The sequence below is a fragment of the Pseudopodoces humilis genome, chromosome 1 (assembly GCF_049639895.1).
Source record: "Pseudopodoces humilis isolate 2021_Gansu_Grassland_sample_001 chromosome 1, ASM4963989v1, whole genome shotgun sequence".
Lineage (NCBI taxonomy): Eukaryota > Metazoa > Chordata > Aves > Passeriformes > Paridae > Pseudopodoces > Pseudopodoces humilis.
The window spans coordinates 105,871,344-107,024,776 of record NC_142200.1 but is presented as its reverse complement, the minus strand read 5'-3'; the positions used below and the strand labels follow the sequence as shown (position 1 = coordinate 107,024,776).

General features: G+C 39.7%; 23 protein-coding genes, 2 long non-coding RNA genes and 1 other non-coding gene across 59 annotated transcripts; 15 read left to right on the top strand and 11 right to left on the bottom strand.

Annotated features, from left to right (window-relative positions):
- Window positions 1-72,071: 72,071 nt before the first annotated feature.
- Window positions 72,072-83,684, bottom strand: KIAA1143 (KIAA1143 ortholog). The gene is made up of 3 exons (XM_005519035.3): window positions 83,550-83,684; window positions 81,880-82,039; window positions 72,072-74,533 (listed from the first exon to the last, which is right to left on the bottom strand). The coding sequence occupies exons 1-3, from the start codon at window positions 83,655-83,657 to the stop codon at window positions 74,322-74,324; spliced, it is 480 nt and encodes a 159-aa protein (XP_005519092.1). The 5' UTR covers window positions 83,658-83,684; the 3' UTR covers window positions 72,072-74,321.
- Window positions 83,685-83,811: 127 nt separating this feature from the next.
- KIF15 (kinesin family member 15) lies at window positions 83,812-118,550 on the top strand. Of its 3 annotated transcripts, XM_005519161.3 has the most exons (35): window positions 83,812-83,868; window positions 85,390-85,432; window positions 86,608-86,791; window positions 87,896-87,972; window positions 89,078-89,115; window positions 89,232-89,329; window positions 89,710-89,889; window positions 90,909-91,118; window positions 91,218-91,343; window positions 92,682-92,804; window positions 93,515-93,638; window positions 95,305-95,396; window positions 96,203-96,412; window positions 97,436-97,613; window positions 98,027-98,168; window positions 100,310-100,451; window positions 100,790-100,978; window positions 101,858-101,965; window positions 102,737-102,842; window positions 103,369-103,534; window positions 104,392-104,542; window positions 105,529-105,614; window positions 105,996-106,071; window positions 106,334-106,420; window positions 107,374-107,478; window positions 108,324-108,446; window positions 109,941-110,087; window positions 111,033-111,137; window positions 111,291-111,455; window positions 111,903-112,009; window positions 113,886-113,958; window positions 114,561-114,598; window positions 116,257-116,422; window positions 116,783-116,914; window positions 117,221-118,550. In XM_005519161.3, the coding sequence occupies exons 1-35, from the start codon at window positions 83,850-83,852 to the stop codon at window positions 117,302-117,304; spliced, it is 4,200 nt and encodes a 1,399-aa protein (XP_005519218.2). In that variant the 5' UTR covers window positions 83,812-83,849; the 3' UTR covers window positions 117,305-118,550. The 3 variants fall into 3 exon arrangements, with proteins under 3 accessions (XP_005519218.2, XP_087919994.1, XP_087919997.1); XM_088063868.1 differs by lacking the exon at window positions 117,221-118,550 and having other exon boundaries at window positions 116,257-116,477; window positions 116,783-116,915; XM_088063871.1 differs by lacking the exons at window positions 83,812-83,868; window positions 85,390-85,432; window positions 86,608-86,791; ... (2 more) ...; window positions 89,232-89,329; window positions 89,710-89,889 and adding an exon at window positions 90,390-90,470 and having other exon boundaries at window positions 117,221-118,549.
- A 211-nt stretch (window positions 118,551-118,761) lies between these two features.
- Window positions 118,762-125,867, top strand: TMEM42 (transmembrane protein 42). Its single transcript, XM_014248438.2, has 3 exons — window positions 118,762-118,869; window positions 123,474-123,620; window positions 124,432-125,867. The coding sequence occupies exons 1-3, from the start codon at window positions 118,762-118,764 to the stop codon at window positions 124,570-124,572; spliced, it is 396 nt and encodes a 131-aa protein (XP_014103913.1). The 3' UTR covers window positions 124,573-125,867.
- An 11,355-nt stretch (window positions 125,868-137,222) lies between these two features.
- TGM4 (transglutaminase 4) lies at window positions 137,223-151,374 on the top strand. The gene is made up of 14 exons (XM_014248452.2): window positions 137,223-137,375; window positions 141,205-141,384; window positions 141,511-141,614; window positions 141,935-142,064; window positions 142,678-142,796; window positions 144,152-144,259; window positions 144,799-144,973; window positions 145,469-145,607; window positions 145,855-145,958; window positions 147,192-147,443; window positions 148,098-148,445; window positions 149,786-149,955; window positions 150,416-150,552; window positions 151,033-151,374. Exons 1-14 carry the CDS (start codon window positions 137,360-137,362, stop codon window positions 151,172-151,174), a joined length of 2,124 nt encoding a protein of 707 aa, XP_014103927.1. The 5' UTR covers window positions 137,223-137,359; the 3' UTR covers window positions 151,175-151,374.
- Window positions 151,375-152,157: 783 nt separating this feature from the next.
- Window positions 152,158-190,247, bottom strand: ZDHHC3 (zDHHC palmitoyltransferase 3). 6 transcript variants are annotated; one of them, XM_014248560.2, is made up of 7 exons: window positions 189,840-190,247; window positions 174,275-174,604; window positions 171,588-171,712; window positions 168,289-168,385; window positions 166,284-166,365; window positions 164,366-164,496; window positions 152,158-156,109 (listed from the first exon to the last, which is right to left on the bottom strand). In XM_014248560.2, exons 2-7 carry the CDS (start codon window positions 174,578-174,580, stop codon window positions 155,867-155,869), a joined length of 984 nt encoding a protein of 327 aa, XP_014104035.1. In that variant the 5' UTR covers window positions 174,581-174,604; window positions 189,840-190,247; the 3' UTR covers window positions 152,158-155,866. The 6 variants fall into 6 exon arrangements, with proteins under 6 accessions (XP_014104035.1, XP_014104038.1, XP_014104036.1 ...); XM_014248563.2 differs by lacking the exon at window positions 189,840-190,247 and adding an exon at window positions 185,943-186,030; XM_014248561.2 differs by lacking the exon at window positions 189,840-190,247 and adding an exon at window positions 185,947-186,010.
- Window positions 190,248-190,277: 30 nt separating this feature from the next.
- Window positions 190,278-210,729, top strand: EXOSC7 (exosome component 7). Its single transcript, XM_005519039.3, has 8 exons — window positions 190,278-190,435; window positions 192,209-192,310; window positions 192,994-193,088; window positions 197,795-197,957; window positions 202,340-202,410; window positions 207,016-207,139; window positions 208,105-208,260; window positions 210,590-210,729. Exons 1-8 carry the CDS (start codon window positions 190,379-190,381, stop codon window positions 210,692-210,694), a joined length of 873 nt encoding a protein of 290 aa, XP_005519096.1. The 5' UTR covers window positions 190,278-190,378; the 3' UTR covers window positions 210,695-210,729.
- Window positions 210,730-219,229: 8,500 nt separating this feature from the next.
- Window positions 219,230-227,539, top strand: CLEC3B (C-type lectin domain family 3 member B). The gene is made up of 3 exons (XM_005519040.3): window positions 219,230-219,556; window positions 224,187-224,285; window positions 225,614-227,539. The coding sequence occupies exons 1-3, from the start codon at window positions 219,451-219,453 to the stop codon at window positions 226,012-226,014; spliced, it is 606 nt and encodes a 201-aa protein (XP_005519097.1). The 5' UTR covers window positions 219,230-219,450; the 3' UTR covers window positions 226,015-227,539.
- A 10,954-nt stretch (window positions 227,540-238,493) lies between these two features.
- Window positions 238,494-263,794, bottom strand: CDCP1 (CUB domain containing protein 1). The gene is made up of 9 exons (XM_088066128.1): window positions 263,682-263,794; window positions 251,072-251,275; window positions 249,425-249,781; window positions 247,743-248,111; window positions 245,325-245,552; window positions 244,356-244,736; window positions 243,668-244,033; window positions 242,360-242,441; window positions 238,494-241,178 (listed from the first exon to the last, which is right to left on the bottom strand). Exons 1-9 carry the CDS (start codon window positions 263,755-263,757, stop codon window positions 240,722-240,724), a joined length of 2,520 nt encoding a protein of 839 aa, XP_087922254.1. The 5' UTR covers window positions 263,758-263,794; the 3' UTR covers window positions 238,494-240,721.
- Window positions 263,795-284,355: 20,561 nt separating this feature from the next.
- Window positions 284,356-287,762, bottom strand: LOC148185188 (uncharacterized). 2 transcript variants are annotated; one of them, XR_015773351.1, is made up of 3 exons: window positions 287,677-287,762; window positions 287,129-287,239; window positions 284,356-284,501 (listed from the first exon to the last, which is right to left on the bottom strand). It is a non-coding gene; the product is annotated as an uncharacterized LOC148185188 (long non-coding RNA). The 2 variants fall into 2 exon arrangements; XR_015773329.1 differs by lacking the exon at window positions 284,356-284,501 and adding an exon at window positions 286,090-286,414.
- A 9,455-nt stretch (window positions 287,763-297,217) lies between these two features.
- Window positions 297,218-303,177, bottom strand: TMEM158 (transmembrane protein 158). The gene has a single exon (XM_014248800.2). It carries the CDS (start codon window positions 303,044-303,046, stop codon window positions 302,066-302,068), a length of 981 nt encoding a protein of 326 aa, XP_014104275.1. The 5' UTR covers window positions 303,047-303,177; the 3' UTR covers window positions 297,218-302,065.
- Window positions 303,178-355,855: 52,678 nt separating this feature from the next.
- Window positions 355,856-439,562, top strand: LARS2 (leucyl-tRNA synthetase 2, mitochondrial). The gene is made up of 21 exons (XM_005519042.3): window positions 355,856-355,938; window positions 358,785-359,035; window positions 360,917-361,045; window positions 370,316-370,407; window positions 372,177-372,237; window positions 379,824-379,913; window positions 383,986-384,129; window positions 396,112-396,219; window positions 397,753-397,912; window positions 401,018-401,122; window positions 403,787-403,902; window positions 405,206-405,489; window positions 408,575-408,673; window positions 411,479-411,616; window positions 419,690-419,793; window positions 420,977-421,159; window positions 423,726-423,895; window positions 424,914-424,991; window positions 427,024-427,135; window positions 433,654-433,781; window positions 439,190-439,562. The coding sequence occupies exons 2-21, from the start codon at window positions 358,802-358,804 to the stop codon at window positions 439,367-439,369; spliced, it is 2,715 nt and encodes a 904-aa protein (XP_005519099.1). The 5' UTR covers window positions 355,856-355,938; window positions 358,785-358,801; the 3' UTR covers window positions 439,370-439,562.
- Window positions 439,563-450,817: 11,255 nt separating this feature from the next.
- On the top strand, window positions 450,818-484,215 carry LIMD1 (LIM domain containing 1). Of its 2 annotated transcripts, none has more exons than XM_005519164.3 (8): window positions 450,818-452,140; window positions 461,619-461,720; window positions 472,699-472,766; window positions 474,493-474,555; window positions 475,897-476,027; window positions 477,136-477,187; window positions 477,867-477,935; window positions 478,907-484,215. In XM_005519164.3, exons 1-8 carry the CDS (start codon window positions 450,985-450,987, stop codon window positions 479,042-479,044), a joined length of 1,779 nt encoding a protein of 592 aa, XP_005519221.2. In that variant the 5' UTR covers window positions 450,818-450,984; the 3' UTR covers window positions 479,045-484,215. The 2 variants fall into 2 exon arrangements, with proteins under 2 accessions (XP_005519221.2, XP_087914770.1); XM_088058644.1 differs by lacking the exon at window positions 478,907-484,215 and adding an exon at window positions 478,253-478,897.
- Window positions 484,216-485,033: 818 nt separating this feature from the next.
- TRNAR-ACG (transfer RNA arginine (anticodon ACG)) lies at window positions 485,034-485,106 on the bottom strand. The gene has a single exon. It is a non-coding gene; the product is annotated as a tRNA-Arg (tRNA).
- A 171-nt stretch (window positions 485,107-485,277) lies between these two features.
- Window positions 485,278-514,821, top strand: SACM1L (SAC1 like phosphatidylinositide phosphatase). The gene is made up of 20 exons (XM_005519043.3): window positions 485,278-485,429; window positions 494,241-494,338; window positions 495,804-495,878; window positions 497,703-497,830; window positions 498,816-498,965; window positions 500,206-500,265; window positions 501,857-501,890; window positions 504,568-504,669; window positions 505,419-505,504; window positions 505,707-505,793; window positions 506,234-506,302; window positions 506,391-506,470; window positions 507,410-507,508; window positions 510,053-510,191; window positions 510,415-510,484; window positions 510,575-510,647; window positions 511,088-511,181; window positions 511,266-511,358; window positions 512,024-512,081; window positions 512,700-514,821. Exons 1-20 carry the CDS (start codon window positions 485,371-485,373, stop codon window positions 512,834-512,836), a joined length of 1,791 nt encoding a protein of 596 aa, XP_005519100.1. The 5' UTR covers window positions 485,278-485,370; the 3' UTR covers window positions 512,837-514,821.
- A 759-nt stretch (window positions 514,822-515,580) lies between these two features.
- SNRPD1 (small nuclear ribonucleoprotein D1 polypeptide) lies at window positions 515,581-521,720 on the top strand. Its single transcript, XM_005519044.2, has 4 exons — window positions 515,581-515,715; window positions 516,242-516,318; window positions 518,713-518,904; window positions 521,097-521,720. Exons 1-4 carry the CDS (start codon window positions 515,702-515,704, stop codon window positions 521,171-521,173), a joined length of 360 nt encoding a protein of 119 aa, XP_005519101.1. The 5' UTR covers window positions 515,581-515,701; the 3' UTR covers window positions 521,174-521,720.
- A 73-nt stretch (window positions 521,721-521,793) lies between these two features.
- SLC6A20 (solute carrier family 6 member 20) lies at window positions 521,794-534,840 on the bottom strand. The gene is made up of 11 exons (XM_005519045.3): window positions 534,681-534,840; window positions 530,602-530,742; window positions 529,825-529,916; window positions 528,903-529,130; window positions 527,851-527,961; window positions 527,225-527,466; window positions 526,200-526,362; window positions 525,687-525,891; window positions 524,757-524,916; window positions 523,587-523,752; window positions 521,794-522,685 (listed from the first exon to the last, which is right to left on the bottom strand). The coding sequence occupies exons 1-11, from the start codon at window positions 534,799-534,801 to the stop codon at window positions 522,536-522,538; spliced, it is 1,779 nt and encodes a 592-aa protein (XP_005519102.2). The 5' UTR covers window positions 534,802-534,840; the 3' UTR covers window positions 521,794-522,535.
- Window positions 534,841-541,133: 6,293 nt separating this feature from the next.
- Window positions 541,134-557,508, bottom strand: LZTFL1 (leucine zipper transcription factor like 1). 3 transcript variants are annotated; one of them, XM_088056286.1, is made up of 10 exons: window positions 557,376-557,508; window positions 549,652-549,776; window positions 549,016-549,210; window positions 548,450-548,510; window positions 547,465-547,533; window positions 546,037-546,102; window positions 545,810-545,887; window positions 543,262-543,435; window positions 542,674-542,777; window positions 541,134-542,099 (listed from the first exon to the last, which is right to left on the bottom strand). In XM_088056286.1, the coding sequence occupies exons 2-10, from the start codon at window positions 549,726-549,728 to the stop codon at window positions 542,081-542,083; spliced, it is 843 nt and encodes a 280-aa protein (XP_087912412.1). In that variant the 5' UTR covers window positions 549,729-549,776; window positions 557,376-557,508; the 3' UTR covers window positions 541,134-542,080. The 3 variants fall into 3 exon arrangements, with proteins under 3 accessions (XP_087912412.1, XP_005519103.1, XP_087912404.1); XM_005519046.3 differs by lacking the exon at window positions 557,376-557,508 and adding an exon at window positions 551,720-551,782; XM_088056278.1 differs by lacking the exon at window positions 557,376-557,508 and adding an exon at window positions 551,720-551,782 and having other exon boundaries at window positions 543,262-543,420.
- A 103-nt stretch (window positions 557,509-557,611) lies between these two features.
- Window positions 557,612-598,691, top strand: AVL9 (AVL9 cell migration associated). 2 transcript variants are annotated; one of them, XR_015773200.1, is made up of 16 exons: window positions 557,612-557,771; window positions 572,760-572,880; window positions 574,923-575,008; window positions 577,214-577,285; window positions 578,110-578,199; window positions 578,568-578,634; window positions 579,264-579,304; window positions 580,422-580,460; window positions 583,838-583,907; window positions 584,507-585,054; window positions 587,891-588,025; window positions 588,822-589,041; window positions 590,437-590,554; window positions 591,269-591,322; window positions 593,180-593,284; window positions 594,127-598,691. XR_015773200.1 is itself a non-coding variant. In XM_005519047.3 (16 exons), the coding sequence occupies exons 1-16, from the start codon at window positions 557,706-557,708 to the stop codon at window positions 594,219-594,221; spliced, it is 1,911 nt and encodes a 636-aa protein (XP_005519104.1). In that variant the 5' UTR covers window positions 557,612-557,705; the 3' UTR covers window positions 594,222-598,691. The 2 variants fall into 2 exon arrangements, 1 of the variants encoding a protein (XP_005519104.1); XM_005519047.3 differs by having other exon boundaries at window positions 593,196-593,284.
- A 3,440-nt stretch (window positions 598,692-602,131) lies between these two features.
- On the bottom strand, window positions 602,132-615,696 carry KBTBD2 (kelch repeat and BTB domain containing 2). 3 transcript variants are annotated; one of them, XM_005519048.3, is made up of 4 exons: window positions 615,527-615,696; window positions 608,234-608,762; window positions 605,296-605,461; window positions 602,132-604,861 (listed from the first exon to the last, which is right to left on the bottom strand). In XM_005519048.3, exons 2-4 carry the CDS (start codon window positions 608,401-608,403, stop codon window positions 603,326-603,328), a joined length of 1,872 nt encoding a protein of 623 aa, XP_005519105.1. In that variant the 5' UTR covers window positions 608,404-608,762; window positions 615,527-615,696; the 3' UTR covers window positions 602,132-603,325. The 3 variants fall into 3 exon arrangements, with proteins under 3 accessions (XP_005519105.1, XP_014104117.1, XP_087917062.1); XM_014248642.2 differs by lacking the exon at window positions 615,527-615,696 and adding an exon at window positions 615,122-615,246; XM_088060936.1 differs by lacking the exon at window positions 615,527-615,696 and adding an exon at window positions 611,469-612,394.
- Window positions 615,697-617,688: 1,992 nt separating this feature from the next.
- LOC106628003 (uncharacterized) lies at window positions 617,689-626,211 on the top strand. 3 transcript variants are annotated; one of them, XM_088061481.1, is made up of 6 exons: window positions 617,689-617,750; window positions 618,920-619,080; window positions 619,805-621,703; window positions 622,688-622,813; window positions 624,589-624,714; window positions 625,928-626,211. In XM_088061481.1, the coding sequence occupies exons 2-6, from the start codon at window positions 618,933-618,935 to the stop codon at window positions 625,963-625,965; spliced, it is 2,337 nt and encodes a 778-aa protein (XP_087917607.1). In that variant the 5' UTR covers window positions 617,689-617,750; window positions 618,920-618,932; the 3' UTR covers window positions 625,966-626,211. The 3 variants fall into 3 exon arrangements, with proteins under 3 accessions (XP_087917607.1, XP_087917612.1, XP_014103861.2); XM_088061486.1 differs by having other exon boundaries at window positions 617,723-617,766; XM_014248386.2 differs by lacking the exon at window positions 617,689-617,750 and adding an exon at window positions 617,789-618,069.
- Window positions 626,212-630,966: 4,755 nt separating this feature from the next.
- RP9 (RP9 pre-mRNA splicing factor) lies at window positions 630,967-637,915 on the bottom strand. Its single transcript, XM_005519049.3, has 6 exons — window positions 637,698-637,915; window positions 636,044-636,074; window positions 635,155-635,284; window positions 634,722-634,813; window positions 633,225-633,286; window positions 630,967-632,095 (listed from the first exon to the last, which is right to left on the bottom strand). The coding sequence occupies exons 1-6, from the start codon at window positions 637,898-637,900 to the stop codon at window positions 631,876-631,878; spliced, it is 738 nt and encodes a 245-aa protein (XP_005519106.2). The 5' UTR covers window positions 637,901-637,915; the 3' UTR covers window positions 630,967-631,875.
- Window positions 637,916-638,181: 266 nt separating this feature from the next.
- FKBP9 (FKBP prolyl isomerase 9) lies at window positions 638,182-673,990 on the top strand. 3 transcript variants are annotated; one of them, XM_088063526.1, is made up of 11 exons: window positions 638,182-638,339; window positions 640,452-640,622; window positions 660,194-660,339; window positions 660,936-661,125; window positions 661,776-661,921; window positions 663,491-663,680; window positions 665,773-665,918; window positions 667,076-667,262; window positions 669,106-669,251; window positions 670,897-671,060; window positions 672,357-673,990. In XM_088063526.1, exons 2-11 carry the CDS (start codon window positions 640,609-640,611, stop codon window positions 672,537-672,539), a joined length of 1,512 nt encoding a protein of 503 aa, XP_087919652.1. In that variant the 5' UTR covers window positions 638,182-638,339; window positions 640,452-640,608; the 3' UTR covers window positions 672,540-673,990. The 3 variants fall into 3 exon arrangements, with proteins under 3 accessions (XP_087919652.1, XP_014104251.1, XP_005519107.2); XM_014248776.2 differs by lacking the exons at window positions 638,182-638,339; window positions 640,452-640,622 and adding an exon at window positions 640,934-641,042; XM_005519050.3 differs by lacking the exons at window positions 638,182-638,339; window positions 640,452-640,622 and adding an exon at window positions 656,130-656,429.
- Window positions 673,991-675,781: 1,791 nt separating this feature from the next.
- LOC148185186 (uncharacterized) lies at window positions 675,782-700,910 on the top strand. Its single transcript, XR_015772420.1, has 3 exons — window positions 675,782-675,878; window positions 698,966-699,055; window positions 700,163-700,910. It is a non-coding gene; the product is annotated as an uncharacterized LOC148185186 (long non-coding RNA).
- On the bottom strand, window positions 679,194-707,183 carry NT5C3A (5'-nucleotidase, cytosolic IIIA). Of its 6 annotated transcripts, none has more exons than XM_088054514.1 (10): window positions 706,909-707,183; window positions 691,748-691,920; window positions 684,813-684,911; window positions 684,303-684,372; window positions 683,552-683,598; window positions 683,319-683,404; window positions 682,978-683,067; window positions 681,575-681,737; window positions 681,049-681,249; window positions 679,194-680,327 (listed from the first exon to the last, which is right to left on the bottom strand). In XM_088054514.1, exons 1-10 carry the CDS (start codon window positions 707,048-707,050, stop codon window positions 680,226-680,228), a joined length of 1,173 nt encoding a protein of 390 aa, XP_087910640.1. In that variant the 5' UTR covers window positions 707,051-707,183; the 3' UTR covers window positions 679,194-680,225. The 6 variants fall into 6 exon arrangements, with proteins under 6 accessions (XP_087910640.1, XP_014104063.1, XP_014104062.1 ...); XM_014248588.2 differs by having other exon boundaries at window positions 691,748-691,854; window positions 706,913-707,051; XM_014248587.2 differs by lacking the exon at window positions 706,909-707,183 and adding an exon at window positions 692,251-692,354 and having other exon boundaries at window positions 691,748-691,854.
- Window positions 707,184-707,519: 336 nt separating this feature from the next.
- BBS9 (Bardet-Biedl syndrome 9) lies at window positions 707,520-989,068 on the top strand. 8 transcript variants are annotated; one of them, XM_088055907.1, is made up of 24 exons: window positions 707,520-707,688; window positions 708,806-708,926; window positions 712,213-712,363; window positions 714,116-714,180; window positions 716,621-716,734; window positions 736,531-736,705; window positions 740,407-740,491; window positions 742,211-742,394; window positions 743,393-743,522; window positions 757,721-757,902; window positions 761,082-761,158; window positions 763,324-763,377; window positions 765,233-765,335; window positions 766,279-766,383; window positions 768,402-768,416; window positions 771,796-771,936; window positions 774,025-774,120; window positions 778,335-778,507; window positions 780,301-780,453; window positions 831,559-831,741; window positions 848,576-848,798; window positions 876,045-876,155; window positions 876,453-876,490; window positions 985,010-989,068. In XM_088055907.1, exons 2-23 carry the CDS (start codon window positions 708,815-708,817, stop codon window positions 876,461-876,463), a joined length of 2,643 nt encoding a protein of 880 aa, XP_087912033.1. In that variant the 5' UTR covers window positions 707,520-707,688; window positions 708,806-708,814; the 3' UTR covers window positions 876,464-876,490; window positions 985,010-989,068. The 8 variants fall into 8 exon arrangements, with proteins under 8 accessions (XP_087912033.1, XP_087912032.1, XP_014104230.2 ...); XM_088055906.1 differs by lacking the exon at window positions 876,453-876,490 and adding an exon at window positions 908,369-908,400 and having other exon boundaries at window positions 985,010-985,046; XM_014248755.2 differs by lacking the exon at window positions 876,453-876,490.
- A 13,548-nt stretch (window positions 989,069-1,002,616) lies between these two features.
- BMPER (BMP binding endothelial regulator) lies at window positions 1,002,617-1,151,023 on the top strand. 4 transcript variants are annotated; one of them, XM_014248427.2, is made up of 15 exons: window positions 1,002,617-1,002,714; window positions 1,004,248-1,004,333; window positions 1,027,336-1,027,435; window positions 1,039,003-1,039,085; window positions 1,040,698-1,040,788; window positions 1,041,935-1,042,017; window positions 1,076,894-1,076,993; window positions 1,080,276-1,080,385; window positions 1,081,000-1,081,140; window positions 1,083,397-1,083,501; window positions 1,088,839-1,088,884; window positions 1,097,089-1,097,418; window positions 1,104,415-1,104,751; window positions 1,142,953-1,143,083; window positions 1,149,102-1,151,023. In XM_014248427.2, the coding sequence occupies exons 2-15, from the start codon at window positions 1,004,319-1,004,321 to the stop codon at window positions 1,149,281-1,149,283; spliced, it is 1,854 nt and encodes a 617-aa protein (XP_014103902.2). In that variant the 5' UTR covers window positions 1,002,617-1,002,714; window positions 1,004,248-1,004,318; the 3' UTR covers window positions 1,149,284-1,151,023. The 4 variants fall into 4 exon arrangements, with proteins under 4 accessions (XP_014103902.2, XP_014103903.2, XP_005519110.2 ...); XM_005519053.3 differs by lacking the exon at window positions 1,002,617-1,002,714 and adding an exon at window positions 1,003,303-1,003,432; XM_014248428.2 differs by lacking the exon at window positions 1,027,336-1,027,435 and having other exon boundaries at window positions 1,002,676-1,002,714.
- Window positions 1,151,024-1,153,433: the final 2,410 nt, after the last annotated feature.

The window sequence follows — 1,153,433 nt, the reverse complement described above, 5'->3', positions numbered from 1 at the left end:
CCCCATCTTTCTTATAGGAAACACCCCTTCAGGTACTGGAGGGCTGCTACAAGGTCTCCCCGGGTCCTTCTCTCGTCCAGACTTAACAATCCCAACTCTGTCAGCCTGTCCTCACAGGAGACGTGCTCCAGCCCTCTGATCATTCCCATGGCTCTCCTCTGGATTTGTTCCAACAGGTCCAAGTCTTTCCTCTCCTGAGGAGTCCAACACTCCTGACACCCTGGTTACGCTATGCTGAGCAGGTAAAGGCTAGAAGAGAACAAGAACTTTAATATGACATGGCCTTCTCCTAGGTATGGCTCTGATGTAAATCTGAATCAAGGAAAGCTTGTGGAGCCTGGTAGTCTGAATCCAGAAACACAAAGCAAAGCAGTCAGCTTCGACTGGACACAGGGCAAGCAGAGAAGACTGGCAATGACAGATTACCTGTTGCTGGTGTACATTGACTCCTACTTAAAACATATGATTTTTAAGTAGGAGATCCCAGGAATACATGAGAATCACACAACCACAGCCCCAGGTTCCCAGCACCACTTCTGCCCCTGGCCACTGCAGTGTGAGGAACCTCCTCACTGCCTGCCCTATGCCCACGGGTGCTTCCAGATGTACGTGGTGGGGCTGGGAATGACGAGGGCCGTGGGAAGGGACCAGCATCTTCTGGGAGGAACAGATGGTCTCAGCCTTCCCATGGCAGCTGCAGTTGCACCTGCTTAGAAATTGCTGCAAAGTGCCAATTTTCATTATGCGAAGCACTGGAAACTTGTCTGTTGGAAACCACATTTCATCATTACCTACACAAACTTGATCTTGAATGGCAACCGGGTAATTAAATGAAACTCTATTAGCCTGGGTCTATTTTTGAACCATGCTTTAACCATCTTCTCGTTTTGACACCTGAGCAATTTTTCTGCAGACCGTCTCCCTGCTGCAAACATATGGGAAGCTAAGCCCAGCAGACTAACACAGGAAAAAGTTACGAGATTTAAAGAGGATTTGTGCCTGTCCCTCTCTCTCTGCAGAAATCCTGCCTGGGGACCAGAGCCCAGCTTTGTTTGAGGGTAAGGTCAGATGACTGCACTGTCAGAAATTGCCACGCTTTCCGCTGAGATACGGTATCAGTGCACACTGGTCACCTTGGAATAAAAAATTACTTGAAAGAGGTTATTCTCTCAGGAACAAAACTCACCTTGCTGCCTGCTCTCTCTGCTCACTTCCAGGCAGTGATCTGCAACCAACTGCAGGAACAGGAGGGGCCAGTGAAGGAAGGGAATTGAATGCTTAAACACTCGGCTGCATATTATGAAATGTTTTACATGTAAAATAGGCTAAAGAATATCACGAGGAGGAGAGAATATGGAACAGCAGGTTCATGATTACAGGTATTGGTCTAACATGCATTTCTGATAAAGTCAAAACACACAGGAAAACAGCATCTTAAGGAAAAAGAAAAGCTCAGATCAGATTTTTGGGTATTCTAAGGAGTTCTAAGCCTTGTAAAGAATTATGATTAGCCTGAATGACAGCATTCAAAGCACCAGGAGAGCTCAGTGAAGCAAATCACACTGAACTAAAATTAGCAGCATCTACAGTTCAGCCGTCTACTTGGCATACACACACAATGCTTCCCTGGCCCCGACCCATCACATCACTCAGGCTTCCCAGTGCCATCAGCTCCTTGCTTTCAAAAACACTGCTGAGTGAATCGCTGCTGTTCACATGCAGCCTGCACCTGTCTGGAGGCAGCAAGCCCAATTGCTAGACACAGGTCAGGTTTTTTTTTCCCTAATGTTTCCTCCAAGGTTTATTTGCTGATTGTTTTCCAGGCAGCTGGAATTCAAGATGTAAAAGTGGGGACTGTCTGTCAGTGACAGGATGGGGAAAAAATGGATATAATAGGATGAGATCATTTGTCTAGAAATAAACTGGAATCCCACATGGCTCAAAGTGGACATGAACCATGTCCTGAGACAAGCAAGGAGGGGTTTACTGTGGTTCACAGGCTATGGCGCAGTAAGACAAGAGCTAAGGTCTGCTTCTAGGGGGACTTGACAGACAGAATGAGTGTGGAAATAAAGGTTTGTTGCTCTGCCCTAGATCCTGTGTGTTGCATGCATCTGTGTACAGCCTACACCTGGACTCACCCTAAACATCTTTTCAGCTCCAGGCTCACTATTTCCATTTGATGCCTGCAGTCCCACATGCACAGAGGTCAAGTTCTGAGGCATGCTGAAGCACTCACTGTTCTTTCCCAGGCCCACATTCTTGCTCCTAGGATCTGGAGGAACTGGTGTGATGGTGCTACAGACTCATTTGCCTGCAGTAATCCCAAAGCCAGTTTTTGGAAGTTGGAAACTTTGAGCCCAATCCTTGGTTTAACTAAGAGGCAGCAGTGTAGATAGAAAGTATTCAGGTGAAAGGATCCAGGGCTTGTCACCTCACAGAGTGCTTAGTTGTGAGGATTAATTCCTCCTAGGGATCATGAAAAGGATTACACAGAGCAATGTCGCTTCCTGTGCAGCATTCATTTCCACCTATACAAAATCCCTCAGAAATGGATGGACTCTATGATCTTGGAGGTCTTTCCTACCGAAATGATTCTGCAAGTCTATGATTCTACAAAATACTGGGAAATGCTGAATATGTTCGGCGCTTGTTTTCTGAAGAAATAGGAGGGTGGGGAATATCTCCCATGGCTATTGTCACAAAATCTTCATATGCACAACTAAAGACCAAGAGAGTTTCAAGTGTGCTAAAAGCCCCATGTCCCATGATTACACTGATGTAAATAATGAACATGTAGAAGAGTCCCTATTTACCTTTTCCAAGGACTTTTCACTTATTTCCATGAGCATTTCACATCAGATAAAACACTGGACTGGAGAGGACACTGGACTTCCCTAATACAGTAATTTCCATGCTACTATTTTTTCTGACAGCCTTGATCTTCTGATGTCTCACGGTGGAGTTTCTTCTCACCCATATCCTCTTTCTGCACAGATATGCACTACCTGCATCCTTGTGATAAGGCATTTTCACAGGCTTTCCTGGGTACAGCCTTTAAAAGAAGAGCTACAATCAAAAGGATGCATTTGGGTGCTAATGGAGCCTGCTGTGGACGACCCGGTGGAAAAGGACACAATTTACAGACAAGGAGTAGTGGAAGCTGTGAGACGAGAGAGAGGAAAGGAAGAGGTCCAGATGCTTGGAACAACAGTCACCCATGTGCTTTGTTTACTTCCTCTCTCTGTGTCCCCAGGCTCTGTTTCAGGTTCTGAAAGCACTTTTTTCTAATACCGTCTACCACTGAAGAAAAAGGAATTTGCTTCCCAAGCTCCTCCAGAACAGCTTCCCATCCCTCCTTCATCAGGCTCACCACCCTATTTTATGCATCTTCCTTGTGGTGGTTCACAGATCATCACCAGTGCTGACCTTTCCTGCTCACCTTACCCCAGCTGGAGACAGGCAGTGGCACCCGAGGCTCTTTTTAGTCAGCAGGTACCCTGATTAGTACCCTGATTCTCCGTCATGCCAATCCAGCACTGACTTCCAAAAAACTTCCTGCCCTGATAGCTATCTTACCTTGCCATTCCACGAAACAGGAAACACGGACACATATCACTGGGACCAGCAAATTAGAAATCTTCTACGGCATGCAAGTAGCAGGTAGGATCCCCAAATGCTGGTAAGCCAGCCAAAGCAAAGCGGGGGAAGGCAGCACTTGCTCGGAGCACATAAACACTGGTTCAGAAACAGGCATAAAAAGCAGTTTGAGGCACGATCATTCAGGCTGTTACTCCTGTGTTTTGCCTGCCTAACATTTTGCATGATAAACAAATGCTGAAGGTTTCCTGAAATGCTTGGAGATGACTATTATTTGCAGCAGATCTCAAGTGCAGCAGGTAAGAGCCCTCAGGCTAAAGCCATGCCTTTTCCTAGACTTGTGAATTGCTATCCCAATTTTGTCTGTAGATAAAGCATAAAAAATTAATAACTTTTGCTCCCCCTCATTCCTTTCCTTACTTCTCTTCCTTCTGCTCACTTGAGTTTGCCACAGAAACCTTCTAGCACTGAACCAGAACACCCCACAGGAAAGCAGTGCCCACTTTTAGAGATGCTGGGATCCCATGCTGCTTGAACACTGGTGCCACGTGCAGCACTGCAGATGCTGGGGACTGAGGGAAGAGGAAAGCAAAGGGGAGGAAAACAAAAGCAAAGGACAGAAGCTGAGAAACAAGGACTTTGTCATGGCAGCTATTCTTGGGCCTGGCTTGAGGGATGTTGTTTGCCATTGGGAAATTGCACACAAAAAAACTTTCCCTGCAGGAATGTCAAGGTTATGAACACTTGGGACTTGAGAAACTTTTCCACAACATCTTTTCTTCCACATGCACATATGCAATAAAATGCTGTATTTTTCCACAGGAGCCCTGCCTGATCTTTAGCCCAAGCTGGAGGCAAATGGGGGCTGAACCTAGATGTGAGCAGCCACTTACAGCATTTCCTAACTTCTGATCAATGGACTCCATCACTGCAGGAGCCCTCTTTTCCAGTTTGTATGTTGATGGGATCATATCATCCCATCAAGGATGGGATGATCAAAGTAGGTTTTCAGCCACCACCAGCGCGCAGAGCTGGGAAGCAGGGAAGCCATGAAGGTTGTGCAAGCCAGACAGCAAACTACAGAGCAGAGATGAGACATCTCCCAGGCAGAACCACACTACACCCATCATCTGAGTCATGGACCTAGGGTACCTAAGCAACAATATCAATGTTTTTGCTCTGGTGAGGCTTTTGGGAGGCTTGGGAAGAGGCAGCAGAGTTATACTGGACACAAGTATGCAGCAACAATCACTGCTGCCATTTTTTTAAACCTTTCCAAATGGTTTGGGTGAGTTTATCTCTCCACAAACCAGTAGATAAATTCTCTCACTCAATGCACTGATTTAGCAGGCAATGAAGGAATGAGCTTCCACCCCTGCTCTGCGAGCTTAGAGAGGGGGTAACATTGCCCAGAAACGTGTTACCTGACAAGACTAGGCACTCATCATGCATAAGCCTCTGGCAGATTGCAGCCTCCCAGATTTATATGAAGATACAGGTATTTTTTCCTGCTTTTAGGGAAAGACTGCCAATAGATTTTTTGCAAATGTCCTCTCTGGTAGCAACAGGCCACCCAAGTCCCATGGCAGTGTTGGTTTCCTGCCTGGATGAGCACAAATTTAATCATCAGGAGAAAGTTTTACAAAAGGCCCCTTGGTGGCTTTTGCTGCTTAGGGGCAGGGGGCAGATAAGCCTGACTACAAGTTTTGCATAGACCATTTTCAGATTTTCCTCTCTGGGCCACACAGACTTTTGCCTGAGGCATTGCTACTTAAAAAAAAAAAAAAAAAAGCCAAACCTTAATCTGCTCGACAGATTTGTTGGCAAGATATGGATCTTACAGTTAATTCTGTCTGAGTACTTGTTAGACGCACTTATGTACATGCATGTTTTTATTTACAAAAGACTGGCACGCCCATGTCTGCCTCACTTCATAGCCTTTGTTCCAGAGACCTGGCAGGGCTTCCTAAAAACAGGATCCCATGTTAAAACCTATTATTCCATTTGCAAATAATGAGGTTTAATTTTGTTTTCGATAGATATTCAGAGGAGTAGATCTTGACTGTTTTGAGTCTTCACAGCTCGTGAACGAAGGAGAGGTGTCAACACAGATAAGACAAGCTTGCTTTTAAGTCAGAGCAAGTACAGAAGATGTACTGCATTCTTCCAGCCTGGTAACCCCAGACTGCACCGGACTGCTCTGTTTACTCTGGAAAGGAGTGACTCCCCTCTGTGCATGAGTTAGACAGAGGCTCATAGAACTGACAAAGTTATTTGTCACAAATCATCTTAGAGATTTCAGCCTTCAACATTGACAGTTTGTTTGCAAGCAAGGCTCCTTTTCACACAGACCTTTTCTCTATTCATAGCTAACCTGTCCTGGCAAGTCCTCCAGGAAAACAAACTTCAGCCTCCCAATTGCTTGCACGCTGTGTCCACTTGCTATTATTAGTTCTGTGGAGAGTGGTGGTCTGCAAGCTCCTGCATGAAAAGGAAGATTTCATTCCCTCTGGTCTAAGCAGAAGGAGGCCCAACCTTGATCAGCAATGCCCTGGTAGGAAGCAAACCATGGACAAATGTACTTATCCACCACCCCCTCCCCTGTAAGACTATCAGGTCTGCTGTAAACTCCAAGACACCGAGGAGATACTGGTTGTGTTGTGATAAGTGCTTATGGCATTTTTGGCAGGTGAATCATTTATTTGCTGGAAAATTAAAAAAAAACAAAAACTGCTGTTTCAGGGTAGCCAGACCTACTTGTAAATTCAGGTAACTACACTCTTCATGGAGTATTTGAACATTTAGCAAGCCAAGCAGACTGAGAGCAAACTGTTCCAGTTGCTGCTGAGATTAAAAGGTTACCACTCCCAAGCACAATTCACTGCCCCAGCACTTCCCCACCCTAAGTTATCACATTGACCTTTTTTATCCATTTTAAACAGATTGTTTGCTTACTTCCAAACTCAAACCTGTAAACTCTCCAGCTTAATATTTAAAAAAAAAAAAAAAAAGGAGAACATACTGTTATTAAAAAGACTTTCTGAAATTTGTTGGGTCTTTAATCCACACAATTCAAGGCTACACAGGTATTCTAAAGTTACACAGCAATAACAACTGATGACAAGGATGTGGGGTAAAAAGGGAAAAGGGGAGGAAGGGAGGAGGAGAGGAGGAGAGAGGAGAGGAGAAAAACTTTGGACCAACAGCTGAAATTAGCCATCAAGGTCAACAGCTGAAATGGATTTAAGAAGAGAGCAGGCAAGTTCATGGAAGAGAAATACCTTGGGTGTTAATAATACCTAGGAAGCACATTTGATTGAGGAAATCCCTGAAGATAGGTGAAGGCCAGGAGCACTCCCAGGAAATACATTCTTGACATGCTCAAAGGCTTCCTCAAGACCCACATCTGGCCACTGCTGGAAGCAGGACGCAGCACTAGGCAGATGCTTGGTCTGGCACTAGGGAGATACTAGACACCTGGCTAAACAGATGTGGTGGGCAGCCTACACACCTGAGGAGCTGGATGCTTAATTCAAATCTCTGTGTCAGTTCCAGCTGAGAAAGTCTGATTAAGAGACAATTCATTTGGGTAATGATGTAGGGCTAGACTGTGGGATGAAGAGGGGGAAGGTGGTAATGGACCTTGAGCACTACCTGTTACGGATACACTCATTGCATAGTCAAGCAGTGCTTTTTTAAGGGTCTTTAAAGACCATAGAACAAAGGTTTGCTGTGAGAACAAGTGATGCCAGTGTGTGAGGAATATAAGCTGATAACTGTTTTATAAGCCTGTTTTCTCCATCTCCTCCCAAGGATACAAGTGTCCCTGTGATCAAGTAGCATTTGCTAATACATGCTTCCAAAGAAGCACTTTTCTAGTCCTTAGAACCTCTCGTAACAGTTTTACAAAAGTAACATCGCCTCCACTTTTTAAGGTCAAAAAGACTGTTTTTTTCTTTTAACAAAGGCTGTTGGAGCAAGTGGGATAACTGACAGCATATAGATTTGATCTGCATCATTAATACTGACTTCTAAAGAAGCCAGTTCACACAGGGCAGGTGACAGGATCAAATATATTGTTTAGGCGGGCACAAGAAGAATAACCATCCATCTTCCCTGCATCCTGAAGCTCTCCAGAGTGTGTAAATGACAACACTTTCATGTCACTAGATCAGCCAGTTGGAACAGTCCTGGGACCACTTCTTTCAGCAGTTAGTATGGCTTGTACACAACCTCCCTGTAGGGGAATCACAAGGTCTTTTCCTAGACGTGCTAAGAGAACTAAAGCATTACCTCTCAGAAATCCTGTGGTGACTTGGGTAGATTTACATACACTATTGGCCCCTGCTGGGTAAATCTTTGCTACTGAAATGTATGTTGTTGGCCACACATAATAAACAAAATACGTTTTCCTATGGCATGGTGGAACAGAGTTTTAAGAATATCAGGAGCACGTTGAGCCCTTGATGTCCTGTTTAATTTTTTTCTGGCACCAGCAAATCTTTAAACTTAATTATCACAGATGTGAGGGCAGATGGGGAGAGATGAAAGGTTTGGTAGGAGCTGCAGGTTCATCTCAGTATGTGTCCAAGTCATGGAGCTTTAGTTTTCAAAAAACATTTGGGATTTGCACAGACAAACTTGGAGTTATCTGCATCTTGCACTGAACTACTGAAAGCCAGGTCGAGACATAAGCTGAGCAAAGCCCATGCCTCAACCACTGGTCCTGGGAGCAGTTTGCCAAGTCAGCCTCATGTCCAGCCTTTCCAAGGTATCTGAGTTCACTGGCCATTGCAAAACTGCTGTCCTAAGCCATTAGTAATGTCTAAATGTCTTAACTGAATGGGTCTCTTTGTTCCTTTCATCCCTGCTGGTGGCAAGAGCCCTTCAGGCAGATGCTGTGGGCAAGCTCTTTCTGCAACAGCATTAATGGTGAGCCTTGCCCGTAGGGATCCCAACTCATTTGCTGCATGTCAGCTCCTGGGCCTCATTCACTAAGAATTCACTAATCTATAGGGTAGCTTTTTCCAGTCAGAAACTCTAACAGCAAGAGATAAATTAAAGCCGGAATTGGAGATGGACCAAGAACATTTGGGTAATCCATCCAGCCTAAGCAAGATGCCCCAAGACAGGAAATCTCAGCAAGAGCCTAGAAAGTGATTATAAAAGAAAATAAGCCCAGGTACCACAGTTGTGATGGTGGGATGGCCCAGCAGAAATGAGGAAACATCAGAGGCTGTGAAGCCCGCTACTTCTTCAGGCTGCTATAAGAGCAAGTCAAAGTATAAAGCATCTTCAGCTGTGAATAGAACTTCTTTCAGAAAGAGAAAAATGGCACCCTTTGGGACTTATGGTTTTTATTTCTTGTGTCTCTATCCTACACGATCTTCTGCTGTGGCCTGTCCCTGAGTACCTGGGAGAGGAAAGCTAATGAGCTCCATGCATGAAAGTGCAAGCTCAGACTGAGCTGCAGCCTGTTGGTTCTATCTCCCCATCACCACTGAGTATGGTAATATCACTCCTGTCCTCAGAGGGAAACATATAGGAAAAAATGGGCCAGAGCTACATCCTGCTACTGGAGAGCCCACAGAGCCTTGCAGTGGTGTTTCTCACAGGCTAAAACCACATTATATGTGCCTGACCAGGGTGGCAGGGACATTTGCCCTGGGATTTTACAGGCTATTTCTTGCCTCAGCCCTGCTTTGCCTCTTGTGCAATAATGAGGTTCTTGAGGTCAGAACTTTTGTCTTTATCATGTAGCTCCACTGACATGACTGCCCTGACTCTCAGTTCAGGTTCTTTCCACATTAAGGGGGACATATTGCTGAGGACAAGGGCTGGCCAATACATTTGCATCTCCCCCAAAGGCATTGCTGGCTAACAGCATGCAGCACACTTCCCATCACAAATCCCACAAAAGCAGCGTTTCTCTTGCTTGCACACAGACACATCACAGCCTAATGCAGTGGCTACACAGGGCAAGTAAATTTCTAGCAAAAAATGCCTTCAACGGTCCTTACTACAGCACTGCCTTGAGGCTCGGTGAGGCTTGGGCATATAGGAAGGTGGATAAGCATAGAAAGCATGAGAAATCTGAGCAGAGACAAAGGGGACTTGTATCAGAAGTAAGTGGGAGAGAATTAAGACTGCCAAGCTTTTAAGAGGAATTGGAATTTAATGAAGTGATTGAACAAAGAAATTGAAAGCCTCCTTTGCCTCCTGTAAGGGTCGAATGGATCTGAGCAATACTCGGCTTGGCTGCATTACAGGGTTGTTATTTAATTTTAAAGAACTTGGAAGCTTTCAATGTACTTCATAATTCTATTGACATTTATGATTTGAGATACTTAATCTTGAAAACACAAACACAACACTGATGTGTCTCTCACCCAAGAGAATTGGGAATCAGTGTCTGCAGCTTTTAAATGCAGCTGATCTAGGACCTGCTTGCCATGAGCCAGCCTTTACCTTGCTCTGATGATTCCAAGCAAGGACCCCGTACTTTGCAGAGCTAAATTATTCAATCCTGAATAATTTTTTGACTTTAAAACTACATTGCTTCATATTTACCTTGAAAGGCTGGGACTCAGGTCTTGCTCCTGGAGAAAGCCCCTGCCCCTTCCCCACTGTGTTTGGGGTGGAACCCTTCCTCTTATAATCCTGGCTGGAATAAGTGGAGACATGGCCAGCAAAACCATGAGAAATATTAAGTCTCATATGAGGACCAATACCCAATTCATATATTTCAAAGTTCAAGTCTGTTCACATGTGAGGGCAGATGTTGCCAGTAATTGTGTATTAAAATGGAAGACCATATGTGTCAAGCCTGAAATTAATTAGGATCTGATTCTGCTCTCATTAACAGGCATGAAATTCCCATTGACTAAGCAGGACGTTGTACCCTTACAACGGACTTTGGTCCTTAATTTTCACACCACAAAATTGGCACAGGCATTTCAAAGGCATTACAGTAGTAGAAAGCTTGACCCTTTGTCTTTGCTACAAAATGTATTTTCAGAGTATGACCAATTTGTAAAGCCTAACATTACACTCCTCAGTTAGTGAAAGAAGAGCCCTTTGAAGATCAAAAATTCTATCATTATTTCCATATTTTTGCCAAACCAAAGCTCCCATGCTGAAGCCATCTGTGTCAAATGCAAAGCACTACCTCCAATACTTTCCTTCTGAGCAGACCATTCCCATGTGCCCCTGTTCTGTTTCCATGTCTGGTTTCAAGATCACTTTGTGAAGGTGCAGTCACAAAAGTGGCACTGCTTCAGGAACAATGGGAGGTGAAGCTGGACAGGATGAAGCTCTGATTTGGATTTCACAATCATCACATTGGGGAGCAGTAACCCAAGAGCCATCTCAGGTGTCAGCAGAGATGGAGGATGTGCTGGAGGCGGGATCATTCCTGCTCTGCAATGGGCAGGCTTGAGGAAAGGAGGGGAACCAGGGAGCAACCACCAAAGAGGAGAGAAAAAAGGGGCAGCAAGGAGAAACTTCTCCACTGCCTCGCGCTCAGCACTGCGCCTGGCTGGTGGCGTGTTACGGTGTCAGTGGAGCATGGGAAAGCAGATGAATTGCAGATTTGGAGCAAGTGGAAACCTCAAGAGCCTCATGCTTTGCAAAGGGAGACAAAACTCCCTTTTGTGGGCTGCTTTGCTGAAAATCCTCCCCTCTGAGCTCCCACAGCCACCCTGCATGCCTGTAGAGTCAAAGGGCCGCAGACAGAGGGGGGCTGGAAATAATCTAGAGAACAGCAAAATCCACAGGAATTTTTCCATTGATTCTAGTGCATTTTTGATCAGACCCTGGGTGAAGCAGAACTTACGTGTTTGATACCAAACTCTTCTGTCTCCAGAGAGAAAGAAGAGGGTTGGGTAGAAAAATGGGAAGTATAGGAGATATAAAAAGAGTCTCTCTTTTTTACCCCTTTTCTGTAAAGCTTCTGCTGTTTCGCAAACTAGCGGGTGCAGAGGAAAAGGGAGGCGAAAAGGGCCAAATCACTATGTGGAGGAAGAATCTGCAGTGCTGAGACGAGGAAAGTCTGCCCTTTGTGAGATAGTATTTCTGATCTGCAGGCGTACAAAGCCTTCATAATTGCTGGAGTCATTACTTGCAGTAGATGGCAGAGAGACATGACAGGTACTGCAGGACACATAATAAGCTGGAATGAGCAGTGATGTTAATCCAATACCATCAAAGATCGAGCTCATCACAGGAACCCATTTAGAGTCCACAACAGCAGCCCTGATATTGCTAAGGAATATGTTTCATCTAAGTACAGACCTCACTTCAGTCCACGGCTGTACATTTGCTATTTCCTCCTCTGCTCCCAGATGCTGTAGCTACAATTTATCCACCCCAGTTTATCCCATACACGGACCTGTCATGCTGTTCGTTAGAGCCTGGATTCCTGCATTTTGTTTCACTACCTAAGCTATCTCCCATAATGAGGAGGCTGTTAACAACCTTACATAGTGTATGAAAAAATTGACTTATCTTCCAGCCCAGTTTCTTAGGCTGCAGGTGCTGAGCTGCTCTGGTGCACTTAGGGGCTGTAAGCTGAGTTTCAGCTCTCAAATATTTTCTATTTATCATGATTCCCAGATGGAGCATCAGTGAACACTCTAGAATACCTTCTCACTTCCACAGCATGCCAGGTAAGGAAAATATGTCTAGACTGAAGGTAAGGCTGAAGCTAGGGATAATTTTTCCTCTAGCAGCCCCTTGACAGCTTTCAGCACAGGAATGACAGCTAGGGATTTATGGCTAGGTTGCTGAGTCCAAGCAGCCAGACACCTTACTCAGGTTGCTTTTGTAGGGTTGGGAGACACAGGAAACAGCTGCCAAAACAGCATGGGAGGATGTGCTTAGTCTGAGTTTTGTGAAACATATTTCTGAAGGTTTATTAAATTCAAATTTGACTGTACAATTTATGGCCACTAAGCCTGATACAAGAGTTCCTGCAGACACTGGCAAGAACTGGAGCTGAGCTGCATTTGACTTCAGTGGTTATTGTGCCCAATTCTGTGTTGAGCATTTAACCTGTTCTTTATTTTTAGCTCTTGAGTTTTGCACTGTGATCTCTCTGAACTTTGCTCCTTTGATAGTAACCAGAGTGCTCCATGCAAACAAAACAAGAGAATAAAGCAACTACAACTTCTAAGTACTGCTGTAGGGAAAGCTGTGAGACACAGCAAAAGGCACATGTGAATTTTTACTAAAAAACTTAATTAGCTGGTTGCTTATTTAGAAACCATAACAGCATGACCTAATAGCCTCAGCATTTAGTGATTCAGTAGCAAAAGCAAAAGATTCTGTACAAAGATTTGTATATTTTGGATATACAAATATACCACAGCATTATAAAGCCAAAACAGCACTTGTTTTACTACATTTCTGGAATATAATGCATTTTCATTCTAAAAGAGCAGAGTGATAAATTCCAGGGACTGCAATTAGCTTTCCATCTTAGTTTTGTGGCTCTTACGTTTATTGGCTCTTGTCAAGGAAAACTTGTTCAACTGGGGTTCAGCTCTGCCTTGTAAACTTGATTAATTTCTACAGGAGACTCTTCATATAGCCTGTGTAACCAAGGACAGATAGGGAGACATAACTGGAACTGAAGACACAGAGAAAACAGCCATAAGGGACTGCTGTTTGTACTGGGGAAGCACCAGCCACACCTTGATCTTCAGACACCAGTTCCCTCCTTCCCTCCTTCTGCTGCAGCTCCATCTCCTTACCTATGATTAATGCATTCACACCTCTGAAAACCTGTGGCACGTTGAGTGTCAAGTGAATTTTCAGGAGATTTATGACAATGCTTTGTGTTAAAAATAAAGTCTTGGTCTCTATGATGCTTAACCTTCTGCCAGTCCTCTGTTCAACATTCCTGTACAGTTAAAAAGGAAACCCTCGTGTTCCCAGAATGTATTTGAAGGCATTAGCTTGTAACTAAGATAAGCTGGTAATGATTTATAAAGGTTTACATAACTCTGTACAAGGCTATAGATTGCTGGCAGGGTCCACCCATCTGATCAGTCATTTCCACAGCTGCCTGAGAGTTTGTGCCCAGCTACCAGCAGCAATGCTGTCCTGGCAACACTGGACGGTAACGTGCCATGGCCTATGGTCAGAGCACTGTGGCAGCCCAAGAGCACTCTGAGTCCCTTGTGGATTATTAGCTCCACTTGCACCTAGTCTAAACTACCTCCCAAAGTTTTCTGCAGCAGCAATAGAGGGAGAACATGACACCATATGTTATGTTGGAGCCACACAACCACACAAGAGGGGTCTTGATCACTTACTTATTGCTCCAGATCATTTTTTTTACTTAAAATATAACATTTTCTCGCAGGGCAAACTTAGGTTTTTTTTTTCAATAGGTTTAATCTGTATCATTTTTATATCAACATACAAAGGTTTCTCTCAGATGTTCCCTAGAATGCATTTCATCCTTGAATTGCTGAAATAAACACTCCATCTTTAATTACTCTGGATTCATTGAGCTCAGAGGAGCTGAGCTTTTATTCAGTGGTAGCAACGTCATTGGAATTGCAATTTGAAGTTGTCTTCAGTCTTTTAGATCATCAGAACAATGGAATTCTGCACAATTTCATATAAAGGTCCACAATGGGCCCTAATTTCCAGGAAATTATTTGCTTTTTATAAATATTTTCTTAGTTCAGTATTCAGGACTTGTGGAATAGCTTTCCAGGAGCAATGTGTGGATTTAAATCTGTAAGGAGATTTAACATCTTTCTTCTAAACAGCAATGTTTGCTGCCTGACCTCTACCATGCCTGTAAATCCCGTGTGTCTCTCCGGAGCTCACCTGTTAGCCTGTGAAAGGTGGGAACAATCAGTAGCCACAAATGAAAGCTCAAAGGCCTCAGTCACTCCTACAGCTCATTATCACTCTCAGAGGGGAGGAAGCTATAAACAGATTGCATTTCAGAGTCCAGTACAACCAGTGCTCTCCAAAGCATTCATTGAGGAAGACCTTCTCTACCATCCTCATGAAGGGCTGCCCACAAGCTCTGGAACTGGTGAGAGCCAGTCTTTAGAATTTTGGGTGCACCTGGAGAACCAAGTGAACACTTACCCTGCAGTGATCAAAATCAACCCGTGGTTTCTGAGTCACAGATAAACGCTAACATTTAACCATTAAAGCTATCTTAGTCCCCGTTCCTGCTGACCCTAACACCTGATGAAATGCTTGGGGAAAGAGGATCAGAACTCAGTTAAACAATCCACACTATAACCAAGCACTCACACTTTCTACTCACCCTTACTACTCCAGATCACTCAAGCTGCCAAGGTTTTCACAAATCCTCAGCCATGCCATCTCAGCCAGCATCTCTAAATGAAAGCTCTGCATGACATCCTGGTACTGATAGATCCAGAATACTGCCTGGCAAGCAGAGAAGCTGGCTTAAAACCTGAAGGCCAGTCAGTTGGTCAATAGCCATTTACACTTTTTTTAACCCTTTGCTACCTTGAACATGATGTCCAGCTTCTGTCAGCTTGGAGGGTCCTGCTCCCCTGCCTGAATGGTGAGTGAGGGGCTTTCCCCTTCTTTCCCCCAAGCATGGCAAGCTCTGACCCTGGGGAGCTCAGGCCTTCCTCCCTGCCCATCTCCACTACACCACAAGTGCAGCACAATTTTAGTTTTTTCTGTACTAGCCTCTTTTATAGAAACCATGGAGCTGAATGGAGTAGGAGCACAAGCCACAAATGTCAGCCCCAGGAGGTGCTGGTAGGAAAGCTCATTGCATGGGAAATGGGTTAAAACACTATATCAAAAAAGAAAGAGCAGCAGGAGAGAGGCAGTAAGAGAGAGAGGAAGGAGTGAGGGGGTACAGGTTAAAATTGGCAGTGAATTGCATTTGGAAGTTGCAATACAGGTCCTCCTATTTTGCAGGTGTCCTTAAAACCTCTACTTCTACCTGCATACACATTAAACACAGCCAAGTCATAGCAAATCATACCAGAAAGTGCAGTTTTGGGAAGACAAGAACCATTGGGAAATTCAATCCAAATTTAATTGTTTCAAGTCCCACAAAGGGAGCTTTTTTCCCCCCCAGTGTTGAAACCTTAATTTTCAACTTAAGAAGTATTTCATTCCTTTCAACACTTCTTTCTGAAACAGCATTTTTCATTTGAAAAGCATCCCAAGTTACAAGCAAAAAGGCTAAGCACCCCAAAATAAATATTTTCCAAATAAAGTGCTACAGGTCAACCCAAAATTTTTTTTTTTTGGTTTTGTATTTTCCCAGAGAGCCTAATAAAACCTTTTGGATTTGATTCAAGACCCAAATTCTTTTAGGCCAGCTGGTGCCCAGACAAGCCCTTTATTTTCCAAGCTCTATTTGCACAGGATGTTTTCACCACCAGATTTGTGCTTAGTGCTATCAGCTCCTCTGGGTTTATCGCATGTAAAGTATTTTATCCTGGAAGAACACAAGAAATTCCATCAATCTTCTGGCTCCCCAGCACGAACTGGCTTCACAAGAGCAGTGTGCCACAAGTACTATAGCATATAGGGTGAGCCAAGAGGATATTTTGGACATAATACAGAGCAGCGGAAATAACCGTCATTTTTACATGCTGGGAGGCAAAAGTGTTGAAGTCTATGGCTGTTTTGTGTCACCTGAAGCAGTGAAGGGTCCCCTAGAAGCCTGCCAGACCTTGTAGTGGGGACAATCTGTCTCTGACTGTGCCACCACCTCAAGACAACCTTTTCCATTCACACTTCCCCGTGTAACACGTGCCAGACTTTTCTGCCTCAGTGATGCTTTACCAAGTTCTCAGATATCAAATCCATGGGAGGAGGAAGAGGGGAGTTAATTGAATTTCTTTAAAAATTAAGGAAGTTAAGCTTATCTCTTTGCCTGCATATGGAGAGCTGTGTGTCCTGGATGAGTGAGCTGACGTGAGATGGTTTCTAGGCAACTTCTGCAAGTCATGTTGGAACAGGAATACGAATTAAAAACAAAACCCAAACAAGTCAAAACAAGTAGCAGCTACTCCATGCAAAACCAGTTTTGATTGGCTTGCAGGGTTCATGTAAGGCCTTTTGTAGGATTAATATTGCTGTACTTCTAAGGGCAGAGAACCTGGCACCCCTGCACCAGCATCTATTGTGAGACACACAATAAGTGTGTTTCTGCAGGCAACAGACATAGCTTGTGTGTGATAAGAGGCCTGTCATGCCACATCATTGTGATGGTATTACTTGATTGCTGAAATACCACAACACAAGTGTTCCAGGAACCTCAACCTGAGTACCTCCAGAAGCTGTAAAAAAGTGTCTACTCCAGTTCTTTCCTCTTTCCCAAAGGATTTTGCTTTATATTTGTCAACTCCCCATACTTCTTTTTTTTCTTTTTTTCCAAGGGATTGGTAAAGTTTAGGCAAAAAGTAGTGGTTTTGGGAGCTGCCTTTATTTGTTTCTTTTCTATGTAGTACAGAAATGAGAAGGATGTCTCCTCTTCTTGGACTATTCTGCAGTATTAGGAATTGATCACTCTACCTTTTAGCTCAGCCCATATTTCAGAATTAAGGTAAGCTGATCCCCTTCCACTCAACAGTAATTCTTTCCACGTCTTCCCCAATTCATTCAACTACAAAAGTCTCAGACAAAACGTAAGCTCACTCATGTAAATCCAGAGTTGCACTGTTTTTCCAGTGTCAGGGTAAAATTTAGTCCTCAATGCCACAGAAGAAAATTAATGGTTTCACAGCCCACACTTTCTGAGCCAGCATAACAAGAAGTTTAGGATGCAGGGTTTGCAGCCTCTTCCCTTAAGTTATGGAGGGTAAGGAATGCCTTACAGAGATTTTAATTATCAGGATCTCATTCTGCTCCTGCATTTTCCAAGCAACTGCCAAAGTCTGAACTCGACTGAGACTGAAGAATTTGTATTGTCAATAAAGTTCAGAGCAGGTGTTTTGAAAGATAGAGTCTCCACCATTATTTCACAGCATGTGTTCAGGTTTCGAGGAGGGGGATACCAAAATCAAGTAAAGTGCATAATAACCAGGTCATCAAAGCAGTTTCATTTAAAAATCAACCTTTTCTATCCTCAAAATTTTGTTTGTCTGTCTGCACTGTTTGTCTGACTCTCCACCAAGTAAGTAGGTTATAAGATATGACACTCAACAGATTTTGTTGCCCATGTGAAGTCAGAGCAAATCAAAGTTATAGTTAGAAAACAAAACATCTAAGCCTAATTCACACTTTTCTCCCAGCCCTGAAGGAATGATCAACCAGCAAAACTGTTGGGATTTCTTTCAAAGCTAGGTTAATGAAGGTGGTACCCAACACTGCTCACATATTAAATAAGCTCAATGCTGTTCTGCATTACTTTTTGAGTTTTTAGTGTTTTCCAAAGGCAGTAGCTTAGCCAAAATGAAAATTTAGCATCAGAGTTGATGGGTCTATGGCTGCTCCAGCCTGCACCCTTCCCCTGCTATCTATCCCTACTGCTGGATGAAAGACTGAACCACAAGATAACCCAGCACAATGAGTCACACAGTTATAGATGTTCCCTTTGCTCACTGTGGATGCTCAGCCCTGCCAGCACAAGGGGAAATCAGACATGTGATAACATTGGAAGATGTTCTTGAGAAAGTTCCAGTGGGAGATTCATGTTTTGCAAAACTAAACCCCAAACCATGGATGACTCAAATCCAGATCTGATCATATCTGTATCCCAACAGTCTGCCAGGGAAAGAGAACTCCAAAAAGAAGTCTTAGTTTACCTCTCAAAAAGGTCCAAGTTTACCTCTCCAATGTAAGGCAATACATAGACAAGTGTACCAGCAATGACTAGATTTGTTTCTAGTTCTTAGGAATTTAAAAGTGCAGTCATGAAAGGCCTTTTCCATGCCCTCCAAGAAGGTACCCAGAGCTTTGTCAGTTCTGTTCCATGAAGGAGGAGTCTGACCCCAAGACATGGTGGTGCTGCATGGGTCTCACCATTTCAAGGATTTCACAGAAGAGGATGGCTGAGGTTCACTTACTAAGTCTATTGGCCACCCGTAAAATTGTCAGGATTCTCTGTTATGGCATAAATAAATGCAATTGTATTGCAGATTAGAAACCACCATGTAAAACTTCAGAGCAAATGTCTACTATTTGTTCCTGCCTTCTTCAGGAATAACGGAGATCCACTTTTAAAGTAATTTATCTTCTTGATCTTTGCAGTTTGTCTCTTTTAGAGATCTGAGGACATTGCAAGACACAGGCACATCTGTTTTCTGAATCCAAATTTACAGACAGCTTGCTCTGTCTCATTGTGTGTATGAGTCTGTGTGCAGTAAAAACACTATTGTGTTGTGCATACACATATACACACAGAATATACTGTTGGTGGTTTAAGCTAAAGCCTTGAATCAAAACCAACAGAGGTATCAAGATCTCAGTTCTGCAGGCTTACATTGCATGGGATTTCAGCATAATTTTACAACATTTTCCCTGGTGGGTTGCTCTCATAGCATTTTTCTAAAGGAAAATTGTGAGCAAAGTAGAGTAGACAAGAGCTTGATTAGCTTCTGGAACATGGTGCCAAATTTTCAGCAGAGTCACAGTTAAAATAGCAGGAGAGGAAAGATGAATCATAGAATCATTTTATTTGGAAAAGACCTCTAAGATTGAGTCCAGCCATTAACCTAACACTGTCAGGCCCATCATGTCCCTATCGATGCATCTTTTAAATACCTGCAGGGATGATGACTCATCCACTTCCCTGGGCAGCCTGTTCCAATGCTTTACAACCCTTTCAATCAAGAATTTTTTTCAAATATCCAATTTAAACATCCCCTAGTGCAACTTGATGCTATTTCTTCTTGTCCTATTGCTTGGTACTTGGGAGAAGAGGCCAACTCCCTCCTGACTACACCTTCTTTTCAGGAAGTTGTAGAGAGTGACAAGGCTTCCCCTGAACCTCCTTTTCTCCAGGCTAAACTATCCCAGCTCCCTCAGACACTCCTCATGAGTCTTGTGTTCCAGACCCTTCCCCAGCTTCATTATTTCATTCATAACTCTGCCAGCAGGGTGATCTGGTTGTCAGAATAAACTAGTAGCTGTGGTGTGAAGACCCTTTCTAAGCCCAGGGTGCTCAGTGTGCCCTGCTATATCCCAGCAAACAGCCAAGCTTGTGTCTGCATTAAACAGCTCAGTCCCCATGTGATGCCTTCAACAATTAACTTTTACATGTTAATTATCTGTTTTTACTGTCATCAGTCTGCTTCATTACAGCCTTTTGCTCTGACTTTCATCGCTCAAGTCTTAGTAAGCCACATACTTCTCTTTTTGCGGATGAGAAGGTAAGCAGCATGTCTTGATCACTTAGAGCATGCATTAGGTAAGGAGTCCCAGGGGGGATTTCTGCTTTGCTACTGCCGTCTCCACTGAGAAATAAAGATGAGCAGAAGTTCAGGCAAAACAATTTTATGATGTTTTGAGCACTAAGCCTCAAAAGGTCTGCAAAACGCTTCCAGGCAAGATACAGATGGGTGACCATACCGTCACCTCAGAGAGAGTCTGAACTGTTCAGTGTCATTTTCTGAGGTACATTGGACTGCAAGAAGGAAATTCCTGTAAGAATGTGATTAATTAGGTACCTTCTTGCCCTGCCATATCAAACCAACATAATAATCCCCAAAAAAATTTTAAGGCTGAAGGATGGGGCAGCTACGCAGTAGAAAAATGTATTGCTTTAAAAATGTTTCATTTTCATTATACATGGATTTTTCTAGAGGAATCCTGCTGAAATTCACTAAAATCTACTACTCCAGTTTTGCACCACTGGGATAAAAATCTGGCCCCCTCCATAGGGAGGGCTCATTAAGGTGTCCATGATCTAGCAATATAAGGGGTCTTCATGTTAATAATTCTTTAGTATCAGCTTTTTGAAGCATTCCAGAGACCTGAAAGAAGACCAGAGCTACCTGGAGTTGTGCAGGAAGCTAAATTCACGGTCCCATCTTATCTCAAAGTCTATTGCTGCTGCCTAGTGAAGTGTCTATTTCTCATTTAGAGTGAAGGCATCGGCAGGTAAATTGTTCTCTGTTCAGTCTAATGGACCAATTTCAGCTTTCATTTCTGAAGGCATAAATCTTAGGCTCCCTTTTCTGACAACACTGGGCATTTCAGTGTAAGAAATTTCACCCAACAAGATCAAGACCCCGAATGGTTTCCTGACTTGGTTTCTTCTTTTGCAGTCCTAGAGTTTGATCTTAGTGTGAAAGCAGTGTCTCAAGAGGCACAGCAAACTTGCAGCAGATGTCAGCAGCTTACCCACGTGAGACATTTCAAAATAGAAGGTGCGACACACAAGCATCATCTGTCTCCAACCTGGCTCTGCCTTTGGAATTGTGCAGTCAGCTGAAGAGTCAGAATGGGCCCAAAGTAGCTTGGTTTGGTGCAGGACACAATCGAGGAAGGAAAGTGAAGACTGAAAAACAACTACCATTTGGGCTTCCGTTTTTATCATCTGCAAAAGAACGTTGTTTTCCTAACAGCTGTTTTCTTGCAAAAGGCTTTTGCTGCAAAGGTATTCTTAACAAGCTTTTAATGAAGCAGTTTCAGTAGTACAACAGATGACACCAGGAAGAGGTAAAATACATTAATGTCACTGTTTCTGTCCCCTTCTTCTGTCTCTCTGCTCTGTTGACCGACATTACCAGCGTGCAGACAGAGCACCACCATCCTGCACTCAGCAGCACAAAGGCTGAGCTTGCTGAGACACACGGGCACTGTTGTTTTCCCCTGCAAGAGGGTTATTTGTGTAGGTATATGCGAAAAGGAAGGGTTTGTTCGCTGCTGCTGATTCGGCAAGACAAACGTAACACGAAAGAGAGACCACAAACAAAGCAGACAGGTAGTGTGGGCTGCAGAACCCTGCTGATACCTGTGCAAAATGTTGCTGTTCACCCAGGTTGGATGGCTGCACTTCAGAACTCCAATTCCGTGCTTTAAAATGGGGGGTTCGCTTTGCTGCTCTCTGCATTTCTCTGTTTTCTGACCTTGATGCTGGAAAGAGGGCAGAGCAATTAGCCACTTTTCCACACCAGTACTTGTCAAAATAAGCAAGCCAAATAAGCAGCCAGTGAACAGCTGTTCTTTAAAAAAACACCTGGGATGGGGCTGGGGGGAGGTGTTTAGCAGGGTGTTCAAGAGTTTTGCATCTGATAGATCAATTAAGGCTGAATTCAAAGACAGGTATTTAAAGACTAAAATAATTCAGAGATTAAGGCTGAATTGTTAGCACCTATCATAAGACATTTGAATGAAGATCATATATGAGCAATCAAGAAGTATTCGTCATAGGAAATTAACAGGAGAGCTCCCTCCTCTCCACTGACTGCCAAGGAGGTTCCAGGAGTGCTCTTCTAATGGAACACTGAGCAGAATGTTTGAGGCTGCAAGCTGGCAACAGAGGCCATGATTTAGTAAACTTGTCTGTTGTATTCAGGCTAGAGATTAGACAAGAACTCAATTATAGGCCTCACTGCACCAGTGATGGTGCAGAAGGAATGTAGTTGCTATGCAGATGTGGAGTCTCTCTCTGATGCCCTGGAATGTGCATGGGGAGTTATGTGCAGAAGAAGGAGCCAGCCACCTTGAGGAATGGAAATAAGAAAGCGATAACCAGAAAGAACTGAAGAAAACACAGGCAATAGAAGACAGAGGTCAGCATTTGGTAGCCCTCAACTACGTGGTGAGTCTCAGTCCAGCTCCCTGTGCCTGACCTTCATGGTCAGTGATGCTGAAATGAGAGAGCCATTCCCCTTTGGAGTGCCTCTTTCTTGGGACATGTTTCAGCCCTATGGATCTGTCTGTACACACTGCTGGGGAGGAGGAGACTGTGAGTTCAGAAAGGCACCCTGTGAACTGCAGAGAATGGTCCTGTCAACACCTGTCCTTCCAAACCCTCATTCCCACAGTGCTTTTTTCAAGTATATTTAAAGCTCCCTTTCACATAAGTAGCAATTTCCCTTCTCTCACTCTAACAGGCTAGGTTAAAAGGGGCAGGAGGTCCTTTTCCATACTGATTTGTTTTCCTGACCTTTCAGATACACGCAGAGAAGATCAGCAAAAAGGCACTGGAAAATGAGAATAAGAAAAGCACCGTGTTTGTGGTCATTCAAAGTAAGACAAACATGAGGTTTAGCATTTGGTAGAAAATAAACTGTCTTCTGAGGAAAAGATTTTGCCTGTACAGAGAAGGGACTGCGAGGAGTACCACTTCGCACTGCAATGCCGATGGAGCAAGCTATGAGAATGGAGAATAAGTCTTCAGAGAGCAGTCAGCTTTTCAGAAAGTTTTTTCCCCCTCTTTATTTTATTTTTTTAAATGAATTTAATTTAAATGGATAAACCCTCTTTTTGAAGAGAGGGAAATGAGATAAATTATTTTTACATCTTAACAATTATTTTTACAATATTTACACCCTGCTATTAAGCTGGTCCTCACCACAGTGCACTGTGTGTGTGGCACCCTCATGTGTGGATTTGGTTAGACATAAAGCAGACACCCTGACTTCTAAAACTCCCCTGACATTTTCTCACAGTGGCTTGACCAAATTCTAAGCTGGGCAGTAACATTTTTTTTCTTGCTTAATTCCTCCCATGTGTCCAATAAGATTTGATTCTCATCCTCCCTGCCATATCTCGCAGCACTTCTTTGCCTTGCTCTATTCCATGTTAAAAGCAGACACAGCACAGCACAGAACAGAGAAGTTGCTACAAAGCCTTTACCAACCTCACAGGGACATGGTGAGGATTAATTAATCGCTTATTCAGAGATTTCATATCCTAATGTTATAAATAGCACAATCATAAAAAAAAGCAATTCTTACATTACCAGAATCAGTTACTGAAATCCCCAGTAAAGACAATACAAGCTTCCTACTAAAAAAATATCCAAGACTGTATTCCAATCTCACCCCTACTGGGAGACACAAAAAACCCAGGCTAAGTTTTACGGTCAGTAAGTTATATCTCATTAAAGAGCTGTAAAACATTCCCTTTCATAATTATACTGAAACAAATTAGGATAATTTTAATTCTGAAGAGAAGAATTTAAGGAATTCATCCATTTATATGGCATCGATAATCCACTTTTAATTCATATATTTTGTTAATTCAGATTAAGTTTTTCTCAGCCACTCTGCATAAGCAAATCTTTGCTCAAAAGCCACCACCTCCTTTTACAGATACTCACCAGCAGTTTTTCTAATTTCAGTAACCTTGTGGATTTATGACACTGGGAATGGGTGATGGTTTCTCCAAATCCTCAGACCCCTGGGATTCAGGTCTGAGCACCAGAGAAATGAAGGAACTGAAGAGGAGGTTCCCATATCCCTTTGCTCAAGATGTTACATAGGGTTGCTCCAAATTATACTCCAGAGGCAGGAACTCTTGGTGGCTGTCAAGCACAGAACAGACAGGCTGCAGCTCCCCCAGTGCCGTTCCCTCTCCCACTTCACTCATGCACAGTGCTCAATCAGCAGAGCTCAATCTCATGCTGCAAAATTTACTTCTTCGTGCACAGCGTACATCCTAAAGGAATCCTCCACGGAGCACTTGTGTTCATATTGGGGGGATGAAGTGTAGGATTGAGACTTCTGTCCAATTTTCGTACCAAGAATACCTGCCAGATCTTCAGGACCTCCCTGCAGGCGTAACTTCATTGTTTCAGAGATAGAAATGCTCTGTCAAGTTTCATACCCTCTGAAAGTTGTCAGCAACCCACTCCACTATTGCACTGCTACCAGGGAGGTCTGCTGAAAGACTCCAGCATGCGTGCAGAGAGCCCACAAGTGGGAAACATAAGGAGTACCCTGACATGCAAAGAGCCAACAGTCAATTCTAAACAACGAAAACAACCCTTTCCTTGTGCCCCCAGGCACTGAAATTCTCTCCCAGAGTGACATTCTTTTAAAAGAAGAGCAACCAGATATGAACCTTTTCAGTGCTGAAGCTGACGCCTGGGCTCAGGATGCGATGCGGGGGGACAAATTCACCTGTGAAGAGAACGCCTCTGTTCCCCGTGGGCTCACATCAGGGCAATGTGCTGTGGGTGGCTGCAGCTCCTCTGGCTGAATGTGGAGGTGGTGCCCTAAAGAAGGAAAGCAGCATTGCTTTGTGTGCAATTAAATCTGGCTTGCCACCAGGGATGTGTTTAAGATAGAGGGGGTCCTGAGGCTACATGCCACTGATGTATTTTGAAGTTAGGGCAGATGTATTCATTGCTAAGTAAACCTTTACAAATATGTTAGCATACCCTGCATTAGCCATGGGAGGTGTTCAGGAGGCTACAAAAGAGCGTTCATTAGAGATGTGGCGAGGAACTGAAGCACCTGTGCATTCTGCTGAGAGAGGAACAAACACACTGCTCAGAGCAGGTTTGTAGATATATACTCCTCTATAAAGTGTTCTTACTATGGTGTCAAGTCCTTTTCAGCTTCTTTGCTCTAGCTTTCCTTGCATTTTCTCCTTCCTTTACCCACTCACATCCCTTATTCCTAATTGCTCCCCTGTCTTTATCTCTATCTTTATCTTTTTCCTTCCCACCTCCAGCTGTGAGGTCATTCTTCTGCCTAGGTCTCAGCAGTCCTAGGAATACAACAACAGCTATTCTGACATTCACTTCCTCTATAGTTCCCTCTGGCAGGACCCAAACACTTTCAGACACACAGGCCTCAGTACATGTCAGCTCAATGCATTACCTGTACTCAGTTTTACTGACTGGTCACCTAAGGGCTCTATTTCACTTCTCCCTAGATAAATAAAAAGGTCCTGTAGGGTGATGCATCCCAGTCTCATTGCCCTCTGGAATGGTCTTACCTGGCTGTAGGTATTGTAGCTCTGGTAATATTACTGAACCAGGCACCTCAATTAGATTTCCCTTTATTTAAGGATACCCAGAATAAATCTGGGCTTCACACCCTGCCACCCTGAGGTACCCTTTGTACTAGTCTTGGGGTTGATGTATTTTTTGATAACTCAGGCTAAGGATAAATATGAAATCTGGATTCAGTGAAGCTGTACACATGCAGTCTGCACTGCTTTCAGTCTCTCCTAGCTATGGAGAAGATCATAGTCACAGTCAGCTGCATAAAAAAATTTCTATGAATTCATAACCTGGGAATTTTTGAGGATGGGGAACAATTACTGTACAATGCTGTCCACGTATTATGCAAACTCTTGAAGCCACCCAACTGACAAGACAACAAAAGAAAAAAACATTTTGCAATACAGTTCATTTTATTTGAAAAACCAAAGAGTCACATGTGCTCTCCTTTTAGCCTTAAGGACAGCAGTAAAACTAATGCCTTTTTCAGAGCCACTGCTATTGAAAGAGAGGTGAGGAAGGGCTTTGTTTTTTAACTGTCAGAAAGATATATTCACTTTTAATACATGTCTATGCTACACTACCATTATACAGGGGAGTTTCATTTCAGTGAGACTATGGTGATGTAAAATTTGTCTTTTGGATTGTATGGCCTGTCACCTCTACTGCTAATCTAGATATTACCAGAAAAAGGGATAAGCACAATAGAAATCTGTTTCTGTAAACTTGATCCACATTCATGACACCACTCTACAAAATCACTGCTGGGTGTGGAGCACTTTGGCTTATTATCCTTGGCATAAGAAATACCCAAACAACTAAATTAATTTAGATTCTCTGATATAGAAACAAACATATATATGGCTGCTTTCAGAACAAACTCGTGTACTAGGCTAGATGTCAGGATGGTGACATATCTTGCTTTTTCTTCTCCTGGTTTAACAAATGGCTAACGACAGTTTCTCACTGTTCATGTCTGCAGTTCTGCACAACTTGAGGTTGAAGCCCCAAAGTGGCTGAAACTGCTGGTGCAGCCTGTTCCAAGTGTATAGACTCATGAGGACAAATCTTGTGAGAGCAGAGACCTAGATGAAGTGAACTAACTGCTGCCTCCCTCAACATGCAAACCTGTGTGCTGTACCTATCACCCTCCTCATGCATTTTCCTAGAGTGACCTGCTGTTATTAATAGCCCACTACCATCAGGGTCCAGCATGGAATATCAGAGAAAAGGAATTTGCTCCTTTTTGGAAAAGGCAGACAGCTAGGGTATTCCCTGCCCAGCTTCTCTGAGCTTCTCGTGGTGCTGTACTTCATCTTTGCAAGGGCAAATTTTTTAGCCCCCTTCATTGATTTAAAAGGGTGTACAGCAGATTAATTAATAGATATTTAATTAATATTATAATATTAATCTTATTATATATAGTATTATTATATTAATATTAATTAATAAAACATGGATTCACTGTGGTGGGATGGTTGCAGTAGATACTGACTTTCATGCCTTCTGCAATTGTATATTCTCCTGGGCATCTGCAGTTGGAGACTGCTCTCCTAAGGCAAAAAAAAGGCATTCCCTGAAGAAATGAGCTTCAGCTTCTTGCCAGGACAGCAGGATCTGCTTGATTAGACAGAGGTGTTTTGCCCACAACTTGCAGGACATTAAATCTACTTTGCTGAAAACCTAAGTCCTTTATTTAGGTCCAACCCTTGTTTGACCAAGTCAAAAGCTCCACTGTCTTCAAGTAGCATATGATAAGGGCTCTTAATCTTTTAACATATTCAGGAGCACTAAGTTCATTGAATTTCAGTCTTTTACAAAAATCTCTGGACATTGAACCACAGTTTGCTGCATTCTGAGCTACCTGTAGTAATTTGTTTCAGGTCTTCAAAGATGTTTACCAAATTTAGAATTGCTCAGAAGCCTTTTCACCTTCCTTCTTAAAGGGTGGAAGTTTTGTGCTTTTTGGGTTGTTTATGAGTAGCAATTGTAGCATTGATTGTTCCCTTCTATCATGCAGAGTGAACACAGACACCTTAATAATTCTTCAAGGCTTATTACCAGAAACCAGTTATTAATTTTGTTCTGCAAAATATATATGTGTTGCTTGCTGTTTGTTGGCCTCTGGTCAAAGAAAATAATAAATGAGCACAATACATTCAAGAGATGAGAGAAGAGAGATATTTTTGATGTGAAAGTATTAAACTGCTAGCACTTCCAAAACCTTGTTCCACTTGCCCCAGCCCCTCCAAACCACATTCCCCTCCAGCCTTCCAGGATATCATCAGTCCTGGAGGCTGGGAGAAGCCAAATGACAGCTGCTGAACACCAGCTTCTTCAAACAGTCCCAGGACAATCTGCTCCTTTCCAGACCACTTTCAGGGGGAAAAATGCCCTTCAATTTTTAAACGTACATTTGGTATTTGCCAAAAGACCACATACAGTCCAAAGCTTTAAAATGATACTGTGGGATTCAAAAGGGTATTTCCTGGCCATGATGATTTATGGTGCTGCATCAGAGATCAGAGCCCTCTTTGAAGAAACAAGGTGAAACCAAGTGGCTTTGTCAGGAAGTGAAACGCTCTGCTGAGTTATCCCAGCCTGTGTGGGTGAGTGCTGCTGGCTGCCAGGGCAGGGTCTCTTGTCCATTGGGTGTTCAAAGGTGTTCAGTGGACACTAAAGCCAGAAGAGGTGAAAGGACACTTCCTGTGCTGTGTTCTCTCAGAAACAAAGCAGGTACATGTATCCTAACCAAACACCCAAGAGGCTGATAGATACAAGAAAATGGTTTCAACAGGACTTCTGGAAAAAAATATGTACCCCCCAGCAAAGTCTTAAACACCGAAGAGAAACACTGCAGTGTAGTCAGCAGAAATCCACTCCAGAAATCCAAAATACAGCCCAGGATGAGAGCCTGGCAAAAATACCCTCACTTACCTGGGCAGAGAAAAAGCATAGGGAGAGCCTCCAAAGTTGCAGCCCAAGGGGGGAGGCTGGGCTGAGGAAAGAGCCTAATCTTGGGTCTTTGCACCTCAGCAAAGAACAACCCAGACGTGTTTTCAGAAGACATCAGACTTTAGAAACATCCACTAGCTTCTGCAAAACAGAAACTCTAGCCTTGAGCAGTTCCCTGCATGATGCCAAACACCTGGTGTTTGTGTAGACGCTGCCCTGATGTTACCAACCAGGCAAGAAGTGGCATCTTCTTAAAGCCTACCCCCCTTCTTAAGCAAAAAAGCACTTGAAAATCTGAATTCTGGCTAAAAAAAAATCCACTGACCAATCTCTGTATTTTAATAGCTTGGTATAACAGAATATTTATGCATTTTGAGAAACTGGGGGTTTTTTCCAAGCAAATGTTCCCTCCCTACTACCGTATGCTTTAATGCTGATTCTGTATAGCACCTGTGGGCCATCTGGAAGGTAACCAACTACACAGACACAAGCAGCCTACCCCAAAGTTATGGCAATAAGAGATAATGGTCCTGGCCACAGAGGCAGAATACTATTCTCAACACAGTCCTTTTAAAATCTTCTCTCAGCTATAAATCTTCTCCCGTCTTTGTCATGCCATGCCCAGCCTTTTTGTCCTCATGTTTGCACAGGTATAAACCCAGGAACAAATTCATTGCAGTTGGTAATGGGAATTTTCCTCCTTTCTCAAACAGTGGAGTGGCATTTTACCGACTCGATGGCAGGGTCACTTTGTTAGCTGGCAAAAATTAGAAGGTTCTCTCAAAACAATGTGAGATTGTGCGTTGGTCCACACATCTTCCAGCACTAAATGCCACTGCAGAGGGAAACGGCAGCACACAGCCAGATGGTCCCCAAACCAGCATACTAATGTGGTGCCAGGGGAAAACAGCTGGAGCGTGCCCAGCCCTCTCACTCATTCCCTCCCTGATTCCTACAGCTTGTACCCAACCATAAAAACACCAGGCATTGCCTACGCATGAGGCAGCAAAGCCTTAAGAGAGGTGAAGTGCACAGTGAAGAAAAATTATGTGATGACTAAAAGAGGCACTGTGGACTCCAGGGATGTGGGTGCTGTGTGACAGCAGACAGTTCAGCCCCCAGTTTTGCACAACCTCCCACACCACAGAGGTGGTAGGAGGCTCGGGAATCCTACAACGTTTTTTTTTTTGTCATTAAATCGTGCTGCACAGTGAGCTTTTGCTAGAACAGGTCTGGCTGAGTTACCATGCACAATGATCTGCTCAGAAGCCACCTCAGCATGAAAAATTACTGGAAAAAATACATCTAGAATTTATCTTAATGTGAATATTTTTTCTCTCCATCCTCTTCTATCCCCTCCACCTATTTCTACCCCTTCTCTCTCCTTTCATGCTAACACAGACTGTAAAAGGCTTGTCTGGGTCTTTGACTTCTGGTTCCTGTGCTGTATGTCTTATGTTGACATCCTCAGGTGAGAGCAGCAAGAAGGGTAGAAGCAGATGACTTTTTCAAGTTTTGGGGGGCTTTAAACAGATGTTAAACCCTTTATGGATGGTATTATATGCTTTTTCTTCCTGTCCAAAGAACATTTTAAAAGCAAGAAGTAGCCAAAGGAGAGAAAATATTTCTGTTCAAATGAAGCAAAGTTTTAAATAAAGGATTGTTTCCTGAGGAAAGGAGATTTGCAGACCAATTCCCCAAACAACTTCTGGATTGGCTGGTCAGGCTCAGCCAGGTTTGCCAAATGGGCAGACGCCTCAGATTCTTGTGAGCTTTGAGGCAGCCAAAATATTAGAAAAGGCTCATGTTAGGTCATCCACTGTGCTGAAAATTATGAAAGCTGACATTATTTCTCTAGTCTCCCCATCCAAACAGAGATGTTTGGGGAAGAAAGAGCAAAGAAGCAGCCATGAGCAGTGTGGTTCCCAGGAGGAATAAGGGATGCAGTCAGGAATTTGAGGATGCTGCAGTGAGGCTTTAGCAGGCTTTGGGGAAATTTGCTACAGCTCCAATAGCCAGCTGGAGTGCACAAGGTCTGATCCTGTCTGTCAGGAGGCCAGAAAGCACTGTACTTGTGCTTCTTTTTCAGACAGTAATAGCTGGACCAGTAAGTGCTGGTAGGACTCTCAGAGGGAGGTTGCTACAAAGGCCAGGGATGGCCCCCAGTCTCATAAAACCTGTCCCAAGGAACAAATAGGACTCTCTCACTATTCACTTTGCAATGCAAAAGTCTGTTGCTAAGCTGCTCATCCCATTTCTATTCATAAAAAAGGGGAAGAACAACACAGTTCAGGGCTGAAGACCAGAAGGGGGAGACCCTATGTTAGTTTTGTGTATTCTGACTATAATGGAAGACTAGGGTCTCTGCTGCAGAAATTTGGGATGGGCAAAATCTTCTTTGGGTGGGTAAGTCCCTCTAACCTCTTTTCATTTGAACCTGTCATCCAAAAAGAAATTATACACCACCAGCAGGTGTTTTCAGCAGAGAGGGGATCCCAAACTCTCTCAAAGCACTGCATCTTAGTCACAGAGAAGTGCTTTCCTGTGTTCACCACCAGCTAGCTTCTCATTAGGACCAAAATGAGTCAGTTCTGAACACAACTCCTGCGTGCCTGGCCTTAACAAGACTTCAATAATGCCTTTGCACTAAGACACACTCTGACCTTGAAGCCAGGGCTCTTTCAGACCTGGACCCAACACAAAGCAAAGGAGTGAACTGTGGGACCTCTCCAACGTTCCTTGCCTCTCTGCTGCACTGGAGATGATGTGCAACCCACTGACTTTGGTGCCAGATCCCACCCTCTGAGAGCTCAACAGACACCGCCCCGGAGAGACACCTCCACTGGAAAACACACAAGGAATGGTATAAGCATGCCACAGATGCTCCTTTTTTCTTTCCCCCCATGCCTTTCCAGCCTCTGCATATGACACATACAGCTAATCGTGATTGCATCCTTTGCTAGCCAATCAGTGACTTGCATTCTTTTGGTAATTATCCCATCACCTGCACAACACAGATAATTCCGTGGGCCTGCTGCTGCCGTTCAGCGGCTACGTCCCCAGGTTATAAAGTGAAGTGCTGAGTGGAAAATTTTAATGACTAGGGTCTGGTAAAACCTTAAATTGATGGCAATATATGGTGAAGTCACTTAAATAGTGTGAAATGCCCTTCTGGCTGGAAAGGACTGGATGAAACTGTGGTTGATAAGTCGTTAAATTACATCCCATGGCTGGCTGCTTGTCTTGGGAAGGTACCGAATGATAAGTGCGCAAATTATCATTACTGCACAGAGCGAAACTATTTCCAGCAGAGATGATTTGATAAAAGAGAAGTTATTTATCATGATTAAAACTGGTACATTTGTACTCCTCCACATTGAACAGATCCTGAACTGGCAATCATCTTCCTAAAAGGTACCTGAGCCTGATTTAAAGGGTTTTATGACTATTTTAATGGATGGGGTTTTCTCTCATGGAGAGAGAAGACTTTAATGTCTAAATTGCGGTGTTTCTCAGAATTATTTCCCTTTTCATGGCAAGCAGCTTGATTCCATCCTTTTTTTTCACACCCTTTTGTCATGTTTGGCTTTTCCTAAAAAGACTCCAAAGAAACAGTCTTTCACAAGGAGTAAACAGGCTGCTACACAGTAGTAGCTTTGCCTTCTGCACCTTCATTTTGGGCTCTATAGAGACAGAAAAGACTTAAATTAATTTTCAGTGGTTGGCTGTTCAGTGATGGAGGGGATTAGGCGGTAAAGTCAGTTTTGGTGCAAGAGATAGTCAGCTAGGCCCAGCTATCACAGCTGGCAGATAACCATTAGCTACCAGCCAGAAGTGGTCCTTTGAACATCTCGGGAGGTGACTCAAATGGACTTGATATGAGCTCCTATGAACTGTCATATGAAATACAAGCTTCTCACACAGCTCTACAGGGTACCACAGCTATGCTGGGCAAGGTGAAGCAGGCAGCATTCAGTGAGCTCAATGGATAAATGAAAGGTGCTATTCTCCAGTACCACTGTTGGCAGGATCTTTTAGATCAGGTCAGTTAGGTGGGACTACCTGTGGAGTACCAGGACTGCCAACAGCAGGTGATGAGATCCATCCCTAGCACGATTATAGAGCAATCCTTTTATGGGGAAGTGCCCAATCATACTGCCAAACCATTTTCTTTCCCATCCCTGAGGCCACAAGGGACTTGGCCCTATTTTCTTCCTTGCAGGATAATGTTAAGCTGATAGTGCACCAAGATAGCTAAACATGGCTCAGCCAGGAGACAAGAATAAATGCTATGCCTTCAGTGGGACTGCCAAACATGCACAGAATATGTCAAATCTAGTTTGCTGGACTAAAACCTCTTTCCAGTATTTCTTGAAGTCCTCTGAGGAGCACATCATTATTGATCTCTTGGCATTAACTTAGATGTTTGCAGTCTCCTATTAGTTCAGCAGTGGCTGGTTTAGGCCTGATTATCAAACCACCACCTAATCTAACTTCCCATCTAATATGGGCCAAGGAAAAATACACTTGATACATTTGCCCTTCTGCAGTTCAGCCAAGCTTATCTGCATCTGACTACAGCTCCCCTTCCAACACAGTCTCAGCCTTGCCCTGAAGTCTTCCACAGAGATGGTTCAGTACCAGCGTAAGCATCTCAAAAAAAGTACTATTTTAAAAGGGGAAAGTAACTCCATCCATAACTATATCATTATAATGCTGCCATACTTACAGCACCAGTGCTAGCACATCACCAAAGGGAAAAAAATGTCACCTTGCTCTGACATGATCCCTTCTGGCAAGCTGCATATCGAAGGAGTTTGAAAAGTTTTTCTCCTCTTTTATTGCAGGAGGTGAAATGCGATTACAGATTATTCCTTTCAGCATTTTTTTCTTTCTCTCTCTGTTTGTTCATTTATTTATATTTCAATCCAATTCTATACCCGTGAAAGTTAGACATTCTTTAAGATTTTCTGAAATCTCAGGACAGGTTAAGCCCCAACAACAGTTTATTCATGGGCAGTATGTTCAACCAGACAAGCTTAAAGGAGTTGAAATTAAAGACCAATTAGAGAAACAAAACCTTTTTCTTTAAATCTGCATGCTTGCTAGACAAACAGGCACAGGGCAGCAGTAGGATTTCATAACTAGCATCTCACAGGGCTCCTCTCTCTGCCCTGACAGGAGACATGGAATACTTGTCTTCAGCTGCACCTCAGTATCAAACTCAGCTCTATCATGCCTCAGCAGAGTTGTGTCTTCTCTATCCAGGAACAAATTCGGCCAAGACTCTTCAGTGAGAGTAGCACATAGATAGCCCTGAGCAAAATTCAGTCCTGTCAAAATGTCTGTTTTCCATCTCCATTAAAAAATCATGTCCCAGTGTATAATCACGCAACTGGCAGAATGTGGATCTGCTTTAGCATGCAATTCATCAGAGACCTGCTCCTTCTGTCCTGACATCTTTTATTTACAGTGAAGACCAGATCTCTCAGCTCACCACTGGCATACCTGGGGCTTGTGCAGGAGCAGGACACCATCACCAAGAGCCTTCAGTGTTATATGGAGCAAAGAATAAAGTGGTTCCTGGGCCTTGCTGCCCTTACTGACATCACCAGGAAAGGGAGTAGATCCTAAGAGCAGAAATTGCTGAAGGTACATTTTTAGTGATTTCTCTGCTTTGGGGAAGCCCACATGGTTTAAGGCAAATTACCTTCCATGAGAAAAGTTAAATGAGAGAGAAAATACTTTGGAGCTGTCACAGACTAAATTAAGTTCTTGTGTGGAACAAAGATTGCAGGTAGTGGTGAATAAAAACAAGTGGGTGGGCTCACCTGTTCAGTGTGTCTCAAAAGAGAGCACATTCAATATTGTCTAAAACAGGTTTGAACAGCACTGCTTATCTTATCTATGTCCTTGGGAAGGAAAAGCCAGGGCCACCCACACAGCTCTGGACAGAAGTCAATAGCTCAATAACCCAGCTGCCCTTTGATACTTCACCTGGGCACCTCCTCATCCACCACCATCACCATGTTGAATGGGAAGAATAAAAACAAATGGCAAAACACAGAAGCTGCTTCAAAAGGGTCATTTTCCTCCTCCAACTGGCTTAAATGAACCAATGCCTTATCAGAGTATGGCTTCCTTACAAATACAAGACTCAGAAATATTAAAACAACTCCAGTTTTTTTTTAATTCTATGAGTGACTGGAAAATATACCTAGATCTGGTTGAGAGAAGGACTCCCCTGCTTGTTCAGCTTGACGTGTATCTAGAGGACTGGCCCTGGATGAAAGCACATGCTTAAAATAACACATCTGTATAACTGGCTTGCTACCTTGGCATTTTAAAGTTGAAAGGGTCCTTTTATGAACTCATAAAGGAGATATGACTCTGTTTCAAACAGTAACACTAAGTGTAATTGCCATCAGATATTTTTGTCTGGTGAATATACATGCAGCAAATAACCTAAAACTCCAAACTATACACCATGAGTAGCAGTTTCAGTGTTCACACACAAATAAAAAAATCCTGTGCTTCATTTATGTTTCTGGTCCAATGTACCTCCCTTGTAATAACTCAGGGCAGAGATGGCAAACTAGTACCTGCCCCAGTCTGCTAAGATTGCCTTTTCAAGACCCCAGAGCAACAGGGCAATTCTTGGCTGCCCTCTGCATTAGTATTTCTGCCCTCTATGCGGGATGAAAGTGACTTTTCATTGTCTTAACTCATGGAGATGGAGAGCAAGGGCCTTGATCTCTGCCCAGGTGTCTGCTGTGCTACCTGCAATAGAGGGAATGTTACAGAGCCAGAGGCACTGGGTATGCAACAGTACAACTTAAAATAGATTAAGAAAGGCCATATTGCATCAAAACAATGGTTTGTTTAGCTCAGCATTCTCTCTCTGAGAGTGGTCAAGCAGATGTTTAGAAAGAACAGAAGCATGTTTTGTGTACAAAGATCTTTCCCTTGTATGCTCTCACAGCTTCTGCTTGTAAACAGTTTAGGCACTCTCTGGGTCTCTGGTTGTATTTTAGACACCAGTAGATTCCCTCATCCCCATTTCTATGCTGAATTTTGCTAAAACCATACACACCCAGGGCTTCCACAGCAATCGCTGACTGCAGCTCCATGAGCCATTTCTGCTGTCACCGAGTACTGGAATGTGAAACTGAGGACTGTGTTTCACCATTTCAGGGAATCCAAAAAGACCAAGTTTACAGGCTGAAGTAGCTGATCAAGAATGAGCCAAACAGAAGGTACTTGCTACTTATCCTGTCAATTTATGACCTCTCCATTCTGCCACTGAACCTTTGCTGAGCACTCACAGTCTCATGCTCACATCCACGTTCCTCCAGGCCTTTCTCTTCCCCTACAGCATCTTATGTCAGCCTTCAAGGTCCTGAGCATAGAGAGAAGTGTAGTTGCAGTCTGACGGTCTAAGAAGCTTCTGGTATCTGGAAAATGTTAAGTACTGAGCTAATGAAGTGTGCACATCTGTCTGAAACTCACCCACATTCTGCTAGGAAATGTACTTGAGATGGTTAAAAACCAGCATGTAAATATCAGTTACTTTGTTGTACACGAAAAGCATGTGGTTACTTAAGATATTGATGAACTGGACTGTAAGCAGATTATCCCAATGCTATGAGTAGAAACTAATTTCCCACTAGAAAAAGCCTTCTGAAATACAAAACAAAATGACAATCCATTTACTAGTCACACATAACTTGAAATATTTGGCTTATTTTGCTCCCTGCTACTGAATCTCAGCCTTCAAATGATACAGAACTAAGAGGAATGTCCAGCATTTAAACAACACATAACTTTCAGATGATCTGCATCTCAAAATCTGGAAATCTGGGATTTGGTGGAAAGGTAAACACTTTCATGCAGTTCCACAGTGTATGAAAATTCCCTCCAGAGTCTAAAAATACAAACAGAGAGTTTTTCCTTGGAGGTGACTGCTTCAGGGCAGGAGGATTTCTCCAGTAGACTGATGGCATAATCCAGGACCTTCTTGCTATAGCTTGAGGGCCTCTTATTTTATTCACGTGTGAAATTCCCTTTGATTTTTGTGTGACAAAGAGAACATGCAGCATGAAACTCTTACTGGAGGGACCTCATTACTTTCAGTTGAAATACAATGGCCAAAATAAAAAATAAAATCAAACTGGAAGGAAGCTGTGGAAAACCCCTGGTGCAATTGTAAACATGCAAAAGTCTCTGTTAGAAGAGATCTCTCACAAATGCTTTGTGGAGAATTTCGAGGGGTTGCCTCTTTGGGCAACTCACAGCTCACCCTTGGCTAGCTATAGGAGGATCACCCAGGCCATGGGTTCAGCACGTCTGTTCGTGAGGTCACACACACTGGCCACTCGAACCAGGTTCTACTCTTCCTGAAACCCCCCTGCTGCTGGGCAATGAAAATTTCAGATTTCAGGGCTAAAGAGAGCACACAGCCCTGGCCTCTCCAGTTACAATCTCTGCATGTGATGGGATAAAGTTTCTGGTGTTAGGACTGGTTCGTGTTTTAGCAAGTGACCCTTTAATTTTAAAGAATAGCGCTGGAGCCAGACTCAAAGTACTGTGCTCTATGATGGTACGGCCACTTTTGAGTGAGAGCCAGATGTCCCTGAGCTGTCACAGGCCAAAAGCCAGATGCTACTAGAAAGGCACTGAAATCACACAGGGAGGGCTGAGCAAAGGAAAGTCTGACCTGGGGAATTTAATGGGTCTGCTCCAAATTGAACTGAGGACACGGGGAATATTTCCACCCATGTCTTTGGGTTAAGATTTGGGAGACATTTCAAGAAAATGCATCAGCACATAATAATCCAATTGAAGCTGATGACATTTAATCACATCCTTAATTCTGACCTCACGCTTACATACTTGTATACAAGGCCAACAGCAGCATTTTCACTAACTTTCACTTTTCAAACTTTCCAGATGATCAGGTCCTTACATCACCAGGATTGCCCTATGGAGCTGAACAATACACAGGTTGCCTGTCCAGACATAAATCTATCACATAAAAAAAAAAAAAAAAAAAAAGGGGGAAAAACAGAATGGGGAGGGAGGGAAAAATTAAATTTTTGAAAGTAGTTTTCACATCCCTTTCATACCTTCAAATAATTTCACAGCTGATTTTGGGTTCTGGTTTTGGTTTTGCCATATTTGCCAAAGCAGATCTGTGATAGTTAAAGCCATTTAGAGGGCCCCTCTGAGGCAAAACTCAAATGCTGGGCTGCCATCCCAGAGGATCGGGCTCACCAGCAGAGCAGGTGGTGTGTGGGTCACCCACGGCTGTGTGACAAACTGTGATAATTGGATTGTTTGAGGAGCGGGGGAGGGATGTGACCGCTGTGTACAAACCTCAGAAGGGAATTAAAAGCAAGTCTGCATCCCAGTTAATAGTGCTCTATAAAAATGCAAAGTGGCTAATGATAAGCAAAGGAAGTTCCATTAAGCCATGTGCCTGGCGCAAAGGGGCATCATTGACCCCGCAAAGGATATTTGCTGGGAACAGTCAGGCAGCAGAAACAGGTGCAGAAATAAAAGCAAACTAATGGCTTGTTTTAAACTTCCCAATCTGCAATGTTAATGAATGTGCAGGCCAGGGACAGCCAAAGAGTCTAAAGTGGCCAAAGTGTGATTTTTCATACCCATTAAAGTCACAGGCATGCTCAAAACCAGGAAAACTGGGAAATGGCTAGCCATTCATTAGCCCTGCACAGCAGTATGCTGTACCTAAAGCTTGCTGAGATTATTCAGGGTGGAGTGAGATGGAGGGCAGGGAAGGAACACAGGGAAAAAAGTTCCCCTCAACCCCAAGAGCCATCAAGCTGCGATGTGGTCAGTGGGGAAAGGAACTCTCGTTGGGCCAATAATGAGTTGTCCTCATTATAAGCTTAGATGCCAGAGCGAACAACACCCTCTTAATAATGCACACATCACTATGACAACCACAGAGTTTGATACCTGAGGACAACTTTATTGTGCCTGTGAAATTTCCTTATTTTAAAAAGAGTATTTATAGGTATTAGACATCCAGTCGCCATATACAGCCTCCTCCTCGTCTCTTTCCCTTCCTTGTTTCCAGGGCAGGATCGGCCAAAGTGTTTATGTGCAGCTCCTAAGGTTAGCAAACTGCTGTCAAGTATCAGCACCGGAGTCTGCTGACATAATTATCCTGCTAGCCCATACATAATTAGTAAAGCTAAGCCCAAACTATATTAATACCAGGATTAATTACGGTGGAAGCATAAACAAGGATATTAATGCTATGAAAGTAGCAGTACGGCTATTCGACAGCCCATATGCTTGTCTGTAGGACCACTAGGGATTGTGTTGAATCGGGAGCTGTGCGGTGCCCTGACTGTAATGAGAAATGAGAAAACTGCTGAAAAATTGATGCCGCCTGCAGATTGCACAATCCGCTGAACAGCAGGGGGTCGGCTTCTTACATCTCCCACTCTCGGTACAATATGCTAATTTCTGCATGCATACGAGTGTAAAAGGAAAGAAGAAAAGATTTCACAAAAGGAAAAAAATGCAAATGACAACCACAAAGATCACTGCAGAGAAATCCATGAGCTTTATATGGATTAACTGTGTTGGAGCTAGTGCTCGTCTGAGTTTAACTCTTTCTGTCCTAGACCCATTGGCGGGTCCTTTTTGTGGTGCAGAGGAATACTTGCAGCTCCTTTGTGGGAAGAGGGTTGGGGGGGGAGGGCAGCTGAGAGCTGAAAGGATGGAAAGGATCTTTTTTGCTCTTTTCCATGCTCTTTTCCACTCCTCTTGCTTTAACATTGACAACGGTCTGGAAGCTGAGAAAAATGGACTGGGAGGGGAGTTGAGACAAGGAGACTAACGAAATGTTGGTAGTGTTTGAGAGAAGACCACTACAGCACAGTCAGGTCCAGCTTTGAGTGTGGGGAACGATTGGTAACAGACCCTCCCTAGTCCTTCAAGAGCTCCTAACTCCCAGTGCCCCTCAGAGTGTGACTTTGCAGCATGGCCAGGAAGGTCTTCCTAAAAACCAGCTACAAAATCCTTACCAAGAAAACTGTTTCCCCATGATTATTTCCTACTTTGGGTTACCCACCTCTTCCTCCCAGGCAAAAGAAGCAGATGTGCTGTCTGCATGATGAGCCCATCTCTCCACTGGAGACAGCCGATGTGCTGGTGGTCCTGTGGTTCCTCACACGCCCAGAACACTCCTGCAGACAAGTGGACTTCAATGGTGCCCAGACAATCCTGCTGCCATTTGAATTTGCCTTGCTCCTAGAGAGGGCCCCTCAGCCTGTCCCCTTTGCTGCCCACAGGACCCAAAGGGAATTCCCCTACCACAGTTCCAGGGAGCAAACTGGCCCCTCTGTCTTGCAGGTAGTGCTGACATTGTGGGATAAAACCCATGGGATAAAACCCTCCAACCCTCAGATAGTTAATGGAGTGGTGGGTGTCCATACAATCCTACTCTTCCTTTGGGTGCTGCCGGTGGAGGCCACCCACCCAATAGTTTAAACCCCTCACTCACACAGCAGAACAGGAAGGCAAAGAGCATCTTCTTCCCAGACTGCAGGGGGGAAAAATATCTATGTTTCTGCAATAAGAAAAATCAAAGCCTTAATTCTTTTCCAATAATTAAAGAGATTAGTTGCTCTCTCTCTTTAGTAGCAGCAGGAGCAGCAGCACGTGCTGTTACGCTCAGTCCAATGTGTGCATAAATGTGGCTTCTGTAAGTGATTGCTGTGCCCAAACATGAGCAGAAACCTCACCAAATATTTGTCATTAAAAAAGTTGCCACTGTGCCTGTGTAATACAGTAAGAGCTTGGCAAAAATAAATTGTTTGTTTATTTGTTTTAAATAATTCTGGCAAGAATTTAGCACTCCTGGAAAAAACATTACTACTCTGGCAGCCCAGAGCACAAAGACCGAAATGCCTGTCCCACATCCAGCAGGAAGAGAGATGTGCATCTTAGGATGCTTTGACCTGGACAGATATTTGTAGTGAAAAGGAGAAGTGACACAGGAGAAAAACATGAAGTAGTCAATCCTCACTCTCCATCTGAATGTGACAGAGACTGTGAGAAAGAAGAAAGACAAATATTTTGGGGGCTTTTTTGTGCCGTAAAAAATTTACCACCAGAAAATGGGACAACAAGCAGTGAACACCCTGCAGATTTCAGTAGCTATCTGAATCTTCAACCCCCAAGTGAAAAATATTTCTATCCCACTGGAAAGTCTCCTATCACCTTCTGAGTGCACTTCCATCCACTAACTTTCTGTCTCAGTATGTCAGCTTGCCTCTTCCTCCAAGCCTCTTTTACTCCCAGCACTGCTTACATTAACTGCTGATTTGTTTTCCCTGTTGAGACTTATCAACTTGATTTTAACCTTTGAATCTGTGATTGCTTGTACATGCTCTTCTTCCTGTACTGAGTATTCCTGTCACCAAATGATATTGAGTCTCTTTATTGGTCTGATGCTGGAATCTGTAAAAGCAGAAGAGCTCTCACCTGGGAGACCTTCACAGCAAATCCTCATTCCCATAGGGTTGGATAATGCCTTGTAGATCCTGCTGCTGACCTACAGAGTTAGATCACCAAACTTAGCAAGCCAGAACAGCTTTCCCACAGGTCACACAGTAATTGTCCCCAGTCTAAGACCTTCTGATTCTGTAGCAATAGGAGTAATAGCAATAACTGATGAAGAGCAGTTGGAAAGCAATGAGAAATGCATTTCTTGTCTTTTCTCAAATACTTTGCTTGAAGCTGAGCAAGGGCATTGGTACAAAGAACAGCCATTCCCCTAGTATTTGTGCAAGAAGAGTCTCTTTAGGTAGATGTTCAAATAGCAAACAAATAAGTAAATAAAGTATGAGTTGTTGTTGAGTAGTCATCAGTTGGAATAGCAATAAATATTTAAAAACAACATTTCTACTGTATTTGATCAACTCTGCCATTACAATAACCATTCTGAAATCACACAGAAAGTCTAGGATGGCACTAAAATTTCTTTTTCCATTTCTCTGCTTGCAGCAGCCTGATAGACTAAGAATATGAATATGCCAGGCTTTAACCTTGTTGGAGTTAAAAGGTGTTTGGGGAAAGAAGGAAGCAGTGTGTTTACAGCAGAAAGACTGACCCCCTAAATGACAGAGTAACACAAAAAGACACTACCCAAGTCAAATGGGGCAAGTGAGAAGCCACCAGCCAGGTGTGCTTGTAACACTCACCTGGCATTATGGCATCTGCAGCAGGGGCACAGGGGTTCTGCTGGGGGCAATGGCACACAGAAGATCTCATCGCCCACACAGCACAGCAGTGCCTGTGCCAAAGCCAGTACAATCAGTGGAACTACGTCAGATTAAAACAGCTCATTAAAGTGGCCTCTCAGATTTATAATGAAGGTTTCTCCTTTATGTGAGCTAAACTGGCACCCCTGGACTATACACCCCTTTGATTTGAAACAGAAACAATGCCTAATTCTCCTATCTGCACTGGTGTGGCTGATTGTGGCAGCAAGTTTCAGTTTGTCATTTTTTACCTCTCTTTTGCTTTTCTCCATCCCTGCATTATCTATGGGTAAAATTGTTTGCACTGTAAAACCAACCTGCTATTTTTATTATTTAAACTTGGATCAGGTCATTAACATAGTCAAAAGCTCAGCACCACAAGCTATCAAGTTGAAGGAGAAGCACAGATGCAGGGACAGAAGGCCTGAAACTAAACATCACTTAAGCAGGGACTGAGAAAAAAGTAGGAGGAGCCACACATCGCCAGATTGCTCTAGAAGCACCAAATACTGCTTCCACTGGGGAAACTGGTATTTTAAAATCTGCAGCAGGGCAATGCAGGACTTATTTCTGTGAGGGCATGTCCGTTTGAATTTGTGCTGAGCTCAGGAGGACCAAGTGAGTTTGCATAATTAACAAACTGACTGTGCAACCCAAATGCAAATGCAGATCCCAGTGAAGTCAACAGGAAATTGTTGTGTGTGAAGAAAACAAGGATCGTACATGAGCTTCATATGTGGCAGTGATGGATTCTGCCATACAAACATTTATAGGATGGTGATATTTCTTTCTTTTCTTTTTTTAAAAGCTTCTGAGGAATTTATGATGGCAATCAAGTACAGAAAGTCCGTGACCATTCCTATGACAACACCTTGCTGCTGGTGCAAAAAACACTCATAAATAAGACTTTGCAGAGCACTTGTGCTGCCACAAGCCTCACTGAAGGCTTTGAAGGAGAAAAAGAGTGAGAAAATGGCAAGATCCCCTTCTGGAGGCTGTGGCAACAACTTGAGCCATGTGGAGACACGAGCCCTACCTCAGATGTGCTAATGTTCTGGCTCCCATCCAAGGAAGCCATGGTACCACCAAGCCTCTCCTGCCCTCCCTCTTGCCCAGAAAGTTGTGTAGTGCTGCTGCACACACTGTCAGACAGATGCCCCTTGCTGCTCCAGCCCAGGGAAGCCCTGCATGGCATGGGGATGCGTGGATGTGCACAATATGCTTCTGCCTGTCACTTGGCTGTGGTGGTGCTTTGAGTAGTGCAGGGATTTTTTCTGGATAAAAGGAGCTCTGCAAACATAAGTCCTGGTTGCCACCCAGGATTGAGTGCAAGCCCTCTGAGCAGGACTGATCATGGTGGGCAGCTCTCTGTCTGATGTGACCCAACGTAATTAAAAGTGGCCCAGCAGGCTGGTGCCTCCCTCCCCTATCTTTCCTCTCTCTCCTCTCGCTCTGTATGCTGGCATTTATCCAAAACAACAGTGACTGATGGCTCCAAGAGGGCTGTCGCTGTTTTTCCTGCCATGATAGGGCCATTGATCCGGCAGCATCTGCCAACTCATCAGAGCTTACTCTAATTCCCTGCCTCCAGGTTTGGGGGTTGTTTCTTCCATTCCCCTCCCCCAGGCAATAATTGCTGGGAAGTAGAACTCCCTTTTGGCCAGCCCAGTGAGATCCAATTACCACCACATCAGCGCTCAGCCTTGGGAGTGCTTGTAACCACACACTGACCTTAATCGAGGATGTGCAGCAGAGGGGCAGTCATTTAGTTCAACCCCTGAGTGCCCCTCCACTTTGGGTCCAACACCAGGAACCTGCCTCCATGCTAATTCATGATATGACCCTAAATTTCTCATTCCTCCCCACAAACAAGGCATGGGGGAGAACCACATCAACCACCAAGATGGAGTTATACTCTGGGATTGCAATCAAACTTTTGCACCAAAATCTATTATCAAGAGACTGGGTGTGGCCGTTTTTTCAGCACATAAATGAACTCCAGGGCAAGAAGCACCTGCTGTATCTTCAGAGGTGAGAAGTGGGTCTGCCCTGAGTCAGCTCAGGGTGTGCAAGAGAGTGTGAGCAGCTGCCCATAAATTTCCCCGGTAGCAAGGCAATCATCACCATTGGAGGCAAAAGAGCAACCACCACCATGGACATGCTGTCTTTCACGTGGTCAGTTTATTACAAATGAAGCCTTAGACCTGCAGGGTACATAAGCAGTATGAAAAACACAGTATGAACTGGCCTGGCACCAAGGGACTCAGGACAGCTCCACGGGAAGCACTGCAGCTTCTGTGGACCAAGAGCATTCAGGGCAGGCAGAACACACAGACAACACCATGCTAGTCTGTTTTTGAGTGTCCAAGAGTACCTTTTTTCCTCTCTTCACTCTTAATGCGTGTTATGAATACTGCCAACAAATAATGGGTATTTCACTACGGTTTTGAATTCATCACTGGGCTAGACTAACCAGAATCCTCCTAACATTTTCAGTTTTCCTTTTTTTCTTTTCCTATTATTTTTATTGCTTTTGGCTCCTATTTTCAGATGGAGGCACGTACACACCAAGTGACATCACTTTCATGTCATTTAATCACACGGGTGACTGCTCCACCAGACACCTCACTGGCTACGTGTGCATCCTGGGATGTACCCTGCAGACCTGCTAGCAGCCTGGTGCTCTCCCACACTGCAGCATGCCAGGCTGCCCAGACTAGGCTCACACACTGCCATGCACCCACCACTGGTAATCACACCCGTGAGCTGCTCTGCCCTAGGGAGAGGGAATGACTTTTACCTCCTCACTAAACATCTAAGAAACTATTTTGGTCAAGGTCTTTCTTTTCCAGTCTCCATTCATCCATATGACCAGCCTGTCAACTTCAGCTGAAAATATCTGACCTTCTCGATGACAGGCATTTACATATCATCACCTGGATACTCAATTATCTTGAGAGCACATTAAACATGCTGAGATTTGGGAGGAATATTGCAGCAGCAGTTTTCTGACTACAGGAAGCTCTGTTTTTCCAGTGGGGAGGAGAATCAGGGTGTTTGGTGATATGTCCTCTGCTGCTTTTGGTTCTTTTCTCCTGCACCATGATGCAACATGGAGAGGAGGCAAGGAGGTGAGGACACATCTGGCTGCCACACCTCAGCCCCACTGGGGGGTTTCACCAAGCACCATGAGCAGCAGCAGCAGATGCACTCAAGCGCTGCATGTGGCCCATCAGCTGCACTTTTGTCACCCTGCATGGCAGCTTGTGTGGAAAGGAGCAGTCAGCTGTGCCATTTTCTTTGGGCTGAGAACACTCCATGAAATCTGAACCTCACGTTTCCTCCAGATGCTCCACTGCTGCTGAAGCAGGCATGGAGGATGCGGCCCCAGGAGGGTGGCACAGCCCCACAGGCGTCCTGCGGGCTCCAGGCTGGCAGACCTGAACTGCAGCTCACCCTCTGGGGCCAGGGAGTTGGCTGAGAACAGATAAGCTGGAAAGGCAGACTGACTTGCCTTTTAGGGCCACATGGAGGTCTTGGACAGCAGTCAGGAGGGCTCCTCCTCACCACTCCATGATGAACTTCTGATGAAAGTTTGAATTTTGAAGCAAATATATAGAGATATACTTAGAGGGGATGCAGGAGAGAAGTGGATTTTCTTCCCCTCTCCTCATAGAGTTTTTTGGCTCTTAGACTAAGCTGACCCGCATGCAGAGAGCCCCCAAAAGAGATGGAGGGTCCTGCCCTTAGCCCAGCATCTGTAGTGCCTCCCTTCTGCTAGCAGACGTGGCAGTGAGGTCACACAGAGCAAGGACCTAATCCACCTGGACACTACTCCTACCAAAAAGTAGTGATGGCTTTTCAACTGAGTCAGTCCTGACAGCCAAACACCTCCCTGATCCCAAATGAATGTTGCTGTAGAGGCATAGAGTCAGGGAGAGGCAAGAAAAAATCTTCCACGTGCACAACTTGGAAGAAGAGGAAGCAAAGAGCTTTTAAAGGGATCTAGCCATACCTATCCAAATATTTCCTTTTTTAGTTACCACCCTTTGACAATCTAACAACTCAAGTGGTAAATGTTTCTTAGGATTACTTGTGTGATCCCCTTATCTAGGCATCAAAAGTGTCCTAAGATGGTATCAGTTTCACCTGAGGGGAAACAAACCTTCAATTTATTTTCTATAGCTAAGGCAGAGGCTGCATTTTTTTATAAAATTCCCAGATTATTTGGAGACATCCCCAGTCTGGTTAGATTACAAGACAAACACTTTGTTCAGAGCTAGAAGGTCTCTGCTGACTCCCAAAAAATAATACAGTAATAATGAATAGCAAATGTAGGTCAGATGCTCAGCTAAGAAAAACAATCATTGCCTGTCAGCCCTTTGCAGAGCTCAGGTGGTTTACACCAGAAAGGACCACGGTTTCTCACTCTGAGGATATCTGTAGAGGAGTTCTTATTTGCTAGGGTGGCATAAAGCTGTTATTGACATGAATTTGGGATGCCTACTCCACTCATGATTAATGAGGCCACAAGTGAGTTATATTAGTCACCCTGGCATGACTGACACTTGGATTTTTACTGTGCTATACATATGCCTCTTGTTCATGCCAAGAAATTTACAGGCACAAACCCTAAATCTGAGACTTTATTAAAGTTTTCTTTTTTAATGTCTTGATCTATACTGCTAATTTGTCTTAGCAGAGACCTGGAAGGGAAAATAAATATAAATGGTTAATTTTAAAATGTCTAAGCAACTCCCTAAAACAGCAGTTCTGACAGTCATTTTGACTTTAAAATCTTATTTTTTCCTACCTGCTGCAATTGGAAACCCTTGCTGTGTTCCTCTGGAAATCCTCAGCCACTGAGTAGCAGAAAGCCTTCCTTTCAAGCACTCGTAATGATATATATTGATAACTGTTTTTTTACAAATGTCACTTTTCAGGGGATTTAATATTGTACATACAGTAAAACTAGCAAACAAATCAGTTGATTGATTGGGTGGTTGATTTTTGAGTGGAAGCAGGATTTGTATTTGAAAAAGAAATTTTTGCTCTTGGCGAATGTGCAGAAGCTTAAAGGAAATTGTCTGAGGTATGAAATTTCAGCTTTATGTTCACATTTACAAGTAGATAAATTTGTTCTAATTAGAGTTGAGATTTTTAGGTATGTAATCCCAGGGGAATTCACAACCAAAAAGTTGTTCTCAAAGAAAAGTCTTCTCAATCAACCAGGGCCAAGCACTGAGGTGATCAAAGGTGAAAAGTGGATTAAGCATATGGGTATATGATGGTATAAATATGTGCATGTGTGCATATCAAATACCAATATAAATCTGAGAATCAATTCAATTTAACATTTAAAAGCTTGGCTCCACAGGAAAATTACACTGCTATAAAGCTAAGTGTGAATCTGAACACTGACAAGCACTCAGGCACTGTCCTCTGTGGATATGTTTGCTCGGGGGTTGGCTGTGTACTGCCTTGTGAGTAGCTGCTAAGATTTTTCTGCCACAGTCATTTCTTAACTCTCTACCTCAACTGTAAAAGACACTTTAAGTGATCTAAACCGCAGGCACAAAACATCTATTTATTTACACTGGGTGCTCCATTTCCACCATGACATGGAGTTAGTTAGGGCTGAATTGAAAAAAGTGACCACAGGTATCTCTGGAGATAGCTCAATAAATGTGTATTGCACTCACAGCCACAAACTCGTTTTCACTCAGGTGAATGTGCCCAGGAGAGTGGGTCTGAGAATACTCTTGACATTTTCATTCTGTTGGTTAAAGGGAGAGGCTGAAAAAGTAGGCTGAAAAGCCTGAGGAGATGGAAGTCATGTAAAAGCTGCTTCCAACTGCGTGTAAAATGTTTAGCGACTCCAGTGTCATAACAATTCAACACTGAGCTGGCAGTGTGTGCCTGAGTGCCAGTTTCACAAGAGGCAAAGGACAGCTTTCCTTGAATTTCCAAGCCTACTCCAGTGATCAGGTATTATTAAAGAGGTGCGCAGGGCTGGTTTGTTTTCAGAAGTAGTAGGGCTGTTTTACTCAGTTCCAAGTTAGTGACATCTGCTTGGACTCAGATCCTCATGAGGCTCTTACTCCTGTATACTATTTACAGTGTGCTTCTTTTCCAGGGGCAAATGTCTAAAGATTTTTTAGTTGTTTTTTTTATAGAGGAACAGCTCTAGCATGTAGAATAATGTCAGTGAAATGAAGGATGGAAATAGAGGCGAGAAGGGTTAGAAGAAGAGCAGATAGGAAAATATCAAGCATAGCTAATAATAAAGCAGTGTCCAGATGATTTATTTTCTTTCTTTCACTGATGCCTTTTGGCAACAGTTAAATATCAAAAAAGGAGATAGACCAAAACTTCTGATACAAACAGTTCCTCCCTGCTCCTGTACTAAAGGAAAAGGGAAGTTCAGATCCAAATTTTGCAGCTTTCTCCTTTTTGATATTAAATAAAAAATCCTAGCATTTGCCTCAGCAAATCCATCTGCTGCTGCGCTGTTTCCATGGAGGTTGAGCTCATCAGCTTTTGCACTATTTTGATGCCCATGCACGTTTTTCAGCAACTTGAAGGCACACCTGAGAAACTGTAATGACCCTCTCTTCAGAAAAATCTTTTGCAGCTTGGTACCTGCACCCTGCAAGGCCCACTGCAATGCTGAGTCTCAAATCAGTCACTATAGCTAGAGAAGAGCCATGTCAAGGTGAAAGCTAACAATTTAACCTTTGTTAATATGCAAGCACATAATGAATTTAGGAAAGAACTTCTAAATCTGTATACTTCCCACCTACTCTTATTATCAGGAGAGGACAAAAGCCTCAAGATGCTAAAAAGCTGAGGTGGGCTGTCCCTCCTCCCCAGGTTTGTTCATTGTATCCTTTAGGGAATGGTCAGCCTGCTGTCATGGCCACTGGCACCCCTGTCCTGCTCCGCTCAGCCCCCTCCGGAGCTCACTTCCCCCTCAATTTTGTCAGCATAACTGCACATGAAAGGGCCCCCTAACCCAACTGCTGAAGTGATGAGAGTTACAAAAATAAACATAGTACTGGAAGCGTTGAGGCTGACCCAGATTACTGTGACAGAACTGGGTTAGGGAGCACCTCCAACCTGCAGTTATGGTGGCAGATAACAAAGCAGAGATGATGTTTAGCAGGAAAGGAAAAGGACAGCTGGAACACAGGAGTGCCCTGAAACCAGGTTCATCTGAGGCCAGAAAAGCACATTAACCCCTGCTTTAAGCAGTGCCTGCTGTCAAGACAGCATCTCGTTTTTTAGCTCTGTGAACCTTTTCCTATGGTACAAGCACTCAAGGAGACTTCAGTGATAATGGCAGTGAAGCTAAAACAAGCAACAAAGAGAAAGAGGGACAGTGAGAAGCTGGTTAGAAGTGAAGGTTGTCCTTGTTTTATTATCTACTCAAAAGATTCTTCTGAATTATTTACAAGAAAGAGAAAAGCCGTCTTCTTCTGCCAAAACTTTAGAAGGAGATGAGTTGTTTTTTTCAAACCAACAGAACCTCCAGGCTAGAGATGAACTCTGCCATCTCAGCAAACACCTGTGCACTGAAGTCCATCCATCACTCCACATTAGCATTTTCCCCTCTCCTTGCACTTGTTATAGAAGCCACTTGAGTCAGTGAATGTTAGACCATTTCACATCTCTACCCTAACTCTGGTCATGTGTTAGAATAGATTATTATGAAGATAGGAACAATTATTACAAAGAAAAAAAGTTTCAGTTTCTTGGAAACCCTCTTCTGTGCCAGATTGTAAATCAAATGGTATCCGAAGTAAACGTTTTTTTACAGAAATGGACAAAAGGACAAAGCCGCTGCACATTCTAATTTGGGATAAGGCTGGACGGAAGAGCAGGAAAACTGGCGCTGGAAAATAACCAACCACCCACCAAGGGGAAACTACATGTCTTTGTGGAGAGAATGTGTCAGATCCATCCCAGAGGTCCAGCATGGGAGAGAAAGAATAAATACAGAACACAAGGCAGAAAGACTAGCTCTACTTTTCAAGAGTAACTGGAGCTTTCCTGGAAGGGAAAGCCTAACTCTTATGAGAGAAGTGTCCTGTTCAGCCCCATTCAAGGGAAGTTGCCACAGCAGGAAATGTAGTCAGGAAAAAAATCTTCATCAGCACTGGAACACAATCAAGACATGATATTAAGGGGAAGCTCTTTGCATTTGGTAAACAGGTTGTATTAGTGTAACAAAACCCTGCAATTAGGCTAAATGTTCTGAACATCACCCACTGATGACTTCTCTGCTGTTTCTCATGAGTAATGAGTACATATGGTCATAGAAAGCACATTTAATAGCAACTTCAGACTAGTTTGAGAGTGTTGGTTTTGTAGTCACCTCTGGAAAGACTGGGCTCTGAGTCATATCATAACAGAGTCACTGCACTGTAACTGGTTAAAAGCACCTCTCATTCTTGGCAACACTCCCTTAGGTCTCAACTTTATGATTTAGGTCATGAGAGCAAGGTGATCAGAGATATTAATAGACATGATGTCTAGCTGGAAAATGGAAAGCTGACTGCACACATGAACGTCTCCCTTGAGTGAGTTTTGTCTCTGAGCTTGGTGAAAGGACTGAAATGCAAGGGAGAGAACTTCATTCTCACTCCCAGTAATATTTTATTGATTTACTTTGCATAATGCGGTTTGATAATTCATCCCCCAAACAGATGAAACTCCAGCTCCATATAAATAGGTATTAATCTCATGGAAATTACTGACAAGTCTTAATTAAGCAATAAGATGGAACAGCCCATATAGTCTGATTAATGGCACACCCAGGACATGCACCAGGGCACAGGGAGGCACAGGGCAAAATAAAGGGCTTCCAGTCCACTCATGGCATGAAATCGATCAGCAGAACAGTAAACCCAAACACATCCTCAGGGTATTGTCATAGTCGAGGGTTTGACTGTTGTTCCAGCCTCGACCACACAACTTCCAGGAGATAAAAAGAAAACATTGCAGAAGATGAGTCTCTCCGATTCTTCCAAAGCAGGAGACTATGTGATTGCATTGCTGTTTGTATCTTTCTTACCCATCCAAATAAAATATGCCAGTAATAGCAGCAGAAGCATGGGAGAAGGTCTATAATGCAAGAAACTCACCAAGCAGAGAGATCTGCAAATCCCTGGAATAGGCCATGCTCCTCAGTGCAAGCCAAAAACAATTCTGCACATTTTAGGGGGCATCGTTCTGATTTTGTTTATGGCGCTGTAAATTAGGAGGGACTCTATGGAGGTCAACAGAACTAAAAGACTGTGAAATTGATGTGAGGGAAAGAAACTGGGAAAAAAAAGCTCCATATGTTTCTCTCCCTGCACACTGGCATCAGAGTCTGCTTCCTGGTTTATCAAAGCATGCTATAGCCCTTTCTATTTTCCACTAGAGAAGAAGTCTATTAGCATACAGCTGCACCTCTTGGGAGAGCAAAACCAGAAAGAACCAGAGTTCTGGTGGAGTGGGGGTTTTCTGTTGTTTTGTGGGGTTTTCTTCACAACAGGCAATACAAAATACACAGAAGAGGGAGACGTGACAAAGCTGGTTCTCAGCTACAGTAATTCAGTTCATTTAGTCAGTGGAATTACACCGACTTACTGTAGATGATCATTTCACCTCAGTCTGCCCCCACTCCTCTTTCTCTCTCCAACCAGAGAGGTTGAAAGCAAGCACTGAAGAGAAAAGCACATACAAGGCCAAAGAAACTCAAGTGGCAGACAACTTTGTGGAATGAGAATGCATCAATATTTAACAGTGCAAAGACTACATGCCAGAAAGGGAAAAGGGAGACAAAGGACATTCCAATAAAATTGGGAAAAGTTTCCAGTAAAAAAGGCATTGCAGCTGAATGGTTCTGAAGGTGAAAAAATAGGTTTATTAGGAGTAAATGAGGGAGTCTCATTCTATCCTACATAGATTATGGGTTCATAATAATGTGAGCCCGTTGGTCACAGGCTCCAATTCCCTCCTTGCCCAGGATCTTCCTAGTCTCCTGCATCCTGGGGCTCTGCATGCCTCCATTCCCACTCTTGTTCCTCTGCCCTTCCCACACCACTGGGGCTGCTTGGCATCTCCTTTTGGTTTTTTGCCTTTCCTCCTATGTCCCTTCACCACTGATTTTGTGGGTTTTGATTTACTAAGGCAGGAGGGAAAAAAGAACCTTTGGTCACTGATTATTGTCACTAAGGATTTCAGCCCCAAGGATAACTGTCCTTGCGGATTAAAGTACTGGCTGTGTCCATCAAACCACTTTCTAGCTTAATAGTGCTCTTCCTGTGTGCTCTGTCCACCCTTCTAATCCAACTGAAGAAGTCCAGAGCAGGCAGGAAGCTTTGGCATTGAAAATCAAATCTTTTACTGGACTGCTAGGAATAAAGCATTTGTTGAGATCAATTTCTGTGAATCAACTATGGTTGGTACAACCAGGTCAGTTGTTCCATCGTATCCTGCCTCAGAGACCAGTAAGCTCTGGCTGAGGTGAGGTGAGCAGGCAGAAGTCAGCAACCCCTTCAGACACCTCCACCAAATCCAACAGACATCAGAAGTCAGTGGGTCTTGGACGTGTCAGGGTGCCCTGCTAATTTTTCTCCTAACTTCAGTACTCTGGGGGCTTTCACCCAAATACCAGAATAATTAGACTTTTTTTTTTCTTTCACTATTTGTCCTGCACTTCAGCTACCCTCCCTGCACACATGCACAGAAACACCACACCCCCACTCTCCATCTGAGCTACTGGCAGCCCAGCTATGTCCAGGCTAGCAAAGCCCTCTATGGTGAAAGTAAGTAAAACCAGCCAAAAGTGCTTTGGGTAGCGCACCTTTTAGTCTGGTTCACTGATATAAATGAACTCTGTCAGGAAAAAAAGTGTTTGTTTTTATGTTTCATGTTGGTTTAACTGCAGCTACCATAAAAATATAGCTGAAAATGTCACAGCAGAATCACACACTGACAATGAAATACCAGACAATGTCTCCAGCATAAATCTTGCATAAAGTACCAAGGTTTAATTTCCAGGGCAAAGGGAAGCAGACAGACCTGGAAGGCAAGAACTTAAAGGAAAATAAAGAAGAAAGGCACCTTAAAGAGAAAACAATCCTATTATTAAATAGATATTGATTCGTGTACATTAGCAGATAGTGCTTCATCCCATTAGCAGTCACTCTCAAAACAGTATGAATTTTTCTGTTTAAGGCCTCTAGATAAAGCTGCCAATTGTTGAATGGAAAAAGCTCCAATGAAAATATTTCATTTTGGCAGAGACAAGGCCACCTACGAGGCTTTCATTTCCCTTTTTTCTCCTCCTTCTCCCTCTTCCAACCCCCTTGCAGCCATTAATTTACTAGCAGCAGCTGTGATTGTCTGAGATATGTAGAGAAGCATAAGACCATCCTGTGCCTCATGCCAATGCTGTTAGTTCAGGAATATTACGGGATTATTTTTTAAGATGTTCCTCCTCCTGTATGCAAGGCTGGAATTGAAAAAAAAAAAGGAACTTAAGAGGATTTTCATGCAGCGTGTTTGTTATTCATTTTGTTGTTGCCACAGCATGTGGGATTTGTGTGCATTTAAGATATCAACTTAACTGTGTTCCCTTCATTTCATTACTTGTGTTTGCCAGCTGATGGGATGCCAAGGTGAAGTAACTGAATCAAAGAAGATTTAAAGTAAATACCATTTAGAATTTGGGGCAAACAGTGTAATACTAGTGAGGTGGCTAGGGAAGGAGGAAAGGAGAGGAGGAAAAGGATGATACATGGAATACAAGGGTATCGTGCTATTTTAATAGAGGGTGCCTCTACAAAAGACTAATGCTGGGAGAAACCAGCTGTCCTGACAAAAATCATCACAAATGTTGCCAGAGACTTCTGTTGTCATCAGTCTCTCCTTTCAAAGGACTGCTGGATTCAGATTTTATTTGGTTACATCTTTTACAGTGTTCTGAAAGACATTCCAATCATTAATTTTCCTTAGGAGGATTACTAAAATAAACTACTGCATTGTGCTGTAGATATTTTTTTTATTATTTTTTTTTTCTCCATTTGCTTTGTCTCTACCGGATAGGCCTTATCAGTGCATGACCTTGAGACTCTGCCTTTCATCCTCCCAGGTTTTTTTCTTTACAGGTACAAGGAGTGTAAAGACTAAAAACTAGATGCTTGGTGTATAAGCACTGGCTGCTTACTCTTTGCCCTTCCATCCATGTTTTGGAGAGCCCTAGTAAGACCATTTGTTATTCACAAGGGGCAGGCATGTGACATTACCTTCACTGTTTTCTAGCCAGGTAGGTAAAATCTACTATCACACACCTATTTAAAAATTCATTATTTGAAGAGAGTGCCTCGTAGTAAAAGTTTTAGAGAAAGGAATGAGATATCCTGTTCCAGAAAATATTGAAATAATTTGGATCTTGAAGAGCTGGCTTCCATCAGGAATTGTCACTAAATGTGTTTTGGGCACTTCAAGGCTGCAGCCAATTAATTTCACTCTTTTGAATAATAAAACAATATTTTGTCTGGGAAACACAGTATTGTGGAGAATTCAGAAAGTTATCTCTTTATAGCCCTCTCCTTCCTCCAACCAGATTTTGGAAATGAGAATATTTATTAACAGTGGCAAATTGGAAAAGATATGGCCCAGTGAAGGGGAAAAGCCATTGCTACTCCTTGCAAAGATCTTTTCTGGACAGTTTCAAAACTCATGGACTTGTCAAGACAGCCTTAATTTGAAAGGAATGGAACTGTAGCTTATGGAATCAGACAGATGTCCTGTAAAGCATGAAGAGCTGAGCTATCATGCAAAGGCCTGATTTCTAAATGGCTCACTTGGTGGCCTCCAAACCTTGCTGCCTCGCTGCTCCTAATACTGGATTTAGCCTTAAAGGGGCACCATTTCACAGCTGGGGCAGCAGCACAAAGGCTGAGAGCAGGGAGGAGATGGATGCAGATCTCCCAAGTACTAAGTTGGTGTCTCAACCATGAGTAAAACCCCACCTGTCGTTGTAGAGATGGACACACAACATACACACACACTTGCGCATAGACAACAGTGGCTTCTTTTTAGTACAAGGTGTTCTTAAGTTTTATACTCTTATACTCTTTATACTCTTATAACAAAGCGTGATTTTAAGTTATTAGTTACATTAAAACAGTTTATTATATTCATTGGACAAAGCAATAGCTTATTGTATTTTATTGGTAGAAAGCAATTAACATCAACAATTAATTGGCAAGAGTTTCCAACAGATTATTAAGGCACGTATCTTTTAACTGCAAACATCTTTTATCGGTTTCCATGCTAACAGCCTTGCTTTCTTCTTTGCTATGGATAAACTCGTATTTTATTAATTTCTTCTTCTGCTAACTCAATTTTTTGGCCTGCAGACCAGCTGCTAATCCTGTCCACACCCACCTCCGAGACCCCTCTGGGTGGCACGTGCCACCTGACAGTCCCAACTGTCACCATGCCAGTGTGCCACCGGCTGTGCCCAGCCTGCAGCTGTGCCAGTGTACCTGTCCCTCTCCCAGCAAGGGACACCACAGAAAACGCGGGCAGCAGGGGCTTTGGCACATGGTAGGAGTCAAACCACATAACCAGGATCCCCAGAGTGTTTGTATCTTGGTTGCTAGCAAATGTTTGAGTCCCGGCAGTGACACAGGCACAGCTGCTGTCGCCCACACCACTCAGAGTAACGTAGGCCATGACACAACCACACCGTGCTCTTCTCTGAGGCTTCTGGCCACCGCTCTTGAATCACTGCCCAGGGGCACTGGACAACATGTTGGGAGACCTGACTGCACCTTCAGACAGGTCATTCCACTTCTGTACTTTTATTTTCCAAGCTTTTACAGCTCTAATAATTATTCATACATTATCACTGAATCTTTTTGTTCTCCTGTTTACAGTACAGCTTACAAGGATGCTGTGTATCGTTCTCAAGTAGTTTCACTTTTTTAACCTCCACTGTTTACAAAAACCTACTTAAAAGGCTGAAAATAAAATTTCTTTATTGATTTCTCTTCTTTTTCCATTTGGTGAACATTGATTTTTTTTCCTTGTGTTTTTAATGGAGCTTGAAATTAACATGAATCTGTTTGTTCAGATCCCTGTTTGAATTAGTGCAGTTTTAGTAATAAAGTTAGGTAGCTGTTACCTTGGAAACAGAGCTCTCTTTTTGCAAACACTTTAACTAACATTAGGCCCTACACAAACAGAAGCAGTAAAACCCAATTCCTCAGTAAGAGATTGCTGGATGTTGATATCGGTATTTACCTTCAGCCCAGAACATGCCACCTGCCTGATGGTGATTGTTTAAAGAAAGCATTAACTCAGGGGCTTTGGCTGTTTCACAATCTTCAAGTTTCAGCAAGTGCTTCTTTTCCCTTCCCATCGGCTAGTGCCATGTTGTCAGTCAGCATTAAGGATTCCCTGCTTCTCACTATCCCTTAATTGCCAAGCTAATCTGAACTACTTGGCTTAGCTGTGTGATCCTGTAAAGGTGCAGGCATACTGTGTGTACCTCTGATTCCACAGCAGTATAATATCCAAGGCACTGGGCACGATTGTCACGGCAAGACGGCCACAGGGAGCCTATGACTAGTTGCAGGGATATACTATACTACTACAAATATGAAGGTTTGAACAGTAGCCCACATACTCAGAAATGTATTAGGCCTTATCTCCTGCAGAAGTGCAGGAGGGAGCCTCGAGACAAAGATACTGAAATGTATGTGACTGTTCATACTGCAGTGGCACAAACACAGAGGCAGAATATGTGCCACAGACAAAACCCAAAAGCAGTTGTCCATACACGACAACTTCACCGGACAAAACAAGAGATAGAGCAGACTGAGCCAGCTGTGTTAAGCTTTATCACCTGAAAATTGCTATTTATACCAATTAGATAACATTCCGTTTTCTCAATTTCTCTGGTTTCCAGCAACATCCAATTGGTGCACCAGGATAGGACTACTCTTCTTCCTTCTCTCTCCCAAAAGAAAAATTATTTAACAAAGACTAAAAATCCTCTGGAAGAGCAAAACTGTTTCAACACTTCCTTCAGAGATATGATTCATGTACATGTGACTTTCTTTGACCACGAGGCTAAAGGTGTCTCAGCAATGCTTGCTCAGATTCCAATTAAAAATAAATAAAAATAAAATGCTGAAGGAGAGATGACATGCTGTTCTGCTGAGGTTTGTTGTTTTATGATTGTTTCTGGCTTCCAGTATCACCTTCAAAAAATCCAAAACTTGCAGCTTTGCAGAAACACCAACTGGCAGGTTACTTATTTAGCTCTGTGTATCTCTTATGGACAGGCAGCAGAACAATGAAGAGGAAAAGATAATGCTTAGTGTAACCTCAGCATAAACATATGCAGCATAATAGATGAGTAGCCACACATTTGAAGAGCAGTTCATGAAGCAAAGTAAAAATGATGTGTGTGCAGGATATAATTACAGCAGTAATGTAATAACATTCCATGTTAAATTATTAGGGGTCTATTTTGCCCTTGACATGCCTACATAACTCTCATTAATGGTAATTGAGGTTATGCACGTGAATCAGCAACTGAGCAAATCACTAAATTAATTACATGTAAAGTACCTGTTTCATTTTTTTAAATCTGCTGGTATGTTTGGTTGGTGCAAACGCTTATTGTCCAGAAATGAACTAGCATAATGCAGAGGAGAAGGGATGCGGGAAAGACTACCCAGATTTTAAAACCTCATTAAATAAAATTAAGTTTTGAAAAATAGACAAGGGATAGTGGGAATATTAATTCCTAGACAGGCCATCCTGTACATTCTTCAGAAACCCTGGGACTGAATAAGCTAGGAGGAGAGTCTCTTGCTTTTCTGTAGCACCTCCTACAGAGAACTGGAGCTTTGGTTATCTGGAGCTCCAGTAAACAAAGGTGTTAAACACTGGCTCTGCAGGCAAAGGCGGAAGCTTTTGTGAGTGCAGCCATAAGAGCAATGACAGGCTTGGATAAGGCACACAGCTCCTTTTTTTTTTTTTTCTTGGCATTCACAACCCCCACTTTCTGTCCAGGAATGCTTTGATCAAACAGATGTGATGACAAGGATCTGTGTGATGACAAAGTCTTTGCATATGGTGGGAGAAGTTTGGGCTTGAAATTCAAAGCGGGTGTTTCACTAAAGGGTCTCATTCTGCCAACATTTATCCCAGAGTTTGAAGGATGGAGATTGTTATACAAGAAACTGAATCAACCTTCTCTCATTCCTTCTTTGTTTCATTTTTGGTTTAAGCACCAAGAGCTCTTGATATTTCAGTACTCCTGAGCTGCTAAAACTGGGTACAAAGAACAGAAAGGGCTTCCTGGAGAAAGTGGAAGGGAGGGGAGTAGTAAATACCCTCCATCATTTACATCTGTAGTATTGCCCCCTCCTGATGCTGGCAGAGCTGGGTTGTCAGCCTTTTCTGCAAAAAAGAAACCCCCTGGAATCTCCTTCTCAGCTGAACAGGATCTAGAAGGGATTCCCCCACCCATTTAGCAACCTGAGAAGGCCCAGATGACCATAAAACTCTGCCACCTGTTTGTGGTCCCCCACTGGGAGGGGGGACAACTGCCCCACACTCAGACTTCCTGAAATAGAGCAATATACCTATGACACAACCAACAGAGCCCCCCTTCCTCTAGATTAGAAAGGATGCCTGAGCTCTTAAACCTCTATTTCACACAAAGTAAACAGCCTCTCTGGTTTCATCTGGAACTCTCTGAAAGAGCAACTTCTGGAGTGGCTTTAGTTACTGGGAGCTCTGCTGCCCCCACAGATAGCTTGAGGCCCAGCTCCCTGTGTGTACAGGGTGGTCCTGGAGCATGTTGAACGTGCTTAGCCATGTAAAGAGGCCTGCCTTCAAAGAGTTACACTTTACAGGATCATTGCCTGCCAGACAGGCAAATGGGAACTTAAGTTTCACCTCAAGACAGTGTGGACACAGCTGCTGAAGTAAAGCGAAGCTAACCCTGGTCAGCTGCACAGCAGATGGGGTTGCCAATTTAATTATCAGGAGCATTACTTTCTGTAATTCTTAATAGATATTTATGCCCATTTATTTGCAGTAATATGCACTTAGGAGTAACTTGTTATCACTGAGAATATAAAGAGGGCAAATCAGAGGAATATGCTAGATGAGCAGCTGCCCAAGGAGAAACAGTCACCTTGGCAAAGAAAGCAGAGTGGCAAAATTCCAGCTTTAAGTGAGATCTCACTCTGTGGCCATGGCATCATCCCTGGCCTGCAGTGGTTCAGTGGAAAAGCATAGCTGTTCCCACAGGTCCGATTATTTCTGAGCTGTGAGGAGCAGTGATGGCTCTACTGTCTTAGTTTCTGGCTTACTACTGTCTCCCTCACTCACAGATAAAGACAGACAGCCTAAACAGAAATTATGCTTCCCAGTGGCAGGGAAATAAAGGTGGAACAGAATAAAGGTGTCTAGAGACAAGATCACGTTTCTTCCTCCTCTCTCCCTGCTCTTTGGTATGTGTCTCAACGTTGTCTGGGTGAAACCCCATCAGCAGGACTGTAGTAGCCAACTGTGGGGGTGGGGAAGCTGAGCCCAATGCCTCAAAATGCTCAAGAGACATGGTGCTTAAAGAAAGTGCTCTGCTGAAGCAATTGGAGGTTGTCATGGAGAAAGCACCGGTCTTTGCCACAGAAAGCTAAAAAGCTAGCACCTAAAAAACTAATGAGAGTACAGAGAACAGATACCGAGATACCAAAAAAAGATTTTTGATGCTTAACTCCAGACATCCATGTTTAATAATACAGATGTATTTATTTGCTTGAGAAACAAAATGGCTTGTTCATACCTTGCTTTCATTCAGTTAAGTCTACAGATATTCCAAAAAAGCATTCAAAATTATGGGATTGATATTCTAAGAAGGAAAGGTGGACCCTGTGGACATAGGACTGGCTTACCACCTACATTCCTAAGTGTTCTGCTTAAAATCTCAGCAGCTGCTCACTTCTATTTAAAAATACAATTACAAAACAAAGAGAAAACAGCATGTGAAAATGGTGATTGACAGGTTTCATCATCTTTAGCTAAGGACAGCTATCTGACTGTTCTCAATTCAGAAAGGACTGGACTGGCACTCAAGAGAAACTGTGAGTAGTCAGGCAGACACCAAATGGCAGATTCATTTAAATAAGCTGCTCCATATCATGTGCAAGTTTCCTCATCTGATGTGTGCATGGATCCTATTCCCATAAAAGGTCAGATTCAGAGATATCAGAAAAATCTTATCACCTCCAAAAAGATTTTATGTCCCCCACATGAATTTATGTCTCCAGCATGTACTGCCTTTTTAAGACAGTGCCTATGCATACAGGCTCAGTAAGTATACATGGTCTAATGATTAAATATCCAGGTATCAAACATCCAGTAGTTTGAAATTTTACTCTGCAATTCCACAAATATTGATTCATTGACCTGAGCTCTTCTGCACTTTATAGCATATTAGAAAGCATACCTTGCCAGGGCCACTGCTTTTGCATTACCAATTGTACTTCAGCCTAAATATTAAACTACAGTTTGTTCTGCTTAATAAAATTCTGGGCACATCTGTGCTGGGAGATAAGTGATAAATAACGTGTACATATAACAGGTCAAGGCACTGCAAACAGAGCCAGCCAAATCAAAGAGAACTTGCAAGATTCAGATATTGATGATACTCAAGTTTCAACAGTAGCACACAGAAACTTGCTATAGCTCCCTCATACCCATGAGGCTGCCAAGGAGGCTCTCACTGAAGCCAATGGAGACTTTTCACTTAACTTAGTTTCCAGCTGTGTGTCTAATCCAGCCCATAACCAGTACCCTACATCAGAAAGGAGTCTCTTTTCCACTGTGGCTTTTCTTCATTGACTTTTAAGGCTGTCTCACTAAGCTCCTTTTTTTGGTCTTTTTACTGGGTGCTGCACACAGTTCCCCCATACTCTTTGTGGCTAATCTCCCACCCATCCCTAACCAAAACGAGGGGCCTGACTTTGCCTGACCCATCAGTTAGGTCACTAATCCTGGGTCATGGCTGTCAGCAGCCAGAGCAGTGTGCAAGCCCTGGTTTGCCTCATCCCTGTCCCCATCATCACCGTGGGGATAGCCTGCCTTGAGGCCCTGACACCCTGGGCTCCAGCTCCTAATGGCACCAACCCATGGAGGCAGAGTGCACAGCAAGAGCCAACAAAGGTAGAACAGTGGGAACTGGGAGTGCAGCAGGTGCCCCCAGTGCAGCCCTCAACAAGCAGCCACTACTGGCGACCCGTGACAAGACCTGAGGGAATGGCCTGAAGTTGTCAGGAGAGGTTTAGACTGGATATTAGAGAAAGGTGCTTCACTCAGAGAGTGGTTGCGAGCTGCAATAGACTCATCAGGGAAGTGGTAACAGCCCCAAACCAGGCAGAGTTCAAGAAACCTTTGGACAATGCTCTTGGGCACATGGTGTGATTCTCGGAGTGTCCTGAGCCAGGGCCAGGAGTTGGGCTTGATGATCCTTCCGACTCAGAATCTTCTGCGCTGCTGAGATTTTGTGAACCCAAGAACACAGCTTCTTCACCAGAGAAAAGCATCGCTCTAAAATTTCAAAGCTGCCCTTTGCAGCACTTTGCTCCTCACTCATCCCAAATCAAACTCAAGCAGCAAGTGATATTCTAGATATGTAGGAGAGAGAAGAGGGAAGGAGAAAAAGGGAAAACAGGGGGAAATAGAGAAACCCACCAGAACAACCCTGCCAACCCCAGCCCCGTGCCGTGTGCTGGCAGGGCAGGGCAGGGCAGGGCAGGGCAGGGCAGGCCCGAGGGGCCAGGGCAGGCCCTGCCGGGCGCGGTTCCGCGGGCGGGCAGCGTCGCCGGGCGCTCCCGGACCCGCCCCAGCCCCGCGGGACCGGCCCGGCCCCGCTGCCGAGCCTGAGGCGCGGCCGCCACCTGCTGCCGGCCGAAGGCAGCGCCGGGAAGGAGCGGCCTGGCCCGGCCCGGCCCTGCGGCAAGCCGGGCTCGCCCGGGACGGATGCACGGCCTTCTGCCTCGCATGGAGGTATGGCCTCGGCGAGCCCTCGGGAAGCGTTTGCAAAATCCGTCTCTGACGCTCTGTTCGCCCCCGACTCATTTCAGGCTTAAATGAAGGCAGAATCTGGCTACAAGCCAGCGCAAATCTCCTGGGTGTCCCTGGGCAAAGGAAAACCTGAAACAGCTGAAACAGCCAGACGGCACCACGAGCAGCTGGAACTGATCTGTGGGACAGGCCAGGAACAGGGCAAACTCCACCACTTTTTGCTATTCTTTCCCCTTTCTTTTGCTCTTTACATGCTAATAATACTCGTTCGCAGAACGGATCCCAGGCTGAAGCAAATAACACCACATCACTGTAATGTCCCATCACATGCTTTCTCTTAAACGCTGTAGTTGCAGACTACTGTCTGCCATTCCCAGGAAGACATCAAGGCTCTTCAAGAAGGGATTTCTTTCTTCTGTGTTGGAGGTAATAAATTGATGACAGACAAGTAATTATCACCATTGCAGTCAAAGAGTAGAAAGAGGCTGTTTATGAGTGAGTGACTGATGAGCTGGAACATGGGAAGAGCCAAAGACCAGGAGAGAAGTTTCTCTCTCTCCCGATTCTCCTTTGGTAAATGCTATTGTCACTCACCGCTTTGTTCACAGGATAGAGTCCTGTGGGGGTTAGAAAAATGAAATAAGTCTGGAGAGGATGCTTACTTGCTTAGAAAATATTTATTCCTCTGTACTGGTATTGATTACCTTTAGGTATGAATATCAATGGCATTCTTATCCTCCAAATGTTCATTCTAGTCAATAACAAAATTAATTTGTATACCAACAAATCCACAAAGCTATCCGGGGGGCAAATGAGCTCAGCAAATAATAGAGGGGAGAGTTTTGGCAAAAGGGAGAGGGTAGAAAGAAGACTGCTCATAAGAATTATTGATAAAAGAATTATATGTTTAGAGAATCCAATTCTCTATCTCGAAGCACTTTATGCATTCAGTCCTCAGCGATCACTGCAACCATTTCAATAATTGCTGTTTGCTGAAGAAAATTGATTTTAAAATCTCCCTGATTCATTTACAAATTACTATTATATTTTTGTACTAAAGTAGCACCCCAGAGTCTGTGGCTCAAATTAGGGCTCAGTTAGGGTAGGTGCCATGCAAACTTGTGATGCAAGACTAACAGAATGGCTTTCTAAACCTCAAAAAAGATTCATGGGTATGTATTTGTGCATGTGGTACTGAATGACTGCACTAAACACCTGAGACAAAAGCATTTCTTTATTAGAACCTACACAGGCTCTGAAGCACAGAAAGGTGCCTTTAAAAAGCTTGCATCCACACCTAAAAGTCTCTGATTCACTCAAACCCCAAATTCAGCTGGTATTGCAGCCATCATGGACCCTCTGAACTCCCTAGAGATGCAGAGGAGCTGGGGAAATTGATAGTGTGCAATTCACAGGCATGATTGGTCTCTGTCTTTGCCAACCCAGAGCTGAGGGCAAAGAAGGCAACACAGGAGGTTTGCAGACGTACAAGGGGATGTAAACACCTTAGACCATTGAGTTTGAGAAGCCATCTCACATTGCAAATGCTGACTCACACTGGTTCTGCTCAGGAGGTGCAGTGAACAGGTCTCTTCACTCCTTGCAAGGTAGATTTGCTGGATGATGTGTTAGCCTCTGTGCTGGGGCTGTAGGAGGTAAGAACTAAAGATCAAACAGACCAAGAGGTTGAAAATACATTGGGGCACTCGCAACTCAAGTACATTGCCACCAAAAATGTGCCAATATGGAAAAATAAGACATGAAGAAGCACTCTTGCACAGGAAACATTTGATAGGAGTAAGAAATTATCACAGTTGCTGTGTCTAAATAATAATAAGATTTACCTTCCTTTAAATTTCAGTATTATCTAGTGGGAAAAATGAATTAAACTGCATTTCGGGGTCAAGGGATCCCTTACCACAGACAGTATCCAAAGGGAAGAGAAAATGAGTGTGTTGAGCAATGCAAAGCACAAAGTAGAAGCAAATGACATGAGGGAAATCTGCCCTCAGACAAAAGCCACTGCCCAGCCAGTGCACCTCAGGTTGAAACTCTGGGGGCACATGGGTTCTGGAAGAGTGACCTGGAGGTTCACTTTATCCCCCTCCCCCCATATACAACCACAGCAGAAGCTGGGGAATACACACACAGAATGCACAACACAGACAAGGAACGTAGCCATGTGACCTGGATGCACCAGAGTATCTGTTGTTTTTGTCCATCTACCTCTAAAACACGTGAAGAACAAGTCTTGAGCAAAAGAGATGAACAAACACAGCAAAAGTTACTCTGGACTCTGATCCAAAGCCCAGGGCAATCAAGAGAGGTCCTCTAGGGCAAACCACATGGACTACTCACAGCTCCAGTGCACATGAACATCTTTAACAAGGAAATGGCAAAGATACATAGAGTAATGGGTGTCTTAAAGCATCCTAATAAGCATTTCACCATTATGAAAAACAACTGATAGCATCTTTCTCTCTGAAGGATGCAGTAAAACAATTTAATGGCCAAATATCCAGTTATAGCACTACCAGATTTCATGGTATAAGCTGAATTTTTTTCACGTCTCAGCTTCTGGAAGCATTATGAGTGTGCAAAAAGCCCAGCTTTATTCTGCTTTTGGTTTTACTTTTACTTCAGTTTTTATTCTCCGTGTAGCTGTAGAGAAAAACTCTACATGTCATGAATGCTGAAAGGCCAAATTCAAACTCAAATATATAGTATATGCATACATATATATATATATATACATATACATAGATACATGTGTATATATACTACTTCATGGTTTGACAATGAAATGTTTAGAATCCAAGGGCTTGGCAATACTGTGATCATCAATGGCCAGGCATGGCCTTTGGGAATAAAAACACATATGGTTATTTAGCTGAACATGAAGGTACTACCAGTCACAAAAGTGACAGCAACAAATTCTTGGCTGCTAGAAACTGGCATGGTTCCACAGAGTTTCATAGATCAGCAGCTGGGTCATGAACTAAATCCAGAAATCAGGGAAAACAGAAAATCCTGGGAATGCAGACTTTTCAGCTTGCTTCACACCCCTCCATCTTTTGTTAAGCATTTTTTTTATTTTTGGCATTTGCACAGAAAACATGTCAGTATGTCTTTTACAGCACTCCAAGGAAGAAAATTCAAGCTGCTCTGCCTGATATTAAAAGATGTGGCATTTGGTAATATTTGGATGCAATCCAACTGCTAAACTGCTGAACTGCAGTTTGTAATGCAAGCACATCTTGAAGGGAAATCAGCAAAAGAGATGAAAATGAAATTTATCAACAGGAATAAAAGAACATGTGAGCAGAAAGCAGCAGGAGGGATATCCAGTGTCTGAGGATGGAAAGAAGGATACCGAGCACATTAGCAGTTGCATTAGTTTATTTAAACACAGCCACATAATGAAGCTGAGCATCAGCCTCATGAGAAATTGGAGCAGAGGAATGAGCTTTGGAGGGAGGGAGGGAGGGAGGGAGTCAGTCAGTCAGTCAGTCAGTCAGTCAGTGAAAACATAGCAAGTGGCCAAATGTGTCATGGCATGTGGAATGAGAGTGACACACCTGGAACATGTTAGAAGCCAAATAGCTACTTACTCAAGAGACAAAAACGGAGTTGCAATATATGAGATTAATACACTTAACAACAAATTCTTATGACATTAAAAAGATCATAGTCTGGTAAAAAAAAACTCATAATAGTGTAACACACAAGCATTTAGCTGTTGAACAAGTCCATCTGTTACATATATTCAAGTGTTAGTAATTAAAGGTGGGATATCAACTATGAGCTGATACTTTTTCCCAGATACTGTCAATTTAAATCCGACTCTTGCCATCGCTATAGCATGTTTTTACTTTTGAAAGGAATGGTGAGGTCCTAGGAATATGACATCAGCCTTTCTAATAAGAGAACCACTGAAAGTAGAGCTGGAAGGGACCTTGCAAGGTCATCTTGTCCAGCCCTCTGCCCTAAGGCAGGATCAATTATACCCAAATCATTCCTGACAGAAGTTTGTCTAACCTGTTCTTAAAAATGTCTGGCAATGAAGATCCCACAACCTCCCCAGGCAATCTGTTTCAATATTTCACTACTGTTACAGATGGAAAGCCTATCCTAATGTCTTCCTTAGATCTCCTTGGCTACAATTTAAATCCATTAGTTCTTTTTGTATTCCCAGTGGATATATAGAACAATTTACAACTTCCCTCTTTGCAGCAAGCTTTATATATCTGAACACTGGTATCACATTCCTATTCCTTTCCCTGCATCTCCCTTCTGTACTACCCACTTCTTTCAATCTTACAGTTCACATTTTCTAGACTCCTGATCAATACCACTACTTTCTGTTGGAATTTCCAGTTGGACTGTATCTTTGTTTTTTGAAGTATAGCGCACAGAAGTAAACACATCACTCCAGCTAAGGTCTGAAGCAGAGGATAATTTGGTAAGATTATTTCCCATTTCTTCTCCATGACACATTAATTTATAGAGCTAAAATTGCATTAGCTTTCCTCACACCATGGACTGTGTTCAGCGTTTAATTCACAGCAGTCACAAATCCCCTCCTGGAGAACAATGACCACTGAGTAAGAAGCTCTCATCATTTATGTAAATTGTTGCCTACAGAAATTCAGTGGCAAGACTCTGGAGTGTCCCACACTTCTTTTAATTTAAACCCACTCGCCTCAGACTACCTTGTTTGGGTTTAGCAAGGAGCTCAGTATCTAACACTGTCATTTCACTGAAAGCAATGCAGTAATATCAGTAAATAATTTATCTCAAGTTGCCCATCCAGTGTAGAGGAATTCAGCAGTGGTTCCTCCTATTAGTACTGTGTTTAGTATATTCAGTGTGAAATAATCTGAAGTACAATGATGTCAGTTTAGAGGAGTTGGAGCAGCTTAAAATACACAAAATTATACATGAAAATTATAGCTCAGAGGGGTCCCAATTAGATGAAGGGTCTCTAACCTACCTGTGTCTTGATGACCACAAAGCCCAGGGAGAGGAAAGCTCTTTCAATCATCAGTAACACCCAAAATTAGGATGAAATGGAAATTGCATCCTATCAGCAGCTCTTTAGTTACTTGCCCAGAAGGGAAGTTCAATCTCTATTCATATCTTTATTGTATGGAATTATATTTGTCCTATTATATAATCTCAAAATGTGCTATAAGGAACCGGCTATAGTTTCTCTTTCTGCTCTGCAGGCAGATCATTCTCTTTAGCAGCTGGAGTAATTTGCAGATACAGTATGAAGCACACAGAACAAGGTTCCTCAGTTACTGGGGCATAAACAACAACCCAAAAAATACACTGTCATAAGAAAAGTCTTAACTCTACAAGTGCCAGACTATTTTCTTACTCGAAGTAGAATTACAGGCTATCCATCCACTGTTTAAAAGCATGTGAAGCATTTAAATAAAATTTCAAATTTGCTCTAAATTTGACCCTCATCTAATTTTGATTTTTACCAAGTATTTTAAGCAATTTGGAATGATTAAAAATTTACACTGGAATATTAAGTGGCTCAAAGAACAAGTCTTCTAACTCCCATCAAACTCGGATACATAATTCCCACAGGTGCCTTTGAAAATCCCTATTTTTAATGTTGTTGTCCATTGGATAAACAGCTCAAACATCACTGGCTTTTTGCACAAAGCATCTGCCTGAAATAATTTATGAAAATCATAAAATTGATTTAAGTTCTTCTCAGTGCTCCATAAATTTTATGTAGCCCTTAAATTATAAAGCTGCTGCTGCTGCTGCTGCTGCTGCTGCTGCTGCTGCTGCTGCTGCTGCTGCTGCAGCACTCATCAGAACAATGCTTAATCTCTTCTCTCAAGATAGCTGGCATGTCAGAGGAGAAAAGAAGGGACTCGGGCAGCTGAATTGTTTGTTTCAATTTAACAGGGCAGAATAAAACAGCCTAGATGCCAGGGCTCTACTCCCAGTGAGACTGCGTGCATCAAGGTTTTATTGTAAAAATAAGTTGTTCTAACCTTCCCCTCCCTTTCCTTGGTTTTAAAATAGAAAATAGCTTTCATTGATTTCACAGGGACTCTTCTTGCACACATCATCAGGTTTGTGATATCTGAGATGTTCCCTGTCTAGTTTATAACCAATGTGTTCTAGTTCTGATGTACAACAATAAAATTCTGCATCTGTCCAATTACAGATTGGTGTAAAAATGCTGTGCAAACCTCACTTCATCCTTATCAGATAGTCTCTCTCTCAGCTACTAAGCTGTGTCAGAACAGGTAGGGATTTTTCTTTTACTAGGGTTTTTTCTTCTACTAAAATCAGAGATTTTAGGACTATTCATTTTCTTAATCTCTTACCTTCTTCAGCAAAGATTGAAAGCATTTTTGGAACTGTATGAAAAACAAGGTCAAAATAAAGTCCTAGCATAGAGTAACTATGATTGAATGGACTCCTTTACTCTTAAATTTGACCTGGTAAAAAAGTGCAGACTTCTTTATTAAGATTTTGGCTTGTGCTAGCTGACTCAGATTAACAGTATGCTGCTTTTTCTGGCTAAGTCTCATCTGGAGTTGCCCAGTCTTCAGAGGCAGAGTGGTCTGGACTTTATTAGACTTTCTATTTTCAGTGTTTCATCCTGGGGATCCAGAGTCAGCAGCTGCTATAGTCTTTTCCTTATCATTGACTTTCCAGCTCTCTCCACTCTCCTGGTAACATTCCCTCATTTGTCATTCAGACAGTCGTCATCTTTAAGGGATGCATTTCAACCTTTCTATACTCACGCTTTTCTCCCACGTAACCCTGTGAGTTTCATCCTTCCTCATAGGCTGTTTTTGCTCAGAGGTATACAAACCATCTGTGCCTCTAATACAATGTTCTTAAATAGCCTCCAGGCAGATCTCTATGGTTTTTAAGTACTTCTCTTTGCCCTTCAGCCTGCTGTTAACCATTTTCCTCATAGTTTTATAATCTGCCCTTTTAAAGTTCGTTGTTACTGTGCTGTCCCTAAGGGAACAACTCTTTCATGATATCAAAACTAAAAGTGTGCAGTGATCACCGTTATCCTACAGAGGCTTGACAACACCTTCCTCTAATAACTTCTGCCTCTTACAAGGTAGCTCCCTCTTGCCCACGGCCTTAACTAATCAGGCATGGCACTGAGGACTGCCACCAGAGTCAAGGAAAAGGAACCCTTTGCCATATGGATTAGAATGGCACCAAAGCCACTTCTGATAAGAGGGAAAGAACTGCTTTACCAGCTGTTACTTTACCTTCAACAAAAAATTTGTTAACAGTGAGGTAAATAACAGTAAAATTCAATTTTGTGTGATTTTCCTGACTGGTCCCATTCGTTTCTCCCAGGAGGAAGTTACTTCCCAGGGGCTGGCTCTGAGATTTATAGGTTCTTAATACCTTGAGGAAGTCTACAGGAGGTTGCAGTCACATATAACCCTATGGTGTGTCTCCCTTGGTTTTAATGGCTATCTTTGCGACTGCTGCCTGTGAAATGTTCTGAAGGAAGTGGGGTAGAAGGGAAGGTCTACAACATGAAAAATGTCTTTGCAGATTAGCACCTTGCTCTAGGAATGGTAATAAAGGCATGACACTGAAGAGGCAGCTGATACACCAACCTTTCCGCTTGCTGAATGCACAAAGGATTGATTTATGGCATCTTGCCACAGGAGAGGCCTATAGGTTATTAACCAACTTCAACGGACAAACACTTGCTGAGGCTGCACATCATACCTCTTGTGCTGCTCAAAAGGTAATGACTCATCTGCAGGCAAGCCTGATGTCCTTGAGAACGCAGTTGGCTCTGCACAGCCAACTGAAGCATTACTTAGTTAATACACTACAGCATAAGGGAAACAATCAGCTGAAACGATGACATTGCTGCTTCCTGCTTAATTTTAAATCTGCAGCTTTCTAACAGGATTATATACTGAAGCACTGTAAAAAAGGACATAAATTCCTGTGATGAAACTTTAAAAATGTGTAATTAAAACTGCTAAATACAGGCTTTTTCTTACAGGCTCAGTGTCTGCAAAACACAGCCTTTGATCCTCCAAATGATATTTCTAGGAAAAGTGCTGGACAAAAAAACTATCAGAATAGAATTCTGACTCATCCTTTCCTCTTTAGGCCAATGAAATGAACTTTTGCAGTACAACAAATTTGCTTGTATTTCAGAAATACAACCAAAGGTATGAACTCCTGGGCCACCTGCCCACATGTGCATTTTCTTGCTCATTCTATCAAGAATGTAGCATTTTTGATGGTTCACCTTGATTCCTGTCATTTAGAGAAAGATCCTGGTTCTTCAAAAGAAATTAAGGTGACAGAGCATCTCACCTTTCCTACTCACATCCAAGCACCTTTGCAGTGTAAAAAGCCTTCATTAGATGCATCTGTTGCTGCAATGCTACTACAGTTCACCAGATTTGTTATACCTTACTGCTCAGCTAACACCATCGATAAATGTTTTAGTCTCAATCAATTGGGAAATTTCAAGTATTTTATTAATAGAAGCTGTACAAAATTCCCATGTGAGGTAACAGGACACATCTGACCAAGATTCCTGTATTGGGTAACGAGCCTTAGCTACTCTCACCTTGCTCCTCCAGCACTGCTCTCACATTTAACTGGACAAACTCCATGAGAAAAGAAATGCATATACATTACTACAGGAGGGGAAAAGGACTGGGACTGGGAGCAAGCAAGAGAGAAGGAAAACTCAGGAAATTTGTCCTTTCCTGTCCTAGCCTCATGTTCCATGTACTTACCTTTGGCTTCCCCTTTATAAGAAAGTTCTGGTTATTATTTTCCCATGGCCCATTAGGACAGGTGATTGCTTAAGCATTTCACATTTCTTTCCAAATGAACAAATAATTGTTCTCTTTAATCATGGGTTCCATGGGGAGTTGATAGTGTGTGTGTTCTTCCTGGTGTGTCATGGTAAAAACACTGAATTTTTACATGACTACCTGATTAAAATGCTTTTGTGCATCACTCACACCCCTTAATAAATCTATTCAATTAGTTATTGTTAGGTGAACTGGGAGTGAAATACAATGAATACAAAGGTCTCCTCCCGGTCAGAGCACTACAAATCAGTCGGAATAAAGGGAAGAAACTGGGTTTCCGCATCCACCTTTCTTTCCCCTGCTGTGTTGCCTAAACAGCATACCTTTCAATTTATTATTTCCAAGTAAACTCAGTCAATTTATTTGCATTCCAGACATCCGTCATGAGGTTGTAGAGCTAGAAGCATGACTAAGGAAAAGTACTGCACTCCATACTTTAAGGTAACCCTCACTTTACTGGAATTCAGTCTCCCAAGTGCTTCACTAAAAATGGTGACTTTTGCTTGAATGCAAAACTATCCAGAATCAAACAAGATCTCAAACTTATTTTGAACAGGCCAGATCAGCTGCGTATTTGTGAGAGTTTCTCTAATTTTTAGGTAAAACCAAATACCCTCTGGTCTTTGTCAAGCACTTATCTCAACAGCCATGCCTCCTAAACTGCCTCACAGCTCAAGTCATGAGCTTCCAGGTTGTGCAAGAAAAATGTAAGCAAATGTATTTCTGTGCTGACAAACAGAACCTGAAAAATTTAAGTAAGCAGCCAGTGGTTAATTCATTCTTTTAGATGAGTCTCAGCAAGTCAGAGTATCTACTTCATTGTTGACATATGCCCTAATATTCCTTTTGTATGCTGGAATGCTACAAGATTACTCATGGGTGTGTATGTGTGTATATATATATTTTAATGGATTCCAATAAGTTTTAAGTATACAAAATAAAAGGGAATACTAATCCCTGAGAAGCTTTGGTTCTGTACTTCTTTAAATTTCTTCATCTTCTATATGAAATGCAGACAAATTACATATTTACAAATGTAGCACATCCTCATGGGAATAATCAGCTTGTCACACAGCACTTCTGTCACAATTCTAATATGAGACCAGTGCAACAAGACTTTAATATCCATTTACAGGTCTGGTTTCAATTTTTGCAAAGGACAGCAGATCTATTAATTTTCAAAATCAGGGTAACGTACTCACACAAACAGTGTGAAACTGTGTGCAGACTTGCATCTGATGTTATGCTGCAGGAAGCTGGTGTGTAGGGAGACAGGCAGCAGGTACAGGAGGCTCTAATATCAGGTGGCAAAAAAAAAACCTCATTTCATGTACTGAAGTTTTTATTAAAATATCTTTGGACCACTTAAAAGAAAACATAATTTATTGTTTACTACCAGATGAACAAACTAAAACCAGCTGTTTCACACAGCAACTTGAAATTTGCTCCGAGATGAAGCTTTACAGGCCAAATAATTTCAAATGTCCTGTCATGCAGCAGAACTAGTTTCATATGGTTACAGAAAACACCATACACCCAATCTAATTTCAAAGTCATAAGTCACATTCCCACCACCTTGTTCTCCCAAATCCCATCAGCTCTCAGTGTTGTTTCTGTCCTGTTACAGGAAAGGTATTGAAATGATCACTTTCTTTCTACGCTCATCTTCCCAAGATTATTACTCTCCCTTCAAGACCCAGGGGTCAGAACCAGAGGGTCTTGCCCCAGGTTCGTGGAGGCAGGGGACGCCAGGATCCCTTTAAAAGTAGGACAACACTGACACAGGCCTCTCTTTCGTTCCCACTAGCTACTGAGAAGCTGAGGCAGTGCAAGGCAGAAGCTCCCATTTGTTCTGGTCTCTGGGCCAGGGAGGACTTTCTCTTCAGACCTTTTTTCCTTCCTTCCTTTTTCATTGCTTTCACCCAGGATGACCAGCCATGGCACCACAACTGGGAAAAGAAACAGCCCCTGCTCCATACGGTCACTCCAGCCCCCACAGCAGCCCTCAGCTAAAGAAGGGCGCAGAGTCCAGGCTGCCCCAGGCATCTGCCTGTCATTTTCTGCTGAGGAGGAGGCCAAGTCCCTCCATGAGTTCCAGCCACTGACCAGTTCCAGCTGCCACTGTTGATGGAGCAGCTGCCACTGCCAGGAGAGAGACCCTGCTGGGTGATGTGGAGCAAATGGATCAGCAGAATTTGACTGTTTTGGAGTCCAGGTTTCTTCATGTTTTGTCCTTGTTCATCATTGGTTGCTGTTTGGTGGAAGACAGACTTTTATAATCAGATTGTTTCAGATGCTGTGATGTTATTTTTCCCTTTGTTCTCTCTCCACCACATGGTCAGGAGAAGGGGTTTCTCCACCAGCTTGTCTTTGTCCCCTGGACCACGTGCTCTATGGAGGCCAACATTTTTGGAGAGGGGTTTCTCTGCCATCTTGTTGTCTTTGTTCCCAAGCAGTCCGTGGGATTCAGCACCTTTTTATCTGATGATTACTGTTATCCTTCAGTTGCTGTTTCATTTTTTATTAAACTGTTATTTTTTCACTTAAATATTCTTGCTTTCATCTCTGCTTATTGGTGAAAGGGAAGCAGTTAAAACTAAAAGGGGCAGTAACTCATTTTGGAGTGTCTGCCCTGGAAACTGTCTTAAACCAAGACACACACAGCTATAGTGTTGCTTGGCTTAAATTCCCTATTTACAAGTTCCCCCCTACTAAATTAATGCTTTTCCACAGCTTAAAGGTAAGATACAGTTTTTTAAACAAGCTGAGATCTCAACTTATTATGAGAACATAAGTAGTCAACTGGAATAAATATACTAAAAAAAACCAACCCCAAAACACCACCAAATCACCGAGTCCATCAGTGTGAAAACCAAAGTGCACAATCTCCAATGGCTTCTTTAGCATTAGTTGATACCATCAACTAGAATAAAAATCGCTGTACCTTGCTATCACAACCAATTCAAATGAATTTGAATTTCTTAGACTGCATTCACCAAAGACAGGATCAAGACTACATGACTTTAGCAACTGCAGCCTCATTTACTGCAAGGCCCTGCAAAGAGCTAATCTTGCAAATCACAAATGCAAAGGTCATGCAAACTTTTGTTAAGGTGTGAGACAGAAAACTTCAGTCTCTATTTCATAGCAATGAAGTGTCTCTTGAATGTCAATAATATGTTAATATGTAACATAAACCAGGTGATTGGGGATACCAGGATCATAAAGTCACCTCAGGACAACAGGTAAAAACTACACAACTGTTAACTAAGGCTATTCAATATAGAAGAAATACATTTTAGTAATGGAGGGCATTTTAAAATTGGTTGAAAATTCATAAGCTGAACATATACAGGTATATTTTGCTACACATTTGTGACCTCAAATAGCTTTTACCTACATGGTTAAACTCTCTTTTAAAATAAAGACATGACAGACAGTTCCAACTTACTGGAAAGAAAAGACTTAGCTCTTGCTAACTTTATACAATATTTCACTAGCTGGACTATAATAAAGTAAGATAAGACTCAAGACATCATGCTTCAATTTCTATGAAAGCCCTCAATGTTGTTCAGGTCTCCAGGCAGGCAAGTGAAGCATAAAAAAATACAACCCCTAATCATCATTTTCCTCATCATCAAATGAGAGAAGACTGCTGTTTTTTACTTGTTTGGCTGTACTCTGAGAAGTAGTTGCTTCCCTCTTAGTTTTCTTTGCTTCTTTCATCTTCTTACTTGAACTTACATTGAAGTCCAAACACTTCTCTGATGAACGTTTGGCTGGTTTCCTGAACATAATTTTTCCATCAGCAGGTTCTGGTTCATCATCTGTAACAAAGAGAGTAAAGTCAGAACTCATATGCACATGTTCACAAACACATACAGACCTTGAACCAAAATCAGTGGGACCTCTGGGAGAATACAACAATCATGAAGATTTTGGCCATAAACTGTATCAATGAATGTCCTTCCTGTACATGCACCTGCTCCACGGCAGCCAGCCCTTGAACACAATCCTCCTGCTGTTCCTATTGGAAATGGGGTTTTATTAACTAGAGCTCTAACTCAGAAGAGACTGTGAGGAGTAGAGCTGCACATTCCGTTCACATCCACTTACCAAAACAGAGAGGACAACTTCATAGGATCCTCTCACACTGCTTCAGTATTTGTAAAATTTGTGACAACAAATGCCCTTATTTCGGAATTATGGCATCTCTTTAAATAACAAAATGGCACATATACAAGAAAAACTTTTTTTTCCCTAATATATTCTGTCCTGCTGAGACAGCTGAAAAGATCATGTGGTAATAAACCTCCCCTTTATTATCATAATGGATGAAAGTTTCAGGGTTTCTTTGTATCCACAAAATCATCCAACTATTCCAACTGACTAATTTTGCACTAATACAAGCAGAGGAGCAGACAACAATCCTGAAAACAAGAGAAATCCCTTCCATGATTATCAGGCAGAGTGGGAAAGCTACTGCATAAGTCACAGAATCAGGGCAGTATTTCTGAAAGATAAAGTATAATTGTAAAGTCATGAATCAGACACAAAGGTTCATGCTGCAGTTTGCAATTTTTATAATGTCTATGTGACAGAATGTTAAGAAGCCATAGGTTCTATGCAAGATATTCTTCCTAAATTACTTTTGTGAAATTCATTACTCAACAGAAATGTGTTTGACAAGATTATGTGCTATTTAATTATAACCAATAAATAACTTTTCTCTTTAGCTAAAATTCTTTCCTTAGTACATCAGCACTACAGCAGAAGACTTAACATTTCAGTGTTATCTACACAGCACTGGCTAAAACTCTCTTCAGTGCAATCTCAAAACAATACAACTAAAAAACCTGGTATCTTTAGGGTTGTGTGGTACAAATGAAGACATCAACTTCAGTGGGAAATTTCACATAGAATGCCTTAAGTTTCAGAGACCCTCTTAAAGAAGAAACCTAGTTTGAAAAATGAGGCACCAATTCTGTCAATGGCTTCTATGGAATGCATACTTCCAAAAGGTGCATATGGTGATGAGCTGGAGCACAAGTCTTATTGAGAAGCAGCTGAGAGACCCAGGGTTGTCTAGACTGGAGAAAAGGAGCTCAGGGGAGACCTCATCTCTCTGCAACTGCCTGAAAGGAGGTTGTAGTGTGGTAGGCATCAGTCTCTTCTCCCAGGTAATAGGACAAGAAATGGCAACATGGGGAAATTTAGATTGCATACCAGGAAAAATTTCTTCACTGTGAGAGTAGTGAGGCATTGGAGCAAGTTGTCCAGGGAAGTAGCGAAAACACCATCCCTTGCAGCATTCAAAGAACACGTGGCACTTCAGAACATAGTTTAATGGCAACAGAGCAGTGCAAGGTTAGTAAGTGGGGCTTCATATGGATCTAAAGGTCTTTTCCAAACCAAACAATTCCTTGATTTTATGATTCTACCCTAGTTTATGACAAAATACTACTATGCAAAAAATAACTAACTAGGTTTGGGGAGAAATACTTCAGACTTAGCACATTAGAAAAGCACTGTAGTTACAAGGAGTTGGCAGCAGTAATAAACTGTAGATATGAAAAGCACAGTTCTCAATGGATCCATTGTGAACTTTGCACAGAAAGCTTAGGTATTTAGATACTGTACATGCAATATAGAAGTTTGGGAACTGCCTACAGTAAATTTTGGGACAGAAATAGAACTCTTGAAAGCATATCACACCTAATGAATCAGAATACGCTATGCATCATTTTTCTCAGAACCTGGGCCTCCATTTTTGGGCTCAGAAGTTTAATAGCAAATATTTTTCCTTACTAATTGTTGCATTAACTACAATGTTTATTTGGAAACACAGATATTCTAATTTAAACAAGATCTGAGGCACAGTATAAGCCAAATTCTGAAAAAAAAAACCCAACAACTGACAAACCAAATGAAAAACAACTTACAAGAACTTCCCTTATGTGCAGACACAGCTGTCTATGTACTGGAGCCAGTCGGAGTGCCAACTGTATCCAGTACCCATATCGCTGCTGAAATGACACAACCAGCTACTGGATAAGCATGAGGAGCAAAAAAATCAAAACCCATTGAACACTCTATAACAAACAGATTACTGCATTTTCTTAGAGTGGTAAGTTTAAAAACCTAACCCCTCAAAAATGTAGTTCAAAGCATATCCATAAAAGAAAACAGAAAAACAGCTATGTATTTGTAATCCATGGAAAAACAGAGAACAGAAATTTTAATTTTACTCACAACTGTCCTGCTACCCACACAAAATAATTTAATTTTGCCAACCAGATGGAAAGACTGAAAAGTATCTTTGCAATATGAATTTAAACATGCAGTAAGCTAAGGGCACAAACAGCAAAGCTCAAAAACTCCACCAAAATGGTAACTAGCTCAGCTCTGACCTCCAGGGCTACAATACTATTCACAGGTCATTCTGCTTCAAAGGAAATTATTTTAGCTCTTGGCCTGGTTAAACACTGTCAAAATTTCATTATATGCTCAAGGACATTCCTTTCAGCTGGAAGCCCAGACCAGCTTCAGAGAGCAGTGTGTGTTGGCACTGTTTGACAAAGAATGAAGCAGATGAGGAAACACAGTAGGCCTAGCCTTACCTTACCTACATGTGGAGAGAGTGAGGACAGAATACATTTTTTGAAAGAATTTGATATAGCAGTTCAAGAATTTTGTGTTGATTTGTTAAGATTGTCTTTTCCAGCTGATAAAAAGATTTCACTTTATTCTTTGTAATTTTACCAGGTTCATATGTGTCAGCTCTCTTTTTTGTTTGTATCAAAGACCTACAAAAAACTGACTTGTATTAAGCAATGAAAAAAAATAAAAAAATAAAAAGACTAAAGAAACAATCTCAGTGTTGGAAGTTTTTAAAACAGAGTCCTAATAAAGGCTCTGTTAGTATTACAAATTATGGAAAGCGGGATTTCTTTTCTGGTAAGCACACTGAAACACACAAAGTAAAATACATAAAATACATAAAAGCACAACAAATAATAAATTCCACTTCTGACAAATGAGTCGAAAAACTACACTAGTGGTTCGAATTCCCACTGTTCTTAGTCATTGCTGCTATTTAACTGGATCACACTTTTACACTAGTTGACCAACAGTCAGATGTTGAGCTGAAAACTCACATCACAAGTGACATCAATTTAAGAAACCACAAAGTCAGAAATTTCTTCTTTTCTTTTAATTTCAATTTATACATTACAATAAGAGCAGAAATGAGGGTCTGAAAAAGAAATGCTGCTCTTCAGTTTAGAGGGTTTTTTATTTAATAGTCATTTGTGTAGTCAGCAGCACCACTTCTCAGCAGTTTCTGTCCACATGGGTCAATGAGGCAACAACAGGAAATACAAATGCCACTAAACTGTCAGGAACAATGGAGCCCATATATATCTATTTAAAGATAGAAGGTTAGGAAAAAAATTACAATAACCTGGCAAATTTCTTAATGGTTTCTAAGGTTAGAAGTTCATGTCAGCCACTTCAGATGCTCCTTCCAGTGCCTTCTAGCCATCCATTCTCTATGCATGCCTTTGGAAGCATTTAATCCAGGAACTCGGCACACTGGTGGTTTGAAGGTAAGAAGGCCACTCTTGCTCTGCAGTCAGTCTCAGCTGTTTATAAGAACACTTTTCCTTCCTTAAATACAGCAAAGTTAGCTTTGATTTAGGTTCCTGCTATTTCACATATGATGAAGAGCAGCATTACCTCTGTGAGATGTATCTGACAGAACAGCTGCTTAAATCAGAACAGCCTGTGCTTATTCAGAAAGGGCTCCAATAGCCAAGACAGCAAGGACTCCTTGTCTCTTCCCTCTACTGTCCTTCCCCAGAACCCAGCATGTAGAATGAAACAAGAAAAATATTATAAGGCTTTGAACAAGAAAGGACACCTTTTGCCAAATTCGGTCATTTGCATGTCAGATTGTCCCAGAGGCCATATGAAGTAGATAAGCAGTAGAAAACAAAATCTATTTCACAGACTGTAACAAATGCTGGGATATCTTGCAGTAATTCACATATTTTCTTTTGTGCAAATTTAATTTTTCATAAGACCATTTTTCTTTGTCTCTGAACCAACACTGACAATTTTTTAAATGATGCATAAAACATGAAGCAAAATCAGTGTTGATAAACAAACTACTTTTTAAAAAGCCTCTGAGTCTCTGCTCCATGGAGAAAAGTATTTCAATATAGAAGGGCATCTTCTTATATAAGAAAGGTTTGGTCCTAAATTAAAAAAGATCCCTGTAGCTCTACTTGCAAAAGCCAACAGAAAAGCTAGGATTTGTTCTGCCTTAGGAAGCAACTAAATGCAGCTAGGACATTAATCAGCTGGTTTTACCAGATGAATGCAAAAATGTGCATCTATATAAGAAAATGCAAGTCATGGGAACATCTGGTGTCTAAAATTAAAAATAAACAAAACCAAAACAAACAAAAACTGTAGCCATGTCAAAATGGTTATAGAAGAAAACAAAGGAAAAAGTATGTAAATGAGATATGGAAAATTCTAGTATTATCACAATCCTAAATCTTAAGACAAGGTCCTTCAAATGAAGACAATCACTACAAGTATAAAAGAGAAGAGGGCAGAACCTCAAAACTGAGCACTTGCCATGTTTTAAAAAACTGTTTGTACCCACAACAGACAGTTAGTAGCACACTTCTTAGGTTCCATCAAAGTGTCTCAGCATTGATGCATGCTGGAAAGTAAGATTATCAGATGGGAAATTTACTTTCCTATTACCTTCATGCAATTTCACTAATGATCTGATTTGGGACTCTGTAGTAAGGTCTAGTAGCCATTAAATAATCTGACTTTCAACTCTGGGATTAAAATCAAAGCAACATGAAATGCAACCAAGTCATGAAGCACCAAACTTTTTTTATACTTCTTATTCTCAGAACTGACAGCCAAAATAATAAAAGAAATTCACATGTTACTCAAAACTCTCTTTATTAAACTGGGGTAAACAGCTATCTAAATACCTGCCTCAGACTAGAAATCAAAATTTAAATCTAGGTCAGACTGACAGTGCAAAAATGGCCCAAAACGCATAAAAGCCTCCAGCAAGTTGTAGCACAGTCATACACACCTCCCTTCATTGAAAATTTCACACTGGCTTCTCTCCACAGCAGAGGAACACAGTAGCACTTACCCTGTTTACTCCCATAAGCCATAAAAAGGAAAAGGACACGAAGACCTTGTATTAACTGCAAAGGCAGATGAATGAACAGTAATACAATAATGCAGAACAGAGGGCAGCAGTCCCCAACACTCCTGCTACCTATTTCTGTGGATTTTTTCCTCCAAATTCAAGTTATTACTGAAGGGCTGAAGGGGTAATAAGCAGAGGTGACTAAGTCCTACAGGGACTCAATACTGCCATCCTCACTACATACAATTATGTCTTAGGAATGTCTTTTTCCACCAAATAAGTTCAGTCACTCTATTCAAATACACTTCCATTTCACACTGTGTATTCAGCTTGGTAGCTCTTTTGGACTTTTTTCACAGCATGGACTCCACCTCAATAGATTCTCATGGACAACTACTTCTTTTTGCCCAGCCTTACAAAACCATTTTTCCCCCTACTGTGATCACTCAAAGTTCAAGTTGCTTATATGAAAAGGAAGTCAATGCTCAGAAAGAACCATGACATTTCTTTCCAATAAGTTGAAACTTCTCCCAATACCAGGAGGGTGAAAAGAAATTTTGTGAGGACTTTAGAAACTGCGACACCAAGCATCTGTATGCATTACACTTCAATAACAAGACACCAGAAGTAAGCCCAAAGCTGAGCATATATTCTCAGAGGAGTTCAAGTCATATACCTGCTCAGACCTAACAAATACATACCTACCTGCAGAAAATAGGATGTAGTTTATTTAGTTTCAAGCTAACTTATGTTATTAAAAATTAAGATTTCTCAACAATCTGCTTTTCAAAAAATACAAGATTCTCAACATATTTTCTCCCACTTCTGTTACTGACTCCTCCATTTAGACCATTGGGATTTTAATACGTATGTCTACAAAGAGACAGCATAAACCTGAATTTTCAAATCCAAATGGCAGACAAAGAGAGAAGCTAAGCATGTCATATTGGCAGCCATGTGCTAGGTCTCACAGTGTGCTCCAAATTCAATTGGCAGCTTTTGTAAATAGCTGTAATGGCTAACCACAGAAGACATCCCATTTCTGTGATTTACCTTTCTATTTTATACTTGTGAGGTTCCAGTTCCTATATTCTTAATTGTCAAGACATTTCCACTAGAGACAACATTAGCTACATTCAATCTGTCAAGTCTTCTGTCAGCAAAAGATAAAGCTATATTTCATCACACCCTGTGTAATGATTGAGTTTCTGGACGCTCAAAGCATTTATGTCAATCATACCTGAATGATGAATACTGAGAAAAATTCTTAACATAACTGTATCCATCAGCTGTAGTTTCTCATTGTTATTGTCAAACTGTAGCAGTCCCTCCCACACCGCTTCTATCTTTCCATTCTGTGGAATGGAAATCTGTAACTGTTTGTGATATAGAAACATTGTTTTTCTGGACCTTGCTGGTCTTTTTTGGCACTATTGTATCATCTGTTTATCTTGCTTAATATATTTGCAAGTCATAGCACCTACTGGGGTTGATTTTAAGCAAGAGATCACATGGACCACCCAGCTAAGTTCCCAATGTTCCCAAGCCACACATCTGCAATTCTTTCCACCAAAGCACAGACCTGATGCTCTCTTTCATGAACTCATACAATTACCTTTTAAACATCCACTCCACTGTCAAATTTGGCTGAACTAGTCAGTGAGTTCAAAAATTATCACAAATGATGTCAAAAGACGATGCACTGGAATAGTACAGTAAAAAAAATTAATTTAAGGGAGTATTTAGAGGGAGGATGGTGCACAATCAAGAAGCACAGAACTACATCAGTATAAAAAGCTAGATAGCCTGAATATGTACTTAACGATTTGAGATTAGGAACCACAAGTGCAAATTATTTAGGTGAAAAATTCAGAACTAATCAAAGGTAGTATAAAACAGTAGAAAGCTGAGCAAGTATCAGACCCTCTTTTGTGGGTTATCTCTTTGACTACACAAAGCAAGAAATTAGTATTTGAAATTCACCTGATTCTTTTGACTTTAAGGCCTCTTTGATTTGCTGTTTTATTTTCATTGCTTCCTCTGCAGTCAAGTCCCCTTTTTTCAGTGTCACAACTTGAGGCTGCTCGTCTTCCTTGTCACTGCCATTGTCACTGTCATCATCTGCAAGTGGAAGCTGTTCTCTCTGGAGAAAAGAGAAATAAAAGCCATTCTGATCATCACTCCAGTTGTGGGCCAGTTCCCTTTGGTTTCACTTTTGCAGAAAGGTTAGTGAGGAGACTTGGCACAGCTGCCAGTTCCAGGCCCTCCCAATGTGTTGTCTCTCCAACAAATCAGTCTCCAATTCTATCACTGAGACATCTCAAATTCTATCACTGAGATATGGTTTCCCATTGAAAACACCAGCATGGGAGTATGGGCTCCATCAATTAGAGACCAGAACAGCAGGAACTTGGAAAGCAAGGAATTAATTCCTTTTCTTCACCATCTTGACTATGCAGCCACTGTCTGCTATACAACACTAAAAGAAGCTTTTTTGCATGGGTCCAAATTTGAACCTTCTATGCTGCAGTCAAAACAGCACGAAGGGAAATGTTGGTCCATGGTGGCTGCATTATTAAACCTGGCTAAACAAATCACTGTAAGCAGCACTGACACAAGGAAGATCATACTCCTGTTTCTACTCCCTCAAACGTGTACTGGGACAGGAGAATCAACTGGGGTAATTTTTTATTTTTTTAAAATAAAGATTCTGGAAAGGAAACCTTAGTGCAGCAACCTGAAGTCTGGCAATATTAGAGGACCTGAAAACTTTGTTTTGTAAGGGAAAGTATATGCAGTATTACTGTCATCTACTGAATATATATATATAATGATAAGCTAATTTTTTAAGGTACCCTGTAAAACCGTACTTAGAGGGAAACACACACAAAATCACATTAGAAGCAGGAAAAACCTGTGCCTTAGGAAAGGCTGCTTTTTAACAAGCTGGCTCAGACCCTGCTTTTGCAGCCATCACAACACGGTTCATGACCAGGGACCTACAGCAAGATGTTTTGGGTTGGATGGCACCTTAAAGATCCAACCCCCTTGCCGTGGACAAGGGCACCTCCCACTAGGGCAGACTGCTCAGAGTCCCATCCAAGCTGGCCTTGAACAGTTCCAAGGATGGGGCACCCACAATGTCCCAAGGCAACCTGTCTCACCACCCTCGCAGTCAAGAATTTTTTTCTACATATCTAACCTAAATTTCCCCCTCTTTCAGTTCGAACCCATATTAACTCCTTTCCAATAAAAAAAAATTAGGGTACTTTTAGAACAGTTTTTGCACGCCGCCCCCGTCCTCCACCGCCCTGGGCTTTTTAAAGTCCAGCCGAAGTTCGGACATCACGGCTGCTCCCCCCGTGCCCCCACAGCCCCCTCGGGCACCGCGAGGCTGAGGCGGCAGCTCCGCAAGGCCGCCACAGCAGCCTTGCAAAAAAAAAACACAGGAGGAAAACCAAGTCACACAGACGATTTCAGTCAGTTTTAAGCGAGTAAACTACGGCTCCCCCTTTCATTACAAAACCCTGGAATGCTGTTTCCCCGCCGCTCGCCACGCGAGAAGGCAGGGGGCGGGGATGGGCGGGCATAAAGGCTCGGGAAGTGCCAGGAAGCGGGCGCTGCCCCTTCCCACCCGCGGGCCAGGGGTTTACCTTGGTGTCCACCGTGGGACCCTCCCGGTACCCGACCCGCCGCTTGAAGCGGCTGAGGAAGGCGGGCTCAGCCGGCCGCACGTAGGAGACCTGGTTCCTCTTGCTCATGGCCGCCGCGCGCGCTTCCGGGCGGGAGGCGAGCAGCCCCGCCCCGCCCGGGGGCGCTGCAGGCGCGCAGGGAAATGGCGGCGCCCGCGCTGGCCCGGGCAGGGGGCGGGGCCGCGCCGCTGAGCGCCAAATTCAAAGGCGCCGCCATTTTGGAGCGGCGGGCGGGCGGGAGCTGTCGGGGCTGGAGTGACCATGGGTCCCGGCGTGAGAGGTGAGCGGGGGCGGCCGGGAGAGGGTTTGGGGATGTGCTCTTGGTTCGGGGAGCGAGGGGGGACCAGGATGGCCTCGGGGACTGAGGAGCGGCTCTGGCCTGGCGGGGCATTACCCGCATGGGAGAGCCAGAGGGGCCCGGTGCGGCCGTGCGGGGGCTCGGTGCCTCCCAGGCGGGCTCGGGGTTCCGCGGGGTTCCGCCCTGCGGTGCCCCGGACAGAGCGCTGCCCCGGCGCTGTCGCGGTACCTGGGGGTCGGCCCTTTCCCAAAATCACGGATTAAGCTGAGTCCGAAGGGATCCACAAGGATCGTTGAGTCCAAGTCCTGGCCCTGCACAGGACCGTCCCCGAGAGTCACACCGTGTGCCCGAGAACGTTGTCCAAACACTTCTTGAGCTCTGTCAGGCTCGGTGTTGTGACCGCTTCCCTGGGGAGCTTGTTCCAATGTCCAGCCACCCTCGGAGTGAAGAACCTTTTTCTAACATCCAGCCCAAATCTCCCCTGACACAACTTCAGGCTGTTCCCTGAGCTCTGCAAGTACCTGTCGGTCTGATTTCGGTTTTTAAATGCGCTCCTTTCCTTGATAACTTGTGCAATTGAAGAATAATTTACTTAATTAGAAGCAAAACTACTTCTCAGATGTCGAGTAAGTCAAAACAGCTCGTAAAAAGCTCATGCAGCAGCAGCAGGATATTTAAGTAGTATGAATGTCAAAGAGAAGGTTAGCATCTTTGCACATCATTGTTCATTCTGCTGTTAAAGGCGATCCTCCTACCAAAAAAATCCTGTGGTTTTAAAGATTTTATAGATACTTTATTATTGGAATATTTTGTCTTTCATTGTTATTTTGCCTATTTTCTAAATGCAATTTTGTTACGTAGTTAATATTTTGATTCTATTATGTACTTTCATGTGAGATTTCACTCTTAAGTAAAAAATAAGTCACTTTATGTACTGTGGGGTAATATGTGCTATCTACTTGAAATATGAAGCTGTGCAAAATGAGGCTAAATCACAGAATCAGTGAGGTTGGAAAAGACCTCTGAGATCATGGAATCCAACCTATAGCTGACCAACACCTTGTCAACCAGGCCATGGCACTGAGTGCCACTCTAAGCACCTCCAACCACGGTGACTCCAGCATCTCCCTGGGCAGCCCATTCCAAAGTCTATTCATCCTTTCAGTGAAGACATTCCTGCTGATGTCCAACCTGAACCTCCTCTGGCACAGCTTGAGGCTATGTCCTAAACCAGGACACCAGGCTAAACAAATGACACATTGACAAATGTGTGCATCTTCACATTAAAGGACTGGAGCTTTCTCTACTTCTGTAACAAATCTTTCTGCCAAAGGAAGATAATTACCAAATATTTTCATGTGGTTCTGTTCATGCACAAAGCAGAAATTTATAAGTCTCTCCATTTATTTCCCTCTGTACTGCTTACAGTATTTTCTGTTTAGGTGGGGAGTTTTGAGCAGTAATTTTATTTTAATTTTTGTGTCTCCCTCTTTTCTTTTATAGGAGATTTGCGTGACTCTTCAATATCTTTGTTGAACTCACCTAGGTAAAATAATATTGGCTAGTTCCCATATATTATTAATCACATTGCACAGAAAGTGCAAACAAAACCTAGCATAACTTTGTGAGATAATTTAAAGTTTTTTCTTCCAATCTTTACCTGCTTAGGGTCGCTGCCTTTCTCTCCTAACATCCTTACATGCTTAAAATAAAATGTGCTCATAAAAAAACTGTTGTGTTGATATGTTGGGTTCCTCTTGGAATGCTGCCATGCAATAAATTTTCATTTGTCTGCTAATTCTGCAGCTGGACTCTAGAGTTTATATGTAGAAATATCACACTAGAAACTTCAGTTCTGTGAGGAAGCCCTAAACTAACACCAAAAAGCCCTCCAAGTGTAAACTGCCACTACTCAGAATAATGTTGTACAATGAAAGAACAGTTGGCAAATTAATTTGGTGTGTCTTAAATCCATTATAAAATTTTCCCTTTCTCAGCTGCTGCTTATGTTCTTAGGCCTTTCCTCTGCCACTACCCAGCTGCACATTTCATTCATGAATACCCTTCCTCACTTTTAAAACTGTTCTCTTTCTCTCACTTGTATACCAAAACTAAAAATAGCAGTTATAACATCCTCCTGCTAAAACTTTTGGAAAAGAATGATGTAAAGTAAATCCAAGTTTGCTACCACTTCATGTAAGAATTTAATTCTTTAATATTTTATGGGTGTATTGGTATTTATGGCAGAACTCTTCAGAGCTTTTATGTGGGTCATGCACAGTTACTTATTAAAGCTGACAAATGTGATGAAATTGGTTAGGGATATTTTAGATGCTATGCTTCATTTGATTCATTGATCAAAAATTGATTCTTTTTCCCAGTCTTGTGAGCACCAAAGAAAAATGCTAACAACTTTTTTGCTGGACTGTAGCATTATCTGATCCACTGGTCCATTAAAACTTCCAAGAGAAAGAAGGGCATATCATGTTCGCTGTGTAATGTGTTCTTTTAGACCTAAAATTAGGCACCGCATCAATAAAACGCATGTTCTTTGTTTTTAAAATCTGCCACATTTTTACCTTTAATAATTTCATCTACAAATAGTATGGTTTTCAGACAGACTTTTGTAAGACTTCTCATGCTTAATCTGATTGTTGTGATTTAATTTTATCAGACAGCTGATTTATTTGGAAGTAGTCTAATACACAAACATTTATTTAGTGTTGAAGGTGATGCCATCAAAGTTTTTGTAAGGGTGCGTCCCCCTTCAGACAGAGCTGCATTGACCGATGGAGATCATGGCCTGTGTTTATCTGTTCTTTCATCAAATACCATCCGCCTGCATTCAAAGCCTGAGCCGAAGATCTTCACTTTTGATTATGTTGCAAATATGGAAACAACACAGGTAATCGTTTCCAGAATCTCATAACTACTGCTATTTTCACCCAAGTTTTGGCAAGTACATTAGAAAGGCTAAGCCTTTCTAAAGATGCAGTGCATTAGGTTTAATTTTTGGAGTGGTCAGATTGGCAATATGTCGTTACAGTACAGAATGCTGCACTAAATTCTGCTGTCTAATGGTTTTGATGTGATTTTTTTTTTTTTAGCTGTTAATTTGAGTTTGAATTAAAATTGATAGGTTTGTTTGTAAACATGGTAACAACACAGAAAATAAATCTGCCTATTGAGACAAATGTATAAAAATAACTGGCAGTTAGTAGCTGATATTAAGATGTGATTTCACAAAATCACAGAGTATGCTGAGTTAAAAGGGACTCACAAGGATCATCCTGGCCCTGCACGTTTGTATTTAAGGAACTTCCGAGTTTATATTCAATTTACTATATTTCCTTCTTATGCTTTTGCCTTTTAAATGGATGCATTGCTCACGTGGGGCAAGCAATACTGGAAAGAAAATCCTTCAATTTAATTTCTATAATGTAGTGTTTGACATTGTGAACATAATTTAAATTCTGCTAAGACTCCCAATTCCATTTAATTTCTGTTTAAAAAAAAACAAGCAAAACAAAACCTCACCTGCTGTAGGCTATTATTTGTAGCTAGGCTCTTCTTGCAGATATAAGAAAAATGGGAAGATAGATGAGACTAAGTTGTACAGCTCTGTTGAATGTGCTATTGTGCAGTGGCAAATGTTGAAACCTAGATTTTAAAGTGTCACAGGTACCTGGCCTACTGATGGTATAAACTGCATAACATAATCAAAACCACTGGATCAAAATTATTATTATGTATTTGGAAGCTGTTACTATGATGCTGAATTTTATTATTTCTCTTCAAGTTTATCAAGGAATACCATTTTTTCAGAGAGTGATTTATATCACAAGGACTTAAGATATATGGATTTTCTGAGAATTCCAGAGACCATGGTACATGTCTAACCTTAAGGAATGCATCTATTATATACCATAAAGTTATGGCATAGGAAACACTGATATAAAAGATACTTCAACAGGTGGTGCCAACTACCTTCTCTTTCCCTTGTCCCCAGGAGTCTGTGTTCTCAAGTGTGGCTAAAAACATTGTTGAATCTTGTATGAATGGCTACAATGGAACCATCTTTGCATAGTAAGTGATTTTGTAGTAATTTGTCATTTCATAGCAATGGTGACATTTAAGGAGAGAGTGCTAATAAGCAGCTGGGGTTCTTTCTAAGAGCCAGAGCCTGCCTAATGTTACAGTAAACTTTAAAAGTGCTTCCTTACTGCAGCGCAGCATAAGGAATGTTCTTGCATTATTAGATGGTACTCCTTGCCCCTCTTTTGGAGGAATCTGTATGTAGCTGTTATGCTTTTAACACTCAAGGCTAATGCAGATGTAAACTCATTTCAATCTTATTATGGACTTAAAATGTAGGAGTTTCATTGTACTATTAAAGCTGGTGGTTTTCAGTATGTCCATGGTAAAATGGAGTGAAAATTGTTTTAACTTGATATTTGGTCAGCTCAGCTCTTGAGTGACTCTTGGCTGCCTGTGGGGAAACTCATGAATGATAATTTTTACTTTTAGAATATTTTTAAGGTAGAAATATATCCATGACTAGTGGTGTGAATATTATTATATTAACAGAATATTTTTTCATTTTGAAAACTGAGGAAGCACTTTGGTCAGAAAATGCTGACTTAAAGGGCTCATCTAATCAAAACCTTACTGGGTTTTTTTTAGTGTAGCACAGCTTTTGCAAAACTATAAGGTCCACTTTGTCACAATATACAAATGTGGAAAAATGAAATGAAATTGCCCTGAAGTTTCTCTATCATGATTAATAACTATATTAGGAAAAAACCTCTAAAATAAAAAAAATACTTTTAAGTCAAATATATCCTTATGTGCACTACTGAGTGGCATAAAATTCAAAAAGTTTGACCCAAAAATTAGTTTTATGTATATATTTCAAAGTCTTCATTTTATTGCTAACTTTCCAACAGAAACAAGGAAAAAGATGGTGGGTGGTAGGGGAGACAAAACAGGATTTATCTAAAGAGATTCCTTGGTAAATTTGCTGATCTATTTTTATACCTTTTTAGCTGACTGATTTCTCAGCCTGCTTCTATCTCCTTATATTTAGTTTAGAAAATTATTTGTTTGCTTGTTTTAAGCTTTGACTTCTAAAAAGATGCAGATTAATGAAAAATTCAGAATAAAGTTTAACCTTAATTTTTCTTTTTGTTAGTGGCCAGACTGGGTCAGGAAAAACCTTTACTATGATGGGTAAGTGCATGAGAGATTAATCATCTTTCAATGGTTTCTTAATTTTTTTGTCTTGAGCATGTCAACTGCTACTCTTGAGCAATTAATTATTTTTTTAATTAAAAAAATCTCTCTAGGACCATCTGATTCTGATAATTTCACTCACAGTCTGAGAGGTGTGATTCCACGGAGCTTTGAATATCTATTTTTTCTAATCGAGCGAGAAAAGGAAAAGGTATGTTTATTTTATAATTACTATTGCAGTAAAGTAATTGTCTCACAGTAAAGATAAGGTTGGTAAACTGGGTGTGCAGCCATTAAGTTACCAAGATTATTGCCATCTTGCCTCAAATGTATTAATGAGAAATGCTTGCATCTAGTACTCTACCAATTAGAGTACAGTTTCTTCAGACACAAGTGTGCTTATATTTTGAGTCTAAAAATGCATCTAGGTTTCTGGATGTTGGTTGTCACCTTGGTATCAGAAATGTATAGTATGCACAATATATATGCAACCTAATAGCTTTAGATATGTGTGAAAAGAGACTTGCTGCCATAAAATGACAGACTTAATAAAACCAATCTGTTTATAGTGTAAATTACTGTGTTTTTCAGGCTGGCAGTGGAAAGAGTTTTCTCTGCAAATGCTCATTTATTGAAATCTACAATGAACAGATATTTGACTTGCTAGATTCTGCTTCAGCTGGACTCTTTCTGAGAGAGCACATCAAGAAAGGAGTCTTTGTTGATGGTGCTGTTGAACAGGTGTTGTCATCTGCTGCTGAAGCATACCAGGTATTTTTTGGCACTTTTCAATGCTGGACTATTCATCCTAAATCTTATTTGGTATATATTCCTCTTAGATTAAAGCATGTTCTTTTGCTCTTATTTTTTTTCTCTGTGATACCTTGTCCCCCTGTATCCATACTCCAAAACACAAAAAGCTGGTTTTAGGTAATGCTTCCTTACTATCCCATACCTGTAAGAAATTAAAAAAGTTCTGGAGTTTAGAATATCTGAATGGCAATTACAGTAATCTTTCCCTAATGCTTGCCCTACTCATCTCTGAAATAGCCACAGGAAACTACATTTCCTGCTAAGTGGGCTCCATGTGTTCCAGAATCGTCAGGTTTATATCTCCATGAGTGATACACATAGTACTTTGTAGGAGAATGGACTGCAAGCAACCTCACCCCTTATGAGTTGCAGCTGTACTAATTACCAAAAGCAGCCTTGTCCTTAACAGGACACAGCTATCAAATAAGGATGGGTGTTACAAAAGAGTGGGGTAGCTGGTCAAAGGGGGGCTGTGAAAAGAGGAAGTCTGCTGTGAGGAGTTAGGGTCTGCCAGCCATGCTGTAAGGAGGAAGGGTCAGGTACAGTTGTGCTGGGGACAGACAGGGTTAATCTTCTTTCTTAAGCTGCTTGAGCAAGAGTTTGTCTCATCTCATTTCCATCTCTAACACAAGAGCTACAGCAGCAGTACTTGTGTGACTTTAATTTTTATTTTTATTTTTTTAATTATTATTTTGTGTACTGCTAACATACACCAGTATGGGGTATGTTATGCTTTCAAACAGTAGTGGCACTTTTGGAGAAAATACATTAATATTATGACAAGTTCTGCTACTAAGCTTGCCTGTAGCTATATCTTCTTTGGTTTTAAAATACTTCTATGGGAAAACAGTAAAAAAAGTCCTTGTCCTTGAGATTTTTAAAAGCTGTTGCATAGAATTGTGCCTACAGCTGCTTATGTCACCTGTATGTAAAATAGTCTGATACAGTTGAAATTGTGATGTCTTTTTCATGCTTAGGTATTAACTACAGGCTGGAGAAACCGTCGTGTAGCATCAACCTCCATGAACAGAGAATCCTCCAGATCACATGCAGTTTTCACAATCACAGTGGAATCCATGGAGAAAAACAACGAGGTTGTTAACATTCGGTCTTCCCTGCTCAACCTGGTAGACTTGGCAGGATCTGAGAGACAGAAAGACACCCATACAGAAGGACTGAGGTTAAAGGTTGGTTCTGTAGTATCTGTGGCATCTTTCTCCTTTCAGATGCAGTGTCCTGTTCCATCCACCAACTGCATTCACTCTCGTTCCCTCCTCTTTTTTCAGGAAGCAGGTAACATCAATCGATCACTAAGCTGCCTGGGCCAAGTAATCACAGCACTTGTTGATGTGGGCAATGGTAAACAGAGACACATTTGTTACCGGGATTCCAAGCTCACTTTTCTGCTACGGGTAATATATATCCTTCTGGATTTTATCTGCTACCTGGGATGGAGAAAAAATTTCATTGGGCTTTTTTTTACTATAAAAAGCTGAACTCCAGAGCATTAAAGTTGTTTTCAATATTGGGCAAGCGGAAAAAAGATCGAAAGTTACCTTTTTAACCTAAACAGATTTCTAATCAATCTCGTGCTGTTAACTGGAGACAAATCTATTTATTGTCATAAGCTCCTACTACATGCGTATTTGCAAGTTTTAATGAAAAAAAAATCGTATTTTCATCCTTATAATTTGGGAAATAATGTGTATCAAAGTCTAATATTTAGAGATGTGTTGAAACATTTGATGTGATTTCCAGAATTAACTTATGTGTGCTTAGGGTTGGTTTGGTGTTAAAGATCAGTTAAATTTAATCTCCTACCTGAGACGTTATAGGCTCTTTTCAAAATGAACACAAAACAAAAAAGCAGTCAAAGATTTGTTGGGGTGTCAGCACTTGCCAAAATTCTGTGAAGAGTATGTGAATGTCTGTAGTATATTTTTGTATTATAATACAGTATTTGTATGTACACATACAATATTTGTATTACAACAGTATTGTGATCACATCAAAATTTCTCAATGTTACATCCCAGTTCTATGTAGATTGATGAAACACTGAGGAATTATGTTCTTCCAATGCAACCCACAATACATAAAAATTGGAACAGAAGTATAACTTTGAGAGCTGTTACTTTAAGTGTTTTTATTTGAGGTGTCTATGCTGCAAAGAAGTCCACAAATAGGACCTTCGCTACTAGAGAGAGAGAACGCCACTGAGGCTCGTGGACTATTCTATAGTACCATGCTTTGAGTCTTTAGCTCAGATTTGAAAGATACTTGTTTAACAGCACAGAAGAAGTGTACCTGAAGACATGAATGTAAAGGGGAGATGATCCTTTTCTATCCTTGGTCAATAATCTGTTGGTTTGTCATTTTGTTTGATGGCTGCAAACAGAAGGAAGACAGTTTGGAGCAATCAACAGGTGATGCTGAAAGTAGTGTGGTCACTCATTACCAAAATTATTTTTGCAGTTGTTTAGCATTTTTTTCTCTTCCTGCTGTTCAGGCGAAGAAAGTATCTCAATATAGTCAGTGTTTTAAAGCCCCAAAAAAAGTAGTTATTTACAGTCGCATCCTTTATGCCCACATTTGAAATAAAATTTGAGAAATTTACCTTCTATGTGGATATTTGTTGAATGAAATGCTTTCCTCGATTTGTTCAGAATGATACATGGTATCTTTTAGGGAATGGCTTTCTGTTGTCACCAAAAACTTGCAAATAAAACTAACTTCCATGTTTTTAACTAGGATTCTCTTGGTGGTAATGCAAAAACGTGTATAATTGCAAATGTTCACCCAGGATCCAAGTGTTTTGGTGAAACACTGTCCACTCTTAATTTTGCTCAGAGAGCAAAGTTGATTAAAAACAAGGTAAGAGTTACTTAATGTCTTTATTGTAGAGACAGACACTTGTCATTAACTCACATATCTGTAAGCAAGGCAGCTTCATTGAGGTACTCCTGTGCTTTCAAAAATATAACTTAATTTTCCTTATTTGAAATCACTAAATTTGCTTTTCATTTAAGACTGACTGTTTTTGAAAAAGGCTGATTTGCTCTTGGTTAGGATAAAGGACAGCAGCTGGAGACTTAAGTAATGGCTGCTAATAGCACGTATTCATTGCTTGATCTGAAAGAATGAGCACGTCATTAGAAAAATGACAAGTAAAAAAAAAAGTAAATGTCTACTAAAAATGTAAATTGTCAAAAAAAAACCTGATTCAATGTTGTTTCTGTTAACTTGTTCTATTTTAATCTTAGTGCCCAAAATGTAATTTTGTATGAGTGGGTTTTTTAAAAGCATGTTGGCATTTAGCTGAAACAGTCTCTGATGTACTGCCTTGTTGCTGCAAAAGGTCCAGGCAAAATTCTGCAGAAAACATTACATTTTTTTACCTCTAATTCAATCTGAAGTGCAACTTGATTTCTCAGTGAATGGAACTTTGCTTTTCCCATGGATTCTTCCTTTCCTAAGATGGAAGAAGTTCTCTGTAATTTTACTAGCTTGCATTCTTTGAGTTTTCTCTTATCATGTAAGGTTTTTATTTATACCTTTTCCTAATTTTCTCCTATGTATAAAAGGCTGTAGTAAATGAAGATACACAAGGAAATGTGAGCCAGCTGCAAGCTGAGGTCAAGAAGTTGAAAGAGCAGCTTGCTCAGCTTACTTCAGTGCCATCTGTGTGCAGTATTTCTCTATCCCAAGGTAAGAGTTGGAGGTGAGGGAGAATTTCCTACTTCTGTAGCCCAGAAGGCTGGGGGCCTTCATGGAGTTTCTGAACAATTAATATTTTTGTAGGGCCTGACCTACAAGGGTCACATTTTCCTTATGGATTTTATTTCCTGTACTTGTATCTGCTATCTTGCAGAAATTGTTACTGTGGTTTTATTTTCTTCCTCTTAACTTTTGGTACTGTACTATGGTTTTATTATATAGATTTTCTTTAATTTCCTAAGAGATATGCTGCCTAATCCTTTAAGTAACCAGAAGTTTGCATGTGATTCCTTGTACATTTAAGTCAGAGGGAAGGCACAATGTTGCATTCTTTTTAAACTTGGGACTGGATTTTTTTCCTCTCCTCTTCCCTTTTTTGCCACTTCCAGAAGAATCTAAGAGAGATGCTTACTTTCAACAGATGTTTGATTTCAATGTAAGATGGAAACAGAATTTTTAGGTAATCTTCCATAAGCTTCTCACTAGGCCATTTTATCTGCAATACAAATCTCAGCAGAGCTTCCTAGTATGTATGTTTCTCACTGAAATGCACTACTTGATAATGTTTGATTGCCAGGTTGTAAACTTTGTAAGTCTTACTGTTTTTGTGAGTCAACTCTTTCCTGACCTTACTAAGAAATAGAAGATACAGCAGGAGAAGTTAAAACAGAAGTTAGAAAGCCATGTGTGATATAAAGCATCTGGGGTTGAGTTTTCCTACGGAAAAAGGACTTCTCTGTTAGCATACATGTTTAACCAGTAAAAACAAGTCAGAGATGAGGTAGGACACTGAATCATGGTTCATAAATGTATGAATATTGACAGAGGGCTCAGTGTTTAGACCCATGATAGATTTCTGAGGGAAAACAAGTGATGATGCTTAAATGCTGAGGAGTTTTGAGAAGAACTAGGATATCAGGTATCAGCTGTGTTTGTTCTGTGCAGTTAAATTAAGTTTGTAATACTCAATCATAGAAACATAAAATCTGTTTTCGAGGTACCTCAGAAACATGATGGCATCTTAAAATATATTAAATCACAGTAATGTAGCTATCATACACCTAGATACCATGGTGATAAGTAGACTTGTCTGTATTAGAATATTCAGAAATGCTATTTTGAATTAATTTCTAAGTGGATTGTTAAACCCTTTTAATCCCTTGTGTGGACACTTTCCTTCCAGATTAAGCCACTAATTGTCCACATAATTCAAGCTTATTTTCCTAAATTTCTTTCTCATAAACCAGTCAGTCCACTTTTAATATGTACAAACTGTACTAATAATGCTAATAATGGCTTAGTGTTATCAAATTAATTTCAGAGGGATTTTGTATTTTATAGATATGCTTAGCTGAACAGACTGATTCTTCTGCTTTAATAAAAGTTCATTGCAAAGCTCTATAATGCTTGAACAACTTTGTTAATTATACAATTATGTAAATTTGGTCTATTCTTTATCAGCACTTGCAGGTGACTAGGAATTACTGTCTAAACAGTGTACTCTGCATATGGCACATGATCTTTGTGGAAGAATTACACTGTTTAAAGAATTTATTTGAATTTACTTCACACAGTTGTCATGTTTTATATGTAGAAAAAACCTGGGTAAGTGGTATTTTAATAAATATGGCATTTGTTTCTTTGACTTCCCCTACAGATGCTCTTGAAAAAGGGAAGAACAACATAAATTATATGAACAACTTTCTTGAAGCAATGTTGTTCTGGGAGAAATCTGAAGGTGAAAAGAAGGTAAGAAAGCACTGATATTTCTGAGTACATCCAGTGAACTTTCTGGTGAGAGACCAGTGAGCATATTGATGCTTGATTCTCTTAATGATTTTCCTTGGTTTTGAATAAAAATACTCTGTCCAAAGGTAACAAGGGAACTTTGTCAAATGACATTTAAGATAATATCTATAGTGCTTAAGGACAATGGTTTAGTGGTAGTCTTGGCATTGGTGGAATAGTGGTTGGATTTGATGATCCTAAAAGTCTTTTCCAACCGAAATAGGTGTGATTTATTCTGTCTTTCAAATTCTGACAAGCCATAGGATAGCTTTGATAGTGTATTTAATTTTAAGGGGTGGGGGGGTTTATTGGGGTTTTCTTATTAAAAAAAATTGAACCGAACAAGCTTCTGTTTTACTTAATTTTGAGTGTTTTAATCAACAGCATGTTTTTTGACACAAATGTCCCAGTCATTCTCATTTTATTGTTCTTTGGTCATGGTGTAGTAATGAACCAGGCAAAATCGATTTTTATTTTTTCTAAAGAAAATTAACTGAAACAGGCACTTTAGTGACGTGCATCTGAGGGTAACAGAATACTTACTCTACTACATCATATTGGAGTTTCTAAGTACAATTTTTGCAACATGTTGTCTAATTTGGGTTCTTGGTATGAGCTGTTGCTGTCTACAAACCTGCTGCAAATGATAGTCTGTGTATTCACAAAATTACTGTTAACTGAGATTTTGCATGATTTATCTGCCTGTGCATATGTATGTAAGATATGCACCTTAAGAATTTACTAATCTGTAATATGTACTTTCTAAGAATTTATTAGAAAAAGTCGCACAGCTAGAAGAACTGTGTGCCAAGAAGGAAAAATTTGTTCAGTCAAATAAAATGATAGTTAAATTCCGGGAGGACCATATTGTTCGTTTGGAGAGATTACATAAAGAAGCTGGTGGAGTTTTATTGCCAAAAGAGCAAGATGATCTCCTCAGTGACCTGAGGGAGGAAGTACAGATACTCAGAGAACAGGTAAAGCCTTTGTTCTTTTCCTTTACAATTTTTTGTGAGATAGCTCACGTGTTGTAGTCCTGTGGTGGGTGACTATAGACTTTTTAGGAAAGTCAGGCAGAAAAGCAGAGGATATGTGGTGGGTTCCCTTATAGAAGCATCTCAAATGCATGGGTTTCCCTGTGGACGAGACAATGGCAGGGTTTAGAGCTTGAGTTTGCGTAAGAGGAGAGTTTAGTAAGGGTGATGTCATGGTGGGAGCTTGCCACAGACCACCTGATGTGGGTTATGCAGAGGACCAAGTTTCTTTTCAGCAGCTCAAGGAAGTCTCCAAATCACAAATCCTCATGCATATGGCAGACTTCAAGTTTAATGACATCAGTTGAAAAGGGAAAGAACAGCAGTAATGCAGTGGAATTTTTGAAGGATAATACATGTGTCAGATGGACATGTATGGGTGATGTGGTCCTGGAGCTGTCTGAAGAACAGCTTTGGGTTATTCAGGTGTCTGGTAGGTGTGGTATCATTTTTGAGGCAGTTTTGAAGAACAAAGAAACCCGAGAGAGAAGGCAAATTCTTGAAAAACAATTGCCTTCAAGCACAAGTAGGGAAAAGGAGTAAATCTCTTGGCAGAGTAGCATAAATCTAGTTCATAACTGAAATTCAAAGGAAAGGGAGGAGGAGAAGAAATGAAGTTTAGCACAGTCCTACAGAAACATTAGTATGGCTTGTAAGGATAGTGTTAAGAAAGCCAAAGCTCAAAGTTAGAATGGAAAAAAGTATCAAGAGCTGCAGGAAAAGTATCCTACTGCTTTACTACCAGTAAAAGAGTAAACATGTGAGATATAATCTTGCTGTCTTGAGAGTAGATGCCAAGGCAGTAAGAAAATTAACCAAAGAAAAATTGAGTAGTTATAACCACTGTGGGGGATACCTCTTTTCTGTTACAGTTTAATCCATATTAAAGGTGGTAGAGTAACAGCTAGATAGCTACAGCATTGTCTGGAAAATAAAAACTGTTGAATAAAATATTGATTACCACAGATGGAACAACACCCACGAATTGCAAAGTATGCCATGGAGAACCATAATCTCAGAGAGGAGAATAAAAAACTTCGTTCTTTACAGTCAGTTAAAAAAGCCCAAGAAATTGATGCTCAGACCATTGCAGAGCTAGAAAAGGCTTTTTTGGAAGCTTCAGCCACAGAGAAAAGTACTGGAGGTAAAAACATGCAGATGTTTTCCAGCTAAATATGCTTATAATGTTTCTGCTGTCTGCAGCATAGTGTTGAAAATGTCTGTCTTGATCTATTTTTGCCTTCCTCAAAGTGGTACCTGAAGACTGATAAAACAATTTTACTTAATTGTATTCATGTTGGCCTTCAAGCAATAGGGAATTTTGATTTGCATCTTGTGAAACTCATCTGTAATCTCATTTTTGTGGTCCTTAGTTATCACGAAGACTGCAATAATATTAATTATTACTGGTTTTCATGTGGACTGTTGCCAATACCTATTTTTGTCAATTTCAATTGCTGCTGTGCTGTTCAAAAGCCCACAACCGTTTTCATGTTAGTGAAACTTTAGGTATTTGAGCTGCTGTGTGATTTCAGAGGGTCTATGTTTGTTCTGTAGGTCACCGCTTATATTCCACCACCATGTCAGGGGAAGGCAACTCGCTGGCATCTGTCGAAAGGCTGAAAGCTCGTCTGCTGCAGACCCAAGCTGAACTGGCAACTTCAAAGCAAGAATACGAAGAATTTAAAGAGCTAACCAAGTGAGACAAAACAGTATTCAAATATCTGTAATTAAATGGTTTTAAGTTGTTATTCATATCAATTTTTTTAAAGACTCAGATCCTGATTATGTTGACTAGGCCTTTGTTCTTTGTATGTAAGAATAATGGCATGCACACACAGGGTATGTTCTTGTTGAACTTGGTTATTCCCAGACTAGGGAACAACCATCATTAAATCTGAAGGTACATCTGCAGTGCTGCAGGTTTCTTTGTCTTTTCCAAAGCTGCTCTTGAAAGTAAGATGCAGGAAAATTCTTCACACCATGCAGGAGATGGACATACCCTTTAATTCTGGTTAGTCACCTTCTTAACTTAAAGTTAAAGTTTGCACTCTGCAAGTTTGAGTCATCATAAATGTAGAATCCAAGCACCCCAGAAAATTCTGGCTAACCACTTGGTTCATTTTTTATCTCAGCTTCAAATATTTTTAACAAGGCAATAAAACTTATCTTGCTGTGGGAACAAAGGTTAAATTCAAATCAGAGCAAAGATATGGTGTCGGTAGTGCATTTATGTCCATTTGCTTTGGCATCTAAACATGAGGTAAGGGTTGACTTTGCCCTTATTAATGTAGTGAAGAATTTACTGTCATTGTTCTCCTGGAGGGCAGCACAAGATAATGGGAATGCCTCACTAATACCTTCAGTGTTCATATGCATGTGAATAATACATGACTTCACTTGATTAACCCCATTTCTGAAAAATTCAGATCTTGTAACTGCAGATAAAAGAAAAATAGCATTTCCAGCAAATGTAATGCAAACCTGGAAGGCAGAAGGAACCTGGTTTTTTTATTATTTATTTTAATTGTACCTAACAATATTGCTTTCTGTGATTTCGGTGAAATTAGAGTGTAATTCTAAAAGCATCAAGGCACAATTTTGCCTCCCCACTTCTATTTTTAAAAAGTAGCTTTTAATATTCTTTTTGCTTATTGAGGCAATTGTACAAATCTGTATTTTTATTTTTATCTTTGTGTAGCAAATCCTATGAACTTCATAAATAATAGCATTTTGATCTACTGAGGTTATCAATTCAGCAATCCATCAATTGTTCTATATCATTAATTGCAGTAGTCTATATTTTTTTATATGGATTACTTTATTTTTCTGCCCGTTAAATATACTTCTATTTTATGTATTCCATGTTTTGTGAATGTGTTGCTATCTTGGTAGTATGTATGCATTTTACTATCAATTACCAGCACTTTCTTAGGGGAGTGCAAACAGAAACGTGTTTTTCAGCCTCCAAAGTCATCAAATTTCACTACACTTAATCTTTCCAGTTTCAGGGTAACTGAAGCTTTACGTACAGGTGTAACTATATGCTGTAATAAAAGTAGAGTAAAACAGCAATTTCACAACAACACCATATGCTAATTTTTCTGCTGTTTTTAATCGCAGTCAGAACTAAAGTTCTACTCTGTTCCCTAAGTTTTGCTGCAGGTGCCAAGACCATGAGGGAAAATGATTGCATTAAACTGCCAAGAGATGAAATAGTATGTTTCCATTTGTCTATGGACTTTGACCCTACCATTATGACAGTAATGGCAACTATCACAGTAAAAGCTTGTAGCTCTGCAAAATACCTAGTGAAAATTATTCCTAAATTTCTGCTCAACTGTTGGATTTCAGTTAAAGTACTCTTAGAGGGCAAAATAATCTTAACAGAGCAGCACTTTCCAAAAAAAAAAAAAAAAGCCTTTAGAGGATTTTCTTTAATCCTGGCAAGCTCCAGTTCAGACTTCTCATATAACTGGATAACATTTTTAAAGCTTAAAACCATATTGGAATGGGCGATATCACTTTCTCTTAAAAGGAGCTGCAGAGCTCTCAGCTTATTTCTTACCATGTAATGGATTTTTTTTCTGACATGTTTAGTTATCCATCTGCTTGCTTCATTATGCAGGCACAAATAAGCTGCTTAGCTTTTTAATTTTTATATGTTATTTTTACTCTTTAATACAGCAGCGATGGCTTTCTTCTCAAAATAATGCATTTTGGTGTTTGGGTAAAAGTTCAGCTGCAGTTTGCTCACTGGCAATACTGCAGCATATCCTTACTGGTAGGAAGGCATACTCATAGAGTAGTTTTGACAGTAGCAAAATACTTCCTAAACAGGAAAAAACAGATGGAACTGGAATCAGAGCTTCAATCCCTTCAGAAGGCTAACCAGCATCTTGAAAATATTCTGGAGGCAACCAAAGCACACAAACGCCGCGAAGTCTCTCAGCTACATAAGCTACATAGAGAAAGTCTTAAGGTATGGGAATAAGTTTTTTTAAGGCCACTCATATTTATTTCCACGTTGTACAAGAGCACAGACTGTAATTTGTGTGATCTCTTAGCCTAACTAGTTTTCTGGAATGTTCTCTATATGTGATGAACCAAATAGGCTACTTTTTGTTCTGGAGTATTAACCGAGTGACTGCTACTGTCATCAGATGACAAATTGGAAGAAGTAACAGTACTTGAGAACTAGCCACTTTAAGCATTTTATTTCATTATTATGCTTATAGAACTTAAAAAATACAATACCAGACAAAGTTTGAATTTCATTTTGCAGTTAAAATAAAGACTGCTTTGTAATCTTTGTTACAGAACATAACCACTCCAACTAAAGCTTACCAGCTAAGGTCTCGCCTTGTGCCACGAATAAGCCCAGATTATAATTTTGAAGATTTTCAGCGTTCTGAAGAGATGATGGATGACATTCTAAAAGAGCCAGTTCCACCTGAGATGAGTGAACAAGCATGTGAAGCCATTGCTGAAGAGCTCAAAGTGGCACAGGTGAATGTTCTGAATAAAAAGTGAAGTGTATGTTCAACTAGGTAATAAAGCAGGCTTTGCCATGAAGTACTTCACTGGCACCAAGTGCACTTTAATTTGCACTGGAAACCGAAGCCCCTGATTAATACAACACTAAACAGTTCCCTATACACAGTACTTGAAAGAGGACTTCAAAATACTGAAAGTGATTTGAGGATTGAATATCATAAGTAGTTTATTTCAGGATGGTCATACTTTTTTCTATTTAAACCTGGTAACTTGTCTATAAGGAGTCCTCTTTATAAGTTGACAGCTACATTTGGAGCAGTACACATGCTTAATATATAATACTGCATTATTTGAAGAAACCTGCTAAATAGTGCTTGTCCACCATTATACATTGTCTTGTATCTTTTCTAGTGGGTGGGGAAGGTCTTTTGTCACATAGAAGAACACTACAGATTTATCTGAACTACTCTCTAGAAGCTGGAACTAACTTCAGTACATGTAAAACCTTGGCACAACAGCCAAAACTCCTGTTTGATGCTTATCATAGTGCAGAGATCCTGTAGGGAGTTTAATGTATATTTTGAATAATTTCTTTTTAAAGCCTTATTTTTCCAAGATAAACATGTGTCTGAAAACTGAAGTGTTTACTGGATTCAGTCCTTGTATCCACTGATGTATTTTCCTGGTGTTTTTGGCAGTTAAGTTAGAAATAGGAAAAATCAGCTACTTAAGACACCAGTTTATTTTTGAGTGTTCTGTTTTCTCTTGGTTCAGATCATAAAAATAGAAACTTGTTGACTTTTTATGTTTAATATGCACAGACTGCCATATGGCATGTGAAAAAAAAGTGCAAGATAGCTGCTCTAATTTTGAGTGTCTCTTGTGTCACAGGAGCAACTGAGCACAATGCAGACAAAGCTGGATGAAGAGGAAAGCAAGAATATAAAACTCCAGCAGCATATTAATAAACTGGAGCATCACTCTGCACAAATACAGGAGGTGAGAGAACAATGTGATATAGGGCTCATGTAACTATCATACAGCCATACTGCTGTGTTGTCTGGTGAGGTCTTGCAGTGTTACTTGCATTTTGACAAATTTACATAGCATCATAACTCTGGGCTGTGCAGGAAGACAAGGACTTAAAACCATGGAATAGTTTGGTTTGGTTTAAACGTCATCTAATTGAACCCTCCTGGAGTTGGAGTGAGCAGAGGAGGTTCGTAACACTGCAGTTTTGAGTTTGGTTTTGTTGTTTAAAATCTTGTGAATCCAGGCCTACTTGAGCTTAAATATAAGCAAATCAACACTATTGTGGTTCGGTTTGGCCAACTTCTTGATTTCTGGAAAACAGCTACAGTAACAAGCAGATTTTAAACTTCAGAATGCAGAAAATACTCGTCTCAGTTGGAGCAACCTATCAAAGATTTGCAAGTCTTGCTTAATTGTTAGGGTTGATTTATCATAGAAAAGGAAATAAGGCCTGTATGCTTTCCAGATAATTTTCACTTCTGATATCTTTATCAGCTCCTAAGCTGTGGTTCCTTTTAAAAGAACTTTTTAGGTAAGGTAATGTCTTGAGTAATATAAATTATTCTTTCCTTGGACTTTGAGGGATTTCAGATTCACCAATTACTGAATTTAAAGAAAAATGTGTTTATAATCAGTAGATGAAGTGCTTTAATACATCATTACATTACTGTTACAGTGTGTGACTTAGCTGCTCCTACACTTTCTTCTATTTAAAAAAAATTTACTTTTCTTTTCAAGCTTCTTTCATCTGAAAGGAATGACTGGAGTAAAGAACGCCAGGAGCTCCTTGAACAGATAAAATCACTTGAAAAACAGCTTCAAGAAAGTCAAAACAAGGCTGATAGTAAGTCTTTGTAATACTAAAATTTCATAAAAAGTTTTGAGGTGTCTTACTTTTTTAAATCAACAGTAACATGGGCTGAGTAACTGTTTGGTTGTTAGACATACTACTTTGATTTTCTTTTTTTTTTTTAAAAAAGAAAGCAATATTTAATTCTTGCAGATCATCTTTGCCTAGTCTTGCACAGTGTACAATATTCAAAATAGTTCTGTCTTTACTCTAAATCTGAAAGAGGTACAAGATACAGTATTTAAAAAGACAAATAAAAATAAAGGAAAGAACCTTTGTCTGTGGAAATTACAGTGATATTGTCTGGAATGTTTTTGATTCACCTTTACTTTTTAAAGCCAGTGTTTTGTTGACCTTTTCCATTCACAAAGCCTTTTTCGTGTGTGACTTTTGAGATTAATTCCACTGCAGGCATGCAGAGGTTTGTGAGACTTTCCCAACAGGTTCTCTAGCATTTTGTGTCCTATAGGTAGCACACTATTTTCCAACTAACGTAAATTATTTTGGGATTTTTTGACAGTATTAAAAAGTGAAGTCCATGACTTGCGCATTGTCCTGCAGTCTGCAGACAAGGAGCTGTCTACTGTAAAATTGGAATACAGTGCCTTTAGGGAAAAGCAAGAGAAAGAAATAAATCAGCTTTCTGGTAGACATATGGATGTACAGTTCCAGCTGGACAGTGTCAGGTATGTTGGCAGTTTGGTACAATGCCTTGTCATCCCTTCTGGATGTATCTAGTGATTCCCTCATCCTCTCCTGTATGTGAACTTACACTTTACATTTACATTTCTTTAAAATTGTTTTGTGTTTGTCCTTTGCTTGTTTGTTAGGGAGGAGGGTGTTTGTTTGGGTTGTTTGATTTGGGTTTTTTCACGCCTATTTCAGGCAATATGGTGGAATTATTAGAAAGAAAACAAAAGTGCCTGCCTTAATTTTGTTTTCCTATATAATTTTCTCATTAAATAGGATGTATCTATGAACTTGCTGCTCTCCAAAAATTAAGTGGACGTATTGTCAGTCTGGTCACATGAAGCAGGTGACATAATGATGCTGCTCTAAAAATACAAGCAGAAAGAACTCATAAAAATAACTGAAGTTTGAGTAGCAAAGACAGAAAAGTTCATTGCCTTGTCTGCAATAATTATCAGGAGATAACAATCTGCTATCATTATCAGGAGATGATAATCAGTATGGTTTTCAGTTACTAATGTGATTTAGTTATGTTGGGTTTTGTTGCTGTTTTGTCATGCTTCCATTTTATGTTTTGGGTTTGATTTTTCTTTCTGGAAAACTTAACTACATTTTGCATTACAGCAGGTTATGTCTTAGCTGAATTTTTTTGAGTGAGACATTGTAAGACTGGGAATGTGGAACTGAAATTAAATGCTGTGGTTATATTGGTGCATTCTGTGTTAGCAGAAATACTGTTTGGAGAGTATTCTTTCTCGCTGTATATTATTTGACTATTTTAAAATACAGTTGGAGTATTTTTAGAAGGACATAAACCCTTACTAGATTATTTGGTCTGGATTTTTTTATGAAGGCTAGAACATGAAAAGATTCTTGAAGAAAAGGCAAGCCTGCAGGATGACTATGACAATTTGCAGGAGGTAGCCAAGTTTGAGACGGACCAGCTGAAGCAACAACTTGAGGACAGGAAGCAAGAAACAGAAGCAATGAAAACTGAGCTTTGTGTAAGACAATCAAGGATTTTAAAGGACTTGATTATACCAAACCCAGATTGCTTAATTCCTATTATTTTATCACTGATAACATTCCACAGCAGTAATAGTCTTCTTGGTAATTTCATTTGGAAGGTGTACCCAAATTATTTTTCCAAACTTACTGCAAGATTTTCACAACCACAGGCTATCGGAAATATCCAATAGCATCATGAATAGTAAGTTTTTAGGCTAAAGAAATTGCTCTGGAAATGTTGAGGGAGATGGGTTAATTAGTAAAGGAATAAGAAGCTTCTTTGGAAAAGAATCCTGACATTGAAGTGCTTTTATCTCAGGGCTAGCCAAGACTAGCCTAATTATTCTATCTTTACAAAGCAGTTTCTTAAAAATTTTCATAGTGGATGTGATCTTGTTAAAATGATCTATGGCTTGTGGTGGATCACTGTCCTGCAATTTAGTTGATGTTGTCCTTGAAAGCCTGTCAGACTGCAGTGACTGCAAAACAGCAGCAAGGTTGCTCAAGGGCTTTTGCAAATAATTTTACTTGCGTTTCTGCAGAGTTTGCAGTGCCTGCTCGGCAAGTTTGGTCTAAATTTTCCTTATTAGCGTTTAACAGGATACTGATGGATTGAATATTGGTTTAAATTCCGTATATTCAGTATTTTGAACGAATACAGAATTTTAAAATGCCCCCAAATTAATCTACAATTGAAAGTTCTGATTTTTGCCTTCACAGCCTTGGATATTGGGGACCATCACAGCTTTATAAAATTAGTATTGATGGCAGGTACAAAGATCTGATTACTAAATGTAAATAAGAGTTTACTTTAGAATGTCTTCAGAACAAACTAAAGATCTTCCAGTTTTAAGGTTTTGTGTAATGGTTGGTTTTGTTCAGTCATCTTAAGAATTTGTTTAGATTTTTATTTTGTTTTAGATTGCTCTAGAAACCTTAAAATTGTAACTTCTTATAGCAAACATATATTTTGATATTCTAGAACCTTTTGCAGCTTCTGAAAACAGAAAAAGAACATAATGAAAAGCTAACATTACAATTGCAAGAAGACAAAGAAAACAATTCAAAGTAAGTTTTAATTAGCAGTGGGGTTTATTTTCATCTGATCTCATTGGTGCTATATGTTGTATACAGGTGGGGATCCCATTTGTAGAGGTGTTTTTCTCCAGATGGGTTCTTTATTTTATCCAAATCAGAGCAGCAATTCATTTTAATTTAAAGTAATTTCATTGTATAGTTCTTCTTGTCAAAGGTAAAATTCTGCCACTGATAACAGTGTAAAGCTAGTAACTAAAGTATTAGTCTTTTGCATAGCATTGAGAATGTGATAACTGAAGAACTCTCAAAAAAATTAAGTGCAAATAGAATAAGCTCATATCACTTTGTTCTTGTTAAAGTTCTCTTACATTTCTAGTGAGAAATATAATCAAAACATTTTTTTTTCACCAGGGAGCTCTTGAAAGTACTTGAAAAAGCACAGGTGGAGAAACCAATTTCAGAAATGGTGACACGGTGTGAGCAGCAGGTACAACAGCAGATTTGAATACTGGAGTTGTGTGTTCATGGCTTTTCTTGGGCATTAATAAAAATTTTATTGGCATACTGTTAGGTTGATTATCAGCAAAATAAATGTAGAGTGCTGAGGCTATATATTTTAAGCTACTGGTAAGTTTTTTAGGTAAGGTTAACAAGTTACTTCCTTTGTTGTTTTTTTTTCATGACTTGATACTTTATAGAACACAGCAAAGGTAGTGAAGACACTCCTTCACAAATATTATTTCCTCTAGGAAGCAAAACTGAGGATGTTGGAACAGGACCTGGCTGCTGCTGAAGAGACTATTGCTTCTTTGAAGAAGACAAATGATACAGATAAGGTTTGGGTTTATTACTGTTACTGATACACAGTGTTGTGAGTAACTATGTGTTGTAGTAGAGGTGAAAGACCAGAGCCTTCCTGTACTGCTTAGTCATTTTGTGCTTTTAGGCAATCCTGGCTATATAGCCAGGTAAAATAAATCCTACCTTTTCCTAGCATGGAGTTTGCAGGGAGGTAGGAAACTGGTATGCATTCAAAGACAAGTTGACTGAAGGTGAAACAAAAAAAAATTAAGCTAAAACTGTCTATTGGACAAAACATTCAATGCCTAAACAATGCATAATTCCCCAGGTGATTAATAGAGCCTTCCAGTCAGGGCTCTGTTGTAATGGGCAGATGGGAAAGGTAAGAAAGGTGTTGTAGGAATATGACTGTGTGTCACATTATCTGTATTAGTAAAATCAAAGCACTTCTTTATGTAAAGACTGTCGCAGTATGAAAGCTTAAATCGCCTGAGTTCCCCAAGTGCAATATGTGCTGTCTGTAAAACAGGCATAAGAAATCACATGGTGCATTTACTACTGGCATGATGCTGTTGCTTTTTCCATCATAAACCCAAAAATCTGACATGCATAAGGTCAGAATCACCTGGTATTGTCAGTGCAGTGGTGTTTCTTGAATGTGTCTTTTTCCATTACAACAAACATACCCTTAAATTGTAGTAGTTCTGCTCACCTATTAGTAACCTGCTACAGCCTGAGACTAAATCAGCAAGCCAGTCTTCTCTTCTAATGAACACTGCAATTTATTCAGTTCTTTAAGTGCTTAGAACAAAAGCTAGTGATTTAGCAACAAATTTTCTGTTTATTCTTTACATGTGCAATTTGAGGACTCATTTTCACCTGGTTGATTGAAGTTTTGGATTGACAAATTATAAACCAAAGAAAGTCCAGTAAAACATTATATATATTTTATATGTATTTTATCATGATTAATTTTTTTATGTTGCAGGAAGTTGTAACTGACTTGATGAGACAGATCCAGGAGCTGAGGTCTTCAATTAATCATAAAACTGAGTCCATAGATGGGCTGACAAGAGAGCTCGAGGATATAAATGTATGTTCTGTCATTTTGAAGGACATGGTAGTGCTCTTTAGAAATGGGAGGCAATGACATGTCTTATCACAGGTCTCAAAGAGTGTAACTTGCTGTAGTGTTTTAGAAGGAAACTTCTTGGTTTTGACATGTTGAAATCTTCTGAACATTTTATGCCTAAGGCTGTCTCAAAAACTGAACCCTTTCCACGTGGTGGGTAAAAAGCTATGTCTCTAAAGGGACCTATTCACATCCTGTAAACTCCACTCAGCTGACAGTCACATTTAGATTTTCTCAGAAACTGGCAATTTAAGACCTTAACAATTGAAGCTGAATTGTAAATTCATTTTTGATGGAGTGAATTTTTATGTTGCTGGTATTACTATGTTCTTAATCTGAAAACTAAGTATAAAGAACTAAAACTGTATTTGAATAATTATAAATAAATAAAATGCCTCTGCTTTATTAAAACAGGACTAGTTTGCAAACTGATAGAGCAACCAACAGAATACATAATATATTATGTGTGAACTCAAATCAATTCAAAAGGGTCTGTAGAAAAATGTTGATGAGACATTTCTGAATATGGCTATCTCTTTAATAATAGTTTCAATAGGTAATACATATTGTGGTGGCTAATTCATGTTAATAATCTTTTTGTATCATTCTGACAACTAGTCTCTACAAACAGTTTGTATAATTTAGCAAGTAAAATATATCATTCTGGTTTTAGTCATTGACACTGTTTTCTAGATCTAGTTGTCATAAGATTGGTGACGTACATTTGTTTGTCTTCTGTTCGCCAATTTTAACATGATAACATGTTTTTCTAAAATATTTAAAATTTTATTGAATGCTTTTTGTAGTACAAGTATAATATTGTTCTGGCTGCAAAAGAAGAAAGCAGGGGAATCATAGAAGATCAGGAAAAGAAGATTGAAGAACTGAAGGAAGCCTTGGAAGGAAGAGAAATAGCTGATAACATTGAGGTAAAAACATTAATGTTGGTGTATTATGATTATTTGTTCAATGAAACCAACTGGATGTGGTTTTGCTTAAAATGCTCATGTAGAACTTAACCTCATTTTAGTTCAAACTACAGCTAGTTAAGCTGTTCTTAAAAGAATTTTTCATGAGATACCTGACAAATTCTGTTAAATTATCACGTTATTTGACATAAATATTTTATAAGCTACTTCAAAAAAGCCTATGCTAAGAGCCTGGTTTAATTTTGTTAAGGCCACTAAGGAATCATCAGCTGAATTTAATGGCAGCTTCAGATGATGCAGCTGAGAAATTAAAATAGATAGAAGAATATATTATGTTCTACAGTGTCTCTTCCCCCACTGCACTATATTCAGTAATAGCTTTTCTTTAGTCATAATTTTAACTAAAAGCTCCACCTGCTGGAAACAGATCTAGGGCACACATTTGATTCATATATGTGGTTTTGCTTTTTAATATTGTATATTTCTTTAACCCTGTCTTTTCTGTTACTGATGTCACCATTATTTTTTTGAACATGTCCATCAGTCAAAAACAGTAGCACCTCCTTACATGTAATTTCTACAAGATCATCTGTGATTAGATTAGCTAGTCCAGTCATATAGCACTAATAAAGTCTTCCAGGGAGCTGTGTGTTTCTGAAAGGACATTAAACATAATGGAAATCTGATTTAAAATAAACAGACTATGTTCATTAATAATCATATCTTAAAGTGACATTCTGAAACCCAAAGCTGAGTTGTCTAGCAAATGGATCACTTTGGGGTTTTTGGCTTTTTTTAACTTAAGTGCCAGATCCTGTTTCAATGTTATCCTTGGATAAGTTAGATAATGTAATAGATATTATATATAGATATAAAGATGATATTTGGCTCCTGATAAAATTACAGTGTTTCTCCTTTATACTTCAGTTACTAACTTCTTCATGCTTTCTTAACTGGGCAAGGAAGAACTAATCTGAGGCGGCATTGAAAATACTAAAGAAAGTTTCTCCTTATTTGTTAACACATCTTGTTTAGGTATGATGCCCTATCAGATAGCGTGGGAGTATAAATCCTAGAATAAATCCAGAGGTATCTCTGGAATATCAATGCACTAAAATGCTGTAATCACTTCATTGTGGATTTAAAATCTATACATGCTTTTCTGACTTCTTATTTAGAGAACTGTGTATCTTTTTAAGTATATATTATATTTTTAAAATAGTGATTAATTCCAATGATCTGCTAGAATCTTAATTGTCACTGGGCTGGGGAAAAGTTCTCATTTTCATTCTGCAACCAAGAGCAAGAATATGAAAACATGCTAAAATAAACTTATAGATGAATGCTTGCTACAATTAATGATGAAAAGGTAGAAGGAAAAGGGAGATGCTTGTAGCTGTTAGCAATCTTGGCACCAGTGACAAAACATCTTGAAACAGCTGACTTGGAGGAATAACATTTCTTTTTTTACTCATCCAACGACTTGAAAAATAGAGGGACCTTCTGTGTGAAGAATTGCGTCATACAGCTGATCAGCTGATAAGTCTGACAGAGGCCTCTAAGAAACATGATGCATTGCTCCAGTGTGCACAGGAAGACATAGCAAAGAAAGAAGCTGTAATCCAGGAACTCAGGGAACAGGTAAAACAAAGAAACTGAGAGCAAGCTGTTGTCAATTGCAGTTTCTGAAGAAGGTTTCGCTTGTCATTTTAGAGCATCTGGTATATAGTACTCTTGTTGAAGAGAAATGTTCGTTCTTGTAAAAGGAAAGTAGTAGTTCAAAAACTTCTGAACAAAGATCAGGTAACTTTAAATATTTTGGAAATGTTGTCTAGAGATCACAAAAATGTTTACTCTGGTGTCAGTGTAAAATTATCAGTACCTATAAGAGCAGAGCAACCTCAGGTTATCAGCAGTGTCACCCAGGGGATTACTTTTTCCTCTGCTTAACACTTATCCACAAACGATACTATTATGCAACAGAGAGAGAACTGTGAGCTCTATAAATTTTACAGTAGTTTGGAGATGCTGCAGACTAAATAGCTATGTTAAACCTTTGTTCAAATTTCAGCTCTAGTTGTCACAACTATCACAGTGCTAAGTAATATATTTGTATTGGCAAATACTCTTAATAAGTTATTTTTTGAAAGAGAAGTTCTTTTATCAAGTTAGCATATTCTCTTGTGCCAACTTATCAAACCTGTGCCACTAAAATCTTTGTATCAAATCATGTTTTGACCAGTAACGTTTGCCAACCAAGCTTATAATGGGTTTTTTTCTGTGTTAGCATCCCCTTTGAAAGGTAGATTGTGTTAGCAAGGTGAGGAAATCAAATACTAACAAGAACAAAATTCAGATGAACTACGAAGTAGTTAGCTGTATAGATGCTTTCAAAAATGCTTATTGCATACAGCTATTGAATGTTTAACAGTGATTGACTAAATATAGAAAAGTTATCAAATGGAGTCTTTTGTTAAATACCTTCTTGTGTACTTAAGCTTGCTGAAAATAGAGATCTGAGTGCTGTTTTGTTTCTCATTTTGTGTGTATTATGAGCTAGTGTAATTCTTACTGTATTTCTAATAGTTAGACAAAATGACAGAGGAACTGGAGAACAGGAAGAACGAATATGAACTGAAAATGAAGCAAATAGATTGCTTTGTGGACTCATCTTCAGTAACATTTCCTCAGGTATGTCAGAGAAACATTTTCATTTTGTAGTTATTGATGATTTGTCTGCCAGAAATTTATTAATTTATGTCTCCAATTAATATTAAAACATAACTAAAACCAGTCCTTTACTAATAGTTTGTGTGGTTCGATTTTTTTTTTCACTTTGACCAGTGTCCAAAAACTCCTCCTAATTTTGATGTGAATTTGGCCAAGCTTTTGGAAACTCATGAGCAAGAGATAGCTGATCGAAGGGCCTCTGCAATAAATCTGGAGCACCTTGTGCATGAACTGAATGAAGAACGAAGGGCAAAAAATTACGAAATTCTAAGGCTGAAGGTACTATGAGTTAATCTCTGCTGGCAATTTGTAAGGTCAAAATGAGACAGACTGCAGATTTCAGTTTTTTTTAATGAACTCTGCTTAGCAGTATGTCCATTAAAGCAAGAAGGCAGATTTTGATTTTTTTCCTCTTTACCTAGGCTGGGAACAGGTGGTGGCAACTTGCTTGAGATGTCTATAAATCTCATTTTCCTAATGATTGTGCTGGTTTGTGTTCATGAATGTCAAATGGTAACATCTTTGCTGCTGAAACAATTCTCAGTAAAGTTTCTAATGCAACTATAGATGGAAGGGTGATGCAGATATTTGCCAAAGACCCTTGCTTGTTTTCTGATAAATAATTTTTTTGCCTTCTATTTTACTCAAAAACATGTTCAACTAGAAATGAAAACAGGATTTGTAATTTGGTCTTCAAATAAAATATTTTGAATTTCACTTGCTTAGGAACAATTAAATGAGTTGGAGAACTTGCGTCAGGAAATGCAGATACTGGTGGAGAACAATAGGAGTTTACAGAGCCTTGTAGAAGCTCACAGACCAAGCAAGAACAGGTAAAGTAAAATAAAACACGAAAAATCTCTTAATTTGAAATAATTAAGATAAAGTTTACAGGTTTTATTTGAAATACAGTCTTATGTTGTTTGCCTATTTAGAGATTGACTCAAACTTTTCTATGAAAATTATTTACTGGCTTGTAAACTTTATGGGCCTTAAATTACAGTTCTTAAATGCAACAAAGTTTTATGAAGGTAATGGAAACAGAATGTGAAATCATTATATGCATAGTAATTCCTGGGTATTCTATGTCACTTGTGTAGTTTTGGATCTAGTAGATAAGGAGTGTCCAAATGAATGCAACACAAGTTTCAATATAGACACAAATGAAATTTTAAAACCTCGAATATACAGTTAGCCTTTGGTCCCTTCAAACCACAACTCCTATCAACTAAAAGGAGCAGGGCATTCTTGGCACATATCCAAATTATATGCCAAAGTCCCAAGTCAGGAATCCAGCAAGTGAAGAACATAAACGTAATGCTTTTTTGTGGAAAAAAATTGGTCTGGAAAACCTGCATAAACTGTGAAAAACAAAACCACAGAATCCATTGTTCTGTGGAAGTGTAACCATTGTTGTTTGCCTGTGATTTCCATTTCAATTCACAACACAATTCACAACAAATGTCTGTTGCAAACTAAGCAGAAAGCTTTAGAAAACAGCATCATTGTTCAGTAACCTACCTGATCTGTTCACAAGATTTTAAGTTACTGAAAATAGTGGTTTTATTGTAATTTGATGCAATCATAAAACTCTTAACCAATTAAGTTTTTCCCATATGGCACTCTACAAGGATGAAGTTGGCTTGTGAGTTATTTTAAATTGTATGTGTTTTCTTATTTCCATCCAATGTCATGTTGATTAAAAACTACTAAAATAAAAATTAGTGAAGACTTTTGAATACAAGAAGCTTTTACCACCTTAACTTGGCAAGACCACTGAGCAGTGATCTTGTAGGAAGTCTTTCTGCAGTTTCCATACACGTGAACACTGTCAACTAATAAAATATGTACCTCCATCTTAAAGCTGCTCTGGTGATTTAACCCCAGCCAGCAACCAAGCCCCATGCAGCCACTCATTCCCCCACCACTGGGATCCAGGGAGAAAATCAGGAAAGCAAAACCCAGAAAACTTGTGGGTTGAGATAAAGGCAGTTTAATAGGGAAAGCAAAAGTCATGCACACAGAAGCAAAGCAAAACAAGGGATGGATTCACCACTTCCCATGGGCAGGCAGGTGTTCAGCCATCTCCAGGAAAGCAGGACCCCATGACACACAACGATGACTTGGGAAGACAAATGCCATCACTCCAAACATCCCCTTTTCCTCCTTTTTCCTCCCACTTTATTATACACTGAGCATGATGCCATGGTCTGGAATGTCCCTTTGATCAGTTTGGGTCACCTGTTCTGGCTGTGTCTCCTCCCAGCCTCCTGTGCACCCCCAACTTCCCAGGCAGTGTGGAAAGCAGAAAAGGCCTTGGCTCTGTGTAAGCCCTGCTCAGCAACAGCAAAAATGTCTCTACATTATCCACCCTGTGTTCAGCACAGATCCAACACACAGCCTCGTAATGGCTGCTGTGAAGATGATTAATTCTACCCCAGCCAAAACCAGCACAGCTGTCTAACAAATGGTTGCATATTTATTACATTTGTAACTGTTTCCATTAAAACGTTAATTTCTCTGTACTCTGATGAAAGAAAATGTGTTTAGAAGTTTAAGCCCTTCCAGAGTTGTTTCATAATGTTCAGTATTTTGATATGAATACATGCAAAAACTACACACATTTACTGGTTTAATCTGGATAACATGTTTTTACAACTGGTTTCCTCTGTTTGTGAGAAACTTTTTTTCTCATTCTTGAACTTCTAGTGATCAGAAACATCCTGATGTTCAGTACCTTAAAGAGAAAGAGGAAGAGATTGCTGAAGAGCGACTTGCCAAGGTATGTTATCCTTCTCATGTCAGTTGCTGTTGACCTGCTGTGAAGTATTAATATGATTTTTTTTTGTTTGATTTGGTTTTGTTTTCATAGCAGCAAAACAAACACCAATTTCTAGTGAATTATAACAGGCACAGCCTGACACTTAGCTCTTAGGATTTCTATCTTGGCCTAACACCAGTGAACTGGGTGTCAGATTGCACAATTAGCAAAAACAGATTCAGATTGCTAAATCTGACTCATCCCCAGAGTAGGAAAGTGAAGATTGTGTCACTTGCTAATGTCAGGGCTGTGTCAAAGGGAAGGTAATGTTACAGCAGAGGTTTCCATGGATGTCCTAGACAGAAGAGACCCTGTTAGAGCTCTGCTGTGTGTGAGTGGGCAGAGAGACCTGCTGTGGGTCAGCTGTGCTGGCATGAAATGGGAAATAAGTGCCTACAGTAAAGAGATGAATTCAAAGTGAGTATTAGAGATGTGAACTACTAGGTAGAACAATGATCTGGAATGAGCTATGTAGCATCAATTAAGTGACAGATATTTTTAAATATATATATATGTTTATATTAAACATTAAGACTGCATCTAATGTTTTTGAACTTTCACAGAATAAAGCAGTGGAAGAAATGCTGAAAATCAAAGCAGAGTAAGTCTTACTTATTGTTCCTTGAACTGAGAACTAGTGTTAAACTAATTAATGACAGAAAAAAATATATATTTAAGAAATAGAAGTCCAAGATCTGAAATGACAAAGGACATAATTTATAAGTGTTTACATTTCTGCAAGATACCTTGAGTTCTTACCCTTTCTCATCAGTAGATGGTAGTATCACCTATTACTACATAGCGTTATACCAGGACAATACTTCAATGGGTAGAACCAAAGAAACTCAAACTGGAAGGGATGTTTTTAATTGTTTATAATTATTTATATGCAGTGAATTGTAATCACATTCCTTTTCAAATTAAATTGAAATACTGTTCATTTCTTTATTAATATTGTAAAAATTTTATAATTTTAAACATAATGTAGTTATTTGGTTTTTATGCTATTTGTTTAAATTTCTGTGGTTCAGCTTGAAAAATGAAAAGTTTTTATTTTTTAGAGGATTTCTAAATTGTGTTTGCACTATTGGGCAAGTAGTCCTCAAAATTCAAGTGTTTTGTAACTTGGATGGCTAATAGTGCATAGAGAAAATACTGAATCAGTAGATAAAAATTAGCTTGAAAATTGTCCTGCTGTTCTTTTTCTAATTTGTATTACTTCAGGATTTATTGTGGCTGCATCTCCTAAAATGTGAGTTGTTCACATTTGATGGAATGCTTTCTATGTAAGTAACTTCTTTTAAGGAAGAAGATTGTGTGCATAAGAACTGTCATTTCAAAAGTAATTTGCATTAAATTTTCCAGAAACCGTTGTCTGGAAATTAGGGATTATTTTACTATTTGATGCACTGGTTTTACATTCCTGTCTGGTCTCTGAAATGCACTTTATAGCAGTGCTACAATGCGTCATACAAGCAAATAACGGACAAAGAGGGAAAATATTCTTATCAAGAAAATATCTTGACAAATGCAGCAAATGAATTCTGTTCACAGAGCAGGTCTTAAACACCATGCTTCAGTAAAACAAAAGTGATGACAAAAATTTAACGTATGCAGTATTTGAATTGATCTGCAAAATTACTCAAGATTATAGAAACAGTAGACAGGCTGCTAAGTTTGATGGCATAGTTTAATATCCTGTGACCTCATCTGCTGAAAAGGTCTTAATTCTATCCAAAGTTGTACTCTTTCTGTTACCAGGCCAACCAAACAGGCTCAGACTATTTGAACTGCTCAGACATGTTTCTGAGCAACAAGGCTGATGGGGTGAAAAGCCACAAATAAGCATTTTAGAGGAAACCTAAAGTGCAGCTGAGTTTAGCTGGAAAATTTACATTCCTTAGGTGAATTAATTCAAAGTGTTCTTGTAGGTGAAGCTTCTCTTTTCTCTGTTCTCAAGGTGAAGGTTGAACGGAGTTGTATATCCTGGATCGCAACAGAACAGTTCCCAAAGAGAAAAGCAGCTCCAAAACACTGCCTAGTTGATAGTTGATATTCAGTTGATAGTAGATAGAAATACAAAACTGTGAAGCAGAATGAAATTTTTCTTGTCTTTAGCACTAAATTCTAAGGGGGATACAATATCTCAAAATAATGCTTTTAAAGGAGCCTCCCTTCATGTCCAAGACTGACTTAGTAATTTAGCTGTATGACATTTATGTTGGTTTTTAACCTTTTATGATTATTTTATATTGGCAGATTGGAGGAGACCAAAAATATCCTCAGAATCCAAAAGAATACCTGTCATGAAATTACTCTGGAGATGGAACGAACAAGGACTTTGGAGCTCAAAGCATTTAATGAGAAAGAAGAAATTAGATCAAAACTGGAGGAAGCATATGAAGAAAGAGAGAGGATAGAAAAGGTTACATATACGTAAATTTTTTGTCATCTTCACAGCAGAATCTAATTTAGCAGAGGTACAGCTGTTTTGTTTTGCAGTTTAGTTGTATTTGTGATGTTCTCTGCACTAGTGAAAGTCTGGATACAGCAATTACTTAGTAGTACAAATTAAATGGTGCTCCTTTTTTGCCCTTTAGAGAGATCTAACACAGTGTCTAAGGAGACATAAGACAAGTATGTATTTCCTGAATGAACCAGCTCTTGCATCATATGTTACAACAAACTTAAATGTTAGTATGTTAATAGCTCTAAGTCGCTATTACTTCTGAAAAGAGAAGGAGAGGCTACTGCTAAGAGGTACACAATTGATTTATTATTACAGGAAGTAGAATTGCTGAGAAAGCAAGTTGACTCGCTTGCTGAGGAGAATGGGAAATTACTTGGTCATCAAAACCTAAACCAGAAGATTCAGTATCTTGTGAAACTGAAGAAAGATAATGCTAAACTTACAGAGGTAAGCTGCAGAGTATATCACAGATGAAGTAATGGCCTGACATAGGAAAGAGGTAAGCTTTGAGAATGACAACTAAAATTCCTGATCTTCTGCTGGAGAGAAACAGAGATACCTTTGCTTTTATGCAGCTGAATGTCATGGCTGGTGTGTCTTCTCACAGGCCCCAGAAAAGGATCTCCATTTTATTTCCTCAAGTATATAGTGTATAAAATACTTGAACAACTCTAGATATTGCTTGTGTAAAAAATAATAAAAAAAGTGAGGATTGCTGCCTTAATATTCCCATGTTTTTTCTCTGTTTTACAGGAGACTGAAAAACTACGAGTTGAAAACGCTTTTTTGAAAGAATCAAAAAAATGTGACATTTGTAGACATTATGATCAGCTGTAATGACCCAACTAAAATTGCAGAGACATGTTTTTAAAGTGTACAGAATAAGCAAAAGTCACTTGTCAAATTTGACTTTTACTGTGGTTCTGGAATAATCAAATTTAGTTTGTACCTTTTTTGCTGGTAATAACTCTTAAGTGAAGATTGTTATTCCAGCTCTGTGGGCAGCTTCCAATGACATTTTAACACCATTTTGTAATTTTTCAATTTAAAAATCTGATTTTGTATAGGTGCTGGTTAGATACTTCCTTGAAACTTCTGTACCTTGCCAAGGAAAAGCTTTCTCACTGGGAACAGACCTGGATTTTTGTCTCCTTTTGTGCTTTTATTCAGGTTCCTACCTCTTCTGAAATGCCTCATTTTCCATCAGAGCCAAAATTCAAAAAGCACAATTTCTTTGTTTTTATTTCTTTAGTTAAACATAGGATGATTTTCCTGGGTTGCTTAAAAATAATTTTCATATTGAACTTTGTTCAATAAAGCGTAAATGTGAATTTAGTAATGGGATTGTAAATAGCACTATAAATACATTTTTGTTTTCTGTTCTTTATTTGAAAATAAAATGCTTTTCAATCCTTTTTGCTGTTAGTATAGACTTAGAGCTCTGTATTATCACTGTAGGAAATTTCTAAGTATTTTGCAACCATTTTCTTATCAAAGAAGTGAAAAATGTTAGGAAATAAAACATGAAAACATGCAGAACATTTTAGGGGAGTACAGCATAAGCTCATTTAATCTCACTTAAAGATTTCTTGCAAATAACTCAAATGTTTAGTAGTGGAACGCAAAAATGTTGATTTCTATAGCAATATCAAACTAGGCTTTGATCAGCCACTAATCCTATCGTTCTGTTTTCTGGCTAATTCCTGCAATACTAGTTTTGACCACACACGCTGGGGCAAAAGGGAATAAAGAGGAAAGATGTGTCTGGTAAAGGGCAGGACTATAACTAATGACTCTACATTTGTTGGCTGAGGGGAAAAAGAATTTGCACCACCTTATCTATGAATTCCTAAGTTGCGGATTTGTTCCCACTTGACATGTGAAGTATAGAAATAAAAAGTTTGCCTTAACGGGAAAAGGTATTGGGGTATGAGTCGAGGTCAGAACTAGGACGGATGAGGTGCACACAGTCCAAGAGGGATTTAGCAAGGGTGCTTTCATTTGTGACTGCCATGTTTTAGGTTTACATGTGGTCCTTGCCTATCTATTTCTGGACTATTTTCATGTCAGCAGAGGCTTCTGCCCTTTTTCTGTGTTGTACGCGGCCACAGCAGGAGCGCCGTTATTCTCCTGCTCCGTGCTTTCCTGTTTGTTTCAATAAAGCCTTTGTAGATAAGCGAACACGGCCCCCGTGCCCTCCCCTCGCTTCCCGCCCGCTCCCCGGGAAGTGCCCGCCCGCGCGCGGGGCGGCGCTGCCGCTGCGCGGGGCCCTCAGCGCCGGGCCGCGCCGGGCCATGCGGGCGGGGGCCGGGGCGGCGGTGGCCGCGGGGGTGCTGGGGGCGGCGGCGGGCGCCGCGGCGAAGCTGGCGCTAGGCCCGGGCGGGGAGGCGGCCGGCGGCCCGGTAAGGAAGGAGGCGGGCGGTGCCGGGCGCCCCGAGTCCCCATGCGGCCGCCCCAGGGCCTGCGCTGCTGATGGCGGCGGTAGAGGGGAAGGAGCGCGCTGTTTTTCCTGCGGCGCGCCCAGGGGCTGCCCTGGATTTGCAGGGAAAGGGGGGCGGTCTCGGGCAGCGGAGCCGTGACTCAGCCCTGGGGGAGCCCAGCCTTGCAGGGCTGACTAATGCGCGGTGCCGACGCAAACGGCGGGGAGAGCGCAGCGGGGCTGCCGGGTGTGAGGAGAACCAGCGAGGTGTGGGAATGCCCCGAACCAAGCCCAGCTCTGGGAGCCCGTTTGCAGTCTTTCTACGTCAGTGGTACTTTAAAGCAGGATGTTAGTGTGACTGAGCATCAAATGCTTGTTCTCAGGCCGCCGTTTTGCTGATAGCAGCGCCCTTCTCCCTTTTCTTTTATCTCTGCTCGGCCCTGACCAGAGCAGAGGGGAGGAGCCCTTGATTGCCACTGTGCTTCTCTTCGGGTGCTCGTTGGTGATGATCTTCATCTCGGTCGTGTTTCCCAAACCTCCGTGTGCATGAGGTTACGTGGGACTGCTGGCCCTTCACCTCAGAATAGTGTCCTTGCCTCCAGGACTGACCTCTGGCACAGCCACGGCAGAGGTGGAGATGGGCACGAGGTTGTGTGTGAGTGGGCAGAGGAGGAAAGCGGCTTACATGTATCCTAAAAGCACTGTGCGGAGATTCATTTAGGCATAGGTTGTTACTCACATGGCAAATGTACGTTTGGATTTGAAATCCAAAACAGAACCCACAAGGGAAACTAAGAACTGAAACAAACCCAGCCCTGCACCAGGGGAAAAAAAAAAACAAACCAAAAAACTAACCTGTGTAATTATTAGGGTTAAAAAGGCAAAAAGTCAATACCTGCCAATCCTGTTGATCCTTTCTGATATCTCAGGGTGGTAGAAAGGAGAATTAAAAATTAAAAAAAAAATCCTGATACTCTTCCCCAAAAATACCTAAACTGTGCTCTGTACTGACAGAATGGCAGAGCATGGAATTACTGAAAATGCTGATACCATCTTTTCTGAGTATTTTTCTGTATTGAAATTTATTAAAATATTGCCCATTTGTTTAGGGGAACTTTTTTTTTTAAGTGCCATGACAAAATTTCACGTCATTGGATGTAGACTGTTGCCAGAAGGTCAAGGTTGATGATCCTTCCCCTCTACTTACCCCTAATGAGGCCACTCATGGAGTTTTGGGTCCAGTTCTGAGCTCTCCAATGCAGAAAAGAGATGGAGCTACTGGAGAGTCCAGCAAAGGGTCATAAAGATGATGAAGAGAACAGAGCATCTCTATCATGAGGAGAGTCTGAAAGAGCTCAGACTGTTAATCCTGGAGAAGAGAAGGTTCAGGGGGATCTTTTCAATGTGTAGAAATTCCTGCAGGGAAGGTGCACAAAGGATGAAGCCAGGGTCATTCCAGAGGCAAAGGGCTCATGCTAAAATGAGCAGTTCCCTCTGAACATCCAGAAACATGTTTTCACTGTGAGGGTGACCAGGCACAGTCCCAGGTTGCCCAAGGATGTGGTAGTCTCCCTCCTTGGAGATAATCAAATAGTGTCTGGACACAGACCTGAGAAATCTGCTAGAGTAATGAGGTTGGACCAGATGAGCTCCAGAGGTCCTTTTCAGCCTCATCCATGCTGTGATTCTGTGACTGTTTCTTTTTCCTGGGCAGATTGGTTTCTTTGAGTTTTCAGATCCATTCCAGGTGACAGTTACTAAGTAAATTAATCAGCTTAGCTGTAAAACTAGCCAAGTTTTGTGTAAATGCCATAATCTTTCTAGTATCTTAAATTGCATGGGATTGTAGCTGCATATATGTTTCAGAGAGCTCCCCTTGAATCCCACACACATGTGGCAAAGGCATATCTGCAGAGCAGCTATGAGGGGACAGAAATTCAGTGGGTTTTGTGTTGGAGGAAGAGCTACAGAAATCCCAAAATACGTCTAATGGCAGCCATCACTTGTGCAGCGTGGAACACAGCAGCAAAAAGTGTATTGACACTTCTAAGAGCTGATGATGCAGGGTAGCAGGATACTCCACTGCACCACAGGGATGGATTTCCTGGCCAGAAGTTTGTGTTGTGGTGGCCCAGCCTGAGAGTGACCTGACCAGGAAGGGTCACTGCACTTGAACAAAAGCTCTTTGCTTTCTCCGCTCCCCTGCCAGTCTTCATCTAAAATTACTTCTGCCACTTCAGGAGTGATTCTGGATTATCTGAAATGTACACTGAAATTAATCTTTGCTTAGAAAAGCAATCAGAACAGTAATCCTTGACTCATTGGGGTGGCTCAGCTGAGCCCTTAGCAGGGGAGGAATTTATCTCCCTCCTTCCTTGTGGGGAGCACATGAGGATGTTCCTGTCTCTCTGTCTGTGTGGCATTGCGATGACCACTCTGCTGCCCTGGGCACAGAGGAACTTGACCTTTCTCTGATAAACCTTCCTTCGGGGCATGTGCCACCTGCTGCTGATTCCCCTGGCTCTGCATTAGGAGATCAGAAGCAGCCATGGGTTCCAGGTCACTTTCAGAGGTGGCATAGCTGTGATGATGGGAGGAGCCAGCTTTCCTTCACCACTGGTAGTCTCAGACTAGCTCAAGTCTGGCAAGGTCTCTGGAGGTCTCCAGTTCAACCTCTGCTTACACGTGACCTTCTCCAGTTAAGTTTTAAATACTTAGAAGGTTGGAAAGCCCATGACTTCTGTTCCAGTGCTTGTTCACATTTGCTTTTCCTCATAACAGTTTTGTTCCAAATTTTACTTGTTGCTCTTGTATCCAAATGGACCTTGGAGAAGAGCCTGGGCTTCATCCCTCTCCACCCTCCGGATAATGGTTGAAGGCAGTAACAAGGTTTCTTAAGGCCTTTTTTTTTACCTCAGCAGCATGGTCTCTTTCTGATACAGAAATACACTGAAGTTAGGTGAAACACGGAGAATTTTCCCCTCTCATCCCTACTCCCAAGTCTGCTTACTCACTGGAGGGGTGTGAATGTACATGACTCTCGGAGGAGAGTAAAATTGCTAGGTCATACAGGCAAAGGGTGAAACTGGGAGGCAAACCCCATCCTGTGGTGAGCCCTAACACAAGTTTTCTTCCTCAAAAGGAGTGGTTGTGGCTGGACGTGGTTGTCCCTCTTACCCATCCACACAGGGTTTACCAGGGTGTCAGTGGGAAAACAAAGTGATTCACAGATCAGAATCATTCTGAATCTTTACTGTTGCCCTGATCAGTTGCAGAAGTTTGAGACCTTTACCACAAGTGGGGCAAAATGAGGCCACACACCTGCACCATCCCTCAATGGAGTGAGATTAGCCTCAGAGAGCTTGTGCCAGCCATTGAGCAGGGATTTGCTTTACATTGTTTTCCTTTTAACTTTGTGCTTGCCATAACACTTGCTTCAGAAAACTGTGGGCTTGCCTGTGTATGCAATTAGTCATTTCTTCTGAGTGGGACAGGACACAGTTGGTGGATCCCATTGATTTGGGCAGCTGGCAGGAGGACACTGCAGCCATTCCCACAGGGCAGGTGTCACTTTTGAGCTGTACTTGTTGGTGGCCTCAAACCTGCATTTCTGTCTGCCTCAAGATGAATCCCACCATGGACTGACAGGCTATGAAGCTGTGATTGCTATGGGTTTAGACAAAGCTTTGCTTTCACTTGTCAGTGTTTGTAAGAGTTGTGATCTGCCTGCCTGTGATCTCCCTTGGTGTCTTCACATCAACTACGTGGTACCCAGGGGCTGGGAAGATGACCTCAGCTGCTTAAATTAAGAAAGTGTGGGAGGCACTGTAAATAGTCCAGGCTTTTTAGGTGCAACTGTGCCGTTTTTTCAGACTGAGGCAGTTACACATCTGGTCAGGCTGTCTAAGGAGGGAGATCTTTCCTGAGGCCCTTGAATTCAGGATTGGTTTTATTGCTACTAAATGCTAGAGCAGAGACCCCTCAGTAAATCTCACTACTCTCCAGGGAGTGTGCAAAACCAGGCATGAAGCCACTCAGCTCTTCCTTTCCTCCCAGAGATCCTGCTCTACCCTCACTGCAGTAGTAGGGCAGGCGAGGTCCTTGGAGCTCATAAGGATGAGTGCTTTGGGGCCACCCCAGTCTTGGCTCACATTCACAGCAGTTGGGTTCTGGAGTATGTACAGTGCCAGAATGTACATCTCTGGTGTTTGTCAGACTGAATTTGACCCTTTTCCATTCATCACGTGGTAAGTGAAGGGTATTTATTTGCGTTGTGTGTGGCACCACGTTGTGAGCTGGAGAGCTTTCTGCTGCTGGCATGGTAGCTGCTGCACATTATTCCAGCACTTCACAGCTTGTAGTGTGAGGCTGGGCATGCAGCAGGACATGGCAGGCTCACAGTGTGTCCAGAGCTCTTTCCTCGTTTCCATTTCCTTCTGTGATTTAATATATTCATCTTTGTGTAATACAAGCTGTAATTTAGTTTTAAAAGCCCACACCATTAGGTTTGGCTCCAAAGTGCCCATGAATTATTGATGTTGAGTGTGTGGAGGGTGAAAATACAGAGTTTGTCGTTTTGTTCTGCAGCTGCCAGTGTTGCTTCGCCTCAGCTGTGTTGGCCTGGTGTTTGTGTGCAATGCAGTGATGTGGACAGTCTTCACAAGAGCGTTACGACTCTCCTCCTCCTCAGCTGCTGCCTCTGTGACAACAACAGCCTCCAACTTCATCTCTTCAGTGAGTAGATCCTTTCCTCAGCCACTGAATCCTGAGGAGCAAGGCAAGGTGGGAATGCCCACACTGGTTGTAGCTCACCTCCCAGTGCAACCAGCATCGCTGGCCACAAAGGGAGAGTTACAGGCAGATGTGAAATGATTGTGTCAGGCCTCAGCTGCTCTGATTGTTGTTCATGGCACAGGTGGTGGAACTTTCCTGGGTGGCGCAGGAGGAAGGGTGCTGCTGCCCAGCCTGATGCCTTGCAGCAGCAACACAGGCTACTGAACTTTTCTAATTGCCAGTGGGAGTTGGAGCTGGGAGCTTTGCTTCATTTTGCTTTTCCGTTGCTGTGCCTCACTTGTGACAAGCCAGAGTCACCCTAGCTGGGTGTGAAGATGCATCACCTCTAGTGACAGCAAGAGTATTTGACCCACAGGTTTTTTCCAATTGCTTTTCACTCTCGGCAGCAGTCCACCTTGTTTCTGTGCTCCAGCTGGCAGACCGCTCCTGGTGGTGTCAAATAATCGACAATAATAATAAATGCCCAGTCAGTGGGAGATTTGGCTCCTGAGAAGTGCTGGGAAGGCAGCAAAGCACATGCACATCTGCCATATCCTGCTTTGGGACCACAATATGGCTGTGCTTCCAGGCTGGTGGAAGTCATTTCCAGCATCACCTTCAGCAGCCATTCCTGTTGGTTATCCCAGAAGGAGTTTCCTCAACCAGGTTTTTTCCAGGGCTGTCTCTCCCAGAAGTCCTCACAGCTCTGGCAGCACAAGAGGCCTTGGGGCAGCTCAGGCCAGCAAAACTTTGTGTCTCTCTTTTCCTTCAGGCTATCCTGGGAAAAGTGCTCTTCGGGGAGACGTGGACGCTTCTGTGGTGGGTCGGCCTCGCCATGACAGTCTGCGGGCTCATACTGCTGCACACGGCTGCACCCCAGCTGGTACAGGTCCCAGCAGAGAAGAAGGACTGATAGCTGCTGGAGGGGTCACAGTGCCATGCCACTCCTCTCCAGCCTATCTCATGACAGCATCCCCAGTCCCCACCGGCCTCCGAACATGTCAGCTACCGAGCTGCTAACCCCTGCTCACTGCTCATCTGCTGACTTGCAAAATCACATCTTTCCCGGTGGTGGTGTGGTGGCAGTGACAGCCTCAGAGGGAGCTGGTCAGCTCTGAGTCAGTATTGTGACCCCAGGGCCAGAGGCTTATCAGCCACTCCTCCTCTTCACACCCTGTGGCTGTAGAGCTTTCCCAGTTTGGGGAATGCTGAAAGTAAACATGGTGGCTGTGGAAGGTGCTTGTGCATCAGTATTTTTCCATGAAAGGACCTATCCCAAAGTAGAAAAGCAGTCAGAATTAGATGCTGAAGACAGCTGTTATTTCTGCTCTGCTGTTCCTGACTTGCTGTCTCTTCAAATGGACCTGTGCCCACTGCTACCTGTAAGGCTGTGGAGACTTTCATTAGTTCCTTCAGCTTCCTCTATCAGTCACTTAGACCTTTTAATTTGCCATTTGTATCTGACATCTGGAATTTTCACTTCCATTCCTGACATGTTACTCACTGTAAGGTTGCTTCTCTTTCCTTTAAACCCTTACCCAGAATTGGGTTTTGATCACCATTCCTGCCTTGTGTAGGTCAAAGTAATTTTGGGACAATTCAACAGGCAACCTGCTTTCACTTTGAGTCTCTGTGTTCAACATATCCCCTGTCCTCACTCAAGTTTACAATTGCTTTAATGTTTGGTAAAAGGGAGTTTCTCAAGCCATGTTTTTTCTACACCTCCAGATGATGCTTATTCCAGTTCTCTATGTTTCACCTAACTTACTCCCATTCATGTGATGTGATCAACCAAATCACTGGCATCCAGGTATCTGCTAAATTTTGCATCAGTGACTATTCAGTGTTCAGGTGTCAGTTTGGTGAATGTGTCAGAAATCATCATTTTAAAAGTATCGGCTTCATTCCCCTGCCCACTTTTTTTTTTTTCCCCTTGGAAATTTTTCATTTGGAATCCTAATTAAGAAATACAATGATGCCTGTAAATGTATGCATCATGCTGGTGATATCACTTATTTGCTCTGGGCTTGCCAGGTTGTCTCTGTCATCTTGTAACGACAGAAGGTGAGTCACTGTTCTGGCATGTGCAGAAAACCTAAGGACACATTTCTGTGAGCGTCTGTAACAGAACCTGTCAGGTCTATCATGACTGGCAGATCTGCGCCGGGTCAAGTGTAAAATAGATTTGTGGATGGAAATGCCACTAAAGTTGGTTTGTGCCTTTTTCTTATTTGAATCAGAAGAGGCCAGGAGCCATTTTCTCCATTCCCTGCCGTTCTACCTCACCACATCTGGCAGCCATGTCCCAAGAGGGGTAGTCTTTGCCTCTCCCCTCAAGTACTCTCAAGTCTTCCCATCAAAGAGGGGAGCTGGACATGTGGTGGGGGAGAGGGCAGAGTGCTCTGTGTGCCTTCCCTACCTGCCACCGTGGGTCTTTGCACCCGGGGAGCTCTCTGGATGGCAGCAGTGGGAGGGTGGGATGCATCCAATTGCCTGGGAAGCTGGGACCTGACACAGGGACCCAGCATCCCTCATAGGTCTGCAGACATAACAGCCAGGAACCATGTATTTCTAAGTACATCAGGTCTCCTTAGATCTTCATACATGATGCAAGATTATTGAAACCTGATTTATTTTCCCTTGTTATTAATCCTCAGACAGCTGTAAGCCATGTCTGCTTTCATGGAAACAGCAGTAGCAGGACCAGGCTCTCTGGTTAATTTGGCTGTTGCACCATTTCCTAATAAACCATTTGGAAAGCTTTTTAACCTGGACTATCTCAAAACTGGTATTTTTTTATTACGGTCATTGTTGGAGTTCAAGGTTTAGGAGGTGTTTGTTCAGGAGTGGAAGGTGTCCAGAAGGTGTGAGCAGCACTTTACTTGGTGATGCTCACTTTAAGGTGGATAAACCAAGATAAACCAGGGCTGTAAATTCTCTCATAAATACTTGAAGGTGGGAACGGAAGTAAGTTTTCCTCCAGTTCCCATGGGAAGAAAACATTACTAAGTAGGGTTTATTTAATGGCAGAATCCCACCCCTCTTGTGTACACAGTTTGGCCATGTCTGCCAGTAGGGACAGGGCTACAAGAAAAACTGCAATCACTGTGTGGCAAAGCAGTGCACTTCTGGTAAACCATTCATGTGGGATCATCCAAAATGTGGCTGAAGGTAATAAAAAAAGGGGGATTTCCAAAATAAAACTCTGTCCAAAGCTCAGTGGCTGAATTTTTTTATTTACAGATATTTTAGACCACACACACAAAAAAAATCAATGTGAGACTAGTTTGAAGAGGGGTTCAGATGTGGTGGACCTTTTAAGGTGGCTGAAGACTACGGCCAACTCCAGGACCTTGGTTTACTGGGGTGGAAGGTGGGTTATTTTTATGTGGGAACTACAGCAGTGTACTTGCGTGGAGTTTTTGCTCAGTTGAGGCGAGGTATTGCTAGAGACAAGTCTTGAGCACATGTTCCACTCAAATTCAGGCAAAATACTCTTCTGGGTGCACATCTCACAGGAACACAATGCTGTATCTACAGCACTGATGGATAGGGGCAGAGCCATGGATGTTGTCTGACTGGGCTTATGCAAAGCATTGGATACTGTCCTGCACGATGTCTTTGTCTCTAAATTGGAGACCTGGATTTGATCCCAGGCACCCCTGCAACTTGGGCACAGACATGATTTACAGCAGCCTTGTGGAGAAGGACTTATGGGTGGTGGCTGACCAGAAACTCAACATGAGCCAGCAGTGTGGACTGGCAGCCCAGAAAGCCAAACAAATCCTGGGCTGCATCTAAAGGAACATGGCCAGCAGGTGCAGGGAGGTGATTCTGTGTCTGTGCTCTGCTCTCATGAGACCCCTGGTGCCCCTGACACAGAAAGAACATGTAACTGTTGGAGCAAGTCTAGGAGGCCATGAAATTGATAAGAGGACTGGAGCACCTGCCCTATGAAGGCAGACTGGGGAAGTTGGGGGTGTTCAGCCTGGAGAAGAGAAGGTTGCATGGAGACCTCCTAGCAACCTTCCAGTATCTGAAGGGGGCCTACAGGGAAGCCAGAGAGGGACTCTTCATCAGGAATTGCAGTGATAGGATGAGGAATAATGGGTACAAACTGTAAGAAGGTAAATTTAGGACAGGTGGAAAGAAATCTTCACTGGAGCACGTTTCCCAGAGGAGCTGTGGGTGCTCCATCCCAGGCACTATTCAAGGCCAGGCTGGATGGAGCTCTGGGCAGCCTGGTCTAGTGGAAGGTATCCCTGCTCCTGGCAAGGTGTTTGGAAATAGATGATCTTTAAGGTCCCTTTCAATACAAACCATTCCGTGATTCTCTCACCTCCCAAGTGCAATGTGTAATTACTAAGTGCTAATTACTCAGTGTAATGAGTCTTTCCTGCACCTGCCTCTCATTCTCAAACACAACACTTGGTTTTTCAGTATCTTGTTCGTCATCAGGCACAGCCATACCATGTCATACTTTTAAAGAGTAGAAGAAGTAGGTGCATGGTTAACAGGAAGGCTCACAGTAACACTCAGGAAGATTCAAATAAGAGTACTTGAATTAATGGTGGGAAGCATTAGAAAAATCTGTTGTATAAACAAGGTCCAGGAGTATTGTATTCTAAGGTAAACAATGTGTCGTATATCTTTACAAGGAACAAAGCCAAATGAAATAATAGTTTCAGTTGAACCTTAAATCTCAATTTGACTGATTAGATAAGGAAATACACATAAAAACTTTTAAATGTCCCTGTTGTCATTGACAAGGAGTCACTGAAAGTTTGTACAGCATCTCAGTCACAACATATATTGAAATCACTTGAAGGATAGTATGCTTGCCCAGGTGATAATTATGTGAAGTAGATGCAATAAATAAGTTTGGTAGATTGTTCTGCTGAGTTTGGTGTATTCAGAGTTTTCAAGGAATTTGACTCAGTGCCCTCTGTTGATCCTTCAGAAACCTTAAACGATCACATTGCAAGAGTGTCCCACACAACCACATAATTACACGATCTTGCAATCAGTGGGGTGTTTTCAAAGAAGAAGGTTCTGTGACACAACATGCCAGAAGAGTGGCTCTGACCTTGTCTGGCACAGAAAAAAAACATGAAATTAGGAATAAATGGGTACTAAACCTGACATGTTTGGGTGGTCTTCTGCAGAAGAATAGCAGCAAACCTTCATTTTGGGGATCTGAGAGGTGCAGAGGGAAGTCGCACAATACGGGCACTTATCCACAGCAAGTGGTGTGACACCTGCAGCTCATTTGGTCTTGGAGAAAAATCTGGGGTGAGCTCAGGTCAGTGGTAAAAGCCTTCCCAGGATAACCAGGGCTCTGACCCTAAAAATCAAGTGTGTGGAGTGTTGTACCGCATGACTTTTAATGGAAATTATTGAGGAAGACAACATTCGTAAAAATGTTGTCCTTTCTGTGGATGGAACAAAGGACTTTAGACTGTAAAACAACACCTTCTAGTTTTAGGCAGATGGTTGTTGGGCTGAGTGTTGCAGTGCCCTTTCCAAGGCAAGTCTCTTTCTAGATACTTTAACACCAAAAAAACAAAGATCAGCAACTTGCTTGTAAAATCTGTAATGGGGTCCTGGCATGGGCAGGGAGGAGGGGGAAGCCCTGTGAGTTGGGCAGGGACAGCCAGTCCCAGTGGTGCTCTCAGAGTCCTGACATTGTCAGTGTTTCTACCTGGAGTGTTTTTTCTAAGGCTGGACCCCCAGATTCAAGAGGTCTGTAGGAAACTGGTCTGGTTCAAAGATTCCAAGATGGCAGGGGCCTAGGAGGAGAGGCTGAGGCATGTGGGCTGATTGGTGAAAAGGAAAGCTCAGGCTGATGCAATTAGCTTTGGAAAGGAGTTAGAGAGGCAACATAGAAACGACCAGTACTAACTAAACAAGGCAACAGGCACAGGTTCTGTCTTAGGACTTTCAAGCTGGCCATCAAGGGAAAAAACGTCACTAGGAGGTTAGCTGCCTACACAGGCAGCAGAGGAAGTTTTCAAGACTCAGCTAGACAAAACCTTAAGTGACTCAATCTAGTGTTGGTGGCCATCCCGTCTGGGCAGATGGATGGATTTCCTGTGACCTAGGGGCCAATTTCATGATCACCGCCATCTAAAACTGGAAACTGGTTTGACCTTCTGCCTCCATGTTTAGTAGTTCCCTTTAAATCCTGCTGTGCCACAGAAAGGAGGTTCCTCCTTGAGGCACCATGCAAACCTAGGCTGCCAGAGGCTTGTATTCTAACCAAAGAAACCATAACGGACACTTGCATTCATAGCCTGAAAACAAATTTGTCAAAGGAGAAAGACTCCACAGTAGTGAAGTGCTTTGTGAACTTGAGCCTTTGCTGGTTGAGGAGATAGCCAGGTGGGTACAGTGTTACCGATGGCTCCCAGACAAGCTGCAGCACCCCAGCATGGGCTGCCCAGAGGGATGACCAGGAAGCCTGGACCTTGTGTTACTCTGTCCCGTGGCTGTGTGCAGCACCACAGTGACCCATGGCCAGTAGCAGCACTTGGCATACACAGGAGATTGCTTGCCCTGGGAGCAGCCAACCAGCCAGCCATGCTATTCACTCTCCAACTAAGTTTTTTGGTTTCTGGCCAAAAATTTCAATAACATTATTAGTTGTTTCAATTTTCCCTTGAGGTTTAAGGAAGGGTGTCTGTGAGTGGCTGTATTAATTGCCAAGATTTCCTAAGCAGCTCCCTTCATGCCCCTGAAGTCCTGAGGGATTGCTGGTGCTAGGTTAAAGCCTGGGGAACTCCTGGGTGGGGCCTCCCACTCCCGTTTTGCTGGGGGGAGATGATGCACACCCTGCTTAGCCCTGCACAGGTTTTGCACGACACAGAGGCCCCACTGCACCCGAGGGGATGAATCCATGACAATGGAAGTAAGCAAGAGGGAAGGGCTGCAAAGAGTGGTAGTAGGTGGGGCACTGTAGACGGTGCTACCACTTTTTGTACATTTTGAACCTGTTGCTCAGTCTCACTTGGCTCAGAGGTCACTATGAACCTGTGAAGAGTCGGGGCTGGGGCTCGGCCGTGTGAGCAGCTCGGGTCCTCCCCTGGCACAAGCAGAGCATCTCTTGGTTTTGCTGTGAGAGGTGAGAGTTGGACAGCTCTTCTTGGCACTGTGACCAGAAGTGTGCAATGTCTGAACAGCAGCCAGGGCTTCTGTTTTGGGACCCTAATTGCTTTCAGTAAATTAAGTCAACACTTAGGGAGAAATGAGTAGTGCCCCAGGGAAGGATGAGGCCTTACAAACACATTTTCCGCTGCCAGCTGTCTGTTTCCTCATCCAGATAGGAGGTAATTTAAGTGACTTGTTGCCTTCAGGACTCCAGAGTTAGGCAATCACAAGCATGATTCTGCCAGGAATGAGTGTTGCATGAAAATGCTTCCTAGAAAACCCTGGTGGTCATGGAGTGGAGCATCATGAGCTGCTGTGAAGGGACAATAGCCTGGGTGCTGTGACAAGGAGCAGGTGGGAGTACACCGGCTTGGTTGCTTTTCAGGGCAAATAGCCAGAGATCCCTGGGTTCAGTCAGTCCCACCATACCTGGAGACTGCCACTTGATGGATGCATTCAGGGGTGGGACACCCCTTTTGCACCTGCTGTGGTTCTGCTCTGCTCTGGTGCAGCACGTGAGCCAGACCCCCAGCACTGGGTGGGACCATCTCCTCCCTGCAAACCTTAGTCTAGGAAGTTTCTCCCTTCCTACCACATGGCAATTTCAGTTGCAGTGCTGGCTGGCGGGAATGTGGCGTGGCTCAATGTGACCTGCAGTCTGTGGACCGTGTACATCTCGATGTATATAGACACACACCCACACAGACAGGTGGGAGAAGCTGTTACACCTCCCCTGAAGAAAGAAATGTTACTCGAAGACACTGGCATCCAAGTTTCTGTTTTCTCACTTAGACATTTGCAACCAAACACATATCCTGTAGGTGGGTTTCCTTGTTCGCTGGAGCTGTTTTTAATACATGGATAAACTATTTTATCCCTGATTCAATATTTGTGCTGTTGATTTCCTTGCCCTTACCATTTATTTTTTGCAGCCCTCTTTTGCTTTATTTTTCCTCTTACCTTTTCATACTGTTTGCTTTAGGTGTAGGCTGTGGGTATGTGTTCACACTGCAATCAGTCAGTGTGGTCATACATGCAAGCAAATTCATGGGTCAGTGGCAGTAGGGTGGATACAGCCCTGGAATAACTACACCCACCTTGTTGGACCCTTTCCAAACACACACTTTAGGTTATGGGATGGCATGGTGAGGGGAGTCCTTCTTCCCATTTCAGGTGTGTGGATGGGATGAAGGTGTGAGGAGGGAGTTAGCAGGCTAGGGCCATTCAGACAGCAAAAGAGAAAGTGATGCTTTGTAATAGGGGCCAAGAAGGCCCTGAATTGCCTGGAGAAAGTAAGCTGGAATAATGGAGATAGTAAGCTGGAATAATGGAGATAGTAAGCTGGAATAATGGAGAAAGTAAGCTGTTAATTGTCTCCTCTGCCACGAGGATGGGGACCACAAGGGAAGCCAGCAAGCGTCAAAGCCAGAGGAGCTTCCTCTTCTTGCAGTGTGTCATTTGTCTGAGGAACTCCTGCCTACAGGAAGCAGCAGAGGCTAGCTGGTTCATCAAGTTCAAAAAGTGGGCAAATATTTTTAGAAAAGGTGACATGATGGAGATCTCTCTTTGTAATATATTGCACAAAATTCTGAAGTATTTTGCCAAGAAGCAGAAGTACCTCATGCTGAGTTATTCTAGACTAATACATAATATCTCGACACTAGAGCATGCATATTTCAGGCATTTTCCAGTGCAACAGTTGTACTGGAACTGAGGGTCAAGTCATAGTACTGAAATTCCAGGTTCAACCTTCACATGTTGTTGCTTCATATATCTAGACTGATATTGCAAGTTTGCCTTTTGCACCTTAGCCAAGAAAGGGATCTTAAAAAATATTTTAGCATCATAGCATTTTGGCTTGCTTTAAAGCAGCTTTCCCTTTTGTCAATGGCCTAAACCCTCAGTTTTTGGGCCCACAGAACTTCTCTTTCAGAGCAAGGAGAGTGTTTTGCCTGAGTAGCCATAAGTCTATATTTGATGTATGTGGAGGTATAGTCTCTGCCTTCTTCAGGAGCAGAGCCCTTGGGTGGTGCTGGTTTGGGCAGAGGGGTTTACAGTTTTCCTTCCTTCTGCAGGTAAATGCCTAAAACTAGTTGTGGAGGCAGGTGATCCTACCAAGGTTTTCCCCTGGAGGAAGATGCCCTGAAAGAGTTGTGATAAGGCTTAATCTCAAACTCTGCCTGGGAGAGATTCCTCCAGGATAAAGCCATCCTCTCCTGTCATGGTGAGCTATCCCACCATGCTTTGGTGACTATGCTGGTCCTTTGTAATCCATTGGTTTTCCCCCCTGGTACTACCCTTGCCTTCCCCCATAAAAACCCCAGCTTCTGCCCAGTTCAGGAGGGAGCACTCACTGGGACCCTTCACAGACCTGCTGGACAATAAAGGCTACCTCTGTGGAATCGCCACACAACTCTCCCGTCGCTCTGAGTTGGCCTGGGAAAAACCTAGGAAGCTAAGCCAAAAACACTGAGTTGGAAATCATTGAGCTGATCACTTGTAGCCACAGTCTGCACCTTTTCTTGGTTACCCAGTGGCCAGGGACTGCCAAAGACTTCCCTAAGGCTGTCTCTTGCTGGACCCCTCTCTCTGGGAAGGTCGTGGCATCCCAGGTCAAACCAACAGACCCTGGCCTGGCCGCCACAGCCAGCCACCTTTATCCCTAACTTAGGTCAAAAAATCCTCTTTCAGTGCTCGGTTGGAATGAAGGAGTTGGGCTTCCATGACCCTTGTGGGTCCCTTACAACTCAGAATATTCTATGATTTCACAATTCTGTGAAACAGTGGAATTTCCATAATAATTATACAGGCATCAATCACTTCTCTGGTATTTGCCTGTGAGAAACTCACTGCCAGGTATCTGGGGCCAGATGACTTGGAATCAGTTAAGATCTGGGCTTGGCCATCTTGCATCAATCTGTGACGTCCAAATGCCTACCACAAGTTGGCTCATGTTGGATTAGAAGTGAATCTGCCTGCATCCATTGATACACGGGATGCCCTGTGGGCATAGACCACTGTCATGGTCCACAGTCAAAGTATGTGAGGGAGAAGTGATCAAATCAATGCTCCTTTCAGAGTAACAGCAGCACTGGAACATCAGGATCATTGTGTGGATGTGATGTGTCTCAATACTAGGACATTCCTAAACACTGAGGTACAACTTAATGAAATTGTGAGAGCAGGACCAACGTAGCACCTCAAACCCAGCTCAAAAGAGATGGACCAGATAGATCCTCTGCTGTTCTCCATCTGTGCTTTTTTTGTCTTTGACACCACCAAGATTTCTTACTACTTATCATTCCTTAGGCCGTGATTCAGGCAGGACTCAACACCTACTAGGAGGTGAACATGGGAGCAGTCCTGCTGTGGTCAGTGGAGAACATCTTCTCCCTGTGGTGCCCCTCAGGACCCAGACAAGGGCTGTGTCCGTGTGTACCATGCCGGATGCACTGCTCACCCTCTGACACCTCAGAGCAACCCCGTGGGAAGGCTGAGAGGATGAGTTCACCTTTCCAGATCACCGAAAAAGAAACCTGTGCTGCTTTTGATCTGTTATTTATTTTGAGTGTTACTCTGACTAGACATAGAAGAAAACAAAAAAACCCGACAAAACAAAAGCAACTTGGAGCCTCAGGTGTTTATACAAAATGTAGCTCAGTAAATTGCTGTTATAAAAGGCGGCTTCTCATGGGGTTGCAAATGAATGAAAATGTAAAGCTAAGGATTTGTCTTTCCTACTTGGCATCGATACCTGTGGTCATGCTCTGGAAGTTTGACTTGTTTTGTCATTTTTGATACACAAAATAAACAAAAACCTGAGACAAAGGGCAAGCTTGTAAATAGAGGAGCAGCCACTGGGGAATTTTATTATATTTGTTTGCATTTTATTACCTTCTTGTGCCAGCTAATAAGGTGACCTTGCTACAGACAGATGCAGATAAGGTTAACTGCCTCTGTTGTCCTATTTTGCAAACTGGGAAGTAAGTTGCTGAAATTATTGGGAATAAGGAAATTGCCTGCAGAAAAAAGAAAAAATCCCCTGCTGCTGTTAATTAAAAGAGTATAGTTTCATGAAATAGATTGAAGTGATTAACTGTTATAACTGTTTGGGGTAAAAAAATGAAATTAAAATGGGCTGGTATTTTTTATTGCTTCAACAAGAAGGAAAAGGCCATGGGGCTGAACCATAGCCAGCCACTCTACCTGGCAAAGACAGGAAGTTTGCCTGTAAAAAGACAGAGATCACCTGCTGACAACATGAAAAAATTTGAAACCACGTCTTTAAAAAACATTCCTGTAGTTCAAGCTGAAATTCCTCTTCTCGGACCTCGCCAACAACTCTTGGAGAGTAATAGAATTCAATGGCCTTTCCTGGCAGGGCAAGCTCATACGAGCCAGGTGTGTTGGGAGTCAACATGTGCCAAGTTTAGCTTTGTTGAATTGAGATACTACCAGTGTGTAGAGAAAGATAATAGGAATGAGCTAGATCAGCAGCTGCACCAAGCAAAGGAGAACTGAAACCCTGCCCCAATGGCCAAACCCCCACCCCCACAAAAGGCCAGCCACATTCCAAGATGGAGTAGGTTCATGGCAGGGAAGAACCCACACCCATATAATTTTTACAATCTTTCCTCAGACTCTGAGGCTTAAAGTGAGGGTCAGGACATGAGCACTGTTGAAATCAAGGTTTTGCAAAACTCCACAGGACTGGAAGCATGACTGTCCCTGGTGAATACATGCTCTGCTTCCCTTGCTCACCCGCCAGCACACATCTAGAACATTTTTTTTCAGAAGCAAAGTGTGACCAACATAAATCTCTTCCTGTTTGCAAAAATCTGTAATTTTGCTGTAGGACTATCATGTCAACACACTTTAAGGTGCCTCCAACCAAGCATAGAATGATGTACAAAACAGGTTGAGACTGGATTAAGAAGGTACTGTCAGTGACTTCAGCTGATGTGGATTACTTTTGCTGCAGTTAAGTGAAAATCAGTAAGATACATCATAAATGTTCAGATTACATGGGTTACTGCTTGTGTTGTTGTGCTGACATTCCGTGTATACTTTATTTCATCCCATATTGGTTCTAAACAAAAACGTCTTTCACCCTCTAGGAGGAAGGAAACACGGAATAAAAGCAACACAGAAAGGTTAATCAGGGCTGCAGTGTTTTTGTCAGTAGTTGAATATGCAGTTGCCAGCACATTGTCTGGTGCTGACTGGTGAGTGATGCTTGCTGAGAACATTGGTGGTTCAGGTATTCTTGCAGATGTCCTGCGACATTATGGATGTGTGCTGCACCCTCAGTACCCTGTGGTGCCCTCAAGTGAAGACACCCAACATACACCTGCCAGCAGGCAGTGACATGCTCGAGGGTGGCATCTGCTAACTCAGCTCCTCGTTTGCACCAGGGGAAACAGTCATCCTAAAGGAAATACCTACTTACCTAAACCAAGGGAGAAAAGTCGGTGCCTTTGAAGGCTTCCACAGGGAGGTCCTTTTTAGGAAGGACTTGCATTTAGACATGGCAGCCTTGCAAGCAGAATTCTACCTTGCTGAAATGTGGGGTGCTGCCGTTGAGGGAGGCATCAGGAGGCTGAGGCTGCTCCCACAGCTGAGCCACCTCTACATTTCTGGGTGCCTGGGGACATTTGTTTCTCTTTCTGGACACTGTGCCCATATCACTGGCAGTCTATATACCACCAGCTCTCCTCTCTGTGGTGTAGACTCATCTCTCCATCTTTGGTTGCCCTGAGGACCAGGGTGGCAGTGGGGCCTGTGGGGTTGAACCATGTCCTGGCAGAGACCTCTGGCATAGCTGTCAAAGAGCAGCCGGCAAACAGCAAATAGCTCCTGTTCCACCACATTTCCTTCTCCTCCTGGACATAACCTGATTCTCCTCTTTCCCACTCAGTGCTCTCACTGGGCTGTCTACCTTGATGTTCACCTCATCCTGTGGGGACGGGGCCAGTGGTTCAGTGGGTGCTTCAGCTTTTCAACCCATGTGTGTAAATGGGATTTTAGCTCATAGCTCCAAGTATTTCTGTCCCAAATGTGATGACAAAAACCTCATTAACTTAAAAGAATGTTAGACTGGTCCTAATGGGGAAATCTGTTCTCCTAGGGATTAAATGTTTTTGGGTTTCCTTGTAAAGTTATCCCTGGAGTTGCAGTCCTGGTGACCTGGATATTAGGGCATAGGTAAATTCTTGTTACTCACCTAGCCTGTGATTTTAGTGTTTGTCAGTGAAGGGTCTGTCCACTTGTCATCTGATTGTGCAAATTCACCTTCCATGTGAGTCGGGATTTAAGTTTCGCTGTTTTTCAGGGTCTGACTATGTGCAGAGGGAGTTGTAGGCATTTTTTTTTTTTTTCCACGGGAACTTCCTTTCTCGAAACACCACCCCTTGGCAGTGGACCTGCTGACACCTCAGATAAAAAGGGCAGCCTGTCTTCCTTCTGCACACTCAGAAGCAAGTGGCAGAGACTACTCAGGAGCTTGGAAGCTGCTGGCATCACACGCATCGCGAGTAGAAACTCTAACAAGAACCATGTTTGGCAACATTGGTGAGTTTTTAATGCTCTATATGATATGTTTTAATGCTTGATATGATATGTTAGGTGTGAAGTTTGGCAAGTCTCCTGCAGGGAGTATGGCAGCTCCAGAGGTTCTCACCCTTCTGATTGCCGTGGGTGACACCTTGAGAGAAGAAGTTGTGGTGACAGCACTGCTCACAGGGGATCAGTTTGCTCTGGCTGTGCAAATTCTGTTTTTGACAGATTGGTAAACTAACTGCAAGACTCATCTCATTTTTCATCACTGTTCTTCAGCCTGTAGACATCTGGTTCTGTCAGTGATAATGGAAAAGAAATGCAGCTCTTTTAAAGTTGTACCACATCAATGTTAAAAGAATTGCTTTTTTTCAGGCTACTTTATCATGTAGAGTATTGCTCATTAGTGATGGCTGATAGCATCTGATGGAAGTTTCAAAATAACGAAAAGGAGGATTTATTTGGGCTTGAGCTCTGTCCCATGGCTGTCCTGCCTACCCTGTAGTCAGGACATCCTGCACCTGCCTTGAAAGGTGCCTGGGTCACTCCTGCAGAGCTGCTGAACCAGAACCAGCCCGGCTGGTCCAGCCCCAGAATGCCCAAAACCCCTGGGGTCTTGGATGTAGCTGAGCAGATGCACATGTGGGCTGGGTGGTGCCTTCTGCAGAGTTGGGAGCAGGTCTCCAGAGCTTTCAGGAGGGGAGGGGTGTTCTGACACCACTCTGAGTCCCTCAGTTTCAAACCTCTGTACTCTGAGTGTGGATGAGCTGAAATTTTTCCAGGAAGTCTTGGACATCAGCATCTTTGGGATGCGATCTCACATATCTGAGATGTGCATGAGTGTTTGCCTGGGGGCTGAGCAAAAATCAGGAGTAAATGCAGGTATACAAATTATGCTCTCTCTTGAAAAACTACAGTTCTCATCCCAATTCCCTTCTGTCCTTCTGAGCAGCCTTTGTTCCCACTGAAGCCAGACATACTATAAATACCCTGCTCCATACTGATAGGTTTTTAAACCCCATCACCTCCTCATAATAAGGGGGAAAAAAGGCCTCACATACTTACCAGTGCCAAGGTCTTATATGCCCATCTTTGATCACTGTTCTCTTGAAGCTCTGAACAGCTCTCCAGGCAGGCAGGCAGCAATGCAATGGAGCTTGTGGGTTAGCATCGGAAGGAGCTCTATAAAGAATAAATCATTCCATAGAATCACAGAATGACTAGGTTGGAAGAGACCCTCAAGATCATCAAGTCCAACCCAGCCCTAATACCTCAACTAGACCACGGCACTGAGTGCCACATCCAATCTTTGTAAACACATCCAGGGATGGTGACTCCACCACCTCCCCAGGCAGATCATTCCAGTACTTTATTATTCTTTCTGTGAAAAACTTTTTCCTAACATCCAACCTATATTTCCCTTGGCATAGCTTGAGACTGAACTAGGAGACAAAATATTGCCTTGAATTTTTTTTTTCTATTAAAAAGGAAAAAAAAAAATCTGACAGCATTTGAGGTTTGGGTTTGCTTCTGGCCTGGTCCAGGAGTGAGCACAGACAGGACTGCCTCTCACAGCCTGAGCCTCTGTCCTGTGAGCAGGCATGTTCTAGGTATAATCAGCTCTTCTATAAATCACTAATTCCCGTGCTGGCAAACCAAGCTGCCTGCAGGCAGCTGGCCACAGGGTGTGTGGGGGCCCAGCTCCGTGCCCAGGGCGGGAAGCAGGGCTGGAAGACAAAAGCAGCAGGTGAGTGCTGCCCAGGCAAGGTGAGCTGTGGCCAAACCCCCTCAGATGTGGTGATGGGTGCGCCACTGGCTCGCTCTGAGGCATTCCTTGGCACAGGGCACCGTGCCAGTCAGATCACAGGGTATTATCACAGGTGTGTTTGCACAGGAATAAATGCAGTGCAATTGACGGGCACTGCTGAGTGGAGACTGGTCTTTGGCAGAGTGCTCAGCACGGTCAGACTATATTACAGGGCAGCTGTTGTCAGTGTATCCTCCCTGTGCATCCTCAACAGAGGCTGGCAGCACTGGTGATGTCCAGAAATGGGACGGATATGCAGTCCCTAAGTTAAGAAATGCTGGAAGAATGGATTTCCTAGGGCCCTTTCCCACAGCTATCCTATGTGTTCAACTCACACATCCCTTTGCAGCCCTCTCCCAGGGGATCTTCTCAGCCCAGCACCAGGGTTTTCCATAAAGAACAAGGTTGAGCAGCTTTAGTGTTTGGAGATTTCTTAATGCTGAGGAAGATAACACTTCCTCTTTGTTCTCAAGAGGGTTAAGCAGCTAGTTCCAGCTGAAATTTTTTGACAAAAATGCACGCACACCCCATTGCGCAAAACATCAGCCCAAGGTTGGCAACTGGCATGCAGCAAGCAAGAAAAAGCACTCGAAGATTAAGGTGGTTAATGAAAAATGCTGGTCAGTTTTAAGTCTATTTTTTGTGCCACTTATATATTTTATGTAATTAAGATAAATATGGTTTATATATTTACTAAGAAGAAATAGAGTAGTAGTCTAGTGGGGATCCACGGCTGGTCGGTTCTGTTTACTCAAGGCTGCAGTCACTGCACAGCACAGGCTGCAGTAGGAAGCGTGCCACTGATTTCAGCCCGCCCTGGGACTAGTCCTGCATGTGGCATCTCTCACGCCACACCAGCAACCAGCAGATTCCAGCCTCTTCAGCATTAGGGATGGCTCTTGTTGTTACTCCAATTTACATGGTTGCCAGGTACCATGCAAATCTGTCAAGACATTTGGTGAATTAATCTCTTCAACCATTATGCTTTTGACTTGGTGATATCAAAGTTACCGTAACCCGTTTTTGCCTCTCCCATGTCTTCATCTGAATCACTCATGAGAAGAGTGCTTATGAGGTATTGTTACTCCCTACCAGTTCACACAGAATGCTCTAGCTTTTCCTGTCCCAACTGGGAAGCCAGCCAAAACCTCATGCAGTGACCCCCCAAATCTCCATCATCACTCAAAGCTGAGGGCTTTCTTTTTGCTCAAGTGTATCACTGGGTTGTGCCTCTCAGAGCTCCACTCCTATGCCACAGCCCTGAGCCACAAGCTACTGGGAACAGAGATGCTGAGGCTTTTCCTGGCCCTGCTCCCATCCAGAGTTGTGGGACAGGAGGCAGTCATTTTAAATACTCTGTCTTAAAAATCAGCTGCTGTGTTGGGAATGAACGGGAGCAAGGCACCTGTGAGGGGTTTTTGCTAGGGAGTAAATCTGTGCAGAAGCCAAATGGGAAAAGCAGCAGTTATCATGAAGGGAGGCAGTGCTCTGTGATGAGTGTTTTACAGCAGTCCATCCAGAGCAGGGACAAGCTCCTGCCTTGCCCTCTGACTATCCAGCCCTCAGCTGCTGCAGCATGATTCTGCCTCCTTCTCCCTCCATGTCTGCCCAGGGAGTCTGAGGTTCACCTCTGGGTATTTTTTTTTTTTAATTTAACTTTATTTTATTTTATTTTATTTTATTTTATTTTACTTTATATTTTATTTTATTTTATATTTTATTTTATTTTATTTTATATTTTATTTTATATTTTATTTTATTTTATATTTTATTTTATTTTATTTTATTTTATTTTATTTTATTTTATTTTATTTTATTTTATTTTATTTTATATTTTATTTTATTTTATATTTTATTTTATTTTATATTTTATTTTATTTTATTTTATTTTATGTTGCCTTATGCTAGATCACTTGTTACTCTAGATATTTTGATGACTTACAGGGCTACATTAAGAAGAAGAAAACTGTCTCTACTGAGAAAGTAACCATCAATCTTTTCTTTTTCCTTTCTCCTTTTCTCCTAATGTCTTTCCAGAGTCCAATCTGAAGGTCACTGGGATTGACTTTCTGAAGAGCCAGAACACGCGGCAGCACCACACGGATGGCTACAACATCAAGAACCTGGTGGTGCGGCGCGGCCAGCCCTTCCAGGTGCAGGTCAGCCTCAGCAGGGAGCTGAGGGCTGCCGACAAGCTGTCCCTGCGCTTCACCATCGGTAAGCAGGAGTCCCTCTGTGGCCACCAGGCAAAGCCAGGGAGCATCCAGCTGCCTCTTCCTGGCACTGCACAGGCACTGCAGACCTGTGCAACCCTCTCACATATTGCCCTGGGTTTGCTTCTAGGTGAAAATCCTATGAAAAACAGGGGGAGCCTGCTGTCGCTGAAACCGGAGCGGGAGGATTTCACTGGGTGGAAGATCTCAGTTGTCAAGAAGAATGGCAAAGAGGTAGAGCCTGTGGGCAAGGGGTCCAATGCCCGGTACTGAGCCCATCAGAAGCTACAGAGCAAAGCATCCTCATTCCCCTGTCCTGCTTTCCCTTAGTCCTATGATTTCAGATGGGCAGCAGCCTTGTCCTGCTTGATTCATTGCTCCCCCCATGCACAGGCAGGCTTTGCCCTATCCCACTGCCTTCCCCTCTTTCCCTGCAGGGACCTCCATGGCCCCCAGCTCTGCCACTGGTGCCAATCCTGTGGCACCATGTTTGTGCCATGCCTGTGGTCATGGTGGGATGTCCTTCATGCTGTCTCTCCTTGTTGCCTCCTCAGTGTCTGCTGTCTGTCACCAGCTCACCCAATGCCCCTGTGGGAAAATACAGCCTGCATGTGAAGACTGGCACTAACATTTACAAGCCTGAAAATGGTGTCATCTACCTTTTGTTCAATCCTTGGTGTGAAGGTGAGTGGTCCTGCTCAGTGGAGTGATAATTACTCCTTCCAGGGATTGTCCCAGATGGAGCTTTGCCTCGCATTTTCCCTCCTCTCTTTCTTACATACATTTCTTTTTTCCCATAAGACACTGTAAGCAGCATCCTCATGGAGCCAGTGGGAAGCTGGGCAATAGCAATGAGCCAGCTCCTCATTGGATATCCTGCAGTGCTGGGATGTAGAGGGACATCTCTCAGTCACATCTGTTTGCACCTCTGTACCATTCCTCACTGTTTCCCTGAGCCAGCCAAAGATTAACTGAGAGAACTGGGTTGGCTTGAGATCCAGAAAAAAGTTCCCCAGTTCTCTCTGCTGTCTACCTAGTACTCTACAGTGTTCAGAAATAAGATTTTTGGAACAAGAAAAGAGTGGTCACATAGCAATGGACCTAGAGGGGAAAATTAAAGATTAGTCTTATTGGAAATTCTTTCATGATAGGAGCAAAGAAATGGGAATGCTGCATGGTCATCTGTTGGTGTGAATGTTGCAGATCCTTGGTTACCCCAGTTTAGCTTCCCACAGAAAATTCCAAATAGGGTGTGCAAACTGCCTGACATCTGAGGGTTTGGGATTTTTTTCTCCAGATGATGTTGTCTACATGGCCAATGAGGCACAGAAGAATGAATACGTGCTCAACGACACCGGCTGCATCTATGTTGGGTCTGCATACAACATCTATGACAGGCCCTGGAATTTTGGGCAGGTGAAACAGAGCTGTCTTGTCAGCCCCATTACCCTTCTTCATCCCTTTGGCATGAAGCCCATGAGTAGCTCAAAGTGCTGGAATGACCCTGCCAGCTTCACTGGGAGGGCTCACTTGCTTAGAGTTATCTATGTGCCTACATATGTTCCCCACCCACAGCTGGAGAACAGGGTTTAGTGGCACATGGATGGTTAGATCATGTGACCTCCTGCTAAAGGATGTGGAAACTGGGAACAGGGTGTTACTGATTGAAAGAATTTCCATAAGGGAAATTCCTGCACTCATGCAACTGTAGGTCTTGTTAATCCGCTAATGAGACAGGGGGAGGGCTGATGGGGAAAAAAATATGGCTTAACTGTTGCATCATCATCAGGAATGAAAAGGGTAAAATTACTGGCAGAGGTTATCACCTTTCAAGTGGTGCCTTCACTGACAGCCGTGTGCAGGACACAGTCAGCCACCCTCTCAGGAAGGGTGTTCCTGCACGCTGCCTCTGAGATAACTCCAGGGGAGAATGTCAAACTGGCTTGGGCTAGAGATAAAAGGTGGATGCAAGAGCAGATTTATTTGCACCCTGTAGAAAGCAAACAGGAACCCAATCAGAGTATCCTGCACCTTATCCAGACAGAAATCTCTACCAGAAAATGTTCCAATCCAGGTTTTTTTTTTTTGTTTTGTTTGAGAAGTCTACAATTTTTGCAGGATATCTGCAGATATGTATCTGCAGGACAGACATAACCCAAATAAGTTTTACACAAAAAGGGCCAAAGGGCATCATCTGTAGGGCTGTTCCTATCCTAATATTTATTCTGCTCTTAAACAATGAGAATTGATATTGATATTCTGACAAGCTTCATTGGATCAGATGTTTGACATCTTTCTGAACTGGCCCTCAGGGAGCTTTATCAGCAATTGCTAATTAGAAATCTTTGCTATAATAATTAGCATTTACGTATGTTTCTTTTTTCCAGGGTTCATTTTATACCTATGTCAATAGACTAATTATTAGTAGAGATCTTAAATGTCCATTACTCTTGTGAGTAATTTGCGGAGTTGTAGGGACACAACGTTGGTGACTTTTGTGCACAGGAGTAAAGATTGCTGGGTCAGGTTCCAATTCTGTTTGCAAGACACATGAGACAGGCTTTTGTCTTCCAAGGCTGGGATTAATTTTAGCCCTTCTTTGGAGAGAACAGCTTTGGGAAGCCCTACAGCCTTGGAAATTCAATATCATAAAGGAAGTTTAGAAGTTAGACCTAGTCATACATTTTCCTCCAAATACATGCTTTACAGTGACAAGCAAATTCTGTTTTAGAGCAGCATATAAAAATATCTCTGTTTTCTCCCCAAAACAGTTTGAGGAATTTGTCTTGGATGCCTGCATGTATCTGCTGGACAAAAGCAAGCTCAGTCTGAGAGAGAGAAGGGATCCTGCAAATGTGTCCAGAGCCATGTCTGCTTTGGTAAGCCTCTCTCTCAGTGAAGTGCTTTGCCTCTCCATATCTTCCCTCCTCCTTGCTTGCTCTTCTTTCCCTGGGACCATGAACACCATTTCAGGAGGCATCTGAAATAGATTCCTTTGGGAAACTGCAAGCAAAGAGGCAGAGGCATTTTTGGGTGGTGGGAAGAGGCAAACAAAAATATAGCATGTTCCCATCTTCAAAGCTTGCAGCTGCTCCAGTGGTTGTCCTTCCTCATTAGTTGTGTTGGTGGGGGCAACACAAGGGTTGTGTTTTGGGCAGGTAACTGCTCTCTGTGGTGGGATCCTTTTGGAGCCCTGTGGTTTAACATACAAGATGCAGAGTCAATTTTTACTGCCCTGAGCAGAGGTGCCACCTCCCTCTAGATATGCAGGTGGAGGCTTTCTAACCAGGGGAGCCTCCAGCCAGCACCAGCAGCCTTGATGGGTCCCACATGGCAGTGGGAAGCCACAGGGTAGGCCAAGACCCTGGGGTTTATTCAGCTTCATCCCTTTATTTTTCTCCTTTGCGTGTGGCCACAGGTTAATGCCAACGATGACAGCGGAGTCCTGATGGGGAACTGGTCAGGGAATTACACCAATGGAACATCCCCTATGGATTGGATTGGGAGTGTCACAATTTTGCAGAAGTACTACAAAACAAAAAAGCCGGTCTGTTATGGCCAGTGCTGGGTCTTCGCAGGAGTCCTCAATACAGGTGAACAGTGACCCGCCCCCCTTCTCCCACACCCCGATTACTGTGCTAGTAAAGCCAAATTACTGTGCCTCTGAGCATCAGAGGTGGCAGGGTCTGTCTGTAAGGAGAGGCTGAGGGAGCCAGGACTGCCCAGCCAGGAAAAGAGAAGGCTCTGGGGGATCTGATCTTTGTGTGTAAATACCTGACAGAAAGGAATGGGACACAGACAGGCTCTTCTCAGTGATGCTCAATAACAAGACCAGAGGTGATAGGCACAGCCTGAAATATGGGAGCCTGAAACCTGGGAAAACAGCTTTTTTCACTGTGAGGGTGGCCAAGCACTGACACAGGGTGTCCAGAGAGGTTATGGAGTCCTTGGAGATTTTCAAAAGCCATCTGGACACAGTCCTGAGCACCTGCTCTGGAGGACCCTGGGTGGGCAGAGGGGTCAGATGAGAGGATGCCCACCAGCCTGAGGGATTTTGTGACCCTGTGTTTTGTCTGTCTGTGCTGCAGTCATGCGTTGCCTGGGAGTGCCATGCCGCTGTGTGAGTACCTTTGACTCGGCCCATGACACAGAGGGGAACCTGACAGTTGACATTTACCTGAATGAAAAAGGAGAAAAGCTGAACTCGCTGTCCTTCGACTCTGTCTGGTACTAACGCTTCCTACACCCTGTGCTGCCTTGCAGTGCCCATTTCCCACCCCCAGCAATTCCTTTGAGAATTTCACTACTGCTTGGGGTTTGCTGCCCAGGGGAGAGAGAGAGAAAGCCAGGGGTTTCCCAGGGTTACCTGCAAATACCCATTAAATCTGCCCTTACTAAAGGATTAAGGGAGGAGATCGTGACTCTTCGGACTGTAACAACTCACTCCTTTTCTTTCCAAACCAAATGCACGCAGGAACTTCCACGTGTGGAATGATGTCTGGATGCAGAGAAAAGATATTCCAGATGGGTTTGATGGCTGGCAGGCAATTGATTCAACCCCTCAGGAGCAAAGTCAAGGTAGGATTTGCCTAGAAAGGCCCTTCTGCAACTCGTGAGGGAGGCAGGGACATTTTGTGTGAAAAACATGCTTCCCAGACAGCAAACCAGGTGCTCTCCATGCACAACTTCATGCACTGGGGCAGTGACACTCTAAAGCAGTAGGTCTCATTCCTGCCACCTCAGCCCAGGATGGAAGGAATAGAATTTCTTGGCAGGCAGAAAAACAATGTTGTAGGAGCATGAATGTTGTTTCAGAGCACATCTAAGTAATTGAGGTCATGAGCCTGTTCATTGGTAGATGAGAGGAGTGATCACCAAAATTGGTGACTACACTCTCTGCACAAGTTCAGGGAATTTGAAACTGGAAAAAACCCAAAAGGTTAATCCTCAGGGAAGCACAGAAAGTGGAATATTGCCTAGAGATCAAACACAGGTGTCAGGATGCAGTTGACTTCGTAACCTGATACTGAAATTGAAGAAGGAAGAAACTTTCTAGCACAATTTTGAAGCATTAGAAAGCAGGTATTCATTATTGCAGCATGCTGGACACCCAGAGGCTATCTCCTCTAATTGGGTGTATCATGAAACTTTACAACAAGGTATTTATTCCATTATGATCATGCATATTCATTAGAGTGTACTTCCTGGCTAAAACATAAACATCACTTCTCCTAGAACTAATTTGCATGCATCTGCCTCTTACTGGAAGGCCTTTTATGGTCCTGGAGGGTTGTCTGAAGGGGTCCCTGGTGGTCGTACTCATGGTACCGATGACCTTGCCTTGAACTTCTCTTAGGGCACGTGCTGTGGCTTCTTGTCACATAAGTTTGCCTCAAATTGCCTCATTATCTGTTTATCCACTGATTCCAGTTACGTTTAGCATCCTGTGTGGCTGCTTTTGCATTCTTTTATCTACTTCTTTAAAACACATTGCCCTTGTATGGAGAAAGCATCGTTATGTTCCGTTCCTCTTATCAAACCAAGCTGTGGCTTTCTAACCTTAAAATAATCTAAGTGAGGGGAAATATGCAAAAGCTCCTACCAGGCCTTGGTCATCTATTAAAAAAGTCCCAAGCAGCTGTGGGAGAAATGAGAGGTTTTGGAGTTCATTACTGAGTTGGAGGACTGTTTACTGCTAAGTATCAACTGCCATGGCCACAGATTCCTGCTTGAGTGTGTCTGAGTGTGGAGCAAAAACTGGAGTCACTGCTCATGTTTGGAAAATCAGCTGGCGTTGAATGCCCTTTCTAGGTCGTTTCCAGTGTGGCCCATGCCCGGTGAAGGCTGTCCGGGAAGGAGATGTGTATTTGCCCTACGACAGCAAGTTTGTGTACGCAGAAGTGAACGCTGACAGAGTCTACTGGGTTGTCAAGAAGGTGAATGGCAAAGACAAGTACTTCAAGGTTGGCACCGAGACCCGAGACGTCGGCAAGAAGATCAGCACAAAAGCCGTGGGGCAGAACAGACGGGAAGACATCACCTGGGAGTACAAGTACCCCGAAGGTAACAGCCCCCATCCTCTAACCTAGTGCCAAAGAGGAGACCCCGACCATGCAGGTCACCCCACAGCATGTGTTGCTTCCAGGAGAAGACTGCAGGAGTAGCTGCAGTGGCAAACATAAGGCCTGGAGACCCCCGGGAGGCAGCACTGCTCCCGGCCATCCTCAAGCCCACATGACACCTATAGGCTGCTCTCCAGGGACACGAGCAAGCTTCCAGACAATGAAAAAAACGGGCTGAGTGATGGACCTAGTCATCACAGTGACATTTGCTTTGTTTCTTCATTCTTCTCCATTTTGTCTTTCCATTCCCCAAATCATATTTTGGGGGGGGGGGGGTGTGTGTGTGTGTGGAAATCCCATATTTCCTTCCCACAGTTCTCAAGGTCCAGCTATGTTGTCCTAGACTGTTAAACCCTTCTCACTGAGGAGGGAAAAAATATCAGGCTGAAATATTTAAGAGTATCCATCCTCTAAAGTCTTCCAGTCCAGAATCCTGCAGTGGTAGGTGGTAGCCTAAACCAAGACTTTGTCCTGAGCAGAGGCTGGAGGTGCTCTGACATCCTCGCTGCTTATCAGCAAAAGGATAAATAGAGGGAAGATAGCTCTGGGTGAGGAGACTGAGATACAGCTGTCACTCATATTTTTCTTCATCCAGGCTCCAAAGAGGAAAGGATATCTATGCAAAGAGCTATCAGCTTCCTACGCCCTTCGGGATTGATACCTCGTTCAGGCTATGCTTCGACTGTGCAGACACTAAGTGGGAGCAGCCAGCCTTTGGTCCCAAAGGAGCCAGCCACCAAGACTGGGCTCCACATTGAGATAACCAATACAGAAGCTTTGCATCCTGGCAATCCCCTTGAAATGGCCATCACAGTGAAGATCTCTGCTCCTGGGAACTGGACCGTTGACGTTACTGGCTCCTGCCAGCTGCAGTACTATACTGGGAAAGTTCAGGCCAATCTTGGAACTATCAAGGAGACCATCAACCTAGAAGGCACATCTGGTAAGCACAGAAAGCTCTCTTGTTCTGTAGACTAATTTACTGTGGCGGTCTGGGGTTTGTAGTGGCTCCACTACAGACCAGGGTATGGCTCTGTACTTTGTGAAGAGCAGAAATTGCCTGCCTAGAACCTACCTCCCTCTTAACTGCATTTGGAAATCTCAGTTAGACTGGGATCCCTCTGTAGCAGGGACCAAAACACAAAGGCCCCGTTGCAGCCTCAAGGAGGTGGTTAGAAATACAGCAGTGTGGGCTGGCAGAAGTTTTCATGGCAGGAGTGAGATGTGCTGAAACATCTCCCTCTAGTCCTCACTGTCTAAGCATCAAAGATGTCACCTCAGGCTTTGTGTGCATCCATGTGGATCTGATCCCTCACAGAATTTAGATGCCTAGAAATTTCAGCCTTTTTTTTGCACTTGTGTTTGCCACTCTGATTTGGCTGGTGGTGATGCTGGTGAGTGTTATTTTCTAAATTCTTTGCCCAGGCAAATTCCCACATCATGACTGCCTGCCTGCCTGATCCCTGGAGCTGTTCACTGCTGTGCTTTGCACATCTTTGAGTAACCTGAGTTGCATTTTTGATCCCAAGCAATGTAACTGAAACTTGCTAAACAAAAGACTAACGAGCGATAAAAAATTAGCAACCCTTGCTGATTCCTAGCACAAATCACTCACAAAAAGAAAGAATAAAAAAAAAGTAAAAAATAAGAAAAAATCTTTGCTGTTGATGAGTGCTGAGCGTTTTCACTCATATACCGTTGCTGTCAAAATGCAGCACGACGCAAAGGTAGTCCCATATATACATGCATACATATATACACTTAGGGAAAAGGACAGGTGTTTTTGGTTTTATTGCCAGAAGCCAGGAAGCTTTGCAGCTGAAGCAATGTCAAGCACCAGCACTGCTGACTTAGTGACTTTTCTGAGCTGCTAGAAGGTTGTCCAGGCAATAAAAGATAAAATCTGAACTGAAAGGAAAGGCAGCAATTTTATAGCAGGTAGAGGAACCCTTGGGGGTGCAGGCTTAGATGTACCCAACCTTCTGCTCCTCTGCCTCCTCCTGAGTGCCCAGGCAGCCAGGGATGAGGGCTGCTGAGGTGCTGGATGTGAGCCCAAGCCAGTGCTTGTCTGAGCAGAGAGATGGTGGGACTCAGCCACCTTTCCCATGGGCTGCATGGGCCAGGTACCACCCACCCAGCCAGGGCTTCCCCCCACAGGAAAGCAGGAAGGTCTCAGCAAAAATGGCTCATGCCACACCTTGGGACACCAGCCACCAGAGCTGACTTTGCCACCCAATTCCTGGGTGTGTGACAAAGCATCAAGTTGTGTTTTCATTCCTGCAGAGATGCAGGTCCCCCTGAAAATAGCACCTGATGCATACATGAAGACGCTGTCCTCTGTGGAAGATGAAGTGCTCATCCTTGTCACTGCCATTGCTGAGGTCAGGGAAACAAATGACAAACTCACCAAGGAGACCTCCATGAGATTCGAGTATCCCCCCATCACTGTCCAGGTGAGGCAGCTGCCAGCTGGGCTCCTGGGGGACAAGGGTTAAAGCTCTGCTCACTGCAGCACCATGGTGGTGGTAGCATTCCCAGGGGGATCTCCCAAATGGCTGCCTCCTGGGATGCTCAGTTCTTGGCATCTTATTTGGCTAGTCAACATTCATTTGAAGGTTGAAAGCAGCCATGAAATTTAACTTTTATTATTGCCCCATCTAAAAGGGGAAGCAGGGGCTGCTGGAGGGAAAGGGATGGGAGAGGACAGTTTGTACAGGGCCTGCCTCCAAGCCCACAGCTCTCCCTGCTGAAGGAAAAACATGTTGAGAAAACAGCTTCAGGAGGGTAGAAAGGTTATGAAGGGGGTGTCCCCCACCATGCTGGTGGTGAGCAAACCATCAGCAGCTCTGGTATCTTTATTACCCCTCTAATCCCCAATATTTGGGTTTGTTTCTGTCTTTCCTCCTCTGCCAGATGCCAGAAACAGCCCAATTGTACAATGACTTCACCTGTGCATTCATCTTCAAGAACAAGCTGAATGTGACCCTGGAAAACTGCAAGCTGCTGGTGGAGGGCTTGGGCTTGTTTAAGATGACAACATTTGAGCAGGGGTAAGGAGATGAGATAATTAAATGCCCATGGCAGGGCTCTGTTCTGTTTATATTTTTTTAATATCCTTAAAGAAGTAGTATGGGGATCTGGAGAAACAGGGACCTTTGCCAGCTGTGTTTGAAACTGCATTTTGGCCAGACAGACCCACACAGCAGTTGACAAGCTCAGGGCAGAGGAGCATGACAGGGGCTCCCCCCGTGCTCCTACTGTTCTTCCCAATAAGTGTGAACACAGCTGCTTCCTTCAGAACTGACTGGTGTTTCAGCAGTATGGGGAACTCTGGGGAAGGTCCCCAGGATCTCTGGGACCACCAGGCAGTACCATCATGCCAGGCCCCATTTGCTGCAAATTGGTCATGGGGGAAGGGGAACAACCACCCTGAACACATGCAGTGACTATTTCTTTAAGAGAAATTATTCCAAAGTGGCAAATAACCCTAATTCATGCTGGGACTGTTTTGGTTTTTCCTTTGTCTTTAGGGATATAATGCCTGGCAGAATCATGAAGTCTGAAATAATATGCACTCCAACAAGACTAGGAGAGAGGAAAATCGTAGCCAAGCTGATCTCAAACCAGATCAAAGGGATCTCTACAGAGAAGGCCATCACCATCACCGAGTAGGATCGGTGCCTTGTCAGCGTGCAAATGTTGGCCTTGCTAAATGTATCACACCCCTGGGCACTCCTTCCCTTCTTGCTTGCTGCACAGTACTTTTAAAGTAAAGAGAAAAATGCCATAAAGCTAAGGGAATTAAACTGGCTTAAGGGCACAGTTGCATTGATTGCAGTTAATTGTGATTCAATAAAGGTTGTGAAAATCGACTGTGTGATTTGGTTTGATGATCTTGTCACATTGGGATGGCTCTGAATCCACAAGGGGGTGTTCTCATCTCAGACCAGGGATGGGAGCTCATGTTGGTATCAGCTTCAGCCAGAGATGGGTGTGAGCCTGGGAGGGGCAGCAGTGCTGTGGTCCTACATGGAAGGTCACACAGGGACCTCACTGCACCAAGGGCTGCTGTGCAGCTCAAGGAACATTGCAAGCAAATCCCTCCCGAGCAATTCCCTCTTCCTTCCAGCTCACCATCTGGGGGATGTACCAGCATGTGCTTTCTCCTTAGAGTTCAGAAAGAGCAAACCCAGCAAAGTCTACCCCAACACCATTTTTAATACATCTTCCTATCCCACTTCTTTTGGGGGTTTTCAGGCATTTTTGGAAGAGGTGCCATCTCCAGCAGCATTCATTACTAGTGCTTCCCTAGAAATGAAGTGTTTCTCCTTCCACCCTGAACACTGCTGGACTACAGAAATAACCTCAGTGGCAGTGTACATCAGGAACTCTTCCAGCCACGGTCACACTGGAGAAGACAACAGCTGTGCACAGCTGGAGCCCACCACTGTAGTAGTGCAGAAAAAAATTCCCTTATTAGGCTTAAGGGCTTCCTCACACCACTGCACTGCACACCCCAGCAACTCCTGAGGCCACATTTAACAAGGGATTTCTCTGTCCCACAGTGTGGCCAGCAGTAGAGTGGCACTGGGTTTGCCAGTGTTTCCACAAGTAAAGAGGAAATCAGGTCACACAGTAGTATAGGGGGTAATTTATCTGTTTATTTAAAAAGAAAATGCTTAAGCATTAAGGCAGTAGAGCAGAAAAAATAAATGGTGACTACATCTGGTTATGTGCCAGCCCATAAAAAGGAAAGAGGGAAGGAAAAAAAAAAAAGGAAGGATATAAAAAGGTTTTAACCACTCTCTTGTGTTTCAAAGATTTGAGGAACTCCCAGACGAGCATGCATGTGGCTGCCAGGCCACAGAAAGGGGTCAAGACTGCCCTGACCCCTGCTGTCCCTCTGCCCACAGTGTTGTGTTGCTCCACAGCAGCACAGGGTCCCCAAAAGGCCACCTCCTGCCACCCCTGTGGCACAGCACGGAGTGGGAGCTCCTCTCTGCAGGCAGAGCGGGTGCAGGGTCCATGTGCATCGTGTCCACAGAGTAGGGAGGAGCAGGTGGCGCTTGGCAGATGAAGTCTTAGTTCTTTAGAAAGTACAACAGTGACCCAAAGCACAAAAGGAGTTTCAAACAGCAAAAAACATATTTTTTCAAGAGATGTAAATTCCCTATTTGCATAGAAAACCTGCTGTGGAAGACACCAGGTGAGAAGTCCGAGAACACTTTCCACAAATGCCACAACTCTGTTCATCACATGTGTCAGAGCAGTGATGGGATCCTCAGCAGACCATGTCCCACTGAGCAGTGCAGAGGGAGCATCCTCCCCAGCCCCATAAATTTAGGGCACTACAAGCAGGCTCTCCAGGATGTCTTTCCTGGGAGGTGGTGAGCCAGCTAGGACCATAGCAGCATGGTCTGAACATGAAGGCATGCTCTAACAAAGGGCAAGAAGTGTGTAGGGGGAAGGGAAGGTAAACAGTGAGGTTAGGTTCAATTCCATGAAAATCGTGTTTGATCTCAAGCTACCAGTCAATCATTAAAGAATGAGGTTTATACAAAAGCTGTGGATAAAAGAGATTTTTCCAACTTTTGAAGACTTGTGATTTCTGACATTTGTCACTCTACATTGAGACACAACGGAGATACACCAAGGGGTACTGGTACTTTGGAAGGGGACAAGGGAGACTGACAGCCAAGAAACACCAGAACTGATTTGCTGGGCACAGGAAGTCACCCTGCTAAAGTCTTGGGGGCACCACAGATGGAGTTGGCTGTCCATGCTCTGTGTAAGGCACAGGGACACGTCCCTGTCTCATTCAGACTGTAATTGAGGAGGGGAGATGACTGCTCTGGCTCTTACCCTCCTCCTCACACTACTTTTCTGTTTCCCCTGTTAAAAAAACAAACCTGGAAATGCCAGCACCAGAGGAACAACAGGAGAGGTGGGAAACAGAGGCAAATGACAACTGTTCTTGTCATGAAGTGAACCAGGTTTGAGAGTGGAGGAAAAATTAGGCTGCCTCCATCCATGCCTACCCAAAGCCATGTCCCAGAGTAGGGTCCCTGTCCTGAGAAGCATCCCTGGAATGCAGAGCACAGGGATCTCTCCCAAGCTGACATCCCTACATGCCTGCCTCAAGGTGATTTTCAGCCACAGACCAGTTCCTTCCTCTAGCACCATTCCTATTGCAGACACAGCACTGGAGGCAGAGGTGTTAGCTGGATGCAGAGGCGGAGCAGCAAGCCAAAATTAGAAACCATGAGCTAAAAAGGGCACTCTTAGTCTTCCTCTTTCAACATCACCATTGCTCCCTACAGAAAATCCCTTACAGACCTGTGTATGTCCCTGACATCCCGTTCCTGTGGGATGCTGAGAGATGAACACAGGCTAGTGCAGAAGGAGAAGGGCTTCTTCCCTCAACACCCTGCTGCACAGGGCACAGGCATTCCAGACCTCCTGTCTAAAAGACATGAGAGGATATCTCATTTCCCCTCAAATGTGGGGTTTCCCTTTATCCCAAAGGCTATAAATACACAATTCCTAATCACATTTTCTAGATCTACTTTTTGCTGACAAAGAGAAGACATCCAGGGGGAACAGGGGATGGGACAACTATTCAGAGTTTTGTTTTGGTGAAGCTGTGCTTCTAACAGTCAAAGCACTCTATTTGTTCCCAGTACCTTTGCCAGAAAAAGGGACTGCTATGGCAGAGGACAAGTCCAGGAGAGAATCTCATCCCTCCACAGTAGCCCTGAATGCCACACAATTAATGCACACAAAGATGCTTTCTGAGGGGTTAAAAATAAGCAGGAAAAAAAAAAAAAAATCTTGCACAAATTCCATTTGATATTGCTCCTATAAATAATAAAAACTTCATATAGGTCTTTCACAATACCATGCTCTCATCCCAAAAACTCCTTTCTCTTCCTTTTGAGAGGAAGCAGTTACCTTTGGTTCAGGTTACAGGGGAGGGGGAGATAAAAGAAAGCACGTTCTGTGGGGGGAAAACCATTAGCATATTTCTAGTCTCCTGCAAATTTAATGACAATTAATCTAAGGGATATGACAGAAGAAGAAAAAAAAAACCACAAATGAAGAACAGCCTAAACTAAAAGTAGCCTGACATCTGGAGGATGCCAAGCATTTGCAGTGCATCTGAATGCAGCAGCTGGCAACACCTCTGCAGGACTTTGCTGCCTCCAGCAGTGATGCCCTCTCTGAGTGACGGGTGTTCCTTCCACAGTGTCCTAGGATGATTCCAAATTTCTCCCAAATTTGCCCTAAGCTAGGACATACAGGTTCACCAGCACTCTGCAGGGGCTGGCTGCAAAATTAGTGTAAGGAAACCCAGCGTAATGGCACGTACTAGTAGGACAATGTTATACCCCAGTAAGATTAGGAGGCACTATTCATTCTCTACCAACTCTAGCTACCAGGAAAAGAAGAGAAACATCTAAATTAGACAAGTCAAATGGAGAGAGGTAGTACCTCCATCACAGGGTGTTCACATAGCCCTGGTACCTGGCCTAGACCACTTCCCTGCTCCCTGGGCTGCAGAGCTCAGCCAGGCAGCTCCCACTCCACACATCTTACACATGAATGAACCACAGCCCTGGGGAAAAGCCTCCCCCCCACCAGCACCAGCAGCTCAACATCCCAGCCAACATTTGCTCATTCTTGGCTGCACTGGCCATGGGTGAATGCTCCTGCCAGCCTGGCACCATCACAAGCCCATCACCACCTCCAAGAAGCACCACCAGCTCTAGGCAGTCTCAAAAGCACAGAGGGTAAAAATTAACCCCTGGAGATATTTCAGAGCCTAAAGGAATCACACCCAGGGTGAGCTCATCCATCGCCCTGTATCCCACCTCTGCTAAGACTAGTGCACCAGCAACATTCATAACTCAGAAGAGCACCCACGGGATGGGATGGGATAAAGAGGATGCATTTCTCCAGAAAACCTTCAGAGCTGGCTAATCTTGCCATCACACATTTAGTCCTCCAAAGGGCTGTAAGAACAAAAGATTAACCAGACTCCCTAGGATGGCACATTTCTGGGAACTGGAGCCAATCTATCTGACAATTATAAACTGTCCTTAAAGGCCATGGAAGAAAAGATCGATAAAGCAGTTGACACAGGTCTGAAAAGGAGCTTATAAACCCCATCACTTCTGAAGCTCTCTCTGGAGATTTGCATTGCTTCTGCTAGTGCAGTAGCATCTGTTCCAAACCAATACTCCTGAATTTTTTAATGCACCAGAAAGTATGTTAAAAAACAACCCTTAAATCTCCAGCACAAGTAATTATTTAAAAAAACCCAAACCACCTGAAAGCTTCTCCTGGAGGAGAAGGACACTTTGCTTATTCACGCAGCACTTGGATGGCAACATCCCGAGCCAGAAACTGCTCAATTTCTTCTTGGGTCATTATTTCAGACTCAGGAGCTGCTGGCACCGCTTCAGCTGGCGCTGGGCTCTCGCAGTTCAGGTTTGAGAAAGGGTTGAACCAACCCAGGGAGAAGGCACCTCCAAATGCCAGCTTCATTCCTGCCCAGCCGCTGATCTTCTCCCAGGTTGGCTTCTGGTTTTTAAGTCGTTCAATACCCTGCAAGGAGAGAAGAGTTTATGGTCGTCTCATGCTTATAGCAGGTATTTTGGGCACCAAGCACTGTAGCACTGTAGCACATGCAGAACTGCCTACCTATAGCCAGGCTGATGCTATTCCAGTTTGAGTTAAAGATTCCTCTGTATTACTGAGAGCTTCATCTCCAAATTTAACAGCAAAACCCTCACACAAGATCAAATTCATGGACAGTCTGAATCCTGCTGATGTATTTTGGCATCGGTTGCTATTGATTTTTAGGGTACAGAGACGGCTTCTGAAAAGCCAGCCTGTTGGGAAACATGGACCTCTTCTCACACAGCTTTTTTGAATCCTTCCAAGGAGTGAGAAAATAAACCTACAACTTAAGAGTTTCACCTTGTTTGGGCATTTTTTGCAATTGTTCAGACACAGCCAAAATACTGCACCTTTTTCCAGCGATCAGGAATTTACCACTGCCATACCTAGGCTAGTCACTGGAAGTTCACTCTGTGCCAGTTAAGTGCAAATATTTAAGAACACAACTTCCATTTACCAAACTGTCGAAGATTAATCACAATGCAAGCCAGCTAATCTGCTGGGAGGTGAGAAAATCTGCACAGGTTAAAGTGGAGGCTTCAAAATGGGACCGGAACCCTGGTCAGTCGATATTCTGATTCATTCTCCCTCCAAGAACGTCACTTTCAGTAAAGCAAACATTTTGTTTGTACCTAAAGAACAGATCCATCAAATTTGGACAGCAATATTTTTTTCCTGGTAGTCTTCTCCATGTAGAAATAGGGAAGTAAAATTTATTTTCTTAATGATTTTTTTAAGGCTACCATTGTGTGACATAGGGCACAATTTTTTATACCTATCTTCTGTATCATGTAAGAGAGGAGTCATCTGCAGCTGTGTATGATGATCCCCTTGTGATGATATACAAGTGATCACACAGAGTCTCTTCTTAGAGAAGCAAGAATACTGGATCCAAGTTTTGAGAAACCCAGGGAAAGGAAAAAAAGGTGCAGATTGGGTTAAAACTGTAAGAAAGAACCATTTTAGAAGAGCTAGATGAACAGTACACTTGTCACGTTCTAATTCTACGGATTTTTCTTGACAACACACAAAACATCCAAAGCTTTGCAACGAGGGGAAAGGAACACACGCAGCAGCTCGGCAGCAACACAGCTGCACTCACTGTCAGCCTCACAAATAACACAACAGCAGCAGCTCAGTTTGCAATAACATTGAGTCAGCACGAGCAGACCCAGGAGAAAACACACCATAAACCAAAGCACTGCGTGCAAAGCTTTTGTGAACTTCATTCCTTCATTCATGCCCCGTTTCTCGTGCTGATTTAAGAGAAACCCAGCAGTAAACGTGCAGACAGGAACGGCACAATACCAAATCGGAATTCCTCAGGATTCTAACTTGGGAAAAATTCAAGCCCTGAAGGACTTTGAAATGCTAAGCACACTGCCAGCTTGCAAATGTACCATTTCAAGTGCTCCAGGGAAAATCCCCTGCAGCCTCTGGTCCCTTGGGATGCTAAACTCGGGTGTGCCTCCGCCAGGGCCCAACCCTACCTCCCAGCTGGGCAAGCTGGAGAGGAGCAGAGCTTGTGCACAGCAGACCCTTGGCAAAGTGTTCTAGCACTACCATGAGCTTTTCCTCCAGGATGCTGCATTTCCAGCACCCAGTGGCTGGGCAAAGCAGAGGCTTTGGCAGCTTAAAGCAGGAGAGCACCTTTGGTTGTGTGCTGTTCCTTAGTGAACTGCAGAGGTTTCCCGTGTGTTAGTGACTGGCTGGAGCACGGCTGGAGCACTTACTGTGTGAGCATCTGGAGAGAAGGAAAACAAGTAGCACAGAGCAGGAGGAGAGACAGACATCAGGCATTTAAACCCTTCCCTGAGAGCACAAGCTTTAACCCTGCCCTCAGCCATTTGTGTAATCCGTTTCAATCCCTGCTGACATATAGACTGGGAATACAAACTTGGAACACTTCTGGGCAGCAAACCATCATTCCTTCCCCCCATAAAACACTGCTCACCTGCTCCTACCAGCAGCTGCTAACCGAGGCAATAAGCAAGGTCAGGTTGTGCTAATGCCAATTAGAGAGCTGTTCATCAGAAGGGGCATACTTTCTCTCTCCCAACCTGACCTCACTAATCCCTTCACAGCATGTATTCAAAATAAACAGAAGTTTTATAATTGCATCTTGGTCTAATTTTGGCTGCTGGTCACATGGTCAGTAGGGCATGAGGTTATGCCTTAAAAAGAATCTAAGGGAGATGGAAGGAATGCACAGCTGTTAAAGACATTTCATTACTGTTTAATGAAACTTTTTAAAAATAAATATACTTACATAAATCTCTCACCATTATTTTAGAAAGTGAGAATTTTGTGTATTGAATTAAACCATGGCTTGTTTCTCTTTCCTATCATGCAGCTATTCCACTTAATTAAAATAAAAAAGTGCTTAGAAATCATCATCTTTCCCTATTTCAAATTACATAATTTTGAACCCATACTGAAAAGACATACACTGAGAAATATAAAATACTGGACATTCCTCTTTAAGTACGAGGCACGACATTGCAAACATGGGGACAGTTAGACAAGGTTGACCTGTGACCACTGTGATGCTGTAGGATAATATTCTATTTCTTCAACTACTGCCCTCGGTATCTGCTCCTGCCCAGTGCCAGAGGAGGTGCACGGTCTGACCCAGAAGCAATCTGCAGGACAGCTCTTGAATGTTAGAAGAAATGCATTAATTTCTTTCAATGTACTTTTAAGATGGGAAAGAGCAAGTCAAAAAGCCAAGCATTGAGATGGTTAAGGAGAAGGCACAGAATGCATTGCCATTGGAAATCATGATTAAGGCAGAATTTCTCTTACAGCAGTTCCTTGCATACATTTCTGCATGGAGCACCACTTAGTTTTCTAAAACAGAAATGCTCTGATTGAATTTGTCCTTTAATTTCTCTTGGCCACACTAAAACAGAACCAGCACCTGAAATCAGGTAGTCCTGACCAAGAAAGTACTTTCCATCAGCAAACCAGTAAGTCTACCTTTCTCATATTAATACTGACTTACTTTTAGTACCATTCAAATTGCATCAAACAAAGTTGTACAGCACAAGGAAATCTGAAGGCCCTGGTTATCATTATACACACAACAGGTACCAGTGGAATTTCTGTGATGGTGCCTCATTTAAAAAACAAAACACACAGTTTGACTGAAAATATCAGTACTATATAATGCTGTTTAACAATTAGCATTTGGTTTGAAACAAGAAAAACTCAGTAGTTACACATTTTTCCACAATGGTCAAAAGACCAGAACAATGCAATTAATCTTCCTCCAGAACACATAGCTAATAAGGGTAATTAAAATAAACCCAAACTGGAATGTAGAATTTGTAATCAAAACAATTTTTGAAGCAGTGAACTATAGAGAGATGCATTCATTAGTTAATTGCCTAGGTGACTAAAGCCTCTCCCCTCAATATATCTGATTTTGCATCAAGGCAGCTTTAGGGCCAAATTCTCTGCCAGTTCAAATTATCACTTGCACATGTCTCACTGGCTGGACTGACCATGGCCTAAGATCCAACTTAATTATTAAGCTGGGAGTGTTCTCTGAGAAACACCATCACATACTCAAACCAGAGTTACAGCCTCTCCCAGCTGGAGAAACAAACCACTGATTAACAGATCAGTATACTACCAATTAACTCACTTTTCAACTTGGAAGTTGAACACACACATTAATTAACTTTTATATGCTTCTGCCTGCTTGCATTCGAAAGTGAAAGTTCAGAAAAACCATTACAGATTTTTCCCAAGATTTGGAGCGAAGAAAGAAAGAACAGCAAACAAGTTTTTGGAAAAGTTTTATTGCATTTGTTTTCCATATGGAAGCATTGACAGATTGAAAAGATGCAGCATTCACATTACTTCCAAAATGAGACATCCATTCAATTTTTCCTTCCCTGATTTCCCTCCCTTTTCCCGTGGCTTTGAAGCAGTCTAAACAGGTCAGTTTCCAAAAAATTATTTTAAACCAAGGAAAGAAAGGATTCCTTGGAAGTCACAGACACAGCTGATCTGTGTATTTCCTTTGTTTGCAATTCATTTGATGAGCCCATGGGAGTTGTGAATCAAAAATATAATAAAATTCCTGCCTGAACACAAAATGTTGTAATTAACATTAACAGCTGGAATTATGAATGGTTTAGCTCTACCCGTTTTTGGAATGCCTTCTGTCCCTCCCACTTTTCATCACCACACAGTTCATAACAGCATGCATGCTCCTTACCATAAATATTTCCTGGTTTCAAACCCTTACACATATATGTGCGTGTGCTTACACACATACACATGTATGCATAAACAGGAGAAAAGATTTACAAAGCTCTAAACCAGGGCAACGCTAACAATATAGAATCAATCACCCTGGAACACTTACACATCCCATCAATATTAGTCTTTATAGTAATCTGGGCATTCATGTCAGTTTTTTACGTTAACACCGTTTAGCAGGCATTGCTCTAACAAGTCATTTACCAAGACAAACACACACGGAAAAACATGATTCTGCTATTCTAAACACTTGAAAATTAGCTTGCTTGCTTTTCCTGGAAGTGTAAGGCATGTAATAATCCAAAGAGTCTTCTAAATCTGCCACAGTTATCCTAAAGGGGCAACAATTTCCTGCACACAAGGGAGGGAACAGATAAAATAATGCCTGAAAGATGGAATCAGTTCTGTGGCTGGAAGGAAAAAGGAGGGTGGAGTGGGAATTGGTGTTGGCAACGTTTAAGCACTTTAACTGTTTGTGATCACCAGGTCAACTGGCTCACTTGCTGTGTTGCCTTCTGGTCTTGCACCTTTTGGTACGTGAAGTAGCTGCTTCCCCGTTCAAGTTCACTTATGAAAGAGCAATGTGCTCCTTCAGGAAGTCCAAAGGTGTCTGTGTAGGGCTGTTGGCACTCACATGTCATCCACAGAGCTCATCACAGTCAGGAGACAGCATGAGAATTTACTCAGAAGAGGTGGGTCATAACAGAGAAGAGAGGATCCCCTTCACATTAGTTATGCCATACAGAAAGCAGAGAGAAACAAATGCCAGTAAAGTTAATGTGATAAAAAAGAAAGGGAAAAAAATAAAAGGAAAAAAAAAAAAAAAAAGCAGCAGCAGTTTCAGCCAGAGATATAGAATTATCTAAAATGGTGGAATACAGGGCTTTTTTTTCCTCTGCAATTATCAGCCATTTAACAGACATAAAAAAGTTCATTTTGCTTTTTGTTTCAAACATTCATGGAAAATTTGTAACAGTAGTGCTGTAATATGTTTCTATTTTAGTGGAAATGCTGGTCAGGAATTCCTCAGACCACATATTGGTATGGGTCTGCTTTTCCTTGGTCTGGTGTTGCGAATGGGCTAAGCCATGCTATAGAGAACGGATGGCCAAATACTGCTTTCATGTTCATCCATTTTGTTTTTTTAGCCCATCTTCTCTCTTCCTTTTTCAACTGTTCTATTCCCTGAAAACAGAAATATCACATTTTCAGTCAAATACTCAGGTTTTGTAGTTCTGGATTCGGGGAAAGGTCTACTCTCAGTTACCCCTTATCCAAAGGACAGAGTAAGAAAATACAAATGCATCTGTACTGCCTTTCCTTTTCCTCTCACTGTTCTATATTAAAAAATACTAAAGCTAGAAAGTGTTCCTTGGAAATAAAGTCGCTTTCATTTCCTTCAGACCTCCATACTTCAGAACCATTTTAAGACCTGCCATCCGATTGCCTCTGATGTCAATAAAAAAAACCCACCACTTAAAACCAACCAAAAAGTATGTGCTTTAATGGCTGAATGCATTATGTGCTAACCAGATGGAAAAGTTTTAGAAGAAACCATTACAAGCTTGCAGATAAAACAAAAAGAAACACCACCCAAAAACCCCACAAACCCAAAGATAATCTCTGTAATGCTCCCAGATTCACCAAGCAAGTTCAGGAAGTGCTCATGCCTCAGTGTAGCTGAGTCTACCTGGTGCCTCTTCATGTGTCATTAGAATCACTGCTAAAACATGCATGGGCTGACAGCAGGGAGAGAGGGTTAAATAAGATAACTGATTTGAAGAAATCATTGGCATTGTTTAGTAAAGGTTAGAGGCAGAACAAAAATGAGCCATCAAGCAATCAGCTGAAACATTCTCTAGTTAAACATTAAAAGGAAAATAAAAATCTGTATTGTGTCTGAAGCCCAGGAACTGAATTTGGAAATTCTTTCATGAAAAATCTGGCTTTTCTTTCAGGAAAGCCATTTATGCTTGGCTGCCAGAGAAGCACAATGAGTAAGAGCAGTCACTGGAGACCATCACCCTCCCACGGGTGGCAGCAGCAGCAGCTGGCAAATCACTCAGCTCCTTGACTCTGCATCTTTTGCAAGGTAAGGTTTCTCCTGACCTACATGTGTCTCCCACGCTCCACAGTAATGCCCTGCTATACCTATCTGTGCCTCAAATTACTGATGCTGGGAGCTCTGATGAGAACAGCATGGGTCAGCTGCAGGAGTTGGGCTGATCCCTGGTAAAGTCTCCTCCAGAGACAACAGCAAGACACCAGGGTTCTGGGTCCCTTCAGGCAGCCAGGAATCATCTTGGCAGGACAGCATACACAAGATGAGGAATGAAGTCTCCCAGTGACTGGAATAGAAAGGTGAAAAAAGGGCAACACACAGCCCTGTCTCTAAAATGCAAATCAGAACATTGCAAGAGAGCACACCAAGAAGCACTTCACCTGGAAATATTCCTCTGCTCAAAACAGATTGCTTGCATGCAGCTAGCTCAATGCTAGCAAACCAACAATGAGACATTCCGTGGAGCAGAATCCTTACTGGTACGTATTAAAAAAAACACCCAAAAATAAAAACCCACAACCCAAGAGGGGAAGACCACAATTAATTCCTTTATTTTAGAATGTGTCATTCTAAATATTCTACATATTTTAGAATGTAGCATCTACGAGTCCCCAGAATTAGGCTGGAAAGGAAAATCTAGGTACTTATTTGGGTGCCCAGCTGTAGGAAGCAGTTTCTAAGAATTCCTGTCAGGTTCCAAAGATAGAGAAATTCAAATGATGATTTCACAGGCAGCATTGCTTATTTACACACTTACTGATGAACACAAGCTCAGCAGGATCTGTACCACACTGCACTTCTTCCTGGGGCTCTCCCCATCAGAAAGCACAGTGAAGTCTTCCTCTAAACACAGACAGGTGGAACATCAGCCTCTTGCAGAAGCCAAGCATTAAAGCAAGCACTGCAAAAAAAGGCTCAGAGCAATGGGCCTGTACAGCATATAATGCCAGTCACAGCTCTCTGACAGCAGCCAAAACACCTACTTTAGCTTCAGCTGGCCACAGGCAAACAAGGGGAAAGAAACCCAAAAGAGGCAGGGGAGGAAAGAAGAGCTGTCACTCTTTTAAGACTACCCCTTCTCTCCAGCCACTCTGAGCGTGCTTGGTGAAGAGTGGAAGTATTCACAAGTGTGGGAACACCCCCAGGAGTCACCAGCTCCATCTTTACAGAAGTGGGCATTTATATGGATTTAGAACTGTAATATTACTATATAATCTCTACTATACCATCTTCAAATTAGGGATGGCTTGGTGGATTTGCACCAGACTGTATCCAGCAGGCTTCCATGAGCCTACTCTGCTCCCTCTTCTGTTTCCCTCTGGCAGGACTTTTTGAACCATTGAACAGGTAGCTAAAGCTGGAAAATCCCGGCTAAAGTAAGTGTGTGTGTGTGTGTGTGTGTGTGTGTGTGTGTGTGTGTGTGCGCACGTGTGTGTGTGTGTATTCCTCCCCCAATTACTCATCTTGGCTTTCCAGCACATAAACCTGTGAATAGTGACAACCAGGACACAGTTGTCACAACAGCTGAATTGCAGACAATCACAATGTAAAAGCACTTCATTAAAGAAAAAAGGTTCTCCCATCCACAGGGACAAATACTGTCTCCAGAGTAACCCCAGCTACCTATGCCTACCTTATGGGAGGTGCTGTCAACACAGCACCCCAGCCAATACACAGGGTACCCTACTTCCCACAGGAACCCTCAGAAAGCACCATCCAGCACTGTGCTAGCTCAGCTTTATTACACTGGCACTCCCTGTGCCGTGAGGTGAAACCCTGTAGCCCATCACTGCTCTTACAAAAGGTGAGAGAGAGATGGGGTAAAGGAGAGAGTGTGAGACACCCACCGTTTCATCAGTGCAGATGGAGTGTACTTGGGTCCCAAACATAACTGAGGTGAAGATGAGAAATAGGAGAGCCTCAAAACACAAGAGGATAAGTAGAATCACTGTAGTTGGTGGAGAGAAGGAACTACATTCTGTGAAGACAAAACAGTGGAGTTGGAAGGGTAGACATCAAGTAATGCACCAGCTGCAAAACACCTGCTAAGCCACAAGTTTCCCATACCCAAACTATCAAATAAATTATATGAACAACATTCCCAGAAAGACACATGGGGAAGCTCTGACATTCAACCATAAATGATCACGCCCTCAAATTTCAAAGAAAGTGAAAAAACCCACCAAAACCCCTCCAACACTTCAAGATTGCAACTTTCTTTTCCACTTTGGTGTTTCCCCAGCACACCAACTAGGATGCAATTCTCCCCCATTTAACCTGGAGGTTGTCTCTTAAATCTTAGACTTAACAGATTTTCCACAGTGATAAATCCATTCGAAATCTCAAGCTGGCAGTCAGGACACAAGCATATGTAGCACCAACATAAAAGCAGGATGTGCATCCTTTTGTAACTGTTCTAAACTGTAACTTAAAGAAGGTCAGATTAAACCAAGTTCCTATTTTTCCTCATACTCTATAGTGCAAACTCAAGCAAGAGCTGGAAAAAAGTATCAAAACCCAAGAAGCTAATTAGGAAGGAGGAGCAGAAGAAAGTAATGTTATAGGGTCCATGTCACAGTTGAGTGCTGCAAAGTTACAGCTAAGTGCTGTAAATGCCAGAATGTCTCCAGATTTTTCCAAAATCTAAGACTCTCACCAAAAGCCTCTATTTTTCTAATGAGATCTCGGGCTTAAACAAATACATCATAATCAGGGACTACCACAGTCTGCACAAACACAAGGCAGCTGGAACAACATATCCATCTCTCCTAACAGCTTTGTTCTGCCACCTGAACCTGGCACAGGTAGGAAAGTGCTTTCCCCACAGGAACAGGCTTTGAGAAAGAAGAGAAGGGAAACTACCTTCTGATGTATCCTTCCCTTATGGCCCTGACCACTGCTGTCAAATGCAGATGTTCCCAATGACAGCTGGCAGCTGTTTTACAAAGTTTTGAAGTGCAGAACAACCTTGTCAAGTTCAATTCATATGTGTATCCTCTGCAGTACTATGAACTAAAACCAGTCATTACACTTAATAACACTACTGAAATTCCAAGGGAAAAAAACCCTTCTCCTTTTCCAAAAAACTCACATCCAGTACATACATGGGCACACATATTCTTTGACACCTTGCTGTTCAACTCAGCATTACATTCAGGATTTCCTATATCCATTTGTGGTTTTAAGAACATAGATAGACTGACTTTGTGAAAATGTACTCACTGACTACTTCAGAGTGAACGCTGAGGTTTTTGGTTTCGCTTTTTTGAGCTGCTTGGGCTCCATTTTTGGTTTCCTGGGTTTATTTTTTTCTGAGGACAGGACTTGTTTGTTCTCGTGAGGGTGGATTTTTGGATCTGAGCTATCATGTTTTCCTGGCAGTCTTGCAAGAATGATTCACAGTACCCTTTTAAAAAAAGCATACACATTCTTCTTATCTTTTGTTGGCACTCAGGAAATTAGTGCCATGTTCATACCAACAGTAGGTTATTGCATACATACTCCTTAGGTGTTCCTTACATATCAGCTTTTTCCTATGACTATCAGGTGTAAGTTAAAACAGGACTTTTTAGTACAGAGATTCCAGCAGGTCAAAAAGAATTATGAGGTTCCAGGACTAATCATTAAGAAGACCAAAAAAAAAAAAAAAATAGAGCTAGCATAGCAGAACCTTTATAGTATTCTTCTGAAACAAGCAAACTGCATTTTAAATTCTTATTCAAAGCATAGTATGTTATTTTAATAAGGTATTTTGTTTATACTCACTTGTCCAGTCTTCTTCAAAGCAGTACAAGAAGTGAAATCCCACCATGATTAGAGCATGCAGGGAAATCAGTGCTATATACATCTGAAAAATAAAGGATGTAATACAGGTTCAAAGACCAATATGCTAAATCTTCCCAACACTTTATTTAAAAGCATAGTGCTAAGATTTCAAAATAAAACCAAACCACAAAACAACTCCAAAAACCATCAAGCTCTGCCATCTCCCCTGAAAAAGCACCGTGAAGCTGGCAAATGCCACAACTACACAGATTCATTCTCTCCTTACAAACAGCTCTGAGTGCACACAAGGCAGACTGCTGAATTCAACGCCAGCTGGATCCAAAACCCAGCCTCCTGTGTCCCAGAGTGGCTTTCCACACAACTTTCTGTCCTTACCTCAGTACCTGAGTACTGCAGGACTTTCAGAGAACAGTAACACTGATCAAGTGTTACTTGCACAGGATACAAGCATTCTGTTGTCAAAGCTTACATCCTTGCTCTTGACAGCACTACAGCTTCCCAGAGGAACAACAGTTAATTTCTTTTAACCAGAAAATGTACTTTATCTGTTTTCCAGTATGAGGTTTAGAAAAATGACGTATTTTTTTTAAGAAGTACTTTCTCCTGAGGCAGACACTGGCATGGAATGCCATTCTCTCAGGCTTTAATATTTCGTACTTAATCATTTTTGGTTTAAACAAAGTCTTAGCTTTGTAATAAAACTGTACGTAATAAAAAGTTACAACAAAAGTTAGGTGCAACATAGATTTCAGTTTACTAAGACAGGGCTAAAAAAATTACTCTTCTGAACCTACAAACTCTGACAAAGATAGGCAAATAGTAGAAGTGAGAGAGACTTTCTAACAAGAAACACCTCTGGAAGCAGTAAAAGGCAATAGGGGAGCATTCTGGCTTTCCTTGCAAGTTGAGCATGCTGCTGTTCTTTCACTTCCCCATGTATCAAAAAGAATATCCAAGAACAAAACCAGCAACCCTTATTTTGTTTCTCTCAACCAAATTAAATACAGTCTGCTTGAAAGTGGATTTCAAATTTTAACAGAAACTGAATTGAGAGGACTAGAACACCTAGCTCACTTCTCAAGATAAAAAAAAAAAACAACCTGCCTGCCCATAGGAAAGAAACGGAATTAATTCTGTTCTGTAATCCAAACTCTTACAAACCACACCATAGAACACTAAGCCTGTCATTTAACTGCAAATCTCCTCCTTTCTGCTTGGTAATATGAGAACACTCTTCTCAAACCTACAGATGTCTCAAAAGATTTATTAATAAAACAGAGCATCACTGAAACTCACACTGTAATGTTCACACTACTCCCACGGGATATTCGCAGTTCACTTTGATGAAATACATTTCAAACCTTCCAGAAATATCCACTGTTCAAGTTTGTACTCCCATTTTCTTACTCATGATGCTACAGATATAGTACAAAAAAGTCAAGCACCTCCTTGGGTTTTCAAATACAAAAATAAACCACTTGCAATTAAAAGGTGGATAATTCTTATCCAAGGGGATGCAGACTTCACACTCCTTCTTTGAGACGTGGCAACAGCTCTTATTACATGATCCCCACACAGATACTCGTACAACTACAATGTTTAGGAACCCTAAGTATGGCCTGGGACCCTACCAGCCACTGTTTGATGTAAAAGGTGGCCCCTCCCTCAAAGAGCTCAGCACCACAATACACTACTCGCATAACAAAGCAGGTACTGAACAGCCATCAACACAAACCTCAAAAACCCCTGACAAATGCTTCCTGATGCCTTTTCCCATTGCTGTGGATGGATGGGTGGGCATGGGGGGGGGGGGGAGGGTGTTCCCTAATTAGAGAAACAGAAGCCTGCAGCAGGTCCCCATAAAGTTCTTCCAAAACACGAAGGAAGAGAACACCAGCCCTGGGAGCTGCTTCACAGACTGCATTTCACTGTATTTCAGCACTTCCCACTGGACAACCCTAAGCATCACCTGCAAAATACTTACTGTAAACAGTACAAAGTACTTCTGGTTATTCTCTCCTACACAGTTATTGACCCACGGGCAGTGATGGTCCATTTTTCGAATGCACCTCTTGCAAACACTGAAAGAACATAGGTCTTTTATTAACAGCACTTTTCATTCCAGGAACACAAGATTTTACAGGGGTTTGGGGACAAAGAAATTCAGGAAAAGAATCAGAGGTGAAATCTGAACATAAAATAATTTACTTGCCATTGTATTTATATTTGTGGTTTGCTTACTTGACTAAGCCTGTTCAAAATGAACCATACAATACCAAACCACCATTGCAAAAATTAATGCTATGCATCAGTGGTTCTTTCCAAAATATGGCTTGAACAATACATTCGGGCAGATGGAAAAAATCTGTGATTTTGTTTTGTTTTAATCTAATTGGCCTGTAAAAATGTCCACAGATTAAAAGCAAACAGAAATCACAAAGAAATAAAAGGCAGTAATGAATAAAGATACTTTTCAGAGTTGCTAACAACAGACTAAGGCTTATTTGCCAACATTTGCTGGTAGCAGAAACTTGCAGAAAAAAGAAAATCAAATAAGGCATTAGAAAAGATTCCTGACATCAAGGTAAGCCACAGACGAGCAGAAAATAGCTGTGGCAGTCAGTCAGGAAGATGGTACCACAATATACAGTCCAGGTGAAATTAGATGTTAAAGCACGTCACAAAACCAGGCTAATAAAATCGAAATTCAAATTCTTGCCAGCGTGCAAATTGTGGCTGGAAGTCAAATAATTAAAACATTATTACTTTGTCTGAACATCACTCTCTTGCTTAGTCAGTAACTGCTTCAACTCACATAATAAAGAAAGTCTTTTTCTCCGCTGCTTTCTCAGATGATAGGAGACGAAAGGCAGTCAGTCTCCTGATACCACATTGTACAAACAAGCACAGAAATCAAATATGAAAAAACACAAAACGCCGAAGGAAACAAACAACAGACCCAGAAAGGAAACAGCCATTCCAGAACAATTCTGGCAGCAGTGAAACGAAGGACTAAGCACTCTGCTAATTTTATTTTTCTTCTTCTAACAAAAAGTATTTTGACCTTAATATAAATAATAAACTTCAACACCCAAACACTTAAGGGAAACTCAAACAAAAACATAAACATGTTCTTATCAGCATGTATGAATAAATAACAGAAAACCTCTCTGTCAGAACAGCTTTTCACTCACTTTAATTGGTGGGAGGGGAAAATCCCCAAGGATATGTACTATGCCTGAAAAACAAGTGAGTTACTATAGGCCTGATCCTAAATGAAAATCCAGGCAGGCCGGCCCCAGCCTCCCAGTATGGGGCCAGATTAGGAGCTCCTTCTCCTCAGGCAAACCTGGATTCCCTACTACCTGTCAGCCTCACGTGCAGTGGGAAACAAGAAAAGCCTCGTTTTGCCAAAACAAGCAGCTTTAAATTATTTGAAGCTACATGAGGTCTAAAATCAACAGACACAGTAAAAGCAATTTATCTGCCAGGTAATACACTTTGTAAGACAAGTATCTCTTGCTGTGATTAAAAACAAAAGGAAGGGGTAAGGGGAGGAAGGTGGTGAAGCAGGAGGATGCCTCCCTGTGTGCAGGTGTGCACACACTTCCCTTGGGCTCTGGGAGAGGTGAGGACCCAAGCAACCTTCCAACTGCTCCTGCTTCCCCAGAGGGACAACCTGAAGCAGCCAAGCCACAGATGTGAAACAGACAGGAGAGGAGGCTGGGAGAGGAGTTTTATTCCATTTAGACGTTCCAAAAACGGCTGGATGATAGGCAGAACAGGAAGTTTAGCTGGTGGAAAAGAAAACACAGAAACCACAACTAAACACTACAGGGAACAGGGATTGCCCATACTCTTTGACACTTTCCTCCACTCAACCATCCAGCTTCCAAATGCTGGCAGGACTAGTTTACTGGGCACAGGGGACTCACTAAATAGCATATTCATCAAAAACATCCTGGTCCCTCTGGCATACAGCTAGCAGTATCCCCTGCTGATGAATACACCCAGACTTGATGTGTTAAAGTCTAATAAATGTCCCTAGGCCACAATAAAAATATTTAACTGAAAATTCTCAACAGCATCAGTGCTCAGTGGATCCCCTTCCCAAATCCTAATGTCTGACAACTCATCTTAAAGGATGGAAAAAAGGACCATGCTGACAAGGTTTTCAGCCAGTGTTTTTCATTTACCTACACTGTGAGTCATCATCAAGACAGCATTTTAGATGTGAAGTTTCATTCATAATTGAAAAGCTGTCAGAGGGGATTTTACAGTAGCATTAATAAATGATAGGCATGATCACATTGCTCCTGCTGAATAACCAACTCCTGATTTTCATTAAAATTAAAAAAAAAAAACCAAAAAACAACACAAAATAAGAACATTTGCAAACTGAAGCTCTGAAAATATGAAAGAAACAACCAGCAGGACAAGTTTGCTCAGCTCATTACCATGTATTTCCCTCCCCACAAGACCACTGCATGCATCAGCACTAGCACAGGTACGAGCTCTCTCTGTATGTATTGGTTTTTGAGTAGGTAAGAAGTGACACCAGTGCAAACTTATTAACTACTTACTGGAAGCAGGTTTGCTTGCTTTAAAAGCAGAAGAGAATTTTAGGAAGTAGTTATTTTTTTGCTCACTGCCTTTAGTACTAAAAAGCTCACTACCAGTTACTCTCTTCCGGGAAGTTTATCCTACCAGAAAAAGAAAGGACATGACAGATCAGTAGGCATACTGATCTATCACACAGCACAGAACAGTCACAGTACTCAATGAAAATGTGGAAGTCTGAACTCTTAAAAAATATATACAGTTACCTGCACTTCAGTTTTAACTTAAATATCACTTCTAAATAGAATACACAGTCAGACAAATGGGTTTGTGAATAAAAACAAAAATGGAAAAGACACTGACCCTTTGGGAGATGTTTTATAGATTTCTATGTATTTTGGAATAGAACATCTCTTTTCAAGTAATTTTGACATGAAAATTTATGGAATGTCAGTTACAAGTCTGGAACCAAGGCAGCACTCAAAAATTTTAAGTGTTTCTCACTTTGCGCGAAGTAGCCCCAGCCTCCTATATATGAAAATTTGTCAGAAAAGATATGAGATTTCTTTAGAGAAGCTTAAATCTGTCTGGCACTATTGGCAACAGAATTTGTATGCCAATCCCTCAACTGACCCACTCCAGTCTCAGACTGCAGAAACAGGGCACACTGGTGAATTATTCTTGAGGTCTTGATGAAACAGCCATCCTCAGAAGAGCCTTTACCTGCAGTGATGTGCTCTGTCGGGTTTGATGCTACAACACTTTGGGCACTTGTAAACCACCTGTCCTGGCTTTAGCTGTAAACTCTCGATGAACTCTTTTGTGGCATTACCTTTGGGTACAGCACCCTGCAGGAAAAGAAAATCAACAAATCGGGAGATTAACCTGTGGACATTATGGCTGCTAAGAACAACAGGATGATTTAAAACTATGGGAGGGGAAGGAAGAAAAAGAAAAAGAATAAAAGCTTTCCTAAGATCAACAGTTTCAAGAAGAGCAACAAGATTCAGAAAAGAAATTTAAATGTGGTCTTAAAACATGGAGCCACATACTTACACATAATTTTGGTGAGGCTCTTGTTTTTTTAAAACATCAATAAACCTCCACTTAAGCAATTAAGTCTTACGTAGTCCTACAGTAACCTTAAAATATTTAAGAATCCTCATCCCTCTTTTCACATCAACAAATTTATCATGTCAGTGTTTCTTGTCACAAACTGAAAACTGCAGATGTTTTATGCCAGTAGAAGCAGCTTCTTCTGAAGTATCACTGTGTACACTAAGAGTTGCTGGTAAACAACTCATGTATTTATAGTTATGCTTCCATTGTGTATTTGTTATTTAAATTAGGATTTAACATTCAAACAGTGAACACTAAGAACTGTCACACCTGAATAAGACCAGGTAAAACATTCTCAGATGTGCAATTTCCACTTTAAAGTATATCCTTAAATAGATAACATATTGCAGCTACAGAAGCCCAAGTTCACATATGTAAAGCTTTTTTTGCTGAAATAAAAACAGAGATGCAATATTTCAATAGATTTCTGATGGAACAGTCTCCTTTTAGAGAGACATACATCTATGCAACCTCCCAACAGCAATAAACAGGAATGATACATGAGTGAGAGAACTGCACATTAAATCAGGAGTATAAGGCTCTTTTAAGCAGTCTTTGGGGCATTTTTTTCCCACAAAAACTCCCAACAGGCCTGACTAATTTAAAAATTACCAAAACAAATTTCCACAAAATGCTACAACTCATGTTCTCTTTCTTCAGTATTCAGCAAAGCTCAAAACTTTAGGAATGTTTTTAGCAAGGGCCCCTTGGAAGCAGTTCCTGAAATGCAGGACACACACTATCAGTTGTGAAGAACTGAGTTGTTAATTTATTTATAGTAAGAATTCTGCTTGTTTGCCTCAGTGGTGCTTTCTGTTTCATTCTGATTCTACATATGCCCCTGGTTGCCTGTGTCCTGGAAGCTTCCTTAATCCCAGACTCACTGTCTGCCAGATGTTAGTCCATCCCTTCTCTCTATCTTCCCTCCTGCATTTTATTTAGCTGAATTCCTCATTAAAAAAATGAAACAAAATCCCACTGTCTCTCCATCCACGTATATAAATCCCACCACACATTAGGAATTAACATATCTTTTCCCAATTACTCTCAACAGAGATTGTATCTGCTTTCTCCAACACTGCTTACCTAGCTCGTTTCCAAACACAGCTTTTGTTTCACAAGAGCTGCTGCTAACTGCAAAATAATTCCAGAGACCTGAAGGTCCCTAAGCATAAAAATCACACAACATACAATAATTAACATCCACCCTTAGGATACAAACTATCTAACACACTGCTGCAACCCTCTATTCCTGAGTCCAGCAATCAGAAGTTTCAGAGGCTAAACTACTGCTTACACTTCTGCCCAGCAGCAGTAGCATGCAATTCATTAGTCTTTACCATAAATTGTGAGAATACCCCAAATCAAGCCATTTCTGCAGTGCTATGGCTTCTGGGAGAGCTGGAATCTAAGAAACAAAGATTATACTGAAGTCTGAACAGGACCTAACAAGGTTTCAAGAGGGAAATAACATTTGGAAGGGACAGAATATCAGAGGCACACCACCACTCCAAACAGCAACAAGAACATTTGTGAGGAAGGAGACAGGAGAAGTCTAAGCTTGTCTTTCCTTCCACTGACTAGTGAAGATGGGGTTTTGAACTGAGTCTGCTGTCCAGAGGTTATTAAGCAAAATAAACCATCACAGGCCATTCAGAATTGGCATCATGGTGCTAAACTTTGTCACAAACTGAAAAATGAGAAAGCAGCAAATTTGATCTCTCAAAGCAATGTCCTAGGGATACATACAAGAGGATCTCACGACTCTGATGCTTTCCAACTTGCCTAAGAACTGCCATCTCTTAGCATGCTCAGTCCGTATTTATTTCAGCATTGTCCAATACACTCAACAAAATCAGTAGAAGGAGAGATGGAAACACAGCTTTTCAAAACAACACATGTTCTGCTCTGTTCTGCTGAAGCAATACTTGCCAAGGCAGACAATCAAAACCAGCTTTTCCAGCTTTCCTGTTTGTCAAGACACAACAAGCCACAAACACGAGATCTGCCATTGGGGAGAAAATAGCATCAGAGAGGAACACTCTCCTTCCCAGTGCAGAAAGAGGAGCTGCTCACACACCAGGAATCTAACGCTAGGTCCTTGACTTTGCATCCGACTTGAGTGGGATGAAAAATTAGCATACCACATCAGCAGCCTCACTCAGCAGGCTGACACACAAAAGTTATTTAAATCTGCCACTCACTCAGCAACTGAGTTACCCAACATCTAGCAGACAAGAAAAACACCGCCTGTTTCTTTCCGAGACACACAGAGAGAGGTGTATACTTACTGGATCTGTCAGCATAGCACGAAAATGTGAAGCCAAAGCGAGGAAAGCCAAGGTGTTGAACAGTGTGCCATTGACGACACTATAAACATAATCTCTCGATGGAACTAGCATGACAAGAAGGACTACAAAGTCGGCATAGAACACCAGCATCCAGGTAACGACAGCACATGCAATACCACAGCCATCTCGAATAAACCACATTGTTCCCAGGGAAGCGCGGCTAGGAGGTGGAACACACTTTTCTGGCTGGAGGTATTCAGGTGTCCTTTCAATATCTCTGAAGCGGTGGACTGGAGTAATCATCATAGGCTATTATGTCCATACTTGCATCTGAAAGAGAGTCAGAAACAGTGCTCACTGCTCTGCCAGACATCCAGACCTCTGGTCGCATAATGGCACGGTCATCACATGGGAGAATTGCAGAAAGTGAAATGAAAAAGCAAAAAAGGTAAATAAATCAAACACAAAATAATGGATTGGGAAACCACACTCTTGTGCTTATCGGAACACTCCTTACTCAGAAGACTCTAAGTGCTTTCAAGAAGTGCTTAATTACACACTAGGTCTACCTGTGTGCCACCTACACCTCCCTAAGTGGAAAGGCAATAAGCATTTTAATGAAGAAAAAGTCATCAGGTAGGAGCCAACAGGAGCTGCCACAACAGGAACTGAAGCAAGAACTCAGCACTGTCATGTGAGGGGAGAAGAGAAGGTCCTGGCACTGCTGGCAGGGTCTCTTCTTGCTGCTTCAGATTCAGGAAAGGGAAGGGTCTTTTCTACACATACTGGGAAACTTAGCAAGTGAAAGAGATTTCCTTTCTCCTTACCCATTGCCACCCAGCTTTGGGGTAAAAGTTCAAAACCAAACAGCTGTACAGTTAGATTTGCAGGAACTGATTAAGAAGCAACCCAGAATAGATCCTGACAGGAACTTCTAGTCTTGACTGGAGGACGTAATCTCCCAACAACAGCTGTCTCCCACTCTCCCCTCCTCCTCTGGCCTTACATCCCTTGGAAGTCTTCTGCTTTGGCATGCCTCTCCCGTCACCTTTGTTCTATCCCTCAATGGCATTTGTTTTACCTCCCATTCATGATGTCCAGCCGACTCTACTGCAGCAAGAGCACCAACACTGACCCTGTCCTCTCCCCTCCAGCTCTGCAGACACCTTGTCTATCCAGAGAGTAAGATCCATCTTGGAACCAGAAACAGTAATGCTCCAGGTATGCGCTATGCTTGTGTAGTTTCCATGTAACTCCCACCAAATACAGGCATTTGAGAAAACAGAGAAGGTGCTCCTAAGTCTTTGGCAAGGGATCAATCCATCTGCACTCAATCCATCCACCACTTAAGGCTGGAGCACACCTGGAATGCTGCGCTTTGAAAGCAGCTCTTTACACACCCAGCAACTTCTTCCAAAGACACTTCTACTCAGAGTATTTGCTCAGTGCTCTAAACACTTCATAACACTACACCCTCTAAAGACCCACCTTCTACAAAAATGGCTACAGTAATTCTACTACCAAATACACTGAATTGCATATGCCTGAATGGAAGGTATCAGCCTCCTGCTGTTTCAAAATTAAGGCTTATTCTCAAGGCTTTGCAAAAAAGAGTGTTCATTATGCCGTTTAAATTCTGAGAAAATGTTCACCATTAATTATGTTGTCAGCCAAAAAAGTTCACACTAGAGCTATTTTTGTCTTTAATTGTTTAAAAATGGATACAATTTACAGAAAACATAGTGAGAGAATTGTAGAATTCCCTAGGACTTCAAACTTTTCTCCAGATTTTATGACTAAGTTCTGCCAAGTACAAGAAATAAGCTGTACTCCATCTAACACCAATCTAAACGGAGATGTTGCTGCCCCTATCTCAACAGGGAAGGAGATGACAGTTTACTTTTCAGTTGTTCTATTAAGAAGACCAAACTGAAAAGAGGGCAATTACTCTTTCACAGCCAAAGAATAAGGCTATTAATGAGCAGGATGATTAATTACATCCAAGCACAGAAGTGATGAGTTTTGTGTGCCTGAATGCAAGTGTTACGAAGAGAGGTACTGGAACTGCTGTGGCCACAGTGTGCAGCAAAAGCCATGAGCACAAACTTCCTAGGTGCACAGAAGCAGATGAACTAGACCATTTAGAATATTTGTTTTCTAACACAACTCATATAAATAAACTAGGAGAATTAGGTATTTTCTCATCTTTCCATTTTGAATATTTAATATGCTGCCAAGAGAGTTTAAGATTATTTATGAATCTGAAGAAAGTCACATGGATTAATGTTAAAGCATATCAGTCTTGTATTTATACACACATCACACAGAACAGAAATCAAGATGAAAATGTCCTTGTGAGGATGCCATTTACTTTGGCAAGAAAAAAACCCACAACAAAAAACCCACTCCTCATTCACAAAACTCACTTAACACATTGTAATTACTCCGTATTTTAAACACAACTATAATTTAGCCTCATGATTCCTGATATTTAGGAAGACAAGCTATGTCATTTTCATAAACAGTGATTACCCAAACAATCTGGCAGTCTAAGTTCAGATAAATCTATACCTACTGGTACTTGCATACCTTGTTTCCATTTTTCACAATTTCTGTAAGGACAATTATACATTCATTCACTCACACAGACTTATCTAATATTTCTAAGATTTAATTCTTCCACTCCCTCAAGGAAACAGGTTAACGTTCACTGCTTGTTTAATAGTCTTATTAAAATTGCTATGCTTGTTTATCAGCTCAAAATAAAACTGACATAACTGAAGACTCACACCTGACATCAATGTTTAGTTGACAAGAACATCACATTACATTAAAAAGTAAGAAAGAAAACTGCAATTTAGGTGTTCAATTTTCAATCGAAAGTTTAGATTGACACATCAGCTACAGTAACAAAGCTGGGACAGTCCTGAAAACAGACTCTCAGGACTTTTTGCCTAGACTCTGAGCCATTTTTTTTCCCCCCTAAGGTTTTGTAATCCAAAGCAAAGGAATCTAACAGTCACAGGAAAAGCAAACTCCTGTTTAACAAAAGAATCAGTTTGACAAGTCACCTTAAGGTCAGTATTAGCAAAGACTGACTGAAAGCTGAACAAATACACAGTGATTAAGCTGTGGGTTTAGTTCTGAGCAGCACACTTCAGCAGTGAAATAAAAATTAATCTCTCTTGCAAGTGCAGAAAGAGGTTTCACTCCAATAAAAGTTTTACAGCTCTCTCTCAGAAATATTATTGAGCTAAATTGGGGAAAAAAATAAGAAAAACCTATTGCTGTGTAACTGTCTAAGGAGAAACTGGAAGGAGCCCTGAGGCCTCCTCAGTCTCAAAGTCTGGAGACTCATTTCTGCAGTGAGTCAAGAGCACAGCACGCAGGCCCCTGATTATGGCTGAATGAAAAGTTTGTTATTTGATGTACTTTGCCATTAAATGCTTGCTTTAGAGGCCTCATTAGGCAACAAAATGAATCAGGACACAAAAACCATACATTGAGAAATACATATGTGTTTCAGTGTTCATTATCTTAAGAGTCAAGCTATAGGAGCTTGGAGCCTCAGCTTCCCTCCCACATGACCCGGTTAGTGGGGTTTTTTAAATTCCTTGTTCTTACATACACAAACATCTGTTTTGGTTTATGTTGCCCAGTTTGGTATTATCAGATAAATAATACAACCAAAAAAAAAAAAAAGGTTGTAGCAGGGTGGGAGCAGTAACTTGCCCTAACTGGTTTGCCCTTCAATCATGCTGCATATGAACTTAATTTATAATACAGATGGAATATGTCAGCTCCTCCTACTCTGGAGCAAATAATATGTAAACAGTGTAGGCAAAGGGCTTAAGGATTTAATCTTGATGTCAGGCTACAAGGGTGGCCACTAGGTAAGTGTGAGATACAATGACAACACACACATCAAGTCAGCTTAATGACATGACAGAGCAAAGACCTTTTCTTTTTATCTGGAAGGCATTTGGCAATACAGGAACAATCAAAATGCATGTAATACATAAGTTAGAAATGCAAACAAAACAAAAATGAAAATCCACTTCCTGCTACAATGAACACTTAAAATATGCTATTGCACCCTATATAAACTGTCTTTTCACCTGTCATAAGCCATGTAAAAAAAATCTGGTTTTTAATGGCTTGTGACAGCCAAAGAATGTGCTAAGAATGTACAAACGAACGATGTGGGCCTTCACCCAGTAAGTACCTGAAAGCTCCCTGAGGTTCTGATAGAAAACTTAGAGCAAGCTTAAATCACCATCATCGTGAACATGCTGATTTTCATGTAATCATTCATGTCAGTTAAGTCAAGCACATGGATCTGACTTGCAAAGCTACAGCATTACAATGTACATTGCAACCATTTCCCCTATTACAAGTCCATTAACACTGAACTTTGGGAAGAGGTTACATTTTCACTCTGTCATATGAACTAAGTGAATTTTGAGTTCTGCAAATTACATGAAAACAATACTGGGGAAAAAAAAGAATAAAAAGAAGACAGATCAGGGCAGATCATGGATTTTTTTTTTAGGTTTTCAGTTTGTTTTTCTATTTCCTTCAAAGAAATACTTCCCAACAGCTTTTATGACACACAGAATACCTGAGAGCTGACAAACAACACTGAAGTTAAATTTTTATCATCAAAAGGAAGCAAACATACGTAACTAGTCATACTATATTCACAACAGCTAAAGTAGGCACTCTAGATCCACAGGACAGATGTCCTTTTATACAAAACCAATCAGCTCCAGACAGAGAGAAACTGCAGAAGAATTCATTTTTAAGCTTATTTCATTTTTCTGTACATAAAACTGCATAGATTAAAGCACCACATATTTAATCTTCCTTTACAAGAGATGTAAGAGAAGGTGAGTTTCCTAACTAAAAGGGTTTTTACCTATGCCTCTCCTGCCACAGTTCCATGCAGCCAAAATCTAACAAGCTTGTGAAAACTTGTCAAAGCAGAGATAATAAGAAAGTATCAGTATTTAAATGCATTTTCCTAATGGCTCCTGCAAAGCCTAAAAAGCTTTATCTGATCTGAAGGAGCACAACAAAACAGGCCAGCTATGCTGAGAATTTTTGGCAGTCTCCTGCAGATTCATCCAGATATCCACTGGCATGGCAGCTTCCAGCCCCTGGACGGTCAATGGGACATTTCTAACAGGTCTGTGAAAGGCAGCTAAAAAAAGCAAACCTATTATTAGCAGGCTCAAATTTGCTACAGAGATCTGTACTTCCACTGGAATACTTTTGGGACTCTGCACGTGGTTAAAAAAAACCAACCAAACAACAAACAAAACAAACTCCACCCCAATTTGGGCTAAAAACCCAAATGGGTAAAAACATGATCTTGGATTTTAATGGCAAAGGCAACAGGGAAGAAGAAGCAGGCACGGAAGTTAAGTCTGCGTTTACAGGACACCCGATGACTCAGATCAAATTATCACAGGGCAAAGTCAGCACTGCCAGCCCTCCTCCAGCCACCCCAGGAGCAGGAAAAGGATCGTGCCTACCACAGATACTTCTTCGTTTTTCTCCTGGAAATTCAGGCTACGTTAAGGAGTATAGTTACAGCCTAAATACTACGTTACCAGCTATGCATCTGCTTTTAGCAAAAGGTAAGAAACATCTCAGGATTGTCCTGAATCCTTTGGCTCCTGAAGTCAGGCAATTTCAACACTTTCAGTTCCCCTACTGAAGAAAAATGGCATAAAGAAACCTTAAAAAAATTACAAGGCTTAAAATAAATGTGCATTTCCTGAGGGTAAATGCACAGGCTTGGATTACCTCCCTTGAAAAGGGGAATAGAGAGCACGTAAAACCAGATGGTAACCAATTTATAACATTTTTCTATACATTAAAGGAGTAAGTGGCTGCATTATAATGCTTTATAGTAATTGTTTACAAAACTGTTTATAACATCAACTACTTTGATGCTATTTTCTATTTTTAATTTATTTCTTATTTCAAAGAGGTCTCACATGAACAAGACCTTAGAAAAAATGGCTCACGCTAAAATCATACTTTATTGTTTTTGTCAGAAGCATCTTTTTGGAGGGGAAGATTTAATTGAAGTCATGCCTTCCTGAAGAACACGTTTGAATAGGAGCGCAAATACACAGAGGGAACTTCTCCCTAAGGAAAGAAAGGGAAGGGGGAAATTACCTCAAAGATGTCTGGTCATATCTAGAAACTCCACCCTGAGGGCTCGGATCAGGCTGAGAGGGACAACCTCAGAAGAGATGCAGCCACATAAGGTACAAACAAACACCTCAGTCCTCCTCTAATTTACATCAGTGTAGACAAGAAGCAGCTTCAACAGTGCCTGAGGAATTCCGTCAGTAGAACTGAAAGGAAAATAAGGCATGTTTTCTGCATTACAAATACAGGGGTTTCCCTATCCTGATGCTTGTGGTATGCAGTCTCTCAGGGCACATGATAACAGCCTCCTGGTTGATGTCTGTATCATTTCTGTTTAACTAATGGACATGTATTGTATCAATAAATTATAATGCAATAAAGACTGACCTAGGAGTCTGAGTTATCTGGTGACTGCACCCCCACCCAAAGGCCTGTCAGCTGCTAGCCTGAGCAAAGGAGAGCACAGACAATGTAGTTACTGTCCAAGGTACAAAAACACTGGACCACTATGGATGAGTGACAAAATTGGGGCAACATGTAGAAACAGGGTACAAATCACAAGGGCACCAAGACTGAGGTCAGACTTGGATCTGACTTGTTCTGGTCACAAAGCTAGTGATCTTAATTTAATAAGTCTTTCATCAGAGATAGAAGGTACTTTATAAAACTGCCATTAAGTAATGAACCATTACTAAATAACTGGTAAGTTTTTAACTATCAGAGCAGCAAGGGGAACAGAGAAATTCTGTCACTTCAATCTCACAGTTTCCCAATAGATCAAATACACACAAGCTACTTAACCTATGTCAAAAGAGAAATACTAATCCTGAGCATACCATCTTTGTTGCATTGACACCTATCTAAAGTTAAGCATTCTAAGGAAAGAGCAATCGTGCAGGAGAGACTGCACCAGGAAACAGAAAACAACAGATGGGGATGTCATGCTTTCCCACAGCATTGCAGTTACCCTGAATGCACAGCCTTACGAGAGACAAAACAAGAGAAGCTGTCCTGGTCTTCTGGACAGCTTTGCAATTTACATGCTGACTCAGAATTTAAAACAGCAAGCCATTGGATTAGGGGAATGTAAATTCTCAATTTGTCCTTTATCAACTTCTTTTTTTTTTTTTTAAAGAAAGAAAAAAAATTAAAGGGGAAAGTTTATCTATAAAACTGGAATTATTTTTAGTTTCAATTTAGAAAACCACATAACTTTCATGGCATAAGGAATATGTTTTGCAGAGCAGGAAAGAGCTGCAGCTTCTACATTTTAATCATAATAAGAAGCTGGCAGAACCCTTCTAGTCTAAAAAAAATATTCTAAATAGTATCTTTCAAGGCAGGAAGAGCACTTTAACTACCAGACATACGTTTTCACTCAAGATGGTCTATCGCAGGATTTGGCTCTCACCTGATTTTGCTACAGCCCCCTCTTCACAAGCACGAACAAGTCACTCATTCTCTGATTTTATTCCCCCGCCTGTAGTCTATTATTCTGCCTTACCACATAGGGGCAGGTAAAGATGTAGGTATGAAGGCTGCAAGGCATTTAGATTTTAAATCTACATACTACACCTAAGCGGATCCCTAAGCTGACTACAGAAAGTACGCAGGGTGTACATTAAAATAACACATAAACAACACAGGAACCAAAAAATTATCACCTCTGTCCTGCAAAGTTAAAATCACAACTAGAAGAAATGTATGCTGATACTTCAGAGAACTGGAAAAGACTGCAGGTTCAAAGTCGTGTAGGTTAAAGCTTTTGAAACATAGCAAAGAACATCTGAGTTGGCAAACTAAGCATTTCTTGTTTTGCTCACTTTAACACTGGCAAGCAGAAGAGATCCTTGCTGCCATAAAAAATACAGCTTTTGTGTATAAACCTTAATTTTCCTATCTTTTGAAATACAGAGTTCAAGACAAGACCAGCTACAATATCTATTATCTTCCTTATCTATTCTGTGCTATATTGGACATCAGTAATTCAAGTGGCCACTGCAAAGAACAAAGATGCATATCACATTACTACCTCTATCACCTGCTACAGCCCTCTCTGTATCTATGGTATGGTACTACTGCCTTCCCAGTAAGCCTGTGTATGTCTTCTTTTACCTTTTTTCTTTCCAATAGCATAGTACTTTACCTTTACTCATTCACACCGTTTCAGCTTCAGCCCACTTGTTTCAACCTTTGCATGCTGCATCACATTTAAGATTGGTCATCCCTGTCAGTTCTGCACTATTGCAAAACTCACAGATGAACATGACAAACACACCATCCACCACCAGCCCAGGAGCAGAAACATCAACAAGGGCCTTGCATTTCCTCTCATTCAACATTCCTCTGTTGCTGAAAGATCTTAACAGTGGGTCTTCTGTGTCCTTTTTTTACTTGCTGTTTTACTTGCTCCTGGAATAGCGTTTCCCAACGCTCTTCTAGCTGAACTCTGCTGCTGTACCCTTCCCTCTCATTTCCTTACCTTTCCATGCCTTTCTTTTTTCCCCCTCCTCTTGCACTCCTACCTCTTCTCCTGTAACAGCACCAGTTCTGTATGGTCACCCTGTCACCTGCAAAGAGATATGGGGCTACAAGCCTAGACAAACCTCTTGCTGCAGTCTCCAAAAGCGCTGCAAGCAGCCCTCAAGCTGGGGACACAGCCAGGAGCAGGTAACAGGAGTTAACACACCAGTGCTCCCGTGCAGTGAGCCAGCACCTGGCTGCACCTTGCCTCTAACACCTTGCACCTCACTAGCAGGGAACTGCTGCCATATGGGGAGATCTTTGGCACCCACACCCTACAGACAAACTGGCTCGCTCTTTTGGACTCCCTCTCAAAAGGACAACGTGTGAAGTGTTACTGGCAGACTTGCTGCACTGCAGCTCCAGGCAAGGGCTATCTTCTTTCCTTATTGCCTGCACAACCCAGGAAACACACAGCTTCAATTAGGAAAGCTTTAACTTCTCGTTTTCTTGTACACAACCTGAAGCTTCAGATCAGTTACATGCACAGGTTAAATATGATGTTCCAGGTACAACCGGTCACATTTAGTTTGCTTCAACCAGATAAGCACAGGATGCAGGGAATAAAAACTGACAACAAGCTATTCTGTCGTGTCACATTTTACATTATCTGATGTCTTCTGCCAGGAATGCAGAAAAACTGTATTCCTGAATATTGACCTAAGAAAAAGGTCATGCCTACACTGCAGAGAGACCAGAGAAAAGCATAAGCTTACCCAACTAACATCTGCAGAGACTGGCTGAGCTACAGCCAGTCCATTTTCAGACTGACACAACTGTGGGTGCCCATCTAGTCTCCTCTACAGGACAGATGTCCAGTTACAGCTGCGTGGGAAATGTCTGCACAGGAAAACTGGCTCCATGAGCAAGTCTTCCTGAAATAATGCAACACTGCAAGTTTAAACTGCATGGACTATGCAACACTGCTAGCTCCTGCTCTGCTGGGAGTGCACAGCAATCCACCCATTGAGAAAAGTAAATTCATATTAGGTAAAAAAAAGAGATATTCACCAAAGCTGAGCTAACATTGCCCAGGATACACACATACTGCTGAAGACTGTCAGCTGTTCCCCTTTGCTGACACAAAGGAAACTGCCCAGAAAAAACACAGAACAACTTGGGCACAGCAGACCTGCATCTGCTGTGCAATTAAGCATTCATCTTCCTGCAACCTGCTCCCATTATTTGGATTAAATTATATTTGTGTACTTTTGTCTACAACCAAACAAGCAATTTCAAACTGAAACAGACACCCTTGTCTTTAACTACACCACTTAAAATGAAAATTAAAAGAAAGCAGAAACATACATGAGAATGCCCAATAGATGTTACTGCTGTAGGTCCTAAATGTCACAACAAATACTTTGGGGTTTAGGCCGATCTGATATTTGCCCTTTTATAAACCTATAAACACAAAGAGTTTCTGAGTCACGCCTTCTAAATCTCAATGAACATTCAGTCAGACACAACTTACTACCAGCAGCAGGTCCCACTGGTGTCACAAACACTATTGCATCAGTGAGGCAGCACCAAGAGCTACGCTGACAGAGTCATAGCCTTTGAAGAAGCGGATCTTTATTGCACAAGGGGCTGCATTTTTAAAAGACTTAAGAATGGCGTGGCTCCCCTTATGATGACTCTTATCACTGAAATGCCTGTAATGCTACACAAAAGACTTATTTGTTGCTTTCATTAAGCAAAGAAAAACACGGTCCTTACTAATGCCTTGTTATGTACACCACAAAACACCCAATGCAGTCACCCACTGTAACTCACCAGTCCCTCCCTTCTCTGTGATTCCACTGTATCAGAACAACCATCTAAATTTGGGCTCATTTCCTACAGATCTGACATTGCACACACACCTTTCCTGCGCTAGGAGTCTGGCACGCTGTCGCGCTCTCTCGTGCTGAAAAACACAGTTTATCTTTTCTGAATCAGGATCAAAGGAAAGAGATCTAAACGAACTTTGCTGTCCATCCCACATCCCTCAGTGGTACACACCGAGTGGAGAGCCCATCAGGGACCAGACTGCTGCCCCCTTCTCCCCAAGGCCCGTTTTCTTAATCGTTTTCTTGAGGACTATTTTTTAAAGAGCCATCGTGAACTATTGCTTCTTAAAAATTCACCTTACAGTACTACTCCAGCAGCACCGAGAAGCTGCCGTTCTAAAGCAGACCGGATCGCTTGCTACCGTCACGTAAAACTCACCATCCATTTCAACTAAACCCGCCACAGTACAGCGCCCTGGCTTCGCCAGGAATTGCTCCCGATGCCGATGGTGCCATGGGACAGCCGCAGCCACACGCCCGGTGACCAGGGCCACCTCGGAAGCCACAGGGGCAGCTCCACTCGCTGTCCAGCTGCTCGCTGGCGGGCACGTCCCATCGCTGCAACGCATTAGCGAATTACAGGACCACTGCAATCCTCTGACAGATCACAGGATCCCGACGAAATCGCTGGAGGCTCCGACTTTAAATTTCCTGCCGAGGGGACTCAACGCTGCTCCGAAAGGCCGCGGAGCAGACCTAAACCACGTATTTAGCCGGTATCATTTAACGTGTTCAGCCTCCCAGTATTTAAAGCCCAGCGCTGGAAGGCGGCGAGGGGAGAGCGGGAGCCCTCCTCCCGTTTCCCGACCGATGCCCACAGGTCCCGGGCACGCCGCTGCGGGACACGACCCGCCGCCCGGCCCCGGCCCGCCGCGGGATGCGGAGCACAGCGCGGCCCTCGGGTGGCCGCGCCATCCCCGGGCTCCCGCCCGGCCGAGGGGCCGCGCGGGCCGGGCACACCAGGGACAGCGGCGGGACCGGGAGGCAGCTGGTGGAGAGGCGCAGGCGGCGGCGGGATGGCATCCCCCGGCGGCCCGCTCCCGGTTCCCAGATCTCTGCTGCCAGTTCCCGCTCCCGCCCCGCTCCGGCAGCGCACACACCTGCCCGCCCCCCGGCACCCCCCGCCCCGCGCTGTCAGTCGCACCCACCTACCCCAGTGGCCGCCGCCGCCGCCGCGGGTCCGGCGCGCCCCGCCGCCCCCGCGCCGGCAGCGGCACGGCACGGCACCGCACCCCCCCTTCCGCCGCCCGCCCGCCCCTTGCGCGGAGGTGGGGCGGCCGCCGGGAGGAACCAGGAAGTGAACGGCGGCGGCGGGAGGCAGCGCGTCCCCGGCCCTGCCCTTCCCCGCTCCGCCAAGGGCTCCCCGGCCCATGGACGGGCACCGGCTCCGGGCCCCGAGCGGCTCCGGACCGCCTGTGCCGACCGCGCGTTAACGGCCCGGGCGTGCGGCTGCCTGGCGGGGAAGTGCGGGTTCTGTGAGGAAAAACCCCACACTATTTTTGTTCTGACATGGAAACGGATGGCTCTGCCTCTGCGGGCACCTCTGAGCCCCAGGCAGGTTCAGGGTGGTTTTGGTTTGCGGGTATCCAAAATCTGCTGTCACCCAAGGAGGAGCCGGGCAGCACAGAGCAGTGAGGATCTTTGGGGGACTGCAGTACCATTCTCAGGAGAAGAGCTAAGGGAGTTGTGCCTGTTCAGTCTCGAGAAGAGCCTACTGAGAGGGGACATCATTAGTGTGTATAAATGTCTAAAAGGAGGGGGGTGTGGATGTGCCAAAGAGATGAGCCAGGCTCCTCTCAGTGGTGCTAAGCACTAGGATGCAAGGCAGTGAGCAGAAACTGATGCACGGCAAGTTTCACCTGAACATGAGGAAGAACTTTACTGTGTGGGTGACCATGGACTGGAAGAGGTTGTCCAGGGAGGTTGTAGAATCTGCCTCACTGGATATACTCAAGAACTGAGTGGACACAAACCTGCACCATGTGCTCTAGGACAGCCCTGCTTGAGCAGGGAGGTTGGACCAGATCATCCACTGTGGTCCATCCCAACCTGACCTGTCTGTGATTCTGTGAAGTGCTCCACTGCAGGTGTCACGACATGCAGGTGTCATGTTCAGAGCCAGAGCAAAGGCTGACTTTGCTTGACACTTTCCACATCAAGCCACTGCTTCCAGCCTTTGCACCTTTGCCCAGGTATTAATCATGCTGTGCAAATCTTCACATTTCAGGGGATTGCCTCAGGCTGGCTTTATTTAGGCTTGTGATGATTTGGCACAGCCTGTTTTTTTGGTAATGGGAAAGGGCCAGAAGAGGCTTCTGTGAGAAGCTGCTAGAAGCTTCCACCATGTCTGACAGAGCCAATTTTCATCGAATGGCTCCAAAAATGAACATGCCGCTGGCCCAATTAGAGAGGTTGGTAACACCTCAGTGATGACATATTTAAGAAGAAAATCGAACCAGCACACAGGCAGTTTTTTCCAGGGGTGGCGAGGCACCACCGCCAGGGCCATCCCAGTACAGCATGCGGCGATGCGCTGCAGCCACCACCGTCTCGGTGCGGCCCACGGCGAGCCTTGTGGGCCTGGCCACCCCTAGCCACCTGTGACGCCAGCAGAAGGGCAGGGGTGGCATCTTCTCCTTCCTTGTGCCCTGCATGAGGAGAGGCGTTAAATAGCACCAGTGCCACAGCAGCTGCCACTGCCCGCTCAGTGGCTGTGGTGCTACCTGGCTGGTGGTGAAAACATGGTGAGCAACTTTCAGTGCTGTAGGATCCCGCAAGAATCTTTGAATTGGTGGAAATTGTTTGCAATGGTACGTACAAGCAGCAGTTTTTCTTCTAGTCAGAGGAGGAAGTGAGGACATCTGAGGGAGAACAACATGGCAGCACTAAGGTCAGTGGAAAAAGAAGGAGAGGAGGTGCTCCAAGTGCCAGAGCTGAGACTTCGTCTGCAGGCCATGGTGAGGACTATGGTAAAGCAGGCTGTCTCCCTGCCGCCCATGAGGTCCCCAGGGGATGCAGAGATCCACTCACAGCCCATGAAAGAATTACACTGGAGTGGGTGGATGCTGGAGAAAACTGAGCCAGTGGGATACCCTAATGGAGGGAGAGCCCCTGCTTCCAAAGATAAGAGAAGGAGGACCTGTGCTTCCAAACTAGAGCAGCCTATCCTTAGAGGACTGCACCCTGTGGACGAGTGACCCACGCCACAACAGCTTCAAAAAGACTGTTTGCCCATGGGAAGGACCCAGGGCATAGCAGAGGAAAGACTACTGTCCCTGAACAAACAGAAAAAAAAAATCTCAAGTGACAATTTGACCAAAACCCCCATGCCCTGTCTCCTTCTGCCATCAGTGGGAAAGAGGGAGGGGCTAGGGGGGGAATGGTGTTTTAAAGGCTTATTTTACTTCTCATTATCCTCCTCTGACTCTGTTAATAGTAAATTTACTCTATACCTTTAAATTTGAACCTGTTTTGCCCTTAGAGTGTTTTTTCCCAGTCCTCATCTCAACTCATGAGCCCTTTGTTAATTTTTCTTGTCTCCTCTGCCCAGCTGAGAGCAAGAGAAGATCAGCGAACAGCTTTCATGGGTGCAGTGTCAATGAATGACGTGGCCCATGACATGGGCCAACACACATCATTCATTTACCACCAGATATTGCTTTGCCTTTGTTAAAAAACAAAACAACATAAAACCCCCAACAAACCCAAGAAACAAGTGGTGTCCTTTTTTGTGTGATAAGCTTCACTACTGCTTTGTGCTGGAATTTGAATGTCCTCAGGAAGTGCTCTTTAGGACAAGAGGTTGCCTTCTGCCCTCCCTGAGGAAAAACAAGCCAAACCCACCTTTGAAAAACTGCTGTTTACATGTGAACAGGATTTGCTAGCTGAGCCTCTGGACGATGCATGAATTTGACTAACATTACGTAGACTCCAAGCTGGGATGGCAGAAGTGGGAAAAAACCTAACAAATCACTCTTTCCTGACAATAGTAAGCTGCTGTGGGCTAAGCCATGAGAGTCAGGAACTATGATGAGAGCCAGAATGTCATCTCCCTGCGCTCTCAGTGGAAATCATAGGGTGCATCTGCATTAACACTGTTTTGGATGAAGAATTCACTCACATTTTCATGGAGTTTCTGATTTTTATCTTGTTTGGTTCACACTGTGCAATGTGAGGACACAAGTATCACACTGGAAGTCAAATGAAGGGTCAGTCTGTGCCGGACAGCAGCACTGGCAGATGCTATTTTAGAGAGAACATACAAACCAGGGCCCTTTCATGCATGGGCACTGCCTTTGTCTGGCACTCCCCTGGGCCAGCAAGGAGACCTGGCCCTGCTCACCTCGCTGGGGTGAGTGGGGAGGACAAGCTACCCAAGCTCCCAGCTCTGCCAGGCTCCACTGCTGGCTCTTCCCACAAAGAAGCAGTAAGCAATCCCCCAGATACAACAACCCTAGTGTGCTCCTTTTAGATGCAGGTAAGACGTGGGAAGAATCCCAGAAATGCATTGGCTCTGCTCCGACTGCTAATTGATAAGCAGCCTGCCAATGGGACCAGACCAAGATAAAACTTCCAAAACCATCCATCACTCTTGAAGTTTGATCCCACTAAATCATGCCACCTGATCAAGTAGGCACAGCCAGGAATGCTTGGTACATTTGATTGAACAAGGAGTCATAGAAAGTCGGATAAACTCCAACAATGTGCTGTGTAATGCTTGGGAGCCACGGATCATTTTTAGCCAAGCAAGCATCAGCGTGAAGTCAAGATAGCATCTTTTCAAATACTCTGAAAATTATACACAGGAGCTGTGCAAAAAAAGGCGTGCAAACTTATATTAATGACTGTTACGAAACTTGCAATTAAGGCTGTCAAAAAAAAAAACCTCCAACCCTTAATTATTGTTTCAATATATAGTGCGAGTTTTTAATCACATTTCCCACGCCACTTTCCCAGCGATATCTGGCACAGGACCAGCAGAATCTCTTAAGGAAAGCATTTGATTTCTTCCCTGCTCCCGCACCAGCCTTCCCCGCGCAACGCACCTCGCTTGCACCGTTCTGAGGTTAAAAACTCCGCAAGGACAACGAGGAAACGCAGAGGACTGTGACTACGCCATCCATTTCTGAGCACCGGGATATTTCCACGGCCTCCTACGGGAGCTTTTAGCAGGAAGCGGGAGCTTTGGTTTTACCGCGACGCTCAGCTTCTCGGACGGGACGTTTTCCGGGAATCGGGGTGCCTAGTGGGCACCGCGTCCGGAGCGCTGCGCCTGCTCCACGGGAAAGGCTTCTGTGGCTTTGCGGCTGCACGCCCCGCTTTGCCATCAGGCAAGGAGAGCCCCGCTGTGAGACGGCGGTGCCGGCTGGGCGGGCCCAACAGCAGCTGCGGGTGCCCGGCAGCTTCCCCGCGGCGGGCGGAAGGCAGGAAAGCAGGAAGGCGGGCAGGAAGGCAGGAAAGCAGGAAGGCGGGCAGGAAGGCAGGAAAGCAGGAAGGCGGGCAGGAAGGCAGGAAAGCAGGAAGGCGGGCAGGAAGGCAGGGAGGAAGCGGGGCACTGCGCAGCTGCGGCCGGGAGGCGGCGGGAATGGCGTCTGTGGTGCTGAGCGAGGCGGAGAAGCTGTACATCGTGCACGGCGTGCAGGTACCGGCGGCGGGGAGCGAGTGGCGCTGGGGAGGGAGGCTGAAGGGAGGGAGCTCTCCACCGCTGTGTGTGGTGGTGAACCTCTGGAGTAGTAATCATCGGAGCACACCGAGCATCGGAACGGGAAGCAGGCTGGGAGCCTGTGGACGTGGATTTGTTTTCACAGAATCCCACAATATGCTGAGTTGGAAGGAGCCCACAAGGATCGTCAAAGTCCGACTCCTAACCCTGCACAGGGCACCCCAAGAATCACACCATGTGCTCGAGAGTGTCAGGAAAATTAAACCACAAACACCAGAGGTTTATGTCCAAAAAGGAGACAGAGGAGTCCTTTTACTTTATTCCAATAAAGGGAGAGGCCATGGGGCATTCTCCTGAGGTCTCTTAAATTTTTGGAGGGCGCAGCCTCCTTTTTATCCTAATTCCCGGCCGCTTGTCCCTTCTCTCTTTCCCATAGGCTGAGGTACTTGGAAGGTACAGATTTCCCGGAACACCTGATACTTGGGATACCCCCCCCCCCCCACCCCAATGCATGATCCCTTCTTAATTCTTAACTCTTGTGGAATTCGTGGTGTTTCCTCAATGTCTCTTCCATCCTTCAGTGGAATCCCTCCCATTGTTTCTGTTATCTCTCAGTGATAGTTTCATCTTACCAGCTTGTTTGTAAAGACAAACCTGTCATTCCTCTCAAGAGCATTGTCCAAATGCTTCTTGAACTTTGCCAGGCTTGCTGTTGTGACCACTTTCTTGGGGAGCCCGTTCCAGTGCCCGACCATCCCCTGGGTCAAAACCTTTTCCCAATGTCCAACCTAAACCTCCCCTGACACAACTTCAGGCCATTTCCTTGGGTCCTGTCGTTGTCCTGTCCTGTCACCACAGGGAAGAGATCAGTGCCTGCCCCCTCCTCTTCCTCTCGTGAGGAAGCTGCAGACTGCAGTGAGGCCCTCAATCTCTTCCAGGCTGAACAGACCAGGTGATCTCAGCATCTCCTCAAAAGACTTCTCCTCAGGGCCCTTCACCGTCTTCATTGCTCTCCTTGGGATGCTCTCTAAGAGTTTAATGTCCTTCTGTCCCCATTTACTCCTCTTTCCTTGCTCTTCCGTGGCTCTTCGTCAAGTTATTGCCATTGGACAGAGTTTTAGTCTGTAACTTAGTGAAGGAACATGAGTGGACAAAGGAGGAAGAGTGAAGGGTGTGTGAGGAGAAGCCCCAAAGATAGAAGAACTGTATTCTCACTGAAATTTACTGAAAAACAACCTGTTTTTATGGGAACAAGCCATGTAGTATCAGAGGATGTGTATTATGCATTTGTGGAATACAGACAGATCAAAGCATTTGGAAGGCTGGTATGTAATTTTTGTCTGCCAGGGTCTTAATTACTGATGTAAAACTTGCCTATCCCAGGAAAGATCTGGGTTGTACTAGGTAAAGTACCATTTAAAGTCACGACCTTTACAGTTTTGAAATCTGAAGCTTTCTTTTGGGAATTAGAGGGATTTGGTGCAATTCATACCTGCCTGCAGATTGCTTGTTGCAAGCTGTAAATAAAAGATACAAGTAAAAAAGTATAGTTGGTTCTTTTGTATTCCATGGTGAAGCTACAAGCTGGTGCTTCTATATCCTCTTTACTGCTGAGTTTGGTATAGGAGGAGAAAACTTTAAAGTCACAGAGTTTTTGGTTTGTGGTGAGTTTTTTTTGTTTATTCATTTTGTTTTGTTTTTACTTTTCATTACTGATTCCCTTAAGTGCAATATATTGATTGTCATACTTAGGAAGACCTTCGTGTAGATGGTCGAGGCTGTGAAGACTACAGATGTGCAGAAGTAGAAACAGATGTTGTATCAAACACAAGTGGATCTGCAAGAGTAAAGCTGGTAGGTAAATTTCTTAGACATTGGGTACCTTGCTGATGAAATTGCTTGTTCATGTGACTAGTTAATCTGAGGCTATTTGTAGGTAGGTGTGTGTGTGTGTGTGTGTAATAGCATGTATTTGTATAGCAGCAAGTGAAACCATGTGATATGGAAATAATGTCAGGATATATAATTAGTTCAGGCTGGCTTGAGCTGGATTTACTGTAAAGTGCCTGGACAGCCTTCAGTCTGAGCAAATCTAATATTTAGTGTTCGAAACTGAAGTTGCTGTTGTGCCCAGTTCCTGGGAGGGGAGGGGGCAAAAATTCCTACTCCTTTCAAATGAAGCAAAACTACTTCTGATGTGGTGACTGTGAAGAAGACAAATGTACTGTGCACCATTATGAAGGTTCTACAGAAAGCTGTTTATAGAACCAAAATGACAGAAGTAGTCTTGGATAGTAAGTATCTTTTTAACCTAGAAAAAGGTAATAAGTATGGTAATTATTTGAAGAATCTTCTTGCACTTAATATTGTCCTTCTAAAGCCTTTTGTTTCTAAAAAAAAATGTTATTTTAAGTTCACTCTGATAGAATGATCCAGTAACTGAAAGGTAGAAATGTCAGCTTAACGTAGACATTTAAATTAAACAAATAGTTCTGTAATTATAATTCCAGTTGTGTGATGTGTTTTTGTTTTAATAGGGAGAAACTGATATCTTGGTAGGCATAAAAGCTGAAATGGGGACACCGAAGTTGGAGAAACCAGATGAAGGTTACCTGGAATTTTTTGTTGACTGGTTAGTATACTAGAAAAGAATGAAATCGATCTAATATTAGGAATAAATGACTATTCAGGTCTTGCCATTCTTCAGAAATTTATGCCTTCATTCCACTAACCTCCTCTAGGTTTGAGTAATAGGAATAAGTTATTTTACTGTTTCGACAACAGTGAATGTTGAGAAATTTTTTGCTGGTCCTGCAAAGCCATGAGAAGCAAATCTGCAGGACTTAAAGAATGAAAACAGGTTAAATAAAACAATCCCAAATTGCATAGCATCACTGCAGCTGGAAAAGAGTAATGGTTCATGTACACATGCTTGGAACTGGACTTAATGACTAAAAAATGTCAGCTGTTGATTTTGCCATGATAAAAATAGAGAAAAACCTCTTTCAAAAAAAGTAACTTGGAAGAAAAGAATTGACCAATGCAGACTGTACTTTAACTGTACTTAAAGGTTTACTTTGTCTGTGAAAGCAGTGGAAAAACTTTGAAGTGTGTTTAGTACAAAACTTTTTTTTTGTTTAAAAAAAGAAAAACCCCCAGTGTAAACTCCAGATGCAAAAACTAATTATAAATTTTAGTTATATATTTATCAGTAAATACATCTTGCATTAACTAAAATGGTGTTTGTTTTTAATCAGATTTCTTGCATTTTGCTACAGATGGACTGTTGTTTATCCTTACAGTCTTTATAGTGTTTCAGTTATGGAAGAAGCTAGAAGAAAACTGGGAACACTTGTTTTCAGGTTGCTCTAAGATAGCACAGTGACATCTCAGTCTAGACTGTCTGCAGCCTGAGACTACAGTATCCGTGTCTGGCAGACTAACCCAAAACTGTTCTTTGTGATTTAAAGTGCTTTGGGGAACCTCTCATAAAAGCCTTGGCATTGTCAAGTTGGCTGCTTTGCATGTGACATCTCTTTTCATTCTTATTAAAAACAAAAAAATGTTGCTATTCTGACATTAAATCAGTATACCATTAAAAATATCTAAAGGTGTGAGAGGTACTAAGTGTATATCTAATAATCTTTCTGGCCTAATTATCTGTATCTCCCTTAACATTGCTATGTCACATTGTGCAGCCTTATCTAAGACTGTCTCTGTGCATCAGTATGTTCTAGTTAACTGTGGAAACTTAAGCTTTGAAGGAAAGCACTTACCTGTGAATTGATAGTTTGTTTACAATTGCTGTTCAAAAAATATCAGCTGGGAAGATGGTCTTGAATGTGGTCCTGCTGTTAGAACTCATGCATGAAGTGTATTAAATAGTATGTGTTTATTGTTTTGTTTTTTTTTTTTTCTGGTTGTCTCTATATGAAGACAGTCCACTGACAGCAGAAACATTTCCTTCCTAAAAAAAGTGGTCTGTGAACATGTGGCAATTCTGTGATGCTTCCTGTGTATGTAAATAGATATTAGAAAAACTTCAACTCATTAGATTGTTAGGTTGTATTTTCTGTAATCTCTGCTTTATGGGATGGGAGGGAGATGTCCATCAATATTGTGTGAGTTGAATCTAGTCAGTTCAGGAAATAGGTAATCTTTAATTTCTGTGACAAGAGGATCCAAGGGCCTGAGATTTGGAAGAGTGCAGTTAATTGTCACTTGCTTGTGGCACAGGGAAAGGTGTCCTTTAGCTTCCAGAAAGACACAGAAGACAAAAAGTGAAGAGGCAGCTTGTTGTCTGTCAAGGGGAATGAGCTGCTGTCAGTACCCTGATGCTTTTCCAGACTGCCACTGGGTGGTAGTAACTGAGCATAATTCAATGGCCTGAATCTACTGGTGAAGTTCCTGAGTGTTCTATTTGGCTTTCATATTGTTGAAGCTAATAATAAAACCTCAGACTGCAGTGATTACTGTCTTAAAATGCTTACTTTCCAAAACTTTCATGGTTTCTTTTACTGATTAAAATAATCATTTGCTGGATCATGTGTATAATTCTCTGCTCCAAACTTCTCTTTATTCTGCTCTGAGTCCTTTACCTGAAAGTGTGCTGAGGGGCACACTTAGTACCATTTTGAGACAGACTTTAATGCAAATCTCTGGAAGGGTTGATTTTTGGGGCACTGATTTGTGATCCTAGAAATTAATTATCATAAAACAAGTCTATGTCCTGTGTGGTATTCCTATGGCCTGTCATCACTGGAGAAGGAATTCATCCTGGCCCTTGATGTTGAAAGACTGCTGTGTCTGCTTTTCTCACATTTGAGTTTTGTGGCTGATCTGATTTATTGCTTTCAAACTGTAAGAAGTAGAAACAACAAGAAAAGCAGACATCTGAATTCCTTGAATGCATCAGATTTTGTTTGTGGAATTAGGGAAGCAAGGAATATATTTGTCCAGATCTGACCATCTGTAGATTACAGTATATTAGTGGCCTGAGCAATAGGTGGGAAATGTTTAACTGTTGCAACAGATTTTGACTGGCAACAGAGGAGTTTTGAAATTCAACACTGATCATTAGAAGCATCGTTATGCTTCAGGAGGAATCTTAGATTGTTAGGCAATGTGACACTGAAATAGTTTTGATAGCCTTGAAAGTTACCTGCTGCTTGGGCGTAGAAATTCTGTACCACTACTAAGTTCTTTCTGTGCTCCATAAGCCAAGTTTTTTTGTCATTTTCTAGCCTGTTAAGACAACCCCTTTCCAAATTTTGCCCAGTATAAAGTTCCTGCAATAGTCTGTAGGCATTAGGTGGCAGTATTTACCAAATAGTTACAATAATATTCTGCTAACCCTGCTTCTTTATTTCACTTTGACTGCAAGGAAATGAAGTGTTAAAATAATAATGGAATTAAGATGCAGTGAAATGCACAGTGATATTCCAATTGAGTCTTAGGTTCTTTCTACTTACTGTCAAAGAGAGCATCCACTTGTAATCAAAAAATACAACATTGGATATAACTTTGTGCTTAGAAATAATGATGAGGCATAGATTGAAGTTTGTATAATTCTTGCAACTTGCCATTGGGATTATAATGCTTGCATAACTATGGCTTAAACAGTGATCTTGTTAGCTTGCATAAAAGCTGTTTCCATGGATAAAAGCTTGTTTAATACAATCTGAAGACCTGCCTCAGCACTGAGTTATACTTAGAAAAGTTCCTATCTCATAGAATTGGTGTCTAATAACCTTGAATAATATTGTGTGTCATACTTGCAATGCTTATTCACGTGGCAAATACAGTTTGGAAGACTAGATCAGTGCTTAATTGCCAGTAATGTTTCTTTGTATTTTTAAGCATGTGTAGTACTGTCTGTTTCTAGTAGCAGCAAATAACTTCTGTAAAATCCAGTAGTTCTTCCTGACATTCTGAGTTTTCATCAACTCTGCAAACAACAAGTTGGGAGAATTACTGTGAGGTAAGGATAATAGTAGATAATTATGTGTAAGCTTATAGATTCTGCAGTACTGTTGGCACAGCTCACTTGATGGTTTAAGTCACACCTTGATAATGGGAATCTTTAGCTCTTTGGTTTTGTTTTTTTTTAAAGGTGAAGGGACTATATTCCAAGACTTAGTTTTCTGCTGTATATTCATATTCCTGGTGTGCTGAGGTTTTGTATCATCATATAGACACAGAACATACATGAGAAATTTGCCCTGTGAGGTGCCCCACCAGGAGAGTACAGGGCGTGGCCACTACAGATTTTGAACGGACCAAAACTACTTTGGTGTAACTACTTCCTTTGATATGTTCTCTAATGAGAAAGTAGTTTGGTGGAGGCCTGACTGGTTTATTTTAAAACATGATTTGCAATTCTGTTTCAGGTCCACTGCTTGAGGATGTTCTTGCCCTCTCTATAAACCAGAGTCTGGGTTTGGAATCTTAGCTCATTATTTTGCTGTATATGCATCTCTAGACATTTCTACTCTATTTTGTTGTTCTTTGGAGGCAAGGCATTTTTTTCTTTGGTTTTGGGTGGTTTTTGTTTGGTTACTTTGGTTTTGCTTTTGTTTGTTTGGGTTGGGTTTTTTTGCCTTTTTTTGTAGGCCTGTTTTCTTTTATTATTAGAAGTTTCTTAGCTGTGTACAAGGCCCCAGCACCCAAGACTTTCTTGCGTGACTGCTCATAAATAGTTTGTTACACTGAAATCAGGGAAGTGAAAACCACAGACTTTGTGAGATCCCTTCAGGAGAAGATGTTGTTCAGTTGCAGTTCTCCATAAGCTGCAGAGAGTAATGACATGCTTTCTTTAAGGGGCTTGATAGCAGACAATACACTCAGTAAAGAAATTACCAATTAAGGTCAGGCAGTCATGTTACTTATAAAAAATTAGTGTTCTGCTTGTCATATCATCATATCTTTCTCTTCATAGCCACTCTTTTAATAATTCAACATTCAACTCTTACTAGGCTGTCTTGGTAGCTGTTGTGAACTTAGTACACATATCCCACTTCTTTTGTTTTTTTTAAAGAGTTGAGGTGATAGAAGGTGACAGTACTTAAGAAATAGTATCTGAGAGAATTCACCAAATACTACTTTAATTACAATTGGGGAACTGAAGATAGTAGTGGGATTTAGTTAGCATTTGTAACAAAATGTCAGTATATTATCTGCTTCAATACCTCTTATGCAAAATGGAAATCATTCCTTTTCAGATAGGATGCTTATTGTACAGATAAATCCTTAGAGACTTCTAATGCTTTATATTTAAGAAATATTATTTGGGTATTTTCTGCTTCAAAAGTGAAAGTATTCTTTTCTTTCTTTGTCTAGTTCTTCAAATTCTCCTGAGTTGGAAGGCCGGGGAGGAGAAGAACTTGGCACAGATATAGCAAATACACTGTACAGAGTATTCAGCTGTGAGAACAGTATAGACTTGAAATCCCTTTGTATTAATCCCAAGGAGCACTGCTGGGTTCTCTATGTGGACGTATTGGTAAGTACAGAAATTAAAACTAAGATTCAGCAAAATGTTTCTAAGGCAGAGACTGACTTAGCATAACCTTCTGTATTTTCTTATTAAAAATAAAGCTTCTCATAATGTGATATAATGTATCACAGGATGGATGGCAGTTTTCTTGTGAATAGTAGTTAATCACTAATTTCAGCTTGCTCTTTTTTTACCCTTCTTGATGCTTCTTTTCCACTGCAGAACTAATAAAACATTGAATACTCTGAATCTGTCTCAGGTAAAAATCAGTGATCTTATATTGACAAGGAAATTGCCACTAAAGAAGGGTAAACTTCTATTCCAAGCTAGATGTAACAGCAAATATATTGTTCAAGTAAATGTAAGTTATCATGGGTGTATGTTAGCCCTAACAGAAGTGTCCATCTGTCTGGTTCTTTGTACTCTTATCACTCCTAATTCACTAAAGTAAAATAGAAACTTTTTTAGCAAAAGCTAGGTTTAGCCTAGGTGCTTTTTGATGAAAGTTGTATACGTGTATTTAATGTAGAAGATAAACTGAACATTTGTTCCCATGACAGTAATGGAAACTGAATTTTATGCGTACAAATCTGATGCATGCAGCAGCTCAATTTCCAAAATATGCCACATTTAAAGCATTGTGTCATGGGAATTTCAGTAGGAGTCTGCAAGTCAGACTCTCCTGAATGTTATTTCCAATTCTTATTGGTCCAGAGTTGAATTTCTGTTTGTTAAATTTGGAAATGAAAATATGGTAAGGGATCCTACAGCAATCCATTAGGGTCTGTGAAATAATGTGCAAAATGTTAAGCTGTATGGCCAGAAAATTAAATACAGGGTTTTGTTGAGCAAAACAGGACCATTTAGACTGACACCTAAATAAACGTGAAAAGAGTCCAGCTACAAAATGATGGAATATGTACCTCTGCTGAGTGCTTTAACAGCCTGAGCCACTGGCTTATTGCAGCTTGGTGTGGTTTAATGGAGAATGAAGTGTTAGTTCTGAGAAATCACACTGGGGCCTTTAGTTACTAGGTAATTACAAGCAGAGATACAGAATATTAAATGCTGTGCTTATTTAAGCAACATGCTGCTTAACATTGCATAGGCACTGCACAAACAACAACTTGCATAAAGCTGTCTGCTTCTGTGTGTATATATATGTGTGTAAATTATATATATATACACTGTTCTGTATAGCTTTTGTTTAAGATATAGCTGGTTGTTATCTGATTCTTCCTGGACAGATTTGTTGGTTGTCCACAGTCACAGAGAAAAACAGTCTCTGTGTTTCATGCTGCTAGTTGTATCAGAATTATGAACATCAGGCCTATGTTATGTGAGAAATTTTACATTTAGCTCTTTTTACAGTGCCAATAAAGAATCCGTTGCAGGTTCATAATTACAACTCTAAACTTGATGAGTCTTTTTAATGTTATGTTCTGCAGGGATTTTGTGTGTGAGCCATTGAAGAGCTGTTGGTACAGCTAGAACAAGATACTGTAAACATTTCTCTCTTATTCTGTTCCACCCCACCTTTTTTTTTTCTACTTCAGGCCTCTGTATTTTCACATTTTTGACATATTTGTAATATTTCCTTTTCTAAACTGTAGACATGTATATTACATGTGATAGTGTATACCTAATGTAGGTATTTGACACCTACAGATTTTCCTGAAGCTGCTGTTGCTGAATCGTTCCTATAGAATTCTACTTTTTATCGGGTGTGGTGTAAGGATGACACTTGGGCTAATGTGAGGAGCAACTCACATTATTAGTCATTTGAGGGAGACAGATTCTGAGTATAAAGACAACACTCACAGAGAGTCCTTTGGGTGATGCTTTCCTTCAGAATTCCTGGAAATTATTTACACTGGTGTTTGTGTTGCATAGTTAAATTGGAAGGAAAATAAGCCTGAAATCTGTGGTAAGGCTGAAAATACCGGTACCTTGCAATCAGGTGTGAAGGTACTTGTCTGGAAGTCTCTCATTCCAAAAGACAAAGATCCAGAAAGAGTGTTACGAGCTTGGAATACTCCATTGCTACACAATTTAGCCACATGCACTTCGATTGCAGCATGTATATTCAGCTCCTGTGTGTAAACAAAATCTAACACATGCAGCCTCAAAAGAAAAAATAGCGTGTCTTGCAGTCATGCAGCTTTATCAATTAAAAATATCTCTCAGATATTTTCAAGTGGTCAGTGTACTTGGGACGTGCTATAATTCTGTACAGTCAGACTGGAAAAAAATAACTTCGACCATGCACCCCACAAAGATGCAGACATACGGACAAATTGAGATACATGTGTTAAAGGCTGAGAATATATACCTTGACCTTTCAGAGTATATGCACTCTTTCTTAATAATGGAAGGTGTTCCAATAGTAGCTTATCAACATGCAGTACCACAAAGGCCTGTTCTCACCCGCTCTGTGTTTCCCTCAATTTCTTTCCTTTTCTAAGCAAGCTATTGATGTCAGAAGTAAGGTTTTAGGCATTTTTGAGTGGGTATTGATATACATGTATAGCCTTCTCCCCATAATTTGCCCCAGCAGCCTGCTGGGCTAAGCAAGGAGAATCAAATTGTGCAATCTCTTATCATTCCCTACCCAGTCACAGCCGACTGTGTGTCAGGAGGACAGGGTGCATTAGGTTCTCTTGAAATTTTTGCAATTCGCTATTGAGCACCTTCCAGGACTTCCTCATGTTTTCTGTATTCCCTCCTGCCCCCAGTCTGATTAAAGAGCAGTTAGGAATCTCTTTTTTGGAGGAAAAGCTTCTCTGAATAAGGTGAGGTCTACAATGTGTTATCTTTCCTATAACTTTTTCACTTGCATATCAGTAAATTAAAAGCAGACAAGACCTCTCTGCTTCCCATAACTCACAGTTGTGCAGGCTTTCTTAGTCCTAAAAATAACTAAATAAATGGGGTGGGGGGGTGGTGTCAGTACAAGGTGCTTCAGCTGAGAAAAGTGTTGATTTCTTTGTGGAGGAATTGTTGCACCATGCTCTGTGCAGGCAGTGTTCCTTGCCTCTAGGAGCCACTGTAGTACAGATAAGGCTTTAGAACAGCAGCCTGAACACAAGCCTAGCAACAGTGCAGGCACATCCCATTATTGTGTTTTAATAACAAAGATATTGTGGGGCTTATTGTGTTACCAAGTAAAATCCAATAATGACTGAAAAGGGCAAGTTAATCTCTCTGTATCCAGCAGCTGTTTGCAAAGAAGTAATATGATCACCTTTGTATTTAGCTTTTTATCCCAACTTTTTGTCATTCTTTTTACACTATTCAGTCTGTCTTCATAAAAAGTAACTGTCTTTACAGAATATCTCATTTATGATATTCTCCCTGTGCAAGAGTTTATCTTATTTTTAAATAAATTTTGAAGAACAATCAATGCAATCAGGATTGCAAAAGGTGTTTTGCTCTCGTCATACAGCATACGTTGATGTAACAGAGAAGCATCCATATGTTCTTGCTGAAGTAGTTCCAAAGGTCTAGTATATGTGTGTGTTCTCAGGAAATAGTAGTGGCAGCTGAGAGCTGAGCTTGTCAGAGAAGTGACAGTAGCTATGGACAGACACATCCCTGACTTGCCTGGCAGCCTGCAGAAGGTATTAGTGGTTTTGGGACCCCTCCCTTGTTACCTTGTATGCAGTGCTGCTTTTCCCTTTGACTGTTGTTCTCCTGATCTTCATGGGAAGAAGCTGAGCTAGGCTCCCTCCACACACTTCACTTGTTGATAACACTCATTTGAAATAGACTTTGACATCAGGCTCTCCTCAGATCACTTTCAGCCACGAGACAAACCTGACGATGACTCTTTCCCATAAAGAGAATAAATCATGATGTGCCTTCATATCTACACCTTATATAACTAGCTTTCCACACCATGTTCTCGGTGGCAGTGTGTGTTTCTTCTGTGAAAGCAGTTCTCCCAGTTGGTTTTGTCCATCTGATGTTTAAAAAAAGGCTCCTCTTTGAAATGAAATATAGAAAATTGATTGGCTTAATTTAACACTGAAGAATTAATGTGATGGGTTTATAAAGGGTATTCTGGTCATAGACTAGTTCAGAACCTTAGCACAAGATAATAAGAACAGTGGTGGTTTCATTTCAGCTTCTATTATTAAATTTTATCATTAATTTTATTATGAAGTGCATTAACTCTTCTATTTTGCATGTATAATACAGTTAGCTGAAATCTTAATTTCCTATCTGTTTCTTTTCATAGACAGGCTTTAAAGACAACTTTGTTTTTTAAAAACCTGTTCTGGTAATTAATTTTCTTCCTTTTCAAGTAGATTTAAATAAAATAAAGGCTTCATTTAAAGGACCTTAGCCTGATTTTCTTTTAAAGAGATTCTTCTTTTCCTCCCCAGTTATTAGAATGTGGTGGGAACATCTTTGATGCAATCTCTATCGCAGTGAAAGCAGCTCTCTTTAACACAAGGTAAAGCACAGATCTTATTTCACGTGGGTGGAAGTGGCATGGGAAGTGGAAGAGAAGTACTCTCTGTGAGCAAAGCATTTTTAATGCTTAATTATTTAAATAAGAAGTACCCAAGACAATTTGCACGCAGATATAAGGCAGTCATTTGCATGCAAGTAACATGAACTAATGTTATTTTAAATCAGTTTCTAATGATCAGGTGTCATATTACCTCTTATGCACAATCATGCTCACAATATAACTTCTGTTGTAGCCAGATCCAGAAAAAATAGTCTTGACCCTGTGGGTTTGTAGCAGGTAGTTGGAGGCCTTGGTGTCGATGCCTTGTGGGTTTGAAATAAGATTTACTGGTATGTGATCTTCCTGAATAAGAAGCCCTCTGTCAGTGTGACTACTGATTTGTAACTAGCCCTGATTTTCCACTCTTGATTTTGTTCTCATTAACTGTCAGCCTAGATTTCTTTTTAAAATTAAGAGGAAAACTGTGATAGTGAGAGATTGTGGGGGGTGGGAAACAATGTGTCTATAAAAGAACTTTGCCCCATGCATCTTAATTCAAAGAATGGAAAAGTAAAATCTAGTAGAATGAATGATGCAAGTCTTCTGTGCATGTTTTTAATGAGATTTACTACTATTTTTTCTATTGCTTTTATCTTTGCTTATCTGTAGGTGAAAGGGAGTACAGAGTTTTGTAGCACCCTTGAGAAAAACAACCTAGTGAATAGCTTTGCTAAATAATTTACATGGCAAAAATAGCTGGTAGAGGTGCAAAACCTAGTCTTCTACAAACAAATGTTTTAAAAGTGGATCTCAAATTGTTCTTCAGCATTAAATTAGAGAACTGCTAAAGTCATTAGTGTAGTTCTGGCTTACTTAACAGGGAATCAAAGGCACAGTACTAGATCTGGAAAAGTATGCACAGAAAGAAGAGGAAAATATATTTTTGAAGACAGGCAGTATATCAGGTTATAAACACTTTCAAAGGGATAAGGGGAGACTTATCCATCTGAGACTAGAAATTGTATGTGTTGCTGAGAAATTTCTCATGTTAATCAAGTTCTCAGCAGTAACTTTTAACAGTAGATTGTTTTTATAACATTAAGAAATACTTTTAGAATTGTAATGGCTCACAAAGGAGTTGGCAATACAGTAAAAAGAAGAAATGCCTGTAATTCTGTGTGTGAGTTGCCAGGATGCAAAAGTCATATAGTTCAAACAGTTGCTACCATGTGAGTTGCTTTGCAGATCCACAGCTCATACTTTATTTATAAGATAACTAGGGCTTTTTTCTTACTTTGACCAGAAGAGAGAGATGATCATATAAAAAGTAATGAATTAAATAAGTGAATGAAAGAAAATCTGTTGCTATGGGAACATGGACAACACGTTGGAGGGTGTAATTGTTTTAATGTTTCTTACTTAATTTTATTTCTCTGACAGCTGTGTCCTTTATATAATCTTTAAACTGTGGGCAAACATCGCGGGTCATGTATCATTTTGAAATGTGGTACAGCATGACACAGCCTGTTGATTTTATACCTTTGAAAACCCTAATTGATTTGAGCAGGGAATGCTAGTACAGCTCATCTCATACAAGCTCAGAAGGTCAAGAGGTGAAATTCAAAGTGACAACCTGCTGTCCTCGTTCACTATTACTCTCCCCTTCCCTTTGTAGCTACTGGGTTTTCTTTGGATTGACACAAGGTTGTTTAAGAGTAGCTGCCTGTTCTCCATAAAATATTATTCTCCAAACAGGACAAGATGTCAGTTTGAAGATTGCTTCAGATTAAGTGTTCTGAACTGTGTTTGACATCTGTCCCTCTTTGACTCTTACTTGCTTTTCCTACTTTGTTTACAACCAGGTTTTTGTTCTAAATGTTTTCAGATCTTTGCCAGCCTTGACTAGAGCATTGGAACAAAGAGCAGGGAGCTCAAGTTGCTGTTGTTTCTTTGAAGCTAAAAAACTTTAGATATTCAGATAGGCATTTGAAAACTTCAGCTTCAATTTAAAATCTTGCTCTGAGTATTTTTGTAATATCTGCAGACACATTTTGCTTTAGCGCTAAGTAAATCCAACATCACAACTTAAGGAATTTTGCGCAAGACTTACGGGATTAAAATCCTTTGAATGCCTGACTTGACTTGTTCTCTCCCCTTCAGGCATGGAGCAGTGACAATAGAACTGGTTTAGGGGGAACATTTACTCCTCTCAGTTTTGTTTTGTTCATTGAGTTCTAAAAACTACAATGAAGATCATGTGTACAAGATAGCAGATACCAGATTTCCTTCAGCATGTCTCCCAGATGTTTAAGGATCAATTTATTAATGATGGAAGTAGATACTGCAAAATTTGCAGTTAGCAACTGTGTCAGGACATTAAACTTGGTCCTGTGGAATGTGCCTACTTGAAACCAAGGCTGAAGAAAATGGGTAAGTTACAAAAATTACAAAGTTTATAACACAACAGCCTTGCAAATACCGAGGTTTTTGCTGCACAGCATGGTATAGGCAGAACTGATGCCTGCTTGGAAGGGTGGGACTAGTTTTGCATTTGTGAAATCTGGATCTGCACACACAGAAAAGAGCACTGTTTGTTACATGACTGAGCCTTGCTGTACAGATCTCTGCCCTGATTAGTTGCAGGAATCAAAATAGAAAAATCAAAATAGTTGCAAAGTAAACAGGTACAGCTATTTCTTAAAATAAATCTTCACAAACAGGGAGAGGAGATCTACAGTGCTCTGGAAAAGCTTTGTACTGCATTCACTTTGCACAGTTTTTGTGTCCATATACCCCCTTTTTATGCAACTGTGATGCTTGTGTCTGATCTTTTTGCCTTTTCAGTATTTCTAATTTACACCTCTCTCATCTGTTCTTGGCCAAAAAAGCTCCTTGCAGGCATTTTTCAGATATTAATTCTGGCAACTTTTTCTTGCAGACCAAACACTACTCTGGTTTCAAAGCAATTTTAGGTTGGAGTTAAAAATTGCTTAATCTCATAGATTTTCCTAAAATCTTGCTTTGTTTTTTAAACACTCCTCTGGCACGTATACCTCTTGCTTGACTAGGCTGTTGTCCAGTGTTGTCCATTGTCCTGTGTAGCTTGAGGGTTAGTCACCTTGTGACTTTATTACATCAACTTCTAATGGAATATTTTAAACTTGAAAATAGGCTTTGATGCATTTCTAATGAGTTGGAAAACACTTGGAGTTTCATTTCCGGAAAAAGCGCACATCACAATTGTTCTGCTTAAAGTCTTAGTTTTGGGTTGGCTCAGGCCAGTGTGCTTGTAGGGAATTTGTTGTCACTGGAGCAGGGTTAGCTATTTTGAAGTACTTGCCACTACGACTTTTAGCCACAAATAACTAAAATACTCTTCCAGGGATAAAGCAAAATCACTTTGTGTTGGTGGGGGGAAATGTTCATTAAATCAGTCCCCATTTCCTCCTTTTTTAAAAGAAGAGATTTGTTACAGAGGGCATAAAAGAATGTAACCTCCAGACTTTAGTTATAAAACACAATGCTACTCTAAAAGCACTAACATAAAACCAGATTGTGGTTACTGAAGTTCGCTGTCTTGGGACATCTTGAAATATTTTATTTTCAGGTGCAAATGTGTGAAAGAGAGAGTAGTGTGTTTTACTGCGTGTTACTCTCTGTGTGTTTTACTGGCCAGTAATGCCAAGTCTCAGTCAGTACTCCATCCTAGCAGGCACTAAAATGGATAAATGAACATGTATAAGATGTTGACATTCTTGGCAGCCTGAGATACTATCTTCTGCTAAATTGTTTTAAATTACTTTATTCATTATGCTAAGGAAACTGCCTTAAATCATCCCATAAAACTTCCATTAGCGGCTATCACAACTACAGTGTATGTACGACTGATAAGGAGCCTGTCTAGCTCATTTGTGAGAGAGCTCATCATTCACAACTGAGAAGAAAACATTTCTTGGATTTCTGCCTGGGTTTTCACCACTGCTTCATCCTGATATGTTATATATTTCTTGTATATCTGCCCTTAGAACAGTAGAGTATCTTGCCAATTTTCTCATCTTACTAGAGAAAGAGTTTTACTAATGTCACCATTTCACCCCAAATCTCTTTAGTTGGTGCTATTCTTACCTGAACAGCTTTATTACTTCTGTTTGCTACTGATGCCACACCTTTGCCAAGCAATGCAACTGATGTAATCCTGACAACTTTACTGTTGTCAAGGTTGGGAGCCATAGAACAAAAGGATTCAGTCTTGGTAATCTGTCTCCTGTACATCTGTGACATTCCTGTACATATAAAGAATTGTTCAGAACTGATTTGTGCAAGATCCAAACATATTTCTCCCCGTGTAGTAGTGTAAAAAATAGCTCACATTTTAACTGTTTGGATGATGTAAATATGGTGATCTTATCCTAAATATCTTCCCACTTACAGTGTTTTCTTTGTAGTCTCAGGGAGTGAGTTGTTAGTACTTCGATCACATTCTGTACTGTTCTTCTAAACATTTTGCCTCATTTGGAAGAACAGGGACTTCCTGGAATTGTGTCTGTATAACAGCTGTATTTGTTATCTGTTCTGGCATTGACTCTGCACCTTTTGTTTCCACAGAATACCCAAAGTGCGTGTTCTGGAGGATGAAGAAGGCACCAAAGAGATTGAGCTGTCTGATGACCCTTATGATTGTATTCGAGTCAACGTAGATGAGGTGCCCTGTATTGTCACACTAAGCAAAGTAAGCATGACAAATTTCTGACTTTCTGCCTAACAACTCCAGTTTCTGATAATTTCACCTGCCATTTATTTTTTTCCCTAGAGGTAATATTGGAGTTACAGAAATGGTCAGTGTCCACTACGTATATATTTGTTTGTCTTTGGCCTCCTAATTAAGAACTTTTACTGAATAATGGGTTCTTTTGCACCTCTGACTTACAGGTTTCTACTTGATGCATTCTTAAAATGCCTCTTCTTGCAAGCAGAGGAGTTGTTTATTACTTTTCATCTGCTCCTTGCTGAAGATCCAGAGCAGCTGATATGTCAATATGTTAAAATGAGAGGTCACTGTGTTCAGGACTGGAGATTGTGTGATCTGCCTGGAGTTATATGCTGAGTATTTGTTGCTGAGGACAGTATTTGTTGCATCCATTTTCATGGGTGCAATACCATCCCTTTCCATTCAAACAAGTTTTTGTCTTCCATATATAGCACACAGCTAACACAGTTGATTTTATGGATGCTGCATTTTCCATTGCAAGTGTTAGTGATTGGCTTAGGTACCTAAAAGTTTGCTTGGCATTTCTTCTAAGCAAATTACATAAATTGTAGAGGGGCCATTGCTGAAAAGAGGACTCACCTGAGTCTTGCCATGTGTAATTTTCAGGTAGAGGGGAGCAAAGTCTGTACTTAGAGTTGCAGGGAAAGGTGAATATGGAGTTTCATACAGATGAAAGTATGGTAGAAAGGAAAACAGAATGAAACGGTGACAAGCTTATCTCACCTCTGTTGTTTATGTACCCATAGTCTGAGCTCAGAGGCTGTTTAAATCCTGTGCTATCAAGTCAGTCTCTGTTTCCAGAGGCCGCTTGATTTTAGGATGGGAGGCTGTAGATAAGTAACAAAGCCACCACTCACAGTTTGATTTCTCAATGGGGGAGCTTTGAGAACTGCAAACTAATGCATTGTTTTGTCACTAACTTGCAGATTGGATATAGGCACGTGGTGGATGCTACCCTACAGGAAGAAGCCTGTTCTTTGGCAAGCTTGCTTATTTCAGTGACCAGTAAAGGTGCCATCACTTCTATGAAGAAGGTGGGGAAAGGTAGCCTGGATCCTGAGAGTATTTTTGAAATGATGGAGGTAAGGAATGTTGAGCAGTTGACTGTCTTGGATGATACTGGATGAACTGGAGCTTGGGCGTACAGAAGGCTTCAGTAAGGACTTTTAGAGCAGAGACCTTGCTGCTTTGATTTGGTGCACAAGGGACTTTGTGAAGGTCACAGGCAGTTTCTTTGAAACAGATTCTAATGTGAGTGGACACTGTCTAAAACTTCTAGATACCTGAAATGTGTGGTACTTAACTTTAGTTTCAGGCAAGTACTTCATAGCTGTAAGACAGTAAAGCTTCAGCTGAGAAACTTTGAGGGTATTTTTAAAGAACATGATCAGTCTTTTATTGTTTCTTTCAAAGACTGAAAGAGCAAAGCTTTTAACATGGTAAAGTCCCTATAAGAGTAGAGATGGTGTTTGGAATTGGTGGTGCATTGTGTTCTAGCACAACTCATTTGTTTTATGATAGGCTTGCTGTTCTCATTTTACTGTTGTTTTTCTTCGCTTCCTTATTGAGTTTACAATCTGTCCCTACTTCATAAAAATACTAATGTCCGGATATTGTCCACATTCATATAATATCTATTTTAAACCCTTCTTCAGGCTCTTAAATCTGTTCTCCAGTGTAAATTCTCATGCTTGAGTTTGGCCTTGAGCATGAGACAGAAGTGGGTTTTGAACTTGAAAGTAAGAATGAAAATGAGATACTTCAAGCTGGCTCTGTTTCCTGGAGACACAGGGCTAATTTCTGCATGGCTCTAGTGAGGAATGCTTGTCGGAGTTGGAAGCCAAGTTTGACAACAGTTGGTCTCAAGCAAGAATTACTGAGTATGTGGCACTTGACTGTGTCATGATGTCCATCCAGAGTACTAATCCCAGTGGTTCCAGTGGGCTTTTTATTTGCTTTCAAATATGCCTTTTATACCCCTTACCCGGGTAGAGAGGTGTTATCTCTAATTCCTCTGCAGGAGCGAGAGATAAAGCTGATCACAAAAAAACCCAAATGTTTTCTGTAAGGTCAGACATAATCTGTTTGGTTCCGCCTTAACATCCTGATTAGGATATCAAGAAAAACAAAAAGGCCTGGGAATGCCCAGTGGAGGAGCTAGGTAACCTATGTCTGACACCTCTGTTCCCAAATGATTTGGTTCTGCACAGTTCCCACTCACTTTGACCTGGGATCAGTGATGCTGTCCTACATTTGAGGAGAAGAAGGTGTATCAGCCCTCTGGACTGCTGCAGTGATCTTTGTCCCAGTGCAGAGCTGTAACAGTTCTTGTTCTTGTGGTCCCTATTTATGTAGCATGACTCATGGTGTCTATGATTTACAGCTACCCTCCTGCAACAAAGCTCTTCCCAAATTTCCTTCGGTACCACTGGCCGTATTCTGGTGCCTGGCTCTTCAGTTTAAAATGTAGCTTATTTTCAGGCTTGTGCGTGGTTTCAGGAGGTGAAACAGAGTTTTGTGTCAGCTGTGTGGCAGGCCTAGGCATTGCTGCATAGATCAGGAGCCAATAAACTCATTTTAATATAATCTGCCTTTGGCTCTCTAGGGATGGGTGGAATTGGGGATTTACAGAGACCCTGGGAAAGCTCCAATGGGCACCACTGCCTGAAGATCTTTATTTCACCACTGCCCAATGTTTCTCTGCCCTATACCTTGCACAGTATACTTGGGCATGTGGGATGAGTGGAGGTCAGCAATGGAGCTAATCCTGTTTGGTTTTCACTGCTGGAGTTTATTTCTGAAAAGAAAACATTCTGTTAACTCCTTTAAGGTCCTTGGACAGGACAGAATTACACATTTTATGAAGGATCTGCCCACAGAGTGATTTGGTGGTGCAGCCAGTGTGCATTTTGGGCTTCTCTGGCCACAGGACAAGGTGTTCAGCTGGTCTAAATTCACTCTACTGATTCTGAGCACATTCAGAAGAGTCTACTTAACTTTCTCTTAGTAGGCTTCTTTGGTGGTTAGGTGTCTCTTGTCCTCTGGCAGCTAGAACATTGCTTCATGCTCTTTGTGCTGGCTAAATTGAATATGTGCTTGTGCCTGATGTGAATTTAATTTGTATTCCTGAGTGATCCAGTGATGTGCAGATCTGGTACTAATGATTGTGGAATGCTTCTCTGATGAATGAGAGCACTGCCTTTGTGTGTACATTTTTCCAAAACTTAATCAATTTAAAATGAAACTTTCACCACCATTATTTTTCTAAATTAAAAGCATATTTTATGATACCAGCTGGTGTATATGAATCATCAAAGAGAAAATATTTGTCAAAAGGAAGTGTTCCATAAGAATTGTCTTCCTGTAAATAAGCATATGTCTCAGGTTTGTTTTGCTTTCTTTGCTTTGCAGACAGGACAAAGAGTAGGCAAGTCACTTCACATAGCCCTTCAGAAGATTTTGGATGAAGAAGAGAATTTGGGGACTTCGCGACCAAAAGTTGGATTTCTAGGATGACTTTTTATTAAATATTCAAAACTGTTTTTAATTGATTTTGCAATCTTGTCAGTTTGTATATAAAGAAAAGAGTTGGGTTTTTTTTTTATTGTTCTGGTAGAGCCATCCTCTTGGCTAAGAGGCTTTCAAAATGTTACTAAACATAAAGCAAGCTTGTTCAATACAGTTAAATGCAAATAAGCAAATTTGAGGTGCTCTCAATACGGGTAATTGCTGGCACCTAGGAAGTGCAGAAGCAGCAGTTGATGCTGTTACCTGGGAAGGGCTTGAGTCTGTTTTCCAGAGTGACTGGTGTACTTTCCATGTAATTCTGTTTGCATGTGTTTCACTTCTGTAAGCCAGCTGCCATGTTCTAGAATGCATATGGGGCTGTCTTCAGTGCAGCACAAATGAGAGCAGCATGAGGTGGAAATCTTCCTTCAAATCAACTTACTATTCCTTGAATAAAGTATGGTTAGATTTTACTATAAATGCAACATGGTCCCAAGTTCCCAATTCATATTTTAAACCAAGATTTGTCTACAGCTGCCTCACAAGGGGAAGCAGGGGGGCAGGCACTGAACTATTCTCTTCGTTGACCAGCGACAGGACTCGAGGGAGCAGCCTGAAGCTGAGTCAGGGACAGTTTAGGTTGGATATCAGGAAAAGGTTCCTCACCCAGAGGGTGGTTGGGCACTGGAACAGACTTTCCCAGGAGGCGGTCACAGCACCAAGCCTGACAAGAGTTCAAGAAGTGTTTGGACAATGCTCTCACACACATGGTGTGACTCTTGGTGTCCTGTACGGGGCCAAGGGTTGGGCTTTGATGATCCCAGTGAGTTCCTTCCAACTCAGGATATGCTACGATCTCCTTGCTCCCTAGTGCTCTACCTATCCCTTTTGCCAACTGGTTCAGTAGTAACCCAGCCAAAGCATCTCACTGTGGCTAAGGAGAAGGGACATGGCCAAGGTAATTGGGAAACTAAGTTGATCTTTAAGAGTTTGATAATTCAGCTGGAAAAGCATAGTGGCTATCAATAATGATCCTTCACAAGGAAAAGCAGAGGATTACAGATAAGGCATGGATACAAGTTGCATCACCAGGTGTTGAAACCAGTGGATTCCCTCCCTACATCAATTGGATGGCCCAGCAAAGAGTAAGAGGTGTTTATTTGGCATGATAGGAAAAGACAACAGATGGAAAAAGTCAAAGGAAGAAGCTGATTTTTAAGAAGCTGATATTTCATCTGCAAATGGTAAGGATTGTTTTGAACAAACTTTATGGCAGAAGTTACTATAATAATCCAGGAGTTACTTAGCTCTTAATCAAGCAACACTTTCTGAATTTTCTGTTTCAATTTTATAATACCAGATAAAGAATTTTCTCTTGACTATAATGTGTTTGGTGGGGAAAAGGGAAGGAAGTCTTTTGCTGAAGGAGAGCAGTAGATACAAGACAGAACATATTACCGCTCACATGATCACATTAAAGTATATGGAGTATTTAAAGTCCCCAAATCTCTACAGTCCTTCTGCTAGAGGTTATACATATAAATACATTAAAGATGACTGCAACAGAACTGTGTGTTTCAGGTATGTGTAGCCACTGCTATAGCAAGCAGTGTAACAAGCAGGCAGGTCGTTAAAAAAAAAAGTTGTCCCCTAAAATTTGCCCAAGGTTTGTATTTTGAAGGGTTAGGATTTTTTCAGTACCTTAAGGAATGGTTTAGGTAGGTTGTAATGGTGCTACACAGTAGTAGAGCCAAGAAGTGACAATGAGTGTACATATTGTCTTTTATCACTTCAGCAGAATTATTCTGTGTGAGGCAAATACTAACCTGACATCAGCTTTACAGTAGCTGTGATCCACTCTTTGCCATGCAAAGCTGCTTGTAAAAACATAGAAATAAAGAAAACTGAAGGGAGAAAAAGACCTTTAAAGTACCTTAGACTTATCACAGGGAGTTTTTTTTATCACATTTTATTCAATGTTTCAGAAAATGGTTAATGTAAATGATACTGCAAGTCTTGAACCTCAGCCATTCTCTGAATGTTTTATTGCAGATCTGTGGTCGGAGACAAAAAAGCTGCCCCGAGTTACACTCGGGGTGAATTTTGTAACATGAATAGTGTAATTCTACACAGCCTTCCAGCTGAAGGATGTCCAAGCATTTTGCAAGTTACATCACTTAAGATGCTTTTTTTCCCCTCTCCAGATCCTTTTAATTTTAAATATATTTTTATGAGAGCTGGAGGTGGTGTTGGGAAAAGAGACATCGCTGTGTTTCAAGTGTGCAAACTGACGCCTCTGTAGAGGGGAGTACACGTGCACTCCCTCCCCATTTCTTAATAAGGATAGCAAATATTCTGCCCTCTGAGATCCAGGCTGTGTGCTCAAGGGAGAGACTTGGTTCCGAGCACTTCCTCAGAGCAACGCTGTAAATTAACACGGTGCCAGTGTCTGCAGTGCCTCCCCTACACGTGTGTGTCCTCCTCCTGGTCTTCTGCAGCAGGGTCTGCAGGCACAGAATGAATCGGGGGTCTTAAGGGGTCCTGTTCCTCCTGTCACTGCTTCCCATCTGCTGGCATGGAAAAGCAGTGGCGTGGGGTGTGACCCCAGTTCAGATGGGGTCTGCTTCAACCCCTGATATATAAATAATGAGCCCAGCCAAAAGTATTACAGAGCTGCTAGTTGGTCTCAGCTGCCCCTGGAGGTTTGCTGCTACCAGCTCATGTCCCAGATGGATAAACAAAGCTCTGACAGGGGTAAAAGGTCCTACAGCTCTCTCCCAGTTGATACAGTATCTGCCAAGAAATCTGTGAGACTGTGTTTCTTAGGCATGCTAAGGGCTAATTTCTATTTTCTTAGCTCCCTTTAACCCCTCCCTTCTATTTCAAACAAAAATAGCAGAATTTTAATGGAGACTTCAACTGAGAATGCCCCTGTTCCCATCTGGGCTGGTGGAAAGTTCCATGTGTTGCTGTGCAGAGACTGCCACGTTTTCATTGACTCGAGTCCAGTACAACTAAGAGGAAACATCTGTGGAGTGGGATAGCTCTCTTGTTTGTCCCAGAAATTAATTGCTTCTGCTGGGAGTGTCGAGAGGCTGAAAGCTGTGTACTAGAGATGAGGAGTCTAGCAACTCCTGCTAGGCTTCTATTGCCTAAAAAGCACACACCTGCAATTTACCTGTTTCACAGGGGCAGCATTCCCCTTGAAGCAGGAGAAGGCTAGGCTGTAGGTCAGTGGACCTGGCAGATTTACCAAGCCCAGGAATCCCATCAGCCCACGTTTTGCAATTACAGTTCAACACTGTAATTGTGTAGTCTGGGGAGAAGAGAGGAGCTCATTCTGCCCTGTGGAGGCAGTGGGGAGGAGCATGGCTGTGCCACCTGCAGTCAAGCTTTAAGCAAAGCCTTCAGCACAGCCTGCTGTAGAGACAAATTGGCGTGAGCCGGAGCTTGCTCTAGGCTCCTGTGAGACTGGAGTAGCAAAATCTCTTTTCAATGGCTTTGGCACCTTGATTTGACATAGACAATAGGGTGTTTCTACATTTGCTTTGTAAACATCAATTACCTGAGCTTTACCCACTTCTGCTAGGACTGCCTCCAGCTTTCCTTTTGAACTGCAGCAGATGCCACTGCCCTCCTCAGCAGCGGGAGGTTCTCCAGCCCTGCTCTGGCACTGGTTTACTCTGCCTGTGGTAAGTGGCCACTGGCACCCAGAGAGTGGAAGAAGCACAGCTGTGACTGGTAAGACCTGAGCACTCCAGTCCTTACCCCTTTTTGAGAGCTTTGTTCTCTCCGTTCCTTTAACACGCTGGAGAAAAATGCAGGAGCAGGTCTGCAACTGGTACTGAATTTCTTCAGTCATTAGACTCTATGTGATTTCTCAGTTCTTCCCATCCTCTTGTGTCTTAGTGCACTCCTGCCCAATTGCACTCCCTGCCCCCCATGCAAGGCAGCTTTTCCTTCTAAGGCAAACTGTGGCTGCTCCTGTTAGCTGTGCCTCACAGAGGCTTCTTTCCCTTTGTCGAAGTCCCAGACTTGCAGTGATAGTGCTCAGCCACAGCAGGGCACTTGGGTATGGGTCTCCCCACAGAGAAACTGCAGTGCCTTGGGTTTTCCTTGGATCTGCATTTCTAGCTATCCAGGAACAAAGATGTTTTTGCTGTTGCTGCAAAACATCATTAGGATCTCAAACATGCTGCTAATGACTCCCTGGTGATGGTTTAAACCTCCACTATCATTGACTGGAACACTTTTTAATAAAGCTGCAGCTATCTCTCGAGCTCTGTGAACATCTCTGTCGCTATCCTGATCTCAAGATTTGGGTAAGATGAGCAGCACAGGCATGGCTGAGTTTTCATGTCACACCATTTGTCAATGAGATTTGTTTTCCTTTATACAGACAGAGATGATCATAGTTGCTGCAGCCCCTTAGCTTATACATTCAGAAGGCTAAGAAGACATCTCAGGCCCTTTCTGGTTTCTTCCACCCAGCTGGCTGTGGCAGGGACCACAGCCAAGCCAGTGCTAAGGCACTGGAACTACTAGGAACCACCAGCCTGCAGACCCTCCCTTCCAGAGGAGCTCTCTCACTGCCCCTTCTCTCTGTGTTTTGGCAAATGGGAAGCTTGGCTATTTCCACTGCTGGAAACCTCTGGGTTAAAAAGTCATGATTTAAGTCCTACCTGTCTTTCTTCCCTCCAGCAAAAGACCAACTTTAACATAATGAGGCTTTTCAAGGTCATGGATTGCTTTCTTTCTGCTGTCTGATCATGCAAACTTTTCTCTAAATTCAAAAAAATTAAGGAATTCGGGAAGCTGAAGTTGAAATTCTCTTATAATCCATCATTCAGCATCCACAGCAGTATGAAAGCAAACCAGTGCTCAAAGGTGAGAACGACATGAAATAGGAGCCTAGGCTGACAGAACTGCTGTCTACTTGCCAGTCCAGAAATACCGACCATCAAGTTCAGTGGTGACCTCATTTGAACCGATGCTGTGACAGGCAGTGGACCTGGACAGTTAGGAATTCCTCCAGAGTTTCAGTGTTAAATTTAGACACTTCACTACAGTTTTCCTTTGGCTATTTGGACTTTGGGATCTGGGTGGCAAACATAAAGCAGTGAAGACAGATTACCTCTAGCCTACAGGAGCTGCAGTCTCCAAAAAAAGGGAATGTGAGTCCTTTGGTGCGGCTTCTTTGCAAACAGAAGGATTTTAAACAGCTGATACTACTTGAACTCAAGTGCTCCACATTTGCATCTGGTTTGAAGCCCACGGATCTACTGTAGAATGGATCCTTCTGTCCTGTAGCCCTTGGTGTACGTGGGCTAGGGATGTGAGCCATGCTTGACGTGGGATATGATGGGAAGGTTCCCTCCTTGGGCTCAGAGCCAGTTTCCTAAAGTTGGTGCTGGGGATAACGCTTTAGCAAAATCCTTGGTTTTCCCCATCATTGTCCTTATGAAAACCACCCTTTCCTGAACTGTTATTGCATTTCTTCTCAATTGGTCTCCAAAACAATGATCCATAGATTTGGCTCTCTCCGTTTTAACCTGTTCTGATGTTTATGCTGGTGGAAATCAGGAACTATGCCAGCATGAGTGCAGGCAGCAGCTAATGAATATCAGAGATTTTCTTGTGTTAGCCCCACTTCCTCACAGACTGTTTGTTACTGTCCACTGCTGTTTGTCTCCTGTTCTTCTTAGAGGTTACTGTGGTGCCACTGACACACGGATCCTGCCCCTGAAGAATGGATGTCACTGAATCACAGAATATTCCAAGTTAAAGGGACCCACAAGGATCACCAAGTCCAGCTCTTAAGTGAATGGTCTGTACAGGGATTGAGCTCACAATGCTGGCATTTTTAGCACCCAGCTCTAATGGCCTGAGCTGGTCTCAAGAGAGCAGAGATGTGAATCCCAGTGTGCTGCCCCAGCCGTGGATCAGGCCCCCGAGCTGCAGGGCCCCGCACGTAAAGATGCTTTGGGTCTCCCCTTTGCTCTCCTGCTGTCAGTGCTGGCAGGAGCCTTCCCAGAGGAGGAGGAGGAGCTTCAGGCAAAGAGCTGGCATCATTCAGCATTGGAGTGGCCTGCCTTTGAACTGGTGATTTTGCCCTGAAAGGCCAGGTCTGGTAATTGCTGATCTTGATAATAACTGTGTGAATACTGTTATCCAGTCCACCCTTGCACTTTCCAGCCATTGTGCGGCGGCACTGCCTCATTTCTTGGCTTGGCCATGCCTGCTCTTTTCCTAGGAGCCAAAGCAAAATAGCCTCTGATCTTGCTGCCCATTTCCTTGCCTAGCTGGGCACGAAATCACAGGTCTGTGTTGCTGCCAGGAGCATCCAGCTTCCTTTCATGGGCTTATTCCAGCTACTGTTTTGCTCACCGAAAGCCTTCCAAATTCAGCATCCCAGCCTACTTACTGGGTTTCCCAAAGCCACGTAAACTTTTCTGTCTGCTTCCCTGTGGCCCTGGAATGGTTTCCATAAGCATAGGTTCTTCTGCCCTCTTTTTTTCATCTCAAACCAGTTGCCTTGCAATTAACAGGAGCTGCTCTCTCTAACCAGGAGGCTGGGCTTGAAACCAGGGAGTGAAGTGCCTTTACTGGAAAGTAAAATCCATAATTTTAACAAACAGATGTTAAAAATCATGGACAAAACCTTGGTTTCTTGGCATAATTTTAGTATTTTGCTAATGACTTCCAGTTCTATTAGTTCATCTAATAAAAAGGATTACCTCTACTCACTTCCCACACCTCTTTACATAAGAAGTGTGACTCAACAGGATCTCAAAAGCAAAGGACCATTGAGAGCCCTGTTATTTAACTGGAACCTCTGGCTTCAGCAGGAGCTTGGGCAGGGGATGGCTGTTCCCTGAAGCATCCTCATGCTGGATCCAATGCAGCAACACTTCAGCTTGCTCCCATCAGCTGGATGGGCAGGGGTTTATGAGCTTTTGTAATGTCAAGGATTTTTATTTTCAGTCTACATTGGACAGAATCCACCTGTAACACCAACTGTGGATAGGTGTTACAGGTGGAGACAAGTGTTTTCAGTCTACTTGTTTTCATTTTTCTCATTTTTCAAGAAAAATGATGGTGACATCCAGCACAGGACCTGCTAACTGGTGCAGGGAGGGGTCCCCTTGGTGCAGACCTGCTCTTCAGGGACTAATGCAAAGCCACCCTGCCCTTCTTGTTTCATCTGGGCAACATTGGTTGGTCCCAGATTGGAAATCTGAGGTTAGGGATTGCTGTCAAACTCCACACCACAGCAATCTGTTTCATGGGCAGCAGTAAAGGGAGAACTTTGTTTTTTCCTCCAGCTTGGCAGTATATGAATCAAAGCAAAGGCAGGCGAGCATATCTGGAGCCAAGGAAAACTGGGAGGTACTGAGTTACCCACCAAAAGTACTTTTGAGTGTCAAGGAAAGGAAACACGTATATATATGTAGGTGTCTGCCATCTCTTGGGCTCCATCCATCCCATTTTGAGATAGTCCAGGCAGGAGAACAGTAAATCCCCAAGATATGTATTTTCCAGTTTAAATTTGAGTGAAGGATGGTGCATGAATCAAACTGTTCCTCCTATGCTTCGAAAGCTTGGGCTGCATGAGAGCTCTCCGTTCAGGTAGGACATCAGGGCAGGATTTTCCTTATTTAGCAGAAGCGTGAAGCAGAATAACACCGTGGTTGCCAAACTAACTCAAAGGCAGCTCTTTTTCCAGTCACATCCCTGTTTATCTTGGACCTACAATTCCAGAGGTTCACAATGTGCTGGGTGGCATCTTGCCTTAAATTATCAGAAAAGTTTTAAGGTTAATGGCTGATGTCTGGAGCACTTTGATCTCCAAAATGCCCATCCCTTCCCTCCTCCCTCTACATGAATTTCCTCCACTTGTTCAAACTGCTGCTGTTCCTCCTGCGGGAAGGACTTACCTGCTTGTGCTGCAGCTGCTGAACAGCCACACCACCCAAAAAAACAGGCAGTGGTCTTGGTTTAGGCTGCAGAGCTGCTCAGCACAGCCCAGCTGGTTCAAGAAGTCAGGCTGGGAACCTGCAAAGGGGAGGAATGGGGTTTTGTGGAACATATGCCCCTGATCCCAAGTCCCTCTGGAGATCCCATGGAGAAGCAATGATGGTAGGACGAGCCTACCAAAGCCACAGTGAAAGTGCTTTTTAGAGGGCTAAGAGCCACCCTACACTGAGCAAGGAGCTGGGGTGCTCAGTCCCCCACCGCTCCCTCTGTTGGTGCCGGCACATCCCTTACGGGCATCCCTGCTGAGGGCCGGGGGACAGGTGGCCCCTCTCTGTCCCCTCAGCCACCCAAGCGCTGGTTCACACCTCACACCGCTGCTGCCATCGCTGACACACGAGATCAAACTCGTGGCATTGTGCTAAAAGCCGCAGGAAGTCGTTCCAGCCATACTCCCAACTTTTCCTTATGTTTAGCTTAGCAGACTGTCGGCACACTCATTCCCTTTTTTGTTTTGGTTTGGTTTTTTGTTTGTGTTTTTTTTGTTTTATTTTGTTTTTCTTTTTTAACGAAAACAAGCGGCGTGCTAAGAACTGGAACAACCCCCCAGGGAGGTGTTCAGCCTTGGCCGGAGCCGCCTGAGCCCCCGGGGGCCGGGAGGCTGCCGCTGGCCCGGGCTCAGCCGGAGGCTTTCTGGGACAGCTTTCTGGGACAGCCATTCCCGGCTCCAGCCGCTGGCCAGGCGGCGGTGTGAGGGCAGAGCCACTGCGGCTCCGCTCGGACCGGACGGCATGGCGCTCCGGGCAGCCTGCCTCCTCCTCTGCCTCCTCTCCCTCGCACAGGTCTCCGGCCAGCAGAACGGCAAAGCCCGGCAAAAACCGGCGGCGTCCAGGAAAGGTAAGGGGCGGCGGCAGCTTCCCTGCGAGGGGGACTTACAGGGCTTGGGGGGGTTGTGGTGAACCCACTCGTTTGGGTATTTAATGGTGCTTAGAGAAACTTCATAAAAAGCATCTAAAAACCTAATAAAGCGTCTTCCTTCCCCCCCTCCTCCGTGGGAGTGATTGTGCAGCTCCTCTGTACAATAGTGAGGGGATTAAAATGGTTTTGGTGGGTCCCTACCCTGAATAAAATTATTGGAACAGCTTGGTCTGAATTTCAGAGGAAATGCATTTTCTGTGTTCCATCTAAGGCTCATCCCAAGCTTTTCCTCTAATAATTAAATTCTCCCTTTCTCTAACCCCCTCACCCCTTCTCATTCATTTTGCAGAAGCAAGTAAGTGCCAGATGACAGACAATTTTGGAGATAAGAGCAGGCAGAAAATATCGAAGCCATTCAGCATCAACAGGGCTCTTCATTTCAAACCACTGGCCTCGGGTGTATTTCACACGGGACACGAGCTCTGACTACTCAGGCTTGTCAGACAGCAGTGCACACACAAAGTTGCCTGGGTTTTCTATTCCCTAGTGTGTTTATTTCTCCTTTTCTTCTCCTGTTTTCCTCCTGTCCCATCCTTTGTCCCTCTGACTCAATGCACATTGAGTATGGGAGAAGGCAGGAAGGTGAGGAAGCAGCATGTGAGCCTGCCTGATGTGTCCAACAGGGCTTGGACCGCTTCTGGCAGGCGCTTTCCTGCTTGGAACGAAGTGGGGAGCAAGGAGGAAGCATCCCTGGAATTCACTTGGCCAGGCTGCTGTCTGCGCTGACTCAGTGGCTATTTCTGTCAGATTCCATCCTTGAGAAATTTTTGCCTTTTCTCCCATTAGATCTTTCTATGAATTCACAAACTTAGCCGCTTATTCCACATCTTATTCTGCAGGACATGGAATAACAAAAAATTATATATGAGCCCTTGGGCTCATATAGGGCACATACATGCATTGCACTCGCTGGAGGTACCAGGAGAGAGACATTTCTTAGAGAAATTTCTCTCCAGGTATCATTGCAACTGCTGTTTGTAATTGAGTAGTGACAAGGAGGTGGGAGAAAAATCACCTTTTTGACAAAAAAATTTGGCTCTGATTTAAAAACTTTAAAAACTTTTGAGGAGGGTGTCCTGAAAATCAAGGCATCTGGACCAGTCAGAATTTATTTTCAAAGGTGAGGTCATATTTTCTGTGGAGAAAAGGGAAAACCCAGCAACTTGGCATTTTTTGATCAGTCCCATCCAGCCCCATAGGGGATCAGCTGCCCTGCCTTTACTGGAAACTTCCAGTATTTCTTGGTTAATATTTTTCAGATTTTTACCAATGCCAGGGGGTAAGAAAGGAGGAGGAAGAGCGCTAAAACTCCCCTGTGAAGCTCCTCTTGCCCTCCAGCCCCTCTCCACATCCAAGCCTGCCTGCCCAGCCACCACAGGGGCCAGGGCTCAGCCACTTCTGCCCTGAACAATGGCAGGATGTCCCCCCCATCTCATCCTCACCAAACTCCTCATCCAGTACCTCCATCCTGGTTCCACCCCTGCACTTTGCCTCAGAGGGTCAGGCAGGGCAAAGCCACTGGAGGGTTGGGGTGTTTGGCTGAATTTACTTTTTTTTAATCTATTCAACCAAACCACAAATGTTAGAAAAGAAAGTACTGATTTAAGCCAAGCTTTTTATCTTTGGGGTTTTTTTTAGCTTTTCTTTTTTTCTTTTTTGTTTTGTAATTGTTGCTTATGTTTGGATCTGCTTCAGAATGAAAAATGATGCTATTTCAACATGAAATAGCCAAGCCACAGTATTTAGAAAATGCTGAGACAGCACATCCACTTGGCCTGCTGTTTTGTTTTTCCCTCTCAAATTAACTCCCCAGTTATTGTTCCAAATTCAGCAGCTCAGCAAACTCTCCCTGAGCCCCAGTGTCTTGGGGTACAGATGGGATTTGCCCTTGTCTGGTAGCTCTGGAGGTGTCATCCAAAGGCATTCCCAGGGGAGACAGGCACTGGCATCCCCGCCTGGGCAGTGTTGACACCCCAGGGGCTTGGGGGTACAGGCACCAGCCCTTGGGGGGCTCCCCTTGGCCACAGCTGTGGTGGGGTGCTGGGGTCATGGAAGGGACCACCTTTGCATAGCTCTCACAAGTATTTAAGGTAATAATCTAAGGTAACTAGAGACAGAAGTCAGAGTCTGGATGCTTAATTCAGTGGATAGGGAATAATCTGGGCTTTTTGCCTAATGCCACCTACTGCCCAAAATTTCAGTGTATTCTTGTCTGGATGCTCTTCCCTGAAAATGACCGTGAACATTTACACTGCTATAAATCCAGCGTGGGTGTGTTCAGTCTCCTCCTTTGATCCAGGGACAGACTGCAGTATGGGACCTGACTCCACTTGGTACCTTTGAGGAAATGCCTGGTGTCAGAAGAAATTCTGGTGGCCAGAGAGCTTTGATGACAGACATTGTGAACCAGAGCAATGCTCATTCCCTTGGGGGACAGGAAGCTGTTTGGATCTCCAGGCAAAGCTGAAAAACCCATTTATATATCCGAATTTCATACAGGAATAGTTAAAACATTAACATTTACTACAGAGGGATTTTTTTATTATTCAGCATATAATTAGAAAAGGTGAGAGTTCCCATTTGCAGCTTTAAGTACATTCCTGGCCATTTCAAACCAACAGACTATTGTGACCCACAATTCTGAGACTCCTTTTGATCATGCCTCTGCCCATGCTTAATCCTGCTGCTCACGGTCCTGCACAAGGACCCACTCCAGCTCCCACGGGATCATCAGCATCCCATATGCCAGCTTCCATCACAGAAAACCTAGACTGTAAATAGACTTGATCTCAGGCTCCAGGAGGTGAGCCTTGAGGACATGACAGTGCTGAGACAAAAGCCCATGGCAATAAAATAGACAACACAACATCTGTTGATGTAGACATGGTCCTCACTTTATAGCTGAAGGGTGAGTCAACCAGTCCTGGTTCTCCGTGAGACATGCCAGTGAATGCACTGCTGTAGGAACATTTTGTGGCCCAGGATTTGGAAATGAGGTGCTGAAAAGGGACAGGGCTCTTAGGTGGCTATCAAGGAGACATGTCACCTCTCATGGCAGGGACCCTCAAGGTGGGAACACACCTGCAAACCCAGCTGTAACACTGTAAGGAGCTGCCCCAGAAAGACTCATTGGTAGTGTCCTGCCATGGCCTTTGGATGTTACTTAAACCTTAGAACATTTGTTCTGCTGCAAGACAGCCTTGCATGGAAAAAAACCCCGTGATTAATTAGCCATTTCCCACAAAGTGTTTTCATCAAAGGCAGCAAAATAATATCTAGTGCCTCAGTGTTAATCCATTAAAGTTAATTGAGCAATGAGTAAAGCAGCTTAATGACCTCCTCCTGACGTGTCTGGCTTTTCATATTCATGGCACCATGTAATCTTGGGTTGGTGGTTTTGGTCCACATCCAGGCTGCTTCCCTACTTGCCTGCCTTGGTGCCTAAGCTCCTTGGCCCTCAAGGAAGTCCCTCCTACTGCATTCATGGGCAAATTGTCCCCTTTCCTTTCACCACAGGAGAACTGCTAGATGCTTTTAGCAAGAGAACTACTAGACGCATACAATCCCTCAGTGTGCAATCTCTCACCACCTACAAGGTGTAAATGGTCCCTTTGCTCCTGTCTGGGAGAAATCCTACTACTGATTAATAACTGGTTGGAGCTGTAGCAGAAGCAACACACCTGGCAAGAGGTAGGCTTTAAGAGCCAGCTCCCCAGCCAAAGAGGTGTCTTCTTACAGCAGGAGAGCAGCTCTGGATGGTGTTTGGGTACCCACACTGGGGGTGATGAAGGCAGAGATGAGGCAGAGGCCGCTGTGATGGTCCAAAGGATGGTGTGGTTGGTGGGCAGAGGTTGGTGGTGCAGAGGCAGATCCAGTGGAGGTAGAATCTGCAGCCTTTCCAGCCCCTTCCTGCTGAGGATCAGCCTGGTGAGCAAAATGCTTTCCTATCAACCCACCAGTGACAGCAGACAAGAGGTGGGTGCAGCCAAGAGTGAATAGGGAGAACATCATGTCTTAGGGTGTTTAAGGGAAGCCAGGAGGGTGTGCTGTGAATAGAAAGAGCGTGTTTTTGAGGAATTGGAAGAAATAAATCCTGTTCATCATTAGCTTCAAGTTGCCCACAAAATATGTGTGTCAGGACTTCTGTTCAGGCAGCAGCATCAGATGGTGTCCTCTTGCATTTTGGGAGCTCTGCCCAGGGGTGCCAGGGACAAGCCTGCACCTTGCAATGCTCATGCATGTGACCTCCTCCCCAGCGCTGCTGTGGCTAGCCAAAGGGTGACCCCTGAAGCTGGAAGACACATGAGGTGCACAGCCCCAAAACCTGAACCAGGAAAACATGGTTGTTATTGGTAGTGGAACCAGGCTGGCAAGCAAACACGCACTCTGATGGATGTGCAAGGGGACGCAGGTTCTGACTTCGTGGATTCCTTTTTTGTGTCCTTCTCTGAAGGCAAAGAAACATGGTGTGTTGATGATAGGAACAGATTTGGTTGCCTCCCCTGGGATACAACCAATATTTGTGCTCTTTCTTTGATTTCTCCAACAGATGTTGTGAGCCTCAAAATGATTGAAGACCTGAAGGCCATGATTGACAATATCTCTCAGGAGGTTGCTCTACTGAAGGAAAAGCAAGCACTCCAGACAGGTAAAGGGCTTGCTGAAGAACACATGACTTTTACTTTGAGAGAGGAGCTGCTTGTAAAGTGGCTGCAATTGCTCCACATGTCTCAATGAGAGATGCCCAAGCACCCCACAGCAGCAAGCCCACCACTGGGAGAGAGGTTGGGGGATCAAAGCAGAGTGTGGGTCTCTGGGCTGGTGAACTTCCTTGGGCAGTTAATGACAGGAGTTGTGCAGGGTGGAGCCCCCCACTTTATGTGCTTCCCATTTGGATATTCCCATGTTGCTAAGCCAGATGTTCATTTTCCTTTATGAGGTGGAGGGATGGGACTTGGATTAGTCTGTGCTTTAACCAAATGCAGCTTAATCTTTTGTCTGAATCCCAGTGAAATGGTGACCTGGTCTCTTACTCATGCCATGGTATTGCCTAGGGAACTGCACTGAGGTCAGTCCTGCTTCATGCACAGAGGTCAGTCCCAAAATGTCCATCTTCCAGACATGTTCCATAGTTATTCTGTGCAAACTCCATTGACATCAGTAGGAGTAGGATTTGCAAAACATGAAGCAGAAATGAGATGAAAATGCAAATTAAGGAGAATTTTCTCCTTAAAAGAAAAGGAACACAAGAAAAATGAAGGCTTTAGTTCCAAGATCACATTCATTGAGAAGTAATTGGTTTGGATATTAATGTGTGGCTCTGATTAGATATTGTTTGGCTACACTACTCTGCACTCTTAAGGTTTAGAGCTTAAAGAAAAACAAAATAAATTGATATCCTTAACACTAAAATCAGAGGCAAGTAGAAATTTCCTCTGAAGACCTTAAGCTATGCAAGCGCAACGCTTCTGATCAAAGATTATTAAAAAAGACTTTTTTTCATCTCGCATAATTAAGATGATTTAATTGGCATGCAGGCTTTTTCCCAAAACACTCCAACACTCGGCAGTGCCTGTGACAAACCGTATTTCCAACAAATTCACCAGAGAAAGAGTAGCATTGGCTGGGGAAGAGCAAGGCCAGGGGAAGGGGCAGGAGCCTTCCATGTTGGAAGGACCATGTTGTGCCTCTGCTCCAGCAGCAGCAGAGCCCAGAAGGGTGGCAGGGGCACCCTGAAAATCCATTTCACCCAGTGATTTGCAGAGGGGGAGAGCACGTCCCCATGACTATGTCCCACTCTGCACAGGAGAGGGTGGGGCCCTTGGAATGCCATGCTGCCAAGGGACACTGTGCAGCCTAAGAAATTAAGTTTGTAGTTTGGCTGCTGGGTTTGCTGTCGCTGCCTCTTCTTGGGCACCATTTTTAAACCAAATTCTCTTTCTGTCTTTTTATTCTCTTCATGTGGTAACCTCTCAGTTTGCCTGAAAGGCACCAAAATTCACCTGAAATGCTTCCTGGCATTTTCGGAGACCAAGACGTACCACGAGGCCAGCGAAAACTGCATCTCTCAGGGCGGCACGCTCAGCACGCCCCAGAACGGGGAGGAGAACGATGCCCTCTACGATTACATGCGCAAGAGCATCGGCTCGGAGGCCGAGATCTGGCTGGGCCTCAACGACATGGCCGCAGAGGGCAAGTGGGTCGACATGACGGGCAGCCCCATCCGCTACAAGAACTGGGAGACTGAAATCACCACCCAGCCCGACGGTGGCAAGCTGGAAAACTGTGCAGCTTTGTCAGGGACCGCCATTGGCAAGTGGTTCGACAAGAGGTGCCGAGAGCAGCTGCCCTACGTCTGCCAGTTCATGATCGTGTAGCGGCGGGGCCTCCCCGCTGCCCAGCCAGCCCGGATCTCCCCCCTGGGCAGCAGGATGATGAAGCTGTAGTTGTGTGTCCGCCTCCAAGTGCATCCGCACACCCACACGCACGTGTTCAGTAGAGTCACCCTTTGCAAAGAGAGTCGCCGCGGCTCGCTGTTGGGTTATAGAGCCCTAGAGCATTTCCTTTGGCCACATCCAGCCCTGTTCGCAGCTGCACTGCTCTTCTTAAGGCACGATTTATAGATATATATATATTTTTTTACACAGGGAATTTATTAGGACAGCTCAGTTGTTCCAGCAGAGAACCAGTGCAGCAGTCCAGCCTGGCATACAGCTGCCTCGGCTGCCCAGGGCTGTCACTCTGGAATTCCTTTCCCATTTTGCTGAGCTTTCTTGGGACACCAGCATAGGCAGTTTCTGCTTTCTTCTCTTATTTTGTTTCCCAATAAGCCCTGGCAGCAGTGAGAGTTCCGTGTTCCTCACAGTGTCCTGATTCAGTCTTGTAAGGATCAAGGTCCTGTCTCAATGAGCAGAGGGAGCTACTCCTGCTTTGCATTGAGAGATGCAATTTGGCTTATTTGGCAGGGTACCAGCTGCCCAAGGGGCTGTCCAACTAGTCAAATTACGTGTATGAATGAATTAGCAAGTTACAGGCATGTTTGGTCCTTTTCTCACCAGCCAAAAGCCAGTTTCACTGACTTCAGTGGGAAAGCATGACCCACTGCCAGATCCTTTGAAAAAAAATCCCATCAGAAGTTCTATTTGTGCTACAGTATCAGGAGGAAAGCAGAGAAGACTTGGAGTATAGTTAGTCAACAACATTACTAGAAATAGAAGATGTGTTTATTACATAAAAAACATAAATGTAATACTCTTAGGGAGTATGTTGCTATATAAAAATAACTATATATTGAAAACAAGCCCCAGGACAACTCACTCTAGCAGCTTTAGGAATGACCTGACCTGTTTATATGATGGGAATCCAGATGAACTAGTCCAGTATTTGCTGGTTCTTGGCAAATATAAATCGCCTGACCACTCTTTGTGCCAATATAGTCATGCCCAGCTGAAGGTCTGACCTCAGTGATTTTTTTACTGAGAAAAGGTTTAAAGTAATAAATAAATAAATAAATAAATAAATAAATAAAATTAAATAACAGCAATGGTGGGAAGGAAGTGCAGGTCACCCTGGCAGCTTAACAGAGCTTTGCTGGCTGTTGGCTAAAAGGTATCAGTGGTTCTTTGCAGTGCTTGGTAATAACCCCTCTGGTTTGGGTCACACACCCTGCACTTCCAGGTTGGAGGTGTCAAGACAGGATCCTGCCTGTGGGACAGGTGTTCCAATTTGCTGCTTTGTTTAAAAGCAGCATGGTGGTAGGTCTTCCAAGACATCAAGTCTGAGCCAAGCTGGAAACACACACAAACACAAATGCAGAGTGCACGCTTCTGAAGTTGTCATTGTTGCCAAACTCTCCGCTGTTCAAATGACTATAAAATAAAAATATCTCTATAGCTTGCTGAAGGAATGGAGTTGTGTCTATGTGATTGGAGTGCTTTCTTCTCCTTGTCTTTCTCTTCAGAGCTGCTCCAGGGATATATCTGAAGGCTGAAGATAACAAAGGCAGAGGGGGAAAGCAGAAAGTGAGAGCCTCCCACCCTGTAATACGCTTTATAGGATTCTCGCCCTCCTGCCCTGTTGTCATCCCAGTCACATGCCATACACAGGATACAGGCAGGGAATCCTTTTATAGGAAAATAAGATTTCCTTCCTCCCCTCCCTTGCTGCTGGGAAGTTTAATTCTGAAATAGAAGCTAACCCAGAAGGAAAGTCCCTCCCTCAGCCCTGCTTGGCGGCAGTAGTGGTGCTGGGGAGGTGGCACCTCAGATCCCAGCATGGAGCCAGTCCTTCCCAGGCTGGCTCTCACCTCCTCCATGACGAGCAGGGCTGCAGCAGCCAAGAGTTCCTCTCCCCCACCCACTGAGGTGGTGGTGACTTCTCCCTCCTCCTCCTCTCCAGTATCCCATACAGGAGAGAGGACCATCCATGTAGAAGACAGTGCCTCACACCAGTCTGTGAGGTTTCAGCTGCTGCAGGACAGCATGTGGAATTAGGGCTCTTTTGCACAGCTCTTCAATGAGCTTTACTTTGGACCCTGCTCCTGAAGTTTTCCAGGACTCTTTGCTGTAGGTCATGGTTCCACCCGACAAGCCAGCTTGTCTCAATATAAATCCTCTAGTTCCTTTGGCAGATGTTCCCTCCATGTTTTGGGATACACATGAAGGCAAAGCAGCAGTTCTGGAAGCGTTTCTGGCTATAATCCTGACTGGTCATAAACCACAAGGTCTTAAAACACGAATGTGTGGTCAAAGAAATAAACAGAGGGCTTTTATGGGAGTGCAGAAACGAAAAAGGAACAGTGTGAAAACCATGGATCCTGGCAATGCTGAGCTTCAGGGAAGTTGTGGGTGCTGGCGCTGGACCATCTTTGTATGGAGTGTGAATCTGAAAAACAGCCATGGAGATGGATGCCAAAGGATATTCCCAGAGAGGACATGAAGGAGTCAGTCTATCAAATCTAAAAAAATAACGAGTCGCTCTCAGCAGATTTCTTGCTCATATCTCTCTTGCTCTCTATTTTCATGAAGCTAAACTCCTGCCAGCACCATTCCTCATAGATGTTTTGCTCTTCTGAACCTGGGAGGAGCACAGGGAAGAGTGGCTTTGCCCCTGCTGTACTTGTCGGATCCAGGATGACAAAACAGACCTTTTAGTTTCTGTGCCATATTTATTAAGTTCACTATTCTTACAATCTTCTTCTTACTCTACATTATGAGCTACAAATTTCTTTGAAAAGCCAAAGATAAGGAACTTCTAGAAGATCATCTTTGCTCACCACAGCAATGTTGTTTTCTGTGTCCAACCCTGTGTTTTGTGGTCACAGGGAATGCCAGGATGGAGGGATTGACTGGGGGACAGCCACTGGCTGCCTGCATAGGGAAACTGTCCTGAGCTCATGCGGTCCATCTGCTGGGAGCCAGAGCAAGCATCACTTTTTTGGTCTTCCATTAAATCCTTTGGCACTCAAGCCAGAATGGAACATCTGCTATCCACAAAGTGTGGTCTCAACCAAAGGCATGCAGTCTAATGGAAAGAAACCTCAGCTCTTCCCTGAGGAAAAAGAAATGGGGAAGTGATCATGTCTGAGCCAATGTATTGTGATGCCTGCAATCCCTAATGAACCTCATGTTATAAAAAATAGAGGATGTTGTGTAAGTCTTTGTGCCACTGGTGGCACTGCTCAGCTGCTTGTGGCACTGTGACACAGCAGAGGAAAGATGAAGCATGAAGTGTACATATATTTATATAAACAAAAGAATAAAAGCCACTGGGTGAGCCTACAGAAGGAGTTCCCTCAGCACTACAAGGTCCACAGCTGACTTCAACAGAGCTGTGCTAACCCACCCCACTGATGGCCCCCACCCCAATTCACCCTGGTCCAGAAGTTCAGGACCTGGTCCAGGTCTTTGCATGTAGGTCCAGGAAAGGACCAAATGGTTCAGAGTGAAATGGTTAACCATAAAACAGGTAATACCTTTCCAAGGTCTCTCTCAGCACAAGGGCCAGAACAGCATCCACACACCTCAGCATCCAGGGGCTTTTGGCTTTAGCCAGTGAAAGGACTGGGTAGGCAAAGGTGGGTAAGAATTTGGGAGTTATGAGCCAAAAGCTTGGTTTGGGCCTTGAACACTTCTGTGGGAGCTGGTTGTTGGTAGTGCTAACAAGAAATCCAACCCCACACCTCTGCTCCTTGTGCATGTCCACCCAGCCTGGGTGTTACTCACCCCAGAGGTTCTCTCCACATCAGGTCACACTCTCCCTGTCATCCTTTGCAAGGAACAGTCCCTCAACACTTCTGCTTCTGCCTGACATGGAGGGAACACACTTCCCACTTCTGTGGCTGTGGAATGAGATCTTTGGTGGAATGAACCTCAAAAGGGAAGGACCTCCTCTGCCCCTGAACCACTGAGTCTTGTGATTCCTATCGGCTTTATTGTTTGCTCCTGCTCCTGTGTAAGCACTGAATCCCACTGTCAGTCTCCCCTTTTACAAATAAAATACAAAACTAAATTAAAGTTACATTTCTCCATCTCAGAACCTATCATAGACAGGGAAGAAATACAAATCTGTGAGACTCAGCAAACGAGGCTAAGCCAAAACACCCCTGGGAGCATACATATAAACCTGCTGGGGAGGGGGCGGGTCACTAAACTAATGGGAAGCATGAAGTCCTTGGAGATAGATGATAGGATATCTGACTATGGTGCACAAAACAAAAATGAAAAAAATATTATTTATGGGTTTTACATGTTGAAGCACCTAGAGGGAGTCCAAAGGTAACAGTTGGGGGCTGTTCCAAATACAGCTGAAAACAAACCACAACCATTTTAGCCTCACACCCAGCAGCCTCTCCACTCTGTTCTGTGCTATGCAGACAGGCCAGTGTCTGCATCACCTCCCTGTGACTCCCCTGTCCTGCTGTGCTGGAGTCTGGTGCCATCCAAGCTGGCAGCAGCCACAATCACCCCAGGGGCTGCAGCATCCCTCCAGAAAGGAAAGAGAAAGCCAAGATGCTGTGCTGCCAAGAGGTGAGGCCAACTGCTGATCACAGGACGTGGCTGCTCTCGCCTCAGCTCTTTTATGAAGCTGGCCCTGGGCCTGAGGCAGAGAACCCAATGCCTGAGCCGCTTGCCAGGCTGGCAATGGAGAACATGTCTCAAAAAGCTGTGTTTAGAAAACCGTCTTTGGGAAGCACTGCAGCTTGTCAAAGAAAATGCAGGAGGGGAAATAAAACCTACAGCCCCTACTGCTTTGCAGAAATGCCCCATGGACAGCTTGGTTTCCCAGCACAGTGTCAGTAACTTCTCTTTCTATCATGCCCATTAACAAGGATCCCAGAAGTGAGGTCTCTGACATTTAATAGTTTACCCTGTTTCTATGTTTCTCAGGACCAGTGAGGCCACATCTGGAGTGCCAGGTCTAGTTTTGGGCTCCCCAGTACAGAAGGGACATGGACCTAGTGAAGGGAGTGCAGGGAAGTAGAAGGGATTTGGGGAACTGTTGTGTGAGGAGAGAGCAAGAGCTGAGACTGCCCAGCCTGGAGAACAGAAGGCTCAGGGGATCTCATCTTAAATGCCTGATGGGGGGGAGGGTAGTGAAGACAGCCATGGGCACAGACTGAAGTACAAGAAATTCTGCTTGAAGAGAAGAGAATCCTTCTTCTCTGTGAGGATAGTCAGACCCTGGCAGGGTCAGGTTACTGAGAGAGGCTGTGGACCTTCTACCCTTTGAGATACTCAAAGCCTCACTGGACTTGTGGCCAATGGGACCTTGCTCTGAGCAGGAGGTGTGATCTGGTGATCTCCAGAGGTCCCTGTCAACTTCTCTGCAAACACAGACCCCGAGCAAGGGATCCTACCAACATAACTTATTCCTCTTCAACAGCCACAGGAGAAAAACAGGCATTTCAGGAGGAGACAGCTGACCTCAGACACCTGATGGACAAGCTGTCATGTAAAAGCGTTCCTACAGAAAAAGGTTAGCAAGAAAGCCAATAAAATAATCCCTTGTGGGATGTGATTTCTACACCATAGTGCTGCCAGAGCTCTAGATACTAACTAGGTCTTGCTGCTCTGCCAAGTGTGATCAGCAGACAAGAGCTGAAACTTCATTTAGTTATTATTCAACCAGAGGGAAATGGAACAAACTCCACCAAATCACCAAAAAGCAAATGGATTTTTTTTTTTTAATGTTAAATGTTCAATCCAAACACACAGTTCAGGAGTGCCTAGATGAAGATGTGAATCAGATCAACCACAGTGAAAGATTTGCTTTACTGTTAGAGCAGGACAGTCCAAGGGCAGCTTGAATTGCACCTGGATTCATGTGCAATGTGGACATTGCTCTGTCACTGGGAAGGTGTTGGAAACCAAAAATCTGCAGCCTTAGAAAAAGCCTGTATTGATGTAGTGGTGAAGGTACACAGACATTGGGTAGAGAAATTATAAACTTATGTCTCTATAGTTATAAGTAAGAATATGTCTGAAGTAGGTAAGAAATTATATTAGGTAAAATAGTTTGAAGTTTGAACTGTAATAGTGTGACTTATAGAGTAGGTTACAGATCCAGAAACTGTAACAGTGAGATGCATGAGTACTGTACATGACCTGTCAGCTTAGTGGCTAAGAGACAGACACAGTGCAGCAAAATTAAGCAAAGGTGATAGGTGAATAAATGAAAATAAACTTCGTGTCAACTGCCTGTTGGGCTAGAATGTTATCTATTGCTGTGCAGAGAAGAAACAGGTGACTTCCTTGAGCTCTGGTTGACTTGTTGCTCCTGTAAATCTCACACATTGAGACTGATATCTTATTGGGCTGCTTAGGCAATAAATCATCTCAAAGCATGGCGGTCCCATCCCTTGTATTTCATCTCGACAGGAAGGCTTTGAGTGTCCAGCCATGACATGGGGGATCCAAACCCCAGCAGATGGGCAATGGCACAGGTCCCACCTGCCCAAGCACCAACACAGACGTGCTGCAACACAGATTTATCAAGGTAGGCTCTCACACTCTGTTCTATAATAGATCAGAGCAGAAAGCCAAACCCCCAGGTGACTTTAAACCAGCCAAATTTTAGGAAACACTCCAGGAATTGCACTGATTATGAACAGGGTTAAACATTTGGTTCCATTGAAGAGTGAGGACTTGAAAGGAGCTGTGTGGGTGGGGTGCTGTGTACTTACAGCAAGTGACTGACAAGTTTTATACCCAGCCTGGAAACTGCTTTCAAAAAAGAAGAAAAACAATTAGTGGGGTTTGTTCCTAAATTAAAATGTGTGCACCAAAAAAGAATGCAAACACTGCAAGTAGTTGTAGTGTATTGCTAGAGAAAGGTAAACATATGAAAGCATAGTATTGGGGAAAAACACACAGATAAAATATGGAGACCTTGAAAACAGCCAGAAATCATCATTGACTTTGCTTCTTTAAACATTTGTAGGAATTGTTTGCCAGCCTATATAAGTAGCCTATTTTTAAGCCTGCTGAAACTACAGGCGTGGGTAGTGTTCACAGCCAGATATAAAACCACCTCATGACTTTGATCTGGTGATAAATGTCCATTAAAAAGGGAGAGCAGACAGCCCCGAAGGCCACACTGCAGTGAGCAAAGCAAATATTCAGCCTTTGATTCATGTGCTAATGAGGGAGCTGGGATGACCCTGGACGTCCCCAGAAAATCTTGGTCTGGAGTCTCAGGAGCTGGCTGCATCAGGTGAGGCAGAGCTCAGTAGTGAGATACTGCCTTGTGGTCACCATCCTCTCACCTTCCCTGCAGGGCCAAGGACACCACACCTTTCCTGCTCTCCTTGCCTTTCCCAGTGCTCTGAACTCATACCCCTTGGGAATTAAAGCTGATAGTTCCAGACACAGGGACTTGAAATTGCATTAAATTAGTGCATTAAAAAAGCAAGACATTATGGCTGTAAAGCTCTGGACCTTAAAATCAGGAAAATAAGATATACCAGAATGAGGTGGAATCACTCCAAAAGGATACACAAAGGAAAAATCTCTAACCTCAGAATAAGCACTAAGTTTCAGCTTAATGATCAAAATTAAAATTGATATCTGAGCCTTCAAGAGTGAAGGGATGCGTTGTTCTCATCATCTTTTTCTCCTTCGAGGTGGCAGGAAGGGGAATGTCTCTCCTTTGTTTTGCTCCCCAGTGACAGAAAACCACCAAGTTATGACTCTTGCATCACCTAAAGGACAGTATGACTTGGTGGAGATGTTTTTACTACAGTCAGTGTTAGTGAAGCAAGTACAGATTTTGTAAAGCATCTTGGAAAAAGGTCACTGGTAGAGATATGATTCATCACACTGTTCATGGACCTGGGTTATTATTCTGCACCCTTCTACCTAATTTGGTGTATAATTGGGTGTTACTTATACAAGAGGTCATTCATGTCAAGAGAAGCACTACTTTCTAGACTAATTTGAGTTTTTCCTACATATATTAATGCTTTCCCAAGTACCTCTCCAGCTACTTGAGATGTCAACTACTTCAAGTACTGCCACTTCATTCAGCGCTGAAGCAGCTTGGTGGCTGCTCTGTGGTGAAACCTGAGGACCTTGCTGTAGCAGCTTCACACAGCAGCTTTACTGTATTCCAGGCAGGTTCAGGTGAGGAGAGAGTAAGAAATATGTTGTAGACAGAGGTTTATAAGTATTTCACACCAACACTGAGAGAACATTCACCAAAAAAATCAGTTTCTGGAGACCTCCGTCTTGAATTTTGTTGATTTGGAGCATAGGGAGAAAGGCAGACAAGACATGAAAATACAACAGTAGGAAAAGAAAGGAGGGTGATGACAAAAATCCATCTTTCAGTGGTGTTTGGAGCAGATTTGTCAATGCATGCTTCAACCTCTGGAGCCTGATCTGTCTTAGGTCTAGAAGTGCTGCTTTCCCAGCCATAACCTGGGCACAGATTCCCACCAAGCTGTGTTGGGAAGCACTCATACAGAAATTAATCAGCTCCTTTCAGCTGAAGCTGTATCGTGTCCTTTAACCCAGATGGGTGACCATAAAAACCTAAGGAGAACATGAGAGAGTTTGACCTGCAGAACTGACCAGCCAAATGTATAAAATGTCAGAATATATAGGTAAATAGTCAGTTGCCCATGACTAGCAAGCAAAAATATTGTCTTCTGAGATATTAGACACATGCTTGAACCCATATGCCTTGCTGGGCTGGTTTAAGATACTTAGAAATTTGTTCTTCAATAAACTAGAGAAGAGAAATTAGAGAGGAAGATCTAATCACTTGCTTTTTTTTTTTTTTTATTGCTCTGAAAGATTAACCTATAAAATGTTCACCAAACAATTATACTAGAATATTTTATTAGGCCTTTGGTTACTTTGTAGGGTTTGTCTCTTGTTAAATAAACTCTCATTAACTTAAGGAAACTATGGGAAAACCTATTAACTGTTTATAAGCTTTTGAACGGGTAAAGCATTCAGCTGTGAAAGGAATTAACAAGTATCTAAACAGGTTTAATTTGGCAGAAAGTAGAACAGTTTTAATTTACTATGCAAATGTGAAATCTAAAAAGATTCAAGCTGTTGAGCTAGCATCTTAATAAAATGATAATTTTTATACAAAAACATTTATTACTGCATTCTTCTTTAAAGCCCTAGTTTCTGAGGATATCAGGAGCAGGGACATTTTTAGCCTAACTCTGGTAGTTTCTGCCTCAGGAGAAGCTGCCAGTGCATGTCCAGGTCTTCAAAGTTGAAAGCTTCAGACTCTCATGGCCCACAGTGCATCTGTAGAATTTAGTATGAGCAAAACTCTACTTAGCAGCTTAAACTGTAGAGCAGTAGGGGTTTTCCCCCCGTTGTAGTTAACCCTGTATTACAAAACACCTCTACGTATTTGTTCCCGAGTTACTTTTTCCAGAAGCCAGCAATTAAATAGAAGTAGCATTCTGAGAGGAAAAACACACCACTAGTTTGCTTCTCCTTTATTTTATAAAACCCAGACACCACCTTTTAAATAAAAAGCATTGTGATGATGAATTTGAAGCAGATGCCGAAACAATTCGGCTTAAGAGCCTGCAGTTCATACTCCCGAGATCAAGTGGTGAATCGCATTTAAGACAGGTTCTTCTGTGCAGAAAACTAGATTTACACATGCAATTAGCAGCTGCTTTGCCACCATTAATCTCATGTATGAAGGGAGGTGTCCCTATGGGCTCCATCTGCCATTCTTAGCCTTTAAGGTAAAGACCAATATGGGATATTTTCCCCTTCATGGCAAGTTGCAAAGGTTATATCACCTTCAGACAAAACCATCCCCAGGGTTCCTGAGGAAGAGAAACACCCAAGTCTGTCCCCATTTAATTTAGGGAGGTGAAAGGGAAGTGCCCCCTCACCTCTCTCCATATTTACCCAAACCAACCCACCGAAGGATGCGGCCTCCAAAAGAAATGGCAAAAAATAACTAAAATAAAAATAAAATTTTAAATTAACAAAATAAATTTAATAAATTAAATATTAAAGGAAAATAGGTATTAAATACATGCAATTTGAAATAAAAAAAAAATCAGTGTTTTATTTAAAAATTAATAAATAAATAAAAAGGGAAGCACATACTTCACATGAAACATTTAGTTGGTTCTAAATAACACTTTCTCAGATCAAATAATCTTCAGCTGGAAAAAAGTAAAATAGTTCTGTTGCAAAGATGACAGGATACTGCCAAAACATTTTCTCTCATTTTCTTCTGAGAAAGCATTTTTCAGAAAGTGAGGTCATTTTTTTTAGCCTCGTATCTAAAAAAAGTGCTGTGTGCTGAGCGAGTGCTGCTCTGTTGGAGTATCTTTGACAGGATGCAGCATGGCAGTCTTTCTACAGCTGTGAGTGACTGCAGCAGTTGTACCAGGATAAATGCACACATCTATATACAAAATGCACTCACAAATGGAGCAAAGAACAAAGCAGTTCCTCGGGCCTTTGAAGATTCATCTTGCCTGGAAGCGTAAAGCCCAGTTTGTGTGAGGCAGTGTAGCAATTCTTTAAGACAAGAAATGGATACAGCCCAAACCACAAAAAACACCTTTTATGTGTTAAGTGTTGCTAATTGAAACAATTTGCCTTGCCTCATTTATGTCGAAGAAACTTCCTGCATGTTGTTTCAAAGTCCTTGTAAAATGGCTGTTCCTTCCTCCAGGCTGGATCAGTTCTCCACGCCACAATTCCTCAGTTTTAAAGATCATCACTAAGTTGGATGGAGAAAGCTGTTTAGACTCAAGAAATATATCCTCCTTTTTTTTTGGTTTTGTTTTGTTGTTTTCTGGTTTTTGCTTGTTTTGTTTTGGGGTTTTGGGTTTTATTTTTGGGTTTTTTTTTTTTTTGGGGGGGGGCTGTTTTTTATTTAGGCTTGGTTTTTTTGTTTTGTTTTGCTTCCAACTTCAAAGTTTTTGGGAAGGCAGATTTGCTCCCACCTTTGTGTGTACCACAGTCTGCAGTTAGATGCTGGTGAAGAGGTGCACGTGGATGAGTGATATTTGGTGTTTTGCTCTCCTTCCTCCCCCCAAAACATTCACAGACTTAAAAGTTTTCCTTGACACACTTACAGGTATCCCAGCACGGTTTCTTCAGAGTAACATGATTTCCCCACACTCCCTGCTCCCCCAGGGTCAAGGAGTTGAAGTCTCACTGTTAGTCTGGTGTTGACAATAAAAACTACTTCCTCATTTCCTACCGGTGCTCTACAAATTTTCCTGTAATGCAACAAAACAGTAACTCAGCTTTTGATATATCTGGAAATTTGACTATACAGAAACATGCTTAAAAACAAACTGAGTATTTTGATAGCTCAAGATTGCCCAAACCTTACAAACTCAGGACCAAGAAGCAAGAGGTGTCTTTTCAGCTTTGCTGGTTTGGGCAACAAAACCCTGAGCTTCTCTTTGGTCTTCAAAAGCAAATTACATTTGGGCCAGGAGTTCTGCAACTGCTGCCCTCCTATGGACACTCACCTTTCAATTAACAGCTAATTAGACTTAGAAGTTTTCATTTTTAGATAAAGACCACTGCCAGGGAATTACTCCAGCGTGGCACAATTGCAGTAAAAATACAAATGATAAGCACTTGCATCTACATTTGTATTAAGTGGCAGTTTTGGAGAAGGCCTAGGGACTGGATGATCCTTGCTACATTTCCCAAGCCTTACAAGAGGAGATCTCATTAATTAAGCCTAGGATCCATCCCCAGCAATTACTGGGATCCTCAGTAGTAAGTATTTCAAACATCACTTTCTATATGCATTAAAACTTGCCCCAAAATAAGTAAATTGATAAATTATATAAAAAACCCCAAAAGAGCAATCAGTATGTACTGATTCCATGAGCTTATATTTAGAGCAAAATGGGCTTCAGACATTGCCATAAGGGTCACTGCTGGGCTGAAGGACTGTTCACAAAATATGCTATTATCCCTGAAAAGAAATGAATTTTGAATTCAATTGTATGTGTCAGCTGGGCATGAATAAATTACAAATATCTTGACCCTACTGAGAAGCTGCTGAACTCTTTATTTTCATATGAAATCTACAAATATTTTACAACCCTTCTCCTCAGTGATCTGAACACATGCCTTTAAAAAGAGTCATTAACAGCACATCACTGGCTACACAAGAATAAGGGCATGCAAAGAGAGCAGTTTATTATCACAGGAAACAATATTTCCTAGAAACCCCTTTCTATTGTCCAGGGCAATGGCATAGCTTACCAACAGGCAGACAAAATACTCAAATCAAAATACTTATGCCTGAGTTCACACACACACACAGACAAAAAGGAGATACATTAATTACACCAGTTGGCAGTAGCATTATTATTTATTTATATATATTAAAAAAAAAAAAGTCACAACTTTCTCTTAATGTAAAGCAAACTGAAATCTGTGCCTGAACACTTTGTTTAAACACGCCAAATAAGCACAGTGAAAGTCAACCTCAGACTGGGGACATCTGTAAACTAAGGTTTATATTGCCACTTGAAAAGCTGAGTTAGAAGACATAAAAGTATCAGTCAACAAGAATCATATTGTCAATGAACAAGAGGTTGTGAACAAAACCCCAATCTTCATTATGTCTCCTCCATGTTGGTTACAAGGAACATGAACTAAAAATTTCATCTAAGGAACTGCAGAAGTTGAGCTAGAGGGATGAGAAAACCATGAATTTCTTTTACAGACTATTCAATAAAACAGAAGTGAGGAACATTGACCAGACAAGTGCACAACTGGACTACTCTGATAAAAAATGATTTTGGCAATTCAGTTACCTGAGAAAAACGGATATTGCAGAAATCTTTTTATCTTCTCAAATTACATCAAAATGACCCAGTACACTTTGAAATATGTGATCCCAGTGAGTAGCCAGAGATCTAGGAATACGCATTTCTGTATTAAAATTGTTAAAAATGAGCAGGAAGATACCTGAAACAATTAAAGGCACTTTTACCTGGCACGTGTTTTGATATATGCTACAGAAAACTGTGTCAGGTGTGACTTTATACTGAATTGTGTAGTGGTCCAAGCAGTATTAACACACTGTTACATACACACACTTGACCAAATAGTCAATGAGCAACGCCAGCATAGTTAACACAGGAAGAAATCCACATTTTTACTTAATGTAAACAGTAAAGTTTCTAATAAAGGCATTTTAATTTTAAATATATGTTTAGCATCATTGCATGCAATACTTGTCTAAAAGTTTCATGTCACATCTCAGTATCACTAGGCCAGAAACAGTCATGGTAAGGTATTTGGAGAGAAATTCTCCAGTCGTTGAGTCTAGTGCTGCACACAAAATTACAAACACCCTCAGTAAACTGCACAGATGCAACAGATGTTTGTATATAAAAGGCAACCTCATTCCCACAAGGAATCTGACCCTCGTGTTGTCACAGGCACAGAAACTGAGGAGGGCATGCTAACTACAGCACTTAAAATGAGACCTGATTTCAAGAGATACCTTTCAGGGGCAGGAAGACAACTGATTTTTAAATTCTGCCAGAAGTCAAGAACTGTCCCTAACATCATAACATGGTTGCTAAATTCAGACTGATACACCAGGAAAAAATATTAAAACATATAGGCTTTTCTCATGGATTCAATATTTGCATTTCAGAGACACCAGATGCTGTAAAAAGTTTTCTTTACCCTGTATTTTAAACCTTAGTAACAGGTGAAGTTAAAAGCACTGGTAAACAGCTAAATGACTACATCATTATTTCTTTACTGAATTCTTACTCTCATTTGAACCAAAAGTGCAAGGTATTAGTAAAATGTGAATGTCACAGGCACCTGAACAGAACCAAATAAAATAAAAATAAAATAGTCTTTGGTGTAAGCTCACATGGTGCAATCCAAGCATAAAAATATCAGTAAAAAATCAGAGAAAACCCATAACTTATCTTCTGAAGGAGATGAGCCCAAGCTCAAGTGATCATACTGATATACAGGCACAGAACTCTTCCAGGAAGCGTACATGGTCTTTCACTACACTCACATAGCCACTGGCATGCTAAATCTGATGGACTCTCAAGCTGCAAGTGATGCAAAGGACGGTGGCCCCACCTTTGGTCAGATATTAGCAGATCAGCTGGACGTGTGCAACCTGAAGCTGCCTTGAGATAGTGATGCAGTCTGCTTCTTCTAGGAGTCATCAACCAACACTCAGACAAATAATGGCTTGTGAGAGGAAGAAATACTGGACAGAACACTCTCCCTACCAGCAGTGGCCAGTTTTAAGCTGGTGGCTAGGAATTAACTTTCCTGATGCCCTTATAGTACAAAGCAGAAGCCCACCTTTGGCACCTGTTTCACAACCAGTCCTGGAGAGTCCCGACTGGTATTGAGTTTGCTAGGTGTTCACTTTAAAACTGAAAGCTATCAACAGCTGAAGTTAAAAAAAAAAAAAAAGGACAAAAAAACAACTGAAAACACACACATGAAACAAAACAACATAAAAACATATTTAAAAATAACATTTGTCTTCAGTATGTTTTTCTCCTAGGCCACTGTCCTTATACCTGTGTTTCCACAGGAAACTGCTATACCTGGCATAAAATTACTCCACTAAACCACCCATTTCCTTATTTTCCAGCAAGGGCACACTTGTATCTCCTTTACCCTTTTTATTTGCATCTCCACTGTCCTCTGACTGCCCTGATTTCTGATGAGCAAATGTGTAAGTGTCTTGGTCTGTGTCCGTCAGGGGCGGACGTTCCTCCTCGATGTTAGAAGAGTGTTTACTGTCTTTTCTGAAGGAGAATGGAGGTGGAGAAGGTGGCAAGCTAGGTGGCAAGAAGGGTCCATCGAAAGGCCGGTACACATCGACTTCTGGAGCAACTGAGCCATTGGACTCCTTCAGCAAGTGTCCATAGACCACAGCATCATCAATAACTGCATAGACATGAGACTCATTGTTTTGCCTCCCTTTTCTGAAAAAGCCTTTTTTTCCAGGCATCTGGGTATTCACATTAGCATTGTACACTCCCACCATGGGATTCTGGGTTTTCTTCTTCCTGTTACAGAGATGAAATTGTTAACAGGTCAAGAACAATACATCTGGTGTGCTGGAACTCAATAACAACAGCTTCTGTTCACTCATCCCAACCAGAGTGTCAGGAAGCCTACGTAGATTAAAGGCTTTACTTGCAATTTTGGGAGAAATTACTCTTGAGAATGGACATTCTTTTTTAACAGAGCAGAAAACAACTTCACACTCTTGGGTTACCCAGTGCTGCTCTGCCGACCCTGAAGTTTGCAAGATTAACTCCAATGGTCTCCCAGGCACTGGGGAGCACTGGGCTGTGCACTGTACCGAGTCCCACAATATCCACTGGCATTCATAAGACCCAGAGACCATTAGGTCCTCACAAAAACAAGGCTGTGTTACTAAAGACAAGATAATGGGTCAAAATGAAAATCAAATGAATTTTTCTTAAATATGCTTTCCTGAGTGACTGTCCCTAAAATGGGAAGAACAAAGGCTGAAGACTTTTAAGTCTGTATTTGTAAAGTCTTTCCTGTGCGGCAGGAAAATGTGCTCCTAAGTGCACGAGTCACCATATTGCATAAATTCATTCCAGCTCTACAGCTTCAGGACCCAACCACCTTGACAGCACTGAGCATACATGTATCAGAAAGCCCAGGCTATCAATGACTTCAGACTCTGCTCGTATGAGTAATGCCATGCATGTAAGCTTTGCACAACCCACTTCCCTCCCCAAGGGCTCATCTCACAGAAAATTGCTCCCACTTGATGTGCAAACTGCAGAAGCTGCTGGAGGCTGTGCAGATGAAAGAAAGCTCTCTTAGTCTGCGTGAGTTCACTTTGTTTGAACAAAGACTCGAGCAGAGTCATGCATACAACAGCCACATTCATTGGGATTGCATGTTGCAGGAACTGCTGAGGAGGTCCAACCAACACCTGACTAACAGTACACCCAAAAGCCTGCACTTAAGGCCAAGGTAAGCAGTGGTCTGCAGGTTGAAGTAATGTAACTCCAGGAATGCTGCTCTGCTCTTGAAGTTACTCAGTTTAGAGTAAAGAAGCATTCCCAGGATCACACTACTTCCACCATGCCTTCCTCATGCCTTAGACCATGGTTCAAAGGGTATCAACACATGAAACAGAAGGCCAAGCAGCTCTCCCAAAATGCCTTCTTGAACTGCAAAGTTACAAGCTGAATTATGAACTTACTTTTTCTTAACACAGTACACAGTCAGTCCAATGGCTGTGAGAACTCCAGCCCCGGCCACCACAGCAAGTATGATTCCAAGGTCTGCAAACAGACAAGGAACAAAGACACTGAGCAAAAGAAGGAACACTCAGCTTTCTCCTAAAATCTGTCTGGGTTTGAACCCCTTCAAAAGCTTCTAAGCAGAACAGCTGCTGGCAGAGCAGCAGTTCCTAAGCCATGCTTGCCACAGGCCATTTCCAAGAGACTGGAGGCCAAGAAATAACAAACTCCTGCTACTGGCAGTGGAACGCAACCAAAAAACCCAACCAATCCACCCACCTCCAAGAGTTTTTGATACAGCTCATGCGCTGCTAAACTTACCCACAGCATCTCACACATCTCTGACTGAACAGGCAAGGAAGAGATAAAAGCGTAGAAAGAAACAGAGAAGGACTCAAAAGAAGAAACAGCAGCATTTCCACAGCTTCCCCTCAAAACCATACTTTCCTCTGAAATACACAGGTTGTGTTGACCTGGGGTTTTCTAGGAGTCATAAAATTGATTAGGAAAGTCCACGCATGAGCAAAGAAAATTGCTGCATGCTTTAAAAGAAGTATAGATTTTTTTAAAAAAAGAAAGAGAATATTAAAAAATTAGAAATTGCAAATGTGAAGCAAATTTACATAAGCAAAGCCTACCCTAAAAATGCCCCCTCATCTGTTTTTTAAAAACTGTTTATGTTTCAGGGAATGAAAGAGAACAAGAATGCAGAATTTGCTGCTAGCAGTCAGGGCCCAATCTCCATTAAATGGTCAGACCTGTCCTAGGGACGATTTCTTGCTCATGTGAACACTGAGACTAATTCAACTGCTAACATGAAGTGACGACTACTTTGATGAATAAGTTTGAATAATCAAGTCCCAAGTTGTTCACCAGGTCTGTGACCCTGGAAGGGAAAAACATCACTTGATCTTATTATATATTCTGTCTGCTACCTCCAATTAAAAAACCTAAATTATTTTTTTTTTAAAATGAAATCTAGTCTTACTACCCCTGATCCTTGCAATTTCTTGCGTCAATGAAAGAAAACCCCGAACCACACTTCCCACACCCCAAAAAACCACACCACATTAAAACCCCTCCTTCCTCCCCAGCTCCTAGAAATACCCAGCTGAAACTCTCAGAAGTTTTTGAGGGACAGACTTTGCCAAAGGCAGGAATCTCACAAACTACCTACATCCAAGGAGGACCATCATCCATTACTGTTACCCCAAGGGAAAGCAAGGAAACAAGCAGAAAACAAACCACCACAACCTTACAGGACTCACCTATCTGCTTGTCAGCCAAAGTCACCCAGAACTGCAAGACCAGCTGTGTCTTATCCACAGGTTTACAGTTGGAGACGTTCACCCAGAAGTTGTGGTGCATAATTCGGGGCTGGGGCAGGAGCTCGTCCTCGCGGCGCACGATCTCCTCTGCTCCCAGAGCCTCTTCCTTTATGTTGACAAAGGCACGGCCCGTCTCACAGGCAATGCCCATGCGGTCCTTGGAGAAGCCCAGGCGGGCAGTTTGCTTGTTGGGCACAATGATGAACCAGGATATGGAAACATAAGGAGGTAAACCATGAAGCCAGTTGGGAGTCTCCAAGTAAACTTTAGATTTTGGATTTGGACTCACGGTGAATGTGCACTCATCTGTAGCAAAGGGAAAGAAGAAAAAAAAATTTAAGTTTTGAAAATTACTGTCCTTTCCCACATCAGCATTATCACAATGAACACAGACATACCTGCAGGATTTACCACAATCAACTATCCACTACCTGGAATACAAAGCTCCTTCTCTCTTCCCAAAATAAGCCACGTCACTGGTTCAGATAAAGGCTGATTCTAGAGTCTAGTCCTAGAGCCATTTCTAAAGGATTGAACTCTTCATTTCTGTTTATCCATATGGGCTTTAATAAGCCTATTGAGAGATCTATCACTGTCCAACAAAGCAGTATAAAATCTACTACCTTACCTTTAATATGCGGCACAAAAGACATTTTCAGATCCTGAGGGACAGATTCATTGATGGATCCTTTACCAAATGTTTTTAAAGATATGGTAATATTATTCCTCATCTGAATCTTTTCAATAGATCCACCAGGACAGAATACACCAACATTCAGCTCCGTCTCTGGAGTGGCACTAACGATGCTGTAACTGTAGCTTGTGTTGCACCTCTGCCCTTGGACGTGCTGCTGAAGTTTCAAGGACGGAGATGTAATTTCTACATTGATCAGATCAGTAGCCAAGAGCTTCCAAATGAACATATGCAGTCGGATTGGCAATCGGGTAATAACCTTGGGCACTGAAAGGGAATAGATCTTCCTCTGACACCAACGAATATCCATACAGCCTGCAAAAGCAAAAACAAAGTCCCAGGAGTTGGGTATTTCTTGCAGAGGAAATACCTGGGCACACACAGACTACTATCTGCATTTGCATTACAGACCCAGATAAGCATCTGCCTAAGAAAATATCCTTTCTTAGTAACCTTTATCCAAATGTGTATTGTTTATATTTCAAGAGCTTTCCTTAACAGGTGCAGGACACCAAAGAAACAAATAGAAACATACTCAAAGGCCCTCACTCAAGATAGACCTGCTGACAGGGACACTGCTGCAGACTAGTCAAGGTATGGATACTTTAAATAATCTAAATAATCCCACAATTTGCAATGACTTAGGTGACTTCTATCTCTTCCCTTCTAGGAATAGCTACGTGGTTTCTATTCTTAAAGGCAGAATGATGTACTGAATAGATCACCTCCAGATCCACTGCACCCATCTCCCAGCTGGCCAACACCTGGTTTCCAACCTCAACCCATTTAAAGCCAAAACAAGGGAGCAGGTTTGGCTGACCCCTAGGGAAAAACATGCAAAAGCATTCCCTAAGAAATAGGGAATATAATAGGAAAAGTAGCATTAAGCTACTTTTGTTGTACCTATGCCTTTTTCAGCCGTGATCCTCAGCCGGGACAAGTCCTTGCACAGAAAGGAGATCCTATAGACAGCACCAGAGGTTAAAGTCACGACACGGTCACAGGTGCGAGGATCCTTGCAGATCAGGCATATGGGTTCAGACATGAGGGGGCTCTGGCTGGGCCATCCTTCCAAGTGTATTTTCACAGTCATGTTCTTCTCCTTGCTCAGGTCGACCAAGTGGGTGACATCTGCAATGTAAAACACCCCAGAGCATTTATAGGCAAGAAGCACAATGTGAAGCAGAACTTCCTTCACCTCTTCTCACCCCATTATATGAGCACTTGGAACATCTGGAAGGAGAAAATGGGAAGAGAAAAAAAATGCAAGCATAGTTTATAAAGACTGACTGTCATGTGCAAAGATATATTTTGGATCTATGCATCATCCTGGTGCTGTTAATAAGGTGCCTCTCTGACGCCAAAGAAAGCCAGCTGGCCTGGTGGAAGTGTCCCTACCCATGGCAGGACATCCATTTGGAACTGGATGATCTTTAAGGTTCTTTCCAAACCATTCAATGACTCTACCAAGGACAGGAGGGGAAAATAGTGTACCTGTATACACACATACACACACATACTCTATTACTACTCTTCATTTTCTGGTTTTAGCTTTCGCTATGGATCTCAAAGTCATACAAAAAAGGTGAATAAAATAGCTTTCTCCTGTGTGGGAAATCAGGCAGACAAAAAGGCAAGTGGTCAAATGGAGTTATCCAAGTCATTGGCATAACCAAGCACGTAACCTAGGACTCCCAGAACAAGGTCATCATTTTTCAGAATGTTTATTCCTGCAGCAGCTAAACAAAGGAAAAGTTAAATTATTGTGACTGGAAAGAGCTATATTTTCTACTTACTTAATGACAAGCACCACAGACAGCTGTGGAATACCCAAATGTTTGGGAAGCTTTGAGAATATGCAGATACCAATGCATTTTTAATAAGAGCAGAGTTGCAGATGGCAACCTGAGGGCTGGATTTGAATCTTTGATAGAACTTATATAACTACAAAATCAATCATGAAATCCTATAAAATCCCTAGAGAAACCACTGTTGTCTCTTAAATCCAAGTGGTTTATTACTTGCATTTCATTCATGGAATGACAACCTGTTTTTAATTTTTTATGTGATTATTGTCTACTGGCCATAAATATATTAAAATTGTTTTTGCTTTCCAAAGAAGAAGGGAGATAAAGCTGATTAACTGAATACAATGTTTTCATTCTGTCTAGCTTCCAAGATGCAACACACAATAAATGTAAGCAAACGTGATTTTATTAACAACAATTCTGTGAGGATTTTCTGTTCAAAAATGGAGCCAGGTTAGACAGACAAAGAACAAAGAATTGTAACTGTGAGATGCGACAGATCCTTTCTGGACATGTGACTTCAGGGCACAAACCATTCAAACCTTATTCTCTCTGAAATTACTTAGAAAGCCTTTAAGTAGCTCCTGACACAGTGGCAGTCAAATGTGGACTTTCCTCTGCCTGCAGTGAGTGCACCTTGATTGTTAACTTCCACCTTGAACAGAGGTCACAGCTGCAAAGTCAGAGGCTAAATCACTAACTCCATGGCTCATTACCTAGACAGGCCCTTTACTTCTGTTTTTAGAGAAATGCTCTGGTATTACAAGTCATTGTGCTAAACAATCTGAATTTGGGGCTAGAAAACAACAAAAAAATTATTTCCTCAATATAGAGAAAGAGATGTAAAGACCATCAAAATATGTGGGGGATATTATTAGTGGAATATCTTACTGACAACATTTGTGTTTAATGTGACTTCTTCACACTTGTTGATGTTCAACCTCCTTTAGGAAGCAAAATAAAAATCCAAAGGGAAAAAAGGAAGGGAAGATGCATATTGATGCCATTAGCAACACAGAGACAATTTTACATCTCTCATTTTACCAGTTAATGCCACAGATCTTGCTACCTACTGTGACAGTGGGTTTCACCTTGTTAAGCACAACTGCTCATGTAGGGAACAAAAAACTGGGTTCGCGATTTAAGAATAATCTTTAAAACGTAGAGTTCATGTCCGAAAGCAAAACTGTTAAAGGCATTTTTCAATTATATGATTCAGGTGCTGTAAAGGGAAAGGAGTCTCCATTTATAAAGTACAGTGTAAAAAATACAGCAGCACTAAATACTCCATTGCAAATTGCAAATTTCAGCATTGCTGCTCGCCTTGCTGTACTGGTGGCCAGTGGTACCCCGGGCAGTAAAACATGCCTCAGCATTGCTTGGCAACCTTCTTAAACTCTTAGAGGGACCAAAGTTCAAGGAAAATAACAAAAAAAGTGTATTTCTCTTCCTTGCAGTGCTCAGTCCAGACATGTATATGCAAAAGCAACAAAAGGGGCAGGCAGGTACTTACTCTCATCAACCTGTGGGTGCTGAATAACGACTTGGAAGAGCAGGCGAAGAACGCCCGGGTTTTGGGCATCCTGATCACAGCCCTGCAGGGACATGTTGAAACTGCCAGCAACATTGGCAGGCTGGCTGTCGCTCAGCTTGAACACCTCCGGGTTGCTGGGGGAGCCGGGGATGTAGTACTCCACCCTCTCCTCCTTCCTTTCACAGTTGGACAGGCTGTAGTTGTGGAAGAACACGCTTGCTCTCAGGTTGGGAGGAATCACAAACTGCCACGTCATGAGCTCGTCTTCTGGAAAGCCCAGCGGGTAGTTAGGGGACATCAGGGTGATTGAAGACTCCCCCTTCAAAATGGATTCAATGATGCATAACCCTGAAACAGGGAAGGAACCACAATGTATAAAACAAGTTCCAGTTACTGAATACACTTCTAGTGCCCCAGAAGCAGAGGCTTTATTTTGACAGTGAGATCACCCACTCCAACTACAGGTTAGGCTATTACAAAATTCTCAGACTAAAACATATACTTGAGTTGATTCTTAAGTCTTCAATTACAGAAAAGATAAGGAATGTATTAATACTGCATTTTCAGTTTAGCAGTTTCAAGCACATGGACAGACAACCCTTTATTATTGGCAAAGGCAAGATCCTAATTCCTGCTTCTACATTTGGCTTTGCAAGAGCAAACACGCAACCTGATAACTGCTTCTGCTTCACTGGGTTTTGGGAAAGAAAAAATGCAAGCTTTTATAGCAGCATGTAGCTCTCTTCACAAAAGCCTCCTAAACTTAACAAAAGCACACCAGCAAAGAGCCTCAAATAGGTATAATAAAGCACAAATGTGAGCTCTGTAGGCTGTGTAAGACACTTTATCCTTGGATGACTCTTGGCAGTGTGAAGCTGGTACACAGAGATTATGGTCCCACTCTAGGACTCCAGTGATGATGTGCAGCTGTGAGGAGTGCCAGGAATTACAAACCACTCATGCTCTAGACGCTCGAACCTGGACCAGGTTTCTTTTATAACTGATAGCAACAACACTAGAATTCAAGTACAGAGCAAGATTTGTCATGAGATCACAAAGTAACCCACTGATTGCTGTATAATATTCCAGGAATTTCAGGAAGAAATTGTTATCACACAACAGTTTGTGTTACTGTGCAGGTTGAAACAGATAAATGTATTTATGCAGCCTCCTGAGCGTTCCAGGCATTGTTTCACCTTTTCCCACACTCCGCTCCTGAAGAAAGGCATTGGTTTGAGGCTCCAGAAGTTAAAGAAACTTTTTTTAAAAATAAACAAGCCAAGCTACACACTGCAACCAGCAAAATACTCTCTGGCTCATTCTAATTATGCTACCTAGTCTCACCTAGCGGAATGCATAAAAACAAGAAAACAAGTATGTTTAAGCTATAGGAAGTTTAAAGAGATTTGGAATTATTAATGTACACCAGAACCAGCAACAGAACAGTTTCCGTAACTAACAGTCGACCAAACTAGGATACTTTGACTCCAGAAGACCACCATCTAACCAAACGAAAAATCACACAAAATTAGTTTCCAGAAAAGATGAAGTGGAAGGGAGTTAGGGATAGCAGCACCAAAACTGGAAGGTTAGCCGTGAAGAAAGGTTGAAACAGATTCTGCTGCAATCTGCAGGAGCCAGTTGCACTACTCTGTACTCACGTTTTATGGAAGCCCTGTTGGCTATGTTGAAGCCTGAGGTGATGACAGGCGAGTGCCACGGGAGGTGCAGGGACATGACAACTCCTCCCAGCAGCTTGATACGAGACACGGAGCCATTCCTGCAGAAGGTGCCAATGTTGACCGTGGCCTTATCAATACTGCTGTTGATGTTGTAGCTAATGGAGTCTGGGCACATCTCTCCTGGTTCAATCTGCCTTAGCCATGGGGTAGAAAATTTTAGTTCAAGTCCAGATTTTGTACTTGCCTGCACGTCCCAGATGTAAGTCCTGTTAAGGCGAGGTAACCCCAGTGGGTAAAGATGAACATCTCCGTAGGGGCATGGGTGTGACACACAGTCTAAATGCAGAGAGAGAAGAGCTGTGATACACTCTGGAAAGCATTCCTTTAAATGGGGAGTTTGATACCTCCCCTTCCTTGCTATTACCACCTTTTTTAGGTTGCATTGCACTAAAAGACACTCCTGTAACCTGGTCACAGGTTGTCTCCAAACTGGACTCCCAGCCCATAGAATAGACAGGATAAACCTGCTTTAGTCAGGCTGACTAACAGAAGGGATTCATTGTCCCTAGTATTCCACCTTGTTTGCTGAAGAATTTAGAAGGTATTTAGTGAATAGGGAAGTGTCTGAATGGACAAAAGGGAGAAATGCAGTGTCAAGAGAGCTGGAAATCACAGATCTAGAGAATCCATTTTATCCCATGTCACCCAGAGAGTTCCTGGCAGATCATTCATCTTTAAATTTTTTACTGCTTGACACGAACTGTATTTTTGTTCCGTTGGTGCCCAGATGAACAACAACTGCCACTGCAGGATTCTGGGGGGAACTCAGAACACTTTTATTTGAAAAATCCAAACAACTGATTGACACTCAAAATAAGTATACTTTAATCCATGTCTAGGCTTCAACTTAAAAGAAGAAATATCACAAGTGTGCCTTGCAAATATATGAGATACAGTAAGTGTTACTCTCTGCATGAATAATATGAATAAAATTCCAAAAGATGAAGAGAATTATCCTTGAACATCACCCCAAAAATAATGAAGATGTACTAAAGACTGAATACCCAATGAAGTTTGGGATCTAGTTGAGAAGTAGCACGTGTTCATGCCATTAAAGAGTACACACAACAGGGATAACATTCAAAGCCGAAGAAGCTTTAGTTACACTTCTGAATTTACAGTTTCTTGACTTGAATAACATTCATTAAAGATAAAGAAACATGTGCAGGTCTTCAGTGTTTCTGCTGTCCTTATAGACATAACCAAGCTGTTCATCAAATATATAATATATTATTATAAGTGTTCAGAGGCTTTTGACAGGAACAAAAAGATTCTTTGATGGATTTATGAACTGTGGGTAAAGGAAAGGCAGCAAGGAATTGATGCAGCAAACTGCCTTCTAGCTGTTTCCAACACAGCCAATTTAACATTAATTCTGCCAGCTGCAACACAGACTTCAGCCTGCATAGCAGCAGCAGTCATTCAAGGTTATTTATCAGTGCTCAAAGATTTCTTCTTACCTAAGATTATGGCAGATACCTTAATACAGCAGCAGAAAAAAACAAAACACATGGTTTTACTGGAGGAAAACTACCACTGCAGAAAAATTAAAAATTTGTATCTTACCAATATTTTTCTTAATTTCCATGATGAAATACTTCTCTGGAGTACTACAGGTAAAGGTAAAAGTCACATTATCCCCAGGTTTTATCTTGAGTTCAGACATGATGACATATTTCACGCGGATTCGACAGCTTGGTGAAAGACTGTGTCCCAGTTTAATCGTAACTGTGGTATTGTCCTCTTTATGAAGAGACATTGTAAATGAAGCTAAGAAAAAAAAAAATACATAAAACAGAGGTGTTTTGTTATTAGCACATATGAATAACACCAGGCTCTCCACACAGCCCCACAGTGTCCAAAGGTATATTAGCATCCACATTCTCAGGAGCCTCTGGTGTTGTACCAATAAAAAATGCCTCCCCCCTTCCAGCACAAACAACATAAAAATATGCTTGCTACATGTGCCCAGGAGAGGTATACAAGGAATTTGTGCAGAATCAGTTCTGCTCCAGTTTACCCTCACCAGTGTCATTTATTTCACATTTAAAAAGTAGTTCAGCTATTCCTGTCAAATTTTTGTTCCCCTGATTTTTGTTTTCAATTTGTTATCACACAGCCTGCTTCATTTCTGCAGGCACCCATCAAGTCACGACTCAATTCAGGAAGTTTATTCAGCAGCCAAACAAAAAAACTAGCTTCAACTTTAACCACAGACAATGGTAACAGATGACTTTCTGGGTATAACTCTACAATTACTGCAGGCCAGACGAGGTATTCCAGCAATACCAGAAGCACGTACCAACAGATATTTTTAGGTGCAGTCACGGCCCTCTCCCACCCTCTCCACCCTTCACAACTCATTCCCTGAAGGTGCTCTGTTTGCACAGGATGCCTGTGCAGTTCCCCCCACCAGCACAGAAGGCATCTGTGGCCTGAAACATACTGCATGTGCTTGGATACCTCCTCTCCATCTCTGACACAACCATCACTGATTCACAGCTTTTGGGAAACACTTCACAGATTTCAACCTATCTTCAAGTACTGCCAGATGCAGGAGCAGCTCTCACAGGAAATACTGGAGGCACTGAATAAACTGCCTGTTGAATAATCTTTTATTTTATGAGTAGCAGTTTATCAAAAAAATGACTCAAACCTGATTGTCTTCTAAAAATATACACACGATATAAGGCACCAGAGAGTACTGACTAGACATTCAAGATGACTATTATTAAACTTCAGTTGCATGCTTAGCAAATAATGAGGCCAGCCCTAGCTGAAATAAGTTGAGTTTGCAGTGAAGTCAACCATACCCCAGCCCCAGGTGAAAATTTGAGGACAGGACAGACAGTAAGTTTTCTGCTACTTGTTTTCATTATTCTCCATTTCTTATTTAAGTGTATGGAAGATAGAATCACAGGGTGGGTCTATAGCACTTGTGCTTTTAGTGTATAAGAGAAAATAATCATGCATATAAAAAATAGTAAGATAATAAGAGATCTAGAAATAAAGGTACCCCAAGTTCTGTTCAAAAACATCTCTGCCTGGAGTGGGACATCACACAGGGCTGCATGACAAAGCTGTGCCCATATGCCAGGTTGGGAATCCTCATGTTCGTTAACCTCAATGAAAAAAGATTTACAAGCTGGCAAACCCAGCAGAGCAGCACCCTGAGGGAGTCCCTGAAGCCATTCCAATTACCAGGCAGCAGCCAGGAAGGTGTAGGAGAACATCTGGCTCACACACACCTGCATAATGCCCCAGGCTCTGTCCAACTGCTCAGCATCCCTCGAGCTCCAGTTTGGTCCACACCAGCTGCTGCTGGTGCAGGGGTGATAAGGATGCTGGTCAGAGGCCAGACATGCAGGGGTTCACCTGGTGGGGTTGTGGGAACCAGGGCTGAACACACCTTGGGAACCCTTGATTGGCAGCACCCTCTAATGGCATATGAGGACACCAGAGACCCTCAACAAACATACCCACCCAGCTCAAAACTTCAGTCATCACAGCTGCTGAAAGCAGCTTATTGCATTAGTGACTCCATTTCACACAAAATCCATCTGTTCTATTGAAAAGACGTTTAAAAACCTCCTAATTTTTAAAGGAATCCCATGGTTTTGCAGGGCCTGACTTTCACTGCAATGCTTTGCAAGAGCCCTGGGAACTGAGCAGTCAGTGTGGTCGGTCCCTGCCACTGGAAACATTGCGGCTCCAGGTTTGCCAATGCCAGGCATCAAAAATCCCACTGCTAAGGGGAGTAGGGCAGAATAGAGTACTCAAAGACACACCCCATCATTGTGTTTATCTGAGTTTTGCGGCTCTTGAGCCTTTCTGCAGCCTTTCTAGCTTTTCTACACAATCTTGGAGTCAAAAGACTTAACAAGTACTTGAAACTGCCTTACTTATTTGCTTCCAGGATCAAAGGTTTTAAATGAAAATCTCAACCATCACAAGGCTTGCCAAACTGCAGCACATATTTTTAACATATTTTTAACACAAGTTTACCAACCCTCGAATACCATCAGTGAGTACCTGGTCACTGAGTAACTTTTCTACAGCTTTTAAGCGACAGGACAGCTCTCTGACCTGAGAATTCTCCTACCTCTTCCAATGGCTCGCACACCTTACATCTGTGTTTCTGCCTTAGAAATGCTTTTGCAGAGGTTTTCAATATGGATTTTCCTGAGGAAGTAAAAAAGATGATGGTGTAGCCTGGGAACTGCCTGTACAACGACCTTCCAAGCACCCTCCAAGGGGACAATCGCAGGGGCAATGTCCATGGGGTGGGGAAAAGAAGAGAACAAAGCCAAGCAAGCAGTCAGTGCTGCTCTTCCTCATTCTCCAGGAGGAAGCAGTCTCCAGAAGAGAAAATGAAACAACTATTTCCAACCTAGCCCCGAGTTCTATTTCCCATACCTCTGGATTGTTTTTGGGTTCTCTTGTTTTTATTTACAACACTTAGTGCACAAAATACCTTTGACCATGTTGGTCATAATTTTTCTGATGTATAAGTCATCCAGATATGAAGTGTTAATAGCATAAATCAAATAATTAATAACTACAGACAAAAGACATTTCTTTCTTGCATATGGTAATTGTAGTACTTATAAGTTTATAAGTATTACTGAAAAGTCTGTTTCTAACTCTCTGGTCAAACAGTTCCTGTCCCCATCCCTGGGACAGCACAGCCATATGGCCAACCTGGCAGGACAGACACCAGGACCACCAACAGCCAGCTCTCCTACACCACATGCTGGCACAAGGCTCTAATTTTCAGTCATAAGGATTAAGTTTAAGCATAGCCTTAAGCACATGACTAGTTTTAAATCAAACAAATACACACGCTGAGTAAAAACCGAAAACCAGAAATTTTCCACATTTTGAAATGTGCAAAGCATTCCTACAAGGGTCAAAACAAAGTATCTCCTGCCCCAGTCCTTGAAAGACCCAAATTCTACTGCCTGGGCTTTTTTTCCCCTCTTTCCCCCTCCTCTTGATGACTTCATGACCATATAATCATTCATTTGTCAGCTAAATATTGTTTTTCAGCATAGACTTATTCCATTCCTCAGCTTTCCTAAACAGGACCTGCCCAAAATCACAGAAATGTTTTCAATGATCAATGTATCATCACAGCAGTAAGCAAGAAGGATGCAGACACCAAATTAGGCCAGAAAAGTTGCCTGCTAGAAGCCCACACGAGAACATGCACTTTCAGTGCATAAACAGCTTGCACAGATGAAAACCCACAGATAATAATTTTGGCCAAGAAATCAGAGCGTGGTGCTGTAATGCCAACAGCAGCCAGCTGCTAGGGATGTTCTAAGCTGCATTAGACTATCAAATCTAATGGGAAAAGCAGAATAAAAGAATCAGGTGGGAAGTATATGCAGTGATCCCAAAGTCACTAAAAATAAATGAACAAATGGCTAAAAATCCCCAAACTACAGCCACACATGAGCAGTACAATAGACTACTTAAAGACCACCTTTATTGGAGAGTTTTCATAAACACAAGTGAGTCTCCTCGTGACTCACACTAATCTGTCTTTGTCTGTGACTCCCATTGCATGCCTCTTTATTAGGATTACCAGTAACTGGACACGTTTCTTGAAAAGAAGCAATTTCCATGCCTTATTGCTGCTGCATAGGGATGACACACAGGATATCCAAATCAACATGAGGAAGCATTGCCAGGCTGGATCTCATCTCTGTCTATACAACAATGAAATCTTTCAGGTAGAAAATGTTAGAGGTAAAGCCTCCAGTGCTGAGCTGGTTCATAGCTGATGCAGACAGCTGATCTCACCCTATTCTTTTTTCCTGTGAGCAATTACAGTTTTGCAGCCTCCCTTGGATATCTCATCAACTGCCCTAATCTCAACCTACACCCTCCCTTCCACAACTGGATTTTTCTACTGCTCTCCATTTCAGAACATGCCTTCATGAGAGCTGTCCCATCACAGCAGCCCTCTAGCACTAGAGTAATGTCCCTCTCTGCACAAACACAGCTTTTTCTTAACAGTATGATATTTCCAAACTTCTATGTTAGTGCTCAGAACTCTCCCACTGGGGTTAGAAGTCAACTGCATAGTATAAAACAAGTTCAATCATTCCAGAATGTTGAGCCTGAATTTATTTTCTGTATTTGCATCTGACAATCTCATAGTAATTTTAACATGTGTATATATATATATATAAATGTCAATAGGACATTTTTCTTGTATAAGAGGGAGAGCAGTGTAGAAGGCAGCTGGCGAATAGTCAGGGCAGTAGCACTCACACGGAGCATGTGTACATAAACACAAGCAAAGGACTTGGCAGAACAGCAATTTTTATGGCTATGTAAAGTGCCTTGCTACACAAAGCAGGAGCTAGAACAGAGTCCAACTAGTTTTGGCTTGACAGCTGCATTTTATTGCAGTAATTTACCCATAAGGATCTATGGATTGTTCCACACGACTTGACTGGATGGATTAAAGCAATCAAAAAAGCCCCAGACACACCAAGAAAACAAAACATCCAAGGAAATCCCAGATGTTCATTTATCCCAGCACTATGTACAAAAGCTGTTGGTTTGCTCATTCCGGTCAAATCACGGGCTTGTTCCATGACAGCCTTTTTTACCGAAACCCAGTTGGATGGGGCTGACTCAGGCACCATTCATGAGCTGGAGGAGCTGGGCTGCTGCGCAAGACGAGCAGCAGCAACTTGCTTTATTATGAAATATCCCTACCTAAACCCCTGTTCTGCCCCAGGGGGATCTGAACCCACACAACCAACACGCCTCTCCAGAGAGCAGGCTCATTCCCTGCAGTGTACAGTGCCACCAGCTTGGGACAAGGATAGCACAGGGATGCTGCTTGCCTCTACAGCTTGGGAGGCTTTCCTGAAGGCTCACTGCCTCTTCTGACCCCTTGCAGGGATGCTGACCTGCAGGAACACTCAGAGCCCACTGAGGTTATTCCTCTATGCATAATCTCCTGCAAAATTTGTCACAAGAGGGTGGGATGCCTGGGGTATAACACAGCAACTCAGTGTGGTAGTGCATCACCTCCAACACAATTCCCTCCATAGTTCACTCAAATTGGCCAAAACACATCAAGGAATATTTGAAAGGGTAAACATCTCCCTGCTTTGCCAACTCAGTTGTTTTGCACCTGTCTTACTAACATCTTTGACAACCTGAGTCCAGGTCTCCAGTTCAACTGCAGCACCCAATTGCCCAAGTATCATCCACCCCTCCAGTCTCACCTGTAATGTAATCAGGGTGACTGCATTCACAGTCTTCAAGCCCTTAGCTAAGTTAGTCAGGGACCCATACACTGTTTGGACTCCTCTCACCTCCTGAACAGTGCTGTGAGCAGCCAAAGAGAGATCACAAGTACTATCACAACGTAGAGCCAACCCTTCCTAATTTAATTGTAAACTACCCTCTACATTACATTATTATCTCCCCTATTTGGACCTGTCTTCCACCACCACACTTGTCTGAGATGCGAGGTCCACATTTTGTGAAAGGATTACTTTCAGGGAATCACCCAGAAAATTACAGTGATAAAATCGGCAAAGCTTGTAAACTCTTAAGAGACAGATGCTGACAACTGCTATTATGCCATGGTTACCACACCTCAGGAGGGGGCACCTGGGGGAGAATACCCATTCCTCAGCCATCACAGAACAGCACCCTGATCTTCACTGATTGTTTGAACTGATAGCCAGGATGGGGATGCAAAGCAGGTGAGATATCATGAATTTTCCTCCTCATCAGGGAGGAAGGGTAGACACTTCTGGAATAGTGATGTTACAAGCCATTTCAGCACAGCTCACCAGAGATCTGTCATCACCCCAGACCAATAAGGTTGCTCACTCAAAAGATGTTAATTTGTAATGCCTAGCATGAATAAAGTACCTCCAGATTGAAAATAACTGATAAAAACCCCCAACAACTATACATTTCTGTACTTATATTGCTTTCTCTAGAACCCTTTTGGAAGACAACTAAAACACTCACATAACTCATGCAGATTTTTTAAAAGCAGCTTTTTTCACTGCAAGTGGGAAAGAGACACTGTTGACTCTCAGCTGCCTTTTCCTAATTATTATTTTACAGATATGAAGTGCTGTTCCTTCTGTAGAGGTGAGATGTCAGCAAACACTGTCTATGAGCTGACCACCAGCATACAATCTATAAAATGTTTAACACGTGGGTTTGCACAGCTTGAGGAGAAAATGTCACACTGGCTCGAGGAACGTTGACACCACACAGGTCCCTGCAGGAGCCTCCCTTGATCAAAGGGATGTTTGCTTGCATAGTTTTTATCCCTACCTTGATATAAGCCAGCAAGAGGACAACATCTCAGAGCATGTCTGAGCAGCTCTTCAGTCTTGGCTCTGGTTCACAAAGGTGTAAAAGCACATTTCGCAATCAGGGATCCCTCCCATGCCAAACATCCTGCCATCAGCTCTTAGTTTCTCACTTCTGAGGAGCTTCAGATAATCTCTTTCCACTCCTCAAAGCTTGCTCTCTCTGTCTCACAGCCAGGTACTCAAAAAATCCAGGGCCAAGTCCAAAATGCCAGCATTATCCTACCTTCCAAAATAAGAGTTTGATCTGACATCACTTAACCACACTCTATCCCCCAAGAAATCCAAAGGCACAGCTCAAAGCAGGCTGCCCCATGGCACCCTAGTGGATGTTTGTTAAAAGGTGTCCAATAGAACAGGCAGAGACCTCCTGTACAGGAGACAGATTTAAAAAAAAAAATAAAAAAAAATCACTTTTTCCACAGCAATGGCAGCTCAGGCACTCATAAGCAGACCAGATCTTACTAACATACTTGAAATGCATTTCTACTGGACACTATGGCACAATTCTTCAGCTGAAGGTCTTCCTGAAAGTCTTCCAGGATGTTCCATTAATACTATCCACATCAGGCAGGCTCAGCTGCAGGTAGCAAACCCTCACCTCAGCAGCCAATACAGAAACTCAAGATGTTGCTCTGACACAAAAGCCAGCAGCCAATAATTTATAAGTGCAGCCCAGCCCACGTCCTTTCCTTCACATCCTGGTGGCACAAGCAGATGTGACGCAAGAAGCAACTGTATGGTAACATCGGCAAGAGATTCGAGAAGTTTACAAATCAAGGGATGGTGACCCAGCTCTATTGGCTGAATCCTACTAAGAAAAGCACCAAAAATCAGCAACTGCTCTTCAGGAACTGGTTAATGGATTGGTTCCAACAAGCCAACCCCTGCTGCAGTGGGTGTGTTGCCCTTTCCAGAGCCGAGGTTTGATGGAGACACCTGAGCAGCACCAGTGAGTTGGATGCTGTCCCAGAAACTGCTGAAAGTGCTTTGTTAAAGTGGTATTTTTAGTCTTTCCCCAGTTGGGCAACGGTTTATAAATTACAGAAATTATTAAAGGTGCAGATTTTAAAAAATATTTTAACAGAAGCTTACAAGAGCAGTCCAAAAAAGAGTTCATGTAGATCAAAACTGGCATCCAAAGCTATTTTCCCCATATCCTCTAGCTAATACATGCCTTGCTGCAGCTGAGTCTTTCTAGGAGCTTTTGCAAGGACACCAAGACCAGAAAATATCCAAAGGGAGAGCTTTAGGGAGCACCCAGAAGAGAGTAGGAGTACTTTACTGCTGTAAGAGAACTACTGGTCAGCGCAGCTCAGAAGCACATTCCACTCATGGCAGTGGTGAGCAGCACCCAGCTTCCCCCACAGCCCCAGGAATAATCAGCACCACCGCTGATCCCACCCCAGCCACAACAAGGAGGGGTACAACTCCACACACATTCATTGCTCTCCTGCCCAGGACCTGAAGAAGGTTGTGGTTTGCCATCAGAAATTACAAAAAGCAAATGAGACTGGGGCCAAATGAGAATACAGAGAAACTGGTGAAGAAAGGAGCTATTCAGCCACCACCTACACTAATCTGCAAACACGCCATGCCCCTGTCACCCATAGCTTTAGTCAACACAGGTAAAACCAAAAGTATCTTGACTTTGCTCTCAGCACAGGATGGTTCCTCACGCTGTTTCCAATTTGAAACATTTCTGGAATGCACTAAGTGCAAAGTTATTCAGCCTCTGCCTAAGACTGAGGATTTGGCAGCTATGGATCACAAAGCTTTGCATTTAACATATGCCGGTATAAATATCAATTAGGCTGGGTGATAAGGGCTACATTAATAAACTGAACCCAAGCAACATTTATTTGTGAAAACACTGCTGCTGCTATTACATATTTCAAGAAGTCATATTATTTTTCAGTACTTTTTCTCCTACTTTTTTTTTTCTATTCCAACCTTATTTGTAGATAAGATAATTCATATAAGCAATTAACAAGCCTGAGCACAACTGACCCAAATGATACCTGATATCATGCTGGGGAAAGGTTCTTCCCTTATTTCATTGAGCAAGCCCTGATTTCTCTCTAGAAACTCTCATTGCAGTATAGAAGGACAACACACAGAATTGTAATAAAAATGAGAGGAGGTCTACCTCTTAGTTAACAAATTACTTCATGTCACAGGCCCATGGTGGTACTCTGGATATGAGATTCATCAGCCTTCAATCCTCTCACCTTGTTTTTCCCTTGACTAGTCCTTTGCGTTGAATCAGTGCCAAGAAATAATAATTTTCAGCATGCTTTCCCCTAATTATTTTTTGGCTGACGAGCCACCACATCAAATGACAACCCCAGGCATGAAAAAGATGCCAGCCACCTAAGGAGCCTGGCCCAGGAGCTGGCTCACCACATCCCTTTTCTTCTCTCCTGGGCCACTTTGTAGCCAAGTGGCTGCTATGTGTTGCTGCTTCCAGTTTTGTGTATGAGTAAGCCCAGGACCAAGAGTACAGCTCTTGGAGAAACTTCATTCACACAGCTCCAGAGACAACAACCTTACTGAGGATCTCTAGCAGGGAGGCACTCAAATTGGTGGTTATTTGTGCTGCTATGGACAATAAATTCAGCTCAGTCTATCAGTCCTCAAATCTTTTCACATACTCACATCCCATCAGACTTACAGACTAATGAAAAACACGCACAGGCAAGGCTCACCTCTTAAAAATAAACATCTCAAAGTCCTGGAATTGTGAAAAGAAAAAAAAAAGAAATAAAAAAATAATAAAAAAAAAAGTAAAAGGGTATTATCTGGTGGAGAATTTAAAGTAGTAGTACCAGAACTGAGACACAGTTGAGACACAAATAAAAAATTTACTATAAACACATTAGTTGCTAGAGAGTAAAAAGTTAGCACTCTAGACTGATAATGGCATGAGGCAAACAAAAAAACCCAAAAAACTTGCAACACATGTACATTGGTTGTAGTCTTAAATGGAAAGGTCTCAATTGAATGAACAAATTCATTCAGAATGGATGATTCAGAATGGAAATAATCCAGTTTCCACTGACTTTCAGAGGAGAACTAACAGGGGTATTATTTATATTGTGTCAGAGCAGAAGAATGACCCTGCTAACAGCTTGGGGGTTTTTATTTTATTAAATGAAGCAGCTTTACATGTTAGGACTGACGTGTGAGTCAAATCAGTCAGTTGCCAAGAAAAAGATAACTGGAGGGTAAAACAAGAATCAACATGGCACTATCTCTAAATTCACATATAATAACAATGACATTTTAAAGACAAAGCCCAGAATACATATGCAGATTTTATCACAATCATAAGGATACTCTAAATCTGAAACATTTATGTTTCATAGACAGCATAGATGTCTGATTAACTTTATTATTAGTGCCTCAAAGAAACTCATTTTTAGTTGGAAAACATATTTTCAAAGGTCAGATAGGCAATATTCACACTCCCATGTTCATGGAGAGCCAGCAGAACAAATTGTTCTTTCTGTAGTTTTCCAGCTATAAGTTAGAACCAATCTTTCACGTGATAAGTAACTTTAGGCATAAAGCTGTATCTCAAGAAAATGCTCAAGTTCCTCTGAGGACAACGTGACCAGGCACGCTTGACCTACACCTTCCTAGAGGAACACTGCTGGGAAATGGTGGAGCAGGGGGGTGAGAGGACAAAGAACTTCAGAAAGGATGACAAGAGACAGCTTTAGAGACAGGCACACCAAAATTTGTAGCTGTCCCAGCAGAGCATCGCCACTCCCCACAAAGAGCCACGTGTGCCTCATACATACCCCATGTGCACACCCAGCCTAAACCCGGCCTTGCTGAAAGGGAGAAAGCTGCAACCAAGGAAAGGGAGGCAACCAAAACACAGCAACAGCAGAGCCAGTACCAACGTCAGCACCAGTGCAACAGGAACTCCTTGAAAATTACAAACTACATAGGTGTGCAGAGGAAAATCTTAACCTGAGCTGTCTTGGGCTTTCGGGACAAACCTTTGCTCAGGGAAACGTTCCAGAAGATTTAGTTGTGCAATAACAGCAGCTCCCACTGGAAAGAAGGGCACATGAGATCTCACGTGCCAACACACCTGGGAAGGCACCATTCTCCTTAGCCTCATGTCCCGCTCACCATCACAACCTTCAGTCTGCCAACCCATGCTGCCAGGGTAGCCGAGACCCAGTCACCTCTTTTTTTGTGGGACTGGGGGGTCTCAAAGAGGAGGAAGGCACTGTGTTAGAGAGTTTGAGAGGATGACAGAGGATGACTCCTGGCACACAGGAGTGGTGGTGCTTGTGCAGGAGACAGACCAGCGGGCAGAAGCCTGCAGCTGGAAAGCAAGGGACTGAAGGAGGTAGGAAGAGGGGCCACCATCAGTGGCAACAAACCACTGGGTCTGTCAGTGGTGTTTCGTGCGATTTCACTGTTACTAACTTTGCTCTGAAGAGCAACTTCAGGATTTGATAAAGGGCAAGGCCAGAGGTTGGGGAGCTCTTTCTCCCACATTCCTCTAGATTAAGGTAACATCCCTGGACAGTCTACCTCCTCTGCTTCTAGTACTGATCCCTCTAGAGTTTTAAATATTTGTTTCCTTTGAAAACAAAACACAATTATTAAACAGCATTGTATCCTTTCTTTTAACTTTGAAGAGGCTTAGAGAGGCAAATTGCTGTTATTCACTTAACTCAGAGGCAATACATTAAATGCAAATGTTTTATTTAAAAGACTACACAGCTTGAAATTTGAACCTCAGGGCTGCCCAATTTTAAAGGAAACGTTTTGTGTGTATTGTTTATGATAACAATGTCCTGAACTCCACTTCAGCAAAACCAGTGCGGTTAAAGGTAATAGAAATATTAAAAAGGCATCAATTTCATCAGACTCTTTAGGTAATTTACAGTCACTTCAAATAATTCACCAGTTATTTTGTACATAAGGACTTCAAGAGCCTTTAAAAGGACTACTGATAGCAGTTAAAGAGACTGTTTAGACTTGAGGATGGGCATTTTTTTGCAATCAACCAGCTTTGGAAATTGAGGAAAACACCACACACTGTCCCTGTGTTCATAACTGGAATTCTTTTAGGGTTGCATATAGGGTTAGATACATGGGATTTCAACAAGCATCCAGGAATTTCAAGAGATTCAGAGCTGGTAGTGAGCATTAGACCATCTGACTCAGCTGGCCATATAAGCCATTCCATTTCCCTGTATCTACGGTTCACCCATTGCTCTATATAAATAATATTCTCTGCTGAAAAACTCGGGCAACAGCACGGTCCCACACAGAATACAATCCAAGGAGCTCTTTACAGAGAATTCAGCTGCTCCTCTGGCGTCCGGGAAAAAGAACTTTGGGAAGTTACTGGCATAATCAATACTCCAGCATGTGAGGATGTAAAGATCAAACCATTTTTCCTGTTAGTATTTTCAAAGAGAAAGAAAAGGATGCGTTCTGACTAGAAGCGCCGAAACGTCCCACCGCACAACCATTACAATTCTATCCCACCACCCCCGCCCCTTTTAAATAAGTAATAGTTATTAAATCAGCAGCAGCACACGGGGATAAAGCAGAGTCACTGGCGGTGCCGCCAGCTCAAGCGAGTGCGGGCTCAGCCGCGCCCCGGGCGGCTCCCGCCGGCGCGGGCAGCCCTGAGGGGCGGCGGGCAGGGCATGGGCAGCTGGGGCCCGCCTGGGGCTGATGGGGGATCGAGCCGGGGGTAGGGGCAGCCGAACCGAGGGTGGGGGGAGCCGCCCCGTCCCTATCCCTGTCCCTGTCCTTGTCCCTGTCCCTACCTTCCTTCGGGAGCAGCTGCGCCGAGGCAGCCAGGAGCGCGGCCAGGAGCGCGGCCAGCGCCCGGCCCCCCGCCATCTCCCCGCATGGGCCCGGCGCCGAGGCGGGCGCGGGTCCCCTCCGCCGCCGCCGCCGCTTCCTGCTCCACCTCGCACCTGGAGGGCCGGGCCGGGCCGGGCAGGTGAAACCCCTCCTCTTCCTCCCGCCCGCCGGGGCCGGCTCGTCCCCGCCCGGGCGCTGCCTCCGGCCCGGCCTCGGCTTGGCGGGGTGGAGCCGGCTTGGCGGGGTGCCGGAGGTGCGGGTCCTTGTCGGAGAGGTGTTATTCCTTCCCTAAACGCTTTTTCCTGCCCATTTCCGACATCATTTACACTTTCCCAAAGGGGTATGAGTTGGTCACCAAGCTCCCCTCTCCCCCTCAGAGGTGTTACTGGGTAAAGGGCCCCTTGCCTGCCAAAGCATCTCTGAGCTTCAGCGCTTAAAGGGAGCTTAAAGTTGGGGACAGACTTTTTTACCCAGACAAGGGGTAATGATTTTAAACTGCTAGGACAGATTCAGACTAGATATTAGGAAGAAATTTTTTGTGATGACAGTGGTGATACACTGATAGAGGTTGCCCAGGGAAGTGGTGGATACCCCGTCCCTGGGAACATTCACAGACAGGTTGGACAAGGCTCGGAGCACGCTGATCTATTTGAAAATGTCACTGCTCTTTGCAAGGGGTTTGGTCTTGATGGCCTTTAAAGGTCCCTTCGAATCCAAACCATTCTGTGTTTGGAAGCACCAGGTTTCAGACAGAAGTAGGTTCCTCCCAGCAAACAGCGGTTTGTATCCTGCTTGTTAAACATTTGGGGACTTTGCAAGGGAAAACTCTGAGCAGAAATCATCGTGACATAGTCCAGAGTAGGTGTTTGCCCAATGACTAAATACCTTACTAACGTCAGACAGCTCATCTCCTAGTAATCCCATGCAGTTGCTTTGGAGCATTTGTTTCTTTGGCAATATCATTACAAAAGCCCAGTACATTTATACTAGCCCACAGCAGCACCTGGCTATTATACAAATCTATGGCAATGTACACCAGAATATTCACGTTCAAAGAAAGAGAAAAAGCCTAATGAGATCAAAAATTCACAGCCTGTTACAGATTTGACACTGAGGTTTGGAGATGACTCTTTGCTCTTGCTGCCTTCAGCTGGCAGTGAGGATACTCAGCTCTCTTGGGAGATCTTTACACCTCTTTTTTGAATAAATCTATTTTTCAGTGATCTTCTACATAGTGTGGCTTTTTACTCATCTTAACAAAGAATATGCAATTAAAAGAACATATATCCAGAAAAAAAAAAGCCTTTAGAGAAGGGGCTAATAACAGTGCTCATAAGAAAGTAAGTGGTTATATGACTGCAGAGAAATGAATGGATAGTTTTACATTCACATGAAGAGGAATAGAGAGATTCTGAGGGGCTCAAATCAGATGTGATACCACTTCATTAATTTAAGGAAATATGGGAGGTCTAGAGTTTTTATTTTCTTCTGCTGGAGAAAGAGGAAAGGTTACGTTATTTGTGTCTAATCAGGTTTCACATCTTCATAGTGTTCAGTATTTTCCCACTAAAAGTAATTCTTATCTCAGCTTTATATTACTTTACAGTTCCTCTTTTTTCCCCCAATATCTAAACACAGAAAAATCTTAGACTTCCTAAGAAGTTAGACTTCCTAAAATGGATGTGGGTTTATGTCCATTACAAACCTTAACACTACTCTGTCATTTGTAATTCTGATGTAGGAGCACAGAACCAGAAACCACCCACTGTCTGGCTGCTCTTATGTTGTCCTTTGTCTTCCCAGTGGTTTGCCAGAATTTCCAAACAAGAACATCACCATCTAATCCCTTTGTAAGCTCTATGAACATTTGCTGGCCAGGCTAACATCACCTCTGTGAGACAGCTAAGTTCAGTTCCCTTTAGATTTGGAGCTGATGTGCTGAGGGACAAGTCTGTATGACTTTCCTGATGGGATAAGAGAATAAGTGCTCCTCCCCTGTAGGGTCCAGAGAGCTACAGGATGGACTGGCCATATATAAGAGTCACTTCCTAATAGATTTGGACATCTACTGTTGCATAAACAGTGTAGATAGCTGGACTGAGATGTTTAAAATTCTTGGCATGGGAAAGCATGCAGAAACAACTGCTTCAAGTAAAAAAATATTGACTGTCTATAAATATAATTTTATGGAGGATAAATGACCAACACAAAGCGAAGGCATTTTCCATCAACTTCATTAAGACTTGCACAGTTAATCAGCTTCCTTACAGTGGCAGCAGTTCTGGTGGCTGTTGTTGGTCAGCAACAGTGAAGGAGTCAAGCTCCATCATACATTTTGTCTGGACGTGCCAGGATGCTATAGCAGAGTCTCAGGGGTTGGCAGAGTTGGTTACAGAGTTGTTCGATGTGTGCGGCAGCTTGACCCAGGCTGAATGCTAAATGCCCAAAGCCACTCCATCAGCTGGGCAGGGGAGAGATACTAGAGCAAAAGACAAAACAGGATTATAAGAAATAGACCCAAATCATAAAAACACCTTCCCCCATCCCTCCCTCCTTCCCAGGCTCAACTTCACTCCCCATTTTCTCCACCTTCTTTCTCCCTGAGTAGTGCAGGGGGATGGGGAGTGGGGGTTGTAGTTCAGCTCATCACATGTTGTCTCTGCTGCTCCTTCTCATCGTGCTCTTCCCCTGCTCCAGCATGAGGTCCCTGCCATGCAAGACAGTTTTCCACAAACTTCTCCAGCATGAGTCCCTGCCATCAGGTGCAGTTCTTCATGAAGTGCTTCCATCATGGGTCCCTTCCAGCCCCTCAGGAGCAGACTGTTCTACTGTGGGTCCCTGCAGGGTTACAAGTCCTTCCAGCAAACCTTCTCCAGCATGGGCTCCTCTCACCATGGGTCCACAGATCTCACCAGGAGCCTGCCCCAGCATGGGCTTCCCACGGGAGTCTCCTTCAGGCACATCCTCCTGCTCTAGTATGAGTGCTTCCACGGGCTGCAGGTGGATCTCTGCTCCACCATGGACCTCCATGGGCTGCAGGGACATAGCTGCCTCACCAGGGGCTGCACCAGGGGAATCTCTGCTCTGGTGCCTGGAGCACCTGCTGCCCCTCCTTCTGCACTGACCTTGGTGACTGCAGGGTTGGTTTTGTTGCATATTCTCACTGCTCTCTCTGATGCTGTTCTGCAGGTTGTTTTTCTTTTCTTATATATGTTCTCCCAGAGGTGCTGCCACAGTGACTGAAGGACTCAGCCTTGGCCAGTGTGGGTCTGTGTTGGAAGTTGTAGCAGCTTCTCAGAGAAGCCATCCCTGTTACCAAATCCAACACTTCTAGCCCAAAACACCCTGACCCTCAGAGTACAGTTCAAATGGAGGTGCATCATCCTAGGTGATGCTATCCCAGTATCTAGGAGGTAAGAAGGCATCCTCTGAAGGTGAATGCAGTTAAATAGGCACTCTTCTAAAATCAGTCTTTTCCCCTCTGCAAAAACTGAGGACCACAGGTGAAGTCACTCTAGTGACAAGAGTCGATCTGCTAAGCATAAAAGTAACTTAATCTGCTTTGTTGTGACCCTAATTGCTTCACCTTTGTTATGAAGATGAAGAAAGAAGAAAAATTTGAAGAGTAAGGGACTCTTCCTTTCACAAACCTTTTAAGCAAACTTTCCTTTGAAATAGTTATCAGCTTTCAATTCAGTCTACTTTTTTGAGAAGGTGAACACTCTTGTGATCCTGTCAATTCATCCATGTATCTATTTTGGCTTTTGCAGCTGATGAACAATTCCCAAAGTCTGTCTTTTTATTGAAGACAAATAATTTCTTTTTAATTCCATCTTGATGATTTTTTTTTTCCCCTAAAACATTTCTTGTCTTCCTCTCTTTTTGGTTATGCCTCAATATTGGCAGTGATGGGAATGATCTTGATTTTTAGTCCTAATGTAGGTTAAATGTGAAAGTGTTTGTTAGCAAACCTACCCTCTCAGGCTGGAGCCGAGCAAGAGCAGCACATATCTTTTTACATTCTTCCTCCCTGCTCTAGAGTCATTTCCCAGAAAAGAAGAAGAATCAGCTAGGTCAGATTTGGGGGCTAGACTTACCGGATCAGCTCGACGTGGTGTGCAAGTCTATGGATTGAAGAAGCTCCCATGGGTTGAAAAATAATTGCATCTGCAGTAAGTGTGCGCCCACACACAATGAAAGCTCCATCAAGAAGGTCTAATTTGGCTTTCACCTCTCATTAGCTTAATGCAAAGTGCCCTGGTCCAGCTGGAAACAGTGTAGAAAATCATACGGTTTAATCCTTGTTAACATTATTTGTTGTTTTTATGGTATTCTTTTTCTGCAGGTCTTGAAGGGTACTGTAGCAGCCATTTCATGTGGGCCATATGCATTTCACTGGTGAGCTGTGCTGACTGGCTGACCACAGTAATGTCAACACACACTTCTGAGGAAAGGCTGGGATTAATCATCATGGGCATGTGAATTTAACAAGGGAATCCAGGGAAGAGGAAAAAAATGGGATGAAATAAGAAAAAACATTAGTCAAAAACATTCCTATCCTTCGTTTATGGGAAATACACCTTTCCTTTGAGTACGGGAATCATATCCTTTGCCTGGAAATTCCCTATAAATTACACATAGCAAGTTGCAAGAAAACACTGAAAAGCTATAAAGCGAAGCACATGAATTCTGAACCATACTGGTTTTGAGGAGCAAACCTCCCACTTCAGGCTTTCTTTTATCCCCCCATCCAATGTGTGTAACAGCTAAATAAACACCTCAAAGACTGAGACAGTGTCATCCCTACCAATTGTTGGCAGTAAGAGATTCTGCTCCCTACTTTTTTTCACCTGGAAAGAAATCGTTAAAGTAACAATCATAAAGGCACACGGGCATAGACCTTTATGGTCAGCCCAGCGAAAATTCTGCTGAGAAAATATTCATTCATCTTATACTGAGAGAGAGAAACAGGTGTTCTTCATCCTAATGAGAGAATGTTCACTTGAGTAATTTTTAAGATGGTGCTTTCTCCTGTGCTCTGACTCTCAACACCAGAACAAGCTTGGTCAATCCTGAATTGAGGGGATGTGAATTCAGTGCAGATGTCCATGAGGCAGGTGGTAGAGGAGCCAATGCAGGCTCAAAGAGAGTAATCAAGATGCAGTTCATCGTGCTTGAAACACAGCTGCTGTATGAGATAGTATTTGCTTTCACTGGGTAAAACAAAGCAGCTTTCAGCCAGCTGTGTAACACTTACCCAGCTGCCCAAAGAGCACCAGGTGAGTACCCCATGCTGATGAGAATAAGGGCACTCACGCACGGGGTGTTCCAGCTGAATTCCCAAGTATTTAATCGCCTCTGTTAAGATCAGATCAAGCAGATGATTTATGGCCTTATACTGTAGTCATGGCTAAAGACCTTACTTAACATGGAGAGTCTGAGCCCTGTCACTGTGCCAGCTCTGAGAGTGAGCCTTGCTCCACAGAGTTTGGAAATGCATGAGCCAAAACTAAGAGAAGCCCATACTGGAGAACAGAATGTGTTAGAGGGAGCAGAACCCAAGCTGCTGGTGCCTGTACACTTCAGACAGGGGTGAGTGCAGCTACACATCACTGGGGCTGAAGTACTGGGGAAATTGCTGTGTGCTGGCTCCTTGCTTCTACTGCAGTTGAGAACAGCAATGATGCACAGCATCTGCTTTCCTGGGCTGGAAGATCAGCTCAGTATGGCAGGGAAATGGTGAAAAGTACAGCATCTCCTGCAAGAGCACAGGAAAAAAATGCATTCTTCAACCCTAGCAAATTTTTGGTGTATTTTTATCACTATCTGGATGTCATTGGAATCTAATGAATGTGCTACCTCCTGAGGTAGGCACGGAAATATGTAATAGCCTATTTATTTTTTGAGTTAGTTTTACTTACCATGCTTAATGAAAGTGATTGATTCCCCTTGTACTGTAGCTGCATCACCCTAGCAGACTAATTAAGACAGAGCTAATATAAAGGAAATATTATCTTTCCTAATATTAAGGAAAGATGTGAGAGCTTTTTGTTTTCTCATCTCTGTTCAAGAGAACCAAAGACACTGTGTCCTCTGCTTCAATCCTAGCAGGAACATCCAGCTGTAGTAACAGAGCACATCTGTCACAGCACTTGTGGGATGCAGCTCCTCTCTGCTGTGCATGCCAGCTGTGTGGAGAAGAAAGAGTTGAAGTCTCATGACTGTCTCAAATATGGAAGGAAGGAGATGGGATTTTTATTGCCTGCCAGGCATACAGCTCCACATGGTCTTTTACGTATTTGTGAAAATGTGAGCCATATGAGTACATTTCATTCCCTTGATAACTTCTTAAAGCAATTCTCCTGCCAAAGCAATTCTCCTACCGAAGTGGTTCCAATTCAGTGGTTTCTAAGTCTGCCCCTGCACCCCTGACCAGGTCTGGTGAGTCACTCCTTGGGGGAAGCAAGTGACTCAGAAGGAGCAAGGGAGAGCTACAAACATAAAGGCCAAGGTGCATTAGAGTCAGGACCCTTCTGATAAATGTAGGTATGTACTTCGATAATTATGTTATCAGCATATGCAGTGTTGTACTGACACTGAATCTAGTCCACTCAACCCTCTGGACACAGGATTAAGTCCATCTCTGCAGGATAAAACGGAATTTTCCACAGTAAAACAGAATTATTTGCATTGCTATCCATATAGGATCAAAAGAAGAAGTTTCCTGAGTTGAAGTGTGTTTGGAAGCTACTCCATTACAGTGTTTATCAAGGACACACATGATGCTAAATAAACAATACAACTCTGCATGATCTGTCATAATATATAAACTATTGATCATAAATTTAAAAAAATGTTTCCAGATATAATAATGATCCATGGAATATTTTGGATTCAACAAATCAAGTCTATAGACTGAAATTATGCAGCACATAATTTTGGTCAAAAGCTTAATTATTTCCAAGTTATTCATGGTGGCTAGATGAATTGTAGGAAACATAGTGCTTACAGCACTTGAATGCTGATTCTGATTAGTTTTTGAATACAAGTGATATTCAGCGACGCTTGAATGCAGGGCTTTGAGCCAAGGCTTGTTACCTGAAAATACACGCACAAAGCACCTCAATAGCTTATAGAAATTTTTCTCTTGCCAAAACATTTAAAGTGTTCTTGTTGATATCACTGAATTGACTTGGCAGGTCTGCACAGGGAGCACAGAAACATTTGTTACTGCTTATTCAATGATTTTAAGCCACAAAACAAACAGCGCCGGAGCTGACTGGTTACTCTCCCGTCGATTAGTTACCGTGAGGTTTTTTCCTCGTCATAGCCCTGATGTGAAAATGATGAGACAATGAGACTTCTGCAAAGATTGCAACTTGTACGCACAAGGTCTTATCCTGACATCTTTTGCCCATCGCCTGAGACGTCACAAGCGGGGCTGGATGGAGCGGCAGAGCGGGGAGGGATGCGAAAAGCTGTGCCCTGAGCGAGGGGGAGGTGGGGCAGAGGCTGCGAGCCAGCTCTGGCCCTGGCCAAACTTCTCATGCAATAAGGCTCACTCATTCACGTAAAGAAGACGAGCGGGATTTATCCCCGAGCACGCTTCAATAAACAGATTGCTTGTAATTTTCCTGTGAAACTGGCTGTGAAGAATGTGGTGCTGTTACAGTAGAATGGGAGAGGAATTGCTGCCCCTCCCCGCTAGGTTTTCATTTTTCCGTGGTATAAAGTTACTGTTTTCTTCTTGATCACAGTTGAAAGGGAATTTACTCAGGAAGGGAAACAAGCAGAACTTCATGAGGGGCTGCCTTCCCCACTTCTGTTTTTGTGCTATGCCAAGTGCAGGGGAAAGGAAAAAAAACATACCAGCAACCCAGCGTGCCTGTTTGGCTGGTTTGTATCCATCTGCTCCCAAAAGGTGGTCACGGGGGGTTCAGCAAAAAAAGATGTATTGCCTTACCACATGAGACACTGTGGCCTGAAAGGAGTAACTTGCTTGCATGTGGAGTGCCCATCGCACATCACACAGACAGACAAAGGAGACAGCAGAGAGAGTCTTGAGGCTCAGGCATTTCTGAGCTGCTGGGAAGAAACCCAATTTTTTGTCAGGGAGAATTTGTATTCCATCATCTTTATCTGTCACTAAGTGAAACCCTAACAAACCAGCTTAACAGCAGGAACATTTCTCATCACGTAACCTCTGGTTATTTGTTGCATACTGCATATATCTCTGTCATTTTGTACAGACATCTCTGGTACAGATGTTCAAGCTCTCATAATAAAAGCTAAAAATAGTATGTGTGGTAAACAACTTGTGGAATAGAATACCACTACCAAATGGCACATATGCCTGTATATGTATTTAGCAGCCCAAGTCATGTGAGGGACTCCAAGGGGAAGCCAGCACTTCCACATGGCACATATGAAAGGGGTGCTTAATATATGGGAACTATTAGTGATGTGCCTGAGTTATCAGCTATATTGATAAAAAACATGGTAGAGCTGAAAAGAGCTTGAGACATTGAATTTTCCTCCTTGGGCTGTGCCCAGGGTTTAGCATTCCCATGCCTTCATAGAGGTCTGTGGCTTTGTTATGAAAGTGAACCAGGTGCCTACTGCGTGATACTCTGCCTTTAAAGGGGTTGTGTTGCCTACTGAAATGATCCAATTCACAAAGACCTTGACTGTGCCTGGAACTGACAATCTTTCCATGATGGATTTGTAAAGCTCCCAAGCAGGGGGCTTGCGTCCCAAGATTTTCTGTTTCTGGTTCTATTCTTGCAAAATATTTTCCAGATCAGGTGGACATAGAAAAAAAAAAAGGAGTAGGTCAGGGATTAAAGACAATTGTGGATTTAAATGAGATTTAGTGGTGCTATTATAGGTTCAATTGCTGCATGTTGTCCAGGAAACTGAAGCTAAACTTCTTATTCCACATGTAAAACTGCTAAGACTTTCCTGGAAATATTTAATGAGAAAGAAGTGAGCATATGCTGAAGCTATTTTAAGTTATACAGAACTTTAAAAAAAAAAAAAAGAAAAAAAAAGTGAGATTCTGCCCAACAGGCTAACGTGAAGTGTTAAAGTTTTCTTTTAACCAAAGTCTGCAGTTAGATGCAGTTGTCACCAAAGCCAGAAGAAACTTTCTGTAGAACCTGGTAATGTACAAGCCTGGGGTGAAGTCTAGCTCTATTTTTGTGTCTACAGCTTATCTACTGCTCTTTTGGGTACTAACTTCAAAATGCACGCTGTTGAACTTCTGCCACAGACGTGATATATTCACAGATCCCAAAGCTCATCTATTAAAGACCAAAACTCAAGTGAAAGGCATGTACTAGAAAAGCAGTATTTCTCAGAAGGCAATTGCCACACATTGCCTATAATCATTATTAAATACCACAGAATGCATTTGCCTGGCACATATGCTGGTTTTTCCAAGAGCAAATAATGTTTCCATCAAAAAGATCTTCTCCCTAGGATTTCAGAGCTGGACTTCAAAAAACATCTATTTTACACTGAAAAAACTTATCATTCTTAGGAGAAGCACAGACTCAGTGAAAAATTACTTTACAAATGTCCAATTTATTGGACAAGGAGAACGTGTTGGCAACAGGAGGCAATGTAAGATCCTTCTTGCCTTAAAAGGCTCAACATCTTTTTCTTTCCTGATCCTGCCTGTGCATTCAAGCTCAGCAGGCAGCATCAAGCCCTCTCAAATGAGCCCCTACAGACTCATTTAAGTCTGCTATCTCTTCCTCCTAGCAAAGCTGTGTATAAAACAGGAGAAGAGAGGGAGTATATTCTGTAGGACACTGCATCTGTATCATGAATTAATTGTGAAAGTCACTTGGCTCTCACTCCACATTTAGCAAAACACAAATTCACGTCTTCCATCTCAGAGGAACGCTTTGAGAGAAGTAGGTGCAGAACGTCTCCATTTCATTCCATAACAGGACATAGCATAAACCTTTTGCATATGCTTTAAATGCTATTATTTCCCTTGCTTGATTTTGCTTGCCTCTTCCTTTGTGCTGTCAAGCGTCCCTGCTGTTCTACACAGGTAGAGTCAGCTGGACGCAAATGTCACTGCTGCAGAGATCTGCACGAATCTATCCCCTGCTGGAGCATCAACCCTCTGTCAGCTTCTTACGTCAGGGGGATTCACATTCCTGGAAGAGAGCAGGGACAGATGCTGGCACAATATTTATACCTATCCCCTGCTTAGCTGCTTAAACTTTCTTGACATCAAATTCTGCACATTTGATTCTGTTATACATTCAAAACAGAGGCCTTTGGTGTAGGTTTGTAGGGAGAAACAGGGAATTGACTCACCTTTGCTGTCCCTGCCTTCCCATCATTATGCAGCAACTGTAGAAAAACTTCCTGGATTTAGAGCTGGGGTGCAAACTCAGCTGAAAATCCTAAGGAGTCTTACTAAAGCTTAGCCACTCTGAAGCACTTGGTACGCGGATGCCTCCTGAAATATTCTCGAATATCTTCGTGCTGTCAGATGGATTTTTTGGAGCTACACAAGATGGCGCAGCTTACAGCATCCTTCATGCCGCCAGCGGCACCTCCCGATCCCGCCGCGATTCCCTACGCGCTGTCCCCAGGATACAGGCGGGGCCAGCAGGCTTCTTGGAAGCGAACAGAGACTGTGGGGGAAATTCGAACTGATTGCTTTGCTGAATGCCACATTCACTGTGTGGAGGCTGAATGGCCCTCGGGTTATTTCAGCCGAGCAATAACTTGGATAAAGTGATGGTTAGGTCATTTCAGAGGGAAACTGTGAAATGGAAAGCCAGTTTCTCATTCCTCAATAGACAACAGCAACACAGAGAAAAAACTTATTAGTGCCCAGCAGTTCACTGGGACATATATTCCTTTGCAGACACCTTATTCAGGTAGTATGAACTGATGCTGGATCTGCCAAGGTCCGACACAATTCTTTGCATAGAGGAATTACGTTTCTTTAATAAAAGACCCCAGTGAATATATAAAAATATAACTGCAGAGGAAGAAAATCATCATCATCATCATCATCATCATCATTCAAGAAAATAGCTCTGTACCGTGGGAGGTACATATCATAAGTGGCATTTAATGGAATATATAATTTTAACCCATTGTAGATTTGGAATGGCAGTTTTTGGTTAGGATTGTCTAATGCTTCTCTCTCTAAAATAGTTTTTGATTGTTTGTAAGCCTATCATACTCCTGCTGCTGAATTTTTTCATGATATTTAATTCATCCTGAATTCCTTGAGTGCATTCTAGCCAAATTGATTTAACTGATTCAATAAACTCATAATTTTACTGCCGGTAAAAAAATATGGAAATAATTTATTTTTTAAAAAAACTCTGTTGTTCATATGCTTTGGAGCCCAAACTAGAAATAAAATGGGGGTGGTTTGTCTGGCTAGGGTTTTCCAGAATTTCTGGCAGTCTGAAAGCTCTTCGCCTTCTGTTGCTGATGCCATGTAGTTTCCAGGTGTCCCAGTTTGCTGAGCCAGGAAGCTCAAGGCAACAGGCTCTCAAGGAGAGTGTGTGGAAAGGGAACAAGAAGGCAATATGCCCTAGAGGTGATGTGAGACAGAGAACAAGGTAGGAGACAGGGCAGTGCTGTTCTAAGTCAAGGTAAGTCAAGGTAATGCTTTCTCAGGTTAAAGCAGCAGAAGCAAGATTTTTGATAAAAGTTTGTCTTATCTGGAAATTTCATCAAACCAGATCTCAAAGCAAAGATACCAGAGACAACTCCAGGAGGAGATCCACAGCTCTGTCTTTAGAATAGTACCTGGCATGAAAGTCATGAAGCTTTGCCTGTCCTGGTGGGAAAATACCTGGAGGATGATGTGCTGGCACTTCCATGATAACCATCCCTGCTGCCCTCTGCATTCAACACCTGCTTCAGGAAAGAGGTTTCAGGAGCTCGGGGATCACCACTGTGTATTGGCACCTATCAAAAGCTGCAGGTTACATTCTGAGAAGTAGAAGAATTTTAATTTATTTTTGTCTCACACTCGTGGATCCCCGAAGCACACAATGTTTCTGCTATCACATTTCTGAGAATCAAACCAGCTCACCAGGCTGCTGTAATCCTCACTTGCAGCCACAAGTACGTGCACCTTCTCCAGAGAGTGTATGAGCCATTTGTCATCTAACCTTTACATGGGTCAGGGCTCGCTTTCTTTTGTGTAATTCTTCTTCCAACCAGCATTTTAATCAGTCAAGTTTTCAAAAGGCATGTCTGTTAAAAAGAGTCACCAGTGCTGTGCACAAGGGTGGACAGAAGAAAAAACAATGAGCAACAAGATGTCCCCAACGCACTTAAAAACGCCACCAGATTTTTCAGTTCGTTCTCCAATTTTGTTTACCATTGTTAAGGAGAATAAGCAAAATTTCTTTGTCATCATTCTTCCCTCCTTGAGACATAAAGTTATTATCAATACTTACCACAGTTGAATAAATAATTAAAAATGAATAATTTATACAATTAATGCAGTCTTTGCTCCCATTTATTTAATAACTGCCAGAGGATCACAAATTTCTTTTGCATTTATTCCTTAGTTAAGTTTATTTGCTACAGCTTCATGATCCTACTGCTCTGTAGATTGAATGTTAATTTTGAGTAATTATTCACATTCATTAATATGCACACTGTTTTCTTGTGGTTGGTCAAATAAATCAAATTATGTCATTTTTATTTGCTGGTTGAATACATCTGCAGTCACTTCCAGTACAAACATTCATAAACATGAATGCAATGCTTGTTTGTTTGAACAGTTGGGCATATGAACTTTGAAAACGCTCTTCTAAGTTTACTTGAACTTGGAAACCATGATTTACCCCATATTTGCAAGCAAATGAGCACAAAAGGTGTGGCAGCACATCTACAGCAAATGTATTTCAAATTCAAATGGGTATTAACTTGTGACTTGATTATTTGCACATCTTTTTCCAGTCCTTCAAGCACAATTGGTGCCTTCAGGCCTCTGCATTAGACTGCTATATAAAAAACATTATTCTCTCCAGGTTCTGACATCTTCCTTTCTCTAATGAATTCCCAGCAGATAAACAGCATTCTTTTATATTTCTGATAGGCATTTAAGAGCTTCTTTATCCAGTTCACAGCAGTAATGAGAAATAAAAATTACTCTCCTGGTACTGCTTCGCAATGATCTGCTTCAGTGCGAGCTTTTCTTTTGACTTCAGCGGCAGATGGATCCTGGCTCTTTCCAGTAGATGGTTACTTTTCTCAGAAAAATCATAATTTCTTTAGCAGCAGCATGCAGCCTTTATCAGAGGGAGAATCCCACCTGCCTTCCCAGGGTCTCTGCTGTCTGCAAGAGACAGTTGCTTTTTCATGTTCTATCAGTCCTCAATAAAACCCCTTCTCACCGTGGCCCAAAGCTCCTGGGAATGAATGTCACTGCAGTAACTTGAAACCTAAGGATCAGGATTCCCTAAAAGCTGAAGCATAATTATTGCCATCAGCCCTTGTTTTTTGTGAGAATTTGAAGTGTGATTTTAAATCAGTGAGGTGTTTGATATTACTGAAAAAAATATTATAACCCCAAATATAATACAACATTCAGATAATAATGCAACAAATATGATATCACATAATATAACCCCAAAATTACACCACCAGGAAACTATTTTGTTGTGAAATCTACAAGTACTGTGGTTGGGGAAAGTCTTCCCTCTGCACACTGAAAACCTCTTTTCTAGAGGATTATCTCTGCAAAATTATTCCAGCTGAAATAGACCTGCCTTAGTGAACCTTGGGTATTACTGAAATGGTGGGAGGCTTTGCTACTGTCAGAGAGTCAGGCCAGATACAAAATTGTTTTAATTTCTTTGACTTGCATTAGCAGGCTTGGGGACAGGCTTGAATAGGTTCTACCAGAGGAGCAGTGCACCAGGAGGTGCAGGAAGACACGTAAGGAGGGATGCTTACAGCTCCAGCTGATGAGACTCCATGGTTAGTGCAATCCACTGTCCAAATCCATCCCAGCTCAGGGCCATGCAGTCACTTTGTGTTCAAGCCAGGATTTGAAGTAAGGGCACACAGGGTGCTGAGCTCTCGCACGGGCTCCAGTTTCTCCTTCCCCACTGGCACAGAGCTCTCTCCTGGCTTCCTTCCTATCTTTCATTCTCTGCAGATTTTTGCTTTTCCACAGATATTACTCACCTGCCCTGCCTTTGTTTTCTCTTCAATTGCTAACACGCTCAAATATCCGTTTGATAAAGCACTTCCCCTCTGATTCCACCTCCCTCATGCACTGCCTTTCCGAGGGTATCCAGTTTAACTGAGGTCTCTCCTGGGATTAATCATTGCAGATCAGCAGGACAGCCTTGCAAGGCATCATCTCTTTTGCAAGTCTGAGTGCCCTGCTGCTATTTGTCCATATTTTATTTTTTTTTTTCATTTTCGCTCACAATTATTTTTGCATTTCTACTTGTGAGTGCCAAAGCTCTGCTGAGAGAGGCTTAATGCTGCTGTAAGTAGATAAACTAAAGGAGGTTTCTGTGATAATAATTTAACAGTCCACTCATAGCCAAGACACACCAGAAGTGACCTCCACAGTAATCCAGGGGGGTTGAGCCCATGGGAGAGTCTCCAGCCAGCTGGAGACAAAGGCAAAGGCTAGAGCTTGCTTCTGCCAAGCCCTGTCCCCTCCTAGGTTGAGTGGCTCTGCTTTACCGTGCGTATGACAACAGCCACAGCAACAAGTTTGTGAAGAATCTGGGGTGTGTTGACATGAATTATTTTATAAATATTAAGATTAGTCAGATGAATAAAACACATTATAAACATTATAAAATTTATAATTTGTAGGGGAATAATTTGTAGAGCTCAGAAAAAAGTCACACAAAATACCAGAGATGTTTCTTGTCCACATATCAAATGAGTAAACAACCTTGAGAAGAAAGCAAGCAACTTTTTAAAAACAATTTTATAAAAATATGGCTGTAAATATCCAACTTTGTACGAATGGATACCATTGATTTATACATATACATCAGGCCCTCACTCTTTGGAAATGAAAGCATATATTTGGTTTATATATAAAACTCTCCTGTTTAGTAACAAAGCAGTCAAGGAGGCTATCAGACACAGAGACACTCTTTCCCTCGGAGTCTTTAAATAAGACGGATTTGCGGTAGCAGGGAAACCTCCATTCAAAGCACTTAGTCTACATTTTCTCATCATCTGGGGAGGGAAGCACTGCATCCACATGGGGAGCTGCATCCATCTGAGCACTGGCAAGATGGGTAGTTCATACTCAGAAGCAGGCAGCTATGGTCTTTATTTTGTTTTTGAAGAAGGTACTGGGGATGTGGGCACAATTGCAGGGTTAGCAGGTCTCTTGATAATGATCCTGAAGGAAGCTTTTAGCAGAATAGGTTTCCCATTATTGTAACTCACCTACTCCAGGGTTATAATTGTTCCAGATAGATCTAATGCTTTCCATTATGCATCACTCAGATTGCTTTGATAAACAAAGCATTTGCTCATGTTGATTGTAAAATGAGAAGGAAACTCACACCCTAATCCAATTTAAAATACAGCCAGGAGGTGGATGTTGATTATAGTGTGAATATAGACACTGTCACATCAGTGTAAACCCAGTTGCTGGATTAGAAAACAGCAGTTTAGTACCTGAAAAACTGGGCAGAAGGAGTGGTACCAGCTCCTAGTATGCCTGGGAGTCTCAGGGCTGTGGATTTTTCTTGATCTCCCTTCCTTATGCAATAGAAATGTGCTCCTCAGTGTGTTAAGGCATTCTGCTTATTTCAGCCACTGAGAGGTGGGATGGGAAAAGTACATTTTGGGTTAAAATATAAGCACAGATGAGGAGTCACAGTTTGTGAAAGAAGGCTGTGATTTAACAGTTAGTCTGGCTTTGAAAAAATTCTGAGAACTGACGGATGGAAGGAAATAAAAGCAGGAACAGTGAAAAAGAAATAGGGAATTGAAGGGGAAGGGGAAGAAAGGAGACAAGCAAAAGACAAGGGAAGAGTATTATTGGGGAGCAGCATGAACACTGATGGAAAATGATAACCCTAACTCCCCAGAGAACCAGGATTCCTATTCACAGATCAAAACTCTTGGAAATGCCTCTCTGTTCAGCTGCTTTCATTAAGACAAAGCAGCCAGTAGTTTTGGTTTGTTTCAGGTCTCGATGCAGTTTCCTCATCATGAAGCCACCTACACCAGTGGCCTTTTTTGTTACCAGCACAGATGTCAGGAGCTTCAAGATCAGAAAGTCTTCATCTTGCTACAGGCTCTTGCCTGGCCCCCATCCCTGTAGTGCCTGAGCGGAGCAATAATCCCATCTGACAGATGGGAAGAAAAGCAAAGCGATGCTCAAGTTCAGCCAGGCAGTCTGAATGAGAGCAGGGTTTGGATCTGCTCAAGCTCAAGTCCAGCCTTCCTTTCAGCCATCCCTTCTTGGTGAGGTCTACATGCACTGGAGCCTCTGTGCTCTCTCCTGAAGAAAATGGAGCTGGTCCTTTTTGCAGAGTGGCAAGGCACCAGGAAAAAAGTTCTTGTTTGCTGCCTGATGGAATTTTACTTGGGGGACATTTGGTTTGATATAGCTGGATTACCGCAAACATTATGAGCTTCAAATTAAGGGAACTGCCTTTGTTTTCCTTAAAAAGCAGATTTTCAAAACAGTGTACATAAGATCCCATGAGACTTACTGGCTTGACTGCAGGCCAGATTCGACTCTCAGATGTTATAAATGGAGACTAACTCAACTGCTGTTCATAATGTTGCTGCAAACACCCTCTCATTCAGCAGAGAACAATGTCCACTCCTCAGTTTTCAATCAGGATAAATCCAAAAGGAGCACACTTCCAAAAATATAATTTCCCCTGAAATCTCATGGCCAGCTACTCTAGATGTTACCCAGACATGTCTGAGAAGCATGTTTCTATAAGAGGCTTAGACTAAAAAAACAGTGATGAGATGACATGGGGTTTTTTTTCAGCTTGTCCAGGTAGTGCTCTGAGCCAGGCTGAAATAATACATCCAATGTTGGACCTGCACAATCTACAGCCCCCTGTAGGATGGAGCTTCTCTGCTGGACTCAGCTCCATGCTGATTTCAGCTCTCCATCTTCCATCTTGGAGCTGTTTCAGAGCATACCCTGAGCTCAGTCACATCAGGACACAAATACCCAGAGAGATACATTCTTGGACAACAGCACAAGAAATAAAACATAAGGTAGGAAACTTCTCCTGCAGTCTGGAGGGAAAGATGTGAACAGGTGTCTCTGCCTTCTCCCTTTGTAACCAACATCAAAGCGTGGCTCCACCAGAGGACACTGACCAAACAAATGCAGACCACCAGAAATGCTGTGGTCCAATTGTGATACTTCAGCACCTGGGGGGAAACTTGCTGGTTTTATTTATCTTTGTCCAGTTTTACCCTATTTACCCCATTCCAAGAGATCATTTACAACCCTTGTGGCTGTAGATCTGCCTGCCTTTCTCTCTCTCAGCAGCAGCTGGCAAGGCTTGACTGTATTCACCCCTCATGTGGCATTCCATGTGTGGTTGTGGATGCTGATGCACAGGAGAAGGAAGAAAAGAGAGGAGGACCAGGAGTACAACAGTAACTATCAGTTTTTTTTCCTTGTCTCTAGTTCTGGTGTTAGGTATCATGGCTGGTTTGAGGATTTACACCAAAAAAAAGCAATGAATCTGGCAGAAGAAGGGGTGGAAAGGGGATGATGCTGCAAAGTCCATCAGAATGGAGTATGAGCTATATATACATGCAAATACAAGCACACAAATATATGTATATATAGCAGAAGACAGTTCTGAAAGCAGTAAGACAAATGTAGGAAATGCTTCATTATTACCATGCAAAGACTTTTTTCAGCACAATTCTTCGCATATTCCCCCCCAAAAAACTGTGCCTGGAATGAGGATAATGGAAATACTGATTGTTATCTTAAACTGTCTTTGTCAGCTTCATTTCCCAAAGTGTCCTATATTTAAAAGACAAAGGACTTGAACCCCAACATGTGCTTAATAGGAGGAAGTAGCCAGTCTGTTAGCTGGCTTTGGACATTTTTTCCTTTTCTAGGAACTGAAGATGCAGAAAAAAGTTCTTTGTTAAAATAATTTGGTTCAACTTGAGCGCTTTTTCCTTTTTTCTGTGCTTTTTACCTTTGGTTGGTCTGTCACTTAACATACTTCATTGCATAAAATGAAGCCTGGCCAGGTAACAGTTGCTTATTTACCAAAAAGATAGAGTTCTGGTTGCCACCTGAAATTTCAAGCTTCCACATAATTCTCTGCAAGCCATTTGTGTGGTGTAGCCAGCCTGACCTCCAAGCTGTACGTGCAAAGCTGAAAGCCACCACATCTGACCCGCGGGGCTCAGAGAGCCAGGGAGCCCCAGCAGTGGCTCACAGGTGAAGGAGAACTGCTGTGTGCTTGTATGAACCCTTGCAGGACAGAGCAGGGTTTGGCATGCCTATAGATCCAGGTGCAACCTCCTGATGCTCAGCTCAGAACTATGAGCCAGCCTCCCTGCTCTAAGGCTTTTTTAGGGGAGCCAGCCTGGCTCACTTATGGGCTGCTCAGAAACCATCACAGCTGTGCAACAGCATTCCCTGGTGTCTAAATCCCAGCAGTTATTAAAGCTTTCCTACTTGGTGGTTGTTGCTAGGCAAGAGGCATCCTGCAACTGCTCCATCACTGAGGTCAATTAAATGTTGTCCTCAAGCAAGTTCCTTTGAACTGAAGTCTGTGTGAAAACAAAGAGACAAGATTCTGGTTCTCTTCATTAAAGAATGATTTGAGCTGTTGATAGAGACAAGCCTTAGTCACAGCTTTTAATTTCCTCAAAGTAGAAAGGAAGTTTGGATAAAATTTTTTAAGGACTAGGGACACTGAGTTTTTAAAAGGAAAGGAAAGGATGTAATGTACATAATTTGAAACAACACTGCTCACCCCCTCCTCCTTTGCATCACTTTTTCATCTGAAATGAGGGCCAGCATCAGATGACACCATAGTTCATGCCCATGTAAATGGTAAGGTCCCAAGTTGTACCAACAGAGCAAGGCATATTTTTGCTCAGATTTTGGATTTGCTGCAAGAGGAGGAAAAAGATAGGAGGATTGCTAATGTTTAAAAGAGAGGGCGAAGCAGAGAAAGTGAAAAAAGGGAAGGAAAATATCGTGTGTAGGCTCAAAGGTAAAGGCTGTTTTTCTCACTGATAATAAATGTGCCAAGAAGGCTGAATTCATTTTAAAAGGTCATTGGAAAAAAAGTCAGATGGAAAACGTTTTGATAATTGAAATCCAAAGTTTTGTGCATGTTATTTCATCCTGGGTTTCTGTCAGCTCAGCCAACCATTCTTTGGGCAAGCAGCATTGCATCTTGTAAAGGAGCCTGTCTCAGAGCCAGGATCCCCAGATCCCTGCTGGAAGAAGCTCTGCTCAGCTCCATCAGGTAGACACAGCCAGGACCAAAACCTGGGAAACTGCTTGCTCTGGGATTGGGAAAATACTCACAGCTAAGCTAAAAAAGCTGGAAGTGGTGTTGTGGTTGAGTCTTCCCTTACTTCAAAGTCTCTGGATTTCCTTTCATTCCAGCAGGCAGAATGTTATTTTAAAAAATTAAGTTGCAATGCTAAATTATTGTTAGGAATTTTTGCCCGAAAAATTACAAATCAGAATACTAATGTAAGGAACTTTTCATGCCTCATTCAGTCCAGTGGGTACCTAAATTGATTTTTGTAACAAATAATTTTTTTTGTCAGTGAGAGACAGTTCAGGAGCCTCTATGCTTATTGAAGTTTCATGTTCAATGTTTTGAATAATTCAGGCAGAAAAAAAATATTTTGAAAATGTCAGATCATTTTATTTTGAGATTTTGGTGTTTTGTTTTGCTGCAGCATTGTAAAGCTAAAGGAGACAGAGGAAAACACTTGGTAATGTCAAATCCTTCACTACATTTGGTGTGGGAAAATCCACATCTTTCTACCCTATGAGTTGGAACCCACCTGCCCTTCACCCACCTGTCACCACCAGGTTAGGGAGTTGCTGGCTTAGTGTAATGACAGATATTTTCTTGTATATTTGAGAGAATTTTAAAGACACAGCATTCAACTCAGTGGTCAGGAAGTCAAATTTTGTCCTCCCACCTCTATGGTGCCCCAAAATTCTAGGCTTCTCTGGGAAGGGGGAAGAATTATCATGATGTGGTCAGTCTTCAGTATCCAGAAAAAAAAGTGTGATACTGTACCTGAAGGTGAATAATTTCAGTACTTTTTAAAGAAACAGGAATGTCACCTTTCCTCTTGCTCCCTTGCAGCTGGGTTCCACCTCCTGCTGCTCAGGCTGCAGCAGAAGGCCTCTCTGAAAGTTTATAAATTTTTTCATTTAACCTGAAACAGTTTCTCAGCCCTTTCTTTTGGTGTGGAAAACAACTCTTGATTTTAGGGTCAGTCCAAAACTGATAGTTCTTTATTGAATTATAATCCTGTAGTAACACAGTGCATTATTTCATGCCCCCTCAAATAGCTTTCCACCAGGCAGAAACGAAACACGTATCCTTCCTTTGATTTCTGTTCAGGCATCCTGCTGGTGATAGCAGCCAATTAGCTATTTGCCATGGGACGGCAGCATCCTGAACACATATCTCAGCTGGTGAACCATTTGTCTTCTGAAATCCCCACTCTGCACCTTCTGGATATAGTTCATGCCCCGGTCTAACACACTGGAGTAACATGAGCTGCCAGCATCATATCTGCAAATATCAAATCAGCAAATATAAAAATACGAAATATTTGAATCTGTGGGCTTGGTTCTGACAAAAAAATGTACAGACTTTTTTTCCCTTCTTGTCCTCCCACTTTGAAAGACCCTCCCCAGCTTGCTATGGCTGTCATGTAGAGGAGAACGCATTCACAAATCCTTCTTATTGACTGCTTTTCTCAGCAGTAGTTTTCAAGGGTCTTTCCCCAGTGCTGTACGAGTCCCTGCAGGTGATGTGCCACAGGAGACCTTCAGGCTGCTGGAAAGGCCTTTCGTAGAAGCCAGCGTGATTTTAGAACCAGAGCCAAGACATGGTTTGTTTCCATTGCTGGGGCTGCAATCCTGCCCTAGCAGAAGGAGTGACAAATGCTGCCCGTGAGAGAAGAGTGTAGTACACAAAAAATCATTGGGTAAGAAAACAAATGTTAATTATGTAAGCTAAAAAAACCTCTCACCCAGTGCACAGAGAAAATGACAGACAACAGCTGAATTTTCTTACTAGTGCATCTCACTCTATTGCTAGAGCTTTTTGTAAGAGTTAAGCTGCTCACATATGTCAAAATTTGCCAGGGTTTTAATTTTTAAAGTAGTGCCAGAGGGGCAGGTGGCAAAGGAGCCTGAGAGTGGTTTATCCAGCTTTAACACAAAGTGGAACCATCATGTTCTGGCAAGGAGGCTAAACGGGGGAGTCAAGTCATCACAGCACGTAGTTTCTTGCTCAGCCTCCTCATGCTTCGCCTTTACTCCCCTCTGGACAAGCCATTTAACTGCAGTCATCTTTGGTTGCTTTATTTTTGTGTTAGAGACAGAAATATCTGTGCCCTGTTTCCATGCCTACTCATATTTACAGAGTTTATTCTGAAATCCCAAGCTGAAAAATCAAAGGAAAGGCTTGATAATAATGTGACAGCAAAGCAACGACACCTCTAGCATCCGTTGTTTTGCCCCGAGTCTTTTCTTCCAGAACAGTTATTCAGAAAGGGAGGTCAATAGAACTCTAAACACATGCAAACTGAATACTTCATGTTTCTTGTTGTCTTTAATGATGTTCAGTGACATGAAAATGTTACCATGGAAACTAGTTTAACAAAGGTATTACATGTGCTGTTTCCAAGGTTCAAGCAAGGCTCCTGCCTCTACCAGTGAAATTTTAGAGGAAGGAATGACTTGTCAGTGTCTTCATGGATCAAACAACAGGTCTCTGAAAACCCCCAGTCCAGTAATTAGATGTTTGTGGGACTTCATACAAATAGGACATCCACTGTTCCCAGCTCCTTCCCTTTTAAGTGATCAGTATAAATTTAAGATACTATTAGTTGAAGACCCTTCAGGAAATGCTAGAATGGAGTATGGCATGAAAATGGACTTGCCAAATCAATTCATTTCTTCTAGTGCTTTGCTGTAGGCTGTTTTAGGGCAGAAGAAATATGATCTGGACTTTCAAAATGGAGTTAATCAAACAAAATTTAGGTGCTGAGAAAACAGAATGTTCTGCATGTTTACGTGTCTGATGATGAACCTCCTCTCATTTCCAAAAGACATATCTCCATGGAACGTGCTTCTGAAGTCCATCCAGAGCTCATAGGAGGTGATATATTCTTCAGAGGATATAATCCCTATTATACTCTAGTCCTATTCCATTCTTCATATAATTATATTAAGTTGCATGCAGAGAGAGAGAGAGAAGGGAAATGCCTGTGGCAGTCAAGGCTGAGGAATTTTTTGGTTGTCCCAAAACCAGCAGTGGCTGAGAGGTAGGTGCAGTAGCAAGATCATCACCAGGGTAAGCACAGCTCTGTGGGAAGCGTACAGAGCATGTTACACCCCAGGATGGACTGGCTTGGGAAGGCCAGCCTGCACAGGACATCCCTGATGACACAAATTTGAAAGTCTAGAAAAAAAGACCTGCAAGGAGAAATGGAAGGATGTAGGTTTTTTAGCCAAAGAGAGCACTGAAGAGTGGCAGAGAAAGGGAGTGTTTGGTTGGGGAAAGGATGTGGTGAGAAGGACAAGGAATAATGGATTTCAACTACACCTGTGATGTTAAGATTTGGTTTTAAGGGTGGGATTCATCTAAGCAAGTACAGATATCTACCATGTAAATACTCCGTCTAGGTTTCATCCATAACCGTGGAAAGAAAGAGTCACTCACAGAGAACTGATCATCTCATCCTAAAATAGACATCTAAAATAGTGCCTTCACAGCACCTCGTGGTTTTCATCCACAGCAAAGCAACCTGTTTCTTGCATCCAGCACTTCCAAACTGGCTCCTGCTCTCACAGCCATAAACACTAAAGTTTGCAAATGTACTACATATGTGGGATGGGATGCCAGGGCCTGCTAACCCCCCTTATCCTCCTTTGCTAAGGCAAAGAGCAAACCCTGGAGCAGGCTGAACTGCTGCATCAAATTAATACTGTGACCAGAATCATATTTAGCAGTTGTAGTTGTTGTACATCCCTGTGAGTGCCAATGACCATGTTAAAAAGACCATATGTTTATGAAGAATATAAATGTCCCTGTTTTGTCTTGTCATGTGCTGGGAATTGGCCCTGAGTCATTCTTCCTATGAATCCTTTCAGAAGGACCAAGGGGAAGAAAGGAAGAGAGAACGTTACCTTGGTGAAGGGCAGGTTTTCTCTTGCACTCTAAGGTGAAGGCACAGCACAGATGTCTGTGCAGCATTGTGGGTTTTGAGATGTGGAGAATTAGTGTCTGATGACCAGGCTCTATACCATCAAAGAAGAATTACAGCTTAAGTTGTCAGAAGATAATAAATTAAATAACTCTCAAAACAATACCTTCCTTTCAACATATTGAGTTCTGTTCCAGGTATGCACCTATGCTATGGATAAGCCACCCCGCCTCTCTCTGGTAAGCTTCCATATATTTTATCAGAAACAATAAATAAATAAATACCACCCAAAGGAGCAAAGAAGCAGCCATAAGCAGTACACAGAAATCAGGTCAGCACAGTGGTACTTGTAAAACACAGTAAACACATGTTACACCACCAGCACAGGCGTTAAATCAATACATGGGAAGATGTGGTGTTATCAGGAGGCGAGAAGCTATAGATTTCTTCTGGTTTAATTGTATTTCTGCACCTCTGTAAGCTATTAGATGTGAGTAAATATGCCAGTGCAGAGGCTTAATGATAACTTACTCTAGCATTTCTGTAACACTTTTCTTCTCCAGAATGCCACCTGTCTGAGACACATAGGTAAATATTAACCCTGCTCTGCAGCTGATTTATTTATAAGCTATCAGCAGGCAGGTTATGCTGGCAGGCTGTAGAGACTAATTTATAGCTCAGCCGCGGGGAGTCACTTGGTTTGCCTGCACCTGGGAGTAATTTCATACCGCCACCAATCTTCTCCAGCCTGTAGATGGAGATCTCCTGGTCAGCCAGCTGCTGCAGAGGGAGGAGAACGGAGAGCTGGCTGCAGGAGCCCCACCAGCCTCCTATCCTCTAGATTTCATGCCAGGATGGCAGGCCAGTTTGTCCCCTGACATTTTACCAAGTGCTAGGGACAGCCAGGAGTACTTTGTTTTACATTTGGAAGAGCTTGCTCTTACTTGCTAAAGAACAAAAAGGTCCTGACCTCAACTTCTCTAGTGCAAATCAGGAGAAACGATGTTGAAACCACTGGGGCTGCAGCATTAGAAGCAGAGTGGTTACAAGGAAATAATTCCTTGTTATTTATCGATCACACAGAGGATTCAATTCTTCCTGTGTTACAAAGAGTCAACCAGAGAAGAAAAAAACATTTCATTCAAGAAAAAAACATTTGATGGCGATTGTTCTAGAGGCTAAGGGACAATGATTTCTCACAATTTTTTTAATAACAAATGATTTCTCACAATTTTTTACCTCTTTCCTACTAGGCTAATAGCACTGTAATACACAACATCTATCCTTTCCTAATTCACTATAAACAGTTAAAAAGCAGGTCTTTAAAGACAAAAAGGTGATACTTTCTGGACAAAGTTATTGTGATAGCTGTTCTTGCTTTCTGGGAAACAGGATAATCATGGATAGGCACACAGGGGCTGTGGGGTGGATGGCACCCAGCCATGTGGGTGCTGCCATGGGCAGCTGGACTGTGTGGAGAGGGGAGCAGCCAGCAGAGCATGACAGGACATAGCTCTCCTCCCAGGGCAAAAAGGCACAGGGATTTGGTATGCAGGCTAAAGCACACACATACTGAGGTAATAAAACTGATTTGGGTAACTGTTGAGCCTGCATACACTGAGGTGTTCATGGTGCTTTATGCCACTGTGCATTAATGGGACAACTGGTGAATGTGGTAAATGCACATTTTGATTCCTTTTCTGCTATTTAACTTGCCAATGAGTCACTTTTGCACACTGCACAGGCCAGTCTTTGATGGCATCATTAGACTGTGATTACATCATAAATCACACCGGTGTTAAAGCAAATACCCATCTCTGTAGAGCAAACAAAGATATGCCTTGTGAATATCTGTATTTTTGTGAGTCTCTGTCTTCCTCTAGAAAGCAAAATATATACAGTCCCATTTTTCTCTGATGTAATTTAGAGAAAACACTCATTTTAGTTGCAGTGGCTACCTAAATTTTTCGTTAGCTACTTTTAACTTTGTGAATTGTTTACATTCAAAATTAATCATGGGTCATGTTGAGGCAGAGAACAGCTGTCTGCTCTAAAGGAACAAATACTCCCATTTTCCAAGTCTCCTGTCTGAAAAACTCATATCCCAAGAGTCAGGTCAGGAGCATGGGATGGCCAGAGGAGGTAGTGAAGGATGCAGTCAGGGATCAAGCAAGAACAGGTGAAGTGGCTGAGAACAGAGAATCAGGTTAGAGCTAAGGTGTTCAGAAGCAGAAGGAGGCAGAAGCAGCATGCAGAGCCAAAAAGCAGGAGACTAAAACAATGACCAGCAGCAAGAATCTGGGGCATAACAGCAGCCAAGAGCTGGGCTAAGCAAAGTCAGGGCATCCCAGCAGCCCCCCAAGGACAGTCCAGGGGCTGGTGACCAACTGCAGCTCGACTGTCTGGGACCCACAGATTGGGCTCAGAATACCCCTGACATTTTGGAGCAAGAGGAGAAGTGAGGTAGTCCGAGACCTCCTTCAGAGCAGTGCAGCAATGGCACTGCACCTCTTCAGCTGCACTGTGGTAAGCTGGAAGCGTGCAGCTGAAAACTCAGTGGGGCTCCTGTGAGGAGACATCAAGGTGCCATGGGCTGGGTTTGCTGCTGGAACACAGCTCTGGTATTGGCTTGTGTGTGCAGAACATCAGAATGGGCTTGCTGAAGTTTAGCAAAGCATGTTTAACAAACTCATGCTAGGATTGGAAAGCCTGTAGTAGAGTCATACACTGCCTGCATCTTCTCATAGGTCAACTGTACGTAAATCATGTTACCATTCTGGGTAGCTCCTCACAGAGACACAGCTTTCATTAATACTGCCTCCAATTATTATTCAAACACATGCTTTTGCTATCCATCTGATACATTTCTTTTTTTTCCATTTCTCAATATACAGAAGGTAATCTGATTACAACTTTGACCTTTAAGACAAGGCATATCTTGTTTTTTAAATGCCATTCTCAGTATAATGTACACATAAATGTAACCTTATTAGACATTATTAGTGGTTATTAATGACATGAGGCATAAATATCTGGGCACAGAGACTATAACCAGATGTACTCCTGAATTAAAATACCAGTCATGTTACTGCTAATCACTCAGACCTTTGGGCACAAGAAATGTTCACCTAACAAAGTTAGAGACAGGAATGGATTCTTCTGTGAGAACAACGGTGGTTGTTGATTTATTTTGCCATCATCTTCAAAAAGGTGCCCAGAGAAAAAAATACAACTCAAGATATGCTATGAAATACATCACAAGAATATATTTTTACTCAAAAACATTGTACATGGAATATTCTGATATGTGGGTCAGGGAAGACAGGAAACTATCAAAGTCATGGTGGGGTCTAGCAACCAAACCAGAATGGGGAAAAATAACTTAGGGAAGGAAGTGTGAAACCCTGAAAATGGAAGAAAACTGGAGAACTGAAACAGGCAACGTAAACACAAATGTCTTTCAGCCATGACATTTGGATTCCATTTGCACAGCACCTTAAGGTGCAAACAACTGCAGAAAATCCTGCTCAATTGAAACAATTTTTAAAAATTCTGGCTCCCACAAGCACCTAACAAAGCAAAAACATGACAGGCATGACTAAGCATGGCAGGACTAAGACAGTGAGCATCCCCCTGTACTCAGCACTGGTGAGGCCACACCTTGAATCCTGCGTTTAATTTTGCGCCCCTCCCTACAGGAAAGAGATTGAGTGGGTCCAGAGAAGAGAAACAAAGCTGGGGAAGGGTCTGGAGCACAAGTCTTATGTGAGGCAGCTGCAGGAAATGGGGTTGTTTAGCCTGGAGAAAAGGAGGCTCAGGGGAAGCCTTGTCACCCTCTAGAACTCTCTGAAAGGGGGTTGTAGACAGGTAGGAGTCTGCATTTTCTCCCAAGTAGCAAGCAACAGGACAAGAGGAAATGTCCTCAGCCAGGTAAGGTTTAGATTGAATGTTAATTAAAATTTCTTCCCAGAAAGGGTTGTTAAGCATTGGAACAGGCTGCCCAGGGAAGTGCTTGAGTCACTGTTCCTGGAGGTATTTAAAAGACGTGTAGATGTGGCGCTTACGGATACGGTTTAGCGATAAACACAGGGACATGCAAGGTTAATGGCTGGACTTGAGGATCTAAGGGTCTTTTCCAACCTCAACAATTCTATGATTCTATGGAAATTAGAGCTAGTCAGAGCAGCTACAGGTGCCTCTTTAGACCAGCCTGAACACAGGATAATTTGTGCTGCTTTGTCTGAAGCAGCACTCACACCGACAGCCAAGTTAGCACAACATGGCAGCTCTCACAGGCCACCACCTCCTCAGACTGTTCCAGCTATCTGCACTACAGATATGGACACATATCCCACAGCTCACAGACACATCACAGGGTTTTGCCTCAGAGGTGGCACAGGGATGACCCTGAAGCAGCAGTGGTGACTGCTGCCCTCAGCCAGCCCTCTCTCAGAAGTTTCACCCTCCTGCTCCCCCAGGAGAAGACTCAGACGTGTCAGTTCAGTGTGGTTAACTGCAACACATGGGTGAGTCAATAGGAAGCATGGGCTGCTGTGTGCTTCTTTCCACCAGTAATGTTCTCATGGGATCTATTTTTTCAGTGCATATATATGTATTCTATAATGTCTCTGAATTAACTCAAACCCCTACATTTCAGCTGTCTGAAATAACATAAAAACCTATGGTAATATGGAAAATTAAACTCCTCAAATGCAAAACAGAGGAGCTGATATATCCTCCTTGCCTTATGCTTTATCCAGACTGACTGCTCAATGCTTTGAACTGACAAATAAAGATCAATTTCTTAAAATCATTGCAGAAAACATTGATTTCATTTTTCTCTGAAGTCACACTCCACTCTTTACAACAGGCAGCATAAGGAAACATCCAGAACACTCTGTTCCTGTGCTAACTCCAAGCCTAGTATTGCCTGAAGAAAGTTTTTGCTGAATTGCTCACATATTCCACTGCTTCCTGAATAACCACAACTATAAACATGCTGAGTAATACTAGATAGTACAGCAGCTGTAGGAAACAAAGGCAAGAAAATGAAGATGGTCAAAGCAAAAGAACATTTTGTACCTTTTAAACTCTAATATTCAAGACAGTCCTATGGGTGCATTGTCATGAGTAAGTGGTTTTACTGTAACTGTAGAATTGGAAGATATTAGGAAGCAACTAAGCACAATAATTATTTGCCAAGCAATAGCAGACAACACATGCTTGGGAACTTGCTGTGAATGCTTTCTATTGCTACAGTCAACCTGTAGCCCTCAATGCTGAGGATTCTGGTATTTTAAATATATTACAGAAATTTATTAACTCTTTGGTGTTTTCCAGCTTATGAGCTCTCTGAATATCATTGTTAGAAGGATTTAACTGTGATTTTAAGCAGTATTTTGGTCAGAAATGTCATTAGCACTATTCATCCTCATAGGTTTCACATCATCTTTTTATATTTTGCAAAAGAAAAATAGCAATAGAGACTGCTTGATTGACAAAAAGATATTAAAGATAGTGCAGTTATCAGATGAATCACAGGCAATTTGATGAAATTAATTGGGAAATGTTCAAAAGATGATCCTATTCTTGTCACTTGTTCATGTAAAAGACTTTCTGATCATGCAGTTAAGGGGGACTGTTCTCATGGCAATCAGCAGGAGTTACATACACGGAAAAAGGCTCCTGTTTTGTTTTTGAATAATTGGATCATTCAGCATATGTGCTTCAGAGGGTTTGTTTCTCTTACACAGGTGAAGTCTCTGATTTCTGCTTCACTGTGCTCTGTACACGTAGGAAAACAGATTAGCCAATGTTGTTTTCTTTCTGCACTTCATGTGTGGGAGGAGAGTAAATCTCTCTGACCCATTCCACCCCCAGCGCTTCAGTTAGCATTGGGCATCACCATTATCAGTCTCACTGGCTCAATTCAGGGAACTCAGAATTGTCACGGGCATGAAAGATTCCAGCTGCAGGAAGAAAAAAAGCATTGTCTCCTTCTGTCTTAACCCAGCATGGGCTGATGCCTTTAAGTGTTACAATGAGCATCTGATGGGGAGAGGAGATGAGTCTCTGAAATGGAAATAAGTAAGGGACATTTTGGAGGATGGGTTTTGTCCTTGGCAATCCACTCTAACATTCGGATAGCTAGAGCAAAGCCTAGGAAATTACATTTTATATGCAGGGCAAAGAAGTATTCCCAGGTAGTATCTACAAATTCTAAAAAAAAAAAAAAAATAACCACTCAATTCTGAAAAGAAAAAAAAGTCAAACTCTGAAAAAAAAATAATAAAGCAAGCCAAAAATGCCTGCAAAACTCTGAGTACAGGATAAAGACTTCCATACATGGCTCATATAATGCACAGACACTCCTGGATAACTCAGACAAAGATCTTTTCTGCTCAAAATGACTTTTAGGCTAAGCCTTATTTCATTTCCAAAATGGCAGCTACATTTTTCTTAGCTGACCCACATGGATCTATGAGGAAGGTCCACAGCCACAGCACTGTGAAGCACTCCACAGGCATGGAATGCAACCAGCTGAGCAACTGGAATGCAACCAGCACCTGCTGGAGGTGGTCCTCTCCGTGGAGAGCTACCAGTACTGCTATTTTAGTTTTTGTGAGAAACTGCTGCTTGCATCGGCTTGCTGTAAATTTATTCACAGTAATATCCACCATAAGTGTGCTTCCAGGAAAGAAGGAAAGGTCATGTGTGGCTGGGGAGGAGTACAGAGGGATAAGACATCAGTCTTCATGTTCTCAGCCCTAAGCAACCCTACAAAAAGATAGCAGGAATTGGGGTGCCATGGGAAATGCTCATCTTAGAGACTGGATGAGATGTTGCATATAAACATCATGCCCCGAAAGTGGGTTTCTCTGTGTTAAGTAAACGATGTGACCCTGCATCATTAAATGCTTTACATGCCCTGGAGGAAATGAAAAAAATTTCAAGAATTTATACTAAGTATTGCCTGAAGAAAGTACTTTCCAGTTTCCATTTAGAAGCAAGTACATTTCTGGCATAATTAGGCACAGCTGATATTCTCCAGAGAAAATGTGATGAAACACAAAGTGCAAGAAAAGGAATGAAATAGACCCATGATTAATTCTCCACCAGCTACCTCCACTCCAAATTTTTCATATATTCACCTCCTAAAAAATCTTTCTTACACTTTGGGGGATTATTTCATATTCTTTTGGATTAATTAGAATCTCTTCCAGTAACATTCATCACTTAGTAATGATTTGTTTTAATATGTCTGCTCACCGCAACACCTATCAATGGGAAAAACATTTCCAGAGTACAGCTATTGCCTGGCTAAATTGTGGTCAAAATTGTGCAGAATACCTTCATTTAACAACACAAGGCTCTATACATGCTCTTCAGTGCAAAAATGAACACAGAAGGAATAAAATCATGTTCATTATTTGCATTTTTATTGTGCTTCACAAGCTTAAAATGTTGTATGGGATTTACTTCATTAATCCTTTCACTGCCAGTATGAAAAGTATAAATATTATTTTGTCTGCAGCTAAAGGGACCCAGACAAGTTTTCCTAAGGCCTGAACCTCACAAGCCCCTGTCTGAGCTGTACACATTTATCATCTAATAAAAGGAGGGCTGTGGTGAGTTAGCCTGGCCATTCAGCCATTTACTAGTAAAGCCAGAAGGCTACTAGACCAGCACTTGAAAAATCTGCCAGATCTGTTGCTCATACAACTTTCCCATGGCACATAATCCAGGGCAACAGAGATCACCCTGCAGAATCCAAGATTTAATTGAAAAGTAACGGGTTTTGGCCCTATGGCTGCATACCTGACCTGAGTGTAACTTTCAGTGCAGGTCCACTCCCAAGTGAGATCATTTCTGTTCTGGCTGTAAGACACCCGCCTTTGGTTAGAGCAGAAGGCAGGATGAGACACATCCTAACATTTCAATTGAGGATATGTGGGAAAACTGACATGTGAGGGCTCCCATGATGCATCAGATAAGGGTTTGGGCAAGTACACGAGTAGAGGGTGACTCAGAGACAGGACTTTGAGAAATTAAGGAGGAAGGAACTCTTCAAATGGGTCTAGTTTTCACTTACCAGAAGACAAAATAACTTAGATCCTTTGCTCAGTGTCTGGGGCAGACGTGTGGAAGAAGTCCTGTGATGACAGGACTGGTGGTAGAGACAACTTTGCACTTGGGTTTTACCCTCAAGACAAAGTTTCCTGTTCATCTTTGTCCTAGAAGTGTCACAGGCCAAAGGCATGAGAGGTTCAGTCTGAATGGGTGGGAAGCAGAGTGGAAAAGCAGAAGAAACTGACAGCACAGTTTCCTGAAGTACATTTTTAGGGCTTGATAACAAAATACATACTTGTGGGAAAGAGAGGTGAGAAGTCTGAAGGCAGAAAATGTCAAGATAAATACATGCTATGGAAAAGGAGAAGGGAAGAAAGACATACCAAGTGAGAAAGAACTAATCTTAAGAATGATTAATTTTCAATGGCAGAAGACAAATGGAGTAAAACTTTGGAAACAATGAAGATAGGCACAAAAAAAGTGAAAATTCTGTAGGTAGTCATTAAAGTGTTTGAGTGAGAAAGTATTGGCAATATAAATCAGAATGCCATCCACAGCATTCCAGCACGTAGTCTGGTCTGCAGCAGTGACCTGACCCAGCCTGGGACATGCAGTCACACCAGCATTGCTTCACTTCAGGTGGAAAGCTTTAATACAGTTATGAGGAACATTGGACAATGAGAAGTGTATTTTTGGTATGGATCAATCCAAGATATGAGGGAAGAACCGTACCTGTTCCATAAAAATGGTATTTTAACATGTTTTCCTTACAACCTCAGAGAACATATGAAGCAAAATTAGAGTAAAATCAAAACAAGAGAATCACAGAACATCCTGAGGCAGAAGGCACCCTGGAAGACCACCCAGTCCAGCTCCTGGCCCTGCACAGGCCAACCCCAAAAAACACACCTTGTCTCTGAGAGCATTGCCCAAACCCTTCTTGAACTCTGGCAGGCTTGGTGCCATGACCACTTCCCTGGGGTAGAATAGAAAACATGCATGAAAGTGCCCTGCCATTTTGTTATTTTGCTGCCAACAACACAGAGAGTGAACTCTCTTTTTATTACTGGTATGGTGGTGTCATTTCTCAATTTTTCTCATGCCTCACATTTCTTTCAGGCTTTTATTCTCTTTCACCACTAGCTGTGCCATTTGGGGCCAAAAGAGCTATCAGTTGTTCAAGCAAAGAACTGAAAAGTTTGAATATGGAAAGACTGAATATGAAGTATGTAATCAAGTTCCTAATTCACCTGGTGTCAGTTTTCTTTTTTCTCTATGACCTTAAATGCTGTCTTTTTCCCAACTGATACTTTGCAACTTCTTTGCAGGATGTGCTGGCACGTTTACTCCCTTTTATGCTTTTTCTAAGTTTTTTTTTATTTCTCCACAATCTTCTTCTGTATCTCCATTTAAACCACTTCATGTTGCTTAGCAACACCCAGAATGACACCAACAAGGTACAATCCCACTGTTTCTAACAAGTCTCACCTTACAAGAAACACAAATATAATTTTACTTCACACTCCTAGTGAATTCACTTCCTCAGAACAGCACTGATTTATGTCTCATTAGTCTTATGTTTTCTATAACAGCTAAAAACAAGTCAAACATGCAGAAACAAACAGTGTTCCATAGGATATTTGCATCTTCCAGTTTGGCTCTGTTTTGTTCTGACATTGTTAACCTGTCGAGATAATACAAAAGTGAAAATAAGAGACAATGTCTCAGATCCTGGTTTTCCCAACGTGCAGATCCAGGGACTCTGATTGACATATAAATGCTCAAAATGCTACACTCAGTTATGAACCCAAACTATATAAAAAGTTGGAGATGTGATTGTGAGACTGAAGCCTGTCCACAGATCTAATTAAACAGTATCCAGGTATTTCCCATAAACATTTTTAATATCCCAAATTTTATACCAGACTGCTTTCTTCCTCAGCACAGTAGAACAGAAACACAACAAATGGGCTAAGCTACTTTTTTTTATTATTATTATGATTTACAATTATTTTGGACAACTTATTTAACCAGAACTATTATGAAGATGGGACAAGAAATACAGTAACTTATTCATCAAAAGCTGTTATCAGTTCCAAATCACAGAAGAGAATTTTTTTTCCACAAAAAAATCACATACAAAATCACAATGTGAAACACTCAAATGCCCACTGATCTTCAGTGAAATGTTTAGCTTCTGAAGGGGAAAACGGAAACTGATTTGTTTAAAAATATGCTTTGAAAAATCAGTTACTGATTAAAAAGATTTTTTATGTTTTAAAATTGGAATACACTTTGGATTTGATATTTACATGTTTTTCCAGAATCATTACAAATGCTTCTTTTGCAAAGTCAAGGTCTCTCCCTGAAATAGACAGGAAAAAAAAAAATGTATTCTGTAAAATTCCTTGGAAAATAACCGATATTTTCATACTAGCTTCAGAAAGAAACTAACTTCCAAACTGGCAAGGCCCTATATTGGACTGAGAAATCCTGGCTTTGGATTTATAAACTATGTGTATAAAAACCAAAGAGAAACAAGAACATCATGCCTACCCTTACATCTAAATATATATATATATCTTCAAAATAAATCCTTTGATCTCCAGTCCTACAAAACTTCAATTAACTATTTGATTTCAATAGGGTTTTGTTCAGCCCCTAGGATCATGTAATGTCAGCCCTAGAGATACTTTTATTCAGCAAGCAGATGCCATGATGAATAATACTTATTCAGCCAACTACAGCTTTTAATTAGTTTTTTTAACTAGGGTCTGGTTTTTGTTTTTTTTAATTAGGGTCTGGTTCAGTAGCCCTTCCTCATATTGAGTAACATTCACTGCACAAATAATCCTGCTGTTGCATTAATCATCGAAAGCACTGGTGAACTAAGCCCTGGATAAGGAACAACTCTTACAGTTAACCTAGTATGGCAGTTTTGCCCCAAATATCCAAATACCTCCTGACATACAGAAGTGCTTGATTACTGACAACCTATTGAGCAACAGTGTGCTTACATAATATATAAATATTATTACACTGCACTACATTTTTGTATTTTTATTATTGGAATCAATGTGGCACTAAGTAACAGCAAAACTCTGTCCATGCTAAAACTACATATTCCTCTGCATACTTCCCCTTCTAACACATCTGTGAAACACAACTAAGAAAACAGGGCAGAGATTAAATTCTGAGGTCTGAATATACAGAAAAAATTGTACCAGTCTAACACTAGCACACAAGCCTAGTACCTTGTAATGCTGAATGTCGAGATTGTTCTTGGTTCCTGGAATGAAAACAAAAATCTGTAATAGAGTTGAGTTACATTTTAAAAAGTAAATCAAGAAACTCCCTCTGTTCCTAGATATCTCTTGCTTTCCAACAAACACTCATAAGTAAATAAAGTCATGATAACTTACCAGGAAACATGATCCAACAAACAATGATGGAAAATCAGTACTACTTCCTCAGTATTATTTGTTTCTCAGCATCCCTTTTCTCACTTCTGCTTTAACTTCCTGTTCTACACAGTGAATCCTCATATGTAGATAGATATATACAAATATATGCCCTCCCTGAGTACATAAAGGATTATACATGGTGACTAATCTGCTCTCGTGCTGACCCTGCTACCAGCTGGTCTTAAAAATAAATCCAAATGAATAAAAATGGCTTAGAATCAATTCCAGCTAAGAGACAATAAAGCTCCACTCCCAGTGAAGAAGAAAAGAAATAGACATTTCAATGTCTAAATTTGTAATCTTAAACTAGCTGGCGTGTATCATTTCACATTGCCCTGGGCTTGCTTCTTCCAGGTTGCACTCACATGAAATTCCCATGAATGAAGGCAAAAGTTACCCAAAATTATAGTTTACTTAGAGTCATTGTAGCAGCCACAGTTACAGGAACAGAGTTATTGATGTTAGGTGTAACAGCGACTGAAGAAAGCTCGCGGTTTGCATAGTGCATTTCCACTGTCTATTCTTTACAGAAGCCCTGCTGCCACCTCACTGAAACTGGAGGGTTCAGGGAGTAGGGTCCAGCCTAAAGCCTGTACAGCAGGCAATCCCTGTGCCCCCTGCTGTGCCTTAAACTCCTCTTTAAGGCACAGAAACATGGACTGGTCTGCCTCCGCGAAGGGAACATGCTTATGCACGCGGTTACTGTGATCTAAGGAAACACCTTCCCCAACCTACAAGGGCTCTTTGCACATTGTGTCTGAGTCCCACACTCCCTGAAAACATTGCAGGGTTTTTTCTTCTATTCTGGACAAGATTTGCCTTTGGAGTTTGTTTAATGCCACCCCTGGGTTCTACACATTTGTGTCTTAGCAGATTTTTAATAATAGCTCCAGTTACAAGTGTATTTATAGAATAACTACGAGAAAATCTGTCTCTTGTATCATGCTTTTTAAGTGAAGCAGCAATGTGTGGCAGTGTCTATTCACAAAGTTTGTATTCAAGCTGATATTGATAGAAGTTAGAAAAACAAGCCGTTTTGTACCAGTTTTGGTGTACCACCTGCTACATGTATGCAAGAACTGCAAAATAATAAATCTTTAACAAATGAAGCGGCCTGTTTCAGACAGTAACACCATTCCCTTGTTTATGGTGATGTAATTCAGAAAAAAGAAACAATATCACATCACTGGTGAAACAAGGATAAGCAAAAAAGAGATTCCACCCTTGAGTTTAAGCACAGGCTGCCTGTACCACAGAGAGGACTGTACATCATGAATTACTAAAGCCAGAAAAACTTCCAGTAGAAATTGTTAACTCTCTGCCTAAGAGAGTTTTCATCCTTCAAAAGATTAAATTATTCCTGAAGATGGCAACTTTTCTGAGGTCTATTCCATATGTATAACATTTCTCTTTTGAGAGGGTGTTAGCAGGATCTTCATGTTTTCCTGCTAACCCTGCCTTTCAGCATGAAGAAGTGTCTCTGTCACACAGGACATGATAGGCAGAGAATTGCTCTCTAGCATGTCAAATGTCTGACAGGAGCTTGCTCAAGGTGGAAATGACAGTTTTACACATCAAGGAAAGAAAATAGGGGCTCTCTAAACTAGGCATACAGGGGCAGGTGCCCTTTGGATCAACAGGTCAAGAGAACACTTCCCACATTGACCGGATCATCTACTTTCTGAAAACAATGCAACTGCAATGTTTACTCAAGTGACAACCCCAACAACAGGATTAAAAGGAGGAACAGTGGGTGTAGAGGCAGCCTAGTAACATGGAGCATTTTAAAATCTTGATTTATTTCTGCTGTTTGTCAATCTTTTTATCTCTGTCTTTTTGTCCAGACAGCAAACACATAGAGCATGCATTTATTTTATTTTGTTGTCAGTTTAAAAATATGGAAATCCTAAGAATTTAATCCTTCCAGACTTTTCATCCAGTCATTTCCACCATACACTGAGAATACACCAAATTAGCCCCAAGCAAATTCATGCGTTACTAGCAAATTAAATACATCTATGTTGACCAAAAAAACACGAGAATTCCTATTGCAAATATTTGTCACTTAGCTCGTATTTTGGTTTTAGAAACTTCAGCTGGACTAATCATGTCTAAGGCAAATGAAACAACGTTTTGTAAGGCTAAGCAGTTGGAAGTATACAACAAATTATATTTCAGGCTACACAACTATCCACTCAAACAAGAGAGAAGAAATCTTTCTTCTTTGCATGCTTGCACAGCAGCTGCTGGAATCTAGTTCTGGACTGGCAGCTCCTGCCTTCTCACCCCACAGACTGGCTGTGAGCAACCCTGCAGACTGGTAGATGAAAAAGAGGTACAGTATTACTGTGTCTCCAACAAATACACTGCATCTAAGCTGGTTTTGAGGAATGAACTTTGAGGAAGTCAAGAGACTTGCCCCACGCTGCTTAGCACAACTCAGAGTGGGCCTCATCTTCCCAGGACGGAAGCCACCCAAGCTCAAACTGAGGAGAAAGCCTTAGTCTGTGGAGCTGTGCAGATGAAATTGCTTTGGAGGATCTCTGGCACAGCTGTGCTCCCCACCCCTCTCCACTCAACCCTGATGTAGGCATACAGACCCTCATCTGCTGCACAGATAGGGCAAACACCAGCCAGAAAGGGTTTGGGATTCTCCTTTTGCCACCAACAGCCCGGTAACACCATTTCATGGGGAAAGGAGCTTCGTGGCAGGTTCGCAGACAGGAAGGCCAGCCAAACCCTCTGTTCCACCCTGGAGGAAACAGACCAACAAAAGGCTACAGTGGCTCCAGAAAGAAAACCTCTGTATTAAAAGCCAAATAACGCGGAGCTACAATAATAAATACACACTATCTCAACCAGGAAATACAGTGTGAAAGGTTCATTAAAGTTCAGCTTCAGCAATAACAATATATATACCGCATCGGTTCTCCATTCTGTCAAAGAGAGACATCCCTTTCTGTCCATAAAGGAAAAACCCGTTCAAACCACATCCTGTACAAAAATGCTACTCTGACAACAAATGCAGCCGAATAGGAGGGTCTTTGATTTCCTCCATTGAATTTTTAGGGGGGCTTTTTCTTGCCTTTTTTTTTTTTAATCGGGTGGGGGGGGTGTTTGGTGGTTTTTTGTTTTTGTTTTTGGTTTTTTTTTGGTTTTGTTTTTTTTACTAAAAGGTTCGATCAAAACGGGTATTAAAGATATAAAACGCGCACATATGATTTGGTCCCCTCGGGGCCGCTGCCCTCGGGGCCGGGCCGGGCGCTGAGGCGGCCCCACGTCCCGCCGCGCACCTGTGGCACGCTGCAAACAAGAAAACCACGAGAGAGTCCGTCCCGCGTCCCTCCAGAGCACAAGACGAAGAGAAGGGGGGTCACCGGGAGAGGCTACTTGGCGGCGGTGGCGGTGGCGGCGGCGGTGCCGCGGCGCTGCTCCATGCCGTTGGGCAGGAATCCGGCGATGATGGGCACGGGCCAGATGAGGGCGGCCACGCTCCACACGATGATGACCAGAGTCATGAAACACGCCACCAAGGTGGACTCGATGGGCTTGCGGTTCATCCGCCAGCCCGGCTCGCCCTTCAGCTCCTCCAGGCTGAAATCCAGGCAGCAGAAATTCAGCGGCTCCCCTTGCAGCCAGTACTGGCCGGGCTCGGCCGCCGGCGGGTAGGAAAGCGAGGAGGAGGAGGAGGAGGAGGAGGCGGCGGCAGCGGCGGCGGCAGCGGCGGGGGGCTGAGGCTGGGGCTGAGGCTGGGCCGCGGCGCCCCGCAGCCGCCCGACCCGCCTGCTCCGCACCCAGCTGCAGCCCACGCAGAGGCGCAAGTCCTGCTGGGCGCCGCCGGCCGCCAGCCCCAGGTGCTCGATGAGCAGCGGCGGCCCCACGCGGTGGAAGGCGGCGGAGAAGAAGGCCCGCCCGTGGCTGTTGGTGGAGAAGAGCAGGAGGTCGCACTGGATGCCCAGCGGGCGGCTCCAGCGCACCAGCAGCGAGCTCAGCATCTGCCGCTGCACGCTGATGTTGCAGTGCGGGTCCTCGGCGGGCTGCGGCTGCCCCTGCGGCTGGGGACGCTGCTGCTGCTCCTGCTGCTGCTGCCCCTGCTGCTCCTGCCCGGAGGTGGTGGGAGCGGAAGGGAAAGGCTCTTGGCTAGGGGCAGCCGGCGTGCCCGGGCTGTCGGTGCTGCCTTCCTCCTTGCTCGCTGCCCCGTCGAGGTCCATCTCGAGGCTGGCCAAGGAGCGGGAGGAGGAGTTGGCAGGGGGCAAGAAGAGCTCCTGCTCCTGTTCCTCCTGCCCGCTGGCAGCCGCCGAGGGGCTCCAGCCCTGGCAGGGCGGCAGGCAGGCGGCCAGCAGTGCCGGGAAGAGCAGCGGCAGCATGGCATTAACTTAGAGCCGGAGAGGAGGGAGAGGAGGAGGAGGAACGGGAGGCTGCATGGCGCTGCCGGCTGCCATCTGGGAAAGGAGGCACAGTGCTCTCGCCGAGCGAGCGAGAGAAAAGGAAGGAGGGTGGAGGCAGGCGAGGGGGTGGGAGCGGGGCTGGGGCTGCCGCGGCGACGAGCCGAGAGAGCCGGGAGCCTCGGTGACGGCAGCGGCTCCCCCCTTCCCCGCCTCCTCCGCCCCCGGCCCGGCCCGGCCCGGCAGCGCCCCGGCGGGAGGAGCCGTCAGCCCGCCTGGCCCCGCTGCCGCGCCCGGCGGAGCTGGCCCGGGGCAGCCGCGCTCCCTGCCCCGGCAGCGGTCCCCCCAGCCGGGGACCCTCTCCCCACAGGGACCCCTTCCCCCGCGCCCGTGTCCGAGGGGAGAGCCGGAGCCTCCCAGCTCCGCCGCCGCCGTCTCACCCGCGGGGCTGCCGTGGTGGGCGAGGGGGAGGAAAAGCAGTGGGCAGCGCCGCCTCCGGCCGGGGCGGGGGGCGCGGATCCCGGAATAGCATCCGGGAACGCTTTCACTGCCACTTTATGGGAAGGGAACGGGACGGGACGGGACGGGACGGGACGGGACGCGGAGAAAGGGAGTTTCAACTCGGTGTCTGCTCCCTCCAAGTCCGGACTCGGCCCCAGGATCTGCTCCCGCAGCCGGGCGTTCATAGCTGGCCTTGGACCGCAGGCATCCCACCGATCCGACGGGCGCTGTCGGTCCTTGCAGCAAAGATTTAAACGAGGAAGCTGCTTACAAGCAGAACGAAGCTCCTAAGCTTGGTAACCGTGAGATTTGGCAGCGTTTTTGAAAAGCTGCTTTACAAGCATGATATTTATAATCAGACCAGATAGTCAGGCTCGTTTTGTGACCCTGTGCTAGTTACAGTATTACTCTTGACACGGTTCGAAGCTTGCTGTGTTGCAGTTTGACACTCGGAGCCTCGGGGAGGGCCAGAGCCAATGACACAAATGATGAACGTTTCTTGGTCTTTACTTGGAGCACAGGATGGGATAGAGTTACATTATCCTGGCAGGCATCCAGAACTGAGACTGTCTTCTTTGTCTTTGCAGCCTTTTTTTGACAAATAGCAATGCAGAAGGGTACACTAGTCTTTCCCAAAGGATAGACTAGAAATCCATAAGGCTCTCCTTTGAGATTGGTGTTGGTCCCGTGTCAGACATGTTCCCACGTCAAAGTGACACATTATCACTTGGAAAATGAGTTCCTGTAATATCAGCCTCAAGTCCTTCAGGTGAATGATGGTAGTGAATGAGCCTAGAGAGTGAATTTTAAATTTGATATTATTCAACATGAATGAAGGTAGTGAGTCGGTTTTCTTTTAAAACCTGTGCCTAAATATATCATGACAAAATCCAAAATTGTTTGACTTCCACTCAAAAGATATCTGAGCAGCAAAATGTGTCTGTGTTCGGTCCCAAATTTGTCCAAAGGGTACTGGCTACCTATAGTTTGGCTTACTACAGAGAAAGATGCCTGATGGAATGTTCAAAGCAAGCTACTTCAAGTTCTGAACTCATGCTCAAATATTGCAGTACAGTTAATACCTTTCTCAGTGTCTCTTATTTTAGGGTTCTCTGACGTCTTTTATTGCCTGTTGAATGTGTCTCTACATGCTTCTCTTGATATCGTTTGTCATATCCTCACACATATTTGTGAGGTTATAGTGTGTCTGTAGATCCCAGACCAGATTAAGAGAGGGCTAGTGTGTAGCAAGTAATGCCAAAACTGTGTGGCCACTGTGTGCACAAATTACATTGCATTGGGATTTTTGGCACAAAGGACTGGAAATGAAACTAAGCCTCATAAATAAGATTTAACTCCTGAACACTGTTGCAGTATGTGGGTGGCAAATGTTCTCAGGCAGAGCTTCAGTTCTTTTGGTTTCCACTCCCAGCATCCAATTGAATGCAGTCAGGGGTATCTGTGAAGAAACTGGAGGGGAGAAGACTTGAGCTAAGTTTCTTTTTCTGCAAGGAAGGATAACCTGCCACAGGAAATTTAAATGCCTTCAGCATCATTTAGACCTCCATAGCAAAGAGCTAAAAGACAGCAATTTATTTCAGGTTGGAGATGCATGGGTGCCTCATACCTATTCCTCTTCATCAAGGAATAATTGACCAAGTGGGTGGAAGAAGCAGAAAGTGTGTTAGATCATTGATTGAAAGGCACTGTCCAGCAGGGCCCTTTACAGATACTTTATTTCTAGGTCTACCATATATAATTAATCTCTGCATGGATTCAGTCAGTCAAAGAGGTTACAGCACACTTGAAAACTTTGTAAGCAGAAATATTATATAGCTCTATTCTGTTGTTTTCAGCCACAGATCTCAAAGAGCAGAGTAGTTTTATGGCTGGGGAGACAGAAACATAAAGATATTTGGGGACAGCCAAAGGTGACCTAGATGTCACAGGCAGATCAGAGTGTAGGTTTTGCAGGTTTGATTCTATAGCTATAACTAGAACTATAATATGTACTATAGGTCACAGTAGAATTTGACAGTATGGTAGAGGAGGTGTGAAGTGGGCTATAATGATAAAATTTTAGAAGGGAATAATGAAGTAACAAGACAGTAGGAGTTTCATGAGACAGACTGCAGAGCTGTTGGAAGAGTGAAGATTAATAGTAAAGGGTGATCAGACTCTTTGGAATTGTTTTAGTGACATTTTAACTAAGCATTTTTAATAAAGTATTGCTTGTGAAATACTTCAAGTAAGATGAAATCAAGAATAAGTATTTCTGCCCAAGTGCCATTAAAATTGCTTCTCATGAGGGTGCTGTTTCAGAGCCTCAAATCTCATTCCAGCTTGTGAAAATTGATCCTAAGCAGATACTGATTCCAGAAAGAAATCCATAGTTGCACTCAAGTCAAAAGCTTGTGATGCTCAGGCAGTGTTTCTCAATTGAGCCAACTTGTGTTGTTCTGCACTGAGGAAAGGGAGTAACTGTGTAACTTTTCTTGACAGAGAATATGTTTTAGAGGTTGTCATTTCTGAAAGGAGTTGCATGTGGGAGAGAAGACAGGAAAGTAGTGGAGTACAGGGTTGGATATGCAGCTGTAACATCACAGAGATATTTTCCTGTGGAAGGACTCCTGCTGTCAATTACAGGGAAAAAGATGTTGGGAACAAGTAAGTATAGTGATGCATTACCAATCCCTGTAAAAGTGCCAAATAAATAAGGAGACTTTCACAGTCAACAGCTGGAGAGGGAGGCTGGGCCAGGAGAAAGCAGTTGGTACTTGAGTCTTCTAGAAAAAAAGTAGTTTCAATTCTGTGAAAGAAGTAGGATCACATCATCCTGGAAATCCTTCTGAGAGATATACTTGTTCTTAGCTGAGAAAAAATGTTTCTGTGATACAATTTAGAAGGCTTGGTTGGCTAATGGTTTCACAGCTGATATGGGGGGAGAGTCTCAGAGTAATGCAAGGAAGTGAACTGATCATGTAATGTCTGTGGAATGAAGAGTCATCGATAATCAGTGGTTTGCTGGTTGAGGAAGGAGCTAAGGGTTTTTATGTACTGCCCATCGAGGTGTTTCTTTGATTGTAAGTACAGTAATCAGGACTTTCACTCTCCTCCTTTTTGCTTGGTATTCTTGTGGATTTGCCAGAAATTATTTGCAATGAAATACTTAAAAGGCCACTGAAGCTTCTGAAATAGATAACAGAAGCTGTTCAGGCTAAGCATCTTGTTACTGCTACATCATGTCAGAACGATTTATCTGCAGAGAACAGAGATCATGTGCTGCACACAACAAACCAGGGTTTTGTACCACTCTTCACCTGAATATCAGAAGCCCAGACAAAGGGAACAGCCAATTGGCAAACAGGCTGACAACAAGGGCATAATCTCTCCAGGGAAGTCAACACATCTCTCTCGGTAAAGACACTAAGCTCATCATTTCACAGGCATTTCTATCAGCAGCAGATTCTGCCTCTGCACCACCCTCTCAGTTATATGAACAGATGTCCCTGAAGCCATAAAATGACCCACGTGCAAGAGTTGGGGCAGATGACAATTTTAAAATAACTTTGATAATTGTGCCCTATTTAATTAAAAAACTGTAAACATTTTCAGCCCAACCTTAACCACAATCTTTAACCCCTTATCCAGATCACCACACACTGCTGCAAAAAGCTGTACCTGTGTAGCTGAGGGAGGGAGGCAAGGGAAGGGGTTTGAGCAGCGATGGCCAGGGCTATCTACTGGATGTCAAATGGGCTCTGGTGGGGCTCCTATGTCTGCAAATCACACAGATGATGGAAGTGTGGACCAAGGGAAAGCAACCACCAGTCAGGGCTCCTAGAAGGAGTACTGAAGAGGAGTTACCCAATTAGTAATTAGTCAATTACTACAAAGTGGAATCCATCTGCAAATACAAGTGCTAGAAATCAGAAAAACATTTTTCAGAGCATTTTTTTGGTGGTATCACTAAGATAGAGGGCCTGCTGGATGAGTGCTCTGGGAGCTCTGAGGACTACTTAGGAACTCATCTTTGTATTCCACTAGACTGTGTGTTGTACGAGCACAGACTAAAAACACTGTTTCCATTCTAAAGATCAGTGTGAAATATATGCAGAGAATGCTAACGGGAATGCATTAATAGACTTTCAGAACTTTTTTTTGTAACATGTTTTATAGCATAAATAGCATGTTTATAGGCTGAGGCTTTTAGACAAACATCAAAGGAAAAAAAACAGGAAAAAAAGATGCTGTGGGAATGGGTATGAGTATTCCAAGGAACAAACTTTGCACCTCCACAGTTGAAGGTGATCTTTACGTAATTGCAAGATATATCCCTTCCCATATAGGCTGGATAGGTCTAGTTGGCTTACAAAAAGTGTTAAATGCAGTTCTTTCATGTATTCCATTTATACAATGAAGTTTTTAAGATCAGATTTAACATGAAGCAGTGTTCCAGAAGACTGGGTTAATGTTCTTGCCTAGGTTCCCATTTGAAGCTTGATCAAAACCCTCACTCATGTGAAACTTCCTCCCAACTGAATCTCTAAAGCTTAGGCAAGATTGAACCCTGGACTAAATTTATTTTGTCTTGTAACTACCACGCTTGCTTATTTTATATTTTATTGGCCAGGAGCCTGACTATATTTATAACCTATTTGCCTCATATTTATCTCACCAGCCAACCTATCCAGTGTTGGAGCTTGGCTGAAACTGGCAAATTTAGGATCTGATATATTGAAAAAAAAAAAAAAATCCAAATCAAATAGTGCAGGTAGAGAGAGTGGCAATCTGGGTAATTTTAAAGAAATCTCAGATGGGGCTAAAGGAAAATGTAAGAACTTTGTTCCCACCAGAGTATACACATTGCAGGACTCAGGCTTAGTTACTACCAGTTGCCATCGTACGGTGGGTTTGACCAGGTGTCAGACTTCATGTGTTCTTGAAGCACAGATGTTCTGAATGTCTAAATGATCCCTGGGATTCTGAGCAAGCCCTGAGGTGTCAGGCCATTCTCAAGGGAAAAGAGATCCAGTAAAGCAGTAGTTGTTTAATGCCAATGCTGTGGAGGTAGCAGGAATGGAAAAACATTTGGTGTGATTACATATTAAATTGTTCTGCAAAATATTTGTACATAAAGTAGCATTGCTTAATGACTATTTTACGAGTTTGCCTTTGGAAAATCTAAACATTTACTACAATAATACATTGAAAAATAGCTCCCTGGGAAGCATTTAATTCTACAAATACTTTGTTTCCCAGCCTGTTCTGAACATGGCTCTAGGGCTTGCCTTTACTGTTATTTATCCCTGTAGAGAAAAAGAGACAGGTGAAAAAGTCTGGTATCTGTCTGCACTAAGCACATGTGGGTTTGGCTCTTACATCCAGTGTCACCTTAGCCTCTCAGTGGCTTTGAAGTGCAGCTATGAAGTACAGAACCTTGCTTCCCTCAGAAGTTGCAAGGCACTTGGACTGTGAAGCAATCCTGTTCCAGAGAAGAGAAAGACAAGCTAGTTCACAGGTCATTTGAAACGTGTTTTGTCCTACAAAGATGCACAAATGCATTACATTGTCTATGGCAGTCTATATCCTAAGGAGCTTTTTCCAGAAATAAGTGAATAATGAGAGAATCTGAGTTAAGGGGATCTCAATGTGCAGCTGTGTGCAGCTCTGTACCCAACCTGCAGCCCTAACCATCCTCTTTCTGTTACTAGCTGGTTCTTCAGCACTCTATGATACAGGACAGAGACATTGTAAGGGAGTCTGCAGCATGGACTTAACTGGTTTCACTGCAGGTTTTTGTCTCCAGCCATAAAGGAAAGTGTAGAATAAAGAAGGAAAAGTGGAGGCTGCAATCAACAAAGCGAGGGTGGGTGGAAAGATAACAAATACCAGGAATGCTATGAGGCTTGATTAAATTGAGAAAGGCTTTGAAAGTGAGAACAAGGAGTTTGTATTTGGCGCAGCAAAAGAGGAGAAATGACAAGAGAACTGTGGTAAAAGAGTGCCGTGCCCAAATGAATGAACAGTTCCAGATGGTGTTGCCAGAGAGGAGATTACAAAAGGGGAGAGGTACAGGCCTTGGCTAGGACTTTCAGCAGAGCAAGCTGAGATGAATTGTGATACTCTGGAGATGCTGCATGAAACAAATCAGTGACATTTGAAGTACAGCAGCATCAACATCGTCAGTAAAATCGGCAGTAAAAACTAAACTCCTCTCTGCCTCCAGACCATGCATCAACACCTTAGACTGGGACTCTCAGATCTGCTGTAAGCTGTTGGCATGCAGAACTCTGAATTCTGAAGCAGCACACAGGTACCACTTGGTGGTCAGCAGAATAGTTATATGTGTGTCCCTGTCATGTGCCTTGCCTGCTGTCTCTTCTCCAGTGAGACACTTTTGCTGTACATCAAACGGGGAAAGAGATTCATCTGCCTCAGTGAGTCAGCAGAACAGCATTAACTCTTTGTGGAAGTGTCAATGCCAGCGAGTGGGGCTGAGTCATCCAAGCAGATACACCTAGCCTGATGCCCACCCATTCCTTCAGCTGGGAAGCAGTCCTGAGCTGCCAAAGAGAAGGTGCTAATATTTCACACTCCACTCATCAGTCCAGCATCATTATTATTTGCAAAACAGCAGACAGTTTCTAATGTTATATTTAAAAACCTGTCAGCTGTTTCTGAGTTAGATAAGAACCAGATTTTATTTGAAAAAAAAAAAGTTCTTAATTTCCAGGGAATTTTCTTGCTCATACTACTTATTTTCCCAGCAATCAGTATGAGCCATAATTAATCACTCAAACCTCAAGTCTTATACTTTTGCTGAGCTGAAGTAGCTTCATGGAAGTCAAGGGAATCAGAGCTTTAATTCCTAGCTTTTAAAGAACTCTTGTCCTAGTCCAACAAAGTCAGCATATGAACAAGGTGGCTGATTGCTTTCAGCAGGACCCTGCACTCACAAATGCTGTTCTGTATGGTATTACAGACTCGCCCTTAGTGCAGGGGCATGCAAGTAAGAACAAATGCCTGTAAGCCTGATGCGTTGAACAAACAGCAGAGGAACACCAGCTCTTCAGAGAAAAAGATTTTCTATTTTCATGCAAATGTTCCCAATGTTCTGAAGCAGAAGGAGATGCTTGGAAAATGCATGCAGTACAAACTGCTTGTACTCTAAGAGTCTCATATTCACTCAGCATTACCTGCTCTTTCCACAAACTAATAATCACAAAACAAGTAGGAATTATAGCCTCTGATGTTATGTGCCTGGTTCTTTGCTGAACTGATCAGGTTTAGAAGGTGTGCCTGGATATTTATGATATCTTGGCTTGATTCTGTAAATTAAAGACGGATACATCTCAGACCCCAGATTTTTATCTGAAATTAGTTTGTGGGATTTCTTCCTTAAACCACCATGTCAAATGATACCGTTTCTAATATATACAAGTCCATCATCCACATCATTGCAATTGCCCTTGGCTCTTTTTACTGTGTTGCCGTAAAGCACTAGAGCTGACAATTGGCTTTTTATCTTCTCATGAAGACTGGTAGGTGGTAATCTGTCATAACTGTATTCAGGCTCCTCTTCTAGAGTTCTAGCTATGAATGAAGGCTTTGTTTCTCTTCTCACCTATACCCATACACTATATCCTAATCTTCTTGCAGTCAACAAACTGTGCTGGTGGAATAGCTATGGCCCCCTGTTATTTCTGTTATACAAATCCCAAACTCTCATCTATGAGAAGGTGGCATATGCATATTTGTGCTTTTGGTTACGTCCATTGTAGTTGGATAAAATCATAGACATAAAAATAGGATTTAAAAATAATCCCCTGTATTCCTATTGCAAGACAGGAAAATTTAATTAGTCTCTATGGGATTTCCATGTGCCATTATGGTCAGGGATGCTGACACCACTGGACCACTAGAAAAAAGTGGATTATCTGAGAGAGAGCTTATAATACTTTAATTAGCCTAATGCCTTATGAGAATATTATTTCCATTGTATTGTCTGCATATTTAAATATTGAATTAGCTTTCATTCCTGACATAAAATGTTCATTGGCTACATTTGCTTCTTTATGCCAGATCAATAGCATCTGCAAGCAGCAGGCTAGATCAAAATCTGTTTTCCCAGCTTTACTGCATATCTACAAGTGCAATGCCAGAAGAGAAAGTATTTATTCCACAGGGAAGCAGTTTGCTCAGAAATTTGATTCAGGCTTACCTGACTCTCCTGGTTTAGAAGTTTCTCCATTTCCTTTCTGTTAACTTGTGTTCATGTTTTTGCCTTTGATTTTGATGGGTATCTCTTGACACTGATGTCTGCCAATACACATATTCCTGCCTACAGTAAAACAGATGGCTTCTCTGTGCTACAAAGTGATAGATGTTAATCCACTGATCATGACTTCTGAAGTGTATCTGAATGGATGTCAGAGCCTTTCTGTGCAGAGCAGTATATAATATGTACAAGGTAACAATATAACTTTTATTTAAACCCCATTGTAATTCTTGGACTTTCTGCTTTCAACTTTGCTGTGTTATCATCCCTGTAGAGTTTTTGTTTTCTAATACACTGATTTCAAATGCTTCCTTAGAAGACTGGACCCTGACTCACATGCTTAGAGGCTGCAGGAGATTTTCCCAGGCAGCACAGGTTTTCTGCCTGCAGTATCTGAACCAATACTCCCAGTCCTTTTCTTCTATGATTTATACCTACCAGTCCTCAGATGGCCTAACAGGGACTCCAATTTAGACATCTCTCACTGGGTAAAGTGACCTGTTTTAGTTTATTTTCACTTTCTGCCAGCAGCTCTGCTTAAATGGGCCTCCTGGGTGGCTGGTCCTAGGAGAGCAGGAGCACAGTCTCAGTTTAGGGGCATTTTTATCTCACTTCTATTCTCCCTGCTTCTAGCCAGGTTTGATATGTCGGTGATGATAAGAAGGAAGCTGCAGGAATGTTAAGTAAAGGGAGTTGCTTGTTAAACTGGGGATTGCATAAGGGAAAACACAGAGCTCAGTGCCATATTTTAACAAAAAACAAACAAACAAACAACTGTGCCTTACAGAGAAAATCATGTTATAGGAACAAAATTAGGAAGAAGTATGGAGCATTAGTCTTAATTTGGCAGAATTTTTGGGTTTTATGTAGTTGGAGGAGGTGGGTATCAGACTTTCCAGCTGTTCTCCCTGTTGTCAAGTACACTGGTAGCTGGTTTTCTCTAGAGATATTACAAATGCTGGTGCTATTTTTGTCCCATAATTTTATACCTTTGAACACACACATAAGGAAGAAAGATGAGTTTAATGAACAGGACTCACTGAAGCTCTACTGATAAGTGAAAATTAATACAGTTAATTTTGCAGCATTTCTTCCTCATTCAAAATGGTGTCTTTAAACATCAGATATTGACATGACATAGTATACGGATTTCCCCAGTGGAAAAAGAAAAGTATATAATTTAAGCAAAATTGTCCATATAACTTGAATCTGAGGCTTAACTGACACAGGTGGTCTTGTGACAGTCCTTGGAAGAAAATTTGACACAAGAACTGGGGGATTTTTTTGTGTCACTCTTGAAAAGAGGAGCTTGAGATATGCTTGAAAAGGCATCTTCAAAGACAAAGTCCAAGAACAGTTTCAAAGCAGTAGAGCTTCTTTTGTGAAAATTCTTGTTTACTATAATTAGAACTGGTTTAGTCTGGGGGCTCTTCCACAGGCCATTCTGACCTTCAATAAATTACTATAAAATCATTCTGAGGAAGAACTGAAAAATTAAATTCCTCAGGAAATTAAAATTCAAAAGAAATTTGTTTCCAAGGTATTATGTATTTTAAGGAACTGGCTTACTACTGTCATGTCAATAACAAAAACTGCTTTGTGCCAGCTGTACTATCTTGATTAATTTTGCATAGACTTTTCATCAAATTAATGTCTCAAATATCCCACATTGGCAATATCATGTTTATATATTATCTAATTATTTAATACAAAATACAGAAGATAATACATACAAAAGCCACTGATCAAGCACTAACACCAAAAGCATTTTATTAAACTAAGCATTTCTACAAGATCACAACAAAACTAAAAAGGTGAGAGGGTTGGTTATATCACTGAAAGCTGAACTAGAAGGTTGCAAACTGTCACTAAATGGTTTGATTTCAACAAAGACACATTTTGTACCAACTTTACAGGTCATGCCTTTGGCTCATTTACACACCTAACACTGCCCTGATTATTAGCTTTGTTAGAAAAATCCTTCGTAGAGATTTTACATCTGGTCACTCGCTCATTGATGGTCAGATTCTCCTAGTCCTCATAACATGCTGTGTCCAATGTGCCAGGGCTACAAAAAGGTGTGAAGAGGAATGCTAAACAATTTATTCAAAAGCCCAGATTACAAGGTTTACATCAACATCATCCTGTTGTTTTTGATAGATTTCTGATTAAGACAGGAGAGTAGAGAAGCATGAGGCCATAAATTCATTTGCAATATGGCCAGGTACCTGCTGAAATAATGGTGTTCTCTGTGATTTCAGAAGTCATTTTTTGGGTCATGTTTTTCAGCTACTAGAAACTGCTTTTGAAGTCAAATCCCTTCAAAAAGTATTTGTTTCACAAAAAGTATTTACTCATGAGTCCCACAGGGACTGTGAGCACTAAATTAAGATCTCCAGGAGCTCACCACTGAAGGTGATCACTGTTTATATAAATGGTATATCTGTAGTATGACTGCACCTGGATCCATTCAGCTTCCTGCAAAAGACTTACAAGAGGCACTAGAAATGTCGCTAGAGGACACGAAATAGAAGCATGGGTTCAGTCACAACAGCCAAGGTTTCAATCCCAAGGCAGAAAAAAACTTTATTTTGGGGTTTTCAGCCCCTTTTATAAGGTGTACCGGTACAGGTTAACCTGATTAGTACAAGAAACAACACCTCTCGTCCCATTGGTGGAACAAGAGGAAAACACTCAGAACATTTGTAAAACATTCTTTTGAGAACCAAAACCTATTTACAGAAAACAGTCCTTGAGAGAAAAATGTTTCTCAAAAGACTTTCCCTTGGGAAACAGATCAGGCTGAAAACTCTCTCAAGCTCAGAAAATCACGTCCACACTGGAAAAATATATGGATGATAATTTTGGCAGTGCTCTTATATGTAGTTTGCCCATGAAACTATTCCAAAAGTTGAACGCCTATACCTGAGGCAGGAGGATCCCATAAATACATGTACACTCCTATCTATATTGTTTACAGGCAATATTATGTTCATATGAAAGCTTATTTTCATTTTCCCATGAGTTTTCTATAAAAGCCAGGCTGAATGGGAGGCAGTTCCTAGCTCTCTGCATTCTTTCCACAGCATGATATGGTGAAAGACTCTATCAAAAAAGGCCCTGGAGGGAATCCTAATCCTTTGAGCAGGCTGTCTGGTAACTGGGCAGAACAGGGTGTTTCATTCTGCCACTTCTTGCTTCATCTTCAACCTGAGATGGCAAACATCTGGGAATATGTCCTGCATTTTGCTTTATACAAGCAAGAACAGCTAAGCACAGAACAGGTAAATTAGAAGGGACCACTGGACCACTTAGTCCAACCCTCTGCTCTAATCTGAGTCATCTGGAGCAGATTGTTCAGGGCCATGTCTGGTCAGGTCTTGAATGTCTCTGAAGATGAAGATTCCAACAGCCTCTCTAGGCAACCTGTGCCAGTCTTTGACCATCTATACTTAGATGGAGTTCCCTTTATTTCAACATGTGTATATTGCCTCTTGTCCTTTAACTGGGTAGCGCTGAACTGCAACTCAGTGGATGTCACTACAGCACCTAGCACAAGGACAACTAGTTTTGGGGATGCCTGTGAGTGGCCCTGTAGCCCAAAACATGTCCACAGAGAAATAGCAGCAACAATCATGCGGGATTTCTCTCCCCAACAACTCCCAGAGGGTTCCAGTGCTTTTTGATTAAATTTAATAAATAATTCATTTGACACCACAGACATTGCTCAAGATGAGCTCAGAGCTGATGGAGTGGGAACTAGGAGCATCACCACACAGGAGCAGTGTGAATCTCCTTGGGTGCTGGAGCTCTTTCTCTGCAGCCAGAGGGTAGGCAGGGAGAGAAAGACAAAGTGAGCCTAAGGCACTGGAGTAATAATACATCCCCATGTGGGGCAGGAAACCTTCTGTGGGACACTTGCACCCCACTTTGGGAGCTGGAGGCTCTGCAGAGTGTGGAGGGGCAGGCTCAGTATTCTCTTCCCATCCTTTGCCTGAAGTTTGCCATAAAGGTGAAACGGAGCCTCATTTGTCAGGAAAGAATTAAATGATCCCTAAGGTTACCAAAGCACTCAGAGACCCCTTGGGAAGAAAAGTGCTACGTAAATAGAAGCTGATTCCTACAGGTTATTAATAGATGTATCTGCAAAAGTAATGTGAAAACTACAAAGGAAAGATCATTCTGAATTAAATTACCATAATTTTTTTCATTGCTGTCTCTTTTCAGGAGACCTGGATTATACAGCTAACAATGACAGGTTTGAATAAGAGACAGGGTTTGTGTGGGCCAGAGGTGGGAACAGAGAAAGAGACTAATTATATCTTTTTTTAACCTTTGTATGCAGCTGGGCAGGATAAAAATGAATCATGCAACCAGCAGCTGAGCTGTTATCCCAGTGGAGGCTGCAAAATGTACCCAGGTCATTTAGAAACATGATCTAACCTGTCCCATTTCTTCTGGAGCTAACCACTTCAGAAATCATTACATAAAATCAGTATTTTCTGCATGCTTCACCTAAAGCTCATGTAATTATCCTATGGACAAACCAAAACATTTATCTCACCTGCTCTTACCTCAACAATGCAGAGGGTGAAGAGCAAGCACTGATGTGGTCTGGGAGAGCTAGAAGTAGCACTCTTCAGCATACCTTTGGAACCTGGGTTTAACAGGCTAAAGATGATGGCACTGCTTTTACAGTCACTCAGATGTATAATTTGAAGTCTTCTGTGTGGCATTTATTCCAGTTTTAATGCATGTTTTGATGCAAAGCTTTGTTCAAAAGTGAGAAATGGATGGGAAGAGAAATCTTTAATGCCTGTATTACTCAGCAAAGTAGCAGGTGTCTGACCAATCTTTCTTTGCAGGCAGAAATTATGGAGAAATGGAGGAATATGTTCCCATGAAATAAGAACTCTTTTCTCTGTGGTCCTTGACTTTCCTGCCCAAAATTCAGTTCAAACTACAATTTAATCTAACTGGTCTACTTCTGACATGCTGTAAGTTTACTACTTTTAAATGGGTCTGGAATGAGTTGGAGTATATCCCAAGCAAAGAATTTGACCCTTCAATCTTGATTTTCTGCAAACTCTATTCACACCATTTTGCAGTATCAAAACACGGGATCTGTGTCCTACAACAAATTAAACCTATGTGAAACAAAGGGCTTGTTATGAACAGAGCTTTTACGTGTTGCCCTGCAACACTTCAGCCTTATCAGACTGAACTCTGGAGGCTGAATGAAGTGTCTTTGAGAGTCTGAACCCAAATTTTGCTAAGTTTTGTATCAGTTTTCCTGGTTCTCAATTTGGTCCAGTATAGTATTTATTAAGAGTGATCCAGGACACTAAAAGGCTTTAAAGCCTGCAGTTTGAGCCAATTTATCCAACTCAAGAATTTTGGCTACTTTTTTTTATTTCCACTTTTTTTTTTCTTTTTCCCCTCAAGGAAATTGCATCAATTTTGGCTGTGTTTTGAAAAGAGAGTAAAGAATGTGATGCATTTGTTTATTATTAACTTACAGAAAAGGGCAATATATCACTGGAACAGCTGCATCTGATGGTGTATAAAAGACTCTGATTGCTTAAATCTTCCTGTGGATTACCTGATGATGAGTTCATGCCATTTCTTTGCCTTACGTAGTGTAAAAAAAAAAAATGAAGTGGAAATACTGTACTCAGTAAGTTACAAGAGAAATTCTGTTCCTGGACACTCACATTTTACTGAACTCAGATTTCCCCCCATTCTTCCCATATATAATCTGTGGCCTTTTTGATATTTGCAGTCAAGGCCCTGTGACTTTGCAATTATTTAAACTCTTAAATGCTAGGTAACCTGTTGCCACCTGAGTGACCAAATTCATCCTCACCAAACTGCAAAGAATGACCCAATTAAGCAGCAGCCTGCACCAGTATCTGTAAAGGCCAAGTCAGTTTTTGTACATCATCCCAGTACAGCAGATTTGTTGATAATTTGGATATAGTGCATAACACCAATGCTTGTGTTAGGAGTTTCCCAGTCCTAATATCACCATTTCTTCTCCAGTGGTATGTGTCATCCACTTGTCATCCACTTGCTGTCTTGGCCTTCAGAAGACAGTCTTTTCTAGAGCCCTCATCAGTACACACAAGCATCAATCACAGTGGGGAACAGTCTCCAGCACACGTCTCCTGGATTTGGGCTCTCAGTCACACGGTTTGTGTCCTCCTTGCATATTTAGTACAGTGAGATGAATATGAATGGAACTCCTAAGCTTGTGAAGATCCGGCAGGTTAAATACCCATAGTTTATTTGTCAGGCCAAGCAAGTGAATATAATCCAGTACTGCACTCTTTTATGACCCTTCATGAGAAGTGAGCTCAGCATTTTAGTTGCTGTTTTCTAAACCCTCTATTAGGCTGTTCTTGCTTCAAAATCAATCTTTGCAATGTTCTGCTGGATGTGGAACCAGTAAGCAAGCCTGAAGGGATGTGAGGGCTTGGTAATGCAACTACTTCCTCATGACATGAAGGGACTTGCAGGTATGTGTTGCACATCTGTGGCTTTGAATATGTTAATTCCCAGGCAAAGGAAGAACCCATGCAATATGCACTTATCACAAACATAATCATGCCTGCCCAAAAGGAGAAAACTTTTTATAAGCTCCATATATGTAAGAGACAGTCCGAAGATTCCCTCATCTGTCTCACAACCGTCTCAAGGACAGAGACTGAAACCGTGAATATCACAAGGGACTTGGTTTGGGGGTTTGGGCCTAGCTGAGATGGATGTTTGCTAAGTGATTGTTTGCAGGTGGTTGCACGGTACACTGCTCTCGTTCCTGCTGGTGAGCAGAGGCTTGGTAACCTGCACAATGGGTTTTCCACGACTCATGGCTCTCATTCCTGCTGGTGAGCAGAGGCTTGTGCGTGGTACCCTGTGCAATGCGTTTTCCACAACACCTTGCCCTCGTTCCTGCTGATGAGCAAAGACTTGCACGACATGGATAGCTCTGTACCCTACACCTGCTCCCCACGCAATGGAATTCATCACAATGATCATCAATCTCATCTGGTTTTGGCCTTGCGCCCCTCACTTTGCAAAAGACTATAAAATTATACCCCAAACTTACCTTCGAGATCTCCCCAACGGACAGAAGACTGCGTCGTTGGACAGCTGAGTGGACTTCGACGTTGGTAGCTATAATCCCCTTACTCTCTTTTCCTTATGCTTTGCTTTCTCCTCTTTTCTCTCTATCGCATATTAGTGCTGATGAGCACTCAATAAAGTGTGTTTTGTTGTTTAAGTCCTTGGTTTGCTGATAATCTTTTGTACTCTAAGACCTACTAAAAGAACCACATCACGAATCCCACCTTGCGGATCGTGACATAAATTGGCGTCACGGACAGGATTCTGAGAGACAGAAGGGGTTGCAGGTTGTTGTGCAGTCTGTATCAGGGGAAGGACGTTTCGCTTCAGCCGCACCTAGCCTGCCACGCTGGTGAGCAGTGTCTAGAAAGCAAGGGAGGCGACTCGAATTTCTCGCAAACTGCACACGTCCAGGTGAAAAGCACCCCTACACTCATTTGAGGGCTCTGTCTTCAGAATTTTACAAGGGATCTTTGAGTACAAAAGGTGGGACTTACTGGTTTTTTATATGCTGACTGCTTGGTGTAGCAGAGAGACAACCTGAATTTTAACATAAAGGGGTGCCTCCCAAGCAGATTTGGTCTCTCCACCCACGGCAGGGGGGAACGCAGCATTGGCTGCGTCTGATGTAGTGTGACTGAGTTTTACCTCCCTGTAGTGGTTCTGTGTACTGTTATGTGTTTTTTTGATGAATTTTGACTGCTTGGTGTAGTGAAGAGACAACTTGAATTTTAACATAAAGGGGTACCTCCCAAGCAGATTTGGTCTCTTCATCCATACAGGGACGCGAAGGGTGACGTGTCAAAGGCTGCGTCTGTGCGTAACTTAAGTCTTACCTCCCTGTAGTGGTACTGGACCCTTCACACACAAAGATGAGTGAACACTCTGAAAACTCTAGTATAAAAGATAAAGCTGCATTCATTGCTTTGTTAGCAAAACACAATGCTAAGCCCTCCCCAGCTGGGGAAGGATGGGCTCAAAATAATTGGTTCAACCTGGAAAATGTAACTGATAGAATTTGCTCCCTGCAACATGAGGCAAAATTCAAATTTGGCCGTAATAAAACCATAATTTGTTCTGTATTGGGAGCTTGCCTTACGTCAGCTGTAGAGGCTCGCATGAGACGAAGGCAGGAAGAGAATGTAATTATACAATCCCTACAAAATTTAGTTGAAAGTTTGCAAAATGAAATTCATTTCTTACGAACTGCTCTGAGTGAGGAGTGTGCCAAAAATTCACAGTATGCTGGCTCCTTTAAGGAGTCGTTGGAAAAAGAAATTCCTCAGATAAATCACATATATTCTCAAACAGAATTACATTTGGTAAAAAATTGTGGTGAAAACTGTTGCTCCCAAATAAGACCTTTGATTAAAACAGAATATAATTATATCAATGATGAAGATCTTGATCCACATATAACCACTAAAGAAATCCCGTACACTGATACTGAATTGGCTAAGTTGAAAAAGGAGTACGGGCGTCTCCCTCACGAGTCAGAGACAGAATACGTATTCCGAGTGTCTCTCACAGGGGGAGATCAAATTCGATTATCTGAACAAGAAGCAAGTGGTTATTGGGGACATAGTGTTTTCTTAACAACAGGAGATAACCGCAACCCATGGTCCCTAACACAGCGAGCTGCATATTGGGCAGGGGGACTTAATCCCCTGGAAAGGGGAGATCCTGTAGCTCTGACCGGCTCCCCAGATCAAATTCTAGAAAACATTCACAAGGCAGCTTGTCTGTACTCTAAGACCGACTAAAAGAACCACATCACGAATCCCACCTTGCGGATCGTGACAATATAGAATCCATTCGGGAATCAGTATCACATCTTGAATGCCATGGGAAGTTATCAGCAATCCTGCCCCAGAAGAGACGACTTGTGAGGGTTTGCATTAGCCATGAAGAAGCAGATGATAGCGGCAAAGCAGCTTTAGGACCCAAATCACTGAAAACGTTTTGACGAACTAAGGAATTGGAATTGCATTTGGCATTCAAGAAAGAAAGAAAGCAAGCAGCTGTTGCCTCACATATGTTTATTTAATTTCTTCAGGGTCTTTTGGGTAAAAGTTTACTGTTGGCTCTATCAAAGCAGCACTCATGGTGCTGCCCATTTGTCATATTCAGACAGATGCTCGTATGTCCCAGAAATACCATCTCTATTCTAAGTGAAGAAAATGATCCCCAAATAGACAAAAATTAACAAAATGCCTGTATTTCACATGACTTCAGCAGGAAGTTACGCTGGAATGAAACCACTGGGTGCTCCTTCCAGCACAGGTGCCACCTCCAAAACCAGCTCGTTTATCCCCAAACCTGGTGTTTTCTTTGCCAGCCTGTCTTGAAGGAGCAGTTTAGAATGCACACAGACTTGAGGCCTTGACTCCAGCTGCAAATGGCACTGTGGAGGAGGGGAAAGACATGTAGGTGGGCTTGATGTACATGTGGGGAAGAGGAGGAATGTTTTGCAGCCTTGCCAACAGGCACCTGGTGATGGAGGGGCTGCTTGTGGACCAGCACCGCTTCTGCCAGCACCTGGAACATTCGCCATGGCTGAGACAGTGAGTGCTCATTGGTTTTTTAGCAGCATTTTTTTTTTTTTTTTTTTCTGAATGGGAAGCACAATCCTGAATTTCTTCTTAAACTAAAAAATTAAATATAACTCCATGTCACCATTCCAAATCAAGACAGAGAAAGCAATACATAGTCTACATGTGCACAGCTACCCTTTCAGGAGACTGACATTTTCTTTTCAGGGCACCAGCAGAGGCTTTGCACTTCAGCCATCTTCACAGGCAGCAACTTATCTCAAGGAAGAATCCAGAAAATATCTGGATCTTTCTTCCTTTTGTCAATCCTCTCCCCTAGGCATGGAGATAATGAACTAGTCACTTCAAAATAGTGCTCACCGTGAGCTAATATATTTCATTGTATTATTGAGCTTGAGGGTTAGTACAGACTTCAGATTTCTCCCAGAAATGACAGAATATTTTGAGCTGACTGATTTGAGACCTCAGTGGCTTTAGTTTTCTGCCTGCTTGAAGCTTCATTCCTGCTGGAGAAAGAAGTACAGTGAGTCACTGGGAAGGGCTGCAGTAATGGATTGCAGTAGGGACACACACAGAGAGAGACATGAGGTCTCCCATGAGGGGTGTGCTGGTCCTTGAGATGACAGGAGTCACAGCAGTGCAGCTGGGACATGTGTTTTAGCAAAGCTCCTTGGGCCATGAAGCCCCACCAATAAGCACCCTGTGCACATGGGGCAGTGCTGCTGCGTTTTTTTCAGCCCACAGCGTCAGAGTAGCTGCTGTGCCCAGCTCCAATGAAGCCAACCTGGACATGCAGTACAGGGGATCACAAAGGTAGGTAAGGCTGTGCAGCTGTGGAGATACCTGAGCCTACAGCAGAGAAGGGGGAGCACGTTGCATGAGCGCTGATACTTCCAGAGCAAAGAAAATGAGACAGAAATAATCTCTTGTAAAGTGAAGATTGTGGCCTCATCACAGATCTGTTTGCTTGAAAATTATTCTTACAGATGAGCTAAATAGAAGTATGTTTTGTTAGGAAACTTATCTAAAGTTTAGCTTCACTCATCTCACTTTTAGCTCCAGATTTACAGACAGCAGGGAACCTTTCTACTAATTGGAGTCTAGCATCATTTGGGGCTAGCAGAATTTATACAAAACCTGCCAAGGGAAGAAAAGCTTTTAAGGAAGGCCTGTGCCATTTTTACCGATCAGATTTTTTAGTGTGTTACTCGAAAGTATGTGAAAGGCAAGGGGTGGGAGTAAACAGCAGGTATCATTTCTGATCAATTCACTTCCATTATTTAGACTTGGGCACTTGTAGAGCTGAAACTTCACGTACAGCTCATAAGGGGATAGAATCAAAGACATAAAAATGCCTGTAGGAATCTCAAGAACAAAGTGGCTTTGTAAAGTGTATTTTTGGTATTGGAATATGGGAAGAGTTTGTGAAACCTAAGACAGTCTTTACTAAACTAACATTGATATCCAACCTTCTAATGAATTTGGGCTCTCATTTCCATTCACTGATACTTTTATTTAGACCCTTTCCTAAACTTTACTCCCTTTCTTCAGAGGACGAAACAAATTCCTATCTACTACTGGACATGCCTGCTTATATCCCATTAGAATCAGGCACAGAGAGATCATCTAATCTTTATTTTTAAAAAAAATCTTTATTTAGATTTATGTAATCTAATGCCTATATTTGTGTGTTTTTTGATGGACTTACCTAGATTTTCCTACACAGAGATTCTCCTGTGGTATATTTATATCAGATTATCCTGTTGTATATTTATATCACCCTTTAGAGTTTCCATTAACACCAAAACATTCAACCTTGAGCAGTTACAGTAACTGCATAGGACCTGGAAAGGAAAGCTTTCTATTTATAGTTTACTAAATCAGAAACCTACATGGTAACACTTGTTGTAATTCAACAGTGGACTTTTAAAAATGTAAACAGAGGAATCAAATCTAAAATAGCATTGATTTTAGTTGAAGGGAAAATACATAAAGGTGATGAAGTCAATGAAAACCTGCCCGTTCACACTAGGTTGACCTTATTTTTGGAAAAAAAAAAAATCAAAAATTGTATGACATTCTTTTTCTGAGTGGAGTGTCATACTAATTATTGTCCTTTTTTATTCACTAGTGTTGTTGTTAATGCAAGTTCTCTGTCTGTCTTCACAGTTCAGCAGCTTGTTTAGCAGATTACTACAAATGCTCCAGGTTTGACTCAGAGATGTTTTCCAAACAGGGTCATTACTGTTGGGTATCAAGATGCTGTCATCTGTGCAGTGGGCTCCCAGTCTTACTCTTGTGCCCATATCTGTCCATGGTTCTGGGCAGTTGTTCTTTCTTGGTTCCAGCAGTGCTGCCTGAGAACAGCACTGGTTCTGCTCATGGCTTTCTGGAGACTCAGAGCTGCCCAGCACCTGGACAAGTACCCACACAGTACTTGTTTGCCTGCCCCCTGCTCTGCTTTGTCAGCTCTCTTCAATCTGCCTGTGGTTGTTGGCGTATATTCATCCTTAAAAGCAAGATGATTCCCACCAAAATTTTTTACTGAAGTAGCTGAGGGAGCACTCACAAGGTCCCTTCCTTTGCCAGAGCTGAAGCAGTGGCAAACAATACAAATGGAGTGACAGGAGCTGGAATGGTACAGCTGTTTGCAAAGTGAATTTCTGTGTGTGTATATATATATGCATATATAGGCATGTGCATTTTATGATCTGATCATTTCTCCTTCAGAAGACAAATGGTTCACAGTCTGCAGGGAACAGACTCACCTCTGTTATCTAGTAAAGGGGCTGTTTATGCCACAGTCAGTGAAAAACAACGTCCCTTTCTTTAAAGAAGAGCTCTTTGAAGCCAGTCCACCATGACTTTTTCTTGGGTTAAGGGGTTTATTCTCTTTCTTTAGCCCAAGACAAAGACTTCCCTGAATGAGTCACCCGACACCCCAATGTCGTTCTTACTGGATGTCTGAAGAATGAAGGAGGATTCAGTTTTTATTTTTAACATATCCATTTCCTTCGGCTGCTCTGTGAGTTGAGAAACCTTCATTTGTGATTCCAATGCTGTAGGGTAACAAGTTTCCTAAAATTCTCCAAAGGCAAGAGATTTGCAGTCATACTTTATTATATGTTTATAACTATACTCGGGAAAACTTTGCATGACCCAGAAATGTTTGCCAATATTTAAGGGGATTTGCTGAACATCGAATGGATCTCTCTTACCATTTAATGATGATTTTTTGCACTCTGGATACTGCTTTTTATCTTGGTTCTTGAAATAAGACATCTTTTCTCAAGTTCACCTCTTCTGTAGTATGCATAAACACTTATTTACTGTTGGAATTACTGATTACTGAATGATTAAATTTCTGAGTTGGATGGATTCAGTAATAACTCATTGTAACATCAGATTAAGTCCTGCTTTTCATACTTTGTTCTCAAAGAGTATTTGGTATAATTGTTTTGGCAGTACACTTAAACCTAAGTCAGTGTTACTTAACATATAGCATATCCTTGATACATGCTGGTCCATTAAACAAAGGAATGTGTTCATAACCTCTTCCATAGACAAATTATAGAAGTATTTGAGTGTCTGCATTTGAAACATTCTTTTGCTGTAGCCCACGTAGGACACTGAGTTCCTCTGACCACACTCCCATGTGGGATCTGGGTAGCTGTGCTGCCATGGTAAATCCTGTGCTTGCTTTAAGGAATAAGCTTGATTTTGAACTTCAACAAATGAAAGGTGAAATTTTTTTCCTGTGCTTACAGTCCTTATCTTTGGCCTGCAAAAGGAGAAACAACCAAGAAATGCTGAAAGCGGGAAAATCTGCTGCATTCCAAAGGTATTACTGCTAAGAACCCAAATATGTGAAACACAGACAATTGAATAGCCAAGGACATCTTTTTGTAACTCACATAACTCCTAATTATTTCAAATGTCTTTATTTTTCTATTATGAGGAGCTTGACTTGTGTAAAATATTGTGAGATGAAAATATTGTTTCTACTGAATAACTACAGGATGTATAGAATTACCTAAAAAATATTATTATTTTGATGAAAATGTGTACTAGCCATAACTATATATTGAGACATGTAAGTTCTTATCATACATATAAAGAAGCTTAAATTTTTCTGGCAGATGGGATATGTAATTCTATTTCCATTCCTTTTCCAACAGACATTTTCTCATTCAGTGCAGGCGCATTGCATTGGTGTCCTTGTCAGACTTTCACTTTCTGAAAGGTGTTTAGGCAATTCTGATGTCAATGGGAATTTGTTACCTAAAATATCACAGAGGATCTGGGCATAAACTCCTCAGGAAAAAAAACAAAAAAAAACCAGGATTAAGCACATTTCAATTCCACTACATTTGGTGGCATTTCCCCATGTACAACTAGCATAATTTGGACTGATAGCTATTTGCATAGTTGCTTAAAAAAAAAACTTGGGGGGGAAGAAAAAAGAAAGCAGGGGTGAGGAAAAGCAGAGAACATGAGCAAAGAGTCCTGTAATTCCAGAGGAAAGTGAAGTCAATTCTCTGAGGACTGGAGAAAGCTAAAGAAGGAACAGGAAGAATCCCTAGATGTGGTAAAGAAAAGTTCTTACAAGACTAAAAACAAAATTTCAAATGTTAGCAATTACTTTCAAGGTGTTATCAGCCATCGCTGGTGTGTTGTCATGGAGAGAAAAAGGCGTTGCAGCATCAAAGGCAACAAGGAATCTAATGAAGAAAGAAATTAAAGGAGTAATTTGCATCTATTTGGTGGAACAATCTTCAGAGGCACTTTTGTTAATTAGAAGGTTTGAGCTGCACACATTAGAGTACTGAGAGGCTGGTGGAAGTCTCCAGACGTGTTTCAAGGCAGCAATTTGTGTGGTCACAGAACACCTCTATAGCATCACAATTTATCAGTGAATCGAGTTATTTTTCCTTCATTGCTTGAAATTTGACACTCAGAAGGAAAAATGACCAGCTGCTTGCAGAAGCCTGTTTCTCTGAGCAAACATAATACTTAAAAGCTTGTATTTTCTTCCAGGACTTTTGATACTCCTTCTATCCACTGGGGTGTGACTGTAAGTATCCCTAGTCTTAATTGTGACTGTTTGTTCATCTTGTATTGTGGGTTGTAGTAATTTCTTATTATAGTTTCATGAGTATTTAGAGGTCTAGATAACTGTTCTGAAAAAAGTAAATAAATAAAATATACATAAAGGGAGAAAGAGACTAATTCCCTGCTCCACTAAAATTAATGAAGACAGAACAACAATCAAATTTAGCATACTTTCTGGTAGAGTTCAAGGCTTCAGATGTTAGTCAGGTGGACTTTTTTTATCATTAGCATCTAAAATTTCAAATGACAGGAGATGAGTTCTTAAATCCATGTATATTTTATGAACCAAGAAAAAGTCTTGATTTGAATAAAACCAAATTTGTTATTCTATAGACTTTTTTACCAGTAGACATATAACTTTTCATCCTTTATATAGGACCTCCCTCAGTCTGAATGCCTTTTCCTTCCTTTCTACCTCATATTTCCTTCATCTGGGACATTCTCTGGTCCCCACATTCTCCATTCTCTGGCTGTGTCTCCTACTTCAGAATCTAGCATGTCCCTGCCCCTTTCCTGTGCACCCAGCTCTGTTCCTTTGGTGGATAATTGCCTGCAACCACTTCACCAAAAAACAACGCTTCCCGTCCGGTCTCACAGCCTTGCTGGAGTCAAATTGATTCAGAGCCTAAAATTATCCCCGTGGTCAACTCCACTGACATAAATACAGGGCATTAAAAATCGTGTTTTCCTTTCAAACACGATTTTTAAAAATTTCAGTCTTATGTATGTTTTCAAAACATTTTCATTGAAAAGTATGAAAGCAAAAACTCATTCGTTCCTTTTGAGTAATACCTATTCTTTGCGCCCAGCAGCTGTTGCAAATATTAAAATCTTTTTTAAAATCAAAACAAGCTCACTGCTTTCACAGCTCACTTGCTTTTCCCCTCATTACCGATCTTTTGCTGTAACCATGGATCTATCTGTAATGACGTCTTTTGTGTGTACTAAACTTTGTATTGCTGAAAAAGCACTGACCAAACTTGCCTGGAAGTCTCAGATGAAGATTGCTTAAAGGATGTGGCTGAAACAAAAAGGTGTTTCTACCATTCCATAAATAAATCCTCCTAAGTGTAAATTGTGACCATTCCTCTCTCCATCTGAACAATTCAGATTTTTCAGAGAGCTGCTTTTATGTAAGATTAGAGAGCTGTCTCCTTGACATGATGCTCTGCTTCTCTTCACCATTAGTTGGGCGTTAGTTGTTCTGGCTGTAAATAGACAGGCACAGATGGTACCACGACTCTCCGAGCCTCCACACATCTTGCACTGCAAGGATTTTTGTTATTCTTGCTATGTCTCGAGCAGCTCCTACTCTTTCCTAACAGTTTGTTGAGAAGAAAAATGGAAGGCTAAAGAACAATCAGTCCCTTTCCTCTCTAGGATTGCTGAAGTCTTTGGACAGGACAGCAGCATTCATTTTTACTTTTTGTTTTTGCTAGGGGAACCCAGCCATGGGCTCATCAATGAAGCAAAAATTCTGCCATCTTCCTTAGGTGAAGTCAGTCATTCCCAAGACAGCTGAAATGCCTGAGACAGACTAGATGTCCCAAAAGCATTAAATTGTGAGACTCAAGTGGTACATCCTCCCTCAGTTCCCTACAGCTCTGATCACCACAGCTGAAGCACAATGGCAGATAAAAGAGAAGCTGATATCTCGAAAGACTGCCTCAGTGCACAGGAACAGCGTTTGCAGGAAAACAAGCTGGAACAATTAGCAATGCTGAATCGGGAGAGAGCATGGATAAGAAAGATGTGACAGATTCATACTCCCTGCTTCTCATGTCTGTCATGGAGAAGGTAAAATGGGTGCTGCTCATTAGCCTTTCACATAACAGAAGAACAAGATGTTAACTTAAAGGCAACAAATTTGAAATCTAATCAAATTTGAAATGATAAGAGGAAATCAGAACAGTTAACCTGATAGAATAACTTTGGAAACCAAGAACTTAGTGAAGCTATAATAAGGACTGGATGTTTCTATGTACTAATAAAGTATCAATTTAATATTTTCTCTGTCCCATCTCATGTAAGGTTATAATCTTCTGTGTCTCTAGAGAAGTCAGTTTACTAACAAAAAGAAAAGAAGTAGTCTTCCTTTCTATGATCAGGCAAATCTGTTTGTTTACTACTTGGTTTTTCATCATCTTCTACAGTCTTGGGGAATGGAAGAATCAGTGACATGGTAATGGGTGGACTGTTCACCTGCTCCTTGACAACAATTCCTGCATTTTCACCTATGAAGTTACTAACAAGAAGAAAACGGATAAAGGTTAGTCAATGCGTTCATGAATGGTTCGTCTCACATCTGGGCCTCATATTTTTGTTTAAATCTGTGTAACATTTTTGGGGGGACTAAGATTTTTCAGACACGCTAATGCCATTGGAGTAGACAGAGGAGTAACTGTAGAGCTGTAGATGGAGAGCAAATTTCTCTTTTTCCACTCTTCTTCCTCCAAAGATATTGAAATAGCAGCAATGTAGCTGTGAGCTTGGTGTTGTAAAATGCAGACCCACTAGGTTTCATGGCCAGGGGATGGTTTGCTCCCTCTTCATCCACCTCTTTGATATGACTGAAAACTCATCTACTCATCTACTCAGCCACTCTATAATGATACAGCTTATCTTTATACTGTGGCAAGACAAAAAAAGCCCTCCTTTCACAGGTAGGCACGCCCATGTACACCAGCCATGGTCTCTGGCTGGTCCTCAGAGATCTGTGGGCAAGCAGGAGGGGTGTCAGAGCCTGGACCACCACACACAGGGCTCCTCTTACCTGCTGCTCTGCCTTGCTCAGGGGAATTCATCTACGTCTGTACTTATCACCCCATCAAAGCCCTATCTTAATCAAGACGACAATATCCTCCTGCAGGGACAGGCTTGCAGGAGAGGAGAGTGTGATGAAAATACTAAGAGAAGAAACATCACAGCTCACCTCTTTTTAGTGAAAGCGTTTTCTGAGAACAGTCCATCAAAAGGGCTAGACACCTAAGTGATAGATGAGTTTCCTAGAATTTCAGTGCTTCGACAAGAAAAGATATTGAATAGACACTGTGACTGTCATGTAGAAATAAATCTATGACAATCTGCAGAGGAAGCAGTTGAAGGCATGAAAAGCCTGATGAGATTATAAATAATATCATCTATTGCATTGCACCATGCTCACACAATTTGTGTTTCCTCAGCTACTCAGTATAGACTGCTATCAGTTCACCCCTTATCTGCTGCAGACTTCTGCAATCTCTTGGCTCCCCCAGAAATGAGACAATTTGGATACTGACATGTAGAAACAGGAGGTGTCTCATAGCGGATGCCAATGTAAGTGGCAAATCTGGGTGAAATCCTGACTGCGTGAATGGCTCAGGATATGCCAGCATGTGTTGCAAAAGGCAAGCAGAGTTTCAGTTCTTTGAAAATGTGAAGACAAATAAATATACAATTCACTTGATGGAATCATCAAGTGGTGATGACTTTGAAGTCTGTGGAGCAGTTTTCCTGGTAGTTGGCTTGTTCAGGCTTTTCTTTATCCTGGAGAGTGTGCAGGCATTCCCAGAGAAGCTTGCAGATGTCCTGCTGCAGAATGCAGGATATGGTTGATTCATCCGTGCTTGGTGCCTTCCAGTTAAAACCATCTGCCTTCCTAGAACATGTGCCCTCACTGGACATGTGATTAGGATCATTACAGAACTGCAAAGGGAAATTCATGGGCATTGGGACCAGGTGTCACCTAAAAGCAATGCTCTCAGACCTGTGAGACACTCATGTGCTCTCTTGCTTGGCTGTCTCACCAGCACACCCCAGCTTGCCGTTCAGAGTTGGACAAAAAGCCTGGCATCTACCATGCAGCACTGCAATGGGCTGAGCCCCTAAGGAGGTTTTCTTTGGAGGCTGCTGAGAGTATTTAATAATATTCCCGATTTTTTTTCTGATTCCTGCCAACCAAACACCATGTCCTGACGATGAATAGAGCAGTTAGAGCCAGGTCTGCGTCTGCCACTGAAACTCTAATGCTTTGGCACTGAAGCGAGCTGCTTGCGGGAGTTGCTAGGTAACTGTAGCCTGCTCACAGCTTATGTGAGCCAGCGAGATACTCCTGATGATGTCATGATTCAGATTTGTATTTAATCTCTGAAAAGTTTTCTCTCTGTTTCTACAAGAACAGGTGTTTGTACAGAACTTCTCTGGCCCAGCATGCTTATGCAGCTTAATTTCACTCTTGCAAACACCATAATAAAGCAAAATTGACCATGGCTTCTCAAAGTGTGATTTTAGGGGAGAACTTATAACTGTTCAGACCTCTTTCATCTTCTAGACACCAATTCAGTGGAAATACAGACATCTTCACTGCCTACTCCGCAGCCTGCATGTGAACAAAATGATGGCTTACTTTCTGTTATTAGTAAAATATAACAGGAGTTTTGTGATTATTCTTTTCAAGAACAAAAAAATCCAAATATTACGTGCCAGATACAGACTAAAGCTGGGAGTTATGATCCTTCCAATACTAACTACATGCCTAACTTTAATATTTATTACTAAGGAGCATCTAGTTATGGCAATATGTGATATTACAAGTGTGTATAGCATCTCAGTAACAATGGGAAAAGCTTCTCCATCGTGATGCTTTGAGCATGTTGTGGTGAGCATAGGATTGATGAACAGAAGACCCCAGAACTGTGGGAGATCTAATAAGCCAGGACTTGAGAGACTTCAGCCCTAAACCTGGGCTGAACAAAGACTGCAAAGTGTGTATGCTTCCTCACTCCTAAACCAAGAGAGGATGTGCTCCTACAGCATAGTGGGTCTGAAGGCTTTTTAGTGGCTTTCTGACCGTATGGGAAGTCAGGGTGTGAAGGTTGTGTATGTGTGTGTTTGACACCCACTGTGGCTCTACAGATGTATTTCTCATTTTTCCTGGTTTCTACCTCCAGTCTATCAGTGAGAAACCTCTGCTTCTCCCTGAAAAACATCCTTTGCTTAGATACAACCCAATCCTCTTGGGTTGGAGGGTGTTCTGTAATCTCTGAACAGGCTGGTTTTCCAGGAGCAGTAGCTGGTGCAGGCAAGGAGACATCAAACCCTTTGTTTCCTGTCCTCTGCTTGTAACACGCATCCTCTATGAGCCACTGCCCTAATCCCTGACACTCCTAACTCTATTGGTTTTTCTTTCCCTATTTGCCTGTCTGATTTGATCTTTTTCTTTATTTCTGTCTCTTGCTGCCATTCTCCTCGTGTGCTGCTCTTCCCCATGTGTGAACATCCCTAATCAGTGCAGGGCTCAGGTCCTAGGCGTGTGCTGTGCCAGGCTGCTGCGACAATTAGCTAACATTTGGAGAGTGCTATGTCTCCAGCATGCTATTTTAAGATGTGCAGTTTTGATCACATATATGGGTCTACCTGGCAGAAAAGGAACTGAGACAGAGCATACAGCTGATATTCCCTCGGCTCTGGATGACTGCCAGTGTAAAATGTACTGTTTAGCACAGAGAAGACCATTTTCTGTATGGTCTAGCAGGCACTCATTAGGACCGGCGGAGCCCATTGGGAAGGATGATATATCTCACTGTCACCAAGTGATAGGTATCTTCACCTATCCAGGGTGATCAGACAAGAACCCCTCCTCGCAGATGAACCACAGGAACCTATTCTTTGTGTCATTTCCACAGAAATCACTGGGATTATTTGCATAAATGTGCATTTTTCTCCCCTGCTTCATGGTATGATACCTCTCCCAAAACATAATACATTTACTGGCAAAAGAGCAGAGCAGACCTGCCAGTCCTCTAGTAACTGTCCTGTTCTTCTGCCTGCAATTTTTTAACTAGTTGAAAGGATTAAATAAATGGGAACGATTAAAATTGCTGATCCCATTGGGAGAGTTTTCTTTTCATGCATATTTCATATACTGAGGCATTCTGCTAGATCTAATTTACAACCAAGAGTCTATGAAGAATTAAGTGACTGAGATTCCTCATTCTTCACGTTTTCATTTTGTTTTCTGCTTGATTCCCTGTGTATTTTGATGTTCAAACCAGAGATTAACACACACTTCACAAAGCTTCTTGATATTTTATAGAAAGTACCCAAGGTTTTTGTATAGCTGCCCATAAGTGGAAGAGTAGAGGGCTCCAGAGCTTAACAAAATGATCAAATATATAACTTGAGCCATGTCAGTTTGCATATCATTAAAACTTGGAACTAAAGATTTGATGATTTTCCAAAGTGAAGTAAATGAAGACGAGTGTAAGAAGTGAACCAAAATGAGGATTAAAGTATATCCTTCTCTTAATTGCCCAACATAATCTTCTCATTAATAAATGGGTTAAGTGCCAGGTGAAAGGAAGTCAATTACCTAGAAAACTAGTAATCATTTCACTAGTTATCTAGAAAAACAGCACCTTCCAGTAACACAGTATAATATTTATGAGTTACGACTAGCAGTGATACTTCCTCAAGGCAGATGATCAGACTATACATAAATCAGACAGGAGTACTTTAGGAAGGTGTCATTAAAGTCCACCTTTAAAATCTCACAACTTTCCGATGCTATTATTTTGGGGAATGAAGTTTTTCAGTGCTTAATTCCTTCCCAAAGATGTTTCCTTTTAGATGTTCATAATCATTCTAGCTTCATATCTACATTTGAAGAACACATTATATAAGCATACTGTTTTGTATGATGAACAGGGGTATCTGCTGATGAAAAAGTATGGTGATACAGGATAAAGAGCAGATTTAAGAGGGTACTTGTAATTCAACAAATGTTGCAGACCAACAACAAATGCTTCACTGTACAAGCTGATGATGGCAATCTGAGACATCCATGGGGGAAACATTTTTTATTGAAAACCATTTTTTAATGCTATTTTGTTTTGAATAATCTGATTTTTCTAAACAAGAGATATGTTAAAAAATATTCATAAAAATACCACAGAAATTATAAGCAGTGTTTGAGTACCCTTTCTTGGGATTAAGGTTTTGAAATATTTCTCCCACAGTTTTTATTCTGTTCTCATTTCATTGTTCAGAGACAGCTTGCAGAAACCGTTATAATTTATTATGCTCTAAAAAACCAGCTTACCCAGATGAAGACATATTAAGATCAGCTGGTCTTTAATAGTTCAATTTGTGCTTCCATTGTAACAGTTAGTTTCGGTTTTCAGGAAAAACCATGGTTGCCCTAGCCCATCAGGAATGAGTTTCAGCATTTCTGTGGCAGCTGTCCCCCAGTACTGAGGACTCAAATCAGATCCCCTTGTGCATGGAGCAGTTCAGCCCTGCTCTGTTCAGTTATGACAAGAACACTGGAAGATGATAAAAGGTGCTTCTCCCTAGCCTGCATGGATACTTTACATTTCCAGAAAAATTATTCTGTATGATTAAAACAAAACTAGGTGCCCTCTATCTCAGCTCCAAAGGTTATTCTGGCTGTTTATTCAACAGCAAAGCTCTTCCAAACAAAGCTTTTCCAAAGGGGTAGCTATCCTCCAGCATAAATTCCTCCAGGCAGCTGAAAAGCAGTGACAACTTGGAGATCCCCCTGAAGATGCCAGCAGACACTGCACAGGGTTGAGGCTTGGACTCTCAAGCACCCTCCACAAAGACAGGGTGGACATGCCATGCTGCTGCCCTGCTCCTCCAGGAAGGTGCCACTGCTGAAGTTGGCTAAAGCCTCTGTGGAAAATTATCATCAGCTGCATTTTATTTTTATACCCTGAACTCCTATCTTTACACTGATAAGGGAACAGCAGCCTCTAATCTCTCTTCTAAATCCTGAGCCTGGTATGGCAACCTCTTGGGCATCATGGATGCTATCCTTAACTCACCAATGAGACACAAATGCCAGCAATTATCCTTATGGCAGCTATGTGTGGCATTAGTTGTCTTTTTTTGGTCATAAGGTCTTTTTTTGCTGCCTATCTAATTTTCTCAGTAGCAGTTGGGTCACAGGAGTCAGAGAAAAACTCTTCAGTCACTTCTCTTGCTAAAGGCTGAGATTCACTGACCAGCAGCATGTAGAGAGTTGTTTGGGGCTGCTTTGACATTAAAGGTTTAATTTCCAGAGATTGCCACACAATGATGCAAACTGCTGGGGAAATTTAAGCACAGATGATTAATACACAGTGAACTAGCTGAGCTGCTATTCCTCCAGAAAAGCTGCCTTGTAATAAGTCATTTAGATAAGAGCAGCAAGACACTCTGGTCTTGGAAGTGCCATGGTTTGGGTTCACCATGGCCATAGGAAATGTGAAGGGGAGCTTTCTTGGCAGGACAGGCAAAATGCAGCTTTCCCACTGTGGATGAGACTCGGCAAAGACTGCAGAGCTGAGGCTGTGTAAAGCTGTTCTGCTCTATAGATCTGGTCCTGCAAAGAAAATAGTCTCCATACACATCACCCTCTTGGTATAATCTCCCTTTCAGAAAGTAAAGAGGGGACCTGCATCTCAAATGATTGTAAAAAAAAAGTGTAAAAACAGATCTATCATGTGGAAATTCTACCTCTATCTATTGGGGAAAACTGAACTAAACACAGGCGAAAGAAAAATTATTTCCATCTTCCCTGAGATTGGTAGGTAAGTATTAAAAGGCATTTTCTCTTCTCTTAGCTAATTTTTGCTAAAAGAGAGGAATTCCAAAATCTTGCCCACCACATAGATCTGTGTGGGTCAATAGTGGCAATAGTGAGTAAAGCCAAATTCCTTTGACTAATTCAAAAATCCATGGAAAAGAGATGGGGAAATGTACAGAGCAAATGAGGTACAAGAAGTTGGGAAGAGGTAATTTTCTCTTTTTGTGACAAAGAGGAGTTTTATAAAGGGCTCTGCAGTTGGTGCTTGTAGCCAGATAAGATTTAATACGTATTTTTTCTGATGGTGATGAATTGCATTGGTCAGAAGAGTTCCTTTTCTATACACGCAATACAAAAGTCTTGGAAAGAATATTTTGGCTAAAATGACTGCTGTAGTACTAAAGCTGCAAGGTGACAGCAGGTCTTCAGAGCTAGTGGTTTGTTGACTTAATATTCCTCTTCCAGGAAAGCCTGTGTGCTGAACCAGACATATCCAGGTGTACTTTGTGTTCCTTGCTATGGACTGTGTTTTCTCAGACATGGAGGGGCCATTCTCATGAGTCCCCTTTCCCACCCTTCACCCCACAGAAAATACAGTATGCTAAAATGTGAGATACGTAAGTGATAGCAAACACCAAGAAGAGAGATTCATGCTTAAAAATGAATTCTTCTCCTAACTTAGATTCACCAGCCTTCTAGTCTGAGTCTACAGCCAGTCTACTGCTGGTGTTCAGCAGTTCACTTGAAGATGGTTCTTCTATAAAAACAAATATGTGCATGGATATATGCAGGGAGATATCTACAAACATTTGCAATTCACTGTAGTGGCAGAGGATATAATTCAAATGGCATGAGGAATGTTTGAACTGTTTTGCAGAGAAAAGTGCCATAATTTCAGCCTCATGCAATTCCTACATATTTCACATGCAGTTAGTTGTTGTTTAGTAACTCACAATAAGAACCCTTTTAAGAAGTTGTAAAGAAGTTATTTATCTCCTTTATCAGACTAGGTAACAGAAATTAAAGTAGCTTCCATCCCATGAATAAGCAGGGCACCAGTCCATTCTTGGTAGCATAACCCTGAGATGCCTAGTTTTCCTCAGGGCCGTGCTCCAGTGATTCATCCACAGTGCTCAGTCCATCCTACCTCCCTTCTCTCCCAGAGTCATTAGCCATTCTGCTCTATTGTAGGCACAAAGGAACTTTCCATCCACCTACACTAAAGCTAAAAAAAGCCAACAGAGCCTTTCGGCCGTGTATTTTCTGTACTCAATATACTGATTTGTATAAACATGTATTAGTTTTACCTCCTCTGCCAGCAGATTGCATTGCTTAAAGTTTTTTATATTTATCGTGCTCATGCTGGGAGTGTCTCTGCTCACCTGTGGTATCCCAAACATATCTTGCTTTCCAGGGTGGGAAAGGATACAGAGGAGAGCAACTAAGGAATAAATGTCACAGGCCCCTTCCACTAATTGAACGTTGGATTAAAGGGAGAATGCCCAACCTGCTGAAATGGAGACAGGAAAAGAAGTTTTCCTTCCATCACCCTGTGCTGAGTTCTGTAAGGAAAAAGATCTCAGTGCCTGCTGACAGAGTTCTGTCTCATCTTGACCTTCCCTTTATTACTGTATGCAGATTATTTTTCTTTAGACTTAAACAGTGAGTGAAGGTGGGAAGGCTAAACGAAGAAGAAAAAAAGAAGACAAGCAAAAAAAAATTGAGTTTTATTATTCTTGCTCCTGGGCTTTGTCTATTATTCTTGAATCACCTTGGGATTAAGTCTCTTTAGAGATATGAAGAATATATTCTTCAGACATAATTTAATAATTTTCCCTTTTCTATTAGATTAGTAAATTCCCCCCACATACCTTCCTCTGAAAAGCAGATCACTCTGAAATACATCACCTGGGTTAATACTTTATTTTCAGCTGCACTGCTCATGCTTGGGTACTCTTGGTTCCCACTCTTCACAAGTTTGTGGTTTTCCAGGAATATTAAAACATAAATGTGAAAGCCTTTTACATCGGCATTGTAGTCCTGATAGCTTAGGACATCAAAAACCTCCATTTTATTTACCTGCTTCTCTCTTTTTTCCTCAAGTTGTTTACACCATTCTTTTTCTACAATACACTTGTATAGCAAAGATTAATCTGAAAGACTTCTTCATCAAGCATAGCCTTTCACCATAAGCACATCCAGTTAGAGCCGTGGTGCCCCTCTGATTGTTTGATTGCCCATCTCTGAAAGCTTGTAGCCACTTCACTCAGCTTTAGCTTTAGCAAGGATAAAGTTGACAGAAGGCCCTTCAAGACCCTGTTCTTCTTCTCCTGGCTTGCAAGGTAGTTCTGAGCTATTATTTCTCTAAGAAGTAAAAGCTTTTATTTTGTCTCATTATTATAGTCATTCAAGAAGGAAAATAAACCAGAGGGTGTCTATCTGTGCCAGCAAAGAAACATCCCTCTGATTAGTAAGAAACTCATTCATTAATTTCCATTTTGAAACATTGTTTTCATTACCCAATTTTGCTTCTGCCAGCTACAACTAAGTTGAGAAAGACTGAACTGTTTATATGCAACTTAAGATGGATGCCCAAGACATTGCTTTCTTAAATAATTGTTTTGTATTGCTGACTGATTTTCTACTGAAGCAGCAGAGTTATTCGAAACTATGATATTCACACTTTGTCTTCTGTTCAGTTCCAGGAAATTTGTCTCATGAGGATTAGACATGCTGCCATCTGCAATACAGACATTTCTATCAGCGGATATGGCCAGGAAAACCTGCTGTTTGTGAGTAATTTATTTTAAAAATAAGTACTGTCTCTTAAAAGTGTAATGGGAGAGTGACATGTAGCTCTAAAACTAATCTTCTAGTTAGAAGCAGAAAATAATGCACATCAGTGACTATCTGTAAGGCAAGTAGCATGGGCATGAAGAGGGATGCTCTTCCACTCCCAGCCTAAATGCAACTTTTGAACTTCAGTTCCACAGCAGTGCTCAGACCATTGGCTGGGACCACCGGCTGCCGATTCTCAAATGTCTCCTTGAGGGTCTTCAACCAAGGTTCCAGCTCCATTCACCTGCGCTGGAGTGTGAACCTCCCCTTTGTTCACATGGTAGAGAGAACCTGCAATTGCAAGGGGCCAGGGAAGGGCACAGACAATCTACTAAAATGGGAAGGGCAAGCCAGCATGGGTCAGATTAAAGGTCAGGATCAGACAGTTCCCTTATCCCACAGGAACAACCTGGACAGGCACTGAAGCTTTCACATGTGCCCCTGAATGAGGCACAGATCTTCTATGACAAACTGCTAACCAAGGGAGTAAACCAGAGATTATAATTAGTAAAGTAATACATGACTCTTCTGGTTTCTCTCTTAGCACTAGGTTTTTTTGTGCCACCAAGAGACATATAAACTGACATCAACTCCTTAATATACTTGCTCTAATGACAGGGCTTTAGTCACTCCTAGCTGCACCCTTGCTTTAGCTTCAGACGAGTTACCTTTGTAAATACTGCTTGGGTAGTAATGCATTAGGCACAAACAGTAACTGCCAATTATCATCCTTTCCCACAAACCCACAAAGGGAGGAGAATTTTGTCCCCTCTGTCAGAGACAGGCCACAAAAAGATCACTGTTTCAGTGCTGGCGCAACTGAGAGGGCAAGAATTCTGTGGCCAGGAGGCTGGGGGCAGAACTAGAGAAGAAATCTCTTATAAAGGCAAGAAAAGGTTCAACTACTTATAGTTTGTGAAAATGGTAAGCAAACAGTCCAACACTTAATGCCCTAATTCTACTGATTGAGTCATAAGTCTTAGTGTGACAAATGAATGAAAGCCTTTTTTTGCAGAAATGCCCAGTATCTGGCTGGTCCAAAGGAAACAACCAGAGAGGTGTTTTAAGGTTCTTGTTTCATTTTAAGGCAGGGCCAACCTTTTCTCTAAAAATAATGGCTTTTTAATGGGGCACCACTTAACATCTGGAAATTAGTACTTCTAGATCAGAGAATTAATAAATACTGGCACTGAAAACAAAGAAAACATCTTCCCATGCCCATACATCTCCCTGTCCTATTGGCAAAAGCTTAAGGACAGTCCATTGTCCACCCTCAGTCAGCGGTCAGAGTGATATTTCTGGAGGCTTGTGCTACACAAAATCCATGGAAGAAAAACAATCCTCTTGTCTTAGCTAATGGGAGAACACAATGTAAAGCACTGCCCTGCTTTTTGAGAGCAGGACACATACCAGCTGACTCAATTTTCATCTTCCAGATTGTCATTCTTATACATATACACCTACTAGAGTTATTTTTCAGGCCAGGACTCAGAGCAAGCTCAGGGGAGTCTGCTGAGCACAGGCCACAGTGGAGCCATTAAAGGGGCACTGTCCCGCAGTGATATGACATCAACAGGAACTTACCAGGAGAATGTAATCTGGAGGGCACATACATGACACAGTACAGGATAAGAGTTGGGAGAAATTTGTGGGAAATTAGCAGAAGAGAACAATGATTTCTTTTTAAAAATAATTTCTTTACAAATAAATGATCTAATCAAAGAAAGTGCTGAGAAATACTGGCCTCTTGAACCCAGCAATTACTCTGGGAGAAGACATAAACACTCTGCATTGGCTGAACCTGTTCTTCATCCCCCCAAAAAACAGAGTTCCGGGGCAGCTCTTTCATTAATATTTCACTGTACAGCTTGCTATGCAACATGCAGCTTGAGGCCAGTTGTGTGGCCATTCCTGTCCCTAATGGCCTGATTCACTACAGCCCATGTAAATCAGTAAGAAATATTCTCACAGGGAAAATGAAGTCTTGGAGAAGGCTCTGAATACAGCAGATAAATCAGCAGTGATGTTGGCATTGCATAAAGGGCAGGGTAAATAATAATAGCAACAAAGAACTCCCAGCATCCTTAAAATGTGGCAGGGGTTAGGCTTTGCCACCAAGACAGTTGTTCAGGAGAGATTTAAATACTTTGAAGGAAAGCTCAGTAGAGCAATCATGCAGGGAGCTACTAAAAGGCTCTGTTTCAGCTGTAGCTCTGAGTGTTGGGCTCTGGCTGAGGATGCTGCCACAGAGCATGGCCTCTTCAGCATTTCACTCATCTCCAAGCATACACATCCAATAGTCCACCACCTTGTTGCACGTGGTTCAATCCATACTGGTTGGCTGTGAACCCTACCCCTTCTCCTATGAAAATTCAAGCCTGGTGCTGGAAGCTCCCACCATCCAAACTCACCCTCCACACTCGTGTTGCAGCATGTTTCCAGAACTTCCTTTGCAGACCCAGCCATGTTCCTACTGGCTGCTGCATTCCCAGCAATTTCCCCCTGTATCCCTTCAGGGAAGCCAGAGGGGAATATATTACCACAGCCATCTTCACTGTGCACTGGCTCTTTGGAGTCTGGACAGACTGCAATATTCTCAAATGTCCTTGAATTATTTTTTAATTTCTTCAACAATTAATTCTTGGTCTGTTTCCTGATTCACTGAGTGCTGTACATCTCTTAAGTCATTCAAGCTAATGATCATCTCCTCTGGATTTTATAGCTAGTAGTGGTGAAAGATGAAAGCCCAACATTGCCTATTATACTGGGGCTACAGTCAGATATTAAAAGCAAAAAAACCCCTTCAAGATGACATCTGTTGTAGCCAAAGTTCATATATTCCTTCATGAAAATTCAACTACATAAAAAAATGACTTTGCAATAGATGATGATTCACACTTAAATATACAGCTGAAAGCCACTCAAAATTCTCTTTTCTCTGCTTCCTGCTGTTTTGTGAGTCCAGTGAAAGAAGAACTATGATCAGTGATAATAAATCTCCATTTTCTCACCTTGCCCTTCAGCATTTTATCAGAGATAACAGAAAAATCTGGTGCTCTTTTGACATCACACAAATAGCATTCTGTGGTGCTCTTCTCTCTCCAGCCTGCTTTATCTTCCAGTGCTCAGCTAATCTTCACACAAAACTAAAGTTTAGCTGCAAAAAATAAGGATATGGAGGATATGCATGAACACAGAAAGTAGCAACACTGCTGCTGAATGGCCCTTTTTGGAGAAATTGGCCCTTTTACAGTGGTTAGTGAGCAGCTGCTTTTCAGCTGAGATTTATCAGCTAAAGACAAGGTGATACAAAATTTAGCAAAAGCCATAGAGAGATGTGAAAACTGGAGGGCTTCTTTCTGGCCATACATTGGAAGTGCATGACCCTAGGCATTCACATCCCAGAAAAGGATGTGGTTATGCATGAGAAGCAGACCCGCTCCCTGCGGGGAACCTGCGGTTCCCACTGGGAACAATCTCCCTGCAGTGAAGGGATGATGCTAGTGAGTGCCAACCAGTAGACGAAAGCAAAGCAGAAGGCCTGAGGCAAGTGCCCAGATTGATGTCTAGCACAGTCTCCTGTATCACTGAACTGCAGAAGTAGGTTAGAAATTTGAGAGAGAGATTGTAGCATTTCTGTCCAAAGGACTAAGTGCATCCTTGGGCAGTCGTTGACTTGCAGCTGCTGTTTACCCATTTCTCTTGGTCACTTCAGTCCCATGGTTACTTTGGCTAACATCCAAAGTCAATCTCTGTCTCCTGCTCCACCCATGTCTCTGGCTGAGGTGGAAGCTGAAAAGATATTTGGATCACAGGAGAGGGTTAGGTGCTACTGAAGTCATCACTTATCTTCCCTTTTGAATGCCTGCTGCAGCAGAGTGAGGTGAAACCATCCTTACATGGACTCACGTCTTCATAAGGTGTTTCTTGGAATTTGCTGTAATTCAGAATGAAGTAACTGCAGTTTTGTGGGGGAAGATTAGCCTCCTTAGACACCAACAAACCTCCATAGCAGCTATGACTATTGGATTGGGTATGAGTTGGTGGTGTATGACAGCAGGTTGTAGGAATGAGATGGGGAGTATCACATTCATGTAGCTATCCTACAGAAACCATGGAAGAGAAAAATTGGGGCTGGGACCCCACAGAAAGGAGAGCCAGTGGAGAGAAGAAGAAAAACATAAAAGACGTTGCCCAGAATAATCTAGGACTAAGCTCTGTTTTATGCAACACAAATATCTTGCTTACATTGACAGTTGAAATGGGAGGTTTTGTCTGCTGGAAGCAAAGAGGCAATACCAAATACATAGGGTTTTTTTTCTAATTTTATGTCATTCAGCTTTCATGTGCCCATGAGTTAAACAGCAAGGCATGATCCCCAGGGAGGATGTATGATGGGGGTCCTGCAAGGCTCCTGCCCAGGAATATGGTGATGAGGAAAGTCATGCCAAATATACCACACCAAGCATGGGAAGCAGGATGCCAGCCAGGAACCATGAAAACTACTTTGAAGTTAAGTCCAGGGGGTTTTTATGCCTTTCTTTCATGTTGCAGAATCTTCTGGCTTCTGAGGTTTTTATGATTGCTCTGATAATTGAATGATTCCCAGTGGAAATAAAAATGTTATTTACAAAAATTCTTTTAAAAAAAAGTGACAATTAACTGCCAGATTTTTTTCTACATCATACACTGCAATCACAACTATCAGAGCACTGATTAAAACCAAAGGTCACCCCTGCAGATGCATGGGGAAAATCACTCGAGGTCTCTCGCAAATTGCAGTTTCGCAAGCTGGCAACCCACCAAAGCACCCCAGCTCAGGTCTGGCCAATAAAAGCACAGAAGCAGCTTTTTCATGTATTTCTCTACTAAAGTTTGGTGTTAATGGAACAGAACATTCCAATAACCTTTTAAAAGGTTGGACTAACTCAATTCTTTGGGTTGGAGAGAGCCAAGCTGCATTAATCTGGTTATTGGGTAGTAAGTAATAAGCAAACGGAATGACATAGAAGGGAGAGATGTGGTGGTTTAAGGTGTTTTCATGAAGCAGTTGGTATAAAAAGACAGAGGAGCTGAAAAGTGGGAGGCTTAGCTTGCTGAGAGGGGACAGACACCCACAAAGTTGTCTCTCCCTTGCATGACCAATCCCTGAGCCAGGCTGCACCTGCGCATCTCCAGTACTATCATCCTGGGATGAGAGGGATATGTGGGGATGAATAATTCATCTGCAAATCAGCTCTCCAACTGCACTGCATTTTTTTTTACTGGGTTGCTATTTTTAATTTAGATACTCCCACGTGTGTGTTTGGTGGATTAGAGGCATGTGAGAAATAGAAGGAGGTGGCTGACGCAGGCAGGTAGCAGAGCCTGGGGATGGCAGGGGTTGAACCAACACTGGCCTATAGCAGGTTCAATGCCATCTTCCTGCTGAGGGCAGCCAGGGCCTTAGCACCTCTGAGTCCTACCTACTTTGGTGGGAGCTGAAAAAGCTCAGCACTGCTTGCTTGGATTTATACCCCTGTGTTGGCAATCACATAGAAACAATGCAGGTGCCTGTTCACTTATAGCCAGAGCTGGATGTCAGGATATCTGGGTTCAGTTCTGAGGTCTGCTACTTATCTTCTTTCCACAAACCTTGTAAATCCTTTCTCTTGTAGTTCCACATTTGCTAGTGGAGAATTGTTACCACTGTTTTTTTTGGTCTGCCTCACTTTCCTCTGCGGTAGAAACCATCGCTGCTTGTTTACAGCTACAGAAGAGAACTCAGGTGGGAGCCCCTCCTGCTGTAAGGCATCATCTTCCTATTGTATTTTTTAATCGCAAACATCAAAAGGAGAAAGTCATCAAAATTATTTAAGAGGAAGTAGAAAGGTTTTACCTGCAGCAGCTCAATAAGGAGATGAGGAACTGTACGATACAATGGGGTAGGAAAAGCTACCTATTTGGGAAAAAAACTATTATTACACACTAATCTTCCTGAGAACCCAGATTTCTGGAAGAGATTGGCTGGCATTTTGATTAGTTCACTAGTTCCTACAGTTAATAAAAACAAAGATCAATCCATAAAGAAAATCCTGTCATGTCTGAGAATCTTTCCTTTTCCCCTTTTTGTGCATACAGTGTCCAGCCAATTATTAATAAAAACTGCTTTTACAAAGTGTAGAGTGCTTTGGCAAATCCCTGGCTGGTAAAGGCATTCATGTCTTCTTGTGGACTCAAGGAAACTGATGTTTAGTGTAGTTCACTCCTTGTTAAGTTATAGAGAGTACATGGGGAACTTCTTAAAAATGAGATAAGAGGGAAGCATTTGAAAACCAAAAATTAATTAACTATTGTGACATCATTCTATAGATTACTGTCAGGGTTGTGGAAAGGGCCTATGCTTTTCAAGGCATTATGCACTGTGCTACCCCTTCTCAGTATCTAAATAGAGGTCTAATTTACAAAAAGCCCTTTACTTACTTGATTCTTAATCTTTGAGATCAAGAAAAAACCCTGGACTATTGCATAAATACTCAATTCTTTGTCAGCAAAATCAGATGCTGTGCCCAGATTTTGGGGTGGAAACAGCGAAACAAAATGTAGCGATGTAGAAGTGATGAAGAATCCAACATCCTCCACAACAAAAATTTCATGACTAATGGTTCACAAAGCCTGGTGGTCAGTTTTAACCATGTGGTATCCAGGAGACTGGGACAAAAAGCATTCTCAGTTAAACTCTGTTCAGAAAGTAGGTAATTAGCCAAACAGCTAAATGTCCAATAAGCTCCATTTATCAGGCACCTTTGGCCTCCTGACTTCTGGGAAAACAAGCACCAACAAGTACACACCACATGGTGGCTTCTCACACCAACATTTTACAAAGAGTATCTACAATTTTAAAACACTAAACAGCATGCCAGACAAAGGCTTCTATTTCTTTCCTAAAACATGAATTTAATCTTACATTTGTCTGCAACCTCCAAACAGCGAGTCTATGAGCATTGAAACAGAATCTGGCTCAAGATTTGGAACCCTTGGAGGCATTAAGGCAGGAATGAATTGCTTTATATCATTAGAAAGCCAAGACTGCTGGCTTTCCCAGGGAATATAAAGCATTCTGTTTGCAGCTGGTACTTCACAAGACACTGAGCCATAGCACTGCCCCAGTGCATTTTGAATATGCACTACAAACCATTTTAGAGTTTCTAAATTTTTATCAAAAATTTAATTATTTTCTTTTCTCTGATGGCACATCTAAAGGCAGATTTCATAGGCATCCTTTTACCTACCTAATTCTCCATTATGCCTTCCAGATATTTGGAAAATTGTTGGCATGTAAATTTTGCTTTCCAGTTGTTCTTCAGTTTTTTCAGAGCTCAGATCAATAAAGAGAGCTATCATCCAACTTCCAACCTGTGAATTAGCTTTACTACAGTCACTTGGTAGACCTCTACCAGGACAGCATGCTGTCAGGCACACCTTGTCCTGCAGTACAGAAACTTCTGCTGAATGATTGTCCACAGTGTCCTGTGGGAAGTGCTCTGTGTTGAATTAACAACTCAGCCTCAAGCAGGCAAGTACAGGTTTCAGTATAAACCCTTGGTTCAGGATAGAAGTGAGAAGTACTTCAATGGAAACCTGAAAGGAGTAAGAGGTATTCCTCAGTTCTTCTGTCACTCTTTATATAAACAATGGGCTGTTTTTAATACAGATACAGCAAAACACTAATAAAGAACAGGCACTAAATATCCTGGACAGGCCTTAAGAAATCTTATCATTATGTTCATATAAAAGCAGTGCTGATGTGGGCTGGTGATCCTAGTTGTCAAGCCATCTTTTAGTCTTAACTCCTCTAGTGGTATTTTGAATGTTAAAGAACAGAAAACAATATTTAAATTAACATAAGGTTAACAGTGTAAGTATTTGGTTTGCAAAACATTTGTAAAAACTGAGAACATTACATGCTCTGCTTAGACTTGGGAATGTTAACAAGAAAAAACTACATCCAAAACACCTTTAGAAGTAAAAATCAAAAGCAGGAATCAATCTGACTGTATGAGTAGTAGACAAAGTACCTGAATATGATCTTTTGGTATTTTGTTCGCTTCATGAAAGTCTTCTTCACAAGTTCAAGCTGAACAAAAAAAAAAAAAAATAAAAAAAAAGACATTAAAAAAAAAGTGGAATGAAACTACTGAAGCAGCCCTGTACTTGTCATGTATACCACAATGACAGGAAACACAAACAGGTGACCACAGTATCTCTCTGTGTCTGCATAGCTAGAAGTGAAAATTTCCTTGCATTTCAGAATAAAACTTGGTATGGTTGAGTTTATTTATGGCAATGGAATCTTTAATGAGCCATACTCTCCAAAGACACACCCTCAACCATTAAAAGAAAAGCAGCACTCATTTAAAAAGTCATATTGTTGAAATAGTACTACTTAATATTTAAAATATATTTTCTAATTTTAGCTATACCATACAAATCTCAAACATCTTCTATTAAAAAGAAATACACTCTCCACTTTCTTATTCGGATTTTGTGACATCTTTTCCTGTAATTTCAACTACAAAGGGAAAATGAGTGACAGGTTTCATAACATCAAATCCTGAAAAGGAGGTGTTAATTGGTATTTTAGAATTACAGTCCAGAGCATTCAAAAGTCCTATTTGTTATCTAATCATTTAGAAGCAAGAGGATTTCTAGGTAGTACCAATTGATTTGAATAGCATATATGATAGCATCATAGCTATCAATCAAGACTATTCTATATAATATCTGTGTAGTTTACATGGCATTAAATATATCTGTTGATACTCACATAATAAATTAATAAAAGTTATAAAAAATAATAAAAAAAATAAAGTTAAATCATAGTAGATGATCATTAGGAAAGATCGCCAGACATCAAACAGCATCCACAATGCATTACCGATCCTGTTTTGCTTCCTTTCCAAAGGAAATTAAATTAAAAATTCCTTTAATTGGACTCCAAGATGCAAATAGTGCTAATGAAGAATATAAGGTATCTCCAATTGCATGAGACAGCAGGGGACCGTAATAACATCATAACTCTCCCAGGTGTAATACATGTAATGTCCTAAAGCAGCAACACTTTCTGCTGCACTGTGAGCAAGCAGTCCCTGTGTGCATCATCCCTGATGAAGTGGTTTGCTCGGTCCAGTATCTAGTTACTCTTGTGCTGCTTCTGCTTGGGCTTCTCCAGTTCAACAGCCTTCACCATTCCCAGATCAGCAGCCAGGCTGGGACAAAACATCGGACTCAATCTTTCATTAAATTTCTCATGCTCACTTCTCATGCATTGTTGGCTTTTCGGCCGGTCCATGCATCATAAGAAGCACCAGATTGATACATGAACATAAAATATTAATTTTAAAGTGCCAAGATGTCCTGCAGCTTTCACATCTTCACAACAGTCCATGATGGCCAGAGGGTACAAGTGACTGAGGTTGAAAAAAGCTGCTCTTGGGAGGTCAGTTCCCTCCTTGGTCTCTTTATGTACTCAACGGAAAGAGCAGGGTCTGACTTAGGTACACTGTGTTGCCACTGGATGAACTTCTTCCCTTTGTGTAAAGCCTTCCTCAGCTAAAACAGACCCTGGTGAAAACTGTCCCCATCCCCATGCCCAGAGTGGGCTCCACAGAGCCCAAAGGGGGATTCCCACATGTGGCTCCTCACTGGCCTGGGACAGTGACACACAAAATTTGGCTACCTTAGGTATAAAAAGGGCACAGTGTCCTAGCACAAGAAAACAACATATACCCTGAAGCACTACCTACTTTATCACCCTGAATGCAAGGAGATACCGTGGCTCGATTGTAAAAAAATGGTAATAAGGAACAGCATTGAATCCATAACCATCATTCCCAGGCTTAGCTCATTCTTGAGTAAACAAGTTATTTTCTTTCATCAATAAAGTATGAATCAAGGTATATCCTGTGCTGAAATTGCATGTCCTTTGCTTGAATTTTCTTTTTGGAACAGGAAGGCATGGAACATCCCCTCCTGCCTGTCTCTAGCAAGTCATTTCAATGGGAATAAGAAACGCTGAGCGAGCTTATCCGGTACATCTGGTATGCCTGCAAGCCATGCTGGCAGTTTTGCTGAAAAATGTGCAGAAGAACCTTCCCCCTGTTGGAATGTAAATCTTCATTTTTATAAAAGCATAAGAAGTTTTGAAGGGGTTGCAGAAAGTGATTTACAGAAATGCCAACTTTGCATTACATATCTATGAGACATTCAGAATTCCCACTGTATTGCAGGATAGATAGCATGGCTGTATCTGCCTTACTTTGTGATTCCAGGCTAAATCCTAGCAAGCAAGGCTCCTGTTTAAATATTATTTCCCAAAGTAATTTACGATTTTTCCAGGGAAATAAGGATTTGGGTGATCAGTTATAGTATTTCCAGAGGCCACCCTCATTGCCAAACCTAGACCAGGCCCTGGCTTTCTACAGAGATTGTGATGTTAATGGGCTGAATTTTGTCCTAAAACTTGCTGGAGTTATTGGAGGCAGGAAGCAGTTTCCACTCCTCTAGAAGGTTGTTAGAGCACCTCTGTGATCCAGTAATGAGAACCTGCTCTTACTATCCAGTCTAAATGCAATATGGTTACTTGTGGGTTTTTTATTCTTTTCCTTAAATAGGAAAAATAATATCTTCTCTGTTGCTGGTACTAGGCTAACTAATATATTCTTAGAAAGAATTCAGTATGTTACCATAGCCTTTGCTTTTTAGGCTAAGCAGCATTTCATGCCATCTCTCTTATGACATGCTTTATGGCACCTGTGCACTTGTTGCAGATTAATTAATCTTTTTCAGAGAAATGTGGCAGCAGTTGTGTTGCAGATGTGCATTCACCCATGCCTTCTATAATGAAGTTTTCACTTTCTGCTAGAAATACCTTGTCTAATGTATGCTATGGCCACAAACACCTTCTTCATGGGTGCATCCCATAGTTGATTCACAGTCACTCTGTGATCATCTCTAACACTCAGTTCTCTCCACCTGAGTCATCTCTTGTGTCCCTTAGAGAAATTCCTCATTAAGCCTGAAGTGTACACCCTGAAATTCTGTTCCAATCAAACATCTCTTCCACTTATCTTTCAGAATCAGAAAGGTTTTAATAAATGATAAGTCTTACATGTTATCTATGCCCCTTCATCTTTCAAGAGCCTGCTAACTTCATATGCTAATGTACTTAATGAAAATATTACCAGCACTGGTCCTAAAATTTACCCTTAAGGAACTCATTGTAGCTTGTTTCTTGACTCTCTTTTTATTCTCTTCCTCTGCCCTTTCCCATTGGTCAGTTCTTCCCCACCTTTCATGTCATATGTTAACCCCCGTCTTCTTTTGCTCCATTAGTATTTTCCCATATAGGAGTGTATCAACTACTTTGCTAAGGTACAAATGAGATTTACCACATTTTTTATTTTGGAAAATCCATTATCTCATTTAAGGGAAGCTATCAGGTTATTCTGGCACCATGTCCCCTCTATGTAAACCCAGGCCACTTTCATCTTGTTTTATGCTTAACTAGAAATACTAATTTAGTCATTCCTTCTCCTTTAGTAATTTTACCATGTGTAGAAATACAGAAAAAAATCAAGGGAGATCAAATCCACTTCCATCTGGGGCATGTTGATAAGCATATAGATAGAAAACACGAGTTTACATATGTGTATGTGCATATGAGTGTTATGCATTACATACACACATGGACAACCCATACACATACATGTAAATATTTGTACACTACAACTTCCAAGCTTCACTGAGCTTTTAAGGAAATATTACCATTTTCACTTGTCCATACAATAAGGATTAATTAATACTCAAAATTTTTAAGATATTTTAAATATGCAGATATTTTCCTCCTTTTCCACTTCTCCTTCTGGCGCCAGCTGACAGCCACCAAGACAAGCCCAGTGTGCAGGATGGTTTTACCCAGCACTCAAACTATTTCCTGCTGATATCATTACAAAGTTCAAGTGCAATCTAGTTGTTGGATAATTGCAATGATGAAGTTTGTCCATTAGTGCAAAAAGCTGTTTTAATAGTCACAGTGAACAGAAAATGTCCATTTGCCATCTGTTTTAAATATGGGGGCCTGGTTCTTAATGAAAGGTCAACACATGAAAAGTGTTTAATTAAAAAGTGCCTGTCTTGTTATTCCTTCTTGTCTGATATGGTAGCACACAATTTTGTAATACAAAAATTCATTGTGAGAGGAGGTGGAGGAAGAGAGGTGCAGTGCCTCTCCATAAGGTGGGTGTCCAGATGGATGATCCTCTCCTGCACATATGTGTAGAGGATATGTACCACAGCAATGTGGCAGCCTTTGCTAAGGGCTTCGAGCAGCTGGAATCACCTGCCTCTCAGCATACAACTGACTTACTATCTGAAATTACTCACTTAAAGAAGGACAGAAGAATTAAAAGCCAGATCTCCAAAACTTGCATTCCTAGCTGTAATAAGGAGACATGATATTCCCAGATGTCCCTGCGTTGTAGATAGTTTAATGACAATATGGTGTCACTGTGACCAGAGCCCAGCAGCTCATGAGGACTGAGCTCTTACTCCCTGTAAATGACTGTAAATTCAAAGTTTTAAACAGTCTTACAAAAAAATTCTTTTCAGATTAAAAGCAAGAAATGTGTAGCTTTGAATGCTGCAAAGGGGTAGTTTGGCTTGCCACTGCACATAACCAATTCAAAACCAACAGCAAAATTGTGTTAGTGCATTAGGAGATGGCCAAAACGAAAATACAGTACCAATTACTTTGTTTGAAAACCGAGCTGGCGATGAAAGGCAAAAAAGTAAAGGTGCATTGATTCTGATAACTTCTCCCCACCCACATGCACACACCTACACACACGCTTTTAGTCTGAATCAGTAAGAAGCTGCTGACTGCCACTGGTCTAACGCCTCCGCGTGGAACATGGAGGATGTGCATTTTGGGTTAAATGCACCCTTCTGTAAATAACACAATACAAGCGTATTGTGCATAAAACCCCCTCAGAGTAAGGCTCACCTAGGTCTTAAAAATTACTCAGCTCCATGTTACAGCTCCAGGTTCAGGGTACCAACATCAGCCCACTAAAACAATGCCGGTAAATATGATTCCACCAAGTCTGGATTTTGAATGTTTTCAAAATTCTTCTGTAACATTCAGCATTTTAATGAGTGGCACGGGGACAGGCACAGCTATTTCACAACCAGACAGGGCCATCCTGGTCACCAGGCATTGGATGGGGCAGGCACGTTTTTGACTTCTTATGTAGCTCATCTCTTCTTCCAATGATGGATTGCATGAGTTCTTCATTTTGACAAACCAAGAAATGACAAATCTTGTATTGGTTTGGATGACAAGAACCTCCCCTGTCACCAAGGCCAGTTCCCAGCTAAAGTGGGCATCAAACAGTAATACCTGTATACAAGTAATATCTGTTATGAGTTACCAAAACTCACAATTTAAAGGCTAAGCTCCACCCCAGTAATGTAACCAGTCTTGCCCAAACCCATTCCTTTCTATCCCAAAAGTATATCTCTGCTTCTTCTACCTCTTTCAAGTGTTTATTCTTCCACTACCACTGTACTTGAGTGCTTTTAAAATAAAATCCATTTCAAAAGTGAAGCTTCTACTGATCTTTTTGGTCTCACTCAGAATTCTTTCCTTTGAGATCTAGGCTCAGATAGTAGATAGGGTTTGAAAGGATTTTTCTTAATTTTACTCTATTAATTTCTTGCTTTTTGCATTCTCAAGTGATAGTCTCCACACCCCTGATCTAATCACCTGCATTTTTAATTTGACCTTGTGTTTTAAAGCAAAACCATTAAATATATGTATATGTAAACAACAGCAAAATGAAACTCAGTAGCAAAGCCACATTCAAGGAGTTGGATGGAAAAAAAATAACCAGATTCTTTAATTACATTAAATGGGGCTGGGATTTGAAATAGGTCATAAAAATTATTTTGCATTCCAAATGCTTGGTTTTAATCCTCTTTTTGTAGGAGGCTGAAAAAATACTAGTCATGTTGTTGATGTAGGAGCTAAAAAACAATTCCAGGAAGCACAAACATCAATTCTGGTAACTGTCAGCCAAAGCAAAATGATACTTGTACGGAAATCTGGGAACCATGTCTATTTAAATGACAGACAACTGGGGCACTTCTGCACATTTCCCATACAGGAACTAATGAATTATCTAATTACCCAAGCAGCTCCAGGCTTTATGTGGACTAACAGAAATGCTAACACATTAGTGCAAAATCTAAAAAAAAGAAATCGGGGGACTATTAGCCTGATGGAAAATAGTTTATGATTATTAAAAGAAAATACAACTATTTCTATATCATTAATTTCCCATAATGAAATGAGACTGAGAAAACAGACCAGGCTAGAAAGCAAAACTGCAGGTGGGGAAGGTGGAGATCATGGGAGAGTGGGTTAGGTACCCTGTTTTGAAAAGTCTGAGCCGTTTTAGGGCTTGTGTCTCTGCTTCCTCTCTGCACTCTGCGTGGGTTCCAGTACAATAAGGAGAGACAGGTGAGTGGATGGTGTCTCAAACCCTTGCCTGGGCTATCAGGGTACCGTTGGGTTTCATTTTCATTTATAGGGTGTGCTGTGTAGCTCACAGCTCTGATTCATGATTGCTACAGGATCCTGCTCAGGAACCTGAGAGGTTCCCACTGCCAAAGGGAAGGGACCTGATGTGGAGCAGCTGACCATCCCCTTGCTTGCAAGTGAAAACCTCCTTGTGTGTGTAGTGCTTTTCACCTCAACTGAGGAAAACACCATAGAGCTCAGAGCAAGAAAAAGTAGCAAAATAATGAGAGGGTTATCTTATGTTGTCTTGAAAACATTTTGGAAGTCCAATCATGGCCTCAAACTCAGAATTACAATTTTTAAAATACATTTCAATCTCTGGACTGTTGAAGCATCTAACATTAAACATATTGACCTATATTTCTCATGCTCTGCCATCAAGATTATAGCTGATTGAGCAGTTAGACCTTTGTTTTATCTTTTTAATCCATTCATTTCACTAAAACATTGCTTTCTCATCCTGACAATCTACTTTTGTATTTGATTTGCTCAAAGCTGAGGATAATCTGTTTAGATTAATATTAAATCACAATCTTAAATGCTTCCTAGAAAGTTAGATGTATGCTATACACAAAAGTAGACCTGCCACACCTGAGGAATACTCACTGAGGTTTGGGCCCATGTAGAGCCTCTAGCTCTTCTCTGTTTACCATATTAACCAACAACCCAAACTGGGTTTGGTTGAACTCAAATCCATCCTGGAATTCTGATGAAATGGCAAGTGTTGTACCAAGTCTTGGCTATAGGTGCCATTTTGCAGATGCTATTTTAAAAAAATAAAATGGAGAAAAATAAAACCCCAAATCATACAATAGTCTTATTTTCTTCTGGAAGGACTTTACTGGTATGACTTCTATTAGCTGCTAACAAAAACAGGTCAAGCAGGTTTGACACGGGTTTGAATTCTGTGTTACTTAGAACATGTAAAAGGTGACTTCTGTCAAGATACTACTGGAAACCTACTCTGAGAACATACTGAAATTTTAATTTGTGACATTTTGTGTTGATTTTATTGGAGCTTATTGTGCAATCTGGATTCTAATAGTGAGGAAGGCAGCCAGTATCAAAGGAAGCTAGACAAGACATAAGTTTTCTGTAAACAGAAACTGTAATAAGGTGAGAAAAGCCAAGATCAACCAGAAACATTCTGAGAAGGAAAGAAGAGCAAACGTATTCTGCATAGTATGATAATTCATGAAGGCCAAAACCAATCGAGACATACACTGTTATTTGGTATTTGGGCTTTTTTATTGCCTTATTTATGGTAGGAGTTACTTACCTATTAAGCACTGACTGTTTGGCAGCATCATTTCAAAAACACTGCCAAGACCTCATGTCAGCAGTGCCTAGAAATGGCAATGAATAATTGTCCTGGGTTGTCAAGAGGACAGCCAAAAGCACACCAAAGCTCCAAGATCTTATACTGGCTTTTTTCTGTGGAATTACTCAGTCTGCTAACCTCTCTGAGATAATTTTCATCCATTCACTCACACGTGACTCAGGAGAGTGCAGAGGTTAAGGCCAGTATGATGGGAAATCATCCTGTAAGCTGAAAATATGTCCTAGCTGGTCCTGAGCTCTCATTTATCCTGGGGAAGGGACTCAGCCAGGAGCTGCACTGCCTGTTCCCACACACAACAAAATGCTTCATCCTTCCTCAGTCCAGGAACTTACACAGAAGCTCAGGGAGAAATTTGGGGTGGAAGACCTGTTAAAGCCAAATTGCCATCACTTGCTGACAGGGGGATCAACTGGAAAGCAAAATAAAATTATGCATAGAGTCATGGGGAATCTATACTAGTTTATCAGCAGGATAACCATCAGAGCTGCTCTCAGTTCATTTTTGTGGTGAAAAGGTTATAATTTAAGTATACTTGACAGGTATACACAATCAAGTGGAAAGCTTTTATTCAGTAAATACTTTTTTTTTTTTGTTACATAAGAAGGTTGACTTTACTGTAGGCATTGCACTGCATAAACAGAACATGCCTGTTTAAACTGTGTTGGAGACACAACAGTGAAAAAAAAGGTCTAAAAATGGAAAGAATCAACAGTTGCCAGCAGCAAAGGGGCACAAACACAGGGGAAAAAAAAATAAATCTTGTTCTCTGGAGGCTGCTACAAGTTACTTGCAGTAACTTGTTGACAGTGTTGACAACAGGGTGAGATGTTGCTTTCCAGGCAGAAGTAGAATTAATTATGCTGTGCTAGATTGCCATTATTGACTTGTGACATGTTGTCTAGGATGACCCCACTGGAGCAGGGAGGTTAGACCAGATAACAGCCAGGGGCCCACTGCACTAGAGCTGAGCTCGTTCAAACACATGGAATTTCAGGACAAGAAAGAACTTGCAGTGCCTTTCCTGCTCCCAGGTACCCATCCTGTGTTTCTGTGACTTCTGCCTTTGACTAGTCAAAAAGACATCACGAAAAAATCCCCAAACTATTGCCTTTATTTCAGAATCTGCCAAAAAAACACAAACAAACAAACAAAAACAGAAGGTAAGTAAAATTACTGAAATTACTGAAATCTAGCCCTAACCTAATACAGTCACTTTACAGCATATACATCTGTATATGCTGTGGAGGGGAGCAAAACTAATCACACAGAAAAGTTCAGGTTGGAGGGGACCACAGTTGGTCTGGTACAACCTCCTTACTCAAGCAGGATCATCCACAGGACCGCGTCCAGACGTTTCCCAAATGTCTCAAATGAGGGAGACTCCACAGCCTCTCTGCGCAAACTGTCCCAGTGCATGGTAACTGCACAGCAAAGTTCTTCCTCGTGTCCAGCTGGAGCTCCCTGTGCATCAGTTTCTGCCTACATCAGTCGTCTCATGTCCTACTGCTTGGCACCACCGGGAAGAGCCTGGAAACATCCTATTGGCACCCGCGCTTTTGATATGTATAAACATTAATGAGGGCCCCTCTCTCCGTCTCTTCTCGAGGCTGAACAGGCTCTGAGCATCTTATACAGAGCTCAACCCCAGTTAACTGATTTTTTTAAATTTATTATTATTATTATTATTATTATTATTATTATTATTATTATTATTATTATTATTATTATTATTATTATTATTACTACTACTACTACTATTTACGATCGTCCTACCTCTCCACGTTACATTCGGGACGGGGGAAGCTTTTCCCGCCCCTCCCTGTGCGGAATTCCCGCCCCGCCGGGCGGTGCCAACGGCGCAGGCGGCGCCTGGCTCCCATACGCCAAGATGGCGGCGCCCGTGGCCCGGAGGGGGAGCTGAGGGAGGGCGCGCGCAGGTAACGGTCCCCCCGCGCGGCCCTGCCTCACGCCCCTCACCCGCCGGGGCCGCCGCTGCTCCCGCTGCCTTGCGGCTTCCCATCGCCCGCTCCTTCCCATCGCCCGCTCCTTTGGGCTCCTTGCCCGCGCCCAGCCGGCTCTACCGGCGGCCCTGTGCCCCCGGAGTTCCCCCCTCCTGCAGCCTCCCTCCCACTGCTCCCCCTCTCGCTCTGTCCCGCCCATGGAGCCGCTGCTCCCCGTACGTGCTTCTCGAGCGGCGGGACACCCCCCTCCCCCCCCGGGGCCGACTGAAATGTACTGGGCCTCGTCAAGCACTTTTCAGGACCTTAAATCAGGCTCCCGCGTGCTTGCTGCATCTTTCCAAAAGTTTTCTGTGTCAAGGGAGGTGTAGACTGGGTATTAGGCAAAGGTTCTTCCCCCAGAAGGTGGTCGGGCAGTGGAACAGCCTCCCCAGGGAAGTGGTCACGGCACCAAGCCTGAGTTCAGGAAGTGCTTGGACAATGTTCCTGGGCACATGGTGTGACTCTTGGAGTGTCCTGTGCAGGGCCAGGCCTTGTCCCTTGTGGCTCAGGACATTCTGTGATTTATTTCTCTATCAGACCAGCCCCCCTTTCTCCTTTCTTGGCACACCTGCCTGACTAAGACAGTTTTAGGCTCATAACCTGTTCCTTGAAGGACCCACACTGGGAGAGCGCTTAACTGGAGCAGGGAGGGGCCCTCTGCTTGTCGTACTCCCATGCACACAAGACTGGAAAGGAAGAACATCTTAGTGCTGTGTCTTTTGGATTTGATTATCCTCTGTGCCATGGCCCAACACATGTCTGGCTGGCCATTGCATCTTGTGTGTGGTGGTACCTGGGAGCAGGAAGGACACTGCAGTTCTCTTTCTCGTCCTGAAATTCCATGGGCTTGAATGATCTTAGCACTAGTGCTTTGTGCCCCTGGCTGTGGCTGTTTTCTCACTCCCACCCACTGCTCTGACCCCTGCATGGGTGACCTGTAGGGCCTGAGGTCACCCAAATGTGTCCTCTCAGGCATTACATTGGCTGGTGGGCTTCCTTTGAGCTGTGCACAGGCGTGGGGTCTGTGTTCTTTCTGTCTCAGAACCACAGAATCAATTAAGTTGGAAAAGACCTCCGAGGTCGAGTCCAGTTTATGGCTGAACACCACCCTGCAACCAGATTGTGGCACTAAGTGTCATGTCCTGTCTTTCCTTAAACACCTCCAGGGATGGAGACTCCACCACCTCCCTGGGCAGCCCATTCCAATGTCTAATCACTCCTTCTGGGAAGAAATTCTTCCTAATGTCCAACCTTACCATGTGCTTGAGACTGTCCTCTCCTCTAGTAGTCTCCCTTCAGTGAAGCACAGTATGCACATGTAGCTCCTGGGCTTTGAAATACTTGCTTTGTAAATCAGCAGTGCTGAAATTGGTTTGCATAAGGAAGCACTCCTTTCTGTTGTAAAATAAATCAATAGAAATAAGACATAAGTAATAAGGAAATAATTTGTAAAAATAAGCAAAAAACTTTTGAAGTATTGAAATGCTAATTTTGAGATGAGTGTGGTGTTATGGAGGGGGGGAAGTTGGAGTCTCCTGAATGACTCATGTGCACCTGTACTGGGAGTCCTGAATACAGTCCTGGGTTTGTTTTTATTATAAATAAGAGAGATTATGGAGGGTAGCAAGAAGAAATTCAAAGCAGTGGTGTGACATAAGTGAAAAAATGTTTATAAGACCCTGCTTGATAAGTATGAGAGAAAAGGAGCAACTCTATACATAGGTAATGAGACACGCAGTGAGGGTTTGTGTATGCATATACGGTGAATGTTAAAGGAAGCATAACTCCCACTAGCTTGCTGGGGATCTAATTTAGGTGCTGTAGCAATTATTTCTACTGATAATGTTTCTACCTTATGGGAAATGCATAAGTAAAATCTTTTCTTAGACCGAGTTTCTCTACACTGAGATTTTATGGATGTAACTCTGCAAGTAAAATTCTGAACTGACTGAAGTAGCTAGTTTGGTACAATTGTATTGAACAAATTTTTTTTAAAAAAAAAAAAAAACACCAAAACCATCCATGGAGGATAGGAAATACTGATGTAAAAATGCTAATATTAAAAAAAAAAAAAAAAAGGCAGTCAAGATGAGAAGGAAATTTCAGAGTAGAGGTTCTTTTAATGCCACATTTCCTACTGTAGGAAGTAAAATCAGCAATTATGTTGTTGAGACTGGTCCCAAATATGGGAACTGTTTGATTTTTTTCCCATCTTAGTAGCTTTAGAAGACTCTCTCTAAAGCATTTGAGGAGTTAACTAGATTTTTAGTTGAAAAAGAAAGCGTTAGCAAAATAGTTGGTTTGGAATATCTGGTTGAAATCTACTAATTATAGTCATCCTCCCCCATCTCTTTTCAGTGATGACAAATTCAGTATTTTTACAGTATAATTTCATCCAACTTCCTCTTCTTTCTGTTTCATTCTGAATTTTTACTAACACCCTGTTAGGCCCATCTTCTGTTCAGGCAATGGAGCTTCTGGAACCTTCAATTGGCTGATTATGTCTTTATGGGAGACTGAATGTAATAATTTTATTAGACATCTAACACAATAGTTTTGGTCTGTGCGAAGGCCACGTTTAGTTCTCTTGACTAAAAAATACATACTTCTGTAATTCAGACTAATTCAGACACAGAAATAAAATGCAAGTTCCGTGGAAAGCAGTTGACTAGTCCAAGTCAAGGTAAAATAGTCTCATAGCTACCAATTTTCAGTATATTCATAATAATCATTGAGTTCTTGTTACATACTGCGGCATGAAATACATATTTTTGTCTTTTCAGATACCATAACCTTAAGAATGCAGTTGGTTTATCAAAGAGCTGGCCCTTGTTCCTCATGTTTGAAGAGACAATTAAATGGCTTCCTGGGATTAATTAAATGGCAGAGAAAACTGGTTCCTGCTTGTGTGAGAACTATTTACAGTGAGACGGGGAAATGGGAAAAAAAATACGGGTTGGAGACAAGAAAACGAGTTGAAAATTGGTGGTTCCCAAGAATAAAGGATCAGTTCTGCAGAATTTCAGAAATTGATGTAAGCATTATGAGAAATTTGGAGGTGGCATGTTTATATTTTTGTTTTCTTAGAATGAAATGAATTGAAGCTTACTTAGTACAGATGGCTTATAATGGTTAGAGGTGCATTACATTTCAGGGGAAAATACTTTCATATAGATTGTTAAAAGCTATTAATGAAATAAGTAAACAAAAACACTAAAAAATCCTGAGGAAAAATACAGTGGTAGGCAAAATATAAATTTGTAAATTTAGGAAGTATTTAAGTAATCAATTCTTTCTTTGCATATTACACAATATTTGGCAGTTCATTATTTAAAGTATTAAAAGAAACATCTATTTGTAACTTTTGTAAACAATTTTCTCAAGGTTGCATTCCCAGTGTTATGACAAATCTATTACACTACACCTGTGACTCACTAAAATCTGTGTTAAGGGAAAACAATTTTTTAATATTTTCTGGTTTGAAGTCTCAGGAATAGTAAGTGACTTGAAGAAAAAAAAAAGTTTTCCCATGCAATAAAAGATCTTGAAAACAACGGTATCTCAGTCTCTGACTCTTTTTGCCTTCACAGTTGTTCTGTCACAATAGATAAAAAGCACTTTTGTGGCCCATTGTGGTTTTTTGTTCATCTCCCTTAAAAGCTGCCTTTTCTCTGACAAAAAAAATATCAGAATGTTGAAGAGAGAAAAGAGCTTGCTTTTTCTGGGGAAGAAAACTGACATGAAATGGTGTGCATGCATACCTGTAGCAGGGAAAGCATTCATTTAGACTTGTATCTTTTATACAAATACATACACAGGAATCATATATAGCATACATATGCTAAGTTCTAAATTGTATTTTTAATGATATTTTCAATCCTTACAGTTGAAGTAGGTTTAGTAACATCTCATATTAAGAGGCAAATAGTGTGTAGTGCTGCAATGAAGTACTCAGATTATTTCTCATTTTGCTGTGATTGAATGAAAGTGATAAAGAAATATTATTTGACAAATATACATTCCTTATGTACTGGTTTGTATATTAATAATATTAATAATAATTATATTTATATATTCAGAATACTGTTTTATTCAGAACAGTAAGAGCTGAAAGCTGCCTGTAATTTTTTTATTATTAACATTAGAAAAATAATGGAAGAATTTAGCAAGTATCAGTGAGACTTGATACTATCAATGTATCAGTGATGAATTCAGTGGTAAACAAGATGTATTAGGAATAATTGATGTGAGAGAGGATTTGTGATTTCTTTGTAACTTTTGTCATTTTAATTAAACCTAAGTAAATGAAATTTTCATTATGCAAAATATAGCATCTAGGATGTGTTTGGATCTGAAACTGAACAGTTTCTCTTTAGCAGATGTTCATGCAATTGCAAATGATGTAGTCACTCTGGGAGTTACTGCAGTTCAGCTGACAAAAAGCAACTGGCCAGAAGTGAGCTCTGTGTTTGTTGTAGATACAAAGTAAAACATTAATTATTTAAACTGTTACGAGAGTAATTTAATCTGCTATGTTTTCATGTTTTTGTTGGGGCAGACTAAGAACACATAGATAATCAGTTGCAGATGCTACAGTGGCAATGGTGCTTTGTTAAGCTTCAGTTCTGTCAGTATAGTTTTTTTTCAGTAAAAGTGAATCAATTTTCTTAACATTCGAGTGCCATAGAAGTGTCAGTACAAATTGGTGAGATGGCAGCAAAGTCTGGTAAAACATCTCTATTTACAGCCCCAAAGAATTTGATCCAATGAACTTTGTCAGTGCTCACTTCTATCAGTTCCAGCAGAACCGTGTTTCTCTTTCTGGTATCATGTAGTAGTTTATAATGTGCACGTGTATTTATTCAAGCGAAATGCTAACTCATGTAGTTACTAGTTTCTAAAAATTTCTTTCTAGAAATCAAGACCAAAATTTTATGTGCTTTCTATGTTCCCATATCCTTCTGGGAAGCTTCACATGGGCCACGTTCGTGTCTACACCATCAGTGATGCAGTAGCTCGGTTCCAGAAAATGAGAGGGATGCAGGTAAGTAGAGATCAGTGGTAGGACTGGGTGGGGTTTTTTTGTATTTTAGTATCATAATTGATCAGGAAATCAGTATTTTCCAAAATCCATGAAAGTGGAATATGTGCTACAGATCTGTAGATAATGACCCATGAAGCTTTGAGTATTGATATTTGAGACTTTTATTAAAGCCGGTGGTGTTCAGAATTCACTGTTGGTAAGAGATGGTTAAAAGCTACCTCAGATGATAACAGCTGATGCTGGGTGAGGTGCCTGAATCTACTGATGTGTCACACAGTGTTGCTGAGACCTGTGAGGCCACACAGTTTTTGTGAGACTGACAACCCTCCTGTCTTTTGGGTGGGACCAGGGGAGAGGAAAAGATGTACCTGGCAAGAGAAAATAGACACCACCAAAATCAACTGCCTTCACCTTTTCTGCTCCTGAGAACCGGTTCATGTCATTTGTCACACACAGGGGGACAGCCTCTGTGCCAGCTGGGAGTGAAACCTCTGGTTTTTTGTGACTGCTGCAAGTCAGATGAACAGGATCATTGCCACACGTGTGTGTAGCTGAAAGTTTCTGTTCTGTAGCATCTGGCCCCTTGGCTTGCCCCTTTCGGCCTTGCTTATATATTTGAAATATCTTCTGAAGGTGCAGGCCTACAAGGTAGGCTAAGCCTAACTTTCTTGCTGCATCTGCAAGGAGAAATCCTGTTTTCCCTTCTACATTTCTCTGTTTCTCAGTCTCACCTATGCCTGCCATAATTTCTCCCTAGCTCCCCTCTGTCTCTCCATTAGGTTGAAGGGGTAGCTGAGAGCCTTGTCCCTGCAATCTGCAGTGGGATCCTGGCTGGCATTCTGCAGTAAAGGCTGGCAAGGTAAAATTTGAAGAATGTAAGGAAGGTGTGGGGGAACTGTGGCCTGAGTGACAGCCATATTACAGAGAAAAGACATTTGGTAGAGGGAAAATGTGAAGAATCTGGGAAAACAGTAGGAAGGAGGAATATGGAAAGAGAAGGGAACAAAAGAGAAAAATAGCATAGGCAAGGATCTAGGATGACAGGAAGGAGTCTCTAACGTACAAGAGAGAAGGAGCAGCTCAAGAATATAGGTATCAACCTCAAAAGAGTACAAAGAAGATGAAATTGAGAAAAAATTGTTAGTTGCCTGTTGTGGTACTAAGTGCTATTTCCTTGCTACAAGTGCTGTAGAAGTGTAGCATTTCCTGGATTTATCACCGTCCATGAGACTCTGATAGGTATCGTCACTGCATTATTCAGTGTGCTGCCTTTCCAAATACTATGTATTTTATGCCAGTGATGAACATGCCATGCACTGAATACTTGCTGCTGCTTTACACATACGCATTCCTAGGCTTTAAAAATTACAGGAAAAAGAAATAACTGCCTTAGACTTTAAAGGAGACAAAACCCCCAATGTCTGTTATAACACTTACTTTTCCTGACTCCTCTGAATGACTAGAATTTGGATCTCACTAAAAAAATTGAGCTAATGAGGCATTTGAAGGAATGCTTGCTTGATTCTTGCTTGATGTTAAGACCACTAATGATACAGCCATCTCTTACCAATGGCAGAGAAGGTAACAAGTAAATTGCTGTTCAGAAAGCTGAAAACTTTCTTCTTATTCTTGCGAAAATAAAGTGAAAATAATTATCTACATCAGTAGCATGCCCTAGTTGTAAACTTTTGCATACAAGGTAAGTAAGCACCTTTAATAGAAACATTTGGAGGAAAGTAAAGATAATACAATTCGAGTGACAAGAGCCACCACGCAAACAAGTTTTTACTTCCACATTTGCCTATTTTTTTCCCAGAAAAATTTTTCCAGACTTTTCAAGTATTGACATCTTGCATTTCAGCTTATTTTTATATTTCATGTAAAAATTACTTTGAAGAAGTGCCTGTAGAACATGCTGGATTTCTAAAAATACTTTCATCTTCTCTTATGTTAACCAGTTTGAACATCTATTTTTGACTAAAGGTGGGCAGCCAGAGAATTTAACTTTCATTTACGATTAAGAGACATTAAAAGTCTCTCAGATGATTTTCTGAGTATGTCAGATTAAGAGACATTCTGTTATTGATGTGCATTAACTTGCTGGAACTTACATTTACCTTAAAAAACTTTTCCTATATTACCCATGCTAATTTCTCCATCACTTAGAATTAGAGTCTGTATAATTGATTTTTTTCTTTGCAATTAACTTATCAACTTCTAAAAGTTCTCTCTGTCCTTTTTCATGGTTGTACAATCTGTCAGAGGTTATTATGATGTTTAAGATATTGTGACAACTGTAGGCTAACACATGGTTATGTCATAAAACTTGATACATTTCTTAGAAAAATAAATTTGACCCTGTATTCAAGGAATTACTGGAATTCTTCAATATATAAAGAGAAATGCTTTAGAAACAAAGCTGTTAGTATGCATAATTGTGAAGTTACTCCATTGGTTTTCTATTTCTTTCTCAAAATTTGGCTCTAATATTGCATGTTTAAAAGCCTAGGGACTGCTAATTTTTATCCAATCGAAATCTGAGTAGAAGCGGAGCCATTGCAAAGTTAGGGTAAGATTTTTGAGTGGCGATGTTGTTTAAACTTTATATCCATCATTTTCAAATTAAAAAAAAAGTGTAAGACAATGAGGAACAATGGGCTGTTACCATGAAAATTACAGACAGAACCCTTCAGATTTACAGTTCCCAGGGAAAGCTTCAGAGTACTATGTATATTTGTTATTTAATAAACAATGAGGGGAAATATCTATGGTGTGTATGTAGTTGACAAGAATATATGATTAAGAGAGCAATTTATGTTGAATAAGATGGAGGTATTTTTCATAAAGAATGCCTTAATGAGAAAACAATGAATTAGTTACATATTGATTTAATCTGAACAGGCAAGCATTGGCCCATATTTTGTAATATTTTAGTGAGGATAGACTAGAATACATTTACAAAGGGATTAGAAGTCCTTTAGACCTATTTTGGAATGCAGTTGTGTAATTTCTTCATATTGGAGGTATTTTGAAATTTTAACTGGGAAAGTCTTTAATGATTTGGATTCTGCTGTGGTTTTGGTTTTTCTAAAATGTAACTTAGTATTCAGTTTTTTTCAGCTCCATAAGGTCTTATTTTGTTTCAATTAAAATATTGTAGAGAGGTAATGCACACTTAACTCTACATATATTTCCCAGAAACCTGTGCTGCATCAGCACTTTTAAATGTGAAAATAAATATCTATTGCTCTTTTCCCCACCTTGTTTCTGAAAGAGATATTGCTTCAATAAAAAAGCATTGTGAAGTGTTGTCTTGTTCCAGCACTCAGTCCTCAAGGACCTGTAGGCAGTGCATGGGAAACAAGCTGTCATGCGCTTGGATTGGGTTGCTGGATAAATGATTTGTAGAGTACATCTGTTTTAAGATAACTTGGTTACATTTTGATTACTGAAGATGAAGTTTGAAGTCTCTGCATGGGAAATGTAGGCCATATAGATTACTTAGCATGACTGCACTGAGCTGGTCTTTCCAGAATGTCTTAACGTGCCATGTTTCTTGAAGTGCAATTAAAACAGTTTTTGTATATGGAGACCTCTACATCTTATTACAAACATGTATTATAAAATGCTTGAAAAAGTAATTTGTATATTTTGAATGACAAATTCATACCTATTAATAAATCAGTCCAGAATTATGATGTGTAGTTTCTAGTTGTGTCTACTCTGTGAATTTACATGCATGTTATGAATTCAAATGTAGGAGTTTTGTAAGAAGTGATGAGATTTCCTATTCATTATTTGAGAGTGCAGTATAGAAATGATAGAGATATTCATGGTGGTTTTCACTGTGGCAGATTTCCAGTGTGCTATTGCTCTGGGAAAAAGCATTTACCATTACTTTATCATGGTATCATTAACACGTCTTTGATAAATTCCAAAGTGGATAATTTGTGCCTCTCAGAGGACTGAGAATAATTCCCTTAGTGATCACTAAACAGAGAGAGATTCAGTTCAATAGTTCTTGTGGTATCTTCCTAATGATACTGGTACCAAAGCAAGGCAGTCGCATGTGAGAGTTGTACAGAACCAAGAATAGTCCTTTCTGTAATCAGGGTGAAATTTCTACATGCTAGCTTCACACTATACTAATTATTTCTTAATTTATATATAAACTGGGATGGATGGGATTAGAATATAATCAGTGATATTTCTACAATACCCGTAAATGAATTTAAGAGCATTTTCTTTTTATCCATATCCTCTTTTAAATTTGATGTATTTTCATTAATTGTTTTCCCTTTCAGCAGTGAATCTTAATACTCTCGAAATTGCAAAAGTGAATGGTATTGAAGCCAGACAGGCAAGTTTAATTAAAACTTTATAATTAATCATCAGTAGAACAAATTATTTCAATACAGATCTGTTTTCTGATCATCACTGGCTGCTGTTCTCCACTTTTGTTGTGTGTGAGGCTGTTGTGTCCTTTTGTCAGGTTATTTCATGTGGTATAAATCAAGTAGCAAATATTGCAAGTATTGTGTGTGAATTGAATCTTACTTAATTTCACTTTTCCCATAGCCTGTACTGAAGGTGTTAATGAGCTCACTCTGTTTCGTTTTGAAAGAAAAAGAGAAAATGAGATATAATTTTAAATGTAATTATGTTAGACAAGAATGTGTGATATTAAGGAAGAAAAAGATGACTTTGTTCTCAAAATGTGTGTGGTACTCTGTGGATGTTGAATAATTTCTTGTGTTTTATGTTTTATGAGAATAAAAATAAACGGGCATTTTATGTTTGGATAGAAATCTGTATGGGTTGATTATTTTGAAAGTGCACTCTCTAATATGCAGCACTATGTTGCAGAGAAGCATTGAAATAGTCCTTTTTCAAAAATTCCTTATTTTAATCTATTTCCAGGCATGCCTTATCTGCTTGGGGGAATTGTTTGTTGTTAATTTTTACCTGTTGCATAAGGGTGTCTGTTACCTCTAATGGTTAAAAGAGAATCTAGGCTTCACTCAGGTGGAGGTCTTGTATTTAAAGTGTGCTGTAATACGTCAGTTTACATCAGATTTTCAGCAAGTTCAGCCCAATGTAGGCAACCAATGGAAGGAGCTTTCCCCTCTTCAACTGCAAGTCCTCGCTGTCTCATGTGTCTGTGATTGCACAATTATGAGATCCACAATGGAACTAGGGGTGTTTTCTGGCAGCTGGAACTTGTAATCATGGATTTCCCATTTTGTCAGTTTTTTTTGGTTAGCTCATGTTGAGTGTGTCATGGAGCTGTAAGTAGGGATAGGAATATAGACTTTGCTGTATCAGTTCAAACCACTAATTTGTCAGTAAGCCTCTTAATTTTAATTTCTGGTCATATTTTATTACAGATTCTCTGAATTAAATATATTTATTTGCAGGCCTTTCTGACACTGAATCTGCTGTCTTTCTTAAAATTTAGAATGCATTGATCTGAGTGCAAGAACAGTATGTCAGCTCCCTGGTCATAGTTCTGAGACATACTGAGCACATCAGGAGAGCAAACATGTTCTTTCTGTCCTTACAAAGACCGAGGAGAATTCACTGAATCACCAGTCCTGGTTATGTTGATGGAGGCTTAGAACTTTGTTATGAGATCATTGTCAGCTCTGTGTTATATAGTACACTGATCTCACCTACTGATGTTAGATGAGAATGCTCTGAGAGCAAGAGCTGAGAACTCAGCATTCTGAGATCAGTTTCTGTGTCTTCCTCCCCTTGGTCCCACAGTAACACAAAGAGCTCTAGCCATCGCTAACAACAGATGTTTGACCATGCTGTGAAATGATTCTTCAAAATGCTTCAAGCCAGATTCTTTGGCATCTAAAATGCTTCAAGATGCAACTCTTTTAATTTTTAATAATTTGTTCCCAAAAAGACCACTCATTGTAGTTACTGAGCACTTTGTTCCCCACGCACTGTTTAATCACTTCCTTGTAACATTTTATGTTCCCGTGCAAACCCTGTTAATTGATGGAAAATGCCAATCTTCCATAGTTCAAACAGTAACAGTTTCAGGCACAGTGATCCTGCCTGATCATGTGAACTTCTGAGGATCTGGAGTTGTGCCACGTGTTCACGAATAACCTGGGAGTTTTCAGCACAAGGAGTTCACCTGCTTACTTCATTGTGAGGATAAACACACAGCTGCCTTTGGTGATAGCACTGCCTTCTGCCACTGTAAAATGGCTGAAACTACGCCTGCCGCCTTTTACCTGGTGTAAGCACCCTTAGGCTTATGCAGCTTCCTGTTTAACAAGATACTTGTTAAACTTGTCATTCCTTGTTTTTCTTTCTCCTTGAGGCTTAGAGAAATTATTGTCTACCTAGAGAAGTGGTGCTTGGAAGAATGGTCACTGCAGTGAGCAGGATGGATCTCTCAGTTGCATGATGTTTAGAGGTTGCTGTTGAAAGCAATCAAGTTAGCGTCTAAGAAAGCATATGACTTGTTTTTCTTCTGTGCTGCTGGAGAGAGCAGCCATGATTTCAGTTAGTGACCCATCAGAGAGCTACAAGGAATACCCTTCGTCTTCAAAACAAGGAAGACCCTTTGGTCTTCAAAACCACTTTCTATTTTTTTCTTCCTATTTTTAATTTGTTTTGCACCATCAAACTGTTCCTTTTTCCTTTGTGCCAACTTTTGACATGTTAGTTGCATATTTTCTTTTCCATTTCTCTTCAGATTTTTATGTTGAATGAGTTAAAATGTAATGTCAAATGCTGCATGGAGGCTGTGGCACTTTTGCTGCAGATTGCATCCAGAAGGAGCTGACCTGTTGTTTAGACACATTTCACAAATCTTTCAAATCTACTCATGGTAGAGAAATAAAAGAGACAATAAACTTGAAGTCATTTTCTAAACCACTGTGCATATTACATTCATCTCTATAGCAACTACATAAATAGATCTATCCTGGAGGCTAATTTGAGGATATTTTTAATGTCTCTTTAAATTCAGTTTTCTGATTGAAACTTGAATTAGCATACTTCTTCAGACCTTTAACTTGAGGAATGCTATTGGTTGTTTAATTGAACTTTTGAATGTGAAAAGTGAATATGATTTTTGTGATAAATGGTAGAATTCGGAAGATCTGGGTGCACAGGTTGCTCCTTCCAGTGTTGATGGTATAGTGATAAAATGTCTGCACATGAACTGTCTGGAGCATCCATCAGCCCTTTTGGGGAGTCTGTAGCTGGTAGTGAAGTTGTTTTTCCCACGTACTTTTGCTTGGGAGCATGAGAAATGAGATTGTGCCTTGCATTTGGCTGCCTGTCTATATCCAGGAGATCATCAGAAGCCAAATTTAAAAAAAATAACCAAGAGTGATTTTTTTCTAATATCATTTACAGTGCATCAGCTTTTAGTAAGAGATGGTATTTGTAGGAATATAAAGGCAGAGCATTAATCTAGGGCATTTAAATAGAGAAATTATATATAATACATGGAAAAAAATCTGGTTTTTTTTCTTCACATCTGTCCAGAGATAGGTTGTCAGCAATACTAGCGGTCAAAAAGAACTGATCTGCATAAATTAATATTTTAATGTGTCCATAAAAAAAATCTGTGGAAATTTATGCTTATGTGAAGCATAACTGTCTTTTCTTTTATACCAGTAGTTTTGAATGATGGATAGATGGTCAGGGAGGGGAAGGGCTGGGCAGAGGTGTGCTTCAGTGGGGTGTTGAGTAGTGGTTTAGGCTCCAACTGGAGTTTTTCCATGTAAACTCCCCCCTCTGTATGTGAGGAAATAGGCAGTTAAGACTCATAATTTCTGATACTATGGTGTGAGGAACAATAGTCTGATAGTTAGGGAAAGTTTGTAAGATGGAATAGGATTGCAATTTCTGTTAGATGTAGACATCAAAAATGTGCTGTGCATGGGCCCTTACTGGGGTGGCTTGGGTCACAAGTTAATACCTTTGCTTTTGTTGCTGCATCAGTAATGATAGACAGCAGGTTTTGTTTTAGATCTGAAAATGCTGAAGAGTCACATCTATTAAATCCTGTTGTTTTTACACTGTGTTGGTGCCTAGGGCATCTTGATAAACACTATAAAATATTTTTTATTAATTTTATCTGTTTATCTAATATTTATCTATAAAATATTTTCTATGAAATATTACATTAAGTCAGAAGATTGGAAAGTGGTGGAAAAGAAGAATAAAAATAATTCAAAGCAGTGACAAAAGTAGCTCTTGTGCTTCCAAAGTGAGCAGATTTTTCACATGGAGATATGAGATTAGTGTGGCTGGGATTGCTTTTTTATGGCTTGTTTGCTTACATGCCACTAAGAAACGTGTTCTTTATATAAATACATATTTTAAGGGGTAAAAAAATTTATTTCTTGCAACTTGTAAAATGTTAGTCATGTTTTGCTGTTGTTAAACTTGTGTAATTTTTATCATTATTGCTGTATTTATAGCACATTTTTATGTTAAGAAGTAGAATTAGCTTTATCAAGTATCATAATATATATGTGTTTAATGACAGCATCTGAAGTACTGGGCTTTCTTTCCTTGGTTATTAAACAGGTTTTTTGAATACTTACCATATTGCTAGATTGTTTTTCTAAATAATAGGCATGTTAACAGGAAAAATACATCTCTATTTCAACAGAAATTATCTATTATATTTCGTAGTAAGCTTTTTTCCCCATCTTTATTTATTTGTGGTCATGAAATAACAACTTGTCAGTCTGTAGTCTATATTTGCAAAAGGTATTTCAGTAAAAATTGACTAAAACTGGTTTTCCTCATCTTCTTAATTTTATCTGGTGAATTTAAAGTTATGGTAGGGTATTCTTCTTTTATTTTGTTTTTCAACACAAAGTAAAAAATTAGTAGGCTACACATCAGTTGCAGTTACAAAACTGTTGGTTCAATTATTTTTACTTATCATCTTCTACTTTAGAATGAATTATTGGTTCTGGCCAGGGGTAGCATCAGCTGCTGAGTTTTACCACCACACAAACTTCCAAAGAGTTGGTTTTTCTCATTGTCAACCTTGAAATACTGAGATATTGAAATAGTCATGAGAGTTTATTGCATAATACTGCACTTCATAGTCATCTTTTGAAGCAAAGCTGGCCGTAGGTGGCAGGTTTGGAAGAAGTTCAGTTCAGACAAAGCAAGTGCTAGAATGCCAAGCACTGTTCATTATTTGGAGGCCTCTGTGTGTTGCTGATGCCATTCCAGGTAGTTGCATAACATTCTGGTTTTTCTTTTTGCTGACAGGTGATAAATCCAATGGGATGGGATGCATTTGGTTTACCAGCAGAAAATGCTGCAGTTGAACATGGCCTTCACCCTGCAAGCTGGACACAAAGGTGAAGTGAACTGAAATATGGATTTTCACTGTGAATACCTGTATTGTGGCCCCCATAAATCAACAAAACAGAGCAAAAGTAGCACAGAAGAAAGATGGTACAGGAAAGAAAGGGGCTATCTGAGACCAAGGTTATTTGGCAGCATTTTATGGGACTGTGCAGATGACTCTGTTTTGAAAGATGAAATACGTTGGGATGATTTTCAAGGTTTTAATCTCAATGACTTTTAAATTCTAAAATGCTAGAATATCAAAAGAGAAGCATTCCCCAAACCAGCAGTAAAAATAAATCAGAATTTCATTATGGTGAGGCAAACCTTAGTATAGAATACACAGTGGAAAATTATGATTTACGGGGTTAGATTTACTAGCAGTTTTTTGTACCACGTGAGAGAAGGAAGTAGATTGTTGGGTTTTTTTGAGACTGGATCTTGGAAAGTGCTAAGCAGCCATTATTACTGCTGACTTCTGTGAACATTTTTGGCTTTAGATGACAGAATTGGGTGTTATGTTCTCCTAGTACTCTTTAAAATGAGTAAAAAGTTATATAAGTAAACAGTTTCTAAAAATTATTTGGAAACCAGTCTTCCTATGTGAAGTTGTTTGTTGTACTCTGGATGCAGTAATCTATCTGTGGTATCTTATAGACCTGGATACATTTGCGTCTTTGATAATGTTGTTTCATTCGGTTTGTTCATGCTTCTGGTCCCTTCTTAAAATTCTTGATACTTTTCCAACTAAAATATTATAATACTAAATACTTGAAGTACTCAATTATTCAGCACTGCATGTTTTTTCTGGACCATAATTAAATGCTTGGTTTCATGACTGTCAACTTAGCCACTCTAGGAGGATAGATACTACTTTATCTGACAGAATGTATTTTAGTAGGAAGGTAAAAGTCCCTAAGAAATTTTAATCCATTCTACAGTATGTGAATGAGTTCCCACCAGGTCACTAATTAATATTGTGTATTTGTGAGTATTTTGGGAAAGGGTATTTAATACTTTTTCAAACTAAAGCTTCACTGTATATCCTGATGTATCCTACTTTACATTTGTAATACAATCTAACCCAACAGTGTCATAGTTGATTAATGTTTCTAGTTCCTTGTCACCTCTAAGGATACATGCTCCCACCACCTCGTTTGCACTGGCTCAGCTGGTCTTTGTGGGCCACAGTTTTGGTTTGATCAGCCTGTTGATCAGAGGAAAGAAGGAAAACTGGTGGGGGATTTTTGGAGATTTTTTTGTAGGGCATCTTTTCAGCTGAATGGGTAAGATAATTCAGATTATTCTACAGCTGCACGATCACCAAAGCCACAGCAAAATACAGCCGGAGAGCATTGCCAGAATAGAGCAGAATTAAGCTGAGAGTGGAAGTGTCCCCTACTGCACTGAGATTTAAGAGGGCTCTTTGACTCAACTGCAGTAAAGATAATTAAAAATTGTAGGAAGTGGTGCTTGAGTAATTCTTCCTTCAAACTGCATTGCCATTTTTACTTTTAAGTTGCATTCAAATTGAGAGAAAAAAATGTATTGCTTCATATACATAGCCATGGAAATTGGACCAGAATACATTAGGGACTTTTAAAATTATTATTTGAGTATTCTGACAATTCTGAGTTTTACTGCTAGTGACATCATAGTGTTTAGAGGTTAACTAGTGCTTTTGATTTCTCAGATCTCTATAAGCACCAGATTTTTGATATGATCACTTTAGAAATAGCTTAAGCTAATAATTTTTTAATTTATTTTCATTATTTTGCAGTAATATTCAACACATGAGGAGACAGTTTGATGCACTAGGTCTGTCTTTTACATGGGAAAGGGTAAGATTTTCTTTTTAAAATGGATACTGCTTTATTTTATTGTATGATGGAGCATTGAGACCCATGGAATTTCAACGTTTTATTTACGACAATACAGGCGTCTTTGGCAGTGACCAGTTTGTTAAACTGTAAAATGGAGCTTTTTATCAGATATCCCTATTTTTGACATGCTGATATTATCTGATAATATTGATGTGTAGGAGAATCTTTAAAATCATTTTGGCTTTGCATTTGCTTTTTCATCTCTTTGAAGTATGAATTTTCTATATTAGAAATAAGGCAATAAACAGATATTTATGAAACAGCAATGCCTTTGTGCTAAGGTATGTGTTTTTTGAGGAGTGCTGTTTTCAGTGCATAAGTCAAGGTTTTAAAGATAATAAATTGAAGTGGTGGCTTGGTTATGTTATTCCAAATTTCAAAGTATAAGCCTTCATTTTCGTAGATGTTCATATCAGGATCATTTTAGAAACCAAAAAATTTTATTTAAAACACTAATACTTGAGAATCAGGTGTTGACCTTAAAAAACTTATCAAACACGATCAGACATAAGCTAATGTCATTTTCCAGATAAAAAAAAAAAATTAGCGTTTGAAGTGATTGTGACGTTATTGCATTTACCAGTGAATCAGAGTCAGCCACTACCTTTATATTCTCAGCAATAGCTGCTGCTTATCACCTTAATGTGATTTTGAATAGAGTGATGGAGATGCTAATCTTGGATTTTTATAGTGGTATTGTAGATTTGAAAAGAAAAGCATTGGTTTTCTGACAGTCTGAGACATGCTATCTATTTTCTTTAATCATCTAGGTGAAGTTGTTTATTTGTATGTCTTGCATCTAAAAAACCATTTTGTCATGTCTCAGACATGGAAGTATTTTTCAGTATAAGCCTTTTAAATAAGATTTAAGTTTTCTTGGTAGCCAAAAAAGTTGCTCTGAAAAGAAAAGATTTGTTGTGCAAGCTCCACCGCACATGTTCTTGACATCTAAAGTTTAAAGCTGTTGGTGTCTCAGAGGTTGCCTGTATGTGTAGCACAGCAATACTTAGATAATGTACAATACTGCAGAAAACAGTGGAATCCTGTGTATAGGCTGTGTTATGGAAAACACATGTGCACACACACATCACACACATGACGAGTTCAGTGATGCAGGTTGCGTTTCAAGAAAACTGAGAAAATTATTCTCTTGTGTATAAATTTCTGTTTGGCCCTGTCCTGTCCTGAAGAACAGATGGAAGACTGGCAGCATTGAAAATCATGGCAAGAAGTACACAGGGAAAAATAATTTGTCATCTCTTTGCCTATTCTCTGAGAGTTACCTTCTCTTTACTAGTAAACAGTGTTTTGGTTAATGAACTTTCAGAAGTCTCTGAATACTTGTGGAAAGGGCTTTGGTTCTCTATTACTAACTCTGTTTGAACTGCTTTAGAATGCTCCAGGGACACATACTTGGTGTTTTTGGAAAGTAAGATTTTAAAACAGCTGAAAAATGTTCCTTGAAACACAACACATTTTAGAGTTTTCACTCCTTAGCTTTTGAGCTAAGTTTTATTTTACCTGGAAAGCCTGCCATACTAGTTGAAGTAAGAGCAACCTGAATAGTAGCCATAGCAACAGATATGTTTATTAACTGCAAAAATTCATGATGCCCAAAATATTATGTGACCTCCAAATGCACAGATATTTGAGCTGGCCAAGAAAGAGTAACCTGTGGAAATGGAAGGGCTAAGCTGTAGCAGGGTGTTTTACAGGCTGATAAAGCCTGTTTCTCTGCAGTGCTCATTAGGCTGGGCAGAGCATCTTACTGCCTCAGCTGTACTGCTCCTGGGCTACCTCAAGTGTCTTTGCACAGAAAAACACTGTGCTGTGCAAGTACTTACCTTAAAAGTGAGCTGTCTGAGGTAAGGAGTATTTTTTAATAGTATTCTATACTTGTATGGCTTTAAATCAGTAGCTTACAATAAATACTGTGACACTGCAAAAAACTCACTAGTATTAGTGACTCCTATGAACAACCCAAGAAAAACAGATTTTATATGCGCTGGTCTAATTAACCAAGACTGTTTCACAAAACAGGGGCCTGTTTTAAATTTAATTTCATTGGTTTTGCTTAAATCTGCCCCTTTATTATGCTACTGCATAGTACTTATCAAATAATGCTGGAGGGAACCTGTTCCCCTAACTTAGATCCTTATTTTGGTGTGTGGTGAATTGCCTTTTTAAAGTGTGAACCTTTTATGTTAACTGTCTCTGTCCTCAGTGGCCAGCTTAGAGTATATGCTTAGATATAGGAAGGAAACTTACATAAACTTTACCTTTTACATGTGGTAAGGGAAAAAAGAAGTGGAAAAAAGAAAAAAAAATCCAATTTTATTACCTAGTGCATGTAGCTGTCCTACAGAATCTGCCTGCTTATAAAGTCAGATGGTGGTCAAAAAATTTGTCTCCAGGAATATGAAGATTAGTTAAATCTCATTGCTTGATAAAATTATTATGAACAAATTCCAGTGCACCTGCAATACTAGAAATGTCCTTTTATTTTTCTGTGGGGTTTTTTCATTGTTCTCTGTGTCTTAAAAATCAAAATGTGGAGTTATTTCTGTGTTGTAGCTGTCAGTGAACTTATTTATCTGGTAAGATATCATAAATAAAACATTATTAAAAGCTAATTAGATTACTTCAGGTTAAGACACTTTAAAATTGCTCTTCTAAAAAGAAAATCTAAGCAAATGAAAAATGAAATTAAATGCATAACTTTGCCTTAGAGTAGTTTTAAATACTAATGATGATATGATATTTTTACCTGAAACATGGAGGTATTTTACATGCCTCAAGTTAGAAGTATTACATTGTAAATCACTTCGGAAATGGTGTGATTTTGGGGAGAGATTTTTTAAAAATCCGTGAGAGAACATTTCTATTCTGAACATTTATGTTTCTCAGTTGGAAGGTTGAAAAGCTGAAGTTTGAACATGGAGGAAATGTCTCTAAGAGACATTAAAAACACATGGAAAATTAAAAAATCCCCAGCATTATGGTTTGATTTTAAGATAACTATAATCTGAGTATTTCTGATGATCAGATTTTTTGAAAATAGTACCACAGACAGCATAGCAAACTGCCTTTTACTTCTTTTAAACATGATTTTCAGGGGAATTAGGGAGTATAATTTTCAGTGATTTGTATCAGCAGCAACAAAAGATGAAGAGCATATAACACTTTTCCTTTATTTTGTTCAAGAGTGTCATCAGACTGAGTGCATGTTCCCAGTAAGCCACCAGTTCACCACTGTTACTATCAATCTGTAACTTTCTCCTAGAAAGTAGCTCGTTCTGTGAAGTTTTTTTTCAATTTCTGCATTCCAAATGACATATTTTTTGCGTGATAGTAATGTTCCCTGTCTGCTCTGTACATTAAAAATATTAAATCTTTGGTAGATTTTCTTTGTGCAGATAATTTTCTATTTAGTTTTGAAATTGTCATTTGTGTGCACTGCCTGAGCATGCATAAAACCAACAGTAGATATATTACCTATGAAATTTTCTTCTTATCCATGTACCATTGATAATCAGTGGCCCTACTTATAATTAAATATAAAAAAAAAGGAGACTGTTGATACAAGGCTACTTTCTTTTTTTCAGAAAAGATATTCATGCTCCAAAATGTAACCACTAGATGACATTTCTATTTGTAGCTAATAAAGCATAAAACTAAGGGCCTTTGAAATACAAATATTCAAATTAATTTAGAAATGTAGGTTGGTGTAGCTCTAAAACTCTGAATATCAAATAATTATACTTCTAGATGAGGTGGTGCTTGCCCTTGAAAACCAAAATAGGCAGGTAATTGATTAAATACTGTTTTATCTTCCCAAATAGATTTTGAAAAAATCCATCCAGACTTTTTCTTCTTATCTCCCTTTAAAGAAGTGCAACATGCTTGTCTTCAGGACAGCATAAGACTGCTAAAAATAATTTTATTATTAATAAACTAGAAAATTGCTTATCTCCGATCTTGAATGTGCTATTCATAAAGCCTGGTGGATCTTAGAAAAAAATAAATCTTTTCATGCAGCCTATAAATATTACTTTTATTTTTTTTTAATAGCCACAGAAGTAGGTTGAAGTTGTAGCCTTCTTCTTAAAAATACAAGAGAAAACAAGATCAGAGACTCATAATAGAAAATGGTAAGAAAAGAGCAGGTTTAGAACATATCATGAATTTTAAAATAAGACATTTGAAAATTAGTTTTTCTTTTATTAAATACCAAAATTTTTAATCCAGATTTGTACTTTTTAATGCAGGATTCTTTACTATTGGCTATCCTTATTTGTGGTAGTTGAAAGGACTGTTTAAATCAGATTTTATAATAGTGAATGGCTTTTTGACCTTTACATAGACCAAATTCTTCCCATGTTGCAGTGATATCAAATCCAGATTGTAATACTACCATTTAGTATGTAACTGAGAATATATTTGTAAAAATAAACAAGTTACAAACCTCTCTGGTATAGAATTTGTTAGGAACAAATTTCTGTGCTGCAATAAATGGATTAAGCAATATAGGTTTTGGTAAGGATAAATGTCTTTCCTATGCCTTGCCAGTATTTGCTCTTTTAAAAGCAAACCACCTGTATAGGTGGTTTATTTTAATTGTTGCAATGAATTATTTTCATGAATATCATTTCTGTAAAAATAAGCAACAGTAACCAATGACAAAGATGCATTTTGGTGAGAGTATCTGTTTAAATCTGGGAAAAGTAAAAGGCAAAAATGGATGGGGGGAAAGAGGGAGATGCTTTCCCTCCCATTTCATATTACCTTCTGAAATGCTTGAGATGTGATGGGTGATCACTAAATCTCTCACAGAACACTGAAAAGCACATGCAGTGGACAGCTCAGCAGCATCTTATATATTTTTAGAAGAGTTATGATTTTTAGTAGGTATTTTATTTTTGTGGAAAATATGGTAATATCCTGTTATATATTCACTGCACTGCTTTATGATATGGGATTCTATATGTATGCTGTTATGCCACTGTTCAGATCGCAAATGAGAAACAGAAATGTACAGCTTTTGGTAGGATGGAATGGCTCCAGTGTGTTATTTTTCAAACCCTTTTATAAACTCTTTTGTGTATTTCTGAGTTAAGATAGTTCTGTTAATGTTCTGTGGATCTTTGTCGTGCTTATGGAGTATAAATAGAGATGTTAACATTCACCTTAATTTAAGCATGATGGCGGCCTAATGGAAACTTTTTACCAGACATCATTTATTTAATGAAGATCAGTAACTGGAATACACAGAAAATTATTTATAACAGTAAATCTTACTGTGCTAAATGATAGGAAAAAACCCACCAAAACACATTTCAAGATTGGCAAGAGTTTACTGGCTTGTCTTCAGCAGCTCATTTCACTTGGTAGTGATGTAATTTCTCTTTCTTCATTAAATTGAAATGTTACTTAAACCTTCATGGTTATGAAGTTAAATTTTGAGCTTGAGTGATCTTTTTGCATCTCAATGACCATGCAGCAGATTTTTTTTTTCCAGTGATACAGTCTACTGCATTTCTTTCAAAGAAAGATCTATTTACTCCTGAAAGAGTGTGTACATGGGATTCTCAGGAGTTAGCTTGTATCGTGTAGCACAAGCTTGTGTTGCTGGTACATGCTTGTTTAGATTGGGAATTGTAATCCTTTTGTTTCAGTTGACACACATCTGCCCTTCAGGTCCAGAAGGACAAATCTCCATTCACTTTTCTATTTTTTTTTGACAGCTTACTTTTGTTGTCCTACCTATTTGCCTATTGCTCACACAATCTTATATTGTACTGAAAGGGATTGCTTCTCTTCTTTTGTGTGTCTGGTACTCCACTGATGAAACTCTGTTGCCTGTAGTGGCATCACACTGGCACAAGAACTGTTGTTACTGCATGAAGAAGCAGGGGAGGGAAAAACTGTTAAATGTGCTTAGTTGCAGAGATGGAAATCAGAGTTTTATCAAGTGGTGTTTTTTTCAGTGCAGAGAAAAGGGTTTTAATCAAGCAACTGTTTTTCATTACTAGGTCTTCACATGCTGAGCTGAAAACTTGCCATTAAGTGTCTCTTTCTGATCTTGAAGGTCTCTTATACACACTTATAGGCACATTTATTCAAAGGTCATTTTAATTGTTAAAAGCAATGTTTCAGCACTGGAATATAAAGTTCAAAGCAACTAGAATATAAAGTTGTAGAAAAACAATAAAAAATTTCTGCTAGAGCATTTCAAATGTCATTTGAGTAGCAGATGATACCGCAGGAGTTGTGTGTAGTGGGAAGCTAGGATGATGGGAAAGCCCACGTGAAAGACATTTCACATTTGGAGCTATTTCTGATGCTTGATAACTACTCCAAATGGAATAAATTTTATCAGTGGCTTACTTTTTATCAGTAACTTTAAAATCAAGAGATGTTCATATTAATTTGAAGCTTGGTGTAGAAGCCGTCTTCCACTTCAAGCAGGTATGTGGGTTTTCATTGTACCTGTGAAACCTGTGTTTGTGTTGAGAAGACAGGGAGTCTCTAATGATGGAATCTGTTAGTTGTCATTGCCTATTAAGATGCTTATTTTAAGTTAGGCTTTCTTAAGAACAAGCATTTAAAACATGGAGCTTCATAAGCAGTTGGTAAGCAGCTTGTTTTTTAATTATCAGAGTTCACTAAAAACTTAGCAAATGTTTTTGAGTTTTAAAAAAGTTATCCATTATATTGTTGTTTGCTTTTCTCTTAACTCCCATTCTTCCTTCTTATGTTATCTTTTATTTTTATCTGTCTTTATTTCCTTCATTACCATTCTCCTCACTTGTGACTTTTATGACTCATTTTTTACATATTTTAACCTAGAGCATCCTCCTAACTTGAGCTCCCTTGCCTTTTGGAACAGTTGCTTATTTGACCTTTGAATGTGAGATCTCCTTCTCGAGTCTTTCATCTTGAATTTAAGAATCTTACCCTGTATTCCATTCTGTCTGCCCCACACGGTCTGTCTGCCAACAGCCTGGGTTCCTCAGAGCTGTTCCGCTGTCCTCCTGCGCCCAGTTTCAGCTGTTAGCTCCTCACTCTGCCTGCTTCACATCAGCCAGCTCCCCGCTGCCTCTGAACACCGACAGCCTCTCTCCTGCTTCTCATTGCTGAGCAACAGTGGAAAAGGCAGCCTGGCTAGGAGGCTTCTTTGAGAGAAGTCTACCTTTTTTTCTAGTTTTGCTGTTTCCTTGATCAGGCAGCTGTGATCACTTCCATTCATCTGCTCTTATATCTTATCAGCTTTAATCTTACAGAGTTTTATATCCCATGTTAATAGGGAAACTTTTCCTTCTGCATTAAACCCACACAAAGCCCGTGTTCTCTGGTTTTGTGTGCAGGTGAATATCACTCATTGTAAGCATTATACAAATAAATGGGTTTGTACATGAATATATACATAAATGTTTACTCTGTGGAATATATTACAAACTCCTGGGTTAATTGTTTAAGTTAAAATGGTGTAGGAAAATACTAAGAATAATTTCAGAATTTTTTATTTTATTTCATTTCTACAGGAGGTAACCACTTGCTTACCAGAGTACTACAAATGGACACAATATCTCTTTCTTAAGCTTTTTGAAGCTGGAATAGTGTATCAAAAAGAGGTGGGTACAAATTTGACTTTGAATATTTTGCTGCTATACTAATTTAGATCACTCATGTCAGTGGCACATTTCTGGATTGTCCATTCACACAAAAAATGATTGTGTTCTGTTAGGTTTAAATCACTCTAAAATAGAGTTAATTTTATATATAACAGAATTTTCTATGTAACAATTTTTAACTAACTAACTAACATGGATGGCCATTGTAGCAAGTCAAGTCAGAAGTGTTTATTGTCAGGGATTTGCATTAAAGTGGAGAATCAAAATATAACTTTTAGTTTTTTATTTATCCTGGCTTTAATATCAAATCTTCTAGATTTTATCATCCCTCATGGAAATATATGACATGGTGGTCATTAGGCATCTCTTCAGCAGTGAGATTATTTACCTATATAACATTACTGTAATACTGTCTCAGAACTTAGGGTTTTATATAGGGTAATTGGAGATTAGGTGCATAACTATCCTGAACTATTCCTGAACCCAATTTGTGATCTCCAAAATATTAAAGTATTAGGTGTCATAAGACTATCACAGCTGTTCATCACTTGCCACTGCATGAAGAAATTATAATATTTGGTAAATAACATGTATCGGGCTATCTGAAAAATGAAGGTTTCAGTTACTTCTTAAACACATGATGAAACAAAGATGTTGAATGAGCAGTCCAGAGAACTCTCTGTATAGTCAGGCAACACAGTTCCAAAATGCACATACAGCTGCACTTTAAGGAAGCAGCAATTTAGTGAATCTTTCTAACTGAAAGTAGAAACTAGAAATTTCTTAAATATGCTTTGATATTTCATTTGTATTCTATAGAAAGCAGGAAACCCCATAGATATCGTTCAGGACATACTCCAATTATTCTCTGAACCTGGAAAAAGAGATTGAAGGTGAAAGGTAGCATTTAGGATGGCAGGGTATTACCGAGCTATTTCTCTTATTTGCATTTGTATTCAGAGATCTTAAATGACAACCAGCAAAACCCCTCAATGTTTGATATATACTAGCATGGTGGATTGGAGTTTGGGGGTTTCTTTCCTTCCGTAATTATTTTTTTCTTGTAATAAAAGAATTTAACCCCCTAGCTTTGTTATAACAAGCCTATTTTTATCAGTGAATTTGTTTGACAAGTGAACACAGGTGAATCTGAAAAGTACAAGCTTTCCACTTCCTTCAAAGCAGGGACAATATACAAAATAAATTTTTTATCATTCAGACTCCAAGTACTGTGGGATCCTGGAGGTGTTTGGATACCAGTAATTGAATCTACTTCTAACTTCCATCTGCTTTCAAGTCAAGGATCAGTTTGAGGACTTAAATCAGCATCTGTCAACCTTTAGGGAATGTAATCTCTGGTGGATATGAACCAGTTGCTTTTTGGCAGGAAACAGATGGCAGAGAGAGCCCATAACCCTGGATCTCTTTGAACAATCATATATAGTTAAAGCATATATTTGTCCCACGTTGTCAGTTTATCTGCAATATGTATTAAGCACAGCTTGAAGTCTCCTGTATTACAGTTTCATTTTGGCTTCAAGAGATAATTCATAGCCTTACTGTGATAATAAGAATAAGGCAAGTAGAGTGCTAGCCTAGTTAATGTTCTGTTCCAGGAGTGTGCGTGTCTGACCAGAAATTACCCTGGCAGGGAGACACAGGCTCAGTATGTCCAGGAGCTGCAATTATGGAGGATTAACAATGTCTGTCTGAGTGCTGCAGTATCCATAGAGGGCACCTTTATTCACCGTAGCAAAATCCTCTCTCCTTTTGCCGCAGCACTCATCTAGTCAATATACTGTAGAGGTTATTGACCTGGCCAGATGTGAGTGTCTCACTGAGGTTAATACCTGCCCTGACTCTGTTACTTTGATCAGATACCTGTAATCCATAGTGGACCCAGAGACAGCAAGCCTGGAGACAGATACTTACACTTTTGAGACCTGAAGTTAGACAAGATGAAACCTGTCTTAAAAGCATGTGGTCTGCATTGGCGTAGTGAGGAGAGCGAGATAATTGGTGTGCTCTGAACACTCCTGCACTGTGCTTTCTTTGTGTAGATGACTTTTAGCAGCTTCCTGGGGTCACAGTTTCAGAGGCTGTCATTGTCAAGAAGTTGCCTTTGTGAGGTACAAGCAGGAACTAAAGATTTCATTTATTAGCCAGGTTCTAGATATTGTCAAAAATCTGTGTGAGTTGGAAGGAATATAACTTAAAAAATTCAAAGACAAGACCTTTCAGCTAACGATTTCTTAAATACACATTTGCTTTATGTTTTGCAGGATTTATTTAGATATAGCCTCATGAGTTGTAACAGGAAGATTTATTAGGCTAAATATTATGTAATCATTTCAGTTACCTTCCAAAATTTTCACCATAAATTTGATATGATATTATCAAAATAGAAACAGTATTTTTTCTTGAGTCACAGCCAGTTTAATACAAGCTTATGCTAACACTTCATGCAACTTGCATTTTATCACTTCTCAGTATTATCTGATTTATCTCTCTTTAGGTACTAACTTTGTGTGGCGTTTTTTCAGAACTTTATTAATTAAAAGATCATTACTTGAGAGCCACATTCATAATGTGTTATTTATTACTGAATAAGCTAAATTTTTCTGGAATTCTGGAAAATAGGTTTGTAATACTGGAATATATTGATTTCTTTTAATTTCCCAATGAATTTTCATAAGTCTTTTATAAAATTTGGTGTGATATTATTGGTTGGTAACAGATGAAAGGTAGGCAGAAAGTAAAAAGTTTAAATTCAAGTCTGAATTCACAGAAGCTTAATTTGAAGGCAAGTTTCAATTTATCAATGAAGAATTTTCATTCATTTAATGATAATTTTTTTATAAATCAGTGTATCCAGACTTTGTGCTCACACAGTTGTGAGCAGTATTTCTAAGCAAGAGGATGTCTGCATCTTTCTTTTAGCTCTCCTCATTATAAGATTTGTAAAGTGGTTGTGGTATTTAGTATTTGTAAGAATATGTAGCATACTTAAAATGAAGCAATATTAGCTGTTTGGAAACTGGTTGGAAGGTGATCAGGGATAGATAAAATATAAAATACAAGGTAAGTACAATTACTAGTTTTTGACTGAGATACAAGTCCTCCCCATATACAAAGAAGTCATTTGAAATTTAAAAAAAAGTTTAAAGTATTAGATCTCTATGGAACTGTAGCTATTGTCTTTCAGTCAGACTGATTTAGCTTAACTACTAAATAACATTCAATATAATGGATTACTCTATTGTTTTGATATTTATTTTTTTTCTGTTCCTTTCTTCTAGTCAGTTAACAGCATTTAATGCCACTTTTGGATAGGATTCTTTTGTGATCTTAGATCCTTTTTGATAAGTGACGAGTTAAATAGTTCAGTACTGGGGGAGGGTGAGTTTGATGTTTGCTCCTTTTCCAGTATGTTATGTCTGGTATTTCAGTTGACTTAAATGCTCAAGATACAAGGTTTGTGAAGTTGAACACCAACATGAATTTTATTTTACAGATTTTCACTTAATGCATTTGTATTGATAAGGAAAGAGGATTCCAGAAGTAATTCACACAATTGACAGGAGTTACAAACAGATAATATCAACTCTTTCACTTAAAATAGAGTTGACCACCGTAATACTTCTTTGTGATTATGACTTCTTGAGTTGGACATCCTTGTTTACTCATCCCCCTCAGTCTGACTCAACACTTTTGGATTAGTAGTGAAGAGCTTTTAAGCATCAGACTGTTATTTGCAGTATAGTTGATTGGAACGCTTACTTATGTATTACAGCCAAGCAGTTAGGTGTCAAGCCTATCCTGCTAGCATGATCAGTCTAGACAAAACTTGCCAATTGCATTTTTGGGTCTTTTGAGTTCTGAGAAGATGAATGTTCAAAACTTTTCCAGCTGAGTCCATGTTGCTGATTCAAATGGCTGTTTTAAAAATATAGAGAACTCAGGTAAAATTTCAAGGTATGCTTCTGGATAATTAATTTGGCATCTGTAAAATAAATCTCTGTTTTTTAACTAGCCACTGAAAGTATTTTTTCTTCCTGCAACTTTTTTCTAGGCCTTGGTTAACTGGGATCCAGTGGATCAGACTGTTCTGGCTAATGAACAGGTAGATGACAATGGTTGCTCGTGGCGCTCAGGAGCAAAAGTGGAGCAGAAATACCTCAAACAGTGGTTTATCAAGACAACTACTTATGCAAAGGTATGAGAATACAGTTTTTGAAAATTATGGTAGCACTTCAAAGCGGAGACTTTTTGTCCAGGAATATTAAGCTGGATGTAGTCCTTTATAGATACATGTTTGAATAACATATAATTGCATTATAAGATGTGCAATCTATCCCTGTGTATGTGTGTATATTAAAATCATTGCCCCTGAAGTCCTTCTGTTCATCTCTTGAAGAATTGTAGGTAACTGGTATGGAATTAAGTTTTGAAGAAATCAAATTCTTCATTTGCATATAAACATCCTGTATTCACCATCAGGTGCTTTTCTGCATATTTTGAGTGTAAAGCTTTGCAAAACTTGTTTGCTGATTCAACCTATTGGACTTGTGGGCATTTTATAAGCAATGGGGTACAACTTGTCACCTAGTTCAGTTCCACTTGTGTCTGCACCATAGCTCTTCATGTTTAACTGCTTTTTATTGAAGATTCATCTGGACCTTCACTTCATACTCTACACTATTTCATTATCTGTTATTTAGAAATGTTTTCAAGTTATTTAAACATCCTTTTTTCTTATGACCTCAAATTTTGATTGTGCTGGGACAATGTAGTTTCCACACTTAGGAATTCAGAGCAAAAGTTTTGGCTTTATGCTCTCTGAGATGAAAATGTCAGCTTCCTGCCATGTCTAGGTGAAGTTTTTATTCCTTCTGAATGTTCTGTATATTGAGACTTCAAGTACAGATTGAGAAAGTTGCTCCAAAGAAAATATTAAAAATTTATCTTTGATCCTTTTCCCAAGTCTCAGATTCAAGAAACTAAATTTCCACTATCATGCACTAATTCCACTATGAGGAACAACTGAGCTGGGGCTGTTCAGCCTGGAGAAAAGGAGACTCAGAGGTGACCTTATCACTCTCTAAAACTTCCTGAAAGGTGGCTGTAGTCAGGGAGTTGGTCTCTTTTTCCAGGCAGCAATTGACAGAACCAGAGGACACAGTCTTAAGCTGTGCCGAGGGAAATATAGGTTCAATATTAGGAAAAATTTTTTTACAAAAAGGGTAAACACATACTGGAATTGTCTGCCCAGGGAGGTGGTGGAGTCACCTACCCTGGATATGTATGTTTACAAAGACTGGATGTACCACAGTATAGTTGAGATGTTAGGGCTGGGTTGATCTCGATGATCTTGAAGGTCTCTTCCAACCTTCTGATTCTGTGATCCAGGGAGAAGTCTGTGTCTCTCTCTAGGTCTATTCATAACAAAAAGAAAAACTTTAGATATTCTGCCTGATGCTTTGATTCTTCATACACAGGGAGGTACTTGAGATATGTGTTTTTTCATTCCGCTGCCTGTTCTGGCAGTAAGGAGGGAACATTTGCAGTAGCTGAAGGAAAAGTGGAGCGTGTCTGCACCGTCACAAAATAAACACAATGTTCTGAGCTTTTTCTTTTCCCAGTTCCTTTGTCACCAGATTTCATTATGACCTTTGTGATACTTTAGGGTCTGCCCCGACTCACTGTTTCCCTCATTTTGAAGCTGGAGCTCCATTAGAATTTCTATCTTTACTGATATATCTTTTTTTCTATTGTCTCTATACAGGTTGTAGGAAGCAATGGCTGGTATTTCTGGTCTGTGTCCATGCTGGTACCCAATTACTTATATCCCTTTAAAAGAGGTGAATCAGCCATAGATTTTTACTCACCGTGACCAAAAGACATGACTAAGGAGCTTTTCAGTAGCCTTGAAAACACCCTTGGTTTATGGGATTATTACCTCTTGCTCCTTATCCACCCTCCACTAGGAGGGATATGTCTTTTGTATTTAGTCTCTTACCTGAGAAATGGTATTACAGGAAAAGCACAATCTATTGGGCAGGTCATGTCTCCATCATGTCATTCCCCAGTAAGCAGGCTTATCTTATGATAAGAAGGAACTTTTGCCTCCCTCATCTTCCCCCAAAGATGTCACCTCAGGACACTGCCATATTCCCTACCTACATCCCCACCAAATGTGCAAGTGATCTTTTGTTCTTGAACATCTTAGTGACATGAACAAAAGCTGCTTCTGCTTTTCATTTCAGGAAGAACATTTGTATCAACTCCTACAAAGCCTTAAAGCATTACTGCAAAGGACAATTGAGTATTCTACAGATTTCTGTGAAGGTTCCCCACAATTTTGTTCTGTTTGTGATTGATATTCTGTAGGGTCTGTGCTAGCTGATACAACCAGATCGATGAATGATGCCATACTGCTTCCAGCTCAAGTGCTTTGGCAAGCATTACCTTCATGTTCTCCCACTTCATGTACAGTGACAGATGCTACCAAGAATCAGCAGGTGGTTTGGATTTTCCTTTTTATTCACCCTCCACTCACTCCTATTTTTGTTGCTGTGGTTCTTTTTAAACAGTCTAACTTCGCTTCTTTTGGCAAGGCTGTTAAACATTTGGTGGTAGAGGGGGAAAAATAATTTCCCCCCCTACACACACCTTGAAATAAGAATAGCAGGTTACCAGGCTCTGCTCTATGAAGTCCAATATCTGATGGTAAATGGATTTCATGCCTGGAAGATAAAGACAAATAAAGTCCCTACTTTTGTAATTTTTTTTTTTCTTTCAAGTTGCAAGAGACTGGGTAAGATAGCATGATGTGGTTTGCTTTCTGAAGAAGACTGTTTTGTCCATACAACTCTGAATAACCCATAAACTGCAAGCCACAATTGAAGATAGTTCACTGGAGGGAGACTGGATCTGGGAGTTAATAGTGGCCAAGTATTTCAGTCTCTTAGAAACTGTGCACACACTTACATAATCAGGAAGCTTCACATTAGCATTTTGACAGGAGCCAAATTACAGATCTGAAATGCTACAACTTTGGCTTCTCTTTCTGAATAATGTGACTAATTATCCCCAAAATGTCCTTGCACACATTTCTTCATTCCTTATGGTAGTCATGCCAGTACTTCTCCAGGAGTGGTGAGAGCCTTGAATCCTTCCTCCTGTTTCTTTTGTCTGCTTTTTCTTTGGATTCAGGCTGTTCACAGTTCATCTGAATCCATATTGACCTGCATTGTTGAATACCCTGGTTACAGCAATCACTCTTCCTAGCCTATTCCTCAAGCCTCCTTCCCCTCCTCTTTTCAAAAGCTTTTGCCAGGAGAGTGAGCTTTATTGAGATGGAGACCTTAATTTACCTTTATCATTTACTCTTGGAGTGGGGGGGGTCCAGATTTCATGGAGCTAGTCCTAATAGGTGTGGAGGATAGAGAAATCTCTTTAACTTTACGAAGCTAAGGATCTTTAATTGCTAATACAATTTCAGGATGATAATATTGGTGGTGATGATACCTTCACTTTGGTAGGGGAGATTATTTCATGTCTCCTGATTTTGAACACACTTATTTAAATAAAGAGATTTTCCTGACTTACATGACAGACCAGAACTACTACCAGTGTAGCTTTGTTTTTCTGAAATTCTTTAAAGTTCAGAGACTTCAGATATCTGTGCCTCGAATGATAAACTAGTACAGCAGTTCAGTTCTTTATGGATCTCAATTCCCTTTTTTGTCTGTTGTTTGGTAATTCATATGTCAGACTTCTGTAAAAGGGAAATCCGAGGGGACATCATAAAAGTCTGTAATGAGCCTGGGGATTTCAAATCCATGGTCAGCTTGTTTTGCATTAGACACTAACAGAAATAGAAACTGCCTTTCTGATCCTGAGTCCTGTATTCCCCATTTCTGAGTCAATTGCCTGTTTAACATCTATTGTCCAATTCTGTTTTTTTAAAAATGTGTCCACAAGGTTAAGACAAGACAGTGTCAGGTTAGCATGGTCAAAATCATTGGGATATGGAGATCTTAGTTTAGGTCTTTGAGCTGTACTGCCAGAATTTCAGAACACATATGGCCCTTTATTTCCTCACAGCTTGGACAAGCTCACAGGCACAGAGCAGGTTTAATCCTTCCTTGTGTGAGATGTTTTTCCTAGGTTTGGAAAAAGGTAGAGATAAGTGGATCAGCCTTTCAGTGAGCTGTATGACTGGATTTCTGCTATCCACTGAAGTTCCACTCCTTCTTATTTTGAAATTAAAAAATTGGAAGACATTAAGAGACTATCTGAGAGTAACTTAATCTTTGCATCTTTTGGGGAAGACTTGTATTTTTTTACAACTTTGACTACTTTCAGACTTAGAGGGTTAGAATTCTATGAGTTTCTCACTCATCTTTGTACAATCAGGCCCTTATCTGATTTTGGTGTATTGTGGGGAAAGCTATTTGATTCTGGTGATCTTTTTCTTGTGCCTTCAATGGTGACTAATATTTCTTCTGAAAAGTTTACAGAAATTCAAGATCAAATGTCAGAAGTACCACCTTCCTTGCCCTTTTTCTGAAAAATGGCTCTGCAAATGTTTCCTATTCCTTCCCCAAAGTTATACCTGAGTTTTCTATAAATTGACATAGTGGGAGAGTATTTTGAAAAAACAAGCTTTATTTCTGTTAACTCGCTCCATTCCTGTGTGGCTTAGAGGAAAATAGAAGTTTTTCCATAACCTTGTTTCATAGGAAGAGTTCCATTTAAAATACTTTTAATTCATCTTCATGCATTAATTCTTCATGCAAATTACCAGTTAGCAATAATGACTCCGTATGTATGGGTACAGCCTATTTTCTACTTGTAACATCCACAAATAATTTTGTTGTAACTTTTCAGCCTTTTTATAGGTTATACTGATGATCTATTCTAGTCATCCGTGTTCCTCCCTTTTGCCCATTTATCATTTTATGTTTTCCCTTGTATCTCACAACCTTAATGAAAATAAAAACCAGTCAGAGTAATCTTCATCTGCAGTGCCTCCATTACTGGTCAAATAGCAGCCAGGAGTTACATGATTAGTAGTGGTCTGTGAAGCTGGCTGTTACAGGAGTCTGTTTCATTCCTACACACGCTGTTTTTTCAGATTTCTGTTGTGTCCAGAGGAATCATCTCCTGTGGATTTGCTTTGATTTTTTTTTTTTTTGGTTGTTGTTGTTGTTGTTACTGCACTAGCTCATACTCCTTTCCTGCAACAAAAATTGCAAACAAAGCAGTGTTGGCTCACATGGCAATTTACCGCTGGTAATGAGTTTTGTTTCAAAGGGCAGAAATATTTACCGTGCTTTTAATGCTTTTAATGCCTAGTAGAAAGCACTTTGCTTATGTAAAGTAATAAAGTAATCATGACCCATTTTTTAAACTGTAAAGTACATGTGAAATGGTCTAGCAGCTTTTATGGATTTTTAGAGAACATTTTAATTGTCATTTTTCTTCTGACACATTTCTTTGATAAAAGTATAATGCCTTAACTGATGGCATTATTATTCAAATTGTTGTCTGTGCATTTAAGATGTTTAAGCTAAAACATTTAGTTGCTATGGTTACCCTGCTGAGTTGGTAGGCAGATTCATTGGAAAAATCTATCTGTAAATGTTAGTATTTTCTCTGTGTACCTGTAAATTGTTTTTATGGAAGTTTTTATGGTTGGACAACTGAGTCCTCAAAACAGAATTGGCAAGATTAATCTGTTTTTAGATTCTATTCTTCCTAAATTAATTTTATACAATTCTTTTTCATATTTTACTGTACAAAATATCATTCAAATAGCTGGAAAATAATCTTTTATTGAATAAAACAAAATAGAAACAACTTTAAAACTTCAGGTTTTGCCTTAAATCATCTCCCTGTTTTGCGCAGCAATAGGGCAGTCTGTTTAATTCAAATACTGGGGAACATAACCAACAAAATTCTGCTGTTACAATTTACAGTTGCCATACAGATAAGTAGCATCGTTTCTTAGTTAAGCTTTTTTTGTAAAGACATTTAGAAATAAAAACCTCATTTTCTGTGGTTTGCAGGAACACAAATGTTGGGCATGGTGCTGACTCTGTGAAGGGAAAACAATTTAACTGCAGTTCTTCTCTAGCTTTTCTCTAGCATTGCACTGCATCTGACAGCCCTTTTGTGTCATCTGAATAGATTTGGAATTATTTAATATAATGTGAAGTATAATGATAAAGTAAAATAATAAATTGTGTTTTGTTTGTTTTTTTTATTTTGTGTTTTATTTCTGAGACCTTAAGCAGAATGGTAATGAAATGTAATGAAACTGAAGTACTGCATTTCAGGATGTTAAGAATCTTGGCAGCACTTTGGATTTCATAGCAGGAGGTAATGCCTCATCACTGAGGAGAACTGAAATGCTGGCTCTTTTTTATTCTTTGTGTGTGATTTTTTTTGATTCCCACACTTGGAGTCTAGCTCATAGTTGTCTTCTCCCAACAGAACAGGCCAGATAAACCTCACTTTGAAACTCTTCCTCTTGAGCCAGGCTGAGAGATGTCTCCTGGACAGGGACCAAGAGCAGTGCTCCCTCAGCTTGCTTAGCACTTCATTAATAAGAAATGACACCTGTTTTGTCAGTTTGGCAAGGCAGAAAATTGTTTGTGGATATCCAGACCAGTCTGGTTTTTTCACCTTGGTTTAAACACAGCATGGTATAAAGTTAATCAAAACAGTGAATACTCAGAACTATTAAAAAAAAATATAACAAATGTTTTGAAGAGCTTTTGTATTTATGTAATCAATTACTCATCACAAAGATATAATTCATTTTTTCAGAAAGGGAGTATCTTCTCTTCGGAAATATAAGCAAGGAACAGCTCTAAAGAGCAAATCTGGAAAATAATTCTGGATTTACTTTTTGCTTTTAAGGGATCATTTATTTGCCTCAGTTCTGTGTAATTCACACCAGAGGTGTTAGTTGATTATAAATTGTGGGTAAGGAAATGGGAAAACTGCTGACAGTTCAGACATTTATGAGGAAGAATTTTAAGTATACACGGTATATGTGTTACTGCTCCTCTTAAATGTATGTTTTCAGTATGCTTCACACATGGGAAATAAAAGGCAAGAGTGACCTGCAGTAGTACAGACAGAAACTACTGGAGGAGAAAAATAGTAAAACAAGAAGGTATTAAATGCCTGCTGTACCGTATAATCACAGTTGGAACAGTGCAATAGAATGCAAACTAAAACAGTGGGCAGCCTAACTTTAATTTCTTGTACTTTAATGTATGTTAATATATTTAGTTGTATTAAATGATTTCATGTAATCTTTAGTTTACGCTTGCTTGCTCTTTTGGGAGTTCAATCAAATAAATTGAAGAATTTCACTAAAATCCAAACAGAGCTTGGATATTTATTTGACTCTTCCTCAGAAGAAAAGCTGTTAAATTTTATTGTAATTTAGTAGATTGCAAATTTATTTTGCTAATTAATTGAATTATTCTGAAATGCAACCTTTTGCTGAATTTTTTATTCTGATATTGTTGTTACCTTGCAGATCTGTCAAACTTCATTGAAGTGCCTTCATTAAAAAAGTGCATGCATTTGACTATATAGTTTATATTTAGATTTTTGACTTTATTTCATTTACTATCATAGAGGAGTTAAATTACTAAGTGTGAAATCAGTAGCAGGTATTGATCTAGTAAAAACTTTAGTTCTTGAAGTCAGAGACTGAATTTTTTAGGGCCTCAGCAGAATCCTTCTTTGAACTATAAGCAGGGGGACTTCTGGAGTTGAGATGCTCTTGGGAAATTCTTACTTTCTTGGATTTTCTGGATCTTTTTCGCCTGAAAATTGCTTAGCTGAAGTTCTGTTTCTGTCATAATCCTCAGCAGACTAAACAGCTAGAAATGTGAGACAAGTTTTTCACATACAGTGCGTTACTTGTAGTTTCAGGCTTGGTCATCATCGTCTTTGATGAATTTTCAGCAAACTTATCTTGATTTAGTTACTCTCTGATCATCTGAGGTAGTTGACTTTCATCTTCTATCTCTGCCAGAATTTTCTGAATGTTCTGATGAAGTAAAGAAGTCCATGAAAAATTGATTTATTCTCAGTCTCCAACTTCTTCAGGTGTAAGAGCCTTTAAATCATTCTCATCCCTGAACACAACTTTGATTTCTTTAGCTTTGCGTGTGTCTGTCTATCTTTAGATTTGAAAGACTGCCAAAATGTATTTATGCTATTCCTTGACTTGTGTTAATTAAAATGGGAGTAATTTCTCCTGTAATTAGATGTTTGCATTTGAAGTTTTCTTGTCTCTTCCCGAGTAATGAAAAATGAAAGCAGAAAGACTGCTACATAATTTCTTTTTCTTTTTTTGGGTTTCCAAATTTCTTACTGTCAAGTTATCGTCAGAAATTTGAAAAATGAGTTTATTTGATAATCTTATCACTCTCTGCTTACTGGATTGAAATGCTGCTGTTGTTCTTTGTCCCCTGCTGACTCCAACATGGTTTAAATTTTGTTTATTTGCCTGTGTGCTGGGAGTCTTGCTGATTGTCTTCTCTGTGTTAACAGATCTAGTTAACAAATTTGTGACAGAAATAACTAGAAGTTAATGCACATTTTTAAGGATACTATTTTTTTTTATGGAAATTATCAATAATTATAGAATCATAGAATGTTAAGGTATTGGAATGAACCTTAAAGATCATCTAGTCCCAATCCCCCTTGCCATGGGCAGGGACACCTCCCACTAGACCAGGTTGCTCAAGGCCCCCATCCACCCTGCTCTTGAATACTACCAGGGTTGGAAAATTGCAAAATAAAAATTGGAGCAGAATTCATGGGACTACTCTAATGATTCAGAAAATGTTCTACTGAACGTGGCAGTGATTTTTAAAAAGAACACGGAAGCAAAATATAGTGGAGTTAATATTTAACTTCCCAAATACAAACTTAAAATATTCAGGAATTTGTATGCTAGTATCGGTCAAGAGTTTTGTATGCTCAAATAGTCTACATGTAAATTTTTTATATTGATAATAGTTTTAACATGTACTTGTGGGCATGTATTTTGTAGTGCAGTGCAATTGGATTTGAAAATGAAAGGCTTTTTTAAAGGGTTTTCCTTAAGCTATCTTGTAAAAGGTCCTAGTTTGCACAGATGAATTTTGAATGTACAAATGAATTCACATATGTAAGAATTAATGTTTGTCTACTTTCCTGCTAGTGAGTATCCTAGGTTAATTTACCATTCCAAAACACACACTAACATGATAGCAGTGTGCATACTACATATTATTTGCCTTTGTAACCCCACGTAAATTGTGATTTGCATGTTCATTTTTTGCTTCACCTGCTCTTCATAGCCTTGACAAGAAACCTAAGGAGTGTGTTGAGTACAAAGAACTGAGAATCATAAGTCCATTTTGAAAATTTTTAAAGTTTTTTTGTTTGCTTGGGGTTTTTGTTTCGTATCAGACTAAATTGCTTATGTATAAATTAATTTATAAAGGGTTTGTGTTTGAAAAGCCTGCTAGGCTGCATCATGCAGATGAAGCTTAGTTATCTTCATTCAGATGAAGTAAAGTTGGCTCTTCCTGCATTTAGTTGCATGAAGTAATTGCATTATCAAAAGAAGAACTGGGTTAAGTCAAACTGTAGCCTGCAGCTTCTAATAAGGCAAATGAATTATAGTAAAATCATTATTCCACTGGTATTAACAATCTTGGTGTATGAAGACTGCAGTGAAATAACATCTAGAAAGCTTTGCTGGTAAGCAGTTACAGACTGTACAGTTTCAGTAGAACACATGCACAGTTAGCTGCTTCTGCCAGCAAAATGTGATGTAGATTAGAATGGATAACTAATGTGAACAACTAGTTCTGTGTGTACTGACACAATTTCATTTTTTCTAAAATGCGTAAAGTTCTTACAAAGGGTATATCTAGGTATTTTTTGTGTGTATCTCTATGTATCTCCAATTATTCATTATTCTTTCACAGTTATATAAGTACATGGATTGATCATGGTAGATAAAGCTTAGTTGTCTCTGGAACAGAGCAATTAATGAGAATATTCAGAACTTTGAATTCTCTGTGGTATAGTATGCTTGCAATCGTGAGCTAAAAGAGATTGAAGATATAGTGTGATAAAAGACTCTGCAAAAGCCTAACATTATTTTATTTATAATAATCTATAAATTGTTTTTATTCTTAAAGATGTAGAAAGCAATAAAAATCCCAAGTGGTGGTATAATGTTATACTTTACAGAGGACCATTTATAAAATGCCTTTTGTTGTATTTCAAATGAGAGATATATTACAGAGCAGTAACTAAAAAAGTAATTCTTATATTAACTGTTATGCATCTCACTTTGAAATTACTTAAGAATGTCATTAAAACAGAACTCGAAATGCATTCTTGGAGACTAATTAAGTGTGCATTCACTAATTATCCACCTACCTACTCTTTAGTTTGAGCAGCACATGGTAGTGACTGTCCATCTTTGCAGGTTGTTAGTAATTACTGAGATAATAAAGAGCTTGCACATTTGATGTTGGGAGTCACAGCTGAAGGAAAAATTATTCAACATGTTGCCTTATTCTTCGATTTTGACTGTAATTGTTCAGCATATTCACCATCTGTCCAACTGACTCATGCCTCTGGCTGTACTTCTGCCAGAGTAAAGATTTTGGACAGTCACAGTATTCATAACAAAAATGTGCAGTGTTACAAAGTGAAAAATTAGATGAACTTTAAGTTGTCTGTCTTCTCCTTTACATTGTTATAGATGCCATTGATTAAAATCATGTTGTTCAAATTTTTTAGACAAATGCTAGTTGACTTGGAATAGACATTTATGCTTCCATTCCACACATCAGAATGCACATAAATATATGTGCTTTATATATTTATATGTGTGTATATATATATATATATTGTGTGTATATATATATATATATATACACTCTTGTTGAGTGCAAATATGCATGGAAATTACAAGCTGGCTGTTGGACACTATGGCTAGTAAAGGATGCAACACTTAATTTCTTCACTGCTGCATAGTATAGATCCACTTAGGCTGGAAAAAACCTTTGTGATCCTCAAGTCCAACCATTTAGCCAGCACTGCCAAGTCCATCAGTAAAGCCTGTCCCTAAGCACCATTTCTACGGGCCTTCTAAATACCTCCAGAGATGATGACCCGAACACTTCCCTGGACAGCCTGTTCTGATGTTTGACAACCCTTTCCATGGTGAAATTTTTTCTAGTATCCTCCCCTGGTGCAACTTGAGACCATTTCCCCTGGTCCCGTTATTTGTTACCTGAGAGAAGAGACTGACCTGCACTTCACTACAGCCTTCTTTTGGGCAGCTGTGGAGAGTGATAAGGTCCCCCCTGAGCCTCCTTTTCTCCAGCCTAAACATCCCCAGGTTCATCAGCCACTCCACTTAAGACTTGCTGTAGACCCTTGATTCCTCTAGACCCAGCTTCACTGCTGGTTGCTTATAAGAGTTATATTATTATAATACCATGTATGTTTCTTTATTTAAATATGAACCTTTGTTACTAGGCTTAGTGTTGTTTTTGCAGGATGATACAACCTAAAGAACCCAATCCATTTTACAGCCTGTTGTGTTACTGTGGTAAAGTATCAATACCAAATATAAAAAAATAGATATCTAGAAACTATCATGCTATTTTAAGTCAGAGCTTGAAAATTTTAGGACGTGTCACCTTAAAGGACACCTTTAGTCTGACTGCCATCTCTAGGCTATTGTCTAAAACAACTAATCCAAATGTAGGCTTCATATCTGCAAGTATTGTTCAGCTCGGTGATCCTACACTTCCCAGAAGTTAAAACCACTGGGAATATTTTCTGTCTTTGTTTTCATCTAGGTTTTTTGTTCCTGTATCTTAAGGTCTAGTCCATTCAAAAGAAAGGCCACGTTTAATAACAAGGTATCTGTTAGCAGTGACATACCTCTGGCTTGTTCCATGTTAGTTCTATTCTCAGAGAGATTAATTTGAGGTAGCAGCAGTATAAAGCTACCTCCTCAAGTGTTTTTACCAAAACCTTAACATTTTGTTGTTAGTTATAATTAAACCCATACATATAACCATTGTAACCATTGTATGCTTACAAAAGCTGAATGTTCTAATTCTTTCTTTTGTTGCTTAAGGCCATGTTTGATGCTTTATCTGATCTCCCTGAGTGGTATGGTATTAAAGAAATGCAAGCAAATTGGATAGGTGACTGCGTTGGGTGCTCTCTTGACTTCTTGCTAAAGGTAAATCAGATATTTCAATTGCTGCTGTCTTGGTTGGGCTAGCTGCAACTCCTGAAATGTGTGATGGGACTGGATTTTCAGATCTGAAAAGCTTGAAGCCTCCTAGAAAGGATTATTATTATATTCATGCACAGACCTGCACAGATTCCTGAAGAATACCATTTGAGGGTTGAAGAGATACTCCCTGCTATCCTTCTTAGGAAAGGGTTTGTGTATTCAAGTGGATGTAAATTGGCTGTGTATATTTATGCCAAAATATATGCCAGATAATAAGCTTCCCTAAAAGCCGGAACATTTGTGCCAAGTGCACTATCAAGTAGCACTGCACGTTAGCTAGGATCTAGTTGGGCTTTTGCTTTTCTCTGCATGTCACCTTCTCTGTCAGAACCAGGCTGACCTCAGGCAAGCTGCTTAGCTTACATTTGTCCATTATTTCACTTACCATATACCATAATTAAAATAATGGAAACCACACTATTAGGTAGTGATGGTGCTACAGAGAAGTCTAGATAGAAAGAAAGGCGAGGAAGGAAAAGGAAACCTGAAAAAATATATCATTATCTACAGAAAGACTTCAGATTTTCCCTTTTTTTGTCAAGAGACGAACAAGGCTCCATGGATATGGTAGTGACAGAAGAGATTTTCAGAGAACCTGATTGAATTTCAGCCCTTGTACTTCAAAACTTTATTGTGATTATTTACTCTGGTCTAACATTCTAAAAGTGACTTCTTATTTTGAAGTACTGAATTCTTTAGAACTTCAAATTGAGACAAATTAAACCTTTTAAATACCTCTGATTTGCACCTTGCTAAAAGATACTGTATTTGTATTTCTATAAATTACTTTGTATTAAAGTTGTTTTTATCAATTGTTTCTAACAATTTATGTCAATACTTGCTACAGAAAAATCTCTCTCCAAGACCCCCATATACTTTTCAGTTAGCTGGTCTAAGATATAAACCTTGGTTGATAATTCCAGGTGGTAATTCTTAAAAAGTTGCTTAGGTTTACTATTTACATTTTATGTCCAATTGTTTGTTGTGCCACCTTTTATTATTTTATTTCTGTACATAAGTTGCAGCATTCACTTCATCAGAGAAATATGGTGTAAAGTCATATTGTAGCTGAGAAAATCCTAAATTCTCTTTAGATTTCAGAGGTAGCATCTCCTTCCAGTTTCTTGGAAACAAGGCATGCATATTAAAAGTGAATAGAAGGATTCTGGGTGGCTTAGCCAGGGATTGAGTCTATCTCAGTAGCACAGTGCAATATTACTTACGGGATTAGAATTATATTTCATAGATATATTTGGAAAAACTAAGGCAAGACTGTAAAGCAACTTTCTCAAGGCCTAAAAGTAAGTTTTGTCAAAGTTTGATTCTGGAAAATTTCTATAGTGCAAATGCATCTGGCTTTGGTATTTGGATCTGCGTATGTCTGTAGGGTGATATAGACTCATTAGCTGTATGGAAAGGAAGGGAAATCTATAATCACTGCACTTCCAGTGGGAATTTTTTTCTGCTCTTTTTCAGGTAAATGGCAAAGTAACAGAAGAGAAGGTAGCAGCTTACACATATACACCTGAAGCCATTTATGGAGCTTCCCATTTATGTATCTTACCAACTCACAGACTGCTGCATGGGAATAGCAGTTTCAAGGAAGTCTTTCAGAGGGAGTTCATCCCAGGGAAAGGTGGTATTTTTCTCATACTGCATTTTGTTGTAGAAGAGCAACAATTATAGAGAATGATCTTTGGAGAGTGTGTATCAAGCTGAGCAGGAGCTGTTCCTGTTGAGAGCTAGCAGGCCTTTGATTCTTGCTATATGTCACACAGTGTCACATCAGCCTGTCCTGGCTTCAGATGTGGCAAGAGCAGCTATGCTAGAATTCTTCTTTTTATAATAGTTGTAACACTTCATAGTATATAAAAGCAATGGAAGAGATTCTTGTTTCCTTGTCTATCAGAAATGAATAGTCCAAATTTGACTGTCTCAGCCCATTGGAAAGTCTCATGGCTTTGTGGTAATTTGTCATTAGTACAAAGACAGCAGAACTAATTCATGCACCAGCAATGATTTCTTCCTGTCATAAGGAATCTAAAGACGTCAATAGATCACTAATACATAGCAAAGTGAATCACTGATAGATAGTAAAATAATACTCTACTATGCAGATCCTTAGTTAATACAGGACTCTAGTGGAGTAAATTCAGAGTATCCCTATGGCAGTCATGACTTACACAGTCAACTGATAATGCTTTAATTGTTCTTAACTGCTTTCCTGAAGTCTTCTACCTCCAATTCTGCCTGTATTTGGCATCTGTGGTCTAGTATTTTTTTGTTGTTTGGAAAACATGGAAATGACAAGAGTAAATAGAATATTTTTTGTTTCTACTTCAGGCTGGTGTTCAGTATTTTCTTTTTTCCTTACTGGTAAAGATGAGGCTTCATTGTCTATATAGCATCTGATTTCAACAGCATCTTGTGGGAAATTGTGTTGGTTGTACAGAACCTGCTTTTATAGGTACTTCATTTCTACCTTTAAAAATTTGCTTGCTAGTTGAAAAAAAAAACCAAGTCTGACTGTGCTGAGTACATAAAGCCCTTGTCTAAGAGGTGAGCAAAGCCTGGAGAATCTTGGAGAACAAAATTGCAGTTCTTGCAGTTGAACCAAATCAAAGCAGTAACTGCACAATCACAATGTTCCTGCATATGTCTGTACCTTGTTGGATCCATGCTTAAAGCCAAATCACAGAAGTGCAAAATTTGCTTTTAATAAGGACAATGGTATATTTTTATATTTGTTTTTAAGTGGAAATTCTTGCAAAGCTTTTTTGTGTGTTAACAACAAGCTCAAAGGCTTTGGTTGAGTTAAATTAAGGAACTCTCAGCTGAAAAATGACAACCAAAAGTCCTCAAAAAAGAGGCACAATTCCACATAACTCTGCTATTGTATACTTGTGCTACTTGTGAATATACTTACAGACATTCTTCAGTTGAAATTAGCTGAGATTGGCATTTTACATATGAAAGGCCAACAATGGCATTTAAATGAAAAGAAATTTTGGATGGCCTTATACAAACCCTATTTTCACATTAACCAAGACTTTTTTAAAAAAAATCCTCAGTAACATTGAAATTTTAATTTAATTAAGTGTAATTGTTTTCTTTTCAATGGGCATAGTCTTGTAATTCTCTTTCTTCACTGTGTTCTCATTTAAATAATTAGGAGGTTATGTTTTTTGTGTTCTCTAGGAGAGAAAAAAAAGGTATTGTATAGCAGAGTAACTGAAAGTTCTAAAACCTTTAGTCTTGAATTGCATGTCTTTATTTTAGGTTACTATTATTTAAATAGATGGAACAACCAGTTGTCAAACATTGAATTTTTTCTTTTTACCTACAAAAATATATGTTAATTTAGAATCTGGTAAATCTAATAGTTTTGACAGCAGGAGGTGCCTGAGATAAAGATTTGACCGTTACATTGTTCATTATCTCATTATAATACTCAGCATACATCGTCTTACATTTGTACCTGTACCATTCTCTCTATTCAGTTATAATAATGATGTGAGCAAGTGAGTACAGGAAAGAGCACCTTCATAAACTGCAGTTATTATTTTGGGTTCCAGCATAAAATGAAAATTATTGCTGGGTGGAAGAGAGAAGTTATTTTTAAAACCAGTGTCCTGCCCACTCAGCTTCCTGCTCATGACGCTTTTTGGTTAGTTGCTTTTAAAAAATTAAATTGTCCCTTTTGTATTTTTTTTAAACAGAGGAAAGCTGTGTGCAATGGTTTGAATGTGGAAGTTTTCTGTATAATATAAATACCTCAGATACCTAAAATTTGAAAAAGTAGTAATCAGAAATAAATAAATGTATCATTTGTGTTAAGAAGCATGATGAGATATAACAGCCCTGTTCCCAAAATTGCTGTTACTTTACTTCAAGCAGATTTTATGCATTACAATACAAGCCTTCATAGCCTCAGCTTAGCTTTGAAGAAAGGTGAAAGGAAGCTCTTAGCAGCCCACATTTTAATGATTGAAATTATCATCAACTTCAAGGCTCTGAAAAAATTAGAAATAGGCCCAAATTGAGATCTGGGGTTCAAATCCTCAAAATTAGTAGTGTTCAGATTTCGTTTTTTTCCTTGCTGAGCCACCCAATCTGCATACTGTAAATCAATTTCAGTTCATTAGTTTTTACTCGTAATTCTCTCCTCTCCTATCTCCCCTTGCTTGTGGACATTGGGTTCCTCATCTGTAATATGAATATGAATGCCCTGTTTGGAAAAAAGTAGATTACTTAGGTGGCTTTTTAACACAGGTTAAAAAAAAAAAGATTTCACATGCTTTGTAGATCTTCTGTTAGAAATTAAATCATAAGGATATATGCTCCCCTGCAGTTTTATCTGATTTTTGGTGGGATTTTGTAGCATTGTATGATAGTACATAAACCGGGGCTTACTAAAACAGATCCATACAACTTTGCAGCAGCCTGTATTTTGATCAAAGACTCAATTTTTATGTTATAATCAAAATCCTACTCTGTTTTTATACAGGTGCTTTTTATAAGTATGTTTTCTAATCATGAAAATTTACCAATCTGACTTACTGTGCATTTTCATGCATCTCAGCTTTTTTGAAATGTGAATAGGTTTGTAATTTTCTTTCTTTTTTAAAGAAAACTGTTATTTAAAATTCATGTAAGTTTAAGATTAGCTGTATTGTAATGGTAAGTGATGTTCTTAGCATATCTTCTATTTTATTTACCATATCATTACATTTGTTTTCAGACTCACTTACTTCAGTGACAGCTGTGAATTTGCTTACCAGTCAGGAGATTCCTGTAGTCATCTCAGCAAAAACCAATTTTGATAATTTTCTTGATACTAAAATAGGTATGTGATGTTAGATATGTAAGTGGAATAGTATGGTTTTCAGTTGCTGTGTTGGAGCACAAGATATTTGTTGTGGTAAATATTTGAACACAGAGGCTCGCTCTCCCGGATTTTGGATTTCTGTTCTTCATTAGGTAAGAAGGAAGGGAAAAGGAGATATGTGGAATCTATGTGGGTGAAGAAATTTGCAGGATGATAATTTTAAATGGAAATACAAAATTAGTGCATTTAATGAGCTGAGTTTGAGGATCTGCGTATCTTAAGAAAATTGGTTACCTACAACATATGTGTTTGGCTGTCTCTCACCATCCTTAATCAAAACAGAACAGTACCATTTTTTGACAAACAGCCCTAATTTTTGGCTTTTTTTTGTGTGTCTTAAGTTTGCATGAATTATGTACATCCTTATAGAGAAATGTGTCAGATGGTAAATGTACAAAACTTCCAACTTAGACTTTTATCTAGTAATACTTGTTTTGAGGCCGGTAAAGTAGTTCAGGATAGGTAATAATTTTTTTCAGGTAGTCTTGCAGAGTTATCTTAGATCCTTTATCTCTCAAGGTAGCGTTCCCATAATTTAAGGCACCTGATTTAGAGTTGAGGATCCATAGGTGAAGGGGGAGGGTGTTGCTGGAGGATGCTGAATCACCTGCAGTGAGCTTCTGTTCTCAAAGTTGTCCTATGAAGCTGCCTGTCTTACTCCTTTTCTGGATATGGAGCCTGGTCCCCCAAACTGGGCAGCTAAGTACATACTCTTAGATAATATGGTTGTCCTAATAAGTCAAAGTAGAAACTTTGCTAAATTTTAAAAACCATGTCCATTTTAATCTGCACCCACCAAGCTCTTTGTTTACTGTTGTGCTTTGCCATGTTCTCAGCTGCATTGAGAAGGCAATATTCTGTTCTAGTCCTAATGGAAAATATTGTCTTCTTCCCTTTTTCCAGTGCATTCCTTATCCCTTAACGCCTGTTGTTACCTCCCTGTTGCTGATACTTCTTTCCTGTCCTGGGGCTGCTGCTTTCACTGCTGTCAATATTGGCTATTTTCGCACAATTGGGCTGAATAAAACCTGCTGACTGTGCAAAAATGTCTTGGATGACCTTCATGGGCCTGATGGAAATTATCCATTTGGGCTGTATACCTTGCTTACAGCATACCTGCATCTTACGTTTTAGACTTTAATCTGGTTTTGAGAAACAAAGGTTATCCTCATACAGGAGAAGCCAAATTATTGAAATACCTAATCTTATTTTTCCTTAAAATCTTCCAGTTTGCTGGCACATACTTTGGCCTTATGTCTATTGGAAACAGCCCAGCTCTTCATGGGAAGCTGTGGGTGCCAGCTGTTGAGTTTTGCCAGTGTACATTAATAGCATCATCTTTTCAAAAGGAAGCAGACTAAAAACTGGGACGTGCTTTTTTCCATTCTTAGAGCATATTGTGAAGTCACCTGTTGCAGACTGCAGGGCTTTCTGACAAATTAAGATACAAATATTGTTCTTGAAATGGCAAGAGTGTACATCTGCTGGAAAGATAAAATAGCAATTTCGTGTTTTTCTAGTTAAGAAGTTACTTGTCACAGGGGAGTTTTGTTTGATTTTCTTCAGTCATCTGCTTCCAAACTTCCACATATTGGCAGAGTTAAAGTAGAGCAGGCATTTCACTGCCTGAACTAAGGTGATTGTTAAGCTGGTTTAGTTAATTCCAGTGTGCTCAGCAACTATTTTGAGAACTTCTGTATGTAGTTTTCACCAACTTAATGTTGGCATTGTCTTGTTGGAATAAGTTTCTTTGCCGTTTAACAATGACAGTAATTGTGCAAGATGGTTCAAATTATTAATTAAATTATCATTGAAAAGGAAAAATAGGCAGGAAGATGTATCTCTGTGTAAATAATAAATGTTAGCATCTTAATATTATTTCAGAATACATGTGATAATAAAGCAAGCTAAGAAATTTTTTAATTCACTGTGAAAGGTAACCCTCCAGGTAACCCTCAGAATTAAAATGTGTGACTGTCCCAAATAATAAAACACAGAGGAAAAGAGAGCATTGGGAGCCTTAAATAGTGAGACTTGTGTAACTCATCTGAATATCAGTAGGAAGTATTCTTACTAGTTATAGTCTGAATTTCAAGCTGATGTTATTTGAATTGTTTCCCTGAGTTTATAAACAAATCATGTCTTTCATAGTAAGTTAAAGGGATAGTAATGTTTGAGACTGTTGCATTATGGTACATTTTAATAAATTATGAAATTAGAGCTAAATTAATATTGAAACAGGAAGACTTTGCTCTTTGTTTAGTCTTTGATTATATTAGCAAATAGAATTAAAATTTGTATTGTTTAAATATATTATATTTAGATAATATGGTTATATTGAAAATTCTATAATTCTATCCAAATTTTATAGCTTTATTTTTAGTTTTTTTAGAATCATCAGATTTTCAAACTTTTCTGAAAGGACAGGACACTGATGAATATTTGAATTACAGAGGAACTGAGAAACATATTTCTAATTATTGCTGTTTCAGTTTCACTACTTAAAGAATACAAAAAACATTTTTACTGTTCTTAAATCATTTTCTTTAAGTCCTTTGGGAAAACGTAATTCATTATAAAGTGACTGCCATAGCAGTGAAATGTTTTTTTCATCCATTCTAGGAATTCCTAGTACTAGTGCAGAAGATGCTGCAGTAGCTAAGAATCTGGGTATTTCTTTCACTGAAGTCATTGAGACATTTCCAAATGGTTTGGAGAAGATCATTAATTCTGCAGAGGTAGGTATACAAGTATGGATTTCTTTTCAGCTTACGGTAACAAAGCAAATTAAGTCTGTTTTCTCAAGAGTGCCAAATACTTTGTATTACAAATACTTTGTATTATTAAAGATTTTTTTTTTTTTTTTTAAATCAAGCCAAGCTTATGCTACCAAATTTCTGGGAATAATTTAATGATTAAATACATTGGCTCTACTGCAGCAGTAAAATAAGTTTTTTCCTTTTGTACATGAGAAGAAAGTTGAACTTTCCTCTGTATTAGTCTCAGTTCTATAAAGGAAACAGAATAATTTAACCTATGTTAAAAGTTGATTCTTATTTCATAATCTCAATAGATTCTTAACCTAAACGTGAACATACTAGTTCTTCTTCCACAAATTCATTGAAATGCAGCTTCAGCCTTTGTGGTATCGTGAATGCCTCAAAAGACATAGGAATTTTATCTTTAGATACAGGTCTTGAAAATGTGTGTTTTAGTAGCCGACACATTATGTCTAAGTGGTAGGGTGTTGCTAGAGGACATGAAATACCAGGCGCAGGTCCAAGCATGAACACCACCAAGGTCAATTTTTCAGCTTTTTATTTCAAAGTTTTCTAACCTTATATAGTTTTTCCAGCCAGGTTACCCTGATTGGTGGAAGGAACAACACCCCCTTTTGTCCCCATTGGTGAGACCACAGAAAACACATCAAGGATGTCTGTTCTAATTGTTATGAGAAAAATTACCTCTTTACAATAACAATTCTGGAGAGAAAAACTGTTCCTAGGAACTGTTCCTTGGAAACAGATGAGCCTCTGACAGGCCTAAATTTTCTCTCCAGTTCAGAAATCCTGTCCACAGTAGGGTAGGGTCTAAGTGGTTAAAAAGTATGTGAAAGCAAGAATAGAAAAACCTGAAATGAGCATAGGAGAAGGAAAGCTGTTTTAACATTTGCATTTCCTCAGTCTCTACCTTATGTTCATCATAGAATTCTGAAAGTTTTGGCATACAGCAACCGATAAAGATATCAGCAATAAATTCAAATATCTGCCAATAATGGTTGAGGGGGTCTACAAGACTCTTTTTCAGTCTTCTTCTATTCAGACCATAAAGAACATAATCCTTTAAGCAAGAAGGTTCAAATGGGCAGCTGGTATGTGAATAGCCTCTTGGATAGCAGGATGTTAACCAGTGGTAAGACTGAAATTATTATTTTGGCTCTCAGAAAACTGGTTTTGTTTGTTCTTGCACTCTCACTGATAGCAACTAAAAATTTTTCTTTTTCTATGTCTCTTTTTTTGTTTCGTTTTGTTTTTCAATCAGATCACTGGCATGACTCGGCAGGAGGCTTTAGAAGCTATTACTCAGCAGGCCAAAAAGAAAAAAATAGGTGGAGACCTAACGAGTGACAAATTGAGAGACTGGTTAATATCTCGGCAGCGGTACTGGGGAACGCCCATTCCAATCATTCACTGCCCAGCATGTGGCACTGTTCCTGTGCCTTACGAAGACTTACCTGTGGTGTTGCCCAGTGTGACCACGTTCACAGGAAAGGGAGCCTCACCTTTGGAAAGTGCCCCAGAATGGGTGAACTGTTCCTGTCCGAGGTAAGTTAGTCCTGTACTTGCTGCAGCCTGGGAGAGATTACTTTGCACCTGCTTGTTTCTTGTGCGCTTTCCCAAAGTGTTGCTCTGAGACAGGACGCAACTCCAGAATGATGTTTAGTTTGACCCAGCACAGGGATTTTTTTCTTATACACTCTGTAAAACTCCTTTTTTTTTTGCAACACTCAATGCCCAAACTGCTATTTTTTCATAAGCAAGATGAAACAAAACTGACTGGTTTTAAGTTACAGGAGAGAAACAAAGGGAAAACAGAATCATTTTCTCTGTTTCCCATTTCTTAACAGTATTTTTCACTTCATTTACTACAGTTATTTTAATTATCTTTCATCAGTGTTTATATAAAGCTTATAATGATTACTGAATTAGTCCTCTTGTTAAGGAAACTAATACTGTGTTCATTTTCTTGCAATAGTCAATAATAAAGTGTTCACTCGGCTATATAAATCTTTATAATGATGCTGTACCTTACAGATAGCATGTAATTCAGATTTGAAAGTAAATGCATGTTGTCATCACTGTAATCCTTATTGTTTGTAGTCCATCTGTTCAAGAAATAAAAAGTCTGAATTATGTAGTGAGAGAAGTGTTGTAAAAATCAGTTGTGTAATCTTGAGGACTGCTTAGATACTCTGTACACTGAAGGTTGCCTACAGGTTCTGTGGGAGGAACTGAACATGAAGTATTCCAGAGAAGTTTTTCATCAGCAATGCAATACATTGCTGCTCTTAGCACACTGACCAAATGTTATCAGGCTTCTAGGTAGGGAAATCAGACATATAAATGGCAATAGGGCTCTCGCTGATAATTCAGCTGATTCATAGCATCTAAATTTATTTTAGTATCAGCAGTTCCATGGTTCTCTGAAAACATGTATTTTGAACTTTGTTGATAACACGTAATGTTTTTGCAAAACAGACCTTTACTCCTATGTTTATGAATAAAAAATTTCTTCTCAGATGTGCCTGTTGAAATTGCACATGGTAGTGTATTTTAAAATGTGACCTTTGCAGTGAAGCCTTACTGAATATGATCCACAGGTTTAGTAAAAACCCCAGAAATGCCTTGGTCTACAATTCCTAATTTCAATTGAGAAATTTTCCTGTGACTGAAAGTCACTGTGTGAAAGGCACTCTTGGCTTCCCCCACAACCTTAGTTAAAAATTATTTTGTTGTTTACCAGGCAATAACATATACTTGTGATGTATAGCAAATCCTTACGATTCTGATTAGTTATTGTGGCTGCACTGCATAGAAGTTAATCAAAGGCATTTGTTTAGCCAGAAATAAAGTCACACAGGATTACTATCTTAGCCTAAGATGTGGTAGCTTACTGAAATTAACTTTTTTTTTTTTCAATTCTCATCTTTATTTGTCTTCCTAATTCTCACCTATTTGACAGCTATCATCAGTATTGCTCATCCATGTCTGCTACAGTTTCAAATCATTTGAGCTATTACTTTTGTGTGCAGTCATCCTTGTTTTTCCTTGCTCGGAGAACTTACATTATCCATTCCTTTAGTTCTATTTTTTATTAGTTTTGTTTAATATCTAGAATTAATAAAGAAAGTCAGATGGAAGGATACAAAAGCCTAAGAATCTGAATGACAATAATGTTAACAATCATAAATGGGAGGAGATGCCCAAGTTATTCTTTGTTACACAAGTCCAGGTAATTGTGTTAGTCATCTGAAGATTGTCTAATGAGATTACAGTATTGTGTCTGTAATCACAATATTGATATAAATTATACAAACTCTGAAAGATGCCCATGCTGTCTCTGTGTTAGTGAGCCATGTCCATTTAGCACAGAGGCATGAAACAGATATAATTACGGTTCAGTGACTGTAAAGTATTCTTACTTTTGACAGAAAAGCCATTCTTTTACGTTGGCCAAGTCTTTGCTTATGTGTGCAATTTAATAAAATTATTATTCTACACTAAAAATCAGTTAGAAGTAAAATTCCTTTATTACATTATTCTCATTGGAAAAAAAACTTGCATGTAGAAGAGGACCAGGTATAGTGAAGGAAGAATGAAGGAAAATGTTAAGCAGTGATGCTCTTGTAAACTTGCCTTGGCAAGCCAAGCTGAAGTATCAGGCAGGCAAGCTGAAATACATGTTGCAGCTTACTCATGAAGACTGATCGGAGACTAAATATGGAGTTAGTAAGTACGAAATAGCCAGTCCCCATTTATTATGTATACATATACATACATTTAAACTTATATAAAATTATAAACTGTGTAGATTTCTTACATATTATCAGTGGCGTTTATGTACAAGAGTGTCACAGATTGCACAATTTCATTGACATTAGAATAATCCCATTGTTTTAACAGTAAGAGGTTTAAGAGGGATCATTTACAACAAATGGAAGTTTATTAAATGTGATTATTGACTCCTGCAAACAATGAATATTCAAGGACAAATTAACAGAAAGTAACATGAGATTCTAAAATCTATTTTGAAACTGTTCCTTAGGGCTGCCAATACAATTACAAGCAAAAATCAATTTGCTGTGATCACAAATTAAAATTGTGCTACAAGGTCTAGAAGAGATTTGATCTCAGTGAAAGCTGAAATTAAACTAAGTTAATTTTTTCTAGAGATAATAAATGGAATCTGAAAAGGCCATTTTGTACAGACAAGCAGTGAGAGGCAACCACCTGACCTTTCTGCTAAACATGCTGGTACCTAGCGAGTGTGATCTATATTCAGTACCCATTAACTGTATGGCAATGTACGCTTGTCTGTGCTTTGTATCTTTCAAAATGGCAATTCCAAAAAATTCCAAGATTGAGAGGGCTGTCCAGTGCGGTGCCATCTTCTGCTGTTGCTGGATGTGATGGCTGTTCAGGCTTCTTTTTGGTTTGCTTTTACTGTGTTTTGGGAGGGAGAGGGAAAAAGTCAGTCCTGTTACTGTTGTTGAATTTTCTCTGAACGTGTCACTCCTTCAGACTGTTCAGTTTTCAGTCTAAATGTCTATGTGGCCATTCTGTCCATGTTTGTTTGGGGGTTTTTTTCAAGCTTGTCACGTACCTAAAAGGTTTCTCCTCTCTTGCTCAGGTGCAAGGCAGCAGCACGGCGAGAAGTCGATACCATGGATACATTTGTTGATTCTGCTTGGTACTACCTGAGGTACACGGACCCTCACAACACGGACAGGTGAGAGCTGTAGGCGCAGGGCCACTGGGGGCAAGCCTGCTACACAGAAGAGAAGGGAACCAAGAGGCCACACACTCAGGTGCTTCCAGCTTCTAGCAGCTTCACTGCAGTCTACTGGCAGTGTAAATCCCTGCACTGTCCTCGTTATGTGCCTGCCCTCTGGGCCTGAACACAGCACAGTGTAGGTGGTGTGGTTTAACCCCAGTTGGCAGTTCAATACCACACAGCTGCTTGCTCGCTCCCCACACACACCCCATGGGCTGAGGACAATCGGGAGGAGGGGGAAAAAAAAAAAAAGTGAAAATCATGGCTTGGATAACAACAGTTTAATAACTGAAACAAAGTAAAATACTGTGGTGATAATGATAATAAAAAGGAAGGGGAGGGAGAGAGAGAAAACACAGGAAAAATAAGCTCTGCACTATATAATTGCTCCCCACCTGCTGACCACTGCCCAGCCCATCCCTTAGCAGCGATTGGCATCTCCCAGCCAACTCTCCCAGTTTATATACCGGGCATGAGAGTCTATGGTATGGAATATCCCTTTGGCCAGTCTGGGTCAGCCTTCCTGGCTGAACTTCCTCCCAGCTTCTTTGTGCATGTGCTCTCTGGCAGAGCATGAGAGACCAAGAAGTCCTTGGTTTATGCTCAGCAGCAACCAGAATATCTGTGTGTTACCAACATTATTCTCATACTGAATTCAAAGCACAGCACTGTACCAGTTATTCAGCAGAAAAAGAACTCTATCACAGCCAGAACCAGGACAATATATGGAGCTAGTCCAAAGATGTGGTCTTTGATTGCTCCTGTGTCAGAAGATCTAGAAGAACAAGGTGTATAAACACAACTATGTAAGCACAGGAACTACAAGGCAATGAGCAGAAATTTGCATGAACAGGAATTATGGGACAGGGCACAGAGAAAATCTTCAGCTGAGGAGCTGAAGTCCTTAGTGGGGGGTACCATCAGGAATGACAGCCTGCCATGACTCTGAGACTGGTAAATTGCATGGAATGTACCCTTCCTGGCAATGCATTGAGTAGTTCAGTGTGTGGACAGGCAGTGCCGTTCCACAGAGGAATAGTCCAGTGTAATATCCAGCTGCCAAGTCTGACATCTTCTCTTCTTTTGAATTCTGGTGACTCTTGCCGTTTCCGTGCGCGCAGACCTCAATTGAAGAGGCATCACAGCTATCTCCTGCTGTATCAGCACTTCCACTACATGCATAATTAATGAAAGGAGATTTTTCATATGCTGTGGTCTAGTGTCTGCAGCATGGAAAGTGTGGGAAGACAGATGTAGTTATTTAACTGTTTTTCTGCTTCATAGTCTGCCTGTAGTAGCGCTGCTTGATAGCACTGTTTTTTTCCAAAGAGGAATTAGTGCAACATCCCTACTATGTAGTCTGAGGAAGACAGGAAGGATTGAATTTTAAAACATTGATACCACCTGATGGGCTGCTTGGGCATGTATTTGTTTATTGTTCAGAGCAGTATCTGGGAACATACTACATGTACTCAGTGACTTAATATTGCTGGGCCGATTTTTTTTTTGTATTGGCAGCACTAGTTTGGTTAAACTAGAGAAAAATCTTCTGTGAACACTCTTTTCATGCCAATTATAATTATTTTCTAGTGATAGCATGAATATATTATTACTATCACTGAGTTAGGCAGATTGCTTCCTCTCCGTGACAGTTTGAAGTATTTTTTGTGTGTGGGCGAGAGGGACTTTTCCAGAAGCTGAAGAAGAAATAGTCAGATGTAACATCCAACTGTCAAAGTAACAGCTTAATGTAGTCTAATCTGTTTTACACTGAAATGAGAACATTTATATGGACTTCTGCACTAAATTGCTGCCTGCATTTGATTTATTTAGTTCGTTCTTTTAACTAAGCTACACATATGTGTACCCTTAATTTCCATAAACCATATTTCACTGGTCTACAGTTCAGGAGAATTACTCTGTTGATTCTGGAGCCTTATGAGCAAGTTAGGTTTGATTTGTTCCCCCAAATACATGAATCCCAGATCCATGATTTGCTTCTGGGCTCATCTGTGAGGAAGAAAGTGTCACTGTGACAATAATTATGGATGGAATAATCAGACAGACTGACAAAACAAGTAGGTTTGTTAGAGCCAAGGCCTTAAGCCTACATTAGAGAAGAACTTCTGTACAAATGATACTTTGTGGGCCCACTACAGGAGACATGGAAATATGTAATGAAGCCATAAGCAATACTGAGAAACCATTCAGATGACCTCCAACAACATGGTAAATATGCTGTAAATAACAAATTTACTGTCATTTCATCGAGCATCCTTCAACTGGAGTGTTGTGACCCATCTCACTCTACAAAGGGTTCCACAGCCTTAAACTGCATTATTGCCCCCTAATGGCAACAATGCAGACTGTCGATTAAAACAATCAACTGTTTTTAAATGGTCATGTCTTTTCTGTATAAGGCATGGTAAATACCAAAAAAATTTAAAGCTGGTCACAAACATTTGCAAAAAAAAATTTGAAGAGCAGTCGTGTTATCATTGCTTTCTCAGGTAATTGCTTGCCTGAAATATAGAAAAATAATCTTTTTGTGGATCTACATGTAAGTGGAAATTAGATTTTTGTCTACAATTAGCATTTCACTTCTTAAAAAAAAAAGGATCTGATAGCAAAATGAATGTTTTTTTGCACATGTATTGCTCTCAGTGAACAGTGTCGTCCAGTCAAGGATGGTGAGCTACTTTAGTAGTGCTGGTCTTTCTTTTCAACATCGGGTTTTTTTCTATTATTGTGTTTTTTCAGGCCATTTAATAGTGACTTAGCAGACTACTGGATGCCTGTGGATTTGTATATCGGAGGAAAGGAGCATGCAGTTATGCACTTATTCTATGCAAGATTCTTCAGCCATTTTTGCCATGATCTAAAGATGACAAAACATAAGTAAGCCTTATACATTTCTACTAAAATCGTTCTTATTTCATTTGACTTCCAAGAGTATTAGTGGAAATTGTTGTGACAGTGGAGCATTACATTGAATAAGCCTGAAATTTTCTGCTTTGTCAGTACTTGGTTTCTCACGGTGAGTTGTACTTCCTGTATGTGTTCATACAAACGTTTTTATTTCATGAGTATTAACTGGCTCAGAGCAGGTGATAAAAAACTTCTGTAGATTTCCAGCCTGCAAAAGCATGCAAAAACTAGTAACTTCAGGCATTCTGTGTAGTGCTATTATTTCAAATTAGGTAACTTCCTACTGGCAATAGCATTAATTTCAGTGGAACCATGCATATGTAAAAAAAAAAAAGCACTCTTTTAAGTCACTGTATTATTGGAGATGAGAAATACCAAACACTTCTTGATAGGCAAAAGCATTATATTTATCTTATGTCAAGTTATTTTTTATTTAATGAATTTTATATAATTACTTCTAATTACTCTTGTTGATGCTGCTGCTATAGCCTGATTCAACTGTTCTCTGTTTTGGTTAGAGGTAAAGTTTGATGGAAAACGGTGAGTCATCTGTTGTTCTGTCCTTTATCCTCTCAGATAGGTTCTGAGCTTAACATCCCCATTTCCACTGAACTTCAGCTCTTTTATACTCTAGAATGCCACCCTCAGCTTGGAGAGTACTAGTGGCACAACAGTGAAGATCTGGCCTGTGCTGTCCTGTTCTCCCATCAGCAGAGATGACTGAATAGATTGAGTCAAAATAAATGGCCCCATGAGAAGAACTGCTCAGTAATTTCTCAGCCGCAGCTCATATAAATTCATTCTTTACAAGTATCCCCTCTAAAATCTTGATGTAAAAGAGGAGCCTAACTGTATATGTCACTGAACTCATTTGAATGCTGTAGTATTGCTACAAAACTAGAATTCAAGTAGCTGTGAGCCAGAAAAAGATGGACAAGTTACTGCGGCTAGCAGAATGTTTTCCCCAAGTTTTTTTATTTTGATTAAAATAGACAGTGTGTTTTCATAACTCATTTTTGGCTGTGCAGTAGTTTGTAGTGAAAGCTGAGTTTGAAATACTGGATGTAGATGATTTGTGTATCTGTGTTTCACTCGGTTTCTGCAGCTTGTGTAGCTGCAGCAGGAAGGCTGTTCCTTCTCTCTCAGAGTGGGCCTTTCAAAGCAGACCCTCTCAGAGCTGCTATGCCTTCAAACAGAGAATTCTAAAGCTTTCTCTTGCAAGCAATTTTAGGTTTATTAATTCTACAAAAGATTCTACAATCCTAATCCATCAGCCATCTAGTGGAGCTGTAACACACAGCAGCAAAATGTTCTTTTGCTAGTCAAATTCTTCAGCCTTCCAAAATTACATTAACCATATTAGTGGCTGAAGTATTGTCAATATAAAGTGAGATCACAGGGCAGGGGAGATTTTCTTGCAAAGTAAGTGGTTCACTTTGGTATGCAAGAAAAAAAAGGCATGGAAAAAGGCCAGCTAGACTGAAAAGGGACCTCCTGTGTCACCTTAAGAAGACCAAAATAAGTGCAAGGGAAGTGGAAATAAGGATGGGTTACCCCTGGAGAAATGTAGAAGCATTTACTGGATAGGCAATATGGATTATGGAAAGGTCATAGCTCATCAGATACTGAAACTGGTGAAGAATGTGAAGGTAGTAAGAACTTCTGGACAAACATTTAAAAGAACACCAAGGAAGACACTGGCCTGATGCAAAATCCAACCAAGAGCCTAAGTGGAAAGGAAAGTCTTTACCTTGGCTTTTGCTGTCAAGGTCTCTGCTTAGTAGGAAAGTTTGAAGGCAAGAGATACTGCCCATTGTGGAGTAGGATTGAGTTAGGGTTCACTTAAGTAAACCAGACACATGCAAGTTCCAGGCATGAAAGACAAGGTGACAAGGTGGCCACAATGGATTTACCAAGAGGAAATTACACCCAACTTAATCTGCTTTCCTTCTGTGGTGAAGTGATTCCATCTGTGGATGAGGAGAGAGCTGTGCATCTTTTACCATGACTTGAACAGAACAGCTGGGGCTGTGCCATCTATGTGGGGAGGATTGCAGCAGAGAAGGGCTTAGGGATCCTGATGATCACCAAGTTAGAGGTGGGTCAGCAGCTGGCATGACAGTATACTCTGCTCGGAAAACCATGTCCAGCTTTAGTTATCTCTGCTCATCATTCAGGAACAACTGGAATACTGTGTCTACTTTTGAGGCCCTCACCCCAGTGTGCAGTACACTGTCAAACTGAAGAGGATCTAGTGGAGGAGCACTACGATAGTCAGGGGTTGGAGCACATGATACACAAGAAGAGGCTAAGGGAGTTGAGTGTGTTCCCCGTGGAGAAGAGAAGGCTAAGGAGGAAATCTAATTGCTATCTACTGCTACCTAAAGGAGATTTATAGAGAAGATAGAACTAGACTCTTCTTAGAGATGTACGGAGAAAGGAAAGGAGTAACAGTCACAGATTGCAGCAAGGTTCAGCTGGACAGAAGGAGTATAGTTTTGGCAGGGAAGGTGATGAGACTGGAAGCGTTTGACTTGAGTCATTGTGGCATCTCTGTCATTGCATATTTTCAAAACGCAGCTGGACAGGGCCCTGAACAATCTGATGTGAGAAAAAGAATTTGACCAAATGACTTCCAAAAGTCCCTTCCAACCTGCATTATTCTAAGGACTGTGTGATTCTGTAGCTGCATTACTTTGGAATGTGTTTTGTTCATACTCTGGTGTGTCAGAGCAGTAGCACAAAAGCTGTGTAGTGTAGCCTGGTCTAAATATGGTAAATTGCAGAAGAAAACTCTACCTTCAATGAAAAAAAAATCTTTAAGAAGCACTGACTATGTCTAGTGACAGTGGCAGAAGAAAATCGAAATTGCTTTCTGTAGAAGCAGTTTGCAAGACTGTGGAGAATTCCTTTGGCACCATATACAATCTCAAGAACTGTTGCACATGTGAAGATCTGTTACAGCATTGCCCTGAGGGCCGGGTGTATGAACTGCTTAGACATGTGCTCAGTCTGCAAGATGACTGTAACAAATTCATCATCATGCACAAAATTATTCAGTTGCTTTAGCTCTTTGCAAGGTAAAGCATTAGGTGCTTTGAAGCCATGAAGTCAAATTAGGATTTTGGTTTAATATAGAAGTCATAACTCCTTTATAAATATTACCATCTATTTTGAATGTTTTAATGTTAATCAGAAGCCCCTTTTGCTCAGTCTTGTTTGAACTGCTCAAGGGTTGGTCTGAAAGATCTGGAAAGTGTAATTAGAAACAACACACTTATTGTTAGGAAGCTCAAAGTCATGATGTCAAAGCCCACAGCTCTGAGGGAAAACAGTAAAATGTTAAAAAACACTGCCCTCTTGTGCATTTTCTATCTTTCTCTAGTAGCTTAGGTCTTTTTCACTAATTAAAAAAATAAAATTGTTATATCTCAGTTAACAAGAGCTGCCACCATTTAAAGTGTCATCTAGCATCCTTAATTTTTATGATTCCCCTACTTATCTGTATTAGTTTTTCATTTTGATATATTTTCTTTATGGAAATTTTCGTTGTTTAGCTCCTCTCCTCTGACTTTCAAATCCATTGAAATATTTCTGGATAGTCTTTAATTATGTACTAATGGTTATTAATACAGTAACGTGGCTGAAAACAGAAATCAGAAGTCCTGTAGTTTGAATTTTCAAAGCAATCTTTCCAAATATCGCGTAATGATTGCTACAGAAATATTATAGGCAACATGTATGAAATAGGCATTTACAGACACACATGCCCTCATTGAAAATGCAGTGTTTGTAGGCACTTAAAATTGTAAAGGTGTCAATATAGCTTAAATATCCCCTAAATATGAGGCATGGTCTTTTATTTTTTAATGCATTGGACTGGAGACAGTGGGAAAGAAATGCTGCTCAATTTCTCAGTAATGACAAGGCAGAATAAGTGGTACCCTCTGGGTATTCATACATGTGATATCAGGTTAAGCCCAAATTGATGTCAATTTGTTCTAGCAGTCTGGTCTGTAAAATGCATTGGTTCTATAAATAATTCACAAGGCAGCAAGCCCTCCCAGCTGTGACCACTGCTGGGAGATGGGCCAGGTAGGCAGCTGGGGCCAGAAAACTCCTCCTCTGTTCCAGCTTAATCCACCATGGCAGGCGTGTGCTGACACTCTCGGTTACACCTGCTCAGCTGTGCAAGTACACGTTACATAGAATTTGGTTCTGCCCTACACTTCAGTAATCAGTTCTGTCTGATGAATAATTGGAAATGGAATCTAGCACATTCTCCCTGAAGGATTATAAAGTAATAAAAAAGTTTATTGTTGCCGTTAAGTCGGCAGATTTGACTCTGATAGATGGAAAATCTGCTGAGTAAGAAGGCACTATTTTTCACATAGCTGAGTTACAGAATAAAAGAAGATATGTGTGTGTGACAGAAATAGCTTGTTCTGTGAAGGAATGATGCTGCAGCTCCTCTGCATTCATTTAGGACCTTATCACTAGTGCTGATTTTAAGCAAAAAGCACTCAGTTGTTAACTGTGTGTAATCTTGAACATTCAATATTGTTTTGTCTTTTTTTTAATTGCCTAAAATTATCAGCTTCCACATCCTTGAGTCACCTCCACAAGGTTGCACAGCTGCATCTAACAGCAGGTTTTACAGCCCCCTGGACTCGGCTGATAGCAACTGATCTAGTCTTGCCTTCACCTGGGTTCTCTCAGCCTTTCTGAAGGTGCAGGGTGCAAATACATGCAGTGAACTCCCTTGCTAGGGCTGTCCCTTCTTCTGAATTCACTATTTTATCACTATGGCAGGCTCCACAGAGTTCTTCCAGCCAGATCATTAGTACTGGGATTGAAAGTCCTGCTGCTCACACTGCACAGAGCAAAGCAAAGAGCACGAGAACGGGGCACTGAGCAGAAATTGCTGATCTGTCTGTCATGCTTGCCCTACCATCCATTGCATGGTCCTATACAGAGAGATTGGTCTCTTACAGAGATGAACCTGTCTATGATCATTAGAGAAAGGAAAAGATGGATTACAGACTTCATGGTACAGCTGATCCTTCTCAGAGGTGTCAGGCACACTTTGCAGCTGGGACATACAACATGATAAAAAGCTGTAATATGGGCAAGGTCTCAGTGTGGATACTCCAGCATGAGCACAAAGGAACCTCACAGGCAGGTGAAGGCCCATCCCATTCCATTATACCTACAATCTGAAACATGACAAAGCATTCAAAGGAACTCCAGACACCTCTTCTGTGCCAGAAATGTCTGAAATTTTCAGTGTGTCTAAAAATGGCTTAATTTCATTATTCTTGGTGTTTTGGATCAGGAGTTATTTATGATGCCATGACCAGGTGCTGCAGTATTTAGGTCAGAATTGCATCATCCCTGCTGTGCCACAGCCCCTTGGCAGTTCCCTCACGCAGCCAAGAAGTGCATCCCTGCCCTTGAAGGGGAACATTCAAGCTGTGCAGTTTTATTAACATGAATTCAAGTGTAACTCTGCATGTGAACATGAGATGGAGCCATCACAACACTGCCAAAATCACTGTGCATTCAATGCAGGGCTCAGTTTGGTTTCGAGCCCTGTGTTTAGCAGATGGGCTCTGGCTTTCTCATATTGGGCATGTCTCCATACTCCTGCAGTCTCCCACTAGGAACACGTGGTTGGGGGTTTTTTTCCCCATACTTGGTAATGTATTTTGTATTGCATTTTTGTAGCCTCTGTCAGCATAAACAAAAATAAGAAATGCTTGTTCCTGCATTCAGTTTTTAGTAACTTGGCATATGATCTGAACTAACTCTTTGTCATTAAAAATAAGTGTTCCTTGAGAAATCACTTCCAGTGGAGAGCCCTATCTGATTTGGATGATCTGGCTACCTCATTAGCTTTACTTTAGATAGCAGGAAGTGTAGCTATTTTAATAACTGTTTGAGATCTTAAACAGACTGAAGTATGAATGATAGGGAGGTAATTTTTTTTTTTCTGTGGTGTAATGTCTTTAGTTTGTGGAGACAGAAGAAATGTCTTGTAAACCATTAAATCCTGAAGCATTTTCCCACCATTGTTGTTGATAGGGTTACAAAGTTTTTGTTCCAGATTTTTACCTTCTAATTCGCTTGGATAATTTATAATATTTTTTTTATATTTTAGATTATTTTTGCATCCTATTTTTAAAATAGTTTTTCTTGGTTTCACTGTCTAAATTTGACTTAAATTCTCATTCTCTTAAGTTCCTTTACTTCTAAACTACAAGATTCTTCAGTCAACCTCTGAAGTATTGTCTACAAAATATTTATAGAGATTCTTGAGTTGTTGCTCTTACTTAACATTGTTGATAAAACCAGGTGGCGTGGCAGAGACTCATACTTCTTTGTGACTGAGTGATACATCAATATGTGCCAGTACTTGTACAATATTTATAAGTACACAAAATATGCAAGGAAGGAAACTCATGTTCAAACTTGAACATGGTGAAGATAAAAAATGAAGCCTGTAACTTTCTCTCCCAGTTCATAGCTTTGTTTTCAAATGCCTTCTTACTTCAGAGTCATCAAAAGTGTTTAAGGACTAGTTCTTGGAAGATACCTGATTTAATATGGTAGAAACATGCCTAATTGTTATATGATTTAATAATATTTTAATTGGTTTATTGAATTACTTTGTTTTAAATAACGAGATAAATTGTCATGTAATTTATATTTCTTAATATTGTAAAATACTGTATTAACTCCTTAACAGTGAGTCATGTTTTGGATTATTACTTTTTTGTGCACATGAAATAAAATGTGGAACTCTGGTTTTACTACTTCTTTTTTAGATGGGTATACTCTGGCTTTTTTTAAAAAAAAAAAAATTAATAGGAATAATGCATTCTTTTTACATAAGTTGTTTTGTACACATTTGAGGTTTCATTAGGTAAAAGTGTAGAAAATTCAGATTGTTTATGTTGTGCACACGTCAGCATTAGGAGGTGCAAGTCAGTATTAAGCAGTGGTGATGATCATGGCCTCCAACATGATGGTCACTGATGTCCCTGTGTTGGAGGGCCCCCGAATAACATTTCCAGACTGTAAATGCTTTCTGGGACTGGCTCCATACCTCCTTCCCTGGACCCTGCTGTTCTGAAAGCTGTGTTAGAACTGCCTTACTTTCCTGTTCTCTGAGTGGCAATCAAAAGGCTTTAGAGATTAATTTTGTTGCCTTTTTTTTTCAGTGAAAACAGTGACAGATGTGTGACTCAATGCATTAGAAATGCAAGATCATTAAAGGAGGGGGCCACAATAGTGTGTCAACCAGAGCAGTGTTTACTTAGAGTTTATTTCTTTCTGAGTGCACTACTGCCTTTCAAGGCTCTCTTTAGCCCTGTCATATACTCATTTCATGGGAGTTTACTCTCCCTGGTGTAAATTTTGCTAGAAAAGTAAGGTGCTAAAAAATTGATGCACTTAGATACAAACTTTTCAGCATTGCCTTTTTTCTAGCATACTTTTTCATACAGCTAGGCATTCCTGGCTGGTTCTGCAAAGGGACAAGGCATGTGGATACTTATGTTAGAGAAACTGTCTTATCTGTTTATAGAAAGAAATGTGCAACAGCATTTTGCTTTGTTCAAAATCCTGTGCTCCTCAGAGAAGCTAGAACTAAATATTTGTAAGACAATGAGGCCAGGTACTTGAATGCTTTTACGGAAGAGATTTAGCTTGAAGTTAGGGAAATTGTACTGTTGGCTAAGAAACTTCTGTGAACTATCCATATGCTAATTTGAAAAGTGATGTTAGAATAACTTAGTACTAAATCAGGGTACAAGAATGTGAGCAGAATGCAGATAAATACTTTAGACTTGCCAGCCAACCACCATGAATCAAAGCACAAAGTACTCTTTCTAAGGTGACAGTTACTTATGTATAGGGAACTTGAAATTCCTGTTTCATTAAAAAATTGTGCCTGATTGGCTCAACACCTGAGGCTTATCATAAAGTATGCTTTTGACAGCTCTTTTCAACAGAGAAGTTTCTTTTTCTTTCCATGCTTAGGGAGCCTTTCCATAAGCTCTTGGTTCAAGGTCTTATCAAGAATCAAACATTCAGACTAACAACAACAGGCCAGTGTTTGAAGAGAGAGGAGGTTGATCTCACTGGTAAGAGAAACTGCATGGGAAAATCAGCATAGGTGCATCCCTGAAGCCAGGGACTGGTTCAGTGCTGGGAAAATTTGAAAGAGAAAATGTATCCTCCTTATATGTAAACTGGAGAGAAACTTCTGTGAGTTTTATATTCACACATATTTCAGAGTGCACAGAGATCCTATTAACACAGCAGCTTTTAATTGCATCCAAACACAGAAACAGTGCTGTGGTATTATTTTGGCTCCAGTGTAGTCCAAAAGATCAAAAGTTAGTTTTGTTAAGACAGTGCTCAGCAGCCTGCTGAATGGAGCCAGTTAGTCCCAGTAAACAGACAACCTGCAAAAACATTATGGCAAAACTAACACAGGTGTAGGTGTATTCAGTAGGTATTATGAATGTAAAACCTGCAGGAAACAGTGCTCATTCTCAAGTTCTTTGCAGAGCCTTCACTGCATAAGCTGGACCAGTCATTGCTATGGCACCTGCAGCAACAAAAACGGTTTGGTCGTATTTGCCTCTCTTAAGCATTCCTCTCAGATGTTTTCACTGGGTACAAACCCTGTGAGACAGTTAAAAGTCAACCAACCAACCAACCAACCCACCCTTTTAAGTTTTGCTACCCTTTGCTACCCTATATTCTTCTAGAAAAGATTGGGGTTTTTTTAGCAGAGAGTTTTTCTCAGTTGTACCTTTTTCAGTGTAAATGCCCCACTCTGTCTCTAAATTTGTGGAAGGGAAAGCACACTCTTTTCAGGATAACTTACTGCAATTGGAACCTATAAATCTGGTATTTGCAAAAGCTAAGTACAGGTCAGAATTGTATCTAATCAATACACTTATATAGGAAGTTTTAAATGTCATGGTTATAAAAAAGCTTAAATGTCAGGAGCTGTCAAGGCAGCACTTAGGATGCATGCCAGGTACAGCTTCCAAATGCACCTGGAATGTAGGAGACTTCTTGTCATGATGGGATGAAAGCTTTAGGATATTACTGGAGTTAAAAACATTAACACAGAAAAAATTTGGGAGGGAAAAGAGTGTTTGGAATGGGTGGTATTCCTCTTGAAGCTATTTTGGAAAAAAAAAACAAAACACTAGCAATAGTTGTTTCTTCTCATGCTTAGGCAACCAAATTAATTGCTGTTACAAGTGAGCAAAATTTGTTTTAGTAGTTTTTATATGTCTTAATATTTAGGAAGTGAACCAGTTCACCTAAAAACTGGTGAGAAGCTCCAGGTTGCTTGGGAAAAAATGAGCAAATCTAAGCACAATGGAATAGACCCTGAGGAAGTAGTGAAAGAGTATGGCATTGACACCCTGCGTCTTTACATTCTGTTTGCTGCTCCTCCAGAACAAGACATTTTGTGGGATGCTAAAAGTAAGTCAAGTTGTTTCTGTAGTTTGTTTTGTTGTGGGTTTGTTTCTTTTTTCTTAAATATTATATTTTAAACATAAAACTAATACAGTTCTTGATGCCAAAGTTTTGGAAAAAATGAATCAAAAAAGTATCATAAACAGGTTTTATTGCTTGTTTCTTTTGGAGGGGAGAGGCTCACAAAGCTGTCACTAAGAGGCAAACTTGCTAGATTATTGCAAGCAGCTTACCTCTTATAAGCTAAAAGCACATATGAAAACTACTTCTTAAGTTGTGTTTTCTTCTGGAAACTTGGACCTTATTATCTTTTCTTTAATTAGAAATGATTGATTAACTGAAAATCATTTTTCTTTAAATAATAATTTTTTTTCTAATCATATCAGATCACAGATACAACTTTATTTTGTTATTTCCATTTATTAACACACATGCAATGGCTTTTGTAAGCTGGACTATGAAATAGTTCTCAGAAGAATCTCATTAGAAGATAATCAGAGTTCCTAATAATTACTATTTCTAGATATGACATTTTTATGTGCTTACTTCTTGAATGTTAAGAATTACTCTCCTTTGCACTTATTTACCCCTATCATGCAATTCCTCATATTGATATGTCTTAATTTCTTTTATCTACTGTGGTTCATACATTTTAATGTAGTCTTATACATTCATTTAGATTTCACCTTTCTGTCGCATAAAACTTCAATAAAACACTCCATTATTGGTTTCAAAAAGTGTAGTTCTTCATTGTTTCACATGTTAAGTTCTTGCCACTTAGTTCAGCCTGTACTAAACTTTATTTCATTTATGTCTGTCACGCTTTATATTAATTTGTGTTCCTTTAGATATTATTGCACTATTGTATGTACTGGAGGAGTGGGCTTTATGAGTTCTCAGCTGGCTTTCTGTCACCACCTAATCACAACAGTAGGGAACTAGGCATTTGAAAAGGTCTCTTAAAAAAATGACTCACTTATAATCAAGTCTTAACAGCTGCATCCCAAATTTGGTGATGCACAATCATTTTGCTGTATTTTCTGATCTTGAAAATGGAATAATTAAATTACTGTGAGGATAGTGTGTACCAAATCTTAGTTGCAAAGTATACAAGAGTATAATATAAATGTATTAAACATTTTGTAAGAAAGCTAAGCACATGCAGTTATAATGCTAGCAAAAATGCATTTGGTCATTCAAGCCAACCTGCTTACCACCTCAGAAATATTGAGATTTTGGCATCATCTCATGTTATAAGTACTGGAAAATGTGAACAAAAGGAGATTTTAGCAGCCTAAAGATATTTCCAGGGGAGAAGAAAGTAGAAATTTAGGTGAAAAGCATCTCTTAAATCTTTTTACACTTTGGTCTGAATTTTTTAATTATAACAAAATTATGAATGTTTAAATTAAAGAAATTAAGCAGATTGTGTTGGGTTTCACCTTGGGCTGGATGTCAGGTGCCCACCAAGCTGCTCTGTCACTCCTTGCTTTTCAACTGGACTGGGAGAAAAGAACAACAAAAGGCTTGTGGGTTGAGGTAAGGGTGAGAAGATCACTCAGCATTTCCCATCAAGGACAAAACAGACTTGACTGAGAAATTAATTTAATGTATTACCAATTAAAATTGGAGTAATGAGAAGTAAAACCAGATTTACACCTTCCCATCATCCCTCCCTTTTTCCTGGGCTCAACTGGCTCTGTCAGACACAGGAGAAGTTCCTAGAAGCTTCCCAGAGAAGCCATTCTTCCTCCCTACTGAAACTTTTTCACACAAAGCCATTACAGGAATTTATTTCATTCAGAGAATGTTAAATAGTCATTCTCAGTTGTCATGATCCTTCTCTCCACTGTATGTGATAGCCTTTGGATGATTGCCCTTGAGAATAGATTCTTTGTCCTTGCAGTGGTGGACATCAAGCCAGGGCCTCACGTCATTCTCTCCTGTGATGTGAGCAGCCATGGAGTAGGACTGATGCTTCAGGGTCAAGGTCAACGGCTTCACAGTGTCCCCATACCAAACTAAGCTGTGTGGAAAGAGGGTACCAAGGGTCAGAGCCTGTACTCATTAGCACAGTAGCATCTCTAGCAACAAAAGTACACATACTTGCTAAAATCAAATTTGAAAAGAAACTTCTCAATTTGAAAAAATGTGTATGCTTACTTGTACATATGTTTGTACTCTGCCATGAGTTCAAAAAATGAGAGCGCGTAGAACTCCTTTGTGGAGTCATTAAAACACAAAATGAGCATTCTACCACTGACATAACATTGGGTTATTTTACAGATTTTAGTAAATATTCTATGCTGTAGTCTTGCTATATACATCTGTTTTAAAGTCATTGCAGAAAAATACTTCTGTCTTACTGATTTTTTTCAATTAAAGTAAGTCTGCATTACTTGTAAAGACATTTTTAATTGCATACCTTTTTTAATTGCACATTTTTAATTGATACCTTTCATTTAAAATAAAGAGGGTTTTTTTAAAAAATGTTTAACTCCAGCGTTCTCTTCCTGCTTTTCTTTTGAATTCTTTACTGACATTTGTTTCTGAAATCTTCCATGAATCTCAGCTGATGCCATGCCCGGTGTTCAGAGATGGCAGACACGGCTCTGGGCACTTGTAACCAAACTTATTGAAGCAAGGACTTCAGGAACCATGCCCAATCCTGAGCTTCTGAATAAGAAAGAGAAGGCTGAAGCCAGAAGGATCTGGGAGCAGAAGAATCTGGTGATTTCTGAGGTTAAAAGAAACACATAGTTTCTAAATGACTAAATAAGTTGCTTCTTTTGCGAAAGCCATATGTTTGATTTACAGAGCCAAAAGCTTTTTCCCCAGATGAGTAGATGATTTTTTTAAGTGAATTATTCTCTATGTAAATAATTGTATCTACCTACACATTTTATGGGACAGGACTTACTTAAAGCATGTATGCCTCATTTAAGGAATGAAATGTTATGACATTAAAGTTTATTAATATGGGATTCAAGTAATTCCATTTCAAGTAACAAAACTGTAGGTGAGTTCTGTAGTTTGCCCTAACAGAAGCTTTGGTCTGTTTGCTTCATACCTCATTACCCCATCTGCTGTTTCATATAGAATGTAAAAAAGCCACGGGTGAAAATATATTAGCATAGCCTTGAAAAAAATACTGAAGTGGTTGTTCATCTCTTGTTACATGTTGTCTCCTGCTGTGATTAGTATCAATTCAATTATCCTCAGAAGGAGAAGACTCAGAAGGAAACATAAATACCTGCAAAATTAACTTCAAGGATTTTCCTGTGGATAAAAACTTTTGCCATTTTAAACCCTGCTGTGAGGGATATTCCAGATCATTTAACAGATTTTTAATTCTAATCTTGTAATCTATGAACAAGTTTTCACCAGTATAAATGGATTTACAAGAGAGAAGGCCCTTTGTAGGGGTGTCCTGGGGTGACAAGGGGCAAAGGGAAGATATTTTATGAAAGGGAATAAAGGGTGACTAATGCACATTTTTCATACCATTGATTGAAGCTTTTTAAATCCTGAAATAGAAGGGAAGCTAATCAGTTGAGTTTTTATATGATTGTTATTTCACACACACACACGTGATTGCACATGCGATGTATTGGCATACCAAAGTGATTTTCATATAAGAAGAGGCATGTATTTCACAAATTGAAATTGATTATCAGTAATTGTTTTTCATTTAAAAACCCAGTATTCCAAATTTGAGAATTTTAAGTTATTAGTGACAGACCTTTTCTTCTAATTCAAGGTAACCGAGTACTTCACAAAGGATCATTTGTTCAATGCAGCTATTTCCCGATTGATGAGCCTCACAAATGTACTCCATGTAAGTAGGTGATATTAATAAAGGTATTTTGCTCTCAGACACTGCTTCTGTCAGTCTTTCTACAAAGCAGGAGCTGCCTGAACTACAGGTCCAGCATTCTGTAGTCATTAACTTCATAAACATATTACTAAGCCAAGAACGTTGTTGAGTTACTCAGTTCAGAAGCCACATGTTCTAGTACCCCTGTAACCCTGAAATATAAACAGTTTTGCAGGAGGAGCTTGATGGTATGAGATCCACCAGATTCTGTTTTTGTCTGCATCCTGTAATTTAAAGAGGATACATTTTGTTTAGTTCTATTCTTTGTTGTCTTGATTTTAGCAAAGTTGCATAGGTAGCTAGGTATAATACCACATTATAGAATTACCAAACATTCTGATTTTAAAAGGGTTATTCCTTGCAAGGAAAATCACACATAGTCCTCAAAGATAGCTTACACTGCTGAACTTAAGATTTTTTTTATTTAGATTATATTGTTTATCAGCCAGTAGTGATAGATGAAATATAGAAAACTATTATCATTATTTTCTTTACTACTCTTAGATCTGGTTGAGCAATCCTGCAGGCATGTAATGGTAACCTGATATAGGCCAGAAATTAAATATAATTTTGAAATATATTTTTGGAAGTTTTAGCTTCTTTATTGAAATATCATTTTATACCTTATGGATTCCAAGGTGCTTATTGGCAAAATCAAGGAACTTAACAATAAGTTAAGTAGGTTGTGCACAGGTGCTGTACTGAGACAACTTAAGTCTGGCATGCTTTATGGTGTTGGGAAGGTAACACACATTTCTTTATTTCCAGCTGAATCACTCATAGGCAATTGGGGCTAATGGATGGTGGAATTAATGTTAAAAAAAAATAAAACTCAGTGTCCTACAGACAGCCAGATACTTGAACACCGATATATTTCTTAAGCAAAGAAGACAGTGCAAAAGATACCTTTGAAGAATAAGTTTCTGCATAGTATGCTAGCTCTTCCTCTTTTGCTCCCAGTTAAAAGGAGGAAGTGTAGAGTTGGGCATAGATTAAATATTGAAAGTGTGTAGTAGTTACTAAAACTTACTCAAATATAATTTGCACTATAAGTGATAAGATGCCCTCTGACAAAGCTTGTGGTCAAGCAAATCACTGTTTTTGGACAATTTTCTAATTTATGAGAATGGGTGTTCATCACATCAAATAATGCTCATAAGCTGACATGTATTGACATTTTTTTGTGCTGTTTCATTAGAGAGATAGGTTACAAAATAAATGCAGCAGCTAAATTTGCCATGGTGTGTAATCTCTTACACAGGCAAAGAAAGAAGAAGTTCATCTGATTACTTTTAGTGCCGTATCTTTTCTTTTAAGTTTTCTGTAAGATAAGTTAAATGGGAAAATGAAGTTCAAATTTTGTCAGTCAAGTTACCTTTTGCCAGAAGTTCAACATTTTCTATACTAAAGAAGCCAGACACTTCACTAAAATAATGAGAACATAAAACTGTAAAAGACTTTGCTATGCTTTTCATTCCCAAAGCTTCCTTCAGCTCTAAAACCTCACTTTCACTAATTTCAGCTTTACTGAAGCCACTCTATGATCCTGTACAGCTGAACCTTGTCCCAACAAAATCTATGTTGCATTCAGCACAGTTTGACTGTCATATACAAGTGCTTCACATCTTCTCAGATAGTTCTGGTTTTGCCTAAGATTGCACTTCTAGAAAAGGCAGCACTCAAAATGAATTTTGAGGGCCACTCTTGTCCACATGAGTGTGTGTTCAGAGTTCTGTGCTAGAGAAGACCGCCCAGGGTCTTCATCAGCCACTTTAGGATTAGCTTCTAAGTGTTAGAGAGCACTCTGTGATCAAGAGTTGTGATTTTAATTCTCCATTTTCATAAGTTTCCAATTTATTGTGAAATTACACTCTCCTTAGCATAAACATTGATTTTAGGTTTTATTACTTAATTTTCTTCTTAATTAAACTACTTTTCCCCCCCACTTCAGAACGTTAATAGTTTGTTTCTTTTTCCTTGCTTTTTCGCTCAGCAAGCTCCTCGGTCTCTTGTTCTCCACAGCACAGAATTTGAAGATGCTTTGGCTTCACTCTGCATTATGGTTGCACCTATGGCTCCCCACATTGCATCAGAGATGTGGAAAGGTATTTATAAACTTCATATAGGTGTTCCAGGAAAAAGGACAAGAAATTTGCAAAAATGTCTGTAACTCAGTACATGTGACATGAATTCTTTATCTAGCTTGTCTCTTTCTGTCATAATTGTTAAACAAATATGAATTTTGTTTCATTGCCACGTCTCTCTTTTCTGCCTTTGGTTTCTTTTTCCTTGCATACAGAGGTGAATTTCTTGAAACTAGGCAGAGAAATAGAGAAGAAAAATGCAAGACAGGACTTCATGCCAGCTGCTAACTGCTCCTGAATATGAATGGCATTATTAAAAGCTGAACACCAGGACAGAAACACTCCCTTTTTAAATAACTGTGTCAAGAGCCTTTGGACTACAAATATCTTCTTTCAGGAATTCAGGCAAAGCAAACCGTATCAGAGGGCTGCATACTAAAAACACTAAAGTAGTGTTCAATAAAAATCCTACTCTTTTATCTTTTTAGCTCCAGAGACTGAGGGACACTATGCCATTATTAATTATTATAAAATTATAAATTATAATTATAATTAACATTATAAAATTAACCTGCCATGGAGAATGGGAATGATAGGGTATCTTTTCTAAGACCTGTCACAATTGTACAGGTCTGAATACCAGATGGGCTGAGTTCTGTGGTGCTGATACAGTTAAAGCCTGTGAAATAAGGTATGTGCATGCCAGGGTTTAGCAACTGATTCTAAGTTTTGTTGGGAAAAGTCCCAAGATGCACGTGCAAAGATAGGAATATATTCTGCATTGTGGCTGGCCACAAACTGCTGTGTGGTTTTGGACCTAATGTTAGCTTTTGGATGCTGTTTTAATGGCCTTATTTTCAATGGTCCCAAAAAACATTGTGCATTCAAGTGTTTACAGAGCAGTGCTACTAAACTGATTATATTTGAGTGTTATTCATGGCCCTGAAATGTTAATTGCTAAGGAAAGACCACTCTTGTTCAAAGCAGTAACAAGGAAGACCCTATGGAAACAACAAGATATGATAGGGAGAGTGGGTTGGGTTTTTTGCATGTGTTTTCATTTCCAGTGATTTTAAAATGTCTTAATTGAAGTTTAACTGTCTAGAATAAAGAGTGACATCTGACATGATCCATCTGGTCTTATACTATGATGTGCCATTTAATTAAAATAATACTAAATAAAAGTAGTTAGCATGACTGTTTTCCACATTTGCTGAGATGGAGGCAGAAGAGATCCAGGATAATTACTTATATATACAGTGCCTTCTGAACTTGGAATTCTAATACATGTTAGGAAATACAGAATTATCAGCTACGGTTGATAAAATGACAAAGAGCACTAGGGTATCATAATTACAACTTGTCAAACATGAAGCTTAATCCTGTAGCATTTTGAATGTTAGATGAAGAAGTCTTTTCTTGCTACTAAAATCACTGGACAATGAAAATTATAAACATTTTCTAGATCTCCCTCTTATGTAAGAATGAAAAGGAAGCATATAAAAATTGGAAGTATATTGTCCTCAGCCTCTGTCTGCATTTAAAGATAAAATTTTACTTGTGTGGTCCAAAGACATGTGCACTGCAATTCAGTGCAGCAATCATAAGAAAACATTGTGTATTGATTATTGCATGAAGAATTTTATTACTAAATTTGAAAATGACAGTATGTTTTAGAATGATAATCATTGCATTATACTGAAGTTATTAAACAATTTTATCAGGAGAATGTGCGTACATTTAGCTGCTGCATTGTGGTAAGATTATTGTATTATTTTGAAATAGCCGTCTATCCTGGGATTGAGATTTCATATTAAAGATTCCCCAAGTTTTGAGTTGTACTCTGGTTCCACCTGATGTAACCAATTTCTCAAACTTTGTTGTGTATAAGTGATGATACTTTACTATTTTAAATAATTTCAGTATGAAAATTAAGGCTCCTAATACTCTGTTTAGTTTCCTCTGTGCTTTAGTTCTCCATACTCAGAAATCTCTCCTTTTGTACCTTGGCTTTGCATCTAAATGTCAGGATAACACTGCTTCCTCTTTCGTAAATTGGTCAGGAAAAGGAGTTTGTATATTGTTAGTTCTATAAATTGCACCTATAGCAGTGGACCCCACTCTTTGATGGAAGCTGCTTGAATGTTGTAAGTGCCTCACCTTTCAGCAGCTGATCAATAGCAACCCGTGATACTTTGTGTGTGAAGAAGGTCTTCTCCTGCCATAGGGGCTGAACAGTTTTTGGTATTTTGGTGTGTCAGCCTGATGGTGTTAACTGTGCAGCGAATGCACTGGTTTATCGCTCAATAACATAAAAAGCAACCGTAGCCCCTCAGTGCGGGAAGAGTTCATCCGGCTGATATCTTGGCAGTTTATGAACACTAACAGGATGAGGAAATCAGTTTCCTTCCTGAAACCTTGTATCTAAGGAATATACAGACACCATTTGAGACTTTTTTTTTAGTTTGTTTGTAGTAGTACAGTGTTTTGCTGTTCAGACAAGGATATGAAACTGCTTATTGTGAGTTGCTAATTTTTTATTAGAGGTGGCACATGAAAGATAGGTACACATTTGATAAGCACATCTTAGGAAATACTGAAATGAAACATAATTTTTGGAATTTTTAATGGTATCATTGCCTTAGCAATATTTTGACTGTCACTACAATAGCTCTGTTGCAAGAATTTGTTGGAATTCAGCCCTTGCTCAAGAAGGCCTCTGGAAAGAATGGAGTTGAGTAAAAGCTAATTGATGATGCAGGATTTAATTGAAATTCTGAATGTAGAAACCCCCCTTCACAAATCCAATAAGAAACATGATTTGGAGTTTAAGTTGTTTTTTTTTTTTTTTTCTCCAAGAGTAATAACATAAAATGAATGAGAGCAAGTTTTTCAAATGGAGGAAGATATTGTTTTAAGAAGGTTAAAAGGATTTGAGTGGAGTTTGCTGGATTGCAAGCAAATCCTAGAGTTAGCTTACAGTGACCCAGGGTTTTCACATCTTACTTCTGTACTACTATACCAGTGCTATAAAATAACTTTTCTCAGAGCTGTCTGGAGACAACTGTTATCATTTCTTTGAGATTGCAGACTGTTTCACATATGACTGATAGACATAGTCTTCCTGAGCTGTAGAAAGGTATTTTGGATATGTAACTTGCCTGAATCTGTCAAATAGGGAGATTAATTAAATGGCAAAAAGCATATCAACAGTGCCAGAAAGAGGCTGCAAAGGAGAGTAGATACTCATCCAAAATGTCTCTCCACTTGCCCTGACATACTCCTGATCTGAGCTTTTTAAAAAGTTTTCCTGCTTTGTCTACTAGTGTGGTGGATTTTTGCTTAACACACATTTCTATTGTTTCATTTTCACTAAATTCAAAAATTAGAAGTATTTGGATATCCACCCTCACAGTCATCTTAGACTTCCCCCTCTGATCATCTTATATTTTTTGTTTGAAAATCCCTAGTCCTAAACTCTGATACTGCCATTGTGTCATTAATAAAATGCTTTTATTAGCTTCCTTTTATCACTCATTAAGACTTACATCTTCATTTCCTTCTCTCCTTTAACCTCTTGTTCCAGGGCTTGTCACAAGCCAGCTTTTTCTCAATTTACTTCATAATCACAACTTTTCCTCTGGCCTACATAATTTTGTTTCTAAGTAGTTGCACAATTACTGGAATTTTACAGATAATTTTTCCAGTGCTTTTTTTCTGTAAGACTAGTGTTACCTTGCTGTCCTAACACCTTTCTGATACACAGTTGCTCCCACATCTTCCTTCTTAAATCTAAGTCATTTAAAATGAGAATCTGCTTTGCCCTGTCAAATAGCACCTTAGGGGGAAGTATTATGCTTATGAAATACTCCTGTAAGGCTAGTAAAACATTGCCCTGAGCTGAAAAGTTGTTAGACTGGTCCTATTCTCTCTTTCTCTCAACTTACTAATTTATAGTACTCATTTAACTTGGTGTTTTAAGATGGATTCAGTGCTGTGAGTTACTGGCTAGGGAAACCTTGCTCTGATATTAGCTTGCTAGTCAGTAGAAGTCCATTGAAGGAGATCCAGTACCAAGATCAGGGCTTCAGACTGAGCACAAGTATTGTCTTTGATCTGTCCTGTACAGATGGCTATATATAAGTAAAAAGCATACAGTAAGTAAAAATATACTCAGCTTTCTGTCCTGCATCTGCAAGATAGTCTATAGCCATAAAAGCATAATACATCAAAAAATATGATGCAAAATGCACACCACTTCATAAAATGCACTTCACTAGGTGCTTTCTAACACAGAAGACAATAAAATAGGTTTTTCGTGTTTTCACAATCAAAGTTTCAGAAATGGTCCATTTTTAATGTATCAAACAGTGCTTTTTTTCTAATGTCTCAGAATCGAGTGGGAAGGCTAGAGAAAGGTTCTCTCTAGGTTCTCACAAGTGGACCATCACCTTTCTGGACCAGGGTGATGAAGTTTCTGGTTTAGAGTGTTGAATTTTGAAAATACAAACCAAATCATTATATTTTCTGTGTTTTACAGCTTACAAAATGTGAATTAAGGCAGGAAGCCAAACAGGCAACATAACTAAAACCTTCGTTTTGGTTTCCTGTCAAACTGTTTTCTCAAACTAGTTCTGTTGACTTTTCTACTCTTTTTCTATGGATGAGCTCATAGTTCATTTTGCAGCAAGAACATGAAGCAAAAATTGACACCAGGCTTACTCACACTTTGCTTCAGAATACATTTTAATTATTTTTTATTAGTAGGTTTATTAGGACTGACAGCCTCCACAGGAATGAAAAGTGACCTTGGTTTTGCTTTTGTAGATAGAAACTCTTATATCAGAAAGTGGGTTTTAAATAATTTGAAGAATTCTCTTTAACAGTAAAATAAGGAGTGGCCAGTGTGCATGCTTCTGCCACAAGGCATGTGATCAGTTGGAAAGAAATGAGGTCATCTGGATGTTCAAAAGCCAAAAAGGAAAGAATCTAACAGCTTTTTTCTTTACAGTCAATGTGATAATGAATCATCAATACCAAGATTTTTTTTCTGCTTGAGTTCCTATCTTTTGCTCTCAATTTCTGAGCTACTGGTGCAAAAGAAAAAAAAAAATACACAAAATAAGAGCCAGTGAACTGTTTTAATAAATTATTTACCTAATAAATAGTTGTTTTCATTAGGAAATGTGCATGTTCTTGCTTGCCATTAGAAACAGCTTCAATCGGTCCTCCCCACTGTCCCTCTCTGAGTCATTCAGCAAATAGCACAGCTGTGTGTCATTTTACCAAAGTATTTTGTCTGAAAAAGCACTGACAAAAATGTGGTGGATTTTTCTGGAGGAAGTTGCCTGCTCTTTATGTCCCTATTTGCTGTTACTCACTGTATTAGTCTAAACAATCCCACGAGCTGAACTGATGTATGCACTGTGCATGGGCTGGGTGTGTGCCTATGGCTGCTGTCATGTTGTTTGAACAGCTTCAGTGCCTCAGTCTCACCAGTGAGTCTTGTGTTGATGGGTTTCCTTTATGCTTTTGCTGGAGTTTCCCTAAACCAGATGAGATTTCACATGAATTTGAAGTTCTGAACAGAGCATGTGCTTATAAAAAGTTTTAGTCTGTGTTCTTATTCATATGCAGAGAATGCTTTGAATTTAAAAATCCCCTGGCTCTGTGAGAATCGCAAGAGCAATCATCATCAATGCTGATGATATTTGACAGCACCTTGTTAAATGAAATCTTTGTATTTTGTCATACAGCTGCAGTAAACAGCAACATAAATCCCACTCAGGAGATTCTATTCAGTTACAGAATGCAGCTTCAGGATGACTTGCGTCCTATTCTCCTATTACTTAAACAAATCAGGAATTAATTATTTTGGTAAGACCATAGCCAGTTTAATAAAAGGAGATCACATTTAGCCATTTTAGAAATTTTTAAAAATCAAAGGATAAAATGTTTCAGAATGTAAAAATCATAAGGAGAGCAAGCTATGCAAGGCATTCCTTTGTATGACCTTTAATTTGTGAGAAAATACATTTCACAAAATAGAGAGAATCTTGCAAGTAGCTTGACTTGCAAATTTAGAAACTACCCAGCATATTACAAGTTGTAAAATAAGTCATAATGGTGTATCATTCTCAATTGTTAGTAAAATTCTAATCAAACTGGTGGCATTACTGAAAATAAATGCAGTATTATGGTTGACTTTTAGAAGCAGAGGTCAGCTTGTGTTGCAGCATTACAATTTAAAATAATAAGCAGTGGTCTTCTGTGCTCTTGGCAAAGTTATAGAGTGTTAATTTAAATCTGAAGTGTGCCCACGTTGTTAATATCCTTACTCGTGGTATAAAACAAATGCTTCAAAGATGTGCATCTTTCTGTTTATAATGTGCTGTATGCTAATCTAAACAATGTTATTTCCTCCTATGGCACTTGCTTTTAAAGTCAGCTTTATCCTGATCTAATTTGTCAAACAAATTCCAGAGACCAAATGTTCTGGTTACCATACAGATGAATGTTTTACTGTTTTCATTTTCCAGGTTTGGCACATATTCAGAATAAACTTTGTACTCATCATCACTGGGATGTTGATGTTCTGCATCAGTCCTGGCCCAAGGTAGACCCAGATTACCTTCAGCCATCAGATGTTGTGGAGATGTCTGTACTGGTAAGAGCATTTTGATTTGTTCTCAGTAGTGGCCAAGCAATGTGTTATGAGCCCAGAGGGTGATGGAATTTCTTCTCTTGTGGAAGTCAGTTCCCTTAGTAGATGGTTCACTGAAAGTTCAAAACAGAAGCTGCTATTACAGTTGTGCTGAGTAATTAAAATGGTTTCCTAAACAAAAAGATACAGTGAGTTTGGAAGAGAGATGCCCTAAATATAAACCTTTCAGAGTGACTGCATACCAGTCACTCAACCTGTGGATATTTGACCAATGAACAGCCATGGGCAAGGATGATACAGTCAAAACTAGGATCAAAATACAGGCTCAAATTTTTTGCCTGACAGTACATTTATTAACTCAGCCCTGTACAAAAATTTATAATTAGGTGATATTTCTTGTGGTACCAGTAGTGCTATGGCTCCCTAGCAGAACCAATCATAAGCTGGGTTAAGTTGTGATTTTTACCAAATGATGTTTCCCATCTGCCTTGGGCTGAATTTCTGACACATGTCAGGAGACTACATTTGCAGGAATGGGGTTGAGAAAACCAACTGCCTTTGGAAATGTTATAACTTCCAATTTCTCATTGAACTGTAATCCCTTTGAGGCTGGCAAAGAGCTGACTGCTCAGTGGAAGAGTGGACATGTAACTACCTTTACTTAACCTCCAGTTTTCCAATGTGTGCACAGTGTAGTTTATTGTCTTCTTTTCTATGGCTCTAGTTAACTAGCATGTGTTCAGAATGCTCCCAGGCATCATAAAACTTGGTCATTAGACAGGGCACAGAGGGAATGGATGCCTGGAGCTAAAGGTGTGGGATCCCTGAGCAGTGTCTCAGCTGACTCTCACTGACTGACTGCTGTTCCACCTGCCTTCAAGTTCTTCATGCTCAAGCATTGTGATAGTCAGTAATTAACATAGTTGAATACTACTAGATCTGCAGGACTCCTTCCCTTTTTACTGTTCCCCAAAGGATAATCTTGAGTGCAAACATTCTAAACTTTAATGTTCTAAACTAAATTAAACACTTCAACACTTTCTGTGTTTCTGGATATTGAATGAAATGGAGCCTACAGAAGAAATGTCATTTGGTCATGTAAAACTGTATGTTCTGTGTGTGTAAAAGAAACAGAAGACATGCATTTTAGTTGTATTTTTTTCTGTTTGCCTGTTTAGGGGAGTGAGCAAAGCAGTTGGGTTGTTTTTGTTGAGCTGAGTTTTTTGAGGAGGGAAGAGATTGGTTCAACTTAGGGGAAGCCATGTTGCTGTAGATTTCCATAATCAAAGTATCTTCGCAAATAATTTCATATCTTGCCAGATCTCTCCATCAGTTTATTTGAACCGAATGAGAAATACTGTTAAAACACTAGTTTTTCCACCATTAAACATACACACTTAGTAAAGACCAAGGACTGTCTTTTTGAAGGAAATTTTCAACTGTCATCTTTCTAAACCAAGGACAAGGACTCAGTTGCCAGCTGGGGTTAATAGAAGACTTATCCTAATAGTCTCTGTGGGTGAATAGCTTTTTTCCTCTTTCTTTCCCTCTCTTTTTTTCTTTAAGTGATAAGCATTTAGTTCTGACAGTAAAAATCTTCTCTGAGGTATGATCACTTCTGTCAAGCTCAAAATAAGCCTTCGCATCCAAGCACAGCTAGCAAACATCTTAAATTCCAGTGTTCTGTTTATAAGGAAGTCATGAATGAGAAATTGTGTAATTATAGAAACGCCTTTGCCGTTGTGGTTAAAGCAAACATGTTATTAAATATATCTTTGAAATAGCAACTTCAGCAACACAGGGAAAGCTCTGGACACAATTTTTTTAAGACTACACAACCAAACATGAAAATGCCTAAACATGTCACTGATGTTTTTCTGCTGATATGAATATTTCCTTCTCATAAAAAGGAACAAGAAAAAAAAATAATTTTGCTTTCTGTAGCCATTATGAAAATGACTTTTTTTTCTTTTCCTGGTTGACTTTGTCAAAGCCATAGCCTTGTGTAACAGTCTTGTTGTAATGAGAGAAAACAACCCTGTTGTTTTATGTCTCAGTCATATATTCATGGAATTATATGATGTAGGTAAACACCTGCCTTCTGAGAAAGCAAGTGACTGGAATACCAGAGAGACAAGTTGCTTTTTTGAACTGGGAATAATTCTTAGCAATAGTGCCTACAGAGCATGCATGGCTTTCTACTGTAAGAGTAAGGCAAAAGAGAAATATGGGGGCGCAGGGAATGTGAATGTGCGCAGAATGTGGGAAGTCTTGTGGGCACTGAAGGTTTTTATATGGCTGCAAAAATAAATTGTCCTCTTTAAACCAAGAAACACTCTCCATACAGAGGAATTGGTTAGTTGCAAAGAGTCAGTGTCTTTTCACAAGGCTGTACAGTCAAACCAAGTCTTTGGGCCACAACCCTATTCTTCTCAAGCCATCAAACTGCCTCAGGCTGCCAGGGATTTGTCTGCTGAGACATTCTGGGTTTATTTCTCTTCACACAAAATACTTCATTATTTCCTGTCTGTGCTGGAGTTATGTCTTTCCATATTTAACCCAAAGCAACAAAAGCAACCAACTCACTGTATCCTCGGATAAATTGCCTACAAGAAAGACATTTAAATTCACAGGGTATGCACAGTATCTGTTACTCTAAATATTATTGCAAAGTTGAGTATTTTTAATAATACTGTATGTAACTAATGCTCTGAAAAATCTGACCTGAATGTAGTGTGCATTTCATCCTATAAACACATTTCTGACTAGCATTCCTCACATTTTCTAGGTGGTGCGGAACTGTTAGCAGATGTGGTCTTATAACTGATGTTTTTATAAATTAAAAAAGAAAGTTGGTGTCATTTTCCTTGCTTTGGCATATGAGGGAGGCCTAACAGTGCACAGATATTTATTTTCTTTCTAACTTTTCAGAAGGATTATGCATCAATGGTAAAAAAATATTTGGGTTGAATTAAAAATTCCTCTCTGCAGCCTCAAGGTGCTTATTTTTCAGTCTTTTGTGATTTCATTTCAAATTTTATAACTTCTGTAGTTAACACTAGCTCCCTGCAGATCTGGCATAGTATAGAATGTTGAATATTAAAAAAAAAAAAATAAAAGGGAAAAGAAGAGAAGAAAAAACAGCTTCTTTCCTTGGGGGAAGAAAAGACCCAAGACTCATGTGTTTCTTCTCATGCAGTTTGCCATGATCTTTCAGAGAAACAAGGCTGCCAGCACCCAATTTTCTTGTGCTGGCACTTTTACCTGGAAATGTCAAGGGTTATTCTGGTCTAGTGAGATAGAGACAGAGATGGAGGAAAAGCAGAAGGCATTTCTCCTGCTGAGAACTTAAGCCCTGGACTAAAAGGATATGTGAATAGGATGCTTGTTAGACACAGCATATGATGAAATCTGCAGCTGCCTGCTTTAAGAATAGTGTTAAAATGCTTCATGATACCTGCCATATAATGAAAGCCATGCTCAAACACATGGTGCAGCCATAAGCAGTCTGCTGTTTGATAAGAGCTTTGGTCCCAGAGTGTAGTCTGGGAAGATCAGGAGACATGCTGTGGGAAGGTGGAGATGTGCTGTGGGAAGGTACACAGTGCCAGGTCACCCAGGCTTCTCGACCTTTCTAGGAAAATACAACCACTAGCAGTCATTTATTTACCAAGCTGATTTAGACCACTTGGCTCTTCTGTTGAGAAAAGCACCAAATAAGCTAGTTGTGGAAAATTTCCCCCTGCCAACATCCATCCACTGGGACATATTAATTTGCATGATGGAGGACAGTGAATGACATTTTAACTAGGCAGGCATAGCTTTGAACTGTAGGCTGCGTGTCCTAGCAGCAAGCTGAGAAGCTTGCTTTATATTCCCACTAAAACTATATCTGTTTGGATTTTACTGTTTTCCTTTTCCTGTGGAATGCATTTCTTCTCTGAAGTGTCCTGTCAAAAAGAACTGCTTGTATTTATTTTTCAGAAAAGCTTTAAAAATTAGCTCCTATGTGTTTTTCAAGGATTTTATTTTACACCAGGTGCAAAAGGCAAAGTTTAACACAGCCAGCCTTTTATGATGCCACATTATGAATGCATGTAGGAGTAGTTAAAAGCCTACTGGCATTATCACTTCAAATTATTCTCAAGACTAGTCAAAAAACAGAAGTCGCTCATCTTTGCTGCATTTGAGACTTCATCTTGTTCCTTAAAAATCTGTCCTAACTTCCTCTCTCAGAGAATTGCACAAATTATTTTATTTTCAATAAAATAAAATACAAACGATACAAACTAGGTATACAATACACTACACAATACAATACACTAGGTAAGTGAACTGGGTCTTTCTCATTTGTCATATGTTGCATACAGATATCCTGGATAAAATCCAGATGAAAACAAAGTCGTGTCCATTTTTATGTCCAAACTGCATGAAGCAATGTGCTTCTTTTAGAAGATTGAAATCTCCTTGAAATGATGCCTAGGGGTCAGAGATCTGCAGTACCTACACAGATTATTATGCAAGTAATGTGATTAATGGCATTAAAAAAATACAAATTATTTCATTTTCTAAAATGTGTGATTGACATTCTTCTTATTAAGCCACAGAAAATAGTCCATATAAATCTGAAAGCTTTTGCAATAATTAATTTTATTCCAGCTCCAGAAAGGTACTCAGGCTCTGTAGTCTGTTTCCATTATCTATTCTCACTGGATGACAGAAAGAATTTATAAAACCATTTTATAAATTAAGGCGATTCCCACCAAAGGACTTACTCTGCTTTACTTACATGATTCTGCCCCACTGAAGCAAAGCCAGCGTGGAAACTGCTCTGAAAACCAGCCACAAACAGGAAAATGTTACAGCTACAGTGAGTAGTTGACATCTTTGTGGTCAGTGTTGGATTAATGAGCCATGGGTTGAGTGCAACATATAACAATGAGTGGAACATACATAAATTAAAGCCTATTTTTCTAAAAATAATAAATCTTCCATTTGAATCTCTGTAAGACATTGCTTAGCTGTAAAGAATCCAAATTGCTGTCCAGACTATGTACAAACCAAGATTCCCACCAGACATTTTATGCAGCTTATGTGACTGTCACGTTTTTAAAATTAAAAGATCACTGCATTGCACAGTCACGTGCTGCTTGCTGTCTTCAAAACTGAGACTTCCTGTGGCCACTTCTCCAAATTTTTTTGAGTACCATGAGTCAGAGTTTTATCTTACGGTGGAGAGGAGATAGAAAGAATTTTATCCTCTACTTAGAAAGTGTGAGTTTGGAGAAAAGAGACTATTCCACTTTCTCCTTTTCCTTTTGTAAAAAGATGGATTGGATACAGGAAATGAAATTGTAGGAAACAGTCTAGTTAAACTTGTGTTTTTTCTTGTTTTCTTGTCTCTTTTTCAGATCAATAACAAAGCTTGCGGCAAAGTTTTTGTGCCTCAGCAAGCAGCCCGCAATTTTGAAGAAGTCCACGAGCTCATTCTTCAAAGTGAACTTGGAGTCAAGCATCTCCAGGGACGAGCCATTAAAAAGGTCTTTCTTTCTCCAAGAACTGCCCTTATCAACTTCTTAGTGCAAGAATAGTAAAGGCTCTGCTGGGCTGTAAAAGGGAACTGGAATCTTTTGAGGTGGAAACCAATGAAAAAACAGCAGTTGTGGTTATTTCACTTCATGTAAAGGTGGGAAAGAAATCTTACTGAAATCAGGTTGTTCCTAAATCTTCCTTTCAATGTGGAGAAATGTGCAGAATTAAAGTTTCTTACGGAGTCACGCTCAAGATGCTGCCTGTCCATATTCTTTGGGAGGAAGAGAAGGAAGTGCAGAAGAACTAAACAATTGTAACAGAATGTAACTGAAGAAAGCACATGGGCCTTGGTGTTAGCCTCGGGAATATATCCTGTTGGAAAGTTGGCTTGGCTAATTGCAGATGCATAAATATGATTCCAGGGCTAAACTACTGTCCTGTGTATGTGCTACCCCAAATGTTAGGTGTGCTTTGCTCCCTGTATCATGTTTGGGTACCCTACCATTAACTAGCATTTAAAGCTTTAAGGAAACACTACAAAACACTACAGAGTGTTAATTTAAATAATAATTTCTTTGTGCTGACCAATGGCCTTGGGCACAGCAGGTAGCCAGAATGGGGTGGTTTGATACATTTCACATACATTTCAGAGCCAAGCCAAGAAAAAGGTCAGATAATTTAGCCAAGCCCTGCCTTAGCCAGGGTTCTCCTTCCTAGCTGATGTATTTGTTGGCACATGCATGAGATGTGCAACTTTAGCAAAGTACTGATGGTTGTTTTTGCATGGAGCAGGATGGAAGTTACTTCCTACAAATGAGCCATCTCAGAGACTTTCAGGGCATGCAAGAGAGGGATCCGTCAGCTGCTAGAAATGCAGAAGTGGGGAAGGCAGACAAGGTGCTTTTTGGCTCTATTGGATCTTGTAGTGCCTAGATTGTAAAACTTGAATTGAAATTGTTTCTTTTTTATTTTTTTATTTTTTTTTCTGAGGGGTTCATTAAGTGAAAATAGCCACCATATTTCTAAAAATCAATCAGACATTCATAAATCGTAAAGCCATTCTCATGCCAGATTCCAAACAGGTTATTTGTACTCTGCATTACTGGTATATCCACATGGAAATATTTATTGTGTTCAGCAAATGCTTGAAAAAGAGTTTCCAAGGAAACAATTGCAGGGTTCATTGTGAAAGAACGTTTTTTCTTTAACAGTCATTCAACTAACTGGTCCAATAAGCCAGCCATTTGTGAGCCACTCTGACAGTTAAGAAATCAGCAATAACAACCAGCAAGGTAAATACAGAGGTCTGCAGTAACCTTCCAGCCCAGCAGGCATCCACTCTGTATTGAATTGAAAGGAAACCAAGAAAAATATCCTACGCAACAGTAAATAAGTCTCATAGATCCTCAGCAACTAGGCCCAAGACAGATCACATTGCCATGTGGGCACTAGTTAAACAATGCCAATACTCATTTGGGGTTTATGCATTTTTGGTACCAAATATCCAGATGCATAACAGAGATGCCAGGCTTAGCAAACATGTTTGGCTGTACACATCCCTACCTTTGCAACAAAACTCCTCTGATTTCTGCTTCCTCCTGGACCACACTTGTGCAGGTTTTCTCTTCAGCAGTCCTTTGATACCAGAATGGCTAAGAAATGGAATATTTATAATGAAGATACAGTCTTTGCAGTTTTAAGACTCTAGAAATCTGAGCCACAAAGGAATGCATTCAGACATTCAAACATAGGCCTTTAGTTGGAGTTAAAATAATTTGAATTCCAGTGTCTGCCTGACATGTATGTTGTTATAAATTCATAAAACTCCTGTTCAGAAGCCCCTAAAAGGACGGTAAAAGAGATCCTTTAAAGTAAAATCTGTGGTCCTGCTTTTTTTTTTTTTTTTTTTTTTTTTTAGTTTATGTAGAAGGTTTAACACACCCTGTGGAACCATTTTAACAGAGATTTTCTTTGGGGGAAAAGTGACATGTTTGATGTAAATAAAAACTTTTTAAATTTTTAAGGATGAAGAAAGATGTTGTAAGCCAGGAACCCTGTGGTGCCTTTAAACAAAAGCTGCAGTCACTGCAGGGCCAAGCAGCAGCCCACAGTGTTTATTGCTGTTAGCACTTGAGGGTATTTGCTCTTGCCTGAGGAAGTGAATTGTAGATGTCACTTGGTGATTCAGGCAAAAATCAAAATAGGGAATGGATTTCTACAGGCTAAAAAGGGAAAGGTAGTGAACAGCAGACTCACAAAAAGTGTAAGGTCAAAAGTCCTGCCAGTGTGTTTACAGTAAGTTGTAATTCAGTGTGGTCTAGAGGATACAAAAAAGGTCGTGAAAGACTGAGTGAGTGAGTGAGAGAGATGATGCAGACAGTGTGACAGATCTTAATCCCCTGCTAAGTGTATGTTTGAAGGATGGCAGGGGTGCCAGCTGCAGAGCTTTGCTGTTGTGCTGGCAGCCACTGGCATTTCTTACAAGACTGACCTGCTCTAAAGCACAAGTTACCGTTTGTCTTACAGTAATTGTGACTCACGGGTTCGGTCTGTGCCTAGATGGAACTGATAATGATATACAGGCTGCAGCCAGTTACTAAGCCTTTCTTTGTAAAATAGCTCATCACAGAAGTCTCATTTATGTGGCAGTTGTTATTTGTGTCACAGTAGAGAGGCATCTTTATGCTGAAGGTGGTGTATATAGATTGTGCCCCCTTGGAAAGCTCAGTGGGTAAGTAGTGCTGGAGTTTTAAATCTGGGCAGGGGACATTTGAGAAGTGAAAAGGAAGGGTGCTGGCAGGTGATCAGTCAAATTGCACTGCATTCACGCACCTTAAAAAGGACATGGAGCCACTGTCCTTATTCCATGAAGTGAAGATCCAAAGATGATGTGGGAGGTTTGCTAAACGCGGTGGGATAGACCCAGGACAAGCTGCTCCAAGAAACGGATCCATCACACAGAAGGGGCATCTTCAGCATCCTGTGCCTCTGAGAGATAGGAGATTGGCTGTTGCATTGATCCAGTCTATATTGAATTTCTATTTTAAGTAATGTCAAATTTAAAGAATATTGCCACACTTTCTTCCCCAAAATTGTTCATGTGACTAAACTTCAAAAAAATCCAGCACTCAAACATTGATTCCACAAAACTAAAAACTGGAAAAGTCCTGAAAGGTCACCAAGTACTTTTCCAATGTCATTGATCTCGTGAGAAAGGATCTCAGATGCTGGGGTGATGAGTGCATCACCCCACACTGAAATGTGGTGGAAGACACCACTGTGTAGAAAAATATGTTATTTGGCGTGGGTGACAACTGAGGTGACGTAGACACACCCATGGTGCTTTGCAGCAAGGCAAGAGGGCTTCTTACATCACGTTAAAGGACACTGTTACAGGTTAGGTCACTAGCTAAGACAGATATCTAGTCAGTATGTTCCACCTGTGCCTTGAAAAAGCCCTGTACAGGAGTATTGCTGGACAAGCATGTATATTTCCATGACCTTTATCAGAACCCAAACATGGAGATTTGGTGCAAAATAAAGACTGTGTGCTCTCTTACCAGACTAAAGTAATGCCCCAGAACTGACATCAGGTTAATAATGGCATTTTCAGATCTGACTTTGTAAAGCCTGCTTGTTTCTTCTGGAGGGAGAATTTCCACAGATAAGGCAGGTCATACAGTCTCCCCTCTTTGTCTCTCCTTCTGTGTAAAGCCTCACAGAAAGCTATTCCTATTCTCTAAACCTTTCACAATCAACATGCACTAGAAAGAATGTTAACTAGTGCATTGCTGGTTGCTCCTTCCTAGGGAGGTTTGCAGTATGGGAGATATTTATAAAAGCTTGCTATAAATGAAGAAGTAATTGGGGCTGATTGGTTGGTTGGTGGGTTGTTTTTTTTTGTAGTTTTGCAATACTTACTCCAGTTTACAGAGATGGGATTTGTTTTATTCATGTATATTTACCCACTTGGAAGAGTACATATCTGGCTTCGCTGGATGCTTTTTCTGCTTCCGTGTTTCACCAGTCCTTTCCTTCAATGATCTGAGGTGATTTTGTATCAAAGGACTGATACAAAACACTGCACAAGTGTTCAATGTTAAACCAGGTCTATCACCAAGGAACCTGAGTGGTGAATATACATACTATCAGTCCATTTTTTACCTTAAAAAATGTTGCTGAACTACACCATTGTTAGTTTTGGGGTTTTTTTCATGGAAATGGGGTTTATGTCTCTAAGAAGAAGGATGAAGCTGATCACAGTAGATCAGAGGGAGTTTTAAGCCTCTCCCAGCCCTAGCAGGAGAAGAACTGAACTGAAGCATTATCTCTGTGCAGGAGGGGAGAGGATCAGAGCTCTCATCTGCAGCCCAGATGATAAAAGAGATCTTGCTTGACATGTGGAGGAAAGGTGGGAATTTTTTTCCCTTTCCTGAATAATGTGACTTTCCGGTATCACAAGGCAGTCTTCAGTGCACTAACCCTGTCTGTCCCAGGAGGCCTCAAGTCACACACAGCCTTTGTGTAACTCGTGGCACTTCTCTCACTCAGGTAAGCTTTGGGTTGGAAAACTTCAGGTCTGGTTTTAAGCCCTGGGGAGTTGCCATCCAGCACCATCTTCCATACAAAGTTATCCAGGACATTTCCTTGCATGCTTATCTGCCTGGGCCACACCAATTTGCTCTCTCTCCTGAGTTGCTGAGTTTCTCACTAAGCAAAGGAATGTGTAAATAGGACAGGCTTAAGTACAATGAATTGAATATTGACACTCTGCTTTCACTAGTGGTGCTTAGCCTGGGCATAAAAAATTCTTTTATTTGAGGAGCCTGTTCTCCTTCAATGTAACTCTAAACAGAACACGTGCATTTACGTGAGCAGAAATGTGTGTTTTGTGCATGCTCTCTGGGCTGGCTGCAAGGGGGTGGCCCACACTCACATATAAGGCTCTGAACTTCCTCATCTGCCAGTAGTTTTTTACACGTGCCAAAATGAAGCGTAAAAGGTCCAGGGCTGTCCCTATACCCACGTCCCTCTGCCAAAGGAAATGCAAGCTGCTGAGCAAAGGGAGTTGCTTTTCAATAACTCTGCTTGTGCCAACAATATGTGAAGCAAAATAGTACAAGTCATAACAGCTGTAGGTGATCCAATCCAGTGATCAGGAATAATAAACACAGGACACATAACTGGGGTACAAAAGAGAGTGATTTAATAAAAGAACATGACACATCACTGGCAATGGCAGCCTGGGTTTGTTTCTGATGAAGATTAAGAGAATTGGCATAACAGGAAATTGTTTTCTGCTACAAAGGGAAATCAATTGTCTTTAAGCACATAGCAGTGTAATCAGCAAATCTTACTAATTGCTGTGAAACAGAAATACAAGTGTACATTGCTGGGCTGGTTAAGCCAAGGAAGTATTGTGAAAAAGATGTGTAGAAGCTTTCAGAAGTGAATATTTTTCTTAAGTACGTCTCCATCCCTGGAGAGCCACATGGCTGGATGAAATAGCAAGGGTGCAACAAAAACATATAATTCCCAATTTTCCCATGTGAAAGAGCATTTAAAAACATCTGTTACTCAGAGAGCTTCTCCTAGGACATGCACGGAAGAACTGAGTGGATGCACTGACTGCATCTGGCAAATCCACTCGAAGTCCACCAAACCACGTGAGGCCAGTGACTGATGGCAGGATGTCGTCTGACCTGTGGAGTGCTTCCAGCACAGCATTACTGGAGGCCACGTATGTTGGTTAAAAAGGTCACGGTGCTGTTTGTGTTAATGCACTGATAAAGAGGCAGGGAAACAGAGCTGGAAAATTCTCCAGGCAAGCTCTTGTTCTGATAAAAGGCTCTTTTCAGTAGAAAATGGAGAAAACAAACTATTCCACATTCTTTTGAGCAAGGGTAGGAAAGCCAACAGAGCTGTCTGCATCAGTCTAGTGCAAATCCACAGTCACTGAAAGGAAGTGTTCTGACCCATGGAGTGACAGCTAAGGAAGACCAGTGATTCCAACACTGCTGATGGCACCTGGAGAAACTGAGGAGAGGAAGGTAAAGGCTCTTGTCTGCCCCAGAGCAGCAGCCGGGCACCTGGCACCCAGCTCTGGCCTTCCTCATGGAGACCGAGCTGCTGCATCTCAGGGGTCTGCGGCTTCTCTTTCTGCTGCTTCCTGGGTTCCTGTTCGGGATCTTGGTGATTCCCCATGGCTCCTCTAACCTTCCCAAGGTGTGGCCTGCCAGGTAACCCTCCCTGCCTCAGCTTATCCACCTGTACGCAGGGTCCACAGCATCCCCACTGAATTGATGCTGCAAGTGCAGCTATTTAAGAAGGAACATGATCCTGAAACCCCTTCTGTGAAGCATCTGTACCTCTCCTGAAAAGCAGTGTGGAAAGGTGTCCCCATACTGCCCTGGCCTCTCTCTGCGGTTAGTGTTAATTAAATTAGTGTTAATTAGTACTCAGCATAATTCCCTGCAGAGATAATGCCCTGTGGTAGACACTTGTACCACAGCAGGAGCAAAACATCCAAGTTTGGATCCATTTCTGCCCCGATCCCAAGGGCATGGGATGTACCAAGCTAGGCTGCGTGGTGGGCACCTGGGCTGCCCCCAGTCCCCAGGCTGCCCCTGCAGCTTGGGGATTCAATGTGCTGGGAGCCGGCAGGGCTGCCAGAGCCGGCTGCAGGCAGGGCTGGCCTCCTGAAGGAATGCAGGGGCCCCTGGGGCAGCCCTGAGGAGGAACAACATGTCCCTGCCCTGCCCTGCTGCCTTCCTGAAAACCTTCTGGAAGGCGGAGGCTGAGGTTTGGCCTCCCCACCTCTGCAGCGTCGCATCCCGCAGCTGGCCCCCGGCTTGAGCCCAGCCTTCCCTTCCCACACACAGCAGCCCCCGGGCTCACCTCTGCAGTCACCTTGCTTCATCCCTGCCTCCTCCACCCTCTTATTTGCCCTACAGTGCTGTGCATCATCTTCCTAGTATAAAGCATCTGGCAGGTGCAGATAAATGGCACATTCAACGAAAACCTCTATTAGAAAGCTGCAAGGAAAGTCCACCAAGGAAAGCTGCCCCCCTGCTATTCAGTCAAAAATTCGGAGATGCTGTTGCACTGCCTTGCAAGAAGCTGAGAAACACATTTGTTCCTGCAAGAACCAAGCCAGGCTCTATGCTGGAAATACCTCTGCCTTATAAATTGCTCACTCTGTTTATACTCTAGCACTGAAGCCTTTATTACTTTCTTGCTAAAACACACCAGAGCACATGTCTCGGGCACTGCAGAGTGGTGTGTGTAGTCCTGCGGGAAATGACCTGCCTGGGACAGCTATGGCCCGGGAAAGACACAGGTACTGGGGACCAGCCCTGGGCATGTCCACAGCCAACTTGCTGTGCTCACACTCGTTTGCGTGCAAATAGGCAGTGTTGCAGTTGCTTTTGGAGAGAGATCTGGCTACAAACTGGCACCCAGACTCCTCCTAATCATGTTTTTCCATAAACTATACAGCCGTGGGCTGTTGTCATGCTTTAAAATATAAGGGCGTTTTCTCCCAGATAGAGAAATGATCCGGGGCGGGGGGGGTGGGGGAGAGGCGGGGAGAGAAACTTGTGAACTTGTGGTGGAGAATTTCTTCACATTTTCTCCATCTCTCTGCAATATGAGCCCAGACACCAACGTGGCAGCAAGAAATAAAGAGAGATGATCCCCTTCCTGCTCTCACTCGCCACTTCCCTGTTTAGCCGGGCAGGCGGAGCTTTGCCCGGCCCGCCGGCCCCGGAGCGCCGCGCTGCCCCAGCACAAGGCTGCGGTGAGGTGCCAAAAGCTGGCGGCACCACTCGGGGCTGCTTCTCTCCACATCACTGCCTCCCTCCACCCCACGGGCAGCTGAGATGGCCACGTGGAGCGGGGCTGAGTTACAAGCTGTCAGCGTTATTTTGCATGAATAAATGCAGTGTGTAAGTCTTGCCCACAGGAACAAAAACAGATTAAATGAGCAATGTTTCATTTCTTTTTCTCTTTGAGGGGTAGTAGGGTTTAGAATAAGTTAATTCAAACTGGCACATAGATTTTTGGTCCTGTGCTACAACAGCAATCGTGGACCCCTTAGTTTCTTAATAGCCATGGGCTGTAAAAGTCACAGGAACGATAAACATGTAGGACCATATCTAATCACAGCAGAAGGGTCTGCAAGTCAGTGTAGTATTACATCTCCAGTCTAGCAGAAAGTTCAAGTTAATCATCTGCTCACTTGGGAATACCCCTAGCCCAAATCTTGCAGAAAGAATAAATCTGAGCAGGAAACTTCAAAGCTATCTTGCTGCCTAACATCCACTGAAAGCGTTGCGAATTCAACTCCAAAATGCCTTTGAATCGCTTGGCTGTGATCCCCCCTCGAAGGCGCTTGCCATCAAAGTGTCTGCTCATGCATGCAGAGCCTGGAAGGAGGCCAAGCCCAGTGCGAGGGGTTCCCTATCCAAAGCAGCCTTTTCCACGTCGTCCGCGTAAGCATTGTTCTGCAGACAGCTGATTTGATCCTTTGGCATAGGAAGGAAATGTACTTTACATAGCTGGTGAAGGTCAGCAGCATCCAGAGCAGCCATTTGGCAAGAAGACTGCTTCCCCCCACTCCTTCCCTCCACAGAGTGGTGAGCTCCTGCAGATCAGACTTTAAAAGGACTTACAGATGTTAGATAAAAAATAACTGCAGAAAATATATGCATGACCCTAAAAGAGAAAGGAAAAAAAAAAAAAACGTGATCTGATGGAAGTTAGATTCTTCCTCGGTTTGTGTGTTGAAAGCTGAAAATAGAGACATCTATTCCCTAAATCCTTCTGCTCCACCAAATGGTTTTTTAGACACAAGTCTGAGTCTCTGATGTGCTGGATAGGAGCATGGCTTTCCCTGATTAACTTTACATCCTTTGGGGAGAGGGAGGCAAGAAGGTGCACAACATGTAATTTCCTTTCCAACTGCTCTTTGTCCACGTTGCATATTCCTCCGGCGAGAAAAGCAGTGCTGGGGCTCACGCTCCCATCCTTATCTACCTGATGCTCTGTTTCCTTTCTGTCATTCTCCATACAAATATGAACTCAAGATGTGGTTCAGTACCAACTTTGTTGTTACCTACTGTTTTAACACTGAAGCTCGCCCATTTTAGATAAAAGTGGTCATAACTGAAAGTTAAGCATCTCAGCTAAACCCATCTCCAAAAGCATCCTAAAGCCAGCAGTGAGGAGGAGATATCTCATGCCTCAGTCACTTGCTGTGGTTCTCCTTGTCAGCCCAGGATGCTGCCAAAAAACAGACTTCCAGGAGCCCTTTCTGAGGATGCTCTTTAGACACTGAAACTGTTTTGGCTTTCATTGCCCCACCTGAGATTTACCTCAAACTTGACAATTTTGGTTAAGACCCACAAAAGGGGTAGTTACTCTCACTCTTGGCAACCAGTGGCCTCAGCATGAAGCAGCTGATGGGGACCACAGTGGCATCTCCCAGCCACAATAAATGGGAGGCAAACCCTTTCCACTCCAGCCAAAAGAGCCCTGGCACAGACAGGGATTTGTCATTGGACATCCAGATGGAGGCTAAACCCTCCTCCTGAACTGGTGGAGCTTGTGCAAAACGGGGTTTTAGCCCCCAGGCACCCAGCTTCTCCCAAAGTAAAACAGGGCTTGTGGGGATCAGCCTGAGGGAGCTGTGATACCCCTCCTTCCCTCATCCCCACAGCAGAGGAGAGCTTGGAAAGGTTTCATAGATGGGATTGCTTGATAGTTGAGATGTTTCCCTGATACTGTGAAAAGTTCCAACATTATCAATCTCTTTAAAAAGTGGCAGGACATGGTTAGTAGCAATATGTGCTGGGGTCCCCCTTCTCCAGGTCCTGAGGACTGGGGAAGCTCCACTGCTGTGCTTTGCCCTGTGCTAGGATTCCTATCTGCCAGTCTTCCCCAGAAACCACAAACCCCCTTACCTAAAGCTGTGCTATGGCTGGGCCAACTGTTCTGTTCAAAGTCCATCAGTTTATCAGCTCAAGCTCCAGCATAAGGCTGTTGCTGCAGGGATGAGACTCCAGCCTCTCATTCCGGCTCGGAGTCTCTTTGGAGACACCACCAGAGTTCTGAGGTTGCCTTGAAAGAAGACAAGGCACCTTTCCCAGGGGCTCACGGTGCCATCATTTTTAAGCACATTGGGCCAGTTCTCACAGGAAGAGGCAGGATATTTTAGGTCTGGCCTCAGTTGCTCAGGAGTGTTTTTGTAAGGTAATGGGTCAAAGAGGGGAGGAGATTTTTTTTTGTTTCTGACATGTTTTGGTCACAGCCCAATTCACCATAATTAAAGGCAATGAATTTCCACATTCCTTAACATTTGGCCCTCCCTCCTGGAGCCTGGGGGGGAATTACAATAAGGGGTTATGGGAATGCAGGACAAGTGCCTGAGCCCGTAGGATCAACTGCACTAGTAAGTTTACTTACAGGTACCACAGCTTCCTACCAAGCAGCCTCTCCCAGGAGCCCAACAGAGTTTCTGGTGCAGGCCCCCAAACTCTGGGCACCCCCAGCTGTGTTTTGCCATGGAAATTTTGCAACTGGCCCCAGCTGACAGATGAGGGAGGTGGGGATGTAAAGTGTAGAATCACATGGGTAAGCCTTTAATCATGGGCATAAAGTCTCCCAGCCATATTGGGGCACCCCAAATGCAGTTTTACACACAGATCCTTGCAAGCATCTGGGAACAGCATGATTTGCCCAATCCCTATATATCACATATATGCCACCAAACTCCAAAGCAACAATAATTTTATGATGTCATGATCCATCTGCTTCTTTCCTGATATAAATGTCTCTGGAGTTGGTCTTGCTGCAGTTACTTGTATGATGCTGGATAATAGGGTGGGGGGTTCCCAGAGGTGTCAGGAAGGCTGGGATGCTGATATTACCTTGGATATCCTTTATTCTTCAGACTAGGGGTCATCCTCCTGCAATGATCCAGCGTCCTCTATTCATGCTTACTTAAACATGACTATCCAGCATAGAATGTCTATGTACACCAAGAAAATTCATACAATTTCCTACTATGCAGACTAATTGCTCCAATAGGTATGGTATGAGATTTTCCTCGCAGTTTTTCATGGGGGAGTAGGGCTGGTTTGTTGGGTTTTTTTTTCCCGACGAGCGTCTGTGACTTTTCACAAGGCTTCTTCAGGAAGGTTTCCGGGCTGCAGGCTGAAAAACAGGTGTATTATGCAGCGGGGAGACGAGGCAAAAACGCCTTCCATGCATCACCCCGGTGACATTTTAACCACCGTGCGCACCCCCTTCCTTCCCTGCCCTGCTGCCTGACCCGAGCCCTGCCCGAGCCTCACCGGATCCCGCGGGACGTCTCCTCGGACAGACCCCGCGCGCGCCCGCCACCGAGCGGGAACGAGCGGCGCGCGCTGCTGGGTGGGCGTGGTTTGGGGCGCGATCTGTGGTGCCACGCCCCCTTCCCGCGCCCACAGCCACGCCCCCAGCGGGGACGGGCGCGGCGGGCGCGCGGCGGGACGGAGCGGCTGCCGCTGCCGGCGCTGCCTTGATCCCGGCGGGAAAGAGGAGACAAGGAAGAAGAAGAGGAAGAGGAGGAGGAGGAAGAAGAAGAAGAAAAAGAAAAAAAAAAGGCGGGGGTTTTCCCGTTACGCTGGGCAGGATGGACAAGTACGACGATCTAGGTCTGGAAGCAAGCAAGTTCATCGAGGACCTCAACATGTACGAGGCCTCCAAGGACGGGCTCTTTCGGGTGGACAAAGCTGCCGGCAACAACCCCGAGTTCGAGGAGACCAGGCGGGTGTTCGCCACCAAGATGGCCAAGATCCACCTCCAGCAGCAGCAACAGCAGCAGCAGGAGGAGATGCTGATGGCCGCGATGAACGGAGGGGCTGCCGCCTTCCACCCCCCCCGTAGCAGCCCGCCGGCGGCGCGGGGTTCGAAGCCGCCCCCCGCCGCCGAGGGGCCGCGAGCGAGGCCCTGCGAGGGAGGGGAGCGGGGCTTCGGAGAGAGCGGCGCACGTGCCGAGGCCCCGGGGAGTCAGGCCGGGCGCCGGGGCTGGGAAGCGGAGCCCGACAGGATCCCCCGAGTGGGGGGCTCACAGTCTGGCGCGGGGCGCGGGGAGCAACAGGCTGGGAGCCCCGGCGACCCGCAGCCCTGCCGCGGCGGGCCGGAGAACGGCGGCGAGGGCAGGCGAGGCGTCGGGGGCCGTGACCCGATGCCAGCCGGACAGAGGTCCTCCTCCTTCTCGAACGCCGGGACCCCCCCAGCACCCTCGGTGGGGCCAGAGGAGCCTCCGCCACAGCAGAGGGCCTCATCCTTCTCGGCACCCTCAGCGCAGCCCACTCGAGGGTTTTCAGGCTCCGCTGAGCCCTACGGTCCCAAAGCCGGAGGAGATGGCAACCAGCCGTGGTACCAGGGTGTCTCGCTGTCCTTCCCGCCAGGCTCCGCACCCGCTGCTCCCAGCGTGGAATACCAGCACGCCTATCCCAGTCCAGCCGGTCACTTCGTGGCCCACGGTCAGAACCACAGGCCCGGCGGCAGCAGCAGCGGGAACCCTGAGCCCGGCTCCTCGCGCCTGGCCTCGCGAGGGATGGTGGCTCCCAACGCGCCGCAGATGCTTTTCCCGGAGGGTGTGAGCGGGCCACGGTCAGACTCTGGGCACCTGGATGGCTCCAGCACAGCAAAGGTGAAGCTGCCCTGCCAGACCCTCCTTCCGCAGCCAGAGCAAGGGCCATCGGCGGCCGAGCTGAAGCTGGAGGCACTGACCCAGCGCCTGGAGCAGGAGATGGATGCTCGGCCAAAGGCCGATTACTTTGGTAAGGAAGGAGGCAGTCCGCCTGTCGGCACGAGGAGGGCTCATTGCAAAGTGTCACGGCAAGGTTCAGACCTGCAGGGTTGTATTTGCCTGTACATCTGATTGGTTGTGTTCCATCAGTTGCCCAGAGCAGAGTTTTTTTCTTAATTTAACTTTTATTTATCACAGGGATTAAAAGCTCTTCCTCCTGCACATATTTTTCTTTAATCCTACCTCTTTAATTTTAAAGCAAGGGTAGTTTAGCAGCTTTTTTTTTTTGGGGGGGGGGGGGCAGGCAGTGCTAGGAAGAAGCTGGAACAGCATATTTTGAAGTGCCCTTCATTGCCAGCAGGGAGGCACTTAACTTTTCTTGAGAATACTCCTGTTTCTCCGTGTCTTACAAGGATGCTTCCCGACCACGTGTGGGCGGGAAGGCAGCCATCTAGCCTGCGGAGGAGTCATGCCTGCATAGGCTGCTGTCATAGAGAAGGGTACGGAGCTCAGGGAAGAGAGTAGTAGCTTGGGGATGGGGAGGGCGGTGGTTTCCCAAAGTTGCCAGGATTTCCCTCTGCCCCCAGGTGCTGGTTCCCATCAGCAGTGAAAGGATTGGTGCATCGTGAAGATGGCAGAACAGGCAGTAGGCATGTTCTTCCCTAAATCTTGGGTCTGTGAGGAGTCCAGATGACTGCCAGAGGTTTTCACTGGCACTTGGCAGTGAAAAGGAACCACTTCCATGCAAGGATCTCCCGATGAGAATATTTAATGTCCTTCTGGATTAAACTGACTTGCAACCCCAGAAGGGCGGGAGGTCGGAGGCAAATTGCGTGTTTCCTTTGCCTGCTGTGCCACTTCACAATTTAACAGCTCAGCTTTTGGGAGATTGAAAGCCAGAGTTCATGGGAAGGCTGGAAACTTCACGATTAACTTAAGAAATGACAGGAGCAGGCCAGGTGTATGGATTTTCCTCATGATTTTAGACCTGCAGTCGTAGAACAGAGACAGATTAAACTGTGCAGCCTGGTGCTGAGGAAAGGTTTGCATCTCAGCCTGCACAGGTGCTGTTGCACAGAGTCTTGTCTGGTGGGGTCGGTGGGTGGCTCAGTGGTGGTCTGAGCCACACAAGAGCCTCACACCAAGTTTTGGGGATGTAGCTGGAGGGACCACGAGTGCTCAGCTGCAGATTGTATAACAAATTGTGTTTCTTGGCAGCAGGCGGGGGAAACTTGCCCACAGAGGCTGTGCCGGGGTTGTTTATCTTGGTATCCAAAACTGGATTAAGCCCTGTGGCAGGGCAGGGGCATTTTTTATCCCGTCGCAGGAAAGTGATGTGTTGAGCTGCTCTACTCACAGCGTTTTGGCCTGGAAGCGAGTTTTGGCACTTTCCGTCCCGTGCAGGAAGCGTGCAGTTTGAATGAGTGCAACGGGGCTGGGACAGTAGGCTCGTGGGAGGTGGTGCTGGAAAATGGGAATGTTTGTCTGGAAGTGACATTCAGCTCCATTTCACACAGAGGTGTCAGGGGGGTCTCCAACAGACCCTGCTGTGTCTTCTCCTCCCGGTGTATGTAAACCAGCTGGATTGTACCTCATCCAAAGTGTGCCTGGGGATGGGCTCAGGAGGCAGAGAAACCCAGCTGATTGTTAGATTGCTTTTACATTTTTGTCACAAAATAAGGATGCGAGGCAGGATGAGACTTTTGTGGGAGATTTATAGTTTAACAGGAGTATTTTTGGCAGCATGGAGAGCCCAGCTGGTCAGGTGTCTGAGTGAGCCCCAGGGAGGGAGGAGACACGGAAGCTGCCTGATCCCCAGTGAGGTGTTTTGACATCCTCCTCCAGGGGATTTTGCACCAGGATGTGATGTCTCAAAAATTTGGGAAGGAGGAGAGTGAGAGGAAAAAAAAGAAATTATGCAGTCTTGGCAGAGGGAAAAGTAAATTTTTGTGGAACCTCAGCTCAGCAGGCAAAGGTTCAGCAGATCTGCTCTGCTGAGGACCAAGGAACAGGAAGGAGCAAATATCGAGGTATTTTAATTCTGGGGTTCCTCCTTCCCCTTTCTTTCTCGCTTTTATTTTCATTTTCTGCACAGTTACCTTACTACCTTTGAAGGAACAAAGGGCTCAACTGGCCTTCTCAATTATTTTTTGCTATGCTCTACTCTCAAGCTACCAAACATTAGGATGTAAAATAAACACTTTTATGCAATAGTGATAAAAGGGATCAATAGTTTGTTTTGCAGCAGACTTTTTCCCCAGTGAAGGGAAGTCTTTGTAGCAGCTTTGAAGTTCATCAGAGCCAGGAAATGAAACCAGGACTAAAGTACAGAGGACTAAAGTATTTTATAAAAAATACTTTCAGTTCTCCTAATTTTGTGTGCTGCTTTCATAACAATTTTTGAAGATGGGTCTGTCTGTCAGGTTAACATACTGTCCTTCAGTCTGTCTCAGTCTGGATCAGATTCTGATCATAGTAAAGGAGCTGCTTTCTCCTTCACTATGTGAGAATGTGTGCTTGTCAGTAAAAGCCTAGGAAAGGATAAGCCAAGAACTAGGCAAAACACAGGTAGGGTGCTGTGCTTAGGAGCAGCAATCTGGTTGTCTGTCAGCACCAGCTTGCTGTGCAAAATTCTTTTGTCTGCTCAGAGTAGGTATAATAAGTGAAAGGAAAGAAACATACAAAACCAAGAATTCTCTGGGGTTTTTTCCTTTTGTTTTTTGGAAGTGGTGACCTATGTGTGAGCTGCATGGGCTGCACATGTCTGGAGGAATTTCAGTTCTCCAAGAGGGCTTTTGAAGTGCTGATTTGATTTATGTGGGCTGTCAAGGAGGACATAGGGAGTCTCAGGTGTCATCCAGGTATTTTGCTTGGGGAAGGAAAAGCTGAAGTTGTTCCCTAGAGAGGCTGGTTCTCATGCAGCAGAGAAGGACCCCCATGTCCCTGGGAGGTGTCCCTGGGAGGAAGCCAGTTTAGGATGTATTTAGGTATTGGTATATTATTTCCAGGGAACACTCAGCAGTGAGGTGCCCAGATCCCACTGATTTCCCCAGTGTTCCTTTGGGTGCATCAGCCTTCATCTCCTCTTGGTGACAGAAGATTAAATAGGAGTGATCGGATGTAAATCCTTTGCTAGCACCACCCAAATGTTTAGGGTTAGGTGAAGTGACACCATCCCAAAGACTGAAGGTGCCTAATGAGTTTTCAGGTGAGACAGATAAACAACGAAACCGAGCATCTGCCTGCACTGCCTAGGAGTGACTTGGTGGAGGAGGGGCCTGGCTGAGGTGTGCTGGGGTCTACAAGGAGGTTTGACTGCTTGTTTCAGCATGCAGTGCCTTGGTCTGCAGGCACAGATGGGTGTTTTTAGAGATGTAACATGTAGCATCACGTTTTTACCAGTGCTTTTTTCATACACCTAGATGGAAATCTCCACCTGATGAGTATTATCTACACCCTTACCAAGAGCTTTTTATAAACCATTTTAATGAATAGTTTTTGTGTAATAATTATTTATTAGCTGTTGTATTCTGGCTTCCTTGTTGTTTACAGCAGAGCTGATAAGCTGTGGGTGTTTTAGGAGGGCCCTGGGCATCTTGTTTTGCAGTGAAAAAGCTGGGATGCTTCCCAGCAGTCAGACAGAGAATACCTCATAGCAAAGTCTGCAGATTTTTTTTCCCCTTGGCAGAAGCAGAGCAGTAACTGAATCACTGAGCCCTGTGGAGACCTGGAAGCCCAGCACCTTTGAATGGGTGTGAGCAGCTCAAGGCCAGCAGTGCTCTTTGGTGCATGGTGAAGTTAATGTTTCACCACTGCTGAAACCACAATTCACTTCACTTTGGGGCTGTACACACCTGGGGACTTTACTGAACCCTGCTGATAGTGGAGCACTAGGACACTTCATGTGCAGCAAAGGTAGTCTCAGGGCTGACAAGTGGAGAATTTCTGATTAAAATGAAAATTCTTCTGAGTCTGTTTTGTCTGTGTGTGTGATGATGACAATGCCATTTCCACTGGGAATGAGCAGAGGCATGCTTTACTACCTTCTCCTGGGAGAGTACCAAAGCTGAAAGTAGACGCCTACCTGCAGCAGAGAGGAGGGGAAGGCAGGGAGAGACAGGTTCTGGTGGAACAAGGAAAGCTGGAAGGATCACAACATTTGATACTACTTGATGCTACACTGCTTGAGTAGTGGGTGTGTACAGATTGTAAAGCTTATCTCACTGCAAGAAACCAAGCAAGTGAGTGGTCTGGAATATGGCTCTTCAAAATTACAGCAGTATGTTCTTCTCCTCCCTTCCTCTTGGGAACTCAGCTGGGTTTGTGAGCTAAGGAAAAATCTACCAAAAGGAAAGAAAAAGCAAGGAGTGGAGGCAGAGGAGCAATCAGTCTTTCAGCCAGGATACAGTAGGAGTGGGACTGAAAGAAATAAGGAGCCTCATTCATGTGGCATGGGAGTTATCATAATCTCTGACGTCACTATAAGGTACTTAAAATATCACTGACGTGACTTTGATAGCATTTTCGTCCTTCATTGGCAGTGTGTACACAAAGGTCTGCAGCAAGGTCAGGGGTCAAGAACATGGCATGAAAAAGTGAACAGAAAACTTGTGTTTACCAACTCTGTGGTTCTTTGGGCAGGGAGTACCTGACCATCTTTGTACAGACAACTCAGTCACTCAGTGATGAATGGAACCAATCTGCCAGGTTTTCCAGGCACTCAATCTCACCTGGGCCTCCAGATCTTGAAATCACCTCTCCAGCAAGAATTACTGCTCAGTAGTGGATAAGCAGCATAGCAAGGCATGCAATGTGTGTAATTTAGAGTTTGATGTAGGAATTACTTGGCTAAGGTGACCCATGGGAAGGAGGGTGGGTTCAAGTTCCAAAGAAATTCAGAAGTAAGACCACGAGAATTGAGCATCACATCATGTATGACACGGTGAAAGCTTTTCTCAGAAGACAGTCTTTAAAACACGTGTGCAAGTGGAGGGCTTGGTTCTCCTGGGATAAAATAGGTGGATTGGAGACACGGCAGCTGTACCTGCACAGAGTCCTCCCTGTCAGAGTGAGTGTCAAGCAGAATTCTGATGGGGAAGACCCTTGTGAAGGTACAACTTCTGCCAAGAGTCATCAGGATCTGCTTTTGGATTAGCTGTGTGCACATGTGGACAGATGGGAATGATGATACCAGAGATGCAAAGACTGGTGGGGTTTTTCTAGGTTCAGCTGGGGGTTCTTCAGCATAAATCCAGCCTCCTGTAGGGAGGGGACAAAAAAGCAGTCGCATCTGCTAGAGAAGAGTCAATCTGATTGTAGAAATGTGGCTTGCACAGAGTATGTGGAAGGAGTAGGACAGACTTGCTGTTGCTGGATTAGTCAGATAAGCAGACCCACACCACCGGAATCATCCTGCCCCTCCATTCCTCTTATCTGAGACCAAAGTGGCATGGCAAAGAAATCTCACCATTGAAGCACTGTCACATTTCAAAATGAAATGATAATATCACGTTCAAAATGAAGTGATAATATTAGTAAATATTAGTAAACCAAACCAGGAGCACAGGTTAGAAAGCTTGGCTGTGCTGTGTGTTGCTGAGAAGGGAGGTGCTGCTGAAAAAAAGAGGGATGCTGTTGGAAGAACTGTGGTCTTATTCTGTAGATTGATGCTGTCTGAAATGTGGAAATAAATCCTAGTCCCAGAAAATGCTGCTGTTCAGCATGGCTTGTGTTGAATTTTTAGTGAGTGGGATACAGTAAATAACTAAACTACTTCTGGTGAGTGTGAAATAGCAACACTTGGAGGAAAAGATGTCTCCAGGGGCTTTGAGTCTGGTGGTAAATGGAAGTGCACTTGTTGAATTTTGAGGGTGGGACTAACATTTCAGACTGAGTACCGAGTTTGCTTTCATTTCTCACAGCCCTTGAGGTCTGCATCCAGCCTGTTGGATCACGTGAACTGAGGCTGTTACTGGTGACAGGCCTTTTGGTCTGCAGTGCTGAGATGGAGTGTGGCAAGTGCTGGAAAGTGGCTTACAGGGCATGTTTTCGGTCCCAGCTCCGTTCCAAAGGTCCCTTTGTTCAGACTCTCAGCTGCAGTGCGGGCGGTTGCTTGCTGCATGATGCAAAAAAGAACAGAGATTTCTTTGTTGTCCAGGGACGGCTGCCCTGCCGGCAGAAATGGAACCAAAATCAGCAATTTCCATCCCTTTCCCTTCCTAAATCTGGCTACTATTCTGCCTGTGTGCTTGGGCATGAATTTAGTGGTGCTGTACATGTGTGCTGGTTTGGGTTTGTCATCCTGGTGGTAAAAGAGAAACCCATCATTTCTTCTTAATAACGTTGTCTTAAGTTAAGAACTGTAATTTCAGAGGGGATGTCTGCTGGCATTGGCGCTTGCACAAACACTTGTTAGCAGCTGCAAAGTTACCAAGCACAGGAATCAGGGATCTTGCTGAACCGTAGCTACTCAGGATCCCTCTGTTTCACACTGGGGACAGAAGTTTTTGCTAAAAGCCACTCCATGCCAAGAAAATTACCCAGAACTGCTGACTAGTGTCAGTGGCATGTGGGGCTGGAGTGATGCTGCTGGCATTTTAACACCAGCAGAAAGCACAGTCAGCACTGTTTGAGGAAATAGCCATCAGAGCTGGCATGGAGCAGGGTGCAGAGCGCGTTTTGCAGTGGGATGGGGTTGGAGGAGGCCCCGGTTGTGCTGGCTTCCATCAGCTGGCCTTGCACACATGCTGCCGACCTCAGCGGCTGGCTGCTGTCAGCAACAGGTTGTTCCTTGCTTTTCCCTTGCTTAGCCTAAGCCAAAAGATCAGGGTCATTGTGACAGCAGGGACTGAATGGAAAAAAAAGGAAAGTGGAAAGGAAAATTTAGTAAAAATCAATTTTTTTTCCCCCCTGCTTTCAGGCCAGGTGTGCTGAGTGTCAGAGATGAAGGCTCAAGTATGTTGGTTATAATACTTCAGAATATTTTATCTGGAAATAGCAAAGACTTATTTAGAGAGTAATTTCACTTGCTACCGAGATTTAGTAGGCTTTCAAGTAAGATTTAGCAGATACATGTAAGAACATAAACTGGATTTGGATGGCTATAATTTTTCAATTGTCAGCCCTGGCACAGCATAGGTATGAATATTTATAGCATGTCTGGTTATTACATATTTGAGTAATTTAGCACATTGGAGTTATTATGGAAAACATTGTCAATTTATTTTAAAAGCCCATTTCATTCCATGACTTTATTTTCCATGTTTTAGGGGTCTAAATATTGAAAGAAGCGGGTGAAAGGGTTAATCAGGGGGTGAAGTGGAGCATGGACTGAAAGGAAAAGGTGGAAGGGTGGTTGGGGAGGTTGAGGGGTGGGAGGTGGAGGAAAGTTTTGGTAGAGATGCAAGAGCCTTGACAGCTCCTGCAGGATCTGTTCTGTCCGGAGCCCAGAGGGGCAATGCCTGTGCTCTGAGGCGTAATGGGATAGACAGGAGATGGCAGAGACAATTTCTGCCCTCCACGGGGTTTGCCTTAGCCTACTTAATAGTGGGTTATGCCTGCCAGCATCTTTACTGGGCGCTGTGCCTACATTCAGCTGCTGTGCCTTCTGCCTCCCGCTTCTTCTTGCTGCTCATCCACAGTCAGTGTCATCCGGCTGCTTTGTGGGAAGGAGGGAACTGGAGCATGCTGGTGAAATTTTCTGGAGCAGCCATTCATTGGCACGGAGAAGGGGAAAATGCAGCTCTTGCAGTGCAATAAGTACGTTGGCTCTGTGGAAAGCCTGGTGGGTGTCGTGGAAAATTGGCAGGTTTTCTGCTCCCAAAAGTTTCTGCTCGGCATTGCTGTACTCAAGAGGGAATTGTGAGTCGTTAGCTCTTGTGTCAGATCATTGCACAGAAATTCAGGCTGCCGCTGAATGTGTGCATTCCTGGGAGAGCACATCCATTTGAAAAGCTAATTTTTCTTATCTTTGCCTTGACCTTTTTTTTAATTTTTAATTCTTTTTCTAATGCCTGTACGATTTATCTTTCTTAAAATGTTTTTTCAATAAATGAGATAAACCTGCTCAATTCAAAAAGAGCCAGAAAGATTTGTTCGCTTGGTGCCAGCCTGAGTGCTGGGGTGGGCCCACAGCCAAGTGAGCATTTCAGTTGGTGTAGGATTTGGACAAAACAAAGTAACTAATTATTCTTCTCTCCAGGTTTGTGTCAGTGTGGACTCTGGCTCTGAGTGCAGCAGGACTTGGCGCAGCACTAGGACAGCTTTCAATGTGCTGGTTGAATGCATGCAGGCAGCTGCAGCACAGAGAGCCAGGTCTGCTCTGCAAAAACCTGGGAAATTCAAGTGTTTGCTTTTCAGCAGCCATGTGTGTGCTACTGCAAAGGACTCCCGAGTGGTTTTATCCCTGTAGTGTGAAAACTGACCGCCATGGCTATTAGCTGCAGGAAGAAATTGTTACTTGCCCTGGCAGTGCAAGCCTGGTGCTGCCAGAGTTGAGTTACTTTTTTCAGTGCTGTTGTAAGCACAATGGACTTCTTCCTAACTTTCTCCAGGCTTTTTCAATTACTCCGGAGCTTGCAGTGCCCCAAAAGAAGTGAAATTTTGTTTACCACCCTTAGCATAACTAAGGATCTCCAGCAAGATGATGCTGTTCCTCCTCCTGGGCCGGTAGGAGTGAGGTGTGACTCACGGTCCCTTGACCAGGGATATTAAGAGCCAGGATTAATAGGGCTGGGTAGTGTGGTGCAGGGAGAGACCTGGAGGTGAAGTCACATAAGAGTCACTACACACCAGAGACAGAAACACATAATCTGTTTTTCCTTCACACTGCCCCTTATTCATTTATTTGCTTAAACAGAGATTCAGATTTCTCAGTTAGGGGTAGTTTAAGGGTGATGCTGCTTTAAAAGCAGCCTGTCACAATCACAGGGTAATGCCTGAAGTAAGTAAACTGGCTTGATGTGCTATTTCCTTGTTAAGAGAGGTAGATGTCAGGTAGTTTAGCTCTGTTTTGTTGGGAAATCATTAGGGCCTTCAGCGGGCACAACAGGGGTCTGAAATGGATGATTTAAAGGAGCTAAGTGAAGAGCTATGTTTTCCTCATATCAATTGCAACCAACAAGTTTATCTTATACAGTGAGTGGCAGAAACTATTGGTCTGTGAAGAGCTCTGAGCACCACTTACTGACACTCACTGCTTTTGTGAGGGTCCTTCAGCAGCTTTGGATGTATGTAAAGGAAGGAGATGTCACTGTACCTGGACAGGACTGTTCTTGTGCAGTTTGTTTTTCGGAAAAGTCTTTATTTGTGGAGGTTTGATGACTGCCATGAACATTGTTAACAATGTCCCTCAGGGCAGGTGACGCTGATGTCGCCTACATCTGGTGGTTTCAGTGAACCGCGTAGTCCTGAGCTGTTCAGCCACCATGACAAGCTACATGTGTTGTCACCCCACCAGTGTCCCCAGCCACCTCACTGGGTCCCACTTGTGACCTCTCTTCTCTCCCCAGGTACCTGCGTCAAGTGCAACAAGGGCGTGTATGGAGCAAACCAGGCTTGCCAGGCCATGGGCAACCTCTACCATGACAGCTGCTTCACCTGTGGAGCCTGCAGTGAGTATCCCTGGCCTGGTCTGATGCTGGTGCCAGGCCCTGCAGCAAACTCTTTGGGCTTAACATTTTTCTGGTGTAAAGGGGCAAGAAAATAAAGTGGTTATTAAACTATCTCTCAGCTGGAGTCTGCTGCAGCTGTATGACTTGGTGGTAGTGGTGCTTGCTGTTTGTTTTTGAATGGATTGTTGCAAGGCATGTAGAAAAGATATTTTGGATTGTGCCAGCCTTCTGCCTTCTGGTATGGGGGATGGTTGTTTTCATTCCTCTGCCTCTCAATTACAGCCACATTTGCTTACAAGAGTATTTTTTCAAAGTGGCAGTGAATATGCCTTAGCTGGCATGTTTTTTGTCTCAGCAGGCTTTACTTTTCAGATGGAGCTGCTGCAAGGGAAAATCCAGTGACAGTGTTTTTGCTGTGTGCATTATCTTTTACTTGATAAAATAATTTCGTACCTCTAAAATACCTCCAGTCAAAGCATGTAAGTGCATGAATGATCCAGGTTACACATCTTGCTTGTTCTTTCTCCAGAGAAATGCAGCCATGCCCTGAGATAAGGGGCATGTCTCTGCCAGCTTGGTTTGTGGTTTTTGCAGGGAGGGAACTGGTTACTGTTCAGAGGTATCAGGCTGGGAGCAGTGATGATGAGCCCTGTGAAATCTACCCAAGATGCAGAGTAAATAGTTCAGCTGGCCCTGCTGACTTCCCTCAATTGGACCTCCCTGTGGGTCACTTGTCAGATTCACATCTGGAGCTTGCTGGGGCATACAGCAACGTATGGATCCTCCTAAGCAGCTTTTTGGGGTCTGTGATGGAGCTGGAGTGAAGAACTGGCCACTTGATTTTAAACTGTGGCTGTGTTTGTAAGACAGTGGTTTTTCTGTTTTGTTATGTTTAACTCCAGCACTAGTAGCATATTTTTAGAAGTGTAGCTGTATATGTGGTGGCAGAAAAAATAATAATCTTCTGCTGCTTTTGTATATATGAGTTTGGTTTTCCCAGATGAGACTGAGGGTTTTTCCTCCCGAGTTGTATTTAGAGTTATAAACTCATCAAGACTGCATGTGTTTTATTTGGAGCTGTAAAGTTGGAATAAATATAGAAAGATGTGTATGCTTTTTAATAATAGCTGAGCCTTGAACTATGCCCATTTCCCAGCTGTTCTACACCAGCTGCCCTGCCTCACCTATGTTTTTAGTAGAACATTTCACCCTCATCTGACCGAAAATAGGAAAACTGAAAAGAGAAAGTGGTTTTTGCAAATAGTGGCAGTTTCCTAGAGGCTCAGAAGTCAGCTGCTCACTCTTCTGTCCTTTCTTTTAAATTAATTTGAAATTAATCTTCTCCCATGGAGAGGATTCCTGGCTGCAGCTAGGGCTTTGCTTCAGTTACCTCTCGCCCTCTAGGGCCAGGCAGTCTCTGAACTGCCCTTGCACCCAAAGCTCCTGTTAAAAATAATCCAGCAGCAGGTTTGAGCTGTCTTAAATTTCTAAAATTACTACCGTCCAACTGGTGCTTTAGAAAGAAACACTTTTGATCCTCCTTTTGAAATGAATTTTACAATTTTTATTTGGAGACCAGCGCTACAAAAGTAGTTGTGGTTGCAGAGGTATCCTTGGTTACGTCTGTTTGTTTGTCTGTGTTTGGTTAAAAATTAGCTTAATCCCATTTCTAATGAGGTAGGTTGTTGAGAGTTGAAAGAATAGCTATTTGCTGCTTATTCTGAAAGTCAACCCTCTCCAAATATTTCCAGTGCAAGATGAAAAGGTGTGGATGTCAGGTGAGACTTAGAAAGATGGAAGGAAGCCAAGTTTAGCAAGGTGAAGCCCATTTTCTCTCTTACCTGTTACAGAACAGGCTCTCTCTCAGGCTGTTACAGAAATGTGCTGAGTAGATGTGCTGGGGCAAAGGGTTTAAAACTGAAAGTAAAACTAAAAAACAAGGCTAGTGAAAATGATGGGGAAATGGGGAAAAAGAAAGGGGTGTGGGAGAAATAATGATATTTCGTTCAGTAGGAAAGACTATTTCAAAACGATAAAAGGGGGAATGCAAGTCATAGGCATATACACAAGAGCCTAATTCAGCTTGTTATATTTAGGAGAGTAGTCATGAAAGCCAAAGTTCTTCCCATTGTGGCAGTGGCCATACTAAAATGGAAACTGGAGGCAGTGGCAGCTGGCAGGATGGCATGGATGGATGGAGGGGAAGGTGTGTGGTGGCATGGGATTCCCAGCAGTCCAAAAAGAGTGGTGCCAGAGGGAGGGCCCCACAGTAGTGGTGTTTTCCCTCATGTGCACAGACCTCTACAAACAGCAAGGTTTGCAAGAAACCCTTCAGAGCAGTGGGTGGTTTCCTGACTACCCCTGCGGTCTGCAGGGCCTTCGTGCCCCAGACGCTTGCTCCGGGGCTTTGTGGCCTGACCTGGGCTGGGCTGACTTTCTGATTCATCAAACCTCTGCACTGTGGCTGCCTGCCTGATGCTGCCTGGGGAGGCACAAGATGTCCTGCCTTGTACTCAGGGAGGAAACATACTCGAGGGGAATCCCCCCCTTTCACAGCCCAAAGTAACTTCCCAGCCCCACAGACCATCAGTTGCTGTGGGGATAAAGGGCACACACTCTGTTGTTCACTCAGAGAGGACACATGCCCCTCTGCAGGCTTTCTGTCACCTTTGTCACCTTAGTAAATGCAATGAGACCATTTTTGTTTGCCAGAAAAATAAATATTTATATGGTGTTGTCTTTCTAACTGCAAAGCACATCTTGAACAGCCTATGTGGAAACTCTGGTTTCTAGTTGAAAACTAAGTAGTGCTTTTAAGGTCAAGTGGAGTTCATCTTGGACACCATCCAGTACAAACTTGACTTTGAGAAGTCAAGTTTGCTCCTGATTTCAATCCTAAAATTTCTTCTCTGGTGGAACACTGAATATCCCCTACTCCAATAAATAAAATATACAAAATTACCTATTAAGGTAAAGCATATTGTCCTCTAGATATTTATAACCACTGTCCTGCTGTTTTCATTTTAGCAAGGATTTCTAATTTTGCTCCTAGCTGGATTTGCGTCCGAATGTGCATTGGTTTCCGCGACACAGAAAATCAAGAGGGTCTAATAAGCAAAGGGTTATGTGGGGGGGATGATACCTCATAGTGCCAAATTTCTTTCACCCTCTGCTTCCCAATACACATATGTTCAGAGATAAATGATAGAGCAGTTTGTTGAACAGGGCTGTGCATACACTACAGGGTTCAGTTGGCAGGAAAAAAATGTACTGTCTTATCTGAGCCAATGGCATGTAGTGCAGAAAATTTGGCTTAGAGGTCAAAACAACAGATTTAGAATTACTACTTTGGCACAAATATCTCATTTATCTTCTTGTTTGTTACAGGGCAGAGGCACAAACAAGGCAGCCTTTTGCAGAGAGGGAGAGGAAAAAACTTCAGGCTCTTTCTGCAGGATTAGTAATAAATGATATTTGCTTTACAGGAGGGCCACAAAAGTAAGTTAAAAAAAAAAAAAGGCCTCCTAACACCTTGAGCGTTTCCTGCAATCTCAAGGTGTCTGTTTCCGCTTTGGGGTTTGGGGTTTTTTTTGCAGCTTGTTGGACAAACTTGTAGCTACCAAATAGTTTGTTACATATTAACCATTTAAACTAAATCACTACTTCATACTTTCTAAGAGCACGAAAGACAGGTGTGTCTCCAGATGTTGATATTTACCATTTAGGTAGTGAGGAGACCTTATAAATTGTATACTTTTAACTAGACTGTATCACTCTAACCTGCTGTGTTGATTTTAGTGTTTTCTCTTGGATTCAGCCAGGCTTATATCCAAATTCCACCAGTTGCCTGGAAAACAGACATTTTTGCCCTGCTGGCAGTATAGTTAAGAGCGTAAGTCTTACTCTTGAGCTACTTGGTCCTCAAGAGGAAATCTGAAAGCTAAAAAAGTGCAAGGGAAATGTTGGAAATGGCTGGGAAGGAAATCAGTAGGAGAGGAAGGAAGTCAGAAAGAACTGATTGCCAGGTGATTTGAAGGAGTATTTAATTTTGAACTGCAACACGAGGGCCAAAGTGAGGACCAGATTTTGACTCCTTACTGCAAAGAGTTGGAAACGTTGCATGTTTGCTAGATTACAGAATTCAGTCTTTGACATGTCAACATCACTGCATTACTTTATTTTTCTTTTCTCTTTTTGCAAGCTCAGATTAATGCTGATGTCAATGTAAGGGTTAACAGACTGCTGTTTCAGAGACAGACTTTGAAATCACACAAGCTGGCTGCCTCTTGCCACCCTCTGGGTATATATATTTTATATTTAATATTTCGCAACATAGTTGTGTTTAGAGGTATTAAGGGTCATTTACTAAACTAGGTAGATAAGCTATCAAAGCAGCGTTTTCTGCGAGCATAACCCTCTGCTTGGGCTAATTAAGTCTTGCTGCAGTGATTGTAAAGCATGGCTACTTAAAGCAATCCAACTCTTGGTGTCTTTGGGCTAATTATGTTGGATAAACATGTCCTGTATTGGCATGTAACTCCTAGAAAAAGAAGGCCATAGTTTTTATTGGCACTGTTAAATAGCTTTACAAGCAGAAAATCACCTTTTGCTGCCCATGTGACTTCATCCCAGACAGCAGGATAGCTAGCCTTGCCAAGTGAATACCCCATGGCCACATGTATGTATATAGTTATCTTCAGATGCAGCAACTACCGTCTCTTCTAGTGGAGGCAGAACTTAGTGCCTATAATTGGATAAAAACCCACCACACCAATCAACTCACTTGAGAAATGTGCAGATCTTCAGAGTGGAGAGCGCAAAGCATTGCCAATAATCCATCCCCAACACCCCTTCAGTAAAATTATCATGCCAGAGTCTGCATAGTAAACAATAGACTTTTTTAGCAAAAATCATGTCAGAAAAGATTCAGTTGTGCTTGGATTTACAGTTTAGGGGACAGGCAATTCATCAGTACATTTTTCTGCTTCAGTCTAAATTGCTGTTATGTTATTGCTGACTTTTTGTCTTCAGTCTCAGCTCACTGGTGAAAAATCCTGTTATTTGTCACAAGAAGTGCTTGCTGTAGATGAGAAAAGCCAGGACAGCTTTTACAGTAAGGTGGCAGTACATCTCCTGGCCAGATTTCAGGGCAGGAGTGATATGAAGCCTGAGCTGAAGGGGCTTTGGCATGGATCAGGTGTCCTCAGTAGATATCCTTGATGGAAAGGTGCAGATGTTCAGCTCCACAAGAGGGTGGATGTGGTCAGGGATTTATCAGTGTAATAGTGGTTTCAGTAAACTGCATGTGTTTTAGTGCTGGCTGAAAGTCTGAAATCATCAGGACAATGTGAGAAGAAAAAAAAAGGTTGAACTTTTCAGTGGAATAAATTTCCAGTCCTTATAGTCTTTCTATTTTATAATATCATCTTCAGAGTACCATTTTCTGTTAAGAATAGGCATAGGATTCATTTAATTAATTAATACAGATTAATTAATTAATCTGTGAAGATTTTAGTGGGTTTCTTACAGTGTTTTAATGATGTCTGTGAGTAATTTTCTGAGTAGTGTCTCAGTAAGCACTGAGGCCCTTTCCATAACCAGAGAAATTTAAAACTTACTCATCTTGTTTCAACGTACAGTTACATTCACTGAGGTCACAGAGATTGCCTCCCCCTCCTTCCTCCTCTGAGTCACTGGGTGACAGGGTGGGAAGCCAGCTCTTGACAGCCACCAGGTTTTGGTGCATTTTGAGGAACAGGGCAGCAGTCTCCAGAGGGATGCAGAGTGGTTGAGCACTGGGATGAAAACCAGTTACTGAGCAGGGACTATCTGGATCAAAAGCACTGCTTTCTCCCAGGGTGACTGTAGTTTACCTCTGAATTTTGACACTCCTAGGGGTTTTCCCTAAAAAGAACTCTTGAATATCTTCTTGCAGTGGTTTGCCTGATGGCAAAGGAGAGGTGTTGCTCAGTTGTGTGCTGTGGTTTTGCAATGTTTCTGTCTGGGGATCCATTTCTACCCTCACCTGTGGTTGTGTTGCCCGTGGAGGCAGCTGACCTTTCTTGCTGACCTTTCTTACATGCACCAGAGCATGTTTTTGGCTTTCAGGCGTCAGATCATTTTCTGAGAGTTTTGAGGGTTTTTTGCTTGGGTTTGTTTGGTTTTTTTCCCTACTGTCTCAAATGTATGGTGTGAGCATAGAGGGTATGTTTTGCCATCTTTCCATACAGCTGATGTAGTTGAGAGAGACTGAACGTCTTACGTGGTAATGGAGTTACTGTGTTGTAGCAGTTTCTTCTCAGAAATATCCTTTCCTCCTGCCCATGGTTTTAGCAAGTCTGTCCTGATTTACCTGATTTGGAGGATCTACAGGCATTGAAGTGACCCTTTCATGCAGGCCCAGTTCAAGAGCAGATTGGAAATATTGATGCTTCTGTGTCAGCCTCAGTGCTGCATCCAGCTTTAACGGTGGCCAAGAGAAATGGGACAGATGGCAGAAATTAAGAGCTGTCTGATGCCTGACCTAGTCTGCTGCACAGGGTAGGACACCATGCTGCCTGTCAGCAGAGTGTCCACAGAGGACTCCCAAAACACACATGTTGGCCGAATTTAACGTGCCACCAGTAATCACATATCCAAATTTATTTTACAGCTGTGGTACTTGAAAAAGCACTGATGTTTTGTAATGGAAAAGGCCCAGGGCTGTCAGTGTGGAAGGGACCCAGGAGAAGCTGCCAGTCAGCAGTGATTTTTGCCCATCTGCTGTGCAGATACCACAGGGAGTTCCATGATGCTTAGATAAGTAAGTGAAGCCCACACACTGCCTCTCCAGCAATGTAGCAGTCCTGGTTGTGCATAACCCACAGAACCCTGGGATCCAGACACGGCTCTGTTCCATTGTATGCATTGACGAGCTATCTCTTATCTTTGAACATGGGTTTGTGACCCCATTGTTTTTAATAAATAGTCGAAAAGCAACTTCAAAAGAGAAAGTTAAGTCCAAATCCCCAGCAAGCAAATGATGCATCTCCCAGGATCCTCCTTGCCAGGGACTTTGCAAGTCCCTGGTTAAACTCTCTCTTCATGGTCTTCAAAAGGAGAGAGCCATAATTTGAGAAAACAGTGGACAAAAGCACTGGCATCCTAGGAGTGCAGCCTGATGGTATGCCTATTATCAGCTGCTAAGCAAAGTGTATTTATTTTAGCACAAAGGCACTAGTGACTGAGCTTGAAATATTTTGAAATTGGTGCTGAAGTGACCTCGAGGTCATCGTGAAGGTCCTACAGCTAAACAGATTAGACAGTGTGAGGGATGAACAGTACATAAAAACTCGGGGCTCAAACTTCCTGTCAGAGACATGAACAAGATACTTTGCAAAAACAAGTGAAGATAGTAAGGTTGAAATGCCAAAGAATTTTGTCTGAATCTTTTCAGGTGTGAGATTAGCTAAATTCAAGGTGAAGTGGAAAGTGAAATATAGTCAGGAGCCAGCAGCATAAGACGTGTAGTAGAAAATTGATCCTGAAAGCAGCAAGCCATGCATTGATTATTCCTGTGTTTGTCAAAGGATATTTCATCATGATACATATTAAAAGCAGGTAGTTATCAATATGTGATTCCTTATATGCCATTTAACTTCTCAATCCTTCCTTTTGGTGAAAATAAAACAGCATCTCCATGCTCAAGTGAAACCTCTGCCAGCCTCTGCAGGCACAGTCAGAAGCATCGCTTTTGAGAGGGACTGGTAGAGCACTATCCCATAGCAGGGAGCTCAGTGCAGGTGCAGAAGTCACTGCCGCCCTGCTCTGCACTGTGGGGCAGTCCCAGTGCTGTTTCTTTTATTGGTGTGCCTGCAGCAAGAACATGCATTTCCCAGCTCCACCAGGACAGTCCCCAGTGCAGCCTGGGAAGTGAGCTTTTCCTGCATCTTGCCTTCCCGATTGTATGATGAGAAAGTGCTTCCTCATCTCAAAGAGACACTGGGAGAAGTCCGTCCCAGAAGTGTGCAGGGAGAAAGAAGTTGAGAGCAGCAGGGAAGAAACAGGCTGTGTTTGCATGAACCACTCCCACAGTGGCTGTAGAAGCACCTGGTTACTCATTGTTTTTGCTCATTTCCTTTTACATTTCTGCCAGGAGCTTAAAGAGAGTAATGGAGAACTAAAAATAGTTAAAATGCTTACCTCTTCCCTAAAAAAAGTAATTCAATCATCCCTCAAAGTGCTTTTGGTGTCAGCAGTTCTTCTTCAGGGACTCACGCAATGCCAATGGCCAAATTATAAATCCTTTATAAAGGGTTTATCCCTCTGCTGGATGAGCTTACAGCAGAAGCCCAGACATAGCATGCTGGCTGTGGCACCTTCACTGAAGGTCTGTTGCCATCAATCTTAACCTGCTAATGTCACCATGTTAAAAATACACTGGGTGCAGAATGGCTGGTAAATGCTTTTTTTGTCACCATGGAAGAATGGCATCATGGCAGTGATCCAAACCTCATCCCTTCTGTCGCAATGTCTGCTGCTCATGCATCAGGCCTTCATCCAAAGAAGCATTTCTTATTTCATGGCCCCGTGTATATGTTTTTCCTCAGCACTGACAGCTTATCATTAAGGAGACACATTGCACGTAGGTGGAAAGTCACTTGGGCACCTGCCTGTTGCACTGAACTGGAGCCCTCACTACCATGTAATTTAAAACCAAAGTTAAATGTTTTTGTTTGTTTTTCATTTTTGGGAGTGCCAAATCCCAGTGTTGCATTTCAATCAGTGGGAGATTTTCAGGAGTGCTTCTTGCTGTGTTAGGCTTGTTAACTTGCTTAGGACCACCCTTGACAAAGGTGATGCAAATCTCAGGTATTCCTTTGCTTCTCCTGTCCCTTCTTAGAAACTGTGACTCTAGAGCTGCTGGTGAGCATGCCAGGCTTACCTGTGGACAGGTGGGGTTATCATGCAAATATACATCCTGGGTTATAAACCACAAAGATTACATGTCCCAGATTAGATACTTTCTATTTTTAACTCTGGGTCCTGTTTCAGTTTCAGCAGCCTTGGCAATCAGGGTGGATGAGAAAAATCAAAGTGGGATGCTTTCAGAATTGTCAGGTTTTCTTCCATGTCCTATCCAATATCTGCATTGGTGCAAGGATGGGCTGGTGCCCTGGGTCATCTCTGACCTTTAGGTTATGTGGTTGTCCCTAGCAGGGATCAGAAGAGAATGGGGGACAGTGACTGTGACCTGGCCATGTGCTTTTGGGTCCTGCATTGGTCCAGTAAACACAGAGCTGAGCAATGCCCACAGTTTAACCACAAAGTTCCCGCACATGCAACCTGGGGCTTGTTCCTTGAGAAAACACACTGCCCTGTCCTCCACCTGCCCCACTGCCTGAGACCTGGACACTAAGGGCACTAAGGGCTGCTGATGAAATGCTGGTCTGGCTCAATGCACTTGGCAAAACTTTGGTGCTTCCCTGGAGCATCTCCATTTTGCAAGGTGTTCCACCGGGACAGTTCGTAGTGCAGCCTGGGGAAGTGAGCTTTTCCTGCATCTTGCCTTCCCAATTGTAGGATGAGAAAGTACTTCCTCACCTCAAAGAGACAGAGCAGCCCATCCCAAAAGTAGGCAGGGAGAAGCAGAGAGCAGCAGAGGAAGAAATGGGCAGCAGGAGTTGTTTCCCAGCTTGAGGGTGCCCTCTGGTGTGTGCGGGAGACTGTAACACTTGTTTCTTGAAGTGGGTTTACTTTGCTTCCTCCTTTCCCTAAAGCCTTGCAGCTAGTGTGGTTCTTTGCTGAAGGCTGCTGGGTAGGTGCATACCATAAGGTGACCCCCAGACCTGTCCCTTCTGTTGTTCACATTCATACACCCAGCAGCTGACAATCACTTTTTTAATGATACTGGCCACATTCAGCTTGTCAAGCAGGAGGCTTCTGGGCCCCAGTGTCTCAAACCAAATTTCCTTCCAGCAGTGCCTGGTAGTTGTCCAAAACCAGCCTGCAGCAAGTCCTGCTCCAGCTGTTCCCAGGTGGTGCTGCTCCCCTGCCCTGGGCACTGTCTCCTTGGGGGTCCAAAACAGAACCATTCCAGTGTCAGGCTGGCATTTCAAACCCTGGGCTCGATAGGGAAACCAGGCTGCAAAGAGGTAGGAACAGCTTTTTACAAATAAACAAAACCTAGCCCCTTATTCTTGGGGAAAGGCAGGGCATTTAGGAGTGGTGGCAGTGTGAGCAAACATTGCCATGATTACATGGAACTGAAAACAGACAGTGAATGAGAGGCATAAACACAAAAGCTGCAGTAAATACAAATCTTCTCCATATGTAGAGTCCTTTCTTGGAAAAACTTTGTCATCTTGTCTTGATTACGACATTTGGATTTTATAACAATTTTTTTTTTTAAAGAGTTTCAAAGCTTTTTGTTGGCAGCTGTAGTAACAAATGTGCTGGTAGGTAGCAGAGAAGCCTGTTGAGTGCTCTGGTGTTGCACTCTGCTGGGGCAGAGCGAGTGCTCAGATATTGCAGTGTCTTGTCTGGCAGCTGCTGCTCATAGCAGAACAGCGAGGTTGTGACATTTTGATAAATTAAGTCGTGTGGGTCACTCTCTGTATGCCCTTTCTTCTTTCCTCCTTGTTCCTTTACTGGGGTGTTTTCCAGGATGAGTCAGTGTATCCTCCCTCACTCTTCCCAGAGTTACAACACCCCGTAATTTGCCAGGAGGTGGCCCAGGCTTGGTACTACTTCCTATCCAAAGGTGAGACTTTTGTCCAGATCCGCCAACTGGCATTTATCAGCAACCACCAGTGAAAGAGGGTTTGGCGGGCTAGAGTCCAGGAAGACCCATGCTGGGGTTAGGTGCTCTTTTCCAGCTGTGTGACATCTGTCCTTGGATGTCTTCATTGTTGTTTCCTTCTCAGCAGCCAGGTTTTGATCACATTTTCTCCTTGCTCTCTGGGGATCTTTTTCTTATCTCTGTGATTTTTTTCCTTAGGTCGAAAGCTGAGAGGAAAAGCCTTTTATTTTGTCAATGGGAAGGTGTTCTGTGAAGAAGACTTCCTGGTAAGCACCCAGTTGGCTCTTGTAATGAGACATCTCAGTGTTGCCAGTAGACTCACAGCCTTTCTGCCTGCCAGCTTTGCCTGTGTTTCACACTTCCGGTCCAGCATCCCACCCGGCCCTTCTGCTCCAACATTTTCCCAGGGCCAGCCCCAGCCATGGTGGCTGCCCACATGTGGTGCTGAGAAGGCTGACCTAGAACAGAGGCTAGACAGAATTAAGAATAAAGTGGATATTTATTAAAAGGCTTTAAAGGATACACCTTGGGCAATACAAGAACCTGGCCAGGGCTACACCCAAGATGGACCCAAAAATGGTCACAAAAAATGGACAACTGGTCACGAGGTCTCACATTTTTAGAAGTTTTGGTCCATCTGCATATCGGGGTTAATTGTCCAATTGCAGCTTCAGGTTATGAAATGCCATCTTTCTTATTTTCTCTCTTCAGTCCACCGTTGTTTATGCTTTTGGGCCTGAAACTTCTAACTATTGTCCTTTGTATCAAGCTAGAAAAGGAATTGTTTTGTCTACCTGCTCTGTGAAGGGAGCTCACCAAGACTTAATATGAAGCTCAAAACTACACACCTAGGCAGTACAGAATCTGAAAAACATGAAAGCTAAAACTTAAGGCATCAAATTGAGTGAGAGCCCCTGGTTTCGTGGCACAGACCCCTAGCTGAAGCCATAAACTGTTGTGATAGCTCCTTCAAAGCATTGTCTCTGTGGCCATACTAAGGAGGCAGGAGTGGGATGAATGGCTACAGAAGAATGAATGGGTGAATTTCCTTTCTCACCTTGCACCTTAATGGATATCTTTTTGTTGCCCTCAGTGGATTTTGTGTGAGTGTACCTAAGCCTGAAGCAACCCTACAGTCCTCTCCTTGGCTGGTGCAGATAAAAATCCATACAACCTTCTTCCCCTCAGTCCTGGTAGATTAAGCCTTCCTTAAGACTTGAAAAAGTTGTAATTGCTTACTTATTGGTGAATCCTAGTGATTTTTGTCTGAGAGGGGTAAGTTAATCTTCTTTGTTCTCCTCAGTATATTCCACATAGGATGAAAGTAAAAGGATTAAATGCACCTAAAATATTTCATTTTCCAAGTTTGCATTCCTTCATTCATGATGTGCTGTGCCCATGGTGCATGTCATGGATGTGACAGACAGTTCCTTATCAATAGATCTCAGCAAAAAATAGCAAAAAAGTTGTTCTGGGCCAGACTTTATTGCTATCCTAACAGGAAACTGACCTCAGAGAAGCTTCAACAGAATTATAACCATATAACCAAAGAAAAAATTTGCTTTCCAGGCCTATATATATAGATATTGTGACATAAATATGTGCTAAACACAAGTAGGTTCTTGTCTTGTAGATTCATGTGGTCAAATAAGATGTAAATAAGTCTTATTAGAAACTGCTTTATTTGCATGGGCATTTATGGTATTTATTTTTATACTTTAAATTAAAGTTTAATTTTGGACTTCATTTGGAAGTTACAGGAACTTGTACTCTTTCTGAAACTGGGCAGTCAGAAGTATACATAAACTATCAGAATATCATCTGTTCACACTTTTATATAACAAAGAAAGCAATGGAAAGTTTAGCTTTTCTGTGTAAGGAGCACAGAAAAAGGACCAAAAACAAATATGCAAATAACACTCCACACTACACTGTTGTTTATGCTTGAGTGGCCTTGTGAAATTTTAAGTGAATTCTTTTTTGTCCTTGCAGTATTCTGGTTTCCAGCAGTCAGCTGACAGGTGTTTCATTTGTGGTCATTTGATAATGGACATGGTAAGTGATAATTGCTTTCAGGAGAAAAAACTCCCACAGCTTTTTAGAAGAATGCATCAAAAGCAAAGTACATGCATATCCAGTGCTGTCTGTTACCATTTGGTAGTTTGCTTAGTGTAAGACTGGTATCAGAAGGAAAATGCACTGAGCCTTTTGTTGATTTTTTTCAAGGAAGTGAAGCTGTCCCCCACCATACATGGTGCAGAGACACTACTCTGCCCGTTTTCAGCGGATGTTGATAAGCAGAGCCTCCAGATCTTTCATCCCTTTTTGGACTTCTCTGGACAGTGTATTTGTAACTCTGTTTATGCTTCCTGCTCAGCAGTGCTGTGGCTCTGCAGTGCTCCCTAGCTGTGAGGCATCAGTGCATCTCTCAACCTCTCTTTCCTGCAGTCAAGTTGTGGTTTCCCATGTGTCTTCTGGATTAAGTCATTTCCTTGTCATTTTTTGTGGGTACTGATACTCTGGGGAGCAGGTTTGACCCGGAGTGTGTGATCCAGACCTCAGTTCAGATCTGTGAGCAGGATTAGCCTACAGCAGGTACCATCCATTCCAGATGTGCATGGGGTAGGGGACTCTCAGGGGATCAGCATTCAGTTGTAGGACATTCAGAGGGAGACCAGTATGGCTGGTGGTGTAAGACTACAGCTGAGGAAAAGAAATTAGGAATTTCTGGTTCACAGCATGCCTCCTAACATTTTCTAATGCATATCATTAATTATCTTTGTTTGCCTGCTTACACTGGAAAGCATTACAATTGGAAGCTGTTTCTTACTCAGAAGTCTCATCTTTCTACTGACGGACCATGGTATTCCAGGTAGCGAATTGCAGCTGTTGAGTTCAACAGTTTCCATAGTCTGTGCTAATTAGAAAGCCAGGTGAGCGAGTACAAAGCCCTTCAATATCTCAGGGATTATGAAAACCTAGCAATAATACTAGTTTCAACTTCTCATGGAGATTATAAAACTGTATTTCCTTTGTTTGGCCGGTACATCTTGCCTTGAGGTCTTTCTATGTATTCTCGACTTGTTGACTTCAGAAATTATTTTCTTTCCTTTAAATTCTGTCACTTCTATCCTTTGTCATGCTAAATACCTTGACTGAGTCTCTAAATTGTTTTCTTACCCATGCTAATAATTAATATCTCTAGAGCCAGGTACTATATATTGATTCCAGCTGCCCTTTCCATCCTTGTTAACTGATTTCTCAGATGAGACAGGGAAAAAAGACACAGCCCTGCTGATGAATATACAGCATTATCTGGTGTAAAGCTGTTTGTTTACTGTTTTCACCTTTATTGGCTCTTCATGTGCATTTTCCCTTTCTCTTGCTCTGTTGCAGATCCTGCAGGCTCTAGGGAAATCATATCATCCGGGCTGCTTCCGATGCGTCATCTGCAATGAGTGTCTGGACGGTGTGCCATTCACTGTAGACTCTGAAAACAAAATCTACTGTGTCAGAGATTACCACAAGTAAGGACAAAATAAATAGCACAGATGTTCCAAGCAGCAAGCCTCTAATTTAGCTTTTTAGTAAAATAGGGACAGGGTTAAAAGTTTGAGGATGGGGCTAGACCCCAGAAATTCCTCCTGTCTCCTCTTACCCAGCCGTTGACTCCTGTGTAACTCTGATGAAGTCAAATTACCTCTGGGCTTCAGCTGCCCCTTCTGCAAAGTAGAGAGGGTGAGAAATAGTGCTCCTGAAGTGTTCAATGATGTACAAAATTAGTCTGCTGTAACGTAAGCCTGTGAATGCCTCTGGAAATCAATTTGATTTTCTTTTTGAGTAGTTGAAGGGCTGATTTTGACTTTTAGAGAATCGCCACTGAACCTGGGAAGCAAAACTTTTACCAATTTAACAACTAATAAATTTAACAACTGATAAATCCACTTTAAAAAACACTTCTTATTTAGACAGTAAAATAAAATGGCTGTGCTTTTGGCTGGTAGTTATGGTATTAGAACTGCACAATTTTGTGTGTCCTTCTGGCTTGCTTTGGTCCTTGCTCCATTTTCTGAACAGGGAGAGTATAAAGTTTTGCTCAGACAGCCCTTGGAACTCTTCTGAGTTGTGCCAAGACTTGTTACAATCCTGTTGCCAAGATTACTGCCCTTGTATGCCATCATTATTCTGAAATAACTCATATTTCCTTGCAATTTAATTTAATTAGTTATTGTGTTACAAGGCCTTAAGAAGCTGTGCAGTCATGTGGTATTTTCTCAGAAGTTCTCTGCCCAGAGGCTGCTATTCCTTTTAATGTATTTTTCTGGGGACAGTCCTGCTCAGTTCCTCCTCATTTTCTTTTCCAAATCCGCCAGTAGCGACCAAGAATTTTATAGGGAATTTTCCATTTTTTTCTGGCACTAAGTGTAAAATATAAGGTCTCTTTTTGCCTGATTGAGCAATGTGTGCCAAGCATTACTTAAAATAAATGCTAAAATGAATCTATGATCTTGGGATGCAAAGCTTTCCTGGGGGTAAGTGAATTACACCTGCAGCTTTCCTTGTTATCACTGAGAACTACACGCCTCTTTTTATGTTGATCCATAATTTACCTTCCATTTCTTGTTGCTCTTCCAGAGTTTTAGCTCCGAAGTGTGCAGCATGTGGACTTCCCATTCTGCCCTCTGAGGTGAGAGCCTTTTATTCCATATCCCCTTGGGGGATGAGTGTCAGGCCTTGCTTGCTTTCACACCTGACCGTGTGTCATGTGCTTGTGGATGGGGAGAGTTGGTCACTTCCTCTGGAGTGCAACCCTTTGGTCTAAGCTTATGCACTGTTCTTGAGATGTCACCCTTCTTTGTTCATTGTTGAAGTTCATTCTTCTTGGCCAAGGCTGCTTTTATCATCTCCTGCACTATGATGCTGCTGCTAGTTCGATGTTCATGAGAATTTTCTTTTATGTCAGTAGATGTTGGTGGTACTCATGAATGTCCTTTGTGTGACCACTCTGGGACTAACTAATTTTAATACTTGGAGGAGATGAGTCTTGAACAAAACTAATCTACTGAAAAATGTGACCTATTGAAATTACCTAGTCATTAATTTGTGATTACTGATAGATGTTACTGTTAAACAGAGAACATTTTTACATTTCTGGTGTCACACTTTAGAGGATATTTGCAGTCAGTCAATGATGAAGCTTTACTGTAAAAATAACTGCAAATGGCAGGATTTATTTGTGGTCTCCAACCAGCTGCCCAAATGCATTTCCTCAACATTCATTTTGTTGCAGGAAGCAATCTAGAGAGTGCATGTGTCTGATCCTGCTGTAATCCTTTGTAATTTCTGCTTTGCTCAAATGCTCACAGGGGTCTGATGAGACCATTCGGGTTGTGTCCATGGACAAGGATTACCATGTGGAATGTTATCACTGTGAGGTAGGTCAGCAGCTTTCTCAGGGAGTAAGTGCTTAATAGTCATAACTGCTATTATTTTTAAGACGGAAATAAATCTCCTGCCTTACAGTGGCAGTAGCTGAGCAATTCAAACCTTGCAGTGTGAGACCCTTTCTGTCAGTGACTGAGAAATTTCCAGATTGAGGACAGAAGTTTTTGCAGCAATGTGTTTCACTTCTAATTTCATTTGCTATCCGTAAAGTTATGGGCAACAAGTTATTTATTGCTTTTCAAACTTGTCAGTTAACTCATCTGTGAAGAAGCATGGTGACTTAGTAAGGTCTGTTGCTGCCTTTCAGAAACTTCGAGCTCCAGATCACATCGGTGTATCTGATTTCCAAGTCAGATTGTTGAAAAATGCTAAGGGAGTGACTGATCCTGTGGGGTGTAAGTTACCCTCACTTTCATGGGAAATGAATGTGTCTTTGGGGCTGGAGAAAGGATGTGGCTGCACAAGGAAAAATTCCAGGAGATGCCAGCTCTTAAAAACCATTTAGTCTCCGTGCAGGGCATCTCCAAAAGCTGCCATACTTCCACATTGAGAATTAAAATAAATAGTTTTGTTTTCTCTCTGTGCTTATAATGCTGTGAAAAGAGGCCCTGACTCCACAAGCTGATTTCACATCAGTACAACTGTAATGTGAAGAGGTGAATCTTACCTGACAGTGTAAGGAGACACAAGTGTGTTTAAAATACAGAGGGTTGCACCTTACCACAAGATAAAATTTATTCAATAAAACGGCTTCAAACAAATTTGTACAAGGCTGCCCATCAAAACTCCTGTTTTGAGAAAATGTTTTTCTTCTTGTGGTACATGCTGGACCTATTAGGAACGAGCTGTTGTCTGGATGTCTTCTGTCCTTGTCACAAAATCACTTTCCTGGAAGCCAGACCCCAGCTGACACTGAAAGATGAACACAAACTCTAATAATTTGCACGGCCTCTCCTTGCAGGACTGTGGGATGGAACTGAACGACGAAGACGGACATCGCTGCTACCCACTGGATGAACATTTGCTTTGTCACTCCTGTCACCTGAAACACATAGAGAACGGCACAACCCCAGCAGCTGCCTACCAGCACCATTACTAGTCAGCATGGCCAGTGTTGGGAAGACAGGACGGAAGACTTGTTACATGATCTCCCTCTCCCCACCTTCAGCTGATTTACTGTGCATGTTTTTCGCCAGTCAGCAATGTTCCTGTCAAAGGATATTAGAGATTTTTGCTGGATTCACCAAGGTTGTGTGCTTGTGGGTTTCAGCTGCATCAAACCACATTTATTTGACCAAGAATGTGGCATGTTACCTAAACAGATCGGTTTACTTTTATGTGCCTTTTTCTGCCAACTGGAGATTCCTCTGGGCTCATTTTGGAATCTTCTTCAGTGAAAGCACAATTTGCTCTCGTGCCTATGAACTCAGATCGCGCCATGCACAATTAAAAAGCCAGGGGCTGGCTTGCCTGCCTGCCTGTCTGCCAGGGACATCCCATCAGTCTACTGTTTCCTGAAAGCACATTTCATCAGGTTCCCTGAAGGACATCAAACTATTAGTACCAGCTTTTTAGACACTCTCTCTTTTTATTAATTCTTTAGAAAAAGAAAGGAAAGGGGTCTGTGCAAAGTGGCACACTCAGACCTTTCAGTTAATTCCCTGAACTCCAGTATCAAGTCAAGTAAAAGCACCAATTCTCCAAGCCCAAACCAGGCAATGCTGTCTGGCAACTGGAGGTCAACATCCCATTTCAAACAGAACAAAAAACTGGAACAAGCTAGGCTAAGCTACTGCAATGACTTGGGGCCCAGGCTTGTGTGTCAGCATGACACGTATGGGCCAGTCTGCTGTGTCAGAGTCTGAACAGTGGATCATATTTGGAAAGGAAAGGTTGAGATGCTGAAATGAGGGAAATCAACCCTCATTCTTGCTTGCAGGGCTCACTTTGGAAAAAAGCTCTCTGTACACAGACAGTTGCCTGAGTTTTCCAGTTTGTCCTCTCAGCTCAGCCCTCAGCCTGGCTATTCCTTTTCATGGTGTTTACCCAGCACAAAGCCATTTCATAGTGGTGCTTATTTAGAGCTCGAGAAGCGAACTTAAGATTGTTATGAAGGCTTTGTTACGCAGGGATTTAGAGCCCAGCTCCACAACCTGAACTCAGATGAGTATGTTGGCATAAACAGATTTGCTCCTATGAATAATAATAGCTTATCTGAGCAAGGGGTTAGAGAGTTTGGCCCTTACTTTCCATTCTGCTGAGAAAGCAGGAAGGCAAATTGTTTCTTTTCTTGACACTCCTACCCTTTATAGTCAAAACTGTTCCCCTCACACGTGTTACATGTGTGATAGGTTTGCCTGCAGTGCATGTTCTGTACCTGCCAAAGCTGTGCAGCCCCTCATGTACTGGTACTTTTGTTTAACAAAAAGTTCTTAATTTAAAGCCTCAGATACTGTTGGGGATCTTAACTACTCTTTCTTTGCGTGGAAAACCAGTTAAATCCTCAAGTATCTATGCTGAAGATGTAAATTTGGTTCTGACTGGCAAAGGATGGGATGACATTCTTGAAGATCTTTTCAGTGTGGAAACGACAGTAAATTAGCTGAGCTGTGGCATTGGGACTCCCGAAACGTGCCCATGCTGAAAACCCATTACAGTTCAACAAAACCTCTTTTCCAATAGCATGGATGTAGCTTGAACTTCACTTGATGTAGTCAGACAGCAACGTGTACCCATCTGGAGCAGCACAGGTGTCAGGTAGCAGCAAGTTGCCTGTCTCTGCCTGTGCTAGTAAATCATCTTGCCACGGCTGAAATCTGAAACTGCCCCAGCCTCAGGAGCTTGGCATGGAGTTTCATGGTGTCAGCTGACCATCCAGCCCTCTGCCCCATGCAGCTGCAAGTGCCCCTGCCTGTTTCCACTGCTCATCAGGATGGGGATGGCAGCTCGAGGCTGGAGGCTGGTCCTGCCTGGAAGCCATCCAGAGCTTTGGTGTAGCTTGGACCTGTGACACCATTTTTCCTGGGCACATGCATCCCTTCAGTGAGTGACTAAAAGCTCAAGGGAGTGCACTTTATCACTGTGAAATATATCTTCTGAGAGTTTTACCTTTGATTTTAGAGGAGGTAAAATTGACCCCAAATATGTGAGCCCTCCTAGAGCCTTACATTTAGTCTCCAAATGCTGGTTAGGAAAGGGATGGGAGCTGACACAAAACGTAAGCAGCGCTGCATCCAAGCAGGATGGATTGAGGGCAGCAACAGCCAGGGCAGATCCCAGAGTGCTCTCACACCAGTGTATCCCATCAGCCTGTGTCCTGCAGCACAGCTAGGCTGGAGCAGGGAGGGGGTGTTCAAGGTGTGACTGTGATCTTAGGACTGTCTGAAAGGACTGAGCTGGAAAATAACACCAGCTCACAATCCCTAGTAAATAATTCAGATAGTCCTGGGCCAGGTGGATGTGTGCCCTAGGCTGCTTTTGGCAGCAAGGGCAAAGAGATATCAAAGTGTTTTTTGAAGTGAGCTGGAAACACCAGCCTTGGTCATCTGTTGCTGTGTCTGAAAGACCAGCTGCTATGTAGTTCATGCTTTTGCTACCTCTCAATTTTTTAGATCAAGCCCTTGTGCACATTTTTTGGCCTTCATTTTATAAAGATCTGAAAACCAGTGGGACTGGTATTTCCTTTTTAAACTGCAGTTTAAACTTCTGTCTCACCCTTGCAGTTTTTCCCCACAATCTCAAAATAAGCAGGAGAGAAGGGGACTGGGAAAAGGACAATTTTACTTCATGGAAAGCCTTAAGCAGGCAGTTTGTGGCAAGAAGCTCTCTCTGCATCACCAGAGAGTTTGGCCTCTGCTCCCACACAGTGTCTTATTCCTGTCAGCCATCCCGTATCCCTTGGCGCTTGGGAAATGAAGGCTGCCCTACTTCCAGTTTTGAGGTCCCCTATAAATTATTAAGTGCTAACACTCTCCTTTCCTCTATTTACAAAGAGCTGGAAGTGACAGTGTGAGGCTCTTGAAAAAGGAGCCTGTGAGCTTGTGGTTTTGAAGCTAAAGCATCTACTGCACTGCCCTGCACCCCTGTGTGTACTTGCACTGCTTCTATCTCTGGGAGTTCAGATTCATTTAAGCTCAGTATCATTTCTCCCAGTCTGTGAGGGTTAGAGTAAGTCCCTGTTGATTCTCCCCAGCTAGTCCCCAGCTCTGCAGCTGCCTGACAGTGGATCTGGCACAGGGGAAGGCAGGGGCATCCTGCACAGGGGAAGCTTCTCCTCCTGACCCTCCACCGGGCATCTGTGGAGGTGCAAGCCCTCATTGCCTGCCTTCAGGCAGCTCCCCCAAAGGGAAAAATAGCTCTGGAGCTGGAGGTGTAAGGCTTTGTGTCCTCTTTTGAAGAATTTCAAAAAAACATATTAAATTCCACCTATCTCCTGGCTGATATTGCTGTTCATATGAACCTTGTTGCCTTTTAATTTATTGAGAAGCTATGAAAACATACTATGAAAAGTTAGTCTTGGTTCCTCCCCCAGCAAGTTCTTCTGATTGGTTTTAAAGTAGGGGACCTTTGGAAGTCCCATTGTGCTGTTAATGAGTAACTCTCATGCAAATAGTTATTCAAGTGAATTCCCTGAAGCCTGCTTTCAGGAATCAAAGCTTAAATGATTTTTTCATTCAGATCATGCTGTTAAATTTCTATTGCTTAGAATACAGAAACTCATTTAAATAGGGATTTTTGCATAAAAGCCAGGGGAAAGCCCCAGCTACAGAAGCAACAGACATTTTTGTGTAATTTAAAGTGTAAGAAGCACCTGTGATCAAAGCAATTTGGGAAACTGCCCTGATGTTAAAACACAGGGAACAGCAGTTTCTAACACTCTGGTAAAGGAGCATTTGAAAAGATCTGTGGCTCTTCAGTTTCTGAATTTCATTTGGGGGCTTCTAAAACATTTTCCCAGTCTTTCAAGGTTTAAATGCTTGGGTTTTTTTGATTTTTTTTTTTTTTTTGGTAGATCTTTTTACTACAAAGTGAATAGCTGCTTAGTCTGGAAATGATAGAGTTTCATCAGCAATCAGGTGTGATGTGGCAGCCTTGAAAGGGGGAAACTGGGCTTCCAAGAGCTGCCATGTGTCTGGCTGGCCATTCCAAAGAAAGGATTATCTTTTTTTTGGAAAAAGATCCCATATGAGCCTTGACCACTTGCTATGTGCTCACTTTTGGGGTGATATGTGCAGTTGTGTCTATGCACATGGATGTGTGGCAGGTGCTGCCTGTGACACACCTGCCTTTCACACCTCTCTGCCCATGGCAAGTTCTCGTAGGCACCTTTTAAGCAACTTTCTGTGCATGAATGTAATGACAAGTTGACCCAGGCTTCCTCACTGGGAAATACCCCTGGAGTCAGTACCTGCAGGCAGGGAAGGGCTATGACCAGATACACATCCCTTTCCCCCATCCTGTGAGTGCCTTTGCCACTGGGATAAGCTGGGAACGGGTTTGCATCTCTCATCGTGACACAGGATTTGTGTGCATTCGTTTTTCTTTTCCATTCCTGTGTCTTGCTGCTCGCTGGCTGCAGTGGCCCTGGATGTACTTACTGAAGCTGACTGGGCAAACATCTTCCTGTCACGAGCCCAGAGAGAGCTTGGAACTACTCACCCACCCTTTTCCTATGGAGAAGCAAAGCTTTCCTGAGCAATAAAAATCCTTACCCTGCTTTCTTCCAGGGCAGCCCAGAAGCTGGTGTGGCAGAATGCATCTGCAACCCACTCGGACACCGCAGGAAATGGGAAGATACTGTCCCCACGTGCAAATACATGGCAAAGGGTCCTGTAAAGGCAGGAATGCCCTGTGGCCCTGGTGGAGGGATGACTGGGCTGCAGCAGTTCCCAGCCCTGCTGGCACCAACCCTCCTCCCCACGCAGCAGGTCTGCGGAGCATGGCCAGACAGGGACCCAGGCACACACACACACACACACACACACACACACACACACACGCACGGGCTCTGGCTTTCTGGATCTGGAAAGCAAATCCAGAGCCTGGCTAACAATACTGAATGGTACTAGTTATTTTATGTTTCCTTCAAAGCTCAGCTCCAGGAGTGAGTGTTTTAGGATTTGTGCTGGTGTAACTAACCTTAGCCTCCTGTGAACACAGCCCTCTTTTCTTCTGTGCTGTTAAGTATTTATAAAGAATGAAGACTGGTAGCAAAACGAAGCCACTGGTCTGTTGTGATTTCAGCGATTAAAGACAGTATCTTAAGCAACACTCGGAGTCAAGTCTTTCCTAAACTTACAACGATTGTCATTGCCCAGAGTCCATAGTGGGGGGGGTGTTATGCTGTGAAATTATGGTTTCCCAACCTCCTCCTTACTCCTGTCCCCCCACCTCAGTGGGGTTCACTGGGAATTTCCGGTCCTTTGCAGGGAGCTGGTATTTGCTGCAGCTCCATGGGAGGCTGTCCTACTCTGGAATCCTGGGGAGGAGGCTCATCCAGGCGGAGGAGCTGGGGAGGGATGTACTGCGTGTGGGAGCAGGCTCTGACCCCAGTATGGGAGTCTCCTTTGCAGCAGTGGTGGGAATGGGTTCCTTAGAGGGTTTTGGGTAGTGCTCCCATGTCAGGCAGCTGCACTGTGCTCCTGCTGTCCAGATGCCTCACACCCGAAGACTGGATGTTCGCCAAGCAGCAACACAGCAGCTTGGAGCTATCAGCTAAAATGAAGCAAATAAACAGGAATAACTAATTATAGTTCCCCCTCCTTGGGGCAAGAAGCTGCCCAAACCTGGGGCATGACACCCAAAGAGCTGTCTCCGGTGGGAAACTGGCCAGGAGGTGCCTCAGTTTTGCTTCTTGCCAAACCCCAAGGCCTGCAGGGTCAGAATGGGTGGCCCGGTGAACAGCAGCTATCCCCGAGTTGGGGGGCTGCCAGGGGCAAGGAAGCCAACCCTAGGAGGTTTGGAGACCCCCACATTGGGAGCAAGAAAGTGGCAGCGGTGGGCAAGTATAAAGGGGTGGGGACTGTAGGCAGCACCCTCAGCTCGAAGTACAAGAAGAAAAATATGAGTAGGGGTGAAAAAGGAGCAGCCGAGCCAGCCAGGAGTCGAACCTAGAATCTTCTGATCCGTAGTCAGACGCGTTATCCATTGCGCCACTGGCCCTGCTCGAAAAGCGGTTGCTGCCGCCGTGCACTTCAGCACACGCACTGCTCTCGCGCTGTCTCGGCCAATGGCGGCGCCGGCGAGCGCGCCCGGCCCCGCCCCCTCTGCCATAGGCGGCGCCCCGCCCTGGGCTCTCCAGCGCGCCCGCGGAGGTTTGTCCCGAGCGGGGCTCCGTCGCTCCAGCCCAGGGACGCGTCAGTCGGGCAGGGAGGGAGCGGCCGGGTCGGAGCGGAGCCGGCGGCCGGGGACAGTCCGAGGGGACGGATGGCGACGGCGGCACCGGCGGGAACCACGGCAGCGGCGGCCTACGCCTGCCTGAAGCTGTGAGTGACCCGTTGGGACGGGGGTGACGCGGCTCTGGCACCTGCCGAAGAGGAGGGAAAGGGAAGGGAGGAGCCGCCGGTGGAACGACGGTCGCTCGTCCCTTGCCGTCCCCTGCTGTCCCCTGCCCTCCCCTGGCCCGTCCTCTGCCCTTTCTGCCTGTCTTAGCTCCCTCGCTCCCCCGGGTGACCGCGAAGGGCTTGGCCTGAGGTGGCGGCTGCGTGCGGGAGGAGGGGAAGGAGGAGGGAGGACTTTGGCCGCCGACACGGGTCCCCTGTCGCCGTCCATCCGACAGCGCTGCGGGCGGGCGGCTCCCGTGTCTGTTTCGCTGCCCTCCGCGTGTCCAGGAGGTCAATGCCTGCGGGGCTTCCCTCGGCGTGAGGAACCAGGGCTGCCTGCTGGTTGTGGAGGCTTCCTCTGTGGAGCCATTCCAAACCCACCTGGACGCGTTCCCGTGTCACCTGCTCTGGGTGACCCTCCCTTGGCAGGGGTGTTAGACCAGGTGATCTCCGGAGATCCTTTCCAACCCTAACAATTCTGTGATTCTGCCTTCGTGCTGCTAGGCGGCCGCTGTAGGGGCTGGGGCACTGGTGTAAGGCTGTGAGCGTGCAGCGCCGCTTGCCAGCAGAACGTTCCCTAGGCGTGCTTGTCCATCGGCCTCTCGTGACACAAATGGGCTTTTTTTTTTTTTTGTGGTGTGTGATGGTTTTGATGCCAGTTGATGACTGAGCTTTGAGGGCTTTGAACTTTCGGGTCTCTCCTGTGCAGTGCCGGCTGTGACTTTTCCAGATAAATTATTCTAACTACTAACAGTGTAATTTTATTATTAAAACTTTTTCTTTTATTTTTAGGGGAAACTGTAACCCTTTGAACATGTGTGTATGCCACATGTTTGTTTGCTGCCTTTAATACAGCAGCAGAAGTTGCATAACCGAAAGCAGTGCAAAATGAAACTGCAAGAGGCATCTCCATTATAAATCCTCACACCAACCAGTTCAGACTCCCAAGGATATTGCTCTGAGCATGAGACTCTTCATGGCTGTCTGAAGGCAAAAGTGAAGTGTCTTTGTGTGTCCTAAAGGCATTCCCAGGCTTTTGACCTCTAAAGAGCAGCTGGAAACTCCATAATTGAGTTACTGATGCCATTTTCAGGCAGCAGCATCAGAAAGTGACTCTTAAGCCTGATTTAACTGTACTTTATGCTCTGTTAAATTTCATTTGACAGTCATCTTTTGGATTCAGAGCAAATAGATCTTTTGGAGGTCTGTATAAACAGTTTGCCATAGTGCTGTTATGTGTTTCAAAGTCACCGGGCTTCTTATTTTTGTTAGGTTATTATGTGAGGGTACACCAACCCTGGAGGTAATTGAGTATTGCTGAAGAGTACGATCATCAATGTTGGCTGAAGGACTTTACTTGGCAGAAAGTTGTGGGGTTGTTTTGTTTTGTTTTTTGTGGTTTTTTTGTGGTTTTTTTCCTTCTTGTCAACTTAGCAGTATTTGTCTTTCTTGAAGCTAATCTTGTGATCTTTTTGGCTGCAGAGGAGCAAAGGTGAGCTGTGTGAGAAGCAGTTGTGTGACTTACAGTGCAGAGTAGTTCTTACTGAGAAATTTTTCAAGTAAAAGCACTTTTCTGGATACAGGATAGTAAAGAATTCTCTCATTCAAAGTTTAATCTTGGCTAAAAGTACGCTTTGATCTTTTTAGAACAAGGCTGTCTCAGATGTAGTTTAACATGAGTTTTTTCATAAACATAAAAACAGAATTGTTTTATGTTCTGAAAAATGAGCTTATTTTCTTTTTGTGTCACACCAAGTTGTGATAATGGCTGCAGCCTTTCCACCAAGCAATTGAAGGTACAGGGCCATAACTTGGATGATGACTCAAACCTACCAGATTGTCAAGGTCAAAGGAGAACTTTCTCATGAAAAATCCAGGCTAGACTTCAATTTGGGGGTTTAGTGGTGGCAGTGTTTGGGTGTGGGTTTTTAACTGGTTACTCACTCTCAAGATGATAAGGTCAGATTCTGCAACTGTACCTCTTCTGGGTAGTCCGCTGGCCCTATACAGAGCTTCCCTGATTGCGATGCTCTGCAGGGTCTGTGTACATCCAGACACAGGTTCTAGCTCTCAGCACAAACCTCTTGTATTCTCCACCTTATCAAAAGTAATGGTTCACGCCCTTTGTGCTTTGACCAGGGTCATCAGTCAAGTTCAGGTGGTAACAGTAGAAGTGCTGATGTCTGCCATTTGTGCTGCTTATGGAACTTACTGAGTGACACCAACAATTATTGGGAAAGCTATGAATCTGACAACTGTTATCCATAGTTATCACCTCTGTCACTGCTATATTTAATTAACTTCTTCTGATAGCCTCAGGAGTTGCCAGTCCAGTTAACATATAAAAACTGATTGTTGAAGGTGTCTGCAGAATAGAGAAAATTCTGACTCTTGTTTTGTCTCAGTTAAAATAACTTTAATGACTTTTAAAATTTGTGCTTGGTTGAAGACTTATATTGCTGATAGCCTTCTCAGTGTCCTGTGGGTCTGTGACACTAGCTGTGTTTCAGACTTAACTCCTCCTGCCCATAGTTATGTTGCCTCACATGCTTTGTGAAAGTATTTATCAGTCTTTGGTAGCTACTGCACTTGAACACAGTGCCCTTCCACTCGTGTTTGTGTTTGCAGGGAGGTTTAAAAGGGCATTTTAGTTTGAATAACACTTCCAGAAAGAACAACTACAAATCCCTTTCTTCCTGCTCCATCTAAGTGGCTGTCGTGGTAAAGCTCTGTGATGTTGCCTGAGCAGGACATTAGCTTTTGCAGTAAATTATTTTCATCTAGAGTGAAACTTCACAGGAAATAGACATTATTAGTAGCTAGGCCTTTAATACATGCCTTTTCTGTTTTGTTTTTAAATGGAATTTCCATTAGTATTCTAAATCCTGGGATTTTTCTCCCTGCAACAACTACTGCAGTATGGGATATGTATGGGTTCCAATTCTTTGAGCTGTTTCTGCTCAAGGAGTAATATTTATGGGAGACATATAATTAGCACACCTGCTCACCTAGAAAATCTGGAATCTCTGGAGTGCTGAAACCACTGGTGTGTTAGCTCTGTTACTTAACATACTGTTGGGACTCTGCATAAACTAACATCTTTCCTGTATCTCACTGCAGAGCAGCTTGCTGTGCTCAACATCCCAAGTGCACCCCTGTGCAGTATAGGGTGTGCTTTTGGCTTGCTTTATTACAGTATTCAGAGGCTGACATCAAAGAGTTCCCTGCATTAGAGCAATGTTAAGTATTTATGGTGAAATAATCAATTACTGAAGTAAGGGTTTGGCTGTTGAAGCCTTAGAAGGCTAAGTAATATTGAGTGAAGTACTATCTTTAGTGGCCATTAGAGCATGCTGGGTCCTCTTTCATGCTGTATCTGAACACAGGAATATTCCTATGTGTAAGATCAATCTAATTAAAATGTGGGATGCAACTGTGCATCATCTGTATGATACACAATGCTTCTTTATAACATAACTAAGGAAGTGAAACTTCACAACAAATACACAAAAGAAATACTATCTCACTTTACTGTAAATGAGTCTGACTTTGCACTTGGTGTAAGCAAGCAGAGGTTTGCTCTTTTTTTTGGCGTTTTTTAATGTTTCTGTTATGCTGGGAATCAATACTTTTTCCCTGCAACTTTGAATTGTAGGAATGAAATCTACTGAGTTGCTTTATCTCTTGGCTTTAATCAATACAGTTTCAGTTGTAGAAGATTATCAAAATGAAATCCAAGTCACGTTTAGTAATATTTGAAATGGGAATTTGGTGATTGCAGTTCTTCAGTACTTCTTCTCTTGAGTAATGTGAGTTATACTAAAAATGTAAAATATTTGCTCTTATCGCTTTCTTTGTTCTTTAGCAATATTGAGAAATAGTGCATTATAATGATGGTCTGTTTTAGTTAAAAAAAAAAAGAAATAGAAGAATTCCAATTTTGTGAAGATTTCACATAGTATTAAGTTGTAAGGGAAGCAAGATGATGATGAAGCAAGGTGGTGAGAGCTCTTGATATCCTGTGTGGTTCTAGACAGCAGTGACAATGTAGCTGAGGAGAAGGCAGGCTCCACTTTCAAATGTGAAGTTTATACAAAACCAGAATGTGGCTGGGTGAATGAAAACCAGTTCTAAACGTAGCTACAGACACTATGGGCTTCTATAAGACACTGCTTTCCTGATTGTTATTTTTGTTATAATGGCACTTGGACTTTCATCTGTCCTTATATCATAAAAAGAATGGAATGAATCTGCAATTTCTAGTTGTGAATGATCCTTTCTTCACCATTTAATATCTCCCTGTCAGATGAGTGAAATTAGCATGTGTGCTATCTGTCTAAGCTTATGATAGACATACAAGTTTGCTGGTGAGTACAGTTTGGAGATGAACCTATTCTTGCATGCAATGTTCATCAGCTTCCTTTCTGAAAGACAAGTGAGAGGCAATCATCTTGAGTATAGCAATTTAATGCTAGAAAAGGTCATCTAAGTGTGAATGAGACTACTAGCCTAGTTCTGGTAATTAGTAAAGTTGTAAATCAGCACTTGGGCTGGAACTGCTTTGAGTCTTGGCCTCTTCCTCAACTATATTTATTTGAGGAAATATTGAACTTCTTGCACAAATGAAGCAAGGACTAAGTGAATCATCTTTCTGTTGAAAATTCTGTAGAGCACTAATTATCCCACTTCTTCTGAAGCACAAATTTAGCATCTTGCAGGGCCTTAGGCTTTCCAGTTTGTATTGCACAGCTGCATTTAAGGCAGTTTCTAAAGGTGATCCTGGCAGTGTTGTATTTGTTCAAGTTCTGTCAACTTTGCAGGTTGTTAACTTCATTTCCTTTTACCCCTGTTTCCCCCCTCTCTCAAGAATCAAAAACATTTCTGTTTCAGACTGCTGCAAGCTGCGGAAGCCTTTTTGGTCCATTGAGCTGAAAACAGGGATGACTTGCCTTACATTTTCTGACAGTTTTGTCACCAAATTTGGACCTGGAGAGGACCATGGGAAGGAGGACTTTGAATAAATGTGAAGCATAAATTTCTAGCTTTGCTTAAACTATAGACACTGTGTAAGAGGAAACAATGATAAAATTGTTAAAAGGGCAATGGTAGTGGCAGGAGATAATGTGGTCTAGGATTTGAGAGAGAAATGCTGTGATCTGATCTAGCAAAGCAGGGCATATGACACACTTTGAGAGACCAAACATCATTTGCAGCAGCAGCTCTAATTCTCTCTGTTTTCTTTCCAGTTTGGGGGATATTGAGATAAAAGACTTCTTGTTCTTCGGGGAGAAACTGTTTTTCTTGCATGTGGTAAAGAAAACATTTGTTTATATGACAATTCTTTGAGATTTGTAAGCTTTTTCTGTGTTGGTTAAAAACAGGCTTTAACTAATATGCATGTGAATCTCTGTTCTGAGAGTGTAGTAGTGTCATGGCCGTGTTGTACTTTATAATGTAAGGAGCAGCTTTTAAAAATACTGATCATGGATGGAAATGCTTTCTGTGTGTCAGTATAGATGTCTTGTCCGTGTTGTGCTCATCATACAGACATAGTTCTCAACACTTTATGACCTGATAAGTTAATGTATTTTTTCAACTTACTTTGACATACTCAGATGAGTAAGAGTCCATAAACACCTGTGTTGATGGCACAACAGGTCCAATATTAAACTTTGTAGAGTCTCTTCCCAGTTGTTGTTTTAACTGGAATCTTGTGTGTCAGCCGTCATCCCAGAGAAAGATGAATGTTGAGCTAAACCAATTGAAAATAAGCTGCAGCTTTCTCTTGTGGAAAAAGTCTCTCCTGCTGCCTCCTGCCAGTTAGCAGTAGGTTTCTGACTGCATCTTAAATAGTATATCCGCTTTTATTTTTAGATTCTTTAACAAAGTGAGAGTTTGTAGATGTCTTTAAGCTTGTCTTGCCCCTCTTCTATCTGTGTACGCTTGTTTGCTTTTTGCCATAGAAACAGCTCCTGTTATTGCTGTGAAACTCCCCTAAAGAGCTGGGGATGCACTTCATCAAAAACAAAAGCAATGGAAGCAAAATAGGTGTTTTAAGGCTTTAGTGTTCAGTGAACTGCATGTCTGTATTTCTTACTCTGGTGTTTTTATTTTCAAAGATTAAGTGTTTAATACATGTACGTGAAAGATTTAAGGATGCTGATTTACAAAGGAAACACTGTAGATATGTTTCCCATTTTAGGACCCATAGACTATAATGAAGTTAAATTATCTGATGAACAGTTAACTATTAGTTGCTTTACAGGTGGTTGTATTATGTTGTTTGGTGGATTTTTTCAGTTCAGTATTTGCTCTTCTCTGGCTGTCCTCTAATTTCACAGTTAGGTTGTGGAATCACCATCCTTTGAGAGTCAAAACACACCCTGAGAAACAGGCTTTAACTTAGAAGTTGAATAAACTTTGAAGTTGGTCCTGCTTTAAGTGGGTAGAAAGTGGGGGCTTCATGACCTCTTTTTAAGGACTCTGGTGAGTTGATCCTGGGTGCACACTGGAGTGGCTCTGTCATTCCCTCCTCACCTGGATAGGGGATAGAAAATAAAAGGAACAACTGGTCATTCAAGATAAAGGCAGGGAGTGATTACTCAGGAATTACAGTCATTGGCAGAACAGAGTCAACTTGGGGAAGTTAGTTTAATTTAGTAACAATCAAATCGGGATAGGATAATGAGAAATAAGTCAAATCTTAACACTTTCCCCTCACACCTCCCTTCTTCCCCATCTCAACTCCACTCCTAATTTTATCTACTGCCTCTGTCTCACCCAGCAGCACAGGGAGACTGGGAATGGGGTTTGTGGTCAGTTCATCATTCTTGGTCTCTGTTGCTGCTTCCTCAATGGAAGGACTCCTTTCCCTGCTGCAGCATAGGATCCCTCTCCAAGAGACAATTCTCCACAAGCCTGTCCACAGTGAGTCCTTCCCACAGATTGCAGTTCTTTGTGATCTGTTCTTAGCATGGGTCTCTTCACAGAGTGCAGTCCTTCAGGAACAGGCAGTTCCAGCATGGTTTTCCCCCAGGGTCATAAGTCCTGCCAGGAGCTTGTTCCAGTGCAGGCTTCCCATGGGGTTACAGAATCACAGAGTATTCTGTGTTAGAAGGGACCCACAAGGTTCATCAAGTTCAGCTGTTAAGTGAATGGCCTGTATGAGGATCAAACCTACACCCTTGGTGTTATGAGCACCCTGTTCTAACCAGCATCACCCTGCTGTGTTGTGGCCCTTCAAGGGCTGCAGGTGGATATCTGCTCTGCCATGGACCTCCACAGGCTGCAGAGGGACAGCTTTGCCTCACTGCTCTTTATGCAGGGGAATCTCTGCTCCTGGAGCACCTGCTGCCCCTCATTCTGCGGTGGCCTTGGTGTCTGCAGGGGAGTTTCTGTAACACATTCTCACTCCTCTCCTCTGCTGCAGTTGGTGTTGTGCTGAGTGTTTTCCCCTTCTTAAATGTGTTATCCCAGAGGTGCTGCCACCATCACTGATGGGTTGGCGTTGGCCAGCACTGGGTCTGTCTTGGAGCTGGCTGGGATTGGCTCTGTCAGACACAGGAATCTTCCAGCAGCTTCTCACAGGAGCCAGTTCTGTAGCCCCCCCACTCCCTGCTACCAAAACCTGGCCATCAGACTTCTCTGATCTAAATTAGGATTCTAATTCAGCTTTCTGAAGGATAAAAAAAAAAAAAAAAAAAAGATGCCTGGAAATGCAAGATCTATTTAGGGAGAAGGAGCCTAAAAATACCTACCCTGTTACCAGAACAAAAATTTTAAAACTCTGACCCCATGTCTTGTCAAGCCTTACACTGGGAAAAATCACTATAAGAGTCAAGAACAATAGTTAAGAGTGTTTGGGATGTTTTGTTTGTTTGCTGTACATTTCCTGTGTACAGCTGCAAGTTACTTCTGCATAACCTTACTATCAATGCACAGTATAACATGTCTGGCTTCTTGCAAATATCACAATAGGTGTATTTTTAAGGAACACTTCTAAAAACTGTTTATGACCAGCATTGAGTTTTGTGCTGGTTTTGAGGGGAAGGAAGGGAAAGATGGCAATGAAGTCTGAACAGGAAGTCAGTGTGTGACTTGTCTCTCAAGTGGGGGGATACATGTTAATGCTGTGTGTGTTACGTAGATGTGGCTAACGCATCTGGGAAATGGTGGTGTTGAGATGCCTGCTTCAATAAATTAGTGTGCCACTTGAACTTTTCCATTTCTGCAGTGTTTTTTCCAGTAGATTCTTGCAATATTTACAACACTAATGTGTTGTAAACATGTTGTAAACACATGTGTGTTTATCATTTCGTACATTACATTTATGTTTAATAGACTTGCATTAGGGATGTGGTCTGATCTGTTAGGAAGTTTTCGGTTTAAAAACTTCTGATTTTGTGTTGGGTTTTGGCTTATCAGATATAGCTCAAGCTTACAGGAATTAGAGTAAACCACTATGTACACAAATTCACTTTCATGTCTTTACCTTATGGTAATAAAAAAGGATTAAGATTGTTAAGCAAGCCATGAATTTTGCAATAACTGATGAGCTGGACTTGCCTTTTTAATTATTTTTTTTTGCATGCTGTCAACATCAGTGGCTGTTGGAAACAATCCTGTGAGAATTTTGTTATTTTGCAGCTGAAATAAGGTGTAAAATTGATTGTTCTGTCTTCAGGTGGTGAAGAATAAACAAACCCAAAGTAAGTTTTTGAAACTAATTCTGTTTTCCTCTCTATTCCCTTAAAGGCATATAACACCAGAGAAGTTCTATGTGGAGGCCTGTGATGATGGAGCAGATGATGTGCTTGGTATTGACAGAGTCTCCACAGAAGTCACTCTTACAGGTGACTCTCCTCACCAGTATTTCTCAATACAGTCTTCTCTGTCCTTTTTTTCTGTTTTGCTCTAGGAGTCCAAGAAGATCTTCAGAACCATCCTGAAATGATAATGACATAATTGTTTGGGGTTTTTTTAGTTACAGTTTAAAACAATGCTTTGTCTGTTCTGCAGAGCTTTGTTTCAAATGCCTTTTGGCTGTGAGTTTGATGCTGTGGCTTACCAGGCTGACAGTGCTTGCCTGTTTTTTGGTAAGACTGTCCATCACAATAGGGAAAGCTGACTCATCTAGGCTAGTTGGGGTTGGTGCTAGAAGTTGAAGATCAAACAGGGAAAGGATTGAACACTGGGGTTCTGCAGCTTTTCCAAATTGCCCCAGTGCTGTCTTTTATATAAAACTGAAACCTGACTTTTCATAAAGCCTCCAGAAACAGCTACAGTAAAAAAAAAACTTACTGTAAATTTTCATTGGGTGTTGTAAATCCAGATTCAAATGTTGGTGGGAATAGTCTTAAGTGTGTTGATGTCTTGAAAATTTTCATTACATTTTTTAAAGAATATGAAACAACTTTGATTAAATAACAGTAAGATGAGTGGGAGTGGGCAGTGGGAGACTTCCTTTTTGATACTTTAGGAGTTTGGTTCCACTGTATTAGTGATCTCCAAACAGACAGATATACTACAGTAAGAGTAATATTAAAGCAGTCATTTTCTCTCTTTTATTAGGCTTCTTGTATACTTCATGTATGAGCAGTGTGCCCATCCTACTAATACTTTTGGTATTGTAGTATATTATTTTAATTTCTCCTTCAAAACTCTAAAGACAGTTATCCCAAGTCTTTTGTTAGTCTATATCTCTCTCACTACTGGTGTTTTATCAGATGAACCTGCAAGGTGTTTAAAGCAGAGGAAGATTCAAAGATTACCTTTCTCAGTTTTCTGAGTTCTGGGAAAATGCCTCATTCTGGGGGATGTTTTGGGAGTTTTTAGATTTAATATATCTTTTTTTGTTTTAGAAGTGTGGGTAAATGAAATTTACACATGCTAAGACTTTTAATTGCTATTTGGGTACTTTATGGATCTCTTGGTATGTTGTGTGGAATACTGTGTATTCCCTTGCCACATCTATGCTGTTGTTGGTAGTTTTGCAGAAATAGCCTAGGTCTTCTGAAACAGAAATAGACCAAAGCTCAGAAGAAGCAAACAGACCTGAAAGGCACAAGCACTTATGGTTTGGTTGTCCTTTATGTCTTGTTGGCTTCAAAGCAAAGCTTCTGGAAGTTGGATGGACAATACATTATTGAGGAGTCTACTTGCTATACTATCATGTAAATAAGCTTGAATTTATTCAGTTGAATGACTACTTTGATTGAACATGAAAAATTGGTTAGAAAGTGGGTTAGAATCCCAGATCCTCCTCCCAAACCTCCATCAGGCTTTGAAATTCTGATGTTCTTTTCTTCTGCTTTTCAGTTAAAAAAGATGTTCCCCCTTCAGCTGTTACAAGGCCTATATTTGGTATTTTGGGAACTATCCGATTGGTGGCAGGTAAGGAGAACTGTGTTCTTTAAACATACCTAGACAAAATAGATTGCTAAAGAAGCTTTAGAGGCAAAAATAGTATTTGCAACTATCTGAGGTTGCACTTTCATCTATATGATAGGCTTTCCTTGTGGCTTCAAGTGGATAGAGGCATCTAAATCTACTTTATCATGAATATTTGTTTAACCCTTAAACCAGGAGGTACTCTAAGGATAGGGTTAAGGGGCAGTTTGAGTTATAAGGAATGCATTTCAAATGAGTGAAAAGAACCTCGTCTACTTAGTCCTTGTAACTATTTTAATCTTAGCTGCAGGATTTGATGCAACAGTCAAGTGTTGCATTGTGAAGCTTGATCAATAATCATGGTACACAAATAGCTGAGAGTGCCTGAATGATAGACAAGTAGATGCAGCTGTTCAAGTAATGATTGTCTTGCAACTGGCCTACAAATACGAAGAAAATCCAGCATGAAAAGGACAAGAGCAGACTGGAACAATTCTAAGTTTAGGGAGTTTTAGGATAATGTAAGAATAAGTTGTCTAGTTTTTCTAAGTGTCTCCATGGTCAGGACTAAGCAGCCACTATCATGAATACATCTGATACATAAAGTGTACGTTCTGGGAAGGTAAGCACTGCTGCTCCAACAGTCCTCTTTGTAGAATTTGGTAGAGTTTGAGACTAAAGTACTGTGAAAAACGATGTAATAAGCAGCATACATACTGAAAAAATAGAAAGGATTAAAGATCACTCACTGCAGTATTCCCAACAGAGGCAAAGGGTGATTGCATTGGATGCAGTGCTTTCTACAGGATCTTAAAACTGCTGAACTTTCTATGCCCATATTCTAAAGAATGGTGGGTCTTGCAGGGTGAGAGCAGTGTAATGGATACATGTGTCTTAGGGACTCAAGTACTGACTGTTTTAAAACTGAACTGCTCCTAAGGGGAATTTTCACCACTTACAGGCATGGTAATGACTAGTATTAATCTACCTGAATACTACCTGAATATTAAACATGTTAAGTCTCTTAAAAGCTTGGGTTTTTTTCATTCTGTCCTCTGGAGCTTTGCACTGATTGTTAGTATACAGCTGTCAAAGTAAAGATGTTATTGGTTAAATTGTTTAGCTAAGTGTTATTAAGCAGTTCACTGCTGTTAACTATAAAACTGGCTCTGTATCTTGAAATGCAGCATCTTTAACAAATATAAACATTCTTTGCCTATTGCAGTATTAAGAGTAAACAAGATGACACTGAAATATGCTATGCTTAAAAATGTGTTCACCAGCAAGTGTTAATTAATTGCTCTGAGTGAACTGTCCATGATGATGGGGTGGGTTTTTTATTTCATTACTTGCATAACCAGGGAAACAGCAAACTTTCTTTCTTAAATTGCTAAAAGAACCCCAAATCTCTTTGTTCTGTTTAGAATCTGTTAGGGGGAATAGTTTTTCATGATAAGCTGGATAGTCTTTTTGGCTTTTGAAACGTGCTTCCTTTCATGTATTTTGGACTTGCTCTGTGCTTTCCAAGCCACATTCAAGAGCATTGGCCTCTTTCTGAGTTTGCAAACCTGAAGACTTTCAGTCTGTCTCTCATCAGAAGAGTAGGTGACACTTTATGTTGTCTACTTTTCTTTAAATTCCTTAAACTTAATGAGCAGCTCAAGATCTCTGAGCATAGAGAAGTGGGTAGCTTAGCAAGTGCATTTTGCTTTTGTTCCAGCCCCGTTTTTGCTACACTTAAGAACATGAAGTCCTGTTGGTTTCAGTTTTCTGATATGAGTATAGGCTGCTTTTCTTAATACATGCTTTGTTCTTTCTGATTTACAGGCACGTATCTTATTGTAATAACAAAAAAGAAAAAAGTAGGTGAGATTTTCAGTCATGCAATCTGGAAAGCAACAGACTTTGACATCCTCTCCTACAAAAAGACCATGCTGCACTTAACTGATATTCAGGTAAGTACATTGATTAGGGGTGCGTGGAGGAATGTTATTGTATGTTAATGCTCATTCCCACAGGACCCAGTTTGATGAAGCTATGAATTTTTTTAAGAAGCTCTTTGAATAATACCTTTTTACTGATTTGTTCACATTACTAGAATGGCTTTGCTATTGATGTGTAGATGTATATGAAATCATGGCATTCAAGATGATAAGCTCACATGGTGCAACTTAGAGTATCATCTGCAGTTTATGGATGTGCATTTTTGCTTCTGTTAAGATGGTACACACTTCCTAATGCTTCTGTTAAGCCTCTCTCACATGTTCATGCTTCTGACAGCCCCTACGATAAACTGCATTGCTGTCATCTTATCTTTCTTTATGGAATTTTCAATTACGTAGTTACCTAACAGGGAAGGATTGCCCTTTATTTTTTTGAGGGAGGGAAAGGTGGAAGATTTTTTTTAAAACAGATGTGTAGTGGATTGATAAAGAGCAGGTCAGGGTGTCTAACCAATGGAGCTGAAAGGGAATCTGATGCTTTTTCAGGAAAGGCATGAGGTTAATCAGAACTTGAACCAGAACACACAGATTACAACTATTCTTTTGTCTTGCCAAATTGTTGGTGGTTTTTTGTCTTTATTTTTGTTTTTTGTTGGTTTGTTGTTTTTTTTTTTTGACAGAATGGTTCTCAGGGAAACTTAACAGCTTCCTTTTTGCTTGGAAGTTGTTACAATTTACCTCACAGGAATACTGTTCTCTGCTCTCACTGTTGTTGCAGAATTTGGTTGCAGTGTGCTACCTGCAAGTTATCAGTGAACTGATAGCAGAATTGCACTCTCATGCTTTCCTTCTTGTATGGTAATCTCTGGATGATGTCATGTATTGCTAGAGCTCTAGCAAAATTCATCTCATCACTTCAAAAAGTAGTGTTAGCTTACAAGAGTAAAATATTTTGATATTATATGACAGCTCTTCTGTTCTTTCCTCATCTCAACAGTTGCAGGACAATAAAGTATTTTTATCAATGCTTAATCATGTCTTGAGCGTGGACGGGTTTTACTTCTCAACAACCTACGACCTAACACACACCCTGCAACGGCTGGCCAACACAAGCCCAGAGTTCCAGGAGATGAGCCTTCTAGAGAGGGTAAGGATTTGAGTTTACCTTATGTCTGTCTTGCAAATTGTCAGTTTGATGCAGATGATGTTTAAATGATGCTGGTGTTTTATCCAAGCTGTTAGGGGTTGTGTCTGAACACACTGGTCCACACAAGTCTCATAGCTTGTGAGCAGCACAATGTTCTAGGGATCTGTTCTGAACTAATGTCACCCTTTCAGATCAGCAGTCGGAAGTACTTCCTAAAGTATACTTTAAATGGATTTTCAAGAATCCAAAATAAATTAAGTTTTGCCTCTAATTTGAGCACTTCTAATTACAAGAAGATGGGACTAAACAGAAAAATTGAGAGAAAGCAAGTTATTCCTTTGACCTGGAATATGGAGAAGGAATCCAAGGAATAAATTGTACTTGTGTTCGTATTCTTTCCCAGGACAACTTGGAATAGAACTGCAGGTTTTATGGCTGTCAGTCTTGGGATGTTGTATTCTGTCGAAAGTATTCCAATTCTTTGTGTGAAGTATGAATTTAGTATGCTGCTTTTGTTTTAAAGACAACAGCCAAATGTAATTTGAACTTGAAATTCTCTTGTGCCTACATGGATGGGTTTGGTTTTTCATATTGGAAAAACTGTGTATATTTGGGGATTGTTTTGCGTCATCAAATGCTGCTCTGGCAGTGCTCTTGCCAGGGAGAGCAAGGACACAAAAGGATTGGTTTACCTTAAAATTGTCAGTTCAGAAGGCTTTTTGAAAGGTAAGGTACACTAAAAAAGCATCAGTTTCCAGTAAATTCAAATCTCAGATGGTTACAATTATTGCAGTGTAATGTCATATGCCCATGGCTGCAGTATAATGGCTTATCAAAAGGATAGTGGCAATTTTGAACATCTCAAGTTTGTGCAAGAGAAGTTTTGTCTGTGTTTGGAGTGTGGGTGTTTTTGTTTGATATTTGTTGTTGTTTTTTAACAGTACTAGTAGAAGGAAACAACCCTAGCATAGGGGCACCAGTGCATTATGCTCTGCAGCTCAGTTGTTAATGGTTTAAGTGTCAGGCAATGCCCTTAAGAGTAGTTAAAAGAATAGCTCTTTCCAATCTTTAGTTAGATTTCTAGTTGAGGATACGAAGGCTACTGATGAAAGAAGGGAACTTCATCCGCATTTGTACCTGTTTATGTAAACTTAGACATGGATACTATGACACTGCCTTTATGTTGAATTAAACAGAACTGACTGTCTCTAAAAGCATGTTGGCTTTTTTCTTGCTGCAGGCAGATCCACGGTTTGTATGGAATGGACACCTTCTGAGAGAATTTATTGCTCAACCAGAGGTAAACACTTAATAGTGATTAGGTTAATAGAGGACAAATACTCTTTCGCTAGAAGTATGCAACAGCTTTTTGTGACTCTTTCTCTTTCAGACAGCCAGAATCTAGTATAGCATGGCTAATCATCATCTAGTTTAGCACAATGAGTCTTCTGCTTTCAAACTTCCAACTTTGTCAATGTCCTCAGTAGTACTTCTAGAGAGCTAATGTTTTGGAAATGTCTGTGTTTGAAGATACTGTGCTGTGAAGATAGCTGCTCATATAAATCAAAGGGGAAGTTACACTGAACAACATAAGCTTCTCAAGCATTTTGAAGTTTAGCTACTTATATATCCTTGGGTATAGGCAAGGTCCAGTTCATCACTTTTTTCCTAAGACTGTCTCACATAATACTCTGTGAGTGCAGTTTAAATTCCATTTTCCAAGTGAGTAGATCATAAAGCTGGTAATTAAGACTGACAGTTTAGAGTCTTCCAGTTTATTTCAAATGAAGACTAACGCAGTGTAACCTTTGAATTCACTTAGTCCAGCAAATGCAAGTGCATGACCATGAGCCACAGCTGTGGCACCTAATGGCCCGTCTGTCTAAGCTCCTTCCTACTGGAGACATCCTCTGTCTGTTCAACTTCTTGGATTGCCTGCACTACAGCAGCCTCCTCTCTCCATCAGTACTTTGCATTTGTCAAAGCAAGTGACGCATGGCTTCTATTTCTGCCTCGGTAACCTGTGGAGATGTGCTATTACATTAGACAGCACTGTTCCAAAAGGCTGGATTGTGCAGTGCTTCTGGAATGTGAAGATAGGAATTACAGAAGGGCTGTTGTGCATATTCCAGGGGCATTTGACTGGGTGTAAAGTTTGCATAGTGTTATGCAAATAAAACCTGGGAAATGAGAGAGAAGCTGTGGTGGGAACAGCAAAGGAAAGCCAAGTGTGGCTGGCTAGTGAAAACAGACCTAAAGGACAAAACACAGAAGCTGAAAAGGGAGATAGCTGATATTTTTAGGCTACACTTCCCCTTACATTGATTACAGGTGGCTTGATGCAGGAACAGTTTTTTGTAATGAAGTGTGGGATTTCTGATTTCTAATATTGAACTTTAAAGTTTTCTTGAAAGATGAAGTTATTCAGGAGTGGCAGGATAGGAAAAACCCTTGAACAACCATTTTGAGTATTAATCACATAGAAATACATCTTACTGAAGGCTTCTGTAACTACTATCTCTGCGTATGTCCTGCTGTGGAGGTAAAGCAAACACACCATGTCAAAAGATTTTCAGCAAATACTGCTTTATATCTGGCATGTTTGTAGGAGAGTAAATGCTATGTATAGGGAGGATAAAGCAGCTTGCTTTTTGTCCAGGCTGCCTAATTAGGATTAGATTTTCACTTTTTTCCTCCTGCTGATAGGGATTACATAGGTTGCTGTTTTCCCTGAACTTCTTTTCTCAGAAAGGAATGTTTCACCCTAAACAAAAAGGAAATTATATAAAGTGTATAAAACTACCTCAAAATACTCAATATGCAAAGCATAGTCACTCACCTTTCTTGGCTACTAGTGTTTAGTGTTTTTAACATGTATTTATGTGTTTCAGATCCATAGGTTTGCTACACCAGTGATGCATGGATGTATCCTTTTGTAAAACTGAGTGCTGGGTATGGGTAGTCCAGTAGCAAAATGGCTGCTGATGAGGCTGCTCTATTATTATTATTATTATTATTATTATTGTATTATATAATAACAATATGTATATTGTATTCTAATGATACATTATATATATATACACAATTAATGGTTGTCAGAAATAAGTTACATGGGTTATTTGCTCATCTGTGGGTGTTACATATTGTTTGAGTTAACACTTGTGTGTTAACTCCCTCGAATATCCTGCTTTGAAGGCTTAATGTATTTTATTTTACAGTTATGGTTTGCATAACTGTCTTTCACTGGGAAGGTTAAAATTAATATGGCAAATGCTCTTCCATCAGCTTTAGTGCTTTTTTATCTTTCTATAAGGATGCATTTACTTTAGATACGAAATAAGAGAGAGCAGTTCTGACTTGCAGGAGTGCTTATGGATGTTGATGAATAAAAGGATAAGTTCTGCTGAAGGCTTCTGGAATGCTTTTCCTGGGAAGCTACTCTTCCTGCACCAACAGCCTTTTTAGGAAAGCAGTCATGAGTCTATTTTTGAGAAGGGATGAATGCTGCAAGGAAGCTGAATGCTTTCTGGAGTCAATGTGTGATCAACAATAAGTCCCAGGTAGTTGCTCCTGAACTGACAACATGAAAAGGACTGGCAAGAGTGGATGGAGCAACTCATGCCATGTTCTGCTTTGTTCATCCATTGCAAAAGCCTCTCAGGTGTGTGCAGGGAATGGTTTCCAGATGGAATCGGTTGATCTGGTAGGACTGTCAGCTGCTGGCAGATCTCCAGTCCTTTCCTGTGACTTCATTTAATGGAAAATGTTGTGGGAGTAGGCAGAGAGACAAAGGAAATATAGCAAAAGGGAGCCATTGAAACACCCTAATCCTTATCCTGCTGGTTCTGGGTAAATTGCAATTAACAACTATCAGACTGCAATTAACACCTTCCTCAATCCTGTTTTTTCACTGTATAAATAATTTGCATAAGTAATGTTTGGTTAAATTAGAATTACAGCAAAACCATAGAGAACTCAGGAATTTGAAGAAATGGGATTTCTAGCAGTAAAAATGCTAGGAAGACCCTTCAGCAGAACTGCTACGGTGCTACTAGTAGATACTTCAATAATATTAAAGGTTCTTCCCCCCCCCCATATAAACCTAAGTATATTTTTTTCAGCTAAGTGTGCTGGGCTTCTAGTCTTGCAGTGATGAGAAATTATAGACTTGGACAGTTGAGATTTTGATCATCTGAAGCCCTAAACTACGTTTGATATTTTCCTTGCTGCGTCAATCCAAAGCCCTTCTAAAGAACAGTAAATTCTGCCTTGTCCTTATCTGTGTATGTAGAAGTTGCTAATAGCAAGTTGTCATTTTAAGTGATGACAGATTGCTAACAGAAAATAGGCTGACAATTGCTAAGTAGCTCAGGCTAGAGGTAACCTTTCTTACAGAATATTGTTGGGCTGTACAAATGTTGAGTTAATGGGTGGAGGACCTGGCAGTAATTTTCCAGGAAAACAGAGGAATGGTTATTTTTCAGCTTTAGTTTTTGAATTGTGAGAACATTCTGGATGGGGCCAATTTATATTATATTCTTGGGGGTTGTTTACAAACAGTATTAGCATAAATCCAACTGAAATCAAGATGACTCATGTATGAAATCAGTATGTTCTTGAACATAGCTGAGGTGCTCATGTGTGACACAGCTGCTTTATGTCACATTTGAATCATAGATACAGAACCTAAATTTTACTTGAGATGAAGTATCTAGATTCCTCAAAGAAGAGAAGACTGTAGTACACTAATTTAAGAATTGACCGTTTGGATCTTCTGCTCACTTTAAAAGTGATAAGTTTCAGTTTTTAGGGGCAAAGCATACAAGCTGGTGAATCCACCTGTAGAAATTTTTCATGAGTCCTGGTCTCTATTAGACCTGATAGTTTACTGCAGTCCAAATAAGTGCCACTGTAAATAGCACAAAACAAGACTAAAGCTGAAACCAGTTGTCATTGCCCCTGTTTGTTGATTAATCCCAGGTGCATTTGGCACTTTGGTTTCCTGTCCAGGCCACATACCCATTCTTGTGTAAGAAGCTCACGCTGGAGTCATAGTGTGTGTTAATTTTCTTTTTCTTGACATGGATTTGAAAGCCAGTCTATTTTACTGCTAGATCTGGCATTTGTAGTTGTGGTGCGTGTTGCACTTATAGTTGCAAAATGTATACCCCAAGATATTTGCTCTTCTAAAAGCCTAGAAAAATTTTTGAAGAGGTATTTTTTGAAGTAGTTGTTCCTTTTTAAAAGCAATAGGGGCAAGAAACTGTTATGGTAGTCTGATAAAATTGTGGTTGAGATGGATTCTTAATTTTTAATTAGGACCATAAGACCCAGAATAAGCTTCTTTAGAATCACATTTTCTCAAAATTACAGCAATTTTTGTATTTGTTCATCAGTAACATCACCATAGAGTGTTTTGCAATGTGCATGTTGAGCCTAATATTGTTACTGTCTCTCAAGTTTAATGTTCAGCTGTTGTTGGGGTGACAAATGTTAACAGATTAGTCAAATAAATCTGTAGGTTCCTTGATGTTTCCTACCTGCTGATGTGTAAAAATATCCTAATGAAACCTTGGGGTTTTTCCTTAGTATTGTTCATCAGTTATCACTATGCACTCTTGTTCTATTAATGGCAAGTGTTTTGACTGGCTGCTTGTTTCCAGAAGAAGCTGTTTCAGGGCTGGTGTACGCTACTATGTAAGAGGTAAAAGAAAAAAACCAATTTATTTCAAAAATCTGTATTCCATCTGCACATGTGAGTTACCTTTAAGAGTAATTGCTATGTAATGGCTTGCAAAAAAAACATTGTTTAGTTTGTTTTGAGGTTCTTCCTCCAAAGAAAATATTAGGCATTGAAGGATTTTTTTGGTATTTATTAAAACTGACTCTTCTTCGTGTCTTTAAGACATTACTACAAAAGTTTTGTAGTGATTTTTAACACATGACTGTTTTCATTGGTGCTAAATTAAACTGTGTAATAGCCCTTTTGGTCTAGCAGTAAATCCAGCTAAGAGCATCACTGGTGCTGGCAGGGAAATCCTGAGTGGTGTTCTCTAATTGTTTCAAGTTAAAAAGCAAAAAAGCTAAAATTACTTTCTCTTTTCTTAGTCCCAACATACATGCTTTTGAAGAAATTAGTTCATTTCTGCAGTACCATTGTTACAGAATTGTGAATATTTTGGTGCCAGAGCACTGGTATTTTATCTCATATTAAGTTATAATTTCTAGTGCTAGAAATATTAAAATGTGTTAACTTGAAGAAGCACAGTTCTGCTTAAATTTGGTGCAGATCATGTTAAACTTTTACCAAGGGTGCATTTATTTTTACATTGTCAGGCAGCTCTGTGCTTCCTGTGAGGACATTAAAGGGAGGAGAAGTAAGCTTTTTGCTGATGTACTGTCACTGTTGTGCAGGCAGGCTGAGCTGGCTAACATGGTCTTTTTCCTACACAGGTATTGATTCAGAAGGACACGCTGCTAACTTCGTTGAGACAGAACAAATTGTGCATTACAAGGGGAGCAAAGCATCGTTTGTTCAGGTAAAGTCACTGTAGGAAACATAGATACATAGGTAGCTAGCTCTGTCTATGATTTTAAATATAGATTGTATATGATATATGCAAATAAAACTAAACCAACAGCCTGAATTAGTTTAACAAAATAAACCTGTCTGCTTTATTTTTAAATGTCAAGTGGGTTTTGTAAATCCTGCTGTTTAAAACCATTACCATTCTTTTGCAGACCCGTGGATCTATCCCTTTTTTCTGGTCTCAAAGGCCAAACCTCAAGTATAAACCAAAGCCACAGATCAGCAAGTCAGTAAACCATGTATGTGAGTGTTTGTGTCTTGGGGTTTTAACATGTTACTGGGCTCATATTTGTGTGATAGGGTAGCAAACTGTAATCAGAAGAATAAAAATCAGCAATAGTGGATTGAACTTCATGTTTTTTAAAAGTAATAGCAAGAAACCTTGTACTTCTCATAATGAATTCAAAGGCTGAAAAAAATGCAGACATCAGTGGGGGTAGTTTCTCTTTGGATTCAGTTTGCAGCAGTTTTAGTAGCTGTACAATACTCCTTATCTGTAGCATGTTTAATGAAAAGAACTGAATGGACTGGGAGGAGGAAAGTGGGAATGTATTGGCACAGTAGAGAACAGCAAATACTTAGTTTGATCAAAATCATCAAAAATATAATGAAGGTTTCTTGTAAAGCACAGATCTTAATAGTAGTGTACATCTGTGAACACATTTCCTTTCTCTTCTAGATGGATGGCTTCCAAAGACATTTTGACTCACAAATAATTAGCTATGGAAAGCAAATGATTGTCAACTTGGTATGCTTTCACTTGTTCTTCCTGAAAAAGTTGTTGTTCTTTTAAGCAGGCTTTTGAGTAATTCTGTCTCTGTTTTCCATTTTCCCAGGTTAACCAAAAAGGCTCAGAGAAGCCTCTGGAGCAAACCTTTTCAAAAATGGTGAACAGCATGGCAAACGGAATGGTCAGGTAAATGTGACATGAAGCAATACATTTTGTATTAAGAGTTAAGCTTTGCTTCTGAGACCCACATCTGGTGGAAACCAAGATGTGAAATTATGTGAAGGTGCATTTTGACGATGTTCTGTACATGTTCAAAAGAGGTGTTTGGCAGCCCTATTTTACTATTGCTATCAAAATCCACTTTATTGGCTGTTTTTGATGGTGTTTACCTGTCTCAGAGTCAAACTCGAGACTTCAGTAACTTGTTTCAGTGTGTATAGACCATCTTTCTTCATGCATAATCCTGAAATCTTGTCAAATAACTTTTGGGTTATGAATGCTTGCAGGAATGTGATGCCCTGTAATTCGCAGCAAACATATACAGACATACATTAATTAAACAAGCACCACTCATTTAGAGCACTTTGTGCCAGAAATTGGCTGTAAAAATTTTGTTCCAAGTCAGTAGCTGCTTAATTTTCTTATGACAGTTATCTGCTTAAACAGAACTTGTCTCAGGTTTCTAGTTAGCAAGGGAATTATGCCAGCAAAAAATGTTGGATTTCAACACCTGTGTCTAGTTCAAAGTGAACAGAGAACACAAGAATCCTGGTGGGGAAAAAAAAAAGACATGAGATAAGATTTATATCCCGTCTGTACTTTCTGGAGGAAAAATATTAGCCAGACCATAGAATGGAACATACATAGAACTTGGAACTCGATGTCTGCTTCCCCAAACTAGTGGCATTTTGTAAAGAGCTTTAAATGGTGTCACCATTCACACTAAGGGTGCAGCATCAGAAGATTACAGAGCACTGACAAAATCTACAGTTGTGCTGAAAGTCATCTCTAAAGAAAAAAATCTGTCACTATCTGTTTTATAGATCAGCTTTTTCCTGCAGGGTTTTCTGTAACCTTCACTGCAGTACATCTGTAATCTCAAAAAATTATTCTCTCTCTGAACAGATACGTGGCGTTTGACTTCCATAAAGAGTGCAGTCGGATGAGGTGGGATAGGCTTCAGATTTTGCTGGATCAACTGGCAGACCAGCAAGATGAGTTCAGGTAAGGCTATGCAGTTCTTTCACCTCTGTGCTGTTAAAATGAGACCACTTCCTCTAGTTTCTATTGTCTTGCATTAAGGCACAGTAAAACAGACCTGTAATCTTCCATGAAGAAGATGCATATGTGTGCATTAGTGTATCCATTTCTCTGGTGTGTTGCTGACACCATGTGCAAGGTTAGAGACCTGGTGGGATGGGTAAGTTGTAGAGCCCTCAATAAAGTGGGCCTGAGAATTGCAGCAACCCTGAGTTATGACAAGAGCTGCCTTTGTAAGGTTGGGTGAAAGGTTAGACAAAGAAGTTAATGTGCATACAACTGGAGCTATTTAAAAGAAAGTCTCCTTAGGTGATATTTTTTTTCATCCACAATAATTTCAGGTGGTGTTGACAGCAAACTGTTCTGCCATGCAGTATAAAACACTGTGTGTGTGTTCCTTCCACAGGCATTTATAAAAGTGTTTTCTCTAACACACATTTTTCTGGCTCCAAACCTTGCACTAGCATTGGTCGTTAGTCCTTGCTAATATAAGTAACCTGCAGGGAAACAAATTTTCATTTTCTTTAGTCATATAAAAATACACAAAATGTCCAAATCAATTTAAATCTTTAGTCCCACAAGTGTGTGGTTCTGGTCATAGCTACTTGTAGACCTGTAGATTGCTAGAGAAACAGTTTTGTTTGTTCTGCTTTTCTGATTGCTTCCTTCCTGTTCCTGAAGTCTTGTGACTAAAGCACAAAGCAGATCAGCTAAAATATTACAGAAGTAGCAGTGGTATAGTCTATCCTGGCAAAATAAAATGAGGTAACGTGTGGACTAGAACAGGAGTCTTGCTAATAAATCTCTTGCCTGGAGTGATGGCTGTGGGAATGATATAAACGAAACAGATTATAGTTAATGTTCTCTGTCCACCACAAAAAAAAAAAAATTTTAAAAACTCATAAAGACCTAGTGAATAAATTGACTTTGAGCACCCCAAATAAGAACAAATAAGATTGTAGGTTTTTCCTATGCAACAAGGATCCTTTATTCTTAGAATTAATACTGAATCCCATAACTTGTTTACTGTCAGCTGCCACTAGAGGCATAGAAAATAACCAAATTTCCTTGAAATTAAGAAAAAAAAAGCCATCCCTGAAACAAGATACAAAATTGAGGACTCTTTTTCAAGATTAGGCTGGCTCTAACTTAACATGTTTTATTTCATCTGTAGTAATATTGCTTAAATAGGAAAAGTCTGAGTTCATAGAAACTTCATAGATCTTCATAGAAAATAGTTTTGAAGCCCCTAGGGAGGTAATCAATTCTTATTTTATGCAGGCTAAATCCAGTTGTGGAAGATCTGCCAGAAAGGAGAGTTGGGTTTGTGGAAGTGCTTTTTGTTAGTTGTTAAATTTTTTTAGAGCCGCTATACGAGATGCAGCATTTAAGAACAGACATTTCTAGTTAAGATAATAACAAACTATCTTATCCTAATATCAGTTGTAGGCAAACCTTGGAGGGGAAAAGAAAGATTTCACAGGTATTATTGTCAGCCTTAGTCTTCAACAATGTAAAACATGGTTTAACAAAACTAGTTCAAGAATGATGAAAATGGCTCTTAAAAAGAAAACACAAGTTTAATCAAAGTCATGTGCTTCTAAGTCTCCTGATTGTAGTACTGGACCACTCTAGACTTGATAAAAATGCTCTGCAATTACAGTGGATTATTTGCTAGTCCAGAGTTCATAATTACATATTGGAGTAACTTAATATATAGATTATAATCTGTAAACCTGTAGAGAAATGGAAGTTTCATGCTGTGGCAGGACAAGCATAGTTCTGTCCCATTCACACATCCAGCTGATAAGTAGATTGGAATATTTGTTCTACCATCTCAGTATTGGAATTCATGTGTACAATTCAGTATTTAAAATGAACTGTTTGTTATCAACTACTGGAAACACCTGGTTTGGTGGATTTAAAAGATTGAGGTAATATTTATAGCATATGCAAGGGGGAATATCTGCTTCCCCCACACGTTCACATAATGGAGAGAATGGCATGTGATGGTAGCAGAATTTTCCATATTTTGCAAGCATGCTTAAAAAATCTGAGTATCTTCCAGGAAGAAGTGTGCCTGGCAACTTAGATGACTTTTTATGCATTGGTGACCACTTATAAACAAATCTGGTTACTTCTGCTGTTAGGGACTGCTGATGATTTTCAGGTCTGTGGAGCTGGGACACTAAAATAAGTGGGAAAACAAAAATACAAGTCCCTGATTTTGCACCAGAAGCTGCTCTTCCCAGCGGCATATAACTCATTATTGCTGATTGACTTTCTGAATAGTAAGGGTGACTCCTGCCCTGAGATTGCTGCATGTTCATCCATTGATGCTGTTTTTCAGCATGGCAAGAATTCAGTGAGGCATCAAAGTTTGAAGACATGGCTGAGCACTCATGAAATGCTCAGGACAATTCTGTTTTGGTTGCTAGGATATTTTCTTATAAGAACACGTGGTTTATATGGACTGTTATCTCTAAATAGATGTATTGTATGTGTTAGTTACTTTCTAGTTGACTCGGAGGGTAAAACTGTGACTCAGCAGGAAGGAACGTTCCGCAGTAACTGCATGGACTGCCTGGATCGGACTAACGTGATCCAGAGCTTGTTAGCACGCAGGTCTCTCCAGGCCCAGCTTCAGGTAAATGTTTTACTCTTCTTTGACAAGCTGGAAGAGGAGAGAGGCTTTCTATTTGGAAACGTAATTTGAATGCTCCAGTAAGAGCTTGCATAGTGGAGTTACTGTACTTCTTACTTGAGCTGCACTAACTAGACTCAAGTTTGGTAAATACATCTTTTTCTGAAAGCAAATCCTAATTTTTCTATCAAACTCCTAGCAAGCTTCAATGTGCTTTTTATTCCAGAGACTAGGTGTTCTGCATGTGGGACAGAGAATTGAAGAGCAGGCAGACTTTGAGAAAATCTACAAAAATGGTAGGCTGTTTATAGAGTTCAAACAATGACTTTTCCTCTGAAGAGAGTATATAACTTCCTTAATATTTCTTATTGTTTTCCTATTCGCAGCATGGGCTGATAATGCTAATGCTTGTGCCAAACAATATGCTGGAACTGGTGCCTTAAAGACCGATTACACAAGGCAAGTCAGCCTTTCTTTTAAGGGCCTTCTGGATTTTTGAGCATGTTTGGGATTTTCAAGTCCTTCTGTCTGAGAAGGTTATTAACCTGGGCCTTAAGCTATAAATCAGTTTTTTGCAATAGTGGTAAAAAGTCAGACTAAAATCTCCAGATTCTTTGCTGCGTTTATATGAAAGTAAAGGCTATCTGAATATAAAAACCAAGGCAGTGTGCCATGAATATACACATTTATATTTTCTGATGGAAAGAAGTGTAATTTTATTTTCCAATTTTGTTGCAAGTCTGTGTGGTAATAATGCAGAGGCAGCACTAGATAAATGTATTCCTGTGCAGGTGCTCATTTAATGTAGTACACGTCTGGATAATGACAATGTTAATTTGAAACTAAAGTCTTGAATTTATACATGTATTTTAAATATTTTTCACAATTTCTTTTTGCAGAACTGGGAAAAGAACTCAATGGGGCTTAATAATGGATGGCTGGAACTCATTAATACGTTACTACAAAAACAACTTTTCTGATGGATTTAGACAAGTAAGTAAAGCTTTCAACCATGGGGAAGTGTATTTGATAAATATTGCTGTGCATTCTACCTCTTGTCCTGCCTTTCTCTTCCAGGATGCAATTGATCTTTTCCTTGGAAATTATTCAGTGGATGAAGTAGAACCTGCTAGTCCTTTACATGTCAAGAAAGATTGGAAGTTCTTAGCTGTGAGTATGGAGACTTTGTGATAAGAGAAACACAACCATTCAGTCACTGACTTCGTTATGCCTGAGTAGGACTTGTCTGTTAGTCATGAAGCATCCCTGTAATCTGATAATGTTTCTATGATACCTGATTCTAGGATTAAACCCAGACTGTTCCCTTGAGAGAAAATGGAGTGTCCTTCGGTATTGGAAAAACTGCTGCTTCCTTTTTTAAACATATGCTTCATCAGGTGGAAGGGGAAAAATTCTATTGGTCACTATCAATGACACTTTCCTTCTGCAGAAGAATCTTTTCTCTCACTTCATGCAGAAGCACAGACTGTAACACAAAACCCCCACCTTTTTTATTTTTTTCACCCTTCCCTTTCTATTTTGAAATGGGATTTGGGAACATAATGGGGTTTAACTGGTGTTTTGGGTTTTTTTTTAAACAAAGCATAAACATCAACCTGTCTTTTAATGCACAGGAGGTGTATTTCAATTCTGAACATTATTATTGAGCACCGTCTTCCAAATTTTGGGACTATCCAAACTTCTATTTGTACCTGAATGCAGGTGAATTGAGAAGCAAAGGAAGTAAATAGCTTTACAGTACAACCCATCTTAAAGGAAATTAGGGAACATATGTACTGCTGTATCAAGTGATCATTCTGTTTCTCTTTCCCCAGTTGCCTATTATTATGGTGGTTGCTTTCTCCATGTGCATTATTTGTTTGCTAATGGCTGGTAAGTTACTATTAGGTTTAATTTTATAAAACTGGCTTGTTCCTCTGTGAACTTTGTTTAAATGGTTACCAGTTACTGTTCAGTATAGAATTGCTTCTCTGTCATTCAAAAAGGTGCTTGAACATGGCTCTGGAGATTGAGGGCTATAGAAAATAATGTTAAAACTCATGTAGAAGTCAGTTAAGGGGTAGTTAATTATCCCCAAATTTAGATGCACCTTGGTAGACCTGTAGCTTTATTGTAGGCTGGATGAAGCCCCAGAGGAATACCTGTGTAATTTTGGGCAGAAAGACAGTTCAAAACTGGCAGAAATAGGCATAAGCCTGGTTCTGATGGATTTCCCTTTAATCTAAATCTGTGTTGGTAGTGGTAAAGGTTTTTGCCTTCTGTTTTTGCCTTGAATTTTCAAGCATTACTGCCAGTAGAGTTCTTGACTGACTTCCATAAATCTCTGTTCAGTGTGTTCCAAGAACTATGTGGGAAATACAAATTTTCCAAGGTAGAGAAACAGAAAAAGATCTGTGAAAAGAGCTTGAAATATTTGCATTTGTCCTAAAGCAGAACTGTCTGTTAATGGGAGATAATGAGCTAAAAGGTTTATCTGACTCTTCTTCTCAGGTGATACATGGACTGAGACACTGGCCTATGTGCTTTTCTGGGGAAGTGCCAGCTTTGGAACTTTTGCCATCATCCTTTACAACGGCAAGGACTTTGTAGATGCACCCAAGCTGGTCCAGAAGGAGAAGATGGACTGAATTTGTGTGTGTGGAAAGCGGCTTGGTACTGAGGATTCTTCAAGCCACACTTGGAGTCTCTACTGACCTGCTTTCCACACCAAAAAACGCTCTTATGAACATTCTTCCTTGACAGTGGGGGGTCAGGGGTAAGGAAATGGTGTCCTGTGGTGGTGGTAGCTTTCAAATGAGACCTGACTTGATAGTCTTAGTTGCAATGGTCTTTGGAATATTGCATTAGTGGACAGGGCTCCACTCTTACTGGGTTAATGCAAAGACAAAAGCCAGCTTTTAGGTGTCTGGAATGTTTTGGAGCTTAAGAGGATTGCTTAAGCTTATGCTCCACCTGGGTTGTTTCAGCTGGTTTTTTGATCTTGACAGGAGAGAGTTCTGATGCTGTTCGTGTCTGGAAATACCCAAATGTTAAAGCATTAATAATGGAACATCTGATAGTGGTCTCTGAACAAATATGGCTTCATACCAATAAAAAGTCTGGGTCCAGACTTACAGCTGGATTACATTTGTTGTGATAAAGTCCGTGTTAAGGAGTCCTTCGTGCATATTTGTGTGTGGATTCTTTTCACTAAATATGAAAGATTTTTGAATCCTAATGCTACTCTAAAACGAGGTTTTTTGTCCTGTCTTGTTTATCTAGAACTGATGCAATATTCTGCTAATCATTGTTTGGGTGGAAGGGCAGTGTAATTGGATGTTCCTGAAGTTGCAAATGTCTTGCACTGTTTCAATACTACAGTCTCCATATGAAAATCCAGTAGTTAGCGAGTTAAAATGTAGAATTTTCTTTCTGAAGATGTTAACAAAATCAAAGAATGTAAAAGTCCTTTGCAGTGTTTATTCAACCTTCCTTATGCTAAAGTTCCAAAGTACTTCATTACTTTAAGAATGGGTCACAACATAAAAGGTGAACTTTATTGTTTTGCTAGTCAGCTGCTTCTATCCTTGGTTATGTTGAAATAATTTATGAAAGAAGGAATAACACCCTGAGGAGAAAGCAGTAAGTGTAAACTCCATATTTCTACTTGGGAGCAGCAGCTTGCTTTTGATGCATGATAATGTAACACACTCTTTTAAGAAAAAAAAAAAAAAGGAGAAAAAAAAAAAGCTGCAGACTAATTCGTGCTGGTTAATGTGTGTCTTTAAATTTAGTGCTTCCAAGCTGTATAAAAATAAGGACCAATTTTAAACTGTTTTGTCACTTATTTTATATGGTTTGTTCAAAACCAGACATGGAACTGGCTTAAGGCGCTGTGCATTGTTTAATATTTCCTGTAAGTACAGCTGTATATTCAGATTGCGAGTATAAAATTTAAGTGGGGGGAAGGGACAAACATGTAGAATACTACTAGGACTAGCACAGGTGTCACTATTGAAGCTAGAACACAAAACACTGATACTCCAGTGTTCCCTTGTGTAACGACTGAAAATATGTACAGATTCTTTTTTTTCTTTTTTTTCTTTTTTTTTTTTTTTTTTCCTTTTGCAACTGTTCATTTTAACCTTGAATGTTTCTGGAGGCCTCTCTGGGTTTTGTGTAAACATAACCTGTTCATGAGCACTAGTACTTGCAAAGTATCCGTTTGCTTCTAGATGCTGTAATGGAAAAATACCAGTTGGTGGCTAACTGGAAAATCCTCTTAACTTAAAATTTTCGAAGGTGAACTCTGTCATGGGCACAAAGTACAAGAACATCATAGACTCAATATTTGAAAGCAGTGGTTCTGGTGGCTCACTGGCAGGTGGAGTTTGAAACTTGGCTCAGTTGTCTTGCAGTCTAGAACTAAGTTGTTGCATCTTTGGTGAAGAACTTGTTGCAGCAAAGACCAAACTTGAATTGCTAATACAAAAGGTTTGTAAGACGTAGAATAATGTAGGTTTTAGAAGTTGGAAGGCACCTGTGTTTCAGTGCTTTGCAAAGAGTCTGTATTTCTAAAATCACAAATGGTGTACTACTCCTAAATGACAATAAAATGTTCAACTTTTCTAGATGTACTGTCTGCAGTGCATTTTGTGCTTTGGAGCAGACTGTTCCCAAATGGTTCCTTAGGAGCTGTTTCAAGCCTGAAGGATTCTTCAGTTTTGGGTGTGCTCATTGCAGGTGAGGAGCATCACTCAAACGGTGATGAATGATCTCATGCAGTGCCTGTCTGCACTGTGTGATGATGTTCTGCTCCTCTCAGCCATGGCTGGATCTCCGCCTGGAGCTGCTGGGGCTGGAGTGCTCCAGTGCTGCATCCCCAGTGTCACCTCTGCTCTTTGGGGCCAATGGCTCTTTGCCTCTTTCCTCACAAGGGTGCTTCAGCGTCTTATTGGCCATATCAATAGTGGTGTCTTCTTCCTTTCCCTTTTGCCTTCACTAGGTGAAGAGACTAACACACAGAAAATTGTTGCTGTTACAGTTCTGGATCCTGAAGCTGTAACTTTTTTCACAATAAATTAGTGCTTTACAGGTTCTAGGCCTTGAATTTTTCCTTTCCTTAAAGCTCAAAGCAGGTTTAAAAGGAGGTAGTCTATTTTTATTTCTTTTCTAAAACTTATTTTAAATTAAGGAACACAAACTCGTGCTTGTAAAACCTTACAAAAAGCCAGGCTTTCACACACCAAGCCCCTTTATTCTACCCACAACTCCTTCCCACCATCCTTCTTTTCCTCCATCCCCCGTCCCCACCTTTTCCCCGCCCTCTCCCCCCACGGGCTCGCGGCGGGTCCGCCGGGCCGCTCGGGGGCGCTGTCGCGGCCACGTCCTGGCGCGCGCGGCCTGGCGCGGCCTAACCGAGAGGCGCCTCCGCCCCACCGCGTTCGGGGCTCCGCTCGCCCGGGGCTCCCCGCCCGCCGCTGCTCCGCGCTCGGGGCCGCCCGCCCGCCGTCATGAAGCTCGTCAGGTGAGCGGGTGGCCGCGGATGGGGGCGGATGGAGGCGGATTGCCCGCGCCCGGCCGCGGCGGCAGCGCCGGCCGAGCCCGCTCGCTCAGGGCCGCCCCGCGCTCTACCCCCACTGCGGGCGGGAGCGGGAGCGGGCCGGGATGGGTTGTGCCCGGCCGCTCCCGCCCCGGGACTGCGCGGGTCTCTCGGCGAAGCCCCCTTCCCCTTTTTGGGGGGAAACCCCCCGGCCTGGGTTAGCGTTGCTTTCCTGAGATTGTAACGATTTTTGAAATGGATCCTTCTTTGTACAATAATGGCCGTTTCGCCTGGAAGTAGATGCTGGATCCGGCAGTGTGTCACTCAAGCGTCCCAGCTCCCGGTGGCTGGGCAGGACGTGGAGTGTGTCACTGAACATCCCCAGCAGAATCTGTGAGCGCCGTGTTTGGGGGCTCAGGATGCGGAGCTGCTTGGTGCTGCCTGTCGAACGCGTACGGCTTTATGTGGAAGTGAACATTGGGGTTTTTTAAAACAAGTTCTTAATTCCCAGGTTTCTAATGAAGCTGAGCCATGAGACTGTGACCATTGAGCTGAAGAATGGGACGCAGGTGCATGGAACGATCACAGGTACGGCAGGACGGGAAGATGCAACAAAATATTCCCCGTTGCCTTTCGGCGGACAACTGGCAGCCGCGGCTTGATTGAGTTTTTTGTCCTGTGCTCCCTCTTGCGGGGACCCGCACAGGAAAATTTTGGAGATGGGCTTTGTAATTTATAGCTTTGTGTGCAGGCGCGAGGTGTGTTTGTGTTGCACAAGAGTCTGGATATTGTCGGGGGTTGATGGGAACAGTGGGGAGTTGTGACCAGCCAGCTCTCCATAGGCAGCCACGAAAGTACTTGGGAATTTCAGTGGGTCACGAATTGTCTTTGCTGTGTAGTAGTGGATGAGTGCATCCGTGGTCAGAGGTTTCTTTGGTTTAAAGGTTCTGCTGGGAGCTGTAAATGCGCCGTAGCACTGGGAGCCTCTGAGCCCAACTGCAGCTTTGCCTGCAGACAGGCTCGGGGGGAAAGAAGCGAACTCTTCCAAACTTTGCTTAGTGGTCTCTTAGAATTTTAGTAGCACGGTCACAGAGTCACAGAATGGTTTGGGTTGGAAGGGACATTAAAGATCAGTCAGTTCTAACCCTTTGCCATGCACAAGGACACCTTCCACTGGACCAGGTTGCTCAAAGCCCCATCCAGTCTGGCCTAGAACACTGCCAGGGATGGGGCATCCACAGCTTCTCTGGACATCGGATGTGGTCTTAAATTGGTTAAATTTTGCATGTAGGCAGTTCTAATCGAAAAAATAAAGTTAATTATTTCTGTTGAGCGTGGTTTTCGTTAAGGCGAATCTAGATGGAAATGCATATTTGCATATGTTTGATTTCATGAGAGGCGGGTTTGAAAACGCAGAGCTGCGTGTGGGATACAGGGCAAAGAGGAATCCTGGCCAAGAGCATCTGCTCCCGCCCTGTTGCCAGAGGTCTGGCCTGTCGGTTCTGGGAGTGCCTGATTGCCAGGTGCTTCTTTCAGAGCTGAAAGCCAAGCTGAAAGTTGCAGGGAATTCTGTAGGTTCATTATGTGGTTGTCACCTATTAAAACATGTGCAAGCTATTTTATTTGCTTTAATAACTTCAGTGAGGGACATTGTTCTGAGTGTGTTCCTGTGAGCTGTACTTAGCATTGTGTTTAATGAGGCAAATCCTCACAGCTGAGCTGAGGAAGCTGCTGCATTTCCCTTCCCAAATTCAGCCCCAGGCAGCTTTCAGAAGCTCTTCTGCCCAGGCATTCTTGGAGAAAAAAAAAAAAGATACCACTTTTGTTAAGGTTGAATTTTATTCCAGAGGATTCCTGAGGTGCTTTTTTGACCAGTAGCAATCTGTGGGTATTTGGCAGAGTTCAAAACTGGCATTATTTTGCAGCCAGGTCCATCAGCTTTGATTAAAGCTGACTGAGCCACCTCGGTGCCCGATTGCAGCACGCTCTGCTGAACCCAGCCAGGTGGGAAGCAAGCACACTGCTGGGCTCCTGACCTTACTGCTCTTTCAGGCTTAATTGTCGAGCAAGGCCTCTCATTTTCTGCTAAGAATCTGTAAAAACATTGCACAATCTCCTCTTCCTCCCCGTGCTAGGGCAGGAGCAGGGATGAAGGGGCAGGTTTTGTGTAATGCCCCTCATACCAACCAAGGGACTGGGTCGGGTGGAGCTGTGTAAAATCCAGAGGGAGTGGGAGAGGACAGAAGAATAAAGACACTGTCATTTTGATCTTCATAACTGGGGATCACATCCCACCTAAAGCTCTAGATATGCAAAATAAAAACTTCTGGGTTTTTTTTTTAATTGATTGTCACAGTTGTTACACAGTACATGTGTACAACTGAGATGTTTTTTCCAGTTTGGGATTATGCATAAAACAATGTAGTGTGCACAGTACTGATTCCATACAATTATTACGTACTCACTGTTCTCAGAGTTTGTAACCACAGTGTTCCTTGCAGTGGGGTATTTTATATGTTTATATAGAAAATTCATTCTGGTGTTCAGTGAATTTTATCAGAGAGTAAATGTTGCTTTTGTGGTTGAATTTTCCTAAGGCTTACAGAAAAAGGAAATGATCCAGGTTATTTTTCCTCCTGCAAGGTTTGTTTTACTTCTTTTAAAGGACTACAGATTGGTATTAGCCTTTTGTAAGAAGCAGTAGTTTAGTTGTTGTTCAGAGGAGTTGTTTTAACCATTTACAAAGCAGCTATTGTCAGGACCTGGATAAAGATCTCTAACCATGAGGAGCTAAAGGCCTCTCATGGTAACTGGCATAATTCAAGAGAGAAAAGAGATGTGGTTGTATTCTGTGACAGGCTGAAGTAATTCATGAGTGGTAGAAGCAGGTCTTGATGAACAGGATAAATCTCATTTCATGTGCATACTTAAAAACGGGTAACAAGAGACCTCATCCCTGAAATCAGGCTTGTGTTGTTTCAGGAGTGGATGTCAGTATGAACACACATCTCAAAGCAGTGAAAATGACACTGAAGAACAGAGAGCCCGTGCAGCTGGAGACACTGAGTATTCGAGGGAACAACATCCGCTACTTCATTCTGCCAGACAGTTTGCCTCTGGATACTTTGCTAGTGGACGTTGAACCAAAAGTCAAGTCCAAAAAAAGAGAAGCAGGTAAGTTTGTGCTTTTCCAGTCTGTGTTTGTTCTGCCTTTGTGTGCATTTTAGTACTGTGAGTCTGAAGATGTCTAATTTGAGTGTCTGAATATCTGCATTTGGCATTAAATTCCTTCATCGAGGGTTTGACACAGCACTGGCTCAGTCTGCCTTGCCCACCTCCTTGGCATCTGCAGAGCTTCATTCACGTGAAGTTGTGTTACGGCTTTTTGTGCATCTATTTTTAAAAATGTAAATGTTTATCAGCTTGAGTAAGTCTTAACCTATCTGAGTCTTACAGTTGGCACCCAAAGAAATTTACACTTCCTCTTCTCCAGGTGTCTGTTTCCCTAGTTTGTTTGAGGAGCTTCACACAGATAATAAGTACAGGACAGCATCTCAAATGGTGCTGAATGGTTCACTGAAATTTGGTGGGGGGTGAAAATGGTATCTCTGAATTTTGAGAGACTTAGGAACCTGAGGGAATAGAGGCTGTATTCCAGTGAGCGCATCTCCAGCTTTGGCTCCCAGTAGTGTTCCAGTCTCTGCTCTTTTACTCTTCCTGGAACTTTCTTTTCAAAGTGCTGCTGAATAAAACTCCTTTTCCTTAGAAGCCTAACAGCATAGACAGTAACTCAAGTTTAATCCACACTACTAAAGATGAGTCTCCAGTAAACCCCAGGAAATCAGCAGCAGTATATATTTTGCCCACCAGTTAGTCTGTGTGTTTTTAAAACAGTGAGCTGTAAGTGAAAGCTAACTGTGCTTTAAAATCATGTTGTACCATTTCTCCTGTAATTAGTGTTGAAGTATGTGAGTGTGCAGGGTGTTCTGCATTGGTGAAGAACCTTGGCTGTGCAGCACCAAGCGCGAGCGCTGCGGCTGCTGCCTTGATAGGGAATGAGGACAAAGCTCCCAAATGGGCTTTGCTCCTCTCAAGTTCATTAAAAACAATCTGACCACACAGAGAAGTGAGTGTGGTTGGATTGCTTTTTTTCCTGAACCTCATGATGTGTGAGCAAGAACAGCCCTGCTTGGTGTCAGCTTTGGGGAAAGTACCCATGATAGCTCCAGTTACCTTGGTTTGATGCTCCCTGCATCCACAGTGTGCGGAAGCCCGCTCAGACCTAAGCTGTGCTGTGCTTTGCCTTAATCCATAAATTCCCTTGGTTTCAGAAATGTAAAACCCTTGCCCTGTCCTTGGCAAGTGGTCAGGAAAGGGCAGAATGCTGGCTGGGGTGTGTGTGCCTTGGATCCAAGCGTGCTGGCACTTGGTGAGCACTGCTGCTAGTGCTGTCATCTTCCAGCTGAGGTTCATGCTTCCATGGATTTTACAGGGTTGGTGTATCACCAGCAATATATGACACCTTGCTTATGTCAAATTTGTCCTGTGTCTCTGCTCCTTATGTCTTTTGCATTTCTAACCTCTGTCCCAGAGTAATTGTCACAGCCTGCTCCTTGAATGTGGGTGCTGGTGGGTATGTCCTAGAGAGCCACCCACTTCTGCAGAATTTTCAGTATATGAGCCCTGCATTCACAAACATCTTTGAAATGAACCAATAATCTAAAGTTTGTAGAGTGTCCTTGCAACCTGGTGAGTCACATTTCTTTGAGAAAGATGTGAAGGCACATTTATCATCTTATGGATCATTATTCAGCAGTTGCTTGTGGCCTGCACTGTCCTATGATTCTGTCTTCTGTTTACAATTAAATACCAGTAATTAAAACTGGCAGCACACAGTCAAGACCTTTGCTTTGGAACCACATCTTCAATTGGCAGAGGCATCACTGAGACCAGTAGGAGCTGTTGGATGCTGGGATCCTTTCAAAATGCTGACCTTCTATATGATGGGTTTGGGAATTTCGCAGCATGTCAAAATATGTCATTTCTCTCTGAAAAACTAGACTGTGTATATGTATATATGGGGTTCCTGAAAGATTACCCAATCATTTGGGAGCAGCCAACAGTTTTATGCCCTTGTTTTCTGCAGTGAAACCAAGGACAGTAGTCTTGGAAGTTGTATACTGGAAGAACTAACACAAAAGACATAAATATTGCCTGAAACCTAAGGAGCATTGACAGACTTAATGCCTAACTTAATGTCTTATCACAGGAAAGGAGTGTGATTAGACTCAATACAGAATGTTTTAACCAAAATGAAAGTGTTCCTGGGTCTCACTTGATTTACGCTTTTCCTTTTATCTGCCAAGTTGCTGGAAGAGGCCGTGGCAGAGGCCGTGGCAGAGGCCGAGGTCGTGGAAGAGGAAGAGGAGGCCCAAGACGATAACTTCTCATCATGCAACTCTTACCAAATTCTGGGCAATGCAGGCTATTTTTTGTACAGGTCTTGTTTATGGTATCCATTTTTAATAAACTGAAATGTGAAAAGGTGTCTTTCCTTTGTTAGCAAAGCCTGGGGAGGGAGGCAGTGTGCTGTTTCTGGGGCTGTTGGACTACATGGATCTTCGTTGTCATTGTCGAGATTTTGGCCACCCCTGGAGGCTGTACAATTCCTCTTGCTTTTTGCCCCAGAACAAGAGACTTGTGTTGTGCTTTAACAATGTTTGAAATTAATCCCTCTTCTCTAAGGCACTTGCCATCTTCTAATGGTTACATAGTTAAGATACTGTGTTAAGAACCCCTGTCCCGTGAGTGTGTCTCTAATACTGTTCTTTTCTAAAGTTCATAGATAAAATTTTAATGTTTTCTATTACATGAAGCTTGCAATTTAAACATGTTGCTTTCTTTATAAAACATTTACACAGGGAAATTAACCAGGTCCATAGAACTGCTGGATTGTTACATCTGATGATTAAAGAATACCTGGATATAAACTTTGTCAAAGCTAATTATATGGCATACTTTTGTTTGGGTGGGGCTCGTAAAGCAGCTTTATCACAGATATCTTCTTAGTGTACTTCAAGTACGTCCCTAGAAAATACAAAGTACAGCACAGTGCACAGATGTATACTGGAATTGGAAGCTTTCTTCTGGAGGTGGGAGAACTTGTGCAGCTCACACGCATGTGCATATATATAGATATATTCATATATAAATATATATATATATTCACTGCTTTGCTGGACACAAATACAAAAGAAGCTGTGTTGGCCGCCATTTATCTCCCAGTGCCATCCTGCTGATTTATTCCCATGTAGGAAAGCAATTGTCACATTCTCATTGCCAGACTTCAGCAGTTTCACCTGTTGATGAAATGCAGATGTCACTTCAAACAATGAGTATGCTGAAGTGTCTTGAAGGGTTTGGGGGTATTTGCTGGTAGTTGGTGCAGGAACATGCTTGGTTGTTCATGCTTCCACAGAGGCAGTGCTACAGCAGTGGAAAAGAATCGCCTAATCTTGTGTAATGGGCTGATGTGCTGGTTAATTTGTGCTAGCTGGCATTTTGTGAGCTGCTCTTCTCCTTCTCACCTCTTTCACAGAGGCCACTTTAAAGCTTCATCTTGTTACAGAAGAGCTTTTTTCCCCAAATCATTGTGGAACCTCCCAAGAGCACTTTTTGGTCAATATAGCACCCACCATTCTCAACTCTATAAATAGCTGCTACAAATAATGGTTGCTGCTGTCTTCCAGAAGTGCCCAGTCACTGGTGACAGGGGTAAGGTCTTCCCAAGTCCAGCTGTCAGCTTTCATGCAACAGTTGAAACTCGTTCCCTCTTCAGTCTCTTCCTTATAAAAGTCACTAGTGCTCCCAGGGGTATGCACATGGTGGATGCTGCCACCAGCAGCCCGATCACCGCCAGAGCATAGCCTGGGTAATCCTTGGTCACCAGCTGCCCCTGCAAGGGAGAAAAGCAGTGTTGGATCTGTGGGATCTGTCCCAGAGTCGGGCCAGGAGCAAAGTGGTGTGCATGGAACTAAGCAGCACCTCTGAGAAGCATTTTCAGTCTGTGGCAGCCCACAGCTGTCCTCTGTTCTCTGTCAAATCATACACACTGAAAACTGACAAGAGCAGAGCTGCTGACAACAGGATACAGGGAAACTTCAGCAAGCTTTGGTAAAGAGCAGGTTTTGGCTTGATTTGTGTTTCTTAATGAGGTGACTGGGCCCTGACCTCTGTCAGGTCTCTGTTCCCCTCCTGCAGCCTGTGGGCTCATGCTGACACCCAGTCAACAGGCCAGGCCCACCATGAGTCCCAGATTGGCCATGACATGAAAACAATTATGTGCTTTGTTCCTGCATGATGGAAACATTTCCACAAAAGGTTATGAAACCAGTGACTACTTATCCAGTAATAATTGCTCTGTGATAAATGCACAGTCCAGTATTAAGCAAGTGCTCTGGCCATGAAGAAAAATGTATATGGAAATTATGAAAACTATTTTTTCCAGCAGCAGCTCAGTTCCGGTAAAGTACCACTAATTTTGTTCAAAGTAAATGCAGTTTGAAAGTAGGGGGTTTGGGTCTTCAACATGAATGAAATTTAATTCTATGAAGGATTGATTAAGAATCATAGAGGGAAATTAGTTGATTTTATGGAATCATTGCATCATCACTAAGTCAAGTGTTTTGTGGTTTTCTTTCCACAAAGGAAAAATCAAGGGATGCCCCTGACTCCAGCTGCTCTCTTTCAGAAGGGTATTGTGTGGAACAGTGTGGTTAGGAAGAAAGTTTGTATCCTTGCAGGAACTAAGGAGAGTTGAAAACAGAAAAAAAGCCCAAACCCAAAACTCTTATTACCTGTGTGGCATCCCATGCTTGGTATTGCAGCGTTCCTGTGAGGATATAGTCGGTGAGGTAAAAAATAAATAGGCTTATAATGAGCAGTGGACTAACAAAAGCCCACATAATTTTCCAATACCAGTTTGGCTTGCGTCCAATCATGGTGTAAAGATCTTTCTCAAATCTGTTCAAAAGAAAACCAAACATTTTTGTGAAGAAAACCAAATGCATCTTTTTGAGACTGGCTGTTCAATCAATACTTCTGAGTTACTTCAAAAACCACCTACAGAATCGAGTATGTCAGATGAGAGAGTACAGTTGACCACAAATGAGCAGGGAATTGCTATCTGAAAAGCTGGCTCACCAGAATCATGGTGAGGGGGGAATCAAAAAAGCGAGGTTTCCAAAAGAATCCCAGGTTACAGAGAGTAGCTAGAAATAGGTGCAGCAAGAAAGTTCTGCCTGAAGCGTAAGCTCGGGCTGTTACTGGTGTCAGCTGACAGAAGCAATGATGCTGAAGCAATGTGGAGAAAACAACTGGATTTGCATAGCTGGGTGTTCTCAGACCTGAGTGTCTTTGAGGAAGTACTGACACTGGGAATGGTACCTAAAATCTCACAGGAGACCTGGATCTGACTTGAAGGCTTTGAACTCATTAGGGAGGAAATACCCATGTATGTGCCTGGACACCTTCTGTGCTGGCAGACTTAACAAAGCAAATGCCAAAACCTTTCCTTTCATCTGTTTTCAAACACTTTTGCTGTTCAAAACTCCTCCTGATTCCAGAGCTTCCTTTTACCCACAAGGATTGACTTGGGAGACAAACAATGTGTGAGGCAACCACCTTTGAAACCAGACTTACTAGCACTCAGCTCATGCTGGATTCCTCTCATGGCAGGAGCAGAGTTTTGGCAGAAGTAGCTCCTGACACCAAAGACAAGAGCAGAGAGCTGTATGTACAGCTCTTTAGTACTCCCCTGCCAGCAGAGACGTTGTCAGCCCAGCCTGGCCCCTCACAGCTCTGAGCCAAGGCCCTGTAAGGGGTCTGCAGGGCAGGGGAGACCCCCACCCCCTTGCTGATCCTATAGCACAGGAGAAACATTTATCCCAAGGCAGTATTTTTATTCTTGGCCCGTGGTTGCTCCCCTAGCTGTCCCACTGGGAAGGAAGCAGGGCTCCAGCTTTTACCTCCTTATCCCATAGATGTAACACACAGCGATGGTTTCCACCAGCACAATGAGCAGCAGGGAGAGGGTGGCTGCGTAGTCGTTGAAGATGTCAAACCAGTAATTTCCAGCCTCCATGGTGAAGATCAGGCCAATTATACAATTCATGAAACACACAACACCTGCGTGGATAGAACAGGGATTCTGCCATTACACCTGGAAGTTTGTTTAGGGAAAACATCATGCTACTTGTGACTAAGAAGCTGCTGGGATTTCTCCTGAGCAGCTTTCTCTGAGGAGGATTTCTTTTCCCCTGTGGAAAAGACTTTCTCCTTTGCACGTGTGACTCTTGTTTAACTGCTGCTCCTTAGACCTGCAAAGTCACAGGACATCACCCCCAGACATGGCCAAGAAAACCAAATCTTAGCTACAGCCTTTTCACACATGCATGCAGCATCTGCTGTTGTCACTGGGCATCCAGCCAAAATGGGTTTTAAGGCAGGACAACTGATTTCCATGACCAGAAAGAAGCACGTATTTCTTTTGAACACTAAGGTGGTTCACAGTTTTCATAGCTGGGATACTGGCGATGTGACTGAACAGCTAATTGCTACTCAGCTACACAAGTGCAACTATTACCATTTGTGTCCTTTTGAGCTTCGCCAGTCAGCACACACGAGTCTGAAGGAGCTGGGATGTGTCGGGAAGCCTGGAAATACACAGCCACGGCTGGCCTGGTGCTTTGGGAGCTCCCAAGGGAAAGGATGGGCAGGATTTCACAAGGGCAGGCAAACCCTTCCAGCAGCATATTTGCTATTCCCTGTTCCACCTGAGGTCAGAGAGTGGAGTGCCACTCCACTCAACAGCAGTGGGACACCACAGCTTCTGCACTCTCACCCCCAGACCCACGTGCTCAGTGTGTGGCCTGTGCTGCAGCCTGGCAGGTGCTTACCTGAGATCACCTCCTTGGGAAAGCGGGAGGCAATGACCTTGCTGTCGGTCAGTGGTGTGAGGATGGCAGCCGTGTTCCCCAGCATGCTGCCAATGCCCAGCATCAGCAGCATGAAGAAGTAGAGCACAGAGTACAGCTGGGGCACCTCCATGTTTTTGATCGCTTCTGAATAGACTATAAATGCCAGTCCCGTGCCCTGGACAGCCTGACAGAGACAAGGGGAGGAAACTGAGCTACAGGCAGCTGCTCAGCTCGATAAAGGACATATGACAAAGGAGAGTGACCCTGTGTCATGACAAGGTACACCTGAGGTGTGGCTTTGCACAGCAAAGGCAGGTGAGGTCTTCAGTTTATCCCACATGCATGGACACTGGATGCTAATGACTCAGGTGAGCCCCTGCCCCACCCTGAGGGGTAGAAATGATCCCCAGCCCTGGGCAGGCAGCTCCTGGGCTCACGTGGGGTGTCTGGGCTCATTGGGAGCAAAGGAGACACCACAAAGTGGCAACTCACCGTGTCTAGCTCAGCTTCCAAGCTGCAGTTTTTAATCTGTGGTGCTAATTGTGCATACTCCTGTGGGTAGGTGGTCATGAGGTAATCTTTCATCTCATTGAGGTTGTCTGCTGTTAAAGAACCTTCCTCCAGGTCAAAAGCATTCAGCAGCAGCAGGATCACCCTAGGAAGGATTAGAGGAATTTAATGGCTTTCAGGCCCAGGACACCTCAATCCCTTTTCTCCATCAGCTCTGTGGGGATGCTTTGCTGGCTCCAGGGCTTCAGTCTCCCTGAGTGAGGGCAGCACTTCCAGCACAGAGCTGGGACACGGGCAACCTTGTGCTCATTTGTGCCTTGGAGGGAGCAGCTCCTGCACCCACACTGCTGCTCCCAGGCAGGTATTTTGGGTGCTGGCCAGTGCTGGCTGGTGTCTCTTCCCCTTTGCCCTGTGGTCTCACGTCCACACCCCACCAACTTTAAAGTCTTTTGGCAGCAAGCAAGGACTAGCAGCTTGGTTTCCTCTCTGATCAGCAGATAGATTGAAAGCTCTAAAAATATGAGCAAATGTGTAACTGCCGTGGGCCCTGCGCCAGGGACTGCACGCAAGCTTGCAGCTACAGGACACAATCCTGCAGGCTGCTGGGCACTTGCAGAGCAGCACAGCCAAGGAGGCTGAGCTCCTGGAACTTAAGGACTTAGCCTTAAAAAGGGGGATCTGAACATCACTGCATTAATTAATCAGCTCCCCCACACTCCCTGGAGCAAGAACACAGGGAAAAGTGCCTCCGTGACTTGCCCAGGCAAGCTCATCCTCTTGACCAGGCCTGTGCCTGGAAGCAGCACCCGGGTGTCAAAAGGCAAAGCGCTCTGACCTTTCATCTCAGGCTTCATTGCTTTGAATAGCTCCTTTAGCTTTATTAGAGCAGTATCAGCTCTGGTCTTGGGGTAGTGCTGGCAGTGCTGCGTGCTGTTATTTATTTACCTCCCCCCTCATCTGCCCAGAACCACTTACAGCAGAAAAACAGCGAAACAGTGGGCTCTTACTTGTTGATACAGCTCTCATAGTTAAAGGTTGCCTTGAAGCCGTAGATGGAGAAAGTGACAATGCTGGCAAATATGGAGGTGGTGCTGTTGATGAGGGACACGATGATGGCGTGTCTCTGGCAGTTGTTGCTGGGCTCGTTGTAGCTGGCAAAGGCGATGAGGCTGCCGAAACCAAGGCCCAGCGAGAAGAAGATCTGCGTGGCAGCGCTGATCCAGGTCTTGGGGTTTGACAGCTGCTCCAGCTGCAAAAGCCAGATGAGAGAGCAAGACCATGAAGTTCCACAAAATGCCCAGCACTGCCCCTTCCAGCCTGCAGGAATGGGGACAAGGGCAGGGATGGGGCCCTTTGTGCATTCATTACAGGTCAGGGGTGGTTTTGGGCAGGGTTATGCCCAATAATAGGTTATGCTAATGGGAAGTTCTTTTTCTGCAGGAAAAAGCAAGCAGCTTATGGGCACCATGGCAGCCTCCAGTCACTGCCAGCTGAGGTTTCCATCCAGCTGCCAGACCTATGCTACTGCTGCAAAAATTTTAGGATAAAAAAAGGAGGACCAAGACCTTTTAAAAACTTAGGTGCTCATTAACTGATAACGTTTCCTGAAAAATTTAATACAGTTTTTCTGTACCTTTGGTGTGAACATGTAGACAAGCCCATTCACAGCTCCATGAAGTGTTAATCCTCTGATGAGATATATGATGAGAACACAGTATGGCAAAGAGGCTGTCACATAGACAACCTGGGGAAAGAGGGTAAAGACTTTGGTCTAAAGAATACATTAGGCAAAGCTAATCTGCTATGTCAGTCTCACTTTACACAAATAATTTCCATTATTTTGTTTGTTATCCTGTACTTAAAGAAATATTATCAGACAAATCTAACTTTATATTTACATTTTAGGGAAACAAATTTTTAATAATACTGAAGACCTGTGCTACTGTTCCAAGCATCTTCTCTTTGACTGGAAATCAAACAAAAATCTAAAATATTTGCAGCATTCACAAACTCAGTTCATTTGGTGGAGTAACACCAATTCACAACTATCTACCAAAAACTCATTAGGCCAAGATCATTCATCATTTGCTGTACAAGGAAGGCAAGCAGAGCTAATAAAAGGTCAAAATCAAACTTGAATTTTATCAAATTGAATCAAAATTTAATTGAATCAGTTGCAGCAAGTTTAAGAGGTTATTACTAGTTTACAGTCTCTTGGCTTTCTGTATTTGGCTAAAACGATTTGGGGATTACAGCCCTCAGTTTGCTGCTTAGTGCAGGCTCAGCCAGGACACTGGGGTTTTTCTCCCCGCTTCCTCATAACTTCTGCTGTAAATAAAAGGCAAGCAAAAAATGCCCAGTAGATGTCTTGTTTTTCTTACAAAGACCAAGGAATAGACGTCTCCTGACACGGCTCTGCTGGGGCAGACAGCTTTCCTCATGGCCAGCAGCCTGACAACTTTTGCAGAGACCTGGCTGTGTTTAAAGGACTTCTCCGGATTATTTTTTCAGTATCACTCAGTGTTTTGATGGATCCTGCTCCAGCTGCAACTTGACAGGGCAGTAGGGGCAGCAGAGCTCGGTGCTCCGGCGAAGATGCCGTGAGCCCAAGGAACAGCAGCCATTCCTTCCTCCCTGCCTGTCCGCGCTGTGTCCGGGCTGGGCAGGGCTGTGCCCCGCTCTCACCTTGCCGGTGGAGGCGGTGCCGCGGAGGATGCAGAGGTAAACCACGAGCCAGGCCAGCGTCAGGCACAGCGCCTGCTCCCACTGCACGCTCCCGCTGGCCTCCAGCGACGGAGAGATGTTCAGGGTCTGCCGGTACCAGAAGTACTGCGTGGACGATGTCTTCTCGCACTCCTCCACGTAGCCCGTGCGGTTGCTGTTGAGGGGGCAGGTGGCCCAAGGCAGGGGGTCCTGGCAGGAAGGGGCATGCGGTGAGTGCGGACCGGCAGGGCAGGGAGAGCCGGGCTGACAGCGGGCAGCAGGGAGGATGGTGGCAAGGGCGACTTTCTGCCCGGGCTTGCCCCTCTCTGCACGCTGCTGCCCAGGGCTGGGGAGGACCCTCTGCCCTGGGAATGATCTCTTTTGACACTGTTCCTTGGGAATGACCCTCTCCCCGAGGACTGATACTTTCTCATCCTTTCCCCTGGGGATGATAATTTCTGAACCCCCTACCCAAGGACAGATCAGCTCTGTCCCAATTCCTTGGGGGTGACCGGACTGAGCCTCTTTAACCCTCTCCCCTGGGGATGACACTCTCCAAGCCTCTACCATGGGGCCAGGCCTCTGCCCTGCCATCAGACAGGTCCATCCCAGGATGCAGGACACCCTGGCACCAAGGCACATGTGACCAAAGCGTCACAAGCCTGGCCTTGACCTGAATCCCATGGTGAGGAAAAGATAATGGCCAATGACTCTGGGAAGACCATGGAGGAGGACATCACTGCCTCACTTTTCCCTCCAGCAAAGCCCTGGGTTTCTGAAGCATTTGACTCTCCTCCACCTCCCCATTCCCAGCTGACAATGGTGCCATGAAACATGCAGCACCAATGCAATGACCCTCTGCAGCCACAGTGGGGCCAAACTGGGCCATTGGGAGCCCACACACCTGGAAGGAGTGGAAGAGGTACCAGAAGGCCCAGGCATTTATCACGTTGTAGTACATGGAGAGGAAGAAGGAGACGACAACACTGGCAACTCCTGTGGATATGGAGGGAGACACTTGGTCAGCTGAAAACCCCAAAATTCCCAGGGCTCCGTAACATCTGTGGGGTGTGAGAGCAGCACCACCATGGCTGACAGAGGAGAGGTTTTTTTCCTGCACAGCCATGCACACAGGGCATGTCCCTGTCACTGTAGTTATTGCCTCCTCCTCCTGCCAGGACTGTCCTGAACTGGATTTGATACTCTGGGCCCTGGGGAATGAATATTCAATGTATCATTAAATATAAAATGTGTGCTTATGCAAATTAATGATAGCTTGGGTTTTCAGAGTAATTTAATAACAAAAATGTAGCTAAGAGTGGACATTGGTAAATGGTAGACTGGAACAGTAGGAAATTAAGGCACCATTTTAGCACTCATGTTGAGCTTATTGGGAAGGTGCTTTCACGGTCAAAGCCCAGTGTAGGCAGCCTCAAGGGCTGGGTTTAGCACTGGCCTTCACACCATGACTTTGGCAGTCTTCCTCTGAGTCCAGATCCAACATTGCAAGCTGGGGTCTGGCCCCAGTGGCCAACAAGGGACCGGGTAAATGCATCAGCCTGGTGAGACTCAGTAAAACCTGAGCTCCCACCTGGCTCTTCTCTCAAAGACATAGCTCTCCAATCTAAAATCACCCATGTTCCCTGCATGTGGAAAATAAAGATGGAAACTGAGAACATACCAACACCACAGAGGTAGGGGCTTATTATTTTCCAGGCACCGATGCTGCCCTGCCGCATTCGCTGCCCCACAGCCAGCTCCAAGTACAGCAGTGGCATCCCCTCAGCAATCAGCATGATAAGGTATGGGATCAAAAAGCCACCTGTGAGAACAAACCCAACAGTCAGCCTTCAGCAGATCAGCAGCAAGATGAACACCACATTGCCCTGTTTGTGTTCAAATCACACTGTCAGTGTCCCAGAGACTGGCTGGGTCTGGGTTCTGGTCCTGTCCAGGTACCTTGAATGCTGAGGGCACAGCCCAATCCTGAAGGACATCTCACAGAGGTTTCAGGCAGCGTCCCAGAGGCTGGTGGGCATTGACTGCCCAGGCGCAGGGAATTTTCCGCAGGGACTTGGCAGGGCTGGGATTTCTGCTGTTAAACTGTGTTGGTTGGCACTGCCCAGATACATCCAGGAGGTTTGAGCAATGCTGGGGGCTGGGGCTGTTAAAGGGTAACCAACCACCCGCCAAACCTTGTAAACGATAATGAGATGAAGAAGACAAGGGAAAGATTTACTTCACTGTGGGGTGTTCTGCCGCACAGCCAAAGTGCTCAAAGAGAAGGTAACAGCAACGTCTGTGTCAAACAGACTTCTGTTTCAATATATAACAGAGTTACATATTGAAGTCTGGCCTTGCTTAAAAATAAAAAGTAAACAACCAAAAAACCAAACTAAAAAGCTCCCAAATCCCCATGTTGAGCCCACAAGCCCCAACAAATGAATGAAGGCTTTTCCCCCAGAGCCCCACTTGTGGGAGCAGAGCCTGGGACAGAGGCGTAGAGACTCTTCCTGCATGGGGCTGCTCATCTCTGCTTCCCTCCACATGGAGAGCCACAGAGATGCTCCTGTGGAAGATGAACAGCAGGAATGCGGAGGTTGACAGTGAGGAGAGGAAAAGGACCTTCCCACCCAGAAACCAGGATATGCTTTGGCTTAAATTTCTGTTGGAAAAAAATAAAATCCTTGTATTCGACCTGGGGCTCACTTCAGAAAGAGCGGCTGACTGAGTTAAAAGCTGGATTTTTGTGAAGGCTTCCCTGATTCCCTTTTTACAGCAAGCCAAAATATTTACGTAAATATATCTTATTTAGGATTTAATCTGTGGCATTAACATTCCTTGCAATGGGCTCTGTGCAGCGCCGTGGAGGAATGAACTCTGTGCAGCAACTGAAGCAAAGATCTGGAAATAAACACAGAGCAATAATCCGGTTTATTCTGGGAATTAATTTCCCACCTCCCAGCTCTCTTGTTATTAACAACCCCTTTGTTACTCTGTTAGATAACTTCCTATGCTGCAAGGGAGCTGTTGGAGGTTTAAGAGCTCCTGCAGCCGCTCTGTGCCGGTGGGGTGCGAGCTGCCCCTGCAGCCACTGAGGGAGTTCTGCCATGTACCACAGCAGAATCAGCATCAGGCCCTTGCAAAGGTTTTCCACCCTCCCAGCAGCGCTGCCACATGTTTGGCCATGTCTGTGCCACCTGGCAAGGAGAAAAAATGCCTGAAGGCATTTCTTCACCCCAGTGTCCCCCCGCAGCTGGGAGTGCCAGGGCTAAGCCTCTGCCCTTTGCTCTGCATCCTGTTTGCACACAGCTCTTGCTCTTAGTGCTACTCTTCCCAAAGAGTGTAACCAAAATGTCTCACACAAGTGACTTTGGGCAGCCGATAAACCAGCTCCCTCTCAGCTGTGAATCAGCAGAGCTTTACTCAACTCCCTGCCCATTGACACCGGTTGCTCCCTACGGTGTCGCTGTCTGCAGAAACCAGCCCCCAGGCCAGAGACCTGCAGCTGGCAAAACGTGCCCTGGAGGAGCGTGCTCTGGCTCTGCTCAAGGCACTGGGCTGGCTCCTGCCCGGTGCTCAGGGGTTCCTCGCCCAGGGCTGAGCGCTGCTGAGCGCCAGCTCCGCTGCAGACCCAGCCCAGCCCCGTTCGAGCCTGGCCCAGCCCGCTCAGGGACAGAGGAACTGCACCAGAGGTTTGAATCCCCCCTGCCCTCAGGTCACTCTCTTCTTCAGGAAAGCAGAAGGAGGAGGAGGCGGCAAACTACTGATGAACAGAATGACATGTTACAAAGTCTGCAAATACTCAGGTTACAAATACTCACTATCATTTGCGATAAGGGCCCTATTGCCCTGCTGTGCCGACAGGGACTGGCTCTGTGCTTTTCTACAAGGAAGATGCCAAACAAGCTGGTGTCCCCCCTAATCCAAATGCCTGGCATATCCAGCTTTTAAGTTCCTGAAATGATGTTCTGTATGCGTGGCTTTTGTGAACCCCTGGAAAGCCACAGAATCATCTTTAAGAAGACAGTGAATAAAACAATTACGAAAAGCAAAACCTCCTGTCAGGAGTTTTAATTTCACAGTAGAAAGAGCTGCCTTTCCTCACATAAGTGGTGAGAAGAAAAATAATGGAAAGACATCCTTATAAAACATGTTTTTCAGAAAATACTTGGGTGTATCACAGAATCATAGAATAGTTTGAGCTGGAAGGCACCTTTTAAAGATCATCTAGTCCAAAGCCCCTGCAATGAGCAGAGAATATTATTTAATCTTTTATTCAGGTTAACCAAATATTCCAGTTTTGGTTACATTTCAGAGAATTTTCACCATCTACTACAATACAGATGGCTGGTTAAAAGAATGACACAAAGCCCCCAAAATGTCCAAGTTTCACTGTCCTTCAGGATATCTGCCATGGTGGCTGCTAGTGAGTTGATCACACGCAGTTTGACTGTGTACAGAAATGCATTTTAGTCTGTGCTAGAGTTTGGTGTCAGACATGAAGTCTTTATCCTTAAAGCATGTGTAGAGGAATACACACAAAATTAATCTGAACTGTCCAAGCATCAGCCACTGCAGCATCTATCTTCTACTGACACTTCACCCACCATATTATCTGGATTTTTCTGACCTGGTCCCACAGGATAGCTCTGATGCAGTCTCAGTGCTAAGATGGCTTTTCAAACAGCAGCTCCTACCACCACAAGTGCATTCAGAAGTAAGCTACAAGCTAACAAAACAAGCATAAAAGCAAAAAAAGCTGTTTAACATCTCAGTGTTTCTTCCTGAAAGGAAGAAAAGGCAGGAGACCAGAAGCAGATGAGGCAGATGTTCACCATGTCCCTTAATGCAAGATTGAGACAGGTCCCAAATTATTACAACAGATGAAGTATGAGAAGCAATAAAACACTTGGTTTTCTTACAGAGAGCCTGTAAAACACAGTGGTAGCTGAACACTAGAGGAGATCATTAATACTGGTCTTTAATTAATCCAATTAACTGCCTTTTGATTTCTAAGGAAGAACGGCTGTGGCTTGTATATGCCACAAACATCATCTTCCTTCAGTTTGAACCAGGAGGAGGATAAACTTTCAAAGAGGATTTCAAAAGTGGGGGTCTTTTTGGTTGGTTTATTTATTTTTGAAGGACAAATCAATTTATTCCTCATTTTCAAAAGTTCCTGGGAGGCTTTAGCTGTGGAACTCTTGATTAAGGCATTTCAGCCAACTTCAAGGCAGATGTGCAGCCAAGTTATCATCTCCTGAAGTAAGGCTTTGTATAAAAGACTAGATATTAATGAAAGGTACTTGAAATAATACAGATGATCATTAAGTTAAATGAGTGTAATCATCTCCTCTTCTCGGTATTTTCCAAGTCCCCACAGATGAATGTACAAGAACATGAACCAGTTTCTGACACCTTCAGAGTGATTCAGTGGGGCAAAAATACAATAAATTAATACTATGTGTATCTATATCTCCCACTCTACCTCCATTTTTTTAGAAAACATGAACCTTCCCACTGTTTCACTGCACTTACAGGTATATTGGGGCAGCTGTCAGGTAAAAACCTAATGCTAAAGAATACATAAAATAAAGCCACAATAAAACAGATTGTACACCAACAGAAAGCCAGACCTCCTACTCTGTCCTGAACCTTGCTGGGTGGACAGAGCATTAACATGGACAATATACTTTTGGACTTAAAGCTTGCCCCCCTCCTCCTCGAGGGAAGCAAGAAAATGTAAACCACACTTACCTCCTCCGTACATCTGACATAAGTATGGAAACCTCCACACATTTCCTAGCCCCACGGCATAGGAAATGCAGGCAAAAACAAACTGTAGGGGATTGTCCCATAAGGGTCGGGATTTCTCCATTGCCTTCTTGCAGGCAGAGGTTTCAGCAGAGCCTCCTGCCTTCACTCCCTCAGGTATTCTGCCAACCGTGCCTCACACTCCACGTCAGTCCAGCTTGGAGGGGAGGGAAAGGCGGAGGAGCTACGCTTGCCAATTCCCTATCAAGCCTTTTAATTACTAATCTTATTAACAGGCACATACTGAAATAGGAATGCTGGTAAATAGATTATAGACACACACACAGAACTATAAAATTGGTACTTTGGGTGAATAGCTGCTTGGGTTTTGACTGGCATTTCTGGGAAGGATGTGAGCTGACGGATTTTTATTGACTTACATGCCAACTTGAAGCTGTGAGGAAATAACACTGGGGCTGCAGTTTGGTTTTCGAAATGGGACACTCCTTCCCCACAGGGCTCCCTTCCTACCGAGTGGCATTCATGTGCATGAGGGCACCAGCTTGAATTTGATTACACAGAAGATGGGTTCCCACACCATTAGGACTGGGTTTAGAGACTGTCAGTGCTTTTAGGGTAAGAAAAACAGAATCCTCAGACATCCATCACTGTGCCCTGGTGCTCACCTCAACCAACCCAGCACGCTCCCCAGTTCCAAAAGCAGCTTTGAAACTGTCCTATCAGCCACACAGGTCCCCAACCTGGTGCACACTTGACACACTCAAGTTTGACCCTCCCAGAATACTGCCTTCCGTCTACATACTCTGCATGTGTGTGCCAGTGTGAAACAGCCAGTCTCTTTTCACTTACCTTCATGCTCAAACCCTACTGCTGCAGGTGAACTTTTCTGAGGGGTTGCCATTTTAAAATACTTTCAAGCAGCAGGAACCAAATACAAAGGCCAGAGGAAAAAGGTGTCTGTGACCATTGTGGAGGCAGAAGGATCTAGGGGGCCTTTGGGTTGTCTGAAGGTACACTGAGGTGCCAGGTCCCCTGCCAAGATACACTTTGAGCTCAACCACTTTGGATAGGTCTCCCAGTGAAGGAGGCTGCCAGCAGCATCTGCAGCAATAAAAAGTAGCTGAGCAACTCCAGGGACTCAGCTTCTTTCCTCTATTTAAACAGTTTTATTCCAGGGCACCTTTCAGGACCATTTTACAAGCAAGGCTCGCTCAGTTGCTGTCAATCTTATTCCTCCAGTGCCAGGAATTTGCTCCCTGCCCGTGCTGTGTGTGCTGCTCCAGCATCCCATTGGGCACTGACCGAGCTAAGGCCTCCAGCTGTGGGTGTGGGTGAGAACCCCAACCCTGGGGCCTTTGGACAGGAGCCCAAGCTGCAGAGTGTGTTGTGCAGTGCTGCTGAGCCCAGCAGCAGCACTCTGGTGGACCTGCTGACCAGCCACCTGTATTACCAAAGCCACAAAGTGGGACACCACTTTTCTGTCTGCTAAAAAAGGTGATGGCAAGAGGTTTACATATTTCACATATGTGCATCCATTCTTCAGGGTGTGTTTTAGTGGTGCTAGAGATGCAAGTTGTCGTTGGAAAACATCAGGGGGTGCTAAAGTTGCCTGTAGTACAGTTTTGAGGGAGTCAGTGTCTTTTTTTGCAGTTATCTGTGCAGTTCTTGTTTTGCCTGCAGAACTGCAACATGCCAGCTAGCCCTGACAGTATGTCTCACGGGTATAACCTGCTGGAAGGAATAATCCAAGGTAATTTTAAATCCATAAGATGTTAAACTGAAAGACACATACAGAGAATATGAGTTGTCCCACATCATGAAAACTTTTGCAAATTATTAAAAAGTCAAACACCTGTCCTTGGCAGTGAGATTTTTTATAAATTATGTGTATTAATAGCTTACAGTATTAAACAGTTTGCTTTTAAGGACAGCCTTGAAAAAATAGCACATCAATACCACTTGGGATGCTTCTGTGTGAATAGATTACTCCTACTGATGAGCATCATCAAGTTAAAGATTTCCTTGGATCTGTACCTCCTTCCCATTACATTTCAAACTAGTTTACTAATGGACTGGAGGAGATCATGCAGGCAGAGAGGTGTGATGTCCTCGTCTCGGGTCAGGCCAGATCAGGAAGTTCAGGTGGAATGAGATGAATCCCTGCCTCTCTCACAAATGTCAATCTCATCAGTAGCTCAGATCATAGACTACTGTGAGTTTTTTTAAAGGTGTTCATGCACATAGGCACCCAGCAAAGTGCCTTTCATCTAGTGGCTTCTTGGGACACACACTTTAAATATATTTAAATATGTATTTAAACAGACAACACTTAGGAATTCTTGCTGTGGGACTTTTCTATACACACCTCAGATTATCAATATGCTATTTCTGATGCTGTTCATGATTTTTATCTCCTTTGAACTGCTTTCATTTGGGTTAGGGAAGGGTTTGGGATTTATCTTTAAGGACAAAGACAAGCCTCTAATAGACATATGCAAGAAATTTTAATCATCTCACTGTTCATATTAAAGAAGGATCAGAAAGAATTTTTTCTTCCAGTACCCAACAAATTTGAGATGTGGGGTTTGGCAGAGTGGTTGAGAAGGGCAGGGATTCATCTGAACAGCAGACCAGACTGATGAGACCAGACTGATGAGACTGCCCAGGAGAACTGCCCTATGCAATCCTAATCAGAAGCTGATAAACAAAGCAAAGAATCCAATTTCTCACTGAAGCAAAACCTCAAGTACTTAGGTGAAGGTATAAACTGAAAACACTGGTCTTGTGTCTCTTGATGCCAGTACAGTAAAAAGCCGAACGCCTCTCCCAGCTACCTAAAATGCAGACAAAAAGGGAATCTGGAGTCCTAGCAACAAGTTAGGGACCATGATTTCAGGGTGTGAGAGAAGCTTAATAGTTTGATTGGCAAAAGTCATGGAAACAAGGGAAGAAATTCTACCAGGTAGCCTGGACTTTCATTATGCTACCTCCAACAGGTATCACTATACAGCTTAGACCTAAAAATAAACCCCCTGGGCTTTCCTTGATGAGCCAGACACTCGGGAGAGGAACAATGTGTCAGGAGCTCTGGTGTTTAGTATCTCCAATTCCTCGAGGCACTCACTTCCAAATGCAAACACTGCTAGTGTGTCAGGTGACTATCAAAGCAAAGCCATAGAGCATCTACAGCCTCTGCATGTATTTACTGATGCTGTCAAGGGAAGCAAATATGCTGACAAGGGAGTAGTAGCTTCCACATATGGGTTTTCTGTTGGGATTCACTGTTCACAGTCGCTACCCTAAGATGCCTGTTTCCTAACCTTAAGAGAAAGAAAGAATCCATCTGGATTTCCAGATTTTTGACAACTCATAGACCATGACAAGTGTTGGGAAATTGCTCTATGTGTAATTGGAGATTACGGTTACTCCTCTAAGCTGTTACTAGGATTACAATTATTCCTTCCATTTTAACACTACTACTTGCTGCTCAGTTCCAACTGTTGATGATACCCTTAAGTTCTGTACTCTGAAGTAATTTCCAGCCTCTTAATCACCCTTAAAACTGTTTCACTTTATCTCAGCCTCCCAAGAAAAGCATGCCTGAAAACAGTCTATTTATTTTCCTTGCTTTTCTTTAGCATCACAGATCTATTGATCTTCTGACTGTGATTTTTTTAGGGTACTCAACCCATAAAATTGCAATCAATGAAGTTTGGATTTGCAGAATTTCACCTAATTCACCTGGACTTCAAAACTGACCTGTGTCAAATGAGTGTCAGAAACAGGCATGTCACTGAAAGACAGCTGGATTACTCAGTTAGTTCTGCTTGTCACCTTCCACTTCCCACTTTCTCTGTCAAAGCTGGCCTGCAGTCAGGGGAGGTCTCCAGGTAGCTCTCTTATTCACCAGCAGCTGTCAGTCGTGACCTGCCCTGCCACAGTCCTGCACCAACCACTCTGCATCACCATGACTTACCACAGACACTCCAAGGCACTACATCAACAAGTTCCTAAAAATAATAAAAAAATAATTAACAAACAAAAGTTTCTGTTGAAACAGAATGACATGTACCTACCCACCTTTATTTGGAGAAGAGCTGACTCCAAAGAAGTTGCCTAATGAGTCAGGATATGTCCAACAGGAGACCCTTCTAAGGAGAGCATATCTAGATGTCTTCAGGGAGAGTCTGTAGGCAGCCAGAGGAGGGCTGGAATCCTGGGACAACACTTTTCCTGGGACGTTGTCAAAATTAACAATCATAGGATAACTCCCTATGCACATTCTCTGCTCAAAGTCAGTTAAAAAATAACTATGGTAACAATAATAATAACAACTCTTACCTGCTCATATACAAACTTACCTTCAAATTACTTCAAAATGTTTTAGAAGGCACATCCTTCTAGACCAGGTCAAACCATCTAAGCTTGATCCATTCAGCTGATACCCCAACATAATTCACATTTGCTTCCTGAGGCAGTAAAGATTTCACTGTGGTTTCACAGCATTTCATATCACACAGAAGTCAAGACCTGTCCTTGATAATGCCAGAAAAGGGAGATCAGACTAAGGAATCTTACAAACATTTTGGCTGGACTGAAATCTAAGTTCCAGGCAGATGACTGTGTTTCCCAAAAGCAAGGTATGTGGGAAATGTCCAAATTTCAGCTGTTTTAAATACTAGTCTATCAAACAAGAAGGTGCATTTGCAGGTTAAGTGTCAATGTATGTATTAGTATTCACTTTAGGACATTTTAAAAATGGCTATTAGCCACAAGAGAAAAACAGGTTAATGAGTACTTCATGAACAGTTAAAGATCATTGATTAATATATGGTCTCATTAAGATGGCAACATGCAGGACTGCTGGCTCATTTATTAACAATCCTGAAGTCACTGTTGGAACACAGGGCTGTTGGCTGTCAGAGTCAGTACTAGCAAAGCTGAGATGCCTAGATCTCATTCCTATATTCTTCAGTCTGCAAGAAAAACTAAACCAAAACCAAAAACCAAACCCAAACCATCCTGAAAGAGATATGATTTCTGCAGACTAGCCAGTTACACAGAAATTTTCTTTTTAAACATTCCCTTCAGGCATAACTAGGGAATTAACAACTGAAGTAGAAGTAATGGATGATGTCTATTTGAGCAGTACAAGGAACAAAGGTTGCTAAAAACAGTATTAGAATTTACACCTTGGGGAAAGAAATGAACTTTTAGAAACATCAGGCACTGTCAGGAGAGGTTCAGATGTCATCCCCATCTTCAAAATATTGTACCTATCTCAAGAGAAAAAAAAATCACCACTGTATAATGCTCCAGGTCCTCTTTGACAAGTACATCACCTATCAAAAATTATGCATTTTTCATCAAGAGCTCCACACAAGACTTTTAATTAGCCATTCTGCAGCACAAAAAGTAAGCATCACAGTGATCTCACACTCGCTAAACTGCCAATCTGCAAGGCAGGAAATCAAAAAGTCTGAGTTGCAATTTTGCAACGCACAGCTCTTTACAAGATTTGCCTTACTAATTTGAGGAGATAACAAGGTGTGTAACAATGCTTGCCTACAGCCAACTTACTTCACTGAGACATAGCCAGATACTGAAGCTGACAGTGCACTTTCTTGCTGAGATTTCTAAGCAGATAATGAAGGCTGATCACAGACCCAATATTCTAAAGTCAAAGATTGATGAGAAAAGAAGACCAGCAGGAGTCATGAGACACTCTGGCTTTCTTCACCCTTTACCTGCCATTCTAGAAATAGTAATTGATCTCATTAAAGTGAGTGTTATTATGAAGATAAAACCCACAACATTCACCCAGACAAGTACTCATGCAAACACAGTCCTGAAAGCTCTTTGGTACATGCCTATTAAGAACTTAACATTTTAGTGACTGTACAAGAGGAAAAATAATACCTTTCATTATCTTAACTGTTACTGTATGAGGAGGATGCCACTCTATAACACTATACTGTTGTGCTACAGCAATAACACCCTGCCACAGGCATGGGGCTTTATCTCAAACCAACCTCACTTAACCAGTGGGAGGCAAAAGACAGGAGAACTTACAGAAAACATGAGAAATTAAACTTAGAGAAAAAAGAACTTAAGACTGCAAGTATATGGCAGATTAGAGTTAATAAATTTTAACAGCTTTGCTTATTAAAGAAATAATGAGGAAAAAAGATCCATTTCAGTTCAAGCAGCTCCTGAGAAAAACATTGTTAAATGCCAGTTTCTGTAACACAAACACCCTGTCTCTCCTCTGCCCTGTCACTGGTACTCTCTTTTACAGCTGTTTGATGTGAAGTGGCTTTGAGCATGAATTTACATGTTCTCAGTTCTAGCAAGATTCTTTACTGATCTGCCACCCATTCCTACAGATGTTTTTAAATAGCTATACAAAACATTCCCATTAAAAAACTCAGCTCCTTAAAGATTAAATGTTTGAAAACATAGTATTTTATTTGAAGTAAAATACAAGATACATATGAACAAGGACAAATGAACAAGTAGAATGCACTATTAGGCGACTGACAAACAAATGCAAGGCAAAGAATTACAAGGAGAAGACTTGAGAGAAATAAGCTGTTTTCTGGTGAGGCTACATTAAGAAAGGAGATGAAAACCTCTGAAATAACTTATTTCCCATTAAGTTGCTCCACTAACTTTCCAATGCATATTTAGATTACCACTGCAATATTAAGAATACTGGCAAAATCAGAATCTCTGTCTTCTGATGTTCAATTTTGCTTTAAATCAATTCAAGTGAAAAAGCAAAACTTCATTTGAAACGGTCTAGCACTTTGGCTATAAAGCATATTTATCTCATAATCTAATGAACACCCTCTAGAAAGGTGCAACTGATCACACTTTGCTGAGCTATGACATGTCCAGTGTGAAGTAACATTACAGAATCAGTGTTTGTTTTTATTCCTCTGACTCTTTCACTGATGCAGTTTTTACATATAATGCTACTTCATAACTACATTAACTACACAAAAATAACAACTGAAGTTTCCACCTTGAAGACATCGAAAACTCTAATGCATATATTTTTTGTCTTTTTTCTCCCCTTTTTTAATAAAAATAAACTCCCATTTTTGTAGGGAACGTTCTCAGTTCTTCAACAAGGTCCTATTTGCTATTTCTCAAGGAATGTCAATTAAAAACACCACTGCAGAAACTAATACCTGTAAACTGTAAGTTTACAAGGAAATAAGGTAAGAGTTTCAGTGTGAAATTAATATTAATAAAGAGTTATTTTAAACATTAGAAGCAAAGAATACACCATTCAAAACAAAAATTATTGAAAAATAATACCAGTCTACATTTTCTTTCCATGACAACTTCTGATAGATCAGATGCTTTTTGGTATTTCAGTCCTCTGACTCATATCTGAAGATTAAAAAAGAATAAATAGAAAAATAATTAAAACAGATTAGAAAATACCCCAAAGACATTTTGTCTCTAATGAAAATATGAAACCAAAGCAATAAATTACACCCAACACTGACACATTTCTGCAAAGTTTACTGTATGACTTAAGCCACAGACAAATGCATTTAGTTTTTAGACTATTTTCACCTTTTAAAATTGGCCAGTTTACCAAATAGTAGAATGAAGGAATGACCTACCAACAAATCCAAACAACTGCCAAAGCACCTGGAACATCTCCCATCTGTATCTCTGTGTGTAGCTCCTGAGGCCTTCTCTACCACAGCCATGAATAAATATCCTGTATCTTCTCCATAATAAATTCCCTCATTACTTGCTACATGGCAGCTGCTGTTGTACACACCAGCCCTAACCACACTATCCATTCAAAGGACTGAATGTCAAAAATCAGGGCACAGCCTATTAGAAGTTGTCTCCAAGGGAAAATGTATAGACTGTTTCACAGACAAAATGGGAGCAGAATATGGATCCAGAACAAGGATCTTGTTGACACAGACAGGGCAGCACCACCTACTTGGAAAGTCTTCTACGCAGATCCCTTATCTGTTCATTCTTCTTGGTGAGAATGTCTTTCATGTTGCGATAGGCAGCTGTTTGCTGAAATTTCTTCTCCAGTTCCTACATAATAACATCAACATATTATTTACATACTATGAAGACTAGACAAAAATATTAAAAAAAAAAAAAAGCCTACTTCTCCTCTTCAAGTTTGACAATAGTAGTTTTCTGTAATATACTCAAATTTAGATAAAGTCAACTGGTAGATTCAAATGAGATTACTGGGGCAGCCATAGAAACACCAATTTCATTTTCTAACAAAATCAGACTACAAGTCTTGAGGAAGACTGGGAATACACTTTTCATTTAAAAAATTCTATCCAGACAAATAGTCAATTATTTAATATTCATCTAGTTATAACCATGCAGTTAGTTGTGTGTTTGGTATTTTATGTATAATGTGCTTTTCCACTGAAATAACAAAAATACAACAGCAAAAGTGTGGCCTGGTAAACTCTGCATCTTGTAGCTTGTGCTTGTTAAATTACTAATCAGTTAAAATGGGAGTAAGGAATTAATCTTCATATTAAAATAAAATACTAACCTTTTCAGCTGTGGATAGCTGATCTTGAACCTTCAATAAGTCATGTTTTGTTGTCATCAAGTCTTCTTCTAAGAACTTTTGGTTTGCAGTTCTGTCATTCAAAGTCTTCTCAAACTGGGATTTCAAAGCTGCCACTTTATTTTCCAGTTCAGTGATATCCTGGTTCGCATTATTCTTCAACAGAAGAAATATTTAAAATATGTCAAATTCAAGAGAATAAATAATTAAAATTTTAAGTGCAAAATCCCACATAAACTAGGTACGTCTTCATTTTTAGTAATGATGTACAAGCTGCTCCTGTAAAGCCTAAATCAGAAGTGCTTCAACTAAAAAAAAAAAAAAAAAAGAGCAGGGACTGATTTATAACTTCATAAAATTGCTAATAAATGCTTTCTAAAGATGGCTGGAATGTCTTCTCAGCTAAAATGAGATTTTAAGTTCTTGTTCTAATTCTTAAGTACTTAATTTCTTTAGGAATTAATTAGAGCCAGAGGATGTATCATAATATCATGTTATTTACCACACGGAAAGAGTAAATTACCATTTAAGATCTGAATGTCTATGCTACAATGTGTTTTTGAAACATTTCCAAAGCTGTTAGTGTAGGATATGTAGGAAAGGCTGAAAGTGTTAAGGCTCACACTCTCAGCCAATGCAACCAACATTGCACCATTCTGAGATGTCTTACACAAAGAGGCTCCAAGTTGCAAAGCAACTTTTCTGTTTCCTTACGAGAAGAAACAACTCAAATTTTCAGAACATCAGTTCTGGGTCACACAACATTATAATCATGTAACTGTTCTATGGATTTTCACTTAAATAAAATAAAAAAACAAACACAAAATATTCTTAGGTTTTGAAGCTCAATTTCAAACTCAAAAGTGTAGTAACTCAGGATGAGGCTGAACCAGAAGCACAAAACAACAAAAAAACCCCCAAAAAACCAACAAAATCTAAAATCTAAGAAAGCCCTGTTCCTTTCTCTGTCTGGAACTTAAGACTTGAGAATAGGAAACTACTTGATAGTAGTACCCATACAGAAGAAAAGCTTATTTTTAATTCTGAGACAGAGGCCAAGCCTGTGGTGTTGAAAAGCATTACATACATTTTGTATGTTTTACTTGCTACTTTCTAACCATTACATAATTAGGCAAAAATTCTAAATCCTCAAATTAAACTGATCCAACAAAGCAGTTACTTCCAGTTACTGCTGGGAATTACTCCCAGTTACAGTTACTGTGACTCACACTTTCTATGTGGAGCCATCTATTAACTATCAATTAAAAAAAAAAATCAATCTGATGAGTTGGTCCTTAAGAACCAATTGTGGTTTGGCAGTCATTTATTTGTTCAAAGAGTTTGAAATCTACTGCTTTACGAGCAACTGGGAGAAAGTGACAGATTACAGAGAGCAAATCAGGACATGAAAGCTGAAGATAGTCAGCAGCCCTGACACTGAGGCCAATTCATGTTTATCCAGAAAAGCAGGATGAGATTTGGTTCCAATCTTTTAACACTACAAACAGTATTAGCCACGATTTAATACACTACTTTACTATTTTAAACCTGCAATAATTTGAAGTTTAACAAAACAGAGAAAGAAAATATTTGCCATGACTGATTAATCAAGTTCCCTATTAAAAATATTATTGAATACAATTTTGAAAGCTACTAAGTAAACTTTTTACATATTAAGAAAACCAAGTACATACCATAAACCAGGTAGAAAGCAAAATAAAAAGAAATCAGGATTAAAATATAAAAATTAAAAGAGAAGTATTTTATAATCTTGAACCTTACCTCCTAATCTGTAAATACTGCAGGAATTTTAAAGTCAATTACACAAAATAATGGGATTAAAGTGTTCTAATTTTGTTGAAAGCCTGAACTGAAATGTTTTAAAATTAAGACACAATGAAAAATAAAGGTAGAAACTTAGAAAAATACTACAGTGACCTGAACAGATTAATTTGTGTCAACATGACTTGAGGCTTCTTACATTTTTTTTGCCAGCAGCAACTCACCATGTTGGAGTCCTCATTTACAAAACAGATTAAGGATCTCAAGTAACTTCTTACCTCAAGTAATAGTAATAAACGGTGAAACATTTTTAACAGTATGCTGATATAGGGAGAACTACAGAAAAATCAAACCAGCAGCAAGTCTGGCTTGCTCATGTCAACATGAAGTGACAAATGTGTTAAAGAATTAGTGTTTTATTTTTGCTCTGAAAACCAGGTTAAGTATCACTCTTACATTAATAAACACGAAGAAACAAACAGGCAGATTTGTCTGTTAATACAAATATCAGCCCTGAGAATATGAATTCTGGAATACTACTTCCTGATAGTTCCTGAATACATCATAACATCAACTAATATTACAGATGACCTGCTGACTGACATACCAGAGAGAACAGAAAATGTCAGCAGGAACAACACTAACTCAAATTCTGGCATTTGCCAGAAAAGAAACACACCATACAAACCAATATTTTAGATGTACTGGCAAGCGTTGCATTAAATGGCAGCAGAAGGATATAATTTACCTTCTGATCTCCTTGGATCATCTGTAAATCCCTCAGTGACTTCTCCAGCTTGGACTTTTCATCTAGGGCAGCTGTAGCCTGGAAAACATTGAAAATTTGAAACCTCAGAAACACATTTCAACTAAAAACATAAGAATAACAACCCTTATTTATTCTTATTTGTTCTTATTTAAATGTTTTTAAAATATGTAACCAACATTATGAATCCAAGATTACAGGGAATTTACCTGTGTTTCTATGGTCCTGAGTCTGGTCTTCAATTTTTCATTTTCTTCTTGGAGAAGAGCAACTGTCTGTTAAAGAACAAGAAAATACTTATGAACACTCTTGTGCCATTCTGGATTTTGCAAACATTTCAGGGAAGAAAATACACTTCATAACTTAGGAAAGCAAAAGAGATCCTAAATGCTTATAAAAATGGCCTTCATAAGAAATCAAGAATTCATTCATTTATTGCGGTTTTTAGCCTCAGTGAGAAAGCAATTTAAGTCTCCAATTCTACTGTAATATATAGGGCTGTTCACTTAAACACATTGAGATTATGGAGATCAGTATCTTGTTAGTATCAAAATTCATGATTAAAAAACGCATGTTCAGGGATGAAAATCTCATTGTTGCTCATAATTCACATTTTCAATCAACAGGCAAGTAAAAACTTATCTGCAAAGATAACTTTTTTCAAAAGAGACAAATACCAGGTTACTGCATATTCTTTCCTGTGTCACATGAAATACCCACGTTTTATCAGTCAGAGTAAATTCACCACATGAACTTTGAATGATTTGGGAAAAAAAAAAAGACAACAGATGTACATATTCAAGAAAAACTGTTATGATTTTGAAATTATTTTTGAAAAATAACTACATTAACCTATAAGCAAAATACAAGTCTGAATTATTGAATGCTTTAATTACTGTAGTGAGTAATAACAGCTTGAGACAGACGTACTCAACACATCATTTTGGGAATGCAGGACAGACGACAGAAAATAAAACTCCTTGCTAACTATCTTGATTATCAAAAACTTATAAGGGTATTGCAAGAAGTGTGACATTTTAGAAAAGTTCAGTTGAATGAAATGAGTACAATACCTAATAAAAACTACCGATAATATTGAGTACTGGAAAGTGTAATTCTGAAAATGTTTAGCAAGTGAGAAATCAGATGTTTTCAAAATCCAAATTCTTTAAGTGCCTGTTTCTTCAGGAGGAATTTAACTAACTTACAAAACAAAAAAGAATGGATGTAATGAGATTGACTTCAAGTGATACAGAAAATGTTCAACAACCTAGTAATTTCAGCCATCTACATATTTAAATTTATTTCTTTGTTGAAGCACCAGATAGGTCCATGGAACTAATATAATAATTTATGCTATTAAATGGAAAAATAAATTTCTACAAAGATCAAAATGTCTTGGCAAAAGAAGGGTTAATATTGTAATACGTGTTAGAGACCATAACTGCACAATAAATTTCTGATGCTTTACAATATTTAATAATTTACTAGTGTTTTACTTCATATTCTGAGGTATATTACCATGAAGTCAGTACAGTGACAGACACATTATACAAACATTACTGTACAGCTATTCAGTTCATTTGCATAAACAGAATGATCATTGACCACAACTGCATGAACAGTCAAGTTCTTACCTTGTTTAGCAGCTCTGACCCACCTTCATTTAATGGAGCAAGTTTTGGTTTAACAGGATCTGCAGTGGACTAAAGAAACAAAAAAAGGTGAAAAATTAAATTATACAGATTTCCAGGAAGCAGAAAAGTACTCCTTTAGCCTGTAAAGTAACTACTCAATTCAGCTTTCTTTTGCAAAGCAAATGAACAACCTTTTATTTCAAATTCATTTTTTACTGCTTCCTTGTCTCCTAAGTTATGATCTTCACTTTGAGCTTAAGTTAAACATAGATCCTGCATAAAGACATAAAAGGATTGCAATTGTGATTCTACAAAATACTGACAATCATGCAGAAACCAAAAGACAAAGGAGTAAGGAGAACGTAATAATTGAGTGATTGCAAGAGTATAAAGTATCTACAAAGCTTCAAATTATTTCACACTTAAGGTATTAAAAATAATATATATATATATATATATAAATACAATAATATATATATACACATTATATATATATATATATACATACATAATATATAGATACACCTTTATGCTACAAATCTAATAGAAATAAGATGCAATCATATTCATGCTAGACAAGCTAGAGTGATATCTGTACTGTGCAATCTTGGCAGCTCTTGAGTTCATGCTGGGACAAGTGAACGTCCCAGTCTCACACCAGGTGCCAGGGAAAGGGAACCCAGAAGCAGATGCTTCAACACATCCCTGGTCTGGCTGATCTTGGGATGAGGTGTGTGAGGCACACCCCAAAAGTGCAGAACAGGCACTCTGGAAACAGCCAAGGTAATTCAGAGGGAACCCTGGTGCTGAAATACAAAATGGTACTTTTTGGACGGTTTCAAAGACTGTTTTGAAAAAAAAAAGGATGAGGTTTGGGTTTTGGTTTTGGTTTCCACTTAAGCACAAAGAGTCAATACTAAGCATTTTAAACATCTGTCATGACTCCACCACATTTGATTACAATTTGATTAAAATAAAATTCTACCTTTTTGTTTGAAGATGTATATTCTGACTTTTCAAACTCAGCAACCTGGTCCAATAATTCTCTTGAAAAAAAAATAAAAATAGAAAGGCATTTATTTACCAAAGAAAAATGTAAGGAGACATTTTTTTACTAAGAGCTATGCTATAAAACACATTTTACCAGGCTAGTGCTATGCTTTTTCTTACATGTAAAATTCTTGTTAGAAGTACAGGGTGAAATCCTACACAAATACCACAAATATGTCATGCAATGGCATGATACATGCATTACAATAGATTTAGCATCCTTAATTAAAATATAATCTAACCTGACAACAAATTTTTTTAAATTGAGTCCAGTCACCTGCTCTTAAATGATTAAATCAAGTAAGAGTATTACTAATAAAACACCTTGCTCACAAGTTTGAAATTATTTTGTATCTTGCTATTTTATAGATGGAAACATCAAAGCTAATCTATCACTGACCCAACAGTAAAAGAATAGGTTTCTATGGTTACATAAAGAATGCAAATAGTCAACACTTTGAAGTTTTCTTGTTGTTGAAAGTATAGTCCAATAGCTGTTACCGATTCTCCAAGTCAGAGACGTCTGTCTGTAACTTCAGGTACCATTTCTCAGCCTGTGAAAAGAGCTGCCGCAGAAGTAAAACGTTGGTATAAGTTGTGTTTATGAGCTCTGACTCCACTTCACTGTGTACAACACTCTGCAGTCCATCCAGCATGTCTATCACCTCGTCAACTGTAAAGGTCTCTTCAACAAGTCTAAACAGAGAGGTCAAGATGAGTCAGGTATGGTAAAGGTAACAATTCTGCCTTGTTATGAGATTTCACTACACAGGTACCACTCATATAATGCAATATTTTCAAAAAACTGTCTGTCATTATTAGATGACCACAGCATTACTAATTGGATATTGTATTTGAATTTTCTCTTTAAATCATTAAAATCACAAATACTAATTCAGCTTCAGCCTTATATTGAATTTAGATACCAGAAGCAAGATATGAAGCAATGTCATGTTGTCAATGTTAATTCCTAAGAATTTGACCAACTTGGGGTTAAAAGCATTTGACTTGTAACTTCTGGAAAATACAAGAACATACAAATCTAAAGGAGAAAAGTCAGCCCATAAAGTATTCAAACCTGCTACTGCTGCTAGCATATTTTGCTTTATTCTTGCTCAGAGCCATCGCACACAGTACCTGCTGTCCTTGAGGTCCTGAAAACAAGAATCCACTGTTTTGAGACACATGCCACGCTTGAAACGAGCGAAGCGCATGTAGCTGACCACTTCGTTCTGGTGGTGCTCATTAACGCCCAGCTCTGCCTGTGGAGGAGGACACAAGCACAAAGACAAACATACGGAAAAATGAGCTTAACTACTGTGAATACCTGCCTTCTGACTAGTTTCTGATTGCTTTCACAGGGTTAGCATGCTAACTAGCATGGTGAAAAACAAGATATTTTCGTATGTCTGATCCCTATACGCCTCTCATAAGTGGGTGAGAAAGCACCAGTACTTGGAAGCAAGGGCTCAAGTAACCTCAAAAAAATAATAAAAAATCAGAGAGACAGAGGCAATCAGAGGATCAGAACCAGCAGGACTGTACAGGAGAGTAAGCTCTTGGATAAGCACATCTAGGTATTGCATTGCACATGCGTAAGGTAGCTGAATGATCTATCTTCCATAGATGTACTAACAAAAAAACCCAGAGGAAAGTACGTTATGTTTGTTACTTTTTATGTAAACTCTTGAGACTTCTCACAGAATTATAGATTCACAGAGCGTTTGTGTTGGAAGGGACCTTAAAGCTTATCTAGTTTTAACTCCCTGCCATGGGCAGGGACACCTCCCGTTAGACCAGGTTACTCAGCGGTCCATCCAACCCAGCTATGAACACTGTCAGGGATGGGGCATCCATAATTTCCCTGGGCAACCTGCTGCAGTGCCTCATCACCCTCACAATAAAGATTTTTTTCTGTATATCTAATCTAAACCTACTCTCTTTCAACTAGTGCCCGTTACTTCTTGTCCTATCGCTGCAGTTCCTGATGAAGAGCGCCTCCCTGGCTTCCTTGCAGGCCTCCTCCAGATACTGGAAGGTTGCTAGGCAGTCTCTCCACAACCTTCTGTTCTTTAGGCTAAACACCCCCAACTTGTTAGTTTTCATAGGGGAAGTGCTCCAGTGCTCTTGTCTGGTTCATGTCCTTCCTCTGGACTTGCTCCAACACTTCCATGTCCTTCCCATGCTGGAAGCACCAGAACTGTATGCAGCAGCCCAGACAGGGTCTCATGAGAGCAGAGGGGGGAATCACTTCCCTTAACCTGCTGGCCATGCTGTTTTTGATGAAGGAGATCACAAGTGATAATCTGAATTTGTCTCCCAACATATACATAGACAAATACTGCCAGTGCAAATTAACAAGAAAGTAATTTCAGACCTGGCTGAGTAGCCCTTTTATGCATGCCTCTATGTCAAAGAATTACTGGCATGAGCAATCACATCAGAACTACACTATTCATGCATGAGTGACAAGCAGGCGCAACAGGGCATGAGTGGAAGTTTATCACCACAGTCCCTGGAGAGCTCATGCAAAGGCAGGTTCATTTAATTTACTCCGATGTACTTTGTTAGCATGGCTGGTGTTGGAGAGAGACAGCCATGTAGTAACTCAGACAAAACAGTTCACCTTGTCCTTAGGGAAGCTCCAGTGACAATGCAATCCTGGAATACCTGGATGAACAATCAATACTCCGGGAACTAAACGCAGCTGAGGAACCAGCACCAGCACTAAATAAAACCAGCTCTTATAATGCGGCTGCAAGCCCGATGTCGCCCACAAAGCCCCACATATTGCAGATGAGGGATCTTATGGAAAGCTAAACTAATGACCTCGTTGGTGTTGCTGGAGGGTTGGTGTTTTTTTTAATTGTAAAGCTTCTATTCATTACAGACAGAAAGGAAATTATACTAATAAATAAACACATAAGCACAGGCCACTCCTGATCTCCGAGTCACCCAAGGTGATACGCAGATAGGCCACCGGATCCCTCAAAAACCTCAAGCCCTTGGAGCCTCCGCAGGACGGCAGGGATGCCCAGGAGGGCAGGTGGCGGCCGCAGCTGCCCCGAGCGGCTCCCTCATGACGACAGACCGCACCCGAGCCCCGCCTGCGGGCCGGCCGCCCGACGCGGAGCGCCTCCGTGCCGGGACGGCGGGACGGAGCGGGGACGCCGGGCGGCGGCGGCGGCCCCCTCCCGCTACTCACCATGGCGGCCGCTCCGCCAGCGCTCGGACGGCTGCGGGCCCAGCGTTGCCATGGAGACCGAAGCCTCGCGAGCGCCCGCGGCGCCTTCCGATTGGCGGCGGCGCACCCACGTGACCAGCGGCCCGCAAAACCAGATAAAGGAGATTTTTCCTTTTTTTTTTAAATTTAACTTTGTATTTCCTACGGGCTCAGGTGCAATTTGGAAAACTGCTGTGTAGCAATAAGCTGCTGAAGCGGCAGGTGCAGTTAGGCGAGATGGGAAATGTCTCAAGTTTATTTACACCACCTAAGATTTTTTTTCCCAAGGCTTTTTCACTAAACACGGATTTTTGCAAAGCATTAGCACGTTATCAGGACAACTCAGAACCACAGAATGGTTTGGGTTGATAGGGACCTTAAAGATCATCTAGTTCCACCCCCCTGGCATGGGCAGGGACACCTTTCACTAGATCAGGTTACTCAAAGCTCCATCCAACCCAGCTTTGAACACTCGCAGGACTGGGGCATCCACGCACGACTTCTCTGGGCAACCTGTTCCAGAGCCTCACAGTGAAGAATGTTTTCCTAATAATTAATCTAAACCTACTCTCATTCAGTTTGAACTTGTTCTCCCTTGTCCTGTCACTATAAACACTTGTAGGCTCCCTTCAGGTACTGGAAGGCCATAATTAGGACACCCCAAAGCCTTCTCTATGCTGAGTAATCCAAATTCTCTCAGCCTTTCCTCATAGGAGGTGCTCCATCCCTCTAATCATCTTGGTGGCCCTCCTCTGAACTCACTCCAACAGGTCCATGTTCTTCTTTTGCTGGAGACTGCAGAGCTGGACGCAGTACTCCATGTGGGGTAACTATCACCAGTCTTTCACCTGGATCACCCAAAAAATTTATAAAATGCAGAAAAATAACCTGGCACACCTCAGCTGAGTGTATGGGAAAAGATCTAACCCCTTTGCAGGTGGCCCAGCTGTATTGAACCCTGATTGCACCTAAGGAGAGGATGAAAGTAATGTTGACAGAGTTTGGGGTTTTCCAGTGTAAGTAAAAGTAAGTCAACACTGAAACTATGGATTTTATGCATTAATTGTCCTCAAGACAATTGTCCTCTCCTGCAGGAGATCAGATCTGTCACAGCAGAAATGCAATATTAGTGAGCCACAGACAGAGGGAATGTAGATTATTGAATCTGTCCCATTATGAATGGAATGAAGGAATGTAATGGCCTTTTCCCATGATGCTGGTGGACACTTCAAATGCCAGTATCACCTTCCATACCCAGACAAGCCGTGAAAGCAGAGCACTGGAATGACACAGCTAAATGACTAACAGACCAGGAAGCAGAAAGCTGGCAAAAGGCTGTTTGGAACATACACAGGCTGCTGCACTTGGGCAGCTGCTCTATCCAGGCACTTTCTGGAGCAGAGTGGCCCCAAGGGAAAAGTGCCCTTCTTCCACAGCTTGAGAGGGAAAAATAGGATCCTTTGCAATTAGCATTCCTCAACATTGTGTTTATCTTATTGACCACAGCCTGCAGTGCATTTTCATTAACTAATGGCCTTAAAAGCAGCAGTGACCAATTTAGGATTAATGGGTAATTTTGAGTAGGCAGCTGTATTGGTGACAAGTCTAACCTAATTTCTATTTACTTCAGACACAGTCAGGAACAAGTGACAAAACTCCATCAAAATTGTCTGGAACAACTCTTGAGACAGGTAAAGCCTGACTCCTTCCAAATCTCTTTCAGTAAACACAAGTCACAGCTGGAGTCTACATTCAACACAGAAGACTCAGGACATGTTTATAGGAGGCCCTGGAGCATGCCCTCAGGGAAGGGCATCCAGGTCTGTCCTCAGAACTGAAAGTAACATCCGTGTAGCAATCAAGGGAGTGCAGAAAGATGGACCATATACACAAAGGTTGTTCCTGGGCATAAGCAGCTCTACAGTAGTTGAAACTGGCCTAAAAGACCCGACAGGAGCTGTGCTATGCCTTATGAGCTTGCACCTCTCTGTCCTCTGCTTCAGCACATGGTATATGCTGGCAGCATCACTTCTTCAGGTTCCTCAGCAAACTCTGCAGAAAAAGATGTTACCTACACACATTGCCACTAGCGATGTTGACTGGCAACTTTTATGGGGATTTTTGTATAGCCCGTCTAAGGTACTCATGGCATCAGTAACAGTGTTGGCATTTGTTTGGGCCAAAACATGTTCAACCATGGATTGCTCTCATTCCTCTTCAACAGTTCCTAGTTACGGAGCTTGGAATGACTGCATGAATGGAATGACTGAATGTTCAAGAAGGCTTGAGCTGTGGTAACAGCCTCAGCTCCTGCTGATCTGGGTTCATCTGCCTGCTCTGTACTGCAAAGATCCCTGCACCTGGAAGTGCTTACCTTGGCTGCTTCTGCACACTTGTTAGCAAAGGGACCCCAGTGAAATGAAGCACAGAAGAACAGAAGTACACGCTTTTAAGTACCAGCCACAAAGACACCAACCCATGAATGACCAAGATGTAACAAGAGAACAGCTCAAAACACTGATCAGATGAACCTCCCTTTCACAGATACCTTTGCCCCTATGCTTCTGCCAATGCAGGGACCAAAGGCAAATTAGATGCTGGGAAAAGATGAAACCATTAACAGCTACCAAAAAGCTTTCACATAGGATCAGACTAAAAAGCATCTTGTTTCCTTTTCTGGCTGTCGCATTAACAGGCAGAGTAAGAAAAGGAACAGAATGGGATACATGTGTATTCTGTACAGTTTTTTCCTTCACTTCCATTTACCCTCCCCACTGAGTGGATCGACAACTTTCTGAGCTGCCAGCCAAACCCAAACTGCAGTCAGTGGCTGATCACCATTCTGGAATCTGTCTGCTTTCAATTTCTCTAGCCCACCTTCAAAGATATTTGTTGTCTGTCTTGACAACCACTGTGGGAATGTACCATATGCTCATTATTTCTTTTTTGTTTCAGCCTGCAATCCGTTCCTGTCAGTGTTGTCTGGCTTTAGCTGTCTCCTGTACTTGGTGCTATGTCAGTCTTGAAAAGAAGAAAAGGAGATAACAGACCATCCATATCCCACCTGCAGTGTACATTAGGCTGTGATAGGGATTTTTGTGCTTACTGTTGCCAATCTCCAGAGCTTCCACAAAGGACACCAGAGAAGAAATGGGATTCTGAGGAAAACAGCACAGAATTGCAAACAAAATGATCACCTTTCATGGCTAGTATTTGGAGGGGGAGCATTTGGATCAGGGCCCCAAAGAGCCTGATGTGTCTACTTCACAAATAATTAACAGCTGCACCTGGGGTCTCAAGCTTCTCTCTGCACCCCTCATAACCCACTGGAACACATCTCTGCTTTACTACTCATAACCAATATTTTCTAAGGAAACAATTCTGACCAGTTATCTTCTTCAAACATCTCTCATCCAACTTGAAGAAGCAGGAGTTAGAGGTCTGTGAATCCTTCTAGCCAAAGTGAGTGGGGACCCTGGGGCACTGAAAATGTCAACAGTGGTCAGTACAAGAGAGTATTTGTGTGAAGAGAGCAGTCAGGATTTGAGAGCAATGTTTCTGCCATCCAAATCTAAGCCTCTTTAAAGTTACAGAAGATACATTGCATTTGTGTCTGCAAATGTCCCTAACAATCCAAGCTCCCCTTTTTTGCTTCCATGTATCCTATCAACCTCATGAGAACGACACCATCATTCCCATAGGATCAAATATAGTATTTTGCATGGGGAAGCCTGTTTGGAACACTTCCTCCTACATCATGATGCCCTAATGCAACTAAATGTACAATTCAAATTACATTTGGTCTTGTTGACTGTAAAAAAAAAAAAAAGAGATTATTTTCATTTTCTACAAATTAATGCATTCATTTTGGATAAGAGCTTCAAAGAAAACACACTGCAAAAACAAAGTGAGCTTGCCATCCAGAAGAAATTAGATACAACCCTCAGATCCATGCCAGGGTTTTATCTACGCTTTTCTTCAACAGAAATCAAAGGACATTTATTTTTTATTCACATGCTTGTCTCCACAAATTCAGAGCTTTGCTCTTCAGGAAGCTGGGCTATACCTAACAAATAGAGGTGAGCTATCAGTTGCCATGGGCACTGCTTAGCTCTGGTGTTACTTGCAGACATAAACTATTATACTGCCCAGGGAAAGGTTATCCATCTCTGGAAGTCTCACTGCACGTAAGCTGAGAACTCTGCCTTATTGCTATGACTTGAAGAATGACTAACAAATTACTATTACTATGGTAATGATATCATAGCTGGTGGTTCTTAAGCAAAGTCTCTGAGTAACAGAAGAACTGTAGGGCTGAGTTTTCATTGCTATTTGTTACCTATGCACAGAGAAAGAATTTTCCTAAGGGAATTTTCTAAGATTTTTCTGAGAGCTGTTTCATAGCAGCTCTCACTTGTCTTTCTTTCCCATAAATGCACGCAGTGTGACTGTGATAACAACATCAATTATGCCAACTAGTTCATCTTCCTAGACTTAGACTGATGCTTTCAGTTCAACATTTTTATTGCTTTAGCAGGAAAGAGAATTTCAAGCACAAAAAAAAAAATTCTTCTATTCAGAGAAGCCATAAGCCACCATTATCCAGTAGTATCACTGAGATGCCTCTATAATGCATAATCCATAACAGTAAGAGTGATGCCAGATTGCACTTTGCTGAATGAAATGAGAATGAACTGTAAACACTCACATGCATCTTTTGGGGGATATCTCATTACTGCAGGAGATAATGGCCAATATTGAATGCATTTTTCTTTTTTTCTAAATTATAGTAAACTGACAATTACAGGCTAATACTAATAAGAAACCATTCCTTTGCCAGAAGGATTGCTCCTTGTAGTTTATCCTGTACTCCCTGCAGTATACATTTTCTATAACAGCACTTCTGTTGAAGCTGAAAAACAATATGTGATTACATGCTGTATTGTTATCATTTGAGCCCCTGGGTGCTGTGTTAGTGATGAGATTTTCTTTAAGCACAATTCTTTTATAGTTCTTTCAAGAAGATTATCTTCCTCCAATTTCCACAGAGAATCTTAATTATTAAGATTACAGCCTCCACCAAAACAGAATTTAATCACAACAAAGGTGTTAAAGAGAGAGCATGGTGTGAGAGCAGTAAGATACAGTTCTTTAATTTTTCTTTTCCTCTCACACTAAATTTGCCCATGGTCTTGGACAAGTCTTTGAACTGCCTTCTTTCTAAGGTACACTAAGACATGTTTATAGAATCATAGAATCATCACTGAAGTTGTAAAAGACCTTTAGGATCATCCAGTCCATGTGTCCATCCGGCACTGCCACTGTAACACGTAGCCCACATCATCCAGAGCCAGAGGCCTCCTAAACACCCTGGGGTGGTGACTCCACCACCTCCCTGGGCAGCCTATTCCAATGCCTGACCGCACTAACACTGTTTTGTTTTTTTTTTTCTAATATGTAATCTGGATCTCCCCTGTCTCATTTTAAGGCCGTTTCCTCTTGCCCTCTCACTGCAGGCTCGGTAGAGGAGACCGGCCCCACCTGGCCACGGCCTCCTTTCACGTACTCGTAGAGAGCCATGATTACTCCTGAGCCTCCTCTTGTTGGAGGTTTAGCCCCTTGAGGGAAGAAGCCTTACCTTGATTTTTTCCTCAGTTTTAACCTTCAGCAACCAACACGACTAAACTGTACTGACACAACCCCTAGACTCCTTTCAGGGCTGCTACTAATCTGTACGACCTGGATTTGCCGATCGAGCAGCTCCTTCCCACCCCAAGTAATCCCGAGTTCCGCGCCCCGCGCCGGGCGGGGCGGGCGGAGGGCGGCGCTGAGGGCCGTGCCCGCCCTCCCGGGCCGGGCGGTGCGGAAGCGCAGGCGGCCGGGGCTGCGTCCCCGCCGGACCCCGGGGGGCGGAGCGAGAGCCCGGGCACGGCGGCATCCTCCGGCGCGGCCATCGCCGGGCTGTTCCATGGAGAAGCGGGGCCCGGTGCTGCACATCGTGGTGGTGGGCTTCCACCACAAGAAGGGCTGCCAGGTGAGAGGGCGCGGGTGTCCCTCGCCTCCCGCCTCTCCGCTCCGCTCTTGCGCTTCCTCCCGGCCCTGCCCCGCTCCCCTCCCCCCCGCCGAGCGGCGCCTGCCCGGCTGCGGGAGCCGCCGCGGGAGGGGCGCGTCCGGCGGGGCCGGGGGGCTGCGCTCCACTCAGGGGGCGGTAAAGGAGGGGCTGCGAGCCGGCGAGGCCCCGCTTTGCCGCGGCCTCCCCCGGCCGGGGGTGCCTGGCTGGGCCGTGACTCGGCTCGCCTCGGGCAGTTCGTGGTCAGGGAGCTGACTCCATTCCCGCCCGGCCTTGGCGCTCCCGCCGGGAGCGAGGCGGAGCGAGGGCCGGCGGGGTGAGCTCCTGGGAATGAGAGGCGACCGTGGTGTACACCGTGGCCCCGTATCTGTTTCGAGTCGTGCGTGTTTAATGCGTTCAGACGGAGGATTCTGAGGAAAAACCCCCAAATGGTGTTTTAATCTACCTTCCTCTATCCCTGCCGGCCCATCATTGAGTGCTCACAGGTGCATCTTGTACCAAACAGCCCCAGGGTAACAAGCCCACCCTGGATTTAAGTTTTCTTTGCCTGACTCTTTCTGGTTTTCATAAATGCTTGACTACTTCGTGTGGCCAAAGTAGAATTTTATGTCATGTATTTCATAGCTGGTTTATGTTCTGTTTTTTTTAATTCTTTTTTAACCCTTGAAGCAGGAGATGCAGTTGCCCAGCTGGGCTGCCTACACAGTTGCTTTGCAATGATAAGAGAAGATAGACATAATATTGGATTTCCAGTGAGTCTTTTTCCATAGCCACTTCTTGGCCTTTATAAAAATTGCCAAGACACTAATGAATGTGATGGTTATTGTTATACAAGGGTTGATGTGACATAAACACGTTCCATACAAGGTAGCTGAGAATTAAATTATTGCTTCAGAAAAAAATCCAAGCATAATTTGTCAGAAGCTAAGGTGCAATAACTCAATTTCTGAAAGGTGTGCATGGTTTTCAAATGCATCCTTTCTCCTCGGGGTGTCTGGGCACTGTTTGTATATAGATGTTCACAGGATCTGATCCTGTGAAGTAATTAGATCATCTTGGTTGTGAGGGTTGTGATATTTATCAGGCACTTTCTTGTCAAACACTGTTACAAGGTGAACCTTAGTTGGGTATCTGTAGGATGGAGAGCATATTTTTGCCCTCTCCTTGGTGGCCTCTTGGAAAAGGCCTAGGCTTTTTTTTTCTTCTGTTCTTCTGGAGTGTGTATTAATTTTCTTGCACATTAACCAGTGGTGATGTAAGAAAAAAAAAGAACAAAATACCCAAACAACCCCCCAAACTATAAATTAGTAGCAGTGAATTTTATTTTGTTTCCAGTAAAATAAGAAGTATTTTTGAGGTGGTGTCAAAAATTAGGTTGGAATACCTCTGAACTGAGGTTTTCTTCATCTCAAGAAATTACCTGGAGAAGCTGAAAAGGAAGGCAGTTTGGGAAGGGGACAGGGTAGCTGAGTCACAGGGAGAAGAACTGCAGGAATAGAATGACAATCAGTAGAACCACAACCAGCCACACTTCCTAGGGGAAAACTAAACAGAAATCTGATTTTAAATTTATCCTACCTCTGACGTAGCAGATTTTTTTACTGAACTATGGAGAAGATTTCCTAAAAGAACTGGAGGTGAGGAGCAGCACAGCTGTAACCTAATGAGTTTGACATCAGTAGTATGCAAGACTCTAGAGAATTTTTGAAGGAAAGAATTAATTACCAACATGAAACTAAGTAGACTGAGTCCTATGTGCATTTGCTAAAGATAGATCATGCCTGACTGACCCGCATCTTTTGTAAGAATAAGTGATTGAATTCCTTCCACTGTGAAAGAAATGGAGTAGCTCTAATCTGCTGGGAACTTGATAATGGATCACACTTATTTTTAAGGTAGAGATACATGAGAATTAGTGCAAGAGCTGGTACTTGGGTAAAGAGTAGGAGAGGAAGCAGAAACAGATTTGAGTCAGAAGAGGAACTATTGGTTTGAAAGGTACTTGCAAGAAGTATTTCTCAAGATTGAAAGTGGTGCTGGTATTGTTTACACCATAAAATTGTGCTATGATAAGCAAACTTGAGGAATTAGTATTTCAGAGGAAAACTGGAAAGTCGTGCAAGAGCTGGACAGTAAGGAATGCTGGATTGATAAAAACGGGGTGCCTTATGAAGTTGTGCAATAGGAATGAATAATAACAGTATAAGCTTGGGAATTGACACGAGGAAATGTCTGGAAGAGAAATGAGACCACATGTGATCAAGGCTAAGTCACCGAAGCAGTGTGATTTGAGGGCAAGAATGACAATGTATGTAATCCTATTGTGTGATAATATGTTTACTGATGCATATAAGTTCTGATCCACTTTTCAGAGAAAGGCATTTTAATTCTTTCTACGAAAACTGGATGAGATAGTCCCTGGGCAGTCCATATTAAAGAAGAATGTAGAAGAGCTTCCCTAGCTAGGCAAACAAAGTAGATTTGGAGGCTGTATTCACCTCAGTAGGTACAGGAACATTCTTTCCTTTTCATCTCCTGCCTCTTCACAGCTGGTAAGCAGACACAGTTGTGGTAAGCTGAAATGGGGAACTGAGGTGACCAAAAAGCAAGCCTTGTTATGGTGGTTTGCTTTTGAGGTAGTTGTTTCATGGGTTCTGTTTGCCAGGTGGACAGCTGCAGAGGACAAGCACAAGAAGACTAGTGAAGGTGAATCACTGCTCTTGACCTGCTGGCCACATTCCTTTTGATGCAGCCTAGGATGTGGTTTGCTTTCTGGGCTACAGTGTGCAAAGTGCACATTGATGGATAATGTTGAGTTTTTTGACAACTGTCACCCCCAAATTCTTCTCTACAGGACTGCTCTCAATGACCTTTAAAGTATTGATCGTGCCCTTTGAAGTATTCATTGAAACACTGCATTGCATGTGGTTGCATTCCAAGAAACTGTTGGAAAGTTAAAAATGAGCAGGAAAAGCCAGCCATTTAATCTAAATGGGTATTGGTACTAGAACCAGTGAATATGAATTCTCTGAGTATGCGCTGCATACCTGAAACTGTGAAGTGCAGAAAAGCAAAGGTCTACAACACTGCTCAAATGGACATCACTCAGAGTGAATTTGGAAAGCTTAAGATTGAAAGATCATAGAGCTGGGCTGCCTGGCCTAACGGGAATCAACCTGGTTTGCCTGACAAGGCTCTTTTCAGTTTCTATTCCGACCTCTTTTCTCTGTAGTGTTACTAGGAAATGCATGTGGAGTTAGGAGTTTCTATGGATTTCTTGATGCTAGGTTTTTTCATTAGCTGCCATTGCTTCTGAAGCTTCACCACTTGAAATGTACAGCTCTTCCTGTTGGTTAACTTACAGATAAGGAATGTGTAACATGCAAAGGCTTTGTTGTGCAGTTTGGAAATGTATAGGAATATCTTTTTCTTTCACAGACTTGAAAAACAGTCCATATGCATTTGTTTTTGAAAGAGAAGGAGTGTCAGAGAATCTCTTTCTGTGTGCCTTTGGATTGGGAATATGAACGCCACAGTTGTTCCTCAGGCTCCTTTCAAAGGCTGACTGTTTAACTGGGGGTCTTTTTGCTGGAATATGAGAGACAAAGTGAAGTTTTGCCATATGTATGTTGTTAAGTCTGGGGATCCAGTTACCCAGTCAGTTGTTAAAAGCTTGGGAGTTGGCACTCACTCTTGGGAAGGCTTTGTGTTATCTGAAAACCAAAGCACTAAAAATTGTGAACACATTGGGAGGAGTTTTCTCTAGCAAGTATGGAGTAAACATTTGGAGAACCTGCAGGCTTTTATTTGTCTTCATGAGCAGATTGCCATCCTGTTTCTTTGGGCCCCTTAGTTATTGAGTTGAACTGTGAATTCAAGGAGATATGCAAAAAGTGCTGGTTGCTGAGTCTTTTTGCTAAGGATTAGAGGTAGTTATGGCAGTGTCCAGAGAATGGGAGGAGAAACTTGGCTGCAAACTATGAGGTCCACCTAGTATTTGACATACTTTCAACAGGCCCATTAAGGAAGGGAATGGCAATTGGCAGGAAGCAGGAATGGTGACTGGCTTCTTGGATTTATACATGCTGGCTGACTTATGGGCACCCTCCTCAGTGAGTCATTAAATAGTAAATGTCCCGCAGCAGGCAGAACTCATGGGCAGTATGCATTCAATTATGATTTTCATGCATCTGAAATGAAATGACAAACATTAAAAATTCCTTTTCTGATCCCTCTTTGCTATGGATGAGTGGTCTCAGGAAAAAGTGACAGCAAATACAGTGCTTCATCGTATATAGTTGCTCTAACTCTTGCCCATTAATGTAAAACACACAGTTTTGGTGCAGTAGGAGTTCAACACCCTTCTCAGGCTCTGTAGGACTCAAGGCACAAAAGCATTGGGGCACAAAGTGACAATATGGGAAATTGCCACAGAAATAGTCTGATGTGTTTTGGAGTATCTGTAGCTGCTCAACTCATTATCTACTGCAGCAGTTCTGTTGATCTGCTTCAGTGTAGGGTTATAAGACTTCAGGATTATTTGTGCCTTTCTTCTGGAGCAGCTGAAAACAAATTCTTTAGTAGTTTTGAGGAACTGTAGTAGTGAATGACTAGTGATTTCAGAGCAAAAAAGGGGAAAGCTTTATTTCAGAATCATGAAACACTTCCTCTCATTACAAGCGAGTGATAAAGCACCTAATTTGCCTTACAACACTTTAATTTTTGAAAGCATTAACTAGTGTGGAAGATCCTTACCTACCTTATAATAGAAGTCTTCAGCAAAAATGGAACCTGAACAGACCTTAAATAGAAGATGCGAGTTATGTTGAAAACACATGGAAAGACCTTTGATATGCACTGATGGTAGAAGACTGAAAGTCCTGAGGTCCTCCAGTTGTAATCACGTGTGTTGTGACCATCACTTGAGCTCTGTTTCCAAGCTTTATTTACATTGAGAAGCAGAGAGATAATAGTCTCTGAGGGTGTAGGAAGGCTTAAAATATCACAAGTACTCCAGAAATAATTCAGTTTGAAGGCAGAGTTAAAATGAGAACTGATGTAAAGGAGAGGACAGAAACATTTCAGCAAAGCTGGAAAAACTTGTGGGTAGGAGAGCTGGGCACAAGTCCCTGTAAACTCCCTGACTGGTTGCTGAGGAAGTACTTGGTCCTTTTGCAGCTGCAGTGCCTGACCTGCCACAACAACCCCTACCTTCTCCTGATGCTCCTGGCTAATCACATCTGGGTGAACTCAGGCCCTGTGTCACCACCAGTGAGGCCACACAGAATCTCACTTCATTTGGGGCAAGGCCCAGCTTTTCTGCACTCGATGTCCTGAGCAGTTGTGCGCATCACTGCTGACCTTGTGCACCAGGTGACCGTTGTCTCACATATCCTCTTAAGAGCTTAAAATTATTCCACTTTACTCTTGGCTCTCTTTAACATATGCATTTCTTACTATGTTGTGGAAAAAAATTAAATTGTGAGTGGTAGGGAAGGTGAGGAAGTGCCATGTGTGCCCTGGAATGATCGCGCTGCCCATCAATTTTGTTTGCCTGGGATCTTTGATCTGTGAAATAACGGCAGTGTATCTTGACCCACTTTTCTGTACTTCTGTGGAAGATGACATTTCCAACTCCCACAGACATGGGAATGGATTACTGTAAATACCAAAAGGCATATTTCCATGGAATCCTAAAATTTGCTGTAAGGATCTTCAAGGTACTTGAACTTTATAAGGTAAAGGTGATGCCTGCTTTCTCCAAAGTAGTGTCCGAGTGCTTGTCTGTGTGAGATTCTTTTTGTGTGGACTGTAACTGAAGACTAATCCCCCTCTCTTGCCTGACCAGAGGCTTTCTTCCTGGAATGCAAAGGAAACCTAAGGTCAGGAATGAAACAGCTGAATCTCAGTTTAAAAGAAGAGCCTGAATATAATCCTTGAGAGGGAAGAATGCCCTTTAATTTTTCCTGAATTATGTATGTGATCTTCATCATTTGAGAACTTTGAATACTTGAGCTCTGGAAGATGGTGCTTGTTGTGATCTGCAGAAATTAGTACCTGACATGGCCTGAGCAATCCGTGCATGTGGCCTTTTTCACTGGTGCCTAGGAAGTAGGTGTCTTTAAGCAGAAATGTTAGCATCTTAGGCTTGACTTTGCCAGAATTAGGAGATGTCTAAGGAATGAGCAAGGTCAGTCTGCAGTTTTTATCAACTCTTGCAAACTGCCTGCATTTTCAGATCTGCTGCACTCTTGACTGTAGCACATTTTTTCAAGAGGGAAGTGTTGAAGTTGCTCCCTTCCATAGATTCCATGGGTGGGAAGTTTCAGGGGAACACTTTCCAGCCTTAGTCCCTGTTTTGTTTGCTGCCTTTCTTCTAAGGCTGATTATTGGAGAATTATTTTTTTCCCTTCTTGATCTTTGTCACTCCAGTAGTTGCTGTGATTCTCTTAGATGTGCTTGATGCTCTTGAACATGGAAGTAAAGTGTGTGCTTTGGTGTCTTTAAATTCCTCATGTCTTTGTTTTGGGGGAGCACAGTAGGCAGGTATTATGCAATAGGTAATCTTGTCTAGTGATTAAATAAGATCTTGTTAATGGAACAACAGGGACAAAAATAAGTTGAAAAGGAACTAGGCTGAAATCAAGCTGAAGTGCTTTGTTCCTATTTCTATTGATGATAACCTGTAAACATTAGCACAGTTTCTTTGGTTTTGTTCCCTGCTTTAATTATATTAAAGCACTTTAAAGGATCATTATGAGCATGAAATCGTCTAATAAAGTTAATCATAGCATACATCAAGTATCAAAGATTAGTCTTTTGTCTAAAATATGTGGATTTTATGCTCAACAGTTTGTAACTTTCAAAGAGGCTTTTAGCTTTTATTTGTAAGGCTACTCGGAGTGGCATGGGGTGCTAATAATTTTAAATACACAATTAATTACTGAGTACACATGTGCTTCTGTAAACAATACAGATTTTGATCTCTTGTGTAGAGTTAATTATGAGTTCAATTTTTTACATATCTGTTTAATCCACTTACATAGTACTTGGTGTTCAGTGTTCAAGAAAACTTCAGGGTGTGGTTGATTTGTTTATTTTATTTATGTTTGTTTATTGTTTCTTTGTTTAGTTTTGGTAAAGAACCCTGTACTTGGATAATCTTGCAGTTGCTTCTGTGAAGTGCTGCCTGGGAAGTGAAGTATCTATACTAAAGGAAGGATTCCATACTGGTTATTTTTTCCATAGTTGTCCTGATATGCAAGTTCAGAGAAGGTTCCTAAATACCCATTTGCAGTTATGTAATGCTTCCCATAGTCATCATACTTAACTTTCATCTTATGATTTGTCTGTTCTTTTTATATGTCATAACATCTGAGTAGTTATTTAAATATCCTGTGCCAGGAATCTCAGCCTTTCTCTTGAATAGATGAATGAATGCTAAGTCAATAAAACATGTATTTCTGTACTTCTGCTGCATCTTTCATTTACCTGTTTCAGAATGTTTTCAAATAGTGACTTGGGCTCTTGGCACTTGAGGTGGCAATGTAATTTACCTACATGTAGAATAGAGGGAGGTTCACAGCTGTAAAATCACTGAACAGAGGCCACTCCAGAAGGAGTAAATTGGAACTTGCAAGGCTCAACTTTGTGTTCCCTGTCCTAATATCACCTGATCTGTGCCTGATTTTGGTAATCCATCTCACATCATGTATGAGGTGCTGAGTTAATACACCTAGGCAGCATGCTGTTTCTAGAAGCAAAGGAAGTTGTGTGTGCAAGGTGTGAAGCAAACTCCTTGCTGCCCCAACATGCTGGGGGGCAGGACATAGGGCTGGCTGCCTGCTTCCTTGGGCTCACCAAGAGCAGATTGTGTTCTGTGCTTCATTATGTCACTGTGTTTGTGCGCCTTCTCAGCCTCATACATGGTAGCAAACCAGATTTGCTGGCTCTCAGGAGTAATTCTGATGTTGAAACTTGTGAGGAAGGAGCAGATTTACTAAGAAGAATTCTGGGCTCATCAGATGTCCTGTGGCAAAGAGCCTGAATGCTGAAACCAAATGATGGCTCGCTTGGACTGCATTGGCTCAGCAGCAGATGCTGGGTGAATGACACACAATGGCTATTTCTAAACCGATGAGTAAAAGCACTTAGAAGTGTGCCTGCCGTCCTGGTCCTCCCGTTTCCCAGGGGAAGGTGGATTTAGTGTATCATTTGTCAACTTGTTGCCAGGTCCTTGCTGTTGGTAACCAGGCCGTGGAGCAGAGCTGAGAAAAGGCTGCATGTCTCAGTCTCATGTGTGAGGTCTGGGTGCTGTCCCTGGAGAGGGGAAATGCCACAGTCGTTGTGGCTGAGTGTGCTCATTAAGAGCCCATGTGAGGGCGAATTGGCTGCTGCTGACCCCGGTCTCCACTGGCTGCTGTGTTGGACAGACATCTCTGTTAGGGGTAGAGATTGGGCCCTAATAAATAAACCCCTGCTTATTTTATCATGGGAGCTGCTCTCTCTTGCTAGAGTCCATCTATGAATTCTTGCTTTCTGTAATGGTACAAGTCTTGTCTTGATGGCTTGGAATTCCCTAGCAAGTCCCCTTGGCTGGAGTGGTTGCAATAGTATTAAGTTCCTTTTCTGGGAGGAGTGTGGGGTTTTTTTTTTTGTTGTTTCTCTCTTCTTTCTTTGAAGAGACTAATAAGAGCCAAACTTCCAAAGCACAGTATTTCTGCAGGGCTTGAATTACTATTAAAATAAACTGTTAAATAATTGGAAAGAGTGTCTAGAATGCATGCTAGCATGACGTTGGAAGTAAAGATTTTGGTGTTTCAGGTTATTTCATCTTTTATGGGCCTCAGTAAGAGTCAGAACTTTGCTAACCTAGTCAGAGTTTCTGAGGCAAACTTGAATGGTGATATTGTGCCTACAAATGGCGCCTTAGAACTTGTGTAAGTGGCCACTGTGGCTTTTGCAATATGGAAATGTGAGGAAGTACCAGTTTCAGGAGCTGAAAAGATGGAAACAACTGTGCCCTGCCTCCTTGTAATACAGGGATTTCTTTTGCTGGTGCTATTTTTGCATACAGTGTATTTTAAAATATATTTCTATAAGTATGTATTATATGTATTCTTCATATATATTTTTATATTAATATATACATGCATTTTACATAGTTGTTACAAATATTCATATAAATGTATAACATATATTTAAAACTCTGCTGTTAGAGGTCATTATATTATTGCATAGGCACTATTGTTTTGTGCATGGGCTCTTCAGCATGCAGATCCTGGTCTGCTGTGCAAGAAAGGGGGACGTTTATAATTTAAATTCAATTGTTATTTAAATAATAAATTGTTCTTAAACTGCTGAAAGACAATGCTCTTAGATTTTCATTTGGCTGTATGCTGCAGTTGTTATGGTGATTCTGATAAGATCATTGGTGTGCTGGTCTTCTCTGGGTCTGGCTATGCAAGGACTAATATATTGGGGAAACTGATGTTAGAAATCCCTACTTCAAGTGAAGAACAGATACTGACTTATTTATAAAGTGGTATCAAATTTTAGGTGTAATTTTAATCTGTTGGGTTTTTTTTGATTACTGCTGCTTGGAGTTATACTCTATTTAGCATACTTCTGCCTTTCTTTTTTAGAGGAAGGGTTGGTATCCTTGAAATTAAATGTGTTGTAATGATTTATGAAAAGATTTTCTAAATAGAAATGTAGTTAGTAGGTTTTGCTGATCTCATTTTCTTCATTTCAAGCAATTATCCTGTGGTCAAAACAATGGGAGAAATCAAAGCAATTGTTTAGAGTATGAAATGGGTTTGCTTCCTGTAAATTAGATTCTGTAACTTACTAAAAGCATCCTGGGTCTTTAACATAATTCTGTCATTCTAAAGATTTCAGATTTTTTTTTGAGATTAAATAATCTCTCCATTGTACCAATGCAAAACTTTATTTGGGTCAGGATGTTTTTTCACAACTTACCTGAAGAGAGATCTTCCAAAATACCTGTTATACTGAAGAGGATATTGTGGCTGTAATTCAAATGTGATAGTAGATGAAGTGGGCAGGATGGGAAGGTTATACTGACTTGCCAGCACAATTTAATTTATCTCTCTTTTGTGCTCACTGAGGATTTTACTTTGATTAACAATTAAGCACTTTTCACAGATAAGGAGAACCTGAGTGTAAAATTAGTGCCAACTGCCTGTCAGATGTTTGAGTGCAATAGTTTCGCTGGACATGCACATATATTTGGAAATTCTTCTTTTATCAGTGTCCTTTTTTAACCTCTTTTCTGATTGTGTGCTTGCAATTTAGTAGAAGACACTATTAATGTGTTTTTCTTAAAGAACTATAATTTAATTCCTAGATGTGGGAACTGAAATGCATTTTTCCTTGCCTGTTTTCATGTTTTCTTACGGTGACTTAATGAATGTATAGTAAATTTATTCTGGCTAGGAAGTGCCTTGAAAGACAAGGAACAAAACCAGATTGCCTGGATATCTTTTTTTTCCTACTAGAATTGTGTGTTGGTGCTTTGCATCCAAACTGTTAGATTAAATACAAACTGCATATTAAAGTTAATGCTGCAGAATTCCAGAAAAATAAAAAATGTTAGTTTCAGAAATTCAGTTGTACTTCCATTTAAGGAGTTCTTAAAAAATAGATTTTAACTTAATAATTCCCAAGAGTTGAAGTGTTTTGTGTAGTGAAGAGCACAGTTATTTATTTCTCCCCTAAACCTCAAGACAATCAATATTCTGTATTGTTTTTAGTTCTGAAATCCATCAGGACCTATCTGCTTACAGAACATGACAGTTTGAACAGGCAAAAAAACATTGCCATCAAAACCCCTTGACAGGCATGAGCGATATTTCCAGCTGGGATGAAGATCCCTGACACTTGGAAGAGTAAGAAATGGAGATACTAGTTCATGTTTTATGTAGTTTATTTTGAAGCCTCTCAGGAGTTCAGCTTTGAATTTGAATTTCATTTTGTTGAGGACTCTTCTTTAATTCAACTGAGGAGACAAAAAACTGTAAAATTTCATCTGGCAGTCAGTTCTAAAAACTTGTGTCTATAGCTTTATTCCTGTTGACTGCTGGGCCTTATGAAAAGATCTTATTTCTCATATTTGCAGGCATTTTTGTAGTGATACATATATTAATGACATACAGGGATGTTTAAGTATATGTTTATGCATACACATGCATATATGGATGGATTTACATAACAAGCTGTTATATTTAAATAAAAAATGAGCTCCTCTTTCTTCATTCTGTGAAGAGGGTGAAAAAGAGGTGAGACAGGTCTCTTCAGTAGTCCCATCTCTTCCCCTTTTAATGGTTTGTCTTGGGTTTAAGGTGGAAAATTATAAGAGAATAACTTTTTAAGTTGCCTTCCCTAGGAGTACTGCTCTGTAGTTTGCACATGCAGGCTGGGAAAGCTTTTTACTGAGTTGTTTGGAAACTCTGATAGAACTGAAATTCTGTTTATCCCATATTTACCACCTTTATACATGTGCACTGCCCATTTCATAATTTTCAAAAACTGTGAGGTTTTAGACATTTTTTTTCAAGGCTTCTCAATATTCTTATAATACTTTGTTTTTGAAATAATGGTTTCCTTCCCTGCAAAGGATTCCTAACTGCAATTGATGCAAGTCTGCCAACTGAGCTGGAGAAGTCAAGCAGAGCACCTAGAGGATGGGGAACAGTAAGTCAGTCATCTGCAAGTTAGGCTTAGAGCCGACTCTCTTCAGAGATTGTCAGAAGAAGCAGATGAATCCCCCTCTGCAGGTGTCTGCTGTTTCCTCCTCAGAGGGAGGATTCCTTCCTCTGCTCCAGCATGGGGACCCTCCCCCAGCAGACTGCTCCATGAACTTCTCCAATGTGAGTTCTTCCCACAGGCTGCAGTTCTTCATGAACTGTTCCGGTCTGGGTCCCTTCCACAGAGTGCAGTCCTTCAGGAACAGATTCCAGCGTGTGTCTCCCGTGGGGTCACAAGTCCTGCCAGGAGCCTGTTCCAGCACAGACTTCCCATGGGGCCACAGCCTCCCTCAGGCTTCCATCTGCTCTGGCATGAGGGTGTCTACAAGCACATCTCTGCTCCACCACGGACCTCCATGTCCCCTCCTGCAGGGGGACGGCCTTGCCTTACTGTGGTCTTCATGACAGGCTGCAGGGGAATCTCTGCTCCAGTGCCTGGGGCATCTCCAACCCTTCCTTTTTTGCTGGCCTTGGTGTCTGCAGGGCTGTTTCTCTCAAATACTCTCACTCCTCTCTTCTCTGGCTGCAATTTCCTTCTCTGCAGTAACTTTCCTTCTCAAATACAGGATCCCAAAGGTGCTACCACCCCCCCTGATGGGCACTGACCAGCCCTGGGTCTCTCCTTGGCTCTGTCAGACATGGAGGAAGCTTCTGGCAGCCTCTTGGAGAAGCCGTCCTGTAACCTCCTGTAACTATGAGGAATCTATAATGTCTCTTGAATAAAATATGCCACTAAGAAAAAAAGAAGAGCATCTGACTTCTAAATGAGAGACAAACACTGGAATTAGCGTCCATACAAGGAGCAGAAAAACTGTCTACCATTGAGTACACACATACATCCTGAGAATTCCCTGCTATCTTTTTCAAGTCACAGATGAGAAAATTAAAATGGGAGAAACTTCATATAAATGTCTGCAGTATCATACCCTTTGCTAATGTTCAGATTCAAACTGGCTGGCTGAAAATACTGTTTACAGAATTATTACTAGAATCTTGGAGGAGTAACTTTAGCAATAAATATAGCACAGTTACTAAGCTTGAAACATCATAGATAGTCAAGGAGCATCTACACTTAAGTCCTGACTTGGGTATTTTACTTCACTCCATGGCCGACAGAGAGGGATTCAGATTCACCCTCTGGAGGAGCTTCTTTCTAACATACAGAAAAAACCCTGAGTTCCTTAGATTCTAGCAAATACCTTCAATGCATCATTCCTGACAGGGAAATACTGTTAAGGATTTAAGACATTGCTTCCAAGCACCTTCAGAATTACCAATGTATTTTGCACTCTAGCCAAATAACGAATTAAGAGACAAATTCAAAGGAAAGAGGGGCAAGATGAATCAAGCTACACGAAAAACATGTATTCACTACAGAACACTCCTTTTTAAAGTCCAGAATAAAGCAGAGAAATCTGGCTCCTGTGTTCTTTTCATAGTGTGAAATTTGCTGGAGAACTACTTTGTTCAAGCTCACAACACCTCAGCTGCTATCAGATAATCCCAGCAACAGGGATTTCTGCAGGCTCTGTCAGTTCCAAATTCAATAAACTGTACAGGCATTAACGACACTGATGACAATCTTGTTTTCTATTAGTCATCTTCTTTCAAATACCAGTTTTAATACAAATTTCTGTATGCATATGAACAGAGACAAATTGATGAATTGTCCACAAACCATTCCTGTCCCCCTGTGCTGTGGGGGAGGAGGTAGAGAATCAGGAATAAATTTAAGTTCAGGAAGGAATTAACCCACCTCAAGGTGGGGAGAAGGTGTTTTCAAGATTTAGGTTTACTTCTTATTATCTTACTCTGTTTTATTGGTATAAAGTTAATTTCCCCAAGCCAAGTCTGTTTTGCCCATGACAGTGACTGGTGAGTGATCCCTCCCTGCCCTTATCTCAACCCATGAGCCTTTCATTATATTTTCCCTCCATTACCCAGGTGAGGAGGGAAGTGATAGAGCAGCCTTGGTTGGCTCCTGGTGTCCAGCCAGGGTCAACCCACTGTAACAAGGAATAAGAAAACTTGGAATTGATACAGCAAGTAGCAAGGATGATTTCTCATGGTGCTTTCTTGTCGTTTGTGCCTTTTTCTCAAGTTGGCAACAGTTGTAGACAGTGACATCATGTGTTAAGGTGAAGAATTTCACTTTTCCTTGGTACTTTCATCCTTCACAGTTTTTTTCAGCTGATGTTGTTGTTATTATTTTTTTTTATTTTGTTTCATTATCCATTGAATGGTAAGATTATTTATAAGCTTGCTTTGTCATGCTTTTTATTTTCCATGTGTGCATTCATTTTACAGCTTACTAGTTAATGCTCACTAACTAAATATCCTTGGAAAGAAGTTGCAGTATCAATAAACAGTTTCTTTTACTGAGAAATTTGTGTATAGATTTTGTTCGCTGAATTAAAAAATGCCATCTGGAAAAGAGTTGGTTGAAGTGGCTGGAAACCCAGAGGAGTCTCCACGTGAAAAGAAGATTGCATTGTAAAGATGCTGATTGTGGGGATGTGTGGTAGATATGTAGTGCAACAGATTGAGAGGTTGTCCCTATTTCTATGAGAAAGAGGTAAATAGCAATTAAATGAAAGGCAAAATGGAAAAGTAGGATTTCTTAGTGAAAGGTAAAGGAGATGCTTTTGGTCATTGTGTAGAACATGTTGCAGTCAGGGAAATAAAAATACATAAACCAGCGTTTTGCTGTTAGTATAGTTTCTGAGATGATTTAAAGTCTTGCAGGGTAAAAGAGAGGCCTGCAAGTTTTAGCATTACCTAGTCATGAGCACTTGAATGGCTTGGAAGTCAAATCTGCTTTCAGGATATGTGTGCCCCAGCAATGACCCCTGCTGATGTTGCAGATGTGGCAATGTGCTGCTGGCTCTGTGCACACAGGGAAGAAGATATTCAGCTCTTGGGTGCTGTTTTCTGCTTGAAGATATTTTTCATTCCTCTTGAGGAAAAGGAATTAGGCTCTAGAAGCCAAATTTGCCCAGGGCCTGTCAGTTAAACTGCATAAGTCAGTCTATGGGTGCCTTGAAGGAAGAGACAAGGAATGCTAGTTGGAAGAAAACCACTTTTTTCCCATAATATTGCTAGGCTGAATCATAGAGGCCTGCTTGTATGGTAGCTGTAACGTATTCTCTCTTTTTCACCCCTTTGTTTTCATTTGTTTCTTTAGGTTGAATTTTCCTATCCTCCCCTAAAACCCGGAGAAGGACATGACAGCCACAGTTTACCAGAGGAATGGAAGTACCTGCCATTTCTTGCCTTACCGGATGGCGCTCACAACTATCAGGAAGGTGAGAAATAAAAGAGAAAAGTTGTGTATACTTCTACTGCAACCTGAAGAAAAGACCTGATATCTGAACAGCTGACCAGTGATTCTTTTTACTATTGGACTTCTGCACTTTTAGTTTAAATTGCAAAATACATTGGCAATGATATGTTCCTTTAGGTGAAAGTAAAGGTGTGCCTCCTACATCCAGAATTCAGATGTCAGTAAAAACTTCAGGGTTACATATCAATTTTGCACAGTTCTAGCACAAAGCAAGGCTGCTGGCTTTCTCAGTAGTTCTTTGAAGGGTGAATAAATTCTCCTCCACTAATTTAGAGATTCTTAAAATGACCTACAAGTTACGGAAAGCCATGTCAGTATAATGGCATGAATTTTAAAAGGGTATTTGTTGGCAGAATAAAAATAGAAATATCAATTTGCCATATAGTCACCACCAAGTTTGTGGCACTTTTTATTTTTTTAGTATTGCATTTATTCCTTTATTGGCAGTTCTGTTCATCCATGACATTTATATTTGTGTCCAGTTATTTCATCTTTTTTTTTCTGCAGAGCAGAAAACAAGGAAGTCACTTTAAAAAGCAAAATCACAGGAACCCTTTAATACTACTTTTAATTTGTTTTGTTTTTTAACTTGATATACTTAGGTTCCTTATTGTCCAGCTTTTGGAGAGCTCATTTGGAAGCAAAGGAAGTTTATCAAAATAATCTTTTTCCTAGCAGCAATAAGAGTGTCTCTGACTGCTCTGGGTCATGATTTTTGCTGAATTTCTGCATTGTTAAATACATTAAAAGAAGTCGGCTACATTCAAAGCTAGGAAATTCACATGCAGCTTCATTTACCTGCTCTCTCTTATCTCAGCACCATTCCAGTTAATACTCAACTTTGAGCCTTTTTATTGCTGTACTAGAAGAATATAAGTGTTTATTTTTTGGTAAGAAAAAAAAGGAGTTGGCAGCAAAGGGTAAATATATATCCTTGTGTTTTGTAGGCAAGAATACACTTGAACTTGAACCATGCAAATAGATTTTCTGATAATAATTGTTTTTCATTTACTGTAACTATTAGGTATCTGTTTTTTGAGTTTTAAACTAATTCCCATGGAGAGTTGCATTTGTGCAAAGAGGATGACTTGGTACAGGAAATTGTTTTACAGGCCTTCTAAAACTCTAGGTGATTTCTACAATATAAACTTGATCAAGGTAGTAAGCTTTGTTATAAAAAGTCCCCCTCTCTGTTGGTCATAGTGCATAATATGGGATTATCTTTTCTGTGCATTTTCTTACTATGAAGCAAACAAAAAATTAACAGTTGGCTTCAGAAAAGATTTCACTCATGTTTTGAAAGGAGAGGGCAAGTGGTTTTCTTTGCTTAGGATTTAGCAACTTTTTTCCAGTAGCAGCAGGTGTGTGTGTATATGTATATATCAAACCATAAAAGTCTTTCTCTTGTTATATTTTATAGCTGCTTTTCTTTTTCATTTTGCACTTGCACAAACACAGTAATTATTTTCTGTAAGACTAGGTTTCACAAATTCCTTTTGGTAGTATAGTGCTGCTGGTGGTGCAGATATCTACCTTGGCAGTGGTAGTAGCTACTCTATCCCTTCAACTGTGTGTATCCTCCTTGTTGTTTGAGGTTTCTTTCCTATCTTGATTGTGTTTGCCTTCTTAATGGCATCACACTCCAAATTCTACTCAATAGTGCCTTTGTCCTGAATTGGGAAAGCACCGTACCTGTAGGTTTCAGTGGTGCTTCTCTGCTGTCAGTAGCTGCTTCTGAAAAGCAATGTTGGCTTGGTCTGGCTAAACATGAAGCTGTCCTGCACACCTGGAGATTCTTCCACAAATTATCTTGAAATGTGAAAACTAATTTGGGTCCAGACATAACCTTGTTAGTGACTTGTTCCTTTTTCTTTCTTTTTTTTCTTTATTTTAGAAAATAAGTGTATGCCAGTACTTTCTGCATTAAACCTCTAAAGGATGCTGAAAATAAATATACCGAGCTCTTGTGAGTGTATTACAAAATAGTCTTGTCTTTTTTTCTAGATACCGTGTTTTTCCATCTGCCTCCAAGATGTGGGGATCGAACCACAGTGTATGGCGTCTCCTGCTATCGGCAGATTGAGGCAAAGGTAACTTTCCAAGTTGTGAATTAATTATATTAATGAATAATAGGCTTGATGCATTAACAAACCTAAAATTCAGTGGCTTGCATTACACCAACAGGTAAAAACTGCATGATTGTCTTACATTAAAAGTCTTTGATAATGCTCACAGTATGTAGCTCCAGAACTTGAAAAGTATGCTTTCCCATACATCAGCAGGTGTATTGTGATCTTTTAAAATGTTCAAGGCAGTTGAAAAATACATTTTGTTTCTTGAGAGCCCATCTGGCCATCAGCACCAAGGAGCAAAACTCAATTGACCGTCTGTCAGGTGGCAAAGGTAAATTTCCAAGCAGTAGGCCTTTTGGGTGGAAAAAGTTGAAATTTCTCCCCATAGAGAATTTGAATACTTCCTGGGATCTGACCATGCAATTGTAGGGATCTTTCTCTTCACTTACTTCCTTTGCCAAATGTACTCTTGCAGAGTAGACTTGAATCCTGCCATTTATGGTGGCTGCTTAGTGATACCAGCCTTTAGCAGTAAAACTGAAAAATTGAGGAGAGCCATGGTATGCACGTGATCACACTGAGGAAATTTAAGTACTAGATCTATTCAAATCATCCCATGTTTTCAAAAATAGTAATGGTAGTATGATCTATGCACTTAGAATTGAGAAGTTATTACAAATTTATTTTAAAATTACTTTTTTTTCAGTGAATTGCCAAGAATCTGGAATGTCATGTGGGTTTGTTTTAATTTACAACCTCTGAATATATGACTCGTTTATGTACTCTGTTTCTATGTTAATTACATCTTGATTATATTTCAAGTTCCTGTTCTTGCTGTAGGAGAAATTTTGCACATGCAGTTTTTAATTCAATTTTAGTTCAAATATTTTGAACTAAATTCCAACTACATTTGTTTTCATTCACTCATTATTTTTGCACCAGCCATCACTGTATTCTGTGATTTAGAGTCTTGCTGTATTTAACTATGCAATAACTCTAGTTTATTGTGCACTTGATTCCACTTTATGCTTTTTAGTAACCACTTAAGAAGATAAATAGATGTTTAAAATTAACTCTTTGGAACAACTAGAATAAAACCCAACGTGTTTCATATGACAGCTCTAGCACTCTCTCCATCTGTCCTTTTTGATGTGTGGGCTGCAGTCCATACATTTTCTGTTTTGTACAGTTAAGTGAATCATTTTTGTGTATTCTGCCCTCACCATTTCTAGGTTTGCTGTTAGGTGCTGGGACCATTTGTTCTGGCTGAGAGTGTAACTTATTTTGTGGATAAGTTTTTATTTTATGGATGACTCAAGAAAGATGCATGAGTATGAAACAAACAATTTCTAGGCAGAGACATTTTAATCTGGTCCATTTTCACAGATGATGTTAGAGAAGAGCAAGTGATGTGTTGTCGTTTCTCTCCTGTACATTCCCCTGAGTTAAAATGTCATTTCCTTTTCCAGGCTGTTGCCTTTTTCTCATGCTAGTGTCTTTTAAATAATGTTTTGCCAATCATCACAGTTGTATTTGGGTCTTTGTTGGACACAGTGAGATGAGAATACAGCTCTGACATGTCAGTGTTATGATGTTTTTTACTAGGTAGAATCATAGAATTGTTATACAATGGTTTGGGTTGGAAGGAACCTTAAAGATCATCTAGTTCCAACTCCCTGCCATGGGCTGGGATGATACCCACTAGACAAGGTTTCTCAAAGCCCCATCCAGCTTAGCCTTGAAAGCTGCCAGGGATGGGGCTTCCACAGACTCGTAGCTTTCCTAGCCAACACTGAAGTGGTTGAGTTCCCCCGTTAGGATGAGAGCTTGCAAACGTGAAGCTTCATGTAGTTGAAGCAAGGCCTTGTCAACAGGCTCCCTGTGATCAGACAGCCTGTAGTAGACCCCAGCCTGGTGTCCTTTGTAGGTGCTGTCCTTGATTTCTACCCACGAACTCTTGACCTGTTTGTGGCTGTTTCTCAGAGGCAGCTCTTCACAATCTAGCCATTCCTTAACATAGGGGATGACACCTGTGCCCCTCTTTCCCAGTCTATCCCTTGTGAAAACATAAGAGCATACTGTTGCATGGTTTGGATATTCCACCATTGAAGATAGCCATTTTTAGGATTTTGCTTAAATAGGGGGCTAGTGGGAACTAAACTTGGGAGAGAATTCTTTTTGAAATTGTTTGGGTAAAAACACTCTAATATTTCTATTTCTCAGGCATTAAAAGTACGGCAAGCAGACATCACCCGAGAAACTGTACAGAAGAGTGTCTGTGTTCTTAGTCAGCTGGTAAGAATTTTTGTTTAACTCCCAAAACACCTTCAGGTAACCTTGACAGTTGTTCTTCCATATTCTTATTCGGAACATTTGGCTTCAAACATCTGTCTTAGCCATTGCAGAGTAACAAAATACTGGAGTAAAATTGAATTGGAAGGCTGTGGCATTCGAGTGAGCTGCCTTGATTTGTGGTATCTGCTTGTAACTTGAAAAGCGTCTACCTATCGTCATGCATGGATACCTGTTTGCACTTCCGATTCTTCTTAAATGCTACTAACTCAATTTCATGTGGTAGAATCGAGGAGTTTGGCTAGTATAATCGTGGAATGGGTAGGGTTGGAAAGGGCCTCAGAGATCATCTAGCACAGTAGCTGGAGAGAGTGGCTACTACCTTCAACTGTGAGGGAGGTTTTCTGATAGCCACACATACAGCATATTCTTATTTTTAAGATAAGAAGAGGTATCTTTTATTTCTACCTATTCATCCAAAGCTGCTGGTCACCAGGCAGGGAATACAAATTCTTTTTGTGCTTAAAGCTGAAGAAAGAATTGTTATCAGAGCTATTACTATTATGTACAAATTATAAATTTATAATTATTATAAAGCAAGCAACTACTTTTCCAGAAAGGTGTTTAATGAGGAAAAAAAATTCTGATCATTTAAAATGAGCACAGGAGAAAGGTGCTGGGAGTTAGCCAGTGAGGACTGCTCATCCATGAACTCTGTGTATAATAAAGTGTCAGTATTGCAAGATAAGCATGGAAGAAGATTAAAGTTCAAAATAAGTGACTAAATAGTTTCATTCACTTGCTTTTGTGTTTGTTTTTTTTCCAAGCCTTTGTATGGGTTACTTCAGGCAAAGCTGCAACTCATCACACATGCATATTTTGAAGAAAAAGACTTCTCACAAATTTCAATTCTAAAGGTAACTTTCCAGTAAAATCCACACACAGCAGCTTTCAGTGTACGGCCACAAACTTTACTATCTTAATTTAGTGCTCAAATATTCCTTTTGCATAAGTCATTCAGTTGTTCAGCTCCTGTAACACTTTAACATGAACTAAATATACTACTCTAATCTGAGAGAGAGCCAACTTTCTAATTTGTTATGAGATACCAGTGTGGTTGATAGTCTGTATCTCTGTTGATTCTGTTAGTAAAATTTTGCTTTCCTTCTGGAATAAGCCATTGAAATCCTTGAATAAGTGAATTTAATTTATTCTGGATTTTGTGTGACTGTGTGCCATTAACACCTTCTGGGTTTCTTTTTTGCCTTTGTTCTAACTTTTGTAGGAACTTTATGATCATATGAATAGTTCCTTGGGCAATACCTCTTTAGAAGGGTCACAAGTTTACCTTGGTAAGTGACTTGTTTTGTACAAGGCAGTAGAGATGATGTTACACAAAACAACACATGCCTCTCCTGAGTTAATTTGTTTATGTGCATTAACAGATTAAGCACCAGAGGTCTGCATTTCTTTATTAATGGATTTAAATAAATGGAAAATGTAGTGTTCCTTTCATAATAGGAGTTAGTTTCAGGTTGAAAGCTGTATTACTCCTTGACCTAAAAGTCTGGCTAGCAGCTGTTCATCTGCTTTTGGTAAACAATACCTTCTTAATTTTTAGATTGAGCACGCCACACCATCAAATTGTTTAAGCTTGCATCTATCTGTTATTTAGTATATCTCACCACTCAGTTCTGACCCTGTGTTTTCTGAATGCACAGTGTAGTATTTACCTCAGTGTTTCCTTAATGCTGCGTGGCAGCCAACAGCACAACTATTCATGTTATTATTGTCTCTATTGTCGATGAATTCTTGCTCCTGCTGGGAGGGGTGGGAAATTGTATGAATTCTGCTGTTAAAATAACCAGGTTTACACAGAATCCATAATGGATTCCCTCACACTGAAAAATGGTACAAGAAGTAAATTAGTATCCCTGTCAGCTGTTGAACTGTAATAATTGCTTTCTTTTTGTTGCCTCAGGTCTGTCTCCTCGGGATCTTGTTCTCCATTTTAGACACAAGGTAGGTGTTCTCTACTAGAAATAAAAAGGACTGCACTATTTTGGGGAGTAAAATGCTTTGTGAGGAACAGAATATTTAGATGTACCTGAGCTTGGGAGTAAGAAGACTGTTTCCTAAGGACTGCTGGTTACAGCCTCCTGAATTTTCCCTCCCATTCTACCTGCTTAACTTCAGTGAAAGCACATTCCAAACTAAGGAGTTTTTTTAGTCTTGAGGGATTCCTGGAGATTTCTAGGTTTGAGTGACATTTTTTAGTCCTGTCCCAAAGTGCAAATGCTATCTCATTTGTGACCTTGTTTCTATTCCCTGTTTCTCGTTCAATGAATGTGATAAAAAACTACTGCTAAAGTCTGTACAGACACAACTTGGAGCCTTTTCCCTGTGTTTTGTACATTCAGTGGCTCCTGCCATCATAGCACCTGAGGAGACTTGGACCTCTTCTTCTTTTTCCTAATTTCTGTTCAAATTGAATGTATATCCTATAACTAAAGTACAAATAGCATTTAGAATCTCTTACTAAATGAGATGCATTAAGGAAACAACTCTGAGAATCTGAATTTCATGGTGCACCTGCTTAGTAGATTTTTGGGGTACAACTCATTTTTGTTTGACTTCAGATGTCTGCCAATCATTACCCAGAAGCATCTGTGTTTTTCCTTGAGTGTACAGAGTCTGGACAGCCACTTCTGATCTAGGTGCCTCATCTGTAGATAACCTAAAATTGGGTGAGGTGGATACTGTTCCTGGTATTTTGCTGGATTTTTTTTTTCAGTGATTCTGTGTAGGAAATCTTATATTTATGCAGTTTATTGTTTTTCAAAAATTTGGACTTGCACAACATGTTCTTTCTGCTATGTATGATTCAAATTACACAGTTCTTGTTTATTGAAGTTTTGGTTGTTTTTTGGTTTTTTTTCATCTCATGCTATTTCTGAATGGATGCTCAGGTGGAGAAAGGGTGTTGGAAAATTGGTTTTCACTGGTCAAATGCCTTTGGTCATTTGATTGTTCTGCAGTGATTAAAACAAAACCTTGAATAAGAGATTATGCTTGCACATTATTTTTGAAAAATGGCAGTGGTTCACTCACTATATTTTTTCTTTCTACTTTTTTTCAGGTCTTGATCCTTTTTAAATTGATTCTTCTAGAGAAAAAGGTAATACTTTGTAAGCAGAGGCAGTTTAAATAGAAATGCAGCTGTTAAACATTTTTCATCTATAAAATAGAAGCATCTGAAGTCACATCAACAACTGTGCATCAATATATAAATTGGATTATTAGGCTAAAAGAAACTACTGTGTGTTGACCTGTAAATTTGCGTCTACTTGTATTCTGTCCACACTTTGCTTCTTTAGTTGCTGTCACAGCCAGAGTAGGTAAAATAGGCAGATAGGTACCTGTGTGGAGGAACTGATAGGAGATATGGGTACCTAAAAGGGCAGCTTTACAGCTTTACAGAGATTCAGTAAAACTTCTGGTTCAGGCTTTAAATAGACCAAAGGAAAGAAGTGCTAGAAGTGTCCTTCAGACATGAATTCCACCTGTAGGAGACAATGAAAAGAGCTGTATCTGTTAGGTCAGCCTGAACTCAGATTATAAATAGGTAATAACTGCTGAATTCTAGAGCCCAGTGCTTGCTTTGGGCTTTCTTACTGCCTCAGAAGCCATGCTATTTTAGTAATTTAAGTGTAATATGCAAAATATGAAAGTAGATGTGAAATCGAGACATTTGTTTTCTTCTGTGTTCATATTAATGCCCTAGAGCAAGAACTTTGAGTGAAATGACTGTGTATCAGCTGCCAGACATAATTATGCAGGGATTTTGTTTTTGTTTAAAAATGTTATTTAAAGCTTTGTTTCAGTTTCCCAAATGCTACTTTTTCTTCAGCAGACCTGCTAAAACCCAGCTAACCCAGCTACTTCAGAGTACTTGGAAGGCATTAGAATTTCCTGTTAGCTGCAGCTGGAAAGTCTGTAGGATTTAATCTATAAGTTATCAAAACAGTTGTGGAGGTGTTTTTTGAGTCTGTATCTGAGACCTAGATATCTTTCGTAAGGCAGTAAATATGCTATTCAGTTTTAAAATAGATGTATCAGCTTCTCTGAAGCTTTTGCAGTTGTCACTTAATTCTGTAAGTCAGATATACCTTGACTGTTCTCAGTATTTGTTGATGAGAATATATGCTGAAGATGCCTATATTCAAGGCTATGCAAAAGGTACACTTGAGAAAATACAATTATGGCACAGTAGGGGTCACCAGATCAGTTCAGCATTTGGACATATACAAAGAAAATACTTCACTGAGCTACAATTCTTTTCTGAAACTGCTCAAACCACAAGACACAAATGCACAGGAAGAGAGGAGAGGAAGTATTTCCCTAGTGTGTTCACATTATTCAAACATATGAAATTGTTTTCAAAGTATCTGAATGCTTATGGAACAAACCTGCAGGTTCCTTTGTGTCTGTTTTCCCCTAAGCTCTGACAGGAAGACAACACTTGCAATTTCAAAAGAAAGTTTTGGTTTTCAGGCACTGCCTGTTTTCTGGCAAATGTTATGGTTTCAGAATAACTGTGGGAATCTGTATGTTCAAAGACTTTAAATATAATATGCAAGAAGCCACTCGTAATGCCAATTTTCCTTGATCTGAAAAATGCCACAGACTAATTTCCTTTAATCCGTAGCAATTTGATTGATGTTTTTCCACAGGCTAAAAGAATTTCTTTCACCTCTCAGCTGTTATTAGGCTGAAAGACTACTTCCAGATGGTGATCCTTTCCATTTCTGCTGCCAGGACCACCCAGTTTGCTGATGTAAACGCTGTGGGACATGTAGTGGGGTTGGGAAGGGTAAGGAGCTGTGCATCCTTTTAGACAGAAAGATGGCAGAGGGACCTGAAAAAACAAATAGAGAAAAGTATTTACCTTAAGTAAGTGGTATGCCCAAACAAAAACCTAGACTGGAATAGATTTCTTTAAAAAAGGTACTTCTTTATAGGCTTAATTATTTCTGTAGGCCAAAAAATAAGCTTGGCTAAGAATGCGTGGTGGCTGAGAATCTGTGGGAGTATCATAGGCTTTCTGTTGCAGTTCAGTGCTATTATATCATGCATTTTTCATACATACATTATAAAGCAGCATCTTTAAAGTTACATATTTTTACTCCTATTGAGAACCAAGACTTTCCACAGATGAGCTGATTGTTCTTCTCATCATGCATTTTCAGTGGTTGTTGCAATTTGAATTCGCCTATCTTGTACAGTTTTTCTTTGTAGTATGTTTAGGTTAATATATAGTCTGTTTTCAGCTGAGGTACCATTAAATATCATTTGGCCTGCATTAAGGCTGTGTAGGTCTTTCTCTTTACTCCATCAATTCACTAGCTTGTAGACTGGCAAATACTAGTAGGACATGAGCTATTATTCACCATTCTCTTCTAAAGTGTCTGTCTTAGAGCAGAAGTCTCTTACTAAGACTAAATCCACAAACTTGAACTTTTAATTACATCATATGCCTGTAAAACTGGACTGCAAAGTCATAAAGTTAGATCATTCTGTATTCCTTTGCATTCTTGATTCCTCTTAATGCTCATGTATGTTTTTTTACAGGTATTGTGCTAATTAAGGATATAAAAATGGCATTTTTAAACAAGTTTACTTTTGTGGGGAATTTTTGGGGTTGGATTGTTTTGTGGGTTTTGGATTTTTTTCCTTTCCCCCCCTTTTTCCCCAAGGACCTATTTTGAAGAAATTCCAGTAGTAATATTCAGTCTGGCTTCTGTTTCTTCTTTCATTGCTAGCCTTTGACACCCCCTTTTGAATTCCTGACTAATTTACTAATTCCAGTGTCTCTGATTTAATTAAGGAGATTCTGTTTTCCCATGTTATGCCTTAAGTGCATTACCAAAGTTAGTATCACTCATGTCTTCTGTTTCCAAAAAATCTTTTTTGTTGCATATGAATATTACTGTAAAAAATGCATGCAGCATTTATCCTGTTTTTCATTTATCTACATATCCTTAACGAATCTCTTTAAAAGAAATGTTTTTGCATAGGTTTGTATCAGTGGTTCTGGAATGGATATTATTTGGCCTCTTTGATTTATAACAGAGGATTTAATGTGCTACAAATGACCAAGAATTTATGCAGCATGCTAGGAACAACTTTTTTTCTGTCAGTTCTTCAGTAATTGGATCAATTTGGAAAAAAAAATCTTAAAAAACAGTAGAAAACTCTGAATAACTGAGAAGTGTGTTACAAACACATGTATATATACATAAATATATAACATGTATTACAAATATTTTATAAGGATTCTGTAGACATATTTAAATACTTACTTTGAACTGTTGTAGGAAGTTTTGTTTATAAGCAGACTTTCTAATATAACATAAAAAGCAGTGGCTTGAATAGTTTGCATGTGTCATTTGTCATGCATAAGTGTAATGTTCTTTTTCTCATTCTCCCCTCTCTAATCCCCCTTTCCTGTCTTGCATTCTCTCTTTCTCCCATTGCCCTTCCTCCTGCCACCAGGTGCTGTTTTATATTTCTCCTGTAAATAGATTGGTGGGAGCTCTGATGACAGTCTTGTCACTCTTTCCTGGTAAGAAGAGAAGTTTGAACTTCTTTTTATATGCTTTCTGGTGATAACTGAGATAGGTTGTGCTGTCACTTGGAAATCAACTCATGTGATAAGAAAGTTAAGTTGATATGCTTCCTGAAAAATGGGTGACTTGTGTGCATGTCCATGTACTATGCACACACCCCCTAACACTTACTGCTTGCACTTTATGGGTTATTTCTTGTGCTTAACTGGAGCCACTGGATTTTCTGTATTTCCTGTTGGTAACATGGATGGGCCCCCTGAGTAACACATTCCTGTTGAGTTCCTTAAAACCCCAAAATACCAGCTTTTCCTTCCACATGTGCTCTTAAAAAAACAAAAAAACCCCAAACATAACCCCTAACCGTGCTAATCATTAGCTTCTTACCAGTCTTCTTAAAGCAAAATGTTAGGGCAGATTCTTTAGGAGAGAGAGTGTAGGGTTTGGGTTTGGATTTTTTAGCACACTGCTGCCTCCCCAGAGTAGTGTTTTAAAATACATTATTCCCTCTATGTACACAAGAGCACTTTTTTTTTTTTTTTGCCACAAAAGTCGCTTACATTTCGATTGAGATATTTGTGTGTGCTGTTCTTTCCAGGTATGATTGAACATGGTCTTAGTGACTGCTCACAGTACAGACCAAGAAAGAGCATATCAGAGGATGCTGGCTTGCAGGAAAATACACCACGGTTAGATGACTATGTTTCTGTGTCTGCTGCTGATGCTTCAGATGGAAACTTGGGAATGGGAAAGGGAGACAGGAAGATGGCAGGAAATAATTCACTGGAAGGTCAAAAAGCAAATGTGCCTTTCTCCCAACCTGAGAAGACTTGCAATGGAGCTCAGTCCTCCAATGGTACCGTGCAGCGCTTGAAAGTTCCTTCCCGTGCTTCTCCAGCATCCTCAGAAAGTGACTGGGAGACCCTAGATCCCAGCATTTTGGAGGAGTCTAATTTGAAAGAAGGAGAACGTGAGAATCCAGCATCGGAACAGGTGGAAAATCTTCGGAGCAAAAGCATGAGCTCTGAAGGCCTTCCCATCACTGTGCAGCCCCAGGCAAACACAGGGCACACGGTGCTTGTTCAAGGACTGGTGTCTGGGTTGGAAGAGGACCAGTATGGGATGCCACTGGCTATTTTTACAAAGGTGAGTATGTTCTTTGTGGTACTTGGTAACTCATAAAGACTTTTTTTTTTCCCAGAAGTGGGTAATAATTTTGGTTACTCAACTCCAGGTGGACGGTAATGTACTACAAAACGTGTTAGCATGGCCTCCTAGGCAGGGGGAAAGGCCTGAGAGGGTTGTGCACATGCCTATTTGCATTCTGCTTTCATACCTATACTTTAATACAGTTTGCAATTTTTTTACAGTTTTGCATGGTGGTAACCTGCAACCCCACTGTGGTTAATAAATTGTATGTAGCAGAAACTACAGTTTTCTTTTACTCTGAGGAATTGGTGATCTAACCTACACAGGGCCAGATCAGAGTATTTCAGAAGCCTTTAGATACCTTAATCTAAACAAAGACTCTGAAAGCTCTAGCTTTGCTGACACCTAAGTCTATGTTTTCCTCTTTTAATTTATAGCTATATATGTATTTTTAAATGCATATGTGTATATATGCACAAAATGTGTATATAAATGCATATATACATATATGCAGGCATAAAAAAATATGTCAGATGAAATTTCACTCTCCTCTCCATGATAACTCTTTCTGTTTGTGTCTCTTTCTCTGTGCATGGTGCTGAGCTGCTGAATTTTAAGCTTGCACTGATACCTAACTGAACTCCAGCTATTCCAGAATCTCTAAGGACTCTGATAGGCATAGTCAAATAACAAGCAATAGGTTTGGTAAGCAGGGCTGCATAGTAGGGCTCATTTCACATAAAAACCAGGTAAAATGTATCCCTTTTAAAGCTACTGCTATCAATAAAAGAAGTTATATAATACATTTCATTGTTTTGTTTTTAGTGTAATAAACGTCTTTATGAACGCTTTCACATAGTAGAAGATAGAAGATTCAGATTTATTTCCTCAAGCTGCTGATGTTCAAAGTGTTTTTTCTTCCTTTGCAGGGGTTTATTTGCATTTCCTTGCAGAATATTGTATTTTATGATTGTTTTTAAGCTTCTCACTGTAGTTTTCATTGGAAACAGTACATTGTGTGGGCCCAAGTGAGCAGCTCAAATGTCATTGCCCTGTATTGCTTCATGTCACCATTAGAAATGCTGTTTCAACAAAGATCTGCGTTTGATGTTTGTCCTTATGATCTGCTTAATGTGCACTATAGCCTGTAAGTTGTATTTAGTCTAGTTCTTTGAAAATATTAGATGAAAAGCAAGAATAAAATAATTGATAAGGGGACCTCCAAGTGCAAACTTTTGTTTGCTGCTAAGCTCATCAAATGGAAAAGAATTTTAAGGAAGCTGACAGTTTCTGCATGTTTACCTTCTGTTTCACAAAGGCACTTTTCACTTGAGTTCAGCCAGTGTAATTAAAGCAGAAAAAGCTTTGCATGTCTGAGTTAGCAGAAAAATCTGATTCATAGTTACAGTTTTAACCACTTACTGGGAAAGTTTACTTCTGATTCAGAGCTGTTAACTCAGGGTTGTTTTATGCCATGCCATGGAAAGACTAATAAATCTGACAAATTTGAATGGGAGGAGGTTTTACCAGGTGTCATAATACATTATCCAGGTACACCTGGATACACCTGGAGCATAAAGGAAAATAGCTTGTGGTACTTGTTTATTTAGTACCAGTTCTGTAAGATCTAATAGTCGTTTCATTTGCACTCTTTTAAAAAAGAATTAAATAATTCTTTTATTTATTCAAATAGAAGTTGTTGTACTTAGAAATGTGCATTTGTAAACTGGCATTTGATACTTCAAATAGTGAAAGATTTCCCAGACTTTGCTACTTTAATATACAGTAATTAAACCTTCCTTTTCCTGCTTCTTAAGCCGTATTTTTTGAAAACTGTACATTTTAGGTTTGTGATTTATTTCAAAGCACTGTCGTTCCTTTGACACAGGCTGTTTGTTTTCTGCTGATAAGTGCTTGTCATCTCCAAGGCCATCCCTGTGTCTAATATAACAAAAAGGGAGTAGTTATGCTCCTTTCTTCCATATGTTTCCAATTACCATGTACTGGGTGATAAAGTGTGTGTGCTCTTTGTTTCTGTCCAATGTGCCATTAGCCCTAGTGAATAAATTGCTTTGGGTTTTACGCTGTTGAACAGCTGGGATTACATGTTAGGGATATGTTGATCCTATGTTTAAAAAGAAATTTACCTACATCTGCCTCTCAGTAATCCCTCAATGTCTAACTCAGAGCCTTTTTTCAGAATGTTTTGGGTTTTTTTTTTAATTGGAGTGTAGGATACTAGATTAACTTACAACCCTGAAGCTAAAACCCATGGCTAAAAAGCACACTACGTTGCTTTCTGTTCTGCTCCTTCTTAAAGCAGGGTTGCATATACTTATCAAAAATTGATTGCTATCTCTGGTGTCTGGAAATCTCCACCCACAAAATGTGGATAGCTGTCTGTAGCTTTCCTGCATTATGTGCCTCACAACTACCAGAAGACATCATGTGGGCAGCTGGAGAGATGAATCCTTATGTCCATGGACTTCTTGTCTCTGGGCTGACACGAGGCCTCATTCTTGCTGCTTATTATTGCTGTCATACTGCTTATTCTGTTGCCTTACAAACACATTTAATTCTTGTCCTTGGCTTTGGATTTCAGTTTCAATCCTGAGACTGAAAGGCAACACAATCTCTTGAAAAATTTAATTCATGTGGAATCTGGTGGCTTCGCTTTGCAAATGTCATGTAGCAAAACAACAGATGACTGTGGCTGAAACTATAATAACCAAGGTTCATTCTGGGTGAAATATGCTGGCTTGTACTAGGAAAACCTTTGAATACAGGGACTTCTTTTTTTTAATTATTTCTCTGAATGTCTCTGTTGTTCCAGGGGTACCTTTGTTTGCCGTACATGGCGCTGCAGCAGCATCATCTCCTGTCGGATGTGACAGTCCGTGGCTTTGTTGCGGGAGCTACCAATATCCTGTTCCGTCAGCAGAAACACCTGAGTGATGCAATTGTGGAAGTACGGACCTTGGCATTTGAGCTGGGGGGAAAGTTGGGGGGAGCTGAGGTTCTATTTTAAATGTAGCTTTCCAGTTTCACTTGCATGCCTGAATTTTGAATCCCTTTCATATAAATAAAAATAAATTTTCAGCTGCAGAAGATTGTTAAATTTCTATGACTTGAGAGGACAGGATTAGATAAGCTGTGCAAAATTATTGTCCATGTTTTTATATGTATCTAATATTTGAATTCACAAGGGTGCTTGTTAATTTTTTTTGTGTTGGTATGTAATTTAATTTTTCATGTAATGGGCTTTTTCTGGGCTTTGTAGTGAGGTCTTCAAAAATAAGTGCTTGCAGATGAGAATCAGATGCAGGTACTGATTTGACTTCCCTCTGATTTAATCAGGAGAGTGAAAACACGGTATCTAAAACACCCACTGTGTCACTTCTAGCAAACAGACACAACTATATAATCAGCATGTGGTAACCTAAGATGGTTCCCTATAGGTAATCAACTTAATTAATTAAGAGGTGGTAATCAAAGAGCACCATACTTCCACTGCCAGACTTTCTGCCAAATCCTGTCAAATAAACAGCTTTTACTGTGTGCCAGGGAAATGATCGAATTCTGAATAAATCAGAGCAGTATCTGACTTTCTGAGAACGGTTAGTTCATTGTTTCTTTGGCCATTTGTTTCTTCTTGGTATTTTGGGGAATGAGGATTTAGATTTAGGTAGCAATATGTTGTAGTGTAAGTTTGTGTAAGCAGTTTTATTTAGATAAATGTTTACCCTTGGAATTATTTCAAACAGATAGAAGATGCTCAGGTGCAAATCCATGATCCAGAACTGCGGAAGATCCTGAACCCAACAACTGCTGACCTAAGATTTTCAGATTACTTGGTGAAGCATGTAACTGAGAACAGAGATGATGTGTTCCTTGATGGCACTGGATGGGAAGGAGGAGATGAGTGGATCAGGGCTCAGTTCAGTGCTTATCTTCACGCACTGCTTGCTGCTGTGCTGCAACCAGGTAGAACAGATACCTTATCTAGGGATGGAGATAAGGGTGGACATGTCAAGCATTTGTTCTGTTGCTGTTGATGTGTGGTCTGTCAGTGCATCTCCCTCTACCTAAAGCTTCATTTTAGGCTGCTTTTTCAGTTGTCTTTGGCTATCCTTGTTATTTCTTGACAAGCTTCTTGTTAATCCTTAGTTCACAGTCTTACAGACACTTACTTATTAGAATGTCTTCTTCTCCTTGATTTAATTGAGTTTTCTTCATAAGTAGTTTCCTTGTCACTGTATGTGATGAGACTTACAAATCTGAGTGTCTTCTAGACTGTGTTGCAACCTGAAGTTAATTTTGGGAATCTACTTGGATTCAAGAAGACATAAAGTTAAGCATCTGTCATCAGGAAGTTTTGCTAGACTGTTCCAGCTCTTTTCCCTTCTTGCCATGGTTCTTAGTAGGGATTCACATATGTGAAAAGTTTAATCTACAGGCTTTTTAGCTTTTCTTTCCTGGAGCTCAACATTTTTTGCTTTACCTCAGAAGGAATTCTCTATGTTCCAACCTTTTGTGTGAGTACTAATAAAATAATCAGTGTTTTTAGTTTGTGGAAAATGTTTAGTTTGTCCTGCACTCACCCTGTTAACTTCATAATGATTTTTCTTTATTCACACCAATTAAATTCAGACTTTGTTTTGTGGTATAAGTGAGAAAACATGGGATTGAGAACCTGATTTTGAAGTCTGGAAGATGCCAAGTTCTTGGTGTGACAAAATTAATATTTTACGAGGATTACCAGATTGATATGAAATATCAGGGTTTTCTGGGAACTCATACTACTTAACTGGCTGGCTGTTAAATTATTTCCTATACTTTTCAGTGTTTTAAAGGGGTTGTTGTTATGATAAAGTTTATTCCACAGTATTTCCTATTGCAGTTTTGGAATGGATTTGGGAGTTATTAAACTTGAATGAGTAATAGCAGTACAGCAAAGCCCAATGTATCTTACTAAGACCAGTGCAAATTCTGTTTTTGTTCTTGGTTGCTATGTGACCATTCTGTTCCCTTTTCTGTCATTGCCCAGAGAAAAAGTTAAGATACGTATATTTGGAATATTTTTTTTTTTTTCACAGTTGAGCTCTTAGAGCTTTACAAATGAACTAAAAATAAGAAAAGTAATTTTTTGGGCTATTTTCCCCCCCTCTTGTCTTGGTACTATATGCATTTGACATTTTAAAATAAAAATAAACCATTTTTGAAGTACCCAGGTTTTAGTACTGGAGTTTTAATTGTTACTGACTTGATAAGAGCCTGGAAAAATAAAAGTTTTCTTACAAGACAAAAAGTAATTAGTCTTGTAGTTATTAGATCTCTAATGAATTTCTTCAAATTCTCGTCTTTATTTTAATTTATCAGACAATGAAAAGATTTTGTCAGACTTTGGAACAGCATTTGTAACAGCCTGGAAAAATACCCACAACTACAGAGTATGGAATAGCAACAAACATCCAGCTCTTGCAGAGGTAAATTCGAGGTAAGGAAACTTAGTAGTATTTACTCTAATTCTGGGCAGTAGTTTCATGAAGAAAGAGTCAAGAGAAGTGAAATTTGAACAAGTTGATTGTCATCTGTCCCAGCTACAGAAAGTTTGTCATTCCTCAAGAATTGTCCTCAGATGGTTCTGCTTTTTATTAATTGCTTCCAGGTGTGCAGGGAATAGCTGTGTCTATGGTTGTCACTGGTGGGATGGAGGGGAGCTGGCTGTTTTGTGTGTATTTTCACTGAAAAGTTTGACAGTGCCAGGCTTGGTACCACTGTTGGCTGTGCATGTGTTCTGTTTAGTGCGGATTATTGCTCTGCTGCAGGGAGTTTTGTTTGCTTTCACTTTGTCAGTTGCTGTAGTCTGAAAAAGGTTTCTCCTTAGACCTACAAAGCTCTTTTTGTCTACTTAAGGGTTTTCTATTTGTGATTTCTAGTTGCTGGAAGGAGGTGCTTTTGGACTTAGTGTGAAAAGGTTGTTAATATCTCATCTGTAAATAGAAGGCACCTTTCAGGTAGTTCATAAGAAATCTCTCATTGAATAGTCACTGCATCCCAGACTTCTGTGAAGTAGTATATCTGCAAAATACTTTTTAAACATTTTTTTTTTGTAAGTCAGAGGGGAATACAGCTAACAATTGTGTGTTACAGATTCATAATGAAAAAGAAATTAATGTGTTGGGGTTTTTTGTTTTTCCTCCTCTTCTAGCCATCCATTCCAGGGACAATACTCTGTGTCAGATGTTAAGTTAAGGTTGTCACAGTAAGTACATAGTACTTTGATTTGTATTTTTTAGAAGTGTGGTCAAATATCTAAAACTGTGTAACTGTTGCTATCATGAACTAAACAAGGTAAGGATTCAAACTGGCCATCTTCGTGAAACTATACTCAAAGTTCTCTTGCAAAACAGCACCAGATCTAAAGATGAGATATTTGGCTGAAATAAATAATTTTTTTAAAAGAAAAAAAGGCAAATGCACTATTTTGTGTTGTACTTTACATAATACAGCCTTGAGTTTTTGCATTGCAATTATAAGGCTTTTGTACTTTTAATTTGTCAGCTAAAGCTGTTAAAACTTCTATCAGAGATTTGACTTAAGGTCTCATTATTAGGAGAAAATAGCTTTTTTTTTCCTTTCTAATTAGCTGGTTTTTAATACAACATTGTTCTGAAACTTGAAGTTCACTGTATGCCTAGTTAGATGTGGTTCAGTTCCTTGAATTTACAAGTTTCAAATGAGTTTAGCATAGTTTTATTGTACCAGACTCAGCTGAACCTTAAGTTGATCTCAACTGCTGCCTTTAAAGCTCAAGTCTAAAACTCAGTGGTACTTATTTTTTCTGTAGCTGTTCAGCCCTAACTGAAGCCAGAGTTCAGCCTGGGGTTTATTCACCAGGAAAAATGGATTCTTTTCTCACTTAGCTGTGCTGACTATAAAACAACAGTCTCTCTGTCTTTTATTAATGGATGATCTTTCCACAAAATCTTAATTTGAAAGCTCTGGACGTGTCTATAATGTTGGCCTGTTTTTGTCCCCTTGTTTGAAAGGGGAGTTACTAACTCTTCTGGGTAGTGTGACATCAGTGTAAAAGGACCAGTAGTTCTTAGTATGCTTACTGATAATAAGTATTTTTTCAGCAGTGCCTTTATTCTGCAGGTGGGACTTTGATACCAGATCCTCATCAAAATTACTTGCCTTTGCAAACTGAGCCTAGACTTGGTTTTGGTGTATTCTGTTTTTCTGCTTTTTCCATCTACACAGAAGATTTTGAAAGTGGGAAGAGAATGTGGCATGATGTGTTGTTAAGTTTCTCATTAATGGGTTTGCAAAGACTGAAATGTGGATTTGAAAGTTACAATTTAAAACTAAATGAGATAATTTTCAAGTCATTGCACTTGTACAGTAGAACTGATTGCTTTTGTGCTTTTCTTTCCAAATGATGATCATGTATCTTCTTGCATTTCTTTAACAGAAGCATGAGTGTAAACTCTCCTTGATCAAAAATTTAATCTTAGACAAAGATACAAAATCAGTTCTATCTAGAAAAAAAGGACCGATCCGTTACACTTGCTGTTCTGCTTAAAGATTATGTATTAAGGCTCAGAATTCCCAAAACTATTGAAAATCTGACTTTGTAATTTTGATCATAAATGCATTTTGGTAAACGTTTAGGAAAGATTGATTGAGCATTGGAAGGGGCTGCCTAGGGAGGTGGTGGATTCACTGTCCCTGGAGGTGTTTAAGGAAGGACTGGACATTGGCACTCAGTGGTGTTCAGTCCTGGGTTCAGTCAGCATGGTGTTCAGTCCTGGGTTGGACTCCATGATCTCAAAGGTCTTTTGCAGCCCCATGGAGTCTGCGAAAGGTTTAAAGTGTGCTGTGTAAGAATGAGCCATTAGGTGTTTTGATTTCCTGTTTTGCTGGCAGCATCTTTTCATCCTCTGAGAAACTTGCCTAACTGATCTCTGTGGATAGGATGAATGCAGGAGTTGGGCTCAACCATATATGTGAACAATATATATGTGTATATGTATGCTATGTAAATCTGTGTGTAATAATACATACTTCCACTAGTTTATTTTCACCTGGGAGTGCTAAGTCAACTAACAGCCTTCAGTATCTCTCTTGTTCAGCTCAGTGCAAAACAGTGAACGTGGAAAGAAGATTGGAAATGTGATGGTTTCTACCAGCCGGAATGTGGTACAAACAGGAAAAGCTGTAGGTAAGAAATTTGTTTAAAATCAGTTTACACCTATGCTGGATCTTTTTTGAAGCATCCTATTTCTCGGTTACATTTGGTTTCAGTCAAAGTGTACTTTATAACATGCACAAGTCAGAGCAACATTTTGAAGGGTAAAGCTGCTGATTGAGGCCCAATATATTGTGTAATAGCAGAAAGAGAAGCAGTTAAATAAAGAAATTAGTGTACATTCCTTTTCCGGTGTGGCCTGGAGGTGAATATGGGAAGAGAGATGTTCATGTAAGAGATTCCATGTAATCTGGTAAATACTTCAACCACCGTCTGCATTGAGTTATTCTCAACTTTGATATCACTTTGACTAAAACTATCCAAAGCTGATTGAGATCAGAAAAAGTCCTTGTGTCACTTTTTGCAGATTTTGCAGCAGTCTGTAACTTTCTGGAAAAGCACTTGTTGCACTTGAACAGTGGCATCATCACATTATAATCTTGCAGCATGAGTTAATAGGAGTTCATCCATTAAGGGGTCTGATGGTTGGTTGGCAATAGCTGTGCCAAAAATTGTTTAACTTTCTCTTTTATTCAGTTGGAATCTGTCTTTTCTTTTTGCTGTGGTGCACTCTGGTCAGGAGTGCCTTTCAGCCCAAAGTCTACCAAGCCTTCCCAGGCAAAGGACACCATAGGCCATTTCTGCTGAGCTGCTGTGTTCAAGTTCATTGCATGTTTTCTGGCACAGACTCTGGAATTGGATTTTAAATCCCAAATCAGACAACTGATTATGTAATTTATTTTTTTAAAAAATATTTCTTTGTAGCAATTCAATAAAGATAACACTTCACTATTGATCTTTATTTTGAATTGCAGGTCAGTCTGTTGGAGGAGCCTTCACAAGTGCAAAATCAGCAATGTCATCATGGTTTTCCACTTTCACACACTCAACTCAAAGCCTTGGGGACTAAATGCTGGTTTGGCAGGATGCTGCTGACTATTTCAGGTGCAATCTTTCTTTGAGCTGTAAAAAGACCACTCCAAAATGTAAAAGTGGAGATTACCTACCCAGGACCAAAATAAGGTATATGTTGCTTGCAAGCAGATGTGGAATGTTATTATTCACTTTCCCTAGAAAGAATGGTGAGTGTCACCATACAATGGGATGGCATTTGCAGTGTATTGGTTATATTTAAAATGACTACTTCTCTTTAAAACTGAGCCTTTATCAAGACATTAGCAAATGGGGCTTGTTGCAAGCGAAATGTGTTTGACTTTAGATTTGTAAATTTTCTTGGATGTTGGAGATATTTATGTAAAGTAGTTCTATTTTTCAATCCAGATAGCCAAATGTTTGTGAATTCTTGTTAGAAATAAACAGAATCTAAATAATAACTCCTCTTTTAGGTTGAATTTGAGAGAATCTCTGCAACCCTTAAAGGGTGGAACTTTCATGTTTATACCTGCAAATGAAAATCAACAAGGTGCAGAGTAAGACTGTGGCTGACAAGGGGGTTTTTTCCTCTGTCCCCTGTATCCATGTAGAGTTGTTTGGATGAATCTATGTCTAGCTCTCTTTGTGTCTCCAAATCTGTGTGACAGTTGCAGAATCAGTAGTTTTTTTTCATGTAAGCAGTAGGCCTTCATACCTTTGTGTATGTTTTGGCTGTGTTTTTCCCCTGGGACGTGAATGAGATTCCAGTTGGAGAGATCTCTTCAGGGAAAGAATTACAAAGCATTTCTCCCAAACTGGGACTGGATCATAGACAGTTTTGTAAGTTAGGATATAATTACATTAATGTAGTTGCATACATATGAAGTACTAAACCCACCCAAAACTAGCACAATAGCAAACTCTGCATGTTTTGGGTTTTTTTCCCCACCAGTAAAGTTGTGAGGACTCTTCGAAATGAAAATCAGCTATGTGGATTTTCTGTGTCGACTCAGGGAATGTGCTGTTTGGATAATTGCTTTCTTCATAAGGAAAGTAACACTAGAATTGAGAGTACCTAGAACAGCTCAGTTTGTATCCTTGTGTGAAAAAATAAATAGTTTATTTGAAAAGATGTGGCATAATGCTGTATTTCCTATGTAACATGCATGTGGTGTTTTCTGTATGCAAGCGTATTGCACTTCCTACATTTCTTGATTCCCAGGAAGATTATTTCCTGTTTTCTTGCAATGTGTGTGCCTCTAGATGCCTTCTGACATCCCCACATGTTGCTCTTAACATTTTCTACATTACATTACCAAGTGCTCCAACTTTTCTGTACCGAAAGGCTCTTTTAGTTTATTGCCTCAACAGTATCTGTCAGCATTTTGCCATGTTCTTTTCTGGGGCCAATATTTGTAGTCATGGTTATATTTCCTATTCCTCAAATAAAATGCAGCAGCTGCACAAGAGATAAACAAGAAGACTCAACTGTTTTTAGGAAATTATGTTTTAATTCCTTATGTGCATTTGTAAAGTTAATAGAAAAGCCAACTTGTATCACATTGTCACTGTCCAGCAACTTGGTTGTCAGTTTTTTTGCTTCAGTGATTTGAAAACATGGGATCTGGTTTAAAGCCTTCTTTAATTTTTTTCCCAGGACAGATAGATAGAATGACTGTGGAAAACCTAAAGGCAAACAGCCAGTTTGAGTAGTTTGATTTGAGAAGGGCAAAAAAGGCCCCTAAAGCTCTACTAATTTATTGCTTCTGGCACACAAGTAAGATGTATCTATCAAACTGCAGCTATTGCTCCTGGTCCCCATGTGTCTTTTTATCTCTGGTAAAATTTCTGATGCTCTTTTCTGTTTTATTCCACAACTCTGTAATAGACATTTGTATCTTTTTAAAGACTAGGTATTACTTTATATGCAGTGAATTGAGACTAGAGCTGTTTATTCATGGTGTGTCTAGAGCTTTCTGAATCAGCACGCAGATAAGAAAATAACCCAGAATAATCACTTTTGTGAAATGACTAACATATTATCTGCACTCTGGGACTTAAGTGGTCATGGTGTTGTGATGAAGACTGAAGACAGGTGCATAAAGGATTTAAGTACCTATAAAACTAACTCAAACAACTTAGGGCATGCCTAGGTAGATTTAGGCTTAGGAGCTCACATTGATGAGTTCTAGAAGCCAGGCAAGTGGTTGTTATTTATGGGTACAAGCTGTAGAAGCAGGATCTTCAAGGATCCCTTTTCAATATCCTTGTCTTTGTCACCTCCTCACCTGAGTTTTCTCTGTTGGATTCTCAAATGCTCCAAATTTATATGGCAAATTTATTAGCTCTCTGCATTCCCCTTACTCCCACAGATTCCATTGCTGGCCTAGGGGTATTAGAAAGCTGACCTTTGTTTGTTTTCTGTTTGATTAATCTGAGGAAAGACAGAAGGAGGTGCCCTCTTTGGTTGCTTGTTGCTTTATACAGTGATTCTGTTGTGGTACTTCCCAATTTTTCTCTTATGGGCAGGAAGACCAGACAGGTCTTTCTCTGCAGACTTTTTCTCACTGTCCCAGCTGTCTCTGTTGTGGAACCAAACAAACAACCTGATTAAGAATATTTTCCTTTCATTACAAATGACCGAATAAAAAACTTAGGTTACTTTTCAGTCTTTTTAAGAACTGGCACCCTGCTAGCAAGTTGGACTTGGATTTAAACTCAGATTTAAACAGTGATTAAGACTCAAGGAGTGGGTGGAGATGAAGTGATCTTCATAATTAGTTGTCTTCATTAACATCTGTGTTTATTCTCCAGCATTTGCTTAAGCTTACTTTTGGGCTGTAAGAAGGCATGCAGCCAATTGAAGTTCATCTGAGCTCATGTAGTTCTCTTCTTAACATAATGCTTATAACCTCTTTAGTTAAATCCAATGCAAATGCAAGTTATTTTCCTCTTCTCTCCTTTAATATTTCCAGTGCAGGCATTATTAATCATTCAGAAAGATTTAGGCAGTTGACTTCTATTTCAAAAGCCCTGACATCTATTTCTGCACTGTAAGAAACAATGGGTCCTAAGTGAATTGGTGATAGTGCTTCTAATCAGTCAGCTGTGAAGGTATTGTTACAGCTCTGTCATGATTTGATGTTGCAAAGGTATTTTTGGCTGTCAGCATGCAGCACACATTGACTTACAGGTAACACAATAGCACACCTCTCAACTTTCATCACAGGCATCAACCTCAGCTTTTTGTATGTGGCAGCATTGGAGGAACTGCCTGTTGAGCATAGATATGAGATGTAAGTCCCCAAAACCCCACAAGACTTAAGTATTGCTGACCTTTTATTTCATTTGACTGAAGTGTTCAGCATCTTTCTTCAGTCATTTTCATGTCATAACCTTAATTCCTGTACACATCTCACACCAGTTTCCTCAAGTGTCACAATTTAATTAGAATTTTTAGGTCAGTGTTCTGGTACATTGCACTTATTTGACTTTGTACTTCTGTTTTAAGCACCTTTGTAATTAAATATAATATTTTGCCTAAACAAGCTTCTGATTTCCATACAAATTATTACTAAGCAGAGAAACTAATGTGGTGGCATTTAATTGTGAAAGTGAAGGTGTGAATGCAGTTTTTTAAGTTAGAAACTATTGCTTGATAATTGAACATACAAGTAATGTATTCGATTTTTCCTGTGCTGCTTGAAAAATAAAATACATCCAGCCTGTTTTAAAGTTCCATCTGCTCAGAAAGCTGTATTATTCTAATAAATTAATTCCACCAGAAGACACTTGCAGGCATCTGGTTTTGACATTGGTAGCTGCTTGTAATTCACTGGCAGTCCTTTTGAAATTTGTCTTCCATTTAAACTGATTATGGATGCTGCTTTTTGCAAATTTAGGACAAAAGGATGCTCTAGAGTGACTTTTTATTCCCTGTGGGGTGCTGCTTGTTGTGAATTGATTGAAGTCCTCAGGAGGTCACAGACCTCTCTTACTTCAGTAAGAATTTCAAGTACAACTAAAATTTTGGTGTAGATTTAGCTTCAAAGTAACTTGTAGTTTCTGTGGATTGTGACATCTGGTCAAAATCAAGATGCTGTGTAAATTAATTGCTGCACATCCAGTTCTCTGCCATAGTGAGCTGTTTAAAAACTTCAGTACTTCTACTGCAGATGTCACTGTACCTGTCTGAGAACGATTTGGTGCATGGGTTTTCCAGAAGGAGGAAACTGACTGCCTTGGCTAATGTTTAGATGTGAATTAGACAAAAATTATGTCTAGAGAATGGTTGCAATTCCCTAAAATTTGTTAAGGTTTTTCCGACCGTGTGCAAGTAGTTGTGCAAAGACACTGAAAGATAAATCTACATCATGTTTTTTATGCACTGCATTTTCACATTCTTGCAGGTATTTAGTTTTCATTAAAAAGGGCAACATGGAAAGTATTCATTAAAGGGAGAAACACTACATTATTGTATTATGATTAAAGATGTATGACAAATTGCTTCCTGGTGTTTTGAGTCTTTAATGCTATATTAGAGAAGGGACTGACTTAAAAAAGCAGGCACAGAGCTTTACTTCTGTGATGTTTCTGGTCTTGACCCCATTCTTTAACAAACATCAGAAACGGTCTTTGGATTCATAAAAAATTAGGGAAATGGATCACTTCTGTCAGTTAAATAGTGACCCTTACTCAGATTACCTTTTTCCCTGTAAATTGACATCATTTGTGCATAACATATGTACACAGGTGGCTTAATCTCAGGAGGGATGGAACTTGGAACTCTAGCTCTCTTGAGTTAAAATTGTTGAATCATACATTGCTCCTCTTGTAATAATTCAAAATCAACTCAAGTAAGGTCAGGTTTTATTTGTTTGGTTTTTTTTTCCACCCCTGAATTTATTGACTAATATTGATGAAAGCACAATTACTGTTTGCCTTAATAGTAGCAGAGAACACCTACAAAATCTTTTTTTTTGTCTGAATCCAGATCACCAATAGTGTGGCATTACTTTCTGGATTGGGTTAGCATAAGCAAGCAAGAATGTTTAGACTGAAGGAAGAACAGTTATTTGAAGTGAAGGCAGATGTACAGCTGTCATCTTATCTTAAAAATAATAGGGGAAATAATTTCACTTGCATACTGTATGAAATAGATGGAAAATACTGGAGAAGGAAACTCAGCTGATCTCTCATATCTGAAGAAACGCACACAGAAACACAGTGGAGAATTTTAAAGTCCAGGCATACCAGAAAGTGGGAAAAAATAACACTGAGCTTAAAATACTGCCTAATATGACCTGTAATTTCTTTGCCATTTTGAAACATCTGTGTGTGTATGGATTTTGCCATGTGCCAAAGAAGCATATGTCAGCTCTTAAATTTTGGAAATTGTTTCATGTTTTTTTTCACTTCAGACTCCTCCTCTGGGTTTATAGGCTCTGTAAGAACTCTGCCTTGCTGAACTGTACTTACAAGAAATGTTGTAGGAGGGAGGTATTTTAAATACTTCTGAAAGTGGAACTAAACAGAACTTTGTGTGGCTGATGTTAAGCATGAAGTGGAAAGAAACTGGTTTTAACAGTGAGCCTGGCTCACAGTCTGCCTATATTATAGCTCCTTTCACGTAGGAATCCAGAGCAAAAAACAGAAAACAACTTGAATGTAGCTAGAAATGGGAAACAAAGGAGGAAAAGTACTATCCTGCCTAATAAGTTCAGTGGTCTGCAGGTTTGTCCACACGTGTCCCTTAGCTGTACTGCAATGTGGCAGGTGCTTGTGCATCTTATCAGAGGCTTTGAGAAGTGAAATGAGAAATACTGTGAAAAAACTGTAGTGCTTTAAATCTTGAAATAATCTTCAAAATATTATCAAATTATTTCCCCCCAAAATTTAAGTATGTGTCTGATCCCGTTCTCTGCAAAGCTTGGCACATTTCACTGTCCCAGATCTGACTCATCCTTTACACAAAAACTTGTAATTATGTATGTATTTAAACAACTGTAAAAAATGATTGAATGCATTAAAAATTAGCAGAGGCCAGATCACTTTTTTATTACTTTAGGTAAGGGAAACTGAAACTGTGTAGGACTGACTTATATTAGGCATACCAGAAAAGAGGTAAACATCTTTGCAAATGTAGCAGAGCTTGAGGACATGAATTGATTCATTGAAACTTGTATGTAAGTGTACTTAAACACCACAGACAGGTTGAATAGACTAAGATTAGGCTGAAGCTTTGTAGTAAGACAGTAGTTAGATCTCTGTGGAGGCTTTAATCATATTTGTTCTATTTATGAGAACTGCATTTTTTTCAGCTGTTGTCTTTGTTCCTGTAAGTCTTTCTCTAATTCTACCAATAGTGACCACTTCCAGGCAGATGACAATGCTTTGGCTGTACAGTTTCCTTCTTGGATTATGCAAGGCAAGACTTTAGACTGGAGAAGAGCATTTGCCAGCTGTTTTTCTTTGGGGATGAATACTGGCTCAGCAACTAGTTGTGTAAATGAACTACTAGTATGTCTTTAGCAGTCACTAGAGAACTGTTCACCACTTGACTAGTCTTGTCTTTAAATGCCATATTATTAATAGCAAATAAATTTTACATAAGGTACTATATAATCTTGGGCCACATAAAAAACAGATCAGAAAAAAAAATATGAAAGGTACAGACAAGCAGGAAGTCATGCAGGCTGTCTGTATTTCAAAAGATATTCCTAAATGGCTAAAGTCAAGTTCTTCCAAGTTCTGTGAGGCAGCTGTGACTTAGAGCCACTGCAATTTAGTATTTCCTATTTAGTATTCCTTATTTCCTATTCAAATACACCCTTTTTTTTTCCCCTCCAGTAAGAAACTACACATAAGATTTTAAACTCAAGATGAAAGTTCTCAGTAACAGAATGAGCCCACTCTGCTCCTTCACTAGCTATAGATCACCTGCAATTAAAACAGTAAAATCTTGTCCTAAAGCCTAATGCAGCCTGATAACAGTAGGGTGAGGTGAGAATGAGCCACAGAACTAAGCAGCCCATCCAGGCTGGAGTCACTTGGATACAGCTCATGTTTTTGCCTGAGGTATGTGATTCTCCAAATTGCATTATAAAGGAGTATCTCTGTCTTTCTTTTTATGTATGCTCCCTTGCACAGGCTTGCAACATGAAAGCAATATAAACAGACCTATCAGCAGGAGCTCCTGAGTCACCTAACACCTCTTATCTAAAAAGTGTAGGTGTTAAAAAAAAGTTTATGTAATGGTAAATGCAAACAAGTTATGTCACCTTCATAAAAAAAATATAAATTGGTAGCTTGCCATTGTTATTCATGAGTCCCATAAATTCTCACATGATGCAAAATGCCAAAGCATCAAGAAGAGTTTTGTATAAGGCAGCTTTCTTATCTAAAGCCCCCTTTCTAGTCAAAACCTTTAATAGTTGTACAGGACAAAACTTGGTAAAGCCCCTTGAGACCTAGCCCAGACAATATATAGGTGTTTCTTTATTGAAGGCTGCAGTTGTATTTACTGCAATAAGAAACAATTAAGGAAAAGCCACTGTCAATCTGGACAATGAAGTAAATAAATTTGCTCTTGATTACTGAAGACTGAAGATAGGTCTGCCATCTTCTGAATTTACAGAAAATGTTCCTCCTTAATGCCTGCTGTTCTTTGCTTTCAGCAGTGCAGAATTTGTACCATGACTGGAGAAGTGCCAATTTCCAAAAATGATAGCAGGGGATTCCAGTCCTATGTAATCCTCAGTTTGACTTCCAATACCTAATTTCCAGCATTTGCTGAGTAGTAGTTAGCAGAGTCAACTTAACATACTCATCTCCAGGCTTTTTGCAGCTTAACTATTTCTAGCTGCCTTCAATAAGCTACTCGCTACAAGTGTGCATGTGGTGGGAGGGTGGTACTCTATTTATTTCAGCCAAAAAGCACACTCAGTCTTTGGATTCAGTCTTTTTTAATAAATTAATGTCATTCAAAATACAGTGCCAGAACATGATGCAGCTGAACATGCTAGTAAGGTTTGTCATGAAGCACCTGTGTTCATGTTAGGTTGGCGGCACCCCGCTACTGCTAGTGGTTCCTGGGATTAATGCCAGAGCAGCACTAGGCATCTGCTCTCCTGCACACACAGCACAGGATATTCCTGAAGTTTGCTTCCCCCCCCACAAAGTAAAAAACCTGACAGCTAAGGGATATCTATACACAATCACACTACAGTAATGCTTGTTATTAAATTAACAGAAAATAAAGACCTGGTTAATCCACACTAAAACTTTGTTTTACAATGGAAAAATACATCAGCAGCAGGAAGTAATGTACATGAGCCAATGTTACTGTAATACAGAATGTGGAGGCATTTACTGATTAAAGCCCCACATAGACCCGCACTAATGAGGGCTGGCAATTCCTATTGCAAGCCCAGCAACTTAAGTCCACACCTGGTAATCTACCAGCTGCTTGGAAGACCTGTATTCTAAATAGACAGGTATAAGTTAGTGAAAATAGAATACATGCACCTCATCATACAGCTTGACTGAACCTGCAGTCATTTTGCCCAGCATGTTACCATACAATGGAAGATCTACCCTTCCTACCACAGGTAGATCCATGGGATTTGTTTCTTTTTCTTTTAATGGCATTACTATACCAACATAGATATTAGTATTTAGTAAGTGCAGCACAGTTCTTTAATTAGGCCACACTGACAATTATATAACTAGCACTTAAGTAGAATATCCAGAACTAGTTCAAATGTAACTGGAAGATACTTTCAAAAGAGTTGTGACATCATCCTAGAAACAGTAACTACTTTTTTTTTCTGAAGCTAATTTTCCTGAACCGAGACTTTATAGAGCTAGAATTAATTCTTTAGACAAGTCAGATGCTCAAGCTCATGATATACATATATTTTTTTCAATTATCTGATAATAGTATTTGAGATTATGGAAGCATATCTGCTCATTTCACTAATTCATACTGAATGACGGCAAGTGTTAGGTAGGGCATAAAAATACAATTCATGAAAGACAGCTCTGAGATATCAGTCCCCAGACCTGTTCTTTCACAGCCATTTATTTCTTTTATTATTTTATAACTGAGCACAGACTCAGTTGTGCAGTCTAATTTGGGAGCTATACAGGTGGTAAAGTAACCATCTCCCCATCCAGCTCAAATTCATCAGCTCCATCTGGTGAGAACAGATATGTTGGAGGTTTCCATGGGGACTCTTCAAGGCAAGATGGATATAGCTTTCCTACAGTGCACCGGAAGTCTTTCCCCAAGTCCCACAGCACGCGTTCCGATATGTGCTGCCTCAGGAACCAGCGGTCGAGTTCTAGGTCATACTGATAGGTGGCATACTTGGCTCTCTCGTTCATGTGGGTCTCTCGTATAAAGACACATAAGGAATTGGAGATGACAACGGCCCTGACACACGGGTCGGAATAGCGCTTGGCAGGGATGTTGGCTGCCATCCTCCATTCGTTTTTATTCACGTCGTAGATCTCCACTGTTACAGAAGACCCATCCACAGTACTGCTGGGGAGCCTTATCCCGGAATTGCTGGCAATATGCAGTCCTCCGATATAGAATATCTTATCGCCAAAAGCAGCAGCTGAGGCGAAACATCTGCTTGTTTGTCGCATGGCCATCTCCACCCAGGCGTCCGAGCGGGGGAAGTAGCAGTACATAAGGTTGTGTGCCATGACATAGATGCAGTTGTGAACTGCCACGGCCGTGCTCCACTGCCACGCGCAGGGTAGGGGGCTGACCATCGTCCACTCGTCCTTCTCGGTGTCGTACCTCTCCACAGTCCTCCTGTTGAGCTCCCCGCCGACGCTGTCCCCCCCGATTGCATAGATGTATCCTTCACAGCACACCAGCGACGGCTTGATGCGCACAAAGAGCATCGGCGTCTTGGGGAACCAAGTGTTCTGCTGCGCATCAAACCAGTAAAAGCAATTCACAGTTCTGAAGGCAGCCTGGAGTTTGCTGCTTTTACTGTGATTGGTTTTTGTGTTCTTCAGAGGAACTTGCCCACCTGCTATATAGATGTCATTATCGGGGGTTACCAGCGTCCCAACCTTATGCAAGTCAGCGGGAGGGTTGCAGAGTTTGTAAACTTTCTCTGCCTGCGGGCTGTAACAGACAGAAGAATAAAGACTACCAGGGTTTTCAGCAGCAGCTTCAATGAATATCATCATCTCCTCTTTTGTCATGCCAAGTCTGGGCTTGAAAAATTTGGGCATCGATTTGTACAGTCCTTGCACCACCACTGATTTATCATTAGGTGGCAAGCCTTGAAACCAGGCTCTCTGTGTTACTTCTGAAAGTGCATCGATCCGGATTTGGCTAAGAACAGAGGACAAATACTGCGAGCGTGATTCCGTGTTGTACTCCAGCCATAACATAGCAGCCTCACGCACTGTCTCCTCCTTTTCCACATTTAAATTGTCACTGCTTAAAATATCTATCAGTAGATCATGTGACAGTTGCATGAAAGCCTCCTGGTGGTACACAGCTGTGAACTTGTGCTCCACCATTCTTTTAGCACTCTGTTTTAACTCTTCACAGCTGAAAAGATCAGCAAAACTTAATAGACGCACACAATTTTCTGCATTAATTTTTTTGATTAAGTATTCTCTACATCGTTGTAACACATCATCTACCTGTAATGCAAAGAAACACACGAAGTATTACACATATGATCAATGCTTTCATGTAGCACCAGCACATAAGGTTCCTGCATCTGGTGTTGAACAACACAGTTCAGGGCATGGAATACTATACATACACAAAAATACAGCAGTGACTCACTCAACTGCTTCATACAGATCAAGTACACAACATGAATAAGTCTGCTGGCAAAACTTATTTTCTAAATGTTAGAAGTGCACTGGTTTACTGCCAGCCTTCCAAAGAGACTGTCATGCAAGGAGGGATGGCTACATGAAGCAAATCTGGCAAGCAACTGCTGTCTATACTGAGGGAACGGAACAAAAGTGTTTTGAAATGACTAAAGAGGAAAGATCTTCTAACAAGATAAAAGAATAAAGCGGTTCAGAGATTAGAAGCTGTTATTTCCTCCTCTAAACATTCCTACCTGTAAGAAGCAGGCAGTTTCATAAAGCTGCTCTACTGTGCTGTCGCTTATTGCCAGGTTACCCGTGTATGCGTAAGTGATGATGATCTGCAGAGTGGCTGCATCCACATTCCTCAGGTGTACGTGTGTCTGTTTGCTCTCGCTCAGCCCGCTCATGAACATTGCTCTGAGGACAAACACATATTAAAACAAGGATCAGCAGTGAGTAAAGTAATCTTAAACAGTCACCTGTAAGCCTTTGGTGATTACACTCCTAAAGGTGAACAGTCCTTTTGCAGGCCTGTTTGCAGGTATTTAGGATTTACCTTAGGCTAACATCTACTGTTTATGATAAAACATTTGGACAGAACATTGAAGGAGTGACATCAGTGCCTTCTCCAGAAATACTTCATATTCGTGCAAGACCTTCTGTGTTAATCAGCAGACAGCAATAATGATTTTGGAGTTTTGGTGACGCAACTTAAGTATTTTCTATTATAGGTGATAAGATGGAAGAAACATTCTCCAGAAAATAATGTTGAAACATACACAGCTAGATTTTAGATTCTAAAACAAAAGAAGCAGATTTATATAATGGACTGAGCTAAGTCATATCAAAAAGGATGCTCCTCTGGGAGGAGAAGAAATGGAGCAAGGACTAGCACTCTATGAATTATTTCTTATATACTATTCGTCATAATATGCACTAAACTTCAAATTTGCAGGCAAAAATCAGTAACAGAAAAACCTATCAGATCTAGTCTGGGAAAAATAGAAGAGCAAGTATTTCCATTACATCTTCCTGAAAAAGAGTAGAAAGGCAGCTGAAAACATGGTTATAATGCTTTACACACCTCTTTTACTCATTTTGGTATTTTTATTGTAACACAGTTAAGAACTAACTGCAATCTGGTACTCTAAGCCATGTAATTGTCAATTTTCTTTAAACAGGGGACACTGGTTTCCAGAGCTTTATATTGATTCAGGTTTGGTATTTATGGTTGTGCTAAAAATTCACTTCAAGGCTCTTTATATTTATTTGGGCTTTGGTTTTTAGGAAATGCGAGAAGTTAGAAGGGACAGTGGGTGCACCTTTTAGTCCTGCTTCTGGCTGCAGAGGTGAAGGGGACATGGAGATACACTCCCTAAGCAAAGCCATTGCAGAAAGCATCTGATACAAAGACAGTGTCACATCCCCATTTCTCTGTCTTCTTCTAAGCTCCTTAACTCAGGGCAACTTGCATTTTAGGAGGGATCACTGACTGAGTATCAACTTGCTGTGCAGCTATTTAAAGGTAAGCAGGAAGGTTAAAGAAGATACAGAGACTCCTCAGAAAGGAAGAGGGAGCTGCTGGAGGCTCCAGCTCTTGCTCACACACTGCTGAGCAGCCTGTGCTGGAGCAGGGCTGCACATCATTCAGACACAAAGATGGAAGGTAAGCTGGCTGCAATCACACACAATGGCTGGATCACACAGAAGGATGGATGCTGTATTTTCTTCCCCCTCCTTTAGGGCTATCAACTTTTTATAATAAAACTAAATTTAGGAAGCTGAGCATCTTTTTGTAAGCCAAAGTAGAGAAAAAAAACAGAACATGACAAAACCACAAGTTTGATACTTCTTTTAACTAGTGCCAAAACCTCATTCCATAAATAATAAACAGACACATATGAATAAGAGATTTGACTGCACATTCTGATGCAGCACACTGGGTGGACTCATGACAGCTTTCCAACCTTATGATTAACCACCCACATTAAATCTGGCTACACTTCCAGTGGCTGTTATTTTACAAATTGTTGGAACTGTGTCATCTGCATAGGGCCAGTGGTAATAATTATTATCTAGTGATCACACAATACTTTTTGCTAAAAATTGGACCAGATTCATCTGAGATGAAAAAATAAACAGAAAATCCAGCAGGGACAAAAATTTCTGTGTAAGTAATAAATTAATCCTTACACAATTTTCTACAAGAAAGGACACAAAGTACAGTAAACATCTTGGATGTGTTCTCTATATGGAGCCTGTCTCAGGAAAAGCAAATTTGTAAACTTTCCTGTGATTAAACAGGAAAGAAAAGTTATAATCCCTCCACAATGCATCAGGAGGTAAAACATGCATGGATGTCACCCAGATTAGTTTCAAGCTTCAAAATACCTTCCAGACAGGCAGATTAATTACACTGTGTTGCCAACAAAAAATGATTAGTCACTGCAGAAAATTCATGGTGCCTTGTCATCCAGGTCTTACTATGAAGGCATTTGCAAAAAGTGCTAACACTAACATATTAATAAAAATGTTTTAAAATACCAAAATCAGGACATTTGGAAAACAGGAGCTAATGAACTAAAAATTTCAACAGCATCTTCGGGGGACCATGAAAGAAAGAAACAAACAAAAGAACCCAAACCACACTTAGAAACTCTCCACTTGCATTGCCACAACACTCAAGCAAGGGAAGAGTTTCTGGCTTTGCTGAGCAGAGAAAACCAGATGATTCAGAAAAGAAAGCCATGAACTTGCACAGCAACCCCCTTCTTTTAGCAGATGCTTCTACTAAGAAACCACTGTTAAACATGACAATGGGATTCCTGCAGCCAAGTCTCAATAATCCCTTGTTATCCTACCTTGGGAAATAAAAACAGATTAAGTATTTTAAAGATTAAGTGTGAAGAATAAGAAATTTACTAATTATTCAGACTCAACTCCCTAAAGAAAACGAGCCACCAGAAGTGTGATTTCCGCCCCCGCCCCCCCACTCATTGTAGAAGCAACAATAAATATCTAGAGTAAGTCCCAGGATGCCAGAAATTTTATTTTACTGTGTTAGAAAGTAAGGATATTTAAGTTTTGTACTTAAGTTTCTGATCTTTAAGGCTCTGTAAGACATTGTCAATCAATTACTATTATGCTCAAAACCAGGTACCACAGATTTTATAGCATTTGAATACTTACCTGAAATATGAGCTGCAGGTTGCAAGAACCATCTTATGGCAGGGAAATTCAGTGCCCTCAACAATCAACACTATGTCAGTTAGCAACTGCTGTTCATAAAAGAATTTTAACTGCTCCAGCAAGGATACAGCATACTCTGTATTTATCTGCCTCTCGTCCTGGGTAGACATGACTGTATTCCATTAATATTTCCAGGACTAGAGAGAAAAGTCAAGATCTCTTCACCAAAGAAAGGTCAGTTGAGTGTTTCTGAAGTAGCTGGGAAAGAAATGGCAGGAGGTCTGTAGCCTTCAGAAGTGATACTGATAAAAAGGGCAGTGTTATCTTGAACTGCTGAATCAATGTTTGAGACTTTGACCTCCTCTTAGGTCATCATGCTTTGACTCGATGTCCCAATGTGTTTAGAGACTTTCAAGAGTGTCTGCAGAGCTCCCGTTGAGATCTATGACGCAGCAAATGAATGAACAAAAGTGAAGTCTGAGGTAGATTTTGTGGTAACATCTCGTGATCAGTGGCTGCACTTGACTGACTGAAAGCAGGAAAATAAAATTAATTTACACATTAGCACATTTTGAAAAACCTTTCATAATTACCCCTTAGAAGTAACTGTCTAATAAACAATTTTAAATTAGTACTTCATTACTTGCAATAAAACCCCTCTGAGAAAACTTAAACAAAGGTATCAAAGAGAAATGAAAAGCAGAGGAGTTTGTACAAAAATTCTCATATGGCCTAGACTCACAAATTAAAGTAATTTATTTTGTCAATATAGCTCCTAAGGCTGGAGAGTTAAAACAAGGTTCAGTAAGACTTTATTCCTCCTCAAAGAATTCCCCAGTTTTGCCACTGAGTACACCTATGAATTTCATTCAACCATTCATAAGATTTTTTTCCCCCATTTCTACTTTAAACAGCAAGTTTTTCTGCTTCTTTGTGTTTGTCTACTAAAAGCTTATCAATACCAGGCCACTAAAAATATAAATGCAGTGATTTTAACATTACATCAGTTTCCAACTTAACTCTCATCATCTTAACATCATCATCAGCCTGTTTATTTCACATTTGGCATTCTAGTAGAGATGAAGCAGAACTAGCACTAAGGCTTAAACAAAAGAAAAAACAAACAAACAAAAACAAAACAAAAAAAACCCACCACAACATAAAAAAAACCCTAAAAGTCTGTATTTCCAATGCATATCAAATTCATCTGCTCCATGCAGAAGGGCTTCACCTATTAATATTTCACATTCCTTTTTTCCTTCCAGCCAGGTAAGCTTCACTGCTACAGATGGAAAAAAAGAAAAACAGGGAAATAATAGGAGCAAAGGGATCCTGGAATAGCAGGGCTCAAAACACCTACAGTGGCTACCAAGGCCTATTATCTTATTTGGACATTTCTCCTCTTAAAAATGGGGTCAGGTTTTATGTCATCTTCCACTTGAACACAAAAACCTAAGAATGGGATAATTGTGACAGCAAAATTACCATCATAATGGGCACCAGAGTATCACAGCTATCAAATGCTTCCAGATTGCTTTAATCTTGCAATGTTCTTCTGCATTCCAAAACTGAGGAATAACCAGGATATGTTTGTCTTGTGTCTAAGATATTGCTATCACTACAGTTCATGATGAACAGAGAACACAGAAACAACTTGCGTGAAATGACATTCCTTAAATTCCCCACAAAAACACAAGATTTAGTGTAAGATGAAGGCTGTACAAATATCTGCCAGCCACACCAAAGAGCTATTATTTCAACACAGCTCTGCCTGTAATACAATTCAGAAACAGTTGTCGTTCAACATTCACTCACTTGAAACAGATATGCTTAATTAATGCCACTTTAATTACTACTAGTTTAGTGTCCCTGATGTTTTTCTTTTTCAGTGATAAATATACACAAACAGGAATCTCAAACTCTTTGTTTTCCCTGGCTGTTTAACTGGAAAACAGTCCAACTAGTCAAACCCAATGCTCACTGTTGAGGTGAAAGCAGTTAATTAAGGAAAACAGAAAAGGCTTTGATACTTGGGGGAAGGAGTAGATACTACTGTGTGCTACAATAACAGCTACATGCACAAGTCTTGACTGAAGACCTTCAAGTTTCAGGTAACCTCTGAAGTCACTAAACCATAAATACATCGAGGATATAGAGATACTGCTCCATCTAAAGCAATGACCTTCTGCCTCAGGTCACAGCTTCTTTCCACCAAGACAGTGTGCATCCCATCTGCACCACTGCCCACCCTCCTGGTACTCTGGGAACAGCTCACCATGCAACCCAATCCATTGACAGATTTTGCACTGAACTTTAAATGGTACAGAGACACACAGACTTCCTAAGTGTGTTAGGCCCATAGAAATAAATAGCTTGTGGCTCTGCTGGTATCCTGACTCTCTCTACAGCATTGTTTTTCCTGGCTTAGGAGTAAAGTTTCAAGAACAATACAAGCTGGTGGATTAAGCTCTGTTTGGGCAGAGCATCAGTAACACTAAGCTTTAGCAAAAGAACTCATTGATACCATAACTTCCTTTTCTGATGTAATTGTAAAGAATATATCTTTTTCTTCAGAAGCAGGAAAAAATAGAAAAGTTATATGCACTAGTTCAGTCATTAGGTACCAGAACAAGTCAAAGATGCCATGAAGAAATTGATATACACCTGCTAGTAAGATTAAAGACATTTTTGGCAGATAGCTGCTGACAGTCAACTGAAAAAGCAGACCTGTTTAGCAGAAGACAAGTTGAAACTGTGAAATTAATTACTATAAATAACTGGAACATTTGAGTACGACCCTCAGTAGCAGAAAAGATTGAGGAGATGACAGGAATCCTGTTGCAGAACATTTATGTGATGTGGATCACCTTTGAACTGTACATTTACAAAGCTGGAGTCTTTGGTTTACAGAGAACCATCTGTCGTGTACTCCAGGGAAGTGCACATGGTAGGAACATGCTATGTACACAATTCCTGTTTTCCACATCCATACTGTGTTTTGCTGCCAACAATAGCCATTCACTAAAGAACAAAGTTTTGTATTTGTAACAAAGTCAGGACTTGCATCCCATTCCCTTGTAATGGAAATAAATACATCAAGGATCTCTGAATTTCTGGTCCTAAATTGCCATCACTTATCTTGTCATTTGCCCAAGAGAATCAAATCTGTTCAAAACATTAGAGTAAGTGGTAGGAACATCATTTACTGCCTGGAAAATCAATCAAGATTACCTACCTCTCTCACACCTCTTGGGAGAGTTCAAGACAACTAAAGGAGATCCCTCCTCACTTTAGAGGCTGAAAAACTGAGGCATTGAAATAAAAAGCAGCTTGTCCAAAGCCATGTACTTCCAAAGGAGAAAAACAAGAGGCTTAGCTCTTCCCAGTCCCAACCCAACATCTCTCTCATTGCACTGTGCCTGGTTGGCATAGAGTCGTTGGATCTGAGATAAATGAAAAACTGCAGACTTGAGAAAATGTCTACAGATGCACTACTGTCTGCTGTAGTCCCATTAACTATGCAGCAGTGGACATTTCTCATTTATGGATGAAAAGGTCTGTGGCTGAAGTTAGCTTAATATCCTCAACTGAATTCTGGCAGAATAAAAATAATCCCTGAACACAAGTTCCAGGAATGAGACTTTCCCCTTCAATGATGTCACTGGAGTGACCATTTTGTTCTGGGTAATTTCTTGGAAGCCAGCTATCCAAAACAGGACTGGCAGGTAGCTGCTGGAAGGCCACAGGGTGCTACATTGCAAATGAAACCAAGTAATCACCGGGTGATCCAAAGTACCTCCCTATCAAGCTGGAGAGCAACATTAAGAAACATGTTGATAAGAGGGTTTGTTTTTAAGTAATTATTCCTTCTTGCTTAAGTAATTTTAATGAGGTGGCTTGTTAACACTTGTTCATGTACTTCAAATCTGAATGAGACCATTCAAAAAATTAGTCATCAAATGTTAATGAGTTATGGGATAGGCTATTAATTGCCTTCCTTGAATCTGTTTATTTTCTGAGGTCAGGCAAAGATTGATAGAGATACATTCTGCATACATGCATGGCAGTGTTAGCACTATACTTCAGTGTGTAACATGGAATAGATAGAATGACTATTTCCATTTTGGTAGGGAAACATATAAGATACATAAATATTCTTCAACTGGACTTATTAAAAAAATTAATTTATTTTCCCCCCAAATTATAAGAAGGGCAAAAGATAGATAGCCATCTTTTGTTTTGGGTTTTTTTTAGAGATTCTGATACTCAGAAAAGTTGTTCTGAAAATCCCATCTTCCATATGTCTGGAAAAGAACTTAAAAAAAAACCCCAACAATCCAAACTTATCTCCCTGGGCATTCAACGTATTTGATCTAGTTTTAACTAATTAAAATAAACCACAAAAAACAAAAAACCCAAACAACTTTAAATACTACTTTTGTGAACTTTTAAATTCCTATTTCCATCCAAGGGCAGCTTCATACAAATCACAAGTAAAAACATGTCTAAAGAAGTGAGTCATTCACTATTTTTAACATAATAAAAGGTCAGAATTTAGACCTGAACAACCATAAGCCAAACTACACAAGCCTTGGTGTGTGGAGATAGCAATCGTCCCAGCTAGCAACACAGTAGCCAGCTCAGGCACTTCAAAACTTGGTTACTATGTGGCATATTCTGAGTTACAAACCAACCAGTTTCAAACTTAACATACCTGATAATAGCAAGGGGGAATGTGAGTACTAAAACTGATTAAAATCAATTATGTAAATCGATATACCTAGCCAATAGATTTCAAAGATAGGAAAGAAATAAAGAAAGAAGAAAAAGGAGTGGAAGCTCTAGATTCTTGAGTAGTGTATCAAATTTGCATCCTTGGCAGAGAGAAAGAAAGGTAATTGATGAAGCAGTTCCAGACTTGGAAGTTTTCCTCTCTTCTAAAGCCATCAAAGGTGTCTTTGATAGCACAGTAGTCCAGAACACCGAGGACATCAAGGAGATTCTAATAAGGCAAAAATGTGAAATTTCACTAAAAACAAGGAAAGGTTTAGTCTACAATGTTATCTTGAAAATGACTATTCACTTAGAAACTATTACTATTTTCCATACATACTATGCTTGGGAGGTGAGTTACAACTTTGAGGAAGGTAAGTTTTCTGAAACTACACAGAAACTAGCGACTAGAAGTGTCAGACTCCATGTTAACAATATGTTTGCTCATAATGCACTCCTGTTTTTCTGCTTCTAAAGGAAGTTATACACGAAAGGAAATACCTGCTCAGAAAGAAAACTAGCATTTATAACATGATAAACCAACAGCTTAAATTGGCAACTGGACTTCTATGCTGAGTACAGGCAGTTTCCATTCCCAAAGGTATTTCTGTTTTGTGGAAGACTTGACCTGTTCTGGAAAATTAACCTTTGTAAAAAAGTGGGCCATGGATGTCTCCAGTAAGATCCAGCCATGTATCCTGTATATATGTATTTTTTTTCTCTGAACTATAGTACATTAATGAAGCTAGTCTGTTTTATGTAACAACTTAAATTCCGGTTTAAAAGTACATGTCATTTTCTTAAATAGTCACTATATGACACTTAACTAAAAATTCAAGCATTTCTACATTAAGAAATTAATTAGTCATTAATGTAGCTTAATTAATTGTAAGTTAATTCGTGAAAGGTTAAGTCTTATAATGGATATCATACTCATGCATATAAAATTTATTCTCAAAGCACAACAGTCACTAAACTAAGAAAGAGAAATTTTAGGGTTTGCACCAATTCTGGTCTGTTTCATAATCACATGACCAAAACAAAAAAGCCTGCTTCAGCAAAGAAAAAAACAACAACAACAGTCTGTCTAAAATGTAGTCAAAAATATTAAATAAGCAGCAACACCTCTTCTTCCTCTTTGGTCTGTTCCTGAAAGATGCTGCTTACACATCTTTAAGTATAAAGGGCCCTTTCTACTCGACACATAAAAACAATTAGGAAAAAGCTGTGACACCTATACTCAAATCGTGAGACTTCTTATGTCTACACCGGAGTACATTAAATTTTAAAAATTACCTATTCTTCCAGATACATTTCTGAGAAACTGAACTATACTCAGTGTACATGTTAATAATCTCTTAAATACATCATCTGAACAAAATTCATGTAGCTACAGCCCTAAGTGAGCTGAGAACAGCACACAGCCTTTCAGGCCCATTATGATCACAAAGTAGATGTACACGATGTAGAAAAGCCAAGCTGGGGCTTTGCAATAAAACCTCTAAAAACGCACATGCAAACTGCAGCACAAATCCATTTTTAAATCGTAATTCATTTCAAAAGCAGCAGGTATTTATCCCATTTCATAGCAGAAATAATGGCAAACACCGGAAAAATTTTAGGCATGCAGACGTACTAACGTCAAAGCTATACTACGTGTTTATTTAGTCCAGAAAAGCTTACTAAGAACTATGTGACTCTTTAAAGCCACGTATGGCCACAGAAGCCCAGCCCTGGTCACTGCAGGTACCCATAGTGTATATATGCACAACTAGATGGATCAGTAGGGAACGCAGGGGCAGGTACAAGGAACGGCAATGCCACTACACTGCTGTTCGCCTCCAAGATTTCTCAGTGTGAGTCTCTGCGAGCGCTGCCAACACAAACACCGAGGTCTCAGACATCCCCACCTGCTCAGCCCAAGGGGAGCCCCGCTACGCCCCCACCCCCCATCACAGCCCCGCGGTCGCAGCCCCCTCCCGCCTGCGGGACGCGGCGATGCTGGGCTAGGGGAGAGGAAACACACTGCTCCCCTCTCCCCGATGCTCAGGTGCGCCGTCCCGTCCCTCCGCAGCCTTAATCCCTTTCCTGCTTCCCCCAGAAGGAAGGGGGCACCTTTCCGCTCCTCCAGCACCGCCGCACTCCGCGCTTACGAACGATCCCGATGGCCTCTCCTCCTCCTCCTCCCGGGTCTCCCGGGAGCCGGCCCTGCCCGAGGGCGCGGAGACGGCCCCCGATGCCGCCTCCGGCGGTGCCCGGCGGGCCCGGGGCCGCGGCTGCCGGGCGGGAGCGGCCGCGGCGGGAGGGGGCGGGCGGGAGCCGCGCCCGCCGGGGCGGGGGGAGCGGCTGCCGCAGAGCCCCCGCGGGGCCCCCCGGGACCGAGGCCCCTTCGGGGCGGTCGCTCCCCCCGCGGGGACGGGAAAGGGCCCGGTGGCCGCGGAGCGGCGGGACACGAGCGCGGGAGCAGCAGCACCACCACCACCACCGCCATCCTTCCCCCTCCCTCCGCTCCGGGCAAACCTCCGGCCGCCGCTTCCTTTCGTGCCTGGCCGTCCCCACCGGGGGCGGCGGGGGGGAGGCGGGGGGGGGGGAGGAGGATGCGGCGGGGGATCCGGTCTCTCTCCCAGGCTGCGGAGGCGGAGGCGGCGGCGGCCCCTGGGCGCGCAGGCGCTGCTGCTGTTGCCGCCGCCCCCCCCCACCTCTTCCTCCCTCTCCTCCTCCTCCTCCTCGCCCGCCGTTACGGAGCGCCGCGCCCGCCCCGTGTGCGCATGCTCGGCGCGAGGCGCTGGGGAGCGGCCGGGCCCGCCCCCGGTTTCCTGCCCCTGCGAGCGCCCGCGAGCGCCCCCTGGCCGCGCGCCCCGGCAGCGGCGCCGCCCGCCCGGTGGAGCGAGACCCCCCGCGCCCTCTGCTGGGAGCGGCGGCCCACAGAGCCACAGAATCCATCGGGAAAGGCCTCCGCGGTCACAGAGTGCGACCTGTGACCGGACACCGCCCTGTCAACCGCATTCCGGCACTGAGTGACACGTCCAGTCTTCCCTTAAACACCTCCCGGGACCGTGACTCCACCACCTCCCCTGGCAGCACATTCCAATGTCTAATCACTCCTGCTGGGAAGAAATTCCTCCTAATGTCTAGCTTAAAGCTCCCTTGGTGGAACTTGATGCTGTTTCCTCTCATCCTGTCGCTGGTAGCCTGGGAGAAGAGACCGACCCCCGCCTGGCTACACTTTCCTTTCAGGGAGCTGTAGAGAGCGATAAAATCCTCCCCGAGCCTCCTTTTCTCCGGGCGGACACCACCAGCTCCTCACAGGACTTGTGCTCCAAACTTGCTGCAACCTGGAGGCCTGTGGGCTTCAGGGTTAACAGCCTCTCCCCCTGGTCCCTCGACCCTCCTGGAATCCTGGAGTGTCCTATGGCCAAGTGTAGTTTTGCTGCCCTAAAAGCAAAGTTCGCCTGAGGTTTGTGGGGACTGTAGTTTCCTTCAGGATGGAAGGAAGTGACAGGGGCACAGGAGGCTGAAGTAAGGTATGAGAGAAAGGGAAATCCTGAGAACATACACGTTTTTAGAAGCCATCCAGTGTTACTTATTTTCTTTATTTCTCTCTGGGTGCATCCACCAAGAGTCCTGCCATAGGCGTGGACACCTCCCACTAGGTCAGGTTGCTCAAAGTCTCATCTAATCTGCCCTTGAACACTCCCAGGTATAGGGCATCCAACAACCTCCTTGGGCAGCCTCTTCCGGTACCTCACCACCCTCACAACAGAGAATTTCTTACTAATATCTAGCCTAAATTTCCCATCTCACTTTGTATCTGTTGCTCGTTGTCCTCTCACTACAAGTCATACAAAGTAAAAGTGCTGCTGTCAGTGGAAAGGATGAGCTTTGGCTGGGAAGGTCTGCAAGGAATGGATCAGTAACCCTTCTCAAACATTAGATAGTTTGTGTTTTAGTACAAAGGATGTGTTTAACCTGATCATTATAGAAAGAAAAAACAAATACATTTTGGGAACTTCCCAACACAGGAATACAAAGAGTCTCTCAGCATCCATACCCCTTGTTTTTCCCTAATCAGCCTGCATAGCACATGCATTGTGTTTTCATCTCCTTCCATCTGCCCCACTACCAGTGGTCTCTCATTTGGAGGTGTGCAATTCCAAAGCAGCAGCTCAGACTCTCACCTCCTATAAAGATGTAGGGTAGAGTCAAATTGCAGCCTCACATTTCATAAATTCCCATGACACACAGTGGAGTACACTGTACAGGAAGAAGTGTTTCTCCTGCTGATATGGAAATAACATTACATTTGTCAGCCCCCTCAGCCATTTTAGAATGGAACAGCATTGCTCCCTTTACTCAATACTGAGCAACTGGTAAATGCTGAAAGTAAATGTAAACTTGGCCTTGTGTCTTCTGATTTTTTTTGCCTGAAAGAAGTGTTTTTAACTGCAGTTTGACTCAGAAGATTGGTAATGTTTCCCTTTCTTTTCTAAAATAATAATAAAAAAAGTAATTTCCAACATCACAAAAGAGAAATACCAGATTTACTTAGAGGTGCAGCTTAAACATCTGCAAGATGAGACTGCCAGCTTTCTGTACACCAGCTGAAGGCTTTTACAACTATTCCTATCCTTGTGTTTTTATTTTCCTCCCACACGTTGATGGAAAAACGTTCCCTGCATCACTGTTAAATGAGCCTCAGGTGGGAGGAGGAGTGGACAAGTAGCAGCTGCCTGCCATAAAGAGGGTGAGCAAAGGACTCGGTTAGTGTTTTGCTGGGCTGTAAGCAGCAGCAGCAGCATTAGACATGAGTTTTTGGGGTCTAAGGGGATAGGAATAGCTTAGTCCTTGTAGGGGGTTTTGGTTTTGTGGGTTTTTTCTTTTTCTCTTCCTTGCACCACTCTCCTTTTCAAAGGTCAAAGTAATTCTTTGGCCTGAGGAAGTCTGTAGGCTTTTTGGTGCTTTTAAGAGCTACACAGGCCACCCTAGATGGAAACTGAAGAGAGCTCCAGTGTTCCTAAAGCATTCTGAAACTCTAGGCTGAACTGTGTGCTAGTTTGTAACAGGTCTCAGAATAATTTTATCTTTTTATAACTTTGTAGGACTTAAGTCTTCTAAAGAGTTAAGCTTCTATGTTCTGTGATTTCTTATAGTCTTGCTCATAAGCTATGTGTGATAGTGTTGTATTGCTTGCAAGTATTAGTTAACTGAGGAGACATCTAAGTGTGGGAGGAAGTTCTGTCTTGTGAATCTTATGTGGCTTTGAATGCAAACTTACACATAAGGATTTTGGCGGGGTTGTTTTTGCTACCTATCATTTGGTTTAAGCGTAGGAAGCTGGGTGTCACTGAAATGCTTGGTTTACTATGTTAGCTAGCTGTCATTGTTCTTAAGTATAGTATAAAGTACAAACCCTGAATTAATGCAGCTCTTATTGTAATGTGTAACAACACATACATTAGCATTAAGTGTTTTCTTTGTGAAGCATTGAATGTCTGATTGTGTGAAGCCTTGCCTTTTTTTTTTTTCCTTCCTTTTTGCATGTATGTGGGCTCTGGCTCAAGGCTAATTCACTGAAGGCTTTTTTATTTAATTGGCTGTGATATTAGTTACAGAGATGTATGCATCAAAGACTACTGAAGTTCTGCAGCTGTAGAGTATGTTACAAGGGTGCCTTGAAGGACTAATATTGAGAGCTGTGTACAAAAGCTTGCCTAGCAAAGCCCAGCTGAAATATTTGACCTTGATAGCAATGTCAGTTTTTTACCTTCTGTTTAGAAGACAGCAGCTTTATTTTGGAAGGATATGTTTTCTTTGGGCAGGGAGAGGAATGTCTGCTAAACTATGACAGAGCATGAAAATAATTAAGTCATGTAGCTTTTAAAGTGGTTGATAATGATCACGTCTCTCTTTCAGTGTTTAAAGAAAAATGAATACTGCCTCAACTTCGGAAAGTGGATCATATTCCACAAACCACCCAAGACCCTTTTTTTATGCGCAGCCATCAGCTCAACAGCCTTATCCAAATCCATGGTATCTCAGTCATGCGTACAGCCCATACTGTGTACCTGCTCCAGGTAAGGTAAACAGCAGCTCTCTGTGGGATCTTTGCTTAGTTAGTTACATACTTCTTTCCTCCACTCTTGCAGTATCTGTGTTAATGAGCCTTTTGGGAGTTTAACTAACACTTAGTAAATCAGATTTTTGATGACTGCAGCACTGCATTGATTCTGCCTTAAATATGTAGCTTGTGTGGTGGAAAACATCTGCTTCTGGAGAATGGAAGTTGAGAAAAATATTAAGTAATGGTCATCCTGCAAACACAGAGCTCTAGAATATACTTAGCAATTAATGTGTGGGTATATATGAATTCCATGTGTGCATGCATGATAGGTATGGATAAACGTAAGCTTAAGAAAATAAGAAAAATATTGTTAAATATACCTTGTAGGCACTATACCTATGTGGACTTCTATCTAGAGCTGTCTTTCCAAGACAATGCTATAGCAATAATCTGTAAAATAACCAAAAAAATACAGAAAACAACTTGGTGAATGTTCCAAGGGATGAAATCAAGCTCTAGTTGAAGCGTAGATGTTGAGATAAGCTATTCCCTAACAAAGAACTCCCTCTCTGAGTTTTTGCACCAGATTTGCTTCTAAGCATTGAAAGGCAGCATGTTTTATTTACTGATGTGTCTGACCTTGTAGCTGTCCCTGTCGACGCAAGTAAATATGTTTCAGAATGACTTACTTTAGAAAGATGATATGTTTGTCTTTTCTTTCTGTCACCAATGTCTAGGCTTCCGAAGTGGAAATCCGTATTTTCCATTTTATTCTGTTGCACTCCATGAGTACCCTGGATTTTTTGTTCCACAGCATCCAGTGCATGCAAGAATTAACAGAAGGCCTTATTTTAATGCTGCCCCACCTTCCCCTATGTTTTATCATGCAACAAGATTTAGACATTATAATAGCCCTGGGAAGAAAATGGAGACAAAAGAAACACAGACTGATCCTAGACAGCCTGAAAGCAAGCAAAAAAAGCATCAAGATATCCGTACAGAAACGAAAGGTTGTGATGCAGGAAATATAGGCTGTGTTTCTCCTGGTATAGGTACAGAGGCTGAAAGTACTTCAGAGAAACAAGATTCATTTGGCTCTTCTGTTGTGGTAGACAGAGAGTTTCATAATAAGAACCCTGCCAGCTCTACACAGTATAGAAATCTTCCTACTGGAAGCTATGCCTTTGAGAAGGAAGAAGTGAGGATTGAATACGGAAATGGCTCTCCAGCTATTCAGCTGTGGAAGTCCTTTAAAGAAACAATCCCATTGTATGATGTGGCAAGTGGTAAACCAGTTCCAGAGAACATAGTGCCACATGACTTATTTTCTGTTAGCTCATGTGAAGGCATGATATATGGCCCTCGTGAAGGGGAGAATATGCTGCCAGGAGCTTCCTTAGATGAGAGAAAAGCTGTTGTCACCTCCAAACTGAGTACTGAAACTGTGCAAGAGAAAGATGTCCAAAATAACGAAGTGAAGCTGGATGCAGAAAAGCTGGCAAAATCCCCTCCAGGTGAAACCATGGCACTGCAAATCACAGAGTTGGCAAGATCTGTTAGTGTAGATCAACCAGTGGTAATAACGAAGAAATCTAGCACTAAAAGGTCTGCAGGATCAAAAACTTCTCAAGAAGACCCCAGCTTTGTTCAACAAGCAGGACTACTTCCATCTAATGTGGAGGTAATGAGTGACTTTCAGCAGAAAAAGCTGAATTTAAGCCACAGTGCAACCAATGAAAGTCAGACAGAAAAAGGTATTTGGTGTGACAAATCAATTGAGAAGTTTGCTCCCTCTAGCAGCTGGCTGGCTTGTTTGGACAGTATGGACACGAATTATGATGTTTGTTTGCCACAAAGGAAGCATCAAAGTGTAATCAGTCTGTCTTCTGATGACATGTCCTCTAGAGAGGAAGGCTCATCAATTGATAATGCCCCAGTGTCTTATTTTGTGCCTGACTATGTGCTTCAGAAAAGCATGTATACCTTTCAGAAAAGTACAGAGGGCTTAGAGAAAGAGCAAATTAAAAGTGGTGGGTCCCTTAATGTAGATGAAGTGTCAGGAAAAGAGCAGGTGAACAGCTTGAATGACCAAGATGTCAACTCTTCAAACACAAAGATCAAAGAGGCTTCCAGTAAAGGTAGAAAGCTGGGAGCCCTTTCTAGGTCCTCTAGTAGGAAAGAAACAGATTCTCTCAACAAAAAAGCAACTAGGAGTTTGTCAGAAATTGAGGACTCTGAAGAATATTCTGTGAGGGGAGAAGAGGAAGATGAAGATGGAGAGGATGAGTATGAGGAGGAAGAGGATGATGACATGGATGAAATGGAGTATTTCTTTCAAGAAGCCCCTCCATATGGCATCTTGAGGCCAAATAAAGGAAATTTCTACCAAGTTGGCGAGAGTGTGCTTTGGAAACCACCTAAAAATGCTGTACCAGCACAATTAATTAGCTGGCCAGCTCAAGAGAAAATAAAAACTAGGAGTGGGTTTGTTGAAAGCATTGGTGTAGTTTACAAGCCAAAGAAGAGAGAACAAGATGAAGTTGTATACAGTGACTATGGGTACTATGGAAGAAAGAGGCCTATGACAAGAAGAGAAGGACTTGAACACCAGCGAATGCTACGGAAATTCTTGGGAGGTGAGCTAATTGCTAAGGACAAAATGCTGATTAGTAGCATACACAAAGAACACCTAATTGCAGTTTCAAATTGTAGCTTAAACTAGTGGGAAGATTAGAGCATGTTGTAGCTTCAAATTTGGCCAAGAGCCAGAAGTCATGCAGAATACTTTTTTGGAAGCATCCACTTTTTTGAGGAAGAGGAAGTTTGCTGCAAATTTTTACCTGTTGCATGAGAACTCTGTATTTTCACAACCAGCAGAGAATAATGCAGAAACTCCTTTGTGTTAGATTTGATATACTTAACTCTCTGACATTGGTGGCAATTTATTAATTTGTAAAGCTTAAGGTAATTTGGATTATGTATTTACTGTTGCTTAATATCTTAGAAGCTCTGCATTTAAGTTTATACAGTCTGACTCTCCTATCACAGACTAATGCTGGGTGCATTAAACAGAATTAAATTAATTCTAATCTGCTGGACAGACCCTGTGTGACTTGCCTGCAGTAGAGGAGTCAAACAATCTTATTTTATTTTTAATTGTAGCTGCTGCTCTCTTTTAGGAAAAGAAGTTTTGTATTTTCAGAAAATTGGTGTGAAATTGTATTAAATTTGACCTGGAAAAGGACATTTTATTTAATCAAAGGTAGATATTCTTAGAAATTGGATTAATCAAAACTGGGAGTAAGAGTTATCAGTTTGCAACTGGTTAGGTGGTCATTTCAGTAGGTGGCTGCTGTTTAGTACAGTCTTGTCTTGTGAAAAACAACCAAAACAGCATGACTTACTTCTAATAGCAGGATTAGTGTTCTTAAACATTTTTGTTGTTCAAACTCTGTAGACTTAAAGTGTCTTGTAATTTTTGTTAAGTGTGATCTCCAGAAAACTTTCTATTCCTACAATCAGATCCAGTAGCTGGCTTTGCATTCTGGCTTGTGGATCAAACAATACATCAGCATTACCAAGACTAAATACTGACCTTATTTTTTTTTAATTTCAATTAGGAAGGCTGTTAAGGGAGAACATGGGGATTCCACCCGAAGAGTACTGGATTAGAAGTGGTGCTAAACCCAGATTTACCAGCCAAATACGTGGTAGTTTCTCACCTCCAGCAAAGAGCAAAGAACAAGGTACAACTTTTCCTCTGTGTTTTTGTTCTTAAGGAACATTCAAAAGGATATGAACAAAAACAAAATAGCAAGCATATGATAATTGTAGAAGATTTGAAAATAATAAAACTAATCCTTGCTGCTTTGATATTGATGAACTGCGTCAGTATATCTTGGAAATATTTATAGCCTTCTCAAACCAAAACAAGGTAATAAGGGTGCATCAGAGCTACTTCTGGGGCTTTTTTTAAAGGTATTATAGGAAATCAAAGCATTGAAAGCTTTGATGTGGCCAAAGCAAAGCCTTCATTTGTGCCAAGCTGTTATTGCCATTAACTGTAATATTAATTCTTTTATCCAGATAATGCTACTTTTTAATAGCATATGCAGTGGTAGCTCCTAATTTTGATCAGTAAAACATATAGGGAGTTCTGTGTTGTAGCTTCATATGCCAATGCTCAGAAAAACTAGCATGGACCAACAGTTTCCCTGACACTGCTAAAGAATGTTTTAGTACAAATCATTGTGATCTAGTTAAGGAAAACATTAAGAAATCAGTTATTTTAACAAAGTAAAAGCTTAGATATTTTCTTAGCTCATGAAGCAGAATGTTTTGCTTTTTCTTTACAGTTAATGTTTTACTTGGTGTTCAGATCTGGTTTTGATGCTTTTCAAGAGTGTTTGAGTGTAGGTGCTGTTGGAACAGCTACAGAATTTACTGTAATGTGGGTATTGCCACTCTCCTGGGTCATGTACCTCTTGAACACTTCAAGAATCTCAGGATCAGTCTATCAAATGATGGGGTGTGAGGCTGTCTTCAGAACAGTATGATTTTTTTCTTCAGTTCACTGATAATATGCATCAGCTTTCCTACATCAACAGCCAAGTAGACAGTGTATTCCTTAGAGCTCTTTGTCTGCATTGCTTTCCTATTTTGTTTTTTAATGCTAGCATGCACTATAAAAGTTGAAAACATTTTACTTTAGCAGCATTGTTCTTGGCTCCTCTACAGCAACATATAAAAATATGGTAATAGTTCTAAAATAAGTTACCTTTCACTTTTAGCATGTGTCTTCTAAACCTTTGAATTCATAGATAGTACAGCAAACTTGAGGATGTTTGGTCTATTCCTTGCTTATTCTTCCTCTTTTTCCAGTCCAGGTAGTTTGAAGAAGTTATCATATTCAGTATTAGGAAGCAGGAACTGGTGGTTTCTGAACGCTGCTTGTGCCATTGGATGCCTCAAAAGTGCTATTAAAATTATATCCTCTTTAAAAATGTTGCCAATATTAGTATTTGATTTTTCAAATTCAAGTGCCCTGCAAGTAAGGTGGTTTGTCTAAACATGCTACATTGCTTTAGCAGTAATATGATACACTCAATTTGACTTCCTGAGCAGTGTACTTGTAATACATAACTTCACAGGTCTGAAGTTTTTTGAAGACAGTGAATGAATTGGGTCACTTGGATGGCACCAACTGGTCTTGAACACTTGAAAAGTGAACTAGAGCAGAATTATCCCAATGGACTTGGATAAAAGGCTCCTTCTTTACCACATTAACACCTATCCAAATTATGGCCCAAAATACAATGCATCCAGAATTATGGTTAGACACTGATTAAATACTGTAGATGTGTAAGACTGGCTTGACATGTGTAGTGTCCATTTTATCTGCTATTAAAACAAGTACAAAAAAGGGAGGGAGAAAGAGAACACCAGCTAGTGAAAGTCAAGGTTAAATTTGCCTTGAGACTATGCATTGGAGAAATAACACCATTTGTATCTCATTATTTAGTGTACCCACCTTTGATTAAACCAAAGAAGAAAAGAATGGGCAAGCCACCTTCAAAACGCAGAGACATGAGACATGAGGTGGAAGAAATAGAAATGTGGGAGCTGCCTAAACACAGAGTACACAAAGGTTGGTATACAGTGACAAGCTACAAAAATGACTGTTACAAGCATTTTTTCTATCTTGGGGACTAATCTTTCTTGGTTTGAACTGCAGGGATATCAGACAGTTTGTGAAATAATAACAAATGCTATGTATGCAGACAAGGTGGGGGGTGGGAAGCAAGCTAAACTTTGAGCACTTAATCACTTTGCTAAGAATGCCAGTGTAGCTTTGACCAGGTTAGGTTCCTTCTTTGTTTAATGTAAGGATGGGGGAGGAAGCCCACACCAAAACCTGTTTTGTTTTAGTCTAGCTGCTTTCCAGACTGCTTTACTGTCTTTTTAAAGTGCTGGGTCCTGTGTCACTCTACAGTATATACTTTTATTTAAGCTGCTCATGTATCTCAGCCTGAATGATTTGTAATTTGATATAACACAAATGTACATTTATAATTTTTAAGATCTCCAACTTTATGGGATAGGAACTTCTGGCTATTTTGGAGGAAGACCAGGAAAAACAGTGGAGGGAAAAATTAGAATGAAGTAGATTCAGCAATAAATATGCTTTGCTTTTGTACATTTCGGTGAGAGTCAAAGGTTATAAATTGAAAAGGGTCAGTAGATACAAGAAGCTACCTAAAAGATCAGATTTCTTTCTGAAAAAGGACAAGTTAGTATAGTAAAAAACTCAAATATTCCATCAGAAAATATAAGAGCCAAAGATAGTCTCTCTGTCATATATTAGACAAAGTATTAGACTTTCATCTTGAAAGTGTAAGGAATGTTGGAAACAGGCTGAAGTGTCTTACTAGTGAAAATTTGCATCAGTCCTGAAGCCAGATTGTTTGAACATTGGTCTTAAACCTTTAATTGCTGATCAGCTTTTAGAAAAAGCATCAAGGAAACTTGCATAATCCCAAAATACTACTTATATCTTTCACAGAAATAGTTGATATTTCTTGGATACATTCAACAATGTAGTTACAAGAGTACACTGAAAATGTGATATGAGCTTCATATGGTACTCTTATCTGTTATGCTGGGATATTCTGAAGCCCAGCATCATTCATGCACGCTTTAAACTTGCTGGGAAGTTGAGTACATACTTCTAATATCAACCATTGGTGTCTACAATAGGAAAAGGCAATCACTGATGTCTAGTCTTCCTTTAGAAGCAAACTGATGTAGTTTGGAGGTAGAATATATACATACCTTAATTTTTTTTTCTTTTTTACCTTTAGGGCATGGAACAAGGAAGTCCCTCTCTAAGAAAAGATAATTGCAAATATTGAGGAAGAACGGGGGGGGGTGTGTGGGAAATAACAAAGATTTGTTTTGTATAAAACCAAGATTTGATTATTATCCTCTTGTGTATTTTGTAAGTTGCTGTTCACTCTAAAAGGGCAAGAAGTGACACTGAAAAGACTGAGGACACAATTAAAATGGAATGAAGTATTTAACACCAAAGCCACCTTTTTATAACTAGCACATCCACTATTTAAATAATAAATTTCATAGAATTGCACTTTGAGACTTCTGGTGTTCCATCTTTACTTAGCAGCAAAAAAACTTGAGAAGGCCATGTATGTGCACAACTATATAGCACAACAGTTATTGCTGCCCTGTTCTTAAACTGCAGGATTGTGAAGCCTGTCCATGTCATCTCATAGTCATATGATGTGGACGTAAGTACGAGATTCTTTTCTATCAGCTGGATTTGTTTTTGTCAAAATGTCGAGGAATATAGTTACAGCTGTAAAAAGTCAAGTGCTGTTTTAAAATTTCAAGGGAGTTCCTCAGATCTTACTCTCATGATTGAGGACTAAAACTAAAGCATTGAGTTGATGTGATGTTTCCCTCTCCTCCCTTTTTTCTCTGGAGATTTTTGAGTCCTCTATGGAGACCCTGAGCTGCAGAGATGGATCTGAAAGGTAAAACAGAAATTTTTAGTGGTGTGCCCTGTTTTCTGACTTCTTACTGATGACTTCTATGACTTACAGTTGATACTGTCCCTGGAAGTCTCTTTATAGAACTAAGATGATAAAACTAGGTCTGTGTAGAGCTGTTTTATGAATAATGGTAACAGACTGATCTAGATGAGGTGGATAGCTCAAAAATATTTAATTTTTCCCCATGACTATGAAGGCTATTATCACTGTGTGAGAAGAATAAATACAATATTGCCAGTATTAAAGGATTCCCAAATAAAGTGAAGATAGGGAAACAAAAAAACCCCCACCAATCAATCATCTGGTTTTCCTTAGGAAGGGTGGGGTGAATGGACAGACAGAACTTGTATTTTGCTTCCTCTCCCATGTTCTTTCTCTGTCTGTGTCCTAGAGTAACCTACATGGATTAAAGCTGCATTTCCAGTGACTGTGTTCAGGTTTTGTGCCTACCAATTATTAGTTTGACGTGCAAATGAAGTTATGCTGTTTTCACTCTTAGTGAGGAGTACTGATGTTTCCCTACCCAACTGATCCTTATCTACTTTTTTAATACCAGCAGCTTAATTGTTACAGCTCTGCTATAGCCTTTACCACAAGCTGTTAGGGGAAATAAGTCATTCTGATGACAAGTTTTCAATTCATTTTTACTTCAATTAATGAAAGAAAATAAATGCAATAAAAATCCTTATTTGGCTTCTGTGCTGCTCAGAATGTCTGCATCATAACCTCAAATAACAAATGAGGAATTCAAGCATGGAGCTTTTTGACACCCATTTCTGCTGATAGCCTTAGCTGTATCTTTTGCTGTTTATGTGATAAAGGAATATTCATAATCTCACAACTGGATGGCATTCTTAGTTTTGGAAATGGGTAATACTGGCCGGGTACTCCAAATGATCATGCAGGTCATCCTTTTACAGGTCTTGCACTACTCAGTGTGATTTCTACTCAGATGCAAGAAGCAATTTAGGGCCTGGTGAATGCTCCTGAGAAGACATGAGGGAGTAGCAGTAGGCAAGTTTACACGGTTCTTTGTCTCAAAACAAATGCTATTTTAAACTGGTTATATCTTGTACTATTCCCATGCTGTGCCCAATACTTACAGTAGTATGCATGAGAAAAGTGTTTGAGAAATAATTCTTTGATAAGGTTATATGCAGTGTATTCTAATCTAACAGTACTAGTCCTGTGACCTTAAAACTAAATCTACTTGTTTTTTTTTCCATTCAGCAGCACAGACAATTTGTGGATTGCATCTTAATTGGCTTACAGCTGAATATAATATTCCAGTAGGTAAAACGGCCATGCTTCACAAAGGCTGTGTATCCAAGCCTGGGCTCTTTTTATTCAGCCAGGTAACCAGGCACAGGGTTACTTAGTTTTGCAGATGCACATACGTGTCAGCTTCTGTTCCCACTGCAGCCAAACTGACTGCCCAGTAACTCACTGCAGAGCTGGCAGTACTGCAAACTTGTAACTGTCGCAGTACTGCATTGCCTTGGAAGTTTTCACATGCTTCCTGCAGCATCTCCTGAAAGGCAGCTGAAGAATCTATTTGCTGCTTGGCACACCAGCAACAAACCTTAGAGGCCTCTGGGATTGCCATACTGAGAGCATTGTTTGGACAGACTTACTGTCTGTGGCTCAGTATTTCTAAATCATTATTTGTAGCTAACTGAAACCTCTGTTGCAAAGTGGGTGTGGTGTAATTACTGCTGTGGAGCTGTGGGTTCTCTCAGCTTGCCAGGTATTAACTCTATATTTTCAGTTTGGTAGCACCTGGATGGCATAATTTTTTTCCCTTTCACAGTGTCTAGTGTTCTGCCTATAAGTGGAAAATATTAACTACAGGTCTTTTTATTAAAATCAAACAAAGGAAGATCAGAGCCAATGGCAAGAAAAAGACCCAAATCCCAAAAGCCTGTAACACTCATGGCATGCTAACTGAAGGCATACCAAGGAAAAACAAATTGATCCTTTTTTTAGAGTCCTTAGCTTCCCCTGACTTGCTGCCACTGACTCACTCAAAAAGACTATAAACCCCAACTAATTGAATGGCCAAAGAAATAAAGAAATATTACCTGACATAGCTTTTTGACAAAAATGGTGCAGAGCATTAAGATAAAAGACTTGGGATGCCTTTGAGATTTGTTTTAGCTGCATTTTACACTTGCTTAGTTTCATGGGACTATATAATTATGTTACTATCACTTGGGCTTCGACAGAATGTTCAAATGGAAATATATGTCTACAAAGAAGGCCAGAAAAATGTTTTTTGAACAAAAACATTAAATGGCTATGATTTTAAAAATAAGGCTAGTCAGCTTTTCAAGACTGTAACTTTCTATCCTGGTTTCTGCATTTACTTCCATACAGAACTGCTTTTCATTAATCTAAAGGAATGTTGGTATTTATCTCTAGTCTACATATTTTTAAAAGACTCATCTTAAATGACAGCTTTGGCATTTTTTAAAGTGCCAAATGCTAACGTGAGTCATGCTTCTCAGCACTCTAGCCCTGGCTGTTAAAAGCACTCTTATAAATCTTAGTCTATTGAAACTGTTAAATTTTGAAATGCTACTTTTATGAGTTGTAGTGAAGACCTACATGGGATAGGACAGAGGCTTATGAAACTGGAAATTATATAGGGAGAACAAACAGGAATCAGTTATTCACATACCTTCCAGTGTAAGATTAAAGGTGTGTGAAATTCAACAAATAAGAAACAGTGTGAAAGCCAAGTGCTCCAGATTAATTAATAAATAATGAAGAAGAATTAATTGCTGAGGGAAATGGCAAGGTTTATAAGCAGTGAGTGGATACAAAAGAAAAAAATGCATCCAAGGCCACTAAATACTAAAATCTAACCCATGATTTTAATTACCTGCGCTATAGGTACTCTCAGCAGTAGAGGCTGAGAGAGCATTTCAGTGAAGTAACAGAAATAATAGCAGAGTTTGTATGCTCTGCTGTGGAGGCATCTTCCATGAACCATGATTGGAAAGATACTGATACAACAGACCTTTAGTCAGGCACAGAAAAGTGGTTTGGCATCTCAAACATTTAAATTAAATTTGATACAAGTTAGAAATGGTCTCCTAACTTGTTTTTTCTTAACTGTTGAAATAATAAACCCTATACAGATAGAGTTCTATTAACAAGCAGGGGATTGCACATGAAAAACTGAATTTGTATTTATTAAACTAAATTTCAGAACAATCTTAAATGCCAAAAGCTAAAGTAACTGAAGAGATCCTCAGTTAGCCCTGCTCTAGATCAGCCCGAGTACGAGTTCTCTTGGAATGCATCAGGTGAGTATCAGTCTTCTAGCATCTGTTCAATAATCTGTAAATGCATTAACCTCAGCGCCAAGTATGGCAATACAGGAATTCTAGAATGGTTTGGGTTGGAAGGGGCAGTAAAGATCATCTAGTTTTAAACCCCTCACACATACAGGGCTACCTCCCAGTAGACCAGGTTTCTCAGAGCCCTGTCCAACCTGGCCAAGAAAATCAGTTCATCATAGATCTCCCCATGCTATTTCAGCTGTTAAATCTTTCTGGTGAAAGAGCAAGGGCCTTTGAGTTTGATGATCCTGATAGGGAACTACCACAAGTAAATCCCATCATAGGGAGATTTGCTAAATATAAGCAGAATTACAGCTCTACCTTCAAGCTCTGCGAATATGATTCTTTTCATAAGTAGGTCTTGCTTGTCTTTTATCTTGTTTTTCCTCAGAACATACTGTGAATGACTGGCAAGGAAGGGGGTTTACTTTTACTAAGTCATTCTTAGTCATGTAGGAGAGAGAAAAATCATTTTAATTTATACTTTCCCTTGTCCTCTCTTCCAAAGCTTTGAAGAAAATAAAATATTTTAGATGCAGTTTAGTCTATGGTTCCTCGATTTCACTGTTAATGTTCACTTTATCATGAGGGTTTTTTTTTAATCCTAGCATACAGAGCCTAAATTCTAGAGAAGTTCTTTCAAGGCAAATCTAGTTTTTTCTTTCCTTTTGTACAGTACCAGTATCCATCATCTACTTCCTCAAGTCACAGCTCTGTACTAGTGTACCTTGAGGTTTCAAAGAGCTTTGGTTACTGTAATGTTGTTTATAGCTATCTCCATCTCCCTGGTTGAGTCTGCATGATTATTTAAAAGATAAGTGTGGTCAGTATGTAAGGTCAACTAAATACAGACCTTTCTCTTCTTCCTGCTTACACGTTCTTTACTGTTGCTCTGTGGCTTCATGCATATAGTTGAAAACTATTTTGAGAGCCTTACACATTTATATACTTGTGGGATGATTAAAAAAAAGCTACCTCATCAAATCTAGTAAACATAAAAAGTGAGAATTTATTACCCCCAAACCTTTTAAAAAGGAAACCTCCCTCAACTTGTATCAAAACAACTGATACTGAAGAATATGCAGAAATTAATCTTTTTAATTTCTTATGTGAAACCCCCCTTTTTAAATAACTAAACCCTCTTTCAAGTTAAGCTGAATATCTAACATCGTTACTCTTGGCTCCCACTTCTATGGTTTAGAGAGTGTAGATGTTACACTTCAGACATTTCAGAATTGTGTATTAATGGTGGTCTCAAGATTTTGTTACACACACCAAAAAAAAAAAATCAAGTCTTGCTGATGGTGCGATTTTGTCGTAAAGTAAATCCCCTTGATTACCATTTTTCCCCTGCAGCAGTACTCTTTATTTCCCTAGCTGCCAATATTAGGATAAGTACACAGAACCTCAGCACGTATGCAGAGGAGAAAATACAGTACCACCTGCTCATTATAAGCACTGTAGAAGAACTCTCAGTGCTCTGCATGGTCCAAACTGCAGTCCTGTTATAATGAGGCTTTGTATATAATAAAGTAACTTCATGGAGTAAAGACACTTCAACAGAGAGTCTGCTAATGCTGCAGGTTCGTCAGTGATCTCTTGGTGGTCACCGCTTTCTGCTGCTGGTCACGGGCAGCAATGCAGAGGCCCCATGTGACCAAGCTCGATGACTCTCAGCATGGGTTTTACAGCACAAAGATATGGTTTAATGCAGCTTTCTTTTTTCTGACTGCAGAGGGGCAGAAGAGGATGCCAGCATAGGATGCTGTATGCATACGCATGTATGTTCAAAGTTTAATAAAACCCTTTCTGGTGTTTTCCTCATCATTCTTTGGATCTTTCCTTGCAGTTCACAAGTGGAGAGGTCAATGAGCACGCCGCAGGTGTCTGCTGTCAGTCAGATTCTGACTTGTCATTAGATTTGGATGATTTATGCTTCCTCTTTTTCTTCTTCTTCTTTTCTTTCTTTTTCTTATCCTTTTTTCTCTTTTTCTTCTTGTGTTTATGTTCTGAGGAAGTGGAGCTGCTGCCATCTTCATCATCCACAGTACTGTCATCACTGCTATCAGATTCTGAGGTAGAGTCCTCCAGGAGCTGCTTCAATTGCTGTATCCTGAATTTAAAATATGTGAATGAGAAGCCTTTCTAGCTGTCCTCTACCTCTAGTAATTTATCCTAGCTTTCATCTTTCCTCCCTGACTTGAGGAATGGAAGCTGCATGCAAAGGGCAGGGGAATGCTTCCTCTTTTGCTTAATTACACTCTTATTACAGATAATATCATGGACTGATAAAAGCAACTACTTTGAGACAAGCAGCTGTTCTGTTTTCAGGGACTTTCCATCCCATTGGATAAGGAAGGCAGACTAGCTTGTTGGCTTATTTATGTGTGCAAAATAATAAAGCAACAGCTATCACTAGCCCACCTGGTGATAAGTTCTATGCTTATCCCTACAGAGGGATATTTGGACTAGGATATTATGATATTCATTGCCCTGCTGATACAGAGAGGATGTCAGTGAAGCTGACAGAGTAGGCTCCACTCTGGATGCATGTAATTGCCGATCTACCACAATGCAGAAGTATTTTTGAAAGGCACTCTTCCTTTGAACTTTCAAGGATCACTGGCAGATAGTGGGACAAAGTATTTGCTTATTTTATTGTTGTCTTCTGTATTCTCTTCAAGGATTCCTCTCCAAGAGTGCTGTTCTATGGGCTACCTACAGTTTCTCCAGTTATCCCACTGAAGCAGTTCCAGCATGAAAGCATCAAAACCTGCCACTTTATATACTAAGTAATGACCTCACAAAAGCAGCAATATCAGGTGCCTAGAACTACCTTTCTAAATCCCCCATTAATTTCCACTGAAAGCATTCTGACAAAGCAAATTTTACAAAATTGACTCAGTGAAGCCAGTGAAAGCAAAAAAAAATAAACTTTTTCTCAGGCCTAAACCAAAACCACACCTAAGTACCTGAATATTATGGCATAAATGCATACAGCTGCACTTTAAACTTTGTTTTGGGGAAAATACAGAAGCTAAAGAATTAAAGCAATTGGAAGTACTAAAGAGTGATTGTTTAGAAAGTAGAAATGCATTAGTCTGTCAACATAAAGAAACTGCTATTAAAAAAAATGTTCTGAGCTAAAACTAAGCTTCTTTAAAAAGGTCACCTATACATAAGTGCCACATTACCAAAATAAAAACTGAATTGAAAATGCAGTTTACTACAGACATACTCACCTCTTTTCTTTTTCATGACGCTTATTTTCCCTTATTATATCATACATTGGATCTTCATGTGCCTTTAAAATGGAAAACAGGAAATTCAATGTTATCACCAACGGTTTTATTTCCTAAAAAAATAAACCAAAGCAACCAAATGCAAGAGGCTTTTATCAAAAGATGGAATATGCTTAGCAAGCTCTTAATTCACTGTCAGACTTAGCACTGTTCACCTGAACTGGTGTATTTGCTTTAGGGAAAGGTTATCTAGCTACACCTCACAGGAAGGGGACTCTCCTTAGGTATCTATCTCCCTACCTCTCCAATCACAGCCAGCTATGAGAATCCCATACATGATCTGTGGGAATAGCTATATGTAGATGGAATACTCAAGTTCAAAATAATGAGCTGTACCCTTATAGTACATTTAAAAAACCTGGATATAAACAAACAGGATTATAGGAGCAAGGAATATAAGACATATGGATAATAAAGTTGGAGTTGTCCTATCATGCTATGCACTACCCTTACTGGTTCTTAAATGACATTAAATGGGCATTGCAGCAAAAGATAGTTGTGAAGGAAGACAGCAAATAAACTTTGCAGACGTTTAAGTTGGATTCATGCAAGAATGCAGAAAAAAGGTGGGGTGATCATTTTTGTTGGAAGATTAAGCAAACAAGTCCAACAGAGAGGAGAGATGGCAGATGCTGACCAGAGGTGGGAACTGAAATGTCAGGAGCAAATGAAAGATGTTGGGAATGCACCATGAAGGGTCTTGGACAAACAACAAGAGTTTGATGCAACAAAGAAGCCTGAGGGAAAATGAAGAATAGAGGCAGTCTGGTCATGGGAAAGGGCTAAAAATACTCTTGGCAGTTGCATACAATCAGTACGAATCCAGAGTCTGGAGAGACCAAGCCAAGATTATATTTTTCAAGGACAGAAATGAGGACATAAGACACAAAGTGATGACAGCTTGAAATATAGGTTAATGATGCACAGCAACAGAAATAGTTAGAGATCACACAGAAAGAATCTGCAGAACTGAGATGTAGCTTCATGTAGCAAGAGATCAGACTTTAGACAATGACTGGATTACAGACCTAGACAACAGCATTCATGATGTGGTTGTTCACAGCGAGAGCAGAAGGCTTGAAACAGCTGTAATGTGGGCAGCTCAAGCTTGACTAAACATTTTTTGCTATGTTGACATTTTAATCACAAAAAAAAAAATGAATACAGTGGTTGAAACAGGTTCTTGAAGATTTCCAATTTATATGTAAAAATTATTAATTTTCCTCTTGAAGAGTAGATTTTCTGCACAGTAGTCAAACATCCAACCACATCTGTAGCCTTTTCTTTATTAGGAGATTTTCAGCATCTATATTATACTAGAGACAGAGGAAAAGTCCTTAATAAAGCATCATCTAATAGGCTTATCTTCAGTTGCAAGATTATGCATTATCAGTACTAAAAAAATACAAGCAGTAATACTACAGTATTGCTACTCACCACTCTAAATTGTTCCAATTTCTGATTGCCTTTAATAAAGAATGGGCATTCCTTATCTCCTGTTCTGTGTCCATAACGTTTACATCTCCAACCTTTAAAAAAACAAGCAGCAATGAATTGCACCTCTGAGACAGACCTGAAGAAGCACAAAAAGCCAAAACCACATTTCTGCAAAATATTTTCAATCTGTTGTAAGAGACAGGGAGATACAACTAGTATGCTGATAAATGCAATGTCCATAAAATACAAGGCTATTACTTTAATATTCAAATTCAGTATTACTTCAACCTTCAAGATACTGGTTGCTTTTTTATCAATATGATGTCAATCTACCCAGAGTTCATAATTTGTCCACCAGACATTCTGCCCTCCCCCAGCATAAATGGATGGATACATGATGGTCCAATGACATCTGGAATATTTTCAGCCTTACACTGCATAACTTTGACTTCTTTTCCCAAAGGCATCCAAAGCCCTTTTGTTGGGGCATGTGCCAGGAACTCTCGTGCGCTTTCATTGCCTGGTACATCAGGTATGCAGTCTTCTGGTTTTGTTTCATTCTCCTACAAAAAAAAAAGAAAAGAAAAAAGAAGAAAGATAAAGATAATAAAATAACTTTCTTTTTTTAACTTTGCAAGAATTAATAATCAAGTGTACAGACCTTCACTTAGCAGGAAACATATTTTCCCCATTATCTTTTTTCCTTGTATCACACAAAAGATCTAAAATACTTGACCCCCCCTTTTTTTTTTTCTCACCCTTGAATTTTGCAGCCAGAATTTTCCTGCGCAGGAATTTCATTCCTTCCCATCCATTTAATAATTTGTTTAAATAAATAACAGAAATGAAAACTTAACACAAAGCAGAGACTTTGTTATCTTCTTCCTGCTAGTAAGACATAACAATTACAAGGAAACCTTTACAACACAAAGCAGTTATTCTTTAGGTTAAAAGCACTACTTTATGGCTTAGGTATATAAATTTGGCAGAAGTAATGATCATGATGAAAGAATTATTTCAGCCTAAGCAATAGAGAAGAATCCTGAAAAGATGTTATTCAAAACAAAAATCTGCTTTCCATAAATGGCTCCCCTCTATCCACACTATTAAACACTGCACAAAGTGTGCTAAGAGATTATGAAAGACCTGGTCTCCTATCTGATTCTGGATCACTTTGGATCACCAAGACAAAGTGGTCAGCTTGTAATGATTCTCTACAATCTCTCTGTAATTTATATAGGTAACACAGACACTTAAACACCTAAAGAGCACGTTTTGTGAAAATCCCTCATAATCCTAAAAAATTACAGCTATTTACCAACCTTAATTAGCCCAGGGGGAGGTTTCTCATAGCTGAAAAGCAATAGAAATATTGTTACTCTGCAGCTTAGCACAGACAAATAAATTGAAAAATTACAGTTTTTCATGGGTATTGAGTGAAAACCTTCAGCTCACATTTCTCCTTAAATATTACCTTGTAACTAATAGAACCACAGCAGAACACAGATACAGCAAGCTGACAGACAGCATTTATCATATTACTACACATCTCTTGCAAACATCCCTCAGATTCATATTCTTGTGGGAGCACAACTACTTCCTAGGGATATGTGGTATATTTGATTTAGCTTCAACATGCATACATGCATAATTCTCTCTTCTTTTTTCTGCTGCACCCCTCAAGGTCTCCAGACTTCTTTACTCTAGCACTGCTAAATCACAGACATAGTCAGCTAAAAATGTCAAGTCAGACTGATCCTTACATCTAGCTTTGCCAGCCAAACCTAATACATAATAATTTAATAATCTTCTGTGTATTAAACCTCAAGACAGAGCCCTACTGACCACAGCAGCATATTTTCTGCAGCATTTCTTTGGGGTTAACGGTAGATAAAACATTTGTTAAAATCCAAGCAGCAAACAGGTACTACACAGAGCACACAGCAACTAAAAAAACGCATGTGCTAAGGAGTTAAATGCCAAGGCTATACAAAATGGTCCTGGAGGCAAAGAATACATATTACATAGAAAGATGCAGGTGTGTGTAACTGAATTTGTATTGGGGTTTTTCCCCGCTCTAATCTCATCTCTATTTAAACACATACACTGTTTCCTGTAAACTGCTGCCTCAGTGAAAGTATAAAGTGATCACAGAAGAGAATGGAGATATTTTGGTTTTGTTTTTCAATGGCATAAAAAGATCAGCACTGTGCAAGCCCAGAGTCCCGAAATCTTCTGCTTTATGGAAGACTCTTTTCAACAGGACTTTCCAACATTATCCATGTATTAACTCAGCTGGACATGAAACATCTCTACTGGCTGTGCATCATAGGTTTGATGGCATAGGCAATATTTCATTGGCTTAGCTGTGCGCACACGCACCCCCCCTACATACCTCTATGATTGCTAGGCACAATCATACCAATACAATAAGAACAGCAAGGAAAAGGTGGTTAAAGTATGTTCAACCCATCTTTATAACAATAACTTCGGAGTGCTGTTTGGTGCATTTAACAACAAACTGATTTTCACTTCCACGCAGAAAAGAAAAAACCAAAATCATGTTCTTGTGTACCTTCTGACCTTTTTATTCCATTAAAACAATAATTCCTTTCCAGAGAAATAGCATAAACCTTTTACAGCACCTTTTAATCCCAATTTATTTTTCCTTCTTTGTTTTTTTTAAGTCCGTTCCAGGAACAACCTCTGCTCCTATGCTGCATCTCTCAGACTTGGAGGAGCCCGCGAGAGCCCCTTCTGTGCCCCAACAAACCCTTCGTAAGTCACCAAGCAACTCTGCAAGTGGCCCCGAAGCCTTTCTGCCGAATCACATTTAAGGGGAGAGGGGAAGAAGAATCACCACCCCCCAGAAAACCCAAACCCTGCACTGGAAACGAGCCCCAAATGCCGGCGGGGTGTGCTCAGGGCAGAGCCGGGGCGGGAGCCGCGGGCAGCCTCCCCTCCTCCGCTCCTTACAAAGACTCCAGGTGCTGGATCTTCTGGAGCTGCTGCGCCTCCTGCCTCTTCCGCTTCCTCTCATGCCGGTCCTGAGTCCTGCCGCCGCTGGCCGCGGGCTCCGCATGGCTCCTGGCCCGCGCCTGGCTGCCCCTCGCCGCCTCCCCCTCCTCCGCTCCCTCCTCCTCGTCCTGCCCCTGCTCCCTGGGCGCCCGCTGGGCCATGGGCGCGCCGGCCACGGCCGCGGCGGACGGCGAGGCCCTGGCGACGCCCCCTCCCCGCCCTCCGCATCCCGGTTTCCGGCCGAGCGCCGACTTCCTCCGGCGCCCGCAGCCACGGGCACCCCGCCCCTCACGGCCCCGGCCGGGAGCCGGGCTCCGCCCGCCGCAGCCTCAGGCACCCGCGGCTTACCGGGGCTTGGGAATATATGTGGAGTTCTGTGCCTTCAAAACACCGATGTTAAAAAAAAAAAAAAAAAAAAAAATTAATACCAGCGTCCCAGTAATTTCTCCCTCGCGGGAGGGTCACCACTCCGGTCGGGTGAGACTCCACCTGCAGTGCTGCATCCAGCTCTGGGGTTCCCAGCACAGGAAGGACATGAAACTGTTGGAGCAGGCTCAGAGGAGGCCACCAACTTGATTAGAGGGATAGAGCACCTTTCCTGTGAGTAAAGGCTGAGAGAACTGGGGTTGTTCAGCCTGGAGAAGGCTCTGGGATGACCTAACTGCGGCCTTCAGCACCTGAAGGGAGCTACAGGAAAGATGGAGAGGGACAGCACAAGGGTGTGTAGTGACAGGACAAGAGGGAGTGGATTAACACTGAAAGAGAATAGGTTTAGATTAGATAAAGGGAAGAAATTCTTTACTGTTAGGGTGGTGAGGCATTTGCACAGGCTGCCCAGAGAAATCGTGTCTGCACCATCCCTGACACTATTCAAGGCCAGGTTTGATGGGGCTTGGAGCAATCTTGCCTAGTGGAAGGTGTCCCTGCCCACGTAAGGAGGTTGGAGCTAGGTGATCTTTAAGGTCCTTTCCAACTCAAAGTCTTATGTGATTCACACAGTAGGACTGAGAGGTGTATAGACACACATGGGGGAATATGGCAGTGGGCTGGCTATGAGGTGTCAGGAAGCAGGTGTCTCCAGGATGGAGGGAAGGCTGAGGGGGTTGCTTTTCTCACCAAGTTGAGGATGCAGCTGAGGGGCCTCTGAGGTTGGGGAAAGGGGCTGGGAATGCAAGGAGGGCCCCATCATGGTGCTTACTGGGCATTCTTTACTGGGAGGGTGGCAAGGTACTGGAACAGGTTGCCCAGGGAAATTGTGGATGTCCCATTCCTAGAAGTACCCAAAACCAGGCTGGATGGAGCACCGAGCAACCTGGTCTAGCAAAAGGTGTCACTGCCTGTTGTTGCCGCTGAAGATGAATAGATCACACGGACACAGGTCGAGGTGTGGTGAAAGGAAGAGAAAGTTTATTTTTCCTCCCAGGATTTATAGGCTTCTGACCACGGCCAGGGATTGGATGGTCAGGATAACACTTTCTCACTGCACTGGCCATGAGAGATACCCATCACAAGACGTGTAACAGAAAGAATGTACACATATCTATGTTTACAGTTACTGTCCTGGGAAAGTCTTTAGAAAACCATGTCAGCAAGCTCAGAAGCTGAGTTTTCAGGGCGACAGCCTGTGGCAAGGGAATTGGAACTTGATGATCTTAAAAGTCCTGTCCAACCAAAACTGATCTATGGTTCTATGATTCTGTGCTTGGCCATGACCAACATATGTGTGGCTGGAGGGAGAAGAAGGTCAGCATCCAAACCAAAACCCAGACTTGGATTTGGTTTTTCTTTATTTTATTTTTTTTTTTTTTTAATGGGTGGGTTGCTGCATCAGAAGGTACATGTTGGGTATGGGGCAAGGTTCTAATGCCAAAAAGTCTCTGAATAGAGACTTTATTTTGGAAGCAAACACAGCAATGTCTGGCTAGGGCTGTGCTGCTGTGGTGGGACCTAGCTGACAAACAAAGGGCAACCTTGTCTTCAGTGTATGAGCACCACTGGAGAGGCAAATCTACCCCTAGCCTTTGCAGTTTTCTGCCTTGGCTGTGTTCTCTCTATTGGAGGATGAGCAATAGAGGTAGATCAGTATTGGGAAGGCAAAGTTTAAATCTTTGCTTTTGCTTCATGCTGAAATTCAAGGGCACATGAGATTTTGGGAATTGCTTAAGAGCTGAGTGAAATGCAGAAAATATATCTTAGAAGTCCAGGAACTGAAGGTGTTTTTAACTGTGATCATTGTGGTGCTTCAAAAGTGCACATCAAAGGCACTTGATGTGCACTTTGATGTAATTTGAGGTAATTTTGATGTAATTTGAGGTAACTGCTATTACAGCACCCTGTGATTCTTAAGTGCAGTAAGACAAACACGGTCCTGAGAATGCCTATCTTTTACAAGGTAAAAATCAATCTTACACACTATTTAGCAATGTAATATTGTTAATCAAGCACTACTTTAATATTACTTTAGCTTTTACTCAGTAAAACCTTATCTGAGATGAACATTCACATGTTATGTTTCTCACTTGCATTCACCTAAGTGGCTGCCATTGGAACTTCAGATCCCAGAAAACTATTTGTCCGATTAATTGTCACAGTCCTTTTCAAGGCAAAAGGTGCTTGTTTTAATTTTGAAGCAAAATAATCTAGCTTTTGCATGTCATGGCACTAATATACACTACTGATGAAGATTTTTATTTCATGCACCAAATATTGTAGGTTTTCTGGCCCTGGAAAGAAGGCAGCAGCCATTCTTCCACAGAACAACACTCAGCAGCAAAGCAACATAATCTTGCAGATACGCTTACCAAAAAAACCCAAGTCCTGCTGTACATAAACTAATTCCGAGCTATCCATCTGGCCAAGATGTCATGAGATGGTGCATAAGCTGTGAGTAAATCATTTTCATTTATCCCATGCGTTTGTAGACAGCTTGTGTATTTTCTTTAGCAGTGGGCCTTTGAGGAGTAGCCTTTCCTTGGGCCTAAACTCTGAACAGGCTGAATTGCTGGTATGTCTTGAAAAGGCAGATCGCAGCAGTTTCTTGAGGTGCAGAACTCCATTAAAACCTCTTGTCTAAAGGCTTAGAGGCAAAATCAGTTTATTTGCTAATCTGAGTTAAATATCTGTGTATGAGGCAAATGCAAGGTGATGTGGTTTAATATAATCCACTGTGAAGCAGGTTGAGCAGATGACTTGATGGTTGCTGGAGGCTAAGAGATTTGCTGCTGTGACACTCCTAACATGTGGGAACATGTCAAATTGCAATCACTCCCTTTCATGGTCATGTATCTTCAAGCAACAAGTGAGGTAGGTGAAATATTTTTAGGTGTTGCAATTACATTTAAAATGTCTGAAAGAACTTAGATGAGACACATTATCAATTTTTCACTCTATTTAGAGAAATGGTAATAGTTACTATTACCAATAGTTAGGGACGAACTGGACTGATGCCTACTAAATAGAGACTTTATGTTGGAAGCAAACTGAAGTGATATAATAGAGTTTTTTGGCCCCCCTTTCAGGCCAGTGTTGCTTTTTTTCAAGTGCCTTTTTACTTCACTTTTTCAAACCAACAGAGTAGTCAGACTCTGAAACAGCTTTCCTGCATGATAGGACAGTGACAGAAAATCTAATATCATTCCAAGGTGGAGTGTTTCCAGTTCATGAATGGTATTCTGTGGGAGACATGTGCAATAGTAAAAGAAACAGGAGTTCTCCAGAAACCCTACCAGTCTCGCTTTCATACACTCTTGACTATCCTAACTTGGCTGAAGTAAGAAGACCTCTGCCAGTTTGGAGAAGTTAAGGGTCTGGCTTTGATGACCTCAGATTCAATGACTTCAGCCGTGACAGAATAATTGGCACAAATTGAGGAACTAAGTGCATGGTCTCAACAGAACTGTGGGGTTCCAGTGGAGGCAGGAGGACAGATCATATTATACATAATCACCTTCTTACTGTTAAGTCAATGGGATCTTGCTGTGTTCTTTGCATCCCGGTGGCTTGGAGACCCAGGCTGTAATTTCTGATCAGATCAGGACATTTCGATGTCATCTTTGCTGCAATAAAACTTAATGGGGCACACGGGACATAAAATTTGATAGATACATAAATCTGCCTAGACACAGTGGTTTAAATGTGTTCTTCAGTTTGATACAAATAATTTTCAGTGCATTTTCCCATCTGTCTTGGAAATGAACTTTATCACTTTATTACCTGTCTTAGAAGTACTTTTTTTGTGAGAAGAGATTATTCAAAGCTATAGGTAGCTCCAAAGTTTCTATTTTTTTTCCTCCTTTGCTGAGAAGAAACCCTGGATTCCTGTGTTGCACACTTACTCAAGAAGGTGATTGCATTCATATCAGTCCATAGCAAAGATCCAAACAAAATTAATTGTGAAAAGGAGAGAGTAGAAAAAACCTGTTACTTTCATTTCTATTTATTCTGAAGCAAAGGTGCTCAGTATCTGTAAATTGTTTAAATCCATTCTATTTAAAGTGTTTATATTAACTGAGGATCTGGTACTTAGAAGAGTATTTATTTGAAGTTGTGGGGTGTTTTTTTTTTTTTTTTTCTGTGTATATGAATGTAGTGCTTCAGCCATTTCAAGAAGTTAATTTTTTTGGGAAATGTTAGTCTTACAGCTGGTGTTGTGGCACTGTAATTCCAGCTTCATCCAAACATCTAAGCAGAAACATTAATTGCTGTTGCAATGCGAAGTATCTGAAAAGTCGTTATTTTTCATGGTATCCACTACAACTTTATAATGTTTCAGCTACAAGAGATAGTACTGGGAACAAATTGATTTACATCTATGTCATCCCATGGGCATCAGTATTCCTGTAGGAGGGTAGCCCTGGCAGAATGTCAGCCAGTCTGTTTTTCTCCATTTTTGGCTGGCTAGAGTTTTGGGCCAGGATCTGTTTCTGATTATGTGTCATATATTACGAATGAGACAGGAATCCAGAACCCGTGTTAGGCCTCATGGGAAGTTAAGCACCTCCTAATGGGATCCAGAAGAAGCAGATCTAAGCAGGCTGAGCAGAGCACAGTCTAAATCCAGCATGGCCAGCCCATGCCAGCTTCATGCCTGAAGCTAGATGGAGACATTTAGAACAGAGTGAGTCTAAGCTCTGGACCACTTCTGACCACAGGAAAGGCTGCCTCAGAACATCAGAGGCTCTTTAACGAGTTGGGCACCTCAGCTATTAGGAGAGGTGCTGACATCCTTTCTTAGAGTGAAAAGTTTTGTTTGAAGTGGAAATGCTGGCAGTTTCTTTTGATACTAGTTTAGCAATTAGAAAATTTGGTTCCCTCCTTGGTCTGAGTATTCAGTGATGGGAGGTTGTGTGTCACTGGGATAAAATATCCCCTAAGCATCAAGCTAACAGCTACATCAGTGGGGGATATTCACCTTTTATATTGCACTCTATGGAAGCAGTAGAGTGTAGGAGACGCTTTCTGGGGACGGTCTGAGACACGGCAAAGACCTCTATAATCGAGTTAGGTGTTAGAAGTTTATTTCAGGGCGTGGGATTTCAGGGAGAGAGGGAGCCTGCTATGAGCCAGCAGATAGAGCTCAAAGCGGGCTCAGAGAGAACAATACAAAAGGGGGTAAAATATGAATACATGAGTTTAAGACTTAAGATTGCTAAGAAAGAGAGTAACAGAACAGAAGTGAGAGAGCCGGGGAAAAAGAGCAGCAAGAGTGTCGAAAGAGTGAGGCAAGAGGGCTAAGAGAGCGTAACAAGAGAGTAGCAAGAGAGCCAAGAGAGGCCAAGAGAACTAAGAGAGCTAAGAGAACTAAGAGAGCTTAGAAAACCAAGAGAGACAAGAGAGTAGCAAGAGAGTAGCAAGAGAGACCAAGAGAAACAAGAGAACTAAGAGCTAAGAGAGCCAAGAGAGAGAATTCTCTTTTGCAATTACTTATATAACCTATACATTTGAATATTCTATTCCTTTACTGACTAATCTTTCTAAGTATACTAATACAGTAACATTTGTGTGCAACCTATAGAAATCACTGTTTTTGCATATCTTTAGTTATCTCAGGGTCCTTCAGACCTTTCCTTATAAGGCTGGGGAGAGGGGTCTCAGCTTGGTTTTATTGCAGGAAAGAATGTGTTCTGGCATACCAGCCCGGTTTCTTTGAATTATTCAAACCGTGCTTTCATTTGTATTTCTTCCTTAGCCTTTCTGGCTACAGAGTCATATTTATAATTTCTTTCTAATTCTACCTTCCCAACAGTAGAGAAAAGCATTTGAGATTCACGGGGCCAGATAGACAAGGGTGTTTGAATTTGTCTGTGAGTACACCATGAGGAGTGCTCATCCAACAATGGAAACTGTACTTCTTTCTGTGACACACAAAATCAGTACTCTAAGCAGGGACCAGAGCCCTGTTCATCCCTGTTTAGCACCATTGCACCAGGTGACAATGTTGTGGTCCTAGTTCCTGCTTCTCAGAGTAATCTCATGTTTACAATGATACTGCTCAGCAGTGAAGTGTTCCACACACCAGAACCTCTACTGTGGTGTTTGCTGCAGAATGTCATCACGTAAAAGGAATGAGTGAGTGGTATGATCCAGTTATTGAGATATGCCTCACCAGAATGTACTAATCAGCCTTACCTGCGTTAGGCCTGGAATTAGCACCTTCCTGTTGCAAATTTTTCTCTTCTGTGCTTGTCTCAAGTTCCTGATGTGGTTGTTTATCATGTAGCAAGTTCCTTCTGAGGCCTTGACAGTGTTTGAGACAGGCATCTTTAAGCCTCTTACAGGCAGCAAATATCTGAAAGAGTATGATGGCCACAGCTGCATTTTGCACAGTCCTGATCCTATTGGTATTTGATATTATCTGTACATGTCCACAGGGATATGCCTTTTAGGAAAATTGGACAACGGAATATCAAACTTCTACCAAATCTCGATTCAAACCAAGCACAAGTGTGAACTAAGCATTGAATTATTTCTATAAGTGCTAGGTTGTCTCAGTGGGGTTCTGAGACCTCTCGTCCGGTTTGGCCAGGTCAACTGTGGCAGAATAAATCGGGATGGGTACGATGGAGTGCCCAAAGATAGATTTTAATGTTCACTGGGAATGCTTGGTCCGAGGAGCTGCATCCAAAGACCTGGGGGCATGGTTAATCTAGCAGTATATAGGGGTAGCTGAGGGCAGGGGTCCAATTGCAATCGTGGACCAGGGACATGAGCTATTATGGAATGATCCCAGTGTCATCCAAATTTTCATCCTTTCAATATCCTGCCTCCCATAGTCTCAGGTTTATTCCCTCCCTGTCAGAAACCTGGTCCAAGGTCCTGATCTATCCCAGCTGATTCCCACACTAGGTTACTATGTAGTTTATTCAAAAACATGCACTTGAAGGGAAGTTTTATAGCTAAGCAAGGAAGCATCTCTGGAAATTAGTTGTGCAAAGTGGTTTGAACTGCAGTTTTAGTCTGAAGTCACTTGAACAGTTACATCCCATTTTAAGCATTCAAATATTTTTATTGGATCTGTCCCAAAGTCTGATAAACTGGAATGTAAAAGAGGAATGTTTGTCATTCTTTTTGTAAATTCTGTCCTCCAAAGCTTTGGTAGGTGATTGCATCAATGAACTCCCTCCATCCTTCTGTGGAGATACCCTCTAATTCATCACTTGGAGTTTGTAAAGTCACCTCCATCAGAAGTGTAATGCATACCATCTCTTCAAGCTACCACTCAGTGAAAATAATCCTTCTTTAATGTTTCTTCATTATTTTAAATCACTTAAGTCTTTAAAGACATGGAATCATTGAATAACTTACATTTTTCATTGGTTTTTGCCTTTTTTCCCCCCAGTCTTTATAAATAAATACAAATAATTGTATGTAGTCCCAGACGTTTTACTTTGTGCCATTTGCATTTTTTTTCAGGCTGAAAAGAATTGTCATATTTGATGAGTGTAATTTGTGTGCTACACTCTTAATATAGCACTGTAACTCTGTGTATATGCTGACATTGAATCATGGAATCATTAAGGTTGGAAAGGCCTCCAAGATTATTGAGTCTAACCTTAGACTGATCATGGTCTTGTCAGCTACACCATAGTATTAAGTGCCATGTCCAGTTGTTTCTTGTACACCTGCTGGGATGGTGACTCCACCACCTCCCTGGGCAGCCTGTTCCAATGCCTGACCTCCATTCCAGTGAAGAAATTCTTCATGATGTCCAAGTGGAAGCTCTCCTGGCACAGCCTAGGGCTGTGTCCTCTCATTCTATCACTTTTTGTCTCGGAGAAGAGACCGATCCCCACCTTACTACATCCTTCTTTCAGGTACTTGTAGAAGCAACATGTTGTCTCTTCTGCTAATGTAAAGCCCCGAGTACATCATTACAGAGGCAAAGTTTTATTTACCTTCAAGGGACTTTACTCAAGCAAGGACTGATCCCATTCGGGAACTGTGTGAGCAGTAGGAGCACTCAGATGCTAATGGCACGTTACATAACAGTAGGGAAGGGAGATTCTGGCTGACAACCCTTGAACAATCTCCCAGCTTCTTACAAAACATACCATCCTTTGTGGGATCACTTATGCCCAAGCTGCATGGCCAGGATTTTGGTTTCATAAGAAACAGCCAAATGCAATGAAATCCATAATTCTTTATTTATCTGGTTTTTTAAAGATGAGAGTTTGAGTCAGTATCTCTGTAATTTGAACCCCTTATTAGGAGGATGATAATTATTCCATTATAATAATTATATTATTATAATTATGTTTCTCTTCTATTACATATATATATATATATATATATATATACACTGCTTCTTAACCCTAATAGTTACAGTTTTGCTACTGACTAAGTAAGAATGAAGGCTAGATTCTTTGCCTGGTAGCCAGTTGGTTTTTTCACAGCTGCAGGAAATTCCTCCTTCTGAGCTTTGGCTATATTCTCAAATCAGTGATTGGTTTACAAGAGCTTTTTCCTTGCAAAAGCAAGATTCCTTTCCTGAATTTTGTCTGTATAATATAGTGACTGATAAAACAGTTCCCGTTTAAACGATGCCCGGTGTATCAAGTAAAATAGGAATCTTCAGTGCCAGTATCTGTCCTTGGTATGTCCCATCTGAGCTGCCAACTTTCCAGTGAAACCTAAAAAGACTCCAGTGTTTACTAATGGGTCACAGAAACTGCAGAAATAAAGTGATGAAAAATGCAATCTAAAAAGTTGAAGGCAAAAATTCTTGGTTCTGCTTGCCACCTCTATTAAATGGGAACATTCTCTTGTTACAGTAGCTGATCTGTTAGTTCCATGCAAAGCAGCTGTTCCCATTTAAGAATAGTTTTTTTCAAAACTATCCAAAATTCACAGCTCTTTAGCTTAACATACTTCCCATATGTCCGCTCACCAACAGCTTTCTAGGTAACTGAAGTGAAAGGAATGGAAACTCACAGTTCTAGACCTTCTTCTTTCCCTGCACATCTCGAGGGTAATATTGAAAGAGTAGTGCAGCACTGGCACAGCAATGAAGTGAGGATTAGTTGAGCAGGTTGACCTAGTACTGTCTCTGACAGGAATGAGAAAAGAATTCTCCTATGGGGAAGTTGAAACTCATGCCAAACACACAGAAATAATGTTTTCCAACGGTGGGCTAGGAATCTTTGTGTATCTATTCCATTATGCTAGTTCTGCTACGAATGACATCCAGGAACACTCCCTCATAGTTACATTTGCTTGAAACTTACTGTCATCTGTAGTTATATAGACATAGAAATGTATAGATAAATATATCATTATAGATAGAGAAAAACACGTTCTTTCCTACTCTGTATCTAGGCAGATTTGTGCATAGCCTATACTTCTATTTGTCATTTGTGGAGTGTGCAAAAAAAAAAATAAAATATCAATTTAGCATTCTCTAACAGGGATTTCTTCCAGCCTTACATGATGCTTTTTGGTCTTGCTTGAATAAACTAAGAAATAAGAAGTGTTCTGCCCAGTTATAAAGTAATTTTAATAAAGTACCAGTGTTCTTGCCAAAACATGTAGATGTTGGCTACAGGTGGTTAGGCTGTGTTCATATAACATTAGTTAAGTTATCTGGAAACCACAGCTTGAAGGCTGTAGATTAAAAACCAGGGTGTTTTGGGCCTCCCAAATGCAAGTACAAGATAAGAAAATTCAAGCACAGCATGGTACCAGAGGCCTCAGGACCACAGACTGTCAACCACAGATCACTAAAGAAACGAAGCCTTAGAAGTTGAGTCAATAGATTTAGTGGTTTACCTCCAATATAGGTAAAACCTATAACCTGCAGTAAAGTGAGATGTAACACTGAACTGTGAGCCACAAAGAAGGCACAAAGTTGACAGACTGGTAGCAAACATGAAAAATTACCACAAGCAGACCTCAAGTGAGGGGGGGAAAACTCACAACATAATTTTCCTGGCAAAGAGGAAGAAGAAATAATAAATATTAGCACTGTAATCAAGGCAAATAACTTAGGATGCTGATAGCTTACTTCTGTCAGCCCTTGCTGGTTTTATTGACTTTTGAACCCAGTGGAAAGGGGAGCATGGGACCAGAGAAAGGCATAGGTAATACTGACTTTGTGCACAGTAGTTCTAATGATATCATTATTGAATTAGCCTCAATTATTAGCTGATTTGGACAACAAATCTTAGCATGATTGTAGCCAGACTAATAATAACTACTCTTTCATTTGCAAAGACTTTAATTCTTGGCTTTATGGAGTGTTTCTTTAGTCCGCTTAGATTGCACAGGATGTTTGGTCTGAACCGTGAGGACATACAGATAAAACTTGTCTGGAACAATTAGTGGAGAATGCAGGCAACAAAGCCTGTGACCTGTGCTGCAACAGCCCAGCAAACCAGGAATGGGTTCAGAATGTGCCCAACACTCAGAATGATTTTACCAGCTCTATGCAAACACTTAAGGATCATTGTGTAACGTAAAAGTTCCAAATTTTGTGAGCTTGGGCCTAAAACTGTTCTTTAGTACACAGATCAGATGGCTGGAAAAGTTATTGGAATACCACTCTGAAGTTGCTCTACAGATGGACTCTTCTGTTAAAAACAAACTCACAGATGCAGTAAATATTCAATAAATCTGTGTGAATCTGCTTCCAAAAGAATGCTGACATTTCTAGTAAAACTGAAATGTTAGGAGTTGATGTCTGAATTTATTGTTTCTCTCTTGAGATGCAAAATGTTAATGAAAATTCACACAAGAGTCACTAAATGTTTACTAATTCAGAGAGAAGATTGCTGCAATCTTCTTGCACTGGACTCCTGGTAAGCACCTGCTTTAATGCTTACACTCACACTAAGAAGAACTAATAAGTGAGCACTATTTTGTAACATCTAAGAACTTCAGGCAGTTCCCAAGGGATCACACGTGAATATTAATGAAGGAGGGGAAAAATAACAAGGTGTCCTGTTTCCAGTTTGCTTAAGCACTGGCCTCTGGCAGCTACAGCCCTGGTATGCAGAGAAGTGACTGACCTGACTTGCTTCTTTTCCAATCACTTCTGCAAATAATCCTTTTACCCAAGACATGCAAAGTGAGCTTTGTGGTGTGCTCATTTCCAAATGCAAGCAGGCTGTACCCCTGGTGGAACAGATAGCTTTACATTTCAGGAAAGTTTGCATAGCTTGTTTTGTGCCAAGTTGTTTGCAGATTAACTATTTTCTCTTCTCCTCCCAACACATGCAGCTTTCAGAAGGCATTTTATATGGAAAATACTATAGGCAGGGGATGGGTGAATGTGGGGGTGGGGGTTAGACTGGAGCTTGGATAAAAGGGTTCTGTCTTTCTGAGCAGGAATCATAGTCCACACCTAATTTGCAAACAAACTTTATTAAGGCAGCTTTGTTTAAAAGAATGTTGGAACAAAACATTATTATTTTTTTAATTATAGAGCCACAACAGTTCTAGCAAACAGAGTACAGATCAGGCATGATAAAACTTAAGCGTGATAAGTTAATAATCCAATTGTGACCATTTGCTTTTCAGACCTTAGTGTTTATCGTGCTTCTTGAAAAGCTTTTTAGTCTTCAAATAAGCACATAATACTTCTGCTCTCCCTTTTGACTGAGTGAAGATCCTTTATAATAGGCAAACTATCAGTAATTGATTGTTTTTAATGCATTTAAGGAAACCAGTGTGACCCTTCTTGCAGGAACCGCCTCTTTCTGCACAGTTTGAGCAACACAATTCTGAGATTGTTCATGCTGCATGTGAAGGTTCACTTCAGAAAGAAGGCTGCAGTTAAGATTTTTTTTTTTAGGTTTTTTTTGGGTTTGTTTTTTTTTTTTTGGCATGCAGTCTCCTAGATCATTTCCATTGCAGATTCAAACCCCCATTCACTGGGAATTTAGTCCAGTAGGCAGCAGGCTTCCTTGTCACTTCTGCATGACACTGTAGTAATCTGCAGACCAAAACCTGTTTAACTACAAGTATCCTTTAGGAATAGGAATCTGTTGTATCCATTAGGAATATCCAAGTCTTTCTGCAGTTCAGTATAAGCAGTCCATTGTTTCAAAATCGTTCTCTGACTTTGTGGCTTTTGTGGATACCTGCAATATATTTAGAATATGCTTTAGTTTAGGTGAGTTTTAATAATGTGTTAACATGCATATTTCTCATTTTGTCTTCAGCTACTTATGTTCATTTCGTATGTTCCCTATAACCAGATTTTTAAAATTTTAGCCCTCCATAAATTAAGTTTTCTGAAAATCTGGTAACTGATTTTCATACTTACTTTGAAATAGTGAGTTTTAACCTCTGTGGTCTCTACTTTTGAGGGTATTTAGTTCTGAAAAACCTTTCCTTTTTTGTGAGATGAGGGTGAAGGCATTCATTTATCTAGCCTGATAAATGTATGAACATTGAATGGAAATTGGTAACATTTAAATATATATAGTTGTGAGAAATGGTAGGAAAAGCCAGATACATAGGGTAGTTTTTCTGCAGTTTTACACTGGCACGTCTACACTGAGGCCAGTGCTCAAGGGTAATTAGAAAATAGTTTTGCCCAGAGTTGGCTTGCTGCAGTTATTTGTTTGTTTCTAGTAGAGTGCAAACTACAACAGTTGCAGTGCAAACACAAAAGAAAGCGTGACTGATGCCTCAGGAGTGTGCAATCCAGGCCTATGCTTTTGACAGCCGTTTGCCTTACAAACAATAGCAGAGTTGGTGGAAGACAACAGCCACCTGTAATTTATCCTCGCGTTTGGCTGCTGGGATCCACTGCCTCATCTCTGATGGCAGCAGCCTTTTGTAAGTGCTGTCTAACTGGTTTCCGCCAAAGTGAGCCAGACTTGCTAAATCACTTGGATACTAATTTAGCATGGCACATTTGGAATGATGGGCTATTCATAAGCACTAATTAAGACAGCTCAGTTGGTGTATCTCATTATGCTATGACGTCCAGCAAAGGAATTGCTGTGTACCTATGGCAAGTGAGACCCTCCTGGCGGGGCAGGGTCTGGAAGAGAGCACTAGTCCACAGAGTTACCCTCTGTTTGACTTTCCTTAGAACATCCATAGTAGCTGGAGTAGAGATAAACTGAAGATGGACTGGAGCAAGTGAAATGTATCAGAAATTTAAAGTATATTCGTTTCTCTGATGCTCTGTTCTTTATGTTCACTGCTAAACCACTACCAGTAGTAAATCAGGATAAAAGCTGAGTGTTAAATAGCCTGTGGAGTGGCTGAATTGTCCAGCATGACACTCTGTGAAGAGTGAAGAGCTTCATGACACAGTATTTCTCATGACTCACAAAGGAAGAAGAAAGCCCAAGTCACCTGGATCACGTTGGTCACCAAAGGCATTTAGGGTCATGTCAGTCCCTTGTGACTCACACCACTAACTATAATTTACATGCAATTAAATAATTTGTGATGTAATGTAATAAATATTGAATTTATATTACAATATTTTGGATGCAAAGAGGTATTTCAGATTCCAGATGCTCTGGAATTATCAGTTAGCTGTATAAAACAGGAATAGTGTTTCTTCAAAATCCTGTTTAGTAAAACCAGTACTTACCGAGAATGTTTTGTAGTTATAGTTTAGCCATATTTCATAGTTAAAACCAGCTTCCATTGCTGTTTCAAAATATCTGAAGAGATCTACAACCTTTACAGACCTTTAGAAGCAGAAGCTTTTTAATTACAATTAGCATTTTTTTTCCTTTCTTGAAATACAATTCAGCAGTGAGAGCACAATGGTTTTTTTCACATTAGTTGTAACCCAAAACTATTCTCTGAGAAGCTCCTTAGGATTTTGAGAGTATTTACTGATGTGAACAGCTATGGAAAACTGCAGAAGATAAAAATAAATCAGAGTCCCTTGTCATAATCCCCCAGTAGATTATACAGCCAAAACCAGCAGTATATTTTGATCTTTATGAATATTACCTACCTGTTAAAAGCAGATAGATTTTTTTTAAAATTGGATTTCATGTCAGTTCAAGCTGTGATTTCCGTTGTTCTCACTTTTTTTACTTCTAGTATCTTAATTATCTCTAAATTTGCCTGCCATAATTTCAAGGTATCTTCAAACTGCAGCATTGACATACTCTTTCTAAGAATAAAAGGATTACCTCTGTTTTCCTTGATCTATAATTGATAGAATATTTAGTAATTTAGTATCGCAAATCCTCTCTGTGTTTTTCTGTCTCAACATGCTGTCTTTTTTAGAAAACCTCTGGATCAAAGCACAATGCATACATTCTTGAGGGCATCCAGGGACTGAATCTCCAGGCCTGTAATCCTAGCTGTGAGAGGGGTAATTGACAACAGTCAGTGGTTAAGTAGTGAGTAAGTCCAACAGCTACTCAGCAAAAGTTTCACTAGTCACAACTCCTCCTGTGTTTATGTGACCAAATGTGTTGCAAACATTTTCATTTACATTAGACCCCACCATCTCATGACTGCCTGGTGCTTGGCTTCAAGCACATTCCAAGGAGTAGGGCAGCATCTCAAGTTACAAACCAGTGGTATCTTGCCTACCTCAGGCTCAAGCTAAGGCTTTATTTCCTTTTCCCAAGTTACCATAAATTAATCTTTAATTGAAGTGACTCATCAACATGCTCCTCAGCTTTCTTCAGTCCTTCTGAGACATGATTTGTATCAAGTAGTGTATGAAGGAATTTTCTTATCTACCTTCTTGGAATCTGAGCTTTTGGATTTCTCCTCTGTGTGATGCACTTAATGGTAATGCTGGTGTGATACAAGGGGAAGCAATGAGAGGTGACATTTTGCTTCCCTGCCTTTACGAAAGATTTGGGAACAGCATCAAATCTATTTTAAATTGATAAAACATAGCTCAAATCTAGGAGACCTGCAGCCCCTTGGACATTACACGAGGCACATAGTGTACTGCAAAGGGAGATGCAAAGGCATGAATCCCAGCTCCTTAATCCTCCTTTAATGTCTGACCTGTGACACTCCTGAAAGCTGACTGGACCTCACCTGTACTGTGTTTTAAAGTGTGGAAAGGATGATCCTCCTTCCAGGACCAGCTTCTCTAGATGGTTCAGGCATGTCTGTGCTTTTCTCTCCCCCTTCTCACACTGTGTTAGGCATTGCCATGTGTCAGGCTGACTGAAGAACAGGTCTGATAGAGATCAGCATGCCCAAAATGCTTCCAGGGAAGCTGGGTTAGTGTTCAAACAAACTGACACATAACTAAGAATTTGTGTGTGCTTGCATGCATACGTGCTTTGAAAAGACAGCAAAATGTTTAAATTGACATTTCTAAGGAAAATACCGCATTTGCACATTTGCTACTTCTGTGAACAAAACTAGGGGGACTGAAAAAGGGAATGCACCTTCCTGACAGCTGTCTTGAGCTCTGTGTGTGATTACGGAGAGGCATGTGGCACATGAGCCATGGGGCAAATGGAACTGAGGCATGAAGCGGGCAGGTTTGGTAGCACAGAAGGGATATTTGGCTCTTTTAGGAGTTAATAAAATTGGAAACACTCAGAGCAGTGTTGAGGCAATGGTAATTACATCAGATGTGTAGGACTGTTATTGACACAGGTGAGGAGTAAGGAGTACAAATCTGCATAAATATTAAGAGTCCAAGGAATTATTTTGAAAACATAGAACTTCTTAAATAAACATGCAAAAATAAAGATTGTGTCACTGCCTGGCAATAAGATGTACCGAATTCAGGGTAAGCTTTATCTTTATGTTGGTTGTATCAACATACTCCAGTGGTGAACTATGAGTTCTCCTTGAAAAAATAAATTGTGTCCACATAAATCAACATTAAAATAAGCTATTTAATGCTAGGCAACTGCCAGACAATTTACATTGCTTGTTTAAAAGACCGATTTGGAATGTGCAGTGTGACTTTTTGGAAGAAGAAGGATGTGATTTGCAACCGCAAATCTTGTTATCTTTAAATAACTGTCCAATTGGCTAACTTTTGACTGCTTAGGTCATCGAAGAGCACCCATTTCCTAGCAATACATCAATATTATACAAGAGCATTTTTGAATGCACTTACAAAACCTCTGATTTGAGTGCATCCATTCTGTTCCTGGGTTGGTACAGCTGGGTGGTAGATGCACAAAAAAGTGGGGAACTGGGGCCTGTGAGCTGTCGTCTCCCCAGCTGCAATGCTCAGGAACACCGTCTTCTCTGGTTTTCATGGGCTTGCATCCACCCAAGAGTACACTGTGCTTGTTTAATAATTTGTCATAACAAAATCTTATCATTGGTGTTTCTTACGTGATCTTCTTAGGATGCCTGCATTTCCAGCTGGTTGCCCCAGTCCTGCTATCATAAATATCTCTGCTTTTCAAAAATATTGTATCATTTTACTTAATCTTGCTTGAGGTTGGTGCTTCACATGGAGGTGCTTAGCTTTCCCATCCTTGTTCACTGAAACCAGTTAGAATAACAGAGGAAAAAACTTAAGTTCCTCTTCATCACTGTATTCAAGATCAAAGAGAGAGAAGGGGGATTGCTAGCACACTGGGATGGTGACTCTTTTCAGATGCTGTGTCTTACTGGGTGCTTGTCAGGTCAGGTTCATGACTACATGAAGAATCTGAATATATATCAGTCTATGTGGCCTGATGAGATGCATCCCAAAGTCCTGAGGGAATTGCCTGATGTAGCTGCCAAACCCCTCTCCATGATATTTGAAAAGTCGTGGCAGCCTATGAAGTCCCAAGTGACCTCCAAAGCAGCATGGCCAGCAGGGAAGGAAGGGATTCTGTCCCGCTACTCAGCTCTGGGGGACCAGCACAGGAAGGACATGGACCTGTTGGAGCAAGTCCAGAGGAGACCACCAAGACAGTTGGAACAACTCTTCTATGAGGAAAGACTAAGAGAGTTGGGATTGTTCAGCCTGGAAAAGAGAAGGCTTCAGGGTGACCTAATTGCAGCCTTCCCGTACCTAAAGGGAACCTACAAGAAAGATGGAAAGGAACTGTTTACAAGGGGGAACAGATTCAAACTGAAAGACAGTAGGTTAAATTAGATATTCATTTACATCACCCTTTACTGTGAGGGTGATGAGGCACTGGCACAAGTTGCCCAGAGAATCTGTGGATGCCTCATCCCTGAAGGTGTTCAAGGCCAGGTTTGATGGGGCTCAAAGCAGCCTGGTCTAGTGAAATATATCCATGCCTTTGTCAGGGAACTAGTTGAAAGTACCTTCCAACCCAAATTGTTCTGTGATTTTGTCTTTTCTCTGTGTCATTTGGAAAGGTCTCCCGCCAGGGAGTTGCAAATCCCTGTGACAGCATTAGTGTGCATGAATACGCATTTGCCAACACAGCCTCGTATCTTTGGGGATTTGATCTAAAATGGAACACTTGCGGTCGGACTTTAAGCTTGCAAATACTCGAAGTCGTGCAAGGAGTACGTGTCCAGGTAGAGCGACAAAACCCCCTTACGCGGGGGGTCACTTGCCGTGTTTTCGGTCCCTCCCAGGGCCTCCCAGCAGCTCCGCTCCCAAGAGCTGCGGGAAATCTGCGGGAAATGGCGGGGTTGTGTCTGCGAGTTTACAACTCTCGGGGTCCGCCCGTCTCCCGTGCTACCTTCGGGAGCGGACGAGCGCCGGGAGGGCGGCCGGGGGCAGCGCCACGTCGCACCTCCGGCCCGGAGAGGGAGCGGGGCGGGGGCGGCGGTGCCACCGCTGCGCTCCGGCCTGCGCAGCCCCGCGGCGGGCGGGGGGAGCCGGCGCCGGGGCTGCTCCTCCCCCGTCCCGGGTGGGAGCGCTTCATCCACGTTTGCAAGTTTGCAGCGCTGGGGGGAGGAGGCGGAGGAGCGGGCGGGCCGGGGCGGGCGGCTTCTCTCCCTTCCCTCTTTTCCCCTCCCTTCCCTTCTTCCCCTCATTCCCTCCCTTCCCTCCATCCTCCCGTTCCCCCCCGAGCGCGCCCTGCGGCTGCCCCGCTCGCTGCGCTCCATGGCGGGGTCGGCGGCCGTGAGGCGGCGGGGCCCGGGCTGCGGCTCGCTGCTGCTGCTGCTGCCGGCGCTGCTGGAGAGCTGGGCGGCCTGCCAGGCGCCGCCGGTGCCCGCCGCCGAAATCCCTCCGGATGGCACCGAGCTCGGCGTGGAGCGGCGCTTCGTGCCCGAGAGCTGCCCGCGGGCCGTGCGCCCCGGGGACTTCGTGCGCTACCACTACCTCGGCGCCTTCCCCGACGGCACCCGCTTCGACTCCAGGTCTGGCACAAGCCCGGCGCGGGTGCAGCCCCGCGGGGTTTGGTTGGGCACTGTGAGGGGGAGAGGAGGGGAGCCAAACGTGCTGTCCCCCACGAGAGAGGTTTTTCTGTGGATGTGCAGACATTGTGGCGCTGGGTGGAGGTTCGGTTCAGGTCCCCCTGCTTTTGCCAGCAGTGCCTCGTGGGGTGACCAGTTGGCAGCAGGTCAGTGGCAGGATGGGCAGTGTCGTACACGCGGGACAACAGATCACCGTGGGAAGATGTCTTTGAAATACGAAGGGCAGAGAGCTGGGGTATGACCCCTGGGGACATGGGGCAAGACCTCTGTAGTGGCTGGGTCCCGTCCGCAGTAGTTTGCTTGCCCTCATGGATTCCTACCACGTTCTTTCAGCTGCTTCTCCAAGGCGCTGAATGGGGGTTTTCTGCTCCAGGAGTGAAAACCATGAAGATACTCAGCTAGCCGTAGCCCGGTAAACAGGAGTGTATATGGTATCACAGTCCCTCACAGCAGTGATTTCCTGTCCGTTTCATTTCCTAAGCCTTCTCCAGGCTCAAACCTACTCGATTGCGATAGTTTCTGAATCATTATCTTTGCCGGAAATATAGGAATTATCAGGCTGTACTTACATAGAATGTTTTTGGATACTTTATTCTTGCATAAATCTGACCTTTGTACAGTGAAGTGCCTGGCTGCTTTCCTGATGTTATTTTGGGATCAGGAAGCCTAAACAGTGGGATCAGGAGATTGTGAAGGATGCTGCTGCTGCTGGCAGCTTATTTGTTTTTTCTTATTTCATTCATTGCCACTGATCAAAGTATTACTTAGAAAGATAAAGCAAAATGTATTTTCAGTAATCCTGGTAATCTCCCTTGTGCTTCAAGGAAAATCTACAGCCTTAGGGAAATAACTGTCCTTCAAAGCTCAGTTCTCCCTCTGGAGCCGACTGTAGTTAGTGTGCCACTAGTGCTGTATCATCAGCAGTTCCCCGACTAAAATGTGGGATGTGATAGCTGGCACTTCAGCTGGTGTTGGTGCAGTTTTAGTCAAGTGGCACAGCACAGACAGTGAATCCATGGGCAGCTGATGGACTTGGAGCAAAAGTGGTAGCTGTGGATGTGAAGACACACCAAGGCAGCATCCTCTTATTGGCTTATTTTATAAATATGTGACAATTGGAAAACTGGCCACGTGTTCAGAAGTGTGTTTCTGATTGCTACTGGTGCATTGAGGGAGGGTGCCTGGAGGGGCTGCCCAGGTGCTGGCTCTCATTTAAGTTCCTTGTCATTGCATTCTGAATTTGGGTAGGAACAGACTGTGCAGAACTGCACAGAGTTTATCTCTTTGGATCCTCTAAATATTAGTAAATAAATAGTAATGATGATAGTCTAGTTCAACTTGAATATTTTTGTGGCTGCCTTCATTTCAAAAGGGTGCAAAATATCGGGTTTGTTCACCTTGGGTTTTTTTCCTAAATGTCAGCTCATGTTGATGGATGCTTTTGTTATTCTCTATGATCTTTTTTAAGGCTGATGACAGTGTTTAATCATGTTAAGGCATGGAAAAATAGGAGAATTTTATCTTCTGTAGGTTAATGGAAGGAATATTTTGGAGTGTTTGTTCTAAAATCTTTGGTTTGGTTCCCTGCCGACAAGTTAAAGAGAGAGTCAGTTTATACAGAAATAAGCCCATTTTCTTACTTGTTTATTGTTTGTTTGCATTTTTTTTTTTTTTTTTTTTAGATTTATGAGCATGCTTACCAGCATCAGTTTAATTAAACACTATATGCAGTCAGTCTACAAAATACTCTAGATGTTGAGCTAAGGACGGTTTTGCTTTGTTCCTTCTTCAGCTCTTGAAAATGTTCTTGAATTTTAAAATGAATTTCCTGTATTTCCAAGTGGCGGGTAGCAATACTGCTCCTCGCATTACCAGGCTGTTGACAAAGTCTTAGTAATCATGACTGTGTCACATAAATTAGTATTTATAGCATATTATTATCATTAGCTGTTTACTATTTTTTTTGCATCAGCATTTGCATTTTTTATTTCAATGGCCATAAAAGGATTTACATTTAAAAGTCTGAATTTTATTGCCTAGTCATTTACTGTTAATTTGGTCAATTCCAGTAATAGAAACAAATTTTGCTTAATTTTAAGGAATCTGCAAAGTCAGTCCTGCAAAGCTGCATGGTCTGATCGGTGCTTTGTTCAGTTCTCTGCTTTGCATCAATGTTCTCTTAACTGTACATTTATTTTCCTAAAAAAGAAAGCTCTTCTGTTCTAAGTTCATCCCAGATGTATTGCCAAGCTTTGTCAATTGCTACAAAATACCGTTTTGGAGGGTTTCTTAGAACCCATTATGTTACTAGTCTTAACATCTTAATTATGGTTTTGTGTGTGTATAATAGAATTTGTCAGGGCCTAATTTAAATATTTTCCATCCTTTCCAGGGAGTGGGAATATTACTGCATCCAAAGGTGAATGCTGAGTAATAGAGGGTTGTCTACTTTAAGAGAAATGTTTGCCAGAAAAAAAAAAAAGGTGAAAACAGAGAGATCACTCAGTAAAATATTTGAGAGATTCAAGGCTGTGGGTCTGTTAGGAGGCTCAGTATGTTGTGGAAGTGATGTGTACAGTCTTGGAAGGAAAGTTTGACATCATTTCCCTAGGGATGTCTAGTTACTGGCTGCTTTCCAGAATTTTAGCATGCAAAAGGCACAAACCTTTTTTTTTTTCCTTTCCCCACGTCTGACTTTTATATATATATATATGTATGTATGTATGTATGTATGTGTGTGTCTGTGTGTGTATCTAAATGTAAAAAAAATGTCTTGAAATTATAAAAGGGATTTGGGAAAATGGAAGTGGTAAAAGTTTAAAAATAGGCATGAAGCTTTTGAGATGCTTCTTGACATGTGTTTATATATTGCTTCAAAAAGTTCAATAGCAGTAATTCAGGCACATAAAAGTGGGGTCATTGTGCAGATTTAAGGTGGCCAAACGAACCATGTAAATTAGTGATAGTGTTCTGCTGTAGTAACACTGCTGTTCTCCATCCTCTCTGGAAAACTGAGTAATTTAAGCATCATTTCTTTTACCTTTTGAATCTTCATGTATTATCACAGAGCAGGATCATTTGTTTCTTGATTCTTGGTCTGGAAAACCTGCTGTTTAAAATATGTCTCTGTGCTTTAAATGAGACCTGTGAAAGTAGAGGAGAAAATAAATAACCTGTTGGCAAACCTCACAGCTACTACTTAAAAAGGCATCTTTTCCCTTTCCCCTTCTCCCACAGAGATTGGAAGTGTGATGTCTCACATTGTAAAGCTTATAGGTCGTGTATAATATTTTTGTGATGTTACCGACTGGAATCAATATGCTGAGATCCTACTGTGGGAGCAGTTATCCTTTGATATCTCATAACAGTGCTTAATTTTTCCTTTTCTTCCTTAATTTTCCAGTTCTGCCTTTAATGTTGGTGCGTCAATTAGTTTTTTGTAGTTCTGGCCTTCAGGTGCCTGTAGTACACATTACACTCTGCTAGAATGTGTTTCAAATAGGCAATGAACAGTGAACAGGAGAGCTGTGTTGAGGTCTCAGGAACTCCTTGGATTTTCCCCTTCCTTTAGGAGGTGTCTTGTGATAAAGTTGTACTAACGGGGAAAGAGGGAGACGAAGTGCAATTAACTCTCTTTCAAAAAAGCAGACCAGTAGAAGGGGATATAAATAAAACAGTAACATTTTTGCCTGCTTTTCCCCCTTCAGCTATGACAGGGGATCCACATTCAACGTGTTTGTGGGCAAAGGTCAGCTCATTGCTGGGATGGACCAAGCTCTGGTGGGCATGTGTGTGAACGAGCGTCGGTTTGTGAAAATTCCCCCTAAGCTTGCCTACGGAAGTGAAGGCGTCCGTAAGTACAGCACCGGGCCAGCTGCTTGGGTAAGGGGTTCAACAGAGCACATAGGAAGCGGAGCCCCGGAAGAGAAGGGGGAATCTGCAAGTAGTGAATTTTGGGGAGGTAATCCCCTGTTCCTCAGAGGTGTTTGTTAAGCCTGTAGCCTAAAGTAATCTCTCCAGACTCCCTCTGCATGCTGAAGGAAGAGCAGATCACTGCAGGAGACTTTCAGGAAGTTAACCTTTCTATGAAAGTTAAGTATTTATTTATATCCACCTCCCAGTTAAATACTTAATTACACCAGAATTGTGGTTTGGCGTTGCAGTGCTGCACAAGGTCTTGTCAGTTCCAAAAGTATCTTTGTTCTACAGCCTCAGGGAGGCAACAAATGCTAACTCAAGATAGTTTGCCTTATGGACAGCTGTGATAAGAGTACATCTTGCCAGATTTCCCCCCATAAATAGCTGCAGCAAGGGGCCAAGGAGTTGTAAGCACAACAGGAAATAAGGTGTGCATTATGCAGTTTTTTTAGGCTATGCATGGATTGGTTCCTTTTTGCTGATACCTTGTGTAAAAAGGGAAGGAAAACAGTGTGTGTTCTGCTTTTGCAGCTGGTGTGATACCCCCCAATGCTGTGCTCCATTTTGATGTGCTCCTGATTGATCTGTGGAACTCGGAGGACGAAGTGCAGGTTCAGACTTACTTCAAACCCGAGAAGTGTCCTCGGACAGTGCAGGTGTCTGACTTTGTGCGGTACCATTACAATGGAACATTCTTAGATGGGACCCTGTTTGATTCAAGGTATGCAGCTGGGTTGTGTGTCTTTGTGTAGTTTAATAGATATCTCACCATCATTTGCTCCCCTTTTACCTGTGTAACAATTAATGCTAATTGCCCAGAAACACAGGAAATTAAATCTGGCATCGGATGTGTGTTAGTAATTTATTCAGAGTAGCAATACTGACACAAACCAATAAAACTGTGCATTATTTCTTCATGGGCTTTACCAATCTTTATCCAGATTATTTTTTTAATTTTAAGTTTTGTTCCCTGTATTTATATTACTATTTATTGCAGTCAGTTAATAGGCTCTATAACCAGTATAGCTGTTCAGATTAGATACAAGTTTTGCAAGGGATTTGTAATGAAAGTGAGCCACTAACTCTTTCTTACTGAAATTTAAAGTGTACAGCATGTGTGCTTCGTTAGAGTCCATGACGCTTTAGTAACAGCTGCCTGAGAGCCACTTTTCAAAGCCTCTGTGAGGTTCCTGACATAGCTAAGCACTCTGGAGAAGTTCCCAGCCTTGGTAAATGAAGCACTGATACTTTTGGACTAGCAAGTTGTGAGTTACACTGTGCGTATTATGTGGATTTAAAGGTGGATATTGTTTTTTCCTGTGCCAGTCTGACGTTTGGTTGTGATTTTTTCTTTTTCTTTCTCGTGTTTAGCCATAATCGGATGCGAACTTATGATACCTATGTGGGAATTGGATGGCTGATTGCTGGGATGGACCAGGGTCTCTTGGGAATGTGCGTAGGAGAGAAGCGCATTATCACAATACCACCTTTCCTGGCATATGGAGAAGATGGAGATGGTAAAAGTTATTCCTTTAGTTGTTCCTCTTTTTTTTTTCAATCCCAAGTCATACATATTTTAAAACAAACTTTCTGTATTTTAAATTTATGGGCAGCATTATTATCCTGTTCAGAGAGATACTGCTTAACAGATGTATTGTTGATACAATTGTATTTATATACTGAAATTTTATTTCAGTCAGGGAATATAATCTGTGATTAATGTGCAGTGGCACCAAAAGCTTGGAGACAGGTGACTACATAATTCTTTCAGATTGCCACAGAAAGCAGAAAACTTTTAAGGAAAAATGTGTTAAATGTATTTGTAATTCCAGATGAGTTTTGTTGTTTTTTTTTTGACAAATGCTCTAGTGATAATTACAAAATTGATTGTCTTGTGAGACTGTACAGCCTGCAGATCATACATAGATGTCCCCATGTTAAATAATGGGGCAGTTAGGTGTAGTTTATGACTTTTCCTTATATTCTTTCTTTGCTCTGATATTTAAGGATTTGTCTGTGGTGTACAAAGTTTCATACCCCTTCTGTGGCTTCATTAACATTAACTGTGAGGCTGAAGAGGCCTTTGTTTTCAGTGAGGCAGTGTCATTACTGTGGGAATAGGAGGAAATGATTGAGTTGGAGAATTCAGTGAAAAACCCCTTGAACCAAAAAATGACTGACTAGAAACAAATTTGCAAAGAGACCTGGATAAATTAGAGGACTGAGCAATCACCAGCCATATGAAATTAAATTGTATTCTGCACCTGGGATGGGGCAACCCTGGCTGTGGGCACAGACTGGGCGATGAAAGGCTGGAGAGCAGCACCATGGGAAGGGACCTGAGGCTCCTGGTCCATGACAAGCTGAACATGAGTCAGCAGTGCCCTGGCAGCCAGGAGGGCCAACCTGGGGGACATCAGGGACAGCATCACCAGCCGGGCAAGGGCGGGGATTGTCCTGCTCTGCTCTGAGCTGGGGTGGCCTCACCTCAAGTGCTGGGGTCAGGTTTGGGTGCTAAAATATGAGAAAGACATTAAGCAATTAGAAAGTGTCCAAAGGAGGACAATGAAGATGTGAAGGGCCTTGAGAGGAAGCCACGTGAGAAACAGCTGAAGTCACTTGGTCTGTTCAGCCTGGAGAAGACGGAGGTGAAACCTCACTGCAGTCTGCAGTTTCCCCATGAGGGGAAGGGAGAGGTAGGCACTGGTCTCTTTTCTAGTGACAAGTGACAGGACCTTTGAAGTTGTGTCAGAGGAGGTTTAGATTAGATATTAGGAAGAGGTTCTTCACCCTGAGTGTGACTGGGCACTGGAACGGGCTTCCCAGGGAAGTGATCACACCACTGAGCCTGACAGAATTCAACAAGTGTTTGGACAATGCTCTTGAGGCACATGGTGTGACTCTTGGGGTGCAGGAGCAGGAATTGGACTGATGATCATAGTGAGTCCCTTCCAACTCATATAATCTATGATTCTAATTTATTTTGGGAGGAGAGGTGCTTGATATTTGGCAATATGTTACTTTCCTTCAACAAACATGTTTAAGCTTCTGATAGAACACCTGCTGTTTCTTACCAATTTTTGTAGGTAAGGAGATTCCTGGGCAAGCTTCCCTTGTCTTTGATGTGGTTTTGCTGGATCTACATAACCCCAAGGATGGTATTGCTATTGAGAACCAGCTTGTGCCCGAAGCTTGTGAGCGGAGAAGCCAGACAGGAGACTTTGTCCGATACCATTACAATGGTACACTTTTGGATGGCACATTATTTGATTCCAGGTAACCAAACCATTCAACTCTGCAGATTGCATTTCCAGTTTGGCTCCTCTGTCATGTCCGTAATATGCTCAAACACAGTTCTGTGATTTTCCTTCCTTTTCAAAAAAGTTTGAGTGGACTTGGAGTCTTTTTAAAGGACTCACAGAAAACTTTTCCATATAGGAAGAAGAGCTGTTTTGTGCCATGGCTTTGTCACAGACGCCATCTAGGGGTAGTGACCCACCCAGTAAAGCCAAGGGCTAAAGGTACACGAGCCTGAAGACTCTTTGCCTCATAGGGTTTATCTCCCAAATAGGTAATACCACTGAAGAGAGAGAAAATAAATATGATTCCATTTTATGTCCTGAGAATTTTGAGTCAGTGTGCTAGTGGCTAGTGTGAGGTTAATCATATTTACACTTGAAAACCGTTTGCATTTTGAAGTCTGATGTCTTTCAAGACTGAATTATGGAATTGCAGAATTCAGTAAGAGGGGTTTTCTGTGATAAAGGAAGAGGGATTATTGTGACAATAAATTAAAAGCTCTCTGGGAACATGAGCCTCGTGTACAGAATCATATGAATAATACCCTTGTAGTTTTCTGTGACTTTGGTTGATTTTAGTGGAACAGTGCTTTGCTATCCCACTCCAGCTTTCAGAACAGCTGGCAGAAGTAGCTAAAAGAAGGTGAAAATGAACCAATGTAAAATGTTCTATGAAATAAATTCAGAGAAAAATGTTCAGTACTACTGCAGCAGCCATCTCTGTAGTCCTTGATACACAATTTGTGAAAGCTTAAAGTTAAGAATTCAAAGCTTATCCACAGCGTACCTACTTCTCTTTTTTGAGATGTGAGTATTTTCTGTAGTAATTAATCAATTTTTGAAAATAGCTGTAGTATTTATGTGAGTGTTGCTGTCAAAAAATAGTAATAAATGCTTTGTAGGCCGCAGCCCCTACATAATTCTGAAGCGCTGAGAGTTGTTAGAGGGCTTGTTCATTAAAACATGTGGGAATAGGAGGACCTATTCCTGACCTCCTGTAGAATTCATAAATGAAGAAATAGAGTAGCTAACAATAGGGATTGAAAACCCTGGATCTATCCAGGGCAAAGTTTCTCACTAGTACAGGGAGCATGCCAAAACCTCTGTGAATGGCTGGGGTTGAGACCCAGCCATTAATAATATTTTCCTTTGCCTTTTTACTCTGAAATATTCGATTGCAGAACTGTCCTGGGCAGCTCAGCCAAGGCTGTCTGGACTTAGAATAGTTTCATAAAGCTTTGAATTACATGAGGGTCTGGTCTTGTACTGGTTTAGTTCTTTCCCAGAGCTACCTTGTAAAGATGAGCTAAAACCTTTCTGCCTTCTCTTTCTTGGGCTGTGCCTTTGTGCAACATGCCTTAAAGAAAGGCAGAAGACAGTCATATCCATGTAAGAAACATCATTTGTTGTTGTAGCCTTGTTTTATTCTACCATGAGGTGTTGAAGCAGGTCCTTCAACCTGTGTGTAAGTGGTTGGCTTGGTTTGGAAGGAAGGGATGGTGTTGATACTGTTTTGGTGTCATGATTCATTTTAATATTTAGCATCCCAGGAGAACCTGTTAATCCCACCTGCTCCTTTTAGTAGTTGAACTACATAGCTGTGGTTGCAAAATGAGCTAGTCTGCAGGGTGTCTCATGAAAATGAAAAACTTATCAACAATTAGCTATTTGATAAGTGCTTATTAAAGTAGTGTCAGGGCAGAGGAAATTTTAAAGGAGTAAACTTTTTTTTTTTCAGTTACTTGTCCAAACCTGTTTTCTGTTTTGTTTAAAATACATAAATAAGTGTGATTTTTCTTTCAAGATACAGTAGAAATGAATTTGCAGATTTGCTGGCTGTTCACTAGCTGGGGTCTCACTGCTGGGTAATCAGTGACCCGTGTGTCACTGACTGATGAAACCTGGTGGCCTGGATTCATGGCACATAGTTCCTTTGTGCCTCCCTGGTGCTGGTTAATGACTGTGTATTTGACCTTAACTGGTTTAAGAATTGTGTTGCAGAGCTATTGCAAGAGCCCATGTTTTCTTGAGTACACCTGACACTGCTAAAATGCAAATGTTTTCCATAGTTATTCGCGAAACCATACATATGACACCTATATTGGGAAAGGTTATGTGATTGCTGGAATGGATGAAGGTTTGCTAGGTGTATGCACTGGTGAAAAAAGAAGAATAATAATCCCTCCTCATCTTGGATATGGAGAAGAAGGGAGAGGTGAGCTTGGCTTTGCATTCAAGTATTCTGTAGTTAAACCTTTATTGTTTAGTTAATCTGTGTATATTTTCATTTTTCTGGCATTTGGAAGGTTTATTAATCAGTTCATTATTTTGTGGACATCAAACTGACAAGACCACATCCAGAATTTGCAGGATTAATTTGTTTAGCTAAATAGGCAGGACAATAAAATACAGAAGAACCTCACATGTAATTGGTAGCCTGAACTTGTTTGGGTAATGGGTGTTTTAGGCAATCTGGTACTTGAATGCCAGGAGTTCTGCAGTGTGAGATCTTCCTTCCTATGTGTCTTAAACTCTGAATCCTGAAGGAGTTCATCATGCAGATTTCTTCCCCATTCCTTCCACAGCCACAGCTTTTGTGGACTTCTAAGCCACCTCTGTTAATGCATGAAACAGTGAAGTAATAGTGTATATAAAACATACAATTAACATTTCTTTGGGAAAATCCATTGCTATCCAAACAGATTGCTGAATATGATAACCTTTCTAGCTTATTGCAGCATTGTGGCTGGTGTTTCAGAGTGCCTCCTGGGATGTGATTTGGATAAGTGATTTAGAAAAAAAGCCTTTCTTCTGGGAATGCAAGTTCTGTGCTGTTGATTTGGAATTAGACTCCTTTACCGACAAACCCAAATCCTAAGTCTGGATGTGTTTTATTAATCCTGGTAATGCACATAATCCTGGGAAGAGGGGGAAGAAGTTGCCTGCTTTGAGGATATTTTAAGGAACTGTAACCTTTTACATATAATGACATTCCTTGAAGCATGAGAAGTTCTTGAGAATTTTGATGATCAATATTGAATTGGTACATGAAATACAAATGAGTTATTTAGGATAGTCACAGGAAATACATGGTTATTGCTTCATTTCTGCATAATTTTAAAATTCAGGATAACTAAAGTTTTTCCTTCACCATTTAACTGAGTGCATGCATAGTGCTTTCCTACTGGTTGTCTTTCCTAGCTGGATGCAGCTTGCATCTGTCCTATCCTTTAATTCTGAATGAGAAGAGCAAAATAACTCAATAGCAGACACAGCAGGAATACATATTCCTCTGGGGTGCAGTACCTGGACATCATCTGCCTGTTCAGGTACCATTACTTTCTTTATTTGTCTAATTTGCTTCCTATTTAGGAAAGATTCCAGGATCTGCAGTGCTGATCTTTGACATCCACGTGGTGGACTTCCACAACCCCTCAGATTCGGTCAGCATTACTGTTCACTACAAACCTTCCAACTGCACGGTACTGAGCAAGAAGGGAGATTACCTGAAATACCACTACAATGCTTCGCTCCTGGATGGAACCTTGCTGGACTCCACGTAGGTATTTGAATGACCTGGTAAGGAAAATACTCCCAGCAGCAGTGAAGGCAGAATGAATTATCTGCAAAGCAAGCTAGCAGGGAATAAAGAATTTATTTTTCTTTTTAAACTGAGTATTTGTGTAGAATGTATTTTTCTCTTTATGGCTGTCTGCCAAAGGTGCATAGGAGGAGGAGAATTTAAAGACAATCTGTCATAGCATAATGAGAGAACCAAGAACAAAAAGGATGTAGGAGTGTGTTGGAGAAGAACATAAACAGTATGTGTGGAGTGATGAAACTTGTTGCATGGCATTCTATTTAAATGGGCCAGTTCAAGTGTCTGGGCCAGTCATGCCAGGACAGCACAGGTCTCATCAGGAATGAACTGACCAGGTTTATTCAGTTTCTTGTATAGGATTTGTGCTCTGTACTGATCCAGTGCTCCCTAGAGAGGTGTCGTAGGGCTACTTGTGGTCTTGTTAAGGATACCTTGAGTGTGGTTTATAGTAAATGGTCACCTGTCTGTAGCACACATTGCTGCTCCTGTATTGTAGTGTGGCTTTAAGTGTCAGCATGGAGAAACTATCAGAGGGCTTGATTGTGACTGTGAGGATAAAATGACTCTTTCTCCTCTTTTGGCAGTAGATTTATGAGGGAAGCAAAAGATTGCTCTAGCCTGTCTCCTGTAGCGCTGGAGTCTGGCACACAGCTACAAGAGTATTTCTGTTAGCTTCCTTTTTTTTTGGCCTTAATATTTTGAATAGTGCAAGTCATCCAAACAATATTTTATTTTTTGGAAGGGAAGTTGGGAAAAGCTATTTTTAACCAGGTTATAATTAATACAGGAAGCAGCTCATAGGTTTCACAGTGTACACAATAGCTTGCAGAGATGAAAAGTTTCCTTAATTTGGAGCACATGGTGCGATGCTGTAGGCAAGGATGTATACAAGTAATGTGTTTGGATTCAAAACACTGTTTATATGTCAGGAATGCTCAATTTCCATTTTGTAGCAGGAACCAAGGGGTGTTGAGACCATTTTACTCAAAGCAGCTTTTAGAGAATCAAAGATCATGAATCATGTGCTCCTAATTTTAAGGCTGACCTCTTAGCCACTGAATTGTTTTCTTTCCAAATCATACTCTGTTGTACAAGCATGTCCTGCAGAGGCACAGCCAAGCCAAATAACCAAAGAAAGGCAACCAATAGAATAAAGAGCCTTAATGCTGCACACTCTGCTTTTAGAATCACAATATATGTTTGACTTTGGGGCTTTTAACTGGTGATAGTTTCTAATTTTAGAAATGATCCACGGGTAACAAGGTATAATTCAAAATTTAATATGGTTAAATAGCAGTGGTAGTAGTAGCTATTCGTGCCAATAGCTACTACATTATAGTAACTGATTTCATTAAAGGGATGGCTGATCCATGAGAATGCACTCAGATCCCTATATGAGCTGGTGGTCCTGGGATGCATGTACGTCTGGAATTTTTACATCTGCTGAAAAGTCCAATTGCAACAGTTAAAAATATGTGAAAGGCAAAAGCCCTTATTTCAAGTTAAAATATCTTGGGGTTGTAATTGGCTCGATTAATGATTTTGATTGGATTTCATTCAAAAAGCCTATAATTTTAGTGCCAGAGGACATGTCAGCAGCAGAGACCTGTCTGTTTGGTGCTGGCTGTAACTTGAGAACTACTTCAGGTAACTGTTGGGTAGAACAAAGCAGTGGGTATTAAGTTAATTTTTGGCAATGACAGGACACTATTAGAAACTGCTACTTCTATGGTAATTTTGAACAACAGAAATTTCCTATTTTATGTTGATTTTTTTTTTTCATTTTTTCCTTCCTTTCCAGACACAGCCTTGGCAAGACCTACAACATAGTTCTGGGATCTGGTCAGGTGGTGCTGGGGATGGACATGGGCCTTCAGGACATGTGTGTTGGGGAACGACGGACAGTTGTTATCCCACCTCACCTTGGTTATGGAGAAGATGGAGTTGGTGAGTGCACATTCACTTAGCATCTCTAGTGAGTGAAACACAGGCCTGCATGTTTTATTAGCTGCTGAATGGGATTTTTTTAGCGGTTTTTCGTGTCGTTATTTTAGACACTCCCCCTCCTCCCTGTTCCGCAGTGGAATGAACATGCTGTCTGTGTTGCATTTCAAGTCATGCTGTTGCTGTGGCCAATAGAAGGACCATCGCAGTACAAAAGGGAACACGTGCCCCCAGTAATGTTGCTTTGTCAAAACAGAAAGCTCCAGGCAATCTGGTGTTGCAGAGGGATGCAAACATCGTTTTCTAGGATAGGGAGTTGGGTGCTTGTGTTTGGACATGGGACGTGTTATTCAGGAAGCAGAGCTGTAGGGGACTGGTCAGCACTAATATGTTAGGAAATTCAGAAGATACATAAACTGTGTATAAGATTTGAAACAGTGTATTGGTGCTGTTAAAAGTCCAACAAAAATACATTTTAATGCAGCTTTAGGGCATTAGGTCAAATGACACGGACAGCAGTAACAGAAAGAATGATACAGAAGTGACAAGAACTTTCATATCCAGGTATGTTGTTTCTGGTCTTCCTGGTTAAAAGATTTGAGGGAAAGGAGTCTGTCTTGAGATCACCAAGATCACCAAATTCTGATGTGTATGGAAACAGTTGCATAAGTTGCTGTGCTCTCTGAATAGCTCCAGAACAGTTTATAGTTTATAAAGACTGTCAGACATCATGTGCAGAGCTTAATGGAGAATTAATTTGCTTTAAGAGAGAAGTGCATTTCCACTTGTACCTGTCTTATGTGAAAAATTAGGAGCATTATATATATGCAATGTTTTATACATGATTTTATCTATTATACATTATAGACAATTGCATAGCTCTATGTATTGAATTGAAAATTTCCTCATATCATGAAAAGTGTGCTTTGTAAAATGCCTGTCATAAGTATTTGCCATTGTTCAGGTTACATTTGATACACATTCTGAAACATTGCATGATTTGTTAGTGTGTTGGTATATACCCAGCTGTCTGAAGAAACTGCTTGTTTGCAGTCTCTTGCAAACTGATTAGAGTTGAGCTTGATTTTTCTTTTTCAGGACTAAATTAAACTCCTTCCATGGTTTTCCTGAGGTAATATCCCAAGCTGTTGCAACAGTGTTGAGTCTCACAGGAGTACGCTGATACGCAGTGTATTGGAGAGATAAAAGAAAATGGGTTATTTCCACAAGTTCAGTTTTTAAAATTAAAAACATGGATGCAGTTAGAATCATGGAATTATAGAATGGTTTGGATTGGAAGGGACCTTAAAGATCAGCTAGTTCCAACCCCCCTGCCATGGGCAGAGACACCTTCCACTAGAACAGATTGCTCAGGACCCCATCCCAGCCTGGCCTTGATCATTCCTAGGAATGGGGTATCCTCAGCATCTCTGGGCAATCTGATTGTTCCAGTGCCTCAAGTTTTATTATGAAAGGTTCCTTTTATGGTCACCCTTGATGAAGTGATCAGGAAGATTTGATGGGCTAGGGATCACACTAGAGAAGTGCCTTTTGGAGCAGGAAGATAAATTTAATTGTGGATTAAGAGGAAATATCCCCTTCAATGTAAGTGAGGATAAATAACCCTCTTTGCCATTTGTTGTGACAGAAGGAGAAGTGCCTGGAAGCGCTGTATTAGTTTTTGACATCGAACTGCTGGAATTGGTGTCTGGCTTGCCTGAGGGATACATGTTTGTATGGAATGGGGAAGTCTCTCCCAACCTTTTTGAAGAAATAGACCAGAATCATGATGGAGAAGTTCTTTTGGAGGAGGTAAGCTGACACAATGATAACACCTGCATTGGTTTCTTCTACCACTGTCAATGCCAGTGTTGAAGGATAGAGTCTTTCCTCATTTTCTTCTCTTCTGCTTCTGGAATGGTGTTTGTCATCAAGGCAACCAGAAGGCAGGCTGTCAGCTAAAACATGGCTATTCAGCTTTAGTGTTAAAAAAGTACTGTAAGAATGGCCATACTGTGTAAAGTTATTTACTTGTTGTGGTTTTCTTTGTCAGCAACAAATCCTTAGGACATAAGTGTAAGAGGCAGAGTTGGTAACCAACATTCCTTTGCTGTATCAGCCTTCTTGGTGTCTGTCTCAGTGTTAATTGGCAGTTTGTGGTGAATTCTTGAGCCAAAGCTGAACCTGCAGCAGTGCATCCAGGAACTGTCTAATTTCTTTTGGAGCCTGGCAATGCCAGTGGCCAGTCCTTACACATGTGAATTGTGTGCTGTGCAGTCAAGTTCTTCCCCTTGCTTGCTTTTAAAATCTGCACTGTGAGAATGTCATTGGGTGTCCCAGTTGAAAGCCACTTGCTTTTGCCATACCACCTCTGATAACATAAACCTCTGCGAGATTTTCCTGTGCCTTTTCTTTTAACTCAAATTCTGTTTTTTTATTCTCTTCTGAAGTCTTCTTTGTCACCTTTATCCTTCTGTTTTGTCCCTTCTTCTTTGTCCCTTCTTGTCTCCCTGGGGTGCTCACAGGGCAGGCTGTGGCCCTGTGGAGCACCATGAAGTGCCTTTGAGGATTTAAAAACCTAATATGGTAAAACTGAATTCTTACTTTCCCTTTTCCTATCACTCTCTTCCACCTCTTTGTTTTCCTTCCATCTCCATCTTCTCTCTTATGTTTACCTCCACGCCTGTCCTTGCAGAGAAGAAAAAAACTTTTACTGGTTTAGAGAAAGAGGTAGAGGGAGGCTGTTGTTGTCCACATCAACAATCATTTTTGTGTGTTGCTCCCTCTAAGATGCAGGTGAGTTTCTGTTTTACAGTGTGAGCTTCATGTATCACAATGCAAAATTACTGCCCTTCAGCTGTATAGAGCTGCTCCTATGTCCAGCTGCCCAACCCTTCCTCCTAAATTATGACAAAGAAGTGTTCTTGTTATGGGTCCAAAACACACTGGAATGAGTGAGGAAATCCCTGCTGAGCTCCACAAACACCGATGTGTCTGTTCTAATTAGTACAGTTTGGGTGGTAAACTTCATAGGGTAGTAACAGTGCCCTACATACACTTAAAAAGTAGTAAAATGCTGGATACTCTTCATTTTCATATCCCTCTTAGTTTTCAGAGTACATCCAAACTCAAGTTGATACTGGCAAAGGAAAATTAGCTCCTGGCTTTGATTTTGAAAAGATCGTTAAAAATATGTTCACCAATCAAGACCGGGATGGAAATGGTAAAGTTACCGCTGAAGAATTCAAGTTGAAAGATCAAGAGGCCAAAGAGGAGCACGATGAACTGTAAAGATAAGGAAAAAAAAAAAAGGAGTCCTGAGCTGACCTACTGTTCAAACATGTGTACCAGAAGGAGTTTTGGCAAGCATGGCTTTGGAAGGAGAGCCCTCAGCCTATGTCTGCCTTTGCCTGGGTGTGGGTAGGCTGTTAAAATAGGAAGAGATTTTCAGTTGGAATTGTTAGATATATCTGAAAAAAGTGTTAAGTGCCTCAAGGTGGGATGTATAGACAGGTAAGGAGTGTCCTGCTGTATGTGGTGCCATGAACCACATGTGTATGTGGGGTCTGCTTTTATGTTAAAGATCCAAGGTTCTCATTGAACAATACACGGTCAGTTGGGTGGATGGTAGAGAGAAAACCTACCAAGTGCTTTTAAAAGAGTTTTAAAAAAACTTCTGTATCAGAAATATTTGTGTAGGAAAATGAATCAAAATATTGCCCATAACAATAACCCATAAAAATTGTCAGCTGTTGTTCCCAGCTCCTTTCAGAAGGCATGAGCAGTCTTCCCAGTAACTGAACAAACTCTTACGGATTTTTGCCAGCAGAAAATCTGATTTGCAAATTGATGAACATGACTGTGTCATTGCAGAATTTACATAAGCTGTGACTTAAATTAAACAGACCTAGAACTGATACTGTGTATGTGTTGGGTTTTTACCTCATGGAATAAAAGTTTCCTACCATTTGTACTGCGTTGAATTAGTATCCTTGAGTCTTGCTGGCAAGTGTTCCCATCAGTCATTCCAAAACCTTTCTATTTGCAACCTTATTTATAGTTTTGTTAGACATTAAATAGTAATGTACAGGGTCCAGATGCTGTCATAAATACTGGACACAGTGGATTTTGCATTGGGCTTCTGTCTCCTGTTTTGGGAATTGATAAAGAAGTAAGTGCTTAGAGTTTAAGCAGCAGAGCAGTCTGCAGTGGCAAACAAACAGGCAGTGATAGAATCAAGAAACAGGCCCATCTGTTTGTGTGTGCTAACATTCTGGCCCAGCCCTCAACACAAAGTCAGCCCTGGGAGTGCTGCTCAGATTCTGTGACTTGAGACAGTCACCCATTAGCTCGACAAAAGCAGCAGAGCTGCTCAGTACTAATTACGTGAAACAGACCCATTTTCTGTAAGGCCGTGGGATCCCCCTCAGTACACAGCATGCAAAGAGCACAAACACATAGAGTGAGACACTGTCAAAGAGGAGTGGGAAGGGAGTTGTGTTCCCATTATAAGCTTTGTGTCTAGTTTCTTGCTTTCCTTGATCTGTACATGTGGGATGTAAGCTCCCTGAGATGCTCTTTCTAAAAATTTGTATTTCAGTTGGATGAAAACATTTTGTATTGGTTTTTAATGCAGTTCTTACAAAAAGGGCAGTGAAATATTTTTTTGAGTTTGATACCATTAAATGTTGGATAACTGATCTTTTTGTTAAATAAAATGTTGATCAACTATTACTTTTAAACTTTGTTTTTTTTTTTTACCCCTGGAGTTTTGGTGTGTTGGGACTGTGAGTTGAAGCAAATACCCTTCCTGCAGCTCTCTTCTCTTGTACACAGCAGGCTTACCCTGAATATGTTCAACTCTGCTATTAATGTTCAGGAAAAATATTTTAAACTATGATAATGGATGATTTTATACCAGATATAAAAGTTGTGGATATCAGGGACAGGCACTTCTATTCCAAAGTTTGGGTCCAGAATGGCTCCTTACCATCTTGTGAAGGCGGCTCTCTCAGCAGACTGTTTTTCCCTTTTGCTTTACTTGGAAATAGGTTGCTCACTTTTTGCTGTGGCTCAGATGCAGATCCCTTCTGTGTGCTGACAAAGCTGAGAGAAGGAGTGGGAAGGAAGTTGTGATTGGAGTACTACCAGAAGCAGAAATCAGTGTGGAAACAGCTCCTTACTCTGTTCTCATATGTACCCCCAAAAGACAAAGTCTGTCTTGTGGATATCCCCCCTCTTTTTGTGGGGGATGGAACAAAATGATCTTTAAGGTGCCTTCTAACCCAACCCATTCTGTGTCATCCTGAATTGTTTTGTCTGAGAAAACTTTAGTGAATGAACCCAATCTTTCTGCATGGAGGAACATTCCAGATCGATCCCAGGAGGTGAGCTGAGGAGTTCCTGGTAAATCAGGATAACAGAATTGTCCTCCAGGGCAGATGTAGGAGAAAAAGCAGCACTGAACTGCCATCAGTTGATGATCCCAAAAATTGCTGTGCTGGATTTTTTTTGAAGTGCTTGTCAGTGATGGGATAACAGAGATGACTTTACCAGTGCCTCTGTCTAGGGTAAGTACATCTGAAATTCTCATGCCATTGCTCCTTAGGACTTGGCACACGTGGCTCATGATCCATGTAAAGATGTTTTTCCTTTCTCATGTTTTTCCTTCAAGAGGAAGTTTTTGTTGCCCTCATCCCTCCAAGCCCACAGGTTGCCATTTTGGAAATCAGAATGCAACTTTGGGGCAAATCAAAGAATATGTGGAAAAACTTTCTATAAAATAATGATGTTTATACAGGGTATTGCCCAGACCTGGCAGAGGCCAGGTATGCCTGGCTGTATTAGGCTAAACTGTTTAAAAATCCAGAATTTCTGATGACTAACATAGACCCAGTCCTTTTCCTTCTGGCAGCTATTGGCGTCTTCCTTGAAGGAAGGCTTGGGGCCACCTTCCTCAGCAAAGGGTTGCACTTGAGGTGAATCCTCCACCTATTGCTTCTTATGGTCTGTGGCAGCCCCTAAAAGTGAGGGCAGTCTGCCTTGCCTGTTCACCAAACCAGGCCCTGGGGGTACGGGGAGCTGGCTGGGAAGTGAAATTGTGCTGGTGTGGACTGGGAGAGGGAGATATTTTCTATGTCAAAGCAAGATAAAGTAGCTATTTAGAATTAATCTAGCTGTCTATTTAGAATTCATCTATTTATTAGCATTTTATTGTTAGTATTTAGAATTTGCCTATGTAGAATTTATCTATTAGCATCTACTATCTCCTAGTATTTAGAACTTACCTATTTAGAATTATCTATAGAATCTCTCTATTTTGGATTTATTTATTTATAGAATTAGTATCTAGATAGCTTTTTACCATACTTAACTGAGACTACTTTATAAAAATAGATGATAACTCTCAAGGGTCATTAGGAACCAGATGTAACTGGGCTTGGATAATGGGTCTCCAGACCTCGGGCTGTTTCTACTCCTCTCATGAAACAGCCAGGTGCTATTCTCAGAGCTGGCAGCTGACTCCTGTTAGGAAAGGAAGTTGCTGGCAAGCCAGGGTTGGCAATTGGTGCCTGAATTGTCAGGGGCACAGTGGAAAAGGAACATGGGTGTGTACCCAGAAAAACCCAGGTATTTATGAATATTTTATTTCTGTGTGATTTTTGTGTCCTAATTGGATAGCAATACTTTTTGCTGTGTAATTCCATCCATGTCTGTGTATAACAAACATTATACTTAACTCAGAATTTGCAGCTGTTGAACTTGAATATTATGTTTTTCTTTGTGAAAAAAATATTTCGATTTTCCTTTAAGCTTAAAAATGACATATTTAGCTAGTATGGGGTGCAAGTTTTTAGCTCAGTTCAGCGCTATGAGTGTTTGACAGTGAGAGGACATTTGAGCTGGCTCTAACACCCGCTAAGAGGAGGATTCATTTTCAGCTAAATAAAGGTCCCAAATACTTAACCTTGGACATCTACTACTGACAGAACAGATATTGTGAGTAGAGGAAGAAAAAATAGTAACATTCACTTAATTTTGTTTATTCCTTTCTTTTAACTTTAGATATACTCCTTTGGCTATGGGAAAATGATCTGGGAAATGCATATCTTTCTTTCCAAGCTAAATAATAAATACATTTTTAGAGTTGCAAAATGTTTCTAGTTAGAAATTTTATTTAGAAAGACATACTACTCACAATATTTCTTTCTTAAAGGAGAATCTTGATAGTAATTCCAAGAATTAGACTAGCTGGAGAAGGATGGTTTAACCTGTAGCTGTAGAGTTAATTTTGTTTGCAGTTAATTTTGTTCATGGTTTTGGAGAGGCAACTGATAATACAAGTTCTAATTTCTAGCCAACAATCTAGTGATAAAACAATGGGATTTTGATAAAGTGGAGGAGGATATTTAAAAATGCATCTTGTGTTTTTCCTTTACTAATTCATAAGCAAGAGTTATGGTTGGCAGTGGGATGTGAGATGATGAACAGACAATGATAATCTGTACAGCACAATGCAGGTTTTTAAAGTCTGACCTCCTGGTTCAGGCTGATTGCATAAGTAACTGTTTTTCTATAAAGTTGTATGAATGGCATTTTAAGAAGTAAATTATTTGGCATGGAGAAACCCCTTGTACAGCAATGGGGTTCTGTCAAGTAACTGCAACGCGGCTTAATTGCTTTCAATTCCTAGAAAAGGTTTACTGCTCTAGCAGATCCTTAACACAGGTTCTGAGACTAACAGGATTTAATGACAGGAGAAAAGTGTGCTGGAGATCTTACCTGCATCTTTGTGGAAGGGCAAGAATCCTTTTCTTTAAGTGATTGTCATTATGGACTGAACATTTGGTGACTTAACATTCATTGTCCACCTGCTTGGAGGTGAGATTGAAAAATTTTCCTTACATAATGCTTGAAAGATGGTGGTTGCATCTGAAATCCTCTACCAGTTTTAGATGTCCATGTAGTTGGAAAGGCATCTCATTGCCTTCTGATATTGGTGGGTTCTAGGGAAGCTGAGCACTAATTTCTGTAATTCAGATGTAGTTGGAGATCTGTTTTGGTAACTGTTTTTAAAGATGCTTCCTAGTCCTTTTCTATATTGCTCTGCATGTTCTTTTCTATGTGGTTTTGTTTATTTGTTGGGTTTTTTGGTTTTTTTTAAATTGTGGGTTAAACAAGATCATCATTGTGCTGAAGGAGTGGTGGCTTGCTCACCTGCTGAGTGGGGCTGAGGAAAAATTCTGGAGAGAGGATCAATGAGTCTATGTGTATCCAAGTTTGATGAAAACATGGACACTTTTCCCTTCTCAGAAACACTGCACAGAGAGACCAGAACTGTCCCCCTCCTTTTCATGTGTGCTGGGATACTCGGGGAAATCCATTACACTTGTAGTCAGGATGCCAGAGAGTGTTGCTAACACATCTTGTGCTGTGAAGCTGTGACTATCAGCTACACCTCACATTCTCTAAATTTTAGCTGTTATCTGTATTCCAAAGATAAACTGCCTGTAAATGGAAAACTTTGTCCCAGTGTCAACTTTGGGAGTAATGCCTGGTAATTAGACTCTTGCAACTAGAGGCTGGTTGAGTAAGCAGTGCATCCAAACACCTTGATGTTTTTCAGAAGGCCTTTGCCTTTTGGACTTTTGTTTGGCAGCTATGGCAAAAGAGCCAGCATGATTACATGTCTAAAAAAGCTCTAAACCCAAGATTCACTAACCCTACTCCCCCCACCCTCCCCCAAACTGGAACATTAGCCCAGCTAATGTAAATTCTGCAGGTGCCTAAAACTCCAAATGTGAACTGTTAAAGAAATTGTCTGTTGAGCTCCCCTGGAAAAGCTGCAGCATTCCCCAAATCCTTGTTGTGCCTGGGCAATGCAGACCAATTCACTGGGTGGGCAGCTCATGCTGATGCCTGAGAGGAATCACATGTAGCATAGCCTTGTTTGTCCTGCCTATGCTGCTGAAGCTGCAGTGCAGGTACATGGGAGGCTGTAGGAAGGCTGCTCCCTTTCTCAGTTTTGCCATGACCATCTTGCCCTCCTTCCTGCCCCAGGGAAATGGAGGAGACGGAAAGAGGCCACAGGGACTGGGCCAAACTTCACACCCAGTTCCTGTGTCCGCTGACTCAGCAGCTGTCACTGCTGCCTTCAAGCTCTCCCCATATTTTGGTTTTGGTTGACAGGCTCTTAGCAGCTGTTGCTCCCATCTCCTCCTGTCCCTGGCACTGCCAGGGTGTTTTCAGCTCTTCCAGTTTGATGCTGACACCCGAGTCATGCCTCTAGAATGGAAGGCAGCCAAGGCACTAGTGTTCAAGATCCTCACTTTTGTTGTCCTACTGGTTTTCTTCTCAAGGCTTCCACCTCTGGCCTCCTGGCTGCCCCTGTGTCAGGCTTAGGAATTGCATGACTGTAGGTTTTGCACAAGGACATCATCCCTCAAACACTGTCTGTTCAGATGCAGGCTGGAATTTCTAAAAGGTCCCTATGCTCAGCAGTTCCCTGATGGCACAGCATGTGCTGTGCGATTTGTGAAAGGATGCTCACACTACCTCAGACTGTGCATTGAGCCTCTGCCCTGCATTCAAAACACAGGGATGATTTAGTTTCATTTTACTGCAGAGGATGTGGAGGTGGGATATGGAAACTATCTTCTCTCTTCCCTTCTTGGAAAAGTTCTAGCAGGGGTAGTAACACATGTAAAGCTGCTGATTCAGAAAAATTGTGTCTGTGATACCAACTCAGGATTTTAATAACAGACAACAGGCTGTAAGGAAAGAGGCCATTTCTTGAGATGTGTTTCAGTTCTGGTGGAAGAGAATGCGGATCTAAGCTCTCCCACATTTTCATTACAATTCCTCAGGGAATGGAAGATGGCACAGTTTCTGCTCTGTATAAAAGAAAGCAAAAGGGAACAATGATTATATTGCACATTAGGGGAGTTGTATGATTTGCTCTCTTTTATTAATGAATCATTTAGTACAGCCAAGACCTCACAGGAGCAGGGTCACAACATCATCTTTAATTTATCCTGCAACATACCCGAGCAACCTTCCGAAATTGTGGCTGTATTAAGCTGTATCACTCTGTACATGATGCTGAGAGGTGCTATGTGTGCTCAGTACAGGGGAAATACTTTCTGAAGAGTTTTTTTGTGGTGAGGGTTGTGAAACTGGCACAGAGTGCCCAGAGAGGTGGTACATGCCCCATCCCTGGAAACATCCAAGGTCAGGTTGAACAGGGCTCTGAGCAGCCTGGCCTAGTTGAGGACGCCCCTGCTCATTGCAGGCAGGCTGAGGACTATCAGCTTGTAAAACTATCTGTTGTTACAAAGATGAGAAATTTTATCTCAGACACACTATGTTAAAATATCCTTCACCTTTCACAGAGGATAAAGGAACAGTAAAGAATAGAGAATGTTTTGCAATGAAGCAAAAATATGAAGAAGAAACACTTTGCCTGAATTGGGTGAATAAAAGCATTTTTACTGAAGAAAAATATATGTATGAAAAACTTGTGTGAAATTATGTAGCATATGAGTAAGATCCTTCAAAATACAGCTGAGACTGAAATGTCTTTGAAAAGGCAACAAATGCACACTCTCTTTACAGAGCATTTACACCTTCAATTTTACAAAATAGTCACGTTTTCTAAAATGCTCCTCTGAAATGCCTGATTAAAAAGGACAGTGAACCACAGTATCCCATCAGCAGCAGTTTATCACATCTATAAATCCAATTTAGATCTCGTTATAACAGGAGTATGAGACAATAAAGAACAGTGTAACAGCAGTAAAAGGAGCTTGTAGTTGACAATTGATACCATATATATTCCATAATACCAAAATGAAGATAAAACTTTTAAATTAAATCAAACAGTTCCATAAATGAGTAATAAACACAACTAAGGTAGCACATGTGTGCTCTTCAGTCCAGTTGCCTCCTGAAAGGAATGGAGTGACTTGAGACTGCGATTTACAGGATTTTCTGTAGAATGGAGTTGGCAACTTCCAGGGATTCATCTTTCACCAAGACAATATCATAAGAGTCCATGTATTTTTCCAAAAGCTCATCTACCTAATTGCAAAAGGGATGAAGAGAAAGACCCCCTTAGTTATAGAATTAATTAATTAAGGCATTTTTGTCATTAAAATATTGCCCAGTCTTTCCACCAAATTCTAGGAATAAGCCATGCAAATAATGTATCACTCCTACAAGTGAATTCCACAGGAGGACAGAGTAGGAGTGGCCTGACCTAAAGTGCATTCCAGGATATAATACCTCATGTTTATTCCAGAATCTCACACATAAAGATACTGAAAGAAGAACTATTTCTGGAAGGGCAGGGAGAAATATAAAACTGAAGTTTTCTTTCTCCTCAATGCAAATGGATGTTCATTATAACTTAGCAAATAATCAGTTGACTGTCACTTAAAAACACCAAAAAGTAAAAAGAAGAGAGGAGAGACTGCCTGGATTTGTTAACTGGGAGATTATAATTTTTCTCAATTATCAATTCAGTACTGAAAGGAGGAGGAGCCACAGGAATTTAAGAGAATTAATTTGTATAACCTCTGAATTCTACTTCTCTAGGAAACACCTGTTTGGAAGTAGTTTTGTACATAAACCAAGGCAATATATATATTTGTGGCTCTGAAAAATCCATGAAAAATGTTTGAAATTTCAACCCAAATATAGGCTAAACACTTGGTTTGATATCTGAATATGGTATATTATAACAAACTTGTTTCTATGAGTGTTTCATTCAAAGCTTACAAGGTTATGTAAGGCTACTTACTTTATCATTGAGATAGCCAATCTTAAGAATGTGCTCAACATTTGCTACTCCATCTGCCATACTCAAGTCTCCTTGAGAATCACCCAGCAGTATGATATTGCTGTTGTCTTTTAGCTGTTTGAAATACTCTGTGTTCTTCAAGGCACCATCATGTTTGTTGTAAACGTGAATCAATTCTCCTTTAAATCCTTTTAATATTCCCTATTGAAAAAAGCAACACTGAAGTTATTTCTGGTTCCATTCAGGCAGGACAGAACCTAGAATGAAAGAGGTGATGTTACTGTTGAGCCAAGATTGAACTACATCATCTGTGATGATGAACAAGATCAGTTAGTTTAGAGTAATGTCAAGGCTGTGTGATAGCACAGTCAAGAGCAGGCAGACATTGATTCTCCCTGCTTGGAGGTGTGTATATATCTATGTCTCTCTATATATATCTGTTTTGTAGTGTGCATAAATAGCTACTAAATACCACAAACAGTGTGGTATTTATCAAACATGTTTGATAAGAATGTGTTATACGTACATTTTCATCAAAATCCATGAAATTGGAAACCACTTTGACATTAGAATGGTAGACGCCAGCCTGGTGGATTACTTCCTCAAGAATGTCGCCAATCCCAGCAGAAAATATGAACACAGGAATATTATGTTCACTGAGTTTATCAAAGAAGTTCTCATACCCTTCTCTGCAACACAGAATGCAAATACAAATCAAATATCAAATAAAGAAAGCTAAGAAAAGTCTGAGTTTTTATGAGACAATCACATTATCTTTGGAAAAGAATTAATATTTCCTGAGCACTTTACTAATTACTTTTACTTCACCTTTTCAGGTCAGGAAGAATCACCAACCTAACACAATGTGTTTCTTACAAACACAAATACATGTTTGCAAGAAACTGCTGCATCAAGCTGTTTAGTCTTGGTCTATATAATTTTTCCCTTCAAAACATCTAATCATGTTTTAAAGATTTAAAAACACTTGCCCCTCCCTAAGTAGTCCAGAACAAGCAAGCAGCTAGCGGAACTCACTCCAGCTACTATCAGGCTATACATCTTTCAATCTTTGTTGCTTAAATATGTGACTTTCTAGAGGGTCATTACTATAGAACAAATTTTGTTTTTAAATCTTGACAACATTTATTGTTGTTCTCTCCCGATAGTTTCTTAGTATTCAGTACCCTATGTATGGTATTCCAGGAACAAATAGTATTATCTCTACATGCTTTCTCCATACAGACATAGATTGGTAGAATTTTACATTTTAAAAAAGTATTGTGAAAGTTCTTGAAATAATTTTAGCTTGTGGATGAAGATTCTATCAACATGAACTTAGGCAGAGATTGGGTGCTTGTCGTACAAAAAACAAGGATTCACTCAGTGTTATAAACAAATACTTCTACAATTTAAGTTCTAACATTCTGTTTCAGTATTCCAAAATTTACAGACAGTTTTAGAGGGATTTCAAAGAGAATGTACAATTTGAACAAGGATTTTTCTGTCTTTTAAACTTGCCTTCAGCCATAGAGGAAGAACAATATTTAATACAATATATGAAACGTGTTCCTCAAGTGTTTCTCAAAGGGATTAAGTTAAACATCACATTGCTCTTAAAACAAAAAGGATCACCAGTGCAATTTAAAGAGGACGAAAGTCTACAGAAGTTAAGCTTGTAGGGACTAAAGAAAGTTCCAGATATCTGCTTTATATCGTGACATCACTGTCTGCATTTAGATACAATGCACCAATTAAGTGGGAGCATGAAGAACTCAATGTGGTCCAAGGTTAAGGTGTCATATTCTCATGAACATGTTTGGTTTTTTTAAATTTCCCTTTTCTTTTTTTCTCCTCCCCCCAACACTCAGGAAGAATCTACAGAAAATGCTCTGAAACAGATTGATATAATTCAAATCAAAAGGAACTTACTTCAGCATAACATCGGATTCCCTTACAATTTCTGCAAACTTGTCCTTCTGTAAGCCTTGTTCAATGAGTAGTGCATGAGATTTATGGTACCTAGAACATAAACAAAAATGGGTTGAATGTTGCTTACTAAGGTTCACCTTTCATTAAATTCTGTGCTGAAAAGAATCCTGTATGGTTAATTCTTGCTTATTCAGGTTAAGAGCAAAATAAAACCAGTTCTACAAAACTTTAAAAGATTAATTCAGTTAGTGTGCTAGGAGCTAAGTACTGTCATTACTTTGCTTTTAAAAACTTACCAAATCTAATCTCAGTACAATCTGAAAATAGGAGGTGTCTCTTACCATTCTACCATATATGGGTATTTCTCTTCAATGGTGAGAGCTGGATCAATTTCAATGGCATAGTAGGTTTCTTTTAGCTGCAATAACTGAAGGGGAAAAAAACCCATCAGATGTTTAAAGTATTTCATAAAATACATTGGTATTTGGTCTAAGCAATCAAAATAACATTCTTGTCAGGGAATAATGACAGATGTTTGTACAACAAACCAAAAGCTTGTAGGTTTTTTGTTTACCTTTTTCCGACATTCATCTGTGATGATCTTAGAGTTATCAATGATGTCTGGGAAAGGGGTGAAAAAAAGAGAGTTAAACAAGATGGTACATTTCTTTTACTTTGCTCTACAACACTGTAAATGGCACAGATGACAATATCTGGTGACACACCAATATGCTTCCTCAGAACTTTTCTTACCAGCAACCAGCAAAAAGCACATCTATCTTCGTAAGTGTAAAGATGCCCTTCCCTTCATCTCTGAATTACAAGGTCAGTTACAAGCTTTTGAATCTGTTTCTTGAGATTTAATTGTTTCCAAAATAATCCTGAGGCATCCTGTATGTTTTAGAGTTCCTATTTCTCCTTGTTTGTTCCAAAAGACTATAGCATAAGGATAAAATTGCCAAGAATTCTAAGGACTTCACTGTCTGGTTCTTGCAGGTGTCAGGACTATGGGCTCTTGAAAAACAAAAGTCAACCATACCATATTTAGCCACTAACATCTCAGAGTTCAAAACTTAATGCTTTAATTGTGAATGCTTTAATTTATCTGATTTAAATCACACAAGTTTTGATTAACATATATATATACACACATAAAAACACAGTCACTAGAATACTTTGTCAGTAAAATGTACAGATTAGGTAACAAGTCAATATAAAATCTCATTATGAAATAAATTGAATAGAAAATTAAAATATATAAAATATAGGAAAAACTAAAAGGACCGAACAAATCAATCTGTATTTAAAAAAAAAAAAGTACTCACTATGACAAGTTGGACATCTTTTTCCATTGTAGGAAAATCTACTTAATGTCATATCAAAATCTGTAATAATCTATTTAAGGAAAGAAAAAGCAAAACTGTCTTACAACATGGAGGAACAAAATAAAGAATGGCTAGAAATTCTGAACGATCAATAATAGTGGCAGCTGAGTAGCATGTGTGTCACAGAAGCCTCCCTATTCTATTGAGCCATTGTCATGGAAGCCAGCATATCCCAGAAGAGTAACATTCTTTCTAACCAAACTTTTTTTCTCATTCCCTTGGTGATAATATTTCCTGAAATTACTAAGCTTCTATGCTTATGTCATTTACTTAACTAGTGTCTGGCTGAATTACATTTGAATCAACAAGGGCTATTAAAAGAGTTAACATGTCTAAGTTTAGGAGATTTCTTCAAGGTTGAATTCTATTACATATATATAGATATTAATTTTTTTGGCATAGTGTAACAATCCCACAGTTGCTTTTATTCCAAACTGGTTACACTTTTACCTGAAGTTTGGCAGCTCCACCTTTGATGAGGCCACAAATAATCTCCTCTACTCTTGCTGGGTCCTTAATATGGACAGTCTTCTTCTGAAATTCTGGCATCTATGAAGAGTAAGAATAAAGATATAAATATAATTGGAGAGGAAAACTTACTAGGGAATAGCTGCTATCCATCAGATTGGGAGCTCTGCATCTACACACAGTTTTAGGTCACATCAAGACATGGTCAGGACAGAAAGACACTAATAAGAAACAAAAAATACTCTGGATGTATTAATCAATGACTGAATACTGTTCTGTTTGCTTACAAAATCTGTTTTCATTTCCTTTCCTAATATCACCTTATTCAATAAGTTGACACTCAGAAAAGATCATTGTATTTATAGGAGAAAAGGGAGATATGAAGGAACAGGACATATGGGATCATCTTGTGATTCAGCTATGTCACTAGGAGATGGTAAATCTTAAAACTAACTCTCTTTGCAATTAATATGCTCTTAAAGTATCACCAGAGATAAAGAAGATATCCATTGTTTCCTTGAGAGTGCTGATTCAGTGTCAGCTGTGCACTTCAATACAACAAGGCTGTGCAGTAATCCCTCCTCCCTACATTGCACACTTTTGCAATGATAATAAACATGATATCACACTATATATTCCTTTTGGATTAAGTATATTTCTTGAATGTTATCATAAATGCTGAATTTGGTGTAAAACAAGAAAAAAAACCAATAACTCAAACCCACAAAACCCCATTCTTCAAACAATTCCCCAAGCCTTTGTTTACTTCTAAGAGTTTATCTTCTTACTTGCAGAATGGTAAATTAACTATTTATTTACAGGAATTTCCCATTGTAGCATGTATTTATTTCCATAATAATCATGTATAGACCCATTCTAAGAAAAGGCATAGGACATTTGCAATCTAATTGGGCATTTATAAGTAGTAAGCTTTATTTTCGTTTATAAAACTTCAGAGATGATAAAGTGTTAGGAATTACATTTTTAACATTCTGATCCTTCAACCTTCCTTTTCATATAGCTAGCATATAATCTTTGCTGCAATGAGCTAATTTAAAAAAAAAAAAAAAAAAAAGGGTGGGGGGGAGCTTCTATTTCAGGACATTTCAGGACCCAGAGTTCCCATATCACCAACTGTCAGTAAGCCATGCACAGCTCTTTCTTCCAGCTCTTGATGCTAGTAAATGTTTTCTTTATTACTAACAGCCAACTTGCAGTCAAATTGCAATTTGGTTAGCACATAAGAAAAAGGTGGCATTTTTAAGTATTGCGAACATATCTTTTTGTAAGGGAAAAGACACTTGTGTGCCAGACAGAGGAGGGATCTGGACATACCTTGAAATATCAGCTCTAGTCCACTCTGTTCTCAGCTGGGAGCAAAACATTGCAGCTACATCCTTATCAGATGAGCAGAGGCTCATCTAACTCATTCTTCAAAACCCCCATTCACATATTCCTCACTTTCCTCAACTACCTTTATTTTTAGAAAATTATGCTTTATGTCTAATCGTCCTTACTGTAATTTTAAATCATTCAACTTGGAGAAGAGTTTTCTTTTTCTCAGATAATCACTGGATAAATTTTTCCCTTCTGCCTGAACATAAAACCCCAGTGTTCTTCAATCTTCTTTTGCAGAACACAGTTTTCTAAATCTCTGATAATTCTTGATGTTGTCTTGGCCCACCCACTTGAACCATACTGTTTTTCCAACACAGCATCCATGACCATGGGAAAAACCTTTCTGCTCTGGTCTGACAAGGCCTCAGTTGAAGGGCCACTTTGGCCCTTGTCTTCAGGTAGCATCTTTGCACATAAACTAAAATACATGCCCTGTGTTAGCAGTAGTATGGTGAGAACGATTCAAGTTCAGTTGGTAATGACCAATTATTCTTCAAAATGACTCCTAGAAAGAAACAGGTATTAGTGCAAAATTGCTAAATTTTACTTTTAATCTTTCTGGATTATATCTTTTCTTCCATGTCAGTGCTCTTACCTTTCAGTATAACAAACAATTCTAATCCCCACTGTGCTTACTGCTACTTTTTGGCTGATATACTCAAAGACACTGTTGAAAGCAGGAATCTTTCTAAAGCCCTGATCATGAGTCTCTGATAAATTTCCAAGTTTTTCTACCCATTCAAAAAGTTTCACCTATACCACAGTATCTTGTCAAAAAATCTGTCCAGAACAGGGTATTCACTACTTCCTTCCTTTATAAATCTCAAAAAGAAACAAACAGTATTAATTTCACCTTGATTAGAAGAAAAAGTTTTTCCTTTCCAATCCTTTGGCAAAGACATTTTCTGTAAAAGTGGTATCTCATAAGCCAATATCTCTGAGTTCCTTGTGTTACTACAGTGCCTTGCTACTACTTCTTTTAGCACAGCAAAGTCACAAAAAGTACATTAGGACTGACTTCCACCCCTCAGCTACTTCCCAGGCTGGGAGTCATTGAGAAAGCTAATGAGTGTTGACAAGAAATAGAATTCCTGAAAGATACCCATTAAACAATTTGCTAGTCTTTTGAGATATACCCTTACAAAGCATTTATTTACAATTAGCAACACATCTAGCTTCACAAAACAAAATATTAAAATCTGTAACTTTGTAAAGGTGCTTTAAGTTATTTCTTTTGAATGTTATATAGTGCTGGTAAACAAAAGTAAGCTTTCCACTTTTTTCTGCATATACAATATTCTTTATAATGAAGCACAAAGCACTTTGACTTTGGACATTTACCAAAGCACTTTGACTGGTTTGGTAATTTTTTTTACTGTAAATTGACTAATTTAATTCCTTTAACTTTCAGCAAATTGTATATGTATTTTTAGATTTGGAGTGCAAAAATTAAACAGTGAAATCTAACTGCATGCTTTTCTATGAAGTAGTTCAAACATTATTTGGTTTACTTAGATACTAAGCAACAGATTTCCTAATACAACTAATTTAAACAGATGTTGGGGTAGATGGAGAGATCAGAGGAAGGGACTGGATGAGGAAAATTGGATTGTTTGGTACTGTTTCATTTCAAACTGAGCCCTTTCGTAAGTTTCTGCAACAACCTGAGGAAAAGTCTTGGTAAACACTTTAGTAGTTCATGTTAAACAAAGCATTGCTTAAGATTTTAAGTATGATGAAAGCTTCCTGCTTTGATGTTGTAAACTCCTACTCAAGATCAGTTTATAAAATAATTTTTTTCTAACACACTTTGCATTTTGCAAATTGGTTGAAGAGTATTTTAATTTAGGGGTGGGGGAAAGTCTTCTGCAGTAAGTATAATCCAGACATTTTCAGTCTCACAGGCACTTTAAATGGAAAAAAACAAGTCTACATTATGGATGTGACATCTGATAAAGCCTCGGACAAATATGGTTAGACAAAATAGCCACTTTTCCCATCACTAGCTCCTTGTATTAATATTTGCAACTGAACATTAAGTATTTAACTTTTATTTAGTCTTCATCATTATTATAGTTTAAGTAAATTAAACTGTCTAAGGAATGTGTAAATGAAACTGAAACTGCAGCCACCAGTTTTCTGGCAAACTGTCTCCTTCAATGTTTTACACTTCTGCCCAGTTTAGCCGTTTCATTGTTGCATATTTGCCATTCTTCACATTTGAAAGAGAAAAGCAGATTCTAGTCGGAAAGAACTGGTAAGACAGATGAAAGAGCAAATGATGAAAAGTTCAGTAATTTGATAAATTTTGTGTTTCTATTTACTCTTGAAGAAAATTCTAGCAGTCAGTTCAGTGTGCACAAAAACCTCCCAAAATTCTCATGCACCAGTTGGCTGGGATGAACACAGATAGAGAAGCAGCCAACCAAAAATCTCCACAGCACTTAACCAAGTCAAGAAAGCCTTTCAGAACCAGGAGCTTCTACATACAGAACTAAAACTACATAAGCACAGGAAAAGGAATTCATAATTCATTGTGACATCTGAAAGTACATCATGTTAAATCACTTAGTGATTTATTACTATTTATTCTGTCATTATAAAAGTGTGAGAAGAGTTTTTGCTTTCTTACCAAGAGCATCTGTATGCTACTGAATAGCTCAGAGGCTGGTGTGTCTTGAAACATATGTATGACAACTCCCAAAGGTAATTTGTGGTTGGCATATACAATGGCCACAAATACATTTTAGTTTCTAGTCTCTGACATTTTTAAGGAGCCTTTGAGAGAAGGAAGATCAAAACTGAAAAAGATTATTTTAAAGGTTGAGCTTAGTTGGATTTATGAAAAGGAAAAGAATTATCTGTTTGTTTGTGATAGCAGGTAACCGGAATAAGGATGTAGGAAATGATTTTGTAGCTAAGAATGTTATGGTCATACCTTGAGGAACCAACAGTAATGGATTCACGCAGGTTTGGAAATCCCCCAGTCCTACAAACCACAGAATGGGTCATTTACAACAAGGATAGTTCTGAAAATTACAAATCTATTTAGTACATGAGACATGCATCTGCGTAGCTGGGTTAAATAAGGAGAAGTATTTGCCATAAAGACATTTGGAATCTAGTTTTGAAATAAAGTTCCTTATATACAACTGGATAACAGAAATACAAATAGAACTGCTTTTATGTATCCAGGTACTGCTAAATACATAAGTTGTCTTCTTAGTATGTGAGGCAGCGTAGCGTGTATCTAAGTGCATGCTGTGTCAATTTGATTATAAAACAGGAGCTGGTGATAAGACCTGTCATTCATTTTAGCGATCTAAGTGAATTTACAGCTGCCATTTTAGGCATTTCCTGTTAGGTATCCCAGGAAATTAATAACTTATTATATGATTGTGTCCACAAGGAGTAATGCCATGTTCTGGAGCTAGGATTATACTGAATTTTTCAATCTACTGAATGTTAGAGGTAGAGCAGTTGCTTTCCTCCCCCTACCCAGTAAAACAAGTCCCAGTGATTAAAACAAAAATTAAAAAATGTCAAATAAAAAGCTCCATATAAAGGACAACTGAGTGACCTTTTATTTTCACTGTCAGTAATTTTAAGTAGGGATGGATGAGTTGATGAATTACTTGCTATCTTAACTACATAGAGATATGGCTCCTTTCACAATCAATTCTAGACACAGAGCATGAAATATTAGTAATAATAACTCAAACTGTAGGAGGTTGTCATCGTAAGTCTGCTAAGTAATGCTTTGACGAAGGACATAAAAAACTGGTGCAGAGTATTTTTATACTGATACCCTGTAAGCCTACACTACTTGGCAAATACCAAGTTTTCTTATTTTATATAGACTCATCTAGTATGGAAGCCTCCCAAAACCCAAATCATTGCTAAGAAAACACCCTAGATTAGGGGTGGACAAAATTTCAAGAGAACTTCTCTATAAATCTCAATGATTGACAATGTACTTTGTTAGATGTCAGTAATTCTGAATCACAGTAAGAACTGTTCTCACACTTGGAAATGTATTAAAAATATTCCACAAAATTTCAGATTACCATAATGTCATAAAAGAGATACGGCAATAAATAAGATCTAGCTGTAATTCTATTGACAGTATGTGAATTACAAAAATAACACAATTTCTGTTTTCCTACTTTGTTGGTAAACCTGACTTAGACTAGACTAGGTTTAAAACCTGTTATCTTTTGACAGAGAGAATACACAAGGGTGGGCTGAAAGGGAGAGAGAACTATCTGTGTTATTTTTGAGCAAGGCAAACGGAAATCAAAGTGATAAATTGGATAGGGGTTAAATTGTTTGTAAATTTTATTCTAATCTATGGTGATAGCTTTCAGGTAAGAAAGTATAAATCAAGACTAAATGACACTTATTTTGGGAATTGCAGATGCCCAATTTCAAGGTCTTAGACTAGCTATCACATATATTCACTTATGGACACATACCAAAAAAGGCAGGGCATGGCAGCAGTGATAGCTGTGAAATTTGATACCTAGAAGCTACAGAAAACTGTTTTTGGTGTTCTTGGTAGAAGAAAGTAACAGTTTGGTGAAAAAATAAAGAAACAGGGCACATTCCTTAATTTACATATTATTTTCAATTTTTTTTTTCTACTATTACAGAACATTACTTGCTCTAGAACAAAAAGATTTTGAAAAGCATGCAAGCTTCTCCATGTAACTTCTGCTACTTGAGTTGCAAGAATCAGGGGAGCCATAACAAAATCCACAGAATGACACTATGAAGATCTTTTCCTCCATATGTTTATGCTCATATATGTATAAAGCAAGACTACCCATAATTCAGACAATTTGAATTCTGGCCCATGAGTGCAACAGACGTTTGTTTCTCTTAGCTGCCCCAGCTGTTAGTAGGCTAATATTTTAGACAGACACATCAAAAGGTACTGGACGTGAGTGTAATCATACCAGTCACTCCATTATGTGCAGCTTGTCAGGAGAAATTCACTAGTTATCAGGCACTCTGCTAGTATAATCTGAGTTTAGGACAGAGACTCACTAATTTATAATTCCCAAAACCATAATACATTTTATATTCAGATGATGCAAGGTCAAATATGGTAAGAAATCCTTAGTAACTAGTAATTACCAAATTACTATTTTAGTAGTTCTTCCAAGAAATAGCCTTGGGAATACTTTGCTAACATAGCTATTATGAGAATGAAACAACAGAACACTAAGTATCTTCACAATTGCTTGATAATATGCTATAAAACTAGATACCCAGCACAGGTTATATGAAATAACTGAAAATGGGTTCACTGCCTAAGCTATTTTAAGACATGGGATAGGACGCTAAAAATAATTTTTCCTGGTTTATTTTATTTATTTACTTACTTATTTTTATACTTAATGTGCTGGGTCCTGATACTTAATTTGGAAAAAAAAACCCTTATAAAAATCTGGAGAGAGTGCTTTCACAGAAAACATGACAATAGTGTTTCCTCTTGTGTTTTTAAAGGAGAGTACCTGTGCGTTGAGCTTAGGGCACTCCTGATTCTTCTGTCCTTGATTTTGTCCTACTGCAACAGCATAGGTGGCAAGCAGAGTCCAGAGATGCAGGGCTTGCATGCAGGCTGCCAACAAAAACCAACCAAATCCTTTTAAGAATTGGTCTGCTATATTATGTGATCTTTCTATTCCTGCTGTATAAGATAAAAGCCAACATGCATGGTACATAATGACATCACTGTGAAAATACCAACACTTCAGAATAGTCTGATACATATTAAAGAGTAGAGGAACATTTACGCTGAATTAACTTATTCAATGAAAACCACTAAGTATACTTAGTCCTTTGATGCTGTTGCTCATTCTATGCTATCAAATTTTTTATTTAAAAGTACAGTTTTTTAGATTTTTTCAGAGTCACAATTAACAACTGTAAGTAAGCCCTCAGCTCATAACCTTGTCTTAAAAACACAGGCAAGAAGACAGAGTCAATACTGCTGACAGGAGCTGTGCACACTTACCAGAGGGTTTTGCAGGAGCAGCTGCAGAAGCAAAAGAAAATTCCTCTTGCTTGAGACACACTAATATAGCAGCACAGGGTGCAGTTGAGGGCGTTTCCAAATACAGCCTGACTAATCCCCGTGCAAAACCCCAGGGTCCTGTGACGCACGTCAGCAATGCACAGCAGTTTGTTATGCTCAGCAGTACAGCCCGACGGGCTTACAGATCATCAGCTGGTTCAACAACAACAAAACCTTTGACCTTCACTGAATGACAGCTTTCATGGATGCAACGGGCAAATTTGGGCTGCTCGAACAAAGGAAGGCACTTGTTTTTCACAGCAGAAGTTTACTACTTTGTTACTTTTTAGCTCTTTTACAGAATCTTTCCAAGTATTTTAGGATTTCCTGTCATATAGTGCCACAAATTTCTTAGAGCTTCATTGACATGATTTCACTAATGTTTACTAGGTAGCACACATTTATTCATGTAGAAGGAACAAATGAATTAATTAATCTTTGTTTTGGCTGTAATTATCTGTGTGATACTGAAATAGGAAATCAAGGAGCCTTGTTTGTCAGGATTTTTGAGAGACAAGGCAACTCCACATAGTTTTAGAAGTTTGTCATTAGGCATGCTGCCTGATCAAAGACCGTAACTAGGTGACATAGAAGATGGATTAAAAATAAATATTTTTTTAGAATGAGGGAATGAAGGATCTATTGTCTAATCATATTTTACATTTTGTACTTGTGTAAATGCTTGTAAGTGTCACGCAAAGCTGACTATTGTTATAGTAGCAGTGTAAGCTTCTCTATACTACTCCATAACTCATGTTCAACCTCAGGTTTATGATCTCTGTTTCAGGATGCCTGGACTAACCACCACCATCAGGCCAATTCATACATGCCACCAATGTGACCAGTGCAATTGTCAGAGCTGAAGCAAGGGCAGGATACAAGTGTAGCATGTAGAAAGCCTGTAATGCTACAGAACACTGCCAATAGCAGGGCTCTAATAGAAATTAATTAGTTATGAAAATTTCCTTCAAAGGAGGCTGTGCTTTCTACATTAAAAAAAACCCCAACAGACTTTCTGAATGGTAAAATAGATCCGTATCTTTTGTGTCTACATTCCAACTGTAGGCTACTATGTAGTCTATCAGGATTCCTCAGTGTATCTGACCTACATGTGCACTTTCATTTTGTTTTCAGAGACGTTCTCTGAAACAAAGAGGTGTTTCAGAGGTGTTCTGTTTGTTTTGAGCCAACAAAACAACTGAAGTGAATATTTCAGCTAAGACAAAACATGCAACTTTAATCAATACTTATCCTCTTAGAACTGACCAGGATCTCCTTAAATATACATGTTAAAGTCTGCTGTATCCTGATGCAGCAAAAGAGTTTGAAAAATATGTTCAAAATATAACATAATCCCTGCAAGGACTGTATACAGTAAATTGAACTTACCTGGCATCGGTACTGCCAGGATTCATAACTACCAATAAACTACTTATCACATTTGTACACTGTTATAATAGGTAACATTTAGAGAATTTTACTCTTCATAGTACTTTAATATAGGCAGCATGTTTTTCATTTATATTTTTATAATAATGTTTGGGAAACATTTGTATAGTGAAGCATCTTGAATAAATATGAATTATTTGCACAACAAAAAGCTGCAACTTGTGTCCCTACTAGATTTCCAATGTTAAAAAAAAATCTTGTGAACAATTAAGTAAAATATGCTTGCCAGATGAATCATGTAGTTCAGGTAAGACATCACTCGATACATTCAGTTTGCAAAGAACCTGCTTTTGAGTTTTTATGTATTTCAAAGGTGACAATTATACTGATATATAAATGGGTCTTGTGAATCTCATAGATGAGGCTGGGTTTTGGTGGGTCAGCAAGATGGCCTGTTGCTATTCTGGTACTTCTCAGCTGTGATTTAGTGAGAAAATTAACTCCAGTGCTGTCAAGAATATAAAGAAAGTTAGTCAAGAATATAAAGAAAGTTAGTTTCCCTTTCAGAAAGCTGGGGAAACAAAAACAAGGTAGTTTAAAAAACATTTTATTTATTTATTTTTTAAGATTAAAAAAAAAGAGTTACAGAAATTAAGTCCAACTCTTACAGACTGTTTTTGGTACACCAGACTAATTGGAAAGCATTCTAAATGAACTATTACAGCTTTAGTGAAAGTCCTAGAAAATGTTGTGAGCAAAATTTCTGTAAACATTAATACAGCCAACACCTAATTCTTAGAAAAACATCTACTCTATCTTTATCAACAGTGTACTTTCACTTTAATGAAAATGCCGTACGTGAAACTTCTCATCTACAAAACAAGACTGTCTTTGCAACTCCAAGAAATCTTTGTGTACAACACTTTAGTTACAATAGCTTTTACTATCCACATTCTATTACTGCTGATCTGAGTCTGTCGAGCATTTTGTTTACAGTGTTTAATGTCTGGTAAACGAGGAGTTAAAATGAACACTGATTTTTTTAAAGAGAGAGAAATAAACTCCAGCATGACATTTCTACTCTCAAAATATGGAAGGTCATTTAAATATATTTTAAGAATCGTGAACTTATATATAATAACTAATATATACAATAATATAATAAAATGATAACAAATGTAACAAAAATATCAACAATTACTAATAATTAAAAATATTAATTACTATATAAATAAGTATATTAAAATTTAAAATATAATTATTATATAAAAATTTATTATTAATAGTAATAAATAGAAATATAATAGTAAATATAATGAAATAACTAATGAAGTTATTTCAACAGATAGATTAAATTTTAACATTTTCTCTTTGGCTGAGGGCCATATCTTGACTACAGAATATTCTACGCAGAAAAAGAGAGGAAAAAATGAACAACACTTAAAACACTAGATGATTTATAATTTATGTAAGACTGGGAAATGGTTCAACTTTATATGCTCGTGTGTTAGGTGAACTTGGTTTGTAGAGGATGCTCTTGAATATGAAGTACTACAAGTTTTAGTCTAAAGCAAAGAAAAGCTGGTTCTACCAGTCCTTCCACACCTGTGACCTAAGTTGCATCCATTTGTGGAAAGAATTAGCACAGGTATATTGCCTAAGCAAGTAAGCTGAGCTTTTTCTTTAACTAATAAATTGAATACTTCAACTAAACTGACATAAACTTTTAAAGATCAGGAAAGAGGTCATAGCTTTTTAAAATATTTCCTACAAAATTTAGAGGTGATTGAATCTTGTCCGCAGTGTAAACATTAGGTAGTGTCCTTTCATGAGCTTACTATCTTTTATTCTTGTTTAGTGACCTGACCACAACTGAACAACTTTTGAATACATCCTCACATATTTAGTATGTTGCTCAACTTTACTTGAAAATACCTTGCTTTATTGTAGGGATCAGTTTTAAACATTAAAGAACTGTATTTGTTATTTAATTTTGCTTTTGTAATAAGTTTACTTAGTATGTATTTTTCAAAACAGCCTACTTGATATAACCTCATGAGACAGGGAAAGGTACCTGAACCTTGCTACTCAAGTACCAAGACCAAGCAGAAGAAAGGAACTAATACAACCCAACTGTACTCAAATATGATTATTATTCATGCCCTAGTGAACTGAGTTAATGAGCAGCATAATGCTTCCAGGAATAGCTTTTTATATCTGTGACAATTACAAGGAAAGTAAGGTCAATGGTCAGTTTGATGAAGCTGGGGTAAATAAAGGTTTAGAAGGTTGCCTTGCAGGAATTTTGGATACCACTTATCTTTGCAGAAGAGGTTTGGTGTAAAAACCCATGCTAGCCATATTTACAGTTGGTATGTTGCAATACAGAACTATGATTTGTATATGAATGTGTGTGTCTGTCATAGAGATCACTTGTGAGGAGTGTAAACAATTCTAAAAAGAAAGAGCTTGAACAGCACCTGTTATGAAAAAGTGCTAAGAACTAAGCTAAGAACTAAGAACTTAAAGACTGAATTCAACAAACTGTGGTAAATCTAGATATGGATGACACATGGTAAGAAGGTGAGGCTCTTAACCTGAATGGTATCACAAGACATATTCAACAACTTTTTAATAGAGATTTTCTTGATCTGATCAGAGATCTAGCTTTCTTTACTGTTCATGAGAAAACTGGTGATTGTCTAATAGTCTGACCATTTATGCTTGTACTGAACACAAAGCTTAATATCAACACACACACTAAAACACCTCTTTAAGCATTTCTTCTTATGTTTAATACATCTCTCTGATGAGAGAATAAAAGATATTGCAGCATCATTGTCCCTTATGCAGCTTCTTCTTGTGCTCACAAAATCATTCTAAAAGAAGAGATTTCTGCTGGTGATAGATCAACAGACATTTTGAATCTTACAAGAAGATGAAGAACTAACAGTAACTAGGGTCTATATTTCCTGTATTTCATGTGATCCTGTCAATTACTAGTTTGGGAAAGAATTTAGTCTGAAAGAATATAGAAGGTACAAAACATAGAGAACAGTTCTGTACATTCTGGGGTGAATGAATACAGCTCAGAATAGGCCTTTTTTTTCCTCTGATTGTATGTTAGGGAAATCACCTCATCTCTGTGCTTAGTTCCCATTCCCACACTGTGGAGAGAATTAACCTTTATAACTGGCAGGCTAAAAGAAAAGGTATGTATTATTTAGTTATCAGTGAGTATCTGGAAATGATGAAGATCTTCAGTGATTTCTAATGGGTATCTTGAAAATACCACACCTACCTAGCCAAATTTAAACTGGTTTTTTTTTTTTTTATCTTCATGGTTTCTCTCCTGCCCTTGTTAAAAAAAAAAAAAGAAAGAATATAAAAATATTCTAAATGTAAGCAAGTTTGGATCAATACGATTTATCACATTACACTTAAATTTTAAACATATCTTCTAAAGCACTGGATCAAAAGAAGAACTCAAGGTTGTGACACCTTTTCATTGCTTGGCAGAAGGAAATGGAGGCTTTTTTCTTGGCCTTCATACATACATTTCACTGATGCCTATTCTTACCAGGGCTTTCTGGATAAAATCTTTATAAATCCATTATGAACTTGGAGCTTAAATACCAAAACCAGTTCTGGTTTCTCTACCTTACAGGGAATAGACTAGAACTGGAAAAGGCCCTGAGAAGGGCAGTAAGAATGAGCCATGAGAAAAGATTCATACAATGAACAGTTGAGTATTACTAGAATTCCTTAACCTGGAAATTACAGAGTTGTTTAGAAAGGGTTAATAGGGAAAGATTGGTCACTGCCTCTTCCAGTATAAAAGGTAGAGGTCATCAACTAAAATTAAGAGGAGGAAGGCTCAAAACAGTCAGCTACAAGTCATACAATTAGGTAAACTAGTAAAATGTAGAACTCCTTTTTATTGATACTGAGGATTTACACAGCCTTGAAATGCTACTGGGTCATAACACGAAAAAAAGGTCATCCAAAATTACACACACTGTCTCTGAAATACAAGCTGCTAGAGGAGAGAAATCATTGGAGCAAAAACATTCATGACAAATCACCCCTTTCCTATGCTTTCTTTGGGCCTCTGTTACAGACCATTGTACCAGTATGACCTAAGACTTCATGGAAGGCAAGTCAACACTCCATTTTTGTAACATGTAATGACAGGGAGAATAATTTTCTTTTCACAATAATGTTTATCTTAGTTTTAACTCCATCCTTCATTTTTCTTGCCGGTTCTTCTTCTGAGAACACAGATACAGAAAATTCATTTGTGACAAATAAGAAGTTTTTGATTTGAGTGGTACTCGCATTTTCCTTTAATACTGCTATGGAATGTGTTGGAGTCTGCCTGTCTGGAAGATCCATTTCCCTCTCACGTTACACAGAATCTAATGCTTTCTTAAAGAATTCTTACAGGTGATGCTGCTGGTACAAATAATCTTTCTTCAAAATACCTAGGCAAACAGTGTAGAATTCTAAGAACTGGCAGTATGTAAATATACTGTGGTACTGTGGTAGTTTGGCAATCTAAACTACTACAGGTACATTTACAAATTCTTAATTCTTAATTAGCTATCAGGTGTGCAAAAGCTCACCTGGTATAATAAGGTAATTTTTATGAGCTACACTATTTTCCCCTAAAACTGTTCATTTGCATGTATACCTTCTATAATTAAATATCCTGTATATATCTACATGGACATGCATTGAAAGAACTTAAACAAATACTTCCCTAGAAGCTTCCCATGTAACACTATCTAGAATGGAATTTGCATTAAGGCCAAGGCTTGGACTGAAGCAGTTGCTGCTGATTCTCTTCTTCTCTTATCTGCTTCTAAGAAAAAAAAAAATCGGCTTAGATTTTTTTTCACTAAGTCTAAGAATGCTGTATCTAGATCAAATAAACTCTGACCCTTGAGTAGTGGAGTTGTGGGACTCAGTTTGAAAGCAAAGTCAGCAGGACAAAGTTTAATCTACAATACATTACCAGACACTACATGTAAGAATGTAGTGCTAATATAATATTTCATTTAAATTACACATTGAGACTAATGAAGTTTTTAATTGTTAGGTGCTCTTTGATTACAAACCCTTTTTAAAAGTCCTTAAAAAAAAAATCCGTTAAATCTAAAGATGTAATACAGCTACCAAACACTTCTTTTAAAGGTAACAGGCTGAAGCATCATGACTTAAGGCATGAAGGATTGTTTCAACTCCATGTCTCATTGTTTTATAGGTGTTTCTCACTGCTGGATCCATTGAAAGATGGGTCCTTATTTCTTGTATCTCTGTGTACTTGGCATCTGGAAGTGTTCAAAACCAACAGGTAATAAATACTACCACTACGATTCTTTGCACTCTACTACTCATAAAGTACTGATACTGATACTGCTTTGTGCTAATTCCTACCCTTCAGTTTCACGGACAATTTTTCCATGGGAACATGCAGACCAAACTGAGGCTTACCCATCAGTGATACTCACTGCAAAGGCAGATGCAGCTAATATTAAGTGTTGCGATAATAGCTGATGAGTGAAAAAATAACATTTTTGGTCTGATAACTAGTAAGTTTCTGACAAAGAGGAAAAGCTTTAAAGGAACACAATTAATGGAACATTTCAATGGTATTCATTCTCTCAGATTAAGGTGGAGCAAAACAACTCCCAGGTAAAAAAAAAACAAAAACAAACCAAAAATAAACTTGGATGATTTCAGTGATCCAATTTGTAGAGCAGACAAACAAATCTTTATATAAGAGTGCAGGAAGGAAACAACAGTTCATGAGTAGGAAACAAGTAAGAACAAGCACATTTGAACAGGAATTTTCTTGGTGGCAAAACCAGCTCAGGAAGCCTGAAAGTCTGTATTCAGACACTTTCCAAGTCTGGGCTTTGCCCCAGCCCTTTAAAAATAAAATAAAAAATTAAATAAATAAATTATTTTTTAAAAGATTGAGATATATTAAAGTAGAAGCCACATTTCCTTCTAGCAACAGGCATTATTGCTATAATTTAGAGAAATGTTATTTAAAATTACTTTTGTAATTTCTTTCTGAGGTAACTGCAATTCTCTTTTGTGGTATTAGTGAATGAAAATAATATAGTTACTTTTAGTATTTAAACATGATGTCTTCTTTGACCTGTGTCCTGCAACCTTACACATGTACTGAAAAATGTCTTCTTTTTTTTGGCATTCATATAAAGCACTCCTGATGATTAGCCAAATTTAAAAAATGCTGTGGAATTTTAATGGGCCCTGATTTTTTTTTTTCTTGAACCATCAGAAGCTCCACACAAATAACCTAAGAAAGAGTTGACTAACAAAACAGCCACAGATTCCAATTCAATGGCACTCTGCCCATCAAGCTGCTGCATGATAGACATTGAGCTAAAATTTTGCCTACTGCAATCGTAAGTTCTCTGATGTTTTACAGCAGCTGACCCCTGGTGATTGACGACTTTTGGATGGGAGAAAGAGACTGACATCCAGCAACTGGTCAAGATAAGAGCTGTATGAAGACTGTGCCCCAGGAGGAAGCAGTCGCTGCAATTCAGCTGCTGCACAGTGCCATGACTGCAAGAAAGCCTGTTAGACTTCACACCCTAACTTTTATTTTACGCACTCTCCACGACAATAATCGACTCTCTTGCCCGGTCTTATCTGGCCTTCTATGCCTGCACGGTGGTTAGGAAAGGAAGCCAGGAAGAATAGCTGTGAGGTGCCGCAGCCTGATTTCAGCGGCGAGCAGCTGGCAGGCAGCAGAGACGCGGCTGCTGCTGTGGGCCGGGGCAGCAGCAGCAGTTCAGCCGAACGTGTCAGAGCGCAGTGCGGCAGTGGCCGAGAAAAGCCATCGCTGTGGGCCACGGTTCTCTGACAGGACAGGGCCCTTCCAAAGCAGCGCCAGCGCCTCAGCCACGGCTCCCGCCAGCGCCACCTGCTGCTCCGAGCCGTCTGCCGCAGCGTGACAATTCACTGACAAACTCACCAAAACACAGCGACAAAACTAACAGGCTGCAGTATTTCGAGTGTTTTTTCCTTAAGCTCTCTCCAATAATAATCCTTCGTAGGAGGTGAGTAGTACACTGTGGTTTACTTGCACAAAATACACTTGTGTATGCACACGTGGAGGGAGGCTCCTGACGGCTTGAAGGCTATTACTGCCAATTGGAACTAGCCAACACAGGAAAAGAATATGAATTTTGCATGGATGATGTAATTCATGCAAGTGAAAATAAAAGGTTAAAGGCAGCTGTGGTAGGGTTTTTTCTGTGATTTTTTGTTTTTTTTTTAAAGAAAGTACTTCAAAAGTTCAGGCATTTTGCAAGTTTGCAGTCCAGACTTACACAAATTGTGATGTTTTTACATTTACAGGTATATTGCAATTGAATTCACTGCTAGTATTCTCCTGCTTATGAATGCATGGATCCATACCCTGGGTCTCTTCAATGCTTATATTGATCAGTTTAGATACTCTTTATAAAACCTGGTAGTTCTTGTTACCTCAAGACTGAATGGTATGACTGGAATGCTATGCAACTTCAATTCATAATATGAATAGATTTGCAATGATATGCATATTCAGACTGAAAACTAAAAAATCTCTTATTACTGGTTATATTGTTTGACAGTTAAAGGTAACATGTTTAAGACTTGCAGCATTTGCTACTGATTTTTAGCTGTAAAAAGAATTTAATTGAACAGATGATGGTAAAAATAAATTATCACAAACAGGAGAAAAATCACTTAAAAATAAATACATACCAAGCATTTATTAAAAGGTAAATATATTACAGAGCAGAATGAGGAATTGAAAGACTGCTTTTCTGACTTGGAGAAGGACTATACAAAAGATAAAAGAAAGCAGCAACCAAGCTCTTCTGAGCCTATACCTACAATCTATATTGTATCCTGACATGTCTACACTGACTACTTAGAACTCAGTTTTCAGGTATAGATCGTCAGTACATTTTTGGTAACTATTATAACTTCCATAAATGAGTTCTAAAGAAACTAGTGCAAAATTACAGATTTAATTAATCTTCCCATACCATCCCTTGTACGAATGTAGGTTTTAAGACTTGCTGAATTCAAAATAAAGCAAAAAAACCCAACACAGGCAGCAGCAATTTCAGAAAATTAGAACTTACTTCTGAAACAGCTGCATTGTAGGATTAGCTTACTATACTAAATGAAGTAAAATATTAGTATATACATAATTTTGACAGTGAGATGAGAAAACAATGGAATTCAGTCAATTTTTCTTCTCCTGGGATACAAATTTCTTAAATTTCCAGCTGAATTATTTTACAGTAAGAATGAAAACTGCTACTAGTATCCAAGTTGCATCAACATGCATTGTCTTTAGGGTTTTTCCTGCCCTGTGATAACTTAGTTTACAAGCCATATGTTAGATGACTTATATCGTGCACAGTGGCTTATATTAGGCAGTCTGAAATCATGCATTATCTAGGCGGCATATATTATGACTATCTCTGTAAACAGCATGTGGACAAAACAAACTTGCTTTAATAAATGGTGTCTACCACCGTCAATTGATTTTTCTTCTGAGGAATACAGTCTAAACAAAGCTCAAGGTTTATAGAAATATTTACATAGCATCTCCAATACTCATATCAATTTTAAATTTGTTATAAAATGTTATCAATAATTTAAAGATTATTCTAGTACTCTAGTAATATAAGGACTCTGAGTCACATGTCAATAGGTAGCAGTGGTATTAGGTCTCAGCAGTTCTTTCACTTTTCACTACTTAGGTTCATATATCACAGCACCATTCTTTTTGAACAATATTATTCCCAAATGGATCATATCACTTCATGGCTCTCGAGCCTATCCAGTGACAATGTCCTGCAAAAGCATCATTAGGGGGAATCCATCTTCCTTCCATTCCCCTTTTATTGATTCCAGTTTACTCAGACTCAAACCTTTCTTCAGCTCTGTATAGGCATAACTACATATGAAGGAGTTGCAAATACCAACCACTTGGATTCCTGAATATGGATGTTACACATTACATACTGCTCTGCTTTTCACTCCACTGGGAGGTCAACCTGCCAGAGTAACGCCACAGTTACTATAACAACTAGTTACCAGCAACAAGACAAGAATAAAGAAGTGGTGTGTGATTGCTGCCAGTTGTATCTTCATCTATGGCACAAATGCTCTTATGCCCAATAAAACAAAAACACATTCTCACCAGAGACTTCCAGGTAAAAGATAATAATAATAATACACACCCCCTGCAACATCTCTAATGGTCATACTCACAGAATAGGTTCCTTTATTTCTTAGGTAAGTAGATAAATAGCAGTTACCTTGCTTCTTATTAATTTCCTCATTTCCCTCCAAGTAAATTCCAATACTGCAAAAATCCATGCATTTCTTTCCTTCTTTAACACAACAAAAAGTGCACTGTCCAGAGACAGTTGAGTGGTTGAAATGTTTCCTGTAAATGCAGAAACTGCTTTGAAGTTGATTTTAATTTGTTGTTGTTGAGCTTTGATACAAAGTCTCTTTTTCTTGTAATTAAGGCTCTCACTTCAGGAGCAGATTGGAGAAATAGACAAATGTAACTACATATTTGTCCAGTTTTCTGGAAAACAAACCTGAGAGAGGAAGTCTCAGTTTAAGGTATTCTGCTGGTCTGGTTCCAATAAGCTCTATGTTATTATGTTTCTTATTCTAATAAAAAAATACAATAAAAAGATCCAAAATCAAAGAGTGAGGAACAAGCTGCTGAAAAAAAAACCCAAGATTTTAACAACTTTGTTTATGAAACAGATAACAAAAAATACTGTTACTCTCCTAAGAAGATTTTTTTCTTATGTTAACTCCGTATTTTAATAAATATGGGCTACTGCTCACAGGTGAATGTTTTTGAAATATTTAGGCAATATTTGTGAACACCTGTTTTCTGCTGAACTGATAAAAGGCTCAGCAAAGAGTAATCAAAAATTGTAGTCTATTGACAGTACAACTATTTGATGTATAGGAATCCACAACTAAAAAGCAATCTTGTCTGCGGCTTGAAAAACCCAGTAGACTCAACATTACCCTCAGTTTAATTTCTTTCTAAAATAGCCAGGAAACATTTTCTAAAAAGTTACTCTGTAGTCCAATTAATTTTTAACTATCCCCCTAAATTAAAGGTAGCAACCTTGTGTCTAACTTTTGCTTTCACCTGACTGTGGAAACACTTATACAGTCTCACAGAATTGGCAACATGGTTGTGCAAAGTAATAACAGAAGGCTTGGAGAGATGGTTGCTTCTTACCAAACAGAGTAAAACTTCACGTGACCATTACTATTAATACCTGTGTTACTTCAGAAGTGGAGCTGAAGTAACTCTGCATTCATGAGTGCCTAAGGGAAACTCCCTGTTTGCAAACTACACACCGTGGTTGAAGATACAATATTAACATTTTAATTATGAATGTAAACCTTTTTTATCAAATAAGATGAAATAATTTTAAGGTATCTCTATTAAGCTTAAATTTCTGTACCAGGCTAATTGGTATGCTTAAGGAATTCATCTACTGAAATGTGAGCTAGATAGTTAAGAATTAATTGATTTCATTATTCAGCAAGGAAAGAGATTCCTTTCCCACAATGCTTGAGAATCCTTTCCATTCTTTTTCACAGTAAACATTCTTGGCATCATAATCCTTGATATTAACTTATATATATCTTAATATATATATATATATATCTTAATATTTATATATATATATATAATATATACTTAACATATAGATGTTTGATTTGTAAAAGTCTGTCTTTTTAGCACTTAAAGACAGCCGCATTTTTTTTTATTACCCACACTTGGGTTTTATATTAATCTAACTTTATTTTGACTAAGAAAAAAAAAATGCTATAGTTAATTTTAATGAAATAATATTTCATTTACATAACTCAGGTGTAAATAGGCCTGCTCCCTATTGCTTTTGATAAAAGTTATGCATCAAGGTAATTCTGAGTCTAATTTGGATATAAAACTAAAGTGTAGTAGCCCCAAGGAAAATTGGAACCAAAAATATCTGCTGAAAATACAAGAATGGTCCCATCATTTTAACTGAACACAGAGGACCAGCCTGGTATTGGAAGAAACTACATTTCAATAAGGCAGTATTGTTCCTTACCACCATCCTAAATTACACTAAGTTACAGATTAGAAAACAGCCCAGTCTCCTCCACAGCTCAAAGAAAGGTCTCTCTTGTCTTAAAATAAAACTGATACAGTGTCTTGTAAATGACAAACATTGAATCAAATCTACATTGGTGAATAAAGTTCTTCAGAATGCAGCATATTCAAGTAAAATTCATGTACACTTTTTTGCCCTTGACAAACTCAACTCCTTGGTATGAAGTTTACATAACTATTTCACTTATTTCAAAGAAATTGCACAGCCTGAATATATGTCTCTACTGAAAATTAGGAAAGAAGACTTGGATATTTAGAACTAAGGATGTTTGCTAGCTGACGAAGCTGCCAACCTGAGTATCAGCTGAAATGCTCACTCTCTGAGTGTGAATGTGTTGCATCCAAGTGATAAAATGTTTCTACATGACAAATTGGACGTGTTTTCAACAAGCTTAATTTTTCCCTTGCAATTTAAAGCTGAGAAAAGCTCTAACCATATAAGTGCAATTTTTGAAATGTCTACTTAGGATCACAGGTTTGTGTCCAAGAACATAGCTGTGAAAATGTTATCTGAACTACTTGAAAAATACTTGAAAAAAATCACGTACCAGATATCAATTTAGCATTAGCATAATGATTTTTTCCCTAACCAAAGGCAAAATCTTGGCAAAGTTCAAGTTTTCCCAGCCAAAACACCAGTTAAATACCGTACAGAAAGTTAATATAAATAAATTTTAGCAATTATTAGGTACTTTCCAAACTACAGCTCAAATCAGGTATTATGAACATGAGTTAGTGAAACTATTGCACTTGCCTTTTGAGCACTCATATGATCAAGCTTTTAGATGCTGTTATTTTATTGCCCACATAACTCACAAGTAATGGTATTATAATACTAGAATTAAAGAAATAAAATAAAATTTAGAGTTAACCAGTCTTATGCCACTGTAAGTTTTCAAATGAGTTTTGTAAAATCCTACTATAGTGTCCAAAGCATTTTCACAGAAATAGATCTAAAACCTCTCTAAAGTGGCAATCCAAACTTTCTGCTCTCCCACAAGCTGTTGGAAGTGGGCTTGGAGAAACTAAAGAGCAAGGCAACCCTGTCCAAATTGTCAGATGACATGACTGATGACTAGAAACAGTATTTTTTTTCAACAGTAAGTGATGCCTTCACAATTAGCAAAAACTCAAAGTAGAATTTTTCTTTGGACCCACAGTTATCACAAACTGCTCTGCATGAATTCCACTGGCAAGCATGGCAATGCGTGGCCAAGTGAGTATTTAGGCAGCTCGCAATTTACATACAGAATTCTAGCTCTTACTAAAATCTGTTTCCACGTGTAACTATAAAAATTCATCAGAGCTTTCAGTAAAATTCAGCAGGGGAGATGACAAAACACACATTAGCTAACATCAAGTGCCTGGACGATTTCAATTCAGTTCTTCGGTATGGCAGTGTCCAAATCACAAAATTTGAAGGACTTCCACATAATCAGCATGTTGTCCAAACGAAGATATTTTACGACTCAGTTATTTACAAGCAGATATTTAAACAATCTCCTAAACAACAAGTTTAACAAGGGCAGCAAGAGAGAGCGAGCTTCATCTTCCTTTTATAGTAACCCTGAACAGACTGTACTTCCCAATTTCAACAGATGGTTGAACACGTGTGTGTGCGTGTCCATTTTCCTTTTAAACAAATTGCAAGCACGCTTGTAAATTACCACCAAGACCCACGGGTACGTATGTATCCCACGGGCCGGACAGGACAGGGCAGGAAGGCGCAGACCCTTTCCACACACACCTTTTCCGTGCTAGTGGGTCACGCTGAGGTGGAACAGCTGCTCCTGCCCCCAGCGCCTGTCCTTATAGAAATCCCAAACTGAGCTCAAGGTCCCCCCTCGGGGATATCCCCATGGGATATCCGCCTGGCTCCGCGGGGACGGCCGCAGGAGAAGAAGGACAAGGCGAAGGGCGTGCGTCCGGGGGCCGAGAGCCTTTCGGCCTCTTACCACGTACCATCTCGATGATCTTGGTCTTCTTACCCGTCTTCTTCTTCATGGTAAAGATGTACTGCGCCAGCACCACCCCGCCCACCAGCGCGCACACGCTGGCGCTCGCCACCGCTCCCATCTTGGCCACGGCGGTCCTGTCCATGGTAGTAGTTCCCGGGGAGCCGGGAGTGCTGCGGTGAAACGCGGCTGCGCCCTCGGTGTGGGCGAAGGAACGCGATCCCGGCGGGTCCTCCCTGACCGACCGCCGGGTCGGCAACGACGGCGCCGCACGCGCCCCGCCGGCCCGGCCCCTCGCCGGCCCTACCACGCCACAGGGAAAAGGGGGAGGAAAAGGGTGGACGCACTGATGGAACTGGGCTCCTCGAGAACAAGAGATTTCTGTGAGAGGTTTGAAGAAGAATAAGCTCAATCAGTGGAACGCTTAGGATTGTTTGGGGTTTTTTTCTCCTCTCAGAAAATGCAGAAGAAATGTTTCTCTTCATTGCTGCTCCCCCCAAGAACAGGACGAAGTGGGAGAGTCCAACGGCCCATGGCGCCGCTTCCCAAACTACATTTCCCAAGCACTCCCCTGGGCGGGGCGTGGGGCGGTGAGCTGTTGGTGCCGGCGGTGGGGAGAGGAGGATGCTGGAGATGGCGGCGGTGGGAATGCGTCTGTAGCTCTGCTGCTCTGTGCCTCGCCTCGGGCCGCGCCTGAGCGAGGAGCTCCTGTGAGGAAGCGGGGCTGCCGCCTCGGGACGGCTCGGACTGCGCCGTGCCAAGGAGCTGTCGCTTCCCGCCAAAGTAAGCCCCGCAGGACTCCGTCTCTCTTCTCCCGCTCCACAGGGGATGTGTGTGTGCGTGTGCGTGCGTGCGTGTGTGTGTGTGTGTGTGTGTGTGTGTGTGTGTGTGTGTGTGTGTGTGTCCGTGTCCTAGGCTCCGTGTAGGTGCTGTGTGTGCTGCTCAGGGACTCTGAGGGAGGGCAGGAGGGAGTGAGGGGGTGTGTGTGGACGGCAGTGCTGTGCCAGCCCGCACTAGCAGGTTGCCTAGCTGGCATAGCGACGGGAAAAAGGTGGAAAATAAGTGGTTTTGTTTGCCGGACTTTGTTTCCTTGAAAGGGGAAACACGCGGGCTTGCAGGCTGCTTTTCTTCCGAATCTCGTCTTTTGCCCTTCTTCCCGCTGGAGCTGCCGGTGCATGGCAACCCCTCGCCTCCTGTGCGGGCTGTGGGAGCGAGTGTGCCCGGGTCTCCAGACACGGAGCCGGCAGTTTTGAACTAGGATAATGGTATTGTCGAGCTGCCCAAGGGGATTAGTCTCCTCGCTCCTTCCCTCCCCCCCCTCTTAAAATAACATCAGGTAGGGAGCAGAAAAGCTGATTTGTGCCCTGTATGACCGAGTTCTTTAGTCGTGTCACTGGAGCATCTTCAAGGCGATTATGCGGTGGAAGTTTTGATGTCGTCTGTTTATGTCTCCATTTACTTGTCTAAAAATAATCTCTCTTGCAGAAGACTTGCATCAGATTTTTTATTTTTTTTTTCCTGCTGGTACTCCTTGGTGAGAGAAGAGACCTTAGTTCTGTGACTTTGAAAACTTTTACTTAGTGCTTGTAACAGAAGGCATTTAGATTTAACAGTTTTTAAAAGTCTGTTATTTTGTTGCATTTTCTTCATAAAACTAGCAGTGTCTATCATAACTAATTTAACTAATTACTATAAGATTCCTGAGGTTATTTTCTGAACTGTATAACCAGAAACTCAAGACACCTGGAATTAACATTTACTTAGCTCACACTAGCGCAATTTGAAACCAAGAGGTGTAATATACTTAAGAAAACCTGTTGCTTAACAAAGAAAAAGGTTTTTTGTATAAATAGTTGCATGTGTTAGTATAAACTTTAACAATGTTTTGTTTCCTTTTCAGTAAAGAAGAATGTCCTTGTTTAAAGCTAGAGACTGGTGGTCCACCATACTTGGAGAAAAGGAAGAATTTGACCAAGGCTGTCTATGTGTTGCTGATGTTGATAATAGTGGCAGTGGACAAGGTAAATTCAGACTTGAAATTGCTGGCTTTTAAGCCACACAGCTGTAGGTTTGCTTTGACCAATGCATGCTGAAAGCTTGTTAGCCGGGCTAGTTGGCTAGTTAGTTTTAGGTCTGCTATCTTTAATGTGTCCTTATAGGCTTAAGAAGACAAATTCAGTGCTCTCTGTCTTTTTATATTTGTATGCTGCTAAATATGTTAATTCTTGCTTGTTTTCACTAGTAACTTCTCTCATGTCTTATTCCCTCAATGGTAGATAGCTTTTAAATAAAGAATTTTCAGTTAGTAATGGGAGCAAACACATTGTGACTTGTAAAAACCATGGGAAGAAAAAAGGAAGGTGAGAGCTAAAGAGTTAAGAATTTAGAAAAACAAATAAACAACCCTTTTGATCTGGAAAATAAGTGGCGATCAAAGTAAGTAACTCGGCTTGAGTAAACCCTGCATTTCTGTGTAGTCATTAATTATGTGAAATGATCTTTGCTGTCAGGGAGAGTTTTTGTGTGTGTATTTTTTTTTAAAACCAATAAATTCTTGGTGTCTTTATGATATCATGGAACTTTGTTTTTACCTGGTAGAGGTACTTGAGTTCGACTTCCTTGCTGCCAGACTCTTCTAAAATTATTTTAATGTAAGATTCTTCCTTTTCAAGACAATTTGAATAAAGCTGAGCTGTTACTGATTTGGTGCACAACCTTTTTCAGTAGAAATTCATTAGAGTCATTTAGGTTGGAAAAGATCATTGAGTCCATCAGCTAACACTGTGTTCGCTACAAAACTGTGTCCTTGAGCACCATGTCTACATGTCTTTTAAATGCCACCAGGAGTGGTGATTCAGCTGCTTCCCTTGGCAGTCTCTTCTGATACTTCACAACTCTTGGTTAAATTTTTCCTAATATCCCATCTAGGTTTTACAGGTCCTGGTGCATGTCTAAGCCCTTCACTGGCTTTGTTGCCATTCTCTGGCCATGCTTCACTACCTCCATGACTTTCTTGTAGTGAGGGGCCCAAAACTGAATACAGTATTTGAGGTGCAACCTCACTATTGCTGACTACAGGGACGCAATAATTCTCTGGCCAAACACTTTCTGGTACAAGCCAAGATGCCATTGGCCTTCCTGTCTACCTGGGCAAATGTTCCAGCTGCTATCAACCATCACCCTAGATACTTTTCTGTTGGGCAGCTTTTCAGCCATTCTTCCCCAAGCCTGTTGTGTTGCATGGGGTTGTTGTGACTGAAGTGAATGACCTGGCACTTGGCCTTGTTGGACCTCATACGATTGGCCTCAACCCGTTGTTCCAGCCTGTCCAGATTCTGCTACAGAGCTGTCCTACCTCCAGCAGATCAACCCTCCCACCCAACTTGGTGTCATCAGCAAACTTACTAAGTGTGCACTTGATCCCCTCATCTAGGTTGTTAATAAAGGTCTCAAACAGTTCTGGCCCCAGTACTGAGCCCTGGGGAATGTCACTCGTGACTGGTCACCAGCTGGATGTGACTTAATTCACCACCACTCTCTGGGCTTAGCTACCCAGCCGCTTTTCTACCCAGCAAGCAGTACACCCATCTAAGCTGTGGCTATCCAGTTTCTCTCCAGGAGAATGCTGTGGGAAATGCTGTCAAAGGTTTACTAAAGTTGAGGTAAACAACATCCACAATCTGTCCCTTTTCCATTAAGCTGGTCACCTTGTCCTAGAAGGAGATCAGGTTGGTCTGAACCTGCACTTTATAAAACCCTGCTGGCTGGGTCTGATCCCCTGGTTGTCCCATACAAGCTGCATGATAGCACTAAAGATTATATGCTCTGTGACTTTCCCTGGTACTGAGGTCAGGCTGACTGGCCTGTAGTTCCCTGGATCCTCCTTCTGACCCTTCTTGTAGATGGGCCATCACATTTAATAACTTCCAGTCAACTGGGAGCTTCCTGGTCTGCCAGGACTGATTATAAATGACAGAGAGTGTCTTGGTGAGCACTTCTACACTCTCAGTGTTCCTGGGTGGATCCCATCTGGCTCCATAGACTTGTGTTTGTGTCCAAGTGATGTAGCAGAATGCTGACCCTTTCCCCTTGCATTACAGGGGCCTCATTGTGCTTCCTGTTCCTGTCTTCCAGCTCAGGGGCTGGTTACCCAGAGAACAACTGGTGCCCTATTGAAGATTTAGGCAAAGGCATCACCAAGTACCTCAGCCTTTTCCTCATCTTTTGTCACTATGTTTCCCCCCCATATCCAATAAAAAATGGAGATTCTCTTTTGTTGCTGATATATTGATAGAAACATTTTTATTGTCTTTTATGGTAGTAGCTAGATTAATTTTGAGTTGGGTTTTGGCCCTTGTAATTTTCTTCCGACATAACCTTACAATTCAGCTGATTCAGCCCCACAGATTCAGCTGCCCCTTCTTCCAAAGGTCATATCTCCTCTTTGTCCTGAGTTCCAGCCAAAGCTCTGTGCAGCCGGGATGGTATTCTTCCCTGCAAACCTGTCTTTTGTCACTGGAGGATGGTCTGGTCCTTTTAAGACTTCATTTGTTACAAACGTTCAGCCTTCGTGGGTCCCTTTGCCCTTCAGACTGCCTTCCAAGGGACTCTGTCAACCAGTCTCCTAAATGGGTGAAAGTCTGCCCTCAGGAAGCCCATGACAGCTGTTCTGCTGTTACCCTCCTTCCTTCTATAAGAATCAAAATTAAAATTTTGTGATTGCTGTGCCCACTACAGCCTCCAACCACCGCATCACTGACAAATTCTTCTCTGCTCAGAAACAGCAAATCAGGTGGGGCACCTTCCCTAGTTGGCTCCTTCACCAGTTGTGTAAGGTAGTTATCTTTCATGTGCTCCAGGAATCTCCTAGACAGTTCCTCTCTGCTGTGTTATATTTTCAGCGGACATCTGGTATGTTGAAGTCCTCCAAAAGACCAAGGGCTGGTGATTGTGAGACTTCTTCAATCTGCTTGTAGACTATTTTGTTGCCTCTTTGTCCTTGTTGGGTGGTCTGTAACAGACTCCCACCATGACATCTGCCTCATTGCCCTTCTCCCTGATTCTTACCCATAAGCACTCAACCCTATTGCTGCCATCACTGGTGCTGACAGATATTCACGGACCTGCAAAAAATGTAATTGCTGAAGTTAAACTAGAAGACAGAGCATAATGAACATTAATTGAATCATGTCAATATTCTATATTTTTAGGGTATTATTTGAAGCACTCTGCAGCAAATTGAATTCCACATGTGCTATTGTATTGTGTAGTATCCTATATGTTGTTTTTATTTGTTTGTTTGTTTAGATAAAATTATTGTGGGCAGTTACAAGGGATATCTCCGAATCTTTAATCCACATCCTGTGAAACCTGGAGATGAAGTACAACCTGAAGACTTGCTCTTGGAAGTGCAGTTGCGAGAGCCAATATTGCAGGTTGAAGTGGGAAAATTTGTTTCGTAAGTAAATAGCAGGCTATGGTGCTGTTTATTTAAATCTTAGATGTGATTTTCTTCCTTTGTTTTGGAGGGTGAGTTTTCAGTTTCTAGATGGACAACTATTAATCACATCTATGAATCTTATAATATGCATTTGAATTGCTTCTTGAATCATCTTCATGTGAGAGAATTTTTACTTAAGGTATATATATAGAGGACAATATCACATCAGGCTGGAGCTTATCTGGCTCTATCACTTCGGCCCGTGCCAGGAGTGGGTCACACCCCAGGAGCAGGATGACCCAAGGTGCCACTAGAGCACTTGCTCTAAGGCCTTCTGGCTGTCAGTCTGCCTTTTTGGCCTCCTCAGTCCTGCGCTCTGAGGAGGCCAGGATGAGAAGGAGGTCTTTTGCATGGGATAATAGAGGATTTATTGCTCTGGAGAATCTTGGGGGCAAAAGTCAGAAAATGCGAGTGTGCAGCAGCTGAAATAGGGAGGCGGTTCAAAGGGAGGGTACAAAGCATCAGCTAATCAGAGATGTTCTGGGGAGGGTAAAAGGCAGGGTTCACAAAATCATCATCCAATGATGGAGGTGGGGGGGGGGGAAACTGGGTCACATGGACTAGTGAAGCCTCAAAGTTTAGGGGATTTCTGAAGTGGAATTTCAAGCATGTGGTGGGCCTAAGACAGATTGACAGGAGACTCAGGTTAGATTGACAGTGTGGGGTGGGGGGGGGGTCTCATTTGGACCAAACCATCAACTTGGGCAATAACAGAACATACCATTAACAAGAAACACACTGCAACAGGATAATCTTCCAGATAGTTATACATTTTTTTATAAGTATGTAGAACAGGAAAAACTTGACATTGAAAGTTATCTTTTAAGGTGTTTAGAATACTTGACTAACTTGTTATGGTCTAGGATGTAATACTGGCTAATTGCTTCCTGTTTGATAGAGGATAGAAGATCCTTAATTCCAATGAATTTAATGGAAACGTGTGTCTGGATAGAGGAGAGATACTGTGACTCTAAGGAAAACACCTTATAGTTAATTGGCAGTAAGAGAATCTACTTAGGAGATTTTTATTTTAGAAATTAGTTGTTGAAGGATTAATTTTAATTTTGAAATGAGCTTCTAATACTGTAGCATGAACATTATTTAAAAAATGAAAGTAAAACCTGTACTAATCATGGAAAACATTCATGCTCTGAGACCAAAGGCTCAAGTACTCATGGAGTGACTCTTTGCAGGAATCATAGTATCTTACTCTGTGAAATGAGATAAAACATTTTCTGTATTTACAGCACAAGTACTTTGTTAGAAATACGATTTGTGTTTGGAAGAAGAAGAATGTGAAGGTTTGAAGGTTCTATGCAGCTAGTACAGAAGTGAATTTAAGAAAAGTTTGTGTCTTATATCGCTGAATAATGCTTGTTTGGAGGGATGATCCGCATATCATCTCTTCATGAAGGATCAATAGCACCTTATTTCAGATGAATTTCAAACTAAACTGGAAAAATAATGGGGTTGCTCTTCACATTTGAATCCCAAAATACGTTCTTAAAGGATTAATTTTGATTTTGGAATTACTTCAGCATGAATTTAGGAAGATCAGTACTTCCGAGTTTTTATGCTAGCATCTAACACCCAAACCTTTGCATTTGGCCTACACTTGAGAACAATTTTAACATGTTACTTGAATTTTATCCTGTATGAATTCTATTTTGATTTATCTGAAAACAGTGTTTTTTATACCCTTCTTTACAGTGGTACTGAGGGACTTCATCTAGCTGTGTTGCATTGCCGAAAACTCTGTGTGTATGCTGTTTCAGGTTAGTTTACAGATCCAAACTTCCCAGCAATTTTAAGTGTATTCTGAAGTTTGAATTAGGTTAATGTTAAACTTTGTATATACAATGTTTGCTCATCATCACTGAAGATATGCAGTCATGTTCTTTCACTCAAGCCCACATATGAAGAGGAGACACTAGTAATTAGGTTTAGGAGAGATTTGCTGATCTGCTCCATGCCTGAGATGCTGTGATGTGTGTGATGGTCTGTGGTTAGCAGTGATTGTGAACAACTAGTTCTCATTATGGTTTTATGAATTGGTGTTATTGTTCAACATGCTAATGAACAAATGGTTGTAAAATGCCAACCTACTTAGCTCTTTAAAAATAAACAATTTGATTCTTTCTGAACTCAGAAGTCCAGATAATTTTTTAGAAAGCCAGAACATTAGTAAGGTAGCCCATGAGAAGACAGGAGGTTAATACTTGTAATAAGGTGAAACCACTGTGCTTTGTCTTAAGTCCTTTTTTTTCTACTGGCTTTGGCTAGAAATTCTATATGATGTGTTCTCTCTCTGTGTGTGAAGAGCCTAGTCATGAAATACATATTCTGTGCTTTGATTTTTTTCTTCTATATGCTCAAAGCAAAGCACAGATTTAAGAGATGTGTCAATGGTACACCCATCTTCAAAATTCAGTAGACAACATGGCATTGTTCATTTTCTGCATGCAGGGACAGACTCTGTTATTCCTTTCATTACATGAGCATGGTTTTCTTGTAGGAGAAGCTTTTTCCTATTTACAGCCTTGTAGTCAGGTTACAAAAATGTGCTCTCTTTGCCTATCTGGAGACACCTGTGAAAGTGGTCTTTGCTGAGGAGGGATTCTTTGAGATGTACTGCAGTTTTTGTGCTTTCTCTTTGCTGTAATAATGTTTATGCCTTAGGATTGTAGCCTACCAGTGTGATTTTTATTAAAACAAATTAATTTAAAATCTGCATTAAGAGCATACAACATTAAGTCTAGAAGTCTTTAGTAGTTATAATTTGCTGTTTGGTTTACATGGCTTAAGCAGTTAAATAATAATAAAAGCAAATTTTGCTTTCTTTTAATAGAGTTTTCATACTAATCTGTAAGCAGTCATACTTTAATGGTAATTTCTGTTACCTGAGTGGATACTCTCAAGCTTCTCTAAGAAACAACTATCATTACTTCTTTACGCTTTTAAGGCAAATTACACTTTGATAAAGTGGAATCCTTACTTGCTTTATACATGTTACCATATCTGTTATTCATAATAAAAATTACTCTGCTGTTTCTTTTGACAAATGAAAGCATCCTTCAGGGCTGACTAAAGTATGCCTCGATATTGTATTATTGTCAATATACACAGACTGACTTCCTTGTGACTTTTTTATCCTGAAGTGTTTCTGATTTTCTAGTTTCTACTCAGCAGAGCTTTTTCCCTCATGTCTATTCCAGTCTTTTCCCTAACGTGGGCCTGCTTTATGGGTAATTGTTTAAAACTGATTTAAACTGTTTAAAACTTTGATTTGATTGGAGAAATTGCCTAAAAGGTAAGCATAAGCTACAAATCTTGCATAGAATTTTGTTTAAGTTGTTGGAATAATCTTTGTCTTAAATTAAAGCTGTGGTAAGATTTAGCAGAAAACACCTTTTTTTCCCAGCTGATGTGGCTATTCTCAAAGGTTTTGGTTTACTTTTTTTTGTTTGCAAATATTAGTCCTTAAGTATTACTTTATGTAATGAACTTTCTTCATGGGTTTCAGGAAAAACTTGATTCTCAAAAGAGGAATTTCAGTTTCTTTAGAAAGACTTTTATTTTCTGGTAGTTCCTTGAAGGAGTCAGGAAGTTAAAATTTATGCAGGCCTTTTCAGAGAATGTGACGTATATCACAAAATTATTTTTGTTATTTTTTGTTTGTATTTTATCTTTGCATTGCTGATTGCTCCCTTCAATTTCAGACAAAGTAAAAGGAAATGATGAGTGTGCCCTAAACACAGCTTTGTCAAGTGGTAGCTAATGACCAGCTACAACTTAATTTGAGACAAAGACTAAAAGACTATTGCAGCTGAAGCTGGCTGTTAGATATAGTATATTTACCAAATAGCTAGAGAATCATAAGAATTCCCCTTTGAGCAGGGGGAATTAAAGCTTTTTTTTGATCTTGGAGGTGTGCCCAATATGAAAAAATACGTTTAAGTAATAAAATCTCAGCATTTTGCAAAGCCTTTATACCATATATAGTATAATGACACCTTATTTCCCATTCTGGCCTTTAGGAATTTTGTAGCTTGGTGATTTTTTTTTTCAGAAAGCAGCAATGTGAGCCTGCATATCTCAAAACTCACTAGAAATTAAGTTACATTTTCTTCAGATTGTTTACACTGATACTCCCTTATTTTTTTCCATAGTGTGTGGATCAAATTAATAAATATTTACCCTTTGTTTTTTTTGTAGGAACTCAGGGGAATGTGGAGCATGGGAACCAGTATCAGATTAAACTGATGTATGAGCACAATCTTCAGAGAACTGCTTGTAATATGACTTATGGCCCATTTGGTGGTGTAAAAGGTAAGCTCCTTGTATATTCTTTATAATTAGTTTAACTGAATTTTGAAAGGTAGCATGGTGCTGCTGTGTAGAGGAAGACGTCTTTCTATGCATGATGGTACTTTTTATCTGATGCATATTGAAAATAACTCAAGTTGAAATGAGTGAAGAATATTAAATGCAGAGCAGTTTTTTTTCCCTCACATTTTGAACTGGGTATGAGTTTACAAGGATAATATTGATTTCAAAAAAAAAGACAAAATTCCTGGCTCTTTCCTTGTAAAGTACTTCAACATCTAAAAAAATAATTGTTTTCTTCTGTGCTTTAATTCTGTTTTACTTTTCTGTGCTTGCTTATCCTGGACAAATTAAAAAGTTAACATAGTCTTTTGCTGAACCTAAGGTATCAAGTTTCTTTAAAGATATGTAATGCAGACTTCTAAAAAAAACTGCTTAAGCTTAGATTGGGAAAACAGAACAGTGGACAATAATATTTATGGTGTATTTGTAGATTTGAAAGAGTTTAATAGATATCAGTGTTTTGTGGATTTGTGGACTTGTGAACTTGTTTTTGTGTTCTGATATGGAAGCATTTAGATTTGCTTTGCATAACATCTTTTTTTTAGAACTAAAGATTGCCCAAAAGTATTTGGGGTGTGGCAGTCACCAACAAAAGTAGTGTCTCTAAACTGTTGGCAGAGTGATAATTCGCTTTACAAGGCAGAAAGTCTCCTGCATCAATATAGCAAATATATACAGACAGTCCCTCAGTTCTGTGTCTGTAATAACCTTCCAATAATAATGCTACAATGCCTTACCCTAAACTCAGGCTTGTCCCTGGGCTTAAGATCAGCCAACCAAAATCCTTACTGATTGAAGAAGAGATTTTCACCTACTGATTTCTTACAGCTACCTTGGGTAAAATGGTTAGCTCATGTGGGTGAGAAGGTATAAGGGCTATGAGTATCTTGAGGAGTGAGTGTATATGGTATGAGCATGTTCCTGTTAAAAGCAGAAAGACAATACAATGTTCCTAAATCTGAGAAGAAGGAATAATGTCCTCTGACATTCTACAGTGGAGTTGCATTAACAAATGTATAGGGGATAGTGAACTAAGTTGTGTCTGGAACGCTTCAAAAAGAATACAACAAACACCATGCAGTGCTGCAGAAGTTCTCTGGATTTTTGACATGCGTGTTTATTTACTATGGAGGTCTATGTAGAGGTCTGACCACCAGCTCAATCTTCATGCTAGACCTATGTCTTGAGCTGTGGTGGATGTAAGAAATCTGATGAAGGTGTCTTTGTGAACTAGGGAGACAGGAGGTAATGTTTACCCTAGAACCTACTCAGCAAGCAAAACACTTTTCAACACCTAGGATGGTCAAAATGAGGGCCAATCTTGACAAAGAAGTAAGAGCAGCAGAAGGAACTCTAGTAAGTTCTGTAAACTTATTGGAGTTTTCTGTGTTAGCATGTTGTGCTAACTACCTTTTCCTACCATGTTCCAGTTCACATGTGTGTTATTGCTGTTGGACAAAGAATGATCTCAAGTCATAAATAAAGAAGGCAGGGATTTTTTTAATGTAATGAATAATGCATGTTTATATTTTAAGATCAAGATGCTTTCTGTTTAAGACCTAAATCTAGGAAAATTATAGTGAATGTTCAGATACCTGTTAGGAGGCTAATAAGGCAAGTGTTGATGCATCAGAGAAATTGGCAAAATGGACATAGGGAAAGTTCTTTTCGGGAAATGAAGGAATATTCTTTTTTTGATAGATTTCCTGAATGTTCTTTTTATGTGGCTTTCCTAGACTATCTGATTAGATTTCTTATCAAGGATATGCTTTTAATCTTGCCCCAAGCTTTTTTCAGTGAGTCTATTTTAGGTTTCTTAAGTATCATCTTTAATATCTTGTTCATAAGCCTTGAGGCTTATGAAGGACAGTATTGTTTTTATTTCCATCTTGCAAGTCCAGCCAGAGTGAATCAGAAAGGAGGTCTAGCAAGTGCTGTTAATTTTAGTAAACAAATGCCTGTCCTGGTCTAGCCTGCCATGCTGTCTCTGTGTATCTGTGTTTGGCAGATGTTCTGGTGTGCCACTGAAAGTCTGTAAATAAATAAACTTTTTTTTTTTTTTTCCCATCAGCCTTCCACAGGCTTCTCTGGAATTCTTCTCAGGCATGTGCTAACAGTGTCTTTTGACTTCAGTAGAGGTTAATTCATGGTGGTGCTATAAGCCTGTAGCAATGAGCTTGCTTTGCTAACAGTCTTCCTTCTGCACCACAGTCTGGAAGTAGAATAAGAAAATACAGGGAGAGGTTTTGCATTTATTGCCATCTGTTACTACTGTGACTAATGCGTGTCTTACTGCTATACTGAAGCATGTTTGAAACAATGTGTGGGTGAAAGAGACCTTTCACAAGTCGTGTTCACGGAGCTACTGAAGCAAACACAGGAGAATGGCAATCGAACAGAAGGAGGAAGGCATGTGTACAGGGAAAGCATGCTGTGGGAGTGTTGGGGAGGAGGGTGAATGTCAGACCCTCAGGAACATGATTTTTCATCTTAGTAAGCAAAGAATGCTGTAGGAGTTGACACAAAGAACTTGATCTATGAAGTTGCTCAGATTTCTCTTGCTGAAGATTATGCTTTTTTTCTTTTTATGGAGATCTTAATCCTATACCTTCAGTGGTAAGTCAGTGTGTTCTACTCAGCCATATGATTTAACACTGACAAAAGAAAAAAAGAGATTGAGTTTGCAGTCTTGAGGGGTATGGGATGGGTGAAAAGTAAAGCCAGGACCATGAACTTTAGGCAAGCAAACTTCCCACTCTTCAAGGAGTTAGTTGGACCCCTTGTGAAACGATCTCAGGGACAAGGAGTCAGAAAATGGCTGATCTTCAAGGGTGCCTTCCATAGAGTGCAAGAGCTCAGGATCCCCAGGTGTGAGAAATTGGGAAAGGAAGGCAAGAGATGAACACGTCTAAGTTGAGATCTGCTGGTCAAACTAAAGGGCAAGAAGGAAATGTGTACCTAGTGGAGACAGGAATAGGTGATCTGGGAAGAGTATAGGGATGCTGTCTGGTTGACTAAGGAAGGTGTCAGAAAAGCCAAGGTACAGTTGGAGATGAACTTGGTGAGGGGTGCAAAGAACAACAAGAACGGCTTCTACAGGAACATTAACCAGAAAAGGAAGGTCACAAGAAGCAACACTGGCAAACTGGTAAGAGTGGACGAGTGGAAGGCTGAGGAACTCAACAACATTTTTGCCTTAGTCTTCACTTGTAATCTGTCTTCCCACACCTCTCAAGTGGTAGAGAGCAGAATGGGGACTGGGGGAACAAACTCCCTCCCACTGCAAGGAAAGATTGATTTTGTGACCACCTGAGGAACCTAAGTCTCTGCGACTGCACTGAATGATGTTATTATGCTTCTGACCTGATGGAATTGTCTGATGTAGTTGCCAATCTACACTCCATGATTCTTAAAAAGTCTTGACAGCAGGTGAAATCCAGGTTACTGGAAAAAGGGAAACACTGAATGCATTTTAAAAGGGCTGGAAAGGCGCCCCCCAGGAAGTAGCAACCTGTCAGCCTCACCTCTGTGCCTGGAGCAAAACTTCCTAGAAGCTGCACTAAGGCACATGGAGAACAGGGATGTGACTCTAGACAGTGAGCATGGTGTCACTAAGGGCAAGTCCTGACAGATCAACTAGAGGTCTAGGGGAAGAGTGTCATGGAGTGACTACACCAGTGGATGAGGTAAGGATTATTTATGCCGTCTATCTGGACTTCTGTAAAGCCTTTGACACACTCCCCCAAAACATCTGTCTCTTTAAATTGGTGAGAGGTGGTTTTGATAGGTGGGCTGTTCACTGGATGATGAATTGGTTGTATGGTTGCATCTAGAGAATAATAGGATCACAGAAAATTCTGTTTGAAGGGACCCATGAGGATCATCCATTTCAGCTCATGACCCTGTGCAGGACACCTCAAGAATCACACAATGAGCTTTTTGAACTCAGAAAGATTTGGTGGTGTTACCACTTCCCTGGGCAGCCTGCTCAACCACCCTCTGTGTGAAAAACCTTTTCTGATATCCAATATAAACCTCACCTGGCTCACCTTTTTGTCATTTCCTCAAGTCCTGTCAGTGGTCACTAAAGTGAAAGATCTCCTTCTCCTCTACTTCCCCTCAGGAGGATGTTGATTGATATCTCCTCTCAGTTTCCTCTTCTCTAGGCTGAACAAATTAAGTGACCCCTGTTGCTCCTTCCTCTCCAGACCCCTCACCATCCTACAGAAGTAGAGAATGACAAGTGGTGCTCCTTGGGCATCTGTAGTAGGACCTGTGCTCTTTAATATCTTCATCAATTATGTATTTTAGGCAGTGGGATTGAGTACACCCTCAGCAAGTTTGCAGATGACACTAAGCTTTGTGGTGCAATTGACACATAACACTGAAGGGTGGGATGCCATCCAGAGGCACCTGGACAAGCTTGAGAAGTGGGCCCATGGCAACCTGACAAAGTTCAACAAGTCCAAGTGCAAGGTGCTACACCTGCGTCTGAGCAATCCCAGACATGAGTACTGATGAATTCATTGTGAACAGCCCTATGGAGAAGAGCTTGGGTGTTCTCATGGATGAAAAGCTGGATGTGAGGCAACAGTTTGTGCTCACAGCCTGGAAGGCCAAGCGTGTCCTGGGCTACATCAAAAGCGGCGTGACCAGCAGGCTGAGGGAGTGATTGTCTCCCTTGTGAGACTCCACCTGTAGTGCTGCTTGCAGTTCTGGAGTCCTCATCACAGGGAATACATGAAACTGTTGGGGCAGGTCCAGAGGAGGGTCAGGAATATGGTCAGAGAGCTGGAGCACCTCTCCTATGAAGACAGGCTGAGAGAGTTGGAGTTGTTCAGCCTGGAGAAGAAGGATTCAGGAAGACCTTAATGTGGTCTTTAGCTACTTAAAGGGAGCCTAAAGAAAAGCTGAGGACAAATGGTTTATACTGAAAGAGGGACAATTTAGATTAGATACAAGGAGGAAGTTTTTTTACAATGAGGGTGGTGAAACACTTAAGGTTAGATTGGATGGGGTTCTAAGCAACCTGATCTAGAAGATGTCCCTCATTGTGGGGGAGGTTTGGACTAGATAACCTATAAAGAACCCTTCTAATCCAAACTATTCTATGATTTGATGATTTTAATGTGTCTGGAGTTGTTTCATGTGTTTGAAATATAGAAACAAACACCGCTAGATGTGTACTGCATTCTCATTCAGCCTTCAATGTAAGTTTTTGTTGTTCTGTCCCTGCTAGTTTATGGCAAGCTTAGACCCTTGTAATATTTTGGTCTATTTGACAGCACATCTCTTTGGTTGAAATCTGATGGAGATGTAAAACATACAACGTACAACTGTTTCTTCTCAACTGTTGATTTTTTTTGTCCCTTGTATTAAGAAAAAGCTGCTCCTGATTTCTCCGTGGGGGTTTTGTGAAGTAAAGAAACCTATTTTGTAGCCTAATTCCTACATTTCATGTCTTCAGTTTAATGACTTAGTCTATGAGCAATCTTCACATGTGGAAGGATTGAGATAGATGTTCTCATAACAAGAACAGATGAAGAAACAACAAACTCATTTATTCTCATCCCAGAAAGTAGAAATTTAAATTAAAGATGCTGTTAAAATGGTGGAGTAAAAAACTCAAAGACTGAGAAGCTGACCGATGGCTTGCATAGTTTAACAGTATATGTTTTTCTTGAAAATACCAGAGTGTGAATTGTGGGTGTCACCACTAGATGGTCCTCTTAGAACAGTTACAGGTCAGCATTTCTAAAGCTGCATTTATTCTTAAACCGATTCTACGGGTGTATTTGCTGCAACAGTTAAGAATAGAAAGCACAAAAGCACTTTCTGAAAACCTCTATAGCTAAAAGTCTTTTATTGATCAAAACAAAAAGTATTCTGTTGGTTGTAGAACTTCAGCAAAAAGGTGAAATGAAATTGACTCTTACTTTCAGCTTACTTCAGAACTGAAGGCCCAGAGGTGTGAGAAATAACTATGAAATCCCTTATAAGTTTAGCTAGAATTCTAAACAAAGCTAATGGAAATGTTTAAAAATAAACATTTTAAAATGTTTAAACATAAAGTAAATGGAAAACACTTACAAAGATGAAAATATACAAGTCAAGCATAGTGTAGACAGAGTTGGTTCTGACTTAGAATTTTAAAATCTATGGCAAAGGATTATAATGCAGATCTTTACATTTCTTTACTGCTTTAGCTATGCATTTGTTTCTTGCTGTCTCTGAGCACTGGTGCTAAAATAAAAACAAGAAACTATCAAGAAGGGACATAGAAAGATCAGCTATCGATTTTATATTAAAAAAAAAATCAGTATTTTTAGCCCAGACTTTCAAAAGTTGAACTTAACTTTAAGCCTTTGTTGTTTAGAATGCATGTCTCCTTTTCATATTTCTGAACTCTTCCTCATGGTCTTAGAGCTATAAGTTGAGTTTGTCATCCAGTGCTCTAGTTCTAACATATGGGTCATTTTTAGATAGGATGATTCATGGTAAAATCATGAGTCTGTAGTGCTGAACCCTGGTATTCAACCGAATGAACTCAACCTAGGCACAAAATGTCACAGCCCTTAAGTAATGAACAGATTGTAAACTTCATGGTTTACTTCAGATAAAAAAATTAAAGACCTTGAGAGTACTCTACCTTAATGTGTCTTTTTTTTTTTTAAGAAAATGGAGGTGAAAGAACATATATCTTTATGTTTTATGTTACATCCTTACTTATGGTGAGGACTCAGCTTTACAAAAATTTTACTTTATATATTCATCACATAAGTTTTATAAGGTCAGGTTGTACTTTTATGGCATCATGCAATTACGCCACCAGAGACTGCCATGCTAAGAATTCAACTGTCATTATATGAAGTGATATTTGCTGATAGCTTACACTGTCTTGGAAAGTATTTTCCGTTTTCACATCTGTAGTATGTTCTGAGTCTTTATGAGTCAAATACCAATGACCTAGTACTTGGCTTTAGCTCATAATTTAAGATGATGAGCTCATTAAAGAGGTTAAGTTTGGAGGCAGCCTGCGCTGTGGCGGCTCTGGCCTGGTTGAGTTTGTGATCTCAAGGAGCATGGTCTTGGCAAGAAGCAAAGTCAGGACCCTGAGCTTTGGAAGAGTGAACTTCCAGATGTCTAAGGAGCTGGTGAATAAGATGCCCTGAAAAGCTGTCCTTAGGGACAAAGTAGCTGACCAGAGCTGTCACTTAGAGCACAAAGCTCTCCATCCCACTGTGTGAGAAATCAAGCAAGGTAGGGCAGATACCAGCATGGATGAGCAAGGATTTAGTCCTCAAACTGAGAAGTAAGAAAGAAATGCACAGCCAGTGGAAACAGAAGACGGTGACCTGGGGAGAGTACAGGAATATCGTTCAAATGTGTAGGAATGGGATCAAGAAAGTCAAAGCACTGATGGAACAGAACTTGGTGAGGGATGTGAAAAATAACAAAAAGCTATTCTGTAACTATACAGTGTCAGAAAGGAAAGGCCAAGGAGGGTGTACCCCCCAATAAATGACAAAGGAGAACTGGTAACAACAGATATGGAGAAGACAGGTACTCAATGAGTTTTTTGCCTCAGTCTTCACTGACAGTCAGGTTTCCCACATCTCAGATCCTTGAACATCTAGTGGGAGTCGGGAGAGCCAAGTGCCTCCTGCTGTAAGCAAAGAGCAGGTTTGAGACTACTTGATGAAACTGAATAGCCACAAGTCTGTGGGGCCTGATGACATGCATCCCAGGGTCCTGATGGAACTGACTGATGTTGTTGCAAAGCCACTCCATTGTATTTGAAATACAATATAGCAGTCAGGTAAAGTCCCATTAACTGGAAAAAGGGAAACACCTCTCCTATTTATAATAAGAGGAGAAAGGAAGATCTGGGAAATAGATCATCCTGGAAGCAATGTTAAGGCATAGCTTCACTAAGGACAAATCATATCTGACCAGTCTTTCTCTGATGGACTTACTGCAGTGGTTGACAAAGGACAGTGAATGGATATTTTCTACCTAGGCTTCTCTAAGGTGTTTGACATGGGCCCACATGGCATCCTTACCTCCAAACTGGAGAGATGTGGATTTGCTGGATGGACTATTTGGTGGATAAGGAATTGGCTGGATGGATGCAGCAGGAGAGTTGTGGTCAATGGCTTTATGGCCAGGTGGAGGCTGGTGACAAGTGGTGTCTCTTAGGGGCTCTGTCTTGTGACAGCATGTAGACAATGGATTGAGTGCACCCTCAGCAAGTTTGCAGATGACACTAAGCTTTGTGGTGCAATTGACACATCCCACTGAAGGGTGGGATGCCATCCAGATGCTCCTGGACAAGCTTGAGAAGTGGGCCCATGGCAACCTGACAAAGTTCAACAAGTCCAAGTGCAAGGTGCTACACCTGCGTCTGAGCAATCCCAGACATGAGTACTGATGAATTCATTGTGAACAGCCCTATGGAGAAGAGCTTGGGTGTTCTCATGGATGAAAAGCTGGATGTGAGGCAACAGTTTGTGCTCACAGCCTGGAAGGCCAAGCGTGTCCTGGGCTGCATCAAAAGCGGCGTGACCAGCAGGATGAGGGAGTGATTGTCTCCCTTGTGAGACTCCACCTGTAGTGCTGCTTGCAGTTCTGGAGTCCTCATCACAGGGAAGACCTGGACCTATTAGAGCAGGTCCAGAGAAGGTCCACAAAAACAATTAGAAGGATGGGACATCTCCCAAGACAGACTGAGACAGCTGTGTTTTTTCAACCTGGAGAAAAGGCTCTAGGGAGACCTTGTTGTGGCCTTACATTATTTAAAAGGGGCTTACAGAGAAGAGGGAGTGTGATCTTTTACAAGGGCAGATAGTGATAGGACAAATGGGAATGGTTTTATTCTAAAAGAAGAGAGGTGTCACATCCCTGGGATTTTTCAAGGCTAGGTTGGATGGGCCCCTGAGCAACTTGACCTAGTGGGTCCCTGCAAAGAACAGTGACATCATCAACTAGATCAGGTTGCTCTGAGACCTGTCCAGTCTGATCCTGAATATTTCTAGGGATGGTGCATCCACCACTTTAGCGCACAATCTGTTCCAGAGTTTTACCACCCTCCTTGTTAAAAAGTTCTTTCTTACGTCGAATCTAAATCAACCCTTTTTTACTAAAACCTTTGCCCCTTGTCCTATAACAACATGCTCTTCTAAAAGTTTATCCCCATAAATAATTTAAAATGTTGTATTAGCTGGTACACCCTAAGTGATGGAATTTTTTTTTGCTGATTGGAAGCTTCTGATAAATAAGTTGCATGTTATTCCACCCTTAAAAGACAGGAATAGAGTGAAGCAAGTGGTTCCAGTTGAGAATTCCTTTTCTTATTCTTCTTTATCACGCAGTATGCCTCCAGTTCAGTTTCTGAGACATAAATCTGGTATTAATCTAAAAATAGTCAAGTATTATTAAGCACTATTCCATATATTGTTTAGTCTTAATAAAGTTAAAACAATGTTAATTGAAAAACAGTGAGAAGGGTATTTTTTTGGTAGCTAGGTAGTGATTGGATTTTGAGCCAGTATTGTTACATTTTGTGATAAAATTTGGTCATAATTTTATATTATTCCCATGTTTTGTTTTTTATGGTTACACCAAAATCATGTAGGTGTAATTATTTTAATTAAAATAATGATGAATTGGATCCGTTCTACCTGTGCAGAATTTTGGTTAATCAATTTACCATTGTTGACATCAGTTGTATGAAATAGTAGTAGTAAACTATCTTAATGTAAATGTATTAAAACTCCTTATAGATGTGTAATCACACAGAGATCGGTTGAGATAATTATCAGCTGCTTAAGAATCTCATGAATTTACATTTTTTAAATTGAAATATTGGCACAGCAGAAGATTTGCAGGGAATGGACATTAAGCAAAACTCATTTTTGACTCAGTGCAAATAATTTCATATTACTTCATAATTAATTTTATTGTCTCTTTCTAACATGATGTTTAGATAATTAGTGCTGAAGTTACCTTAATTTTGTACCTACCACATACAGAATAAACTCTGACCTTGACAAATTATGTGCCTTGAGTTTTTCATGTCCATATTGAAGGTATTTAGACATGGTATGTTTTTCTGCCTGTAGAGAATTCTGTGAAAGAAGACAGTAGTTTGGAGCATGACTCCTACTCCTACTTTACCATTTTCTGTTGGATGGATTAGGACTTGGCCACTTTATATCGTTAGTTTAAGTCCTTCTACATCCTGAGAAGCAATCAATGTACTTCTTGGGACTGACTGTTCTTAAAAATAGGTATTTACTGATGTGGAACCTGTTTATAAGAAATGATGGTATTATGCTTTTTATAGTGGAAGAAAGGTGCCCTTATTTCTTTGAAATAGTTTGCAGATCAGGCTACAATTTCATTCTTTGCCTTGTTTGCCTTGAGTCAGATGTGACTTATGTTTGAGGAAAGTATATGCACTAAATTTCTGCAGAAGTAATGTGAAGAGTGGAGAAGGGCTTTGAAGTAAAAACTAAGCCACTGTTACTTGAAACGTTGGCAGCTTTACAGATTATCACATAAATTTCCTGTAGTCAGTAGTGCTTTAGACTGAATGCTGGACAGGATAGTAGCTCATATATGAACAAACAATGGTATGTAAGAAGTGAATAGTAAACTTCTCTGCTTTGAGGACTGGTGAATGAGGTGCAGGTTTCCTGAGCTGCTCTCTGAAGTGCTTAGGAAGTATGTGAATGATCACATGCTCTAGTAGGAGGACACCCTTTCGAAGGTGAGGACTGAGTTATGCGGTTGCTCTTCAGGGTGAAAGTGGTACATTAAGGTGTGTGTATAAATACTCTGAATACTTCCAGTTTTCCTTTTCGTTTTTTAAATTTTTGTTTCCAATGTTAAAAATTTTTTCATCTTCTTAAGAGCTAAAGAAATAGCATATTGATTGCTTACCAGTGGGGGACACAATCTATTGGGTTGCTCTTGAACAGAATACTAATTTTATTTAGTGACAGGCAGAAATCATAGTTTAGTAACTTTGCTTTCTTAGCTGCTGAATTCTTTTTGAGTGGCGTTTACTTATAGATAATGGTTTTGCACTGCAAAAGCACTGTTACTGCTTTATGTGATTCCACACACTTACATTATCTAATAAGAAAGTAATAAGTGAATTAAATAATAAGTGAATTAAGTAAAATTAAGTGAAAGAAGTAATAAGTGAATTAACCACAGTTTTCTATAACTCTTCAAATGAGTTGATAAATGATTTAGTATTGGATCCCCCTAATAAGCACAGGCTTTCAAATTTACATTTTCATCTGAAACCTTAATGCATTAAGTCAGCTTCCAGAGCAGTTCAGATTTGTTAGAAGTTGTTTCATGGATATCCTACCAGTAAAAGCACATAATAAAACAATAGCAAAGGGAAGGCAAAAAGAAAATACAGCTTTGACATGAAAACATTACAAGCAGAAAAGTGTGAAAATACCTTGAACCTATCTTTTTTTTCAGCAAATGGCCTTGAACTCATTTTACTTTTATTATAGCACTGGCCTAGAGGCAAAGTATTTTGAGTGTTACAACAAAGAGGGTGCTATATGGAGGAATTTTTTTAATAATGAAATACAACATATGCATAAACCATGCAATCTTATAACAGGAAACTTTGTGAGGAGGGTAGACTGTGTTTAACTTTTCTACAATTCTGCAAGATTAAATTTTATTAGGTGTTAGTCAGAAAAAAAATTATCAGCTGAGTTTTATGCTGTAAGGTTAAATGAATCTTATGACTATGTTTAAATACTGGAGCAGTATAAATTCAGACTTTGATTTATTGGGTAGTTGAGGAGCAGAATATTTAACTGTTGCCTTCCTGTTAAATTGCTTCTACATAAGAACAGATTTTTGGAAAGGTTTGAGCTTTAAAACTTTTCATGGAATAGATCTGCTGATGACTACTACTTCTAAATGATTTCTCACTCAACTTTGGAAAAGTGTTGTTTTGGTTTTTTTTCCTATTAATAATTGAGTTAGAACTTCTCTAAATTGAACAAGTGAATGGAAAAATAATCAAGGAAAATGTTCTCTGAATCTCTTACAATCCATTTCCTTTTACTCTCTTCAGCTTTTCTTAACAGTAATGACTGTAGCCTAATGATCACAGCCTAACTGAAATAAAAGTTCTCATTGCCTTCAGTATGCCAGAACTTTGCCTCAATTATGAATTTCTAGATAAATCTCTTAACCAGAGATTTGTTTAAAAAAAGAACTATAGTTTAAATGAAGTATAATCAGTTGCAGAAATACATAACTTTGCTTAGGGAGCAGTTGTATATGTAAGTGAAAGATTTGTTTTTCAAAACTTTGGTGAATTCTATATGACACTTTTTCTATTTTCCCGTGTTGAAGTATGGTACCAAAAGTGTGCAGTGGTAGTATAAAATTTGTGTCTTGCTTGTGGGGCTATGGCTTCTGCAGTGCTTCTGCCAAGAGTCAGTGCCAAGGCAGAACAATAATTACCTCATATGTTTTTAATAGTACATGTATATTAATAATGACCCAATCCATCTTTTGTCTTTTTGATGACATATTGTTGACTCATTTTAATTCATCATCCTACTCTAGTTTCCAAACTTTTCTTAGTGCTATTGCCTGACATTCTCTGGTTTCCTGTGAGTCAATTGTCTGAGATCACATCAGATGTTTTATTTCAGTTTAGAGATGCTGTCTCTAAAGTTTAGAAACGCAGTATATGTTATTACACTGTCTAATAAATAGTTTGACATGATAGATTTTCTGTTACTTCAAACCTATGTACAGCTTTATTATTTACATATGTACTTTCTTATTTAAATGTTTCAGCATTTCATGTGAATGCATTTTTCTATAAGATTTGTTTGCAGCCCCATAGTTTTTCCTCCAAAAGAATGTAGTTATAGTTTCTAATTATTTAGTCTATTTTGTCTTCTCAAAGGGTCCTTCAGAAGTGTGTGTATGTAGCTTTTGTTTATTTTTATAATGGTCATCAGTTATTGCTCCATTACAAAAAAGTCTCCAACCTATAGGAATTTATTTGGAAAGTCACCAAACCCTTGCTAGTTGCTTTACCTAGAGGGTTGAAATGTATCTCGTACAAGATGTAATGCTTTATGCTTATTTTATTTTGGGTTATTATGTTTGGTACAAATCATTCCTATCAAAAACCAGTCTACTACATCATTGTGGTAGCTTAGTCTCCAAGTACCACACAGCTGCTCACTCACTTTCTCCCACTTCAACCCTCGTAGAATGGGGGTGAGAATCAGAAAAAGGTAAAACCTGTGGGTTGAGACAAGAACAATTCAAAATTTGAAATAAAGTATGATAATAATGATAATAGTAATAAAAAGAACAGAGAAATAAAATCCAAGAAAAACAAATAATGCACTGTACAGTTGCTCACCACCCACTGACTGATGCCCAGCCTGGCCCCCATCAGCGATCAGCCCCTTTACAGCCAACTCCTCATTCGAGTGTTCTCAGTGTGTTTCCAACAGTCTTAAAATACAGGATTACAAATTGTTCCTGCTTGTTAAACCTGTGAAGTCTTTTCTGAGATTGCCAAGAAGGAAACTAATAGGATGGTGATTTTTTTGATAGAGATGTAATTCACTGACTCATTTGGCCACAAAGTAAGAGTTAAGCTTTTCTGTATGTTGGTTACTAGCCTAGGATATATATAGACAAATGACTTGAATGTGAAAAATGGCTGTGTTTACTTTGGTGTTTTTTAGCAAATTAAGTCAAGCTGTTTATTTCTAATTTTTTTTGGGTATATTTGAAACTTCTTGAAGGTATATTGGACTTTCCTCTAATACTCTGTACAGTAAACCCTCACTTTTGTGTTGTAAGCTTCTGGCCATCTGACTTTGTTATATGTATTCTCAATGAGCTCTTTGGATGTGACTGCAGTTTTTCTTGAGATCATTCTTCAGCACTTATCTTTAACAATTCTTTAGCTCAAAAAATTAGTAAATAATCACGCAGAAGGGGTAAAGTTGGAAGGTGCCCCTTGGAGGTCATCTAGTCTACAAACACTGCTTGTCCCTAGAGCATATTACTTGGGGTTGTTTCCAGATGGCTTTTGAATATTTCCAGAGAGGGAGACTTCACAATCCCTCTTGGCAGACTGGTCCAGTGCTCAGCCACAGCCTCACAGTAAAGAATTTTTTCTTCATGTTCAGGTGGAACTTCCTGTGTACATCAGTTTCTGCCCACTGCCTCCCATCCTATTGCTTGCCACCACTTGGAAGAATCTCAGTCCATCCTCTTGACACTCCCCCTTCAGATACTTTTAAACGTTGATGAGGGCTCCTCTCAGTCATCTTCCTGAAGCTAAACAGGCTCAGCTCTCTCAGCCTGTCCTCATAGGAGAGATGACCTCATCCCTTAATCATCCTTGTTGCTCTCCCCTGGACCTGCTGCAGGGACTTCAAGTCTCTCTTGTACTGGGGATCCCAGAACTGGACACAGCACTCCAGATGTGGCCTCACCAGGGCTGAGTAGAGGGGCAGGATCACCTCCCTCAGCCTGCTGGAAATGCTCTTCCTAATGCATCCCAAGATAACATTGACATTTTTGGCCACAAGGGCATACTGCTGGTTCATGGATTTCTTGCTGTTTACCTCAGATCCTTCTCCACAGAACTGCTTAGACCAGAGATTCTGAGGAATTAGTTCCACAGAACTGCTTGGGCCAGCTGTCTTGGACCCCTGGTCCTGCTGGGGACCCCACGTTCCACTGGGATTTTTTGAGAAGGTCCCTGAAGAGGCCAAAGTTAGCTCTCCTGAAGTCCAGGGTTGTGATCCTACTCACTGACCTGCTTCTTCCTCAAAGGATACTAATGATCTCATGGTCATTGTAGCCAAGGCTGCCCCCAACTTTCATCTCTCTAACCATACATTCTGTGTTTGTTAATAAACGTCCAGCAGCACACCTTTCCTAGTTGGCTCCTTCACTACCAGTGCCAGTGCTTTCCAAGAACCTCCTGAGTTGTTTATGCCTCACTGTGTGGTTCCTCCAGCAGATGTCGAGGTGGTTGAAGTCCTCCATGAGAACCAGGGCCTGTGACTGTGAGACTACTTCTCGCTGTCTGTATAAGACCTCATCTGCTTCCTCCTCCCCTTCAGGCAGCCTATAGCAATCCCCCACAACAGTGTCACTCTTATTAGTTTGCTCTTTAATCCTAACCCGTAAGCTCTTGGCTCACTCGTTACCCTCCCTGAGACAGAGCTTCATACATCAAAGTGCTTTGAGAAGTGCTTAGCAGTCATGAAGCTTCTTAGTCTAAGGAGACTATAAAAGGAGAAGTAGTAGAAAAGATTGGGAATTTCACTGGGTTTTAACAGTGGGATCATGTAGTTCTGTTTCATTGTAAGTTTTCAGGTCTGTTTTAAATGGAATTTTAAAGTTGATAGATTTATTTTATGATGGTGACTTAAGATCTTACTGATAACTTTTGAAAGTATCTAAAATATTGAAAAATAGGGTATGCATTCAACTTCATGTTGACTCAGTGAAAGGTCTGCTGTTAATTTATGATTGGCTAAAAACATCCAACTGATATTTTCATCATCATTTCAGGCATCCAACTGATGCCTGAACTATTCAGTCAAATGTTATTGATTTCGAAGGCTGACTGGTGACAGTACTTGTTTGTGGGATATTTGCTAGTTCAGTAAGATGTTCTGTAATATTTATAAAATGTATGATAGGTATATAACTTCAGATGAGAGCAGAAGGGTTCACAGACTGGAATTCCTCCTACTTGCTTTAGAAAAAGTGTATGCCAGTGTTGTAATGCCTGTATGAATGCAAGGCTCTTAGAAGATTTCTGCAGCTTCTAGGGCCTGAAAAATAGTTACTGAAAAAGTTATGGCAACAAACAGAATCTGAGGGGAAAAAATTTACCATCTCTTCATGAATCATCATTATTCAGGCTACATCCATGCATACAGCCATTTTCAAGACCTCCTCTGTTTATGCTATCTATAATTAATCTTCTGCATTAAAACAAAGAATGACTTTGAATAACACTGCTTTCACAGCTGCCTGAACATTTTTACTGAGAGTATTTCTTGCGCTAGGTGGAAACATCCACTTTCAATTGTAGAAAAAATTATTTGCTTCATATGAAGGTTGTAATAAACAAATTTTTGTACTATAATCTGTTTAAGGGAAGAGACTTTACCTGTCATGTGTACACAGTGCCAAATACTATGTTTCTTTCAGTAGGAATTTTAATATGTTGGATGTTGCAGCTGTGATGCTTTGAGATCTTTATACTCCATGCTGGTCTGTCTTACTCCCTTGAAACATACTGGTGTTTTTCCTAAGGGCCCTTCCACCACCTCTGGTTGGTAGGAGATTGAAAGGTCTCATTCCCAAGTAACATAATTTAACTGCATTGTCTTCTGTGATAAGACTTGAATTAAGAATAAAGGAGCATATCACAAGTCTCTAAGGGATTAATTGTGTGAGTGAGGGCTGATTTGCCTTAGGAGATATTTCAATGGTTCAAGATTCTCTTTCCACCTGAAATCCTCCTTATGTTTTATGGCAGGCAGAAATGTACAAGAGGTTGGAATATAATATGATGGGTGAGAGAACCAAGGGCATTTCTTTTTTCATGGCAGCTCTGTCTCCATGCTTTACTAGAACTTGACCAGGGAGGCTCCTTACAGAGAGTGCTGTTACAGAGAGCATCTCTTGTGTTGGGACTTACGAATATATTTTACTGCAATGCTTTAATATCCAGAACGGTTTAGTAGAATAAGGACTTAGTATTTTCCTTAAACACTTTCCTTAGTTTCTCTTAAAGTTCTTCCTATGCACTATTCTATTTATATTTCCTTCCCATTGGAGTGATTTTTCAATTCCAGCAGAAAAGCATCCAGTCAGTGTCAGCTAGAACGTGTGTATACTTTGTGCATCATTTGGGATGGGTACTTGCATTATCACTGAGTGATGCAGGGCAGTTTTCCTCTTTGCTTGTGTTCAGGGTGTTGGCAGTCAGATCCTCTGGCCTAGGATGAATGGCCACAGCTGAAGCTCTGAACTTTGATGCTTTCTGTAGAGCAGCCACCAGACCACCAAGCTAGTGAATTCAGAGTTCTTTCTGAATGTACACTGATACGTGCTTTCTGCACTGGGTTAGGGAGGAAATGTAAGACTTTTCTTTTGCTAGGCATACATTGTTTTAAGAACTGCTCAAGTTATTTTCAAATGTTTTTTCCATTTGTCAGACCTGATCCCTGAAGTTCTTTTCCTCACAGTTGCCCCAGATCTGCTTTGCTAAAGGAGCAATACTCAGAAGCAAATAGAATTTTCCGGAGCGGGTTTGAACTGGAGAAGTCTGTGTTTCCTTTGCTGTGAGAAATTTCAGGGGCAAATTTTAATGATGAAGGAAAAGGAAAACCTACTTGCTTGTTTCAAGTCGGGACTGTCTGTGGGAAGATATAGTTTATTTGCATCACTTCACTGGTCACTTTTTTATCGTATTAGGAAAGCATTTCCCATGTAACATTAAAGGGCTCTTAGGCTCCTGAGTGTGTAAATGCCAGTTTACCTTTTAATTTTATTTCAGTGATGCTTCCTTCCACACAAGACTCTTTTAGTGAGGCATTTGATTACCATTGAAAGCAGTTTTCTCTGCTGATGTCTTCAAAAATTCTGTAATTTTTCAAAGTTTTTTCTGATTTCCAATTTATCCCACTTCAGTTTTCATTGCCTGATTTCTTGTGGTTCTCAGGCCCTGTGATTACATAATGCACATTCTATGAAAATGATTTGGTGCCAGAGGGGAAGCTCTGAGTGCAGGAAATCATTAACATGCAAAAAAACTTGAGCTCCAAAATAGATTTAATTAGAAGCTTATTTCAAAGAACTACCACCTGCCTCACATTTTGTCTTTGCATTAGCTCTGAAAATACATTGTGGCTTAAAAGTGAGATGTAAATATATTCATATTCTGCTAGAATAACAAAACTACAACACAACAGTAGCTAGACTTGTGCTTAAAAGTAACACTTTCTGGCTAATGGACGTTCCTCCTGAGATGCAAGCTGCTGAAACTATGTAGAGTACACTAAGTGATTCCATCTGATATGCAGAAAATACTGTGGTTTATATTTTCACTTTATAAATGTGTCACTGGCAAGGCCAACTGGCTGCAATAAGCTTTTTTGAAATGGTCATTTCTGGTTGAGTGTTTGGAGGACTGCATTTTTCAAAGTGAAACATAAAAACTCCATTCACTAGACATACATTAAAAACAAATGGCTGAAGGAAATAAATTGACCTATAAATATCTAGGAAATAAGAGTTCATACACAATTTAATTTTCTTTAATTATGCTTTACATGTAATAGTTTGGATAACTGGAGTTTGACCCACTAGTACAAGCTAGTTAAAATCCAAATTTGAAAATTAGTGAGTGGGAACAACATGAATAAGATGAACAAGGTGGTGGGTATATTAAGAAGTGCTGCTATGCTTTTAAAAGCCAAAGGAGATGAACAATGTTTTACACTGTACGTTTGTTGCTTTTCAGATATTGAATATTTGACTTTAGTTACCTTTATGAAACTGTAAGAATGAAGTTTTAGTCTATTTTTATTTTGCTTGACCTTCCTATGTTAGAAAACTTACTAAAGGATTGAGGGTGGAACTTAGTGAACAGACAATTTATTTGAGTCTTTCATGCATACAGAATCATTCCTGAGACGAAATAGAGTATTGTAATTGAGGTGAATAGACATTTTGAATTACATTTGAATAGACAATAGACATTTGAATATTTCATGTAATGTTTGCTAGGTAAGAGCTTATCTATGAATTCAGGAGAGATGCTTCTTTCACCTTAAGAAAGTGTTAGTCTTAATGGTATAGCTCTCTTTGAATGCCTAAAAAATATTGTTTGTATGAATTGTTACCCTTACATATGAAGTGCAAACTGCATAATCAGCTTCTGATCTCAGAAATCTTCTCAATGAGACTTTGAATTTAGATCGTTGTACTTGAGGCATGACAAGCCATGTCTTACGTCATGTCTTACGGCTGCTGAATAATGTATAAGGCTTGAAGTAATTTACTCCAACCTGATTTTTTTTATTTGATTTTTTTATACTTGCTAGTAATACAGAGTTGAACTTTGTTTGTTTTTTCTTTCCTTGAAGACAGAAAATGTGAGTGTAAAACATGGAAGACATTACCATTTTATTATTTTCGCAACAACACATATTTGTAGGACTTTCTGTTATGTTGCTTAAGTAGACTTGAAAGAACAGAATTGGTTATTTTAAACCACATTTGTTATGGCTACTTTTAAGTTATGGAAGCATTTAGGAACCAGAATAATTTGATGTTTTGGGAATATTGAAACATTTCTTTAAACTGAAATTGTAATAGTTATATCCTTAGGATTTTTGTTTTGAAATAAAATATCTTGCTGCCTTTTTTTTTTTTTTTAACGTATTCTTAATGTTATTTGTCCCCACAATCTAGTTTGTTTATTTTAGAAAGTAAGCTTTTATCAGGGTTGGAATATTTAATGTTTTTCCTCATAGTGAACACTCCCATAAATGACAATATGCTTTTGTTAGAATTACTTACGAGCACAATTTTAATTTACTCACAGTTTCAGTATTAAAACTACACAAATAACATTGATTTGTTTCCTTTGTATTTCTTTCTGTTGCTTCCCTCAGGTCGAGATTTGATCTGCATACAGTCCATGGATGGGATGCTCATGTTGTTTGAACAAGAAAGTTACGCTTTTGGCCGGTTTTTACCTGGTTTTCTTCTTCCTGGTCCCTTGGCTTATAGCTCTCGCACAGACTCTTTCATTACAGTGTCTTCTTGTCAGCAGGTTGAGAGTTACAAGTATGTGTTTATGTTCAGTAATTATAGTACACTTTGGTGGTATCATTTACTAGGTAAACACATTGAAAGTAATCTTGTTTAATTTTTAATGCCTTTACTGGAGTATCCAAAAGCAAGTAGTTGCAGGAAAGATGTTATATGTTGCTGAGTAATTACTGTCTCAATACAGTTGTAGAAGAAAGTGTGCTGTGAGTACTGAGGACTTTATGGTCCTATTTTATTTTTATAAAGGTAGTAAGTCTACTAGTTTATCAAGGCTGTGTTGCTCCCAAGTGCCAGTTTTTATCCCTGCTTCAGTTCAGTCTAGTCTGTGCTTTCAGCATTGGAACATGGTTGAAACTCTTGTGAGCTATTTTAGTTTGTGACCATATTAAGTTTATGGAAAGTAAAGACTGCACAAGACATTTTCACTCCCTCCAAGCACAGGGGCTATATCTTGTAAGGCAAATCAATCACAAATCTAGTAGAGAATAAGAAAGAGAATGTGAAAGATTTTTGAAAGACAGAAAAGGGAGCATTTATGTTTACTTTGGAGGAGCAGCTTAAATCCATGGGGCTCTCTATGCAATCACCATGTTGAGAGTTTATCAAATATTCATCTCTTTAGAATCAGATGGATGCTTGAGCAGCGGGACATTGTGGTGGATGTCTGCTGTGAAGCCTTTCTCAAACAAGACATTTCCCTGTTTCAGACCCTTGTTCTCACAGAGGACTAATGTTAGGGTTATTGAATCTCTGTCCCTAGCAGTAAATTGGGGTGGGATGGTGTTCGAAGCAGAGCTATTACCTGTGATAACAAAAATCCACACCCCCTAAAATGGATGAAAAAGTGTCAGAGCTGTCAGGCTTACAGAGCAGTAGTTGTTCACAGTTCTAACCAGCAGCCAAAGATGAGTGATGATGATACTGGAGCCAGTATTTCTTTAATATCTTCTTCCTGGACAGAAGGACAAAGTGCAAGTCCTGAAATTCAAGGACAATGTCAAATTTTTGGAAGTGGCTACTATAAAAAGGTTTTATGGGGCTGCCTTTCATGTAATCTCATGAGGCTGAAGGAATGGGCAAGTACCTTAAGGATTTTTTTCAGAGGTAATCATACATATTAAAGAAAATAAGAATGCCTCTTTTTATGAATAATGCCATGGGAATCTAATCTAGGGAATGTTAGTCAAACACGATTCTTTGTGTTTGACAGAACAGAACCTGTTCTGTCACTTGTAGTCCTCAAGCAATATTCTTTTTATTTTGCTGCTTAAGATTAATCAGATTATACATATTATGCATTGTTTTCTTAAAACTGGGCAACATATGTGTGTTGCAAGTAAAAGTAATTTAATAGAAAATTCATAATTTTACTAAGAATTTAGAATTAAAATTCTAATACAATATTAGAATAAAATTATAATCTAATACTGGTGTCAAGGAATAAAGGTATATTTTCTCCTTTAAAATGAACATCTCATATGTTTAAATTATGTTCAGATTCTTGACCTTTACAAAAAATGTGCCTACGATTATTCATCAGTATGTTACTAATTCAAAAGCCTGCCATCCTTACTGTACTTACTGTAGGGATATAGTTTTAAACAAATTTTTCACTTGGTTATTGGTCTTAAGTGTCAAATGTTAAAACATTAATGGAACTAATCTCTAGTCTGTGTTTGAAATATTAGAACATTAGAACAGAGTTAAGTAATCCTTTTAAAGTGAAGGAAACAGATATGCTGAGGAGAGAAGAGGTTATTTTTATGGTATTGAATAAAAAATACAACAGTTCTATCTAGTGTTTTTAGCAGAACAAGTTGCTAAACTTCAAATTATCCATCTTCTTATAGCTCTTAGAGACTTCATTTGAAAGCAATTTTTACTGTGTTGATCCTGAATTCTTTCAAGATATAAAAGCAAAATGCCTCTTATATGCTTGATGTGATAGCTAAATTGAAAGTTTGTGTTGATCATCTGTGGCTTGAGTTTTTTTTTATGAAAGACCATATGTATCTAGCTGGTACTTAAATATTGCTGTTTGATGTGAGCTTTATTTGAAACCTCCGTATCAGGTCTCTGATTAGTTAATAAAATGTTAAGGTGCTTTCCAAGACTATCAGTATAAAATATGGTGAAGAGAAAATTTTGTTAGGTCAGGATCCTTCTGGCTCCCTTCTAACTCAACTTATTCAGTGATTCTGTGATTCTGTGAATCTGCAACTTCTCTTAAAAATGTGTTAAACTGAATAAGGGAAGTAAATTCATTCATACAGAGGACAGTTAAAGACATCCTAATTGTACTAAAAGCAGCTCTCTCAATGTTATTTACTAGGTCATAGCATTTGCCTTAAACAATTAGATTTCTTACTCGAAGTACACAGTTTACTTTTGTAAGTAAAACAATTTTAGAAACTAAAATCCTTCAGTTGCAAGCAGAGTATCACTGGTTAGGATTGGAAGGGACCTCTGGAGACCATCTGTGCAAGCCCCCTGCAAAGACAGGGTCACCTTGAGAGTGACACTGGAATATCCAGGTAGGCTGTGACTCTCTACAGGGAGGGAGACTCCATGACTCCCTGGTCAGCCTATTCCACTGCTCTGCCTCCCTCAATGTAAAGAAGTTTTTCCTCATGTTGAGATGTAACTTCTTGTGTTTTAATATATGGCCATTACGCCTTGTCCCTTTGCTGCACCATAATACATGCATGAAATGTAAGGAATACTGTTGTCATTTTAAATCTCCAACTTTGACAATGAAGAAAAATATGTACTGCTATTTTAGATTGAATTGGAGCATTCAGAATTGTGTTGGTTTAAGCTTAGGAACTGATGGTACTCCATGACTTCAAGAATTAAATGCTGTCTTTTTGGATAAGTTTAAGTTGGATCTTATTCTATTGTTTATTTCACTTATGTAGAAACCTTCAGTGTTCCACAGGTTATCTATGTGTATACACAAGAAACAGGATAGATCAGTGAATTACGATACCATCACAAATTCAGGAAACAGTTACAGAAGAGTCAATGAGGACAGAGTTTGAACAGTGAGGATTGCATAGGTGTAAAGAGGACAGATAGATGTGCAGAGCTTTCATGGCAGTTGATATAGTTCAAATGTCTTCATTGCCAGTTTTTCTTAGTATCGTTTGTTGGCAGTTAAAATAATAAAACGCCACAAACCTTCCAACTTTTGCTAAATGTGCCACCTACTGATTCCAGTTTACTGCAGTCTGCTAGATTGGAGACAGTTTACTTAATGGAGGTGCTTGCAAGTTGCACTATTAGATAGAGAAGATTTTATTTCTGAGGAGTTTTGGAAGTTTTTTTAAAAGCTTAATAAATACAAAAAAATTGTCATTTTTTAATTAGAATTCCAATTTCACAGTTTGATAATTTATTTCTTCAATCTTTGTGGTCTGTACTTCTATCTACTAATATTTAGACTGTCAAATTGATTTTAATTCGTCATAAAATCTGAATGGAAATGCTTGTTTTAATTTCTACCTTTACACTTAGCTGCTATCTTACACTGATACTAGTCTTAACATCTTTGCTCACAGTAGACATGTTGCAGTAGGCTTTCTAACCATCCTTTTAGACTGTGATTTTACTGTGTATGTATAATCAGAATTATATTTTATTTTTTACTCAATGTAGAGGTATTAGTTACAAAGATATAATTTTTTTTTTTAATATTTTTAAACTGCCTGTAACAGATACCAAGTGCTGGCATTTGCAACAGATGCTGATGAAAGACAAGACACAGAACAGCAAAAACTCAGTTCTGGAAAAAGACTTCTGGTAAAACCTGTTTATTTTACATACCCTCTGTGAACACTGCGCACATATTGAAATGACTGATGCTAAGTAACAAATGGAAACATTGTCTGCTGACAAAGGACCTGATCCAATTTCTGCTAAGGGCAATGGAAAGGCTCCAGTAGATTTCTATTAAGGTTTCTTTGGGCTTCTGTTGTTTAAGGTTGGGCCTTAAAACTTGCTGTTGTTCTAGTGAGGAAAGAAAAACTACTGTGGTGGAAATAACTATTTCCAAGGCAGTCTTTGTAATACAGAACCTACAGTAGTAAAATAGATAAATAGGTATACCTGAATTATTGCTCATTTGTAAATGAAGTCTGATTGTGACTTTGTATTGTAGAAAATGAATCTCATTCTCCTTGGGGAATCCTTTGTACTTAGAGAAAAATTCACAGTGAAATGTTTCCATAAATAGCGTCCTGAACTATTTTTGTCAAAAACCTGTGGATTCAAAAGTCTTCTGGAGGTCTCTGTCACTATTTAGTTTAATATTTGAGCTACCTCCTCTTAAGACAAAGAGAATTCAATTTTTTGTGGTCCTGGAGTAGAGTTGCTTGTCTGCTAAATGCACTGCATATATAAAATGCTTGATTCATCATATTTCAGGCTCAAAGTAAAATATTGGGAGAGCATCTTCCTTCCTCTGGCTAATTGTAGAATTTTTCAAACACATGTAGACTGAATCTTACATATAGAAGTGGGAGAAGGCAATTTATAAATAAAAAAACCTGGAGACTTATCAGATATACTGCAAATGGAACAGTTTTTAATCTAAAACATGAAGCATGCATGGAAACAAACATAATAAGCTGGTTTTTTCCCTTTAACTTTTAAGATGGAACTTCTAGTTTCATATATCAGATGTGCCAGGATATTTGCTGGCACATTCTATGCTCTTTAAGCAAAATCATTAATGCTGTTCATATAGGAATTGCTGACAGTTGAACTTCGATATATTTTTACCTCAAAATTCTAAATTTCTGTTTAACCAGCTTGGCAGAGGTCAAAAGCATTTTTTGCACGTGTGTTTAGTTGGAATTTATCAGAGGAGCTGAAGAAACAAATCAATGATATGTGTCAATAAGCAGTAGTATTGTTTAAAGACAGGGGAGGCAGGATTTCTAAGTAGTTGCTTATTATATCAATGTATACAGTTGGAGAAGTAAACAAACTATGACATACGCAAGCATTCTCCAGGTTAAAGGGTGTACATGAATGACTGCAAGCATAAATATTGGCTTACACACCTGAAATGTTTGTCTAGTTTTCCATTTACATATATTGGTAGAATAAGTTGTCACCTTTTGCTCTTTATCCTTTTGCTTAATAACCAAGGACATGCATGGAAGCAGATGAAAATTATTCTAAATATCTATTCTTGGATTAATTAGTTAAAGTATAAAGCATTTCCATTTTGAATGGGATGTGTATTTTAAATTCTAAATGTACTTAACTGAACTGCATAGCAAACAATTAATGACATATTAAAAAAAAGACATTTTTTGAGTCACATTAAGGAAGGTTACTGACTGCTGACTGCCCTAAGAATAAGAGGATAATTCTTATCCAGAAAAAGACCTTGATTTTGCTTTTCTGTCTATGTAAATGATATGTAATTTGACTAGCTCTGAGCCTTCTCAATGTTTTGTCTTTAATATGCAGTTGTCACTTGATTTCTGGAGCATGCTTTTTCTTTTGAAGGTGGATTGGGTTTTAAACATCGGAGAGCAAGCACTGGATATATGCATTGTCTCATTTAATCAGGGAGTTTCTTCTGTTTTTGTGCTTGGTGAAAGAAACTTCTTTTGCCTTAAGGATAATGGGCAAATACGATTCATGAAAAAACTTGATTACAATCCGAGTTGCTTCATTCCTTACTGTTCAGGTTTGTAAAAGGAAGCTTTAACTTTAACTTGATTATTTTTTTTTTTTAACCACTGAATAAATAATTTTTTCTGAATAAGTAAGTTGGGTGGGGCATTGTGCAACCTGGTCTAGTGGAAGGTGTTCCTGCCCATGTTAGTGGGGGTTGAGATTAGATGATCTTTAAGGTCTGTTCTAACCCAAGACATTCTATGATTCTGTGAGTCTATGATCTGTAGAATCATGGAGGTACTTGTCTGGTGCCCAGGCTATCAAAGCAGCAAACACAGAAGAATGGCAGTCTTTGGAAGAGTAAACTTGTGTTTGAGGACCTTCTATTTGAGGACCTTTTGATTTATGACCTTCTGATACTTAGAGATTCTTAAAAAGATCAAAGTTTATTGATATTAAATTGGTGGAAACAACTTAGATACTTGTTGAGAATTATAGACTCTTAATACATGTTCTCTTTTAATGTTTCAAAAACTGATAAATTTTTGACAGTATGTCTCCTTTTGAACTTAAAATATCATTTTAATCTTTAGAAATTTGATCTTAGCAGTCTTCACATTTTATGCTTTGTTTTGAACTATACTATAAATACACCCTATAAATGCATACACATTTAATTGGTATTCACAAAATAAAGAATTAATGAATAGTGTAAGTAGCAGATATTTAATCAATGTGTATTTTGTCATATCTATCCTGGCATGCCAACATGGCCATTATGAGTCTTTGTTTGTCATGTTTTAAATTACCAAACAAGGCTGGCCAAAACCCTAGCAAGTTGTGGCATATATTGTGTAATATGCAATTGAAATTGGTATCCACAATTAATCACATATGTCCTTGGTTAGTGTCAATGTAACTTTCCTAACTTTTGATAATTTATAATAAATTAATTTATAACAACTAATGGTTTTAAAATAAAAGAAAACACTATATAAGGCTCAAAGAAAAGTACTAGCTAATGAAAAATCTTTCATTTTAAAATTGTTTTTTTTCATCTTTGAACAGTGCGAGAAGGAACAATAAACACTTTAATTGCAAACCACAGTAAAATGTTGAATGTTTATCAAGATGTTACATTGAAATGGGCCACTCAACTTCCCTGCATTCCTGTATCAGTAAAAGTAGCGAATTTTCAGTAAGTAACTAGTTAAAGTTTACTTTTTACTTAGATTAATCTCTGGTTGTGTAATTTGCTTCTAGATCCTAACAAACAGTTCTGAGGTATGTATCAAGTAAGTTAACTTTTAAAAGGAAAATTCTAAGTTTTTCCTTTGTTTTGTAAAATGTTCATTTCATTAATGAGTGTACTAGAACAATACTAGAATTGCTCTATTGTGCTTTAGATTTTCTGGTTTTTTTGAGTGAAGTTTGAACCTGGAGTCTCATAGTTCCAGCCCAGTAACCTGGAGTCTCATAGCTCCAGCCCAGTAGCTTCTTTTTGAAAAGAATGAAAAGTGTGGTTGTGCAATCTGGCAAGGTCCTTCCCTGAGACAGGAAAATAGGGAATCTCACTGAAAATCTGTTCTTCATTAAGCATTTAAGAGCATATGCATTCCAGAGATGATTTGTTGGAATGGATTATTAAAATCCAGTGTTAAATTATGGAAATTAAGGAACTGTTTAAATTGCCAAGGGCTGCACTGCAACAGACCAAAACTTTTTGTAAAAGAAGCGTAAGACAGATCAGGGGAAAAGTGGTTGGGTAGAGGATTGGGTGAAGAGAAGGTAGGATGTGTTTACAACTTATGTTGTGACTGTCACTGAAATAAGCAAACTACAGAAAGGTTCAGACAGTGTTTTTATACAATCCAATTTATGCCTGTACTGTGTGCCCCCATAGCTGGGCTGGGTGCTGGTTGCTCAGTGCCTATGACCATAGGGGATGCAGTAGGAATATCCTTGTCATGTAGAACTGATCCTCAGCAGGCTGGTGGCTGCTGAGCCAACATACACTGCATTGCTAAACATTTCATCATAAGTCAAGCATTTTACCTCCAAACAAATGGAAATAGAACATCTGACTAACTAGCTTTGCTGAGTTGTGCTGAGTAATCTGAGGGATGTTTGTGTTTTGTTTGTTACTAATAGATACCTAATTTTTAAAAAAAATTATTCATAATTTATGTTTTTTTAGACTCTGGAGAGGGTTGGGCTGGCTTTCATCCAGCAGGTCTTAACAAGTGAAATATAATGAAGAGTCTCAGTGGGCCACTTAGTATAACCCAGAAGTTAATTATGCAGGATATGACAGTACAGCTTCTGAAGTATGGAAAAAACACTTGTATTACAAAAATTTGAAAAAAACCATTGATGTTTACAATAGCAGATTGTACTAATATTTGTATATACAATTACTTGTTTGGAAACCCATTATATTGAATCATCTGTTCCAATAATGTGTCTAAAATGTTTATGCAGATTCTGCCTGTTCCCTGTGAACTTCAACACTGAGCAGTTTGATATTAGGGAGAAATCTGAGAGCCTAAAATCTGTCCCAGCTCAATTTGCCAGTTAGATTCGGAATTCCCACAGACCTACAAATGTCAGGTTTTGACTTGAGGTTGTGTTCTTCAGCAGGTGGAGAGACAGGAACCTAGTTATGCAAACCTCTTTATTCAGGTACTGATAAACAAAGGAGCATCTGTGTGCTTACACCCAATGGTCTGAGAGGCAGGGAGAGGTCCAGGGCTGTATGTTTCTGAGCTATACTTTTACCCATCTGTTGGAAAATATGCAGTATGTTTGTACTTCTGGCATTAAAAAGAATAAATGAGCTAGTTTAATAAAACAGCAAAACTGTAGTAAAGCCTGTAGATATAGTAATTTGGCTTAAACAGAGCATATGTGTTTTTTCTGTTTTTTTTTAAATATTTTGAAAGAGAATTCCTTGTGTGTCAATGTGATAATGATTTTCTAGTACTCAGGAGAGACCTGTCTTATTTTGGGCCTCTGAGCACGGTACTACTGTAACAAATAATATTAAGGACTTTAATAAGTTGTTAATCCTACACTGCTGAAAGATTAAAGCGCCTTAAATATGATGTATGCCAATTAATTACTTTCTTCACTTTTATTGCAATAGTACTTACAAAGTAAATGGAGCATTCTGAAACAGTTGTCTCTACAGCTCATTTGTATGTTCATTTACCTGGTCATTTGTATTTTCTCCTTAAGGCATAATGTCTGTTACTTCTAATGTGTGACTCTAGCTTGCTGGATAAGAAAAATGCTATTAGAAGCTATTTTATGTAAATCCCTTAGGGCAGGAGTAGTGATTGCCTCACAAAAGCAACTTGTGATTGCCTCCTTATTATTTATGAATTGATTTTTTCTCTTATAATAACATGTAATACAGTATTTATCTATTGCAATACCTGTATGTAGATAATAATATACTACAACATTCAAGATCAAATTCCAGTACAAGCTGCTTGATTTCCATCACATTTTCAGAAACATGGAAGAAAAAATAGAATCAAGGAGAAGCAGTTACTTGGAACATTTTTAGGTATTTCTGAAATCTAAAAGTTATGTATTTTTAAGCTGTTAAACTTTTTTCCTTCTGTTAAAAGCTGAATGCTCTCTGTCAGGATGTCAAAAATTTGCTATAAAAGCTTGTGACCAGAAACTTGAACCACAGGCAAAACTTTGTGTGTTTATCTTATTCTGTGTTTTCCCTGAGTATCTCTATAACTAGTCACTGAACTGGAAGTTCATTTCTAGTAATTGTTATAGAAGTTTGTCCCTTATTTTGTTGGAAGTTTATATTCTGGTTCTGTTGATGTATATTAGTTGCTCTTTCTGACATATTTGTAATGTCAAGGGGACTCCTACATACTTCACACTGCCTGGATTGCTTCAGAAGTGTAACCACTTACACTGACAATTTAAATTAATTTGAACTGCTTAGGTCTCTGTCTCAGCACAAATTTGTCTTCCCATGGATAAGCCTGTTTGAACAGTTACATTTTTGCTTGCCCAGGTTTGTTATCATTCAAGTTATGGCTGTGCAAACACACTCTCACTGAAGCTGAAGCTCTTGAAGAAAATGGTTTAGGTGTTCTGTCTGAGTTGATTAAAAACCCCCAAACATCCCCCCACCCAATCTACAAACCGCACTTTCCAAACCTTTTTAGAATGGTTTGAAGAGAAACTATCCATATGCTGCAATTGAAACAGCTGAAAAATAGGAAAGTTACACAAAGGAATGACAAGAATTCCTACTCTGTTCAAAATTTCAGTGTTGAAATAGTAGTTGTAAGGAGCAGTATTTGCTTGGTATCCATCATAATTATGTAAGTATCTTCATAGAATTGACTTTAAAGTACATTCTCTTTTTTCCTGCCCTTGAGTTTCCATTTTTTTGTTTCATGAGAGGCCTCTTTCCTAAGACCTTCTTTTACCTCCACATCTCCTTTGCAAAGGAAGTCTCATGAGCAGTATCTGTTACATTTATGGATTATAAATGCCATGAATTTTTCTGATTGATGCTTCTTGAGATGTGTTAAGATTTCTCTGTCTCTTTTGTTCTCTTCTCACTTTTTATGAGCCCATCACAAGTCATATTTGCTTTCTGTATCTGAATTATTCTGCCTCCATGTGCTTGACCATAAAAGGTCCTTGGAGTTGATTATAATACCTAGACTACTACTTTTCTATTTATTTGACAGTTGGCAGAGCTGTTTCTAAGAGTACATCTTTTAAAATGGCTGATTGATTGCACTGAATATTAGTTACTCTGTCCTGGTTGGCCTGAAACTAGAACATGATGTTAAGGTGCATTCAGTCTGAAGCAAAGTAGCTTGTGTTGCCAGCCTTTGGGATATTTCTACCACAAACATCTGAAATGCTAGTATGAGTTGAGTTAAAACACATAGACAGAGTATTATATGTACACCTACATTGAGTTTGGATATAGTCTTAGGAAAGGGGTTTCTGTTTTGATAGCTACCAAGTTATGAACCTATGTTTTGCCATAGGAAAGCATGAAGCCTTAAAATTTGAGATAGGTTTTTTTCTTCTGAACATTTCTGAAGTTCACTACTCTGTACTTAGTTCTTGATTTTGTTTGTGTACAATCTTCAAGTTATATCTGATAAGCCTGTGAATGCTAAAATGTAGCCTGACTTTTTCTTTTAAAATGAAACAGAATGCAAACTTGCTCAAATACCTCTTTTCTTCAAATCAGTGTTTAATGATATCTCTAATTTTGGTTATTGGTGCTTTTGACTGTCCACTGAGAAATTAAGTCTGGTGGTATCCATATGGCAAAAATATGTTGATTTCATGTGGAATTTATCAGTAGGCACAGTTGTAACAGGAAGCCAGCCTCAGAGTTTAGGGGATATGTTGTGGGATATTTCTTCCATCTCTATTCTACTGGGGACTCCTAGTATTTTAGGCATCAGTTTATCAGCAAATGCAATGTTTGAATGAAGGATATTTTCCCCTCGAGCCACATTAGAATTTGGTTAGTAATACCTGAAATAAAAAAATTAGAGTCACTGTAGTGAGGCAGAGATTTGTGAGTTTGTGTTTAGGGTAAGTCACCTGTTCTGAATATGGCAAACTGATTTCATTTCCCACATTTGTGACCCATTACTTCAAAACTTGTGGCTTTATATAAACAGTTGTACACGTTGTTGTCCTGTGCAGGGCTAGGAGTTGGACGCAGTGTTCCTTGTGGGTCCCTTCCAGCTCAGTATGTTCTGTGATTCTGTAGTGCTTGTCTATAGGTTACTGGATGCTTTGCATATGTAGTGCCTCTTGTTTTTAGGAGCTACATATGAAAATTAGAATACAGTAACCAATTTTGTTTTGTGATCATTTTTATGCACCTCTATATCTGTGAGCAGGACATGGAAGAAAGATTCTTAAAAGAATAGACCACATAATGATGCATGTGCCTTGTAAAATGTGAAGTTGCTTTTATTATCTGGGGTTGACAGGTATGGGCAAGTTGATGAAAGCAGCTAGAATATTTGCTTTCACTTTCATTTATTTGACAGATAAATATAATTTTACTTGGTAGTGGAACAGCGTGTTTTCTGAAGAGGTAATATAAAGAAGTCTGGAAAGGCGTTTTTATGTGGAAGTAGTTTATCACCTCCAAAGAATTAGAATTTCTGAGTTTCTTAAAATATTAAATTTCCAGCACTCAACCTTTTAGCTTGAGTTAAGCTAGTAAATAGACTTTCATTACTTGAGATGGGGAAAAAAAAATCTTATTTAAACAAAAGTAGCTGTTGAAAAGTCAGGAAATAAAGTGGACTTTATATGTTCAAGATGACAAGCAGGGTTACTTAGCAAGCTTTATCCACACTTCAGCTCTTTATGAACTTCAAGTCTGCCTAGGTTTATTTGGAACAGTGATCCCATAAATATATCACAGGGTCCCACAGAATCACCACTGATTCTGTTTTGTTCAGTTTGCAGTCAAGAAGTGATTTCTATCTGTGAATTGCTAATACTGCTTCTCCAAGAATGATCTCTGCAGTCTTGACTGCTGGGGTCATGCCTCAACTTCTAAAATTGGTATGTGAACCATGAGCCCATTATGACTGTGTCAGATAGTAATATATTAATCAGGCATCTCTTAAAACCTGCTACCCATAGGCTCTTGGTGTTCATTTTTTCACATACGCAGTTCTGTATTTGATTTTGCTGAATTAGAAACTAAATTTATTACCTTAAGGTTGCATTGTGTAGTCTGAGATGCAGGAAGTACTGAAGCTTACTGAATCACTGAAAAATTATTGATTTAACTTGCTATAGTAGTGTCCAATTTTCTTACTACTTATAAGACAAAATAAGGGAAATCATTACATCTAAAATTTGTAATGGTATTCTTGTATGAGTCTTTCCCCTTGCATGAATAATACAGAAGCAGAGACTATTTGACTAATGAAAGGACTGAAATTTAATTTTCTATGAAATCATGTTAATAAGTGTTTGAATTTAGAAGAATATTAAAATCTGCAATCAATTTATAAGTGAGAAAGTATTGGCCTGGTTCAAACATGAGCTTGAAATTAGAACTTTTTTCCCAGCACATAATTGTAGTATGTTGAGTAGTTGGATGAACATGCTTTATGTAGCTGGGATCTTCAAGTAGTAGAAAGACAACAGGAATTGAATTTAACTGGAAAAAACATGGAGAAATATTGTAGTTGAATTAAGTATATAAAGTGTAAAAGTGCAACCACATATATGATAATAGTGGGTGGAGTCAAAATAAAACTCCTCTAATTGAACTTTTTAGCTATCCAGATGCTTGAAAATACTTTGTTCTTCATTCCAGCCCATCTGTTATTCCTTATTATAACTGACATCACCACAGCTACCACAACTATTAAAGAATCACTGTATAAAAATGGCAAAACTTACATATAAACCCAGCAAAACATAGCACTTATTACACAGTTTTATGGAAAGAAAACTGCAGGAATGAAACTTTATAGTTTGTTGAAAGATTTTCCCTTTCTGTATAGTAGTACTGCAATAGACGCAATGCTAGTTATGACATAGGTATGAACTATTCAGTTATTTACACATATATATATAAATTTTTATTTGAGTGTTCTGTAAGAACATTGCCTGCTCTGAGAAGTTAAATGCAGAGATCTCTAGATTCTTTCTACTTAAACATAATTGCATTTTAAAAAAATATTTTTATGGAAAAAAAGAAAGAAAGGATTGCATCTGTTTTTCTCATTGCTGATTTGCTACCAGGTTTTTGAGAGATGGCAGTTGAAAATATGACCCTTTTCAAAGGTCTTTTGAAAATATGTGTATCCTAGCCACAAAAATGAATGTGATTTCTTTTACTTTAGTAGGATTTTGATCCTGAAAAAGGTGTAGACGTGCCACATAGTATGTCCAGCATATACTGTGATTCAGGATGGGCTTTTCTAGCAAGCTAGCTTCAAATGGTGTTTAGTCTATGATGCTAAGCACATGACCATATTGCTAGCTCCCCTAATTTTATTGCATGTCACTTATTTGCTTTTTCAAAAACCTGCTTTTTACAGTCATATGATTTTGTAAGGGTTTCAACTTTAGAATAACACTTAAAATATTCCTGCCTTCATGGTTCTAGAGAAAACCGTAAAAGTGGAAATTCTCAAGAACAAGAATGCAAGTAACTTCCCTCCAGTATTTTCTATAAGATCCTTGCATTAAAACAAATATCATGGTTTTTTTTTCTGGTTAGCCCACTATTTGTCTATGCCACTATGTTGTGCCAGTTGTTGTGACATAGCTTGTATCAGACTCTGAACTCTCAGTCTTGGAGCTAGTTATTGAGCAATGGGTTGGACTTTATGGATGTATTCTGACACTCTACTCATGAAAGCGCTGGATGTCTTGTTTGAAAAACAGTTTTATAAAAAGTTTTAGCCTGTTGATTTTGAATGTCTTATTATGCTATTAACCTGAAAGACTTTTTTTTGTACAAGGAGGAGCACATGGGGCATTTTTGCCAAGCTGTGGAACTGAGAGGCAGTAACTAGTACAAAGTGCTAGGGATGCTTTGAAAAAACAGCATTGTTCTTCACCAGACAGGGTGAGGGCACAATTATAAATATTGTTAAAAGTAATAGTAGAAAATGTATACACTTTTTCTTACTGAAATGCTGGTGAATTTTGAAACTTGCAGGCAGCTGTGAGGAAAAAGAGATGTAAACTAATTTGAGTTGAGTGTTTTAAAAGTTATGTAATTCTTCAAATTTTCTGAATAAATCTGTTTTAAAGACACCTTATGGTTATTCTTGTTAATCTTTTTATAATCTGTGCATAGTCTAATTTTCCTTGTGTACCTCCCAGTATTATCTTATAGGAACTTAACTTGTAGGAAGTTAGGAATAAACTTTACCTAAAATGATAAACTTACTAGAGTGTAGATTTTATCAGTGAAGCTGCTTGCATCTCTTTTATGTTGGAAGCAGAGATCCTAGGGGCCTTTCCAGCTTTCCTGAAGTGATATGGACTCTAACCACTGTCTTGAAGTGGGAGAAGAGAAGGCTTAGAGGAAGGATAAACTTTTGAGGCTCTCCATATCCTAAATTTACATGGCATAGCTGTTAATACAGCCTTTGAAAGCTGTTGTGTACCTGTCTGCTAATGGGGGAGCTTGGGCTTGAAACAGATTGTAGATTTCACGTGAAGGAAGTACAAATGCAGAAATGTGCTCTGAGAGAGAATGAAGTATGAAGATGATTTAATTGTGTCACAGTTTAATTTTTTTCTTGTTGCTAATGCTGGTACTGTCACAGAGAATTAACAATGAAATTTCTCTTGTTTCTTATTATTTAGAGCTCTGACATTTAGAGCTCAATTTCTCTTGTTTCTTATTATTTAGAGCTCTGACATAAGGCACTCTTACTAAAGTAATCAGATTTGCTTGTCAATTCTCATGTTCATTTTCAATTCTGCTAATGCCACTAAGTGTCTTAGGTATAGAACTGTGATACTAAGAAGTCCAATGTGTAAATTATTAATTTTTCATTGAGTACATTGTCTTCCAGTACTCTTTTTATATATATATATATATATATATATATTTTGCTTAAAGCAAGAACATATATTTTTGGAGGCCTGTGTCATTACTCTGAATATTATGCTTTTATTCTACTTGGTGGCAAATACTAATTTTACTTTAAAACTGCATTTTGCATAGCTATCTGCTGTAAAGACATACACGGTTAAATATTAGCCTGGTAAGATTCCCATGTGCCAAGGAAATAACTGTTAAGCTCTTATACCAACCCTGGTAAAAAAACCCCACACCTGCTTCACATTATGTGATGTGGTAGCTCTCAGGACTCACCTGTATGAAAGCTCTGCTGCCCCGCAGGTGGCAGTAGTGCTCTGGCAGAAAGAACCCTGATCCAAACTTCTATGAGTAGTGCTTGGTTTTAACTTGGCAGTAAAACCAGTAAATTTTTTTTTCTTCCTTTTTTTTTTTTTGGTTTATTTGTTTGATGGAAAATACTCCTTTTTTTTTGGTTGCTGCACGGCATTTTAGGCAAAGAGAAACCTACACAAGAACTACAAAAGCTAAAGCCTGGTGAGAGTTTGTCCTGGTGCTGGCTAGTTTGTTGTTTTGCTGTGTAGTGTCACCATGTAAAGTTGATTGTGGAGATGTCTTCCCGCACAAATAGGGACCAAAAGTACCCATATGTGACTTAAAAGGTGGAAAATTCTTCAGCCATTTAAATGGCCACATTCAGGTTTTACTCAGCTCTGTCTCTCTGCATTTCAGTGTTTATTAGAGGGGATAAATGTTAACCTGATGTTCTAGTCATAACTTCTATTTTTTAACTGCTTTTCCATTGAGTTTCAAGATGAAATGATGTTTCATTTCTGTCTTCTTCTTTCATGTATTTCATAATTTTTTAAACTAGATTAGTATATGGTATTCTGTTAAGTTCAGCCATCCTAAGGTGATATACAAATGGGAAAGATGAATGCTTTTCTGTAAAGCAGCCACTTTATGCTGTTTAATATAATTACATACTGTTAAACAATTATATTTGAGCACTTTATTTAAATTATTTGTTTGCATACCCACTGCAGAGTGTACAAAGGATGTTAAATATATAAATAGTTGAAAAAAAATTTTGATTTCTCAGAGTTACTAGATTGTCTGTTTTCATGTATAATAGCAGAATGAGGAAGGCTTACATATATGAGCATTACTTCTAATATAAGTTGAACCAATATTTTTTTACTGAGGAAAGCATTTCAAAGAAGCCTTAGAGTGTTCCACAGATATGCAGGACAGTTAGATATCAGTCGTAGCTTGCATTGAGTCACACTGGATTTACTTCGAATATTCAGATGTGGGGGTACTTGAGATTTTGGAATGTTTTTTAAATAAGAGTATGATGGGCTTTTTACAATTCTTCCCATTAGTTCATGTTAGAAAATTCTTATAGTTAGCTATAAGACTATAGTCAGTGTTTGATCAAATACTTCACATAGCTGCGGCTTAAAATGACACTGAAATGGTAGTGAACTTAGAATAAATTAGCTTTTAAAAACCACTAAACTAAAAAGTGCTATTGAGGTACCCTCTTGCTTATAATTACCTCAAAGGGTGATAAGCATTTTAAATCCATTTCTCTCCTCATTTTGAGCACAATTCCAGGAATTAGTTTCCTAATCTTGTTGTTTTTAAATAATACATTATCGATAAGGAACAGAAAGTAGTATTGCAGAGAATCTTGTTTTCTAAAATGGTTGGTTTGAGTAACAGCAATTAAGACTTAAAGTAAAGTGAAACTGAAGTAGAAATTTTATGAGCTAATATAAATAATTAAAGCTGCAAATCATGTCAATAACCAAACCTTGTCCTAAGAGTTGTCCAAAGTTTAGTGGATGTCATTCAAGTAAAATTCAGAACTACAGATTCAACTTCTAAATCAATTGTTTGAGTGATCAGTTTGGTCTTATATAACTGGAAACATTCAAAGCATTTTAATTTCCTCAAGAACTATGTTGTGAGCAATTTGTTTAGTAAGAGAAGACCTACAAAAAACATATGCCATTATTATTACCCAGAATCCAATAAAAGATAGTTTTTCAAATTATTACCATATGTGTGTAGGAGCTGCTTTGTACTGTAAAGTTATTTTAGATATCAGAATAATTTGTTTTATACTTTGAGTTCCTCGCTGTTAAAATGTCCCCTTAGATTTATTATTAATCTGACTATTGTGTGATACATAGTAAAAAAATAAATAGCTTAAAATAAAAGAAATTTAACAAGTAATTGAAATTCCAGATTGTATGCAAAATGTGCCAAATGAAGTAATGGTACTTGCAGGGATATTGTGTGAGAGCAGTAGCTGTGGGGAAACTACTATAAAACTGTTAAATATGCTTCCCCTCCCCCTGCTGTCCTTAACCACTGTTAAAAAAGATTGATAAAATAATGCAATTTTGACTGGCTGACAAACATTCCAGCAGAGGAATGAATGTATTATAAAAAAATATATTAGAACTGCTTACCAATATTTTTCTTATTGTTTCTACTGATATGCAAATTCATGGACTGCTTTTAATAAGGGAAGATTACTGAGAAAGATTTTTTTTTTTTTTTTTAATACTTATGTATGTTTTATGTTGAACAATCTTCTTGGGACCCAGCAGAACACTAACTGAAGCAAAGGAAAAGTGTATTTGTAGTGCATTTGTAATGCTGATTTGTAGTGCATTTGTAATGCTGCTTTCTTAAACTACTATTTTAGACTCTGAGGTTGTGTAGATTCCAAGGATGTCATGACTGTCAGAAAAGCCAGTTGAAATGAGTAAAAGGTAGAGTTTCTTAATGTGCATTCTGTTTTTCTGACTCAGAAGCTAAGTCAAGCATAATTTACATAGCTAAATCACCTCATTGATGTAAATTAATCTTATTTGGTAGAGTGATTAGCTGTAGATAACTGCCAGTTTAAAGGTGTATAGGAAGGGCTGTATTTACAAACCATTTTTGAATGTATTATACTGTAGTAGTATATCATCAAAGATTTATTGCTTTGTAGCTATATTTCTTCATGCTCTTTTGATTTACATTCAGATGTCCTCATGTATCTTTCCTTATTAGATTAACAGATGCATACTTTTGGGAAAAAAAAATTGAGATCATCCAAAGCTGTTGCTGGACAATTCTAGAAATTGTCTTGTTTTCAGAAGTTTTCTTTCTCTAGTTATAGGAAAAACTCCTGATGCTTTTTCTCTTGTTGTGCCCCCCCACTCCTTTAACAAAATAAAAAAGAAAAAAAAAGAAAAAAGGAGGTCATTATTTGGTAGCAAAAAGTGGAGCAGTGTATTTGGTAGCATGCTAGCATCTGCTTCAACAATGCCTCATTTTTAAAGACTTTGCAGAATCCCTGACCAATATGGCAAAGCTCCTTGCAAACCTTTGGCAGGTGTTGACAAAATCCTGTACATTAGGTGTGATTTGTATACCTTATTAAGATTACGTTGTGGTGCAAGGATTCATAATAGTCTGTCTCCTACCATTGCTCATATAAGAGAACTTGGGGGTAGCCCAGTGTATTTGTTTAGTGTGCAATCCAGACTTCTGTAAATGTAGCACAGGTTTGTGTTGTACAGAGCTTTTTGGACATAAGAAAATTAGAATGGGTAGTTCTGCACGTAATTAAAACAAGAGACCCAGCCCTGAGCAATGAAACCAACTATAACCAAAAACAAACATTCAAGTAGTGAGAGAAACGAGGACTCATGTTTGGTTCCAATTCCTGCTGATAGTTTACAGTTTGTCAGAAAGTCGCTTTAGGATGCAAAACCCAAGCTCACAGGTCATAAAACGGTCATGATGTTCACAGGATGGCTGCTAGCACAGGTACTGGATATGTAAGTCGAAAATCAGTATTAAGTCTTCCACTTTCTTTTCTTCAAGTATTTGTTGGGGGAGTCTTGGCATCTCCAGCCTTATGGTGCTCACAAAGCTTCCTGCTAACTTTTTGGTAGGGAATGATGAAATATTGCATGTTAAAAATTGCAGTGATAGGTGGAAACTTTTCTGTGGCAGTAAGCAGTGGTCCCAAGGTCCCAAAAAAGAAGCCTCTTTCTGTTTAAGATGAGCTTATATGGTAGATAAGGAGAACATTGTGTTTGAGCCCTTTTATGGTGTTCTGTTCCAGAAGGCCATTCAGATTTGCTTGTTCCAGCTTCAGGGAAGGGCTGACTGGAGGTACCTGTTGCCCAAAAAAGTCAAAGCAGTTTCTGTACATTCATAATTCAGCAAGATTTATTTCTTTCACTGAGTAACAATTGCTTTTTGTAGAAAGAGAACTTAAACTTACCTACGGCAATTACTTACTTGTATAGTGCCCACTAGGGTCTTCATTCCTGTGTGCAGTTATGACTGTACAGAGTTCAGATGTCTCAGTTACAGCATAGGTTTTCCAGATTATTCAGTTGCAGCTGTAAAACCAGCACTGGGATTGTGGCCTTAGTATGCTATAAAATGACATTTTGAGCAGTACAATTGGACCATCAGTGGTCAAAATTAATCTGTGACATCTGTTGGCTTTTGTAATTAATATTACCTTGGAAAATTTTGGATTGAGGTTTCCTATCTGTGTGTTCTGGAGCCATGCTACAAGACCATGTAGGAAACCAGAGAGAATTCTATTTCTTTTACATAGCTTTTACATACCTGCATTTTTATTGTACTAGAGGAGGCATTTGTAAGGTATTGGTGTGCGTAAGTTAAAATAATTTTTGTTAGTTCTGTATGAATTATATCTTGAATACAAAGGTTTAATTAGTGTGATAGTGAATTAGGCCTTCTTGTCCAAATCACTTTCTATATCTAAGAATTAAGCTTGATCTATCTTTGATTTTTATGGCAGTTGTGTTTGATGCAAAGGCAGTATCTGCTATAAGGTATTCCAAGGATGGAATAAGAGCAAATTAGTGGCATAAATGTGTAATGTTGAGATTATGAAAGGAAATACAGGCTTTTAATTTAATTAAAAGTAGGTATTTTAAAAAACAAAGTGAAAGTTTATGCTCCTGTTAACTTCTATGTTAGTCTTTACTGTTCATTTTCTCTTCTGTGAGGAATAAGCTTCCAATTATGCAAAATGCTGGCAGTAGTCCCTATTGTCTCATAGTTTGTTAAATACTTTCCTAAATCTTGCATTTTCTTTGTACAAATCAGATACACAAAAAGAGTGGGATTTTTGTAGGAGCAGTGAAGAACTTTTCCCATGACATAAGAGACTATAGTGTATCTAATAAAACACTCACTTGTATTGATTCAGAGGAGTGTAAGGGGAATGCTCTGGATCCATGTGATTTCCTTTCAGATGGATACTGCAGACAACAGCCAGCCAGGGTTTGAAGCCAGCACAGTAGCTGCAATAGCAGCCAAAGAATTGGTTAGGGGAGCTATTGATACCATCAAAGCCCTAAAGCTGTCTTTGTGAGCATCTTCCATCTGTTCATGATTTCTTCTAACCCCTCCTTCCCTTCCCTTCTATTCCAGTTAGCAAATTATTTTTCCTGCATAGTAACCTAAATATTGCAACTTCAAAGACTTAGATGAATAAATAGGTTACAACTGTCTGGTCTATTTAGCTTGTTTGTTCTGATCCTTTCCATTACCTCTTTTGATTGTACAGATTCACAGATTCTAAGGGCACTTTAGTAATCTAAGACGAATCCATTCTTAGGTATGATTCCACCAAGTGGGAGAAATATTAATGAAGATGTCTGAATTAAGGATTGCATAATATTATTAATGTTATTGCTTCTGTGATTCTTCTGAATTTCTTAGTAAGCTTTGTTTTTTCCATGCAGAGACTTGAAGGGTGTTATAGTCACTCTGAGTGATGATGGTCATCTTCAGTGTTCATACCTTGGAACTGATCCTTCACTCTTCCAGGCTCCTAAGGTTGATTCTAGGGAAATAAACTATGAAGAAATGAATGCTGAAATGAAAGAGCTTCAGAAAATCATCAGGGAGGCCACAAAAATGCAAGGTATACTTCTTTATTTTTCTATAATTTTACATGCCTTTTTAGCACTTTAAAATATTTTATTTTCACACTTTACCCATAGTTATATTTCTGTAGAAAATTTAGTATTTAAGAAAAAGAAATAAATAAATTCTAGACAGTAAAGCCCTTGAATATAGGGCTTTTTCTTTGTATTTTCATAATGCTGTTGAAAGGTTAAAGATGTTTACATCAGGTTGCAGATAATTCTCACTAGTTCAAGGGTTCAGAATAAAATCTGACAGTGCATGGATTACCCAAAGGCAAGAAAACTTGAAGTTCAACAGTCTGATGTAGTTAGGCTTCAGAGTGAGTAAAAGTATTGCCAAATTCTGTTTATTAATACAAATGTCTTTTTAAGTTATGAAATGAACAAAATTACTTTCTTTTAAAGCAATTTTTCTGTTGGTTTAACTATTCAAGAGCATATTTGTAGAACAGAGTGACATATCTGATGATTATAAATTCTGGAATTTATATACATTGCTAATAAATTGCATTAATTTGATTCAAATAAGGGCACATAATTTCTACAGAGTTCCTTCAAAGTTTGTTTTCATAACTATGTTTTTAAACAGCCTGGGTTGCACAGGGAATTGGAAGCATGTGATTTTACAGGGAGCTATGGAAAAATATTCAACAAACAAAGCAAAATATTTTTTTTTCCTTGATGATAGGTAGCATATTCTTAAAATGCATTAAAGAAATATTCATGGTGTTTTCGATGTGAAAAAAAAGTGAAAAACCTTGCCATTGAAATTCCTAGAAAATAAAAATTATGTATCTTCAGGCATGAGTTTGATTTTACAACACAAAGATTTCTTTGTTTTGTAATTACATGTAACTTCATCCATTATAATGGTGGACTTATATCAGGATTTTAATTTTCCAAATCCACTAATGTGTTATTTAAGCATATAGATGTGGATAAATTCCACTGATTTTTTACCACAGTCCATCCTTATAGGTATTTGACAATTTTGTCTGTCTATCATAACCAAAGGAAAGAAAAGCATGATGGAAAGAACAAATCCATTTGAAGTGAATCAGCTTCAGCTTGTTAGTTTCAACATGTTGTCTGGAAGATCAAAGGAGAGAGAAAGGAACTGTAGCTGTCCTTTTCAAATTTTGTAATAACTGTCATGGTATGACTGATAAATTTACTATCAATATTTTTTATTTTTTCACCATTCTTTTTTCTTAATTTCCTTTTCTTCCTCAATTTGTCTAATCTCATCTAAGTGGTGTTTTCAGATGAGTTTTTTATGAATGCTCTTTTTGTTGTGGAGGAATGCCCTAATGATGTTGTGTTTGGTTTTAACTAGATGTAAAACTTGTACGAGAACATTTTTATACAACAAACATTTTACTTACGAAGAATATCTGTCAGTTTTGGATGTTTTGGCATTGTTTCATCTTGGCTTTTTTTTTCTTAGCTTGAACCTTGGTTGCCGTTAAGTACTCCTAAGCACAATCTTTAAAATGACCTGTTGACTTTCTTGACTTTTGAATTCATGCTTGTACATTCAGAGCTTGTGTTGTTTTGTGTGTAAAAATATCTACCCTTATATGGAAATAATTTTTCTTTGTTTCATTTTGTCTTTCAAACGTGGAAGGTATTTAGAATTAGGTCATCATATTAAAAAAACCTTAGAGTAGTTATTTCCATAAATGTCTTGTATTTCTGTCCAGTGCTGACCATTAAACTGTTGAACTTAAGCTGTTTTATACATTTTGAAGAATAAGGATTTACAGTATAAACTGATGAAATATTTTAAAATCTTAACTGTTATACTAACTTAAATCTAATGTTACTTGCATTAGTCTGGATGACATAAGTGATTAAACATACATGTTTTGGCTAAGTTTAATAGTAACAAAAAGCTGATACTTTTATGTAAACTTTGATTGTGATCTCTGTTGTACTTCTAATAGAAAAATGAGTATATGATAGAGGGTGCATCATAGTTAGCTTGAAGAAGCAACCAGAAGAGAAATGGTTAAGAAGGGATAGAAAGAGAATGGACTGTGCTGTGCTATATGTAATTGGCAGTTCTTTGCAATTGTGGCAGTATCAAATAGACCTAAACTTCTTTACTAGGTGGTATTGGAGAAATGTGTTTAGGTTTTACTTTTCTCTCTCATAGTAAAGAGAGGCATTCCTCTCTGAGCACAAGAAAATGAATACTTTTTTTCTGTCTTCATCCAAACCTTTTCCCTTGACCCTCTTGTTAGAAAGAGATAATATGCTGTCTACTAGTTCTAGATATTTTCAGGACCCTGTGTGTAATAAAATTCTTGCAGCTTTCTGAATGTGCTCACACTCTCAGTTATTCAGTTAATATGTTAATTGTCCCTTTACAGCAACTCTTTCCTTGTTACTTTAGGAAGTATATATTTCCTGTTCAGATTTTTCATTTTCCAATACATTTAGTGTGGTAAAAAAATAGAAGTGCTCTTCAGAAATATGCAAATACCCTAGAGCTGTACTTCTGGACTCTTAAGAGAAGGTTATGCAATTCCTCAAGGTTTTTAAGGCTTTAATTTGTATAACTTTTTTTTTTTTTTATGTGTGAATTGGCATAAGGCTTCGTATAAGTGAGTTTGTAGCTTTCTTTGCCTTGTATGTTGACAGTCCTGAAAATCATCTGGTGACATATTTTAATCAAGCTGCATGTAATGATCTTTGATATACATGATGCATAAAACTTTGATGTACCTCCTAATGCAGAGGAATTTGCTGAAGATTAGACTGTTAGACACAGAATCTTTGTTTAACATATTCACTATCAAATTATTTAGATGAAAGTGCTATGAGATGTGGGGTGTTATTTTGGAGGTAGTTATTCATTGTATATTGGCATCTGCATGCAAGGACAAAAGTTTAAAAATGCCTTATAATCTCTGAAGATCATGGATATTATGTGTAAAATCTTCATACATAAAACCTAGAATGAGATCCAGATTTAAGTTGTCTATAGAAAACGAATAAATTTGCTTTTTTGGAAGTTTCCAAAATCATACACATTGCTGTTTCTTCTTTATGCTCGTAGGTGTAGAGGTGTAACTTTGAGACTTGATGCTGTTGAAATTGTATTATTCTTAGGAATGTAGCTGACTATTTCTTAAAGAAGAACTGATTTGCTTTTGCTTTTTTCTTTCAGATATTTTGCCTGAATCTGAAAAACAGAGAGATGTAACTGTCACAGCAGAAGTTTCAGCTGATCTGGATGAAGAATCTGTATGTACCCGTTTAAAAAGGAAATTACTCTGAAAAAAACCATTGATTTCAGATGAGTAAATAATGACTGATCGTGCACAGTGATTACTGTTCACATTTGTGTGACTGAACTTCATGGCCCTCAGTTTTCTATCAAGTAGAACCCACTTTTATTAGAGATTTTAACTAGAATTCTTAAAATTATTTATTTGTCTTCTGCCTGGGAACCTTTAGATTCTTGGCTAAGCAAACGTAAGTGAAGAAGAACTTTGAGTCTGGAATAACTTTGTAATGGTGAAAAGTTGTACTGGTGAGCAGTTGTAAACATTGGGGGAAACAGTTGAAATGTCATCCTTGGATCATTCAAAGATAGAGTACTCAAACCACTCAAGCTGCATTGTAAAAAATAATCTTTCTCAGACATCCAGTCACTCAATATTCTTTGATGTTGCAGCCTAATTAGTTTATTCATGTTATATACATACGGAGTTTACAAAAATCATTCAAATTAAGATTTGGGAGAGCTTATATTGTCTCTTAAAACTCTTCACTTTAAGTATTTCAGAACATACATGTTGCACTACAACATTATCCATTACTGGCCACTAATTTTGGCAAAACTGATTTTTCACAGCTACTTACTGTTTAAAAAATACATAAGGATATTATTCTTTGATAGATGGACCTCTTTATAATGTACATTAATGTCCCTAGTGCTCTTCTCTGTGGAAAAAAGAGCAGTGACATGGTCTTGGCTAGCTGCAATAATCTCCTCACAACACTTGGAACTGTTAGGTGCACAGAATGCTCTAATGCTGCTATGCTCCTTTGCTCAACCTTCCAGATGCAACTGGTCTGTTTCATGTGTAATTCAGTCCATCAATCAAACCACAGCCTTGAATCTTTATCTGCCCATATATCTTAGTTTCCTGTGTGGCTGGCTTTTCTGTGGGTTCTTTCAGTAGCTGCCTAGAAAGAAAAAATCTGATATGCTACTTTGTGGGGAAGGATCAATAAACAAGTGTAGGAATGATTTTTGGGCTTCTACAGTTACCTTTGGAACTACAGAATTTTCAGTGCTACTTCTGCACTTGTGAAAAGATGGAAGTTGCAATGTTTGTGATAAAAGCAAAGAGGATATAGACTATTAATATTGTGTAGATAAGCAAGTGGAGGACAATTTTGTTATTTAACACCACCTCCTGTGTGTGGCCTCTGATTCAAGAAATCCAGGTGATTTTTGAAAGCTGAATATGGTAAGGTTCCATATCCTTATACCCCCGCTATTGTTTCAGAATCATCCACTGGTCACCAGAGAGTATGACAATATGAAAGTATCTGTATTTTTTAAGTTGAGAAAGGTGCACAATGTACAAATGAAAGTCCTACTTCCGGAACCCAGAGAGCCTACCAGCCTCCTGACTTCTTAGGAGCTTTGCAGATGTGGCCCTTATACTGGTTTTAATTTACTTTTTTTATAATGACAAGGCATAAGTTCAAATCAGTAATTCGGTATTATAGCAGAAGTGAGAGAAGTGTTTCTTTATAATAGTTTAAATGGGAACATTTTCTTTAACTGTAGTAACTGACCTGTTTTCAATATGAAATATAAGCATAAAATAAAACTAAAATAGACCACAAGGCCAAGATAATTTTTGAAGTAGATGGAATTGCCTATTGAAATAGAAATTAGCAAGAGTATTGAAGTGCCTGCTAGAATTTTCTTTTGAAGTTTCAGGTATATTTCTGATTATAAAATAGTGTGTGATTTTATAGTAGATGCTATGTTGTGTATATAATATATTGGCAGATTGGAAGCCATCTTTCTCTACTGAACAACAGAAGGTATTTCCAGAATTTGAATAAATATACAGTGAAAAGTAGTGTGCCAAACAAAACAGTTTCAAATATTTGTATATACATCGGAGTGTACTAGTTTCTTACATGTACAGCATTCATGACCTTTTGCTATCCTTTTTGCAGGGAATTTCAAACAGAGGCTTCACATTTTCAGAAGGAACTCAGAATGTGTTTTGTGTATTTTAATCTGTCATAGGAATGATAAGTCCTTTAATGTTAATTCTGTGTTTATCAAGTTGATGGTAGGAAAGCAATATTGCTTTTATTGTGTTTTCTTGTTCATGTGGAACATTGAATTTACTCTGTTTTCATCATTTTCTTCACAGCAAGCCATTGACAGTGAGGTAAAAGCAGGGGCTGTACCATCAGTCACGGTAAAGGTACTGTGCCTAACTCAAACAGCAGCATTTGAATGGTGGTGGCAAATTGTAATAAGCTGGTCACTTTCTGTTTATTTCACTTAGAACATGAAAATGAGTGAAGTTTGAAATGCAATATATACTTAATTTTTTTTCTCCTTAGTATGACATGGTGCCATTCTGGCTAGCCTTCTGCTACAGTCAGAAAATGATTGCAGTTTTATTTTTGATAGGCTTATCAATAAGCCATCACAGAAACATTAGGATGGAATGAAATAATTTTTGAAGTAATGAGAATATTTTTTCTGACAGCCATAAATGTTTGGTTACTCAAATAGGACATTTGTAATTTTCAGCTGCCTTTTTAGTTGTCAATAAAATAAAAATAGACTTTCTTTTGTAAAAAGACTTTCATAATGTTAGCAGTTAAAAAAGAAGTAGGAAAATCTAATTAGAAAATTGAAGATCTTCATGAGAGCTGGTGCCTGTAACTGATTGTAAAGAAAATGTGTGTATGTGTGCATGTGCTAGTTTTTCCTCAGTACTGCCTAAAAAGGATCATGATTTTTATTTTTGACTTTAGGATGATCTTCTAAGAATATAAGCGGAGTTCCATTTTTGAGAACCTGGCAAGTTCTCTTTCTGCCTAGAGTGAAAAATTCAGAGGGTAACTGAACTCATTGAATCAGATGCCCTCAGACTAGTGTGGTTTACTTGTACTTGGTTCAACATGTTTCTGTGCATTTTTAAGTACTAAAAATGATACAGGATAAAACGGCTATTCTGATAAAATCAGTGATAAGTCTGCTTAAAGAAGTTCAAATTAATTATGTATTTATATATTTTATAAGCTTTTTAATAGGAAGACATAATTAATTCCCCATTCTCTTTTCTTGTTTATGAATCTTGTACCTTTTAGTGAAACAAAACCAGTAAATGTAGGAGTTACCATGAATTCAATTTTTTCTAGAATCTTTTTTATGTGATAAGTTCCTATAACGGGTGTATTGTTCAACCTAAATCAATGTTGATGCTAATTATGTTAATCACATTAGTTTCCTAACACTTCAGTAATTCTATAAGTAGTAATATTCTAAACTGATTTAACCTGGCTGTAGTGAGCTCCTTCGCAGACAAGCAATGCAAAAGAGATGATATTAGATATATGGTCCCTGTCTATGCAGATCACATTCAGATCTCAGTCACCACTATACTTTCATTTTAGATATGAGTTAGGGATACTTTTGATATCCATTTGTTTTGCAGTGGAATAATAGCTGTGCACAATAGGAGCAATGAGGGCCACTCTATGTTTAACTGAGCTTTTATTATCTGGAGCTGTTGTGCTGACTATCCTGTATATTGATTTTCTTATTTTGTTTGCATTAAAAATTAAAACAAGACTTGAAGTTACTCAGAAGACTGTGCATTACTGTTTGCAATTAATGGAAGTAATTTCTTTGGTTATCTTTGATTTTATTATTCTTGTTTTTTTCACTATAATCATCTAAAAATTGCAAAATTTTATGGCTGTTTGTATTAGAATGAATGATCATGACTCTTGCAGGGTATTAAACATTCAATTAATACTTTTGCTTTAGTTTGGCTTAGGTTAAAATTACAAACAACTTGAGAAGTCCCCTCAGGTTTTTTAATCTTTCAAGTTACTGTATATCATGTATTGGTTGTGAGTAAATAAGAATTGTAAAATGAAAATATCAGTTTTGAACTTGAAATTTCAAGTCCTGAAGTGTTGTTTCTGAATTGATCTTTGCAGATTTTTCATATCTTTCTGTTGATTATGGATTTTTTTTTTCCTGCTGTTGAGTTTAATTAGTTGCTTCCTTTAAATACTTCTGTATGCCCCTTGATCTAGATAACAATCCAGAGCAGAGTGACTGCGCAGAAGCCAAGCCTGGCTGTGTGTGTACAAGCTCCGTTAGCAGTGACCTCTGACCAGTTTGTCTTTGATGATTTCGGTAAATGATGGCACTGTCATCACAGCTGTTGTATACTATTACTTTTTCTGAGATTTGAAAAGGTATAGCCCAGCCTCCAGTGAGTGCATTGTTGCAGATATAAAGCAGTTAAAGCAATTATAAGTTTGCCTTGCCTGCAATCCATGGCTTCTAGACACTGCTTGGTGGAGGAAGATGAAGTAGATAGGAATGGATTTCTTCCCCTGGTTGTGGTATGATGTGTTGTGGGTGGAGAGAGCTGCTTCATGATGGAGGCAAAACCCCCCCAATTATTCTCTTGTACTTCTGCTGCGTTGTTTTGTTTTGCTGACATTTCTGTCTGTGTAGAAATGCCAGTCTCGATCTACAAACAGGGACAATAAGTTTGTCGACTGGGGGACAGTCTAGCATCTGTTCCCAAAGCAGCACCAATTGTTTCAAAGAGATTAAAGGATCTTAGCCTTTTTCCAACTCTGCTGGTAAGACTGCAGGTGGGATTGCCTTTAAGATTACATGGAGCTTAAGGTCAGTCAAATATGCCTGCTGCTTCAGTTGGAACTACAGGCCATTTCTGCTCTGAAATGGGAACTAATAGTCCCTGTTGAAACAGAGCTTTACTAACTGCTACTCTCATTTGAAGGGGCAGTTCTTATATTTCCTCAACATGTGATTGGGGCAAATGACTTTATAAATTACTGAAATTGTAATGTAAATATAATTTCTTTTCATCTTCATGTTCAGTGTGTTGAATTGTTTTATAGGTTATGCTTCAAGATACTTTGAGGCCCTAGTTTGCCTTTTAAAAATTAAGGATTATAAAAAAGACATGTACAGTTATTTGATAAAGATGAACTAATAGGGAAAATGTCATAATTTAGTAGAATAATTCTCAAAGTGCCAGAAAATATGCTGCTTTCATTTGGATGCTCCTATTACTTAATTTAATTTTGTGGGTTTTTTTTAGAACCAGATTCATCTGAAAGTGTGGTCCTGTCTGTCTTTTTGAAGGAGAATTGTTCTCCACCAGAACTAGAAGGAACCTGTATAGTTTCATATATTATACCAACAGGTAAGCCACTGGAGATGTGATGTGCCTTTTTTTTGAGGCCTTTTTCCCTATGTATATCTTATACATGTTATTTTGAAATATACTAAAGGTGGTAGTAATTAAAGAAATAATATTTATCTAGTCTTCAGTTTTAGTTAATATTTTATGTTGCATCAATTTGTATAGTTGATCTTACGGAAGTAAAATCATAAGCTTATTGCTTGGGAAACAGCTGTACCAGCTTTCTCACCCTGTCCTATCAATTTGCTTCTGTTCCACCTCTTGGAGTGAGAAGTTGATTACATCTTTATGACTATTCACCCTTCTTCTCTGCCAACAAATGTGACAATAATGCCTCGCCACAGAGAATGACATCTGAATAACCATTGGGAGTGATTATTCCTCATTTCCTTTTTAACAGATGAACATACTCATTCCAAACAATAAACTAACCTAAAGAAATGGAAACCAACTCGTTATTTTATGATATTAATGTCCTAGTGATAGAATATGTAAATTTATTCTGCTATCCATAACTGAATGTTTATTAGCTTAGTGTTCTACACACAAACCTGTGAATGTGTCAGGTTACTGAGAAGTTGTGCTTAGGCAGGGCTTCCATGTTAAATACTTCATAAACCAGTTTAAACTGTCAGTTCTTTACTTCTTGCTGCTTGGCTTTGCTCCTGCACCTCCTCCCCTGTTGTGGTCACACAGTCACCAGTTGTTTCTCAGCCAGATTTGCTGATTTGGTTCACTGTGCAAAGACAGAACTGTGCCAGCACAAATGGAGTAGATTGGCGTGAAAGAAGTGCATATGTACTAAAGGCTTCTGTGAAGGGTGGTGGTCTTGAGTACCTTATCCTATATTGACACTTTAATGTAAATATTTTCTTTGTATCACTTCACACTTGAAACATTGTGTTTATGATGGTAGTCTAGGGTATTGTATGACTGAAACATTTATTTCCAGAAAAGTAATGAAACATGTTTTTAAAGAAAAGGAAGTCCTCCCTTTTAACTGAGAGCTTGCATGGACAGTTTGTACAACTTCAGTCCCTCTGTCCTGTGATTTTGCCTGCATATTCCTTGTGAATGAGATGCTGTGCATTCATAACTCTCCAGATTAATGATGTGGCCTTAGACAGGTTTTTGGCATGACTGAATAGGTAGCACACTAGTGAATATCTTGGATCCTCTGATTTTGAAAGCTTGTTTTTTGTTTTGCTGGTCTTGTTTCTCTAATTTTGCTTCCTAAGACCAGAAAATAAAAGTTATATTTATATATATTAATAAAATATATATTAATAAAAAATCTTTATGTCAGGTAATGCTAGTAAAACTTACATTTGTATTTTAAATATTAAGTTGGATTTTGCAAGCCTTTTGATCAGGGAAGTAAGAAAATCTTGCATCTTGAATGCGTTTGATGGTTTATATGCTATTAAAAAAAAGAGCAAGCAGACATGACATCTAACAGAATTGTAGAAACTGAAGAATAAATTTTAAAAAATTATCTTTGGTGGCTGAACTTTGAAGACTTCTAAGTAAAGGAACATAATTAGGGTTAGGAATAAGATCTGCTAATTTTTTTGATATTTATTTAAATTATGAATCTGAGATAATTCTGTCCAATTCCATACAAACGCTAGTATTATTTGGCAGTCAAATCCTTAAGTGTAATATACTAGTAAATGAGCTTTAAGTGCTTTTGTGACTTCATTTTATTTGAACAGAGAATGTTTCTTCTTTAGTTTTTAAAATATCCATATTTGTGGCCAAATCACACTTCGGTCTATCTCTGTGGGATTCATACAGCTAAAGCTTGATGAGTCAATCACTTGGATGGGGTTGCACTATTGATGAATGTGGTCTCATGTCTGGTTTTTGGCTAGTATTATGTTCTTATGTATTGTCTACTTAACAAATGTGGCTTAAGTTCTTAAAACCCTGTTACACTTCCTTTATATTTTCTTTAAATTTAACTAATATCTCATGCATTTTTTCCCCCTTTTGTCCTGTTGCTGTTCATATGGCAGAGCTCAATCCTGAAGGTAAGTGAAAGCAAAAAATGCTAAGTTTTATGAGTGGCAATGTATGCTGAATTAAACAGATTTGGAAGGGAGCTGTTATTTTGCCTGTTATTTCTATGTTATTATTCTTGTTTTGATGCTGTGAAGGTGTGGATATAGAGAATAGAAGGTCACAAGGACATTTCTTGGTGAAGCATATTGCACTTTCTCATATGTAACATGGGGGAATTTTTCAAAGCATTAAGTTCCTTGTACATTGAGATTGGAAATTTGAAACAATTATACCTTCTTATATCTATTTTTTTCTCAGTTTTAGCAGTTAGGCAGTTAAATTATATCTTTGGTGCAACTGAAACAGCTATTAGGCATTTATGCTGTTTGGGTTGAGTAGCTCTGAGAATGATGTCACAACATGTCTTCATTCCAATTCCTATTGGAAACATCTTATTCAAGGCTGCAAGGCTGCTTCTGTCTGAGACTACCAGCGATACAAAACTTAGCTATGATTGTGGTAGATACAATTCTTGGAGAAGGTACAATTAAGAGACAAAAAAAGACTGGAAAATGAGCCTATGTATATGTAGACTAAAAAGAGAGAAGGGTGGTTTTGCAGTATAGTTGTAGATGTGTTGGAAAGATGCAGTGCAGTAGAAGATATTTTCTGAACTTAAAAAATAAGTATATTAAGTACACATTCTTTTGTGTTTTGGGAAGGTAAGAAAGTTGATTGTCAGAGATTTAGAGATCAAGTGAAAGGGAGTTTTCAGTTTTGCAGTTTTCATAAACAAAAGATTTAGATGTATGTATGGTCTTGTTTTTCAATACTTATGCTCTTTTGAGCTTAGTAAGTGCAGTAAAAAGAAACAAGGTAACTGTTACAGTTCCCCTCCTTTTCTGGTTTCCAGATATTTCAGTGGACCTTGATGTGTTGTATGGGAAGTAGATGCTCAAAACATCTCAAGATCCTGCTCTTGACAAGAATAACTGTTACACTGTGACATTTTTCTGCTAGACAAAGGAATTGAAAAGTTAACTATCAATAAACTATATAAAAACAAGTGTATACAGTTTGAAAGAATAGTATTCTAAAAATGAAGATTGGGTTTTTGTTTTAAGAAATATCAAAACAAGATGAAAGCTTTATCCTGAAAAGAATATTGCAGAGAACAGTAAAGTTTGTAGAATTATCTGTGCCAAAATCTTTTTGGGTTACTGTAGGGTCCGCTGGACTATGTAAACTCAGGGTCATCAATGCCAGAGTGAATATTAATTCTCTGAATATTTAAAATCCTAAATTGGGAGATTTGAGTTTTAATACTTTTTGTCATGCACATTAGTGTTATGTTTCAAATTTAACTAAATGAATGCATGAGGAATTTGGAAATGAAATAATATCTACAGGGCATGTGGCTGTTTTATTACTTATAGGTAATAAAACTTAAAATAAAAATACTTATAGGCAGGTAAGTGCATAGTATGCCTTTAAATACTAGTACCTTATGAAATAATGTTAGACATCATCTGTTTTGTCTCAGAATAGAGGAGAATATGAATTTGTATTTCCATTTCTTTTTTCTTTATTGTAGTCCTAAAATTGTGTATCTCACAAAATATCACAGCTCTAAATGAAGTGAGATGTGTTGCTAGACAGAATATCAAGGGTGGAGGAAATTCTGACTCCCTCACGTAGCTACTACTTTGTTTCCTTACTACCATTTACAATTCTGAAATACCCTGAAACATTTCCCAGCAAGTTTTCACTGTAGTGATGAATTTTGTTGGAGCTTTTTGGTTTGTTTTTCTTATATGTAGCTCTTTTAGATTAATCAACTAGAAATCTCCCCAGTCTCCTCCAAACACTAGATAAGACTTGATTTAGTTTTGATTTGACCTTTGCCTGAAATATTGAAAAGTTATGTTTATGATGAGGCAGACTGACAGCAGTAGAAAAAGCTGGTCTGAAAAACCAGAAAAAATATCTTATTTTAAATATAAAAAATAGATTAAAATAATTTTGCCTACTTTTGCTACTAATTTTTTCTTGTTGATAAGTCTTCATATCTAACTTACTAAGGTATCTGTGTTATGATGTCATCAAGAAAAATTTTAGTTCTCCTATCAGATGATGAAGATACAGTTGAATTAATCAGTCTGACAGATCATGGGTTTAATTTTTAAGTATGCCTTTAGAAATTTTCCTTGGAACCTGGAGATACTCAAATTTTGAAGACCTGTCTTCAATATGAATGAGTTTTCTGCTCAGTTTTCTATGATTTTATATTTATAAACTGCTGCAGAATAGTTACTTGGGGGCATTATCAGCCAGCTAAAACAGCTTGTGAATTGACAGCCGCAGGGAATAATCTGAACCTTATGGTAGCATTTTTACCCTGAGATGATTCTTAGAAGTAATTTTTTCATTGGAAGAGCTCTGAGAAGCAGCAAACAAATAAAATTACTAGCAAAAAGAGTTTCTTGGATGGCTATTGGATGTTTAAGCTCAATTTTTATACTCTCTGTATATACCTCTGTGTTGCTATCAGTTTCATGACTTTCCTGACAGTAACTTATTGTCTCAAAAAATCTATTTTGTTAAGGTTTTCCTGTTAGTGCTTCATCAAAAAATTGTCCTTAAAAACCCCACAATTTGTCTTCTCAACAGAGCAAGTACTCCATATTTCATAGCAATGAGCACTTTTGCCTTTTGCATAGAACATACCAGGCAATTGCTGACATGCCTGCAATTTGAAATAGTATTTATATCTGAGGAAATTTTTGACACCTCCAATGTGTTTTCTGAATGTGAGTGTTAAAACTTCCTCTTTTTTCCTGCACCATTCTGATGAAATTGCTTGTGATAGTAGATCCTGATATTCAAGACAGTAGCCAGTTTGCTCTCCAGTTCTATTATGATGCAATATTTTGAAAGATTTTAATATACATTTGGGTAATAACCTCCATTGGATGCATTCTTTCTCTAAGCCACAAAATTCTGACAGATAATATGAAGGCTACATAGATTTGATTTGAGTATATAAAAAAAGAGTAAATATACTCATATAAAGCATTTATTTGTGCTATTCCTGATGAAAATGTTGATGCTTCAATTCTGTATTTGAAGCATCATGAGAAATCACACAGCTGTTGTTTATGTTAGTGGTATTGTTTGTCTAGAGAATTAAATAAAACTAATCTCCTTTGCATGTTAATTAGTATAAATACAGTGTGCGGTTTTATTAATAATTCTTGCTTTCCCATGCATATAAAAATCTTCACTTGAGAAGGTAATTAGAAGTATTCAAATTTAAGATATTTTAGGTGGAAAATTTGAAAAAAGGAGAATTTTATATAGTTTGGTTTTAATGCATTGCTTAAATGAATCTGTGTTCTTTCATTTTAGGAATACCAAGAGTTTCACAGTGTAGCTTCAGTCTGCCTTTGAAGTTAGTTTGCTTTCCAGCTCAACCTTCAAAAGCAGCACACCACAAACTAACTATTGATACCAACAAACCTCCCATCAGTTTTGTCACCATTTTTCCAGGTAGGTTTTTAAATATTGAAGGTGTTAGAAGCTCCCAACAGGAATGGTTTGTCAATGAGAAGTAATGAGGTAATTTAAAAGCTCATGTTAGTATATTAAAAAATATATTTTGAAAGAAATGATGGCATAATACTTCAATAATTATACACCTGAGGTAGTATACCTGCCTCTGGTAAAAATGCAGAGTTCTTTACATGGTATAGATCTAATTTTTATGTATGCAGACATAAATTTTACATAAAATTGCTTAAGAGGTGTTGTAAGAGGGAAAACATGGGCATTTATTTAAAAAACGGTGAGCAGGGCAAAGCAGAAGTGGTAAATATTGTACATAAGGGGTATAGTTGCTTTGGAGGATGACTTGTAGAATATTTGATGTATCAGTCTGGAGCTGACTATATTTAATAATTTCAGTAGCCTGCTTGGACCAAAAAGAAGATATAGCATTATTTTCTAATGTGCAAACCCAAGCTATGTTTTCTCTTCAGCATTATATTAAAGTAGCATGAAGGAGGAGTTAATTTCCACTTAGGACTGGGAAAAGAAGAATGAAATTGAGTACTATAAAGTGTTATGCTAAGAAAATAAGCTTTGCTGTAATTATGTGCTCACAATTTGGAAGAGAGAGGAGGTGGAAGTTACCACAGGATTACTCTGTTGTACAATATGTTGTAATCACAAGCAAACAAATAAAAATTGAGGATGCATTACACAAAATGTTTCCATGCAGGAAACCAATATCAAACTGGCAAACTGAGTGCTAGTTGCTGATATTAAATAAAATATAACGTAGAGATTTCAAGAGAATTAAAAGGAAATGACTCATTTAGCTTAATAATACACAGGCAAAAATAAGAGAATACAGTTGACTTCAGTAAATATTTTGTGACTATATCATGGGTGTAGATGATTGTATTTGCACAAGAAGAAATTAATAAACAGGGTTTAGAAAGTGATTGTGAATAAGTTCAGTCTGGCAGTGATTAAGTTTTTGTAATTCAGATGACTAAGGTTCTGGAAAAATATGCTGAGAGCTGTATGAAACAACAACTTTGTTTTTAACAAGTTGCTGGATCTCTTTGAAAGCTTATACACTGTATTTGAGAACGGTGATATTTGTTGGTTTGTTGCTTTTTTTTGTTTTGTGTTTTTTTTTTTTTGTTGTTTTTTTAAGGGTGTCTATTTTGAGGTTTTAATAATGGGCTTCCATTATGGCTAAACAATAATGCTTTCAGAATGGCACATTTTATTTTATTTTTAACCTAGGGATGCATTGTTGAGAATACAACACAAGCATAGGGCTAAGAAGGCATTAAATTGTTCTGATTTTTGTTCATTCCATTTACAGTAATTAAATAAAAAGAGTATGCTGTTTGTTATGTTAATATGGTGATGTAATCTATGAACAAAATTTGAATTATTGGTGAAAGCAATAAAAGTTGTCTCATTTCTCCCTGTTTTGCTGTATTTTCAGGAGAAGTAGTGGGAATAGAGGTGACAAAGAGTATTTTTTCAAATATGGTACTCTAAAATTAAACCTTTTGAATTGGTATAATCCAATACATGGAATGAAAAGAAAGGTGGACTTGGATGAACATTTCAGAGTAGCTAGTTTTAGCAACTAGATGTTTGTTTTAGCAAACTGGATGTTTGTTTTGCTCTATGCTGAAAGCTAAAAAGAAAGTGGGCTTAAGCATTTTGTTGATAATTTCTGCAAAAATTTTGCATAAATTTTTGAAAATTTTTGAAAATTTTGCATAAATATTTGAACTAAAGGTAACCTTGCATATGGTAAAAGGTGGTAGTCTTTGGGCTCTACACTAATTGCAGTTCTTTCAGAATGCACAGAGTGAACCACTGGGAAACCAACCTTTTGTATTCAGGCTGGGGAAGGGAAGCAGGATTCCCTTTGGCTGAATGAAGGAATTGTGTACCAAACTGCTGATATTTGTTACTTTTGAACCCTTAGAAGGGAAAAAATCTCTTTCATCTGTTTGTGCAAAGATTGATATAGTCCTGGCTATGGATTGAGATTTGCCGAATGCCAGCATAGAATTACAGAAAATGGTGTTTAACTTTCTTTTTCAGATTTTGTTGATCTGTCTGAGGGTGACCATGCAAATGCTCTGGGATTTCAGTTTTTAACAGGTTCAAAAACCACTCTTCTTGCTTCAAAAACATCACGTAAGTTCTATCAGTATTAGAGTAAAAGAAGCCTGATCATCCGTTAGAATATGCACAAAATGAAAATGTGGATCATACAAAGAAGGATAATCAGTGTTTGCAAATTAATGCAGGAGTTTCAAAGTTTGATGGTTTCTTACCATCATACATAAAATTGTGTAATAAAATAAAAAAATCATACTCAAAATAGAGTACACTACCACTTTAAGAAAATCCAATTGAAGAAATTGGATTTTCTTAAAGCTTTTAGCAATGTTTTTTATTCATAAACTAATACTGTCATTATAATGGAAAAATCTCTCATCTTAAAGGAATTTCAACATCTGTGTTTGGAATTAGTCACCTACTGAAATTTTTGAAAGGGATTAAAAAGCAAGTTTTGAACTTCCCACTGACTGAGTAATCCTTGACTTAAATTAGGCATCAGACCCTATTTGCTTCTTGACATCCAACTAAATGCCTATCTCTTCATTTTAGATGCCTGTATATCTTTGTAAGTAAGAGATTATGGATTCAAGGTCTTTCTTATTATGTTTACAGAGTGTGGGAACAGACATGCAGATGTGTTGTTACCTGGTCCAGTATCTCTTGTATAGAGCAGTTTGTGATTAAAATAGTCCTGTTCCAGCTACCTGAATTTGTGCTCTTTGAAAAAGATAGGTTCTCTTAATTTTCAAGAGTTCATGGTTGTGGTCTGTACAACTGCTCAATTTGCTAAACTCTTTCTTGGCGTGTGCTTGGAACCAAATAAATTCAATTGTGTTTAGCGTTTTCCATGCCAGCAGAGCACAAAGTCTTCATTTAATACAGCAGACTACAAATTGAAAAGCTAGAAAAACAACTGTGCACTGCAGAGGGTTCAGTTGGAACACTGTGTGAATGCTTAGTGGGAACTGCTTTGAGTGAAAAATCTCAATTTGGTTTGTCGATATGAAATTTTTTCAACACAGGGATAATATTCCATACTGTTTTCAAAAATCCATGTTCATGATGGGCTATATAAGTATTGATGGGGTCAGTTGTGAGCTGCAAGATAATATTTAATACCTTTTCTAATGTAATCATGTGTCTTAAAAACAAAAACCATCTGGAGAGTAATTTTCATTGTACCAAGAATCAAGAAGAATCATGTACCAAGAATTTTACTTTTCTAAGGATCAAATGCATCTGTATTGTTTTTTGTATGCATTATTTACATGCTGTTTTATTGTTACTTTGTTTTTAGTATTTCTTTAAATAATGGATTTTAAAAAGTTTTAACTAAAGTAGAAGTGCAATGATGGTTTTTAAAACTAAAGAATTGATTTACAAATAACTTTTTCCTTGACTGCAGTTTAAATCTTTGATTTGGATTTTTTTCTTGCATGGTTATTTAATCTGATTGCTGTAAGGGCAAGTTTGTTTCTATGTAATGAATATATTTTAGTTTCTAGTGAAGGCCATAACTTTTAATCTCATGCACCCCTATCCCCCATCCTCAATCTTTTCCTCTCAGGTTTGTTTATTCACCAGCAAGGAATGACGCTTACAGTCTTAGAATAAACTTTCCCACACTGCTTTACTTGTGAAGTTCACTTTACAAAGGAGCTTCACAATATCTGTTTCTCTTAGTGTGGCTACTCATTTATTGTGTGTGGGAATCCTAACTTCAGAAAACAAATGAGTAGTATGATGTTACTTTCTATGTTAGCAGCCTGTTTCCAGCATCCACTTCATGCATTGAACTGAGTTGATTAGAGAAGGTGTTAGGGGAAATTTGCTCATTTGAAATGTTACCTAGCTAAAACTTATTTAAAGGTAAATATTTGTAAAATCTCTGATAGTCAAACATAATTCAGAATATTTTTATAAACAGAGACTATTGATAATGCAAAAGCATTGTTTGGTAGAATATCATGATCCTGAAATGATTGTGCTTGACTGCACAGATCTGTGAAACTAATGAATGTAGATGAAATTGTGTATTATTTGATAGGTACTTACTGCACTGTGTAAGTAACACTGAGCTTATACTTTGTAAAAGTGGTTATATATCATTTTAACTGAGAACATTTAATGTTCTTCAAAAAGAAACCTATATGTGTAGATAAATTTTGACTAGAAGTAATGGTATTTCAGAAAAGTAAAATAAGTTTTTAAGATGAAGCCTTATTTCTGGTTTTCCATGAAAGGAGTTTATCATAGACAATGGAGGAAGACCTCTTTTTCCAATATTCCATATCAAATTGACCTTAAGTTCTGAATGGGAAGAGTTGCATGTAGCAGTGAAGGTTGTCAGGTTCAGTTTGGTTTCATTGCTGAAGCTGCAAACAGAAGCAACATCTGTTTTCATATTAGTTTTTAATTCTATTAGCTAATCCATTTTGACCAGTGTAGCAATTGAATATATTACTTCAACTTGTCAAGAATGCTGCAAAGAAGCCCAGCCTGAAGTATATCTTGACAGAAGATATATATTAAAAGCAGCTCACACCAGCTAGATTAAAACTTTAGGGGTTTTTTTTGTCTGAAATTTTTAAAACTGACTTTTAATAAAAGTGTAAGGAAGACTTGACTGCTAACTGTGGCTGGGTTTTTTTTTCTTCTGTTGTGGGTTTTCTAGCTGAGAAGTGAACTGAATCTTCTAAACTTCTTACTGGCAGAACAGCTATTCCTAATGTGGGTTGTGCTATTTGGACAGCCTACTGTAGCATGAAAAGACTTTGTAACCTATTTAATCTATTGGTGCCCCTCAGTTTCCTGCTTTTCTGATGGAGAATTTTTTGAAAATCTGTTTTAATTTCCTTTAATGGAACTTATTTTATCAAAAAGCTAATTCAAGTTGGTTAACCATCATAAAAGCATGTGATGAACAGAAGCACAGTTATTTCTTTTTTCTTTTTCACTGTATTCCTGTTTGAAGCATGTGTTTAGTTTAACTACATATTCTCAGTTTTGTAATGTTTCTAAATCTAATTTGCCTTTTTTGTGACTTGGAAGATCATGTAAAGCAAATGATTGCAATGTTCTGTACTCAGACCATGGTAAAATTAGATTGTGTTTGTATTGACCAACAAGCAGTATATGGAAACTAAATGCACAATTTGGAGGAAATTAGTTTTGTCCATTTTAAACCATTAATGTATTAGATATGTCAATTATAAGTGGAATGACTGTTGATTTGGCCTGAAAACATCTGAGCTAATTTCCATCAAGGAAAAATCACTTAAGGCAAAGTATGACGGTACATCCAAGTAAGTCCAGCCATTGCATTGTGAGTGTTTAAAAAATGGATATTAGGTCGAATGCTATCTTTAGCAGATGGTGTTCTTTTCTTTAACAAGAGTGTTTTTAAATAAAACTTGCTTCTTTCCTGTTACACTGTAAACAGAATTTGTCATTCTGTATTCAGTGAAATACATATCCTGGGAATGATGCCAGTGGTAATGTCAAACAATCTTGAATTACTAATGTTGAGAAAATTTAAAATAAGTACATTCAAGTTTAAAAGAATTCTGGTTAATTTGATTTACCGTGAACTTTTTTAACAAGGGCAAAAAAAAAGGAAAGGTTTTGTGTCAAATACCCATACCTGCATTTCTGTCTATCCTTTTTTTGTTAGTTATTGGCAGATGTGTAATGAAAAGATGTAAGGAACTCATGCTTGGAAATGCTTTATCTCAAGAAATTAATATTAAAAGGCTGCTATGATTTTCCACAATGTTTTTCTCGATATTTATTAGTTAATAGCAGTTAATTATGTTAAACATTTATCTTAGTTAATTCTGATTTTCTAGAAGCTGGAGAGAGGGTTATACAAACATGAACTAGAAAGAAAATCTCATTCCACTAGCCTGGTACTTTGAAATTTACTAAATGAAAAATGAGAAATAAGATAAATTAATTTGCTGGGACAGATAACACTAGCTATCAGGATCTGGTTTTTCACTTCAGTTTATATTAATGCTTTTCGTTTCTACACTGAACCATATTTCCAAAGTCATAGTATGTAGTTGGATAAGAATCACTTTCTACTAATATTAGTTGTATTTAAAATGAAGTGTAATACAATCAATAAAGTATGAGTATTTCTTTAACACTCGTGAATGTACATATCTAAAGAAAATCTCATGTAGACTTTGGATACAAGTTCTCTTTGTGTGTTAGCTAAACTATTGTATAGAAAATTTATATATCTGAAAACTGTATTGATTAGTCTTGTATTTTACTCAAAGAACGATACAGGATTCAGAGTGATCAGCTGGAAGACCTTTGGCTGGTAACAAAAGAGCTCATACACCGACTAGAAGAGCATTTCAAGAAGCAAAACTGCAAGGACTTTGCATGTACCTTTTCTGGTTCCATTCCCCTGCAAGAATATTTTGAACTAATTGATCGACATTTTGAGGTATGTTACATAATATATGAGTTGCTAAGGGTCTGCTAGTTTAAAATTGGATTTAAGTGCAATGATTAATCAGATTATAACTACAGTATCCACAGGCATTTGGCTTTCAGAAAATATAAAGTTGTATATAAGGGGAAGTCCCTTCTGATTTTAAAAAATCTGTCCTTGTAAAAGTAGCATTGGAGGCTCAAGAAAGTTTGCCAGACCAGAAATAAAAGAAATGTAATTAATTCACCATTGTCACCATGCAGGTGACAATGAAAAATCTGCAGTAGTTCAGCTAGTTTGTAGAAATAGCTGATAAAATAAAATACATGCATTCTCTCCCCCATATATTTCCGTTAAAAAAGAGAAATAGCTATTTGAAAATTTTATTAAACTCATGTATTTGGGCAAAAGCAACAACATATTTATGCAAGAATGAGAAATAATACTGGATGTTCTTTCATGCTCCCGAATTTTCTGTGAGGTGTAGCTGCCACCACACAGAAAGGTGGAAGTTGTCATTGGGGTTTTCTGGGATTTTTTGAGTAATCAGCTTACATCCTGGTCTATATTTCAAGCTCTTCAGTAGTTATTCTACTGTCTTTCAACTAATTTGAGAGTAAAATATGTTAATTTTTTTAAGGTGATGGTTATTGTAGAAATACTTTAAACCTAGGCTTCCTTAGATAGTATAACAAGCTTAAATACATTGAAGTTCTAAATACAGGTGTGATATCTGGGGTGCTAATTTAGACTCTAATTATGTTGCAGCTGGCTTTTTTGAAATTTCTGATTTTTTACTGTAATTATCTGATCTAAAAAAATATCAAATGTTCTATTAAAGGCATTCTTATGCTTCCATCCCTGTTAGTTTCAACACTGTTTTTTTGGCAAGCTTAGGAGAATATTACCTGAGTTATCCCTTACCTGAGATGTCCCTTTTTTTCCTACTACTTCTAGTAAAACTTCATAGTGTTTTTTCCATAGCACCTCTGAGCAGTTTTTCATAATAATGTACAGGCAGAATGACATTTGCTTATTTTAAAATATAATCTGGGATGTAAATTTAAGAAACGTACCTGTTCTCTTCATTTTGGGCCACTTTTTCTTGCATTTGGACAGCTGTATGTCTTGATGTTTCTTCTGCTAGTTATAACATCAGCTGTATGGTGGTATCACAGCTTTTTGAAAGACTCATCTTTAGTAATTTTTATTTTCAAGGCATGTATTGCAAAGTACATCAAGTACCCAGATAATAAAAATTCCTATTTTATCTTCTAATCATTTTTTCTTTTAAATGTTCTTTTGTGAACACTTCAGGAATTTTGTTGGTGTTAGCTAATCAGTATAGATAAAGGGAAAAAGGATTTAACTTCAGAAAAAGACAATAATTTGAACTGTACAGAATTTAGTACTTCTATTCATGCTAAGGGAATAACCCTTTGCTTTCTACTGCAATGAATATCAAGTCCAGTACACTGTGTATGTGTTGTAAATAGCACACCAAAACAAGAGGAAGCCTTTGTGTCTTGGTGAAATTTCATTCTTGTTAATTGGCTTTTCATTGAGATATTTATGCATTTTCAGAGGTTATTGTGGCTGTTGACAATTAGTTTTGATATCAGTGGCACATGATAATTCTTCAAAGTGTTGATCTTTACAAGGTGTATAAAGAAACTGGCATAAATGACATCATATTTCAGTATTACGCTGTCTCAAAAATTTTCCTATCCTTCTCCCATTTCATTTGGAATGTGCATACAGAAATGTATGTGACCCTTAAATTCTTGAAAACCCTTAAATTGCAGCTACGTTTGAATGCTGAGAAATATCAGGAGCTGTTATCTGAAAGGGCTGTACAGTTTCGAGCTATTGAGCGGCGATTGCTGACACGATTCAAAGACAAAACTCCAGCTCCTCTTCAACATCTGGACACCTTGCTAGAAGGAACATTCAGAGAGGTTAGTACACTTTGATTATGAGCCTAACCTTTCTTTATCTTGTTGGTAAAACCCAGCTTGAAGCACATAAGCTATGCTTTCCTGGTTACATTTACCATCCAAGAGACCAGGAAGCCTTAATTTGTTTAACCTAATAGTCCCTGTAGCTTTCCAGATGATTTGCAATAGTTTTATTTAATCTGTGACCACAAAATCTTTACTCCTGGGTCATACAAGCTTGACAGCACATCATTCTTTCCTAACTGATGTTGATAGTGTAAATATTTTATAGTTCATGTGAAAATATTTTATAGTTCATAGCTTGTGTAAATATTTTATGGTACACTGTAAACTGCTGGAATGATTTGGCTAGTGTAACATTCACAACAAAATTGTCTGAGACTGACCATGTCCTTCCTATGGGGATTTATGTTCTAATCATTTCAGAATGTGGTATCTTCAGAACAGTGTTTTTAAAAAAGAAATCCTTCCCATGCCATCCCCATACTGGACAAAGAAGAAATGAATTTTTCATCCTGCCTCAGCTCTGTGTTGCTTTAGGATAACTTTTTCATGCTATGTCCCCTTTGTTAAGAAGTTATTTTACATGTTTTGTGCTTTTCCATTGGAGGATCTGATTTTAATTTCTGACATGCCTTGTTTGAGAAGCTGAGTCGCAATTAGAATCCTTACTGGAAGAAAGATATAACACTTTGCGGTGTTGTATACCACAACGACTAAAATCCAAAGGTATTAAGGGAAAGTATTTTCTCCTACTTTTTAATCTAAGAAAACATTTCTTTAAATTGGAGAAAACTGCCTTTTCTTATATGTTTACATGTAAGCCAGATTTGCTTTTATTCCAGTCTGTGCTGAGTTCACAGTAATATTGCAGTCTTTACTGAGTTCATATGAGATGATTTAAGCTTGGAAGTGGGTTTTTCTGGTTCCTTTAATAAATACTAGGTATTGTGCTAGATGAGTTATTCTCTAACACTTCAAAATGGCATGACTGAATAAGCCTGAAAGATTAATTTCAGTGAGTTTCTTGAGTCTCCTTTTGCTGTGTAGAACTTTTTGCCTTTAAACTGGGATGTTTTTGACAGTTTTCATGTGTAGTTGATTTGAAAACTGAATTCTGAGAATATGGCAAAAGTCAGATTATTGAAATAAATGCCTATTGCCAATGCTTATTTTATAAAGCCCTTCAAACCAACATTAGATGGGTACTTTTCTTAACATTATCATTGTAGGCTTTTTGAACTGGAGTTAGTGTAGTTGAAAGAAAAATGAGGAAAAAGATTTCTTTTCAAAGAACAAATGTTTACATTTTTGCATAATTGTTTAAACTTGATAGATTTCCTTTGTGATTTCTTTTCTTTGTGGGAATCCCTTTCAAAAAAAAATGTTATTGTTACTATAAACAAAGTGTAGTAAAATGGTGATTGCCATAGAGATCCCACTGTGTTGTTTTGAAAGTGAGAGCTGTGGTAGGATTTAATATTGACTCTTCTCTGGGGGTGAAATGAAATTGCTCAATGTTGGATTTTCTGTATTTGAAAAGACCTTGTTTTCTTTAATTCAATATCATATTCTGTCTTTATTTGAACAAGTATCTCTAATGCAAATAGTTGAGGTATTCAAAATATGATAAACTTGTTTTCTGAAAAGGAATAATGAGGCTGTTAAAATGCAAACAGTATGAAGTCTCACTCCAAAAATTCTTTTAGGCATGTAGCTTTTTGATATTGAAATAAATATGCCTTTAATTTTCTTATAATCTTCTGAGAATCTCATCCTTCTCTCTTATGTTAAATATTTTTATAATGAGAAAATAAAAAATTGTCTTGTTTTATTCCCTTATTTTTCACTAAAGTGATTGTTATGTGCAAAGCAAGGTTTTTGTTACTTCTCACATTGTACATTTTGTACTCAGAAAGGAAATGTCTGTATTTTGGTTTTATAGTGTATTCCAAATCTTTTCATCTAGAGCAGAAAGGGGTTTCCAGTTAGTGAGTGTGTGATTTTATTAGTCTTTTTAACACAATCTTCAGAACTTGGGCACTATAGGAATTACATTCTTGGTAAAATAGCTATTATAGTGTAGAATTTTTTTATAATTGAAGCTTTAGTACCGTAACCTCTGCAAATCCACAGGGATATAAAGATGCCTTGTATTGCTGCCTGTATTTCTTTGCAGATGTATAACTTTTTCATGAACAACCTCTAAAATATAAATAAAATAATGAATATTCAACTCATGTAGTTTCATTGCCTAGGTGTGATAAATATCTACTTTAAACATGTTCTGTATGATTTCTTTGCCTGCCTGCAAATTGTTATGAATTTCTGAACCAATTCAAATTTTACAACTAAAGTAGATAGTAAATGTTAATTTTCAGATTTTCAACTACAAGTAACTGTTGTTTGTGTGATATGTAGGTAAATGTACAATGCATGTCAAAGTTATAGATGTCAAACTGGAGAAAATTAATCAAGCTGCATTTCATTCCCTGGTAAAAAGCATTTCTATTTATTAAGTAATTTTTTTGCATTACCAACAAGGCAGGCCATATTTAGTGCCCCAATAAAACTACTGATTGGTCTATTATAAGGAAACTTTAGCTTTACTTTCCACCTTGACAGTAATGAAATGTGTAAGCAGGCATCAGTGTGTGCAATGACAAAAAACTTACTTTTAGTTTTATAGCCCTGTTTACATTTTCTTCTAAAATCTGACTTTCTGAAGTAATATTTTAGATCTAAATAGATTCAAGTGAATGTTAACAACAGCTAACAAATAGTGACATCAGGTGTTCCATTCTGGAAGGAAAAGGACAGCTGTTATGTACATGATAGTCTTGTACGTTTGAAATAGGAAATGTTATTCTTATGATCTTTAAGAAGGATTTGTAGGAAGGTGCTATGACAATAATGAATAAAGTAAATTTGCAATAGATGCTATTTATATGCCTATGAAATTCTTGATCTGCTGAAAAAAATTTATTAGTGCACTTGGACATGCTGCTAGAACTTGCCCTAGGAAAGGATTTTAATTAGATACATTTAAAAGCCATTGAATGGTAGTTGAAATTCCATATAGGTTTTGTATTTTAAAGGACTTCAAATATGAAATGAGATTGCAGCGAATTTCATGGTAGCTGTTGTAAATAGCATGTACTTTGTATAATGCTCCCCTACTAGACATGTTATTGCTTGAAAGGGTAGTTTAATGATCTTTAATGTCTACAATGTTTTTTCTGTCATAATAGAGAAAAAATATTCATAGTTTGGCAGTAGCTTCAAGTTCTTACCCTGAAATCATAATTTTCATGCATTGACTCTTGGCAAACATTACTTGGATTTCCAGGTACAAGCTGGAATTAATAAATGTCATAAAAGTTAGATGCTTCAATTTCTTATTGTGACCCACGTGGATTTTATCCTACTGAATATAAGCAATATTAGCTGTAAGCTGTGTTTAACCCTGTTTGGAAGCCTACCAGTTACATTTTTTTAGGGAAGGAAGAGGAGGATGAATTTTAAATATGGGGTGGAGTTCTCCTAGGGCATTGACTGTTCTTTAACCAATTTTAAATACTTAAAACATGAATCTGAGACAAGGTTGAGCAGTCCCAGTTTACAAAAAAGAATGTAATTACAAAGCCATCACTTCTACCTCACATTGCTTCTGTTTGTATTAAAAAAAAAAAACTCAGAAAAAGCAAGACAAATCATGATCTTCACATGATGGAACTATCTACAGACTTCCATCATACGTAGTATAGTTCCCTTCCTATTCTTTGATGACGCTGTTGCGCAGTACCTCAGGTTTCCCCATGTTATGAGGTCTCTTCATCCCCCACCCTGTAAAACCACTGACTTTCTTGTGCTTTCTAATTATGAGATTTTATCTTTCACCCTTGGCCCCAGTATCCCTCTGACAGTTGCTTATTTGTGCACTGTCAAGCCAGCGCATCACTCAGTAATGACTGGCAGCAGCCACATACTCAGACAAGAGGGATGATGCCCTCTGTCTCAGCAGAAACAGTTAAATAGTGTTTCTCCCCTCCCAGTCTGCTAATTAAAAAAAACCCGAACAAAACAACATACAGAGGAACTGAATGATTTCTGGTTCTTCATGTTACTCTAAAATTTTGTGTGGTCAGTGGAAATGACAGTAACTATGGACTGGAATGGAATGGACTGACTAAACAAATGTGACGTAAATGACCAGCACAGTTCCATAACCTTAGACATCTAAACTTAGGAACTATGTATTCTCCAAACTATGTCTGTTTTAAAGATCAGTGATACATTTTAGCTTTTCCTTCAGGTACTTTATAAATTTGAGACCTTCCATTAGTGAAAGGACCTAACACACTTTTCTAACCAGAACTAATTGATGCTGAAAATTTGCTTCCTTTATTTTCTCCTAATTCAGCAATTCCTCTGTGTTTATCTTCTTTATATTAGTATTGAATAGCCTGTCTCTCAGAAACTCTTGGCTGTAAGTAGTAATAAGGTGATTTCCAATGTGATTTCCTGATCCTACTCAGTAAACAGTTAGAAGCTGTCCAGATTACTCTGCTGTATCTAGTACACAGTTTGTATTTGTCTTATCTTGGTCTTGCATCTTGTAAGTGCTGTATATGAATTGCCTCTTGAAGAGATAAATGCACATGGGAATTTCTCACCTAAAAACTCTTGAAACAAGCAGAAAAGCTTCCAAATAGTCTTTCGGATTTCAAGATGTGCTCATAGGGTTTTCTTTTAATGTAGTGGAAAATAACACAATTCCTACAGATTTGTCTTCTAGTGTGACTTCCCTCATTGGTTCTCCCTTCTGGAAAGTAAGTGTAGTTTTTTACCATCACTCTGTTAAAAGTTGTCGACAAACACAATTGCTTCCAGGTAGACACCATGATTCCTCATTTAGAATAAAAAAGGCCATTCCATCAGGAGGATCTCTTTCAATTACTTATGTGGCAATAAACTGTATAGGAATTTGTTGCCTTTTACTGAGAAAGCTTTATCCACATATAAAGGTAGCCCTTTTCCTTGAGGTCTGTGATGTGAGCTGTCCCTTAATATACAGTCCTGGATGTTAGTTAGGCATCTTGGAGCATTCAGAAGAGACTCCTGAAGAAACAAATGAATTTTTGCAAAGGATTTGGAAGCCAGATGTCTCTAAATGAATGAACTGGTTCTTTTAATAAATAATGTTACAGGTGTTGTCCTTTCTCTTTCATATGGAAGTCTTGAAGAAAGGTGCATATATTTTCTGATCTTTGTGAGCTTCATTACATAGCTGTTTCTTTGACATAGCCTAATTTAAACAGAAAGATGGACCATCTCATGTTTTTGAGATGAAATCTGAGCAACTGTGCCATGAATGCCAGCTGCAAAACTTAGGACTGGCCCACAGTTTTATGTTGCAGCACAAGATTGATGCTTAAGTGCCCTTACTTTTGTTGTTTGTTGTTGGCGTGTTTTTTTGGTTGTTCTTTTTTTATTTATTTTTATATTTTTTTTTAATTCTTCAATCCCATGTAATCAATGTTATCGTCAGAATGGCTGTGAGTAGCTGTACTACATGACAGGATCTGGTCTCAAAAGTTGATGTTTAGATAATCAAATCTAAAGCTACCTTTGTGGCCTTCTTTTTCTCAAAGAAGGAAAAATGTTTAGAGCAGCACACAATTAAAGCATATAAGATCATATTTGCAGCTCAAAGCACATGCAGCTCATGTTAAACAGTTAACTGATTTTTTTTTTTTTTTTAGAAAAGCATCCAAGAAAAGAAAGCTGTGATACAACAAACTTTCCAAACTAAATGTATGAAGAAAAAGGATATCTTTTTCATCTCTGAGCAAACTTAGAAGGCCAAGGGAAATGCACTAAATATTTATGTTTCTTGAGATTTCAGCAGAATGTGTAATTAAACTAAATTTTGGACAGAACTTAAAGGAACTTACTTAGAATCCCTCTGAGCACATCTTTCTTAACCAGACAGTTGTGAGGAATTTTTAGCCCAGTGTTACTGATCATGCATATTATGTCTCTCTTTTGTTGTGGTTTGTGATTAAACAAGAGTTTTGAAACCTTGTCAAGCAATATTCTAGGTATTAAAATACTGTGTGCTGGTTCTCATCCATTTTAGAGTATTTGACACTATCAGGCAAAGTTAGTTTTGGGTGTAAATCATTGCATGTTTGAGAGAACTACTTGACTCCAAATTGTACCTTCCAAATCGTATGCTTTTCTCTCTGAAATTTGACACTTCATATAAAACCCAGTGAAGAGCTGACAAATATCTAAAGGTTAGTGTATTTTGTGAAATAACCTTGGTGAACACTTGTGACACTTTTAAGAACAGATCATTAGCTGGTTTAAGGCCTCATTTTTTCTGAGAGCCTGTTTATAGGACATGGGCTTCTGGCCCAGTGTCCAAGGACTTGCCTTTTGCTAGGGATATTGTTACACATCTGGTTTAGTTGTGTTCAGCATCAGCTAGATGTGAATGTGATGCCATCTGGAGGCTTTACACCTGTGTCAGTCAAACAAAAAGGTGTACTAATACACCTTTCCATAGTACTGCACTAATGTGGCTCCCAGGTGGGGATGGTCCTCCATCTCCTGTCTTTCAGCTTGTTTGGAACAATTCTGTGTCTGTCAACACCGTTCTCTGCAGCTGTGTTTTAGTCTTTTGCTGTGCTGTTGGATGCTGTACCAAGCAATACTTCAAGACCTCTGTCTTTTGGTCCCTAGGTATGTGCTCTAGGTTTGATCTTGTATCTCTCCTAGTCACAGTTTTCTGGAGCTCAATTAGCCCAAACTGGTGACAACTCTTTAAGCTTTGTCCAGTACCTGGTACTGAATTCCCCCTCTACTGAAAGAATGTGTACTTGACACTTACAGTACTTTATAATTCTGTGAAGGAACTTTTTAAATGTGCATGTATACATGAATTTTCTTGTTATCATGAAAAGTACAGACAGGTGTGTGGAAAAGAGAGCCACTCTAATTGGAAGGTCCAAAGTTATTCTCATCTGTTCAGCAAGAGATTTGGATCTCATTGCTAGGTTTGTGCTTCCTTTCTCCCCTCTTTGCTTCTGTTTGTTTCCCATTTTTCTCTGCTCTCAGAATAAGACTCCTACAGCTATCAAATGACACCCTTACATTTGCTTCTTGAGTCTGTCATACCTGGTTCTTGGTTGGAGACTCACACGATTGAGCTGACTTCTGGCTAGACAGTTTTTTTCATTCAAATGAGCTGGAAATACTCTAAGTTAGTAATCCTTGGTGGTTTCAGACTGGTAGATAAAGTAATTTCTTTTGATATTTCCATAATGATTTCAGCACAAAGATGGAAAATATATTGAAGACAAATGCTTTTGCCCTCCTTAGATGTCAGTGTTTGTTTATTTGCACATACAAATCTTAATCTACTCATAATTCATCATATCTTCGTTTTAGTCTTCAGAGTTGTTCCTGCATGTCTTTTTTAGTATTGTCTAGATAAAATCCAGATTTCTACTTCTATGGTCTTCACTTTCACTATGATAGTTGGTACTCAGAGGTCCAGCACCTAAAATATTGCAGAAAAAAATATGATATCCTAATTTTTCTCCTTATCTCTTTTCCATCTACTGATTAGGAAGCCAGTCTCTTATTTTCTAATCTGTAATTTACTACATTGTTAGGTGTAATACAAAGTATATTCATTACAATTTTTAAAGTAAATATAATTTTCTAATGTTTTGAAAGGCAAAGTACTATTCCTTGCAGTATTTTAACACTTGCAATGTGTGGAGCACTTGGATTGTTGGTGGTTTGTAGTCAGTGGCAAATAAAACTCAATATGTTCTGTTCACTAAAACACAGGGAATATCATTAAAGGTCTATTAACTCTTTGTTCAAGCCCCTTAACTCTTTTCCTTGCTTATTAATCAGATGATAAAAATCTCAAAAGTGTTCATTAATGATTGAGTATTCTCTCTCCAGTGGCACTTCTGACACACAAGGCCTCAGGAACTTGACATTTTAGGAATGATTCATTACTTGATTAGTAAGGACTTTTACCTCAAAGCAAAACTGTTAGGGTTTATCATGCATGACTCAAAGGCTATATATCACACTCTCTCCTGTAATAGTCATTTTCCCCAGATAATGTCAGTGAGAGCTACACCCTTAGTATAAATTAGCTCTTTTTTGGCTTGAATAAATACTCTCTTCCTTGGAGGAGTTATATTTAACTTCTCTTGTTTTATTGCTGTTTCTGCTAAATGTAGTTTTTTCATAGCCACTAAAAGCAGCTTGTTGGCTATTACATATAATTAAAATTCTCTATTTTACTGGTGTTCAAATAGTGTTATGTTTCTATTTCCTTAAGACTTATTTAACTTTAACAGTGGAATACTTACAATGTCATCAAAGCTCCTTTTTATTAGAAGATGTATTCCAAAAATGTCTGAAAGTAGTTACCTGTGCTTGGGAAGCATATATTAGGATTACTGGCAAAACTCTTCTGTATTTTGGTCTGTGGTAGCAATTACTTCAGTGTGGGACAGTCTTCTGACAGGTTCATCAGTATGTGGGACAAATAGGTAAAATTGTTCACGTTATCAGTAAGGTATGTTTTTTTTTTTGGGTTTTTGTTTTTTGATTTTTTTCTGTGGAGAGAGTTAAGACACATGTAAAAGCAGGAAACAACACAGCCATCACAAGAAAAAGAAATTGCCAGTAAAATGTTCTTGTGTGGGTAGGCATGGCAGAGAGTGCCTCAATAGGAGTCTTCTGGACTGCATTCAGCCTGGTCAGTCATATTTTCCACACAGGAGGGTTCCAGCTACACTGTGCTGTGTCCTACAGCCCCATCTACTGAATTACTCCCCTTGAACTTGTCAACAGCCAGCTTTGAACACTCACTGCTCCATTCAAATCAGTAAAGGACCAGACGTGTGATTTTTATTAATTTTTCCCCCCATTCCACTGGGGATTGGGTTCGCACTTTAGACCTATGGCACCATTGAGACTATTGAAGAATTCCCCAGACTTTGGTTCAGTCCTCAGGGATATGGGCAGATTGTATCCTCTAGAGTATAAAGGCAATGGTAAAAAGTGATTATTGTCACTTCTTGTGAAGTAAACATTCTCTGGCACTTTTGTTTCATTGGCTTATGACATTTGTTTCATTGGCTTATGACTTTTTGAAAGGGAAGAAATAATATTCCTTTGTAGTGGTTGATCTTGTATTTTCAGCTTAATATGAGGTCACCAGACCGTGTATGAGGGCTTTCTGTAGGGACTGAAAGAGCCCGTGTGCATTTGGATGAGTGAAAATGGAACCGGTTGGCTACAATTACTCAAGGAAAGGAATACTGATAAGTTTTATTTCTTTGAAAGAAATCTCATATCAGATAATCTGAATTATTGGATACCCTTGTTGAAGTTTAAATCATTGACAGTCTCTTTCACTGGGAGAAGTCTACTCCATAGGCAAGGGAGGAAGTGATACGCAGTAGTGTAATCAAAACTTGAATAAAAAAATTGATACCATCTTCATGGAGGAAAGGAAACACTCTTATTTCATGCTCCCTAGAAAGTTTTCTGTAATTTTGTAGTATGGAAGCATTTGAGATGTAAAAAATATATAGCTAAGAACTAGTGCTTATCTGGTAGAAGCCACAGTCTTTACTTTGGGAGTTTCTGTACATGATCTTCATGAAATTTCTTATTTTAATTGAATAGTCCAGCTGTGATCAGTTAAGTGACTATTAAATCATTATCAATTTTGGTTGATTTCTGCGTGCAGTACTAAGAGCATTTTTGGTGGCTTGGGAACTAATTTTAATAGGTTGCCTTTGGGTGGCTACTGTACTTGTTTTACCAGTGTGTACATGGGTGCTGTGCCTTCAGATGGCTGAAATAACATTGAGCTAGATAATTTTCTGCTATAAGGTTGAGATAAGTATACTGATTTCTTTGATATACAGTAGATGACAGTTTTGCATTGTGAATGAATGTCAACTATACTTTGGTTTCAAATTCAGAGTAAGCATTTCACAGACTTTCATACTTGGATTCAGTGAAATGCCTAGTTATACATTCATTATACCAACCATAAATACTAAAGGGGAGAGCTACAAAATTCATGTTATTCAATAGCATTTTATGCCAAACTTGGATTTAAAACCAAACGAAAGGATCTCCCTTCCCCCCCAAAACAAAACTAAAAACCACACAGGAAATAAGTGTTTGATGGCCAAATTTAGTAAATTATTTACTCATCTAATGCTTACAGATCTTGGTCGGAGTTGAGTATTGAAGTGGATTTGGTTATTGCTATAACTGTATTGTAAACCCAGCAATACCGAGCTATTTTGTCTGCAAAGTTAAGCTAAAAATGTTTTATATCAGTCTGTACAACTACTTATTTCCATTACCATATAGAAGATGAGTATCTAAATTACTATTCTGTTGTTCTTGGGTAGTCTTGCAGGTGTGAAATTTGATTTAGTCACTGGTGATGGCTGGTCCAAAATCACTTGTATAACCAATGTCAGAGGTGGAAATAAGACCTCACATTATCAGTCCTCTGATCTGCACACTCTCAGTTAAGATTCTGCGTGGTATTACTTACTAGAGCCAGTAGTAGACTTTGGATTCCTGAAGAAAAAAAAATTCAAAAATAGTATAGGTGATTTATCAATACAAAAGAAAAATCTGTTTCCTTGTGTGTGTGTGTCCCTTAAAGTCAGCTCTGCTTTAGTCACTACCTTTCTGCTGAAAAATGTAGCTTGTGTGGTCATTCTCCCAATTTAGATCTTTTTAATAAAACGTACAGTTTATGTTGGAGCTAAACTGTTGGTTAAATCTGTAAACTGACAAAAACAAAAGGGAAAAGAACTTTCTTCTCCATTTCTTCCTGCCAGTTGGCATCTCAACAAGTCTATTTTATGTCTCAGTTGTGCTTAACTACTGACTTTTACAGAGTAAGTATTTCTACATTGTGAAGCCTTTAATTATTCTGTTGTGGATAGTTTAAACCAGTATGAAAAGGGAAAATTGGCTAATGAAGAAAAATTTGGCATAATGAACTGCGGGGTTCAGAAGTCAGGAATGAAGAAGACAGTAATGATGAGCATCATAACTACAGACATAATATTTCAGGCTTTTATTAACTAGAATGTTCTGCCCATTCTGCTTGCCTTGAATTCTTTGGCAAAGTTTTATGGCTGCCAATTTCTTGGTTTAATATTAGCAATTTGTTTTAGATACAGACTTAGTGTTATTTAGATATCTTAATTTTAAGAATTTGCTTAAATTTCTTGTTGGATGTATAACAAGGACCCTGAAATGTTGAGTTGACAGAGTTTGACCATAACAACTCGTAATCCTTCTTTTTCCAGAAAGTCTCTTGGTGAGCCTACAAAACTGTATATATGGCTGCTGAAGGTTATACTTGCCAGTTAAATTTCTGTTATGTGGGAAGGAGAAGTATGGAAAAAGACATTATATATCACAGGAACTGGATTTTTTAAAATGCTATTTTTAAAGGAATTGTCCAATTTCCCTGTAGGAAATTTGAAAATATTTGGAATGGATAACATAATTTTTATCTTGTTCGTTGTTTATATTCTTAAGGCTAGTCTACTTAGAAAAAGCAACACCTATTAAAGGCCTTTGAATTCAGACTCTTTCATGTTACAATGAGTCTATTTACCGCTGTCAGTAGGCTTGTAATATATTTAGCTTGAAGAGGTTAACAAGCATACCTTGGAGTGTTACTTTTATTTTCTGTTCTGTGACACTTAGCAAAATCCCATTATACAATTGAGTAGTATTATAATGGTAAAATGTTAATTCGTTCTGCATTCCGTTAAAATTGGATTTTTTTTCTTGTGCACTGGCCCATGCATTTTGTATAAAACCTATAATTTAAACACTACTCCATAGAAATGCTCTAATTTAGTAACCTTTTGCCTTTGCTACCTTAATTACATCTCATTATTTAGTACTTAAAGAGCAACCTCTAGCTACTGGTTAAATATTTGCTAGCTAAATAGATGTGTCATGTTAAAGAAAACAGTAGCCCTTGCTTCGGTTGTAATGTGTTTAGGATTTCAGAGTTTTGAGAAAATTATGTGCTTCGTGTGCCTTAACTGCTTTGAATTTTCCTTATTTTTTCATTTCTCCTTAATAAATATGTCATTAGCTGTCTATTGCATCTCAGTAGGTAATTGAAAGGTTGTCTTAAATATTTTGAAGAAAACTGTTGTGTTTCAACATGGTCTATGTCTTCTAGTTACATTTATCCCTTTTAGCTTCTATAAGCATCTGATACAGTAAATGTCTGTTTTTTTATTGTGGAAGCAAATATGGAGCAGATTACTTGTTGGCTACTAATAGCTATATTTCAGATTGTTACCTCCTTTTGGGAAGAAGGCTGCATTGTTTCATCAGAATCACAAGGAATAGTGTTCATTAACACATCTGATGAGTTGTCTTTTCTGACAAATTGAAAGATCATTCTTGTTGGTCTTTTAATTGTGTGCAGAAATTACACTGCAGAAGTTATTAACAGCTTGCAGGATGACTTAATCTTCAGTATTTTATTCACATCCACTAGGTAGTATTTTTTGCTTATTTTTTTTCCTTTGTCTTTTGCTATTTTTAAATTTGTATAAAACCATGTGAAGAAATTACAGTTTATAATTGCAATCAACTAGAATTCCATAATGTTCAACTCCCTGTCATACGTGAAGGTATCCTATTTAATTTTCTGTTTTATGTTTTTTTGTCTGTCTTTTTTTTTTTCTGTCCTCAAGATCCACAGTAGTGGAAGCTCGTTTACAACAGATTTGTCTGACTTGATTCCTACCCAGCACCTGACTACTGCTCTCTTTATCTGGTTATTAAATTATTCTCTGCACTGTCCATTTGTGTTTGGAAGCCAGTGTCTCTAAAAATAACCTTCCCCCATTCTTCCCATGTATTTTCTTACATCAGAGGTTAAAAATTGCAGACTGGCATAGTTACAGTTTGAAGTATAACTCCATTTATGTGTATGGTTGTACTACCACTGACTTTAACAAAGGCGACAGGGGGAAATGGAGAAAAAACATTGATGCAAATCTTCATCTTGTTCATGTGCTTTTGATTCTGTGGGAAACCCATTTATGGCACAGATAAACACGTGCCCTCTAGCATATACTTTTTTCCTGAAAAAATCAATTTTAATTCCAGAAATGTATTAAACATTTATTTTATTTAAAATTCTATTTTACTCCAAAAATGTTAAATGGTAGGGGGAATCCAGCAATGAATTTACAGGGAAACTGGTTGCCCTGTCCAGTTCTAGGCTAAGCACTTCAACCTTTGAAGTAGATAGTTTCTCTGAAAACTTTTTGTGTGTTGTTTTTTATGTCACTGTTTATATATTCTGTATCTATAAGCTCTGAAACCATTACTTCACTATTCATGCAAATCTTTTAGTAATTTGTTGCTTATTGTTTGTATTTATTCCTTGGTTTGAACTTAGCAAGTCAGTCTGTAAAGGCAATGACTTCTGAAGAGGCCATGTTTTATATGTATGTATGTATATGTGTATATATTTTTTTTTTAAGACTAAAAAAAGCTCTGTGGAAACCCTTCCCTGAGAAGAGTTTTTAAGATTTATGTGGATTATAAAGCATTAAGAAGGGTATTCTTTAGTTTTCTTTACTAGCAAAAATGCCAAGATACAATTATAGCAGGTATTACCAAAATTGAAAAGCGTGCTTTGCGTTTGTGCATCTGTGTTTGCAACACCCAAGACAGGTCTAAAAGTGAAGGCTTTTCCTCATTGCCCTTAGAAGACTGCAAGAACATGCCTGTGATATTTCTGTTCAGTTGCATCTCTTATATTTACTTCCCCTTAAAAAAAACTTTTATTTTTTTTTTTGGAAGTTAATGACCACCGCAAATGAGTTTTTACTCTCTGGAGAGAGGGGAGGGGAGAGAAGGGGGAAGGAAAGAAAAAGGTCAGAACACTTTGTTTTGATCACAGGTGCATTTTTCTAGTAGGAGGTCACATTTAATTTGTGTAGCATGTTTTGGTGGTTCTGGAGCAGATCCTCAGCCAGAATGAATTCTCAGGGGAGTTGATAGCTCTGTTAGCACAAGCTGGGTTTCTGTTCTCTAGCCCAGGTAAGTTTGTTCATTTTCTTAATTGAAGCAAATGCAACAGAATTGTAACATTTCTTAAAAGAGATTGCAGTATCTTTTTAAGGTCTTGTCTCATTTTCGGTGAACCTTATAATAACCTATGTAGTCCCTTAAATTATTTTTTTAATTTTTGATTGGTTTTGATTTTGTTTTTGGTTTTTGATCAAAAGGTGGGGGCTAGGTGTCTGTGCATATGTTGCTTTTTCAGAATAGTGTGTATATCAGGTGAAAGATATGTAAAATGATACATTTGCAAATTCAGGCTCTTCCGATCTGTGTTTCAAGAGGCTTTTCTGTGCCTTAGTGAAGCACTTAAATTTGTTGTAGTTTTTTCTGAACTTGGGGAGGCCTCTTTAATTCTGTTCTATCTAGAAGTGTTTTAGATGCTCTAACATTGAAAATAGGCCACTTTATTAGGCGACCTAAATATGGCTTTAAATGTCTAAACTCTGATTTGACAAGATATGTTCTTCAAAAGAGTACACTTTTTACAAGGAATTAATTGCCCAGGTTTTTGCCTTTCTCTTTATTAACTTTTGCATCATGTATAGAACATATTTGCTTTCAGTGGAAAAATGGATTGTTCCAGCAGAGTGCAGCATAAGACAAATATTGTAAATATGTTTGACTTTCCTGTCAAGAGTTGGAATGTTCTTAAAAAAGAACTTGGATAAGGAGCTAATCATACATAAAACATCAAATTATGGAGGAAATGTATAAGAAGATTGCAGTCTAGTTAAATTTTTTCTGCTATTTTTTCATTCTGAAACATTGATAGAATTTGCTAGGAAAATTATCATTAAAGAAGTGTTAATATATAATTAGGTAAATTCTAAGATCTCTCAAACATTCCTGATAAGTAGAAGCAGAACTTTGAGCAGTAGGTAGCTAAATGCTACTGGTTAGTACTTTGTCTGAGGCTGGACCATGATGTGATTGAAGAGTTGAAACTACAATTCAGGATTCTTGCCTTCTTCCACATACTTAAGCTATTAGCCTTCCCTGTCTTTTATAATTTTAGCTACTAACATTTGTTTCTTTGGTGGTTTTTGGTGTTTGATTTTTTTTTCCCCTCCACCTGCATAATTACTTAGAAGTTTGCAAGTCTAATGGTTTTGGCCTTTGTTTCACCATAACATGCAAATGTTTTTCTTTAGCCTTTTAAAGCCTTAATTTAATTGACCCCATTAAGAAAAGATTATATAGTTGTTGTGACCCTCAAAAATGTAAGTAAGAGTTGTATGCAAATAGAACTATCTGGGTAATACATACAACTTGAGTCAGTCTTGGAGAAATCTTGAGGGGAAATTCCCAATGATGCCAAAGGATTCTTGCATATTCCATACATGTCTGTGTGTCTAAACTCACTGAAGGGTGCTTTTTCTTCATATAGGCAAAACTTTCCTGGATAGCAGCAATACAGAAGTGAAGACACCATTTAAATGTATAGTTTTTTGTAACACTGGACCCAGTAGTAGTTTTCAGATACTGAAAAGAGGAAATTTAGCCTGAAAAAACATTGTTGAATCCAAGAGCGCCATATATTCAGTATTTTCTTAGCTAAATATGTATATTCAAAAATTGAAAATTAAAATTGATGTATAAAATATTTCTTAAGAAGTCTCAAAGGAATGAGGTTTTCCTGTCTGTTAAAATTCATATAACTTGAATCAAGCCATAGTTTTTTACTCATAGTTTCTACTGTTGTTCTCATGTCAGAATCTGGATTTAGAGCCGTAAGCAGGCTTATGTTTTCACTGCTTGGGTTGCAGCCTGATCCCCTGGTCCTCCTGATCCTGGGCTTCAAAATGCCTTGCACTGCCAAAGTTAAAGTGGGAACTGTTCCCAGAGAGTTAATTCTCAACTCATTAATCAACATGAGCAGATCAAATGAGAGACTGAGGATGAGTGAGTCTGCTGGGATCCCCATCCAGTCATTTGTGGGCACTGGTGACCCATCACCTCCACAGTCTGCCTCCTGTCTGTCACCGGGTTCCCTTCCCCTCTTGCCACCAGTGGCCCTTCCCTGACACTTTTGCCCAGTAGAAGTGCAGGGTTTGTTGCACCAGTCCTCCTCACTGGTCAGATGAGGACAATTCCCCAGGGCACAGTGGGAGAAGTAGCGTATGGAGAAACTGATGTTGCCATGCTGAAGGGGTAGGGATGTTTGGAGAGAAATCAAATCCGGGCTTTTCGGAGGCTATCCCAGCATTTCAGTCTTCTGCAACCAATAGCTCCCTAGTTTTCCCATGTCCTCTGGCTCTAGCAGTTGTTGGTAATAGCCTCTGAGATTTGCTGAATGATTTTCTTCTACTGTGACTTTAGATCTCTCCGATGGCAGTAAAAAGTTTCTGTTAAATTTGAAAATTCCTGTGTTTGTTTCTGATCAGGTAGGTCTATACAGTGTGAAGTAATTAAATTTTTGTAGTACCTACAGACTCCAGTTAGTCTCAAGGCATTCAGTGTATTCTATGTTCTGCAAGCAGAGAATAAAGTTTTTATTTTTTTTTTCCTCCTGAATATCTTGCCATTGCAGTTCACCAAATCCTAACCAAGTTTTGAATGTAACAGATCTACTATCCTTGGGTAAGGATGAGGGCCAGAATGATAAGAACATGGAGGTATTTTAAAAAGCTGTTGCACAATAAGATGAATATTGTTCATTTATTGGCTTTTATTACTGTTTTTTGTTTAAATTTTTGGATTTGTCTCAGTCTGTACTCTGAAGGGAATTAGTTACTGACCTTTCCCATACCAGAAAAACTTAACAGAGCAAGAATGCTGTAAAGCTCTTTGGTATTTTTCTGGCCTTGGTTTTGTAAAGATTTTATTTACAAGAAGACAAGGGGGAATATGTTTAAGAATCACTCACTAAATAGAAAATATGATTGTTGGAATGACCATTATTCCTGTGAAAGTAATAATTTTACAAAGCACATTGTTCGTTTTGGTAAACTAAAGAAAAAGGGATCAACAAATACAGGCCATAAGGTTCACAGAGAAAAGTTTAAAATTCTCTCCAAATAGTGTGGGACATGTGGCAATGACTAAATTTAGGCCTGCCCTAAGTGTTCTTTTACTCTTAACATTTCTTTTGTGGTAGCACACTGTGGCCACATTCAAGTTGGAACCTTTCTCTGTGGGCAGTCCAAACTTAAATTGCCAATCATTGCCTCAAATACTGTACAGTCTAATACAGTATTTCTCTTCCTTTTTGTAGCATAATGGGTGCCTTCACACTGATGGATTTTTACTTATTTTTTACTTTCTAGCTGATTGGAATTTGGAAAGAAGGGAAGATATAAAATAAAGTGTTTGAATGCAGACAAAAACATGTTGTTTTACAGAAGCATTGCTTTAATGCTATAGAAATGAATATTTTAAATTGACACGGACTGCAGTCGGGAGCTGGCCTCTGGCTTTGCCTTCTGGTAGGCTCATCTGTATATCTGCCAGCAGAATGGACTTTCTGTTTAGGTAGTTGTTATTTATATTTTCAGGTGCTGGTTGCTTCATGAATTCTGCTAGGAAGATCACCTGTAGATACAAAATCACAATTTGAAAATCTTGCAGTTTACAGGTGACTGATATAGATGTATCATTGAAAAGATATAACAATAAGAATATAATGAGCCTGAACATAGTAATAAAAGCCTTTAGGATTGAGGAGTCTTTGGGACAATCATTACTCCTCGATAATTATCATGATGGGATTTGGTAGGTTGGTTCTGAAATTAATATATGATGAAGTCTTTAGTCTTTGAGAACCACTTTCTGTAAGTGAAATGAAGATTTTGAAAATTGAACAAGTGGAAGGAATGTTCTAAGAAAGTGTCTGCAAAGAATATACTCGCTGTTTGGGTTTTTTTGAGATAAAAAAAGAGAAGGTGGAATGATAACTTGAAGAGAATATGATGTGCCAGTGTTTTTTTGCTTTATTCATGATACAAACTATATGCCCCTGGACTGACTATGGCATGTGAACTGCATGCAGGGAAAAAGGAGAGTTTCAAAGCCCTGGAATACAGAGATGTCTTTGTTATCATGATATGAGAACCTTTGCAGCCTTTTTTTTTACTTTTCCAAGCACTGCACCTAGTAGGGGGTATTTATGATCTGCACAGAGTCTGATTGTTCGTGAGGTTGTGGGGCAATAGAGAAGGAGATCTGAACCTTGGATGGATTTGTGAAGCCCCTGGGAGAGGTGGGTGCAGACAATTTTGAAGTAAGGTATTGTGTAGGAAAGCACTTTCTACCTAGATTTCTCAGTCCTTGTGAGACTACCAAAGATCGATCTTAGCTCAAGGGAGGTACGTATGTGTGAAAGGTTGTTACTTTTGGGTAAGAAAATAAGAATTTAGGAAGACTGAAGGCCAGAGAAATGTAGCGCGGATTGTACTTGCAATAAAAGATGGGTAAGGTGACACTGAAGGGAGGAAGAGAATTTGGAACTTTAAGACAAAATGATGCAAATGATTTTTACATGTTCATCTTAGTTTTTAATTACAAATCATCTGTGGAGGCCTATAAATTATTAAAGGCAGGATTGAGCATTTAGATTTTGTGTGACATGATTAGGAAGGAAAGATGCCGGCGGGGGGGTGGGGGAAAGAATTCCCAGCAAGTACAGAAGCTAGTCATGCTTCAAAGAAATAATAAATATTTGGTAAAGAGAGAGAGCAACATTTATGCTGCTTTTAAACTTTTGTCACTCAGTTGATTTTTTCTCATCTAGTAAAGATAATAAATGAATAATCATAAAATATTTGTGTTTGGAAGTTCTTCCTTGGTGTTCATGAAGAGTATTTATTTTCCATCAGCCTTTTACAGTGTAACATTGATTAGTGTGTATAATGTATTATTCATACTGTTCTAGTTTCATCCCATTAGCAATGCCAACATTATGCTGAATTCTGTAGTGGTAATCTTGTATGAAGTCTTTGTACAGCAAATTCTGCTGTGTTTGTCCTTTTTCACATTTAGTGACAAGACAGAGTGAAGTGTAGCACCTTGTTGATACTACTCAGACTTTGTTCCTCTTCTTTCCTACAAAGAAATAAGAATTGCAAGTGTACTGTAGACCTATAAAGCCAAATTGTGAAAGGCAGAAAGTATATCAGAACTGGTTTATTTTTGGTTCTTGTATTATATCTTTGTTTTCCTGGTAGCTAATGCCTGTAGAAGAGCCAAATGACTAAACCCATCATATTGAAAAAATAACAAGAGTAGAATTAGAAACAGCCTTCAGATACAAAAGTCTGGGATTTTGGTCCACATGTGTGATCCTATGGGTACAATTTTGATAATGTAAATTGTTCTGTGTAGAGCTGATTTAAATATGTGCCAAATCCAACTGCTCATCATGGTTAAGATTAGTGAAGGTCTGCTTGATGCTAGTACAAAAAAATAAGTATTTAATTTATATCTTTAATACTTGCTTTTTTATCATTTAGTACAGGAACTTTTTTTCATGTGCAATAGGTCCAGCTCAAGATGGATCAGATTCAGTGATAACCTGCTTGTTGACTGACTGATTTGGGCCTGGTTTGCTTAGGTGAATATTTAAGGTTTGGGGTTTTTTTTTGTTCTGAAAGATATGGACTTCTCCATAGACTTTTCTGAGAATCTAGGTCATAATAAATGAAAACCTTTAGACAGGTGAGTTAAGATTAATTAAAAAATATGGAGTTCTTAAGCACTTATTATATGGAATAAGAAGGAAATAAAATTAGAAGAGTGAGGAATTTCTTTTCTTAAATGTTTTAGTTTTCTAAAACAGCTGCATAAACAAGGAAGCATCTCTTCTTGGCATGAATACTTGAAAAAAAAAATCCCATGCTTTAAGGTAGACACGTCATGAAGCAAAAATGGTTGGCATCTGTGAAACTCTATTTCTTTGTATTTTTTTATCTTTGTACACAGAGAGAGTCTGAACAAAAATGAGAGGTCTGCTGGGGATATTGGAAGCTCACAATTCAACCAGACCCACAGTTCTGAAAAAAATGAGATGAGGGTGGCAAAGAGTTTCTAGATTTTAAGGAATAAACAAGATGAAACAAAGACAGCTTGAGGAACAAAAGGAATAGATTTAATAGTCAAGGAAGAGTACACCAAAGGAATAAAAGCCAAAAGTTTTGCTTTTAAATGGTGATGATGGGGGAGGGTGATGATTTTTGGTAGAAAATGAGTGCTTATTCCAAGAGGCAGGATTGTACTATGGTCTTTATTGAAGCTGGGAAAAAGACTTGCTTAGCCTTTTGGAGACTAACTAGGCAAGCATTCTTTAACAGGCTCTAGATGTTCTGAAAGACACTTGTCTTATATATGCAGATCTTTTTCTGTTTCTCTGGAAAGGAAATGTGCATGCTGGAATTTATGTCAATAAAACACTGACCTTTCAGTGCTCAAATGAGTGTGAAGTAGAGAAAACTCAGTTATTTACAGCAGTGTTGTCATGTCTTAATTATAGTAAAATTGAGTGTATGAGATGTTGAATAGATTTAATAAAGAAAATCTGAGTAAGTTAGTATTTCAGTTAAAGCTTATATATATCTATGTATTCTTTGCTTTTACCATAGTTTTTATAGAATAGACCTTGACTTGTTACCTAATGCGCTTACAGTCACTTTTTCAGAAATATACTTGAGTAAACTGAGTGCTTAAAATAATTCATTAATTGCAGTATGCTCATATATGACATCAGACAATTATAACAACTTATTTTTTAATAATTAATCAAAAGCCTAATTAAAAAAGTATAGGATGAATGTATTTGCATACAAAAACTAGAGAAGAAGCTCAATAATCTGGATGGTTCAATAATCAGTGAAACCCATTCCCCAGGGTATTTCCTCCCCCCTATATCTGATATTATCCAGCATATGAGGAAAAAAGACTTTTGTAATACCTTGTGTTGTATTTGACCTTCATAATAGTAGTTACATCTGAATGCATTCCATTGAATAGCACAGTTATGGGGAAAGAATTTAGTCTGGCTAGAGTAGGATATGCCATAGCCAAAGAGCTCAGTGGATTATAAGATATTTCTTCTCACTGTCTTGCAGTTTGTATTAATTTATTTTCTGGCATTATAAATTTTGTGTTCCCTATTTCATTTGGGTCCAACTTTGGTGGGTGCCGTTCCAGGGTCTTGTCATCCTGATGACTAGGGAGCTTAGTAGGAATTAAGGAGGGTTGGGATTTGGAATCACAGTTCCTAGGGTAGTGCTTTAACCCCTCTGTCAAGGGTCCAGCATAAAGATACAGAGAATCCATTAGATGCTTTCCTGGATTTGGCTTTCTGAGACTTTAGTGGGTAGCAGGTGCTACTGTAAAGCCCCAAGCTCCCATGGTCTTGCCAGCTGTAGTGTGCTGAGCCAGCAGTAGAGATAGAGACAATATAGACATGATGTGATGTTTTGTGCTGGAAGCTGCTGGTCCCAGTGAAAAAGGCACTCACACCACAAGGCATCATTCACAATGCTCTCTTCACACACTAAAAAAAGCATCCTTTAGATGCTGGGAAACCCAGCACTACCTCCAACCTACATGCAGTGTGCTGGGAAGACACCCCCTCTGGAAAAGATTCTCTCTTTTGATCATTCCAGCTATTAAAGGATTGTCTAGGAAAACAAGCAAACAACTGTCCTAAATTTTTATAATAGAAATGGAATTATGTTCTTGGGAGACCTTGCTGCATGTTCAGGTGTAAAGACAAGACCATGCAAGTGATGCAATTGGGGGTATGGAGGTGGAGCTGCCAACAGGCTCCTCTGCACAATGCATTGGTTCCATGTGTTCAGTGGCCGAGGCATTTGTGCCACACAACACAGGCCTGGAGACCTGGATATGCAGCACAGTACTTGCCTGGGCCTCTGCAAATGAAATGTGTAGATCACAGACTCCTCATGTGCTGTGTCAGGATCGATGCAGATGTAAAATTCAAATGAAGTCCAGTACATGAGTTTTTTTAGGTTATACTCAGTGAAAATTAGTATTTAGCTTTTAAAGTAATTTTATATATTAGTATATACCACAGTATTAGGCTAGATATAAATTATTTAGAAATATGGCAAATGGTAAATGTCAATTATTCCTGCCTCCAGGAAGGTAAAACTTTATTAGCAACACAAACTGGTTGCATCAAACTTTACCAATCTGTTTTTAGCAAATAGCAAACAACAGTAAGGGAATTTTACAGCTAGCATGTAACTCTGCCTTTGTTCTGTAACCATTTTTCCCTTTCTTTCAAGTTTAATACACTTAGAGCCAGATTTTCCTTGCTTGCTTCAAACTGATAACAGAGCAGTTGAAAAAACCAAATAATTAGGTCCAGTAGGCAGTTTCTGTCACTTAGATGTTTACAATTTATGTATCACATGTAATTAGTTGCATTGTGGGCAGTGTGACCCAGTGAATATACTGGGAGATCTGAACGTTTTTTCAACTTTATTGTGACAGCTCTTACAATCTTAAGTTGCTGCAGTTTAGAGTATGGTACTATCATGCATGCACTAAACATGCAATGAAAGTGGTGCTATTTCCCAGTGATAATGTGATAAGAAGACATTGAGACTCAATCTTTAACCATACTGAGTAAAATGAAGAATTTCTGTCATCTTAGGAAATTTTTTCTCCATTTACTGTTCGTTCTCTTTTCAGTTTTTAAAATATGTACTCTTATTTCAAATATGTTTGTGTAATTTTCACAAACTGTGCTCCATATTAATGTTTGAAATACTCTATTTGCATTTTTCATGCTTTGATGAATTTGTTGGAGTTGATAATCCTGTGAGACTTTTGATATTTGATTTTTCAAATACCACAAACAAAACATCCAACCATCTCACCACTAATTAAAAAAAGTGAAAAAAATCTAGCAACAGGAACAAATACTGTTTTGGCATCAACATTTCACTGTGTATTTTAGTATGTTTCAAAAATAATATTTCTAACAGGTTGGATTGCTAAATTTTGATCCTTAAACTTTTCTGGTCAAAGGTCCTAAAGTCAGAGGCTTAGAGCTGTGTAAACATTAGGAAAAATAACAGATTGGCAGATCAATCTGTGGCATTCAACTTCTAGATGTAAAAAAACCCTTGATGGACAGTGTTAAATTGTTTTGCTCATAGGATGCTCTCCTCTAGCAATTTTGAGTATTCTTCAACTGTAGCTTGGGATCCGCATGTGACTCCTGTTTTATCATCCATTTGAACTACTGATTGATTTTAGCAGTGAAGTTGTAAACCTGGAGTGTAAGAAAATGGAATTTTCCATGTCTTCGCAAATTTCACATTGCAAGCTTGTGGGGTGTGTAAGAAGTAGTAGGAAGACTGATAAAGAATGACGTTCAATTAAACACAAACATCATTTTTTCCAATGTGGCAGATGTGCAAAAAAAAGTCTTTGTGAGGACCCTTAGTAAATTTTGAGGAAGCAGTAGAGCACTGTTAGAAGAATTGAACTAAGGTGGACTATGAAGAAATTTGGGAGTACTTGAGCTTTGCTGAGGGTTTTTTATGGTTGGTTTGTTTTTTTTCTTGAAGCGAAAGGTATACTGAGGTGTAATGAGACTGTACAGATATGTACTGACTATAGAGAGCCTTATGGCTGAAATAGTAGGAGAAACTGAACTCCACAGTCACTCTTTATAAAGCTAGTACTACTACCAGAACAGATGTTTTGTTCCACTTCAAGGTTATTGTAATATTGACAGCATACTTAAGGCAGTGATTTCATAGCACAGGTTGTCATCTGAAAAGAATAATTACTAAAATATTTTGAGCTTAAGCTGGAAGTAAGGTTATTACTTTAATTGTTTTTTCTTCTACAGTTTTATGATTTTGAGTGTAAATGGGACATAATGCTATTACTTTCATTGTATTTTCTTCCACAAATTTATTTAATTAGACGTATTTTAATGCCTACAAATCTAGAAGTCCAGGAGCCACTTTTTTTGGCATCCTGAATGTCTACTGCAGATATGTCTCTTTCATGCCCTAATTTTTTTATTTTATACTTTTCTTTTTCTGCCATATTAAACTCATTTTTTTTTAAGCTTTTGCTGCACATACAGTGTTATTAATTATTCTGGAGAATGCTGTCCCTTCTCTGGAGCTCTTTAGCTTTTTTTATGGAGTATTTTTTCATCAGAAAAAGCCAAATCACTAAAATTGGCCTACTAATTAGTGTTAGCCAGTCTCCAGGCTTTCACTGTTATTTGTAGTTGTCAGAATGTTCTATTCAAACTTTGTCTGTATGGAGCATATGTGAATATTTCTTCATCTAGAAATCTAAAGTAACATGAATTACCTAATACAGAGTAACAGAGGAAATTGGAAAGGTAGCATTTTGAAATGAAGAACTTGAAATGTTATTTTCCACTCTTGATATTTTTGGGTTTCAAATGCTGTTTTGTTGTTCATATTGATAGCATGACTATCTCAAAGCAAAAAGCCCATAAAATAAAATGGCTCAAAAATGGAATGGTTTCAGAAATTCAGCTGGAAAGTTTTAATACTATGGGTTTGTATTGAGATTTTAAATTGCCAAATATTCTGCAAAATGAAAATGTTAAAACTTGTACTTCATGTTAATCATATTTTTCAAGCTGTTATTCAGGTATGTTTTTATATTCATTAGAGGGGAACCATGTAACAATTTCTTGCATCAGAGTGATGTCTGAATCCTTGTTCTCAATTCACTATTGTCAGTATAGCATTCCCTTTCCAGCTAAATTCTAAAGGGAATCCAGATGTTTATTTAAATATTCATAACACAACTGCTGTTAGAGCTGGGAGGATCATAGATACCTGTGTTCATTTCACAGTACATTCATCTTATAGTTAAAAATATCGTATTCATTACAGTGCTAGCAGATGAGCTCTTTGACAGGAAAAGGCATTTTTTCCCTTCTCTACAAGTAAGGCTTTATGAAAAGGAGGCAGTAGAGCTGTCTCAGAAAACATAATGTATTGAGTATTGACCTCAGCCTCACAAAAGAAGCTTTGTGTACTGTATTTAAATATTGTATTCTCAAAGAATTCTGAATTTATTTACACTTGCCTTAGCACTGGACATATCTAGGAAGGTCATAAAACATTTTAAGGAGCCATTAAGATGGAGCTGAATTACACTTTTAACATGGGGATTTTGTTGCATTGTTTATGGAAAAAGTTTACTATCTTTCCTGACAATCAGTGAAGCAAGAAGGAGAAAAATTGAGACCTGTCAGATTTGTATTAATTTGTAAAGCATCTGAAAAAGACCATTAATTTCATGCTTGCTGACAAACTTTCCTAAGAATTATGATGAAAATCTTAAATTTTAAACATATGTTAACTGATAGAAGTGATGAAATCCCAATTTGTGTTAAATATTTATATCAGGCCTGTTTTTTCCCTTCAGATATTTTTCCATGAGTGTAAATGGTTATGGAGATAGAATGTGGTATATTGGATATATATAAATTCTGGAGTAGAAGGCAATGTGTACAGTGAAAGGAAATTTATGCAGAGAAGCATGAATGCCACCAAACAGAGAATGTGGGGTATGTGTCTAGAAAGTCATGGGAAGATGCAAGCAGCAGTGGGAATCTGTAAGGTGAAAAGGAGAAGAGGAATGTGCTTTTCAGCTATTCTGAGGAAATAAAGCATCTGTAAAGCTTTCCAAACTGGTGCTCCAGGCTTCTGCTTTTCTTCTTATTACTGAAAAATGGCTCAAAGTCACAGTCTCTCCTTAAAAGCTTTAAGGGAAAAGCAAGTGTAGGGAGGTATGATTGATAATGCTAAAATATATAATGACATAGTCAGCAAAGATTATGTAGATTACTCTGTTAAATAACTAAGGCCCTGACACTACTCCATTCTTCACTTATTTAAGGGTGTACTCCTACATGTTTCACCATGGATTTAAATTATGTATTTAAGAACCTAAAATGGAAATTTTTAGCAAATGAGAGCAGGAGCATTAGAAGAAAGCAACAAGATGAGCAAGCACAGTTTTTATAAGACTGTTGGAACATCTTCCATGGAAGATTACGTACAAATGGTGCTTTTTTCAGATGTTTTCTTTCATCCTTATTCATGCATTCTTTTTCCAGTATGGTATCTGTCTAGATATCACTGTTAGCAGTTGTGACTTTTCCATCCAGATGATGGTGAATGATGATAAAGCATATTTGCACTCTAAGCTCATAGCAGTGGCTTTATATAAACATTGTAATAATGCATTAAAAAGTTGTTTGTGGAGTGTCCAGCTTTATTTGGAAGACAAGTAATTCCTGTAAGCATGCAGTATGTACCATTACTGTCTGAAAGAGCTAGACAGGTATTTGAAACTACAGGATTTTTTTCATTCCTTTCAAACCACTGGGAAAATAGTTGAATATTCATTGAATTTGCCAGAGTGGATGGTACATGTAGGAAGACTAACAGTAAAGGGGCAGAAATGAAGATGCCATGAAAGAAGTTCTGTTCCATTGGGTTACCCAATCAGAAAACTCGCTCTTGGGACAGAGCACACTTGGAAAGCTGTACAACTCAGCAGCTGGAGTGCTACATATTGTATAATTCAAAGCTTACTTTCTTGTTTCCTGCAGTGAACAATGATAGTGGGAAGTACTGGTCAGTAGGGATAAATTTTAAATCAGTCATTGGGCTTCCTGCCATGTTTCCTGATGCTTGGGCCACCTTATTTATAAACCCAGGAGAGTTTAGTAATTATTAGAAGAAAGTGTAATTAATTTATAGAGTTCTAGTTATTTTGCTGAGTACTGTCATTGGAAGTACAATGAAGCCTTTAAGTAACGTCCAGTCACTGTATATAGCTGTCTTGTGGCTGCTAAACTTTCACATTATGCTGAAGTTGGATATAAACACTCCTTTTATAACTTGCATGTCACTGAAGTACGCAGATGTCTTGGCTCTGAAAGCACGTTTATGAAACGAGTGCAGTACTGGAATTATGCCAGGATTGAAACTCGGTAGTTTGAGGAGGAGTCCTAATACCTCTCAGGATGGGAGGTCAGATGAATAAGTGGGCCTCCCTTGTTCTGAAAAGAGAATACTAGTCCTGGGAGAGTGTGCTCTATGCATATTAGTTGTATTATGCTACAGTTCACTTCTGAAAAATCCGTGCTGTAACACTGCTTTGGTTCTCTTTGAAAAAGGCCAATTCTGTTTAGTGTGGGCATTTCATGTCAAAGGTGAAAATTAGAAGATAAAAATACCCAAAACAGTAAAGTTGTATTAATTTTTGACCTAAACTCACAACAGTTTTGTGTGAAGGGAATAGGAAATATATGGATTCCTCAAGCTTATATCACATAGCTGATATGTGGATGTATATTTATATAGTGTGCAGTATGTTATATGTAGTGTGTGCAAACATGTTTTTGTGTGTATAGATTCGTATGGACATAAAAAGCAGAGTTTATAAAGGTAACTCTAGAACATGTCTCACAGCATACATTCTGTTTGATTTCTAGAATGTTTGTTTCTTACATGTGAAATGGTTGTGCTAAAACAGGTGGGATAGACTTGTCTCCATGGATTGGAACGTGGCTGTACAACATCCAAGTTGGATATTACACTTTTTCTTGTTTAGACCTAATATGTTATATAATCTGACAGAAATTTGGTGGAACAGAATTCTTTTTTGTATAATTTACATTGTAGTTTTGATCTGTCATTTGAGACTGAGGTGTGAGATTTTATTCTAGTTAGTTAGCACATGAGGAATTGATAGAAGAGAGTTGAGCCAGGAGTTGAAGCACTTGTTTTTTCAACTCAGCCTCTTTCTTCCTCTAGTGATAATGATGAAATGTCAACTAAAATTAAAATTGTGATCATATATATTTTACTTCTCAACATTATCTCTATTTGGCAAGATCCTTGGCTCTGTGGCAATATTGAAAATGAATCCATGAGAGTTCTGCTTTTGGTATGTTCTGGTTTTGGTCTGTAATGGGCAGATATGAGTTCCTTCTGGCTGTGCTGCAATTCTGGACTCAGCATGCGAAGTGCTGTGCCTAAGATTACTGGGTTAAAACAGTGCTAAAAACACCTCAGTTAAATTTCTGGCTAGTGCTTTCTTGCACCTGATGGTCTTGTTCATGTAGCAACTAGAGAATCCTGTGCCATCTGTACTTATCTTCTTAGATTTGGGTTTTTTGAGATCCTTCTAGGAGGATATGGAAATACTCATGAGACCTCTATAAAAGGCCATGCTTGAGAACCACAGAGGTTAGATAAATTGGGAATTGCTGCACAGTTCCTATGGCTGCAGTTAACAAAAAGGAAGTGGCTCAGTTGACTTCTGCCAAAAGACAGCATAATGCACCAATTACCCACAGCCTGGCCATCATTGAGAACATAAACCCTTATTTCTCTCACATTATTCCAAGGTATTAGGTGCTATCTTTCAAATCTATGATGTAGTAAGACACTTATGAAATTCTTATGCTCAAATGTATAGATCTTGTATAGTTAGATACTCAACCTTAAACATGGTGTGTGAAATTGCTTTTGAATAAATACCAGATTTTGGAAAAAGTTATTGTTGCTTTTTAAAATTTTCTATGCTTTTTGAAAAAATTGGTTAAGGTATTAGTGCTAGTTGCTAGCAAAGAGTAAGATAAAATATTTTGTTTTAGATATTTTTGTGCAGTCTTTTTCAGGAATATTAAGTGTAATGCTTGGGAAGAAATAGAACAATTCTAATATCTCCTGGCTACTGCAATACACTGCAGTTAAGCTGTAGAAGTAAAAAAAAATCTAGTTGTGTCCCCCCAGCTCATTAATCTAAATGTGTGTTCTACCTTTTTGTTAAGTAAGTTTTGCTTAATGAGCAGCATAACAAGTTAGCCATAGATACGAGAAAAAAAAAATTGGGAGGGAAATGTCATATGTGGAGTGACATGGAAGTAAGTGACTAATGTTAGTCAACAGAATTTCTATTTTAATTATTTAGTCCTTTCATAAAAACATAGAATGGCTTGGGTTAGGAGGAACTTTAAAGATCACCTAACTCCAGTCCCTGCTGCTATGGGCTGGGACATCTTCCTCTAGACATACTGGCATTAAAAGTTGCCATTCTCAGGCTATGCTTTATATGTATTACTTCTGATGTCATATGTCATCAATACTAATCTATGTCAAAATCAATATGTGTTTACTACATCAATCCTATTATAAATACTATTGGAAACACACTGAATTAATTTGAATTCATGAATAGGAATTAATCTTAGTTCTTTTGAGGATTTATTTTATCAAGTGCTTGGCAATAGTTTTCTCATTAAAAATGGTATTTCAATTAATATTAATAAAATATTAATAAAATATTAAAATATCGTTTTAATTAATAGTCTAATTAATATAAATTATATTTTAAATAATATTTAAATAGAAAAGCCAAATGTAAATATTTGTGTTTAACTATTAGATCACTATAGTGTTTTCATAAGCAATAATGCTGCATGTGCAATCTTTAGATTTTGTCTGACATAAAACTTGAGAAAAGCATTGGCTGTCATGTTTATATCTTGCCTCTTAATATTTAGGATCACAAAAATGACCTGTTAGGGGAATTTGAGGAAGTCTGAACCTTCTGTTTTGCTGTCATGGGCTTCAAATGAATTTTGTTTCAGTCAAAATGACTCAAAGACAGCTGTTTTTTGGGATGGAGTATGGGGGCATGTTATAGACTCTGTGACCATACTGCTTTTAGAGGGAGGCTCCAGCATCCCCTTAAACATGGGGATGACATGCCAGCATATCCCACATGTCATCAAGAGTACACTGAGATCTTGTCATCTGGGACTACTTGTGGGCTCTGTGTGCTGTAGAGCAGCTTCCAGGCTCTTTGTGGGGCAGTGGGTACAAGGCAGAACCTGCTGTGCTCCTTGGGATCGCGGAGACAGTTCAGGCAGACTGGCAGGGAATTTTACAGGCACAGAGATGGCTTTGCTGCTTTGAAGTTTCAGACAGTGGAGGAAGCAATGTAGGAAGTGACCCCCCTTTTGGCTTAGATGGTGTGCATTTACTGTGTGTTAGCAGAAAGCAAACATCTGCCTGATAACCAGGATGTGGTCCACTACAACTAAAACTGTGTGTATTTATAATGTTACCTCAATCTCTCGTGTTATTTCTAACCACTGTTATCTACAATTCTACAGCACAATCAAAAGAGGAGATGACTGATTGCAATAATAATGAGAGTGTACAGCAATAAATGGCAGATGGGTGAATTTTTTTTAATATTAGAAATACCAGTCTTTACACTTTTGAATTTTGCGTAATCCACTGTAGGTTCCCATGCCTTATTTAGGTACCTCAAATAACAATGGACTTTAAGCTGCTTAGAGTGTTTGTATTCTCCAAAATTATTGGAAAAGATTTGGTGCATTTCAGCATCAGTCTATGGTACTTAAATAGCTTACATATTTCTGATTTTGCACTCGTGACTCTTACTGATGTTGTTCAAAGGAATAGATACATTGTCATTTTACTTTATTTCTTTCTTATTTTCAGCCAAACCTACTCTATATATATATGTGTGTGTGTGTGTATCTAGATCTATATCTCCATACTGGAGTTTTGCCAAAATGCTATGGGTGACAAAAAGCTTTTTTTAGTCCTTTGAGTAGTTTGCAGAGTAGAATGTTTCTCTTTGTGTTTGCATGTTTGTTTTTGGATTTAAGAAAGGTAGCTGTATGAATTTGAATGACATCATTAATGAATGAGAAGTGTTGTGCACTTTGTGGGTTAATAATTTGTCTTAGTCATTCATTGTTTTCTAGGGTATATGTGTGTTAACTAAACTAGTGGCACAATTTCTTTAGGTGGAAAATCTGAAAGCTGTTTCTGTTTCTTTCCCTGTTTTTAGGCACTGTTTTACATACCTTAGATAAGTAGTCAAACTGAAGGTTGCAATTAATTGTCCAGAACATGAGAATGGAATGCTGGTCTGGCATAGCCCAGTTGTACTGAATTTGGCATGGAGCACAAAAGAAGGTGAAGTCACTTTTAATGATATGTCCTAATTCGTAAACAGGTGTTTGCCCAAGGGGAACACACCAGTCTTACTTTGCAAGCATTATGGCAGAGTGATTCACTGGAATAAGTGAACATTTCTAACCCTTCCCTCCCCCAAAATATATTATGTCAATCCTTTTAGCAATTCATGTTCAGTGAAGTATTGCTTGCAGCAGTGAAAGAGATTGGATTCCAGAAATTGTGGCACTTTTTATCTATTAACCCATCTAATGAATGGTGTTTTAAAATTTGATTGGCAGCTTCTTTTCCCATCTTAATTAAATTGCTCCTTCACCCCAGTGTCTTTGAAGGACAGAGCCTTTGTTTAAGATGTCAAGTTAGTCTTTTATTGTTTTTGCTTGCTGACAAGTTGAGATAAAGGTGGGTACCCAAGAGTATACTTGTTAAAATGCTCATTTGAAAGGTCTTAATAGTACTAACCAGGACAAAGAGGGAAATGTGCCCAATCACATTATTCTTCTCCACCTGAGATGCAAAGGGCTTGTAACATTTCTACTATATAAGATTCTTTACTGAAGATAAAGATTAAAAGAAAGGGAATAAGTAATTTTGGAGAATATAAATACTTCTGAAAGCATTAAAGCAGTTAAATGTGTAGAAAAAATAAAAATAATTCAGTCAAAAATATTCTGTTTCCTTGCTAGAATCCTCGCTTAATTTCCATTGGAGGGAAAATATCAAATCAGCACTGCAGAAAAATAATATAGCTGTTAAGGGAGGAAATACTCATGGAGAAAATGGTTGATAAAAGTTTGATTATTAAAATATTTGGTTTTAAATTAAGTGGGGATTAGAAGCAGATTATTTTAAGGTCAGCAATTGTGAATTATTAGGCTAATCTCCTACAATTTGTATTTTAATTTGCACCAGTAGAAATTGCTTTCTTGAAGCCTTTCAGGGCTTTATTTGCATGTACATTTGACTTCAAGGGTCAAAGTGCAAAATGTACTATTTGAAGTTCACTGACATTTCTCTTGTGGATGTATTCCTGTTCATCAGAACCAGGTGGCTGTAAAAAGTTTGTCAGTTTAATGAGACAGAATTTTCCCTGGCTTGAAGAAGACACAGAAACCCAATTAGAAACAGTAAAGGTCATCTTATGCTAAGATGAATGTGTTTGTCATTCACATTAACCTCATGGGCGTGGAGGATTGTTGCTTGTAAAATTGTCTTTTATAGTCACAACTTTTTCCAAGGACTCATACGGATTCTGATCTATTTGCAAAACACTTTGCTGGACACTGAAATTACCTGATGAGGAGTTGTACTTTGGTATATCGACTATAGTGATGTACAGTTGTGCTTTATACCTAGAGTATGTTTTATATTCACTTTTAAAATTAACTCATCCTTTGTTTGCCATCATGTTTCAGTTAAGCTTGCATGCAAAATTTTTGATTAGCTGATACCACTTATGGAAGTGAAGTTAAAATTGCCCTTTACTCTTGTCACTATACTATATGATAATTGAGTGATCTTAGGCAAAACAAAAGCATACCTTTATTAAAAGGAGACTGAGTTAAGACTCAGAAAATATAGCAAGCCAGTGTAAAAATTATCCAGACTAATAATTCAGATTAAAGGCCATTCAACTAATGCTTTCTAAAGCAATTACAAATTGTGTTGGAATGAGAAAAAATTCAGGCTACCATGTTCTCTCAGTGATATGAAGAACGTGGTGGGACTTTGCTAGCTTGCTTTTGTATTAGTTCTAGAATAACAACACTATATTATAGAAGGAGATTAGGGAGACCAGTTTCTCTTTAAAACTGGGCATTTTTACATTAAAATATTTTTATGGGCTGCCAAGCAGTCAGAGTAAGGTTGGAAACAAAGTGGCAAATATGCAATCAAAACACATACTTTTCTTGCTGCTCACACAGTACATGGCACCATGGGTTAATGTATTAGGCTTTCAATTATAGGGATCTTGTTCAGATAATATGTGGAATATATTTGTTTTGACAAGTATATTGGTACCTACTATCACATCATCAATTATTTGGAGGTCAATAAAAGTAGTTGTAATGGGATATAGGGAAAACCTCTTTACTTGTTAAACTCCTAAAAATTACCAGGAATAAGTCCAGACACAGAAGTCACATGTTTTGTCTGACAGTTACTCAAATTAACTGCTAATTGCTTTCTTGAGGGAATAGTTTGCAGCAGTGAAGACATGTCCCTAAAAATATCTTTTCTGTATTATATATAGACTATATGTGTTGTCCATATATGGTGAAAATAACAAATTATCCTTCTCTCAAAATATCCCATTCTATAAATATTCTATCCTGTATTCTCTCTGGCTGTGGAGAATAAAACCCAGGAATCTTCAGTAGCTGAATCCTGAAAAATCTAACTCCCATGAAGAATCCTGAGTACAGCTAGTGTACCAGCCAATTTAGAGGGCTGTGCTTTATAAACAGAATCTGACCCTCACTGGGAAGCAAACACCTTTCAAACAATGCTGTATTACCATGGAGCATAAATGTTTCCAGTGCTTCCACTGTATATGGAGTTTTTGTAGTACAATCAGAAGTTTAAAATAGAGTGTAAAGTTTAATTACAGCCACCCAAGACCTTATTTGATAGTATAATCATCTTTTAGCAAAATTGACAAGGACATCAGTTTAGTATTCATAAATGCTGCTGATACTTTCCAACACATTTTGCAATGTATTTACATACTAAAAAATCTGTGTACGTACTGAGATACTTTTCTCATCCTATCAAATCTAAGAACACACTGCTAATAAAATCTAAAGTTTGTGTAAATAAACTGAACTCTTAAAAAATGAATTATCCATTTCTTTATTGTGTTAATGTAATGTAGATTAACTAATATTTTGCTTACTGAACTCGTGGCATCAGATGTTATTGAAGCAGGGAGTAATGGAAAGAAATAGAAATTCATTTGTTGTAGCTGAATTTGTGACAAAGAGTGAGGAAAAGGCTCTAGGAATACATTTAGTGCAGGTGTGAATTTTCTTTCCTGCAGAGGTATTTGTGTGTCTTGAAGCAGTATCGGTTGAGTTGAAAACAGAAGATAGAGATAAAAGACCTCAGCACAATAGGGAAGAAACCTGCTTGATCCCCTGCCTATTTAAGTTAATTAGTTAATAGCATATTTTTCCTAAACCTTTCTTCTGATTGGTTTTGAAATGCATGTATATGGGTTGGTATGGGAGCCATTCAGCAAACAGGAATGTTAGAAAGTTGTATTGTGTTTAAATCTTTGAGAATCTGTAGAGTTTCAGTTACCTGAGACTGGTACATTCATACATTTTGCCATTAGAAGTGTTACTTTATTGTTTGTTTGGGGTTTTTTTCAGCTAGGACATGACATAGTAACTTCAAGAAGAGAAATATTTATTACATATTCTTCACTGATGTAAAGGGAGAAGTTTTTGTTCTGATTGAAGGCTTTAATAGTTTCCAGAAGTTACTAAGGAGAATATTAAACATTACTGTAAATATTTTTAAAGCCTCAGTAAGAATTTAACTCATATTTAAGAACAGTAGAAGTTTGGACAGACAATTCTGTGTATGAGGAAGGTCAATAAGAAGCGACAGAGGAGGCCAGTTTCAGAGAACTGGGTAAAGCTGATATTCAAATAAATTAGGTGTAGACTGAGATAAGTGTAAGGATATTTACTTGACATTAATCATGAATAAAATAATGGAGTGTCTGAAATGGAATTGTAATAGGAAGTTACTTAGGAGTATAATATAACCAGTAGTTGGTCATACAACTGTATGAAAAGACACAATATTTTTATTTCTTTTTTATTATGTGTAGTTTGAACTATTAAAAAAAAATTACTTCTTATTGAATTGTATTGCACATCAGTTAAAGAAAAAACTATATGTTCAGGACTGTTGTCATTCAGTATAGTTTGTCTCCCATTTCTACTGTTTGTTCTGGATATTACTTTTCAAAATCACCACAAAAGGACAGGAAAAATTGCAAGTGCCTGAAAATAAAGGTGAGGGGATGAAAACTGTATTGCTTTTTAAAGACCTGTAGATGGATTACAGATTCAGACATATTTTTTGAGATATATTTTTTGTAAAATCTGTTTGTATGTCAGCTGTGAAATGTCATCATTAAAGCTGAAAGAAAAAATAACTTCATGTCTTGTCATAAATAAGATATGCTCCTAACTCATCCACCAGTTATATCAAGTGACAATAAAAATCCTTTGCAATATTTTCATAGACTGATAATAAAGAAATAAATTGAGAAATACCCAGATGAATCTTGTTGTAAACTGGAAGATATTTGAAAATAAAACAAGTAGTTATGGAGGGGTAAGACTCTTTAATGGAGCAGCAGGTGAGACAGGCACTGGCTGATATCACATAGAGAAAAACAGATAAGAGGAGCACTCACTAGAAAAGACTAAATGAAAGAGGGCACTTTTAAATTAGTAGGGATAATTACTGACAGAAGTACGCTTTGCCATTTTGAAAGGGATTTTGTCCATTAGTACTTTGATAGTAACTCCTGATAATGGTAGTGATCTTAAAATGTTGAAAATGCTAAATATTAAGTTGAGAGATTTATTTTATTTAATAGCTAGGTTTTATCAAGTGAGTTATTGCATCAAGGTTACTCTTTGCTTCAGTTTGTTTCAGTTTTTCTGTTTCTGTGAATATTATTACAATTGATAGCAGCTGAATGTGTTTCCTCCACACACAGAAAATTGCCTTTTAAAAATAGAATTATATTTTAAGAATTATGCATGTATTAATGTGTTTGTATCTAATTATAAATTAAGAGTTAGGATTATCAATTGGAAGAAAATATATTTTTCTAACTTGCTTACATTCTGCATTTGATTTTTTCCTCATGTAAAATCTCAGTTATGCTGAAATTATTGACTAAGCTTTCTTTTCTGGTTTCATTAGAATAAATTTTATGCTTTATAATTGGTCAATATTTAATTATTTTTAAATAGAATTACTACAGAAAAACTGTGTAGCAAAAATCTGGTTTTAGACTTGTTGACAAACAAAAGAGATTAAGAAGTTTGACCTGCACATACCATATTTAATAAATTTATTTCAGTTAATTTTAAAATGCTCAGATCATACTAGGAAAGATGACTGCAGGATACAATGTTTTTTCCCCAAGTAAAGCCAACCACATCAGTGAGATTTTCTGAAGCAGTAACTTTCTATTAAACATTTAGGCTGCCTCCTGCATAATTTGGCTTATAAGAATGGTGACACCCTAAGCTACCAGAGGTACATGAAGTGTATTCTAAACTGTAGTTTTTTGAGTCTTGTTAATACTGATGTGTTTTATAGTATGGATGTGTGGTTAGATCTACAATATTTCATATTGTGTTTCAAAACCTGTTTGCTATGTGAATTCAGTGAACAATTGTCTGTGATTACTCTTCAGGTTCAGACAGAGAATAACTATTTTACAGTGGTCTAAAAAAACCTTTCCTCCATCACAAAATACTGTTTACCTTTAGCTTTTTGCAATACTAGGGATAGCACAACAAAAGGAAAATGATGGCATCCCAAATAAAAGATATTTGTTTGCTTTGGGTATGTGTTGATTGTTTTTAAGCTGTACTTTGACTTTTAAACAGAAGAATAGACTTATGTTGGAATGGTTTGTTTCAATGGATAAAAAATAATGGTTTTCAGGTAAAGCTTTCAATGCTTATAGCCAGAAATAATTAGGTTTTGGGCTGTACAGATAATGAATCAAAACCCAAATGTACTAAAATTTTCTTTTTAAGGGAACTAAAATGTTTGTGGTTCATTTCTCTGTGGACCACTTTTCTGACTTCTTTTTGCAGGTTTAAAAAATGTTGCTATTCACAATAAAGGAAAGTGTTGGTAATTTTGTGTCTTCAATACTGTGCTGCTATGTGGAAGGATTGTGGCCAATACTAGTATGTAATATGCCTTGAGCTTATTTCTCTTCTCCTTTTTAAATTTTGCTGCCGTGGGAAGACTTGACTGAGGATTCATGCCTTGATGTGTATGCACCTCAAGACACCTATTGTCCTTTGAGGGTATATTGAAAAGAAATGGATAAAAGAGGGAAGGGTAGAGTTCTGTAGTCATTTACAGGAGACTGGTTGTCCCAGTCAAACAGGAGTTGTGGAAAATGGAACCTAACAATATCGTGCATAGTTTTATGCTTGATCCTAAGGAATTATTGAGGTGTGTCTCCAGTGTGCAGAACAGGAGGTGTGAATAAGTGGTGTGATACAGTCAATGCTCTTCTTTTTAAGAAGGCTTAGAGTAGTAGTGAAGGTGGTGGGGATAGCTTTATTTTTTACTCCAGAAAAAAGCAATGAAAGCTGCATGCAGGATATATACTTTTCATAGAGTATCCTGAACTGGAAGGGATCCATATAGATCACCAAAATCCAGCTCTTTTGAAGATGAGTAATATTTTCAGAAACAAATAACTTGAAGATGAAGGTTTTTAATGTATTTTTAAACTATTTCCTCTACCATGGCTCTGTATTTGGGAAGTTCAGTCATTCTACTGAGATGTGGGATGTTGATCAGCCATGTGACATGCAGACTGTAATGTACAGCAATTCTGTAAAGTGTTAGTTAAAGCTTTGTCAACAGAGTGTGCAGAGAGTCAAACAGATACTTGAGGAAACTTCAGAGCATGTGCAGTTATCTGTGTGTGTACTGTGAGAAAGAACCTGTGCCTTTAACTGAAAGACCTCTGTGTAGGAAGTAGTGGAAATGACTCCCAATGTTGGGAATGCTTCTGAAGTAGAATTAATGAACTGTGTCTCTGAAGGAAATTAGGAATATCTAAAATACAAAATTAGTTACTATACTTTTTAAATTGGTAGGTATAAAAAATTCAAACAAGATCCTTTGATGCTTAGTGCTGTATTAAGCTATAAATTTTCTCTTGAATGCTGTATGTCAGTTTCAATGAAATCTAAAAAATCATTTTTGTCACACTGAATTAACTGTTTTCTATATTTTGTTTTTGTTTTGGAGAATTGTGAACACTAGGGAAAAACGCTATTCATAAGCATATGTGTTGCAAAAACATTGGTTTTAGTTTATCTCATTATAATTTGTGGGGTGACCACTAATTCATGCCTATAAATGCTGTATTAAGGGTAGCTGGTAATTTAAATTTATAATCTCCTCCAGCTTTATAGCTGTTTTTAGGGAAGAAGAAAGCCAAGATCTCCTCCTTCATGGAGCTTAAGGCATCCTGATACAGTGTTGTGAGGCATGAGAATATATCTGTACTGAAATACTCAACACAGCAACACCTTTGGTCATTTGAATAAAGTTAATTCATTGACTGATAATGAATTGATTGGCTCTGATGAGATGAAATTGTCCTTTGATTCTATTTCTCATACAGACTTCATGGCTAGGGTCTGTCCATGCATAGCCCTTGAAAACATTTGAAAAATGCTTTGCTATGATATGGTGGGTGAGATTCACAAAAGCAGATTTCATCTAGGGAATTTCAATTTTCTCTGTAGTCAATGGACACAAAGAAGGATCTTCTGGAGTCAAAGATACTGGAAGTTAGATACCTTCTTTGGTTAAAAAAAAAAGGATAATGGTCTCTCCACTATTTAATTAAGGGAAACTAGTCACCTCATCTTACAATTTGTCTTTGTGGACCTCACTCTGTTTTAAACAGCTGTGGTCTTCTATTTGCTCCAAAAGAAAGCAAGAGTGCATATCTTCCTGGTTCCTCATAGTTTCTTTGCACTGTGAGGGTAGAAGGCACTTCTTCCTCCAGTTCCTTTAACGGTAAGCTCTTCAATGGAGTTACTGCCTTTGGGAAATTATTTTTGTTTTATATATTCCCCTAGGAATTTTCCATTTAGTGAAGAGCATTGTGTTTGGTTCATATTCTCATTGCACAACAGATTGTCTTTAGTAGTTCTTTCCACAGGAATGATGCTCAGTAATTCTCTCCAGTCCCATCATTAAACAGCATGCCAGCTGTGTGCTTCCTTGCATGATCAATGGAGCTCAGGAAGTTTGTTCTGTACCTGATGTGAAGTTTTATCTATTTTTATATATTTTTACCATTAACTTTTGACAAGTGGCTCAGCATCACTCTAGAGGGAATTGCTTACATGGACCCTGTCAGTGCAGTCTGATTACAGCTGTGTGGACCTGCAGTGTGAGTCTCAAATGCCATCTTTCTTTATGGGCTCCTAATCAGATTCCAAGACATCTGTTGGTAACAGTGGAAGCAGGCATTGGAGGTGGTCCTGGAAAAGATATGAATATGGATTGTTCATGAATATGACTGAAAGTAGGCAAATGTTTTTCCTTAAGTTCCTATCATTTTATCCATGGTGAATTTTGCCCTCATCCATAACAAATCCTTCTTTCCCTCCACTTCTCCTACCCTGACAGATGCTAAAGGAAGAGATGGTTGCTACTCATACAGGGGATGTAACTGTATAACTTAGGTCATATTTCTGAGCTCCACCAACTGAAAACATCAAAGTGAATTTGTTCTGATATTTGGCCAACTTATTTGATCATCCCTCTAGACAAAACGTTTATCTAGATTTTGGTCTGCAGGATGGCTAGAATGTACGCTACCCAGATGTGTTTTCCTAACTTTGTTGCAATAGAAAAAAGGAAACATAAATACCCTTTTGAATACATCTTGTTATGGCAAATAATAGTTGAAACTAAATTAAAACTATTAGATTTGACTGAACCAGGGCATGAACTTCAGATCTATTACATCAAGAACAAGAAAAGTGTTTAATTCAAACTTTTTTTAAAACTTTTTTTAAGGAAAATCTTCTCTTATCAAAAGTCTATCATCCAAAATCAGTAAGAGCATTTGTTACTAATTTAGTGGGGGGTGTTTGCATGTGGTTATATATTAGTGTTGAAAAGTGAGCTCTTTCCTGTTCTACATAATTGAGTGTATATGCAGTAGAATAATCCTTAAACTTCTGCTCAGACAATAATGAGATTTTTCTAGATTTAAACCAGAGAATGTTACAAGGTTAATTATCCCATTTCAGACACTGAATTGCACCTGGTGCTTGCTATCTCTACCCTATGCTCCCCTTCCTCTAGCAGCTGCACTGGGAATCTCAATCTTAGCAGGACTTAAAAAAAACTGCACATCTTGTCCCATCTCCTCCATAAACTCAGCTGCTTGTTAGAAAAAGGAGAAGTTGAGGAATCAGATGTTTGCATGGAAGGTTGTTATCTAAATGCATTAAGGCTTGTGCATTTGATAGTAGGCTATTTGTCAAAATTTTCCTTCATGGATAAAATGGCTTTCTTCTAGGAAGTAATGTATGAACTGTGAATTTTTTTGAGTGTGACTCCAAAGACTTTTTAAAGGTGAGAAATTCTTTCCCTTAACTCCAGGTGGCCTGAACTGTCTTGCTTTTCTAACAGCATGCTAGGGTAATAGATAGTGAGGCTAGGTCAAAAACTGGCAAGTTTGCCACACAGTTCTTTTTTTCCATTGAGAATTGGCGCTAAACATACTGGGAGGTGTTTCATTATACTGATTAATAGTGCTTCCATATCTTCATTTTAAGTAGAAAGCAACAATGAGGGGTATGAGTGGAGCTAGTAATTGTCCTGTTTGCAAGTAGGTAAAAAGTTCTATTTCCAAAGACATTAGTGAAGGAATTTTGCTATTACTGCCAGTTGTGAATTGCTTTCTGTGACATTCATCAAAGACTAAGAGACTATAAGGGCATCATTAAATACTGTATTTTGAAATGAAGATCAGAAAGCCATATAGCTTCAGCAATGTTAAAAGTGCAGCAGGAGAATGACATAGAATGTTATGATTAATAGTAAAGTCTCACTCCTGTGACTATGTATGTGCATATGTAATGGCACACTTACTTTTTTTGAACCCGTAACCTATGGTGAGACATGTTTACTTCATTAGAATAATCTTCAGATATAATGATTTTTAAATTTTAAAATAATCACTGGTTTGTTTTGTGTCTCATCTTTCTTTAAACATAAAATTAAACAGTTTTTGGGATGAATGTTTTAGTATTTTGGTGGGTGGTGGGGTTTTTTAAAAATTATTTATTTTATTTCAATTTTTTTTTTTTTTTATTTCCGCCTAAGTTCTAAATCTTATATATAACTGGCAGAATGCACTGCCTGAGTTTATTGTGTGGCTAAGGCAGGTTTGCATGTAAAGAAAACTGTACCTGGCTGTGTACCTATAGGCTTTGTGCTTGCGAATTAGCGGGGTATTTCAGGCAGGAATTTTGTTAATTCTTCACTTTGAGAGAAGAGAGTTGGAAGGTGCAGGTGTGCAGAAGAATGGGTATCATTGGCCATCATCTGCAGTACAACTAATTTGGTGACCTAAAAATATATGTTCTTTTCATCAACACCTGACGATTTGCTGTTGAACACACTGTACTTCAGATGTTTTTTGTTTTTTTGTTTGTTTTCTTTCTGTAGATCGAGGATTTCAGGCAGGGATATGATAAACTCTTTGCTGGTTCATTATTAGGTTAAGACTGCCTGCTGTGTGACTTGGCAGTAGGATATTTTTGGTCTTTCAGTACTTGTCTTGCCCCCATATAATGAAACTACATCACTGAAAATAATCATATCTGGATGGCAGTACCTGTTGACTTAGAATTTTAATGTCATATGAAGTAGGATGCAGTTTGTAAAGGTTTTTTTGCTGGGTATTGTAGTAAAGCAAGCTTCCATGTGGTCTGTGCTATACTTCATCTGTGGAGAAACACAAGAGTGTTCTTTGTCTGAAATTTATTGTTGTAGCACCTCAAATGAACAACAAATTTTTACTTTCTTAAATGATGCTTTTTAAACTTTTTTTTTTTGCTAGTAAATCCAGTAAGACTGTAACTTCTCTCTCTTTGCTTAATTTTCTTCAGTATTTATAAACTGTGTTTTTTGACTGAGTTTTACAAAACCTGGATTTCATCATGATGTTCCTATATTTTGAAATGGTTATGTCTCCCTCAGTAAAAAAAAAAAAAAGAATAGAAACACTACGTAAAACTTGTAATTCAAAGACAAAGTATTCAAGCAAGCAATTAATGCATGGTGACCTTTGCACTTTGACTTGGGAAGCTTGTTTTATTTCCAAATGTACTGTCACGTGTTCTCAAGATTTTACTAATAACAGAGAAAGTCTATAAGTCTCAAAATAGAAAAGAAATTTTAATGAAATTAGTGTTATAGTTAAATCTGAGCTTCTGATTAGCCTGCCATCCATTTTCTTTGATTTCTATGTTTGGAATTTGTTTTTAGAATGTGTAGTTTTAATTTAATCATTCTTAGTCTTACTCTTAGACACTGTATTAGCAACCGTAATGTTTTTTAATAACTTAAAATTGCATACTAACTTTTCCTGAATGGGGAATTCTGGAAATTTCTTCAGGTAATTCAGTATAAAGTAGAAATGCCAAAATTGCAAGTGGGATTGGCAATGGCTTGGAATTCAGGTTAGACCTTCACTTTCTTCAATTTGCATATTTGTTTAATGTCGATACTTTTATTGTTAAAGGTCTCAGAATAGAATTTGGTGGAATAGCTTTGTGTTCATTCTTACAGAGGGGAAAATATCTATATTATGTATTACTTGGATTTGTTTTTATTACTCTTTTCAAGATGTGTTAGTCAACATGTTTTTATTTTTCATTATTACAGTAAGATATAGATATGAGACAAAGCTGTTCTAGGACATATTTTACAGTGTACTTTCTGGGAAGCAATAATTTGTGGATTTATTCTAAATTTTTAAAACTACTCTCATAACATGATATCTAACATGCTGAAAATGCTTTTTCCCCCCACTAGGTGTATGTGACTGATGACAGAGAGAGTAGTGGTCTTTGATAGGATGAAATTCTGCCTTAACTGAATGGATGCAGTACTCCCACTGGAGTTAATGAATCCTTAATTTAACCCATAGAGCTTCACTGTACATTAATTTTTGCAGAAGTGCGATCTAATGTGTTTTGATTTCTTGGCCATCCATAATTTAATTGCACCAATAGGCAATTAAAAATTTTGGGGTTGAGTCTCCTGTTTTTTTAACTGTTTGTCTAGGTCCAAAACTTATTTAAACATATAAAACATGCAACTTCAACTGTTTAAATTTTTTTCCTTTACTTTAAAGATTTTTTTTTGATCATCATTACATAATGCCATGTATTTGGTGATACAGACCAAGGTCTCCACCTCCCTGTCTCCATTTAGCTCATGTTTGGCTGTATTTTATATACATTGCTGCCAATTCAACCACAGCTTCACAGTGAAACTCTGTCTTCAACATTCATTGACTATTACGGATTCTGTGACATATCTGTGTGCTATTTAGCACATCCCTTTGCCTAAATAGAACTTTTGTTTTGAAGGGTTAAGTAAAGGATTCATTGTAACTCACTGTGTTCTTGGTTTTTATGTAATTTGTAACAGATGTTACTTGGATAAGCTACTAATTTTATAACTACACTTTTAAATTTGGATTTTATAATGTAAAACTTATTTTTAAATTCATTGCAAAGTACCTTATATATTTTCAAAAATGTTTGTAGCTTTCTTCCAGGAAATTTCCTCCCCCCATCTTGGTGTTTAATAGTTTTACCAAATAAGAATAGGTTACTTTTACTCACTGTTCTAATTTCTCACATGCAAAGCTGCTTGTGATATTTACCTGTGGTTAGGCCATTGAGAGGAGGTGGCAAGTATTTAAATAATCATTTTTGTATTGTTACTATTGACCATATTAATTTATCTGGTATCTCAAAAACAATAAACCCTTAAAAAAACCCCAATGAAACCCTAACCCAACGAAACACAGAAAGCCAATAACATATGAAAGAGAGAGAAATAGAGATAAGCATATTAATCAAGTTAAAATAATCTTAACTGTAGTCCTTACTGCAGACAGGACCACCAGAGACAAAAGGAATTCCTTATTTCTGTTCCCATGGCTTTACACCAGGAAGCTGAGTTCAGGATGGGCAGCAGTATAAAGCACTGAGATCAGTTTAAATAAGCAGTAAACTGGCAACAGCAATGCAAACAGGCAGGGTTTTGCCACTACATTAGTATTGCTAAGACAGAAAAAATCTTGAAATTGATTTATGCACATGAAGAGCTGCATGTTTAGAATCAAAGGAATATGAATTTGCTTACTTCAATTAGAATGTACTAATTTACTAATTACTAATTTAACCAGGTGGTCTTCATGCTTGGATTTTACCAAAAAAGGTTGTTTATATACTTAGTACAGGCAAAATAGAAAATTCCTATGGAATAGGATGACATTGATCTATCACGGTTTTAATTTGGATTTAAATATATTAGTAATCACATAATTTTGGATAATGCACTCAGGTGCCTGGGGTTCTAAACCCACTAAATGTTTTGCAGTAATTTTCACGAAAAGTCTGTCCAGACTCTAATGGTGTAGATAAAAACTGGGGAGAGAGACTGCTGAAGAAAAAGCCCATTTTCTTATTGTGTATTCTAAAAAGGAAAAATTAAAAAGATGGAGATTTTTTTTCCTTTTGAACTGACCATATTCATATTACTGTGCTGCTTTGTCACTAGTTCTTAAAATGAAGGAATCAAAATAAATGATGCAGCGTTATTCTCTGTGGCAATAATCTACTCCCACTTTTGGTTTTGTGGTGGTAAGACACAGCTGTGATACTTGGAAGTTTCAGGAGAGGATTCTGAATTTAAACAGTCATTTAAACATACATTTGGGTCTTGTAAAATGTTTGAGTGGACTGTCATCAAAATGCGCAACCTTTGTTATGCTTGTGGACCGTATTGCTTTCTGGCAAAATCCAATTTAGAAAGGTGCAGTAGAGCTGTTAGTGATAATTCTGTCATGGAAGCAACAGAAGAACACAAGACCACACAGCTTCCCTGACAGTATTTTCTTAATCTAACTCTTCTTGTTTCCAGAGGCACAGATTGCTATAGTAATTACTCGTGGTAATTCCATGTTCATCAAGTGAGGCAGTAGATTTTCAGGAGGTAGCTGTGTGCATGCGGATAAAAGCATGGATCGTCATGCTGCCATGTCTTTTGTCTCTGCTGTCTTCTCTCATCAAGGCCATGTTGAGCTTCACTTGAAAGTCGAGTATTTGGCATCTAGTGAATTGATGCTTTGTTGTCATCACGGTGGTCCTGTGCCACAATTTAAAAAGCTGCAGTCATGGTTAGCACAAGCCGAGATATTCTCATAAGGGTCGGATAATTGTGGCCTGGGGTACTTAATCCCAACGTGCGCTCTCACGTCGCCACTGCTGCGCTGTGGGAACGCCACGGCGTTTAGAAGTGCTCCCTTGTGAGAGGGACATGGTTATTCTTCCTGATGACGGAGGGTCCGATAAAGATCGCTCTCTGACATGGATATCTCTGCCCACATTCCATAAAGCTTTAGTTACCTGTCAGAAGCTCTGTGCACAATGGCTGTTGAGTGAGATGGTCTGCACAGGGAATCAGGCTGCTAATCATTATTTCTCTATCTTGGAAACCACTTTGAGACTTGTTTAAAAAAACAAAAACTCAAACTGAAGACAAACTTGAGCTTGTTTAAAAAAACAGAAAGTTTACTCCTAGAGTAAGGGAATTAAGAATTTAATATATTAAGGTAAAGAAAGGGGCTTGTAAGAAAAAACACGTTTGATTTTGAATGCTTACAAATCCTATGTGAATTAAGATATGTGAAGGAGACTTCTTAAAATGACACCAAAAAATAGTGTTAGATCTTGTTTGAGGTAGGGCAACTGAACTGCTTTTCCTTCTCTAAAAAGAAAAGAGTGAGACTAGTAGTAAATGTCCTGTGTCAATAGCAATAAGGAAGCCATAATTAGCATTTCTAAGGTTTCCATTTTTTCCTGCTTTATATTCATTAACATCCTGCTTTATGAAGATCTAATTCTGCTTAAAAATAGTTGTAAAGGGCTGGTTCAATTAACTTCCTTGCAAAAAATTATTCTGTAAAAACAATCACCAGAAGAGACCTGTGAGCTTCAGCATCCCTGTGTTCATTTCAGAATAATTAGATTTCTGATGTTATCTTTCATATTTTAACAAACTTTTCATACAAGAGTTGCTCATAAGTGTTATGGATGACATATAGATATTCTCTATTTCTTAAATGCCAAAATTCTGTTTCTTCAAACTTCATTTGTGCTAAAAATAAAGTTACTTCAAAATTCCAGAAGGTGAGCCCAGTGTATTAGAACTAGATGTCAGTAAGAATAGTTGGCTAATTTTTTACCAGTGGTGAATAGCTGCTTTTTCCTTTCTTCTGTTTAAACAACACAAAAAAAGAAAACCAAATTATCTGTCACTTTTCTTGTTCTCCATTTTAGGATATAGCATAAAATCTGGCAGAGTTTTCAGTCCCAATGGTGTTAGGGACTCCAAGAAAGTATACTACCAATACAAAGGAAGCTCCCTGGAACTTCACACTCATTTCTTGCCCTTTACTTTTTCAAAGTTTTCTTCAACTTCCTATCCAGCTAAGAAGAAAGTGTTTTGTCTTTTTGGAATTGTATTTGTATTTTTTTATATTATTAGAATAAACATGGGAGAGTCATTATTATGGTCATTATTGCCTCAAGAAACTTGTCTGCATGTACAAGAGTGGGCTATGTTGCAAGGCTTTTTCAAGAGGCGTTACTAATTTTGAAGTTATTGCTGGGAGTTAAACAATGCCCTAAAAATATCTGACATTACCACTAATGATGGAGAATTCTAACTGGTTTTAAAACTTGCATCACTATCAGTTTACAATTTTTAAATTCTTGACATCTTACAAGGCCTACTTAGCAATGAAATAAATGTGGAGAGACATCTTTCTGCTTAAATACTTAAAGTTGAAAACATTGAGAAATGTTCTATGCTTGGAAATTATTGAAGGCAAATCCTTGTAATAGTGTTGGGGTATGAAGCTCTCAAGATTATTAAAAAAAAAAAAAAATCTGGATTTCAGCTCTACCATTGCAACTGTGAATATGAAATTCAGTAAAAATCTTAAACATGATCTTTGTTTAGAGAGTAATTCCTTATTTTTTTTTTACAATATGCTTTCATAATAACTTAAGTGGCCTTTATTTTTCATGTATTGAAACAGAGTAGGAATCTGTTCAGAAAAATGTTAAAAATAATATAAATTAAAAGCCAGTTTTGATCAGTTATAAAAATATATGTTCAATATTGTACTTCCACTCTCTTTCAGTACCTCTTAAATATTTCTTGCATCAGATACTTTCTTTTCTTTCATAAATTTTAGAAAGTTTGAAAAACTGATTTTTAGTTTTCTTTGTTTGAAAGCTTTGTGATATTAAAGAAGGAGAAATAAAAATGTTAAGTAGGCAGTGATAGGTCTTATGCAATATCACTGGATTTTTTGCTTAATAGTTTCCAGTCAGTCTGAAATCTTTATATGTAAGCTACATTTGAGACTGTCAGTTGCAATGTATTTTCCTACCTATCCTGTGAAAAAGTGAGACAGGGAGAAGTTTTCTTTTTTATAATATTTTATGCCTATTTATAAAGATGATAAAATAGATATTAAACAGATTGAACAGCTACTCTGAGAACTGAAAACAAAATTGGGAAATTATGGATAAAATCATGACCAAGTCTGAAGAGACTAGGATCTCAGATTGCAAAGGGTACAGAACCTTTATCTTCCTCAAATATTACAAAATATAAATGAGATGTTCAGGTGAAAATAAAATTATTAAAAATGTGAATGTCAGGTTGTTAAAACTTACTCATTCCTAAGTTCTGCAAGTGTTTGAATGAAGAGTCACCGAACACTTCTAAAATTTTTAGCTCGTCCTGGGAGATTTTTAGAGTAATTTTATTCATGTGAAAATATTTCCCTTTTTTTCCCCCTCCTATCAAGTAGTTACTATGTAAACAATATATTGTAAAAAAATCATTAGTCTTGAGGCTTTTTAAAAATTACTGCAACTGTGCAAGCCTACATTGTAGTGTGGTAATTCATATTGTGTCCTGGATATTCCAGGATCTCAGAAAGCTATATTGGGTTGCTTTCGTTGTTAACAAAATTAGTAGTACTTAGAAGCAGTTTTTTTCCTCTCCTTGATTTTTCTGCAAGTGTAAAGTAGAACTTGTATATATGCAGTTATCTAAAGATTTAATTGCTGTGTTTCAGTGACCTGCAATGCTTAAAGACTGCACTTCTCCTTTAAAAACTTAGGTCTACCACTTTTATAACATTTGTCTTATATTACTGTGCATGAGAACCGTAGAATTTTGTGCCAAAGACAAAATTTTAATGGTTGTCCTTCTTAAGGGTTTTTATGAAACTGCTTTCAAAATAGGTTATGGACTTGGTACATCAGGCATTGTTTGGGAGCTCTGGGATATTTGTTTTACACCTAGAGCCTGCGAAAAGATGAGCATCTCCTTTGTTCATGCTTATGAAATGGGAAGAAAACTTATCCTAAAATGATGGCTCCAAAAGGTAAAAGGCTACGTCAGTTACTTCTCTGTATGCCATTTGTGTTTCTGAAGCACGTAGTAGAGTGTCAGTTGAAATACAGAAGGAGTTAGAAATCACCTAGGAATTTATAAATGACTCTAGAAAGTAGCCTTTGCTGTGTAAGTGGGGTTCAGGTAGCTGTCACACAGGGGTAACTCTATTTGCCTGGATATTCAGCAAAATTAATATCATCTGAGCATTAGCCATAATAGGGTACAGGTAGCTTGCCAGGAATTCTGAATTTGTACTATCCCAATCAGTGATGACATAGGAAGCATACCAGTGAATGAGCACACCTCATCAGCATGTTAAATTCATCTTCATTCATTGTTCTTTCCAAATTTTCAGTTGTATATTGGACAGGAAAAGAGATTAGGTATTTGAAGGCCTCTGTTACACTGAGGAAGATTTTACTTGTTTTTGCTGCTTGTCTCAGAAAGATGAAACTGTGCTGTATACTGCATACAATTACTGGTTACATGGGTTGGAGACAGATGACGTACCTTGCTACATAGTGTGGTGCTTATCAGGTGGCTTTGTCACCTGTAACTCTTGGAAAGTGACTGTAATATGGAACTTCACCCTGTGTAGAACATGAGGTGTGGGAAGCATCAAGGCTTTGGTCAGAGCAAATTGAATGCCAACACAAATGCATCAGGTGACATGTCAGTGATATCATTACTATTCTCTGAACGAAGTATGTTATGTTGGTTTTCACTGCTTGGGATTAATTTCTTGGTTCTCCTTCACTTGGTTAGTTGGGGTTTTTTTGTTTGTTTATTTTGTTATTTGGCTCAGATTTATGTAGTGTTTGGACTCATGGGTGTCCTGTGGGTTCTCTGCTTTATTTGGAAAGATTACATTTTAAAATCTAAAACAAAAGCTATCAACACGTTTTGTTTTAAATGTTTCATATTTATAGTCCCCTAAAATGCTGTTTTCTTTATCTTCCCAGTCACATGGGAGCTTGGAGGGAACACACATACATCTCTAATGCCAGCATTGCAGATTAAAAATAGTTCTTCTCCACAAAATGCTAACAGCTGGTTGGCTCTCTTTCCTTGCTGAAGATGCATCATATAGTATTTTCATTTTCCTGCTGTTGCCAAAATGTTAATAGATCAGGCTCTGCAAGTTTTACTTTGTAAATTCTGTTGTAATACTAATTACACTTTAACTACATTTCTGTGAGGCTTTTCACGAATCCAGTCAAGCACCTATTACCCCATCTTGCAGATAAATAAACAGAAAGTGGTTAAGAGAGGTGCTTTGTGCTGATTTAAAACAAAAATCAGATAATCAACTTCTGTAAACCAAGTGTTATTTAGGTAGCATGGAGATGTAATGGCACTCCTGAGAACAGGTCTTCTAAATTGTGGTCCCCTGGGATGAACCCCTAACCTGTATACCTTTCTTTTACTTGAAGTACTCCAGTGCAAATACTGTGGAGAGTCTCTTGTCATAGTGACATTATAGCAACTGGCTATTGAAATCACTGTCATCTTCTCTTTTCACCAGTGGTAGGAAAATGCCTAAAAGATTCTATTTCAAGAATGAAGATGTTAACAGCAATATTTTTCAAAAGATCAAATTTTTTTAAATGCTGTGAGTGGACAATATTATATACAATGACAAGTTGTTTCTGAACCACATAGAGTATCACATAACAGCTTTTCTGTTTTTCCCCATCTTGAAATACTCAGCAAAACTCTTACCATATTAGAAGAAGTGAATCTGTTACTTTTATTTTATTTTGAAAATTCTTTTGTAAAGTCTGGCACTTAAAGTGATATTGCCTTCATATACATGATCCATAATGTTTACATTTTGGCATAAAAGATGAAGAAGCTACAACAAAATGTGGAGAGACATGAGAGTTAATAAAATAACAGATGGCAGCTGTGCTCCAATGGAAATAATTATATGCTGCCTTTTTAATAGCATAAAATCTTTGTGTTGTTTTTGATTAATACAGTAGGCTTACTGGTCATATGGAGATTAGTGTGTGATATAAACCTGAAAATTAGTTTGTTGTCACATATTATGTGATATGATAGGGATTAATTTCAGGAATGCCTTAAAATATGTTGTAAACAAAATCCTTTCTGCACTGATTGTACTAGATAGATTAATCCTGTTGCCATATGGATTTGAAATTGCCTTGGGTATGCAAAAGAAAAATCTAGATAAATGATAACTCATTTAATACTCTGTGGTTTATGTTTATGGAAAACAGAATTCCTCAGGATCTTCTAAAGGAAAACAAGAGTGTGCCAAAGGTAATTTCTGTGTTGAGTGTTCACGGATGGTAAAATTATATTTAACAGATGTTTGTAATTTTTGCAGGTAATAGCTCTAGCAGATGCAGCAGAAGAAAATCAAGCCAACATGTTCCAAGCCTTTGCAAAGTTGAAAAGTGCCACCCATCTGGTGATTATGCTGATTAGTTTGTGGCAGAAGCTCAGCACTGATCAAGTTGCTATTTTGGAAGCTACGTTTTTGCCATTAGCAGAAGATACACAAGAGCTGGTAAGAGGTTCTTGAAAAATATTCAAAGAGCTTTAAGCCCTTAAATTCCCATATTTCTTCCTGTACTTTGCTGAAGACTGTCCTTTGAAGTAATTTAAGTAGCCTTGTTAAGTAGGTGTTCGATGCAAACTACACTGATTTCACAGGAAAGTGGAAAAGGAGGAGTTGATTACAGAATGTTTCAATAGATGATATGGGTGATACCAGTTAAATTCTGCTTAACCTTTTCTTACTAAGCCAAGTAGGAGTGTCTCACATAAATTTAGCTGATTTTTATCTTCTGTCCTGTGGTTAGGACAAACAGAATAATACCCCCAGGTTTTGAAGACTGTAATATAAATGCTCTATAACATAGATGACCACGTTCCAATAGAAATATAAAAAGTACACACAGAAAATACAGTACATACATTTAAGACTATTAATCATTTGCCATACTTTGTCCTTAGTGTATTTACAGTGGTTTATATAATGAATGAAAGTTATCTAGACAAAATACTGTGAATAGACAATTTCCTTGTATTCCAAACCATGCTCTATATAGTTCTGCATTCTGTAGATGTCTTGCTAATTCTGTTTTGATTTAATGAGTGTGACCAGGTGAGATTGTGTATAAAATCTGGAAAACGGTCTGTGAAGAAAAATAGTACTGTTTATATCTACACCTAAGGTCCACAGCTAAACATTGCTTTAGTTGAATTAAAGAATGCTCTCAACTTAATTAAGAGTTGATCCTGGTTAGTTTCAGGAATTATCTTAATTAAAATTACGTTAATTTTAATTTTCGTGCTCTGCACAGGGTTTTTACAATGTACAGTGAATCCAAATTTTGGTGCATACTCAGAATACTTAGAATGGTTTGTGGTCTTTTAGAAAGCTTGTGCTAGGTTCCGAGTGAATCTAGGATCTTCTGCAATTTCCACCTGGGGGGCAAAAAGTGTTTTGGCATTTTACATGATACTGAGTCATGGCAGGCAAAGCAAAACAGTTTTGTTGAGATTTGTTTTGGATTTAGTCCTCATTTAAACTTGGAAAATCAAGCTTCATGACTGAGGAACGTGCATTCTCACAAACTGAGTTCAAAGAAAGTTCCTATGAATCTCCTAGAACCCCAAACAAATGTTTTTTACGTGACTACTTTTTATTTTGCTATCAGAAATTGGGTTGCTTTGTTGCAAGTTTTGCTAAAATATGGTACAATTTGTTGTGTCCTGTAATTCAGGCTATTACTTCAGTCTGTATCTTGGTGTGGATTTAACATGGTGGTTAACAGTGTTCTGTGTTCAAGATGTAAGACTTTACGTAAGTGTTGTAAAGATGTATATCCTGCAGAGCAGTCAGGATGAAAAATGTAAACTAACAATAACTGGAGGTGGAAATAGAAGCAAAACCTTTACAAAATACTGAATTACATGCCATATTGAAGTTGTTATGGTACCACAGAAATCTGAATGTAATTTAAGAAGCTTAGGCAGGGAATGGGGAAATCTTTTGACATACCAATGATATTTACAGACAGAAGCTCCTAGCTGGTGTTCAGGTTTCCTTGTAAGCAGTGAAGTAGAACACTAGTGAAAGAAAATACTCTGAAGAATTTTTATTTACTCTTCAAACAATTCTGGACAATGGTTTGTTGTATTTTTATTTGGAGGGAATGTGTCAGAAGGCAGTTTGGATGCAGTCTACATTTCCAGAACATTTTGTGCCTTGTGAGCATTAAACTATGGAAGTGTTTTCTTAAAAAAAGGGAGGTGTTTGGAATACACTGTTAACATAAAAAGAAATGCCTCTTTTACCATAACATCAACATTATTCTCGTACATGCCATTTCATTTAGAGCAGATTGTGTCTTGTTTTCTAGACCTGGCAATCACTTCAGTTAGATATTTAGCAAATTTAAATATTCATTAATATTTAATGTTCTCATTGTGTCACCATTTTTTCTCAGACTGCTAAGTGGTTTCTGTTGCTGCAGACTTTTGTCTAAGAAGATATAAAATTTGTGTTTTCATGTCTACAAAGATATCGTGGAAGAAATACTGCAAACCTGCATATTTTCTGCGGATAACAGATATTTGGCATCATATTTTGTTTCTGGCAGTAAACTTCTAACTAACACCTAAATAGCACTGCTATGATAAAACTGACTAAAAGTCAGTTCAGTGTTGGAAATACAAGGAAATTCCTCTTTTTCAGTGATTCTTTCATGAATGCTGCACAGTTGTAGAAGTATAGCATCAGAAATTGAATAAGATCTCTCAGGTCTCAGTGGGATAAACGAACTAATTCTTCTGCTAATGAAGCCACTAAGAAATTGATGCTAAAACTGAAGAAAAGTAGTTGCAGGGAAGTTAGGCATTCTTTTGTCCAATGTACTTTGTTACTGTGGGATTAAAATAAAATCCATATTCAGAATATAGAAGTATATATTAATACTGTTTCAGAGCATAGTGTTACAGCTGCATGGAAGCTGTACTTTCAAATGTATATTGGTTTTGAGTCCTATGTTTTTCTATCTGTTGAAATACACAGTAGAAAAACACTTTAGGATGCTTTTGGAGACAAAAGAATCCATGATTTATTAATAATGTTAAAAATGTACCAAAGGTTTTGTTACATGAATCATTTTTTTCAGAAGAGTTGGTCACTGTTCTTCTAAACTAACATATTTTTGATTAGATTCTGACGGGGACTGACAGCAATTTGAGGTACTATAAAGGCTGAAACAAACACCCCCCCACCCTTACAATTCTAATGGGTGTTTTTCAGTGATTATCCTTTACCAAGCTGAGTTTTCTAGATAGAAAAAGATATTTGGAAAATGCTGAGTTTATGACAAAGCATACGTTTACGATAGGAAATCCGTTTGGGACAGGCGGGAATTTGTCCAGGCTAATTTAGAGGGTTCAAAGGGTTCATGCTACATGGGGTAGTCTTGATATAATGGTTGGATGGCGTCTGGATTGACTGATGGCTCATATGCTTGATGGTTAAGGTATTAATGCTTTCTTTGTTTAAGACATTACAAAGGGAGAATATGTCTGTCAATGCAAACATTTTGACTTTAAGACTGATGGAGGGCCCTTGGCAGTACAGCCATCAACAGCAACTTTACTGAAGAGTAAATATTTTCATAGTTCTCCTGATGTTACTAAATAATGATGTACAAATGCTTCGTTGCTCAGAATCATTCCTTGCTTGTCACAGTTACATTTGTGTTACTATAGTTAATAGTAATAGCTATCAACCGGTGTTGAGGAAGTACATTTCCATCTTTATTTACATTTGGAGTCATACCAACCAAGTAAATGTCTGTATTAGAACTTAAGATTTTACTGAAGTTGTAATTTGAAAGAAAAATATGCCTGAGGGTGAAATGCATATTTTAATCGGCTCTATGATTTACAGTAATTAACTTACATTAGGGACTATAAATTTACCACTTCACAGTGTTGATTAGATAAAGTTGAAAAATATACTTTAAGGCAATGATGAAAAAGAAATGGTGTTAGAAAAAACTCCTGAATTGCCTCTTAAAGTCACAGGGGTTACTATCAAATGTGTCTCTGCTTTTTGTAAGATGATGTGAATGTATTTCACAAGAAAAAGAAAGTCTTTCATTTGGGAAAGACTAGATAGCCTTCTAAGTTTAAAGCATGATAACAAATGGGTTTTTCTCTAGAGCTCTTGGGTAATGTAAAAAATACCATTTTGTGGAAAAAATCTTTTACTGAGAATAAACTCTCCAAATCAAAGGTAAGGTTATTTCTGTAATTACAGCAGGATTAATTCTGTCATGACTGACATGAGAAAAAATTTTCTCTGAATTTTCCATTGCTGTCCAGTACTTTTGAAGCTTTGAGCTAATCGTTGCATCTTTGGCAAGAGTAATTTTTATGAACTCTAATTTTTAGAATTTATTGGAAGTTGTCACTTTAATTCTTGTAATTAATCCAACCTAGTCCTTGATTGCAGTACAAATCATCTGGAATTAGTTTTTTGTGCCTTCTATTTTCTATATTCCACTTGTCATTGTAACCACTTCTTAAATGCAAAGCCCCAACTGTGTACCGGAATGAAATATTTAAAAATAGGCTGAAATATTTAATATTTTCTTGTTTGCCATAGGCTAGTACAAATTATCTTTTAGTTAAAATTTCTTAAACATTACAAAAAACTCCACCCCAAACCCAATAAACCAACAAAATCCCACAAAACCACCACAAGGCTGTGGCCCATGATGGTGGATAACTTGGAACTAGTTTTCCATATGGTTGTATTCTTTATTATTGTGAACAGACAAGTTTAGAGCAGATACTTTAGGTTTATTCCCCTCCTTCTTTTTAGAAACAAGGTGGATAATGCATCTGCAAGTGGTTTTAGAGAGAAAAAACACATGAAATTTGTTGCCTTTTTTCCAGCTTTGAAAATTATGTTAAATGACCTTGAATAACTTTTTTTAATGATCAAAACTAATAGATAAGTCTTTCTCCTATTTGAATCAATGCCATGCAACAGGAAGATGCTTCTGGTACAATGAAGCATCTAAATTGAAAATAAATACGGGAAAAAAAGCTAGTAAGTTTTAAACCCTTAATCACCAGAATAAAGGGAAGGCACTTACAGCTTTTCCAAATGAACCCCATAATTTTTCAGTAAAAAAGATCAGCCTCAGCCTGAAGTTTAGTTTGGCTCAGGGTAACATAAGATTATCAAGTGAGGGCCAGAAGGTGAAGAAATGAGTTTACCACTCTTCCCTGGGCAGGGAAAGTCCTGTATTGGGGAGAAAGGTTAAAAATGGAGTAGTGATGCCTGGGTTCTGTCAATGTCCTTTGCTCATGCGTGTGTATATGACCCAGCTGGACAATAAGAGAATTAAGAGAGCATGGTTCAAGTACCTCAAATATTCTTTTATAGTATGTTTTGATATGGAAATCAATGCTCTGCCTGCTAGCAACATACCGGACTATACCAGAGATAACTAGAATCATAGAAACTTTAAGGTTGGAAAAGATTTGCAAGATCCTGGAGTCCAACCTTTGTCATATCCAGTCGTTTCCTGAACACCTCCAGGGATGGTGACTCCACCACCTCCATGGGCAGCCCATTCTGATGTCCAACCTGAACCTCCTTTGGTGCAGCTTGAGACTTTGTTGTCCTGTCCTGTTGCTGGTTGTACAGGTGAAGAGGCTCCCTCCTACCTGGCTACACCTTCCTTTCAGGGAGTTGAAGAGTATGGTAAGGTCTCCCCTTTTCCCTCTCCTTTTCTCCAGGCTACACAACCCCAGGTCTCTCAGTGGCTCTTAATATGAGTAAGTGGACAGAAGAACACGTGGTTGTAAAGCCACTAAGTTACTGCAATTGTTTCTACTTTTATTTGTTATCCTTAAAAGCAGACTTTCAAGCTGATTGATTATTTGACAGTGTTGGAATGTCTAAACACAGAAGACCAAATGTTAAGTAACTTGGACAAAAGAAGGAATTTGAAGATATGGTCTTACCACTACTGCAAGCACTATCACAGTTTCTTTAAGTGTCTGCTAATAATTTTCTTCCTGCAGTTAATTTTATTTACTGAGAAGACAGTGGGTTATGGCAGCAATAGCAAATTGAAGACAGATTGCGCTACTATCTAGTGATCTTTGTGTGTAGCTAAATTCATGTGATTCCTCACAGTGAATTCTCTGGGTAGAACAGAAAAGTGCCAATATTCTGTTGATCTGAGAAAGAAAGACTTAATGTGCTATGTTGGAAACTTTTATGGATTAGTGAAAATTTATAATATATCTTTATCTATGCTTTCCACTTCAAAAGATTATCAAAACAAGTTATGCCCAGTTGTATTTTCATTTTTTTTATCATTTGCTGTTTTTCTGGGGTTTGATAAGAAGGGGTAAGGTTTTAATTTTTTTAACAGGTTTGCTTCTGGTGGTTGGCAATACAAATGGTTTTCAAAAAATAAAGCTTTCTCTATTTCTTTGAGATGGCATAAAATTGATTTAATCAAAATTATGCAGAAATAGGTTTGGTATGCATTATGAATTGTCAAAGGACAAAAAGAACTCTTGTTGTACTGTTGTGTTGTATTCTTGTCTTGTTTAGTTGTATTGCCTGAAAACTGTATCAAGCTCAGAACAAGCATTCAACCTTCGTAAAAACCTTATGCTAATGGAGAATCTGACATACCTATTGGTCATATGTATTTTAATTAAAAAGTTTTGAGAATTAATTTTAACTTGAGCATTCATCTTATTTTTTTCTGCTGGTATTGGAGATCCTGAAGTTAATCTTCAGTGCGCTGTCTCTGTTGTAAGCAGAGACCTACTTAGGAATCTTATTTCTTGGTGTAAATTAGTCAAGGCAGAACTGTGTTCTGCTTTGATTAGTTTGCTTCCAGCATATATCACCTTCTTTTAAAGTAATTTGGATACCCTGTGAAGTACAGCAGTTGTCCCAAGAGATGTACTCTTTGATAAATTAAATATCTTCTGTTATCAGACATCTTTCTTTATGTAATATTGTAATAGGGACCTCTAAACTTTCTCGTTAGGGTGATCTGTCTAGTTCAGGTACAAAGAGCCATTTTAGTATAGTAGTAATTACTGAGTATGTGGTGCATACCAGCAGTTCAGATCAGTTGTCATCTAAACTGCTTAATGACAAGAATGATGCATTGCAGTGATTACAGAAATGTTGTTCAGCAAAGGGTCTCAACACTCAATATATATAATCAGTGGCTCTTTCTTTTGCTTTTCTTTTTTCTTTTAAAGAAGTTTATTGTCAGTGGAGAATTCCCTTGATATAGTGTCCTAATTGGAAGATCCTCAGACTCTTGCTATGCAGCCTTCCAGTAAAAGGGTTTAGAAGAAAGATAGGGATTTTTCACAAGGGAATGTAGTGGTAGGTCAAGGAGGGTAGGTTTAGATTAGAAAATAGGAAAAAATTCTTTTCTGTAAGGGTGGTGATGCACTGGAGCAGGTTGTGTACCCCCCATTCATGGAAGTGTTCAAGGTCAGCTTGGATGGGGCTTTAAGTGACCTGGTATAGTGGAAGGTGTCCCTGCCTATGGAACTGGAGGATCTTGAAAGTCCTTTCCCACCCAAACCATTCTATGATTCTGTGTATTGATCAGTACTGTACTAGTATATTAGAAATGTAATGGGATTTATGATTGATTGTAAAATTCTGATGGAATTTCTTATATACGGAAACAACAAATCTGTTTCAGCATCACTAGCGTATGACCTTAATGTCTCCTAATAGGAAAGGATTTATAGAATTGAAAATCACATATTTATTGTTGATTTTACTTTGATTGGCATCAGTTCAAAACTATGATACTGTTAATAATAACAATATACTGTAGTGTTACGTTAGTAGCATTGTATCTAACCATAGCTCATGGCATTTTCTGAGATAATGAGTTAGTCCCAATAATTTTGTTAAGTTCTGTGTTTCTAATGGACATGTGACAATGGTATGCAGCTAAATTAATAATCTTCCTTAGATCTCATGGTCAGAAATGTTTCTGAGAGGGTGTATCAAGATCTAATCACCAAGCTAATCTTTGTTTTTTGGGGCAAGTGGGGGGAACCTGCTGTGGCGAGACTATTTTTGGTCCTGAAGTTGTTGATGGTTGTTCTTGGCTCTAAGTTAAAATCATGTAGCATTCTTTAGTCATTACTAGATAACATATAGGTATTGTTCACATGGTGTGCTGTTGTATAATCTGTCTACTGGAATGTACAAATATATCATGTCAGAGATAGGTAGATAAGGATATCATACAGAAGATGTCATATGAATTTTTCATCTTGTTACAAGATCCCAGAAAAAAATTCACTTTTTGTTTTTACCATGATTTTCAGAGTAGTCATTTTTTCAGATGGATTTATTTTTCTTTTAGTTAATGGCAAGATGCTTTGTCTTAATTACTAGATTAAGAATGATATTTCACAGGTAGTGAGAGGCTTACATTAAAATAGGCCAGATTAAGGAAATATAAAAATTGCACAATTTATGTCCTCCATCATCTCCTGGCTTTTTCAATGAAGTGAAAGTTTGAAAAAGCAAAAATATAGTTTAGATATCTCAAAAGTAAAACAGTTTATAAATCAAATCTGTACAAACAGTGGAAGAGTTAATTAATTTTGCTTAAGACACTGTTCTAGGGAAAAAAAAACAACCCAAAACCCCCTAGCACAAAAGTGAAAGTTGGCTATCCAAGTAAACATGCAAGTCCATTTTACCACTACTCAATTTGTCCTCATCTGTGCCTTTTGGGAGAATAGAAATTCCACAATTTGAAGCAACAGAACTGAGTTTAAAGATAGCAGTGTGTAGTTCTAAAGTAATGTGAGAATTTAAATAGGAAACAAACTTTATAACAATTTTTTTTTCCAGTTATAAAATATTTTAGTGTGTGTGCTTCCATATTTCACAGGTTTTGGAAACACACTCATTTGTCAGTATTTCATAGGATATTGTATTGGCAACCTACTAAGAGATAAATTGGAAGATGGAAAGTTCATCTCCAAGAATATCAGTGATATAAAAGATGGAGTATGGGCTGAGATGCAATGAGAAGTTTCAATAACCTTGTTTTAGCACAAGTTTTATCGACTTTTTTCCTCCAGGCTGAGTGTAACAAGGTCTGATTCCTTTTCCCCATCTTAAAAATTTTCTTGCTGGGCCTAACTGTAGAGTTCATATATGACAGACCTATTGCTGGACATGTGGCATTCTTCAGCAAGGTGCACAACTCCTGGTGTGTTTTCTTGCCTGCAGACACATTTGACAACCTCTGCAAGACCCAAATAGCACCTCAGTTTTCCTGGTGAAAAGTTATTAAGGAAAAGAAAGATGAAGTGTTAGATGATTTCAGTGCTAAAAATCAAAACTACAGACTTCTGAAGCTGGCAACAAAAGAAGTCAAGCCATTTCATTAATGTAGTAGAAAGAAACAAGTGTTTCTTTCATCAGTTCTCAGAAGGGATCAATGATGATAAGAAGTCATGCTAAAAAGAAGATTAATATGAAAAAAATCTCTCAAAAATTCAGGTTTGGGAAATAGTGTCTACAGAAACCCATGAAGTAGGATTCATTAATATTACAAGAAATAAGCATTACTAGATTAATAACTGTAGAATTATATAGTTATAATTTATCCTTTGAAGAAGTATGCCCTTTTCCCTGTCTCTTACCCACTCTTAAAAGACCGCTGTTGTCCAGGAAAAAACCCAACAAACCAGGTGTTAGGAAACACTCTGTATTGCTCCAATTTTGAGATATGAGACAACTTGAAAGAAGAGTTGAGTAACACAGATAAATACTTGTTAAGAAGAAGCCTAGTGATCTAATTATAATTTAATTTTAATCTAATTTTGAAATGTGCAAATGAAGAACATCCAATGTGAAAGGAGGCAGCCCATATGGAAACTTGGTTGCAGTATACAGAGGTTAAATTTTAATGGAGAAGCAAATGAAACCATCATCTATATTCATCCTGGTATATAATTTTTTGGTGAAGCATGCACTTTCCTGAGAGTAAATTACTAATCTCAAAAGCATACAAGAGTTAAGTAGTGTTAGAAATATTATGACTATGATCCCCACCCAGAATTTTTCTTTCTTACAGGTTTTGCTTTCTTACACTCTTCAATCATGTTACCAGTTGTTTAATACAGAAAACTCTACAACTGCTGATAACCACAACTCTTTTTTCTGTGAGCAGGACTTTGCTCAGCATTTGACTTGAAAAATAAATTAAAATCTCAAAAGATAGAAGTCATATCCTCATGCATGCAGCTTTCAGAACCTTTATTTAGTAATGCTCACTTTGCTGGATTCCTAAAACACCCACTGCTTTTAATATTGCTCTTCTACAGTTTGATTTTTCCATTAGATTAGTTTAGGAGCACCATTCCTAAAAGAAAAATATCACCTATTCTATAAGATAATTTAAAAACCACTATTTTGATTGCTAAGCCATATGCATTTTTAACTTTCTTTCCATATCTGAAGACACTATAGAAGGAGAGCTTGGCAAACCTTATTTTGTAGTTAAATGTCCACAGAATAGAATCCTCCAAAAACTGTATTTATTTTTAATGCAAAAGTGTTTGGTGGTTTGGGAATTGAACTTCAGAGGGCGAAAATACAAGGGAAACTTTTAAACAAGTGTACTTTCCAGGCAAGTGTACTTTCCAAGAAAAAATTTGTCATAAAGATTTTTCTCAGGTAAAGTTGCCATAGGCTATCAATATGTGTTTACCAAGTAGGACTCAAAATGAAAAGTTCTTGTAGAGAGTTGTTTATGCTGCTGGAGTTCATATTAAATAAATATTTCCATATTGAACAGATAAAGTTGCTCTTTCTGTTATGACTGGCATTTACAGCAGAGCTGTGCAGGAATTACAAGTGTGTCTGTGATAGACTTTCAAATGGACCCACTTTATTCACAAAGGATTTTTGCTAAATCTGATTTTTGCAGTCTATTAACCTCAAAATGTGAGAGACTAGTATTTGAATTAGATGTAAAAAAATAGTTGCTGGCATAAATACTTAATATTAAATAACTGCACAGATCTATTTTGCTATACTCTAACCAGTTTGATAAATATTGTAAAGAAATCTCATACAGTTTCCTGTACAAGTCTTGATTCCTTTCTGTAGTCTTTTATTTGTTTTCCTTTACAGACTGTTCAAGTTTTTGCCTTAAATATCTGTTGTGCCCTACAGGAGCCCAACAGAACTTGACTGATCATACTGTGGTCAGTTATCGAGATGTAACTTTGTACTTCTCAGGGATTTGCATTTTCTTTTGTCCCTTGTTTGGCTTTTATTTCTTGTGTTTGAAGTAACTTTGTTTGGAGTAGGCAAATTTGCCAAGTCCAAACCCTTAATAAGATTTAAATGTCCATAATGGCTGTAATGTAGCTCTTCACAGCAGTTTGACTTCAGAGTATCGTCTCACAAATAAGGATGGTTTCCATGATTTAAAGCAAAATTGATTAATCTACTGTTTTGAATTATTTTTCTAGAACTACATATAGTATATCCTCACTTTGATATTGTTTTCATCAATCTATGAATTCCTATTAGAACTGAATTTCTTTAAATGACAGTAGAAGTCAGAATCAAGTTAATATTATGAACATTATGCATCATAAATGTTTTAAAGAAAGATATGACTATAGAGAGCAGGTTTAATCTAAGAACTTCATTTGAGATTTTTTTATTGTGTGCTCAATACGAATGTCCTTCTTAGGCACTTAATAGGTTTGGAATGTATTTAAGCTTGAGTCATTTGTCTGGATTTTCATCAGACTTGAATTCCACTACTCTGTAGGATTTTGCCAGTTCTCTGTTTTTCAGTTATCTCAGTGGTAGGTTTTTGTTATTTATATATGTGAAGGTGCTTTTGCTTTGTTTTTTTTTTATGCAAACGTGAACTGTAGAAGATTCTAGATAATCTGTGACTGGTGTTTCTAATGCATTATGTTAAATAAAACTGGTTTTATATTGTTACAAGTATCATTCTTCAACCAAGAGTTATTTTTTCTTAGAAAACCTTTTCTTAAAAAATATACTCTCTTGGCACATTCAGTGATGTAATGCATTAGGACTTAAGTAATATTTTGCTGCATTTTTTTTTCTGGGTGCTAAATAGACATTGAGTCTACTGGTTGGCTTTTTCTTTTCTTCCAGTTCTTTTCAAAAGGTCTCCTAAAGGCTTTATTAATCTGTTTTTAGTCATAATTTTTCAGGGACACTCACAAGGAGGGTTTTTAATTTCCATTTCTGACAGCAGAGGCAGATGTTGCATGCCTGCTTTATGGCTTCTGTGGCTGTTATATCCTCTTTGAGACAAATAGATCAGTTAGAAATATAGAATATGCTTGAAGAATATGAGTTAGGCCAAATTTACTGATGGTCTGTGCCTGTGTTGGGTACTACCAGGTCAGTAGCTGTGGATTACTGGTTTGTATGTGTAACAAAAAGATAATGTTTTTAATCACTGTAAAAGCAGAGTGCTTTTACACAAGAGCGTTTCTTTCAGATACAGAAACCTCTTCTTTGGTGTTTAAGCATAAAAGCTTACACAATATGTAATTCATATTGTGAACTTTCAAGTATTCTAGGAGTTTTGAAAACCGATGAAATTACTATTTTGTCTAAAATAAAGAAATAAGATATAGACAGGCAAATTGTAAGAATTCCTGGCAGCGCAACGCCGCGCGGGGCTCTCTCTAAGCCTGGTTATCCTTCTTTTCTTGGGTATATGTCTTGGAGGTTCCTTCAAGGGAGTCAGACATGTCATCATCATACTTGTCAGTTTGACTACAGGCTACTGGAGCGGCTTTCTTTTTGGTAGAGTATCCCCCCTGAGTCTTGCTGTCTTCCAATTTAAGCATCCGTTTTGCCAGAGCAGCAGTAGATTTTCCATCCCATCTTTTCATGTTTTCTCCACAGTCACGTAGGAAAAACCACAGCTCAGCTCGTAGCTTTTTCTCTCTATCTGGGGAACTTCTGAATTTGTTCACGTGAAAATTCCCAGGCTGGGGGATCAGAAAACTCCTTCAGAGTCCGGCCCATTCTCTCCCATTCTCTACACCACTCAAGATTTCCCACACCTGAGTCTACTTCTGGGGCAGGGGTCTCGTTGGCTCCTCTGGATATCTCAGCCCTCACTCTAGAGAAGTTGCAGACCATATAGAGGAAGCTCAACAGCTGAACTACCAGGAAAGTGACCAGGAATGTGGTATCCTTAACACTCAGGGGAAACTGGATATTCTCAAAGAGGGACATAACAGATTCAAAGGAGAAGAAGGAAAGAAAAGGCTGAAAAGCCTCATCCCCTGGTCTTCCTCTAACAAACTGTGTGCAATTACCAATAAACTCCCAAAATGTGCTACTGGGACTGGGAGGCAGGGTTGGGCGAAGAAACCATAAACCAATTTTCCATAGTTTATACAGTATATTTCACATTACATTTGAATTCTTTCAGAGCTGCCTTGATTGTCACTCTAGGATAAATCATAAATTACATCATAGGCAGCTTGGAAAAAGGCTGTTGCCTTAGGAATATTATTAATAAAGATAAAGGCTTTCAAGGTAAAAGATATACAATCAAATACTTGTCTGGCTTATGCACACAACATCGGAATCTTGTTCAAGTTTGACTGATAGGCTATTAGAATGATTTATTTGTACTTAAGGCAAATAGTATTCATTTGTAGATCTCTGAAATATGCTAACTATAAATGTATTAAGAAGGTACACTATATGAGTAAACCTACCAAATCTGACAATAGGCCCTATCTCAAACTTCTCCCACACATAGGTGCTCTGTGTCTCTTAACAACAGCAATATGGAAATTCTTCTCTCAGATCCTGCCCCTATCTATGTCTTGTTGACCTTGTTTTTGACCATCTAAACTCTTGGGGAGTGGAATCTTGCCGCCAAGTGTCAGGCTACAAACAAGGTACTCTGGATGAAGCTTTTTGCCAAAGTGAGATTGAATGTGTAATTATGGTCACACTCAGATATTCCATGACATGTGAGGATTCTTTGTGGCAATTTGTATGGAACACAAGTGATATGTACTAATATACTATTAGCCATGCTAGTATCACAAATCTACCTTTGGTCTTCCATGTAATACTGAATATAGTCAAATACTCTGCAATCAATACCTGCAGTGTATTTGATTTGGTTAAAAGAAAGTGCCAATCTCTTCCTATTACCTAAAATAGAAAAATAATAATGTACATATGCAAAACATGAACCCTAGCCTTTCCCAATGAAAAAGTAAAACATGAATTAAATATTTTTCTTATGTATTTAAATAAGATAGAGAATTTGGATGATTTAATAATGCCTCTTTCTGTGAGTCTTGGCTGACATTTATTGTTGCAGTCGTGGCAATGCTCGCTGGTCATAGAATGATGGGTTACTGGTATCACACATCTGAAGGTGATCCTTTCGGTCCTCAAATATGCAGAATACTACACAGAAAGCCATTAGTGAATATTACAGCTGTGGCAGTAGAAACATTCTGCAATGTGGACTATAGACGAGAATACTTTTATTTTCAAACACCTTTCAGCTTTTTTAACATGTGAAGAATTTTTCTTGTTCCTGCAATTCTCCCCTTGCACTAATAAAAATTGCTGACAAATGCAGTCTTATTTGCAGCCATTAATTCTTAGCTGTACAAAATCACCTGAACAGTTTTCTAACAAGTTTTTTTTTCATTTAGAGGTAGCTTTTGTCTACTATTTCATTAATCATAAAATCTGCTTTGGATTTGAGTGGACTTACTAGGTCAACAGACCTTGAATTGGAGAAGATAGTTTTATGGTCTACTGAGAAACCAGTTTTACATGGAAATGAAATACAAGACAAGGGTTGGAAAATGTTAAGGCTGTAGTATAAAGTAAAACATACCTGTGTGAGCCAAGGACAGAATACTAGCCACTTTTAATTTCCTGACTTTTGTTAGCTTGTAATTCAGTGCTTTTATTTAAATGCTTTTGCCTGCAATTTTACAACTTATTTGGAGAGACATATTGGCCAGCTTCTGAGCTACTGTATGCTGACAACAGTTAATCATGTGTTTCTTTGTCTTCTAGTGAAACTCAAGATTCTTATGTTTATGTTGTTCTTATTTTTCATGATTTGTAGTATAATTAGGAGTGGCTGGCTTGGCTGTTTTTGGTGCTTTGTACATATTAAGTTTCATTGCCCAGTGTGTGGGAATGTATACAGCATTTACCAGCTCATTAACCTCTTTAAATTGGCTGCAGAATGGATGATTTCCTGTCACCATCACAGGTCAGTGGATGCATTGCATTCTAATGGACTCTTTCTAGATTATTTGAAAAATGTTAAGCTACTACAGAACTGATTGATTGATTGGCATGATTTTTCTAATTTATGTGGGTTTTGTTCTAATTTATGGATTTTTTTATGGGGGGCAAATCTAGATAAGATAATAGGTTAATGTTATTTTTCTGAAGTCAGAAAGGCAAATGCTGACTAAGAAAACAGGTGATCCGGTTCCTCTACAAAATGTAAATATTTTACACGCACACATCACATTTCAGGGACACTCAGTATAGAGAGTGTTTGGACAAGGATGAAATGCATATGACTGTGTGGTCTCACTGGTATACTTGAGTATTTGTAAGCATCTGCCCTGGATCTGTTCTGAGGAATTTAACAAGATGACGAAGGTGGCCTTTGATTCTATGTGCTAAAAGAAGTGTCCTTCACAAAAGCCGTTATGTATTTAATTGAAGAGATCTATAAACCTTATTTGCTCAGTGGGCTATGGCAGGGTTGACACCATTATTCTTTCAAATGTTACTGAGTCAAATTTGCATAGGTAGGCAATTTTGCTGTTCAGTCAAGTAGAATACATCACGAGAAAGTGCTTGAAAACTAGAAGATTCTGGGTTTGTGTTAACTGGGTACCTGAATTTTCTTTTCTGAGTACTTGCCTCAAAAAGAGCAGTCTTGGCATTATTTTCTGCTAGTTTATCAGCAAGTAGAGCTTGTCCAGATTGTCATGTCAAAACTTATGAAGTCACTAAAGAATTGCCAAAAGTCCCAGCCCATCAGAAACATTAAGAGAGCAAATATTAATACGACAGTGATGAAATATACTTTCCTGTTCATGTAGGCAGCACATACATAGAACTTGCTTACAGGTGGCTGAATACTAAGAGATGTTGTCAGTAGTGAAGTTAGCAGACCACAAAGCCCTTTATGTCAGTTTCTGACTCTATCCAAGCTCTGTGAGATTGTCATGAACAGGCATGAGAAAGCTTTGTGACTGACTCAAAGTTCATTAATTATAGATACTCTGGATTAATCACATAGGCTCATCACAGAGTGTAATTTAAGACTCCATCTTAAGATCAAGAGGAGTCAATCTGCATGTCATATTGCAAAAATGAGATAGATGTCATATATTAGATTTTATGCATTAACCTAATAACCTTGTCACAAATAGTAGGACTTTTCCTATCCAGGATTTTTACTTAAAGGAATGCCTTTGATTTGTTTGTGTCACTGAAAACCACAGTACAGATTACAGACTCAAAGCTAACTTTTAAATGTGCTATTCAAGGTGCTTAGTGAAAAGAAACGTACTTTTACTGAGTATAATTTGTTTGCTTTAACTGGAAGTGATTACTAAGTCTTTTCATAAATATTTACAGCTTGGCACTATGCTGAAATCAAAGTCCCTGTTCATCACAACACTGACACACCTCAGCTCATAACTTAAAGTTAATTGATTTGATAAATGGGTACTGAATATCTGTAGGTTTCTGTTGCAGTCATGATGTTCTCTGCTACTGGCATATTATGAGAATCTTTGAGATTCCAAGGAATGTATAATTGGATGCATATTTTTTCCCTGGCCTTGACGTATCATCATCATAATATTATATACTACATATTATGCTTTTATTTACATCTGAATCTCTTCTTAATTTTAAAATGTCACAATCAGGAGCTTCTAGTTTTCAGTTATTAATGCAATGACAGAATTTAACTGTTCTATCACATACTGTTCATACATTGTTATTATTGAAATTAGTTTTCTCTGTCGACCTCAATACTGGAACAAGTTGGTTTTTTCAACTTTTGCTTGTACAAGTTGAAGTTGGGTGTTCATGACACTCATTAACCCCAAAACTATATTTTATGTATCAGTATTGTTTAAAAATTTTCATTCCACGATTTGTTGCCTTGTTTTTAATATGCTGTATGATATTGCAGTTCACCTAATTTTATTTAATTTCCTTTTCCCTAATGCAGGGTTGGGAAGAAACTGTGGATGCTGCAGTCTCTTACTTGTTAAGAACTTGTTTGTCAAAGAGCTCCAAGGAGCAGGCCCTGACTCTCAGCAGCCAGTTGTCCATGCCCAAAGATACCAGCAAACTGAAGAAGAACATCACCCTCTTCTGTGATAGATTGGCCAAAGGTGGTCGCCTTTCATTAAGTACAGACTCAGCCACTCAGCAAGCATCTGTCATGCCAGGTAAGATACGAATTTCATTAATGTTCAGAATCCAAAATATTTATTTACATATTAAAACTAAAAATTTTGGACATTTTATTTTCTTGGCAGTTTGTTTTTCATTGATTGTGGCAACCAAGCCCTGTTTGTGTTGCTGATAAGTAGAATTACTTAGGTAATAAGATAATTTCAAATCTGGAGTTTTTTTCTCATTTTATTCAACACTTACTGTTGCTCATACAATTTGCACAGTAATGCAGCAAATGAAACACAGATGGTCATTGTTATGCTGAAAATTCTTATCACTTATTTCTTTACACTTTTCAATTGGATGTGTGCATGTGTATGTTTCTAATGTGATGGAAAAAGTAGTGAAATTTCTCCTTTCTTAATAAAGAAATTAATATTAATATATTTGTATTAGTGTCTTTATGGCATATCCGTATCATAAATCATGAGGTAGTGATAACACTAAATAAAAAGAATCTACAACTTTTGAAAGTACTAGTTGACTGGGTGATATCACACAGAAAGCATTGAATTGAAGATGAAACTAATTTAAGTATATGTTGAATAATATTTCCCACATAGAATAAGAATGTGGGCAAGATTTCGCAGTGCACAATGATTTACATGAATGTCATGGAATTACTATTTTTAAAGGAAATTTCATTCATGTCCTTTTCTATATTCCTACTTTTTAGTTATAGTGGGAGCAAAGTTACACTTTTTCTGTGGAGTCTGAAGTTTAGCATCTTTGTGCTGTTGCAAGATATTTTTTTCCTGCCATTTTCCTCCAGAGAGACAGATAGATAGACTGACTCTTAGTAAACATCAGATACTCCTGGTGACTTGGAAACAGGTATTTTTCCCCATCTTTCTGCTCCAAATCTGGATTGGCTGTTCATTCAGCTTCATACTCTCCTGTGTCACTATGGTCTTTGACCTTATACCTTCCTTCTCCTTCAGCAGTCTTCACATCTGTAAGGATGTAAGGAAACTGGGAACTTATTTTGTTGGCTTCATGGATATTCTTTTTGATAAAGATTGGGGTTGTGTTAGGGCAATATCTTGATTATCAGTATTTTGCTGTCTTATATTATGAAGAATAATTAAATTCTTGTTTAATATAATATGAATTGTCTGTATAATGTTCCAGCAACTCAAAAGTCCTTGTTATGTACAGCCCTCTTTTTCATGGGCCACTATAAATGATCTGGTAAAACAGCTGCAGACTATGCAGAGGTAGAAATTCTATAAACATATATTAATTTACTTTAATGTTACACTGTTGACATATGTGGAACCTGACTCATAATCATGTGAAGTAAGGAAGTGAGGCAGAGTAAGTGTCATACTGGCTTTACAAATTTCTGTTAGTATTTCTTTGCAAAACTAAGATATGTGAAGGGCATTTCATTTGTTGAACTTTGATTATATAATCATTGTTTTTCCTTCTGAGAATTTTAAAAAGGTGTGAATAGCTGCAGTTCAACTTTTTCCACCTAAGCTAATAAAGTGAATTGATTTAATAAGGAAATTCTCTTCTTCCTATTCAGTTGACTAGTGTTATTGAGTTCAGGGAACTATGCAATTAATTATGATTCTGTTACGAAAAGAGTAAAATTTTTAAATATTGTAAACAAATTAGAAGAAATATTACTCCTGATAGACTTTGCATTTACTCATTAACTGTTGAAAGAATACAATTTTTGAAAGAGGTTGAAACTAAAAAATGTTATATTGAATAACGAGAAGTTCATTAGAGAGAAATACGTCTGTCAAATGCTCAGAATAGCATAGTATTTAAGTAGCTACCCTCCAGCAGAATGTCCTGTGTGATTTGAAACACTATGTTTGTCTTTGAATGGACTAAGAAAACCTGGAACTCTTTTTGAGAGTAAAGGTTTTAATGACACTTTTAAAACATGTTTGTCTTGTCATCTGTTCAGGTTTTCTCTGGCCAGTCTCTACCATGGGAATTAATGTGGCCTTTTAGAAGCAGATCTACAGGTAGAAGGAGATGAGGCTAGCAACATGACTTGTATCATCTCTGTGTTTCAGAACTAGCTCTGTGCCTGTACTGGTTCCTCATTAGCAGTTGGAGTGCTCTAGGTACATTCCTGGAATTCATCTGCCTGGTTGGATTTTCCTAAAAGAAATGAATTCCTATGCTCAAGACCACTCCTCAGTGTGAAAACAGTGTCATTAGTAGGGATAATAAAAAAATTTGACTTGCTGTTGAGTCCAGCTAAAAGCACCTGTTCTGTCTACATGTGGAAGAAGTTGAGAATGATGCTTTATAAAGGAAAACCAGTATAAAAAATAACTGTGCTGTTGAGTCAAGAACTCTTCGATAATGCCTAGAAAATAGAGGAGCACCTTTTCCCAGCCCTTAAAGGAGAGAGCTGGAATAGGTAGAGGAGAACAAGGTAGAACCATAGGTGGAGAGGGAGACTGAGAATTGTATTTGTTAAATACTGGATGGTAATGTAGGGGAAAGTTCTTCAGGGTGTTTAAGCTCCAAGCCAAGCCAAAGATGGTCCAGTAATTATTCAGTAGGGTAACCAGCATTAGCTTGAGGATTTTGTTCGGTGCCACTTTTTCTTAAGCTCATTCTTTTTTCTTAATAATGAAAACCCCTTTTTCCATAGCAACCAACTTTTAAAAAAATCTTTTAAATTGCCTAGGACCCTCCTAGTATTGCAGCACTGTAACAGTAGGCTCAATTTCTAGAAGTTTTATTTAATATGTTCAAGATGGTGTACCCTGAAATCTAGAGAAATTGCCTGAAGCCACATTGAAAAGCTGATGATTATCTTGAATTGTGCAGCTCTTTGAAAGATGCCTTCAAAAGTAGTAGTCAGTACTTGTAGTTAATCCAAGAGTATATGTTAGAGGTAGACCATGGTCTCTCCTGGGTCTGATTTTGTTCACTATTTTCTTTAATAGCTTCAGTGATGGAATATGGGCATGACTCTTAAAATTGTGGTTTTGCAACAAGCTTGAAGTAGTTTGAGGCATATTGGGAGAGCAATAATGCTGATCTTGATAAATTAGAGGAAGGATCTAAAGTTATTAAGAAGGTTTTCAGTTGAGACAAGCACCAAGGACTCTAGCAAGTAAGAATCTGACAAACTAAAATTTGAGAAATAATTCCATAAGCACTGTTGTCATAGGATAGGCTCATGGGGTTATATTGGACCATCAACTGAATAAAAGACAGCAATATGTTTTCACTAAAGGTGAATTCCAACTTTGGGTTGTAGTCATATGACTTTTAATGAGGAGATATGATTATTTCTTTCTATTCTTCATGAGTAGGATTCACTAGGAGTAGGATGAGGGGAACACAATTTAAGAAAAACCTAGACAAACTGAATAGAGTTCAGTTTTGATTATTCTGAGGGAAAAATAGAAATTTCAGGGGGGACATGATAGCTTTCCAGTATGTAGGATGTTCTTATATGAGTGATTAAAATTTAATCATAATCATTGGCTAAACATGATTATAACTGTAAACCACATCAGGCTATATCATGTACTGTGTTGCCTTTGGCAATGCATAAATAGCTGGATGAGAGGAACGGTGAGGGGTTAAGGGAGTAGTGCCAACCCAAAGTGTGGGTCAGTGCCAGGGAAGTGCTTGGAAAGGTGCTGTAGACCACCCACATTGTCATGTATTGAGTTTAATGGGTGTGAGAATTTATAGCATAAATCCTGATGACCTGCAGTGAGTTAATTCTGTAGCTTTTAATGGTCTCTTATAATATCTGTGTGTTGTGGAGGATTGCTTTTAAAACCTTGATGAGTATTACGTGTGGGTGTTCGAAGACTTGTTTAGATGTCAGTCTGATTGGAGCTCTGTTTACAATATTGCTCCACCCATCTTTTGGGAAGCTAGGTTACTCTTTGACTAGAATGCAATCCTGCTTTTCCTATAATAGTTCCTAATGTGATGTGCAAATATCAGTTCAAGGCTTTGTTCAAGCAAGGATTTTTAAATTTAAATAAGGGCTTTATTTTTCTTTAGATCATCCTTTTTCTACTGCCTTTTTATTTTTTAACTCGACTTCAGTATTTTTTATCTCTTGGCTTCATTAGGAGATCATTGTACTGTGCTTTAGCATGATTTACTCACATAGTTGAATATAACTGGAACAGTAGAGAAAATATTATTTAATATTATTTGACTGGAAAGTCAATTACTGATCTCCATCACTGAAATCTGTGGAATGCCAAAGACTATCATCTCCCAGATGGCTGAATCCTTAGAACTGAAATTATAAGGAAAAGAATGAATATTTTGAAATAGGAAATAGGACTTACAAGTTTTATTTAATATTTGAAAGTTATATAATAAGTTAGAGCTAGAAGGCAAGATGACTGCTCGTCTAGTTTTCCCCTTTGCATTGCAATGGCGTTAAGGGATTCAGAACATCAGTGACAAAGCTTATCTGAACTCTTAAACCATGAACAATATCTTGATAGCTGTTACAGTAGCTTAGTGTCCTTCTGGAAGATTTTCCTAATGTTTGGTATACATTGTTTTTCCTGAAAATCAGAGTGTTTTATTGTGAATATTGAAAATGGAGCTGGCAATTAATGATGTTCTTTAAGTGTTTAAAACTTTGGAATGTTTTTAGTACATTCCTCCAGTAACTTTTATGAGATAAAATGCTAGCATTCTTTTCATGAATAATTTTCAATCTTACTCTTTGTTTTCTGAAATGGAATACATTTCCTTTAGTCTGAGCAGGAAGTATATTGTACTATACTCTGCCCTATCTCAATTTCAAGACCCTTTTCTACCAATTTGTTGCCTAACCAGATGTTTCCCATTCTGTATTTATATAGAATCAGCAAGGTAGTATTTACTTGACTGCATATTTTGTTTTCATAGTTCTTTAATTTATCAAGTTGAATATAATTTTACTTTGTATAATAGTGTTTCTACCAGTTGGTTTATGAATAGTTGAATGCAAATTTTAAGGGCAATGTTCTTTACCACATTATGTATGTGCACCTAGAATCTATATTCGTACTTTAGAAGAAAAATTTTTCTAGGGTTTCTTTTCCTTGCATAAGCTTATAAAAACCTGTTTTCAAAATCCTGTGGTGGTTGGTATATGTGAGTGCATACTGCCCCTTTGAAAGCTGTTTTCTTCACTGGAAAAGTGAGATGAAACAGAATGTGTCATATTCCTTAAGGAACTCTCTGTTTACATGCTATTAAACTTGGGAAGACTGTTAATACTAATTGGAAAAACATGTGGATTTGAGATCCTGGGAGAGTAATATTAATTTATATATGAGAATTAGACATAAATATTGCTCCAAGTTCTTAGTACACTGACTGTATCTGAAAAAAGACTAGTTATAGTTTGATCTAAAGAAATAGGATTTTTGTTGTTGTAAATTCCTTTCTTACACCCTTAATTATGAAGTCTTCATAGGTCATTAGCAGAAGGGAGCATGCAGTATAAGTAAAATATTCTCCAACTTTCATAGACTTAAATTCAGAATATCTTGAAAAATGTAGTGGCTTCCATTTGTACTCACACAAGTTCCAGTCCGTGTTTGTAATATTATATTGATAGCAATTACTTCTTTTTTTTTTCCCTGGAGAAGTTGGAATTGTGTAGTTTGAATTTCAAGTAGCTGGAAGAAGGCACAGATACAGAAGTTGGCCCTGAGCCCCAGACAAGACTTTTGAACCACCAGCAGATAATTATAAAAATCATGCGAGGCTCACAGAGCATGGTTTGAGATATTTTCCTGTAACTTAAGTATTGTGAGCTTGAGACTGTGATGCATTGTCAGTTTTGTGTAGCCCCTCATGGTGGTGCAAAGAAGTGTATAAAAATATGGGTTGTTTCTTGCAGATGTGATATAAGTCCAGTGTTGTTTATTTCTGCAGAAGACTATAGTCCATAATGAGGTGTGAGTCTTATTTAAGATATTTTGCGTATATTTTCTGTAGGGATAAAATATTAAACTACTTTTTTGTTTTTCCTATAGTAACCCTTAAAATAATGTTTTTAATTTTTTTTTTCTTATTTTAGTTTCAATATATTGGGTATTCGTAAAGCTTTTTAGGACTGCTTATGAAATTTATGTAAGGAGGAGTATTCACAAAGGTTGTTGAAAGTACTTGAATGGATTTTGTAGACCTGAGCACTGTTCAGCACTGACTGGTGAAACTGGTGGTCATTGACCAAATTAGATTGAGGATTTTACTATCTTTATCATAGTAGCCCTCAGCTGTTTCCACTATTCCCTACCTGCTTCTATTCAAGTAGCATTTACAGAAGTGTCTATAGGGCATTGGTATCTTTGTATGAAGTATCTTTGAATTCAGGAAATCTAAACCTTAATAATAGTGCTTATTTATCATTGCAAATCACTTTGCTGAGGATTATTTTTCATAGATGTACCTGGAGGTTTTTACTGTCCAAAGCACTGTGTCAATTCATTCCTGCAGATTTCTTGGCACAGGCCATTAAATATGAAATTGACATTAAGTGACTTTAACTGTTGCAAGGCAAACTCTAACTCATCTTTTCTTAAAATCATACAGGTTGATCAATTAAATAAGTTTTTGGATTTCCCTGGGAAGTGAGTTGTTTACTATCAGTGAAAAAGTATTGTTTTGATGTATAATATAAAACAGAACTCCTCATTTAAATAGAAAGACAGTAAGTTTTTTCTTACATTTGCTGGCTAAATTTATTTAATATATGTATATGAAATATAGCTACTTATCACTGAAGTATTGCATTCATTATTCTTCATTTACTTACCTGCTCAAAACTTGTATTTACCTGTTTTGAAAGTTAATGTGTGTTTGCAGGTTGAAAACTTGTGTACTGCTTGTATTGAAACCAAAACAGATCAATCATCACTGTAAAAGTCTTTTTGAAATTCGCATATTTTTCATACTGCCTTAAGGCAAACATACATTTTGTAAAATACGTACTTTCTGTCTTCTCCTTTTAGTTCTTCCATCTAGTAAGGCTACCAGTATGGCTCTGATTTTCACCTGCCTTGGTTTTCCTCAATTGTTTTCTGTATTTCTCCTCTCTACATTTGGCTTCACTGGTTTCCTTCTCCATCCTGTACCCTTTGATGTCCATGCAACTCCATGCACAGTCCCTTCACTGTGATAGATGTAGAAAGTAACCTCATCACTTGCCACCCAAGGGAGTAAATGAATCCGACAGAGAGAGGCAGCAACAAAAGGGTCAGCTTCTTTTCCTGGTCAGACCTTTTCCTGGTCAGCTGTCAATCTGGGACCCCCAAAGCAGTAACTGCAGGGAAAATCCTGTGGTACCAGTCTGGATGTATCAGTCAAGGAGATTTTTACAAGGTTTGACTAAGACGTAATAGAGACTAAATCCATAAACAGTGCAATCATTGTGTATTTCTGTGTCCAATTTGTGCAGCTCTGCATGGCTGAGCTGTTGTGCCAGTTTAAACATAACTTTCTTCTCTCCGTCTAATTGCAATGATAATCACATAATGATAAGAGCAAAGAGGTTGCTCTAACTCTTACAGCCCTTAGCATTGTCATGTGCTCCTGTTAAATTGTGTTGGGTGAACTAACAATGAGACATCATGTAGTATATAATGGAACATGATACAATGCTGCAGCTTTAATTTGACTTCTATTTCTTTGTATTGAAATTATTTTTTTCAGAAATTTATCAGCTGTTCCTGATGGACAGCTCTACCTTAATATAAAAGCCTAGAAATAAGTGAATAATTATATATCAAACACTTCAAACTAATTATTTGGGTTCTATTTTTGAGACTGAAATATATCCCTTATCCTATAAAGCTGATTTAGTGAAAAGGAAGGGGAGTAGCAAGTCATTAGGGAGAATTTTGGGAGAGCTTACAGCAACAAGTTTTTGTGGTTCCTTAAGAAAAGCTTAAGAACAGTTTAGTGGAGCCAGAAACTTGATTGCTTGGCTCTCTGATGTGGATCTTTACTCTTTGTAATTTCTTTCCATTGTAACTTCCTTAGCTCTTTAAAACTTTTATTTCTATTGTTTTAATAACTTTAGTCATTTATGTGGAAAGGAAAATGGAACTATGCAGAAGTACATAGGTACTGTAATACCTATATATAAGCAGAGTTCAAATATGCCTATCTTGTGTTGTAGCCCCTATGTACACTTTTTCTTAGGTGTTTTATTGCTAAAAGACAGATTACAGATTAATAGATTGTGGTGAGCCTACAATGCATTGCAGCCTGTTCTTACATAATTTGGCTTGGTTCAAGTGAGCACACTGAAAACTGGAAATCTGAATATCAGACATGGGAAGAAAGCAGGGAACAATGAGGTGGTCTTTAATTTTAATTCACTTGGTCAACTTTCATCACTCTGCAGGTCTCAAATGATATTTCTCCAAGTGGTTAATTTTCAGGGATTGTATAAATAACGGTGAAGCACTGGAATTTTTTTTTTAATTGGAATAAAAGCACTGATAGAAAATATATGCTTTTTTTTTTTTTTTTTTCCTCACAGGGCATTCCAAGTTCCAGTGTTGTGATTAGGGGAAAAATAAGATGGAAGAGTAACAAGACACATTTTTTTGTAGGGTTGTGAAAAGTTTTTTAGTATGTTGTTTAGAACATCTCCCCTCCTCAATTGATATTACAGCTGGCAAAAACCACAGGGGAAAGGAGTACAAAGGTTAAGAAGGCTAAAGCAATAACATTTTTTAAAAAATGAATAATTTAAAGAGGAAAATGTCATGCATAATGAATAAAAAAGAAATCCCTCTTGAGATTTGGGATTCATTCATTTGTGGTACTATGAAATTTAGTTGGCAGCATTGCAATTCCAACTTGCCTCAACTAAGTACAGTTCGGATCAACACATTAGTGCCTTGGTGTGCACGATTCTATTGCTGGCTCTTTGCGTTGAAATCCATTAAATTTTAATATGTCCTACTTAGGTACAAGTGGTCACAAATGATTCATAATGTTGAGGTAAGCTTTTGGTGAAAATAATTGTCAGATGAAAAAATTTCCCCTAATGATCCTGTTTGTCAATGGACTTTATTTTCTATGTTGTTTGAAACATTTAGAGACCACAAGCAATAATAAATTTCTAAAATCTGTATTAATAAGGTAATTGTTCAAAACTATGGAAAAAGTATCACTAATGGAGAAACTGTACAGTCTTTGGCCTTCCATTTGAGAAGACTCAGTAGTAGCAGGTAAAAAAAGTAACGCTAAAACCTGGATAGTTATTTTAAGAGGCTGCAAAAATTATGCAATTTAACAAAAAATAAAGCCAAACTCTAATAATATAGTATAATTATTTTATTTAATGTATGATATTAACAAAGATTCAGTCTTGCATGTTTAGTTACTTTGGATTTCCATTTACCAGGTTTCTTGGTTCCTCTAAGCTTTTTTTTCCTGTGATATTTGAAGAGCAGCCTATGAGAACAGCTTATATGATGAAGTGCACTGGTATTTGTACATGAGCTGTAGGCATTTGAAAACCATAATTAGCTCTGCAGTTTGCATGACATTACTTTTCCAATCCCTATCTGGACAAGACCACCAAAAAATTACAGGGATTGTCTACCTTTCTTAAGTTCACCCATGGCAAATTATCCATCCACAAATAGTTATAAGCAGAGAGATGATACAGATGAAGAAGATATGTCAAGTATAATGAGTTACTCAGTTTCTTCTGACTGGGAGCAGCATCCTTCAGTTGGTAGAGATGCAACTGTTTACACATCAGGAGACGTAGCCATTTTTTTAGGTACCACAATCCATTTACTTGGCATTTGCTATTCTTCTTGATTTTCTGGCACGTTTAGGTTGAGTAAACCTGATTCTCTTATGCTGCCATAAATTAGGTGCACCTTAGCTGAATTTGCTAGTGTTACATTATTATAAACTGTCCTAAGCAAGTGTGGCCAGAATGAGATAGTTGTTTACATAATTATTTTTTTTATCACTGAATTGGTCTTACAGCTTTTGAAGGTCTGTTTAGTCTTCAGTTAAAAAAAATTAAGTGAATGTTTGGTCTTCAGTAAAAAAAAATAATTAAAAGCACACTTGAACAATTAAAGTATTGATGTTATTTTTTTCTTAATATTCAGGTCTTTTTAAAATGAAGGTGTTTGTATATGTAGGATTGATTTCATAATTTCTATTATGTAGGCACTATAAGTAACATGTACAAGTCTATGGAACTCTGTAGTTAATTAAGAGTATAAAGCTATATGTACATCACTAAGACCATTTACAGTGTATTTGCTCTTCCACATTACCATAAAGGAGTCCAATAAATCTAAACCTAGTGAAAATTTCATATTTTGTACATGCAGAACTGATTTTTCAATTACTTCAGACTTTTTCAGAGCCTAATCCAAATCCTGATGAAATCTGTGGGAGTTTTTCCATAGACTTCAGTAAGCTTTGGCTCAGACCCTCACTTTTCAATTTTTCAAACAGATTTGCCAGAAATCTGCAGAGAGCCAGGCACTTGGAAAGTTTTTACTTTCAAAGTACAGCTGGTTTTGAGTTGCATACAGGAAAGTTCCCAGTGCTTTTTTGAAACAACAAAAAAAAGAGTAGTTTTAAAGGTCTTTTAACTTTAGGTGAAAGAGTGGCTTCAACATTTGAAGCTGAAATTGCCTTGGGTCTTAGTCTAAGCATGACAAACTCTGTACTAGAAGATTTTTAAAATGCATAACTATATGATAACAAAGCTCTAAACTGCAATTTTAACCTAACTTTAGCTAAATTTTCTTGGGTTATGAGTTTCAGAGAGCCAGGGAGGGAGGTAGATGTGATTGGACATGCTGAATCTTAGAGAGCATGAGACACAGCCAGTGCCTCGGCAAGCATAACTCATGCCCTTGCATATCAGCCTAAGATTAAAATAGTGCTATTTTAAGGTAGCATCTTGGGCTGTGGATGACAGTCAGTGAGGTGTAGAATCTCTCTCAATTTCCCTTTTATTTTTTGTCTTTTTGAGTGATCACCTCTAGCATAGATTGGATGCAGATCTGGCTGCAGTAATGTTCCTAAGTAGCTATGTTGTGAATTGAGCCTCTATGGCCTTGATGGATTTTTCTTAGGGAGAAAAAAGGCAACATCTTCCTGAATCTGAATGCCTGACATTGTTACAATGCTGTGTTTCATCAGTATTAAACTTGCAGACTTTTTTTTTCCCTGGATTCTTAAAGAGTGAGAGCATGTTTATGACTGTTCCACTTTTTTGTGAGCAGTCAGCTGTTAAGTCTACTCATAAGCCTGGTATTGGTCCTTCAGCTAATGTTCACATGGTAAGTGAAGGTCCATAAATTCATGTTTCCCTTTTCCCTGTGTTTATTCAGACTTGCCCATCCCTAAAACTTTGATTTGGTATCTGAGCTGGAAAATGTCATCAAATCAAACATATGAGGTACTTCATGACTCTGGCAGATTTAATTTTTTTTAAAAAATAATTCTTTTTTTTCTAATTGTGTCCTGGGTGAAACACAAAGATGGATGATAACAGGGCATGCAAAAGCAAAGAGTTCATAAACTTGAATCCTTAAGGTTTTGTTTTGATTCAGTTACACTTTGAGGTGAAGATTTAACTCACCCTCTACTAATTAGAACATTGCTAAGGAACTAATAAAAAAGGAATGTGTAGTTAGCTATGTAATGCTGAGTACTTTTTTTAGGTTTGTAAAAACGTTCAGCAAACTGGTAAAAACTGCAGGCTTGATGAGTTTCATGTGATTATCATGGTAGGCTGCATATCTGGTGGTTATTTGCTGCGTGTTATAAGTGCAAATACCACAGCAGGGTGCATTACCACTAGCTCTCTGTCTTTTGATGAAAGATGTACTTTATTAATTCTGACCCTAACCAAAGCTTGACTTATTCCACTTTAAGAAAACTAGTTAACTGTAAATTAGAGATATCACCAAAAACGGTATTACTTCAAAGTTGGGAAATGATTAGGGGGATGTTCCACTATTTTAATTGAGTTTCAATTTTAATGACTTACTGTCTTCTATGTAACAATAAACAGCTGTGCCACACTGTGTTTCAAAGAACATTTACTCAGCCTTTAAATTTACCATTAGAGATCAAAGAGATCTTTGGATGTATATGGATGATGAAGGATGCCTCAATTCAAATGAATGGGTGAACAGAAATAGTGCAACTAGAGGTAATAAATATTATGGAAAACCTTTTTAATGTAAGTTATGTGGTGCTGAACTATATTAAATTTTACAGCTGCACTGAGAAATCTTTCGTAATTATCTTAAAACTGTATCAGAGTATTGATAAGCATGTGTTTCTCCTAGCACTTTTTTCAAGCAAACTTTTCAGTCAAAACTGAAGATTTTCAAAATTAAAAAAAAAATAGCTGGTGACATTCTTGAAACCAGTTTAAAAATAAATGGATGCTTGAATTACATATAGGAATTTGTGGAGGACATTTCAGGAGAAAATCTTTCTGAGTGATCAGACTTTCCAGTCTTAAAACCTATTTCAATAAATATGAATTAGTTGGGTTTTATTTTCTCTAAAATGGAGCAGCTTTCTTGTAACCACAGTAGTCATTAGGGGTTTTAGGTTGCTGTTCAGAGATGCTTAAATGAAGTTATGAACTGACATTATCATTTTAATCAGGTTGTTAATAAAGCATGGAACAATGCGACAGGAGTTACACAGGAGATTAAAGTTAGTGCAATAAATTATGTTAGAAATCCTGGGTCTGGTTACACTTTACCAGAAAGTTGTTGAGATGGAGGAGATTCTGTGGAGTAATGTAAAATACACTCCAGCCAGATATGATGAAGTAGTTAAAGATGTTAAGATTTAGCAAAGGTCATATTACGTGTTACAGACAGGATTTTCTTATGCTCTTGTGATTAAAAGTTCTTCTGAAAGTAAGACAAGTTCTTCTGATGCCTTTGGCAGTAAACAACTGCCATGTTTCCCTACAAAGGAACTGTATTGGCAGAATTAATACTTTGCAATAATTTCCCAGTCTGAGGAGAAAAAATGAAGTAGCTGTGCTTGGTTACTTCACTTAATTAGATATCAAGGGAAAAATGCTTGTTGTACAATTTTACAACAGATTTCTCAAATATTTCCAAATAAAAAATACTGGTGTCTAGGTAAAAAAGAGTCTTGGTTTTGGTTATTTTTGCAGCACACTAAAATCAGTTTTCTTCTAGCTTAGTGTGAAATTGATTCTCATGTGGATACGTTGATTCTCTCTGGCTATTGAATCGCATATACATGACATCATTTTGGTTAGTGTAGTTACAGTGTATATTGTAAAACCTGTGAAGAAATATAAGAAGTGTTGAGTTATACTACTCACAGTTAATCTACTCTGAATTTGGGTCCATGTTATGTAGAAGATATTCCTTCCAGTGTGTACTTTGTGATTCACTGTAAAATAGGAAGCTTTTTTTATAACCCAACTTCCCCAAACCAAGAAAACACTTTATTTGTTGTGTCCAATCATTCTTATTTAATGCAGGTATGCAACTTCAGCAGGCATGACCATCAGTGGTTGGAAATATGTGTTAAGGGAGTAATAATAATTCATTTGCAGACCTGCGGTAAGGTTATGCTAAGGAGAGCTTTGTTATGTCTGGCATGTTTGCTAATATGAAGGAAAGATCTTTTTTTAGGTTGCTGTTTGTCATGTTATATTTTTGTCAGTTGAAGAATTTACCTTAGTAGAAAGAAATAGGAATAGTTATAGAGGTATACACAATTAAGACTCACCATGGTAGGCTGCTTTAAGAAATTCTTGGCAGGTGCAGCAGTCTGGTCCTTCTGAACAGTGAAATAATTGTTTGATCAACAAGATAAGGATGAAATTCTGGCCCTATTGAAGTCACTGGGAGTTTTGCCATTGAATTAATTTAGGCAGGATTTCTCCTGTTTACTTGACAGTTCTCTGTTACTGTTCTGCTAACATCCATGTAGTGGTTGATAACCTGACTTAGCAGAATGCATGAGAGTGAACCCTGAAGTAGACTTCTTTTAAAAGAAGTACCTTCAGAGACTGAATTCACATCAGGTGGGTCTTTTTTCAGTGTTTGGACAAAATGAAGGTACAGAAAGTGTTTTTTATCTTAGTGCAGGCTTGATGTTAGTAGAAAGGAAAACGCAACTATGAAATTCTGTTCTGGGAAGAAAAAACCTAGAGGACTGCAGAAACCTCATTTTTCCTTGTAACTTTGATGCTATGATGGCAGTGCTATACTCTGTGACAAGTACAGAGAGAAAAGTTTTAAAAAAAATGAAAATTGCATTGATTTATTTCTATTAATTCTGACTGAATTGCTATTCCTACCAAATAGGAAACACTCAGCATGCAGCATTGATAGCTGTCCCAAACCCTTTGCAAAGACTGACTTTAGTAAATCCCACAAATTTGTTGAAATCTTCAAAGGAGAAGATGGTAAGGATCAATTGGGGAAGAGAAGAAATAGAATCTGAAAATACTTATTACTTTCATTTATAATTATACGTTGCATTTGTTGTAAATCAAATATGAAGAATCTAATGATATGTTATCAATTATACAACAGGCTGTAACAGAGAGGGTTTTCTGTGTAATTGGTACTTAACAAATTCAGCCATTTAGCTGGTACACAAAAGCCACAAGTGTTAGAGAGTTCATAGAATAAAATGGACAGTTTGCTTTAAGTAGCATTTCGTGTTAGAGAAAATGCAGATGCTGCTGCAAGATGTAATGTATTTCCATAATCAGTGATAGATAACAAGAATTGTTTGACAATCCATATCGTATGTGTGCACTTAAGCCATGGGCAGATCAATAAAAAAGCATTAAGACTGGTGCCAGTTGCAGATACTGTACCTTCAGGCTATTTGACTACATAATGGAAAATGGAGCTGGATTTCAGTAACTCTATTTAAGTAAATCACTACCTAGACAATGTCTTTTCCAATTTCTCTTTGAGTTCTGGATCATTTGGAAAGGGAAAATCTATATTTAGCCAGCGGAGTTTCCTTTTTAGCGTTTCTAAGACACATCTTTTTCTATTTATGAACAAAGTAATTTTAAAGTAAATGATGTGGTGTTAAAATCAATTAGTATAATCTTTCTCAAGGCTTTGAAAACCTCTAATTTATTGTCAAATACTCAGAAAGTTGAGGGATGTGTTGCATTCTATATACTGGTCTGATTTCAAAAATTTTCAATGAGGAAGAAAGTCCATTGGCTTGCAGTTGAATTTTATATTCAGCTGCTTGTTGAATATAAAATCATGATCAAAACTTGAAGTTTCAGAAATGAACAGGGTTAAAATACGTTTTAAATATATTCAGAGGGGACATTGAATCTTCAGTGTGAAGTCTTACACTCTTAACACAGGCTAACGTTGCTCTGCTTCACTTGGTGTTGCAGACATGACCAAATTAAAGCAAAGAGATAGAGAACACTTTTTTACCAATGTAATGTACTCTTGGCCTTTGTTTATTTTGTGTTTGAGGTCATTAAGCGTATTTTATGGAGGGGAGCCAAGACAGCCCAGCCTGTTTCAGTAATCTTGAGAGAAGATTACTTGAGGAGAATCATAATGCCACAGTAAGCTTGGCTATACAACAAATCTTTATATGAACACAGACTTTTAATGGAAGGAAACTAAGAAGCATGATGTTTACATAGTGGGATTTTTTTTTTTGGTGGTGGTTTGTGGGGTTTTTGATGGGTTTCATTTTTCATAGAAATTGTCCCACCTGAGGTTACTGTTTTTAATGAAGAAGTTCAGATCTTAGCAAGGTCTGGAGGAATTTTGGCACTGTTGGAATAGAAGTTGATGTTAAGTCCAGAAAGCCCCCAACCCATCAGTCAAAATGATATAATTGTTTTTTTCATATTGAATACTTCTTCCGTCTAATGACATGAAAAGGACAATATTTGATAATAGTGTTTGGAGTAAATTTGACTCTAAAATATTTTTAATAACTTTAGATATCCCACAGTTGTGGGCACTAAGAAATTGTTCATGCTGTTAATGAACTGCCAAAAGAAGTTATCACATATTTTGGGTGTGAAGTCAACAAGCTACAGTGATGATCTTTGGATGCCATATTTTTTGGTGGTCTTTGGTTTGCCACTCAGATACAGGTATTTGGACTAGTTAGTTTTTTTCAAGTAATGTACAAGTAGAGAAAATATAGCTAGTAAGTCAATGTAGTGGCAAGATAGTTTAAAGAAAGAACAGGTGGAGTGTAAAAAGAACCAGTAAAGGAAAAGTTACACCGCTGAAGTATAGGAGAAGCAGCAGGGCATGGTGTTAGTTTAATCTAATGTTAGTAGCTTCATAAAGTCCACCAAATAATTTAAAACATATCAAAGTTTGCAGAATCATCCTAGCTTTGTTTAAGAATGGCTTTAAACAATAAAAAACAATTTTAAATAATATTTGACTTTCCAGACCAAGTGGTGTTTATATCCTAGAAAAAGGGATACTATTATGTTCTTTTGGTCTAGTTCTGTAAGAGGGTATATTGAGTATTGCTTGACTGGGTTTTGATAGCAGAGGGCTGCAGGGGTGGTTTCTCTGAGAGGATGCCAGAAGCTTTCCCCGTGTCCAACAGGGTCAATGTCAGCCAGCTCCAGGGTAGACCCAATGCTGGCCAAGACCCAGCCCATCAGGGATGGTGGCAGCACCTCTGGGATAGTGTATTTAGGAAGGGGGAGAAAAGTCTGCTAAACTGCAGCTGGAGAGAGGAATGAGAGTGTGTGTGAGAAAAACAGCTCTGCAGATGCCAAGGTGAGTGGTGAAGGAGGTGGTGTTGGTACTCCAGGTAGAGGAGCAGAGATTCCCCTGCAGCCTGTGGTGAACACCATGGTGAGGCAGACTGTCCCCCTGCAGCCTATGAAAGTAGATGGTGGAGCAGATTATCCACTGGGATGTGGATGTACCCAAAGAGGCCTGGGCCCCCATGGAGAGCCTGGCTTGGAGCAGGCTCCTGGCAGGACCTCTAAACTTGTTTCCTCTCTTTTTTTGTTGATTTGTGTGATTGGGCAAAGCAAGCCACAAGATCTCTCCAATTTTGTGTTATTTGTCCAATACTTTTAGTTGTATTTGGAATAGTATATTTCATAATTTAGTCTTTATCTTGCTTTGTATGCTTTCCTTGAAGATGAGGTAGGCATTTCTAAATTATGTTTTATTTAAAATAAGGATTACAAAATATATATTTAAGTTGAAAGAGAGTTTCTCTAGCATGTACTGATGTAAAAACAAAGAAAAATGTGATTTGGAGGGGAAGTAGGGGCTCCCCTTTGCATACAGTCCTCACTTTGTACTTTAGCAGATTTCAGGGTATCCAATCACATCTAGAAATATAGTGTGTTTTAAAAATGTGTAGGCCCTTGTCCTGGTCAAACTACAAGATGATCCTTAAAAACTAGAGAATTAAATAAGCATAAGGCATAAAAGTAGCAGACTGAGAACATCACTTGCTCTGTCACTTAATTTATTTATTATCTTAGACAGTAGTAGCAATGTCAGCTTTTAAATAAAATGAAACAGAACAGTTAATCCTGTGCTTTCTCATATAAAAAGCCACTTTATTTCAGACATAGCATTTGTATTGTAAAAGCATACCTTGCTTTTAAAAAAACCCAACCAAACAAAAAAACCCAGAACCCCACAAAACCCCCAAAAACCAAAAACAACAAAAATAAAGACAACAACAAAAACTCCAATCAAAACAGAAAAACCACCTGAATTTGAGCAGAGCTCTCCATAACTATTCATTTAATTTTAGTGGACATAATTAATTTCATGACACTCAAATTGAATCTCTTCCCCCTCTCTGAAAAGTTCAGTATCAGGATTTCCCCCAGTTATTAGAGATTTTTTGAAGCATGGTTTGTCAGATCTTCAGATAACTTGTTTGATCACAACATACTTTGCAATTTTGTAAAGTCGTTTCTATTTAAGGTTTATCATGTGAAGCACATAAATCTCCTGGCTGCTTCTTAAAATGTTTGCAGGAGACATGACACAAAATGTTTTTATATGCAAAATTGTTTATCCCTCAGTTGTATCATTTTCGTAACATTTGAATGGTAGAGACTTCAGTAAAATTACGCGATTTACACAGGTATAGGTGTGCTACTAGTGCAGTTTGTAGAGTAAAATTTTATGAATAGGAAGTTCTGTAAACAAAGGAAAGAGTTCTGTCTATAGGATAAGATGTAATTTTAAACTATTATATACAGTTTTGTGCTCATTTCCTCCAAATAAACTAAATTAATTGAATGGTATTATGATACTTAGTGGAGCCAAAGTTGCCTTTACTTGATTTCTTTTAAAGTCAATCCCAAAGATTTTAATGCTGTAGAAGGTTGAGCTAACAGAAGATAATACATGTTTTTATTTGATCAGTGGAGTATACAGTGAATGAAGTATTAAATGCTAGTGAAAATAAAGTAAATATAAGTAATATATGTTTCCTTTTGCAGTGTTGGAGCAAAGATAGGTTAATATAATTAGATTGATTCTTAGCTCCCAATGAATGAATAAAAGTCATAGTTGACAATTCTGTTAAAACAACATTTTTAATGACTAAACAATACAATGTTATTTACATACATTATGTTCTACATACTATGGACAAATCTAATATTTAGGTACAGCTGAGAAAGTAGAAATTTCCAGTACATGAAAACAATGTTACCTTTGATATAATTTACAGAGAAGCAAGAATTTTCAGCAAAGGTTGCTTTTCAATTGTGGAAGGGAACTTCAATATTATTAAAAATGAGAATTCTCTTTTTTCCTTATGAATGCTTTGATTTTCTAAAGTCTTAGTGCCAAAAGGATCTATATGCAGTTTGTCTAATAAATCCACCGGAGAGATGTTGGTTTATTTCAACAACATTAAAAGAGGGTGCTTTTATCCATGTTTATTTCATCACTAGATAGATAAATAAATAGGTAAATAGAGAATAGTAATTTATTTATGTTCTAGGAATTGGATTCCTATTCACAATTAGATAAAAGGTAATTGGATAATTTCAGAATGCTAATAGATAAATCTGTATCTGTTTTGACCTCTATTCCATTTATTTTCTATTTGGAGGTGATGGAAGGGAAGGAAGAAAAGAAACCCCTTGTTCAGAAACTCCATCTCTGTGTTAGAATAAAGTAATTTACCTCCATGGTTCTTGTTCTGGGGTGATTCAATGTCCTTGCTCTCTTGGTAGTCAGAAATCTAATTTCTAGTAAAAATTAATTTGTGAACAATTCCTCCTTGTTCTAATAGTGTCTTCTATTTTGCCAGACACTAAGGGTTTCTGGCCTAATTGCATTATTGATAAAGATCAGTCTGCTCCATTTTTAGTGGTCTTAGCTCAGCAAGACTGGTCATCTGTTCAAGTGTGAATAAGGTATGTGGTTCCTATATGATCTTGGTAATCTTCAGCTGAAGTTTTCCAGGTTTATTTAACCTGTCATGGACATGGTAACAGGAATTGAGCTCAGTGTTCCAGATGTCTTGCTAGTGTCTTGTTCGATAGTGTTACTCCTTTCTTGTTCCTTACATTAAATGTTTTGAGGTGGATTTCAAAATTTTACTAGTCCTCACACTGGGACCTTTTCCTTCTGTCAGCCTGTGATTATTTCTGTGGGTTTCGTATCTTCTTTCATTTTCATAATACCATCATTTCTCACTCATAATATTAAAGCAACTGCAATTGAAATAAGATATTTCTGTTTTGTTGCTAAAATTTGACTTTTTGTGTACTAAATTACTTTACAGTAGTGACCAGATGGGCTCTTTCAATAGCCCATCACAATAGTGCTAGGAAGTATTACTCTACCAATTTAATTTTGTTTTTATGAGCAACATGCTTTCTTCAGTGCCTACATTTTAATCCCAGTTACTAGTCCACTGTCTTCTGTTATCCACAGCATATCTGAGATTACATCTGATGTCAGTATGTTTTGTTCCTCTATTTTCTGGCCCAGAATCATGCATTAGCATACATCCCAATAGCTTTTTCTTTGATTTCATTCAGTTTGTCATCTGGATTAGGCATAGGTTCCTCATCAACTGTTTCTGTCTTCCTACTGTTTTATCAAACATCCAAAATCCCCAGCATAACAAGGCCTCATGCAGCAAATTGCATTGTCTTTTATTTTTTGTTCACAGCTAAGATAAAAAACCCATTTTTACTAACCTGCATTTTTTAGCTTCCTCCTGTTAAGTGTTTTGCTTAGGCCTGTACTTACTGTAAACTCCCTGAAGATAAATAGTTTTTCCCCTGAATCAGTCAAAGACTGCTCACTCTGACAGTCTTTGCACTATGGTTGTGTGATGGGACAGTTCTGTAACTCATGGGTTACAGTACTGCGAACCAGGCCACAACCATTTTACAGTCTCTTCAGCTTCTGGGTGCAGGGAATTAGGGCTTGCTCTTCCTTCACTAGTAGGTCCAAAATTTGCGTGTGTATGCACATACATATAAATATATAGTGTCTGTATGTGTGTCTTCATAACTGAGTCTTCAACTGGAAGAAAATTTCATGTATGTGCTCTAGGAAATACAAGTGTTTTAAATGGGTATAGGAGTTCTAAATTTTGCTCTAAATTTTTTAGAATGATGGATACCAGAAAGGTTTGTTATTGAGACTATAAAAGTCAGTTTTAGTCTGTCTACTTTCACTGTATGCTGAAGAACTGTTAGAGACTACATAAAAACAATATTGTGAAAGTTTTGCATGCTCCAGAGATGCCATCTGCTCCAAACACTGTCTTTGAGATGCTCTCTATTGTATTGGCAGATAGAAACCAGAACTGACATTGCCAATTAATTTAAATATGCCTTTAGAAAAAATTATCAGGAGAGTGTTTATCAAAAGGAGCATTACCTTTTTGATGTAAATTAGAATAGAAGTCTAAAGGTCTAGTAGCCTCCTATACAACTGTATATTACCAAAACAATGCAATGCAGGCTCTACAAATTAAAAAGTCTTGCTAAAAGAATATATTTTGTGTAAAGTTATTTATATATTTCATATGTGCATATATCGAAATACATATATATGTATATTTATGCACACAAAATGAGTTTATCTGTATAAACCAAAACAAAAGCCTTGCATATTCTTCTTGCTCCCCAGAAGGGTAGCACGAAATTAGTTTGTTACTGAATGGACAGTGTTGTCCTGAGAATAGATTGATGACAGTATATTCTGTGACTTCTGCTACTGCTGTATTTGAGCATTTTGAAAGAAAACCATGTCTAAGTTATGATAAACAAAAGGTATACTTAGTGATATACTGAATATGGGGAAGAGAATGTGAGACCAGGTCAACAAAAACCACCAGCTGTTTTGTGAGGCAGTGTACTCTGAAAAAATAGTGATTTTTATGATTTTTGTTTGTCAAGTGTTGGTATTTGCCTTGAAAAATTCCTTTACAAGCTGATTTTTCTTTTCTGTTATGCTAAAGCAGATGGAAATCCTCCAAGCTCTAGAAAATTCAGTAAGTTGCCTCTCCCAGCACATATCAGAACACAAAGCATGTTTTTTCAGCCAGTCTGTGCTCATCAAATAAATAGGTGGTTGGATGGGACAGTTTACTTTTGTGGCCGAAGAGCAACTGTTGTCGTTGATCCTTTGTTCACAGTGTGAAACAAGTGCCTTTGGCAGATATTGGGTGGCATTTATACAGTTCACTGTTTCTGCATTCTCAGTCCTGAGTTAGAAAGGGTACTACTGAATGTTGATCTTGTGTTCTTGGCCGAATGTCCAATAATGTGTCTTTAATGAAAACAGCTGTTGGATCTGCTCTTAGCAATGTGTTTCCCAATGCCATTCGTATGACTTGCATACCACATGCACTGAACCTCATCCTGGAAGAATGGCCAAGACTATTTGACAGTTTAAACACCACAGTTGCTCCCATAAAGAGGTTCTGCTGCCAAAGTACCCTGAACTTTGTAAGTCAAGGTTTTATGAACTCAGGCGTGTTCGAAATATTTGAATGGGCTACAAGCTCAAACAGAAGCCACACAATTGGTGTGAATTATCTTTGCTTAGCTCTCCGTGCAAATAGTGACAACACATTAAAGGAAAAAAAGCTATGGAATTTAAGAACTGGAAGTTTTGTTAAGAATCATTTCAGTAAAATATGAGTAAATCAGAACAACAGTCTGGTATGTCTCTGTGTGCTTCCATTGAAAATATGTTTTGGTGATTTTCTATGACCTTGTACTACATATCCTGTTAGTATAATCTTTTCCCCTAATTTACTATTCTACTGGAATGTAATACAGAAATATTTTCCATTATTTTGTCGAATTTGGTTGTGTCAAGGCAGACAGAAAACAATGGAATTGTATGGCTGCAGGATTGCAGCCACTGTTAGACTTAAGTGATATGTTCTGAAATCTATGACTGATTATTTAGTGACTCTACATTCTGTAAGTGAATGTCCAAACTAAACCTGGACTGTTTGCTATTGTGAATTGTAATGGTATATGTTACCAGACACCCATTTAGGAGGAAAAAATAAACAAGCAAACTCACCTTTTCTCTGCCTTCCTCACCCCCCTCCCTGCCTTCCTTTCTGTCTTAGTCCACCCACCCCCTCTTTCTCCCTCCCTATTTCTCTCCCTCACTTTTCCCCTTCCTCATAAGTCGTCTCCCTCTTTCTCCTCAAACTCTGCAATGGAAATTTATTTGCACTCCTGGAATGTGTCTATTCAAATGATAGCCTCTAATCCAGGGGTGGTATGTGAATAAATGTTCCATGGATCTCATAGTACACTCAAATATGTATTGTTTTCTTTTATAGATTGTGTTGTTTTCTCTTCCATTTAAACAGCAGCAATAGCAGCAATAGCAGTACTTATCTTCAGAACCTGCATGCAGTGTTTATTTCAACAGGAAGGCTACTTTTTGATGGGCAGATCCTAATAAAATTTACAGGACTTGAGTAAATGTAGCTAACAGAATCAGTACAAGGAATTGATAAACACTTTTAGAGAGAATAACTTCTAAAGCATTAGACTGCATTTTTGGTGTACACTTTCCTAGAATTGTCAACAGAACAGAAAACCCAAGTGAACGTGGTTTTGGGTATAGCTTTTAGGAATGTCTATGAAATAATTTTACTCTTTAGATTATCTCCATTTTATAATGGTATGCATATGGATGCAAAACCTGCTATTTACAGAGATTCCTGCTCACATTTTGACTATCTTGCTGCCAAAGACTGCTCAGGAAGCTGTTTTTTTTTCTTTCTGTGGACTCTTGTAATAGTTAATTTCAGAGGAAAATAGAAACTTTATGCATAGTTTAGGTTGTGATTGAGTGGAAGAGAAAAAGGAAACTCAAATACTCCTTACCTCAAAATGACTTTTCATTTTTTCTGATGTATACCACTTTTGTTTTCCTGTTTTTCAACTTTTAAAACCATATTAAAATGCATAAAAACATGGTGATAGGAACCTGTAAGAAAACTGTCAGTACTTAATTTTTGTTCAATATGTGTTATATGTTTATGTTTCCTTTGGGTGTGGGTATCTTTTTCCAACTTAAGAACCAAAAGTTTTACAAAAACAGATGTAGTGAAAATAAGCAAGAGAAGTCTCATTTCCTTTGGTGAACAAAGTTCACAATTAGCTTGAGTGTAATTTTTTGCATGTTGTACCCTATCAGGCAGTTTTGTTGACAAAAGCTTGCTTTCTTGGATTTATCACAACTGATAAAAGATCTGTGATGCCAGACAAAAATTTAGCTACACAGAAAAGGGGAAAAGAGTGGGTCAGATGTAATAACATATTCTAGATGTTATTCCTGCCAACAATTAATGGGGAAATTCATTTTATGAAGCTCTGTTTACAGGCTGACATCTGGAGGACTTCTCAGCTTGGATCATTTCCAGCGTGTAGATTTATGTACTACTATTCCTCATCCTTTCCCCTTTTTTCCTTTAATATTTCACTTTTCAGATCTATACCATTCAGTTAATTGTGAATGAATGTAAATGATTTTGTTGCTGTGATTTCTTTTATGATTCAATGTGGATAAAAACTGAAAATAGTTGCTAAAACAGACATTCAGTGAATACTTATTGAAAGGTATTTAGAGATATAAAAAAATTCAGAGTTCTTGTAATTTGAAAGTGTTCTGATCAGAGAAGTCAGAATACAGACCATGAGTAGATCTTTTGAAGTATGAAATGAAAAGCTTGTAGTCCTAGCAGAAAAGATATTTTTTTTTCTTTTTTTCCATATAGCTGTCCTGAGTTGTAAAATGTTTTTGAATCACAAAATCCTGGTCTACCATGGTTCAAATATTATATTCAGTAGAGTATATTTGTGCCTTATCCAGTTTCTTTTTCAGTCTAGTGAAAGTTTGAAATTTTCTTTGAATGTTTCCCTTCTTTCAGTGTGACAATAGTGTCAGTGTGGTCTCCACACCTTCCTTCCTGTAGGAAATCATAGCGTGTGTCAAGGGTATCCATTGTTATCTTGAGGATGGGTACCTGTTCTGATTGGCACAGAAAATTTCTTGTTAGTTTCTTTGGAAGAAGTGGGTACCACTTGTGTTGAGGCAGGCTATGTGTGTGTGAGAGGGTCCAGTCATACTACCCAGCACCATGCATCTGAACAAGTTAAGGGACATTTAAACAAATTTGATTTAGAAGGTAGTACTGGTATTAAAAGAGCAGGGTAGAAATGATCCTGTAAGCCTCATTTTCTCAAAAAAAGGTGAAAGTACAACTATTATATTGATTTCTTATTTGATCACTTATTTAAATAATTATTGTCACAAAAATCCTAGTGAAATCCCACTCCACTGAGAACAGTGCTTTTAGCACATGGAATGCCTTTATGAAACAATAGCATTTAAAAAATAATTCATAGGAAAGCAACCATTATTGGCATCCTGGTTGAAGTAACTTGTAATTACTACTCATAGTATTGATGCTGATAATACTGCTCTGTGTGTTCTGTCTAAGTTTTCTTTTGATGTAAAATAGTATGTCACTGGTAACATTTCAGTCGTCAGTATTCTCAGTAAAATAAATTTATGGAAGAAGTTAATTTTTGTTTTAATTGAAATAACTTGTGATGGTATCATGACAAGTAAATCTCAATTAATCTCTCACGTTAAAATCAAAATCATGACATCCTGCTTCCTTTTAACAAGTAGTGTGTTGTAGCTAATGCAAATAGACCTTTTCCAACTCTTATTTAGTTACTGTCAGCATTGCAAACTAATGAAATATTTTGGCACCAAAGGCCATCAGTCCTCAAGGCTATGTAAGTTACTGAATTTTGGGTTTTAGAATGAATGTTAGAAAAGTTCTCTATTTCCATGTAGAAATTCAATAGATCCTAATTGCCTTGGTGAGTTTTTGCTCACGCTGTTACAAAATGTTATAATATTAAAATGTATGATATCATTCTTAATAGTTCTTTGGGGCAAGAAACCTTAATTTTGTATCCTGTATTTACAGGCTAGTGTTTAAGAGTGTAGATTTTATCTGAACAATGAGAATGAAAAAAATCTAAATCGACTTGTAAAGCACTGATTTCCATTTCCTCAAATCTCTTAGTTCACATTTTAGTCACAATTTTCAAATGACAACAGAAGTACTCGTTTACAGATATTTATTTTCATTTAGGCTGTTGGTACATTTATATTTAATGCAATGTCAGACATGACCCCATTGTTACAGTATTTTAACATGAAAGAGATTTTTCTAATTTAAAATTTTTTCTTCTATTTTCATAGCAGGTATCCTAAATATTTGAAGCTCTCATGGGTTGCAAGTCTGCACACTGACACATTTACTCCTAACCTTTCTTTCTTACTGTCAAGATTTGCTTGCTGCAAATCAAACATAAATCCTGTGATGCACCTTATACTTTCTCTCAGGGTGTATTTGGATAAAGCAGCTTGTGTCTTTACTCTTTCTTAGGAGCAAAAGATGCTGTATTAGTTCTTCATCTGGTAGGATTGTGTGTTTTCACAGGATTCACTGGAGCTTCTGTGCTTTACCCTGGCTAGTCAGGGCATTACATTTCTGCAACACATGGTGCATTGGTTTGCCAGGGCTTCTGAAACTGCCAGGGAAAGTGCAACTCTTCTACTTAGGAATGCAACCTTATTTTTAATTAATTTACTCATTTAGTTTAGGAAAGGGAGGATAGCCTGCATTCTGCAAATCTGGTGCTCTTTTTCCGGGGCCTGGAGTAGAACATGTCTTTTCAAAATAGAACAACTCTTACATGAAGGTAAAAAGTCTTTGCACACCGTTGGGAGTCGATGTGTTGCTTATAAACATGTGCTTTCAGAGCACATTAGATGAGTACATGGATTTGTTTCCTTGCTAGTGGTGTTCCTTGGAGGGCTGTGAGAAAAAGATGCAGCTCAGCTGCGTACTGCATTGTTGGCAATGCACTCACTGTGAGGCCATCTTTTTGCTGTGGAATAGTGACACATCCTCCAGTGTCCTGACCACAGCTGTTCCGAAATAAATTTACATCAGCCTATTCCACTGCAAGTCACTATAGCTGATACTACTACTACTACTATTACTACTAAATTATATATCTCTTCATATTTTAAACATAGGCACTGAAACATTTGAAGAAAAAAAACTGTGTGTTGCCTAATGAACGACTTGTAAAGCAATGTTGAAACATACAAAGAAGTTATTATACCATACATCCTATAACCGCTTGAGTAAGGCATGTTGTTGGACACTGAAAGTGTCCCTATGTTTTTCGTATCTTTAATAGAAATACTGTATTTAATGGCCCATCCAAAAAAATCAGTATGTCATTCTTTGTGGCATGCTAACAATTTTCATAAGGTTTGTTGATTTTGTAAAGTTATTTAATTCACACATAATTACTTTATTACAAAAATAGCTTCCAGTAATCTGATCTTTAACACAAATCACATTATTTTCCATGTTTTATGTGGAACGTGTTTTGCATATTCTGTGGTCTAAGTTAATTCAAACTCTTTTTCAAGATGACGTAAGTAGTAGAGAGAATTCATTAAAGCATAATCAACCTTCTAAACAATGGAAATAGTTTTCTTTAGCAAATGTTTCCTTGAAGTGAAAGTAAAGACTACTTTAGTTTTATATGCTCCTGTCAGCTAATTTATTGCCTCTTTTCCTCAATTATGCCCCAGTGAGTTTGTTTTGTTGCATAAACACCACATTAAGCATCTTCCATTTTCAACTAGGTGGCTGCACTACAATCCCAGAGTCTGATTTAGAGGAAAGGACCATTATACCGGGCTCCGCAGCAATGTTTGCCAGTCATGGGCAGACCACAAAGCAGAAATCCAAGCCTGGTAAGAAAAGGAAAATTATGTTATTTCACTTAGAGGTGTACAGCTCATATTTTCAGAATGCTTGTGGATATATGAAACAAATGGCATATATTTCAGCCTTTGTTGGCATAATTTCTAGCTTTTCTTGCTACAATAGTACAATGTGTAGGATTCTGAGCTTATTCAGCTTCCTCTGTCAAGAGTGGCTCAACTGTAAAGATCAGTCTTGGAGTTAAATAACTTCAAAGTTGAAAGGTTTAGTGCTGTGTTATACTTGAATGAAGTTCTCACAGGTTTTATTCACTATCTCCTCCACAGAGGCAAGATGAAACTGAGGGCATTTTGATGTAACAAAGGTGGGTTTTTTTTCCTGTGGTCTGGTGGTTACACTTTGTGCCAGCTGATTAAAATATGGTCATAACTTATCTTTTGTGGGGAGACTTCCTAGAATTTCAGAAAAATATTATTGGATATAATAAAATGAAATTATACTGGCTATAAAATATGCTGCGTACCGTGATGACACATTTTCTGGAAAGACTTCATGCTGCCGGGAACTGTGATATAGTGTTAACATATTTTAAAAGCAGCACTGTAAAGTACTGCCTTGCAGTTTAATAAAGTGTCTGGTAAATTCTCAGGGTTTGATTATAGCAATTTCACGTTTTGCTTACTAAGTTGTACCTTCACACTTCTTTTCCCCTCTCCTTGACTGATTTTATCCTATAATATTTATTATAAAATGTATTTGAATGTTGCTTGTAAATCAGAAGTGCTCAGTATGGATGGGTGTTGAAGAAAAGCAGCTTAGAGGTTGCAACCAGCAGCAGTCAAAAATAGAAGGTTCTTATACACCTGCAAGACACAGTCAATTGTGTGTTTAAAAAGCATTCAGCTGCTGGTTTGCCCAGCTAACTGTAGCACAGACAGGCAGGGAGTTGGAATAGATAGTTAATTTCAATAGCAAAATTTACATTACCAAATTTTTAATAATGGGCAGGAAAGAAGGATATGGAATGCAGCAATGTTTAATAATGCCACAGTGTAACTTAAAAATTAGTACCTGCTGACAAAAGCAACCTGAAAAATCCCCTGAAGGCCTAAAGTTCTGACTTTTCTAGAGTGCTAATTGCTTGTGGTCCTCATGGACTTTAGGTCATTAGAGGAAGAGAGCCTGTCAAAGTTGACATAAATATAGTTTAACCTTTGCCATCTGGATATATTAAGTAACCTCCTGGTAATGGAAAAGTATATCATCTCTCTGATGTAGGATACAATCCTGATAAAATTCCAGCTTCAAGAAATTAGACTAATAAATCACAAATATATGGCAGGTTATTTCTCTTTGTCTGATGCTCCAGTCTTCTGATCAAGCATGTATTTGTTCTTCAGTAGATAATGTTCTCCTATATTTAAATAACCTTATTACTGAAAAGACTAGCATGAGTGGAAAAGTGTAGAAATGTATTCATGAGATCCAGAAACAACAGCATGGGGACCTGCATATCCTAGTGTAAGTCTTAGCCCATGATATAAATTGAGACTTACGTCACATAGCTGGCTGTTGTTGCTTTGTAACTATGAAGGGCAGAATGAAAACTTTGAAACCTTTTAAAAAAGTCATTAGGTTTACAGCCGTGTGTTATACAAGTGAGTTTAATTCATTCATGGTAAGAATTGACTGCTATCTGCCAGTTAGTGCTGCAATATAGAGAACACCTAGAATATCTGCCACCGAGCTGTCTGGAAATTCTAATTGCTGTGAGTGTAAGAGCCAAGGGAGCTACTTAAACCTGACGGTAACAGTAGGCATGAAATCACAGCCTTTCAATGTTTTTCTCTACATGATATTTTTGGACCGAGTTCTTGCTCAGGCACCACAGACTGCAGCAAGACCAGGGTGATTACAAAGAGCCCTCAAAGAATATTTCCTGTGTCTTATGTATCTTTTTATTTGAGTTTACATTTAATTTAACTATGTGCAGTAAATAAAAGAGAGAAAAGGACAAAGTAGAGTAAAAGTAATTTTTCTTGATATATCTTCCTTCATTTCCTAATGGAGTTCAAGATAGATTCTCATTATGAGTTGTGAGTTGGTTGTTTGATGACCCTAGTGGGCCACTTCCAACTCAGGATGTTCTGTGATTATATGATAATGTGTTGTATGAGCTATGCAAAGAACTGAGGGAAATGAGGGACTGAGACCTGGAAGGCTGTTCTGTGAGAAAGTGTGCTGTAGGGCATCATCCTGTCACAGACTTGCAAATTATCTCATGCAAAGTATTATACTGAGACTTTCCAGGCAGCTGCTAAGCATGTGAGAGAGACTTTTGGCTTTACTTGGAATAGTTACTTGGGAGAGCAGAAAATGACATCTAGTAGTCATCTGCAAGTCTGTGCAAGGACAGAATGAATGGTTTTAGCTCAATGACAGAGTTACTTTGGAAAGGGAATTTCTGGTTTTATGTTGCTTTCTTTTAATTGCTGAAATAGTTCTCACTTTTTGTTTTTCTTATTTATTTCTAATCCAAATATGTTGTGATTTTATTGTAGAGAATGGGATCACTTTAATGATATCTGGAAGCTAATGGTATTATTGCAGTTGTAGGAGTAGGTTCTTTTAGATGGCTTTTGCTTTGAGTAGGTAAAAAATACTTCCTTGGACATTGTCTATCCCAGTGAATGGAAAAGAGTTCTTCCATTTCTTACCACCTCAAGACACAGTCTGTGTTTATTGCATTGGTAAGAATAAGGTTAGCATAATAAATCTATGCTAATTTTGCTCTTTTGTTTTGGTTAGGAGGAGGACAGAGCAGCACATATTGCATACATATATATATATATATATATATATATATATATATATATATTCTCTCAATATGCACAAGTCTGGTGGGAGAATCTGAATGTAATTTGAAGTTCATTTGTTATGTCTTTACTTTTTCCATGAGCTCACAGCTATAATACTAATGCTTACCTCTACTGCAAACAAGTACAAACATAGTGATTGTAGACTCTACATAGGTACTGTCGAGTTCCTTTGTCTTTTGGTGTACTCTTCTGTTTTCTTCTTTACAAGTTATGAATTTCTAACTAGAGTTGCATCTGCTTGAGTGGTCTGATTTTATGGAGAAGTTGTCATGTGTTTTAGAAGGTAACAATTAACAGAGCTTTGCAGAACTCCACTTCTCAAACTCTTGCTTGTGCTCAAAAATTTCTGATGGAATTAATTGAAAATATGGTTTGTCACAAAGACATATAGAGAAGCTCTTGTACCTGAATGCTTTTAGAGAAATCTCTAAGAAATATGAGAAACAACCTTGAAACAACAATTAAACTGTGCTGATTGTGAGCTTTAGGATGTAATAACAACATATGCATTTATCGGGATATAGCCCTTAAAGTAAGTATTTTGAACTCCTTGTGTGTTCTGTGCTGCATGCTACTTCCTATGAAAGAGAATTTCCTAAGACCTTTTTCTCCAACCAATATTCCTACTGAATATTTTACACAGAAAGGGTCTGGTTGTTTTTTCATGAGTAAAGAGTTTTATGCTGGTAAATCATTACTGACTTCACTAAATTGATGGAAAAGCAGATAAAAAGTTAGTATGAATAAAAGAATGGGTTGAGAAATGTATCTTGGTTTTTTTTATATTTTTTTTTGTTTTGTTTTTGATTTTGGTTTTGTTTTGGTCTTTTATATTTTTGAGTTTTTTTCTGTGAAACAATTGCGCTGAATACTTTGTAATTTCCTTGCTCAGGATTTTACCGCACCTGGAGTCAGATTTGTCAAATGTGATGACATGCAGGTATTGGAATTTTCACGACTTGTAAGACTTGATTTTCTTGGCAGAATTTTTCATCAAAGATCCCATAAACCTATTCTGTCAATAATCTATCTAAACAACAACAACATCATCTTTAATATTTAAGGGCAGTCATTGCCTGACTTTGCTATAATAATTCAGAATAATTGTCTCTTCCTGAGAGAGCAGTATGGCACAGTATTTACATTTATCATTTAAACACAAATATTTCTGAGAAGCTATTCATAAGACAAAAGATTTAGCATTTGGATTTGCTACTGTGCATCCACTGTTTTAGTTAAATTCTTTGTATGTTGCTGTCATGCAAATATTTAGATAACTTAAAGATTAAATTTCAAAGTTCTCATCTTCTATGATTATATTTAGTAAAGTAAATAAACTTCTATAGTTTAATACTCAAATCATCTAAGACCAAAAACTGTGTCAGCATTTATATTTATGATTGGAATAGATTTTTAACTGTCTTTCATTTGAATCTAGCTTATTATTTGTGATTAAATAGGCAGCTATACATAGACAACTGTGAGGTTGAGCTATAAACTCCAATAAAACAAGACATTCTGAGTCAGATTTTCAAAACACCCTCCAAAGTTGCACCCAGACATTGTACAGCTGCATGTCTTTAGTTTGTTTATTTTGTTACTTTTTCTTCAGCAATGAATGGCAATGTTCATGTAGATGTAGAAGGTGATTTAAGAGTATCTTTCAACTTCACCCTCCTAATCAAAGATTTCTCTTTTTAATAGCATAGACAATTTTAGGAACTATCCCATGGTTCCAGCCCACAACGATGTTTAGTTGTACTAACCTTTTGATAAACAAGATTGAAACTGTTTTCCTTTAAAGGGTCTAGGGACACATTTAAATTTATCTATCTGCTTAATTTTTCTTATGAATACACATCTGTGTGAAACTGCAAGCTACATCTGCTAAGTAGCTCATCAAAAAGTGATGTAATACAAAATGAAATTTTGTGATAGTGTTTCATGTATTTGATTTTAGAAAGGTAAACACTTAAACGCTTGGCTTTGTACAAAGAGTTAGATAGTAAAGAGCTTTTGGATATAAATTGCTGTCAGCTCTCCACTGAGTCTTTTCTGTACTGTTCTTAATATTATTTCTTGCCTACACATTTGAAGAAAGGCATATCCTGGAATTTGTTTTGAAGGGTGCCTAAATTTGCTGTAAAAACTCTAAAGCAGGTCTGTGAAAGATTTCTGTTTTCTCTCAGACATATATTGTTTATATATTGGAGTAATAACTGCCCTACATTTTCAACATGCGTGAGTAAGGTACAGATGGCCTTACTACTGTTATTGCAATTATCATAATCTGCTGCACTAGTAATCATTTGGATACAGATGTTTTTGCCAATTACAGCAAAAGTATTTGCAATGTACAAAACAATTCACTTTTCCAGGTTAGACAGTACAATAGGACAGAAATAAATTGTAATACTGACTATTGTACATGAGATTAAATAAAAAAGAAATGTTTAAGTTAAGCTAAAGATAATCTTGAAAAAAATGTCGATACTGTCTGGAGTGGGATTTCATGCCCATAGTGAACTTTCTAAACAGTTAGCTGAATGAGTCAGTCCTGTTGGCAACACATCCTTTTCAGCTGGTCATGGCTGCAGTCTTGAACCTGAACTTCTGGTCTGAAGTTTGGTTACTACACTCATGGCAAGAGTAGAGAACAGACGTTTTTAAGAAAATCATTGAAGGCCCAATTAACAGGGCTCATCTGAAGGGATAATTGTGATGCTGACAGTTTGAGCACAGTTTCAAGCATTTTGACAAGTAGTTGCAACACAGTGTTTTGTCATTGGGTAACAAAGAGAACTGAATTAGAAAGAAATCTGTCAAAAATATGGAAATTTGTGATAACCTCAGGTAAGTGAAAGCTCCTTCAGACCTAACCTCATTAGTTGCTCACTTAGGTATTTCCCACTGATATATTGTGGTATTATGAGACTAGATCCTTGTTTCTTTCTGTATGGACATTGCTATGCAATAGGAAAGATACGAGGAGCCTGCAGCTGGGCCCACCTAATACTTTAAAATTGCTAAGCTAATTGTTTCCACAAGAAAAGGTGCAAAGAAAATCACTGGGCTACAAAAAGCCTATTTTTCTGGAGAGAGTTGAAGAGATTTATGGAGGTTTTCTTTTCCACAGAGTCTGTTTTTCTAAAGAGCAGTACAGCTTAAGAGATTAATGTGAGAATTCCTTCATTAAGTCAATACCAAATGAAGTGCAGTTTCTCTTTTAGCAGGAGCTTGTATATACATCTCCTCTGAAATGTAATATAGCACATGAGAACACAGCAAGTCTTTTATATGTTCTATTATTTGCAGCTTGTACTATATTATAATGTATATTGCCAACTGCAGTGAGTAAAGAGCTCAGCCTGTGTGTTTGCGCCATACCAACAGTTGGTATAGTGTTCTACAAAATGTTTTCATTCAGAGGTTAAAAAAAGTGTCTGATTAATTCTACTTTGTTTCATGACTCTCAATGTAACAAAGACCTGAGGACTACCTTACACTCTGCTTTGTGGGTTGTTTCAGAATTTTCTGTGACATCACAGCAAATAGGTAGGAAATGAACAAGTCATGGTATAGAGAGCCTGACCCTTTTCCTTCAAATTTGGTGTCTTTAATAGAAAGAATTGTTTGTGTCAAGTATTTTGTTTTGCTTTATTTTTTGATGGAGAGAAAATTCAAAGGCAGTCTTAAAATTATTAACAAAAGGTTGCTACTGATGCAGTTAAGGAGCAGCAAAGAGTGATACAAAACATAACAACATATTCATGGCCATATCCAAAGCTTTCTGGAATCTATCAAAAAGCATTTCCGTATTTTTAACAAGACCTAAGCATGAGAAATCCTGATGGATAATGGAAGCACAGGAAGGTAAGGAGCACATAAAAGTTAGGCTGAGAAGAGAGAGTATGCTAAATATGAAACAAACCCAAAAATCAAATCTAAACACACCTTTAGGAATTATGATTAGGTTTTGTAGGCAAGAAAGGGAAACTGTAGCACAGTAAAAGGAATAAAAAAAACACAGAGAGACGTTTAAAAGCTTTTTTTTGTGACTAAATGTAGGTTTTCATATTTCCTTGGCAGTTTTCTTGCATAACTATGAGCTTAAGAGAAGTAGATGATTGTCTATCACTAGGATTCTTTCACGCACTTGTCTTCTGCAAATAAAGACGGGCAGGAAAGAAACTAGTCAGATTTTTCTGTTAGTTGCTGCTGCTTACTTTTCATCTGGGTAGGTGCAGATTAATACTCCATTTTCCTTATGAATGTTTATAAGACTTGTGTTGCTTTTGTTTCCTCACACCAGCTATTTCCTCCACTGCATCAAGTGTTGCCATTTAAAGTGCATACTGCAAATATGCCCAGCATTCTGCATTTTTTCTCATGGAATTGAACTGCTGGCTACTGTTTTCTTTAGCTTGGGTGAAATCTTTTTACTAAATACTGAGTAAAACTTGTTTCTCAACACAAGTGTTTATCCTGTGTTTACTAATGCATTACTGACTCTCCAGTTCTGCAACACAAATTTTGGTACCTAATTTTTTGTTTAACTGGGAAAACATAATTTTTGTTCAGAACATGGATAGCTTTGAATTTCAAAGAATTGGCATTCTTTGGATTAGTGCATTATTCCTGGCTTCACTTCTTTTGTCAGATCTTTATTGGTTTGTGAGATAGTACACAGATATCTGTGCTACTTTCTTGACATTATAGAATAGTACCTATAAAATTTACATTCTGTTATTGATTCTTTATGTTTATTTGTGTTAGATATTAATGGTTCATATTTGTTAATGCCATTCTTTGAAAACCATAAAAATTTCATTCTGTTCTGGTTTCTAACAAGGTGTTATTATTAAAAAAAAAGCGGGGGGAGAGAGAGAAAAAAGGGACAGATAAACTCATCAATATATTATTTCAGTGCCTGCTCAACATTCCAAGCCAAGAAGAATTTAGATGCTGCCAGGCTTATTGAATCCTGCTCACGTTCTCATGGCCTGGACAACACAGTTGGCAGACAGACATTTTTGGCTTCTGCCATCCACCTTTGTATAAGAGAGAAAATTAAATCAGAGGCATTCAATAGGACAAAACAGAGCCAAACACTCCATTGTAAGATCTCCTCTACTGCTGAAAACCAGTACTGCAAATTTCAGGAAATCCCAAAAACTCATTGAGCACTCCAAGGAAGAGTTTTTCTTATGCAGAAACTTGGAATTGAAATTGTATGTTTTGTATAAAAGTCAGATTACACTTAGTAAGGGTTACTTCTATCCTAAAACTGTTTCACTACCTTTTTTAGAACCCTAAAGTTAATATTTTTGTAATCATTTGATATATCAGATAAGTATTAGTTATTTGTTAATTCCAGGATGAGCCTTTAAAATGGTTTTCCAGGTCTTTTTTTCCAGGTTATACGAAATGCCAAGTCTTACTTTATAGCTTGTCAACATTGGCCACCAAATGGAGATTAGCTCTAGATCTTTAGGAACTGTTTGCTGGAAAAAAATGACATTGTGGAGGTGTTAGAGGTTATTTTCCAAAATATCTTCTTTTAGAAGTAATTTTAGTGTCTTGCGCCCCTTTCTCCCCTCACCGTTCCAGAAGGCAGCCATCCATATTATGAGCTAATGGCTTAAGCGTTCTTTAGAAAAAAGAAAAAAAGGACTGTTTTTGAGATACAGAATTGCATGAAAGCACCTGAAACTGCTAAGATCAGTTCTCTCTCCCTGAGGGCTGACTCTACAACCCCCTGAAAAATAAGGGATTTGAATGGAAACAGTGACTCTCATTTAAGGAACTGCTGACACGCCTCAAAAGAGGGAGCACATTCCCACATGCTTCTTGTTGGAGAGTGTTACTGGAACTGCAAATAAGTTTTCCATGTAATTTTGTGGAAATTGTCAGTGCCATTATAAGTCACTTTGGAACTTTGATAGAGCTATGAATTATAAGAAAATGGATATTATTGGTAATATGGATGATGTATATTGCCAGTTCACATCATCTTAGTTAAATAATATTGTGAATAGTATTGAAATCTTTCTGGGGTTGGAATCACAATATTTTTCCTCTTAATTATTAGAATGAAATAGTCAAAATGCTACTGCTACTCGACCATCAAGTTTCTACCACTCACAGCTTTCGTATTGAGGCAATTTGATTGCCATGCTTGTACAGGTGGGCGATACTGTGATGTTGCTGTTGATATGTCTCAGAAGAGGCTTGTACCCCAAATCCCAAGTAGTCTATTGTAGATAAAATTTTTTCTCACTTTGGTCTTCTGGAGCAGTATACATTTTGGTCATGCTCGCTGTAGTTCTTAAAACTGGTTACTTAAAAATTCTGATTTTACATTTGTATGCCATAGCGTTAAGAGCTCTTCCACAGTTTTTTAAATTCTCCACTCACTTCTCCAGAGTGAACATAGGCCTAAGCCACATTCTACTTTTAAAAGCAATATCTTTTGGGGCCACATCCCTGTGTGCTGTCACAACCGTCATAGCTGATGGACTGTCATGAGCTCCTTGGTTCTTGAATTGGTTCTCATTGCCTGTGGTTGTCAGATGCAGCACACGTGACTATGTTGTACCTAATACTTGAATCTATCATATTTTTAACTTCTCTGGAGAATTAAATGTAGTAGTTATTGACACTTTGACTGTAGTTATGCAGGTCTTCTGATGTTTACTGAGCAAAGACAGATCAATTGTAATGGCAAAATTAAAACGCCAGGCTTCCAGAACAGATTCAAGTTCACCATACTGATCACCATAAAGAATGCCAATTGGATAACTTTGTTAAGGAATTGTTTAGTACCCTGGGACCAAACAATATTACACTTAGGAAGATTTCCACAAAAGGGACAAGCAACAGCGGAGCAGTAGCAGTAGCACTAGCCCTTGTTATTAAAATCAGCAGCAATCAATGCAGTACTTATAATTAACCCTGAGGTAATGTCTGCTAGGCACATTCTAATTCTGAGTTATTTGGTATTGTTGTGCTCCACAGAGTATCCTCTCAGCTATTTCACCTGTTAGAGTAATTATGTCTTCCTGTGGTTGGGTGTCACACTCACCAATTTAGTATTAAGCCTACTGAAATGTTTCCAAAAGTAGGATAGGAGGCTGAAGTAGGAATGAATGAATGAAAAACAGGGTGAGTGCTAAATTTTGTAATAACTACTGGAACATAGAGCCAGATGACTCCTGCTGCACGAAGCAGTGCATGAAGCAGGTGTGTCTTCCCAGCCTGTGTTGGTGTATATCTATACCCATGGGTCAAGGTTAAGCAGTAGGTTAGTGCACAAGGCTGAATAAATTTAGGACATTGGACACATGGGCTGGAAGCAAAAATAGTCTGTAATTCCTAGGACAGATTTTGTTTTCAAAGTTTGGTTCACTTTTAAAGGAAAAAATAGAAAGATGTTCCAAAATATTAATCTGAACAGGATATGATATTTGGAGTGGTGTTAGAGCTATGTCTGATTCCTTTCATGGTACCCCCAAAGCAAATGTATTACATCACTTAATGAATACACATTTCTATTGTTAATATCAAGTTATTTTACAGCCCACATTGCCTCACAGGACAAGGTAAACCAGAAAAGAAGCCCTGTAGTTCCTTAGCTTGCTCAGTTTCTAAATAGTGTAAACAATTTTGAGGCACCAGTAGGCTACATAGCTTTTCAGCTCACTGTGTAGTTACTATCTAGCAAATAAGATACTAGTTAATAAAACCTGAACTCTTGTAGTTGTCTTTAAAATTTCTTTAGGGCCCTTGCCATGTAGAAGACCTTTGCCATCATGTTCATAATTAGGTTGAATCAGTGATTTATTTTTTCTAAATTAATTTTGGCTCATAGATGTCATAGGTGTCTTCAGATCTAATACCCTGAGTGTCATGGACAGACTGGTGATCTGTGTAGCACTGTACAATACCCCAGCCATGCATTAACACCCTGGAGAATACTACTTTAAAAATTAGAAGCTAAGTTTATTTTCTGGAATATAGCCTTAGAAAAACGCAACTTGAATTTTAATTTTATCTCAATCCCATTCAAAAAACCTTAAATTTTTTAAAAGTTATGTGTAAGAAATAGTAAAATTATATGCAGTTAGAGCCAGGGGTCTCCTGTGGCTCTATTTATCGAGAAAATTTTGTTATTTTCTGGCTTTATTCTGTTGTGTATATTCCAACAAATGTTATATTCTTCTCATGTTTATGAGTGCTAAAAAATTGTCACTTTGAGCTTGGAAACTGCTGTCATTGCTGGTGAGAAAGATGAAAAAGAAGCAAGGTAAGAACAGAGGATAGAAGACAATAGCACAGTAGAAAATACATTAAATGTAACACATCACATGGATATTAATTCTCTCCCCTGTAGTCATAATTGAGTAAAGTTTTTAATCGTGAAAAGTGTGATTAAAAACATGTGCATGCTTTCCTCTGGGCTGCACTGCTAGCAGCATTAAACAAGCAATCACTGCAACAGTTCCTCAGGCCTCTTGCAAAACGTGCCTAAAAAGATAACTTCTGCAGAGCTAGGCTGCCAGTAGTACTCAGGGTAGCTAACTCTAAACTAGACTGGTTGTGTCCAAATGAGCAACAGCCTAGAGTGGGGAGGTTGCAATGGTTTTATCTTCTCATCATCTCAGTCACCAAGTGTTTCTCCATTCACTGGTGCTAGCACTATTTATAATGATCAGGTGGGTAAGGCAGCTTTAGGGAGCTAAACGGATAGAAATTTCAAAATGTAGTGCAAGCTGCTTTTTTTCTAACCTTAATCTTTATCCATATAGTTAGACCATCAGAAGGAAAGGTTACTGTCTTGTGGTGTCAGTGAGCTGTGTGTTCACAGCTGCAAAATTGCTAGTTCTGCTGTAGGAGAGGTTGGTATGTGCATCATGATGCAGGGAGGAGAGCATGAACATCCCTGTGGCAGCAGGCCATAGCTATGTCAAATTAAGTATAAAATGTGATTGCCTTCTACCTTTTGACTCGGTCAGCTGTGTGAATTCTTCTCATAGCAGCAGGAGCATGAATGCTGGATCAAGGAATAAGAGAAAGGGGAAGCCGCAGTTAGCCCAGCTTATGTTAGCCTATGCTGTCACAGTAGCTTCAACATAATCAAACCCTTAAATAGGAGCTCTGAGAAAAGAACCCAGAATGCTAATAGGATATTTTAAATTGTGTGGTTTGCCTTATTAAGTGTAGTTGTAAAGTTATTCTGAGCTCTCTTACCTAATGAGCCAGTGCTAGAAGTACTAGTTTATTTTTATGCCATGGAAGGTGGTTTGTGTATGATGGGGAGCCTCTTCATTCTTGTGTTTGCAGTCCATTGTGCCAGAACTCATTTATGCTTTTTCCTGGCAATTTTCTCAGAGCTCTAAAATTGTGGACACAGGACCTAATCCAACAAAGTTTTTAAGCACATGCACTGCCAAGCATATGTAGTCTCACTGGACTCACAAGGGAGTATAGTAGGCAAAGTGAAAACGCCCTTTGGTCTTTCTATATCAGCTGTATTTGGTCCTCCTTGGAGTAGAATTGGTTGTAAGCCTGAAAGAAATGTCATATTAGGACAGCTGCTTCTCCTATTCTCCTTAGCATTTTCTTGGTTTTGTCAAATGGAGAATAGGTCAAGACTTCATCATGAACACAAAGCTAAGCCAACACATAAATACCCTTGAGCAGCAGTTTTAACATTTTAGAATATTTATAGCTAACAGCGAAATTTTAGGATTATAAATTGTTCAAGATCCTTGTTAGTTAATTTTCTATAAAATACAATTTTTATTCTGGATTAATTCCAGATGCCTGAGCAAGGACTAGAGATCTATCTGGAATGGTCTAAATACCTTCTTCTCTCCCTCTCCCTCTCCCTCTCCCTCTCCCTCTCCCTCTCCCTCTCCCTCTCCCTCTCCCTCTCCCTCTCCCTCTCCCTCTCCTCTCCCTCTCCCTCTCCCTCTCCCTCTCCCTCTCCCTCTCCCTCTCCCTCTCCCTCTCCCTCTCCCTCTCCCTCTCCCTCTCCCTCTCCCTCTCCCACTCCCTCTCCCTCTCCCACTTCCTCTCCCTCTCCCTCTCCCTCTCCCTCTCCCTCTCCCTCTCCCTCTCCCTCTCCCTCTCCCTCCTTTTTTTCTTTTCTGTTATGAAAAGCAACATGAATGCTAAAGTGTCTAATTTTTGGAGTAGTAGCTTTGAGACATACTTGGTTCTTATATCCCAAAAAGAGGTAAAGAAGGTGGAGGGGCTCTTTCTTAACTCCGAGTGAAATATTTTGCTAACTCTTTGAAAGCAGGTCTTTCATTCTTGTCTGCTCACCATTATCTGCTTGCATAGAAAAATAGAAGTTGTATTTGACTTCCTGAGGTAGGTTTTAATGGCATTTTAGGTCTTTGGAATGTGATTCTGCAAGATATGTATTATTGTCTATACTGCATATCCATGGTGATGTGCTTTGTTCTCTATTTTTACAGCAAATGGGATGAGTTTTAAAATCTGCAATATACATTAAGCAATGCTTGTTGCCTGATTTTATCATAGGTAACAGTTTCAGGGGGGACTATTCTTGGCAGGCATTCCTTGAAGTAGAATTAACAGGCTCATCATGATAGAGATATAGAGATCCCCAGAGACCTTCTCTCTTTGTACAGATATAAAATAACTGACAAAACTTTCCATAAGAATCTCTGTATAGACATTTCTTTTTTTTTTTTGTGAACTTCTTTTCTCCCAGAAAAATATCTATCTCTCCTACCTGTTCATATCCATTTGTCCTGTCATAAGACACCTCTTTCCACCTGCCATTCCAGCTGAAGCTGGAATCATTATTTTTGAGTTCTGGCAAGAGGAAGTTTGCCTCATGTTGAGATGAATTTGAGATATTTGTAAAACATTTTCTTCGCTTTCAACTTAGATTTACAGTCAATAGAAAAGGGAATCTTGGTAAGATTCACCTTTGCTGTAGTGGCAGAATATTTTTGATACTGGGACAGTGATAAGAAAACTGATTTGTTAAGTATTTTGGTGATATAAACATTGACACTGGTCAAGTCATGTTGGCATAGACTCAAATCTTTTCTCTTGCCAACTAAGTTTGGGCATATTAATTTTGTTTAAAGGTAGTGTGCATTCAAGTGAGATCAGAAACAGTCTATCATGTTGTGACCGAGGAGCCTTAGTACAGGTCAATGTGCTGAATACTGATGCTTTAAAATTATTTGATCGTAAATTTATACAGAGATAAAATATATTGAACATTTATGAAGTCCAGTTTTTTAAAGACTGAATAAACTCTGAATCTGTTTTCAGTTTGCTTAAGTCTTGTCCTGTGTAACAGACACCTGACAACAACTCTTGGTTTATCTTGGGCCAGTGAGGGATAACAACATTATATGGAAATATTTTTCAAAACCTAAGGATCAATTCAGTTAAAATGTTAATAAAAAGTGGAGAAAAATATTTTCAAGTGTCTGTTCCCCCACACTCCCATTCAGGAAAGAGTGTTAAGACAGAGCTGCATAACAAATTTGGTGTTCTTCTCTTTATTTCTTCCATGCTGTCTCAAATCATTGCCATGGTTTTAGATGATGTGTTAATGACTAGGTATTTAATAGAAAAGGCAAAAAATGGTAGCCAAGTACCTGCAGTTTGACAGGAGTGAAAATACAGGACACCAACAATGGCAATGCAATATCAAACACAAGTAGTACAGTTTTGTTTGAGTACAACTGATTAGATTGATCCAGCACAAAAAGGATGCCAATAGGAAAGTGTAAACTTTTCACCTTTGGAGGATATGCAGAGATAGATAGTACACTTCAATGCTGTGCTTGAAATCTGAAAGTATATTCAGCCAAGTGCATTACTAAGCATGTGGTAAAATAAAGAAAACAATGCTAAACATATGTGTAAGACACTCCTTATTGCTTATGTGACTTGATATACATGTCCCCCTACTTATGTCCCTTAAATTCTACTGAGCTCACAGCAGTGGAATGAGGCAAAGCTGCCAGTATCTTATATTTCATTCATTAAAACTTTAAACAAAAATGTCTTAGTAAATTATGAACATTTTAAATCTCTTCTGGAATGAACCTCTGAGTTATTTTAGGTATAATTTATTATTTGAAGGTTTGTGCCTGTGTAGTTTTGAATTCAGCATCAGGATCTGTGTAAGATTTATGCAGAGCTATTCATATTTAATTGGAATGTTTATCCAAATATTCAGGTTATTTAATTAATCTATTAGATTTGGAAAGAAACAGACTTTTGCCTTCTCCAAAGGTCAACCCTACTAGATACCTAGTATTTTAAAAAGACTAAAAGGGAAGACAAGTTTCTACTGTCTGTAGTGAGTCCATAGGTCAGAGTTTTGTTCCACTGACTTCACTATTCAGTATAGCAAAAGTAGATGGCACAATATTTTCTTAAATTATTTTGAATATTGCTGGTGTTTAGTGTATCGTAACATCAATATATGATTATTCATACCACTGATAGGTTGTCTTTTAAATTAAGTGCACTTCAAATCAAGCCCAAGAGCTTTGACTACTCACTTCAGGCCCCACAAAAGTGTTTCAATATCTGAAAAGGCAACCTGAGCTTTGGTTTAGACTTCGTCATTCATTCCACCTACATTAGCAGCTTCTGAAGACTTAGTGAAGAAAGCAGTTTCCTCTAAAGAACTAGTGAAGATACCCATATCTACCCATATCTTTCCATGGATGGTTTTGGAGCTTACCCTGGTGCCTGAATGCTGAGCAGGGAGCCACATGGCATTGGGGGAAGCTCTACTAAGTTCAGGTACTGCCTTTGTTTTGGAACTTCTCATGCTGTGCTTGCACATTTTGCTAGTCCCACTTCAAGCAGTTCTGTCAGCCACTTCTCTGTGCAGCTGCAAAAATATTTGAGTCAGTCCTGGAAAGTTAAATGATGAGGGCTGGAAGAGTGCTGTTGCCTATTTCGCAATGAGTATTGTTTATGCTCTTTGACTACATTTGTAGAAGTGTAGCATCAGCAGGTTTCTCTCTGCCTGGGGCTGTGGAGACCAAGAGCTCTCAAATTCAGGTTCCAAAGAGCAGGAATGAGTAACAGGTTCAGTGTAGTTTGTGAAGTTTACACTTCAGTACATAAAAGCAAGTGCATGTGACAGTAGGCATAATTTGTGGTGTAAAAAGTGATTGTAATGGCTGTGCTGAGCAGTGCAGGGCAAAAACCGCTCAGCATTTGTGGAAGGAAACAATTTGTGTGGAGAACTTGATGTTCACACTATCTATATTTCAGGGTGTTCACTTCCGACTCTCTCTAATCTGGTCCAATGCACTCCATTAGTGGTTGGAGTACATTTTCTAGCATTGCTCCATCTAAAAGGACTCTCATTTGTATTCTTTTAGTTCTGTGATATATGAACTGCAGTACAGAAATGGAGATGACTTCAGAAGCTCACTTCTGCTCCACATTTAATCTGCAATGTAGATACATCCAGTGTATGTCACTGATAGTGGCAACAGAATTAACTGAACATGCTATTCATTTTTTTACTCATATTTGAGTAAATAGTTTCAGTAATTGGTTTTTAATTATTAAATATTCAAATTCTGCATATGGTATTTAAGCTTTAAACAAAATATTTTCTTATGGCAATTGCAATTGTTTTCATCTAGAATATTTTGTCCTCCTCTTTCTGTTTTTACCAGAGTACTTCTTGTTATGGATCATTCAAATATTGATTGTATTTAAATGTATTCCCACATTCAAGTAAAAATTGAAAAGCATATTTTAATCTCTAATCTCCCTGTTCTTACCTACTACCTACAGCTTTACCCCTGTTTAAAATAGGAAATGTTGCTACATTTTGATATATGACTTAAAGGAATTTTTCTTAGTGCATCTATCACTGCTTTATATTGTTATTAATTGATTTTGTGTGGAAATTTAGAGCAATATGAGTTGTAAAAAAAATTTAACATCCATGTCTGGTAAGGGCTATTTTACTGTGTGAAGAACTGGCCAAATGTGTCTTTATCAATGAAATGAAACATAAGCTGAATTTTTAAGTATCCAAGAGATTCCTGCAGTATGATCTATGATCACCTTTCAAGTGTACCTTTTTGATAAAAATTTACTTCTGTCTTCAATATTGGTTTAGTTTGCCTTTTACTACTGTGCAGGACTTCTCCCTTCTAAGGCTATGAAACAGACTTTGCAAAATTTATCAGTTTTTCATTCTGTTTTGTGGATGCCTGGTAAAGTTGGTCTTCATGTAGCAGTCACAATTACATTTGCTATTCAGTGGGTGCATTTTTCATATAAGCAGAATAAAAGTTAACTATGTTGTGTGCTGTGCAGACTTTTTAATCTACAAACCTTTTTATAAATCCATAAATAGCAATAATCAGGAGACAATGAAATTTTAGAATTCTTCTAGTCTGAGAGTCAAGCTCTAGTCAAATATTATGGGAAGTTTTGAAAGTCTCAATATAATTTTGAAACAAGCTCTTTAATTTATTGCTCAGGTGCAAAATTTTGCAGTACATTTACACTTATCCATCAATGAAGTGAACCTTTAATAACATCCTCAGCACACTTCAGGATCTGGGTACTGTTTAAGAAAGAATGACTTGCTCAATACTTGCCAAATATATAGACAATTAGATTTTCATGTGGTTGGGATTTTTTTATTGGGTTCTTATTAAAAAATACTTTTTTTTTTCATATTAGATTCCTTTAAAAGGTTATTGTTTTTCTGACCAGTTAGAACTTTGATAGGACTTTATCCTCTATATGAAAGCTTCCCCTGTACGTAAGGTCAATCTAAAAATATTTACTATAGCCACTTATCCTTACTGCCACTTTAGACTGTTACTTTTACTTTTCCCAGTCTGGTTTAAACTTATTTCTATGGAGAAAGGAAAAATACAGCTGTACCTTATTAGGTACAAAAGCTAAAAGGCCCTCTGATGCAAGCACATTTACTTTAGACAGAAATTATTTTGGGAAAAAGTGCTTCTTTGAGGGCGTCCTCTCTTAGGCATTGCTGGTCTGACAAGCAAAACCTTTTCTCAGAAGAATGATGTATAAGGGATGAATATAATTTAACTCACTTTTTTCTTAATTGAATTGAAATTTTCTTTAATTTTATATTCTCTCATCTTGTTCTGCAGGATAAAAAAAAGGGGCATACTTAAGAAAAAAAGAACAAAAACTTTGAAGATTCATTATAATAGTGTTTAGGTTCAACTACGTATTTGTAATCACTTCTAGTTTCACCATTTGTATGCATGTTTTTAATATTACAAATGGAATATTTAAATGTTGTAGCAAACTTCTGTGCTTGATTTGTGTACTGTTCATAAAGCTATGACAATAAGTTAGTTTATAAAGCAGTGATGCTGTTCTTAGATACGTGGTTTGCAGAACTGAGGCCCGAGCTATGTTCTGATCTTTTTACTTTGTCCAGTAAATATTTATCTCTGCTTTTTGGTTTAAATGTAGAAGTATTTTGAAGCTAAAGCGCTTCACTGCCACTAGAGAGCTGTGCTCTTGTTTTGTTGTAACTTTTTTGAATTGCAGCATTCATAGTTGTTCTTATGCAGTGTACCATGGTACTTTTTTGGTTCTTTATTATGTTTTAGTGAAGTATATCAAACTGTTTTTTGAAATGATGTGTAGGACAAACCCTGATTTTTTTTAAAAGTGTTTTTGTAGTTTAATTTTTCTATGAGTTGGTATGTGAAAAATAAATTATCCTCTCTACATAAAATATTGTGTCTCTTTTCTGTGCTTCCTTTTGCCCATATTCAGTTATCATAAGGAGTGCTGTATATTGCACTGATTCATAGGCTTTACAGGAGGAGAAGTTTAAAGACCTACATCATGAAAAGACCCAGAAAGCAACCATATTGATTTGATAATCCACCATAAACCTTCATAGTTTTGATTCAACAGAAATGTGGCAGTAGTTACAGAGAGAGGGGTTCTTTGCTCTATCTCCACATTGTTCAGGTTGGATGGCTTCATGAGTTTGAATTTGTCCACAGGCTTCTGAAGGGGAAAAAAAAAAAAAGATATCATGACTTTATAAACCTGGTGGCTTTCAAGAAGAGCACATTACATCTGTGCTTGTGTAGTCCAAAGTGATTTAATAACTTGATCCACAGAACAGGGAAACCTCAACTAGAGTTTTGGTTTAATCAAGTTTGTAGATTAATTTGGCTCACTTGATTCAGATCTGTCACAAACCTATATGGGAGATTAAAAGCATAGCTGTTACTGATGCACCTCTTACAAGTCCATTTCATTTTAAATTATTTTCTTGGTTTCATTCTAAAAGAAAAAATCATTCTATCAGAAAAGTCTTTGGGCACTGAAATCTCAGAGAAAGTATAAGGAACTCTCTTTTTTTTTTTTTTTTTCTTCTTCTTACCCTAAGGGGTTGTTTTTGAAAGATGACCTATAACTTTGTAAGCACAAATTTTTTTTAGCTGTTTAATTGCAAAGCTATATTTTGGGATTTAGTCACCTACTCACTTGGTTGCACCTGCCTACTAGGTAGTTAGATGACTAACCCCCTTAATTTGATTCTCCAGTTAATTGCAAAAAGAACTCTATTAGAGTGAAATATAAAAACAAAAAATGGTGCTAGATTTTCTTCCTCTGATATTTTTATAAAACGCAGTGTAAGGTTGTTTACCAAGATTTTATTGCTGTCTCCTCTGGCTGCAGCCTTGACGAAATTTAATTTTATTAGCAAATTTCACTGACGTTATGTTTTCTGACATTTCTTATTTTGACTGATAATGTTGTATGAAAAGGTCTCTCTGTGTGGTGCATTTAACTGTGGTGGAATTTTACTTTCCATTTGTATTCACATACTTTTGTTTTCTGTCATACAGGTGGTATGTTAAGTGGAATAAATGGTTGCAGTGGTATTTTCAAAGTTGCAGTCACTGTTTTACTGGTGTGTTTAATACATGTTGGAAACATGACTTTTTTTAAAAAAAGAGACCAGCTTGTCTTCAGTGCTCCTGATTCATAACCCATTATGTCCCACACTAAAGATAGCCTTGCTCATTTACGCTGATCTCATTCCAGGAATGTGTTGTGTAACAGCTGGCAGTGCACAACCAGAGGCGTCATCCCAAGCGCCTGCAAAGTATTTCAGCAGAGGCTGTGGTGTCTTAGTACCTTGCATGCAGAGTTTGGCATTTCCTAACATATGGCACCTACTGGCTGTCCTCATATCCTCGTGCTTTTATATCATCTATTAGCATGGTGCCAAAATTTGAAGTGCTTTGTATTCTTGTTGATTTTGTGTGTTTGTTGCAGTTATTTAAGTAGGCAAGAAGGGGGGTTTCTCCTGAGGTATGGAAGCAGCAGCAAACCCTGTATCTTCAACTTCCTGCCAGAATTACTTTTTCTCTACTGTCTCAGTTTTCTTCCTCTGAAATGGTTATATATATGGTTATTCTCTGGGCTGTGTGATTGACAATTGCTGCCTGTTTTTCTTAGGCAATGTCATGAATAGTGATGGGGGGGCTGCAATTACAAATAAACGATCACTGAGATACCATACAGAATTTCTTCCTGAGGAAAGTAGTTGGTTTATCTTATTTTTTTTTCAGGTCCTGTTACTGTACAGTGTATACTCTTTGACAAAGCAATCATGAAAGGACACAATTGACAATAATTATTTTTCAAGAACAACTTAGATCTTTATTTTTAAGGCTTATATACAGTAGTTTTTCTGACTATTGTATTGCACAGTGGTATAATAACTTTTCATGGTGGGGTATTGTACTGAAATTGATTTCACAATGTGTGCTGAAGGAAAAATTGGAAGCACCTGCTTTGGTGTTTAAAATTGGACCTAGAAGAAGTGGACAAAATTCCTAAGAAAACAGTAGTGAGCTCATGCTCTACATTAGCCTTAAAGATGCCCTAAATGCACTAAGAAAGTTTGTTGGACTGAAAGTTCCCTTATTTCACTACCCCTTACCTAGTAAGGGGAGGCGGGGAGGGAATATGCCTGAAAATTCCTGGAGCTGCATTCTTTGAGTATTATTAAAATACACCCACAATGTCTGATTCAGAGCACAGCTCAGCATAACAGCTATACATACTCAAAATAAAGAGAGGTTTTTAACAAAGAGACAATGGCTGTCTTCAGTAGAGACTTCTGTCCTTGATCTATTCCAACTGGAGAATCTTGGTAGACAGTCATGCTTTTGATAAAGAAGAGGGATGAAGTTCCAACACTTGTTTTTACATGTAATTACAATATTTCCTACTTGCTGTTCTTATTTGCTCTAAACAGCTTTTTTGGGGTTTTGGACCCTTTACTTTGAAGATATTTTTCTGTGTCCATAGACTGCATTAGGCAAGTGATCAGGACTGCAGTCTGGAATCAAATGTCCACTGAGGTATTTCAACCCTTAATTTAGATATTCCTAAGAAGGTACTTCTCGATCTCTCCTATAATTCTAATTCAACTTGTGGCACATTGGCTATCCAGTCTGCAGAATCAAATGTAGAATAAATTCAGCTGCTATGATTTTGCCTCTTGTTTTTCCAGACTGATTTTCATATCCAGATATGCAAGTACACTTACTGATCTAATTTCCTCTGGGTTTGAGTTTGTCCTGCATGTACATATGAATGCATATGTTTATGGAAATTTTGGAAAGGATCTGAATGCCAAGCAGATGGATAATTAGTTGTAAGGAAGGGAAGGATAGAGACGAGCAGCTCTCAGGTCTCTATTGGAGGTGTCAGGAATATAAGAGAGGTAGATGAATACAGTTGGGGGCACAGAAAAGAGAAGTGAGGGCAAGAGGATTCGTCTGGGGGGAAAAATGTGAAAAAATGGAGCCCATATGGAGTTCTTTTAGTTGCTTTTCCATTGCTGAGTTCTGCCTTGTTTTGGTTTATAATGATTTTCCAAGTACAACATACTTAAAAATAAATCACTGTTTTCATCAGAGTTTATGCACTTGCAGTCCTGATTCTGTTTTTAAAGTGCAGCTGTTGAGAATCACTCAAGATAGCTTACATTTCTTTGTGTTTTCCCTGATAAGTTATAGTTAGATTTTTTTGCCTGCTATATCTCACACAATGTCAGAATTAGACTTGTAAAAACTATTAAAATGCAGTTGACAAGCAGAACTAATAATTCTTGTGGGTTTTAATGCATTAAAAAAAAAAAATTAGTCTTATTTCAGACTCAGTTTTTAGGCTGACTGATCTGCTCCCTGAAAAGTGTGCCTGTGGACTGAAGATCAAAACACTAAAAGATTGTATGGTCATATATAATATTATTCTGTGGGGAAAAATAACCATTAACCATACTGGAGGATTAAATTAAGTCCATTAGGGAAATAGATAACTATTTTTTAGGAACTGTCTGTGAAGCAGCATCAATTAGTCTAAGATAGTGGTCCTGCTCATGTGCAACTCAGTTGAAGGGGCTTGTTTAAATTTTTCTAGCAGCTAAAACTATGCATTTGATACCATTAACACACAATAAAAATCTTTTCTATATCTCTCAATGCATATGATACATTACTGAATGGATCTTCTGACTAGAATATTCAAACAAAAAAACAAACAACAAACTAATTAATCCTCTAGTTTCAGTTTTTTCTTAAGTTATGCTATCATCAACATTGTGAATTCTCATACTTATGGTTTTAGGCCAGTAAAAAGGTCTTATGTTCCCATTCATTCAAGGAATGCTGTGTAGTCAAAACTTCCCTTGATGCTATAGCTTTTTGCAAGAGGTGCTTGAGGTTGGACTATAAGATCTTTATGTTCTTTGGCAGTTATAAAACTACAAGAAACAACCACCTCTATGACAAAACAGACAAATTTATAAGTTGTTCTTAATTTTTCTCTGTGTAAGTTGGATACGCTCAAATAATTTTTAAAATTGTTTGTGCATGACTTGGATTGTGCTAACTTTCAGTCTGAAGAACTGGTTACATTATATGAACAAAAGTGGATTGGGCTGATATAATTCTAGCTTATCTCATTATTGTGGGTGCCTTGTCTGATTTTACGTATATGTTTAATCAATCATCCTGTATTTTCTGTATGTTTGAGGAGGTTAAAAGGAAGACTATATTTTAGACTGTGAAATTCCATGTTTAAGCAAAAGATAGTTGGGTGAAATTGAAGTGAATTGGGAGATGACTGGATCTTTGAGTTACTTGAATAGACTCAGATTACTACTTTCTCTGCCTGCTGATCTTTTGCTGATCTCCCTTTTGTTGCATGTGTTGTCTTTGCTTCAGTTAGAGATGTGTTATTTTTTAGGGGTTAACAGTCATTCTGAGAGAAGGGAAGTTCTTGGAAAAGGCATCAGAGCTCAGGTTTAGCATCTTGTGGCACACTTCATATGTCAGATCATGGGGAGGTTATAGTACCACTTCTTAGCTGTATTTCCCTGGTTATGTCCCTCCTATGAGTTAAAGAGGTTAAAAAACTCCCCAAAGTTCTTCAGGGGCTGTATTTGTTTTCAATGGCAAGGAAAGGCTGCCAGTTTCCTCATAAAGATCTGCCTATTCCCTGTATCTCCCAGAGATACTGGCCACTTCTCTAGATTTTCTAAAACAGCTTATTCTTTCCTTTATGTTTGATAATGATGTAATTTGAGTGACACATGAAATAGAAAGCAAAAGACTTCCTTCTATGTATGACAAATGCTGAGACTTTCAGCCTCTTGCCTCAAAATTTGTTCAGTGTATTTTTGATAAAGTGGAATGCAGGAGAAAAAGCTTGCTTAAAGTCTCATCTAATTCTAATGTCATCACATTTTGTAAAATTAAGTTCAGATTTTGGTCAGGTTGAATAATTTTTTACTAGCTTATATTTTATCAGATGTCAATTGGATATTGGATGTTCTTCATTCCAACCAAAGGAAATATTGCTGAATTGTCTACATTTTGTCATTGGTATGATTCTGTAAGGCTTAGTTTTACTGAAAATTATTATATTTATCTAGTAACTCCTCCTGCAGTTGAGAATTTTTTGAATTTATTTTCAACTGTTACTCCAGTGGTTGAAAACAGTAGCAGCCACATAAAAAGAGAATAAGTACCTTTTTACTGGCTAATAATTATGAGAAAATCACATTTTATAGTCTAATACTTATTATGCAAATGAATGGGGTCCAGATTTTTCAGCTATCTCTCTTCATAATGGCATTTAAATCACTGAAGCTTTTAGGATTTTATGATGGAGTAGCCACATGTGTACCCAATTCATTAGTCACCTCTTTTAATGTGATAATTGTGATGTTCAGACTGCTGAAGTGAATGGTTTCCAGAATGCGTTTTAATATCAGTGGACTGTTATACTGAATAGGAATGCATTTATGCATGTGATTATTTCATGCACCAAGCTGGAATTTAAAGGTGTTAATAGTCCTTTTGTATGTGCAGGCTCTTCTTATTCCTATTGCCATCACAGTATGAATATTAAGCATATTCTCACATGTTTGTAGGATCCATTATACCTGGAATTATTTGCTCTAATACAGATAAAAGTATTTTACACTAATCTTTGTGTTGCATTGCTTTTCTACTGTCTGGAATTTTCAGAGTTCTTTGGTGGTTCTGAACTCTGGTATTAACTGTTTGAAAAAATAACTATGTCACAGTCAGCAGGAATTCATATAGACCGAAAAGGTGAGCCTTTAAATATGATGAATTTTCTTCTGTTGATGAGTAACCACCCAATTACCACCTGATAGTGAATTCTTCACTATGCCTAGTGACAGCTTCATGATAGAATTCCAGTCTATTTGCCTGCTTATGATGGGATTTTTTTATTTTTTTTTTGAGTTACTAGTGTCAACTTTCATTGAAAAAATAATTAAAGCAGGGAAGTATTTAATGGAAATTTAACCTGAGTCACGCTGTTCACAACAACACAGTCTGTTTAAATGTCATGAGTGACGGATTAGGAGATTTACACTGGCTGTTGCTTTTCACTCAATGGTCAAAAGAGAACAAGCTCAAGAAGAAGGGTAGCAGGAAAACCAATTAAGCTCCTGTTAAAGTCATTGGTTGAACTGAGACTTGCAAGGCAGCTTCTCAGAATTTACCGCATACTTTCATAAATGATATTGTGTTGACATTCAGTTTCTCAGAAGTTCCAAGTGTTCCTTGGCTTTCCTTTAGGCCTCACTGCTATTTGTAGCTCCTGCAGAGCTTTTAAAGCTTTCCATAGGGAATGTGTGTATCTACACTTTATGCATACTGGCTTCAGATTGTGAGCTCCTTGCATATACTTTTATCACACTGCAAATTTCGTTTCTATTGGAAAACTGTTTGCATCCTTGCCTCTTTTTCTGAGACTTTTTCTGAGTAGAATTCCAGGCTCATGGCACAGTGCTAGCAATGAAAAAATTTTGCATTCTGAGAGAAAAGATGGGTAGGTCTAGAGAACAGGTCCATCCAGTTATATTATGAAACTTATAACCTTTTCAAAGAGAAACATCTTTGTTGAAAAAATGGCTTAAACTTCATTCTTAATTTTTTCCCAGTGTTGAGTTCTAAACAACCTACTGCCCTTTTTAAGAAATGTTTCTGTTGATTACAATTTTCATCAGAACTGAACAGATCATAAAGTGAAGATGACCAAGGGTCATCTGCTTGATGAACAGCCACTTGAAAAAAGGTTACTTCTCTCCCAAGTAGTTTAGAGAGAAGGAAAAACTCAGAGCAATGTGGTAATTGGAGGAAAAGAACAGGAATCCTGGATATGTGATAGAGACCTCATTTGTACCCACTGAACTCACAGGAAGGGGAGGGAGACAGAGGCTGTGAAGATCATACAGAGAATTTATTGATTACTTTGGTGTGTAAAACTCTTTCACTAAACAAAGGATAGTTGTTTTTATAGCTCTTGCAAATTCTTTTATAATTCATTTAAACAGTGAAGCTCTTGGAAGACTATACTTTAGCAAATCTGTGGATGCTGAAGTTTAGGCCTCTGATTCTTCAGAAAAGTTAGTTATCTACACTCAAGAAATGTCCTAGGGGCAAGAAAGAAAATGTAGTATAAAGGAAAGCTTAAAGGAACTGAGTCCAATGGTGGGACTTCTTGTAAATTAATGAGCAAGGTAGCAGTGAGTGTTTACCCTCAACATTAGGTGTCTTCGTTTTCTACAAATTCTTGCACATCTGACCCATGCAGTGGCCTGGCAGCACTGCCTATGATATCCATTGGATATAAATGTTTCCAGCAAAATGTAGGATATTAGATGCAGAAGCATATTTGATTACAAACTATTAATTTCCCTTATTTCAGGCTAGGCTGGGTTTTTAAAGCAATGATTCTTAATGCGGTTTCATTTCCTTTTTAGGGCACTTTCTGTGTATGAGTAGACAATATATTTGGTGCTGTCAATGTCTAAATAATGCAGATACTGATGCATTCAAAGTGTAATATATAGGTAAAGAAATGCCTCCAACAACTCCACTGTACCTTGAAACTTGAGTTTACCTTGAGGCTTCATTGGATTTAGAGGTTCCTTTCAGACCTAGATTCACAATTAGGGGATGCCTTGCATCTTTGGCTTGTTTTAGGAAGATATATCTTTACAGCTGTTAGAAAAATAAATAATGCTGCTCTTCTACAAAAACTGCTACAGGGAATTGCAGGTGTGTGGTGGATTTGAGTTTGGGTATGATAGGCTTTTTTTGTTGCTGTTCTTAGGTTGTTTTGTTTGTTTAATTTATAATAATTTAGAGATGAGTTTATTAACTGGCAAGTGGAGAGGAGTTATATTTTGTACTAATTATTTTTTATCCCAGTGTCTTAGAAACTGCATTTGACATTCTTAAATGCATGGATTTTGATGGTATTTTAACTTCAGTGTGTAGTTGGTTACTGTTTGTTACAAATTTTTGTTGTGAGGGATGAAAAAGTTATTTGTGTGCATTCTTCCTTAGTTATAATTTATTGTCATGTTATAAACCTGTCCTCAAATTTGGGATGCAAAAGTTTGCTCCTGTCATATTTTGACAGTCTGCTTATTTCAGTCAGTTGATCTATGGCTAATACAATGTTTTTCAGTCACCAAGCATGTATCATTCTTACAGTTTTACTCTCCCTCTCTGTGCTATTTTTAATAAATAATTTTAGCAGAGGATGGTATGTTTTAGCAGACCTACGCTTGATTATTAAATATATAAACTCTTGGATAAATATAACTTGCTCCAGATAGACTGTTACTTTCTAGCTGAATGTCTTGCTTTTTATTACTTCTTTCCAAGATAAAATAATTCTTAAATAAGTCACCCCTTTGCCATCTACAAAGCACAGTGATGCTCTTAAACAGCTTTCTAGTAAGATTCATTCAGATCAAGTGTGGTTTTAAGATGAATTTTGGTAACTTATGAAATTACTGCCAGCAACACCATGTAACTGGTGTCTATAATAACTGGGAAATTTCTTTCAGTAATGTACTCCAAAAATAGGTTACTAATGTGCTTCTTTTACTTACTAATAAGTATTAATGTATCTTTTCAGTCCCTGCTATTTGAAGGTAGGTATTAATTCTGAGTAGTAAATTGCATTCAGTACTGAGATCTACAGCAATCCCAACAGCACATTGTTCATGGTATGGTGTCTTTGAATTCAGCATAATTTTATCCCCCACTATTCACTGGCCAATATTGCCCTGAATAGTGCAGATTCCTATCAAGTTTAATAGGGTATCTTCAGTTATTAGTATACTTACAATACTAACTATGTATTAACTATATAGTTATATAGTTAACAATACTAACATAGTATTAACTATGTATTTTGTAGTTTAAGATGATATTTTATTTTTGTTAGATTTATCTATTTTTAGTTCCACCTGTTGGATAGGAAATTTGAACCTGTGTTTGCAATGAGCTGAAAAACCTAAATGTGAGGATGAAAGAACTAATCTGTAAAAGAACCTCTGAGTAACTCATAAACTATAGCTGAGAGCACCTCAGGAACTAGTCCCAGCACGCCACAGAAGAACTAGGATTGGCTAAAGTTAGTGTATGTACTTAAGACTACTGGAAACTGCTAAACTGGGGGTGCATTAGGATAAATGGATAAAATTACTCAAGTGACTGCTTAAGACAGCTGATCTGTCAGGCAGAGGCAAGTTTATATTGCTTTTATATTTCTTACAGAGGTGATGTGGTCATTAATCAATAGTTGTCTTGCTAGATTTAAAGGTAAAGGGTGGCCCTAACAACATTAAATGAAGGGCTGTGGTAGAAGCATCTTTTAATAAATAACAAGATTTTGCACTTACATTGCAAAATGCCTTTCATCTAAGCAGAATAGAGATTTATAGAGGTGGGTATGTTATGCTGCATTCATTTTAGTACAGAAGGAGCTGAAGTATAGTAAGTTTGAAATTTACCCAAGGTCATGCAGAAAGTCAGGATCAGAATAAGCTTTAGGGTTCAAAATATTTTCTTAAAAGCTGTACTTCAAGTCAAACAAGCATAGCTATTCCTTGAGAATTGAAAATAACTGTATGACTGGTAATTCTACTACCTCTTGCTGCTCTTGTATAATTGCTGACCAGTGGGACTGCTTATGGAGTAATACCTCATACCAGGGCTGAGAGCTTCCTTCTCTGAAGTAGGTTGGAGTACCTTCCCTTTGATGCAGCACATCTAGGGTCTTACCAAAATGTGAGTATGATTAGGATAATCTACCTGCTCCATGACCTTTGGAAGCTGCTGCTGAATTTTTAATTGAGCAAGAGCTGTAAAGTTAGAAAGCTTATCCCTTGATAAGAAGATCATTTACAGAACCCTGACATTGTGTTGTTTTCCATGTTATGAGGGGAGCTTTTTCTGCAGAATGCATTCAGGTGAACGGTGATTTTGAGTGCTGTTCCAATGGACTTTTCTCCTGAGTTATAATTTTTTTGGAAAATACAAATTAATAGTATGTATGATATATTACTCCCATTTGTTGACATGCAAGAGCATGTCAGTGCTGTATCTTAGAATGGTTTTGAAAATAATCAGTTACTTTAAACTGTATTGTGCTAAGAGTTGGGTGTGTGTTGTGAGATCACTTAAATTGGGGGGAAGAGATTTTAAAGGCACCAGCTTAAATTTGTTTTCCAGCTCTCACTGCTTTTAATTTCTTTCTCAAAAATCATGTTGTACCTCAGGAATCATGGCAGCTGAAAATATGGTACAATAAACGCTGAATTTGTTTTAATATAAAAAACCTTCAAACATGAGAAAATAATGAAATATTATGGAATGTTTGGCATGACCTTCCTACTAGAAGATCACATCGTACCACAAATAGTATATTCTATTAAGTCATATTCTTATCAGGTGTGTAAAATGAGATTTAGTTTAAAATGTTTCCAGAAACTGAATTCTAGATAATTGAGGTTTTTCTGACCTTGTGGATATATTGTAATCAAAGACATTTGCATTACCGTGGCTAGTGATTCTGTTCAGTTGGCTATTTCCAGAGCAAGTATAATGCAGAGGATAAAGTCCAAGAACTGAAAGTTTCAAATGTTTTTCTATATTTGGTATTAGCATCACTTGGCAAACACCTTGCTAAGGGCATTTGTTTTGGTCTCATGGTCTGACACTGATCTTTTCTTATTGGAATCTTAGGTCCTGCTGTTCTAGGCAATCTGAGGACCTGAATGATGTTGCAGTAGATTTCAGAAGCATCTTTTTTGTTATGTATAGCAGTTCACAATTATATGGTTTGTCTCTATAAAATCCAAATCCACATTTTTCTTGTGGCTAAGTATGCTAATGTTGAGAGTGTTTTCAGAATCATGGAGAATGAGTTTGAGGGTCTATTTGGTTTTCTTTGTCAAGTAAACTTAGAAAATGCACACATTTGCAAATTATAGCATAAAATATCCATGTGTCTCTGCTGTCCAGTATCCCTGCACTTCAGTTCAGAGCTAGAAATGGTAACGTGCAGAGGCAGTTAAAAGATTTTTAAAACAAGCCTGTGTCTTTATTTACCTGATTTGACTAATTCTAATGTCAAGAAGTTGAATGCAGTTCTGATTATATTACTCATCTTGATTACACTTCTATTCAGTTTTCTCTTCCTGGCTGCTGTGTTCCTTATATCTTAACTCAAAAATACCCCATGCATCTTGATTCTGCTTATATGTACACTCAAGATGACTTTTTTTCAGAAAGACTCTTTGGTATATGCTTACATCAATTCAGTAACAATCTCTGCTTGAGAGACCTGAGAGAATTTTATTCCACTTCATGAAAACTTAATCCTATATATTTTTAGCTAATATGAGTTTTGCCTTTGATTATTATTGTGAGTAAGATAGTGGTCAAACTTACTTTTTTTTCAGTCTGTCTTGGGCCATTGCTTCCTCTTCTCTTCCACCAGTTTTCCATATGCCGTCACAGACTATAAAGCTACTTCCTTGGTTTTGCTTTATGTTAGTTGCAAAATTCCACTGTTGAGTGTTCACTCTGTTATCCGTGTTCTTGTGGAAACATCTCTTAACATACACGTTAAAATTATTTCCTAGCACTAATAAAGCACCAGGATAGAAGGGGCCTTTGTATGAACTTAGACTTGTTGCAAAGAGCATGCCACAAGGAAAAGTTTAAAAGCCCTATAGGAACCTATAGACGAGAGAGGATATTAATTAAATGTATTTTTTGGAGTAGTGCTTTCCTTGGGGAGTAAGACCAAGGACCAGTTCCATCGAGTTACACTAGGGATTAATTTGGCCTGATGTCTTTCATGTAAAAAACTGGGGACAAACTCATTTCTTTGGTATCTGCTTTGAAGAAGAAAATATATAAGGGTGAGGCAGCGAGTTTACATATTGCCAGAGACTGTGTGGATGTGGTTCTGAAACAGTCTGTCTGCTGACACTGTATTAGATTTCTGGTCCTGTTCTGTGCATGAAAGCAGTGGATATTTTAACTACTTTTTTTCCTTTTTTTTTCACATTCATGTCTCTAAGTGCTACAGAATGGGCAATATTTCAAAATGTACATTATTAAGACAGAAGTACTATTTTTAACAAGTAAATTAGTAAAAATCTAAAATTAAAGTCAGCAACACTAGCCAGATTTCTGAGGAGAAGTGAAGCTATTGGAACAGGCAAGGGGAAAATTCTCTGGAACTGGAAAATTGCTATATTCCTGAGGCAAAGCCTTACTGATAAAGGGTTAATTAAACTGACCCCTTGGTGACAGTGAAAGCCCTTGTAAAATTTGATTGTTGATCTGTAACCTTACTCCCTTTACAGACAACAGCTCCCGCATAAACTTATATATTCCTTGTGAAAACTTTAACAATAGATATTGTAAAACAAATACATAATGCTGCAGTGTTTTCCTTCAGGAAGAAAAAAGTATGGTGGTTGTAAATAGTTTAACTCTTAAAAATTTTCTGCTACTTAGGACTATGATGGACATGGTGTGTGTACAGTGACAGCTTAAATAGGTATAAAATCATCTGTGTATTAGGATGAAACTGGAGATGTAGAAGGCAAAGCTTTCTCACTAATAAAGTGAAAAGTGCTTCTCTTTGTGCCATGTCTCTATTCAGTCTTAAATATTTTGTCCAGAATCAGTCTCCCCTGTAGACCCGATAAATAGAAAGTCAGTTTAACAGAGATGTAATATTTTCAGTCATTATTGTGTAAACTGGAAGTTTTGCACAAGTCTAAGTCTTTGTACTAAATTCCCGTATGCTCTAACAGTCAACGTGGGAAGGAACTTTTATGGGAAGATTTGTATTTTTTGTATGGGTTGTGTTTTTCTTCTCACTGTTAAAAAGTCTAAATGGGAAAAGTAGTAAAGTAGAAACAGGCTCTTTAGGGTTACCTGTTAGTTGTTTTTGATTTGGTGGTGTGTTTTTATTTGGTTTTTTTTTTCACTCAAATGCTTCTTTACCGTGCAATTAAGGTTGCAATATGTGAAGGAAGATAATATAAAGCTTTTTTTTTGTTTGTTTGTTTTTAAGGAGGGCTTGTTTGCAGGCTGATCAAAGGAACAAATGTACACTTGTTTATTATTTGATAGCTACATTAAAAATCACTAATAAACAGGTTAAGAGTGTGAATACTCATCCTGACTAATACTGGGGTTTGAGGCATTAAAAGACATAGTCACTTCCTGAGCTGTGAAAATCTGCCAGCTGTCTTACACTTTTGTAAGTGTTTATTGTCTTCAGACCACAGAAATGCGTAAGATGAAATTCTGTTTTATTTAGATACAACCATGCTTAGTATAACTTTAAGTATTCCTTTTACTTATTATTCACTTAGTATTACTTTTGAAGCTTCTACCCATAAATTTTATCTGTATTTGCAGATACCTGTGGTCATCAGAAATGAGATTTTCAGGTTTGTCATTGTGTTGTCTTGTTGATTGTGCTTCATTTACTGCTTTATTTTGTTCTGGCTATGTTGAAAAGTATAATTTCAGCTGCAAGTTGTAGCAAGTTTATACATATATTTCTGTCTTAGCCAAAATAAATTTTTATTTTATGATCCATAGCTCAGAGTTTAATTTAAAAAAAAAATAAAAATTAATTACAGCAGTGCATCATACACATCTCTTTCAATTCCCTTTTTATTAGCACTGATGATTTCAATCACTGAAGTAATTTTCTGTCTTTCCATCAAAGCATCAAAAGTGCCTGATCAAATCAGACTTCTGTAGTGAGAAGGATATCAACTGTAAAAGTAATGTTTGGCCATCTAGAATATCTGCATAAGATAATGAGGCAGTAGTTTCATTCTCCTGAACCCTGATTATGAGACAGGACCCTTACTGACAGTTTGACCTGATTAGAAACTATTCAAGTTTGTTCGTTATGTTAAGCATAGAGATCTACTTTCCTATTAAAGTATGGGATTGCATTAATTTCCTTTGGTCTCTGTCTAAAAAAAAATGGTGAAAGAAAGTGTCAGTGATATTTAAGTGGAATCAAATGGACCTATTTGATATTGATATTAATTTTACTTTGCAGTGATTAAGACACAAAAGTGGTGTTTTGGCTGAGTTTATTGCTATGTATTGGTAAAGAAAGAACTTTTAAGTATTTTCCAGGGTATTATAAGTATGCTATTACATTTTCAGAGTTAAAAAATTATTTTTATTCACATTCAGGAACAATTTTAATTTTGTAGTCATGAAGCTTTGAATTTGCATAACACAGTATAGTCCTGATTGGAATTTAGCCAAATGATTACTTGGATCCAAGTCATTGCAGCAATGTAAACTTCAACTGCAAAAGGTACCTTAGCAAAATCTGTGGCCTTAAAGTATTGGATTTACTATTAACTAAATTGTTTAACATCAATGAATAAATTAGTTACTCAGTGTGGTAGTCTATTAAATAATAAATAATGTAGTTATGGAATTTTAGTTTGTGAAAGGTTATAATGAGTGGTATGTGATCTTGTATACAATGTATTTGTTTTCCTTATGGACAGCTAAACCATAATTGATGGGTCTGTGCTTAACTTGTGTTGGAGGTTACATTTGCATAGTTTGCATGAACAGTCTTTTAGAAGACTTGGGTGAAGGATACAGAAAAATCCCTTATAATGGGATTTTATAAATTGATTCCAAGTCATAAACAACTTATTTTGTGACACTAAATTCACTGAGTACTTACTAAAGAATCCATGTGATTTACTACATTGTCTGTTTAACGGTGTATTACAAAGAAAAGGAAAATCAGACACAGCAATGGTCAGATTCCTTCATGCCATATTGCCATGGTATGTCTGTAATTTATTTCAGAAACTGAATCAAAGGATATATAGTTATTTTAATTTTTGTTCTCTGAGGTTGTCAGCCCAGAGTTGCTAGTTGTTTTCTAGTGTCCAGGCTTCTAATGCAAAATTCTTTAAAATTTAATAGTAGTTAAGGCCTAAAATTTCCAAAGATATAACTCTGTGTGTTCTAAATATGTCTCAAGACATTAATGGAAGTCAATGTCAGTTCTGAATCTTTCCATAGAAATCTGAGAGGAATGTAATTAAATATGATGGAAGTGTCAGAAAGGTCTGTCAAATTCTTTGTATATTTTTTATGGTGTTGATTTCTTGCCCACTGGTACACTGATGAAAGACATCAAGATCCCTATACCCAGTGGTACTGAATGCAATCCCATATGAAATGAACAATTTTAATTATTCTAATTATTCTTCAATTCATAATCTGTTTAATCATCATGGAGATAATGTCGTAGTGAAACGTAAGAAATACATGGAATTGCTTATGCTTTTTGTATGAAGCTAGTGGGGCTTTCAGATATCTGAAGACTTAAATTCTGTAATAATAACAGCCAAACCAACACTTTGAAGCAGATGATTTAATGATTTTAACTCTTAGATGCTGCAGAAGTAGCAAATGCCTGACAATAATTTGAGTATTTTTTTATTCAGTTAATTTTCCCAATAAAACTTCTATGTTGGGGAAAAAAACATTATAATTTTGTCTTGTAATGTCTTGTCAGTGCTTCTTGTCATTCAGCTTTTTAAGAAAATTAGTCAATTATTTTTGACAACCTGCAGAACAGGTCTTTGCATGTATGTCTTCTTGGAAAAAAGATGATGAATTTGTTATGACTGACCCTGAGAAGTAGGTTTTATGTGTTAAAGTATTTATAAGGAAGAAGGCTGGTTTACCATAAAAACTATGCTTGGGGAAAAAAGATGGCTATCAGGGTGAGGAGTACATGTTTTTCTATTAGCTTCTTTTCTTTGTAACCTCTGGACAGACCTACCACAGGCAAACAGGAAATGCCAAAATGTAGCAGGTTAGCTAGAAGAAAGGGTGAACAGACGGTTGTTTCTGGATTTGTAATCCATAGTTATCACTAGAATCAATGTAGGATACAATGATTTATCTTATTAAACTTAGCAATGAATTTTATAGCAGCTTCTCTCCAAATCAATACCTTTTCCCCATGATTTTTCCCCATGATAAGGAATATTGTAGTAATAAATGGAGAGGATGCATTTCTCAGTTACTGATTTTAAAAAGCAAGGAAGAGTATTGTTCAAGGGAGCTCTTGCCCATCTGCACTGACAATTCAGTTTTTCTTGTAGGTAAGTGGTGTTTTGTGCTCTCTAACCAGCTTGCTTGTGAAACAATTCAGTCTGATTATACTTTCCTTGGGAATGAGACCCAACTCTTGAGTTGTTTTCAAAGTAGAAGCTATTCCATTCCTCTACTTACAGAAGTTGCCTTTAAGCAGTCTAATCTTACTTAACTTCATACATAATTGTGTAATTTGAATCAGCACAGAATAAGCTTGTTTTACTGATAGTTTGTAATGCTTTCTCAAAACATACCTTCAAGCTTGCTATCAATACAACATTTTGGTTAAGATCTTGCTGTTTGGTTATTAAAGGTACTTTGGAAAATAAATTCTTCAGATGTACAAAGTAGTTGTTTTATCTGGAAATTGTATTAATACATCTCAAGCAAGTTGCATTGTCATATGAAATCAGTGACAGCTTAGCACTTAGTGTGGTAGTAGGTCAACTCGCTGCTCTACTAGTTCCAGTTTGCAAGATGGCATAGATAAAAAACCTCAAGTAGACAAGCTCAAACAACATATATTGATTTTAAAATGGTAAGAGGTAATTCTTATTGCTAATTGCTCTGTATACCAAGCAAATAATATGTCCCAAAAGCAGGAACTGATACTTTGAAGTTCTGCAAGCCAATGGAAATGCTCCTTATTGATGCTTGTGGCTCAGGATTCAGACCTTTTCTTGTTTTCCATTGCTTTTTCAATTCCTGCTGGAAGAAGCCTTTCTCTGACATTAAAGAAAGAGGATGACAGTTAATTTGATGGAATACAACTCCTTACAGGAAATCATTGTACTGAAGAGTAGCGGCATAAAAGCAGAAAAGAGAGTAAAATATTGGGATACCCCTCTGTGAAAGAGGGGCATTGTATTTTAGATATTTATGGCTGAGAATTAAGCCTAATACCATCTTAAAAAGAAAATGAAGTATTCTACAGACTTTGTGTTTTTCTTGTGACCATTCATTTGTTTCATTTTATTGGTTTTTAATGTTTTCACTCTTTGGAATTTTTGTACAAACATCATGGTGAAGTCAAACATATTCAAATAAAACCTAATAAATCTGACAGAAAAATATTGTATAACAGTTCCATTTAGATGGTGAGAACTCTGCCATTAAAGACTCCTATGGATTTTTTATTACTTTATTTTTTAATGTTTGGTTCCTAGCTTCTATAAATTATGCATGTTGGCTTTTCATTAACATAGACGGCAAACATAATTCATTGCAAAGAATTTTTTGGTCACACATGATTGAGAAGTTCAGAAAGACCAAAACCACTTAGCTTTGTGGTAGGAACAAAACTGTATTTCATGTGAAGGCTCCAGCTCCCTGATTTTTAATACTGATTTCCCCTCCCCAGTTTCACAAAACTTCAGGAATGCTGATACATTACACAAGGACATTTTGTAACTGCTGGAACTTGACAAGGAGCCCACAGAGTGATGTTAACCTCTTCCTAAAAAAGGAAGTAATTGTTGCATTGCTTTTTGTATATAATAGGACTCATGCATTGCAATAATTATAATAATAATTTTTGCCTACAAAAAGGTTTAAGGCATTTTTTTTCTTTCCAAAGACATTATATTGGTTGAGAGAGAAGATTGAAGATACTGATAAACAGAAGAGATCAAGATGACAGCAAATAAGGCAAGCTTTGTTACAGCAAGCTTGGTAGGGTTTTCTGGGGTTTTGGTGTTTTAGTCTGAAAAAGTTTTATATATTCATAAGACTTCCAATGAAAAGTGTGACATGAGAAAATAATGACTGAGATATATGAAGGCAAAGGTGATGTTTTTTAAAATGCAGCAATGGAAAAGGATTAAATTTCATAGTGCTGAAACAGAGTTTTCTCAACTGTGAATATAGAAAGTAGTGTACAGCATGAACCTGGTGTATGGGTGGTCCAAAGTGAGGAAGAACCCAAGCAGGTTCATAGAGTGATTTTAGTACTTTGTTTAATAGAATAGTTATAGCAGGAATTTGTCCACAGATATTGCAAGCTAGAGAAAATGAGAAGTAAAATATGAAAAGTTGGTGTGGATTTTGATACTTCTATCTGACAATTTATTTTTTGAATAACAAAACTATTATGAGAACATTCTAGTCCTTTGCATTCAGGAGATCTATTATTTCTAAGCTATACCTGCTCTCTTAACAAAATGGTATTGAAATATAGTTCTTGGTTAAACAAACACTCCAAAACCAGTATATACTGACAGATATTGATATAAATACAGTATAAATAAACTGTATACTCAGAAGAGCATATCCCTTGTCTTAGGAGTTCATAACAGTATCAGGCCATAGGCTGTGAGGTTTATGTCCTTTTTAATAGTCCATTATCTTAATATTTCTGATTAATGGCTACATTTAGATTAATTCAAGTAATTGTACTAAAAAACCAAAAAAAAAAAACCATTAAAAAAACCCAAACAAGCAAACCCACTGTCAAAAATCCAAACAAACATGAAAATATACACATGGACAATACTGTTCAGTTTTGGTCCCCTCCACTACAAGGAAGATGTCAGTAAAATTGTCTAAGAACAGCAGTGGACTATGAAGTGGAGAGCTGGAGGTTTTCTGTGAAGACGAGTAGAGGCGATGGGACTTGTTTAGCCTGGACAAGAGGATGCTTAGGATGGACCTTGAATGTAGTTTGTCAGTATTAAAGGGGAGTTTTTGAGAGGAAAGAGCCTGGCTTTCACAGAGCTGCAAGGCAGGAGGAGAGGATACAATGGTTGTAAATTGAAACAGGAGAGGTTCCCAAATTATATAAAAGGAAAAAAACCCAGCAACTTCTCATTATGATGACGTTAAAACTTTGGTATAGGCTTCTAAGTGAAACTGTCGCATCTCCTTCCCTTGAGGTGTCAGGCCTAGAAAGATTAGGTAAAACCCTGAGCAACCTGATCTGAATTCAGTGTTGACCCTGTTTGGAGCAGAAGATTTGATTTAGATTATTTTATTCAGTCATTGTATGAATCAGATGAATGAAAACTCTCATACTGTCTTGGTAGTGATTTAGTATGTAACTGAAATACAATTCATATGCCACTGGATTAGAGAAGCCTAAAAGACATGAAATAGCTATAACAATTTAGAAAGTGCAAAATAGCAGGAGATGCTTTGTCCTTACATGTTTGTGTTAGTTTTTGTGTTTAATATGCCTAGGTTTCACTTTGCAGGTGCCTAGTGGAATCTTTCCATTGTTATATTTGTTTTAGAATCACCTATCTCTATATGTGCTTGTCTTTTTTTCCTGAATTATGTCAGTGCAGATTGTGGTCTAAAGTTTTAAAATAGTTTTTTTCAAGATTATCTTACTATTGTGCTACTATAAATGAGATAGAACTAGAAAAGGCAATTATAATTTGAGTAAAAAAATATGGCCCATTTTTCAAAGGGACATCTTAAATATGTTTCAAAAGACATCCTGAAAGCATAGGGTAATTTTAGTTAGATTGGCTCTACCTGTTAGTGCCAGCCTAGTGTCAAAGCCACAAGATTAATTGTTCTCATTGTAAGGCTTGACTTAGGTATCACACTGTCATTTAAATAATTAGAAATAATGTTTTATATGGGTAATATTTGAATGCTAACTGCAGAAACTTGCAGTGTGTCTTGTCAATTTGTCCTACAAAATTCCTGGCAACTGTCAACAGAATTCAGTGCACTGAGATGGTATTTAAGTAACTGAAATTGAAATAAATTATGAGATTCATTCTTGCTAGTAACTCAGTGTGTTGCAGTCTTGTGTAAAAGTGAGTATGAGATTTGTTACTTTTACAATGAATTATCTCAAAAAAAGGCAGTCCATGTAAGTAAAATTTAAAATGTAACCCTCCACAGTAAACAGACCAAATTCTGTCCTGTAAATTCAGATTACCAACAACCTGTCTTATCCTCCAGATTTACATGGGTGATTTTATGAAACTGTAAATTACAGGTAACTTCAACAAAATCTCTGTTAATCTACTTTTGAAGCTGATTCCAAATTAGGAGGCCAAAACTGAAAATAATTATTTTGAAGTTAAATGTGACTCAAACCAAAATTTTAATAAAAAGTAAGAATAATTAGTTATTCAATTGAAAGTTTTTAAACTCCTGCACTATTTTGACAGACAGAGTAGGAAACCCACAGGGGTAAAGCAGTGTGTCGAGGCACATGTAAGTAATCTTATATACTTTATTTTTGAAAAGTGGCTGAAAGTGAATAGGCATAACAGGGCATTTCCTCCATGTTAGTTATGGAGGCCAATGGGCTGCTGGTTCTCTGTAAATCTAGCCCCCTTTGCTCAAACATAAAGCTGGCTGAAAGGTGAAAGGCAGAGGAAGCACAGGTAACTTACACAGGTGTCTCCTGAGCTTATTCCCAAGTTTGCCAAATGGTTTTATGTGGGGCTTAACTGCTACAAGAGCCTTGCAGCAGTTTTGTACATTTCAGCTAATGGCTTTTCTAGAGGGGATTAGAAATGTTGTCAGATACTGGATTGGATCCCACACCTTGGAAAGTGGTCAAAGCATAGTACTGTGAAAGCTGGCTAATGATAGTCCTATGAACTATCAGATATAAAAAATACCCATGCTTTCTGAAATATCAAGGTCGGGAAAGGGAAGTTATTGGGTCAAGAGTGAAATGCAATGCATGGGATGGGTTTTGTAATTGCTGGCTATGTGTATTGACCTTTTCCAGTTTTCTTCTGAATAGCTGATGCCCTGTGAACTGGATAAAATGTTCATAGTTAAAAGAAAGTGGCCCCTAAAAGAAACTAAATCCCTCAAATTCCATAAAAGATGATAAATGAATGGCTCAGAGTGATATATTCAGCATGTGTTTCATTTAAGTCTCTGCAGTATTGGGAAATAGTATTTGGCATGGCCATGCTCTCGTCATAAAACAAGTAAATCAAAATCTTTCTTCAGAACAACCACTGAACTGTATTTGCAATCAATTAAAATTGGCATCTCTACTGCCTTCATATTGATCTTAAATGTCTGAGTCTGATAAAAAGTTATATTGCAAACCTTTTCTTACCTCACCACCTGCAGTTTCTAACCAGAAGTTCATTTCTCAGAGGCTGGTTGTAGCTTTGAAGGTAGCTTCAAAGAAGCTTGAGTAAGGCAGGCAAGGAAATATTTCCCTTGGGAAAAGGGGACCTAAAATATAGCTAGATGAAGAGATGGGTGTTCTGCCTGTGATCCTACTTTGTATCCAGAACCTTCACAGTACATTAAAGAAACTGGTTTATGACTCCTCTCAAGGAAGTTAAGGAACTGTTCCAGTACAAACATCGTTGGTGTTACCGTGTTCACTGATTAATATCTATAGCTTTTAAAGTTTTATAATGTAATTATTATATAAAACCCTGTAGAATGTCAGGCTTTCCCCAGTGGTTTATATGATCTTTGTCTACAAATCTATTTCTTAACAATAATGTCATATATATAGATATATATATATATATGTACACACACATATGCACACACACTTGTATATATTCTAATAATTTTAATATAACCTTCTTGTGGTAAGAAGCATGACTGAAATTGATAAATGTGAAATGGTAGCTTGGAACAATGTTATATGTGTTCCTAGAATGCTTTTGATTGCAAGGACACAGAATACTGTGGCTGTAGTTTTTTGTGTATCAGTACTAAAAATGTTAACTTGAACTGAACTGTTTCACGTGCGTAATCCATAGCAGCTGTAATGGTCAGTGAAACTATGTCTGTAAACCACTTCTATTGGCATTCTGAGCTTCTTTTAGTATTGATTTAATTTTAGTCAACCACTCAAACTTTAACCAGAATAAGCTGGTGCCAGTTTAAGCATTAATGACATATGTATTCTGTATTCTTCGGAAACCTCACACAATTACAGATTTCACTTGCCTATATGACCACTTTGTAACTAATCAGACCAGACGTGCCACTACAGAGAAACCACAAACACAGCAGTATGTACTGATAGATATTAATACAGTCCAGTCTGTTAACAAAGTGAACAATTGCCCAAATAATGATTTCCTGCTGTGGACTTCTTATGCTTTGTTTGTTAAATCCTATTTTCCTTCCTACTTTCCTGTTGACTACAGCAGAACTGAATTTTATTTAATCCAACTTGCACTGGGTCAGCAAAACTCTTCACCTTTGTGGAGGAAAAGTTAACTCATTGAAGGCTGTGTGGATTTGAACATATCTTATCGGTGCACTGAGCTCCCACCCACAACCAAAGGGAAGGGGTGAACAGTGCTTCATGAAATGTGGGAGAAATGAGGAGCTGAGGAACATATTTACTAATGTGTTTAAGGCAAAGCCAGAGTTCACTGGACCACGATTTGCTGTTTTCACTTTCTAATTGTTCATTCTTTTCTTAGTGTTTCCTCATTGCTGTAGTGATGTAGCAAAAAGTTGTGCTAAATATATTGAATAAAATATTAGCAGTGACTGCTAGCATAAACATCACTACAAAACCCGAAGGTATAGTGGAAATTAATCCTGCGGAATATCATATCACTAAAGTGAATGGCAACAGCTCCTCAGCATATTCATTCAGCTGCTAACATGGGGATACTGGAAGTAAGGTAATTTATGACATAATTTAGAGAAATATATGTCTAAAGAGGTTTATATAATGATATGCAGAAAGCAACTTTGCTGTTGTATAGAAGGAAATAATATACTAACATTCAAGTGTTTGCATACAATGTAATTTTGTGAAAATTTTTAAGTTATTAATTAACATTGCTGCTTGCTACCTTTACAGTTAGAATAACAACCAGTCCAGTAGCCTTTAGAAACTTTGAGTAGTTGCAAGAAATGTTTTGTATGGAATAACTTTCTTGCAAGAAAAGGAAAAAGAAAGGCCAGAGGGTTATGTTTTTTGATCAAGAAGGCTCAGTCAAAACTTGATAACTTTTGTTCACCTTCCTCTTTTATAATTTCATCCATGGGTAATTTTTTTCTAATAAATGACGAGTGCCACACAACTTGTTCAGTTTTATACTTTTTTATTTCAGCTTTATATTTTTTTTATACTCTTAAAATATTAGGCCCACAGGGATGCAAATGGTGTTCATTGTCAGAATTAATCATCAGCAGATAAATGGTAAAATATGTTTTTACCTTTGTGTTTTCTTCTGTTTTGCACACTCTAAAATCTATTGTGTGGATGTAATCAGTCAAGTAAAGATTCCATACTATCACTTTAAATCCTTAATTGCTACACAGGCTTTCAATTTAAAAGCCATGTTTTACCAGAGTGGGAAATTGTCAGTGTGGTAGATAGAAAATACTACATTTAAAACAGTAAATAAGTGTTGAAAGTTGCATTTTCTGTGAAGGAAAGAGTTTCATTCTGTGGCTTTCTCCTATCTTCCAAACCACCCAAGACATCTGAATTACATTCATGTTTTCCCCATTTTTATGTACTTTCATCTACTCAGGTGTTGGGACATGCAACAAAGGAAAGCTCATTGATTATCTAGGAGAAAAGGGTCTGAACCTAAGCCTCCCAAAACTGCTTTCAATTGAGCAATATTTGGATATGTCATTGATGTCATGTTTCCTGCATCCTTTTAGAGCCGTTTGGAGTGTGGAAGGGCATGCAGGCATTTGTTTTTGAATTCTGGGGTAAAACATACTTCCTATTGGTCAAGTTGATCACCCCAGAATTAAGAAAATGTGTTTGCTCCACCTCTACAATATAGAAAAGGAAAAAAGGACAATGAAAAAAAAAGCTTCCAAAGCATTTAACTGTCATTATTTAAGAACACCTGCCAAGTACAGATGCTTTGTGGAGGTGTCATATCCCACTGTTATTAGTTTCTTTGGAGGAATCCCTGAATCAGTGTCTGTCCTTCAACCACAGTTGATGTGCTTGTTTCTCTGCCTTATTTCCTGTCCCAGAAATGATGCTAACTCCTTGACACACAGTGTCTTAAACAAACTTTCACAGTATTTTGCAAGAAGCAACTGTGTAAATGAGGATTTTTCCATGCTCATTCTACAGATTTGAGCATAAGCATTTTCTAGATTCATTTGTCAGTAAAATGGTCAGTGATGCAAGTAATGGTAGTTAGATGTATGTAGGCAGGGAGAAGCTAAAGCAGACACATTACATGAATTAGATAAATATAAGGAGGAATTAAGGGCCAAAATATAGAATTTACTTAACTTGAATCTCACACTTAGTATGCTAGACCATGATATTTTTATGATGTGTTTTATACTTAATGGAAGTCAAATTCACTAATTACAGGAACATATTGGGGGAAATTCAGGTATAACCTGAATCACTGCCTTGACTCTGAAAAGCTGAGTTTTTCCAAACACTGATGTCTATGATTTCTTTTCATTTGAAGTTCAAAGGAATAGGAAGAACCTCAGTGATCAATAATATTTCAGAATAAAATAACTTCATGTATCTTCTCTGGCTTGTGGGCAAAAAAAAGGCTAAGAACCTATTTTACAAATCTTTGTAAATAGCTCTGACATTTTAGATTTCCGCTATGCAGAGTTCATGAATCTTCAAAGCCTAATTGTTCTTTTGTTGAAACTTTGCTATTATGGGAATTATTCTTCTGTATTCAAAAAGACAGCTTCTGTATATGAATATAGAGCAATTTTTTTTTTTTAAGTATCAAGACAAGGCAGTTGATGACTTAAGCATCTGGATTTTTTTCTGAGGTAAATAAGCAATGGTAATGTCTTTTGTATATATTACACATGACATCCAAATGCTGCTTTGGATCGTCATAAAATACTTCAGTGGAGTTGAAAAGGTGCAAGTTGGTGTTCCACCACCAGCTGCTGTGCTGCCAACCACATGATTTCCAAAATTTTCCAAAGTTTTGAGAAAAGCAGAATCAGTGCCAGGCTACCAGTATCTAACCAAAACCATTTGCGGTGTGATATTGGACCAGTGTTTGCTTATCAGGGAACTCTGAAGGAATTTGGTTAGAGAGGCAGCTACTTAGGACCTGATATGAAGGTCAGATTTCATTGTGATCCATAGAATGGGGAAAAAAATTAATTTCTTATACAAGACAAATTATGTTAGTGCATTTTTATTGTGCAAATAATGGCAAAGAATGTTTGGCTTGAAGTTTCTTTGTTATGTTTCTATTTTATCATGTTTGGTTTAAGCCAAAATTTGTGCATCTGTCTCAGAGCTGTGATTACAGTCAACCTGTTTAATTAAAATGTAGCACCCAAATCCCCTCACTGTCTAATGAGGTAAAAATTTACTACCATCACTCTAGAATAAACTGTTTGTATAAAGCAACATCATTGATTTAACATGGATTATCATAAAATTAACAAAAGAAATTATGGTCCAAAAATTTGATGTCCAAATGGGTTTAGGAAAGAGAAATTAGAAGGTCACTAGGAGGTCTGATGTCCTGTCCAAGAAGGCACTGAGGCAGGCATGTAAACGTGCTTGCATTTCCTACTCTGAGTTGCAGAACAAGCATAAGTCATCTCCAGTAATCCTGCTAATACATCTGCCCTGGGCATGCTAAACTGCTTGACTATTCTGCTCCTGTTCTTTTTGAGGAGACATTTAGATCTTGAATCACGTAATTTTTTACTTCTTTGAATTCACAGACTCCTTCCTCAGCAGCTGGTAAGCCATATGATATTTTTCCTGGCAGGAAATGCTTACTCGGTCCTAGTTTGTTTTCTGTATGGTTTTATATAATGAGCCTTGTGAGATGGAGCAAAGGATTTTGTATGTTTGTCTAGACTGGCTGTGACACTGTGAATGGTCCAGTTTCTCTTGTTACTTGTTGGTTGTCCATGTAAAGATATTTTTGTGTTATATTTCTAAAGAAATAGCTTTTATCAAAAAGCAGCAAGACCTTTTTAAGTCTTGGCTTCAGACACAACTCAAATATTATAATACACAAGTTCCTCACATCTCCCTGTAATACACTTGAAGCAGTTTTGTTGGCAATATCCAAAGCTGAGAAACAGCCTTGTAAAGGCTTGGCAATCCTTAGTGAGGCCATGGGTGACGCAAATTACTTGAGAGACACATCTGACCTGTATCCAGAATGAATAAGAGAAATGCAAGTAATTTTTTCCTATTTAGATGCTGGAAAAAGTATTAACATACACTTTTTTTTTTTTTTTCTTTCTCCTTTTAAATATGATCAAATTTATGACCTTCTATTTCTAGAAACCTAGTTTTGTATCTGTATTGTTTCTCTGATGGAAGAGGATAAATAAAGTGTAAATTATCTTTGATTGTGGCACTTACATTTGAAGTGGGAAATTAGGACTTTCTCCTTAAATTAATTCTGCCAACAAGGAGGCAACAAGATGACCTGAATCTCAAATTTCATTATCCACAATGGAAATATGGTTATCTTTTTTCCTTTGATTGTTAAAAGGATGTTGGGGAGGGTTATGTGTGATTCTATAACTCTTCTATTTCCTTTTTTGTTGAAGAATTGTTATTGTTCCCTGCTGCCCTTGCAAATAAGTTCAATGGTCAGCAGACATGTGCAACCTGATAGATGAGGAATGAAAAATAATACTTCACCTTAGTTTTCTTTATCATAGACCTTTTTTGTGTGTGACACAGCAAAACAGATAACCCAAAATTTTATAGAAGTCCTTCTTCTACTTGGTGCCAATATTTGGATGTGACAAACATTTTGGGGTGGCTTTAAATTGTTTCCTGGAAGTTTTGGGAGCAGTGAGGACTAAGCATATTTTTCAGCTTACTTGGGCACTAAGATTTAAAGATTCCTCCTGAAAATGTTGCAGTTGAGGTTGCTTGTTCCTATTTATGATGAGATAATTTGTAATGTGATCGTTAATATCTGGTTAAAAAGCTCTGAAAGGTCTCAGTAGGGTTTATACCCATGTAGAGATTAGTTCTTTTTCTGAAGTGTGATAGAGTTCAAAATTGATCAATCCCGACCAGAGAAGGAATTAAGTAAGCAATGGGGCACTACAATTATGCATTTATTGAGAATTTTTAGTAGCATATACGTGCAGCTTTCCTGGCGAATGGTAAGTTGGTTACCTCTCACTTGCTTGGACATGTTTCTTCAGGTTGTCTGACAAGAAGTTACCACCTTGCTTGATGTTTCCCTGACCCATTCCAAGAAAATCTTTGCAGAATGATTGCACAGAAAATAATTCCAAGATTTCAGCAATTATGACTGACCACAGAGGACAGGCTTATTTTTGTCCCTATTTTAATGTGGAGCTAGAATTATGGAGCCAGTTTATTTCTGCAACAAACATCAAGAGTAGAATTTTTTTTTCCTGTTCTCTTTTCTTGCTGGGGTTTTGTAGCTGGAATTTCTACATTTTTATTCACCTACTGGAAAAAAAAGAAAAAGGAAAAGCCACAGTAACCTGCCTGTGACATTTAGAGATGAAAGCATTTGGTGCCAGCAGCAACCAGGCATGATCACCGCAGTGAACCAGTTTAATAAACTCATGATGGAATCCAGCTGGCACAGTGAACAGTGACTCAACTTCTCCCTGTGGCAAGACATCAGCACACACTCACTGCCTGCCACCTTCGCTGGCTCTAGTGGTCAAATAAAACTTCTCCTGGACCAGGTCTGAGACCTATAGCATATTTTAATGGCCTGACAGAAGGCACGAGCGACTTGGTGTGTCTGGCACTGTTACTTCGACACTGGGGGCTGGATTTTTACTTCACAGAAGCGCCGTGGTAGTGTAAAGTAATTTGAGATGAGCTGCCTGGCTTAATCCAACTAAAAGCATTCATAAGTGTGATTCTGGTTTGAATATATCTGTTCTCTCTTTTTCTTGGCTGCTAGCCAGTAAGTTTCCATTTTCCATTATGCTTTTTCTGATACAACCATATCAAGATACATATTCATCTTCCAACTCTGTTCATCTCTTTGCCTTTGGCCATCATGACCAGAGGTAGCTGGTGACCTGCAAATCTTATCCCCTAGAAGCAGCTGATGATGTTCCTGTCCATTTGTTTCTATTTGATTCTGCTGTCACCATTCACTTGCTGCAAATCTGCTGCTTGATATTTGTATTTGGCTTTTGAAGCTTAGTTTGAAAAAAGAGAGGCAGGAATTGAGCATAGTCCTAAAGAAAGAGACATGATATTGTGTCACTTGATCATAGAGAAAGCAGCTGAGCTCAACTGATCCTTCTTCACGTGGAGTTTTGTTACCTTCTGACCTGGCTTTGAACTTCTCTTTCATAGTTGTCACTATGTTTTTGCAGGCTAATCAGGCTGGGTGGATGTATATGTAGGAGTTTCCTGGAATCCTAAAGTATGGTTTTGTCAAATTTTGAAATTTTGAATACCTGAGATAGGAAGGACAGACAATACATAGTGGCTAGTGCTCATGTTACCACATTCAGTCAAATGATGGCTGAACATGCAGATACTTGAGCTGATCACTTATCTGTAGAGTCATGTGGGGAAAACAAACCCTCCTGAAATTCTGTGGGTTTTACATGTTAAGAAATGCAAGCTTATTTTTGGGTAGGTGACATTAATTTTTTTTAGTTTGTGGTGTGTTTGCTCCCAGTGTGTAAAATAAGTTTCAACATATATTTAAAGTTTTACATAAAGGTGGGGATGTGGCTAAAAATAGTGTAGTATAAAATTCTGAGTTCTAGTTTTTCAAAACATAACAACAATAATAACAATCTTTAGTAATAATATTTTCTAAAGTGTGTACAGAGATGAGGTATGTATATTTGAAGTTGTTGTATCTCTTGATCTTTCTGGCAATGCAACCCAGAGTCTATGTTGATTTGAAAAGAACAGTCAAAAGCTGATTACATGGCTTCCCATTGTTTGAAGTTGGGCTAAAAGAGGTGTATAAATATTATTTTTCCCAATGCGTGATTTTATACTGTACATGAAATTTTGATTTACTGTAATTACTCTCTAAAAATTGGTTGAAGACAGTACTGATTATAGAATTTGTCATAATTTCTTATAGTGAAAGAAACAAGAGTATATAACAATGGGTATAAGCTTTTGAAATAATCCTGCTTTGCTGTGTATTCTCTGTTCTTCTATTTGTACTCACTTATGTAACTGCGGGAATGGAAATGAGTGTGGCAGGAATGGCTCATGATATGTATATCAGTTCTTGTAACAAGAAAAAATTAAAAGTAGGTGGAAGTTCCCTGTTTCTGCAGCAAACTGGTAAAGTCTACTTCTGGCACACTGTCGCTGTCAACATTGTTTATTCTAAACTACAAGGCAGGATGCTGTGGTTATCAGGAAATTCCAGCAGTTTTCACAGCTGGACATTTCCCCCAGGGTTTACAAGGAAACTTAAATTGTTCATGTCTAGACCAAGCTGTAGCAACCAGCTATTGCTGGGAAAAATCTTCTAAATGCCAGTGAGGTCCTGTATACTCCATCCATTTCTGTCTCATGGTTGAAACATGAGGATGGCTGAGGATTGCAGATTGAGTTGCAATCTTCCCTTTCCCAGCTCCACCCTCCCGTCCCATTAGAGCCGCTTACAGGTATGTGCAGTGTCAAGAGTAGAAAGATTCACTGAGTGTAGCTATATCCTGTAGCATCCTACCCTAATAGATGTTTTTTTTCCACAGGACTGAGAGCTCAGATACGAATGTGTATTGAGTCATACCCTTGAAACTGGAGTGTTTATGAGGAGGGCTGAGGTCAGTGTGGATGAAGGGGCAGATGGTGGTATAAGTTGTTGTTGTTGTGCTGTTGAAGGTCTTAGCTTGCACCAGCATAGGATCTGCCTATAAAGTGCTTTGCATAAGTCAAGCAGAATTTCAATAATTTTCACCAACAGCCATCTAGTTCATTGTGGAAAACTGGATGATTTCATAAATCAGGAGGAGAAACTGCTTAAGAAGCCATTGGGAATCATGCGTCACCAAAACATACTCTGTTAATTTGCTCTGACAGGCCTGTTGGCTGTGGTTGTTTATAGTGTTTAAGTGCACTGGAATTTGTTTCATAGGCTGTGACCCTGTTATAGTAGGTGCTGTATAAACGGAGAGCAGCCTGGCAGCCTGTGCCTGAGCTTTCAGTCAGAAAACAAAGCATAAGGGAGGAAGTGGAAATAGAGAAGACAATGAAATACAAGGGGACAGCATTAATATGCATGCAAAGCAGTGATTTCAGCATGCTTTAAGCCTTACTATTCTACTGTTGAATTACTACTTCATTTTGGGGGAGGTGGTAAAAGCTCAGTTCCGATAATGCTTCTGGGAAAATTTTGCTTTGGAAGCCATGAAATGCCTAATGTGTCCTGGACTGGGAGGTTAAAAGAGGAAAATCACCAACAACCTGGCATTTTAGTATTCTAGGAGGAGCACAAGTGTGCGTTTTATTCAGTTTTACAAAAAGAAACTGATTCCTGTATCCTGTTTCTTCAAAAAATTGTGTGTCCTCTAGGCTGGCACTGGAGAAGGTAAATGCACACATGCTTTGCTCAGTTATACATGCTGCCTAAATCCTAGTAAGTGACACCAATAGCTGATACTACAAACTTTTGTTTATTATTTAAGCTCTTCCTAATTGCACTGTGGAGATACTTGACTCCATCAAATCATTAGGAAACCTAAATTCCACTCACCACATCTTAACCTTGTGTTTTATGCTTAGATGTTTCTGTAGGTTTATGCCATAGATAGTGGTGCAGGAACACAGGTGGAACTAGCTCTGTCTGCTTTCATGTATAGTGGTATAATGCCTAAGATAGTTTGATCCTTGCCTTTAAGCTTCACATATTAGGGACCTGAGAATTTTATTTTCCTTACTGGAGAATGGTAATACAGAATCTCTGTGTGCACCTGCTGTGCAGAGAAGGCCATATTTGCCATCTGAGCTTAGGTGTTCCCCTTTAGTCTCAATTCTAGTGTACCACAGTCACAGCCTTTAAGAGAAAACTTTGAGACATCCTAGGCTCATTCACCTGAAATATGGAAAACTAAACATGCTGCCTAGTCCATGGGGTTATTGACCTCACCTGCTTCTAGAATGTTGATGTGACTAGTGCTGATAAGAAAGGAGGCATTGAAGGAGCTTGACCTCATTGCTGCTGGGCAGGCAGGCTGTACAAATAGCCTGAACTCAGAAAAAGAAAAATATGAAATTCTAGATCCTGAAGACAGCTTGTGCTTTGATGATCTCCAGCTTCAGCATAACATAGACCACAGACAGGCAGAATTTTCAGATTAGTGAGAAGTTCTGTGGGTGGGATGAAATGGCACAGAGAAATGTATGTTTCTTTTCTGTGAAAGTATGATCATATTATATAAATGCATTAATTAATAGCTTATTATTTAGTGCTGTAAACTTTGTAAAATACTTTACATAATACCATAAAATGTTATCACTTAGCAGTAGGAGACTCAGGGCCATCTCTTTCTGCTAAAGCTGTGCTAAGATACTGGTAAGCTTGTCTGCCTTTCGATATACTTGCAGAGTTAGGACGGGTGGGATTAATGAAATGGCAATATGTGTTGTTTTACTTTATGGACTATCTAAGGGATATCATTAAATGTAACTTTCCTGAGCCCTTCTATGTATTATTGTGCTCACTGTGGTAGTGAAGGATAACTCATATGCTTTATTGCAGAGAAATGTAATGCAAGATTCTTTTGTCTCATGGATAAGAAAAACATATAAATCAACTGGATATAAGAGAAGGTTTTGTTCTCTAATTAAGTCATCCTTTCTCATGTTTTTACACAAATAAAGCATTTTCATTTTCATTCAGGCTAGTGATTTATGGATTTGGCACTCTGTACGGATGCTGTAGGAGCTCTGAGATGTTCATTGTTAGGCTCAAGCTATTTCAATAATTCTGTTGCTTTCTGTCTCCATGTGTAATTTTCAGTCAAAGATTTACAGTTATGCACCCCATGGATCCTCGTATTAAATTGTATCATCTGCAAAAAACAGATACAAATGAGTCCCTTGGCTATTTTCTTCATAGTTGCAAAGCCTGCGCATGGACAGCACACAAGAATACTCCTATTGATGTAAGAGCCAAGCCAGTTATTGCCACTGTCTGTAGGTTCACTTTTTGTACAATTGATTGTAGGATAACATTATCCTTGCTCAGTTTTGTCCTTTAATATGTCATAGAAAGCTATGAAAAGCAGATAGATCTGTGTTGCAGAAACATTTGCAGAAAGTTCTACGCTATGTTGATTAGAAGGCCAACATCTTTCTCAAGTGCACTTAACGTGATTAATTTTTTTTTATGGTCAGCTTCAATAGTCACCATATGTTGAGCATAGTTTGTGAACAAATTGAGTTTTGAAACCAACTGTGAGTTACTGTTTAAAAGCTAGTTAAAATTAAAAAAAAAAAAGAAGAAAAAAGCACATTTCCTTATAGACATGTTTATGAACTGCAGAATAAAAAATAATGTCATCTGTAGCTTTCTAACCCAAACATGATCCATTTTCCCATTTAAAAAAACAGAACACCACTCATTTTGGAAATTTCAGTTCTCAAAACTCAGCCTGTTACACAAAGATTGGTTCTTATGGACTTGTGTCATCCCCATACAGGCATGCAGAGCCCACAGTTCTTTTAGCTGGATTATTCTTTCTGATATTTGTCTATCTTAGAGAGTTTGGAGATGTGTAAATCCATGTGTTTTTGTGTAACTTCTTCTTAGTGTTTTTTTTTGTAACTGATAAAAAAAAATATTATTTTGTCTAGGAAAAATAAGCATATACAAGCTGGGTAAGATAAAAGGATAACTATAATAGAAGCAGAGTTGTAGTAGATGGAAGACAGCCTTTTTTCTTATTTTCTTGACCAAGCTGCAACAAATTGAAAAATACAGAGAGCTTTTTCAAACTTCTGAAATTTTGATGAATTTCAAATTACTCTTTTCTGAGTTTTCTTTATGCAAAATCAATGCTATTCTGCTTTGTCTGGTTTAAATCAGAGTTCTCTGTGCATTAGTAAGTGTTGTTTTCCTGTGCACATCAATTGTGATTTGAACACATTTGCTTTTGTCTGAGATGTATAAAATAGTGGGCAGAGAAATTGGCCTTCCCAGAATTCAGGCTTCAGTAGGTGTGGGTTTTTTTGGTTTGGTTGTGGTTTTTGTTTTTTTGGGATTTTTTTGTAATCCTTCAAATTGCAATCTACCTTCTTTCTTGCTCATGTTACTGGGCACAAATAAAGAAGCTCAAATGCAGCACTTCATGTGATCTTTGCATGACTCCATAAAAAGCTATGTCTCCAGTCTGAGAAGGGGGTTAGCATTGGCCTACAAATTAAATATTGAGGGGAAAGTGTCTTATTTCTGATTACTGGTTATATCAGTGTGAATACTGGTTATATCAGTACTGGAATTACAGTTTGCTATTCTAAAAACTTGATTTGGAAATGTTTAATTAGTTGAATTAGTGCTGGGGGTGCTGCTTACAACTTTTAAAGTGTTTAATTTTCTGTACGTTAATTTGCCTAATTATAGAATCAGAAATACTTATTTTTGCACTGTGTAGTTTAATAATATACAATATTAGAGGTGTTCCTTTGGAAAAATAATGTTTACTACTAATTGACAAAGTAAAAAATATCTTTCACATTTTCTGTAATTTTTTCCACACATTGGCCACTGAAGTTTTCCAGATTCATGAGACTAGGAAAGTAGTTTACTTACTACTTACCAATTTTTTTGTTTCCCCTTTGCTGTTCTTATACTTGGCTAGTTATAAATAAAAAGCTTTTGGTATTGCTTTACATCATTTTTATAATGGGATAATCTTTGATTTGGTTGTACATCATGCAAGTATATCCTAATTCTCAATTAGTGGCATAAACTTCATGGCTTTGGGTTCTTCAGTATGGTCAAAGATACTTGATCTTATCATTGCTTCACAGTTACTTTTCACAGTCAACCATGCATTACAAGTGGCCTTCAGCTGTGAAAAAGCATCTATTATGTCCTTTTGGGAAAGTGAACTGCTCTCTGTTGCTCTGCTTAAAACCATCGTGTCCTGTGTGCATACCAAAGACAGACCTGGGGGTGGAGAGGAAGGCTAGACACCAAGGAGTCACTATATATAGTAGGAGTCTTTTTCTTTCCACTGCTTAAAAAGATAAGTAGCTGAAAGAGTGTCAAGTGTTGTTTCTCTATAAATTGTGTGCCAGCAGGTTTATCACTAAATGCTGTAGGTTATGTTGAGTGGAATAATCTGGAGGAAGAAAGGGAGGCTAAAATAACAGAGCAGTAGGACTATTTTGACTCCACAATCAAACTCTCCTTGACTTTTGCCCTTTGGGTGGAAAGTGCTTATGTTACAAAACAACATGAGGTCAGCCTCTTGGTTCTGCTGTTAGTTTCTTTCTTGCTGATCTACACTGAGGGAATAGTTACCTCCCGTTCTGTGCTTTTGTGTTAAAAGTTGTGTGCTTTTACTGTTTGGGGAATAAGAATGGCAGCTGCTTTTCCTACACAGTGTAAAAAGAAGTGCTGAATTGAAGAATGAAAAATTGCCTAGGTGGCATTGAAGAGCTGTCCATGCTTAGGCTCAGAATGAAGGTATCCTGAAAAACATGGGAGCATCCACTTTTCAAATATCTCATTCCCTCAGAGGCAGTGTGCAGTGCTAGGAGTATTTTTACAGTTGTGCAGTGGATATATTAAAAAAACTGGTTTAGGTGCACCCAATTGATCTGATAGTACACTATGAAAATTCTACTGAGTTGTTTCAGAAAGATAAGTCATACCTGGTCTAGTCAAATTTTTCAGAACTATTCCCATCCTAGGATGACAACTGCTGGGTTAGTGATCCAGTGATAGATCCATGATGTGGAAGAGATATGGGAGCCTGAGTGTATTATTTAGTGGCTTTGGTACAGTGGAGGAGGCCCCAGCCAGGAAGCAATAAAGTAGTTATTGGGTAATGACTGTGGAGGCACCACATATAAGGTTAAATTGATATATGTAAATCACCAACTTTAGGATGCTGAAGCTGCCTCTTGGTGCCTATCTTTTTTTTTACACAAGCGGGGATCAAATAGTCACTGTTTTGATAAATGGTATGCTGCTAACCTACATTAAAGACCTTAAGGGAGTTGAGCTCTTAAATTCCTTTGAAATGTAATGGAATTTGGGTGCCAAGAACTCTTCTTTTTTAAAAAAGCTGGTAGCTCATTTGCTTTTATTAAACTGCTTTTTAAAAATAATGCAAAGCCTTTGATATGTTCTGTCACAGTATGAAAGCGGCACATGGTATACACACGAATAAGGACATCTTACTTCAAGGGGTGTTTTTGCCAGTGGTAGAAACCAGTTGGGATTAACTGTTGATAGCTTTCTACTGTTGTGTCAGAAGTGTGATGTGTAATACTCATGGCAGTTTTTAGAGCTCTCTGCACAGGCTGTATGGGATCATTCAAACAGAAGTGTTTCATGTTAGCTGCTTGTTTGAACTCCATAAATGTTAGTGAAAATAATGTATTCTAAAACTGAAAAAAGCCTATAATTTATAGAAGGTCCAACTCCTGTCTTGTATGTGATCCTAAAGTCAGCACAATCTATAGGAATGTACCTGAGTAACTTTTACTTGCTTATGTACCTTGTCTGTGATAAAACTATATCTGAAAATATATACATGTTATATATGCTAGCTGTTAGAAAATGTGGTGTGATTCTCATTATTACTCAAATTCAGAATAGATTAAACAATGCTTAATGCTCTTGAAGTCTCAGTCATACTACACAAGTGGTTGTGTAGTATGTAGCATTATCTATAAACATTTATACATACAGTACGTAGATAAAAGTGGGTATGTTTGTGAGTAAAATAGATAAAAACAAGATGTTACAGTACTCTGTTAGCTGCAACTTCACAAACAAAACCTGAGATCCTTTTAGGAATATTTGTTGCATAATTTTTTCTACTTTTGAGGCTTGAGATGCCTTTTCCTTGTTTGCAAAAATCAATGTTTTGTATGGAGTGTACAATGCTGTGTACGGAGCCTGTTTATGGGGAACTAAACCAAACAAATTATCCTTCTTCAAACTAGTTCTACTGGGGGTAGGGCTGCAGTTTAGTTATCCTAACATTTTTCACATGACAGTGCTGCAACACAAGTACAAACTCAAGCATTTCTTTGGAATGGATTTTTTTTTTTTTGTCTGGTTTAGCAGCTTCCAATGTAGTTCATCCTACTCAAACAATAGAAAACAGTTTTTAGTTGGTGCTCCTTTCAAAAACATTTGTAAATTTTTTTAGATTCCAATTTGAATTACTCGCCTTTCCATTTGTAATGGAGACCATTAGAGGGTTTTTCTTGGCCACACCCAAGACTCTTTTGAACAATGTTGAATTATATAGTTATTAAGAAGTCAAAACAAAAACCAAAACAAATACTTCAAATCTTATACATCTGTCAGGCTTTACAAAAAAGAACTTGGAAACTGTGAAGCATTGTGACAAGTGAGTAAAACAGAAAATTATTGCAGTCTGCATTTCTTAAGAGATACTGGGAATTAAGACTCTGCATAGGTTTGCAGTTAATCTTGTGTACCCTGCTGCTTGAACGGGTGATCACCAGGGGAACAGACTTGCTTTTGTTTGTGAAGGTATGTGAAAGAAATTCACAGTAAACATTTGTATGACATCTTATATAATGTAAAAGAAAATGGAATAAAAATGAAACTAAGTCAAGTGTCATTTTTTAAGGTGTTCTTTAATTGTGTAAGTGCAAATTTTGCAAGTCTTCAGTTTTAAATTCAAATTTAAATTTGAAAGTTAAGCTGTAAAGTTAAAACAGGAAAAGTACCTTAATCAGAGTTATGCAAACCTGTAGAATCAGCATGAAAATATTTTTGTACTGCCACATGTGATATATCATTGCTTTGCTGTATAAACACAATTAAAGAGTGCCTTGGGGACTTCCTCAACAAGAGATTAAACAGGGAAACAAGACCGGCAATTCTAACGCTTTGCGTCTGATGACTTAATCAATCCGGACAGGCTTTCATTCCCAAAGATTTCTATTCCCTGAAATATGCATTTTAAGAATTCACAAGTGCAATTTTCTAATGGATCACAAACACACATTCTTATTCTGCCTCTCAGTGAAAGAAATAATCTGTAACATTTTCACAGATAAGCATTATTTTTCTCTCCCTCTTCCCCCTCCTTTTCCCCTTGTCAGAGATTAGCAACAATTTAAGTTTGTGAGTGGAGCTAATTTCTGAATGCTGTCTAAACTGCTTCAGACAAAACGACCTTACTTAGCAAAATCCTACTGCTTAAATTCTTAAGTCAAGCTCACTTGTTTTGTCTGAAATAAGTTAAGGAAGCAGATTGTAAGCTGGTCTGGAGAAGGTGGGCATTTCTGCATTTCTGATGAGGAGGTTGAGGTGAGTATCTAGCAAGCCCTTCAGGGAGCATGAGCTCCCTTTACTGAAATAGTGGCTACCTGAGCAGGTATCAAGTAAACTTCACAGAACTCGATCCCAACAGGCTGCAGTGATGGGCTGAGGCCAATTGCATGAGGTTCAACAAGGCAAAGATCTGGGTCCTGCACTTGGGTCACAACAACCCCAGGCAGCACTACAGGCTAGGGGAAGAGTGGTGGAAAGCTGCCACGTGGAAAAGGAGCTGGGTTGTTGGTCAACAGCAGCTGAACATGAGCCAGCTGTGCCCAGGCAGCCAAAAAGGCCAATGACATCCTGGCCTGTATCAGCAATAGTGTGGCCAGCAGGAGCAGGGCAGTGATTGTCCTTATGTACTCAGCACTGGTGAGGCCACACCTCAAATCCTGTGTTCACTTTTGGGCCTCTCCCTACAAAAAAGACATTTTGGTGCTGGAACAAGTCCAGAGAAGGGGAACAAAATTGGTGAGGGGCCTGGAGCACAAATCTGATGAGGAATGGCTGAGGAAGCTGGGCTAAAGCCTGGAAAGAAGAAGGCTCATGAAGGACCTTATCTCTCTCTACAGCTACCAGAAAGGAAGCTATAGCAAGGTGGGAGTCAGTCTCTTCTCACAAGTAATAAATGATAGGATGAGAGAAATGGTCTAAAGTTGTGCCCAGATGAGGTTTAGATTGGATGTTCAGAAGAAATTCTCCAATTCTTTCAAATTCTTCAAAGGACTGTCAAGCATTGGTATAGGCTGCCCGGAGAAGTGGTAGTCACTATCCCTGGCGGTGTTTAAAAGATATGTAAGCGTGGCACTTGGGGACCTGGTTTAGTGATGGACTTGGCCGTGTTAGGTTGACAGTTGGATTTGATAATCTTAAAGGAATTTTTTTTTTTATTATTTGATAATTCTTGGAGGACAAGAAAAATTCCATTTAGTTAACTTAGTTTTGATACAGGCTGTGTTTTGGATTATAAAATTATTTTCAAAAAATTCCAGATGGTTAAAATATTTTGTAAAAGAAAACTACTTTCTTTTTGGCTTGAATTGTTTTGATTGACATCATTATATCATAGCAAAAATGTTAGAAGAATTCCATTCATATGCCAAATCCTAGAATGCATGCTGTAGTATACTGCTCAAAGTCTTTTCCTTGGATTGGATTCAGTCTCACCACAGGCAGAAGGCAGGTATCATTTTTTCAACATGTTTTTTGGGTCCCCAGAATATGCCACATGTTTTTCCATTCTTGTTTCTAATTTTGAGAAGGCTAGTCAATGACACTGGAATATTTTATGAGATATGCATATTTTGCAAACATAGAGATACTTATGTATTTGTCTTTTTGTATGCCATATGCAGAGAACCCATCTCATCTTTCAATCATTACAGTGATTATATGCAGCTTTTTTTGAGGAGTTTTCTCTTCCATGGCTTCCTTACTTAGTCCAAGCTACTGGAAGCAGTTAAGTAAATTCCAGTACCTAAAAAACCTGATAAATAGACTGTGAGAACCGATTATAGCTGTTGGCTCTTAGCAAAGAGCACTCACAGCTCTACTGTTAACTTCTTTTCCTTTTCCATGCTATACCTGATGTACAATTATTCTCTAAAAGAAGTTTTATTAACAATTTGACTGTCCTCCTGCAACCCAGAGATTTCCTTTAAAGCAATAAAATTCCTAGTGACCTAATCCAAAATGATTACCCAAAAGACCAAAAATCATCATCAGTTGCTTGTGAAGATTGCCTAATTTCAGAAATGGAATTTACAAATTTTCAAAATCAATCCAGATTGAAAATATTGTTTTTTTAATCATCTTCATGGGCTCATAAGAGAGAAAAATGTATTCAAGAGGGTAAGAAGTAGGAGTGGTGACATTAAAAGACTGTTCTTTTACTGTTCCTCAGCCTCAGAGCAGATGATAGAAATTGATGAGTTGTAAGGCATGAACTAAAATGAAAGTTTCTGAAGAAAAATATACAGACAAGGTATGTATTTATGTACTTGATTCCAAAAAAGTGACTTTAATTCAGAAATATTGTACTTTTACATCCGAAGCCTTCAACAGTACTGCAAAGTGATGAAATGTTTAAGATTTTTGTTAACTGTCCAGGAATATTCAGTAGCTAAAAAATAAATAACAAATGGTAAGGGAAGGAAATGGATTTTAAACCCCATTTAAAATTAAACCTGTGTTTATTAGTATCAATCCATAATAGTAATACTTGTATTTGAATATACTGTTACCAACAGGGAACATTCGGTCTATTTGGACATGCTGTGAGATCCAGGCAGCTGCTGTGCCTTAGACATTCTTAAATAGTTAATAAACTGGCACTCCTAAACCTGACTTATTTATTATTATGGACATAAAATCCCACAAAAGAAAGCCAGATGTTTTGGGGAAACTGGTTTCAGGGTTTCATGCCGTGTGTCATGCTTTTCATTATAAGATTTCCTATTCCCAGTATCTGTATTTTTTATGTCTTCTGATAAGGCTTCCAAAAATTCTTTCAGGCCACCCATTCCCCACATAAAGGGGTTAAATGAAAATTGTAAGGAATAAAACGTGTGTGGTTCAAATGCATACTTCAAGAGTTAGTGTGTTTTCAAGACTAATGTGAGTTTTGAGGTTTTATTCAAAAGAACAAAGTTGCTTTTAAGGGCTTTTGCAAATCTTATTCAACTCAAATTCCAGAAAGTAAGCCTGTGAAATTTCAGTCTTCAGAACACTGTTGCAAACATGTCCTGTACCAAATCCTACTCCATGTGATTGAACTATGTGACTCTTCTCATTCTTTGTCCCATTTTTACATTGTTTTTATTCTGTCTGAAAAATTCCATGAACTCCAGTTTGTTTGTGTTTCCTTTCATATATATCATCCTCCCCTCACTGGCAGTGTTTAAGGGCTTGGGTTTTGCTTCTCTGTTGAAATCTCTCCTGCATTTCAAATTTTGTATTCATATAGGCTGAATGTTCACCCTCATTGAAATTCTGTTTTCAAACATATTTCTGTGTGGAGGCTTACACTGGCATATTAATTTAATTATATGTGCATCACAAGAAGGTTGACAGTTTGTCTTGGGCACTGTATTTTTACCAAACTGGATTCCATTAGAACCAATTTTGTAATATAAGTGACAACTGTTGCTTGAATTGTTTAAGATTTGTAGTTTGTGTATAGCATTTAATTAAATTTTATCTATGCATTCTCTGATTAAATGGGACTTGCTAAGGAGTTTGGAGGTCAAAATTATATCAGTAGAAGAAATCATGGCCAAGCAGAAAGTAATTTTAGTTTAGATAGTCTTGTTGGTTATAGATATTAATATAACTTGTTGGTTATAGATAATGATTGTCTCAAGGTCAAGAAAAATGAAGAATGGAAGAATAGGCATAGATATGGGCAGTGTGTGCACACTTGCACAGCAAATTTTAAGCAGCAGCTCAGGTACATTCAGACTGTGACTTAACCCTTGTGATAACCTGAAATACGATATTTCATCTGGCCTAGGTTAGTAAAGCAACTGTGAATGATGCATTTTTACAGATAATTTTCTGAGAGAAGATGAGTTTTATTTCTGAACAGTTTTATTAACTGTTCCATAGAATTTTGGTACCAAGCAAGGATAGCAGGAAAAAAGCCCAAGTAGGGGCACAAGGAAGTAATTTGAACCTTGGGTAGCTACAGTCTTCTCCTCAAGCTGCAGTCTTCTGAGATGTTTGAGACTTGAAATTATCTCAGTTTCAGTTGAACAAGAGGAAGAAAGTAGTGAAGAAAGTGAGATATGCATTTTGCACATAGAGAGTTCTGAATTAATCACTAAAACTTCATCTGTCCCTGACATATATGAAATAACCATTTAGTGAGTTAGTGGTCAATACCACTTATTGATTATGGATTCAGATTATGATTATGGATCCTGAGAGAAAAATTTTGTTGTCTTTAGGTGAGGGGTTTTTTCTGCGCTCAAATAGTCAATAAATGCACACCAGCATTGATGTAAATAATTATATAGGAAACAAAGAGAAGACTAATGTGAATCAGCATGCCTAATATTTCCTAGAGGGTGCTTTCAGTAGCTTGTACAGAATTTTTAAATCTATAATGCGTTTTTTACTCAGTGGCTACCAATTTGATACTCAGAGCATACAAAAGTGCTGTGTACCTGTGTTTATGCTTTATCATATTTATAGAATCAAAAATGCTTTAAACAGTGAAAAGACTGGAGAAGAAACAGGGAATGTAGATTTATTTTCAATGCTGGGAGTAGATGCTAAGCAAAATTAGTGAAAATAGTGGAGTAGATACGTCTTCAAAATAAGTATGAGAAGGATGCAGAGGGTTTTTTCTAGCATTTAGGATTGAAAATCTGAATAGGGATGTTTAGTAGAAAAATATCTTTTAAAAGATAAATCTTGTAAGATTTCATGAAAAGAATTTATCATAGCAAATAATAAATCTTATTAGCTATTTTAAAAAGCAGCATATTAATTTGCATGCACTTTCCTCTACTTCTGGATGTGCTGTGAACAAAATGTTCTCAAATCAATGTCGTAAATGCTGCCATTTACAATTCTGAATGTACTTTTATGGACATGTGGGTTCATGCTTAGGTGTATAGGTACCTTACATTTTTGGTGGAAAAATCAAAGGCTAAAAAAAAAGAACTGAAATTACTTGAGTACTTACATGGAACCTGAAATGTCTGTTTATGTGAATGGTGGAGTTTATGTCATTTGGATGTTAACACTGAGATTGGAGGGTTAGTTATCTTCTCTTTTCATGAGTACAGATGAGTGGAGCATTTCCAGCACCTGTTGACCCTAAATTTTGCCTTTTAATTTCAATTAATTTGAGCAGCCCATGTATTTTTTATTGAGGCTTCTGCTGTTTTCAGAAATTGTATAGATCAATATTGTTTTTATAATACCTCTGAAAAGAAGGTTCTTTGGACATATTTCAAATGAAATTAATATACATAGAAGATGATCTTAATTTCAGTTTTTATCTTTTTTTATATCCCTCTCTCCCTCCAAGTCTGAAAATTAAATATTTAGTATTCAGATTTTCTTCTCACTTGTGTCCATTGCAAATTATTTAATTGCACATACAATACTTTCTGTGGTGAAAGATTCTTCTATTTTTTTTCTAATTTGGATAAAATTTTGATCCAAATCTCAATTTAATAAATAGAAAATTGTACAATATTGTTTCTCTAGTTAATATAAATATTTATTGCATGTATGTATGTAGCCTAGTTTTATATATTGAATGTGTCTATTGCAGGTAGAAGTATAGAGAGCAAATATATCAATCTATAGCGTCAATTTTACTCTAGGTATCTCTCATAAAATTTGACCTTTTTGCACCATGTATGCCTGTTGATTGAAAAAAAAAAATTTAAATGAACAAAACACAGTATCCATGGTTGCTTCTTAAATAGTCTGAGAAAGAACATTACCCATAAATGGTTTTCTGAATTCTACAATCACACCTACTATTACACCTCCTAACCTCAATCAAGGAAGGGTTTGTTTCTGTTCTATAGGCTCTGGCAGGAGCAGGTGTAAATGGAAAGCAGATTTCTGACTGCTGAGCCCAGCAGCTAACAACTTCCTGTAGCTGCTCATGCATTCCCTATAGGGCTCCTAGTTCCTTAAATGCAGAGGTGCAGCTGGGTAAGGACAGTTATCAAGGTGATAGTTTAAAGTGAATTCCATATACTGAGGTTCCTAACTGGTACCCAGGAGAAAGCCAGGCACTTTCTGACTGGTTACCCTGTACAGAACTGGCATAACTTCTAGGGCCAAACCTAAATGTAATGTGCTGCATTGATAGAGTCAATGTACAGACACCATACCTGAATTATATCTTATTCACAATCATATCATTAGTTTCACTGAAAGAAAAGATCACGTGCAGGCACAAACTTCCCTCTTAAGTTGTTTCTGTGCGTAAATGTTTTTGTAATCTCAAGGTCTGTGCTATGCAATAGCTTTTTTTTTCCTTTGGACCTTCATGTTTAGGCTTAGACTGGTTACTTGTGGCCAAATCTTGAATGTTCCCCAACACAGAAAAATCTGATAGTGAATTTACTATTTTGATTAGATTATCTAGTTAGTTGTGGTAAAATATTCAGCACCTCTGAGTGGAGATGAGCCTGCGGCATAGTATAGGATTCTGATTTTGGATCTATAATCTCAGCTGTGAAGTTCAGAAATGTTCATATGGCATATATATACAGGTCACCTGTAAATATCTGGATACAAAGCCAGAAGTGATTTACAATCAAAACAGAATATAGATTAAATACAATTTAATATGTTTCAAAAATAATCGTATGTTACTGTGCTATTTCATGGTCTGCATTAAAATGCAGAGAAAAAGGCGTTGCAACCCTTTGATTAATGTGCTTTTCACCAGGATATCAATAAAACCCCAATGCCAGCCTTGTCTCTGAATAAAATATCTATAAACACAGTATATAACACGTTTTTACATAGTTGACCTTTTGAACAATTCCATATGTTTTTCATTTATGTGGAATTGTTCTCTCTTACTAGACTCCATTCAAAAAAATTTATTTTAGACTTGGTTTAAATAGAACAGACACCTTAAATATCTTAACAAGCATAGCTGACCCTTTGGTGGAATTCTTAAAAAAAGGATTGTCTGCAGCTGCTGTGCCCATGGTGTGCCTATATCTGGGTTGTGGAATGAATAAAGTAGAGCGATCCTTGGAAGAGTTTGTACAAGTGGAGTGTAAAAGCTACTCACAGGGGGAAATATTGGCACTGGTCAAAGAAATGTATGTGGTACATAAAATTTCCCAGCAGTTGTGCTACAGTGCACTCACATGTGCAATATATTGGTTAACTAGTTATAGGAAGCCATTGTTTTCTTTACAGATCAGAAACATTAACTCCTGGCATGTCCTATGAACACGTGCATAATGTAATAACTTGAACATGTGTCACTGTTGTAAGGCAGGTGTGAAACAAGGATATTCAAGCTGAAAGATCCTACAGCCAGCTTTAGAGTGAAGAGAAAGGCCAGGAAGATGTGTGAGGGTCTGGAAATAGACAATATAAATGTTTCAGGAAGTTGCTTTCATTCTGTTACATGAAAAATATATATCTTCATATATAAAAGTCATACTTAATCTAATTCTATCAGTTTTATTTTTTTCTTTCTTTTTTTCTTTTTTTTCCCCCTTCTGATCTTTGGGGAAAAAAAATCAAGGTACCTTTTAATGATTTTATTTTATTGTACTTGTTTTTCTTTAGCTATAAAAGAACTTTGAGTTTTTCAATACCTCTATAGTGAAAAAAGAGAACTTTGCATGCTTGGTCTTAAAAATAATTTGTTTTTACCATTTTTGAGACAGAAAATTCATATTTAATATTGTAAAACCAGAATAATCTCTATTATGTTGAATGGGCAAAATTATTTGAAAATAGTTGTGTGTAATAATATTATTTTAAGTTTTATTAATTTTTATTTTATTTTATATCCTATTACTTTGATAGCTTTCAGTATTATGACATTAGTCTGTTCTACTTACTGAAAGCACTAGCTCTTCGTCTGATGACAATCTGTGCTCTAAATAGTAATTTTGAAGTGTATGTTCGTTTCCTTTTTGTAATGAGACAAACTTTCTCTGGCTCATAAACCCCAAAGCAGCTTTAATACAGAAGTAAAACTGAGGAGTGATTTAGCCATATTATGATCTTGATTTTGGATTTAGTTCCCTCCTTGTTGCTAGGATCTTTCAGAACAACAGATGTTTTAAATGTACAAAATGAGATTTTTAAGTAGAGAGCAAATCCAATGGATAAATCTCAGATTCAGAGCTTTGTAAACTGTCTCTGTACCACAGAAAAGTAATATTCACAGTCACTGTGGTATAAAAGATGCCTAAAGTTGCTTTAAAACTTCTTGTATCAGATATTTGAATGAAGGCTCTACCTCTTTTTAAATCCTTAATTTGTGAATTAGGATAATTTGCAGAAGTTACCCACTATTTTCCTGAATGGTCTGGGTCCCCATATTTTTTTTAACTTAGTAAGAATTTGTATGAGTGTGAAGTCACAGCAGATACTTTCAAACTTTGTGTAGAAATTACTCTCTCCACAAAATCTTGAAAATTTAGAAGGAATAGAATATTTTAATTTGTCATTGAAACACAAATATTTCTCATTCCCAGGGAAAATGTATATAATATAATTAAAATAAAATAAATAAAAGGCACTCCTCCCTCCTCCCCCAAATGAATCTTCTGTGTGACACTGAGAAAGAACAAGAGAGTGAACTGTTTCCAAATTGTAAAATTGGGGATCTGAAGTCAAGGTCCTCTTTGCTTCCTCTGTACTTGTTTCTGAGTTGGCTCTAGAATGGCTCTGCAGCACATTCCTGCCCTCCCCAGCTGTTAGCAACAGTAGGGGGAAGTGTAAAGGCTCACCCCTTCTGAGCCATCTGTCCTAAGAACAGGCTCCTACTGTGGCTGTAGCTTCTGCGAATGGTGTGCGAAGCCTTAATGTGAAGCAAAGAAAGTTCACCATTGACTACAAGAGTCTTTGCATCGGGCCCTGAGCTTTTAAGTCTGTAACTGTCATGGAAAATAAATATTGCACTTGAAGGAGCAAGCTCCAGGGTCTCCTAAAAGTAGCTTAAATAGCTCAGAGAGGAGCAGTATAATAACTCCAGCTTTCATATGGTAGGTTCTCACTAGTTTTACATCCCAGGATACTGCTGGGACTCCCAAATCACTGGTCAACAGTGTAATGATACATGGCAAATTACCTAGGTAATGGCAGTCGGATAAATCACCTCCAGCCAATGCTGGTTAGTCAAGCGAGGGGTGTGCTATGTATTAACTGGAACAAATTCCCCAAAGACAAAATCAAAGGGAAAATGGACTTGAGAAATTTTTTTTAACCCAATATGATGATTAGTGGTCATTAGTAAAGATGATTTATTTTTCCTTATGGAAAGGCTAGTGAGTGATTTAGAAAAGCAAATGTGAATGTGTAAGTTTTTACAGAAATTGCTGGAAGGGATCAAAGATTTCACAGCAGAGCTGTTCGCCTTTATGACCGAATTTCTGTTTATATTCTTCAAATAAGGCAAAACAACATGACGGAAAAATTTCAGGAAGCTCTTGATTGCACCCGAGGTTAGAAACCGGACACGATGACTTCGCGTTATCATTTTCATGAGAAAGAAGGAAACAAACAGTGACTACTCACAAACCTGCCAAATGTTTTTTGTGGGTGAAATAAAGTTGAAGATCAAAGTGCTGTCAACTTGATAGGAATTGAAGGTGCTGAATGTGTCATAGGATCTTGACACAGCAGAGGAAAGTGCTATGATTCGTCTTAGCCAGAGCACAAACTGTTTCTGGAACCAAGCCAGAAAGTCAACTGAAGTCACAGAAAAGTGTTACATTTTTCATACATCTATTCACAAATGTAGGACTTTTAAATCACATCTGATGCTCACAGTTAGCTGTGGAAAAGTGAATGTAGCTTAGGCTGATGCCAATTACAATAATAACTTGGATCATCGAATGTTTCAAGATATTTTTCTGACAGTAATGAATCATGTGTTAGTAAATTGAGCAACTAAAGGAAGGTGTTAAGGAAAGGTAGGTTCACTGATGAGCATTAAGTACATCCTGTGTTGGGCAGTGATATATGAGTCCATGGTGGTATTTTTGGAACTTTCTTTGTGGAACATTGTTGAGCGCTGGAATTATCACCTCTTTATGATGGCACAGGCAGGAGAAAAAAACCTAATCTATTTCTGTTGCAGAATTCAAATTGTAACTTCATTATTTTCAATTTGGGCATGTGAACACAAGTCTAGAGGCTCCCATCTTGTTTTACTAATCATATTGCTGGTTTTATGCTGTTGTGACGTTAGTGTATGTAAGTGTGTCTATGCAAGATTTGCACATATTTAATTTTGAATAATTAAAATGATGACTCTCAGAATCACTCACATGTGGCATGCCCTTTGAGACTTGAAATGATTTTTTTGCAACATTCAAGGCTGTCTGAGCTAGAACTTCTGTTTATATTTTTCTCTAATGAGCTTGCTTTCCTAATGTGACCTGGCAACCTCTGGTTTCCCTGTAATGTTTCTGACAAAGAAAAAATCCAAGGCACTTATTCTTTTAATGCTGTGGTCTGCACTCCTGACTAATCTTTTTTTCCTGGTAACTTGGATATAATGTGGCAAGAGAGAAGCAGATATGATTCATTACCTACTGTAAAGTCCAGCCAAGTAATACATTAATTCTGAGTAGAGGTTGTATGACAGAAGGGAAGACTGAGGCAGTCACAGAGGATTTGTGCTAGCAGTGAATACAAAGAACCTGACCTGCTGCTTGATTAAAGGAGCATTTACCTTTTCAGTAGCTTCTCAGAGAAGAGTAATCCCATTGATGAATCTTAATCTTTGCATAGTTTTCAGTATTTGTAGACAGCCTAATCTGGAAATTCTGTTGAATTCATCCTCTGTGACAATGAATTCCATAGGCAGTTATATTAATGACATAAGAGGAAGTGAGCATCAGTGTTCATAATAATGAATTTCTAGTTGTTTTAAATACTGTCCAAGTGCTGCAGAGGCTTAGGCAGATTTTTATTAAGGATGTGGCTAGAATACAAAGAGGAGTAGTAGCAATTCAATCTTGTTTCCATCTTAGCTGATGTTTTGAAAGGTTTTAAGTGGTACTTTATTTTTTTCTGGGATTTCAGCTTGTTATTAACAGCCAAAGCTGGATTGAAAGCCTATTCTTTAAGCATCTGTAGTTTCTTTCTATACTGAAAAAAATAGAGGAGCTGAGGCTTTCTCTTCTGAAGAGGAATTCCTTGTGTCTGCAGAAACCACTGAGTCTTACTCTTTTTTCAGACTTTTTGTAGCTGAACTAATTGTCTTACAGAGGTGATTCTTCTGTTTCCTAAGGAGTACACAGGGATGATTTTTCTGTCCCTAGGAATTTGTTCCCTCATGGGGCTATTTCTAGTTTCAGCCAGTTCTCACTCATCTGGGAATGACTTCTGTAGCTTCCTGGCTGACTCTTCTCCTCTCTACTCCTTTGAAGATGCTCTTTTAGCAAAACTGACCAGAAAGCTCATGACTTTATGGATCATGCTTCTGACCTTGCTTTGAGTCACTGATAGAATCAAAGGCTTTCTCAGCATCGTTCTTTTTTTTTCCCCCTGTAGGTTATTTTCTTGCTAGTATCTGATCAAGAGAACCACCCAAATACTTGTATAAAAAAAGAAAAAGCAATTATTTTCAATGGAATAAGGAGATCAGAGGTCTATTTTGTTGTTTGGCCTTACAACAGGTTATGCCAAAAAGGAGAAACTCTTAAAAATCAAGAGGGCAGTCTAATGTTTCAAACTGGCCAAGAAATCAGTTTGATTTTTCTATTTGGAAGCTTACACTATTCTTAAGTGAATAGTGACTGAGTCAAGTACAAAAAAGAAGGTAATATTTTCTTTGTGCAAAAATTTTAATATGGCTGACCAAAAAGGTTGAAGCTATACACCCAACAAGAAGTGAATCAACTGGCAGTGAATTCCTAGGCTATGTCTGCCCAAGTTTGCTACAGGAGCAAAATGTCAGTTCTTTCATAACATTAACTTTTCCAAGATGCCTCCCAATCTAAGTCTTTCCTTGTATATAACTGAAAACAAAAGTTGTTTCAGTGCATCTCCTAGTTTATTTAATGGACTACATTTTTCTTTACTTATTGAGAACATACTTTCTACTATTGTGAAGATATTTCTTGTTAATCAAAGAAAACAAATGGAACTTCATGCAGTCTGGATTATCTAATCAGAGGAGCACTTAAAATAAAGTCAGGAGGGATTAAGAGTCCTGATGTAACCATTAAATTGGATAGCCTTCCAAAGGCTCAAAGAAATGGGGGAGTGGGAATAGAAGGCTCTTGTTGGAAACTACATGCTATATGTTATGTTACACTTTGGAGTTCTTAGAAAACTGAAAGTTGACCCTTAAATGGGACATTTACTGCAATTCTCTTTAGCTGCTTTGTTTTCATGGTGCTGATATCATAGTCTTGCTGAGAAAGAAGATTTTCAAGTCATTCAGACTGAAAAGAAATAATGATCTAAATATTGAACATTTTTTTGACAAAATCTCTGACAAAACAGGTGTGCAACTTGTTATAATGCAAGCTCTATATCCACCCATGACAGATCCTTGTAAGTATTAGAGGTATAAAGCTTAAATCTGCTGAACCAAGTGCTGCTGCTGCTAGTGTGACAGACAGTAACCAAGCTGGGCTGGGAAGAAACTAGGAACTGCATGTACTTAATTCCCATGGCAACGATTTTCTTAATTCCTATGGCAATATTTAGCAAAATTGAAGGAATACTCTAAAACCACTATTTGTCCCAATGATAGATCATATTTTGGAATATAGATTATGATGTATAGCTCAGTAGCAAGATAAATTCCTTAAAGAAGCTTTGGCTTCCATATCTTAGGTCTCCTTTTTTATCATTTGTAATTGGGGAGTTTTGAAAAAGAAAACAGAAGACATGACATGAGAGCATAGCTCTGCACTATAACTACCCAAAAAGAACGGATATCCAAGTTAGAGCCTGTGGCTTGGAATCGGAGACAGGTGAGCAAAAAACTGCTTAAAGAATAGTAATGAGTCATGTACAGCCTGAAGGCCAGTCACAAATGAGATTTGTCTGTGACTAAATGCTATAGAACATCTCTGTCATTCATCAGGTGGAGGATATGAGTGTACTCTCATCAGGTGTGCACTACATGAAATTGGGGTGAGCAGCTGAGACCATCAAGGTCAGGGCTGCCATTGGGGATGCCCCAGCAGGCTGGAGGAAAGAGCCAATAGGAACTTGAGTAAGTTCAGTAAGGATACTGTCAAGTGCTGCAGCTAGAAGAGTTAACCCCTTACAGTGATACTCAGGAGGGTCTGGCTGGGAGCAGTGGGTGAGAAGGGCCTGCAGAGGTTGGACAGGTCACTGAGCACGAGTCCCCAGTGTGTCCTGGCAGAGATGGAGAACAGCACTGAGCCCCGATGGGCAGGATCACAGCCCCTAGGTTGAGAGAACATATTTTTCCCCCCTCTACTTGGCACTTGTTGGATATACTTGGCCACATTTTTGGTGGCCCACACGCTTGGTACTGCATCCAGCCTGGGACCTCTGGGAAAGGAAGGATACCAATGAACTGGAGCCAGTTCAGGTGGCCAGGGCTGGAGCTTCCCCACCAAGGACAGAAGCTGGGGGGACAGGACTGGTTCATCCATGCAAAGTCCAGGTATGCCTGCTCAATTAAATGCCTTCAGTAGATTCCGTAGTGCTAGTTATTATTTTCAGGTTACTTTTAGATGGCTTTAGTTTCAAAGTGACTTTAATGAGAAAAATTAATTTGAATTTTGCCTGTGGGTATGTTTTGATAATTGATATTTATTCACTGACCTAAGCAGACGCATGATCATGGCTCTCTTAAGACAGATGAATGTATTTGTATCATTAGCTATGCTGATAATTTTGAACTAATTTTTTTTTTAAAAATTCTATTGAAATTTTTTCATTTTAAATAAAGTATCGATGAGAGGGAAAGACCACACTTGAAGGGATGTGCCATTGAGTTCTCTTAGGAAATAGAGATTTTTGACTTTTTATCTTTGCTTCAGTGAATTTTAATTATCAAAAATGTTGCATAGAATGAGTCAATGAGTCAACCTCCAAGAAGACAATATATTGATAGGAAGGGAATGCCCAGGTATCTGGAGAAATAGTGGAATTCAACTCCTTTTTGAAATGTATCTTCTACCTGGAAGCATTTTTGTAATCCTTGGTTTTTGAATCAGGAAATTTTACATTTTCAAGTTTAAAAAGTCTACTGAAAACTTCTTGTTGAGTTCTAATCTTAATTTGGTCTGTAACATAATATTTCAGATTTTTAATGCTACTTTTCTTTATTTTGTGTTTATCTTTTCTGCTTCTCTGGGCATTTTTATTTCCAAGTACAAAAATTATTTCCAATTTCCAAAAACATGTCTAAAATCTTCTGGATTTAGAATTATCAGAAGCAAAACTTTATTCTGCAAGACTGGTAGCTAGTGTAAGGTGGAGTACTGTTCTTGCCAACTATAGAGCATTTGTTAACAATGTTTATTATCATAATGCTAAAAGTATGTTATTACAAACATTGTATGAATAATATTTTTGTGCAAGTTATAGCACACAACAAGGTATGCATTATAAAACAGCGAGTCTTTGGCTGAGTGACCTAAGTGACTTGAAAAGTAGAATTTCTGTGTATATCCACACAATTGTATTCATAGCAATTAAAACTTTCCAAAACCAATTTCTTTTGAATTGTGGGAGAGATTAAAAAGGGAAAAATTATTCTGTGTGTGATCTTGTGATGAAAAGAACTTTGAGCTAATGACTGGATTGTAATTTATAACCTCTTCCCATTTTATTTTTTCAAGGTGGCTGTATGTTTTAAGTATATTGTAGTTCGAGATGGAAACAATACTGCTTTGTGATTTTAAAGGAACTTATCTTCACTGATTTGTTGAAAAACATCAGTGCTACACATCCTGTCTATTTGCAACTCATACTATTCCACATAGTTTAAAAAAAAGTGAATTTCTGATAATTGTTATTTCATAATGTAGTAGCTAGTATGTACATTCTGCACTATGATAAATTTGTCTTTCAGCATCAGGTACACTAAGAAAAAGAAAAATGAAATAACCAAATCAGCACTTCTTTACAATTACAGTGTCAAAGTCAGATATGTGATCAGTGCTCACTACTTGGGCTGTAGTGTATGAAGGAAAGTAGGATCAGGTGAAACATCATCCTGCTATAAGAGGGATGTCTTACATAAGGAAATGGATTACTCTGGGGTTATGAATTCTTCGTTATCTGTCAGAGGAGACTCTTTAATACTATTGGAGTAGGTGCCTAATTTTTGCATGATTACCTTTAGGTGACCTGAATCCTACTCTTCCTCTCCCCCGCTCCCCATTACCCCATATAATGGAGTCATTTGCTAGATAAAACTAAAGCCGGTAACAAATGAAACATCAACATTATTAGTATGTTTGTATTATAGTGCCCTTGGGCTTTGAAAGAAATAGTGCCTTTTTTAAAACCCTAGAAACTTATTCCATGTAAAAATCAGTGCTGTTCTACTGAATCCAATGGACTTTTGCTGATTTCATGTGAGCTGAAGATCTGGCCTGTCTTCTGGAGTTAGTGTGGAGGATATTTCATGTTTACTTTTACTTTGTTAGGGTTTCCAAAACACTGTGCACTGTCATAAATTTGTGTCAGTCACTTTTTAGAATTGGCATTTTTTACTCACTCATGTAACATGTAAAGATTTGGTAATTGGTTGTTTTACCCAGAAGTAACCAAATGCAAAAACAAAGCAGTTTTTGATATCTGAGCGTTGGCAGGAAACTGAAATGTTAAGCTCTAGTATATACCTGAAATAAAACTTGAAAATTAAATGTATAGAGAGGTTTATTTGATTAATATTGTATTGGCATAACAGAGGACAAAGTTCTGCTTTCTGTTGAATGGAATTCAATTTCCTGATAACATTAATGTGAAAGGGTAATTGGCCTCCATCTTCTTAAGTCACCCTGTCTTCATTATGGATAAAGTAATGGTTGTTGTGGTCCACTGTCATGGTGTGGACCTTAGGTTTGAGAATGAAATAGAGAAACTTTTCTGAGTAATAAGCAATGTAGTAGGTAGGTGCTCCTTAGTCAACCCATGTTTACTAGCATCAGAAAATATGACGGATTGCACTGAAATGAAACCATCAGGTTTTTAAACAGAGTGGTTCCTTATTCGGTTTCAAGAAAAAGTTTCAACCACTGGATAAAATTATGTGCCAATTATGTATAACTTCTTTACCACTAGAATAAAGGAAGCCATAATTCTGTGGATTTATGTTTTATTGAGTTCATCTGTTTTCATTTATAAATAGAATGTAAGAGAAAAGGAAAACTGTGCTGGTGGACAGTGAAATAATGCGGCTTTCATACACTTGCAGTGAAATGGTTTCTTTTCTTGACAGGTTGAAAAAAGACTCAAAAAAGGCAAATCTGCTTTAAGAATGTCAGTCTCAAATAATGTAGTTGTTAATGTTGATCTTGAATATTATAGTTAATAATCAGCCTGCTCATTTTTAAGAGCATATTCAGACGACTCCTGGAAAGAGGAAATTTGAGAGGAAGACAATTACTTTAACAATTCTTCAGAGAAGAACGTGGGCTAAGTCCATAAAACCCTGTATTTGGGGCATAGTTTTTTTAATTGCTTCGGAAATTTGTATGGATCTAATTTCATTATTTAGAATGTTTAAACTTGTCCTTTTGTGTGGAGCCTTTTAAAATGAAATGCAACTTAAATCAAAAAAGCCACAGAGACATGAGGTATGTAGTACATAGGAAGATACATAAGCTGAGACAATAAAGCAATAAATACAAAAAAATTTAGGGTTAAAATTCTGCTGTTGCCTCTATCTTGAATGATTGCTGTCTGGAAAAGCAAACTATATTTTCATTTTAGATAGATAGACTTGTTCATATTAACTTCTTGAGAATGATAAATATATGTTCTGTTAATTCTAGCTTCTATTTGCTACTCAACAGTAATCTTATGTTACTTCAAAGACTTGAAATTAATCCCTGGAATAAATCATAATTAGGGAGGCAAGTGGTACAAACAGGAATGAAGTATTTAGTATACCTGTCACTAATGAAAAATTAATTTCTCTGAAGTATATTAATCTAGGTATTAACATATAGCTTGCTAATTTAATTTATGGTATATGGAGTGCAGGATGAATATATTCTAAAGATTCATAGATCCCTTTAGTAGTAATTAGGACTGTAAGGACAGCCTTGTGGTATTTTCATTACATCATTAAAATGAAATGATTAGTTAAGTAGTCTTGTACCAGAACCATACTAAAGGGGTAGTGTTAGCTTAAAAAAGGGAGTTTTTCTACTTCAAAGATTTAGTAAATCCATGATCAAAATAGTGTGTGTGTATAGATGCAAGTACATTAATTACAGAGAATCTGGAAAAATCAATTACTGATCCTAGACATCAAAGGTAAACTAACATTCATTTCAAAATATGGTGTATGCAATACGTAACACAAACCCCCTGTAAATTCCCAAAACATCCTCCTTGATAGTTCCAGATTTCAGTACATTTCAGTGAAATTAGAGTATTTGGGTAGTCGCTAAAAACTGCTCAGTATTTACAAATGTTTGTCATGAGAGTGTCTGGGCTTCAGTGAGCATCTTGAGGATAGAAAGCATCTTCCAGAGCTTGGCTGTGAATCTGTCTGTAGTTAATTTCAGTCTGAGCTGTGGACATCATTTGGTTGGCATCAAGTGCTGTCTTTTGTAGTTGTGTGGTGCACTGTGAATTGCAAGCATTCAATTTTACTTTTTTTGTAAATTTAAAATAATTATTTATCTCTTGATTTTGCCCCAAAATCTTACATCTTAGAGAAGTTCTTCAACAGTGTTTTTCTGATTCCAATCAAAAACTTAAATCCTAATCCTTGACTTTGTTATTTAGGTGGTTTTTGGTGTCTGTTTTTACTGTTTGTTTGTTTGTTTTTTGTGGAACTGCTATTATATTGCAATTTAAGACTTAATTCAAGAAGTAAAACTTCTGTGGAGTCAGCTGGGAGGTGAGGGGTGAAAGTTGTTTCCTGCCAAGATACAGAGATATTTTGCCACTTAATGTTAACTCTTAGCAAAACATGTGAACTTAGGAGTCTTAGTGACTATTGTCTACATGTTTGCATGTCTAAGCAAGTGAATGAATGTGACTTTAGCAAAAGAAGCTCTACTCCAGCATTGCTGGCACTAGCAGTGGCAATGTGGTGGCACAATCAACATTCCCAAAGATCACTGAGAACCAGTAGCAGGCCTGTAGCTTGTCTTTGGGGCCACATCTTCACAGAGATGCCCATTAAAATTCCTGATAAGCCTTCCCTCTCTCTGTGGAAATATATGGAAGACAAACAAACTGAATCTGGAGAATTGTAAGACACACAATAGTGAAAGCTGAGCCTCAGAAAAAGCAAAGACTGAGCTAAAATGAGGCCAAATCTGGGGTGAAAGGCAAATAATATCATTAGTGAGAATTCGCTTCAAAGAAACATGCAACTTTCTCTTGATTTTCTCTTTGTAGTAGAAATACCCTAAGGATGCTGTATTTTGGCTTCCTGCTCAGGCCAAAAAGAAGGAATGTTACTCAGGCAAAACTCCTAAAAGATGTGTCCAATAAAAATGTATTACTTTCTTTGATTGCCTTTCACTGACTTAACAGAGATTTAGATGACCTTACATACATTATATATGTATATGCAGTATAGATCTCTTTGCTTCTCTGTAGTGTTCAAAATCATTCTTCTAATATCTGTCATAAATTACATGTACCTGTTCTAAACCCAAAAGGTTGACAGCAAGAGCCTACTTAGAATTAGGGCTACTACAGCTATTTCTCTTTTTTCCTTACCTTATGACCAGCAGGTGGGTAGTAAGGAAATATAGGAGTCATTATACAGAACATCTGAGAGCTTTGCAAAGGTGAGCCATCTGTTTACTACAGAAAATAATTTTTAATGATTATTTTTCAGCACCAGAGCACCAATGAACAACTTTTAAAAGGTCAGAATGACTGCCTATATTTCGCTGCCATGGGAAATCCATCAGGCAATAATTTAACCTGTATGCCCCTACATACACATATGCAAGTTCCATATTGTGTTACACATCTGTCATCTACTTTGTATTTCCCCAAACAGTCCTTTTGACTCATAAACTGTGTTTTCTTTAAAACTGTAGCCTGTATAATTCTCCGTGGAGACAGAGGAAAGGAAAAGGATTGCAGTGAATTGTTTCCAGAGTGCTTGTGTATAGAGGGATGATTAAGAAAGTGAGAGTGAATATATTTAAGATTGAGAAATAAAGCATGTAAACCAAAGTGGATGGATGCCCATGTGAAGGGTCTCTTTTTGGAATTAAGATGATGGTAGAGTGTGCCACCAGGGTGCTAAAAATATACAAGCTGTAACAAACATTATTTAATGCATTATTCTTCAAACTTTTTTTGCTTAATCACTTTAACTTCCCTGAATGAACCCAGATTCATGAGGCAAATCCAGCCAGTGGATCACTGCCTCACTTGTGTGGCAGTAACGTGAGGTTTCCTGGGGCTTAACTTCATCATGCGAATAGAATAGGAAGATTTTGTTGAAAAAAGCCCACAACATTTTTCTCCAAAAGAGAAAGTGACATGTGGAGAGAGTTACGCTACTCCCACAACCATCGTGTTATGCTTGCCACTCTTAAATGTACCTGGTATTCCATAGCCTTAGGCTTCTCCATTCTCAGCATCAATCTCACTGTGCATTGTGAGACCACTGTGAGAAAGTCTGGTCTTTTACTAAATGAAGCATCGCTCATAAGAAAGCCATCCTAGGAAACTTTCCAGGAAATGTAAAATGGTGTTGTTTTTTTCAAATACCACTGAATCAATAATCAGTGCTGTAAGAGAATGTGGCTGCTCTAATGTGAGTATACAGATTTAAAGGATGCATTACTGATTTAATTTAATAACTTTACTGTGCTATCCCATTTTTAGTTAGTCAAAAAATAGTCCAACAAAAATATTTATTATTTAATGCTATATGTTTTGAAGAGGAATGTATAAGGTTGGAGATAAATGATAAAAATAGCTGGTGTTTTTTAAATTTGGTGTGCCAGGTCAAATATATAATAATAATTTAATTAATTTTGTCTTAATAAAGTTGTTTTTTCATCATAATTTTTTTATTAATAATTTAGGATAGTCAAAATTCTATGAAAGCATAAACTCCTTAGTAGAGTTTTTGGGAGACAGAAATATTGGAAATAGGAAATAAGCAACAGATATATTAAGAGACCATATATTTGTGGTGTATGGGGTTGCTTTTATTTTTGTTTTTTTGTTTGTTTGGGTTTTTTTTGTGTTAATGTCATACTTATTTAATGTCATAATATACATATTATTATTTTTAAAAGTAGTTTCTAAAATCTTACAAAGTTCGTGTTCAAGTCTATTTATCAAACTCTGGATTCTAATTAAAAATTTTACTTGAATAATGGAGGAGAAGTGTCATCAGCTTGATAGGTGACTTGCAGCTTACTCTTGTCTTTATGTATGTAACGGAAAACCTGTAGCAGACTACAGAACTCTGTAATTTTGCAGTGTCCAGACAACATGATCTTATCAGAATGTGATTATCCATACTGTCAAGATTGCAGATATCAACAGTAGATGTATTTTCCCGTGAAAGACTGGAAGGGGCACTTTATTCACAAAAGCATCTTTGGTATTTTCAAGATGGCTGGAGTTAATTTCAAACAAACCAATTAAGTTCACATTCTATTTAATAATATTGATGTTTTCTTTTGTTGTTTTTTGTGGACAGTATTAATTTTTAAGAAAACAAATTATATGTCCTATACAAGCATCAGAAAAACATGTTAAAAAATCCTTTTCTGTCAAAATACTGGATAAATGTTGGATACATTTAGTGACTTTCAGTTTTTCTCCCACTGTTTCTAAGGGCTATGTAATTGGGCTGATTCTTGAAGAGGTTTTGGTAATTTTAAGATTTAATTGAAACATCTGAATCTGCAGAAATTTTTCCTGCAGTATTCATGTATAAAAATTAATCAATTTGAAAAGAATTATTTCCTAGTTCTGCAGCAGCCTTTACTACATAGGGGGGAAAACTTCAGTGCCCTCCTCTGCAAGCCACAATAGCTCAATTTATTAATATTCACTGTCTGCATTATGTTTCCATTTGATATTTCTCCCTTGTCCTTTATGTCCCTCTCCATTTTCTGTGCATAATATTCATTCTTGTCTAAGTACAGGAAGAACCAATTATTGCTATAGTATTTCAGTGAGGTGACATTGTATATCAAGGTATATTAGGCATTTAGGAAATAGCATGGATAGATGGCTGGTGGCTTGCCTGCTCTGACTTTTTATGCTTCCAAGTTACAGAGTGCCAGGCCATGTTTGCTTATGCTTGTGATCTTTAGGAAGCTTGTGTCGTTAGCCCAGCTATGACTAATGATCTTCACAGATATTGCAGAGAGGATTAATGCAGAATTTTTAGATAGCTGTCTGTGTTCTCTGTCAAATAATAAAATATCATTAAGCTTATATAAGGACAAATCAGAAGAGATACTTATGGAGTAACTGGTCTCGCACTTACTCAAACTCTTTTGATTTGTAAATTAAGTCACTATTTCCAAAAGAGCTGCAAAGATGTAATGAAAATTTGTGTTTTCAAGGCCTTTAGTTGACTGTTTATTACAAATTAAAGATGCCTATTTTTGAATTGTATTAATTGTCATTCCTAAATGACAATTAATACAATCCTCATAAAAATTTTCATCTGTAAACCTTAGATTTTTGTCTGTTTTACCCTTTTTGTCCTTTCTGTCATTACCTTGACTGTTACAATCTTGTCTTCATCATGGCTTCCTTCCCCCCATCTGTCCTGTTTAAAAATTATACAGATTTCTTTTTTTAGGATTATTTTTTTCCTCTTTCTGATGATCTCTATTATTCTGTCTCTTACCACATCACATTCAGTCTCTCTACAATCTAATTTATAAATTGATATATTATCCTGCAATAAAGCATGCTTTATCTGCAAGATGTTTTAATCTTACTATATTTTTATAAGTATATGTTCTCTGAAGTCTATACAGATAACCCTTTTTTAACTTCTAAATATAGGACAACGGTAACACAGAACATTTCATCCAGGGTGCAAGTAATCTAGCAACAAAAATGCCTGTGTTACAAGGTTTGAGTTCAAATGTTCAAGGGTAGAATTGGCTGTAATGGTATATCTGTGAAAAAAATAAGCCTGTGGTGAAGTTGGAACCACAGTGCCAAAGCACAACATATAATTGGGCCTAATTTTTTCCATATGTATCAACAAAAACAGTCTTTGCTTCCATGAGAGATGAAAGCTTCCCTTTCTGTCATATTTTTATTTTGTATATAATTCCTAACTCTTTATAATTTCATAGGCTTTTAAAAAAAACATGCCTAGATTTAGGGAGAGATGAGCTGTCACCCTGGATTTGAGTTTATATTTCTAATAGAAAAGCCTTTTTTGGTGGGGAAGGAAAAACATGGCTATTTCCCCTCCCCTGCCAAAAGGGCTACTATGTTAAAATCCTTGTACAGTGCCTGTGAGCTATCCAAGTTGGCGTGGAACAATCCATTTGTGAATTGATTTAAATACCTCATTTAAAATAAATAATCTAGTGGAATTAGTGTCATAAATCTTCATAGAATAAGCTTACTATTTATATAAGATCGAAGAAGTGTTAAATACGTTTCTGTTCTGTCAACAAGGTAAGGTGGTGTTTCTCCCTTCCTTCAGTTTTATGCCAAGTCTCAAATAAAAGATGCATATTTTTATGCATTTGTTCTGTTGTTTAATGTGGTATCTTTCCAAAAAGTCTTTCTTCCTCCTGTCTATAAGTTCAACTAACACATATATGAATTCTGTAGAAGACTGATGGTCTAAATTACATTTCACCTATATTGTGGTTTATTATTTAACATTCAATAAATTCACTGTTATCAGGATTGTTGAGATATTCTCTGCACTGTGTTTTACATCTTCTTGGATGTTACACACCCAGACATGCAGACATTGTTGTGCTTTCTGCTTCAGTGCAGGGCCAGTCAAAACATCCAAGCAGAGTATCCCAAAAACCTTCTTGCAGGTGACATTGATGCAGTGGCTGCTAGATCCAAGTACTTTGCTACACGTATAAGCAATCTCTTGCCACACCAGTCTGCTTTCACTGTTTGTGTAGTGGCAGCCACTGAGACTCCCAAGTGTTTGACTGTGTTCAGAACATGGTTAGTTAGGGCTCTGCATGCTGCTTAAACAGTCTATTTGTGTGTCTCCTAAGGAGGAAAAAAGTTAAACTTCATGGAAATATCTCACAAGATGCCAGCAGTACCTTGCTGGCTTACTTGTTCACCTCACTTCAACTCTAGTTACATCTATAATTTGTTTTGTAATTTATCCCTTCCTTAACTGATTCCAAGGAATTGAAGGGATTATTTTTCTCTCTGCCTTTACATCTATACAGAGTTTAAAACATTTTGCTCTAGACATGGTTGTTTTGCTAGGAGCAGAGCTGAATGTTGCTGTGGGTGTGGAAGGAGATGCCACTGAAGCAACCTTTGAGTTCCCCATATTTCCGGCTGTGCAGAACTTACTTGGATGTGGAAGTGAGCTAAAGCCATCTTCAGAGTTTCTTCTCATGGGCTGTTATGTGTCCTATAGAGATAATGTATGTAGTACAGCACACCTTTCCCAAATTACTTTATGCATTTATTTTCTGTTTGTTAGGGAAAAGAAGAAATAGCAGACACTGAAGGAGGAAGAAGCAGGTTTCCCTCTTCTGATGAAGCTAGACTAGTTAAAATCAAGGAAGGCAGGTCTTGGTTACATACCTGATTTCCATGGATCCCCACTGATGTATTTTTGTAGAAGCTTACTTACACACCTTTGCTACTGGTTTAAGAGACTTCAGAAAAAGCAGCCATGTCAGAAGAATGAAGCAAAGAAAATTTTTCTGCCTTGTTCTCATTTCAAGTCAGCCAGAAAAATATTCTCTTGGACCATAAGTGACCGCAAATGCCAGGGCCCTCCTGTAGCAAGAGAAATCCATTTGGATTTCTTCCAAAGGATTTCTTTGAGTCTTAATGCAGGTCAGCTACCTTAGAAACAGGAGCTGCTACTTATGGTGTTTGAAGCCTCCAGGTGCAAGCCTTTTTTCTTCAGTAATCTGCTCCTGTCACTTGATTCACATGATTGTTTTCAAGTCTTGGGCTGCTTCTGCTTCCCTTTGTTGCATCCATTCTCCACATATACCATGCAAACCTCTGAAATCCCCAGGCAATGGAGCCTCACCTTCAAGTATAGAGCTGTCAGAAGTGAGAAGGCTGTCCTGTATGCCCCCTTCAGACTTGGATCAAGCCCACTACTGAACTGCTTATAGCACTTCTAAAAACCACCTGCAAGTTCAGAACCCCTTCTGACAACCAATAACCATATTCCTTCCACTCATTTATGTCAAATGAACTGGGCTGCAAAGTAGATACATCTCTTCTCTTGTTTCCTCTATTGACAGCCACTGGTTTTATTTGCTTCGATTAATTACTGTCTCCTGCCTGAATCACCCATTTTCATCCTCTCATTTCATTGCTTTCAAACTGTCCTTTCAGACTTTCAGCTGTACTTGTGCTTTTCCTGCAGCAGTTCCTCTCTAGCTGCTCCTGACTTGTCTTCCGATCTTGGCAGTGTGTTTTTATTCCAGTCTCCGAGTCTCCCTTTCATAAACTCCAGCATTTTGGACTCCTTTTACCTTCTCAAAGAGGATTTCTTAAGCCAAAATTTTAGGAATGTAATTCTGGCCCTATTTAATTCAACTGACTGAGGATTTTGCCATCTGTCTGTGTTGGTTTTTTCCCATGTGTTCAGGCACTATTTGCATACATAATTGTTATATATGGATCTGTCTTATAAAAAAAAAAAGAAAAAGCTGAACTTCGTCCAGTCTCTGTATAGTCAGATGATTGATATATGACCAGTATAGACTAACAAAAAGAACATTCTCCAATGCGCATATTGCTTTGATTACTGAGGTTTTAAACTGTCCAAATGCTGTACAAAATGAATAACAAACATCAGATGTTTGAAAAGTTAACTCAATAGAAGTCAAGGACATAATGCTTAGTAGCAACTTGCTACAAAGGGTTCAGATCTTTCTATTAATGGAAAATGACACAAAGATGCCCTTAGGCCAGCTCAGTATTTGTATTAGTAAGTGACCAAAACTGTGTGTCAAGGCACTCATACACATACTAATCACTTGCATTTGTAACTGCTTCCTCTGTCATCCTGGCAAAATATCAGCATTAGGAAATTGTGACTAATGGTAAGAAGAAACAACATTGAAACACTTATCTTAATAGGCACTTTATCGAAGCAATCTTTATAAGTGTCAAAGAAAAAATAAAATACAGTTTGATTAACCTAAATAAGATAGAGTGTGAATGAAGCAGGCAGTTCCTTTGAAATGTAAGTGAAAGTGACCAAAACAGCTCCTACAGTTTGCTTTTATTATTTATTATTTTTCATTGCATTTGTTAGGAACATGAACAGTGTATGTACTCATTCCTTTAACACAGAATCAGTTTTGTGCACGTACAAGCATGAAAGAAAGGCAAGTCTACACTGTTCATCTGTTTTGATTTTTGGATATTTTTACTCCTTTTAAAATCTAATATTTCTGGATAAAATTTACGTCCTTTGTTCCCTTGTTTAAAAATAGGGGGGGTGTTTTTGTTTTGAATAATTAGTTGTGGCGTCTGATTGTATAAGAATCGCTCTATTGTTTGGACAGTATGACAGCCTCTTGTGTTTTAAGGATTTTTTTCAGGCAAATGGCTTTTGAGAATGGCAGCATTTCAAGATTATGAAACTGCCGCTGATGGTAATGGTTCTGTGATAATTAAACTGTCCGCAGTCTCTCTTTTTTTTTTTTTTTTGTGAAACTGAGACAAGGGTAGTTGTGATTTCATCAAAGGCTTTGTTTGAGCTCTGGCAGCTGGCAAGGCAGAGCCTTCTGAGTACCATCCTGAAGAGTTTTCACTATACGTTTCCTTCATCAGCTGCATATTCATCACATTTCATCTTTGCCCATCTTGTAAGGAGACTAGTCAACTTCTTGGAATTCTCTGTTGACAGGATAGCCAATTTGTCCTCTTGGTAGTAATGTATTAAAATTGGTTTTGGGGGGCTTTTTAAGCTGACAGCAAGTTGGAGTTTTGCTCTTTCCATGACAGTTGTGTAAGAAAGCACAGTAACCTAAACTGCCCTTAAATTTAAACTAAAATTATAAAATACTTTGCATCCTTGAATTAAAAATAGAAAAGGCTTTCTTATCATGCTTTAAAGACATGTGCATCCTATTTGTCTGAAGAGATCTGCAATAGCCTATGTGTCTATCTCTACACAATTGTGTCATTCTCCTGAATGTTTTAAGACTGGTCAAGAGTTTAAAGTTAAGGGTGAACACAGGTTCTCACAGCTGGAGCAATCCTGAGAGGTTTTCACAGTTGCTTTTGTGTGAGTGAATGTGCCATGTAGGCAAGAGATTATCTACTGTTTTCTGGAAAAGCATTCCTGTAAATCGAGTCTTCTAGGGATTCATGGCAGCAGAGCTATGTATCCTGGCATCTAAAATTTGTTCAGATCAGTGGTAGCATATTGTTGTTGAGGCAATACATTTATTTACTGCTCAGTTGGTACCCTCACATTAAATGCATTGGACTTCTGGGCATTCAGAACCTCGTGGGATCAAATCCTTCTACTGAGGGTATTGCTCAGCTCTTATTCTGTCCCTTTTTATATAGTGTTTCATTCAGCACTGTCTATTAACACAGTCTAATTAGACCTAAGTGTAAGGTGGAGAGCCAATAGGTAGAAGGTGAAATTCAATTTAAATCTTGCTTCTGGTCTGATGTTTGTCACACATTTTAAATGGAGGTAACCATTATGGACTGACAGCCTCTTGTTACAATAAAGACATCATCTGGTAGCTGTATGGTCTCTATTGACTGGTGTGTGTGTTATTCTTGGGATGACATTCTGTTTGTGATGTGTAAAATACAACTGCTGCCCATTTTTGGATAGGGAAAGAGGTGGCCCTTCTTCACTAACAGAGAGAACAAATTGAGTCTTCTGAGAGCTAGCTCCAAGGGGAAGGCTAGATATTCAGAGCTGTGTTAAAGACATGATTGTGATAGAAAGTAAAACTGGGTAAATTCCACTTCTAGCAAAGTTAAAAGGAGTACAACATTTACTTTGAGAAGTATTTTGAAGAAATTGAGTGAAAGTTAAAACAGTAAAGGAAGATGAAGGGGATTTATACATAGAGAATACGGTGATTCAGAGTTTGGGTAACTAGCGAATGTAAGAGTCAGCAAATATTCAGCAGAGCTTAATTGGTGAATTATAAGAAATTAAAAGCTAAGAGGTTAAGAAAGTAGGAAGTCAACAAATACTGGCAAACAATGAGTGGACGAAAGGTCTCTAAGGCTATTTGAGATAAAAGCCTGAAGTGTTTGCAAGCACAGCTAAAGTACTAAAGTACTGTTAGCAAGTACTAAACAGGCAGTACATATTTCTGGTTAGCTCTCTCAACACTCTAGCTTGTGGCCCTTTCCCATAGTGTAGGCCTATATGAGATGACTAAGCTGGTCCAGGATCACTCCTTGCTGGAAAGAGGAGATTGATCCCCTTTCTTTCTCCTGCTCCTGCCTTGCCCATGTGCTAGCACTTTGTTCACTAGACCATCAGAAAAGAAGTTTGTGTGATTTGTATCACTTTAGCTTTTCCTGCTGTTAAGTGATAACTCAGTTGTGAAGTCTGGTGGGCCATAGCACCAGCACAAGGAAGAAATGGAAGCAAGCAGCTGGAGTAAGAGACAGGAGGTAAGCACTCCATTTTGTATTAATGACTCCTTAGAGTAGCCATCTGCCTGTCTCTACACCGTGGCTGCAGTTTTACAGGCATCTGAATCATTTAAGTTCAAGCTCCTGCTGAAAGGAGCAGGAGCTATGTTTGCCACTCAGCAATGTGTTTTTCCTGCCTTGTGGTGACACTGCCAGTGCATGCTGGGATGGTCAGCTGAGCTGAGACAATTAGCAACCTGACAAAAGAAAATATCTGTTTTCAGCAGTGTCATCTGTTGCCTGATTTGGCTGTGTGAGCCCTGTTTGCAGGGGCTCAAGAGGAGGGAGCAGGAGGAGGAAGGGTGGGCCTTCATTCTGGGCTGCAGCCCATACTTAGATGAGCTTCAGCCAAGGGTGAAGCCAGCCGATAGGTTTTTCTGGTCCCTGCTGCATTGGATTCTGGTTCTGTAACGTGGATATAGTCTTACTTGCCCAGAGGGAAGAGAGTTGTAAATAAGGAGGCAGTTCACGGAGATATGGTAAAACTTAGCATAAAGTGTTAAGTTCTTCAAGCTTTTTGGATAGAAGGCGTTATATAAATACTGTTTATATTAAACTGTAAAAATAACTGTTTAAAATTTCTGGAATAGCTGCGGGAAATGATTTTAGGTCTGTGTAAGGAATGCATGTTATTTTAAAAGAGGGAAAAACACCAAAAGAGAAAAGTTACAGCAGAGGAAAGGACATCTAGGATAATGCAGTAATGTGGGAGTTTCAGGTATGCCTATAACTAGATCTGAGTTCTTTAGGAAAGAAGGGGATCTTACTGAATTAAGAAGAATTCCACTTTAAAAGTGTGTAACTTTAAAGGGAATCGGAACAGTGTGTTTTTAAAAGCCTTTTGAACTGTAGTCTGGAGCAGAAAATAAGGAGATATAGACAAGACTTAAGTGCTATGAATGGAAGGAATTGAGGAGAAATTGCACTCTGTTGCCTTCTCTCTAGAAGCTCTACATATTAATAACTGTTTACAGATGGTTATTAATATTGTAGAGCTTCCAGAGAGTAGGCAACAGAGAAGCAACTATTGCAGTTTTCAAAAAAGAGATGGATAAGTATTTGAAAGAAAATATCTAGTGAACATATGAGGATTTAAGTGAGAATGTCCTAGGTGGGTTCTTGCTCTGGATGAATGGAAATCTGTGTGTGAATGGTTCCTGATCCATGGTGGTATGCAACACAGGTAACAAAAATATGTGCCAGGCTCTGATAGGGTGAATGAGTTTGCCATGGAAGTTGTGGCAGGTTTTTGGTGTGTATTCTCTAATGCAGTCACCAGATCTGACTTCTGTGGTTGCATGTGAGAAGAATACTCTCTAGCCTGGTAGGTGTTTATTTGCTTGTCAAATTACACTGTCGTGCAATCCTGTCTGAAACATTCTGTGCATGATATTATTGCTTGGTGCTGATATTCTTGTGCTTTTACAAGAGAATGGATATGTTCTATGTGGTTTTACTCAAACTAAGCACATATTTTTATATGCAGATGGCAATTATAGTGAATATATATAGGGCAGAGACTGGGACTTCCTTCCTTTCAACCACAGCCTCCTCTGTTCCTGTGTAGTTACCTCATAACATAAAAGCAGTCATGAGCAGTCATGCATACTCAAGGTTAAAAATGGTTTCTCACAGTAGTGTTATACAACCTGTAACTAGATGCCAAACCCCCAAAGTGCACTGAATCAATAAAAATTCCTCTTGGTCTGCATTGAATAAAGTGATACTGAAGTGAACTAGCCATATCATTTTATGTACCCACATCCCTCAGTACTTTCTTGCAGGTGACAGAGTTTCAGCATTCCTTCCCTCATTTCCAGACTGCAAAGGAAATAAATGGTGACAGACAAATCTCAAAAGAATTAAAAGCTCAATTTCTGCAGTTTTCTGTTTGGAATATTTATTCATGTTGTTTTGACCCAGAAAGTAAGATGAGAATTTCATGAGAACAAGTATTTTCATGAGTTTTCTGGGATTTAATTATCTTCTGTTTGAGTACAAGTTTTGCATGTCGTGACATGACTTTAATAATGCTCTGTGTTTATGCTTTTTAGAAGTGCATTTCTTATATAGTCTTTAGCTATGTGCCATGTAAATAGCTGGCCTTGGTTTGCATGTTAACAGAGCCCTTTGATTATAATATTTTGACCTTTTTTTTATTCTTATTTATTTATTTATTATTTAAGAAAGGGAACTAGGACTAGGACCTCTTAAGTGTCCTAGTTTGGACATACAAAAAATGCATTATTCCAAATGCAGTCATGGAGGCTGAGGAGAAAGCCTCAAACTCTCTCCAAGCTATTGTTTTCTTCTCTGGAAGCTATTGTTTCTCCTGTCTGTAGACTCAAGATGGTGATGGTAGTTACAGCTTGCATTTTCATTTCATCATGTTATTGTTACTCAAAATAGTTAGAGACTGGAGCTAACTCTCCAATAACAATTGATTGCTAATTGCAAAACTGTAAACTCACTGGAGATCCAAGACCTGGATGTTTTATATCTAATAAAGTTGCCTGCATAGTGTATCACAGGTAAAAGGTGGCTATCTTCAACAGTGATGAGGTTTGAAATATTGAATGCACCTTTTTAAGAAGAGATAAAGTTGAGACTGAAAATGGATGAGGTAGTAGTATGGTTATTAATTATTTTACCAGTAAAATGGTTATTTAAATTGAAAGTGGAGTTAGGAATTGTAGAGCTCTTAAAAATGAAAACAAAATTGAAAACCAGGTTAACTGATATTCCAAAAACTTTTAGTTTGAGGGAAGATTTATGTAGGTTTTTAGTTTATTCAAACTGCTTCACCTATCCTTAGAAACACTAATAGTACTTTGGATTTCTGTAGCACCTTTCATCTGAGAACCTCAAAGCACTTTGCAGGCATTAATTTAATTAAGTTTCACAGCACTCCTGTGAGCTAAGTAATGTTTAAATAAGATCACTTCTCCCAGTACTGAAACGGAGCCACCCCTGGGGTGGAATGCGGTAAGTAGTCAATAGTACATAGCAACACTCCACAACAGTTCAGGAGAGAGTGTGGAGAAAATACTGTATTCCACTGAAACTGCAGGGTGAATCCTGTTAGACAGCATATCTCTTTGCCTGTTACTTTTCCTTCTTAGTTGTAGGTTACATTCCACCATCTTTTTGATGACTTTGAGGGCCTGGGAGCTTGCTTCTAAGGTCCTCCCAAATGATCTCTTCCTAATAATCTCTGCCTGACTTAGCTCCAAGTGTTGTGATGCTCTGTTCAACAGGGTGTCCCCTCTAATAAACAAGGTCCCTCTTACTTTCAGGCCTGGTACTGATACTGATTTTAAAAGAGGAGGATAGCATCTGTTCTGTCACCAGTTGTAGAGTGGCAGCACCTTTTTCATCTCCCTACTTCTTGTAGCTGATTTTACTTTTATGTTCAAAACTGAGAAAATGCATTGAATCAACAAAGTCTGAGACCCAAAACAATGCATTTTTCCATGGAATCTTGACATTCAGTGTGCTCTGTGTGACATCCAAACTAGAAAATATAGCTGAGGTGGGGAAAGAGTGAAGGGACTCATGCCAGTTTTGCTTAGCTCTTAGTTCATGCTTCGGTAACTCAGACTGGGACATTGATAGGCCAACAACACATTGGTTATTGAAAGCAGGTGGACTTTTTTTTCATATTGTCTACAATGATGACATTATCTTAAGATAAAAATAAATTGCTGTAATAACTCTCACTTTCTATTTCTTTTCCATCACATTTTGTACTATGTTTTTGTTTTACTAACCCACCAAGATGCTGAGCATACCCACTATAAAAAAAAAGTAATATTTTGTTTTTAACTTCCTTTGTATGCATTTATCCTTTGCAATGGTGTTTCCTTTTCTAGCATGACACTGAAAATCTCCTGTCTTGTAAGGAATATAGGGGAATATAATGAGAAATTCTGTTCTGTCATAGTGAAGGGGCAGGTGGTTTCCATTATAAGCTCAGCTGGAGCTTCCTTCCATGCCAGCAGCTTCCCACAACTGAATTGCAGTGCTCATCTCTGCCCTTTTTGGTGGGAAATGTGGAGAGGAAGTGGAGCACAGCCCTGACAGATAAGGGATTACTCAAATGGCTTCTGTCACAGTTTGGGGATTAGGTTTAGTTTTGAATACATTTATTTTGTGAGTCCTGTTTGTACTTGTGACAGTCATGAAAGAGGACATTCTGCTGGCAGGAATTTGGCATCTAAGGGGCAGGATTGGAAGCAGATTGTCTGGAAGGGTTCAAGAAGGCAATCTAGCCAGTTTGGTATCTCCTGTCTCTCACCTGCTTAGAACAACAGGGCCTTTTACATACAGAAGTGTTGTCTGTACCTGTGCTGCTATCTCCTCTTGGGCCTGCTGTGGGAGGGAAGAGTACGTGACTAGAATTCTTTTTGGAACAGCCTGACTCAGGGGAAAAAAACATAGTTTACCCAACTGTGACCACTTACCCAAAGAAGGACAAATTCCTACTTGAGTTAGGAAATTGGTGTGCAGAGGTGATGGACTTAGCAAGGCACTTACAGGATCTATTAGAAAATGGAGGGGACATGCTTCTCCAGGACAACAGGAAAGACAAAGGAGAGGAGATCAAAGGACAAAATTTAAGCTAGAATCAAGGTGCTTCATGGTAACATTTTCTAGAATAGAAGAGAGGTGAATGATATGAGATGCAGAAAAGCTTGAAGGGTGTGAAGTAAGTCAGCACATCTTCAATTAGATCAGTTTGCTTTCAAAGCCCTGTCCAGCCTGACCTTGAATGTTTCCAGTTATGGGGCATCCACAATTTCTAAATTCTCACCATATTAAAATTAGGGCCATTGAGTGAAATATCAGGCAGAATGTTGCAAAAAAATAAAGGGGTTGCCTTTCTACGTGGCATGTAAATTGCAGTACACCTTTCCTGCAGGATGTTGTGGAAACCCAAAATGCAAATGGATCGGATGAATTTATGAAATAAGCATGAGTTGAGAACTAACCACACTCCTGTGCTTTTATTTAAGTAATGTTTGAGAGAGAGTTTTTTTCTTAAAGGTAAAGAAATGTTTGGTTTTAGACAGAAACAGAAGGCACAGAAGGAAATGGAAAGCAGGAATTACCCAGTTTATTCTAAAATATTGGTTCATGCTTAACTTTAAATTTTTTAGTACTGACACAGAAATAAATGGAAATATGTGTGTGCTAAAATGTAAGCATACATTACATTTTTCCCTGGTTTCCCTGCCGTGCATGTGGCACCATGTGAACATTTCAATTGCAAGTCAACAGATTTTAAAATTTTCTTTTTCCCTGCAAATTCAGTTTGAAAATAAGTGTAGTCATTGCCAGAGAAGTTTTGGTTTTTGGTTTTTCCCCCTAATATGTAACCCTAATATTGGTTAATTAGGAATTGGAATCAGGGAACAAGATGTGTAGCTGTTTTGGGGTATAAGAAAATAAGGGGGTGGTCAACGTAAGCACTTCTTTCTCTTCCCACCCTGCCTTACTGCCAGGACTGAGCGTTATCAGTCCAGCTTGCAAGGGTGATAAAATGCACTTACTCTGTACTTTCTGGAGATAGATTGTAAGTGCCCATTTGATTCCTTTCAGGTTTCCAACACCATGCTAAAAGACTGCTAAGGAGCATAATGATAATCATGTTCTAAAGAGATTTGGGTAACTCTGAACTCATTTGGGAATTAAAGTTCTAAGCAGAGTTTTAAAATGCTGTTATTCCATTTTGCTTAATTGACAAGTTATATTTTTAAGCAAACATGCTACCTGAGCAACTTTAAGCTGGCTTTTGAACTGCAGAGTTTACTTTAATCCTGAAACTTAATTTTGTAGGAAGAAGTAATTCCCAAGTTAATTAAAAGTGGATAAATTAAAATTATTAGATATGAGAATTCCATAAAATATTACAATGGATTTGTTTATTTACAAAATGCTTATGATATTACAGTTTTAAATGCAATTATTTGCAGTACAGTGTGCATTTACCATGAAATGATAGGAATTCTAGCTTTTTAATTCAGCAAGTTACTTTTAAGGTCATCAATAAAATAAGAAGTCTTGTTCTATCCATAGAGAAACAGCTAAAATAATATTAATATTGTTCTTTAAGTTTTATATTTTGGGGCCACTTTTTTTCCTGCGTATACATTCATAGTGAAGGAAATAAGCAGAATGATAGCTTCAAACTTTAAGAACTTTTCCCAAATTAATTTTCTTTATTTTGCAGAAATAGCTGACCTCTGTGTCTCAGGTTTTGAATGAACTTTCAGTTTATTTACACAGCCTTAAACAGTTTTTAAATTTGGTTTTCTATTTCAGTGATGGAACAAATCTTTCTAATTGTCTGAAAGAGTTCAGCAGATGCTTCAAACCAGAAGTATTGGCTTAGCTGGCAACTGGTCTGACCTGTGGCTTAGGTAGCAGGGAATGTATGGCCCCAGCTCCTTGCTTCTCTGGTCACAAACTGCAAACTGTGCAGTATTCTTGTTGTTCCTTGAGGGATATTGTTTGTTTTTATTTCTGCAAATCAAATATAAACCAGGTGGCGAAAGACTAAATAGCCAAACTGTAGTCAGGAAGTGGTTAGAAACAAAGCAACAGTAGCCTGTTGATTCTCAGCCGGGTGACCTGAGCGGGGGACCTGGTCCCAGTATCTATGTATATCTAAATTACTGAGCTGCTGTCTTTGGTCTAGCTGCCTTCTGTGGAGCAGCTGCCAGGAAGGACTTTAGGACTTGAGGCTATGGTAAAAGATGGTGTAGATGTGGGTGTAACTATGTTCCTGGTATTGTTCTTAGTTTGTTGATGAACATGGTAAAATGGTATTTTTTCTGAAATATTATGCTTATACTATGAATTCTGTTACCTCAGTGTCCCACAGAGAGCTTTCATTGCTCTGTCCCTGCCTGCCATTTAAACTTGCAAGCCTGGCTGAAGGTTTCACCACCAGCCACAGTCTTTAGTCACTGCCATCCATCAGAGGTTGTGGAGAGCCACCCATGGTTCAAAACTGCTCTTGCCCTTCCCTCTTCTACACTTAGTGCAATTATGTTGGTGCAGTATTCCCATACAACTTGTTTTCCTACTTCATGTGCTCAAATGATATTTTTAGGACACTGAACAACTATATAGTTTGTCTTTATATCTCTACACATTGTTCCTCTGAGTTTCCCATTTTTTTCTTTATTGATAAAGTGTGTATCTTTCTTAACAAAAAGCTTTTTCTACCATTGTTACTGTGTTAGGGAACTGAAGTTGAAGGCTTCTGGAGAAATATGTCTGCTAGTGCCTTCTAGTGAAAAAAACATCAGCGTCCTTCCTAATCAGAAGGGAACATTCTGGTATAAAGTTCCAATGTGCAGAGTAGCAAATTTGGTAAACAGAAGTACTGTTATTTTATCAAGAAAATTATCATGCAGTAGAATGACTAATTAAAGCAAAACTTTTTTCATAAGCCAGGTCATCTGGCTTTCAAACACACTCTGGAAAAAAGAGAGAGAAGTGCACCAGACTCTTACTTATCCTGTGAAAAAATCTGCTGAATCTGCAAAAGCACAGTGTAGTGAGTGTCATTTCTGTCTCCTTCATACTGTAACTGCTCCCTGACAAATGAGGAGACTGTCCATGTTAGGCATAATTTGCTTGGATACGTGCTTTACCTAGACTTAATCCTTCTAGTACTGGCAAATTGAACTCACTATCCAAGCAATGGCAATTTCAGTAGACAATGTGTGTTGTATTCCAGATCGCTATCTTGTAGTTTGTATGTCACTAGCCATGAGATTAAGTGCTCTGTAATGTGCATATTACAGCTATTTTTTTACTTCCTCTTGTGTTTTGTTTGATGTAAAGTAGAGATGAACAAAAGCAGATAATGATTTTAGAGCCAATGTATTGCACATGTGAATGCCTGGAAGCAGAAGCAAGAAAAATTTGGACCTGGAAATAAAGGAAAATTTTGGACAGAGAGGAATAACTTCCTTACAGATGTGATTGAAATTTTTACTTCAAAAAGCTCAACTTGAAGTTAAGGGTTTATTGAGTAAATTATTGGGTGAAATTCTATATTCATTATTATTCCAGGCATCCAACTGGACGGTTCTATTGAGAACATCATAGTTGAAGCCCTTCTATTCTTTAAAATCTGTGAAAAGTGAGGGTTGCTTGCATATGTTTTCATGTTACCATGCTTTGTTTCCTGAAGTGGTGTGCCCCAGTGAACAGCAGCATTCTAAAGGCTGCTCAATAATACCCAGTATTCATTTAAAACAAATTCTGCTCAGTTTAGCTCCAGCAGGTTTTTTTTCAGTTCCTGGCAGAGTTTCACCGACACATAGGTGCTCGGTGTTTACTGTGCATATGCCAGATGCATAAACACATTGTCCTCTCCCACTTATCCATTGAAGTGTCAGTTTGGTGATGCACCTTTAGGGTTGTATGGTAGCAGCTGAAAGAACTCCATTCTTATGCTTCTGAGGATGAGGACCTTCAATTTAGGCTTCATCCAGGACTATATGTTTAAGAAACAAAACACCCAAAACCTCATTATTTCCTTTTGAAAGTGAGCACCTGTTTTGCAGACCCTTACTGGGAAGTTTTTGCCCCATAGATTCCTGTTTTCTCCTTTATTGTATGGGCAGCAACACGCAGAAATTGGTTTCCACGTTTTTCCTTGAAATCTCTCTGCCTTAAGAGCAGCTGAGGGCCAGGAGGGTGAGCAGAGGGATTACAGCTCTCCTGGTTACATCTCATGGGGGCTGGCAGAGATGTCTCTGCTCAGGACATGTGGGGTCTCCAGTGCTGGTTTGTACATGTGCATGGAGGTATCTGATCCTGCCAGTGTGGTGTTCATACCCATGTGGGACAGAGCTTATGACTCCCGTGTTCTTTTCTGCAGAAACATGAGGGTAAAATTTGGGCATCTCAAATGGTGTTGATTCTTCCTCTCTTCAAATGATCCAATTTTCAGTACAATCTTTTTACAGAACATTTACAAGCAGGAAAGAATTTTTAAAGGTATTGAATTCACCCTGCTTTTTAAATTACAGTTGTTCTTTAATGTGTGTCATTTTTATAAAGCTAACTGGTGGCAAAATCGTAGGGTTATTTTTTAAGTTTAATACCAGACTCTAACTTAGAAATGCTTCCTTTTGGACTATTTTCCTAGTCATGTATCTAGTTAAATGTCACAGTGTGGCTTTTGATTTGGAAGGGTTTTTTGTTTTCCAGAATTTCTCATCTGAAATTACTTTTATCCAGGGAAAATCATCAACACCTCTTTTTTTTCCACTGCATGGAAATTAGTGGTGAATTAATTTACATAACCTTCTTCATACAACTTCAGTGAATATCTCTGAGACACGTGGATTGTAGGGAACCAAACTGAAAGTGCCTCTATTTTTGTTTAACATGAATGAATTGGACAAACTGAAATGGGGCATTTGGATTTGTTGAGCTAGAACATATCAAAATTAAAATTTCAAAATGTTTTCTATCCAGTTGTTTTGTATTGAACAAAAATAGCTTTAATTTTTAATCTGCTTTGAAACCTTATGTAACCATGACTATTGTTCATGTTCTTATCTCCTCACCCTTGTTCGACCCTCATGGCCAGTTTCTCATGAAGAGAGATAAATATCTCAAAAATATATAATTTCATACAATTTTCATAGAAGTTACCAGATGGGTGTAAAGGAGAGGTTCAGATTACTAGAGGGAAGGCTCAAAAAATAATAAATTTATGTCAGCAGTTGGGTTTAATATTAATTTGAATAAGTACTGCCTTACCTCAAAACCAGCCTTCCTTGGGAAGAAATTAGTAGATATGAAAGGTACTGTGAGGTGAGATGCGAGGAAACAGGTGGCTTTAGCTGGGTAAATTGTGGGAGAGGACATATGTAAATCAGAAATTTACAATGACAAAATGTAAAAAAAATCAGAAATAGGCATCAGCATATGAGTTTTTCATTTCTGTTGTTCTTCACAGCATTGCCAATCTGAAACTTAGTGAGAAGTTTCTTTATTTGCCTTATTTACATGTTTTGATATAGCAAGTACCAACATTTTCCATAATGCAAGCATTCCATTTCCAGAATGCAGTTGCAGTTTCAGACTTTGCATAGTTCTAAATATATATTTCTACCCATATATTATACATATGTCCATATACATATATAAATATATATGTCCAGTACCAGTATTGAAAGTCAGCCTTAAAAGAATTCTGATTTCATTGTTCTGGCCTCTTGGCAGTTCAATGTTTTATTCAGATCTCAGAAGAACTGTCTTTGCAAATTTAGGTGACAGTTCACTCCTTGGCAAATCACATTTCAAGGAAAAAAGCCGTTTTTACACTCACCCCTAATTTTAGTGTTTGATACCAGCCATAAGCCAAATTTATGAGTTTTTAATGAAAATAGATAACTTGAAGTGGGAAGAATGAAAGACACTAGAAAGTTACCTGGTCTTTTTAATACTTCCAAGTGTTTCAAGTTGATTTATGGCCCTTATTTTATCTCAACATGTTCAACAATCAGAAGATTTACTATGTAAATCTCTGCTTTATCTTTGTTTTTCTTTCACACTGTTACAATTCAACATAATGAGATGCAAGTTATCCTTTTATCTTCTACTTACTTTTAAGTTAGCAAAAAAACGAATGTGGTAAAAGTTTTGTTAGCAACTTGTAAATCTTTAATGACTGAAAATGATGATGCTATCTACTGTTTACAGTTTAAAAAAACATGGTGTAAGGAGTGTCTTCCAGCTATCAGATTAAATATAAATAATGGCAATGGTGCAGAATTTGGCAGAGTTGATTACCTAATTATAAATGACTGTATATTTACATCATGGTATTTATTGTCTTTTTAAGTTTTAATCTCAAGTATATTATCCTTTAAGTTTTCACCAGCAATCTAAAGAATCTGAAAGGAGCTGATTTTAGAAAATTTTCTTTTTTCTTATAATGTCTGATTGTAATGTAGAAATCGTACAAGTACAGCACAGTTCACAAGGAAAATAAGCTTAGTGTTCTCAGTTTAGTCCAAGTTGGACGACACGTTATTTGGCACAATCAAGTAGCTTCACTTTAAGAGAAGTATAAGACTGAATAAGCATAGAGTTTTTATTATTGAGTGAGCTGAACTGTATGCTTAGAACGATGAGAAACCTTTGTGCTGCATCCCACCTTCTTTCAATTACACTGATTTTATAAGCACTGGATTTACAGCAAAAAAGTCTCCCAGAGAAATGCTGTTCTTTCTTACTGTGTATAGATGAAGGGATGCATAGTTCTGCCTTTTATGTACTATGTTTATATAGACAAAAAAAGTTGTGTAAGTTTTTTAGAAACATTGATAATAATGTTAGTGCATATTTTAAACAGAGGATGTTTTTCAGAAAACCAATGTGAGGTATTTTATATTCAACAACAACAAAAAAATTGTTATGTTGTCTATTGCTCTTGTGCCTTGCCTGTTGAACAAAACCTACTTTTAAGTGAAAATGTCCTTTTCTTTGTCCAGTCTTGATGACTCCTTGGTAAAATGTTTGCTTCTGTTGGGGTAAAAGTCTTAAATTATACATTCAGTTCCTGTGAATTCTAATGTGAAGAAGGATGAGACTCATGCATTAAGAAGTCTTTCCAGTCCATGTAAAGTCTGTCTTGTGCTGAAAGACTATGACAGAATAAACTGCCAGTAGGGAGCTTCCCATTATGGAGGTCTTCACAAAGAGTCTCAGTTACCAGTTGGAAAGAACTAGCTCAAAGACAGGATTTAGTCAAAGCATGACAGAAGTCCTCAGTCTGGTGTGTCTGATGCTTTGCTCAGAGGTGTTGAGCGTGGGGGCCTGAATTTTCAGACTATGATTGCAATAAAAGGATGGGGTTATTAAATGAGGGCCTTGCAGTTGACTCATGGGTTGAAGAGGAGCTATTGAATTTCATTTCAAGAGGGAAAAGAAAGAGACTGTGTTCTGTATACAGTTCTGTCTTGGACCTGAAGTTGTAATGTACAGGGCATTTTAGATGGCTTGAGCTCAGGTTAAATAAATAAACTGTGAAGTTAAGTGCAGTTATCAACTACTAGTCAAACAAAAAATAAGGCAGCCTTTTTCTTATACTCTTGGCCTTCTTGGAGGTGGCAGAGGAGGAACTTCAGTATTAAGGGTGTTGAAAATAGCTAGTAAAGCAGAAGCCAATGCTAATAAACAGTTTTGGAAGTACTATGAGGGGTTTAAGCATAGTCTGGATTATTGTTATTACTGTGTTAAATCACAGCAATCAAATGGCCAAGCATTGCTTTGAATGATTAAGTGGAACGGCTCGTCAATGAAAAGCCTTCAGGCTGCAAGGCAGACACAGGGATGGGTGTGGTTGTGGTCAGCTCTCCCAAACATTACTTTGGATGCTGTTGTAGATACAGGGCAGGGTGTTACATGATATTTTCAGGACCTGGCAGATTTTAGTTTGGTTTGGATGTTTTTTATGTACCTTGGCAGGCATGCATACCCCTGCAGCCATACAGCACTCTGCATTAATGGCTGAAGTAACACCTACTGGTGAGGCAGAGTCAATCAGCAGCAGGCTGCAGCTGACTCATGACTTCAGTTGACTCATGATCCCATTGAGCTTTGAGGGTCACTTTTGTTCCTACTCTGAAGGCCAATTCCAGTTCCTGTCATGAATTTGAGTACCCATTGATTAAGAAAGTAGATGATGTGCTTTCTGGACAAATGTGCCAGGGCCTTTAAGGAAGATATGGCAGGGGCTTATATTATTTCCCTCAGTAAATTAAGTTAATTAAAATTATTTATTCATGTTTATAATAGTCTACACCCAAGGTTTTAGGTTGATTGGACCAATAATAGAATTATAGAAGCATAGAATCGTCTAAGTTGGAAAAGACTTAAAATCAATTCCAGCCATTGAGCTCAGTGTGTCATTGAGTCTAATAAAGAGCTCAGTGTGTCAAAATGATACAAAAAAGTTTCACAGAGAAAGGAATGTATTTCAAATTGTATTCAGACATTATCTTCTGCCTCATATATTTTTGTCTCTCCTGGAAGAGCCTGGAAAAATAGATGAGGCTTGAAGTATTGCAGATCTGGGTATTGTCTGATGAAGGTAGCATCATATACCACATAAAGGGATTTTTAGATGAGATTTAGAGAAAGAATAAAGGAAGAGAGCATTTTGATCCTGGAAATCCTAGAATTTAGAAGGTAAAAAAGTATTAGAAGTATTTCTAAGGTGTCATTTAAAATAGTCTTGGCTTGAAAGGGAAGCAGTGTTGAAGCATATTTGAAGATTGGTATCTCAGTATGATCCAGTTTAGTCTTACAAATATTAAGTAATTTAGCTTATAATCCTATGTATGATGTTGATAAATATGAGAACAGTTGATTCTTTTTTAAATCTGTATGTAACTTGTTAAATGATTGGCCCTCCTTTTCCAAGCTACTGCACTGGAACTCAGGCTGGTAAAAGCTATGGAATCTTTCAGGCAAATACTTTTGCTGGTGGCATGATTTGATTTCTCCTCTGTGGGTGCAGAAGATATGGCTGCATTAAGCATATTCCTCCATGCCTAAAGGAACCATCTGTCTTGAGCTTCTAGGTAGTCCATACAGAAACCCATTAAATTTGGATTCTAATACCTGGACTTATTTCAACAATGCTGCAGTTTTATTGCCTTCTGAAAGGCATGGGAGAAGGGTAGGTGCTACTTTAAACCTGTTATTTAAAATATTGATCCATGTTGTAGTTCATATGTTTTACTGTTTTCATGTTCATCATCCATAGATTAAACTTGTAATGAGTGGTTTTCAGTTGTTCAGTCATGCATTTCTTCTGGCCTGTTTCATTCAGGTGATCATATCTTTGCATGTTTAGCTGAAAATACTGTGAGGATGATGTTTATTTTCCTGTTTAGTGTAATTTCATGGACTGCAGACCATGATTTCATGGATGAGAGACTGCAAAACATTCTCACCGTTCCAAGTAAGGATTGAACTAAAACTGGTCTATACCTTAACTTAGAGGTCCTTTCAAAACATTTCACATGTGAGATGTATTGCCCTTCTTCCAACAATATCCCAGATTGCAGCAACAAGACCTGTAAACTGCAAATGCACTGGAAGAGAAGCAATAGCATCTTGCTTGCTGTAAGATCCTAGCAGAACAGATAATGGGCAGGCACAGTAGGAATATGTCTACATTTTGATAAATCTTCATCTACTGTATTTGGATTTCACTTTTGCTATAACAAAATGTTCCTCAGTAACATTTCTCTCACTATAATTTTGCCGAAACTATCACCTTGAGAGGCTCCAATGGAGCTTTTTGGAGCTTTGTGAACTTTGATGTAAACCTCTCCTGCAGCGAGAGATCAGAACTGCCATGTGTAAAAGCAGATGCTCCTTTGAGAACACTTTCCTAGGAAACAGATGCTTTTCTGTCTCAAAAGTTTTAAACAAAATTGTATTGAGTTAAATGTAATATAGGACTTAGGCATTTCCTTGGGCGATGTCACCAGATTCTTTTTAGACTTATAACCTCCCACAAAAACCCCATATCAACATTACTTGCAGGTCATGGGCACAATAAAGTGAAAAAGATTTAAAAAAATAAAAAAAAAATGTTACTAAATGGATGTTGTTATCAGGGAAACCTGAATTTCATACTTCAAGAGAGATCATTGTTTGCATTAATTAATAATATTTAATTGGTAATGATATACTACTCATCAGAATAAAAAGAGAAAACTGGTTGACAAGTAAAGACTGTATACTATGAAAATTAGGCTTGACTGCAAGCATTTACATGTGTGAGAATTCCTACAGGACTCTTTAAGTTCAGTTGAATTACTTATGCATAAACCACAGTAAGTGTTTACAGTACCTGACCTTAAATCAAGGATTTTTTTTTTTTTAACTATCTGTGGTATAGCCTTTAACTATGTTGGGATTTGGCACTTTGTTTTAAAATGTGCCAAGCCACTGATGTTGTTTAAACTTCCTCCAGAGTTGGAAAGAACTGCACTGATTGATAAATTGAAACATTGCACAACAAAAGGTCTCCTTCTCCATGTACTTCCGTATATTTTCTGGATTTTTTTATCATATTAGATCTTTTGGGATTGTTTTTTGATTTAACATGTTTATCTTTGCTTTCTTAGCTTTTTTCAATAGGCACTTCCCCTGTTAATCAATAGTCAACGTTATATAATGTTATATAACCACCAGAATAAAATCTTGCTTCTCCTAGTGTCATTTGTGTCCAGTTCTATGGAAAGCCTGTGATCAAGGAGTTGTGTTGCATTGTAAATTCACATCATTTACCTGACATGAATTTATTTTCAGCAGCATCCTTGCAGAAAACTAATCTCAACATAACCTGCATTTGTTGTGGGAATCCCATAGCAGTGACATTGCCTGAAAATTTGTAATACTGAACTGGCTGTCTATAAAAGTTGAACATGTTTTCCCTAAAGTCACAAAAAATTATGAAAGCTATATTGGTTTCCTGCAATCTGACTGTACTTAGTTTTTATTGCTTCCTGAGCCCATGAGAAAATCCATAATACATTTAAAACTGTTACTTTCATCATTCCAAGCCTTAGATGCTGGTGCGTTGGCTTCTACTCTCTTTCTGGAGGTGATAAAAGGCTCAGACCCACAAAGTGCTGCCCTTCTAGTTCTGCTGATTGGTGTGAGGTTGGAGGGCACAGAAATTTCTAGTTGTTGCTCAGCTTTTAGCCATAAGGATCCTTAACTGGATCATCAAATTGGGGTAGTTTTGCAATTGGTTGTGAGTACTGAAATTCCCATTATAGTTACGATGGCCAAGATATGCATGGAAATATTCAGGGGTGTAGAGGGGGTAACTCTGATTTGTATGAAACAAGACTGTTAGCAGTGTGAAAATAGTGGATATGAGGAGGTCTTTAGTATGTTGAGGTATTAAGACAGTTGAGAATACATATTGGGTAAAAAATGCAAAGTGCTTTTATATGGGAGTTGGACTTGATGGACTTAATCCTTGTGGTTGCCTTCCAGCTTTGGTTGCCACTCAATCCCCCAAAAATCATCTCTTGCATTTGCAAATATATGATTTTATGAAAAGAGCCAATAGCATCAAAAAACCCCAAGAAAAAAAAACAAGAAAAAGCAGATTAAGCATGTTGGAGAGCAATAGAAAGGAGTTAAGTGTCCATTTATAAGGCATTTCATCTGTTACTTTAATGCAGGCTCTTTTTATTTTGTTCTTTTGTTTTTAAGACAGCTCTGAGACTTATCAAAAGACTGCATTGGAAAAAAACCTCCTGCAGCATTTTTCTCATATACTGTACCTTAAAAAGAATGTGTGAAATTCAAGATTGGAAAGTATTATACAAAAGTAGTTTCTCCTTTTTTTAAAATTTTTTAAATTTTTTTTTTATTAACACTTTTTTCCTCAAACCTACTTCTCTACCAAAGTTTTTTTTCCCACAAGACTCCAAAGGAAAAATGACATCAAATGGTAAAATCCTGTTGTATGTTATTTCCAGAAGGATCCATGGAAATCTTGAATATGATTTTATCATTTGCACTGTAATGTTCCATTTTAACAAGGAGCAACATACTGAAGAGTATTCAGTTGCTGAATACTTGATGGTAAGCAAAAGCTGATGTTTCTGTGAATATTACACAGCGCTTAGGAATTTGTAGCACCTCAGATCTGTTGTACAGTAATAGAAGTTAGAAATGGAAAACTCTTGTTATATCAGCTTGACCATCTCCCTGACCACCAGATTTTTGTCTTTGTTGTGGTACTAATTTGAAAATGTCATAAGCCACGTGGCTTCTACTACTTCCCCAGGGTGAATACATGGCATTAAAGCAGCCTTGAATATTCCTTTCCTTGACTTCATTTTCTTGATCCTCTTTCATATCTCTTTGTTTTACTAAACTATTCCTAGTGTTGCTTTGCCTTTAGCTATTTTGTTTCTCTCCCTCTCCTCTGTTTTCTACAAAATCACAATTATTAATGCTGTTCTTTTTGGAATTTCTTCTGTTTTGTTATATCTTTCTGGTACTGAGGAGCCATGGGCTTATGTATACTGTAGACTGTAATGGACACACTGGAAATCTCTACTGGAGAAACTGATGTTTGTGTACAAAGGTACTGAGTTGTTTTGTGGCCCTACAAGTTAAACTCATACAAGAAGCACAGCACAGGCCATAAATAGAAGTTTGTCTCAGACTCTTAACGAAAAAGTGAGGTTTTTTCCCCCCATAAACTTAGTAGACTTTTTATTCTATGTTTTACTGAAAGTGGTGTTGGATAAAACTGCCTGTATTTTGTATGCATGTATCATAGATAAGTTTGTATAAAGCTTCATTCTAACAATGATATAATGCATATTAAGAGAATAACTTCACTCTTTTGATTTAAGTTACAGGTACATACTAACAAGAGTAGAAGTCTGTGAATAACTGGTTGGTTTGGGTTTTTTTTTTTTTTTGAAGTTTCTGACTTAAAGAAAAAAAAAAATGGAAAATTTGTTCTTTTTAGGACAAGCTCAAATGATTTTTTTCAAGTTTCTTTTTTTTTCACCTCAAATGAAGTATTTCACTTAGACTTCATATCAACTGACTTATTTTTATATATTTTTTATATATATATATATATACATATATTTAGGGAAGTTTATTTGCAATGCTTCAATATGAAATGAAGATTCAAAAGATTTTTAAAATTTTTAAAATCCTGTAGATATTTAATGTTTAGCCAAATTGTTCTGATAAATTCAGCAGAAAATTAACCTATGCCTTATTTGAACTATATTTACAGATTTCAAACGAAAATAGTCTCAGTTGCAAAGTTTGCTCACTGTTAGCTCAAGTGACATTATGTAGATGAGGAATGTTTGAAGAGGGAGGTTGTAGGTCTTCAAGACATCAATTATGAGTTGCAGCCAACCTGTAGGAGTAGAAATTGACTGTAATATATATACATATATATATATATGGTATCTGTGAAGACTCTTAGATCTTCCTGCAGGCAGACACTGGCTGGTTGTTTCCAGGAGTAGCATTCACTGCTATTCATATGAAAATGGTGGAAAATCTTGCCCTAAAGCTAACCTACCCCTGGAGTTTTGCCTATCTGTCATGGTGATTGAAGATAAAGGATTTGTTAATAGTCAGCTGACTGGTCGTCTGTCTGGGAAGGCAACACAACAGCACAACGAATCAGGCAGGCAAAAGACTGATTGCTATGGCATTGCTTCTCCCCAGGAAAAAGCCAAGAGCTATGTCCACACAAAAAAGACTCTGGTTTTAATATATTATAGTCTGTTTAATCTCAAGGTACATGGTCCAAGTGTTTTGCTTTTTTTTTTTTTTCTGAAAGCAAATTCTTAAAGACCCAGCATTTCTGAAAAGCTTAATAGGTTTGCAGTGAATGGGAAGATAAAGGCATGATGAAGAATACATTGAAGCAAGGGCGTTTGTATGGCCATAATTACTTAAGTCTTAGACTTGTATTGTGCATATTTGGCTTAGAAGCCACTGAATCAGTTTACCACCCTGACAAAGGCAGATAGCTAATTAGAAAGAAGGGAGGTTTGGCTACTGAAAACCAAACTCCTTTGTTAGGATTTACTTCCTGGCAAGAAATATCAGTTCCAGCTGAAATGTGTCATTTGTGACTTCTTGAGATCATCTCTAAATGAAAACAATCACTTTTCAAAAAATTTGCAAGCTTTCTGAGAAAAATGTTCAGGATTTGGCAGGTGGTTGTGAGAAGCCAGATATTTGGAGAAAATGAGTATTTTTCATCCAAAATTTTGGCTTCATTGAAATTATGCTTCCTATAGTAATCATAATTGAAATAATTTTAGATAGGTAACTGTTTTAAACAGCTTGTCATCCTACAAGCATACTCACTTTGCTCTTTAATAATTTTCAGATTTTTTTGTTATTGTTCCTAAGTGGAACTTAAACCACTGTTATTAGAATGCTGTTTACAGAGCTCTACATTGCACCAAATTAACAAGCATCCCATTCATCTTGATCTGTTTAATATCTATATATGTAAGCTAGATTTGGTGGTTTGATAGCTCCTTGGTTCTTAGAGAATGTGTTTATTCCAACTGTGCATATATAGAGTGCATGTATGTATATATATGTGTGTGTGTGTATATATATATATATATTTGTATGTACAATTCAGTGTAACTGCGGTCATTAGAAGAAGCATCTGTGCACCTTGGGAAATTTTAGTGTTGCCACTGGATGTTTTTCCCAGTTTTCAAATTTGGTAATTTTATGTGAGAAACATTTCATATATCTTGGGCATTTTCCAAATATGAATCAGAAGAAAGACCTAGAGGAAGCATACTGAGGACTACTGAGGGCTAATGACTAGAGGCATGAATGCACAAGAACTTTGTAAGTTCTTTAAAACTTAATTAAAAAAACCCTACATGGACGCTTAGTAAATGTTGCCTTTGTCACTGTTACCTCCTTATTAACTCCATTGTGTTACACAGCTACTACATGTCACTATTAAGTCAGAATGACAAAAGGAAGACTTTGGCAAGGTTTTTGTGAGCTTTGTGGGAATAGACCCTCCTCCTTCCCCAAGGTCAGAGCTGCCCCTTCTACCCCTGCTATTTTGTGGCATTTAGAAACTTAGCAGTGGATACCTTCATGTAGGTTGGATTTGTCATGTTAGTCGCAGTTAGTGGGGGGCACATTTACAGGGATGGAAACGGTTGTTTCACATTATCCACCCTGTGATGTATATGGTCCCTTAGGACAAAGCAAAGTTCACTGAATGAAGCCCTTTCTCTCACTCACACTAAATGAAAAACAAATTTATTTGTTTTACACAATTCTTTAATAAATGAGTCAGCCATGCTTCCCATTCATTCAGTTACCACCACTCCACTTTCTGATACAAAAATCTGAGCATTTTTAAATTGTGTGTGCAGTGGTCAGTGACTCACTGGTGACTTGAGGAGGCAACACTGAGGCCCCTCTCAGCTTATTAGCCCATTAAATTGATACAGAATACCAATGAAGTCCAGGTTCTCCCATTTAAGCAGTATAGGAAAGTTTGTAGCTTGTTGATTTTGCAGTAATCCATTTTGCACTCCTACTAAACTGTGTCTGTTTGATAAGCAAGACTGGTGTTTTCCTCAACTTTTTGAAAAGCCCTTTGGATTGTGTTTACAGAATGAAGGTTAAATACTAAGAAAAAGGAAGTGGTATACGTTACCTCAAGCAGTTTTTAATGAAAAGAAAGTGATTAGTAATGAATAGATGGGCCTTCTTGAAAGAAGGATTATGATTTTTAGAAATATGGCTTAAAGGTGCTGAGAAAAATCTGTCATCTTTTGTTAACAAAAAAGCAAAAAGCTATTAACTTTGGTCATTTGGAACATTTAGTTTTGGATCCAAAATTTTATGAAAAACAGTTACTTTAAAACTGTAGTTTGTTCTAAAGCTGTCTTATGTCAGGTCTAGAAATAGCAATACTGACCATTAGGCCATGAGATGGGGTGGGTTTTTTTCCTCTTTTAGGTGGGAATAGCTGAAGAACAGGGTGCCTCCCTTTTCTAACTTAATCTGAACTCAAAATAACTTTTGTCTTGTTATAACAGCTCTTTTCTGAGTCACTGTATGAAAAAGAGACTGGAAGTATTGGATATTGTAGATCAAACACTTCAAAGCCAACTTTGACTTAGTTTTATGCATGCTTTAGAGTAGACTAATGTACAATAGTATCCAGGAAACTCGGCCAGTAATTCATAAGGGTCCAAAATGTTCTCCTCAGGATGAATCATAGCAGCATAAATGATAGGATTGGAGAAGATCCTTTAGGTCATCCACTTCGAAACCTGTGTATCTTCCTTTTCACTATCCCCACTAGGATTTCATCTGCCCTATCTCTGAAAACTTCCCATATCCCTGAGTCAGCCACCTCCCTGGGTAGTTTCTTCCATTGCCTAATTATTTAACCTGAACATCTTTAAACCTTACACCATCATGCTTAGTGTGAACAATTTATGACTACAGGAAATTATTCTTTCTCCTCCCTTCTGCCATCATGCTCAAATATCATCTCTCCCTTTAAATGTGTCATTGGTTTTTTTTTCCTTCTAGCTGTATGAATAATACAGGAAAGTTGGGGTTTTTCTGCTGTCTTTGGTGCTTCTGTCACTGTAACTGATTTTCTTTGAACTTTTGGTTTTCAAGCCTCAAAAGTACATTTTGATCTAGAAATGAACTTTCTGTGACTCAATGATATGTGCGTATTAAGTCATGCTTTTGAAGATGTAAATAAAATGACTAAAGTATTCTGTGTCTTTGTTTATAGAAGCTGCTTTCTTGAGGGTGCTAATTGACAAATACATGACATTTGAGAGATTTAAGTGACTTTTTTTGGTGTCAGATATCCTCAATCTCATGTTACTAATCAGGATATTAATATAATCATGTATTCTGGCTCTGATTTGAAAAATGAACTCCGAAAGCTCTTGGAGTTGCTTGGGGTTGCCTACTGCTGAGTTAAAATTTATCATGATCATTTCCACAAGCAGCTTCCCAGTTTGTCGCCATGTTAATAAACAGAGACATAAACCTTTCAATACACATTTCTCTAAGTGTTTGTGCTCGGAACCGGTGCTATTATGATAGGATTTTTGGATGCCCTATAAAACTAAACATTGAGAACTTCATAATGGAGGATATGAAGATGAAAGGAAACTTTTTATTCCTGATGAAATGCAGTAAAGATGCCTTAATCTTCAGAATTTATATTTATATCTTGTATTTTTTAGGATCTGCCTAAGCTTGTTAGAATATGCTAATGGGAAACTTCTCTGATGTTAATTATCTCATCTGCTATAATGTAGAATCTGCCAGTTAGATCAATGTGACACTTACATTGTTCTCCTAGATGACTAATAAAAGTTGCATGTTGGAAAAAATACAGGGTAGAGGTGAGAGGGATGATTATTGCAAGCTGTATTTTCCTGATTCTGCATTGCCTTCCATTTTGGAGTTGCACAATAAAAATAGCTGCAGTCTGTGCCTCACCTGTCAGCTCATCTCTCCCAGTTTACTCATGTAGTAGTTCTTTGATCCATGCAGAAGTATTCCAGGTTCCCTATAGCTGGAACCTACAGAGCTGTTGTGCAAACTTGTGTGAAACCAGGGTAAATTCTGCTCTGTGACTTCAGTTCTGCCAGCCAGTAATTACAGTAAATGTGTAGATTTAGTGGATCCACAGCTTTTCGTGAAAGTAACCATTCATGGTTCACTTTGGCATGGCAATTTGTAGAAATAGACACAAGTGTTATTTGTGAGAAGTTAATGTCAGGGAAGTAACAGATTTTGAAGGCAGTGTCTTGGGCACTATTTTTTGGCTCAAAGAATTTTTTTTATAAGTTTATAATTACACTTTAATTTTTAACAACCATGTTTTCAGCTTAACAAAGGAAAAAAAATGCATTATGATATTATTGACTTCTTATTGAGAGGTTTTCTTCCCTGCAGATTTTTTTGTAAACCTCCCTTCTTTAGTTTCTGTTTTGTTTTGCTTCTTAGGGGTGCTGTAGCCAGACACTCCTCAAATGTCAAGAGGCTGAGGCACTGTGCAGTGGCAGTGTCATGGCTTAAACGTGCAACACCAGTGTACAGTTGGTAAACTCTTGGTCTCTGGTAAATCTGCAGCCATTCTGTTTGGATACAAAGAGCTGACCCTAGTCATAACTCTTTTTTTCTCTTTCTCATTCAGATTATATGTGTGTCCAGCTTTTATAGGAGTGTGCAGCAGCCAGTTTCATAATTCTGGCACCATTTTCCTTGACTATGGGGAGAAAGCAAGATATTCTGTGGTATTTTTTTTTTATGCAGACCTCTAAAGAGCTCAGCAAAGCTATGTAGTCAGGAACAGTGTTAACTGCAGCTTTGCAGTGGTTTCTACACTGCATTGAGCTATGGCGTTTTACTGCCAGTGTATAACTTAGACATAGATACTTACTGAGGAAAGCCCTGCAGAAGTAGCACAGTGGAAAAAGTGGAAGTTTGTTATTTCCATGTTGCACTTCAAGCAATATTTCCTATCTTCTCTCATATTTGTTAATTTCTTAGTCCTAGAGCAATATTTCTTTATCCTCCCCAGCATTTGTAGCTCATCTTGGTTTCCTAAAATCCACAAGTTTCATTATCATGCTACCTACCTCCTTTCCCATGATCATTACTGAAACAAGATGGGACCTGCTGCTGGTCCCTTTGCATCCCAGCTGTGTGATGAGAGCTCTGAACAAAAGAATGGCCATTTGAGGGCTGACCTTTGGAAAACCAAGGCAGTTCTTAACATGGTGCTTTTAATTGTCCTTTAAAAAAATAGCAACTTCAATAAGGGGAATTTCTTAGGCCCTTGGGGCTTTGGGCTTCCAGCTGTTGCTGAAATTTTACTGCTTTAGTGTTTTGTATCTCAAGGCTTGAGATAACATTTGTTCAGTTTAGTACCATCACCCATGAAAACCACTGTAAATAGTAAAATACCTGAGCAACAAAAACATTGGAAGTGTAAAATAAAAGCTGGGAAATAAATGTAGATGATTTTGATCATGTGAAATTTCACAGATCTAAATGAAAGCCTATTGATTTAAGTTTGTAGGTTGTTGGGACTAAATTCTTTCTGGACATGATTGTGAAGGTAGTTAGGCTGACAGGACACTGGTGGCTTTGGTTTAGAACACTGGATGCTCAAATTTTATTCTGCTGACCTGCTGGATCATTTCATTGTGTGTTGGGGGATTTCGGCCATCTTCAGAGAAGAAGGGAAAAAACATATCAAAACAAATCTCAGTCAATCTCTGTGTTATTTTCTTATTACTCATATATAATTTGGAGATGGTGCCAGTTTATTTTGGATTGCTTAAATTAATTAGAAAAGGATTTAAGTTAAGTAATTTTCAGTCTAAACTAAGGGCGCATATGTAGGAAACTGCTGGGTGAAACAGCCACTTTTAATTTTAGCCATTCAAGTATGTGTGTACAAATTTGTGTGATTATCCACTGTTTTCCTTCTCCATAGATATTTGAAGCAACTTTTTATGAGTCTCTACACCCTTTGCAAATTCCATCAGGTTCATTATTGCAAAGATTATTATCCTATCCAAGACTGATTAATCTCCTGAACTAATATTTGAAAATGGGAAACTCATTCCCTTGGCTTAAGGCAGAAGTTATAATCAGTACAAGAGTCTGGCTATTTTCCTCTTGCCCAGACTGATAGTCATATATATATATGTGTGTGTATATATATGTGTGTGTATATATATATATATATATATACATATATATCTATATAAAAGTATATCCTTGTTAATGAGTGTGTGCACTCAATTTTCTATTGTTTTGCAACTTGTATTGTCCTTTTTTTGCCTAGAAAAAGGGACAGAATAAATGCAGGTAGATTGGAGTAACTGTGTCTCAGATCATATACATAGTTGTTCTCTGTCATTTATTTCTGATGAAAAAGTAGTCCATGGTTTTGTAGTTTGAACTGTTATCATCCATGATATGTATAGAAAAGCTGATGTGAAATTGCCTTTATTGCATTTTTTTTTTTTTATTTTCTGAACTTGAGTGCTTGCATTTGCAAGTTAAGCATTTTTATCCTAAGTGTTTTGCATGTAATAAATTGTTTCCTCCAGCTACAACCAAGGCTTTGACAAACTGATAAAATCAACAATATAGTGCATGTAGTTGCCAACTGCACTAAATTTTTAAGCATCTCCTTTTTGCTTTACAGGTCTGTCTGAGGATGCAGCAGAGGAAACAAAAAGCCACGAACTCTGACGACGACTCTCAGGAGAAATTTCTTTCTGATGCCAGATGAATTTATAATGCAGCAGTACCAATCCATTTTACTCTGTAGTGATTGCAGCTTCCAGAAGGAGAGGACTGTGCTAATTTATATAAAAACAAAAAAAGTTCCGCTCTAATAATTTGGTTGGTTCTCCTTGCCAACTGCTATCATCCCTTCTGTGAGCAAAGTTTAAGCACTTACCCAACTGTGGTAGCGGTGTTGTGTTGTGTTTTACGATATATCATCCCTTTCTAAGGATTCAGTTGATTGATCAAAGATTGTTTATACATAGTTAAAAGCAACCTTTGTTTCAGGATATATTTTGTCCTTTTAAAAAAGATATTCTGAACTGCACCTCCCTTTGAGATTATATTAACATTTGTTATATCACAGTTCTGACAAAAGATAACTATCTCGTTTCCTCCTGTACTAACATTCATGATTCCAGACAGCTGAATTCACCACCAGGAGAAAAACTGGTAATCCATCAACTCTTTCCCCCCTCCCTCTCATTGCTTATACAGACTCCTGCTCTCTAGAGATATAGAGTAAAATATGGTTACTGGACATAAAGGGCAAACCTTTTTGCTGTTAACTATGCCACTATGAATGGGAGTAAAGTTTACACTGTGAGTACCTTGAGCACAGCAACACATGGATCTTTTTATGGTTACCTGTGATTTCTGCTTTTCTTGTCAGTCTGCTCTAGCTATGGGTAAGATTTTCAAAAGTAACTACCAATTTTTGAGTGCCTTAACTTTTATTAATCCAGTTGGAGGGTGTTTTGAGTGTTGTGTATTTAGAAATTGTATTTTCTGAGTATTGCCATCTAAATGCTTTTGTATTTTGTCTAAATGCTGAGTATTGCCTTCTGAAAGTCAGGCCCCTGCAAGGTAGCTGAAATATAGCACCCAATAAGTGAGGCAAACTTTGAGAGGACCTTGGCCTGGAATTTGGAGAAGTCAGGCTAATGTCTGGATTTCTGTGAGTGAGTAGAGATATTACTAAAATACGCTTGGAACTGAAAACAACTGAGAACTGGATCAAGTGTATAAACGGGCATTTGAACAAGGCCTCTCCTGGCTGTTGCTACTTCATACCAAAATATAATTTGCAGTCTCTTGGAAGGCAGATACAAAATGCACTGATAGCCCCAGTTTAGTTCATGGTAGATGCAATTGCATGAGCCATCTCCACATCCCACATTGCTGTTGGTTTCCTCAACAGGGGTCCGCCAGCTCCTGTTCTAGCTGTAGTAAAGGCCCCTCCAACTCACTTCTGTGCTGTTTCAAAAGAGGTTATAACAGTTGCTGTGGTCAATGCTAGCTTGATCTATGGATAATAAGGAAACATTTTTCAGAATTTCTTAAGCCATCAACCTTCATCATCTCTGTGTCTATTTTCAACTTCTTTGCATCCACCCCTAAAACAAAAGCAGCTTTGCAGCACTTGTGCATCTGCTGCTTAACCCTCTGGCCCTACTCTGGCTCAGTACACGCTGTAACTGTTTCAAGAAGCCTTTTTCAACATGTTAGCTATTAAGTAGCTCAGTAGCCAAGGAACTGGGTAAAGCCTCTGATACCTCTAGGGCTGAAGTGGGCTGTAACTCCCAACAAAAATCACTGTTTCCCAGGAGACCTCAGATTTATCTACAAGTTGTGGGGGCAGAAATCTTATTTCTTTCCCAGAAAGGAAAAAACCCTTCTTGTTATGGAGTGATTCTGCTCTCTGAGTTTTCTTCACTCTAATCCCTCCCCTGTGGTTTTTGTCAGGAGGGTGGTATCCTACCCATTGTCAAGGTACCCTGCTGCGCTGTGAAAATTACACAATAAAATAATCTCCTGTAGTCTCTGTACACACCTCAGTGACCAAAGAAAGTCCATGGAGAACTAATCAATTACTGTAGCTATTAGGCTTAAACGTTAACTATAGATCTCAAATCTTCTTTTGTCGTCTTGTCAGTGGCTACTAGGGAATCTAGAAAAATCAAGCACAGTTACTAGAGAAAGCCCATACCATAATGGTGTAGAGTCCTGGACCAAAGAATCCTAAATTATAGGCATATAATATAGCTGGAAAGTACACTGCTATGAGACTTCTGTGAAATATATTACTCTGTCATGATTCCCATTACTGAATGTGATCCCAGTGCTCAGAGCTGCCTGGTTTCATTGGGACTTCAGGGTAAATGACAAGTAGGCACTCAGGTCAATTATATCATCCACTCTTATTTAAGTTATTTTCTGTCATTTTAAGAGGTAATGCTCTGAAGCACTCTTATTTGCCTTTTCTGCTCCATGCTTTGCAAAATAAGGTCTCATGAGAATAGTTTCACAAAAAGGAGAAAATATGCTGGTAATAAAGAGGAGGGGGGAAAGGAAGAAAAAGCTAGAAGTGTCTATAGTAGTAAAATATGACCTCTTTGTGCTAAATTGCAGTATTTGATAGTATCATCAAGATTTAAAAGTTGCATTGAATAAAAATTACTTACTTTCCCCCAATGCCAAATAGTCCATCTAATTCAGAGGAAGGAAGTAATTGAAATGTAGTCATTTATGCAGCAGCCTAAGAGGAAATATTGTAAAGTAATTCTTAGCAGTTCTCAAATGTAGTTTGAATTTTTAAGAAAGTTCTTTTTTGGCTGGAAAAAGATCAGGCCAATTACAGGAAGCTTGGAAGCTAGAGAAGTGAAAGGAAACCTTACTAGTTTGGGGGAACCATATGTTTGGTTCTCATCAGTAATGTTTCTGAGACTGAAAGAGGCACTGGTGGCCAGTCAAACTGTTCTGAATGGGATTTTAGAGTAATGCCTGCTCTTCTGGTCAGCTGAAATAGGCAGCCTATCTGCATATTTAGCTATTTGAATAGGATTTTATATGGTTAAGCCATTCAAAGATTAAAATTAATTTTAAATGGCAATTTTATTGGAAATAAATCTAAAAGGAATTTTGTGATATTTTGAAAATAATGTTGTGAGTCATGGCATCCTTATTATCTAGAACTTTGAAATACATTTTCTAAAATAAGTCCTAACATAAAGCATATATTTTTCTGTTAAGCAGGTAAATACTTCTAAAGTTTTAAAGTTTACTTTCAAAAGGTTCTTGTCCAACGACTTTTCTTTAATTTTGTTTTCCTGCCATTGCATTTTAGAAAAACAGATTAAAACAATTACTACTCTGATGACCAAAATCTGGAGGTCTGGACACTGCTCATCTTTTGGGCTTTGTACACAATGCTGAGTTCAAACTAAGACTGTGGTTTCCAGCCCCAGATTCATTCTTCTGTCCAACTATTATTCAACTGTGACACAGAAAAACAACATTTTTCTACTTTCAAGGGGTTGGGTTTTGCTTTATAATGTCTTGTTATTTTCTCTTTTCCAGCATTTACTGTACAGAGAAAATTAGAGATAAGTTTCAATATTCTTGTATTGCTTATAAAGAATAATTTACTGCCATAAACTGAAATTTGTTGAGCAGAGATTGTATTTCTATGTGAAGTTCTTCCAGCACTGGAAAAAAATTTAAAAAAATTTACAGGATATGCATCATATTGAATAAATATCTTTCCTTCTTATCAGAATCTTCTGTTTATAAATAATCTATTAAAAAAGCCAAACTGGTGCAAAAGTACTGTAAAATATGACATACTCCTGAAACCAGGCTTCTGTATCACTTCCTCATTTGAAATTAACCCTGAGCTTCCCACAGCTTTGTTTGCTGTCACCCCTTCACATTTTGTTGCTTTCTTCATTTACTTCTTTATAGCATGAGGTTGCTCTGGTATTTATGTGGTATCTTCATGTGTTGTTTGCAGGTGACTTAGCTTCTTTGCAGCTCAAAGGTAAAGTTTGCACAGCATTATGCTGCTTCATGAGCCTTGATCTTGTTGAGGGCACATGCCCACAGGGCCAGGCTTATAATTAACAAAATTCATCCAAGCTGGAAGAGTTTATGAATGCGTTATTTCAATGAGAATTTATCCTAATACTCTAGGTAGACCAAGTTCAACACGAGTTTGTTATTTATATAAACACTGAAAAAATTTGCTTTCGAGTCTTGAACTTCCTCTCTATTTTTTTGTCCCCTGTCTTGTAAATTCTTATAATAGTCAATAGTATCAGGAATGGTTATTTCTATCCTCCTTTGCAAGACAGCTGGTTGTTTGCTGCATAGAAGCTGCTAACCTGGGGGAGTGTGCTTTTTCCAGGAGACCACCAGATCACAGCAGAGGTACTTTGCACTTTTATTTGAATTAAGTGTATGGCAAGTGCTGTAGTTAATTATGGTATGGAAGCATAACCCAGCTAATTAAATTGACCTGGTCTTCTCTGACAACATATCCTGACTGCTCTATCTTTGCATCTGCCATATCAAGGAGTATGAATAAATAGGTTTAAATAAGTATAATTTTTTTTTTTTAAATACTGTGGTATTTTTCAAAAGTTTCATGTTGTTGGAATCAGGAAAGGGAATAAAATACCTACTTATTTTCATGTGCAGTTATTGTAGGTTGATGGGTTTTTTTGCATGATTTGCTACATGCTTGGATTTGCTATGTCTGTAAGAGGCATTCATGCTTGCAGATGAACCTGCTGTATTGAAAATTTTAGTTTCTGTTCTTGTCCTTTAAGCGAAAGGATTGAGCAAAGTCCTGGTTATGTATCAGGTGAAAAATCATGAAAGTAAGCAGAAGCCCTGGAAGAGATCCCCACCCTCAGGCTACACCATATAAATTGATGTTAACTCTGATGGGAGTGTTTTCCATTTGATATAGCGTCAACATATTGTATTGTTCATTTGTTTGCTAGCACCACTGCAACACCACACTGTCATCATAAAAAATGTTCCTTTGGGTAATTATTTTTTGCAAAACCAGTTAATGCTCTAGACCAATGTGATAGCAGTGTTTGATAAGATATTTTCATTTGTCTTTATAAGCAGAATAGAGGCTTGGAGTACTTCCTAAGTGGGAATGATCAGTACCAATCATAGCTCACCCTCCAGCACAGTTCCAGCAGACTGACAGTATATTCAGATGCAGAAACAAGATAAAAGCTGTTCCAATTGTGTAAGCTGCTGGCTGGCCTGAAATCTTGAAGGGAGGTAATCATCCTGAATCATTACTGTAACCTGTTTAGAGGCCCAAATCTACTTCTGATAAATTTAAGTGAGTATTTTGCTATTGATTTTGACAGGAGAGCATCCATAGTCTCCTGCTGGGGGCTGGATGTCAAAATAAGATGACATATAAACACCACTGAACTCCTAGCTAGATGATGTAATAAATTATGAGGGTCTCTCCAAAAGGAAAGATATATATTATTATATATTCCTAAAATTCAATATGCATGAGGCTCAGCTAGTGGGTATTCTTTGAATAGCTGCCACACCACACCCTAGAAGTGATTAGTTCTCTGCAGAGAATGATGCTGCATGTGAAATAGGTCCTTGCAAATTAAAACCCCTGAGCATTTTATTCATATTTCTTCAGCCACTTTCAGATGAGCTCACTCTTGGGATGATGATAGCAGCTTTTCAACAATCATATCAGGACTATTAAATAGTTTAGGAAATCAAGCAATGAGCAGCATGCTCTCCCTCTGCTCCTCAACCAAGAAATGTGGAAAGAAAGTATTTCCAGGATACATTCTATTAAGAAGAATGAACATACTTAATTTGACATTTGATCAGCATGAAGCTTGGCACTCTCTTTTAAGAAGTTGTGATGGTTTCTCTAAATTGATTTTGTTGTTACAATTACTATTTCCTGAATTTCACATACAATTTAAAAATTGGAAGCTCCAGTGTCCTCTTGATTATACTGAGACATTTTATCATTGTTAGTGAATGTAGCACAGGTGCTATTCTTAGAGAAGCTTAGGAACCAGCAAGGGTTTTGATCCAAGGATGACTTAGACCAGTTCTCCATACTTTGCGGAATCTGATGAGACCGTTTGCAAAGTTTACAGTCTCTCTGGGAAAGAAAAGAGTTTTTGTTCTATTGATTTTAATACTTCATTCATTTTAAAGGATAGCTTAGTCCCACAGCATCTTGGAAGTGTTAGAGAATATATTAAAAAGTTGGTCTATAACAGTTGATATTTCAATTCATTATGAAGCAAGGAGTCAGTAATTAATAGTTACTTCCAATGCTCGCAATATTTTAAAATCATGGTTGAATTCAATTACAAGAGACATAAAGGGGATTATTGTACTTTTTTTCCCCCTAATGGCATAATGAAGTCAAGATCCATAAATATTGGAGAACAGTCAAGTTACTGCATATATAACAGGAATTGCTTTTTCCAGCTCCCTGGATGTGTAGTGTCCTCCTTCCGTTTGAGCAGTGTCTGGGCCTATGAACTTGCACCAGTACAGCTTGGTTAATATGGTGTGATTGCTTCTGATCCAGTAGAAACAAAGAGAATTTCTCTTGGCAGTGTATTTGAACACCCTGTTCCAGCATTAACTGGATATTTCATGGTGGTATGACATGATTCTTTCATCATGACACCAGACTGCCTAAATCAGAGTGCAAGTCTCAAAAGCAGTCAGGAGGAGAGTGACTTGTGAGGGGAGCATTTCCCTCATTGTTCTGGGCAACAGTATTTCAAATGTAGAGGTTTGTCCCTTCTGACTGCTACTTACAAGTCCTGGAAGGAGGAAGAGGAGCTTGAAGGAGGAAGAGGAAACCCAAAGAGCTGGATTCCCAGCAGAATTGTGTCCAAATGCTCTCATGCCAGCTGCCACAGAGAATTTTTTTTTTCCTATTTTTGTCTCTTCTTTTATAAAAAGTATCATTCTATGTTTAACATTTATTATCTCATTTCACAGGGAGAGGAGTCTTTGTTTTTAGTCCTTCTTCTCATCATCTGCATTTTTGTAGGTAGCAGTCAGCTCTTGCAATCCTGTCATTCATTTGTTTTTCCTTTTGCCTTTTTTCCTACCAAATTCCACTGACTAAATTGATGATTCTGCCCAGCAGCCACTTTGTAGGTGTGTTTTAAAAATCCCGAAAGAAGGAAAATTTGCAGCAAACTTCGTGCTTTGGTTAAACTTTTGAAATACAATGTATCTATTCTTCACTGGGATGAATAACGTTGCTTTCGCCATCAGGAAAATAATGAATGGAAAACCAAATGTGCGCTAAAGAAGCTGATGCTTTTTTTTTAAAGGGCCACTGCCCAAGTATGTCATCCAATGGAGGAAAGTTGGTAGCTGCATTGTTTTTTGTACGACAGCTACCCAGACAGTGATGTGATACCTTTTATTGGGCTAACCAAAGTTAAAATTAGAACTGAGCAAATAAATCCCAATGACTAACAGAGCTTCATGCATTTAACCTTTCTCGCTGCTCACCAAGATCAACTTTTTCAAGCCTAGCCACTGGTTTTTGGCTTCCAGTTTACAGAATGCTGAGAGATGCTAAGCCTGGTGAGCTCCCTACCTTCAGCTTGACAATTTGATTGCACAAAAAACACAGTCTGGTCCTACTTGCTCAGGATCATTGCACTGGCCAGGAAAACAACTTCTACAAATGCTCTTCCACTTCACTGTCATTTAGAGATATCCAGAACATTAATCTGAACCCTTAAGTGTTTAGTTGAATTAGGCTTCTTAGATCTCAAACCAGTGGGTGTATCCATCCCTCGGGGCTGAGCTAGGAAGTGAGTTCAGGCATTTACCTGTATTTTTGTTTACTCTGATTGCTGCAGTACAACTGGGGGAGGCTTTGTCATAACATTTATGGAAATCCACATGCACTGTGACTTTTTGTATAGAGGTTCCTTACCAAATGATTTCCAGGCTGACTTCTGATCTGAAATTTGTTTGTCTTTTTCTGGTGATTGCCCTCACTGCTGTGAATTTTTATTCACCAAGTTCAAAGACAAATTATTCCTTCTCTATATCATTTTTACTCCTGGATACCCATCCTTCAAAACTGGTTGTACACAGCTGCAAGCAGAGAGAGCAGTAAAGCAGAGGTAAGTGGGTGAAGCCTCCCATAAATAGCAAAGTTGTATAACTCTCACTGATTCACCATCCCATGGGTGTGGCAGAGCAGCTCCCAAAATGGGACTTACTCACCAATGTGGCCAGGGGACATTTTTGTTCAGAAAAAAATCCCAGCCTTAGGGTATAAGCAAAAGGAGCACCCTTCTCCTTCTCAATATTTTGTGCCTACTTCATCATTGCTCGAGGCTAGACTGTTAGTCATGTGGCTTCTGTGGTGAACAGAGTGTGGGTTCTATTTTGAGCTAGGACAAACTGAATCTGGGTTCAGTCAAGGCTCAGATTGTCCCTGTGCCCCTTTGACCCAGTGCTGTGCAGTATCCCTTTTCCCCCTTCCCCACATCTGCACAGGCTCCTCTGTGCTCCTGAACAGACCAGAAACGGGAATGCTCACTTTTACTTCTCAAGGGTAAGTCTGCTCCAGCACACAACGGCAGTAGAGGTTGTGCCAACATCCCTTAAAACTCACCACACATTCCTCCAGCTATGTGCCTTCACCTGGCTCATGTCAGAGGTGTATTCTGGCTCCCTTTTATGTATTTTTCACCTATTGTAATCTATACCACAGAATGGTGCTTAGAAAATACTCATAAGCTGGTATTAGAGTTTTATGCCTCTCCTTACAGTTTTCCACACCTCTCTTCACTGTGTGCCCATGGGAATATTGTAGGGTTACTGTACCACACTCTGCTACGTTTGGTTCAGTCCCTGTCCTTTCCCTTGCTAAGGCCTGCATTATCAAAACTAACCAATAATTTTTTGGACTGCACTCATTTTTAAGCTTGAGGCCTGTGGCTCAGTGTGGGAACCCAGAAAGTGAGACTCCAGATTTAGAGAAATTGGTTTTGGGAGAATAGAGCTATTGTTTGGCTGCTCCCATGCTCATACCTTTGCAATCTGGCTGGATCCTGCTAGCTGTAAAAAAAAAAAAAATAAATACTTGGTTTGCATTATCCCTCTTCTAGGACAAAACAAAGTATAATTTTCAGAGCCATCTTTTCTTCCTGATTCTCCTAGTTTGCATCATGTAAATTCAAGCTGTCTTGCCTTAATCTTTCTTTGCACTTGGGCCAGCAGCTGAAAGCCTGTGAAAGCATGTGCATTTTATCCTCTGTGTGCTCTGCAGAAACAGCTTTACAAACCACAGACTATTTTAAATTAAATGGCCATTTTTTGAAATCCTATCATTACAAAGCTGAGGCTTGATTGTTGTCCTCAGTGTGCTTCATGGCAGCAAAATTCCTGCATTTTGGGAAATGTGCTGTCTATTCATTCAGCTGGAATGGATCCAAAAGCAAAGTGTGGAACTGTTGTGAGTTCTTGCTAGTGCTCACAGAATTACTTTCTCTAATAGATGGCCTGCATTGTCTTTTTGTGAAATGCTCAGATGAGAAGTCATCATCATTTGGATCATGAGGCTGATTTTTTTAAAATACAGATGCACTGAAATGGTCTTTTAAAAAGTCCAGTTGTTTTCATTACTGCTGGCATGGCAGCAATTGAAAGCAGCTCTACTGTGGGACAGAGAAACCCTCAATTCTGTAATTTGTTAACTGATATTTTTCTTTCTTCATAGGAGCATTTATGACAGTAAGCACCTACTTCAAAACAAATCCATCTAAGAAAGTAATTGTGAAAATCTAGAAATGCCATCCTGGGTGATCTCTAGGGAAAGGATGGGATTCTCCATCTTGCAGCTGTCCCACTCAAGCCATCCAAGAGATGCCAATGGGCAGCCAAGTCATGCAGCTTGCATGGTGTAGTTTGTAAGCACAGAGAAATCACACATCTTTTCTCCAGAGGTTTCCAGCTGGACTTTTGGGTTTCTTTCTGTCTAGTTTCCGTGAAACCACTTTGTCCCTGGGAAGCCTGGGAGATCCTAGGCACAAACAGCCACTTAGCTGAGTTTGTGGATTATTTTATGTCTGTTGCCAGTTGGAATATGAGGGATAACTAAATGGGGTGGAGTGTCCTCAGTAACTTCTGGACCATGTTCACATATCCTCAGGCCAGAGGTGTGGCTGGCTGGCTGCATAGCCCTCACTGCTGCCACTTGCAGAAGGCTGTGGACCCAAATTTCTACTCTTGGCAGCTTCAGGAGGTGCAGCTCCCATGGAAGAAGACGCCCTTAGGTAATCCAACACAAAGTGAACCTTGAGCACAGGGGCATTCTGATGCTGCAGTCACCCCACTTTTGAATGGAGTTATCTTGGCTTCCTCTGGACACCTGCTGCAACAAGTGCCTTCAGAAAAGGACCTTCTGCCCATCATGGGATTATTCACACTGACCTCATTGGGACTACTCTGATGTGTGACTATTTCCAGGGAAAAGGTCTAAATTGTGTGGTCTATTAGCATGGTGAGCAGTTTCCAAATAACTTTCAGCACCATTATTTTCTCTGTTTAATAATAGCTGTCTTATTTATTATCTGACTTCCATACTGATGCAAGCTACCCTACTGCCATATAGACTGACTTCAATTTAATCCAAACATAAGAATAATAAAGATAATTTGATAAATATTAAAATAATATTTAACAATATTAAAACTTATTAGCATTTTAAGTAAGTTGGTAAAGAGTCAGCTCAGTGCTATTTTTCAAGTTAGCTTAATTAAAACCCCAGATTCCCTAAGCCACAAATTCTGTTCTGTCTGAAAATAGTTTATCACCAAACAACCTCTCAAAAGATGTTTTTTATCTTGGAAGACCTGCCAGCTGCCAACTTGAGACTTCAGAGTCTAGGTTTAAAGATACCTAAAATAAATAGTGTACACCACATGTAAATACATATTTAAAATTCTGTGAAGCCTTAAAACTGTTGATTAATTGTTTTCTTTGGTCACGAGTAATTCAGCTGCCTCTCCTGGGTTTAACCTGCTAATATATACAAGACATGTGACTGATACTTTCCCAAAGTAAATACTATTCCCTGTCTCTGTTCACCTCATGCTTCTAAATGATGTATTTGGAGGTATGCTACTGTCAGACAACTCAGGGATTTGGCAAAAGCTCCCTGCAGATTTGTGTAATGACACCAAAAGTCCACCTCTGGCACATTTAATGTTGCTCTCATCTCTTGAAAGAGCCTTAGATGGAGAGGCAGGTAGATGAATTACACTGCCTTCTGGAAGTACATTTTTTTCTCTTGCCCGAGTGGCTCTGTGTTTTCTTTTTGGTGAAGGTCTGAGACTGATCTGACCTGGGTAAATCAGTAGCAAAATGGAATGCATTTTTCATTAATATCTGCATTATTGCTAGTATATTTTCTTATTTCTGCTTTTTTGTTTGTTTGTTTGGGTTTTTGTGTGTGTGTATATGCACACATCTACTTGGTTTAAGAGTATGCAGAATATCCAGGGTTTAATTAAATTGGTAAGGGTTGTGGGCAGCTCAGTATAATTATTAAATCTTGCACTATTGCTGTTTTAATAAGGGTTATATATTTATTTATTTGTTTATTTATTTTATATATATATATCATTATTAAACATCGTAACTTGCAGAAATTTCAGCAGATCAGTGCAGGATTACCCCAGTTTGCCCAGGTGCATTATTTGAACATATCCTGATTGATGGAGCTTTACAAGGCTGCTTATGATTGTCAGATCCTTGCTTTCTGTATGTGTGGTACAGTCAGCAGGACTAATTGGGTATTAATGCTTAATTGAGTGGGCTTCACTTAAATCAGAAGCCAAGAAGAAAGGGTAAGGAGGATTTCTTATTTGCACCAACCGTAATGTTGTATAACCAATATACTGAAGATAGAAGGTAATTATTAAATTGACTAGGCTTTGTATTTGGAAAATAGCACTAAATAGGGGTTCTTTGTTCAGCTCTTTCGTTTTGGACAAAGTGAGGTGTGTTGTACTAATTGCAGGGACAGCGAAAGCGAATGTCCTGTATCGACAAAGGCAGAAGAGTGAAAAGAAAAGCCGCGTTCTGAGAACAAACCGAGAGAGCCCTTGTCTCGTGTGGGACAGGACTTGGTGACACACGGACTCTCTCGCTGGCTCCAGGCGCACCCGTGGCTCGGGGAAATCGAGGGAGCGGCTCCGGCTCATCCCGCCCGGGGCTGGGCGCTCCCAACTCCGCCACCTGCCGGCAGCGGCGCCGCTCCGCGCCCGGCCGGGAATTAACCCCAGCCTCCTCTCGCCCGCCTGGGCGTCAATGAGGGCGCCCATGTGAAGGAGAGGGGGCTCCGACTCGATGGATTTCGCTCCTCAAACGTCACCTCCGAGTTTTTAAGCGTTTGGTGTCGTTCAAAAGGAAAAAGAAAACCACAAAACAGTCCTGGGAGAAATTCTGCTGTGAAAGGAGACCAGAAGCAAGAGGAATGAGCTCATGGGCGGCACACTCAGAAGGTGAAGTGATGATCTTCCAGCGTGCATGCCATGGAGACCTGCTTCTAGCAAAAATGCAAGCCTTTGCCTTTCTATGCTGGGTAGAGACAGCTGCTTCTCAACTGGATCCTGGCTGGAAGGAAGTCCTTTGTCACACAAAGCGTATTTTATCTTTTGCAGGGGAAGGGGGTTGGATAAAGAACCTCTCTAGTACAGGCAGGGTCCATCCTCATCTGCAATCAGTCAATCAGTCAATCAATCAATCAATCAGTCTTCCATTTTATAGAATGTTTCTTGAGTAGTTCTTGTTGCACTCATCAGATAGTAGAACAGGCAGGCAAAATGCAGTTTGATTTGTCTCAGAAAATGAAAACAAGGCAGTACCTCATGTATGCTACTCTTCATGTGATTTCATTAGCTCTTATCCTTTATCAGACACAGCAGATGTTCAAGGGTATATGTTACAAAAACCCACATAACTCACACAAAATAATTTTTGTTATCTCTGGAAGGCAAGCTATTTACAGCAGTGAAATAACAGAAAGGAGCACCAGCACACACTGCTTTACTCTGCTTGGCCTGTGGCCTCTGAACAGCTTCTGCTGGGAATCCTATCATCAGGATGGCCTCAGCATTTCTGCTGTAATTTACCTCTTTTGTTGTTGTTTTAGCATATTTGATATGGACCATTTCAGCAGTCTATTGTCTCCATATTGGAGCCATATTTTCTGCTGCACATAAGCATTTTTCAGTTTGAGATATGGCTGGGGTTTGTATCCAGTTTAGTTTATGCTGTTTGGTTGATTTGCTTTTCTATGAATACAGATGATGAGGAAAATTTAGAATGCTTTTGCAATCAGAAGCTCCCTTTTGTAAGTTTTTTTTTTTTGATTCTCAGAAAATATAATTTAAACAATAGAAGTATGTAAGTATGACTGTGCCAGGACATTCTATGTTAATAAACTTTTAAAATGCTGCTCATTATCTTTATCTTGCCACAAATAAATTAAATGCTTTGCATGTTCCAGGGGTTTATGGAAAACTGTCAAAATTATGAGTTGTTTGATAAAATTTATAAACATTTATGCAAGTAAGTCTCACTGTAAATTCTAGATACTTCTTGTACTTTGCCTTTTTTAAAAGACTTTAACCATATGTGATTTTTAATCCTGTTACTGTTTTAGAACCTCTTGGTGTGGTCTCCAGACCTTGCTTGCATCCATTTAAGTTTTCTAAATATCTTGCAGAAGGGGAACTTTGTCAGGAGCACCTCTTTGACATAATCAGGACACTCTCAAGGCTTATTAACATCATCTCCTAGACCAGAAGTGGCCATGCAAGAAATACAGTTTGCCCACACTGGCAGATGCTCTTAACTTTAAAACAGGATTAAGAACTGAAATGAATGAACACTCAAAAGCATTTCAAAGGCTGCAGCCCACTCAGTACCGAGGAATGAACTGCAAACTCCCAGCTGCTCTCCTGCAGCAAAGAGCCATGTCTTCATCACAATCCTGTGAGTTACTACTGAGCTCCTCAATTGCAGATGCTCCATGATAGTAAAACACTATCCCAAATGACAGGTCTCTCTCCAAGAATTTTCAGCTGAAGCTTATCAGACCCACGCCTCCAACTACAGTGAATGTGTCTGTCCTGACCTTTGTTTTGATGGTGTAAGTTACTGGATGGAGAGTTCCTTATCTTTTGCAAGTTGTTAATAACAATAGAAATGTGTAAGCTTGATCAGATATGCAAACCACCTTCAGTACCTTGTAAATGCATAGTTGTTTAGCAAGCCAGAACTGGAAACAGCAAGTAGTGCCAATTTACAGAGCCTTCAATACAGTGTATATCTGGGTCATATTTTCTTCTTTATGCTGAGAGTCTAATGAACACAAAGAAACTGTGTTAAAATAATGTATAACAACATAACAGTAATAAAAGCAGGGACACTTAAAGTGTTGATATACACGTAGCATGTTTATTACACACTTTCTTGCATGGTAGGGAAACCCTAGGACAATCTATGCCCATGACCTAGAAAAGTGATTTCCCAAAAGAAGAAAAAAACCCCAAACAAACCAAAACAAAAAAAACCCCAAAACCCATCCTAGTTCTAATGACTCATTTTTGCCTTCTGCCACTTCTGGAAGAATTCCCTAGCCAATGAAGAATGGGCTTCCTAGCAATTTTGACTTGCCAGTAAAAATCATGAAGAGAAATGTGAATATGATCACTGTCTTCTTCACTGTTGTTAACCATAAAGCTTTGTTTTTCTTTTAGGGTGGGTGCTGGGTGACCAGGTAATGCATGACATTCTTTTATGGCTGACTACTGGGAAAGCATCCCTGGAGAAGGAGCTGAGCTCCACACAAAGTGGTAATTGTGAACAGCTACTGCTCCATCAACTGGGAGAGCCAAGGCCGACCACTAAATAGAACTAATGAACATATCCTTTCAATAACAACTGATACCATGTAATGCTTATACAAAAGAGGTAAGTGGTTTGATGACATGACTTCTGTTTTAACTGCTGGCAAACCACAAAATCTCTGTATGTATCTGATAGCAGGACACCCTTTTCCAGTGTGACCCTCAGATTTTCTAAAATGACCACAGCTTTGAATGTTGCTTGGAAAAATAAGTACCTCTTCAAACAGGGATACAAAAGGGAAAAAAACCCAACAGACCAACCCACCTTGAAACTTAACACAACATTACAATGAAAAAGGATGCTGATCCCTGATAAGGCAGGCTTGGGAGAGTGGGTACAGGAGAGATAAAAAGCCAAGACAAACCTGTAGCACTGAGTGGGTGAAACTAAGATGGGGGAGGATTAAGATGGCATTATTTCCCTCCCAGGCTGGGTTTTACTTCATGAGAGATTTAAATGAGTGATCTTCCCCTGTGATATGTCATCATTATCAATATGAAGGAAGCAACAAAGGTTGCTGCTAAGGATGAGCGTCTCTCTCATCTCTCCGCTTTCCCGATGACAGAGGAGATAGGGAACCAGGGAGACTCAGAGGCAGCACCAGTCCTCAGCAGGCTCTTCCACTGGACAGCAATAAGGCTGTGTGGAGTAGCCATGATACAGGGAGACCTAGAGTTCCTTTTCAGGAGGTGCTTCAAGCAAGGAAGACGGGAAAATTCCTCACCTCAGCACTGCTGCTGCCACAGAAGATGCAAAGACTGAGCAAGCTCACCCCATGGACAATGTTTTCATGCTGCACATGTTCAGAGGTAAGTTTCAGGCCTAATCAGTATGTTGAAGGTGCTGTACTGATGATCACAATGGTTTCTTTCCATGGGAAAAGGAAAATCTCATCACAAATCTGTACATACTGCTTTGTGACTACCCTGCCTTAATATGATTTTATGAAATATTTGTCTTAGTGAATGAATTATGGCAGGGATTGAGTGTGATGCTCAGTTGTTGTCACCTCTTGTCTTCATTTCATAAAGAACTTTCCTCTTTGCTTTTTCCAGGCTATTTTAGCATGTTTCCTGCTGTTACTTGGATGCCTGGATTGTTATTTGATGCCCTCATTGTGATTTGTATGTTTCTCACACCGGGTGATGTTAATATTTAATGACTTTTAGACCAGCATAAAGAGAAGATTAGATGCATTCGATAATATAAGTACTCTCCTGTGGTAGCTGTCACTTAAGAAATTATTAGGGTAGATTTATTTTTCCTATGGCTATTGCTTTAGAAAGGCTGTGGCTGCACTGTAATTAGAAAAGGGAAATGTAACCACTGATTACAGATAGCGATGTAAGAAAAAGCCAGTTTACCAGAAGATTCAGTACATCTTTCCAATGAAAAAAAAAAAACCCAACAACATTTGGATGTGTGGAAATCTGTTCTGAAGTAGTGCATAATAATATGTACCTGTACAGGCTTGTCTTTGTTTAAAATGCATGGAAATGTAAAGATGACATTACCCAGAAAAAAAAAAAATCCACATTATGTGTACTGTATTTATATACTGAGTTTATAATGTATTCTACACAGCATGGAGAAAGATTAGGACCACACATGTATTTTTCAGGAATATAAAACCCTTATAATGGCATCTAAATTGTTCTATGTTCCTATGCAGCTTCAACCTGTACAGATCGAGGCTGGAAAAGTAGCTTTCCTTTCCTCGGGGAGAGGGATTTTGACAGTGATGTCCAGAAGGTGATCTGTAGTCCCTCCCATAGGTGCAATTTCAGCTGTTTTAGGACTTTTGCTTTATACCCTAAAGGTACGTGACAAGTTGTATTGGAAGTGAGGTGACTGTATTTTGCTTTTTAGCACAAAGACCTCTGTAGACTTTCAGAGGTCTTGGCTTTTGGGTTTTACTCTCAAAATGAACTTACAAATCAAATAAATTGTCTTGCATCTTACTGGGATGTAAGAAGCAGTATTTGAAGCAGTTCTGTATACATCAGCCTGCCATGCATCTGATTTGCCACTACTTGTAAGCATTTTGGAAATCGCAACTCACATGCAGACCCCAAAGAAATAAAATAAGAACGTGTAGAAATATGAAAGCATTTTTCTGCTTGTTGTCAGACCAGTTTATTTCAGAGAGTATTCATTTCCCCAAATGAAACATTACCGTTTGAAAGAAATCGATTTGTAAAACAGGCTCGGGAAGATCTGTCACAGAGGAGTCTCCTGCCAAACGCCACGAGTGTCATCCCGTCCAGACCCCGCGCCTACTTGTGAGCGCCAGAGCCGGGTGTCGGTGACGTCTATCGTTAACATCGCCCGTGTTTACACCTGGGATAGCAAAGCGTGGACCTGTAAATGGCAAGTGTTAAGGAGGAGCTGCAAAGGCTACACCGCGGAGCGACCGAGGGACGCGCTCAGCGGGCCGGGCTCGGGGAGGGACAGCGCGGCCCCGTGAGCTGCCCTCCGGCTGCTCCCCAGCCCCGGGCGGCCCGAGGGGGAGAGGAAACCCCGGAGTCGGACGGGGAGGGCCGGCGGGAGCCCCTTCGGGGGGCAGCGGGCCCGGGGAGCGGCCGGCTCCGGCTGCGGCTGCGGCGGGAGAGGGAGGCGAGGGGAGCTCGGCGGCCCCGGCCGGGCGGGCAGCCGGGGAGCGGAGCCCCTCCGCAGAGCTCCCGGAGGACAGCCTCCGACCCCTCGCTCCCTCCCTCCCTCCCTTCCTTCTTTCCCTCCTTCCCTCTCGCCGCTAGCCGGAGGCTGGCAAAACTTGCCCGCAGCACGAAGGGCACTGACAAAAGCCGGGGACGAGCCCGCCGGAGGCAGCCGGCGCCGCCGCGCTCTGCCCAGGTACCCGGGCCCTGCCCGAGGATCCGCGTTTCCTCCCCTGCTACTCCTCTTCTACCTTTTCCTCCTCTTCTCCTCGATCCTCTCCCTTTCCCCCCGCCCCTCCCGCCGAGCGGCCGCGGGCGCAGCCCCCCGACGCCGCTGCCGGGCCGGGAGGTGCTCGGCGGGGCCAGGGAGGGAGTGGCCGGGCATCTCCCGGCAGGGAAACGGGGTCTGGGGCTGGCAGCCTGTCTGTGCGTGTGTGCGCCGGGGGGGGAGGGATGCATGGGGCCGGGGGGTGCCGGAGGAGGGACTATGGGGAGAGGAAGGTATAAGAAGGGATGCGGGCAAGGGAGGGGGGTGATGGAAAGAGGGGGTGCGGGGCCGAGGGGCAGGCGCTGACAGCTGCTTTCCCCGCACCCACAGTCCCCTCCCCCGGTGCCGCCGTGGGGTGGGACTCCCCGGCGGGCCGCGGTCTCCCGTCCTGCTCCCCACCCCCCCGCCGCTGCCCGGCGCCGGGGGTCGGTGCTGGGGCGGGCGTGCCGGGGTGGGCGGGCTCCGCCACCCGGCGGCGCGTCCCGGGCGCTGCCCCGCCGCCGGCGGGGGGGCAGCGGCGCCCCCCGGGCGATGCCGCGGCTCGGCGGGGGTTGGCCGGCGGCCCCGCGCTTCTCCCCGGCCTCCGCCGCCGTCCTGCTGGGCGTCCTGTGCCTGCCCGGGGCGCCGGCCTCCTCCCTGCTCACAGGTACGGCGGGGCGCGGGCGGCGCGGGGCCCACCTGCGCAGGGTGGCATTGCGCGGGATGGGCTGCCCGAGGTGTAACCGCGTGGTTTGGGGCAGGTGAGCACAGTAACCGTGCCTCTCTCCCCCCAAAAAAAGGTTTTCTTATTCCTTTTCACCCCCCTTCCCATTCTCCCCGTTCCCCTCGAGGGTTTTATTTTCCTGAGATCTGGGGCATGGAGGGAAACGCAGAATCAAATTCTAGCTCAAGCGAGGAGCCATTAGACTTTGAGGAGTGATTCCAGCATGACAGAATATCGGCTAATCAGCATTAGGGCCGTAAAGTGTTTCCTAATTTGATTCCATTTGACAGTCAGCCTGCTAATTTCGACTCATTTGCCAAGTGGTTTCCGCGCATTAAAAGGATGCTTGGTTTAGGGCTTGTGCTGGTCCAGGTCCTCAGAGTGCAATGGACTGCTTTCTGCCGATTGCAGCGAGCTCTGGATCTATCGTTATAGACGTATCCTGCTTTGCATGGAGTACTCGTTATTCTCCACACGTCATCTGAGAGAAGAAAAAGCGTCCTTTGCTATAACTGGGGCACAAAGAAAGTCTAGGTTTGTGCGGCAATAAAGGGCCACTCATTTCCCTGTTCTCTTTAGAATCTTGCAGAAACGCTGAACATCCATGCCTGATTAAATTGGGCAAATTAAGGCAGGGTTTAAAATCGAGGGCTAGGAATGGAGCAAGGGTTAAACGTGAATGTGAAGAGGATAGTTTCCAAAACTGTCAGGGTGGAATGAAATATGCTAGTACTTTAAAATTTTTATTTCTATTTCAGGATCGGTTGCAAAATGTGAAAATGAAGGGGAAATTCTGCAGATACCTTTTATCACTGACAACCCTTGCATAATGTGTATTTGCCTGGTAAGTGTGTTTTTCAGCTAGTAAGAACATTTAGATGTGTACTAAATGTAACTGCACAGAGAGGGGAATGTTTCACATAATCAAATCATGGGTGACTCTGTTGCCTTTATGTAACACAAGGTTATCTCAGAGCTGAGCTAATGGAAAGTAACTCAATACATGATCTGGCAATCATTTCTTTGACTTTAAAGCCTGGGCACAAAGTTGTACATGCCTTTATTTCAGGACATTGTGAAACCATGTTTGCCATGTGAATTTATGGGGAGAACTTTCACAGAGTTGGGGATACACCCAGAAGTCTTTACTTGTAGCTCAGCAAAAAGAAGGAAAGGTAAGGTTTGGAAACGCTGCTGCTTTGAGCTCCCATGTGTTCCCTGTCACAATCCCAGTGGGTGAGGAGCTCCACAAGGGTGCAAGGTGAAGGCAGCAACGTGACTGTATGTGCTGTAATAACATGACAGTGAAAGCACAAGTGATGCTTCTGTCAGAGTGCTTTTCCTGCTGTGCTGGGAGTTCAGTGGTTAATGGTGTTACTAGCTGATACACATTTTGGGGAGAAATTCTTCTTCCTTGTTCTGTCTCAGAGTTAAGCATTTTTGGGAGCAGTTCAGTTGGACAAGCCAAGACTCAGGAGTTATTGTAAAACAGTCATTCTAAATAAAACTTTCTATGATATTTTTAAATAAAAGCCATAAACCTTAATTTGCTGTTGAATGCAATGAAAAGTATAGGCTAGAAAGCCCCGTGTTTTACAGTTTGGAATTTACAGAGTAGCTGAATTTACAGAATGTGTTCTACTTTAGGACTGAAATATCAACACACTCTGTCTCCCTATTATTATTGCTATTATTATTATTGTAAGTCCATAAAAGATGTAAAGAATTGTTTCAGACTGCCTTTTAGAAGGCAATTTTAGCAACTGTAGGACCAAGATCATCTTAAGCCCCTTGAGGTTGATACCTGTCACTCCACTGAGTTCAGCAGATTTGAAGTGAGACTCATTGATAACTTTTTAGGTAATATTGATAAAGAATACATTATTGATTTCTTCTGAGCAGAGTCAGATGGGAAAAAGGGGAGCATGGGATGTGGCGAGTAAAGAAATCAAAGGGAAAACAAAAGGGGAGATGAAGCTGTGTTTTATCATGGATCACCTTCCCAAATATGTCTGCCACCACTTTTGCTAATGGAAGCTGGTGTTAACCAGTGAGGAAGCAATTTATCTGTGAAAGAGCAGAAGTTCAGTCTTGGGCATCAGGGCAATAATGCATGAGGGTAAAACACTTGTATTTATAGATCTCTCTAGACCTTGGCTTTATTAAATCAATGAGCACCCTTTTAGTGTGCAAGCATGAAGAACTGCAAAAAGCATTGGATGTAAGAACTCTAAATCCCTGTGGTTTGCAGGGCTTACTTTAGTGAAATGGCAGCTGGGGGCATTTGGCTCCCTTCTGTGCCAGGAGAACACTATGTTTTATTAAGCTCACAGATGCCTAGTGAGTTACTGCAGTTACCTGCCCTGGCTACACTCTCTTTTATCTCTGCCAAAGGATAAGTGCAATCTGTTTCTTGAGTTGGAAGCTGGGAGACTCAGTAGAGGAGAAGGAAACCTGCCTGGAGATACTGGCTTTAATGCTGTGCAGCATCCAAAGCAGTGACTTACTGGACTGCCCGTTGCTGAAATCTTTGTTTAGGCCTGTCCCAAGGGAAAAGATCAATTTTAAGAGGTATGGGGAGAGACAAAAAAAAAGAAACAATGGGGTGATTTGTGACCAGGAGGGAAGAGAAAACCAGATTGCCTTACATTCAAGTAGAAATATTGATTGTTTAATAACAATTCAGTGAGGAACTTTCTCTGGAAGAGTGATCATACTCTTCAAGGGCAAACCTGATGGATGTTCATACTGTAAGAAGTGAGCAATTAAAAAGAGAACTTGATCAGCTGTTACAGAAAGGAAGCAATTGCTGTTAAAGGGAGGACAGAAAATTTATCAGAGGACACCTATATTAAAAAAAAAAACAAACAGTAATGTGAGTCACTGAAATTGAAGATTGGATTATGGCATGTCTTCCTTAGTGGTGATGCATTTCCATGACCACAAGCTGCCATAAATAACAACACAAGTCATGGAAATCTGAACAGCTCTGGGAAGAAGAAGAATATCTTAGTAACTGTGGATGCCCCATCGCTGGCAGTGTCCAAGGCCTGGGATGGGTGTCCTGAACAGCCTGATCTAACGGGTGGCATCCCTGTCCATGGTTAGGGGTTTGGAACTAGGTGATCTTTAGGGTCCCTCTAATCCAAACCATTCTATGATTCTATTAACTCCCTTCCAGGACTTTGCCCATCTCACAAATTAGAGGACACAGAACTGAAATGCAGGGACTGTATCGTCAAGTGTTTGACAGAACTTTGCAGACTGCCCCATGGAGCATGCGGATGCATCCTAGCAAGAGGGAATGAGAGGCAGCATAAGCAAAATGATCTCTGCCTTTCTCTTATCAGGCTAAATCATTTTGGAGGGTAAAGTAACGGGTAGTACTCTAGGAGTAAATGTGGTTACAATTGGAAGCTCATGGATTATGAGTAAGTTGCAATAATGAAATGAAGACTGCAAAGAGCAATTACAAAATCAATTCCTTTTACACCAATGGAAAGTCTTGGCAGGAAGACCAAAACCAAAAGTTGTTTTTTCTCATTGATTAGCAGAGACAGGGTGGACTGATCTTCATGGTAGGAACGTGAGCAGAAACAATGCAGCTGGAGCACATACTGCTGTCTGTGGACACTGCTTTGGTGAAAGCTTCCAGCTCTTGTTTTAGAATTTTGTTGTTAACACAAACCCCTGGATCTTGAACACAAGATGGACGTTGGTAGGGATCTCCTAGAGATAGCCAAGTTTAGCTACCAAGACAGATTTGTTCATTCTTGAGCCTTTGCTCTAACACGTGGAAAGAGAAGTTGAGATGATACAGGAGTTCACATAGAGGGTCATATGCTGGAGGTTTCATGTACAGTGTGTGGTAAGCCATTCACTTCTGAACTATGGGTAAGGCTTTCTAATAAAAAGACACCGCACCCACAGTGAGGTAGCTCTGCTTTTGGTGTCCCTGCTTGTCAAAATGTGCTGGGGTTCATGGAATAGCTCCGATGCTTGGCTTTAATATAAGGAAACAGGTAAGACTAAGGGTGTGTAGGTAGGTGTGTGTGTACATAAATACTGTAATGCTCTACATGCAAGAACTACCAGCTGAATAAGATTATGTGGGTAAAATCTTGAGTTCCCAAATTCATAGCTGATGTGTCTCAACTTAACGGTCTTAATAATGTCACAAAAATGATAATTTGTAATATCTCTTAGACAATAGTTTCAATGTGAGCTTTTACAACTACCACTCTTTGGCAATGACATAAACATGAGTGAATTTGATCTACATAGAACTTGTCATTAATTACAGCTGACTGCAACAAATGGCCATTTTGGTTTTGTCCTTTTAGAGAAAAACATAAAAGCTAAAGAACAGAATGTGGTTTATCCACAAGGAATTTCTTGTAGGACTGATGAAAGCTCAGGTCTCCTAACTCCTGGTCTAATGGTTTGACTACAAAGACATTGGTTTTTATTTCATGCACTTCCCCTTTACAAGTATATGTGGGTGATACAGTCACAATCTGAACATACTAATTTTTTTTGTGTCTCTCTGACAACAGGCAGGCTGCACAAATGCCAGGTTTTTGGTGTGTCTGCTCTCCTGAGCTTCTTCTTAGGCGTGGATGGGTAAAAGACAAATTAAAGCTGTTTTCATGATCCAGAGGTTTGGGGAAGTATGCTTTATGACTTGCTATTGCTATCTGCAAATGCTGTTAGAGCCAGAGTGCTCTGGTGTTCTGCCCACTTCCACTCTGAATGTCTTGTGGCTCTGTATCTCCTCAGAGATGCACTGTCTCTGGAAATATAACATCCTACCTTGTTTTCCATAGGATTTGAGATACTGGAAAAGGACAAAGAAGGCTGAAGGCAACTGAAAGTACCTGCTTTCAAATGCGTTCACCTTATATGCCGTTAGACACTGGAGAGAGTACTTAGAGCTGATGGGTAAAACAGATACACGGAAGTTGCACTTGAAAATTGTTTTTCTGGTTGTGCCATGGCTGAGCATCCCATTGCAGCTGTGTTTATAGCTGAAGGCTTTTCTGATGAAAGGATGGGAAATGTTCTCAGCTCCAGCAAGTTCTGTATCAGATGAAGGTAAACACTGAAAAGAAATGTTGGATGTGATGAGCAGTAAGTTAACCAACCCAACGCAGAAAAATTGTCAAAAAAAGGGAAACTATTATTTCAGATAATGGTGTGGCCCCTGACAGTACCAATACAAGTTGGAGAACATATGATTTTGACATTGTCATGCTTAATGGTCAACAGCAAAAATTTCTTAAGTCTTGTTGGCTTTGGAAAATCAAAGTAGTGAAACTGTGGGTTATGAAGATGAGTGAAAAAATTTGTGGTTTAGTCTGAATTGGTAATGATGACTATAGGTAAAAAGACATAATCTTGATGGTATTCATAATGGAGTTATATTGATTCACTTTGAGAAATTGATTCCAGTTATTAAAGGCTGTAAGACTGCAAGCGATTATAGCTGCACTACTTAATGCAAAAATTATCTTCTAAAATTATCCTCCCACATCTGTGGAAAAATGATTTTTTTTTTTTAATCCATAGGAGCACTTTGCACATCTTGTGCAGTTTGAGGAGCCCAAACATGTTGTGTATGACAATTTCAGATCTTTCTCTTTTATATGTGAAAGTTTTGGGCTGAAGGGAGTGGAGGCATAAGTATATTTCTGTTAGAAATTAGAACCAAACAAGTCTTCATAAATATGAAAACCTAGCACATTTTGGTAAGTTTGGGACTTTTTGTATAATGGGGTTTTTGAAAAGTTAGGTGGAAAATGCTATTAACAGACTGTTAAGGGAATTTTTGATTAGATTTCTTTTATTTGAGTGTCAGCATTTAAAACAGGCATGGAATATTTAAGTTCAGCTCTGGTACAAGTACGGTAAATGATCAAATTCAGCAGAGTTTTTGTTGGTACAGCTTTTTGGCTGGAAGGTATCTTACACTCAAAATAGAAGTAGGCTCACAACTGATATTATGGCATTTGCTTTCAAGAAATACGTGCTTCAACATACACGTGGAAAAGACATAAAAATGCTGCAGTCCGTCGGAAATAGGTGAAACGAGAACCTGTGCATAATTATAGGGCGAGAATGTAAAAAGACCACAGAATTAACTTAGCCTTAGTTAAAGTTCTGAGTGCTGAGTTTTTTGAAGGTGAGATGAGCTCAGCAGTGACAACGATGACAGGTGGTGGTGCCAGCGGTGGTGTGCAGAGCCATGTAATTTCATGCTCGTTTGTCATCATCTCCATGGACCCTGAACACCTTGCCAGAAGCAAGCAGGGATCCAAGAATAATGTATCCATTGGCCAGTGGTGTATGTAGTTTCAAAATGAACGTACCAAAAATGCCAGCTGAAAGGGACAGGGTAGAAGTGAGAAACTGCAAGGAAATAGATAAGTGTACCTCAGCGAACAGTGGCCTTGACATTGCAAGGGCTTTTAGAATTTTTTTTAAGAGAATGAATGATTTGAGTTTTTTACAGGTTTTTTTTGGTTTTTTTGTTTTTTTTTTTTTGTGGGGAGAAAAGGTCTTTTATTATCTTATTTTCCTCCAACATAGTTTAGAACAAAGTGAGTTGCATCAAGAAATAGCTGATAAAAGCCAGTAGTGATTTTGACAAACCACATCTAAACCAGAGCCATTTCCCCCACCTTTTCTCCTCCTCTCTTCCCTCATGCTTGTGCCTTAAACTTGCCAATTGCACCTGAGGAGTGGTAATCATATGTCTCAACCTTTTATCACCCAAATCCAGACCAGAAGGAAATAAATGTGAGCCAGAAAGGATAACCAAGTGTTGGAAATCTGAGAAAGGTTTGGAGACAGGAGCTCAGGAAACTAGAAATCATAGCTTTGATTGCCATAAGTTTTATTCAGTATGAAACACAATTCTGTAGTTTAAATTTCTGCTTTTAAATCCAAATGAGCAGGGTAGAATTTGACCTTTGCTCATAAAAAATTATGTTAAATTTGTCATTATAAGACCTAGTGTTCTGCCTAGCTTGAACTAATAAATTGGTGAAACCAAGTGCAAGCAAACCAAGAAACTGATGAAATAACTTTGACACACACATCCCTAGCCAAAAAGAAGCCCAATCCTAAAAACCATGTCCTCATTGCAGACTAAAGCAAAACAGCTACTCGATGTGCTGGGGATCTTTACCTATAGCATAGCTGATTTCTGTGGCATAGTGCACAAGTGAAAAGCACGTAGCTAGCCTGAGAGCAAGTGTTTGACATATGTTCAGTGAAGATGGCAGTGTTTTAGTACATGAGGATTCAATTGTTGTTGCTTCAAGGTATAATGCAGCCCAGATGACTTTTAGTGGAGTAGTGCATATTAAAAACCAAACAGAAAATCATCAAACAATTCTTTCATACCTATTTTATTTAATTTAATTTCAATAGTTTACATACATAAGCTACAGAGTCTACCAAGACTGCATCTTCTTTCAATTTAAATATTCTAGGTCTTTATTACTGTATAATACAGTCAGCTTTCTCTTCACCCACAAAAATAATAAACAGAGAGACAAAAAAGCCTATGATACAGTAGTGTACTGATAGTTTTTTCCCCCCATATTACTCCAAAAGAGAATGCTTTTTTGATCGGAACATGAAGGGTTCCTGAAACACAAACATGCTCCAACATGATGAAAGTTTTATTAGTCTTTTTTTTTCCCCAATTACAGATGTATGTGTCATCTCTTAAATGAAAAAGCCCAACATCCCCCAGCCCAAAAAACAAACCCTGAAAACAAAAACCAGACATAACGCCATGTCTGGTGCAGCAGGGTGTCCCATACATGCTTTGTCATAGAAACTAAAGAAATGTATGTAGGAATATGTATATATATGTCTATATGAAGGAGGTCTTCCAAGAGAGAAGTGACTTGGATCAAGACCCAGAGGTGGATTGTGATTGCTTTGGTAGGCTCTTCTGGAGGATGATTCTGGTAGGTTCAGCTGTACCTGTACATGTAATTTCATGCAAAACACCTGTGAAACAAGGCTTTGACCTGCCTGACAAACTGTCTGTTGTAGAGGATGGCTGCCCTGGCTTGATCCTTAAAGTTTCCATCAGAAATTTTGAGGAATGTTCAAGTCAGTTTAGTTCCATGTACAGATATGCCCACTCTGGTTGAATAGTATCACGTGCAATGTCTTGTCTGATTTCCTCCTCTGAGGAGTGCGCATGGATTGAGTAGTATGGTTTGTTGTGTCTGTGCCGTCCGTGGAGCTTTAGATGTTCTCTTTCTGCACCTCATATCCAAGAGCTGCCTCAGACTGTGGCACATCCATGCACAGGTATGCTGGCCTTCAGATCACTCTGCTTTGTCGTGACAATTATTTTGGGGATGTGGTACACAGTCATGTGTAACAGCTTTATGATGAAGCCTTTCTGGAAATCTGCAGGCTGGAAGAATCTATTTCATATTGTTCTCAGACCACATAGGACAGTGAAGAGTTCACTACTTGCACATTTCTAACATAGTCAGCTGGACTGAGCAAATACACACACGCACACAGTGCTGAACTGATTATAGGTCTTGGCAAAACCATCCTGGAAGAGAGCTGGTGATATGTCACTGTAACAATGATGAAGATCCAATCCATCACGTATGAAAATGAGATTCTCTTTGGTGTAATTAAAGGATCAGATAGCTCAAATACAAAAGAATATGTATAAATAATACATGGGAAAGTATGAAGGGCACAAAAATACCATAAACTAAATGGAAAATGTAATATAACTTACAAATGTCCTTGGAATGTGTCTACAATAAGCGCAAAATGGATCTGTCTAAGTTAAGACACTTTTTTATTGCCAATAAGAAGAACATTATTAAAGAGCTGGTCCAATATCAAAATGGCATTTTAAAAGCATACGGTTACCTGTATATAGCTTTTATTAGCTTTCAAGTTTCTTCCATTGAATTGTTAATGGTCCTTTTAAGAATTATGGTTCTGTAAGTGAATGGCTTACAGTGTCAGTACTTCTGCTGCTCTGCTTTGTGCTGCTGTAGAAAAATAGATATTTTTTCCCCACCAAATATCTGGTTTTATTTCCCCATCATGTTTTAATAGAAAATGTTGAGGGAAGAAAAATATTAAAAAACAACCCAAAAAAATCAAATGAAAACACAATCGCTTTATATTGAGCTTATGGTCAAATAAAAGACCATTGTGAAGAAAAAAACCCAATATTATATAAAAGCTTTTACCTGTATTACTACTGTTAAAATGACTATCACACTGGTACTTGCTTATAGTTTACCTAATAACTGGTGTGGTTACTTCCTCTGAGGCCTCTTGGCCTCTTCATCTTATGCATTAAGCTGCAGCTAAAAAATTCCTAGTCTGTTTGGCTGATCGAGCTCTGTGCAGTGCTCTGCATCCAACTGAATCAAGTGCTGAGCTCTGGGTCCAAGTACAGCATGGATCTTATCCCTTATCATCCCCAGAAGCTGACTTTGTGTGCTGACACCTGAATTTCATATATTTTTGTCTGTCTCTCCATTTATTTATTTGATTTTTTTTCTGGCTTTCTTGTTTTTCCATTTTCCCCATGTCTAGAATCTACTTGCTCTAGATGGTCGTCCATAATCCTGTGTTAAAGTAGGACTGTGTACCACCATGTCACTGAGAAAATAACTTGTCTTCATGCATTGACTATGATTTTTTGTTCTTTTTGCTTGTTTTGTTCTCCATTCTGCACATCAGCCTCCTGGCCATAGTTTTAGTTTTCTGTATTGTATCCCAGTTTTTTCAGAGAGGGAAGCATTGTACGTGTCTGCTGGGAAGTGCTATGGCAAAAGACAGTCCTGTGAAACGGCACTAGAAATGAGATGTATTTATTCTTGCGAGTACTGAGGATGAGGATGTGATAAAATGCCATGTAGAAAAAATGATGCTGAAGACCTGATGCTTTCCCAGACAAATTGCAGTCCCATTTTTTTTTTTTTTTAAATCCCTGCTTTAGGTAAACCTTTACAAGAAGCTTCAGTATTAGAGGTTGAGTAAGGCCATCTTTAACTCTGCCTCAGACCTCTGCTGACCTGCTTGCACTGCACTTTGCTCCAAACATTGTCTAGTTCACACTGGGCAGTGCCAGTCGGTCACCTGGTAGCAATGCAGCCTGAAGTATGTGTAAACCTCAGCATGCAGTTCTGAAACTTCCTGTAAGAGTTGAGAAGTTGAAGACTGCCATTTCTGCTTCTGAAAACCAGGTAGAGCTCAGCCCTGGGCAGCTCAGGTGTGCTCAGTGTAACCCCAGGCTCCTCTGTTGGCTGCAGGATCAGCTGCCCCTCTCCCCATAAGGCCAGGTATGGCTCAAATCCTCTTTCATGCCTAAACATCTTGTTTGAGGCATGGCAGCACCACCTTGCACTCCTCCATAACCAAGGGGATGCAAGCAGATGTGTTGCATAGCCCTGGCCAGCAAAATCAGATTTCTGACAGCTCATAGGCAAGAAGTCTATGTGTTTTGGATTGTGTTTCCTTGTTTGGGGTTTGGCTTTTTTTTTTTACCTGCTCCTGACATGTTTATGTTCAGTTATATTAGGTGGCTTTAACAGGAAATGGGAGTTGGAGTTGGAATCATCAAAATGTGTTCTGATGGCCAGCTAGAGTCATACATTTGCATTTCTTTTTCTATTTTGTCTTAGGATTTATTAGTGGATGAACCACCAATTAGACCTTGGTTGTCCTGAGATTGTCCCCTTGCTCTTTTTTGTGTCTGGATGTATGGTTGAGGTATGGCTTGGGAGAGATGGAGAAGAGCTGATAAATGACTGCTCTAGGGCTACATAATGATTATGATCTGACTGTGCCAGTTAATGAAACATCTCGAGATTATGTCACCTAGAAACCACTGGGGCAGGAAGGAGCCAGGCAGGGTGGCTGGATTTGAGATAAGGCTGTTAGCTGAAGGATTGCCTGTAAGACCTAAAAGACTGACAAACCAGAAGGCTCTTCTACTACAGCGAGGCTGTTGATCATTTGCTTGTGACAGAGAATAATTATTTTTTTTTCTGTATATGACACTGCACAGATGATAATTTTCATATGGAGCACTTTACCCTTCTGCTCAAACAGTCCTGGGGATAGATAGACTGGTGATACAATCTGGAAAATCTTCTTGATTCTAATAAATGAATAAAATTATTTTGGCAGACAAAATGCAAAGCATGCAAGTTCTTCACACTCTAAACCAAGGGTTGGTGGGTGTTTGCAATTGCAGTGGATAAAAAATACTGAAAATTTAAAATTGCTACACCTTAAAATGTTTGGGATCTGGTAGTGTAAGAAACCTTTTTAACAGATGCATGTTCGAGGCATAATCTGTCCATGATCTATAGACATGAAACATTTCTGGAGGAAATTGTTGATGTGGACATTTAAGATGCAGCAGGATGCACTGATACTGAAGCAGAACTTGTTTAACATGAAAATGCAGAGGAAACTGAAGAAGTCTGTGATTTGTATGGCTTCTGAGAAAATGTCTGTGTATGTTCAGTTTAACCTTCAATCCTAAAGCAAAAATCATTTGACCCAAAAATCAATCTGAAGCTGAAATTTATAAAATATCTAGAACTTGAGGCTATGATTGTAAGAAATTTGAATGGTTTAATGCACTTGTTGTTATGTGAAGTGTACATATTTGCTGCCTAAAGCTTTGTATAATCATTTTAGTATAAAAGGAATATCTTTGATATCATTGGGTTTTTTTTTTTAAATAATTAAACCAGTCCACATACAGGAACATACAAAGGTAGGAGCCAAAAAAGGGAAAAAGGAAACAAATCATGTACCAGAAAAGGGAGTTTCACTGGAAGGCAGCCATTTGGAGAGATGAGTAGGCAGCTCCAAGCCTGTTCAGTGGGAAAAAGGACTGCTGGTGGGAGAGGATGTGGATGTGATGTGACTTCAGGAGAGCTATGCATGGCTCTGGAACCAGAGGTTTAGAAGGGTTTGAAGTGTCTGGAGAATTAATATGACTCCTGTGTGTTTGTACACACCCTGTGGCTGTTCCCATTGGAGGATTTAGGTTAACACACTGAGCAGTGCTGAGGTTGGGCTGCTGGCCCAGGCAGCCCATGCTTTCTGTCTTGTCTCCTCCATGGAGAAGACAGCTTGGAGCAGGAATTTCTTAGAGTCATGCTGAGCAGAGAGCTGACTGCTGAGTACAAGATCCTTCCCTGAAACCCCCGTCTCTGTTTTGGGGCCAAGCACCTCATGCTGTGCCATTCAGGGTTCACTGCTCTGACCTGGGTGACAGGAGCATCTGCTTCTATATCACAGAGCTTTATAGCTGTAGGCTGAGGGAGAACAGCAGTTTATTGTATAAAGCGGTATGTCGAGAGTCACTGATGAAGAGGTTAGTGATCTCATCTTGGTCAGGGAATTTCCCTCTCTTCTCCAGGGTAGAGAACTGCGTTTCAATTGCCCATGTAAAACACAGCAGTGTGGACAGCCTGGATGAAACAGTGTTTCTCTTCTAATCCAGACCCGGCTGTGACTTGGCAACAAGGACTTTCTCTAATTGCAGAAGAAGGTCCACTTAATAAAAAATTAAGTTTCAAGACCTCAAGTGGATACTTTTTTAGTTTTCATCAGTTCAGCTGCAGGTTCCCTGTTTTACAGGACACTTGAGTCCCCCATCATAAAGAGACCTTCTTTTGCTAAAGGTGTGAAACTCTTGTATTTCAGATCATCTTTCTGCCTCTCCTTGCTGTCCAGGTGGAAGGATTGCTGCCTGAGTTCTTGCTCAAAGAGAGCAGTGCTGTCCCACACAATGAAATCATGTCTGTCTGCCTTCAGAGCACTGTGGACTTTGAGCCAGGCATAATCTGTTTCCTGACATTTGAGTCTCATTAATTGGGTTAACAAGATGCTATCTGCACTCCATACTTATGTAAATAGAACCTGCTAGCAAAGATCTTAATGGCACCTGATATATCACACTGCCTTTACATCTATCAAGAGGTACCACTGCAGGAGTCACTTCCAAAAGCAGGTTGTGTTCTTGGTCCCATGGGTCCCTTTATAAGCTGTAAGAAATGCTGGTGGTCAAGGCCAACTGTTCAGATGTCTTTCAAGTGTCCCACTGGTGACCAAATCTCACTTTGTCAAGATGACAAATGAGTTGTGCATACCCTGTTCACCTTCAAGCTTCGCTCTAATGTCAGCTCCATTTACTTGTCAGAAACAGGTATTTTTTTTACTTCCTGCAGTGCAAGTGGGGCAGGGGAAAGGAAGGAGTGAAGGGAACACAGGCTGAGGAAAAAAAAACCTGCTTGTATGGCTTCTATTCAATGTATTATTATAGTTGAGATCTGCAAGCTTTGGACATACCAGAATCTGTTTGTTTGTACATGTGCAAAACAGAAAGAAGGGAATTTGCTTTTCAGAAGTGAGAACTGTCCCTGCAGGGCTACGATTATGCAAAAACATGTTTTAACCACTGGATTTTTCAAGAAGAAAGTGGTTGTGCAAGATGAGTTTCTTATTTTGGACAGCAAATTTTTTCCAGAGCACCATTTAAAAATAAGTGTTTAATTAACAGGGTCTACCCAGAGCGTAGGGGATTGTGCATGCGTCTGCACTGAAGAGCTCAGCTCAAAGCTCTGAGCTCTCATGGGTGGTTTCATTGACTGCAGTGGTATTGTTATGTGGCTAAGTGATCGCTGCTGTGATTGAGGGCTGTTACATCTCACCCAAAAGGAGCCATGGCCAGGCCACAAAATATGGTCAAAGTCAGCTCAAGGACTGTGAAAGTGACATTGACAGCTTTGGCTTTTAGTTTCTTCTCGATGACTTCCATATCGCTTTTGCTTAGTCCACAAGTCAAAATACACTTTTTCTCCTATTAGCTACAGTGTTGGCTGAAGGTTTGAAAGTCACAATCTTACTTAATTTGGCAGTGTGATTAATCACAACACAGGAAAGTTTATTCTACCTTTCTTCTTTGCATCTGATGGAAGCAAAGAAGTTTCAGTAGATATGAAGTAGAAACACACAGAAGTGAGATGTGTCAAATGAAACATCATGGTGTCAGAAGTTTTTCTGACTAATTCTCCCATGACCTTGAGCCTTCCTTTGCTGGCAGCAGCTGGATGAAGACAGCTTGAGGGTGATGCCTGCCGTGAGTTGCCCATTACCCAGGATTACCACGGCCCCTACGAGATTTCACTAGCAGCCAAGCAGCAGTTGCAGCAAAGAGTGAGCCTTTGTGAGTAGAAGGCAGCATTAAAAGACCCTGAAAGCTTTTGCCTCCTCTGAGGGGTTCTGCCTGAAATGCTCCTTTTCCTTTTCTCTTCCTGCTCTTCTCCATACTGACTGACAAGTTGGAGGCTGTGCCTTCTCTCTGCAGACTGCTGTGAATAACCTTTTTTTATTTTCTAAAACCACTGCGTAGCACAGGCAAGATCACGTAAGAAAACAAATTCAGGGTCAGTGCTCAGTTTCCTTGCAAGTTCATTAAAGCAGCAGTGTCTGGAGGCCTTTTGCCTAAATAATTTCATAATAGAAAACAGACTCTTGTTGCTTCTTTCTTTTGGGCTACTATTTTTATTTGGTTGTTGTTCCTCAAGCATTTTGGTCCTATTTCAAAACTGACTTTAATTAAATGAAGAGACTGGGTTTTTTTTGGTGCTTTCTGATTTAAAAGCTGGACTGCAAAACTTCTAGGAGTCCTCTGGATTAGGAAGTTACGATTGACAGGGATTTTCCTCTCAAAATAACATTAGAAAACTCCAAAGTGTAGCTTAAACATTTGAAAGAAAATAAAAAAATCCCTCCCTTTTCTCTCCCCCAGCTGAGATCTCCTGTCGCTGCTTCTGGCATGCATCACATCTTTTCGGATACAGTATCATGAGAAAACTGTCACTTGGTGATGTATTAGGGTAATATATCATGAGAGCATCGTTTCTTTAGAGGATATGGGCAGTAAAAGACATGATTCTGGCCAGACAGAGCAGCAGGGGACCCTGCTCTTTTTCTTTCCTTTTCTTTAATCTAGCCCTGTTTTTGTGTTGTACAGAAGTGAGTTTCTTCATGGGATATGACTTGTTGCAGAGTAAGTTAGAAGGCCCATTGGGCTTTTTAATGTCTTTAAGAAGTACACAGGCCTCAAGGGCTGCTTTGTTCAAAGTTTTTAGAACAGACTGAAGCCCAAAACTAGAGCATTTGCCACTGCTGAAATCTCCAGTGTACAGACTGAGTAAGCAGGCTTCAGACAGAGAAGGTAATAAAGATGCAATGACAGGTAACTATTGTTTGGATAATATATTTGTAGATTTAGCCTACCAAAACGTGATGAAATTATTCTTCTTTTAAAAGCAGTCAATGCATCTCTTTTTGATAAATATTAAATGAAATTTTAATTCACAACATTAGAAGAAAAAATAGTAATGGTCAGTATTCAGTCTCTAATAGAAAATATAGTTATCCAAAAATTGGAATTCTGAACTGATTGATTTTGATTTTGATGTGCTTTGATTTTGGTGTCTTTTTATTGTTTTAATGGCTTTTTTTTTTTTTCTCATTGACATTATTTTCTGAAAAATAACACTGGGTAGTACTGGGATAACATTAGTAAAGAAACAAAAGTAGAATATTGTTAGGGCACTCTTTTGATGGGCAATTTTTGAGATGAGCCATGACACCATGGTTTGATCTAAAATTTGCTGAATTCAGATGATTTCTTAATTTGTTTTAAACCTTTGGTGTAATCTGCTTTGCCCTCTATGAAATCGCTCGATAATTCAGGGGTGTCAACTTCAATGATTTTAGGACTAGAATTTATTTAGGGTGTTTCAGACCAATTTTCTTGGCAGACTTCTCCTTCTCCAAGCCATCCTATGGCACTTACGGGGGACCAGTATGCTCCAGGAATTAGAACACTCAGGACAGTAATTCTGTTCCACATCTGCTGACTTCAGCTGTGTTTGGTTGATGAAGCTCAGGTAGTGGAATCTTTTATGGCCCTCAGCTGCCTGTCACTTCTCCACCAGCTTCAGTCAGGATAAACCTGACCAGGACTAAGCTGGACCATGCTTTCACCATCACCCATTTAGCTGAAATTAGGTTGGGCAGTAATCATCCAAACGGTTTTGCTGACTGATGTGTGTAGCTGAGAACATTTAGCAAGGGGTAGATCATAAACTCACAGGGCTGGGTTAGTAAGCTGTAACCTTTTATAGCAGCATGGGTACGGGTTTGCAGCTGGAGCTTCAAATTGACAGGTATTGCCTGTGACTACCTTTTTCTTAGTTATTGTCATCAGATTTAGGTAATTGATAATTAATTCAAACTCTTCGTTGATAAAGTAGAAATATAATCTTGTGAATTCAAATTCACAGAAAAAGGTGTGAATTTTAAAAGTGTGCATCTCATGAAATACGAAGGTGTGGTCTCCCACCTTGTGTGTAACCCCTCCTTGAAATCTGGCTCCTGGATTACTCTGGGTATTTTTTTTGCTGCGGTATGAACTGCTGGGAACTCGTGAAGACCCCATTTCTTATTGCTAGAAGGCTGCCACACTATTCTGTTGATGGGCAAAGAGTGTTGCCTATAACTGTGCAGCTGAAGAGCTCTAATCTGAAGCTGCACGTGGAGGTTGAGGTGGAGACAGGGAGACTGAGAGCTACTCAGTCAGGATCCTGCTCTGCCTTTCTCACTGACTCAATCTGCAGTTACAGTAATTGTGTCTGGCCATGTCCATGTCATGAGCTTTGTCCCTAAGCTCACTGGAGCAGGGATGTGCTGCAAAACATTTGATGTTCTGGGACCCTGACCCCAGCTGCAGCCTTAGTATTAATGCCAGCAAGTGCAGGAGGAAGAGAGGGTGCTTTCTTTTCACCAAATACTGGTGCAGAGGGCTGCCATCAGGGAGTGTTGGGATTGCAGCAGGCCACCAAAGTCACTTTCATCATGCTGGTGAACATCATTAAGCACAGTGAAAAAAGAAAAAAAAATCTGTTCAGTCTGTAAGGGGTTGTGAGTGATTTGTCCTGGATCACTTGCACATACTCATGTCTTCATCACAGTAGTGGGGAATGACCCATTTGAAGTGAAATTTGGTGTCATCTTTCAGCAGGGCCTTTGTTTTAATCATCTTTCCTAGGGAGCGGGGAGAGCTCGAATTATGAAGGGGGATGGTTGATTCTGGCCGAGCATCACCACAGGGAAGGCTGCAGCCTCCTCCCTGCTCACCCTGAAAGGCCAGATAAGCTAAACAGATTACAGGGATGAGGGGGCAAATTGGAGGCAACCTAGTGTTCTGCTCAAAAAAGGAGAGACTGTGAACTGAACTAAAATACTGTCATTTGTATCTAATGCAATTCATGCTGAAATCGTGGTCATGCTCTGCCACAGGCAAGGACCTAATGCTGAAGTACTGAAGTGTGTTTGGCTTCACTCCTGTGAATTGTCCCATTATAATTTTATGTGCTTTAAATAACAGAACCTTTCACTTTATGAAGCATATGCCTTGGTGTTTGTCAGTTTATGTGGGCAAATGGAGAGAACTCTATCATTTTCCAGAGAAGAAACTTCATATCATAGGGAAATATTTTTCCACCTTGAGTTTAGAAATGCATCTAGTGTGCTAAACCATTTTTTACTGTACCCACAAAATTTGTTTTGCAAGGGAAAAAAACCCCAGCAGATAATTGGAAGAGAACGAGGGAAATGAGACCTTATTCTCACCTTCCTTGACAGTGGCTCAAAGGGTCTGCAAACATCTCTTCTTGAGGAGTGGTGTCTCCTCCCTGAAGCCTAATTGTGTGGCTCTTGCTCAGGTAGAGAAAGGCTCATGGAAGACAGCAGTCCCACAATTTTAGCAGGAATCCCTTGCTTGCATCAGCTCTGCCAATTAAAGGGAGGTTTGTGAATCAGACCTGAGACAAAGAGTGCCAGGCAGGAGTGCCAAAGAAGCAAGGGTACTATTTTCAGAAAGAGCCTCAGGATTTGTCTAGACTGTGAGTTAAGCATGTGTCTGAGCCTGTTCTTGAGCTGGCCCAACTTTGGGGTTGTTTGCACGTAAACATAAGTGCAGGCCCAGGCTTGGGAGCTCCCAAGCTTTGCTGAAGGACAGAGCCTGTGGCCAGTGCCGACCCAGGCCTTTGCTCCTTGTGGCCCTTGTGGTGTGAGTGTGGCTTCTTGTGCGCTTGAGAGGATGCTCTGGCTGTGTGCAACACCTGGCAGAGAGCCCAGCAGCATGGCCTAAGAACATGGGGCTGATGGCATGTGGTGGGAGCCTGCGCTCGAGCCTGCCCTTTGCCTTGCGGTGGAGAGGCTGCCTGTGTCAATTGCATACACTTGTTTCATTAATTTTGAATGGCTCTTTCTTCTCCTGAGGTCACATGCGTGTATTTGAAAGCTCCATCCCGAATTCCTCGGGGGTAACTTTTGCCATTGTTTGAAAATTGTTATTGTTTTCACGGGTGATCCCACAGGCTTCTCCTAGCAGAAACTTAAGGCCATCCTGTGCTACCTGGTGAGGAGTCCTGTTAGAATTACCAGTGGGACTGTGATGAATAATGGTAAAAATAGAATGTTTTCAGGTTTAGTCATTAATGGTAGTTGGTATTTCTACCTCATCTGTCTCTCTTGCTTTTATTATTTTTCTCTCCACAGCATTTTTTTTGGTTAAATGAAAGTTTAAGTAGCATTCTTCCCATTCGGTATAAATAATTAATAACCTCAGGGTATTAGAAATGCAGTGCAAGCTTCCTAAAAGCATTTTCAATACCTAAAAAGAAAGAAAGAGAGGAAAAAAAAAGCAACCCCAGACCATCACTGTGGACATCTGGCCCCCTGAGAAACATCTGCAATGTCTTCTGCAGCCAGCTGTTACAGCACAAGAGAGGGCTCAGAATACCATTGGTGGAAGCACTCCTTGGTACAGTCCTGAATAAATGAAGCAGACTCCTATTACTTTTTTTTTTCCCCCTCTTGAAGTCAAATCCAGGTTGAAAAGAGCCATCGTTCTGGTGGCTGCTGTGAGCCGGCAGGAGTCCAGTGGGGAACCCTGTAGAAAGTTGGCTGTGGCTTCCAAGCTGTGGTTTGGCACATATCCTCTCCAAGATCTCTGCCAAATATTCAGACTCCTTTTTAGTGTGTGTGTTTTTTTTTTTTTTTCTTTTCATGTTGGCATTTTATTTAGCTGTACCATATGAGTTTAAGACTGTTAGTTTGATATAATTTGTCTCCAGAATGGGCTGTTTTGTGTGGGGTTCTTTGATAGAAGGTAAAAATATGAGGTGTATGTAGAAGGTGAACAAATTGCGTTGAGAGGAGGTTGTAGTAAAGGTAACATGAAGCAGTAACAGTGATATTGGGTCTGGTTAGTGTATCTCTGCTGTGAGTGAATTTGACATCACTACTGCATGCCAAGTTAAGGAGACCCTTGGTTGTCACTGACAAAGTGTGGGAGAGGGGAGAAACATGGACACCCAACAAAATTTCTAATCCTTTCCCCAGATGCATTAAAACATGAGTTCTCCAGCAGCTGGGCTTGGTGAGTGTAGTGAGGAGTCCACGGTGACCCTCTAGCACTTCCCTAAATTTTCCTTTCCAAGGGAGTCTGGGATTCCAGAGTGAACCCTTTGCTGAGCTGAGCACTGACTGGGGAGTTGCGTCAGATGCAGCAGCATTGTTCTGGATCAGCCTGACCTCTTTTAAAAAAATACGTATTTTTCCAACACTAATAGAAACCTTAGCTGAGGTTCTCTCCCTTTCTGTGTGTGTGCCTGAGCACTAAATTAAAAAAAAAAAATAATCCCAGATGTGAATCTATAAACCATCTGTTTAAAATAACTATTGTGCAGGACTATAATTAAAAGTTATTTATTATGAATCTTGGGATCCTATTATGGATTTGACTGACTCCCAGGTTTCTGACTTAGCAAACGGTTTATATATTTATGGGCCATGTGTCTCTTCCGCACTTCTCGGTGCCAGAGTGCATGTCCTTTAAACAAAAGGGGAAAAAAAAATCCCCTACCCTCCCATAACTGTTGGCTTCTGATTGTTGCAGTCTAAGAAGTTTTCTCTTAAGAACAGCAAAATTCAAAGTATCTGAGAGCTTTCAACAGATTCAGAGACGCTGTTGACAGCACAGATGGAGGCTTGGTAATACAGCTCTCCTGCATGCAGCTACTTAGCGACTTTCTAAATGTATGGCTGGGACAAGTTATGATTACTGGGGGTAGGAGGGGGACGTAATTGGAAGGAAAGGATTTCTTGCTTAAGTCCCGTTTGCTCTCAGCCTCCACTTTGCCCTTGTGAAATGGGAGGGGAGGAGGCAGCAAAATTGAAACAAGCAGATGGACAGTAGACATTAAGAGCAGTGTTTTGGGCAACTGGGTGAAGGAAAAAAACCCAGCCTCCAGATGACAATTAGTCTTTTGTTTTATTTTTGTACTTTTACACCCAGTGGGCCCAGGAGATCTGCACTGGATAATGCCTGACTGCAATAGACTAAACAATGATTTACCAGCCCTGCTTTATCTGCTGCAGGCCTGTGATGGATCAGCATGGTACATTAACCCTTTCCTCCACATCTGCTGACTTTGTTTTCCACAAGATACAGCACTGAGATAAAACAGCAGGACTTTTTAAAAAGAATTTTGGGATAATAGTAATAATAGTAATAGAAGTAGTAGGAGAATGCACTTCCCTGGAGCTACATTCATCTCTTCTTACTTCAGGAGGGATTTTGCCATGAGGACTATGCCAGGGCAGCAATATGTTGCATTTGTGGCTTTACTGTATGTTTCTTTAGTAAAAGGCCCCACAAGCAGCGGTGGGGCTGCACTCCTGAGTGATGCTGTACCTCACACCCTGGAAGAGCAGCCCAGCCCTGATGGCAGGGAATTAGGCAGCTCGGGATGACATCTGAAACAGCCTGTTTTGGAGCTGTCTGGGCCTTGCCTATAACAAGCTAGAGACGATGAACACCAGCTTTGCAAATCCTACCCTGTTTTAGTGCTTAGCTGCTCTTCTTGTGCTGGCAAATATGGGATCTATTTGCCTATGATACATGGAGCTGTCCTTTAAGGCAGGAGGATGCAGCTTCTCCCCCAAGGGACAGAGCTGAAAAAAGAGTGCAGTGGGTGGTGAGTGGGGAACCTCCTCCCCACCTGTGCTGTAATAAGTGAGCTTTGAGCCAGTGATCCCGGTTTGCTGCCTTCCACATCCAGAGGCAATTCAGTGACTCATCTCCTGCTTTCTCCACAAGTACCCTTGCTGTAAGAACCAGTGACTTGTGGGAGAATGAAGAACAAGCCCCTTTCTGCTGGAGCAAGGGCACTGAACAGCAAATAGTTCAAAGTCTACTGAGACAGACAAAGGAAATGTGAATCTGTAGCCTACTGCTTAAGACACCCTCCTAGGGGGAAGGGCCCTTCAGTTCCTGTCACTGCACTGTGGACCACTAATATTCTTCATGTGGAACAGCTGCTTAATGCAAAACAGCCCTTGGCATCAGCACATGAATTCCAAAATTTTCCCTCCCAGAAAACCTGATAAAACCAGCAGCTTTGCTGGTGATAAGGAAAGAAGAGCAAGACCCAAATTTGGCTGGCCCAATTATACCAAGCTCATCACTGGAGAGAATTTTTCTGATTTTAGCAATGTGGGGGAAACAGGAGGCTTCTACTGGGAAAAATAACTAGCAAGTTTCTCCTGTTTGAAATGTGTGTGTTGGGGTCATCCTTAGGAACTCCTTGCATTGCCTACAACAAGAAACCATGTCAGGATGTGCCTAAGGGTGGAAGGAGGCAGACAGCACTCAGGGGAGAAATTGCCTAGGAAGCCGGGATACTTGAGGAATTTGTCCCAGTAGTCCTCTGGGAACCAGGGATTTAATAAAAATACAGAACTGTGTTATTTTTGTTGTCCCTCTTGCTGCCACCTGCAACAATAATGTTGTCCTTTGAGGAGGGAGTCCAATATGTATCTGCCCACTGGCCCTCCTTACACACATCCAGCCCAGCTAGGTAGGTTCTGAAGGGCACAGGGCATCTCTCTTCTCTCAGAGGTACACAATGAATGCTGCAGCTGGGTCAACCATGTTCTCCACAGGAACAAACCCTAAACAGGGTTTTGCCTTTCCTTCACACCCACTTTCACCAGGCAGATTTTCCCACAGATCAAGGTAGTGGGGCTGATAGGCTTATTAAATCTTTCCTTAAGCAAACTCATTAAAGATAATCAGATCTTCGAAGAACCCTTTAAAATACAGACTGTAGTTGAGTTGGTAAGCTTGACTGCTGCTCTTCAACAGACTTTACGGGGGGGGCACCACGTTCCTGTAATGGGAATCAAGATTCCACTGAGCGCTTTAAAAGAGATATTGAACCAGTTGCAATTCTGCGTTGTGGCTGCTTTGTGCCAGTCCAGAGCTACAGACCTGCCATAAATTCAGCTTAAGCTGCTGGTTAAATTGCATTTATGGTTGCTCTGCAGGGCTGGAGTGATGCAGAACAGCCAGCATGTAGCAGTGACCTGGCTTTTTACAGTAAGCGTTTGTGTTGCCGCAGCTGCGCTTTAGGGCCTGATTCTCATTTGCTGATTTCACACTGTCTTGGTGAGAGTGAGTCCTCATTTACACTGATAAGACTGAAGTGCCTTTATAGCTCCCATCAGATCAGGCAGTGACTTTGAAGTAAATAAACCTCTGATTTTAGACAAAGGGCTGGAGTGTAATAAAAGCTGTGTGTTATTCTTCACAGGCACCTTGAATGAGGCCACAGGGAGCAAAATAAAAAGACTGGAAAGCGCAGCTTCTTTTTCGTTAGTTTTATGATTTACATTTTTCTAGTCCTTTGATTTTTTGGTCTCTAATTAAGTCATAAGATTGGGTGAGGTGGATACTTGCACGTACTAGATGGCCACCTGTGTCACCTAATGAACTGAGCTACTAATTATAGGTGGAGGTGACTTCAGAGGGCTACTTTAAGTAAGGAATTTGAAGTAGCAAAATTTTACTAAAAGAAACACCCAAAGTATTGTTTTCTGCACCTATTTAATGGCAGGGATAACCAAAAGGGTTGACACCACTGGGGCAAGGTAGGCAATAAATGGAATATCTCTGCTGCCTGCTGTTGCACACCCTCAATTGACACTCCTTAATGTGGTCAATGTGCTCTTTGGCCTTGGGAAATCACTGACTTTTTGCCATAGCAAGATGACACTATAATGTACAGTGACCCTGTCTGCTTCTGGTGTTTCATTGATTCTCATCATTTTGGGGAGAAAGATGAATTACACTAATCATCTGGTCTGATATAGTACATAGTAGCCTCTTTTAAAGAACCTCTAGATAAAATTGATTTTCTGCATTGGCAGAATTTTGTCTTCTCTGAGGTTACCACCTCTTTCTCTGCTGTTTGTCCTTCTGTCACTATGAGAAGTGATTCCTGAGCAGTGCAGTTCATGGGGCAGCTCCTCAAGACCCCGAGGGTATTTTAACAAGCACATCATGTAGGTAGTTGTTCATTTAAGTAACATGGATTTCTTCAGTGCATCACATTTGCTGTACAAGACTGGGAAGCACTCATGAATTACTGTCAAAATGGGGTTTAAACACCATTTAGTTGGGTTCCCTGATTATTCAAAGACTCTTTTCTACTGTGTTCCTTCAAGGGAAGAAAGGTGTATTTAATCACAAGGACCTCTCCTGAAGCAAAAGAGCAGACTACTGTGCCCACATTTTATTTTCTGAATTGCAAGAAATGGTAGCCTTGGGTTTGGTGTGCTTGCAATAGCTTTTGTCTTTTTTTTTTTCTTTTTTTTTTTTCTTTTTCCAGAATAAGGAAGTGACGTGCAAAAGAGAGAAGTGTCCAGTGCTCTCCAAGGACTGTGCCCTCGTCATTAAGCAGAGAGGAGCTTGCTGTGAGCGTTGCAAAGGTGCCATTCCCGTCCTGTCATTTTACCCTCTTTTTAAAATGTTATCAGTGTACATTTAGGTTCCCAAAGATAGGACTAAATTTGTACCTTCTCAGCTGGACTTGGCTGTCACCAGAGGCTAGAAGAGGGCAGTAACCATAACTGAAATACATATGTGTACAAAGCTGAGAGAAATACATAAATTCACACATTTGCAATTATTAGTTCTTGCACAGCAACAATCTTTTAGAAGTACATCTTTATTCTTCATCTCTATCTTGTCAGTTTTTTAAGAGTCATCCCCCTTCTAATGTTATCAGAAATATTTTAGGTCAACATCAATCTGCTAGTAGTCACCGGTCAGTAAGAGTCTCTTTAACTTTTTATGTGGTTGGACAGAATAATACTTCTGAGTAATAAAGAGCAGGGTATTTATCCATGGTTATTCCTCTTTCTCCTCATACTGGAAAAAAACCCGAGCAATTTTATTAATTTTATTAAACATTTCCTGATTCAAACAATAATATTGTAGACATTTTTATGAAAGCACAATAAGCTTTCCAAATATTATACATTTATTTATTGACCAACATTGTATATTCCAAGCTGTTTAAAATAAGATAATGATCAAATAATAATAAAAAAAGTGTAAGCATGCATGGCATGTATCTGCTATGTTTAACCACATGAAAAATATGCAAGTAGATGAAGCTGAAAAGTAGTCTTTTTTTTTTTTTTTTATATTGATGCAGTAAGTAATACGCTCTAAAGCACTAATTTTGTTGAGGGACTGCTTCCACAATCAACGAAGTGGCGAATGTAAAATTCAGACAGCTTTATTTTATTTTTCCTCTGTCATTTTTAATTCTTCACTGGTGATTGTGTGGGATTGAGAGGGAGATAGGGTAGGATAAACAGTTGGGAAATAAAAGAATTTCTTGCATTCCCAGAGGAAATACAAATGCAGGAAAACAGATTACACTGAAATTCAGATGGAAGAGACATGATGGATATGTATTTTTCCTGGAAGGTTGCAGAGGTGTGTTAGATGCTGTGCTTATGATTTGCTTCTGTGCTGCAGCTTTGGAATAGTTTGGCAAGCCCCAATTCAAGGATTTGTCTAGAAACATGACACTTAAAAGAGAAGGAAATGAACTGGAAAAAATATTAAAACATTACCAAAACAAGAATTTAAATTACAGATTTTACATAAATTACATGTAATTTATTTCTTTTGTCAAACTGTGTTTAGTGTCAGCTTTGTAGGAAAATGTTGCTAAGTGTCGGTTGGATTAGGGTGGAGTTTGATTTTTCAATTTCATAATGGGATGTGTATTTGCTCAATGGTCTGAAAATTCTATATACATACATATGCATATGTGCATGCATGCATGCAAAATGAAAAGAATGAATGTTTCAAAGCTGAACAAACAATATTTTAATTCAAACAGTATTTTTATTCAGACTCCTTTTAAGATTTTCTGTTTATTCTGATTTGGGGTGGGTATCTACAGAACATTATCGATAGGCTTGAGCCTGGCATCTGCAGGTTGGTATGCTTGACATCTCTAATGGGATAATTAATAGAAACTATTGAAAAATAGAATTAGGACACACATGGACACTTGAGATAGAAGAGGGATTAGTTAGCTAGGGTCCTTTGAATGTATCAATGGACAGAGAGATCCCACTAGTAGGCATCCAACAAGATCCCTCACAAGGAAACTGCTGAAGAAACTAAGCAGCCCTGTGTTTTTAGAGATACTCTTCTCATCAGCAAATAAGTAACTAGTGTATGGCTGTTTTCATAGTAAAAAAAGGTTGCCAACATGTCCTTGCAAAGATCTCCATTTGTCAAAGTGCTCAGAAATGATCTAGAGAAGGGGCGAAGAGGGACAGGAAGTTTGCTGCTGGTGACCTGATGTCTGTAGCACAGTAAAGCAAGAGGATGGACTGTGAGGAGCTGCAGAAGGTTCTCAGGGCATTGATCAACTGATGACAAAGCAGCAAAGCAAGTTAACAAGGATGGGAATAAATAGATGCACACAGGGCAAAACAGTCCTAACTTTACAGATACAATACGTGCTCTGAGTTGACAGTAACTGAATGGTAGCTGTTTCTGAGTGTTATAAAAGATACTTCTGTGGCATGATTAACTCAATGTTCAGCAGTTCTCCAAAGAGAAAATTGAACTCTGATTTTGTTAGGAAAGGAGCAAGGTACAAACCAAAATGCTCTGTTTTCCCTCTGAGTCAGACAGGCTACTTATTCCTTCTGGAGGCTAAACTAGAGCTATGGACCTTGGTCTGTGTTTTTCACACTTCCCAAGGTGTCACTTAGTAGCTGCTATCAGACAGAAGATTATTGACTAGAAGGGTTTTTGGTCTGATCTAAGATGGCAGTTTCTATGCGCTTAAAATGCGCGCTGAATAAATTTCATAATTCTAAGAAAAAAAGAAAAGCTCTCAAGGACTAAATTTTCAAAGTAGATACGAAATTTCTGAATAAGTTTTTCTGTGCTTTCTGAAAGACAAGGCAAAATATGCAAATATGCACCCAGTCTAACTCTCACAGTCTTGACACCACGCTCTGTTACCAGGTTGTTCTGGTTCCAGGGGAAGAGGCTGATGGAACCACCTCTACCCCAGGAGAGGCTGCTTGCTCTCCCACCGCTCTGAACACTGCTGAAGTTGTGTGAGACCTAAAATGAATGTCCCACGGTGGGTAACTGGGGAATCAAGGCTGCAAATACCAGCCCGGCAGTGTATCACTTTAGCTACTCCCTTTGGTGTCCCGGCAGCTCCCCGGCACTCCCCACACAAAGCTCAGCTGCAGCCGGGACTTGGCCCTGCAGCACTCATTCTCAGTTACTATTTTGTCAAGCTGCCAGAGTGCCCATGGGGAATGCAAGCAGGAAAAGGAAAACAGGGCTTTTTTGGCACTTTTTTATTTTTATTTATTTTTTTTTTTTACTAGTTGCATTTCATCTAAACATGAACAAAATGTTACCAAGGAAAGACATCAAAAACTGATGGCTTTTTTCTTGGCTTTGTTCCCAAAGCCTGGGAGAGCTTAATCAGGCCTTACAGGCTCTTGCCAGCTCTCTTTGACAGCTTCACGTCTGTCTTCCTACCTTGTGAAGAAATGAATGAATGAGTGAGTGAATGAATGGCTGCTGTCATGCGAGCGCAACAGCAGGAGGATAGCGTTAAACCAAAGGGCATGTTCCAGAGTGGGTTTGTGCAGGAAGGAAACACTCATGAGTCATCTCTGCCAGTGAATTTTATTCTGTCACGAGGAGCATGAGGACATTCCTTGCTCATTGCAGGGGGGTTGGACTAGATGACCTGTTTTGGTCCCTTGCAACCCAAACTGTTCTATGATTGTATCTGCAGCACAATCAGGTGCACACACCTGAACTCTCCTATTCAGAGCTCTGCATACAGGAGAAACTCAATTGTTAGAGAACTTTTCCTGCAAATGGTTGTGTGCTGAGCATAAGTCCCTTGCTTCCATTTGGGTATTTTTATGCTACTTAGGTAATCTCTAGCACATCTTTTTTCATATTTTGTAATAAACAGAAAAAGTAAGGGGCAGCCACTAGTACAGCTTTTGGAATCAGAAAATTCACCCATGATGGAAAGTAGCATATGAAAAGATCTGGCTTTGCTTTGTCACAGAATCACATAATATCCTGAGTCTGAAGGATCCCACAAGGATCATCAAATTCTGACTCCAGGACCTGCACAGGATACGAATGTGCCTGAGAACATTGTCCAAATGCTTCTTGAACTGTCAGGCTTGGTGCTGTGACCACTTTCCTGGGGAGCCTGTTCCAGTTCCCAGCCACCCTCTGGGTGAAGAACCTTTTCCTAATATCCAGCTTGAACCTCCCCTCACACCGCCTCATTCCCTTGGGTCCTGTCAGTAGTCACCACAGAGAAGAGACCTGTGCCTGCCCTCCCCTGCCCCTCTGCTTCTCCTTGTGAGGAAATTGTAGGCTGCAATGAGGTCAAACATTTAAATTAAGATTTAAGATTTAAATTCTCCAGACTAGCCATGTGTTTTAACTATGTTCTTGACTTTAGGCCCATAGGACCTTGATTGTAAAGTTGCCGGGGTAAAGCTCACTTTTTTCTGTGTGTTTGTGAAAAGTCTGGAACTGAGAAATGTGGGCCCATGATTATGGCTCCCTGCTGCAAGGAGAATGCAGGCAACTCAGTCTAATAGGAAAAGTTTTCAGCAAGATTATTCTTTTGACAGATATCTACTGTAGTTTATAAAACATACCACATACCTCTAGCATGCTATTCATTTTGAACATACTAAAATAAATAAGCCCTCTTATTATTTTTGCATAGGTTAAATAGGCCACTTTTCATCTCTCATTTTATTTCATATATTTAATGAAAACCTATGAGGTCACTGAGATTACAGAAATAGATTTGGCAGCATTATCTTATTTAGTTGGATGGAGACCTGTCATTTAGATATAGAGCTCTCTATGCATCAAATAGTAAGTTATTTGCACTCTGAAGAAGTGGTATTACTGGCTCAGGATTGCATAAAGTTTGCATTTCTAAAATTGTGCACCATATTCTACTCTATTATCTTAAGAATCTTAAGCTTCTATGGATGTGCAAAGACAAAGTTGCTGGGAATTCTTTTACAACAAAGAAAATATGTTCAGAATTTTGTTTCACTTCTCATGTACAATTTTGCATTTTCTGTCCTTGTTAACTTTAGAGAATTACTGGGGATTTTTGTTTTGGTTGGGTTTATGGTTTTCTTTTTAATAATTAATTATTGATCTTAGAAATTCTTGTGCTATGCTCCATTGATGTGGAATCTATCAGAGAATGGAATCCCAGCCCAGGCAACAACAGTGCTAGGTCTATTAAATATTGAATATCCAAAGGTATCATAGTTAATCGTGCATTTCTTGGAAAGGATATCAAATACTATGGTTGAGGATTGCAGCCAATTTCAGCTCTTGGGGCTGGCTTGCAAAGGAAGTTAGAGGGGGGATGTGAGATTACCAATGTTCTGGCTGCTCTGCTGACACCCTGCAGGATCCATATGAACAGAACCTCTGTACTTTGTTTACCTCTGGACACCTCTAGTATGAGGTACCCAACACCATTTTGGTGTCTTGCTGCAAGACTGACTGGGGGGACCTTTTTTTGGGGCCCCAGTGGGGCGCTATACCTTGCAGCCCATCCTTGCATGCTCTAAGGCAAGCTGTCAGAGGCAAGGGATAATACATGGATGGAGGGGGATGGGATGTGAAGATAATATGTATATTTTCCTAATGAAATATCTTTCACCTGAATAATCTAGACCTGGCTTTGGTCAGGGACTGGTTATGAGAGATGGTTTGAGGACGTAACCAACTCTTAACTTTTCTTTTGGCCCTTTTCACTGCTTCTGAGTCTCTTGGTGTTCCAGCTCTAAGCCAGAAGGTCTGTTTCTTGAGGCTGGAAGTACAGATTTATCTCAGTGTTCATTCAGGTATTAGCTTTGTATTTGAAGAAAAGGCAGAAGTTTTGAAGCAGTGACAAATAGCCATCAGGGACAGTACCATTCAGCATTATCACAGCACCACCTTTGATTAGTTCTGGTTATTCCTAAGAAAAGGTCTCTATCTCTCTATCCTTTCTTTGAGTTGACACTTCTTACAAAGGTCTTAGCAGATACATTTGACACCTCTTGGATGTCTGGTGTATACTGTTGTGCTCAGTAGCACCTCAAATTTCAGATGCTCTTATTACCTTGGTGAATATAGTTTTCCATTATGTAAGAAACTTTTAATGAAGAGTCTTGTCGTGTTATCACAAACAGTTTTTCAGTCAAACATCAGTTACCCAGATTTCCACATTGATGGTTTCACATGTAATGTTTCTCTGGAACAAAATGATAAACATTTTAGGACATGTATTACCGGAATAAGAAATTTTTTTACTATTTAATTTTGAAGGTGTAAGATGTACAGATCATGGATGATTTTGCTGGTGTGAGAAAATTGGGTACAAGAGCAAATAATTTTGTCACTGAGCAACATCATTCATGACAGCCCTCATAACCATGAAAGGTGAAAGTTCTCCAGCTGCCAGGCTTGGCAAGCACATGGAGTATCAGCTCAAGATTCAATGGCAGCTCTGTGTGCCATTTTGAATTGCAATGTTCTCAGGAACCCTGCAGGACAAATTTTTTTCACCCTATGCATGGAACACAAGACATCTGGGAAGGTAAAATTCAGTTCCAGTGGTTTGCAAGGGACAAAAGCACTGGGAGGAGTCTTTGTTTCTGCTGCTGTTTGTTCAGTGAATATGGGCTGCCTTGCATGCTCTGTGTGTGTGAGCTGTGCAGTCCTAGCACAGCTCAGCCCCATGGCCTCTTCGCTCTGCTGTGTTACATGGCCCCTGTGAATCCCTTGAGTATGGTAATGGCCATGGCTCGGCTGCAAATAGGTTTGCTTGTACTTGGTTACAGAGGAAAGAGTTGGATTTTCACTGTTTGGAGCCAGACTTGATAAGCATGGGAGATTTTGTATACATTTTCATGCTTCTGTGTTGACAAATGAAGACCAGGGTTACTCAACAGGAAGTTCAATTTTCTGGTAGCTGTCAATGGCTCTACCATCACTACGACATATGAAAATGTATTTCATAATAGGTATATGTTTGATTCAGTTCTTTTATTTTGGCTAACTGATTTCATGCCAGGGAAATACTACAGAATGTGCAAGTTATTTTTTGTTTTTTTTTTGTTTTTTTTTTTTGTTTAGGGTTTTGGAGTTGGCTCTTTTTTTTTGGCTAGAGCTGGTATTTAGTGTTAGCATGCCTGGTTACCTCCCTGAGGATTAATTTATCAAACACTAAATAAAACATGTCTTCTGACTCTTTTCTTTTTCTTAATGTTTATTTTCCATGCCAATAGAGAGGTTACATTTTTTAAACAGAAAGTGGAGGGAAAGCAAAAAAAAGACTTAATAGGAGAAGAAAGATGCTGAAGAAATGAGGGATGAGGAGCCAGTCTATTGTGCACCAATCTATCACTTTCTCTTGGGAGAATAAGGAAATGACTTGTCTATAAAATTCTCATTAGACTAAAATAAGCACAAGTTTCTTCTGGAATCTAATTAGGCAATGTCAAATTGAGTAAAAAAGGGTTGTTTTTTAATGAACTCCTGAGGACACTGGCTGAGCTTTTGCACTGCTAAACTGTCTCTTACAGTCAATTTCCCTATCTTTATGGTACTGCTATATGGGTGGGTATCTGGGGAAGAAGAAAAAAGAGTCATTAATCAGAGTTCTATGGTTTGGAAAGACAAATGGCTTCCTGATCATCAGCTTGTCCACATGCCAATAGAAAAATCTGCTATAATTTGCCTCTTTTGTTATTCTAGTCCAATTCTCTGTGATGATGCTTGTTTTAGAATGAAATTGTTCTTTCAAATTAAATTGGCCAGGGCTTGGTTTATTACATTTGAAACAAAGGTGCCCAAGTGTGGCATGCACAATATTGAAACAAAGTAGCTAAATAATTATATTAGAAGTTATTTATTTTAGCTTTTTTTTTTTTTTTTTTGTGCCAGAAGAACTAAATCTGGAGGATCACTTTGCCCTTAAGAGGTGACTGGAAAGCAATTGGCATTAGTTTCCACTGCATATGCAACAATTGACCAAGTTCAAAGTATTTGGTGGTTTTGTTAGATTCAGATAAGCAGCTTTAGGCTTGCATGTTTATCCAAGACTTATCTGAACTGTTTGGGTTGAAGGAGGTAATGGCAACAAAACCTACAACTAACTGAAAGTTAATATTTTACATTAATAAAACACCAGCTATTTTTAAAGAAAGGAGCAGGAAAGACTGAAAAATTAGGACACACTTCTTGACTGATATGAATCAATTTAACATTTTTAAAATTGGTGTAGACCACTAATATTTAATTTCCTTCCATATGTGGCATCCTAAAGGTTTCCCTTACGGGGTACATAAGTCAAGATCAAATTTACTTATTAATGTCAAATCTTTCACATACTCTTTAGAGTGTTCTCAGGCTTTTTGGGTGCCCTTCTTGAAAACTTCTTCTGTAACCCTTTTAAAGTTTTAAGTAGGTATTCAGGTAAATAAGATAACATTTAAGTGATAGTCCCAATCTCTGAACTTTCTTGCTTTATTATTTTCTCCTGCTCTTCCTTTGAATGGTGGAATATTTCCAAAGAGTTTTTTTGGGGAAAAAAAAAAAAAGCTTTAAAAGGTTTTCAGGAACTTCAAGTATATTCAGTCATACTCTGTTGTGGAACTTGACATAAGGGACTTTGCTGATGACTTTGAACACAAAATATTCAGTGACTTCTACTGAATATTCTACTTTTCAGTAGAATATTTCTATTCTACTTTTCAGGCCAAATCTGGTGGACCTTTAACCATGGATGAGCCAGAATGGCTTGCCTGAGCTGGCACATAGACTGAAGCAGCTTTCACTCAGATGAATTTAGGTGAGGCTCAGAAATTCCCATGCTGTGAGTAGGGAGACTAGAAAAGTCCAGCTATATGTTTGCAGGTGTCAGCTGAGAGATTTGTACATTGAAAGTGAGGTTCAGAAAACCTAGCTGGTGTGTGGGCTTTGTTTCTTTTTCCTTTTGAAGAGTGAGTAGTGGGTGTAGCTCTGGGGCATCCAAAGGGCAGTGTCAGGGCACACCTGTGGTCAGAGACAGGTTAAAGTGTCACCAAGAGTTTGTAAAACACTCCTTTCTTACACTTTTCAGCTTTGCCTGACATTCAGCCTTCCCCCATCTCTCCCCAAGGCTGCCTGTTATACTGGCTAACTCTCCCCTTCCTTCCTGCTGCTCCTTCTGCTGAGCATCTGCTGAAATCCAGTTCCCACCACGCCCCACACTGGTGTTGGACGGGCGCTGCTCTGTCTCCCTCATTCAGCACGCTGGACATGCCAAAGCTCGAGAGCAGTCTTAGTAGCTCCCATGCTTCTGCCATCTTTTCCATTCTGGTTCCCATTTTTAAACTCCCCTTTAGGTGACTGCAGACTCTCCTTAGCATGGTTGCTTCTGGTGTGCCATCCCCTTGCTGCTTTCCACAGGGACAACGGCTGGTGATGCAGGGCAGAGGATTTTGTAGCATAGCTTGGGTGTGCACCTCCAGCATGAGCAGTGCTGACTGCATGAGTGCACCACCTTCATGCTTTGTTGACCAGACTAATCCTTGAGCTGAAAATTTCAGTTTAATATGCACATCTGTACATGCAGATTAGCCCAGGGTCATTAGCTTTCTTATAGAGGAAACATTTTACATTAAAGAACATAATTGCTGAGCAAATATGTAAGGTATTTTGCAGTTGCTACTTCCCAACCCAGCCCTTGATTCTTGATTCTGGTAAAATACACACACAGATATTTAACAACACAGCTCATTCCATGCTGAGTGTCCTGCACACTTGTAAACTGTTTCTCAGACTGGGACCAGTATGACCTGGGCTTCAGCAGCTTGGGGATGTTAATCACATTGAATAGGCTCTGCATTTATCAGGGTTTTCAGTGAGCAGTAAGTGAGACTGTTCTGCAAGACTAATTCAGTGTTTTTCAGAATGGAACTTCAAAATGCATAAGAGGACTACAGGGCTTCACACTCCTCTCTTGATGTGCTGTCCTGCATATGTGAGATGTCAGAGAACTGTATTTAATGCACAGAGAATCTGAACATTTCTTTATTTTTCAAAATAATTTCATAGGGACTTTACTACTTAAAAATATGACTCAGTTGTATACTTTGTGCCTTTCGATGTTTGTCAAAGATGAAATTATCAGAGCCAGCTTTGAGACTATTGATTGTTTCTTTTCAAAATATACCTGTTTCAGCTTAGGTAAGTGAAATGGCCACAGCACCTACAAATTTTTCCTATGTTGCTCTGTATTTAGCCTGGAAAAAGAATTTCTGATTACTGCAAATCCTGAAGTACAAATCTTCTGTTGTTCAGGAACTTAACTGGAGGCAGTTTACACATTTGCAAATGATCTTTATACATCATGATTCCTTTAAATTTTGTGTTGAATTCAAAATGATTTTAAAGTGATTTTAAGTTCCTGAGTACTTCAGAGCTCAAACCAAAACTCTTGAGTTTTCTTTTACAGTGGGCTCAAAGATTTACTGGTGTAGGGCTGATAAATTGCCTGTACTTTCAGAAGGACATAAAACTTATTCCAAAGCAGGACAGTGCACCCTACACAGCAGAGAAAGAGTAGTTGTTGAGGTAGGGTGTGGAAACAGAATGGTGCCATGGGCATTGTTTGACTGATTGTAGTTTTGTGGTTCTCCAGCTCTGTGTAAATGTCTGTGTTTCAAAGTCTTTGGCAAGATTCCTGTTGGTTTCATGGGCTCTTTGATCAAGCTAATTTTGAATAAAATATACTAGGAAAAAAACCCCTAAAAGCAATAAATGGAAAATGGGCATTTTTCCCACAGAATGGGGTATGTGTTATTTCCAAATTTTTTCTCAGAACCACTCTAGGTCTCCAAAGAATTATTTTTTAGTTGCAACTATTTGCATTAATAAACCATTATATTAATATTTAATATAAATATTAAATTTAATAATATAAATAATAATATAAATAATAATATAAATAATATTTAATATAAATATTATATTTCTACTTTATAAGTATTTTCTGGTTTTGCTTTTCTGGTGAGTTATTTCATTATTTTGTGTTCTTTTTTGGTTTTCTTTTTTTGTAGAATACCAGAAAATGGGCAAAAGAGAAAACCAAAAAGGAAGAGAAACTAGTAGGAACATGTAATCAAACATGTGAAAATTAATGTTTGTTTTGGTGTTTGCTTTATTCCAAGTGGCTCCATGAAAATTCGTTTTGCACAAAACAAATGTGGGTTGATCAAGTGCACGGGCAAACAAACCTGTTTTCTGTTAACAAAGTGGTCATATAGCACACAAAGGCGAATAAAGCCAAACTCCATGAGAATCCAAAATGTCTCCCCATGGAGATTCACCGTACACACATGAGAACTTTCAGTTCATGCTGATGATGATCCCTCCTGTCATGGATATGAAAAGGCATAAAGGAGAGGTAGCTGCCAGTGTCAGCTCATCCATGCTGAGCTGTGCTTGCTGAAGAGCACTCCCGAGGGCTTTGGCTAATGGAAGAAGATAGCATGGCTAAGCTAGATGATGAGTGCTTCCAGCTCTTCTTTCACCCTCTTTCCTCCCTCTATGTATTCCAGTGCTTAAGTAACTAAGTACTTCCTGAATGGACTGCAGAGCAAGTGCTGACATCCATTTTTAAGTGAATTGTCACTGATTTTGGTTTTTTTTGACCAGTCAGAGTTAGTAAGGAGTTTGGCCAGCTGGGCATCAGCAGCAGGTGTCTGGGGCAGTGCTGCCAGTCCTCCCAGGACATGATCCTTCTTTTTTATCCCAGCTCTCAGCTCTACCTCTTCTGTTAACCCAGGGGAGAGGGTGGGTTGCATTTAGGATGCTGCCCTGTGATCCTCAGCAGCAGCCTACCACAAGATCTTGTTCAGCTGAACTGATGGGCTTCTCTCTCATTCTCTAGATTGCAGTTTTGGAGGAAATACGTACAACAGCTCCATGAAATGGCACCTCCCCAGCAATCCCTGTGTTACGTACCAGTGCCAGGTAAGGATGTCATAAAAATCGTGCTAATTGAGTTGCAAGCTTTTCCCAGGAAATCCTGAGCCTTCATTTATCCAATCCAAATAACCTGAAATATTTTATGCTCAAAACACAATATGGACTTTGCATTTAAACTAATTTAAATCCACTCAGATGCAGCCAGCTATTCAAATATTCAAACCAAATATTCAGAAGTATAGGTTTTAAATGACTTGAGTACCCCAATACCCAAACTTTGCTGAAGGAGAGGTACACAGCCATGCCATTTCCTGCTGTCTTGACCTTGAAGTAAGTCCTCTTTTCTTCAGCATTCTAAGCCTTTTGTGCGATACAAATTATTTTAGTAATTGGACACTTCTGTGTGTATGTGTCCACGGGTTTTACCTTTCTTTAAGAAAAACCCACAACCAAACGTTTTTTCCTGCACTGTTAACACAATGGTATTTTTGGTAGCTTTGCTCTCTGCAACCATGAAATTTTCAAGAGTGTTGCTTGTCAGGCTCAAACCAAGAAATTATGTAGGTGATTTTAGCTTATGTCTGTAAATAGGTCTGCCATTTTTGCTGACAATTTGATCTGGTTTTAATAGTAACACTCAGGCAACTACTAAGAATTGTAGTTGGAAAGAGGAAATTATTAGTATGAAGAGCTTCAGCTAAGAGGAGAAGAGAGTTTCAAGGGTTTTCTTCTCTTTTTCTGTAATACCTCTGCTCTGTGACACCAACTCATTTTTGAAAATAAGTGCACTGAGGTGACTGAAGCTGGAGCAGTACTCTGTATCCTTGCACCTAATGAAAAGAAACTCACTACATGAATTTAGATATGTTGCATAGCTATGAAGATATGGTCAGTAAAGAAATGGTCAGTTCTTTACTGTCTGTTTCAGTGTCTAAATGCAAAACTGGGTGATCCTGTTTATCCTAGATACACACATTTAAAAATTTATTTTGCCTTGCCTCAAACAGCTGGAAGCAGAAAGAAGGGTAGCAGCTTTTATGCATTGACCCTCACACCCAGATTTGTTCAGGACACTTGAGTTCTCAAATAAGTACAGGAAATGTTAATTTACTAATACTTATCAGGCAAAATATCAAAGATAAGCGTCTCCCCTCTACAGAACAAGATGCTTTTATCTGCTTTCTAAGTCTATTTTCCTCCAGTAGGAGAGGGAGGAGAATGCCTTGTGTCTGGCCTGTTTTCACCAGAGCTGCATGGCAGATTACTGAGGTTAAGGATTCCTGATAAAGCAGGATTCCTTTCCCTAAGAGGATGCTTGGCTTTTTTACCTGATGCATTTTAAGGCAAATCCTGTGTCTGGAGTCAGGGAGACTGAAGTGGATCTTTTGACTGTGGATTAACCCAAATCCCGATACCAGCAGCAGGTACAGAAAGAAAAGAAGTTTTGAAACCCAGTGCTTTGTGGCATGGCTTTAATTCTACTGACAGCTAGTGACAGTAATTGTGAATTTTTACTTGTTAAACAAAAAGCCAGATTTACAAGTTAAAGTTTTATATACCAAATTTACAAGCTAAAGTTTTGTATACCAAATTTACAAGTTAAAAAAAGTAAACCACAACACTAACAATGAATGTGTCTAATCTGCTTCTTTTCCAGGAAGGAGTGATAGTAGAATCAGAAGTACAGTGTGTTGTTCATTGCAAAAACCCTTCCAAACTCAGGGGAATGTGTTGTCCTGTGTGTCCAGGTGAGATTTAAGATGCTGTTCTACTTGTGCAACTGTATTTCTAGTGATACCCATCATTACCTGGGAGGCTGCCTCTAACTTCCCTGTTATCTTTGAGAAATTACTAAAATGTGGGCTGGTGACTCACAATGAACAAAATGACACAAGATTTATTTTAATATGTTTTAATAGAGGACATGCAGACTACGGGACGCACAGGCAATATCCTGGGCTAATATTCATAGTTGTGTTTATGTCGTTTTTTAGAGGGTCTGTTAGATGGGTTTGCATGACTGATGACCAGGATTTTGTCAGGAGTGGAAGGATAACAGTAATCATAAAAAAGGAGATTAACTTTTTGAAGGGGAGAATGGGTTGCCTTTTTGAAGAACAGTGGCAAATTGCCGTGTTTTTTTTAGGTTAATTTGATTTTATCAGAGATTTTGAATGTAAGCACTGCTCTAGTTGTGATGTAATGTATTTGTTATATTTTGATTAGTTATAATATCTGCTAATATCTAATATAAACTCAGGGAGTAAGAATGAATTATTAAAAAGCAAACAGCCTAAAAATCTATTTAAAAGGCACATGTAATGGGAGACTTTTCCTAGCTTCGACTTCATTTTTGCAAATTTATTTGCTGTAGAAGGATGTTTTCTTCCCCCCACTCCTCCCCCTGCAAGACATTTAGGGTGTCTCAAGGATTTATTCAGGATTTTGAAGTGATTTGTTTTCATCTGAAGTGATTGTCTCTCTACAACAACCTGAGAGGAGGTTGTAGCAAGGTGGGGATTGGTTTCTTCTGCCAGGCAACCAGTCACAGGACACGAGGACACAGTCTCAAGCTGGGCCAGGGGAGGTTCAGTCTCCCCTGATGACAGCAGGAGGAATTTCAGCATGGAAAGGGTTGCTAGTCTTGTAATGGACTGTCCAGGTTGTTGGACTCACTATCCCTGAAGGTGTTTAAGAAATGACTGGATGTGGCACTTAGTGTCATGGTCTACTTGACTAGACCATAATCAGTCAAAGGTTGAACTTGATATCTTGGAAGTCTTTTCCAACAGAAAGAAAGGATGGTATGATTTACTTTTCACATTGCCTTACACGTTAGGGAGAAAGGGCAGCATTCTATCTTGAGCTAAACTTATTCAAATGCTGTTTTCCAGGTTGTGTATTTGAAGGGAGACTTTACAATGAAGGAGAAGAATTTAGGCCTGAAGGAAATAAATGTACCAAGTGCTCTTGTATTGTAAGTATTTGCCTTTTGGCATTGTATCTCCTTTTATGAACTTCAAAAGGCACATTATTATTGCCATAACAAAGCAAAAAATATAAGGAATCCAACACTATTATGTTTTTTTCTCTTGGAATTCAGGTCTCTGTTGAAGAATTTATGGCATTACTACATTGTATCACTCACATTTTGAGCTTATGATATTTACTTTGACCTTACACTGTATGCAGATGGAGCAGGTTTTTTGGGAGAGGGCTGATCTGTTGAATTAGTAGTGCCTTTTTTTTGTGATAGGATCCTGCAAGTGGAAACAGTAATCTTTTTGGCCTTCATCTATTGGTCAGCATTTATTAGATGCTTCCTTAAGCCAAACTTTGCCAAGGATTCCTTTTAGCTGTATGCAACAAGGGCCTTTGCTCTGAATTACTGAGTGAAAGAATGAGGGTAGCCTCCTGAGGCTGTCCTAGGTGGATTTTTGGCTTGACGCTTGATGAAAAGGTCATATCCTGGATTTTATTCTTGTCTAGCAACAATATAGAGAGGAAGTAATAATTGCATCCTTTGGGTAACGAGTGCAGGCTTCTTTTTCACTTCCATTAAGTTAAAAGATAATGCTGTATGAGTTGGGGCAGATAACTTTGGCTTCCTTTCTGTAATCTGTGAGATGAGTAAAACACAAAGTTCAAACTACTGCTGTTGTTGCAGTTTGTGAGTCTGTTATCAGTAGAATATGTAAGGCTTTACATTTCAGTAGAATGCCAAGAAATTTGTCAGTACCAGATACAGTTGTCCTGTATCATGAAAATAAAATAAAAGAAGGGGGACAGAAAGATGGGCTTCAAATATTCATATATCTTTACACATATACACACATTTAATGAAGCTGTTGCTTTTACTTTTACTATTCTGTGGGGACAAATGCCCTGGTAATCTGCAAAATCAATTTACACTGAGTCATCACTTCTCCTGTGGAGATCAGGGTGCTCAGGTAATTTTTTTTTTTTCAAGTTTTAATCCTGTAATAATGAAAACATGCTGTCACATATGTCACAGTGATATTTGCCCTGGGCTCCAGCTCTGCTGAATGCCTTCAGACCCAGGCTGAGAACGCCCTCTGTACTTGGTAGGTCCCGCCCTCGCTTCAGCTTCAGCTGCAAAGCAGTATCTTTTCACTCTGGCTTTCCCTAGTTATGTTCCTCAGGGGAAGGCAGGTCTGTATGGTTGAGAAGTCTGTGGAGACATGCTTGAGTCTTTTTGGGTTCTGCTTTGCTCTTTCATAAGTACTGTACAGATATTGCCTATTGCCCAGTTATTGGTGTACCAACATCTCCTTGATCAACTTTCCTTTGTTCTCTGAATATCAAAAGCTCCTGTGCTGAGAAGAGCATTGGAGGTGAGAGATAATGAGGGAGAACAGTGTAAAGAAATAAAGGAATAAAGGGTCACAGCTAAGGGTCTAACCTTGAGAGTTACCAGTCTCAGCATCAACTATTGAGAGTAAGAAGTTTAATTCTACTTTACTATCCCTTCCAAGAAAGAGAGCATGATTATTTTGGATGTTAATACCATCTATATAAAATGTCCATCTTTCAGTCTGAATCTTTCTGACAGCTAAAGAAGTGCCATCTATGTGTAAGCCACTTCACTCTCTCTGCAGAGCCTTTTTTACTCTCTTGCCCGTTCCCCCCCGAACTGGAGCCTATGCTAGTTCCTATGTGATTTAAATCTGAAGTAAATAAAGGAGGCATCCTCAGGCTGTGATAGCAGTTTGCTGCCTGCTTTGCATCCATTCCCTTTTGAGAATGGGTCCTCAGTGAATCTCTTATCTAAGCAGTTGGTGGATGGATGGATGGATGGATGGATGGATGGATGGATGGACGGATGTCTTATTTGAAGATACCTATCCAGTCATGCAAAGTTATGGAAACAGGCTTGTGTGTGATGTGCTGTAATTTGTGCAGGCTTTAACAGATGGAGGGAAGCTCTTCAACCCAAGTTAGATTTCTTCTGGGATTTCAGTCTTTCATGGAAACTTAGCATAGGAAGTAGCACAAACTGGTATTTTGGGGATGGGTGTATAAGGTTTCCAGCTACTCTCACTTCAGGGTGAATTCTTCATTTTCTTGGGAGCAAGCTCTCCAAATAATTTAGGACAATTCTGGACTCCATAGGCCATCGCTGTCCCAGGGGTAGCTCAAACTTGGGACTGCAGAAAGCATTGAACAAGAAGAAAGTAAAGAGGGATGGCTGTGATTTGTTTTCCTGGAGAAATGTAGGGTTGATCTGCACTCACTAAATGTATTAAAATGAGAAATTATGTAAATATTTTTACTGTTGCACAATGATGCACCGAGAAGTAAGTACACATCTTCAGAACTGGACTGTGGGAACACATTTTGGGACACCACAGGTTTGTGGTATTATCAGCTCCAAATGGTGCCTACAAGATACTACCAAGGTCCCAAAGGATGTGAAATGGCTGTCATTTGTTTGTTTGTTTTTAACACATTGTTTGTGTAAATGAGGACAAAACTGGGATCTTGGGAGCTGGGAGTCCCCATCTTGGTGGAGCAGACTGGACAGTTGCAGGGCTTCCTATGTGTTCCACGGCTCTGAAGGGCAGAGAAAGCAACGTCATGGCTATACCTGGGCAATTCGCTCGGTCCTTACCTGCCGGGTGCCCAACTCATTGTTCTGTGGTTCCTCTTTAACACCACCTGTGGTCCTAGCTATTGTCTACTGAAAACCAGACCTAACCCACCAAACTCATTTCATGGAGGTCAGCGAAACAAGCCATTAACTAATAACTTTTGGGTTGTTACCGAGCCAGGCTGTGCTTGCGGCAGCGAGGTGGAGATGAAAGGCCCTGTATTCCATTACCGCTCTCCTAAGTGAGCTGCTCCTTGGGGCGACTAAGATTTCTTGCTGAAAATGAGAATGTATCACCTCTCACTCAATGCATATTGCCTGTCTGGAGTGAACGAGCTGGCTTTTAATGACTCAGTTTCTCTGGGGAGAGGCATTTGTGTAGGAAAGGTGGACGGGATAATAGGGATCTCCTCGCACCCAGGCTGAAACGCAGCTGTCTCGCAATAATTCATCTGTCTGGCCTGTTCCTGCTTTTCGTGATAGGCCAGTGGCCTGTTCTAGAGAAACCCTGGCTGTTTTCCCTACCATAAGCACCTACTTAAATGAAGGACTGGCTTCTTTAATCAAGTGTTATTTCTCAGATACTACTTTTATGAGGTTGAGAGTGTGTTTCTGCTTGCACAGTAACAGCACTTGGCTTACATGTTTCCTTTCCTACAGCCTGCATTAAAATAGTCAGACTGTGATTATCGTAAATGTTTTCATTTTCTCCTTTGATGTAGCACGTTTGGGGAAAAAAAAAATATTGGAGGGGGAAGGAGACAGAGCCAGGGAGGGAGGAGAGGAGGTTTGGCAGGAAAGTGACCTTGCGTGAGAGCGGTAACCATGGAGAAGCTTATCTTTAGGTGGTAGTATCCAAACTCATAAGTAGCCCCTTTTGACTCCTTTGAGCGCTGTTACCCAGACCGTGGGCGCTGCGCGTTCCGGCATGTGAGGCATGTGGCCGTGCGAGGCACCGCCGCGCTGGGAGCGCACAGCCCCACGGAGACGCCGCAGCCCCCAGCCAGCCTCGCTCCACACCCCTGCGGGGAGCAGGGAAGCCAACCTGCTTGGGAAAGGGAGGCTGGTTATGGCATTGCTGGGGTGGTTGAGAGCTGGGAGTGGGAAAGGTTGCGCTGTCTGTCTGTCCTGCAGAGAGGCATGTCTCGGAGATGACCATCAGCAGGGTGGTTATGAGTGTTTGGTCCCCAAACAGCATCGTTTCACAAAAGCAATGCTGTCCTCTTAGCTGCTCTTCCAAAATGATTTGGGACAAGTGAAACCCAAATAGCTGGAAGCAGAGCACAGGGATTGGAGGCTCTTGGAGAGCAGAGTCAAAAAAGAGCCTCTGCTCAATCTCCTTTGCATCTTTGGGGGCTTTTAAACCACTGCTCAGAGGGGTTCAAGATGTGCCCAGCTACTGCTCTGCAGGTGCACTTGTGGGTATGTGCGTACAGGAAATGTCACTTACATTCCTGAGTGCTAGGACACAAATACTGAATAATAAAAGTTTTGCACAAAGAAAAGGAGACCACAACGCAAAATCTGTTTCTAAATCAATGAGTAACAGGCATTTCAACTGTGATAAGTAATGAGAAACTACATATGTAAGTGTTTTAGATGCCGAGGGTGGAATTAATCTTGTCTAGCTGCAGCTATTCAGAAGTAATGTGTCTGATCTGAACTACTTATCTGGGCTCCTCTTCAGTTAATTGAGAGAGAGAGAGAGAGGTGGGATGGATTACTCTCTGCAGATGCTTATCTTCCTTCACTAACTAGAGGGGGAGCCTACCCAGCTCCTGGCCTCAGAGATGGCTGAAGATAGCCAAGACCAATCCTGCCCCTGCAGTCAGCTGGGTGATTAAGCACCCTGATACTGCTTTGAAAACTTGGCTTTAACTGGTATTGGGAGCTGCTGGAATACATTCCCACCACAAAAGACAGTGGGGGAGTTACGCCAGTCTACTGGGAAGCTCAGGGGAACGCGCAATTAAATGTATCCTCAGTGAAGGCTGAGGATAATTCAAATTCAAATTTCCATCCTTAGTGCAGTGCCAAATGCTGATCTTCCCAAATTTCCATGTACTTCAGCTGCTTTGATTCAGCTCCAAACTGCAGCAGACACTGTCTGCCCTTACTCTGGGGCTAAGAAACGGAGACAAGGAGTCCTAGTGAGGGGTGGAAAAGCAAAGAATTGGTCTTTTGGTAAGAGCAGTGTTCACATCTTCAAAGTTAGGGACATTAGTAAAGTGGTTTGTTTATGGGTGGATGCAAATGGAGACCAGGGAAAGCTCAGAAATGGGATGTGAAGGGTTGGTCACTGTGTCTCTCTGGGAACACCCCATAATTTTGTCTGCAGATTTTTTGCAAGGCTAAGGAGTTTGGCTTTCCCAGTAACCTAATAAAAAAACAGTCCTGCAGGTAGGTGAAGTGTGGTTGAGGAGGTGGATGTGGAAGAGAAAGGACTTGGTATGTGTGGAACTTCCGTGAGAAAAATAATGCAGCATGGAGACATAAGCATGCTCCTGTTATTTATATTTTCTTTATCTGATTTTCTTCAGGCTTCAAAAAGTATACCTACTTTCATGGGGATTGTACACTACCATGGCCATGTCTAAAATATTAAGTTCCTTTAATTTTGGAAATAGCAGTGTTTAAAAAAAATAGTATATTTAAAAAGAAAAGGTTAAACACAGTGTGTTTTTTCTTTTATCAACATGCATAGCCATTTTTAATCTTTTTTTTCTGATTTCTCTCAAAAAACACATCTCTGAGGAAAAGTTACAAAATATTTTATTAGGAGTCAAGAAGCAAAGTTAAAAATAAAAACTATTCACAGTTTTTCTGAAATGGAGGTAAACTGTGGCATAGAAATGCAAATGGGATGATTCAGTGGAGTTATTCAGGGTAAATAATTTTTATTTATAACATTTCGATCTTAGAATTTGGGAAGCATTTTTCTGTGTCAAGGTCACATTTCCTCCCTCTGTGGATATTTGACTTTCATCCTATGTCTCTCCTACCTGCAAAGCTTCCTAGCTCACCTACTCAGAGTGTGTTCGCAGCTCAGGCTGCAGAAACCCTTCATCATACTTTAAATTTTGGTGAGGACCAAATGAGTCTTTCTATGCAGTGAGAGACCATGCCTTGTTTGGGTGCATTCCCAAGGGAATAGAGGTACTGAGCAGCGCCCTGAAGGTCTAGATTACTGTTTAAGGATCGTGGGCTCAGAACAGACAGCCTCTTTCTCATATCCTTTCCTTCCTTCTTGGAGCCTTTTTTCTTGCTCCTCCTACGCTTCAGGGTTCAGCTCAAATCTGCCTTCCATGCTTCAGCATGGTCCCTGTTCCTCTGGCTGTGCAGTCAGCCTCCCGCTGTTCTTCCTTGTCCATCATTTCATATAGGTAGCACTGTCCAGTTACTATTTCTGAGATGGCATGCATGGGCAGCAGTAAAAGATGAGTGCTTGTTGTGCTTTATGTTCTAAGGGTGTGTATTCTGTCCCTGAGAGAAAAAAAACATGGAGAAAGAATGTGAAGAAAGATGAAAGCATGATTTAGCAGATTTCTGTGGGGAATTTTTCCTGTAAGAAAAGGAGGGTGGAAATGCTGAGGAATTGGAGAAAGGTGCTCCAAATTTATAAGGCTTTTGTTTAGACAGAGACTGTTTTTCCAGTTTTATGATCAAAGATGGTTTTGTGATAATGAATGAATGAGGTGATACTAGTAGCCATGAAAGACTTAAAGCTTCTTGGATACCTCAATGGGCCAAATGAATGCTGACTAACAATACTCCTGAACGGGGCATTGCAGTGCAGAGAAAAAGTGTCCAGGACTTCTTGTCCTTTAAAGGAAATAAATACACAAAGGAGGATGGAATTTGAATTCCTAAAACATATAAAAAAAAAAAATAATGCAGGTTGACTGCTTTTAAATCATGATAATAAGGGTTTATAGCACGAGTCCAGGTTGCTGTTGTTCCTGACAGAAAAGGAACAGAGCTTATACTGTCAGGTGCCTGTTCCCTGTTAAACTTTCCTAATTAACAGGCTGAGATTGATTTTTCTTACTGACAAAGAAGAATTAACTACACTGATCTTTAGCAATAAAGGAGAGCTGTTAACAGGCAGCTTCTGACAAGGGGAAGACTATTATTTGTTGGCATTGGGGTGCAATGAGGACTGCAAACATCTCTGCTGTAACTCACTCCTTGCAAAGGCAAGGATCTATCTTAGTGTAAAAACAAAGCAGTAAGATGGTAGAAAACAAAGAACCTGGTTAAAGTAAGCAAACAAACAAGCAAAAAAAAGAACCTGCTGTCCATCAGGGGATGAAAGGGTTGCACGTGGTTCCAGAAGTGCCCAGTGAAGACAAAGGTTTTATGAGAGGCTGTAGCACTTCTTGTAAGTGGCTTCAAATGGGAATGCGTGTGGCATCTCATGGGAACGCTTGTGTGCAGAATTGATTTGGGTCTGAAAGATTCCCACAAATTGTGGTAGGAAGCAGTAAAAGTAATAGCTTGTCAATTAACAGGGCCTTTGTTTGCCAAATATTTTATGGAGAGTCCAAGACTCTTTTGGCTGGTGGTACAATGAAGGAAAGGCTGAAAAGAGTAGGAGTGCTTGGCTTTCATGTTTGTCATCCTTTCAGTTTAAATAAACTTGGATGTCGCAGGTTTGGGGCTTGTTATCAGATAACAATAGTTAATGATTTTAAACTTGCACACAGCCCTCTGTGTCCTTAGACAAGATGGTTTAGTATACACAATCCTGGTAAATGAATTTACACGAGAGCTTAATTAACAGATTAATTAATTAATCAATCAACACCTACTTGTTTCCTCTCCCTGATTTTCAAAAGCAAAAAATAAAATAAAAATAAAATATTAGAGACAATATATTGTTACATGTGGGACTTTAGGTTATATCATAGAATCAAAGAATGTTAAGGGGTTAGAATAGACCTTAAAGGTCACTTAGTCCTACCTCCCCTCCCTCTAGACCAGGTTGCTCAAGACCATATACAACCTAGTTTGGATTGAAAATGAGTATTAGCTCAGTTGGAAAAACATAGTGCTAATAACACCAAGGTGGTGGGTCTGATTCATGTATGGGCTATTCACTTAGGACCTGGACTCAATGGTCCTTGTGTATCCCTTCCACCTCAGAATATTCTGAAATTCTGTGATTTTCCAACCCCTCTTTCTTAAGTCTGACCTTGTATCACTTTGGGTATTGAATTATTTTAGTTAATCATGTCATTGTCATTGACATTGTTCATATTTAATATATTTTGTAGAAGATGTAAAGTGAAACTTGGGATCAGTAAGTCTGAATTGTAGCTGAGCTCTAGTGTGGTTGCCGAATTCCATTTTGACTTACTATCACTCTTCCTAAATTCTCCCTGCTCTTTCTACTGCATCCTACAGCATTGTTTTTGTTTTCTGTCCTTGAAGCATTTTGTGTTGATAAGAGAGTAAGTTTCCAACTCTTAACTGATAAACTAGTCTCCAGCTGGGATATGTGATACATTAACATTTTTAAAAACAAACTAGTCATATTGAAAGGATAGCTAAAGCTCCTTGGATTCTATCAACTTTTTAAATGTTTGCAAAAATACTCACTACTTTTGCCTTATTTAACGATTGGAGACAAACACATTGGATAGTCAAGGAGAGTAAAATGATACCCAGCAAATTATTTTCAGGATTGTGACAGGCTATAACTTTTTCATATAGTGCTTCCTGTTAGGCTGAGAGCAGAATAGGCAGAATAATTCATTGGCTGTCAAAATAGACATGGGAACGAAAAAAGGGAAAAAAAAGAGTGCTTTGAGACATGACAGTGATTTACTCCCTCTGGTTTAACCTGTCAGAAATAGAATGCGACTAGGTGCCAAACTATCAGCATCCTTGGCAATCTGCTGTGGGTACATCAATGTGAAGCAAAGTTGCAGAAATCCTTGCAGGCAGCAAAGGGTCAGGAGGAGGGCATAAACACCCAGCTTCTCGTGTGGGTGCCTGAATATGAAAGGTGACGCCTTAAAAATGCTTTCTAACTCTAGCCATAGAAATTGCCTGAATGTTTGAGCTTTCTTCCAGGAAGTTCCACTCCCATGGTACCTAAACTTCTGTCCCAAACATGACTAGAACACCATTAAACTTAACAACTCCAAGGTTCATTGAAAATCCAAGAAGTTTTCAGCTCTCTGCCAGAAGCTTTGTAACGAAGCATCGAGATTTTCTACAGAAAGCAGATGTGTGTGTGTGTGCATGTGCTGGTTTTTTCTTTTTTTGGTTTTTTTTTTTTTTTTTTTTGTAACTGGAGTTACTGGCATTACTTGTTATTTTGTGCTAAAATCATTGGCATGGAATTTTCTTTATTGCCCCGACTTGGGTGTCAGAGTTGATGCAATTGAAAGACCAGATTTCCAGTACTCAGATCTCATGTTTGAAGCATTGGAGCCCAAAAGGATTTGAGTAGCTTGCGTGCTTTGTATGGTTCCTTTTCCCTTTTTTATTTTCCTTCTCCAGAACACAGCACCAGGAATTTTCTGAGAGTAGGACAGAATCTAATGTGCCTTTGCCAATAGAATCCTTCTTCCCAGGAAAAAACAGAGCCAGTCTCAACTCTGAGAGCATAACAATGAGGAGAGTCTTGTTCCTTTTACTACCCTCTGCCTTGCACCCAGATATTAAGTATGCTCAACAAAAATTTGAAAATGAGTTAATGCATGTGAAAATAATTAACTGCAAGAAGTGTAAGCATTTTCTGCTTTTCAGTGCTCAGTCTGTTCTCTGCCCTCTCTCCTAGGGGCAGCATAACTTTCCTTCTCCTGGATGCAGCTGAATAGCAATTCCTCCTAGCAGTCTCAGTTGTTGGTGTACTATTTATTCTTTCAGCAGCCAACTGAATTGCCCTGCTCCCTGTCTTTTGAGGTCAGTTTTTTAAATTCCCAAAGGTTCCTGCAATTACCATTCCTCCCCCATCTAGGTCTTTTAGTGCTGCACTTAAGCAAGCATGTGTATGTCTGGGATGATGTGGGAAGGGAAAATCCTATGTTTATTATATCTTCTACTCTCCACTGCTTTTTGTAGTTGACAGGCACATGTAAAATCTCTTATCAGTAGTACTTGCACAGCATCTGCTACTGTGACTTTGTCTTTTTGACTGTGAGCCTGATTCTAACTTTGTGAGCATTTTATAAAGCAGCTAAGTGGGAATAGGGCCCATAAAAGTTGACACCTGGTGGAAACCAAGCCAGGGAGGCATTTTCTTTCCTCGTGGTGGTGTTACATTCCTTGTGGTCTGCAGTAATAGCTCTGCCTCCTGAAGTATGGGCTGTGGGGTTTTACTCCATGTTCAAATTGCCATCACTTGAAGCTTTAGCATTTGTGGTATTTGGAGGACACATTTTTGCTTCCTGAGTATTCAGTGCAGCAGAGGTAATAGCAAGTGATTATATAAAATAAGGAGTAAGTTACAGGCTAGTCTGAGGATGGAGGGAGACGGAGGGAAAAGGAACACACTTGTACATCAACAGAAGTATCATCATCAACCTGTGCAACACTCTTGCTGTCATTCTCCTAAGAACAATGTTTTGCAGTGTTTCTCTGAGTCATATAAGAGGCTAATGAGGATACTATTAATATATCTAAAGGTACTTCTAATATGACCAAAGGTACTTTTTGCAGTTTTTGTAATAAGTGCCTGTTTCTATTTCTAAATATCTTATGCATGTGCCTCTCATCGCTGACAGTCTCTGGGAAATCCTTTATCTCAGACTTTCTTCAAACTTATGGAAAGGTGGCAAAGTTCCCAAAGTAGACTTGGATTTGACTTGCTTGTTCCCTGATACTGCTCTTCAGACTTCAGTGTGTAGCCTGGTATACTCTGGCTATGATAATTTTTGATTCCTTGTCTGATTTTTTTTGTAGGACAATGGGTTCAAAACAGTGAGGATGTTCCTTTCTCAGTATGTAACAAACCTTAGTGGGAGGGAGCCAAGTCATGCCTAGGGAATAATTTTGTCCTTCATGATGCGGTGCTTGCAAAATAATGTGTGAAGCACACAGTGCTCTAAGGGAGCAAGCAGGACTCAAACAGGCTGGCACCCTGGAGCTGCTACAGAAAGCAAAGGTGCTAGACTTGCCATGAAAACCCAGGGGTATCCTGACAGTACAGAGATTAAAATCTGTAATTCCCAGCTCCCCACAAAATCCTTCATCTCTCCTTAATTTTAAACTCTATAGTTTTCTAAATACTTACATTTATTAAGGTGGGGAAGCATGCATAAGATATATCCTGGAAGTGGGCAGATGAAAGCAAAGGCAAAAAAGGAATTAGTAATTTCTGGTGTACAGGATTTATAAGGATTTATTTGTGCTCTTGCAAACAAAATAAACCAGTCAGGATGGGAGTAGGAGCTTTTAGTCAGTATCATAAAATAATTCTACAATCTCATTTGAAGTTCATATCAACTTTGATCAGATAGCAGATTTTCTCCTATGGATGACATTTGCCCACAGAAGGAAAACTAAAATAAAACATAGCATACCACACATACCTAGTCAGAATAGCCTGAAATATTCATATCTGGAATGCCAACAAGCATATTTGTGGTTCAGCTACAGAATAAATAACAATTTAATACTATTAATTAAAAATTATTTAAGCACACAATCTTTGGGTAGTGTATAATACAAAATGTATTAAACTCTGCTTCTCCATTTCCCCAGTGCTGAACAGGAATTTGGATAAAATTTAATCTTCTATAATAGCTTTTAAAATTACTGGTTTAATAAATCAGAAGCAATATGTTGAAAATGTGTAGGAGTTTGACAATTTGTCTTCAACAGCCATAATACCAGAATGAGGATGTGTCAGCCCTATGAAATATTATCAAGATGTTTCTTTGCAGTCTGTTGACAGAAATAAAGTTGCTGGAGTTTTTTTAGCATTTAGGGTTTCAGCATTTCAGTGCAGGAAGGAAAGCAGTGTAAAGAATGGAAATTTTCAAAGATGATAACTTATGATTGTGCTCTTAGTTTTTAATTTGGCTCCAAAATCTACATGTCTTCAAATAAGACAGTGCTGAATTCCACCACCTCATTCTAAAGTGAGAAAGTCTCAACAGCACTGGCCTTGAAATGCTGGAGGTTAGAGAAGACGTTTCTTCTAGTCCCTTTAAACCAAATTTCATTTAGGCTCCATGTCTCCTCCTTTTATCTGAATTAAACAACACTGAACGTAAAAAATTACAAATATTTAAAGGAATGTGGTTTTCCATGATAAAATTGAGATAACTTTGTTCATAAAAATGGAATCTGTGAGCTGGGTTGGATGGGATAAAAATGAGGAACTAATTATGTCCGCTGCATAGTTTTATCACCTATTGCTAGTGCGCTGTCAAAACAGCAGATTGCTGTCTTTGGAGATGACTATGTGCTATCTCTCAATTTTGAAAAACAAACTGGTTTTTGTGTAATCCCACACAACCCACGATTTCCTTGTTTAATTAGGTTCATTTCAGTAGTGCTAACTCAGAGACAGATTGAGTCCTGCATTTGTAACTTGCTGTTTTGATACTCAAGAGCAAATACTGGCAAGCTCTACCTTAACATAATGCATAAAGGCTTGAAGGCCAAATGGAAAGTTTCATCTAAATGGATTGTTTTGCCATATCGAGGAAAAGGGATATGAATTTGGGGGTGGGGGGTGCAGGGGAGTGGTGGTCGTGGGGAGACAGGGCGTTTTTAAAAATTGTTTTGTTTTTTCGTTCTTTTCTTGTTCTTTTGCTCATTCTTTTGTTCTCTTGTTCTTTCTTGGAACACCCCCAGTGGCATGGAAATAGCGGAGTGTGTGTGGGTCCCTCTGTCTGTGCACACATGCGCGTATCTGTGTCTTCCACGCTCCGCTGCTGCTGCGCGCCCACGCGAGAGCGTGTTTGAGCAAGGGCACGCACCCGGTGCCCTTGGCAGCGTGTCCCAAGGGGTCCCCACGTCCCTGGATCCTTGTGTCCCGTGGGATCCCCGTGTTCCCGTGGGCTCCCGGTGGTGTCCTGGTGGTGTCCCCGTGTCCCTGCGTGTCCCTCATCCCTCGGCTCTGGGTGCGCGTTCCGGCCCCGCCAGCAGGCGGCGCTGCCGGGCGCGGCCCCGCGGGGCGCGCGGGGTCTGGGCGCTGTTGCCCAGCGCCACCTGGCGGCCGCGGGAGGACAGAGGCCCGCTCCGCCCCCCCGGCGCGTTCCCGAGGGGCCGCCCCAAAAAACAACATGGAAAACTGCTTGTGATGGCAGATTTTGTGAAAATGACCAGGAGCCGTAAAGTGAGAAGGCGGTCAGAGAGGTGAAGCCTGTTGGGTGAAGAGATGTTGATCCTGCAGGGGCTTGGCAGGGTCGCCTCAGCCGCGCCTTGGTGGCTCCGCCCGAGCCGGGGCACGCATCGCCCCAAGGTGTGCCTGAGGTCCATAACCAAACAGCAGGGGGACAGCAGGCGGGGGAAACAGACACCAAATTATCTCCCTGGGCCTGGTGGAACCCCTCCGTGTGGTGAGTAGAGAGGTTGAGGCTGGCCTTCCACCCAGCCTGGCCAGGGCCGCTTGCCTTTGCCAGCAGCACAGGGGGTACAGAAGGGGATGTTTGATGCAGAGTGATAAAGAAGGAATAGTTACCCCTTGTCACAATAACTTAGCAGTAGAAACGCACTGTGAAGTGCTACGACAGCCTGATGGGCTGCCCTTGAGTTCAGCAGCTTCTAAGCAGAGAAATGTCCAGCTATGACTAACTGGGCAATTAAGAACAGACGTTTAATAGGAGCCGTATTCAGAGATTCCAGCAGCTCTGTTTCTGCATGCAGTGAAACCTGATTTAAATATAATTCCCTGGAACCTGAAAGTACTTGACCCTTTTTTTCTGTATGAGCTGACTTCCCAGCTGGTGGTGTTCCTGTGTGTGTATTTGCGCTAGTGAGGCCTTTTACAAGCGCTCCTGTTCTTTGCTTTCTCCTCTTCCCATCATAATTTCTCTGGTAATGAAACTTAAGTCAGCAGGGTAAAATTGTTGGATTTGATTTCTGGTGACAGTGCAGTATTTGAAACAAACTTTTTTGCACATACAGATTGATTAAAAACTGGCAATACAGGAGTAACAGGCATTAACTTACGGCTTTTGGTTTTCAGCCTAATTAAAACTATAGGAGAATACAAAGGAATGAAACCTGAACAGTTGTGCTCTGCTGGGGAGAAAGACAGTATTGAGTTGGAGACTGGTCAGCTACAAGTGCTAAGCTGGAGTTGTTATTTATTATCAGAATGAAGATAAATGAAATCACCAGTCATTAACTCACAATGTGTAAAGAGCTCTGAAATGCCTTTCCACACATGCAGACTCCCAAGGGGCAGCTGAAGCCTCTCTGCCTCCTTGCAGCAGTTAACAGAATGCAACAGCTTTACTGCAGGGTTATCCCACGCTTGACATACCTTCTCTTGGGGTGATTTGATGGGTAAGGTGTGCCCATGCAGGGAAGCAAGCTAAAAACAGCGTGGGATGGGCGGATTACTGGGTAGAGGGCTTGATTTAGGACGTTGTGGCTGGTCAGTGTTTACATCACCACTGAAGTCCCCATGCAGGGGACAAATTTAAGCAGAATCTTAAACTCAGTAATACTTCAATTTTTGCAAAGCTGGGAAGGATTTAAGGGACTGAAAGCATTTGTAACCACCTGGAAATCAGCAAATGGTTTCTTGGTGATGGGTCTTTCTCTTTTAGACCCAAGGGGAAGCAGTGCTAGAAGGCACTTACTCCTCTTGTTCTCTCAGGTGAGTTAGCAGGAAGATCCACCCCATGAAGTAATTAGGAGTGCCTATCCAAAGTACTGTTATATTTTAGAGGAAGAAGTAGTCTATGCCCTAGTAATTCCCATTCACATATTATTTCCCTTGTCTCTGAAGTGAAGAGCCTGGGGTGGTGTAGCAGACATGTAGAATAAAATGTAGATTTTTTTTCCTTTTTCACTTTCTTTCCTTTTCACTCTGGTAGAGAATGCCTTGCTAATCCTGGGAAGAAGCACCCTTATGAATTCGTCTAGGGGCAGCTCTGGCTGCTGCGTGCTTGACTTTTCACAGGGAGACAAGAAGGTTGTTTATTTTGAGTCATCACCAATTCACTGGCATTTGAATATATAAAAAGAAATATCTCAGCTACTTAGCCAATGTCTTTGTGTTCACTGCAACTCCTACGGACATTTTTCCATTGTGCCTGCTGCTACAATAACCTGTTTAGGTGCTTTGTATATCTGAATACTCTGCTTGTTCAGACATAAGGATCAACAGATTGAGGCAGAAGAGTGGTTCATCTGGGTGTGTGTCTTGTCTCCAGCAGATCCTATAAGGAGGTGTTAATTTAATATTCCTCCTAATACAATATATCAAATTTTATTGGTTTCTTCAGTTGACTGTAAGAGATGCTGAGGCCAGGAATGTGGTGATTAAAAAGCATAGTAAAACTGTCAATTATAAAACCTTGGGTAGGCCAGGTTGACTTCATCCCTGAAGCATTACATAGAGGCCCATCATGCAGTGAGCAGAAATCAGAGGGTCAAAGGCTTTTTAGGGTTGGATATAGTTAGAAGAAATGCCATGGGTTTGGCTCTAGACCATGCCACCCCTCTGAGAGAGCACAGTGGAAGGTGAGGAGGAGGCCAGTGCTGTCTTATGCCCCAGAAACTACAGGCTTTTTTCAGGATGTAGAGGGAGATTGGCTTGATTTAGAAGCAGAAGAGGTGCCTGAAATGCTGGAGCAGATGAAGGAGGTAATTTGTTATTTACTAAATGTTTAATCATGCATTTAGGTTTGGGGTTTTTTTTACTGCTATAGCCTGTGCTTCCAGTACTCACACTCTCTTAACCCTTGTTTTCTCTTGCTGGTAAGGTTGCTTCTGACTGATGTGGTACATATTTACTCTACAGTGGTGTTCCTTTAACTGGGATATTAGGATGCCTTTAGTAATTACCAGCTTTCCAATGAGCTACTGCAGCCTAGCCAGAGCATGTCAGTGAGCACCTTCCTGGGTCACCTACAGAGATGACATTCCAAGAAGAAGGAGAGGAAGAAGTGTCTTCCAGTAACTAGAAATAACTGAGAAAACTCTGGCATATGGCATGCTTTGAAAAGCACTTATGCTTTTAAAGAGAGAATGTGACATACAGATGTAGGACTAGCATTAAATAGCTACACATGAAAACTGGACAAACATGACAAGTTCTGGGAGCTTGTATCCTGTGAGCAGAGTATTTTCTCATGTTGAAGGAGCAGGATTAAAAGTTCTGTTTGAACTTTGAGTTTAACTGTGGGTGATGGAACACATTATTTGTAGCTTTTACAAATGGGATAAATGATTTTGTGTTACTTCAGTGATAGCTCTAATGATGAAAAATTTTGGGAGGTGGGGAAGGGCCATATGACTCAGCTACAGCCATATCCCTGGACTGGTAACACTTCTGAAGAAAATGGGCATTTGGCCAGCCAGGCTTAAGTATGAGCTCACCTTCCACTGGGACTGCCTGTCCTGCTCTCTTGAAATGCATCTGTATGCAGGAAATATTCACAGTGCTCTTTCCTTGGTTGTGGCTTGTCTTGCTGGAGACAAAAGAGAAAGCTTGATCTGGCTTCACACCTTATCCTTTCTCCCCACATGAAGACAGGCAATGAGCCAGCAGGAGATCAGCAAAATACATTTCAAGCTGGAGCACTTTATCTCTATGCATTTTCCCAGGAAGTGTGGCTTCCCTTTTCTTGCACAGTATTTTCATGGTACTGAATGTTGTCCATTAATCTGATATCCTTGAGAACTGTCAAAAATAGAACACTCATGTGAGTTGCAGGATTTATTTACCTTCCCCTGAAACATGGAAAATTCTCAAAACACAGGAAATGTATTAGAAGAACAAATCATTATACTAAGGAATTCGGTAAAAGAATGGTTATTTTTTTTCCCTGCTGCTCCTCCCGCAGTTCAGACCATTAGGAACAATGGCAGAGGTGTACTTAGCCAGACATGGAAAAAACAGAGAACAAATGTGTTCAACTTTCTCTGTTGGTTGAAAGCACATAATTTCTGTGAAATTTGCAGTGGTAGAAAGGGAACTGAGAGATGTGCCAAGCTGTGCTGTACTGTGCTGGAGGGGAGGCAGTAGATGAACAGACAGAATTGCATTTACTTGGGAAGCTGAATGGGATTTGATGGAAGTCATAGTGAAGCACCCAGAGAGAGAAGTGACTTCTTATGTTCTCAGGCAGGAATTCCCTCCCCAGACACAGTTGTTTCAAAGCTTTGTTGGCTAATGAGAGCAAGAGACTCTCTGGTTGATGTCATGAGACTAGGAGAGCAAGACATCACCAGTAGGAATATGTGAGTTGGAGTAAAATAAGAGTTGATTGCACCTTGGAGCAAAATGAACTACTGTGAGACACAGACAGTGTTAGTGGTGATTTCATGCTGGGTGACGCCAGCAGTGCCTGGGAGGCATGAGAATCTTTCCAGGCCAGAAAGATTTGTGGTAAGCACTGGGTGCTGTTTCCCTTCCACCTGTCACTGCTCTTTCTGTAACAGGGTTTGCATTTTCAGGTGGGATTGACGTGACACTCAAGAACTACTCTAGGGCTTTGACTTTCCAAATTCTGGAATTCTCTGTATCTTAACCAACATCCTTCAGTTGTGGTGGTGCTTCCCTCTGCCACAGATGCAGATGATGCAGGATGTACATGACACAGTTAGCTGCATCTAAGGGGCTTCCAGATCTTCCACAGTGCTTCAGAGTGGGCCCTAGACAGTTTGTAAACAATGGTTTTGGCTGTGGATGGGACAGCTTCTTGATAACTTACTTAATTACTGAGTGGAAAATAACTTTAAGCTTTAAGAACCAAACCAGGTGTTATGTTCTTTAGGAAAGAAGTAGTTGGAGGCAATCACATTGTTATTATCCAACATATATGCAGTACTGGTCATGCTAAAAAGTCATACAGAATATTCTCCTAGGTGTTGTTTCTTCTCAGGTTCTTTTGTGGCTCATTTACATGAAACTTGCAATAAAAATAAGTTAGTGTGCTTGATGCTGCAATATACTCAAGTTAGCTGTTGATATACAAAGGAATCTAGCCATGATGACACAAACCATTGCATGGGCTAATTTACACTGTGGACAAACTTAACTGTGGCCAAGGTACTTAGTGAGGGAGCAGATACTTGTATAGTATGCAGATGAGCCTGTGGGAGAGAGCATTTTTCTTTGTGAAAGGAGACCTGGACAATAGACAGATGTTCACTGCCGGCAGCTGTGCTGGTTAAAATGTTACCATCCCCAGATGCTCAATATTCCCATCTTGTGTACGTTCCTGTCTCTTGAGTTCTACCAGTGGAAGGGAGCCAGAAAGCACTTGCTAAACTTAGAAAATCAGCTGCATGAGCTCAAGCAGCTGGTATAGGTGGCTTGAGATAACCCGACCACCTGAAGCTGATAGACTTGGCAAACCTCTGAGTATGGGATAGCCTCCAGGTGGCAATGTTAAAATCTGGAAGGCAGCCATCAGCTGGTGGTCTTGGAATCACAACTGCAACCTTTATTCTTGCTTATCCCGTCTTTTGTGTTGGTCAGGAATGACGTAAATGTTTTGTACCATCTTCATGGGCTTTACATTTTTGAATTGGTGGAGGCTTTGTTCAGGTAATGAATCTCACTCAGGGCTTCTCCAATTTATTTCCCGTTTTTAGGTCTCTCTGTAATATTAAAATTCAGTTCTTGTTCCTTACTTCCATCACGCAAAGCAAAACTGGAATGAGAATCCTAAGCTGGCCCAGCACTGAGTGTGGAGGACCTTGTAGTGATGGGGCCTTGGAGAGGCTGGTTTTGCTTGCAGGGTTTGACACTGTGAATTCTTGCCTGAGCGAAGCATCATCCAAACTCACCTACACTCAGCCTTCCCTCCAGATGAGTGGATAGGTGTCTCCTGGAAAAGAGTGGGCAGAAGGTTACCAGCTCATGGCTCACTGCTGTAGGCATTTGGAGGTTCTCAACAGAATTCTGCTGTGTACAGGGAAAGCGTTTTTCTAACTAAACTTAGAGGTTCTGGCCACCTCCCTGAAGCTGTCTAGCCATCTTACCTAACTTGACTCCTGGGGAACCAGCAGCTGAGTGAAAGTAAACAAGCTCTGTCATGGCATCAGGGAGAGAGGGAAGAGGAGAGCATCACAGCTTTGTAATTGGTGCTGAAGTCATGTAAAGCAGGAAAAAAAGGAAGAAAAAAGGAGCATAATTCAGACCTGTCTTGATTTAATGAGATTATTATGGAATAGACTGAGTCTGTTAGAATTTGCTGGAATAAAAGCAAAGGAAAAAGAAAAGAAAAAAGAAAAACCATCTATCAAATAAGAACTGTATGTAAAAATTACATGAGGAGTCCAGAGTTTGCCTCAGATGCAATAATGGCCTCATTCTCTAGAGTGATAACGTGACTGATTATCCTTCATTGCTTCCTCTTAGAAAGAAGGGATGAAAAAGAAAAAGAGAGACTAGTAATACATCTCCTGTTTCTAATGCTGATATGCAATCCAAGGGAATTTGAGCCAACTTGGAGTGCTCTTTGGAACCAGCAGTAAAATTAATTAAGGAAGTTTGAGAGGGCTACGGATAGGAGGGATAATACAGAGAAGATTTCATTTAGCTTTGAAGAGAAGCCCTTCCTAAGCAAGTGTTTCACATTTGGGTAGAGTATGAAATTGCTAAATAATCCCCTTCTCTGTACATTTATTTTGGTTGCTCCCGATTGTTTGAAACAGAAGTGAGTTGAGGGAGAAGGTCTCATGCAAATTGTAGTGCTGTTATCTAGAGTGATGCATTTTCTTCTGTGTCTTCACTTTAATGACAATTCTCTTGCTTCTGGTACATACACTTAATTAAATGTCATGGAAAGAAGAGACAGTATTTTGGGGGATGCTCCTGCTAGGATTTTCTCTTCATCCTTATTTTTCTGTTTCTACTTCATTTATGAGTAAGGAATGAGCTGTGTCATGCCTGTGCCAAATCAAGAGCCCTATACTGCCCTATGTCCTCTTCAAGGACACATCTCTTGCTTATGCTGCCTCAAGAACACCGGGGACACAGTGGGCATCATTCCTTGAAAATCAGAGTAGATTTCTAAGTAGATTTTGGGTTGTTTTTCTCTTTGCATGTGTCTTAATCAATGCTGGGGAAGACAGTTTGTGCTTACAAGTTACCATCTGAACAACTTTATTGCATGATTTTTACAGAGACCTTGGGAGAAAGGGAAGTCTCAAAGCTGAAAATGACCTTTTTGTCTAATCCTGTTTTCTCAATACTAACCAGGGCTTGCAAGTGTACAGGATTTGGCTGTACTCACACTTGCAAAAAGTTCAAACTGACCTTTTTCTGCAATCTGAAAATGCATGGAAGAAAAAAAACATTTTCTCTTAAAGAAATCATAGAAATATTTTGAAAATAAAGTCCCTGCAGAGTCTTTGAACTACAAACAAAATGGTGTTGCCAATCAAACTCCCCTGGTGTTACTGAAAAAAATACAAGCTTGATTTCAGTCCGAATAACTTTTCTTTTACATTATCTGCGTGGTCAGTCCTAATAATTAAGAGTTCAGGAATATTAAGCATAGCCAGTGGAAAAAGTGCTTGTCACCCACAGAAAATAGTAAAAGAGAAAGCTCTTAGCAAAGGCTGCTATAGAATCAGTTTAATTTGGACACAGAATTGCAGAGACCTCATGCAGACCTCACTTGGCAACTCTTTGTTTCTTCAGTGTTCTGTTTCTATCATTGCTATTTTTAGCCCCATCTGTAAAAATATGTTTTTGCCAAGGAGCAAAGGCAGGATAAATTGCAGAAAGCTTGTAAGCAAACAAAGAAATCACGAAGCTTACAGGACAGTCACAGTTGCAGTTTTGTTAAGCTGCTTCCCATTTGTTCCCTGGCTTTGTGTTACCTATTTTGATCATAAGGCTGCCCAGACAAGAACTTGGTCTTTAAGCTTCTTTGTTTATGCTTAAAACCTGCAGCACATTGTTTGTACCTATGTAAATAAATTACTTACTCTTACAGGAGAAGATCTGCAGTGCCCCACTCCAAGGAAAACTGGGAATATTTTGTTAAGTAATTCAGTGATAGCACTTTGCAAAAAGTGCCCCTATAATGGATGTGGGCAGCCTCAAGTTTTCAGCTCATAGTCTGTTCTTTCTGAGACGTATTGCCTCGGCACACTGCCACGCTGAGAGGTCAGTGTGGCCTGCAGGCAAGCCAGAAGTGATGTCTCATCTCTGGCCAGCTCAAATTGTTGAAATATAGAGATTTGTCAACACCTTTCTCGGCAACCATGCTGGAGAGGTTTTACTGTCACCGAAACGTTTAGGGTAACAACTTGAGTGTCATCTGAATAAAAAATAGCTGGCTGTGGAGAGCAGCTACCAGTTGGGGTAGGACAGCTTTTGATTATTCAACAGAGGCATTTTTTGTGCAGTTGAGTAGAACACCTGGCTGCTTGCTGTTGTTCCAGGTAGGTATGGATCTGCAGTAGTAAATCCTTTAGCATGTCTGCATAGTCACTGGGGATGATGTGGCACAGGTTAGCGGCATATAAGAGTTTGCCCAGAGGGAGTAGTGTGGTCCAGGTTAGCCAGTGTGGTCCATTCTTGCAGCAGCTCTAATTTGTTCCAGCTGGTCACTGATTGTAAGATGATTTATCTTGGTTTACTGATGGTTAGTTAGCAGACGCCTTCTAATTGCTGTTTGTTCGTATGTATGTTCATGGTTTGATTGTACAGAATTATCTGTGAATGATGCTTTCTATTGGAATGCATTTCTCTGGGAGGTAATGTGAGTACTGAAGAGCTCTTCTGTGATGTAGGAAGTGTTGTGTGTTTGTGGTGAGTGAGGTATAGGGCTTCAGCTCCTGTATCTACTAACAGTACCATGTAAATGATTAAAAGAACAGCAATTACTGTACTAAATATATGCAAATGAATTATAGAATGGTAGCTGGGTGAACCAGAAGGTTGGACTCCTTGAATTCAGTATAAAATGTAGCTGTGTGAGGTTTTAAATTTGTTTTGTTTTGGGTTTTTTTTGTTTGTTTTGTCCTGTTTTTTTGGTTTTTTTTTTTGTTTTTTTTTTCCCCATATCTTTTAATCTCCAGTAACCCCAGGAGCTACATAGAGTATTTTTGTACTGCATCTCATAACTTTAGCAAGTATACCGCTTCACAGAAATGGAACAGCTAGGTGGGAAATTTCTGTCAGGGAAGTGCAAGCCTTCTTCATTGCATGGGAAATGGGCAGTGGAAAATGCTCTCTATGTCTAATCAGACCTAACACGTGTAGCACCAGTGACGTGCTAATAAAAGTGTCAGGCCTTGGGACCAGTAATTTACACCCATGTTTTCAGATTCTCTGTACAAAAAAAAAAAAGAAACTCGTTGTAGATGAAAAATGATGTGTGAATCTGTAAGGCTAGGCTGAAAAGAAGCAGATGCTGACATTTCTAGAATTAATATTTCTGCCTAAAAGACACATCTGTCATCAGTCTCCACTTTATAAAAGTGGAGGAGTACTTATCTAAATAAACATGGCAGCTGTTTTATATGATGGGTCTGTTTTTTAAATAGTAAGAAAATACTATATAATTTTGAAAGGTATAGTGATCGTTAATATTAACTTACAATTATAATTTGGTGTGTGTAGCTATTCTCTGCTGTAGAATAATTTCAAATGACACTTCTTCGCATAATCAGAGAACCATCCTGCATGAGTAGAGGGAGGGTTAATAACTGAAAGTGTGTGCAACTGAGAGCTCTGCAAATGCTGAAAACTTGCTGAGAAGAGAGTTCTGCATTGTAATCTCAGGAGCATGTTAAATAAAAATAAGAGTAAGGAAAAAAAGACAAGAGCATTTGGAGAAGTAAGTTATCAAAGTTCTCTGCTTATGGATGATAGCTGCAATATAAGTAATTCACATTTTTTTCAAATTTTTTTGCTTGGCCAATTAACATACCCTTTTCTAGTACTTCAACAAATCCTATGCATAAAAATGTATGTTTCTGTTTCCGATGAGTCTTTAATGAGTTACTTTACACTGATTTAAAGACAATTTTATGTAATTAGACAGGTACAAAGGAGACTTAACAAGGGCAAGGAGACATCTACACTTGCATCCAAACCCAGATTTTATTTGCTTTCTTGTTTTCTCTTTGAGGGACTAATAATGGTTTTTGATGATGAGACAGTAAGCCAAGTATAAGGTTGCATTGCAATTTGCATTTGCAGTTGCACGTGGTGTGACCCCTTTCTTTCTTTAAGTGTTAATTGTAAGTATTTTCTGAAATGTAAAATGCAGAAAGATGTTTGAGATCTGTGTGAGAAGTCCCAGATATGAAAAATCCTTCTTGGGGTACATGCCCCTTTCACTGGGTTCTGGAAATGTATCCCTTCTTTCTAGACAACCTCATGGTTCATATGGTTCTTTTAATTTTTGACTGCTCTGTACTTCTATTTTGAAGTGCTTTGGTTAGCAGGACATTATTGGAAAGGTAGGTACAAGTATTTCCACCTCTTCTGTCCATCTTTTTGAGTGAAGTTGGCCTGAACATGGCCTATACATATGGCGTTGCAAAGTATTTGGGTGTGGCCATCCACTTTGGGAATCTCACGAGCTTATCTTGGAGATAAGTTCCAAGCCGGTTAGCTTGCTGTAATGGGGCTGACAAAGACCAAGAAGAGCAGCAGGCCTTTAGGCAGGTGCCAGAAGGGCTGTCCTGCCCAAAAATAAAGCCAGGTGTGGTGTGCTAGAAATGCCTAAATGGCATAATATGGCTGTAGATGCTTCATCAAGATGTCTCTGAGAAAGTTGCCGTCTGGGCATCAGCCTTTTACAGATGTTTTGCTGCCAATGAGAAGCTGTTATTTAGCAACAGGATCTCATCCATAAAGAACAGCGATAGCTAGATATGAACTTAATTGTCAAAAAATTGGAAGCAAAGACTTGGAATATCTGAATGTGTGTCATGATGGGGTGTAAAGGAGGAATGGATTTCTTAGGGTTTCATTCACCCTCTTCCCATGCATGTCCAGATTGCTTGCAAGCTAGGAATGAGAGGAAAACACCCTGTTATTCTTTTATCACTCTTGCTAGCCAGGACTGGGAAATGTCAACATTGCTGCTCATGCTTCTGTAAGTCATTACCCCTGGAGGAAGGAGGAAGTGGCAGAGGAACTCTGACTTGTAAATGATTCCTAATCAAAATGCTTCCCAAGGCTATTTGTGGAGAGCTGCAGATTCCTCAGCACCCCTTGCTCAGGCTTGTGTTTAAGACTAAAACCTGTTTCTTTACCTTGATCCCAAGCCTGAGTGTGCCCTACCCTGAAGTAGAGCCAAGTTACATCTCTGGGGATGGACAGCTCTATGTAGTACAAAAGAACGGAATTCTGCACTGAAGTATTACAGATGTTGCTATAGATAGGTACCACTGGCTGACAGTGAGTCTAATCTTATACCACTTTGGGTAGATTGAAGCTGCCCCTGTGACTACTTCACTGTAGGAACAGTTTCATAACCTACTGGTTTCATAAAAGTAGCCTAGTTTTCCTAAAACGTTATTTTCCAGGAAATCCTCTGAATGAGCTGCAGTTCGCCTCTTCCTCACATAACATTTTAAAGTGCATTTTTAACTCATTTTGCTAAGAGCCTAGGACAAACAGGATCTCCTGTTAATGAAAACCTTTGATGGATGCATTAAGGAAGCAGAGTGTATGTAATCCTATATTTCCTGAGGTTACCTCACCAGTATACATGGAGCATTACATTTAAGGAGTGTAGATGCCTGTGTAAAGGTCTTGTAAAAAGCTAGAAGCAGTGTCACTGCTACTACTACAACAGTATGATTTATTTTATCATGGACGTTCTTCAGATACCAACCAGTGTGCTATATCATCAGACCCTGAGGCAAGGTCCTCCATAAATTGTAGAAATAGCTGGTGAAGGATTATATCTCATTCTTTCCAATACCTCACTGCCCTGAATCACAGAAGGAGATTTGTTCTCTTTGCTTGTGAATGGAACAGTGATGTGATGTGAACTATTCTGGTAGGTTTTGACCTAGTAACAACTTTTCAAAGTTATGGTGTGTAGGTGCTGCTTCTAAATTGTGTGCTTTTTTTTTGCTCTTCCAAGAACAATCCTAATTGATTTTATTCATGGCCTTTTTTACTCATTTGTATCCCAAAACCTGAAGTTTCAAACCATTCCATGAAATGACATATGAACATATTGTCTACAAGAAAGTATCTACTGAATAGAAAGTCTTTGTATCTAAATGCCAGATGTCAGAATTTGGGCATTTGGAGATTTAATTCACTCAAGTCTTGCAATATATTCCTGCAGATAACTTAAGGGGAATTATTTAAAACTAATGCTCTAAGGCAAAGCTGTGTGTATACATCTGTAGAGTTTCTGGTTGTGACCAAGTATTTTAAAGAATGATGATGAAGTGAGAGTCAGAACTGTCACCTTTCTCAGGGCCACAATGGTACTAGTATTCTGTATGTGCAAGAAACACACTGGGGACACAGGAGGGATTTAATAACTGTATCTCTGTGAACAAACTTCAGAAGGAAAAGCTGTTCTCAGAAGGGAGGCCAGTACTGCACAGTAATGTGGGGGTGAAGGGTGTCGTCGATAGTTGCCAAAGTGTGGGGTTTATAGAAGTACCGTTTATTGTAGGATATAGTAAGAAAAGCTTGTGAGGCACTATCACAAAGCTTATGCTGTAGAAAAAGAAGCCAAAAAAAAAAGAGAAAAAAACCTCTTTGTGCAAGTTTATCTTATGAAAAGCGAATGACTGTAATATAAATACATTGTGGCAGTGGCTATCATTTTGCAGGCATTGAGTTAGGACTTTGAAACGTTATGCAAATGCACTGGTGGTGTATACACAACTGTACACCCACTGGACTGTGCTTCATGTGTTCTTGATGCCAATGAAAACAAAGCAGGCTCCAACTGATTCAGGGGAAAAGTCATGGCTGCAAGAAGCCAGGACCTGTTTTACAGAGCTACTGCTCTGCTTCTAATAGCTGAAGTTAGGAAAGTCCCTTGGATTTAACCTTAACTTTCTTATTATCTGGGAAAGGACACGAAGAAGCTGAAGAAGCTTGTTGGTGGTTTTTAATAGTTTTTCTGGCCACAGACAGTTTCCAGCTTAGCATGTTTTATTGCAATTTTTCATAGAAACAGTTCTTTTTTGAAGAGAAATAAATAATCATGTGGCTCATAGCAAAGCTTCTGTAGTCACTGGAGACCTCTGGTGCAACAGCTAAATTAATCATGAATAGCTGAACTCCCTTCTGCAGTGGTGTGCCAGAATTGTTTCCTTGCCAATGTCTTTTCTTCCCATCTGCTGTCCCCAAAAAGCTGCAGCTCTTTACCCCCAAGGTCGTGAAGAGACCCCTTTCTGCAGTGTGCAGCTGCCTTCCTGACCCATTCCTGCCTAAGTGGCTATCTTGCCTCATTTTTCACCATTGCCTGTGCAACTTCTGGGATTTCTGTTGAAAATGCTGTCATCCAAAGTGGACTGAAAATCACTAGAAAACCCCCACTGGGTTACATGACCTTTGGGGCAGTGCTTGTCTACATCCTGCCTTAAAATCCACCTCTTCCACCTGGTGTATATATTCTAACCTCCAACCTTGGCTCTGTTTGAGTGTGCCCCATGCAGCAGCTGGCAGGGAGATTAGAGGGGGAAGCATAGGCTGTATAAAGACATCTGGTTCATAAAAAACACCAATGTATGTGGAGCATAGGGACAGTGGTGCCTGCGGTTGTGGCATTACTGTTATGTAGCTGCCTACTAAAAATGAGCTATTTTTAATTTCAGAAGGCTAAAGCCTTTTGATACAATTACCCAGCATGGACTTTATAAGGCACAGTGACAGCAATCAGTTTAATGAGACCTGCAGCAAGGAAGAGTTTGATTAGTAAGTGAATGAAATGGCAGCAAGGGATGGAAATGATGTGAAAGGATTCAGACTAGAGGAAAAGCTGGATTTGTGATGCTGGCCAGTCATCTCCATGCAGAAAGCAAGAACTAACCAGCTATTTAACATTAAGGCATTAAGTGTAGTTGGTAAATTTAAGAAAATTAAGGTAACTTTTTAAATAGTCTCTCACTGGGAAAAGAAAACAAAACATGGAAAGTGTTGATCTGTTGTTGGAAATAGTGCCTGGGATAATTAGACAGTCCACAAAGGTGCTTGTGGTGCAGTGTGAATCCAGCCATTTCTGAGTTTTTGAGAGATACTGTTTCTGTTAGATTTTTTTTCCCTTAACTTACAATCAACTAGCAGCAGAAGAAATAGATTACATTGTTGGAAGCTCTGCCTTCTGGATGAAACTTCAGAGACATTAAAAACCACCTAATGAAAGACAGAATAATTTGTGAGATACATTACTTCTACTTGCAGGAGAGATTTGTTGAGAGAAACAGATCTAACCTGGGCAAAAGCCTCAGCTGTTGAACTGTCCAGGAGAAGGATCAATAAAATAATGTCTCTCACAGCAGAATAAATACATGGGCTGCATCTGAAAGCATCCAGGACTTAGGATAATTGATAGCCAGTCTGGGATGCAGGTACCATGAATCCTTGTAGGTACTGGGAGTGAAAAAACCAGCACAGGAATGGCATGAAGAGAAATGCCTCATCTCATGGGAAAATTGCATTAGGTATGGGACACTGTGCCTGTTAACCTAGGAATAGAGATTATGTTCCCAGAACAGCAGAAGCAGCAAATCTCTATTTCTATAGATGAATGACTTGAATCTGTCCTGTCTGCAAAAATCTGTGTTTTTTCCCAGCACCACCGTGGCACAAGCACTGAATGAAAGGCAGAAGGTCTGGCAGGTGCTGGCTGGAAGGCCAGCTGCTGCCAACCACTGTAGGATGCTTTCTGGAGTTCCTACAAAGAAAGAATTCAGGGGCTCTCTATTCTCCACAGGAGTCTGACTTTGAAAAAAAAGACTTGTAGGAACTTAATGTCCTTGAGATCATACTGTAATTTTGATTTTTGCTGTTTTGTCTCTATATACCTTTTTCAGAGTAGTCCCTTGATCATTTGTGACTGGAGCTAGTCAGTGATTCACAAACTACAGATGTCCCTGGTTTCCGCCTTCATAAGCCTTCTTTCCTTAGGAAATCAGCCTGAAAGGGAGAAAGTATGCACCACAATTAAACCTTTCAGGGCTTCCAAGAGAAGGGGGACTACTTACAACATCACTTTGAACAGAGCCAAGAGCTCAGTGTGGAAGCCCTAGAGGGGAGAGGGCTGCTGCCTGTTCAGCTGTGTGACTTTGCAAGTAGGCAATTGGGTCAGCAAACGATTCAGTTTCAGCTGGGTTGTAAAGCCAGATGCAATATCATCCCAGCAACACTTCTGCACAGTGCTATTAGACTGGAGAAATGTGGCCAAGTGCTGGTTGCACTGTCCCCCAGCTGAGAGCAGAAGAGTGCTCAGCACTCAGCACTGTGACCTCCTCCAAGGAGCCCTTCTGCAGTTCCAGCAATTGTGAAATTTAGGACCAGTGTCTCTGCCTGTGCATACCTTAAAGGAAGTTACTGTGCAGCCTATAACTTCATGTTCCAGAATGGTCCATTTCACCCAAGGCAGCAATTACCCTGGTCTTCCACCTTCTCCCACAGGACACTCAGTGCAACTCATGTTTTTGTGAAACTTGAAAGAAGCAGGACTAGCAGCTTCCTGACACTCTGATTTCAGAGTGGAGAGCTATATCCCAGAAGAGCATACTTCAGTTCCTGTGAGGATGCTGGGATATTTCATCAAACAAAGAGCAACCCACTTCCCTCTTCAAAAGAGAAATCTTTTAATATAGTGCATCCCAGGAAAAGTGGCTCTTGCAAACTGGAATGGATAGCAAGACTGGATAGACCTGGCACCTACATGTCACTTTGTACACACTGGTTAATGGAACACATAATTTGGAACAGATAACAGTATTTAGAGCCCTCGTTCTATCCTAAATTACTAATTAATGAATTAATGTAGTTATTCCTTCAGCAGATGCATGCAACCATATACTCAGTAACTTCCAAAAGAGAGAGACATTTTGGTTCTTGGTTTTAGGTAAAGATCTTCTAACTCTGTGACACTTTGCAACTACACTTGCAATTTGCTAAGAACTCAGGGGGGTGAATGAATTTACATTAGTAAATGAATTTACATTAGTTGGAGACAATTAGTCAGACTTTTTTGTTATTGCAGCTTGTTGATGACACAGACTGTACACCTAACAAGTTATATTGTAAGGGTACATATAGAAGGAGAGGTGGTGGAAGACAAACTTCTACCTACTAGAAACTGGTGGAATTTTTTTCTATGTCAAGGAATGCCTTTGCATTAGAGAGAGATTAAAAATTTAAATAATTTCAAGAATTGTGCCTTTGCTTTTCCCTGGAGTTGGTTTAGTAATTTATTTCACAAGAATCTTTTATCTTACCATTTCTAATCTGTATAGATTTTTAGGTGATTTGTAAGACATTTAAGAATATTTATTTATATCCACATTAATCTGTATGACCTGGTCTTAAAATGTATGTGAGCTCTGTAGAGTATTTGCTTCACACACAGTTCTTACAACACCACTTTATACTGTCACCAGGGCCACTTTCTAAAGGCTTCCCATAGGACTGATATTGCAGAAAATAGGGTTTGAGATCTAGATTCGAAGTTTAAAAATCTGGCACATACAAGACAGTATAAATAACTGCTGTTTCGAATTGAAACTCAAGATCTCCCTATTCTGAATTTTATCCAACACTTTCTAGAGAGGGATTTTAAAAATGCTAATCTAGACAATAGATCAGGCTGCAGGGATGTGGGAAGCTCTGGCTTGTCTGTCTGATGTGCTGATTGCTTTTATGGTGAGAACTGTATCGCTACTTTGTGCATTTCCAAAAAATCTTCCTCCTGTGACCCTTCCTGGGAACTCTGACTGTGCATGACATGGCTGTTTCAGGCACCCTGACATACCGTGTAGGGGTGAAGTTATTTCCAGAGGCTGTCCGCCCCATGCTGTACCAGCGTTCTTGTAAGTGGACTGTCTTTCTTCTGATTTAGGAAGAGAACACCTTTCCAAATTAAATTTCTAGATTAAACCCATACTCTAAGTCGAGTATCCTCTCCTTATTGTGCCCAAAATCTACTTACATGGCACATCAGGGACTGTAATCTGACTGTAAAATCAAGGTACGGGTTTTCAGGGCACACGATTCCAGAGGCATTTTGGAGATGCTTGCATAGTACGTGTTGCTGGCCCGGTTTATGTTTTTAGTATATGTTTGGGAGGTAGTCAAAGTCTTTATTGTCACAGAGTAGTTAACATGTCAGACAGAGCTCCTGGGGGCCACCAGGTGTATGCAAGCCAACACACCATCCATCTCACCTAGGAAGCCCTATACACATCAGCCAATGTGCTGTAATGAAATGACTTCTGGAATTCCTTAATATTTTATTAATTCCAGAATGGTAATAGTCATTGTTAACTGAATCTTAAATAATATGTCCATCTCTTTATTGGTATATGTCTATTGCCTTTATGCCTTTGTTGTCACAGAAATGATAATATTTCTTATTATGTTCATAGTGACTGTAGTTACTTGCACTGGGGCAGAGTAGTTGAAGACAAACAGTCACACAGTTGTGTGTTTATTTGGCTTCTCTTGCCACTGGCATGGGGCAGACTTGCTCAGTAGTGACCCTGTTGAACTTTCAAAGTTTTTTTTTTCATGCTGGTGGCGTAAAATCTTTCTTCATAGCTGGAGACAGCCTTGAACATCTGTCTTAGTTCTTACAACAACCCTGCTGAGTCTACAGTGTGTGTCTGACCTTGCTCTTAATGTCTGGAATATGTATCCCAGAGTTGAGAGAAATGTTATTTTGATATTTCCTTTTTTTTTTTTTTTCCTGAAAGGATAGGCTCACTGGTAGCAAATGAAAAGTTTCACACTTCTAGAATGAAAGTTAAAAATTAATGTGCATCCACTGAATCCTAATGCCAGTCAGCACTTAGACAAAATATTCTGCAAAATCAATGGAAATTTTACTTCTGTTAGAGGATGAGCAGTCATTCAAGTGCAAGGTGAACATAGGGCAAAACTAAGGAAGAATCTTTTTAGATGATTTATAGCTTTACTAAAGCACAGAGATGAAACTTGAAAGTAAAATAGAAAATGAGATACCCACAAGTAACCTGGTTCTTGATAATACTGATGTTAACCTTTGACTTTAAATAACATGTATGTAAAATATTGTTAAGTTTAGACATGCTCATTAACAGTAGCAAACAAATTGGGTGTGTGGAAATCTCTGTCCTTCTGGGATTTCACGAGCTCTTTAAAAATCTGCTAAAGACAAGCTGTTGGTGGTGATCACTTTCTCACCCTCATGGTAGATGAACTTGAAGGTTTTTGGGGGTTAATTACAACAGACTCCTAACCTGCAGACATTTTTCTGCAGGCATTTTTTGCTCTGTCTGTCCCAGCACATAGGCTGTGCACCAGGCATGTGCCCTAAACCAGGACACCTACCCAGAAACTGCCCCTTTGTCCTTCATCCAGTGTCTCCAGCAGTTGGTCATAGTCTGGATGGGTGTGTCAACTCTGCCAAGGTGTCTTTATTGGACAGCAAAATATCATAATTAAGGTAGGAGCTGAGCAGAAGTGAATGGATAGCTAGATGGACCAGCTCCATGCTTTCATTTAAATAAGGATTTGTTATCTGTCTTTCTCAAAGATGGAGCTCTCGCGGGAGTGTTAGAAAGTGCTGTTTCATCTCCCTCTCTCTTCTGTCTCTTGAGAAAACTGCTTAGACAAGATGAAACCTCAGTCCACACCACCTGCTGAGCTGATGCTTCAGAGCCTTTTGGTTTATCTTGCACATATGAGGTGGCAGCAGGAGATACAGTATTTCTATTTGTCTACAAGTCGGAAAGTGAATATTTTCTTTGTAGACAATAGATTTCTTACAAAATCTGTTACCTCCAGAAAACTCTGAGCTGCAGCAGCCTCCTCTGATTAAGGTTTCAGGTTAACTATTGCTCAAGGATTTATTTGCCTACATCTTGAATAGCATTTCTCACAGGAAGCAGATGTCACTTGTACTTTATTGGTCTGTGCTGGCTTCCAATTCAGGTTTGGTTTTACTGGAATAACTGGGGGGTTTTGCTCCTGACCTGGAGCATTCGGGCTGCCTGGGAGATATCATACAAGGAAATGTGAGCTAAAAGATGTAGATGCAGTTGAGAAATGGAAGAGGAAAGGTGTTCACTGTGCAGTTCCCATCCTAGCGTAGGTTGTCCAAAGCCAATCTTCTTACTCTCCAGAGTTATTTTTTCTATTAATTTTTGGTATTTTTGTTGAACTTTTGTTGCACTCATTTTTTTTTCCTACCCATCTCTAGTCCATGCAATTTAAAGTACTGGCTGCATCAGCTGCTTTGAAAACAGGTATTCTGAATGCTTTGTGAGTCTTGAATTACAATGACTGAGAGTTTTAAGAAAGTAGAAATATTGTGTGTGTTTTAACATTTAGTAAGTGCCCAGTGAATTATCTCTCTAAGTTCTTTAGGGCAGGTAGAATTATTCTTACTTTAAATGGTACAGGTTGTTTGTTTCAGACTGTTTTTGAATTTGCACTTGCATGAAACTCAAGCCTGGGAGAACCTATCTGGGACAGCAGCAAGTTAGAAAATAGTTTGGTGTTAAAAAGCAGCATTCCAGCTGGAAGCAGGAGTAGCACTGAGGTGAAGAGACAGGTGGAACTAGTCTTAGTTTGTGCAGAAGGGCCAGTGCAAAAAGTAAGGCAGGAGCTATAAACAAAAGGCTAGAGTGAGAAAATATTTTACATTATCCATGGCATTTTGCATTTATGAAGATACCTATACAAGAGGCTACAAAGGCAACATCTCAATAGCGTGCTAAGCTTGAGCTTTGATTCAATCTGTCAGTGAAGCAAAACTCCATGGCAGCTCTGCAGAGCCATAGCTTATATGAGTATTAAATGCAGCAGCAAGATTGCAAGAATGGACCTGTGCCCACCATGTGTTGGAGTATTGCTTTATCTTCACAGAATCATAGAATAGCTTGGGTTGAAAGACACTTTAAAGATTATCTAGGTACAATTTCCCTGCTGTGTGCAGGGGAACCTTTCACTAGACCAAGTTGCTCCATGCCCCATCCAACCTGACCTTAAACACTTGCAGGAATGGAGTACCCACCACTTCTCCTGGCAACCTGTTCCAGTGTCTCGCCACCCTCTCAGTAAAGACTTTCTTCCTAAAGTCTAATCTAATCTAACCCAATCTAAGCCTACTCTCAGTTTAAAGCCATTTCTCCTTCTCCTATTGCTAGATGCTCTTCTAAACAGCCTCTCTCCGTCTTTTCTTGTAGGCTCCCTTCTGGTACTCAAAGGTTGCAATTAGGTCACCTTGAGTCCTTCTCTTTTCCAGGCTGAACAGTCCCAGTTCCCTCAGCCTTTCCTCATTGTCTTCCATGGATAAATCCCTGATCCTGTCACCAGTCTGGCTGAGACATCCATGCCCTGCTTTCAGTTTTGCTGAATTGTCACCTAAGTTTGAACTTTGGCTTCTTGTAGCCTTTTTCCCTGGGTGAATCACAGCACAACTTCAGAGAGCCCATCTTTGTTTCTTTCCTTTCATTCTGCACCTGTGTCTCTTCTCACAGAGCTATTCCCTGAGCATACTAAGGAACATCACTAAAGAATTAATTTAGTTTTGTCAAGTTTCTGGTCTGACCCTTAATTTAGAGCAGTCGTTTCAGTCTACAATAAGGTCTGTGTTTCTGCATGCTGCAGTGAAAGAATTACGAGCAGTCCTCAGCCATGTGCACTCAGGATGCTTTGGTAGCCCCATGGGACAGGTAGACTTCAGTGCCTGAAAACTTATTATAGAACAGGGGTACAGTCAGTATGTTGTTTTCTGTGCAACAGTGGGTCTGCCTATATGTAAAAGCTTTTACATGATTCACTGAGGCCATTAGGAGTGGAGTGGTATGCCATCATTTCAGGCACGGAGCTCTTCAAAATGAACGGCTTTTTCCATCTCTCCCCAGGGAGCCCCGAGAGCCATTCAGCATGTAGGTTGGAGGAGACTGTTCGTAAGCCTTCAATCACAGCATCAGGAACACAAAGCTTATTGCTGGGATGAGCCTGCAGCTCTGAGTGATAAATAAGGCAAGACAGCTAGATGAAAAAACCTGACTTGCTGAGAAAAAGGTGGACTGATTTTTAAAGTTTGGCAACCTGGACCTCTCATAAGCATATGGAGCACATGTTGGTAGAGGGTCTAGAGCTAAACACAGTATTCTGAAGGCATGATGAAGTAATCAGGCAACAGAGCAGAATGAGAAATAAGATCTCTTTAACTGACTCAATTTTCAATATATTTTCTATGCTTTTGTCTTTGCCTCTGTTTATGACACACCAGGATATATCCAGTCTAGTTTGCTTTTTTTTTTCTTTCCTTTTGTTTTTTCCTCATTCATTCACAGAATTTCATGTACCCACTTGGTTTTCAGTCCTCTGAAGAAAGCAGACCTTCAGGGTTTGTATAGTTGGACTTGGAAGCTAACACAAATGTTCTTTTTTAAGTGATTTCGCCTCATTTGGCTTCTGAGGTCACAGACATAGGGGAAGAACACCTGCTCTCATCTTGCTTCAGCACTTAATCCCTGTCCCAGACAAGCCTAGAAGGGCACGACACAGGAGATGAAGAATAATACAAAAAATTGCTCAATAACTTTTTGGAACATCCAGAAATGTTCATGGATAATGATTTTATTTTCCCTGGTTTTATCATATCCACACCAAGAAATAAGATAGAAAAACACTGTTTCTTCAATTACTACATTCATTGTTTGAGAGATTGAAAAAAGTATGGATAATCCAAGATCTCTGCAAGCAATATAGAAACTCTTGAAGGACAATTGTACATGTCCTGTATGTCTGATGCAAGCAGAAATTTCTATTGGCAAATACTGCTTTGGTAAGGCTTTTCAAGACCTTGTTGCCTGTGTGTGTGTTTGTGTGTGTGTGTGTGTGTGTGTGCGCACACACACGCACATTTGCTTGATGTTTTGCTTTAATTTCTTTCTAATGGAGCCTATTTTCCTTCAGGGTGGCAGGACACAGTGTATCCAAGAAGTCTGCCCCATTCTCTCATGTCCCCAGCACCTCAGTCACATTCCTGCTGGACAGTGCTGCCCCAAATGCTTAGGTGAGTGTTTTTTCCCCTAGGAATTTTGTAATTAATACAATATGTTTGTGCATAACGTATTTTAGACCAGTATTTCACAGTACTGGTAAATTCCAGGAGCTGAAAGAGACTCTATTGCTCAGAGTTTATAATCCACAGATTTTGAACAGGTACTCTGAATGGTCAGTGTTAGGGTTGTGCTTAAGCAAGCAGCTGCAGAAGAGCATTTGAACACAGACCAGTTGCCTTGCTTAAAAGAAAAAATATAGGGATGCTTCCCACCTTCGTCATATATTTTACAAAGGAGGTTGAGGTGGAGAAAATGTTCCTTTGGAGTTTGCCACAAGAAAAAGGCCTCATCATTTCATATTATTACTTGAGTGAGCATTGGCGTTTTTGGTTTTTGAGGAAATGCAGGTCAGAGGAAACTTCTGAACTGACATTGCATTTATAGAAACTGTTGTCAGAGAGTCCATCTCATGATAGCCTTCTTAAGGTGAACCTTCTTCACACTGTCATCCAGGAATATTTTCAATTACATCTTTCCAACATATTTTAAAGGTGTGAGTCATAGGCCTCTAAGAAGGGCTGGCTCTTCCAGGACATGACAAGCTAGGCAGTGACAAAATAAGGCACTGCCTTGTGCTCTTACTGTGTTCACAGATCCCACAGGTTAACATTCCATCTAGCTCTTAAACAAGGAGCACTTATATCCTACCAAGTAAATTGACTTTAGTTTGGTCTATAACTAGGGTTATAACTAGGTTTGGAAAATTTCAGAGCTAATTACTTCCAGTTCTTCAATGGAAACTTTTTGTAATTTTGACTATATTTTTATCTGAAATCTCTTAACAGGTCTAGGTTAGAGACACAGAGATGTCTGGCCTTGGAGCCAGCAAAGCTATATAGAGTTCCAGGTTCTGGTAATACTTTACACTTTTGACCGCTTGAAACAAACCTGAATTTATTTATTTGCTAATTGAGAAGTGCTTCAAGTAAATAAATGTCGGCCTGGAACATTCAACCACAGTACCAGAGAGTAATGCAGTAGAGGAATGAAATGGAGAAACGCCGAGCTTCTGTTTTGGCTGAGAACATTTTTCCTTTCCTTCTGAAAACTCCCCTTGTCCTGTCCTCCCCATGCTTTTCTGACTGAACTTTCCCCTCCTTGAACAAAGCATTCAAAATGCAGCTTTAATTTTTGACTGCTTCAAGGGAATCTTTCTAAAATTTCTTTTTTCCCTTCTTAGAATGTAAACAAATTCAGTAATAATAATAATAATAATAATAATAATAATAATATATGTATTTCCTTTTATGTAGTTTTTGCTCTAAAGCATTTCATATACCTGCAAATAGATTATGTCTATTTACAGGGAAGTGTTAAAAGTTCTGGTGGGGAGGTAAAGCCAAGGGATGAGTAACACACTGCATGGTAGTTGGGAAAGAGAAAAATTTCCAGGGATGTTGAGGCATGGTTTTTAAAGTATCATATGAAGGACCTCCCTGCAATTGAATTCCTGATAGTCAGCAGACATAGCTTAGAAGAACATAGCTGTGGACTCTACTGGGACTTGAATTATTAGTTTAACTAGTGGTTATGAGCCAGCAAAGACAACCATTAAGCCAATATCTTCATCACCACATCTTTTAAAGTGGTGTCTCCTTTGATGGTGGTTTTTAACCAACTATTTGAACTGGGTAGGCCACCCGGGATTGTGCTGAGCAGTTTGCAAGGCATGGCGAGATAGTGTGGGAGAGAACTGGACTTTTGTTCATTTGCTGACACAAGCTCTGCAATTGAAGTCCTGGCCCCACAGTGAGCAGCAGAAGTGTTGTTACAGGCAGGACTGCGGCATGGCTTTGCCCCTAAGTAGTGCATGGATGTGGAGCAGTTCCTTTTAGGACTACTGAGCATCCTCAACTGATTCCTTATGTCAGTCCTGCAGGATAAATAAAACTTTTTGAGAAAGACACACATCCTGTGAAAGAAGGCTGGCTATGCAATCACAGGTTAATTCCAAGTAGCTAATTCGCAGGAGAGGGATGTTTAAATTGTGTCTAACAGAACAAAAATAATTATTTAATAACTTTTGTTTAACATTCAATTTGTAAAAACTGAAGGCAAATCCAAAATCCAAAGGATTTTGCTGTATGCTTATCCTTTTGTTTACTTATATCTGAGAGGAAAATGGAACTTTTTTTTTAAAGAGGCTCTACATTTATCAAGGATTATTGAAAAAGGAAGGAATTACAGTGTGCCAAGACCTGATGGTTTGAAAGCTAAAATATTGGCTTAGTATTTAGCACTTCTAATATGTACTTTGAGTGGGAATTCCCTACCTTGGATTTGATGCCTATTAAACATTAGACGTCAGAAATTATAAGGTAGGAGAGTGACAACCACGCATAAAAGAACTTACTAGTTACCCGCCTCCAACAGTAAACAGGGAAATTCAAAAGTAGGAAAGTAAGTATAGTGTTTTTGTGAAGAGCTCATCTGTATATATTAGAAAAGTCTCTTTTTAAAAATAACTTACTGAGAAAGAAGCTGAGGAATAAGAGAAGCTTACAGGAGTGCAAACTCTATTGTAACGTGGGTCTGAAAGTATTTGCAGGATCACATGACTTCTGGAAGGATTTGATTTTGGTGCTGCCATTTCTGTATAGTGCCCCAAACCTTTGTCTCACTGCCATTAAACCCAAGTAATTTTCAGATTATGGAAACTAAATATCTTGTGTTCATTCTGTTCATAAATGATGCAAATTCCTATATTTCTTGCCGCCTTGCATGAACACATGGTACACCAAGCTATCTTAATGAGACTGGACAACACCTATGATTTTTTTTGGATCAGTGTCACTGAGTTGATTTAGCTTGGCTGCTGTGAACCCCTGAGGCAGATATGCTAAAAGAAGTTTAGACTGCTTTATTTGATAAGTTATTGCTTTAAGTTAAAGACTGTTTAAACTAGTTTAAGTGTACCTATCTTAAGAGTTTGCAGTGCTTACTTTTTATTCCTTTAGCTGCACTGTGCACTTTATGATGAGAAGAAAGATTTTTCCTTTATAAACATGCCATAAATCATTTATATTCCATCCCACAGTAGAACGTGCAGAGATGAATGTGTACCAAAAGAATAGTGAACTGTTAAAAGTACATATTTTTCAGATTGAAATGGAAGCACATAGCAAATTACACGTTGCACGTGAATTTGGTGACAATAAGCCCTACTATTTTTGTTGACAATGTGGCATATTTTCAACCACATTTTGTTTCTGTTACTGTTTATTCATATTCAGGACAGAGGAAAGTGTTTGACCTCCCATTTGGAAGCTGCCTTTTTCACAGCAATGTGTATGATAATGGTTCCTCATTTATCTATGACAACTGCACAGTGTGTACATGCAAGGTAAGTCCATAGTGCTTAGATATTGTATGCTGATGGTTGTCTGGCTTAGCAGTAATTTGTAGGGCTGTGGAATTGTAAGCCTGATACTATTCTTTGGCATCTTGTGTGGTCTCAAAGAATCTGATCTGAAGAGCACTTGCAGTTGTGCTAGGAAAGTTTAAGTCTCAGTTGAGACATGATGCCTGACCCTGTCTGATGCAAAATAAAGTTGCTCAGATTATGTTGTCCTCTTTAAGACTGCATTAGACTGGAAGAGGATTTTCTAAATTATGAATTACCATATCTCTGCTGAAGGTCAGTGTTTTTTATTTAGTTCCCTAACATGACTGCAACATCTTAAACTTTTTTACCAAGGCAAAAAAATAAAAGTGCCACCAAAATCAGTGAGATTTTGCAGGTCAACAGAAGTGCAAGCTAGGCTTTAAATTCATAGACCATGAAAGATTCCCTTTATCTATAAATAATATTTATTTTCTCTGAGCTGACCTGTTCAAAGCACCTGTCCAGTGGCTTGGGTGGATGCAATGACTGAGCAAGCAGAAATATATAAGGACACACAGGAGCGCAAACATCTTGGTGATGATTTTATGATTTCCTTTCACCTCTGTACCTAGGATTCAACAGTGATATGTAAGAAGAGATGCTTACTTCCTGGTGAATGCAATAAAAACAAAGACCACTGCTGCAAGGAATGTATCTCATACATCTCTCCTGAGGAGGTGAAAGTATGCAAGTTTGGCAATAAGGTCTTCCAGGTAAGGTTTCACATGTGGCTCAAGGGTAGGTGCCGTTGTAACAGCTAAAAGAGCATGAGTTTGATGTAAATTATTATTGTGACTTGTCTTTAGCAGAATTGTCACCATCCTAGTTGGTGATGGAACAACTCAGAGGCAAATCTTTGCAAAATTTTCCAGTTGTTCATTTTTTTTTCTGAGTTTGCATAAATTCTGCTGATAGTCAACAGTTAAAGTTTAGTTCCCTCTTGAATGTTACATGTTGTCTGCCCCTCTGTATGTAGATGTTCAAGCTGCCGTTTCATGACAACAGATTCATTTTTAGTAAGAGATACTAATGCTCTGCTTTCTAAAACAAACACTGATACTCATGGTGGAGATATTCTGAGTGGTATGTAGGCTTTATCTGCCGAGCCAGAGTCTTTTCCGTAACTGAGCCAACAAGAGCTTTGTGAAGTTCGTTTTGGCTGAAAGTTACTTGATTTACTACATTTCACGTCTCTGCTAAGGACAGCACCTTTGACATCTTATACTGGGATAGCCATGTAATAACTGTTACCTACTGCACTCTCACCCTATGTATTAAAATCACAAGGGATTCCCTGCAGAATGCTTCTGCTGTTTCTGAGACCCCATTTGTTTTTCCAAGTGGTGCAGCTTTTTTTCACACTGTGTCAGAAAAAGATTCTGTCACCTCATGGGCCATCTGTGAATTAAGAGACCCTTGAATCAGATCAAATGTTAAGTCCTGTGTGAGTACTTGGTTTGCTCAGCCAGAATTGCTTCCCATTTATTCCATCTTTTGTGTACATAGCAGAAGTGTTTATTCTGGAAATTACTTGTGAACCTACTGTATGCTGAGACTATGCTCCATCTGATTGGCACTTTCACACTGGCACCATTGTGCTTCAGGAACAAATGCCTACTTCTTAGGCACCCAACTAAAATATTCTGCTTCTTGTGAAGATTTTATTATATATTACTAGTATTATATGGAGTGTGAAAAAATAACGAGACAGTACATCCATTTCTGGCCTTGTGTGCAAAAAAGTAAATTCAATATTTCTCTATGAAGTCAATGGTCTAACACAGAATGGGCACAGCAAATGTGTTTTTGCACTCCTGTGCAAAACCAGCTGTAAGACAAAAATTCAGGGCAGCTGCATGCAGTCAGCTGTGATGTATTCTGGTATCTTGGCAGATGCCTGGTGAGTGGTCATTAGAGACCGAAGAACATCAGAAACTCCAGGCAATAGAAACATGCCCTAGAAACAAAAAATAGGAGAGAGACAGCCTTTGATGAAGCAAGCTGAGCTGAATAAGTTAGTCTCCTTGGCATTTCAGATACAGTCTGTTTCTGTTTCTGGTCAGAACATCATGTTGAGGTGGGCACATAATTATTCACAGCTGTCTGGTTGAACTGCCTGTTCCTGTCAGGTCTATCCTCACCCTTCCTTCCCAGCAGCCCTGTAAACAGAAAACATGCACACTTTGGCTCTAAGCGGACTAGCATAAGACTGTAAGTGGGTGAGACAGAATGTTTTAGGAACCATGCTTGGCAGATACAACACTGTGTAAAAAGGAGCCAGGGCAGTTCCACAAGCAATTCATCCCAAGTGGGGACAAGACCACAAGGCATATTATGCTCTACACTTCATATTTTCAGAGCTATACATAGGCTGTCTTACCTTCTCTGCTTTTGAGAGATTCAATACCGTATCTCTTCTAAATATTTTCAGATGTTTAGCAGATCACATATCCATGAAAGTGCCGTAGTAATCTAAATTAGAATTATTTGACCATTCCTGCCCTATGTTGAAAAGATGCTACATATGGGAATAAATTCACTGTCTGCTGACATCTTAATCAAATATTTTCATGTGCAACAACTTAAAGATGTCACTCAACCCACAGAATCAGGTTTTTCTGGTTATGTGAACTGAAATGAAAATTTGTGGTAGGTGTGATCACAACTCAGATGCTTATTGGATAGAAAACAATGCAAATAATCAGGACACTGTTGAAAAATGCAAATGTGATTTGGTTAGCTTTGGAAAAATGAATTTCTTACCAACAAGGCCGAAGGGAAGAAAACCTGGCTGAATTTGATCTCTGTCTTGAATCCAACTGGCCATGGACAGACACCTCAAAATAATTTAGACTAAACAATGACACAGTGCCAACAGGGAAATTCATCCTTTCTTGTGCAATGATACATTGCTGAAATAGCTTTTTGTTGCCACCCCAGCTGATACTATATCATGTTCCCTCTTGCAGGATGGAGAGATGTGGTCCTCTGTGAACTGCACCATCTGTGCTTGTGTGAAAGGCAAGACAGAGTGTCGCAAGAAACAATGCATTCCAATCAGCAGCTGTCCTCATGTGAGTTTTTTAAAAGAACTGAGATTTCTTCATTTTTCTGCTCCACCATTATCTTTTCCAGTGTTTCTTGGAAGTGTGTGCATGACAGTGGGACATGCTGTTTGGAAAGAAGGGATCATTTGGAATGTTAATTTTGGTTGGCATTCCCCAAATGTGCTACTGCTATCCTGAGTATGGTCTTCCTGCCTCTGTCCTTGCTCTGATGACTCTGTGCTCCACCTCTTCTCCTTTAACTTTCTCTGTCCCAAGTATCTGCATTGGCACACTTATTTTTGACTTTTATTTAATAGTTTTATAGAGTGGTGAGGTGGCTATGTTAATATTTCAGTAGTGTGTATATTGCTAAGGCACGCCACAGCAGATTGTTGTACTTGCATTTTTCAGTGCATATGAGGCTTAATACTTGGTTGAAAATGTAAATTAGACAAATCTAAGAAAATCAGATCAACCAAGCCATGCTGCCTTCACTAAGGTTGTGGCCTGGGTATTTTTTATTTGAAACTCTAAAGTGAACCCAAAGAATGCTGTAATTGTAACTTAATGGCATCAAAAAATAGCTTTGCTTGAAACCCTGAGCTAAAATCAGCCTTTGTTTCTTGGATTTCTCACACTGATAAATGATTTTGGTCTTATGGCTCAAGGTTTCACAAGATGGAGCTCTAAATAGCACCTCATGTAGGGGCAGATCTGTGAGCAAAACTGTAGAAGAGAGACCCAAGTTGTTAGCATTACACCTTCCCAGTGTTTCCTTCTCAATCCTGGAAGCCAGTGGGGGAAATGTGAGTCACAGACACCCAGATATAAATTTTTTAAATGAAAAACTCTCAGTTTGTAAAATTTTTTATGTGTAAACTTTTGAGAGAAGTGGTGGTAGAATAAAGAGCCTGCACCTTGGTTCTCCCCATTCTGATGTGACAGAGGGCTTCAAGATCCTCAGAAGAGGGAGAATCCTTTTCCTGTCCCTCTGGCACTCACTGCAGAGAGCAGTTCTCCTCTTAATGGGCCTCACATGAGATGCTGCATGCGTGGATGACGCATGCAAATGGAGCTATTCTTCTGGGAATGTTATATGTATGGCTCATGGCAGTCAGGTTTGCTACCTTCATGCCATTCACAGTATAAGCAGGAGGTGAGAGCTTGGGCTTTTTAGGTCTTGCACACACTGCATTGCATTTTTATTTTTCTTGTGCTGATGCATTTTAAACATTTAAGGCGCTTCTGAGATCAAGTAGCTAAAATGACTTAACAGAGATCTTCAGTGTAGCACATCAGTTCAGCTGTATCCATATATAAATTTGTGCATTGAGATGATCAGTTGAAGTGGTTTCTAAAATAAAAATAGTGGTGGGTAAAAATTCACCACGGACAGTGCTGCAACACATAAGTGAGACTGACAAACTCATTCAAAGCTGCTACAGAACCTGCTCCAAGGCTAATGTGAAGTCCTAAACTCCCCTTGACCTCTGAGGTGAGTCTGCAAACAAGCTGAATGAAAACAAGGTCTGGTTCCTTTGGGCTAGAAAGACCATTTTTGTTACCCTGTAGCACCTTCCCCTCCAGTATATAATCAGTCAGCCAGATCCCCACCTTAAAATGCAAGTTGCAATCAAACCCACCCTCCTCTACAGGTACACATTACATTTCTGCTGTTCCAAGATAAACTGGAAGGAGAAGTAGGAGAAAGAATGTAAACTCTAGAGTAAGATTTATTTTCCTATTCCAAATGGGTACCAAGTAGTTTTAAAGCAAATAATGTATGCTAATTGATTTAAATCTTTTACTTTTCATCTCTGCTCCACTATCTTTGATGAGACTTTCTGTCAGAAATCTGTAAACATCACTTAAACACACCACATTTTTCAAGATAAAGATATATTAGTGGTTCTGATACTGACAGCCTGAATATCACACCTAGAGTTATGCTGCTGTCTCTGCAAACTGTAGATGCGTCCATTCCTTTTCTCTCTTCACAATATTTTTGACAGTAAGCAGTCCCCAATTGACTGTTGAAGACTGCTGTGGAATAAAATGTGGTTTCATATTCCTTAGGTGTCAGGCAACATAAAGTTATCTCATTAAATGTGTATTATTATAGAGACAACTGAGTGTGAAAGGATTGAAGATTCACAAAGAATTTAGAATATTATTCCTTGACTTAAATGCTTTACCATGCAGTCTTAATACTCTTTGCATACTGTGCATGGCTTTTTTTTGGGCTATTTTATTTTATTTTATTTTACTTATCATAATAAATTTTGGCCAATTATTTCCTGAAAGTATGGGTTTCAAAGTGGTAATTCTGCAGAAATTTCCAATACTGCACAACCATTTGTTTTATTCAATCTACTGGTTGCAGGCTGACATATTTTTTAAGACTGTTTCAGCCATTTCTTTAGTTTTCTTCATAGAGGTAGACACAAGTTTCTGTTGCTTTTGTTCTTTTATTTTTGGAGCATTTAATCCCATATCAGCAATTGCAGGAAATGTCTTTCGTAGATTCTTTTCATCTGCTGCAGATCCAATACATTTTTCAAATTCAGTCCCTCCTGTCACATTTATAGTAGGATTGGTCCTCCTTGGCATTCTAGTGAGCCTTGTGGCTTGTGGTTCCTATTTCTTGCTTTCTGATCACTGACTCCACACAGATATTGCCTCTCTCAAGTTACCTGGAGTGTCAGCCTGCAAGGTGTGGTGCATATTGGCCCCCACTCAACAAAGCTATTACACATGTGTCTAGTTGTGCTGAAGTTAGTAGGCTCTCCGTGTGTGCTGAAACTTAAACACATGCTTAAATACTTTACAGAAAGGGAGCAATCTCAACATTTGGAAACACTGTTTCAGAGATCCTTTAGACTTCTTACTGAATTTGCTGTTTACTTGCCCTAGCTCTGCTCTAGCTGTTCCTTTGCCTTGTGCCATCTCCTTTCTGATTACCTATCCTTATAATTTATCACCTTGCCCCTTATTATGCCTTTGAATTCCTCACTAACATCTTAAGTCTGTGGTAATGATCAGTGGCCATGAACATGCTTCTTTTTGTACTGCTAGAGAAGAGCTTGGTGAATTTTACAGCATATAACCTTTTCTGAGCTCCAAGGCTGTGCAAAAGTTAATACAGTTAAATTCACAGCAGGTGAAGACATTTGCAGAGTTTGATTCTGTGGGTAAATTTTGAACCCGTGAACTTCAAGTGAGCTGAAAATTTATTCAGAACACGTTCTCCCATCTCTAGCACAGACTGCATATAATGTTATACACATCTGTTATTATTACAAACAAAAAGTTGCTGTTTTTACTCTAGTGCCAAATGAAGCACAAAAAAACAACAGCTGTTGCTATTGCACAACCAAACAACCTCTTTTCCCCAGCAATTAGTCTTGCCTTAAAAAAAAAAATAGAAAATAGAAACCTCAGACACAAAATTGAAAACTCCATAAAAAGGAAGAAAAATCCCTGAAAACAAATAGACTCAAATGTGGTCTGCTTATAAATATTCATAGGGAAAAATGGGATCACATCACTTATCCCACTCCTAAGGGAACCCTCAATGCTAACGAACTCTTGCAGCACATGTTAGCAATAATGGGTTTCCTTATTCTACAAGACAAAAACAGGATCTCAGGCCAACATGGTGGCTCAAGTAACCAGCCTCAGCAGGCTGCCTTGGAGATTCCAATTTCACTTGAATTCTTGCCACTTCCAGCTCGGCTGATGATTTCAACTCTTTTATTGAAACAGAGAGGTAAGGCTATGCAGTGCAGTGTGTGGCATTCAGCTGCATGTTTCTGTTCCTACAAATATGTGTTGCTAAGCTCCCTATTTCTGTGTGGTTTTAAGGGTTTCTCCTTTAAGGGGTTCTGTTCTAGCAGGTGCTTGATAAGCCTACTGTTGCAGCCTGGTCCTCAGCTTTTCTCTTTGCTGGGACCTGGGAACCACACAAACATTTAAGTGCCTCTCATTCTGCCACTGCAACTCTGATCCCTTTTCTTAAGTCCAGATGTGTCTCACGTGTGTTCACATGAATTTGCATATTCAAAGACAAGCCTACACTGAACTGGGCTGTGTGGGTATTGTGCCCAAGTGCATTCATGACCAAGGATTTGTTCATGCCATGTGTCTACATCAAGCAAGAGCAGGATGGAACATGCTCCACTCCAGTTTTCTAGCAGATACTTGGAGTTCATGCCTCCCCATGCACATTTTCAAAGCTTGGCAGCACTGTAGGCAAAAAGCAAGGCTGACAGCAATAGGGGGCTGCCTTTGCCCACTTCCCCACTCTTTGCATAGACCTGTCACCAATTTTTTGTCTGTTTTCACAAGTTTTTTATATGTTTAGGGGGCAGGATAGCACAGCTCCATTTGCTCACTCTTGCTGTCCTCACCTTGCTTACCTACTTGGTGGGAATAGGAGCAGTAGTCACACAGAGTGGACTTCCTCTCCATATAGCTCTCACTACCTGTGTGGGAATATGGGTGAGCTTCAGTATCACTGTAAGTTCTTTTATAACCAACATCAGTTTTTGCTTGGAAAAATACAATTTTTTCAGGCTTCTCTGCTAGCTTGCTGGTTAACTTGAGATAATTTAGTTCCTTCCTTCCTGCCTCCCTCCATGCCCCTCCCCTCCCCTCCCCTCCCCTCCCCTCCCTCCCTCCCCTCCCCTCCCCTCCCTCCCCTCCCCTCCCCTCCCCTCCCCTCCCCTCCCCTCCCCTCCTCTCTCCCCTCCCCCCCCCCCCCCTCTTCTCTCCCCTCCCTTCTTCTCTCCCCTCCCTTCTCCCCTCCCCTCCCTTCTCCCCTCCCCTCCCTTCTCCCCTCCCCCTCCCCTCCCCTCCCCTCCCCTCCCCTCCCCTCCCCTCCCCTCCCCTCCCCTCCCCTCCCCTCCCCTCCCCTCCCCTCCCCTCTTCTCTCTCCCCTCCCTTCTTCTCTCCCCTCCCTTCTCTCCCCTCCCCTCCCCTCCCCTCCCCTCCCCTCCCCTCCCCTCCCCTCCCCTCCCCTCCCCTCCCCTCCCTTCTTCTCTCCCTTCCCCTCCCCTCCCTTCTTCTCTCCCTTCTTCTCTCCCTTCTTCTCTCCCTTCTTCTCTCCCTTCTTCTCTCCCTTCTTCTTCCCTCTAAAGAGAAAAGTAGTAACAAAGAACCCTTTTAATATTTCATTTCTTATAAGACTGCCAAGGAGTTCGTTGAATGTTCTGTTTTTAGCACCTGATATTTGAAGTTGTAACCAGGGCACTGAGTTCAAACACAACTTGAATTATTTTCAAAGGCTTATCCAGTCTTACAACATGACACAGTCATTGGTCCAAGAACTCTTTCATTAAAATAGCCTGTCTTTCTCCCAATTAGGGTAAAATCCTGAACAGAAAAGGATGCTGTCCAATTTGCACTGAAAGTAAGTTATTTCTTCACGTTCTTTAAATTCTTTTTTATTCTTTCAGAGAAAATAACTATATAATAGTATGTTTGCTTTTCTGCTTTCTTTTTAGAGGTAGCTAAAGGGCAAGTGATTATTTTTAGCCATGGATTATGCCTCCTATAAATCTGTAATTTTAAAATAAGATTTTGTTTTTATTTTATTTTTCAAAATGATGCTATTTTGTCAAATCTGTGGTGCTGCATTTTGAAAGATATAGTTGGTCTGTGAAATTTGTAGGCAATAAAGCAAGAAAATGAATGGAGTTATAACTTTAGGACTTGGGTACCTTTTACACCTATAACTAACAGTCCAGCTATGTGCATACATAATCACACCTTTTTAGATGATTTGTGAGGGTTAAAAAAAGGTGTGCAGAAGTATCAGACACAGTCTGGGGCAGCAGTGGAAAGTAGAATAGAAAACTATTCTTCTTTGTTTATGATGTTTAGTTCAGTTCTTACATTCTAATCCCTTTATTCCTCTCTTCAGGAATGATCATTAAATTGCAGTATCACCCTCCCAGTCAGCAAAGGACCTACTCAAATACTTATCTTTCAGCTTGTTCTATTTAACTCAACTGGGAGACCTGAAGTTAACAAGATACCATTACGTATTTCCTTCAGTACATACTTAAGTATTTTACCAAATAGGGACAGACTGCTAAAATGGGGTTTTATGACCTATAGAAAGGCTTTTGCAAGAAGAAAGTGTTCCTATTCTTTTGCCTAAAATCAAATGGTTTTGCTGTTCAACTCACTTCTGGGTTCTCTTGAATTGCACAAATCCCATATGCTAAATATCTGTTTTTTCACTCTGGGGCTCATTCATTTTGAAACCTGTATCTTGGGATAAAATAAATCTAGCCTGCAAGTCTTCATTATCAAAATAGAGTAAATACAAGGGACAACCTCAGAAACACTTGAAATAATACTGAGCAGAGGAAGAAATGAAAGAGGATTCAACTGACTAGCAGTTGATTTCATGTTAGCTCAGTTTTAAAGGAGAAGAGATTTGTATAGACCTTTGCTCAGATGTGACATACCATTAGTGTAATTGATTTATCAATCTCTATCTTGCCTCTTTTTTTATGTTTCAGTCTCATTTAGCCTTTCTCATGTGCTCTTCCTGGGTTCTTCTGTAACATAAGCGGGGAGGAAAAGATGGGGCCAGTCACTGCCTCAAAGCACAGGAGACCCTCTACTTTCAGAGGTTCAAAAGAAGACAGTACAGTGACTCCTTCAGAAATGCTGCCAGAGAGTGATGACTTGTGATAATTGTTTCATGGGAGAAGGAGGCAAAAATTACACTTCTTCAGTGTTAAAATAACTTATCTAGGAGCCAGGTTATCTAAAATCTCAAAACTTCTTGATGATATAAGAAGGGAATAATCATGACTACAAACATGTTAAATTAAGGTCAGATCATTATTGCTTGTCCTTCTGCCGTGCAGATCTGGAAAGAGCCTGGCTGCATCTTCCCAGTGACTTCTTTCTGTGTACTGGCAGACTGCTGTTAGGTCTGCCCACAGTATAAACAACCTTGTTCCCTTATGGGAAGGGATCAAGGAATCAAGGGTCTGCATTGCACTGCCTGTGCTTGAGCCTAGGAGTCTCGTTGTCCTGTCGCACAGTCCCATGCTCCACCATTGCAGCTGGAACAGAGGGGTCTTTTTTTTTTTTTTTTTACAGAATTATCTCACTATAGACCTATTTTAGTACTTGGAGAAGAGCTAATTCCAAACTTTTGTGATTAACAGGACATTCTTGGATTTTACAGAGAATGTAATCAAGGAGCTTAAATACAGTGTTATACAGACGTGGTGGCTACCACTAGATGTTTTAACATTTGCCATTTGCAAGGAATTAATTCCACCTTTGCAGAAGAAGTGCTGTAAGTCTCATCACAACTATCATGTGACAGGAATTGGAAACTTTGCTAATTCAGACAGTTTCTGATAAGATGTACACACAGCCCCTTCCCTCACCCACTCACTCATGTTGATCCTGATCCTGTCTCTACACACTGACACACCAAACATTTCTGGCGCTCCAGCAGATATTAATTTTCCTAAGTAAAAACAACATAGGGAGGTACAAGAACATACTGTACACGGGGGAGCCTTGAGTACAGTTTAAATGCAGCCAATTTCTATGAAGTGGGTCAAAACCAGTCACGTTGTGAAAGAATACACTTTAAACTGGGAAAAAAAAAATAATCAAAGGATTATTTTCAAAGCAGTTTGTTGCAAAGAGAAAAAGTACCTCATCTCCTAAAGGGCTGGAGAGTCTCTTTTGTCTACTGTTGCTGAAGTTAACTATAGTTAGTTTTGGCATGTTGCTTTTTAAGCTCCATGGCTGGCATACAGTTATCACTAATTAAACACAGTGGTCATACCAGTGGAAAATTCAACAGTTTAGTTTATGCTGCTGTAAAAATGTAATGAAATGTACTCTTTTGGGCTTGATTTAGAAAAATCACCACTGACGTCAATTCCATAAATTAGTAATCCTATGTTAGACCAAGGTCATTTTCATATTAAAAATAAGAAAAAACTAAACCTGAGTTCAAATAACATTAACAGACTTCTCTTAACTTCAGACAAAGATAGGAACTTACAGTGGATGTAAAATCTTTGTTCTTGACAAGGAAGAATTCATAGGTCCTGCTGAAATTACAGTACACAGGATGACATTTTTTTACTAAATTCACGTAGATACACTTTAATCATTATTAATAGTCCTAGCACAATCTTACACCAGTTGTGAGATTTTGTGGATGAAGCTTTTCAAAGTGGACTGCAGTCATCTAGGTTTTCATATACAGTACATGATTAATCTTGCAATAAAGGCTGCTTTTGGGACAGAAAATGTCATTCATCATGAATCATTCCACAGCTTTTTTAATTGACAGAATGGTCAACTGAGTTAAACCAAATTCAAGGGCATTTGAACCTACCTTAGGATTAAGAGGTTGGTATTCCATTTGGTCCTGCATCCTTTTTATGTGTTTTTATAGAATTACTGATAAAAGCACTGACTTTCAAAGAATAGGAAAAAAAAAGAAAAAGAAACAAAGTGAGGTTATGCATTGTGGGTACCTGTGAGAGGAAGTGGGACTGAAGAACCACATAGGTTCCTGTTTTTTTCTGTTATTTCCTTTCCATGAAGAAATAAAGCAGCAAAAAGGCTGCAATTGTTTATTCATACTGGAACACTGTTCGTAATTTACCTCTCATTTCAGCTGTGATGGTCTACTGTATAAATATGTATTTGGACAAATTGGAATAGCTATTTTATTTATGAAATAGACCATAAAGACTCCTGTGGAGTTTTTGACACCACACCTTGTAATGTGTATTATATCAAGCTGCCCTATGCAGCAGTTATGAGGAAAAGTCCTCTATGGCTATGCAGTTTTTACAGAAAACCTATGAAATTCTGTTATGCATGTTCTGTAGCTAGTTTTTAGAAGTCAATTATGTTCTGTTTGATTTAGGGCTTAATTCAGAATATGGGCTAATTACATTCAGAGTTTAATTTTATTTTTAAAAAGCTGGGATATTTTTGAATTATAGATCTACAACCAGAACAGCCTTCACTGGTAAACTTGTGTTTTTTCCTCCTTCTCCTTACTTAGAAAGTGTCCAAACCGATTTTAGTTACAATTTAAAGCATATTTTTCTTGGCCACTCTTAACTACCTACAAGCCCAGCAGAGTGTGACCAGACATCTGGACATCTTGGACTTCAATTGACTGCTCTGATCTCCTGAAAAAACAAAACAAGCTATTCCATGAGTACCAGAACCAACAGAGCCTGGTTTCCTATGGATTTGTGTCCCATTTCCTTTATGTCCCAACAAATAATAAACCCAGCTAGAGACAATATATCCTGTGGCTGGTCTGGAGCTACAAGTGTGTTAATTGCCCAGCCAATATGCTTGTGCTCTTGGCTGGTCAGGATGTGTGTACTGACTGTCTGTCTGGCCTCCGTCACGCAGTATATATATTTTGCCTTTCTAAAAAGGCAAAATACTGTCTGGGGGAATTGAGGCACTGGGTGGAAGGCAGAAAGGTACTTTTTGGCAACCAGTTAGTTTAATAAGTGGTTCTTACCTGTACTCAGTGTACTAGTTAATAGAAATGAGTGGTCTTTCAGACTTTTATCCCTCCACATTGGCCAAACAGGTTGTGATTTTTTTTTCTTTATGAGAGTATGTTGAAACTTAGGAAATGCTAATGTGTTCTTTTCCATGCTCTTGCTTTTTTAGCTTCCTTTTTTGTACAGCTACATGTGTTTTCAAAAACACTCCCTTTTCTAATGAAAGTCACTATTTCATTTGAATTGGGAACATGATTTGAAAATTCAAGAAAAACATGCCAACAGTTCTATAGTATTCACTTTTAGCACCTAAATACTATTATTAGTTTGCAAGTAAGCTGTAGAGCCCTAGGTGGGAGCTAAGCAAACTGCATTAATCACACGCGTAGTTTAATATTTTAGTCAAATGTAAAAGTGTGAAGTCCATATTTAGTTGCTTAAAAAACAAATGTGAAAACTGCCAAGCTCCCAAAAGCTTATATGAATGCCAGAGTGTCTGAATATTGATTAGGAAGCAACATGCAGGATTTCCAAAAGAGGTTCAGTGGTGTTTGCATCCAGCTCTCAATAATGTTTAATGAAAGTTAAGTGTCTGAAGTGTTTTAAAAATCACAGCCTCCTAAACATAGCTCTGGGGCCCTCCTTTGAAAAACCTATGTTTTTCAAGGATAGAGAGGGAATGGGTAAATTGGCATTCATGTGCATGTCTAGATGAGCAAAAAATGACACAAAGATCATGAATGCCACTTTCAAAATGAGGAAGAGGCAATGATTCTTCATTTCCTTTGCCCAAGGATGTTGTAGATGCTAAAACCATTTTTGGACTGGAAAAATTTACAGAAAATATTTCTATCAAAGGTTACTAAATTAAAAGAAACCATGTCTAGATAAGAAAGTCCCTAATCTAAATTCTATTGTATAGAATTGCCCTTTTCTAGCTCTACCTTAGCTGACACACGGAGTGTTGGCAATAAGCTGTGAACAATTTACTGTAGGGGAAAAAAGGGAAAGACCTACACCTGTGACCCTATGCCTTGTTACTATAAGCTTGCAAAATTCATACTCCATGGTTGGGGAACGTAACTTTGGTGATGCAGCATCACCTCTTCATCTGTTATGTCCCAGTAGAGAAACAAGTCACACACAATCCTAACTACAGATCAGTGCTTCCAATAGATTTCAAAAATTGCCAAGTAAAAAGACTGGTTGTTGAAGGAGGGGAAAAAAGAAAAAAAAAAAAAAAAAAAAAGAAGAAAAAAAAAAGAAGAGAAGAAGCAAACCATAAAATATGATGTGATTGAAAGTCTTCCAAAAGGAAATAAACAACAACCCAAAAGCTAAAAATGGCAGGAATTCTTTTCATGTTGATGGTCTTTTGCAGTCTTATTACACCCAGTATTTAAGGTTTATTTCTAGGCCAACCAGTTTTTCTTACTGGCAGTGCCTGAGTTATCGCACACACTTTCGCAGGGTGTGGATTTATTTTTAAACCCCACAATTTTAGCAAACCTTTCAAGAATGTTTTACACAGTGATATCAGAGAATCAATTATTCAGATGGTTTTTAGGTGGATTTTCCCTCCTCCATTTCCTTGGTTATTAAAGAAAACAGCAAAATTTGGATCAGACCTTCAGCTATCCAGTCCAAAATACATTTTTAAGTGCACAGCATCAAGTTGACATATGACGTGACACAATGTAGTATAACATAAAACAACATTACTCTGCATAACACATTAGAAATTAAAAATAAATATTTTCTTTGGATCCCATTGGCACTATCAATTTTACTTGCACATCTCTAAATTATGTTTGCTCCTCTCATGTCTTTCCTCTTAGTCACTTGCTTAGGTGAAGAGTCAGCCTCCTCCTCCCAACAGATTGGTTAAAAACATGAATAACATGTCCGCATTCTTGTCCTTTAGAAACAAGAGAAAAATCAGATCTTTCCTCTAGAGTCTTCACTGATGTTTGGCTGATGGTTTGTTTTATTTTGTTAATTTCCTTGCTTTCATAAAAGTTGTCATTAAATTTAAGGAAAAATTGAAGCTGGAATAGCTGAAGTATAATCTGAGCTGGTAATAACATGTATCTTAGTACTCGTCATGCAGATACTTGGATGTATACATAAGGAAATTAGAAACATGTTAGTATGATTTGCTAATGGGTAAAGTCAGATGGTCTCCATACAAAATCTATAGATTATGTTTCCTATTGGTAAAAATGATGTTAATTAAAAGCCATATGGTTCGTTCCAATTTTGGAGAATCAATTAATCTTTTAATGAACTTTGGAAAGCAGTTATGGACATCCTTATTGCTATCAGTGAGGAAAATAAAACTCACAGAAGTGCACATTTTTAAAAGCACACTCTTGCCTAAATGTCTTGGTTTTCAGGGTCTGCTTTAAGTCTGTTTTCTGAAGATGTTGATCAAATAAGGATCATTTTGATTTCTGATGGAGTTGTCAACATGATGTCCTTGAGGAATTGAAACTTTTGGTCCCTAGTTGCCAGACGCAGTAAAGATGGGTCATAATGATGCCAAGATGAGTTACTGGCTTAGCTAAAGAAGCATGCATGTGGCCAATTAGGGGTAAAGTACAAATCACCCAGGGACCTGCTCTGTGGTGGCTCTTCATCACGTGGTGAGGGGAAAGTGAGATGAGGCTTTAGGAAGACATTTCTTGCAGTAGGGACAGACCAACACTGAAACAGGTTGCCAGAGGTGACAATGGAATTGCTGTTACTACTGCTCTTTATGGGCAGGTTAGATAAACGTATGTCAGGATTAATATAGGTGGAGGTGGTTCTTCATTGCAGCTGGAGAAGAAGAAGGTAATGGCTCCTGGGGTCTCCTTCAGCTCCATTTGCTGTGTCTCCATGTAGGTTTCCTTGAGCTCTCCTTACAGCTAGAAAAACACCAGAAATGTTACAGTTACTTTAGCATTGCACTCTGCCTAGGCTGAAAAACTCTGTTGGGAAAGGTGTATTGTGTAGTTAGAATTGTATTTCACTCCACAGGAGCAATTCCCTTCCCCTTCTCCATAATATTCATGTCTCCTTTTTTTTTGTAGATTGTAGATTTGAATTTGGCTTTTTTAAGCTGTTTTTTTCAAGCAAGCCATTGTTAGTTAAACAGGCATCATCTTTCAAAAGCAGCCTTAGCCCATGGGTATACAACTGGCAATATAGCAGTGTGCATTTCTCTGCCTTGAGACTCCTTCTTCAAGGAACAGCAGCAATGTGGTTAGAATCTATTATTCCAGAAGGCTGCAAGGCAAATGTATTTGCTGCTATCTTTGGTTGTGAGACAATTCAATCAGTTGCTGGGTAGCTGCAGGGTAACTCAGCATAATTGCAATGAAGATAGAAATGCTCTGTCTTTGAGCTGTGACTTCTCTGAGCATTGTATGGCTTCAAATATCTATAAGAGATCTCCATCCATTTGTAATGACATAAATGATTGGTAGAGACACCATGCTCTTTGGCAGTCATTGCATCATGTTAGTCATGTACTACTGACTTTTAGTTGGTGGTGATATCAGTAACTACAAGTCAGTTGTGTATAAACAGCATATACAGTAGCTTGTAACACTGAATAAAGATGCTGGTTCTATATGTATTTTGGGGAAAAAACATTTAAACACACCTAGTTTATAAATGTACATTATGTATAAGTGTGTATATATAAAATATGAACTGAACCAGCTCTTGCTAAAGTGATCTGATGGTTTTTAATTTCAGGGAGGCACTGAAATTTGAAAAAGCTCACAGGCATTTTAATAACCTACATACTGTAGGTTACTACATAGACTGTACATTATGTTTAAGGGACAAAGCTACAGGTTAGTCTTCCTATGCTGCCCCAGGGATGAACTGGCCTTTGGTTACCAGCCACTTTGGGAAAGACTTCTAAAGCAATGAAATTTTTGTTTTTTAAAGATTTATTTAATCCTAGTGGGCACCAGTCTACCCTGGAGAGCAGATAGATTAAGTGAGAGCAGGATCTCTAAGTTCTTATCTACTGCTTTTTTCCAACTTTGATCCTGATATGGCACTTTTTTTTCTCACTCACCTGCAGAGCCTGGAGTTTGCACTGTGTTTGGAGATCCTCACTACAACACTTTTGATGGACGGACATTTAACTTTCAGGGAACATGTCAGTACGTTTTGACAAAAGACTGCTCCTCCTCTGCCTCACCCTTTCAGGTGCTGGTAAAAAACGATGCCCGTCGGACCCGTTCTTTCTCCTGGACAAAGTCAGTGGACCTTGTGTTGGGCAGAAGCACAATCAGCCTCCAGCAGCACCTCACAGTGAAGTGGAATGGGACTCGAATTTCACTGCCTTGCGAGACACCACAATTTCAGATCGATTTGGATGGTTATTTGCTGAAAGTGACAACCAAAGCCGGTAGGACAAGTATATGTGTGTGTGTCTGTGTGTGTTTGTGTGTGTGACTTCTTTCTCTGTGAAGAACTTCTGAAGTTCAACATGAACAGTAGTCAGTAAAAAAACATGATAGTAATAAATATCATTATTACTATTTAGAGATCAGAGAAACCCACAGCTCTTTCAAAATTCCCGCAGCCCACAAGCAGACAGAAATCCCAGCTATGAATTTGAAGTCTGCAGGATATTGCTAAGCTGTGTTTCATTCTGGAGCTGACAATTAGCTGCCTGAGTAGACAAAAGTACCATGACTTTCACTTCCAGTAACTTAAAAGTGGCTATGGAGAGTATGGTGGATTGACCCTGGCTGGACATCAGCCAAACATGCCCACCAAAGCCACTGTATCTCTCCCATCCTCACCTGGACAGGGAAGAGAAAATATAGTGGAAGGCTCGTGGTTCAAGAAAAGAACTGGTAGAGATCACTCAGTAATTCCCATCATAGAAAAAATAGACTGAATTTGGGGAAATTAGTTTAATTTATTGCCAATAACATTAGGGTAGGATAATAAGAAATGAAGTAGAATCTTCAAAAAACCTCCACACTTCCTTCTTCATGAGCTTAAATTTACTCCTCATTCTATCTCCTCCTGTCCTGAGTGGTGTAGGGGGAATTGGGAATGGGGTTCAGTCAGTCCATCAGATATTGTATCTACCAGTTCTTCCTCCTCAGGGGGAGGACTCCTCACACTCATTCCTTGCTCCAGCATGGTGTCCCTTCCACAGAAGAAAGTTCACTGCAAAGTTCTCCAATGCGAGTCCCTCTCATGGACTGCATTTCTTCACAAACTTCAAAAACACAGGTCCCTTCCATAGGGTGCAGCCCTTCAGGAACAGACTCCAATGTGGCTTCCCCATCAGATCACAAGTCCTGCTAGAAAATATGCTCTAGGGTGTGTTCCTCTCTTCATGGTTCCAGGATGGGCCTCCCGCAGGGTCACAGTCTCCTGTAGGCATCCATCTCCTCCAGTGTGGGGTTATGCAGGTGGATCTCTACTCCAGCATGGGCCCTTATGGGCTGCAGGAGGGCGGCCTTGCTTCACTGTGGTCTGCATCCTGGGCTGCGGGGGAACATCTGCCCCAGTGCTTCCTCTCCCTTCTTCTCCGCTGACTGCAGAATTTATATTGCACTTTCCCTTCTCTTTCTGACTGCAGTTGCGCAGGGCTTTTCTCCCTCTTCTTAAACACATTATCCCAGAGGTGCTACCACTTTTGCCAAAGCTGAGCCCATCTTGGAGCCAGCTGGAATTGGTCCATGTCAGAGCCAGCTGCAATTGGCTTCACTGGACATGGGGGAAGTTTCTGGCAGCTTCTCAGTGAAGCCACCCCTGTAGCTCTCTGCTTCCAAAATCTTGCCATACAAACTCAACAGACTGTACTGTTTGATACTTACAGATAAGAACAGAGAGGATATCAGTTCTTAAACATAAAAATTATGTTGTTTCAGCAACATATCTTGCAGTTAAGGTGATCAATTACATAAATTAATAGTTATAGATGTCTTGAGTTTAATGTGTTTAAGTTGTAAATGTTGTTTATGAGTTTAGGTTGTAAAATTATGGAAATATTTCACTAGGGTTATCCAGAAAAATGGAGACATTGGCTTGAAAAACAAGGCCTAATTTATTGTTCAGTGCCATCTTATTTGGCTTGCTTTGTGCCCAAGTAAGAAGTTTTCTGCAAGGAGCAAAGTCTACAGCACCAAAAGCAAGAGGAAATTAGAAACTTTATAGAATATACTACCTTATTTCTAGAAACAGGGAAGGGAAATAGCATTCTCTCAGGTCTTTTGAGTCTTAGAAAATATATTAATTGTCAAAATGCAAAACCAGAGGACTTACTTTTGTTTTGATAAACTGTTCTGAAACTATAGTATCTTCGTATAGATAAATACTGAGAGCAAGTTTAAAACTTTCTCATTAGCATGTGTTAGGTACTACTGTAGTCCTGAGAGATTTCACATACACAGTGAAGTACTGTTTCAGTGAGAATACTATTTACTGTTAATTCAATTAAATGCCATGTGAAAGCAGTGAAACCAGTCTTTCTTATGGAGTGATACGATCGCAAGCGTGACGCATAGTCATACTCATTATCTAGCGTAATTTTTTTTCAAGGGGGACACTAGCACCCACTGTTGACCTGAGAATTTAGACACCTGTTCATATAGCCTCTGGAAAAGTGAGTCTGCATACATAATGTGAATCCCGGCTCTGGGCTCATTCCTCAAAGTGGCAGTGCAGATTTTTGTGGCTGTCTGTAAAATGCACACAAGTTGACCATTATTCACAACTTCTAATTAGAAGCATCTTGAGGGTTTTTCTTTGCAGCCAGCTGAACACCATGAATTCAGGCGATGTGGATTTCATTAGCCAACCACAAGCCAAGGAAAGGTTTTCAACTGAAGATGAATGACAGCTAATCCTGCTGCTATTCCATTTGTCTCTGGTGCAAGCCTAATAAGTGACTACACACATCCTTGTCCGTATGTTGGCAGAGGAAGTGCAAACATGGCACATGACAACATACCAAACAGTGTGTAATCACTGCAAATTATTGCCTAAATAATTCCTCCCCTTAACGGAGCAGGATCAGGTTTCTCTTTCTGAATACAATGGTATGATGGGCCAAGTCCTCCTTTCCTCAGCACATAAGGCCTGAAAAGTAGCAGAATGATCTGGCTCCATTTTGCTGGGAGAGGACAAGCTACAGGCTGTAGAGAGGAAGAATGTGCTGAGTAGAACTGGTTTAAAGGCAAACATTTTGTTCTGCAGGAAGTTCTGAGTGCCGGGGGAAAAAAAATTGGAGAAATTTCTGTTTCAGAAGGAAACATGGATTTTTAAAAAATATATGCTTTCCCAGTGTAGGGTGAAAAAAAGAGAGGGAGGAAGTAATGAAAAATAAGCAAAACTGCTGTACTAGAAGTAAAATTCAAAGTAAAATTGGGCTGGGAAATGCAGGGTCTGGTGCTTACAGCCCAGCTAGCATTCCCACGGATTTTGGTTTTCCTTTTGCAGATCTGGGAATTGAGCCTTGGATAAAACAGGGAAGCCCAAAGCTTCAGGAAGTCTTGTGGTCCCTGGCTACAGGGCAGTGTGCATGGCAGGGCAGTCCTGGAGTTTTATACCCTGATTGCTCAGGCTTCCAGGCAGCCCACCAGGCGAGCTGGCAGGAAACCAGCTTGGAGCCTTGCCTGTGCTGTGTTGGAAGTTCATTGAATACGATATGTCTCCCTGAAGCATTTCAGTTCTGATGAATTGGCATTTTCCAGTGAAAACCTGTTTTGTTGCTAAATTCCTCACCAGCTGTAGCCCTGGATGCCACGCAGCAGCAGTCCTTGCATTCTGCACTGACAGCTATGGGTGTGCTTGGGATGTGTTGAGTCCTTATCCAAATTTGTGTTAGAAAGACAAGAATAGAGTTTCATGGGGCTGGTTCTACTTATCTATTCCTCTATTGCATGAGCATTTTGTTGTTTCTGCACTCTGTTTGGCACAAAGCCACTTTGCTGCACTTTTTCTGTACCACTTTGGCATTGAATCTTTAGGGAAGGGTCATTTGCCAGTTCTTGAGGATGCCTTTAAATCTCAAGGATGCCATGAAAAAATCATGCAGAACAATTGATGAGAGCTTCCATAATGGGGAACTCAGTGTGTGATACACATAAATCAAGAAGGAATTTTTTTAAATGGAGTAGAGCAGATGATGTGCCAAGTTAAGAAATCAAGTAACAAGTAGGTTAAGCATCCTTCAAAGAGAGGGGGTAGTTGGAAAAATTTAAAAAGTAACTCAGAGAATATTCCTTTTCTGCACATCCCCAAATGGGACAGATGTTGCATCCTTTGGCTTCTCTTCCCTTGGATTCTGATTCTTGTCCAAATGAATGGGAAACTCATCCATTTTGAGGGAGGGGAAGAAAGGGGGAGTATAGGCACCAAGAAACTCTTCCAAACAGTTTCTGTCTGCCAAAGAGACCATTTCAAACACTGTTCTGTAGCATAATCCTGTCTGTCACAGCTCTTACTGGTTTACAGAGACTAACTGGACTTTCTGCTTGTGAACAAACAAAAGGCACACACTGCACAGTGTGATCAGGCTCCAACAAAATTATCATACATGTAGGATTAAATACCCTTCCTTATTACTCCAAAAAGGAACAAGCTCTATTGTGGACAGAAACCTTTAGGCTGTTCATCAAAGCCAGAAATTACCCTTACCATCTGAGCAATTACAGCAGAATAAAGTGTAATTAAGCCATAGCAGCTAGAGGAAAGTAAGTTCATGTGGCAGTTACACAGTGAGTCTCTTGAGTGAAATCCAGTAATCAAGACAGGAATCTCTAGATTTAAAAATGTGCATTTTTATATGCTGAGAAGAAAAGCCATAATTTTATGTTATTCTTCTTCTGCATACCTGCATTCCTTTTGTAGGTCTACAAAAGCAACGTGGAACAAGTAAATTAATTTGGGTGAAGAGGACATAAATATTCAGAAAACTTTTCAAATTAACCTTTCATAATTAATGTATTTTCACTGAAGGTTAGTAGGTTTTGCCTTAAGGAAAAAAAGTATTCCTAAAAGGAAACTTAAGGTGGAATTGTTAGCCAGTCTTTTCTGACTTTGTTTAAAGTAGAGAGCTTCTCTGGGGGAAGAACTTGAACACAACCTTAAAAACTATAGTTATTTTCTGAAAATTACTGTCTGAGAATTTGGATCTTGATGCTTTAAACTTTGAGAAAGTTTATGTGATTCTCAAGTCTGAAGAAATCTTGGTTTACAAGTTAATGGCAAGTATTTTCTAAGTGCCAGCACGGCAGTATTAATCTTGTGTCTGCAAATCAAGCTGTGTTTTGTTTTGTTCAGTGTTGTCAGAAGCAAAGACAGCTGGATTTTGAATTTGTCCAGCAATGATAATGTATGAAGCAGCTTAAAAGGCAGCTTCCCCCCTTGCCACTGTGCTGGCCTCATTAACAGTTGTAGTCTTGCATAATTTCTCAGCTGGCTGGGTGTAAAGTGCCTTTGGAGGAAGAGACAGTGGCCCCATCCATGCTGGGTTTCTGAGGTAATTTGAAACTGATTTCAGGCATAGTTAGCTTAGGATACATTTGTGCTACCATAGCTAACTTATGGTGGTAAGCAAACAGTGTAATAGACTGTAGTGACAGGTGATGCAGAATTACCTTCACAGCCTTGATGAGTAAATCATTCCCCAAACCCTTGGAGACATGGTGTAATGTACACAAGCACTGGGGCAGGATGTTAAGATGGATGAACCCTTCTATAGCCATAAATTCATCTTGAACCTCACCCTGTTCCTTTGCAGCGCGGGTAGGAATTGTCATAGGAGACAATGGGATGTGTTGCTGAAGGAAGGGTTCCAACTTTGAACTGAGTCTCTGGTATGTTAATTACTTACATGAGGATAGGGCAGGATTTGGATCACACAGTGACAAGCACAAATTTACAAGGGAAAAGGGTGGTGCGAAGTTCACACAGCAAATGAAGAATGCTGGAGTGAAGCCCTTGTCCTGCACCACAGAGTGATGCTCTTTGATATTCTTGGTTAAGCAGGGGGAACAGGGTAAAATCTGGATTATCCTCTTGAAAAGCAGGATCCTGTGTTTATCCTTAACTAATGGCTGCTCATGGGTATTTTATGAGAATATGTTAACATTAGCAAAATTATCTTCAGATGCAGGGTTCCTGCAGATGTGACATAGAACCATTCAGGAGACATTGGAAGTAATTACAAGAAAGGCCATTTTTGGGTAGAAGTTAAGCAGCAATGTTTATTGTTGTTTTTTTATCCCAAATGATATCAAAATTGTTTTCCCTTATGAGCTGCCTATTTACACCTCAAAGAATGGAGTTTGTTTAATTTACAGACACTCAGATAAAAACTGGAAGTTTAGTCTCCACATGATCTCTAGCCCCTCTAGAGTATCGCTGGGAACAGAAATACATTCAGGAAGTAGTTTATTCCCTCTGCAATAGACAATCCTGTGATGATCCAGAGCTGCCTATTTTACTCCATCAAAGGGCCTAGACAGCTGACTTCAGCTAGACACCTAACTTTTAGATGGGTACAGATAAAATGCATGTCACTCACAAAAAGTAACTTTGATTTTGATGTTCTAGAAGTGCCAAACCTTCCTGTAAAGCAAATTGTAGTGGAGGCCTTACATCCCAGCCACTAGACACAGGTTAGATGTTTATCATCATTTCTCAGTGATGCTAACTTACGCAGACAACTTCAAAAAACTGGTAATTAATACCTTTTGAATGAACAGTTTGAATCCAATTCAGAATGCTTTTTTACAACAGTTTTGCCAATCTGATATATCTTTGTTGTAATCTTTTTAAACTCTTTTTACTCACACAAAATAAAGTAACTTGTATTGGAATAGTTGTATTCACCCCAACAAGTGATCAGCTTTGTAGGCAAGAATAGGATGTTTTACATAAAGTCACAGCTGGAGTCTCATGAGACATTGGCATCTTTGTATGACCACTATCTGTGCAATGGGTAACAATGGTTGAAATTTTGAGCCCCCTGCGAAATCAGCTACAAATTTACCATAGCAAATTCAATTGGCAGAATTTTGCAAGAGCCCTCCTTTGATATTGATATCCTGCCCTGGCTCCATATTTTTTAGGATAACCCCATTCATTAACAAGAAGGAACAGAAATAGGAAGAAATAGGCATGAATGTATTGTAATTGACTGTAATTTAAGAAACATTGCAGTTGCCAGAGGCACTTATTGTGAGCTATATAGAAATCTAACAGCATTTTCAGAACTAAGCCAATGGCTTTGTTCAGGTTCCCGTTAACACTGTTTCACAAACATAAGGTGCAGTTTGTTATCCTCAATTCCTGCTTCTCTCTCTCTCTCTCTCTTTTCTTTTTTTTTTTTTTTTTTTTTTTTGGGTGCATTTTTGTCTTATCTTTTTATTAGGCTTGGAAATCTCATGGGACGGAGACAGTTTTGTGGAAGTCATGGCTGCACCTCATCTGAAAGGCAAACTCTGTGGTCTGTGTGGCAATTACAATGGGCACAAACGAGATGACCTGATTGGGGGGGACGGGAATTTTAAGTTTGATGTGGATGACTTTGCTGAATCCTGGCGTGTGGAGTCCAATGAGTTCTGCAGCCGCCCACAGAGAAAACCCGTACCCGAGCTCTGTCATGGGACAGTCAGGGTGAAACTCCGAGCTCACCGGGAATGCCAGAAACTCAAAGCGTGGGAGTTCCAGAGCTGTCATTCAACGGTGGACTATACCACGTTTTACAGGTAAGTGTGGCTTGCTGTGGAGGGAGGTACTAAGTTACTTTGTGAAGAGAAAAAACACGTAGTAGGCTCTGTTTCAGTAGCACTTGAACATGTCTTGAGATTTTGCTAAGAATTAATATACAGGCTTATATTATGGGAGGTTTTCTGAATTCAGAATCAGAAGATGGTCCTGAGCAAAGAGATCTGAGCAGCCAACAGTGAAAAAGGCAGGCAGGCTTGTGATAAACTTGAGAAAAAAGTATTTTTGGAGACTGAAGAAAGAGGGGGAGGAGACTCCAAAACATTTTTGTAAACTCCCTCTGATTTCAAACTCAGTTGTAAAGTTGAGGCTGACTTCAGTTGCTATTGCTTGTGGTCCACAGAAGTGTGTCTTCCCAGAAACATTTTGAAAATTATTTTATTAAAGCAGAGATATTAAATATGTCTAATGCCTCTTAGATGGTGTAGTTTGTGGGTTGAGAGTTTAAAGGGGAGAGTTAACAAAAAATTCCATGCATGGCCTGTCCTGCCCTGGGAGAAAAGAAGGACAGATGAGGATCTAGAATCTTTGTCTGAGTGAATTATTTAATATTCTTTTGTCTTTAAAATGCTTATAGTCTAAACCACAAAGACATGTTTTCTGTTATTTAATTGGGATGAGTTTATTTACCCCTCACTCAGTAAATACAATTGTCTATTCTTTTTATTGCCTGACATAAAAGGTAAGAGCAAGCTGAGTCACAGTTGTATGGTTGTGGGTGGAGCTGCCTGATTTCTGTGCTCCCAGCTTTCCCCACTTTGGGCACATCCACTGAACTATTTGATTTATTAGGAAAAGCTTTCTAGAATGACTCGATTTCCCTTATGAATTGCCTTTCCTCTTTTTTTCATAATGAGACAGACTTTTATCTAATCCAGCAGAATACATCTGCGACTAGGAAATGCTAGAAGAAGACATACAGCTTGGCTTGTAGTCTGTGTGCCTCTAGACTTTGCTGTGGTGTATCCCTGTGCTAGGAGCCTGGCGAAGAGTAAAGATTATATTTTGTGCAGGTTATAATACTTTATCTTTTCCAATGGCTGAAGGCACAATAGAGAGCACTAGAGAAGCTAACACACACACACACAGGGTCTGTTAAATGCATTTCAGCAACATTCCCATCTCACTTCCATCGTCCTTTAAAGGTAAGTGATGACAATGCAAATGGAAAACAGGCACAGAGAGATTTGTTTAATTTTGCAGTGGATTTTTTGTTCCTTTTCTAAAGTAGCTCATGATTAATTTAGTGCAATATATTTCCTGACACCACAGCAGAAAGTGATTTATATTTTGGCTACAACAGTCAAAAAAAATTCTGCATTCTTGCACTCAAGAATTACTATAGAGATTTTCTATTCCTTTAAAATGATGTCTAATGTTTGTCTCTGGAAAGACAATGAAATCAAGCAAGTATTTAATTTGATTGTGTCCTTTTGTAGAAAAGTGTATTTTTCCCTCAGGAAATGTTGTGTTGAAATGACTATCATATTTTGTCAGAAGCAGCCGTTCATTTGTTTCCATTTAGATGTTGCTAGCTGTTAAAATGCTCAGCTTCCAACACAGGAATGAAGGTAAACTATAATTTATAGCTAATAAATAATAATAAATAATAAATAATGGTATCTAATAGAATGTTGCTTCTTGTTAGAAACTGATAAAGTTGTAGCAAAGAATTTTGTCTATGACCAACCATTTTTCATACCAGGAAATGTCCATAAGGAGGTAACAATTATGGGACACACAATCAAGAAAGATTTGCATTTTTTATTAATTTATTTTCAAATAACTCATTACTGGTGATGTGCTTTTGCAGGAGATTTTGTTTCCATTAAAAGAAATTCAAATTAACACAGGTTTTAACTGAGGTTTTTTTGGAAAGGCATATTTAGTCAATATTCTTTAATTTCATGCTAAGTTTAACTAAAATTTTTTAAATTTGGTTTTTTAAACTCTAAAAAGGCTCTCAACAGTAAGAAAAGGGAGGAGGCAGAATGATAGGGTTAGATTATTTTATTTTCTCACAGTGTTCTCATTGAATTTAGTAGTTTCTCAGTTTTTACCCTCCAATGTTACATATTATGGAATTTTTCCTTTTGAAATATTATATTTTCATGAGTTAACCTTTCTTGGTCATTCCTGCAAATATTACTGACGTTGCTTCATTTTCATTTTCCTGCTCAGTTAGTGACTTGCTGTTAATAAAAATTCTCAGAAATAGAAATAAACTCAGCCAGGATCATTAGGAATTAGGGTGTGTTTTCTCCAAATACCAAAAAAAGGCAGCGAACAATGCATTGCAAACATTTGTCTGACATTGTTACTGGGAAGATTTCTGTGAAGATATCTCAAATTCATTTTAGTCTCATTCTTTTTACGGTTGTAGTTTCTCCTTTTCTTAGTCATCCAAAAAACATACAGCGTGGTTGTCGTGATGGTCAAGTGAAAAGGATATAGTTCATGTTTTAAAGAGTAGAGACCTAGCTGCATGTTAACTCCTGAGGTTGACCTTGAGAAATCTGTGACACCTTAGGTTTTGCACATTTCCCTTAACCCTTTTTTTCTGATGTTGTATTTCCCTGCAAAGCATATGGCAGAGGAATGCCATACACACAATGTAAGTGTGTGAGGAAGGATTTTGAAATAGTCCTGACTGCAGACTAACAAGCTTAGTATCTAATTTTACACCACTTTTTAAGTTCTTTGTTTTGTAAGTAAACACATTTTATGTTTTTTTTAATTGTGGTTTGCTTTGTTTAGTTTGGGGCTGGTATTTTTTGTTTAATGAATTTCTAGTTGTTCAGTACTCATGAGTAATACTCTAAAAATAACCCTTAGGTTCAACTTTTTGGAGGCAAGTTCTTTAAGCAGAGAAACTATTCTGAATTTCTAAGAGATTTTGATAAATCCTATGTGAAGAAGAGATTAACAGTTAGTGCCATCACCATTGCCACTTGTTATGGCTAACCATCCTAGAGTGGTCCTTGAAAGAAAAAGTAAAATAAAGTTACCAAGGTTACTCAGTATCAAGTTTTAGGCATGATATTTAAACCATATATGCAATAAAGCTGTCACTCAAACTCCTGAAACTGCTCTTGAGTATAAGCAGAACTAAAAATAGGTGATACTATCTCAATATCTCATGCTGTTACCAGAAAAAGCTCTATCACATTATTGGGAAATATTATGGCACCATTTAAGCTCATGGGTGAAGATTTGGGGATCTTGGGGAACTTGAAAATGGAGAAGAGGACTTTCTGTGCTCACCCTTTCTGTGCTCACCCTTTCTGTGCTCACCCTTTCTGTGCTCACCCTTTCTGTGCTCACCAAACCCTACCCCATGGCTACTCTCATTGTGCATCTTTGAGCTGTGCTGTGGCAGGGACCTGCAGGTGACTCCAGCAGGTGAGGCCAGGGAGCAATGTGATCATGCAGGGCAGGTCACCAGTGTGTCCCCATGCCTGCTTTGCTTGCTCATGACTGACACCCCTCAGGAGCCCCCTTGGGAGGCGTAGGAGCAGGCATCCCCTACCATGGGTCTGGGGACTGCAGTGAGAGAGCCACAGCAATGCTGCTTTATGCAGGGAGAAACATGGCTGCAGGAGACACTGTAGAGAAAGACACAGGACTCACACTCCCTGAACACCTGCCTTCATTAGCATTCATGGCTTTCTAGTAGGTTGGTGGGCTCTTTTGTTTTTTAACAGTTGCATCAACAGATTTGGAACATGACATTGACATGGTATCAGTGTATCGCCCATCTCTAATACACCTACATAAAAGCTGAGTTCATAAATGACTAATTAGACAGTTCTTGTGTCTCTCACTACTGCCACAACTTTGAGGCAGTATCTTCAGTATCCTGGTTTTGCTATGCAGTAGATTCCTCTATTTCACATTGGAAAATTTGTGTCCCTAACTCTTAAAATTAGTATTTTTATGATTATTGCTCTTCATATTATTAATATATATATATTTTCTATTGTTATTATATTTTTAGCAGGCAATAGCACTCTGAATAATTAATTACTCTTTTTCTGTTTTGTAATTGTCCTGGGATGTGTTTTTCTCTTAAACACTTCAATTTAATCATCAGTGTTTTAGGGCAAGCAATAATTAACATACTAGTAGCATGATTTGTTTGAATCTGTTAATCACATGCATTCAAGAATTGCAAATCTACTTTATTGCAATTCTTAACTTAAATGTTCCTTGTGATATGGTGACATTACTCCATCTGTAGTTCTGGGTTAATCAGTAAAAGAGTTTCTATCTCTGTTAACCTATTAAATTTATGCAATTAACCACTGCAGTCTTGCAGTTTTTCTAAAAACTTTCACTTAACTAGAGAAAATATTACTGCTTGCAGTTAAAGCATAAATCACAATGTTGTGTAGCCTGTTAGATTTCTGTTATTAAGATTGGCAGTGATGCCATAAAATGGCTACAGAGAACATGTGAGCCACTGCATTGCAAAGATAATTACAAACTCTATTTGAAAGATGTGGACGAAGGATTTGTGGCTTTGAAGCAAAAGGTGTGAAGGTCTTTTTTCCTGTTAATGATGTCCTACAGCTGTAAAATTCATGTAGTTATGCTATGTTCATTCAGCAAGATGGTAAAAAAGTATACACTGAAGAATGACTTAAGAAAATCCTGTTTCAAGTGCTTAAGGGGTGGATGGAACAGGGTTCTCTGGAACCCTCAGTTTACTGCCATATTGCAGAATTCTCCCCACAAGCTTTTCAGGTCCTGGCTGTGAGTTAGGGCACAGCAGTTTCTCCAGCTGAGGCCAAGCTGCTCCAGGGCTCTTCTGCGGTGTAAGTGCAGGGCAGCTGTAGCTCTTCGTGCTCACCAGGGTGACTCCTGTCCTGGCTCCTGCTCCTGAACCAGCCTCCACATTTGTCTTTCCACCCACCCCAGGGCAGAGCTGGCCTGTGTCCCCCTTTAAGACAAAGCCAGTAGTGTTGGCTCAAGAAAGGGACTGATGGCATGAAACTGACTGGTCCCCTTACAGACCTGGCACAGAGCAGGGGTTGGCTCTTGCTTCCACTGGCCCTTGTGCTGAGGAATGGATGTTTCTGTGCCTGTCAGACTATCTGCCTGAAGCTGGCCCTGAGTCTGGGTACTAGCAGCAGAATGACCACAACAGAGAGGAGCTTAGGATGAAACAATTTATTCAACATCTTGAGCAAATTGTCATTGAGCAGCTGTATGACCCAGGGAACTTCTGGTTAGAAAGGAATTTAAAAATATTTGAAACTATTATTTCTGTTTCTTTTCTTTATTTTTAAGCAAATCTGCATGAGGATGTGTTTTCTATGAATTGCAGAACCACAAAATGGGTAAGGTTGGAGGGGATAAGAGTGGGGTGACCTTGTCCAACCTCCCTGCTCAAGGAGGATCATCCTAGAGCACATTTCACAGGACAGTGTCCAGAGGGTTCTTGAATATCTCCAGTGAGGGAGACTCCGCAACCTCTCTGGGTAGTCTATTCCAGTGCTCAGTCACCTGCACAGTTAAGTTCTTCCTCACGTCCAGGTGGACCTTCCTGTGCATCAGTTTCTGCCCAGTTCCTCCTTTCCTATTGATTTGCATCACCAAGCCTGGAAACATTCCCTTGGTGATTTATACATATTAATGATGTCCCCTTTCAGTTGTCTCTTCTTGAGGCTGAACAGGCCCAACTCCTTCATAAGAAGGATGCTCCAGTTCCCCAGTCCTTGTTGTCCTTCCTGGACCTGCTGCAAGAGCTCCAAATCTCCCTTGTACCCAGGAGCCCAGAACAGGACACAGCACTCCAGATGTGGCCTCACCAGGGCTAAGTAGAAGGGCAGGATCGCCTCCCTTGACCTGCTGGCAGTGCTCTTCCTGATGCATGTCAGGACACCATTGGCCTTCTGGGCCACAAGGGCACATTGCCAGGTCCTTCTTTGCAGAGCTGCTTCCCAGCAGTTTGGCCCTCAGCCTGTGCTGGTACATGGGGTTATTCCTCCCCAGGTGCAGGGCCATGCGTTTGCCATTGTTGAACTTCAGACACCTCCTCTCTGCCCATCTCTCCAACCTGCTGAGGTCCTTCTGGGGGGCTGCACAGCACTCTGGTAGTAGATGCACAGGCACTGGGAGAACCAGGGTGTCCCCAACCCTTGCAAGAGCTCTAGTGCTTGGGAACCAGTTCTCCACACACATCTGTCTGGGCTGCCTACTGGCTTTTCTTTATGCCCCTGTATGAATTGACATATCCCCCAAACCACTCAATGTCAACCTGTACATTTTGTGTAAGGCTGTGATGAACTACTTGAAATACAGGTAAGAGGCACCATTACTTAGACTGTTGGTGGCTGACAGTGCTAACAATGAGAGAAAATGGACTTTGTGGTGTCTGATGCACTTTGGGATTTCTAGGAGCAAGCATCAAACTGCCTTGCCTATATGCTAATGGTAAAGGGTACTGCAAACTACTGCATATATGTAAGTATATAGATCACCACTGTTTTGTGGTGATCACCCCCTCCTTGAAGTATTTTTCATCTCTTATACCCAAGAGTAAGGGAGTGGAAGCTGCCAGAAAAATACTGTTTAGATGTAAAGATTAGAAGTTTGGATTTGGACAAATGGGTTGAGTGGTCAGAAAAGATAAATCTAAAGCAGAGCTGAGCTCAATTTTCTGCAGATCATAATTCCTCTTTATCTTTCCCCACACCCCTTACCCTGGTGGGGTATTTTTCATGTAACCAAGTCCCATCCAATTGTGTGTGTTTAGAAAAGTACCTCAGGAATTTGGGGCTAGAAAACATTCTTCTCTTTGTATCAGTGGTTATTACAGCTGTAAAACATTGAAGCAGTGCCAGAGGATTCACAGATGTCTCCTTTCCTGTTGAGGTATTTGGATTCAGTGGGGGGGAGGTATTAGGGTGGATAGAGCTCCAAAATCTGACAAAACAGTGGTTTTGGATAGACACCATTCGCCTGGGACTGTCCATAGCTTGCTTCCAGCCGAGGAGTGCATGCTTCCCCAGTGACCGACTTCGTACTTCCCTATATGGAAAGTTAATTTTTATTTTTTTAAACAAGGAGAGATCTGTTATAGGAAAACCAGATGAAGCAGCGTACTACTATGTGATTAAACCCCTGGAAGTTTCCTTTCCTTCAAAGGATGGCATGTCTGGAATGTCTTTGTTTTGCTTACCTAATTACATGATCACAACCCTACCTGTCCTTTTACATTGCATGAGATATTATTTCCTACTGCTTATAAGTGCATTATGAGGCTTCATTTCTCACTTTTCCAGGAAAGAACTTAATTTGTCATTATCATGAATGGAGGTATATAGAGACTTATGATGAAAATGTGCTTCTGCCTAGTAAAACTCCATTTCTTTCTGGTTTATTACTGGGCTCAATGAAATTCAAGTCAGGTGTTTCATAACCGATTGCTGTCTTCCTCATCGTCCATTGTCTGACAGATGTGAGACTCTGCATGTGAAACTGTAAGGTCAGTTTGACTGAGACAAAAATGATCCTAAAGGATGGTAGGTGCTATGGAATAGGGAACAGGGGAGAGACATCTAACAGAAAAGCAGGGTATGGCCAATGTCCTTATCATTTGTCATTATGGACAGCATTCTTAGAACTTGTTGTTCCTGTATTACTTTTAATAGAGGTTTGGTAGTTGATTTTGGGGTTTTTTTTCTACAGTGCCTTGAAGTCATGAGATAAAATTCTGATTCATTGAAGGAGAATTTTGCTGTATTTGGGTGACATTATGAATTTTCCTGTCCCAGGCAGCTGTATTACAGTAATCTTTGCATCAGTTAATAATCCTTGTTTTGTCTTCCCACCATTTGCTGTACCACAGATAATTTCAGAAAGCTTCAGCTAGTTTTTTCATCAGCATTCTTTACTGGGGTAGAAAAAAGAAAACACATTCAAATCTGGACACCCATATCCTATTTGCTGGTCTATTTTTCCCTAGGGGAAGACTAAAGGGTGACTTTCCAAGGCAAAAAACCTAATTTGTCTGGACACAGGCAACTGAGAGATCCTCTCTGTGTTTTGCTGATCAGAATTCACTTGTGGTTCTTTTTTCTTATCTGTAAGAATCTTGTAGAAAAAAATCTGCAGTGGAAGCTGTGCTGTCACTCACATTTTTCAAAGCTTGTTTGATAGGCTTCAAAACATGCTCTAGGCATAATTTCTTTAATATAAAGCTCACCATCATAAATATCCTTATTAAAGCTACAATATTCAAATGCCACTACTTCACAGTGAACGCGAACATGCTGTAGGACTGCCATGGTGAAATACAAGCACATCCCTGTTGCATACACTAATAAATAGTTTTTGAAAGAGCCCTTTCCCATTCTGGAAAGCACCACTTTCAGTATTGTATTAAAATGCATGATGTTTAAAAAGAAGAGAGAAGATGTGCATAGGAACTGGTAGAAAAGCAGATTTATATCCTCCCTTGTGGAAATATTTTAAAAAGATGCCGTCTGCCAGTTGGTGCAACTTAATCCATTTCCAAACAAAAAATACCTGCTACTCTGAAGTATTTCTTTTTAGCTGCAGAAATAAATCCCATTTTTGGAGAGATGCTATTTGGAAAAGTTTTAAGCATTGTCAGAGGAAACCACCATATATGTCTGTCAGGCACCACAGATTTTTAACTACAGCTGCTACAAAATTCAAGACCTCACTTCAATCTCATTTTAATTAACCTCTATGACGGGTTCTCAGCAGGGCTTTCTTTGCAAATTTGTTTTAATTTAATTTTAGCTTTTCATGTTTTAAGCTTTATTGCAGTATTGACTTTAAATAAAATGCAGAGATGCTTAGCTGATGGCAATGTCTATTTCTGTAAATAAATAATTCAAGAAACTGACCCATCAGATCTCATATTCTGCCTTAGGGAGAGGTCAGTAAGTGTTGCAAGGAAGAGGAAACCCACCCATATGGTAGCTGGCCAACTGTGCCATGTCATATAAGGGGAGAAATGCTTTCAGGCCCCTGAGATGATCAGTTTACATCTCATAACATGACATTTTAATTCTCTTTCCTTTAGCATGCATAATTGCAATGCTACTATATTTTAGTTCATGTTTTAAGTCACCTGCAGTTTATCCTACCTAATTAGACACAACACAAAGATGAGCAAGGGTGTTTATAAGCAGGCAAATGAGATGAATTTGTGGGAAATGTTTTAAAAATAAGCTTAACCTAATCCTCCTGTTATTCTTATGAGTTCATTTATATTTCTGGCAAGACAACCAGACAAAGCAGGACGTGAGCTGTGACCAGCACAAAAAAAAATTTCTGTAGAAAGTTTGCCTTAGGAAGGTTTTGACAGCTCAAAGGAGTTTATCAAACTTTCTCTCCCTGTGTTTTGGAGAGCTGACTTGCTGCATGTGAGGGGTCTCGACATTATTCTAGAGACATTGTATGTATTAGATTTAACTGAAAGCTTTCTTGTGGGTGTTTTTAATAGTTAGAGCTTTTTCCTTCAGTTTTGCTGTCTTGTTTTCTCAATCTCACAGGGCATACAAAAAATCTGGGATGTTCCCAGGCTCTGAGATCTCTGTGGACTTCTGCATTTTGTCAGCTTTTAAGTAGCTGTCTGTGGTATAAAGCAGCAATCCAGGGTATAGACAAATCTTCTTTCCTGTCTGTCCCCCATAAGGGCTCACTGTACTGAGAGGTGTATGAAGATCCCGTACACCATACTTGCTCTCTCAAGTGTACAAACTGCTAATGTGAAAAGAAATTCATTTTAATTATTCAAGTCTCATTTTTCTATTGTTCTTCACAGCACATGAAGGAATCAGCACTTTGCAGGACTTACTGTGATTTACACACTGTGATTTACACAGTGCCTCAAACAAACACAGCACAATCCATTTTGGGGTCATCTCCTGTTGCTATTCAACCTGCAAAATGTTCCCACTCTGGGCAGTGAGCTCTGAGTGCAAGAGCAGATCAAGCACCAGGCACCAACAGTGAGATGAGAGTCAGATGCAGCCCTTGATTAACTGTGAGCACACAGGCCCTAGATGTTTGGCAGGGCAAGTGCTGGTGAGGGCTTGGAGCATGACAACAAAAGGTCATGACCCCCAAGGCAAATTTTAGCATCTGAGGATTATTGTATCCCTGGGCATCGTAGCTGCAAAGCAAAGAGCAGACTCAGTGTAAGCAGGCAAGAATGGTGGCACAGGTACTCGTACTTATCTGAGAGTATGTATTTATCAATTTTAAATGTTTGCCACTACAATCCCTAATCTTGGGTAATGTATGGGTATGTGTGTTGGGTTCACCCACTCTTAAACTGTTGAGATGCCCATTGGAAACACATGTGACTACTCCCATGATTAACTCTGTCTCTGGTGGATTCATCAAAGCAGACACAGACTTGTGGAGATTGCCAGCGTCATCCTGGAGCAGGGAATAGAACTAACATGCCACTGGATCCGAAATACACTATAACGAGTACCTTCCTCACCCAAAGGGAGCAGTTGGGTGGTATTTTCACCCAAAATACCTGTGAGAGCAGGTGCTGTGATTTCACCCCTTCATCATGACATGCAGAGGATCAGAAAAGTCTCTCTCTGACTCCTCCACTTAAGCCAGTAGAAATTAAAATTGTTGGTAAATGTGCTGGGAATACTGAAGGGTTGGAGCCATATGTTTTCTTGCATTCCCGAGTACTCCTACAGCTAACATTCTGTTTACATAATATTTCTGAAACATAAAAGCTAAAATAAATTAGCATGTGAAAATTAATAACAAGTAATTTCTCTTATGATAAGTCTAGAGGAAGCTGTTGTAAGTGTTAAGGTATTCAGACAGCTGATTTTTGTACATCAGCTCTCAAATGAGGTATGTAGTTTACAGAGAGTGAGTGCTTAAGATTATGTAGTCTATGAGTACATGAAGTAAGAGCTTGTTGAGGATGGTGGATACCATGGTAGCAAAGAAAAGATTACAAAGTTCATTTCCTAAGTGCTCCTTCTTAGCACTTTGCATTTTCAAATCACAGTGTAAACGTCTAATTCTCACTGTACCCTGGTTTGAAGCTGTTGAAATGAAGAAAGACTTCTTTGCTGTGCAGGAAGCTAAGAGCAGAGTTGAGATTAAAACGTGAAAATGCCCAGTTCCTGGCCTCAAGCTCAAGTTCTGATGGGATTTTAAGAAGTTTCACATGCACAAAAAGTGTATTGTTTTATTCTTGTCAAAGCACAAATTCTCAAACTTTCAGAAAAAAAGCACTGCTGTTTTTTTTAAGAGGGCACTAAATCTTCTCTGGTCCTTTAAGGCCCAGTAGAGATGACAACCTCATTAATATTCCATGAAGCAATGTGTCTTTGGCAAGTAAGAACCTTAAACTAAGTCAAAACCTAATAATGAATTGAGGCATGGTCTATAAAACACTTGCTTTTGGAGCAGGAGGAGACAATATGCAAGAAAACCCCCACTGAACTCTGTGTTCAGATATCAAAGATTTGGCTGAGGTTTGAAAGCCCATTTTTGTTGTTCTGTTCATCAGTCTGTTTACATGATTTTTCCTCTGTTGTATTAATTTTTCATCCCATTGTTCATGAAAAAAAAATTTCCATATTCCCTGGAGTATGGCAAGGTGATGACATAGATTATAGATATCCTTGTTGTCCACAAAGGATAACGGAAAAACTTTGAATAATTTTAAGATTTGTTGTGGTTATAGAAAGCATTTTCAAAAATGCCTTATGGACTGGCTGGCATGAGGAATAGTCTGAAGGCAAAAACGATTTGCTGACAGTATAGACAAAGATCACCGATATATCACTAGAAGGGGTTGAATGTTGTTCGATAATCAGAGAACTTAAACAGATCCCACAAAAAAGTGCCTACTTTATCTGCCATTGAGCTTGTTAATATGATCTCAGGCTCTATATGTTATTTTGGCTGTGTTTTGTCAGCATCTGAAAAATGTAGTTCTCACTATTTGCATCACAATTCCTCACTTTATGAAAGGTCCAAATCTTCCCTGCAACCATTAGCAGTAAAGATCTGACTTCAAAATATCCACTAGCCCAAAATCAAAAACACACTACACAGTCATTTTAGCCCATTTGTTAGGGATATTTGGTTTGTATTCCAGCTCTCCTTTAGCTCACCTGCGCTGATTTCCAGATCATTTGTCTTTCTGGTTAGTTTGATCTCTGTACAGTCACTTCAAACTGGTGTCCACCCATATCTTACAGATGAAGAATGCAATTAGCAGGCATCTGTGAACTGTGTACTCTGCACAGCTGGGTGAGATCACACCAAACATGGTGGCAGAGAAACACCACAGGAACAAATTTCCCTGGCAGTATGCTCTCTCATGAGCCTGTGTTTTCTCCCAAGATGTCTAGACTGCTGCCTTACTTGACATAATCTATTCTATAGCCATAGTCCATATTACATGTAGCCAGTGATATCCCTGGCCAGGATTCCCATCTGGTTTTTGAGGCAAGGAATTCACACTGCATGGTTCTTTTTATCAGCTGCATGCAAACTGTGCACTGTAGCCCCAAGAATTTTCTTCACCTGCCTCCTTTTTTTCTCTCTGTCTCTCAGTGCTGTTCATATTTCTCTACAAACGATAAAGTACTTGGCCAGGAACACTTTTTAGTCATGGAATACCACAGGGATTTTTGTCAACTTTCTTCATCTATAGAAGTTAAAATTTTATATTGGCAGAGGATATTTAACTGTGGCATTGGAAGTAATAGCATTAAAAAAAAAAAGCTTTTTCTTTGCTGTCCTTGCAGAAGATGCAGGCTTTGTTCAAAGTCATGCCAGGGTTTAAAATGTAAATGCTCAGAGAATTGTTGGTGAAATATATTTTAGTTCCATAACTGTGATGGGAATGATCGACAGTGGTCTGTGCAGAATGTTTAAAAGCTTTTCCATATGACTAGGAAGTCAAGAGTTGATAAATTTCCTCAGTGTTTATAATTAAAACCCAGAAGAAGATATTAAACATTTACTGGTTTCTATGTTGTGGTCAATATTAAGATTTACTGACTTGAGGACCAATATTGACTGCAGGGAAACTAGGCCTGATTTTTCCCTTAAGACCTACTAAATCTGGATGGTGACTGAAAGCAGAAAGTTGCATGGTTTAGACATCCAATAGCAACTTATTTCAAGGATAAGAACTTTGACTTTCTGAAAGACTCCAAAGTTTTTTCTAATGTTTTTTACAATGCTTTTGGAACATTAGTATTGCAGTAATGCTTTTAAGAGCCTTTTATTTGTGGAAATGCCCCTTTGACATACAATTGTTGGAGTTATGTGGAGTGCATGAAAATACTGGATTGGCGGAGGGTTTTGTGCGTTGTTGGTAGAATGTTGAGTGGGTACAGTATGAAAAACAGCAGCAGAAGTTTCTTGCTTTGTGTTTCCAGCTCAGGGTGTGACAGCATGGTTTGCTGAAGTCCACAGAATCATCCCTGTATCTATCCAGTCCTTGACTGTCTGCAAATTACTGCAAACAACTGATGACTTTTGTGACATGAACTGCTCCTTCCTAAGAAGCATGAAAATACACCTGAACTATTCCAGTTCACCCTTACTTATGCTTTTGTGTTAAAAGTTTTATCATTTGAAAACATCAGATGCCCGAGAGTTTGAGCCAGGAAAGCCAGAGATCCAAGACTAATCTCATAAACCAACATATTATATGACTATCACTCCTACATACACAACATATGAATTTTTGCCTGCTCCTAACTGTTGCCTGAATTATATTCATTGCTGAAGATCTGAACACAGAAATTAATTTCTTGCAGATGCTGACTTGTGGCTGGCAGCATCCTTCATTTTCAGGCTTAAGGTACTAATAAAATGCTTTAGTCTGCTTTCCATTCAGATGTGAGAAAGTTATCCAGATTGACATGAACCAAGTCTTTGATTCATTTTTTGTTGGTGGCGAAAGAGGACCTGGCTCATGTCTCAGGGTTCTAGACAGGATGGTGTTTCATGAAGTAGCCCAATAACCCACTCAACAGTTAGATCCAGCAAAGTAGTTTATCCAGCAGCTTTTGACACCTCTCTTCCTGGGCAGCTTGGAGCCCATCAAATTACATGTTCAGACTGAATTCAGGCTTCTTGGTGGCTCAGCAAAAGGATTTGTTATGAGCTGAGTGTGGAATGACCAAGAGAGGATTACTGTGCTTATGTGCAGTAGGAGCAGAAACAATTTCTGTAATATTGAATGTCAGCTGCAAGAAAACCAGCTTTATCTTAAGGTTAGTGGTATTTCTGAAAACTGGCAGACACGGGGATTGATTTTCAAGGCTTGTACTGGTATTGTCCTCCTCTCCTGTAGTGTCCTTTGTCTGTCTTGAATGGAAAAGTGATGCCTTACTTATCCTAGGAAAATGCATTATGTTCAGATAGCTAGTGTTTCTGACAGACAGTTATAACTTCTTATAGAGTTTACCAGAAGCCAGTTGCCTCAATGTTAAAAACTTTTAGTGTTACTTTATATATCTTGTAAATGTGAATGTTGTCTTTCTGTGCAGTAATCCAAATGAAAGTGTGAAAGAGTATATATTCCTTTTTGTTTGGTTGACCCTTTCTTTTCCCCTGTTGTTGTACAGGTGTGACAGTGATGGAAGAACACGTTTACAGGTCTATGGGGCTCTTGGAAACATGATCCCTCCCAGGGCTGTTCACAAAGTGAATCATTAGCCTGACTGTAACAATAAATACCTTGACAGAGAACATGGAAGGATTTATCCAAAGGTCACATTCACCCAGAAGGTTTCTCTGCTGAAAGAAGCTCACAGCTGTGTTAAGATTAAAGAGTGTCACAGAACCATAGCGTGTGTGATTTTTTCACTCTGAGTAAAATATGAGCTGTTTGTCTAACAGCCCCAGGTGAGGGATGCTAGTGTCAGACTGCTTTGGGGCTGTCATATATATTTCCAGTGGGTTTTTAGTGTTCAGGAATAATCTCCTCTTTGATACATTTATCTGACAAATGCTAGACTCCTGCAATGCCCAGGAGGAGAGCTTTGTCCTGCTATTCTAACTACTTTAATAGTCACTCAGAAAAGGGAAGCATAATGGGAACAACTCAGACAAATGACTGAGATGTAAGTTATGTCCCAGAAATGGAAGTAGTCCAAATGAATCACTCACCTTCTGACTTGAATATGCTGGTGGGCCAGGCTGTGATGTGATAAGCATTTTATCTGCAGCAACAGGCAGCTTCTTGGGTGTCTCATCACTGGTGGGCTTTGGTGATAACCCCTGTGTGAGTTTTTATGCATGCATGGAGGGACACAGTCATGTAGTTCATTATGTGGCAGCATATACAGTTATCTATGGTTAATCTTAACCTGTTTCCTCTTTCATTGATAATATTTTAAAGTCAGGGGTGGTGTCATGAATATAATACTGCGTAGAGAAGCGTAGAGTTTTGCCTTTAGTGGTGCAGGGTGCAGTGTAGCCCATGGTGGCATGAAGTCTCTCTGCTCTATCCTTAGCAGATTGCATCTGTTTTCTCCTCCCCTGCCAACAGTGAGCCTGGCTCTCTGAGCTCAGGCAGAACACCTTGAGTTTTCAGAATCATTCTCAGCAGAGGCAGTCCCCATTAGATGCTGTGGAAAAACAATCGTGGCAGAGAGGGATATGGAGTTTTGCTGTACTGAATGTTCCTTGGGAAGTAATTGTGGTTATTGTTGCATCTGTGGGCAGTAAACAAATTAATCTTCTGACATGTTGCAGAAAACACCAGAGAAAAACCATGAGAAAGTTTTATATAATTTTAATAGTGCTTTGTAATTTCCTACCCACAAGTCATTTAATTTTTCATCAGAGGACTCAGTATTGGAGGTGCACATGTGGTGAATGTGAGGGAGAGATCTGCTGGAGAGAAGATCTCTTCTCCTGGGTTTCCATTGTAGATTGATTTTTCTGAGAACATTTAAGTGGCATTTTTTCCCTTGTACTTTATAGAAGCTTCGAGTGATTACCTTGTGAGAAGTGGACCCTACTAAGGACTGCACAACAGGCTATAGGCAAATATTTTAACAGCCCAGTGAGAACTCTTTAGCAACCATTTAGCAGGTTTTGTATTTATTTACAAGTAGGATTAGAAATTACTTTGACTGACAGCTCTCTCAGCAGTGTAGCCATGCTGGTTGTTTGGATCATCTCTGAACCTGTTTTCTGACTCTGAGTCCACATGATTCTTAAAGTTGGCTTGATCTAGGGAGTCACATCAATGATTGTGGATTGTTGTAAGAGATGGATTTCCATGTATGATAGCTTTTAAATATGGAAAGTTGCTGTGAAACACAACATGATGAAAGAGGAAAACACCTAGGGCTGAACTGGTGTCATGTTTCTGTTTACTTCCAAAAAACCTAAGATTATATCCCAATTGCACAAGATAAAATACCTTAAATTAATTGTCTTAGCTTGAGTAAAGCTCCTAGAAGAGCTCTGCTTAATCTTCTTAATCAAAGAAAAGCACACAGTTTTTGACAGAAAACCCAGAACTTTTTGTTTGAAGGTTCTTTTCCACTTCTTTTATGCACAAGTGATTCAATCCTAATGGAGAGCAGTCACTGTAATGAAATATTTCTATGTGTTATTACGATATTAAGTAGAAAACCTGTAAGCAGTGCAGTCATACTCTCAGCTGTAGCCTAGTTAGACACAGGAAAAGACCAGGAAAGTCCCATTGTAAGGAATTAATCCCTTCAGGTGGCCTTGGTCTTTCATTTTGAATCTCCAAAGCTTTTTAGTAAGCATAATTTTTTTTAAACCTTCAAGGGCTGGCTGGTGTTTTGGAGGTGACTGAATGGGAGGCATGAGGCTGGGTCCCAGCTCTGTCCCATGTCACATATAAACCAGCTCAAGGGTACATCAGTCAAAGTCTCAATATCTGAGTATGGAAGATAAAGCCTCCAAAATCAGAAAGAATTGGTTGTCAGGTGCCATGGTAGGGTCTGTCCATCTCCACTGAACTTTTGGTGCAGGTGGGTTATCAGGTGTGAAGAACATGGGCTGCCATTTAAACTGCTGCCCATCAGTGCAGAGTTTTGCAGATGCACCCATTGTACCAAAGGCTGAAAATACGTGTCTGAGCCATGCAGGCAAAAAGTACTTCAAACTTCATTTTTATTCCCTTTTATAAACCCACTTCTTCTCTGTCTCTGGTACTCTAGCTTTATTGATGCATGCTTGCAAAAGAAAAAAAAAAATAAACATAATAAAGCCTCTCTTTAGAAAAAGATTTTGAAGCAGTGACCTTCTTCTGAACTTTATGTCATGGTTTCCATTTGCCGTCATGCTTGGTGCAGTTTGAAATTTCCTGGCGTCTTATCCATTGGCTCAACACTGCAGTTTTCACTTTGTCTTCATTGCCCAGTTAGTGGGCAGAGACCAGGAATGTGCTTCTGGAGTGGCTTGCTCTGCTGGGTTTAGTTCTCCAATGAACCAACCCAACAGCTTTGCTAATGTCTGTGTTCTCTGCTGCACTTATTTGGGATTGTTGCTGGAGAGTGTGTTTCATGGAAGACAAGTTGGAGAAGCAGACTATAAAGTTTAGATTTGCCACCTTATTCAGTATGATGACTGAAATAGAGAGGTTAGCACCAAATTTCAGAGTCGTTGTGAACTGGAGGTAGGAAGGGAGTGCAGTGCTGAGGGCAGCAGCTAGCAGCTTGATCTAGCAAGTGAGAGCTATTTGCCACTTAGCTGATCTCTGGTGTCTCCATTTCCTGACTTGCACGCTGTATGATTCCTGTCATGGTTGGAAACAGCAATAAAAGTGGATTTAGAATGAAAAGATTCCATTCTGCCATGTGGTCTTTTAGAGTGCCATGGGTTTTCCTATGCAGGTTTCTGGGAAAAGGGCTTCTCCAGGAGCCAGAGGTGTTTACTTCATGTTGTAGGAATTTGCACTCCAACCAGAATATGAAGCTGTTGGAAGTTCCCTGGAGATAAGACCATGAGCGTGACTGACAGTGCCAAAGGGATATCTAAATGGAGAAATTTAGTTTGACTGTTGCTGTGTAAATGGATATTTTTACAGTCTCTGTCCCTGTGCAGGGAAGAATATGCAGAGAGCTAGGACTGTGCATTACCAGTTTGACTGGCTCCAGGGGGTATTCTCAATACAAGCCTGTGGCAGGACAGTTTCTGCAGGTCTTTTCCATCTTACATCAGCAGTGGGTCAGACCTTAATGGCACATTTTTCATCTGTGTCATTGCAGGTGAGATGATTTTCTTGAGGCCACCCCAGAAAATCACATGTCTGTTTAGGATTAATAAGGAAGTGTGTTTTAAGCCTACCCTAGACTGCTGTGCAACTGCATGCAGTAGATCATAGGGCCTATGAGTTGTGCTGCATAAAATAATAGAGGTATTTTTGTTGGTAATACAATAATATTTACAATAATTATAAACAATTATAACAGGGAAGAATTATTGCTCTTAGGCATGTTCTTCTATTTAGCCTTAAACCTGATATTTCCCTATTTTGTCTCATGAATGGAAAAACATCTCTGGGTCACTTTATTGCACAGAAAACAGGAAAAAGAAAACAGGTGCTGGTATTGTCATCACGGTTGATGAAGTCTAGTCAATTTACAGATTTTTACATAGTTGCTGGAAAACTGATCCTGTTTTATTTCAGATTATAATATGGGATAGCACTTGCTGCTTCTGTTGTCAAGAGAAACTCTATGTTTTGAATGTCAACCCTCATGACCCCCTTTTTGACCTGGATAGCTCAGGCCTGATTAATCTAAAATGACACTGCTAAGACCTTGGGCCAGGGGAGTATGTCTGTAAAATCTGGTAAATACGTAAAACAAGTAATATGATAACAGTGATGAGGCATGGCCATCTTCCACCTCTGTGCATATTCCCCATTGCTTTTGGAAGTCAGATGCAGCAGGCTGTGCTGTGCTTCCCCCTGCAAAGGGCTGGGATTTGGAAAGGCCAGTTAGCATGTCTGCTGTGCTTCAGGCAGCATCAGAAGAAGCCCTAGGATGCATGTGTACCCCAGAAACAGGATTTACATATCACTCAGTGGTCACAGAGTGTGATCTGTGCATTTTGTTCATCCTCATGAATGCACTGGAAGGTGAAATAAAAAATGAGAGGGAGGCTCTGCTTCACGCAGGTGGTCTGAGGCAAAGACTCAAAAGCAATGAAACGCCTTGCATGACAGAGCAATGGGGAGGTCAGGAGGTGGGATCAGGGCCAGCTCTGCCATTTCCACACTGCTGAAGACATGATTTGTGAGTATTGATTTGGGACAAATCAAATCACTTTCCAAATTGTCACCATTCCTGTGCTTCCCCATAACTGGATCCCAGAGGGGAAGGTACAGGTTCCTTGGTTGGGTCTACCCACTGCCTTGAACTTGGAAAGAACAGACTTAGAACTTGGCATAATTTCCTTCTTGCATCCCACAGATGTGAGATCTGACTTTCAATGCACATAATTTAGCAACTGGTTTGAATTGAGTCTAGGGCTAAAAGCTGTTTGCATTCAGTGAGCAGTATGCAAGTTACATTACCTGACATGGTGACTTCCCTCTGTTATTGGATATTTATATAAATAATTAGCAGCAAAGTGGTATCCTCAGAAGAAGCTATGTAAAGGTAGTGGAGTCTTTCCCCACCTGTACAGCTGGATAATTTTTACTACTGTGAAAATATATTGCTTCCCTTCATTTCTTGTTAAATTGGAGATTTTAATAGTAGGGCTCTTATCTTGCCTGTGTTTTTTAAGTGAAAAATTTAGGATTTTTCACAAGTTAAAAAGTACACAAGGTGCACAAGCTTAGCAGAAAACAGACAGGGTAAAATAGCATTTCAAGCTAGTCTGACTTTAAAAATACGTACTATAATAGCACATGAATGAAGGTTTGAAGCTCCAGATTGCCCACTTGTGTGTAAAATTAAATATGGAAACAGAACATGGAACAGTGAAATGCTTCTGAGGCTTTACCTGCTGATCTCAAGCATTCAGGGCTGCTTGCTATCATTGCAGCTTCTGACTGGCATAAAGCCCAAGTGGTACAATGGCTATTACCCTCATGGAATTCATGGTGCAAAACCACAACACATTTTTGTGTGACCAGCTCCCTCCACGCCTAGCAATTTGCAGTCTTTGGAGCATGTCAGAAGTGTATTTCAAATTTCCTCAGCTTTTGGATTCTATTTGAATGTAAAGAGATTGTGTTTGAATGTGAAGAGAAGCGCACTTTCTGAGAAGAGGGGGAGCAGCTGGGGCAGGGAGGAGATGGGAGGACTCCTCTATCTGGCATCACCATGAAAGCAGTTGAGTCAAGGCCTGAGTTTAGTTAACTGTCAGACCACTACAACTTCCTGGTGAGTGTCCCAAACTGACTAACTGCTTAGCTGGAAGATCTTTCAACCCTGGCTCTTTGGTGCTGCTTGGCCAAGCTGCTCCACAACTGGGCAGCAAGGCGATGACTCCAGCTACACAGTCCTGGGCTCCAGTGCTGCAGAGCAGAGGTTCAACCTTGCTGTCTTTCACAGCTCTTCTTTTTCCTCTTGCTACCATATTTCTAAAACAACAGGGGTTCAAACCAGTGTTGAGAAAAGATGTGGTTTTCATATGATTTCTGAACATGGATACTAGCTTTGTGAGGGACCAGATGTAGAAGGGTTAGGGGGAACAAACTCATAAATTCTTGCTGCTGAGACTGTGATCATATGTGATATTATTCCACTGCTGAAAACAAATATAATGTATTGCTGCAGAGCCAGGTTTGGGGTTAGGAAAGTGGGCTAGAGATTCTTGCCTGGGGCTCTCTGGGAATCTTTGCTCTTTCTAGTGAAACTGAACTGATTTATGGTTGTGTCTGGAAACTAGAAGTGGCCCAACATGGATCTAGAGGCAAATGTTCTTAAAACTGAGTGTTCCATTGTGCATATGTGCAGATATGCACATGGGGGATGGAGAATGAGTTTAGTTTGTTACTAAGTTGGAGCAGATGTCAGATCCGAGATTGGAAATTTCAGTTCTTCTCCTTGTCTTGTGGAAACAATGCAGTTCTATCATTTCAGCTGGTGAGTTGGAGCTGGTGTGCAGCTTCGGTCTCAACTTTGTTACCCTCTGATCTCTGAGACTTGTCTGAACTGAAAAGCAAAATACACTTCAAATTTTTTGATGCCAAAAAAACAAAGCGGAAATTGATGTTGGGAACAAACATTGATACTTCTATGGACAGGAAGCTCGCACCTTACTCCTGTTCTTCTAAATGGGTCAGACTGTGTGGGCAGCTTAATATAATATATCAAAAAATAGATGAACTTCTTATCCTCTGTATGATAGAATTGGAAAGGAAGGCTTTTTAAAGGCTTAATCCTTCTATTCACCGTTTTGAAATATGGCTAAGGAAAATCCTGTGTGAATCAAATGGACAAAACCAGCATACAAGAGAAAAACTAATGAACATATATACTGAAAGGGAACATTTTATTCTCCCCAAGTAATTCATGCCATTTTATGGTTTATTTGAAATGAAGTAGTCAGTCCTGGCGGGATAGTGAACTACTTGGCACATATGTTTGGTTGCATCCATGGAGAAAAGAAACAGCTCTTTCTGGAGAAAAGTCAGTTTGTGTGCATGAGTGAACATTTTCAGAGCTGGTCATGTAGGATGAGACGTCAGAAGCAGGTGGTGCTGGCCAACCATACCTGGCATTACAGACAAACAGAATTTTACCCTGGGCTTCAACAGGCATGGAGTTATACCAAGACCAAGTGTTTCTGGAAAATGTTAATCATGAAAGAGCCTTCTTTTCTCAAGCCAGGCTGTGTCCTTCTGTAACCAGCTTTTCAAGAGAAGGGAGAAGTTGGCCTGAGGTTAACCACCACATGCCCAGCTGGGACCAACTCAGAGATGGTGAATGTAAAAATGCTTAAAATATAATCCTTAGTCAAAGCTAGTGCTATTTGCCTAATATCCAAACACCCCTAACAATTTCTTAGCAATACAATTTGTCATGTCCAGGTCCTAGCTAATATTATTTAACTGTAACATCAAAAAGCCTTACTCATAGGTTAAGATCCTAGGGTGCTAGTGTCAAGCATATATTAGAATCTCCTTGCTGCCCTCAAAAAGTTTAAGTTCTAAAGAAGTATGTTTGTCTAGCTGTCAGGACAGCCTGTCCTGGCAGTATTGAACTTCATATGATAAAGAAACAGCCTGTTTAATTGCCACAACTTTCCCATCAAAGTGCTACCTCAACTAACACTTCAATGGGATTGAAAAGTGGGTGTATTAAGAAGCAGAAAGAGGGAATCATAATGGGGTGTCTGTAAGATTTCCTGTCTTCATTGGATATATGTCATGTTCTCCAGCTTTTCTTCTTTTTCTTAAGAAACAAAGTCAGATCTCACTAACTCAGCAGAGTCAGGTTAGAATGCTGCTTACATGGAGTACCCTGTGGGGTTGAAAGCACACACAGCAAGAAGTTTGTTTTAGGACTTACTATATGGCATGCTGCCTTGAAAGGCAGTGCTATAATATAATCATCAAGATGCCTTATAAAAACAGATCTGAAGGAGTACAAAGGAAAGCTATTTGCAATGCACAGCAATACATTTTATTGAGCATACACAACCAAGAAAGGTATTTATCCTTCTGAGCACATCTGGAGACACCCCTACAAGTATACACCCGTGGAAGTTCTCTTTTCCCAGTGAGAGATAAAGACTAAAGACTAACCACATGTGAGCATAAAATTAACGTGACAGTTTGCATTAAAAGTAAAGGGAGGGAAGGGAGGGAGTGTTAATACTATGTTTGTCTGAGTTTCTTTTCTAAACATTTGATTCTGACCACCTCAAGTCTTCCTCCACTTTAACTTAACTACACCCTTTTCGTCACTTTCCAGCGTGAAAATTGTACATTTCTGTGCGATGATAAGCAGGTGTTACTTTTCATTTTGGCAGCAACGGCATTTAGTGCAGGATGAAATAACCCTGCCATTAAATAAGAAGCTCACAGTGGTGTTGTGAAGCTTAATTTGTTTGGAAAATGCTTTGCAATATTCAGATAAAAGGCACTCTGGATATTCAAAGTATTATTACTGCACAGCTGGTGGTCTACATGCTGCAGATGTTTCTCCCATGCTGTTGCATGGTTACTTAAGTGGCTTCTTAGTGCAGATGTTCATGAGTGAGCATGCACAACCTCCTCTGCTGATGTTTTTTAACACAGATTTTATTGCTGCTTGACTTTTGATCTTGAAAAGAATATTCTTCTACTGGCGAGGTGCTACGTGTGTGTATGACTACAGCCCTATTGGTTCAGCCCCCACTGCAAACAACAGCATCTGCAGATATTTACTGTGGGCCTTTCTCTTTAGCCTCCATTTCCTTCTGTGGCTTTTACTCATTCCCACAGTGTTTGACTCTGGGGATTCTGTCTCTTCTGTTAATACTCTATCACCATCACTCTCTTCATGCAGACGTGATGATTCCCTTTGTACTCTTTGCCCAGATGGGATCAAGAACTTCATTGCATCTTGATTCTTTCTTTCCTTGGCTGCTGCCACTGTTACATAAATGGATCTCTAAGAATTTCTGGGCTTGCCAGAATCTCTCTGAAAAGATTTGAAGATAAGATGAACTTCTAATTTCTTCATGTTCTGTGTTAGTCTTTCTTACAAGTGGAGTTAAGGTATGACTTCAGCTGACATCCACATGGAATGTGCTGAACATGTGCAAATCTTCACGTCTGTATGATTTCATCAACCTATTTGATGAAAGAACTAATTCTAAACTTTACCTTCCTCTTACTTTGCTGTATTTCCAGCAAATGGCAGGACATCAAATCCAATAAAAGGGCAACTGAGTAAACAAGATTTTTGTCTAACCTGAAGTGCAGGGCATTACTGACTTAAGAGCAGAAAACAACCAAGCCATTACACACAGAGAGAAAGAGGAAAGTACAGTGGAATGGTACTGGTTCTGGTTAGCACAGACTTTATTTACAAGATTCACATGGAAGACAGAGAGAATTTACTACAGTATACTGGAGTGTTTGTTCTGAAAAATATTAAAAAAACCTGAGCTTTCTGGGCACCGTATTAAAGAGCCACAATCTTGCAGCTTAGAAGAATGAGTCTTGGCCTTTGCTTTGAGAAGGCAGATGCTTAAAATTGACTGCATCTAATAATAACAACTTCAGAAAGAGAAGTCCTACTATGTTCTGTAGCATTTTATGCAGAATTCAGCATAAATCATAGCAAAAGGCTCAGTCTTTACCTGTAAAAATTAGATCTGAAAGAAGGACAGCTTAAGAAGGCTAGACCCTAGCTACATTGTGATGTGAATTGCACCTTAAAGACTTTCTCCTTTCCCCTGATCTTTATGTGTGTAACAATTTGTCAGTGCCCGTGAAGTCTTTTAAACTATATCCATGGAGACAATGGCTCTACACAGAACTGATAAGGTTTATGCAGATATTTACCCTCTGACCCTACTGGAGTGTCTCATCCGTTCTCTGGGTTCGTCTTGGTAGGCATAACTTTCATTCTGCCTCCTTAGTGTTCCTGAGATATAAAAATTGCCACACATATGTGTAACAGGATTTACTCCACCTAACTTCCCCACTCTTGCTGATTCAAGAAGATAGACTTACGGTACTGCTACTTGTCCAGATTCCTATATTTTTTTCATCCTTGACTGCTAGTACTCTAGTTATTTGTCTTGTTTTGGTGCACCTACTTCTAATATTGATGTGCCCAGTATCACTAGAAGAGTAGAGGGAGTAGAGAGGGAAGGAGGAAAAAGGAAGGGGGAGGAAGGAAGTACTTCTAATGTTCTCTCATTATTCACTTCATCTCCCCTGTTTCATGACCAATACTTCCTCCCCTCTTCTGATGTATTCTTTTGCTCATTCTGGTTAGGAATCCCAGCTGAAATCAAGTCATCATATGGGTAACATTTGGATTCACGTAATTTCATTCATTATGATGTGATCATTTTTGATTTTCTATTGCTTGATAACAAAAGATTCTTTTACACACTGTAATAATTATATTAAATTACTGGCCTCAGGATGGAGGCTGAAAATCAGTGAGGAGGGGCTTTTACTCTTGCCGCTTTGGCTTGAGTTTGAAACGTTTCACACAGTAGCTCTGCTAGGAGTAAGCTGGACTTCCTAACTAATGTAATAAAACACAGACCATCCTAAGGGGATGAGGGAGTTGCATTCCAAAGCTTGCACTGCAAGCAACCAAAGTTTAATGGAAAATGTTGAAAAGATTCTATTAAAAAACAATTTTCCTCCTATATATCATAAACTATATTTTATGCTTTCCCCACTCCCTCCTATTTTTTCCCTTACTGGCATAAAAGCAGGATCTTTGTTTTGACAGAGCTAATCTGCTCATGCTTTCAAATGGGCCCTCAGGCTCCCCACCTGTGGAAAGATCCATTGGAGCAGAAAAACTACTGCGTGAGTTCCACATGCTCACCTAAAAGGGAAGAAATCAGTGGCTTCACAGAGTTATGGACTGTAAACATTGTGTTCCCAAGGACCCTTGGAGAACATGAACACAATCTCCTGCACAATCTGCACAATTTCCAACAGTAGACTTTTCCTTCTTTATTGTCTTCTGGGATTTCTCTCTCCATCTATCAGCTGCGTTTCTTCAGGAGACGTGCTGTATGGGCTGCTTTTGCTGCAGTTGTCCTGCCTCCCTTTTCCCAAAGTCTGAAAGGCACACTTGGGGCTGACAATTTCCACCCGCAAACTTTGCTGGTGAGAAAGGATATAGTAGCTTGCAGCCACTGCCAAGTTTGACAGCAAGCTTCATAACAAACTGGTACAGCTCTGAGATCTCTCCGCTGCTTCTGTAGGGAGGCCAGGGAAGATTTTATAGGGTGAAAAGTGATGGAGAGAGAATGAATCGCTTTGCAGCTCCATCAAGCAACATGTTCAAGGTGGCCAGCATTGAGCACTGATCTGTTCCATAGTCTCTGCCCAGCCAACAAAAAGAGGCAAAACCATATTTAGATTTTTAGTACTTTGTATACAAGACTAAGCCCAGAATTTATCTTAACATCTTTGCCATTTGACATGACCCACAGATGAACAGGGAAAACAACCACGATTATTCTGTGATAAGGAGAGTTTGCTCATGTGGCTGCAATTTCTCATTAAAATCTGCTGATTTACACTAGAGCTGCCTTTGTATCTGGCCAAGTAAATGACCATGCCCGAACCAATTCACTGGAAGGTAAGTTTCGAGAACAGACCTTGGCTCTGTCTGCTCATGTCATCTCATCCCACTTCACCCAGAATTAGGTCATTCTGGCTTTATAACATCTATATGGGTTTTTCTGGTTCCTGGGCCAGGCTGATACGTCTTGGAGTCACTGTGTCTAATACCAGAAATTTTAATTCATAGCATTTAAATTCAGAAAGCTTGAATTTAATGTTCAGTGGTGTCCTGAATGAGTCTGTATCCTTCAAAGCTTTGAAGTACAGAACTGAAAAAAAAAAAAAAAAAAGGCTGATGACAGTTCAGAGTCTTGGCTCCTGTGTTGTCAGCAGGAAAATCCCCATCCATTTCACTGAAGCCAACTTTTCATCCACTGTGTTTTCATGCTCTGTATGGTGTTTTGCACTTGAGACCTTGTAGTCAGGAAGGTTAAAGAACTGTGGCAGCATGCAAAGCCATAAATACTTTCTCCAAGGCGCTCTGCATGTGAAGTAGCAGGCTACATCAAACTGACTAGAAAGCAGAAAGCAGGTCTCTGCCTCCTGGCTGAATTCCTATCACTCTGCTCACCCTCTGCCTCTGGTCTATTGAGTCCTGAATGGGAAATGGCAGCTCTGCTGCTGTTTTAACACAGCCATCCTTGATGGGCCTCACTGTTGGGGTGTCAGTCAGGCTTTATGCCTGCCAATGCCCACGTGGTCGTGAGAACATGCAGAGCAAAAGCAGAGGTGCCTGAGGAAATGTAAAGGCATAAATCCATCATGAAAAAGGTCAGCCTTGCTGGAGTCAGGGTATCTCTGCCAGGACTGCAGTTTTGCATTCACGTGTTTGAATTCTGTCTCAATCATGCTTTATAAGCCTATGTCTTTGTATGGGTCTGGGCCAGGACCACACAGGAAGCCATAAAACCCAGAAACAGTGTTTTTTTAAATTTTACAGTTCAGGTAAGCTGGCTGTTGTGCCACTTCATCCAAGTCCTATTTTTAGCAACTACTTTGATGAAGAGAAAAGAGGGAGACCTCAGAGGTGAAATGCACTGTGAGGATGCAACCAGCTGGAAGGTGGCATTCTCAGTGAGTGTGTCTTTGCTGAGATGAGAGTTTGGCTCTTGTTTTCTAAAGAGACCAAGATGAGGGAGAAAGGTTTTTTCCAAAGAGCAGTCTTATCAGGTCTTTCCCTTGTTTCTTCTTATTCCATCATGGAATAAGAGCCAGCAATTTTTTTAATGCTCTGCAGCCACCTAGAGGAAAAAAAACTGCTTGATTGAAGTTAATTTTATATGGATTAAGCCAAGGAGTGGGCTCTGCAGAGTTTAAGAATGTGAGTTTCTAAGCTAGCCAGCCTGTTTATTATTATATCACAAGACCTCCTTGGAAATATATACAGTGAATCATCATCAAAAGCTGAAGATAACTTCAGTTTATGTTTATAGTTCAGAAATATTTCCTGCTTCATGTTCTCATTTTGCTTGTTATTGGATATGGCATATTTTTATGACAGATAATATAGCACAGCCACGATACATTTTGTCAGCAGACAGAAGGAGATGATCTGGTTTGAATTTTTATTTTGAAGATTTAAAACCTGTATAATTTTATATATTTATCTAATGATTATGACAATACACTTTTGGTATATCTACATGGTTTATGTTTCTGTAGGGCCATGACTTCAAAACCTCCTAATAATTTTTAAGGTTCTATCTAGGATGTTTATATGCTCATGCAAAACCTCTGGCTTTTCTCAGATGAGAGCTGTCACACAGAATACACTAATGGGCTCTCTGTCTACCAGACTGAAAGTTGATGCAGTCAACCATACAACATATTTGAACCATTTAGTTCATGCCATGTTCATTTGCACAGTATGAAACAGAATAGCAAAGTTTAACTGTTGATTAAAAGTACTTTAATGTATAGAGCTAGATATTAAAATGTGTCTGTCTTTTTGAAATTGAATTAAAATTACTAGGTTTTATCCTTTTCTAGATAAGATATGTCAGTTCAGTCTCCACTTGACTAGAGAGCTGGGGGAAGTATTCTCTAAAAATCAAGTCTAGACATGGAAAAAAAGATAAAATTTTATGTCAGTTACATAATGTAAAAGATCAAAATGATGATGGATTTTCCTTGGTAGCTATGCCAGAGGACACTGAAAATTCCATTATGATGGAGTGTCTCTGTCATAAGGCAAATTGCTTTAGCAGTGTAAGTGCTAAGCTAAGCATTGCATGCAGTGAATGGAAATGTAGAATCCTAATGTGGATATTGAAAAGGTCCGCTAACACATTTTCTTTTTCTTTCCCTCTCTTAAGAAAGACTTGATATATGCATATGGTGTGGTCAGTTGAATAACTTGAGTACTGCTGTGTTATGTCAGAACAGGATCTGCAATAAGGAATCTTACAGACTTAAGAAATCCTAAGCATTATGAAATTTAGGATTTTTTCTAGGTTGTGGCTTGGGAGGAAACCTACAAGAAGGATGGGGGGGGATGTTTTACAAGGACTTGGAGTGATAGGACAAGGGGGAATGGATTCTAACTAAAAGAATGTAGGTTTGGCTTAGATAGTTGGACAAAAATGTGTACTGTGAAGGTAATAAGGCACTGGAATATATTTCCAGAGAAGCTGTGGATGCCCCGTCCCTGGCAGTGCTGAAGGCCAGGTTGGATGGGGTTTTGACCAACCTGTTGTAGTGAAAGATGTCCCTACCCATGGCAGGTGAAACTAGATGATCTTTAAAGTTTGTTCCAACCCAAGACATTCTGTGATAAATTATGGGGTACCAGAAACATAAAGTAGGCCAATTTGGCCATAGAAAATCAGTGATGAGCATATAGGCTGTATACCTCAGGCCCCTGGGCCTAAGAAAAATGGATTTTTGGTAGAAAATCCTTTAGGAATTGACTTTCTCTCTGAACATTAGACCTGTAGAGCATCTGTAATATGTTTTTCCAAAACTTTTCATAAATGCATGGTAAGCCTTATCATATAGCTTTAGATATACAGCTACTGTTACCTTTGCCAGTTATGTGATGGATGTTTTCAAGTGATGACAATGGATATTAGTTAACTGAAGAAAGACATATCTTTAGAAAGCAGATTCTACCTTTTGAACCTTCGGTGTCAGATTCCAGGTCATATTCCTAAATTTAGTTCTCTTATATTATTGTTGACTCAAATATTTTATTGCAAATGACCTCTTTATAGAGTTTGGATACTCTGCTCTAGTGCAGTGTTATTATGGTCCTGGCGTTTTCCAGCTAGATATACAATCCACAGATCATACAATGTACAGGCAGCCAAATCCTTTTTGCAGTAATCTCATCAAAGAGGGTGGAACAGACTTTATTTATACCACTCCAGTATGCAAGTAATATGAGAATATTACACATCAAAAGATGGGTATTTTCAGTGTTATCTTGGGCAGTTGTTCAAAATGGGTTAAAAATCTTATGCTGTATTTCCTCTTCATTACAATAATTCCAGTTACAGAGTCGTATGTAATGTGCACAGAGGAGTTTTTTTTAATTGTTTTACTGCAAGGTATATGCTACATATGAATTCAAACCACTTGAGTTCTCCTGCATACAGGTATTTTTTTTCAAATGCCAGGACTATTTATTTCAAATGCCATGGCTGTGCAATGAAGGTGAAACCCTGCTTGGAGCAGAGAAACAGAAACAGAAGAAGAGGAGGTGAAAACTCTTTTCCACTTTCTGAAAATGTGTGAGAATTCAAAGGGTCAGCTCTTCCACAGCTGTGGGTGGCAGTTCCATATTCTGTTGGGAGCTTTTTGAGCAAAAATCCACTCTTTCTAAAGGTGGCAAGTCAGCTGCTCAGCTGTACTGTAACCTTCAGCTCTAGGAAATATTCTGAGTCATACCAGATGCTTCTTGGAGTCCAGCATGGGACTACATTGTCTTCCTTAGTCATTGTTCAGCTATTTCCCCATGGAGGGGTTTTAGCCAACCTCTCCATTCTCAGGACCAGAAAGTACAATTAAAGCCACAGATGCCTGTAAGGATCCAAGCACAAGATGCAAAAAATCTACTTGACACATTAGTAGGACAATTATCATGAAGAAAGGTTACTGTGCCATTTTGTTCTTTATTTGTCCTTCCTTCCTTCCTTCCTTCCTTCCTTCCTTCCTTCCTTCCTTCCTTCCTTCCTTCCTTCCTTCCTTCCTTCCTTCCTTCCTTCCTTCCTTCCTTCCTTCCTTCCTTCCTTCCTGCCTTCCTGCCTTCCTGCCTTCCTTCCTTCCTTCCTTCCTTCCTTCCTTCCTTCCTTCCTTCCTTCCTTCCTTCCTTCCTTCCTTCCTTCCTTCCTTCCTTCCTTCCTTCCTTCCTTCCTTCCTTCCTTCCTTCCTTTACCTTCCTGCTTTCCTTCCTTCCTTCCTTCCTTCCTTCCTTCCTTCCTTCCTTCCTTCCTTCCTTCCTTCCTTCCTTCCTTCCTTCCTTCCTGCCTTCCTTCCTTCCTGCCTTCCTTCCTTCCTGCCTTCCTGCCTTCCTTCCTTCCTGCCTTCCTGCCTTCCTGCCTTCCTGCCTTCCTGCCTTCCTGCCTTCCTTCCTTCCTTCCTTCCTGCCTTCCTGCCTTCCTGCCTTCCTTCCTTCCTTCCTTCCTTCCTTCCTTCCTTCCTTCCTTCCTTCCTTCCTTCCTTCCTGCCTTCCTGCCTTCCTGCCTTCCTGCCTTCCTTCCTTCCTTCCTTCCTTCCTTCCTTCCTTCCTTCCTTCCTTCCTTCCTTCCTTCCTTCCTTCCTTCCTTCCTTCCTTCCTTCCTTCCTTCCTTCCTTCCTTCCTGCCTTCCTGCCTTCCTGCCTTCCTGCCTTCCTGCCTTCCTGCCTTCCTGCCTTCCTTCCTGCCTTCCTTCCTGCCTGCCTTCCTGCCTGCCTTCCTGCCTTCCTTCCTGCCTTCCTGCCTTCCTGCCTTCCTGCCTTCCTGCCTGCCTTCCTGCCTTCCTGCCTGCCTTCCTGCCTGCCTGCCTGCCTCCTTCCCTCCCTCCCTCCTCATTTAACACTGGTACTACATATTGAGAGAGATTATAAATAGGTGTCAGTGTACTTCTGTCTTGACAACTTCTATTTCATGGGGTTTTAGAAAATGTTCCAGAATATTTCATTGTTAATTTTGCCATATTCTTGTGGGTTATGTTGGTTAAGGCAATGAAACACAATTCTGGCATGAATGCTCTTTATATAAAAGGTTAAAAATACATGCAGAACACTCCTTTTGGCTTTATCCAAAGGCTTTTGGATAATATTTTTAGCAGCACATACTGTAGGCTTGTGATGATGTGCAACACAATATGTTTTTTTTCAGAGGTCTACATGGACATTCATTTATTCAGTGTTCGGAAAATACCATTTTTGCTTGTCCTTTGTGAGGGAAATATGGGTTCTGTGTTGGTTTTTTTTTAAGAAGGTGTATATATAAAGAAATCAAAATTGAATTGCTGTCTGTCTTTGCTATTTTTTAAATTACCAGCAGTAATTACCACTTGCATTGAAAGCATCCTTTTCTCATGTTGACTCTAAATAACTGCTTTGGAAGGATTCCTTGGCAAGGCATGGATGGATGTGGGTATCTTGTATGATTCTGTTTCAGTATCTGAGAGCCAAGTCTATACCTGGACCAGGAAAAATGATACTCAGAGTTAAATTAGGACTCTTCAATGTGTGTGTAACATGACTGCTATCCTCCAAAAATCTTAGATCACATGCGACTCTTTCCCTTTGAGGGAATTAGGTATTTTATAATTCTCTCTGCTTAGCTTAGTGTGGCAATGCAGTCCATGGTTGAATCAAAGTTGTGTAAAAATCAGGAATCAGGATGAAATTTGAATGTGTGATTCCAATGCCTGCTTCTGCAAACTCCTCCTCTGCATTCTGCCAAAAACAACAGTCATATTCTCAAGTATTATGGCCAATGCTTTCTTTATAGGAATGAGATTTCCCCAAGGTGAGGATGTGCCTGCAGCACATTTGCTATGCACAGCTCACTGAAGATGAGCTGTGAATTCCCTTTCTGTTCCCACACTCGTTGGGATGTTTTAGAGCCTGTTGAGCAGTGTGAGAGTTCTTCAGCATGGGACATTCTCCAGTAAGATGTGCACATAAGCTGCTTGCCAGGTCTTTTTTGGGCCCTTATTTTCACACTAACCAGGAAGAGGGGTCAGGGCATTGATGATTTAACTTTTTTATTGACGCCTCTATCAGATCCCCAATTTAAGGCAATGTTAGCAATGTTCATATGTGTGGGAAAAGCATAGAGGGAGTACAGACCTGTACCTGGTCTTAGAAGAAATGATCCTTGAAAATGATTGACTTTGCTGTATGAAGCAGTTTGTTCCCCAGGCAAGTGCTTTGAATGAATACTCAATAGATGTAAGAATTCTTGTGTTTTTAGCACCCTCCAAAATTACTTTCTTGGAGTTACTTGCTGGTTTTGCATTAATATTAGTAAACTCTGGAGAAAGCAAGAATGATCTCAGGCCTTTGATCCCAAGCCTCAAAGCCATAAAAAGTCTCCAGCTCTACATACTGTATTTCAGTACTTCAGAAAGGTTAAATATGCACATGCAGACAAAAATTTATAATAGTAACAGCATGAGACTTCCCATTATATATTGCAAAATGACTCATCTTCTTACCTTATGAAATCTCTTTTTATCTGGGGCCATAAATAATGGCAAGTCATTGAAGTCTGTCAAAAAAGCAGCCCAAACAAACTTTCTCATAACAACTTAACTACTGACAGAGGCTTTAATTTTTCCTAAAAATTAGGCCAAACTTGTACCAAAATTTGCCTTACCCAATAAAAAGTTATCTCAAGAAATCATGTCTCACAGGATAGTGGGGCTGGGAACTAATCTTCCTCTCCAGGCAGATAACTCTGCAGGCTTTGAAGTTTGCAAGTGTACAGCTCATTCCAAGTGTAGAGGACAAACCCCATCACCATCTGATGCTTCTTCATGTATGTAAAATGTAAGTAGTAGTGCACTATCTCTAATAGTTTTTGCAAAATCTCTTAAGGTTTAGTGAGGGAAAGGGGAAGATGTTACTATTTTCCATCTGTGTGGAACCTAAAGCTACCAAAATGTTTGAAAATTGCACTGAATCATAGTACTATTGTAAAATGTGGAGGAAAAATTAAGCCCCTCCTGAAATGGTTGATTCTGGGTTTGGATTCATGTGTATTGCAGAGGAAAATGAACTGCTGATGTTCAGCAAGTGAACATCTGCAATTTCAATCCTGTGTGGCACAGACTAAGGCTGTAGGCTTCATTGCTGTGATCTTTTCTTTTTCTCTTTTTTAAATACTGCATGTAGCACAGGAGTCTGTTCTTTGCCTTTTGTGGGACTTGGAGACTTTCCATGGTTTAATATGAAAAAGGGCTGTTGCTGAAGGAGTGTAGTCATCCAGTTTGCTTTGAAGATGTGGCAGCAGAGTGTGTGTTTGTCTCCTTCAAGGGTGTGTCCCACAGCTGCCGGATGCCTTCACTTTCATGGATTTCCCCTTGCAACAGTTTGTGATTATACACACCCAATTAACGCCATCTCTGACACATACCCTGCAGGCAGCACAGACAGCATCAAAAGGGATCACAGTGAGGCACTTGGTACCAGCTGAGGACTTAGAGGTTGGCTGTACTCTGCTTATTTGGAGCAGGGTTGCCAGATAAAGTGCATGGTCACATTGAAGTGTTTTTCTTTCTCTAAATGTAAATATGTCCTTAAAATAAATATAATTTTCCTTTGGACCTCAAGATCATTGCATATCTGTATGATTTCACTGAAGGCAGAACTAAGGCTGCTTGAAGTACCTTGTTTGTATTTCCATAGCTAGTAAAGTTTCATTTTAAAAGAAACTTGTGCGCAATAATAATCTTCTTGTGGGATTATTTCTGTCTGACTGTAATGTTTTGATGTTTAATTTCTAATATGTTTTTACTTCATTACAGAAATGCTTTGTTCTTGGTAAAGAGTCACAATACCCCACTAGACCATAAGTCACCATTACTGTGCAGTACAATAAATTGTCAGTAGAGCTTCATTAGTAGCATATTTCCAAAGTTTTACTAAAATATTTTTTTTTGCTGTTTGAACAGTCCAGTCAGATTAGAATACAGATAAACTGTGAGTATGTGCAGTTAGTGTCACCAAATCTCTTTATCAGATTCAAAGGAAGAGTGATGAGAAGACAGAATCTAGGAAAGCAGAGAATATTTTTTGAAATGTATCACTGGAAAGGATAAAAAAATAAAACCTATGGGCATATCAAAGTTTTTTGCAAGGGGAATAGATTAGCATAGCACACAGGAATCAGTTTTTCAATTTTCTTGGTAAATCATCCCATAATAGCCCTTTAACACAACTGTAGCAATAATAAATGTGAGAAATATAATTAAGTGCAGAAGGTAATCAACTTTTGATAAAAATACAGACCCAAAGTCGAAGCTTGGCCATGGGCCATTGGCAGGTCACCCTCAGAGCTAGCCCCCAGAGAATGGACATCTTTTACGTCTATGTCCTTGCTGAGAGCTGCCCTTTCATCAGGAAATAAAAGCAGGCTTTATTTTTATTCACAAGTCTTGGCAGCTGTGGATGTAGGTTTCTTTACTCTCATTTTTGATTAAACATTAATTAATTAATTTAATTAACTGTACAAATGATTAGAAGTTGTAATTCATTAATAAAACTGCTGCAATCTGACCATGGCTCCTCAGCTAAGCCTAGGGCTTGACCCCAGCAGTTTAATCCTGTCACCAGGATTAAACATTAATGAAAATAAAAAGTACAAGCAATTTGGTATGCAATGAATCAGCAGATTCTTTGTGTTGCACATGGTACTGTCTTCCTTAGTGGACACCCATGCTGAACACTGTAGCAATTAGTGCTGATCCCAGTCAAAGCTCTGATGTTTCATCCTGGAGCACGCCTGGATGTCCATGGCCATTTCAATGCCAAAGGTTAATGGCTGGTGTTGCTCACATGGATATGGGAGCTAAGCTCTGCACTCTCAAAGAGCATGGCTACCCTCCTGCAGACTGGGAACAATGCCCTCCCTTCCCTAATCCCTCAGACTGTGCCTAGGTGTTACCGCTGAAGATGAATAGATCACGCAGACACAGGTTGAGGTGTGGTGCAAGAAAGAGCAGAGTTTATTTTTCCTCCCAGGATTTATAGGCTTCTTACCACGGCCAGGGATTGGATGGTCAGGATAACACTTTCTCACTGCACTGGCCATGAGAGGTGCCCATTACAAGACGTGTAACAGAAAGAATGTACACATATCTATGTTTACAGTTACTGTCCTGGGAAAGTCCTTAGAAAACTATGTTAGCAAGCTCAGAAGCTGAGTTTTCAGGGCGACACCTAGGCTTTGCCACGGTCTGTGCTAGCCTTGCCATGAGCATGTTAACTACTAAAATGCTTGGGGGATTGATGGTGAGCCTGGAGTTTCCCTGATCTTTCATCTTTTTCTGATGCAAGCACCTGAGGTAGCTCTAGCTTCATTGTCTCAGTGCAAGAGGTGACATTTCTTTCTGAGTAATGGTAAAAAAAAAAAAAAAAAAAAAAAAAAAGCATGCTCTTAAAAGCAGAGGAAGTACCTCAGATTTAGGGTTTTAGAAATTCTTAGTCAAGGAAGTTGGTGAACATACAGCCAAGTGGATACTAGAAAGCATCCCTAAACACCATGGACATCAATAATAACTAAATCTGAGTGGAGAGCAGTGAAATGTGTTTCATAAAGGGAGCTGGCACAGAAACAAAAATATGATAAAATGGTACCTTGATAATCAACTATTTATGGAGATTTTATGCAGGCATTCTTTGTGGTAATGATTTGTTTCAGCAGCAAGCAAGCATCTACTTCACTGTAAAAATGAGACAGGCACTTCCTAAATTGCATGGGGTATATGGAGCGGTGCCCACTGCAGAGCTACTAGGAAGAGATCACAAAGAGATATTGTGGCCAAAGGAAACAGTGTGAAGTTATTTAGTGTGTCACGTAAAAAGGTGACCCTTTGTGCTTATACAAGGTCTTTTATCAGCTGACAATATCAAACCACCCAGAGGATGTTGTGCTAATGTATTCCTTGCCTATCAGCTGTGACATGCTTCCAGCAACATGTTATAGGAAAAGATGTAAAGAGACCTCCTGCAGGACTAAAGTGAAATAAAATTACATTGTCCCTAGAAAATAAAGTTATTACTTTATTAAAGTAAGTATTTAAGTTATTAAAGTGAGAACAACTGGTTTGTAAATATAAGCATATTATGTATTTGATCCAAAGCAAGTCTGTTTATTCACAGTGCATATATAGCAGTGAATCAAGGACAGGTAAACTTTTTACCTTAGCAATCATGTTACTTATTTGTCACAGTGATTTTTTTAGGTAAATTTATATTGAGGGTCCACTGAGATTAAATTTATTAAAACTCTTGAAAATATCAAGTAGAACTGTCAGGTCACTGAAGTAGCCAGTGACTTTGGCATGGGGAAATGCTCCTCTTTAAGGCACTCTTGGACTCACAGAAACAGGCTTGTCTGTGTTCAAGGGATCACTAATCCTTTCCTAGTCTCCTAGTTTTGATTAAAGGGTTCTCAATTACTCTAGAGTAATGTATGGACATTAGGTCTCCTGATTACTTTGGATGAGGTTTTTGCACTGTTTCCAAGCTATTACCTCCTCTGCTATGGAAAAAGTTCAGGGAAACTAAATAAGCCTATATCTGTCCTTTTCCTATAAACAATTCATATTATGGTCCACAGGAAGAGCAACTAACATGAAGAGCACATTTTTCATTTCAGCCCTTCATCTTTGAAAGAAAATTTGTGCCTTTGTCTTCTCAGAAACAGGAAAGCCCCTGGACATGCATGGAGCAGGGGGGCCTTGACCATTGACACCCAATGTTCAGGCACAGAGCACCTTCTGTGGAAAGCAAAGGAGCTGAGGGCATGATTTTCAGGGTATACCTTGTATACTTTTAATATACTTTTAATGATTCTGCTGAGAGCAGTAGATACTCAGCATTTCTGAATTCACATTGCTACACATGCAGAAACATACTAAGCATTTTGCATATGGAGAAACCACCAACTGCAAATCTCTTGGCTCCTGCCAGTTATAATTTAGGTCTGTGCCAAACAGACACATGTTCTGAACAAGCTGACTTGAAATGTGGTGACATCCACAGTAGCAGTTTCAGTAGGGCCATGTTAGCAGCTTTGCTCCCTGTCATTGTAAGTACTTCCACCTAAGAATGCAATGGAAGAGACTGAGCAGTGTGAACCATGCTTCAGGGATTTCATAGCATGAAACTACTCATTTATGCTGCATCAGCCCTGTTCCTTTGGGGTATCCTAAAGTCTGGCACTTAGTAGTGATGCTGCTGAGAAAATAGGCATATAGCTATTTTCATACCTTCAAAGCAGGAAGAGTCTGGAGGTAACCTGGAGAGAAGGCATCATCTCTTGCATGGAGGGACATGTGCTCATTGCCTAAAGAATTCATACACTTAACACTACTGTTATGATTGTTGGTAAAATTATTAAATTATTACTTTCTAGGAATAAAAAGTTTTTATCTTATGTTGACACAAAAAGCATTGCATAAATGGAGTTCGCCTTTCCCCGTTGTGGTCTCAGTCCTTTCTACCTGACGTTTCTTGGGTCTTCTCAACTCCCTGTTTCTGTGTGCTTCCTGGTGCTCTGGAGGCCTCTCTGCATTAAAGTAGCACACCAAAAAAGAGACAAGTCCTTGGGATGTAACCGCAGGGATGCCTTTAACTTTCTTGCCATTTAGCACAAGTTGCTGTGGCATTGGGTGCCATGTGATTGGAAAGTAAACAACTCCAAACCTTGTTCAGATATCTGCCTAAGCATTCCTTTCTTATTTGTCTTGGGGCTTTATTCTGCAGGTCCTGTGTGACAGACATGTGTGAGTGTCCGATCCATAAAAACTGCTACTGTGAGTCATTCCTGGCGTACGCCCGAGCCTGTCAGAGGGAAGGGCTGAAAGTCCAGTGGGTGCCAGAGCAGAACTGTGCAGGTAAGCATTTTGGGACTGCTTCTTTGTAAGCTGTTGCATAGGCCAATAAGCTGTGATCATACTATCCTTTTACTGGTAGAGTGGGATCAAAAATTATACAGGAATTGTACCAGCTTGGAAGTTCTTGGAAGTTTTTCTTTCAGGATATGTAAACTGTTGATTACAGAAGAAGTTTAAACTCCTTTGACCTCCTGTGAAAACATAATTATATTCCTGGGGACAACACACACATATAATTCCAGTAGGTTCAACAAGGAAAGAGGAGCAAATGTATTTAGTGGAAATACTGAAATGCAAACCTGCATTAATTTCTGCATTTAGTCCATACTTGCCATGTGATTCGGACTGCATTAATTGCAAGTAATTGTGAGTAATTGCTTCCATGAGAAGCAGTGGCCTGTGGCTATGGGCACTTGATCTAAAATGCAGTATTGCAGATGAGTATTTCCCCTGATGATGGTCTCATTAATTTAGGACTTTCTGTAATGGCATTGGTTTGCCTGGAAACGTATTCAGATTTATGTAAAGCAATTAACAGTAGTTGGAAAAAAACAACGAACAATGAGAGGAGGATACTCAGTGCTGGTCTCAGAGCTATTACTCTGTGGTCTATTTTGATGATTGTGTGTGGTTCAGGGTCTACTCTCTCAAAATCTGTTTCCTTTTCCATAAGAAGGCATTTTAGCAGGGATGGGTAAGTGACAGAGTACATTACATTTGATTGACTCTTCTCAAAAGATTCACTTTTTTTCTTACAAAGCAACAGGACAATCCAAACAGGGTGTCACTAAGTGAAAACCCATAGATGTGGCCTTAGCACTAGTAATGTATATAATTTTAATGTATTGATCTGGTAGCAGATCCGTGCTGAACCTCAAGCAAGCATGTGATTTTTTTTTTCCCAAAGTACTTCAGACTGAGACCTCACTATGGCAGATGCTGTAAAAAGAATAAAAACTCCTTGCTAGCAGCCCCTGCCTTAAGGAGTTTATACAAGTGTTGACATATCACGACTTAACTAATTGAGGCTTCATTTCACAATTTTTTTCTGGCATCTTATCAAAGACAAGAAAATTTTCTGAGGCAAAACCAGTCCTTGAGAGAACATTATGAAGGAATTTAAACACATAGCCTCCATTAAAGCTAATGAAAGAAGTTTTTAAATCAACATGAATTTTTTAATCTCTTCTAGAGGGAAAGGGGAAATCTTGTTAAGCAGAAAATATAGATAAGCTGTATAAGGCTAAGTGCCCTCAAAACAGTTATTTAAGTATCCAATGACAGATAAGTAGCACCATCTTCTAAGTAAATAATACAGTAAGCATTAAATTAAAGGGCATCCACTGCTTTCCATATGGTACCAGTGGCTAGCATCAAGATTTTAATCTTTAACTGACTTTTTTTTCTCCAAAACAAGTAGTTGCGATTTACAGATAAAAGTTCATAGGTGGGAAACAACATTTCTGTAATAAAACTTTAGCATTCTGTGACTTCCATTTCCTGCTTGACATTTCATAGCTGGTGGGATACTTGCAAGAGTTATGGTCTGATGAAAATGGAGTATACTTATTAGTAAAGTCAGGTTTTAATTATACTTTTGTGTGTTTTAAAACCAGATCTTGTGTGGTTGCCAGTTGCTCTACCCTAACTGCTGTAAGCTTAGCTCATTTTTCTAATCTCCAGGAAACTTGTGCTGTCTGGAGGGCCAGCCAAACAGGATGCTCAGGAGGCTGAATTGCATGTCCTCTTCCCTACATGCTCTTCTCTCTTCCCCAGTGCCATAGCTTATGCTCCTCTGCATTATTCTGCAGAACACTGCTGCTCAAGGTTTGCTGTCCTATGAGGCTGGCTTATTAAAAGGAATGTCAGCTGTCATTTAACTGAAGGAATGAAAATGGAAGATAATGAGTAAGGAAAATGGTTAAGGTAGGAAAAGTTTGGTGAGATCCATATGGGAACTGAGAGGTTAGGAAAAGATACAGGTTGCCATGGAGAGTAGTGGGGAGTTAGACCTGTTAGGATAGGCATAGAAAAAAATACGGTTTTTGAAGGAGAAATTAAAAAAACAGGAGAGCCAGCATGAGGGAAAGAAGAAATAAGAAAAAGTGATACATGGAGGAGGGAAAATAAAGAATAGAAATGGAAGAAAGAGGTTTGAAAAGGAAAGAAGAAAGAAAAAAAGTATTTTTTTTACCCAAGAAATGCTAAACAAGAAGTCTATAAAGTACAATTAAGTAAACTGAAGTGGTGAAAGGCCTTGGGATATAGTAACTTAACACTGCATTTCTCAGAATACCAAGAGAAAGAAGACTTAAGGATGGTAGAAGGCAATAACTCCCTGCCATGGACATGACTACACATGCAAGAAAACAATGAGATAAGGGCTATGATATAGTGCAAAATGCACTGGTGTGCTGACATGCTACAACAGTTTCATAAAATCAGAACAATTTTCTCTGTGATCAGTTGAAGTGGAGGGAGATGAGTGTATATCCGATTTTGACTCTTCTCCTTTGGGTCCCTTTTCTGCTGGAGAGTTTTCTGGTGCATGTCACTCTTTTCTCCTGCTATATGTTGCTTTCCTTTAACGGCTTTATTCCCTGTGTAAATGTGTCAGGAGTGCTCTCCTGGCTTTTCAGTGGATACTTACTGAAAACTGAAAGTTGAAAATATTAACAGGAGTGTATCATGGGAAGGTCAGTGCCCATATCCATCACCTTTAGCTCTGTTAGAAGGAGATACTGTGAATTGCAAGCACTATGAGTGAAATGCCATTTGGAAGTCTTACAGAAGACCTCCAAACTGTGTAACACTGACAGAAGAAGCCAGAAGATTCATCGATGCTTAAATATTAGTTCAGAATTTTCTGTGAAATCAGATTTACCAGATATCATCAACCAAGGGAATCCTGTAGCAGTTGTGCTACGTATTTTGGCTTTTGTGTTGGGGTATAAGAATTCCTCCTAAATAATTAAGGCCATGTCTACAAAGACAGGCACAGAAGCCTCCTCTGTGAAACTGCCAAAGTGGCTGGACTAAACCAGGCCTAGTTTGCAAACTGTAGCCTTATTAGGCTGGGTTTATTAGCTCAGGCACAGTGCTGTATTTATGTGACTATATGGTTTCTGGGCTGGAGCTGGCTATTATCCCGCCAGCTCAGAAAGTGGTCTGAGGAAGCTCACATCTGTCATGCCAAACACATGTTCTAGAAGAAGAGTGGAAAAATCCTGTTGGGACTGGTAATGTTTCAAAATACAGTATTATTAGTAACTTTTGTATGTTGAGTTTGGGTTTTTGATTTTCTTTTTTTTTTGCTAGTGTACTAAGGAAGTTATTAGTAACAGAGCTCAGTTCTTTAAGAGAGGAATTTGTCTTAAAAGACGGGTGCAAAGGCACCGCTTCTGTTTTCCATGTTTACATGGTAGTGAATCACTTCAGCAGTTCCTGGGAAGCCTTCTGCAGAATGTCTTTATTTTTGAATTTTAAACTGTTGATGAAGTGGAATGTTCTGGATCAATCACACCACATGTTAGCAGCTGAATCACTCAACAATAAAAGCCATCCAAGGAACTTAAACAGCAGCCATTGTACTTTTCTGATTTTTCCCTTGACAGCATGTTAATAATGCCATTATAGGCTGCCTACAGCACAAAATAGTCATCGTATCTTCTACATGGCATCATCTGAAGGATAAGGAGGTGTTTTGACATCCTACATCCATGTGTGGTAAAGCAGACTGGGGAGTACTTACAGACACCATGGCTGCTGAGGGCAGTCTGTAATACGTTCTCATTTGCTCTGGGGCAGAGATGAGGAAGTAGAAAGGAGCCCTTAGCCAACTTACCTTAAACCTACTAGCTGAGGAACCAAATAGAGCTCAGGTGGAAGGCATGGAGCCGGCTGTTACTGCAGTGAAGTTTTGTGGGATGAAACCTGTGCAGCCTTGAAACTGAAGCTTGTATTCCTTTCTATATGGAAACCACATGTGTTGAAGTCTAATGTTTGTTTTTGGTTGGTCAATTAGAGGTCCTACAAAGGGAAGCTCATTTTTAGAGAGGAAGGATAAAAGCTTCTAATAAACATCTCCTGTAAGATAATTCACATTGTGTATGGACAATCACTGACCGTCCTTGAACATCTTGGTCTACTTTTCTAGTCAGTTAATACATTGTTTGCAAAGCTCTGGGGAGATCTGCACATTTTCATTCCCCCTTTTACAGAGATTCAATCTTTATTCTTAACACATTATGTAAGTGTAGTTTCCTGGGAATCTAACGTTTTATTCTATGCTTAATAGTGCTTGCATATTTTTCCCACCTTCTAAATTTTCTGTTTATTTTGATTTTTTTTTTAGTTTTTCCGTTTGTTCCTTCTTAAGTATGCATGGAAGTTATCATGCAGAGCAAGACAGAAATGTAAAGCTGGAAAATATTCTCAAAAGATCTATGCTCACACACTGAATAAGCCTATCTTGAACATAGCTGACAGATAGGTATTTGTTTCCAGCCTATTCTAAAACAAAAGTTCAATAAAAGATGTTTGACAGAGTTTTTAGGTAGATTGCTCTTGGTGCTTTCTTATGCTTAAAAATAGAAAGTTGGATTTTTTTCTCCCCTGATATCTAATATCTATCTAGTATTCAGCATTTGATTCTCTGTAACACCAGGTCAATTTTCCTCTGTACTATCATTTTTTTTACAATTTTGTGCTTGTTTATTAATATCTGTGTCCTGAGAATTGTGTATGCATACATTCCATAAAATCCACAAGAAGTAAAACTTGAAAGAAACAGATGCTGTTTTGAAGATCCCTTAGTGGTAAAAAGGAACCCCTTAAATTTATGAAGTCTTAATAATAATACTTCCATCCTCTTTGATACACTCATATATATACAATCAATTTATTTCTGTTTTCTCTTTATGAATAATAGCAGTACTGTAATGACACTGTAGGCCAATTCTCACAACAAAGCAATGTTTTCTGTCCATAACAAAATTGTCACTTAAAAAATATTTACCTTCAGTCTCTCTCAAAGCTGAAGAAACCTTCCTAATACAATCAGCTCTCTGAAAATAGCATGAGATGATTTTGGATGCTTCAGAGTCCCTTACCATCTATGAACTATTTTATCAGTCCTTGTTTTTGTCATCAGCACAGCTGTTAAAAAGAGTAATAGACTTTTATTTGCCATCGAACTGTGTATTATTCTCCATACTAAAAATCAAGATATAAAATGTTGAGAGTTTCAATATTGATCTGGATAGTGCTTTTAGCTGAGCCTTCAGTGATCTTTTATGTTGAAAATACATTGAACTTTCAGCTACATAAATTAATGAATAGATACTGGAATCACTAAGTACAAGAATCCTCTCTGTCAGCTATCGCTTGGTAAAACAGGACAAAGCATGGATACAATTGATTTTTAATGTTTGTTTGTTTGTTTTAGATATGGTGCTTCTGGATTAACAACATTGATTTAGTTTGCTGCAATACGAAATATAGAAAGTATAATCTTAGGGTCAGAAATTCTAATAGAGTGGATGACTGTCTCTTCTCTTTCTAGAAGTGGAACTCATAATAACTGTCTGTCCTCGTAAATGTTTCAGAAGTCTTTGATAAACAGTATTATAATATTATATATGATATATTATATATTATAATATTACAAAGCATTGTAATAAATAAACACTGTTAATTCTACACTTTTACTACTAAAAGTGTAGAATCTGCATATAGATAGAAACCTTGCCAAAGCTTTATATACCTTTAGCTGTGTTAAAATTCTCAAAAGGTTCAATACTGCCGTGGACTTGATAGCTTTTGATAAAGAATTTTGCTACTTTTATATTTATTATGTAATACAGTGGAACAATTTTACAAGTAATTTTTTCCTCTAGAGAATCATCAAGCCAAAATGTGCTTTTGATATTTGCAGTAGAAACTAAGCAAACAGATAAGTAAATTTTCTTGTGGGACTCTGTGTAATATGCATATTTTGTTCTTTTTAACTCCTTTCAGCAACCCAGTGTAAACACGGTGCAGTTTACGATACCTGTGGTCCGGGATGCGTCAAAACATGTGACAACTGGAATGAAATTGGACCGTGCAACAAGCCCTGCGTTGCAGGGTGTCACTGCCCGGCAAATTTGGTTCTTCACAGAGGAAGATGCATCAAACCAGTCCTGTGCCCACAGCGGTGACACTCGTTCTCTTTCCGTGGACACTAATGCGGGTGGTCACTGACCCCTTCAATGCTCACAGCCAGTGAAGGACTCCAGCTGTTTGTGTGCAGATTCTGCAAAGTACATGTCTACTCACAGAGCATAAATATGCTCCTCTGTGTGTATTTGTGTCTCTAAGTACACACATGTGGCACCTAAAAAGATATATAAATGTATACTGTGTGTATTTGGACACACGTGTCCATACACAAGTGCCCTAAACGTAAGTACAACCCATATATTTATATATATGTCCACACACAAATATACATAATTTCTATATACCATAGAAGGATGAATTATAATATGTATATTTTTTGCTATAAAGTTTATGTATTATTATTTCTAGGACCCTGATCTGTAAGTCATTGTAAAAATAAACCAGGTGTTTTTAATATAATATTGTGGCATGAAAAGATTGGATGACTTTGCCATTGCATAAGTTTGTCGTTACCAAGGAAACTTTTCTAGGGCCACAGCACTGCCAGGCTGGATTAGTTTCAACACAGAACCTGGATTTACAGTTGTTCAAGAAACACATTTCTCTGGAGATGGAGGATTTATCTAGGAATATTTCATGCGTACCTTGGAGCTGCATAGTGATTGGTGACAGTGCTTAATCAGGCAGAGAAAGCTGGGGATTGGCTTTTATGCTTTACTGAAATAACTGTGCAAAATGATTTCCAAAGCTGGTTGGACAATGGCCAGGATAGAGATATTTCTTTCTGGAATGGCACCAAAGAGTTGGGGCCAGATTTTCATAAGTGTTAGGCACCCAACAGCTCACTTTGAAAATCTGACCACTTCCCATTTCATATCCTAATGCCCTATCTCTGTTGTTGTGTTTGGCAGTAGCTGTGAATACACAATGAGGAGCTTGAAGAAAATATTCATGTGCATATTAGCCCCTTAAACATGTTTGAAACGCCTAGGTTTGTTTCATGTCTCCCTCAAATATTATGCAGAAAGCAAATCCCATGCTGAAATGTTTGATTTCAGTGTGCCTTGAAACATAAAATAATGCCAGGCTTAGTAACTCATTTAATTTATCAGCATGGTATGGAAGAAAGACAAATTCACCCCACCGAAAACCAGTAGAGAATGTCAAATGCTAATTGGAGAACTGCATTTTATTTCCTTAGTGGTCTTTTGGTTGAGGTTTATGAACATGTGGGCTCTGTGAAGTTTGCATGACTTTTGAAGTCTCCCAGGGGAGAAGCAATAATACAGGATTTCATTAGAAACGGTTAAAAAAGCCATACAACTTTCTCAAGCCTGAAGGGACAGGGGGCTATTTTTCTTCACTGCAAAGCCTCTCACAGAGCCTGATGGAATGGTCTCTGGAGATGATAGAAATCTTTGTGCATCTGATTTAGGTTTATAATGAAGTAATATCCTCCCACGCAGCTACTTCCATCATGTCTTGCATTGAAATTGCACATTGTAATGCTTTGAACAACTTTCTCCTTTAATTCTTTTCTATTGAGGAAGTTAAGCAGGACCCGAGTTTACAGTGTGTGAGCGGGTAAACACACTTGGGTTATACAACCTGTCTGTGATCCCACCCTGGAGGAAGATGCTGAGTGAACCTGGTTAACTTAAGCACGACACTATCCAAAATTCTGTACCACCACAGTGTTAAAAAGAGCTGGGCATATAATGCCAAGAGTGTTCCATGGATGTTCATCCAAATCTTAAATAAATTCAGCTTGATCTTTTTATGTCCTTTTTGTGTTCATTTTCTTGGAACAATCAAATAATTCAGTTTTACTGGCAGAGAGGGTTTTGAAGACTCATACACAAGTGCACTGGGAAACAGAATTGAAAATGTGTGGATCCCATCAGAGAAAGAAACTAGAAGAGTTTTATGTGGCTCATGTGCTAATTGAAAGGAGAAGTTGAAATTTAGAACAATTGCAGTGGGCTGAAGGAGTTAAAATATAAAATAGCAGTCATTAAAATAATTTAAAGTGTCAGTTAGACCAAAGAGCTTTTCAGACTGTGAGCTTTCCATGCTGAGAAATGGAGTATAAACCATTAGAAAGAACATTTGCCTACCTTCAGTTCAGGGCATATTTTAATTACTTACTGCCCAATGTTTCCAAAATAAAAATGCAGGCAACGTGAATTGCATACATGAGCAGTGTATACATCTGTCTTTCTCTTTTCTCCTGACTTATAAAGGTGAGTGAAAGGTGAAGGGAGAGCCCTCTCGCTCTCTCAGTCCACTGATCACATTCAAGCAATGCTTAATTGATTCTAGGTGAAGAGGTGACTCAGTCTCTCTCTAGGATGAACTCTGGTTTTGGATCTTAAAATGATTCAGTTTGAAACCTGACCCAGGTCATCTCTAAATGAGACTCATTCCTTGGTTTAAGTTTTTCATATCTGCCTAATTAAGACTAGACTCACGCTATTTAGTTTGGTGATGTAGACTGAGGAAGAGAGGAAAATGGTTTTGCCTCTAAGCCAAGTGGTTGTGTCCTTATGATGCTGTAGAGCTTTTTCCTCCAAAACCCAATTTCCAAGGCAAGAGTAAGTGGTATAATCTGTCTGCTCAGTTCACATGTACCATCTAAGAAAAGGCTGTTCTGCTTTTCTAGGAGTTTCCCCCAAATTTCCACTTGACATTAGTTTTATATCTGTATCTGTGGTTACCCTGTGCCTAACTGAACTGTTGAGACCATATCAGGCCCAGGTGGGCTTGTTGTACTCTACTGTTCATCTCTCTCCATCAAGGCCATTGAAAAGTTGAAAGTCTAGCCCAATACCATTATTACCACTGGCCTCACAGAGTTTGGGTTGAAGCCCACCTTCCTCCTGATGTCTTTCCTCATGAAATATTACCCCTAGGATTCTAGAGCTGGAAGTTTCCTTTTTAACACTGGGGTTTTATTTTTTATGAAATTCACTGGTAATCAAATTTTGGTACGCTAAATGTGTTTAATGTGGAATAATTTTTTAAATAATAACATAACATTGGTAAGTCATATGGCACATGGTGTATTCACCGTACAAAACTCACGGTTGTGTAAATTTTGATCTTGATAATGCTTATGTCAATCTGTGCACATAACTTTGTGACAATTTGTAAGGTGAAATATATTTGAAGGAGCAGAGGTTCCAATCAAAGAATGATCCAAAAGGGAAGTCCAAGAAACACCTCTGTAGTCCAAAGGAGAGAGTCAAGTATCAATAGTTTCACAATTAATCTGCTGTGTGCTCTCTAGCAAGTCTTGGGGAAACAAGGCTCTGGATTTATGCATCCTTTTAAAGTTTATGGATGGAAAATGTTCTAAAATGCCATACCAGGGTAATGTCAACTGATAATTTACCAATCTACTCAGGTCTGCTTTGCATCAAATTGTCCCATCTCTCTGAAATCGTTATCACTTGGAAATTAGCTTTTTGTTGGCATATGAGGTCAAATGTATTTACTTCCTCCTCATGTATTTGTGTCTTTAGGTTATGTCTATTTTTGTGTATTGTTTTATAAACCATGGAGACAAGCCATAGCCAAACAGAACCATTTGAGTTCTAGCCTGAGTCCCACATCTTCCAATAGTACTTTTCTTCCATAGGGTAAGGTTGGTTGCACTTGGACAAAAACAAGCAAACAAACAAAACAAAACAATATTCTTAATGTCCGACCCAAATACGAACCCATCCCTGTATCACATAAGTAGCTTTCAGCAGATAACCTAAAAGAAGTAAGTTCTCATATTTTCTGCTTTTTTTGAACACAGGATTCAAATACAGTTTGACACTGCCTGGCTTCTCACTGACAGAACCTGACAGTTGCAATGGCTGGTCAGATCTTGAACAACTTTGCAGGGGCACGGTGGTTTGCTTTTTCTTGCCTTCCACAAAAGTGGACAAGGTGATATCAGAGCTAGTAGATAGGTTAATAACAACCCATGCATTTTCAGCTGGACAGACTAGAAAGAGAGTCAGTCTACAGCATTTAGTCCTGAAGTGGTAAGGTGTTCAACTATTTCAGGTACAGTTCCAACTAAAGGATATTATTATCCTGGTCTCAGTATCTGACAAACAGGAGCTTTATGTTACATAACACAGATCAAATGCTTGTTCTATCTATCTATCTATCTATCTATCTATCTATCTATCT

Bases quoted from the DNA above. Each gene is read 5' to 3' on its own strand.
- KIAA1143 (XM_005519035.3), bottom strand. From the start codon at position 83,657: ATGAGCAAGAGGAACCAGGTCTCCTACGTGCGGCCGGCTGAGCCCGCC. The intron at 82,040-83,549 runs GTAAACCCCTGG...TCTTTTCTCCAG, and splicing joins GTCCCACGGTGGACACCAAG to AGAGAACAGCTTCCACTTGC. The intron at 74,534-81,879 runs GTGAATTTCAAA...TCTTTGTTACAG, and splicing joins CTTAAAGTCAAAAGAATCAG to ATGATGAACCAGAACCTGCT.
- KIF15 (XM_005519161.3), top strand. The intron at 89,890-90,908 runs GTATTTTTTGGC...TTTCATGCTTAG, and splicing joins CTGCTGCTGAAGCATACCAG to GTATTAACTACAGGCTGGAG. The intron at 116,915-117,220 runs GTAAGCTGCAGA...TCTGTTTTACAG, and splicing joins ATAATGCTAAACTTACAGAG to GAGACTGAAAAACTACGAGT.
- TMEM42 (XM_014248438.2), top strand. From the start codon at position 118,762: ATGCGGGCGGGGGCCGGGGCGGCGGTGGCCGCGGGGGTGCTGGGGGCG. The intron at 118,870-123,473 runs GTAAGGAAGGAG...TTTGTTCTGCAG, and splicing joins GGGAGGCGGCCGGCGGCCCG to CTGCCAGTGTTGCTTCGCCT. The intron at 123,621-124,431 runs GTGAGTAGATCC...CTTTTCCTTCAG, and splicing joins CCTCCAACTTCATCTCTTCA to GCTATCCTGGGAAAAGTGCT.
- TGM4 (XM_014248452.2), top strand. The intron at 142,065-142,677 runs GTGAGTGGTCCT...TTTTTTCTCCAG, and splicing joins GTTCAATCCTTGGTGTGAAG to ATGATGTTGTCTACATGGCC. The intron at 142,797-144,151 runs GTGAAACAGAGC...TCCCCAAAACAG, and splicing joins GGCCCTGGAATTTTGGGCAG to TTTGAGGAATTTGTCTTGGA.
- ZDHHC3 (XM_014248560.2), bottom strand. From the start codon at position 174,580: ATGATGATTACTCCAGTCCACCGCTTCAGAGATATTGAAAGGACACCT. The intron at 168,386-171,587 runs GTAAAGGCTCTT...ATGTTCTTTCAG, and splicing joins GACAGAGCACATCACTGCAG to TGTTTGCAAGAGGTGCATTC. The intron at 164,497-166,283 runs GTGAGTATAAAC...TTGTCTTCACAG, and splicing joins CTTTGAAGAAGACTGGACAA to AATGTAGTTCCTTCTCTCCA.
- EXOSC7 (XM_005519039.3), top strand. From the start codon at position 190,379: ATGGCGTCTGTGGTGCTGAGCGAGGCGGAGAAGCTGTACATCGTGCAC. The intron at 202,411-207,015 runs GTAAAGCACAGA...TTGTTTCCACAG, and splicing joins GCAGCTCTCTTTAACACAAG to AATACCCAAAGTGCGTGTTC. The intron at 207,140-208,104 runs GTAAGCATGACA...ACTAACTTGCAG, and splicing joins GTATTGTCACACTAAGCAAA to ATTGGATATAGGCACGTGGT.
- CLEC3B (XM_005519040.3), top strand. From the start codon at position 219,451: ATGGCGCTCCGGGCAGCCTGCCTCCTCCTCTGCCTCCTCTCCCTCGCA. The intron at 219,557-224,186 runs GTAAGGGGCGGC...TTTCTCCAACAG, and splicing joins ACCGGCGGCGTCCAGGAAAG to ATGTTGTGAGCCTCAAAATG. The intron at 224,286-225,613 runs GTAAAGGGCTTG...GTAACCTCTCAG, and splicing joins AAAGCAAGCACTCCAGACAG to TTTGCCTGAAAGGCACCAAA.
- CDCP1 (XM_088066128.1), bottom strand. From the start codon at position 263,757: ATGGCGGGGGGCCGGGCGCTGGCCGCGCTCCTGGCCGCGCTCCTGGCT. The intron at 245,553-247,742 runs GTAAGTACCTGC...TTTACATTGCAG, and splicing joins GCACCCACAGGTTGATGAGA to ATGTCACCCACTTGGTCGAC. The intron at 242,442-243,667 runs GTGAGTCCTGTA...GTCTGTTTGCAG, and splicing joins TTTGGCTGACAAGCAGATAG to ACCTTGGAATCATACTTGCT.
- TMEM158 (XM_014248800.2), bottom strand. From the start codon at position 303,046: ATGCTGCCGCTGCTCTTCCCGGCACTGCTGGCCGCCTGCCTGCCGCCC.
- LARS2 (XM_005519042.3), top strand. From the start codon at position 358,802: ATGCAGTTGGTTTATCAAAGAGCTGGCCCTTGTTCCTCATGTTTGAAG. The intron at 361,046-370,315 runs GTAAGTAGAGAT...TTTTGCTGACAG, and splicing joins AGAAAATGAGAGGGATGCAG to GTGATAAATCCAATGGGATG. The intron at 424,992-427,023 runs GTAAGTAGGTGA...TTTTTCGCTCAG, and splicing joins GCCTCACAAATGTACTCCAT to CAAGCTCCTCGGTCTCTTGT.
- LIMD1 (XM_088058644.1), top strand. From the start codon at position 450,985: ATGGACAAGTACGACGATCTAGGTCTGGAAGCAAGCAAGTTCATCGAG. The intron at 474,556-475,896 runs GTAAGTGATAAT...GCTCTGTTGCAG, and splicing joins GTCATTTGATAATGGACATG to ATCCTGCAGGCTCTAGGGAA. The intron at 477,188-477,866 runs GTGAGAGCCTTT...AAATGCTCACAG, and splicing joins TTCCCATTCTGCCCTCTGAG to GGGTCTGATGAGACCATTCG.
- SACM1L (XM_005519043.3), top strand. From the start codon at position 485,371: ATGGCGACGGCGGCACCGGCGGGAACCACGGCAGCGGCGGCCTACGCC. The intron at 506,471-507,409 runs GTAAATGTGACA...CTCTCTGAACAG, and splicing joins ATGGCAAACGGAATGGTCAG to ATACGTGGCGTTTGACTTCC. The intron at 512,082-512,699 runs GTAAGTTACTAT...TCTTCTTCTCAG, and splicing joins TATTTGTTTGCTAATGGCTG to GTGATACATGGACTGAGACA.
- SNRPD1 (XM_005519044.2), top strand. The intron at 516,319-518,712 runs GTACGGCAGGAC...GTGTTGTTTCAG, and splicing joins GGTGCATGGAACGATCACAG to GAGTGGATGTCAGTATGAAC. The intron at 518,905-521,096 runs GTAAGTTTGTGC...TTATCTGCCAAG, and splicing joins GTCCAAAAAAAGAGAAGCAG to TTGCTGGAAGAGGCCGTGGC.
- SLC6A20 (XM_005519045.3), bottom strand. From the start codon at position 534,801: ATGGAGAAATCCCGACCCTTATGGGACAATCCCCTACAGTTTGTTTTT. The intron at 526,363-527,224 runs GTAAGAGCCCAC...AATCCTTCCTAG, and splicing joins TATGAGAGCTGTATCAACAA to GGTGATCCTGCTGCTGCTGA. The intron at 522,686-523,586 runs GTAATAAGAGTT...TCTCCCTTGCAG, and splicing joins AAGCATGGGATGCCACACAG to GGGCAGCTGGTGACCAAGGA.
- LZTFL1 (XM_005519046.3), bottom strand. The intron at 545,888-546,036 runs GTAAATTCCCTG...AATGTTTTCCAG, and splicing joins TCAGGACCATAGAAACACAG to GCTACAGCTGCCCTAGATGA. The intron at 542,778-543,261 runs GTTAGTATTTTA...GTTATTATGTAG, and splicing joins AGCTATCCACAGCTGAAAAG to GAACTGGAGAAGAAATTTCA.
- AVL9 (XM_005519047.3), top strand. From the start codon at position 557,706: ATGGAGAAGCGGGGCCCGGTGCTGCACATCGTGGTGGTGGGCTTCCAC. The intron at 575,009-577,213 runs GTAACTTTCCAA...TCTATTTCTCAG, and splicing joins ATCGGCAGATTGAGGCAAAG to GCATTAAAAGTACGGCAAGC. The intron at 577,286-578,109 runs GTAAGAATTTTT...TTTTTTTCCAAG, and splicing joins TCTGTGTTCTTAGTCAGCTG to CCTTTGTATGGGTTACTTCA.
- KBTBD2 (XM_005519048.3), bottom strand. From the start codon at position 608,403: ATGTCTACCCAGGACGAGAGGCAGATAAATACAGAGTATGCTGTATCC. The intron at 605,462-608,233 runs GTAAGTATTCAA...GTTTGTCCTCAG, and splicing joins ACCTGCAGCTCATATTTCAG to AGCAATGTTCATGAGCGGGC. The intron at 604,862-605,295 runs GTAGGAATGTTT...TTTGCATTACAG, and splicing joins AAACTGCCTGCTTCTTACAG to GTAGATGATGTGTTACAACG.
- LOC106628003 (XM_088061481.1), top strand. From the start codon at position 618,933: ATGAATACTGCCTCAACTTCGGAAAGTGGATCATATTCCACAAACCAC. The intron at 621,704-622,687 runs GTGAGCTAATTG...AATTTCAATTAG, and splicing joins GCTACGGAAATTCTTGGGAG to GAAGGCTGTTAAGGGAGAAC. The intron at 622,814-624,588 runs GTACAACTTTTC...CTCATTATTTAG, and splicing joins AGCAAAGAGCAAAGAACAAG to TGTACCCACCTTTGATTAAA.
- RP9 (XM_005519049.3), bottom strand. From the start codon at position 637,900: ATGGCCCAGCGGGCGCCCAGGGAGCAGGGGCAGGACGAGGAGGAGGGA. The intron at 635,285-636,043 runs GTTGGTAAATAG...TTTTTTTTGTAG, and splicing joins CTCCCCCTGGGCTAATTAAG to GAGAATGAAACAAAACCAGA. The intron at 633,287-634,721 runs GTGAGTAGCAAT...TCCATTTTAAAG, and splicing joins AATTGGAACAATTTAGAGTG to GCACATGAAGATCCAATGTA.
- FKBP9 (XM_005519050.3), top strand. From the start codon at position 656,173: ATGGCGGGGTCGGCGGCCGTGAGGCGGCGGGGCCCGGGCTGCGGCTCG. The intron at 661,126-661,775 runs GTATGCAGCTGG...TCTCGTGTTTAG, and splicing joins GGGACCCTGTTTGATTCAAG to CCATAATCGGATGCGAACTT. The intron at 671,061-672,356 runs GTAAGCTGACAC...TATCCCTCTTAG, and splicing joins GAGAAGTTCTTTTGGAGGAG to TTTTCAGAGTACATCCAAAC.
- NT5C3A (XM_088054514.1), bottom strand. From the start codon at position 707,050: ATGGACAGGACCGCCGTGGCCAAGATGGGAGCGGTGGCGAGCGCCAGC. The intron at 691,921-706,908 runs GTGGTAAGAGGC...CTTATACAGCAG, and splicing joins CAAGATCATCGAGATGGTAC to GAATAGAAAGATCACATAAT. The intron at 684,912-691,747 runs GTACTCTCCTTT...TACTCTTCATAG, and splicing joins GCCCTAAGCTCAACGCACAG to ATGCCAGAATTTCAGAAGAA.
- BBS9 (XM_014248755.2), top strand. From the start codon at position 708,815: ATGTCCTTGTTTAAAGCTAGAGACTGGTGGTCCACCATACTTGGAGAA. The intron at 716,735-736,530 runs GTAAGCTCCTTG...TGCTTCCCTCAG, and splicing joins CCCATTTGGTGGTGTAAAAG to GTCGAGATTTGATCTGCATA. The intron at 780,454-831,558 runs GTTAGTACACTT...TAATTTTTGCAG, and splicing joins TAGAAGGAACATTCAGAGAG to GTAATAGCTCTAGCAGATGC.
- BMPER (XM_005519053.3), top strand. From the start codon at position 1,003,318: ATGCCGCGGCTCGGCGGGGGTTGGCCGGCGGCCCCGCGCTTCTCCCCG. The intron at 1,027,436-1,039,002 runs GTGCCATTCCCG...CTCATTCTCTAG, and splicing joins TTGCTGTGAGCGTTGCAAAG to ATTGCAGTTTTGGAGGAAAT. The intron at 1,080,386-1,080,999 runs GTAAGTCCATAG...CTCTGTACCTAG, and splicing joins GCACAGTGTGTACATGCAAG to GATTCAACAGTGATATGTAA.